General features: G+C 44.8%; 1 protein-coding gene across 2 annotated transcripts; it reads left to right on the top strand.

Moving 5' to 3' along the window:
- Positions 1-217,601: 217,601 nt before the first annotated feature.
- RASA3 (RAS p21 protein activator 3) lies at positions 217,602-1,104,446 on the top strand. 2 transcript variants are annotated; one of them, XM_085622738.1, is made up of 25 exons: positions 217,602-217,836; positions 447,124-447,241; positions 591,960-592,063; positions 642,996-643,090; positions 711,872-711,948; positions 766,720-766,800; positions 782,029-782,101; positions 794,221-794,297; positions 800,309-800,413; positions 818,038-818,191; positions 844,991-845,139; positions 852,130-852,244; positions 875,944-876,018; positions 887,337-887,460; positions 896,156-896,262; positions 899,381-899,458; positions 900,564-900,641; positions 909,965-910,038; positions 912,845-912,951; positions 955,552-955,599; positions 965,245-965,327; positions 982,147-982,355; positions 1,046,302-1,046,405; positions 1,071,484-1,071,667; positions 1,100,835-1,104,446. In XM_085622738.1, the coding sequence occupies exons 1-25, from the start codon at positions 217,782-217,784 to the stop codon at positions 1,100,908-1,100,910; spliced, it is 2,550 nt and encodes an 849-aa protein (XP_085478864.1). In that variant the 5' UTR covers positions 217,602-217,781; the 3' UTR covers positions 1,100,911-1,104,446. The 2 variants fall into 2 exon arrangements, with proteins under 2 accessions (XP_085478864.1, XP_085478865.1); XM_085622739.1 differs by lacking the exon at positions 955,552-955,599 and having other exon boundaries at positions 217,603-217,836.
- The last annotated feature ends 48,987 nt before the right edge of the window (positions 1,104,447-1,153,433 follow it).

Raw genomic sequence — 1,153,433 nt, 5'->3', positions numbered from 1 at the left:
GGCATTAGAAGAATGGGAAACTGAGGCACTTGAGCGCGATAGATCAAGAAGTAGCAGAAGTTATAGAGGATTTTTCCCTAGACAGATGCGCGAATCATGAGAGAGTCAGATGAAACAATGGAGACAAGCAATGGTTATGGAAGGACTGTATCCTGTATTAATGGCAGAGGAACAGTCAGGAGGAAAGTGTACAGGAAAAACTAAACATTTAGCAATGACAGGTTGTGGAGAGTCAAGAAGATGAGTTTATGGAAGATATTTTAATGAAAAACCCATCGCCATATCAGGAAGGAACTTATAGAATTACTCCAAGTGCCCCTGTCTTGGGATCACCTTTGGTTCCACAGATTATATATGAACCAATGAATGGAAGGGTACTTCAGGAAAAGGAAAGAGAAGCAATGAAGAAAAATGGAGAAGAACTGATACAGAAAATAACCCAACTGAATACACATTCTGAAGCACTGACTATACCAGTGACTATAGGTCCAGTTGTTCCATTTTAAGGGGATAAAGTGAACTGTCCCAAACCACCAGATATGACAACTTCCCCAATCGAACTTAGAAAAGAAAAGATAATAATTGAGGATCAAGAGAGTGAATGTGATTCGGTAATTTCCTTAATGGATTTACCGATAAGAGGACAGATAAATGAAGCCCAGAGAAGAGTTATACCCAGTTGTTCAAAATAAATACACTTAGAAACAACTACAGGAACCAAAAGTGCCACAATAGTATCCCCAGAAGCATTAGAAATATGGGCACAAGGAAAGGATAAGCCGAAACAACCAATAAAGATTTTAGATATTTACAAATTGAAAGTGGAATTGGAAGAAATGATAGCTGGAAATGTGAAATTAGACAGATTCAATGCTTACAATGAAGAAGAATTATTGTTTATTTGTAGAAGCATCACTAGAAATGCAAAGACATTTCATGAGAATTTGACAGATCTTGCTTCCGAAATGGGGATTGAAATAGGGAGATAGAAAGTACTACAGAAGCCATATAGAGCAGAATTTTCTGATAAAGATTTGAAAAATATGAATGTGTCTGGAAGGAAATTACAGATTAAAGAATTAATGACCATATTACAAATGTGGGGAGATCTGGACAAGGGAGGGAAAAGGAAGAAGCACAGACTAACCGATCGACATCTGAATTTTTATTGAAAGAATCCAGAAAGGCAGAAAGATTGTGTCCTATGAGAGAAGTTCCAGGAGGGGTATATCTACATGTTCCATGGACTCGACAAGATATTTTGTCATTTACTAATGATTTCCCAAAGTTAAGAGAAAAACGCGTTGAATGATACTGACAGGTTGAAAGGTTTGTGAAGGTTTCAAATGTTTTGTTGAAAGATTTTGATGATCTATTTGACATAGTGGTGCCGGTTGATTTATGGACAGAATGTAAAATCACAGTTGATTGGCCTAGTGAAGAGTATCCAAGAGATGAGAAAACAGGAGCGCCTTCAGAAGTGATAATGAAGAAGTATCACCAAGTGATCACTTTTTTGAAAGGGAAAATCCAACCGAAAGAAACCGATTGGGTAAAAATAGATAGAACAATACAAGAAATAAATGAGACTGTACATGCTTATTATGAGCGTCTATTACAGTTGTTCAAACAGTATAGCGGTTTTGAGAATGTTGGAGACAAAGGCATGGGTCATTTTGTATATCATTTTGTGTCAGGTTTAAGGCCAGAAATCTCCCAGATGGTTCAGCAGCACATTTTGTGCTGGCAGGCAAAACCTATTGATGAAATCTTAAAGTATGCCAAGTATTGTGGAGATGATATTGAAAATAGACGTAAAAAGCTGGAGGAAAAAGTGATGTGGGCACAAGTGAAATTTGCAGAACATCAAGGGCCCGATTCACAGAACTAACTTAGGACAAAATCCTAAACTTACTACAATTTTGCTATTCACAGAAGGCACTTACTCATTTTGGTATTCACAGAAGGCACTTACTAATTTCGGTATTCACAGAAGTTAGGATTCCCAACTTTAGGACCCCTAAATGCCTTCTGTGAATACTGAAAGTCTTAAAGTCAGGATTTTTCTCAGTTTAGGAGTAGTAAAGTTAGGACTCCTAACTTTTGGACTCCTAAATGCCTTCTGTGAATACCGAAAGTCTTAAAGTTAGGATTTTTCTCAGTTTAGGAGTAGTAAAGTTAGGACTCCTAACTTCAGAGGATTTTTCTCAGTTTAGGAGTAGTAAAGTTAGGACTCCTAACTTTAGGACTCCTAAATGCCTTCTGTGAATACCGAAAGTCTTAAAGTTAGGATTTTTCTCAGTTTAGGAGTAGTAAAGTTAGGACTCCTAACTTCTGTGAATACCGAAATAGTAAGTGCCTTTTGTGAATACCAAAATGAGTAAGTGCCTTCTGTGAATACCAAAATGAGTAAGTGACTTCTGTGAATACCAAAATGATGGTAAGTTTAGGATTTTGTCTTAAGTTAGTTCTGTCAATCGGGCCCTATGAGCTTCAATTAAATAGTCAGACAGATGATCATGTGATAGGACAGGGTCAGAATGATAATAATGGGGGAAAACAAAGAGGACGAATGAATAGGGAGGAAGCAAAGAAAAACTTCCTTGTCATGGTTGCGGAAAATTGGGACATTGGAAAAACAAGTGTAAAAATATTCATAATAATAATGGCCCAAATCAAAATTTAAATCCACAGACACAGAATGAGGTGATAATGAGTCAACCGCAGCAGGTTGTAAATCCACAAAGTCAGTTGCCACCTGCCCCTATGCCAAATTTTGTGAACAGAGCAAAATACAGTGCGGACGCCGGTTTCCAGGAGAAAGTGATAAGAAACCTGTAATTTCACAGTTTCTTTTGCAGAATAGTTATCTTTCCGGAGATGAACAATGACGGTGTGAGGGGGGAGGAAGAGGAGTGCGTACTTGGCGCATCCTTACCGGTAGATCAGTCAGGTCTATATATTGATGGTGAAGTAGAAGGAAAGGATATTACCTTTTTGTTGGACACTGGTGCTACCCGTTCTACTGTGAGAAAAGCAGACATTCAAAACCTACCCCTATCGGGAGAAGCCATCCAAGTAGTGGGCGTTTAAAATAAACAGATCAGAACCCCAATTACAGAACCAATGGAGGTGAGTATTGGCAACTTTAGGGAAATGCACAAGTTTGTGGTGTGTGATTCCAGTCCTGTAAACTTGCTGGGGAGAGATTTATTGTGTAAAATGAATTGCACAATATTTTACACACCGGATGGTGTTGCAATTCAGACCCCTGATGAAGACGGGGTCTACAAAATAATGTTAGCAAAACACGGCACAGAGGTAGATGAGATGTATTCATTAATGACAAAATATGATTTACATGATGAATTAAAAACAACTGTGAACCCAGAAGTGTGAGATTTTACATGAAAAGAAGTAGGGTTGATGGCAAATGTAGACCCAGTGAAAGTGACTTTGAAGGAAGGTGCAGTTTATCCAAATACTCGACAGTACAAAATGTGTCCTGAAGTTAAGGCTGGTGTTGCAGCAGAAATTGATTGAATGATTAAACAAGGTATTTTGAAGGAAATCATGAGCAGTCCTTGTAATCCGCCTATAATTGGCATCAAGAAACTTAGCGGGAAATACAGAATAGTCCAAGATTTACGAAAAATCAATAACATTGTGGTGCCGTGTTGTCCCATAGTGCTAAATCCAGCAGTGATTTTATATCAGATACCCTGGAATTAAAGATTATTTACTAGAATTGATTTATGCCAAGCATTTGTCTCCATCCCTTTACACCCCGACAGCCAGTATCTCTTTTCGTTTAAGTTTGAGGACCATATCTTAGTCTGGAATCAAGTTCCTCAGGGGTACACAGAAAGTCCTTCGATATTCATTCAAATTTTGAAAAAAATGTTAGAAACTTTAGTGATGCCCAGAAAATCTGTCTTCGTTCAATATATCGACGACTTGCTTGTTGCATCAAAGTCACAAGATGATTGTGTTACTGATTTGATTGCCCTATTAAATCATTTGGCTGACGGTGGACACAAAGGTGCCGATCACGATCCGGTAAAAAAATATCCCCGTGCGACTCACATCCGGTCTTTTTACCGTACGAATCGTACAAGTGCCGTACAAACTGGCAATTACGATTCGCATGGGAAAAAGACCATACGAATCGCATTCGGAATTATTCCCCACACGTCCTCGGGTCGGAAATTGTGTCCGACACGTCCTCGAACGATTTACCGTACAAATGTGAAAAGTGAAGTCCGACCGCGGAATCACGATCTATCCCGTGCGTCCGAAGTTAAAACCGTATGGAAAAAAGACCGTCCGACCGTCCGATGTCACAACCGTATGGAAAACACACCGTCCGCACCGAACACCCATAGCAACCATGGAGACATGTGCCCGCATACGCGCCGCCCCCCCCGCCCCCGTACGTTCGAGTCGAACCCCCCCATGTATGTACACCCCCGTGTATGTACACCCGTGTACGTTAGAGTCGCACCCCCGTGTATGTACACCCGTGTACGTCAGAGTCGCACCCCCATGTATGTACACCCGTGTACGTGTCGTACCTCCCTGTGAATGTACACCCATGTACGTCAGAGTCGCACCCCCGTGTATGCACACCCGTGTACGTGTCGTACCCCCCGTGTATGTACACCTGTGTACGTCAGAGTCGCACCCCCGTGTATGTACACCCGTGTACGTTAAAAGTTGCACCCCCCGTGTATGTACACCCGTGTACGTCAGAGTCGCACCCCCCGTGTATGTACACCCGTGTACGTGTCGTACCCCCGTGTATGTACACCTGTGTACGTCACAGTCGCACCCCCGTGTATGTACACCCCCGTGTATGTACACCCGTGTACGTGTCGTACCCCCCTGTGTATGTACACCCGTGTACGTCAGAGTCGCACCCCGTGTATGTACACCCGTGTACGTGTCGTACCCCCCCGTGTATGTATACCCGTGTACGTGTCGTACCCCCCCGTGAATGTACACCCGTGTACGTTAGAGTCGCACCCCCGTGTATGTACACCCCCGTGTATGTACACCCGTGTACGTTAGAGTCGCACCCCGTGTATGTACACCCGTGTACGTGTCGTACCCCCCCCGTGTATGTATACCCGTGTACGTGTCGTACCCCCCCGTGAATGTACACCCGTGTACGTTAGAGTCGCACCCCCGTGTATGTACACCCCCCGTGTATGTACACCCGTGTACGTTAGAGTCGCACCCCCGTGTATGTACACCCATGTACGTCAGAGTCGCACCCCCCGTGTATGTACACCCGTGTACGTGTCGTACCCCCGTGTATGTACACCCATGTACGTGTCGTACCCCCCCGTGAATGTACACCCGTGTACGTTAGAGTCACACCCCCATGTATGTACACCCATGTACGTGTCGTACCCCCCCGTGAATGTACACCCGTGTATGTTAGAGTCGTACCCCCACCCACCCATGCATGGAGCGTACCCCCAGCCCAAGATTCCAAGTACGGAGCGCATCCCAGTCCACAACATCACAAAGCCATGTACGAGTCGTACCAAGCCAAACACAAGGACAGCACTGTACAACACAAATGCCCATGTACACACCGTACACACGCAAAAAATGCACGTACACAACCAGGACTAACCAAAACGACACAAGAATACGCCATTCGAATGGCACTAAGCCACAAAACATGTCCAACAACCACTAAAACAACCCATACACTGACCTGCAACTGCCAACAACAACCAGAGGCCTTAAACACAACCACTCCTTATAACACACCCACCCAAAGTTCAAACACAGCCACACCCACCAATGGACCAATAAAAAGGGCCCACACACACAAACCATGAGCCTTTGCAACAGACTCACTGCTGCCAGACCCCACAGACAACCTACAGCACCATACTAGAAGCTTAACCACACCTCACACTTGCACACCTTCACACACACACCTTCACAAACACCCCCTCATCACATTCACACACACATACAAACAACCACACCCACACACCCACAACCATCCACACCCACACCCCCCTACCATCCACACCCACACCCTTCACCATGCCCACTAACAAGAATCCAAAGTTCACTAGCCAAGAGTTGGAGGTCCTTGTCGATGAAATCCTCAGAGTCGAGCCACACCTCTTTGGAACATTGGTCAGACAGACCAGCATCTCAGCAAAAACAGCCATGTGGCAGACGATCGTCGATGCTGTCAATGCTGTTGCGGCCACCAGAAGGACCAGGCAGGAATGCCAAGCCAGGTGGTACGATCTGCGGAGGAGGGTCAGAGAAAAAATGACCAACGACCACAACCAGGCCAACATCACTGGAGGAGGGCCGGCCCGCAGACCCGTACACTACCAGCCCTGGGAGGAGAGGGTGATGGCCATACTGCCGGTGGTGGCAGTCGAAGGATTAGAAGGACTCCGAGACCCGGGTGAGTACACAAACAACTCACCTCACATGGGGGAAACTCATCCACAACCAAACTCACAAACAGGCACGCAACCACCCCAAGCCATCGCATGACTCAACCACACTCCATGAACACGCACATGCCACTGGCGCCACCATGCCCCATGCACCCAGCTGGACAATGTCAAGTCACAGGCCACAGAAAACAACAACACATGACACCGTAAGCCGGATGGCGGGAGGGTGGGCCCAAAAAGATCACAAAGTGCAAATCAGAAGCAGACAACAATGCCCCCTGCCCATATGGCATAGGTCACAGCCAGACAAACGGTGTGTCCCAACACAGGAATGACTTGCCAGCAAATGGCGGACGCCTTGCATCAACACATGGGGGTGACGGCACGTTGTTGCACATGACAGCAGCTAATGAACAGCCAACACTGTGAAAGAGCGGCAGCACACACCACCACAGCAGCAGTGCAGACACAGACACTACACCCAATGGGTGCCTGGAGATCAGAAACTAACTCACATCAACAATCCAAGGGACATTCAAAGATCTGCTAACAGTGTGTGCCCAGGAAGCTGGGCTGAGGTGACAGAGGGTGACACACAGAGGGAGGGAGAGGGGGACAGAGAGGGAGGGAGACACAGGGAGACGGACAGGGGGAGGAGGCTGACACACAGAGGGAGGGAGAGGGGGACAGAGAGGGAGCGAGAAAGGGACACACAGGGGGAGGAGGCTGACACACAGAGGGAGGGAGAGGGGGACAGAGAGGGAGCGAGAAAGGGACACACAGGGGGAGGAGGCTGACACACAGAGGGAGGTAGAGGGGGACAGAGAGGGAGGGAGACACAGGGAGACGGACAGGGGGAGGAGGCTGACAAACAGAGGGAGGGAGAGGGGGACAGAGAGGGAGCGAGAAAGGGACACACAGGGGGAGGAGGCTGACACACAGAGGGAGGGAGAGGGGGACAGAGAGGGAGGGAGACACAGGGAGACACACAGGGGGAGGAGGCTGACACACAGAGGGAGGGAGAGGGGGACAGAGAGGGAGGGAGACACAGGGAGACACACAGGGGGAGGGAGAGGGGGACTGAGAGGGAGGGAGAAAGGGACACACAGGGGGAGCAACTCAGCCTTGGGGTGTGTGGGAATGTATGCTCATCAGCAGGTGGACTGCATGCATGTAGACAAGGGAGGCCAGTGCCAGCACCCCCCCTCTTCTCCATGGCAAAACACAGGGCAATGTCTCAACCTGTGCACAAGCACAACGACAGCTACCTGCATTACATAAGTGTGTGGAACAACTCCATGTGCCCACGTACAGTGCAACACGGAATGCGCCAATGCATGGCTTGCCACACCTGCCCACTCCACTGCTGACTGCAGTCACAATTGACGCAGCCAGTAAGACTGTGCCACACATAGGTAAAGTCTCAAAAGCTGTGCCCAAGGGACATACCCATGCACAAGTGCACTGTGAGTGGATTGCTAGACATATCCAAATTCCCAGAGCAAATGTGCCAACTTCGAAACAAATTAAACATGGATGTTGCATGGAACAAAATTAACATTGTCTCTCTCACACACAGGTCAACGTCGTGGATCACCCCCCAACACTGGGGGGGAAGACTCACAAGACCCGGCTCGGCGTGATGACGGAGCCACCGGCAGCGACGACTCTCACCACTCTGTGGACGAACCCGACCCCGACCAACCTGGCCCCTCTGGTGTCCAACCACCTGCAGCACCTGCGTCAGGTACAACTGGGCCAACCACCACCCCCACTCCTGCCACATCCCAGGAGACACCCAGGATCCCTGCCCCACCACCACAATGCAGCCAGGCTGGCCAGGAGGGACACGGTGTCCCGGGCACCCAGGAGGAGGCAGGCGACAACGCCAATGCCACCCCTCAGGGGTCCCGGAGACCCGATGTGCCCACAAGGGCAGGCCAGGTGCAAGTGGGCAGGGGTGGTGGGAGTGGAGGACGGCGGAGGCGCAAGCCTGACCGGTTGGCTGGGGAACCGGTATATTCCCATGTCTGTAACATCCTGGACACATACCGGCAGGACACCACGGGCATGGCCCAGGTTGTGTCCATCCTGGAGGAGATCAAGACCCAGCAGGCCCAGCAACATGCGGAGCAACATGCCTGTCTACTGCAACACCAACGGAGGATGGAGGACAGACAGGCTGAGCTTGTGACGGTGTTCATGGGAATTCACACTACACTCCGTCGGATGGCCGACAACATGGGCAACCCTCCCTGTGCCACCAGGCATAGAACATCACCACCCACAGGGAGGGAGGAGGAGGAGGAAACATCCGACGGAGCTTCCCAAGCATCGTCACGGCCTGCTTCCGAGGGTTCCCGCAGGAGGGCGGGTCGTCCACGGAAAAGACCGTGAGGGTCGGTGCCACAGCACCATCTCCCAGGACACCTGGCCTGGCACCTGGCCCACTGGAGCAACAGCAGCACAGCATCAAAAGACATTCTCTGCCACATGGACTTGCTGGTCACTGTCTGACCAATGTTGACAAAGACTGTGGCATGGACTCTGAGGATTCCTAATGGCAAGGACGCCAACTCCCCTAGTGAACTTTGGATTCCACACACCCGGAAAGCCCCTCATGTCAAACCCCCCCCCACCCCCTCTGAAATAAAAAGTCACACCATGAAGAGAAGATGCCTGCTGGTTGCATTATTACCTTACATGTGTCTTGTAAAGTGTAAACATGCCTGAGTTCTCATTTGACTTCAACCATCCACACCCTGGGGCCTGAGTCTGGCACAGGACACACGGGTCACAGTGTATTAGGCAAGACAGACATGGAGCACCATACACACCCGTGATGGGCCCAACCAGCTGAGGGGGTGGACGCACAACCGTGCTGACAGACATATTGAGGACAGCGACAGCCATGCGCAGAGGTCAGGGATCATGTGGAGTGGCCTGGGGGGCACACAGATATGTGTGGACAGGTGGCAGAACCATGTCCTGCAAGCTTGACTCAGGTGGATGCGGAGAATGGTGGCCTGGCCAACGTTGGCTGCATGGGGATGGCACATGTCACAATACCCACACAGTCATGGACATCATGCACAATACACGGGCGAATACCACACAAACAGCTTGCATCTTGCTACTCTACACATAGACACATAGCCACTATCACGGAAAACCATGCCAGACATGCCGGATGCACCGTGGCAACACACCAGCATTGACAGAGAAGAGGCACCTTGGAGGCATAGGGACACCTTTATTAGTCATGTATTTGGGATTGCAGCGGCAAGTCGGAGTACACATGAACGAGTCATGTGGACTAACATGTGGGTCCAACACTGGCACCCCCCTTCTGCACCACAAATGCGTGATGTCCATGGAACTGGCACACAAGTGTCGGCTAACAGCTAAACACCCCCTGCCGCTCACGTAGAGCCTGCCATACACCATTGATCCGCTGATGTGGAAGTCCCACACCATGTCAAGCCAATGCAAACCGTATGTGTCCGAGGGCAGTGTAACACACATAGATGCCATCATCACATTCAACAATCCCATCACTGATGACTGTCAACAAGTCTGACCATCTATTCAGGTGTACCCATCTGCATGTCATGTGTACCATGGTGATGCTACATGTCTGCTGAGGAACCAAACATGGACAGGGCCAGTGTGCATACATCGTGAACTACTGCCACACCCAATACACCCCTGATGCATCCCTTACCCTAAGGAGACTTCCAAACTTGTCCGTGCGTGTAACGCTGAGTCAGCACACGATGACGTGTCCATGAGGAATAGCAGTGCCACAACAATGCAACCAGCAGACAGCATGCGCAAGTACCTGGGGAAGAGAGACACACAAGAAGTCAGCCACAAAAAGCACAGACACTTGCATGTGCATGTACTCGACACATGTATGGATGACAACATGCTAGGACACAATTATGACTCGGGAAATACACTCATCACTGGCACCATCACTCCAGTGACACATCCACACACACCTCTGACTCACGTGCCATACATGCAGATGGACACACACATCGCAACACATGCCACACGGAGACTAATGCGTGCACACTCAGACACTGGTACTCACCACTAAGCAAAGAAGTCGCGTATGAGCCGAGTCCGGATGTCCTCTTGCGGCTCCACATCCTCCACATCACTAGCCCCATTGCCAAGCCCTTCGTCCTCCACGGGTGGATGGTCCTGGTCATCTTCATCCAGGATGAGTGGCACAGCTTTCTCAACTGCCATGTTGTGCAGCATGCAGCACACCATGAAGATTTTGCAGACCTTCGCCGGGGCATATGGGAGGGCGCCGCCGGTCTTGTGGAGGCATCTGAATCGGCTCTTCAGTAGGCCAAATGTCCTCTCTATCACTCGCCTTGTCCGGCCATGGGCGGTGTTGTAGCGGAGCTGGGCCGGCGTGATGGGGTTGCGGAGAGGTGTGATCAGCCATGGCATGTTGGGATAGCCAGCGTCCCCTAAATGGAAAGCACATGCACATTAGTAGGACAGTAGAAGCGGTCGTGCTGGAAGTCTACGCAAAATACAGGACAGCCAGAGTGTACCCACCAACAACACATGCTCGTTCGTTGCGCAGCTGCGTCATCATTTCAGGCACCCTGCTACGCCTCATGATGTAGGCATCGTGTGCTGATCCTGGAAAACGAGCACAGACATGTGAAATCACCATGTTGGACAGACACACCACAAGGGTATTGATGGAGTGGTAGTGCTTGCGATTCCTGTACGCTACCTCCTGTGCGTGTGGTGGTACCAAAGCCACATGTGTCCCATCTATGGACCCAATGACATGGGGCATCCCTCCCAGGGCATAGAATCCACGCTTGACCACAGTCAACATTTCAGGCGTTGGGAAATGGATGAACTCATCCAGGTGAATCAACATGGCCTCTAAGAAATCATGCAGCACACGGCAGAACATGCTCTGGGACATGCCACCAACATGAGCAATGGTAGTTTGAAAGGTACCCGTGGCTAGAAAATGTAGGGCTGCCATTACCTTCAGCTTGGGTGTCAGTGCCGTAGGATACCTGTGCAGCGGTTGCAGGTGTGGTGCCAGTCTCGCCGTCAACTCCAGAATCAACGGTTGGGGGAAGCGGTAGAACCGGATGCAGTCATTCTCCCGCATGTCAGCCAAGTCCGGAATTGGTCGGGGAAGAGGCGGCGCTCTGCAGTAATTTGGAAGTGACAAGGAAGAGTGAGTGCACCACACACCTTGCCATTAAGGTGTACATGTCATGACTCAACACACATTCATAGAGAGGATGCAGACATGTCCATGTAAGGCTACTCCGTGTCCCATGCATACATACGCACCTCACATCCGATACCAGATGTGGCATGGTGTGCGGAACAGTGTGCCATGTCCATCTACACACAGACACATGTTGGTAGCTGCAACAGCTGCAGCTTTTGAGGGCACTCCAACATCTACCTAATGGAAATCCCCCACACATACATGACATAGTCACATCGTGCACCGTGGGTAGTGACATGTCAGCTCTGGTAACCCCTGTACCGGGCCTCAGGGGACACTTCCGTGTGTTGTTGTCCGTGCCATGCCAGTGACGCTCATCCCAAGTGTGCAGGACGACATGCACACATGTCAAAGGAGTCAAGGGCATGCCTGGCACACATTGCACCGTCACACATTACATGTGTACACATCTCATCATGCATCTGGTGCCTTCTCGACTCTGTAGTAATGCGCCACATCACAGCCTTTCACACCTGTGCCCCACCCATGTAGTACTGCCCAGAAAATGCCTTGATGTCCATCCATGGACAAGTATGTCAGCCCTGTTCCTTCCTGTGTGCTGCCTGTCACCACTGTGATGTTTGAAAGGCACCGTACTGTCGCTAAGAGGGCCTGTGTACGTTCCCGTATCACTATGGGAGTGCTGCCATAAGCGTACCCATAGTGATAGTGAGCGTACAGGCGTGTGTACGGCCCGTACCACTACGAGTACGCATACGCGATGACACCCATAGCGGTACGGACCGTACACACGCCTGTACGTTCACTATCACTACGAGTACGCCTACGCGAGGACACCCATAGTGATAGTGAGCGTACAGGCGTGTGTACGGCCCGTACCACTACGAGTACTCATACGCGATGACACCCATAGCGGTACGGACCGTACACACGCCTGTACGTTCACTATCACTACGAGTACGCCTACGCGAGGACACCCATAGTGATAGTGAGCGTACAGGCGTGTGTACGGTCCGTACCGCTATGGGTGTCATCGCGTATGCGTACTCGTAGTGGTACGGGCCCTACACACGCCTGTACGCTCACTATCACTATGGGTGTCCTCGCGTAGGCGTACTCGTAGTGATAGTGAACGTACAAGCGTGTGTACGGTCCGTACCGCTATGGGCACGCATACGCGAGCGTACCCATCGTGATACGGGCCATGCACACGCGCGTACGTGCCATTGCCATGCATTTGGGGTACCCTAGGGCACCGGTACGCACCGTACCTGTGTGTGAAACTCCATATTACATAGGGGACACATGAGGGACAAGTATAAATGCCTACATGCATGCTGGTTGTCATGGAGACCAATTTAAAAGTTTAAATCCTACTGGAAGGTGCACAGCAGAAGTCAGTTTGAAATAATCTACTTTGTTGCAATGTGGTCCTGGAGCTGACATCATGCTGAAGAAAAAAATTCTGTAGAAAAATAGAGGGTGCTAGGTTTGAATGGATTGGAGGAAACATAGGATGCAAATGTGAGTGACCAATCACTCAGTACTCCTGTGCATGAAACAGGCCAGCAATGCAGATATAAGGCAGCCAGGTCCCATGAGGGAGCACTTGCCTGCACATATTTCGAATCTTCCACACTGCTGCTGCTCCTGATTCCCTGGAACCATGTCAAGGTCTGTGGAGAGGTCACAGCCATTCACCCTGGAGGAGAACCTGGCATTGCTGGATGTGATCCTCCCACAGTACCCCCTGCTGTATGGGCGACCAGGGTATCAGGTGAGTGCAGAGGCTACTAGCACAGACTGTCTCCCTTTTTTGTGACTGTGACTTCTGCCATTGTGTGCAGGTGTGACACACATGCGATGTACTGTAGGGGGGGTCCCAGGGGGGGGAATGCCTGATGTCTCCCAGCCAGTGCATGCTGTGGTGCATGTCTGCTCTCCTCACTTGCATTGTGTGTACTGTGACAATCACTGCATGTGGCATTACAGTTTCAGCCTGTGTAATCCTCCTGGAAATGTTGTTACTACAGTCCTCATGTGAATCTGTGTTCCACCCAGTGTGACAGGTGTCAGTACCCACAGATGTGTGTTTGTTTAGTGTACATGTGCTGGGAGTGTCCAAATGATGTGTTTGTCCCCTGGACATTGGTGTGTGTGTGTAAGTTCCCTGTCATGTGGGTGAGTGCATATGTCGAGTGTAGCACCTGGGCTGCATGAGGGATGGATATTACCTGCCCATCTGATGTGTGCAGGGAGCAGTGCTGTGTGTCTGACGTGCAGAGCCAGACCCACACCTGTGAGGCCCCCCGGCTGGTGGCACATGTGCAGAGTGATGTATGTCTCTGCATTTTGCAATGGCAGGTGAATGTCCTGTGCCTGTGTGTGTCTGTGTACTGAGGTGGCGTTAGTGGCCTGTGGCATGTGACTGCTTAGAGGTGCTGCCCAGAGACAGGAGGGGTGGGTGCAGAGTCCTCCCAGCAGTGCCCAGACATGAGAGGGGTGGGTGCAGAGTCCTCCCAGCAGTGCCCAGACATGAGAGGGGTGGGTGCAGAGTCCTCCCAGCAGTGCCCAGACATGAGAGGGGTGGGTGCAGAGTCCTCCCAGCAGTGCCCAGACATGAGAGGGGTGGGTGCAGAGTCCTCCCAGCAGTGCCCAGGCATGAGAGGGGTGGGTGCAGAGTCCTCCCAGCAGTGCCCAGACGCAGGAGGGGTGGGTGCAGAGTCCTCCCAGCAGTGCCCAGACGCAGGAGGGGTGGGTGTGATGCACAGTGTGAGCCTTGATCATTGATTGTGTCTTTGCCCTCATTCCACCTGTGTACTTTCACTGGCACGTACTGCTTTTCCCTTCCCCAGAGGAGAATGTCCCTATGGCAAAGGTGCAATGCGTTGGCTGCATGACATGCCTTGTTGTAACCAGCTAATTTGTTCTCATATGTGTCTCTGTGACATGTTGCAGGTGTATTGATGTAGTGTCACTTGTTCATCCTCACAGGTTGGCGCGCCTGCCAAGAAGCAGATCTGGCTGGCCGCCGTCAGTGCCGTGAGGAGTGCAGATGGTCGGAAGCGGCGCCTGCCCCAGGTGAGGAAACGCTGGCAGGATATCCGGTGCTGGACGCGGAGGATCGCACGGGTCCTGCTGGGAGACTCACCTGAGAGCCATAAGAACCGCAGGCGCCGCCGTCTCTCCCACATCCACAAGCGTGTGCTGGTGGTGGTATTTCCAGACTTGGACAGGCGCTTACAGGAGATGCAGCAGCAGGAAGGGGGTAGGTACATGTGTGTTTGTGGTGTTTCACCTGCATTTGTAAGTGCGCTGTTTCCATGGTTACACTGCCAGGGTTTAATAGTGCTGTGCAGATCCTGTTAGCCAGAGTATTGCAGTGCTCTCCTGCCTCCCTTTCCCTCCTTGCAATGTGTTCCCTGGTCTGTGTATAGTCACTCCATCACAAGGTTATGTAGCCTGGCACCTTCTCCACGTGTACAATGCCTGCAGCATCATGTGTGGGGGTGGTGTGTAACAGGTTTTGGGACCTTGCCTGTGCCCGGTCCAGTTCTGGTCTTGTGGGTTCCATGTCATTTGGCACTAATGCTGAGTCCAGACATGGGAGTTAGTCTCTCAAGTGTGAGGCCTTACAGCACGCATGTCCTATGTGTTGGCCTGTGACATGATGTGCATGAGTGTGCGGTATGCATAGTGCGGGGATGGTAGCGTGTGTTGCAGTCATTCCCATTCAGGAGCCTGGAGTTGTGTGGCCACTACTGTCCCCAGGGGCATATTTTCCGAGGTATCATGTGTGTAATCCGAAAATGTCGACAATCTCTGTGTCCACAGCATAGGTTGTGCTCTGTGCCATCGTCCCCTGGCCCAATGTATATTGACGTGAAATGTTGTACAAGTGTCCACTGTACGGCCTGACCTGATTTTCCTTGTTCATACACACGGTGGACATTGCCTGTGAGTCTTGTTACAATCATCTGATGATGCCCATTTGTACCTGATTATTTGGACAGCCGCACCTTGTGTATTTTGTGTGCAATCTAGAATTCTTGCATCCCATGTGTATTTCACCCAGACTAAGAGATGTAAGTGCTTCCTGTGTCTCCAAAAATTTGTTTCATGTAGGGGGTGGGTGGTGCGGCCATGGCCTACATGTCCAAACCTGATATCTCCTTGCTAGGACTGGCCAGTGTGTGATGTTTGTCTGGACATACACTCAAGGTGCAGTGAGCCAGTGAGGGTGGGCATGTTTTCAGTATAACCTATGCTGCATGTGCCTCTTGTTCCCTGCTAATCCCAATTCCCTGCCACGCTGTGTGGTGCAGATGCAGTGCTGGATTGTCCCCAGGGCCTTGCTCCTCAGTCAAAATTCCTTTTCATCTCATTTGCTATTGTGTCATGCTCTCCATAGTTTTGCGGTGGCATGGTGGGTCACACAACTGTGTCTTGCATGCCCTACATATGTACCTTGTATTGTAGATGTAACACTTCTTTTGTTCCAGGCTATGCACTGTAACCTATGTAGATTGGACTCATGTGACATATTGTTAGAAGGCGACCTCAGAGGGGCCCGGAGGGGGCCCTGACTGTCCTGAGACCCACCCTCAAAGTATCGTAGCCGGGCACTGGCGGGAGACTCCTCAGGGGGAGGAATCTCGTATCTAGGATCGTACACTCGGCACCACACGACAAAGAGACACCACACCGAGAGTTCTTAGGATTCAAGCTTTATCAAATGGAAGTGGTAGGATCTTTATGATCAGCAAGGCAGATATTTACAAGCAGAGCGTGGGCTCACAGAGTCTTGGCAGGGGTGGGAGGTAGCGGGACAGTCTTTGGGGGATATGGATCAAATGCAGGAGCGTACCCGGCGCACAGCTCACAATCCTCGAGCTGGGGGATACGCTTGTCGTCGTGGGGTCCGGCGGGACCAAAGAGAGTCTGTGGGAGCCGCGAGTCACTCAGCAGGGCTCAAGCACAAGTTCGGAGGTCTTACGATCTTCAGGGAGCCGCGAGTCACTCAGCAGGGCTCAAGCACAAGTTCGGAGGTCTTACGATCTTCAGGGGGCCGCGAGTCACTCAGCAGGGCCCAAGCACAAGTTCGGAGGTCTTACGATCTTCAGGGAGCCGCGAGTCACTCAGCAGGGCTCAAGCACAAGTTCAGAGGTCTTACGATCTTCAGGGAGCCGCGAGTCACTCAGCAGGGCTCAGGTGTTCCAAGGCGAATCTGCCGGACAGTCCCAGAGCACCCCTTGTTATAGGTCGACCCCTCTTTGATGTCCGGAGTCTGTGCAGGCAGGGGTCTTGTCACCTGGGGGTCGCTTGTCGGGGTTTCCTGCCATTGTCTTTTGATCCTTTCAGGGCCGGGTCGGGAGGAGTCCCAGACACCCAGCAGGCGTGGAGCCAGCCCTCAGGGAGGCCGGAGGGCCGATCGAAACCCATCGTCCCAGGGGAGTTCAGAGGTGCGATAGAAACGGCTCCTCCCTCTCTCATCCCATGGAAGCGTGATGTCCTCCAGCCGGAGTGGCGCCTCCAGGCCCGGGTTGTGCTGGGGCCGGGCGGCCATCTTGGTGCATGAAGTGGGCACGCGTGCCCGGGGTGGCCGAAAGGAGAGAGGCCACGGACGGGGATGCCCGGGTCGTGTGTGTGTGTTCTGGTGGGAAGTATCGGCTGGGCCGTGTGCTTGGGGTCTCAGGTACCAGGTTAGGCAGTGCGGGGACAGGAAGAGCCATGCTACGAGGCCGGGTCTAACACACGTCCCCCCCAGCTGAAAGCCGGAGAGAACTACCCATCATCTTGGGGGGTTCTCTTCGCTGAGGCGGAAGAACCGGGAGAGGCCGTCAGCGTTGGCGTGGTCCGTACCAGGGCGATGTTCTACGGTGAAATCCATCCCCTGGAGGGAGATTGACCACCGCAGTAGCTTGGGGTTTTCTCCTCGCATCTGCATGAGCCATCGCAAGGGCCGATGGTCGGTTTGGACTTTGAAATGGGTGCCAAACAGGTAGGGGCGTAGCTTCTTGAGGGCCCAGACTACGGCAAATGCTTCGCGCTCAATGGTGCTCCATCTCTGTTCTCTGGGCAACAGCCGCCGGCTGAGGAAGGCGATGGGCTGGTCTAGGCCTTGGTCATTCACCTGGGACAGGACGGCTCCAATGCCTTGCTCGGAGGCATCGGTTTGGACTACAAACTCCTTGGAGTAGTCGGGAGCCTGGAGGACGGGGGCAGTGCACATGGCCTTCTTTAGGGCATCGAACGCCTCCTGGCAGGCAGTCGTCCACTGCACCCTCTTGGGCTGTCTTTTGGATGTGAGTTCTGTGAGGGGGCCGACCAGGCTGCCGTACCCCCGGATGAATCTTCGGTAGTAGCCAGTGAGGCCCAGAAAGGCTCGGACCTCCGTTTGGGTGGTGGGTGGTTCCCAGGCTAGGATGGCGTCGATCTTCGGCTGTAGAGGGGCGACCTGGCCGCTCCCGACCTGGTGCCCCTGGTAGACTACTGATCCTTGCCCAATCTGGCACTTGCTGGCTTTTACTGTGAGGCCTGCCTGGCGCAGGGCGGTTAGCACCCTCCGGAGGTGCTGGAGGTGCTCACTCCATTCGGAACTGAAAACGGCGATGTCGTCTAGATAGGCCGCGCTGAACTGTTCTAGCCCGGCCAGGACTCTATTCACCAGTCGCTGGAAGGTGGCCGGGGCATTTTTCATTCCGAAGGGCATTACACGGAAGCGATAGTGCCCATCTGGGGTGGAGAAGGCGGACCGCTCCTTGGCTTCCTCTGTGAGCGCAATCTGCCAGTATCCGCAGGTGAGGTCGAATGTGCTGAGGAACCGGGCTGCCCCGAGTCGGTCAATGAGCTCGTCGGCTCGGGGAATGGGGTGGGCATCGGCCCGGGTGACGTCATTGAGCCCCCGGTAGTCCACGCAGAATCGGAGCTTGGGGGCGACACCGGGGGCTGCTGCCTTCGGAACTAGGACCACGGGGCTGGCCCAGGGACTATCAGATGGCTCGATCACCCCCAGGGTCAACATCTTCGAGACTTCAGCTTGAATGCAGGACCGGACCCGGTCAGGGACTCGGTAGGCTCGGTGTCTTACCGGCGGGCTGTCCCCGGTGTCCACGTTATAGACACACCAGTCGGTGACTCGGGGGATCAGGGAGAAGAGGTCGGAAAATTGTCCTAGGAGCTGGCGGCAGTCCTCTTGTTGCTGGTCAGTGAGGGATGGGGAGAGGTTCACTCCTTCCACGGAGCCATCCTTCTCCTTGACACACAGGAGGTCCGGGAGGGGATCGGACTCATCTTCGGCCCCGTCATCGGTGGCTAGCAGGAGGCTCAGTTCTGTCCGCACGAAGTGAGGCTTGAGGCGGTTCACGTGGAGGACCCGCAGGGGATCCCGGGGCGACTGGACGTCCACCAAGTACGTGACTTGACTCTTCCGCTCAATCACTTTGAAGGGCCCGGTCCACCTGTCCTGGAGGGCACCAGGCTTCACGGGGGCCATGACCCATACCTGCTGGCCTGGCTGGAACTCGACCAGAGTGGCATTCTGGTCGTACCAGCGCTTCATCTCTTCTTGGCTTGCCTCCAGGTTGGCCTCGGCCAGTTCTCGGAACTTCCTGGTCTGGTTCCGGAGGGTCAGAACGTATTGGAACACATCTCGTGGGGTGGTCTGGGGTGACGCCTCCCACCCTTCCTTAACCAGACTGAGGGGACCTCGGACGGGGTGTCCATAGAGTAACTCAAACGGGCTGAACCCCAAGGACTTCTGTGGGACTTCCCGGTAAGCGAACAGGAGGCAGGGGAGCAGGACGTCCCACTTACGCCGGAGGGGCTCTTCTAGGCCGTTGATCATCCCTTTCAGAGTCCGGTTAAACCTCTCTACTAGGCCGTTCCCTTGGGGATGGTACGGGGTGGTGAACTTATAGGACACTCCACATTGTTGCCACAGGGACGTCATGTATTTCGAGATGAAATTGGTTCCGCGATCGCTCACGACCTCGCGGGGAAAACCCACCCGGGAAAAGATCCCCATCAGGGCTCGGCCCACCACGGGGGCCGTGACGGTGCGTAGGGGGATAGTCTCAGGGTATCGGGTGGCGTGATCCACTAGGACCAGGATGAAACGGTGACCTTGGGAGGTGGGGGGATCCAGGGGCCCCACGATGTCGATCCCGACTCGTTCGAATGGGGTACTGACGACCGGGAAGGGTTGGAGGGGAGCCTTGCGCTTCCCCCCACTCTTCCCACTAGCTTGGCACGTGGGACAGGACTTGCAGTGGGCTTCTACAGCTGCTTTCATTCTAGGCCAGTAAAAGTGAGTCACGAGACGGCTGTAGGTCTTGTCCTGACCCAGGTGGCCGGCGAGGGGGACGTCGTGGGCCAAGCCCAGGAGGAAGTTTCGGAAGCGTAGGGGTACCACCAGCACCCGGCCGGATCCTAGCTCCACCGACTTCTGCTCACTGTACAAGATGTTATTCTCCCAATAAACTCGGTGCGTTCCGGTTTGGTCGCCTGCGGCTTGGCCCTCGGCCTGGTGCCGCAGTCCGACCAGGGAAGGACAGGTGGCTTGCTCCCGGCAGAACTCCTCCCGGGTGGGCCCGCCCTCGTGGCACCACTGGGCCAATTCGGGCAGATCGCCTAACTCGGGGACCGGGGCGGTGTCGGACGGTGAGGGTTCGTCGCTGGCGACTGACCCTCCCGATGGGGGGACGGGAAGACCCTCGGCGGGGACTGTTCTGACTTCCTCGGTCGGGGCGTCCTCGACTTCTCCCAGGGGGGTGAGTCGGGCTGACATAGATCGGGTGGTGGCGCACACCCACTCGGGGAGTCCCATCATTCCTAGGTGGGCCTTGCGCTCGACGTGCTTCCAGGGAGAACTCTCCAGGTCGTTCCCTAAGAGGCAGTCGACCGGCTGGGAGGTTCTTACGGCAACCCTCAGTTTACCTATCACCCCTCCCCACTCAAACGGCACCAGGGCTACCTGACACATACTCTCTCTATTATCTGCGGAAATTACTGGGCAAAAGACGTTGGGGAGGATCTGCTCCTCGGGGACCAAGTGCCTGAGGACACCGGTGATGCTGGCCCCGGTGTCTCGCAGGGCTTCTATTTGGTGGCCATTGATCTTGACGAGCTGCCCATATTTCTTCGTGTTGGAGGGCAGGAGGCTACCAGGGACCATCTCTCTATCTCCCAGGGATACTAGGGCCATAGCTGCGGGTTCCCACTCCCCGGTTTCCTCAACCTCCTCCCCCAGGGCTACGTTGGCTATCTGTCTAGCAGGGTTTGCAGCAGGGGGGACTTGGGGGGCCATGGGGCACTCAGGGTCATTGGCGTAGTGCCCGGGCTTCTGACAACGAAAACAAGTGATGGTTACCCGGTGCCCCCGTCTCCCGGGGGGTCCGGATACTGGTGGGGGGGGCGCCGGGAAAGGTGGAGGTTGGGTCTTCGGGGGACTAGATTGGGACTCTCTCTGCCCTCCCTGGTTCCCTCCCCCTCTCTGGCGGGGTGGTCCCTGACTGGCTCGGGGGTATTCTCCTACAATGCTCCGGGGGACCCGGGTGTTTGTCCAGCGGTCTGCTTCCACAGCCAGCTTCCTGGGATCGGTGAGTTTGCTGTCGAGCAGATGCTGGCGTAGTTCCACAAAGCAGTTCGCAGCCAGGTGTTCCCACAACATGAGGTCGGTGAGTTCCTCAAGGGTGGTGACCTTGCGGCCCTTGATCCACCCATCGAAGGCCCGACTGAAAAAGTTTACATACTCCACCCAGGTGGTGCCCGGGATCTTCCTGCAGTCCCGGAATCGCTGACGGTACATCTCTGGGGTGAGGCCGTACCTGGTGAGGAGAGCCTCTTTCATGTGGCTGTAGGAGGTCTGCAGGGAGATGGGTAGGTCGAGCAGGGTGTCTCTTCCTTCGCTCAGAAACCGTCCCCACAACCCTGCCCCCCAGTCCTTCTGCGGGACCCGATGAGAGGTCATGGCGACCTCGTAGGCCCTGAACCATTGTTGAATGTCATCATTTTTATAATATTGTTTGACCACGTCCTTGGGGATGTGGACCTTCTGCTCCGCCGGGGAGGCCGCCTCTCGGTTTCCCGGGGGCCTCCCTTCCTCGTTTCTGGCTTTGAGCTCGATCTCCTTCAAGCTGCGTTCGTGCTCTAGTTGGAGCTTCCTTCCTTAGTGCTCCCGTTGGAGCTTCTTCTCTTCTAGTTCGCCTTGTACGCGCATTTGCTCTACTGCTAGCTTTTTTTCCGCTAACTTTAATTCGCCTTCGATTTTGAGTTTGGCTAACTCGAGTTCGTGATTGCGACTTCTCTCTCTGTCTGCGAGTTCTTTCGGGGATAGGCCCCCGTCTGGTACGAAGCCTCGCACCTGATTGCTGCTGCTTTCGCCTTGGGGGGGTTCTGCTTCGTCGTGTCGCTCCCCCATGCCTTCTGGGCGGGAGGCCCCGGCATCCGCCCAAGCTTTCAGTGCTTTCTGCAAATCTTCTTTGGTGTTGAGACCGGTGGTAGCGATTTTAAGTTCTTTGCAGAATTGCTTCAGTTCTTTGTGCGTGTATTCTTCTAGTTGTTCCACCTGGAACACCCTGTTGGCGTTGGTTTCTGCGGGGCTCATGGCGCTTCCTTCTGCCATCTTTGTCGGTAGTGCGTCAGTCGTTCACGGTACGATCTCTAGGTTATGGGCCCGAATCCCGTCGCTTGCCACCAATGTTAGAAGGCGACCTCAGAGGGGCCCGGAGGGGGCCCTGACTGTCCTGAGACCCACCCTCAAAGTATCGTAGCCGGGCACTGGCGGGAGACTCCTCAGGGGGAGGAATCTCGTATCTAGGATCGTACACTCGGCACCACACGACAAAGAGACACCACACCGAGAGTTCTTAGGATTCAAGCTTTATCAAATGGAAGTGGTAGGATCTTTATGATCAGCAAGGCAGATATTTACAAGCAGAGTGTGGGCTCACAGAGTCTTGGCAGGGGTGGGAGGTAGCGGGACAGTCTTTGGGGGATATGGACCAAATGCAGGAGCGTACCCGGCGCACAGCTCACAATCCTCGAGCTGGGGGATACGCTTGTCGTCGTGGGGTCCGGCGGGACCAAAGAGAGTCTGTGGGAGCCGCGAGTCACTCAGCAGGGCTCAAGCACAAGTTCGGAGGTCTTACAATCTTCAGGGAGCCGCGTGTCACTCAGCAGGGCTCAAGCACAAGTTCGGAGGTCTTACGATCTTCAGGGAGCCGCGAGTCACTCAGCAGGGCCCAAGCACAAGTTCGGAGGTCTTACGATCTTCAGGGAGCCGCGAGTCACTCAGCAGGGCTCAAGCACAAGTTCGGAGGTCTTACGATCTTCAGGGAGCCGCGAGTCACTCAGCAGGGCTCAGGTGTTCCAAGGCGAATCTGCCGGACAGTCCCAGAGCACCCCTTGTTATAGGTCGACCCCTCTTTGATGTCCGGAGTCTGTGCAGGCAGGGGTCTTGTCACCTGGGGGTCGCTTGTCGGGGTTTCCTGCCATTGTCTTTTGATCTTTTCAGGGCCGGGTCGGGAGGAGTCCCAGACACCCAGCATGCGTGGAGCCAGCCCTCAGGGAGGCCGGGGGGCCGATCGAAACCCATCGTCCCAGGGGAGTTCAGAGGTGCGATAGAAACGGCTCCTCCCTCTCTCATCCCATGGAAGCGTGATGTCCTCCAGCCGGAGTGGCGCCTCTAGGCCCGGGTTGTGCTGGGGCCGGGCGGCCATCTTGGTGCATGAAGTGGGCACGCGTGCCCGGGGTGGCCGAAAGGAGAGAGGCCACGGACGGGGATGCCCGGGTCGTGTGTGTGTGTTCTGGTGGGAAGGATCGGCTGGGCCGTGTGCTTGGGGTCTCAGGTACCAGGTTAGGCAGTGCGGGGACAGGAAGAGCCATGCTACGAGGCCGGGTCTAACACATATGTATACAGGTGTATGATTAATTTCTGTCTCTTCACCCTGCCAACAGCATCGTCGGGGGACACGGAGGGAGACATGGGCACATACGCAGCAGAGGGACCGAGCACCAGTGCCAGCGTTGACATCGTGGCTGGCACTTCGAGTGGGACTGAGGCGGAGGAGAGTGAAACCGGGGACCTGTCGACTGGCACAACAGAGTATGAAGCTGACGGGTCCGAGGATGATCTCTCCGAGTGGGCAGTGGCTGCACCAGCAGCTGACGGCGGCACTACATCTCGCCCCGCCCCCTCCATTGCCATCAGCCACCTCCCACTTGCTCGTGTCCCTTCCCAGCGTGCCCAGTCACCGCATGTCTCCTTCATGCCAGGCACCGCACCCCCTGCCCCTGTCTCCACTGCTGCTGCCAATGCCGAGTCTGTGGACATCCAGCGGCAGTTGCAGATTGGTCAGGCTGCGATCCTTAATGTCCTCCATGGCCACAGCAAGGTCCTCAACAACATGGAGGCATACTTGGAGGGCATTCATTCATCGCAGGCTGACCAACGCAGCTTGCTGAGGTCGATAGACTCGACACTGACTGCAGCAGTGGATCTCCTGCAGCGCTACCTCCCACCCCCTACCCCTGCCCCATCCACACTTCCCACTCCCATGCCTGTCCCACGTACACGCAGACGTCGGCATGCACCCACCAAAACAGACACAGGCACCACACCAGCAGGGAAGGTCCACCGCACACCTCCTGACACGCACACACAGGGTGTAGCAGGCACACCCACTGGGTCGGGGGGCAAACGTGTGACACGCAGCCAGAGTGGGAGTCCGCATTCCACCCAATCCACTCCCTCTAAATCCCCTCCCCTCAGCTCTCCTGGCCACATCTCCCCCAAAGACTCCTTCATGGCCGCTCTGTCCCTGAGCCCCACAGTGACACCACCCCGCAAGCGGTCAAGGAAGTCCCCGGTCAGGGTGGTTGAGTCCCCCCCGCTGTCCACACCCTCCCCCAGTGGCGCTGCGACCCATCCCTCTGACCCCCCTCCTTGGGGCCTGTGGTTCCTTCGGGTGCAGGGGATTCCCTGGAGGACCTTGCTAAGGTGTGCAGCGAGATCCTGGCCTCCGCCTTTGGCCCTGCCCCACCCCCTGTGGTGGTGTCCTCCATCCCTGCACCCATGTCGCCTACCCTTCGCCCTCCTGTCCCTGCGGTGCCTGGTTCGTCCCCCCCACATGATGCCCTCACCCCTGTGGATGACGACGGAATGTAACTGTGCAGGCAAGCTAGGGGACACGCATCCCACTGTGTCCCCCATCCAGCTGTGACTTCTGGACTGCCCTATGGGCTTTGTAAATATTGACATTCCTACATCCTCATTTTTTTCATCATGCTGAATAAAGCAAATTATTATTTTCCCTTGGAACACTCCTGCTTTGCTGGTATTGCTGTTGGTGGGGCTGCTACATGGTTTTGGGTGGTGTTCATGTGTTGGGGGTGTGGGAAATGTAGTATTGTGCTGCTCATTGGGGGGACCCTGGTATCTGTGTGCCATCACAAGGTGTCAGCTAACTTTCTTTGTTCATGTCAGCAGTTGCTGCATGGTGACATTGTCCCAAGGTGTATTCCTTCCTCTGTGTACCCTGATATCTTCCCTGCAGGGTGTTCCCACTATTTAGCGCAGAGCTGTGTCTACATTGGCTGGGTGTGTGACGGACCCCTTCAACTTTGGCCATGCATGCAGGGCGATGTCTCCACCTGCATCATTCGTGGCATCCTTGGTGATCACTGTACTTGTGTCTGTAGTCCCGCGACATGACTTCATGTGGACATGTTCCCTTTTTGGCTGTATGCATGTGTGTACTCCCAGCATCGCCATGTACTGCAGGGTCTTTGTGCACCTGACTGACAATTGTGTCAATTGGATCTGTGGGTACTCCAGCCTTTTTCGGTCTCTGGGCACTGCTGGGAGGACTCTACACCCACCCCTCCTGCGTCTGGGCACTGCTGGGAGGACTCTGCACCCACCCCTCCTGTCTCTGGGCACTGCTGGGAGTGATAGGCACCCACCCCTCCTGTCTCTGGGCACTGCTGGGAGGACTCTACACCCACCCCTCCTGTGTCTGGGCACTGCTGGGAGGACTCTGCACACACCCCTCTCATGTCTGGGCACTGCTGGGAGGACTCTGCACACACCCCTCCTGTCTCTGGGCACTGCTGGGAGGACTCTACACCCACCCCTCCTGTGTCTGGGCACTGCTGGGAGGACTCTGCACCCACCCCTCCTGTCTCTGGGCACTGCTGGGAGTGTTAGGCACCCACCCCTCCTGTCTCTGGGCACTGCTGGGAGGACTCTACACCCACCCCTCCTGTGTCTGGGCACTGCTGGGAGGACTCTGCACACACCCCTCTCATGTCTGGGCACTGCTGGGAGGACTCTGCACACACCCCTCCTGTCTCTGGGCACTGCTGGGAGGACTCTGCACACACCCCTCCTGTCTCTGGGCACTGCTGGGAGGACTCTACACCCACCCCTCCTGCGTCTGGGCACTGCTGGGAGGACTCTGCACACACCCCTCCTGTCTCTGGGCACTGCTGGGAGGACTCTACACCCACCCCTCCTGTGTCTGGGCACTGCTGGGAGGACTCTGCACACACCGCTCCTGTCTCTGGGCACTGCTGGGAGTGATAGGCACCCACCCCTCCTGTCTCTGGGCACTGCTGGGAGGACTCTACACCCACCCCTCCTGTGTCTGGGCACTGCTGGGAGGACTCTGCACCCACCCCTCCTGTGTCTGGGCACTGCTGGGAGGACTCTGCACCCACCCCTCCTGTGTCTGGGCACTGCTGGGAGGACTCTGCACCCACCCCTCCTGTGTCTGGGCACCTCTGGGAGGACTCTACACCCACCCCTCCTGTGTCTGGGCACTGCTGGGAGGACTCTGCACCCACCTCTCCTGTGTCTGGGCACTGCTAGGAGGACTCTACACCCACCCCTCCTGTGTCTGGGCACTGCTGGGAGGACTCTGCACCCACCCCTCCTGTCTCTGGGCACTGCTGGGAGGACTCTGCACACACACCTCCTGTCTCTGGGCACTGCTGGGAGGACTCTGCACACACACCTCCTATTTCAGGATATGTACGCTTGGAACATACACGGGTGGGGGTACGCGCCATGTGTCCGCGGGTGAGGGTACGTGTCATACATACATGGTTGGGGTGGGGGTTCGGGTCGTACTTACACTGTTGGCGTGGGGGTACGCTCCATGAGACCGTGGGTGGGGGTACGTGTTGTACTTACACTGTTGGGGTGGGGGTACGCTCCATGCATATGCGGGTGAGGGTACGTGTCATACATACACGGTTGGGGTGGGGGTTCGGGTTGTACTTACACTGTTGGCGTGGGGGTGCGTTCCATGAGATCGCGGGTGGGGGTACGTGTCGTACTTACACTGTTGGGGTGGGGGTACGCTCCATGCATACGCGGGTGAGGGTACGTGTCATACATACATGGTTGGGGTGGGGGTTCGGGTCGTACTTACACTGTTGGGGTGGGGGTACGCTCCATGCATACGCGGGTGAGGGTACGTGTCATACATACACGGTTGGGGTGGGGTTTCAGGCCGTACTTACACTGTTGGTGTGGGGGTACGCTCCATGAGACCGCGGGTGGGGGTACGTGTCGTACTTACACTGTTGGGGTGGGGGTACGCTCCATGCATACGCGGGTGAGGGTACGTGTCATACATACACGGTTGGGGTGGGGGTTCGGGTCGTACTTACACTGTTGGCGTGGGGGTACGCTCCATGAGACCGCGGGTGGGGGTACGTGTCGTATTTACACTGTTGGGGTGGGGGTAGGCTCCATGCATACGCGGGTGAGGGTACGTGTCATACATACACGGTTGGGGTGGGGTTTCGGGCCGTACTTACACTGTTGGCGTGGGGGTACGCTCCATGAGACCGTGGGTGGGGGTACGTGTCGTACTTACACTGTTGGGGTGGGGGTACGCTCCATGCATACGCGGGTGAGGGTACGTGTCGTACATACACGGTTGGGGTGGGGGTACGGTCCGTACATATGCGTCCCCACGCTATGTGATGCTTGTGCGGGCCGTACCCAGGCCTTTGCCACGTGGGTACGGCCGTCCAGCCATAGTTGGGATGACGTGGGTGTGGGCGTGGTACGACTCGTCCCCACGCTCTTAAGGCGTGGGTACAGGACGTACCTGTATGGTTGTGTTGCCGGTTCGCGTCGTCAGGCACTTCCGTTGTGGCGTCCGCTGGCTTTGCTGGACACGCCCCCACCCCCTCGTAGTGACCAGGGCCTGGGGGTCAGGTATGTCCAGGGCATGTGAGCTGTGTGACTTGGGTGGGGGTTTTGTGGCCTGCCCATGCTCCTGCCCCCCCCTTTCCCCCCTCCTTTCCCCCCTCCCTGTGTTGTTCTGACCTTCTGCGGCGTCTGCGTCCGAACCTGTAGAGGAGGTCGAGTGCTATGAGGGCCGGGAGGACACGTAGGTTCGGGTCCATGTCTGTCCGTCGCGTCCAGGTACTCCTTGTTCGCGTCGTCCTGATTTCCCGGCAGTTTTTGGCAGCCGGAAAAAAATCACCGTGCGGGATGACATCGGTGCGAATCGTGATTCCTGGTTCGTGAATGGCAGGCTGCGTGCGTCCCGACGTCGCGTCGACGCTTTCCCGGATCACATTGGTATGGTTTTTTTAGTCGGTCGGGCTTTTGTACGATTCGTACGGAAATGGTGTTTCCGTGCGAATCGTAATTCCATGTTTGTATATTTTGACGACCGGGTACGCGTCGGACGGAGAATATGCTCCGTCCGACGGTTCGTACCCGGTTTTTGCAGGATTGTGATCGGCACCAAAGTGTCACCAGAGAAACTGCAATTTTGTAGAACTGGAGTCAGATATTTAGGACACCAAATAGAAAGAGGAGTGAGGAAAGTAATCCCCGATAAAATAAAGATAATAAAACAAATGCAGTTACCACAGACCCAAAGAGAAATTAGGATGTTCCTTGGAGTGGTGGGGTACTGTAGGCAATGGATAGCAGGTTTGTCGTTGTTAGCCAAACCCTTAATACAAATGACAAAGAAACGAATAAAGGACCCAGTAGAATGGAAGGATGAAAGAATGGAAGCATTTGTGAGACTACGAAATTGCTTGTGTGAAGCCCTCGCTCTAAGTATGCCAGATTACACAAAAGAATTTGCACTATTTTGTTGTGAAAGAGAAAATTGTGCACTCTCAGTTTTAACACAAAGACATGGTTTAAGTCGACGTCCAGTAGCATACTTTTCTGCTACCTTGGACCCTGTAGCATCAGCATTACCTGGATGTTTGAAAGCAGTAGCTGCCACCTGTATGAGTCTGGAACAAAGGGAGTCAAATGTGATGGGACATCCTGTGAAGGTGTATGTTCCACATTCAGTTGAGATTCTTTTAACAAGAACACAAACACAGTGCCTTACTCATAATCGAATGACTAAATACAAAAGAATCATTTTAGGAGCCGAAAATGTGACAGTGGTCAAGTGTACTATGCTAAATCCTCCTAAACTATTGCCATATGTACATGGAGAGGAAGTAAGAGATGAGGTTGAGCATGACTGTTTGGATGTGACTGAATTATGCACTAAGCCCCATCAAGACATACAGGAAGAGCCCCTGAAAGAATCTGAGCATGAGCCATTTGTAGATGGCTCGTGCATGAGGCATGAGGAAGGACAATTCAGTGCTGCTTATGCAGTATGTACATTGGCTGGAATAGTCAAAGCATCCTACTTACCAGAAGTCAAATCGGCACAATTAGCCGAATTGATAGCTCTGATTAAAGCTGCAAAATTGGGAAAAATTGGAAAGATATTTAGGACACCAAATAGAAAGAGGAGTGAGGAAAGTAATCCCCGATAAAATAAAGATAATAAAACAAATGCAGTTACCACAGACCCAAAGAGAAATTAGGATGTTCCTTGGAGTGGTGGGGTACTGTAGGCAATGGATAGCAGGTTTGTCGTTGTTAGCCAAACCCTTAATACAAATGACAAAGAAACGAATAAAGGACCCAGTAGAATGGAAGGATGAAAGAATGGAAGCATTTGTGAGACTACGAAATTGCTTGTGTGAAGCCCTCGCTCTAAGTATGCCAGATTACACAAAAGAATTTGCACTATTTTGTTGTGAAAGAGAAAATTGTGCACTCTCAGTTTTAACACAAAGACATGGTTTAAGTCGACGTCCAGTAGCATACTTTTCTGCTACCTTGGACCCTGTAGCATCAGCATTACCTGGATGTTTGAAAGCAGTAGCTGCCACCTGTATGAGTCTGGAACAAAGGGAGTCAAATGTGATGGGACATCCTGTGAAGGTGTATGTTCCACATTCAGTTGAGATTCTTTTAACAAGAACACAAACACAGTGCCTTACTCATAATCGAATGACTAAATACAAAAGAATCATTTTAGGAGCCGAAAATGTGACAGTGGTCAAGTGTACTATGCTAAATCCTCCTAAACTATTGCCATATGTACATGGAGAGGAAGTAAGAGATGAGGTTGAGCATGACTGTTTGGATGTGACTGAATTATGCACTAAGCCCCATCAAGACATACAGGAAGAGCCCCTGAAAGAATCTGAGCATGAGCCATTTGTAGATGGCTCGTGCATGAGGCATGAGGAAGGACAATTCAGTGCTGCTTATGCAGTATGTACATTGGCTGGAATAGTCAAAGCATCCTACTTACCAGAAGTCAAATCGGCACAATTAGCCGAATTGATAGCTCTGATTAAAGCTGCAAAATTGGGAAAAATTGGAAAGTAACCATTTTTACTGATAGCCAGTATGCTTACAGGGTCGTGCATGATTTTGGCCAGCTCTGGATGCAGAGGGATTTCATGACTTCTTCAGGATCCCCCACTAAAAATGGAAAATGTGTGAAAGAATTGCTAGAAGCAATCCAATTGCCAAAAGAAGTGGCAGTGGTCAAGTGTGCTGCACATCAGTCAGGAAATTACTATGTGGTAGCTGGTAATAGATATGCTGATTAGGTTGCCCAGTACTATGCCAGAAATAAATTGGCAGTAAAAAAGAACATTTAAACCAGTGGAATCAGCTGCCAACTTATGCTACTCTCAGGAATCGAAACGTGGAAGGAAGTAAGATAACAGCAGGATGAGGTGGAAGTGAGTGAAAAGGAGGAGTGGATAAAAGTAGGATGTCAGAGAAGAACAGAGGATGACGTGTGGATTTATCATGATGGCAGAACAGTGATGCCAGATTGTTTCATTTTACAAATGGCTAGAATGTATCATAGAGACACACACATAAGCAGGGACGCCATGATCAGGCACTTTAGACAGGATTGGTATAATCCGAGATTTAGGGCTGTCGCAGAGAGTCTTTGCCAGAGATGTTTAACATGTCAACAAATAAACCCAGGCAGGAAGACAGTGGTCAGTTGGGGAAAAACTGGAAAAGCAGAAGGACCATTTGTGAGGTTGCTGGTAGACTTTATCCAATTACCAGCTTGCAGAGGACTGAAGTATGTTCTTGTTATTGTTTGTTTGTTTTCCCGGTGGGTGGAGGCATACCCTGCTAGGAGAAATGACAGCATAACAGTTGCCAAACTGCTGTTGAGGGAGCTAATTCCGCGGTTTGGTTTCCCCATAACTTTGGAATCAGATAGAGGATATCACTTTAATAATGAAATAATTTGATTAATCTGTGAAGCATTTAAAATTGAACAAAAACTGCACTGTGCATATTACCCAGAGGCTTCTGGAGTGGTAGAACAAATGAATGGCACAATCAAATCAAGACTGGCAAAAGTGTGGGCATCTACCTCATTGGAATGGCCAGATGCATTACCTCTTGTTCTGATGGGACTCAGAAGTATTCCTGACAGAAACACAGGATTGAGTCCCCATGAAATTATCATGGGAAGAGCAATGAGACAAGCATTTATACCAGGGCACAAACTGTTGAATATAACTGATGATTTGGTATTAGACTATTGCAAAGGATTGGCTGACCTAGTGCGTTCTGTCTCTCACCAGGTTGGAGAAGACGCAGTTGCCAGGCAGCCGAATCAAGCACATGATCTGAATCCTGGTGACTGGGTGGTGGTGAAGAATCACACTCGAGAGTCGTGCCTAGCACTCAGGTAGGATAAGTCACATCAAGTTATATTGGTTACAACAACAGCAGTAAAATGTGCAGGTATACCTAACTGGATACATGCAAGTCATACCAAAAGAGTACGAGCTCCTGAAGAAGAGGTACCTCAATTAACTCATGCAGTTGAGGCTGCTGAAGGTTGTGCAGCTGAAGGATCTAGAATAACAGATCCTGAAGTAGCTGACTAAGAACAACCAAGCACAAGTCAGGAAGACTGGATACCAGTGGTTGACATACCCGAGGTGATTGTTAAAACAAGAAGCAGAACCAGACTAGAAAGACAGGAAAATAGAGAGGACCAGACAGGTGAAGAAGAACAAGCTCGGGAAAAAGATAATAAAGCTGATGGAGACCCTGAGCAGGATCAGACAAGGAAAGAACAATATACTCAGACAGAGATGAACCAATACATTCACGAATCTGAGGAGGGACAGATAGGTCTAGAAGAACACGTTCAGGTTTCAGAAACCCAACGTGCAGTAAGACCTGAGCAGGACCAGTTAGGAAAAGAAGAAAAAGTTCAGGCAGAAGGAGATCAAGATGAAATACGACCTGAACAGGGCCAGATAGAAGAATAAGAACATGTTCAGGCAGATAGAGTCACAACAATAAATCCTGAACCAGGACAGAGAGAGAGGGACACTGAAGACGAAGATAATCAAATTGTGCCACAACATAACGAAAATAAAAGAATACTTGAAAGAGATGAGGAAAGTGAAATTGCAGTACAAGTCAAAAAGGTCAGAAAAGGTGATAATTGGCCAGGTGGTGTTAAAAGGCTAAAATATCACTTAAAAACAATAAGGGAAGAACCTGAACAAGTAAACGAAATCACTAGTCAGTCTGGGCAATTGACTGAGAAACCTAGGCAAAGAAGCCATAGACTACGAATTTTGGACAATAAATTCAAAGGTCCTGAATGGACTTATGTAATTGTTGAAGAATTCGAGAATCTAGTTTGAATGAAGAAAGTGACGAAGAATTCATTGTAGAGCAGATTGACAAAGGAGAAGTGAGACCCCCTTGAAAGGCTAAAACATAAGTTTCACAAAAGCAAAGAAAAAGAAGAGAAATCTTCTTAGTCCAAAATGTCTGATGATAGTGTTGCTGGAAGACCAAAACAAAAGTGTATAAAGAAATGTTGTAGAATATGTATATGTAGTATATTTTTAGTACTCATAATCTGGTTAGTGTTAACCATAGCCATCCCTTATTTGATGGTGACAGAAAAGAAAAATAACACAAACACAAATGAAAAGGTAGCTAACATCAAAAGAGATAGAGAAGGATAAGAAGCACCAAAGGGCATATCTACAAGGCGGCGATAGAAAATTATCGCGGCTTTTGCGGCCGTTTTTGGCCGAAAAGCAGCAATAATGTTATCGCCTAATTAGCAAGGTCACGCTAACGCGTGAAACCTTGCATTAGCGCACAAATTCTTAACGCCCACCTTTGCAGCTCTAATGAGATGCAAAGTGGGCGTTCCTGACCTGACATGACAGGAGAAATGTCGCTAAGCGACATTTCTCCTATCATCAAGCCCCACGCTATGAAGCATAGCGGCAAGAAAAGTAGTGATAACCCCTGTTATCGCTACTTTCCTTACGCCTGCTTCAGGACTGACTTAGCCATGATATCCTATGGAAGGTGGATATCATGGCTAAGTTTGTGAGGCCCTATCAACAAGCTAATGCCACATTTCATGAGATTATCGCTGGGTTTCCAGCGATAATCTCACATTAGGCAGTTAGCGCTAGGATTTATATCGCTTTTGAGATGTGTTGCTAATAGCACACTATCTCAGCGATAAAAATCCACGTTAGCCGGCGATAATTATCCTAGCGCTAAGTGCACTTAGCGATAATTATCGCCGGTTGTTGCTGATATGCCCCTAAATGAGTTAGACCTACATCACACTGTGACAAATAATGACACTGCTTCAAATGTATTCACAACGTTATTAGTACAATATGTAGATACTATGGAGGCTAGTGATTGTTATGTGTGTATGAAATTATCAGCATCGGTAGCAGAAGGTGTTACTTACCACAATTTACTATTAACATATGGTATTTCATGTAGTATATTATCAAGTTTATTTTATAGAGCAGGAAAATTACAGTATTATTATTCTAACGTAGATGTGATTTTTTTCAGAGGTTCCTATTCGAAAGAGTTTGAATCCAGTTCTTAGTACTACAGACACACAGTTTATGGGTAAATATTTCTTAACTATGAAAACAATAGATATAGCAGAAGCACACAAAAACAATCTAACATGTTCATTACACAAAGAAGAAAAGGTATTTTTGAATTTAGTAGAACAAAGTAGACAGGACTTCCAAAGAAAAGCTTCTGAAAAGAAACTTCAGATTCCTCAATGGGCCGAGAAAGAGGAGCTTTATACACCTGGCAAGACTCATGCTGCGATGTCCCTAGATTTTGAAAAGAAAGGGAAAATCTGTCTCCATAGATTAAAAACTGACTATAACAATGTATTTATTGGTTCCAGTGAATGTGAACATAATTTCTTAGTTATTGGGGAATGGAGTCTATTATGTGTGTGGGAATAAAGTCTATTTAGGCTGCCTGCACATTGGTATGGGAGTTGCTATTTTGGAATAGTAGTCCCAAAAGTCTATCATGTAAAAAGAATCACTGGAAGCAATAAAACACAAAGGAACTAACACGCATAAAAAGAGCTTGTTTTTCAGAAATAGTAGGTGACATATTTAGTGCATTGATACCTTCAGTGGGAGTCATTTTAACTCACCAAAAAAATGTCAGTTATCAACAGTGGTTGATCGTCTATCGACGGATACTGCTGGAGAGTTCTTAATGATCAATATGGAAATGGTTGCAATAAGGTCAATGGTTTTACAAAACCGACTTCCTCTTGATATATTATTGGCAAAAGAGGCTGGAGTCTGTAAAATGCTGAAAGCGCAACATTGTTGCACTTATATTCCTGACAAAAGTGTCGAAATTGGAGGGTACATTAAAAATATTTCTAAATTGGAGGAAGATCTAAAACCACTGGAAGTTGACGGTGTATGGAAGAAATTAACAAACAGTATTACTTCAAAGGGGAGTTGGTTTACTAATATAGGCAAGAGTATTATAGGTTAAATAATACTACCTATATTTGGAATAACAGTATTAGTTTTAGCAATAATGATATGGTGCAAATGTTGTAGAAAAAGAAAGAGATATGAAGTGAACGAAAAAGGAAAGAAAAGAAAGTATCAGGAAATCCAGTTAGTAGAAATGAAAGGCGAATTGTACAAAAGGATGAAATGTTTACAAGGTAATAATGAGGAAGGAAACAGAAAGATTGAGATGTGCTAAAGTTGGCATCTGATTGGGTGATAGGTAATTTTATGATTGCATAAAATGCCATCAGAGAGGGGATTGATGGAGCAAGGACTCGTATAAAAGAGACTTGCTTGGATGCGATCCTCTCATATAACTTGTAACACTGTATTAATTACGTTTTGTGTAAACTAACGTACACCACATTCCATATTCTAGCCAGAATGACGCTTGCCTATGTGTTATACGAACTAGTAACTGGAGAGAAACTTAAAATGGCTGCTAACGCGGGAAACTGTATAGAGCATGCGTCAACTGCATCTACGCAGTATGATGAGTCTTTGCTTGGAGGGATTTTTCTGCAGCTGCGCAATTGCATCTAAAATGGCCACTTGGAAGCTCACCTGCTAAGCATCTGCCTTGCCGAAACTAAAACATGCTATTTACTAAATGCTAATGTGGGGAGAGCTATTATAAGTAAATGGGATTAGAGTAGAAATAGGTGGTATACAGTGAAATCATTTTACTTTTATTTTAATATGTTTCTTTTTGAGCTCTCTATTAGTTCGCATTTGGGCCTCCGCGCGCTGCTAAAATCAATACTTCATGTGACTCCTTATGCAGGCGCAGAAACAAAAAGCCAGAAGCCATGATGCTGTCATTGAAACCCATCCAAAATCCAACTTGTAACATGTCCTGGGAACCTGACGGACATCCTCAGTGCTGAATGGAAGTGAACGCTAAATGTATACATTGTTGTTGATAAAAATGTGACTACGGGTGGGAAATAAGGCTTGGGAAAATAAATTAATGGGTGGGAATATTAAAAAAGAACTAAAGAAAACTATTGAACTTTGCATGGTGTGATGATCATCCCCCCTTGTCTGTCCAATCAGAATTAGGAGTTTCATAAAGTCGAAACATTAACCCCTTCGATGCTCAATGAGGAATGGTTCCGTCCTGAGCATCGGTGCCCCTGTGCTCATGACGGAACCATTCCGTCATGAGGACAGGAGCAGGAAATCCCTCTGCTGCAGACAGCAGAGGGATTTCCTTATCTCCACCAAAGCCTCGGGAGCTGGGGAAGAGCTTCCCCAGCTCCCCAGGCCCTCTCACTGCTTTCTGTGCAAAGACGATTAGCGCGCATATCGCGCTGTCGTCATTGCACAGAAACCGAAACTGAAATGAGCCTTTAGGCTCATTTCAGTTTCACTTTCTATGTGCGCAGGGGGCTATCTCAGCCGCCCCGGGCACGTAGAAAGACAGGAGAGGTATCATTGGAAAGGGGAGAATCTCCCCTTTCCAATGGTAACCCTGCCCAGTGGTCCCTGCTTGGGGATCGCCCCAGGAGGGCGATCCCCAAGCAGTGATCCACCCACTAGACACCAGGGAGGGGGGAGCGGCCCCTTGGGCAAGGGCTTTTGCTCCCCCCAAAGATATTTGGCAAGATTTAGTCTTTTTGCCCCCCAGGGGGGGCAAAAAGCCCACTAGATGCCAGTGATTTTTTGGGGGGCATAACATTTATTAGGGTGGGGGCTGCCCATAAAGGGCATGCCCATGCCCCCACCCCACATATTTGCAGTAGCCCCCAATCTGCCCCCCCGGGGGGAAAAATGCCCACTATATGCCAGGGATTTCCTTTTTTTATTATAATTTGCGGTGGGGCCTGCCCAATATGGGGCAGATGGGGGCATCAGCCCCAAATCTGACCCCCGGGGGGGCAAAAAGCCCACTAGATGCCAGGGATTTATTGAGCAAATTTTAATTAGGGTGGGGGCATTGGCATGCCCATTTTGGACAGCCCCCACCCTAGTTAAATTTGCCCAAAAAACTCCCTGTCATCTAGTGGACTTTCTGCCCCCCCCGGGGTCAGATGGGGGCATTATCCCCCATTCTGCCCCGCCAGGGGGGCAAAAAGTCCACTAGACGCCACAGATTTTTGGGGGGCAAATTTGAATTAGGGTGGGGTCTCCAAAAATGGGCATGCCCATGCCCCCACCCACTCCTCTGCAATTACAGCCTTCCTGCCCCCCTGGGGGGCAGATGGGGCAGTAGCCCCCAATCTGCCCCCCCCCGGGGGGCCAGAAGCCCACTAGATGCCAGGGATTTTTTTGGGCAAACTTTAATTAGTGTGCAGGCATTGGCATGCCTGTTTTGGGCAGCCCCCATCCTAATTAAAATTTGCCTCAAAAACTCCCTGGCATCTAATGGACTTTCTGCCCCCCCTGGGGGGCAGATGGGGGCATTAGCCCCCAATCTGCCCCACCAGGGGGGCAAAAAGCCCACTAGATGCCAGGGATTTTTTTGGGCAAATTTTAATTAGGGTGCGGGCATTGGCATGCCTGTTCTGGGCAGCCCCCACCCTAATTAAAATTTGCCCAAAAAACTCCCTGGCGTCTAATGGACTTTCTGCCCCCCCCTGAGGGGCAGATGGGGGCATTGGCCCCCAATCTGGCCCACCAGGGGGGGCAAAAAGCCCACTAGACACCAGGGATTTTTTTGGGGCAAATTTGAATTTGGGTGGGGCTCCCAAAATGGGCATGCCCATGCCGCCACCCCTACACCGCAAAAATTACAGCTTCCTGCCCCCCTGGGGGGTAGATAGGGCAGTAGACCCCAATCTGCCCCCCGGGGGGCAAAAAGCCCACTAGACACCAGGGATTATTTTGGCCAAATTTTAATTAGGGTACGGGCATTGGAATGTCTGTTTTAGGCAGCCCCCACCCTAATTAAACTATGCCCAAAAAACTCCCTGGCATCTAGTGTACTTTTTGCCCCCCCTGGGGGGCAGATGGGGGCATTAGCCCCCAATCTGCCCCACCAGGGGGGCAAAAAGCCCACTAGATGCCAGGGATTTTTTTCGGCAAATTTGAATTAGGGTGGGGGCTCCCAAAACGGGCATACTCATGCCCCCACCCCCTCTCCCGCAAAAATTACAGTCTTCCTGCCCCCCGGGGGGGGGGCAAAAGACCAGCGATTGCTTTGGACAAATTTTAATTAGGGTGGGGGCATTGGCATGCCTGTTTTGGGCAGCCCCCACCGTAATTAACATTTTCTAAAAAAAAATCCCTGGTGTCTTTTAGGCTTTGGGGCATTAGCCCCCAATCTGCACCCCCGGGGGGGGGGCAAAAAGCCCACTAGTCACCAGGGATATTTTTGGGGCAAATTTAAATTAGCCCCTACTCCCCCACCCGCAACAATTACTGCCTTTCTGCCTCCCCCGGGCAAAACGCCCACTAGACACCAACGATTATGGTGGCTTTTTTTATGCGTGGGGGTGTGGGCTGGCCAGAATGGGCATACCAATGCCCCCACCCCAAACAAAATAGCCACAGTGTTTCTTCCCCACATGGGGGCATATCGGGGCAACCCCCCGATCTCCCCCCCAGGGCGGCAGAAAGCCGACTAGGAACAGAGTTGCTTTAGCAACGTGCCTACCTGTGGATTTTGGGCCCTAGCGCAGCCAGCACATAGGGAAACCTAGCAAACCTGTAAATTTCTGAAAACTAAACCCCCAGGGGAATCCAGGATGGGGTGACTTGACCGTCTCTCACCATGTTCGGTTTCCTCACAATTCTGTGGTGGAAAGTTCTGGAATATGTGTGGATCCACAAATATCCACACACCCCGCGTTCCCCAAAGTCTTCAGAGAAAAATGGTACCTCACTTGTGTGGGTAGGCCTAGTGCCCGCGACAGGAAACGGAAAACTAGACACCCAGGGGAATCCAGGATGGCGTGACTTGATTGGCTCTCACCAGGTTCTGTTACCCAGAATCCCTTGCAAACCTAAAAATGTATTAAAAAAACACATTTTCCTCACATTTCTGTGGTGGAAAGTTTTGGAATCTGTGTGGGTCCAGAAAATTCCACCCACCCCGTGTTCCCCAAAGTCTTCTGAGAAAAAAGGTACCTCACTTGCGTGGGTAGGCCTATTGCCTGCGACAGGCATAGGCCCAAAGCCTATTGAGGCAACATCAAAACTACCTATCACAAAGCTACTTGGTTTTGCAAGGGGGGTCCCATGAGTTTTTGGCCCCAGGCTCGGCGGCCATCTAGGGAAACCTTCCAAACCCACACATTTCTGAAAACTAAACACCCAGGGGAGTCCAGCAAGGTATAGCTTGTGTGGGTCCCCTAACGTTTTCCTACCCAGAATCCCCTGCAAACCTCAAATTTAGCTGAAAAATCACTTTTTTCTAAAATTTCAGTGTGGTAAAGTTCTGGAATCTAAGTGGATCCACAAATTTCTTCCCACCCAGCGTTCCCCCCAGAGCTCCCGATACAAATTATACCTCACTTGCATGGGTGGGTCAGGTACCCGTGACAAGCAAGGGCCCAAAACCTATTGAGGCAACATCAAAAGGACCGATCACAAAACAACCTGGTTTTGCAAGGAGGGTCACCTGGGTTTTTGTCCACAGGCTCGGTGGCCATCTTGGAAAACTACCAAACCCAAACATTTCTGAAAACTAGACACCCAGGGGAGTCCAGCGAGGTATGGCTTGCGTGGGTCCACCAACATTTTCCTACCCAGAATTCCCTGCAAACCTCAAATTTAGCTGAAAAAATCAGTTTTTCCATAAATGTTTGTGTGGGATCACCGTGCCGGCACAAACGTCCTACCACCTAGCGTTCCCCTTGTTCTCCTGAGTAAAATGATACCTCACTTGTGTGGGTGTCCAAAGCAGAACTGGCTAAAAAAGAATTTTTAAAAATATGTAGCGCTTAGAATTATCGGTGCTATACTCTATCCCTATGTTTTGGGCTCTTCTTAGCCACAGGCCTTTGGCCCACCCACGCAAGTGAGGTATCATTTTACTCGGGGGAACAAGGGGAACGCTGGGTGGTAGGACATTTGTGCCAGCACGGTGATTCCACACAAAAATATGTGGAAAATATTCTTTTTTCAGCTAAATTTGAGGTTTGCATGCCATTCTGGGTAGAAAAACGTTGGGGGATCCATGCCAGCCATACCTCATTGGACTCCCCCGGGTGTCTACTTTTCAGAAATGTTTAGGTTCGGTACTTTCCGAAGATGGTCGCCGAGCCCGGGGCCAAAATCTCAGGTGCCTCCCCCAAACCAGGTAGTTTTGCTATAGGTAATTTTGAAGTCTCCACAGTACGATTTGGGCCATTTCTTGTTGCAGCCACTATGCCTACCCACACAAGTGAGGTACCAATTTTATCGGGAGACCTGGAAGAAAACTGGGTGGGAGGAAATGTGTGGATCTACGCAGATTCCAGAACTTACCACCACAGAAATGTGAGAAAAAAGTGAATCTTTCGGCAAAATTTGAGGTTTGCAGGGGATTCTGGGTAGGAGAATGATGGGGGACCCATGCAAGCCATACCTCGCTGGACTCCCCCGGGTGTCTAGTTTGCAGAAATATGTGGGTTAGGTAGGTTTCCCTAGATGGCTGCCAAGCCCCGGGCCAAAAACCTCATGGGACCCCCCATGCAAAACCAGGTTGGTTTGTGATAGGTAATTTTGATGTCGCCTCAATAGGTTTTGGGACCTTGCCTGTTGCGGGTCCTTGACCCACCCACGCAAGTGAGGTACCATTTTTATCAGGAGACCTGGGGGAACGCTGGGTGGGAGGAAATTTATGGATCCACACAGATTCCAGAACTTTCCACCACAGAAATAAGAGAAAAAAGTGAATATTTCGGCGAAATTTGAGGTTTGCAGGGGATTCTGGGTAGGAGAATGATGGGGGACCCACACTAGACATACCTCGTTTGACTCCACCGGGTGTCTAGTTTCCAGAAATGTGTGGGTTATGTAGGTTTCCGTAAATGTCTGCTGAGCCCCAGGCCAAAAACTCATGGGACCCCCCCTTGCAAAACCAGGTTGGTTTGTGATAGGTAATTTTGATGTTGCCTCAATAGGTTTTGGGCCCTTGACTGTCGCGGGTCCTTGACCCACCCACGCAAGTGAGGTACTATTTTTATTGGGAGACCTGGGGGAATGCTGGGTGGGAGGAAATTTGTGGATCCACACAGATTTCAGAACTTTCTACCTCAGAAATGTGGGGAAAATGTGGTTTTTTGGACACTTTTTTAGGTTTGCAAGGGATTCTGGGTAACAGAACCTGGTGGGAGGCAGTCATGTCACCCCATCCTGTATTCCCCTGGTTGTCTACTTTTCAAAAATGTATAGGTTTGCTAGGCTTCCCTTGGTGCCGGCAGAGCTATGGTTCGAAAACTACAGCTAGGCATTTTGCTAAAAAAGGGTAATTTTTCACTGCGAAATTGAGGTGTGTCCACGTTGCGTTTTGCGCCGTTTCCTGTCGTGGACACTAGGCCGACCCACACAAGTGAGGTACAATTTGTCTCAGAAGACTTTGGGAAATGCGGGGTGGGTAGAAATTTCTGCATCCACACAGATTCCAGAACTTTCCACCACAGAAATGTGGGGAAAATGTGTTTTTTTGACAATTTTTTAGGTTTGCAAGGGATTCTAGGTAACAGAACCTGGTGGGAGGCAGTCAAGTCACCCCATCCAAGATTCCCCTGGGAGTTAAGTTTCCAAAAATGTATAGGTTTGCTCGGTTTCCCTAGGTGCTGGCAGAGCTAAGGTTCAAAAACTACAGCTAGGCACTTTGCCAAAATAGGGTCATTTTTCACTGCGAAATTGAGGTGTGTCCACGTTGCGTTTTACACCGTTTCCTGTTGCGGGCACTAGGCCAACCCACATAAGTGAAGTACCATTTTTCTTAGAAGACTTTGGGGAACGCGGGTGGGTAGATATTTGTGGATCCACACAGATTCCAGAACTTTCCACCACAGAAAGGAAAATGTGTTTTTTTTACAATGTTTTAGGTTTGCAAGGGATTCTGGGTAACAGAACCTGGTGGGAGGCAGTCAAGTCACCCCATCCTGGGTTCCCCTGGGTGTCTACTTTTTAAAAAATGTATAGGTTTGCTAGGTTTCTCTAGGTGGCGGCAGAACTATGGTTCAAAAACTACAGCTAGGCACTTTGCCAAAAAAGGGTCATTTTCTGTCGCGGGCACTAGGCTGACCCACACAAGTGAGGTTCCATGTTTCTCTGAAGACTTTGGGGAACACAGGGTGGGTGGAAATTTGTGGATCCACGCAGATTCCAGAACTATCCACCACAGAAATAAGGGGAAAATTTGTTTCTTTTGACAATTTTTAGGTTAGCAAGGGATTGTTGGTAACAGAACCTACAGGGAGGCTGTCAAGTCACCCCTTCCTGGATTTCCCTGCCTGTCTAGTTTTAAAAAATAAATAGGTTTGTTAGGTTTCCCTAGGTGCCGGCAGAGCTATGGTTCAAAAACTGCAGCTAGGCACTTTGCCAAAAAAGGGTCATTTTTCACTGCGAAATTGAGGTGTGTCCACGTTGTGTTTTGCGCCGTTTCCTGTCCCGGGCACTAAGCTGACCCACACAATTGAGGTACCATTTTTCTCGGAAGACTTTGGGGAACGTGGGGTGGGTGGAAATTTGTGGATCCACGCAGACTCTCAAACTTTCCACCACAGAAATGTGGGAAAAATGTGTGTTTTTTGACAATGTTTTAGGTTTGCAAGGGATTCTGGATAACAGAACCTGGTGGGAGGCAGTCAAGTCACCCCATCCTGGATTCCCCGGGGTGTCTAGTTTTAAAAAATGTATAGGTTTGCTAGGTTACCCTAGGTGCCAGCAGAGCTAGGGTTTAAAAACTACAGCTAGGCACTTTGCCAAAAAAGGGTAATTTTTCACTGTGAAATTGGGGTGTGTCCACGTTGTGTTTTGCGCCGTTTCCTGTCGCAGGCACTAGGCCTACCCACGCAAGTGAGGTACAATTTTTCTCAAAAGACTTTTGTGAACGCGGGGTGGGTGGAAATTTGTGGATCCATGCGGATTCCAGAACTTTGCACCACAGAAATGTGGGGAAAATATGTTTTTTTTACAATTGTTTCGGTTTGCAAGGGATTCTGGGTAACAGAACCTGGTGGGAGGCAGTCAAGTCACCCCATCCTAGATTCCCCTGGGTGTCTACTTTTCAAAAATGTATATGTTTGCTAGGTTTCCCTAGGTGCCGGCAAAGCTAGGGTTAAAAAACAACAGCTAGGCACTTTGCCAAAAAAGGGTCACTTTTCACTGCGAAATTGAGGTGTGTCCACGTTAAGTGTTGCGCCGTTTCCTGTCGCGGGCACTAGGCCGCCCCACACAAGTGAGGTACCATTTTTCTCAAAAGACTTTTGGGAACGCGAGGTGGGTGGAAATTTGTGGATCCACGCAGATTCCAGAGCTTTCCACCACAGAAATATGGGGAAAATGTGTTTTTTTGACAATGTTTTAGGTTTGCAAGGGATTCTGGGTAACAGAACCAGGTGGGAGGCAGTCAAGTCACCTCATCCTGGATTCCCCGGGGGGTCTAGTTTTAAAAAATGTATAGGTTTGCTAGGTTTCATTAGGTGCCGGCAGAGCTAGGGTTCAAAAACTACAGCTAGGCACTTTGCCAAAAAAGGGTAATTTTTCACTATGAAATTGGGGTGTGTCCACGTTGTGTTTTGCGCCGTTTCCTGTCGCAAGCACTAGGCCTACCCACGCAAGTGAGGTACCATTTTTTCAAAAGACTTTTGGGAACGCGGGGTGGTTGGAAATTTGTGGATCCACGCAGATTCCAGAACTTTCCACCACAGAAATATGGGGAAAATGTGTTTTTTTGACAATTTTTTAGGTTTGCAAGGGATTCTGGGTAACAGAACCAAGTGGGAGGCAGTCACGTCACCCCATCCTGGGTTCCCCTGGGTGTCTACTTTTGAAAAATGTATAGGTTTGCTAGGTTTCCCTAGGTGCCGGCAGAGCTATTGTTAAAAAACTACAGCTAGGCACTTTCCCTAAAAAGGGTCATTTTTCACTTTGAAATTGGGGTGTGTCCACGTTGCATTTTGTGCCGTTTCCTGTCACGGGCACTAGGCTGACCCACACAAGTGAGGTTCCATGTTTCTCCGAAGACTTTGGGGAACGCGGAGTGGGTGGAAATTTGTGGATCCACGCAGATGCCAGAAATTTCCACCACAGAAATGTGGGGAAAATGTGTTTTTTTTGACAATTTTTTAGGTTTGCAAGGGATTTTCGGTAACAGAACCTGGTGGGAGGCAGTCAAGTCACCCCATCCTGGATTCCCCTCTGTGTCTAGTTTTCAAAAATGTATAGGTTTGTTAGGTTTCCCTTGGTGACGGCAGAGCTACGGTTCAAAAACTACAGCTAGGCACTTTGCCAAAAAAGGGTCATTTTTCAGTGCGAAATTCAGGTGTGTCCACGTTGCATTTTGCGCCGTTTCCTGTCGCGGGCACTATGCCGACCCACACAATTGAGGTACCATTTTTCTCTGAAGACTTTGGGGAAGGGGGTGGATGGAAATTTGTGGATCCACGCATATTCCTGAACTTTCCACCACAGAAATGTGGGGAAAATGTGTTTTTTTTTACAATTGTTTAGGTTTGAAAGGGATTCTGGGTAACAGAACCTGGTGGGAGCCAGTCAAGTCACCCCATCCTGGATTCCCCTGTGTGTCTAATTTTCAAAAATGTATAGGTTTGCTAGGTTTCCCTATGTGCCGGCAGAGCTAGGGTTCAAAAACTACAGCTAGACTCTTTGCAAAAAAAGGGTAATTTATCATTATGAAAATGTGGTGTGTTCACGTTGGGTTTTGAGCCATTTCCTGTTGTGGGCACTATGCCTACCCACACGAGTGAGGTACCATTTTTATCGGGAGACTTAGGGTAATTTAGATTTGTAAGGCAACTGTTATTACCTATTGACTTTCGATGCATTTCTGCCTTCCAAACGAAAGACAATATGTAAAAACGAAGTCATTTTGAAACATGACTGATAATTCTCATGCTAGTATGAATATTCCCCATTTCGGAAATGTGCAAATATCTACTGTTTCTAAACTCTATATTTTGTTCCCATTTCAGAAATACATAGGTGTCTTTCATACCGATTTTTTCATGTATACATTTTCCCACAATAATTGCTATATACCAGGAACATAAACATAATAAAAAGTAATTGCAAATTGCTGCACAGTTTTTGACTCTGGGTTCGTTGGGTTCTCGGTGAACCTACAAGTCCTATATATCCCCACAACCAGTAAGGTTCAGCGATTGTAACGGTATATTGCTTTCAAAGAGATGTCATAATTAGAAGAAGTTACAGGTGAAGACGTTAACACAAAAAGCTGTTTTTTTCAACTAATTTTCAATTTTTCCTATATTTAACTGTTAGTTTCAATAAATAAACCTTGATGGATCTACACAAATGACCCCTTGCTGAATTCAGAATTTTGTCTATGTTTCTAAAATGTATAGCTGTCCAGGATCCATTTTTGCTTTCATACTGATTTCTACCATTAAATGGAAGGAGGTTAAAAGCACAAAAAATTGCAAAAATAGGCTATGTCTCAGAAAAATGCCAAAACTGTGTAAAAAATGTTGGTTTTCTGACAAAAGTCTGTCATTCCCTAAAAGCTGGGAAAATTGTGATTTCAGCTCCACGACCCTTATTTTATACCATTTGCAGGAAAAACCCAGACGCTTTCATTTGCAGCACTTTTTTCGCATTTTTCCCCCAAAAAAACAAAATGTAGCTGTATTTAGGCTAATTTCTGGAACCCCTCCAGGGGAGTCCACAAACACTGGGTACCTGTAGAATCCCCATGATGTTGGAAGAAAAGGACGCAAATTTAGCGTGAATACCTTATTTGGTCAAAAAGTTACAGGGGCCTAAGCGCGCACTACCCCAAATAGCCAAAAAAAGGCGTAGCACGGGGGGGGGGAGGCCTAGCAGCGAAGGGGTTAAGGGGTGGTACATGCCATTAGAAAAGTATAATTGAGGTAGTTTAGTTAGTTAGTTATGCTCGTGTTGCTGAGATGCTGCGAGACCGGGATGCTGTCTGAGAACTGACCAAATGCTGAAGAAGAATCGAATTGCAGAACTTCGATCCTAAACTTAATCAGAATTAGAAGATCACGGAAGAATCGAGGAGGGAATTTAAGCATAGAATTAGAAAGAAGATCGCGGAACAATCGAGGAGGAAGATAGTGTCAGAGAGGGGTATAACGCAGGCATCGGATCTAGAAGAGGTCACCTATACTGTCCTGTAACCTGTCCTGAAGCTTTGTCACCTAATCTGTCCCAGGGGACCTTCCCAGCTCCTTGGCCAAGGGGTTGGTTTTCACACCATTCTAGGTAATTATATTTCTGTGTAGTATGTCATTGTACTGCTCTCTTTCTTCTCTCCTCTCCAGGTACTGTCATTGTTGGTAATATTGTTTAAATAGATGATTGACCTAATTGATTAAAATGGTCTTTCTTCCTTGAAGAAACGGAATTCTTACTGTATATGCATTTGCTCTCGTGAAATTAACCAGATAAACATTTACAACTTTCCTGAGTCTGTGATTATTTCAAACCAGAAATAAATCAGATTTATGTCATTTCACCATCAACTAGTTCCAACTAAAAGGTCCACTGACCAGAGGAAAGAACCTTTTGATCAGTGAAAGATTAGTTAAATTAGCAGGTAACTAATCTAGAGTAATCACAAAAATTGACCCCAGTAGGATTTACTAGCCTATGTGACTGTGTGTGAGTTTATGGGCCCAGGTGGGTATATGGTAGTTGAGTCCCTGAGGATGGTAACCCGCTGGATCAGAGGCCTACCCAGCTAGGAGAAGTGACAGCCCGACAGTGGTGAAACCATTGTTAATGGAACTGATACCAGGTTGTGGAATTCCTACTTCTATTAAGACAGACTGATTACAGTTTTGCAAATTGATCAGACATTTTACTGAAGTTACAGATTAGAGCAGCAAAAGTGGTGGAGAAGATAAATAATCAAAGCTAGCCAAGATATGTGCCACAACAGACTTAAAATGGCCAGATGCACACTTCCGCTCATGTTGATGAGCATCAGAAGCAATCCCAATAAAAAGACTGGCCTCTCCCCACATGAAGTTTTGATGGGAGGTCAAAAAGAATCTTGTGCATTTCTTCCACAGCACTTGTATCAATAACAGAAGATATTGTACTGGACAATTGCAAAGGTCTAGGTCATGTGGTAAAATCCCCAACTCATTAGATGAATGTGGGAAAACTGCCACCAAAATAAGTCCAGTGTCATGCACAACAGCAAGGTGACCGAGTGAGAAACAGGTTCCCATGACCTGTTTAGAACCACGGTACCAAGGACCTTACCAAGTGATTCTCATGACTAACACTGCTGTGATGTGTCCTGGAATCCCACATTGGATCCATGAAGCTTGCACAAAGACAGTGAAGACTGCAGATAAACAAGTGGTTACAATAACCACAGATTCACAGAGTCAAGCTTCAGTTTGCTGCATTGATCCAGGGGGCCAGAGAAGCAATGTAAGCCGTTCTAGAGAGTGTCCAGGCTGCTCTATCTTGTGAAGAAAACCAAGAAGAAGAAATATTGCAATATTGAAGAAGAAGAAGAAGAGGAAGAAGAAGAACAACAACAAAACTCTGAAATTCGACTTTGCCAGAAAGCAAAGATGAAAATTTGAGTATCAAAAACCCCCAAGGGAAAATAGTTTTCAGTGAGTCAATTTGCTGATGTAAATGAACGCACAGATCAGGGATGAGTGAAGTAGTCATAAGAGAATCTGAATATGAGAATATGCCTCAAGGAGGTAAGTGGCCAGAGTCTGTAAGAAGAAGCAAAGTATTGCATTGGTAGACTTGAAAGCCAGAGTTGATTAGAGAAGAATCAGAGACAATTGAAATAGATTCTGAAAACAGTGAGATCGATTCATCTATAATGAAAAGACTGACAACAAAACACATGCAGCACCTGAATAGGTTCATAGAGTTTTGATAACTACGTGCTCCTCTTGGAGTGTGGAGTACAACAAAAACTCTGCCGACCCGCGGAGCAGAGTTTATTGCTGCTATAATTGCTCCATGTGATGCACAATCACACTTTTCCAGGCTGTGCTTTATCATGCAGCATTATTCATAGCCTGCTTGGACTGTATAGCCTGGCAATGGATCACATTGCAGTGCCAGATTCTGTGACTCAGACTATAGAATTTGTGCCCCCACCACTGAACCCCCCGCAGGTGAGATCCATGCACTTGAGCAAGAATATTGTACTCGACGTGCCGGGGAAGTCCAGCTCTCTGCCCCGGGACACATGGCTGTGTCTGAGGAGGTTCCAGAGGTGTCATTCCCTCACAGAGGTAAGCCTGCTCCATACCTGCCTGCTTCCAGAAGTGGGACTGGCAAAGATGAGCAGCTCTTGTCGGCCTATTATTATGATAATGAACCCAAATACTCACACCAAAAGCACTGCTGCCACTGGGCTCCCTGTTTTGAGACCCATTAGGAGAGAGGAGTTGGCCTAACGGCTAGGGCGCTCAACCTCGGGAACTGGGTATGAGTCTTGGTAAATGACGCTGAACTTCCTGTGATTCTGGGCAAATCACTTAATCTCCCCGTGCCTAACAAAAAAAATTGATGTGTATCCTCATGTAATGTAACTGGTGCTATGTAGAGCGCTCTGATACCTGATTGGATTCGGGTCAAGTTCACGCTATATAAAACTCTGCAAAAAAATAATAATAATGTACGTCTCAGAACAGCAAATACACACAAATGTTACACAAAGCAAGATGTGAATGTGATGTTTGTCATGTGAAAGCTGGGTTTTTAGGGACAACCATAGAGTAGCTGGATCGGCCATTTCCAGAGTGCTGAGAAAAGCCATTTCCTTAGTGGGCGGATTATTTTTATTTTTTTATTCAGTCATGGTTTGTGGAGATTATCACTGCCAGCTCTCTAGTTGTGCCAGTTCTAGCATGCCAGTAGTCAATAAATGAGCTTTCCAATTGCTTTCCGCTGCTTACAGCTTTGAGATACCTTACACACTTGACTCAAAAGGTGAGACAATCTGATTTATTTTACAAGAGGTAGAAGGTAAGGCTTATGTTGTTGTCGTGGAACCTTCAACTTGGGCTGGTATCAAACGTGTTTCGTTGTCACTTAGAGTCCCGCGGGCTTAAACCAGGGCAGAGTTCGCTGAGTTCTGCTATGTGGAACTCCGTGAAGTAGCAAAAAAACTCCCCCAAGTTATACTGAGTTCTGCAAGCAGCCAAGTGGGTTACCTTGCGCCATTCGCACTGATTATAAGTGCCGGGTGTCTGTCTTGCACTGTAAAATCTGCATGAATGGTATCTCGCACTGTGCAAGAAGGGGCTACTTCTTTCTGCCAATTGAGTAGAAGTTCTACTTAACTGGCAGCTTTCGCAATGCGGACGGAAGTTTTCTCAACGCAAGAGGTAGCGACTATCTGCGACCGCCTGCACTGAGAAATCACGCAGGGAAGTGGTCTAGCATTGGATTATTCTCACTCGCTCCTTCACTTCTCGACCTTGTTTTTTCACCCGCAAATGTCCCGCTGCCACGTGGTCTCAGGAGCCAAGCTTCTCCTTTGATTCTTGCACAACTTTAAACAGTCCCCGCCATGGATCCCCCAGCGGCTTAACCTCAGAGGCTACTGGGAGACTATTGGCCCATAGAGATATTAAAAGTCAGACTTGTGTTAATGCCAGTGCCTCTGATGTCACACCAAGGTGGAACTGGACTTCTAAGCATAAGGGTGGGGGAGCAATACAGTACTCCGCCCATTTGAAAAACTCTGTGGAATTTGGCGGAGATTTTTTATAACTCCGCGTGATCCCGAAAAGTTGAACTCCGTGAGCTCCACCTAGGCCTACACCTGAAGGGACCTTTTTGTCACTGTAGAGACTGATGATGATGCAAATGAAGAGCCTGATGTGTACTTCTTGATTTGACAAATTGTGGCAACTTATCTTTGAGGAAGATCCGCCTTGAATTAAAAAAAAAAGAGGAAGAGCTTTTGATGAATTGTTGGACCGTGATTTCAAAAATTGAACAGAAGAACATTTTTTATTGATTTTCTTTTGTTTTTGTACCTAAGGAATTCAGTCAAAGATAGTAGGGTTTCTTCAATTCTATGGACTGAGTTAATGACCTTAGAACTATAACCTGAAAAAATAGAAGTTTGGTTCCTGATTTATGCAGTCAATTTTGATTTTTACCTTCCTAAAAGTTGCCATTTGTGTCTCATTTTTAGTTTGCTTAGTAGAAGGGCAGCTTCTGACAAACAAAAGTGCTTTAAAGTTTTTGGAGTATTTTATTGATAATGGTATCAATAGTTTTACTTGGCCTGTCTGTGCTTAATTTCTCCAGTTGGATATGTTCCACCCTCACAAGTTAACTATTAACTACCACACATAATGATAAAGTATGCATGAGGTTAAAACATAGAAATAGATCACTGGGTAGTTATAAGGAGAATACGTATTTGGATTTGTTAGATGAGTTATTTAGAACAATAAATGTTAAGGACTAGTATGTTTTAACAAACTTTCCATGCTCTGTCGCGGAGAGTGCAACCTATTCCCAACTACCCCTCTCCTATGCATTATCTTGTAATGTGTTTAATATTTTTCGTAACAGAGAATTTTCTGCCCCGTATTTTTCGGACATTAACAGTTCGTTGAATTATCCTGATAATCGTGTAACCTTTTCTAAATACCTGAAAGCAGTTGCACAAACCAATTTGAATGCTAATCATTCTAAAAATGAATTTGTATTCAGTCTGGGTGAGAAAGAGCATGAGTTTATAAAAGACTATGGTTCATATTTACAATAACTGGCGCATCCCTGCATATAAGCAGGGATGCGCCAGTTATTGTGCACCACAGCTCTGCCACCATGGATGCGCCGCATTTACAATGCGGCGCACCATGGGGCAAAAACGCCACAGATGCGTGACACATCTGTGCCGTAAAAGTGGCGCATTGCTGGAGTTGCGTCGCAAACGCGACGCAGCTCCAGCAATAGTCTGCGGGGCCCTATCTTGCTAATGCTGCGTCAATCCTTACGCCTGCTTCAGGCAGGCGCAGGGTTTTGACGCAGCATGGACCTAAAAGTGACTGAGTGAAATCTTGTAGATTTCACTCAGCCACTTTTAGGAGGCGTTCCTGCGCCGGAACGCACCCCCCCTGCGCAGGAACGCCTAATTTGTGGCGCAGGGCTTTACAACGTGATGCATCTCCCAGATGCGTCACGTTGTAAGTACCCCGCACCATGGCGCAGGATTTGCGCCACCGCTGCATCACAAAAGTGACGCAACGGCGGCGTAAATGAGGGGCTTGTAAATCTGCCCCACAGTGGCAGATTTACAAGCCCCTTGCGCCACTTTTGCGTCACTTTTAACATGGGGAAAGTGACGCAAAAGTGGCGCAAAGGGCTTGTAAATATGCCCCTATAATGTAAGAAGGATGAACATTCTGAAAATGTGGGAGGATGCAAGCGGCATTAGGATGCAAATGGAGTCTTAAGAGAACTTTAGAAGTTCGAAGATACATCCAAAAGTGATAATATAACATGTGAAGAGAAGAATGCTGGGTGTGGTGTGTCAGAAACCACAGAGTTTTAGTTTATTTGAATTAGTAGTTTTTAATGTCCACATCTCCCCAGACATCGAGCACTCTACTCAGTTTCTGTTTTAGAGAAGGAACTGGAAAACCTCTCTTGTAAAATTTAGAGCACTCTATAGCAGTCGCGTCTGGCATGACTCGCGGGTAAGGGGTAGGAGGTCACGTAGGGAGGGGGGGTTATGCAGGAAAGGGGGATCGCTTGGGGGAGTTTAATTTAATGAAAGATATATATATATATAATTAAACTTACCTGTCTGCCAGCCAGCCGAGTCTGGCGTCTTCTCTGCTCTTCTGCTCTCCAGGAACAGGAAGCAGGAGCAGGCAGCCAGGCTCCCTCCGCTAAGCCAATCACAACGCTGCTTAAGCAGGGTTGTGATTGGCCGGGATGCCACCCTGCCAGTGGCTTATGTGGAGGCCATTTTCTCCTTGGAGGAAAAACAGAGTGCGTATGACTGGTTTGGGTGGCCCCAGGGGGACGACCAAACAGCCTTTGTGCACTCAGGAGTGGACAGGCACACCACTCCTCCCCTGCTCTCAGAGCAGTCCCGTCCAGCCGCCCACCCACCCGTCCGCAACCAAACATAAAATGGTAATAACGGAAAGTTATTACCATTTTATGTTTCTGCTTCTCGCACTGCGAGGAGCAGTGGGGCGATGCTCCTCCACCCTAGTGGAGGAGCTGCCCCTGCTCTAAAGGGTCCTTGCGTTCTTAAGAGTCTCTTCATGGGCTCAACAGAAAACAACACAGTTTCCTAGAAAGGCTGCAAATGCAGATTACCTAAGAGGTCTATATTTCGTGGCCCTTACCCCACCATATACCCAGGTTTGAGAGAAGGCAGGGAAGGTCTAAGTCATCCTTCCGAGCTCCCTAATGTTAACCATGCCAACAGATGGTGGCCATGGGTCCCTCCAAATTTTTAACCAGGAGGTCCATGGTGCAAACCCAAATAAGCCTTCAGTTGTTTAAGTCCTTCCCAAGCGATCAAACACTGCTTTGCTCTCTCCCTTCTGTTGCACTGTAATGTATTGCAACATTTATATAGTATATACTAGCCCTGTGGGGGCACAAAAGGTTTTACCTACATGAGCAGCAAGCTACGCTGTAGGGAGTGTGGTTGGAAGGGCATTGTCTTACTTTTGTGATCCTATGTGGGAAGTGTTTCCATGTCCTGCGTGATGACCACGAGGTGCGGTTATCGTGGTATGGGATGCAGCGTGTTATGTTATTTTAGATTGGTATAGCGCTTTATTGGCATTATGAAAGACCAAAAGTGCAACATACCTGGAAGAGGTATTTTGGCTGCTTTTTTTTTGGAAGGGAGGACAGAAAGGTGAAATTGAATGTTAAATTCAGCAAACTAGAAGCTCGGATAAAGTGATAGAATCATGTCTATTTAAGGGACATTCAAAAATGGAACGAGTGCCCCAACGTACTCTGCTGGGTATTATAGATGACTTTCGATCTGAACATTTGAAATTGTGCAGCCGGGGGAGTATGATTCTCTGCCTAAGGTGACCAAACTGGGGCGCAAAGAGACACTCCAAATCCCAGAATTCCTAGTCCAAACAACCCAATGAGACGTCCTTAGTGACCGATAAATCTAGTTTTTCACCGTAATAAAGTTATTACAGTGACAGCAAAGTTAACACATTTTACAAATAATACATCTGCCCAGCAGAGGGCAGCCTAACACCTCTAAATACTCTAATGTGAAACGTTTCTCGCAAACAAAGCTTTCCATTACTAACAAACCAAAGTTGCATACTGCAAAGTTTCGTCTTGTGCAAACAGGGAAAGCTTTGTTATAATTCACTTCACTGCTGCCCTATGATCAGAGCAAACAATCGTTGTCAATGGCGATAGGTATGTCAGTGAAAGCTGGTGCGATGGCTGCTTTTTTTTGCAAGCATATACCACAAAGATAAGAACAAAAAACGTGGCGCAATCCAAAGTTTTGACCGTGAGCTTGAAATAAAAATGTTACATTTATTAAAATAAACTAACCATCACCTATATATTTAAAAGAGCAGTAGGGTACTTCGTACAAGGCAAATCAACTTAGAACAACTAAAGAAACCCTTTTTGTTTTGAATGCCAAAAGAGTTAAATGTGATTCTTACTGGCACACAGGAAAGGTACTGTTAGCTTGTATTTGCTGCAACCTGAAGACATAGGTAGATATTTACAATAAAATGTTGGAGAAGTGGTGTTACTCCAAAATTAGTAACTTGGGGGCATATCAACAACAACCGGCGATAATTATCTCTAAGCGCACTTAGCGCTAGGATAATTATCGCCGGCCAGCGTGAATTTTTATCGCTGAGATAGCATACTATTAGCAACGCTTATCTCAATAGCGATAAAAATCCTCACGCTAACAGGCTAACGTGAGATTATCGCTGGAAACCCAGCGATAATCTCACGTTACCTTGTTGATAGGGACAGGCAAACTTAGCCATGATATCCTCCTTCCATAGGATATCATGGCTAAGTCTGAAAAATACCAGACGTAAAAAAGCAGCGTTAACCGCGGTTAGCGCTGCTTTTTTTGTCTCTAACAGGGTTAGCGACATTCTTGATAATAGGAGAAATGTCGCTTAGCGACATTTCTCCTATTATTTTACTCTGGAACGCCCCCTTTGCATCTCATTAGAGATGCAAGGGGAAGCGTAGAGTAAAAGGGTGCTAACATGCAAATTTGCATGTTTGCACCCTGTTGTTGATAGGGCGCTAGTTTTATCTCTCCTTTTTTGGCTTTTAAAGCCAAAAAAGCAGAGATAAAGCCCTTGTTGATATGCCCCTTAGGGGCATATTATCAAGACAGGCGATACAAACCTGCCGCTAAAACAGCGATAATGGGCTTGATAATATGCTCTATGGAATTCCAATTGAAGCCCCATGTTAGATGTGAAGGACATCTAACATGGGCTTCAATTGGAATTCCATAGAGCATATTATCAAGCCCATTATCGCCGTTTTAGCGGCAGTTTTCTGCCGCTAAAGCGGCGATAATTTTATCGCCTGGCTTGTTAATATGCCCCCTGTGCTTCAACATCTGTTCAACGCAGGGATGCGCCGTGTTTACAAAAATAGGGTGCACCGCTGTCTTTTGCCAGCACCTTTGCCGCAGCCGGCTGCTGCAGAAAGGGGCATATTTACCAGGTGGCATTAAGCCACGTTAAGTGACTTAACAACACCTTGTAAATTAAGGGTATGGAGCAATGCCATCAGAGCAGTGGCTGTGGGGTCTTTTTTCACGAAGGGTTTGGCATGCATAGCCTTTGCAACAAAACTGGCACAACAAGGGCATCAGTAGCATAGCTGCCAAGGTTTCAGATTGCTATGTGTGACATTTTCATAATTTTTGTGCAATTATGAGTGACATTTCAACCCCTATATGAGTGACACTTTCTTACAATCAAAATCAAGAAAATGAAGATGAGCGAAACATATATATATATCAGTAATTATACCCATTTGGGAAACGAGGAACTCTAAGAAGATCTTCAAACTGCTGTAAAGCACCAGAAATGGAAGGGTACTTAGGTGTGAATGCGCACAGCGCTTTGCTTCTAAGCACCTCACACCCCTGCCCCAGGACGTCCAGCCATCCCTGGGCTCTGGGACACTCCCTCTGCCCTATCATGACTCTCTCACACTCCAGTAGGATACCCAGGCTGCACACACACTTATAGAACTCAAAAGATCTGATCCTACAACTGTTAGACCTTCATTTGATGCTACTCTCCCTTACCTCACTGTTTGCCCTCTTCTTAGCCCGCTATGTATTAGCTGTTGTTTTATTCTCCTTTGATCCCTTTGTACTGTAATTATTCATGTTTATTATGTTTTTTTGATGTCAAAATTGCATTTATTACCTTCCTTCCTGCCTTTTGTAAAGCGCTCTGATATCTTTCGGGATCGTGTTCGCGCTATATGAAACTTTATAAATAAATAAATAAATCTAGGGTCATGATACATGTGTGAATGTGTGAGGCGCTCTGCTTCTAAACACACCACTGCCCCCCCAGGACCTCCAGCCCTCCCTGGGTTCTGAAGCCCTCCCTCCGCCCTACCATGCCTCACACTCCTAAGAGGACACTCAGGTTGCAGGCACAGAGAGCACATGCAGCCTTGTGCTACAGGTGTGAATGTGCAAGGTGCACTGCTATTAAGCACCTCAAGGCTCTACCCCCCCAGGACCGCCAGGTCCCCCTGTGTTCTGAGGTGCTCACTCCGCTTTGCCAAGCTTCTCACACTCCTAAGGGGACACCCAGGCTGCAGGCAGAGCACATGCAGCCTCGGGCTACAGGTGCGAATGTGTGAGGTGCTCTGCTTCTCAGCACTTAAAACCACTGCCTCCCAGGACTTCCAGCCATCCCTGAGTTCTAAGGTGCTCCCGTCGCCCTACCATGCCTCTTACACTCCTAAGGAGACACCCAGGCTACAGGCACAGAGAGCACGTACAGCCTGGTGCTACAGGTGTGAAGGCATGAGGCACTCTGCTTCTATGCATCTAACACCAGGGCTTTAATTGAGCCGGGTCCCACGGCTGCTGAGCTCCGGCAGTTTTTTAAAGGGGGCCATGAAACTGGTCTCTATCTGCCTATTTTTGGGGCCCCAGCACAGGCGGTCCGTTTTTTTCTGTACTGCAGTGACAGCAGGCACTTCGATGTACGCTGCTCACTTCTCACTTGTGGGGAAGTTATGGCATGACATCATGCCAGGTGAGTGTTGTAGGGGAAGGGAAAACCTTTAAAGAGAGTCATTTTCTCTCTGCATTTGCCTTCTCTTTTTGAAATGCAGGAGCAGCAACATTGTTGTGTTGTCACCAGGGCTTCAAGTGGAAGCTTTTTCAATATTATATACAACAAGCCATAGTTGCTGCTTATTTATCTTATGCAACTAACAACCATTGACAAAGCCAATAGTCCTGACTTATTGTAGGTATGATTTTACTTGTTGTATCATATATCTGGATGCAATGACAGGAACAGCAAATTAAAAGTCGGGCGGCACACTGTGCTAAGCACAGATTTCTAGCTTATGTGTTTTCAACCCACGCCCTTAATCACATTGGCCACACCCATTTGAGCGACTCCCAGTTTTTTTTATCCCACTTAAAGCCCTGTCTAACACCATTGCCTCCCAGGACCTCCAGCCCTCCCTGATTTTTAGTTTTTTTAAAACAGATTTTATTTGTTAAATAGAACATATGGAGCACAGCTCTGTAACGCAGAAACTTCTGCATGAGAAACGTACATCATCATGACTTTGACTTTTACAAGAGCAAATCAAGAAAATAAAATGAAGAGCAATACAGATGAAAAACCAACAAAGAAACCATAACCCAACAAACCCCCCCATTGCACTAAAGTCTACCTCAGATCACCACTTTAATAGAAAATGCACCTTCGTCAATACTTGTAGCCTGTCATTACACATAAGACTATGTCCTGCACCAACACAATGGATATTAAGCCGGGTCTAGGGGCCCTGCCTTAGAGACGGGCTCCAACTGCAAGCCTTGATAGTCCACCCATCGCTTCCAGATTTTAAAATGTTTGAGCAGGCACCCTCTTGCTGTGAAAATGGGAATGTCCAAGCCCATTCAAAAGTCAAGGCCGTTCTTCCATGCGGACACTGAGGGCGCTGCCGGTGCTGTCCATGCCCTGGCAATATCTCTTTTAGCCAGAGTGAACCCAAGCAGCATAAGATGGCGTTTGTATATGTTGCCCCCCACCCCTTCCATAACATGTAAGAGTACCAGCTTCGGTGAGCAGGGAAGGTCCCAGCCCAATACCTCTGAGAGGCAGGCCATAATTCCCCTCCAGAATCGTGCCAAGGGAGAGCAGTGCCAGACTGTGTGCATCAGGGTACCCTCCTCCCGTTCGTATCTAAGACACACAGGGGAGGCCACTAAACCCACCCTCCACAATCTAACCCTAGTAAAGTATACCCGATGAAGGTACTTGAACTGGAAAAGGTGCAATTGAACAGCTATAGCAGCCCCCGCGGGGAGGCCAGGGCCTCCGTCCAGTCCCCCTCCACCAGTGGGCCCACATCGCCCTCCCAGGCCTCTCTGAACTTCTGTAGCGTGGGGGAGCTATGGGTAACCAGGAATTGGTAGATTTTAGAGATCTTGTGATCTTGAATATCTCCTATGAACACCTTTGCCTCAATGGGGCTAAACTCCACTAGTGCATTTAAGACTTCCAAACTAGATATCTATAGAATTGGGTTCTCAGCATGTGGACGTCTTTCTATAGATCTTGAAAGGACTTCAGGACTGGCCCCCGCATTACGTCACCCAGAGTAGAGATACCAATGCTATCCCAGCCACGAAACCCAGGTAGAGTAGCCAATTGTGGCAATCGCCCATTGTTCCAGAGGAGAGTCCCCCACGTCAGTCTAGTCCACCACCCCATCCTCCATAGAGCCTGCCTCCAGATTCGGAAAACAACCTTCATAACTGATGACAAGGAGCTGCGCAGCGGTGCAGAGTATAGTATAGGGTGCAAAGAGAAATCCCCCATCCACCTCCGTTCAACAGCATAGGCAGGGTCAGCCCTATCCCCGTACCACCACTCATTTAAGCGAGGCCATATAGTATGATAAAATGTCAGAGGTCGCCAGCCCCCCACAGTAGGTAGATTGAAAGCACGTCCGTAATGCAACTCTCGCCACTACACCGGCCCACAAAAACTGTCCCAGGGCCGCATTAACTTGTCGGAACCACCTGGGAGGAATTGGGTAGGGGTGATTTTGCAGGTGGTATAGTAGACGGGGGAGCAAGACCATCTTGAAGATAGCTCATCTGCCATAGATAGACAATGGCTTATGGGACCAAGTCTTGAGATCCTCCCATACACGTTCCCATGCGGGAGCCAAATTTCTGTCCCAAGACGCGGTAGGCGAGTCTGACAAAAATACTTCCAGATATTTCATCCCCCCTGTAACCACCTGAACGGACGAGGCCCAGGAGCCCAGACCTGCTACATCCCTAAGGACCCACAGAATGGACTTTCGGGGGTTCATATACAATCCAGACGACTCCCCGAAGATCTGCATGATGCGCAGCAACCTCAGCCCCGTCCTGTCTACATTGGTGAGAAAGAATAGCACATCGTCGGCGTACAGTGCAAGCCAGTCACTTGTGCATCGATTCGCACCCAGGCGGCCAGGGGTTCCATAGCCAACGCAAACAAGTATGGAGACAAGGGGCAGCCTTGCCTGGTGCCCCGTACAATGGAAAAAATGGAGGAGGTAGAGCCAGCTACGCGCACTGACGCGGTGAGGTCAGTGTAGAGGAATGTTAGATAGGACAGGAAGCGTGGTCCAATATTCAGCCTGCGTAATAATAGATGTACCCAACTCAGGGAATCAAATGCCCTATCAATATCTGCCAGTAACATCGCTGCTTGTTCACCCAGCCCCTGGATGCCGCAATAGTAACATGCGCTCGACGAATATTGTGACGAGTCGCCCTCTGGGGCATAAAACCGGCCCGGTCGGGATGTACTAGGGTAGTGATGTGGGACCAAAGGCGATTGGCCAAAGCCTTGGCCAGGATTTTGACCTCCACGTGTTGTAGAGAGATAGGGCGATATGACGCATGTTGGTCAGGGGTCTACCGGGCTTGTGGAACACCACCACCTCCACGTGTCTCCAATCGCGAGGCAGACAGCCTCGCTCCCTGGCCTCTTCCACCACTAAGATAGTGGGGCCCTAGCTGCAGTTTTTTTTTTTTAATTCACATGGAAAGCCATTAGGCCCTGGGGCCTTTCCAGCATGGAGGTCCCCTAGGGTGGCACCCAGCTCCACCTCTGTGAGTGGAAGATCCAGCTCCACACTCGCCTGGCCGGACAAGCCTTAGGCGAAGCCCGTCCAGAAAATGGCCTATCACATCCTCATGTAGACACTCTCTGGGGGCATATAACTCTGCATAGTTTGTAGCAAAACTTTCAGCAATTTTAGAGGACACTCCACCCGGGCCTACAATACCAGGGAGGGCCTGGGGGTATAGTGACCCCTGACACAGCCTGTGGAGCAGCTTACTGGACTTATTTCCCCACTAGTAGACCCTGCTACGGGTCACTAGCCAAGCCAGGTGGGCCTCATCTAATAGGAGGGTTGCATATCCCTGTTGTGGCAGCAACAATTGTTGACGGACCTGACTACCCCCGTCACCCCTACTGCGGCTTTCCAGATCTATAATATTAGCATCAGATTGTAGAAGGGGCACCTTATGCGCTCTCTGGGCTGCGGCACAAAAGGAAATGTTAACACACCGTATAGTGGGCTTCATTGTCTCCCACAGGGGTTCAGCCCCCGCAACCGATCCTATTTTGAGTGTCAGGTACTGGTCAATAGCACTCTCCATGTGCTCCCTAGAGTCTTCTTTCTGTAGGTTCCAAACCGAAAAGGCGCCTTTGGAAAAGCTGTCGCACCCGGCCCACCTGCATGATAAGGGCCACCGGCAAATGATCTGATAGTCCCCGCGGGAGGATATCCGCCCCCACCACCCTGTCTACCGCCACCCGGGGAACAAATAAATAATTGAGACGGGAATAGGAATCGTGAACCGCCGAGAGATATGTGTATAACTGTGTATTCCCATGTAGTCGGCACCAAGGGTCCACCCAATCAAGCCCCATCACCAGAGAGTGCAGTTTGGTGGGCTGGCGGACATCTGTACATCCCCCGGGCCTCCACAGATCCCTGGCCACTTCCATCACATCATTCCAATCACCCCCGACTACGGACAAGCTACCTGGTATACCCACCCACAGGGCCATAAGCTGCTCTACTAGGCCCCAAGGGAGTGGTGGGGGAGCATATTCTTTTCACACAGAGTACCCTGGAGGAATAGATACCTCCCCCTGGATGTCTGTCCGCATCTTAACATGTTCGTAGGGCACCCGGCGATGGATCAGGATCGTGACCCCCGTGACCCCCTTATGAACCCCGAGTGGAACACCTGGATGTAGCCATAGCGTTGAAAGCATAGTGCCTTCGTCCCCAAAAGGTGCGTCTCTTGTAACATGAGAATGTCGGCATGGGCCCTTTTGGCCTCCTGGAGTATAGCGTTTATAGCGCCCCCCTAACGTTCCAGCTTACTATCCGAAGGGTCCCAGAGGGAACCCGTTGGCTACCTGACTGGGCTACCATGGGAGGCCCTGATGCTAATCACTGGTGCATGGAAAAGTGCTTGGTATGTGTTTGGTATGTGCATGGTGGCTTTATACTAGTGTAGACTAGTGCGATCAGAGGACAAAAACAACAACCCAACAAACCCCCACCCCCCCACCCTATACCTCAAGAACGATGAAGTATCTGTCGAAGCGGGTGTGGCCTGCAGACCCCAACAGGAGGTTCCGGCCCGCCCCCGCCAATGGATCCCCAACTTACAGCCCATTGTCTGCAGGCACTCTCCCTGTCAGGTAAGCTCCAACGGAGATACAATGCTGGCAGACCTGTCCCCCCCTGTGAGCCCACTATTTAAAGTCTTTTGTTTTTTAAAACAATATTTTTCTTTTCTTTTCGCTCCTCTCTGGATATCCATCTGAACAGCATTGTTAACATTTGGGCCAACCAGAATCCCCTATGAGCCCACAGCAGAACTTTTTTTTTTCTTGCCACCTCTCTTTCATTCTCTTTCAGTCACTGGGTTCCCCACTCCACAGCTATCTAAATACCAGCGCAGACCGGACACCCCTGTGAGCCCACAGATTAATCTTCAGTCCTTAGTAACAGGCCTGTAATCCCCTGATGAATGCTTAAATGATCTATACACAGTGCCCAATTTTTGTTGTTCTTTTGATCGATTGCTTATTAAATTTTCGTGTTGCTCTTTTTGCTTATTGCCACATTGCTAATTAGTATGATCTCTAAACCACTAGTAACTGCCTGTAATCATCCGACTGATGCTAAAATGCTCCATTCACAGTGCCCAATTTTTGTTGTTCTTTTTATCTATTACTAATTTTAATTTTGTTGTGCTCTTCTTACCTATTGCCACATTGCTAATTAGTGTGATCTCTAAACCACTCTGGTACTACAATGGCAGTTTGTTTCTCTTACTTTCTGTAGTAATGTTATTCCTTATTAGTACTCTTACTCATATTTCCTCAAGTCCCCCTGACTACTTTTCCCACTATTCCTTCCAGCGTCCAAGCCTGTCCAGGTCTTTCAATCTCTTTCTAATATTCTCTCATTGTAATCATTCCAAATTGTCGAACCGCCCTCCAGTATTTTTCTGACCTCTCTCACTTTCTTTCTCTTGCCCGATTTTGCAATCCCCCTCACTAAATCTCTCTATATCCCTCCCCTCTAGCACATACCTCCCCCTCTTACGTCAACCTCCTTACCCCTCACTCCTCGTTAGTGCCCTATCACTTTATATCACTCCACCCTCCCTTCTTTCCCCCCTCTCCTACAACTAATTGACTAATCATGTCCCACCTCAATCCCACTCTCACCTCCCAAGACCCCTCCCTCACCAGACATGGCTCCAACTCTTGGACCATTCCTTACACTCCCAATCTTTCCAAAAACGCCAAGAAAATCATCCCGAAACCTTAATTGTTGATAACTACCACAGCCTCTCGTCCCCTATAAAAACCAACTACATTTTCTACTCCACACGTCCCTCCAATGGAAGAGCACCTTCCTACGCCACCTCCCAGCCACTAAATTGAGCAAAATTCCTTACGGATTCAAACTATCTACTACTCCTTCCCCAATTTTTCCCGCTGAAATTGACATCTCCATTTTCAAAACTGGTAATATCCTCATACAAGCCTCCGAACACCACCTCACCATCTTCGAGCATCATTTCAGCACCCTGTCCCACCAATTGCCCATACCTACTCCTCTCCCCGCACCTTACCAACCTCAAGACCCTCCCTTGTTCTCCCCTGCCTCCCCGACGCTAACCCTTCTTCCCCTAGACATCCCCAATCTTACCGGCATCCACTCGTGCTCTCCCCACAAAAACAACCCTAAACCCCTGGCCTGCATGCTTGTGAACTGCCGTTCGGCTGTTCGACATGCAACCGAAATATCTGAAACCATCTAGCGGAGATATAGACGTCGCCTTCCTCATGGAAACCTGGCTCAAAGATCACTCAACACCCATCCTCGACTAACTCTCCCCCCCCCCCCCCCCCCCGGTTACTCTATCATCAGAAAAGACAGACCTGAGAGGATAGAGGGTGGATTAGCAATAATCTTTAAAAACGAACTCCAGCTCTCTCTAGTCAAGAACACAGACTACGCAACCTTCAAATACATTGGATCCGAACTTAATATTCAAGGCTCTCCCTAAAACGACTACACCATATCTACCACTCACCTGGTGATCCTCTTCCCTTCGCTGAGGAACTATCTGATCTTCTTACTCAATCGCTACTTTCTAACTCTAAAAATCTCTTACTAGGAGATTTCAACCTTCACTGGAATGAGCCCGAGGACCCCACAGTCAACCTTCTCACTAATCTTCTAGAGATTAGCGACCTCAAACAACTTTGCCATTCCCCAAACCACTCTAAAGGGGCCTTTCTTGACGCCATCATTGCAAACAATGAATTGGCATCCCTATCCAACATCATCCATATCGACTGGTCTGACCACCACCTCATAATGTTCATGATCTCCCCCTCAGCCCGCCCTCCCATCTAAAAACAACAAAGCCACAAAATGAACCAGAAATCTTAATCTTATCCCCCCTAGTGTACTGGTTTCCAAACTCCAAGCTCAACTTCATCGCACCCCACCCTCTCTTAATGCCAATAGCTCACCGAGCATTTTAATAAAACTGTCTCTGAGGTTTTAGATCAACTTGCCCCGCCCCCAAACTTAAAACTCTGAAATATATCCCTTCCAAATCATGGTTTAACTCAGATCTCAACCATGAAAGACGCGCACTTAGACTGGCTGAAAGAACATGGAGACAACACCCTTCTCCCTCCCATCTCGCCCTCCTCAGAACAGCTAGATCTACTTACAAGAAACACATTTTCTATGAAAAAGCATCCTTCTTTCGTTCACAACTCGCCCGTGCCAAAAATAGACCCAGAGAACTGTTCAACATTGTTAGAAACCAAACCTCCCCTGCCCCCCTCAACTTGACGGCCTCCACTAACAAATGTGCATAAATTGCTAACTTCTGCTCGGCCCGGGAGGAAGCACTGCATGACTGGGATCGAAGTCTGGACCTGGAGCATCTATTCCCTTTAAGCTTCGGTTTGGGCAGCTTCCGAGCTGCCTCATTAGACAAACAGTCTGATTCACACCTGGGTGGCGTGTGAGGACGAAGCCGCACCGTCTCATCTGTCCACTGAAAGACCTCCTCTGGCAAGTCAAACAAGCATTTGCAATGCAATAGGTCTCGCAGTTACGAGAGTTTAACCTATTGGTATTGTAAATAACAAATCCTTTTATTTATGTTTCTAAAAACTATTCAAAAATAAAAGGCATTGTTATGTGCAATGCCAATAGCTCAAACTTGTGTCAATGTCGAAGCTATTTATTATAATGGTATATTGCGAGGGGTAGAGAGAGGGCTAGAGAGAGTGGTAGAGGGAGATGTGAAAAGAGAGAGTGAGAGGTAGAGAGTTAGTGTGAGGTACAGAGAGAGCAAAAGAAGTTTTGTGAGCAGTAAAGAGACTCAGAGTCCGCTGTCCCCTGCCAAATGTTCCCAGCCAGAATATATGTTTTAAAATGATCAAATAGTGAAATCTTCCTGCCACATAAGTTGCATTTTCTTGATGTACCATTTAGATAACCGTGCCACATAATTTGTTACCACATACCATAATCCCAGCACCTCTGAATATTGTGAGTACCATGGAGTACTCTTAATTGCAAAGGGAAGAACCACATAATGGCCGAGACACTTCCAAATAAACCAGTGAAAGTAAAATGTTCTCTTCAACGTTACAGGGTGCCATGCATTTTAAGGGGTTTTGCTTTTGGGTTTGCGTGGCATAAATAAACCAATTCAACAAGTTTCCAAATGTTGACTGTTTAAAAGGCGCAACTACTGCAAGTCTCCCCATTGCACCTCACTGAACCAGGGTGCCGGAATTGTATGGCACCCCTCCACCACGCCCACTAATTCTTTGTAAATATATAGAGCGCGTGCATGTAGCTTTTTACATTGCACCTTCTGAGCGTAATTCCAAAAAGCACGCGCTGTGTATATTTAAAAGAACAAGCCCGTTATGCATGACAAAGATGGCACAGTGCTGGTTTTCTTTTATGTAAGTCCACCATTGTGATCCCTTTAAATAAGCGCACGCAGAGGCAGCCCCAACATATAAGGAATGGTGGGCCCGGCACTCCATATTTCACAAACTAAGCACTGGAGAGGTGGCTTGTGGCAAGACCAAGGTACATGAGGCATGGACGCATTATTAATGTTCAATAAAACAGCTCCAAAGTAAAAAATAAGTACGCAGTGTAAAGGTCTCTATTTTGAAAGACATTTAAAAAACATGTTGAATGCTCCTGCGGAATAATGAGATCTTGTGCGCTGCAGTTGAGTGAAATTTGCACTTTGCATAAATATGAAAACTAATACCTGTGAAAGCTTTAAGCATGCAGGATGGCTCTCTCCTCCGCCTCTGCGTATTTTGAAAGACATTTCAAAAATATGTATAAGCTATTGTTTTTAGTGGTAGATTGCGAGGGGTAGAGAGAGGGTTATAGAGAGTGGTAGAGGGAGATGTTAACCATGCAGGATGGCTCTGTCTCCACCGTGTCTGCGATGAGGTGGGGAGAGAAGGGAGGGGGAAGGTCAGAGAGAAGGGAGGGGCAAGGTCAATCCGAGGAGCAGAAAGGAATCTGATTAGAAGGGAGGTGGGAATTAAAAGAGCTCAAAAGTAAACCAAAACGCGCAGTGTAAGTGTCTCTATCCTGCTAAATAATGATTTCTCGTGCGCCGCGGATTGATGTCTGAACAGTGTAAATGTCTCTATCCTGCTGAATAATGATTTCTCGTGAGCTCAAAAGTGAAAAAAAAACGCGCAGTGTAAATGGCTCTATCCTGCCAAATAATGATTTCTCGTGCGCTGCTGACTGATATCTGAGCAGTTTAAATGTCTCTATCCTGCTGAATAATGTTTTTTCGTGCGCCACCGATTGATGCCTGAACCAATAAAGGTAGAAAAGAATGCGTGTGTGTGTCTGTGTGAATGTGTGCGCGCGTGTGTGTGTGCAGTTGAATGAAATGTGCAGTTTGCATACATTTGAAAACTACATTTGAAAACTGAAACCTGCAAAAGCATTAACCATACAGGATTGCTCTGTCTCCTCCGTCTCTGCGATGAGGTGGGGAGAGAAGGGAGGGGGAAAGTCAATCCAAGAAGCAGAAAGGAAACTGATTAGAAGGGAGGGGGTAGTGTGAAAAGAGCGGGGAGATAAGGGAGGGTGTAATAAAAAACAAAGGAGCCAAAGCTATAGAGAAGGGAGGAGGGAGTGGGAGCAGCTGTGCACATGCATGTGATCGTGCACTCAAGGTTTAGGCCAGCCAAAAGACTGTGGGTAGCACTTTGAAAATCCCACATACAAAATGTCTCTTCGAGCCTTTGGCTCAGCGAGACCTAAAAAATGGGTGCGGGACTGATAGACCACCCGCAGTCTGGCAGGATACAGCAAAGCATATGGAAGCTTGAGATGCCGAAGACGAGCTTTGGCCGCCAAAAATGATTGTCTCCGTTGCTGGACCAGCTTTGTATAATCGGGAAATATCAGGATGCGAACATTATCAAATAGCAATAGTTCCTTGGCCCTGGCCTGTTTCAGAATAACGTCGCGATCATGATAGTTCAGCAGCTTTGCGATGACCGGCCTCGGGCGGGCTCCAGGTGGAGGCTTCTGCACCAGGGCCCTATGGACACGTTCCACCACAAAACATTGAGACAAGGACCCTGGGGGGAACCAGCTCTCCAGCCACTGAGTAAGGAACCGCTCCATGTCACCCCCCTTGCAGCCTTCCAGGAAGCCAACAAAGCGGAGATTGTTGTGCCGGGCCCTACCCTCGGCATCTTCCACTCGTGATGCCAGGCCACATTGGGTAGTCTCCAGTGAGGCCACCCGCTCCTGTAGGGTGGCGACCACATCTTCCACTCCAGATATTCTCGTCTCAGCCTCCGTGATGCGCGCCACCGCGTTGCGCAAGTTTTGCTGCAGTAGCATGATGTCGGAGCCCAGGATGGCCCCACACCAGCACACCGTGCAGGTCCGCCAGAAGACTGTGGGCACCCCAATGCATGTAAGGGAAGGAGGAGGCATGCTTACCTATGCGGGCGATACACCTGAACACCAGATTCCAAGGAGTATTCAAGCCGGATGGGGGCAGCAGGAGTGCGAATTTGCGGCCAGCGCGGCCCGACCTGGCCGCCGAATGCGGGACCGCCAACAATGGGGGAGGGGCCGATAAGCCTATCACCATTGAACCAGCATCTAAGGGGCTCGCCGTGCCAACCCCCAGGACTGCTGCGCACCTTCGGGTGCTGCTCCTGATGTCGCTCCCTCCGGAAATCCAGGAGGGGGCCCCATATGCTCCGCGTCGCCCCATCGAGGGTCTGCACCTAGTGTCCCAAAATCCCTGCAGCGGCCTTGGTCCATGACCTATAATCCCCTTGTTAGACTCGCGTTACCCAATAAGGCTGCCGGCGCGAGTACACAGTGTAATAGAGGGAAGAAAGAGCGTAGGGCTTCCCACCGGGTGCTGGAGATCTGAAAAGGCCCCAATCACCACGCTGGTCCAGGATCGATGAGGTCCCCACAGGCCGCCTGGCACGGCTGCACCCCCGCACAGCTCCACCCGTGGCCCAATACGGCTGCTGACAGCCAGGCCACAACTCGTGGGGGAAAGGGGGGGAAGGAGGCGTCCTCTCACCGAGTGTAGATGTCTGGGCCCTGATAATCCCCACAACTCCGAGACCCCCTCACCGCGAGGGTTCCCCGCAGGCTCTCCGTCGCTGGCTCCACACACCACTGGGGGCCCCAGACATAGCACACTCAGTCCCTCCAGCTGCCGTGCCAGACAGTGAAGCCCCACCTCAACTCCACTGTCAACAGGCTGCAAGCCTGGCCGCTGCTGTCTTGTCCCTCTCTCCAGCGATCCAGATCCAATACGGGGCTTAAATCGCAGCCCCCACTCACGCCCCACCAGGGACACGGTCTGATTACTGAAGATGACCGGAGAGGCAGGATAATTACAGGATGTTTGCCGAGGCAGGACGGAGCTCGCCTAGCACACGTTCGCCATCATGGCTTGCTAGGCCACACCTCCAGCCATCCCTGAGTTTTGAGGTGCTCTATCCACCCTATTATGACTCTTTCACACTCCAGAAGGACACCCAGGCTGCAGACATACTTATAAAACTCATGTCGGGTCCTGCAACATGTAAATGTGGGAGGCATTGTGCTTCTAAACACACCATTGCCTTCCAGGACCTCCAGCCCTCATTGGGTTACCCCGAAGTGGTCTGCCCTGGTGAGCGTGCTGCTACTTGCCCAGCCCCACAGCCAGCGGCACAGAAGAGCTGCCTAAATCTCAAATTAAGAGAGCCAACACAGCTGACACAGCCGCAGACCATAACTGGGCATTGGTTGGGCAAGCAACTGAGGCTTACAGGTCACAGCCGGCGGCAATTATTTCAAAAGGCACTCCTTGACTGGACTCACTGATGTCAAAAATCATTATAGCCCGAGCAGTCTACCACTCTCCCCCGGTCAGTGCGACCACCACTACCTGCCCAGCCCTACAGCTAGCAGCACAGATCACAGCAGCAGGCCATAACAGAGAGCTACACAAGGCTCTGCTGACAGTAGCGACATGCTAATTTGTTTATGTTGGACACGATCGGTCTGTCACCACTGACCAGAGTCACCCGACCATCACCGGCACGGCCCAAAACGATCCGTAAGTGCAACTTCAACTATGTTGCATTGCACCTGAAAAGTACTGTGCACCACAGACAGACTAGACTGAGACTGTGTGAACTTCAGCTGTAACACACAGGACAGGCAGATGATGAACGTGCTAAAATCTCTAATTAATCATTTATTGTAAACCAACTAAATGTTTTATTAGCAGAGACTAGTGTGAGAGATTATACACACTCCAGGGCACTGACACACTTACTTTGTGAGGCGAGCAGAGCGGAACAGCAATTTGGCTAAGGACCACCTCACAGCCACCCACAACTTCTCTTCATGAATTGCAGCCACCCATTTGCGTCACCATGTGAGGCAGCAGGACCTGCGCCTATTATAGACTCTGGGGCATAAGTACAAGCCCCTACCGCTTAATGTGGCTTAACGCTACCTTGTATATAAGGCCCCCTTTCACGCAATGGTTATCGTGAAAGGGGTGGGCAGAGGGTGTTGCGGTGGGCGTTCCACCGCAACACCAATTCATTTTGACACTGTCCTCTATGTACAAAGGTGATGTACATAGGAGGCAGCGCCAAAATTAAGACCAGGTAAATCCTGGTCTTAAGTTGCCGAAACAAGGAAAAATGGATTATTTCACCTCCGGTTTTTGCTTTTTCCATGTGTGCTGCCTTGTGCAGCACACATGGAAAAAGTGAAATGCCATGGTTTGTTTATGTACAGGAAGATGTGCCTTCCTGTACATATACAAACCTTTAAAAAAAAATACCATTTTGTCACTTTCATGTGTTCTGCATTAGGCAGCACACATGAAAGTGACAGAATGGCATTTTAGTATTTTTATGTGCAGGAAGGGATACCTTCCTACACATAAACAATCCTCCCCTGCATAAAGACACCCTCGCACTATGGTGCAAGGGTGCCTGTGTTGGCGCTAAGTTGATAAACTTAGCCATGGCCCTGCTGTTATAAAAATACAATTATACCAGGAAATTGTTTAGTGTTTTGTTTCAAAATATATTAATAAACCACGGTTTGGCGCTCATTACGATGGCGGGCAGATTTGATCTGCCCGCCACTGTAGCAGTGATTAGGTCCGACCGCCATGCATGCGGTGGTCCCGCCTATTCAATTATGATGGGACCGACACCGCTGCGGTCGAATTCCGCACCTTCAACATTGCAGACCCCAACAGGAGGTTCCGGCCCGCCCCCGCCAATGGATCCCCAACTTACAGCCCATTGTCTGCAGGCACTCTCCCTGTCAGGTAAGGTCCAACGGAGATACAATGCTGGCAGACCTGTCCCCCCCTGTGAGCCCACTATTTAAAGTCTTTTGTTTTTTAAAACAATATTTTTCTTTTCTTTTCGCTCCTCTCTGGATATCCATCTGAACAGCATTGTTAACATTTGGGCCAACCAGACTCCCCTATGAGCCCACAGCAGAACTTTTTTTTTTGCCACCTCTCTTTCATTCTCTTTCAGTCACTGGGTTCCCCACTCCACAGCTATCTAAATACCAGCGCAGACCGGACACCCCTGTGAGCCCACAAATTAATCTTCAGTCCTTAGTAACAGGCCTGTAATCCCCTGATGAATGCTTAAATGATCTATACACAGTGCCCAATTTTTGTTGTTCTTTTGATCGATTGCTTATTAAATTTTCGTGTTGCTCTTTTTGCTTATTGCCACATTGCTAATTAGTATGATCTCTAAACCACTAGTAACTGCCTGTAATCATCCGACTGATGCTAAAATGCTCCATTCACAGTGCCCAATTTTTGTTGTTCTTTTTATCTATTACTAATTTTAATTTTGTTGTGCTCTTCTTACCTATTGCCACATTGCTAATTAGTGTGATCTCTAAACCACTCTGGTACTACAATGGCAGTTTGTTTCTCTTACTTTCTGTAGTAATGTTATTCCTTATTAGTACTCTTACTCATATTTCCTCAAGTCCCCCTGACTACTTTTCCCACTATTCCTTCCAGCGTCCAAGCCTGTCCAGGTCTTTCAATCTCTTTCTAATATTCTCTCATTGTAATCATTCCAAATTGTCGAACCGCCCTCCTGTATTTTTCTGACCTCTCTCACTTTCTTTCTCTTGCCCGATTTTGCAATCCCCCTCACTAAATCTCTCTATATCCCTCCCCTCTAGCACATACCTCCCCCTCTTATGTCAACCTCCTTACCCCTCACTCCTCGTTAGTGCCCTATCACTTTATATCACTCCACCCTCCCTTCTTTTCCCCCCTCTCCTACAACTAATTGACTAATCATGTCCCACCTCAATCCCACTCTCACCTCCCAAGACCCCTCCCTCACCAGACATGGCTCCAACTCTTGGACCATTCCTTACACTCCCAATCTTTCCAAAAACGCCAAGAAAATCATCCCGAAACCTTAATTGTTGATAACTACCACAGCCTCTCGTCCCCTATAAAAACCAACTACATTTTCTACTCCACACGTCCCTCCAATGGAAGAGCACCTTCCTACACCACCTCCCAGCCACTAAATTGAGCAAAATTCCTTACGGATTCAAACTATCTACTACTCCTTCCCCAATTTTTCCCGCTGAAATTGACATCTCCATTTTCAAAACTGGTAATATCCTCATACAAGCCTCCGAACACCACCTCACCATCTTCGAGCATCATTTCAGCACCCTGTCCCACCAATTGCCCATACCTACTCCTCTCCCCGCACCTTACCAACCTCAAGACCCTCCCTTGTTCTCCCCTGCCTCCCCGACGCTAACCCTTCTTCCCCTAGACATCCCAAATCTTACCGGCATCCACTCGTGCTCTCCCCCCAAAAACAACCCTAAACCCCTGGCCTGCATGCTTGTGAACTGCCGTTCGGCTGTTCGACATGCAACCGAAATATCTGAAACCATCTAGCGGAGATATAGACGTCGCCTTCCTCATGGAAACCTGGCTCAAAGATCACTCAACACCCATCCTCGACTAACTCTCCCCCTCCCCCCCCCCCGGTTACTCTATCATCAGAAAAGACAGACCTGAGAGGATAGAGGGTGGATTAGCAATAATCTTTAAAAACGAACTCCAGCTCTCTCTAGTCAAGAACACAGACTACGCAACCTTCAAATACATTGGATCCGAACTTAAGATTCAAGGCTCTCCCTAAAACAACTACACAATATCTACCACTCACCTGGTGATCCTCTTCCCTTCGCTGAGGAACTATCTGATCTTCTTACTCAATCGCTACTTTCTAACTCTAAAAATCTCTTACTAGGAGATTTCAACCTTCACTGGAATGAGCCCGAGGACCCCACAGTCAACCTTCTCACTAATCTTCTAGAGATTAGCGACCTCAAACAACTTTGCCATTCCCCAAACCACTCTAAAGGGGCCTTTCTTGACGCCATCATTGCAAACAATGAATTGGCATCCCTATCCAACATCATCCATATCGACTGGTCTGACCACCACCTCATAATGTTCATGATCTCCCCCTCAGCCCGCCCTCCCATCTAAAAACAAAAAAAGCCACAAAATGAACCAGAAATCTTAATCTTATCCCCCCTAGTGTACTGGTTTCCAAACTCCAAGCTCAACTTCATCGCACCCCACCCTCTCTTAATGCCAATAGCTCACCGAGCATTTTAATAAAACTGTCTCTGAGGTTTTAGATCAACTTGCCCCGCCCCCAAACTTAAAACTCTGAAATATATCCCTTCCAAATCATGGTTTAACTCAGATCTCAACCATGAAAGACGCGCACTTAGACTGGCTGAAAGAACATGGAGACAACACCCTTCTCCCTCCCATCTCGCCCTCCTCAGAACAGCTAGATCTACTTACAAGAAACACATTTTCTATGAAAAAGCATCCTTCTTTCGTTCACAACTCGCCCGTGCCAAAAATAGACCCAGAGAACTGTTCAACATTGTTAGAAACCAAACCTCCCCTGCCCCCCTCAACTTGACGGCCTCAACTAACAAATGTGCATAAATTGCTAACTTCTGCTCGGCCCGGGAGGAAACACTGCATGACTGGGATCGAAGTCTGGACCTGGAACATCTATTCCCTTTAAGTTTCGGTTTGGGCAGCTTCCGAGCTGCCTCACTAGACAAACAGTCTGATTCACACCTGGGTGGCATGTGAGGACGAAGCCGCACCGTCTCATCTGTCCAATGAAAGACCTCCTCTGGCAAGTCAAACAAGCATTTGCAATGCAATAGGTCTCGCAGTTACGAGAGTTTAACCTATTGGTATTGTAAATAACAAATCCTTTTATTTATGTTTCTAAAAACTATTCAAAAATAAAAGGCATTGTTATGTGCAATGCCAATAGCTCAAACTTGTGTCAATGTCGAAGCTATTTATTATAATGGTATATTGCGAGGGGTAGAGAGAGGGCAAGAGAGAGTGGTAGAGGGAGATGTGAAAAGAGAGAGTGAGAGGTAGAGAGTCAGTGTGAGGTACAGAGAGAGCAAAAGAAGTTTTGTGAGCAGTAAAGAGACTCAGAGTGCGCTGTCCCCTGCCAAATGTTCCCAGCCAGAATATATGTTTTAAAATGATCAAATAGTGAAATCTTCCTGCCACATAAATTGCATTTTCTTGATGTACCATTTAGATAACCGTGCCACATAATTTGTTACCACATACCATAATCCCAGCACCTCTGAATATTGTGAGTACCATGGAGTACTCTTAATTGCAAAGGGAAGAACCACATAATGGCCGAGACACTTCCAAATAAACCAGTGAAAGTAAAATGTTCTCTTCAACGTTACAGGGTGCCATGCATTTTAAGGGGTTTTGCTTTGGGGTTTGCGTGGCATAAATAAACCAATTCAACAAGTTTCCAAATGTTGACTGTTTAAAAGGCGCAACTACTGCAAGTCTCCCCATTGCACCTCACTGAACCAGGGTGCCGGAATTGTATGGCACCCCTCCACCACGCCCACTAATTCTTTGTAAATATATAGAGCGCGTGCATGTAGCTTTTTACATTGCACCTTCTGAGCGTAATTCCAAAAAGCACGCGCTGTGTATATTTAAAAGAACAAGCCCGTTATGCGTGACAAAGATGGCACAGTGCTGGTTTTCTTTTATGTAAGTCCACCATTGTGATCCCTTTAAATAAGCGCACGCAGAGGCAGCCCCAACATATAAGGAATGGTGGGCCCGGCACTCCATATTTCACAAACTAAGCACTGGAGAGGTGGCTTGTGGCAAGACCAAGGTACATGAGGCATGGACGCATTATTAATGTTCAATAAAACAGCTCCAAAGTAAAAAATAAGTACGCAGTGTAAAGGTCTCTATTTTGAAAGACATTTAAAAAACATGTTGAATGCTCCTGCGGAATAATGAGATCTTGTGCGCTGCAGTTGAGTGAAATTTGCACTTTGCATAAATATGAAAACTAATACCTGTGAAAGCTTTAAGCATGCAGGATGGCTCTCTCCTCCGCCTCTGCGTATTTTGAAAGACATTTCAAAAATATGTATAAGCTATTGTTTTTAGTGGTAGATTGCGAGGGGTAGAGAGAGGGTTATAGAGAGTGGTAGAGGGAGATGTTAACCATGCAGGATGGCTCTGTCTCCACCGTGTCTGCGATGAGGTGGGGAGAGAAGGGAGGGGGAAGGTCAGAGAGAAGGGAGGGGGAAGGTCAATCCGAGGAGCAGAAAGGAATCTGATTAGAAGGGAGGTGGGAATTAAAAGAGCTCAAAAGTAAACCAAAACGCGCAGTGTAAGTGTCTCTATCCTGCTAAATAATGATTTCTCGTGCGCCGCGGATTAATGTCTGAACAGTGTAAATGTCTCTATCCTGCTGAATAATGATTTCTCGTGAGCTCAAAAGTGAAAAAAAAAACGCGCAGTGTAAATGGCTCTATCCTGCCAAATAATGATTTCTCGTGCGCTGCTGACTGATATCTGAGCAGTTTAAATGTCTCTATCCTGCTGAATAATGTTTTTTCGTGCGCCACCGATTGATGCCTGAACCAATAAAGGTAGAAAAAAATGCGTGTGTGTGTCTGTGTGAATGTGTGCGCGCGTGTGTGTGTGCAGTTGAATGAAATGTGCAGTTTGCATACATTTGAAAACTACATTTGAAAACTGAAACCTGCAAAAGCATTAACCATGCAGGATTACTCTGTCTCCTCCGTCTCTGCGATGAGGTGGGGAGAGAAGGGAGGGGGAAGGTCAATCCAAGGAGCAGAAAGGAAACTGATTAGAAGGGAGGGGGTAGTGTGAAAAGAGTGGGGAGATAAGGGAGGGTGTAATAAAAAACAAAGGAGCCAAAGCTATAGAGAAGGGAGGAGGGAGTGGGAGCAGCTGTGCACATGCATGTGATCGTGCACTCAAGGTTTAGGCCAGCCAAAAGACTGTGGGTAGCACTTTGAAAATCCCACATACAAAATGTCTCTTCGAGCCTTTGGCTCAGCGAGACCTAAAAAATGGGTGCGGGACTGATAGACCACCCGCAGTCTGGCAGGATACAGCAAAGCATATGGAAGCTTGAGATGCCGAAGACGAGCTTTGGTCGCCAAAAATGATTGTCTCCGTTGCTGGACCAGCTTTGTATAATCGGGAAATATCAGGATGCGAACATTATCAAATAGCAATAGTTCCTTGGCCCTGGCCTGTTTCAGAATAACGTCGCGATCATGATAGTTCAGCAGCTTTGCGATGACCGGCCTCGGGCGGGCTCCAGGTGGAGGCTTCTGCACCAGGGCCCTATGGACACGTTCCACCACAAAACATTGAGACAAGGACCCTGGGGGGAACCAGCTCTCCAGCCACTTAGTAAGGAACCGCTCCATGTCACCCCCCTCGCAGCCTTCCAGGAAGCCAACAAAGCGGAGATTGTTGTGCCGGGTCCTACCCTCGGCATCTTCCACTCGTGATGCCAGGCCACATTGGGTAGTCTCCAGTGAGGCCACCCGCTCCTGTAGGGTGGCGACCACATCTTCCACTCCAGATATTCTCGTCTCAGCCTCCGTGATGCGCGCCACCGCGTTGCGCAAGTTTTGCTGCAGTAGCATGATGTCGGAGCCCAGGATGGCCCCACACCAGCATACCGTGCAGGTCCGCCAGAAGACTGTGGGCAACCCAATGCATGTAAGGGAAGGAGGAGGCATGCTTACCAATGCGGGCGATACACCTGAACACCAGATTCCAAGGAGTATTCAAGCCGGATGGGGGCAGCAGGAGTGCGAATTTGCGGCCAGCGCGGCCCGACCTGGCCGCCGAATGCGGGACCGCCAACAATGGGGGAGGGGCCGAGGAGCCTATCACCATTGAACCAGCAACTAAGGGGCTCGCCGTGCCAACCCCCAGGACTGCTGCGCACCTTCGGGTGCTGCTCCTGATGTCGCTCCCTCCGGAAATCCAGGAGGGGGCCCCATATGCTCCGCGTCGCCCCATCGAGGGTCTGCACCTAGTGTCCCAAAATCCCTGCAGCGGCCTTGGTCCATGACCTATAATCCCCTTGTTAGACTCGCGTTACCCAATAAGGCTGCCGACGCGAGTACACAGTGTAATAGAGGGAAGAAAGAGCGTAGGGCTTCCCACCGGGTGCTGGAGATCTGAAAAGGCCCCAATCACCACGCTGGCCCAGGATCGATGAGGTCCCCACAGGCCTCCTGGCACGGCTGCACCCCCGCACAGCTCCACCCGTGGCCCAATACGGCTGCTGACAGCCAGGCCACAACTCGTGGGGGAAAGGGGGGGGAAGGAGGCGTCCTCTCACTGAGTGTAGATGTCTGGGCCCTGATAATCCCCACAACTCCGAGACCCCCTCACCGCGAGGGTTCCCCGCAGGCTCTCCGTCGCTGGCTCCACACACCACTGGGGGCCCCAGACATAGCACACTCAGTCCCTCCAGCTGCCGTGCCAGACAGTGAAGCCCCACCTCAACTCCACTGTCAACAGGCTGCAAGCCTGGCCGCTGCTGTCTTGTCCCTCTCTGCAGCGATCCAGATCCAATACGGGGCTTAAATCGCAGCCCCCACTCACGCCCCACCAGGGACACGGTCTGGTTACTGAAGATGACCGGAGAGGCAGGATAATTACAGGATGTTTGCCGAGGCAGGACGGAGCTCGCCTAGCACACGTTCGCCATCATGGCTTGCTAGGCCACACCTCCAGCCATCCCTGAGTTTTGAGGTGCTCTATCCACCCTATTATGACTCTTTCACACTCCAGAAGGACACCCAGGCTGCAGACATACTTATAAAACTCATGTCGGGTCCTGCAACATGTAAATGTGGGAGGCATTGTGCTTCTAAACACACCATTGCCTTCCAGGACCTCCAGCCCTCATTGGGTTACCCCGAAGTGGTCTGCCCTGGTGAGCGTGCTGCTACTTGCCCAGCCCCACAGCCAGCGGCACAGAAGAGCTGCCTAAATCTCAAATTAAGAGAGCCAACACAGCTGACACAGCCGCAGACCATAACTGGGCATTGGTTGGGCAAGCAACTGAGGCTTACAGGTCACAGCCGGCGGCAATTATTTCAAAAGGCACTCCTTGACTGGACTCACTGATGTCAAAAATCATTATAGCCCGAGCAGTCTACCACTCTCCCCCGGTCAGTGCGACCACCACTACCTGCCCAGCCCTACAGCTAGCAGCACAGATCACAGCAGCAGGCCATAACAGAGAGCTACACAAGGCTCTGCTGACAGTAGCGACATGCTAATTTGTTTATGTTGGACACGATCGGTCTGTCACCACTGACCAGAGTCACCCGACCATCACCGGCACGGCCCAAAACGATCCGTAAGTGCAACTTCAACTATGTTGCATTGCACCTGAAAAGTACTGTGCACCACAGACAGACTAGACTGAGACTGTGTGAACTTCAGCTGTAACACACAGGACAGGCAGATGATGAACGTGCTAAAATCTCTAATTAATCATTTATTGTAAACCAACTAAATGTTTTATTAGCAGAGACTAGTGTGAGAGATTACACACACTCCAGGGCACTGACACACTAACTTTGTGAGGCGAGCAGAGCGGAACAGCAATTTGGCTAAGGACCACCTCACAGCCACCCACAACTTCTCTTCATGAATTGCAGCCACCCATTTGCGTCACCATGTGAGGCAGCAGGACCTGCGACTCTGGGGCATAAGTACAAGCCCCTACCGCTTAATGTGGCTTAACGCTACCTTGTATATAAGGCCCCCTTTCACGCAATGGTTATCGTGAAAGGGGTGGGCAGAGGGTGTTGCGGTGGGCGTTCCACCGCAACACCAATTCATTTTGACGCTGTCGTCTATGTACAAAGGTGACGTACATAGGAGGCAGCGCCAAAATTAAGACCAGGTAAATCCTGGTCTTAAGTTGCCGAAACAAGGAAAAATGGATTATTTCACCTCCGGTTTTTGCTTTTTCCATGTGTGCTGCCTTGTGCAGCACACATGGAAAAAGTGAAATGCCATGGTTTGTTTATGTACAGGAAGATGTGCCTTCCTGTACATAAACAAACCTTTAAAAAAAAATACCATTTTGTCACTTTCATGTGTGCTGCATTAAGCAGCACACATGAAAGTGACAGAATGGCATTTTAGTATTTTTATGTGCAGGAAGGGATACCTTCCTACACATAAACAATCCTCCCCTGCATAAAGACACCCTCGCACTATGGTGCAAGGGTGCCTGTGTTGGCGCTAAGTTGATAAACTTAGCCATGGCCCTGCTGTTATAAAAATACAATTATACCAGGAAATTGTTTAGTGTTTTGTTTCAAAATATATTAATAAACCACGGTTTGGCGCTCATTACGATGGCGGGCAGATTTGATCTGCCCGCCACTGTAGCAGTGATTAGGTCCGACCGCCATGCATGCGGTGGTCCCGCCTATTCAATTATGATGGGACCGACACCGCTGCGGTCGAATTCCACACCTTCAACATTGCAGTGGTGGCTGCTGACAGCAGCACCGCCGCAATGTTAAAAGGAGCATGTTGTGCATTTCACTGCTCTACGTGGCAGGTACTACACTGTGCCTGCCACTTGTTGCAGTGAAATGTAGGGGGGTACCATGGGTACCGACCAGTGCACCCAGACCTCCCCCAACACAAGGGGGGCCCGCAACGGGCCTCGCAAGATATGCTCCACCAGCCTTTCAATGGCAGTTCAACCGCCACGGAAAGGCTGGCTACCGCCGGCATCATAATCGTGACGATTGCTACTGGCAGAAAAGCAGCAGCCGGACTTTCCCTCTGCCACGGTACCCACCGCCATCATAATGTGGGGGCGGGTAAATCTCATGACGATGTTAGAACGATTGCCACCTACGGCCCGGCGGTGGCTATTTTTCCACCACCATAATGAGCCCCTTTACGTCCAAAACCTGACAGATATTTGGTTCCTGATAGAGTGAGAATACAAAATGTGATCCCCAGTCACTGCCCAGCACCTTACCTGAAGGTCGCCCCAGCAGAGTGGGAATAGTAAATTAATTAGTTCCCCAGCTACTGTCCATCACCTGAGCTGAGAGACGCCCCCAGTAGATTGGGAATAGTAAATTAGCCTCCCAGCCACTGCCCATCACCTGCCCTGAGGGGCACCCCCCGAAGAGGGAAGAGTTAATAGCCCCCCACCCACTGTCCAGCACCTACTCTGGGGATGCACCCAGGGAAGTGTGAATAGTAAATTAGCCCCCTGCCACTGTCCATCACCTGCCCTGAGTGACTACCCCAGAAGAGTGGGGGTAGTAAATTAGTCCCCTAGCCACTGTCCAGCACCTGCCCTGAGGGTCATCCCCAGTAAAGGGATACAATGAATTCTGATCCCCAGTCACTGTCCAGCACCTGTCCTGAGGGAAACCCCCAGCAGAGTGGGAATAGTAAATTTGACCCCCAGCCACTCTCCAGCATCTGCCCTGAGTGACCCCCAGCAGAACTGATATAATCAAATTGACCCCAGCCACTGTCTGGCACCTGCCCTGATGGATGCCCCCAGTTGAGTAAGAATAGCAAAATTGACACCAGCCAATGTTCAGCACCTGCTCCAAGGGCAGTGGCGGCTCCCCCATTAGGGCGTGGGGGGCATCGCCTCACTGCTTTCTCGTGGTGTGAGAAGGCAGAAACATAAACGGTAAAAACTACCATTTATGTTTCTGCCTTCTCGCATTGCGAGAAAGCAGAAGTTCCTCTTTGAGTGCCTGGTTGGGGGCAGGCGGCTGGGCGGTCCTGCTCGAGGGCAGGGGGGGAGTGGCTTGCCCAATGTTGTGCGTACTGACTGTTTGGTCGGCCCTGGAGCCGACCAAACAGTCAGTACCCACAATAGTGGGTAAGCCACTCCCCCCTGCTCTCAAGCAGGACCGCCCACTCTCCCTTTTTCTTTATGCAGTGAAATTGTCCCGGGCTGGGGCGCTCTCCTGCTGCGCCTACCAAACACAACGCTGCCATTTGCAGCGTTGTGATTGGCATGCGTAGGGGACGGAAGCTGCCTGCTTCCTGTTCCTGCAGCAGGTATGAGCGGCCAGGACCAGGAGCGGAGGCGGTGCGTTACCGGCTCCCAGGTAAGTTTTATTTTCTTTGTTTTATTCCCCCCTCCTCCCCGAGACCCCCCCCTCCCTCCATCGTGCATGCCGGCCGCCGCTGGATGAGCCCGTCCAAGTCTCAGTTACTGACTGTATATGCCGGCCCGGGGTCTCTTGAAGGCAAGTTATGTTTAACCAGTGCCAGACTGGCCGTAGCGGGCACCGGGCAATCCCACGGTGGGCCGCACGCGTGGGGGCCGGTTTCGGGCCCCTGGGGGCCGATTTTGTTACAGGGCCGTTTTTGCAGCATAGCTGCAAAATCGGCCCTGTAACAAAATTTGCCGAAAACCTGCCCTGGCAAAGAGCTCGGCGGCACCCCTAAGCCAGGGGGGGGGGCGTCCCGAGCACTTTGCCAGGGCCGGTTTTGGTTCCTAGTCCGGCCCTTGTGTTTAACACTCAAGTTTTCCCTCTGCAGCCTGGTGTGATGTTACTCAACGCGTGTGATATATATCACATTCTGTTGCAGATAATTAGAATCCCCGACCGCGTTAAGTAACATCACACCAGGCTGCCGAGGGAAAACTTGAGTGTTAAACATAACTTGCCTTCAAGGGACCCCGGCCGGCATATACAGTAACTGCGACTTGGATGGGCTCATTGCTAATGTTCGATTTCACCAGAACGGGCTTGGGCTCGTTGCTACTGTTCAGTTTCAAATTAGATAAACTCTGTCAACAGAGATCAAAGGCCACTGCTACAGCGTACAGGTTGCACCTCACTCCAGTGCAGGTTATTTACAGTGCGTGGAACCTGGCATAAAATACTAAGTGGCTCAAGGGCCTCTTCCTGTCAATTATGCATAGTCTAATATCCTCGAGGCACAAATGTCACTTGCCTGTATTTCGAAAAAGGTTGAGCAAATGCCTTTCAAGCCGCCACGGTAATCTTGTTCGAATGACACCACAGACAGACGTTTAATTTCCACACTCAGTGACTGGCCTGTGAAATGCGCGGGTGTATGGGTATTTTCTTCAAAACTTTGAGTACATAAACTTCGCTGAGTGGAACTAATTAATTAAGCAGGTTTGGTGTACTGGTGTTTTGCCCAGTGTTTTTTTTTTACAGAACTTGGAGTGGTTCATAACTTGAAGTGACGTATTTTGTGAATCAAGTACATAAGTACTGTGTTTGTAAACTACAACTTTCATGCACACATAGAGGGGCATAAAGTTTGTTTCCCTTCTCCTTGTGTTCTTAATGCCTGCACGTGATGATTTTTTAGATTTTTTATTTAACATATGGCTATTCACGATACTGTGATTTCAAGGCTCACGTTTTAATACACACAATCTGGTAGATTTGGAAAGTAAACTGCCATCTTTATGAGCAATGTGAGACATGACGTTTTCTCTGATGTCATCTTTACCGAATTGTTCAATGCTTCTCAGGTTTTAAATGCTGCAAGTAAAAGTACTGTATGCTTCAGTCTGCCCGTCGTAGATACAAAAATGAATATTTTAAAACTACAGTTGTGTATATTAAGAGTGTTTTTTGGAAATCGAGGCATTACATTATTGGCTATTTAGGACTCAAATGTATTTAGCCATTTCCTTTCATTTATAGTGCTATAATCCCGCTCTGCTGCTTGGAAGTCAGGCAAACTTGATGTGTATATTAAAGACCTGCTTTTATTCTGACAACCAGTATGGGGTCATAATGGCTGCTTTTGCTGCACTTATTTACAATTTAGGATTTATAACAGCGATTGCTGTATTTTAACCCCTTCAGCGCGGCGCGGTTTACCGCGCCGTGCTGAAAGTTCGTTGCGCGGGCGGGGCCGTGACGGAGCGGTTCCGTCATACGCACAGCGCGACCGATGCGCATGACGGAACCGCTCCGTCATGCGCATCGAAAGGGTTAAGAAGTACTCTTTTAGAAGTATTCGATACCAATAGTGTGTATGCAGTGGGATTTGTAAACCAATGATGTAGGCTCTCACTTTCTGTCTGCACCTCATAAAGAGGGCTGGTTTTAATTGGTGCACTGCAAACTTTTTGTGACCTGAAAAAATAATAATAGTACGCATGGCAAGACAATTTGAAGACTCTATATTTTCTATATAGTAGGCTGAGTAGATGTTTTGATGGGAGAGCATGTGTAATTACTTGAGGCTACCTGGTTTGGTGTGTGGAAAGATGGATGGATAGAGAGATACATGGATGGATGAGAGATCGCCTGAGGATAGCTGGATGCTCTGGTGATTCTCCAGTGGTGAAAGGATACATAGATGGACGGGAGGGCAGAAGAGTTACAGGAGAGTGTGGCCAGTAGAATGAGTGGATGTATACAAGGTTGAATGGGTGAATAATCCATATGATGGACAAATTAATGGATGATTTTCTATTAAATGGCTACCTAGATGGTTGGGTAGGTAACTGAGTGAATAAGAAGGAGAGTGACTAGAAGGAAGGATAAACGGATGAATCCAGAGGAAGATGGAAACATGTTTGGAATACATTGGGGGTTAATTGGGTGAATGATGCATTGGATGAACATCCTTATGTTGGATAGACTCACTCACTCACTATGTAAAATTCATCCCAGCTTTTACGCCCACCACTTTGAAATGTCACCAGCCACCACTGTCCAAGGGACACCCCCAGAGGAGTGGGAAAAGCAAAGTAGCCCCACCTCCCAGCCACTGTCCAGCACCTGCACTGAGGGACGCCCCCAGTGGAGCGAGAATAGTAAATTTGCCCTCCATCCACTGTCCAGCACCTGCTCTGAGGGATGGTCCTAAAATGGGTTCATATTTTTTTAAACCCTTATTTCTTTCCAGAATCAGTATAACAACTTTATACTTACACTAACAAGACAAGTCTTTTCTGTTATAAGAAGGAGTACTGTTTGACCAAGATTCTTTGTACTGTGGGAAAAAAGGCCAAATGTAGTTTTTTAGAAAACATATGCACCATGTATTGAGGCATCGTCGCAATCATCAAAACATGGAGATTGCCCCTCTATATTGTTATACGAAATAGCCCCACAGCAGTTTAAAAAATATATAAAGCCACCACCTCTAGCATTGTCCAGTAGCTGAGCTGAGAGATAACTGAAGAGTATTTGCATTTCACCAAAATTCTCCTTGGCACTCTCTAGGAACATCATAAGGGATGTCCTCAACACCCTTGTTTTGGGGTAATTAGTCTTTTCATCGAACATATATTTTAAATTGTTTTTTCCCTGTAGCGATGTATTTTTTTAATACAATTGCCGTCATAAGATTCTGAAAGTGTCCCAAGGAGGTATTGCTGTTTTTTTCAAACATTGTTATTTGTTGAAACATTTATTTGAAACCGTATTTTACGAGACCAAAGAAAAATGTTTTTACTTTAGAAGTAATTATTTCCTTGTACACTAATACAGGTAGGTATGAAACAGGTAAGTCTTCTGAAATATATTAAAAATATCTTATAAAGATTTTTAGACATTTTATTTCTTAGCTTATAATAGAAAAGCAGCCCTAAACGCAGTACTTACTTTGCTCATTAGGGGCCATATTACGCATGACTGCGCCGGCGCTAGCTGTCGATGTGTGCCAGAGTATGTTTGTGTTTATGTGCGTTTGCGTCTGTACACTAATACAATGTGTGCCCAGACGCAAACGCACATAAACACGGGGCTCAAAGTCTGCACCAACAACACGGCGTATTACAAACCGATCTTCTGTAATGCGATCAGGCACATACTCTGGCGCATATCGACAACTAGCGCCGGCGCAGTCATGCGTAATACGGCCGTAGGTGGCCCTTTCTCGAGCTATAACAGTTATTGACAGTGCAGGTGTCAGATGCCTTTGGTGGTGATCAGTGTCACAGAACAACTGACTACAAAATGGTGGTCGGCAACATTTAAATGTTTAAGCTGTAGTACATATTTTTTTTTTAACTGTGGTTTGGACTGCATTTTTAGGTTGAACCTGGGCAGCGCATGCACCGCTCCGCTCTGCGTGGCATGCTGCATTCAGGTATGGACTTGAAGCTCCACCCATTTTCCATCCATCTTTTCAATTGGCTCCTATTACTGCTGTTTCTAAATGGTTGCTTTTGATTAAAAAATAGGCTTAGTAGTCCCTCTTAACCCCTTCGCCGCGGCGCGAATTCCGCCGCGGCGCTGGTGGGGTGCGGGGTGAGCGCAGTGCCGCCATGCTCGTGACGGAACCACGCCGTCATGAGTCACTGGCGAGCTGTGCTCATGACGGAGTGGTTCCGTCACGACTCCGCCCACTCATTATTTCGCCCGCTCAGGCGGGGAAATAATGCCGCGTGGGCGGAGCGGCCGCAGCATGACGGAACCACGCCATCATGAGCACACGCCGCCCGTGGCTCATGACAGCGTGGTTCCGTCATGCACGTGGAAGGGGTTAAGTACTGCCTTGTCTGCATTTTTAACCTCCCGTAAGGACTGGACTTTTTACATTTGTTGTTACACTGTCTGTTTTATCTACAGTCTGTGAGCACTGTTTTCTTTAATGGTTTCCCCTTTTGCAGGCATGAAGAGCTTTCCTGTAAGGATGCCCGCTTTGCCTCCAGACACTGTGCTACTGTTTCAATACGGAACCTGCTTTTACATTTTTATTGGGCCAACTTTACAAGCAAATGCAATTTTTTTGTAAAAGCACCTCATACCGCGCTTTCACTTTTATGGCACACCTGGAACCTTTCTTTAGATGAGCCACGTCTAAGAAAAAGGGCGTGACCACCATTTAAGTGAAAGCGCGGCATGAGCGGGGGCTTTTATAACAATTTGCAATGCAATAGGTCTCGAATTTGCGAAGGTTTAAGCTGTTGGCATCGTAAATGACAATGAATTTAATTTATGGGTTGTTTTTTTTAACATAAATAAAAGGCATTGTCATTTACAATGCCACTAGCTTAAACTCTTGAAAATTCAAGACCTATTGCACTGCAAATGCTTGTTTAAAAAGGAAATCATACGTGACAGAAAGAACATTTTTTTAAAACAATATTGCTTGCTGATTTTCGTTATAGTGGGAAAATATGTAGCTATTTTGAATTAGGTAAGGTTTTCTAAGTTCACAAGACAGTAAGGTTGGACTACCTGTCCAATCTCTTACTGCACATGCACAGAGGGAAGAAAGCTACCGGCAGGCTGTGTACATTATTTAAGGCAATCCACATAAGCGGTAACGTTGCCGGGCTCATTTCAACTGCTCTTCCTCTTGGGAAAGTTAGCTGAATGTTCGTTTGCATGCATATGACCTTGAGTCCAGTTTCTGAGGCATTGTTATGGTTATTGTTATTAATAAATGCATTTTCAAGGCATTTGTAGATGCGGAATTTCCAAAAGCACTCTATTGCACATTGTGTTATTGGCTTCAATTGTAGAAACTTGCGTGGTAATGCCAGTTTCGTTATATCACCTTCATTACAAAAGCCCCCAGCATTCTGGCTTCCGTAGTAGCTCGTACATCCAGTTTACACATAAGTACCTGACTTGAAAAAAAAACTTAAAGGATAAAAAATGAAAAAGAATATCATTGACAAATTAAATTTTTTGACACAGCAGCTCTCGCCCTGAAGTGTGTTTCTTATTTGGCCGGTGTGGATAAAAGGTCACCACTCAAAGTGCAACAGAGCTAATGGCTAAAGAGGGTCATTGACCCATCACAGCATGCTGTGGTTGGCAGAAACAAAAAGTGAATGACAGCTGAATGGACCAAAGGTGAAGATGGCTGATCTGTAATGGTGTAATAACGCCGCAGCGCGTGGTATTAGAGGTGTGCTGCGGCCACTAACAAAAGACGCTACGCGTTTATTAGTTTCTTCAGCGCGGTCCCAACTAACTGAACGGGCCACACCTCTTTATTTTATAGACGCCTCTGGGGTCATACACCAGCGCTAATGCGAAGGTTCTGGCTGCGGTTAGACTGGACCGCTACCCCGCCGGTGAACACGACATTCCTTCCAACCTTTATGAAACATAAACAAAACATCAGCATGTTGATCTGTTACCAGTTCTGGTCGGACCATCTGCTCTCAGGTCCTACCCGGTCTCAGGTCAACTTCTGCTGCGAGTCTCTGGCTATTCACACCATGAATCCTGCTAGACGGGAGGAGGGAGCCGGATTGCTCCTCAGGCAGTATCTGGAATGCTCTCCCCGTGATGACGATGGGGATGGGGTGACTTCCTGCGAGACCCTGCCCTCTGGAGATCTTCCTGGGGTGTTGGACAGTCCTCCGACCGGAGTTCCAAGCAGTGATGGTGTTCCTCGATCAGATATCTCCGGCTCATCCATGGGGACAGTTCCTTGGCAGTCTGCTACCTCTCTGCTGACTTGGACCAGCCTCCCCACTACTCAGTATGGGAAGGTTGGGGGTCCCGGCATGGACTTTTTTGAAGAACGATACGTTCCGTGAGAGCTCTTCTGTTCCTCTCCATACTGTTACCATCGTTTCTGTCCGACGAGTCACTGTCCATGGATGCTGCTCAAACGGGAGACGGAACTTGCTCCCTGGGTGTCTGTCTTTGACATAGACCATGTCCCTCTTTTGGATGGTCGACGCTTCCGCTCTTCGGTTGGTACTGGCATGGTCGTTGGTACTCGTCCTTTTGGCTAGGACCCTCGTAGCGTCAATCTGGGGAGGGGTCCAGTTCCTGTGATGGGGAATAGTATCTCTCACTACTCGACCCATGCTTGCTGGTCCTGGTGCCCTGTCGGTCATGAGATAAGGTGTCAATCTGTATTCCCTGAGGAAGCTGTAGATGACTATTTCCAGGGGTGCTTCCTCGGCATGCGCGATGCGAATGACTTTGTTGAGAGTGCGCATGAATCTCTCTACTTCCCCATTTGCCTGAGGCCAGCGCGGTGTTACTTTCCGATGTTGAATGCCCCAAGACTTGAGATAGTCTGCAAACTCTCGCCCCTGAAAGGGAGGGCCATTGTCCGTCTTCACCATCCCAAAGATCCCGTGGGTTGCAATGATCTTCTTTACTTTGGTGGTCACTTCAGTGACTGTCTGGCTTCCAACGATTTCTATCTCGGGGAACTTTGTGTAGTCATCTGTGACCACAAGGGCATAGCGCCCATCCAGAAGATGCCCAAAGTCCATACTGATGCACTCCCACGATCGTTGGGGGTTATCTTCAGTGATGACGGGGTGAGGACAATCCGGTTGGCCTGACACTTGGCACCATTGGCACGTTTTGACTGTCTGCTCGACCATTGCGTCCATCCCCGGGAACCACACTTTCACTCTCAGCCGACCCTTCATCTTCACCATGCCCTGGTGTCCTCAATGTGTGAGATCCACCGCCTGTTGAGCAAGGCTTGACGGGATCACTAGCAGCGGACCTTGGAGCAGGCCCTCACTGCCATCGACAGAGAGTTCGTCCTTGATTAGCATGATTGACTCGAGCGTGGTCTTCACTTGGGATGTTTGTCGGGTCATCGTGGTCTGAATGGGGCGCCGGTCATTTGTCCAAACAGCAGTGATGGCTAGTTGCAGACACTCATCCTTCTGAGTGGCTTCCGCTATAGCTTCAATGCTTATCGGAAGCGATCGGGACCTTTCCGCAATGAAATGGACGTATTCCTCGGTGTACTCGGCATCCTCTTCCTCTGCCTTGGTTGCGTCCCTCAGCTGTCTCGAGAGGTAGTCTGCTGGGTTGGACGAGCCTGGTTTGTACTCTACCCAGTAGTCATACCATTGCAGTTGAAGGATCCATTTTTCTATCCTCGGGGGAGGCTTTGATGCGGATTCCTGAAACAGGGGTATGAACGGCTTGTGGTCGGTGGAGACTGTAAACGTGTGTCCATACACGTAAATATGGAAATTCCGACAGGACAAGTGGATGGCAATTGCCTCCCTCTCTATCTGAGAGTAGCGCTGCTCAGTTTCTGTTAGAGATCGGCTGGCGTAGGCAATCGGAGCCCTTTCGTCATTGCTTTGTTGTTGTGTGAGCACTGCCCCTAGCCCACAGGGGCTGGCATCAACGGCGACATTGGTGGTCCGGGCCGGTCGAAGTATGACAGCGTGGTGTCAGCCGAGAGGGCTGCTTCAGTATCTTTGAAAGCCTGTTCTTGGTCGGGGCCCCACTGCCACGTGGTTGTGGTGTTTGGCAGCTCCCTGAGGTACTTTATGATAGTGGTTAAGTCTGGGATGAAACGCCCACAGAGTTCACCATCCCTAGGAAACTCCGTACTTCCGAGATGTTGGAGGGCTCCGGGGCTTCCTGATTGTCTCGCAGCCTGTTGGGGTCTGGGGCCACTCCTTTGTCCAAGAACGTGTAGCCAAAGAAGCTGATTTTGTTCTTCAAGAACTGGCACTTTTCTTTGTGGAGGGTGAGTCCAGACTCTTTGATCCGCTGGAGAACGCTGCAGAGTCTTCGGTGGTGATCTTCCACTGACGAGGCATATACCAATAGGTCGTCACTCACGTTAAAAACTCCTGGGAGTCCGCTGAGGACTTCTCTGATGGTGTTCTGAAAAACCTCAGCAGCACTCGAGATCCCAAAGTTGAGGTGCTTGTATCGTCTGAGGCCGACGTGGGTGGAGAATGTGCTGATGTATCGGGAGTCCGGGTGCAGGGGCAATTGGTGATATCCTGAACATAAGTCCATTTTCGAGAACCACACCGCACCGTTCAACTCCTTCAGAATGTCATCGATGGTGGGGGTTATGTGGCGTTCCCTTTTTATAGCTACCGTTTGGGAGGTGCATGTTGATGCAGATGTGGACCTGCCCTGGCTGTTTTGGTTTTCTCACCACCACGATCGGGGACACCCACGGAGTAGGCCCGCTGACCTTCTCTATGATCCCCTGCCACTCCAGCGCTTCCAGCTCATCTTCGACCTTTTGTCGTAGATGGAACGTTATGCGCCTATGCCTCAGCGTTACCGGTTGAACTGACTGGTCAATGTGGAGAGAGACTTCTTTCCCTTTTAAGCATCCAATTCCTTTGAAGATGTCGTCGAATTTCTCCATGATGGCCTCTAGTTCCTCTTCTTGGACCGCGAGAGCAAAAGAGATCAGCCTCAGCTCTTCTGCTGTCTGGCCGCTTACCAGCATTCCGCTTCCTTCTTTGGTCACGTAGACTGTGGTGGGGATCTTAAGACCCTGATGCCTCAGTTCCATTTTGAAGCATCCCAAGAGTGGGATGGGTGTCTTCTGTCCATAGGCAAATACTCGAATCCTTGCTTCGCGTAATGGTGGGCATGGATTCAATTGGATATATATGTTGGCGGCCATCAGTTCGAATGAGGCCCCTGTGTCTATGGTGGCCCGCACATCTTGGTGGTGAATCTGGATCCAGCATTTTGGGAGCCGGCGTCTTTTCCGTGGTGGTTGATCCACTGCGAATACATAATAGACGGGGTAATCTCCCATATCGTCGTCCATGTCTTCGCTGTCTTGTATTTCAGCTACGGTCTGTGCCTTTTCTTTCCGGGGCTTTGACGACCTGCACACTGCTGCGAAATGGTTCATCCTTCCACAGGCCAAGCACCACTTCCCTTTCACTGGGCAGTCTTGCATGCGGTGTGGCGTGCCCCCGCAGTAGCCACATTCTTTCTTTCTGTCTTGCGGACGATTTCCCAGGCTCTGGCGCGATTTGGTTTTCACCACGTTCCCCTGCTCAGCCGCGTTCACCTCTTCCATCTTGATGGGGCGGTGGAGGGCAGCCTCCATGTGGGATGCTCTGGCCTTTGAGAATTCTTTTGACCGTCCCAAGGTGAGGATATCCACCAAGGACTTGCCGGATTCCTGGAGGATGTTCTCTCTTAGCTTTGATTAGTAGCCGCCTTGTATTATCTGGGCTCTGATCTCCTCTTGTTCATCTTGGAAGCCGCACGTGATGGCGAGCTCCTTCAAACGCCCATGGAATGTGTTCAACGACTCTTCTACTTCCTGTTTGACCTGGCGAAAAATGAATCTTTCATAGTCTTTGTTCGCCATCGGCTCAAAGTGCGCATTGAGAGCATTGAGCAATGTCACATACGTTTTAGGGGTAGCTTCTACCAGCGACTTGTAGATGCGGTGTATGTCCTTGCCCCCTAGGTGGAGGAGCAGTTCTCTGCGCCTTTCGCGGGCTATTCCCGCACCTTCAAAGTAAAACTGGAGGCGTTCTGTCCAGTCCCTCCATTTCGGGGCAAGGGAAGAGGGGGCACCGTCCACTATGAAGGGTTCAATGGCTGGAATTGCCGCCATCTCGACTTTGACGTGGGCCTACCTTGTGGCACGTGCACTGCCTCCTCGTCTGGCTGGAGGGCAACCGCCTAGCCAAGGTCAAACTTGAATCCTGGGCACCGTAGAATGTCAGGCTGTCCTAACCAGCGACGTCCACCAGGGGGTGGTGGGAAACAGCTCTGCGTGTGGTCACAGGCCCGGGTGCTGATGGTTGATCACGCACGTGAACATTGGCTCTGTCTGGGGCTACAAGGCCCTCCCACGTGGCAGCAGTCTGTCGATTACCGGGGCTGCAGAGCCCTCTCCTGAGGCAGCAGGCTGCGAATTCGTGCAGAGCACTGTGAAGCTGTGCAGTGATGTGGCCTGAGTACAGGACCGTCCTCGTCGCCAGTGTCATAACGCCGCAGCACGTGGGATTAGAGGTGCGCTGCGGCCGCTAACAAAAGATGCTACGTGTTTATTAGTTTCTTCAGCGCGGTCCCGACTAACTGAACGGGGCCACGCCTCTTTATTTTATAGACGCGTCTGGCGTCAATATGCCAGCGCTAATGTGTAGGTTCCGGCTGTGGGTAGACTGGACCGCTACCCCGCCGGTGAACACTACAAATGGCTGCAGGTGAAGTTTGAGGGTGGTGGGGCACACGACCAGACTGGGCCCTGGCAATTCCAGTAGGGGGAGGAGGCGCTAGTATCAAGCACTGCTGACACTTTTGTTACGGGAAGAAATATTGCAGCACTGCTGCAGAACTGGCCACCAGTACCTAAACCGACCCCCACGGGGCAAAAACTGACACCCACCCTTCCGACCCACCAGGAAAATGCCTGGTGCCCGCTGCGGCCAGTCCGGCCCTCGTGATGCAGGGGTTGGGTGCAGGGCTCCACATTAGGGTGGCACAGCATTTTTGAGGAGGCTAGTCACAATTCCCTGTGCAAATCTTTTTTGGAAAGAGTGATTAAGTGTTTTGCCCAGATTCGCCTGCTGTCGTATCCTGGTTCCCCACTACAAAGTTGGCAGCTCTGGCAGTAATGCCACATCCTCTCCCAATAAAGGAAAGATGCTTGTCATAACATCTTTCACAAGCACACCTCACAGGTTTATTTTTAAAAAGTAAGTAAGTAAAACGTGGATCGCACAAATATCCATAGGCACTATAGTGTGACAGCAGGCCCAGTGGTAAAACCTAGTGAGAGAGAGATTGTGCAAAGAGCCAAGTTCTAAGCTGTGTCCTAAATTGTAGTAGATCGGATTGGGCTCTGTGTTTAAAGGGCAAAGAGTTCCAGCATAGCACCAACGCAGGCACCCTTGCACCATAGTGTAAGGGGTGTCTGCTTTGAGGGGAAGATAGTTTATGTGCAGGAAGGTCTCCTTTCCTGCACATAAACAATCTCTAAATGGCGTTTTGTAACTTCTATGTGTGCTGCTTAATGCAGCACACATAGAAGTTGCAAACCGTAAAAATGTTTATTGGTTGTTTATGTGCACGAAGGTCACATTCCTGCGCATGAGCAGGCTTAACGCTGCCTTGTGAATAAGGCGTAGCCCCTATCACCACTACAAAGCCCTACAAAAGTGATGTTGTGGTGGCAATATGGGTCTGTAAATATGCTCCTTCATTATAATTACACAATTTCCTGAAATGATCATGTGCAACATAAACCATATGCAACTGTCTGTCAGTAGGTACCACATTGCGTAGCATCACCTCTCATCTGCATTAAAAAAAACACTGTGGCAAGTGAGGCATAACCTGCAATACAGTTACCCACGACCACTGAGACCTAGATCTCCAAACAATGGGTAGACTGTGTCTTACAACAGCAGCAGAGAAGTATAGTAGCTGTTGTGGGCATGGCAAACACATACTATATGTTACTCTGATGCACACAGTACAGAAAAATTAAAGCAATTCACAAACCAACCACGGCTTCAATTTCAAAATAAGTGAAATCTTAGTGACAGCTTCTCACGCAGTATGTACTAGTGATAGAACGTGGGTCACCAGTTCAGGTTAAACACACCTCCCTAAATACTCACCTGGGCCCAAACCCTTCACGCAAATGAGCCAGCAAACCCCGCTGATATCAATTTTTGAGTTTTACCTGCAATTTAATTTCACCTTTACCAAGTCTTACCAATTTGATCTCCTTAATAATTCCTTTCTTGATGAATCAGGTTTCTGAGATAGTTTAAGGTAGAAAATGACATTTAACTTAAAACTTGAAATAACCACAAACTCAAAAAGTTGTAAGAACTTTGAACTTTATCTAAATCAATAATTTTGTGAGTCAGAATCAATTACAGCTTAAACACATTCTTTCAAGAGGAAAATTAAAGTAAAAATATAACAAAGTCATATTAATGATCAATGAAGAAGGTACCTTGAAAAGGAAAAAAAGAGAGCAGGCACAATGTCAGCTTTCACAGAATTATATTTACCTAAGGTGATAGATGAACCCAACTCTTTGAAGATAAGCCAGATAGAATCTGCCAGGACAGGATGCAGACAGAGGATTGGGCAGATTCAGATCTGGGAAGGTGACCTCTTCTAAGTGCAACGCCTTTATGATACTACTCTCTTCGGGTGTCCCTCTTCCGAAATCCCCTTCTAGATGATTAGATTAGCGATCAGTATCTCAATTTCTCGAGCAGAGTTTCTGGCAGCAGCAGGGTCTGAGACAGCATATCGGACAGAGTCTGTAGCAGCATACGCGTTGGGTCGGTGACGAGTCGGAATGGTGGATCTGACAAGTCTGACAAAATTATACTATTCTGTATTCGTGTACCTCCCCCCAAAATTGCAATATTTGTGTTTTCCCATATTCTGATTGGGTAGGGCGAGGAGGTGAGTTCATCACACCATATTAAAAGTAATAATTTTACTGTGGACTATTGTTCTATGTTACCGCCCCTTAATTTACTTTCCCATAGCTTTATTCCCACCCGCATTTCACATTAGGATCATTACAAGTTATACATTTTATTCAAAATTGTTGCTTTCGTCCGGTTCAGGGGTTTTATTTCCCAGGCGTCTTCGCCTAATGTGGCCTTGGTTGTGATTCAAGTGTGTCATCCCAGTTTCCGGCAAGTTTCTATGCGCACGAGCGCGGATCATGTGAGGTAGGAATTTCAGACACACTCTGAGGCCCAAACGTGAACTAATAATAATGTCAGAAAAAGACACATTAGAATGTGACAATAAATGATTTCACTGTATACCACTTATCTCTACTCTATCCCATTTACTCATTTTAATCTTTTGCATTAGTTTTTAATAGAACTTACGAGTTTTAGTTCAAGCAGTAGCATATGCGTTAACATGTGAGTTTCAAGCGGCCATATTTAGTGCTATTGCGCAGCTACAAAGTTTTCCCTCCAAGAGACAGAATACGTCATACTACGCAGATGCAGTAGATGCATGCGTAATAGAAATCCTGCGTTTTTGGCATCCATTTTAAGACACTCGGGTTACTTGTTAGTAATACACATAGGAAAGCTTCCCCTAGATAAAATATGTTGTGTATAATGCAATATTAGTATTTACAAAACGTGTTGGTTACGTGGTTACATGTTATTTGAGAGGATTGCATACAAGCAAGTTTCTCTATTACGAAACCTTGCTCCATCACTAGCTAAGTGTGCAAATTCACTACTCCACATATGCTGGCCCAAGCGAGTCACTTGCTCGCTTCCCCAGCTGCAAAGTTTATTTCTATATACCTGCTGGTCCCTTCACAGGGTTGGGGACTGAAGAGCATCGTCAGGCGAGGCAACCCCTTTTACCTTTAGATTGCACATGCCATCTGTAGTGCATACCTTCACTTAAAGCCACAAGTGTGCTGGAGCTGGAAATGGCACCCTTCAGTAACTGCAACCAGGGAAGCAGACACCTCAAGTCTGTGCAGTGTCTTTAAAATTCATGCAGACAAACTGTGCAGACACTGCGCAGACACAATATCTCTGCTGCCTGTCTGCCTGCAGTCTCAACCCCACTCTTTCCTAACTTGCTACAGTTAAGACTTGGGAAGGGCTCACCACACGGACGTCAGTTAGGGGTCACAGGGGTCGCAATTGCCCTTTGATACCCCTGGCACTGCCTTTGCGACCTCTATGTCCTAAAGGCAGTGGAAGGAAAAACAAGCTAATCAAGACTCTCATGAGCTATGTTTACTTTCAGAAGCTTGCAGTTACCATGGACATCTGACTATTTATCAATCCGCAGCCGGTCCATTAGGGCTAAGAGGCCACCCCCCCCACCTTTTGCCCTTCACAAACAGTGTCTGTTAGGCTGAACAAAGGTTAGCCTGACAGACACTGTTCATTTTCAGGTCAGGCAGTCAGAGCCAGGCATAAGCTAAATCCACAGGCTCCTGGCTGCCTAAGCTGAACTCTGCTGGGCTGAGGAAGTCAAAGCTTCTGTGGGCGTGACCTCCTCAGCTCAGCAAAGGTCCCTGAGACCCTCCCCTCAGTGACGAGAGGTAGCACCACAGATTGCCTTGCACCTGGGTCCTTCAGTTTTACGCCCTGAAGCGCCCATGGTGGAGTGTTAATCAGTGACACTTCATCACAGAATGGGGTGGGGTCAGCAGTCTCACTGACCTTATCCCACTCTGAGATGACGTTGAGACTGCTGCCTTCCCTCGTTAGCTGACCAATGTGGGAAGGCAGCAGTTCCAAGCCTCCTGGGACCTCTGAGGAAGAGCTGCAGGTAAGTGTGTGTTTCTATTTAATTAATGTTTGGTGCGTGCGTGGTGTGTACAAATGTTTGGTAATGAGTGTTTTGAAAGGATGTGTTTGTGGGTTTGTGCGAGCATGTGAATTCATGGCTGTGAGTGTGTATGTGTATGTGTGACCCGTCCGCCCCCTTCCCTCCGAAACTTACCGGCACCACTGTATTTAACCAATATGTGTGTTCAGGAGTGGAACACTGGCTACAGTGAAAAAAAATGTCAGCAAAAAGATGTCTACACTTCTTTGACTGTCTGTGAGAATGTAAGGGGAAAATGGGAAATCAGCACAGGAGAAACAAGTGAGAAGACAGAAGATAAATGAGAGAGGAGAGAGGGTATAGTGGAAGCAGAGAGAAGATAGGAAGACAACACTGTAGAGTGGCAGATAGTGAGAGTCAAAAACAGCAGTGTTTGTATTTTATGTGTGTGAGACAGAGAGAGAGATAATATAGAGACAGCTAACAGAGAGGAGACCAATTTAAGAACAATAGAGCGCAACAGGTGTGAGAAAGGTTGAGACACAGGAGCAAAGTCAGAAAGAGTATGGACCTGATTCACAAAAGTAATCTGAGACAAAAGTCTAAATTTACGACTTTTGGTATTCACGGAAGGCACTTACGATATTTGGTATTCACAGAAATCACTTATGACTGCTATCTTTACGTCTGCACTCGGGCCGGAATTTCCTCACCCAGGGCGCAATTTCTGCACCCGGGCCAGAATTCCCAACCTCGGGCAGGAATTTCCATATCCGGGATGAAATTTCCGCTTACGGGCTGGAATACCCTCATTCAGGCTGGATGATCATTTTCTTCAATGCTAAACACCTGTCCAAGTGCTTATCATCATCCCACCTGCGTCAGAGGAAATCAATTAACACCGACAGCAAGACCAGCACCACAAACCACATAAAAGCAGTACACATTCATTGAACAGGTTTGGCCACAGAGAGCTCCTGTTTTCCTTCTCTGTGCATCTCTAATGGAAAATGTACCAACTGAGGAGGAAGAAAAATTTCACAGATGAGGGGGAAGATGTGCTCACAGTCAGTGACTTCAAGAAGAAGTGGCAGGACGAAAAGAGGAGGGTGAAGGAGAAGTACGCCAGGACTAAGTTGGCCAGAATTCTCCCAGGCCCACAAGGCGGAACCTGCATCCGGCTCACCACACTTGGGAAGGATGGTTTCACTACAATCCACCCCCACATGCTCCATGGGCTTCTTGTAAGTGATGTCCGCAACGTGGTACCAGGTAAATGTGATGAAAAGAACAAGTATATAAAATGAAATCAGTGTTGCACCGCCATTGTGATTAATGAAGCGGTTCAAAGTTTATATAAATATATAGTCAGTCAGAGGCTCATGTATTTCCCTCTGTATGTTGCACCACAAGTCCTCGAATCCTTTGAATTAGAAATGGCAAATCCCATTCCCACTATTGAAAACATGGGCCCAGTACTGCTGCTGTATATATTTAACACTGTTAAGTAGCAATAGACAAAGTGCCCCTTCCACTTTCCAGACACGGCCATATCAGTCAAGAACGTCAGGGGGTGTGGTGCGGTGCAGAGGAAAATCTACAGACAACAGAATAGGGAAATTAAAAAACGATGATCCAAAAAATAACTCACCTTGTGCTTGCTGCATCACCGAGCACATGGTGAGAGAATCCTTATTCTAAGACATTTCTTTCCACTATTCCGTTGTCTATTTCCCACCATTCTCCACCATTACACCCCCAACGCCCCACTGCTCCTACCTGAACCAGCCACGGCAGTAATTCACAATACTATTAGCATGCAGAAGATATGAAGAAATGGCAGACAAGTTACACATGTACATTTATGATTTGGTTACTTTTCTCTCTTCTCACCTATTGACATATTCAGCAAGAGTACGGACGACCACAGTAGCAGAGGTCCTCACATCTTCTGGGAGGAAACAACATCATACAGAGCAACGCATACCACCCTCACTAACTGGTTAGTCAAACTGGTCAGGAGATGGTCAAAATGCATGCATTGTTAGCAGACAACAGAGGGACATAGAGAGCCCGAATCTCAAAGGTTACCGGAGATGAAAACCTAACTTTAAAACTATTGGATTTCTTAAAGGATATTTACCTTTAGCAAATGACATTTGTGAATAGCGAAAGATAAAAAATAAGATATCTAGGCTCATCATACCTTTGTGATTTGGGGATATTACATGTATTCCATCAACAGTTCCAGAACTGTGAACTCAATCCTGGAATTGAGTGCTACAACAAGTCAAAAAGGGGGCTCCACTTGATTGTAATTACTTTTGTGGACAAAATCTAGAAATCCAATGTTAACAAATATAACACTGATGAACAAGAAATGAGATTCAACTAAATTATAATGTTTTTTCAGTACATGAAATTGTCCAGTCAACCCAGCTGGTTATATTTGTTAACATCGGATGGCATGTGGTTTGGCCATAAACAAAACACGATAATGGACCTTACTTAACAGATTGTTGTGGTGTCAATTTGATAGAAGTTGCTTCTAGGCAGTGGGGCCATTTTAAGTTGAATGTGGGATCACTCATGATATTTCGTGCCACACACTTCTGCAACGGTAGTGCCCACACTGCTTGTGCTTATCCTTTGTGCCTGAAATTGAGTGCATCATATGTGGCAGCTGAAATGTAAAGTTGCAAATACACTTATCATTGTAGGTCCAATGATGTTGTTCCAGATTCCAATACCCACATTGACTTCTGCGACAAGGTTGGCTGTGACATCTGGTCAGGGACCACACACTGGGCAGGTGTGGGGCATGGTAAGTAAGCCCAAGAATAATGTACCTGAATGCTCATGCTCATGAAATGTGCCTTTAATCTCCACTGTATGTTGTCTGTGTTCTACATCACAGTTGTCTTGCATCAAAACATGCGTACATATGGCATTTAACCACATACCAGATCACACCATGGTGGCTAGTGAAAGGATGACACAAAATGTATGCCAAGTGAGTGCAGAATGGACATAAAATAGTATATAGTGTCATATGAAGTGTTCTGGACACAGCTGGATTGTAATTCAATGATATGAAAACTCTCTTGCAAAATATCAATGGACAAATCCTATTGAAATTGATGTGGATGAGGGTCGCACTGATGCCAGTTGTGTACTTTTGAGATGGATGTATGGGCTGTTTAGGTGAATCTTGAGGAAGTGACATTTTCAAATCTCTTGCCTGAAAAGCACAATGCAAATCCAGTGTAGGCGTCAACCATCAAAGCTTCTCAAGTTTCCCACAATGTGGGATCCTAGTCAAATGTTGCATTCTGCTTGCCTCCTCTTCTACTGTATTCACCTATGTACGTGAGGGTATAACATATGAGGTTAGGATGTCTGCTATACAAGACATCATCCGTTGTCAGCTAAGTACTACCATGATGTTGAAAATAGATTATGGGAACAGATAATACTCAAAGGATGGACATAACAAATTTGTGAGCTCCCAGTCCAAAATGAGATTTGTGACTCCATGTGTAGGGAAGCACAAATGAGTCACAAAATGTACCTGACTATTGCACATCTCACATAAGACTCATCACAGCTGCTGACAAGATGACACCAGTGCAGAGTACAACACCATCCCAGGGAATGCAAGACATCCTGGCTGCAGAAGTGAAACCCTCTCGCACCTGTCCATCAGGTAAGTGTGGCGTGAAGTGTTTCCCTATCATAGATTCCAAAACTATGACAAAGATCCAAATCCCCTTCTGCATAGAATCTGCAATCGATTTTTGCAAAGTTACATACATACCATTTAATTTTTGTAAGTGTCACATGTGCCTGTTTGTAAATTAGTAATGCAGATCACTGAGTATGGTGTCACTTCTTTCTCCAGCTGCTGGATCGGGGACTGCTTCATCAACTACACCTATGAGGAGCCAGGTTCAGCAGCTGACACCAGGGGGGATCGCAAAGGGACACAAAGCTATGGCTGGAGCTGGTGAGTTTGCTTGTGCATTGTACATCTCCGTTCAACACCTCAGTGCTATGGTGTGAGCTGTCACGTGTAGGGGTACCCAAACCAGGTCACATGTGCTTCATCTGTGATGCAAAGTACAGTAGAACCAACACTTGTGTTGCACCGCACCTTATACTAGGCCAATTACTTATCCTGTTGACACCTCTATGTTCCAGGTGATGATGAAGATGAGAAGGATGAAGTACTGTGCAAGAGGAGGAGGATGAAGTACTTGAGGAGGCTGAAGAATTTGAGGATGATGAAGACTATCTGTCCATCCTCCCAGAGGATGACAATTCAGATTCCATGGCCAGAAAACTTCCCACATCTGCCAAATTTGGCAAGGCTTCACACCCTCTGCCCAGCAAGGTGCCTCAGCCTCAACAGAGAAAGATTGCCTGTCCTCAGCATAGAGCTAACCAGCCACAGCTCACACGCACCCCAACACATACATCACTCCCTCACAGCCCTCACATCCAGTACAAACGTGTTGGTTCCCCTACAAACTCCTCCCGATAGAGTGCATCCCAGGCATTCTCTCTACCATCTGAGGGAAGTCCCAATCCTGTTGTGGTGCAGGTATCCCCTGGGCACCATTCTCCTGTTCACAGGCTTCCACCTGCCACCCTCCACCCTGCTGTTCGACCTGGAAGTCTCATCCATGGCAGACCCCTGCAGAGAGGGCCTGCACCTGGCTATGGTGGCCAGTGGAAGCAGGACTTCTTTCAACAGCAGGCAGATGTGAGACAGGACATTCGTGCCATAGGGGCTACCCTGTTAGACATGTGTCAGGCCCTGCAGGACATGTGCTTTATCCCTCAGGTGGTGGACAGTCTGACCCATGTTTTGGACAGGATGGATAGATCTTGGCAAGACATGTCCAAGAATATGAGAGACATGATATCCATACAAAGGGAAGAGAGTGCCTTGGCCATGAAGATGAGGGAGGGCATGCTGAAAGTGATCCATAGTCTCCCTTTACGGTCAACGCAGGGAGGGGAGCCATCACATCTGCCTGCGGCACATCACACCTACACACCTGTACCACAAACTGCACAGGACCACAATAAGAATGTACATCCACCACCTCCCCCTATCCAGGCACTCCCCCACCTGCACATCCCCCACCACAACCTGAACAGGTACTCCCCTCACCTACACATCCACCACCACCCCATGAACAGGCACTACCACCATCTGCACAACCACTCCCTGTCCACGCACAAACACCAACTGTACAGACACCATCCACCTCTGCATATGAACTTCACCCTGTACAGGCACATGCACCGCATCAACCTGCACCTCGGCGACAATCCAGACATAATCCCTCTCAATGATCCTCACCTCCAAATTTGCAAAGTTTCAAGCATGATCCCCATTGATCACATCCCCAAAAAATTGGACCAGTGGGAATATGTGTAAATAAAAAGAAAATCTCATCACAAGTCAAGACTATGTTGCGTATTATGTCCTGATAGGCAAATGTTCACCAATTGTAGTGGCCTAGAGATGTGAGGATGTATGTGTGTGCGTGACACATGCACAAGTGTAACCCCATCATTGCAACAAGCTCTCATGTGCAGAGCAGATAACTCCCAATATATATGTCCATATTTTGTACAAGACATTCACAGTGAAGTCAAACAAGATAGAGAAAATATGATTCAAAATAACATTTTATGGAAAACGTGTGGGATTAGAAATACAACAACAGTGCTTTTGGAAGGGAGAAAGGAAAACAAATTATGTTCTTGATACAGAAGGAAAAGGGAACTTGGAGTGGGGTGGGGCAACATAAATATACCACGTCTGGGAGCATCAGGGGAACCAGTCTATATACAAGGGGCAAAGCAAATAATTGTCCAAAAAGAAAATTCGGTCCAACAGGTCAAGTGTCTTTCTGGTCATCCTCAATTAGCACAATGTCCAGAACCTCTGATTATGAGGTGGGCTCCTGGCTGGCCGGTGCAGGACCAGGAACCACACGGGGTTGGGAAACAGTGTGGTGCAATGGACAGGGGAAGACATTGAAGGCGGTGTGAGAGGGAGGATGGGAATGCACAGAGAACAAGGCTGCAGTCAGGGAATTAACACTGGCAGTGAGGGTGGCCATAGCTCAAGCATTTTCATCTTGCATCATGTGCAGCTCTGTACACATCTGCAGCATGATGGTTGAGGCCATGTCTGGCTGACCCTCGTATGCCCACATCAAGTCTTGGGGTACACCCACAGGATTAACAACACAGGGAGGGGTTTGGGTGGAACATGAGGGGTGTGGTGCCTTGGGATCGGAGCCAATGTTGGTGTCTACCTGGCAGCCACGATGAGTGGGACTGGTTGCAGGGGATGCATCTGGAGGCCTTGGGAATGGGGGCCTTTAGAGTTAGGGAGGGGCTGATGGCAGGCCCAGTTTGTGCAGTGGCCTGCCCTGGGGACACCTCACTTAAAGTAAGTAGTGAGTGGTCCGGGGGAGAGTCGATCTCCTCCCCCCCTGACCAGAGGTGTCCAGTTCTTCTCCCCCTTCAATGTCCTCAGCCTCCATCCAGACGGTAGCACCAGAGGTGTCATCCGGCTTAGTCTGGGTGGGTGCAATCCCCCTGACTGCTGATGTAGAAGGTCCCGCCTCATCCTCTTCTTCCTCACTTGTTGATAGAGGTCATGACCGCCGGCGCACCAAAGATGTCCTGCTCCGAACGTATCCTGCTGGTGGTCCTTTTGGCCAGCTGAGTCCACTGAAAAATAAGACAAATCATGATGTAGTGGTGTACACGTCAGAACAAGACACATACCTAGATGAGCCAAGGGCAGGCTTTGTTCTCCTCTGATCACACTATACAGTTGTCAGTGATTAGGAGCTTAAATGATGTGTATGTTCACTGTCATCTCCTGATTTGAGTCTGACATGGATATCTCACTTGAATTTTGGTGGCTTACACATCTGTACTGACCAAAACTTTCTTGTGATCTGTGGGCCCGATTCACAGAATTAACTTAAGACAAAATCCTAAACTTACTACTTTTGGTATTCACAGAATGCACTTACTACTTTTGGTATTCACAGAATGGATTTACGATTACTAACTTTACGTCTGCACTCGGGCCGGAGATTCCGGCCCGGAGATTCCGGCCCGGAGGTGGGACTTCCGGCTCGGAGAGGGACTTCCGGCCCGGAGGTTGGACTTCCGGCCGGAGGTGGGGATTCCGGCCTGGAGGTGGAGATTTCGACCATGGCTAAATCTCCGCCACCGGCCGGAATCCCCACCTCCGGGCCGGAATCCTCACCTCCGGGCCAGAAGTCCCACCTCCGGGCCAGAAGTCCCACCTCCGGGTCGGAATCTCCGCCTCCGGGCCAGAATCTCCGGCCCGAGTGTGGACGTAAAGTTAGTAGTCGTAAATCCATTCTGTGAATACCAAAAGTAGTAAGTGCATTCTGTGAATACCAAAAGTAGTAAGTTTAGGATTTTGTCTTAAGTTAGTTCTGTGAATCGGGCCCTGTGTGTCCTGTCACTGCTACATAGGCAGTTTCCAAACCCAGCCTATAAAAGGAGATCAGAGAGAGTCCAGATGGTATTGGAATGGGCCTGTGATATGGAGTCTCTGCACTTTCACTTCTGAACAAATGTTGTCTGCCGTGTAGCATTGTATGAGACAAAACAAATGCCGATTGGGGGACACACATCCATGTAGGGTATGGGCTATTAGGTGTGCTAAGTTGTGAGTCTGACCTTTTGAGATTCCCTCACAAAAGCTGACAATCTACTGATACATATTGGCTTTGAAGACTGATCGGGTAGTGCTGTACACTGGTGAACAGTAGTGGCTAGTTGTTCCAGCTAACTGGACTTGAAAAATGGCATACAAGCCACTGAGGCCAAGACGTGTGTTTCTGGACACACTTGGTGAAATTGGAAACACTTAAGAGTGAGGCAAGGATCTCAAAGTCTGTCTTCACTCCATGGCTCATGATGATCTGTTTTAATCAGAAACCAAACTCACCAAATGCAATGTAAGTCACAGCATCCAATACCCATTGGCCTCTCATACACACACTGGACAGTGTCTGTAACACTCCTCATTCAATGCACACATTAGTTATGATGACCTTGGTTGACAGTTAGCGTTCCTGGCAGTGCAAATTTGTGTACAAATGCACGTGTGTGTCTCAATTCCCCAGTTGTCATAATAAAGCTACCACTACCAGAATGCACTCTGCTTTGTACAGTCAATGTGCTACAGTGAGCCTTTTGCTTCATGATGACTGCTGAATAGACACAGAATTGGTAAATGGAGGCATGGCACACATGATGGTACAGCTCTGTCTTCACTCACATCATACTTTCAGACACATATTGCATATAATGCACTTACCAGGTCTCTGCTGCTCATGCTCCTCCAGCTAAGCATGGAGGGTCAGCCAAGCTGCACACAGTACCCTCCTGTACAGTGGCGAGAGGCGGGGATAATGCACATGGTGCTGGAAAGACTGCCCCAATAGCTCCTCGGACTTGTGCCGGGTCCAGCATTTTAGGTCCTTGCAGTGGTTGCGGCATGCCCTGGCCTTCCTGGTGTATACACCCACTGCACTGCAGCGCTCCCCAATCTTGGCCCATAGTGTGGCCGTGCTGCATTACTCAGCTGGTCCTCTGGCCCCCCATATATCTGAGGATATTTGTTAAGCATCCCCTCAGCTAAAATGTCTAATTTCCTTTCAGTGAAAGGGGGTGTTTTCTCCTAATAAACCTCAGCTATTTTGCGGATAATTAGGTTGAACTGACCAGCAGGATGGCAGAGGATCTGATCTGTGAGAGCGGATGACTCAGAATGCACACAAAATGGCTGTCAACAACTTCCTGTGATGTATTTCCTGTCTACCACTTTCTGTATGTAATTTCCTGTATAAAAGAATGGGTCCCGGTTTGTTTTCGGAGCTTCTGGCCCATATACGTACTCTCCGGTTGCGGAGCTTAGGGTCCACATACGAGGCGTACACTCCGCTGACAGAGAGCAAGCATTTGTGCTGGAAGTTACGAAAATGGACCGGAACCCATTCTTTCAAACAGGAAATGACATACAGGAAGTGGTAGACAGGAAATACATCACAGGAAGTTGTTGACAGCCATTTTGTGTTCATTCTGATTCATCCACCATCACAGATCAAATCATCTGCCATTCTGTTGTTCTTTTGCGGAGAAACCTGAAATGACAGTGTAAGAGAAAATCAGAGACATGATACAAAAGGTAGAACAGGCCATTAAATGAGATTTGGGCTGGGACAGGGGCGGGGGCTGGCAAAACTTCATACCTCAGGATAGTTTTCTCCTCCTTTGCATTATGGTACATGTAGTCTATATTTAGTAATCAACATCAAAGTTGTCTGTTGTGTTACGTTAAATTTGGGGGAAGCAGTGCTGTGTATCCCAGACACATAGTGCCAGATTCACCCAGAACATAATCACTCACTTTATTTATTTATTTATTTTATGCAATTTATTAGGCGCGCAAATACCCGTGGGTGTCTCGGCGCTGAGGACTGTAACCAGGGAGGTGAGCACGATAATTTATTGGTTAAAGAGCCAGGTCTTTAGTTGCTTCCTGAAGGTAAGAAGGTAAGGGCTGGTCTTTATGTGGGTGGGGGGAGCTTGTTCCAGAGTTTAGTGGTGCAAACAGAAAGGATCTGTCGCCCCAAGATGCTTTTTTTTGTATGGGGGATGACGAGAAGATTAGCTGTGGAGGAGCCTAGTAGTCTGGGGGGGTTGTATGGACAAAGTGATTGTCTGAGGAAGCTGGGTCCGATGGAATGGGTAGCCTTATAAGGGAGGCAAAGGGCCTTGAACTTGGTTCTGCTTCTGACCGGGAGCCAATGGAGTTGATGGACCACGTTAAAGATAGGTTTAAATTTGGGAGTGCCTGTCAGAAGCCTTGCTGCTGTGTTTTGTACCAGTTGGAGTTTGTTAAGAACTCTTTCTTGGGCATTAATAAGTAGGCTATTGCAATAGTCTACTTTGGACATGACTAGTGTGCTGATTAAGGTCTTAGCGGTTGTGATTGGAAGATATGGGAGAAGTTTCTTTATGATTTTGATGGTGTAGAAGGCTGAGGAAACTACTGCGTTTGCATGGTGCATGAACGACAACTTGGTGTCGAAGATGACTCTGAGGTTTCTCACTTTAGTGACTGGTGACGGAGGAGATCCCAAGTCTGCTGGCCACCAAAGAGGGGACCAGGCGGGTGAAAGATTGCCAAAGATCATTACCTCCGTCTTGTTGGAATTTAGTTTTAGGCAGTTGTTTGCCATCCAGGAGCTTATGGCCAGCATTCCCTGCTGGAAGTTGGCTGCCACTTTAGCTCCGTTGTTATGGACCGCTAGCACAAGTTGAGTATCGTCGGCGTATGATGTTAGGCTCAGGTTATGGGATTTAATGACCCTCGCCAAGTCGGACACATAAATATTGAACAAGGTTGGGCTTAGCGAGGATCCCTGTGGCACACCGCAAGGGAGGGTGAAAGGGGGGGGAGGTGAAATTGCCAAGCGTGACCGATTGTGATCGGTTGGTAAGGAATTATGCGAGGAGAATCCTAGCCATATGAGAGATGCCTAAGGCAGCGACACGGTCTATCAAGGTGGCATGGTCGACAATGTGGAATGCCGCCGAAAGATCGAGCAGGACGAGAACCGCAGATCCTCCTGCATCCGAAATCTTTTTAATTTCATCAGATGCTTTAATGAGGGCGGTTTCCTTGCCATGTCCCTTTCTGAAGCCAAATTGGGTGTCGTCTAGTAAGTGATTTTCATCAATGAAGTGTGCTAGTTGAGTGTTCATAACTTTCTCTGCGATTTTTGCTGGTAGAGGCAGACATGCGATAGGTCTATAGCTAGATGTGTCAGCTGGGTCGAGGTTTGTCTTTTTAATCAGGGGTTTAATGACAGTCTTTTTCCAGATAGAGGGTTACACACCAGTTTTGAACATAGAGTTGAATATGTTGGCTAGATTGGAGCCTCTAACGTCAGGGATGAGTTTGAGGATGGCCGGGGAGCATGGGTCGTCTGGTGATTCTGATTTGGTTGAGGAGAGGAGTTGGGAAATGTGATCAGGGGAGATATGATTGAATTCCTCAAAGCAGGGAGGATGAGGTGTATTAATGGGGGCCCATCATTTGTGGGGGAGTCAAATCTGTTGGGGGCAAAACCTCAAACAATGCAATAGTTAGGCCATTTTGTGATTCAGACACCCATTCACAAAAGGTGCGGAAAGGGCTCTCAGAACATATGCATCTTATCCTCTCAGTTAATAGATTCCTTAGTGACATCCACTACACTGATTGCTGACATCAGCACCTGACCTGATGCATGTTGCATCTTTTGACTCCTGTCGACCGCTGTGGTTTACATACAGTTAATGTGGCTTGCAAATTAGTAGTCTCAGGTTGGAATTTTTGGACAGAGTCGTAATTATCCTATTTTCATAATTGACAACAGACTGCAAACCACATTATGTCCATAAAACAACAGGTTTCTCATGTGAAAGAAATGGCAGCCAGCTGATCATGGACTTGCATACCCTGACCTCTGTTATGTGCAATGGCCTGGTTGCCCGGATTAATAGCTAGCCGAGGCACAAGAGGTATGTGTAAGCCATGACTTAAATCTATGTTGTGCAAAACACAACAGGCTAATATGATCTTGCACACGACTTCAGGGGAGTACATCAGCACACCCCCTGTATGGTCAAGACATCGGAATCGCTACTTTAACAGACAAAAAGTGCGCTCTATGATATCACAGGTTCGTATGTGTGCCCTATTGTACCTACACCAAGGTACAGTGGTTGGATGTCTGTAGGTGTGAGGAGTTGAGGGAAGAGCGCAACCCAGCATCGCCTGAGGAGGGAAGATAGGGCAACAGGTTATGTTTCCCTCTTAAATTTAAACAGAACTTGATCTATACTTTGGTACATGCAGTGTCTGTTGAGACCGTATATGTGGCTTGATGATTCTTATTGTACAATGGTTGTTAATGTAAGGTGGCATTCATACATTTCATTTACACATATCCCTAATTTTTAGTGCTTGGTACTTACCTACTAGCCACATGTTGCCAAATTCTCCTGCAGCCATCCGCTGGGCAAGAGGTGATATGTGGAATACAAAGCTGTCATGGGTACTGCCTGGAAACACTGCATTCACATCAATAAATCTCTCACTGGCATCACAGACACTCTGAACATTGATGGAATGCCATTGGTGTCTGTTGCAGAATATGTGTGTAATGTGGCTGGGTGGCTGAAGGGCCACATGGGTACAATCAATTGCACCCAGCACATGTGGGAAGCGGGAAATGAGATAGAAATCCCTAGCTGCCCTTTGTCTCCCATCCAGTGTATGGGGCATTCATATGTGGAGGTGGGCTCATGAATTGATGCAGCTCAGTACCTGATGCAAGCACCGTGACTAGTTTGCCTGAGAGATGCCCACATGGTCACAGGAGACCCTTTGGAATGACCATGATGCAAAGAAATGGAGAGCAGAAAGTATCTTGAGATATTCTGGAATGGCATGGAAGCAGCAGGTCACAGAGTCAAGTTCCTGCTACCACTCACTTACCATCTCCAAGATGACTTCGGGAGAGAAATGGTATCTGGCCCTGATATTTTGCCTGGACATCCCAAATAGGTTCCATCTTTGTCTGAATATCCTTTCTACTCTCCTCCTCCTCCTCCTCCTCTTCCTCCTCTTCCTCAGGTCTTCTTGCCGCATGGCAAGGGTCAGAGCAACGAACACATTCAGTGACATGTTGGAAGATTTGTGTGTGTCTGCTCTGCTTTCATATGTGCTGCAGGGCTAGGATTGGCTGTTGGGCTGCAGTGTTTCAGCTGGAGCATGGTGGGGAATGGTAGGCACTTGGACAGGTGTTTAGCATTGAGGAAAATGATCATCGGGCCTGAATGTGGATATTCCGGCCCGGAAGCAGAGATTCAGTCCCGGTTGCGGAAATCCTGACCCAGATGTGGAAATTCAGGCCCGAGTGCGGACATAAAGATAGGAGTCGTAAGTGATTTCTGTGAACACCAACAATCATAAGTGCCTTTTGTGAATACCAAAAGTCATAAATTTAGACTTTTGTCTCAGATTACTTTTGTGAATCGGGCCCACAGACTATAACAGATGAGAAAGACACAGTAGGAGCAACAGAAAATGTTTTAGACAAGTGTGGAAAAGAAAGTGATAAGGAGACAAATGGCTGAGAGAGGTAGATGAGAAACAATTGGTGGGTCAGAAATAGAATTTAGTGATGAGGAAGCCGGGGTGAGAGAGGTGATTAAGAGGCAGATTGGTGTGATAGATAACCTGAATAAAGAGGGGAGAGGTTGGTGAAAAAGAGGGGCTTTAAAGAGAACAATTGAGAAAGAGTGTAAGACAGTGAGGAACGCTGTGATAAAGCGACAGAAAAGTAAGAGACATTGATCGCTTGGAGAGGTGGGGAGATAGAGGAGAAATAGAGCAGTGATATAGAGACAGAAACAGGTGAGAAACAGATGGAGTGGGACATGGGTGGAGGACAGGCAATAGAGGCTATAAAGGACAGATGAGAAAGGTAATAAAATGTCACTTCCTGTGATTCATCTGGGACAAAGGGCATGTCACTACCGCTACCCCTGGCATTTTTATGAATTTTAATCCATGGCCCGCCCCACCCCGTGATGAGTTGGGAAAGGGTGGGGGTGACCATGCTCTCCACTCCCTGATTGACGTGATGCCACATAGCTACAGAGCTTCAGCCTATAACGCCCAGGGCTAATCTTATTCCCACATCATCAGGGAGTGGATACTGGTCCACAAGTCTGTCTTTGCTTAGCTGATGACCTCACAGGTCTCAGGGCTGTGAGATCATCAGCCCTGCAAATACTCTAAACTTTGAGCCCACCCAGGGGCAGCAGGTTTACGGACTACATCACTGTCAAAACAACAAGCAAGTTAAGTGGCAGTGTACAGCAGCCCCTCAGACAGCCATCAAGAAGTGTGTGTATGTGTTTTATTTTTAAAGATAATAAATATAGGTGAACAAATTGCTTTTATTGTGGGGGGGTGAAAGTAAAGGGGGTGGAGCCCTGTCTCCCCCGAGCAGAAACCGCCACTGATGATCTGAAGCCTATCTCTCAATGTATATATATTTGATTGCAGGAGGCTAGGAAGAAATTTGTGCCAAGTTTGAACTAAGAACTCACATGAGACATATTCTATGAGTAGACTTCTGTCATGTCTTTTACTGTACGAACCAAAAATACATGCAGAAGTTCTGGTATTATGGCTGGGCGAATCCTGCGAGCCCTGTGTCAGGCAGCAACTTCTAGGCTGGTGCCTCGCCTGGCAAAAAAGTAGACATTCGACCATGACCCTTTAGGGCACAATATTTCTGGCATTCATCACCTGAATTAAAAACAAATACCTTCCTGCTTGTGGTATGATAGTGCTGCAATACAATGTCACCACAAGTCACTATTTAGACACATAGACTAGGTGATTGGTGGCTACTGTTGTTTACCACTGGTATTCCGAAGCCTGAAACATTATTCAGTTTCAACTTAATAACTAACTTACTATCAAACTTAGTTTGTCAAGTTTATATTACCTTTGGCCATTGATAAAGGTGCACATAAAATGTTAAATAAAATATCCTGCTTATTCTGATTATGCTTTGTCAAGTGAGACTTGCTTAATGAATTTGTCCTACAAAGGATTATTTTTCATGTATGTTAATTACATAGGTCACACCTCCTGTAATGGCTTCTCAAGTCATACCTGTTGTTGGGCCTGCCACCTTTTTAGCCCATTAAAGCACTGCTGGGCATTCATATGATGTTGTAAGATTCAGCAATAATAATATCTGAGCTGTTGTTGTAGTTGATGTCATATATACACTACTGTGGATGGATGTAGGATGAGGCGCTCACAATTGCTGTATCAATTTTTTTTAATTATTATTGATTATGCTACGGGGTAAAAATCTGCAACCTGTTTAGTTGTTAGGTGGTATACATGGCAGCCAATGATCATGTAATTCTGCATTAGAAACAGATAAAGGGTTTTCTGACCAGTGGGGTAGCAATAGTGTCATGGACTCTAATACTAGTATGGAATATAAGCCCCATACCCTATCACTGAAGTAAACAAGCATTTGCAATGCAATCGGTCTCACTTTTGGGACCTTATATGTATTTAGCTATGCAGTACATCAGCCTGGGTGCTGAAACATCTACTGTTCTTTAACATGGAGGGAAAGTAAGCACCAAACTGCGTGACACACCAGGTATGTAGAGAAAGATTGCCTTTTAGCGGGAAATGATATAGTCCAAAGCTCTGTTTTTAATATAAAATCAGGGACGTTGGTGGTCATATCACTGAAAATACAAGATTTGAAAAAAATATTATTGTCTATGCGTGCTCATGGAAGATAATTTTTATGGACTGGAATCTAGAGAATGCTAAAGTGAATCTGGTATTTTACTGACCTCTGCTAGTTGTTTTCTATCAAGAAAGTTAAATAGCGGCAGTTGCCGGAAGAATTAAAAAAAGAAAGTCCCTCAGCAGAAAGCAATTCTGTTATTTTACAGACCTCTACTGGTCGTTTTCTATCAAGACAGTTAAATAGAGGCAGTTGAACAAGCAGAAAGCTATTCTGGTATTTTACTGACTTCTACTGGTCGTTTTCTATCAAGACAGTTAAATAGAGGTAGTTGAGCAGAAAAAAGTCACTTGGAATCACCGCCCGTTTGGCCCTCCCCGTCCACCTTAGTAGTAGGGAAAGGACTCCTGGCTTTTTCCCATGATGAAGGATAGCTTACCAAAAGGCCCCCTGAGCAGATTTCCCGCTAGTTTTGGTGACGTGTTCTCTATGCAGAGGAAGTACCCTTATTTGATGGAGATTCACCTCTTTGTAGTCTTGTCGTCTTCTCTATAGGAGGATTCATGTTATCACAGATTTCTGGAAGAAGATGCTTGTGGAACAATCACATTTTCGAAATTAAACACACAGAAGGTCACTGGAGACATTTCCTCCTGGTCTGTTATGCAGGTGTAGTTTAGAATATGCACTAGACATTTGCCCAACGAATTAGAACTTACTCATTACCAGTAGAAAGTGCACCTGTTGGGTAGACGATTTGTCCGAAACTGTGGACTCGTGTTGGATAAAGGGGCAGGTTAGGTTCCGTTCTGACCCAGTCACTCACACAGCTACTGACACACAGACACTCAGACACCCACTCACAGACCCATTCAGCCACTCTCACATCCACTCACAGACCTACACAGCCACTCACAGACCTACACTGCCACTCACACAACCACATAAACACTCACACACCCACTCACAGACCCATACAGTCACTCAGACCCCCTCACACACCCACATAACCACTCAAATACCCACTCACAAAATCATAAAGTCACTCACACACCCACAAAATCACTTGCACAGCTACTCACACACCCACTTACAGTGTCAGGTTCCACCTTCCAGAATCCTCGGGATTGGGATGATGCTCAAAGGGGTCCACCTCTTGACTGCCCCAAGTCCAGAATATAAATACATATGGACTAGTGATATAGTCAAGCGAGGGAAGGAAAGGGTAGGAACAGCATGGAGGGAGACCTGCGGATGACACAGTAAACACACCGTAAATACCCAGCTTGCTTTTCTAATAACACAGTTAGGTGAAACATTATTATATAAACAACTGAAATGTTTGTAACACACTACCTGTAAAATAAAAGAGTGAGGGAGCGATACCAGAAGAGAGAAGAGGGTGGTTGCAAGCTTCCAGCATGGAACTAATAGGAAGAGAGAACAAACATTGAAGACAGTTCTTACACCAACATAACAATTGTCACACTGTTAACGAGAGAGGAGACTTTCCCCCCACCTACCCAAGGGTACATATGGAATTGGCTGGTATGCAACGCAGTAGCTTCCTGCACACCCTCTTACGTCTCTCTCTCTCTCTCTAAGGAAATAAAATATAAAGAACAACCAAACATGAAGAAATAATGAAAGGCCAAGGTACAATCGCTATCTTGTACTATGCCTAAAACGAGCAGACTTTGGTTTGTTCAGGTACCACGATACCTCAAGCGACTCTCATTTTCTGTATTCAGGTTACTGTCTGGACAGCAGCAAAATCCGTAACCCTCAGTTAATAGTAAGCATCATGCTTAGTAATTCACTTCACTGAGGTGTTTCCCTTATGGTATGACAACCAAATACATTCTGCAAATGATACCAATAGTACAGGAGCAATGTGTCTGCAGCAACAGAAGTCTGAATTGCTAAGGCAGTTCTAATATTAGGGTCAAAAGTACAGCCCTGAACAGCTCCTCAGATCACATTCGTCAGCCAACTCACTGGGAATAGCCATATCCTGCTGAGTAAGAATTCACTGACTCCCCGCATGAGACCACAGCAGAAAACTGGTCCCTCCAACAGGGAGTTTCAGGGCAACTATGCCCCAAGTGAAAACGCCAGGCGCTCCTCTGCATGAGACCGCGGGAGAACACGCTGTCCCCTCCAACAGAGGAGTAAGGGGAAAAACAGAGAGTCACCAAGGGCGGTATTGCACTCCTCTGCAAGAGATCACTGAAATGTGATATCTCTGCCAACAGATGAGCGAGGGGGCGCGCCAGTGTGGAACGATAGCACGGACCTCCAGGAAAGCGAGCAAGAAGTTCCAAAAGGTGCCAGACGCACTCCTACCGCCTTTGCTCCTGAGATCCTTGAAACAGTAGATACAGGAATCCGCCAGGATAACCGGCAGCGTCCAATCACCCAGCTGCACCATATCAGGGTTCATGGGCTGCGTCCAAGTCACTTGGGGTGTGGCTCTCGCTATGGATGCCGGGAAATGTAGTTTCTAGGGTCAGGTTAGTTCCTGGTTCGCCCAAATGTAGGCAGTCAGTGCGTAACCGGCTACTAGGTCCTGACAGTACATCCCCCTCCCGGAGGACACTGACTGACACTCGGCTTGCCCGGATATTCCTTGTGGAACACAGCTATCAGATGTGCCGCATGCACTGCCTCTGCTGGTTCCCAGGAGTCTTCCTCTGGGCCGTAACCCTTCCATGCAACGAGCTACCACAGTTTACGTCTTACCTTTTTGGAGTCCAAAATCCCCTTAACCTCGTATTCATGATCCTGCTGCACCCAAAAGGGCATGGGCTGGTTCTTCACCGGGCAGTGAGAAGGTTTCAGCAGAGATACATGGAAGACAAGATGTATCCGGAAAAGTGCCGGTAGTTTCAGTTTTACTGCCACAGGATTGATATGTTTGACCACTCTGTAAGGATTTATGTACTTAGGGTTGAATATGCTGTGTCTCTTGAACCTGATGTGTTTCGTTGACAGCCAAACCTGCTCCCCTTTTTTGTATGTGGGGCCTGGCCTACGGTGCTTGTCTGCCTGAGCTTTATACCGTCCTTTGGCGCGGAGCAGATTGTTCCGTGTCTCAGGCAAGGTTGTGCGGATATGTGATAGATTCTTGTGTAAATCTGGGAGTTTGGTGTTCTGACTGGGAAGGATTAAGGAGGTGAAACGAGGGTGGAAACCATAGGTGCTAAAGAAAGGAGTGTGTTGTGTAGAGGCATGTTTGGCACTATTGTACGCTATCTCTGCTACCCATAGCCACTCCACCCACGCATCAGTGTTACTGTTGACGTAACACCTGAGGAACTGTTTCAGGGTCTGGTTTTGTCTCTCAGTTTGGCCGTCAGTTTGGGGGTAAAAACTTGTGGAAAGCGAGGACGCTATCTGCAGTTCAGAACACCAGGTCTTCCAAATAGGGCAGTGAATTGGGCTCCTCTGTCGAAAAGAATTACCTTGCGAAGGCCATGGAGTTGGACTATGTTAGTCAACAGCAGTCGTGCCAAAAGTCCTGCAGATGGTACTTGTTTGCATGCGATGACATGTCCCATTTTTGACAAGTAGTCAACGACTACCACAATCGCGGTGCATCTTTGGTCCTTGGGTTATCCCACAATAAAATCCACGGAGAACCTTTCCCACGGGGTTGCTGGTGTGGGCAAACGCTGGAGAAGCCCTTGTGTTTGGCTGTGGTCAGACTTCATTTGGGCGCACGTGGAACAACTTTTCACCATTGAAAAGATATCCGGACGTACTGTTGACCACCAGAATTGATGTAATACTTTCTCCAAGGTTTTCTTCCCTTCAGCATGTCCTGCGCACGGAAGATAGTGACACCAGGTGAACCCTGTTCTTCTTAGGTCCTTGGTAGGGACTAACACCTGTTGGTTTTTCATGGGGAGCCCTTGGCGCATCTGCTATTCTGGGTGGAATTTCAACCAGTTTCTCCAAGTAAAGGACTGTATCCTTTGTCTGGTCTTCTGCAGGAAATCGTCCGTTTGTAAGGTACATAGTACTCTGCTAGGTTCTATGATTGCTCTTTTGATCGCAATGGGTTGATGCGTAGGGTTTTCTTGCCTTGTAAGAGCGTCCTCCTTCCTATTATCTTTGCCGGGTCGAAAGGTGACAATGAAGTGGAATTCGGCGAAGAACAGCATCCAACGGAGCTGGCGTGGAGTGAGATGTCGTGCGGCTCGCATGAACTGGAGGTTGCGATGGTCTGAATTAACCGTCCCTTGATGGCCCCAACAACCAGGGTCTCCACTCCAGAAATGCCTCCTTTATGGCTAGCAGCTCTTTTTCGGCGATGGCGTAATTCTGCTCGTCTGGATTGAGTTTCCTGGACATGAACACGATGGGGTGAAGATATCCTGTCATCTCATGTCTTTGGGACAGCACTGCCCCTACCGCTACTTCGGAAGCGTCTGCTTCTACAATAAAGGGCACCTCAGGGTTGGCATTTGTGAGAACCGGGGCCGACAAGAAGGCTTTCTCGAGGAGATCAAACACTGTCTGTGCTTCTTCTGACCAGAGGAAAGGAGTCTTTTTTCTGTGTCAATTTGGTTAGAGGGGCTACCATGTCGGAGAATTGATGAATGAACCTCCTGTAGAAGTTTGCAAACCCCAGAAAACTTTGGATGTCCTTTACGTTCTGGGGGCGGGGCCATTCGGTGATTGCCTTGACTTTTCTCTCATCCATAACTTGACCTGAAGTGGTGAGCATGACCCCTAAAAACTCCTTGGAGGTCATGTGAAACTCACATTTGGTGATCTTGCAAAACATTCGGTGGTCTCGTAGTGCGTGCAGAAAACGACCTACATGAACCACATGTTCTTCTTCGTTGGAGGAAAATATCAAGATATCATCTATATATACCACAACTAAGTGGTCCAGAAAATCTCTGAGGGCGTCGTTGAGGAAGAACTAAAAGTATGCGGGGGCATTACACAGCCCGAACGGCATGACCAAGTACTCGAATAACCCATACCGTGTTTTAAAGGCCGTCTTCCATTCATCGCCTTCATGCATCCAGACCAGATGGTACGCCCCTCTGAGGTCCAGTTTGGTGTAAATGACCGCTGATTTCACCTGTTCTAAAAGGACCGGAATCAAGGGCAGCGGGTATTTATTCTTGACAGTGATTGTGTTCAACGCTCTGTAGTCTATGCAATACCTCAAATCCCAATTAGCCTTCGGTATGAAAAAGAGGGGAGACGCAGCAGGAGACCTGGAAGGGCGAATGAACCCTAAGGCAAGGTGTTTGTTCAAATACTTCCGTAGGTGTAGGTTTTCAGGTGCTGTAAGATCATAAATTCTGCCGCACGAAATCACAGCTCCCGGAACCAGATCGATCTGGCAATCATAGTCCCTGTGTAGAGGGAGTTCCTCTGCCTTGGTGCCGCTGAATACATCTGCATATCTTCTGTGCGCGTAGGTAGGACCACGTTCTTTTCTGCCGCCGTCGTGATGTGATACAGGGCAGCAAATGCTTTGGACGGACTTGTGTGCGGCTGGTTACACCGGTCCTGGCAATATGTAGACCGCAGGTGCAATGACTTGTTGGTCCAGTCTATAGTTGGTTTGTGTTTTTGCAACCAAGGGAGGCCCAATATCACTCCGTGCTGAGGGGCTTGAATGATATTGAAGGATAACCATTCATGGTGGTACCCGTCGTAGGTTAGTTCATATTCAGGTGTGACGTAGCTGATCGGTACAGATTCCAACTCCTTGCCGTCTACAGCATACACCAGTTCAGGTGTTTGTTTGTCGATGAGCTGTACCCCTAGTCTCTGTGCCTCCTTTCTGTCCATTAAACACCCCGTCGCTCCGGAATCCACCATTGCCCTTATTTGTTTTTGCTCATGATTGATTCCGATTTCCAGCGAAATAAAGAAATGTTCTGATTCCATGAAGGCATAGTGGTTCACTGAAGGGATCGTACAAGAGCTTGATGGTTCCCCTTCTTGTTCCCACAAGCTCTGGAGTTTTCCGCCCCATTTTCTGCTGCTACTGCGGCCCCTTGCCTTGGTCGAGAAAGTCCGTACTTAGGTTTGATGGGACAGTCACGAAGATGATGGCCTTTTTTTTCCGCAATAAAAGCATAGGCCCTGTTTGCATCTGTGGTCTCTTTCACTCAGTGTCAATGACTCCCTAACAGCCCCGATCTCCATTGGCTCTGGCTTCATTGTACCGTGCTCCATAGGGTGAGCATGATCGTACTGTGGGGTGTACCTGTCCTTCCGTTTGGGGTCCCCCTTTCGTTCCCTTAGTCGGTGGTCCAGTCATAGAGTCAGCTCTCTGAGAGCTGCACACGTTCGGCGTTGCGGGTCTATTTGGGCAAGGACGTCTTTCAACTCATCCTTGAGTCCCTGATAAGAGATGGTGGATTGTTTGGACTCAGGCCAATCTGTCTCTGCCACCAGTCTTCGAAAGATGTTTAGGTAACTGATAAAATCCGAACTTTCCTGTCTGAGCTCTAACAGGTCCCTGTCTGCTGAGAAAGTCTCTGCCCTATGGTCGAACGTCTTCTCGAATTCTTCCCTAAAAGTGTCCCAGTCATAGAGCAATGGGTCATCTTGCCTTACTATAGGGACTGGCCACTGCGCTGCCTCGCCTGCCAGATTTGAGATCAAAAAAGCTACCCTTGCCTGATTGGTTGCAAACATTTTTGGCTTACAGTTAAAGTGGAGCAGTGCTTGGGTCATAAACACCTGTACCTTCTTGATGTCCCCATCAAACCTTTCGGGAGGGGCTAATGGTATCTGTAAAGGCATTTCTACTACTACTGGAAGAGGTGCCGGGTGTAGTGATCCCCCGATATCGAAAGGGTTTCTTTGCATCCTTTCTACCCTTGCTTGTAGAGCAGCTGTCTCATTGCGAGAGGCAGCGAGCTCGGCTTGTACTAGAGCCAGCGCTGCTATGACGTCCTCCAAGGTGGCCATCTCTGACATCAGCACAACCAGGAGGAAAATAATTCATGGTCCGATTATTCTGTCAGGTTCCACCTTCCAGAATCCTTGGGATTGTGCTGATGCTCAAAGGGGTACACCCTTCGACTGCCCCAAGTCCGAAATATTAATACACACGGACTAGTGAGATAGTCAAGCGGGGGAAGGAAAGGGTAGGAACAGCATGGAGGGAGACCTGCGGATGACACAGTAAACACGCCGTAAATACCCAGCTCGCTATTCTAATAACACAGTTAGGTGAAACATTATTATATAAACAACTGAAATGTTTGTAACACACTACCTGTAAAATAAAAGTGTGAGGGAGCGATACCAGAAGAGAGAAGAGGGTGGTTGCAAGCTTCCAGCATGGAACTAATAAGAAGAGAGAACAAACATTGAAGACAGTTCTTACACCAACATAACAATTGTCACACTGTTAACAAGAGAGGAGACTCTCCCCCCACCTACCCAAGGGTACATGTGGAATTGGCTGGTATGCAACGCAGTAGCTTCCTGCACACCCTCTTACGTCTCTCTCTCTAGGAAATAAAATATAAAGAATAACCAAACGTGAAGAAATAATGAAAGGCCAAGGTACAATCGCTATCTTGTACTATGCCTAAAACGGAGCAGACTTTGGTTTGTTCAGGTACCACGATACCTCAAGCGACTCTCATTTTCTGTATTCAGGTTACTGTCTGGACAGCAGCAAAATCCGTAACCCTCAGTTAATAGTAAGCAGCATGCTTAGTAATTCACTTCACTGAGGTGTTTCCCTTATGGTATGACAACCAAATACATTCTGCAAATGATACCAATAGTACAGGAGCAATGTGTCTGCAGCAACAGAAGTCTGAATTGCTAAGGCAGTTCTAATATTAGGGTCAAAAGTACAGCCCTGAACAGCTCCTCAGATCACATTCGTCAGCCAACTCACTGGGAATAACCATATCCTGCTGAGTAAGAATTCACTGACTCCCCGCATGAGACCACAGCAGAAAACTGGTCTCTCCAACAGGGAGTTTCAGGGCGACTATGCCCAAGTGAAAATGCCAGGCATTCCTCTGCATGAGACTGCGGGAGAACGCGCTGTCTCCGCCAACAGAGGAGCAAGGAGGCGCGCCAGTGTGGAACGATAGCACGGACCCCCAGGAAAGCAAGAAAGAAGTTCCAAAAGGTGCCAGGCACACTCTTACCGCCTTTACTCCTGAGATCCTTGAAACAGCAGCCGCGGGAATCCGCCAGGATAATCAGCAGCGTCCGATCGCCCGGCTGCACTATATCCGGTTTACAGCGCTGCGTCCAAGTCACGTGGGACGTGGCTTTCACTATGGATGCCGAAAAATGTAGTTTCTAGGGTCGAGGTACTTCCTGGTTCACCTGAATGTAGGCAGTCAGTGCGTAATCGGCTAGTAGGTCCTGACATACAGATCCATACAGCCACTCACACACCTACTCACAGACCCATACAGCCACTCACACTCCCACTCACATACCGATACAGCCACTCACAAACCCACTCACGCACCCACACAGCTACTCACACACCCACTCACAGACCTATACAGCGATCAGTGTCATCAGTGATGTCATTTGAGATGTCATCAGTGATGTAATATGTGAGGTCATAAGCAGTCCATTGCTGGGCCATCAGTTATAGTTAGCTCAGGGAACCATAGCTGCTGAATTTCGATGTTATTTTTGTCAGTGAAATCTGAGCCTAACTATAACGTCCCTGTAACCATTGGATTTTTCAATGAATATATATATGACCAAGGTACATATAGGTGGAGTTGGGTATACAAAATCTATACATTCTTACCTTACGACATTTTGTCCTTTGATATTTTGTCCACAATATTGCTGTCCATGATATCCTGGACTCGATATTCAGGAGCCACAGCTTGTTGAGTATATTTTGCAGAACTTGAATAGCTACAGAGAAGCACGTACATAAGATCATATTTAGCCTTCGTAGTCATTGTTATGTACTTATCCAAATGTTCCCAACTTGGGCAATGAGCATTATGGAAGGTTGTTGGTTGGCATTACCCATTCCATTATACAGTCATTTGGCATGACATCAAATTTAGTAGATAACTTGAAAAAGTCCACACCAGGTAGATGTTGGCAGGAATCCCAGCCAATTGATCAATTTGAGTGATCTTGAAAAAATTGTTTTGTCACCATACTGCCTCTGTTCACTTGTTAAATCTCTAGGTGTGCCTTCGAGCAGTTTGTTAATCAGTGTGCATTATTTAGGAAAATGCATTCATTAGTACTGATGGAATGAAGGCGTCTATAAAGATGCAAACTGTTCCATTCCATCCATGAGTAGTTCATCCAGCCCTTTTTTTATTTTCTTTGTATTCTGATACTTGGGCAAGTAAGTAAATTTATTGTGCAGTTAATTAAAACCATTACAAGCAATCATCAATTTACACAGTTCCGTGCTAAAAAGAGAACATGACAAATTACATTAGTGTTGTGGCAGTTCATGGGTAAAAAAACACTATTAAAATATGAAATAAGAACTATTAAAATGTGGTTAGTAGTTCATGAACATAAAATTAGCCTAAAAGCAGGCCCAATCTTCTTCTATCGGTGCTGCCTTCGCAGCGGAGTGTGTTAGGGAGGACCGCCGGTGACAATGTAAGAGTATACCGGCGAAAGTACTTGGAGCCATGGCAACAATAAGAGTGATCAGTAGCTGTGTGCCAATGTGCCGAAAAAGTGCATAGTGCAAAAACGGCATTAAGGGTGGGTGCAGGGCATCATGGGTTGGCCCCCCATGTGGGTTGAGCTAGCTTGTTCTCCATTTCTATCCGGCTAATTATTAAAACCTATACTGCAAAGGGGCGGCATGGGATAGCCCACCGCGTGATCTTAAGCTTACTTCGTTTTTGTCCAACAAATGATTAAAACATGTAATACAAAAGAACACAAATTAGAACAGAGGAATTCCTAAAAGTTCCTTTAAAGGATACGCAGAGTCAGTTGCTCAGAGAACAGGAATTTCGGAGAAGCATCTGAGCCATGCTGGCTTAGTTTTTGAGATCGGAGCCGTTGTCTCTTCAGGATTAAGAATTTTGAACAGTGATAATCAGTGAGGACCAATTTTCCAGCTAGACCCTTGTTCCCACCAGATTTCTTTGACCTCTTAGAGTACAGGAAGTGCGCCGGATACCGTCACTGTGCTTCCTGTTTGTTCACTGGTGTGAGCAGGAGCCTTCTCAGTGAGGATTATGGTGCTATGTTCCGCTCTGCATCCAGACCGCTTTTATCTTTTAGGCATTCTTTCAGTTTGTTAAGGTGAGCTTCAGCAACTACAAGGAATTTTATCATCTGGCAGCTCAGTTGGACATCATCGCCGAAGAAGCATGCCAACACCGCTTGCCTGCAAGACCGTATCCGGGTTTTTGTTAAAGAGCGGTCTCAGGAGGGTCCAGCTTTCTTTTTTTTTCTTTTTTTTTCCTCATATGCCACCAAGGTTTTATATGTGCAATCAATAGGTTAACAAGCGATATGCTGCCTCAGTACATACCAACTGGAAGGGACAGACATGGAGCGAGGACCTCGTCCCACAGCGATAGGGCTTGACAAACCTGCGATCACCATACCATAACCTTAAGAGGGATTCAGGAGTTCAGCCAGTATACTGAAAGAAGTATCAATGCACGGCTTATACCCGGGAATGGGATAAATGTTTAATCATTGGACCTGGGGGAAAAAAAAAAAAAAAACCCAGTCTCTCAATGATCCCATTTCAGGAGGCGCCAAAAAGACCTTTTATCAGGATTCCCTACTCTGGCCAAGTCCAGCTTGGAGACCTGCAGGGCAGAAACAAACCATTCATTGATAGAAGGGGGTGAAGAGTCCTTCCACTTCCTGCACATCTCCCTTCTAGCAAGTAGTATAGCATAGAAGACTAACTTCTTCGCCAATGTGGAAACCCCCTTTAAGATTCCGAAAATCACCAACTGGGGATCTAATATTATGTTGAAGTCTACTGAAGACGACAGGATCTTACAAATGGCTTCCCAGAACTGAGACAAAAGAGGGCACTCATAAAACATGTGGATGTCCGAGGCAGCTAAGAGACCACATCTAGCACACACCACCATATTCCCCTGAATAAATTTAGAAAGTCGGAGGGGAGAGTAGTAGGCTCTGTGGATTGTATAGAGGTGGTTCCTGCGCAACCCAGCCGGTTTCACAACATCCCACAACATTCTACATGATGTACTCCAAAGCTCTTGCAAGTTAGTGTTGTTTATATCTGGCCCCCAAATCTCATCTGGTAACAAGAATACCCCATCCATCTCCTCCAAAATCAGGTAATACCAAGACGAAGTCTCCTTCTTAGCAGGGGGTTTATCTATCAACAAAGATATGAGGGTACTGTAACCACCTAATGGGAACTTACTTCTTCGAGAGGGCTGTGCAGTGTAAGCTCGAGACCAGCTGGACATCTGCAGATATTTTAGCCTAGCTAGGCCTGGGCCAATCTTCCTACTCAAATACTCCCAGGAAAGCAATTCCCCCTCAACAAATAGGTCTCCCCAAACCTCCATCCCTGCCTCTCTAATAGGTACTGCAAGTGAGTCCCCCAACCAGGGCAGATTATCAGGCAGATCCCATAAGGGAGTCCTGCAGCCAAAGTACCCTATTTTAATAGATTTTAATATCTGGGCCCAAGTCCTTGCCATTCCCAGTAGAGTCTTCAATTTAATTTTTTTAAAGAACTTGGGATCACCAAATTTTAAAAGGAATCCGAACTGGCTAACCCCCTCTCCAATAAGCAAAGTGGTGTATAGAGTTCCCACCCCATACTCTAATGGTTTCTTTAACAACATCCTGGCATGAGATAGCTGGAACGCCCAGGCATACACCTGGATGTCCGGGGCAGCCAACCCCCCCTTTTCCCTACGCCTCCTTAACTTTTTCCACGAAATTCTTGTAAGATGTTTATTCCAGATGAATGAATTAATCTCTGCCTGAAATGTTTTAATAGAAATTGGATCAAAATACAGGGGGATAGTGTTAAAAAGAAAAGAAATCTTTGGCAAGACAGACATCTTGACCAAGTTAGCCCTTCCTAATAATGACAATGGAAGATGGAGCCAAGACTGAAGTAGCTTACGGCAGTCCTTAACTACCCCGGAAAAATTAGAATTGACAATCTGGTCCATATCCTCTACAATATCAAGGCCCAGATATCTCATCTTCTTTCCTGGCCGGATACCAGAAATACACGAACTCTGGTCCATACCCCAGGTCATCATCTCGGTTTTTGTGGCATTGATCTCATACCCAGACACTTCTCCAAATTCCGAGGCTAGCTTAAAAATTTCCGGGAGGGCCATATGGGCGTCAGATGTGAAAATGAGAATATCATCAGCGTACAGGGCCACTTTTCTCTCCCAATCCCTGTACGCAAACGCCTTGATATTAACATTATCCCTCAGACTTTGGGCAAATGGTTCAGCGTATAGATCAAAAAGAAGCGGGGAGAGGGGGCAGCCCTGCCGTGTACCCCTCGTGATGTTAAAGGGATCGGATAAATTGCCATTTACCAGTACACAGGCACTTAGGTTCTGATATAAAAGACCAATTGCCCGGCGAAACCCTGCTCCCACATTGAACTTTGCCAGGGCCTCCGACAGATACAACCAATTGACTCTGTCGAAGGCCTTAGTGGCATCCAAGGTAAGGACCGCCAGGGGAAGAGACTCTAAAACATCCAAGTCAATAGCCCCTATTAGGTCAAAGGTTAATTCATATAGCTGCCGCCCCTTGACGAACACCTTCTGATTAGGGTGTAAGATGTTGGGGGCAACAAGAGCTAATCTATTGGCCAGAATTGAAGCAAATATTTTGTAGTCTACGTTTAGTATGGAGATTGGCCTATATGAGCCACATGCAGTGGATGGTTTCCCTGGTTTTAAAATTACTGTTATAGACGCACTGTCCCATGAAGTCGGAGGACAACCACCATCCAGTAGAATATTATTAAATAGTACTACCAGGAAGGAGACAAGTTCCCGCTCCAGTACTTTGTATACTTCGGCCGGTAGGCCATCTGTACCAGACGCCTTCCCCTTTTTAGCATTATATATGGCCTTAATAACTTCCTCCTCCGAGATTTCACTATCTAACATCTCGCTTTGCTCAGCAGAAAGTGTTGGAAGAGTAATCTTACTGAGCCAATCTTTAATGATAACTAAGCTGATGTTCTTGTCTTGACAATAGATAGTTTGAAAAAATTCTCTAAAGGCAGATCTAATATCGTCATCTCGGGAGAGTGGGAAGCCATTGACATTAATCACCTCGATGTTATTGCGGACTTGGTCTGTTTTGGTTTTCCATGCCAATAGCTTCCCCGCTCCTTCTCCATACTGAAAGTGTGCGAGTTTGCTGGCCTCCCACCTTTCTTGTATCCGCTGATTTAGGATCGAAGCTAGATGGCCCTTTAAAGTAAGTAATCTTCCAAACAAAGAAGAGCGGACCGCTTCTGTATTAAGATCAGCGACTAGATCTAATTGAGTCTGGGTCTTAGCAATATCTGCTTCCACTGATGTCACGGCCTCCCTATATTCCCTCCTCCTTTAAGCCGTTTTATTTGTAATAAGGCCTCTCAAAAATGCTTTAAGGGAGTCCCACACGATACCGATGCCTGCTGATCCTACATTTATCTTTAGGAAATGGCTCACCTCAGACTTAAGGAAAAGAACATCGTCTGGGTGGGAGAGTAAGGTACGATCAAAAGACCAGCTCCTGGCCGGCACCCTTAGCTGTGATATAAGCTCCAAAACTACGGCAGAGTGGTCAGATAAATTTAGTGGAAGATATTTAATGTCTTCAACAAAATCCACTAAGGTATGGTTAATTAGTACAAAATCTATTCTAGACTGATGACGGTATTTATAATTTCTATAAGAGACACCCAGTTGTTCACCTGCCCTTAACCTTCAAATATCTACATAACCATACTACTTCATTGCGTTTAGCAAAAGGGACCTTGATTTTGATGGAATTCGAGACCGATTACTATGAGATTTATCCAAAGTGGGGTCTAAGACAATATTAAAGTCACCTGCAAAAATTACAGGCTCAGGAAAAGACAAAAGGTGAAAAAAAAATTGCCTCCAAGGATGACGGATCGTCCTGATTAGGACCATAGTACCCCACCATAGTAAACTGAGTACCCAAGATGGAAAGAGAGGCAATAACCTATCTACCTGCTGGGTCAACCTTAAAATCTAACACCCTAGCCCTGAGATGTTTTTTAAAGATAAGCGATACCCCTCTACAGGTCAAGGACTGAGAAGTAGAAATTGCAAAGTCGATCCACTTATTCCCTTTAACTAACGCATCCATTTCATCCTGAACCAGATGTGTCTCTTGCAATATGATGACCTGTGCCTCTGAGTCACGAAGATATTGTAATATTTTCCTGGCCCTAGATTTAGTACGCAGGCCGTTTACTTTCCAAGATATTATCTTTAGACTAGCCATAGCCATAAAATTTGTCCTGACAACTAACCCTAACACCACCGAACCTTACCCGAGGACTTATAACATCTTTTGTCTGCCCTACCTTTGTATCAAATAGCAGCATGTCTAAAGTTGTCATACACCGGGCGTGGTACAATAGAACACAAAGTTGGCACATGAGGAATTTTATGAAACATTTTACCCCGTGACCCTCCCAACCCCCCTTCCAACCCCCCTCTCTCCCATGGAGAACCCTTGGTGTATCTAACCGGAACCAGTCCAGCAGATGGCACCCCCATCTCAAGCTCCTGTGACCCACCCCGATCTCTGAGCCGAGTTTCCCACCAAAGTGACCAAAGTGACCATTTATACTAAGACAAATCATATGTGCAGGTGAAAATGTATACAAAAAAAAAAAGGAATCATGGTCATATATGTGTATATGTGTATGTATATATATACATTACGTATATATTTCTTCTTTTCTATCCTATTTCCCTTATTCCCCTTCTTTCATTTCTTCCCCCCTATTCCCCTCTTCTTTCCTTTAATGTATAGTGTTTATGTTGTAGCAATAATACATTTTCTAATTAGTAAAAATTATTTGTTTTTTCAATACCTGCAATTATGCAATTATATTTAACCCTCAGAACCCTTTCTTGGTCCGTGAGTTAAGAGGCATATATTTTAACCTGGCGCCTTATTGCCCAAATCTAAAAGGAGCTCGTCAGCAGCTTGCACTTACCTGATATTAAACATCTTATTATTGAACATCACCTTCAAGGCGGCAGGAAACACCAACTGAGCAGTTGCTCCCAACTCTCTAAATGCATCAAGCCGCCTGCCAAACTCCCACTGTTTCTCTAACGTAACTCTAGAGAGATCAGACCTAATAAGAAAAGTAAATCCTTTACCGGGAAGAGACTTTTGTTTTAGGGCTAAGTTGAGGATCTGCTCTTTAAGGGCATAGGTATGAAAATTAACAAGGATTTTGCGGGGCTTAGATCTTTGTTGATTTCTCCTGAACGGATCTCTATGGACAACTCCTCTGGGGATTGATCTAGACACAACGACTCCTTCAGTAATTGCACCACAAATGTTTTGACATCCGAGCCTTCGGAACCTTCCGGTACATTAAGTATGCGGATATTGGATCTTCTGGCGTTGTTCTCTAACACCTCCATCCTATCTAGTAGGGCCTGATCCTCCTTCTGCAGCTTAACAATATCCTCCTCAGCTTTATCCAGATGCATAGACATCACAGCGACCGTCTCTTCTAGTTCCCCCGTCCTGGAGGTCAGCCCATCGATCTTTTTGTCTAGAGATTCACAATATTCGGATAGTTACGGATGTCCATCTGATTAGCAGAAGATTCTTCAAATCCTTTTTTAATGTCTCGGGATAGGGTTGAAAACATTGCCAGTAAAGAGGCCGCAGAAATTGTGCCCTCTGTATCAGGGTTAGATAGAAAAGCTTGCTGCTGGTCAAGATGATGATCTGCCATCGCCTCCCTACTCAACTCAGTGCCGTCAGTTTCCACTTGGGAAACCGGATTGGGGGTAACAAAATCACCTGCCCCTCCCCCTTCTTCTGCTAGAACATGCTTTCCATTCCCCAGGGGCTCGCGTACTGAGGGTCTGATCGAGCCATTGGTTATTAAATCACCCTTAGATGGCACCGACTCCATCTCAGAGGAAACACTCACAGAAGTGAGCAGAGGAGCCGGGTCTCCTCCGGAGGGACCACAAGAAGCAGGGGCAAAATCTGACACTGGGACATCCATGTCGTCCGGGACATCTGTAACAGGCAGATCTGCAGCACCAGAATCCATTACTGTCAGGGGGGCAGACATGCCCTGCGCTTCTGTCAAAGAGAGCACCTGTGGGATTGCTTTAAAGTAGGAGCGCAGGGACGGAGTTATCTTAGTGCCCAAATCCAGTGCCACGTTCAAATCCCTTTTAAGTTTAGCTTTACCTCTGGCCCCGTTTGATCTTACGCCCTTTGACTTCACTTCTGCAGACAAATAAGATGAGGCTTTCTTACCTTCAAGGGGTGTAGATCCATTGTCCACCAGTTTAACCAGTTTTACCTCACGTGAAGAAGGGGCAGGCTCCTTCCACAATGCCTTTGTAGGCACCCTGCCTCTTCTATGAACACTTTTACCCCTGTTTTTGGGTGACAGCTGGTGTAATTGGTGTAGCTGCAAACACTCCTTTGCGGACTCCTCCGAAACCCCCTCCACACAGCTTCCCACAATCTTCGTGCCCACAGGACACTCAACAACCACTTTGCCCTCCACTGCTCCTCGAGAAGCAAACTCAACCCTTTGAGCCTGGGACTTAGCCGAGACGCTACACGCAGCAAGCGCCAGACAGCGTGCCTTCCTCCCCCGTCGCAGCTCCAGGGCGGCCAAGGACCACAGCCTCAAAGCGGCCGGTACTTTGACACGCTTAGAGCCAGTAGCACTCACTGCACCCCCGCTGCTTCCACCAACGAGGACGCCCGACTCGCCGCCAGAAGCTCCCGTCATAGAGAGGGAGGACAGACAGCCCACGCCAAGCCGCGCCGAACGCCAGGTACGTTCTCTCTTCTTTTTTGTAGAAAACCGAAGCTTTTGGTCACTAAAGACAATATAAGCACCAGATTATAGAGAACTTTTTACGCAGGAAATTAATCACATTCTTCAGGCATCAGGCGGAGTACAACGGGAGCTTGATCCCGGAGCACCGCAGCAAGTCAGCCGACTGCCGCCATGTTCTCCCTTCGGGCGTCTGTCGGGTCCGGCTTTCTTGTAGTAGTTCCCTACAAATAGTAATAGGGTGTACTATATTTTCTTTGCCGTCGCCACAAACTTAACACTTTGCTGGTATCGGAGGACGTAGCCAAGGGGGTAGGTGATTTGCGGAGGGCAGCAGCTCTAGGCGAAATTTCAAGAACTTCACTTTCATCTTTTTAGAGAAGCCAGTCTGAAGATATCGTTAGGGCGAGAGTTTAGTGTAGGATTGTACAGTGAGCCAGCCATGTGCACGCTCTGCCAGGGAGGCTTTATCCTGCAAGAGTGATTCTTTCCTAACTATATTGTTTACTGCTTTTTTTAAGCCTGCCGGGGTCCCTGGGAGTTCCCATAGTTGTCATAGCCCCAGCTGGTTGATAGTGACCTCCAGATATAGCTTTGCGGGGCAAGTCTCTTTGGCTTGTAGTTCCTTCCACAGAAGGGCATTTACCGTTTTCGGTTCTCCCCTGCTTATTTTGTGCCAGCTTTTTATGTATGTTCCTTTGCGTGCCAGCCCTTCACTTGAGAGCCCAAATTCGAACCTCATCTGTGCAGGGGATGTGTACCCCGGCAAGCCAAAGATCATGCGCAATGCTCTTGCTACAGTGCCGTCTATCATGTCAGCGTCCCTCCCTTTCATCACTTTGTTGCCATAAGTGATGGATGGAACTAATTTTGCCTGGATCACCCTTGTTAGAGGGAGGAAGCTTTGTCCGGTGATCTTGTTTTTTAGATTCCTTAGAGCTACCGATGTCATTTGTCCTCACCTTTTTATGACTTCGCATTGTGGCTTGAAATTGCCCTTGTAGTCTATGATGACCCCCAAGTATCTGTATTCGCAAATGACATCCAGCTTCCTCGATACCAAGAACCAGTTATTTGTTGTTCTCATTTTGTAGGTGTTGATTCACATAACTTTGGATTTTTCTTGGTTGATACTAAGCATATTTATTGCAGAATATTGCCACATGATGTCCAGCAGCCGCTGTAGGCCTACCAGGGTCTGGCTAATGAGTACCAGATCGCCCGCGTAGAATAGATTGGACAGCTGGATGCCCCCTTACTTAGGTGCGTGCGAATTGCTTTCGTTCAGCAAGATTAATAGCTCTGCCATAAAGAGATTAAAAAGTGTTGGTGCAAGCACACAGCCTTGTTTTACCCCTGTGCTTGTTGGAATCTTTCTTGATAGATATTCTCCTGCACCTAGTTTAACCTGCACCCAGGTACCGCTATGCAAGAGGATTAATTGGTTTAGGAGCAGCAGAGGAATGTTCAGCTTTTTTAATTTTTGCCACAGAAGGTTTTTGTTGACGTGGTCGAATGCAGAGCTATAATCAATGTAGCACAGATATAGCGGTTGTTTTGCTGCGAGAGCAGCATCAATCATTAGAGATAGAGCTAATATGTTGGTGGTCGTCCCCATGTTTTTGCAGAAGCCGGTTTGGTTGTATGGAATTGCTGTACTTCTGCTGCCCATGATGTTAATTCCTAGAGTAATAGGCCCACAAAATATTTGGCCTTGTTGTCAAGTAGGGCCACTAGCCGGTAACTTCTTGGGTCGTTCCTACTTCCTTTTTAGGTCTCGGCTAGCGTGGCTGCGCACATCGGTAATGTTTTTGAGGACTTTCAGTAAAGGGCTTTAAGCCCCGCCCCTCTTTTCCATTGGCTGGCGTCACCGTTTATGCTAAATGGTGACCAGCCATTGGAAAAGAGCTTTCCAAGTTGCCTCCCTTTGGCCCATTTGGACGGGCTCGCCTGCTTTCCGTAGGTTGCAAAATGTTTCTTATCTTTATGGGGCCATGTGTTTAAACACATGGCCCCATAAAGACAAGCTCCGGCGCGATCCTCTTTCGCTTTCGGGACCGCGCTTGTCTTTCGTTTCCTTAAGTGTGTTTGAATTTGCGTGTGCCCCAATCAGACCCCATGAAGAGCCTATCCCGTAATTTTCCGCACATGCTGCTGATGCTGAGCAGACTCCTACTGGGGGCTATGTGGGCAGGGGTCAGTGGCATGCATCACGGGGTTGTATATTGCTAAACCCCACTCTGGGGGAGGTAGGGTTGGGGCGACTTTGAACTAAGGCCTTTACCTGTGGGGTTATCAAGGTGCGAGTGTGTGAAGGCGGGGGCTGTACACATTTGTATTGGGTGGCTTCCCAATGCATGGGCATCCTGCAGCATTTTTCTCGTAAGTAGGTGTGACATAATGCAACGTGACTTTATTGCAGTTTAAATATTGAAGTCGACGAAAGTATTGGGGTGCTTTACATGAGCACCAGTTACATTGGGCACGCTAATTTTTGGTAGGAAATGGAGAAGGAGATTAAGTGATATACCCAGAATCACAGGGTGCGGAGCTGATACCGAGACTCGAAACCGGTATCCCAGTGCTACGACAGCAGCTCGGGTGTTACGCCTCCCCCTCTCCCCTAAATTTCAGTTTTAAATGCGCACTTTCTGTTCTTCACATCACTATCATCATCACTACTCGTATTAGGCTAGTTAGAGGCCATTACACGAACAGAAAGGGATGGTCTCCTTTACAAGCATATGGCACACAAGAAGAGGGTGTACTGCTTCATTCATATGGGGCGAGAGCAGTGCTTTGAATGGGCAGGTACCGAGTACCTAAACTTCTATAATTTGAAAGGAATGGCACTTCAACTTCCTTTCACACAAAATTTTCAATACTTTATATGGGAGAGTACCGGCACTTCACAGTTTGAAGCAGGCACTCTAATAGCATGAGTACCCGCACTTGTAGAATCTCATTTAAAGCACTGGGAGAGAGCTGCTCGCTTCACAGCGACATAAGACAGAGAAAGGGCATTTTTTGCTCCACGTTAGGATGCTACACTTGGGGAGGCTGAAGGCAGGGGGCGGGATGTTCCTGTTTTCGTGGGCTGGTGGGGACTTTTCTTGACTGATGTCATTTTCACGCAAGGTCGGTGGTGATAAAAACACCACCAGGGGAAATGACAGTAGCTTCATAACTCAAGGTAGGTGAGGCGTGCTTTGCATTGTGAGTCTGGTGTCCGTGAGGCTCAGGGGTTCCATGGAGACACAGCCCTCCTCCCCCACATATGGAGGAAACCAGCCCCCCCCCCTCCACTTACCGAGGACGCAGCCAATGCCTGTGCATGCGACCTGCTTAGACGCAGAGTTTGCTTCACTGCTGTCAAAATGTCAGCTTGGACGCTCGCTGGACACCAGTGGAACACATTGTGTATGTCTTCATAAAACAGTCCATGTCCAGACCTCAAGCTATTGTGTCAGAGATTACTGGAATAATTGATAGGAGCAAAAGCCTTCATGCCACCTGTTGGTTATGTGGGCTTGGGTTTTTATCACTATTAAAATATTCCACAACAGAGTCTTTTGTTTCACAATATATTTTCAGTGTAATATGAAGCGCATGCATACGCTACAGCAGTATGGCACAAGTGAGGTGAATTTGGAAAGTTAAATATAAGAGCGCCCAGCCTTATTTACACAAACGCCAAATGCTGAGAGGTGCGTCTGCAGTTTCTTTAAATATGGGCAGCTGGGGCCGAAGGGTTTTCACGTGAACAGTATGCCGGGATGAAATCCATCTGGCACGGGCGCACTTGTTAGCATCTGCATAAATGTTTCCAAGAGTTTCTGACCCATTATACAAAGGTACCTTAACCTCTGACCTCGACCACAAACCAAAAATTGTTTCGAAACATCCTCTGCCACTTTTTAATTTTAGTAAAAATATCTGCGGCCTGTTTCCCATCACATTGGGAAAGCAGTAAGATTGCAGATAAGCCTCATTGAACGTTATCACATAGCTGCACATGTAGTGGGGCTCTTGTTTTTGAGCTACAGTGTACTATTTATTGCATTAAAAATATCTACAGCATCAGGTACTGCTTAAATATTTCACAAAAATGAATGCTATCATTGAATATCTGCCTAGAGTATTGGAATAGGCAAGAAGAAGTTACCAGCACTGCAAGGACAAAAAAACCAGAAGACATTTTTATATTCTTTCTTTAATAGGGTCTTTCAGTTGTCCATAATGGCCTCTTGGTTATATTTAAGGTAACAAAAATGCTTATAACACTTTTTTATTATAACTTTTCAACATACTGCACAGTAGCCACACTTCTCTACAACATAGCTTAAAGACATTGGCAAAACCAATAGCTCTGCCTAAACACTTATAAGGTCCCAAAGGCGAGAACTATTGGCTATGCCAATGCTTTTTTGTTAATCTTCTGACAGGGCGAAATTTTGCAATTAGACAGGCAGAAACATACATTCCTTGGACTCCAACACAGCTTCTCTCGCTCTCTCCCCCCACCCCCAAAGTGTCATCTTTATGAAAACACCTGAAAACCTATTTTATAAAAGTCACCCACATTGTTAAAGTGCTTCAGTTCTTTACTAAAGGCTGAAGATTCCATGAAAAAGCATAACCAAGGCGGGCTACTTACAATCAAAAGTTGGCAAAGCCCGACTGGGCTTTGCAGATTATTTAGTTTTACTGTGGGTTTTGTAACACTAATGTTGAGGGAGCCGTCGGGGTCACACCAATATGTATAAAACAGTGGCTAAAAGTACAAAAAAAATGTTTTTGTCTCAAAAACACACATTGTCACAGTAGTCCATGGCATTGAAGGGAACTACATTTTGTGTGGCTGCGTTCCTTGTGAAAGAGCTAAATGCTTTCACTCATCAGTGAAGTTAACCATTGACATAAATGGAATGTGCCATTGATGTTTACTGTAGTGAGCAAAAGGAAAATGTGAATCACAACAACAAATCAGAGGACAGGTTCAAAACCTCTATAAGTATATTATATATAAATAAGGTTAGTAAAATTACACACCATAATGTATAAAAGTGACTCAGGTTTTGCAAAATAGCTAGCTTTAATTTAAAAACTGTCCAACCAAATCCAAAGGTATCATGCAACTGGTGTCAACAAAAACACCACAGACCATTATTCTAATCTTACCTGCAAATGGCCATACTCAAATGGCACTTATTATACAGAACCCTTAAAAAACAAAAAACACACCCCCACACACCCCCACCCCGTGTCAAATGCTGGCCAAATCAATAACAGCATCAAATCAGTTGGCATAAAAAACACTATTTTCTGACCAATCAAATGACAAATGATCCCCCCAATTGAGAAACACGCATAAAAAATGCAGTAGGTCTCGCCTTTAATTAAGTTAAAGCCATTTGCTTTGCTACACAATACCATTATCAAAGCAAATGGCTTTAACTTGATCAAAGGTGAGACCTATTGAATTTTCAATGCTTGTTTATAAATTGGGGAGATGATTGCTCCCCTCCAGGATGATGGAATTGTTGATGTTTGCAAGGTTTTTTCAAACATTGGTTTAAGTACGGCGGCCCAGAAGTCCGGCTCTTGCTTAAACAAAATAGGGGGATCCCCGGCGCACCCTCACGTCTTCCCTTTGAAATTCTTTTAAAGATCTGTGCATTCGTGATTGAAATTTCCTGTTCTGGTGCTTGAATTTCGTTAAATTGCTGTAGTCGGGCTTCGTAGTTGTATGTGGAATTATATGTCCCTTGTCTGATTTCTTGAGCTTCATTAAAATGTGAGCCAAGGAAAGATGTCCAGGCCTCTTCTGTGGCATGAAATTTGATGCCACTCGCTAGTCAGATTATTAATCTTTTGCCAAAACTGCACTGTTGTTGGTTTTAGGGTTGTATAGAAGTTTGGCCCAAAGAGACTCATCTGCTTCTTGTTTAAGTCACCAAATCAGCTTCCTGCAGTCGCACTTTAGCCGTTTCAGCTCTTGTTGAGCAGCGGGGTCTATCCTCAGTCTTTGAGGAGTATGATTAATCAAGGTCTTTAACTTTTTTAGATGAACATTATTTCTGAAATTTAGATGTTTCTTGTGCTTCAGGACTTGGACCACTCCTTCAGACCAGAGGTTTCACTTTTTTATTCCGATGTTGTTTCGTAGTGTTTTTGTAAACACCTCCCAGCTCTCAATTAGGTCTGGTGTTACTGTTTGTGCTTCGCCTAATGCCTGCTTAGCATGAGATAGGAGACTTTATGGGTCATCCATTATGCATTTTATCCACCTCTCATTAGCGGTATATTCTAAGCTGTGTGCATTAGCAGTTGGTGGACATAGTATTATAAGAGCCTCGATCGTGACTTCCTGGGGCAAGTGGGCGCTGTGAGTGGTCGATGTATTCTGGTACTTGGTGTTTTGTTCTTCTCCATTATAGAGGCAGGAGTAAGGTAACAACAATGTAAAGAACCGACCAGCCAGGACAAGGAAACCCACTCACGCCAGGAAAATGGCAACTGAAGAGCCATTCATTTCTAACTTCCTATGACTAAAAGGATTGCTCCCTCTCTGTCTCTCTCAGTGACTGTCACTGCTCTCAAACTTTTTCAAACTCTGGTCTAGTCAAGGTGTAACTTTTATGTTATAAAAAAGTAAAAGGCTTCTAACAGTTGTGATGACTTGAGCCCCAATGGATTGTAGTTCCCTTGAACTTTACAATATGTGTGTTTGTAATGGGCTCTCTGGGTGGAAAATGGCATATTATTTATTATTAATTTTTATGATAACTTTTTAAATACGACACAAGAAAAATAGATATACATAAAAGTGAAATATAGTGGAAAGCAATATGCTTCTACTTATTATGATACACCTTAAAGAGAGATATAGGTAGGATGTAACCGTATAGTACAGATTTATTTTAAACAGCCCCTTGAAAAAACAAGTTGCCTACAGTTGTACGCTGTTGCCTACATTTAGATGCCCCAATCGAATGAATAAGAGGAAAAAAGGAAAAAGAGACAACGGAGAGGGAAAGATAGATGAAGAAAAACATACAGCAAGAGGAGCAAAGGAGGCTTTCAACAGTTATCACATTACAATGCAGTTCTATACAATACAATACAATGCAATACAATACAATGCAATACAATACAATACAATACAATGCAATACAAAACAATACAATACAATACAATACAATGCAATACAATACAACACAATACAATGCAATACAATATAATAGAATACTAGAGAGCCTCCTGGGCCCATCTTTGGCCCTTGACAGGGTTAGTCAAGCCATTCCATTCACCCTTTGTACAACATGAGGATCTCTGGCTGCGACTGGGATGTTTCAAGACATTCCTATAGGATCACTTTCATGTGCTGTCTCTTTCTCCGTTCTAGTCCAAGAAAAGCATGCAGGCTGTGAAGTTCCCCAATTCTCACTCATCATACTCAATATCTACATGCAGCCCTTGGAAGAGTTGCACAGGAGCTCTGGGTTCCAAGTGCTTTCTTATGCAGATGGCAAACTGCTCTTCTCCTTTGACAAGACATCTGACGCCATGGTTTGCACTTTAGAGAACTGTCTGGTCACTGTTCGAAGTTGGATAACTGACTCCTGCCTCAAAATGAATGGGGCACAACAGGCTTCCTTTTCTTTCCTGGTATACTTGCTAGCAGGTCGTTTTAGACTGGTCGTCAACATGAGGGAGTCCACGCTCCTAGCTTTCCAAGTCAAAGATATTGATGCCTGGCTATATATCAGGCCGTTTTTTAAGTATTAGAATAAAAAACTCTGGTTTTCTTGCCTTTAAACCCTCCGCATGCTGAGGAAATTATTTTCTTTCTTCCAAAGGGAGCCATCTATCTAGGGACTCCAGCCTAAGAGAGCACCTATAATATGGCAGTGCAGATGGCATGTGGACTATGTAAATCGGTCCATGCCGTCAGCGTGCCATGCTCTTCATTAGATCCCAGACCAATGCCAAATTCACTTTTAAGTGCTATGCCTGGGTTATATATAAAGGGAAACAACAGTTCCTGTGGACTCATAAAAATGATTCAAGCAATATAATTTGCACAATCGCAATAAAAAGAGGGTAGAATAATGCCAGAGGGCAAGGAACCACCAACACATTTGTACATTTAGGAAGGTCATTGTACCTTTCTTGAAGCTGACTCACGCAGCTTGGGAAAACAGATGCTGTGATTCATCGCGCACAGAATATTATTCAGACCCACAAAGTGCATTGTCACTGTTTCCAGAATTTACCAGGGATTAACCATGCATCACTAGTCCTGAGGAGACCCCCTATTGATAGAGGGTCAAAACGCCGTCGACAAGCTGAAAGAGCGAACCATTGCCCAGCGCGTATTATTATATACAGTTGCTGTTCACAAAGAAATCATACAAGAATGGTCGCCTTTTAAGATTTATGGAAACCTTGTATATAAATATACACCCTGTCACTTACAATTAGGTTCCATTTTTCACTTTGGGACACAGAGCACAAATATCTGTTCTATTGTAAATTTAAACAATGTGTATAATAAGTCTGTTGTGTTTATAAAACAAGTCATAATTGTACAAATGTGTTGGTGGTTCCTTGCCCTCTGACATTATTCTACCCTCTTTTTATTGCGATTGTACAAATTATAATGCTTGAATCATTTTTATGAGTCCACAGGAACCGTTGTTTCCCTTTAAATAACCACTACCCTGGTTCCGTTAGTGAGTAGGGTTCCCCTGTCCTTTCTCTTTTATGCCTGGGTTATAAGCCTATCTTTCTCTCGAACCTACGCCCCAGCAGGAGCTCTGGGCTGTAGTGACACCACCCTTCTTATGTCCCACGCTATATTTAGGGCAAATCTAGATGTATATCCTTCTGGATCTTGGGTTCGAGATTTTGAACCACGCTCCTGATTAATATTCACCTGACTGATAATTTCCAGGTTGTAAACAAAAAGGCTTAAACCCACCTGTTTGGTTAATGCCTCATTCATTCTGCAGGTGCCTTCTGATTTCTAGCGCCATGATGTCCTAAGGTGACTATGCACTTTATAAATAAATCAGTAGAACAGATTTATCATAGAGTAAGAATCAAAAAGCCTATGGTGATTGCAGGTGTAGGCAAAGGAAGAACTGACCAGTCTGACAGAAATGCGTAGTCAATATCGGTAAAGAGCGGACGATAACATATTTTAATGTATTGTGGTGTTGCATGTTGACCAAGATTCATGCCCAAATTCCGATGTACTGTAGCATATTGCATAATGGAGAAATAGCACATCAACCTGACAAACTTTGCATTGTTGACATTCTCCATTGGTTAGCCAACGTCCGGCAGTACATGTTAGACTGAGAATATCACACACTTCATCACTGCACAGACATGTTGGGTCGGTGGCAAATACAGCACTTCCAAGATACGCCAAGCATAAATATCAAATTATACAACCTTAGAGAGAACTTTTTGCAAGTATCCTACAAAGCACAGATAAACCAGGTCAATTTCTTCCTATCATTCACAACAGCATCAACCACCAAATTATGCCAGACAGAAATGCAACACAACTTTAATATCTCACTAAATCAAAGCAGGAGGAAATGTTAGAGATAAATATTACTGTACATATGACACAATATGGTAGGCAGAAAATACAGTCAAACACATGACAATACACTGCACGCATCCATTCTTTAGGCAACTGAGGCTCAACAACAGTGCTTTCCCACTCTGGAAATGTCAACATCACAAACACAAATAGCAGACAAAGCAAAAGGCAACAATCATGTCCATGATAGCTCAAACAAGCCACATAACCATCAGCACCGTGTTTGAAGAAAATAGAGAACATTCCTTGCTGAACAGCAACTTTTGCAAAATAGAAAGAAGCTAGGTAATGGTCTGATTACTTATCGGTAATCTTCATTTTCGTGGTCAGAGGCCAAATACTCCTGGGAGGGAGAAAAGGGAAGTGAATGGATGATTCGCGGGAGATAGTTGTGGAACCAATGAAGGTTACTGGCAAGTAGTCTTCTGGAGCTACTTTTTGGTCCCTTACTCTATGAGGCTGTACCTTGGCACTGTCAATGACTGGGCAAAAATAAATTGCAAGAAATATTGTGTGAGACTGTTGGGGGGCAACCACAAAGGATAGTTTAATGAACAAATCAAATAATAATGAATCTAAAAACAAATTGAAATCATTGGAGCTGAAATCAGACTGCCTACCCTTACCTCCCAGTAAATAGTAATGTAGAATGTGTAAGGTACATCTCAGGAAGTAGTGTAGCAAATATCAGATATAGAACCACCCTGAGCTTCAGCCAACGATGCAGTCACCACCCATGTGAACGTGCCCTGGATGGAAGGTGAAAGAGCAGAGCCATCAGACGTATAAGATGCTGAAATGGTAGACCACAGCCATCTACTAATGGAAAGAACAGATGTGAATGAAATGAAATAAAAAGGACATTTGTAAAGCACATGGCTACCAGAAGGCCTCCCAGTGCTAGGCAAAAACTCATGACCTGATGGAACATCAGAATTCAGGGGAACAGGAGGGTTTTGAGTTGTTTCCGGAAGGCAAGGTGAACAGTCTCTTTCCGGAGGTGAAGGGGCAGAGCGTTCCAAAGCCTACCGGCATTAAGAGAAAAGAGTCTACCACCACTTCTGGCTCGTTTGATTCTAGGGATGTTTACTAGGTGGAGATCATCCGAGCGAAGTTCTCTCCTTGCATTATAAGGCTGAATTACCGCCGTGAGAAGACCAGTCCCCTGCAAGGATCTGTGGACTATACAGAGAGCTTTAAACATAACTCGTTCTTTCACTGGGAGCCAGTGTAGTAGGCGGAGGGCTGGTTTTGCGGACAGGAATTTGGGAGTTACCGTCAGCAATCTGGCTGCACAGTTCTGGGCCATCTGCAGTTTATTGATCACAGAGCTAGGGGCTCCCAGATAAAGCCCATTGCCATAGCCTAACCTTGACAATAGGAGGGTTTTCACCATGGTTTTCTTGATGTCTTGAGAGCCTGCCTAGAAGCACCAAGATTAACAACAAGCATTGGCATAGCCAATAGGTCTCTCTTTGGGACCTTATAAGTAGTAGTAGGTATATTATAGCAGTGCATTGAGAAGTACTTAAAGTACTATTTTTGTACAACTGGTACTTTGAACTCACATATCTGGAACTGCTTTCATATGCGACAATAGAGAAAAAAAGAGTTTTTGTGAAATAATCAATTTGCCTGATGACACAATTTAAGAGAGGAAGCCACAATGCATCCAGGTTTTCTGGTTTCCCTTTGTACAAATCAGCTAATAAATAGATAAACAACAGATAGCAGTTTGGGTTGAACTCAGTACCCTATCTATTCTAAAGGCAAAGTGTGCACCATATAAACCTACTTGGCTCACTCTATATGGGAACCCTGGAGTGCCTTATCCAACAGCATCACCCCTAATATTGCACAGTGACATGAGCCCATTACAGCTCTTACTTACTTGATGAATGACTGTGAGACGGCCTGGTTTGACAGAATACCCAAATATAATTTGTTGGTTGACAGGATCGGTCAAAGAGCTGATGGGGATTTGAGGTTTAGCGTGTCCCGTACAGCAAGGGACGTCAATATAAAAGTTTGATATTATAATAATCCACTCCCCAAACAAGAAATGCAATACTATATAACTAAACTAAAGATAGCTCTAGTCCAAAATCTGATATCCTAACAGATAAACTCTAGGGGACCGATTCACAGAACTAACTTAAGACAAAATCCTAAACTCACTACCATTTTGGTATTCACAGAAGGCACTTACCCATTTTGGTATTCACAGAAGGCACTTACTCATTTCGGTATTCACAGAAGTTAGGAGTCCTAACTTTAGGACTCCTAAATGCCTTCTGTGAATACCGAAAGTCTTAAAATTAGGATTTTTCTCAGTTTAGTAGTAGTATAGTTAGGACTCCTAACTTTAGGACTCCTAAATGCCTTCTGTGAATACCGAAAGTCTTAAAATTAGGATTTTTCTCAGTTTAGTAGTAGTAAAGTTAGGAGTCCTAACTTAAGGACTCCTAAACTGAGAAAAATCCTAATTTTAAGACTTTCGGTATTCACAGAAGGCATTTAGGAGTCCTAAAGTTAGGACCCCTAACTTCTGTGAATACCGAAGTGAGTAAGTGTCTTCTGTGAATACGAAAATGAGTAAGTGCCTTCTGTGAATACGAAAATGGTAGTAGGTTTAGGATTTTGTCTTAAGTTAGTTCTGTGAATCGGGCCCTAAAATCTGAGTGACATGAGCCATCCTCTATAATGTACAAATACAGGGAGGCAGAGCATATTCAAGTAAAGCAACTAAGGGAAAAAAATCTCTGAATGAAGCTGGCATAATGATTCTAATAGAAACTCTGGGGAGACTCCTTTATATGAGGAGGGGCACATACATAAGCCCAGGAAGAGGATCAGATAGCGTCACCCTGTAAGGGATGGGAACTTTTCACCAGCACATCCACTCTTCCTGACAGTTCTGCATCCACCTGTTATCCTCTACACGGAGGTCTTTGAACACTCGTAACTGCCATTGGGGGGGGGGTCCGCTTCTAAAAGAATGGCTTTTTAATAGGAAATGTTGATTCTAGAAAGTTATTAAATGTTCTCTGCTTCTCTTTAGTGGCGACAAACTCAGTTTTGCTACCTACAGTAGAACGCATGTGGACAGCAGGTGGCATAATAAATAAAGGTAGATACTACAAAAACTTCCATTTCAGCGAGGGGGCAGGCCAGGGAGCCCGATAACATGAGGCCCTAGTAAGGGCCGCATGAGGTAGCAGGCCAAAAGCCACTTATGCCTACAGCTCTCCAGAGGAGAGACAGAAAGAGCAGCCTGCGAGCCCCACTATATGCTACCCAACCCTGGGCACAGTACGATGTCAGTGAGAACAGAGAAGAGGCATGAGGGCACTATGACGTCAGCGTACACAAAAATCGACCATGCGACTCACGGTGGGCAGTGGGTTAGATGGGGTGCCTGGTCTTGAAGTTCTTAAGTGGCAGCAGATTAATGGTCAGTGAAAGCGAGCATGGTGTCTGCCACACTACTATACCGATATGCATGGTGCCTGCACTGGCCAATCGGAGGAGCGCAATGGGAGGTTGCCATGCAAAGTTAAAGGGACGGTGAGCTGGTGGCAATCGAAAACACCAGCGCTTACTAAGAAAATGGGAAAAGCGTTGTTGGGATGGATATATCCGAGACAGAGGAGGAGGGGATCAGTACGGGGAGATTAAGTTCCTCTGTAGGCACAAGGGGGAGGAGGGTGCACCGGATGTGAGGTGATAACTGGAATTACAGCCCTGTTTAAGTAAAGAGAAGTCAGAGCAACTGAACCCATGAAGAGTCCCTAAACAGATGCTGTAATAGGAAAGGTGGAAGGGCACAAGTACTGGGGCGCTGCTCTGTGGGAGTGAACAATTGAGGAAAGGGAGGGACAAAGAGGAAAGATTGACCACCAGCAAGCAAGGATTTTTTAAGGACACTGAAACAAAAAAATGAAAGGCAGTGGGTAAGCTTTAAGCCCACAAAGAAGTATATACTAAAGTATATAAAGAGGTCTCGTAATCTCGACCTAAAAAGGGAATAATAAAGGCGAAATGTATCTATCCAAGCCAAGTAGATGTAGGATATGTTTCAAACATATCGAGGACACTGTTTGAGCCCCTGTCAGGTCTACCACTGAGAATGCCTTCAGGGCTAATGCACAGTCAACTCCAGTCTTCACTGCTGAATCTTTAGCCTCCCCTGTGCTTCGTGATTACTCTCTGTTTGAGCGCCTTTGCTGAGGTACTCCTTGAAGTCCCTACATTTGAACCCCCATTTTGTCATTTGCCACAGCAAATCGTTTTCAATGTGTCAGGTGGCTAGTCACTCCCTCTTCCTTATTCTTTCTCCAGTAAAGCCCCAACCTCACACCGCTTCTCTGATAATTATATTGTTACTGATTATAGTGAGTATCTGTGTTGCATCCACAAGACTGCAAAGGAGAAAGATTTGTGTTGCGCTTCATACCCTATGCCCAGCTCAGGCAGAAAACCGTCAACCTCAGTAGCAGCTTGTAACTGTTTGGGTAACATCTGGAGAAAATTCACACTCTACAATGGACAATATGGGGTGGCTTTCATCAGAGTGGATTCATAGGCCTTGCCACACACTGGTAATATTATGGGATGCTCATCACCATGGTACTGGAAACCACACACTACTTTTGAATTTGTTTAGTTCCCTCCAGATATGTATGCATTACTCTCTTTAGCCCAGGACCTTAGTAGATATTTGAATTGATAACTACAGCTACAACCCCCGAATAGAAGCTGATGTCTGCATCAGAGGACAGATAGGACCTTAGACTACACTTCTATAAGCTGTTGATGTGAATGAGTCGAAGGCAGACTGCCTTAAGTGCAGAGAACCCATGAAACTCATTATCCATAACCTGAAGGCTTAGCTGGCGTGCCTACCACCAGCCTGGAGTGCAGTTGTCAATTCCAGACCCAACCAAGATGATGCTGTGAAATCAATGAGTTAATATCCTCAGTGGTAGGAGCCATAACCATACGGTGAAATGCTCATGAAGGCTCTAGGGCACGTATATGCTTTTATTTCAAATTAGCCAGGCATACTTCCTCTCTGTTGCCACCAGGTAGACTCCTGTGGCAGTTCCCATTCTGAAGAGCCCTCCTGTGTCCTTCTTTCTGAGAACATCTCAGACACCCTACATACACAGATCCGAAGAGATTGCATTTATTGCCAACCCTACCAGAAAAATTAAAACCCCCAAAATAATTCTAAGCTGGGCTTTTAGGAACTTTGTTCCACAGTTGCTTGGGCCATAGGTTTTTCTGGGATCAGGCATGGCTCCCTTCTACTTTTCGTAGTTGTCCCTTGGGAGTGAGACCTGTCATCACCTGTACTTTAAAGCAACATAACCTCTCCCAGCTGTATCAACATATCTCTAGCTGTGAACTGCAAGTGTCTTATACCCGCAAGCAACATTGCTCATCATTGCATCAGTCTGATTCTGGCACTGAAGTCAAAAGTTGCCACGTCTAGAACACATTGTGTCACTTATACCCCTCCCCACTCCATTCCTCTCTTCTAACCTACTGTCTGCTTCTACTCCTCCTTTGAGCTTGTGTTCCTACCCAGACTTATAACCTACCACTTTCCTCCTGCTCTCCTGGAACAAGCCCCTCACCTCACCTTTCCACTGGGGATGTGTGAATTCAATAACATTTTCAGCACAAGGTATATGGAATTCTTGTAAAAACTACAAATGAAAATGATGGTACTCATAGCTTTAAATCAGGGGTTACTTCCTCGTGACAGTCAGGACAGGATTTATTTTTCAGTTGAACAATTTTTATTAAGATTTTATTTAGGGGGCGTGGCTTGAGCGCCTACGATGATGATGGCCACTTGATACTGCTCCGGTCCAATCCAGAGGGAGCCGATAAACTTTCACCGATGGAGGAGCTTTGTGAAAAATTCCGTTTATAGTTTTGAACGTCGGAATCTCTACTGCATCTAAGGATACCTTTGTTGTGCCGCGGTAAGCCCGCATTCCCTTTCAAGTCTGTCTTCAATATGCGGCACGCTGAGTGAAGATCCGCGACCGCCATCTTGTGCCCTCCGTGACTTTTTCCTCATACAGCGGTCGTCACTTAATAGAAATGCTGCACTACTCAAATCGCTTCAGTATTTCAACAAGCTTCAATCCTTAAAGGTCTCCTCTTATTTTACTACGATAATATCACATTCCTTTTATTTTCCTCTTTGCTGTGTGGTGCGCTCAGTGATTGAACTGCTATTTTTTCTCAGAAGTGGTTTTCCCTTTTTATTGTGCTACTGGAAATGGAATGTGTCATACTTGGAACGACTCCATGTATTCTGCAGCAACTATTCCTTTTAGCTTTTTGAAACTTGCTCTAACATGCAATAGTTTCTCTGACTGACTTATGACTGCCATCTTGTGGTTCTTTCTACCATCTGTCTGCTGCTGCAATTTTTTCCTCACATAAATGCCATTTCTCATGGAAATGTTTTATTTTTGCTATCTTGGAAGAGAGTGACTGCCATCTTGTGGTTCTTTCCAGCATTTACTATTACAATTTCTCTTAATATAAATAAAAATTTTCATGGAATTGCTTTCTTTTTTGCTATCTTGAAAGAGAGTATTTGCTTCTAATCGCTGACTGCTTCTTAAAGAACTCCTTTCTGCGTTCTTTCTACCACCTTGTGGTCTACCATAGCTGTTTTTCAACTGCTGGAAATTAGCCTGTAATTTGACCAATTATTTTTCAACAGTATTGCTGCTTCTGCTTTGATCGTTCTGAGGTATCAGTACTTTCCCATCAGGAACTATCAACTCTCTGCTCTTCAAATATTTGCCTACTTGTTTCTCTCATGTCTATGGGGAGAACCAGAGGAGGACGCGACAACATTTTACCCAATTTTTCTACCTCCCGCTCAAAATCCACCATGCTGCCTACCTCTAACCCCTTTTCTGTTCTTCAAGACGATGTGGAAGACCCTACGCAAACAAATGTACCCCATCTCACCGAAACCTCGTCTACCGTGCCCACTCCTATACCTGTTTCCGAACCTCCTTCCTCTCAAGTCAATGTTAAGACTACACCTAAACCAATTGCTTCTTCATCACTATCCTCCATTAAAAGAGTCAAAACGGACCCTCCTACACCTACTGTTTCTCCTCCTCCTCTCTCAATCGAACTGCTTGTTGATGAAATACGTGCTCTTACGCCGTATATGACGGAAACAAATATTCGTCTGCAAAGCTTGGAGGATAACTGGTTTTCACTTCAATCTAAACTTACTTCTGTGGAAGGTCAAATCGAATCGTTGCAGGTTTCTTCTCAACAAATCTCCCCTATGAAAGCTGAAATTTTACAACTTCAGAAACAGGTTGAAAACCTCGGAAATCGTAGTAGACGTAATAATCTACGCATTTATGGCTTAACCGAAGGGTTGGAAGGATCCAATCTTTTACCCTTCTTCCAGTCTTTTATCCCACAATTGCTTGATCGACCAAAGAGCTCACAGATTGGGTCATCCTCCCTCTGATTCTTCATCTCAGCTTAAACCGAGAGGTGTTATACTCTACTTCTTGGAGTATACTGACTTATTGAAAGTTTTACAAGCAGTCAAAATCAAACGTTGCATCTCCTGGCAAGGCTCGCAACTGTTTTTCTCACAAGATTACGCCAAAACCACTGCAGATAAATGAAAAGGCTTTCTAGCAATGTAACCAGCACTACGAGATTTAAATGCCAAATTCGGTTTGATACACCCTTGCCTCTTCAAAGTAACTTATGAAAATAAAACCACCACATATGAAGACCCAGCTTTACTTCAATGTTTTCTTGAAAACTGCAGAGGAATCTATGGATTTTGCAGGGCCATCTTCTTCCTGAAAACGCTATCATTTTTTCGATGCCAAGTTGTAGTCATGTATTTATTTTGTGTCTTTCTTGTTCACGATAATTAAATTAATTTTCTTCTTTTTCCATGTGGTTTATTTTAGGTGTTGTTTCCCTTCAGTTCTTACCTTCCATTGTTTTCTATTCTTTATTATTTTTTCACATTTCCTCCTATGAACGTTTCTTATCATTTTTATGTTATACTTGTAGTCATGCACTTATTTCTTGTTTTCCTTGTTTTTGGCAAATGAGCTAATTTTCCCTTTTTTCCCATATCTTCCCCTTTTGGGTATTATCTCCCTCTGGTCTTTATCCTCCATTGTTTAATATTGTCTAGAATATTTCCTTCCTCGTGATCTCTGCTGGAAGTGTTAAGTTGGTTCGTCTTCACGTCCTGTTGCCTAAACACCCTCCACCCATGTTTGAGTCTCTGGTATGTTTTATTGTTCTTCTTTTATCATTATCCTATATTTTCCTCTTCTATCCTTCCTTTTCTTTTTTCCTTGTTCCACTCTCCCCTTTCCTGTCTTTGGTTTTCTTTCAACATCACTCTCCCTTCTTTTCTTCTATTCTTATTCAATCTTTAGCTCATCATCATTTTCCTCTCTTCTTTTATTCTCCACTTCAAAAATTGTTTACCATTCTTTTCTCCTTAATTATTACAGATTGTTTATTGCATTTGTATTTATGCTGTAATATTGTAAGTGTTCTATTTTATATGGTTGATTAATGACTTTACGTGTTATCTCATGGAACGTTAAAGCTTTGGGTACACCTATCAAATGGCAACGGGTACTCTCCCATTTATCTAATCTTAAGTCAGATATTGTTTTCCTACAAGAATCTCATTTAGTAGTTTCAGAAGTTCTTAAGCTTAAGAGACAATGGGTAGGACATGTTTTTTCTTCCCCAGGCACTAGTAAACAAAATGGTACCATAATTCTTATTCATAGCAAACTTAAAGTTTCTTTTCTCTCTGAACACTTAGATGACGATGGTCGATGGCTAATTATTCACCTTAAAATTAATGATGTACCTATTAACTTATTTAACATATACGCACCTACTAAACCTGATAACACTTTCTGGCCTCACATTTCCTCGCTTTTGATGTCTATTGATACACCATGGTGCCGATTATGATCCTGTAAAAACCGGGTACGAACCGTCGGACGGAGCATATTCTCCGTCCGACGCGTACCCGATCGTCAAAATATACCAACATGGAATTACGATTCGCACGGAAACACCATTTCCGTACGAATCGTACAAAACCCCGACCGACGAAAATAAACATACAAATGCGATCCGGGAAAGCGCCGACCTGACGTCGGGACGCACGCAGCCTGCCATACACGAACCAGGAATTACGATTCGCACCGACGTCATCCCGCACGGTGAATATTTTCCGGCTGCCAAACACTGCCGGGAAATCAGGACGACGCGAACAAGGAGTACCAGTACGCGACGGACAGACAGGACGACGCGAACAAGGAGTACCAGTACGCGACGGACAGACAGGACGACGCAAACAAGGAGTACCAGTACACGACGGACAGACAGGACGACGCGAACAAGGAGTACCCGTACGCGACAGACAGACATGGACCCGAACCTACGTGTCATCCCGGCCCTCATAGCAGTCGACCTCCTCTACAGGTTACGACGCAGACGCCGCAGAAGGTCAGAACAACAAAGGGAGGGGGGGGGGGGGGGATGGCAGGTCCAGGGCAGGCCACAAAACCCCCACCATAGTCACACAGCACACATGCCCTGGACATACCTGACCCTCAGGCCCTGGTCACTACGAGGGGGTGGGGGCGTGTCCAGCTAAGCCAGCGACCGCCACAACGGAAGTTCTTGATGACGCGAACCGGCAACACAACCAGACAGGTACGTCCCGTACCCACGCTTTAAGAGCGTGGGTACGAGTCGTACCACGCCCACACCTACGTCACCCCAACAATGGCGGGACGGCTCGTACCCACGTGGCAAAGGCCTGGGTACGGGCCGCACAAGCATCACATAGCGTGGGGACGGATATGTACGGACCGTACCCCCACCCCGTATGCATGGAGCGTACCCCCCATGCCAACAGTGTAAGTACGACACGTCCCCCACCCGCGTACGTATGGAGCGTACCCCCACCCCAACAGTGTAAGTACGACCCGTACCCTCACCCGCGTACGTATGGAGCGTACCCCCACCCCAACAGTGTAAGTACGACCCGTACCCTCACCCGCGTACGTATGAAGCGTACCCCCACCCCAACAGTGTATGTACGACCCGTACCCTCACCCGCATATGCAAGGAGCATACCCCCCATGCCAACATAGTACGAACGACACATCCCCCCACCCGCGTATGCATGGAGCGTACCCCCACCCCAACAGTGTAAGTACGACATGTACCCTCACCCGCGTACGTATGGAGCGTACCCCCCACCCCAACAATGTAAGTACGACACGTACCCCCACCCGCGTATGCAAAGAGCATACCCCCCATGCCAACAGTGTACGTACGACACGTCCCCCCACCCGCGTATGAATGGAGCGTACCCCCCACCCCAACAGTGTAAGTACGACACGTCCCCCCACCCGCGTATGCATTGAGCGTACCCCCCACCCCAACAGTGTAAGTACGACCCGTACCCTCACCCGCGGACATATGGAGCTTACCCCCACCCCAACAGTATAAGTATGACCCGTACCCTCACCCGCGGACGTATGGAGCGTACCCCCCAACCCAACAGTGTAAGTACGACCCGTACCCTCACCCACGGACGTATGGAGCGTATCCCCACCCCAACAGTATAAGTACGACCCGTACCCTCACCCGCGGACGTATGGAGCGTACCCCCCAACCCAACAGTGTAAGTACGACCCGTACCCTCACCCGCGGACGTATGGAGCGTACCCCCACCGCAACAGTGTAAGTACGACCCGTACCCCCATGGAGCGAACCCACACACGTGTATGGACAAAGCGTACATATTGTTAAATAGGAGGGGTGTGTGCCAATCACTCCCAGCAGTGCCCAGAGTCAGGAGGGGTGGGTGCAGAGTCCTCCCAGCAGTGCCCAGACACAGGAGGGGTGTGTGCCTATCACCCCCAGCAGTGCCCAGAGTCAGGAGGGGTGGGTGCAGAGTCCTCCCAGCAGTGCCCAGAGACAGGAGGGGTGTGTGCAGCGTCCTCCCAGCAGTGCCCAGAGACAGGAGGGGTGGGTGCCTATCACTCCCAGCAGTGGCCAGAGGCAGGAGGGGTGGGTGCAGAGTCCTCCCAGCAGTGCCCAGAGACAGGAGGGGTGGGTGCCTATCACTCCCAGCAGTGCCCAGACACAGGAGGGGTGTGTGCAGAGTCCTCCCAGCAGTGCCCAGAAACAGGAGGGGTGTGTGCAGAGTCCTCCCAGCAGTGCCCAGAGACAGGAGGGGTGGGTGCCTATCACTCCCAGCAGTGCCCAGACACAGGAGGGGTGTGTGCAGAATCCTCTCAGCAGTGCCCAGAGGCAGGAGGGGTGTGTGCAGAGTCCTCCCAGCAGTGCCCAGAGACAGGAGGGGTGGGTGCCTATCACTCCCAGCAGTGCCCAGACACAGGAGGGGTGTGTGCAGAGTCCTCCCAGCAGTGCCCAGAGACAGGAGGGGTGTGTGCAGAGTCCTCCCAGCAGTGCCCAGAGACAGGAGGGGTGGGTGCCTATCACTCCCAGCAGTGGCCAGAGGCAGGAGGGGTGGGTGCCTATCACTCCCAGCAGTGCCCAGACACAGGAGGGGTGTGTGCAGAGTCCTCCCAGCAGTGCCCAGAGACAGGAGGGGTGGGTGCCTATCACTCCCAGCAGTGGCCAGAGGCAGGAGGGGTGTGTGCCTATCACTCCCAGCAGTGCCCAGAGACAGGAGGGGTGTGTGCAGAGTCCTCCCAGCAGTGGCCAGAGGCAGGAGGGGTGGGTGCCTATCACTCCCAGCAGTGCCCAGAGACAGGAGGGGTGTGTGCAGAGTCCTCCCAGCAGTGCCCAGAGACAGGAGGGGTGGGTGCGGAACACTCACAGCAGTGCCCATGAAACGCAAAGGGTGGAGTAGCCACAGATACCATGCCCACAAATTTCAGTCAGGTGCAAAGACCCTGCAGTACATGTACCACATGTGTGCGAGGCTGGGAGTATACGCATGCATAGCGCAGAAAAGAAAACATGTACACATGAAGTCAAGTCAATAGTCCACATACACAAGTACAATGACTACCAAGAATGCCACGAATGATGCAGGTGGAGACATCGCTCAGCATGCATGTGCAAAGTAGAAGGAGTCCGTCACACACCCAGCTAATGTACACACAGCTCTGCGCTAAATATTGGTAACACCCTGCAGGGAAGATGGCAGGGTACACAGAGGAAGGAATACACCTTTGGACAATTTCACCATGCAGCAACTGCTTACATGAACACAGAAACCTACCTAACACCGTGTGATGGCACACAGATCCCAGGGTCCCCCCATGACCAGCACACTACTACATTTCCCAAACAACCAACACATGATCACCACCCAAAATCATGTAGCAGCCCCACCAACAGCAATATCAGAAAAGCAGTAGTGTTCAAAGGAAACTAAAATGGCTTTAATCAGCATGATCAAAATTTGTATGTTCGTAGAAAGTTCAATATTTACAAAGCCCATTGGGCAGTCCAGAAGTCACAGCTGGAACGGGGGACACAGTGGGATGCGTGTCCCTTAGCTTGCCTGCACAGTTACATTCCGTTGTCTTCCACAGGGGTGAGGGCATCATGTGGGGGGGAAGAAACAGGCACCGCAGGGACAGGAGGGTGAAGGGTAGGCGTCGTGGGTGCAGGGATGGAGGACTCCACCACAGGGGGTGGGGCAGGGCCAAAGGCGGAGGCCAGGATCTCGCTGCACACCTTAGCAAGGTCCTCCAGGGAATCCCCTGCACCCGAAGGAACCACAGGCCCCAAGGAGGGGGGGGGGGGTCAGAGGGATGGGTCGCAGCGCCACTGGGGGAGGGTGTAGACAGGGGGGGGGAATCAACCACCCTGACCGAGGACTTCCTTGACCGCTTGCGTGGTGGCGTCACTGTGGGGCTCAGGGACAGAGCGGCAATGAAGGAGTCTTTGGGGGAGATGTGGCCAGGAGAGCTGAGGGGAGGGGATTTGGAGGGAGTGGATTGGGTGGAATGCGGACTCCCACTCTGGCTGCGTGTCACACGTTTGCCCCCCGACCCAGTGGGTGTGCCTACTTCACCCTGGGCCCGATTCACAGAACTAACTTAAGACAAAATCCTAAACTTACTACCATTTTGGTATTCACAGAAGGCACTTACTCATTTTGGTATTCACAGAAGGCACTTACTCATTTCGGTATTCACAGAAGTTAGGAGTCCTAACTTTAGGACTCCTAAATGCCTTCTGTGAATACCGAAAGTCTTAAAATTAGGATTTTTCTCAGTTTAGTAGTAGTATAGTTAGGACTCCAAACTTTAGGACTCCTAAATGCCTTCTGTGAATACCGAAAGTCTTAAAATTAGGATTTTTTTCAATTTAGTAGTCCTAAGTTTAGGACTCCTAACTTTAGGACTCCTAAATGCCTTCTGTGAATACCAAAAGCCTTAAAATTAGGATTTTTCTCAGTTTAGTAGTAGTATAGTTAGGACTCCTAACTTTAGGACTCCTAAATGCCTTCTGTGAATACCGAAAGTCTTAAAATTAGGATTTTTCTCAGTTTAGTAGTCCTAAGTTTAGACTTAGGACTACTAAATTGAGAAAAATCCTAATTTTAAGACTTTCGGTTTTCACAGAATGCATTTAGGAGTCCTAAAGTTAGGAGTCCTAACTATACTACTAATAAACTGAGAAAAATCCTAATTTTAAGACTTTTGGTATTCACAGAAGGCATTTAGGAGTCCTAAAGTTAGGACTCCTAACTTCTGTGAATACCGAAATGAGTAAGTGCCTTCTGTGAATACCAAAATGAGTAAGTGCCTTCTGTGAATACCAAAATGGTAGTAAGTTTAGGATTTTGTCTTAAGTTAGTTCTGTGAATCGGGCCCCCTGTGTGTGCGTGTCAGGAGGTGTGCGGTGGACCTTCCCTGCTGGTGTGGTGCCTGTGTGTGTTGTGGTGGGTGCATGCTGACGTCTGGGTGTATGTGGGACAGGCATGGGAGTGGGAAGTGTGGGTGGGGCAGGGGTAGGGCGTGGGACGTAGCGCTGCAGGAGACCCACTGCTGCAGTCAGTGTCGAGTCTATCGACCTCAGCAAGCTGCGTTGGTCAGCCTGCGATGAATGAATGCCCTCCAAGTATGCCTCCATGTTGTGCAGCACTTGGCTGTGGCCATGGAGGACATTAAGGATCGCAGCCTGACCAACCAGCAACTGCCGCTGGATGTCCACAGACTCGGCATTGGCGGCAGCAGTGGAGACAGGGGCAGGGGGTGCGGTGCCTGGCAGGAAGGAGACATGTGGTGACCGGGCACGCTGGGAAGGGACACGAGCAAGTGGGAGGCGGCTGATGGCAATAGAGGGGGCGGGGCGAGATGTAGTGCCGCTGTCAGCTGCTGGTGCAGCCGCCGCCCACTCGGAGAGATCATCCTCGGACCCGTCAGCTTCATACTCTGTTGTGCCAGTCGACAGGTCCCCGGGTTCACTCTCCTCCGCCTCTGTCCCACTTGATGTGCCAGCCCCGATGTCACCGCTGGCACTGGTGCTCGGTCCCTCTGCTCCGTCTGTGCCCATGTCTCCCTCTGTGTCCCCCGACGATGCTGTGGGCAGGGTGAAGAGACAGAAATTAATCATACACCTGTATACATATGTCACATGAGTCCAATCTACATAGGTCACAGTGCATAGCCTGAAACAAAAGAAGAGTTACATCTACAAAACAAGGTACATATGTAGGGCATGCAAGACACAGTTGTTTGACCCACCATGCCACCGAAAAACTATGGAGAACATGACACAATAGCAAATGAGATGGAATTGAATTTTGACTGAGGAGCACGGCCCTGGGGACAATCCAGCACTGCATCTGCACCACACAGCATGGCAGGAAATAGGGATGAGCAGGGACCATATCCAGGAACAAGAGGCACATGCAGCATAGGTTAAACTGAAAACATGCCCACCATGACTGGCCCACTGCACCTTGAGTGCATGTCCAGAACAACATCACACACTGGCCAGTCCTAGCAAGGAGATATCAGGTTGTGACATGAAGGCCATGCCCGCACCACCCACCCCCTACATGAGACTATTATTTGGAGACACAGGAAGCACTTACATCCCTTAGTCTGGGTGAAATACACATGGGATGCAACAAATCAAGGTTGCACACAAAATACCCAAGGTGCGCCTGTCCAAATAATCATGTACAAATGGGCATCATCAGATGATTGTAACAAGACACACAGGCAATGTCCACCGTGAGTATGAACAAGGAAAATCAGGTCAGTCTGTACAGTGGACACTTGTACTACATTTCACGTCAATATACATTTGGCCAGGGGACAATGGCACAGAGCACAACCTATGCTGTAGACACAGAGATTGTCAACATATTCGGACTACACACATGATACCTAGGAAAATATGCCCCTGGGGACAGTGGTGGCCACACAACTCCATGCTCCTGAATGGGAATGACTGCAACACACGCTACCATCCCCGCACTATGCGTACCGCACACTCATGCACATCATGTCACAGGCCACCACATAGGACATGTGTGCTGTAAGGCCTCACACTTGAGAGACTAACTCCCATGTCTGGACTCAGCATTAGTGCCAAATGACATGGAACCCACAAGACCAGAACTGGACAGGGCACAGGCAAGGTCCCAAAACATGTTACACACCACCCCCACACATGATGCTGCAGGCATTGTACACGCGGAGAAGGTGCCAGGCTACATAACCTTGTGACGGAGTGACGTCACACAGACCAGGGAAAACATTGCAAGGAGGGGAAGGGAGGCAGGAGAGCACTGCAATACTGTGGGTAACAGGATCTGCACAGCACCATTAAACCCTGGCAGTGCATCCATGGAACAGTGCACTTACAAATGCTGGTGAAACACAACAAACACACATGTACCTACCCCCTTCCTGCTGCTGCATCTCCTGTAAGCGCCTGTCCAAGTCTGGAAATACCACCGCCAGCACACGCTTGTGGATGTGGGAGAGACGGCGGCGCCTGCGGTTCTTATGGCTCTCAGGTGAGTCCCCCAGCAGGACCCGTGCGATCCTCCGCGTCCAGCACCGGATATCCTGCCAGCGTTTCCTCACCTGGGACAGGCTCCGCCTCCGACCATCCGCACCCCTCACGGCACTGACGGCGGTCAGCCAGATCTGCTCCTTGGCAGAGGCGCCTACCTGTGAGGATGAACAAGTGACACTACATCAATACACCTGCAACATGTCACAGAGACACAAATGGGAACAAATTAGCTGGTTACAACAAGGTATGTCATGCAGCCAACGCATTGCACCTTTGCCATAGGGACATACTCCTCAGGGAAAGGGCAAAAGCAGTACGTGCCAGTGAAAGTACACAGGTGGAATGAGGGCAAATACACAATCAATTATCAAGGCTCACACTGTGCATCACACCCACCCCTCCTGTGTCTGGGCACTGCTGGGAGGACTCTGCACCCACCCCTCCTGTCTCTGGGCACTGCTGGGAGGACTCTGCACCCACCCCTCCTGTCTCTGGGCACTGCTGGGAGGACTCTGCACACACCCCTCCTATGTCTGGGCACTGCTGGGAGGACTCTGCACCCACCCCTCCTGTCTCTGGGCACTGCTGGGAGGACTCTGCACACACCCCTCCTGTCTCTGGGCACTGCTGGGAGGATTCTGCACATACCCCTCCTGTGTCTGGCACTGCTGGGAGTGATAGGCACCCACCCCTCCTGTCTCTGGGCACTGCTGGGAGGACTCTGCACACACCCCTCCTGTCTCTGGGCACTGCTGGGAGGACTCTGCACACACCCCTCCTGTGTCTGGGCACTGCTGGGAGTGATAGGCACCCACCCCTCCTGTCTCTGGGCACTGCTGGGAGGACTCTGCACCCACCCCTCCTGCCTCTGGCCACTGCTGGGAGGACTCTGCACACACCCCTCCTGTCTCTGGGCACTGCTGGGAGTGATAGGCACCCACCCCTCCTGTCTCTGGGCACTGCTGGGAGACATCAGGCATTCCCCCCCCTGGGACCCCCACTACAGTACATAGCATGTGTGTCACACCTGGACACAATGGCAGAAGTCACTGTCACAAAAGAAGGGACACAGTCTGTGCTAGTAGCTCTGCACTCACCTGATACCCTGGTCGCCCATACAGCAGGGGGTACTGTGGGAGGATCACATCCAGCAATGCCAGGTTCTCCTCCAGGATGAATGGCTGTGACCTCTCCACAGACCTTGACATGGTTCCAGGGAATCACGAGCAGCAGCAGTGTGTTAGATAGGAAATATGTGCAGGCAAGTGCTCCCTCATGGGACCTTGCTGCCTTATATCTGCCTTGCTGGCCTGTTTCATGCACAGGAGTACAGAGTGATTGGTCACTCACATTTGCATCCTATGTTTGCTCCAATCCCTTCAAACCTAGCACAGTCAGTGGGTTCTCATTGTGTTTTTTTCTTCAGCATGATGTCAACCCCACAAACACATTGCAACAAAGTAGATTCATTCCAACTGACTTCTGCTGTGCACCTTCCAGAAAAATTCAAACTTGAAACTTGGTCTCCATGACAACCTGCATGCATGTAGGCCTTAATACTTGTCCCTCATGTGTCCCCTATGTAAAATTGAGCTTCACCCACAGGTACGGTGCGTTCCGGGCCCCTAGGGCACCCCAAATGCATAGCAACGGCCCGTACACGCGTGCGTACGTTCACTATCACTATGGGTTTCCTCGCGTACGCGTACTCGTAGTGATAGTGTGCGTACAGGCGTGTGTACGGGCCGTACCAGTACGAGTACGCATACGCGAGGACACCCATAGTGGTACGGCCCGTACACGCATGCGTACGCTCACTTTCACAATGGGTACGCATACGCGAGAACACCCATAGTGAAAGTGAGCGTACAGGTGTGTGTACGGTCCGTACCACTATGGGTGTCCTCGCGTATGCGTACTCGTACTGGTATGGCCCGTACTGGTACGGCCCGTACACACGCCTGTACGTTCACTATCACTATGGGTGTCCTCGCGTATGCGTACTCGTAGTAATAGTGAGTGTACAGGCGTGTGTACGGGCCGTACCAGTACGAGTACGCATACGCGAGGACACCCATAGTGGTACGGACCGTACACACGCCTGTACGCTCACTTTCACTATGGGTACACATACGGCAGCACTCCCATAGTGATATGGGAACGTATACAGGCCCTCATAGCAGCAGTACGGCGGTTTTCACACATCACAGTGGTGACAGGCAGCACACAGGAAGGAATAGGGCGGACATACTTGTCCATGGATGGACATCAAGGCATTGTCTGTGCAGTACTACATGTGTGGGGCACAGGTGTGACAGGCTGTGATGTGGCACATTACTCCTGAGTCGAGAAGGCACCAGATGTATGATGAGATGTGTACAGATGTTATGTGTGACGGTGCAATGTGTGCCAGGCATGCCCTTGACTCCTTGGACATGTGTGCATGTCGTACTGCACACTTGGGATGACCGACACTGGCATGGCACGGACACCAACACACGGAAGTGTCCCCTGATGCCCGGTACAGGGGTTACCACACCTGAGTTGTCACTAACCACGGTGCACGATGTGACTATGTCATGTATGTGTGGGGGTTTCCCATTAGGTTGATGTTGGAGCACCTTCAAAAGCTGCAGCTGTTGCAGCAACCAACATGTGTCTGTGTGTAGATTGACATTGCACACTGTTCCGCACACCATGCCACATGTGGTATCAGATGTGAGGTGAGTATGTATGCATGGGACACGGAGTAGCGTAACTAGGACATGTCTGCATCCTCTCTATGAATGTGTGGTGAGTCATGACATGTGCACCTTCATGGCAAGGTGTGTGGGCTGTCCTAGTGTAATGTCATGTGAACTGTGGCTCTAGTGTTCCGCTACGAGTCTCTGCAATCGGCATCCTACTTCTGCTGATGTGTGGGTGTGTGTCACTCCTGTCTTGCGTCTGGCTGTTCACTTGCACTGGGACACAGCTAATCACATGCCATGGCATGTGGAGGTTCTCAATCTCCGTGTGTAGCTGGCTCTTGGTAGGAGTGTCACCTGGCAGCCATACGTGTCCAGGGCATGTGGCACATACCTGACTCCGTATGTAGCATATGTGTATAGACAGATTAACATGTGCTCAGTACAAATTATTTGTTGTTGTGGTGCACTCACTCTTCCTTGTCACTTCCAAATTACTGCAGAGCGCCGCCTCTTGCCCGAGCAATTCCGGACTTGGCTGCCATGCGGGAGAATGATCGTATCCGGTGCTACCGCTTCCCCCAACGGTTGATTCTGGAGTTGACGGCGAGACTGGCACCACACCTGCAACCGCTGCACAGGTATCCTACGGCACTGACACCCAAGCTGAAGGTAATGGCAGCCCTACATTTTCTAGCCACGGGTACCTTTCAAAATACCATAGCTCATGTTGGTGGCATGTCCCAGAGCATGTTCTGCCGTGTGCTGCATGATTTCTTAGAGGCCATGTTGATTCACCTGGATGACTTCATCCATTTCCCAACCCCTGAAATGTTGACTGGGGTCAAGCGTGGATTCTATGCCCTGGGAGGGATGCCCCATGTCATTGGGTCCATAGATGGGACACATGTTGCTTTGGTACCACCACAGGCACAGGAGGTAGAGTACCGGAATCGCAAGCACTACCACTCCATCAATGCACTTGTGGTGTGTCTGTCCAACATGGTGATTTCACATGTCTGTGCTCGTTTTCCAGGATCAGCACACGATGCCTACATCATGAGGCGTAGCAGGGTGCCTGAAATGATGACGCAGCTGCGCAACGAACGAGCATGTGTTGTTGGTGGGTACAGTCTGTCTGTCCTGTATTTTGCGTAGACCACCGGCACAACCGCTTCTCCAGTTCTAACGATGTCCATGTGCTTCCCATGTAGGGGACGCTGGCTATCCCAACATGCCATGACTCTCCCACGCTGCTCTGCCACACCCCACCATCCGCTGTGTGGCCCGTTTCAGTGTGCTTGCAACAGATGGTCATTGGACCAGCCTGTAGGTATTCGCGAGCTCGCCACTTCTCCCGCCCCACGAGCTCCTCCTGGTCTCTCTCCGTTGCCTGGTAGCTTGGGATCTGGTCTACGATTTTTAAATCTGAACACCAGATCTCTAGTGAAACACCATCTGTCTGTGGCTGATCTCATTTTGGATAAGACACCAGATCTGTTGGCTGTAACTGAAACCTGGCTACAAGATACTGATGACGCCATAGTCAATCTTGCCTGTCCTCCGGGCTATTCATGCTTCAGATCTAACCGCCATTCTAGAGGTGGAGGGATCGCCTTATTTATCAGATCCGCCTTTACATGTACCTGGACGGTCTTGCAGATTGCTGGATGTGAGAGTGCGCTGTTTAAGGTTTCCATCAGCCCTCAGTTCTCGCTGTCAGGGATGGTTGTCTATCGCCCTCCAGACAGCGATGTAGCTTTTAGAGGTGCCTTTCCGGAGGCTGTGAGCCTATTGGCTAGCGGCTGTGCAAACTTTTCTATCTTGGGCGACCTAAATCTCCACTTTGATAGGTTAGAGTCTCTGGCCATCAGTGGTTTTTTGGCCGATTTAGAGGCTTTGCAGTTGACCCAGCTTATTTCTCAGCCTACACACGTGGCCGGCCACACCCTTGATCCGTTTTTTACCACTCTCTCTGATGTTCGGATTGTGGCGGTTGATCCTGTGATATGGTCTGACCACTATCTGGTGTCTGCTTGGCTTCCCCTCCCTGCCAATCCCACTATACCGCCTCCTTTGCGGATACCCCGGCGCCACTGGAACAAACTTAGGTTAGAGGACCTTCACCGCATCATGGGTGCTGAGCCATTATGTCCCCTGCTGAATGCCACCTCGGGCTATGACCGGTTCTGTAACTGGATTACCAGGGCGCTGGACGTCCTGGTACCTATCATTTCCAGCAAGTCCAGTCCCCGGCAGGCTAGCCCCTGGTATGACAGCGCGCTGCGTGCAATGAAGTCCTCTTGCAGACGGGCGGAAAGGGTGTGGCGTAAGTCGTACGATGCCGACAAGAAATCCATCTACCTGGCCTTAGTTAAGCTTTACCATCGAGCTATATGCAGGGCCCGGGCGGCGTTTTACGCAGCCGAATTTCGAAATAGCCTTAACCCGACTAAAACCATCTTTAAAACCATAAAAGACTTAATGGCAAAGAGAGTTCCCCCACAGTTGGACAGTTCCACCGCCCACTGTGAAGCCCTAGCCACCTTCTTTTTGGATAAAGTCAGGAAGATCTATCTGGCGTTTCCAAGCACACTGTCTCCTGTGATTCCCTGGAGCGGCTCTAGCAGCTGTCCATCGCTGCACTCCCTTCCTACCATCTCCAATGAGGAGTTCGCAAAGTGGGCCCTGCGAGTCAAGTCTGGATCGCCTGCAGACCCGGTAAGATCTGCTCTTTTCAGGGACGTTGCTTTTCAGGGACGCACAGCAGTGTGCTCCCTGATTAACCTCTCCCTAACCTCTGGCCTGGTCCCTGCCAAATGGAAGCAAGCGGTGGTTTCCCCGATCCTAAAAAAACCATCTTTGGATCCATCGAGGCCTGAAAACTACCGCCCTATATCTTTGCTCCCTTGGCCGGCCAAGGTTATGGAGGCCCATGTAAATCGGGCCCTCACGGAGCATATGACCCTTGTGAATGTCCTGGATCCCACGCAGAATGGGTTTCGTGCTGGCCACAGCACTGAGACGGCCCTTCTGGCAATGGTTGAGCATTTGCGAAGTGTGCTCGATGCAGGTCAAACGGCAGCGCTTATTTTACTAGACCTGAGCGCTGCCTTTGACACTGTCTCCCATCGCATCTTGCTACACCGCCTGCAGGACATTGGCATTTGTGGTTCAGCTCTGCAGTGGTTCCGCTCCTTCCTCAGTGATCGCTCCTTCTGCGTTGCCACCCCTCCTTTTCAGTCCAAGTACCATCCTTTGGACCTGGGGGTCCCTCAGGGCTCCTCGCTGAGTCCCACGCTTTTTAATCTGTACGTGCAGCCGCTGGCTGAGGCCGTCAGGCAATGGGGCCTTACCATGGTCTCCTATGCTGACGACACTCAGTTGGCGGTTACGATCAGCGGGGATGCCAAGCAGGATGCCTTCAGGTTCCGAAGTGGACTGAGAGAGGTGGCCAGCTGGATGAATAACAACTGTCTCCAGCTGAACGCGTCAAAAACAGAGGTGATGATCGTTGGAAGGGAAGCGGACCACTGGGGGGACGAATGGTGGCCTCCAGAGCTGGGATCAGTGCCGGCCCCTGTCCTGGAACTCAGGAATCTCGGAGTATGGCTTGACCACACGCTAAGCTTTGTGACTCATACAAAGAGAGTGGCGGCCTGCTGTTTTGGAGTACTACGCGGGCTAAGACCCCTGCTGCGATTCTTCGATGCTCCTACAAGACAGCTGGTCATTCAAGCAATGATCATCTCGCGGTTGGATTACGCCAGTTCTCTCCTACTAGGAGCGAACCAAGCCGAGATTCTTCGCTTACAACGAGTCCAGAATGCGGCGGCTAGGGCGGTGGTTGGTCTGCCTCGAACCTGCCCTACCTCTAACACCCTGCGGTCCTTGCACTGGCTCCCGATATGCAAGCGTATCCAATTCAAGGCTCTCTGCCTGGTTTTTAAAATTCTGAGAGAGTTGGCACCCGGAATACTCAATACACTGATCTCTCCCTATGTCCCTACCCGCTCACTACGATCCCTTGGACAGTCCTTGGTGGTCGTCCCCCGTTTCAGACTTAGTCGGATGGGGGGTCGCTCCTTCCGCGTGAAAGCCGCAACCCTCTGGAATGCGCTCCCCTTTGGAAATCCGCCTTTCGAATGACCTAATGTCTTTCCGCAGGGCCCTGAAAACCTTCCTGTTTTAATTGTTTCTAGCTTTTATTGTTTGCTTTTTGTTACCGGACCTAGTGTTGTGTTGTGTTTACCTTTTCCCTTGCGCCAGGACGCTCCTTCGCTGGAGCAGCTGTGCGCATTAAAATGCAACTAACATAACATAACATGTGCCATCCCCATGCATCCAACGTTGGGCAGGCCCCCATTCTCTGCATCCACCGGACTCAAGCTTGCAGGACATGGTTCTGCCACCTGTCTACACATACCTGGGTGCCCCCCAGGACACTGGACAGGATTCCTGACCTCTGCGCATGACTGTTGCTGTACTCAATGTGTCTGTCAGCACGGTTGTGCGGCCACCCCCTCAGCTGGTTGGGCCCATCACGGGTGTGTATGGTGCTCCATGTCTGTCTTGCATAATACACTGTGACCCGTGTGTCCTGTGCCAGACTCAGGCCCCAGGGTGTGGATGGTTGAAGTCAAAAGAGAACTCAGGCATGTTTAGACTTTACAAGACACATGTAAGGTAATAATGCAACCAGCAGGCATCTTCTCATCATGGTGTGACTTTTTATTTTTGTGGGGGGGTGGGGGGGGGTATGACGTGAGGGGCTTTCCGGGAGTTTGGAATCCAAAGTTCAGTAGGGGAGTTGGTGTCCTTGCCATTGGAAATCCTCAGAGTCCATGCCACAGTCGTTGTCAACATTGGTCAGACAGTGACCAGCAAGGCCATGTGGCAGAGAATGTCTCTTGATGCTGTGATGCTGTTGCTCCAGTGGGCCAGGTGCCAGGCCAGGTGTCCTGGGAGATGGTGATGTAGCGCCGACCCTCACGGTCCTTTCCGTGGACGACCCGGCCTCCTGCGGGGACCCTCAGAAGCAGGCCGCGACGATGTTTGGGATGCTCCATCGGATGTTTCCTCCTCCTCCTGGTCCCTCCCTGTGGGTGGTGATGGTCTACGCCTTCTGGCACAGGGAGGGTTGCCCATGTTGTCAGCCATCCGACGGAGTGTATTGTGAATTCCCGTGTACACCGTCACGAGCTCAGCCTGTCCGTCCTCCATCCTCCGTTGGTGTTGCAGTAGACAGGCATGTAGCTCCGCATGTTGCTGGGCCTGCTGGGTCTTGATCCCCTCGAGGACGGACACAACCTGGGCCATGCCCGTGGTGTCCTGCCGGTATGTGTCCAGGATGTTTAGGACATGGGAATATACCGGATCCCCAGCCAACTGGTCAGGCTGGCGCCTCCGCCGTCCTCCACTCCCACCACCCCTGCCCACTTGCACCTGGCCTGCCCTTGTGGGCACATCGGGTCTCCAGGACCCCTGAGGGGTGGCATTGGCGTTGTCGCCTGCCTCCTCCTGGGTGCCCGGGACACCGTGTCCCTTCTGGCCAGCCTGGCTGCTTTGTGGTGGTGGGACAGGGATCCTGGGTGTCTCCTGGGATGTGGCAGAAGTGGGGGTGGTGGTTGGCCCCGTTGTACCTGACGCAGGTGCTGCAGGTCGTTGGACACCAGAGGGGCCAGGTTGGTCGGGGTCGTCCACAGAGTGGTGAGAGTCGTCGCTGCCGGTGGGATCGGCCTCCCGCAGAGCCGGGTCCTGTGAGTCTTTCCCCCCAGTGTTGGGGGGTGAACCACGAGGTTGACCTGTGTGTGAGAGAGACAATGTTAATTTTGTTCCATGCAACATCCATGTTTCATCAGTTTCAAAGTTGGAACATTTCCTCTGGGAATTAGGATCTGTCTTGCATTCCACTCACAGTGCACTTGTGCATGGGTGTGTCCCTTGGGCACCACTTTGGCGCCTTTAACTATGTGTGGCACAGTCTTACTTGCTGCGTCAAGTGTGACTGCAGTCAGCAGTGGAGTGGGCAGGTGTGGCGAGCCATGCATTGGCGCCTTCCGTGTTGCACTGTACGTGGGCATATGGAGTGGTTCCACACACTTAGATAATGCAGGTAGCTGTCGTTGTGCTCGTGCACAGGTTGTGACATGGCCCTGTGTTTTGCCATGGAGGAGAGGGGGGGTTCTGGCACTGGCCACCCTTGTCTACATGCCCGCAGTCCACCTGCTGACGAGCAGACATTCCCACATACCACAAGGCTGATATGCTCTCCCTGTGTCTCCCTCCCTCTGTGTCCCCCTCTCCCTCCCTCTGTGTCCCCCTCTCCCTCCCTCTGTGTGTCAGCCTCCTCCCTCTGTCCGTCTCCCTGTGTCTCCCTCCCTCTGTGTCCCCCTCTCCCTCCCTCTGTGTCCCCCTCTCCCTCCCTCTGTGTGTCAGCCTCCTCCCTCTGTCCGTCTCCCTGTGTCTCCCTCCCTCTGTGTCCCCCTCTCCCTCCCTCTGTGTCCCCCTCTCCCTCCCTCTGTGTGTCAGCCTCCTCCCTATGTCCGTCTCCCTGTGTCTCCCTCCCTCTGTGTCTCCCTCTCCCTCCCTCTGTGTCCCCCTCTCCCTCCCTCTGTGTGTCAGCCTCCTCCCTCTGTCCGTCTCCCTGTGTCTCCCTCCCTCTGTATCCCCCTCTCCCTCCCTCTGTGTCCCCCTCTCCCTCCCTCTGTGTGTCAGCCTCCTCCCTCTGTCCGTCTCCCTGTGTCTCCCTCCCTCTGTGTCCCCCTCTCCCTCCCTCTGTGTCCCCCTCTCCCTCCCTCTATGTGTCAGCCTCCTCCCTCTGTCCGTCTCCCTGTGTCTCCCTCCCTCTGTGTCCCTCTCTCCCTCCCTCTGTGTCCCCCTCTCCCTCCCTCTGTGTGTCAGCCTCCTCCCTCTGTCCGTCTCCCTGTGTCTCCCTCCCTCTCTGTCCCCCTCTCCCTCCCTCTCTGTCCCCCTCTCCCTCCCTCTGTGTGTCAGCATCCTCCCTCTGTCCGTCTCCCTGTGTCTCCCTCCCTCTGTGTCCCCATCTCCCTCCCTCTCTGTCCCCCTCTCCCTCCCTCTGTGTGTCACCCTCTGTCACCTCAGCCCAGCTTCCTGGGCACACACTGTTAGCAGATCTTTGAATGGCCCTTGGCTTGTTGATGTGAGTTTGTTTCTGATCTCCAGGCACCCATTGGGTGTAGTGTCTGTGTCTGCGCTGCTGCTGTGGTGGTGTGTGCTGCCACTCTTTCACAGTGTTGGCTGTTCATTAGCTGCTGTCATGTGCAAAACAGTGCCTTCACCCCCATGTGTTAATGCAAGGCGTCCGCCATTTGCTGGCGAGTCTTTCCTGTGTGGGGACACACTGTTTGTCTGGCTGTGACCTAGGCCATATGGGCAGAGGGCATTGTTGTCTGCTTCTGAGTTGCACTATGTGATTTTTGGGGCCCACCCTCCCGCCATCCGGCTTATCGTGTCAAGTGTTGGTGTCTTCTGTGGCCTGTGACTTGACATTGTCCAGCTGGGTGCATGGGGCATGGTGGCGCCAGTGGCATGTGCGTGTTCATGGAGTGTGGTTGAGTCATGCGATAGCTTGGGGTGGTTGCGTGCCAGTTTGTGAGTTTGGTTGTGGATGAAGTTCCCCCCATGTGAGGTGCGTTGTTTGTGTACTCACCCGGGTCTCGGAGTCCTCCTAATCCTTCGACTGCCTCCACCGGCAGTATGCCCATCACCCTCTCCTCCCAGGGATGGTAGTGTACGGGTCTGCGGGACGGCCCTCCTCCAGTGACGTTGGCCTGGTTGTGTTCATCCGTCATCTTGGCTCGGACCCTCCTCCGCAGATCGTACCACCTGGCTTGGCATTCCTGCTTGCTCCTTCTGGTGTCCGCAACAGCATTCACAGCATCAACGATGGTCTGCCACATGGCGGTTTTTTCTGACATGCTGGTCTGTCTGACCAATGTTCCAAAGAGGTGTGGCTCGACTCTGAGGATTTCATCGACAAGGACCTTCAACTCTCGGTTACTGAACTTTGGATTCTTGTTAGTGGGCATGGTGAGGGGTGTGGGGGTGGATGGGGGGGTGTGTGGATGGTTGTGGGTGTGGTTGTGCAGGTGTGTGTGTGTGTGAATGTGATGAGGGGGTGTTTGTGAAGGTGGTTGTGTGAAGGTGTGCAAGTGTAAGGTGTGGTAAAGCTTGTAGTATGGTGCTGTGGGTTGTCTGTGGGGTCTGGCAGCAGTTAGTCTGTTGCAAAGGCTCATGGTTTGTGTGTGTGGGCCCTTTTTATTGGTCCATTGGTGGGTGTGGCTGTGTTTGAAGTTTGGGTGGGTGTGTTATAAGGAGTGGTGGTGTTTTGGGCCTCTGTTTGTTTTTGGCAGTTGCAGGTCAGTGAATGTGTTGTTTTAGTGGTTGTTGGACATGTTTAGTGGCTTTGTGCCATTCGATTGGTGTATTCTTGTGTCGTTTTGTTTTGTCCGGGTTGTGTACGTGCGTTTTTAGCGTGTGTACGGGGTGTACATGGGCCATTTTGTTGTACAGTGCTGTCCTTGTGTGTGGCTTGGTACGACTCGTACATGCGGTTGTGATGTTGGGGCCTGGGGTGCGCACCGTACTTAGGAGGTTGTGGTGGGGGTGCGACTCTGACGTACACGGGTGTACATACACGGGTGGGGGTACGACTCTGATGTACAGGGGTGCACATACACGGGTGGGGGTACGACACAAACAGGGGTGTACATACACGGGGGTACGAGACGTACAGGGGTGTACATACACGGGGGTACGACACGTACAGGGGTGTACATACACGGGGGTACGACACGTACAGGGGTGTACATACACGGGGGGTACGACACGTACAGGGGTGTACATACACGGGGGGTACGACACGTACAGGGGTGTACATACACGGGGTGTACAACACGTACAGGGGTGTACATGCAGGGGGGGGTAGGACACGTACAGGGGTGTACATACACGGGGGTTACGACACGTACAGGGGTGTACATACACGGGGGTACGACACGTACAGGGGTGTACATACACGGGGTATGACACGTACAGGGGTGTACATACGCGGGGGGTACGACACGTACAGGGGTGTACATACATGGGGGGTATGACACGCACAGGGGTGTACATACACGGGGGGGTAGGACACGTACAGGGGTGTACATACACGGGGGTACGACACGTACAGGGGTGTACATACATGGGGGGTATGACACGCACAGGGGTGTACATACACGGGGGGTACGACACGTACACGGGTGTACATACACGGGTGGGGGTACGACACGTACAGGGGTGTACATACACGGGGGGTACAACACGTACAGGGGTGTACATACACGGGGGTACAAGACGTACAGGGGTGTACATACACGGGGGGTAGGACACGTACAGGGGTGTACATACACGGGGGTACGACACGTACAGGGGTGTACATACACGGGGTACGACACGTACAGGGGTGTACATACACGGGGTGTACGACACGTACAGGGGTGTACATGCAGGGGGGGTAGGACACGTACAGGGGTGTACATACACGGGGGGTACGACATGTACAGGGGTGTACATACATGGGGGTACGACACGTACAGGGGTGTACATACACGGGGGGCTACGACACGTACAGGGGTGTACATACACGGGGGTAGGACACGTACAGGGGTGTACATACACGGGGGTACGACACGTACAGGGGTGTACATACACGGGGGGTACGACACGTACAGGGGTGTACATACACGGGGGGTACAACACGTACACGGGTGTACATACACGGGGGTACGACACGTACAGGGGTGTACATACACGGGGGTACGACACGTACAGGGGTGTACATACACGGGGGTACGAGACGTACAGGGGTGTACATACACGGGGGTAGGACACGTACAGGGGTGTACATACACGGGGGTACGACACGTACAGGGGTGTACATACACGGGGGATACGACACATACAGGGGTGTACATACACGGGGTGTACGACACGTACAGGGGTGTACATGCAGGGGGGGTAGGACACGTACAGGGGTGTACATACACAGGGGTAGGACACGTACAGGGGTGTACATACACGGGGGTACGACACGTACAGGGGTGTACATACACGGGGGTACGACACGTACAGGGGTGTACATACACGGGGGTACGACACGTACAGGGGTGTACATACACGGGGGTACGACACGTACACGGGTGTACATGCACGGGGGGTAGGACACGTACACGGGTGTACATACACGGGGGTAGGACACGTACACGGGTGTACATACACGGGTGGGGGTGTACATACACGGGGGTACGTCTCGGACGTTAGGGGGCTGTGGGGAGTGTTGGGCGCGTATGCGGGCACATGTCTCCATGGTTGCTATGGGAGTTCGGGGCGGATGGTGTTTTTTCCATACGGTTGTAACATCGGACGCACGGGATGGATCGTGATTCCTCGGTCGGACTTCACTTTTCACATTTGTACGGTAAATCGTCCGAGGACGTGTCGGACACATTTTCTGACCCGAGGACGTGTGGGGAATAATTCCCAATGCGGTTCGTATGGACTTTTTACCATGCGAATCGTGATTGGCAGTTTGTACGGCACTTGTACGATTCGTACGGTAAAAAGACCGGATACGAGTCGTACGGGGAAAAATGTTGCCGGATCGTAATTGGCACCATGTTATTTTCGGTGGAGATTGTAATCTAATCATTAATCCTTACATTGACCGAACATCCAAAACACCTTTTATTTCCTCACCAATGCACCAGCAATTCACCAATCTCCTTGCTCACAGATCCCTCAGAGACTCTTGAAGACTCTGCCACCCACAACTTTGTGAATATACTTTCTTCTCCCCCGTTCATTTCTCACAATCACAAATAGATTATGTATTTGTCTCAAAAGCCCTTACTCAATCTATTTTACATGCAGACATAGGATCCATTTTGATCTCTGATCATGCTCCTGTAATTTTAGACCTAGAACTTCTTCCCATTACTACTTCCAAAAAGAGATGGCGTTTTAATACTTCGCTACTAGCTGACCAATCTTTCACTTCCTCCTTTGAAGATTTAATTACTGAATTTTTTAAACATAATTTATTTTCTGTTTCATCCTTTTCTATTCTTTGGGACTCTTTTAAAGCGTCTGCCACGGATATTATTATTTCTTATGTTGCTAAAAAGAAAAGTCAAAATACTCATAAAGGGAATGAAATTCTTAAATCTATTAAATTACTTGAATCCCTTTATACATTAACTAATTCTATAGCTGATCTTAATAATTTAATCAAAGAGAAATGTAAATATAATAAATTATCTGCCCAAAAGGCCTCTGCCTACCTTCTTAGAGTTAGTGCTCGATACTATGGTGGTCAAAACAAGGCGGGCAAACTTCTTGCCTCATACCTCAAAATTAAAATAGACCGCTCAAATATTGATTATGTATTAAATTCTGCCTCTGCTCCCGTCACTAAACATCCTGAGATTTTAGATGAGTTCAAAAAATATTATACTTCTCTATATACTCCAGAATCTTCTCCAGATTCCATAGACATACAAAATTATCTTGCTTCCATACAAAAAGACTTTCCTACGAATGTTAATTTTTCTTCCCTGGAGCAAGACATCTCCCTAAAAGATATTTCTCAAGCTCTAAAACTGCTAAATACGGGGAAAGCACCCTGCCCAGATGGATTCCCTGTAGAATTCTATTCTCATTTTTCCAAAGCCCTTATTCCCCATCTTTTTTGTTTGTTTTCATACTTTATCTCCTCTAATGCCTCATCCGGCACTTTTCAAGATGCTCTTATTTGTTTAACCCCTAAAGATGGGAATGACCCTCATCTCTGTAAAAATTATAGACCAATCTCACTAGTCAATTCTGATTATAAGATATTTGCTAAAATACTTGCTCTCCGATTAGAACCTATTTTGCAATCTATTATTTTTAAAGAACAGTCTGGCTTTATTAAAGGTTTATTAAAGGACAGAATATCTCGGATAATACCCGGACCTTCTTTAATATATTACATAAAGCTAACAAATACCCTCATTCTCTTGCAGCCATCTCTTTAGATGCAGAGAAAGCTTTTGACCGTATGGATTGGTCTTTTATTTTTCATACTTTATCCTGGTTCGGTTTTGGTCCCAAATTCATTTCTTATATTTCTTTACTGTACCCTTCACCCAAAGCCACCATTTTTACTAATGGTTCTTTTTCTGACCCCTTTATATTACAGAGAGGTGTTCGCCAACGATGTCCCCTTTCCCCACTCCTTTTCATTCTAGCTTTAGAACCATTTCTAGCTAAGATCAAACAAAACTCTAAAATACATGGTTTCCAGCATGATAAACTTCATGTTAAAATGAGTGTCTATGTAGATGACATTCTCTTATTTTTGCCTAAACCACAACTCTCCATCCCAGCCTTTGTAGCAGAAGTCAAAGCTTTCTCTTTACTTTGTGGTTACAAACTAAACCATGATAAGTGTGAAATCTTACCCTTGAATATCTTTTGTTTTAAGCAAGTTTTCCTCTCTACTAATTTCTCATGGAATCCTCAACAAATTAAATATTTAGGTCTCTTGTTTGCCCCCTCTGTTAAAAAAACGCTTTCCCTAAATATGACCCGTCTCTTCTCTACTCTATCTACTTCTACTGATAAATGGCATCCTATATACTTGTCCTGGTGGGGCAGACTCGATACCATTAAAATGATGCTTGCGCCCATCATTTTTTACATGATCTCAGCTATCCCTCTCAATCTTCCTGCATACTTTTTCAAAACAATTAACTCTATTCTTTCAGTATTTTTATGGAACAAGAAAAAACCACCCAGGTCTTTAATTCAACTAAAGCGCCCTAAATCTCAAGGTGGCGTTAATTTTCCGGATTTTCAACTTTATCACAACGCCTTCCTTCTTAAGCAACTCTCAAAATCATTAGAGGACTCTACTCCTAATCCCTCTCCTTTATGAAAGGATTTAGAACATTCCTTTTTATCCCCTTTTTCCCTTGATGAATCCTTCACTTTCACTCATAAATCTTGTTTTCTCTCTTCACCTATACATAATACTACTCACAAACTATTTCCTTTATGCTATCGCACCTCTCACCTAAAGACCGATTTCTTAATTCATCTATTTGGCATAACAAGTTTCGTAAAATTAAAAATAAACCAATTTTTTGGAAGACTTGGCGAGACAGACGTTTACTTTGGATCCATCAGTTATATTCAAACGATTCTTTCCTTACCTTCTCTGATGCACAATCACTTTATCAATTACCAAAATCCTTTTCTGTCAAATATAATTTACTGATCAAACAATTAACTTATTCTCTACTTCTTCTATCCTCTATACCACACTCCTCTTTATCTCAAAGCAACATTCTTCCCATTTTTAGTGCCCAAGCTAGTGCCTCATCCATTTACAAATTCCTTAGTACTCCCATTGTACACAGATCTAAGACCCCTACGGAGCTCCAATGGGAATCTGATTTTCATTCTTCATGGCCTATTACACTTTGGGATAAATTATGGTTGAAACTCCGCAAGACCTCAAGATCATCCAGCACGACTCAAACACTTTTCTTTATATATAATCGACTTCTGTTTACACCGTTATCCTTACATAAGTTTCAACCCACACTTTCTTCAGATTGTTGGTCTTGTAATACCCCTCACGCAGACTTATTTCATATGCTCTTTTCCTGTCCCTACACACATCAGTTTTGGTTAAAAGTATGGTCTCAAATTAACACTATTTGCCATACTCATTTCCCTTTCTCCCCTGAAGCTGTATTTCTAGGCACATTATTTGATCATTGGCAATCCCTTTTTCATAACACGGACATTGTGGATTTATTGATTGCCATTGCTTTCCAACAAATAACAAAAATTTGGAAACATTCCACACAACTCTCCTTTCAATCTTGGTTGTACAGTGTTTGTTATAATCATCGATTAGATCGGGCCTATGTATCTCCTATGTGTCTACTCCTGAAAAGAGAACACATATGGTCTCCTGTGACTATTTTCTTAGACGCCTCTGCACAAAGATCTACCAGTTGTCATCCTTCATTGGAAGAGGTCCCCAAACCACCATGACTTATTAATAATGATAGACTGTTGTTTTATATTTGTAATTATATATTTTCTCTTATTTCTTCCGATTTAAATTGACGTTATACTCTGTTTTAACAGCAATTTTTTCCTTCTATTGTTCGTTACCGTTCAAAGTTTTACTAAGCTTCTCTACCTTCATATGTATTTATATTAATTACAGTATTAGTGATTCCTTCGCCCCTGTTTCTCCTTTTCCCCACTCCCTCCCTTCTTTCCTCTCTTTTCTCTCATACATCCGATAACAAAATGTTCTATATGCAACCATTTTCGATTCGTTATTTTTTGCTTCCATATTGGTATGTTTTAATTCACTTAATGCTTTTACTTGTCATTTGATAGCCTGTTTGATTGCTTGCACTTGGTTGCATTTTCTCAAAAATAAAAGCGATGTTTAAAACTTAAAAAGATGTTATGTTGGTTTATTACAGCATTAATCAAAAAGCTACATCAAGAATAAGATAACAGGCAGAACTTAATAACCCCCTTCTCTTGAAATTCCTCCTGAGAAATCTAGAGCAGTGGTCCCTGCTCTCTTCATCCACCTTGGGATTTGTCACCATCATTAAAACGGTAACTCTGCCCAAATGGTCTATGCCAGACTTCTCTGACAAGTAGCTTGTGAGCTCTTCACCTACCTGTAAGAATCTCTCCCCTGTGCAGTCCTGCCTACGAACTTAGAAGCTTTTGCTTGGCTAAATTAATATATGTATACCAAAATTGAAAAGTGTGTAATTCGAGACAAAACTGTATTTAATTTTAGAACACCTAAGTTGATATTTGGAGCAACAAATTGTTAAATATTTAAAATATATTTATAGCTGATAATTCAATGATAAACCATTTGGTGTTGTGGAGACTTGATACTAATAATATTACTTTGGTGCCATGGGTGTTGCGGCTATGACCATTATATATTACTTAGGTAAAGGCATTCCAAATTGATAAATCATTTTTTATGTTACTGCTGGCAACCCTGCCTGATGGTTGCTATTACACAGCTTCATTAATATTAGTAGCTTGGGATGATTTTCATTGAATATAAGTAGCTCTTATGAAAGAAAAGTTTGGAAACTCATTGTCTATGCACTACTGAATTATTCACATCACAGTCACCCCCTTTTTGTAGAATTTGCACTTGCCTTCAGAACTTCCTGTGTGAGGGTTGTGCTCCATACATATACATGGCTAAGTGCTACAAATACTGGTATGATGAGAGTCTGGATATGATAGATATAATTTCTTATTACTGAGCCTCTCACCTAATAGCCATTAATGAATGGCATATGGCACGCACAGGAATCCCTGTCATGTGACTGACTTTGAGCCTGCTCACCCCTACAATTCATTTATGGGGAAAGAATCCCTTCTGGGACACTATCTGCCACCAAATGGGCGCTCATCCACAGGTGGGAGTCACTAGGTGTGATGTAGTGGCAAAGTAAACTGACTGGATAAACTCCACTGTGGGTTGGAAGACATCTAGCGCCGAGCCGGTACGTCCACGGAATTAATAAATGGAATACAACTGAGGTTTCTCAATTGAGGGATGTAATCTCCCAAGCCCAAGTCTGATCATTTCTGGAACAGTAGGATGGTTTTAAACGCAAGTCCGAATTTATTTTTAACTTTAGCTTCAACACAAGAGCACAACATTCCTGACTTCACGTAATTGGTGGATACGTTTACTGTAGGCCCTCTGGAGGATAATAAAATTTCCTAGCAATAACCATCTTTAATTATAAATTACTCTAATACTTTCTCCAACGTAAGTGATGCATAGAAAGGGGACTAACTAGGATTGATAAAACCCTCCTATGTCTCCGAGGAAGTCATCATATCTGCATCACATTATGAAACAAATACCAGCAGAGGGTGTACAACTCCCTGGACAGAACTATGACAAAGAGATAGGGAACCCTCACCAATTGATATAAGGGTATGTCCAAACTGAGCACCTTCTTTCACACAATCTCGGACTACCCATTCATCCAAGTATTTTGGAGTTAGATCTTTGACCCCTTCCTGAAAGTCCCAGGCAGCTCAAACATGCATCTCCCAATATTGCCCATCTGAGAACAAAAATAATTATAATAAGGTAACAGTAAGCATTGTGTAGCCAGATTGTATTTGTGTTGAGTCACTCAGGAGGAAAAGCTAAGAAAGATGTTCATTCACATAACAATGTATGTGAGTTATCAGCTGTTGGGATGGAAAGTCTCTCACGTGGTGACAGATGTGTACCCCTGTACTGAGTGTCCCAGCTGCAATGATGTCTGTATCTCTGGTGCTGATTTTGTTAATCATGTACGAGTACGGATCATTCGTGTGTGCCATTGCATAGGCCTGTGGAAGCCTGGAATGTGGTCTTTCTGGACTAGGAGGGGTGCCCAAAGCTCTACCAAAGTATCACAAGTGCGGTGGTGGCAGCATACAGTGTAGTGATCAGTAGAAGTGAAAAGGCCCTTTCTCCCTGTGTCACTGGTGTGAGGCCTACAAGCTCACTCATGTAAAGTTCAGCTGCTGTGTGCTTAACTCACTCTTGGCCTACATTAAGTTAGTATGTAGCACTGTGCAGTGCGTGTGTGTAGTATGCATGTGCAGGGTGTATGTGTGCCTGTGAGTGGTACAATACGTGAAAGATTCTGGGTTCAGTTTTTGGAGACGACACAGTGCTGATTGGATGAGCATGAAGAGGATTCCCCCAAAATAGATTTGTAGATTGCTGTATTCTTGTGGGCTGGGTGGGACATACACTGGAGGAAAAGAGCTAGGCTCTTCAGAGTGTTTCAAATGGTGCTCTTTGATAGTGAGAGAGAGCTCAGTGGAAAGGAGCCTGGCCACACCTCAAGATGGAGATGGGGCTGATAAGAGAATCATAAAGAGTAGGGCTGGAGACTTTGGGGTAAACCTTTGAGGCGCATAGCAATGTGACTAACAGGTGTGAGCCTCTAGACACTCCCATGGCCTATGTTGAAGGGTTTGGAGTTGCTCCTGCTGTGACAGACTTCTTTCCTGAGGAAAGGCAATGCAGAGGAGAGGGCACTTCAAAAGGAAGCAGACCACCAACACAAATGTCAAAGACTCAGTCTCTAAATCACATTTGGCGTCTTCAAATAGACTATTAGAAGGGGAGCTTTAGGCCCCCCAAACTGTCAACTGGCAGTTAGTTGAGCTGTGCGAGGAGGAGAATCTCTACAAGAATTCTGCCTGTGACCAGGAATGGGGAATAAGACCGGCCATTCTCCCAACTGGGTGAGCGTACATCACCCAGGGAAAATCGAAAACCCCTGCCCCTGGAGCTGGAGCACCAGCACCTGCCTGCTTGCCAATATCAGTGGTCTAGTAAAGAAGAGGAGACTGGTGGAGGGAGCGAGGTCAACTGGGGGAGCCTGACAAGTGTATCCCTGTAGTGAGGTGTGAGGGAAGGACTGCTGTTCTGATTGTGGATTTGCCAGTGTGCGGTGTGTAAGGAAGCAACCCCATATGCCTGAGGGGGCTGCAGTGAAGCGAACCATGCCAATTGAGCCATCAAACATGTGTGGTTTATATGCTGGCAACTTTGTATGCCAGAGGGGGCTGTCGTGACGAGGACCCTGGTGCGGTGCCCAATTGTGGAGTAGAAGTGGTGACCAGTATGGAAAAGAAGCCCCTAGAAAGATAGGGATCAAGTTGAGAGGCCACCATGGTTATTTTTGCAAGCCCAGACTGTAAATCGCAACCAGAAGCTTTTGAATCCCCTCAACCCCCACTTTTGGGAAGGATCAAAACAAACCTACCATCATATCGGAGAGCGCTGAGGACACCCAGCCACAGACCCTGCAGAGCACTGAGTGTTACTCACGAAGGCAGCCACTGCATCCTCTGCACCCACTAGTGAGCCTCTTTTGGAGACTCCAGTCATGCAATTTTCCTGTTGGTGATGGTATGACTGGTTGAAGGGCCAAAAGGCCCTAGGATACCTGTCTTCCAGACAGCGCTTTGACACTGGAAAACTTCTGACTTTTCTAAAACAGACAGAGTGGGACCTCTGAGACTCAACTCCTAGTGGGCCTAACCTGAATGTCACCTATAGTGAATGGGGAAAAAACTCACATCACTAGTGAGAGGAGGGTGGGACTCAGCGGCCTGACTATTAAATACTAGAACCCTGACCTCAGGGGACTAGGTGTATTGTTTGTGTATGCCATATTTCACTTTGTCTTCATATATAAATAACACTTTTGTCATAAAAGGCAGCATTTGACTGGACAATAATTTATTGCTTCTATTGAATGTACTTCGAGTTGAAAGCCTGTGTTCATCCCCCTGTATCTACCTCCTCCCGAGAATTCTTGAACTGCTCGACCCACACTACCACTGAGAGCCACGTGCTGAAGGGGTACTTGGCCCTGTTGCTCATGATCCATGGTAGGGTAGGCCCTAGGACATTGAAAGTAAAAGGCCTCAATTCCAATGGTTCGGCCCAGTAGCTGCTGCTTGTCACTTGGCCTTCTGAAAGTTGTTCTGACATTCCTGCATTATGCTTTCCGCATATTGATGAGAAAAAGCTAAGCAAATGATGCACCTGTTGGGATAGGAATGTCCCCTGCATGCTCTATGAGTGTGTATGCCAACATTGTCAGCAAGAGACTACTGATTAGTTCTTATTGAGTAATGCCATTTCTTTCTTGATAGTGGTAATGGTGGGTCTGCAGTTTCTGTTGTGCAACACAAAGACGTTTCTAAGTAAAGACTGCCTTTTTTCTATTCCTGATTAATACTTCAGAGAGCCTATGACAGTTAGGTCCGAAAACCTCACACTTCATTGTGCCCATGTTGTGGGTGCTTTAGTTTGGAGGCAGCCCCAGTGCTACCTGCTGTGCAAACATCACTTTTCTTGAAGACTATGTCTGGAGACTAGACTGAGAAGAACTCTTGAAAGAGATCCACCCCAAACTGGTTCTGACGTTTGAGACAGTGGACCTATATCACATGTCTAGAAAATGGATTTAAAAGCTGGGTCATAACCACTGTACTTTGTTCCAGTTCCTTGTTCTTCATGACAAGGAAGTGAGTGTGCAGCAGAGTACTCAAAGGACTGCTGTGTGAACAGGTCTGGTGTCTATCTAATAGCCAGTAACCCAGAGTTGATAGGGTATCACCTAAAGTCTGCACCTATTTTCGGAGGAACTCAAGGTATGTCTAGGGCCTCCCTACTTGATAGAGGAAAGGCATGTGCCTGACCTTGTAGGAGACGGATCTGTTCAGGAGGAGAAGCAGACCGTCTAAGAGAATAAGCCTTAGTGTGTATACAGCGTGCGAGTGGCCCCACCCTACAGACCAAGCATCTTAAACCCTCCTCCCAAAATCATATGGCCACATAAAAGACATGAAGCAGGTTGTTGTCGATCTCTGCGTAGTCTTTTATTAAATCTTAAAGCAGACTAATCCTTTATTCATCTTTGATTAAGGTACTTGACCATTTCTTCAAGGCATAGGTATACACACAAAACGCTTGTTATCAGAAGCGTTCGATTATTTCCATTCCAAGGAATACATTATTCAAACGATATTATTTACATTCCAATCATGGCCATACCTCTTCGTCATGGCCCCCTGTGCTCGTTGCGCCAACAGGCCCCAACTCGCACTGTTTTCCAGTTGTAACTTTCCGTGCTAGTCCTCCTCCCAGAGAGAGGCACTACCACCAGTGCACTGCCTCTGCCTTGGCCCCACCAGACCGGGGTACACCCCCTCCAATGTTTCTTAAACATACACACAGGCATCCTGGGTAGGGCAGAAGAGTTCAGGACCAGCAGCAGGCCAGTCCCTCTTCACGCCAGCCCAGAGCCCCCCATGAATTCTTGCCCTGTCCAGGGTCAGCCAGTCCATGTCAAAAAGGAGGTCCACACCCTTTTCTTGCCTAGGACCCCGCCACAGGGCGAGGAGCTCACTGGCACTCTCACTCTCCCCGACCTATATTCTGCTTAACTGCTCGGGCGCCACCCCTAACGCACTTACCAATTCATGTATGTCCAGGAATACTGAGCTTCCCGTGGGTCAGCCCCCTCTCTTACCAGCTGATGGCAACTACTAGGCCCCCTACCCGCGCTTCATAGGAGCCACCTAACACACCGTCCGTCATGATGCCCATGCTGTGGCCAATCTCCAGGCAGCTCCCATCCTAACAGGGAACTCCAGGGTAACACAGGTAGAGCTGACAAGTCTACGACCCCAGCCGGTCAGTCCTCTTCTCCTCCAACTAGCCCCCTATCCGCTGCCCTCACTTATGCCTCCAATTTGGTATTGGATAGCCCACCTATGGCTCCCCCCCTACGCACCATGCCCAACCAGGCAGAACTGTGCCGGTGACCTCTTCATCCCCCAACGGGATGGGCTGTCTGCCCACACATCACCCCTCCCTAAGCTCTCAATGAGCCTCAAAGCCTGGAAATCTCCATGTTTCAGGATCCCCCAGGCTACAGAGTGTCTGACCGCCCAATGATAATGTAATGCAAATTGCCTGATAAATCCCGCCCCTGTGGTGAGGCCCGTAAATTATACCTCCCTATCGCCTTCACCACAATCACTGCTGAGGGACAAGACCCCATGTGGAACCAAAAGGCCGATCACACCTAATCTATGTGGGACATGGTGGTATGATCGTCCACTAGTAAGCTTTACGATTAGCAGTATCCCCATGCTACAGAGCTTCTGGCCGCCCTAGGATAATTGTAACGCCGATTTCATAATATATCTAGTCCCTGAGGGGAAGCTGTTAGGTTGTACCTCCCACTGCCTCCGCCACGGCCCACTGTTGACTGACAGTACCACTTGTGCATCCAACAATATACCCCAACATCCTGTTATTGAGTTGGATACTACGCTACAGCCTGGGCCTTTCTAAAGCCTCCGCTTTGCCCTCCATGTGATGTTCTATTACGAATTGGGCTGTAGATCCTCCTTTCATCTCCTAAGCCTATTATTCACTGCTAAACCCAACCCCCTTTATCGTATCACATGGGCCCTCAAATAATATGAAGACAATGCCCCCCACAGGCTTATTAAATGATTCTGAACGAACTTGGGACTATCCTCCCCGACCACTAGGAACCTTACACATATGCGGGACTATGCAGTAATGTCCGCTTGTACCTGTTCTTAAAGTGGCAGCAGGCCGTGCCTCAGCTGCGTACTTAGGCTTTTCCTGCGAGCCTGCTTAAGCAACTTCGCCACATCATTTATTTTTCCCCTGTCCGTTAGAATACCCCGATATGTGACTGCCTCAGTCCTACCGGCCGTAATGCTAAGAGGCTGCAATGCATCTTGCGTCAGCTCTGTAGACTTCACCACCTCCAAAAGGAACGACAGGACCCACAGGGTGACCCTTGCCCCATTTCTAGTCACTCTCCTTGTCACCACCCAGCACCATTGTTAGACTTAAAACAGGAAGTGTAATCAAATAAACGAAGATGTTCCCAGGACCGGTCAGAGTGCAAGCGTCTGAATATCCGGAATGTGGCGGAAAGTGACAAACGGCTGTTCCAAGAGGATTATTCCTCACCAGCCGGGCCCCATGTGAAATCATGGACTGCTGCACTAGCCACGTTTCCATGTCTAGAAAAATAAGTCATCTCGCTATTGGATGGTGAATTTGGACCGACTTACCCTACATAATCAGTGACCAACCCAAGACCTGGTTATCGCCATTACGCCAGGCCCTGCGAGAATTATGTCTCTGCACTCAATTGCATTTACTTACTCCATTACTTACTCCTGGGGAAATAGCAGCCATTGCCCCTGGCAGAAGGGTGTGCCTCAACGCACTCTAACTCCACACTACCCACTGCAGATCTGGGTATAGCCTGGCAAGCATCCCAGACTAGACCATTCTGGGCAACAATTGCCTTGTGTGACATTCAGAAACATGGCAGATCCCCTAGCTACTTGAAGTTACCTCTATGATAGTGTCATGGGAGTTTTGGGCCAGACTTTGGCGGATACAGGCAATGGCTGCACTGCCTGAATTTGTATCATAGCCTCGGGCCCCTATGGTCTTCTCTCAGTGGCTAGTACTTGAATATCTTCTAGCCTATACCATGCTCTCCATAAGATCTACCATATTTGTATGACATGTACCACGCCAATATAAGTTAACAGTAGAAAAAATGCCCCCAGTGGTACGATTATCTTCTAAAACAGCCTTCACACCTTCCCTCCAATTCAAACAGTAATCCAGAAAACAATGTTTTGGAACCTGCTCGCGGTGCCCTTATCAGTTCCTGATTACTGGCGCTCTGATGAGTTTGGCAGGCTTGCCAGGCTGGTGACCCGCTACTGCATGGGAGTTCCGTACTAACCGTCCCAACGATTCCTTAGCCCTGGGAGGAATAGTCAAGAGATCAGAAGGAAACTAAGGAGCCCGCATATGGCTTCTATTGATGGAGTCATCCTGGATTGCCAGAGCTCCGCACCACTGTACAAGCCTAGCATGAATAGATTAGCAGCAATGCCCAATTGATGGCCAAACATATCAAAATACCTCTAGGAGCTCTGGAAGGGGTGCCCCGCAAGATCTAACACCTATAGTTGAAACTAAGGGTCCTGTCCGCTATCTGCCAGGGGTGCCTGAGCAATACAACAATACAATCTAGTTTGGCCAAGGTTCCCTAAAGAAAACCAGTGTTGGTAATAGAGTTCGCCAGCGACCCACACCCCTCTCAGTGTTTAAGGCAGGCCGCAATTTGGGCCTTGGAAGTCTATGATACGCCGGGAATGCCACCCCACGTGAAGGATGCTGGTATCTCCTTAAATCCACCACACAAGTTACTAGATGCTGACTTAGAAGAATGCGAACGAGAATCTTCATAGAACCTTGCGGCCCGGCCCCCTAATATTACCAGCAGATGCACTTCTTGCATGAATTAGTCAGAACCCGATAAGAGTCTGCGCTGAAATGAGCTGCCCTTGCACTGGGCACCCCCAGCCGCGGGCAGCACACCAACCATGCAGCAGTGCTAAAGGAAGACTCTCGACATTCCTTACCCCACAATCTAACTCTGTCTTGTGTCGCCTCTGCGCATAGGTGAATATATGGGTAAAATATATGGACAAAGCCTGATGAGGAAAACTACTTGCAATCCCCTCAAAAAATGTGCAAGTGGGGGGGCATCGAATTACTTATTCCTTTCAAAGACATAGAACAAATGCTTGGGTAAGCACTGGACAGCAAGAGATACAGCACCCGTCCCCTACACTGCTGCACAAACCAAATATTGTAAAACGTCTTCCGGGTGCTGAGCAACTGACTTAGTCAGTGATGAGCCAACCCCTCAGCAGTTTCCCTCTCAAATCGCGTTGTCCGTTTGACCAATCAGCTACGACCACAAATGCCAGAAACCGTGAAAAGAGACCTTCAACATTTAGGGATACTAATGCACCTCCTTCATGCGCCATCATGTTCTCCATGTTCCATGTCCGAAAAAAGGCTTAACAAGGAAAGCCCACTAGGGACCTGTCTAAGCCCCTTCTTAAATGAAATCTATGCAGGCTCCTTAGCAACAAGGAGATCTGGCTCCCTAAATCCTGCCTGTAACAACTGCCGTGCCTTATAACTGTAGCAACCCCTGCTTTTAAACCATGGCAGAACGGCCACTCACAGTTTACATCCCAGCCAATGCACGAGCCATTAGCCCTCCACCATTACAGCAGGCACTGCCACGATCTTGCGAAATTTCTCGGGCGATATTTCCGGGGCTACGCTGCAGTTCTCCGAAGCAAGTTGGCGGACCAGGAACTTCTCTCCATGTCTGCCCAGACAACGTTCCATTTAGCTAAATATTGCTTCAAAGTGAAGAGAAAATAAGAAGAATAGTTTAGTGCTAAAGAGTATTCCAACAACTTTTGAACATGTATCCAGGCTTGTGCTCGTGAGACATTTCTCGGGAAAACGCACCAACATATTCTATCAACTCACCAAAAGACTACGCTGTGAGGCCCTCTCCTTTTCTCCATGTGCAGTGTTAGAACTGGGGTCACCAATTCCAACACGGTAGCTTGGCGTGAAGTAGGAAGGCACCCGCAGGTAATGTGTGAAGCACTGGTTCAGCACTCACCCACACGGACTCGGCCACACGCACGCAATGAAGGACACCACAACAGGTTGTTTAGTAAAACACAAGATTCTTTATCTATTTCACATGTTGAGGGGTCAACTCATTAGCAAGGCAGCAGTAAATTCATCTGGGTATCTACATTCATTAATCATAGGGCAACAACCATTTCATTTAGTTACGTAAATCAATGAATAGCAGAGCAACCGTTAATTTATCATGGGTACTAAATCAGTGCATTTCGGGACATCAGTAAATTCATCCTGGCAAATAAAACAGGGTATTTCAGTAGATCAAACAATTCATCAAGCCTCAAGAATCAGGGGCAGGTAGGGCAACAATTAATACATCGGGATTAAAACGGGCATGAACTCATCTAGGAGCACAACACTCTTAGCCTCTCGGGCCACAAACAGTTCAATGTGACGCCATCACGGGTGCAATTCCCTTTTGGGGGACTAAATGGAAAAAATCAAGGCAATTTGGGGTGCTCCTAGGGCTTACACCAGGGGTCAGTTCATCCCTGCCAGGTAGCAGGGGAACGCGGGTAGTTCCCAGGGTCACAGGCGCTTCATTTGTCTGGCCAGAGGCGTGTCCCACATGCTGGCCACTTCAGGCTCTGGGCCGGAGTAGCAGCAGTACCCAACCCGCCCCCTCAGGGGCCGTCTCAGCTGCCTCCCTAGCCCCAGCAGCGGAGCAGTCAGCCTGGGTGGGGCCTCCGGGCCCGGGGATAAGTACCTGCCGGAGAGGGGCACACGCGGGGCTGCCTCTGCGCTCCCGGGCCTCCCCGCCGCAGCCCCGCCTCTCCTAGGGGTTACCTGGTGTATCCGGGGCCTCGATCGGCCTCTCGCGCTCTCGTCTCACTCGGGGGAAGCCCTCGCTCGGTGTTGCTGCAGCCGCCGGGCTCCGTCCTCACTTCGGGGCCCGGCAGCCAATCCGGTCGCGGCCTTTCAGGGGCGCGACTTCACCCGCCAATGGGAGCGCGAGATGGGCGGGGGTGCGGTCGGTGACGCGGCCGGCACCCCCGTCACGTGGGTCAGGCCCAGCGCGGCCTCCTTTCAATCGCGGAAGCACTACTAGGTCTCGAGGGCCGCAGTGGGGTCCTTGCGCAGTGCCGGGCTGCGGCGGTGATGTCAGGTACAGCGCCTTCCTCCTGCGGAACCGGGGCCCGCGGCAGTGATGATCAGTGCAGCGCGCTACAGGGGCCCGATACTGGATCTCAGATACCTGGGGCAGCAGCGGTGCCTTGAGGGCTCGCAGCGCCTGGCACACTCGGCGCTCAGTGCACAGGGATTGCAGGAGCGTAGCGTCTGGAGGGTATAGCGCTCAACCAGCACAGCGCTCGACAGGCACCACAGTCGCCAGGCACCGCGTGAAGGCATGGGGAGTACAACTCCGGCAGTATAGCGCTAGGCAGGCACCGCGCGGGATCACGGGCAGCTCTTCCTCAAGGGGCCCAGTTCTGGGAACTCAGCGCTTTACCTGCAGGTTGTAGATGGCCCACAGCGACAGTCCAGGTCAGCGCTTGTCTCAAGGGGGGGGGAAGGTAGATGGTAAGCTCCCCTGGTAGGCTTATTAGGGGAAGAAGGGGGATGAGTTGGCAGGCATCAGAGGCAGGGTGGGTTCCTGCAGCACACTGGAGATGGTCCCCTAGGTTGCCCCCTCACCATCAGTAGGCAGGCAGAGTCCCTCATCTAACTTGGGTACAGCAGGGCCTAGACTCAGTCAGTCCCAGTAGTGTAGGTTTCTCCCCTAGGCCCAACCACCTACGCTCCGGCAGAGGTTCCCCCAGGTCCAGTGGTGCCCCAACTGACTAGTCAGGTTTCCCTCCTTTCCTCTTATACCCCCAGGTCAGGTGACCCTCCTGCAAAGGCGGCAAAGCAAAATCCCTCCCAGGGCTGGAAGGTTCCAGGAGATTCCACATAATAGTCTATGGGACAAAAAGGCGGGATGGAAAAAGATACTGTAGCAGAATGTCCCAGACTGCTCCTGACTACTAGTATGTGTGTGCAATGGCCACTCCGCAGTAGCAGGGGCCTGTGGCAGCCATGTTGTTAGGAGAGAGCACCTGCACCTCAGCACTGGTTAGCAGTGCTAAGGCGCCCAGAGACCTAGGGTCAACAAAAAGATGGCGGAAAAAATTAGGCAACAAGGGCAAAAAAAACGGGGTAGACCACCCTAGGGCTGACAGGTCTAACATGCAGTGACCCAGCTTCCACCATAGCGTTTAACTCGTTGCCAGTCTGCTGCCACTGGAGCTGCTTGGAGAGGACAAAGAGGATTAATCTGCCTCTCCCTAAGCTTTTATACCCCCCGAGGAGGGGAGGTCGACCCTGCGCCCTTTGATGACAATGTGTTCGCGGGGCACGCCTAACCTTCTACCTTGCCGCCTCCTCCCTGCCCCCTTTCTGCCTCAAAGAAATCCCTGCTGGCTCCCACTCGAGATGCCACTAAGGGCGCCACGCCCCTAGGTGTGGGTGGTGCCTCTTAGGGGTGACCTATGCTGTAGAGGATTCCCGAACTCTCTGTGGCTCTCGGTGAGAACTATGTAACTCTGGGTAAAAGGGAAGAGGTGTGGCGCAGCAGCCAGGGCGGCTGACTCTGGAAAACAGGGGCTCATGGTTTGGGCGCCGGCGGCAGTTTAGCCCAGCACCATGTGACTCTGGGCAATAGCTCGCTTAATCTTCCAGACAGCCCCCAGTGCCTTGACACCCTCGGGTCATTGTTCACGCTTTACAAATACTGGTATTATTATTATGATTAGGTACATCTACACATTGGGCCAACGTGGGATGCATTTACCTTGCAGTTCCTTTTGACCAAGGTCAGAGCTGCATCTATTTTGCGATGTGTATCAGCCAGGTCATAGCTGCATTTATCTTGCTGTGTGGATGGGCCCAGGTCGGGGCTGCATGTAATGTTCTGTGTGTCCTGGCCCAAACAACTGCTTGACTGTGTGCATACTGGCAACTGTCATGACGAGCATCTGCCTCAGCTCAGCGAGGATTGCAACTGAGAGGAGTGCCCACAGTGTGCTTCTAGGGCCCGCTAAGGGACACCAGATCATCCAAGGTGCCTCTGCTCAGAGAAGACATGAGCCCTGCCTGACTCCATTGTCAGCTTCCATTGAAGCTGCATATGAATACCTTGGGCCACTGCTTGCAGTAGGACTGGACCTCTGAGCTAGCACTGACTGCTGATTTCCTACCTACTATGACACTGGGTGTAAGAATCTTAGCAAACAGTTACTAACTGTGCATTTGACTTGTGTGGGAACCATAACCTGTATCTGAGCCTTCTTCATGCTACCTCAGATTGCTGGGAAAAAAGTCCAACTGGGGTCACCCAGGTTGAAGAGAGCACGGAGAGTATGGTGAGGGGTGTAGGGAACTGAGTCATGATCAGGGATGCCAACCTGAGCTGGATTTGATTGTGTAGTATTGAGTACTACTGTATATTTAAAAAGTATTTTGTTTTTCCAAATGACAGGCACTTGGTAGGACATTAAAGTTGTTGTGCCTGTTGGTTGATTGTTGAGTTCTTAACTTGTGCCAACCACATTGCCTCCCTGAGAAGCCAGTGACTGCATGCCCTCACAACCCTGATAACCAAGTCCAGAAAGGGTGTACTTGGCTCAGTTTGCAGAGCCAAAGTAGGACAGATTCCAGGATACCAGTGGCAAAAGACCTTATCTACCACACTCGGGGCCGAGTAACCCCTGTATGCCTTATGGCCCCCAAATGGGATCTGACAGTACCTATATAAAATAAAATGCTTATGAGTGACTGGGGGGCATGGTTTGTATGAAGTTTCAAGAAAATGCTGACAAAAGAATGAACCTGCTTACAAAATGCTCATGAGTTACAGCTGATTAAATAACAATGAAATGAAAAAACTATGCATGCGTGTAGACATAGGGGAAGCAGATCTGTAATCAGGAACTCTGTGAGACCACGCTTATGCAATAACAATTTCACACCATCCTACTCTCTATTTTGTATGGCCTTTCTTGCTCTCTTCCTACTGCTTCGAAGTCATCCTCTTACCTTCGCCCCACCATGCACCAATTACTCTCTACACCCTCTTCTCCCTCTCAAACCATCACCTAAATCATCTATTCACAGTACCTCATTCTTCCAAATCATTCTTTCAATTTTTGCCTTTTAGTCTCCCCGCATTACATGCACCCCTACCTTCTTCGTTGTCTGACAGAAGTCGTTTTACTGCAATTCAAACCAAAAAAGACAGACACCTCCCCACTCTCCTTCTCATCACTCCTGCTGAGCCTAGGGCTTGTTTTCCGCTCTTCCTCCCATCATCTCCTTCTCCATACCCTTCAATTCTCACTCTCCGATCCCTGCTCTCCACCTCCACCACTCCTCATGCCCTCTCTTAATATACTTCTTTCAGAGTCCTTTCTTACCTCCATCCCTTTACCTGCTATTAAACCCTGACGATTTCTCCTCATACTTCTTGAGATCAACAGCGAGAGCCACTCACCCATCCTTCCTACAACTGAACATCCACAACTTGATCACAGAATTCAGCCTTGTCCTTCTAACACGTACTGGAAACATGGCTATTAGAAGATGCTGCCCTGGTCACACATGAGGCAAACCCTTCAGATTACAAAACCACATGAGAAACCAAACTAAGAAATCAGCAGAGGAGTAGCAGTCGTCTTTTTGTACTCCATACGCACACCAACTTCATTGACATCTCAGCTGCCATTAGCAGCAGAGTTTTGGGTGAGATATGCATAAAGTTTGTTGAGACCACAAAATTACAATTCAAATGCTCAGAGTTAAACCACATATTAAAGGATTCCACAATGTGGCAGAAGGATGTCTCCCTGAAGCTTCTACAGGTGGATCTTCGATTACATTTTTGTGGCTTGGGTATTATACCTCATTAGTACTGATATTGGAAAAAAGACTTGGTAGAAGGGCCTGTATGGAACCTCAGATTCAGTTGGATTTTTTTGAAGATGAGCACATGAACCATGACAATATTTGGTAAATATAACTCAAATCCAGAACGCCTTGATTCCACTGGTGATACTAAACAAATTCACTGGTATTGTTAGATGCAATGTGGTTCTGATGTTCTGCACCTTTGAAGTGTTATTGGTGCAGCTGGGCTTTCTGCAAACTCTTAAATGTTCTTATATGTTACTGAAAATGTTTTTTTTATATGCTAGAAAAGTTGACTACACCATTTTCTTCCGCAGAAGCCAGCAAATGCGGTTGGAAACAAAACAGCTTCTAGGCCTTCACAGTCATGGTCAAATCACCTCTCCCCCACCGTTTTAGTGGCTCCCAGTGGGACTATTTCTGACTACCCCCAGGCTCAGAACTTCATTCATTGGTGGGAACTTACTCTTGGTGCGTACAGTCAATCAATCAATCAAATTTGTTATTGTTTTGGTTAATGAAAATCTTAACAAGTTGCAGATAATCAGTATATGAGATAAAATACATAAAATCAAGATAAAAACTTAATGCAATGCAGCAATTCCATTTCATTGATAGATAGAACAATTTAACTTTGTTAAAAAAAAATAGAGTCCACTGGTAAAATGCAACAGTGCTAAAGTTGTACCCCCATCTGATTAGATTAAGCATTTGTCATAAAACGATGAGAAAACTTTACAAAATGCAACAATTCCAGTTCATTGATAGATAAAATCGGCAACAAATTAGGGGGCATATTAGCAAGGGCTTTATCACCGCTTTAGCGTCACTTTTTGCTGCTAAAGCGGCGATTTTTTTATCGCCCTATCAGCAAGCTGTCGCTAACAGGCGTTAGCGACAGCTTTCTGGCGATAGCGGCTGGTTTTCCTATCACCTTGCATGCCAGTGATAGTTATCGCTAATGACATGCAAGGTAGGCGTTCCCAACTAAAAGCGACTGAAAACAGTCGCTAACACAACTACCCCCTATTAGCAACGCAGGCGAAGCGATAAATGTTGCGCTAAGTGCAATTATCGCTGGATTTTAACACCTGCTAAAATCCTGACTTAACACAATAAGAGAATCTAGACAAGTGTCTAGAAAAACAAGTGCACTACTCGGTGCCCAGGTGGGGCATACTCATATTTAAACATGATAAAGTGGCCAAAGTGTAACACATAACTTAATCAATGTTTAAACGATTATTCACAAAGATACCATAATACAACATTGAAATCATGAACATAGTTGATTTTCCACACATAGAAAACAAATTAATAGCGAAACTTGATCCATGTGTCCGTTTGATTTTTAATCAATAACGAAAAAAGGCTTGACAAAGCGTTGCTTATTTTCAGCAAAAATTCACAATTTCATGAAGCAAATCCCAATGCATTTCGGGCTTACAATTCAGCCCTTCATCAGGGGAATCTATAAAAACAGACAATAAATGCATCAATTGTAAACAAACATCATAAATTGTCATAATTAATGTATATGCAGTTCTGCTGTTCAAGGAAAAGGCGGGGGAATAACATTATGGTCATTGCAACAGAAGCGAAATACCACCACCACAAGAAACCGAAAGGTGCAAGTGCTATATGCCTCAAATATGTGCAAATTGAAAAAAGCCATAGGTGCTCAACACAAAACTAGTTCATACCTAAAAAAACTTGCAACACGTGTAACACAATTGAAATGCCACCACCAAAGGAAACCTATACGTGAAAACACTGTACTCTGAGAAATGTGTACTACCTCCAAAAAGACAATTCGTACCTGAAAAAACTACGATGGGTGGAACACGATTAAGCATACCAGAAACAAAGGACTAGGTGTATCTGCACCAATCCTGAAGTTTACGCTGTAAAAAATGAATGAATCAAACCAAGAGCCTCGAGGCATCATCACATCCAAACGAACACAGAATCAGCCATTAAACAAAGCTTACCACTATTTCTCACGATGATGTGAGTGATCAAAATGAGTCTCCATTAATTATCACAATCGCCAACCCACGAGAAGTTTACGCCTGCAGTTGCAGTGGTAATCAGCGTACTGACTCTGAAAATATCGAAACCCAAATTTAACATACTAGTCTCGCAAACATATTTATTCAGAGTCTGATTACAAAAAAGAGTAACGCTTACCTAAACCAACTGTGTTCCACCCAAATTGACCACCAACACGGGCTTCTCAAAAGCCGCCCGCGTCGGCGTGTTTTAAACCGAACTAATCTTTTGAGTGGAATTGAGATTAGAGTTGTAGTTAGATGTAATTGAGTGCATACCCAGCTGCTTTCGTTCAATTAGTAAAATCCTGACTTAGCCATTGTATCCTATGGGAGGTGGATTCTACGGCTGAATCCTCACCTGCCTATTAGCGACCTTTTCCTTAGCGATGGGAATTCATCGCTGGTATTCACGCGTTATTGACGGAGAATCGCCGCTATCGCTGGTTTATTATCACCTTGGAGATAAACATTGATAATAACGCGTTATCTCCGTGATCTAAACCAGCGATAGCCGGCGATAAAAAATCGCAAGTCCTTGCTAATATGGCCCTTACTTTGTTAACAAAAAAATAAAGTCCACTGGTAAAGTGAAATAAAGGTAACATCGTTCCACGATCTAATATTTGCTAGTATTTTTCAAGAGGATTCCACAAAGCGCAGCTCAGTGCCCTTTTTTCAATCTTACCCATGGTTGTTGTCAATAGGGATCGCTTTTTAATGCAATGATAGATATTTCATCAGTTTGCAGTTCAATTGGGGGTCAGCAGGATGAAGACTTTTTATTATGGTGGCCATACATGTACGTATGCCCCCACCGTTAAAGCACTTTTTTAACAAAGTGGCACGTGTCTGTTGGGAATAAGGGGCATATAAAAATTAAATCTATAAAGTCCTCTTTCTTGGATCCACAAAGTCTACATGATGTGGAGACACTATATTTCCAAGACGGTTGGTCCGCCAATGATGGTTATTGGCCAAATCGAATCGCCATCAACCTTCTCTTTAATTGTGCAGAAAATGTGTGACTTGGATATGGAACTGACTTCGGACCTTCGTAGTATTTAAGTACCTTTCAGGCATGCGAGCGGCAGCTGAAGCTATTTTTATCAACCAGATGTGAGTGCCTTTTCGCGACTATATTTACCACTTTCCTAATAAATGAAATGGGCCGATTCTTATTCCGAAACTCGGCTGTATTTGTCAGTTTTAGTGAAGTATAGAGATATTTCTGGAAAGTAGATTGTGAATCTTTTTTGAGGGCTGACCATAAAGAGTTGTTTAATAATTAACTGTCTTCATTTCGTCTAACTTTGTACCAGCACTTTATGGTGGTGTACATTCTACCCCAGTACCTCATTTGTGAGCCCAAATTCCAAGCGGACTTGCCCTGGGGAGGCATTTTGAGGAAGCCTACACACCAGCTTAAATACTATCATCTGTAATCTGTCCAAGAGAGGTGATCTTTCCCACATGAAACAACACTTGCATAAGCCACGGTCGTTGGCAATTTGGCCACTATTACTGATAGTAATGGCTTGAAAGAGGGTCCATCTAAGTTCATGGTAAGTGTGCAGATCACAAAGATCAGCGCGTTTCCTTTTTTTGTCATATATTGTTTCTGCTCCTGATATTTTAGTCTGTTGTCGATATTTACGGACAGATACTTATAACTGGTAACCTCCTCTAACATCGTCTCATAGCCAGATCTTGACCAGGGGCCCCGGTCGGCTCCTAATTTCAGGTTTGTTGCCACGGATCTAATTTTTCAGTTCAGTCACTGATCTTTGCAATCCAACTTTTGTTAGACTAAGTAATACAACATTATCCACATGGGAGAAATGTGGTAGACTTAAGGTGCCCAAACGTGATGGATGCAAGTTTACCTGGTCTAACCTTGGTGATAAATCCGCCATGAACAGATTGAAAAGATGTGGTGCCAACATGCACCCCTGCTTCAGGCCTTTTTCCGTAACAATCTTCCTCGAAATCCTTGTGCCGTCACCCAGTTCGACTTGGATCCAGGTTTGCGTGTATAATTGTTCCATGGCTCTTAGTATCTTAGCTGGGCTGTTCCCACCAAGTACTTTCCCACCAGGTCAGATCAGGGGAACGCTAATAATTATCTATATCATAGACAATGAAAAGTGCCAGGTTATAAAAATCACCATAACCAGCAACCGGGTAGCTGCCCGAGGTCAAAAGATCAGACCCAAACAAGGCAGGGAATCAAGGTCTGCCTTGGTTTTGTGCCCTCAAAGTACACCCAGAAATAATTATTTATACGTGTGTAGTGTGCCCAGTGGGGGTAGCTACCCCTACAAGACTATTTTAGTTCTATATATCAATAAATGCTATTTTATCCATTGATTCGACGTACCCTGGGCATTATTTATGTCCTCAGTGTATTACTTTTCCTATTATTGAGTAGGGACCTCTCTTCCTTACAACATAGTACTATCCTGGATTCCTACATATCCTTGGATTTCCCTTTTGCTTAGGAAACAGGGAGTAGAGCGCGGCAAACTCCGAATACCGTCGCTGAGCAGCACTGCCTCTCCTGCCATGCCCCTCTCTCGCTCTCACTCAGAGTGCCACTGTAAAGATCTGAGAATTTGTCCCAAAAAGAATCAGAAACCTTCCCATCCGCCTGGGGTTTCAAAGAGCTGTAAAGACCTAGCTGTTTTCAATGTACAGATTTTACAACCCCAAACAGGACTATCCTTCAACTATAAGCTGACAACTAATGCTTCGACCAGGCAGACCAGCCGGAGAGCGTGTAGAATGACAAGTTGCACTTTTTCTACCTAAAACACTTTGATGATACTGAAATGACTAAGGCCCTTATTATGAGTGAATGGGTAATTTGTGAGCTATTTATCACACCCAAAAAACCTGACTCCACTGGGATGTAATTTATTGGGTGCGATAAACACCACCCAAATGTTTTTTGTCGGTTATGGGGAATAGTATGGATTTGTTGCTTACAACGCCAAAACCTGCATGTCCCATTATTTACCAGTAATTGTTCCCCTAATAAAGGTTTGACCTGCTAAAATACATCTGCCAATTGTTTTTTATTGCAGTTCTCATTATTCCAGTAACAGTAGTGGCTGCTACCGATCGCAAGTGGTAGGGCAGGGGCTGGGGGGGTCGTGGGATGGAACTAAATAAAAAAAATACACTTACCTGGGCCAGCCGGTCGCCGCATCTCCTCCGTCTTCTTCTTCCTGTCTCTGCCAGCTGCAGGAAGGCGCAAGAATTCCCATAGCGATTGGTGTGAGCACTGAACCATGGCGCTCAGACAGGGACTGGCATGCTTTGCATGTTCTTCACCAGGCTGTGTGTAATGTAGTCTGGTGGGGAAGATGTAAGAGCACAGGACTATTTGGCTGGCCCGAGAGGGCCGACCAAGCAGTCATGCGCATGTAAGGAGTTCAAACCACTCTCTCCCTGCTCTGGCCAGCCCCGCCCTCACGGAGAGCCACTCCATTCAATAGGAAAAATAAAATGATAATAACGATGCGTTAGTGTAATGTTATTTTTCCTATTGAAGTCAGTGGGGCGATGCTCCTCCACCGTAGCGGAGGAGCTGCCACTGTCCAGTATGTGCCGTAACAGGAGTTACAAATTGGAATTTAACAGCTAACTAGGATGAGGACCAAAATTCAGAACCAATTCCATCGTGGCATTGCTGGAGCAGCACACAGACCCTCATACATGACAACCCATGCTACTCACATAGGTCACACTATAAACTTGGAGGTATATGTATGTGGGGAGTTGCATCGCTCTTGTGCAGGCAACATTTTGCAAGCTTGAAACAAGCCAAAAATGCAATTTATGAAACCATGCAAGGCCACCTTGCGTGGTCCCCAATGAATTCTGAATTCTGAAGAAATACAAAGCAGCAGTAATCACTTCTTTGCATTACTCTGCCCTGGGAAGGTGTTTCATGAACACTGCATGGGTGTTCCCACACAACTCCCATGGTTTTTGATGCATTTCCAGATTTACCAAAAGTGGCAGACCTAGGAATGCGCCAAAAAGATATACCTTCTCAGGGGAAGCATAATGAGGAGAAATATCTTTATTTCTCCCCGTTACTTCCTCTTTCTACATTCTGCAGCACACATAGAAAGAGGAATATGCCTCTCATGATTGTTAATGTACAGAAAGGTGCCCCTTCCTGCACAAAAACAATTCTGCTTGCAAAGCAGGCGCAAGTGGTGCAAGGGTGCCTGCATTGGTGCTAGGCAGCCAAAATGGCACCAGTGCAGGGACAAAGGCAGGAATGCTCTGTATTCTTTTAAGTACAGCGCATTCCTGCCCTTTCCCTGTCACGCAGCACTACTAGGTGGCTTGCTATGCTGTCCTGCATGACTGTTAGAAATGGGGTCTCTTGTTGGCAGTGCTGTGTACCCTGTCCAAGTAGAGACTCTCAATCTAGTCAGGGTAAGGGAGTCAGATCTAAGATAAACCCTGCTCACCCCCTTGGAAACTAGGCACAAGCAGCCTGGCTTATCTCAGAAGTAATGTGTAAAGCATTTGTATATGAACACACAGTAACACAGTGAAAACAGTACAAAATGAGTCCAGACCAATTTTGAAAAATAGCCACATTTTATCTGAATAAAACAAGATGAAAACAACAAAAATCCAATATACACAAGCAAAGATAGCACTTTTCAAAGATTAAGCAAAGGTAGTCCATAGGACTCTCTGGACATCACGTTTAGCATAAAGTACCTTGGATGCACTAAAATTCAAAGATGGTGTGAGGTGCACGGGAGGTGAGGCGCTGGAAAAGCATACATTTGCATCTAGACTCAGCTGGTACCCTACAGGGAAACAAAACACTTTGTCGTGTGCGCTCTGAAATGAAATAGTAAAGAACGCTCCAATCTATACATGATTACTACATTAACGGATAACTTCTGTTCCTCAATTGTGGCAAACAGGGTAGGATCTCATACACTGGTGGTTGCGATCAATCATATAGGAAGAAACATATCGAAGCAAAGGTGGGAAAGGGTGATGACCCCGGAATATTTGTGGAACCTCTTGTAATCACGGATATGGCAAGTGGAGTTCTCAATGTTTGGGCCTCAGAAACTGTTGAGACATAGTGTGGACATCTATGACACAATGGTGCCCACCACTACATCACTACCATTAGAGGTCATAAAGGGGGAAAATATTGGTAGTTTGTAGTAAACTATGACATGATGGCACTCAGCGCTGATGCAATTCTGACTCCGGGTGAGGATGGTATGTGACATAATGCTGGCAGTGACGTAATTATGCTAATCTAATTCTTGACATAGTGTGGACATTCTAGCCATGACCGTGACCATCCCGGGCACAATGCTGTTCCTGGCACCCTGATTGCAAGTCATGACATACTAAGGGCATTAATTGCGCTAGCAGTTCATGGGGTAAGAAGAAAGGCAGTTTACAATCATACATTTGAGGGTAATCACGGTCTCTATGAAAACATTTATGACAAGTTGCATCCAACCATCCATGCACTCACAAGTCAACTCCTCCTTTCATTCATGCATGTACTCACTGAAGTAGCCTTCAGTGCACTCAACCATTTATCCGAGCATAATATATACATGCACTGATTCTATTGCTCATTAACGCCACGTAAGTCTTCCTCACCACATTACTGATATAGTGAGCTTCAGCTGCCCCAAAGAACTCTCTAAGAAAATTAGTGCTCTAGCCTCCCCCATCCCTTCCTAACATGGCCGACCTCCTTCCCCCTTGACCTACCATAAAAGGAGGCACGACCCACCCCACTTCCTGTTTTTTTATCTCTGCAATGCAGATTTTTCAAGCAAGTTGCAGGTAAGAGGGGTAAGGTCATACTGTAGCAGGCCCATATTCTCGATATGAGGTCCTTCTATGAAGACTCACTTTGGATATGCACTATTTGTGGCCCTGATTTAGCGGGCTCTTGTCATCCTAACAAAGCCCTGCTTTAGTGGGCTCATTTGTGTATATGAGGTGGAGTGCTGTGAGCAACTCTGGCATTGTGCCCCCTTTTTCCGGTGCCGGATGACTTGGCACTCCAGCTTTGTTTCCTTCCGAGTGCTTCTCCATTCAGGTGTGCAGGTTGCATGCCGAAAAAAGTTGCTTCTGCATGGTTGACTGCCAATGTTGGGTGTGCAAAGTGGGAGTCGGCGTTTCTGGAGGGGCACGCTTCGATTGAGCTGTGGGTTTTTTTCGGCAGTCTGAATGCATTTCTGCAGCCACTATGGTGCCGGTCACCTCTGGTTGTCTGCACCATCCCCCGACATCACTCTGTGGGAGGCCCTTGTCTGGAGGGCTGCAGGTGATAATGGGTTGTGCCTGGTTTAGGGTGGATGCGATTGCCACGTGGCTATGTTCTGTATGTAGAGCAAGGCATGTTTGATGCTGCAGCAGCACTGAGTGTGGCATGCACACCGACTACTACTCTTTTGAGGTTGTTGTGCAATGCGAGCCAGGGGCTATAGTTCACTGGTGCAGGCGTCTCCCTGTGGCCTTGCGAACTCCCTTCATGGCAGGGGTCCAAATGTTGCTCTGGGTGTATACAGCACGTATAGTGTCTCTTCGATTCTTTGACGCCGTTCTCCTTGTCAGGTACCTGTGACGGCCGGCTGCCAGACAGTGTGTTGAATTGTGATTTTATTGGGCATTTTTAATTTGTTTGCGTCGGGCTCCTTCTACTCTTCTGGCACTGTGGTTGTCTGAGTTTTCATTTTGGATAGGTTGGATCCTTTGGTTTCCACATCGATGTGTAGTTTCTTTCTTCAGCGTTCTTGGGAGGTTTGTGCTGCCACGGCCTGGGATCTCCCGTTGGTGTTGTCAGTACTGTGGGCTGCTCCTTTCGAACCTTGGAGGACGTTGGCATCCAGTTCTTTCCCATGGTGGTTGTTTTCTTTTGGTGGCCATTGTGTCGGAAGGGAGGATTTGGGTCCTCTTTTCTTGTGGGTGTTGCCTGATCACGTCTTGTGGCCTTCTCTGCATTTTTTGCCCTAGATCCCTCCCGTGACTCATCGTTCCTGGGGAGGTTGTTCTGCCAACGATTTCTCCGGATCCTTGTTCGGTGCGTAGGGCGGTGTTGGAGGTGACTTTGTTTTTTTTCCACAGGTGTTGATTTTATGTCACTGGTGGCCCGATGGGGTCCGGTCATTAACTGTCCGTGTCCAAATTGCGTTTGTGGATTGCCCAGTCGATCCTTCTGGTGTATGCGAGTCTCTGGGGTTGGAGGTATCATCCTGGATACTGGGATGGTCTGCCCATGGTACTTCTGTCTCCTGGGCTTCTTTTTCACAGTGGACTCAATAGCTTCTGGGGATTTGGCTGTGGCTGTTCTGCTGGCTGGCACTGACTGTTGTTTGTTGTTGCTCTTGTGTTGTGCGGCTGTTTTTTTTCCTCTGTTTACTGTTTGGTTTACACGGTCTTTCAGCCTCACTCTTTCATTCCTGGTGTTTTTTTCTGGTGACTATGACGCTGCTTTTACTTTGATATATGCTCACCACATCAGTATTGTGGCGAGGAATACTTCAGAGGAGGTAATGCCCTGGTTACTTACCGCTAATCTTCATTACTCCAAGTGTAGTCTTCTTCACCACATAGGTTCTCATCCTTCCATTCCCTGTTTTGATATTGTCTTCATTTCTTTGGTTCTGAGGCTTGGTAGTGGAACAGGAAGTGGGTTGGGCTGTGCCTCCTTTTGCGGTAGGCAGTGGTGGCTGGTGGAATTGAAACTGGTGGGGCGTATGCAGAACGAATGAACGTATGCAAGTGAGCGCAGTGAGTGAGCCCGACGGCAATAAGGGGCGTTCGAGGGGGTTCTTCCCCCGCAATTTTTTTTTTTTTTTAAATTGGCATCTTTTTGGTGCGATTTTCAGCACTATTTCTGTGATAAATGGACTAAAAATTCGGTTATTCTAGGCATTTATTAAAGAAAACTCATACATTTCAGAAAATGTCTGGGTTGCCAAGCAGGTCTGACTTCTGAAGAGGGCTAGGGTACTAAGCAAGACTGCTTTGGCTCTACCCTTTCCAATAGAAAACACTAGTTAGCGATGTGAACAAGTTCAATGGACAAACCTGGGGTCTAGGGAGAGTCCGTCTCCTGAGAAAGAAATTTAAAAAAGATTGGCAAATGGTGCATTGTAAAGCAAATGAATACAGTTATGAAAACAGGTACTTTCTTGTGTGATGCCTTCATGCCATCTGCCCAGTAAACAACTCAACTGAGTCACTTGGTGAACGTCTTATTTTTCCCTTTACTGCATAAACACTGTTAAGTGCTACGAAGTTTATTTTGTTGGGGCTTTTTCTACTCAGTATTTCATTTAAGCAGAAATGCATTTACTAAATCGTGCCACTTAAACCTTTCCATTACACATTCTCTGATGCACCGGACACACAATTGGGTGATCACATGCCATTTGACATATATTTTTAGAAAGAAATGTCATTGAAAAATATAATCCAAGTTAGTATATTAGAGGCTTTCTCTTACAGGGCATCAAATCGCACTTGCAAATAACCTGTTAATATTACCCAACTCGGGGGCACTCAATTCGCAACCTCAGAAGCATGAGTTGGCTTTGTATGAATTTCAACGTGTGGCCTGTAGATGATAGCAGATGTCAGTGGTGAGCGTTCTGTTGCCTGAGCCATCCTGGTTTCCGAATGTGCAATCTGAACAAGAATATGACAGGAGGCAGCACCAAGGCTGGAAGCAAATACTTGAATGGAACAAGCGAATACATCTAATTAGGCCAATGTTAATCAGTGTTGCTGGTCTTGAACGTTGTGAGAACCTCATATTGAGAATAAAATCTAGAGGGGAAAGGGATGTGTATTCAGAAAGGGTTCTTGACACAGTGACTAACCACATTAGTCATGCGTATGTTATGCTGCAATACACATTAAGTTAAATAGCGCAGCTTCAATGCATAATGAGATGTTCTTAATTGTACCTACAGAGTCAACATGGGAGTGTTACACAAAGTAAATTATGCTGATGGAGATGTATTTTACATGATGGTTAAACTGGCATGACAGCCTTCTGCCAGACCACTCAAGAGATACCTACTAGAAATCTGTTTCAATTAGTGAAAAGGCCTTTACAAATATTTTCACATGCAATTACTAAAATGCTAATGAAATAGCAATATGGTAATTAATGCAATATGCCCAACATATTGCATTGAAGCAGATAGTGTTCAAGTAGTTTCATCTTTATCGTTTATATGCCTTTGCTTGTCTGCTGTGTTTCTTCCTGGTGATGTATGTCTTCTTTGTTGTGATAAGTATATTACCAACCATTGAGACCATACATTATACCGTTATGAACAGACAACTGCAGCATACGTTATTTAAATGACTATTTTGGCAACCATAAATTAAGTTTGTAAATTGCCTGCGTTGGAAAATGAACAATATATCTAAAGGAATGCTATTTCCTAGTGTATATATACGTTAAGTTTAATAATGAAATACATATGAAAAAGACCCAGTGTGTATATCGGTGTAGCATATTTATCATATATGAACAAAATCCATATGCTGGTTTGTCTGCACATGAGAAGCAGGGACAGAAACAATTTCTGATCTCTTTCCATTAGGTCCTGGCATTGATCAATACTAGTCAGTTGTCCTGAATCATGTGGCCACGAAGCAGTGCATCAGTTTCACGTAGTGGTACCATGCAGCAGGGTAAAAAATGCCTTTTATGGTAATTTACTCACCCCACGCCCCCTCCCACGACCAACTTTTTACTGCCGGGAATCAACCAATAAGTGCTCTCCTGAATGAACTCATTAGTGCGTGGTCGGGAACAAGACTTAAAAGCCAATTTACCAAAGAAAGCCTGTGCGCTTTGAAACGGATGCTAAGGCGCTTACTCTTTGAATGATCGTCTAGTGGTAATCGGTCCGTGGTGCAATTAAAATGCACTGCATAAGAACCATCTTGTAGAAGTAATAACATCTGCCAATAATCCACAGTGTTTTATCTCTGTTACATTGGCAATTACCTTCACAGGGGCAACGCTGTAATCAGAAAGCACTGTGGCATCCTTGTCTGTCACAGATCCCGGCAGCAGCTGAAACAGACAAGCCGTGTGTGTGAGTGTGTGTTAATCACAACAATCATACCCCTTAATAAATACAATACAAACAGTTCACCAGTATTGCTGGCACCGGCATGCCAGTGTGCGCGTATCAGGTACTAGTGTGCACTGTCTAGAATGGGATATATACTGAAACCATACTTTTCCAGTGCACATTCCTATTCGCACATAAACCCAGATGGTTTGAACATATTGGATGTGTGCTGTGCTCTGCAACACGCATGAGATGTGTCATTTTTTATTTGGAAATTAACATATTTCCTCGTGTTTGCACATGCCTCAAATAGGCATTAGTGATTGGTGTAAATTTCATTCAACTATCTTATTAGATCAGGCTTTACCTTAAAACCAAAAGGCGTTAGTGCTGATCACCCTAGTAATGGCCCATTGAAATTAGTTGGCACAAAATGATGTAAAGCCTTTTTCGCTCTGCGAAAAGTGCACCTTGCCACAGTGCAAGACACTTTTTTCAGTGGATAGCAAACAGCATGTGTTGCTTTGTGCCACTCTGCATCGGGCTAGCCTCAGTAAATCTGCGCACTTGTATGACTTTGGCCGAGTTAGCTCACCTCTTGCATCTCAGTGAAACCAACTAGAAATGGTGAGCACTGCCGATGAAACAACAAACCATGCCCTCATTGAGCACTCAACAGATAACCTCATTGACAGATTTCTAACTCCATCCTCGACTGGGCTCCCCGATGATTTTAAGATCAAGCATTGGTTTTTGGTGTATTGATCAGCCACTCTCCCTTTTGTTATTGAGTAAATCATGATCCTTAAAACATTTGTCTATAATAAATTAACCTCATAAACCATTCACATACCAGGCGACGGAGAGAGAGTGAGCCTTCAACACTGAGCGTTTGAGTTGTGTGCTAAACATAACAGAGGCCATCTTTAAACTCAGATTGAACAGCGTTGCAAAACGTGTGCTGGTGTCCCCTTTAGATCAGGTCAAAGAAAAAAACATGAAGAAAGTGAGATAGAAAATACATCTGGGATAAAGAAGTCAAGTCTCGCGCTCACAAAGACTCCTCGGTCCATAGTTATTGGGCAAGTGCGTCCCTTTTTCAGTTCTACACAAACACCGTCAGCATTATTTATTTTACACCACATATAAATCTCCGATTCGCGGCCCTTCCAGTCGCGTCACTTAATAGTCGCAGGGGGTAGGGGGGTAGAAATTGGAGGGGAGTGTCGCGCGGGTGTTGTGGGGGAGGGGGGGATGTAAAAAGAAAATGAAAAGTTAACTTACCTGACTGGGTCTGCCTCTGCTGCTCGGCAGGGTCCCGCGCCGCCTCTGCTGCTTCTGAACACAGGAACAGACATGCTGCTCCCTCCCCTCCTGTAAAGCCAATCACAACGCTGCAATGGCAGCATTGTGTTTGGCACTGAGTCCCGGGCAGCTCCCAGCCGGGCACCAGTAGGGACGCCATTTTCTCTATGTAGGCTGCATGCAGCCTACATAGAGAAAATGTAGAGTACGCATGACTGCTTTGGTCGGCCCCCAGGGCCGACCAAGCAGTCTGGTCACTTGGTGCAAGCCACTCCTACCTGACCCGCCCACACGCCTGCCCCCAACCAGGCATACCCTCCCGCTGGAGTCCCGCCTGCCCCCAACCAGGCATACCCCTGACGTCTGCTTTCTCGCAGCGCGAGAAGCAGGAAATAAAATGGTATTTTATATACCATTTTATTTTCCTCTTCTGGCGCTGCGAGAAAGCAGTAGGGCGGCGCCCAAACGCCCTAATGGAGCAGCCGCCAAGGGGTGAAGGAGTTGCCATGTTAGAGAGGGATGGGTGAGGCTAGAGCGCTAATTTGCTTGGAGGGTTCTGTGGGGGAGCTGAAGCTCACTACGGGGCATATCAACAAGCAGGCGATAAATAATTATCGCCGCTTTTGCGGCTGTTTTCGGCCGAAAACCGGCGATAATTTTATCGCCTAATCAGCAAGGCCACGCTGACGCGTGAAACCTTGCTTTAGCGTCAGGATTCCTAACGCCTAGCTTTGCATCTCTAATGAGATGCAAAGTGGGCGTTCCTGACCTGGCATGACAGGAGAAATGTCGCTAAGCAAGCCTAACGCTATGAAGCTATAACCCCTGTCATCGCTACTTTCCTTACGCCTGCTTCAGGACTGACTTAGCCATGATATCCTATGGAAGGTGGATATCATGGCTAAGTTTCTGAGTCCCTATCAACTAGCTAACGTGAGATTATCACTGGGTTTCCAGCGATAATCTCACATTAGCCAGTTAGCGCCAGGATTTTTATCGCTGATGAGATAAGCGTTGCTAATAGCACGCTATCTCAGCGATAAAAATCGGCACTAGCCGGCGATAATTATCCTGGCGCAAAGTGCGCTCAGCGATAGTTATCGCCGGTTGTTGTTGATATGCCCCCAAGTCAGTAATGTGGCAAGGAAGACTACACTCGGAGAAACGAAGATTTCTGGTAAGTAACCGAGGCAATATCATTGGACTCGCTCACCCTCTCATGTTTCAAACCATTACCTCATCATCGCATTCACCCACCGAGACAACGAAACATACACACATAATCAGCTCGACAGGAAACGAAGATAAACTATCACCTGACCTATTTGCTTTGTCAGTGCTTGTTTTGTGTAAAGCTTTCATTCTATTAATTACGATGTCAATGCCGAAACGTGACACAAGAGGGCGTACATGGTATACAAATAACATTGGGATTGATGTGTACTTTAAAATGAGATTCTAAATACAATCGGAGAAGACGAGCTGAGCGGCTGAACGTGATACATTCTTTCAAATGTGTTGTGTCTTCTGTGATACACAGTCAGCTCAGAACAAAAAAGAATTAAAGTCAACATGGCAGAAGTTGATTTCCAAACGAAAATCTACTGAGCGGGTTGCCACATTGTAAATGTAGCCTTTCACCAGTCACTTCGAGCGTTACAGCTTCAGAACACAAACATTCTCTGTTTTTTTGTAATGGTTATGTGAGATCAGCTAGCTATCCAGTTAATACAGTGCCTTAGTATCTGAGATTCTATGGTCTATCGAAGTCTAGACACTTCTGCAAATCTAAAAGTGTCATCCGAAGAGGTGTCTTGGCTGAGACTAAGCACTAGCAGACCTTACTCTTTGTATTGAGGGGAGAGAGACAACTGCACGAGCAATTATGCGCCCCCAAGTCATGACTAAACTGAACTTCCCTGAAGAACAGATTACTTTTAGCGATCACTATTAAGCCTCATATTTTCCACCTTGAACATCAGCAGGGCCGGCTTTAGGGCAGTGCCACCGGTGCGGCCGCACTGGGCGCTGACCTGTAGGGGTGTTGCTGACCTGTAAGGGGGGCACTGACCATGGGTAGGGCCCTGTGTTTAGCAATAAAGTACGATGTAAAAGCACCTGCTGCAGAGTTCTTTGGGGCATATCATCAAGCTGGCGATAAAAAATTATCGCTGCTTTTGCGGCCGTTTTCGGCCGAAAAGCGGCGATAATTTTATTGCCTAATTAGCAAGGTCATGCTAAGGCGTGAAACCTTGCATTAGCGTTAGGATTCCTAACGCCCAGCTTTACTTCTCTCATGAGATGCAAAGTGGGCGTTCCTGACCTGACATGACAGGAGAAATGTCGCTAGGCGACATTTCTCCTATCATCAAGCCCCACGCTATGAAGCATAGCGGCAGGAAAAGTAGCGATAACCCGTGGTATCGCTACTTTCCTTACGCCTGCTTCAGGACAGACTTAGCCATGATATCCTATGTAAGGTGGATATCATGGCTAAGTTTGTGAGTCCCTATCAGCAAGTTAACGCCACACTTCGTGAGATTATTGCTGGGTTTCCAGCGATAATCTCACGTTAGGCAGTTAGCGCTAGGATTTTCATCGCTTTTGAGATAAGCGTCGCTAATAGCACGCTATCTCAGCGATAAAAATCCACGTTAGCCGGCGATAATTATCCTAGCGCTAAGTGCGCTTAGCGATAATTATCGCCGGTTGTTGCTGAGATGCCCCCAAGTGCGTTCAGCTTTCAGGCAGCGAAAAAAAATGTGATGATAACTCTTATGTTTAGTGTTCCTGCTAGAGAGAGAGAGAGAGACCGAATTTTGTCAAGCAGCAGTTTTGACTGGGCATAGAGTAACGCAGAGGGTTAATATGCCTGCGACAAAGAACAGGTCTGTATTTTATGTGGATAGCTTTGTGGATTAGTAAAACCATACTATACCAGTGCTTTAAAGCAAATGAAATGGGTTTGAGAGCGGGGCTACGAAAAGAAGAGGGGTACTTGTGTCCGGGTGAGAGTGAGGGAATCCAGGGAGGAGGTCATATGGGGGGGGGGGGGCACAAAACATTGTTGCACCGGGCTCCGTTATCACTAATGCCACGCTCTGTGGTCTTGTTTATTAAGATATTTTTCTCTGGTTGTGAGATCAGATCTATCAGTGTAGCTGTTAGTCTTCTAAATACACGTTTTATGAGAATTTTTGTTTTATAAGTTATATTTGAAAATGATATTGCAGATTATGCCGTTTGGAGCTGCTGTAAATTAAGCAAGCATAACTGAGCCCTCCTTCCAAAATCAGCGAATTCGGGAAGATACAGGGGACAGAATGAATTATCATGGCAGGTATAGTCCCCCCTCCTTCTCTAAATATGGCCATCATGAGTGAACAACCTCTCAGACTCGAGTTACTTTGTTGCAGGTTTCATGGCTGTTGGTTGGGGAGGGTATCAGATGGCAAGCAGGCTCCAGGGACCCAGCCTGTCATTGTCTCCGGTGATGTGGGAGGGGGACGGATGTCAGCACTTCCTGTGTCCCAGACCTCTGCGCAGGGTCAAGACTGATTTGCATATGGCTGTGGCTGAGTCCAAACTGGAATGGCATGGTGAGCAAAAAAATTATGGATTTAGGCCCAGATCTCTGTACTGGGGTGAATGTATGGCATTGTTCTGCATTCTGTCCATCAATTGTTCTTTTTGCATTTGTCACCCCGAGTGGGAGGGTATGCCCAGACGTGGGTACCGTGCTCTCCATGCCACTGGAGTCAAGCTATCCTAGCTGAAGAGGGGTGAAACCCCAAAACTGGTCCTAGGATGCTTGTTTCCAGTCTAGGGAGGACCTGGCCTGGCAGTTCGGGCTGGCTGATCCCATTGGGCGCAGGGTCAAGACTGATTTCCATATGGCTGGGTCCTGGCTGGGTCCAAACTGGAATGGCATGGTGAGCAAAAGAACGATGGATTTAGGCCCAGATCTCTGTACTGGGGTGAATGTATGACATTGTTCTGCATTCTGTCCATCAATTGTCTTTTTCCAGACCTCTGCTTCCCCTCTCTGTGCCCAGTGGTTTTACTGCATGGTTCACTACACCCCGCAGGTCCACTGTTCGCTCACAGCTTAATTTAACATGTGGGAACACCCAGCTGTTCGAAATTGTGCAGTACACACCGCCCCCCAGAGAAAACCACTCCAGCTGGCTCTTATTGGGCTTCCAGAAAGTTTTGATTGCCTAACTAGGTAGTCTGAGATGTCTCCCAAGCTTTGGTAGACTCAGGAGTGGCCCATGCAGGTAGGAGTGGTGGATCAGTTGGGCCGGGTTGGGGGAGGGATTTTCCCTCCTTGCCGTCAGTCGAAATCCCCTCACTCCTCACCCGGCCCGACCGTTCTAACCAGCACAGGCTGCAGCTGTGTAGACCCCTATACTGGGGTTTGTACTGGAGAAGAGCTTTCTGGGAACTTACCAGTCGTCGGGGAAAGTGCCGATCTCGAAGGTGGTGTTGATGGTGCGTCGTAGTTCTGATGCAATGGCATTGGCGGCTCTGTGGTAGATGTGTGTGGGCAGGGGTCAGTAGGGGCCCCTAAATTGATACCTTTCATGGTCGAAGTGGTCTCTTCGGTTGTGATTGGTGCCCAGGTGGACCTGGTGGGCTGGCTGGCAGAGCCTGAGGGTGGGGTGGCTGGGGAGTCTGGTGTCTGGCTGTCGAAATTGTCGTAGAGGTTTTTGATCTTCAAGTGGAAGTAGGCTCCAAGCTTGTTGCATAGGTCCTGGGAAGGGGGTGATGTCCGTGGCTTGGCTGCAGGGTTTGGTGAATTCCTGGATGATGCTGAAGAGTTCCGTGGAGTTGCTGGAGTTGGCGAGGATTTTGTTGTGGATGAAGGTCCTTTTGGTGATTCTGATGCTTTGCTGGTACATTGCGTCCTTGTCGGTGGTGTAGTTTTCAGGTGTCTTGCTGTTTCTCCAGTTCTTTTCCAGGCATTTGCAGGTGCGTCTGGCTTCTTTGAGGTCGGTGGTGAACCAAGCAGCTTTTTTGAGTCGCTGTCTATCGGAGATGCGTAGCGGGGCGAGCTTGTCTGCGCAGTTGGAGATCCATGTGTATGGTGTCTTTGAAAAGCACTGCAGCTGCTTTTGATACAGGGGGGTGATAAAACCGGCCACCGGTAACAAACACGCCCCGCCAGGTGTGCAAAACCGGCCCCCGCCCTGGCAGTCCACCAGAGAAACTCCTGCTGCTTGTTACGGCCAGTTTGGCCTATATTACATGCCACAATTACTTCTGAAAGTCTGGCTGGGTGGGACAAAACCAATTAAAGTTAAGTTTTGCATCTGCATTATGTGATAAAAAGTGAGTATTCAATAATTTTGACAAATAAAAAACAAACTAAAATTTAAGTTTTACTCCTACTTTCAGAAAACATTGTTAAGTGCACACCTTGTGGATATAGAAACTTTACTAAATTACTCATTGTCTATGCCTGGCAGTAACTTGATCATTTTCCAAGCCCTGCTGCTTCCCCGATAATAACATAAAAAAGCAACCTATTTCCTGCTCTTCCACCCATCCCCGTTGTCCATTCCTTAAAAACACCCGAAGAATTACCACTCATTTTGTAACCTCTCATCATTGCAAATATATTTAGAAATTGTCTGTCTGTGAGCCTACAAGTAGTAGTTGCTAAAATAAAATTGAACAATTCTCACATGGTAGAAAATACACCTAAGGGTTTTAAAATGTTGAGTGGTAATTACAGAGCCATCAGGTCTTAATGAAGTAGCACTTGCTGATGGTGCATAGGATGGATGAGGAGAGGTTGGCCGATAAAAATGCACCTACGTTTTCAGGGGGACATGTCCTATGCAAGTGAGTGCTTCTCAAAGGTGCCAGTATACTGAGGCCAGTGGATCCTGGTCCCACTAATAATTCATGCAAAAAAGACTAATTCTAGCATATCCTGTAGGAGGCTGATAAGCAGGGTGAATGTGTCCCCTTAAGTTGGTAGTATGAGCAAAGCACAAAAGAAACCCTTTCATCTCTGGGCTCTGGCTAGTTTCAGGCTGAAAAACCTGGAAAGGAATAATCATGCCAAAGCACTCGGAATAGCTTTTGTTGTTTTAGGACAGAACCATTAGACCATTGCATCCTAACCCCCTGCCATTCCATAGAAACCTATAAGCAGGATATGTCAAATATATATCTGAATGCTCTACTTTCCAATATTCACATTATTGCATTGGCAATTATTCAAACTCCCTACAGCCTAACTATATTCATCTATGTTCAATCTCAACACATTTTCCCATCACCATATCATAACTTTTTTCAAAGCTCTCAGATTTCAATTTGTAAAACCAAAAACTCTTTTATCATAATGTAATAAACAATAGGGGCTAGGGTATATGTCTGTGCAAACAAGTGTGTTCCTTATTTCATAAGTCCAAACAGTTCTTGTATACGGTGTTCCAAGGAGATAAAATGGCCACCACACTCCAACGCAAGGAAGCAATGCTTCCAACAGTAATAATCAATTCTCCAGAGTGTCAAGATATAAAATGTCAGAGTTCCAGTTGTTGCAATACTTTCTTATTCTTGTCTTCTGATACATCCAGCAATTAGCACAATATTTGTAGCCAACCGAGTTTCGTTGTATTGGTGTATCAACCATTGATTTCATATGGGCCATTAAATCTCTGTCTCCAGCTACTGTTGTAAACAACAATTATAACCTAGGGCATCCCATCACAGGTTGTATCATAAATATCAATTTGATGGTGCTCGGCGATCCATTCATCGATTACCGGAGAGTAATAAGCAATCTCCCGCTACTGTTGTATCCAGCAATTACAATAGATGGAGACTGCGTATAAGTGCACACAACGACAATTACAGTTTGGCCCTGATGAAGTCGATGGTTGATATACCAATTTGATGAAACACATGTTGGCTACAAAAACTGTACTAATTGCTGGATGTATGAGAAGACAAAAATAGGAAAATCAAAGAAAATATTAGAATAATTGAAATTCTGACATTTTATATCTTGGCGCTCAGGAGAATTACTTATTACTCTTTTAATCATATTCTGGGTTATTCTACACCTCTAAAGGTAAGATTTGTGCACTCAATTGCAGTACTCAACATCTCATTCTGTAATGCCCAAGAATTCTGATTACATATTGGGACTTGTTGTACCATTTGAAGATTAGCTCCTTTGCCTCATGTTCTTCATCACAAATACGTGTTGGCTATGCCAAATTACTTTCAGTCTTGATTAATTCTTGCAGATATGCCTGCACACCCAGTTCCTGCAGCGGCATAATCCATTTCCTCAGCCTTCACCATTGTTTGGAAGTTAAATGTAAAAAATCTGAGCTTGCAAAAAATGATATCTGCCAGACTGAGGTAGGTGTTGTTGGTTTAGCTCTAGGAAACATTTTTTTACGTAAAATAAATTCCCAACATAAACCAGGATGGGCCTTCCATGTACCCCATGGGAGCAGTTTCTGCAAAAAGGGAATCTGTGGGCCCACTAAATTTGTGAGTCCTAATTCCAGTCGGCTAAATCGGAGATGCTTGTCTGAACAGTTCTAATGTAAATGAATGTGTATCTCTGCCATCTACACCTCCATGATTTCAAGAATCCATAAGTTAATTCAACGTTCTCTATTTTTTGTTTAGATATTCAGTCGTTCCTTTTATGTCCTGCACAATTTGGCACTGCTCTTCTAGGCATTCTATAATTTTAGTAGTAGTTTCTTCAGTCTCAGCCATCCTTTGCTCTTACTCTGTGATATAATCAATTATCACACCAATGTCATCGGCAATTGCTTCCATGGCCTACGGGGTTTGTGCCTGATCAGACTGCCCGTCTGCATAATGAGACTGTGTTTCCTCTATGTGCCTTTGTATACAATGATCTATCTCAGTTAAGGTAGGCTCCTGAGTATTGGTGTGCTAGCTATCGCCACCTTTATCTTGCGTCTCTGTTATTGACAACCCAAACAATCATCTACTGCATGACTTTGTGAACATTGAGTGATCACGTTCAATGCAGTACAATATCCATTCCAGGGGTTTAGAGATAGCTATTTCTATCACACTACTCACTTTCTTGTAGCTGTATTTTTATGCTATTTGTTTTCCACTTCACCGGACAAGGGCACTTTCAGACCAATTCCATGGTGTTTCCAAAGATTACAGTAATTGTACTGACTAATTACTTGATACACCATTGATCCAAGCCACAATTCTTGCATGTCTTAGGACGTACTACAGATACTGGCTGTACCCAGGTCCCAGATGCCTGCTTTAATCTGTGGCCTTACCTGTTTTTGATTATTCGCATTCTCTATTGGAACTTTTTTCCTTAAATTTTTATATTTTTCCTCAAACACTATGCCAGGATCAGTACGGTTAGGTCCAGCACGAGCAGGGATTTCTCTGCTAGAGATGGAAATTCCACCTCTGTCTAAGCCTATATCTGTGCTGTATAATTTACTGCTAAACAGTGGAGTGGATACAATTGTGATAGTTTCTTTTTTGTTTTTCTGAGGAGCCAATGGTTCAGAGGATACGCTTACACACACTTGCAATTCAACATCTGCCCCCATTGCTTCATGTGTCTCCTATATCTCAAATGACTCAGAAGCCTGCAGAGCTGAAGGAGAAGCACTTATCTCATCAGGGCCCCCTTCCTCTGCTGGTTGAGGTCTATCTCCTTCGAAGGGATGTACTGTAGTCTTACTGCATTATGCAAATTAATTCTGCCTGCACTATTATTGTCACTGTTGCTACCGACATTATTGCCATCAGAAATAAAGTCAGCATTTCCATTTGTATTTTTCTCTATGTTTTCACCACTGCCTCTATTGATAGAAAATCAGTCTTGGCTTGCTGAAAATCACCAATTACAACAGACATCCTTATACTGCTGACCCCTTTCGCAGCTACCAATACTGTTGCTATTTTTGCCACTGTTACCAGTACCACTATCAGTTACATCCGTGCTCTCTCAATAGGGAGACTGACACTCTGTAGGGTACCCTTCGAGAGCTGGATTCCTGCAGGTAATGATGCTGCCAGACACAACCCAGTACTGATGCATTGAGGAGCTGGAAGGTGAGCAGGCACAGGCAGCCACCCAACGGACCAATGCCATCTTCCTCATTATTTCCAGCAGTGGTGTTAGAGCCTCCTGTTAGCATCAAGCAGGCATCTGGGTAAACTCTCAGCTCTCCACCAGCCACCTGTAAATGGAGTTTGTTGCCAAATAGAGTCTGATATTCGCTTCCTCCCGATTACCGCTGATCCAACACTGCCTCCGCCTCTACTTCCATGCTGTGGTGCCACAGGTCCACTACCAAAGCAAACACAAGGACATGATGGACGGAGAGCTGAAACTTTCCAGCCACTCACCCCCAGTCATGAATCTGTGTTGAATCCATCATCGTTCTTTAGCTCACTTCACCAATCCCAGTTCAGACCCAGCCATATGCATATCAGTCTTGACTCTGTTCTTCATGGGAACAGTCCAGCCTGAACCACCAAGCCAGGTCTTCGCTGGACCAAAAACAAGCATCCTGGGACGGGTTTTGGGGTGGCATCCCACATCAGCCAGGCTAGCTTGAATCCAGTGGCAAAGTGAGCAAGGGACCCACATCAGGGTATACCCTGCCAATTTAGGTCAAACAAAACCAACACAAGGAGATGATAGATGGAGCACTGAAACTTTTCAGACACTCACTCCCAGTCACAGATCTGGGAAGAAAACATCATAGTTCTTTAGCTCACTTCGCCACCCTAGTTCAGACCCAGCCTTATGGAAATCAGTCTTGACCCTGTTCCTCATGGGAACAGTCCAGCCCAAACTATCAATCCAGGTCTTCACTGGACTGAAAACAAGAATCCTGGGACCGGTTTCAGGGTAGCACCCCTCATCAGCCAGGCTAGCTTAAATTCAGTAGCAAAGTAATCAAGGGACCCACATCTGGGCATACCCTGCCAATTTAGGGCAACAAAGCAAACACAAGATGATGGACGGAGCACTGAAACTTTTCAGACACTCACCCCAGTCACAGATGTGGGTTGAATCCATCATCATACTTTAGCTCACTTCGCCACCCAAGTTCAGACCCAGCCATATGCAAATCAGTCTTGACCGTTTACCTCATGGGTACAGTCCAGCCTGATATGCCAAGCCAGGTCTTCCCTGGACCGGAAACAAGCATGCTGGGACAGGTTTCAGGATAACACCCTTCATCAGCCAGGCTAGCTTGAATCCAGTGTCAAAGTGTGCAAGGGACCCACATCTGGGCATACCCTACCAACATAGGGCAAACAAAACAAACACAAGGAGATGATGGGCAGAGCACTGAAACTTTTCAGACACTCACCCTCAGGTACATATCTGGGTTTAGCATTCCATCATTTGTTTGCGTAACACTTTTTGCCCTGTGTGGGATGGGTATGCCCAGATGTCAGTCCCCTGCTCACTTGCCACTAGGTTCAAGCTAGCCAGGCTGATGAGGGGTAATACCCAAAAACCGGTCCCAGGGTGCTTGTTTCCGGTCCAGGTAGGACCTGACTTGGCAGTTCAGCTTGGACTGTTCCCATGAGGAACAGGGTGAAGACTGCTTTGCATATGGCTGGGTCCAAACTGGGGTGGCATGGTGAGCAGAAGAACAATGGATTTAACCCAGATCTCTTGACTGGGGTGAATGCATGATTTATTCAGCATTCCGTCCATCATTTGCTTGAATAGCATGTTTTACTCTAACAGGGATGGGTATGCCCAGATGTGAGTCCCTTGTTCACTCGCCTCTGAATTCAAGCTAGCCTGGTTGTTAAGGGGAAATATCACAAAACTGGTCCCAGGATGCTTGTTTCCGGTCCATGGAGGACCTGGCTTGGCAGTTCGGGCTGGACTGTTCCCATGAGAAACAGGGTCAAGACTGATTTGCAAATGGCTGGGTCGAAACTCGAGTGGCATGGTGAGCATGAGAATGATTGATTTATCCCAGATTTCTTGACTGGGGGTGAAGGCATGATGTATTCAGAATTCTGTCTATCATTTGTTTGCGTTGCACTTTTCGCCCTAAGTGGGATGGGTATGCTCAGACGTGGGTTCCTTGCTCACACATCAATGGAATCAAGCTGGCCTGGCTGATTATGGGTAGTACCCCGAAACCGGTCCCAGGATGCTTGTTGTCAATCCAGGGAGGCCCTGGCTTGGCAGTTCGGGCTGGACTGGTCCCATGAGGAACAGGGTCAAGACATACTTCAACATGGCTGGGTCTAAATTGGGGTAGCATGGTGCACATAAGAACAATGGATTTAACCCAGATCTCTTGACTGGGGGTGAATCCATGATTTATTCAGCATTCCATCTATCATTTGTTTGCGTAGCACAGGTCCACTCATGGGCAGTCCTCTTGCATTGATATTGCATTTATGGCACTAGGAATGATTGCTAAAACTTTAATTTAGGTATGTCCTATGATTGTATCTAATCACAATCCATCATTGATGATGATGATGGACATGGGTGGCTATAAAGACACCGCTTTAAGATGTACCTTGGATCAACATCTCTTGAAAGACCAATCTCATCGTGAGTACATGCCACTAACTATACACCATTTTTTTTTAAATAATTTCAACACTATATGCATTCATGGTGGCTTAGGAGGTTTTAAAAGGATATAGTCATGGGGTAACTATGCAATATGTTAACAATCAGAACAAGATTAGAAAGGCAAACAATAAAATAGATTTAGTTCAGGTAAGTACAATGAAAATGTTACATGTGATCCAGAATGGGCATTATAGTGAACTATATATCTATGGGCAGATGATAGCATGCAGGCACATAGCTGAACGTTGCTTTAAGGAGAAACTTGTAGCAACTTATTTGGCAAGTTGAGCACAAGCAATAGAATATGATGAATCAGTGGGATGTATATTAGCATATAAAATTAGAGAAAGATGAAATATGTTATCTATTCTAGAAATTAAAGATGAGACATGACGGGTTTTATGAGATTATAATACTATTTTGGGTCAGTTCATAAACTTCAGTCTGAAACTATATACAGCAGACATATGCCTTTAAACAAACATACTCAAAACATTTGTTTTACTCATTGAGAAAATCCATTTTAAGGTAAAGCCTACCAAACAGCACAGCGTTCTAGTTTTAGTAACATTTTAGGGACATTCGGAAAGCTTCCCTAAGAATACATTCCACCCATTGCTTACCATTGGCTTTGTGGTGTGTAACACACATTTTCTTACTGTAGGAAAGTAGGATCTGCGTCTACGGCTACCCTCACTTTTTGCTTGCTGTGATGCTGTTTTTTACTAGTCTGACTGGGATCCTGCTAATCAGGACCCCATTCTATCTGCTTTCTCCCTAAATTGTGGTGTTAGTACCTAGGTACAATCCCAGATTGGATACCGGGGTACCCGTATCAGACCCTAGTATATGGTACTAAGTTACCCAGGACATAGGTACCCCAGAGGTCTCCCATGGGCTGACGCATGCATTATGCCACCCATGGGAAACCATGCATAAGAACTACAGGCCTGCCATTGCAGCCTGTGTAAGTTGGTGCTTGCACAACTTACTGAAGATATAGGTTTCATATATCAAAAGGTCACTGCACTTAAAACCTATAAGTCACCCCTATAGCACGCCTTAGCAATCCTGAAGGAAGGGTGCTTGGTTCTAAGTGAGAGGATGCCCCTGCATGAGCAGGACACCCCTGCAGCCTAAGGAGTCCATTCTCCTGAGTTGTCAGTGAAGCAGTCATATACTATATAGAGTGGCACCACATAATTATGCGATGACCATCTCCAAAACGGCTGCAACGAACCCTATCATGTTTGGTATCAATCATGTTGGAATCATACCCCCACACTGTAAATTGTGTGGGAGGTATGATTCCAAGTACTTAAGAGCCCTCCATTATGCTCACAGTGTCCCCGGTGCCAAACTTCTAGATCCAGACAGCCCCAAATGGTTGTTGCCAACGAGAGACATCTTTCTGCCCTCCTGCTGCTGAGCAAGCTCAAGCAGAGGAAGGTGGAACAATGAGCTTCTTGTCACAGGGTGGTGTGACCACCTCCCAGAGAGGATTTATTGCATTGGGACAGGGTGGGAGCGCTTGCCAGCACCAGAAAGTCTGCATGAGGGGCACACTTGGTGTCCCAAGCATTGTCAAGTTCAAACCAGTTCTGGGAGCCATTGGCTCCCACTCTAGTGAAACCGGACAAAGGACATGGGAGTAAACTCCCCCCTGTCCAGACCCTCCCCTGGGAGGGTCCCCTGAATCTTCCCAACCCTTTCCCTAGGGTACATAAGGGCTTACCTGGGTGTAGGTCCCTAGATTTATCGTGGGATAAGATTCAGATCAGGCACCACTTCTACTTCTACCGTCTGGGCACCCTGGACTACACTGGACTTCATTTGGGCCTGACTTTGTCTCCCTTCCAGTCTGCTGCATCGTCTGTGCCTATGCACCATACAGGAACCTTCCAAGGCCTGTGAGCATCAAAGACACCTGAAGGAATCTCCCTTGGAGTGAAGGAGTCACTCCCCTGCATTCGCACGCACCGCAACTAAGTCGACCGGTCTGCTGATCCTGAGCTCCTCCAGACTCCAAAGGCTCTGCAACACAGTTTATAGTTTTCCACAGCTCCTGAGGCTTGCCCTGCCCTCTCACCAAGTTTGAGGGCAATATACCTTGTGGGGGTTACAATAACTAAACACCTGTGCAGTGCATCAACTTGCAGTTGCAAAGGCTTGTTGACTTCTTTCCAAGGAGATCTTCAGGCTCTAAGTAGCCCCAATCTCAAGCACCTTCAGTGACCAGAATCTTCAGCCACACCAAATTGTGTGCATCGTGGCCTGAATTTTTTGGTGAGCTGCGTGAGGTCCTTTTGCAACTCCAGTGCCTCTGGCCTGTGGGTCCACTTGAGGGTCACACTTGTTTCTCTTGGTCTCCCCTGATTGCTCAGGCCTGCTCTGATTCCCCTGATGTTGGTGAGTCCCCTGGACCTTGCTGGTCCTGACATTGCTCCTTCCTTGATTTCTGCATTGGTTGCATATGCCAAGGCTTGTTGGTGCTCCCGCCAGACAGCGACCCCTCAGCGCTCTACATCCTTCGTGGAAAAGCTTGTGCATGCCGCCTGGTCCTCCTCAGCATTGTCTGGTTCCCACAGCTGCAGAGTCAAGGTCCTCATCATCCATCCTGCAACACCCAACATCGGAGGGCATTCGTCTTCCAAGTCTCCTGGTCACTCCTGATTGAAATAGACTCTGTCTCCTCTGCTTGCAGGTACCTCTCATCAAGAATCCATCCTCGTATTTCACAGACATTTCTTCCTTCTTCCACGGCGGTCCTTTATCCTGAAGTCCTCCATTGGGTTTGACTGCGGTTTCCGACACCACTTCACACGTATGCACCCGGCTTCCCTGGTGTAGGTAACAGTGGGTACTAGGGTATCCACAGGTGGGGTGGCTCTCCAACCTTCTGTCTTCCACGGGGTTTCTTCAGGGTTCACTTGGGAGGGTCCTTAATCTTTAAAAATCCAACAGCGGCTTGCACATAGAGTTGTACGGAGCACGCTGTCGTATTTCCACACTGCACATGCTCTCCGCGGGGTCCCTATTTACTCATCTTGGGTGGTTCTTTGGGGTCGCAGCACTTCTACATCCTGTTGACCCTGTCTTGATCTGAGTCATGGTTCTTATACCACTTTCTTAGATTATGGTTTGGTCTCCGACACCACTTCACACGTATGCACCCGGCTTCCCTGGTGTAGGTAACAGTGGGTACTAGGGTATCCGCAGGTGGGGTGGCTCTCCAACCTTCTGTCTTCCACGGGGTTTCTTCAGGGTTCACTTGGGAGGGTCCTTAATCTTTAAAAATCCAACAGCGGCTTGCACATAGAGTTGTACGGAGCACGCTGTCGTATTTCCACACTGCACATGCTCTCCGCGGGGTCCCTATTTACTCATCTTGGGTGGTTCTTTGGGGTCGCAGCACTTCTACATCCTGTTGACCCTGTCTTGATCTGAGTCATGGTTCTTATACCACTTTCTTAGATTATGGTTTGGTCTCCCCTCCCCCCCCCCCACCCCCCCGGGGTCCACTGTGTATTTCGTGCTATTTACTGTATTTCTGTGCTAAAGTACTGTGTGAATTGTGTTTATCTCCGTGTTGGAGATATTGGAACATACTAGAGAGTATTATATAATGAATACATATTTTTAGAAATACTTTGTGTGGTTCTTTTCACTTAATCTATACTATAAAATTGCATTCTGGTAAATGAAGCTGATTTACACTGCTTCTGGACTAAGCTTGAAGGCTGCTCTCCACAGCTACCACTTAGAAAGCTTTCTAAGGTTGTCTAAGACCTCCTAAATCACCATAAGGGTTGTCAGGCTTTATTTGTTTTAGAGTGTCCAGCTTCGATGTGTCCCTTCTCTTGCCTAAACCATATGTTCTGTATTCTTCCACGAGTACTGAATTTCTGTAAACATGCCTTTAAATGTTGTTCTTATCTTGTCACATTTGCTGTGCATTCAAAGAAAGAGGACACATGTCAAGCTCCGTCTGCGAGGGAGCTTGTTGTTTTCTTTTCTTTCTAGGGCTTCAAAGTGAGAGGATTTATGTGACAATCAGGTGTTATTTTTTTCTAGCACAAAGAAAAAATGTAAATAATTGTAAGTGAACTGTGCAGATATTTCAGTATATGCAAAGTACAAATAAAGCACATTTTTGGTAATTCTGAAGTGTGGTGGAAACAAATATTTTTATGTGATCAAAACAAATCAATACACTCGGTAATGACTTTTCTACACATTATCCTTTGTGTGCTGTATACTTTTATCAGTGAAACTGTATGTCTGGGCAAATGAAATAGTCATTTCAATTGAAGATGTGGTGTCTGGAATGGCAGTGTGGTACCACGCCATGCATACTCCACTTTACCTCACTCTACTCTTCTGTGTACCACTCCGTGCCACTGCAAACTACTCTGCTCCACTCTATACTGTACAACTTCACACTGCTTCACCGCACTCTACACTGATCTACGCCAAAGTACTCTACCCCACACTGGACTCTACTATGCACTACTACACACTGCAATGTGGCCCTCTACCATACACAACTCCACACTCTGTCACTGCACTCTACTATGCACCACTCTACACTAATGCTCTGTACCCCACACCACTCTACTATGCACTACTGAACTCTACACCAGTGCTCTCTACCTCACACTACTCTACTATGCACCACTGAATTCTACACAAATGCACTCTCATCTGTGCCACTGCGCCCTGCACAACTATATTTTGCACCACTAAACTCTGTGCCACTCTACTCTGCACCCCTACACTCTATACCAGTGCACTCTGCATCACTCTACTCTATGCTATTGCACTCTGCGCCACTCTAGTTTATACCAGTGCACTCTGTACCACTTCTCAACACTCCACGACACTTCACTCCATGGACCCAGTGACACTTCACTCAATGACACGACACTCCACAACAACACACTCCACGACACTACACCTCACAACATTCCACTCCACGACACTCCAACCACATCACTCCACTCTGACGCTCTACTCCATTAAACTCTACTCCGCTCTGGGACTCTACTTCACTCTATGCCACGACTCCAGTATATGACGCTCTACATAACTCCCTCTATACCAATCCATGCCAATTTTATCCACTCTACTCTATGACACACAACTCCACTCTACTCCGATTCATTCCACCCCAATCCACTGCTCTACTCTATGCCCTTGTAATCCACTGTTTGCCTCTCCACTCTACAACACTCTACTTCACTCTATGCCAATCCACTCTCCTACACTACTCCACTCCACATAATTCTACTCTACAACACTTTAAGCAATGCCCTCTATGTAAACTCCACTCTGCTCTACACCACAATACTCTACACCACTCCACTCTACAACACTCTACTCTACTACACTCTGTGCCACTCAACTCTACTACACTCTATGCCCTTCCACTCTACAACACTCTGCTCCGTTCACGACACTCCACAACACACTACACCACTCCACACCAGACCATGACACTCTATTTCACTCCATGCCACTCACGTTTACTCTATCCCACTCTACGCCACTCCACGCCACTCTACGCCTCTCTGCGACCCTCTGTGCCTCTCCATAATACTCCACTCTACTCCACTTTATGGCACTCCACTCTCCTTTACCCCCCTCACTTTTAGCAATACTGAACAGCTGCCACACTGGTGCACAATATGACTAAACCATATTGGCAAAGCCAACAGCTCTTTAATAGGTGGGACCTACTGGCTTTGCCAATGCTTTTTAGATTTACCAACCAAGTTCATGTACTCAAACTCTCTTAAAATATTGTGACAATGTGTCCTTTAATAGCTCAACTAACCTTTAATTTGCGTAAATGATAAATGCAAAATACAATACGTAACCTTACTTTAAAATTTGTTTTTATATAATTAAGAGTAATGATGTTTAGTTTGATATGTGTTTTTGTACAGCCCTCACACAGACATTGGGCCGCTTCCAAACACGAATAAACAACTCAACATGATCCTTAACATTTGCGATCCCTGGATGAAAAACTGCACTCATGACTCAATGTACATTTTCCTTAAGGGATTTCAATTGTAAACATTGAATGTGATACATTATCACTGATATTAAGTAGATGCGATCCATATAAAAAGTATGGTAGCATAAGAATGCATAGATTTTAAAATCAATAGTTGCATTCCTATGTGTCTTTTTTTATGACTTTACAGGTATTATTTATTTTTTTAATTCATGCATTATGTTTTTAATATATGTTCCTGGATCACCTACATCATTACCTACTGTTTTGCAGTGACAATCATATTGGTAGACATGAATGTATGATTTGCATATTAATAGTTATACATTATCCTATTCATTTGTATACATGCTTATAAAATACATCTAGCCAAGCTGGTGCCTCGGCTTTCCCTAGAAAGTAGACCCATTTCCATTAAGGGTCTGATAGGCTGTGGCATCTCTTCCTGTGATGAAAGTCATGTCATTGCACATTTTCTATGCTAGTTAGCTCCACAACAATCTTTGTAGGGTTTGTGCTCCACGCTCTGGGATCTTTGGGTGTGAAATGCTGGCAGGCCATGTTATCCTACATGCATAAAAGACTACTATATGCATTGTGCAGTATTTTGAGAGGGTGAGGTTATTTCCGGGTGTTTTCCGTAAAACCTTAGGCCCATGGGTCAGAGCATCCGGCCGACTCTGCACAGCTCCTAGACTTTATGGGGATGCTCCTATTTCCAGGGATGGCCCATCCGGTAATTTGATGAGCCAAACTCCTGTGACTACTGCTAAACCCAGATGATACTCTCATAGCTACCAATCTCCTTAGTGCCTTTCATCTAGCCTTGACTTTTCATCAATGTGTATTCCAGGATTTACAGTTTTGTTTTTATTTAAATAGGTGTTGCCTTGCAAATCTCAGCATGCATACATACTATTATTAGATAAAAGGGGTCAATGGTCAAGATGCCAAGATGTCAACCATGACAAAGGACCGCTTGGCGGTTGCAAATCTTTCAAGATGCACCGATCCGTGCGTGAGTCTAGTACAATATATTTTTTTGCAGCTCAGTATTTGCAGTCCAGGTTTATTTTTATAAGAGGTTATAAACAGGAGAACAAGAACTAGAAAGAAAGCAACTGAATGGGAGAGGTACTCGTCGTGCACGATCCACTGAACATCAGCTATGTGGCGGGTTATCCGACAATAGCATTGGCACAGCAGGATCGAAGTTACCAGACCTTGGGACACACCTTAGAAAGCGTGTATGAAATACACAAGCCTCCCAGCACCTAGCCCCTACCACCTCTTAAGGATCGCTGCTGTTATCCCTTGAATCGTTCTGGATGTCCCACACTCAACATGGCTATCTCGTTGCCACGGGCAACTCAAAAGCAAGTCACACGCCCAGCTCCTCTTACTTCTTCGAGAGTCCTGTCAACGACTGCTGCGACTCGGAGAGATTTTGAAGTCTCCGGGTTCTGTAGCTCAGCCTCGCCCCCCTCTCCTTCACCACCAATGATGACCACGGCGGGGCGTAGCCTGCCGGCCGGCCCCTTCCCCTCCCCTCGCCAGTCAATGGGTGTCTGAAGCGTAGGCGTGTGTGGGGAGTAGTTTGGTGGGTGAGCGGTGAGGCCGTGGCGCGAGCGCCGCCGCTGCTGGAGCCGTCTGGTGCCGCGAGCTCAGGGTGTGTGTGCGGGCGGCGCGAGCGCATGGGAGCAGCCGAGGCAGGACCGGAGGAGAACAGCGGCTGCAGCTGCAGAGCAGAACCAGGGGCATCGGCATGGCGGTGGAGGACGAGGGGCTTCGGGTGTTCCAGAGCGTCCGGATTAAGATCGGTAAGGCTGGAAGGCATGAGGAAGGAACTTGGTAACCCCTCTGAGGGCTGTGCTTGGGTGGTGACAGCTGCAGGATGTGACCGCCGCTGCCTCCTTTGTCACAGGCGGCTCGAGGGGATCGGGATTTTTGGGATGGTGCAGGCTGGATCCTCTGTAGATGGGCAGAGCCTGCGCCCCTATTGCTGATTAAGGAGGGGTGCGTTGGTTTTGTATTTGACAGAATGGATTCTATTTGGGGAATGCGGAAACCATGCCTCTGACTTTGTGATCCATTCCCATTACTGTCGAATGACTAGATAGATGTACGGTGATTGCCAAAACACATTTGTTTACGCACTCTTTTGTGTTTGAGACACTGTTTTCATTAACGCCGTAAGTAATGAAACACAAGTTTTGTGTTCCGTCAGTGGCTTCTTTCCTTGTGTTTTGCTCATCGGAATTGTGTACGGTGCATTTTGCATACATTCTGTGGTGCAAATAAACTTGTTTATTAGCGCTCCTGGTATGTCAAGCAGGAGATCCCAGGCACATGTGATGAGCCATTTCTTCACACACTACGGCGATCTAGCGATTACAACAAAGTTCTGGGGGCCGTGCACCAGTGTCAGCTGTCCAGATGCGCCCACCCCTGGGCCTCAGAGCAGCACGAGGTGCCCCCAGCGCACCCAGTATAAATAAGTTTCACCTCCCCTGGCGACCCTTTCGGCTCTAGCGCTTGCTTGGCTGCTGACCAGATTTCAACTCACAGGAAGCGGCCTCAAGGGGAGATTTCCGAGCAGCAACTTGTACAGCTATGTCTGAAAGGGAGGAGGTGGTCGCACCTTCCCAAGGCACTCTTCACCGTTATTCTACCGCCCTTTTTAGTCTTACAGCATTTAATTCCGGAGCTTGAATTAAGCGTTCTAGATTTTGGCAACGAAACCTCAGAGACATTAATTGGACCAGGATAAAACAGTGCGGTCAAGTGGGAAAGCCGAGATTAGATCTTTGACCTCGATAGTTCGTGTTGAGAATCGCAGACATGATGTAGTTAGGATATTATGCAATGCAGTCAGTCATAGGTAGCACGTGCCCTGCAGACCTTAATGTGGAATGCAAGAGGCACCCAACACCTTAACCCAAATGCTTGTCCTTCCCAAACCCTGGACTAATCCAAGTGCATGGCTGGCTTCAATGTTTTACATTTATCGCTGATAAGTGTGGACACTACTGCTATAAAAGTGCAGCAGGCGTGTAGTGGATCCACTACATTTATACATAAGCCTCTGCAAAGCCAGCCTTTATTATGCGTTTTGTAAAGATATATATTTTTTTATTTTAGCAAGGCAGGATACGGTATACAATCAGCAGCGGTGCAGTCCCCGCCACACGCAATCAGCACAAATGACATTAGTGCACGACTCTCTCCCTAAATAGAAACAACAGGGCCCAGGCAGCATCAGGGCATCCCCTTACTCATGTGCAGGGGACACGAACATCATGTTCATCAGCAACGCAAGCCCCTACTCACACAGAGGTACAGTTCGTGCACCAATGTGCACCTCCACCCTCAGGGGCTTATTTATGGGCCCTTGCGTCACTTTTCCGCTGCAGGTGCGTCACTTTTTGTGATGCACCAGTGGCGTAAAAAATACGTCATGTGGCAACATATTTACAAAGTGACGAATCTAGGTAGATGTGTCCCTTTGTAAACGCCTGCGCCACATTATACCTGCACCTGGTATAATGTATGCAGGGGGTGTTCTGATGCAAGAAAGGGTTGTAGAAGTGACGCAGTGAAATCTATAAGATTTCACTGCGCTACTTCTAGGATGCAAATGTGTCAATATCTTACATCTGCCTCATGGCAGGCGTAAGACTAGCACAGGTACATTTAACATGGGACTTGTCCATGTGTAATGACCCATTGCTGGAGTTGCGTCACTTTTGTGGCACACTCCAGCAAAGCATCATTTTTGCGCCTACAGGTACGTCAGAAATACTGACGATTCTGTAACTCCATGAGACATGATGCGTCAAACTGTAATTTTGACGCATCATTGGTGTCACAAGGAGGGCGCAATGAAAAGTGACGCATCGCTGTTTTCTCGCAGCGATGCATCACTTTTCATAAATGAGGCCCTCAGTTTTTGATTTGGTTAAGAAAGTGCAAGTGCCCAAAATTTGTCTTCGAAGACTACCAGCCACTTCCACCCCGGTACAGTTCACTTACACCACTGGTGCAGCCTACGTTAATGAGACACAGGCCATTTTGAGTCAGTCTAATACATTCATTTAATATATGGAAACTTAGCACGTGATTTAGAATAGGTAAAATAACATTGAATATTCTTTTTATATTTCTATTTGTTTATTATCTATAGTTTGTTTTTGCTTTGTATAATGCTCACACGGGCAGTTAACTATTTCAGAGCACAAATAAAAACAACATGCTTATAAACCTCTGAGATTCCTGCATGTAAACGTGCATTCATCATGGCCAATGACACACTTGTTTTATCAAGTGCATTTGATCTGGCATGATACATGATTATTGATGTGAGATTAACTTGGCAGGTTTCACAGCACTTCGTCGCTTCTTGAAGCAATCTTTTTTATTGTTTTCTTCAATTTACTGTACGCACGTGTATTTCTTCGAATATAAAACTTGCTACTTTCCATTAAACAGGTGTAGACACGAATACGTGTGCAATTGGACTTTTCCGCATTGTACATATGCAGAAGGCACTCTCTCTCTCCCCCCCCCCCCCCCCCACACACACACACCCTGGGCTTTAAGTGGGCCGGGTCCTGCAGGTGCTGAGCACCGGCAGTTTGTAAAAGCAGGTGCGGAGACGAGTCCCTATCGGGCTCCTCATTTTATCCTTCAGGGTGAAAACAAAAGTCTTGGCTTTTGATATAACTTCACAAAGACACGATTTTCAGTTTTATATAGCACAAACTTGGAGCGCTTTGACAAGGACATAATACTTTTTTGAATCACAGGACGTCAGGCTCTAACCTGTTTTCTCAGCTCGAAGGGCGGCTGCCATAACCTCACCCACAAGAACTAAACCATTCTCAATATTATATACAACGAAAACATAGTTGTTGCTTATTAATCTTATGCAACTTACAACCATTTACAAAGCTAATAGTCTTGGCTTGTTGCAGGTGTAATGTCACTTGTGTTATATATCTGAATGAATATACAGAACCAGGAAAATACCAGTCGGATGCACACTGTGCTAAGAACAGATTATTAGCTAAAGAATTTTAAGCACACTCTTAATGACAGTGGCCACGCCCATATGAGAGACCCCTCAGTGTATTCATCCCACTTAAAGCCCTGCTCACACCCAATGCATCCTTCTCAGAAACACACACTGATCGACTGTCACTCAAAGGCTTCTGAACCAGAGTGACAGATTGGGTCGGGAGACTGACTGCATGTCCAAGCTAATAATAAAGAAGTGAAAAGGATGCTTCAGCTACGCGACCGTTCTATTTGAGGCAGTGTCATCATAAGCGGTTTGGGGGACCCGAGCAATATATATTTTGGGAACCCCTCTACAGAACGAATTTGAATTGTACTACCAATATCTGGCTAATCCAAGCTCTCATCATACTAAACAAGACTAAATTATAGGCATTATTTCACAAAAATAGTTGAAATATGTCTTGCTCGAGACCCCAAAAATCCTTACAAGGACACAGTGTAGCAATGCAGAGTCAGAGATAGACATATATAGAGGAAGAGGTTTAGCTAGAGAAATCGGATAGACAGGGGTCCAACAGAGAGAAAATTCCTTTTTCCCAGTGGGTTCCTTGGAAGGTGGGGGCCCTGGGCAATTGCCCACTTTAGCCATGCCTTAAAACATCTCTGATCTGAGGATACCTGTTCAAGCTAGAATGTGAATACCATTGTTTCCTTGAGGTTATTGTGACCAACCCGGACAACTGAATAACATTCAGTCCGATTCAGTGACATAGCCTGAGTGTCACAGGCGCTAGTGCAATCAAGGAAAATGGCTCCACCGACCCCTGGGCGCTATTAAAATTCGAATATAATTGGGGAGAAGAGGGTCTCTCATATCCTAGAACACAGCCGCATCAATAAAAGGCGCGGCCCCACTCACAAGATTCTCATTCTACCTGTCTTTCCTCACTTTCTCCTATAATTTCCTTTCTCCTTTTCACGTTCTCCTTCCTTGTCACTCTCTTCCCCTTTTCTGTCTTCCACTTGCCATACTACCTTCCTCCCTTCTCTCCCAGACATTTTTATTTCTGACACCTTATTCTTCCTCTGTCTGCCCGTCTTTATCTCAATTCCGTCTCTTCATTATCCCTTCTCCGTCACTTTTTGTTTTTTTCCTCCTTTCACTCTTTGCTTTTCTTTCTTTCTATTCCTCTATCTTCCACATTTCTTCCCTTTCCTCTACTCCCCCATCACCATCTGCCCTCACCAAAGAGTAAACAAAGATCTAGGCCCTTGGATGGCACTGTTAAAAAACACATTCTGATCCTTTGCCCCCTCCCACCTCTGGGTCCCAGTGCCACTGCATCACTTGCATCACCGCTAGTCAGGTTTGGGTGTCACCATCCATATGAGCACTTAGGGGCAGATTTACAAGCCCGTGCGCCACTTTTGCACCGCCGTTGCGTCACTTTTGTGACGCAGCGGCGGCACAAAGCTAGCGCCATGCTGCGACAGATTTACAACGTGACGCATCTAGGGAGATGCGTCACGTTGTAAAGCCCTGCGCCACATTAAACTTGCGTCAGGTTTAATGTATGCATGGTGGGCGTTACTTCGGAAAAAGCCTCGGAAAAGTGACGCAGTGAAATCTACAAGATTTCACGCAGTCACTTTTCCGACGCTGGTGCGTCAAATCCTTACGCCTGCTTCAAGCAGGCATAAGGCGTGACGCACCATGTTAGGGATAGGGCAGGTTGGAACAGTGCTGGAGTTGCATCGCGCTTGCGACACAACTTCAGTACTGTGCCAACCTTACTCCAGCAGATGCGTCACGCATCTGCTTGTCCTTGCGCCACGATGCACCGCATTGTAAATGCGGCGCATCTGCGGTGGCGCAAGGGCAAACTTGCGTGACGTATCTTCCCTGGCGCATCCCTGCTGATTTGGAGGGATGCGCCAGGGAACGTAAATCTGCCCCTTAGGTGCTTGAAGTTTTCTTTTCCAGGTGCGTCCTCAATGCCTGGGCCCTTGATACAACCAGGGCACTTTTTCCCTGTTTGCACCACGGCAGTCCTTTAAGCAAGTGCACCCGACGCACACAGCGGCGACGCACACAGGGACAGTGCGCCCTATGATGATGAATGCGCTGCCCTGAGGGCAGCCGCACACCGGCACACACTCTGTGCTGCCCTCAGGGCATTATATTCAGTGAAATACAGAGCGGCTGTTTCTCTGTGGAAGTGGCAAATCACCTATACTTAGAAAAAGGGGGAGGAATCCCCTTCCAGGCGGATACAATGAGTGATTGCACTCGACAGTAGTGGGATGTCTGGGGGTCCATGCGACCCCCTTTTTCCTCTTCAGAGGGCTGTCCTCCGGCAGTGACATTTTTATTTTTTATTTTTTAAGTTACATACACATGCAATTGTGCCTCTGGAACAATTTCTGAAATAGGGCCCCAGGTCTGGAAATAGCTTTCACTGAGCCTTCTGTGTTGTGTATGAGCTGTATCGCACAAGGAAGTTAAAAACGGACCATAGCTAGTCTCGGCCAGGAATTGATCCAACCCTGTCACAAGGCAAGGAATAGACGGTGACTTACCCACCTGGTCGGGTGTGGCAGAGATGAAAGGATGTTTTGGTAGACGAGAGGCCTCACATCTTGGCCCTGTCAGCCCCTTCATTAGCACTGAAGCTACAGGGGAGGCAATAAGGTAGTTGAGAGAGGTGGTAGCGGAGGGTCGGAGGCAGTGAAATATACCTATTATGAGACATCAAAAGCTTGGAGGAAATCAGTTCTTGGCAGGAGATGGGGGCAGCACACCCCCTGCTTGGCACCCAGCTATCTCTTTCATTCTTTCTGCCCACACACAGCAAGTTCCAGTCCATGTCACAAGCTCAGAATAGGCAAAGCATTGGCAGCAGCAGTGCAAAATGAGTTGCCTTTTCATATTCAAATTTCTTTTGTGCAAATGTGAACTGGAGTTAACTTTTCTCGGAGGAAATATTGTCCTGTATTGTATTTATTTATCGTGAACTGACAACACATTTTGGGAAGTAACAGGCTGTGTGTAAATATATAACATTAACCCATTCAGAAGTACACCGGCACTTTTTTTAAACTTTAAGTTATGTACGGACAAGCACGTTAACATCGGTATTTTCCCTATACTTAATGTGTAGATTATATTCTTGAACAAATGGCCATTGCAGTTACTATCGTGTCAAAGTGTAGCTAGCTGGAACACTGAGCATGGAGAGGCTGTGGCGTTACGGCCAGAGGGGCTGACTTTGGAGCTGGGGAAACAGGTTTGAGTCTTGGGGCCGGCTCAACATTCTGGGTAAATCATATAATCTCCACAAGTGAATAACAATGAATAAATCCTTGATTAATGTAACTGATGTAATAATCAAAGGGAATGGATCACTTGTAGCTGGCACCAGGGTTCGGGTAGTTGTTTCCGATATTGGTAAAAAACCCTCATTCACGTAAGATAGTTCGTGGGCGGTATATCTTGGTTCTCCGCCTTGATATTTAGATACGTGACAGCATCATCATAGGGTTTTTCCCATGCTTCCTCCAACCCGGAGGGAACCACTGGTCGTTCCAGTAGTGATCAGGGAAAAAAAGGGGGAGAATACAAAAAAGTGAGAAGTGCTCAGGTGTTGTGATTGGTTAAAAAATTCCTCTAGCTACCTATATTCAATTTTATTCCATTAGGTGCAGGGAAAGGATGAAAAACAGCTAGTTGCAGAGAGGACAGGTAATGTATCCGCTGCAGTTTTAGTCTGAGTGGTCGGTCGACATGTTTCAGCCCCTAAAGCGCCCATAAAGGTCGGGTGGCTTTCTTCAGGACCTCAGGTGAAGTGGGATTGGATGGTATCCAATATCAGGTGGAAGTTCCAATGTTAATTACATGGACTTCTGAAGGGTTAATACCTATGTATAAGGGGGAAGGAGGAGAGGTAGACAAATGCGTCCTGAGTTAGTATAAGTAGGACGAAATTGTAAAATGGTCTAGCTGAAATCGACAAAACATAAGCAATTATAAATGGCAAATCTTTGGATACAAATTGGTACACATCTTTCACCAGCAAGTGGAGATTCGAACCGTCTCTATTGTAGACAGGTGAGTTAAAAAAATAATAAATACAATGTGAATGAAATTAGGATTTAAAAGTTAGCACAGATAGTATTAGGAACATGGTGAAAAACACATTGTCTTGTTGTGAAATTAGTGTTTTGCGAGGTTTGTTAGTTCTTACAAATGATGCCCTTAGGTAATGGTTATTTTACGCCCAGGTTGTCATTAAGCGTAAGTTAGTGCCACTGTGGTTAAATTACGAGGTCGAGGGAGAGCTGCCTCGGTTGAATAGAGCTCTTAGTCAATGTTACATGATCCGATGCAGGAAAATATGTAAATAAATAGGTAAATACCCTGGGTCGTGTCAGAAAGTTAATGCAAACATTGAACAATAAAAAGATAGCGAGGCACATAGGGAAATTGCTGCTCATACGCTACGGTACGTGGCGTGTGTAAAGTAAATACCTTAGGGGTTCCGATTCAGAACTCCGTGGGGCGGAACAGGCAGCGATATTGCTGTTAAGGAAACAAAACAAATACAAACAATGTAGAGCATGTCATGGTGCTCAATAACTTTACGTATCTTCTGTGGCGTTCCTCGTACCGCGGCTCTGGTGCAGTCACGACTTGTGCTGGCACTGATTTCCTGTTTACGTGACGTGCCCGGGAGGCGGGATTTAAGTACTTGGCTGAGTGCCGTGGGGGAAGGACTATTCGTGTGTGGTAATGTCAAGAAACTTTATTGAGCTGGTGGATGTCGTTGGTAACCACGAGTGAAGTACTGGGTATTTTAGACCCAGCGGTGCAGGGGCACACACCCTATGACTTCTGGGTTTCACCCTGTTCCGGACCTACAGAAACACAGAGTCTTCTGGGTGAAGTCAAAGATTCGTTTATTGGCTGCAGACCAATGACAGGTATCCTAGAAGTACAACAGCGTGTATGTTCTCAGGAGACTGCTGAAAATCATAGGAACGGACTTCATCTTAAATACGCTTTTCCTTGCCTCAAGCATACATTCCTAGGTTTTATGATACGGCAATATACAAGTGTACATTACAAAGAAAAGGCAGAGTCATGATGACCATCCCACATTCCAGTTCGGCCAGCCCACAATGATTTATACAGTAAGGTTCAGATCCCACATTTGATGTAAACAGACCCCCCAATAAACATGAGCATCTCCTGTTTTGGGAAACAAGTCATAAAGCAGGAACAAGCAGGTGTGGAAGAGATTAGCCGGGGGATTGTGTAGAATGAAAGGGTTTTATGACGGGTCAAGCCCTGATGCTAATCACAGGTGGACGGAGGAAGGGGAGCTCGTGAGACCGGTTTGGCCTGGGGCAGCAGAGCCAGCTGCCCAGGTCACAGAGAAGTCAGAGGGAAAGCCCATGTACTGTGAGGCCCATATTTACTCCATTATAGCCTATGTGAGGGCAATGACAAGATGGCCACTGCTTCCAAAATGGAACCCGCGTAGTGCAAGCAGAATAACGTGTACACAGTGCATTCATAGCTAGAACGGTATATAAAGCACTCGTACATGCCGCATTTACCATTTGCGGTTTGCTAATACCAAGATAGACAGGGGTAGGGCCCTGTCCCCTACGCGGTCCCGAATATTAAAGTACGACAGACCCTCCTTTTGCCCTTACATAGGCAATCACTATACTCATCTTAATCCGAGTCTAGGTCAATGTTCACGAAGTCATGGAGATGTTGCTGTAGCATCATCCTATTACTTAGCTCGTCTCTCGATACAGGTTTCCTTACACATAAGGTAGTACAGAGACCACATATCGCGGGAGCACACTGTATACACAGACAGAACAGGAAAAGAATGGCTAAGATCATTCCAATGACCATCAGAACTTTCCAACCCCAGGCAGATATCAATTCCCAGAACCACCCCACCAGTGACCAATCTCCCTTATCCACGTGTATGGCTTCAGATATTTTATGGAGTTTGGAGATGGCTTGATACACTGTTGGAGCATTATCTGGTATGAAAATGCAGCAACTGGATTGGATGACCTTGCATACCCCACCGCGGTCTGCAAGAATAACGTCTAGAACCATGCGGTTCTGCAGAGTCATAAGGCGATCCGCTTGGAGCTCAGCTGTCAGATTACTAAGGGCACCAGCCGTTACATTGACAGTGGATTCAACCACACGAGTCAGCTGTCTCAGGTTCCTACTATTGACCATAGGTCCCCAAAACGGCAGGAAACCCAAGAAGAAGTCTCCTGCTTCCTGACCGGCAGTGTCTTCCTTACTAATCACACCTCTCACAACTCTGGTCTTGTGATAGTCAGAGGCAGCAGTAAATGTCGGCGGTAGCAAGTTCGCAATATAACATGTGCCCGAGAAATCAGGGGGCAGCCATGTATATGCTCGGTCATGACAGATAAAATATGTGCCCTTAGCAGCTAGAAACGCAGGGGAAAACTGTGACGGGAAGGTGTACGTTTCGGTACAGTCACTTCTTCCCAGTTGAGCTCTAGGATTCTGACCATTACCCTGTAAGCAGAACCGACCCATGTGGGGTACGACCCAGATTGGAGATGAGATTTTTCGCTGTCTTTCACCCAGACTAATACTATACCCCGTCGCGTTCCATCCTACATAAGGTCTCAACTCTTCTTTGGGAATAGAGGAGTATGCATTAATATCCCTACTCATATCGGCAACTCCTTTCATCAAAGCCTTATTATTGGTGATGGGTTTGATGGAACGCGGTTGGCGAGGGGAGTATGTATCCAGAGCATAGAGAAACATGGTTTGGAATGCCCATGACGATCCATTGTAACTGTACGGCAGCACCAGGTAGGGAATACCCTTGTTAATGGTATGGGGCATTAACCCACACACCCAGCAATTGGTCGTATTCATTACCAGTTGGTGCTGGTGCAAGAGCTGGATAAACGAGTTATTTACGAACTCTGATCGTCTGGTCTGTTCGTGCTCAGGCAAAGGGTGAAAAGAGTGAGAGGAGGCAGTAGAAGGAGATATAGGCTGTTGAGTGGGTGCAATGGGCTTTTGAGCGGAGAAAAACACAAATCCTACAATAAACATTATGATACTACACAGTGTAAAAAGGCACAAAAAGACAAAACATTTACTTTTCACAATTCTACACATCCTTGCGTTAAAGTTCACTTCCTCAATCGGTCTCTCCATCTTAAAAAACTCCATCCTCTACTCGGGCCGCTCGCGGTGGATGAGTTTCTTCTGCTAAAGAGTACGCCTGTCAGTCCAGGGAAACGCCCTAGACCAACCAGAACCGTCGACCTAGCGTCTTCGGCCTGTACCCCAAAGTCTTGGCACCGCGACCCTGCGGCAGAACCCGGATGGTGGTTCGAAAAACAAAAATCAAGAAAGTCTTTCAGATGGGAGAGCAAAAAATGTCAAAAGGGAAATAATGAGGAAATCTTTATTTGTCCATGGGCCTAGGTCTCAAATTATAGCGGAGACGGCCAGGTGCTGTTTGGTCTTGAAACAAAAGTTCAGGCTCGGTGGTGTCCAGTTGATTTGATGGTGGCACAGCTTCCTGCAGAATATTGTCACTCTCTTAGTCTGAAACTGTGCCTTTTAAGCGTGCGTCACTGGATGGTACAAAGCGAGGTACAATGTCTGTCTCTGAATCGGCGATACCCTCCTTGACCCACTGGTCATATGGCAAAGGCAAGGGGACTACCTTGCAGTGGGTACCATGAATCCAGTGCTTCTTCCCTTTCACTCGCACTGCTGATCTTGTTGAAAGAAGAACAAGATGAGGGCCGATCCAGCGGGGCTCGTCGTTGCTCTTGCGCTGGAAATTTCGGACCAGGACCCACGAGCCCGGGTTGATAGGGTGTCCAGGAGGTTCAGAGGCTTGGGGAAGAGTATCATGTACCTGTTGGTGCAAAACACGCAGTTTAACCGTCAAATCATACAGGTAATCGAGCAGTACTGGATGCTCAATCTCACTGAACTTCGTAGGTCTCGGTACACCCCATACGTTGGCGGGACGGCCAAAAACGACCTCGTAAGGACTAAGTCCCACTCGTGAGTGTATGGTCATTCTAGTGGACAGGAGTGCTAAAGGCAGAGCGTCAGGCCATTTAAGACCGGTGCTCGCCTGGATTTTGGCCAGCTTGAGCTTTAAGGCTCCATTGTAGCGTTCTACTAATCCAGCTGATTGGGGGTGATTTGCAGCGTGGAACTTCTGCTTTATCCCTAGCCCTTCACATACATTCTTCATCACTTTGCCTACAAACTCACTTCCGTTATCACACCACACCATTCTTGGCATCCCAAACCTAGGGAAAAACTCCTTCACAAGGGCTTTGGCTGTGGATAGGGCAGTGTTATCTTTCAGAGGATAAGCCTCTATCCATTTTGAGAAAGCACAAACAACCACCAGTACATATTTCAGGTTGTTGCATCTTTCCATGTGAATAAAGTCCAGCTGCAAAACTTCAAATGGACATGATGGGGGTGCAAAGTGACCAGCTGGAGTTGGGGTTCCCCTACCAGGGTTGTACTTCAAGCATACTATGCAATTCTTGACCACATTCTCTGCACACTTGGGAATCCCAGCATTCTGCCATACTGGAGCCAACAACTTGCATATACCTTTCGTACTGATATGTGCCATTCCATGTGCCATAGTAACCACTGGAAGCACATATGCATCAGGCAACAACCATCGCCTATGTTCTGTCAGATCAATCCAACAACCATTCTCATCCAACTTACCCATACTCTCTCTCCACTTGCTTAACTCTTCCTCTGTGGCCTCAGCTTGAAGCGACTTCACACTCTCTATTGTGTTCTCACACATTCCCACATCATTAACCCATCTTGCGGGGCCTGCAACATACATTCTAGTCTTCACATTCTGTGCTGTTTCTTTCGCGGTCTCATCAGCAAACGCATTCCCACGTCCAACATCATCTGTGATTTTCCTGTGCGCACTGCATTTCATGATCGCAACTTGCAACGGTAGGGTCAGTGACTCAAGGAGATCATTCACCAACTTGCCATTCTGAATTTTAGCTCCATGCGACGTCAGGAACCCACGCTCCTTCCACAAACGCCCACAATTATGAGCCACGCCAAAGGCGTACTGGCTATCTGTGTATATATTCACTCTCATTCCTTCAGACAACACACATGCTCTCGTGAGAGCGATTAATTCCGCTGCTTGGGCCGAATTATGTGGCACTCGTGCAGTTTCCACGACCGTGTGTAAAGTCGTGATAGCATATGCAGCAGTCGTGTCACCATTAGGGAGCTTGAAGCATGAACCATCCACCCATAAGGTACCATCACACTCAGTCAGGGGAGTATCTTTCAGATCTACTCTTCCTTTCGTCTCTTCTTCTGTTCTGAACAGACAGTCATGTTGCTCAATCTCATCTGAGTCTGCTGGAATTGGCAACAATGTAGCTGGATTCAGCGTATTGCATCTTTTTATGTGTATGTGATTAGCTAACAGTGTAAGTTCGTAGCCCGATAATCGTGCACTAGTCAAGTGTTGTGTCTTGGTCCTATTTAATAATGTGTCTACAGCATGTGGAACCATAACAATCAATGTATTGTCCATTACCAAACCAGCAGATTGTCGGATAGACATCGCTGCAGCAGCTGTCGCTCTCAGACAGCTTGGCAATGCCCTTGCTACAGGATCCAAGGTGGATGAAAAATATGCGCATGGGCGCGGTCTGTCGCCAAAAGGCTGTGTTAACACTGACAACGCACATCCATCTTTCTCGTGGACATACAATGTAAAAGGTTTACTGTAGTCAGGAGTACCCAACACAGGAGCCGAACACAATGCATTACGCAATTCCACAAAACTTTTCTGGCACTCTTCAGACCATGGGATAGGATTCGGTGTGTCTTTACATGTTAATGCTAACAAAGGTTTCGCCAACAAGGAAAAGCTAGGGATCCAATGCCTACAGTATGAAGTAATGCCCAAGAAAGCACGTACTTCTCTCTGTGTCTTTGGCACACTCAACTGTGCAATGGCTTGAATTCTCTCTGGGGTCAGTCTCCTTCCCTCCTTCGACAAGAGATGACCTAAGTAGGTCACTTCTTGTCGACAATATTGCAGCTTAGAGAGAGACACCTTGTGATGAAATGCGGATAAATGGCGCAACAGTGACAATGTGGCTTCTTTACAGATCTTCTCAGTATCCGCAGCGATTAGTAAATCGTCCACGTACTGAATCAGGATAGCGCCACTGGGTAGAACAAGTGCATCAAGCTGTGCTTTCAAAGCTTGACTGTATATGGATGGACTCTCACAGTAGCCCTGGGGAGCGCGTTTGAAGCGGAAGCTTCGGCCTCCCAGACTAAAGCCAAAAATGTCTCTGCTCTCTTCTGCAATTGGGATACTAAAGAAAGCATTCTTTAAATCGATCACTGAAAACCATGCAGCAGAGGCTGGAATCATCGTTAACAAGGCAGTTATATCAGGGACAACTGGAAACTGTGGCACAACAATCTTATTAACCTCTCTAAGATCAATCACAAATCTGTAAACAGGTGGCTGTGAAGGGTCCGTTCGTTTTAAGACAGGTAAAATCGGACTATTGCAAACGTTGCCTCTTGTCTCTTCTATCACACCCTTATTAATCAAGTCGCTGACAATGTCTAACAATGCTTTCTGGCCTTCATTAGAGTAGCCTTTAGAGTCACCACATATGGCGGTATCTCCAAGAGGCCCACATCATTGGGACCAGTAGCCCAAAGGGCATCCGGAAGGGATGACAATTCAGGCGGCATTCTATTTTTAGACAAGTACATTGGGGAAATCACTTTCTTGCCTAATGTAAGTTGTACTCCTGAAGGAGAACAATACAGTGTAGCGTGCAATCTTTTCAACAAATCTAATCCCAGCAAATTCTCACCACAACCCGTTGTCAGGATCAGGGGTGCTTTCAGCTCACAAGGTCCAACAGAAAGTGACATGGGACTAGAAATCGGGTTCCTTACTGGGGCGCCAGAAAAACCTACTGAAACATTTATCTCGCCAGACAAAGGTGCGCCAGGGAGTTTTGAATGCATGATTGAACTCTTTGCAGCACCAGTGTCTAGCAGAAAAGGCTCCGTTACATTTGCTGTAGTCACCTCAACATACGGTCCACTCTGATCCACTGGCACTGAAACAACTCCCTCTCTCTGTCTATGGCTGTCCTAGTAATCATTATTCTCTGCATCACCGTCCTCTACATAATAATCATTATTATAATACTGGGCCGTATTGCTAATCGCGTTAGCTTGCTGATCAAAGCTATTGATGGTACTTTGAGGCGGCAGAGGACGCGCGTTCTGGGGAACACTTCCACGCCCTCTGCCTCTAGGAGCTTGCTGACCACCCCTACCTCTTGCGCCATACATATTACCGTTCCGCTGCATTAATTTAGGGCAACTATATTTATAATGACCTTCCTCTTTGCAGTATGAACATTGGTTGGGACCTACAGGGACACGTGGTTGATAATACCCGTTCATTTGCTGGTTGTTCTGAAACTGTTGAGGTTGGTGATAGACACCTTGGGGTTGCCTATAATTATTCTGACCTCCACGTGGTGGGTAAGCCTGCTGTAAAAGGACCTTTGTCTTTAATTCCTTCGTTTTCTTTTCTGTTCTATCTTTCTCGTCTTTATCTCTATTTTCATAATACTGTGCAGTAGCCAGTATTTGCGCTGAAGAAGAAACAGCCCAAGAACTTTCTGAATCTTTTAATTTCTTACACAGGTCAGGAAGTAAATTCTGCACAAACTTATCCACAAACAGCCGTTGGCCACCCTCAGTACTCATATCCTGCCCACTGTGGTCAATAAATGTTTCTTCAAACCTAGTAAAGAAGTCTGACACTGTCTCATCTTTCTTCTGCTTGCATGCAGATAACTTGTCCCAATTTACGCGCATTGCAGGCATTAGTGTCTTCATATACGTGATGATTCTACCAGGCAATTCAGCTACTAAAGGTTCTGGTTTCGCACCACCCGTTTGTCTAGCATCAGCAGCAACAATGTTAGCCCATGTATCCCCTAGTTCTGCATTGTGATCTACATTACGAATTGACCCCCATAGTGGCTGTGGAACAACATTACCAAACAACATGTCTATATCGGCCAGATTCATAACGCATGACCCTGCCGTCTGTGACAACTCCTTATAATAACCTGCTGGGTTTTTACGGGGATCAGGTAAGGACTGCTTAAGTGCTAACACCTCAGAGCGCTTCCATGGAACATGCACCCAAACACGCTGGAAATGTGCTGGAGCAGCAGCAATACCTCGAGCGGCATCAGCCGCAACTGCTTCCTTCCATACCGGGGGAACTTCTCTCATGGGGTATTGTCGCGCTTTTACCTTTTTCCCCACAAGGACATCCCGTTCAAACAATGACTGTTGACAATCATCATTCCTGAAGGACAATAGAACTGCAACTGCTTTATCTATATCGTGGTCCACAATTATACCAGTTCCAAAATCGAACCTCACTCTACACAATTCCTGCGGGTTCGGATTTTTACCACTATCCTCCAATTCTTCACAGAGAATTTCGCACATTTTCTCAAACACATATCTCTGCTTAGGGGCATCCCACTGATGGAAAACGTTAACAACTGATTCCACATCATACAGTGAAGGGAAAACAATCCATCTACGCGCCATGCTATCTATTACCTTTTTCTCATCGGGGTTAGGCAACTGACTACGCAATTGCTTACGCTGCAAACCAGGAGTCGCACCAGATGACTCAAAGAGGGGCGACATTAATGTAGTAACCACATTAGCTAAGCGCTGTCGCGCTGAAGGAGAAGCTGAGGCGAGAACAGGGGGAAAAACAGAGGGAAGAAAAGAGGATGTAGAGACAGGTACTGGAGTGGTGGAAGGAAGAGTGTTAGGGGAGGCAGTTACTGGATTAGGCAAAGTCGCAGGAAGTGCGGGGGCAGTTGGAAGCACAACTGGCGGCGCTTGAGAGGGCTGCGCTACAGGAATAGGAACTGGCTGCAAAGCAACTGGCGGTTGCGGCAAGGCTTGCAGTATATTCACTAGAGGTGGCATATTTACAAGCTGGGGAGGCGCCGTGGCATTTTGAGCATACGGGGGTGGTGAACTCAACAAATGTGACATCAGGGGATCTTTCTCCTTTTCTTCTAACTCATCCTGCTTAGGATGTGGCAAAGCTGGGTAACATTTGTCAATCCCTAACTTACGCTGCCTGTGCAATTGCTCATTCATTTGCTCCTCTTCATTGTCTTTAAATTGTACAGCTGCTTGCATTACTGTCATACCTTTCTCTCTCTTATTCTTTTTCGCTAGCTTAATTTCTTTCTGTTTGGCTTCCTTTCGCCATAAGCGGAAAGAGTCAAACATCGCCGGCCGGACTTTCTTCTTAAACAATTTAATTTCCAAATTATCTAAAATATCGGTGTCGAAACTACCATTTTGGGGCCATTTTAAAACACCATCTTTCCTGGTGTAGTGGATCCACACTTCGTTATATGCAATGGGGCCTACGCCATGTTTTACATAGAGCTCATAAGTTGGAGTTCCAACCGGAGGAACCGGACATGATTCCTCTAGCTGGAAATCTTTTCCACAACCCAAACAGAATAATCTACCAAATAGTCCAGAACCAGGCATCTTCGCTCACTAGTCTAGATCCAAACGTCAAAGGATTATCGAATACGATATTCTCGTGAATACACGAGTCCTCTGGTTTTGGCGTTTGCAAACTCCAAAGTATCAAATTACCAAATCAAACGATCCCGAAGGATACCAAAAACAAATAGGAGACGCTCCACTTATACTTAACTGAATATTGCTGATCGATGGCGTCACCAGAAGACTCTCTCGATTGTTTCGCTCTCTCAAAACTCGTCAAGGGTCCAAAACAGGTCGATTAATCAGGGCAGCAGTCCTTAGTTGCCGTCGGGACGCGGAGAACCTCGCAGAAAAGACTTTCGGACCACGTCGACATGCAGGGGTCGATGAAGTGGCGGCCTTCCTCCGGAATTTCCACACGAAGCTCCTCACGAACCTCTGGCTTGGACTGGTACCGCTGAAATCGTCCCGAGTTGGGCGCCAAACTGAAGTACTGGGTATTTTAGACCCAGCGGTGCAGGGGCACACACCCTATGACTTCTGGGTTTCACCCTGTTCCGGACCTACAGAAACACAGAGTCTTCTGGGTGAAGTCAAAGATTCGTTTATTGGCTGCAGACCAATGACAGGTATCCTAGAAGTACAACAGCGTGTATGTTCTCAGGAGACTGCTGAAAATCATAGGAACGGACTTCATCTTAAATACGCTTTTCCTTGCCTCAAGCATACATTCCTAGGTTTTATGATACGGCAATATACAAGTGTACATTACAAAGAAAAGGCAGAGTCATGATGACCATCCCACATTCCAGTTCGGCCAGCCCACAATGATTTATACAGTAAGGTTCAGATCCCACGTTTGATGTAAACAGACCCCCCAATAAACATGAGCATCTCCTGTTTTGGGAAACAAGTCATAAAGCAGGAACAAGCAGGTGTGGAAGAGATTAGCCGGGGGATTGTGTAGAATGAAAGGGTTTTATGACGGGTCAAGCCCTGATGCTAATCACAGGTGGACGGAAGAAGGGGAGCTCGTGAGACCGGTTTGGCCTGGGGCAGCAGAGCCAGCTGCCCAGGTCACAGAGAAGTCAGAGGGAAAGCCCATGTACTGTGAGGCCCGTATTTACTCCATTATAGCCTATGTGAGGGCAATGACAAGATGGCCACTGCTTCCAAAATGGAACCCGCGTAGTGCAAGCAGAATAACGTGTACACAGTGCATTCATAGCTAGAACGGTATATAAAGCACTCGTACATGCCGCATTTACCATTTGCGGTTTGCTAATACCAAGATAGACAGGGGTAGGGCCCTGTCCCCTACGCGGTCCCGAATATTAAAGTACGACACGAGTTTCAGAAAATGAAATACATAAAGTCAATGTCGAAAAGTATATTTCGAATACAGGTGATCGTGATAAATATGTAAAAATGTAAAAAAAAAGGGCAGTGTTGGTATTGAATAAATGAGAAAGAGTGCTTATGTATAGTCTTCTCACGTATTGGTGCCCCGCTGTGCAGATAGCTCCTGGTTGACATGTGAACGAGAGGATATGAATATTCATATTCTGACCTCCCAATTCTTTAGAGACCTCCTGTTCAAATAGGGTGTCCGTGTGTATTTACAGACAGATACACTACTTATACGCTCAGCCCTGGGATGTCGTCGTTCAATCCTTGTAGGTTGGTCTTCAAACGATGGACCCATCTTTGTTCCTTCTCGAAAAGTAATTTTTCTGCGTTAGATGTTCTAGAAGCAAGGGTTTCGAGTATTAGCCATTTGAGATCGTTCACTGTGTGTGGGTGGTCAATGTAATGACTACTCATTTTCGTTGTTCCTCGTCTGCACTTAACATTGCTTCTATGTTCGCAGATTCTCTGCTTGACTTTGCGGCAGGTCATCCCAATATATCTGAGATTACACGGGCAAGTGATCATGTAAATGGCATGAGTCGTATTACAGTTTGTATGTTGTCTCATTGACCAGGTCATTTGTGGTGATAGTTCTATGGTTTTGGTAGTTTCTGTAAGATGGCATACAGAACAGTTACCACATGGGAAATGGCCAGTCACTGGAGGTAGGGTCCACAGGGTATTCTGGGACAGATTCGGCCTAGGATCTGATGGGCGTGTGTGTACCAGAATGTCTTTGTAATTCCTTGTTCGTCTGTTAGCGAACATTGGTTTGGGCCAGTTCAAGGTGCCTGAATTGAGAATGCGCCAGTTTTTGTTAATAATCTTCTTTACTGAATTAGTGACAATGCTGTATGTGGTGACACAGGTCAGTTTGTCAGCTGTAGTAGTTTTTGAAGTCGTCTCTAGAAGGCTCTCCCTTGGTTGGTTTCTTGCTCTTTTCTGGCATTTCTTGATTATTTTCTCAGGGTAGTCTCTTTTACTGAGTTTGATGCTAAGATCTTGTGCTTGCGTTTTATACTCGCTGAGTTCGCTACAGTTCCTTTTGAGTCTAAGAAACTGGCTATAGGGCAAGTTCTCTCGCAGGGGGCGCGGGTGGAAACTGTTGAAAGACAGCAAACTGTTCTTGGCCGTCGGTTTAAAGTAAGTTTTTGTCTTAATGACATCGTTTTCTACATATATAGTGAGATCCAAAAAGTCAAGCTGTTCCTTGTCTGCAGTATAAGTAAACTTGAGACAGGGGTCTTGGGTATTAATCCAATCATGGAATTCTTGTAGGTTTTCTATTGTACCGTCCCAGAACATGATGACATCATCTATATATCTTTTCCAGAAAAGAATTTTGGAGAGGAATGGGTTCTTATCATTCTGTATGAAGGTGTTCTCAAAATTGCTCACATAGAGGCCCGCCACACTGGGAGCGAAGGTACTCCCCATGGAAGTACCGTGGCATTGTTGGTAGAGGGTACCTTCATATTCGAAAAAGTTTTCGGTTAGAGCCATTCTGCAACATTCTAGAACGAAATGCCTAGGTGTGTGATATGGCCAATCGTGTTCAAAGAGTAGATTTTCGAGAGTGTTGAGTGTGGCTTGTTGTGGTAGGCTCGTGTATAAACTCTCGATATCGAGTCCTACAAGGAGCATTGTCTCACTTGAAAAGTTTTGGTCTACCAAGAGGTTGAGGAGATCTCGAGTGTCTTTGAGGTACGTAGGTGTACGTTGTACCATAGGTCTTAAAAACTGATCGGCGAATTGAGAAAGAGGTTCAAGAACCGAACCGATCCCAGAGACTATTGGGCGTCCTGGTGGCGGTTGCCTTGCTTTGTGCACTTTGGGAAGAGAATAGAAGTACGGTGTTAGTGGGAAAGGGGTACGTAGGAAAGAGGCTTCATTCTTGGAAATACAGCTGTTGGTCTCAGCTTCTTCAACCATAAGGTTGACAGTTCTCTGTAGTCTTGGTGTAGGATCAGTAGTTATTATTTTGTAGAACTTATTGTCAGACAGCAACTCAAGACATTGTGCATTGTAGTTCTCTTTGTTCAGAATCACTATGCCTCCACCTTAATCAGCTGGTTTGATGACAATGTTAGGATGTGATTTGAGTTCTTCTAGGGCTTTCTTTTCTATGGTTGTAGTGTTCATGTATGGTTTTTTAATTGACTCACCAAGCTCATTAATTTCCTTCATAATGGCTTGTTCGAAAGCCTGAATCTCAACCGGGATTTGGTGGTTTGCAGGACAGAACGTCGATTTGGGTCTCAGAGAGGTATCTCCTGTGTTTGTATTGTCTTCTTTATCTTGGAAGAAGGCCTTCAGTTTTAGAGTTCTACAGAATTGTGCCACTTCGCTTTGTAGTTTAAAGATATCTAGAGGTGGAGTAGGTACGAAGCCTAGGCCTTTGTTAAGTACCGATTTTTGTTCTTCCGAGAGGGTAATATCAGAGAGGTTGAATATCAATGAGTCGTGCTCGTGCTTGGTTTTTCTTTGGTCATGTTGGACATGCTCCTGGTTAGTATTTGCCTCTCTTGGTCTGTCCAAGTGACGCCTCTCCTTCTTCCTCTCTGGTTGGATCGGCCTCTCCCTAAAAAAGGCTGTTGAGTAAAGGGTCCCATGAAGGGTCCTAGTTGTGGTGGTGCTGTTTGGTAGGGATTAATCCAGCCTTGGTAGTTCTGCGCAAAAGGATGGAAGAGAGGAAGTGGGTGTTCCCCAAAGGGGGGATTACGCCATATGTTTGGTCTGCGTCTTTGTTGGCGTCTGTAAGAGCCTCTTTGTTTATGTTGTTGTATGGTGTCTTCACCATTATAATCTGAGTTGTTGGAAGAGTTGCCACTAGACTCGTTGTCAGACTGGTAGTTAGGTGCTTCGTAGTCATCTTTACTGTATGGATGCATTTTTTCCATAGAGAATCGTTTCAGATCTTTACTTAGTTTCTGAATCTTGCTCTGTGTGAGGTATTCCTTGGTCTCGTTCATCTCACGGTTGATCTCTTCTAACTTCTTTTTGTAAACCGTGATATGTACCATACTTTTTAGTTTAGCCTCGCTTAATTGGATTTTGATAGTAAGAGCTTCAGTCAGTCTGGTTGCGGTCTTAATTATAAGGACAAGATAGTCTCTAGTACATTTCCAGGAAATGGCTGACCAGTCTTTCCTAAAGGCTAGATCCTGTAGAAAGATTCTTGGAGCGTTATGTAACCAGAGGCCTTTGGGTGCAGCATTGGCGCGGAGGTACTCTGTCATGATGACGCCATGGATGGCAGTTTTGACCTGTTTTTCTTATCTTCAGATAGTGAGTCCCAGTCATTATTCTGTGCTAAAGTTTGTGTGAGATCTCCATCTTGCAAAAAAGATGAGGGTGCTGAGAGGATGGCGTTGATCTCATCCATAGAGTAACTTAAGCCTAAGTTCTCTGCCATCTTCAGACCGAGGGGGGGAAAAAAGATCAGGGCTAATAGTTACCAAGATCTAATTATTCCATGTAAACGAATTTTACAGGAATGTCTGAAAAAGAGTTCCCACAGCTGCACGCTGCTAAGTATATATCAATCAAGGGGAGGGAAATGGAAGAGGCTGTGATCCATTCGGCTTCCAGCAATTTAGTAATAATCAAAGGGAATGGATCACTTGTAGCTGGCACCAGGGTTCGGGTAGTTGTTTCCGATATTGGTAAAAAACCCTCATTCACGTAAGATAGTTCGTGGCGGTATATCTTAGTTCTCCGCCTTGATATTTAGATACGTGACAGCATCATCATAGGGTTTTTCCCATGCTTCCTCCAACCCGGAGGGAACCACTGGTCGTTCCAGTAGTGATCAGGGAAAAAAAGGGGGAGAATACAAAAAAGTGAGAAGTGCTCAGGTGTTGTGATTGGTTAAAAAATTCCTCTAGCTACCTATATTCAATTTTATTCCATTAGGTGCAGGGAAAGGATAAAAAACAGCTAGTTGCAGAGAGGACAGCTAATGTATCCGCTGCAGTTTTAGTCTGAGTGGTCAGTCGACATGTTTCAGCCCCTAAAGCGCCCATAAAGGTCGGGGGGCTTTCTTCAGGACCTCAGGTGAAGTGGGATTGGATGGTATCCAATATCAGGTGGAAGTTCCAATGTTAATTGCATGGACTTCTGAAGGGTTAATACCTATGTATAAGGGGGAAGGAGGAGAGGTAGACAAATGCGTCCTGAGTTAGTATAAGTAGGACGAAATTGTAAAATGGTCTAGCTGAAATCGCAAAACATAAGCAATTATAAATGGCAAATCTTTGGATACAAATTGGTACACATCTTTCACCAGCAAGTGGAGATTCGAACCGTCTCTATTGTAGACAGGTTAGTTAAAAAAATAATAAATACAATGTGAATGAAATTAGGATTTAAAAGGCCGATCCAACCAGAGAGGAAGAAGGAGAGACGTCACTTGGACAGACCAAGAGAGGCAAATACTAACCAGGAGCATGTCCAACAGGACCAAAGAAAAACCAAGCACGAGCACGACTCATTGATATTCAACCTCTCTGATATTACCCTCTCGGAAGAACAAAAATCGGTACTTAACAAAGGCCTAGGCTTCGTACCTACTCCACCTCTAGATATCTTTAAACTACAAAGCGAAGTGGCACAATTCTCTAAAACTGAAGTCCTTCTTCCAAGATAAAGAAGACAATACAAACACAGGAGATACCTCTCTGAGACCCAAATCGACGTTCTGTCCTGCAAACCACCAAATCCCGGTTGAGATTCAGGCTTTCGAACAAGCCATTATGAAGGAAATTAATGAGCTTGGTGAGTCAATTAAAAAACCATACATGAACACTACAACCATAGAAAAGAAAGCCCTAGAAGAACTCAAATCACATCCTAACATCGTCATCAAACCAGCTGATAAAGGTGGAGGCATAGTGATTCTGAACAAAGAGAACTACAATGCACAATGTCTTGAGTTTCTGTCTGACAACAAGTTCTACAAAATAATAACTACTGATCCTACACCAAGACTACAGAGAACTGTCAACCTTATGGTTGAAGAAGCTGAGACCAACAGCTGGATTTCCAAGAATGAAGCCTCTTTCCTACGTACCCCTCTTCCACGAACACCGTACTTCTATTCTCTTCCCAAAGTGCACAAAGCAAGGCAACCGCCACCAGGAAGCCCAATAGTCTCTGGGATCGGTTCGGTTCTTGAACCTCTTTCTCAATTCGCCGATCAGTTTTTAAGACCTATGGTACAACGTACACCTACGTACCTCAAAGACACTCGAGATCTCCTCAACCTCTTGGTAGACCAAAACTTTTCAAGTGAGACAATGCTCCTTGTAGGACTCGATATCGAGAGTTTATACATGAGCCTACCACAACAAGCCACACTCAACACTCTCGAAAATCTACTCTTTGAACACGATTGGCCATATCACACACCTAGGCATTTCGTTCTAGAATGTTGCAGAATAGCTCTAACCGAAAACTTTTTCGAATATGAAGGTACCCTCTACCAACAATGCCACGGTACTTCCATGGGGAGTACCTTCGCTCCCAGTGTGGCGGGCCTCTATGTGAGCAATTTTGAGAACACCTTCATACAGAATGATAAGAACCCATTCCTCTCCAAAATTCTTTTCTGGAAAAGATATATAGATGATGTAATCATGTTCTGGGACGGTACAACAGAAAACCTACAAGAATTCCATGATTGGATTAATACCCAAGACCCCTGTCTCAAGTTTACTTATACTGCAGACAAGGAACAGCTTGACTTTTTGGATCTCACTATATATGTAGAAAACGATGTCATTAAGACAAAAACTTACTTTAAACCGACGGCCAAGAACAGTTTGCTGTCTTTCAACAGTTTCCACCCGCGCCCCCTGCGAGAGAACTTGCCCTATAGCCAGTTTCTTAGACTCAAAAGGAACTGTAGCGAACTCAGCGAGTATAAAACGCAAGCACAAGATCTTAGCATCAAACTCAGTAAAAGAGACTACCCTGAGAAAATAATCAAGAAATGCCAGAAAAGAGCAAGAAACCAACCAAGGGAGAGCCTTCTAGAGACGACTTCAAAAACTACTACAGCTGACAAACTGACCTGTGTCACCACATACAGCATTGTCACCAATTCAGTAAAGAAGATTATTAACAAAAACTGGCGCATTCTCACTTCAGGCACCTTGAACTGGCCCAAACCAATGTTCGCTAACAGACGAACAAGGAATTACAAAGACATTCTGGTACACACACGCCCATCAGATCCTAGGCCGAATCTGTCCCAGAATACCCTGTGGACCCTACCTCCAGTGACTGGCCATTTCCCATGTGGTAACTGTTCTGTATGCCATCTTACAGAAACTACCAAAACCATAGAACTATCACCACAAATGACCTGGTCAATGAGACAACATACAAACTGTAATACGACTCATGCCATTTACATGATCACTTGCCCGTGTAATCTCAGATATATTGGGATGACCTGCCGCAAAGTCAAGCAGAGAATCTGCGAACATAGAAGCAATGTTAAGTGCAGACGAGGAACAACGAAAATGAGTAGTCATTACATTGACCACCCACACACAGTGAACGATCTCAAATGGCTAATACTCGAAACCTTCGCTTCTAGAACATCTAACGCAGAAAAATTACTTTTCGAGAAGGAACAAAGATGGGTCCATCGTTTGAAGACCAACCTACAAGGATTGAACGACGACATCCCTTGGCTGAGCGTATAGTAGTGTACCTGTCTGTAAATACACACGGACACCCTATTTGAACAGGAGGTCTCTAAAGAATTGGGAGGTCAGAATATGAATATTCATATCCTCTCGTTCACATGTCAACCAGGAGCTACCTGCACAGCGGGGCACCAATACGTGAGAAGACTATACATAAGCACTCTTTCTCATTTATTCAATACCAACACTGCCCTTTTTTTTTTACATTTTTACATATTTATCACGATCACCTGTATTCGAAATATACTTTTCGACATTGACTTTATGTATTTCATTTTCTGAAACTCGTGGTTACCAACGACATCCACCAGCTCAATAAAGTTTCTTGACATTACCACACACGAATAGTCCTTCCCCCACGGCACTCAGCCAAGTACTTAAATCCCGCCTCACGGGCACGTCACGTAAACAGGAAATCAGTGCCAGCACAAGTCGTGACTGCACCAGAGCCGCGGTACGAGGAACGCCACAGAAGACACGTAACGTTATTGAGCACCATGACATGCTCTACATTGTTTGTATTTGTTTTCTTTCCTTAACAGCAATATCGCTGCCTGTTCCGCCCTACGGATTTCTGAATCGGAACCCCTAAGGCAGTGCTTAATTTGTGCCGGAGCTTTCCGGTGCTTAGCACCGGCACTTATTGCTCAGGGCCGGGTCTATGACACACCTGCGAAGTAGGGGTGAGGAGGAAAAACAAGGTCAGAAAAGCAGCTGCAGAACCGACTGCGAAAAAAGACAAACAAGCAACCCATGTATGTGGCAAAGCAATACATGCTGGCGTCTGTAAAGATGTGGTAGGTTAAAAGAAACAATGGAAAGAGATCCCCCGGGGAATGCGATGTTAGAAAGCAACGCATTAGTCGAAAGGTGACTCTGGAACTTGGGGACCTGGGTTTGAGCCGCTTTGCGCCGTTTGAATTACAACATGCGTTGAAAAAGGGCTGCTCGCTGCTGAAGGTGACCGTGTCCTTTGCAAGTGAGTGATTCGCAGCATCTTTCCGGCCTTCTGCAAAACTCGTACTCGGAAGAGCTCCAAAGTGTGCCAGCTTCCAGCAACCACACACCTTGAACAGTTGGGACAATTCATAACAAATGCGACCACTAGTGCTAATAGGAACTAGTTGGAGGCACTGCTTTTTCAGGCGCATGTTTTTTTAATGTTCAGTGAACCGAGTCGCTGCTATGTACTGTTTGTGTAATTATCATAACAAGCCAGAATACAGTCCGTGCCTTTGACACACACAGCTTCTCAGTCCTAGCACTTTTCCTTCAGTGTAAACACTGCCCCTAACCAGATTCTGCTGCAGTGCCCACAATAATGGTGCTGTTAACGGTCGCCTTTTCACGCGGGCAGGGTTGTGACGCATCTGGATACAGAGAGGCAAAAATCAGTTTGATTGGGTCCTCTGCAAAATGGGGCGAAAGGACCACAGGATTCCAATTAACTGCTGTAAAACTGCTAGCAATGAGAACTCAGTAACACACTTAGCAGATATGGAACTGCCTCGAGGCAGTCAGTGTCCCTTCCTCAATGAGGAACGCCCCTAATACTTGCGAGCCTGAAGAGGGTCGTGTTTAGAATCCTACACAATTGGCATCTTTACTTTCTGTGTGCCCCATTACTTTGCCAGCTGCGGTTACCCTTCTGCAGATCGCGGGCACTCATAATAGGTTCCCACCAGCCTCATGTTTTCATCCAGTTACACATGCATCTCAGGACAGGCATGGGTGAGGACCCTTCCAAGGCGAGGCTCTTGAAAACCCTTTTGCCACTTCTCAATCTGGCCTCATGCATTTCATACCTCCCCAGCAGCACAAAAAAGGGCATGGGGACAGAAAATGCCAATTTCTCACCAACTGGGCTTGATAAAAATAAACACAAACCGCTGTTAATTCATACACGGTTAAAGTGTCGGTGTCATCACGGTGATAATGGGGAAGAATTCTCACAAAGTGAGTCCCTCAGTATAAACGAGGAGTGTCTTAGAACAACGGTGCTTTCAATGTCACATCCCTGAAATCACCATGAGTTTGCTGTGCAAACTAATTAAAAAAAATATATTTTTGAATTTTGAGTATTATATACTTTCGAAACTTGTAAAGTAAATGCCAACTCAGATGGCGTGGTGGCAAAGTGTGTGTCACATTATATATATATCGGCACTTCACACTGTCTCTCGGTGAAGACCTGATATCATCACACAGTAAACCCATCACTGGGTAATCAGTTCCCTGCCAGTTAGGTGATTTCCCTCACAAATCGGCAATATTTTTTCTCATATGTGCGGTAAAAATCACCACTGGTGGGTCACTGATTGATTGGGCTAGTATTGGTCATCTGACTCCTGTGTGTGCATAAACCTTTTTAGGTCTCGCCTGACCCAGCGCATGCGCTGGTCTTGCGAGAATTATTGAGAGGGCTCCAAAAATTGCTACCAGGCCAGCCTAGAGCTACAGTGCATGTGCGCGGGCGTGCGCGCCACGCTTTACCGTGATTACTTTCACTTTAGCGGCCGCACGGCCGCTTTGATGTTTGATCGCCATCGCGATCACTTTTGCGGCCGCTTGGCATAGCCAATAGGTCTCGCTTTTGGGACCTTATAAGTGTTTAGTTATGCAACTGTTGCATGGCTAAACACTTATAAGGTCCCAAAGGCGAGACCTATTGGCTATGCCAATGCTTGTTAAATTTGCCACCACACGGCCGCTGCCCGCCTTATCACGAGGAACTGGCACACACACACTGAGAGAAACTGCCTGGGCTAGGACACGTCCATCAATCACAGTAGGAAGCCCGTCTCTCATTAGCCTGAGTGGGACCAATGCAGAGATTAGTGTCCCCACTTTTTGCCCGCCCCTTCGCCCCAGCATACTGCGCAGGTGCTAGCCAGTGATTTCAAAGAAGAAGAAACTGAAAGCAGCGTTTTTGACTCGTGGCTCAAGCATTGCAGAAGCAGGCCTCAGATTAATTATGGCGGCGCAGTAAGTAATGATTTTGCCTTATCTAAGCCCCTGGAAATCAGAATGATATGCAAATAGCACGAGTTGCTAGTAAACTCCATGTTTGCAAACTACAAAACATTAACTTATATTTGGAAATGGATTTACTCACCTATAGTTTTACATTGTGTCAAGCGAGTTCATCTGCCCCAGAGTTGGGGAGTGTGCAAAATGTAAAAAGGGAGTTTGTGGATGTTCGTAATCGTCTGCAAGCCCATTCCTAACCTAAATCTGATCATAGATTGACCAGGCAAGGGCAGAAGTCACTAGGCATCCAGTTTGTTCCTATGATTGGTGGGTTTTACAGGAAGTGTGTCTGCACAGGAAAAATATTTTGTCTGTGGAAGAAAGTTTGTAGGTTTAAATACACGTTTGCTAAGCATTAATACATATGTGAATCAACACAAGTTGTGCACTTATGCATAAGAGTACTATCACAGCCTTCCCGAAATACTCCTGGAACTATTTGAGAATTCAAATACATAATCATATTTACTCCAAACGAAGGTGTTAAACTATGAAAGTAGATTTAATTTTTGTTAATGCAAATTAGCCCAAAAATTTGTCTGTGGCCAATCTGCTCGCAATGTGTTTATCTTTAACCCCTTGAGTGCCCATGACGAGATGGTCTCGTCATGGGCCGCGGTTGCGCTGTGCCCATGACGAGACTATCTCGTCATGAGCCCCGCCCGCTAATGAAACGCCCGGCACAGGGCGTGGAAAGGGCGGGGCACTCAAGGGGTTAAGGCAGATTTTGTCCTGTGCATTTACTAACAATACTTGACACTGATGAAATATTTATTTATTTCTGAACTCAAAATCACTCTTCGGACCGGGGAGACCAAAAAACAATATTCAAGTCCTGGACCTTCTATTTTCACAAACATTTCTTCAATGAATGCTCTAGCCCACGTAGCTCGGCTATTTCTGGGCTACGTCAGTGGTTGCTTGGTAGATGGTTCTGAGGTCTGAGCGTAGGCTGACTACTTTGCAGGAACCTTGCATGAATCCAGGTACAAGACTGAGGCTGTTCTCATCATTGCCTAGTCCCAAAAAAGAGACCTTCAACTCATCCTAACAGGAGACCTAAAAAGGCGGATTTTTATGCCTCCTTTATTGAGTTATTTAGATGGGGTGTCATAGTCATCTACAGCTACAGCTCTCAGCATATAATAACAAATACATAAATAATATATACACATAACACTTATAGCAGTAGTTTCAAGTGTCGCTCAAACCTTGTGCACCTCTTCTCAAGCAAGCCTCCATTTGATTCCCAGAACTGCTGCCTGACTGGTGTTAAATATTGCTGAGAGTTTTCCCGCTCTTGACACACCGTGACCAGCCCAAACCATGACATCTAGGCCCTTGCTTGCACTATTAAAGGGATTTAGGCTCTAGATAGACCCTTGATTTCAATGTACGGTCCCTGGAGCTGTCCCTGTTATTTATGAACACACCAAGATATATCAAGTGGAAGATGCAGACTTTCCACGCTGAGGGGCGGTGGTAGTTGCCCCCTCCAAACCCTCCTCAGCCCCTGGGGTCACTGGTGCAACTGCGCTGGAATCCACCCCCCCCCCCCTCCAAAAATAACTTTTGGTTTTGAAAACTCAAACTTCCTTGTTGGTCCAGCAGTTTCAGGCAGCAATAAAAATGTCAATAAAAATGTCAATTTAACTAATGTTCCTACTGGTGTGAGATTGGAATTTTATTTAGTGGCAGTTTTTGCTCATCATAAAGCAGCGTGGATGGTTAATGTGCTTGCTGCAAAGAGCGTATACTATGTAGACCACAGAACTGAGTGCGAGTGAACTATGAGTAGCACTATGAAAAATGGAATGCATGTCAGAGAGAGGTTATGGAGAGAGGAGAAGCACTGTTGGAGAGTGGTAATGAAGGAGTTCATGGAGATGATGTTATAGGGGGCGCCAAGAAAGACTGTCGCACCCGGCGTCACCAGCGTAAAAGCTGGACCTCCTTATAATTACAGACCGCATGCGTCCCGCAAAGCTGAGAGCAATACCCCACTTGACTTCATTCAGCTAACTGTGACAGTCTAGACCTTGCACGTCATATAGGACAAATGATCAGCTGCAAGGGGCACCTTCTGAAAGCCACAGACAGAATGATCTTAAATTGAGATGTAAACCCATGGGGAACCATAGCGTTTATTGACCAGCCACTCAACGAAGACCCACATGAAGTGCTGATGTTCTATAAAACAAAGAGATAGGCCTTTCAAGTGGGGATACGGGATAGCTTGTAATCCTGACCTAAAAACGTAAAAAGGCATCTCCTTTTCAACACTGGCTCTCTTACAGTCCTTTGGGATAGGTACTGTAGGACACCCACTACTTGCTACTGTCCTGCTGCTTCACTTCAGCCATCATATTGCACCTGCCCATGGTCCACTAGATGAACCCTTGACAATGCCACCTGCGCTATTCTTCTGGTACTTGAGACCTCCATCCAGGCATTTGCAAACTCCACTTGCATTCCCTCACATGCGTTGCACTCATCTCCTTGAGATAGTGATTGCACTACTTTCTGAACCTTAGCCTGCCTTGTGTAATGTAACTGGTGGTACTCATGTCAAGCGCTCCAGTACCTTCGGGTTGAGGTCGTGCTACATAAAACTGCAAAGAAAGAAAACAAAAATCCTATCGCTCAGAAACTATCCCCTTCACACAGTTCTATCCATACTCTTACAAACCCCACTACATATCTCTGGCTGGACTCACTGCCAGTGGCATGTAATTCTATTTTTCCTCCAGTACAAATTATCTCAGATTAGAACCACTGAATGCACTTCTCACTAATTCACCTCGCCCTCCCTCAACCTCCTATGAAAGCCTTACTTGCTGAAATTCAGATCGGGTATTACATCTGGCTTTCTGCAGTGCCAGTTGGGGATGTGGGTGGAGCCAATAGAGTAAATGGGTGGAGCCGGCGGAGGAAGTGGGTCTAGCCGGGGACGTGGGTGTGGCCTCCTAAAAATATTTGAGCACCTGCACTTAATATTTTACAAATTAAGCACTGCCCTAAGGTATTTACTTTACACACGCCACATACCGTAGCGTATGAGCAGCAATTTCCCTATGTGCCTCGCTATCTTTTTATTGTTCAATGTTTGCATTAACTTTCTGACACGACCCAGGGTATTTACCTATTTATTTACATATTTTCCTGCATCGGATCATGTAACATTGACTAAGAGCTCTATTCAACCGAGGCAGCTCTCCCTCGACCTCGTAATTCAACCACAGTGGCACTAACTTACGCTTAATGACAACCTGGGCGTAAAATGACCATTACCTAAGGGCATCATTTGTAAGAATTAACAAACCTCACAAAACACTAATTTCACAACAAGACAATGTGTTTTTCACCATGTTCCTAATACTATTTGTGCTAACTTTTAAATCCTAATTTCATTCACATTGTATTTATTATTTTTTTAACTCACCTGTCTACAATAGAGACGGTTCGAATCTCCACTTGCTGGTGAAAGATGTGTACCAATTTGTATCCAAAGATTTGCCATTTATAATTGCTTATGTTTTGTGATTTCAGCTAGACCATTTTACAATTTTGTCCTACTTATACTAACTCAGGACGCATTTGTCTACCTCTCCTCCTTCCCCCTTATACATAGGTATTAACCCTTCAGAAGTCCATGTAATTAACATTGGAACTTCCACCTGATATTGGATACCATCCAATCCCACTTCACCTGAGGTCCTGAAGAAAGCCCCCCGAACTTTATGGGCGCTTTAGGGGCTGAAACATGTCGACCGACCACTCAGACTAAAACTGCAGCGGATACATTACCTGTCCTCTCTGCAACTAGCTGTTTTTTATCCTTTCCCTGCACCTAATGGAATAAAATTGAATATAGGTAGCTAGAGGAATTTTTTAACCAATCACAACACCTGAGCACTTCTCACTTTTTTGTATTCTCCCCCTTTTTTTCCCTGATCACTACTGGAACGACCAGTGGTTCCTTCTGGGTTGGAGGAAGCATGGGAAAAACCCTATGATGATGCTGTCACGTATCTAAATATCAAGGCGGAGACCAAGATATACCGCCCACGAACTATCTTACGTGAATGAGGGTTTTTTACCAATATCGGAAACAACTACCCGAACCCTGGTGCCAGCTACAAGTGATCCATTCCCTTTGATTATTACTAAATTGCTGGAAGCCGAATGGATCACAGTCTCTTCTATTTCCCTCCCCTTGATTGATATATAATGTAACTGATGCTCATGGAAAATCCTTTAGGTCAACTTTGCACTATATAAAACAAGCAGTGCGGTGTGGGGAAGGGGCAGGTAGTGAGGTGGTGGGAGGGACAGGCCAGCATTCGATGGGGAAGGGGCATGCAGTGACGGAACTGAGGTGATGGTGAGGAACGGGCAAGCAACAAATAGAATGAAGACGCTGGAAAGTAAAAAAAAAAATTGCACATTCAAACAAGTTAAAATAGTTTTTTTCCCTATACTGAATATGCAGTTTATATTATAGACTTATAGCCTGCCGCAGCGGGCTATACCGGCTATTTAAGGCCCGCTGCAGCGTTAAAGGCCCGAGCCGAAGGCGAGGGACTTTAACAAGGCAGCGGGACTTTAATAGCGGTATAGTCCTGCTACGAAGGGCTATAAGGCTATTAGAACATTCTGCCACTAGAGGGCAGAAGGTTCTAACAAATTAAACAAAGGCTTCTCGAAGCTCGAGGGGATTTAAATCCCCTCGAGGTTCGAGAGGCCTTTGTAAGACATTGGAATGTTGCTCTGCGTGCCTTTACCGGCCCGTAGAAGCATGGAACACTCCATTGTCTACAATAGAGCTCCCAACATTCCAATGTTCTAATCATTTATAACAAATGCCCATTTCAGTTACCAGTGTGTTAAAGTGTTGCTAGCTGGAACACTAAACGTGGATAGGCTGTGGCATTACAGCCAGAGATGCTGACTTTGGAGCTGGCAAGTCTTGGCACCAGTGCTTTAAATGGGCCGGTACTGTCCGCTACTGAGTACCGGCACATTTTTATTTTGAGACGGAGAGTACCAGCACTTCTCAAAAACAAGCAGATACTCTGATACGGAGTACCTGCACTTCTGTTTTCCCATTTGAAGCACTGCTTGGCACTGGTTGAACACCTGTGATTCAGGGCAAATCACTTAATCGTCCCCTTCACGTAAAAATTAATGTGTTCTTGTGTAATGTTACTGGTAAAGCACTCAAAGTCCTTCCAGTGGACTTTGAGCTATATAAAACAAGCTATTATTGAGGTAGAAGGGATACAACTAGCGATGGGGTAGGAATGGGCATGCAGTGATGGGAGCGAGGTGGTGGGAGGAACAGGCCAGCAATGAGCAGGGAAGGGGCATGCAGCGATGGAAGTGAGGTGGCGGTAGGGACGGGCAAACAACAAACAGAATGTGGATGCTGGAAAGTAAACAAAAAAGCATGCTATAATTGAGCGGCCAGTGGAAGGACACTGGCTGCTGGAAGCAGTACTTGGTACAAACTCCACAGCAAGTAGAAGACATGAAATCAAGCAGGAAGCTGGAGGCAGGGGGGAAGCACTGACCAACATGAAGAAAGGAAACAAGAGTGACGTGGGAGCCAACCAATGGTAAGTAAAGGTAAGTAATGGGTGGGTCTAAGTCCTTTTATTAAGATTTTAGTTTCTTTACAAGAGATTCCCCAAGACAACACTAGCACAGTGTATGCAAACTCTAAAATGTAGTTAGTTAATCAGGAATTAGCTCAAATAAAAATAGTTAAAGTCGTAATATATGTTCTTCTCACAGACCTAGAAGATACTTCCCTATCCTACTGTTTCTTCAGACCACGCAGCCTATGCTAAAGCTTTTTGTGACACACATGTCAATGGTGTTTTTATAAAGTAATTGTATCCATTTTAAAAATAGAATTTACAATATTTATAAGATAAACAAAGAAAATGTAACAAAGAATATCAGTTTCATTGATGCAACAGTACACAAACTTCACCAAGGGGTTACAGGCTAAACAACGAGGGTTTGCCAGCTTGCAACAGTTTCCACGGTTGTCTCATCTCTAGATGGATGGACCAGGCAGCTGGATTGGCCTTGCCCTTGTGTGTTGGTTTGGAAAGCTTGTGAACTGTTGCAGTGCTTGACTCGATCTGTCCTTCAGGAGGAAGAACCAAATCATGCGATGAGAGCCGGCACGTGAAGCAGGTCACTATCACCGGAGCTCCAGGGGAGAGAATGTAGCCTAACGGCTAGAGCGGTCAACCTCGAAGCTGGGGAAAAGGGTTTGAGTCTCTCCAACAACGCTCAACATCCTGTGATTCTGGGCAAATCACTTAATCTCCCTGTGCCTAACAAAAATGAATGTGACGAAACTGGTGCTCATGTCAAGCGCTCTGATACCCGATCTCTCGGGTATAGTTTGCGCTGTATAAAACTCTATACACATGTTTTTTTAGGTCTTGCCTGAGACAGCGCTTTAGCGCTGCTCTCGTGAGAGCTTTTGTAAATGGGGGATCTGGAAGTGCAAACGAGTGCTTTCAGGCCTCCAAATACAGTGCATGTGCGCCGGGCGCGCGCACCATTTGGAGGCCTGAAAGCACTTGTTTGCTTTCACTTTCAAAGATCGGCAGTAAAGATTGCAATCTCTTTGTTCCCAGCATCAGTGAGATGCAAATGAACAAACAGCGTGAGGCCAAAGGTCTTATTTTTTTTAAAAACAAACCAGGTCACTGCTACAGTGAAAGGAACAACAAGCATTTACAATGCAATAGGTCTCGCATTTACGTGAGTTTGAGCTATTCACATTGCAAATAACAATGCCTTTTATTTGTGTTTTCGTTTTTCAAACATAAATAAAAGGCATCGTCATTTACAATGCCAATAGCTTAAACTCGCGTAAATGTGAGACCTATTGCATTGCAAATGCTTGTTTTAAGAGCATAGCCAATGTAAGAACTACATTTTATGAAATAAGATTGGGATACAGTTTAATTGAAGAAATTGGATGCAGGTATATAGATGTGGTTAAAATTCATCGACAGATTAGGTGTGTTAACAGATGCATGGGCTGTAGCTCATGTGAGACTGAATACCAGATAATTCTTTAATAGAATTTCCTCACCTCTGCTCTAAGCATCCACGCGTATGTTGTATTTTAATATGGATGTTTGATGTTCCATATTATATTGGTATGCAGCTTCTTTGTGAAATGAGTGGTTTGCAGCCAAAGCAAATATATAAAGTTAGAAGCTTTGTTGAACTTGGAGTGAATCGCGAATCCGTAGGCGGCATCATTTTGAAATTGTATACAAGAAGTACCAATGACAGGAAATATCAGTTTACCCACTAATTAACTGATTATTTGTGGCATAGTAAATAGTTTTTTCGTTCAATTCATTTGTGATACTTGGATAGCGACAACGGGGCACTTCTGGTCATGAGTGTCCATGCTCGGCCGTTAATGGTCTGAGAATTTTTTTAAATATTAAATATTGGTAGTCATAGGACTGGAACACGGAAATGTGCGTAAACCACAAGGGCCAGCCACAGACATCAGGTCTCGGAGATTCCACTTGGTTTTTCCCAGTGAGGAAATACACCCAGCCCACAGGTATAGCAGGAAGAATGAGGTAGCTGTTGTCAGCTTCGCAAACAATTAAATGGACGGGGGCTGGGAGAAGTAAAACAAGAGGCGGCAGATGGCCCACACAAGGGCATTTGAAAGAGTTCCTGAGAATTGTCTTTCCTTCCCATGGCTGGTTCAACGTTTTTAGGTATTGCTTGACACCCACTTCTGTGTGCTGTACCTATTGCTGTCAGTTCTTTAAAATACACATCGTGTGGGCTTTGGCTCTGCTAAGAGGAGTATTTGTATATCTCAGCTTGTTTTGTACTATTTAGTGTATCATGCCACCTTCTATTGAGTGTGATTGCATTTCACTGAATGAGGAATAATTTTGTATCTCAAATTACATTTCTTGTTTTGTCTTCTTTACCGCAGCATACTTTATAACAATAGCGGTCCGTGGAGGGAGTTCCGTGGGGCGGTGAGGCTGTGCATTTTGCGATGCAGCGCGCCCAAAGGAATTCATTTTATTTATTTAAATGTGTACTTACCTCCGTTCATCCATATTCCGGTGTTTACATTTCCCCACATTGCCCCTCCCCCGCCCGCCTCACCGCCCCACAGAACTCCCTCCACGGACCGCTACTGCTTTATAATGTTTTAGGCCAGACTCATAATTTGTTGTTGTGCACCCTGAGCTTTGAGTAGGAACACCAGCGACACATGCAGGTAAGTGCGGCGGGGCTGGATGGGAGGGGTATTTCGACAGACAGTGACAAGTGAAAATTAATTATTTATTTAATTTTCCCTTGTGGTTGTCGAATCCCCCCACACCCTCCCCCTCCAAACCGGCCCCATCGCCCCACCACTCTTACTTGCACGGGCCGCTGCGGAGTAGGAAATATCATGAGACCGTACTATCATAGACAAAATATTGAAAGGTAAGTATGTATAGATGTACTATAAAGAATTCCATATCTATCTATGTACCTTGACGAATTGGTATCATCAAGGTTTCTAGATGTGGAGTTAAGAATAGTAAATCCATACTTTCTTTATATGCACTTGCCTTTTGATATATTGTCCACGATATTAAGGTATCACGATATTACTATTATGGATATTCAGCAGTACAGTTCATCTAGTATACTGGGGGGCATATTCACAAGAACGTGTGATAACTACCGCAAGAGTAGCTTAACGCAACTCTCAACATCGCAGCTCATCGCGGGGAAAATAACCCCGTGTCAACGTGGAATTCACAACAAGGCAGTACCATGCGATTGTCCGCGATACAACCACCTCGTTGAAGATAAAAACACAAACCACAACACCAAAAAACCTGCGATGGGCCAAAGCGCGATGAGGAAATCAGCGATAAGCAGCGCCAGGCCCGCAACACACACCTGGCCGGCGGGAAAAATCTCCATAAAAGTAGAAAAAAACACCCAAACATAAACTGACCAACACCCAAGCACCATGGAGGCAGCCGGAGCAGGCATAGAGGATGAGCGCAACCCCACAAAAACCGTGGACGACCAGCCCGGGACCTCGGGGACAGGGAAGGGCAAGGACAAGAAGAAGAGGAGGACGAAGTTCAGTCTGCAAGCGAACAGGATCATAGTCACGGAGGTGATGGAACACCATCAACAACTGTTCGTCACCTCCAACGTGTCATTGAGCACTAAAACTGGAATATGGCGGGACATCGTGGACAAGGTGAATGCCGTCGGTGAGCACAAGAGGACAATGGACGAGGTCAAGAGGCGATGGAATGACATCAAGCGGAAGACCAAGGAGAAACTCGCAGCCAACAAGAAGGCGGCAATGCAGACTGGAGGTGGGGGCCCAGCGCCACAGCTCGAGCTGGATGACATGGAGGAGCTGGTGTCAACAGTCATCATTGTGGATACTGTGGCCGGAGTCGGGGGACCGGACACTGCTCGACAGGACACAACACAGCTGCAACAGAGTGAGTGATCACCAGGTACTGGGGGGGCGGGTGGAGATGGCCACAATGGCACACATGCACAATCAAGCAGAGTACAGTGCACACCCTCAATGACTCTGGGTCATCGCCCACATCCACAGACTGTCACAATGTACAATGCCATACTGTCTGAATGTCAACATGTAGCATGCGACTACATACATGTGGACACATTGAAATACACCATCTCCCCTTCACATTGCAGGGCCACCATCAACACCCCCTGCAGAGCAGTCCCAGCCACTCTTCAGTGATGACGAGGTGGACAACCCCAGCATCGACACCCAAGCCCTCCTAGACATCATTGACATCATCCGCGACTCACCTGCAGGATCAGGGCTGACCAGCTGCATCGAGGAGACCCCACCCACCACCCAAACCACCCAGCAGGAGGCACCCACGGCCCACCAGTCTCCCAAGACACCCAGGAACAACACATGGCCTTCCAATGCCGTGTGCTGGAGGCCCAGCGGGAGACGGCTGAGCAGGTGCGGGTGGGGTTCGACCTCATGGCTACCAACCTGGACGCCATCCATGGGTGTCTAGACCCGCTCCATGGCCTCCAACAAGCCCTGACTGACATTGCTGGAGTCCTGACACGGAGAGAAGAACACCTGTCCGCTCAGAGGGGCTCCAGCGATAGCATCCGTGAGCTGGCACACATACGGAGGCTCATGGAGGACATGGTGCAGATGGAGGCGGAAAGGATGGCTGCCACCGCTGTACATCAGCAAAATGTAGCAGGGATCTACCATGCCCTGCAGACCATCATCATAGCATTGCTGCCACAAGGCGTGGTGCTGATGAATGCTGCTGACCCCACACCATCCACATCTCCACCCCCTGGTGTGTCAGTGCCCCACAGTGCGGCAGGCGTATCCACTCTGGTACCTGATGTGTCACTGCCACACTGTGCGGCCGACAACCCTCCTCCGGCCCCTGATGTGTCAGTGGCACACACTGTCCCAGCCGGTACTGCAACACCCAAAGGTGGGGCAGAGAACACATCTGGGGATGAGGACGTGGATGGGTTTGTGATCAGGAGGCACTAGCATTCATTTCCGCCACCTGGCCTGTTCCTGCATGGTGCTGCACATGGCCCCATGACCTACCACTGACCCCAGATACACTCCGATGCACTCACCTTGGACAGCGACATGGACTGCCATATCCTGTTTGATGACCAATGACACGGCTACCAGACTGCGGAATGTACCCTACCTCTTCCGAAGTACTTGTCATCCCCGGATGGACTCTGACTGGCCTTCCACAGGCCCATATTGTGTAGTGTGTTCGGCATTGCCCTGTACCACTCCAGCTGCAGGACTGCACTGGATGTGCAATGAACATCCAGTGACGCACTACTGTGTTATGTCATTCATCATCCATTTATGAATGTGTGGGTGAATGTAGGGACAGTGATGTCCCTTGCGTCAATTATGCTCATCCTGTGGGATGCCAGTCAGAGGGTGCTACATTGCATATTGTGTACCGAACATGGACTGCACCACGCCCAGATCCCACGAGTCATTCTTGCAAGCCCTGCTCTGGTCCGACGTATGGCAGGCCAGATCAGTCCTCTTACGCTCTGAGGGGGGCCCTCATTGCTACCCGTCGTAGGCGTACTCACTGTTGGTGTGCAGGTCACTGGTCTAGTTGTCAGCATGTCACAGCCACTCCCTGAGGGCAGGTTTGCACGCACACCACAACCATCCGGCACAGGCGTCACAGGCCATGTGACTCCGTCAACATAAGGGGGCGACGACGTCACACTCCCCTCTGCCGGTGGTGACTGGATGACGGATGCTCCACGGTTCTCAATCATAAAGGGCCCATGAGTTCTCACGCACAGGGTTAGTGGCACCCGAGGCCTTGCGGCCGTCACGGGCCTGCCACCACGTGGCGCTGACTGGGGTTGCACAGGGTTAGTGGCACCCGAGGCCTTGCGGCCGTCACGGGCCTGCCACCACGTGGTGCTGTCTGGGGTTGCACAGGGTTAGTGGCACCTGGAGCATTGCGGCTGGTACAGGCACCCCGCCACGTGATGGTGACTTTGGGTGCACTGAGGTATTAGGGGCACCTTGAGCTGCTGAGCGGGTGTGCAGCCTGCGATGGTGTCCCGTCCCGGCGGTCCGAACAGCTCAGGTTTTGTGTGCCCTGCTGGACCGCAGTGTAGGCCAGAGCCAGCGGGCAGCGTGGGCATACCGCCACGTGGCATCGCTTCCGGGATCACAGAGTTGGTGGCACCTATTGGGCTGAGCGGGTGTGCAGCCTGCGATGAGGCCGGGTGCCCTGGTATGTCCTCTGCCATGTAGTAATCAAGACCCAGCACCAAATTGTGAGACCTGGTGGCCTGCGGAGCGGGACGGCATGGTGTGGAGTGTGCCATGTCCACGGGCCCAGGCTTGTGGCCTGCAGTGGCACGTGGTGGGACCTACTGTCTGCATGCTGGTGGCGGAAGGTGAGCAGTGCGGCCTGTGTGTGCATGGGCGGGCATGCTCCGATGGGCGGTGGGAGGGGCTGGGGTGCCTCTGTCTGGGTGTGCATGTGTGCATGGGCGGGCAGACGATGTTGTCTTGTGCAATTGTGTGTACTGTGCCAAGCATGTATCTGGACTCTGTTGCAGATGACGGGTCTTTCTCAGATGTGTGACCTAATGGACTGCACTACATGCCGGCAAGTGGTTGGAGACACACCGGTGGCAGCAGGTGAGCAGTGTGGCCTGGGTGCGCAGGGGCGGTGCACTCTCTCTCCCCCTCTCTTGTTCTTCTTCTCTCTCTTCCCCTCTTTTCCTCTCTCTCTCTCTCTCCCCCTCTCTTCTTCTCTCTCTCTCCCCCCTCTCTTCTTCTCTCTCCCCTTCGCTCTCTCTCTGTCCTTTGATGTGCACAGGACACACCTTCTCATCATGATTTTTGTCTTGCAGGCTGTGACCTACGGATTGGCCCCGAGGGGAGCCGCAATGTGTCTTCATTTCATTTTAATAAAGTTTGATTTGTTGCTTCAGAAATTAAAGTGATGCTCATTTTTGTGACGACACATGCATGTCACGAGTTGTGATTCTGCGACATCATGCAGATAACTTTGTACGTGATTGGGTGTAGCTGATGTGGCATGTCTTTGGTCGGGGGGGGGTGCCGGGGAGGGGGGGTCCTGGGGTTGGTTGCGGCGTGTGTTGTTTCCCTTTCGGCCCTATGGGCTGCATGTTCAGTTGCCCGGGTGCATCTGTTGTTCTTCAGGTGTGGCTGTAGGTTGGTCTCCGTTTTGTGGTGCAGGCTGTGTTCCGACTTAGCACTAGGTCAGAGCAGGTGCTATTTTCCTGCTGCTAACGCCCTTATTGCCTGTTTCGTGTTCTTATCGCAGTTCTGTCTGGTTGTTGTGAATGTTATGGAGTGGTGTCGCGGCTTTGGGCACGGGAACGCCAACTCTGCATCTCATTAGCGATAGTTGTGGGGGTCTTCTGTGGCGATGTTTTTTGCGGCTGCTATCGCAGGTAAACTGGTGCTGTGGGCTGTTAACACCAACTTGTGATTGGGGCGATAAGCTTATCGCACCTTTGGCTGCGATAAAGTGCCGTTAAGTCGGTGATAATTCCTTGTGAATATGCCTTGTGCAGCACACATGGAAATAGCAAACTGCCATGGATTGTTTGTGTACAGAAAGGTCCCCCTTCCTGTAAATGACCAATCTGTAAAAAAAAAATGCAATTTTGTGACTTTCATGTGTGCTGCATGAAGCAGCACACATAAAAGTGACAAAATGACATTTCAGGATGGTTTATGTGCAGGAAGGGACACCTTCCTACACATCAACAATCCTCCCCTGCACGCAGACACCCTTGCACTACGGGGCAAGGGTGCCTGCGTTGGCGCTACACTGCTAAGTCTAGGGCCAGCGTAGGGCGAAACGCAAGGCTGCACCATATCCTTGTAAATATGGTGCAGCCTTGCCTTTCTGAAGTGGTGGAGTGAGGCGTTAAGCCATGACGGCTAACGCCTCACTCCGCCACTTCCTTGTACATATGCCCCTTTGTTTTTTATTAAGCACTTCATACTGCATTTCTACCATTTCTATGCGTTGCACAGAACAGGTTTTACTACTACCCACTTTAATGATACTCAGTTTTTATGTCTGGCTTGACAGCGCAGCTGCTAGCATTACCAATTGTTATGAAGTCTTTAAAACACACACAGAGTAGACTTCGGCTCTGCCTAGTAGAATATGTCTCTGTCCCCTCATGTTATTGGTTGTGTAGGGTTTCATTCTGCTTTCTTTGAAGTTATTACATTGCAACGCATGAGGCCCTATTTACTATCGCAAAAGTACTTTGGATCATTACATTCTTTATTTGATAGATTATGCAGAAGGTTTTAAAAAAAAGTTTTACTCAGTACTCAAAAGGCCATTCTGATTAGCGTTGCAAAGCTTGTTTGACCCTGGAAGGGTGCAAGGTTGTGTCGCCCCTGCTAAGATTCATAGTGGTAACCTGCAGATCTTTGCGTAGCTCGGAGACCAGAACTGTACAACCCTCATCACATGTGCTATTGGTGAATTATTTAATCATGACACACTGGGGGGCAGATTTACAAGAAACGGATGCATCTCTGCATCATAGCAGAGATGCGCCAGTTTACTTGCGTCACACAAAAAAACCCTTGACCCTTGCGCCACCATTTACAATATGTCGCACCATGGCACAAGGATTGATAGATGCGTCATGCATCTATTGGCGCAAAGGTCACGCATTGCTGGAGTCGTGTCGCAAGCACAACGCTACTCCAACTATGCTCAGGAAGGCTTATACCTATTGTGCTGCATCTCTCCTTACGCCTGCTTCAAGAAGGTGTACGTTTTTGACGTAGTGGCGTCGTAGAAGTGGCGCAGTGAAATCTTGTAGATTTCACTGCATCACTTTTACGAGGCTTTCTTGCGTCGGATCGCACATCTTGCATACATTATATCTGACGCAGATATAATGTGGCGCAGGGCTTTGCATAAACGTGATGCATCTCTCTAGATGCGTCACAATGTAATTGTGTCACAACATGGCACATTGTTTACACCGCTGCTACGCAACGGCGGCGCAAAAGTGTCACATGAGGCTTGTAAATCTGCCCCTGGGAGTGTGTTGTGGTTAGCGAACCAGATGTCATGATATGCTTTTATGCAATGGCCTATTTTACAGTTGCCTGGCTGTCACACAATCATGTTTTTCCAGTGTAACAGCGCACAGCTCTTAGTTCTGAGTTTTAAAAATTCTATTTTCCTTTAATGGAAAAGCCTACATGTCACTTGTAAAATGTGTCTTGTAAGATTAAGTTAGCACTTCCTCCAAAAATAGCGCTTTGAGCAAGTGTTCATTTTGACAATTTCATGACTCACTGAACCAGTGGCCGGAATTCCGGAAAGAGCCTTGGACATGAGGTGGGTGACTGGTTGGAAAATGTACCTATTCTGCTCCAGTGCCAGTTGTTTCAAAGTATATTGAGGGCACCCGCAAATGTTTTTTGCTGCACTTTATTCTTACTGTAACCGCTAGAGTTTTTAAGCCCTGCTTCCTCAGTGCTGTACTTGTTGTGACGTACATCTTGGCGCTAAAGTGTAGCAACGAAGCCATGGCGGAGGGAATGTTTTGGGTAATTTTGTGAACTCTCCGTTTCTAGGTCTGGCCTAGAGCCAGCATTCGCAGTTTTGGCAGCGTCTTGTTTTCCCAAGGACTAATGATAAAAATACATACTTTCAGCGGATTTCTATCAGCTCTTGTCATCCATTGGTCTATTCAGTTGTCATTCATGTTTTGCTTCTTTCCACCACACCATACATCACCGTGCAATGGGTCAGCCCGCTTCAGCATTTGACTCTCTTCACTGTGAGTGATGGCACATTACTTGTAGATATTATCACATCCACTATGAAAGTAGCCCATTTCAGTCCAAAGGCTTGTGGGTTCTTTCATTGCTGCTTAATTTTATTTAACAATTTTCGTTTGTGATGGTTCTTTTTTACGTATGTTTGTTATTATTCTTTGCAAACCTGTACATGTCACCCTCAGATTGTTGCGTTTTTGCTTTTTATTACTTTTAAATTCCTAATCCCTACTGCATGGTTGCCCCCAAAATTTGCAGACTCTCCAATGCGAGACCTGTTGGCTTTGCCAATACTTGTTTGTCCCTGTTGTGTAAGGTGTTGTGGACGTGAAACTGATCAAAGTGAGAATGTACTGCCTGACCTTTGTGTGAACTATTCGATGAGGGGTCTTTCTTGCTTTTTGAATAGGAAAAAGTGGCATTTGGGGTTTGGTAGTGGAAGAAATCTTAGATGAAAAAGAGAGCTGTACCTCAAGGTTTGTTCACCGATTCGAATTTTAGCTTGTGGCCTCTTCTGTGTAAGGAAGAGAGCTCAGATATCTTGCTAGTGCATGGTCAGATGCCTAGCTGTGAAGGAGCATACATGGCTGCTCACGTGGCATTTTAATAAAGATAACTAATTAATTTCAAGAAGCATCGACAAAGTTTGCTCATTAGGCCCCTCATCTTTGGAATAATCTACCCACACAACTTCGTCTCTGTGAAAACCATTTTCTTTTCAGGAAGGCACTTAGACCCTCCTATATTAGGCCAATTCTAGCCTATCCTCTGCTTTGTCTCGCGCCAAGATAGCCTTTCGGGGCTGATTCGAGTGCTTAATAAATTAAAATAACATAACATATATGAATTACATGACCTTTCTCCTAAAGCAGGTTATGCAGTTATTAGGATTTCTCCCCGCCTCCAAACAGAAACCAGTCCCTTAAAAATGAGACCATTATAGAGTTTGTGAACACCTGGGTCCGTACAGGATATGAAGTGCTATCTCTCAGACCTTTGTGTTTTCCATATCTGCCATTCATAAGGTCCTCTTGTGTTCTCTGTTTGTAGGGTTTCCAAATGACTTACTCAGAGCCGTGTGTTGATACTCTGTTTGGCCGTATCTTTTATTCAAGAGTCATCATCTTGCATAGTACTCTTCACAGTTCTAGTAGACTCATTCATTTTATTAGTCAGTAATTGATGATCTTGGATATTGACGGCTAGATCCTATTATGGATTTGTGTAGAGCATAACGTGTGTAGATGTGTGCAAGAAAGGACTAGGAATTCATGTTATGTTATTGTTTTGGTATTTATGCAGTGCTCTCCTACCCCTTGCAAGGTTCAAAGCACTTCCAGGATTGTGGAGTAGATGTCTACCTGTATGTTTTTATAGATCTTCAAGGTTATTTCGTACTTCAAGGTTATGTAGGGCTCCAATTTGCATCTGGGTCATTGGCACCCTTCTTGTTCATGATTGAAAGGATGTTGGTTGGTTAGACTGGCCTATGTGTGAATACTTCAGTGCAGTGTGTGATGTTTGAGGACACAGGGCCCTCATTATGAGTCAACCCTAAATTCCGGTGGGCCTGGTAACGGGAGATACCGGACCCATCAGAATTATAATTTGTTGTTTTCTACACAGAGATTTCAGATGCTGGCAGCTGGTGTGACCAGATTGATGAGGTAGGCTATTATTACAAGTGTTCACATGCAGGTTTGTGTCCTGGCAAGGGTAAATTATTCATGTTTCACACAAGCTATTTTACTCTGGGATACAGGGAGGACACCATTGAAACAATGATGTTCCTAAACTTCAACTCAAGATGAAATTGATTGTTTGTGAATATCAGTTTGGACAGTATTTGATATATGAACCATATAATTTGTCTTTAGTTACTGCATCATTCAGTCAACTGTGGCACATAATTTAATTTTGTATTGTCGCATAATTCCCCGATTGAAAGAGGGCAGGCATCAATAGATAATGCTATTCTTTTATTACGGATTATCTGCAGAGCACATTTCTACAGTGAAATAGAGATCCAGGCAGCCTATCCTCTGCTTCTTGAGAAGAAGGCCATTCCAACATCTGAACTCCTTATGACAAGCAGGCATAGAGGTTTTCAGATTAATCTAATACCTAGTGTGGTGCAAGGCTATTCAAGAATGCAAGCAATGAGCTCATTGCCAATGCATGAAACTTGGATACGGTTTTGGTAAATTTAGGATCTTGCATTTTATTGCTGTTAAGTCTTCGCGAACCATGGCAAATCCATGACTTCTGTGTTTACTTGGTTTTACCAGCAGGATGAGACTACCTAAAGCTGTGTTGCCCAGCAGTTTGATTTTGGCACCAAGGCACAAGTGTTAAGGAAAGTAGAAGTGAGATTAATTATCATATGAATATCACAATTATGCCATATGCAGTGACGTCATAGAAAAGTGATGTCATGCCTTTATAAGGGTCATGGGCCTGTTTTACAACAGCAAGAAGTTAACATATTCACAAAGGAATGAGAAAATAACCTTTTTGATTTTACTTTTTATACACCAAGTGTATTTTTTACCACATATCAATTTGTAATTATGCTCGAAAATGGCTGAAAGTGAAAGTGTTTTCAAACCGACGTGGAACTTGGAAATATGTTTAAACTGCTTTTAGTAATTAGTCAAATGTGCTGTTAATTTGTGTTTGTCGCTTTCTGGTGTTTTTTATCCATGCCCAAAGAACAAAAGTGCTTCACATTTTCAATGCATTAAGCAATAGAAGAGCTAACATTTTAATTTGTCTGTTTTCATAGAAGAGATTAAAAGATAACCGCTCCTGGGATATTCTCACAAATGAAGGAGATGTTGCAAGCAGGAAAGAGATTTGCAAATGCTAGCAGCTGCACCTCTCTTCATCAGGTTACGGGAACGGACTCCCCTTTTTAGGTCGAGCCTGGGCAGCGTATGCGCTGCTCTGCGAGGCATGCTGTATTGATGTAGGGACTTGGAGCTCCGCCCGCTCTCTACCAGTATTTTTCATTGGCTTGTGTCATTATCCACTGTAAACTGTGGCTGTTCATTGGTCAAGAGACTTAGTAGTCCCACCTTAGTACCACCTTGTCTCATCTTGTAACCTCCCATAGCGACACCCCCTGTTACGTGTGTTCTTCCTCAGTAGTTTTTACTTAAAGCCTCCGAGCACTATTTTCGCGAAATAGCATTGTCCTGCCTGCTGTTGTAGGACACCCTCTCTCTTAAGGCTTTTAAAAAATTTTATTGCATGCATTTGCAATGCAATAGGTCTCACATTTGCGAGAGTTTAGGTAATTCGCTTTGTAAAGAACAATGCCTTTTATTTCTCTGTTTTAATAACAAAACATAAATAAAAGGCATTGCTATTTACAATGCCATTAGCTCAAACTCTCATACATGCAAGACCTATTGCATTGCAAATGCTTGTTGAAAATAGTGGGGATTCCCACCATCTCACCACCTTCCCCCGGCTTGTGCTGTGTTTGGCGCTGCCCAGTACATTGTCGAATAATCTTTTCAGGATTTGCCACTAATTCAGCCCTTTCCAATTTTTGAGGATACCAACCTCTTTATGGCCCGATTTACCAGCGCAGCTGCAATAAGACAATTCTGTTAGCATCACTAGATAGGGAATTTGGCTTAGTCCACATTTTGGGAGCCAGGACAACATTTTCTGATAGGACAGAAGTTGTTTCCTTACACAAAAAGTGCTTGCCCAACACACAGCTATGATAAGTTTGTTTATTTATCCAGCAGCCTGAGCTTGAATTTGCAGCGGCACACACATAACATTATGATGCTATTAAAGTGTCTTCGATAATTTATATTGTTTTTCTCTGGCAGCAGCACAGATGGGAGGAGGGTAGTCATTATTATACATTAATTTTTAGGTCTGGCTTGAGAATGCATCTGTCACTTAGCCCTTTAACCTACACCAATATTATTCTGGTTGTTTGCTTCTGCACTAATACATATCCATTCCTGTGGTATATACTTATAAAATAAATACCAACATATAATTCAGTCAACTCTGTCTCAGGAAGACATTTGTTTCATTACTCTTCACTGATTTGCTCACTGAGGGGACAGTGTTACTTTTCTGAACATTAGTTTTTAAGGGTATACATAGGCTTTTACTTTTCCTTTTATCATTGGCCCTTACGCCGATCCCAAGTTCTTTTTTGTATCTGGTGACTCATTCCCATCATAACTGGTTAAGATATGCTTCTGAGATCTCTGTGTAACTTGCAGGTCACTGCTTTCAATTCTAGCAGGGTCAACTTTGCAATTCATATTTCCAAGGTCTATGCAAAGAGTGCAGTTGCATTGATTTGCTTGATAGTAGCACTTGTTGACTGGTACGAAACTGCAAAAATCTTCAGAAGCAAACATTATGTAAAAAACAAGATTTGCTGTCATCAGAGACCTGATGCCCCGGGGTAAATCTGTTGATATGCATCTGTTTGTATTACAAATATGTATGTTACGTTTACTGCTGGACAAGAGACATGTAGCAATTCGGATTTCTATTCCTGAAGGTCACTCTATTGCCCCGATTACTTACCGGTAATCTTCATTACTCCGAGTATAGTCTTCCTCGCCACATGACTAACAAAGTGAGCTTCAGCTCCACCCCAGAACCCTCCAAAGCAAAAATGTCAGCCTCCCATGCCTCCCATCCCTTCCCAATATGGCCGACCCATTACACACATGACCTCTATAAGAGGCGGGCCAGTCCAACCCATCAGCCTGAAACTACCAAGCATAAACATGAAGCCGATAGCCAGACAGGGAGGGAGGGATGGGAACTCATGTGGCGAGGAAGACTATACTCGGAGTAATGAAGATTACCGGTAAGTAATCGAGGCATTACCTCCTCGTTAGTCTTCCTCGCCACATGACTAACAAAGTGAGCACATACCAAAGCCAAGCGGCTTCATGGAAACGCACAAGAAACCAACGGACCAGAAGGGAAACCCACGAGAGAGAGGGCAAACCCAACAGACCAAATGAGCGGGAAAAAAAAACTACCCAAGAGAGAGGCAACCACGAGCACGAAGAACCAGCCCGGGACAGAAAAACACTGGAAGGCCCGAAAACCCCGGAGCCCCCAGACAAGAAGAGCCGCCAGAAAACTGCCCAATAAAAGGTCGAAGGAGGACAGAGGGTACAGAACCAGACTGCAGGGAACCAACAGCTACAGAAAACAGGCACCAAACAGAAAGCAGCAAGCCGGTCCAACACACCAAAACCGCCCAACGGACAGCCAAAAAGCGAGAGGGGAGCAAAAGCCCAGACAAACACCGCAACACCGCCTGGTGGACCACCCACCATGAGAGAGTAGAAACCACCACAGGAATGGGGCAGCGGAACCAGACCCAACCCAACAGACCGGCAGGAGCCGCAAGAAGGGATCGGGGGGCAAAAGGAACTCAGCACACCAATCGAACAACTAAGGACCCACAACCCCACAAGTAAGGTGGGACACGGAACCCAGTCGCACAAAGGACCCCTCGGAAGGAGCGCGAGACAAGGCAAAACAGACTCAGGAAGGAGCTGGAAACAACACAGAAGAAACCCGGTCACCGGTGAACAGCGAAAAGCGGAAAACCAAGAAGCCCGCTCACGGAGCCCGAAGAGCGGAAAAGACCAGACTCAAGGCCAAGCTACCAGAAAGGAAGCGAAGGACCAGAGGCCCCCATGGGGAAGAAAACACCGAAAGCCCGGCAGGAAGGGGACGCAGCACGGAGGCGCGAGACCACCCCGCACCGGGACCAAGCAACCCGTCCCAGGAACGGTCCACAAACCGACAGGAACAGGAGCGCACCGGGGGGAGAAAAGCCACAGGCAGAAACACACCAAAGGCGAGACAGGAGAGCAGGGCGAAAACGAGCCCGAGCCAAGTCAACATACCCAGGGAGCTCAACACCAGAAGCGTAAGACCCCCCCACCCGGGAGAGGAGAACCGGGAAACCCAGCACCCCCGGACAAAAACCAACATGCGAACATGTAGAACGCACATCCACCCCAAACGGGGCAACATGGTGCAGAATAATGGAAAGCAGAAAGCACCCAAAAGCACCGCCGGAAACAAAAAACAGAAGGCAGGGGCATGACACAAAACCCGTGCCAACCGAGGAAGAACACGGACCAAAGAGCCACAGCTCCCAATTCCATCCACCTCATTAAAAGAAGAGTGTGAAACAACGCCACCCGATGACACTTTGACAACGGTAGCCGGACTCGAACCCTTGTCATGTGAGATCCACAGCAACCACAGGCACCAGACTCACCATTGAGCAATAGCTCCAGGTGCAGAAGATGCAAACGGAAAAGCACCCAGGCGAGTACCACCCAGAGGACAAACGCCCCGCCCAGGCCAGGACAAGGAGGTAGACAGAGCCCAACAAAAGATCCGGCTCAACAACCGAGACAGAAAAGAACCGAAGCACTCATAGGGGCAAGGCCAAAGGCCCAGCAACCCCCCCCCCCTGAGACCTAGGCATGAGAAAAAACGCCCAGAGAGAGCACCAAGCGACAGTGAAAGACCAGGGATCGAACCCCTAATCTTCAGAGTAAGCACCGAAGACCCCAACCCATAGGCCAGAGAGACACCACCCGTAGGGCCGGGGCAGAAACCCAGAACAACCAAGGAACGGGCAACAGAAGGCAGACGGGAAACCCGCCAACAGGCGAACCAACCGACCCAGAATAGACCGGGAAAACAAGCACGCCCCACAGGGCGGCAAAAAGCCTCCAACACCCGGGAAGGCGAAATGGAATGGAGGACCCCTCCCCATCCAGGAACCAACCAGGCCATACCCTGCGGAACTATCCGAGAATGGACAAGAGCAGGTGCTCCCAGGGGGGCCTAGCCAAAGAGCCAGGCCAGAAAGAGCCAGAAAACAGGGGTAGAGGAACACCAAAGCCCCCACAAGAAAAGGCCCAAAACGCACACCCCAACAGAGGAGTGCGCCCAACCCCAGCCCCGACCAAGCAGGAACCCCCCAAAGGGAGGAGAACAACAAAAGAGCCACAGCACCACAGACAGGTGCAGAGGAGCCCACTAACCGATACCCGGAGCGCACCGGCAGGAGGTCGGACCTCAGAAACCGCGACAGAGGCCACCCAGGAGGAGAGGTAACAGAGGGCCCAACCGAGCCCCAACCCCCAGGAAGCGAGAATAAGCATGGCCAGGAAGGGGGCACAAAAGTCACCAGCCGAGCCAGGGAGCACGGCACACCCCCGGAGAACATACCATCAGGGAGCGATCAGAGCAGACCCAGCCCAACCAAGGAGCGCAGGCCGGAACAGGACAGAAGGACCGCCTGTCAAAACCCCGGAAGGGAAGGAGAAACACAGGAAGAGTACAGCAAACGAAACGAAGCTGCAGAGCCGCGAAACACCGCCAGACGAGACCACAAGGGCCAAGGGGCAAAAGAAGAAACATTTCCCAACCTTACTGAAGGAAAACCATAGCCAACCGTAAGACTGAGCACCCAGCGACATTGAAAGACCAGGGATTAATCACCCAATCATCAGAGTCAGAGTCTAAGACCTTAACCATTATGCCAGAGACACTCAGACCAGAATAAACCATGGCAAGAGACACAGCACCCCCAGAAGCGCGGAGCACTATAACAAGCCCACAGCAACAGGTATCCCCAGGCGGTCACCCATCCAGGGACCAACCAGGCCCGACCATGTCGAACATCCGAGAACATACAAGACCAGGCGCATTCAGGGCGGCATGGCCCTAGGCCCAGGAAGGACCCCAAACAGCGACACTCCGAGCACACCAGAGGGAGCGGACAAGTGTAACAGTAAAGCGCGCGAACACCCCGAACAGGGACACCCGGCGCTGAAAGACAGACGGATACAGAGACCCAACGGAGAGGCACTCAAAGCAAGGACCTCCGGAGGAAAAAGGCAGAGAGGCCCAGCCGGAATCGCAATGGAGAACAAGAGGGTGAAGCCGGGCCCCTGCAGCGGATGCACTATACCACCGAGCCGGCAGATGCGCCAAGAAGCAAGGCAGACCCAGAACCACAAGGGAACCCAAGAGAAGAGTGCACCTCCAGAAGGAGAAAAAAATCCCCAGTAACAACTACGAAGCCACGAGGCAAGCACAGACTCAGCGCCGTAAAGAGGCGCAAATCTACACAATGAAACAACACACACTAAGAGAACGTCGTTCCCGCCACATCGTCCAGGGACATAACCACCCTTCGATGAAAAACAGTTCCCAACCGCACTGAAGGAAATACCAATGCCCATACAAAAGGCTGAGCAAACAGTGACATGGAAAGAGCAGGGATTGAACACCCAACCAGCAGAGTAAGAGACCAAGATCCAAACCATTAGGCCAGAGTGACTCCTGCATCCCAGCCCAGTAAGAGGACAGTAACATAACATGCACCAATCGTTAGGCACCAAAAAAAAGGACGAACAGGAAACAGGTCCTTCCGAGAACAGAGCCACTGACCTGTAGAAGACAACCCTTCCACCACCCGGTGGAAACTGGGAAAAACAGCAGAGAAAGCAGAAGCCGGAAGCCAAAACGTGGAGCCCAGTTGGAACCCGCGCCGGCAACCCGGCCCCGCCCACCAACCCTTCCGCCTCGGGGGAAGGAAACGACGTGGACGGAAAGCGGCACCCCCACTCGTGAAGAGCCGAGGGAAAAGCCCGCAAGAGGGGTCGAAACCGCCAGCCACAGACCCGGACCCAGCCAAAAAGAAGCCGCCCAGCAACCCGCGGGCCCAGAGAGAAGAGCCGCGGGACGAGGCAAGTGCGGAAACCACGGGGGAAGGAATCAAACACCCCGGCGATAAGCAGGTAAAAAAACACCGCGCAGCGCACTGGCTGTATCCGCGATGTAAGTGCCCCGCACCGGTCACAGAGCCACCAGACCCCAAACCGGAAAAATCGAGGCAGAGCGCCTCGGACCGCAGTACACAACTAGCAGCAAGACGCTGCTAGCCCCTGAAAAGTATTTCACCACCTTCACACGGTCGGTGCTTTTCCAACATTAATGTCTGATTGTACAAGCTTTGCCGCGAAAGAAGAAGCAAGTACTGTAATCAGAACAAAAGGGAAGGGGGGGAGCGCCTTTTGTGACCGAAGAAACGCACCGCCGGGCGCCCCACCACACGTACAAGCGCAGAACCTCCCCCAACGAGGCACAAACAGCCAGTCTCCCCCTCCAGGGGTGCTCTAGCAACCGAAGGAGCGACACGGGGTGGGGGAGGGCGGGTACGAGCAGAACAGGACTAATTCAGAGACCTGAACCACCAGGCCAGAGTGAGGGACTCCCATCCAGGGACACAGAACCAAACACACAGCCCACACGGACGAGGGGAGAGGAGATGGCCCAGAAAGGGCCCCAGCCACCCATGTCCGGCCTCCTGTAAACCCGTGGCTCGCTCAAGCAGAGCCTAACCGGCCCAGACACCGGGGGAAGGAAGGAGGAAGGCCCCAGAGTCCAAGGGCCCGCTCAAGCAGGGCCACCAACCAGGGACCCAAGCCCCAGCTACAGCAGGGACCACTTACCTGAAGACACGCTCAGGAGGAACTGCAGCGCAGAACAAAAAAAACAGGCTGATGGGTTGAACTGGCCTGCCTCTTATAGAGGTCACGTGTGTAATGGGTCGGCCATATTGGGAAGGGATGGGAGGCATGGGAGGCTGACTTTTTTGCTTTGGAGGGTTCTGGGGTGGAGCTGAAGCTCACTTTGTTAGTCATGTGGCGAGGAAGACTAACGAGGAGGTAATGCCTTTCACGATGCATCTCACTCTGCCTTGTTTTGGCTCACTTCCTATCTCCTTCTCCATTCAGACTGGACGGAGGGAGGGGAGGGAGCTGCAGAGCCCTGAGGAAGTAACCACGAGGAACTTTGATTGGTTTCCTTTAATGTTCCCTGTAGTCAATGTGGGTGTGCTTGTACGTTTTTGCAGCACATCGATTCTGGGTAAAGGATATCTGACGCGAGAGCTGCCTATCCAGTCTCATCTACAGCATTAGCTGTCTGTTGTGTACGATATCAATACTTAGAGTGGACTTCCGGCCAGCCCATTGTTTATTATTGGTTCGCTTTCATGACAGTCTCATTTGCTTGAATCATGTTTGATTGCTTTACTTCCAATTCTTGTGTGTGTTTCTCCCCTGGAGCATAACTTCTTTAACATTATTTTGATTTTATAACGTGTGTCCTTCCTCTGCATACACTGAGGGAACTATTTTTAGATCTGGTGTTAACTAAGACCTTTTGATTTTCCTAAAATTATTATGATAAACTTATTTAGTGGGCTTTTGCAAGTGCTCTCCATCCATTGGTCTATTATTGTGTCATTCACTTTCTTCTTCTGCCTACTACAGCATACATCATGTGACACAGGGTTAGCATACTTCAGCCATTGGCTTACTTCAATGTGAGTGACAGCATTCTGTCCTCTCACACGGAGCACATCCACTCACAAAGTAGTTCACCATGGACTACTATGGCAAGATGTGCTTTTTTAAGACAAAAAAAATGTTCGGGTTTAGACAGTTTAATTTAGTTGGATGAGTGCCAGACAGTATCTCCAAGAATAACATTTTGCAAAAACCATGACAAAACTAAACAAGCATTGATAAAGCTAACAGTCTGACAGCTAGCAAGCAGCAGGCCTATTGATCTGCCAATACTTGTTTGTTTTGCTTTCAGTACTCCATGGAAGTGCATGTGTTTTCTTGCCGTCTACAACTGTCCTGCTTCCCCCTCACTTCTATACCTCTAGCTAATCCGTTGCTTCCTCTGCCCCTCCCTGACCCATTTTTTTCACTCTATTTTTATGGGAGGGTCTGACAGCTGCAGTTTGCTACCGGGTTCTCCTTTCTTGATGATGCAGTTCCGTGCACTCTTTTTTAAAATGTACTACTTCAAGACAGGCGTCTACCATCTAATGGTAACTTAAAAGAGTGAAAAAGGCCACTGCAGCATCATGACTCATACATGTGAATACTTATTGACACATATGCATGTATTTGTCATCACACTGAGACCAGTCATTTTCTGTGGATTTTTTTGTTTAATTTTTGCTAAATGGTGTTTAGCTTAGTCACCTTGGTGTACTTCTTTGCTATTGTTTTGCTACACAGCTGTTGATTTGGGCTAACAAAATCCATCTAGGCTAGGACTAACTCTAGTGATTGGTGACTTAACATTTGCTTGCTGTGACACTGGCACACATTTTAGCTCTGGCATATAAATGATAGCCCAATTTAGAGAGTGGGCTTTTTACAGCTGGTGTAAGACTTTTTTCAAATTTAATTATATACATGGATACGCGTTCTTCAATTTTTTGCTTCTTAGGATCAGACCTCATGGGCCATTAGCTAAAAACAGTGCCAATCACAGCATGAATTAGCACATAGAAACATTTTAGTGTAACAGTATTTGGGTGTATCCTACCACCAACACTAGAATGCAAAGGATACTGTTTTAAATCTGAAAAAGACGTCAATCATCACACTCCCAGTTTTTATGTCTTACTTTCCTGCTTTTCCCAACGCGATCTTTTTTTGTTATTGCTTTTGGTTTTTCAAAGTTATTTTTGTGAGTGCGTAAGTCTAAGCCTGACGCTGTGATGGTTGTCATCTCCACTCCCACTAGGTGACCATCAGTATAAACAACATCAAAGTATGGGATAAAAAATGTAATTTGGATTTTTATGTTTTTTGGTCACCATCATTATAGATGCCTGGCAGCTGCGTTTGTGACTGGGTTGTACGTCGGTCACCTAACCATTGACAGAGATCAGCTTTCACATACACTGAGGAAGAAATTCTCTGATAGAGGGTTAGGCCACCTCCGCCTGCTTACTGTTAAGAGAGAGAAGAACTAATGTGCGCCCGGGGTGCAGGATGCTTTACAATAATGGTTGGGTGATATCAGGTACCAACTAACCAATTAGGGCTTGGCTTCCTCTCTCCTTTGTGTAAACTATGGTATCACACTGTTGCCAACATTCACATTATCCTAGACTGCGACTTAAATTAGAACAACCCACCCAGGGGCTGCTGAGTCTCTTCTGATGAAGGCAACCAGACCTCCACCAGAGCTTTGGCTGTGTCTCCCCAGCATGTCATGTGCTGGAGAGACGCTGTGCCCTGTGTGTGCCTACCATGCTTACGATTTTCAATCGGCCAGTGCTTACTGAGCAGTGGCAGTACCGCCACCTGGTTTTACTTGGTGAGCAGTGACGCTATGGCCGACGGTGGGTCTGGAATCTAACCTGCCTGGGATGATTTTTGACTTCCCAGTAGTAGCTGAAACCTGCTGAAAGATGGCGAGTCCTTTTCAGACTGAGTCCCTTCCCTCTTCAATTCAAGAATCTCTCCCTGACCTGGTGAATGAGTGGGCATAGATGAGTAAGACTGCTGGGAGAGGCTGACTATTGTGATTTTATATGGGCTAGCCCAAACTGGGGATGCCCAGCTTGGGCCTTTTGAGATGTATGGTCATTGATCACAGCAGCGGTCCGTAGAGGGAGTTCCGTGGGGCGGTGAGGAGGGGGAGGGGCAGGGTGGGGGAATGTAAACACCGGAATATGGATGAACAGAGGTAAGTACATATTTAAATAAATAAAACAAATTCCTTTGCGCGCGCTGCATCGCAAAATGCGATGCAGCGCGCGCAACAAAATTTGTTTTATTTATTTGAATGTGTACTTACCTCTGTTCATCCATATTCCGGTGTTTACATTCCCCCACCCTGCCCCTCCCCCGCCCCGCCTCACCGCCCCACGGAACTCCCTCCACGGACCGCTACTGATTGATCATGATTTTGCGGTAAGTGACAGCTTGCAAATGTTTTGTGATTCGTTGTTTTTCATTCATCCACCCATGCATCAAACACACCACCTCAGTCTGGTACATGAAGCAAGGTGAATGTGAATGCTTTTTTAACCTCTCTCTAGAAGGGAATGAAGGAGGCAGGACCAGTTACAACTCACTCCAGAATATGCTGTGGCTGGGTATGGGCACATGCCTACTATTTGGAGAGGCCCACACCAGCACATTAAAATACATTGTGGAGGGTCTGTGTTGATAACACATTTTTGGCATAGGTTCATATTGCCACTCTGGGGAAATACATTAATGTCCCTTAACAGAGGTTTTTTGTTACTCACTTGGGTTTTGTAGCGGATACCACAGAAAGGTGCATATAAATAGCATGACCTTGGACCATGCTGTACACAAGACACTTTCTGAGTAGAGTACAGCCAGCCTTACTGCATGCAATACAGCCCAGGCATCTCGAAAAGATGGAAGGCTAAGTGGCCCTTCCCAAGATTTGAACTTGTGCCCTGCAAATCACCACAATTCAGCAGTAAGCATCAATTCACTGAACCCCCGTCCTGGACACTGTTTCTCTGGAGCCTTCTTCACATTGGCAGGAAACGGGGAAACTGGTTGTGTCCACCTCTTCCTCTCTGCCTTCAGCATGGTAGAAAAGCGAAATATGCTTGCAGTATGCCTTCCAAAAGATTTTTTAATTTGTTCTTTCTCTTAGTCTCGGATGCTATGACTTTAAGTGAGGGTTTAGTTTCATCTGCTAATATTTTTTTCAGTGTTTCCTTGGCAGATTTGGCTGGCATATGTGAAGTTATTTTTAATCCACGGCTTTTTAAAATAGTTATCCAGTAATCAGTTCTCGCTGAAAAGGGTGTCTTCACAAGCCTTGTCAAAAGCTGCTGATTTGGAAGCACCTGATGCCATCTTGAGAAAGTGCCAAATGCTTGAAATGTTCTACTTGCATCTCTTTTCTGGCACTTCAAATAATAGTCTTCTAAACATTGAATCCACTGAAACTCCTGCCTCTGTTTGCTTCGACTCTTCTTTGCAAGGTTTGAGAGGTAGCCAGAGGCACACAGCTACGGAGTTGGAATGTTAGTGAGGGTGTGCTGGCACCATGCATCCGAGCCTTTGAAGGTCCTGCTCCATGTTTGTCTCCTACCCCTCCATGCTTGCCATGCTTATCTACATTTGTAACTTTTTATTTAGCACTTCTAACTGCGATGTATGCTATCCAAGTGCTGTAAAGAACAAGTGCCACAGTGACGTAACAAAACTTGAGGGGGCCCCTCTGCATGGTACATGGAGGGCCCCCCGTCCGGACTTAATCCGGAGCTCTCAGGTCAGGGTACTGTGCTGAGAGGGTGCCTAGAGCTTGGTGGTCCCCCGCACTGCGTGGGCTGCGAGGGCCTATGTTACGCCACTGAGGTGCCCCGATCACCAAGTGACACTAAATTTACTTACTTCAGAAGGATGAAACATATGTTGGTGTTGTCAGGTTATTCAATCGTGACCTTCAGGCTACACTAAAAAGCTGTGGGAAGCACTTAATTCTTAGGGCCATCTTGCCAGTCCACAATGTAGAAAGAATACTGACAAACACAGTCCACAATGTAGAAAGAATACTGACAAACAGGTCCATAGCAGTATTGCAGCTGGCCACTCATTGGCCACTATGAGAGAGCTAGGACTAGTGGTGTTTCTAAAATTCAAGTCCTGGTAAAAATTGTAGTCGAGCAGGTTGTTCAAAAGTGGAAGTTTCAACTAATGATTCTTCTGGGTACTGAACATTCAAACTTCCAGAGTGCTCCACTCATCTTCCCGCCTCTTTTAGGTTGAGCCTTGGCAGCGATTGCACTGCTCTGCGAAGCATGCTGTATTCAAGTATGGGCTTGAAGCTCCGCCCACTCTACACCCATATTTTTAATTGGCTTGTGTTTTTTTAATCTTTTTTGTTTTGTCCTCAACTCACCAAGTATGCGTCTGCAATTCCTCAAAAGCTGCCGAACCGACCTGTGCGCCCCGCGGCTGCTGCATTCGCTTTGGTCTGTGCCAGGAACCAGACCTGCCCCTTTGTTGGTGACTTGGTGTAATCATAGGACCGAAAGGAGCAAAGAGTAGTTATAATAACCCCAGACCTCTACCCCACGTTGCAAATGCCTTCCAGATGTTCAAACAGTTCTCATTTCCTCCTCCCTCGTCTAATCAAGCCATATTAGATGCAGCTTTAACCCAGTCTTCAGTCTTAGGAGGCAAAGGGTCTCTCCAATTCAAACAAATTTCCCTCTGTGCTAACAATATAAGATATAACAGTAGACCTCTGTGTATATAACTCATCTTGTTACTTAATGTGCCATCATCCCCAAACAAAACAAGAGTCACATTTAAAATGATTTTTTCGCCAAAGATACCACACAGAGCCTCCTCGACTCCTCTCCGAGCCTCCTCGACTCCTCTCCAAAAAGCAAAAAGTCTAGGACACTCATAACAGATATGAAGATCGTTGGCTTTGATGCACTCACACCTTGGACATTTAGGAGTGGAGAGTGGAGCAAACTTGGCTATCCTAGCAGGAGTATAGTATAATCGATTGATGACAAAGAAATGATTCTTCTTAAGATTGTCTGGCTTGACATACTTATATAGCAACTTCAAAGAGGGTTCATATAAGTCTTTGATATCACATTCCAAAGGTACCTGATTCTATACTAAATATTGTGAGGGGCATTCCTTCTCCTCTGCCTCTAAAAACTTCTTATACCATTTGGAGATTTCCTTGCTCTTAAGGTTAACGCCTTGAAAGGTTTGCTCCACATCCCAATCCCCGTGTATTTCTCTCTTTTATGCTGCGTACCAAGAGCATAATTGCATGTATTTGAATCTAGAGAGGCCATTTCCAATCCTAGCTCTTAAAATCTCCCATGGGTGAACCCCCTCTGATGATACCAGTTCTGACCATATAACAATACCCACCCTTTTCATTGGTGTTGCGAGACAGTCCTTAAGGCATTCCGGGGTCCCGGGGGATTCCCAAATTGGGGCAGACTCGGAGTAATACCCTATCCCCCATCTCCTTCTGATCTTATGCCACAGACTAAGAGCAGCCTCCAATACTTTCAGCCGCACTTTTTTTAAAATACCTTGGTGCCCCAAATGTATATAAGAAGCCTTCTCCACCATCCAGCCTTATAATTTCAGCCAAAAGTCTACCCCAAGATGACTCATAGCATCTGGATATTTTTAAATTGAAAAGAGATACAGTACCACTTAATATCCGGAAGTCCCAACACTCCTTTGATAAGCCTCCGTCTCAATTTTTTCAAAGCCAATCTGGCACCTTTATAAGCCCAGATAAACCACATTGGTAAAAGCAAAAATAATAAGGCTGCAGGAACAGATGCCCTTTCTAGCGAGGTATATAAACTTTTGCTAGAGGAATTGGTTCCAATTATGGGCATCCTATTTAATTCAGTCTATCAGTCTGAGGGTAGGACACCTAGGTCATGGAAAGAGGCAACGATAGTGCTTATTTTGAAACCAGCAAAGGATCCTCTAAGAGCGGATTCATATAGACCGATCTCTCTGCTGAATGCCGACTATAAGATCTTTATGAGCATTCTAGCAGGGAGATTGGTCAAAATCGCTCCACAGCTGATTAACACAGACCAGAAAGGATTTATTCCTAAAAGATATATACAAGAACAAACCCAACAGTTGATTGGCAATATCGATCTGGCCATAGCTCGATCTGAACCCTTCGCCGTAATAGCATTAAATGCGGCCAAGGCGTTTGATAGAGTTTGCTGGATATATCTCTGGGGAGTGTTCAGGACAATGGACTTTGGGCCCATTTTTATTCAGACCTTTATAAATTGGTATCAGGGGGCTTCTGCTAGAATTCTAGTAAACGGGGTTTTAACATCTTGCTTTAATATCTGTAGAGGAACAAGACAGGGTTGCCCCCTCTCCCCTTTAATATTCAATTTGTATATAGAACCCCTGTCACAAGCGATCAGGGCAGATGATTTGATTACACCTTTTAAATCTCAACATTATTTCAGCAAGGTCGCACTATATGCGGATGATCTGCTGTTATATACCGATAATCCCGCGGGGGTACTTCCAAGGGTGGAAGGTCTGCTAGAGGAATTTGGATCATTGTTGGGCTACTTAGTAAACACTACCAAAACCGAGGTGATGTGCTAGAACATCAACAACTGGTGGGGTAGAACAAGCCACGAATTTAAATATCTGAGTATAATAATCATCACGGATATTGAGAAAATCTCACAGATAAATTTAAGTAGGATTATAAAAGAAGTCGATCGCCTATTAGCTAGGTGAAAGAACCTCCCTTTAACAATATATGGCAGGGTTAACTTAATTAAAATGATTACCCTTCCTAAACTAACATACCTTGTTGATGCCATACCCCTTACTTTTTCAAAATTGGACTTTGGTAAAATCCAGAGTAAAATCATGAGTTTTAACAGGGCTTACATTGGCTTGTGTCATTGCCCTTTGTAAATGCTGGCTTCTGATTCATTAATAGGCTTGTTAGTCCCTCCTTAGTACCGCCTTGTCTTCATTTGTAACCTCCCATGAGGTCTGGCCCTTTTACTTCTGTTGTTACATGGTATGTCTTATTGACTCTGTAAGCACTATTTTCTTTAATGCGTTTCTCCTACTGCAGGCATGACATGCTTTCCTGCAGCATTCAACGCGCTATGCGTGCTTTCACTTTCCAAGCAGCCAGGATAATGGCGGCCGAGGTCTTGCATTTACAAGAGTTTGAGCTATTGCATTGTAAATGACAACGCCTTTTATATATGTGTTAATTATCGACACAGATAAATAAAAGGAATTGTCATTTACAATGCCAATAGCTTAAACTTTCGCAAATGGGAGACCTATTGCATTGCAAATGCTTGTTAGGTCTTGACTTCAGATGACCTTAGCTGTCTGTTAGGCAGACCAATTGTTTGGTCAGCTCCTTGCTCCTTGCATGATTGGTAGATTGGTTGTCTATCTCACTTCCCTGCTCCTGATTCAATGGCTTCTCTCCCTATTCTTGTGTCTGTCCTGCCCAGAAGCATTTTACTCTCACATGGTACTAATTGGAGTAGTTGTGTCCTTCCAATGTTTATTTTTTTATGTACGTTCAGCTCTCCATGGGAGTACATGTGTTTACTTGCGCTCTTTCATGTATGCTGCTTCCCCCTCACATTACCCCTACACTTATATATTGCTTCCCCTGCACCTCCCTGTCTCGCTTGTTTTTTTATCTTTCTTTTGAATACTTCCTCCAACCCAGCTGCTCCTTTGTTCCAATCCCACTCTTGTTCTCGCGGTCTGGTGGCATTTACTTTTCTCTCACTATGCCTGCTCTATTGTTGCTCACCTGCCTATTCTGGTTACATCTTTTTTTTTAATGTATTTATTCATTTTCGATGGTCTGGCAACTGCAATTTGCTGCCAGGCGGCTCCATTCTTAATATACATGTTTATGCACATTTTGTTCATTTTTTAATTATTATTTATTTACTGCTCCAAGATAGTGTGAAAATTTTAGGATGGCAACTGCATCATGATGCATGCAAAAGCGACAACACATGAGCGCACACATGTCACGTAGCACATAAAGCACATCATGATGCATATTTCACCATACATGAACATGCATGCATTGTGATGTGGGCGTGTGCATGCGGCATGACACTTGGAAGCCATCTTAGAATGAGTGTCCTTTTTTTTAAATTTATTTGCTTTTACAGAGAATACAATCACTACCATTGTTACCGGGTTAGCCAAGATTGGATAATAGTCGTTTACGCATTGGTGTATATATATATAGCTAGCCCCTTTAGGTTTTTTTTGAGAGAAAAAGAGATGTAAGAAGGAAAGGACAGACAAATTAAATGAGTGTCCTTTAATCTAATAGGAAAACAATAAAAAAATTGCTGAACATGCGCTCTAATACTGCTGTAAATTAGCATTAGCAAAACCAATTTGATTTGCCGCTTAAATGAGAGACCTGCTAGCTTTGGCAGTCCTCATAATTTTTTCCACTGTAACTTCTGCCACTTTTTTCTAACTTTTTTATTCTTTGACACATTTCGAGTTAAATTAAGGCACAGGATACCTTGATACTATATGTAATGCACTGAGATAATGTAAGTAACCACACAAAAACAACAAAGCATAGTATGCCTCTTTTTACATTACATGTGTCGGACAATAGCAACGAATGAAAAGATGACAGTCGGCCATTGTTAATTTTCAACTTGTAAGTTGCAAAAACATATAAAAAATGACTAGAGGATTCTAGAATAGTTTATTGTGGGCCATGCCATGCCCTGCACTGCCCTGGGTGGAGCATCACCCTTAAGTCGACATGAGTTGGCTGTTGACATGCGAGAGTGTTTCTGGCTGGGTACTTGAACATTTTGTCACACACATGTCCCCTAGGAAGCTATCGGTGGCCCTTACATTTTGATTGGGAATGGCTATGAGCTACACCTACCTACCGAGTCCTGCATTCACAGTTAACCTCTTGGTAAACGTTACATTTTTTTGTTTTCTATAAATACATTGTTTACTCTCAAATTGCTGTGAATGATTCACAGCACAGAATGTAGAATTCACAACTCGACAGACATGTATTTCAGGGAACTTTATTGCCCTGCAGAAATTTGTTTGGTTGTAGGTGGAAGGGCAGCGCGAGGCCTTGCAAGGCTGTCAAAGGTGAAAGAGGCGTTTACAAAGAGGGAAGAACGACCTGGGTAACATTCCTTCCTCTGAAAAAGTACGATTGTTAAGAAATGAAACCATTATGTGGAAAAACGTGCCCCACTCTGGGGCATGACGTGAGTCAGCTGTGCTTGTTCCTGTGTTGTTTCGTGTTAAAGTTTATTTGTGTCCAAACTGTTTTGGAGGCCTCTGTGCCTTACACATTAAGGCCTACATTAATTACCTTTAAAATTACCTTTGTGATCGGGCAACCTGTCCTGGTCCTATTGAACGGTGGACCCAAAGCTGTTCTTTCGAGACAAAAATATCAGTCTGATAAAAATCTGAAATTCAGGTTAGCAGTACCGGGCCTGCGACGAGATACCTTCAGAGCGTGTTGAAGTCCAGGAGGTGAGTCGTGTGAATGGAGGGCTAGTGAGAAGCCACCTCTAAGCTGGACCCAAAAGTCAGATCTGGGAGCTTGCTTAGCGGAAGGAAGGATTGCCATTGATGAAGGTTGTTGTCAAGCTTTCCTGGAAGACTAGATGCCATGAGCTTGGATAGCGGAAAGAATGATTGCTGGTGATGAAGGGTGGTAAGCCTGACTGAAGGGTTAGATGCTATGAGCTTAGATAACAGAAGGAAGGATTGTCGGTAATGAAGGTTGGCAAGCTTTCCTGAAAGACTAGATGCCGTGAGCTTGGATAGCGGAAAGAATGATTGCTGGTGATGAAGGCTGTCAAGCCTGACTGAAGGCTTAGATGCTATGAGCTTAGATAACAGAAGGAAGGATTGTCGGTGATGAAGGTTGGCAAGCTTTCCTGAAAGACTAGATGCCATGAGCTTGGATAGCGGAAAGAATGATTGCTGGTGATGAAGGTTCGAAAGTTTTCCTGAAAGACTAGATGCCATGAGCTTTAGCGGAAATAATGATTGCTGGTGATGAAGGTTGTCAAGCCTGACTGAAGGGTTAGATGCTATGAGCTTAGATACCAGAAGGAAGGATTGTCGGTGATGAAGGTTGGCAAGTTTTCCTGAAAGACTAGATGCCATGAGCTTGGATAGCGGAAAGAATGATTGCTGGTGATGAAGGTTCGAAAGTATTCTGAAAAGGTTAGCTGCTATGAGCCTGCTTAGATAAAAGAAGGTTTGCCGGTGATGAAGATTGGCAAGTAGTGTTTTGAAAAAGAGTATCATTACACCTGACTTTTCTGTTGGTACGTAGGATGATCTGAGCCAGATTTAGGGCTCCTTGACAGGGTTGACTTTGGAATAATAGTCAAGGTATTTATTTTCAGAGAATGGAGTTTGATTAATCGTAAATCATTATCATTTATTTGCGACTTCATTCTGTGTTGTGTAGGTGAAAGATCATTCAAAGATTATGCAGTTGACGGAAATGGATTTGAGATGAGATTAATTATGAAGACAAACAGCACTAGGAAGGTGTCTATAGAAATTAGTTTAGAAATTTCAACTTTAATTCATAGTTAATTAAATTCCTCAATTTCAAATTTTTTGAACAAACCATTTTGAGACGGTGTCCATCATTCTGGGCTATACTTTATTCAAACATAGTTTATTTAATAACTCTTATTATTAGTTTAGCAAATTGCCAATAAAAATAAAGACTCAACACATCCCATCCATTTGCGGACACAGCCGCCATTACTGGTAATCTATCATCTTTCTTACTCATACTCCAGGGTTTCCATTACCTAGATCATATTAGGATACTCCATCAAATTCTCACCACTTATCCCATATTTTCTGAAATTTGCTTAGGTTGCCGTGACTCTTATACATTTCCCTCTCAGACACCATACATTTTTTAAACTCTAAAAGCCACTAACATTCACCAGTAAAAATTATAGTAATCTCAATTTACTATAACTTGTGCCCTAAGATAACAATAACGTCTGCACCCACCATGCACAGTTTTCTCATCAGTAATTTTACTGCAAATGTTGCAGTGATAAAATCAATGATGTCACAGAAGACGTCATGAGTGATTTAATATGTGGGGTAATTAGCAATGCATGGCGCGGCCCACCTCCCACATGCATCCAACCCCACGCTGTGCACGGCCTTCTGCTGAATGCAGTGGGGGTTGGTCACAAGACCTGGCCTGGGACAAGCTGTGTGGCCAACCCCCCAAAAAGGCAGCCAACCCCACACTTCGCAGGGCCTTTGGGCATGCATGGTGGCGTTGGCCAAAGAGCTTGGCAGCAGCCAACCCCCGTATGCAGCCAACCCCATGCTGTGCACTACCTTCTGCCATGCATGCTGGGGGGCTTGACAACAAGGGCTGCGCGCCCCCCTCGCCCTGAAAAAGACACCAGGCCCCAGAGGATGGGGAACCTGGGACAGGAATCAGTTCAGGGAGGGGGGCCATGCACCCCCTCCAAAAATAAACACCTCGTCCTCAGTTGAGCTGCAAAATTGGCATACCAGTGGCCTGTTGAAAGGTTGCATCACAATTAGTCTGGTAACACCCAGTGGCGTAACACAGGCCCCCGCAGCCCCAGTGGTACGGGGGGCCACAAGCTCCAGGGGCCCCCTCAGAACAGTACTTGGCTGGAGAGATACTTATTGAGTCTGGAAGGGGCCTCTCCACGTACCTTGCAGGGGGGACCCTCAAGTTTCGTTAAGACAGTGGTCACACCTCACTGACATGCTCACCATGGAATTGTGAAGACCAAAGTAGTTCAAGAAAAAAATGTTTCGGAATACCAGAACTGCCCATGTGGCACATCAAATGATGTGCACTTGTAACCTCTGCCAAGCTACTGTTTTGAAAGACTATTCACTGCTAGGCATTTTGCCACTCCAAATCTAGAAGCCATGACAACACTCTCAACAGTGACAATGGTCACCTACAACAAGGAGGTCAAACACTCGTAATTTGTTCATACAATTTTTCACCATAGCAGGTACTGGAACTCTTTTACTGCATCATCCACACAGTGTGTCTCAGCTGATTTATTTTTCAACCGATGGCTGCACTCTGGCAATGAACATCCATTCCATTGCAGATATGTGACATTTTATGCCAAAGACCTGCTCTTCTGCCACTGCAAGATTGTCCCTTACAAGCCTTCAATAAATTGGTAGGTGGAAGGTTTTAGGTACCACACATCTTGGATAGTAAGCACCAGGTCATCACTAAGTTCCTTTGAATAGATCACACAATTTGTACTTTATCACAAAAATGAAGCCTTGAACCATCTTCTTCTGGCCTCACCTTCTGCTGCAACATCTCTCAACTTCATGATAACAATCAACATATCTTATCCTGCCAACAACACCGATCTTCACCACAATTACATATGGTTCAACAATTTGCAGGCACCTCACAGACTTGTCTTCCTTGCCGGAGGAACATGCATTCTCCTCAACATCTTGTGCCATGAGCAAGATAACATCTTTGTTCCTTGTTATTACGCGTCGTTTTCATTGCCAACAGCACTGTGGCCAGTGCTTCACAAAACAACTGAAAAATGATTTACTGTGTCATGAACATCATCGATTTGCACATTTATTTCTTAGGAGGGGAGACGAAATGTCTGCTTAAGGATAATTTGGTCACTATGATCACAAAAGTCAGCAGCTCAAACACTTATGTCTGATGAACGCCTGACGTACCCCTGATGTACACCTGGGCCTATTCTGACAACATCTAGAAGTCATTTAGGGCTACATGTAGTAAACATTTTTTGCGTTCGAAAACGGGCCTATTTTCAGAAATGGCCCGTTTGCGAACCCAAAAAATGCTTTTCACATGTAACACACTCTATTTTGCAATTCAGTAACCTGTTACCGAATCGCAAAATGGATTTATGATTCAGTATTTGGAAAGGGCGTGTTTAGGGCGTCCCTTCCAAATACTGAATGGTAACCGTATGTATGAATGTTTTGTGGCCGTGAATGCGGTCGGAAAACATTCGCAATTTACCCATTCGCAAACAGGAAGGGGTCCCCAAGGGACCCCTTCATCTTTGTGGATGTAAGCAACAACTGTTTTTTAAGAGCAGGCGGGGATCCCACGGACCACTGCCCGCTCCTCAAAAATGGAAAGTAAACTTTTCCTTTTTCATTTTGTAAAGCATCCCATTATCCTTTAAGGAAAACAGGCTGCTTTACAAAGAAAAACTGCTTTATTTAAAAGCAATCACGAATATGGTGGTCTGCTGACCCCAGCAGGTCACCATTCCTGTGATTTTAGCAATTCCTAGGGGGTCGTAAATTGTGACCTACCTCATTAATATTAATGAGGTAGGCCGATCTGTGACCCCCTAGGAATCGCTAAATGAAACTCTTTGAGTTTCATACATTTGTAATAGAGATTACCTAATTGTGATTCCCTGAAAATCGCAATTAGGTAATCCCTATTACAAATGTTGATACATGTGGCCCTTAGCATCAGGTGTCCTTTTTACATGGTTAGCTTGTTGTCTCGTCTTTACCGCTCCTTGCTTGGGTGCTGTTTCATCCAAGAATAACATGGTAAATGATGGTGTTTGAGCGGCGGCCTGTGCCAGTTAGTGAAAAAAAAGCAGAGCTGGGGCACTGTTAGGCCTTTAAAAAAAAAAAAAAAAAATTGCAATGCTTGGTCCTTCATGGTTGCTTCTCACTTTTTTTTTTCTTTTTTTTTTTGTTCTGTTGCTTTCAGTCAACATTCCAAAATGTGAAGAGGGTTTTCAAATATTTTGACAGACTTTGAAGCCATTAAATATTTGCATTTGTATCTTTCATTAAATATTTGCATGATTTTTGATTAATAAAATCTTCACAAAGTCACAACGGACTTGTTCACCTTTTAGTGCAGTGACGTAGCAAGGTCAGGTGGTACCCTGTGCGGAACATTTCTTGTCACCCTTGGCTTGACAAAATGGCAAAAATATGTGTTTTTAAAACCCATATTTTTGCCATTTTGTCACCCCCCCTCAGTGATGGCACCCGGGCGGCCCGCACCCACCGCACCTCCCTTCCTACGCCACCGGGTTGGTGAGCCAAAGCTTCTGTTTCACCCCACTGCCCGATCAATACATATAGTAGAGAGACTACTATGGTTAGAAAATATCAACTGACTTTTTTTAGCCTGGATCTCATGCCTCACTGTCCTTGTTGAATTTCCCTAATTTTCTCACCCTTCATTCTTTTTAGGTTTGTTTGTGACATCACAGAATTCTTGAATGTTGCTTTAGTCAGCGGTGTTGTTGATAGCAGACACTTTTATGTTGTGCTTACTCTTAGAATTGTTGGTGTGTAGTGATGTAAATAATGTCTGTTATCCCAGACCAAATTAATTGGTGCGAGAGTCACGTTAAATTAAGTATAGTGGTTTACAAAAATCATTCAGGCTAACGCTCGCTTGGTCAAGCTGATGGACCTTGGCTGTTGAAGGGAGAAGGGAAATCTGATGTCGAATCACCGTAACATCATCAATAATCAATATTAGGTGTGTGTCAAGGAAGAGAGTTTGGTACAATTTAAGAGGTTATTAATCCAAGTCATTTAGTAATTTATTTTTATTCAGAAATCTTTTTCATCATCAGTATCAAATCAGGTTAGTATCAATATAATGCATAACTCAATTATCAAGCGTGTGACATAAAGGAAAGAATCCCTATTCTAAGAATAAATGAGAGAAATCAGCTAGAGCCCTTAAAGAGCTCTATATCGAGAGGGTGAGAGCAAGCATTAAGCTTTAATAGATTCAATTCAATAAAATGAGAAATAATCAAAGTAGAACATCCCATCAGGTGGTGAACTTGCTGATAAAACAGTATATAAAAAAAGGCCTTTCAGATTAGTTCTACATCTACCTAGACCTTTTGATAACATGTCTGCGGTCCTGAAACTGGAAATTATTTAAAGTTTTCTTTTCCAACAGCCCGCAGCACATTCTGCTGATGGTTGAAATACAAGGGACGCTGGGTAGAAATTCGAGAAAGACTGGCTGGCTTCCAGCTATACTTGTGTCCTCCTATGCTCCAGGGAGAGCCTTACTCTGTGGAACACTTCTAGATTTGGCATTCATGAATCGTAATGATTTGGTTGCACTGCGTTTAAACATGCACGGAAAGTGTTGACCACTCACTGTTATTTGTTCCACTTTTATTATTAGGTCTGGTGTTAGCCAGGAACTTTTGAATTTACTAAAATAATATGCATAATATACTAAAAAGGGGCATTCAGGCAACCCTCTTCATCCATTTTTCTTGTATTGTGTTCACATTTTTTACTTTCACCCACTATAGTCTACCACATGGGGCAATGGGTCAGCCCACTTGATCCATTTGCTAACTTCGCTGTTAGCGATGGCATTCTACTCTTTCCCAAGGAGCACATGTATACATAAATAAGTTCCTTCGGTGCAGGAGACAACTATGACAATGTGTGCTTTTTGAAACCAGAAAACATGCTTTTGATCTTAGCCAGGTTTTTTTAGATTGGTTAGGGCCCAGCAGCATCTCCGACAACCAAGTTCTGCAAAAACCATGACAAAACAAAACAAGCATTGACAAAGCAAAACGCTAGTGTCCCAATACAGGCCTATTGGCTTTGCCAATATTTGATTTATATTATTGGTGGCATGTTCAATCTGTGACTAGTAATGCCAAAAATATAGAGAATTTGTTTTTAGAAACGGTTAATATTGGGCAGATACATATGGATAATAATATAATCTTCATGTATATTTTGGTAATAAAAAAAACACAAAATGAGATATGTGAGTGGCAGATGTGAGTAGAGCCTCCTCTCGCCTCTTCATTTTCTCACTTTTCCTGATTGACCTCACAAGTGTAATCTGGGTCTTCTTGGTGCCTTGCAAATCCCGCTGCCGCTTATTGTTCATGTCCAACTCTGTGAACATGGCATCACGGCTGCCAAGTGGCCTCTTAACGCCTTCAGCCAAGATTGGTGTTTTTGCCAAAAGTGTGTTGAAATCTGGACTTGAAGTTTCACTTTTTGACCACTGTCGAATACTGTCAATAAGTAGGCAGAAATCTTAGCACGCAAAAAATATTTGGGGTCTAAATCTAGGGCTGGCTGAAGGTGTCGCTTGTGGCACAGGGCCGCTTGACAGCTATGAGTGTGTGAAGGAAGTTTGTGAAACATCATTGAAAATTCTCCACGTGAACAGCACACTCTAGTCAGTGATTGAGTTGAAGACATTGCATGTCGTGTGTCTGATGTGTCAATTGCACATGGGCTTAATGCCCCTGTTGTATACATTTTAGGTATAAGAGAAAAGCTGTCTGAAAAGAAGAAATACAGAATGGAATTGTATAAAAGGCACTATAATTTATTATATGGTTTGGAATTGCATATGTTGAATAATGACATAGGTTAAAATGGAGGGACTTTCTCACAGAATGGGATGTATCAAACAATATTTATTTTGCTTTTTTAATCGATGTTGTTTTAAAATTATATTTTTTTAAGGTCTCAAATGTTATAATCTATGTTGCTGGTCCACAAAATGTCAGAGAGGCTGCCTATCATCAGAATAAGTAGGCTTCATAGAAGTTCTGTACTTTATTTATTTTACATATATAGGAATGTGTAGCATTGATTTAGAGGATTATGCATTCCTGGATATAATTGTATGTATAATTGTGATAGGTTTATCACACATATTGATGCTGCTTTATGTCTTTTATGTTGGTTAAACTTTCACTGTAGTCCTTCTTCACTGTCGATAATGTTTGTTGCAATGCTTCCCAAACTTATTAGAACCATGGCCCAATTACAAAACCTACCTACCTTTACGGGACATGAGGTGGGGTGATTTTTGAATGTAACTAAAGCAATGTGCAGTATCACATAATCGTTTTCCATTGCAATGACCCCTACATTTGCACATACATACAGACATACAGTTTTACTGATAACACTAAATAGCACACATATATAGCACATGAAAGATGTGTGAAAATTGTGTTTTTGTGCATAGATATATGTATATATATATATATATATATATCTTCACACGATACTTGTGCATTTTCCACCGCTTCACCAAACCAGAGGGCGCGTCGGCATTCTGGACCACCCAAGCACGGTCCAAACTTATTCACCACTCGACCTCACAGAAGTAAGGATGTCGACGCCATGTCTTTGAAAAAGGATCAAATTGATTGTCGGCTGTTGTCAAAGACACGGTGTTGACATCCTTACTTGTGTGAGGTTGAGTGGTGAATATATATATATTCACTGAAAAAACCATAGTTTTCAGGGACGTTATAGTTAGCTGGACATTTCACTCTTACAAAACCATAGAAATTCCATTGTTGTAATTAGTTCAGCTAACTATAACTCACGCACCCGCAATGCACTGCTCATGACATCACATATTACATTAGTTATGACATGGGCAGTGACATCACAGATGACATCATCCAGTGACTGTGTGTTTCTGTAAAGTTTAAATATGTTTGATATATATTCCAAGGTGTATCGAAGAATGAGTGGGTGTATAAGTGTCTGGATGGAGGATTTAGTAGGTGCGTGACTGACTGTATAAGCGAGTGATTAAATGTGTCTTACTAAATGCATGGGTTAGTGACTAAACTGTGTGAATCTCTGTATCAGTCTGTCTGTTGTTGTGCAAGCTGCTGCATGGGTTGGTCAGTAGCTACATGAGTGTCTATGTAGGTTATTGATTGGTTGTCTGAGTATTTTTTCAGGAGATTGAGTGTGTGTGTGGGTGGGTGGGAGGTGTGTGACTCTGTGCATAGATGTGTGAGTGGTTGATTCACTGGGTGTATGGGTTCATGAGTGCATGTGGAAACAGCTGTATGGGTGGTGAGTGAATGGATGTCTCAGTGGTACATGTCCCAGTAACTATATATGTAAAAGGCAGTGCATGTGAGAGTTGAAGTATATAAATGACTATAAATGATAGTCAGTGATTGTGAGACTGGCTGTATGGATGAGTGTGTACTTGTATCACTGATTATATAAGAGAGTATGTATGCGTTAGTATCTGTATGAATAAGTGAGGTGATGTGTGTATAATTGTATAGGTGAGTTAATGGGAGTGTGATTGATTCTTTGCATGACTGACTAGGTGTGTGAGTAACTGCATGGATGAGTGGCGGTGTGTGAGTGTCTGTATAGGTGTATGAGTGCATAAAATAGTGTTGTATTGATGAGTGACTGTATATATGACTGATTGTATGGATGAATGAGTGGATGTGTGTGTGTAGACCTAGGAATCAGTGAGTGTGTATGTAGTAACTGGTATTGGTGTGTCAATGATTTAGCGCTCTAGGACACAGGCTACATTGTTGCTGAAAGCTGGACTCACCTTAGGGGAAACGCCAACTGTTGTGGGGCTAAAACCGGCAGAACTAGAACCTCCGCGCTGATTCCATTGCCGTGAGGGGAACGGCTGGGCTGCCTACATTTCCCAGCATTCTTCGCGCCCGGCGCCTGCCGTAGGTGTCATCAGGCAGCGCCGGGGCGATATTTAAAACACCTGACAGCTACGCAGCGCGGGACGCGCGCGGGCAGCGCCCGGGCGAAGCCCGGGCCAAGGGCGGGCCCGTCCTAGCCCGTCACTGCCTGGAATAGTCTGGGCTGGGCAACCCCTCTAACGTTTCCTGCACTCCACTCCACCTAAGGTACTGTTGCCACACTTCTTTCCACGGGCGCCTTGCGCACAACACTGTTTTGTGTAATTGATTATCCATTAATTATTGCTTTTGCACTTGCTGTACTACCTCTCCTTGCAGTTTGCCCAATTGTCCATCATTATGCCACCAAAGAATAACAAAGCCAGGGCGGCAAACGCTCATTTTACGGGGACAATGGACCAATTTGTGACTAAAGTTAATTGTGTCATTGATCAAGAAATAATGCTTCTGGAGCGCCGCGTCTCCCAGGATCTGGCAGCCGCCAGAAGGTCGTCCCTGGGATACCTTGCTAATGTTCGGTCTCCAGTATGTCAATCTTTATCTTCCACAAGTGTAGCTAGATCTGACACAGATGCATCAGCCCAGGAGCTGCCAGCTAGTGGAACCATTGCTAATACTTTAGTGGAGGACCAGTCTTTGGTCCTAGACTCTTTGTTATTGTCTCCCTGCCCTCTGCCGTCTGCCCAGAGCACAGCCCCGGAGTCTAGCACTAGGCAGCTTCGGGAGCGTAACTTGGGGGCTATTCCCAAAACAATGCAAGGGCGCCCGCCTAACACTGGCAGAAAGGGCAAACATCCCAAAAACAAACACAAGGTCCCAAGACAAAAGGGAAAAATGAATAAAACCCCTGATATCACCGAGCAATCCCCACAGGGGGCCTCACTGGACGATCCTGCCCCCCAACCTATTCTTACATCATTGAGGTTAATAAGCCAGGAGGAGGGAGATGGGCAAAGCGTAGCGGCCAAGGGAGGGACCCCTGACCCTCTTTGTTTGCACGACATACGGGATTTAATTAGGTCCTCTCTCTGTCCTGTGCAGGATAGACTTCTTAAAATTGAAGAACATCTAGCCAGGATCGAATGCATTCTAGGGGGTCTGTCCACTGCCTCAAGCTCCACTCTTAGGCCAGAGGTCCCTAACCCACCTGCCACCTCTAGAGCTACGAAAGTCCCGCTGGCCTCTAAACTTTTGCCACCGGCCCCAACTGAAAGCCAACCCCTAACCACACCAAACGCCCCCCCTAGAGCAGGCAACTCAAGGAAATCTATTTTGTCCAGCCAAACCGAATTAACAGAGGCTGCTAGGCTTTTAACTCCAGAGTCCATAGCCATGGCTAATACTCCCAACTTGCCTCCTGAAACAGCTCCATATGTTGTAATCTTGGCAGGAGTGCCCGAATTGGAGAGTAATGTACCTGAGTCACCATCAACCTTAAGGAATAGGGTTGTATACTGGCTCAACACAAATAGACCACTACCCCCACACATCAGCGCCAAAATCCTTATGGTGCGACGGGTTCCGTGGATAGGCCACTTAGCTAAAAACATAAAGGGGGACTGCATCCTAATTAATTTTAAGGACACTAGAACAGTTGAGCATATTTGTAATTGGAGGTCGACCACCACAGGCTCAAGTATTTTAACTCTCCCATTAACCTATTTTTATCCACCTGGTCATTTTACAGAATCTTGGACAGTTGTAAAAGGAAAAGGGAGAGGCCACCCACGGGGGAGTCGGCCTATACACCTGCCACCCCTAGACTTTATGCCTACAGCAAATCGCTTCAGCAGCCTTGAAGCTGTTGATTGACTGCAGGCCAGTAAAGTCACCCTAGCCCCTCCTCCACTCTTCTCAGCAATTGGTCCCCCAGAGCCCACCTTAGTGCCTGATCACTTGGGGCTGAACTTACCTACCATGTCAGCGAGCCTGACAAGGTCCATTAGTAGCTTTGAACCCCCGCAAATTTATTCCACATACTCCTCAACTTCCGGGGTATCCACACCTCGTCTTCTTAAGATTGTCTCTTGGAATATTGCTGGTCTACGCAACAAATTAGATCTCCCTGACTGGAACACCTTCACAGAAGAATACGATATATGTATCTTCCAGGAAACCTGGAGCGTAGATCCAATATACAAACCAGGGTTCTGTTGCTTTTTTATCCCAGCTATTTCGTCAGGTCGTGGGCGCCCTTCTGGCGGCCTAATGGTATGGATCAAGGCGGATCTCAACCTGAAGGTCACCATTGACGGTCGCTCCACGCCTGATATAATGAGGCTTACTATTAAAGACACCCAGAATAGTCCACCCTGGGAACTTCTTAACGTCTATTCCCGTGGCACTCAAGGGGGCGCTAAGTCGCTCACCATCACAGCACTTACAGAGATACTCTCTGCATGCACCCCGAAATCCTATCTTCTTGTCGCCGGTGATTTCAACTGTTCTTTTGAACCACTTGCCACAGAAGATTTACTGGGTGCACATGATGAGGACACTAGATGGAACATCCCCTCACTTTCCTTGAACCCTGTCAAAAGATGGACCCCCGCCGTAATCCAAATGAACGCCTTAGCGTTGGAATTCGGTCTAAGAGCTGCCAACGGGCGCACCCCTTCTGATCTAGTGGGCGCTAACACCTTTAATAGAGTAGGTAGCCAAAGCAGAATAGATTACATCTTAATTGACAAGAGGGGATGGAAATTTGTTGTCGACATGGCTGTAATTCCATCTACATCCAGCGACCATAACCCCCTGTCCCTCACCATGTGTGAAATCTGGCATAGACAGGCTACTTCCCCTCTACCAGGCATGCAGCTGTTGACCAAACAGCTTGAGCCTTCTAACTGTGGAAGATTCCTTAAATGGTCTAAAATCGCTCTTAGCGATATTAAACTTTCTGAGTTGGAGAATATTCTTGCTGACTATACCACCAGGCTTTCCTCATTATCTGAGGACAACTCTAGCCACACTAAAGTCTATGTGGATTCTATGAATGCAATTGGGGCACTGTTTATTGATCGCAGGAAAAAACCCAACCCTAGAGCTGAAAGAGAGAACGACTGGTTTAATAAAGACTGCAGAACCAAGAAAAATTGCCTAATTTCCGCAATCAAATCTAACAATTCTGCTGAGGTTAGGCAAGCGAGGCTGCTTTATAGGCAAGCCCTCGTATCTGCTAAGAAACTCTGGGAAGAACAGCGTTGGGTCTCCCTGAAATTAGCGAGCCAAGCAAAAAATGGCGAGCTTTTTTGGTCCATTATGAGGAGATCATCCAGCTGTGCCCAGGCGCAAATCCCTAATCACATCACGGATGGGGAATGGTTTAACCACTTCAGGAACTTGTACGCAGATCCTGAGGTTGTGGTAGACCAGCTCTCCAGCCCTGGGACTTCAGAAAAATCCCATGACCATGTCCTGTTCCCCAGCATCAAGGAGAAAGAGGTCCAAACCGCAATTGATAAGATTGTATCTGCCAAGGCACCAGGTCCTGATGGCATTCCGGGAGACCTTTTCAAAGCAAATCCAACAGGTTGGGCTGCGTTCTTCACCATTTATATTAACAGCCTATTGAGTGGATCCCCGGTGCCGGAGTCATGGAAGGGTGCAGAAGTAATCCCCATTTTCAAGAAGGGCCTAAGGGGAGACCCGGCGAATTATCGCCCTATCAGCTTAATCGATTCAGGACAGAAGCTGGTCGGCAGGGTTCTTTTGTAGAGGATACATTCCTGGGTGGATGAGGAAGGGATTTTAACCAAGTTCCAGGCGGGTTTCAGGGCATGCACCAGCACCATTGACCAAGCTTTTAGGTTAATGCTTCTTCACTGGAAGACGGTTTCCATCGGCAAGGGTGCTTTATACCTTGCGTTCATTGACCTTAAAACCGCCTTTGACCTGGTCCCCCGCGACCGTTTGTGGTCAATCCTGGAGGAGCTGGGCATCCCTCCCTACATTCTGAAACTCCTCATCCGAATGCACGAAGAGAACTATGCCTGCATCAGATGGGGATCACAGGGCCAGAAAACAAATAAAATCCCAGTGAACAGAGGGGTTCGGCAAGGGTGTGTCATGGCGCCAACGCTTTTCACGCTATTTGTCAATGGCGTGGTCTCATTTCTGCTTGAAGTTGAAGCGGATGTTCCCGCTTTGGCGGGCGATAAAGTCCCAGCACTTCTTTTCGCAGACGACACTTTGCTAATATCAAAAACTCCGTCTGGCTTACAGAAGTTGTTACAGCGCTTCTCTTTGTTCTGTGAGCGCAGAGGCCTCGTCATCAACACCACTAAGACTAAACTCCTTTATTTTAACCCCTCAAAATACTCTGGTTCCACTCTGACCCTAGAAGGGAAACCATTGGAGCGTGTCAGAGAGTTTGACTATCTGGGAATCAGAATCTCTGACAGGCTCAGATGGCAGCCTCATATAGACAAAATGGCACTTAATCTGAAAAGAGTAACTGGTGCTTTGGGTAAGGAATTTCGGGCCTCCACTTCTAAACCTATTACCCCAGTACTAAACATCTATGCTACAAAGGCTGTGGGTAGTGCACTCTATGGCGCCGAATTATGGGGCTACAGTTGTGTTGACTCACTGACGACCAATGAAAACAAGTTCTTTAGGGAACTCGTATCACTTCCCAGGGGCACCCCGACTAAACCACTCTTTAGTGATTTTGGCAGGCGTTCAATTAGGGATTTAGCCACCCTCCGCCCTCTGTTATATTGGGCGCGGCTGTGGCGAACCCCTGAGCTCTCTAATTATGCTGAAGGGCTCAGGGAGGTTATGAACCTACAAGGTGCCCATAAAATTGAGTGGCTTGCAAACACAAAAAAACTCCTGATTGCAACTGGCCTTATAACTGACTGGCCAGCGGGGGAACCTTTATCAAAGATTGAAGTTAAGCGAGCCTATTGGGCTTGGGTGGATGCCTCGGAACAAAGAGACCCCAACATTGGAAGGCTGACAGAGGCTTTTTATCAACATAAGTCAACTATTCTTCTAGAACCATACCTTGACTTCATTACCAAGCCCAGGGACAGGTCACTTTTTATCCAGTTCAGGTTCGGGACGCTCCCAGTTCGCAACTATACTAGTAAGTGGAAACCCCCCCACAAGACCCTCCCTGACTGCCCATTCTGTCCTGGTGTTACCGAAAGCGTCTCCCATTTTTTCTTTGCATGCCCAGCCTATCTATTACCTAGGACGAAATGGCTTAAACCTGCCTGTTTACTATTAGGAACAAGGGATCACATTGTTGCTATGCGAATCCTTAAAACCACCACCAATACCACCTTAGTGTGTGGAGTGGCCAAATTCCTAGGATGGGCATGGCTAATCAGGCAAAAATCCAGCAGTTCTAATTAAAAGTTTTTACAATATTGCTTTTTAATTCTCAAAGCTGCAAAATTTAATACATTTTTAGATATTTACTGTATATTTCAAATTGTCTTTTTTTTTTTTTTTTTACGACATGTTTTAAAAATAATGAATTTGTAATTGTTTTTATGTGCTTTGTGCTTTTATGACATTACGTGTCGAAATAAAGCTTTGTTGATTGATTGATTGATTTAGAAAATGGTAGTCTGTATTGTACAGTGGGTGTATGGGTGTATCAAAGGTTATATTAGAGTCTGAGGAGGTGCATCAGATTTTCACGTGGAAGATGTCATCAGTGATATCATCAGTGATGTCATTTGAGATGTCATCAGTGATGTCACTGACCATGTCATGAATGATGTAATATGTGACGTCATGAGCAGTGTATTGCGGGTGCGCGAGTTATAGTTAGCTGAACTAACTATAACTGTGGAATTTCAATGGTTTTGTAAGAGTGAAATGTCCAGCTAACTATAACGTCCCTGAAACCTATGTTTTTTTTAGTGAATTTCTAATGTTTTTTAAATGCTATTTTCTAACTATAACGTACCTGTAACCTATGGTTTTTTCAGTGAATTTCAATGGTTTTATTAAATGCTAATTTCTAACTATGACATCCCTATTAAGTCCCCTTGAATCCTGAAGGTCCCTGGTGGCCAAGTAGCTCACCAGGTACATCCAGTAAACGCCACAGAGCTGCGTTTCAGAGAGGGTTCTGAGGCCAAGCCCCTTTTTACACCATGCTGCAAACGCAGCTTCTGGCGCACTGCTGCTCAGAGAATGTAGTCCACTTGTGTCTTGAGGTCCTCAGGACACAAGAGGACCTCATAGCCCCACCAGCAGTGCACCAGAAGTCGCGTTTGCAGAGTGGTGTAAAAAGGGGCGTAGCCTCAGAACACCTCTCTGCAACGCAGCCCTGTGGCATTTACAAGAGGTACCTGGTGGACTAGTTGGCCCCCAGGGACCCTCAGGACTGAAGGGGAATTAATCCCCCAACTCAAAGCATGCCACAGGGCGCGTTTCCACTGTGGTGCAGTGAGGGGGCAGGGCCTGATGTGACAAGTATGCAAATGCGCCCTGTGGTGCGTTTTAAGTTGGGTGATTAAGTCCCCTTGAATCCTGAGGGTCCCTGAGGGCCAACTAGCCCACCAGCTACCTCCAGTAAGCGCCACAGAGCTGCGTTGCTGAGTGGTGTAAAAAGGGGCATGGCCTCGGACCACCACTCTGCAACGCAGCTCCCTGGCACTTACTGGAGGTACGTGGTGGGGTGGTGGGCTAGTTGGCCCCAAGGGACCCTTAGGATTGAAGGGAACTTAATCCTCCAACTTAAAACACGCCACAGGGTGCATTTGCACACTTGTCAAATCAGGCCACGCCCCCTCCCTGCACCACTGTGCAAACACGCCCCCTGGGAGAGGTATGTAGTAAAAATAGGAAGAAGAAAACAATACAAAAGAAGAACGAGAAGAACACGAGAAGTTGGAGTAGAGTGAAGACAAGAGCAAAAAAGAAGTAGTGAAATAACAATGGGAATACAAACTTTAAGAAAGAGATGACGAAAATACACATAAACAGGTGAAAAGGAATATAGAATGAGAAGAAAGATCAGAAGAAAAAGAGGAAGAAGATGTGCTAGCGAAGAAGAGGAAATAGAAGAGAATTAAGAAAACTGGTGGAGAATGAGAAAAACAAGGAAGGGTAGGAAGAGGTACGAGAGGAGAGGGGAATAACAAATAAAAGAAGAAAGGAGGAGACGAGAAGGTAATATAATGAATAGAAGTAAGGGAACGAGAAGAAGAACAAAAAGGAGAAATAGATTAGGGATGTTTGGGGTTTGGCTGTTGAAAACAGAGGAGGAAAAGATATAAAAGAAGGAAAGGAAAGAGAGGGGGGAAATGAGGAGAAGGTGAAGAAGAATACTTCGGAGAATGAATATGAGGCCAAGTAGGAGGAGGAGCAGAAAGAAGAGAAGACAATGTACAGAGGAGATGAGGAGGAGGGCGGTAAGAAGCAGAATAAAAGAGGGTACCGAGAAGGGGGCAGCAGAAAGATGAAGAGGAGAAAAAAATGAGGGGAAAAAACAACAGCACGAACAAGAAGAACTGCAGAAGAAATTGGGTGGGGAAGGGGAAGAAAGAAGGTGGGACCTCGAGGAGAACAATAGGGAAGGAGGAAAGCTGGGGACTTAGCAGGTTCGTATGCAGGGCCCCCGAGTGCGAAGTGTCCATTGAGCTTCACTACGGGGGCAATATTAGCAGCCCAACGTGTCACGTGACTGCTCCTCCCCGCACTCTTGCACCCGCCTGCTTTGTGGCTGCGCTTCTAAGTGCTGCTTTGCAAATCTTGGGGCAGGGCGCATCGAAGCTCACAGAAGACACTTTGAAATGAGGCACTAGAAGTGAGAGGCATGGAACTTCTAGCACGTCATGTCTGTTCTGAGGGTGATTTTGGTGAGCCCCAGGGGGTGCTCACACAGAAGAAAGGGCAGGAGAGACAGGGTCCACTTCATATACAGGGGTGCAGACAAACGAAGGGAGAGCTGGTCGATTGGCAAAGTTTGGGGTTTGGAAAGAAGAGATCTGAACCCGGACCACAGCTTTACCCCTTCGCCAATTTGTGTTTTCCTAGGCAAGTCACTCTATCTCGCTCTGTCCGGATACCTTTATGTTAATCGTTTGGACAGTATCGACAAAACACTGCAGAGCGTGTGTGGCCACATTAAGGCCGAATTGATGTCCCTGTGCCAGTCCACGTGGCTATCGGTGGCAGAGATAGAATGGGTGAATGAATGATTGGATGAATGAATTCATTCAATCGCTGACAAATACACGAATGAACTAAATTCATGAACGTGCAGGTGACAGCACGAATAAAGAAATAGGTAAATGAACACAGTAATGGTGGTCGGATGGATAGATGGGAGTGGGTGGACAAATGCACTATTGAATGACTGAACCCGAGATTCCAGGTATCTTTATTACAGATGAATGTCTGAGTCTCATTGGCACGTGGAAATTGCACCCCACCAGTTTGCCGCAGTAGCTACAGTGCACGCTCCCCTCTCTGTGCCGTGCACCGGGGCAGCTTCTCTAGCGAGTTACTAAAAGTTTCACGCGAGGAGTTCCCAGGTGAATGAAAACCACACACCGCAGCGGGAAGGCTGTGTGGGTGGGCATGAGAACCGGGGCGTGTTGTAGGTTGGAGTGGGGCCTGCAGACTGCGTGGAATATGGGTGAGGGCTGGAATAAGTACTGCCTGGGGCTTGATGTGGGTGTGGTGGGTGGGACAGGTTGGGGTGGAGCCAAGTATCTGTGTGCGAATTGGACGAAGGCAGGACGTGGGTAGGTAGTGTGTGGTGGGTGGGATAGTTTGGGGTGTAGCGGAGTACCTGTGTGGGTGTTGGATAAATGTTAATGTAGGCCGTGTGGGTGTGTGGTGGGTAGGACAAGCCGAGGTGGAGCAAAGTTTTCTGTGTGGGAGTTGGATAAAGTCTGACTGGGGCAGAGTGGGTGTGTGGTGGGCGGGACAAGCCAGGGTAGAGCCGAGTGTCTATGTGGGAGTCGGATACAGTCTGGCTGGGGCCAGGTGGGTGTGTGGGAGTTGGATAAAGACTGGTGGGAGCCGAGTGGGTGTGTGGTGGGTGGGGCAGGCCGGGGGGAGGTGGAGCCGAGTACCTGTGAGGGAGCTGGATAAAAGTAGGCTGTAGCGAGATATGCGTGTGGTGGGTGAAATGGGTTGGGGTGGTGCCAGTGTCTGACTGTGGGTAGGTGTGTGTGTGATGGGTGGGCAGGGTGGGAGGGGCAGTAAGCTCACATGGGTTCTGGGTGGGGGAAGGGTTAGGTCCGCCGGTGTCTGAGGGGGTGGGGCACCAGCTCTACCCGCTCCTTTCAACTTTCTCTCCTGGGAAGCCATGCATCGAACGTAACAAGAGTCCGTGGTGCATTACCACATCTGGCAAGTAGTAGGCGCCCAAGATCACAAATGTACAAAAAAGGGGAGGAGAAAATAAGAGCGAGAAAGAGGAGCTGAAGATAAAATGAAACAGATGTCGGCTTTGACAACCGGCTGGGGAGGGAGCAGAGCTCTGACACGGCTCTGGAGTGGGGGCACAGATCCCAGCGCCCCACCGGCTGACACACACTGGCCTGATGTCATCCTGAGGACGTGTATGTTCAGGGTTTCCTTGTAGAGTCTTCCGGCTGCACAGGTAGGTCTTCCCTGTACTCCTCACACCCCTGTAACGGTCTGGCCCCGCCCACCCTGCCACACATCCCTAATTGGCATAACTGATAGCCCCGCTCAGGTGCGGCTTTAATTGAGTCTGGGTTCGGAGCTGCGCCCCCTGACCCTGCGCATTGGAGGAAGCGAGGATCATTGGCTGCCGTTGATGGATGGCTCTGGATGGGAAACTCTGATTAATGCAATTAATCTCCAATTACTTGGTTCCCGCCTGGTGCCAACTTTCTAACTTTCTGTTGGTTCCGAGCGCTGCCCTGACCACCCAGGAAAACCCGACCCTCTGCACAGAAGAGGGAATGCATGCAGAATCCCCTATATAACCATACACCTAGAGGGTGAGTATATGTTTAGCCCCTATGCAAACCACCGCACGAAGAATTAATGTATGCAGCAACCCCTATGCAATTATATGTCTAAAGGAGTGAATATACAGGGATCCTTGATGTACACCACTGCATAACATAACATAACATAGTGGAAGAAATACATAATAAATTCTTATGCACTCTGCTGCACATAGGGGAATATGGCCCACCCGGGGGCTTATAGAAAACGAAGCGCAGGAGCCCGCGCTTCATTTAAAAAAAAAAAAGATTTCGACGTGATTTGCGACCCTAACGTGACTTCTGCCAAAATTAATTTAAAAAAATGCTTTTTGTGGCCCTGGGGGTCCTTGTGGGACCCCTGAGAAGACATTGGGGGTCAGGGTGTTTCCACCCTGCCCCCTTTTCTTGTTTTGTATCTTTGTTTCACTGTTTTCTTGTGACTCGGTTCTACCGAGTCACAAGATGGCTGCCAACACTTCCTGGTTTGGAGTGTTAGCAGCCAATCACAGTGAAGCTCGTGGTCGGGAGGGGTCGCGAATCCACTGCTGCCCTAGATATTGAAACTTTTATTTTTAAATTTCTCAGCAACTACCATTTAAAAAAAAGGACGCTTTCTGAACCAAGCACTTCCTTTTTGCCAAATTTGATGTAATTCCATTCAGCAGTTCGGGCTGTAGCCGTGTTTAAAGTTTCCTATGGGCAATTGATATTCTGACCTCTATTTTTTTAATTTCTCAGGAATTACGGAACGGATTTACACCATTTAACAAAAAGGACTCTTTCTGAACCTAGGGCTACCTTTTTGCAAAATTTGGTGTAATTCTGTTCAGCAGTTCGGGCTGTAGACGTGTCTAAAGTTTCCTTTGAAAAATAACATGGAGAAAACACGTTTTGGGACCCCCCTTTTTTCTTGGCCCCCACTTGGTGAATCACCCCGAAATTTTCAATACAGGAGCTGACCGGAGCACCCCACTAGTTGTGATAATTTCGCGATGATTCGTCAAACGAAGCCAAAGTAATTGGGAAAACAAAAAATGCTTTTCCTATGGAAAATAGGTCCTAACTATAACTACCTACTGGCAACCGCCAGTAGGTAAAAAAAAAAAAAAATATATATATATATATATATATAAAAGCTCCACAATTCCCTCGTTTTATAGAAGGAAAGACGGCACTCACGTGACTTCGTTACACCAATGGTTTATTCGTTAAACCGAAAACAGACGCGTTTCAGAATAGATCCTTCATCAGTGTTTACAGTACGTGCTTTGAGGCGCCATTTTAAAGATCATCAAAACAGACAAGGGCTGGCAACACGCCGTATTGTCCATGCGCCATCTTGGAGAGGTTGTTATTACATTGCCTACTATGTCACAAACAGTCAATATATCTTATAAAACAAAGAATATTCAATGTAAATTCATCACAAATTCATTTAGTCATATATTGCTACTGTTATAGTGATCATACATCCAATTGTAATCTCGCCGTGTATCGGCCACTCGCAACCCGTTATCCCAGGTTGCAAATCTCCCAAGTCAGTTATTATTATCGCCGTGTATCGGCATATATATATATATATATATATTTGTGAATCGTAAAACATAGGAACACTATGTTCTTATTCAAAAAGTATTTGATTGACAAAGTTAGACAATACAATATTATATTTTGCGCATCGTGAGCACTATGCTCGGACTGGATGTTAAAAAATTAAAAAATTATATGTCTGATGTATGTCTAGTTTAAAACATTTCTGCATTTAACAAAGTTTGGCAAACATACTGAGATATAGCTCATTGTGAAGTCTCATGTTTATGTTTATTAGAAAACTGTGTTGGCAATTGTCTAAGTGGTGATGTAATTGGTCGGCTTATATAAGGATATACATTGGTCCTGCGCGTCATGTGATCAAGACTGCCGTGGGCAGTCGAAACGCGTCAGGCTGAGCTGAGCACTTGCTTGAAAATGCACTATTGCACCATCAATAAAAAGAAAATTATCTCCACGAAGTGGTCCGTACCTGCTTTCTTTGGATCCTATCGGATTGTTCCAGGACTTGTGGTTGTTATATATATATATATATATATATATATATATATATATATATATATATATATATATATAGTGTATCACCAAGTAAAATGTTTTGATTTTTTTCATCCTATTAAAATCTCTGTTGCAAGCACAATTCAGAATTACGAAAAAATTTGCATCATTTTTGCTTTCCTAACTATTGAATATTGGTCATTTACAGATATTTGCATTTTGATGTGTGTTGCAAAAAACAGAATCCTACATCATTTCCTTTCGCACTCCCTGTAATTCAGCAAGATTGTCACATAATTCACTTTATATACTCCACTCACTTTGCAGCCAGAGCAAACAAAGTAAACGCCAGTCCCCATGTTAAAAGAATCTGCAGCAATATGTCAGAAGACATAGCCTGACATTTGAGCTCTGTCTGTGAAGCACTAGTAAAAATGGCAAGATAAACATGGAATTTAAAGCATCTTTATTTATTGATTGGGCTTTCCTGACCCACTAACAATTGGCTCGTGACCCACAGTTTGTGAAACACTGGTTTATAGTTTGGTGCCATGTGTCAAGCAAACTAGGTTGTGATAAAGGGAAACGTGTAAACCTTTTTGCTTGCTGCAATCTGTAATAAACTGCACTGGCTAACAAGCCCTGGAGGAGTGCTAACTCTTCACTTTGTACCCGTACGGTAGCTTATATTCAAATGTATAATATGTATTTTTAGTATGATTTACTTTTCGGAAAACATGAGGCTGGCAAGGCAACTGAAGATGTCTTTAGGTCAGATCTAAAGAGTGAAGCTGTTCTTGCTTAATTTATTGGTTAAAAACAATTTTTTAAGAAATGTTTGGAACCTAAAGCACGTGCTACAGAGTGTGTGTATCGAGCAAGCTACTGGGTGTATTCTGCTAAGAGACCCTAGGCTGTTAGTCAACTTTCTGTAGAGATCTGTGTGTCATATCAGGAAACAGCGTTTAGATTGCATGCGATACATCGCATGCCATTACAACACGGTTCTTACAACAGCCGCGTTGTTACATAGTGAACCATTACAACGCAAGCTGTTACAACGACTTGCTGTAGAGGGCGGAAGGTGTTCAATTTACAATCCAGCACCTTCCCAGCTGTTGCACAAACTGGAGTAGGAATAGTAAATTATACTATTTCTAAGTCCAGCGCGCCCCCTACAGCAAGTAGTTGTAACGACTTGCGATGTAACAACGCAGTCGTTGTAACGACCGAATTGTAATGGCATGCTATGTATCGCAAGCGTATTAAAGAGACATATTCGTAATATCTTGTCCAGACTCAAGTAATAGCTTAGAAGGTGGATGTGCTTGTTGTGCAACATGGCATAGTGTTGAACCTGCTGCTCAGCCAGTGTGAGTGTGGTGTGGAATGTTGGTGTGGATGATGCTGCGGAATGTTGGTTGAGTGAGGCTGGCAGTTGGAGAATGGGCTGAGCAGCAGGAAGGCTGCTCCTGGTGGGGCTCTCTGTACCTTTTGTTTGAAACCATCTACTTGAATAAATACTACCTTAAGTTAACCTGGAACTGGATCTTCGTTTCATTACAACACCCAGTGGGTTCATAAGTTAGTTGCAGGGATCCTATGTAACTGAAAGTCACAAATTACAGCTAGGGTAAATGCCTCACTGTATTATGAAACAGTTGTGTGTAACCTGGAAGGCATACATTCATTTGTGCAGGTTTGAAGTCAAATATACTTTACTTTGAGGTTGCCGAAAGAGATTCTGTTCTGTAGTAATACACACTTCTTATTAAGTGCAACAAAACAGTTCAGTTTGTGTCGTGCACTATGTAACTGTCTATTAGTGTAGTTGCACGCGCACAGACGCATTAAAAAACACCTGACATTCCCACAGCATTGTGGGTTAGATACCGTGCTTGTGAAAGGCAAAAACACTTTAAAATTCTTATTTATCATCTATCATCTTGATAAAGGACATGCTGAGTGTCTCTTTGCCCTGATGGGGTGATATGTGTATGCAAGGTGTGATAGTGCAGGGGGTTCCGTTTATACTACTCCCAACGAGGACACAGTTACTGATTGTGTAGTACGCTGTTTGGAACTGGTCAGTGAGTTGAAGGAAAAAAGAATCTCCCATGCCTCCTACCTTTTAACCTGCTGATCCCACACACATACAAAGCATGTGGATGATGCTGCATATGTCTCGTTGTTAACTTAATGCTTTAGAACAAATCCCTGCGGCTTGGCTGCAACCAGATTCGAGCTCGAGAACTTGCAGAACCAGAATTCTGCTGGTTCCTACTCTACTCTAACACTTTGTGCGGTGAAACATCCATTACAATATAGGCATTACAACGCAATGCCTTTACAATGCAGTCAATACAACACAAGTTCCAATACAATGCAAGTTCCATTACAACGCATCCAATTACAATGCATATCCCTCACTGACCAGCACCTTCCCTGAGGTAAGCACCCGGCTGTGTTCGAATAGTAATTTTCATTGTAATTGAACATGCGTTGCAATGGCTTGTGTTGTAATGGCATGACTTGTAATGGAAGTTGCATAGTAAAAACTGCATTGTAAAGGTATGCATTGTAATAGTTTGCGTTGTAATGTCATACAACCCTTTGTGTGTATGCTTACACGCGAAGTTCCTATTTTTTAGCTTATGTCACCTGAAGGTGAGGTCATTTGCTCAGTGCCATCTTGTGGTGTGCAGATTCTTTGACCACGAACTGCAGCATGCTTGCTCCATGACAAAACCTGTTTCCTCAGCCTCATGCCCCCACTCATCCTAACAATCCTCCTCCTTCACAGACCACAATAAGGCCTGTGTTGGAAACTGGAGACTGTATCGAACTTTGGACAGGGAAAACTTTTCAAGCTGACACTAATCTGCACAGAGCCAAGACACAGTCTTTTTTGTCCTTTTCATTTGGTCCAAGGCTTATATGCTTCCTGTTGTCATGTAGTAGCCCTCCATAGTTGTATCCTGACTCTGTGTTCTGACCTGTGTTTTATCTTTGCTGATTAGTCTTAAAAAGGTTAGCCATGCTCAAGTTGGTAGGGATGCCCAGACTGGCACTCATTTTGCATGTGTGTCTTTGAGAGAATCTGATGAACAGGTCTTGTGGTGACTCTGCCACCTCCTCTGATCCTTCCTATCCCATCTGCTCAGTGGCCACAATGTAGAGCTAAACAAATGCTGCTTCATTGCCCTGCCACAGGTATAGCTAGAGTAGCAGTGTGTAAATCAGGGAAATGCTGTCCTCCCGTTACCCCTGCCTGTTTGGCAATCACGCCTGTTCGTCCCCATCCCATCCCACGCAAAAGTACTTCAATAAATTATCTGTCCAGTATATGTAGGTCTACTAGTAGTGGCAAAATACGACGGGGCTGACATCCAGATATGACTTTCGGACAGCAGTTCCCAGGCCTACATATGGGGCTGTAGCCCCAGCGCATCATAGACAAGGATGCCTTTCCTTAACCCGCCACCCAGTGGCAGTACCAAATTATTACATGCTGTCTGAAAAATGTCCTCTTTAAGTGTATGGGGAAGCTCCAACAAGTAAATGTCCTGAGGCATTACACATCCTTGCACCATGCCTGATTATATATACAGGTATCCACTTGAGAAAGATCAATCTGCTGTGCTTGTCACTTCATGGGCACACATGAATGCAAGTAGTGAGCAAGAAAAAGTGAATGAAGACAAGAGAAATGTGTTAAAAAGGGACAGAGTAAAAAAGAGAGTGTCGAAGATCTAAGTGTAAGAATGCAAGAGCAAATAATGGTAATAAAATGTGTAAACAGGCATAAAAGAAATTGAAATAAACCAAATTACTCTAAGATCAAGGAGTCAGAAAAGAAGAGAAATGTGGAAACGCAAAGGGAAAGAAAATGGTAGATAACAAAGGAAGAGTCAAAGATTAAAAGAGCTCGAAAATGTGGTACAAAATGTACAGATGTGGATAAACTGAAAGAAAGTAATGATGTGAACCGAAAACAAAGGGAAAACTGTACAAAATGGAAAAACAGATGAAAGGAGAAGTTAAAACCAGAGTTTGAAAAGAAGGCTTAATGCCATAGTCCCTTTTTTCATCGCTTGCAGCCTCCCTGGCTCCATCTCCAATCTGAACCACTGCTTGCCTTCCTTTAAAATACCTCTCACATCTCATATTTTCAATTGCGAATCCTGTTTGAATTAACCTCAACACAATACTATATCCCCCTCACATCCCAACCATACACCTCCCTCCAGGGTAATGTATAATCTGTACATTGGTATGAAGGTACAGCATATGTAATTACATGATCGAATTGTCTTACCTATTCATCCTTATTCCATTCTACCACACCACAGTGTAGAAAGGAATAAAGATGATTATTTAGGACAATTTGACAATACCACAAGACCTTATGTAGTCTCTCAGCCATTTATGCCTTTATGTACCTAACAATTTGCTTATTATGTACAGAAATTCTTGTAGAAACGTCATTGTCTTCAATAAAACAGATATTATTATTAGGGGGCCACTGTATCATTCCCATTCGCCAACCAGGGATGTGCAATTTGAACACCGACTGGTTCCCTTTGGACCACTGCCTTCTCCCTCAGGCCGCTGACATGATTCACAAAGGTTATTGTGTCTCAAGGCGGATCCGCGCCTTCCTGCACGGGGACCACCTGCTGGGGAGAGTCCTGGGCAAACTCGAGGCCAAGAGCGGCCTGAAGCGGGAGCACCTGGCGGCAGGGTCTGCATGCTCTGTTGGGGTCTACCTTATATTCGGCTATGGGGCATCTCTGCTGTGCAACCTCATCAGCTTCGTTTATCCAGCATACACATCGATTAAGGCCATTGAGAGCCCAGATAAGAGGGATGACACCATCTGGCTAACATACTGGGTGGTGTATGGTCTCTTCAGTGTCGTTGAATTCTTCTCAGACATTTTCCTCTTCTGGTTCCCGTTTTACTACATTGGAAATTGTGCCTTCCTGCTCAGGTGTATGGCTCCCTTCTCCTGGAACGGTTCACAGCTTCTATACACTCGGTTCATCAGACCCTTCTTCCTGAAGCATCACGGCACTGTGGACAGTGTGGTCAGTGACTTGAGTGGGCAGGCCCTGAGCACGGCGGAGAGCGTCACCAGAGGAGCACGGCAAGCAGCAGTAAGCCATGCTCTGCAGGCTGAAAAATGAGATTGAGTCCTTCTCTGGGGACTGGTCAAATGAAAGCACTCCGCCAACCGAACCGCACTGATGGACTAAGACTGAAGGATGCATAGAAAACTACTTCACAAAGACACTTTCACCCACACACCTCCATCCTCACATCCCATCCCTGCCCCTTCCTCCAACCTCCCCAGAGGCTTAGGTCACTCTGTAAAGCAAGCCTCCCCATAGGGGCATACATGTCCAGATCAAGTGAGCTCACTCTGCGGACTCCACTCAGACGCTGCACACTGAGCACACGCCATGACCCCACACTTGGATCCCAGCAGGGAGTGAGCTGTAGGGCGCCCTGGGACTGACACCCACTGAGACTGGTGCCATAAGTAAGTCAGACCTGCCCATGCTGCATGTAATGCCTTGCCTTGAGTGGCACCAGTTGTGGTGCTTGCACTGGTTTTGGCTGGTGAAAGGTCTGTGAGGTTGCAATGCTCGCTAAGAATGCAGAACACACTCCTACTTGAGAGAGAGCCTGCTTTGAGACATCCATTCCCATTCGCAAACCAGGGATGTGCAATTTGAACACCGACTGGTTCCCTTTGGACCACTGCCTTCTCCCTCAGGCCGCTGACATGATTCACAAAGGTTATTGTGTCTCAAGGAGGTGCCTTCCTCGTTCACCAGTCAGATACATTCCCTTCCAAATAACAAATAGGAGGGGGATGCCTCTTTCACATCCTCTCCTATTTGCGAAGAGGAAAGGATCGCATAACCCATTTTATGAGTTAGAAAGAATTTTCAGACTCAAAAAAGAGCTTTTGTGCTTTAGAAAAAGCCCTTTAATGGCTTTGCAAATGGCAGCTTTTGCAACTGCACAAGGGATTTGGACAGCAGGCCTTGAGAGCCTTTCTAACGGTTGCATGAAGAGAATAGTGAACACTGAAGCATCAATGGAGAAGATCATTAGGGAGGGGTGGATAGATGTATGGAGTGCAGGGTATGGCATGTGCCATAACTGATAATTGGATGAAGTTGGTTCACAGCCCAATATATAAACTTCTTTGTTTATGAATTGAAATACCTTCTGTCATACCCTTGATGCCTCAGACACGTTTTTGTATTTCACAAATTAGGAAATATCCTCAGCCTCCTTGTGCTATTGGCTGTCTTGGTGTGGTTTGCAGCCTGCCTTGTGTCAGTTCTTTCACTAACACATGCAAGTGTGATCAATGGGTCTTGTGTATTGCCTACAGTTTGTGAGTCAAGCTTCCCCAGTCATGCATATGCAAATTTAGCACTTCTGTCACTTTGGTTTTTGTGTGAGAGATATGCTGGGTACGGCAAGAGTCACTTTGTAAAAACCGGCCCACATAAATAAGCCACCGCAATACTTGGCTATTGTACAGAATATTATACTGAAGGGTTCATCCCATGAGTGAGAACCTATATATGCTGGGCAAATTGTATTGGCACCTTGCATGTGTGGCGGCTTCAGTTGAGGCCTTCTTGTTGTCTTCAAGGGCTGTGGAAGAGTTGAATGTTGAGTGTCTGTGTGACTGGGGCAGAGGCATTTCTTGTCGAGTGAATCTGGAAAGAGATCTGAGCTGATTCGATCAGCTGCAACTACCCCAGGCACTTTTAGAAGGGGTGATGCACCATGGCTTAACTTGATTAGATTTGAGTTGCCCAGGGTACCTCTCCCTGGTACTCATGTAGAGAACTGATGCATGCTATGCCTTATTCCTGCGGCTCGGTTCCTCCTGGCTTTCGAACATGAAGTTCAGGAGTCCAGAAACAGTCTGTCAGATGGGTTCTGGGATTCCACCACCTCAGGGGTTGCACAGAAGATAATTGTATTCTTAACTTCTGAATAAACCAAACATAACATACAAAACCCTCTTTATAGAGCTCATATTCACTTCAGAGGGAGACTGTTAGTGCTACCAGATGTTTATTGTTACCTAATTCATAGGTACTCATTTTTAGGTCTCGCCTGACCCAGTGCATGCGCTGGTCTGGCGAGACTTTTTGAGAGGGCTCCAAAAAGTGCTACCAGGCCAGCCTAGAGCTACAGTTCATGTGTGCGGGTGCGCGCGCCGGCTTGATGCGATTACTTTCACTTTCGGGGCCGCACGGCCGCTTTGATGTTTGATCGCGATCGCGATCAATTTCACGGCCGCTTGTGGAAAAATGTATTTATTATTATTAGTAATAATAATAATTCATTGTAAGAGGGCCTGGCAGCTCATGACACTGCAACCTTGCCATGCTGATGCTTGCTGTGTACTGCATTGTGTAGCCACAGTTTAGTTGAGACATGAGAAGCAGCTTCTAGAGGCTTTGTGAACGGCTGTGAGCCACTCAGACGATACATGATGCTTTCCGAGGCTAAATCTAAGATGTAACTTTCAAGACTAAATGTTGTCACAGTCAGGTTCAGGTTCATATTGGGAGCGAAATGTTTGGTACTCCCTACATTCGTCTGCTCTGGCATTGGGGAGAAACTCTGGCCAAAGTTCAGCATGTTGTGACTCTGTTCTCGGTGGGTTCACCTGCCTTTGGTGTTGGCTTCTGCTGTAGCGTTCAGATGTCAGCACACAGAGTGAAAACACAGGAAGAAGCAAGCAGCTCAAACCTTGATGTTGGTATCCTTTATCCTACCTTTCGGAGAAGGCTTGTGCAGGTGATCTGGGATCTCACTAGCATATAACAGGCTGCTCCTTGGATGCAGGCTCTGTTTATAAGATGTCACGCTGGGCCAGTACTGGTGTCACATTGGTTTTGCAAAGGCCAGCCTCTTTGTAGAGATTGTGCTCTATAATCAGCAGCATGTGAACTGCATTCTTTTTGCTCATCTGCAGAGTCTGGTCCATTGCAGTATTGGGTCTGTCACTGTTCTTGCCAAAACACCCTGCTCCACTCTAGGTAACGCTGCAACTTATTTTGTACCCCATCGCTCTCCGTGTCCTTTAATCCTCAGTAAAAGTTGAACAAACAGTTTCTCCTATAACACCCCATAACATCCTGGGTCTAGATTATTGTGTCAGAGTAGTGCCTTAAATAGGCAGGTCTGTCGAGTACTCCTACCTACTCTTCTTTGATTTGAACGAGAGAGTACACTACTTCTCAGCACAACTGCAGTGCTTAAAATCAGAGTACCACATATTTAGGAAACAAATTGGCCATAGTGAGCACCTACACGTCTATATTTCAATTTCAAGCACTGTACCACCTTCCCAGTAGATTGGGATTTGAGGCATTGCGTTCTACCCACAATGCCCTTTGTAGAGTTTAGTTGACTGTCTCTGCTACCCTGTGAAACAGGGACGTGCTTAGCTTTTAACAGTTTTGCTGACTTCTTACACTGGGCATTTGCTTACATTAGTAGCCGCGTATTTTAAGATCTGTTCAAGAGTCAGCCAGCTTAATCTGTCTCTTGGACAGAGCTCAAAAAAAGCGGCTACTAATGTTAGCAATGTATATAACAAGCATTTGCAATGCAATAGGTCTCGCTTTTACTGGAGTTTTAGTTATTGGCATTGTAAATCAATATAACTTTTGTGTTTTGGTTTATAAAATGTAAATAAAAGGTATTGTCATTTACAATGCCAATAGCTTATACTCACGTAAAAGCGAGACCTATTGCATTGCAAATGCTTGTTTCAACTGTGGGCCAGTGAATAGACTCAGCATTGGGATGTGTTGCATACAGATTCTAGTCTGACTGATGCTTTGGGGCATCATCCAAATATAACATTTAGTAAATGCAATTCCCTGAGTGACAAACTGTGTAGAAATGAAATAACTTACATTGAACCTAAGAGAAATACAATACAAGGTTTTTACACATGTAGGGCATGTAAAGCTTGTAAGTATAGCTCGAATGTTAAAAAAGTTTTCTATCCAGTCGAGAAATCCACTAGATTGTTTGATAAGCATCTTTCATGCCTCACGGATCATTGTGTGTATGTACTTACTTGCCCATGTCAAAAAAAACCTATGTAGGAAGTACTATGATTCCAGCTAAAAAACACATTTTAGAGCATATGCGTGCTATACAGAACAAGGACAAGCAATATCCAGTGGCACAATACTTTGAAGAGGTACACAAGAGCAACAGAAATCTGCTTCGGTTTTGTGTAATAGATTGTGTCCCCCAGACAGTGAGAGGGGGAGACAGAATACGTAAACTGAGGCAATTAGGATGGAGGTACATACTTGATCTTGATACAAAAATGCCACATGGCTTGAATTCTGATGAGGAGTTCGCGTGCTATTTGGGTGAATGACGCTTTGGATAGGTTGTTAAGTAACTGCGTATCTTCTGATTGATTTTAATTCACTTTTTTATGCACTATACACTTAGATTTTAATTTGAGTTCTTTGTGCTTTTTGTGCAGGTGGAACGAATGACACATTCCATTGACAAGAATATTATTTAACTACTCAAGAAATCATGATTCAAGATTATAAACTAATTAGGGCCCACTTGGGCAGAATTGATGCAGGACTCCATTATGGAGAATATGAATGTTATAAATTAATCTCGAAAATGGGCCTTATTACCCATTGAGGATGTGAAGTAATGAAATTATAAATTTCTTAGAAATATATGAGTAATTATTTACAAGATTACTAACAATGGATTGGAGTCGAAATATTATCTACAATCATCTAAATCATGTGATTTGTGGGCGTGATTACATATACAAAGAAACTAAAAACTAAAAAATATCATGATAATTATTGAATGGTTATGATATATTTTGGAAATAATCTTAGAATGAATTTAGAAATGGATCATGTTTGACTGACATATCTGTTGTGCCATACAAATGAAATCCGAGGACATTTTTGGGATGTATTCTATTGTTTAATACCAATTGTTGATTCGACATTGAAAACATATGCGAGTTGACACATGGGATAAAAATGTATTATAAAAAATGTATTATGATTGTGGTTGCCTCCCCAAGTATGGTGTTTCATTGATGTGAATTACTTTGAGACATAAGGGATTGTGATATCCAAAGACAGATGTCTGCCACATTAGATGACAAAAACCTTGTTTTGTAAGTCTGTTTTTTATGTTAATGAATGTAATACACTTAAATCTGGCCAGGAGGTGCTGCCTGTACCCGTGATCAAGGCGTGTAAACTCCGAAACGCCCTGGGCTAATTTGGCCATGAAAATAAACTCCACTTAAGGAACTACGTTATGGTAGTGTATTCCTTTCAGAATGTAGTGCGAGTTGTGCAGAGTTCTGCAATCTGGTGACTTTTGTATTAAAGGGATTTTCCTCTAACCCCGACACGCACAAGCTGCTGGTTGCCGACAAACTTGAGGACTGTGGAACTTAATATGTATATATATGTGCTGTGTGAATGAAGCTGATGTAGCACGGTTAATTAACTGTATTTAACACTACAGAGGCACCTGTTAAAGTAGAGAATATGCAATTTTTAAGTATTCATTCCACCTTTTTATAAAAATCAGGACATGCATTTAAAATGATTACATGTGTTGAGATACTGGAACAAACCTCTAAAAACCAGGCCTGTCTGGGGAAATTTGGGACTTCTGGTCACCCTACTTTAGGGTGACATGAGAGTTATGCAGTCGATTGACATAAGGGTTAAATAGCAGCACTAACATCCTTCAAAAAATTACTGGGGCCGATTCAGCAGTACGTGAAGTAGTACTACAGGAGAACAACTTCATATGCTTATAAATGCCTTTGTAAATTAGCCTCAAAATGTCCAACTCCCTATTAATAAATGTGCAACAGACCACAGTTCTTTCCATTTGTATTTAATTGTTTATGGGTATTCCCTGAGTAATCTCGTTTTATTTCCATTTTTGGTGTTTTAGAAACAGTTTTAAAAGGTTTTGTATGAGTATCTGAATTATTACTAGTGTAGTACCACTTTACATGCATATGATGCCCTTGTGTATTGACCCAGTTGTGTCTACAGAAATGCATGCAGTTGGAATTACTTGAAATTTAGCTGTGCTTGCCTTTGCTTTGGTGTGGTTGAGATTTGTTTGTATTATACTGCATGCCTTTGAATCTGCTTTTTGTCAATGGCATAGTCCTTTTAAGGTCTCTTCCTTCTCCTGGACAATGTCTATGTTAATTCAGTGCTGTTTTACGCCTGCCTATGAATTTGGAAATTGTATCCTGAAATATCTGTAAACTTTATGTGGGAGTGTGGGGCACTTTACAAAAGACTTTGCTTGCCCACACTGTCCATTCTAATGGCAGTGTTTAAGGAATGGGGTTGGTAGGTGCTGACTAAGCCTGGGCGGAGTTTGCGGAGTTCTGCTATGCGGAACTCCGAGAAGTGCTAAAAAAACTCTGTTGCGCTATGCAGAGCTCCGCGAACGGCGGAGTGCGTTGGATAAATGCTGTTCGCGGTGATTTTCAGGGCCATGTGCTTGCCTGCACTGTGCAATCATCGCGAACAGCACCATGCGCAGCGTAGGTGGGCGCTGCTTCCTTTCTGCTGCTCGAGTAGATTTTTACTTAAGCTGCAGCTTTCTCAACACAAGCGGACAGTTTCACAACACGAGTGGTCGTGAGCATACGCGACCACTCGTAATGAAAAATCTCTACACCTGCGTTCAGAAATCTCGCTGGAAGGTTGATTTTCCATGCTCGCGCTCGCCAACTTGATGTTGACGATCGCGAACGAGGAAAAATCTCGCTGGGAGGTGGATTTTCCTCGCTCGTGCTCGCCAACTTGACGTTGATGAACGCGAGCGAGGGAATAAACTTCGGAACTCCGTGAGCTTCGCGTAACACGGAGTGCGGAAATCTCTGGAAACTCCACCAACGGAGGCGGAGCGGAGTTTACCGGCCAGACTTAGCGCTGACATGCATGCAAGTTGTTGCTGAGGGCACGTCTCTTATTCTGACCCTATACTTTCGTCAGGCAACTTTACCTGCATGATGGGCCCGATTCACAAAGATTTTGCTGGGACTAGGTGTGACTTACTCCTGTAGTACTCCTGGATTACTCCTGAATTACAGGAGTACGGAAGGAGAAAAAAAGGTTTGTAGCTGCAGTTCATTTTGTTGAAGGCATCTTACACTAGACGCACTGAAAACAAATGTAAAGTGTATAGTACACATTGTTGGGTGGGTTGTAAGTGTTCAGTTACAGTGCCTCAAGGCCACACTAATGGCAATACAGTGCCATACAATACTCTGTAAACATAATATTTGCTGTGAGTCTACTTTGGGGCCTGGCAGTTTTCCTTTTGCATGTGTCATGGTGGATGTATTTTGAAACTCCTCTGACAAGACACGCTCTAAATATGTCTGCTGCACGGGTTCAGCTCACATTAACCCTTAGGGATTGCTCAGTTTCATTCCTTGTTTTTATTTCCCAGCTGATTGGGGCACATCTGGAACCCATGAAATTCCTTTCTTTATACATCATTTCCTGTTCTTTTCAGCTCTGCAGCCTGTGGCCTTGAAAATGTGCTCGGAGCTTTTTTCCTTGTACAACACAGACTATGACATTTTCTGACCTTGATGGGTGGGTGTGGCCCTTTTTACACAGTAAAGTCGGCAGTTTGCATGCCGCTCTCTCGCGATTGAATATTCCGAGCTGGCATTCTGGCTTCGGTTCTGCATCACTAAGTGCTTCGTGGGAAAGAAAGACCTCGGCGCTGCCGAAACGTTATGGCTGCCAGTGCCGCCCACGCTCCGCCAAAGCCGCTCTCATCAGAACTTTGAAGAAATAAACCTAGCAGACGAAGCTCTGACTGAAATATTTCTTCGCGCTCCGAATAGAGAAGCTGCGGTGTAGTTTTCAGGGCCTAAAAGAGGAACGAGACGTCGACTGGGGTACGCACTGTGGGCCTGTCTCTCCCAAGCTTAAATTTAGACAGTTCACCCAATATGGCTGTGTCCGTTTTAAATGTGCTGCAGTTTATGCGACGCTAAGGTGTTTGTTGAACAAACGAACATATGTATATATCGCAAAAAAAAAAAAAAAAAAAACACGCAGTATTTTGAAAGGTAAAAAAAAAATTGCACCAGTAGTAGAATGATATTTCACTTTTCCAGTCATGAAGTAATGCAGACTGCCTTTATCCTGAAAACGTTTCTCATGAGTCTTTAGTGATTTTACCTTCATAGCTGGCCTTCATTTGCCCTCATTTGCATTACAAAATGGCGTTACCTTGCAAAATGTTAATCCGTTTAAGTGGATTGATCAACTTGGGCCAGCATGTCAGTTGACCTTTACTGTGACTTTGAAAGGTTTATTGCTGTGCTGCAGGCACAATGTTTTTTTTAATGGTGACTAGGCTTTGGAGCTTCACCTTTGCCCTTAATGGCACCGCACAGGCCGCCTAGTATGTTGGCATGGTATATAGAAGGGTAAGAACAGATGCGAGAGGCTGTTGCCAAAGAGACAGCAAGCATAGCCCAAGCCAGTAGTTATGACCTTGGCAAGTCTAAGATGTTCTGTTTTCAGAATAGATACATTTTTTGCCTACATGTGCAACAAGAATGAAAAGTAGCGCAATTAAAAGTAAAAACACTGCTGTGTAGAAGTCACATTCAAAAACAAGGTGATGCTTGAATTAATCTCAGCCACTGGCAGTCACTTGGGCTGCATCCAAATCTATCGTTTTTTGCTCACTATGCCACCTCAGTTTGGACCAGGCCATATGCAAATCAGTCTTGACACTATCCCTCATAGGAACATTCCAGCCCAGGTTGTCTCTAAACTGGAACACAAGCAACCCAAGGCTTGTTTCAGGCTGGCCGGTTCCCATGAGGAGCAGGGTCAAGACTGATTTGCATATGGCCTGTCCAAACTGAGGTGGCATGGGCAGCAAGAAACGATGGATTGGAATGCAGCCTGAGTGATTGCCATTGGCTGAGATTAATCCAAGCATTCTATCCATCACCTTACTGTTTTTGCATTTGATGCCCTAAGTCAGCCAGGTATACCCAGGGGTAGGTCCTGGGCTCACGGAGCCACGGAATACTTGGCTGAAGAGCCCTAGCTAGGGTGAAACCGGTCCGGGGTTGCTTGTGTTATGGCTCAGGGAGGACCTGGCCTGGCAGTTCGAGCTGAGCTGTTAATAATTCTGGTGATTTCAACGTTCTGACCCTTCATCCTCACTCTCTATTCTCTCATTCTCCTGTTAGTGAGAGTACCCCTTTGACCTCTCCCATCTTTTTTTCTCCTCTTTTCATCCCTCTTGTTATATCTAAGTTGTTTATCCATCTTGGTCCTTCAAAGTTGTTTACCATTATCCTTTATCCCTGCCTACAACCAAGCACCTGTATCCCTTCCTATAACCGTCCATTAACCATGTGCCAATGTCTGTACCTATGTCACAGAATGTCTGCCCCATTAATACCTTCTTACTATACCCCACTCATACTGTAATATTTCTAGCCAAACCTATACCATGAGCTTTCCCTAAACATCTAGCGGGGGTTCGCGCTCACACACACACAGTCGCCACAGTGTAGATATAGTTAGGACCCAGTTTCCATAGGGACTGGATTTTTTATTTTGCTAATTACTTTGGTGTTGTTTGACGAATCTTCCTGAAACTTTCCAAAAAAAAGGTTCATCCATCTCAGCTCCTTCCCATAATATTTTGGGGTGATCCATAAGGCACGTTAGTACCTCTCTAACACAAAAAAGTTTTTTTAAAAAGAGGTCGGCCCCATTTTCCAGTAAACACCCCATGGGATGGGTCAGAGCCCAGGGAGGTCTCCACATTTTAGAATCTATTTTTAGGTCCCCCTCCCCGAAGTGTAAAGTGCCCTCTGGGGACGTCCATCTCTCTGAGGGATTCTGGGACAGCAAATCACTTATATGTGAGGGGTTGGAGTGTGCGTGGGGCCCCCTTCCTGAAATGATAAAATGCCTTCAGGGGCCCACATCTACCTGAGACCGTGACATTATGAAAGGGGTCCTAGTACCCCATTCCCGCGACCTCAAAGAACTTAGATGTGAGGGCGCACTTATGTACCCTCCACATTATGGTGTGAACTCCCGGTCCCCATCACCAGGAGAATGGAGCACACACTGTAAGTACACTCCCTGCCTGAACAGACTGGCCAGAGAGAAGGAATGTGCCAGCTTCCGCATCAGCACTGTAATGGCAGGTGGGGATCCAGCTTGGCAGAATGGGAGTGGGCTCCCTGCACTAATACTAATCAAAAGATAGAGACGACTCGTTGTGCCCTAAGTGAGACTGGGGCACCCAAAATAGAAAAAAAGAGATATAGAAGCACAGGAGTGGGCTCTCCGTGCTGCAAGTCAAAAACAAATAGGTTGTGGGTGCCCTGGGTGAAACTGAGTGCACTGGGTGGGACCAGGGCAGCACCCAGAATAAAGGTTGCTCATTTAATATTCATTGCTCTCTCCCAGAAGCACCCCATAATGGCCTGTGTGGGCTTTGTTTTTAAATATTCTAGTTGTCATGGTGCCCCTAGGAGGGGCAGAGACACCACTTACAACTTATAAAACTGTTTTGTAGGACTCCTAGAAGCAAGACAGGCCCCTGGGAATGTTTAAAAGATGTAATTCTCCTGGGTCATTGAATGCATTACTCCAGGAGAGCTTATTTTATTTTTATTTATTTAGAAAGTTTTATAGAGCGCGAACAAGATCCTTGCGGATATCAGAGCGCTTTACATAACAGCTGGATGGAAGTAGAACAATACAAAATATGCAGGTAAACAATCATAAAAAAAAAAAAATGATTTTTAAAGTACTCCAAGCTGGAGCTATATGCTCTTCAGCTGGAGTGCAGGGACCCTTTGTGTTCGGTCCTATTCCTGCATTTTGTGGTTGGAAGTATATTAAAGAAAGACTCAAACACAAGTTTATGGTTCCTTTAAATAAAAATGCTTTATTTTAAATTGTATTGTTACCACTATTATTATTGAGCATAAGGAATACTTTAAAATATGGATAGTGATAAATTATTGTCTACATTTGTTTTGACAAATCCAATAGTTCTGCTTTAAGTATGGTAACATGCTCACCGATCCCCTGATGAAACCAGTAGGCTTGCTTTTTATATCTTGGTGATCTCAGTCTTTGACAAAACCATTAGGTGTGATTTACTTAAAAGGAAACCCCTTTAGATTGTTACTTTATGTAAAAAAAACTGAAATTCACAGACAAAAGGTTAAAGTCACATTATAGTTAGGTGTGGTAATAATATCTCACTTTACATTAAAAAAACTCAGAAATTCACTGAAAACAAAGGTTAATGTGACGTTAAAGGTAGGTGAAACCCTCAATTTAAAAGTAGCATTTTAAACTCTAAAAACTGCTGAAATTCACCAGCTATTGTTAACAGAAGTAACTATAACTTTTGTCCTTGCCATGCACTGCTTATGACGTTTTCATGACATGTTCTATGACATCATGAACAACATCACTGATGGCATCTGAAATTACATCATTGATGACAACACTACATATATTCGTTCAACGCAGGGAACCGTGACCTGGGCTTCAGCATTAACGGCAGGAGCTTGCAGTGGAGGGAAGATACATTCCGTTATCTAGCCATTAGGATTTATTCCCACCCAAAGGATATGTTTGATGGGAACCTAGGGAGGGCACTGATGGCAGTTAGGTCACAGATGCAGTTCTGGGGCACAATCCCACTTGCCATAATGGGTAGAGTAGCGCTAGCTAAAATGGTAATACTCCCAAGGCTCCTATACTACTTCACAAACCTGCCTGTATATATCCCAGTTTCCTTCTTTGCCGCATTGTAGAAGCAGGACAGAGACTTCATCTGGGGCAGCGCTAGGCACAGAGTGTCGCCTAAAAAACTGCTCTTGGCAATGGACCAAGGGGGTATGGCAGCTCCTTGCTTCGAGCACTACTATCTAGCAGCTCAGCTGCAGTGGGTGGCACGGTAGCTGTCAGACCTATATCGTGTGGATACAGCAACCACACAACCCCCTACCCGCTGGAACAAATTGTTAGACTCTTTCTCCCAGGTGCGAACACAATGCTCCCAGAACCCCTGTGGCTTGCCGTAGCAGACATATGCTTTTGCAGGAGCCTCTATATAACTTGGGACACTATCCCTTATGCACCGGCGATACCCTTAGTGGGGTCCCCCAGTGGTCAGACAGCACTTACACCGCAGACAATCAGGGGATGGCAAGAGAGGGGCATCCAAACACTTGGAGATTTATATCATGAGGGGGCGCTCATCCCATACGCATCTCTGGTAGCGGAAGAAGAGCTCTCGCCAGGGCAGTTTTTAACACATCGTTCACTGATGGCCACACTCGCGGCTAGGTGGGGTGACATTACCACAGAGCCGCGCATACACCTCACCATGCAATATTTGCATGTTATGGGACAATAAAGGCACCTCACACGTTGGTTTGCCGCCGTGCTCAGAACAAATGCAGCGGTAAGCATTAATTAGCTCCGTCACAAATGGGAGCAAGACCTAGGTCGCCAGTTTGCAGACAAGGAGTGGGCCAGGGTGCTAAAGAGTCCAATGAGCATCCCCAGGAACATGCGGTTCCGTCAAATCCAGTTATACATAATTCACAGGGCATACCTCACACCTGCCAAAATCAACAGATATTTCAGTTGTGAGGATGCGGCGTGTCCGAGATGCGCTGAACCGGGGACTGATCTGATACACATGCTCTGGATCTGCGCTCGGATTGGCGCATACTGGAGCGGGGTAGCCACCGTGTTATACACCTGTACTGGGCGCAAGATAACCTTTGAATGGCCAACATATGTACTACACCAATTTCGTAGAATGCCCAACACCAAAGTAACATCCAGGTTCCTAGATTTAGGAATGGTGGTTGCCAAGAGAATGATACCTAAAAGGTGGAAAGCACCAGATCCTCCACAAACACGGGTGTGGTGTAACTCAATGCTGGCGTGGGCCAAAGCAGAAAGCCTCACCATCAGGCATGAGGAAACCCTGGGTCTGCGCTAGGTTCCCATCGCACAATATTGGGACGCGCTTTTAACTGAATTGCAGGGGAGCACGAGCGAAGATGAATGGGATCCCACTACTGAGTGACCTGTGGGTGGGACCATAAACTAGTGCTAAGGCCACGTAGATGCCACAACACCAAGTCAGCAGTTGTACACTGGCAGTGATAATGCGCAAGTACACACGCCAAGACGAAGAGAATGAGCAGTGAATTGTCGAAGAGGCAGTATACAGATCTAGGTAGGATAGTGGTAGGGGTATCACTGGCTGGGCTAATGTTTCAATTGTTTTCTCTTGTTCTCTGTCTTCTTTTCGATAAATCTACAAAGACTGATCGGACACTCGCACTATCCTATACCTTCCTCGTCTTATATGTAAGCATAATCCAATTGCCTGCAGTACATAGTATGTAATGATAAATGCTAACTAAATGATGGTAATGCTCTTAGGCTCACAACCACCGTCAGGGTATGCCTGGTGCATGTAGATTGGTTTAAAACTAGAACACTGATTAAACTGTAACCTGTACTTTATCTGCGTCTTGCCAATGCTATATGTACTGTATTTTGAATGAATATACAAGGAAGTGTAACATGTATTTGTGCAAATCCAGCAAAATCACAAAAAATCAATAAAAGGGATAAAAAAAAATTGATGCCAAAACTGCACATGGCAATAAATGATATATAATTTATATACTGCTCAATACATTTTAGACTTTGATATATCAGCAAATGGAGAGTGCACAATAAACAGTGAAACTGACACAATTTTATGATCTGCACAATGATTACGACTGTGCAGACTACATTTCCTAGAAAACCCATACATGATGTTATTGGCAGTCTCCACAATTCTGGGAAAGATTTCCTTCATTAGCATTCTGAGATTTCTGTTTCTTCATTGGAGAAATGAAAAAAACTATTGAGCAAATTCATTAAAAAACAGAAAACACGTGTAATCATATCTTCAGATTACAATGAGATTATTGCACCATTACGTAGCCCTGAATTTGCAGAGAAACAAAATATGGTTCATATAGGTGCATAAAGAGACTAAAAGTACCTGCATTTCAACAACCTAATGCCTGCACAGAGCTGTGCAAACACCCTGGTTGTCAAGTGCATTGAAAATGAAAATAGTTGTAAAAAGGGAAGAGGGGTGTTGTTTATTATGAAAATTCGTCTGACTTCTCACACTCCCAGGTTTAGTAGGTGTTTTTCCTGACCCAGGAAATGATCTCACAAAAGTGTCAAAAAGAGAAAGCTGGGTGTGAAATGAAATTTGTCCTCAAGACTACTGTTCAGAGTTTAAGGTTCGCTTACTAAGCAGATAAAGGATATCGCTCTGATCTTTGCTTCTCTCTCTCTCTCTCTCTCTCTCTCTCTCTCTCTCTCTCTCTCTCTCTCTATATATATATATATATATATATATATATATTTTAAATGTATTTATATATATATATATACACACACACACATATATATTCACTGAAAAGAAACATTATAGTTAGGTGAGAATTTCATTGACAACATAACCTTTCAAACGTGAAAGCCACTAAATACAGTAGTTATAGTTCGCACTGGTAACTATAACTCATGCCCTATCGTAACTATAGCTCACGCCCCAGCCATGCACAGTTTTCTCATCTTTAATACCTTTGCAAAATGTTTCAGTAATATATCAATGATGTCATAGAAGATGTCATGAGTGGTGTAATATGATGGGTAATTAGCAGTGCAGACCCTCTGGCCAACCCCCTGCAGACAGCCAACCCTATGCTGTGCACAGCCTTTGGTCATGCACAGCGTGACGCTGGCTGCAGTGCCTGGCTTGCAACCAGGCCCTGCATCCAACCCCCGCAGGTCGCCAACACCGCACAGTGCACGGCCTTTGGCTGTTTGCAGAGTGGGGTTGGCCAAAGGGTCTAGCCTGTGACCTGGCCCTGCACCTAACCCCTTGCAGGCAGCCAACCTCATGCTGCACACACCTTTCAGGCATGCCTGGCCCTGTATCCAACCACCACCGCTGGCAGCCAACCTCCCAAGCCAAAAGTGGACCAGGGGAATGGGGAGACATGTCATGATGAAGGGGGGTTCTCAGCCCCCTCCTCATGGCTTACTAGGCCCTGGGGACCGCTTCCGCTGGGGCCAAAGTCCATAATAAAAGGGGGGGCCATGGGGGAAAGCCCAGGTCCCCCTCAGGTCAGCCCACTCCCTGCATAGTGTAGGAGTTGGCATTGCTCCTGCCAAGCGGGAGCAGCTATTTAGGCTTGCTTCGTCCAGAAGGGAGCAATATCTGTTCTTTTTTGCTGCCTCATGTTGGCAGAGAAACAGTTGTCTGCTCCCTCCCTGGTTGAAAGCAGACTTGCCTGCGCTGAGGCAAGCCTGAGTGAGGTAATATGTGAGGTCATAAGCATTGCATTGTGGGGGAATAAGTTATAGTTAAGACAAGTAACTAAAACTGCTGAATTTCACTGGTTTTGTATGAGTGAAATCTGAGCCTAACTATAACGTCTCTATAACCGTTGTGTTTTCAGTGAATTTCCCAGGTTTCTTAAAATTTATTTCCTAGATATAATGTCCATGTATTTTTGTTTTTTTCAGTGAATTTCTAAGGTTTTTTAAATATTATTTTCTAATTATAACGTCCCTGGAATATTTTGATTTTTCAGTGAATATATATATTCATATATAATATATGCTTAGAATGTCTAAACCAGACGGTGTAAGTATGTCTGCATATAGAACTATATGTAGCTATATATCCATACATATATACGTACAGTTAGATGTACACATTTTTAAGCTCACTACACCACTTTACAATCAAGGGGGCTGGATCCATTAATGTGTGTGGGAAGATGCAGTGTCTGTATTTTTCGGTGTCTTCTGTTACATTCTTCAGCTTTGGTGGTATGGTACAAGGTGGGGCAGATAGTATCCTCCATGACTGGGTTTCAAATACTTGCATTTCGTACCTGTACAAATTGATAACACAAGGAATGCTTTATTTTTTAAAAAAAATGTTAAACACATCTGTACACATATTGTAATGAATGTTTGAGAACAGTAGTTACTAATATAGGGCCTGATTACGATGTCGGTTGGATCACAATCGCGATCCAACCGACATCTGCCCCTGCAATCCATTATGATGCGGTGGTCGGAGGCAGCATGCAGAAGGACCGACCGCTGCTGTTCCGATAGGCTCACGGATCCCGCCGGTCCAGCGGTCAGAATGTAATCTCTACAATAAGGGCGGTGCCTTCTCAGGCACATCCATAGGGATTATGATATCCCTTTCGGTCTGCCTGTCTATGGGGGTCCGACCTATGGTGCCCCCTAAACATCCCCGCACCGTTTGACAGGCACCATGCGGTGCCTGCCACATGGTGCAGGGATGTTTTAAATGTGTATATTTTCCATTGAGGCTGGTGTTGCAACCCGTAGCCCAAGCCTCAATAGAAAATATACACTTTCCCACTGCCGTGAAGGCAGTCACATCATAATAGTTGAAGCAGGACTGCTGACTCATTGTCCCCATTCCGCTATGATGTCGGTTGAACAGTCGTCCGACCAACATCGTAATTGGGGCCAAAGTGTTTAAATTTGTATTTCTGTAAGTAATTTTATTGTAAAGCACTTTTTAATTGTATTTGATTTCTTCTCTAAGACAACGGATTTCACGAAGATATTGGCATTAGCGAATATCATGTGACTATCGCTCAGTTAGCGCGTGTTTGAAAAATACCTGAGTCGTGCCATCGGACTGCCAATGTGCTCAATTGAAACACCAGGGGATTGAAGTGGCTCAAGACTGGACATGATTATTGAGATGTCATCAGTGATGTCATCAGTGATGTCACTGACCATGTCATGAATGATGCAATATGTGACATCATCAGCAGTGCATTGCGGGCACGCAAGTTATAGTTAGCAGAACTAACTATAACGGAGGAATTTCTATGGTTTTGTATGAGTGAAATGGGCAGCTAACTATAACACCCCTGAAACCTATGGTTTTTTCTGTGAATTTCTAAGGTTTTTTAAATGCTAATTTCTAACTATAACGTCTCTGAAACCTATGTTTTTTTCAGTGAATTTCAAAGGTTTTTTAAATGCTAACTTTTAAGTGTGATAGTAGTTATATCTATTTTTTTGTACTGATTTTCTACAGTTTTTTTAACTGTTTATTTATAAATATTTTATTCATTAAATAACATATATTTTTCTAAATGCAGTTACTTTTCTGATGAATAAAGAAGATTTTCACTTACCAGCGTTGGTTATTTACTTCATTTTTCTTTATTCATCAGAAAAGTAACTGTATCCTCAGCTTGCTTGAGAAGCCAGGTCATCCACTAAGAAGTGCCAACCTCATCAACATTCTAAGGCAGCCTTCATGTCAGAGTTCTATAGCTATACCATTGTGTGAACGGAGGAGAGGGGGGAACAAGGAATGTTCCAAGTGGTAAGATTACAACACATGCTATCATGTATATTGGTCCCAAGATGGCTGCCAACACTTCGTGGATGCAGTGCTGACAGCCAATCAGCTCTCACGATGAGATGTGTGGTTAGGCTCCGCCCAGATATATATGTGATTTTACTTTTGATTTTCTCAGGAACTACTGAACGCATTTACACCATTTAAGCAAAAGGCACGACTCTGAACCAAGGTCTACCTTTCTGCCAAATTTGGTGTAATTCCGTTCAGCAGTTCGGGCTGTAGCTGCGTCAACAGGTCCTATGGGAAATTGCATGGGGAAAATGCGTTTTGGGACCCCCCTTTTTTCTCAGCCCCCGCTTGACGAATCACCACAAAACTTTCAGGATAGGAGCGGACCGGATCTGGCCAAAAGTTTGGAAAATTTCGCGAAGATTCGTCAACCGGCGCCAGACTTATTGGGAATAGAATGTTGCGGATTTCCTATGGAAAATAGGTCCTAACTATAACTACCTACTGGCGACCGCCAGTAGGTAATATATATATATATATATATTGAACATTTTCAGTGCTATTCTTAAATTTGGCCTGATGTTACATGGGGTTGCACTGAGAGTCACAGAGAATATGCGAATATCATGTCTGGCACAGAAAAACATTTTCTTTGACATTTTCTGCCCATACTGTGTCCCAGAAACACCCCTATATCCCACTCATGGGGTCAGGGTACATCCAGCCTGACCCCTTGTACTAGTTTCTACTATTTCACTTTAGCCCCTGGGACTGTGCCAACTTTTTGCTCAGGTTGCAGCCACCTAATCACGACATTCCTGTTGGCGTGCACATTCGTGAATAGTCACAAAAAAGTTGCGGATTAATAGCGATCATAGATTAACAAATTTGGATTTCCTTTAATTTCTTGAAAACTACATAAATTTACACCTCATAACAAAAAGTGTGATCTGCGAACCAAAAACAACCTTTCTGCCAATTGTTTGGGACATTTTGATTATATGAGGTTCTAAGGTCTCAAGTTTTGTGTATGTGATCACTGGGAAATTTTTGATTTTCACTACGTATATGTTAATGTGATGTATTGTTCTTTGTGTTGCCTGGACAGGTGTTGAAAAGAGAAATATGAAAAGAGATATATATACATGTTTTGATGTATGAAAAATGATATATTTAAAACATAATTTGATGTTTGTTTTATGTCAGTCGCTGTAAGATATTATTTTCTTGAAAGATTTGTGTCATTTGAGTCAGGAGAAGTTTCCCACATGTTGAAGCGATCACTTATAGGCCCTTCTTGTATTTAATGTTTAATGAAATACACATTAAAGTGCTAGAGTTTAAGATCTGTTAAAATAGTGAAGGGCAATGAATTCCTTTTCAATTTGACCCACCAACATTGGGTGAAGTAAAGCTTTATATAGGTATGTATCAGGTGTTTTCAGCACCGATATTAGTCAGATGGCAATTGTGTTAATGTTCATTAGAGCGTGATTTCTGGAATCAGAGTGTTTTCTGCTCTTGCCTAAAGTGTGCCAGATGAGAGCATGGGTACAATTATACTGGCAGACGGTCTCTGACTTTGTGGGTTCAGTTTGCCAATCATTGGTGTAGAGTTTGGTGCTTTCTTAATCCCAGAACATAGCAGTTTTGCACTGCAGACAGATCAGGTGCCTCCTGACGTGCTCTCTGGGCCATGGACTTATATCTCAGAAATGCTGCCTATTCTGGCATCTGCTTACCAGAATCATGGATTGTGGAAGTAACAATGCATGCTGTTGAGCACATCCATAACATCAATGATATCGACATTTTGAACAAAAGGGCCTCATTATTACGTCCATGGATTTAGGGTACAGGTATACCAGAGGACCGGGATCTCTGATTTCACCTGGTATCCCCAGACCTAAATCTAGGGCCTAATACCTATTTCCCCCAGAACGTGGATCTGGGAATACCTGTTACAAATCTGCATGTTTTCCCCCTTCTGGGGAAAACAACTAGCCCTGATACATACACGCATTTACCCATTGCTTGGACCAGATAGTGAATGTGGGTGGAGGGTTTTTTAAACAAGATGTGCAGGGAATGGGGTGGAAGAAGTGGGAAAGTTGGTTTAGTATCATCTGGGTGGAAAATGTTCTGCGCCAACCATGCTGCAGTAAGCAGGCAAGCGGGAGCCAGGTGCAGTTCCAGCCTGCAGGCCCTGCAGTTTTGCCTAGGTGTCTGGGACTGGTGTCTCCAGGGCCCAGAACTATCAGGTCTGGAGCTGGTGGACTTGATAATTCCAGGCCCATAGACGCTCAAAAAACATGAAATGGCCCGAACTACTATGCCAGGGATACCTCTTCAAGCCACTCATAATCAGAGCCTTAGAGACAATGTATGGTATAAATCAAAACTTACACTTTAGGAGTTAGAAGGCAGTCATGGGAATTACAATAAGGATGGCCATAGTTTTAAACCCGAACTATCCCTAATTGCCTGTCCTGTCATGAGTCATATGTCACTGAATGCAAGGCCATCTGTTCCTTGGCAGTTCCTGCTGGAGGATGGATGGTGCACAAAACAACTCTGTGCAGCCATGAGTGCTCGACTCAGCAGATTGCTTATCTGTAAACTCAGAAATTCAGGAATGTAGTCGCCCTTAGTGAAATCATGGCAGTTGCAATCGCAGTCTAAGACATATCTCTAAATGCCTATCTTGAAAGTCCTAAAAGTGAAGGTGGCTTTAGTGCATATGTGAGGCACAGATTCGAATTGTAGATAGACTTTGGGGCAGAAACCTCCTTTCAAGGAGACCTGTCTAAAGCACAACACAGTCTAGTGTCTGATTCTCTATGGAAATCATTTGAAGAGTGTAGGAAATGGCCCTTTTTGCAGGGTTAGCCCCACACTTTTTGCTTCTTCCTCCTATTGTTTCCTGACCTGTGGTTGTTGGCTTTAGGACTCTGGGCACTTTACCACTGCTGATTAGTGCTAAAGTGCATATGCTCTCTGTCTAAATTGTTATTGTGATTGGTTATCCATGATTGGTGTGTTTGTTTTACCAGTAGGCCCCTAGTAAAGTGCACTGAGTGTGCCAGTGCTTGTAACTCAAATGCTACTAGTGGGCATGCAGCACTGATTGTGCCACCCACATGAGTAGCCCTAAAAAGTTGTCTCAGGCCTGCCACCGCAGTGCCTGCGTGCAGTTTGTTAACTGCTATGTCGCCCTGGCAAGTGCACCCACTTGCCAGGCCTTACCCTTCCCGTTTCTTACACATAGGACACCCCTATCGTAGGCCCAAGGAACCCCATGGGCAGGGTGGAGTGTATGTAAAAGGTAGGACATGTATTGGTGTGTGTACCATGTCCTTGATAGTGAAATACTGCCAATTTCGTTTTTTCGCTATTGAAAGGCAATCTTGCCCATAGGACAGAATGGGGAATGCTGTGAAGCATTTTACCAGTATATCTTCCCATAGGAGTGAGATAGAAAAATAGAGTCTGGTATACCTGAACTCAGAATTTTAATAACGCATCATTTAGTAAGGATGGTTTTTAAATTCTGTGTTTGAAAATATCTCTTTTAGAAGGTGGCTATTTTCTCGTTCAACCTTTCTGTGTGCCTCTGCCTGGTCGTGGATTGATTGTCTGGCTTTGGAGTGACAGGGGATGGGGTGGCTCCAGGAGTCTGGGTGAGTCAGCCTGGGCTGACTAGGCCATATCTGCATTTGGAGTGGTGGGAGGAGTAGTACCTGTCCCTGACTAGGGCTGTGCCTGCATTCCACAAAAGACTGGCTCCACCTCCTGCGGTGCGTCTGAGGACCCAGGCCCACACTCACAAAGGAAGAAGTTGTGCTCTGACAGATTGCACCCAGAACTGGTTTGGACTGGGTTCAGGACCACTGACACAGAGAACAAAGACTTTTGGGGTATAAAAATGAGAGCTGAAACCCCTATAATTTAGACATCCTGCAAGTAAGAAGAGCCTTTGCCAAGGAGAAGAGTGCGAGAAATTGAGAAGAAGGACTGCCCTTGCTGTATGTTCTGGGGCTAACTTGCAGTTACTACTCTGCGAAGGAAAGGAGAAGGACTTTTGCTGTGTGCTGTGTCCTCTACTGACAAGGAAATCTCCAAGGGCCTGAGGAGAGCTGGCCTCCTGTTGTGGGAACTCAGCCATATCAAAGTTACCAAAGATCGTCCCTGCGAAGCTGTATGCGTGTTTCTACATGCATCTGGTAATCCTTTGTGAAGTCTGCAGTGATTATTTTTGAGTCGCAGCACCACTGTATGCGTGTTTCCGCATCCAGCCCTGCCTGCGCTGTGATCTTGTGACTCCTGATCATAAATCAAGAACTACTGAGGACTGTTCACCGCCGCTGGCCCGAGCCGTGCTCTACCAAGTATTGCGAGCCTGTCCATCGCCGCCGGCCCGAGCCGCAACCTACTGAGTGCTGTGTACTTTCACCGAGTCGACTGCTCGAGGCCGTGACTGCCAAAGAAGGAGCCGCGTCATCACTGGAGCGGTTACGGAAGGTTGCCTGGTAACCGGGACTCCGCCATGCTGATCAGCAGCTGCCGCCGGGGCCACCCAACAGAAGAGAACGAACCACAACCCCCAGGTAAGACTCCGATCGAAGTCCGGAGTCACAGCGTGTGTCGCTGCCTGGGGGAGGGTGGCGGAGCTAAGGGGGACTGCTTGCGGCCAGTTAAACAACGGGGCCTCCCCTCCTGGTGACCCCGACGGCCGCGCTGGAACAGAAAGGGATCGGCTGCCCCGGGGGCCTGAGCTATGCCCCCTTCCTCAGTTTAGAGCATTTGGGGGCATTCTGGTATTATCGCTGGCCTCGGAGTCAGCTGTGGGGAAACTTTGAAGGGCTCAACGCAGCCAGCCTCGTGCCCCAGTGCCGCGTGACGGGCACTAATAAACAAAGCGTTTACTAAACAGAGGACATACAATCCCTGCAAGTGCTTTTTTTTTTAGACTGTTTTTTTTATCACATTCTATTCACCTAAAAGACTACTACAACTACAAGTTTATTCTTTGTAACATCTGAAAAATACAGAATCTGCAAGTTTATTTTTACCAAGAACATTTCAAAGAATCCCTCATTGTATATGTTGGATTTTTGTTGTTTTGGTCCTGCCAAGTTAGATAAAGATAACTTTATTTTTCTAAACCTGTGTGGTGTCCATTTGTGGTGTTTCACTGTGTTACTGTGAGTGTTGGTACAAATAATTTACACATTGCCTTGGGGTTAAGCCTGTCTGTTAATGCCAAGCTACCAATGAGGTGAGCAGGGGTTATCTACAGTGTGTTTCCCTCTTACCCTGACTAAAAGCAAGGGTCCCTATTTGGTCAAAGGTACCTACCTCTGCCAAGTAGAGACTCCCATTTCTAGCAAAGAGATATATTCTTCTAGACCTCAAGTTGGATTTTGGACTCCATCAGGAATTTAAAAAACATCGTTCTTTGTTTGAGAAACTAGTTCTTGATGAGAAATTAAGGACAATAGGGGAATACTGCAGAAAGTGTTATTTTCTAAGTTTAGTTTTTGGTAGTGTAAGGATTGTTAGCCTTCAGTTGTTGAAAGGACATCTTTTAGGTGGGTGATTTTTCTGTTCTTTTGTAAGTTAAAGTTGTTCATTATCTGCATATTTATGGAATGCAATGCTTAGATTTTAAGTCAAGTGGTGGAAAGGTTACATCTGTAACAGTAGCTGCCGGTGTTTGCTACGAGTGGCGGGGCGGGCGGGAGGGCGAGAGTGGGCATAGGGGTCACGAAGGGAGGGGGTAAAATACAAAATAATATATTTTTTTAAACTTACCTCCAGCAGGCCACGTCCCGTGTCACGCTCTCTTCTTCAGGCACAGTCTTCCAGCCTGCCCTGCAGCCAATGCAAGAGCAGCTTCAGGATTGGCCAAGGACTCTTGATTAGCGCTCCAGGACAAACTGGGAGTCTGTGCCTGCTTTCTCCAACTCTAGCAATGCAGCTGGGGTTGGAGAAAGCTTCACTGAGCATGAGTGTTTGGTCGGCCAGAGACGGCCGGCCCAACCCTCATGCACAGTGAAGGGAGTGCACTACCACTTCCCTCTATGCTGTCACCCCCAGGCTTCGCTCCCAAGACTCAGCAGGAAAAGAGAAATAAAAGGAGTGTTGTTTTATTTTTCATTTCCTGCCATTTATGGGGGGACTACGCTCCTCCACCATAGCGGAGGAGCCGCCGCTGATCTGTAATAAAACATGCATGGACGATGGTATTGATCGTCAAAGCTGTCAAGATCATTGGCAGGGACATAAAGTCTGAATGGATGCTTTTATTTTGACTAAATTGCAGGACCAGTGTTGTAGGAATCATGTGAACCAGTTGACAACTCTGGCCTCAATGCTTTAAGAGTCTTATGTATCTTTACTAGGATTTCGATTTCTGCAAGAAATGGAGCATTAGCAGGAGGAGTGTGCTTTTGTCATTAATTAAGTGGTGTGCATAATCTAAATCTTCTTTGTACAACAAATCTATGCATTGCACAATGTTGTTCTTCTAACAAGATCCTGAACTGTGGTGACAAGAAAGCAAATAACTGAATGGTAAACTATGGGGAACGTGCTGCTGACAATGTAATTGTAAATGTAGTGCATTTATATAGCGCTCCGCACACCCCCGAAAGGGTCTCTCAGGCGCTGTGCACATACCGCTGTGGAACCCTTCCTGGCCTTTCCCTGTGAAGTGACCACTCCTGGGCACCCCCAAGGTGAAAGCCAGGCATCCTAGCGCTTTTGGGGCCGTTGTGGAGATTAAGCAAGCTATTGCCCAGAGTTGCAGAATGAGACTCATGATTAGAATAGGCACCGAGGCAAGAATTCTCGGGTCCGGGGAAATTGAGCCCAAGACCCGCCGAGGCGGGAATTGAACCCTGGTCCGGGCCAAACCTCTGCATCAGGGTCTGCCGCTCTAACCATTGAGCCACACTTCTCCACCATGATCTCTCTGCACTCCCTTTATAAGGCGCACTAGTTTCATACATTGCTGCCCTTGTTCAATTGTGGGGCTCCTCTGAAGTAACTACTGGGAACAATGAGGAAGATACTGAGAGCAAAAGACCTTTTCCCTTTGCAACAAACATGCTTAGTGTTGCACAAATCCTTTAAATATTTTCTACACAATATTTACACTACGCGTTACATTCATCTTGTGGCATAAAACCTTTTTACCTGCCTCTAGTAGACCTAGCAGTGGAAAGAGCTAGTCCCCCCCCCCACTTAACAATCGTGGATCACTGTTGGGCAGGTTTTATGCGGGTGACAACCGAGAAATCAATCTCCCCATCTCTGAATGTCTAGAGTGCAAATTCTTCTTCATTGGACTTACGATTTGTAAATGTCTTTGCAGAAAATCATAGGTCAGGTAGGAAAAAAAGAGTTGACTTTAAGACTGATCTGTCAGACTTTGCTGACATGAGGGGTGTACAGTTAGGTTGAACGCGCTTAGTTGTGTGTCCACCCAATATTTTACCTGGATGATAATTTGTGCTTGAAAGCTCCTTTTGCTTCTACTGACTTTTTTGGGTTATGTTTTTCATATTGGGGAAATGAATAAACTGTTTGCTCTCATTTCTGTACTTTTGTATGAAAACAATTCTGTGCAGGACTTGTAACCTGTGTTGGTTATACATAGATTGTCGGTGATTGATGATGTCATGATTAGGCATAGAGTGTCATTGAAGTCGAGCATTTGGACAAATTGAGTGATTGAGTCAACTGGCATTGACACTAGATGATAGGATGGCATTGTTAATATTACGCTTGAGACATCAGTCGATATGTTCATCTTTCTCCCAGTTTTGTTGTTCCACCTGACCTAGGCCATAGCCTACAAGATTGTCCTGGCATGGGGCAGGGTCTACAAGACAAAAAAGCTTCCCATGCGAATAGCCTGGCCATAACCCAGTGGCAGCTCCTCCGCTATTGTGGAGGAGCGTCGCCCCACTGCTTTTGAGCAGTGTAAAAGAAAGGAAATATAAAATGATAATAACTTTTATTTATTATCATTTTATGTTTCCTTTGCGGGTGGATGGGCGGGTGGTCACGGCTACTCTGCACACGGACAAGGGCAGGGGAGGAGTGGTTTGCCCACTCCTAAGTGCACTGTTACTGTTTGGGCGGCTCTCTCGGGCCGCCCAAATCAGTCATGCGTACATTCCCCTTTCTCCATGCAGGCTGTAATGCAGCCTGCATGGAGAACAAGCCCAGGCTCCCATTCCCCAGTGGAGCGTCAAACCAGGACGCTCAAAATCAATCACAGTGCTGCATTGCAGCGTTGTGATTGATCAGGTATGCCTGGCTGTTCGTCTTGGTTTCCTTTCCCATTAGGAGAGCAGGAGCAAGAAGCAGAGACGCTGGACCCGGCGGCAAGATAAGTGCATCATTTTGTTTTTCCCATTGTGCACCCCGCAGTCCCTTCCGCCACCACCCCTTCCCCACCCCCACCCTCGCCTCACCACCCGCGAGTCATGCCTGCCGCCACTACTGTAATCCTAAATTAAAAAGTGTGTTTATTGAAACTGCTTCAGAAGGCTTTAAACTTTTGAAGATATAGCCCTAAACTTATGACAGATTAGCACAACGGTTTCGATTGGTCAAAAAATAAACGAATTGCTATTGTGCATGGAGTGTAAAGCGAAATTAGTTGTAAGTCCTCCACTTTAAGGAAATCCTAGCTCTGTCTGACAGTCTGGCTGCTGGGTCACTGTTTGATCGCTGCGTCAACATCAGAGCTTGCTAATGACTTAAAATAAACAAACATAATGTATTACAAAAAGTCAAACTGAGTTGTGCTCTTGTGGGGAGTCTCTTGCGGTGTGAGGCAGGGGTACATCACATTGCAGAACAACCATCTCCCTACTTGTTCTTTATTTCTGTATAGGATACACAGGATTTAGTTGAGAAGTGTCTGCGCGTCCTAGGTAGGAATTTCATATGGTGATCCACTTCCCCCAAAAATTCTTTAGGCCCCTAACAATGGCTAAACCTTACAAAGGAGGTTCTTTGAAGAACAGAGCAAATGAGCTGCATCTGAAGGACAAATGTCACAGAGGGAGGCTTTGGGAGTTCTGAAAGAGCAGAGCGTTGGTTTTGTTTACTGTAAATATTACCTTTTTCAGCAAGCACATAACATGGCTTCTCCTTACATAACCAAAACGACCGCATGCCGGCTTGTTGACATTTTCACTTTAGTGAAATGTAACACATTTCCTGCGTTTTTTTTAGCTTACTTTTTCTGACCTTTAAGCAATGCAGCTCCACTCCCCACCTCTGGTAAAAACCACTTCAGGTGGGACACTTGGCGTCCATATTGACTGTAAATAAACTAAATTCAGTGAGAGCAGAGAAAAGAAGATAACAACAGTATGTTGAAAAACGAAGTGAAGAAAGAGTGTAATGAAGTTAGAAAATAAAGAGAGCTGGTCTGGGGCTTACTAAATCCAGGCGCAGCCCATGCAGGTAAGATCGGTGGGGCCAGGTGGGGGTGGGTTCGTCAGACGTTGATGGCAATTTAATTATTTATTTAATTTCCCCTTGTGGTCGCGTATCTATACTCCCCCCTACCCGGCCCCTCCGCTCTTACCTGGACGGGCTGCGGCTGCTGCTCTTGCAGGCTTTTTTTCATTCTCTCAATGTTGTAAGGTATGCTGAAGCTTCCTTTGTGGGGGGCTTGTTTTATATGAAAATAATAGCTGGCCGCCATCTTTATAAATCCAATATATTCTTTCACAGCGTGCCATAGATTCATTTGCAAACCTTTGGCGTGCCCCAAAATGTGCACAGGCTTTTCCAAGAAGACGAGGAGGCAGCTTGATTGGCGCCTTGGATTGGCTCAGTGGATGATGGGAGATGGTGCCAGTATGTACCCAAAGAAGATGATGCATATATACTTCTGCATTTGCATGGTGGGCGAGAGTTGGGCTGAAGGACAATGTAGGATGTAGCCCCTCCACTCTTTCTGGATTTGGTGGTAAAACAGGATTTCAGAGAAATTCGGGAATTATGTGGTGTTACCACATAACCCGCAGCAATGCCTGCTACCTTCCTCTTTACCTGTTTGTAAAGTTTTTTCAGGATGATCCTGCCCCCACGTTGGGTGGAAAGACGTATCTCATGCAAAAACATGCAATTAATAGTGACTTATCAAGTCGGGATTTACCATGTTAACTATAGTGACCAGGCAAAAGTAGAAGTGCGTAGATGTGCACTGACGAAGTGATCTTCGTGGTGCCATCAACGATATCACAAACACGTACAGTCACTTCCCTAAAAAGCAAACTCTGGAACTGTCGCGATATTGCACTGTTAGATGGGATGCGAGCCATTGAAGTTTAATCGGTTGCCAACTGTATTTCCAGTGGCCTGAAAATTTCACTATTCTAATTTCATCCTATTTGTTTTTGTAGAATAATGTAGCCAAAACTCTGTACACTTGAGCTAGGGACCACGTTGCATGAAAGACTCTATAACAGGGGGTAGCAGAAGTGATATTAGGGCAATTGATCCTAAAACAGGATAGTTTTGACTAGGTGTTCCTACTACTGGCAGTCTCAGAGTTACTTTAGGGTGCTAGTTAAGCATTTTAATAAACTATACTTGGAAAAATATGCAGAGCTGTTCACAAGGGGATTTTAAACCTTTATTGTGAAGGCCAACTGTTTCTAATTGAGTCTTGGTAACTTGGGTATGGCTCCCTTTGAAAAAGCCTAATATTCTGAACTAGCCCCATCAGAAGTGGAACATCTTTGCATTGCAGGGGGTGCTTTCCACACGTTTGCTGGTTGTTTCTGTAAATAACAATTAACATAGGCAGGTCCTCGAGGGTTATGCTTCCTTTCACTATTAGAATACTTTAAATCAAGGCAGGCCCGGGCTGCCTATTTTTCCACCGGGCATTTCCCTGGTGATCTGGAGCCTTTGGAGGCCCATTTTAGGACAGGGGGCGCTGCGGGCTCTTCTATCACTTTCTACATCTTCCCCAGGAAATTAGAACAGGAAAGAGAAAGAGGAGGAGAACAGAGGAATGAGAAAGCAAGAAGGAAGTGAGCAGAGCTGCTTTTGGCTTCCAGCCATGCCCCTGATCAAGACGGAGCCCCTGAATGGTCCCTCCACCCCTAGTGCACAGTCCATTCCTATCCTAGGAGATAGATGAGCTGATCCACAGGTGGCTAGGAACTTTATCTAGGAATAATGTGTCAGTGCCATGGGTATATTCTGACACCACCTGTTTGGGATTGCTTCCTCATGAGAGGTTGTAAGGAGGTCTGCGTCTTATATACATAATCAGTCATATTTCCATCCTCTTCAGATGTGGTTGTCTGCATCATTGTTCCCACCAATGACAGTAACATGGCAGTCTGTGGAATAGCAGAATAACAGTGGTGATAACTGGACGCTCGTGTACTGTTGGTCAGTGCAGGAGCCTAGGAAGTCTAGCCTCATTCGAAAGGTCTGGTCACAGGGCTGATCTACGAGAAATGTGCACTGTGTGTTACTAGCATGAAGGGAGATTCATCAAAAATCCCACTTCCAACTGATGGCAAGTCAATTCTTTGCAGTCAAGGACTGCATACAAAGTTCATCTCCAACACCAGCTCTGCTTGACATAGACATCTGACGGAGCTTAGACAATGTGGGTCTACTTACAGCTTCTTTTCCTCACGCCACTTCTACTGGCAACAGCACACTTACAACTACCTTTCCCAATGGGACCTGAACTGTATTTTCCGCGACCAAATCGCAAAATAGTTGCCTCTCTCCCAATGTAAAATGGAGGGGAAGAGTAGTCCATTAATGTCAATGGTATCCATTCCATGATGAATTGGCATGCATAAATAAACATTACTCTTGTGCTAACTTATCTCACTATAAGGATTTAAGCAATGGTAGCACATTTGCCAGACACATTCAGTGTTAAGAAATTATCCCTCCCAAAAACACACACCTTACTTTTATGTACTCCTATTTATCACCTTAAAATATAACTGGCACCGTGCGAAGCAAATTATGAATACAATAATGGACATAATTTTTGGAACCACCTTTTTCAAGTGCACTATGGAAACAATACTGTCATTGTGACTGTCACTGTGCCCATGGACGTCATTTAGGGGTCACCAGGGGTGGCAGCGGCGACCCCTGGCTTGTCCCATGCTACCCTTAGCACTGCCTTTGCAACCCCTGGCTTCAGAGAAGGCAAAATCAGTGTCTGGAACACAGGGGCAGCTCTTCCTAATGGACGCTGGTCGGAGCTCCCCCTACCTGGTTTCTGTAAAAAAAAATATTATAAAAATATTATTCCCTATTAGTGTAATAAAAATAGAGTACATTAGCTGGAATATGATCCTATCGTGAAGCAAAGATAAGTAAAAAAAAATGCTGTTAAATGTATGTTGTATGCATGCTTGCGGGTGAGTGTGTTTATGTGCACAAGAGTGTGTGAATGTGATGGTAAGTGTAAGCATGTGTGTGTTTGTGTTTGAGTCCAAGTAAAGGTCAAATGGCATGCAATGTCACTTCCACTACCCCTGGCATTTTGGTGAATAGAAGTCCATGACTGTTCCTGATTCAGTTCACTCTGCCAGTCTTCATATCCTGCTTCGTTACTTTTTATGCTTCACTTCCTGGTTCAATGCCAGACTCGCACCAGGAAGTAACAGATGAGAGTGATGATGTTAAAAATGATTTGTGGATTATTTAGAGATATATAGCTCTATTTAAAGGGTGAGGAGGAGGTTAGTGCAATATTTAACTCCTTCAGTGCCCATGACGAGATGGTCTCGTCATGGAGCGCGGTTGCGCTGTGCCCATGACGAGACTATCTCGTCATGAACCCCGCCCGCTAATGCAACGCCCGGCACAGGGCGGGGAAAGGGCGGGGCACTGAAGGGGTTAAAGTCCCACATTGTTGTACCATTAGCGTAACATAGGCCCCCACAGCCCCCGCAGTGCAGGGGGCCCCCAAGCTCCCGGGACCCCTTCAGCACAGTACCCTGACCTGAGAGCTCCTGATTAAGTCCAGAGGGAGGCCCTTTCATGTACCTTGCAGGGGATCCCCTTTACGTTTCTTTACGCCACTGTGATGTACTGCTTTCACAAGCTCAGTATAGGGTCCCTTGTCAATAACAAAGCTATGCATACATTTAGGAGAGACTAAGGAGGCCACTGATGAAACCCTTTTTGTAAGGAATAAGGTCCCCATCCCCTTTTGATATTTTTGACTGCCCCTTTACCTATGTCCCCTTGTTAAAATCTGTATACTGCTCCGATCTGACTGGCTAAACCACCTTCCCCTGGGAAAGGTCTAAGGACAGAAGTCCAGTGAGTCAGTTCTGTAGATTTGTGGGTGCGTGGGTTTGGTACCAGATGGCTATAGTGGCAGGACTTTATTTTCTCCTTAAGCATAGCTAACATGGGTAAAATGCTGGTTCTCTGACATTTGGAGATAGACTAAACGTGGTGCTGCCAGCTGTGTGGTGTACTTGAGCTGTGTCGGATACGTGTGCTGTTAGGTGTTGTTGTTTGTTTTGTTTGTTGGGATGTGTGGCTAGTAGCTGGAGTTGTTCTGCCTGATTTAGTTCATGAATGGTAGAGGTGGGTGAGTACAATAAATGAACAGGGAGAGTCGAGCCAGAGCTGAGCCAAGGGTCTGGCTCGCATCTCGGAACCCGTGCACCAGCCGCGCCCTGATAATATTTCCTACGTAAATCATACAATAAATGTCACGTAAAATATGATTAATCAAAAAAATGTATTTCTTTAGATGTGGAAGTTTTGACATTAATAGGGCACATTATAGCAGTGCACTGAGAAGTACTTATTAAAAGTCTTTGTTTTGTATAACTGGTAGTCCGAAATCACATATTTGAAAGTGCTTTCGTACGAGATAATGATGAAAAAAGAGTTTTGGTGAAATCAAATGTTTGCCTAAGATCACACAACTTAAGTGAGAAAGCCGGGATTTATCCAGGTTTTCAGGTTTTACTTTGCACAAGTCAGCCAGTAAATAGATATCTATTTGTCTTCTGTTCTGCAGCTATGAATTCTGAGCTCTTGTCTCGACATAGTGCGGTGTGGCAATGAATGGCTTCACAAGAAAGACTTGGGGGGGGGGGGGGGGGGGGGGGGAAACTGTATTTTTTGTGGAAGCCGACATAGAACAGAAGAGCCATGGCAACATTGGTAAATCAAAAAGATTCTCTCACGGGCCCTTTCCAAGCAATAGTTTGGCTGGTAGCAGTGACGGCATGTTGGCAGTGGCTGCAGACGCCCGGCATCCCATCCGCTTCATCAGTTGCTTGATAAGCTTTGGGCGGTATGTTCACATTAGAGAGTTGCCTAATCAAAAATTTGCTGAAGAGTCCCACTTTTTCTAATCTGCCATTGCAAATTTCGGTAAACCTTCTATGTCCTTTTTTAGGTCGAGCCTGGGCAGCGCATGAACTGTTCTGCAAGACATGCTGTAATGAAGTAGGGCCTTGAAGCTCCGCTCACTCTCCGCCCACATTTTTCATTGTCTTGTGTCATTGTCCACTGTAAACCGTGGCTGTTCATTGGTCTAAAGGCTTAGTAGTCCCTCCTTAGTACCGCCTTGTCTCATTGTGTAACCTTCCATGGCGACACCCCAGTTACACGTGTTGTTGCTTGGTAGGCTTTAATTACAGCCTCCGTGCACTGTTTTCTTAAATAGCGTTATCCAGCCTGCTGTTGCAGGCAGGACACGATTTCTCCCAACGTTTTCTTTTTTTTTTAATAGCACGCATTTGCAATGCAATAGGTCTCGCATTTGCGAGATTTTACGCTATTGGCATTGTAAATAGTAATGCCTTTTATTTATCTGTTTTAAAAACAACACATAAATAGAGGGCATTGTCATTTGCAATGCCAATAGCTCAAACTTTCATAAATGCGAGACCTATTGCATTGCAAATGCTTGTTTTTATTTTGTTTATTAGCTGACAGATCGACTGAGCATAGACACAATCGATGTTAATTGGCAGTACTCAGAAGGGAGCAAATTATGTGATACAGATACTGTGTGTCAGAGCTGTGTTTTATTTCCCCTTTATTTATACAAACGTGCCAATCTAGTATCTTCATCCTTCGTTGTCATTCATTTTCTGTGTTTGCGAGTACTGTCAATGAAGTCATTCTGGTGCCCCACATTTGCTGCAGTGTTTTAGTCCTACTTCTGTTTCCGTAGTACTTTCAGGTTTCGGTCACCCTAACCAAAAAGTTGTACAGGTGGTCAGGGCCGGCTTTAGCACTGATGGCTCCCTGTGCAACAATGTTTGTTGGCGCCCCCCAGTGACCATCTCCGCCACATATTCCCTAACAATCACCAGTTAACATTGCCCCTCAAGTCTCCATAACCAGTCTTTCAGATTCATTTAGTTTTATAGCGCCACTCATACCAGTTTGAGGTGTCAGAGCACTTTACATCATACACACATTTAACAGAGACAATCACACGTGTAAATCAGTGTATAGGAAACGTTACATAAGACAGAGGATTACAATATGTAGAAGTCACATGTCAGCCATACGTGTAGGCAGTATAGTTTAAGAGTCCTCGTTCTGGAAAAGCACAAATTCAGAATTTAGGGGTTCTCTCTAGTAGTAATAATTAATTTCTATCTAAATGAACCCTCCTTGCAAGATTAGGTTAAGGAAAGACCCGGTGAAAAAACATGTCGGTCTAATATAAACCTTGCAGTTTGCATTCAGACCTTTGATGACAGTTAATTGCTCATTGTTCTATATGAGGATTTTAACTTATAAACTGCTAGTAACAAAAAGATCTCTCTAACAATAACAGTAACCTACTGACCTATTAACATTATAGGCACCTTGTGATCTGCATGACACACGTTTTTAGCAGCAGGCATATTAACCCTCTGAGCTACCTTAGGAGGAGTCAAGCTGCCACTAGACAAAACTCCGTCTCTCTCCAGGAAGAACATTAATCACCGGAGTAATCTTGACATTTTTATTGATGTCTGAAAATTGGTGGAGGCAAGGAACGAGACAGCAGGTGGTTTTCAAGCCATAATACATTTGCAAACAGGGTGCCCCGACCCCAAGTCAATGCCCGGTGCGGTGGCACCGATCGCACCGCCCTAGAGCCGGCCCTGCATGTGGTTAAAAATTATAAGAAACAACGATGCCATCATCAGCATCCCTGTGTAGGAAATAAAATAACTCAGGAGGGGAAGACAGACTTCACCGTAAGTTTCTGGATGACGGCCGAGGAATTTCAGTGAATGACTTGCAGAGTAAGCTGTTTATGTAGGAAGCGCTTGGGTTATTTTGAAAGGCGCGCTTCAAGAGTCTGTGTGATGTGAGAGCTCCGGCTGGACTCCTGCCACAGGTACATTAAGAAGCACAGCGTTGAGTGTGGCAGGCTGATAGTCCCGGACATTGTAACATTTGGAAAGGAGCATACTTCTTGTTCGCCTGATGGCTGATTGTCCGTCTTCTCTTAACCCCTTCAGTGCCCCGCCCTTTCCCCCTCCTGTGCCGGGCATTGTATTAGCGGGCGGGGTCCATGACGAGACTATCTCGTCATGGGCATAGAAGAGGATAATACCTCATTGCTGCACCTGAGTCATGCTGTGCAAAAGATGTTCTTAGAACTCCTGTGCAGAGCCCACAGCGTTTTGAAGAAAAGTAAGATTTTTGCACCACTTTCACAATCTGCTTTGTTTGACTTCGAAAAATATTCCACTCTAGGGTGATGGTTGAACAGAGAGAGATAGGTTTCACCTCGACTCTGCTTTTCCAACCCTTGGCATTCCTTATAAACTCACTGAAGTGTTTCAGTCCAGGGGGTCTCAATACGACTGGCCTTCTACCCAAATGCAAAAACACTCATTTCTAGGCACCTGGCAACACCAAAAAATAAACAACCAAAAGGTAAGAGCAAAAATAAAAGGGAATCAAGAATGCATATTATAAAACATGGTTTTAGTTATTGCACCGTGTTATTTTATCCGGTCATTCTGTACCTTCAGAATAAACATTATTTATCTTGCCATGATGTGTACTTGTATAATTAAAACCTGTGCACTTTTCTTTTATTACTACTGGAGTTCCTTGCCTTGTTTTTTAATGGTCTTTCAAGGAACGGTTGTTATGCACCCCTGAGCTGTTTTACGCAATGTCTGTTTTCTATGTCTATGACCTGATGCTGTTGTCCGGTATATGGAATGATATTGTGAGCTCACTGTAGCTTCTTCAAAAGTTTACGCCAGATAGGTCAACCTACAGAGCCGCATGGGCTCATAGCAAAATCTCTGAAAACAATAGCCTCCAAACCTTGCCTTGAGCAAGACACCTTACTCACTCCTGTACAGAAGAGTCACTGCTATTTACATATTAGATTTACTCCTTGCTGCTGCTTTCCAGCAGATCACCAGGGGATGGAAGAACTCTACTAAAGTATCTTATCGGGCTTGGTGGTGTGCAGTTTATTATAATCACAGAATAGATAGGGCATATGTTTCCCTAATTTCTCTTGCTATTAAATGAGACCTTCTTTGGCTACCCATAACTAATTATTTAGATGTATCTGCTCATAACACATGTTTTCATAACCCCCTAATTAAAGAAGTACCTAAACCTCCATGATTACTCTTTAATAATGCATGTATAGCACTTGTTAATTAGTTCTGTTTCTTCTTGCTCTCTGCTTTTATAATAATTATTGTACAGTGGTTATGCTTATTCTGAACATTGATGATTGTCGTTTTTCCTTTTCTTCTCCCCCTTATCTTACATATTTACTGAATTGACAATTTGGTATATATTGATTTTATCTTGTGTTTATTATATTGTTTTTTTCCATTTATAAATACATTATTTTCTTAAACTTAAAAAAAGAGGAGTCACTGCTAATATTTGGATCTTTTTTCCTGAAACAAATAGCTCTGACTTGCCCATAAACACTGTGATGCCAGTGCCTCACGCTGGACGACTTGACTCCCTAGTCCACACTAGCCCTCTTGCCAACTTCTGAACATTTGTTGCTCTTAGACAACCTTTTTCTATAAAGGGTATGGCCACCTGTTCTAATAAATAACACAGTTCCCATTAAATGGAGTGCTGTCCCATAAAAATCATTTGTCCCTGCTTTCCTTTGCCGCTTGCCTGTAATTTACTATATAAGCCCACTGTTTCCCACTCCTTTTTTGGAAGCAATGCTCTGAAGCTGCCAGTTCCGTGGACTCAGTCGGGTGCAGGTCAAACCTGTTAACTTGTGAGTGCGCCTCCTGTCACTTGAGCTAGGAAGACAGCAGCCATTTTGTTAGCAGCTGAATGATGCTGTTTGACGTGGGCGTTGCTGTTAGGTCAGCAGTTGACTTGTGGTTAAACATGCCCACCACATAAATCACGCAGTGTAAGAAAGATTGTACAACAGTTGTTTAGAATATGTTTGGCTTTGGGAACGCACACATCCCTACTATAAAAAAAACATCTATCTAGAAATAGCAATTGTTTGCTTGTGTGAAAAGCAGTTTTTTTCTTATGTGCTCTGCTTCTAGTTTTTAGCAAATTTTATTTGAGCTTTATAATTTGGAAGCCAGATCAAACATTTAGAAACATCGATAATAAAAAAAATTAAATAAACGTAAGATTCACCACCATGTAATAATTGATGAAAACGAAACACAATTAGTTAAAAACTAAAATGGTCTTTATTTGCACGCATATGTTGGACAGACTCTGTCTGCATATCCTGTAAGGTTTTACGTGTCAGTGGTTCTTTTTTTTTTTTTCCAAAGAAGTTGTCACCAGTAGCACTGAACCTACAATTTTGGCAGAGTGCTTTACATTGTCTCACAGTTTTGACCTTGCATACCTTCAGTGTGTAGAGGGTTGTTGCACAGCTGGTGTTTTGCAGTTTTTTGTCTTGTGAAAATGAAAGCTATGCCAGACTGAATTGGGTCCTAAGAGGGTGTAGTCAGGCACAGACTTGCAGCATGATGTCACTGGCCAAGACGCCTGACCTGTGGTTCCTTTCTGCATTTGCCTGCTTCCAAACAATGGCTGCCATTGTAGATTCACCGCACTGGCACGGAGCCTCTGTTTCTGCAGTCATTGGGCCTGAAATTCCTTAATAATTAAAGTGTTTTTATATAGAAAAGTAAATGATTTTCAAAAACCCAAAGCACTAAGTAGAGAGAATAATAAAGGTATAATTTTAGACTATTCACATCCATAACATTATTAATTTTGTATTTGGTAATGTGGTATATTTAACTGATTATATAATTTCAAATAAATACAACACATACTAAATTTTACTATTATTTCTCTTTCACGTTATATACATTGTGATATTAAAGACACCAGAGGTGATCACTTGCTTTCAGGTATTAAATAAGGAACTTTGGTCTATCTCTACTATTGAGAGTGCATAGTTTGTTGATTTTGTATTTACCCCTGCAATGGCAGTACATTCGACATATTTTCCTACAGTTGGGGGACAAAAAGCTAAAACATTTACTCGTGGCCAAGGATGATCTCCCAGAATGAATCATGCTTAACTAAAATAGCTGTTTTCTTGTTAGGATGAAAAGAGCCAGGGTAAGTTTCATATTAAGGAGGCCAGAGAGTGTTCCTGAAATCCTGCTGTTTTAGCTACAAATGTATAATGGTTCGGTTTTTTTTAAATGAAGCTCAGTTTCATATACTGTGGTGAGTTTAAAACTAGGATGCTTCTTGTTCAGAAAATGTACATACAATCTGGTAATGTCATTTTAGAGTATCACAGAATGCAAATATGAAATTAACGAAGATCCACTAAAAATGAATTCCCTCATTATCACTGGACCTCGCGAGTCACAGATGTGTGTTTTGAGCGTCTAGTAGCAGGGTCTACATTTAGGTACTTCTCAACTTTAACATATTTAAAAAAAATTCTCTAACCTTACAATTTCTGCTACATATTGGTGCATCTTTCTCTTACCTTTTCCATCATAGTTTTTTGAGCATCTGGTAATTATAATATGCGGGTCTTTAGCCCAGTCAGTAGCATTCTCGACCCATACAAAGCTGGAATTCATTCTGGTCTGAGCACTGAGTATGTAGTAATCTCGAACATAGGCAGTTCAGCATGGACATTATGGCAGTGGTGTCAAATCAGATCCTCTTCAGTGTCCCTCTGGCTGAGTTCCTTAGCCTGCCACTTAGTTGGATGGACTCATTTCTCTTTGCCCACTCTAACACGGTGCAGGATGCCTTTAGGAAGACCGCTAAGCCTTTGAGTTGGTGAGCTCCAGAGGGGTCTGCAAGTACTCCTGTTTATTTCAATTCCCTTCTCCACTCTCTGGCCTCCACTAATCCATGCCTAGTGACTGAGGTTTTGTTTATGTACACTGATGATGCAAAAATACTTCTGAGTCTTAATGAGAAAGACTCGGCACGCACACTAACCATTTCTTTACCTTTGACAAAAGTCCAGTAGTGAATGAGCCCCAGGTTCAAGAAACATATTCTGGCTAAGTGAGAAATATTCTTGAACCCTTTGGGGCTTCTGGGATCTGGCCATCATTTGCAAAAAGTGCCATCTTTTAATTACAAAATGCCTGGAGAAGATAGTGTTGGTAGGTTTCAGGGATCAACATTGTGGTACTCCTTACTGGTAAGAAATTATGAGGACTTTTTGAAAAATGCTCGAGACCATCAAGCTGGATTATCCCATATATTAGCTTGTTTCCTGTTCGATTGGGTTGTAGTTGCCAGCACTGCCTCCCTCACTCTTTACTTCTCCCAGGTACCAAGAGAGCCTATAGAGTAAGATTGAATAAAATTAACATCATTTGTGGTCTGTGCCTGCGCAGTTTCCCATGGCCAGTGTGGAGTGCTGCCAGTGTCCCCATCTGACACTGTCCTGTTGATTCCATTGAAGCAGATGCACCCCTTTGCTGTTTGTATATTGTATGCAAAGCATGATGAATTTGAATAATATACTGTTTTGGACTGCTTCTGTAGCTCACATTTAATAGTAATTGGCGTTTACCTGCAATGCAGCCGTGGCCTGTGCAGGTACGAGTAGTGGGGTAATGGGGCTGTGTGGATGGGAGGTTTTGACAGATGACCACGAGGGAAAATTAAAATTATTTATTTTCCCTCGTCATCTGTCGAGATCCCCCCACCCGGCCCCACCGCCCCACCAGCTGCGGCCGGCTTGGCTCAGAGGTGGGGGGACAGGCACGAGGTTCACTAAAGGGGGTCCGGGGGGGGTGTGGGTGAAATAATAATTTAAAAAAAGATAAACTTACCTCAAAGGGTCCCGCATCTTCCCTGCTCCTGCTCTCCTGCCTCCGACAGGAACAGGAAGCAGGCAGCCAGGCTCCCTCCGCTAAACCAATCGCAACGCTGCAATGGCAGCGTTTAGATTGGTCTGAGTGCCATGACACGGTGCTCAGCCAGGGATGAAGGGGTGGGCATGTTCTCCATGCAGGCTGTAATGCAGCCTGCATGGAGAACAGGGAAGTGCGCATGACAGGTTTGGGCGGCCCGAGAGGGCCGACTAAACAGTCATTGCGCACTTTGGAGCGGGCAAACTATTCCTCCCTTGCTCGGAGAGCAGAGCAGCCCCACCTACCTGCCAGAGCAGTAGAACATGTCAGGTAGCATAAAATGATAATAACTTAAAGTTATCATCATTTTATGTTTCTCTTCTTTACACTGCTTAAAAGTAGTGGGCCGACGCTCCTCCGCCATAGCGGAGGAGCCACCCTTGCGTCCCACCGCTCTTACCTGCACAGGCCACGGCTGCTAAAATGAATAGCAACACATATATTGGACATCTTTCTTTTTTCTCTTTTTCTTTCGTGCTCAGTTCCCGTTGTTCCCATGAAATTGTGAGCGTTTTATTTGTTAAACTTTCTTCTATAACAATATTGTATTTTTAGCTTATGTCTTTCATGCTCTTGCATAACTCTGTGGGAGTGCTTACTGTTTGATGATGGATTAATGTGGTAAATGAGACAAACCTATAATTGTACGGAAAACGCTGTGGTTGCAGAATTGTATACTTCCGGGGGCCCTGATTACAGGTGAAGAAGCATTGAAAGAGTTCCTGGTATGTCTTGGAGAAAACAGAATGTCTACATTGATATTTTTTGGTGTTGCTGTGTGCTAAGTCCACACACTTGAGAATCAGCCAGCCAATCACTTTTGAATTTGGATGTAATTTCTTTTTGGCCCATGGCGTGCTGGACAAGACCGCAGTTCCGACCTCCCCTTTATTCGATGTTGCATGCAACTTCCAAAGTCTGCTGCAGGTTTTTTTTAATGTATGAGAAGATTTTGTTGTGTAACATTTGCTGTTAGCAAAAACAATATTGCTTTTGTATGCATGCAGTATGCCGATGCTTCAAAGGCATTCTTTATGAATGAAAGGTGCTTGACCATTGTTTTTCAAGGGTGTTTGCTTGTCAAAGATGAGTACAACTTCCTATGGTGAGGAGTCTGTGTGAATGTTCACTGTGTAGTGGCTTTTCACTGCACGGTGGCTCACAGTGGAAGTTTGCAACTTGAGCCCATCCACCTAACGTGTACGTCTGACTCTAGTTTGGCCCTTATAGACCTCAAGCAGGCGACATGGCCATTGTCATCCTCTAATGACTATTTGAATTGAGAGTGCATCCATAATCCCATGCTTTGGCTAGGTATTCTGGCCCACGTTGCTGAGTTCCTGATGTTTGGATTATGGTCTATGAATCATGGTTGTATTTCCTTAGTGCCCCATTTTTCAAAATATCGAAATATCCTAATGTCCCAGGATATAGTGACCCTCTCCTGACATCCCTAGATGATTGAGTCCTCGGGAAGTAGGGTTACAGGACAGTGGGCTACCTCAGGAGCTCAGAGTATGAGAGTGTGATAGGATCGGCCATATTTTAAGCCCAGATGAATGACACTGCTGATTCGGCCCCTCTCTACTACTGTTGTATTGATACTGTGTCTGTCCTTGTTTGCAAGGAGAGTTCTGTACAGGAAGACAAAAGTCAAAGCTTAGACGTTTGCAATCAAATGTTTATTGGTGTCTTTTTTTATGTATCTTTATGTCACAATTATGTACCATTGTTGGGTGCCTCATTTTATGGTAAGTTGCAGCATGATATGTACTTGTGTCAGATGGGATACAGTTGTATAGTTTATTAGGCTTCCTGTGTGGTGATGGATATCTTGTGTAGTGCTTTTAGGTACTGTGCCTGCTAGAGCAAACCTAAGCATTCAGTAATATGATGTGTTTTTCGATATGTATGAAGTATATTGTGCCTTTTTTGTACTGTATGAAATTGACTCACCTCACATGTTAAATTGAATCATTAGGTTGGCATGATGTAGTTGAATGATGTAGTTGAATAATGTATGTTGAATTAGTCAACAGTTGTTGACTAATTCAACATACTAATACCTGCCACCAAAGTCATTCTTATAACATTGGGAGCCGCAAAAAGTATGAATTGTCACCCATGTAGCAGTGTGATGGTTAGGAGTTGTGTAGGCTGCCATTGGCATCACTGGCAGGAGCGATGGGTGGTGCAAGCCGCAGTGGTCTCCTTAACGCGGGCCCTGGCACTTATGTTTTTTACAAATCAAGCACTGGAGTGCAGCCTGATTCGCAGCAACATTGGAGCAGTATTGTTGGTGCCGTACATTTGCCAAACAATACATGTGCCTAACCACTATGCAGTAGAATCGTTAGATTTGATAAATTCAGAGGGTTAGCATGAAATTGAAGGTTTCCTTCAACTGAAAGTTATATGTCTACAGGCAACATGGTTCCTAACTCAGCTAAATTTTACCTTCTCCACCACACTTGTGAAGAGTGTGGCAAGATAGTATGAAGTACATATGGCAACTCAATATACTTATGTGGAGCCTGGGTAATTAGTAATACAAACCCACAAAATCTTGAACTTGCATTTAATGTTGAATATATCCACAGGCTTATTACAGGGCCCGTTTCTTGTCGTGATCACACAGTACTGAAAAGATGACCGAGCTGTGTGTTTATACAAAAGTATACACACAAGCAGAGAATAACTTTTAAGCACCAGCCCAACATAGGCAATCAAACACGTATGGTTGACATAGCCTATCCCTCATCTCTTTATGAGTGTTGATGTTCCAACCCATTCATGACTCTCCAAGTGCCTAAGGCTCACAGGATTCGTTGATGAGGCTAATTATCCAAATTTATTCAGACGCCTGGGCTCAATTCAAACTTGGATAGGAAACCAAAATCAGATGGATCCCCATGAATCAGGAATCGAAGGAATCGGAAGGTTGCCTGTCTACACCTCTATTAATTACCAGGTACTACAGATGATCTTTTTGCTTTTTTTTGCCATAGTAGATGTTTTCTACCGAGTCTAGGAGGACATGCAGTTAATGCCTCGATAAATGCTAGCGACCCAGTCCAAAGCGATAAACTTGCAACATGATTTAGGCCAACTAGATATGTGGAATTTACTTAAATGATTGACGTTGTTGAAAAAACACAACATTTTCATTTTTGGCCGCATGAAGAGATGTCATGCTTGGTATCTAGGTTGGCATAAGAGAGCCAGGTAAACACTATTGGCAAGTTCCTAATGCCCATCTTGGATTGGATGCAACACTTAAGTAATGAGAGAGCTAAACTTAAATCTACTTCTTATGCTCTATTAAAGCTCTAGAAACAGACCCCCAGCCCAAGAACATCTCTGTAAATGTCTGTATAGCAGATTTCTACCAACACTGTATCAAAGCACAACAACTCTGGGCAAACTGAATAGTAGTTATGAAATTTTACTATGCAACTGATTGATTGTGATTATCGGAGTTTCAGTCTTGCTAGAACCTCTTAGCTGACAAGGTCCTGCTAAGATATAGGGCTAAAGTTTCACATCTAAGAGCATTAATATAGTTTATATGGTTTGAAATTATGTGTTCTTTTCAAGTAACCATTGTGTAAATTAATTCATCTGTAAGTCTACTTTAGATGAAGCCACACTCAGTTTTCTTGCTTTTAAACGAAAGTGGAGTTAGCTGTAAAAATGTTTCCAGACAAGACATACTTTCACTTTGAAAAAGATAGTCAGGGATCTGCTTCACAGTTATGTTATCCCTAGGGCGCACAAGTATTTAAACTATTTATTCAGCGGTGAGACGTTATATTTGATACCATTACAAGAGAATTTGCTACCTATTGCTTACCACCAGAGAGTCTAGGGGATCCTGGAAAAGGTCACAGGAAATCAAGTCACAGAAATATATTCCCAAAGAAAATTGTGCAGGAAGTGTTTGTCTTGCTTTACTTTTAGTGGTGAAGAATTATTTAGATCACTTTTTACAGATAACAAACTAGGTAAATGAAGAAAGGCCACTGAATTCTGTTTTTGGTCTCTCGAAATTTACTATGGGCTTGCATATTAAATTTTAAATGCATGTGCTGACAATGATATTCTCAACAAGACCTTTTTCTTATTACGTGAAGGGTTGTAGATTTGTACTTAAGTACTAGAGTGCTCCTTCCAGTGACTAAGCCTATTGTTTTACATTCTATTGTAAGGCAAGTTGTCAGTGCTTTGTAACTCACTAACCTTCTGTATTGTAACAAGAATTCTTACTTGAACAATTATACAAGCAATGGAGTGCAGTCTATCTAATTCTTTTTTTCGGTGTGCTTCTTTTATGATTTATTTATAGTTTCTATATGCAAGGCCATGAAAAACAGCTTTGGTTTGTAACCTTTAATAGTGTCCCCTATTTTACTGTCTTGTGTGTTATTGCTGCTCTGTATGTTTGTTTGTAATAGTTTTTATTAACCAACAAATTAATTTAAAATAATTTACTTAAGGACATTTTTTTTTCTTCTAAATTATAGTTAATGGCTATACCGCAAATTAGGGCCATAGGACTTGGCTCTATTTTGGGCTTTTAATATCACTGGTACATTAGGCGAGGTCTGGAGAACAGGTGGAGTAATGAGAAGAGGGGGTGGGTAGTTATACTGATATTCCTTTCATAGGCAGGCATTGATGGGATAATGTTGCGGGAACAAGCATTCGATCCAGTGTAAGGTTCCAGATTTCCCATATTTGAAATACGAGAAATATCATTTTGAGGCATGCAAACCGATGGCCATTCCTATCGCTTTCTAGACATGTGTGTTTTTTAAACCATTTTGGCCACTGTGTAAGAAGTGTCAAAAGTAACTGAAATTAACCCCTTTCAAGATCCGATAGATCTGTTTTTCAACTGTATGGATTCTGGAAAGCTCAGTCAACTGTGCATCTATCAATCTAGAGTCTTTGAAGCTGTAATTTATTCAGAAATGTCAAACATATTTCCCTATCATTTTTTTTTAAATCTCTTGTTATAGTGTGGCATTGCATGGAAGCTTATAAAAAATCTGCATACTCAGCAAAGAATCTGACAGTGTGTTTTTTACTTTCTGTGAACTTGGCCAGTATATTGCACAAGGAAAACATCTGGACAGGTAAACAAAGAATAATCATATTAAGTTATACAAATATTTGGTGTACATATCGCCAGCTGAACTCTTTGGAGTCCCAAGGTATCTGTAACAATGATTCCTTCTTGAGCAGAAACTCTGCAGTACAGTAACCTGTTAGCACTCATAAAGCCATACTTGTCCGTGACCCTGTAGATGGTAGAAAATCAAGTCAAGTCGAAGTGACTTTATTCAGCGAATTAGCATCATCAATGGTCACAATAATACAAACATGTAAAATTAGTTTAAAAGGATAAATAAACTTTAAGACAATAAAATAACAATATAAATGTTACTAAAATTACATACACATACAAGATAAAATGTAAAAGCCTAGTAGCACACAGGTTAGCTACCAAATAGTACATGTGCAACATATTTCAAAGTGCTCTTTGCCTGATCCTCCACATGGTCCTTAAAAACCGGAACATTGCAAAAACCACAAATTGCCTGCTGTCAGACTTTATGATTCTAGAATCTCTCTAAAGTTTCTGACACCAAGGTTTTGGCAGAGCAGCCCGATCCACTTATTTCTCATACTACGATAACTACGGCAAAAAAACAAGACATGCTCAATTGTTTAAGACCATGTTGAACAAAACCGGCAATGAGCATTACCAGAATTTGCCGTTTGCCCTCAACTGGCTGTAAACGAGGCAAGTTGTAGGGTACCATATCTAAATTGCAGGTGTAGCTTTCTGGCAATGCAAGGCTCTGTTTTTTCCAAGAACTGCTCTATCTGAAAACCATCTTTTAACATTAGGTAGAATATCTCTCATTCAAAGAGTTATTGATCTAATGCATTTTTAGGATTGATTCTCATTTCAGGGGGTTTCCCGAATAAAAAAAAATAGTCAAACTTGCAGTGAAGTACAAACAAAGATGCTTTTGATTTCTACTCCTTTGCTAAGTTAAGAGCAATTGAGAAATGTGCCAATTAGAGGAGAAATCATAGGGAGAAGGGCAAATTTGCATTTTTAGACCTGGCTAAGAAGGATAGTCAACATCTTCAAAAACGACTAATGTACAAATAAGGGGATTCACAGCAAGTTTGCTGAGTCATGTGCCATGAGTCCTAAAAGACATCATTTCTGGTAACATGATTTTCCTGGATGAGGCACTGCTTCCTCTATGTGTCTTTCAAATTAAGCTCATACAAAAAATTGTACAGAGTCTGCAGTCTGCCTTTGTGACTTTGTTAAACAGAATCCTCCTTGAACAAGTTGGAAAGACATATCCTTACAAGTCTTAAAGACAGAGCCGAAGCATAATGGAGGTAATCTCTTATCTGGGCGACATGGAGAAGTGGTATTGCTGGTCTAGTAATTGGTTGAGCAGGTAGCCTCCAGCTTCAGGGATGATCTTTGCATTTTTAATCTTTTAACAACAGATGATGTTTTCTTTGTTTTTGGTGCCGGTGGACAAGGAATCCAGTCTCCACACAAATCATTTGAGTCAGGCAGTTCATTGCTTAATGACAACACGGTGCTTTTAGCTAACCTCTTATATATTTCAGATCTCCAATTACAATGATTTACTGCATGCAACGTTTGGGAGGCTGTTGTCAAATTAATATAATTAAAAATGTCACTTACTTAGCTTTCTCTGGTGTCCTACGTTCGGAACAGTAGATTACATTTTTGAACAGCAGAAAAACTGTCAAATTGTAGTAAAAAGGAAACCTATGCATTTTTTTCCAGTTCATTGGTACACTTGTGCAGCTGCCAGTGATCCCTTTCATGTGTGACACTTTCAGACAATTCAATTGTTTGGTGCCATAATCCAACACTCTGAGTTTAACTTTATTATAAAGTTTTTTAATGAAGAGATTTATTCAGGAAATAGGACAGACCTTAGATGTTTGGAGAAAGCCATCAGTTTGTTCACACTTGGCAGATACGGTGGAAACGAGGGGTCTATATGCGAGAAGGATCAGCCGCCTTTGCACTGGAGTTTAAAATTAAGGACAGAGGCGGGATGGACGGTATTGTGATAGCTTTGCGTTAAAAAATAGTGAAATGCTATAGATAGTACTCAGCACTGTGCAAACAGACTTGAAAGCAATCCTCGGCTAAATTCTTTGCAAAGAAAGAAAACAAAAGTGATGAGAAACGTGTTCAGACTTTTGAAAGCCCACAACTAACCCCTGAATTGTAGTTTTAGCAGAAAACAAAAGACTGGCCAAAAACCACAGGACTGATCCACCTTACTGCATAAGGCGAGGTGTTACTGAGGGAGGCATTGGAGAAGATTTTGGCTGCCAGAGTTGCTTTTTAGAATTGCTGGCTTGGGTCTAAATGATATGGTAAGGATTGTCGACACCAACCCACCCCTCCAAATAGCAACTGGTGTCCCTATCCTACATGTCCGATGGGGAGCCTGCCTAGGGCACTTAATAGTATGTTCGCTAGCTTTGTTATCAGAAGGGATTAGGTAGGGTACAGAGTGGCTGTGTGTTCCGCAGCTTGGGATGTTGTAGAATCTGAAGAGTCTGTCTGTCCTGCCCAGGTATATTGATGCTGGTTGTTGGCGGATTGGAGTGGGTGCTCTGTAAGTGGTATACACTCCAGGAGCCACTCTTGTTGCCTGAGTGCCGACGTCTATGGCCTTATCTCATTCGGCCGCTCACAGACTGTGATGCCAGGAGAGAGGGCATTAACCTCTTTGACCTCCGCTTTTTACAGGTGTCTTCCATAGTGCCATCTAGCTCTCAGGTATAAGGAGGACATCTTCTAAATTGTATAGGCACGCTTGGATCAATTTCTAGTCAAAACTGCATCGGTTTGCACAAGATGCAAATGTTGCTGGCTGTTCAAATGCGTTGGTAAAGGTAGTCCACTCTGTAGCGGTGTTTCGAGAAGCAGAGACTTCTGCATTAGATCCATTCCAGGCAAACCACCTTCTTTCCATTATTTCTCATGTGTTTTGCAGAGTCGTGATTACTCTGGGTTGGTGGTCACAGAGCTAATGGAGATTTGGGGGCCGCTGACCTCGGACCGCAGCGTGCCAGGCTATTTTCTATGATGCGTTTGGAAATAGATGATATAATGAGATTAAGTTAGAGAAGAATGGGTCAATATTACATCTTATTTCTCTGTCCTTCAGGAATGCTGTTTCCATCCCAGTGCATGACCCGAGGAGTCAGTGGTGGTTTGCAGTCTTTAGTTGAGTGTGCTAAAGAGCCACTATATAGAACATGACCGATAGATCTGGGAGCATAAGGATCATTCTTTTGTGAAGATACTAACCAAGACTGGTGCCAAGTTATGTTTGGGTTAGAAGCTAGGCAAACTGGAGTCTATGGTATGTGTACAGGTTTACTGATAGTGCTGGATCCTGGAATATTTGTTGCTAAAGTATTGGGCACAGAGCCTGATCTGAGGGAGTCATTAAAGATGCTGGTGATTGCTGTGGCAATGATGCACTAGTGCGACATGAGTGACATTGTGCGGGGCAATGCAAACCGAAAATGATGTTCTTTTTCACGCTGTGCATTCTGTTGTGTTACACATTACAAACTTGCCCTACTCTAAAGTGCACAATATTTATAGTATGTGGGAAACCACTCAACCCCTGCACCATTCTTCATAACTTCAAAAATATCTGTTTATAAAGCAAGCCAGGAGTAGAGCTGAATTAGCCACCGAAGTCTCCAGCCAGATGCCTGCCTCTGCCCAGGTTTTCTTGGACACTCAACCCCAAAACAAGGCAATTCTTCATGTGGCTATTGCCCGCTGCTCCTGTTCTTACATCATTCTCCAAGCCTTGGCACAATGCTGGGCAGCAAAGGGAAATGCTCCGTGTGAGCTCTGTATAGAGTCTGTCTGCAGCTTTGCCCTCCCCTTCAGTTTTGCCTATAATTCGGTGGCCTCTCCACAGCTTTGGTTTGTTCACATGTGTAGTTCTTCATTGAGGTGTTGATGTACACCTGAAAGTGGTCTCTTCGTTAAGTCGGGAGAACCCAGTAATTTCCACATCAAAACATAGTACCCTTGTTGCTATGGGAATGAACACTCGTAGGGGCCGGGAGGAGGAGGTATAGTCCTCAATAAGCACGAACAGCTGTCATTTGATCTGTCGAGCATATTAGAGTTGTTGTCCGATCATGTATGTATGGCGTCGATGTAAAAACCAATAAACACATTTATAAAAAAAACAAAAAAAAACATAGTACCCTGTTTTTTCCTTAGCCAAGGTAATTATTTTTTGAAAAGACATTTTGTGTCAGCTCTATTATCGTTTCATACATGTGTGTATTTGGGGCAACGAATCCAAGAAATATAAACACAACAAAAAACTATCTTTGGAAGGATCACCTACTTTTTCGGAATCCACTTTCATCTACAGTTAATGGAAAAGGACACTGTAAAGAGGCTGCAAAAAAGGCAGAAATAACAACCGGAGGAGGTCTGGCCATGTTCTCACAAACCTTTGGTGCAGCATTATTTATGGTTCTTGTAGAAATCACAAAAACAAAAATTGATTTAATCCTCTGTGGAGCAGAGCTACAGATGCCCATAGATGACATGGGTATCCTGGAACAAAGCAAGAGAGAGCCATTGAGAAAACGGCTCCAGGTACAACAACACTTTTTCAGCACAGCCCTTGAAGCTGGTAGTGCCTACAAGAAAATGGCAATCGAGGCCAGTAAAGCTACCCTTAGGTACGCAGCAAAAAGAACTCTGTCAGCTAATTGAAATCAAGTAGACCGCTACTGGAAGCAGTTGGTTGAAGATGAAACTCCCAGCCTACTGAAAATATTGGGCAAATTACCCTGGTTCACACATATCAAAGACCTGTGCTGTAGATTAGGCCGTCCGAATCTATGGACCCACCCTGAGGAAGTGTCACCAACAATATCACAGCTCGAATTAGTCAAAATCTATAGACAGTATAGACTGGCCGAAATCCAAGGGAGCACTAAACCAGGTCGCTTAACCTCTGACTTCCTCAACTTTAAAGACCACTATTCATTTGAACCCTTCCTTGACGATGTACAACCGTTTATAGCAAGGAAACTTTATGTCCCATTTTGATTAGGTTCCTTGCCGGTCCATGCATATACAAAGAACTGGTCAAAAGCCTCCCCTGTAAGCTCTCCGGCCTGCAATAGCCAAGAAGAGACTCCCATCCATGTTTTTTTCTTTTGCCCAGAATATGATGTACCTAGGAGGCACTGGCTTTTACCAATACGTAGGAACCCGGGGTACAGACAGATACGGGAGGCAATCAGAGTCTTGAGTACCGGCACTCACCCCGATTGTTTTCGCTGTGTCCCGTTTCCTAAACTCTATGTGGCACAGGCGCCGCAAATTTTAAACTCTCCCCACCCCGCATATGACAATTGTTCCTCTGCCATTTCCTATTGTCTTGATCTCACCAACAAATGAAATCAATGTTTAATTTGCTTTTCAAATTCTTTTATATCTTTTTAAATGTTATGAATTGTGTTCACTCACTGCACATGGCTTTATCTTGTAATGGCCATTGTTGTTTTTATTGTTCTTTTGCCTTGTATGTATTTTATGTCGTTGCTTTTTACGGTCTATAAGATTGAAATAAAGCTTGGAAATGGTAATGGAAAATGTTTACTGCAAAAGAAGCAGACCTGCTGAAGATCTTGTGGAAAGAGTATGGCCAATTCAAAAGCCCAACACATTTGCAGAAACAAGAAGCCTTACTAAATAAAACCTACGATAATCATCAAAACATGGGACTCAAAGATGGAAACCCTGCCCAGCATTCCATGAAAAGGGATCTTTGTGAGAGACTGTAGTTCCCAACCACATCTCTTTAGCTTGGAAAAACAGAAAATTAGATTGTCATTCATGATGGCAAGAGCCTATATCACAAAAACTAATGAGGAAAAACGAGAAACGGAGTCGGGGACCACAGATTTCTGCAAATGCAGCATCCCTAAAGTTGAATATATCATATTCTGATAAGCTGCTCATGGTATGAGGATGTGAGAAACAAAAACTTTAGGGGATACTTCAAAGCCTGGAACCAGTGAAGGATGACCAGGTGATGAGTTAACTATTGGCCGATCAAGAGCAAAGTTGAACTCTTAAGATGGCATCCTTCTTGCTAATAAAATCTGAACTAATAAGCAGAAGCTGCTCCATTGTTAAGCAATGACACGTGAGTATTAATTCTGCAAGCAAGAGCCACTAGGGAAAAGAGCCATTACTGATGTCTACCAATTTACACAACCAGATATGAACTTCTTGACAAAAAGTCATATTTATGTATGTTTCACCACTGAGAGTGCTCACATCCTGGTCTTCTTTTATCTTTATTCTTTTATCTTCATCCTTGTTTGTACATTTTACATGCCATAGGCCAATGTCGCGGAGTGCAGTAATAAAACAAGCATTGGCATAGCCAATAGGTCTCGCCTTTGGGACCTTATAAGTGTTTAACCATGCAACAGTTGCATAACTAAACACTTATAAGGTCCCAAAAGCGAGACCTATTGGCTATGCTAATGCTTGTTTTAACTGCTGCAATCTATTGAAGCCTCACGGAGAACATCAAAGAGGCCGTGCGGCCCGAAAGTGATCGCGATCAAACATCAAAGCGGCCGTGTGGCCGCGAAAGTGAAAGTAATCGCGGTAAAGCGCGACGCGCACGCGCGCGCACATGCACTGTAGCTCTAGGCCACAGTGGTAGCACTTTTTGGAGCTCTCACAAAATGTCTCGCTAGACCAGCGCATGCGCTGGGCCAGGCGAGACCTAAACAGGGGGAAAAAAACCGGAAACATGTTTTTATTTTCACATTGTACCATTGCAACTCCACAAGGCATTAAACACAAAGCTTTAACTTTTGATGTAAAGTGGTAGATAGAAAAATATACTTCTCAAGTGACTGAATTACACTGTTGTAAAACCAGGAAACCTGGGATCGATCTCTGCTTCCCCACTGGCCAAATTACGTGATCTTACTCAATTATTTCATTTCACTGTCTTCTTTTCCTTCAGCATCCCATTTCAGGGAACCTTAAAAATCCATCGATTCAGGATGTACACATTACAAAAAACCTCTGTCTTATATAATTTAATAGACTATAATGTCTCTCCATTTGCAAAAACAAAACAGGCCACATATGGGGGAGTACATGGCAACTGACTTCCATCTTGGTTCACTAATAGTCCTCAGGTCGGGTGGAGAGGGGTCAAGAATGTTTCTAAGTTCATGTTTATAAACTATCACTTCTAATAAATGCTACTCAATACAGTGATATCATTTAATGTACTAAAAACTCTTCTGTATGTTAAAATTTGTATTGTTTATTTTTTAACAGTTTGTCATATTTTTACATGACATATGTTGGGCAGTTTCCATGTCAAGGTTTTGATGCCTCGGCTCCTGACCTGGCCCTTAGAGCCAAGACAGAGCAGTGGCTCGGCTCCCCCTATTACATTTCTGGCTTGCCCACCTCTATTGAAGAGCAGCATAGGGTCCGTTTTCGAGAACATTCCAGCAGCACACGCGCCTCCTTGACTGGAGTCCAGGGCGTCCATCTTCCTGCTGACATCGTGGGATTCAGTCTCCTCTGAATTATCTGCTGCTACTTGGGGCAGGGTGGGGAGGTCGGTGGGGGAGGGAGTGAGAACTTTCGTTTGCTAGTCAGTGCGGCCTATAAATCATCTTTTAGGATGTGTTCTGTCATAGATTTGTAACTAATCTTCAGTTTGAACTTCGGTAGACTGAAAGTTGGCAAGGGCTGGTCTCTCACACAAAAATAGACCTTCTTTCATGCCGCCTCTTTCCTTTTAAGGCGTTTGGGACTGTAATATTACCTGCTACATTAGGAAATGGCTTGTTTTAGCCAGGCAGTTTATTCCGTGGTCGGCTTTCACATGCTCCACAGAGCAACCGATGTTTTAAATTGTGTGTGAAGTGCTTGTTCATTCGCTGCTGTTTGTCTTCCAGAAACATGTTTTTTATTTTTTTATTTTGTGGTTTTTGCAAGATTTGGCAGGCACCCGGGCTTCAAATGAGGTCATCGATGATTTTTCCACCGAAGTTAGGAAAACAAATTCTGCGAGTGTTTTTAGTTTCAGTAAAACTGGAGTGTGATCTTCAGAAGGAGAACATTTTGAAAGCTGACAGAGCTCATTTTAGGTAATCAGATGCGCTGAGCACAGCCCCCAACAGCTTAACTGTCAAACTGGTTTTGTTGCCATAAAAACACATTTTCCATGATTATCAGCAAAACAGTGTTCGTCTCCTCCTTGAAGTGTTCAGGATAAGCTCGGTCGGTTTGTGCATAATGTCTACGGTGATGTGTTGTGGAGTCAGATTGATAGTGCTTACCGCATCCCAGGGCACCTTCATAGCGCTGAGATGAATAGGCGCGGGGTCAGACTTGTCTGAGGGGGTCCGATGAGCCTCAGTTCTCCCCCAAAGTTCTGAGGCAGTGGTGGCCACTGACACTTGTTTTTGAGGACCATGATTTATTTATTTATTTATTTATTTATTTATTTATTTGTTTGTTTGTTTATTTATTTATTTATGTGTTTTGTCCTTGAAGTTTGGCCCACAGCAAGAGAGACTCCTCAAGCTCTCAGTGGCTCCCCCACCTCTGTTTGTGTGTAACTGACCTGGTTTCAATTCTAGTGAGACAACTCGGTGTGTTATTGCACATGTTTTAGAGAATAATATGAAGAGTGATAGAGAAACGTCCGTGTTTTAGTATGCATTGTAGTAGCAAGCATTCCTAGGATCCTGGTGCAAGCAGGGTAAACGAGTCCCCCGCCCATTGGTTGTATAGTAAAATACAGCCATAACTTGGGTGTAGTGTGTGTGTCTACCTCTCCTGGCTGCGGTGTCACTGCATCTGCTGCACTAATGATAGCTGCTTCCTTGAAAATATTAGTATAACTCCAAGAAGCAGCGTGAGGAGACATATACACATAGATACTTGTGAATTGCTGCATATGGAGCAGTACATTTTGCATGGAGTCTGATATAAACCAGATTGCAAAAAACAGAATGCGTTGATAAAGAGGTAGTGGAGACCAACATGCTTATCAGACAATTTAAAGTTCGTTCTTACATTACACTTTTTTAAACTTTACTTACTTAAACCTTATACCCCTTCTGGGATATAGGCCATCACCCAGGACTCTCCAGCCATCTCTGTGTAGGGTTTTCTCTCGATCTGACTCCAGGTGTAACCCATCTCCTTGCAGTCAGCCACAAGGCCTCAGCACCAGGTATTTCTTGGCCTTCTTCTGTTCCTTTTCCGGTTCCAGGTCAGAGGTAACTTGGTGGGGTTTGATGCAGCTTGCAGAGGGTGTGACGTATCCAGTGCCAGCATCTTTTCATGATTTCATCATGTGTAGGGAGTTGGAAAGTCTGCTGCTATAGGTCATCGTTGCTGATGGTGTTTGGTTAGTGGATTTGAAGGATTTTCCTCAGACAACTGCTGATGAAGGTCTGGACTTTTTTGTTCGTGGTCACTTGTGTCCTGCAAGTTTCAGCTTCATACAGAAGGACCAATTTTACATTGGTGTTAAAAAGCCTGATCATGGTTTGCAGCATTAGGTCATTGGAGCTCCAGATCTTCTTTGGCTGAATTTTATTTATTTGGTATTTTCAACACATCTTCACTGCATTAGCACCGAGATATCACAGCTTTTCATCTCTATTGTACATACCATACTATTTTGCAACTTCTTTTTCTTACTTCAGTTATGTCATCCACTCACATTTGCATCCCGTTGTTTATTATACATTTCTTTAATCTGTTGCAGCAGTCTCTCGCAGGTATTCCACCAGTGGGCCCCATATGTCCTTCGGCCTTGAGGCGACCGGGAATTCTTAAGCATATAGTTCCAGGTTTGTTTTACAATATACCATATCCTCCTGATCCAATGTTCACGCTTAGGAACTAATCTTTTCTCCCAGTTCATGGCCACCCTTCTTTTTTCCAGTAATTGCTCTATCGCCATAAATGTACTTATTTTTTTACCCATCTTCGGCAGCAGACCTAGCAGACACACCTGTGGGCTACATTGTATCTCCTCTGATGTCATATCCCTTAAGTCTTGGATTACATTTTCTCCATGGAAAGGCATGATATATGCCACATTCCAATATGGATGGCGGTGCCTGCAAGGCACCGCCACCATATTCAGGCTCTTTTCCGACCAGCAGAAAAGCAGCGGACGGTCTTTCCATCCACCGCGGTGCCCCTCACCATAGTAATATGGCGGGAGGTGATATGGGGCCATCCGGCAGGCGGATCGCCACCACCGGGCCGGCGATGGTCACCGCCAGCCCGGCGGTGGCGATCCACCCGCCATCCTAATGGGGCCCTTAGTTTCATTGCTAGACTTTGACCCAAGGTAAAAGAGGAAGATAAGAAAACAGTGACACAAGGAGAAAGCAGGGATTCAAAAGAACCCACAAGGCTCGGAAAAGAGATAGGAAGGATAGAATAGTGTAGAAAAGAGTCATGAGCTGAAATCAAAACTAGGAAGCCTTATATACGGCAAGCCCAGCCTTCAGCATCACCGGCAGCACTCTCCTAAAAATAAATTTGGCGCACTGCTCTTTTTAAAAATTTATTAAGCACTATTTCATGCAGGGGAGGGCAGATTGATATTCTTGCTGTGAAGAGGATGGGATGCGAGACCCTTTGTAATGTGGGGACAGGTAGTGTTTGCGGGATTGGAAATTATTAATACAATGCATGTGCGTAGGGTTAGTTTGGGTAGCTGGGGTACTGAAACAACGGGAAGGTTGTGGGGTCATTTTGCACTTGTAGTGTCTGTGTTACATTAAAGCATTGAAGCAGAGGTCCAGGTGGAGTGGGCAGGAGAGAGCCAGTTGGCGTGGGCTCATCCATACTGCCTACACGTAGAAGCCACTCGCAGTTTCCAGCCACGAGAAATACCCGCTTAAACCGAAGCTTTTTAGGTTAAAAAAAAGTTCACCAAGTTGAAATTTTATGCACTTGGCGATTTCACACGATCCCAGCAGTGGTCAGTCTTCTAACGGACTTATTCCTGTGGTGTATAAAACACACACTGTCCATGCAGTTTATGCAATAGCAGTGAAGCCACATGTCTACGTTAGACCAGATGTGGGAATCACACAGAGGGCTGCTAATGAAGTCGGTTCCAGCGGGCTCCACAGTTGGCATGCACTTAGTTGAAAGTACGGTGCTTATTTTTGTATTAAAAATGAGTTAACACCTGCGGATTCTTGGGCCACCTTTCCAAACTGAGCACAGAACTTTCAAGAAAAGCATCTTTAACGTCTGGAGAAGTCATTTCAGAAGGAGTTTGGCGGCCGCGAAAGTGAAAGTAGTGGCCCGGAGGAAGAGATAAGAAAGGCAGATGGCAGCTGTGTGCGTGCACATGAGCATGCACGCAAGCTTCAGGCCAAGAAAAGCTTGTGGGTAGCACTTTGAAAAGCCCCTTACTAAAAGTCGAGCAAGCAGTGCATGCGCTGCTCTAGGCCCGACCTAAAAAGGGGGCTTGGGGGGGTCTCCCTCCCAAAAAAAATTACAGGGAAGGGGTATTATAAAAAAAAAGAACATTTACCTTGAAAATGCCTTTACCGAAATGCGTGGTAAAGGCATTTTCGTGGTAAATGTTATCCGTGGTAATGGCATTCCCGTTGTAACGCATGCGTGGTAAAGGCATGCGTTGCAACGGAATGCATTGTAACGACATACAACCCTTTTTGTCCACTAAATAAAAGTACATTTAACATGAGCAAGTGTACCATTAGTGATTTTGTAAGTCTGGCTAGACTTCAACTATCATAGCAAACCACATGGTTTTTAACATTGAGTTGTTTTGTGACTGGAAAAAGATTTTTGGAAATATGACATTTTCTTTAGACTATTGCATTTCTCTAACCTTTCAGTTAGAATCATTGAAGCGAAGTAAGTGGACGTTCTCCGGTGGGAATTTGCTTACTCGTCTTACTTGAGGTTTTATACAGTGCTGTGCAATGAAAAGCTGCTTTGTAGCACTCCTATGAGATGACATGGGTTGACTTTGTGCAAATTAGGAAAGCACAAAAAGGAAATACAGTAGCGATGAATCCAAAATAAGGAAATGTCACAATGAAGCTCGCTAAGAATGCAGAAAAACAAAAGCAACATTGAAACAATGTCAAATTTCGAAATTTAAAAAAAGTAGCATTAATTAAAGATAGTTTACATTTCTACTAGTGTAAGGGTAAAATATGGTTAGGATTAGAGATGAGTTCGGGTACGGGTCAGGGAAGGATTAAGGTTAGTGTTAGAGGGAGGGTAAAGAAGATTAGGGTTGGCACTGTGTTACGGTAAGTGAAAGTGGCAAGGATTAATTCAAGGTAAGACACTACAGTTAGATAGATGTAATTTTCCCAAAATGTTGGCATTCTTGCTTAAGAGTTCGTAATTATGATCAACCTAATACAAGTTGAAAATAGTAATTGGCACGGTTTAACGATTATGAAGTGGTTATTCTGCGGGTTGTTATTATGGCATTCTTCATTTTCACATAGATCCACTGTTACAGGTGGTAGAAAGGGAGCATTTCCTATGTCCATTATTTAGTATTTTGTGATTTGAGCTTTCTGTAGATGCAGATGGTAGCCTGCAAATAATATTGCAGCTTCACCCATTCTGCTGTGTGTTTTAGTTTTTTCATGTTGGCCACAGTGGTCCATGTTCTGACGTAGGTTTTCCACTCATTTCTTGCACTTCTCCTCTCCTTATCTCTCTTTCTCTATTTCTTCTTTCCCTCTCTTTCTCCCTCTTTCCATCTTCCTCTCTTTCTCTCTTCTTAGTCGTTTTCACCATCCTGGTCTTTCAGAAACTCCATGTTCTACCTGGTGGTGGGCGCATTTCCAAGAACTTATAAGTGACATGAGTTCCTCATGTACTCCAAGTTGGGGTGACTAAGGGCCACATTTAGAGCTTGGCAGAAGGGTTTCTCCACCAAAAACTTGACAGATATCCAATCCACCTTATTACAATTGCATTATATCCTCAGGCAATTTTAATAAGGTGAATGGAATATCCATCAAATTTGTAACAGGGTAACCCTCCCCCAAACTCTAAATCAGGCTGTAAGTGTCCTGAGCTGTATTTGAGAAGGTGTACACAATTAAGATGCATTCTCAGAAGCTTCAGGACTATGGATTCCCACCTTGTTGGTTATGTTGGCCATTTCCCCATTAAATTAAAGAGGCATAAAAGTGCTAAATCTAGCTCCAGCAATAGGAATATTCCTAATATCTACCAGGCTTTTTATCAAATTAAGCCTGATGATTTTATTAACTTACTTTCCTGTTCTCTGTCCACTCTCTTGGAGAACTTGAGCTAGGTTTGAAGACTGTGAATGATGGCTTCATATTGCTGTAGATAGTCCTGCCTCTTCCTTCTGTTGCATGCCATGTTCCTGTGGCTCCTCTACTCCTTTGCTTATGCAGACTTTGGCTTCTTAAAAGAAAATCTGTCAAAGGGCAGAGAGATAATGGCTTAAATACTATCTTTTGGAGGACATAGGAGCATATCAAGCTGCTTTGAGGAAATATCACTCAGCTGTCAAGGTTGCCAAAATGATTTTTGATAGACAAATTGCTGCTGTTGATAGTAGGCCACAGGGTATTTTCTAAACTGTCAAGAATTTTCTTGATCCTATAGCTTGCAGTAGTGGTATCTCCGCTTCTCAGGAATTGTGTAAACTTTTGGTCTTTTTTTCAGGACAAAATTGCTAAAGTTCAAACTAATTGGGCTTTGTCCCCAGTGTAGTTGATTTAGAGGCACTTGTTGGTCCTGTCACTGCCCTTAGGCAGTGCTTGTTACTTCAGTTTAGTCCTGCTTCTCCAATTGAATCTGAATATGCTATATGTGATTTGAAGTCGAGTTCTCCTGTTGACCCCTGCCACACTGATCTGCTTATTAATGCTGTGGAGGTGGTAAATCCACTCTTGAATGAGCTTTCAAATGTTTCTTCATCCACAGCCACAGTTCTCTTGGGTTGGATGCATGATAAACTGGTTCCTCTCCTAAGAAAACACTGCCTATCCCAGTGTCTTGGCAAATTTCAGACCTATATCTTTAATTCCAGTGTTTTCTAAGATTTTCACAAAATTAACTTGTAAGCAGCTCTCAAATTACTTGAAAACTAATAAGCTACTGCATCCCAGCCAGTCTGGCTTCAGCCCTGAGTATAGAACAGGGCTGTTTTACTTGAAGTGTCTGAATCTATCAGGTGTTCCAGTGGTGGGAATCTGTTTAAGTCTGCTTGCTCTCATTACATCTAGGCTGGACTATGACAATGCTCCTTAATTGGAGCTCCCTGATTACTTAATTGAGAGACTCCAGGTTGTTCAGAAAGTGACCGCTCTGCTCATTCTAAGCTTCCTTTTCGGACATCAGTCTCCCCTCATCAAAGCTCTTTGCATAGGCTGCCTGTAAAGAAGCACATTCTTTACAAATCTCTGGTACTGACCCATAGGAACCTTTTCCTTGACTGGACCTTGGGCTGACCTGTTCCCATGAGGAGCAGGGTCAGGAATGATTTGCATATGCAGGGCCGGCTTTGCCTGGTGCGACAATGTTTGTTGGCGCCTCCAATGACCACCTCAACCACGGTTACCCTCACTAACACCCTTTAACAGAGCTCCTCAAGTCTACCTAACCACTCTCTCTCTCATGCATTTCTTTTGTTTTATAGTGCCACTCATACCAGTGAAAGGTGTCAGAGCACTTTACATCACATACACTTTATGAATCATAAGTGGGTAAATCGGAAATGTCACATCAGAGAGAGGACTACAAAGTGTAGGAGTCGCAAGTCATCCCTTCTGGTAGACAGTATATTTTAAAAGAGATTGATCTGGAGAAGCGCAAACTCAGAATTTAAAACGTAACACCATGGTTGAGGGTTGACTTTACCATCAAGAATTGATTTCTACCCAAGTGATCCTTTTTTTCAATATTAGGATAAGGAAAGACCGGAGGGGGGGATCATAATGCTCTAATCTATACCTTGCAGTTTGCATGCAGTTTTTGATGAAAGTTAACAGCTCACTGTTCTATATTAGGATTTAAACTCATAAACTGCATGAAACAAAAGTACACACATTGTATTCCGTTTGTGATCTGCATGGTACACGTGTTTGCAGCAGGCATTTTAACCTCTGCTACTTTAAGAGGAGTCAAATCTTCCGCTAGACAAACTCCGATCTACAGCAGATCCCTCAATCATCAGAGTTATCTTGACATTTTTATGCTTGCCTGAAAATCATTTGAGTCAAGGAACGCAGCAGCAGGTGCTTTTAAAACCATATTGTACTTAAAAACACAGCGCCCAACAAAGTCAGCCCCTGGTGCAGTGGCACAGATTGCACCGCCAAAGAGCAGGCCCTGGGTCCAAACTGAGGTGGTATGGTGGGCGAAAAATGATGGATTGGGATGCGGCCTGACAATTGTCAAAGGCTGAGATTAATTCAAGCATTTCATCCATCATCTTGTTGTTTTTGCACTCTATATTTGGCAGACAAATCATGACACTATGTATGCTTTGCGCTCTGCTCAGGCATCCTTTGCTATGGTTCCTTTGCTATGGTTCCTTTGCTATGGTTCCAAAAGTAAGGCAGGGTAGAAGGTGTGGCTGCTCCTTCTCTGTTCCAACTGCTCGTACATGGAACAAGCTCTGGTTTGTGCATAAATCATTATCTTCTGAAAAAAGCTCAAGACTTGTCCCTTTCAGCAGGCATAGTTATGATATCTCTTATCTGTTAGCCTTTGAGCAGGGGACACTCCTCAGAGCAATGGTGTGCTTTATAAGACCCTGTTATTAAACAATTAAGTGGGTGAGTGTGCCTCACTCAGGTGCCATAGCCTATGACAAGGGGGAAGTGGGCAAGGTAGTCTGTCAAATTTTGAGCCGGGTCTCAGCAGAGAAGACACCACCTTAACCTCTTATGTGCTTCCAAGATTAATTATTCAAACTCTGCCATGAACACATTTTCTGAAAATAAACACTTTTTTCTGTACAGTATTATAACTGCTAGTTGAAAAAATTGTGATTGAGCCAAATACATACACATTTCCAAATTAATCTGCTCTGGTACACATTAAGGAACTTTCAAAAGAGAAGTTTGTCATTGTATTTGTCCCAAAAGCCCACCCACAGAGTACCCGCTGCGATATATATAGAAATATGAGACCCTTGATGAACATTTCCGCTAAGCAACGATGAGATAAGAATGCTACCCGCTTCACCACACAGGACCATGTGGTGGGATGATTCTGTCACTAGATGAAATAAAAAGATTGCCATTCCTGTGTACTGATGAGAAAGAGCTGTTGTGACTGAGGACCTGTTTCATACCAGAGCCTGATTACCCCTTGCAAATAATCATTGGCAACATACGGGGCTGTGGAAGTTGTGGAAGCTGTGTGGTGTGACAACTAGCTGCAGCAGTTATAGCAGTCTCTATGTAGATAGAATGGTTTACAATAGTGACTCAATAACACCGCAGTAGCCATTTGTCAAATTACTGGTGACACTGATATCTCCCCAATTCAAAATGAATGATCCCAGGTCGGAATCTGATACATTTCAACATGCAAAACTGTTTAGGAGCAGGGTTGAATGGGCAGCCACTGTTGGCAGGTGGTATGATCCTCGGGCCAGAAGGCACTATCTTGTGAGCTGGATATAGAATGTCAATGGAGTCCAAGCTGGAGATATGTGCAGTGGCAAGGGCTTTTCACTTTTCAGGCTTCTCACTTCTTAGTGCTGGAGGATCAGATACCATCAAGAACCATAGTAGGAACCTGAATGGGGCCCAGGCCTAAGCAGAAAACACATAGGCTCTTCCTCCACAAATGCCCTTGTCATCTGTCTCCTTTATTCCATCCTTTCTGTGAGATGATCCCACCAGTACTTGAGGGAAGAATGAAAATGAGATCCAATGGACATTGTGATTAGCTCAGGGAGGGCCTACTTCCTCCCTGGACCATCTCTCGGATGTCACCCACACCACCTGGTGTAGGGAACCAGTGGTGTCCTAGAGCATGCTGCCTTTCCGTAAGCTTTACAGTGCTTAATATGCAACAAGGCTTACCCCTCGCTCAAGCTAGTCTTGTGCCAGGGACGAGATTAATGATCAAGCTAAACAGTATTCTTCCTCGGTTAGCTGGTGTAAATACCTTCCATCAGGACCAGGAACCTTTTTGAAGCCCTTTGTTGACTTTCCACATTATGGCCTGTGCTGGCGAAGACATTTACATGGCTATGGCATGTGTCCTGCAACTCCCTTGTCCTGCCTGGAACCTCTGGCTCCCTTTCCTGTTTCTGAGGTTCAGTTAGCACAGAAATACAACCTACAGTCAGATGTTCCCTGAATCAAACTCGGCTAAAATACATATTGGTCCACAAGGCCATGAGTAGGACTACAGGAGCTCTGTTCTCCTGCTGAATTCCTCGGTGGCTTAGACAGTGGGTGGCGCTGGCGTGGCGGGCCTTGACCTGCCTTAGTGGCCAATTCCTCAGTGGGTTAGGTAGTGGGTGGTGCTGGTGTGGCGGGCCTTGACCTGCTAAATGCTTTTCTCCTCAGATCCACCAACACCCACACCCACCATGGCTGTGGGCAGCTTTGCAAAGTGCTTGAGAAGCTGGATGTGCTCTCCTTCATCTAGTGGCAATGTGGAGCTGCTGTGCTGGTTCATTCCCAATGAAAGAGCAAAAGGTTGGAGAAAAAAGTGGCGTGGCGGGGCATAGGTCACCAAGAGAGCCCACCCTTGGTGGATGATATTAAGACAGGCAAGCAAAGGTGGTGCTCCTACTGCCATGCAGGTAAGGGCTCCATTGAGTCTATAAATGGCAGACTCAGAAACTGGCATATAATATTTTTCACCTTTACGTCATTGAAAAAGAAGCCTCTGATGTGAGGCCAGTAGGAAACCATAGAATTTGATCTGGTTACTGTATTCGATCCTTTGTATGTTTTATTTAGTATATGTATGTCGACTGATACGCTTCATTGTTTTGTCTTTTCTGTACATATATCCAAAAAGATTTTCAACAACATTTTAGGTAAAATTAATTTTTCTGGAGCCCAACAGCTTTAACTCTTCCCTTGTTATTTGTTTCCCCAAACATTTACAAATCAAAAAGTCTTGCTTGTGCTCTCTCCCATTTTCGTTTGCTATCCCTATTTCTCTTTTCCCCTCCCCTCTAGGGCAGCCCTCTTCATCCATTGATCTGTTCGTATTGTTCATATTTAGTCTCCACCCCCTCCACAGCATGACAGTCAGTCGACCCACATTATTTACTACCTCTATTAACTATGAGCGATGACATTTGGCTTGGGGACCTAAACCTAATGCCAGGGCTAGAGTTCCAATCTCTGTTTTCGTGTTTATTTTAATGATGGGTCATTTTGTATTTTTTATTTACTTTTTTTTGCACACAAATGCATGCCACCTTTACAGCAGTGCCCTTAAGTGTTTCCACTTTGTAAATGATGCTTTGAGTAGCTTATGTTTGCTTTAATCTGATGATTTTAAAGTACTGCGTGTTTATAACACGGATGACTGTAAATCAGATGTCCCCTGTACACTATTGTGCAACAAACTAGTTATCTTTCCTTTCTAAAATGTTTTGACATGCTCTATTGAGAATGCCGTTTTCGCCCTTTAAAAGCCCCCATCACTGCCTCATGATTAAAGCTCCCAGTTTTCCATTTTTAAAGACTTTTACAGATAAATACAGACAGAAAACAATTTATTATTATTTTTAAAAGCGGAAAGATACTGAAAATTGTGCTTTTTATGAAAGAATCTCCATGCTGTCGTTCATGAGTTCAAGGCAAAGGCACAGCAGATAGGCAGCATTGTGGGTTACAAGATAGGACCAGATTTCCTTGCATACAGACATATATCAACATATATTTGTAGTGTAACACTAATATGTACCTTTGGGTGTAGTGTTTTGTTGTATAGTGTTATGTGGCTGCTTAATTTGCTAAAATGAGACAAGCATCCATGTATGAGTGCACGTCTAAGAGTTAAATAAAGGTGGAAATATACCATTTTACGATTCCATTGACTGTGAAAACACAAAATAAATATGAATAATTACCAATAAGGTGGCCAAAAATAAATATGGATAAATGTTAAAAAAAATAAATACCATAAAACCAGGAGCCCTAATCATGATCCTGCCTGAAATCTTTCAACCACAGCGAGTTTGCTGGTGGATGGATTGCTAGTCGCAAGCATGGTTCTTGTGTGATGCCCTACGAGTGTAGAAGTACAATATAAAGAAATGTGCTCTTAGTGACCCTCTAGTCTAGGGTAATATGCCTGTCCATCTGTGTAGGGAGACCCATTCTTGTTAGAATAATGGGGAAGGGAGTGGTTGCTAGGGATGTGTGAAATGTGCATAATTTTGTGTTGCGTAATTATATGAGGACATACTTTGCATTAAAAAAATAGCAAAAAACACAAGAGTCGCTCACTTTCTGTCCGTTCGCATTGTTCTGGTGCTCCGACACAATAGGCATTTTTCCTGGCATTACCCCAATTACTCCATGTGTCATAATGCCAATGTTTGGTAGAATTTCTTGCAAAAAGCAAAGCGAAAAAAGGCCAGCACTTCCACAAATTTCGCAACAGTTGTTGAAATTTCACCCATGCCTGATGCTTTATTTCTTGCCTTCTTGCTTTGCTTGTGTTCTCCATGCTTGGGTGGTTGATAATCCAGGGATCTTAAATCCTTAATTTACTTTTTACATGCCAACCAGTATTTGAAATGTTTCGAGCAGGAGATTAGGCGTGAATGGAGGGGATATTTCCAGTTACCTATTGACTTTGATTGCTGTCTGTGGACTTTTAGCCCTTGTTACTCATGGCTTGTTGCTCTTAATTTGGGTGGAGGTAGGAGATTTTGACCAAATCGTAATTACATGGTATGCAGTGATACCACTCCTTTGCAGTTATCCGCAGACACATTTCACTAGTGTAAACCTGGCAGCATATATGAATGGAAAAGTATGTGCAATGTTGAAGAGCCTGCGGAAATGATACATCAATTTCTGAGGTAAATCCCTATTCTGTAGGGTTAAACATGTTCTGTCGCACACGTCAAAATTAATGTATCATACCTGCCAACTCACATGGTGCCACCGTGTGACACACAATAACGACTCCCATCACACAATCTCCTGGTGAGGAGCCGATGTCACACAGTGGCAAGGAAAGTGAGCTGAAAACTAATGTAAATAGTAGTTTTCCAGCTTGTTTTCCGAGGCTTTGAACTGCAGACATTGATTAAGGGGTGTGAAAACGACCGAGGATATTGGCACCAGCCTCAGCAAGCTTTTTGCTTGCTGAGGCTTTGGGGGGGGGGGGGGTTTGGGGCAGTGTGGGGTGGGGTTCAAAAGTGCCTAGTAGGTACTTCTCTGCATGAGACCCCGCCCACTTCATAGCCTGTCCTCTCCTCACACGTTGAGATTGTTCTCCAAGCTGGCACGTATGATGTATCCCGTGGTATTGTGAATTTCGGGGGTGTTACAACTCCATAGGGAGTCCTGTGGAACTCTTAATAATTGCTTTAGAGTAGACAATAATGTAAAATTATAACATCTTTGCATAAACCAATTTGTGCTCATATAGGAAATCTCCTTCCAAAACAGGTAGGGTTATCAGAGTGGGAGGTCAAAGTCCATACTCAAATGGTTTCTTGTGGTCCTGTGCTCCACATACTTTAGGAGGGCTCCCTCAATTGATCTCTTCTGACTGCTGCAGTCGGTGAGCCCCACATGCAGGAAATATATTCCCTTTTGCACCTATAAAGGATTTTCACCGATCTGCCTATGGTGCGAAGCGAAGAATAGACCTAACATTTTTATATTTGTTTTAACAAATTTGAGAGAGATTTATGAAGTGACAGGGCTCTTTATCTGGAAACAAGCTTTCTTTTCTTAAAAACAAAAAAGAACATAATCTGTTTTTTGTACATAAAGGTTAGTGTTGCGAGTAAAGATGAGTAGTGTTTACACAGTAAATACAGGAGAGGAGACTGTTATCGACGCAGACTAGTTTACAGGAGAGCTTGTAGGCTGTCAAGCGAGTGCGGAAAACACACCTCAGTGGTAGCTGCCTCCGCAGTGCACTATCATAGATTAGATTTTGTTGGCAGCAGCCTGCATAAACTGGATCCCTGATTCATTGAAAATAGTTGGAAATGTACTCCCATCTTCAGACGTGGAAGCTCGAAGTGTATTTCTGAACATCATAGAATTTACAAATGGTTCAGGTCAGCCTATTATATTTACATGTACTGAAAAGCCCGGAGAGGGTGTGATGTTATTATTATATCAATTAATGTGTCCGGTGTAGTAAAGGGGTGAGTTTGAGGTTGCGGTTTCAGCTAACTGAGAACAAATCCTAACAAGCATTGGCAAAACCTATGGGTCCGGCTTGGGCTGCACACCAGTTGGATTTGCCAATACTTGTTTATTATGGAAATGTTTCATAAAACTTTATTACAAAACCATTTCAAGATGTAAGCATTTAGGAACATGCACATGCGCCATAATAAGATGGCCATTTTGGAATTATATTTGTAATCACATTTGACAGATACCAACAGATCTTGAAATCTTGAAATGTTTTTCGATGAAGTAAATCAAAAACCTTTACAAGATTTCTGCCTGTCCGCATGCATGCACATGCACCAACTTGGAATGGGTAGCAGTCTCTGAATGGTTTACAATGGCAATTTCCAAAATGGTGGCTCTTAGCTGTGTATTCATAGAATGCGGTGCATTGCAAGCGTCAGCAGTGTCCTGTTACCAATGTCTGAGGGAGATGCTAGACCCTCGCAAAAGGAAAATAATGTTAGAAAAGGGAAAAAAGAAAGCTTTGAAATTGTGCTTAGGCAGAATGCCATCACTTACATAGAAAGGAAGCAGTAACTGAGGTATGCTGACCCATTGCTCCATTCTGTATTCTCAATGCCGGGTGGACAGAAGCAAAATGTGAACAACTCCACAACAGATGAATCGATGGAGAGGGCAAGCTGCAGCCCCTGTATTTATGCATGGATATGTATGTTGTTTTTAAATAATTTTTTTCGAAAAACAAAAGGTTTTGACTAACACTAGATTTAAAAACGGGGTTACATTGATTTTAATTTATTTATTATATTGTTTGAAAGTACTCGATATGTTAAAAAAAACTTGCTATGTATATACAAATAACGTGATGTTCTATAAATGAAATATGAACGTCAAAATACCAAAAAAAGGTGAAATGTGAAAATACAACTCTACAATTAAAATGACTGAAAAATGTTTAATGCCTACTTGAGACAAACACCTGATTAACAAAATGTTTATACCAATAGATTTTCATGCAGTGCAGCGCAATATTGCATTTAGAAGAACGAGGGCTTTTTGTTTTGTATGAGATTTACAAAAGTAACTGGAAATGTAATTTGCGAAATGAATGCGTTTTTCACCGAATCGCCTGGCTTGTGATCATCCCTCGTTTCCAACACTTAACCCAAACTGATTTGCCTAATTACACTGATGAATGCACATGCTTTGGTATTGGTCTGCAGTGATTCACATCACGATCAATAATGCAGCTTTCAACACCACGTTAGTTGACTGCAAGACCTCCTGAACTCTGTTGTTATCTTCAGTTGTTGTCTACAGTCAACAAGCAAACGTATCTTAACAGCGTCATTGACACACCCACTGTACTTTAATGTACAGTTTTGTTGCTGTGTGAAATGGTTCTATTAGAAAGGCATCTTTTAAGTAAATGCCAGAAAACGTAAAATTCCTTCTGAGGCATGAGTATTTTACAACAATCTGACTGAAGAAACTTTTCAGGTCGAGCCTGGGCAGCGCATGCGCTGCGGCATGCTGTATTGGAGTATGAAATTGAAGCCCCGCCCACTCTCCATCCATATTTGTCATTGGCTTGTATCATTGCCTTTCGTAAATGCTGGCTTCTGATTCGTTAATAGGCTTGTTAGTCCCTCCTTGACTTCATTTGTAACCTCCCATGAGGACTGGCCCTTTTACTTTGGTTGTTATATGGTATGTCTTTTTTTAGTTTGTAAGCACTGTTTTCTTTAGTGAGTTTCTCCTACTGCAAGCATGACATGCTTTCCTGCAACATTCAGCGCGCCATGCGTGATTTCACTTTCTGAGCAGCCCGGGACAATGGTGGCCGCTGTTTTGAATAAGTTTCGCATTTACAAGAGTTTTAGCTATTGACATTGTAAATGACAATGCCTTTTATTTATGTGCTGGTTAGCAAAACAGATAAATATAAGGCATTGTCATTTACAATGCCAATAGCTTAAACTCTCGCAAATGCGAGACCTATTGCATTGCACATGCTTGTTTACCTATGCTGATAGAAATGGCACCTACCAGGTCCGAATGGTAAAGTGTACAAGTTGGGACAGACAAAGAGCCTGCACAAAAGTTCCAGTTTGTTGTAATTACAATTGTATCTTGAAGCTTGTTATTGGAGCCTTAATAGTCCTTTTTAGGTCTGGCTTGACACATTGTTATCAATTCTTTAGAGTATACCTTGAGTGGGCTTTAGCTCCACCCAGAGAAGAGTATTCTCTCACCTCATGTTATCGGCTATTTGGTTTATCAGTCCACTTTGAATTGCTTCCCTTAGTCTGCCTGAGGGGCTATTTTACTTTTGAAAAGTACATTCAGTCATCACGCTGTTTGGCTCATTCAATTCTTTGTCTCCTGTGTGCATTCTACAGTGACAGCAAACCATCGTTTCGGTTGTTTCCCCCGCATTAGCAAACCCAATAGGGAAGAATGCAATACATTAAACAAAGTGCACGTAAACTGTATGCCTGAATGCCTGTATTGCCATGCCTTGGCATTTTTAAGCCAGATCTATTGGCTTTGCAAATGCTCTTTTTTAGCCAGTGGATCCTTTGATTTTTCTCCTGAACACGCATTCCAATGCCCAAAGGACCCACTTGTCGCTACAAGAGAAACTGCTTGCAACTGGTCACCTTAAATTTCACCAGGAATTACATAACTCATGTTGTTGCTTTATACACCCCTAACAAGGCACCAAAGTGCTTTGTGGTGAGTAGTTTTAATGGAGAAGATGATCATGAAAAGCTCATTCCTGAGGGTCGAATTCCTTCTTGGTTGACTCCGTATTACATTGTACAGAGGGCAGTTGCTTGCGCATCATTAAATTGTATAATAACAGCTATCATTTAGAGCTTAGAAACTGCTGAAGTGCGGTCTGAAGCACTAAATAAAAACAAGTTTTGCATGTAAAATGTGTGACTAGGTGGGATACTTGGCCTGCTCAGCTGGATCCAATTTTCTGTGGAAGGAAGTACTTTGTTTTCATCTCTCCACCCTCTAGCTAAGTTTTATCTCTTCCAGCGGAACATAACTCCAGTATTCGCAATGCTGGTTAGCTTTATATAGCTTTGCCTTGTTTTCTTTTCTTTATTTTCCCACACCACCCACTGGAAAATCTCCTGGCAGCAAACTGTTCCATTTGGCAAAGCGGCGCAAAGACGATGGTGAAACGTTACAGCTGTTTATTTAGCAGGAGGTGCTCTATTTTTGCCATCTCAGCTGTGAGTTGATTGGTGTAGGTCTCTTGCTAGACTAGTCTGTTGGTCATGTCTGTGGCATGATGGGAAATATGCTCGTAAGGACTGGCTGTGGGAAATGCGAATGTATTCTGGTTGGGTCATAGGGCAGTTCTTTTGCTTGTAATAAATAAGCTACTAAGACCCTGTCTTTTTTTTCGAATTGCATTTCAGTCTGAGTGCTTAAATTAGTGGTGTTAAGCTTTTTAATGCTGCACCCCCAGTAAAAAAAAAAAAATCATTGACCCCCTCAGAATTTATCACAATTGTTCTATTCAATTTGCAATGTTTATGTATGTTTAGACTTATTTAAACATTAGAGTAATGTTAAACCTTTTAAAAATGGCCCATTACAGAGTTGCTGACTGCTGATCATTTGTTTTCAGCTTAGGCCAAAACTCTGCTTACATCATAATGCTTCTTTTGCCCAGAGTCTGGCGCCCCACCCCCGGAATCAATAAAGGCCCCCCAAGGAGGTCCCGTCCCCCAGTTTGAAGACCCTTGCCTTAACCCCTTCAGTGCCACGCCCTTTCCCCCTCCTGTGCCGGGCGTTGCACTAGTGGGTGGGGTTCATGACGAGATAGTCTCGTCATGGGCACAGCGCAACCGTGCTCCATGACGAGACTATCTCGTCATGGGCACTGAAGAGGTTAAAGGAAGTGGGCAGCCGGGGCCGCTGCAAGTAAGAGCGGTGGGGCGGTGGGGCGAGGTGAGGGGGCATTTCGAGAGATGACCACGAGGAAAAATGTATTATATATTTAATTTCCCCTTGTGGTCGTCTCTCGAAATCCCCCCTCACCTGGCCCCACAGTTCTTACCTGCAGCGTCCGCGGCTGAAAGTAGGTACGTTTGCAAAAGAGACCTTTACAGATAAAACCCAGAGCCTTGAAGCAATGTCCCCTACGTCGAAGCAACAATGCTCCACAATAGAAGACACACACCTCCACATTTTTGAATGAACCCACAAGTGCTTTGTTTTTTAAAATCTCTCTCTTATTTGAAACCATTGAAAGGTATCATATTCAGTGTTTTAGTTTCATGCAGGCTTGCTGACGTTTTCTATCACACTGGGCAGTGCTGTTGGTCCTTTCACATCAGGTAATTTTGCTATTTTGACAGAATCTATTTTTGCAAGGATTGTCTCCTGACCATAATGAGGGCAGGGAATGCATCGCTACACAATTTTCAGCTCAAGGTTTACAAGGATACGAAAATCAGCACATCTGTTCACACTATACATGATGACAGCAACAGCATATCTTACATTGCCACAGCTAACTTTGGTAGTTAAAAATAGCAGTGCATCAGAGCCTATTAAAAGCGTGAAACATATCGGCAGGGCGATTTTTGTTTATAGTCAATCGCGTTAATAAATAATCGGCATATAAATTGCTCAAACTTGTGAAAAGATTCATTTTCATTTTCCTGTGACTATTAATTTTTTTTTGCTTGTGCTGTCGTTTTACTGCAGTGCTTACCACAATACATTATTATACATGCAGTTTTTATAGCGCATATGCCTGCCATTTACTAGGCCCCTCAGCATGTTTAATTCGTAGTGTATGTGTCTGCGGTTGTGTCCCCTCAGAGGGTCATCTGCGACTCTGTTGGTGCTCTCAATTGCAAAAGTGATATTGTGTTGGATAGTGGGTTTTTGGTACATTTTGGATCTGAAAGGTTAGTAAATGTAATTAGGGCCGGACTGGCCGCAGCGGGCACCAGGCATTTCCCCGGTGGGCCGCCAGAGCTGGGGACAGTTTTCGGCCCCTGAGGGGCTTATTTTGTTACAGGGCCGTTTTTGCAGCATAGCTGCAATATCGGCCACTGTAACGAAATCGGCTGAAACGGGCCCTGGCAAACTGCTCGGCCGCACCCCCAACCCCCCCGCGGGCCTGCCAAGCACTTTGCCAGGGCCGGTTTTGGTTTCCAGTCCGGTCCTGTATGTAAAGTGCTGGTCAAGTCTGCATGAGTGTGAGATATTTTTAGGTTTCACTTACAGAGATAGTTTGCAGCGGTTGAAAAAACATTGTGGATAATACCATAACCTAGAGTGGGTTTTTGATCATCCCATAATTGGTTAGCTTTTTTGTCAATCTCATTTGCTTGCTTGCTTCTTATTTGTGGCTTTCCTCCCTCTTCTTTGTTTTTGTCCATCTCCTGCGTCATATCTTCTTTACCATCCATTTGATTGGATGACTTGTACTGTTTCACATCGGAGAACTATTTTTTTCTTTGAGCACTCCATGGGCAATACTGTTTTTTTCCTGCTGGCTCTCCCATGTGCTGCTTCTCTCTTCACATCCCTGGCCCCTGTATGCCCCATGTGTTTCCGTACCCCTTACAAGCTTGTCCATCAAAGTACAGCAACAAGTATATTTTTGCAATGGTTTGATTAAAGAGCAGACTTTAACAGTTTTTTTTTCTCTCCTGTAGTCCACATGTTGCATGAAAGTCCAGGCCTTATAAAGAAGTCGGCTTTATGGCTGCACTCAGCTATGCACACCAAAAGGCCGGATCATTTGTTTCAGTTTCGAGTCTTGTGGAAAGTAAATAATGCCATGGACGGTGTTTTTCTTGAAATTCTGACACTTCCTTATTTAGGGCCTTAGACAGCTGTTTTTCTAAGTACCTTGATCTTGCCCACTGTATTATTTTTAAAGCTTGATCACGTGCAACTTACACATATTTGAAAAATAAATCATGCTGTTATGGTCATTAAAAATATTGAATTCAATATAGAATTATGAAATAACCTAAGTTCTCTTTTTGCTTTATCTCTAGTATTTGTATTTGTGTATATTTTTAACAATGCCTTATAGAGAATCATTGACAAAGCAAATAGTTTGGCACTCATTTTGATAAAGGCTAGACATTGTCAGTGCTTGTTTAGTTTTGCCTCTCTGTTGTGTGTCACAGTGGGTATGCTGGCCTTTTGACCATCTGCCTAACTTGCCTTACAACCTGTCAACATGGGGAGGAGGGACAAGAAGCATTTGCCTTTGTAAAGTAAATGTATTCTAGTAATGCAAAGCTCAAGTAAAAGTAAGTCAAAAGAATAGGAAGTCTAATCATGGAATAAGAAATCTACCCTGTAGTCTCCACTAGGGGGACCCAGTGGTTAATGTGCAGTGTTAACAGCAACACTTGTGAATTGGTGATAAAGAGTTGTGTAAATAGGTTTCAGATATTTCTGTTAAGCAGGCGTGATCGGAAATGACTTGTGGTGCGAGTATAGTGGGGTAGTGTCAATTTTTAACTTGTATCTAAACATAAGGATTGTATTTTTAGTTTTTGGCATCTGTATGGGATTTACAGGCCCTAAAGGCTCATAAACCATATGCTTTAAAGTGGAAACAATGTACCACCATGGCTTTCTTTGACATGATAGGATTCGCTTCATAGTGAGTTAATTGAGAAAGAACTAGAGGTTTACTGCCTTGAAACACAGAGTTCCCGCTTACAGAAAAAATTGAAGGCCATATGTATGAAAAACGCGTTTTGCGATTCTTAAATTGCGATTTTTAGGGAATCACAATTAGAAGAATTGCAAAATGCTATTTATTTAGGATTTGCTAAATATTTTGCAAATCCTACATATTCCTTATTTGTGAATCGCAAATTGAGATTCGCATATAAGGAATACCTTCCCATGCATTTCTATGGGCTAGAAGGCCCAAAGGAATGAATGGGAAGACATTCTCAATTTGCGATTCCCAATTAGAGAATCGCAAATTGAGAATGCAATTTTAAGGTTGCAAGGGTGTCAATAGGCAACCCTGTTGCACCCCTGAAATAAGAATGTGTGCACATGTGCTGCACATACATGCCCTAAGGGCATGTATGTGCGCCACATGGCACTTTGGAAAATGCAAAAAAGTGCGTTTTTCAAAGAAATTGCAAATTACCAACAACCTGAAGTTGGTGGTAATTTGCGATTTCTTAAACCCGAAATTGTACAACTTGGGTGCTTCCTACATTGCATTTAAGGAATCGCAATTTGGGATTCCTTAAATGCATTTGCAAAATAGGGAACCGCAAATTGTGTGATTCCCTATTTTGCAAGTGGGTTTTTGTGTGCTACATTTGCACACTGCCTAAGTTGCGTATTTCAGCGTTTGCGATCGCAATTTGGCTTCATACATATGGCCCTGAATTACTTAAACTTTGAAAAAAGGGATTTTGTCGACAAATATTTTCTCTGTTCAGTGGTAAATATCAAGCAGGTTTTTTCCATTACTTTTGCTTTGCAGTCCAATTTTGTTATGAGAATCAATTTGGTCTCACATACCTATGTTTCTATACATGGTATTTAAATATATGCATAGATAAGTATAGCTTCCGATCTTGGCAGCAGCATTAAGAGCAGGCAGTACCCACATTTTAGTTTTTCGTTGTTTTTTAGGGCTTGCCTACCGACAGTTTAGTCTGAAAAATGACCTTTTATGGACAATACTGACACTTGCAGAAGGGCTTGGGGCAGCCCCTTGCTTGCCATTGATTCACTGTCCTGTTAGTCTTATTTGTTTGCTTCTTTTTCAATGGCTTTCCTTCCTCTTTTTGAGTTTGTTTTTCTCCTGGAGCATAGCTTCTTTACCATCCTTTTGATTGGATAACTTGTACTTAGGGAGCAACTTTCTTCCTTTTACCTCTCAACACTCCTTGGGAATGCATGTGTTATCTTGCTCTTGCCCACGTGTGCTGCTTCCCCCACAAATACCCAGCCCTCTTTGCTGCACGGTACATGTTGTTGCTGAAGACATTTGGCCTAATCGCCAGAGCTGTTGTCATTGGAACTGGGGAGCCAGTTTCAAGATCCGGCGTTGGTGCAACATCCTGTGATTGTGTGTGGCTCACTTAGACTAGACCTTGTGTAATGTAGTCTAGTACTCATGGAAAGCGCTCTAATATGCTTGGGGCAAGTTTGTGCTATATGAAGCTGGAAAAAATGACACTTGTCCATTGCATCATCCACCCCTTTGCTTATCTTTGGGCTTTTTTTTATTTTTCTCCTCCTAGATTTAGGCATCTCATTGCTCCCACACCCACCTCCCCTTTGCTCATACACCCACTCCCTTTTGCTTCTCCCCCCTGACTTCTCCACCTGCTCTTCCATTCTGCCTTCATCCCTCCCATTATGGTTGTTTACAAATGTTATTTTCCTATTTTTTGAAGGGGTCAGCAGCTAATGTTTTGCTGACAGCCGCTCCATTTTTAAACTCCTTTACCACAGCGCAAATTTCGCCGTGGTGCGGGAGTTCTAAAGAGTGGGCGGGGCTGCATCGGCCAACGGTCGTGCGCAGCACTGGGCAGGTAGTGCTCGCGTCGGCCAACGCACGGAACGGGTTAAAAAGCACCTTCATACATATTTACATTCATTTTTTTTAATTACCACTTAAATGGTGTTGCCATCTTGGAACAGTAAATAAAAAATAAACACCCCCGTCATGGGCACACATCATCTTGCTGGGCCACCATTGACAGGCACAACAGGTACACGCACCTACACTTCATCATACCCCTTTTTCTCTTTTTTTGTTAATGCTGAACAACATTGAGAAAAAGCATTGCCAATGTTGCTAGATCGAAAAGGAGAGACCTAATTGCTCTGCCTATGACAGCCCTTGTTTAGAGTGGAGGCAATATTTGAATAATCTGTGGTGTTTTAAACAGTAGGGCCTATTTTCAAGAATAAAGGTAACCCCATGCAGGCTCAAGCATGCATTTAAGGATGAACCAGGATTCCGAGCAGTGAGGGCACACAAGTCTTCAAAGTTTCTTCCTCCGTGTAGATTTTTCAGTAAAGACCCGATGAAATATGTGTTGGGAAAAGGTCTGGACTGGGTGAAAAACATGAACTTATTCCGACAGTAAATCCCTTTTCAAGGTGAAAAACAAAGAATAACTTTATTGTCCACCCATTGGAAGTACCATACTCTACACCAGGGGCGTAATGAAGGCCCCCGTATCCCCCGCAATGCAGGGGCCTGCCAGGGTCCCTTGATTTGGAGGGGGCCACCTAACCTCTCAAAGTCATGCCATTGCATCCCTTACAGAATGCGTGCAATGGCATGGACAAAGAAATAGGTAAACGCTCTGAAAAGTCACTCCCGAGCAGGCCACCTACAGCATAGGGAGGCCCCAACCCTTCAGTGGGACCCCATTGAGCCCAAGACCAATTAATATCTGTGTGATCTTGGAGATGACGGACGGCTCATCACATTTTGCAGAGGGGCCCCATCATTTTGTGTTACGTCACTGCTCTACAGCATCATCAGTTTAAGGTGCAGGATGACCGGTCACAAGCTTAATAGCAATGAAACTCACAGTACAGCAGGACAATATATCTTTAAATTGTTTTATTTTTCCTGTCTGCAGTAGTCACACTCTGGGTTCTAGAAGCAAGATGGAGATACACAAAAAAGTTCCCAAGTTGCTGTAGTTTCACTTATTATAGAACATAGTGTTTCTTAGTGTGCTGCGATTCACTTATGATGAAATATACAAAGAGTGATGGATGGAATGTTTTAATTAATCTCAGCCACTGGCAATTACTCAGGGCTGCATCCACTCCATCATTATTTGGCACACCATGCAATCTCAGTTTGGACACAGTTATATGGAAAAAAGTCTTGACTGTGCACCAATGGGAACAGTCCAGTCTGAACTGCCAAGCCAGGTCCTCCCTCAAACAGAACACAAGCAATCACACTGATTATGGCTCATCAGCTAGGTATAGGTGACACCGTGGGCCCGATTACGAAGGCTGTTGGACCGCAACCGACGGCTCGTCGGTTGCGGTCCAACCCCACCATCTGCTGTGGTCCGACCAATGCATTACAATGCTTTCGGTCAGAGGCAGCAGGTGGAGGGACTGTACGATGCTTTCCGATTGGCTGAAGGAGCCCATTGGTGCGTTGGAAACACATCATAATCCCATAATGACGGCGACTCCGCCATTGGGATTGTGATGTCGGTTTCCGACAGCCATTCCATTTCGGCCTTTCCAACATGGAAAGGCTGTCGGAAAGTGACATTGCGGGCCACTAGCAGGGCCCTCTTTCCTCCTGGCCCTCAACATTGTGGCCTCGGGGGCACCTATGGTGCACCCTACACATCCCTGCACCGTGAGGTGCCTGCACACAGTGCAGGGATGTTTGAAAACATCAATATTTCAATGGAAGCTTGTGCTGCGAGCTTTTTCCACCCGCCACACAAGCTTTCTTTGAAAAATTGATGTTTCTGACCGCACTATGGGCGTTCAAATCCAAATAAAGCAGTCAGAACCACCGACCTGAGGTCGGGCAGTTGCCAATCTGCAACAGCGTCTGCCCGACATCATAATTAGCCCTAAAGTGTACAGTTTTGTAGCACAGTACGTAGATGTACTCCTGAACAGCAACTATGTTGCTTCCCTTACAGATTTCAATATGCTTGGTGACTCACTCATCAGGAAATATGGGAAAGGTGCAAGGAGAAGTTGGGTGCAGGTGAATAAAGTCATATTTAGTCAGCCAGGCCAGGCCAGAATTATTAATTAGACATTGATAGGATCAAAGCCATATTATGGGCTCTTTAAATGCCTTTAATCAAGGTTTCCTCATTGGGCTTCTTTTAGGAAGCTTGTCCCTTACTTGCACTTTTTTATCTTTGCCATAAAAGATGTTCTATTCCTAACAGCATGGAATGTAGCATCTCCTGCCCTACCCTTTTATTTTATAGGTTAATCAGTGATACCAGATTTCGACTCTTATGTCCCTCTAGCCGTAATATTTCACAGTAACAATATATACAAATAATATGTGCCCAAGATGTATGTATGTGAGGATAGTTATATGTAGAGCACACATCCAGCTAAGGGGCAACTGTGCACTGAACAAGGTTGGGAGCACCGAGTTATTATTCAGGATTGTTTACAGTGAGGCAGGATATTCCTGGGTGTTTAATAAACATAATCTGTGTTCGACAAATACTGCCATAAAAGTAAACACATTGGTACAGTTCACATAAAAATATTAAAATAATAAAATCTATAAGAATCCCTAAAACCTTATTAATCCTATTGGGCGGAAATGAATTGGTCCCTTACAAAACATCAGTTGAAAGGATGTTATAGTTGCAATCAAAACTTTAAAACCACTGGGAAAGTTAAAAGTTTTAGACAAAAATAACCTTACATTAATGGAAAATGTGACCTGACATTAACTTAGAAAATGCACAGCAAAGTGAACTGTGGAACACGTGCTTTTCTTAAACGTACTAATAATTACTGTGCAGCACAATGTTTTGCATAAAACTCTCATTTCTATCGACTTTTCATGACTAGGCCTTATTTTCTTTGGTATTTTCTTACCTTCCCCTCTAAATAAATGAGAGCTTTCTGAAAATTTCAAGTTAGTGCTAGTATTTGACTGTAAAACTCATCATTGGTCTGAAATGTTCCCGAATTAAAGAAAATGTATCGCTTTCATCCTCCCACTACATGATTTCATCATTTTAGACAAATGTATTTGCTATCTGCTTATAGTTCTCGTGATGTAGCCTCGATACTGCAGATTGAAAATGTTTTGTTTAATAGGCTAGTCCATTGAAAACATAATGGAATACTGAACAACTAACAGAGTAGGCTTGCAAAAGATCTCTTGAGAAAGTTCTCTAATATAGCAACTGTATAAAATGTTAGCAAACTACAGATAGCACCATGTCGACTCAAGCGTTTATCATGGGAATCAAGAGTAGGGATGACAGACCATCGGAAGATCCTTCACCATTGTCTGAAGATAACCCCTGGAGTTTGAAACATATGTTTTCATGTTTCTGTATAGTACGTGTTACTAGCTTGAAAGTTAAGTCATTCTATGCACCTTTCCCTGCCATAGTGGAGAAGTGTAGCTCACTGGTTAGAGGAGGCATACCCTGAAGCAGAGGTCAGACCCGGGACCAGGGTTCGATTCCCAACGCGGCAGGGTCTGGAGCCCAATTGTCCACGGACTTGATAATTCTCGCTTCGGTGCCTACTCTAAGCACGAGTTCACACTATGCAGCTCTGGGCAACAAACTTGCTTAATCTCCACAACGGCCCCCCGCGGCGGGATGCCTGGCTTTCACCTTGGGGATGCCCAGTATGGGTTATCTCACAGGGAAAAACCAGGACGGGTTCCCAATGCAAGCGCCGAGATGCCCAAGGGTAATTTGAGCGCTATATAAGACCGCACATACATACCCCTTAGCACTTGACTGTGCTACTCTTGCCCGCATTGCTGTAAGCTACTGCTAATAGTGATATTTCTCTTTCCTAGCCTATGTAGGAGACTCTTTTCTATTCCGTGTTAAACATAGCTATTGCCGTTATCATTTCCTTTTTCCCTATTTAACCGTTGCTACTGCAAGTGTTGAGGGAACTCAGGTGAGTTTCCAAATCTGCTTTTTTATAGGGAGTTCGATCCTTTATAGCTTTTAACTTTTGGCTCTAAGAGTTCTTCATAGAATAGGTTATGTCCTTTAGACTAAGATAGGGACTATTTCCTTGATGGAACAAGCTGTTATTTTTCATGTTGACACTAACCAAATTTCTGTTGATATTTCTGTAAACAGACTTAACTGACTAATCTGAATAAATGAAACAACAACTATTTCTAATCCCTTAATGAGAAATAAAGCTTTTAAAACTTCCCCAAACCTCTCATCATTGACTGAACTCTAAAATACTGTAAGTTGATGAAATTTGATTTGTGCTCCATCTAACATTGTGGCAAAGATCTGTCGGCCGAGAGACAGAGTTGGCACGGAGTTGGAGATCTCTGTTGTAAGTCAAGGGTTGAGCTGCGAATTCATTTTTTTAAAATCATTCTCCACGCAATCACCACTGATATATGTCAAAAGTGGCTACACAAGCATTACTCGCACAAAATACTATTTGTGACTACACATAATGTTGCATCACATGTTACATCATTTATGACATCATATCTCTATGAACTGGTCAGCCAAGAATCTGCAAATAGTCTTTTTATATATGTATCCACTATTGGGACGTGTCTGTGATGCAAATTTTCTTTCAGACTGGAAGTGTTCTTCACCGGAGCCTTGTGAGACAAAAAGGATGGTATGCTTTTACCTTAACAAGCATTGGCAAAGCCAGTTGGTCTGGCCTTGTTAAGCTGGTTCGATGGCTACATTTCTGTTTACAAGCATAGTTCACCAAAATAATAATAATTTAAAAGGAAAAACATACTGTCACTTAAACTCGTTAGCCATAAGCTTGTAATAAGCAAAAATTTAAACAATATCCAATGCATATAATTGTCTTAAAGATATACCGGTTCTTCTTAGCAAGCAGGTGTAAATAAAACAGATTTAGAAATAGTTTTAAAGTACATCACATAAAAATATGACCCTTATTGGTGCAATGAAAAGGAACTAACGCTTTGAATTACTGTAACTTGAAGACGTAGTTTAAATATGAAGGGATGACTGACTGAAAAAAGGATAAAGAATGGAAAGGAAAAATGTATTGACCATTGTCAAAGTAAAGGGTGAGTCCACCAACCCTAACACTGAAGCACTCTTCTTTTTAGGGATTTGTGCACATGTGATCAGGCAAAATGCAATCACTCACTGCGTAAAAACTACAGTGGGCTGACCCATTGCCTCACGATGAATGCTGTATTGGGCAGAAACAAAATGTGAATGGCAGTTGAACAAACCAATGGATGATGAGGCCTGGCACAGCGCCGCTCTGTGTATGTATTTGTTCTTTTGATTTATTATTTTCTTTTAATTAGTAGGTGAGAAAGTTAATGGTGTCTCTAGACTGGACCTAAAAAGTACCTTGAGAACAGTACTTTCATAAAACTGTCAAGGTCAAGACTGCAAGTTCTCCATTTTAAAAATAAATACATAATGATTGTAAAATATGGACTGCCTCTTGTTCTATAATACATTTATGAGCTCAAATATCTGGGTATAAGTTACTAATATTTTTAATAGCTGAGATAGTATGAAAGCGTTGGCTCATAAACACATATGAATGATGCATGAAAAAAAACAAGTACTGTTTATTAAAGTCGTATTTACTCTGCTTATTTGCGGAAGTTGGCCTTGCCGTTGCGTGAAATGAAGGATGGTGAAACAGGCCTAACAGCCTCCTCCTCCTCTGTGCCAAGCGACCTTCAAAAAGTCAATTGTTCAATACTTGGGTTCCAGTGTGTAATAAAGAACCACAAAGACAAAGGCTCTTTGTCTTTTCTCTTGTTCTTCTTGTGCTGCTCCTTTGTCGGCCTCCTTTCACGTGGAATCCAGAACAGGCTGCTTGCTACCTCTTTTTAGGTTTGGCATTCATTTTAAGTCAGTGACCTCGTGCACACCTCTGTATTACGGGGTACGGGTTCCCATTTGTAGAAGACTTTGTATTCATGGATTTTTTAAAAAAAAAAATTTTTAATTTGTTTTTATTTTTAGGCCTGGCCTTTGAGACACAGCTTTAGCTGTCTCACCAAACTATTGCTTTTCAAAACATTCATGCATAATATACAAACACAGAGGGTCTTTTGGTCAACGGGCTTCGTTTCCTGGACTGTTCAATTGGCACTTACATTTTATTCTCGCCCACCACCTGCATACAGCACTGGATTACCCCCACTTTACGCATTGGCTCCCTTCACTTTGAGTGACTGCACAATGCCAGTGCAAATTGTTTTGCCTAAAAAGATCCTTTCTCTTCAGTGACAAAGCTGGTTAAACAAGCACTTTTTAATGTTTTTATTATCTTAGCTACCTGCTATTTATTTTGAATTCACTTTGGCTTGCCAGTTAGATAGTGATATTTTGTCGAACTTCCGTCTCCTTTTTAAAGTTTCTATTATATAATGTGACATTGTAGTTGCCTGTGTTCTGAGTGCTTGGATAGGTCTTTGTTTATTCTTGTCTAATCACAAATAATGATAATCATAATAAAATGTATGGCACAGCTCAAAGTATTGTTATTTAAAACAATATGATTTGTAAATTGACCTCCTAAGTGAATGTTTTTTACATTTTAAATGTATATACCAATCTTATGACTGACATGTTTAGGTAGCTGCTTTTTTTTTTTTTTTTGCATAGCCTTGCAAAAAAAATTAAAAGCCATTGCACTTCAAATATCTACATCAAGTATACCTTACATCCCTCTGGTTGTGGAAGGCCGTAATCCAAGTAATTCCTGCATGCTACAGGTGCCAGGACCCTGGGGGGAACTAGTATCATATGGTATGGTTCCCTGTCCAGCTATTCACAAGTACTGGTATGTTGTAATGAATACCCTCTCCAGTGTGGTGGTGGCGTGAATCGAGCCACACCTTAGAGTCGCACTGCTGGGAATATTGGATGTTGTGGGATGGGCTAGGACGTTGGTGGGACTGAGAACCATAGTGGCCAAAAGAGACATTGCTAAGCAGTGGAATTCTTCTGCAGCTCCATCCGTGGCGGCTTGGACAAAGGGCATGGACTGGTGTGGCAAAATGGAAGAAACGATATACACGGCCAGGGGCTGTCCATGTCAATTTGAGACCATTTGGAGGAAATGGTGGACATTCTACGGCCTAGAGAGTTAGAGCTGAGATTAATCGAACCCGAGTGCTGGCACACAGATGGAGATGTGGGGCCGCAGGGTGGGGAACTGGATGGCACTGTGCACTTACATGTTGAAAGAAGAGCAACTGTATTCATTATTAATGCAGTCTTTAATTATGACCTATCGGGGTTTGTCTGTTTCTGTTTGTGGATTAGGGCCAGAAGTTCTAAGGCTTTTTGTGTTTGCAAAGGCTCTCAGTCACTAAATAGTGGCAGTTTGCGATCACAAAAAGACCTTTTTATATGTACCAGACATAACTGAATCACAATATTGGTTTGTGACTATATTCCGAATCAGTATTTGGAGGGCCCTTTGAAATACCGATTCGGAATGGGATGTATTAATGGTTTGTGACTGAAATCGGGTTGCAAAATATTACTATATTATTAACTACACAAATGTAGTGGTAACCCTGTTCACAAACTGGAAGCAGGGCCGGACTGGCCGTAGCGGGCACCGGGCAATCCCCTGGTGCGCTGCAAGGGTGGGGGCCGGTTTTGGGCATAGCTGCAAAATCGGCCCTGTAATAATATCGGCCGAAAACCGGCCCTGGCAAAGGGCTCGGCTGGGGGGGGGCCGAGCCAGTCAGGGCCAGACCGGCCCTGACTGGAAGGGTTTGCCAAGGGACCCCTTCCCTTTAAATGTTGAGAAAGAATATATTATGATCTCCCATTAACCACTCCCTATTCTTAAAAAAGGTTTGTTAAACTGTTCATTTTTTTTAAATGTGCCACTTGTTCTTGAAAAATGGGCTACATTTAAATAAATTATTGTTTTATTTAAAAGCAATCATAGACATAGTGGTTTACTGACCTTAGCAGGGCACCACGATTCCTATGGTGGCTATACATTTTAGTGGATCACAATTTGTGACCTACGTCATAAATATTTGGGAGGTGAAGTCGAATTGCAACCCACTAAGATTTAATATTGTGATTACTGACCTAGTACATAGGTCAGTTCACAAAATACTGCACAGGTCGCGAAAATACTGGTCACAAATTATGACCCTTTATGCCTGTATGGGGTAATTATTAAACCTCCCTTTCCAAAGTGGTACAATTTACATGAGTTGTAAGGAATAATCTTCCATTTATGTTTTTTGCTAAAAAAAAACTGTTTCTCAAAAGAATCTTTCCGTGACATACCCTTTCTAACTGTATCTGTCCCCTCCCCTATGACGGTAAACACAGAGTTTAGCAGAAGTCAATGGTAAACTACTTGATGATTTCAGCCTCTAGCTTACTTCCTAGAGGTGTAGGCACTCGAGCCCTTTGCTATGCCAAATTCAGGCATTATGGTCCACCTGGTGATGATGCACAACAGAGCCTGTGAGGGTTATTTCACAATCCATCGTGATTGAAGGTATCACAACATACCCTCTGTAGCGGATGTATGACGTTACAACGCATACATTTACATCGCGGTACACTACATCGCGGATTTGACAACGCAAGTCGTTACAACGACTTGCGCTAGATGGCGCTCTAGGACAAGGAATAGGACTTAGGAGTAGTATAATTTACTATTCCAACTCCAGTCTACGTACAGTAGGGAAGGTGTTGGATAGTAAATTATACTATTCCTTGTCCTAGAGCGCCATCTAGCGCAAGTCGTTGTAACGACTTGCATTGTAAAAACCGCGATGTAATGGCATCGCGATGTAATCCCCGCGTTGTAAACGATGTTTCCCCTCTGTAGCTTGTGCATTTCCCGTAGACCATCGTCAGCCCATTAGAGGTCATAGTTGGGTCTGTAGCTCTTTGTCCAAGCTGGATATCAGACTTTGGGAGTAGAACTCAGGGATCTTTTTGTCCTGGTTTGAACTAGGTGCCTTGCAATCCTTGACATTTCCCGTTCATGTTAGAAAGGTGGGGTGTTTCCCATTCCGGGTTTGTTTGTTTTACATTCCAAAAGTCAACTTGTTTCAGGCGAGTGATTGGTTCCAATTACGTATGATGGAATGGATTTATGTCAAGAGGATTCTGGGGTATCATTACACCAGGAGCATCAGACAATTGGTCTGTGTCCCTCCAACTAATCACTTGCCATCAGCCACCTCTCTTGATAGCTTCATTTTGGGGGCTCTGGTCTTCCCTACTGGAGCAGCTATTACTGTTTGTGCGAACTGCCATTTACCTGGTACTCTACCTACGCTGGGCAAGTCTCATCACTGTTGCTCTCCAGCTGAGTACTGCACTTTGCTGCAGAGCAACACATGTGGGTTAATCCAGAGGCGTGTAATCAGGAGCTCAACAACACAAGTTAATTTTACCAGGGGCCCAACCTTACAGGCCTCTATTCTTAAACCTGGCATGGTCGCTGCATATTGGGTTGAGATGGGGTGATGTGTAAGAGACTGAACCACATAATTCATAGGATAAGTCTAGTTGAGCAAACAACACACAAGCAACTCTATTGCTAACAAAACCACTTAGGCCCACACAGTAGGTAATAGCTGAAGAAAATGGTATCCCAAATTTCCTCTTTGTGAGATGGGTTCTAGCTGGAATCACCAATAAACTGTAAATTAGTGGTCAGTCTTTTTTGTTTAGGCGAACGGCTCAAAACTTGGCCCATGTAAATCAAGCATTCCTTGGTTTGTCATCTAGCCTAAATATATTAACCATGCAATTTCTTAGCCATAAATAATTTTACCTCACAGTTTTCTGCATGTGTAGCTCTGTAGCCTGGATCTAGAGGTGAAAGCGAGTTGATCAGTTTGTGAATGCTTACGACCACGTATCTAGATAATTCAATATTACTCTCTTAGAACTCTAGTGCAGTGGTTCTTACCACATGGTGACTACTGGGGGGGGGTCCCAAACTATTTAGAAAAATAAATAATTTTAACAGATTAAGAAATTATGTATACATAAAAAAGAAAAATGTGAAAATTATAATTTTTAAATGATTGGTAAATGTGAAGAAATTAGAAATTGGAGGCTCAATATTTTGCTGGCACCCCTAGTTTGATTCGAGGGAGCAGCACAAGTACAGCAAACAGATTCTAGTATGGACGATTAGTAGCCTCAAATGTACTGCTGGCAGTGCTTAATTTGAGCGGGTGGGGGGAACCAGCACTTATATTTGGGGGGCACCACTTATTTTTCTGAATCAGGCATTTACTGCGAGCAAAAGACACATATCGGAAAGACGGAAGAAGAAAAAGACAAAATAATCGTCACAAAAGGAGAAACCAGAAAGCTGCGAGAGTGAGCTGAAGGGCCAGGGAGTGGATGTAAATGGATTAAAGAGGCCGAGATGGCTTTAGGATTACACGGCCTCAGTATTCTGTGCCTAATGGCAGCAGCTGCATATTTCAGGGGAGAGCTGTGGGCACAGGCACGTTTTTATTTTTTTACAAATTAAGCACTGACTGCTGGCATGCTCCGACGAAAACAAAATCATGCATTAAAAGCAAAAAATATAAAGTGGTATGCTAGAGTTTAGCATATCTCTTCATCTTTTAGAAATGAAACCAAATATTGGAAAGCTCAAACTTTCACATTAAACTTAAAATTCCCGATTTTGTATATTTTATGTGATTAATGTAAAATAGTTTGTAATGTGTGTAATTTTTTGATGTACATTTGCTTCTGTATATTCTTTTGTAATGTTTGAGGTTCATATTGTAGGAATACTTTGGAGGCTGTCCTCAGCTTGCATTGGTGATTCAGTGGGGTCCACAGAAGTCAAAAGATTTAAGAACCCCGCAGAATTGGCTTTGTTTTTGTGGAGGTGATCCTGGTTTCCTATGTTGCTCAATTTTTTAAATCCCTGCAGCTTGAAGATATTAATCCTAACAAGGCATAGTGTGAATTTTATTATATTCTCATTAATCAAATTAGACCAATTAAATGCTATTAATAACTTCTGTTTCACAGCCCAAGCTGTAGAAATAGATGTGCTGTATCTGTGTCGGATTATTATTAGAATTGTTGCGTGCATAGGCAAGCATACTTATCAAGTGAATCATTGCTTCTTTTGATCCAATAGACTGCAATTCCAGTGTTAATGTAAGTATATCACTTCACTACACTTTTTCAAAGTCTCTATTAATAAATATTTACTGAAGATATCTTTCAGTGTCCTCACCCTAAGCTTTTTTTTTAACAGAGTTGTACTTCTCATTAGCCATGTAATGTTTTTTATATGGAAAGTCCATTGAATCGGTGTCACGTCATGCGAATTTAGTATTGTTTACCATACGTATATAATGGATTGATAAGTTTCTTAATCGTTAAAGGTTGTGCCTGGTAGTTTGTATTCAACAACCGAATCTCAATAAAATTACATAATTTTTCAACATAGGTCTAATTTCTTGAAATCTTAATAATATTACTGAAGCCTGAAAAAAGAGGGATAATTTCACTGCTAGATATTCTCGTAGCATGATAAGCATTAGAAACGTTCATTGGTTAATCGGACACACATCATTGTGTAGAATGTAGAATGCTGTCTAAGTCAGTTTCATACCCACTGTTGCAACAAACCGTGGTATAGGTGTCAAAGGAGATGATGATCATGCTGAAATGAACAGAAACAAGTCAAATTTCCATCATCAACCCTAAATGTTTGTTTTTAGTTTTCCAACCATTTATTCATGCACTCAAGAAGCTATTGATAGCGCTAGCATGTCATGCATCATACAAGTCTGTGCATGGGTAGGTGCTTGTAGCCTGAGACAGAATACAATTAAGTGATGGGTGAAAGGCTTGAATTAATCTCACCCGTTGGTAACTACTCAGTATCGCATCCCAATCCACCTTTTTTGGCCTCACTGCCATCCCAAACAGTAATTGGCCATATGCAAATCAGCCCTGGTCGTCCTCCAATAGGAACAGTCCAGTCCAAACTGCTAAACAAAGTCCTCTCTGAATGGAAACACAACCAAACTCAGACTGGTTTCAGCTTATCTGGGCCTCTTCAGTAGGGTGTAGTGTTGTAAATGAGTTTCTGTGTCTTTTATTTGTATGCTTTGTGGAACCCTGTCTCTCGAGGTTCCCTGTGTTGGTTTGAACGGTAACATTCTTGTTGGTCAGTTTGTTGCTGGCCAGTTGAGGAGAAATCCGTTCATCGTTGAGCTCCGTTCTTAAAAAAGTCACCACCTTTCCTGATGCTTGAAGTTCCTTACTTTCCTTTATGAGATGTAGCTTCAGTCCTATGTTAAAGTGAGTATGGGAACCATGTCTAACCATACCCATTGTGCTTAGGGCGTCACACTGAGAAAAACAAGAAAGTGATTGGTGGAATGCGTGCATTAATCTTAGTCATTGGTAACTACTCGGTCACATCACAGTCCTTTGTTTTTTTGCCCATCATGCCACTTCAGACAGGAATCAGCCATATGCAAATCAGCCATCACTGTTTTGTTTTCTTTGCTGTCTGAAAGAGAGCAAGAATGTTTCTGTATGATATTGATGTACATGGCCATAGCCATGTGGGCCTGTTATCTTTGTTGCATCGTATTCTTGACTGCCAGACTGTGAGCCTGTGTGTACACAGGTGCCTGTTGGTGTGTGTGTAACTGCCTGCTTGCATCCCTCAATTAGAGGATCAGATGAATGTCATGCTCCAGCAAGTCAACTCGGCGGCGCAAGATAAAATAACCCTGGAGAACAAAATCGAAGAATTAGTAAATCATTCACGCCGTTCAAATCTTTGAATTGTGGGGGTACTGGAGGGGAGTGAGGGTGCTAACACATTGTAATGGGTGGAGACATTTTTTAAGCAAAAGGTGCTCCCAGAATTTTCCGGAGACCTAACATTGACGAGGGCACATCGGGTTCGAGCTCACCTTCCACCTAACTCTAAGTTCCCCCGCACAATATCAACTAACGTTGCTGATTATCGTGTAGAAGATAACATTTTGGCCAAGGCAATTCAGCAGAGATAATTTGAAATCAACAAGGGGACTAAATGTCGGATCTTTGCATATATGTCTGTGGCAGCTGCGCGTAGGCGTAAGGAGTTTGTAAAACTTTTGTATCTTTTGAAAACTGAAGGGGCACAAGCTTCTATCGCACACAGCAATCCAAACTTAAGTTCCTAGTGAAGGGAAATTTCACATGTTCTCACGAATTTAGGAGGCCCAGGAAATATTGAAAGTGATCTCTGTTGTTAAGTGAAACAGAGTAGTTTTCTTTCTTTGATTTGTTCATGTTCGGGGTTTCTCATTATCTGAGGGAGAGTAGGCCACCCACGTTGCAGGATCAGGGCACCACACAGTGAAGTAGGGGGGAGAAATGCGGATAGTGGGGAAGACCACATTTCTCAGAGGGTTGGGGGTTCACGGGGTTCAGGGAAGGGAGTTGTGGGATTTTGTTAGAAAAAAGAGCAGAAGCAATCGGGATAGATGTAGAGAGCAGAAATTTAAATATCAAAATTTTCTTTGGATAGTGAAAGTATGAATACAGTTAGAAAATGTCGTATTATATCGTTAAATGTCAATGGTATGCTGAACAGACAAAAATATGGGGGTTTGATAAGAAGGCTTGCTACACTAAAACCTCAAGTTCTTTTCATCCAAGAAACTCATTTAAAAAACGAATTTATCAAAGCTCTTCATCCCGGTAATGTTCTCTAGAGCCTTTTTCGCCTTGGCCGGGGTGGCAATGAGAGGGGTGGCTATTTATTTCTCTAGAGATATGAACTGGGAATTTGTTCAAGTAAAGAGAGATCCCCAGGGAAGGTGCATATGGGTCACGGTGAGAATTAATGGGAATACTTTGAATTTTATGAACTACTATGGTCCTATTATGGATGATCCATTTATATTATCAACATTACATGGACTCCTTACTGGAATCTTTGGCCAGATTGTATTGGGGGGAGACTTTAATTACATACAAGATCTGAGAGCAGAAACCTCAAACAAAAATAAGAAACAACTGAAGCCGAAAACTAAAAAAAGCTTTAAGGAGAGGCCAAGATTCTCAGTGGGTTGAAAGATTTAAGGAATGGATACTTAACTTTTTTAACAGAAACTTAGGAACGGCAGAAATCTTCTCGGTCTGGGGTAGATGTGGATGATTTAAAGCAGCTGCTCATGGACAAATGATTGCAGCGTCAGTAGTGCAGGTGAAAAAACAACGAGAAAAAATAGCGGAATTACAGCTATCGCTTAAGAGCACCTCTAGATGGCGAAATTCCCCACTACGGGGTCAGTGGGAAGAAGCAAAGAAGGCGTTGAGAGATTACTTTATTATTGAGGAAATTAACAGCTCTCGGGCCTATCATCAACGGGTTTATGAAGAATTCCAGATGGTGGGGACACCGCTAGCATGGTCTACCAAGACACAACAGGAATCTGCCTGTATTTTGGAGGTAATAGACCCTAAGACTAGTGTAGCAGTGAATGACAGAGTAGGCATCGCTCGTGTTTTTGTCGAACATTATCAACAGCTATATACCACTAAATATATGGTTAGCCAGGAAGCGATTCATGAATATTTTGCAGTGGTAGAATTCCCTAGGCTATCCCTGAACTTAGTTGATCAGATGCAATGCACAATAATACCAACAGAGATTTTGGCTGTCATAAAGTCTATCGCTGGAGCGAAAGCTTGTGGGAAAGATGGACTGCCTATTGAATTTTGTAAAATATTTGCTAAAGAGCTGATCCCCTATCTGAAGAAATTGTTTATTCATATAAAAGCTGGAGGTTTTGTCCCCCTGGAGTTTAAGAGGGCGATCGTGGTTAGCTTTTTGAAAATGGGTAAGAAACCCAACAACGCTAATTCATATAGACCGATCAGTCTGTTAAACGCTGACTACAAGATCTTGATGAAGGAATAGGGCACAGCGATTTACCCCTTTGGCCCAAGAAGTAATCCATGTGGACAACTCAGGTTTTGTCGTTGGGTGGACTATGTCTGCTAATACAGGGTTTCTGATTCAAGCGTTGGATTATTTAAATATTAACAAGACGCCGGCTTGCATCATGATGGTCGACGCGGAAAAAGCCTTTGACTTAGTCAACTGGGACACTTTATTTTATGGGTTGGGAAGGTTTGGTGTTCCGGTCCAAGTTATCTCTATGTGTCAGAACATCTATCAGGGGGCTCAGGCTCAGCTAGGGATCAATGGTAATCAAGTAGGGTCAGTAGATATTAATTGGGGGACTAGACAAGGTTGTCCGTTGTCGCCCTTATTATTTACCTTTTTATAGAACCCCTAGCTACCAAAATTCGAGCTAACATGAACATCCAAGCCCCGATTCTAGGTATGGCAAAATTAAAGCTGTTTGCCGACAACGCCCTTTTATATCTTAGTCCCGAAAAGCAGAATTCAGACCGGAGCCTGGCCGAATTTAGCCAATTTGAGCTAATTGGGCGACACAGAATTAACCAAAATGAAACTGAGATTATAATGTTGAATACAGGTGTCGATTTTTTGCTGGATAATTTAAAACAGCAGGCTCTCAGCTCAGATCCCATACGATATCTTGGGATTTTTGTTACAGGTCAATATGGCCAGCTATTTAAATTGAATTACGAAGCCACAAGCAATAAAATTTCAGTGGAAAAATGGTCAAGTCTTCCATTAACCCTGATAGGTTGTGTAGCGCTTATCAAGATGTCCATACTTCCCCTTTTAATTTTTTTGTTTACCAATATATCTATTAAGATTAATGCCAGCTGTTTTAAAGGGCTCGATTCCATGATTAGATCATACATGTGGAACAAGAAGGCTTCCAGGATCAAACTTCGAGTACTACAACTAGACATAAATTCAGGTGGGCTAGCACTACCTCATATTCGAACATATTCCAAGTCAGCATTTCTTGATTTAGCAGCATGTTTATTGTCCAGTACAGGATGATTAGACCATTTCTGTTTTTAATAGGATGATTCAAGAAGCCGGCACACAGACCCCAACATTTCTTAAAAGTTCAAAACTCCCCACAAGACCCAGATATAAAATGCTTCTGGATTTGTCAAGCAGACTTCAGTTTGTTTTTAAACAAAGTGGGTTCTCCGGGTTTCATACACTAAAACTAAGTGAGTGTAAGGGCTTGGGCCTCCATATCCACTCCAGCCATTTTCAAATCTGGCAGGATTGCGGCTTAGGGGTATTGGGTCTGTTAATTATTCAGGAAAGGTTGATTATTTGGGAAGAAGTACAGACCAGGTGTTACGATCAAAATAGGCCGCCCTTTTTTGACTATTTAAAAATTGTACATTTTCTAAATAAATATAATCCACTACTTAGTTGTGCCCCATCTAAGGTAGCGATTGTCTTATTTTTCGCAAATGTTAGAGGGGTGGGTAACTGGTACCGGTTGCTGCGCTCCCAAAACGAATTACCACTGGTTGAAAAGTTTTTGGAGAAAGTAACTTTAGAAACCCAATGCTCTTTTTCCAGTCAAGAATGGCAGGCCGTATCTATAACAGGAAATAGTGCCTTAAGAGCTGCCATCTTTAAAAGAATAGTGTTCCTCTCTCGTTGGCTGGCTTACTTTACTCCGAAGGCCTTGAACAGAATTTATCCCGAAGTAGAAAATAGGTGTTTCTGCTGCTTAGCCGTAAGTGAAGGGGGATGGAGACACATATTCTTAAAAAATTTGGGGTTACAAGTTGGGCACTCCAGAAACCGTATGATCCAATAGCGGAGGCTGCCCTCTTTGGTATAACAAGTCGGGGGGCTAAGTTGTCCAAATCAGAGGGAACATTTTTAGCTTTATCGACTTTGGTACCCGCTTCCTAATTTTACAAAATTGGAGATTGGTTGAAGCGGCTCTATATGAGAAATGGCTGAACAAGATGAGGCGTACTAAGAAGTTTGAAGAAGCTTATGCTAAGCGTGTTGGGGCACTTAAAACGTTTTTCTCGATTTGTAAATATTTTGCGGTTTGTGAAACTCAAGCTTGGGTGTTGCGGGTTATTTCAATATTGTAATAGTCTAAAAGATGCTATTTCAAATAGTTATTTGAAAGAAAGGGAGAAAACAATAGATAAAGAAAAATCCTCTGTTAAATGTAAATGTATGGGGAAAGTAGTGCTGGCCGGCTAAAGAATAGAATTGTGGTTTTGAAACTGTCTTTTTACTATGCTAAATCAAGTCGAAAACTCGTTATGTTAAAGTATGATTTGCTCTTTGTTGTACTTAAAGAGAGCGCTTATCAAAAGCTTATGGTAACATGTCTCTATGGATTGTCTTCCTTGATGCTCTGGTCAATAAAAAAAAAAGCCCGGACCATGATGTCGCACAGTGATGTCATGCGCCATGATGTCACTTGCATACTGCCCAACATGGTTAGTCGTCCCACTTCTTTTTTAGGGCTTGTGCCCTTATTATTGGTTGAATTATCTTGTCTCGCTCATTTGCCTGCTACTTATCATATACTTGCTTATCAATCCTGTTTTTGTTCCTGCATGGAGCATTACCTCTTTTGATTGGTTGCTTAAACTGCTTGCTTTTCAAAAGCGGGTTTTTCATTTAAGGTAACCACTCCATAAGAGGGCATGAATTTTCGAGCTGATTCCTTTGTGTACTTCTTTCCCCCTGCACTCGGTAGTGCTCTGTCACACGTGTGTGTCTCTCCTCATTCCCTCAGCTTGCCTGTGAGCTTCTCACTGTTTCTTCCCCCACCGACACCCTCCATTTTGCTTCCCCCACCTGCGTCCTCCTTCTCTCTCGCTGGCTGCTGCTTCCCCCACAGTATGGCTTCTCCCAATCCCCTTTGCTTGCCCCTTACCCACCCTCCTGTCTTGCTTATTTGCCTCGTGTTGCTTTTGCATAACCCGTGCCCTTCCCCATGTTTCTTCCGTGGCTGCTGTTGCTTCCACCCGCATTGCTTTCACTCCCTCCTTCCCCCTTTTTAATAAAAAGCTTTTTGCATGTTAAATTTTCGTTTTTGTTACTCATCCTACTTGGATCCATAACTAAAAAGAAAAAAATAGCACCTATGTCATTTTGTGGGTGCATTCATGCCCGCTTCCCTCAATGCTTCCGTGGTTCTGTCACGGTTTGTTTGAGGTTCTATTTCATATGAAAATTTGCCAATTCACTTCCACAACATCTGCTGAGTACGATTTGAACATCAGGAAACCACTTTTCAAACGCGGTATCGGACCTGACAAGTGAGCTGCGCCGTGTCGTACTGGCTGTGTTATAAACTGATATCCCATTCAAGGAAGTCTGTGTTATGTGCTATAAAGTCATCAACAGTCCCCATCACTGGTAGTCACTCTGTGAGCAGCAGACACACGGTTCACCCCACAGCACGTTTTACACGTATACATAGTAGATAGTTAATGGGTTGTAGAGAAAGCTGCAATCTCAGTACACAGAGCTCTTGACTTTGTCTGCTCCATTAGTAATTAGCTCATCCAGTCCTGTTTCTAGCTTTTCATTCTGGGATGTGTAGGTCTATTTATCATATTAGAAAATCAACTCTATAAGGTTCTGATTCCAAGTGTGTAGGATGAGCAGGTGCTATTTAATGCATGCTGCATAAAATATGACACCCTGGGGTTTGGAATTTATCAAGTGTGATAAATAACATCTGTTCCAAGTTTTTGAGAAATACCATGCGGGTTATGGTGCTTAACGCATGCAAATCAACACATCACTGTAAATACTGCACTGTGTCCCCCTGTTAAATTCAGGTTGTTTTCTCACAACGAAATTTAACAAGAGACCTCCCCTGTATGTTCAACCCAGGCGCGCAACACCCATTGGACTCGAAGGGCTTCAGCCCCCCCGTATCGTGTGGCAGCCCGGGATGAGACAGCTTCCCGGGCAGCCACACAGCCGCACCCGAGCACTTCACAGGTCTTTAAAAGACCATTTGCATGTTAATGAGGCCTTGCTGTTGTTTCACCCCTTCTAAGAGCCCCTGCAGCTCCACTCTGCCTATTGCTTAAAGTTTCAGCCCCCCCCCGAAAATTTTCTTAGCCCCCCCCCCCGAAATTTGGCTCTAGTTGCGCCTCTGGTTCAACCCCTCATTGGGAACCCCCCCCAAATTGGAAGACTACAGGTGTCACATGATGTGGACGGGGTGGCAACTTGAGCTACTCCGTAGAGTTGGGAACCACTGAGTGTTTAGCATGTGGGGCTTGCGCACCTGGGCTGGTCATCTTCTTTGGATATCTGCCCTGCAAATCTCTTCTGCAAGAGTGGTGAATTGTGGTGTGCCTTGGGGATCCTCACTTCCCTCCTGTTTAACGACGGCATGGTACCACTGGCTGAGCGTCTATGGTAGGTGTCCTGTACAATGGATGCTGATGACACAGCTTGAGCCAATGAGGTTTGAGCAGGCCCTAAGCACATATTAGGCAAAGCTCTGGAACTTGCTGTCCAAGAATCTCTGGAAAAGTAGGTAAGAATCCCTTCAGAAGAGTTCTTAAAACTCACCTATTGATGCAGTCCTTTCAATGTCTACATTAGGAAATGACCAGCAGGAGAAACTATTGATTATCTTCTTACCATTGTGTCTCAGCCCCGCGGGCCCCAGTGCAGCCGTAAGAGATGGATGATTGTGCAATGTCTAAAAATTGATTGTAACACACTACCAATCCACTGTAATTGTTCTTGGGATATTGACCTTGAAAAACTGAAAGGATGAGTGGCCTTGCTGGGAATCAAACTAGTGGCCTGAAAGTATTAGACAAATGTCAGCAGGTGGATTTAACTAGCTGAACTATTTTACCATCTTTTTTCGGTTTTCTACTTCTGACAAATACAATCTGTTATTAGCATATCATGCTATAAACTGCCTCGCAATTCTTTCTGACTACAACCAGTTCTAATATTGAGCAGCGGGGTGTCTACAGAAAGATATCAGTGAGACATCCCAGAAAATCCCCTCTCCACCAATGGCATCGCAAGTTTTAGACTGAGAACTTCATTTCAGGTGGCCCAATAAAAAGGTATTATAACATTGGGTGTGGTATTTCTGATATCATGTGTTATCGCCATACTTTTACTGAGCCATTAGAGGTTTTGCATCTGGAATGGTGAATAACATGCAAGAATAGGCTGAATCTCACATGTTACTGTTCTCTTGCATGCAGATGTTCACCTGGACAGTTCTCCTGCTTCGAACAGGTGATATGCCCAAGACAAAACCCACAAACCGCAGTATTTCTGTGGATTTACTGCACATTTTATAATCCTGATGGGCCGGTAACTGCAGGATTAAAGGGCTGCTCATAATGATGTTGTGAACATTAGTCTGTGGATGTGCTTCAAGATTCTGAGCTAGAAGGTGAAGACCACTACTGCCAGTGGAAGGGAAATATTCAGTGGCGGCCGGCACAGGTAAGTGCGGTCAGCCGAGGCGTGACCTGGGTGGAAGCCGACAGACGAAGGAATAGGTATTATGTATTCATTTAATTATACCTTTTCCGTGGTCTGTCGACTTCCCCCAATGCTGCTGCCCTGTCTCACCACACTTACCTGTGCCGGCCGCCACTGGAAACATTGTATGTTGAGTGGATATAACCCTTTGTGTTTCTGCGTCCATAGCTGAGCCTCCTGCCTCTTGTGCCAAAAATCATTTTTGCAGTGGACTCCGCTCACCTGCCCAGAGGAGTCTCACTATAGGGCTGTGCTTGCTGTACACAGCGGAAATAGTCAAACTGTTGCACTATTAGTCCCGAGGAACTTTTTTTTAGGCGACTGTAATCTTGTACAATTTCCGATTACTGGGTTCTATACCTATCCTATGACTTTTGTTTTCTCTTACCCTTACATATTTCGAGTAATTTTCGCAAGCAGAACACTTAAATGGAATAGAAATTGTCAAGCTGGCGACCTCTGCATACATTGAGCAGGTATTTTGTGTGATCTTTGTCCTGACGACCCTACCAAATGTATAACTTTCACAAGGGCAACCACCCGAGAGTAATTTCTGTAATTTTCATGTAATTCAGACTTCCTACCCATGGATAAAATGTGCAATTTCGTCCACTCCTAATCAGCATGCACAGAGGAACACAAGAATTCACAGTGAGCGTGATGCACACATTTAAAGGAGCTGTTTTGAATCCCACAGATACTGTGGTGTACACTAACGTTCAGTATAAAAGAAAGACACATACTGTTTTGTGCTATTGCAAATCAAATAATAACTGCTGAAAAGTTTCTTCACTGTTTCAGACAGTTATACTACAAAGGTTAATGAAATTATTCAAAGGTAAATCGAACAGCCACTTGATAAAATGATATTACTTTCTGTTGATGGAAAAACGGCTGAGGTGACCTGGTGACATAAGGCTTTATCTCAATGGGCATCACAACATAGCATCAAGCTGAAGCTTTTAGATACACGAGGTTGTATAAACTACTTAGCGAATGATCCTCATAACGATGGGAGGCTAAAGACATCAGAATATAACTTTAGTATCACATTAGAATGAATACCTATCGTATTATCTGCATTAAAATAAATATCATTTTCAAGATTCATAATGTTTGGATAACCACTAGGCGAACAACTGTGGAACCATATATATACGGTGGAGTTTCATAAGGAAGGAGAGCAACTAATGGCATTTAACCATAACTATACTATCTTTTAAGAATGAATCCACAACATATTAACTACAGCACAATAAATAAAAAATGTATTTACTAGATTGGACAGACTATGTCAGATTAGAGTGAACATGTTCGGTTTTCTAAACAAACTATATACACAATTATTTCTTTACATATTTGTGTTAAGAAGAATAACGCTAGAGACACAACAAATCAAATATAAACATGTTTTGGGTTTACGAAAATAACATTGCGTATCTAAGATGGTTTGAATGAACAGTTGAGTAATACATGTAGAGTATGACCCTATCTGGAATGAATTTGGAGCCACTTTCTCCTTGTTTATTATTAATTAATTATTATTTAATTTTCCCTATTCTGTCATCTGTCGACTTCCCCCCCTCCAGCCCCGCCTTGCCCCACCGTGCTTACATGCACCGACCACCACTGACTGTCTCCTTGATGATGGCCATCCCTCCCTAGCCTCTCCCTCCTTCCTCCACAGATCACCTAGTGCCTTCCTCCCAGCCTAAAAGTATAGAATCCACCGACTTAGTCACTAAGACCTTAGGTCTGGCAGTGTTTCATTTGTAAAAAAAAAAAAAAGTGCCAGGGTCCTCGCCAGGAGGCCACTGAAGCTTGCACCATCCATTGCCCCTGCCAGTGCTGCCAACGACAATACCAACTCAACTGCTATCACACTCTAACAAGCGTGACACTTCATTATATTCCAGGCAAAGAAAGCTATGAGAATGGCTTGGGTGGCAGCGATTAGTCATTGTTTATGTATATTCTATTAACGAACAGCTGTTGTTCTGCTCATCCCTAGTTGGGCAGACAGCGCCACCATGTGGCAGACGCTCATAAGTGCCGGTGCTGAGCACCTGAAACCACCGGCTCACATTAAGCACTGAAGGTCTGGGTAAAAGTCGAACCAACAAGAAATGCTAACACAAATCTGTGGCATGCATAAGTGTCATCAGTTTAAGCGTCTCAGAACGTCAGTGAGCAGTGGGACTTGGTCACGACTGTGTAATATGTGAACAGTCACAGCTTAACATCCGATTTGTTAATTGTTTTCAAATGGTCCCAACAAATAAAATTGTAATCGGTTGCACTTTCATTGTTGACATGATTTTATCCATCAAAAATGCGTGCACTTCAGTGTGAAGATTTCCTTGACTAATCATAGTTTATTTTATTTTTTAAAATCAATTGTAATTGATTACACTTTCGTTGTTGAGGGTTTTAAACGTTCTTAAATATACGCAGGGCTTTAAGTGGGATGAAAAAACTGGGGGGGGGGGGGTCTCTCAAAGAAGGGGCGGAGCCAACGAAATAAAGGGCATGGTTTAAAAACAACATAGGCTAAAAATCTGTGCTTAGCATAGTGTGCCACGCGACTCGTATTTTGCTGCTTCTGTCCATTCATCCAGACACATGCTACAACAAGTAACATCATATCTACAACAAGTCAGGACTATTGGCTTTGTCAATGGTTGTTAGTTGCATAAGATAAATAAGCAGCAACTATGGCTTGTATATAATATTGAAAAAGCTTCCACTTAAAGCCCCGGTGATACCACGACAATGTTGTTGCTCCTGAGTTTCAAAAGAGAAGGGAAATCCAGAGAGAAAATGACTCTTTAAAGGATTTCCCTTCCCCTACAACGCTCACCTGGCATGACGTCATGCCATAACTTCTCCACTAGTGAGAAGTGAGCAGTGTGAGCATGCGCACACCGATGTGCCTGCTGTCACTGCAGTCCGGCAAAAACGGCCCGCCTGTGCCAGGGCACAAAACAAGAGCCCGATAGAGACCCGTTTCGAGGCCTCCTTAAAATAACTGCCGCTGCTCAGCACCTGTGAGACCCGGCCCACTTAAAGCCCTGAATATTCGTAATTCAGTGTGATGACTCCCATGAGTAATCATGTTTTAAATTCTGCAAGAAGAGGGCTGCGCAGCATTGAGTTGAATTTAAGAACAATTCACGCTTAACTTTTAATATATGAATGCATTTTATTTTAAAATTCTATGAATTAATAACTGTAATGTTTTAAATAACTATGCAATAAACACTACCTAATAATGCTCGATTGTTCTGTTCCTAGGTTAGCCCTAAGTGTATCAAGTTGATAACATTGTGTCTCAGAAGGCCAAATTGATCTCATCTGCTGCATGCACTCTTTCTGAGAGTGCATCTTCCCATTGAAACTTTATTTACGAAATTCTGAAAATATATATATATCCTTTTTTTCTAGACCAGAGCCCAAGTTAAAGGTTGTTCCTTGTATTAGTATCATATAAGGGTGGGCAGAATTGGCGGAGTTTAATTCCATGGAATTACATAAAAATTCTGCGAGATTCCGCAGAGTTCCGTTACAGGGTTAAGTGGCATTTTGGCTCTATTTTCATAACCCAAAATGTACCCTCACATCCAAAAATGGATGGGAGGGTGCATTCTTTTGCCCTATGAAAGTAGCGCAGCCAAATACCACTCTGTGCCCCTGCATACTCTGCAATGAATACAAGATTTAGCCACTGCAGGGTATGTAAGGGGCCCAAATGGCTGATATGCAGTGCTTTCTAAAGTGCATATCAGCCACTAGGCGCCCTGACATAGTCTAGAGTATACAAAATTAAGAGGGGAGTTACCCCAATGTCCACCACACAAAGGGACGGGGTATTAGTAAGAGGAAAAACACACAATAGTCCCTATTTTTATATCTATGCCTCCTGGAATGGGTTACACTCTATAGTTGTCGCAAAAGGAAACTAATCCACATAATTAAAAACAACAAAGTTGACTTTTATATTTGTTGTTTTTAATTATGTGGATTAGTTTCCTTTTGCGACAACTATAGAGTGTAACCCATTCCGGGAGGCATAGATATATTGTACTAATGGATTTTTTTATGATATGTAATAAATGATTATATTTTTAAGCAACAAGTCTTTTATAAAGTTGTATTTAGTGCATATATAGGATACAGTGTTCTTTGAAGATAGATCTTTGTAGTTCGATATGAAATAACATTCCTCTGTTTGCACTCGTGAATAACCTCTGACATTAGGATAAGTTTCTTTTGATTTAAAAATAGGGACTATTGTGAGTTTTTCCTATAGTCTAGAGTATGCAAGGGCGGCGGCGAGTGGTATATGCAGTGGTTTATGAAGTTTAGAAAGGTGGAGTTACCAAAATTCCTTTGATTCCACAGCGGAATAGAAACCTCAGCCTGAGCCTTGTGCCTTTATTACAGGAAACATTTTAGGAGTTTTATGGAGAGTTCATCCATTACTTCCAAGCTTTGATCTACACTTATTATGTTCCTCTCCCTTTTTTAAATTCTAGAATTCCCTTCTAGCCCTAAAGGCTATCCACTTTGAGAGGAATTCTAATGTACAATAAGACGAAGCCAAAGTGAAACCGAACCCCAGGTAATACAAGCTGGAATAAAGCCACATGCTCCAGATTTACACTCTGGGCTTGTGAAGTGCACTGAAGGAAGTGCATCTAGGAATGCTGCAACAGGCAACATGCTCTAACGCTGTACACATGCAGGGACATTCATCACATGATGTCTTTGTATATGCATGTCTTTTTGTGAACACCTGGAGCTTGAGTAGTTTCTGGTTTCCCTTATCTGCAGGCACATTCTTGCTGATCTGAGGATGTCCTTGATGTTGAAAGTCAAGAGCGGCAGAAATAGTTACTGCTCGCCATGTCTTGCTTATATGTTCTGCGTTAAGTGAGAGGAAAATGCTACTAAGGACCTAACTATGAGTAGCTTGGTAAGTGGGCCAGATTTTCACAACCCCAGAGTTATGGTACCGGGTGACCCGATAACTACGGGGATGGTGAAAATCCAGCCCACTGCGAGTTAGACCCTAAGAGTTCAATAACAATTGGTAGTCCTGGGTTTAATTCACAAGGAAAGTGCTCGTTTTGGACCGGACTTTCACCTGGAGATTGTGACTGATTTTAGTAAGCAAAATCTCTGGGTGAAAGTTAAGAGATCGACAGTGTTTCTACATACCCCATAACAGCAGCAGCTGGTACACAACGGGGGTGGGATGATATAAAAATAAAAATAAAAAATCCACCTACATGCTCTGCAGGGCCACTGTCTCTTCGTCTCTGCTCCAGCATCGTCTCTCCTCGGGAAGTACCCATGCTCTCCTAAGCCAATCACTTCGCTGCTGTCACAATGACAGCAGAGTCGTGATTGGTCCGAGAGCCGTGGTTCGGCGCTCAGATGGTGACTTGAAGCCTGGGCATGTTTTCCACCCAGTATGTGCATAACAGCCCAGTGAAGAACACGCTAAGTGTGCATACCTGGCCGACCTAAGACGTCTTGCCAAACCGTCATAAGCGCTTAAGTGCATTAACTACTCCTCCCCTTGCTGGCTGTGAAACCAGCCACACCCGCCCTCAAAACTGCCTCAGTAAGGAAAAATAAAATGATACTAATGACATGTTATCATTTAATTTTTCCTTTATTCCACTGCTGAAAAGCAGTGGGGCAATGCTCCTCCACCTCAGCGGAGGAGCCGCCACTGCCTCATAACAGCAATGGGGGCAGTAACTTATGTTACCAGCCCCATTGGAATTATGAGAACTCTTCTAATGAGGCTCTAAGTCAAATAACGCAGAACTGTATTAGCAACAAGTTGTTTAGGGACGAGGCAGAGAGAGAGGCGGTAGAGGGTTCGTCCCGAGGGGGGCGGGAACTGGACGAGGTAGAGGGCCGGCTGTCGTTTTGGGAATAAATCAGTGTGCTTATTGTAAGGAGGAAGGGCAGTGGCGATTTCAGTGTCCGTTGTTGCCGACCCAGAACTGAATCTAGTAGTTTACAAACTTGAGTAACAAAGAGTTCTATCCTCTGGATATTTTGTGGCAGCTTATCTTACGCAAGTCATTCTACACAGTTTATTTTAGAGATTTTATAATGTTATATGTGAGATTCCATATTGTATATTATAAGTGATTTCACTTTAAAACTAAACAATTCAACTGTATACCTTGCAGAATAGTTAAGGCCCTTTTGAGGTGACTAGAGACGCATTTCTTACTTCATTATTTTCACTGCCTCTCTTGCCATTCAGTTTACCAGCAGGTTATCTGTTCCACTTGCATAGTTCGGCATTCTGCATTTGGGTTACACACGTTGCCACATTATAGAGCCGCTTACAAGGTTAGATGCTAGTATGAGTTTACTGTACAGGCCTCTGAACAGTGGCTGTATGATGGAACAACGCATGCAACTACCATGCATGCCTTTACTTCACCGTCAGTACAACGCATGCATCATTACCACGCATTTGGTAAAGGATTTCAGTTACAGGACATGCCTGGTAAAGGCTTGTTTGTTGTAATAGTCATGTGTGGTTATGCCTGCTTGTATTGGCTGCTTCTCCTGCATTACTCTGTGAGGGATTGAGAAGATTTAGCAGTTTGCCTGGTTTTTATCAGATTGCAATGAACCTAGTTTCAATGCTGTAGTTAAAGGAATGTAATTGCCAGACCAAATCTTACAAAATATCTTCAAATGATGTCACCCAGCTCCCTGTGTCCTTGTTTCTCTTCAGCCCCGATTTCAAGCATGATGGCTCATTGGGATAGTGCTGCAGGCAAAGCCAACAACTCACCACCCCAACGCCAAACTGGGATTCCAATCCAAATTAGAAAGTGGGCTACTAATGTCAAGGGGGAAACTGGAAAATGCTTCTCATTACTAGGATGTCTGCTATAGCATGGCCTAGCTTCTCCAAGTGCTGTAATTCAGGGAAGGTGAACATAACCAAACACAGTTCAAGGGAACGCTTGGGACTTTAGGTGTCCTACTGCAAAGTTTATAGTTAAAAGCAGTCCCAATGAATCAGATAGGACTTTTTGGTTGGGTTGAGATACTTGGTCTGAGCACTTATATCTAAAAATGGCTTATCTGGGTTCACAGTTTTCTACTGGCTGAAACTCTCTAGTCTTGGGGGCTGGGCCCAGGGACCTGGAAATGGAACACGTTATTTCAGGGTGCTAACAGACCTTGAAACGTGGATAACTAAAGAGGTGTAGCTAACAGCAGGATGGGTGAAAAGGTTCTGAGTCATTGTGACCAACCCTCACCAGCGGAATGCATCTTTGGTGTCTAGGATGAATTGTGAAACCCCAAAAATACACTTGCTCAAACTGGCATACTCCTCTGAAGCAGTGGCAGCCGGCATTATTTGCAGGTGGTGCGGCAGGTCCTGGCTCATTGGGCTGGGGGTACGATGTGGGGGTGGGGGGAGACAGTAAAAAAAACTAAACATACAAGCAACACCTACCTTGCTGTGCCGGTCTTGCATCTCTGCTCTCCTCGTCAGACCAAGGCAGAGAAAGCACAGAAAAGGCTCCCCTGACCAATCACAACGCTGCAATGCAGTGTTGGGATTGGTAAGCACCCAGGCTCCCCTGACCAATCTCAATGCTGCAATGATTGGGTTTGAGCGTCCTAGTTGGACGCTCAACCAGGGAATGGGGGCCTGGGCTTGTGCTCCACGCCGACTGTAATGCAGCCTGCATTGAGAATGGGGAAAGTGGCATGACTGGCTTGGGCTGCCCGCACTTCTCCCATGCCCTGCTCCCAGAGCAGCACCACCCACCCGCCCGCCGACAATGGAAACATAACATGATAATAATTCAAAATTATTATCATTTTATATTTCCTTTACTTCATTGCTCAAAAGCAGTGGGGCGACGCTCCTCCGCCATGGAGGAGGAGCCGCCCCTGCTCTGAAGTCACAAGAGTGTGGAATTCTGTGACCTTCATGCCATGTTGCCTTTCCACCATGAAATCCAAGAACCCTTTGCTCATTACAGAATGTGGGAAGGGGACAGGACTGCAGTCATGTGACACCCTCTGGTGACGCAGATGTTGGTCTTAATTTTAAGGATTGAGCCATGCCAACAGGACTGCAGATTTAGACTAGGCTCTTTCAGGGTGCCTCCATGCAGCTATTAGCCTGTTGGGCACTCTACTTTCACGAGAGCTTCTCTTCTGTAGATGCATTTCCTACTAGAGAGGATCTCTATTTTGTACAGCGTGTAACAATGTGTTGTCAAACAGTAAAGTAAAACACAGTCACACAGGTTACGTAATCACGCACACCAACATTCCAGTTTTCGATAAAATGAGTGTTAGTTAGTTGGATAAAAGTAAACATCTGTTATCGGGCACCAAGATGCCACAGTGGGTGAATGTGTACCTTTTAAATACACACCATGCTATGATTATCGGCAATGAGTCAGGCTTTGTTAACCATTCACAGCAGATCCCAAATAAAATACCATGACGACATCATCCTGTGCCATTATTTTTATTGGAAGAATATAGGGTGGGCTGACCAGTAGCTCAGTCTGATAGTTCTGGACCTGCCCGATGCATTATAGTTTTGGTATCACTCCTCTGCTCTTTTAGGATCGCTCACTTGTTGGTTTAGGGTAGGTTTGCTGTTCACGATCAACCTTATTAGCATCTCTAAAGGTAAAAGCCAGTTTCTAAAGTTGTGCTATGCAGGACCCATCTATTCTGAAGCTCCTCCCTCCTAGTCACTATGCACAGCTCATGTTCACATGGTGGAGGGACCCATGAAGGGCTTTGTGCCTTGTCGCTTGAGACACCCCAGGCCACCTCTGGGATTATATCTGGAGGGTGTCAGAAGAGGGAGGCATAGCTGGCTTTAGGGCAGTGCGACTGGTGCTGCCCCACTGGGTGCTGACCTCGGGGGGGGGGGCGCTGTGCTAGCAATAACATGATTGGAGAGATGAGGGGCACTTTTGCCCAGTGGTAGTGAGAGAATCAGAGGTGGCGGCCATATTGTTTGAGGGTGCAAAAAATGATTGTTGCACTGGGTACCAACAGCTCTAAAGCCAGCCCTGGAATGAGGACATGTTGAACAAATATGTCTCTCGAGATGCATAGTAAGCCTGTCTTTGATGTGGTACCTCCTTTGTGTGGTGTTTTTTCGGATGCTGCCTTTGGTTTTATGGGCTCGCTCCAGCCAATCAAATGCCATGTTTTACTTTCCTTGCCTTATGCTGTGAGGTGATGAGTTTATTCACTCCTTTGTTGCTCTGAGTATCTTTCATGCAAAGCTAATGTGTACTGTTGGTGACTCAATGCGTTTTCATCCTTGTCAGGTCGTGATGTTTTTATTCCTCCGCCCAAGCTTACTGGTTGCACTGCTGTTGATTGGGGCCAGCCAGGGTCTGGAGCTCAGTTGGTGTTCTCCATGATTATGTTGTTTTCGTCCAAGTCATGTTTTTGATTATGTGCACTTTATCTTCTTCTTGGCATAGCATGCTGGTCATAAGAGGACACGTAAGCCCATACTGATCCATCATTATGGGCAGCTCTTGATATGCAAATTACATCCATCCTCCTAATAGCTCCTTCAAGTATGCTGAAAGCAATCTTAGCACATTTTTCTGAAACCGTTTAGATGCCTAATGCACGTGAAGGATATTTTTAAAAGTAGCTGGTACTGGAATAGCAGTCAGTGTACGCAAGAGTGAATACTCTGCAACAGCTGCTTCTCCCAATGTCAGTGCTTAATTTGTAGAAGAATAAGTCCCGGTGCCCACAGCTCTGCTCAGAAGCTCGTGGATGGCTCTATTATATGTCGGCATGACAAATACCAAGGCTATGTATCTTACATCCAACCCAAGCCTCTTAAATCCACTATCAGACACTCCCTGAACCTTAATTACACTTGGGCATGTGCCTGCTTTCTCACTTTATGACGATTTTGCCATATTTCTCTTCCCTTCTCTTTCCTCTTGGTATGTTTTCACCTCTGGTATTCTCAGGAAATGTCTGAAGAGGAAAAATAAGTGCCGATCTCCAAAATTTGGTGCCGTGGCAACCACCAGCTCAAATTAAGTACTATCTAAGATATCTATCTATCTATATCTATCTATCTATCTATATCTAGATAGATAGATAGATAGATAGATAGATAGATAGATAGATAGATAGATAGATAGATAGATAGATAGATAGATAGATAGATAGATAGATAGATAGACATATAGATATATATAGCCCCACTAGGCAGTTATAGTTAGGTCAGCTTTTCCATAGTTTTGCGCTGTTTGGCAAATTTTCACTAAACTTTCCAAAGAAAAGCAAATTCACCTTAGCTCCTTCCTGGAAAGTTTTGGGGTAATAAGTCAAGTAGAACCGAGGCACAAGAAAACAGAAAAACAAATGCGCAAAACAGGAAAACAGGGCAGGGTAGGAACACCCTGACCCCCTAGGCCTGCTCAGGGGGTCCCACAATGTTTTTTTATTTTTTCTAAAAATCGCGGAATGCGCGGAGAATCCGGCTGAATTTTTTTTTTTAACGAAGCGCGGGCTCCCACGCTTCGTTATTAATTAGCCCCAGGGTGGGCCAAGTCCAGGGGGCACTGCAAAAAAAAGAATTGCGGAGGCCCAGGGGGACCCCCGCAGCCCCGGGGGCCGCCACCCCCCCGGGCTTCTTTTTTAATGTATGGGTGGGACTCAAAGGCCCCCCAAGCCCTGGGGACTGCCACTCCCCAGTGCTTTGATTAAATATTTGCAGAGGGTACACTGACCCCCCCGGCAACCCCAGGGACCACCACCCCCCAGAGCTTCTTTTAAAAAAAAAAAAATACCTGTGTGGGGGGGGGGGGGGGGCTCGAGCCCCCCCACACTCCCTGTGGACCGCCACCTCCCCGGGCACTAATATGTAAATTATGGGGTCCGTTAAGGACCCCCGGGGACCACCACCTCCCCGGGGCTATGTACAGATTGGGAGGGGTGCCGCACGGCCCCCCCTCCTGGAGCCTGTGATGGCCCTGGGGACTGCCCCCCCCCCCCCCAGGGCCAGCTCCTGCAGTTTCCCGGGGTGCCCACCCCCCGGGCCACTACTGTTTGCTATGAAAGGGCGGGAGCCTCGCGGCTCCCGCCCTGTCATTGCAAACACTGGTTTGGATTTTGTGCTCTATCTTCCAAAATCCAAACCAGATAGCTTTTCCACACGGGGAGCTGCATGTTAGCAGCTCCCTATGTGGAATAGCAATGCCGGCTCCCGCAGGATGCGGGGAGCCGGCAGGGACCGTGGGGGCATTGAGGCTTCCCCCACGGTCCCCAACGAGTGGCCAGGCCTCGGGGGATGGGGTCCCCGAGGGCCAGAAGTGGCCAGGGAGGGGGGCCATTCGGCTCCCCTCCCCAAAATAAAAATAAAAATACATTTAAAAAAAATGCCAGCCCTTGGGGATGGGGTCCCCGGGGCCAATGGAGGCCTCAGGAGGGGGGGGCACACAGCCCCCCTCCACATACAAAAAATAAACAAAATGTGGCTATGCCCCGGGGAATGGGGTCCCCGTGGCCAGAATTGGCCACGGGAGGGGGGCCCACGCAGCCCGCTTCCCGTTCATTTAAAAAACATTTTTTTAAAGGGGTCAAGCCCTGGGGATGGGGGCCCCAGGGCCCACAAAAAGGAAAAAGAAGGGGAGCCACACAGCCCCCCTTCTATAAAAAAACACAAAAAAAGGACCGCGATCATGCCAGAGGCCCCGCCCCCTCTGAGCGACACTCCGCAAACACGCCCTCTGGCGCATTTTAAATTGGGGAATTAATTCCCCTTCAATACTGGGGGTCCCTGGGGGCCACCTAGCCCACCAGGTACCTCCAGTAAGCGCCACAGGGCTGAGTTGCAGAGAGGTGGTCCAGGCCACACCCTTTTTTACACCTCTCTGCAACGCAGCCCTGTGGCGTTTACTGGAGGTACCTCATGGGCTAGTTGGACCCCAGGAACCCTCAGGATTCAAGGCGACTTTATCCCCCAACTTAAGACAGCGGCATTGTACCCATTAATGGAATTTACTGACATGGATAGTATACTTCTCTCCGACTCTGCTTGGTGATCTTGTTTATGTAAACCATCTTTGAGGCCATGCTATGTGCTGGGCTTTGGATCATCTTTTATGGTGACAGAAAACGGGACCCCTTTCTTGATCTTCACTGGAGAAGCAAAATGTCACGATTTCAATCTCGGCTCTCAGCTTTCTGTACTTCGGAAACCCTTGGAGGTTTTTTCAATCTTTTGTATTTTTTATGGGGCTATACAAATACAAATTCATTTAGCGTTTGACAGCAGGTATGTAAAAAAGAAAGAATATGAAAGGTTCGGTACATAACGACAAAATATGGACTTTCAGTCATCCCAATCATTGTGCCTTTAGACAGATCGCATATGGAAACGCAAGTCGTTGTACAGAGAGAAAAAAGAGGAGAAACCAGGGCACTATACAATTGGTTTAGCAGCAAGCATACATAGCATATCAAACACGATAATAATGTGCAAAACCATAATATTTCCCATGATGAATTAAGCAAAGCAGCATACAATAGTGCAATCGGCGAATACAGTAATACGGAAATAAATTGATAGTCGTGCTAATTATCTTTAATTAGGTCAGATACGGCATTCTAGTTTGGATTGGATGGATTGGATTGGCTGTGCATTTTTAGAGCGCGAATTGTTGCCCGGAGGCGTCCAAGCGCTGGGAACACCATGGATCCGCACAGTGGCCCAGGAGGGGAGAGAATGGGGGTTAATTAGACTGGATGAAATAAAAAGGTTTTCAGCTGTTTGCGGAAGGCCGTGAGATTGGGGTTGGCTCTGAGATGCAACGGGAGGGCGTTCCAGGCCTTGGCAGCATTATAAGAAAATGTCCTACCTCCGGATCTGGATCTTTTAATTCTGGGAGCCATTGCAAGGAAAGTCTGACTAGAGCGTAGGCTTCTGTTGGGCATGTAGTGGGTAATTAGGTCCCGCGTAATCCTGGGGCCAGTGTTCCAGAAGGCCTGGTGTGCTATGCACATAGCTTTAAACATAACTCTCTGGCGCACCGGTAGCCAGTGAAGGGTTACCAGTCCGGCCCTCACTGACTGTCTGCGGGGGAGGTCGAGTAAAATGCGTGCTGCGCAGTTCTGGACTGTCTGAAGCCTTCTCAGAGTGGATTCAGGAGCACCAAGATAGAGTGCGTTATTCAAATCAAGGCGTGACTGAATTAGACCTTGTACGGCTGCTTGTTTGGCTTCCAGGGGGGGGGAGGAGAGGGAGAATTTTCTTTAGCATCCTCATGATGCCAAAGCATGTGGCTGAGAGTTTTGTGGCTTGTACATTAAAGGACAGAGATCTGTCCAGCCAGACTCCGAGACTCTTCATACTGTTTTTGGGAGTTGGGGGGAACCCAAACTAGGCGGCCACAGGGAAGCGGGGAGGCTGAGATCCGGGGGGCCTAGGAGCATAAGCTCAGTTTTGTCCCCATTCAATTTTAAGGACGATAGGGACATCCAGGTCTTCACTTCCTCCAGGCACTCTCTGAGCCCGCCCCGAGCAGGTGGATTGGCTTCCTGCGTCAGGGAGACCACCAGCTGCGTGTCGTCCGCATAGGAGATGATCTTAATCCCAAATGGGCGGACGACATCAGCCAGTGGCCTCATGTACAGGTTAAAAAGTGCAGGGCTTAGAGAAGAGCCCTGGGGGACTCCGCAATTCAAAGGTCTGCTGGTGGACACAGACTCGCCTTCGAACACACGGAAGGATCTGTCCTCTAAGAAGGACTGGAACCAAGACCAGGCTTTATCCTTAATCCCGGCCTGGGACATGCGGTACAGCAGAGTGTCATGGCTGACCGTGTCAAAGGCAGCGCTGAGATCAAGGAGGATCACTGCCACTGATCCTCCTTGATCCAGGATTTTTCTGGCTTCCTCGGTAACCATGAGGAGGGCGGTCTCGGTCCCATGTTTTGGTCTAAAGCCCGTCTGGGTGGGGTCCAGTAGGTGGTGATCTTCCAGGAAGTTTATTAGTTGTTGATTTATATATTTCTCCAGGATCTTGCTTGCCCATGGGAGCAGGGATATGGGGCGGTAGTTGCTCAGGTTGGTAGAGTCCAAATTAGGCTTTTTCAATAAGGCTCTGACCATAGCCTGCTTCCATACGGTCGGGACCGTGCCAGAAGAGATGGAGGCATTTAAAACATCCCTAATAATAGGCAGGGTGGTCTGCGAGGCTGCCATTATTATGTCTGGTGGGGCAGGGTCATCAGGGGATCCGGATTTTACTTTCCGTGCTAAGGGTTCAAGAGTAGCGAGATCCAAAGGGAGGAAGTGAGTCAGCGTGGGTAGATGTTGACTGGAGGGGGGGCCGCGGGATGGAGAGGGGGGCCTGAGGGAGTAGGGTTTTTCGGGGGAAAGGCAGAGTAGATAGAGCTTATTTTCTGATGAAAAAATTCAGCGACATTATTGCAGTGGGTGGTGGACTTGTCCGCCTGCAGGCTAGGTTCTGTTTAGTTAGTTTTTTAATAATTTGGAAAATTTCCTTGGGTTTGGATTTAGCAAGCAAAATTTTCTCAGAGAAGTATGAGGCCTGAGCCGCTTTTATCAGCGTTTTATATTCACTGATGGCTTCTCGATAAAGAGTTTTATTGTCTATAGAGTAATCAGATCGCCAACGTCTTTCTGATTTCCTGCAGAGTCGTTTCTTGTCTCTAAGAGTCTCCGTATACCACGGGGTAGTTTTGTGGGAACGGTTGAGCGTGATTTTCTTTTTGGGAAGAACAACGTCAAGAGATTGAGTGATCCAGTTGACATATGCCTGGTTAGCTAGGCCGGGGTTGTCATTAATCATAGGTGGATTCTCAGCAAGTTTGCTAGTCCAATTATCAACTGCTAGGTGGGACTCGTGGTAGGTGTTGGTTCAGGGGTTTTAAACGCAGTCCAGTTGATGGGGATCAAGAAATGATCCGTCCAGGGCAGGGGAATAGGTGGACTGGTTAGAAGACCAGGGCAGTTGCTGAAAACCGGGTCCAGCAAATGGCCCTTCACGTGGGTGGGAGAAGTGACCCGTTGGGAAAGTTGCAGAGCTGCTAGATCCTCTGCTAAGGTCACGGCTATGTGGTCTGAAGATGACTCGAAATGAAAATTAAAGTCACCTAGCAGGATGAAGTTGGATGTGGTATTGAGACGTTCAGCCACGCTTGAAGGTAGACTGACGTGGAACTGCTTCGGGGGGGCCGGGAGGGCGATAGATAAGAGTGCCAGAAAGGCAACTGTTAGGTGATAATTCAATGTTAAAAGTAAGGCTTTCACAGTCCGTGATGGTTTCGGAAACCACTCGGCAGTGAAGTTGTTCTTTATGAATTATCGCCAAGCCTCCTCCTCTCCCTTTAGGCCGGTCTTGGCGGGAGATTTGGATGCCTGGTGGGAGGGCTTCTATGACCGCTGGATCGGCGTCAGGGGATAACCAGGTTTCTGTTAGGAACAGTATGTCTGGTGTGTGTTCCTCTATTAAAAGCGCAATTTCAACCGTATGTTTGGGGAGAGAGCGGCAGTTCAGTAAGAACATGCGGAAGTCGTGTAGCGGTTCAATAATTATTTTGGGTTTGAGGGAGTTATGGCATTTGGGACAGGTAGGCGGCAGAGTGTTAGCTTGATAGCTGTGTCGACTACAGTTGCTGGTGGGTGTCCTGAGACTATGGAGGGTTTCAGCACTGTAGTGTATAGGGTCTGAGGACTGGGATGCAGGGGGGCTGGCCCTAGGCCCTGACTCGGCGCGGACGAGCTTGCCTTATGCGCGCCTTCGGCGCGCATTCGTCGCGCCCGCTGCACTTGTCCGCTGCGCTTCCGGTGCATGCACATTGTTATAAGGCAGGGAGGGGGTGTGGCCTCGAGGGGGGCGTGTCCCTCGCTTCAGCGTGGCCGATGGCGCCTGCCAAGACTCCCACGAGCTCTCCCTCTCAGCGCTAGGTCCGCTGCTGGGGATGCTTTTAGGCAGGAGAAGCAGGAAAAGCAGATACTGGTCAAGTTTTAAAAGCAAACAGTTACAGGTATTTTAAAAATGAAATGTGCAAATACGCAAAGCTATCTCCCGGCTGTGCCTCAGGAGGGGTGAAGGTATTCTGGCGCGCTCGTAGGTCAGCGCTCTGTTTATACACGTACAAAGGGGGCGTGGCCTCGAGGGGGCGTGTCCCTCGCTTCAGCGTGGCCGATGGCGCCTGACAAGACTCCCGCGAGCTCTCCCTCTCAGCGCTAGGTCCGCTGCTGGGGATGCTTTTAGGCAGGAGAAGCAGGAAAAGCAGATACTGGTCAAGTTTTAAAAGCAAACAGTTACAGGTATTTTAAAAATGAAATGTGCAAATACGCAAAGCTATCTCCCGGCTGTGCCTCAGGAGGGGTGAAGGTATTCTGGCGCGCTCGTAGGTCAGCGCTCTGTTTATACACGTACAAAGGGGGCGTGGCCTCAAGGGGGGCATGTCCCTCGCTTCAGCGTGGCCGATGGCGCCTGACAAGACTCCCGCGAGCTCTCCCTCTGAGCGCTAGGTCCGCTGCTGGGGATGCTTTTAGGCAGGAGAAGCAGGAAAAGCAGATACTGGTCAAGTTTTAAAAGCAAACAGTTATAGGTATTTTAAAAATGAAATGTGCAAATACGCAAAGCTATCTCCCGGCTGTGCCTCAGGAGGGGTGAAGGTATTCTGGCGCGCTCGTAGGTCAGCGCTCTGTTTATACACGTACAAAGGGGGCGTGGCCTCGAGGAGGGCGTGTCCCTCGCTTCAGCGTGGCCGATGGCGCCTGACAAGACTCCCGCGAGCTCTCCCTCTCAGCGCTAGGTCCGCTGTTGGGGATGCTTTTAGGCAGGAGAAGCAGGAAAAGCAGATACTGGTCAAGTTTTAAAAGCAAACAGTTACAGGTATTTTAAAAATGAAATGTGCAAATACGCAAAGCTATCTCCCGGCTGTGCCTCAGGAGGGGTGAAGGTATTCTGTACAATCAGATGTGTCCAGGTTGTGCAAAATCATAAAACGCATATTCTTACTCATATTCACACTTTCCAAGTGACCTTGAAAAGGTATATATGGCTTTAAAATCCAGTGTAGCTTACAGTTCATAAAACCTTTAGCAACAAGCAATAAATAAGTAATAAGGCCAATACACTAATAAAGTGCATAGTCTCATTTGATACCTAGATGATCTAAAAATACGGTGATATAATACAATTCACTTATGGAATAATAAAGTGCATTATCTAGGTCATTGTGAGAGTAGATCACTTACTATAATCTAAGAACTAACCCTCATCTATGCCTGTTTTATGCAAAGTAATTAAATGCGGATCCTATTTAGTATAGTTGTAGACATTTTGCAATATTTATTTTAATCATATTGATTGAAAAAATACTTAGCATCCCATATGGTGTTAGGAGCACATATAAGCAGGTTAGGTGAAAGAGCGTGGAGTGCGGGGGGGCTATACCACCTCCTCCCAAAAGGTCTCTGCATTGTCCCCTATTCCGACTGTTGGTCTTCACGACTAATGCTCGCAATCCTGTCGGTTAATGGGACCATATCAAAACTCCTTGTCTTCGCCCTTTCCGACCTTTACACTCATTTAGACTCCTTTCCATATTCTGCAGTGCCAAGTTGGAGTTGTTCTGAGACCCACTTGGCAGCTTTAATGGGGTGCTATTTCACATATGGACAGCTCTGCTAACACAACCCAGAGTACTTTCTCTGGGGTCACTCCCTCCAGCGCTATGGCATGGTGATTCTCTTTACTCAGTACCTGTAAGTAGATGACCGTTTCTTGCATCACTTTCCCTTTAAGAGTCTCTTTGTTCTGTCTGCCACCTGGTTGCTCTCGGCCTCGCAGTGCTCCTGTCCGCAGTGTTATTTTAACACTTTGCGGGTGTTTCAAAAGCTGGCTGCATCCGCCTATAGTGTTATCACTCCGTAATAATGTATGGCTTTGAGTTGCATAGTAGTGCCGTACCTCTATTTGCGACCTTCCCAGCAGGTTCTCGGCTAATAATGTGTAGACCTCTCAGTGAAACTTTAATTAACTTCAAAAGCTCTACACGGCATTGGGACTGCGGTTTGACTCCACTTTTGCCAAATGTCGATTCTGCACTTCGACGGAGGCACACATGGTGCATACAAGCAGTTTGCTGGACCACGGCACACTCTCTGGGAGATCGCTGTCGATCTTCAGGTAATTTATAACCCATCTCGTCTCCAGTTGTAGCATCTTTCCCAGCCCGGGTACTCGCCAACGACTATGTTACACATGGAGATTAATATAGCACGTCTTCATTATTCTGTGTGTAACCGCAAACTCAACAATCTAAACCTGCATTCAATTCACTACGCTCTCACACTTAAGCCTCAATGCTGCAGAGTCCAACAGGAGCCACAAGAGTTTTGTGAATTCCGTCATTACAAACTCACACAACACTACGCGATCCATTACATCCATCTGGCCTGTGATATGGTTAGTTTAGCATGTTATTGTGTGCATGTCTCTGGCTCTTTACCCACCAACCCGTCTGCCTCAACATAATTTTCAAGGTTTTAGGCCCACCTGATGTCATAGGTGTGATGGTTGACTCGTGACATGCATGAGGATCTGGTGTAATCAACAACCTTGGGGTTCCTTAGAAGTATAGTTGCCCAGGATGTATGTTTGCAGAGTCTATTTTGAGTAGTTGGATGGTGACTTCTTGCCTTACACAAACGACCATTGCATTTTTACAGAGTTTGGAAATGACTGTGTAAACACTTGTAAATTCCAGGTAGCTCTGTAAAGTCCAACCCTTGAGAGCACACGATAGTTGTGGAACTGGTATCAGCTGCAATTATCTGTTTTCCTGCTTTCAAGCCAGACAGTCATGCATATTGATATAGGTGTCAAATGTGAGTTGCTTGAACACAATATTTAATACAGAACATCTAAAAATAGCATTTCTTGCCCACTGAACAGCAGAAACAGGCAAGAGAAGGAAACTGTAATTGAATTAGCTTCTTTTGAGTATTGAAGTAGACTTGCTTTGTTTCAACCCACGAGTAGGTGGCCTAAAGAGCAACTGTGCAGGCAAACCAGCCCAAACCTTAATCTTTCAATATACATAAATTTATATATGTATTCATATAAACTTCACCGGTACTTGGCATGCTCTCATACAATCCCCTCCCTCTTCCAACATCAGGTGAAAGAACACAGAGCAGGTTGAGGTATGGCTGGATGTTATTGGTCTGGAAGTGGCCAGGTGCATTTAAAATATTTTCTCCACTGTGTCTTGGCTTTTCTTATGACTATTTCAGCAATAGCCCAAAAATAACTTGTGGAGACCTATGAGAGAGATGTGGTTGGGAGTGTCTCTCTGCAGAAATCACTAATTTGTATGTCTCCCATACAGGACCTGTTTTTTCATCCTAGTAGTCCTCCACACAGTCCGCTACACGCCAGTTGTCATTGTTTTAATCTGCAACCCAATATAAAGGAAACCCAGAATTCATGTTGATCTATTCCAATTTGTGCTTCGAAGTGATCTTGGCACGATGAAAAGCAGAGCTTATCTCAAAAGAACACATCTGTGATCCCCATGAACCTAAACTGGCAGAGGATGAGGTACCCCCTCCCCCATTAGCTATCTAAACAGAAGATGTGCCTTTCAAAAGCGGAGAACCTCTATTTTCTAGCGGCTCTGCCCCCTTGTGGAACTCTGTTTGGGGCTTACCCTAGGAGGATGATGCATGAGAATTGATCCACACCACTAGACCAGAAGGCAGTGCATAATCTGAGCCGGTGGTTTCCGGTGTTCAGCACCGGCACTTAATTGTCAAAACCAGCACTTGTGACAGTCTTCCACAAGGTGGCGCTGTCTGGCCAATTTAGAGATGACCACAACAACAGTTAATTATTAATCCCATATATAATAAAATAACTATTACCTGCCGCCGAAGCCATCCTTATAGCTTTGGGGCCTGGAACAGTCTGAATGGCCACACTTGTAGGAGTGTGATGGTTAGTAGTCAGCAGCATGGCAGGTACAATGTGTGGTGCAAGCCAAAAGGGGCACTGAAATTTGTAAATTCAGCCTTCTGCACCCAAGAGGCACATTTAATGGGTTTACTCCAAATGTTCTGTACCCAGGAAAAACAAAAGCACACTAGATACTAGGGTATATATTTTTTATCAGTGGCTGTGGGGGGCATCTGGCATTGAGCTGCACACCCACACCCAAGGGGCAAATACATCCTTGTTTGGGTAACTAGGTTGGAGGCCAGGCAATCCTGACATACAATCCCAGACCCCACCTTGGAGCTTAATCAGCATTTTTGTCCCACTGGGGTGCAGAATGGTGGGTTTACCCCTAATATGCCTACCCCAGTAGGGCAGAAACCCACCTGGTTGTACCAGGGATAACAGTTTTTCTTTTCATCATTGAGGTAGGAGAATGTACATTTTTGGCAAAGGGCGACACTCCCACACTCCAGGGACAAACAGAGCCTTTCTGCACCTATGTGTGGTCAGATTTAGAGTGCTTGACACAAATATGTCAATCTCAGTGGGCAGAAAGGCCCCTGAACACCAGAGAGTATTTTCTGTAATCAGTGGGGTAGGGTGCCGGGCTATCATCGTCCCTTCCGTACCCCACTCGAGGAGGTCATACAGTAAGATTGGGGGGAGGGGGTTATGCCTCCTCTGTTGACCATGTAAAAATTCTGATTAAAAAACATTTCAATTTATCACTTATTTTCCTCGGAGGACAGCTGCAGCAAATGGACTTCAGGGCCATCTGCCGCTCAAAAAAACCTGACTAGCTCTGGTCATTTCTGACAACTTGAAGCCCAGGGCAATCCAGTGTGGTGTGACCGGCATGGATCACAGCATATTTTCCTATCCAAAATGCCCTGCGAACGTAAGCACTACACCAAAACCCACCAATTACCTTTCAATTTCCAGTGGGGATGGCTTCAATAATCGGACCCATAGTCTGCTGGCACCCAGGAAACTTTACAGTTCCTGGACATTTCTAAAAACTAGGCAATCCAGGGTGGTGTGGCTTTTGTGGATCCTAGCACACTTTTATACCCAGAATGCCCTGTGAATGTCAACGTATGGGCCAAAATACACCGTTACCCCACATTCATGTGACAAATCTTAGAATTTTCCTGCTTAACAAAAACCTTACTGTCCTACATTTATTAATTTCTCCCCAAAAAGTTTCCTGACAGGAATGGACCAAATCTATATTCATGTGAAGACAATACAATTACTATCACATTTTAACCCGTTCCTGTTTGGTATGAAACGCTCATCCAATTGTAAAGATATCGTTTTCATTTGGAGAAGTGTGCAGATACATTCTAGTAGGACCTTTGCTGTAAGTTCCAGAATTTGCTATGTCATAAATACGAGGATACAGGGTTTCTTAACTCTTCCTTTGACCTTTATAGGGCATTGTGTTTAAGAAAAAGAAGAGGGATCTATGCTAGCCTGAACATCCTGCAGGTGACTAGAATTCAGAAATGTATGTGGCTGGTATATTTCCACTGAGCAGCAGCCTTTCCTAGCCCAAAATACCACAGCTACCCACAACCAAAGAATCGATTGAAGGTCAAAACAAAGTTCTTGAAATTACTAAAGTGCATTTCTGGACATGTCCTGTTCTGTGCCATACCCCCACCCACAGATGTGAGTTGCTGTTTTTTTGGGGAGAGCTCTGGGAATGGTGGGAGGTAGTACTTTAGTTCACACAGATTCCAGAACTTTCCCTCAAAGAAACGTGAAAACATTCTGTGATTTCATTCTCGGTGTGAAAAAATAGTGGGGTTCTTCTAGACTCCTCCTGGTGTCTAGTTTTCAAAAATGGCTGGGATTGGTAGGCTTCCTAGGGTACTGATTGACACCCCCCCCCCCAGCACCCCCCCCCCCCAGCCCAGATACTGCAGCTACACACATCCTAAGAAATAATGTCAGTTCAAAGCAAAATTCTTAATGTTTCCAGGGTTGGCCGTTTCATATCCCAGTTAATAAACCCACCTACACAAGTGGGGTGCTGTTTTATCGACAAAAGTGCGGGATGCAAGGTTGTAGGACATTTGTTGTTCCCTACAGATTCTGGAGCTTTACCACACAGAAATCTGAGTAAATGCTAGGATTTCACTCAATGTTTGATGCTTTAAGGTTTTCTGGGTAAGTATAATTAGCAGTGCCCATGCAAGCCTCACCACCCTGGACACTCTGGTGGGTCTCGCTTTCAGAAATTTGCAGATTGGTAGGTTTCTAGTGGTGCAGGCACACCCTGGGACCCATAGGCCAGGCAGCCACAACCACAGTCTGATCTTCTTACCGACTAAATTCCTATATATTTTGTGTTTCCTATCGCAAAAAAATACATTTTGCAAATAAAACCTCTGAGTAAACTGGCAAGTGCAGCCCGAACTTTGGATTTGCACACATAACCCATGCTCCTAAACTCAGAATCTTGGAAACATTATACATATGCATAGCCATTTCTCATACCAAATTTTATTCATCAGATTTTCTTTATAGATGTCTTTTTTTTAGGGGGGTGGGGGTGCATCCGGGAAAAACTATACACAGATCTGTACACTGGAAATTCTGATGGAGGTTACAGTATATTACTTTTGTAGAACGGCCTCTAGGGCAAAAACCCACAAATGAAAACCTTCTCACCTTTTCAGAATTATGTCTAGTTTTTTAGAACTATATAGCTTTCATGGTTCCCCAATGGAATTCACACATCTTTTACCCCCAAAATGTCAAGTAGGTAGCAACTGCGAAAATAGGAAACTTGATCACCACTAACAAAATTGCAAAAACTGTGGTGAAACAATTATTTTTTCCACTTTGCCTGTTGCTGAAAGCACTGAAGATGGTGATCTTCTTCTGCACCGTAAAACTTTAAGTTGATGCCATTGTGGAACAAAACACACTTTCGTGCAAAGCACTTTTTCACCTTTGTTATAAACAAAAAATGAGGGAGGATTTTTGATATTTTGCCAGGCTTCTCCGGGGGTGAACCACAAACCCAGGGTATCTTTACAACTCCCAACATGTGGGAAATTAAGGAAAGCAGATTTAGCCTAGACATCTCTTGAGAACAAAAAAAGGTATGACATCCTATACATGCATTGCCCTAAATATCAACAAGCCGTGGCAAAGCCAATGGGTTTTGCGTTTAGCACCCATTTGCTATGCTTATGGTTTTTAGCAACTCTGTGCAGCATGGCTTAAGAGGAGGAAAGAAAGCCTAAGACGCGGTTAGCTGCGTCATTTTGTAGGCACACACAACATCCATGTGTGTGCTTACCAAATGATGTGGTTCCTTTTCTTTCTACTTACCAATCTGAGTTGGATAGGTAACAATTTTTAGGTCTCGCCTTACCCAGCGCATGCGCTGGTCTGGCGAGACTTATTGAGAGGGCTCCAAAAAGTGCTACCAGGCCAGCCTAAAGCTACAGTGCATGTGCGCGGGCGCGCGCGCCGCTTTTACGACGATTACTTTCACTTTCGCGGCCGCTTTGATGTTTGATCGCGATCACTTTCGCGGCCCAACGGCCGCTTGGCATAGCCAATAGGTCTCGCTTTTGGGACCTTATAAGTATTTAGTTATGCAACTGTTGCATGGCTAAACACTTATAAGGTCCCAAAGGCAAGGCCTATTGGCTATGCCAATGCTTGTTTTTTAAGTAGTGCAAAATAATTTTTGGTTTTTAAAGTGGATGAGGAAAGAAACATGGAGGGCAGGGGGCAGAAGCAACGCAGAGGGCATGGGTGGGTGGAAGCAACATACTGGGTAGTGAAACCATGCTCCAAGGAAGGGACAAACACAAGAAGATGAAGAAAGGCCCACACAAGGAAACAAATAAAAAGCAAGCAAATGAGAGTGAAATTGAAGCCAACCAATTGAAATCCATGGGTGGGCCCGAAGTCCACTGTAAGCTGACACCTTGCTCTGTCTGGTAGGCAAGACCTAGAAAGGGCTCAGCTCTGGGGGAAACATTCACTACTTAAGGATTTAAGGGCTTCGTCTGAACATAACACAAAGGTTGAATAATGAATTTTTAGACTTCTTTTCCGAGCTTTATATAAAACTCTAGCACAGGTTTTTTAGGTCTCGCCTGACCCAGCGCATGCGCTGGTCTGGCGAGACTTATTGAGAGGGCTCCAAAAAGTGCTACCAGGCCAGCCTAGAGCTACAGTGCATGTGCGCGGGCTCGCGCGTCGCGCTTTACCGCGATTACTTTCGGTTTCACGGTCATTTTCGCGGCCACACGGCCGCTTGGCATAGCCAATAGGTCTCGCTTTTGGGACCTTATAAGTATTTAGTTACGCAACTGTTGCATGGCTAAACACTTATAAGGTCCCAAAGGTGAGACCTATTGGCTATGCCAATGCTTGTGTTTATTGATTCCTGTGATTCTTAGGTTAGCAAATGGTTTCATTTCAGAAAATTAGAGAAAGTCGAATATTTTGTGGTGCCTACATTTATAACTTCTAAATTACTCACTAGGGCCCTTATTATAAGTAGCCTGGTAAACTCACTGGTAGTTCCCTGCCCTAAAATTATCATTACCGGAGATCCCAGTGAATCTGGGACGGGAATATCTTGGATTGCATGTTTTTAAGGAATAACATGTGGGAATTAGTGTTTCTATACCGATTCCTGTATGTTTTCCCCCTATTACATTAGCCGAAATCTCCTGGTGAAACACAAACAACTTGTATTTCTGATCAGCCAGAAACTGCCATTATTGGATCCATCAGAATTAAAGAGCCTCTCACAATGAGGATCTCGATGAAAACAATTGTAATATTTGTAATCAATTTATCTATTTCCCTTTTTTCACTACTGTGGTGCATATTTAGGAAAAGTGAAGAGAAACTACATGTTAGGGTGTGGTAAGTTTGACCATGACCTTGTACAATAATAATGTATTGCTGCCTTGAGAAAAAAAGTACATACTTTCCCTTTTTAAAGTAATTGTTTTTCTGTTCACCTCAAGCGTCCTCTCTTTATCCTTCTGCTCATACCTGATCGAACAGGTACACCTTCCAAGTGTAAACACTAATGTTCTTATCTTTTGTTTCTGCATCACTGAGGTATGATATTTGGTAAACACATTGCAAATCAAGTTTGCCTGTTACAATCAAAAATTGGTTCTTGCAATAAGACAATCTTTATGGGTACATTTAAAACCTTTATTTGTGGGCACAAATGGCAGATTCAGATCTACAGATATTTCCACCTGCCCTGCAGATGGAGTGCACGACTGTGGATCATCTGGATATCTGGCACATTTTCCACAGTTGGAAGTTTATGTGCATGGGTTTTCCAAGGGGAAGGCACAAGGGCTGATCCTTTTGTAAAGAAGTGAAGTCACAAAGTCATGAGTACTCTCAAATGTTCATGCATTTCATACCCTACTTGCCTACCCACATTTGATGCAATAAACACTGGTGTGAAAGTTGTGGGTGACAAATATATACATCGCCTCCCACTCCTTTTCTGGCACCATTGTTGAAAGTATTTCTGGACCCTGAGCAATTCTAGCCATGTAGATAAAGCAAACAAACATCTTATTTCTCCTCCAAGATTTTAGCAGCAGAGAACCAGTCTAAGGAGATTTTTACCATCGTTCACAACCTGGCGTTCTCAGACCGAATTACTCTAAAACCAGTCCCGTCTGAAGATCTTTGCCTCTCTCTCAATGATTATTTCATTCACAAAATTTTAACCATCAAGGCCAACATCCCTCCTCCTTCCCCATCTTTTGATGCTCCTCGATGTCCTCCCCCCAAGGGCGCACTGACCACCTTTCCTCCTATCACTAAGGAAAGTCTTACCTCTTTAATCCCTTTGATCAAATCTGGCTCCCCGCACGATCCCTGTCCTGCCCATATCCTCCGTCACATCTTTGTCTCTTGCCCAGACCCTCCCCTTCACCTCCTAAATAGCTCCCTCTCTCAAGGCATAGTCCCCAGCTCCCTGAAATCCGCGGTAATTGTGCCCATTTTGAAAAACCCGGGGGCAGACCCTTCTGTCCCAGCCAATTTCCGCCCCATCTCCCTTTTGCCATTTTTGGCTAAAGTGCTCGAGCGCCACGTCACTCGCGCCCTGAGTTCCTTTGTGGAGAAGCACGGAGCCCTTGCCTCCCGCCAAGCTGGCTTCCGCCCCGCACACTCTACGGAGTCCGTTGTTATGTCGGTTCTAGACACCCTCAGGGAGGGCATGGATACTAATCAGCACCAGGCCCTTGTGCTCCTCGATCTCTCAGCCGCCTTTGATACAGTGGATCATAACATTCTACTCTCCCGTATCGGGGCGGCGGGGATCGGGGGGACTGCCCTGGTCTGGTTATCCTCCTTCCTGAGCAACCGCACCCAAGCTGTCCACCTGGGTGAATTCACAGCGGACATCCGGAAAGTTCAGTGCGGGGTCCCCCAAGGTTCCTCTCTCTCTCCCCTTCTGTTTAATTTGTATATTGCCCCTTTAATTTTTTCTCTTCAACAGATGGAGGTCACCGTATTCAATTATGCGGATGACCTCCAGCTGGTCTTTAATCTCTCTTCTCCCTCTGCTGTTCTTAATTTCCAAACTGTCATGCTCCATATCAGGGACTGGATGAACCACAACCACCTGAAACTCAACCCTGATAAAACCGAGTTGGTGCTGACGGGCGGTTCATCCAGCCCCTGGTTCCCTCTCTTCTGGCCCCCCGCCCTTGGTCCCTCTCCTGCTCCCTCTTCCTCAGTTAAAACTTTAGGCATAAAACTCAATTCTCAACTCACCCTTCACTCCCAGGTCAGCTCTGTGGTATCCTCTTCTTTCCTCTCACTGCGCACTATACGCAGGGTGTCCCGCTTCTTCACTTTCTCTGCCCTCAAACTCATTATCTTGGCCATGGTGATGTCCCGCCTGGACTATGGGAACGCCCTGTATGCCGGTATCCCCGCATACAGTTTGCGTCGCCTACAACAGATACAAAACCAGGCGGCTCGCCTGGTCTTCAATCTCCCTAAATTTCACCATTCCACCCCACTTCTGAATTCACTACATTGGCTCCCCGTGCGAGCTAGAATTCAATTCAAGCTCGCATCCATTACCTTTTTGGCCCGATCGGGCTTGGCGCCAGCCTTCATTTCTTCTGAAATTGCCTCATATATCCCCACCAGGACTTTACGTTCCTCCTCCCAGTCCCTCCTCACCATCCCACGCTTCCGGAGAAAGAAGTGGGGAGGATCTAAATTCGCTATCCTTGCCCCTACCCTCTGGAATTCCCTTCCCCTTGAACTTCGTTCCATCACCCTCTATTCACAGTTCCGTAAACGCCTTAAAACCCACTTATTCACAAAGTCCCTTGAAGAAACGCTCCCCCTTCCCTCCCTGTTTTTAACCTCAGTTTCCCGTCAGCCATAGCGCCAAGAAACCGCTGGTATACGTGCGCTTTAAAAATACTTTCAAACTCAAACTCAAACTCAAATAAACCTTTAGGTGCACTTACCTGAAGAACCTCTGCTGATGGAATTTATTGATTTCAGGCTTTGAGACTGTATGAAATTCTAATTCTTCTAGATTTTCACGCGTTGTCTTTGGGATCCCCCAATTTATGTCTAGATTTAATAGGTTGTTTTATACAGGGCTAGCATTTTACCTTGGTCTGCTTCAGAACAGTGGCCTGTGAAACTGACAGTAAAAAAGTGGGATTTCTCATCAAGCTGCAAGGGTTGCTCCAATTAGTAGGGCCCATTTGCTACAGAGGGGTTGTTCCTGGCTGTATTTACCTCGACAAGCTGTGAGTGCGTTGAACCAGGCTAAACTTCCTGATTTGCATTATATAGCTCAAGCCTAACTACATAACAACAAAGCACTGTGTACAATGTGGATTTAAAACAGGAAGTCCAGACCAGGTTGAGGAACTGTTATATAGTTATATAGCATCACGCGAAGGTGATTATAGTGGAGAGGGTAAGAGGGACAGGGTTGAGTTTTGCACTGAGAGTTGGGGACACTAAAATTGAGTGATAGATCTGTGAGAGCTGTGTGGTGGGAAAGCATGTGCAAGCTGAAACTTTTCAGTGTTGTTCTGGCATCTGGTTGTATATCCAGCGGCGGCTGCTCCACAATGGCGGAGGAGTGTTGTCCCACTGCCTGGCTCAGAGCCAGCTAATGTAAAATAAAATGATGTTCTTGCACCATTTTATTCTTCATTTGCCAGCTCTTAGCCAGAGCTGTTGGGAGGGGCGGGGACTAGGCATGGGAGGGGGGGGGGGGGGAGGAGTGCTACGTGCATTGCACTTCCTAAGTGCTCATGTGTGTTTGGCCTGCCGTCTCAGGCCGACCAAAACACACATGCGCACTTAGGTTTTCTCTAGACCAGTTGCATTGAGCAGCCGGGCTGGAGAAGACCCCCAGACTCCCTGGCCTGAGCAGAGCGTCTTTCTAGCCTGCTCAGGCTAATCCCCTCGCTCTCTGCACCACGGGGATTGGATGGGAGTCTATTTCAAGGGCTGCTGGTACCCAGGAAGAGGAGAGGACGCTGGAGGCGACCTGCAGCTGAAGATACATTTTTTTTTTTAATCTATTATTTGTAATGACCCCTCTCCCCCCTGCGTGTGACCCCCTCCTCTACCCTCTCTCCTGCGGTACCTCCACCCGCCTCACCACCCTTTATTTGCATCGGCCACCACTGTGTATACCGCGCGATGTGGTGTTGCTTGTAGTAAGAGTTATAAAGAAGGCCACATTACTGTGACCTAACAAACATAAATACATTGTATTCATAATCCGGAGGTATTTGGTTGTAATGAGCATGGAGGTGGGAAATATTTGAACTTTTTTTGCTTTTTATGTATTGTTTTCGTAGCTCAGTGCTTGCAAACAATGTCTATTGTTGTGCTGGTGGTAATGCTTTTATCCCCTTAATTTGGTTTCTTCGTTTTTTTTTCTGTTTTTAGTTTGTGGTTATGTGCTTCCAGGATCATGGTATTGAGAGGGCTATTTGCCATGGTATTTGTGAGCCCAAGGCAGCAGTGATTGGCCATGATGAACTCTTTATATATTCTGCTTAATGGCGGAGCATGACTCTACTAAGTGTGATTTCTTTCAAGCAAAATCTTCATAGCTTGAATTTAGAGAAGACATAAAAGTAAACCTTTGAAGCACTGTCTTTATGTGGGTCTGTCAGAAAAATGTGATATAATATTCCACCATGTCTACCACAGCAACTCCAAGCCCTTCTACAAATAACCTGAAATGTTGATTATTTTTAAACATTGTTCCCATCATAGTCCAAGACTTATACACTAATTCCATCACAAAGAGCCACTATTTGATATTGGCTCTTCTAAATATGTTAATGGTGTTGAAGATAATTGTGCTGGGGCAACGCTTGATGACGAAGCATCCATTGTTGCCGAGGATACTCTGTGCCTAAATTTCTTTACATACTATTTCCAGAGATCTTTTGCCTTTTATAGAAGATGAATCTATGGAGGATGACCTTTTTTAAGATCAGGTAAATATTAATTTGTAGGTGGAACAATCTTTGTTCACTGGCTAGCTCGAGGAAGAATACTGGGTAGGTTTAAAACCAGCGGCGGCCACCATAAACAAAGGGTGGTGAGGAAGCGGAAGGCGTTGTGCGGGGGGGATTACAATATTAAAAAATATATAAAACGTACCTTTTGACGCCATGCCCAGCCACCTCCAGTGTCACGTTCGCCGCCTCTCCTCTTCCTTGTTACCAGCAGCCCCTGGGACCCAGACTCCCATCTAACCCCGTGCTGCAGAGCAGCGTGAGATTGGTCTGAGCAGGCAGGTAAGACACCCTGCTCAGACCAGGGAGTCTGTGGGGTTTCTCCAGCCCGGCTGCTCAATAAAGCTGGGCTGGAGAAAACCTGAGTGCACTTGTATGTTTTGGTCGGCCTGAGACGGACAGCCAAAACACACATGTGCACTTAGGGAGTGGAGTGCACGTATCACTTCTCCTCCCCCCTCCCCATGCCTAAGCCCCTCCCCTCCCAACACCTCTGGTAGAGCCGGCAAATGTAAAATAAAACAATGCAGGAGCATTGTTTTATTTTACATTTGCTGGTTCTGAGCCAGGCAGTGGGCGACACCCTTCCGCCATTGAGGAGAAGCGCCCCTGTTTATATCCTCATTAAGATATGATGGCTAAGGACTAAAGCTTGACTTTCTAATGATATGTACCTCTTCACTGAGGTTAACGCACAGGGCATTAGATATGATTACTGTGTTGCATGAAAAAGAACCTCAGTATGAGGCTTACTCTTGAAGTTTAACGTGACCCCCGAACTAGCCTCTAAGGCCCTTTTATAATGTTGTCCCTGACTGTGCTTGCAGGCCACCCAAAACATGTTCTGTGCATTATTATTATTGAAATACACTTGGTCAAACTTGTCCTGTGTCAGGCTCTGTTACTGTGATCACAGATAGAAAGCAATCATTGGACCTAAATGTCCCTTTCAATACAGCAGTAAACCTTGATTTCTGTTAAGAAAAATTAAATCCACTACCTCTCAAATTTGTATTGCCAAGGCCACTGTCATCTTGTCTTGTTATGTCAGGCAAATCTGGGAAAAATGTGAATCCCTCATTAATACTGATGGAGGAAAAGCAGGTGGGGGGAAAGACCTCAATGATTAAGGGAGGCAAGCTACTGCCCTGCCCAAATGAACATAGTGAGTAAAAGTAGATTTTTGCAAGATCCCTGGTTTTAGCTGTGGCGTCACTTGCTTCATTGCCAAGAATCGCTGGGTTTTGTACCTCTTCATTTAAGCCTGTTCAAGCGAAAGTACTGAATGATCCATTTGAGGGCACTGTGCTGCTTGCTGTGAACATGGCTTTGATGTATTGTTGCAATTTATCAAAATGGAAGCAAATGCAGAACATCTATGACAGATTAAGCTGTCAAGAGGTCCATCATATTCTCACCAAGACTTCAGTTACCAAGACATCAGTCGTACTTCAAATCACATACACTGTGACTGTATTTCTCACTGTACCCATCCTGCTGTAGCGCCTTGAGACCCTCTGGGTGAGTAGTGCGCTATATAAATGCTTTGATTGATTGATTGATTGATCCCGACCCTCTCAGCCTGACAAAATCTTTTCTGTTGCCCAGCTCAATGGTGGAGAGTTGGAAGTATTGGAATTAATTCACCAGTGGGACCTCAGACCCTTTCTTCTCGTCTTTGTGTTGTGTTTGGTGATGACATTCAGTATTCTCAAACTCCTTCATGTATTTTTCTGTGTCAGCATAATCTAGAAATCTGCTTCAATTGCTTAGAAGAACTTCTCAAGAAAGGCTTTACAGTGGTGTATTTCTCTATGAACTCAAAAAAAGGAAGTTTCCTCACCTTATCTTTTTTTGGTAAACAATACTTTATTATGGCTTTTGGAAATAAAGAAAGGATAAAAAGTACAATTCTGTGCCATCTATGCATGGTCATTAAAAGGAAGGAAAAAAGAACATTTCCAAACCTCCCTTGCTCCGCCCCTATTTGTTTTAGCCATACCACTGCTCTAAGCCTCTTTACCATATGTATGCTGCCACCAGTCTCTGAAGACAAGAAGTCTTTGCACTCCAATCTCTTTATGACTGGTTTGTGAGGGATGTCTACATTTTGGTAGCCCCAACTTCCATGTGTCCAGTGACCTCTGAGCGTACACGGTGATCAGTCACACCCTGACCCAGCCATGTTCTCCTCAAAGTCCAGTTGGTTCTTTTGTTGTGTCCAGTAGTTCCTAGCTGCCGAACTTGTCTTTCAGCCCCACCAAGTCCAGTCTGTAGTATTGTTTTCCTAATTTTTGGGGGCATTTAGATTTTGCCAAAAGAAATTGCATGCTGTTTTAAATAACTATATACTTTACCACACATTTTGTTAATCAAAAACCTTGGTGTTTATTGAATTATTATTGCACTTACTACTTAACGGAGCAAACATTACAAATGTAAGTGCCTGTATGAAGGTTCCATGATGAAGAGCATTACAAACTGAAGCCTGAGCAATTTACCTGCGGTACATTGAGCTCATCAAAACATCTGCTTTTTTAATTTTTTTCCCACTCTAGAAAATAAATGCAGATGTGAAAATAGTTTGTTTTCAGTCTTTATGTATAAAAAACAGTATAAACTTGTGATCCTTAATCATAAATGCTGTAGCTTTGACCTTTGACTGTGCTGTATGCTTTTGGATGCAGGAAGATGTTCTCTAAGATACTCTGCACCATAGCTTTTTTCAAATATGTCTGCTGAGGAAACACAGGCTACTTAGAGAATCTAGGGGTACACACCAGATAGGCAGAGGTTAGCTGGTTTCCCAAAGGCACCTCCCCACTCACATTTAGTAATGTGGCTTCAGTGATCAGGCTTAATTTCCTGAGAAAGCACATGTGGTGTTAAGTATACCCATACCAAAATAAAGTAAAAAATAGTCCTCTAATCTCCAAAACAGTTATTTTTCAAGGAAAACATTTATCACCAATATTACCAAATAAAACGGTAATTCAACATCAGATTTATCAGGAGGGCCACTGGAATTATGTGATTCTGTGGCTGTGGTGCTATCCACATAATTATGGATTTGCCATATAATCCACTATCTGCATAATTTGCCGATTTAAAAAAGTATATACATATAGTTTCTAGCTCAAATGGATCAAAAATTACTAAACATGTGAAATATGTGTTAATGGGTGACACCTTTGCCCAGACAATGTTAAAATAAGTACAAATGACAAAATAATAACATAAAACTGTACAAAATGTGCTGCATTATAGCTCATAATTAGCTTTCTCATGCAGCATAATTCAGTCAACCTTGCCTCATAATTTGGTCCTCCTCTATTTATTAATTCCAGCGGCCCTGCTTGTGGGTTAAACGTGTTAAGGGTAAAGTTCTTCTCACAAGCAACAATGGAAAATTGGGAATTGACATTCCTATGGCCAGTAAAAATAGATCCCAAAAATAAGTTACTAACAAATCTAGTGATCAGTGCGATTAACAGAATTTATTAAAGTGTCCTTAATCGGACTGTGTTTTCGCAAGTCAGAACCATCTAAACTCGGCCAGCCTGTTTCTTCACTTAAAGCTGTTAAAATTCGTTCGGCACAGTTATGAAGTGATTGACTTTCTTCTGGGCCAGTAGAAATATTGCCTGAAAATAAGTTACCAACAAGTGTAGTGACCAGTTGCCACAAACATTCTTTAAAGTGTATTTGGTAGGAAAGTGTTCTTCAAGTAACATCCATTTGAAACACGGCCAGCCTGGTTCTTTATACAGGCTGGTAATATCTGGAGGCATAGTGCCTTTCAATGGGGATGTTGCAAACTTCAATTTTTCCGATCAATTTGACTCTGTGCTCCAACTTTACTTGGGGTTTCGTGTAGGATAAGCTAAAGATAGTAGGTATAAATACAAACATCCTCAGTCCTTTAAATGGCCTGGTACTGAGTACCAGCACTTTTTAGGTCTCGCCTGACCCAGCGCATGCGCTGGTCTGGGGAGACTTATTGAGAGGGCTCCAAAAAGTGCTACCAGGCCAGCCTAGAGCCACAGTGCATGTGCGCGGGCGCGCGCGCCACGCTTTACCGCGATTACTTTCGGTTTCGCGGCCGCACGGCCGCTTTGATGTTTGATCGTGATCGCCATCGCGGTCACATTCACTTTCGCGGCCGCAGGGCCGCCTTGCATAGCCAATAGGTCTCGCTTTTGGGACCTTATAAGTATTTAGTTATGCAACTGTTGCATGGCTAAACATTTATAGGGTACCAAAGGCGAGACCTATTGGCTATGCCAATGCTTGTTTATTTTGAGAGGGAGAATACGGCACTTCTCAAGAGAAATGTAATACTTTTAATTGGAGAGTAGCTGCACTTCTCAGAAACAAGCAGGTACTCTGGCACTGGAAATCCTAAATTAAAGTAATCTACTTTCGGGGAATTCTGGTAATCAGGTGACAAAACGATCTTGCTACAAGCAGCTTGCACTTGGCAGAAAGGGCCCTCACACTGGAGGCAACCACTATAAAGTGTGACTACCCCTGTCACACAACTGCAAATGCCAGTCTCGTCTAGTGAGACCCTGGTGTCATGGCTCTTGAGACAGTATCTGGAGAAGACTGTATTTAATGCTCTTCCATGTGAACGCTAAAATGTTACCCTAACCTGAAACTTCTTGTCAGCCCAGGCATATCTGTTTATGGCCTACCCCATTGTGTGGTTCCCTTTGCCCGGATAAATGCAAGTGGGCAAAGGTGAGCCCGTGGCATGAGCAAATTCATATTTGCTGTCCAGCATAGAAGTGAAAACATTTAAACCTTATATGGTGGTGTATGGGTTACCAAATAACTATGAGCCACTAGGGACGCATCAGTGTAGTAGTACCGGCTTGTATTTCACAACTTGGTGCAATCTGGAAGTTTTCGTTTTTGGTTCACGTCTCTCGAAGAAAAGAAAGTATCAGTGGTCTGTAAAATGTAAATACAGAGCATTTAGGTATCTCGTGCCGTGGACTACTCCGTGACTGTTAACCATAAACACAGGACAATTTAGGATGTCTCTAGGGCATAAGAACGTTCCCCTCCTTGCCATCAGATCACGCGAGCAAAAAACTTCTCACGAGACTAGACACGGTTCATCTCTCGGTCCCGTCAGCTGCTCGCCCCCTCCCCCCCCTCCGGACACGGCTGAGGCCGAGTTTGCCAAAGCCCTGGGAGAATGGCAGTGTCAATGGGGTGCTTGTCGGAGGCCAGGGCGCGCGCTGATCCGCAGCTGCGTGATGAATGAAGGCCGCACTTGTTGGACTGCCTCGCATTTCCTCCGTCCCTCCTTCACCCCACCCCTTCGCTGCTCGCTGTTTTCGTCGTGGTTTATCAGATGATGCCAGCATTTGTGCACGGGACTTCCTGATAACCATCGACACGCTCGGGAGCTCCCCGGAGAGTGTAAACAGCTGCGTCTGTAAACTCCCGCCAAAGAGTCGAAGGCTTTGCCCTTGACTTAGGAAGGTCTGCCAAGTCAGCGCGAGACCTAGTCTGCAGCAGTGCACTGCATTGTAGACTAAACTTCATTTACCTTTTAGTGCACCCAGAGCTTTAAGCGGGATGAAAAAACTGGGGGGGTCTCTCAAAGGGGCGTGTCCAATGTAATTAAGGGCGTGGCTTAAAACACTAAGCTACAATTCTGTGCTTAGCATAGTGTGCCACCCGACTTGTATTTTGCTGTTTCTGTCATTGCATCCAGTTATATGATACAAACAAGTAACATCATACCTACAACAAGTCAGGACTATTGGCTTTGCCAATGGTTGTTAGTTGCATAAAATAAATAAGCAGCAAGTATGACTTGCATATAATATTGAAAAAGCTTTCACTTAAAGCCCTGGTGACAACGGTGATGTTGCTGCTCCTCCGTTTCAAAAAGAGAAGGGAAATCCAGAGAGAAAATGACTCCTTAAAGGATTTTCCTTCTCCTACAGCGCTCACTTGGCATGATGTCATGCCGTAACCTCTCCACTAGTGAGAAGTGAGCACACGCACATCAATGTGCCGGCTGTCACTGCATTCCAGAAAAAAACAGACCGCCTGTGCCAGGGCACAAAACAGAGCCCGATACAGACCTGTTTCGAGGCCTCCTTTAAAAAACTGCAGGTGCTCAGACCCGGTGAGACCCGGCCCACTTAAAGCCCTGAATTCCCCTATGGGTGGCGCTGAAGCTCTTTCCTTCACAAGTAGCCCACTACACTCTGTGGTTCCAAAGGTGTGGTCTTAGGAGTGTGATGGATGAAGAATTGTGAGAAATTGTTGCACAGTTTATGTTTTCATAGGGTGACCAGATCTTGAGAACCAAAAAACAGGACATTTTGCAAAAATAGAAGAAGGACTACAATTTTACATCAACGGAGCTGCGCAGAATGACAGCTCTTATCAACATAGGAACGCAGAAAAAGCATTAAGAAAATAAAATGTAATTTCTAAAACCAGCTTCATACCTGTTAATTACATTGCTTCCTTTTAACAGCTGCTAACTAGCACAACTTTAGAACACCCAATAAGTCCTTCTCACTGGTTTCAGCCGACCCCTTCTAGAAACAGGGGCATGAGCCAAAATTGCCGGAATCTGCCGGGACAGCTGATGAAAACCCTCGACTGTCCGTGCAAATCCGGGACGCCTGGCAACCCTATGTTTTCAGTAAGCTGGCAGTTTTGAGCAGCTCTGCAGGCCTCCTTATGGTATTTCTTATGGCCATAGTCCACTTAGCGAGTTATCACACAAGTGTGCTTAGGTTTTTGCTGGTGGGTGGCACAAGCACTCATTTTTGGGAGCAATATCAAATTTTTCATCATCAGACTTTGAGCAAGAGCGAGAAAGGCAGAAATGAGGAAGAGAATGATAGGAAAACAGAGACAAGAGGAGAAAGAAACAATAAAGAACCTGCAAGATTAAGATAAAGGGACGGGAAGTGTAGAGCGGTGGAAGAAATTGGCCTGAGGTGGAATCAAGACTAGGCAGCCTTGGTATCCGGGTGCCTGGGATTCGGCAGCTCCGGGCTCCTGAAGGAATATTGTGGGCCCCTGCACTTTTATATTTATTTATTTGTATGTATTTCTTTTACAAACTAAACACTTGTTCAGAGAGAGAGGGAGTTTCTGTCACTCCACAGACTTAAACTACATATGTTTTAAGCACAGGAACCTCATCAAAGGCAAAATAGATTTTGGAAGGGCAATGAGAACGAACAAGGCATGGCCCAATTCTGTACTTTTGGCTAAACACTGATTAGACCCCTCACATTCAATCCTCTTTGATGCGTTGCAACAATATGTAATGGATGTCCAACTTTCCGGTTAATTTGAATACAATTGAATATTTACTAGTTTATATGCAGTTTTATAGTTTGAAACTCATTATTTATCCTTTATGTGAAGTTCCTTAGGCTGAAACTAATTATTTAGCCAAGGTGATTTTAACCATTGCCTTATGTTTTATTTGCCTCCTTATGAAGTTAGTCTGCTGTTTGTTATCTCTCTTTAGTTTATTGACCTTGTATCACAAGCTAGTGTTTTGTTGATGTCAGCCGCGGTCGGTAGTAGGAGTAACTGCAGGGCGGTGACGTGGGGAGGGGGAGGGGCAGGGTGGGGGGTTGTAAACTATGGATTACGGAGGTTTACAGGTAAATTAACATATAAATTAATAAAACGAATTTCGTTGCATGCACTGCATATATATATATATATATATATATATCTATAGTTTACTACCCCCACCCTGCCCCTCCCCATGTCACCGCCCTGCAGTTACTCCTACTACCGACCGCGGCTGGTTGATGAGTACCTTCATGTCTGTAAGAAAAAAACATTTGGGCAGTTTTCATGATCTTCTCAGGTCGAATAACTAATGTTGGTGGCTTGTAGTTTGTGCCCATTCACCTTTTGTTTTCTTCACCATTGTCAGGACTTTCCCGCCAAAGGGTCGTCATAACAGACAGGCACCATTACATTGTCAGAGGTTTGCTATGGGCTATAGTACCACATGCTTTGAAGCTTTGTTGACATTTTTTAGACACAGTTATTTATTTTATTTTTAGATGATGATAATTATTATTGTATTATTATCATTATTGATCACTATAATAAAAATAATATTAATTATTTAGTGCAGTATTCACCAGCCAGGTATCCAAGATTTAAGAGATTGTGAAGTTCAAAGGGTGAAGGATTATTACTGCTTAAAATAGCCACATTTAAGATTTTACCAAAGGACTTGATGGTTGGGAATGCCACTAATCAGGCGCAGGATGGGAGGTGGCTGTTCCAAATTTTTGATGCAAGACCTACACGGGCTTGTTTACCAGAGCATGGACTTTTGAAATGAGGAATGGAGATGAAGTTTGATTTGATGACCACGTTTTCAGGTGTGGTTTTAATTTTGGATTAAGGTTACATTGAGTGATGGGCCTGGTGATTGGCTTATTTGACTACAGGGGAGTTGGGAGCAAATAAGGCAGACACGATAACTTCTTTTAGAGCTAAGCTGGGCACTGTGGTCTGGATCCTCTTGAACCTGCAGATGTGAAATAAAGGGAGGTGCCTGAAAATGCTTTTGCTGTTGTCGAAATGAGAGTTTTTTCCACATTTACTGAGAAGGAACATCAAATAGGAAAGTAGATGTTGAGGGTTTGCAGAGGAAAAGAGCAGGAATTATGCACAAAACGGATTCTGGGAGAAAGTGAGCATTATGTGGGTGAGCAACAAGGTTTTAGACATAGGGTAAGAATTTGATCAATCAAACCGGATTCAATCAAACCAGATTTATAGAGCACAGCCTATCACCCGTGAGAGTATCCAGGTGCTGAGAGCCAAGCTGCTCGGGTAGCATCAGTTGAATAGCCAGGTCTTGAGTCCCTTTCTGAATTCCTGGAGGGAGGGTGAGGTCCAGAGATGGAGGGAGAGGCCTTTTCAGGCCTTTGCGACAAGGTAGGAGAATGAGCGTCCTCCACTGTTGCTTTGGCGGATGCATGGGATGTGAGCGAGGGCGAAGGAGGAGGAACTGTGGTTGATATATGCTGGTTCTTGGTTGTACAGGGCTTTGTAGTTGTGGGTCAAAATCTTGATTGGCTTCTGTTGTGGACGGGAGTCAGTGGAGTTTCTTCAGGTGAGGGGTGATGTGGGTCCATCTGGAGAAGTCGAGGATGAGTCTGGCCGCTGAATTCTGAATGGTCTGCAGTCTTTTTAGGAGGTGTGTCGTAATTCCTGCGTAGAGTGCATTATCATTGTCCAAGTGACTGGTGATGAGGGCTTGAGTGACAGTGCGTCTGTTGGAGACTGGATGCTATTTGAAGATCTTTCGGAGCATGCACAGAGTGAGGGAACAGGCGGAGGAGACTGCCTTGATCTGGTTCTTCCTGGTGAGTTTGCTGTTCAAGATGATGCTGAGGTAATGGGCATAGTGCGTTGTAGACGGTCCCATTTCAGCAGACCACCATCAGTTATCCCATGGGGAAATGTTGTTCCCAAAGATCAGCACTTCTGTCTTGTCTGTGTTGAGTTTGAGGCAGTTGTTTTGCATCCAGTCAGTGACACTGGTCATGCACCAGTGAAAGTTGGCCCTCATGGTGAATGGGTCTTCAGATAGAGAGAGGATGAGCTGGGTGTCGTCTGAGTAGGAGATGATGTTCAGTCCATGGTTTCTGACGATGTTGGCCAGTGGGGTCATGTAGGAGTTGAACAGAGTAAGGCTGAGGGATAAGCCTTGAGTGATGCCGCAGATGGTGTGCTTGGGATTTGAGTTGAATGGTGGACATTCTTGAAAATCTGTAGCAGATGGATGAAGGCCAATACTCAGAAGGAGTTGGCAATTGAGATTGCAGTTTGGTCTCAATTCAGCATCGGCGAAAGAGTCTTGCATTCAGCAATATATTGGGGACATGCACTGATGGTAATTCAGGATGTGAAATCAGGGTTTATGTCCATCCTTCTCAGTTTGAATGTGTTGTCAGTGTAGGGGCAGCAAGTTAAAACATCCATATTAGAAAGGGTAGGGAGACACATAAATGTAGAAAAAGAGGTAGAAGTTTTAAGAGCCATTTAAACACCTTGCCATGTTTTGAGACTTGCACTGGAAAGACAGAGCATTATGTAGCTATGATTATAGAGAAAGGAAGCAATGTAAGTTAGTATTGTGTCTTGAACTGCAGTCATTATTAAGCACATGAGGATTAGGAGGCTACCGGCCGCTGCCCACAAATGCCGAAAAATACTATGTAGATACCGCCATTCTTTCTGAGCATTTCCATTTCCTCAAGGATTAACATAATCACTGAAACTGATTCGGGAGATGGAAACTGGCCTGGCTGTTGTCGAGTAAGTAGTTGCCCTCAAAATAGAACTGAAGCAGAGATGCCATAATACATTTAAAGTGAGGGTGAAAACTATTCATAGAGTTGAAGGTGTGAAAGTGGGTGCTTGAGGGATTGGAGTTGAGTGGGCAGTGTCCGCGGGTGTTGTCAGGTGGATCATTGCTACTTTTTTTTTTAAGAAAGTGGAAACTTCTTCTTAAACTTCAGCAAACAATTGGGGCAGAGGAAGGTGGTGTTTGGTCAGAACTCTGACAAGGTCTCTGTAGTCGGTAGGAACCTGGTAGATCCTGATGGTGAACTCTGCTTTCCTGGCATTTTGTATTAGAGATGCATGTGAGTTTGAATGAATATAGCACCAATCTTCTTGCTTGTCTTCCAGAGTAGAGGGGTTGGGCTTTGGATTGTGAGATCTTCAGTGAACACTTGGCCAGGTGTTTCTTTAGTAGAGTATTTGGCGTTGTTACAGTGAGCATTCTCCCCTAGTGTAGTGTAAGGAGGTGCGAAGAGTTCCAGCCACCAGAACAGGCAGTGGCTGTGTTAGTGTCAGCTCTGGTGTACATGTTGCATTTGGGCTGGAATGTTGGTTTGCACTGTGTGCATACTTTCCTCCAGCCTCTGGTGATGTAGGTTGTGGGCAGTTGTGAGCAAGTGATTCTGGTGGAAGATGCACGGAGAAAGATTGCTAGAATTGTGACATGGGAATGAGTTGTGAGCAGAGGCAGTGTTTCTGGTGCCCTACAGAGCTAGAGTTTGACCTTTTATTGAGTAGGGTTAGAAAAATGCCTTCTTATCCACACAATTCCATGTTGTGGATAAAGATGTTGAAGACAGATAAGGCCACTTTGGTGCACTCGGGCTTTGGCTTTGTTGGCTTGTTCCCACACTCTCAGTTCGGAAACCTGTTCATCTAAAGGTTCAACCTGACTGTTCTCGCCTCATCCTTTTTATGAGGTTAATACATTACAGGTGTTGATCCAATAGCTTTCTTCTATTAGATGAACATCAGCCTTTCTCAATTTAATGGATTATTGAATGACTTTTAGCCTTGTTCTCTTGATTATATCTTCACAAAACTGAATTAACTTAATCATTCAGACTTCCCGAAGTATCAGACCATCATTTACTTTTTTGCCAATGTCCCTGAACTCACTAATGAGTGATATTTGCAGTCCATTTCATAGAAAAATCTCAATCTTTGGGATCTGCCTCAAACACATTCGATAAAGACATTTCCATCAAACTTCATAGGTTAGTATTTTTCAAACTCAGGAAACTCTTCCTGAAATCCTAGGTCATTTGAATTCTGAGTCCTATTCGTCCTGCCAGATCTGGCATTTCAGGACCACTTCCATGGCTGTCTCATTTCGAAAAGCAAAGCAGTGGTGGCTGAAATGCTTTTATTATTCTCAGCCAATGGTAATTACTTGGAGCCTTCTTCCTGCTCCAAAAGGAGGAGCTGTGCCTGGGCTGACAGTCCTTTTACGATCGGAATGCAAGCCACCTTATGCCGTTTTCAATCTTTTTGGGTCTAATCAGTGAGGTGCAGCATGAGTCCAGTGGCACATTGAGCATGAAATCTGCGTGTGGCATACCTATTACACTTTTTTTTTTTTAAACAATTTTTATTGTTTTCAAAACAACAACTCAATACATGCCCCTCTACCTCCACGGCATACCTATTACACTTAGGGTATCTCTCTTAGAAAAACAAAAAGTGATGGGTGGAATGCTTGAATTAATCCCTTCCACTTGTGATAACTGTGTGCCTTCAATAAATGAAATTGAGGCTACCATGTGTAGGCAGTAGTGGTGGAAGCCATCTTTTAGGATTTGCTGAAGGTCCTCAAGTCATGAGAGCAACCAAGAAGTATGTAATGTGAATCAATTATTTATGAGTTAGGACTGCGGAAAGAACTGTTTGTCGTCCAGTTGATTTACAGGTTTAAGTGAAGTCCTAATTATTTTGGGATGGTGGTCCATGCCATTGACTTTTATAGTTTGTTTTAGTTTGGTTTGTGTATGGCAAAATATTCTACAATTTGCCCTTATCCACTATAGTCCTCTCCAGTGGATGCATTTGCTTTCTCTCAGGTCGACCCTGCATTGACTGATCTTTGTTGCCTGCAGGGTACCTCCTCGGGTTGTTGAGTTGCTGGCTCACTGTTGTAGGCCTAAATATCCCGGATGTCTCTATTATAGGTTGACAAGACGATTGCTCTCTGGGTTAAATGGTCACCGCTGACATCTGTGACTACTGAACAAGATTTCACTTCCGGGTACCATCAATTAAGCCTTCCACTCTTAGAAGTCGGTAATTTGGGTACCATTCACATGGAGATGGCAAAATTGCACAACGAAATGCTGCCTAAAAACAAATTTCTGTTAGATTGATCTACGTATTTGGGTCGCACCCATAACCTTTTTTTCTGTCATGCACATGAAAATCAGCAGTGTGGGAGCAATACGTCAGAATTTAAATAGTGTGGAAATGAGACAACATATTTTAGGAAATGGTTTCTTGTAAGCAGCCAGTGTTGACATATTTATCAACAATATAAGCAGTGTACCTGGAGTAGGCTGGAATCCACACCTCAATGGGTCATGGAATGGAGTTCGATCCAGTGCAACAGACAATGAACAATAGAAATAGAACAACAGGAACAGGCGAAACGAATATGTATCTGCTGTAAAAGACCGCATGATTGGCTGTGGCTGTACCCAACTCCAAAATGGCCATCGCTTCTTCACAAATGCAGGTGAAATCATGAGAAGCCATCTTAGGATGAGCATGAAGCCAGTCCACGATGGTCACTGATGCACACACATGCATGTACATGTATTGTGGAGCACCGGTGGCCATTATGCTATTTTTAATTTACTGTTACAACTTTTCCCACACCCTTTTAGAATGATACATTAAAATGAAAAGTGAGTGGCAGCGCTAAAAAGGAAATGAGGGGCCCGGCAGCACTTTGCAGCTGCTGGATCCTCCTAAAATAAATAAATAATTTGGAAATGGGGAGCAGAGCTGAGCATCACAAGGCGTCATTGGGGTGTCACAGAGTTTGATTGGAAGCAACAGACGAGCGGAAAAGGGCACAAAATAGACAGAAGGGGCATGCGGGGTGCAGAGGTGTCTCCTGGAACAGGGGGAGAGGACAAGGAAAAACAGGCACGCCCATGAAGAGCTAAAAGATAAAGAATAAGCATTGGCAAAGCAAATAGGTCTGGGTTTAATGTGTCAATGTAACTTAAAACAGGCATTCATCCCTGTTGACATTGACAATGCTTTGGATAAATGTAGTAACTGTTGCCTTTCACACACTATGCATATGCAACATATAGCATTGAATCTCAAAACAGTGTTGTGATTGACTGTACTTTTCTGATGTAAAATGGTCCCACAGGCATTTCAAAGGAAACCCTTCCTGTAATGTGGAATTAAACATCAAATAGCCAACAGCATAAGGTAAAAGAATAATATTCATGTTGGTGGAGCTGATGCTAACTCTTTGTAAGTTAAAAGAAAATTGTAAATAAGTCATGCAGAACATCTGCGCTGTCAAGCTAGACCTAAACAAGAATCCCCTAATTTCAGCAGTGGAAAGATACAACTCAACCAGGCATGAGTCCTGGGTTGGATAATTAGAAGAATAAGAAGGAAAGCCATTGACTCAGGAGCAGAGATCTGAGACAAACAACAAAGCCATCCAGTCACGAGCAGCGGGCTGACCTAACTCGCACTCTAATTATATGTTATGTAGCAATAGGTATGTGATAGATAGATCAGGCTGTCTATAACTGAGACCTAATTATCAACGTCACTGGACACGCGTCTCAACGGCTGTCAATTCAGTTCCCCTTGTCTGAGCTGAGATTGCCCTTTTTGGGAAAAGATCCATCAACCCTTGCCTCCACACATTCATATATCGCATCCTAAAACTTTACCCTACGGACGGCCACCTTTCCTTCTTCACCACAATGCCTTTTGGTTTTGACTCATTTACTTATCTCAAGGAACCAAAACTGGTCCTAACCACAATATTTAGAACCAATGATTGGTAATAAGTACAGCGAGAACAACCTCAATTCGTAACAGCCTTGTATTGCAAACATTAGCCGTGCTTCTGTAACCTGTGTGCACGTTTTAAGAATCCTTTACTCAGTGGTGGCCAGTAATAACAGCTTAGAGTGGGGTGGGAGAGGCCCACACACAAACATGCACATGCAGACACATGCACACATACCTGTTCACAACACTCAGTCACAAATACACATACATACATACATACATACACACATGCAACACTCAATTAGAACACAACACTTACTTGCTGCAGCTCTCGGGGAGGGAAGCCCCGGAGATGCCAGGATGGTCGGACTGCTGCTTCCCCTCATTGGCTAATCCTGGGTCAGCCAATGAGTGGAGACAGCAGTCCCTTCCACGTCCCAGAGTAGTGAGACTGCTGACCACACCCAATTTGTTGACGAGGTGTCAGTGATAGGCACTGTGCCCTTGGCTTAAAACTGAAGCTCCCAGGTACAATGCTATCACTGATGCTCTCCTTTTTCACGAGGGGGAGGGCCTCGAGGATCCTTTGCCAAGCTGAGGAAGTCATGCCCACAGGAGTTGTGACATCCTCAGCCCAGCTAAGTTCAGCTCAGGCAGCCAGGAGCCTGCAAGTTTACTGCATGACTAGCTCCTGGCTGCCTGATGTGAAAATAAAGAGTGTCTTTCAGGCTGACCTTTGCTGAGCCTGACAGACACTCTTTATGTCCAAAACGTGTGGGGGCTTGGCCCCTCCGCCCTTATGAACGGGCCGCTTCTGCCTCTACTTTTATGCACTGTGACATCCAAAATGTGCTTCTAGATGATTGTGCAGATGTCGAGACCGACATAAGGTACTTTATGAACAAGGATAAATGAATACTCTGCCTCCAAAGGCAGTGGTGTAGCAAGGGGTTGGGGGTGGTCCGCCCTAGGTGGCCCGAGTTTTAGGGTCAGGGGTCGGCCCCCGCTCTTAGATTTGGCCGCCATGGGCGGCCAGTGCAGGGGCGAACCCCGACGGCCTAAGTCCTAGCTATTCCACTTTCCAAAGGTGATTAACAATATATGTCTCGTTTTTTGGAACTGGAAACTGTCTTCTTGCAATTTGGAATGTCTTATAATACTTTTCCCCCTCATATTTTTAGGTGAATTAAAGAACTTACCATCGTACCCAGGGCCAAACAAGATGCGGGACTGCTACTGCACAGTAAACCTTGACCAAGAAGAAGTGTTTAGGACCAAAATAGTAGAGAAATCATTATGGTGAGTACTGCCACGTCAGCAGGATTTTTTAAGACCGATAGACGTAGATCTTTCCTGTTACTTACTTAGTGCTCCCTGTTGGGGCCATCTGTGTGTTTGTATTAATTTGTGCTTTAAGGGACTGCCTTTTGGGTGCGTAAGCCATTGGATCTGAGTTTATAAGAGGCCAGAAGCTTGTAGGCCCAGAAATCCCTTTTTTTGTAAATCTCATTAGTGAGGCCATTTTTAAAAGTCACACTTGCATCAAAACAACATGCATTTACCAGGCCAAAGGTTTGGATGTTTTGATGGTGAAAAGGTATTTTTAAGACTTCACTAACAGACCTAAAGGAGTCACAGCATTGGCAACGGCACAGTCTGCTTCCCTCAAACACAGATTACTTAAATCTCTGGCAGTCATCATTGTTTATGGTTCACACAGAAACTTCCATTTTTTTTTAGAGCTTTATATAGCGTGAACTAGACCCGAGACATCAGGTATCAGATCGCTTTACATGCGCACCAGTCAGGGCCGGACTGGGAACCAAAACCGGCCTTGGCAAAGTGCTCGACTGGCCCCCCGGGGGTTGGGGGTGTGGCCGAGCTGTTTGCGAGGGCCGGTTTCGGCTGACTTTGTTACAGGGGCCGATATTGCAGCTATACTGCAAAAACGACCCTGTCACAAAAACGGCCTCCCAGGGGCCCAAAACCATCCCCACCCTGACAGCCCAACGGGGGAATGCCCGGTGCTTGCTACTGCTAGTCCGGCTCTGGCACCAGTTTTGTTACGGACGGACACATTCATTTTTGTTAAGCATGGGGAGATTAAGTGATTTGCCCGAAATCACAGGATGTTGAGCGTCGTTGCCGAGACTCTAGGCCGGTTCCCCAGCTTCAAGATCGACCTCTCTAGCCATAAGGCTACATCCTCTCAATTAAGACTACTAAAAAAAATTTAATTGGGTAACAAATTAAAGCTGCATGCTTCTTTATAAGGAGAAAAGAGGCTACCCAGTCAAAGTTTCGTCTTTGTCTTCGTCTTTCTTTTTTTTTTTGTCTTTTAAAAAGAAAAGAAAGTTCAGGTAATCGGTATGGATTCATTCTCAGCCCATTTTTTCTTCCATCTATAAATTGGTGCCCACATACGCCTACCAAGCTTTCTTCCATTTCTGCCCTTTGTCTCATAAATTCCCTTTTCTAAATTAAAGATGGAGAGCAATCTAGCAAGCCATTGCTGAAATGATGGAACCATCTTGTCAAGCCAAGCAGAGGCGATGCAGATTCTCATCACTGACATGGCCAGAAAGATAAAATAATGAGACTGATCTTGCGTGTTCTCATCATTAAGCCCCAAAATAATTAGTTTGGGTGTTAATATTACTTTTAAATTAAAACTTTGGTCCAAGAATTTTCCAATTGCATTTACTAATGTTTCGAGGTGTAGGCAGGTTGAGAACATATTAATTATATCCGCTTCGGTACTATTACAGCGAGGGCATCTAATCCCTTCCTGTCCCCCCCACTGTGCTATCTTCGCAGGAGTATAGTACAATGAGAATATTGTTTTGAAGTGCTGGGCTTGCAGCCCTGCTGAGCACAAAAAAGTCTGTCCCAAAGCTAACGACTCAAAAAATATCTCTTGGTTTATATTGAGTTTATCCGCCCATTTCTGCCCATGCTTCTCTGTATCGTCCTGCTTTGGAAGAGATAATTCTGCATAAATTCTCCTGCATTTCTCAGTGTCTCTTACAGCCTCAATTGTTTTAACTGCATTGAATCCAGTCAATCCCCCTTGTTTGCTTTCCAAAAAACTCCGTACCTGAAGATATTTAAAAAGGTTTCTAGTTTCCAATCCAAAATTGGCCTGAATATCTCCAAATGTTCGTATTCCCTCAGGCCCTGTGAAGTCACCCACCTTCCGTATCCCGTGCCTCTCCCACTCTAGCATTACACCATCTGAAAAAATTCTTGTTTTTTTATAGTAACTAGATTCACTATATTTCAATAGGCAATTCTGCGCTTCCTCCCCTAATAGTAATTTATAAACATCTGGGGAACCTGCTTTTATCCATGGGTCTTCAACGGTCCCACCTAGTAGACCCCGCATATATTGAAAGGCAGGAGCCCAATAGTACATTCTGAAGTCTGGGACCGCCCAGCCTCCCCTCTCCCTTGGTAGCATCATACACCTTAAGGCTCTCCTTGTTTTCCCATGTGCCCAGATGAACCTATTCAGGAGGTTCTCCAAAGTTAAAAAACACTGTTTTCTCAAATTCCAGCGGGATAGCCCTAAAGAGATACAGCACTTTGGGTAAGAAGACCATCTTTATCACGTTGCATCGCCCCACAATTGACAAATGGAGGTTATGCATCCTGTCAAAATCTTTTTTAGCCTTTTGAATTACTGGGGTCATATTTCTTTCTTCCAACTGTTCCAGATTAGATGTAATGGAGAAGCCTAAATATGTTGCTGCGTCAGTGACCTGGGAGTCATCTAATTCCACCTTCCCATTCTTTACTACTTGAGTCTTCTGTCGATTCAATGCGTATCCAGAAATCTATCCAAAGACTTGAGCTTCCTTCTCTATGACAGCTAGGGCTGTATAAGGATCGGGGGTGACCACCGCAATGTCATCCGCGTAGGCTAAGATTTTTGTTTCTAACCCGTGGAATCTCATTGGCTTAACTTCAGTATTAGCCTCCACTTTCCGAATCAAAGGGTCAATGTATAAAGCAAATAATAACAGAGGTGAGCAGGGACAGCACTGCCTGGTGCCCCGTGTGATTGTTATTGGTGCTGTAAGCCCCCCATTCAATCTCAGGTGTGCTATAGGTGCTTTATATAGAGACTGTACCGCCCCAAGAAAGGAGTTCCCGAAACCATATCATTTCAGAACCATCCACAGAAAGTCCTAGGAGACCCTATCGAATGCTTTTTTGGCATCAGGTAATATTAGAGCCATAGGATCTCCTGAGACATCAGCAGCATCAAACAATGTTATGACCCTACGTGTATGATCAGTTGTGCCCCTCCCAGAAATAAACCCATGTTGAAGCGAGTGAATCACTTTCCCAATAACATAATTCAGGCGAGTCGCCAGGCCTTAGATAGTATTTTGTTATCACTGTTCATTAGCGTGATTGGTCTGTAAGAGCCTGGTTCTCTAGGTGCTTTGCCCTTTTTTAAAAGTAAAGTGATAACTGCCCAGGCCTAGGACTCAGGAACCGAGTTGCCTTGCTGAGCTTGTCGAACAGTATCTACTAAATCTGGCCCTATTACGTTAAGAAAACATTTATAAAATTCCAGTAGAATCTGGTCTGGGCCAATTGCCTTACCAGAGGAGAGACTACTAATTGTGCTATAAACCTCATCCATAGTCAATAAAGTTTCCAATGTTTCCTTGTCTTCAGAGGTTATGCACTGTATGGGTATATCCCTCAAATACTCTAAAATCTGACTCTCCTGCCCTCGCTGTTCCTTACAGTATAAAATTTCGTTGTATTGTCAAAATACTTCCAGGATACTTGGTGAGTCTCTAACTAAATTTCCACTAGAGTCTAAGACTTCAAGGATCTCTCCTGCAGCGCTTTATTGTCTCAGTCATGCTGCCAAGATGTGGCCCACCCGTTCGCTAAACTCGCAGCATAGCTTCTTCTTGCCAAGGAATCTTTCAGCTGCCTTGGCTGCGGGGATATCCCCAATCTCTGCCTTGGCATTTGCTAGTTTTAGCTGTATATTATCTGATACGATACCTAGTGTCAAGACAGCTGCAAGTTCCTCTTCCACCTCCATTAAGTTTTTATAAAGCATTTTCTCTCGCTGTACCTCTTTCTTTTGCCGATGTAGGCTAAAACTTAGCGTCTCCCCCCTCACCCCAGCCTTAAACGCGTCCCATACGACCCCCAGACTTGTGCTCCCCCTATTAATATCCCAAAACCCCCTTATCCAGGTGTTCATATGCACCACATATTCTTGATCCTTTAAAAGTTTTCTTTCAAATGTCCAAGTCCGCTCTAATCTCTCTACCCGTGTAAAAGTTACCACTAGTGTTAGGGGATTGTGATCTGAGATGATCCTTGGATGTTTCTGTATTTTGCAGCTTGCAAGTAACTGGTGTGAGACAAAGAAAAAATGTCTAATCGAACAACTAACTTGCGAGGGGCTGAAAAAAACATGCTTCCCGGGTCCGCAGGCCTTAGGTGCTTCCACACATCCGTAAGACCGTTGTCCTGCACTAAATTAGTAAGAGCATTAAAGGCCTTTCTCTTTCGGCCTGAAACATTGTAACCCGTTTCCCCCCAAAGTCCTCCCAGACCATTATATTAAAATCACCACACAGTATAAAGGAGGTTGGCCATAATGTAAGCTCAGTATCCAAAAATTGGAAAAGCTCTGGATCATCCACAATGAGCCATTTACTGAACAAATAGTAAAAGTAACATATTGAAACGTACATTCAACCATAGCCAAATGACCCCACCTATCAGATTGGCTTTTCTTAAAAAGTATATTCCCCCGCCGTGAAAGAATAGCCACCCCTCTTGTTCTACCCCCTGCTTAGTGTTGAAAATAAGATTATGCCCCAGTTGTTCCATAATACTCCCTCTGGTGCCCTCAATGTGAGTCTCCTGGAGGCATATAATATCAGCCTTAAGATTTTTTTAACAATTGCTGCTTTTTGTCTCTTACCCTGGTCATTCAGACCACATATATTTATTGAGATTATTTGAATACTCATTAACTATACGGAAGTAATTTGCCATCCATGATATTACCTTTATTATATGTTTGAGATCCAGCATCAGATATTTGGTAAATCAAGCTGGCATTTTCAATTTCCCCCTTTATCAAAATATTCCTCAAGTGCTGTGTTGCCCCTCTTGCGCCTCCCTGTGCCCACCATCCCGCTTCCCCCCTGCTGGCCCTCCCAACCTCCCCCCTTCACGAACAATAGGTCAGCTATGACCCATGTGTGATGGCTGTGTCTCACCGCTCGGGCTGTCGAAGAGTTCCCCCCCCCAATCCGTTAGCTACACCTATTCTACATCAATGCTGAGACACATTTTAGCAAGAGGCTGTTCTGGAGAGTCGTGCCAATCTTACACACAAAGAAGAAAAAAAAAACAAGAAGAGAGAAAAAGAAACAAAACAAAAATGAAGAGTCTCAGCCTAGGATGGCCCCCCCTGAAGAGGCTGTGATGTCCCAAGTCCTTCCTTCCTTTAGTTTCTCTAAGCTCCTGCAGGTACTCCTGTGCCTTAATCTCCGACATAAACACTTGCACCTTCCCACTCAAGATGACTTTAAGGCGAGCTGGGTACAGTAGGAATGCGTGATATGGCAGAAATCTGGGCGAGCAAAGAATGTGTGCCCCTCGAATGACTGCTTCACATCTGGCCTTGCTTAGTCCATTGTTGCCTGTCGCAAGAGAAAGTTACCTATGAAAACTAGGACTGCCCTGGGCCGTTGATCCGTTGCGTTATTTTTTCTCTGTGTCATCGGAAAGCGATGAGCCCGCTGGACCTCGTTATCCCAGTTCCAATGGAAGAGTTCAGGAAATGCTCCTTTCAGGAGATTCACAACGAAAGATCTAATTTTGTCCCCTTCAATATTTTCCGCAAGGCCCAACAGTTTAACATTGTTTCTCCTCTGCTGATTCTCTAAATCTTCCAGCTTCCAGAGCACATCTTCTACTTGCTTGTCCTGTAGTTGTAGTTTCTCAACATCTTCTTCCAAAGTTACAGTTCTAGCTTCGACTTGAGTTACCCTTTCTGCGATGTCAGTACATATTTTGTTCACCTTTCGAAGGGCCCCCTTTAGTTTTTTAGTGGCTTGGTGTGCCCTACGACTCTCCTGCTTCGCCTCACCCTGCATCTGTTTCAAGGTGGAGTACACCAAATCAAGTGATGGTGAATCAGTAGTTTCAGTGGTTTTGTTTGTGGAATTTGCAAAGTTAGCTGAACCCCCCTGGGCTAGAGCATGTGTGTAGTCATCATCATATACTTGACTAGTGGAGGAATAGTCCCATTTTAATGTACGGGCTGTGGCTGTATCTGATTTGGATGGACTGACTCTTGCCTTGCTTCTACATTTCTGGGTGAGAGTCTTATTTCTTTGCCAGTCTCATCGGCCAAATTACCTTCGCTGAATATAATTATCGGTATCATCAGTTAGGGAGAAAAACTTGTCTCCCTCTGGTGATCCCAGAATAGGCTTAGACCACATACAGACCGATTTTAAACCAACGCCCCCACCCAAAGGCCACGTTAACTCAGAAGCGTCAGGGATTGTAGTTAATTGGTTGTCTTTACCTTGTACCTTAGGTTCCGTCCCAAGCAGAGTCCCTGTCAGATCAAATGTATCGCTCTCAGTAACACCTGCAGCCCTTGGAAATACCTCCTTGTGCAGTCCGATTATCAGCCTCTTCCACCGGCGCTCCCAGCTCCAGTCCAGGTTGTCGATGTAGTTGAGGCAACATTGTATCCCCGGAAGCGGGGCAGGCGTCTTGCCAGCAACCTCCATTAGCCCTGGACCTGTCAAATCTACCACGCCGCCAACTGAAGCGGGCAGAAAGACCTCCGCAACAGAGGACTGGCATGAAATGCCCTCTGAGTTAATCACTCGCGGCTTGTTCCACCTGTCCGAAGCTCCGTCCCGCGCCTTCAATCCCGCCTCTTCGGTTTTCTTTCCTCCACGGAGTTGTGCTGAGCCACGTCCCGCTGCAACTGCTGCGATGGCTCCTTCCTTCAGCTTGATGGTTTTGGGACCCATCGCGCTACCTGGATCAGCATATCTCCGGCGCACACTGCCTTCCAATTGAGATACTAACCGTGCTTCAGCTGTGGAAATCAGCCCTCTCAATCTCCGCCTAAAACTGCGACCATTCCACCATAGCATCACTCAGCTAGCCAGGTAGGTGTGTATCAGCATGCCGGTCACTCAGTGTGTCTCGGAGAGAGAACCCATCAGCAGCTCTCATTGCAGTCAGCCGGTGGTCATCTTGCTCTGTCTTCGGCTTTCTGAAGACAGCTAGGATGTTTAGGGATCATGCTTCAGGGTTTTCAATGTAGTATTCTTTGTTAACTATAGTGGTGCTGCATCTTATAATATTATACCAGCACCTCAGTGATCATCACATACAACATGACAACACTTCCCATATATCCTGAAAACAAAAACAACACCCTCCCAACCAGACAGCTTGGTATCCATGTGTGTAAGCGCTGCACCACCCGTATAGGTGTAGAAAGCGGGTGTACAAATGCTACAATACAATACAGCATGTAAACAATTGTTGATCATGGAGATTGATTTTGTTTGTTGTTATTTTGGCTACATCTCAGTGAGAGCTGATTTTCAGCTACACTTGCTTGACTATTGTTAACATTAACCAAAACGCCAGCATCACATCCATGGTTTCCTACTGCTGGTTCCCTATTTTAGATGATACATTTCGAAATGTTACAGTAAGAGGTAGAATTGCATGTCCCGTGTTTTCCCTATTACTATTTGCGACACAGTGCCAGGACTTCGAGATTCATGCTGAAATCAGGACTTGTGTGTCGCGTTGTGCTTGAATCGTGCATGACATGCTGTCTTGGGAGATCTGAAGACCAGGTGAAAAGCATTCAGCTGATTCCAGAGCTGGATGAACACCATTGGAAGTTTGCACAAAAGGCTATGGCCTACTGTACAATGAGTTTTAGAGGAGAGCTTACAAAAAAACAAGGCAGTGGTTTCCATTACAGTTTTTTTCTTCATGTCCCACTTCTAAGGAGTGTATTTAAAAAATGAAGCATCTACTTTTAACTTTACATTTCTGCTCTTACTGTTCTTCATTTTGAGTTGTAGTGCTTTTATTACCTCAAATATAACTCCATTTGTGGCAATTTGTGTCCAAGGTTGATGTTACACCAAGGAAAGGAATGATGTTTTTTTGTGAAAGTTTTATGGGACTTTGAATAAAAAGCCCATGTGTGCAGTTCTTTGTACCCAGAGATCCTCTGCTGAACTCCCCTCAAATAAATGAAGTTGAGGTTGATTGTGGTGTTCGTGGAATAATCTGCACTGATTGCGGGTTAGCAAATTGACTTTTATTATTCATTGGCAGCAAGAACCACAACAACCCACATTTTTGATCACTAGATGCATGTACTTTTATAGGTCGATTCCATGGGGAAGATTTGTCACAGCACAGATACTATGATAGTCACATAGAGTACAGAAGAGCAGTGAACTGAATTTATGTGTGGAGTCCCTACGAAAAGCCACACTCCTCCTATGTTCTGGTGGTGGAGATGCAATGAAAGGAAGGAAGTAGTAGGTTTCTTAGAGAAAAAAAGACTCAGGAGCCTTACAGAGGCTAAAGTGGCAGAGTTGCAGTGGCTGATTACAGGGAGCGGAGTTAAATATTTGTATTGTATCCCAGCATCTTTGAGGGACAAGCTTCTCGCCCACAAAATCTCCCTGAGATTGGAGATGGCAGCCAAGGTGGGCGTCAAAATGAATCTTTCACTCAGATATACTAGTGGCCTGGGCAACGGAATGAAATAAATTGAATTGGGCTTCCTATGTCAGCTGTTATTAGCCGCTCTTGCCAGTGCATTGTATGTCATCAATGGAAGGAGGGTTTGAGACATAACGCCAAGTGTCTTCGTGTTCTGGATCTTCTGCGCTAATGAATCTCAGTGTTAGGGAAGGTTGTGGGATGTCAGAAATCCATTGTTTCGATTGGCTAACACAACCCATAAACGTCAAGACATCACAGGAGCAGAACACAAGATTGCTGTACACAGTGCCACCTGCCATCCCCTAGGCTTTAGGTTGTGGTATCCAATCGAGTCACTGAATTTCTGATCTCCTGCAGCGGTCCATTCGCAGTGCTTTATTCCCTCCTGCCATCCCCTAGGCTTTAGGTTGTGCTATCCAATCGAGTCACTGAATTTCTGATCTCCTGCAGCGGTCCATTGGCAGTGCTTTATTCCATTCTGTGCTTGGCATAAGAGGAGTGAGGAATTCTGCAGTAAGCCGCCTGTTCTTCTTTTAATTTAATAATTTGTTTTGCTGCATATGCTGTCCCCGCTCTAGCCGGGCTGGTGCCAGGAAGCTGTTACTCCTGTCAAGCTGGAAAGTGCTGCAGGGTGAACTGGCATCCTGGGAGAGTTCAGATTATTTCAAGAGGGTTTTCATGGTAATCTTTGAAGCTCGCTGAATAGAAAGCATTGATAACGAAGACTGATGCGCTGAACATGCTCACTTTCCCACACGTAGATGCGCATTCATTTCCGAAGGGGAGACAAAGTGTCTATTTTCTTTTATTTGGCAGACATGTTTGCTTGACCTGAGCACCGAAGAATGAATGGCTCGGACCTCGCGGAAGGTGGATGTAGTTTAACGTCTGCCGTACCAAGGAAAGTGCTGTGCTGTACCAGAGGAGTAGCTTGTTACCAACACCAACTGACTAAGAGGAAGACCATGCTTAGAAGTGCCAGAGGGCCTCCATCTGTTTTGCTGTTATGCACGTCTTTCGAGTTCGTTTTAATTAAACTAAAATTCCTACACAGCCGATTACCAGCCTGATATTTTAATGGCAGGTTCTACAGAAAAGCACATTTGCACAAAGAAAGAGTGTTGGAATTGTCCGTCTCTGCAGCGTCGCCGCCAAACTTCATGCCTCCTGTCCTCCTGTTTTACTAAACCCATTTTGGTTGGCTTTTGGACTCTGCATTTTATCACTTTCTAACCAGTGCTAAAGCACTTGTGCTTACTCCTTAAAACATGGTAAAATGTGCCTACTACACCTGATTGACACATTTAATATTCTTATAAGCCCCTACTAAAGTGGTACAACATGTATGTACCCAGGGCCTATAAATTAAATGGCACTAGTTGGCCTGCAGCACCTGTTGTGGCACCCACTTGAGGGGCATTTTAAGTCTCAAGGCTGCCAATGTAGCCTGTGTGCAGTTTTAAACTGCCAATTCGGCCTGGCAAAATAAACCTTTTGCTAGGCCTAAAACACCTTTTCTAAGACGTATAAGTCACCCCTGAGGTAGGCCCTAAATAGCCCATAGGGCAGGGAGCAATGTATTTAAAATGTTGGAAATGTACTCTTAAGTTTTATATGTCCTCATAGTGAAAAACGATCAAAATCATGTTTCACTACTCTGAGCCCTACCTCTCCCATAGGATAATGTTGGGTTACCTTATTACAAATTTCTAACTTTTGATTGGGAACAGATAGAAATGTCATGTTTGGTCTCAAAATAATTATAATTTAAATTCTTCTTTAATGGTAAAGTTGGATTTTAAGTCACAATTCTGAAAATGCCACTTTTAGAAAGTTGATGTTTTGTTGCCCTAACCATTTGATGCCTGTAGCCAGTGGCATAGCTTCTGGGGCGGTATTTGGGAAGTGACCCCCCCCCTCACCCAAATAAATGCATTCCTGGCTTGGTGGTGGAGTCCGGGGGTCTTGAGTCAGATCTCCTGCGTCTTTGTCAGTTTGTCTCATTGTGAGTTAAGAATGAAACACAAATAAGAGGCCTTTGACGTAAAGCAGGAGATAGAGACATATATCTGATGGCCGATTTTCAAAATGTGAAACCAGATAACCTGGGATCAATACAGGCTTCCCTGCTACTCAAAATTATGTGATTGTAGGCAAACATTTTTATCTGACAAAGTCTTCTTTTTCTTTATTATCACATATGAGAGCACTTTAAAATACTTGACTCCAGGATGTGCTCTGTGCAAACACCTGTTATGTTTCATTTAATGGACTATAATGTTGCTGCATCTATAATAAGAATCTAAGCCACATTTAGTCTTTACAGGACTTCTGTCTTGCCTCTTAGTTCACTACTAAGGTGGAGCGCTTCCATGTGTTAAAGAAATGCACTTTTTTGAATTCTGAAGAGACTGTATCATATTTCAAAATATGTTTGTTGCACAATATATCTGCCAAACGTTTTCATGGCTTGGCTCGTGTATGGACTCTTAGAGACAAGCCAGACCCTTGGCTCGGCTGTAGCTTGGCTCGCCCTATTAATTTGTTGGAGTACCCACTTTGATTTTCACCTTGGGTTTAGTGCATGTGGCCGTCAGGCACTTAATAAAATGTTTTGTAAATGGCGGACTGGAAACGTGGAGCCCTGCCTACATGCACCAATTTGACATTCCTACCATCACATTTTCGTATAGCAGAGATAACGAACAGTGTATTCAGTACAAATACATTTAAAGCAAGTGAGTCCAGGATAGGGACTCTTGGCCGCTTTACACCATGTAGTCTTGAGTTTCCAGAGAGAACTACCAGACCCAGGTGGGAAGAGGAGGGGAGAGACGAACAAGGTTTGGGATGGACTGTTTCCATGATGAACAGAGTCAGTATTGTATTGCATTAGGTGGCTGGCTGGCTGCCTGGCCCCGCTAAACTTTACCTCTTCAGACATTTTTCTTCTAAAATTAGAATAAGTCCGAAGGGTAAGCTGAAACCAGGCCCATTCCACCATGCGTATCCGCACCCCGCTCCATCCCGGCTGGTCATTACTTAAAGAAATATCTAGCAATTAGCCTAAAGACATATAAAATCACTCATGAACTAGCAGCCCCACACAGCCACACCTGCTGCCAGGTATCTTTACTGAGAGTCCTGTGCGTTTTTCATGTGCTTGGAGCCAGGCTTTCATCCATCCATTGAGAGCCAGGGTCTCTTTCACCCAACAGGAGCTGGGTTATTTTCCACCCAGTGAGAGCCAAGCAGTCATTCACCCAGTGGGAGCCAGGCTCTTTTCCAACCCAGTGAATGCCAGCCACTCTTCCACCTTGCAGGGAACTAGGCTGGATGGAGGATGCTGATAACTATGAACTTGGGGTTATCACTTGTATTTAAAAAAAAAAAGTCCATTCGATCACTGAATGAGAGCAGTCCAAAAAAGGGTGATTGGAGTATGGAGACAATGTAATAATGTTTATGCTTCCCATTGGGAGTGAAGTTTTCTTTGTGGATGCTGTTGTGGCGTTAACTCTTTTGTTTCCTGTTTGCACTTCTCCTTTCCATACTTCCAATTTGTCAACTGCAGACGGGGCCATGTCCTGTAAAATTAATTTTTCATTCTTTATTTCCCACTCATCAGTTAGCAAATTATCTGTTTTCTGATTGTAATAGCGACTTTGTCCTTGTCAATTGCCTTGTAAGGCAATTTTCTCTAATCAGTTGATTGTGTGTGTAGAGCTGTTTGTTTTCAGTAGTTGAGATTTTGTCAATCCCAGTTGGTGTCTCTCCCAGTGTAGTGCAACCAAAGTTCTAGATGATTCCTTCTTTACGAGACTGGCTTCTTCTTGGATAATTTGTATTGGTCACTTCCTGCCCATTCTGCATCAAAACAGGTTTACCTTTCTTCAGGAATCTTAATCTACATGTGAAGAGACATGATCTGATTTAGGAGGAAACAGTATAATTAGTTCTAACTGTTGGAACCTGCCTTTAGATAGCAGGCACATGGTATCCTAACAAGTCTACAAAATCAAATGGCACCAGTGAGAATGGGACCTCCTGAGTATTGTGCCGTACCTCAGCAGTTCAGAGTTGTCTGCTAGGCAAGTGCGCATGGATTACTTCTCCTGGTTTTTAAATCGACTAGTTAAATTACAGTTCCTTAGGTATCAAATTACCTTCGTTATTCTTTATTGTGTTGTGGTGAGACTGAGTTGTGTTGACTTGGATAAAATCTGGATTCATTCCCTTGGAAAGACTGTTCATGCATCAGCCAAGCATCTTTCAGAGGTTTCTGTGCTGGTAGTTAAATAGGTCGCAAGGTAAAGTGTTTGTAAGAGTCCTCCTCATTCATGAGGCTTTTCAGGTTCTTGCCTAAACACATAAGTACTTAACCCCTTCCATGCTGCGCAGATTCCGCCGCTGTGCTGACGGAATCTTGCGCGGGCGGGGTCATGACGGAACGGTTCCGTCATGAGCACAGCTCAACCGTGGCTCATGACGGAACCGTTCCGTCATGAGCACCGAAGGGGTTAAGGGAGCATTTTGAGAGACCGGAGGTCGATAAAGCATGTCCCATCTTGACAACTTTCCATCTTGCCACCAGAAACCTACCAATGAGGGATTGCTATTTTTAGTAAAAGTTACCTAGTTTCCACTTTTTTTGCTGCTCTCTCCCCTCTGAGGATCACTGCCTAAATTGTGTATTAAAATAATGCGCATGTCACTTCTTCCAGTTGGTCCAGTTTCCCAACAGCAATCTGTGCTGGTGCCAACGGTTTTTAGCTACTGATCCTCGGAAAGAGGACAGAGATGCAACAGGGAAGCCTTCTCAAATCACCATAATTGGCTGCTCAGTGAGTAGGTTCTGCCACCTTGAGGAGAGAGGTGTGACACCACTGCAATATACACATAATCAATAGCCTATGCTGCTTGGAACGTGGTATTTTATGATTGTATTTATATACTACCCATGTAAGGCGTTCAAGCTCTTCAAAAATGTGTTTTTTTAGTGCATTGCTTGCGAGCTCCAAATACTGTTTCATGTACAGGGTATTGTGTAAGGCTGAATAAGAAGTAGATATTCTAACACCCAGGGTGATGTGTTGCCAGGCTAAATACTATTAAGGTCCCAAAGGAGAGACCACTTGCATTGCAAATGCTGGTTTCACTTTTTTTGGAGTACTTGGCTGACGCATTTGACTGTTGGGCTACTCCTTTCTTAAAATGCCCTTTGGCTCACATTTTGTTCATTTTTTTATTTACTGCTACAAGATGGGCATCCACAATCTTGGAACAGTAAATGAAAAAAAAATGGCGTCTGCATCATGCTGTTCGTGTGGCGATGCATGGGAGAACAGATATCACCGCGCTTGGCCACCATAGCATATTCAGGCACATGCATCAAGCACAAAACCGGTCGCAAACGGGCAGATTCTCAGAATCTGCCCCTTTGCGACCGGTATTTTTGCATTTAGGATGCATCATCCCAAATGCAAAAATCGCTATTTAAGGAATCTCAAAATAGCGATTCCTTAAATAGCGATTGCATTTAAGGAATCCCTAATTGAGATTCCTTAAATGCAATGCATTACAGTTTAAAAAATAGCGATTTCACTATTAGCGTGAGCAAATTACCATGAAGCTGGACTTCATGGTAATTTGCGAAAACTTAGAAAAATGCACTTATTTGCATTTTTCTAAGCTTCATGTTGCGCACACACATGCCCTTAGAGCATGTGTGTATGCAACATATGTGCAGAGTTAACATACATGGGTGCAATAGGGTGTCATTTTGACACCCTTGCACCATCGAAATTGCGGGAGCAATTTGCGAGTACCTACTGGTACTCGCTAATTGCTCCCGCAATCTCGAATTCATTCCTATGGGCCTGGAGGCCCATAGGAATGAATAGGAAGACATTCCTTAATTGCGACTCGCAATTTGCTAGTCGCACTTAAGGAATTTGTGGGAATCGCTATTTCTTTAGCGATTCCTACATGCATAGGGTTTTGCTATTCCTTAATTGCGATTCCTTAATAATCGCAATTAAGGAATCGCAAAACCCTATGATGATGCATGTGCCTGTAAGGAATGAATGGGAAGACATTCCTTAATTGCGACTCGCAGTTTGCAAGTCGCAATTAAGGAATTTGTGGGAATCGCTATTTCTTTAGCGATTCCTACATGCATACAGGCACATGCATCATCATAGGGTTTTGCGATTCCTTAATAGCGATTATTAAGGAATCGCAATTAAGGAGTAGCAAAACCCTATGCATGTAGGAATCGCTAAAGAAATAGCGATTCCCACAAATTCCTTAATTGCGACTTGCAAATTGCGAGTCGCAATTAAGGAATGTCTTCCCATTCATTCCTATGGGCCTCTGGGCCCATAGGAATGAATTGGAGATTGCGGGAGCAATTTGCGAGTACCAGTAGGTACTCGCAAATTGCTCCCGCAATTTCGATGGTGCAAGGGTGTCAAAATGACACCCTATTGCACCCATGTATGTTAACTCTGCATAAATGTTGCATACACACATGCTCTAAGGGCATGTGTGTGGGCAACATGAAACTTAGAAAAATGCAAGTTAGTGCATTTTTCTAAGTTTTCGCAAATTACCATGAAGTCCAGCTTCATGGTAATTTGCTCACGCTAATAGTGAAATCGCTATTTTTTAAACTGTAATGCATTGCATTTAAGGAATCTCAATTAAGGATTCCTTAAATGCAATCGCTATTTAAGGAATCGCTATTTTGAGATTCCTTAAATAGTGATTTTTGCATTTGGGATGATGCATCCCAAATGCAAAAATACCGGTCGCAAAGGGGCAGATTCTGAGAATCTGCCCGTTTGCGACCTGTTTTGTGCTTGATGCATGTGCCTGATAGGGTTTTGCTACTCCTTAATTGCGATTCCTTAATAATCGCTATTAAGGAATCGCAAAACCCTATGATGATGCATGTGCCTGTAAGTCTCTCTTAATTTTTAGGTCTCGCCCGGTGTTAGCGGCGCATGCGCTGCTATCGCTATGCGAGTGCCTTTTGCTATCGATACACTTTCCAAACTTACTTAAAGGCACGCCCTTGTTTTCAATTGTCGCGCGTCATCGTTTATGTTAAACGCTGATGCGTGATTGAAAACTGGGCTTTTAGGTTACCGCCTTGTCCACTTTTAGGACGGCCCATGTGGACAAGGCGACTCCATCTTGGTTTGCTTGTTTATCTTCTTGGCGCCCACTTTATCGGCTGTCATGCGCATAACGTTTGATATACACGGGCGTTTCACTGTGTTTTAAAACAGCGCCAGCTTTCATGACTGCAACACGGGATCGCGCTTTAGGTTTCAGTGCAGTGTCGTGTTTACCATCAAGACCTATTGCATTGCAAACATGCAGGTATCGTGCGGCACAGTACCAACTGACATGTAAATTTGGCACAGTCCCCATGGCTGATTATCTTCGCTAATTCTCAATATGTACGCAACCATGACCTGCAACAATAACGTGGAGGGATAGTTTGAAAACTGTAGGCCCTGGGCCTTCGGTTACTGTAGAGGAATACAGTAGTGTGCTGATAACGAGATGTTATGTCGGAGTTTTTTTTTAAAACAGGCAGCACCCTCACAAAGACAAAACACACCGCAGATGTGCAACCCACTGAGCATCTGTGAGCTTTCTAATGTCCAGCCAATGCACAGAAAGTAAAACCCGGGTGTGAAGTTTACACTATTGTACATCCGTTCTGTGGTGCTTAGATGACGGAAGTCATACGTTTGTAGTATTTACCAAACAGAACAATTATCCGAAAGCTCGGTTCAGCTGTTTTTTTTGTATATCTGTTTTAATGGGTTCCCTACAGCTGGAGGTATTTAAATGCCCTCTGTTCCTCTCTCAGCTGGTCGTCCCCTTTTCCACTCCTCCCCACCACCCTCTCCTGAAAGGTAGATCTGCTTGCTTCACATTGCTTCCGTAAGAGTTTTCTAGGCACCAGGACGGATCGGATCGAGCGTGCTCTGAAAATGCATACCATATTACAGACATAATTTCAAGAAACACTCAAAGGCATTCCTTCCATTAATTGATCTTGTTCTAGACAATTCTTTACAGATGTTGGCATTTTCTGTTCTTTTTATGCGTGGACTTGGCTTGGGTTTCCAGTTTTTCTTCAAATGCAGTTCTTCCAAATAGAATTCCCGCCGAACTTTACTTAAAATAATTCTAACAGTGTTCACAAGAAGCTGCGTTATAATAGTGCTGCACTTAAGTTTACCACTTAAAATATGACTGAGAATTCGAATGACGCTAAATGTAACAAATTGCGGTGAATTAGTATGACGCAGAGCCTAGAGGCAAGTCAAATAGGTGCTATAAATCTTTTCTCAGAATTGTAAAACAATTCCACTTCTAACAAGGAACATTATTTCTCTATTAAAGGCCAGTTTCAGGTGAGTGAGGCAACAGTTTGCAAGGTGATCAAGCACAATTTCAAATCTCAGCTAAAAAAAATACAATTGTAAATTAACACGGCAAATGCTGAAATAGAGCAGCATACGTTTGCCAATCCAAAATGCGAGGTCATTGCAGCAGTTTGAAGTCAAATCTGCTCGTTTTATTTAGCAATGAGGGACACATTTCTGTTTTCCCTCTAAGCACGCTTATTGTTTCATCAAACGCAAACTTATTCTTTCAGCAAGGACAGCGAACAATACTTTGTGGTGTCCAACCAAAAAATCTTACCTCCAGCGCAATGCCCATGACAACCAGATGGGCTCCGAAAATCCAGAATATGTTGTGGCAGATGTTGGGTCTTATTTAGATTTAGATTTAAATCTACACATCTCTGTATATGGGGTGTTGAATCAGGTTTTGGACCGGTAGCAAGTTACACCTTGGAGCAGCATGAGGCTGGGACAGTGTTCCGTTTCTATTGCTGCTGTATGCAACTTGTTTTGGTGTTATGTAGGAGTGACCTGGGAAGGGGCTCTTGTCTTAGGCTGCCATGCATAGTAATATGATAGTTATGGTCAGGGGCACTATGTTTACGTGATGCAGCAGCATTTTCCACTTAATTACAAGTTTGCCACATAATTCCTCCCCTGCTGCGCCGTTTACAAATTTTAATAAAATACTTTCTAGTTATAATGCATCAAAAATTATTAAAAGCATTGCCACATGCCCAGGCCTGCAATGGTAGGCCCTTTGCAAACGTTAACTGGTCGACTTCCAATTGTTGAATGCTGTACTTGTGTTAAACTGATAATAATAAGGTTAAACTTTAGCCGCAATAGTGTTAAGGTTGACTTAATAGTGAAGCAGTATGGGACAAATTGTGCTGCACCGCCACCAGACAAACGTTCAACCTCACGCCAGCAGGAACACCAATGCCTCCCAATCCTGGAAGCATCCATTTTTCAACTTAGCACTCCACTTCCTTGATGTGCAGTGTTAGTGCTTCTTTGCAGGCAGGTCTTATTTAATGTGCAGTGTTAGTGCTTCTTTGCATGCAGGTCTTATTTCATGTGCAGTGTTAGTGCTTCTTTGCAGGCAGGTCTTATTTCATGTGCAGAGTTAGTGCTTATTTGCAGGCAGGTCTTTTTTCATGTGCAGTGTTAGTGCTTATTTGCATGCAGGTCTTATTTCATGTGCAGTGTTAGTGCTTCTTTGCAGGCAGGCCTTATTTCATGTGCAGAGTTAGTGCTTCTTTGCAGGCAGGTCTTATTTCATGTGCAGAGTTAGTGCTTCTTTGCAGGCAGGTCTTATTTCATGTGCAGAGTTAGGGCTTCTTTGCAGGCAGGTCTTATTTAATGTGCAGAGTTAGTGCTTCTTTGCATGCAGGTCTTATTTCATGTGCAGTGTTAGTGCTTCTTTGCAGGCAGGTCTTATTTCATGTGCAGAGTTAGTGCTTATTTGCAGGCAGGTCTTTTTTCATGTGCAGAGTTAGTGCTTATTTGCAGGCAGGTCTTTTTTCATGTGCAGTGTTAGTGCTTATTTGCAGGGATGTTACATAAGTGTGTAATTTAATGTGCAGTACTAGTACTTTTAGTACTTTTTCATTTGCAACGCCAATAGCTCAAACTTTCACTAATGCGAGACCTATTGCATTGCAAATGCTTGTTGTGATGTGGAACAGTATCAGAAAAAAACATTGACAAAGCAAGTAGGCCTCTATTGGCAAAGCCAGAAGAAAGTCCTACACAGGCTCTATCAGTGTTTTTTTGTTGTTGTTTAACAAGTAAGTTTCCTCGCTTCAGTGGTGAATATCCAAACCTCCACATGAACAGCGTTAGTAGTGCGTTACATTCCTTGCCCTTGGTAGTGATTGTAGTGTCCTGCTGGACACATTCTAGTGTCTCAGTAGACACTTAGTTAGTCAGCCACTCCCTCGTGGGAGTGGACATCCATCCACCACAGGTGTCACGAGTGATGTAACCCTGCTAATATAAGGGCCCGGTGCATGTGCTTGCGGCCAGTTCACTAACCATACTTACAGTGTCTGTGCGTTATTAGTAGCATGTGGGCCTAGGGCCCACAACACTACAGGGATCATTGTGGAGAAGTAGTTGTGATAGAATAGTGCTAAGGAAGAAAGCATTTTTCTTCGGAAAGCTCTGCGACTAGAGTATGCCGTGAAATTCTAATACGCCTCTTGCCATAGAAGCAATGGTGGCCGGGGGACTTCAGTCTTTAGCATGCAGGCCGGCCTTCCCTAGCCTCGCCCCTAAGGAAGGCTTCCTTCGGTTGGATCATTAAAAAATTAACTACACATCTCAGAGAGGTTTGTTCCTAGCCCACTCCGAACAAAAATTGCTAGTTCCGGTACAATTATGTAAATGTCCGTTCCTCTATATTTTGTCCTGGCTTTCATTGTGCGAAGTAACCCGCGAGCCCCTCTAAGTCATTTGAACTCGCCCGTGAGTCATAGCTGTCCGTTTTTTCCGCTGTTTGTTTTCTGATTCACGCTGGGACGTGACCCCGCGTCTGGAGGTCATCCTACTGGATGAATCCTACGTTTCTCCACATTTAGGTCAGTAAGAGGCTGCAGAAAGCTGTGTGGCATATTAAGCGGCCCTGAAAAGGATGAAGGCCATCGCTGGAAAACCCATAAACAAAGACTTTTAGTTCTGGATGTTTCATTATTATTCATCCGGCAGCCTCTTCCTCTCTGTGCGCTGCCAGTTCCCAAACACTCAGCTTTTGCAACTTGAAGGGATTTAGAAGAAAGGCTGTATTTTGCAGTGGAATGTACATCCAGGCCAAATAGAACCAGTTTATATGCGTCTTTTCCTCAGTGGTGTAGCTTTTACCTCTAGGCAGGAAAAAGGGACTTCTCATTCTTTCAGTATTCCCTCTGTGGTTCCCCAGAATGTGATTCTATAGCAGGGGTTTCCAAAGATGTTCCAGGAGGGCTAAACCCATGCTATATTTTCAGGCTAACATCTGACGATGGAAAGGAGTTCTATTTAAATTCATTTTATGTACATTATTTGATGTGAATAGCCTGAAAAGCTCTCATGGGTCTGTGTCCTTTGGACCCATGTTAGTTAGACATATCGGTTCTACAGGGTGAGAAATAATCATATCTGTCCGTGGGTGCCCAAACAAGATTTTTAAAACAAGCATTTGCAATGCAATAGGTCTCGCATTTACGCGAGTTTGAGCTATTGACATTGTAAATGACAATGCCTTTTATTTTTGCTTTCGTTCTTTAAACCTAAATAAAAGGCATTGTCATTTACAATGCCAATAGCTTAAACTCGCGTAAATGCGAGACCTATTGCATTGCAAATGCTTGTTATCCTCGGTCTCTGATGTGACATTGTGTCTTGTCATTGTTCACGGTTATCCTTTATTAAGGGACTTGTTGCAATCTGTGGAAATTTGACTTGTTCAATGACAGAGCTCAATAAAGAGACTTTCAATATTAACAGCTTTACTCCATGTTTTCGTTTGTATAGCTGAGATTTGTGCACAATTCACCAAGAGGGTACCGTGAGGGACTAAAGGTACCACCACTTGTTAATTAAAGCACCTAGAATCTGCAGAAACACGGTATGAAGCGCTATAAGAAAGCACGTTGCTGATATTATTAATATGTGCTGAGAGAGCTCCACGCACAATGTATAAGTTTGCTTTACCTTCTCGGGAACCAGGTGTCCGAGTTAAACTGATTGCTGTCTCGTGTAAGTGTGTGGGTGTGCCCCACACACAGCTGGGAGACCTGACACACTCCTGCAGGACATTCTCATACACGAGGGAGGTCTGACACCACAGAGAGGATGGCGGGGCACTTATCACGCTGAGTGCTGGCGGAAGTTAGAGTGGCACAGGTTCATGGGCATTCTTGGGGTTCGAGGCGCTGCATGCGGCACTTTTTATATTTACACGCATAAATATTGTACACCATGGCATTCGCCCTGTAAATAAACATGGCTGGGACCAAATAAGGCCTATTGGTTTGAGTGAGTGATAAAGGGAATGGCCACGTCACTAGTTGATGTTGTTATATAAATACAGGTTGAAAGCACGAAGAACAAGTACGCCTGTGGTGTGAAGAAGCAATCAGTGGCGAAAAAAGGTGCTCCCACGCCACTAGCATAACGCACTGAAGTCATACCGCAGAGCTTTATGGATTTCTATTTGTGTAGCTGAAAGAATGGCTCAGTGAGCTGAAATCTCTAAAGGTCGGACTTCGGACCTTGAAAAAGCAGACACTATATTCCATTTTTCTAAGGTGGATAAATACAGTACCATAAATAGGGTAATAATGGCATCTTTTATTTACAGCGCTTAGGAATGGGAGAAGCCTTGTATTTAATGTTGCGTTTATCATGAAAATTAGTTTTTGGTAGCTGAGCACGGTGCAGATCAGCAAAGATGAGCATTATCAAAGCTTTACCAATGCCCCAATAGTGACATCTCAGTGCATGCATGGTGCAACAAGGATCACAGATGCAGTGCTGGATCTCCGTGGAGTTCTGAGTATTGAGTGGACCTGTCACTCTCTCAGGAATGGATTTGTAGTGGGTGGTGCTAATCAGCACACATAACTAAAACACATGTTGCGCTGGAAACATGATAGTTGGAACGGTCCTGCAGACTAAAGGCTTTGAGGGTTAATGTGCCTGCTGCAAAGCTCTGCACGGAACCTGTGATTCTAGTATCCATATCCTAATAAGAGAGTACAGTGGAACTAATATTTTCTGATTAATTTCTCATACAACGTGTGCTCTCACGTTCCTATCTCGGAAAGTATTCTTTTAATATATTTTATTGAAATTCATCATTACAACACATCAGCAGCAATAATTTAAAAATCATTTGGTATAAAGACTATCTGCATGTGTTCCTTTATCCAATGGTTATGTAATACTTTTATGGCTGTGTACAAACCATATTTACATTTAACGGATTTCTTGTACGGCATACCAATTAATTCTTCTGCGCCGATAACATGAGTAGTAATTAACACTCAATATTACACTATAAAAGAATTCTGTTTTATTGCGTGGTTTATAAATGCCCATTTTCAACATTTATATGGTGTTATACAAATAGTTTTGCATGCCATTTTGTGGGTTCGTTTATTTGAGCAGCACATGTAAAAGGAAAATATTAATATCCCATTAAAACTAGGGTTGTTCGAAACTGCATTCTTTTTACTCACGAATTTTCATGAAATTGCATGAAAACGTTGAAAACTTTTAAGTGAAATGTGATTTGCTGGTATCATGAGTCAATTTTTTATCCCCCCATCACGTTGAGTAAAGAAAATCTTACAAGCTACTGGCAGGACACTATTTCGAAAAGAAAATGTCTTTTAGCAAAACAATTCCTGTGCAAACCGGGCGGGGTGGGAGATAATGAGCTCAGGATTGCAGCATGTCCGAGCCCCAGGGGCGGAGCGGACTGCTGTTAAAAACAAAATTAAGTAAAGCCCGTGAAATGTAAGCATGAACAACATGGGCAGGACGGAGATGCGGGGCTGTGACAGCATGCGCCATTTGTGAGTTTGTGTATATTTTGTCAGCAGCGCATAACAAGAAATAAGCGGGTGTCGTTCTGGAACCTGAAGGTGCCTCGCGCAGGAAAGCACGACTTATCTGCGGGACAAAATAATCAAATAAAACAAGACAGGCCCGGCGGAGCGTGGCAGCGCGCGCTTGGCGGGGGAGCGCATTCCAGGCGGGGGAGCGGACCCTTTGAAGTACGATGCCAAAAGCGGACTTCATGGCGGCATGATGCGCGTGATTGTGCGCGTGCTCGCCATGCAATCCGCTTTTGGGAGCACTTTTGGGAGCCCCTTTACAAGAGCCTCGCTGAGCGATCACTTACGCGATAGCCAGCGAGACCTAAAAACAAGCCTTTGCTATGCAATCTGTTTCGCATTGGCTGCTTGGAAAGTGAAAGCGCACAAGGCGCACTGAATGTAAGGAAAGCACGTCGTGCCTACAGTAGGATAAACTCTTTAAAGAAAATAGTACTTCCAGACTAAATAAGACAACCCGTGTAACAACCAAAGTAAAAGGGCCAGTCCTCATGGGAGGTTACAAATGAAGATAAGGTGGTACTGAGAAGGGACTAACAAGCCTATGAACGAATCAGAAGCCAGCATTTACTAAGGACAATGACACAAGTTAATGACAAATATGTGCATAGAGGGGGCGGGGCTTCAAGTCTATACTATACAATAGGAAAGAGGCACACACAGGTCTGCATCTTCGGTAGAAGTGCTCGATAACATGACTAGCAACATAAATTAACACATCACTACAGGTTGCAGTGAGCCAGCAGAGACAAACACAATTAAAGGGTTCACCGCAGCTTAAGGTGACATAACAATTGATTTTAGGGATCTCTGATGACATCAAGCCTGAACCCCAAGAAGGCCAAATCACCCTTTCTCCCTTCCAAAGTTGATGAATTCAGTATCCTTATGTGTGGTAATAGTAACTAACACCTGTTATTTTCAGAAACTAGAAACATCACAAATTGGAATATTAAACACTATATGAAGAAAATGTATTTTCATTAAATGCCATTAAGCTTTATGAAGACAAGGAAAGTAACACATGTTAAATCGCCCAATCTCTCTGCAGCACCTTATGTCCCACACAGCCAAGGGATAGAACCAGAACAGCGAACCTGACCTAGAGATGGTAAAAGTGTACTTGGGATAAGGTGAACGAGCACAACTGAGGAGTAACCAGAGGTTGACAAGGTTTAAAAGAAACAAACTCTCTTTTCAGGTAAACAGAAGGCAAACCCACCAAATTCAATTTGACTGGTGTAAGGATCAGCTCTATCGGACGTTGGCTTGTGAGGGCCAGGTCCACCTTCCTCACATTCGTCTCTTTAGAATTGCAAACTAAGACTTGTAGAGAAATAGAAAATATACCTCTGGAGATAGGGGGGATAAGAGAGCATGGAATAAAGAGCAAAGTTCAAGCAGACAAGGAGAACTAGACAAAAACAGCGCGTTGCCAGCACACAAGCTTTTCTCAGGCTGGCTGGAATAGACCACAGCTCTAGCAAAGAAGCACATGCTCTGGAACCCACTTAGAAATATGCACACAAGTTCAAACAGCTCACAGACCTCAGAGACTACCAAGGCCCTTCTTCATTCATTCCCAGTTTCAAAAGACTCTAACGAGAAGTTGGCAGACATTGACCAGTCCCACATCATATCACATAAGGCACTCACACAATTACCACCCATTCCCAGGCAGGCCATATGCTTTCTTGGAAGTATGTCACAACTTTGACCACAGTTGCAGTGTCTGACCACTACAGTAAGCTGACTGGTCCATCATCTAGTACATCGTGTAAGGTTCATGGTCGATGCATAGGTCAACCCAATGCAGCCGTCAATTTCGATTTAATGGAGTTCTATTAAAGAGGGGTTCATCGCTTTCATTCAGTGGAGCCTTATGTAACACACCATTCCAGAGACTTTTTGCTTTTTTCCCAACAGACAGCCATCACATGCATGCAGCATGTAGCAGCCACCATGTGGTGCTCAGGCAGTCGGATCTTACACACACACACACACACACTTTGATAGTCTGACCAATCCCTCGCCGGGAAAAATGCAAAAATGATTGTTTGGCACAACACACATACTCTCCAAAAGGAAACAAATAAAAAAGCATAATTCAATCTTACTATAGACCTTCTGCTTGGGGAGCCCTCTTATTCCAGGCCATTGTTTTATTTGTTAGTGTTATTCAAGGCCATTATTTTAATCATTAGTGTTCTATCATTCTAGGCCTTATTTATTATCCATTACTCAATACCTTTTCTGCGATGAAAAACTGTTATGATCTTCGTAATTTCAGAATGAGCTATCAGTTAGACCTTGAGGTGTGGTTAAGACAATTCTGTACCAGTTCTTCACAAATTTTCCCAGCTGTCTACACAGCATCCTGTTAAATTTAGGCTACAGCCCTAAAGAAGGCTTAGCAGCCTTTACAACTGGTCACCTCCTCATCAAGGAAATGTCAGTCCCTTGTAACGGGGAGGGTCAATTTCTCCTAAATTGAAGTTGCATATTTCCATGATACTGTGTAAGCTTTCTATTAGTTTACTGCCCCCTTCCTCTGATTCAGTTTTTACAGTTTTCTTCCTGGACATGATGGGAACACCGACTGTTTTCTTGGCGCAAACTTGCAACTCGAGGGTATTGTGTCTCCTGTACGGCAGATTTCTACTTAGCCCAGCTGGTTTTAGATTCAGCTCCTATATTAAGTCTGATGTTAGTGTGAGAAAAAAGAGATCTCTCCCTCCAGGCTTTCTTCCCTTTTACCTGATCAGATCTTGATTGCTTCATCCCCTACCATGCATAGCACCTTTGTTGTATCCTCTACTGTAACAGCAAAATGTGAATGCAAAGATATTGAACAATATTTTATCATCCTTGTAGGACATCCTAGTGTTAGGCTAAAGGGGAGAGATGCTACAGGCTATGCTATGATCTGTGACTGAGCTGCCACATGGCTTAAAGAACCTGATTCACAGAGGTAAACTTTTTCTTTGACGGATCCCTGGCCCGCCATTGACAGCTTGGCATTAGTAATAATGCCTTCCTCAAAGAAAACCGGTGGTGTGATGCATATTAAAAGCTAGCAAAAAAAGCAAAACAGTTAAGAAATAAAGAGCATAAATGGTTTAACATTTGAAAGACAGAAGTCTAATGAGAACAAGCATTGACAAAGCCAATTGGTCTCACCTATGCAGTAGCTACTGGTTTTGGGTATGTGTTTTGGCCTTGTACGCCAGTGTGGCTGCTGTTCACCATGTCTAAAAGTTATTGGCGCGGAGTGGGTTGGGGTGGAATGGGGTGGGGTAGATGAGGTAGAGTGGAGTGGGGTTGATTGAGGTCTAGTGGAGTGCTGTAGATTGGAGAGGAGTAGGTTGGAGTGGAGTTGGATAGAGTGCTGTGGGTAGATTGGGTAATGGTGAGTAGATCGGAGTGAAGTAGATTGAAGGGAGTCGATTGGTGTAGATTGGAGTTGGGCGGATTGGATGGAATAGATTGGAATAGGGTAGTATGGGGTGGAGTGGGTAGGGTAGATTGGAGTGGGGTGGAGTCAGATGGATTGGGGACGAGTGTGTTAGATTGGCCTGGTAAAGGGGTAGATTTGAGTGGCATGTGGTAGATGATTGGAGGGATGTGGAGTGTGGTAGAATGGGTAGAGTGGAATGGAGTGTGGTAGATTTGCTGGATTGGAGTGGGTAGATTGGAATGGGGTAGATTGGAGTGGAATGAGGTGGAGTGGTGCTGGATAGATTTGAGAGGGGTTGAGACAGAAGTGGAGTGAGATAGATTTGGTGAAGAGTAGGTGGAGTGGAGTAGGTTAGGGTGGAGTAGGTTGGGTGGGTTAGAGCATCATAGATTGGAATGGAGTGGGATAGATTGCGTTGGACTGGGGTAGATTGGAGTGGAGTGGGGTAGATTGGTGTCAAGAGGGGTAGATTAGAGTGGAGAAGAATTTGATAGATTGCAGTGGAGTTTGGAATGGAGTAGGGTAAATTGGAAAGGAGCTAGGTAAATTGAACTGGTGTGGAGTGGATAAAAGCTGAGTGGAGAAGAGTGGAGTAGGGTAGATTGGAGTGGAGTCAGGAAGATTGGAGTGGAGTGGGTTGGATTGTGGTAGATTGAATTGGGGTAAATTGGGGTAGATTGGAGTGGGGTAGACTGGAGTGGATTAGAGTGGGGTAGATTGGAGCAGAGTGTGGTAGATTTGAGTGGAGTGCAGTAGATCGGGGTGGAGTGGGGTAGAATGGAGTGAGGTGGGCTTGATTGGGTTAGATTGTGTGTAGTGGGGTACATTGGAGTGAAGTAAAGTAGATTGGAATTGAGTGGGGTAGATTGTAGTGCAGTGGAGTAGATTGGAGTGGTGTGGCGTAGATTGGGGTGGGTAAATTTGGGTGGAATAGATTGGAAAGTGGTAGATTGAAGTGGAGTGGGGTAGGTTGGAGTTTAGTGGAGTAGATTGGAGTGAAGTAGATTGGGGTAGATTGTAGCAAAGTGGGGTGAAGTACATTGGAGTCAAGTGAGATAGATTGGTGTGGAGTGGGGTAGATTGGAGTAGGGTAGATTGGAGTGGGGTAGAGTGAAGTGGGGTAAGTGGTGTGGGGTGAAGGTACATAGAGTGGAGTGGCATGTTGTGTCGTGGAGTGAGTGGCATGTTGTCAAGTAGTGTGGCATGTCGCAGAGTGTCTCAGAGTGGAGTGACATGTTGTGGCGTGGAGTGTCATAGAATGGAGTGGCATGGAATAGAGTGGAGTGCAGTGGTGTAGAGTGGAGTATGCATGGTGTGGTAGTGCACTGCCACTTCAGACAACACATTTTTAATTGAAATTATCATTATAATCGCACCGAAATATGGTTTTACTGCACACAAATGATCATGTGTGCAAATGTCACCTAGTGTTTTGATCATATTCAAATATATTTTGCCACCATACTTTAGAATTACAAAAACGTGTGCTTCATCTGTACTAATTCTGATAAATTCTAAAGCATCAGCACAGTTAATTTCTTTTGTTTTGTGCTAGAAAGAAAACTTCCTTCACCCTATCCTCTTACATGAGTACTCAGCAGGATTGTCAAATAAATTCTCTCACTTTAAAGTCAGTGAAAGAAACAAACACACCAAGCTTACTGTGAGAGAGAGCCTGGCATTTGACCTATGTATTTGCATGCACAGCAAATATAACATGATAAAAACAAGATTTAAAGGCCCGTTTACAGAAAGCGAGTTAGTGGAAACTACAGTAAACAAGGTTTGGACATAGGAGGGACAAACTCAAGCAGGACAGCCTAAACCAAAAAAAGCCAGCAAATAGAAAACCAGAAAATGTGAGTTGCAAACTGCAAAGCCAATGGTAAGCACTGGTTAAATGCATTCCTAGGTCAGCTTTCTGGATGTCCCCAAGATGTATTTAGGTCTGTTTGGCTTCGGTCCAATAATGTAATGAGGAGGAAAACTTGATATAGGGTTCAAAAGTTATGAGGAATGCAAAACCTGCAACTTAAAAATGAATTGGAAACAGGTGTTTAACATGTGGGAATCACAAACAAAAGGTTTAAAAAGTGCCCATGGGCCTTCCATGCAGTAGAAACAGCCCTCATACTTTCTGTAGTTCAGTTCCATAAAAGTACATGCATGTAACAATCAACAATTCATCCAGTTATAGACATAAGTAAATATTATCAGAAAGAGTTATAAATAGCAGCAGGTTATTAAAATAGATAAGGTGCCACGTGCCTTCACATAAATCTTCTTATAAACCCGCTTAGAAACATGTTTCATTATGAAATTATTATATATCAAATTAAAACATATCTATACATAACACTATATATTAAAAAGCGAGGAATAAAAATACAAAATAGCAGCAGATTGTTATAATAATAAAGTGCCACGTGACCTCACAGCATATCTAAAGAATGAGCCTACATGTAAACATGTTTCTCTGCCAGACAGTTGGGAAATGGATGAAAACATGGCTCCCCTCTGTCTAATGTCATGATATCTCCTTTTAAAAAGTGGAATCAAAAATAACCTTATATACAATTCATAAAATTTACAAAACAGTAAAAAATGTATCATAGTTTGGCCTGACTTATTATTGTACGGACAAGGGATAGAAGCAAGATTCGTTTGGTACCCAAAAGGAAAACACATTAGGTATTTGACTGTGTCAGCTCCGAACCTAAATAACAGAGAGTGCTCCCATCTCCCACAAGGCTGATCTAAATAAATGGGTGATGGCGCTGAAGTACTCAGGGACAAGTATGCAGTTAGCAGCGTTTTCCCTGCTGCACTTCTAAAACGCGCCAAGCTAAGGCTACTTCCTTTTTATTAAAATGATGGCATAAATCTCTAATTCGGAGGCCATTATCACAGGAGATGCAGTCATTTATTCTATTTCTTGTAAGTAATGCCTGCTCGTTACTCCAAATGGATAGCAAAAGTTATAATGGTATCAGTCTGATAAAATCAGTTATGTATAACAAATTTAACTCTTTATGGCAGATAATGTGGGGGGAGGAAAATGGTGCTCCCAGTAGTTGCCTGCAGAACCTATTTTCTTCTGATTGTACGTTTTTGCAGTTTGCGCCCCCCCCCCCCAAATAAAGAACCGTAGGTGGCAATTGAGACACATTGGGATTTGTAGATTTGCAGCATACCCTTCAATTGGCCCCTCGAGAGAATAGTGAACCAATTGCCTTTGAAAATAGCATTCTATGATGTGCTATGTTAGATGACCAAGCTCCAGAGGTTCCAGAGGCTAAAAACATGACTCCCAAATATAGAAAACTCTTAACGCTTGTTAGGGAGTTATTTCCTACTTGCATAGTGGACAATTAAATGCACGGGGGCCCACATGCCATAATATGAGATTTTGTAAAATGTATTCGGAAATCTAGATTAGATGTCAAAGCAATAAATGCTGACACTTGGAGACGCAGTGCATTGGAGGTCTGAGCCATTAGAACTGCGTCATCCACATATACAGTGTGGGTAGGGGTCTTCCTTTGACAGATGGAACATCGCTGGTTATGAGAGCTAAAGCTGGGTGGAGATAATTGATGTATAGTATGAACAGGAGCGGGGCTAACACACACCCTTGTCGGACTCCCCTGCCAATCTCGATACCCTTAAATACATTCCCATTGTCCCTTATCCTGGATGTCATGCCCCTGTGGAGAAATGCAACAAAATGTACAGAGGGCCATCCAGGCCCTTAAGCAACAACATGTGCTATAGTTTAGTTCGATTCATACAGTCAAAAGCGGTGCTTAAATCCATAAAAGCCATGACTAAAGGCACACGCTTAGCGACTGTGTACTTACCTATTATTAGGTTCAAATTGGCACATTGCTCAGTTGTCCCAACCTTACTTCTGAATCCATACTGGGAAGGATATAAGATTGATTTTGCTTGGTCCCACTCCTGAATTCAATTATAAATAACACGTCCCAGGACTTTTACAGTTGTATCGATCAACAATATTGGTCTATAACAACTGGGGTCTTCTCTATTGCCTTTCTTAAATATAGGGACGATAATAGAAGTACGCCAGGAGTCCGGAATATCTGTGTGGGGCAGTTTACTAATCACATTAGCTAAAATGGGCGATCATAATTGCGTATTGTGTTTGAGTAGACCAATTGGTACTCCATCAGGCCCCAGCGCTTTACCACTCATACTTTGGGAAAGGGCCTCTTCTACCTCCTCCACCGTGATTCTAACACCTGTTAGCTTTCTGTTTCCTATATTAAAATTATCACTATTGAGGAGGGGGGGGGACATAAACCTTGCTAAAGGGGTCTTTCCATGATTCACTAGAGATATGGCAAGAGATCGGGGAGACTGTCAGCTTTTTACTTCTCATGTCAGAAACTGTAGCCCAGAAGTGCTTCCTGTCCTTCATATCAGCTGCTTGTGCAAGTGTCTCCCAATACCCTACTGGTCCAGGCACGGTGGGAGGAGGCCTTGGGAGGACCATTATCTGAACAAGAATGGATTAAAGTGCATGAAGGGGTTAAGAAAGTGAACTCCAACCCGAGGATTAAGTTGGTCCAATAGTATTATATACATCAAACATATTTCTCCCCCAAAACATTAAGCAAAATATTTCCACCTTTGACACCTGAATGCTCTAGATGCAATGATGGAGAGGCAGATTTTATACATGTGGTATGGCAGTGCCCGGTTATAGCCTCCTACTGGACTGAAGTCATAGATATACTAGAAAAGATCACAGATGGGCTGTCTCCAAAGATAACCAAAACAGTATTGCTAGGACTACTACCGGCCCCCAAAAATAAAAAGTTAAGTAGGAGATAAGTAATGCTGGGGCTCATATTGACAAAAAGAAGAATTGCGATATCTTGGAAAAGCCCAAACCCGCCCGCATAACAATGTGGCTAGGAGACCTATGCGAATGGGCAACAGCAGAAGCAGTGCGGATGAAAAAGGTTAGACTAGATGAAAAACTGGAGGATGACTTGAGCGCTTGGATGGTAATGGTGGCAGATATTAGGAGTAAGAAAACAGCAACATTAACACCTACTATGAATTCCCCATAATAATAACATCACATAGATGTAAAAGGAAAGGAAAATAATACACAAAATAAAATAGACATGCTCGTGATAAAATGAAGATGTTCATGAGACATTAGTAATAATAGGACAAGTGATCTATGGAGCTGAGCGGAAGGGGGGATGTGGGGTGGAGGGAAGGGAAATATTGAGTTATAGAAATGGGAAAGTTTAGAGTAAATAATCATTAATGTATGAGCTAACGCACGGAAGGTGGGGCAAAATGTTGGAATGTAAAGCAATCTGATGCATAGATGTGTATAGAATGACAAAGTAATATGGAACTGTATGTGAACCAAATGCTAATAATATGGATTGTACAAACTAATAAAAATATTTTAAAAAAAGAACTGTCTCCCATTGGTCTGTGAGAATTCACTGCCAGCGCTTAGCCGTAACAGCCTTATAATGTTTCTTCAAGGCAGCGATTAATTCTTTATTTCTGGGCTTTTTCCCTAGTGCTATCCCTCGTTCTTGGTTAGCTGCTGTACAATCGTGATCAAACCAGCCATGTAGCTTATTAGGTGGGCATATTGGTCAGAAAAGAGTGTTTTTTATGCCTAACCAAAGACCATTAAAGGCACCCACTATGTTGGGAGCACTATCCTTTTCTGATAGATAGACCTCCACTGATCTCCTGTTCTCTTTTACAATTTTCTCTAAAGTTCGGGCTGGGTCGCGCATTCTCCTACCAGTTTTAAATTGTCAGTTGAGGGTTGGAGATCCCTGGCCCCTATCTGCCTCTCATAAGTTTTCCTTGGGGCCATTAAAGAAACAGCCTCAAGTAGATTGTGCTCACTAAAGGTGAATTCAACAACTGACCCAAGAAGCAAGATTTGTTCTAGGCTCCGGGTGATAAATATAAAATCTATCGTAGAGGAGGACCTTCTACCCTTATAAGTGGGTGGAGTTATAACATCTTTCCCTTCAATTACCATAATGTCTAATAGGTTGTGAGATTCCACTATCAACCCCAACTCCTGACTTCTATGGTCTAGCCCCCCCTGTGTATAACCCAAAGTATTTTTACCATTTGGGAGGTAGGCGTTAAAATTGCCAGCAAGGCAGATTTATAATCCCTGTTAGATATAAAATTATTATTATAAGAAGTTAATCAAGTAAAGATTAAAATAGGTTTTCCAAAAGAGCACTTGAAAGCTAGTACTGGCGGTTTCCAGGACCTCCATGGGACCACCCAGGGCTATATTCAGCCATAATGATAGTCCACCTGATGCACGACCAGAACGGAAACCAGTGGCTGGAATATTGTAACATTGGTACCCATCTTAGAAAGTGGGTACCACCAGAGCCGGCTTTAGGGCAGTGTGACTGGTGCGGCTGCACAGGGCGCTGACCTCAGGGGGGGCGCTGTGTTTAGCAATAACTTATGATTGGAGAGATGAGGAGCACTTTTGCCCAGTGGTAGTGAGAGAATCCGAGGAGGCAGCCATATTGTGTGGGGGTGCAAAAATGAATTGTTGCACTGGGCACCAACAGCCCTAAAGCCGGCCCTGGGTACCACTTCCCATGTCTCCTGCAACATAATTCTATCATATTTTTTGATAGAGGAGTACTATTCTGACATAAATAACTTGGAACAAATCCCTGCCAGATTCCAACTCATATTACTCAACCTATTATCCTGAATAGAGGGAGTGGTGGCGATGTGAGTAAACCTTTCTTTCTAAAACGAGGCAAGGAGTGTACAGGGGCAGCAGCCACTGGGAGTCATTCTATATCCTTCAAGGTACTAAGAACCTTGAATCTTTTATTACAACTCAGTAAGGGTATTTCCCTATTAGGGAGATTGCGGATGGTCAGGGGGCTACTCGCTCATAAAAATAGCCAAGAGGTAATAACACAATTTGCTAGTTAGTGTGTGACAATGATTCTCCATATTTTAAAAGATTATGTGCATGCATTGGTGCTCTAAAATTTACCACAATACAATCTCCTGTAATATCCTTAAGCCCCTGTCTCACCCATCCAACTCTCCTTAGCATAATGATCTCCCCCGCATTCTCAGTCTCAAAATGCTTATATTTATTCAGCCAATGTGTAGTTGTGGTCTTTAGCTGTGGCCAAGTTTCAACTGAACCCGTTTTCAGTGGGGGCATGGCGTTCAATATCAAGACATACGGACAAGCAGCTGGAGGGAGGTTCAATGAGTTGTTCAGGGGAACAGTCACTTCCTTAGCTCCTACAGAAAGGTCAGGACGATTCGGTCTCAGAGGCGCCATTTCTCTAGCAGGATTGGTAATAGTAGGGACAATTGTTTGTGAAACCGAATTCCTTCTAGATAATGTTTCATTCCCCCTTGTGGCTTGTTTATTAAATCAGTACTGCTGGTCTGCCTTGTTTGCAGTTGGACAAAATAGTATGATATTGGATTAGGCATACAGTGGTCTTATCCTTGGTTACTTTGTTTAGTTCATAGCAATTAGCTGAGGATTTCTCAATTGATTCTAGCCGCCTAATAATTGGATATAGAGTTTTTGTTCAAACATTGAGTCGAGTATTGAAATCATAGCGCTTCGTTCTCCATCTTGAGGGAATTGCTCTGTTTGGGTTGCCTGAGACACACTGTGAAATTTAAACCGGTGTGTAATCGAACTCTGTTCATGGCTTCTCAGTGAATGTTTTTTAGATACAGCCGCTGTACTGGCCTCTCTGGTAACCCCAGCTGGTTTCCTCCTTTTTTTCAGGTTGATTTATATCTGAGGGTTTGGAGGAGTTTAGACATTCAGGGGCAGTATGTGACACAGAGTGAAGGCATCCACTAGCTATCAGTGGTGTATTATGTGAGTATGGTATAGGTAAGGCAGGGCAGATTATACTAGGGGAAGTAAGAACTGCATCAGTTGTAGAATGTTTATGACAATGGGCCTGATCCATAGATAGTCTACGTTCAACCAGTACTATTTCTTCTGAAATCACCCCCACTGCTTTAGCCAGCATAGTGTCAATTGCAGTAGTCGTGTGAGTTGATATGCCAGCATATACAGCCTTTCGTTTACCCATTCTCAAGAAAATGGAATATAAAGTTTAAAAGAAGTACTTTCAGTCAGGTGGGTAATGGTCATATACAGCTACTGACTAACTCGAACCAGACTTCAAAGAGGGTGGGCCCAGTCCAGCCTTCTCTGGGCGCTGACTGGACAACTCAAGCGGCTTTCTGCTGCAATCTCTACTGGGGCTTGTGGTCCGCCACCTCCTATCACTGGATCGGCTCCCGCGCTGCGGGAGTCCTGACGGGTTAATGTGCAGCACCTCCTGGCACTGTAACAACTTGAGCGGTTTCTGCCGCAATCTTTTCTGGGGCTTTAGGTCCGCCCCTCCTCTCGACTGGATCGGCTGTATTGAATCCTTCTCCAGTATACTTTTCCCAGTAGAAGGATGCTTCCCACAGCTCTGCTTTCGGATCCACATGAAAATTGCCGAGTTCCAGTAGGTCTACTGTAGCCCTTTCATTAGAAAACAGCTTCCTCTGTTGTCACGATCCTCTCTCATTCAACCCCAGGAGGAGGTACCAGGCAAGACTTTATGGCAGGACCTGCTCACCTTTAGCACAGTAACATGGTGGATCACTGTCCCAGAAGTGTGGAGCTCACTCATGTCCCCCAAAACAAGCCACTCACCCTCAGAGCTCAGTTTTAAGCTTAAAGGCATTCCTTTCTCCTGAGACACTGCTTGGCCCAGTCCTCAAGTGGTGGCCACTGAAACCTAAACACCTCACTAGGCAGCTCTTTAGAACTTCCCCTTCTCCTTTCATTGTTGTTTTGTGGGCATTCGTTGAAGCATCAGAAGGAAGGCCTAGCTCTCCAAGAGGTGTTTAAACAAGTGTGAACCCTGACAGAAATCTATATGCCTTTTGAATGTATTCTGCTGAGCTCAGTCCATGCACATTTCACATTCCCAACCTTGAAGAAGGGGTGTAGGTATTACAAAGCTGGCATTACTGTTACTCTTTTCCTCCCGGATTACTTATGTCCTGCACATGTGGTTTTGAGGGCATCTTCCTATCAAAAGTTAAACATTTGATCTTTGTGTGCATGTTTCCATTAGGAACTTGTTTTCCAGCAGCTGCTTGGCAAATAACCAATCTAAAATCACATTTAATGTTTTAGGTGTAGGTGGGAAAAATATTTCCTTCTCTCCAACTCCAAGTATCTGTACCCTGTGCCATTGTGCCGGGGATTTGTGCCAAGACAGTTGACTTACCAGACTGACACGGCACTTTGGAAATGAAAACACCAGTACATGTGAAAGGAGGACAGGTGGCTGTTACCCACCGAGCAGGCTACAGCTACTGGAGAGGTGAAAAAAAAACTAAGATAGAGAAAAAGTAACTGAGGGTGGGAAGTCAAAATACCAATTCCCTTGTAGCTCCTTCCCACGGGCCTAGGGGATTTTGCTCCCTCTGGTGTATTTTCAAAATGGTTCCCACGTGGCCGATAAGCCCACATTCACCTTCAGTCATGTGGAATTACTAATAGAAAGCACAATAAGTAGTTAGACAAGGAGATAGCTGATTAAACAAAAATGGGAAAGGAAACTGGAAAACGAATGAAGAACTTCATATTTTTCCGCATTAAAAAGCCCCGTCAACGATACTGTGGTAATCAGGCATCTTAGAAAGAAGGTAACAAATATTGGTTTCTGTAACAGAATTTAAAACATGTCTGCCCTTGAAAAAGCGTTCTGGAGGATGTTAAAGGATTTTTTTTTTTTTACTGAAGGCTGTATGAATGCCATACCCAGCCCCTCACGAATTATGTGATGCTACTACTATTTTTTTGAAAATACATTTCTCTTTCACCTACTTGAGGAGCAAAACTAAAGTTAGCATTTTAAATGCTCACCCATGTAACTCATTTTCCCGTTACATATTTCCATCCAAGTAAATATCCTTTTGACCAGTTTGTAGCAGTTATGCCAGGGAGGTTAAAAAATTATTCCTGGCCCATGCAACATCAGGGTCCCTTGTTACAACTGACCCTGCTCATGTTTCAAGGAACCTGCTGTTCACCTTGAGCTACTACAATGTTGCAGTCCGAAAATTTCTACAAAGAGTCTGCCATTTCTTCATTCGAAGCTACTTAAATTTTGATAGTTTAAGCCACAATATTTTCTTATTGTATCAAAGAAGATGTCTTTGAAGCAAACAACGAATTTCCAGTAAATTGGAAGTGACATAAGGAGTCTTCCTTACCCACAGTGGACAGATGTCCTTGGAATTCATTGCTATCCTTGTGTTAGAACTCAAGCATTTAAGCCTGGATTCCACCTCGAATGGGATTTTGCTCATGTTGGCAAGAGCTTGCCCCAAAGCATGATTTGAAGAGAATGGTACGCGGGACATAATCGAGGCACTCATGCCTCTCGGTCCACCCTTGAACCCCACTTGAGATCCATATTCCTATAATTATGCAGGTTCTCTATGTGCAATTAGAAGTCCACAGTTTGTTTACCATTTTATGTGAATGCACCCACCGGCAGGTGCCCCTTCAAGCATAATCAGATCGCACTTATGAGAATAAAAGAGCAACGTTTATCTGTCACTGCTCAGCACCTGATAAAAACATTTCTCTTTAACTGGTTGGCTCAAAGAAGACCCATTTACAGTGTTCAAGCTTAACTTTTTATCTTGTCTGTCTGTCCACCTACTCAAGCCAGGCTTGGGATGCAAATGCCATGTCTGCACGGTGTCCCCCCTGATGTAATCCTTTGTCCCTCCCTTTGCCCACAGCTGACTCTGCCATATGGCATCCCAAGGCTTATGGGATGAGTTGTCCCTTTGGGGTCATTCCTGTGGCCCTAGGCCTTGATACTAATGTTGTCTGTTGTTTTACTGCCACCTCTTAGTTATAGGGACCTTGAGAAAACGCCTCAGCTACAACTTTCTCCCTATCTGTAAGGAAGGCATCAGGCCGTCCTATCTGTGTGCTGCTAGTTTTGTTCTCCTGTTTGTTCGTCCTATCTATGTCCTGCTAGTTTTGTTCTCCTGTGATGTTCAATGACATGTCCATGCTGATGCCAGTCAATTGCATTGCGTCCTTGCCATAGTGTGCCAACTTTCTTAGTTTAATTAGCCCATGCCTTACAAATTCCCTACCCATACTCTTACAGAATTTGTACATGGCTTAAGTCAGCTTTCGCTGCAACTGCATGATTGTGCTATGTGCCTTTCCCAACTCCTTTCAAAACTATGAATCATCTAGGACCACATTATCATAGTGTTGCCCAACATCCTGGCCGCTGTCGTCAAGCTCTTCTTCATGTCAGTCAGTAGTGAAAGTGCAGGGAAGTTTTTTTTTAATCCATCCAGGTTTTTTTTTAATTGCAATCCATCAAGAAAGTTTTATAAATTCATCCGTACAATTCATTCAGAATGTCAAATAACAATAAAACCGATCAACATCACAAAGTCTAAAACAGTACCGAAATCAAAATGGTCTAGGGAAAAAAAAAGATCATTAGAGACCAGATACAGTATCATATCGACATTAAGGATATTATAGCAAACTTTCCTATAATACATTGAAATGTACATGCAAGTGAGTCTTAAATAATACTATGGATAGTATTTCAAGATCCAATAAAACGTCGACTGCCTATTTTAAAACGAGCTAAATAATCGATTATGCCTTAGATACATTAAAATATGCAGAGATATCAACATGCGTGCCGTAGATAATATTGTATCCTATAAAGCAACTTCAAATACTTAACAATAAAAACTAAAGTGTCTATAGTGCAATAAAGTGCCAAGAGATAGGTGTCTATAGTGCAATCAAGTCTAAGAGGTGTGCAAAAAAAGATGCAACCATAAATAATATTGCAGTATAATAAGAGTATCTCCTAAAATATAAGCTCGTGTTTGAAACTTTAATCAAAATAAGCCGACCAGACAATCTCACACATTTTGATCCCCCCCCCCAATTCGCAGTGCATATAGTCGCTCACTTTTTTAACTTGCTTCATTTTCCGAACCCACTCGCCTTTTGTTGGTATAAGATCTGATCGCCATCTCCAAAGCAGGAGTGACCTGCAACTGCCATTGAGATATATAATAGTTTAACCACCTTATCGGGAAAATGTAGAGTAGGGTCGTAACCAAAAACTTTCAGCCGAATATTAGGATCTATTATGATTAAACATTCAGCTTCCAAATGACCAAAAATATCATTCCAGAATCCCTGGATCAAGGGGAACTGTGATATGATGTGTGTCCAATTGTCTGTAAGATGATTTAGACAGCAAAACACTGACCTGATTGGTTGAGGTAGACCTTAGATAGAAAATGTGGGGTTCTATAGAGAAGCCATTTGCTAAAAAAATAGCATCCGCGCCAACTAGCCCCCCTCAACGTGCTGAAATTAAGTTTATTTAATATGGACCACATATTCGCTGTAACTTCAAAATCCTCATGTTTTTCCCATTTAGTTATTGCTTTCTCCTCAAGATCTATACCCTTAGTAGAGGCTAAACACTGTTTCCAGTCCCCGGGTTCTTAACTATGATTTCTTCAAATAATTCATATACCAAATTTTTATCTTCATTAATCTGTTCCAGATCGACATTACTCAAGAATTTAATAAGAATGTTATATGACCCAAGGAGAAGGAAATCATTCAGGATTAAATCATACATTTCGGCAATATTCAGCCACCTATCGTTCCTTAAGAAATCAGAGATTTTCCCAAAACCAAACTTAGCCCATTTTTGTATGATTACCGTTGAATCTCTAATCCCAAATACTGATGTGAGTTCGATTAACGGGGTTAAGGAATTAATTACAGGGATTGAATATCTTCTATAAAAAGCCTGATGTTTGTAAAAAAAACACTGCATACACTTATAACGCACTAGTTTAGGGGATTTTGAAATTTTTAGTTGGCAGCGTATCTGGTACTCTTTACAAATTAACTTCATAAAATAATTTACAAATAGACCTGTTTGTGGTTCCATTTTATACTTTGACATATATTGTGCAAAATATGCAAAATAATAATCCCTAAGATTGGGGAGAGCTAATCTGCCATTTTCCAGCTCCTCATATAAAGTCCTGAGTGCAATTTGAGGGGTTTTCTTACCCCAGAGAAAGGATGTAAACATAGACTCTGATTTAGCAAAGAAGGATGCTTTTAAGACACAGGGGATCACAGAAAATAAAAAATTAAATAACAGGAGAACGGACATCTTGATCAGTGAGACCCTGCCCATGATGGTTAGTGGAAGCGAGATCCATCGATGGAATAAGTCTTTTACTTTCCGTATAAGTCTTGGCGAAATTTAAGTCGTACAGTTTAGAGATTCATGACGAGAAATAAACCCCCAGATATATTTTCGGTTAAGTATTTAAACAGGACAGGATATCAGCGTGTAAAACATCAGGCTTACAGCCACACTGGATTATTTCCGTTTTTATTTTGTTGATTTTATATCCGCCGAGGAACTTAACTGCTCAAAAATCTCAAAAACGTATGTTTGGACCTCCTTATCCCCCTTTATTATTAGCATGATATCGTCAGCATATAATTGAAGTTTCCCCATTGTTGGTAGAGGAGGACGAATATCTGCATTATTTTGGATGGCAATCGCCAAGGGCTCAATGAAAAAAGCAAATAGCACTGGGGACAGTGAACAACCTTGTCTAGTCCCCTGTTTGACACTAATTTGGCTTGCCTCAGAGGCATTAATAATAATCTTGGCTTCTGCATTTAGGTACATTTTCTGGATCAGCCCATACATTTGGGAGGTATACCGAAGTTTAAAAGAATACAAAATAAGGTCTCCCAGACCACAAGGTCAAATGCCTTTTCGGCGACTATTAAAAGGACCAGAGCTTGTATCTTCTGGGTCTCAAAATAATCCAGTGCTTCGGCCAAATAATGCATATTGGTCCCAAGCTATCTCCCTGCGATAAAACCATTTTGATCGGAATGGATCAGGTGTGAGGCTATTACTGACTATATTCCCTTTTCGGAATGAAGATGGTATTGGACCGCCCTCTAAAATTGAATTTGCGATCAACAAAAAATATTCAAGAATGGCGCCCAAAAAGGTTTTAAAAAACTCAGCTAGGAGACGGACCAGGCCACAGGCTTTGCCATTCGAGAGATTTTTAATAACATCCCCAGTTCTTCTTTAGAGAAAGGACGTGTCATTCTCGTTTTATCGACCTCTGAGAGTACCACCATATCATGTCTCTTGAGAAATTTCTCCAAGGATGCCTTATCAATAGACTGTTGTTTGCCATAGATATTCCTGTAATGTTGTGACATTATATCCCCTATGACCACAGGATCATCAGAGCAGATACCAGTTATAGGGCATCTCAATGTACTAATCTGGTTGCTTGCTGCCTGCTCCCTGGCCTGCCATGCAAGGATCCTCCCGGTATAGTTACTCTCTTTGTATGCCTTTTGCCTGTGTTTATTATGAGAGGATTCACATTTAACATAATATTCTTCGCTAAGATCCCGTTTACCCTGGTCGAGTTTCCGTTGGTGGAGGACCGAGGGGCTACTAAGAAAGATATCATAGCACCTTTGTACATTCTGCTTTAGATTTTGCTTTTTTTCTTCACTTTTCTTAAGTTTTCGGCATCTTTCCCAATGGCTAGTCCATGTATGTATACCTTAAGCGAGTCCCAAACTATATGAGGAGGTGCCGTACCGTGACTTCGCGCAAGAATCTCCTTTATCTCTATTTTAGCAAGAAGCAGCCAGCTTTCTTCTGTTAGGTTTTGCCTATTTAAAGTCCATCTTTTGGATGAAGTAACGTATTTGCCTGACTCTAACTCTAGAATAATCATGGCATGATCGGAAGAATTCTCTGCTGGCTAAAAGTCAATGTCCTAGATATGAGAAAGAAATCAATATGTGAGGAAGTGCGAAATTTACCCGAAAAACAGGTATATGCAATCTTGGTCGGGGATGCTGCCCTCCATGGGTCAATTATGTACAAAGTCTTTCCATAATTTTAAATAACTCTAAGAGTCTTCGGTTTGAATTGTTTTTTAGAAATGACTGAGGAATCAATTTTAGGGTTCATTAAAAAAATTAAATCTCCCCCTATAATCACTTTACCAGGACTTTGAAATAGAGATTGGAAAAGCTCCTCATATGGTAAAGGATTATCTTCTACTGGGGCATGGATGCTAGCAAAAGTTAGAAGTCTGTTCCCCACATTGCAGGTAGCCCAACACCACCTTCCACTCCGATCACTTACAAAATTGACCACCTGTGCTTGGAGTGTTTTACCCAAGAAGATCGCTGTGCTGCGATGAGATGCAGAGGAGGAAGAGAAACCCTGATAATGCACCCAGGACCTCAACCAGCTTCCCAGCCGATATATGAGTCTCTTGAATTAGAATAACAGCTGGATTTATTGGTAAGACCATTAACATTAAAAGAGACCACCTTTAAAATTTCCTTTTTATCCATTAGCAAACAGCACAATATGTTCCTAACGCAGTTAAGAAGTAGGCTGAAAAAATGTGGCATCAATCAATTACCCCATCCTTACCCTAACAAAATATGAATTTATGAATAGTAATTGGATGAATCTAAATTTTACAAATGGATTTCTTTTTTCTCTCATGCTTCCCATTCCACCCCTGTGCCCCCCCTCCCCTGAAGCGATACCAAAGCCACGGTGAGCAGTCCACCGTCCCTGCTCACACCTAACAGGCTAACCAAACTCCCCATAACTGGCACTATGACTTTGTCCAAAGTGCTACCGGCCTACGTACCCCTCCCCCGTCCCCCTCCTTCAGTGAAAATAAAATAAATAAAACTGAAAAAACCAAGAAAAGAGACGAAAGAGCGGTATCAGCCCCCAGAGACTGTCTGAAAGGACAGAATATCAGACTAAAAAACCGAAGAGGAGATAAATGAAAAAATGATGACATCTCCAATTTTACACGCCCAAGCCCAAGTCGAAGCAATCAGGACTTGTTTGAAGAATTTTGTTGCAATAATTCCTGTGCTTTGGGGACATTGCAAAATGCATGGAATCTGCCTTTTACGAGCACTTTTAATTTGTTCTGTTGGGCAATCATTGCCTGCGCCCCCTGTTCTTTGAATAGGTGTAACATTTGAATAAACTGTTTCCGCCTTTTGGCTGCGGAGGCAGATATGTCAGGGAAAATACGACAAAGTGGAACCTCCGAAGAGGTGAACTGTCTCTGCTTTATAGCCTTAGCTAGAATTTGTTCCTTGACCCTGTAGTCCCCAAAGTTAACAAGGAAATTTGGCACTGGGAGGAAGATGCGCAGGCACCCAATGGGCTAGCATAAGAGTCACATCTCCATTATAATCAGCAAAACTCTGCCCAAAAAGTTCTGAATATTGCAGACTGCCAACGGTCCAATGATTATATTTCTTGTATAATATGATGTCTGGTTTGCAGTCTCTTCAGCAGACAACGTCCTATGCTCAAACAGATGGGCAAATCGATGGGCAGCGCCACATCCATCTATGTGATCTCCCTGTCCACCCTGCTTTCCAGTATCTTTTCTATGCCCGCACTGGCCTTTAATTAAAGCGAGGAAAGGGCCAGGAAGGAACAAAAGCAGCTCCCCCGCCGGTTAACACCACCAGCCTGCATAGAACCGCACAAGTGCCCGCACTCTGTCCTCCCGATTTGGAGCTGTGGAGTTTCTGCAGGGCGGACCGTGGGAGTCACCCGGGCCTCACCGGCTCCCGTTTCCGTTCGAGGAGTCCTCCACGTCAACTTTTCTATGCAGCGTCTCATCCGGCATCCTGCAACCGTCCGTCGTCAGCTGCAGCGCGAATTTAACATCCGCAGATGAAAGGGGGGCGTGGTTTACAGCGTGATCAGCCGGCAGCCATCCCGCTAGCCAAAGCACAGTGAAGTTGTTGTTTCCCTATAAGACCACCAATATGTTAAGTTTCAAAAGTGTTCCCGATATGATGGCCATTACTGCCACCAGTTGTGCCAGTTTCATCCAGGGTGTGCTGAACCACATGAGCTCCTGCCACCTAGCCATTGCTCTTTAAACCCCTGCCTCTTGTACGCCCAGCATTGTGCCCTAGCCACCTAAGAGAATTCTATGAGCTAGACTGTGTAACTTTTCATTATATAAATGACAAATGAGGGTGGATTCCAATACAGCATACATCATGGCTAATGTAAGTCTTATGCACCCTGGATTTCCACCTGCCCACCTCAATAATACTGCCCCCCTGCATGATGCTCTGTGTTGTTGTGGTCCCTGCCCCAGTTCTGAATGAGTGGGTTCCAAAGCATGACAACGGAAGCCCCGCTGTGCCTATGGATCTGCACATCAGTTTGGTGAATTGGAACTTACTCAAGAACAGGCAATCCGCATGTACGAGTAGCTAAGGGCTGCCAGCAGGCCTGATAGCCAGGTAGGCTTTTAGGTGACACACTTGGCTGTAACTCTTGTCTCCTAGGCAATCTAACCTGGTGCACTTTCCTTTTTCCATTTGATACACCTTGGACATCCTCAGCCTCAATATCATGTATTCAACCTGGAGCTGAATTTCCTCAAGCCGAAGGCACGAGTCATTCGCTGTGGCTTTTGAGGGAGGCCACAAACTCGCTTAATTGGAACATGCCAAAAAATGCCAGAGGAAATGCTGTCTTGTACATGGCTAACTTGAAAGTGGAATGACACTCTACGGACAGTGCTCTAATCAGTGGGGCTAGTCTGGCAAAGTTGTTGGCGAAATGTGCCACTGAAGCCAGTGAGCCTGTACACAAGATTTGCTCTTCCCTCCTTTTTAGGTCTCGCCTTGCTATCGCGTAAGCGATCGCAAAGCGAGATTATAGTAAGGGGCATTTAAAAGTGCTCCGAAAAGCGGATTGCATGGCGAGCACGCGCACAATCATGCGCATTGTGCCGCCATGCAATCCGTTTGGCATCGCACTTCAAAGGGTCCACTCCCCCGCCTGGAAGGCGCTCCCCCGCCCCCGCCAAGCGTGCACGCCACGCTCTGCCGGGCTTGTCTTGTTTTAATTCTTTTGGTGACTCATCCTTCTTGTATTCTGCATTGTAAGAAGCTTTTGATTTTCTCTACTTTGTTTTTCAGTACGAATTACTAGACCTTTTAAGAACTTTCTAGTCAATATTAAATTTCAAATGTTCGGACAATGGCAGCCGATTTTCTTATAGTGCTTTTAATTGTATGCTGAGCACGGCGTCCACTTTAGGGTCACCGCGCTCGGTTTCATTTTTTGTTTTTCTACTTTTGTAATGAGTGCGGCACCCACTTCAGGGACACCACACTCGGTTTCATTTTATATTTATTTACTTTTTTTAATGAGGGCGGCGCCCGCTTCAGGGACACCGTGCTTTGAGGTCGCATGCCATTAATAAGCAATTAATGCACCCCCTCGGCCAGCGCTGTCTTGGGCTTGTAATGGCTGCAATTCCGGAATGAATGTCTAAATGGCATTTACTGCGCAACAAGACTTTTCCTTTACTAGTACGGAGTGTGCTGGCATGAGAATAATTTCCTCATCCACCATCCTGGGAGTGAAAGGGGCTTTCGTGCACGTGACTAAAAACTGTGTACCCGGCTTTGTGCAACCCCACAGCAGAGCATGGTTTGTAATCGTTCTATGGGCCAGCTCATGTAAAAGGCACCAACAACGGCGGCCATTTCGTACATTTAATTCTATGCTGAGCACGGCGTCCACTTTAGGGTCACCGCGCTCGGTTTCATTTTTGTTTTTCTACTTTTGTAATGAGTGCGGCACCCGCTTCAGGGACACCACACTCGGTTTCATTTTTTATTTTTTTACTTTTTTTAATGAGGGCGGCGCCCGCTTCAGGGCCACCGTGCTCTGAGGTCGCATGCCATTAATAAGCAATTAATGCACACCCTCGGCCAGCGCTGTCTTGGGCTTGTAATGGCTGCAATTCCAGAATAAATGTCAAATGGCATTTTCTGCGCAACAAGACTTTTCCTTTACTAGTACGGAGTGTGCTGGCATGAGAATAATTTCCTCATCCACCATCCTGGGAGTGAAAGGGGCTTTCGTGCACGTGACTAAAAACTGTGTACCGGGCTTTGTGCAACCCCACAGCAGAGCATGGTTTGTAATCGTTCTTAGGGCCAGCTCATGTAAAAGGCACCAACAACGGTGGCCATTTCGTACAGTTTGCAGCATTTGTTTTTACTGTTGCTTGGCAAATTTTCACACAATGAACTGACACCTCGACCAGAGTTAGCACAAAATATCTTTTTTGCACTAACAACATCTTCACGCTTTTCATTAGTGCAAATATAAAAGCACTAAGACTTGCTGTGCTTCAAAATTACTCAGAAGGAGCGCAACATTTCACAGCAGTGGGGCAATTTCCTTGATCTGGTGCCAAGATGTTTTTTTCTAGAGTTTTATATAGCGCTAACTGGACCCGAAGGTATCAAAGCGCTTCACATAAATAACAGTTGCATTGCAGATGGACACATTCATTTTTAGTAGGCATGGGGAGAATAAGTGATTTTGCCCAGAATTACAGGTTGTTGAGCGTCCCTGCCAAGACTCGAACCTGGTTCTCCAGTTTAGAGGTCGACCGCTCTAGCTGTTAGGCCACATCCCGGGCAATCGTTGGCCGACACTTTTTCATAAATTATTCTCAGTGGTAGCTGCATAGCTGCAATGTAAGGAAATGAAGACCACCTCTCCCAGAATGCACTGGTCTTTTGAATGAAAATCTCAGAACGGGACTATGGTACCCTGCCAGCCTGGAGGACTCTTGCTTGCTCTGTTCAGTCACGCTTGAAGCTACCTAATGGGAGCCTGAAGTATTTTGATATAGGTATATGCATCAATACACGTGACATGGGGGTAGGTTTGTTGGCAGTATGAAACAAGCATTTGCAATGTAATAGGTCTCACATTTATGCGAGTTTGCGCTATTGGCATTGTAAAGGACAACGCCTTATATTTATGTTTTAAAAACCAAAACATAAATAAAAGGCATTGTCATTTACAATGCTAATAGCTCAAACTCGCATAAATGCGAGACCTATTGCATTGCAAATGCTTGTTATTCCCAGTGAATGAATCTCTCCAAAGCAAGCTGCATCAGTCACTCACCCCAAAAACCTTTATATCGGAGAGTTGCCTAATTGTGGCTAGGCACTTTGTTATTTAGCTGCTGTTCTGCGGGCTAGTGCTTTGTCAACGTGGATGCTCAGGCCAAGTCTGCAAGGTTCCTATGGTGCAGGGAAATGTGTATCTGCTGATCTATGTGAAGTGCTAGTAGTATGATTTTGTCCCACTGCACCAGGGAAAGTGCATCAGCAATTAAGTTAACCATCCCAGACATGTACCCTTGCCTTTAGCTCACCATTTTACCCCAGCTGGCACCTCATCAACCACCTCAGGAGGCCAGGCAACATAGAACGTTCAGAATTTCCCTGTCCCATTGTTGATCAGCTGCACCACGGTGTGGTTTATGACTACAGCATAATCTCTTTGCTCTGGAGTTTGACCTTTGAGATGTGAAAGGCAACCACTGTGGGGAATAGTTCCAACAGCACTATGGGCCACATGCATCAATAGAAAAAACGGTCGCAAACAGGCACATTCGCAGAATCTGCCCCTTTGCGACCGGTATTTTTGCATTTGGGATGCATCATCCCAAATGCAAAAATTGCAATTTAAGGAATCGCAAAATTTGTGATTACTTAAACTGCGATTGCATTTAAGGAATCGCAAATTGTGATTCCTGAAATGCAATGCATGAAACAAAAAAAAATTGCGATTTTGCAAATATGTTTTGCAAATTACCGTCAATCTAAAATTGATGGTAATTTGCAATTTCTTTGAAAAATGCACTAAAGTGCATTTTTCAAAGTCCCATGTGGTTACACACACACATGCCCTTGGTGCATTTGTGTGCCCAACAGGCGGATACATTGTAGTTTCAGGGGTGCAACAGGGTGTCCTTTTGTCACCCTTGCACCCCTGAAATTGCATGCGCAATTTGCGAGTACCTATTGGGTACTCGCAAAGTGCGCATGCAATTCCCATTCATTCCTGTGGGCCTCTCAGCCCATAGGAATGAATCGGAATTAATTCCTTAATTGCGAGTGGCAATTTGCGAGTCGCAATTAAGGAATGTGTAGGAATCGCAATTTTTGGGGGGATTCCTACATGCATAGGCAATAGCGATTCTTTAATTGCGATTCTTTAAAAATCACAATTAAAGTATCGCTTTTGTCTATTTTGATGCATGTGCACCTATGTTCTTTGTTATCCTTGGCACCCTCCGATGCACCTGCCATTCTTTAGCACACCACACTCCACCCAGGAATGTGCAACAGCCCCCTCTGCTTGTTGCATCTGTTTATATCACCGGCTGCTGAGAGAACATCCACCAGTCCCTATAAATAAGGGTGCCATTACAATCTATTAGATATATATCATATTGCGAGGTCTGCCTCACTCCAGCACTAAGCCTTATATGATGATGCTCTGTCTGCACCACCACTCCCAGGACCAACCTTCTTGGGAAAGCTCTACCCATTGACCTCACCTTTAATGCAAAATTACATTTTCCTTACAACTCCTGTATTTCTGTAAGTGTCAACTTATGTTTCATGGCTTTGCTTGACACCTCCCAAAAAGTGTAGCCTGTCCTGCTGAAGTATACATACCCCTTGAACTGAGTCTGTCTCAATTCCCAGGTATGTCTGGATGGTGGTGGGGGCTGCAGTCTAACCTGAGCTAAGGTTTCCCCTAGTTTGGTGTGCAACTGCTTCAATGCTGTGACAAGTAAGCTGCATTGCTGGTATCTTGGCTCACTAATGAAAAGGATATCATCCAGATAGAGCAGCTTCCTGTATTCCTGTTGCTGCTCATAGAATGCTCAGCTCAGTTCAGGAATATATTAAATATCTCGAAATATGAGCAAGACACTGAGGAGCCCATGGGCAGACATTGAGCATGGTAGAATTTGCCCTCAAGCTGAAAACCTAGTAGGTGAAAGCTGTCTGGGTGGATAAGATCCAATTTGGACTGTTTACAATTGTTTGGTTCTTTCATTTCAAGACGGGTGGAGTCGCATTTTTGAGTGTTTCATGGTATGTGAGTTGAGAAATTGAATATAAGTCTTCCAGGAATAATTGAATTTTTAAACCATTAATGGTACCTTGACTCTTGGAATAGATGGGTCACTCTCGGTTTCTTTTACATATGGGTAGAACAACAGACAGGGGAAGGCTGACTCGATGTCTGCTTTTGAACTCAGGGGCCCTTGCCTGCAGCCCTCACCATCTCAATTGCTTTGCCTGTGGTGACATATGCTATGGAGCCCTGCTCCAGATGAATCCTGCTGTTGCCACAGATGCCAGAAGATGCAGTAGGTGATGTGTCAGCCTGAACTGACCAGTAGAATACAAAAGAAAGGAATACAAATCAAGATGGCAGTTGGTTGTGGATTGCAAGACTGCGTTCGGTGGGAATGTTTGAATGCCAGTTTGAAAAACAGGAATCCAGTTGGACACTGATTGTGAAGATGGCTAACTGAGCTGATTTATAAAGAAAGGTGGAGCGTTCCTGGATGTCTGGGATATTAGAATTTACCTTTAAAGAAATCTCTGGAGAAATCCTTCACACAATTCCTTAGGCAGACTATTTCTGGTGCAGGAATGTACATGGCCAGCTGGCTCCTGGTATTATTCGAGTAATTCTGAAGTGGTCGCATTTCAGTGGAGTCCTGCAGCAATATCTTGTCAGGAAATTCAGCCTTAATAAATATGGCCAGTGATTATTTCACTGGTCCGAGTTTTTTAAACATTAGTATTTTCTCCTCATGGACCATAAACATGGTCCATGGATAACTTGTCGTGTCCCAAGTGCTCCCGATCACATGAAGGCAGACTACAGACAAATGTTCCTGCTTCTTCTAGTCTTTGTTGATTCTACAAGCCTTTACTGCTACTTGTTTCACATCTAAAAAAGCTTGTTTTTTGCTGTGCTATCTCTCTGTTTGCGTAGTGTGCGCTGTCTCTTTCTTCCTCTTGCATTTCCTGTCCAAACGCCCCATAGGAATTTGTGTATAGTATCTTGTGCAGAGAGGGCAGCATGCCACAGGCTTCTGCAGCCCCTTTGGACATTCTACTAGATGGCACGGGGTAACGTCTTCTAGATGGCACGGGGTAACGTCTTAGGGGGCGCCAACCACAAACAAGCATTTGCAATGCAATAGGTCTCGCATTTGCGAGAGTGTAAGCTATTGGCATTGTAAATGACAATGTCTTTTTTCATCTGTTTTGATAATTGACACATAAATAAAATGCATTGTCAATCTTGTCTATTTAATTTCAAAGAAGCGGGCGCCATTGTCCCGGACTTCTTCGAAAGTAAAAGCGCACATGTTGCGCTGAATGTTGCAGGAAAGCATGTTGTGCCTGCAGTAAGAGAAACTCACTTCAGAAAATAGTGCTTACAGACTAAATAAGACCTACCGTGTAACAACAGAAGCAAAAGGGCCAGTCCTCATGAGAGGTTACAAATTAAGACAAGGCGGTACTAAGGAGGGACTAACAAGCCTATCAACAAATCAGAAGCCAGCATTTACAGAGGACAATGACATATATGGGCAGAGTGAACGGAGCTTCAAGTCCCTACTCGAATACAGCATACCTCGCAGAGCAGTGCATGCGGTGCCTAGGCTCGACCTAAAAATGGCTGTAGCCCATCTTCAGTGAACCTTACATATGCAAAATTGGAACTGAATAGAATTCTTCTATATCTTCTGTTTTTCCCTTCTCTGACGATCTTTCAGTGAGAAAACTGTGTTTTCACGCCTTTGCTCCATTTCGAGATGGCGACTCACATTCCTGCTTTGGAATATGGCCTTTCCTCTTTAACTTCAAAGCTTAAGCAACCATCTTTTTTGTTAATTCAAAGAGGCCTTTCGAGTGAGAACGCGTTTCCAGTAAATTGGAAGCGACCTAAGAAGCGTTCCATAGCCAGATGTCTTTATTGGCATTTATTAATATTCTTGTGATAAAAAAAGCAGCATTTAACCACCGCTGTTACCTCATGGTGAATTTTGCTCTTCATAGAAAGGATCTTGCCCTCAGGCTGAGAGCTGAAGAGGAGGGCGCGTGGGACATTCATGCACTGTGCCTGGCTGCGGCGCGACGTCTCATCCCTCAGGCCGGACTGAAGAGACAAAGGACCTGCTGTCAGCGCAGATACCCCGGCCATACCGGTAATTCCACGGGGAGCGCGTGGCAGTTTTGTGGTTCATTTGAGTCCCTCGGAAAGAAGCTATTGTGCAACTTCCTGACCTCCACGAGCCCCTAGTTCCTATCATTTTTTCCCACGGGGAGCAAACATCGCGTTAGCACCTCTGCTTATTTTCTGTTCAAACAGCAAAGAAAATACACCTTTTCTGCTACAATTAAAGAAAGCACGGTTCATCTGGAGAAAATTGCCTGCCAGAATGGGTAAGTGGAAAATACTGTGACTGAGAGTTAGGTCTCAATTTGAAGGTAGGAACTCAGTAACTCATGCACAAACCCCAAACTCACTTCTCTTTTTCCCGAATTCGAGTGTGGCAATGATGCAGTCTGTTTCCCCATCCAGACTAGTTTGTCTGTCTCGACTACTAGGCAGCTGCCTGCTGTGAGACATATTGTTAGCCTATAGTTGGGCTAGCGCTCCCTTTTCAGGGGCTAATGTTTTCGTTTTGTTTAGGCACTCTGAGAGAGTGCTTGTGTTTTCCAGCTCTCTCCTGAGTACATCGCTGCCGAGCTCGCTCGTGTTGCTCAATCGGTGGGTGGGCCACCCCAGGCCCCCACTATTTTGCCCGTGTGCTTCTCCCCTGCCCCATGTTGCTTTATCTCTCTCATCCCTATCCCCCCCTCTCTCTGATTGCTTCCTCCTAACCCCTCTCTTTGTGTTTTTAACCCCCACCCGCGGCGCCCGGTTCTTGCTTGCACCTCCTGCCTTCCTGTTACCCCCCAAGCCCTTCGTGATTCTATCCCTTCCTCTCCATGTTGCTGTCTCACACCTATGCTACCTTGTTTTCCTTTCCTTTACCGCTCCAACTCGGATCGGCAAACCAAAAGATAACAAGCATTGGCATAGCCAATAGGTCTCGCTTTTGGGACCTTATAAGTATTTAGTTTTGCAGCACAATATCCTTGGTGCAACAACATCAGCTGTTGCATGGCTAAACCTTGTACCTTATAAGTGTTTAGCCATGCAACAGTTGATGTTGTTGCACCAAGGATATTGTGCTGGATAACTAAACACTTAATGTCCCAAAGGCGAGACCTATTGGCTATGCCAATGCTTGTTTAGCAATGTTGTGCAGCACGGATAAAGAGGAACCCCCATTAAAAAAAAAAAGATGCTATTATGCAGTCGCAGCAGCTGTGCCATTTTGTAGGTAAAAGCACAACACATGAACGCACCTACAGTGTGCGTGTGAAGTTTTTTTTTATGTACTGATCCAAGTTGTACTGGTAAATAAAGAACACGCATTTGCAATGCAATAGGTCTTGCATTTACAGGAGTTTGAGCTATTCGCATTGTAAATTACAATGTCTTTTATTTATGTTTTGGTTTTTAACCTCTTCAATGCCCATGACGAGCTGGTCTCGTCATGGGCCGCGGTTGCGCTGTGCCCATGACGAGACCAGCTCGTCATAAACCCCGCCCGCTAATGAAACGGCCGGCACAGGGCGGGGAAAGGGGCGGGCACTGAAGGGGTTAAAACAAATAAAAGGCATAGTTATTTGCAATGCTAGTAGCTTAAACTCTCGCAAATGCGAAACCTATTGCATTGCAAATGCTTGTTTATGCTTCTGAAGCTGTTGGTGAGAGGGGTTCACCAATGGCCCCCAACAGCCAGACCCAATCTAGAGTTACACGGGGGGCTATTGAGAGGGGTATTTAATACAGTCGATGTCTACACACACAGACACATTGGTCATCTTCAAACCCTGTACATTGGGGGTCCAGCCATTCTACAGATGCGTACCAGAAGGCCACACAGTAACGCCACTGTCCAGGAGGGGAAATCCACCACCCTGCCGAGGTCAGGGAGCTCAGGGATGTTTCCGTATGCACAGTAAACTTTCAAAAGTTACAGAACGTGCATTCACACAACCTTAAAGACATACTGATGGTCTGTGCGAAACGTCTCGGACATGTTGTTGAGCAAAAAAACTCTAATAAATGGCTAATTCCATGGAAATATGAGAACTGTATTTATAGGCAGATAAAGCACATGATCTCCCACAGTTTGACATGTCTGTGATTACTTCACCCATGCTTCCCACATACCTGTCCACTCGCCATATCTATCACATGTGTGAACTTCGAGCAGTTCTAAATGTCCTGCCCCAACACTTTCCATTCTGAGGCTCGGAGTTTTAGGACTGTGCCTAGATGTTGCTCACACCAGGGGTCGTCTTGCACACAGTGCTGGGTGGGGGTCTACGTGCGTGCCCCCAGGGCACTGCTGTAGTACACAAGGGACTCCCAGTAATGAAGGGGCCATGCCGCCGCTGCCTCTCACACCCCCTCATTACTCCTGGCGCTCTCAGCCCAAACAGCAAATTAGTGAGAGGGCCTGGAGCCACCCACCGCGCGTGAAGAGCAAAAACAGAGGGGGAGCGGCGCACGAGGAACGGGGAACATGCGCGCTCTTGGACTCTTCCCACAGGCACGCAACATGGGCGGGCGGAGGGATGGACACGTGAGCTGATGAATGAATAGATGGATGAACGGCGGGTGCATACTTTGATAGATGAGTGGCAGGAAGGATAAGTTGATGGATGAGTGGCGGGAAGGATGAGACGATAGATGAGTGGGTGGATGAGTAGGTGGGCAGCTAGAGGGAGGGACAAGGGAGCAGATGGATGACGAGATCAGCGGGCGCCTGCTTTGATAGATGAGTGGGTGGCTGGAAGAGCGGGTGGAGGAATGGTCGAGGGGGCAGATGGGTGGATGAATGAGAGATTGGTAGGTGCATGTGTAGATAGATGAGCGGGTGGATTAGTGACTGGGTGTTCTGATTGGTTAGATGAGTGGTTGAATTTGATTCATCTCCCTCGAGTGCATCAAAGCAGCCGTGTGGTGAGGTTATCACGCAGTGTGTTTGTTTAAAGACCCGATTCAGCTGGACAAGAACACAGAGGTCTGAGGTGTGACCTAGAGCAGGGGTGTGCCGCATTTGCCTAAGAAGACTCGATCGATGCCACATTTTTAGAACCACTAACTACATAAATGGCTCCTTCACATTTGAATGAATTCTCCAGACCCATGTACCCATTGGACGCAGCGCCCACGCAGAGACGGGGCAACATTACAGGACAAGCAAAGGGTGCAGCCAGTGTGCCTTGTGCTGCGTACAGTGCAGTCTTTCCTGTTTTTGTGATCGGCACTTCTGCGAGCCTAGGGGGTATTTACTGTATGCCTTCACTTGCTTAACTTTTCGTTAAAAAATATATGCACTATATTTCTAAGAGTTATCTTTGAGTTCTATGAACGACCCTGCATCAAATTCCCCGCTCTAATCGCTAGTTCTAAAGGTCACTGGTTTGCAGAGGATGGGTCAATATATAGAAATACAGCTGATTCAAAGTTCACAATTTTAGAAATATCTACAAATAGCACTGAAGGAGTTATCGGCACATGTGATTTGGGATATGACAATCACAACAACATCCTTAAAGAAAGCGAGAAAAAAAATTGTCGCACCAGGCGCTTCTGACTCTAAAGCCCATCCTGACCTAACGTCTGTAGCTGCATCAAGGAAAGCAATGTGTAATATAAGTTTCCCTGAAATAATAATAATACTCAGTGCGTCTATTTTAGAGAAGATGCAGAGGAGTAGAGTAATGGGTGCTTGCAATATCACTGCAAATAAGGGCAGGGGACAGGCAACAGCCTGACCCACTCTGGCAGGCGGTGACGCCGGCATGGCGAAGACAGGCAAAATGAATATAAGTGCTTTGCCCCTTGGTTTGGCCCCCTCACCCCAAAGGGAGGGGATTGTGGCTGGACCGGGGGCCTTAGTGGAGGCCACCCCCCCGGGAGCAGGACCCGGGCTGCTGGAAAGGGTGGGGGTAAGGGAAGCGTAGGCAGGACGTTACTGGGCAGCAGATTAGGACATGATAGGACAGGATAGAGGCATGGAGGAAGGGAAGAAAGTAAAGGAGAGGCATTCATGGAGGGAGGAAGGGAAGCAAGGGAGGGATAGAGTCATGAGGGAGGAAAGGAAGCAAAAGAGAGAAAGAGCAATGGAGAAGGAGATAAAGTAAAGAAGAGAGACATTCATGGGTGAGGAAGGAAAGCAAGGGAGGGTCAGAGACATAGAGGAAGTAATGAAATGCAGGTGAGATAGAGGGAATGAGGGTGGAAAGTAAGCAAGACATGGGTAAAGGCTTGGAGGAAGGAAAATAAGTAAGGAAGACAAAACAAGCGTCCGTGCGGCCGCAAAAGTGAAAGTGATCGCGATCGCGATCAAACATCAAAGCGGCCGTGCGGCCGCGAAAGTGAAAGCAAATGGTGTGCAGGCTGCCAAATGGTGCGCGCGCCCGGCGCACATGCACTGTATTTGGACGCCTGAAAGCACTCGTTTGCACTTCCAGATCCCCCATTTACAAAAGCTCTCGCGAGAGCAGCGCTAAAGCGCTGGCTCAGGCGAGACCTAAAAATAAAGCAGTGCCAAAGCTTTTTTTTTTTAAAGGCAGGTGGATGGAAATAACGAAAGCAGGGCTCAGAAGCAACACGGAGAGTACTGGTGGGGGAAAGATTACAGAGGATGGAGTATGCATGTGTGTGTGCGAGAGAGCGTGCATGTGTGCCTGTGTGTGTGTGTGTGAGAAAGAGAGAGAGAGCATGCATGTGGGCGTGCCTGTGTGTGTGTGTGTGAGAGAAGGGGAGAGGGAAAGAGAGAGAGAGAGCGTGCATGTGTGCGTGCATGCGTGTGTGAGAGAGGGAGAGAGAGAGCTTGTGTACGTGAAAGAGAGAGAGAGTTGATGCTGCATGGCAGAGCATGTTGGGGATCCCACAGCAACCCTTGAACCCCTGTAGGCATGTGTTTCGTGGAAAACATGAATATGACTCCAACTCGAGGTTTGTAGGTGTGTGTAGGGAGGGCACCCTGCCATCCCAGAACAGTAGACTGGGTGTTAACTCTGCTAATTACAAACACAATTAATACAATGTACACATTGAAGCACGGAGGTTTCGAATCGGATGAAGGTCTACGTTGGTTTTGATTAGATGAATCGGCTGGCTCTGTATCATAGGTTATTAGACTTGGATTCCTGTACTGGCTTGATGTATTGAACTTTTATGAATCTGTCTTGTTACGCATGATTTAATTACGAGATGTAAATATGTACACTAGTTAATTACAATCTTAACTGTAGTAATATTAAACTGTTTAACACACTGGGGGTTGTCATGGCTTGACAAAGGGATTGGTTTCCGAGAAGAATCCGATCTGCACATAGTTATTGTAAAATGTTTATTATTGCCTAATATCAATGTTTATTATTGCATAATATCACTGAATTACACAACCGGTACCTGCAAGCCTTTAAATACAGGAGATGCCGTTGCTATTTAAGGCCACGGGGTGGCAGTGGTATTCTCTCGAGTGGTGTGCGCGCAAGCCGTCGCGCGACGCGAAAGTGAAAGTGATCGCGATCAAGCGCGCGGCGAGCGATGCCCTTAATGAGTATGAGGAATGCCATATGACATCTCTGCTCAAGCGCGCGCCCGCGCACATGCACTGCAAGCTGTAGCCGGCAGTAGCATTTTTTGAAGTCCTTACTAAAAGTCTTGCCAGACCAGCGGAAGCGCTGGGTCAGGCGAGACCTAAAAAGAGTTTGATTCTTTTTTTGTAGGCATTTATATGTTTGGTGCATGTGCCTACAAAAGGAGGCTGGCGACCTTTTTAAAAGTTGTGATGCACAGCATTGAATATGCAGTACAGCATGGCTGGTACCATTGACAACGCCAATAGGTCCCAAAGGAGAGGCTGATTGGTTTTGGCAAAGCCTATTTTATTGGTCACATAGTACTTGAAAGTGAGGCTCCAAATTGTTTGTACCCCCCTTTTCAGCGTTTGTGTGTGAGGGAGAGGAGGCCCATTGATATGACAAGAGTGACTTAGCTTTAAGTAGTTTTGTGAGGTGTAGAAGCCCCGGGTGAGAACGAGAGCCTCCTTGCTCCACAGCCAGCAAATGAACCAGTCCATGTCTCACCGTGGGGTGTCTTTGCACATCTGTGATTCCTGAGGCAATCAACATCAAAAGAGGGGGAAGGTCCTATTCACCTAAATAGGCTAGTGTGAAGGAAACCACTGCAGGAGGATGTGCATGTTTTTGCTTCAGAAATCAGTCTCCATATTTTTTGGAAGGGAATGTTTCATTTCCTACTCAGAGTGTTGAATACCCAACCGCTCCACTATGAATAGGAACTCTCCTGTTCTGCTAAGTGCTTGTCTGTTATCACTGCTGCAAACTCCTAGAAAACTCTGGCTAATGCACCTGTGTACAGCCACGTGTCCAAGACTGGACTTTCCAATGTGGTACCTCCCATCGGTAAATTCTGAATCTTTTTCATTTTACTCAGGAAGACTCCAGGAGTGGAAGCCAGCTGTGCTTCCTCCTTCTTTCTATGACCTAATGACCCGCCTCTTACCCCTCTTTCATCCAAGGCACTCTGAGAAACTCTCACAGCATGACAAACGTTGCTAATCCAAATATTTAAAAAAATGTTAAGGAACCTGGAAGATTGTGTTGTGCTGGTACTGCTTTGTTACCATCACAGTAATAACCAGTGTGTATCCTGTGCCAGGTTTACCTTTAAGTCACCCGGGAGATTGTATTGTGCTGTTACTGCCGTGTGACCACCACAGCTGTAAACCAGTGTGCATCCTGTGACAGATTTACCTTGAAGCAACCTGTGCAACTGCATTGTACTGGTACTGCGTTGTGGCCAACACAGCTCTAAACCAGTGAACACCCTGTGACAAATTTACATTGATGGACCCTGTGAGATTGCAGTGTTTTGGTATTGCCTTGTGGCCACCACAGCTCTAAACCAGTGAGTATCCTGTGACATATTTACCTTGAAGGGTTCTGTGAGATTGCATTGTGCTGGTATTGCCATGTGGCCACCACAGCTCTAAACCAGTGTGTATCCTGTGACAGATTTACCTTGAAGGATTCTGTGAGATTGCATTGTGCTGGTACTGCCTCCCAACCACCACAACTCTAATCCAGTGTGTATCCTGTGACAGATTTACCTTGGAGGATTCTATGAGATTGCTTTGTGCTGGTACTGCCTCCTAACCACCACAACTCTAATCCAGTTTGTATCCTGTGACAGATTTACTTTGAAGGATTCTGTGAGATTGCATTGTGCTGGTACTGCCTCCTAACCACCACAGCTCTAATCCAGTGTGTATCCTGTGACAGATTTACCTTGAAGGATTCTGTGAGATTGCATTGTGCTGGTACTGCCTCCCAACCACCACAGCTCTAATCCAGTGTATATCCTGTGACAGATTTACCTTGAAGGATTCTGTGAGATTGCTTTGTGCTGGTACTGCCTTGTGGCCATCACAGCTCTAAACAAGTGTGTATCCTGTGACAGAGTTACCTTGAAGGAGGTTCCCTCAAGAGTGATTTCATTGTGCTGGTATTGCCTTACCACCATCAACAGCTCTAAACCAGAGTATATCATGTTGCAGATTTGGGTTTTATTAATTATGGACTATTTCAACGTGCTTACCATCATGTTTTTGCACTGAGATTGTACCCCACTGCATGCAGACCCACGTTTTCTGTGTTATTGCGTGGCATTGAAAATTAGCAGTCTCAGCTTTACTTATACATGTAGTAGAGATTAGCAGTCACTTGTGTTACAAAAAACCCATTTGTTGGCATTTCCAAGGTTTGTTTCTTTTTGGTAGATTAGTAAGAGCTAGCTTCATAGCAAAGAAATCACTAGCTTGCACATAAGTGCGACGAGAGACACCAGAGTTCAGATTTACCCTCTTATTCATGTTCTTTTTATATTGTAAATTCTACTCTCATGTGGAGAATGGCTATGAATTCTATAAGCCCGCGCCACTTGGGCACCCAGTTTCCATTTAAACAGTGCTGTGAAGCTTGAGCGGGATGTTGACAGTTATGTGTTTCCTTCTCTTCTTGGCACTCTCTAGTGGCAGGAAGTATGTGCCCGATGGACAGTGGTAACCACACAGAAGGCCAGAGGAGATTTAACGATGGACATTTGACATGGATTGACCGCTTTCTGCATGAGTAATGGCAAACATCTCCACCTATGACAGTGTCCCTGTTCTTCAGCGTACACCACAGGTGGCTTTGTGGCTCGAATGAAGACGCGGTTAGGATGACGGTGCTGCCATTGTTGCTCTGATGCTGTCATGGGGGAGGGGAGAGAGATTTAATTTTAGCTGAGCTACCTGTCCAGTGTCCTTATTCATACTATGCTTTCCAGTGGCAGAATTTCAGGGAATACCTGTTTAGATTTCCCCAGATAATGACTTGATTTAATTAAAATTTTTAAAGTTTCCCCATCGAAGTTCAACACTTTCGACTAATAATGTAGTGTTTATAAAAAATACTAAGGGCTAGATGTAGAAAAAGTAGTAATTGCGATTTCCAAATTGCGATTCTTACTAAATTGCAATTAGGAAATCACAATTCCTATTATAGGAAAACTTACGACTTGTAATTACCGATTCGTAGTCGGTCACAAACCGACATACCTCACGAATACTAATGAGATAGTTTGCAGTTTACAACCCATTAGAGATTATGGCCATCACAGGGATGGTGTCCTGCTGTGGTCAACAGACCTCCATGCCTGTGATTCAATTTCCATAAAGGAATCTTCAGTTTTTTTAAAAATGCTGCCCGTTTTCCTTTAAGGAAAATTGGATGCGTTTAAAAAAAGAACATAAACCTTTAAGTTTCACTTTTCTAAGAGTAGGCAGTGGTCCAGACCACTGCCTGCTCTTAAAAAATATTTTGTTTACATTCTCCAAGAGGAAAGGGTTCCCTGGGGACCCATTCCCATTTGCAAATGGGTTACCACCTCCTTTGAGGTGTCAGAATTCAGTTGCCAATCATTAACACATACTACTATGAATCACTAATTGAAAGGGATACCCTAAACACACCCCTTCCAAACACCAATTTGGAAAGCCAAATTGCGATTGGGTAGCAAGCTACCAGATCAAAATTTGCATTTTGTATTTTACAAAATGCTTTCAGCAGTTGCATCTTCCCTATTCTGCGATTAGGCCTGTTTGCAACTACAAACACGGTTTGTACGTATGGCCCAAAATAATATTCCTATGCTTGAGGTTGGGAGGATGATGAATTTACAGTATCTCAGCAAAGAAACGAGAGGGCGGTGAAAGCATCTGTTGGAACAATCGTGGCTCATGTCTTTCAGTTAAACCTGCTGTTGACCTGCACCATGACCCGAATAGTATTGCTCACTGATTGAGGCCTTGTGCCATCTTGATGCTCTCAGTCCCCTCTCCTCCACTGTAACCCACAACACCTCTATTACAAAAGTTGGTAGTTAGCTTCCTTGCTTCTTAGGAGTGTGTAATGTGGCGGCTCCCTGACACCTCTTCTTTGAGGCAGTATGCAAATGTGTAATACTAAATGGAGAGTTTGTTTGGAGGGTTCAAGGAAGCAGGTAAGGGCATTGTAGTAATGTGTAAATGACATTATGATGTCATTAGTTCCAAAAGAATGCTAAAGGAATGCTAAGACTTAAGGAATGTTCAAGGGGTATTCAATTGACATGCTGGGATGAATGTGGAAGCTGATTAACAAGCTCCATTAAAAGATATTACTAAATTATATTCATTGTGTCTGGAAGACTCTTTTACATTGGCGACGAGCGGGATCGGGGGGAGAATGTAGTAATGTGTAAATGACATTATGATGTCATTAGTTCCAAAAGAATGGTAAAGGAATGCTAAGACTTAAGGAATGTTCAAGGGGTATTCAATTGACATGCTGGGATAAATTTGGAAGCTGATTAACAAGCTACATTAAAAGATATTACTAAATTATATTCATTGTGTCTGGAAGACTCTTTTACACGCATGGGTACTGAGCCTTTACAATACTAGCAGATTTTGTCCTGAGGGTGAAAATAATTAGCATACAGGGTCCTGGAGTCCTCATTTCTATTGCATCAATTGAAGGTGAACTTGAAGCATATTAGTACCACTACTCTGGTGTTCTCCATCAACAGGTTATGGGGCAATCTCTTCCATCCTGTCAGATTTGTATTAAAACAAAGTGTGGCCATGTCCGGCAACAGCTAGACAATGGCCATGTATGGACTTGTAGTGTTTGAAAAAGCCATCATTGCACCAGCTGGTCCACTCAGTCTGTTTATATTTGGAATTGAGATGAGGAAGGACTTCTTGTTGTGTTGGAAATTGCCCTATAAGTTTGGTAGTCCTCTGGAATAATGGAATGGATGCTCTAAGTAACGGAGTCTTAGCCGACTAGAATAGGATAGAATCTAAAGTGCTAGATCACGAGGATGTCCTTACTGCAAGAAAAGTTTTTTCAGAGGGCTTATTGTGACTAAAGGTTATGAAGGAGACATAAATTCCCTGAATCCTAATGGATGGAAACAGTAAACAGCTGTTCCAGGCTAGTACTAGCGGAGAGACGCTTCTAGTCACCAGAAAAGTACATTTAGTAAGAAACAGGAAGTGCTTTTTGTTTTCTTATATCATGTTGGAGTTAAAGAAGAAGCATAAATATTTTCTGCTGTCAGGTTTCATAACTCTGCCACTGTGGCATATGGAGCTTTACTGAGAAACTTGATTACATCTGAGAGGCTGTGTTATACATGGCATTTGAGCAAAGTATGTGTCTTACTGATCTGACAAAGTTATTTGGAATTTTGGTATAGGGATGTGCCCACTGAATTACTTGGGGAATGTTTTGAAATAACAACATAGCAGCAACTCCAAAGGGATGCAGAAGATCCACCTCACAGGTTCTACACAATGCAGGAAGTCCACACATGATGTAGTGAAAAGATGATGACTGAGGCAGAAGAGACTTTTGTTCCCATATGCTAGCATTCAAGCAACGTTTAGCTTTAGCGAAGGAATGAAATAATCCTTAACTAGTCCCCAAAGAGGGTAAATCCTTTGGTAGCTCAGTAGACTGGTTGTTGTTGTATACAGTGCATCATAGTCCTACAGTGGATACCGGCAAGCAGCTAACTGCCCGCTGTTAAGTTCCACAGGAATACTACAGAGAAATTGGAAATAATTGTGTGCCAATCATTCGTGCCAGCAGTACCTGGAATGTCACCCTAGTAAGAAGTCTACATTAGGTTTACTAATGATGTTTTTAGCCATCATCCCATGATCCGTCCACAAAACTCGAACAAACAACCAGACCCGACCAGCACATATCCAAGGTAGTTCATGGTTATAAAACCCTGTTCCAGTGTCAGAAGAGCACTGTTTAAATGGCAAGAGACAAAACGAATGTTGGTCCAATACGTTTAGTTTTATCCCTTAAATAGTTAAGAGATCTTTGCTATTTAGGAGCAGTGCTTATTGTAAAGCCAAGATCTATGGGGATAAAACATCGGCACCCATCTTGCGAGCAGCTGTTTAGCATGCTGAAGCAATACTTTATATGTTCCCCTTACACCAGATAAAACGTAACTGTCACAATTCTTCCAGAGTTCCCTGTTTCCTAATCTGCTTTCATGTGTTGGGAATGGAAGGAAACTAGGCCAAATAATAAATTTACTCACCAGTAGCAAAGCTGTCCCATTACCAGCACTTGTCCGCCATGCCCAACTCAACTACAGCCACCAGCCAATGTTTAGGTCTCGCCTAGCGTTGCAGCGCATGCGCTGCTTGCTCGGCAAGACATATAGTGAGAGAGGAGATTCCAGAAGGGGACTTGAAGACCCGCCCATCATTTTCATTGGGTCGCGTCAGCGTTTATGCTAAACGCTGGCTTCACATTGAAAAGGATGCTTTTTGGTCACTGCCCTTTCTCCCTTTTAGATGGCCCATCTGGACTGGGTCGTCTGCTTCACGGCTGTTGTGAAGCACTTTCTTATCTTTAGGGGGAGGCCATCTGTTTCTAATTAGCATGGCCTTAGCGCGGCAATGCTAATTAGAAACAGATGCCCCCCCCCCCCTAAAGATAAGAAAGTCTGCACTGAGGTCGTGCAAGCGAGCAAGCCCGTGCGACTTGTTGATGCATGTCACGCGCGTGCATTTCTGAAGCATTGCCACGATTCTGACTTTGATAGCAGCAACAAGAACAGCCATCTTATTTATAGTCTAGTTATAGTTTTTGATGTGGCACCTCATAATCCCTAGGGTGTCAGGGTGCTTTGCGTGTGTGCCTCTCTATAAAGCAAGGACAGAATTACATGTAAGAGCGACTTTTAAAGGTAAATAAAAGCATATGAATTTCAGATTAAGGTGATGATACTATTTTGAGGAGGAAAACAGTATTTACAAGAGGGCATTGGACCTCAGGGTCATTCATTCTCAAATAGGCGTAAGACTGGCGTGTTTATCAAAACACATTTCCTGCAATTTATATATTTAAAAACAAAAATCAGAATCTCACTCGTTTAGTGAGTGTCACGCCTTAGAGATGGCTGGCAGACAGCTGGCCAGTCCGAGTGGTCTAATTGCCTTCATTGGAGTTTCACTAGGGCAATTTTCTTTCCCTTTCTTATGTGCTACATTTTGGGCAGACTCTTACAGTCCAATTCTCCGATTTTTTTGTGGAAATCTGTTCTCAAAGACAAAACATTGTGGCGTGAGTGTCAGCAGTGAAAACGTGCACAACTGTCACTGGTAGGCAGTGCCTTTTTTGTGGTTATTATGCTTTGGCTGTCACTGAGGTCTTTGCAGTTGTCATTTCTGACACGTTCCATTTGAGGAAGAGGGTGGGGAGGTTCGGTTTCAGCAACTATGTTTTGCCTCCTAAGTGCTCAGCGGTCAGTTCACCACCATTCGTGTGGTCTCTACTTTCACTTTTTGGCTGTGAATGTTGTTGTTTTTTATATAAAGAAATAGGGTATTAGAAAAAGCTGGACCTTTCAACAAAAATGTTTCCTCTTTGCTCCTGGTGGGTATTTTTTTCTCTCTAATGCCCGTTAGTGGTGGTTTAAGCCCGCCGATCACAAATAGTTCCCTGTCTGTGTCCCGTGGTTGTGACCCACGAAGTGTACACCCCTTCCTTTGACCGCCTTTGGTTAATGAAGGAGTACTGGCAGGGAGTCAGTCGGGTTTTCCGCTCACATCAGATGCACCTTTCTTCTCGCTCGTCGTCTGACGGTCACCCTATCCTATACATAGCCGTGTACTCCTTCCTGCTCCCATGTGTGTCATTCCTGGGGGTCGAGTAATCTCGCGTACTCCTGCTCTCGTGTCGCAATCCTAGGGGTGGTGTATGCTTGTCATTAGTACCCTGTTACGTTGAAACTACGTACCCTGCAGCTCTCACCTGCACAGCACCATCCCTACTTACGAGATATGGTCAGTAACGGACACGCGCTATGCAATTCAATAGGTGTTGCTGTTGGTATTGTAAATAACAATGGCTTTTAATTTTTTTAAAGGCATTGCCATTTACAATGCCAATAGCTCCAAAATTCGCAGTTGCGAGACCTATTGCATTGTAAATGCTTGTTTCAGAGTTGTAAGGGATGCAGAGGAGGTAAACAGATGCAGTCAGGGACATTCATGGGTGGTGCCCTGTGCTTCCATTTAAAACTTTTAAATTACAAAATCGGTTTCCATTCACAAATTGACAACAAGTCCATAATGTAAGGTAACTTATGGATTAAGGTAACAGGACTTGGTTCTGCTCAGTAACATTACCTTTAATTGTGAGGAAATCCAGTACTCCTAGTACTTTCCCAGTGTACTCCTAGATATTGTCTGACCCATTCGTACTGGTAAGGTTTAGAACCAGCTTCTTTTACTTTTCCACTTTCAGAATTCAGTAGACGCGTGTGCAGAAGACACACAGTAGGCTGAGCCACACTATTCCTGTAAGACAAACTCCTATGAAATTCGGCTACCACCCTTATCTGATAAAGTTGTTGCAGTTGACAAACATTTTGCATATCATGATGCCTGACAAATAGGATAAGAACTGTCTCCCTAAGATAGCTCAGTAGGTTAAGGACATTTGCGAGATCCTGTGTAACCTGAAGGACGCAGGTCTCATATCCGGCAGGTCGATGCAGTCTTGATCCTTCAGTAATGATACGAGAATCACAGGGTTTGGATAATATGACCAACTGCTATTGGACCCAAGATAATATTTTTATGTATTATGTGCCATATACATATTGGCTGTTATTTTTTAGGTATTTATTTTCTATGGTGTTTATCACGCCCAAATATTTCTTTATCACCAAATCTCTGCACTCTATCACCATATTGCATTGTTAAGTGCATTTGGCAGAGATGTCCTCCTATATTGTGGTGATTATGTTTGTTGAGTAAATAGGCTCCAGAAGGGCAGAGTGAGGATGTACCACTAGCCGTGGATGATAATAGTTTACCGGGAGGACAGTAAATGCTTCAAAGTCGGTGCTGTGGGTTGCAGGCTAGTAGAGTCTTGGTCCTTGGGCACTGTTCTGTCTTGCAGTTTCAATGTTCCAGGTTTAAGTGAAACCCTTTCTCAGTTCAGGTTTCATGTGTTTCTGAGGAGTAAATAATTGAGTTAATTTCTTGATGTGGATTTAAAGTAGTCCATTTCCAAGCAGTCTCTTCACCCAGTGGCAGTGGCCTGGCTTCATCTTTTTGATGTGTGAACTTTTTCCTGGTGAAAGGTGTTCAGATTAGTTGGGTGGAGGGTTTTGGTCCGTCTGTTGTGTTGGGCAACTTCTCCAAATATTCTTCGCCCTTGATAAAGAAAATATCATGCATGGTCCATTGGACTTGCTTCTAATCTGATTCTGCTGGTACCAAGCAACTCTGGTTGATACCGGTGAGAAACATATGAACTCAATTTAATGGCCAGTTAAAGGCAAGTAACCTAATAATATTATTTGAAAAGCTTTGAAAAATAAAAAAACAAACTTCAGATGTATGGACATTATGGTTTAGACCTAAAGCCTAAAAGTAGTTGACATATGCCAGTTATGGTGACCTGTACAGCTATGATCAGCACCCCCAATGTACTGCTCATGAGTCGACCACACAAGTAATGTCTCTGATGACAGAGCAAAATGGCCTCATCCTGCTAATTATGAAAAACGTCACTGCTTTGAATGCAGTTAGAAGAACTATTGTCAGCATTTAGGTATTCTAGCAAACAATATGTATAGTCACTATTAAGGCATATCCTCAAACACACTAATTGTATTTGTAAGGTTCATGTACTACTCTTTACATCTAGATGTTCTTGTAGAGAAAATATAGATAAACAGCGATGCATTTGCACTGTCTGTGAACAAATTAAGACCAGGAAGTCACTGCAAATTCTCGTCACTATCTTAGTTGCTGCACCGTTTTGGAGAGCAAGGTTAAAGCGGAGTCAAGCTCAGTAGATTTTTGCCACCATCAGGCAGATACTTTGAAGGGCTGCAAGCAAACTGTGATGAGAAACACTTTTCTAAAAAAAGGTTTGAAGCTCTTTTATTTTTACTTTAGCCCAGATGTTCACAGCTTCCATTTAATGAGAAACTATTCTTCACCACGGTGGGAAAAAGTTAGTGACTCACACCTCTTATCATTCCCTGAATAGGGTTTTAGGAAATGTGTCTTAAAACATCAAGCATGGTTAAGACATACGCTGTTCCCGCACTAGATTATGTGAATTGAGTGGATGCCTACTTTCTTCTCGGTAGTCAGTACATCTTGTTTTTTACACTTCGACCATTTTATTTGTGGGCTTATTTTTTCAAAATGATAACATTATGAAACCAATGCTCATGAATGGTCCCCTACAGAAATAATGAAATGCTGCTTCTTTGAAAGGAAGAGTTGAATAATTGGTCTCTTTAAGCTAATTTAAGTATGCCACTAAAATCTCAATAATCTTCTAATATCTGAAAGTTAATTTTAATAAATGATAAATAATAAATGATTTAACATTTTAAAAAGAAGTTCCTGCAGGAAAGAGAGGGACGTTGTCTTATTGCTCAGTCTTTAGAAGCAAAATCTTGCACTTGAAGACATTACTAACATTCAGCAGAACAAATTTGTTTCTGGGCTTTGGATGCGACCAAGAATTGTTGTGTCCTGAGGAAGGTCATCACTTTTATGGCTTCTTTCACTGAAACATGCATAGATAGTCTATACGGTCCCACTAGAAGGAGATGTGTAGTGAGACTGTAATAAAGAAGAAAAAAAGAGGTCCTCTACTGCAATGTACTCAAGTGCTGATTGTTTTGAGCGACTAGGATTTTTTTAACAAAAAGGAGTATGTATACATGAATAAATGAAGAACTAGGTATGATTGAGCAAGAATGGGATTTGTGGGGGTGTTGGCAGAGGTTCTTTTGTAATTTGATGTAAAACCAAGTATGTGTAATCTTTTGATATAGAAGTTTATGTATGTTTGAATATATTAGTCATAGTTAGGTCAGAAAGTTTTTTGTTTGGTGTGGTTGACGTAACTTCACAAAACTTTCCAAATAGAAATTTCATCCAGCTCAGCACGTTTATAGAAAGTTTTGGAGTGATCTGACAAGTGGGGACTGAGAAAAAAGTGGAGAGGGCCCAAAAACCCAGTGAAAATTGTTATAGAGATTTTAAGAATCGTTTTAGAAAAAACAGCTCAACAGAATTACTCCAAAGCTAGATCTTTACCCAGAAAGCATGCTCTTTGTGATTTGGTGTAAATCTGTTCAACCATTTTAAAATAATTAAGGTTCAAAAGTTAGTGATATCTTTAGGGTGAATCTGTTCAAATATACTAAAGGGCATATTAGGGGACTCCGTTCCCCTGGGCTTTGTGAGGGTGTCCCAGAGAGCACCCTTGTGGCCAAATAAAAAAAGACCAAAGACCATGGCCTGCTTCCAATCCTCTAAATTGCATGCTCAAAAGGTATGCTCAGTGAGGGAGTTGGGTGAATATGATTAAACCCCTCTGAAATTCACAGAAAAACACAAAGGTTAAAGAGACTTAATAGTTTGGTAAGGTAACAGGATCTTACTATACATTAAAAAAAAGCCTCAGAAATGGACTGAAAAAATAAAAGTTAGAGTAACGTTATAGTTAGGTCTAGTAATAACATAACAACTGTCATTTCTATGAAATTCACCACTTATAAATTACTGAGCTAACTATATCTTGCGCACTCATCATGCACTGCTTATGACCTCATGATTTACATCACTCATAGCATGTTAAATGACATAATTGATGACATCACTGATGGCACTTCAAATTACAACATTGATGAGAGCACTACTAACACCATAGTCATATACAGCATAAAGTTACCAAGTGGATTTGTGTGGATCCATAGCATGGAAATAGCTTAAGCCCTGGACGCGCGAGTATGATTATACCAGTTGAAAGTTATGTGCTGCACTGTTTTCAATCACTGAAGTTTGGGGTGCAAAGTCTGAGCCACTTTTTAACAAGATAAATGCTCAGCGCTCCTAATGTGGGCTGTAGAGGTATGTTTAAAAGTAGGTTGAGGCTTAAAGTCAAAGCCTGTTCCAAACAATTTGTGAGAAAGGCCAAAACTTTCACAATAGATTATCCGTCAGTGGATATGTGGGCATGTGCCCATATTAAATAGATGTAATGGAATTCTATAGACAAATTGTATTTTGCAAGGACATTTATAAAGTGTGGATTTTTATTTTCAGAGCTGTGCTCAAGATTTTGAGGCACTGGAGAATGTTGAATAATGTAGAATGTAAGGGTGTCCAGTGGCGGCTGGCAGGGGACTGTGGTGGCGAGGTGGGGAAGGGAGGGAGAGCGGGGAGACAATAATTATTTTTTAAATCCAATGACCTTTTGCTGCTGAGCGGCCAGCCCTTTCTCCCCTTCGGTCCTTTCAGCCACCTTCTCCTCTGCTCCCCTAGCGGAAGGAAGCCAGAAGCACACAGGCTCTCTCCCCTAAGCCAATCACAATGCTGCAATTCAACGATGTGATTGGTCTGAGCGCCGTGGTTCGGCGCTCAGACGGGGATTGTGAGGCTTTGCATGTTCCTCACCAGGCTGTGCAAAGCAAGCCTGATGGGGAAAATGCATAGTGTGCAGAACTGTTTGGCCAGCCCACGAGGGCCGGCCAAGCAGTCCTGCGCACTTGGAGTGGGCAAACCACTCCTCCCCATAACCTCAGCCCTGCCCCACCCTAACCCTTAGTGAAAAATAAAAAGATAATAACCAGGTTATTATCATTTTATTTTTCCGCTGCACTGCTCTTAATGCAGTGGGGGGACGCTTCTCCACCTTAGCGGAGGGTCCGCCACTGGGGGTGTCCCACTTAGAAGTGATTTATCTCTCATCAGTGTTATAACTAGGCCTAGGCGAAATTTGAATTACGCCGGCATAATTGGCATCATTTTTGTAGTGTCGCCAATGAAATTGACACAAAATTACTGAGATTACGCCATTACACTATGTCGCGTAATGAGACTCGTTCAGGGAAAAATTGTAAGGCTAGATGTACTGTTCTGGTTAATTGTGAGCGGGAGTGGCAGTGTTTTGAACTCAAGCAGCAGTTCTTTTAACACAGGAAGTCAACCAACATATCAGGTAGACGTTTTATTCGAGTGGACTGCTTGGGTAATTTTTGAGCGCAAAATTACAAATCTGAATGCAATATTTGACCACGAGAGACCGGAAATTAAGTCGAAATTATATTCTCAAATTCAATTTTTACCCAAAAAGACTATTCTGGCAGTTTTGGGAGTGAGAGATGCACTTTGATAATCCCCAAATCTAACTGAGTTTATCACATGGGCAGCTGAGTTTTTCCTGTTCCAATTCCACTTTAGGTGGGTAAAATTTTTTTTACACAAATATCAGATTAGGGTGACAATGGGAGCACAAAGGGTATGCCGCGTTTTAGGGCCACCAGCAGCAAAGGAAGAAGACACATGGAATTACTGGAGAAGAGTGATATGCTGCGTAGCTAGTCCAGTCGGTGATACATGTCACATGTTGCATTTTTAGGTCTCGCCTGACCCAGCGCATGCGCTGGTCTGGCGAGACTTATTGAGAGGGCTCCAAAAAGTGCTACCAGGCCAGCCTAGATCTACAGTGCATGTGCGCGGGCGCGCGCGCCGCTTTTACCGCGATTACGGCCGCTTTGATGTTTGATCGCGATCACTTTCGCAGCCGCACGGCCGCTTGGCATAGCCAATAGGTCTCGCTTTTGAGACCTATAAGTATTTAGTTATGCAACTGTTGCATGGCTAAGCACTTATAAGGTCCCAAAGGCGAGACCTATTGGCTATGCCAATGCTTGTTTAAATTGAACTACTGTTTTTTATGTGTTTGATGAGAAACAGTCTGACATGTCTTGCATTTGGAACCTGCAACCAGCAATAAAAAGACAAGAAAAGCATTGTCCTCACCTCATTTCTTGACATAGAAAATATTGTTTGCTGTGCTTCTTTCATTGGCCTTATGGATAAGAACCTTGCCACACTGCCTTATTTGACTAGTTGTTGTTTACATTCATGTGGACTGCTGGCGGTGGAGTGTTTTAGCTAGCGTTCTGAGAGAGGAAAGGCAGTTACTATCAGTGTGAGATGAGGGATGTAGATGGAGTCTATGTGCTGCTAGTGTGGCATTGTTTCCACTGGATCAGGACCACCAAGACTAACTGGCGTGTGGCTTGTGTCTGTCTGGAGTGGCATGGTGGGCAATGATGATGGTCTGGAATGCATCCTGAGTAATCACATTGGCTTGGACTTTTTGCAAGCATTGCACCCATTATTACCTTTGTGTTGTCCGCAGTGTGATGCCCTAAGTGCGATGGGTACTCCAAAAGGTGGGTCTCTGTGATCACTGTGCCACAGAACTCAAGCTGTACGTCACTGATGAGGCGTAATTAGGCCGAAACTGATCTTGGGATGCCCGAGTTCCTCTCTAGAGGGTATTCAGCCTAGCTGTTTGGTCTGAATTGGTCTTAATGGAGTAGAAGCAAGGGTGATTTGCATATGACTGGCCTCTGTCTGAAATGGCATTGTGGCCAAAAATGACCGACCGGAATTCGATCCTGAGTGACTTCCAAGTGGCTGATCATCCTTGCAAGTCTTTCACTGATCACATTTGTGTTCTCCTCTGAGGGATGCCCAAAGTGTGATGGGTATGCCCTGAGGAGGATCCTCGGTTCTTTGTGTCACTGGACTCAAGCCAAACCTCTGGAGATGCCTAAATAGGCCAAACGTGATCTGAGGTTGTTTGTGTTCACATTCAGAGGAAATCTGGCCTGGATGTTCATACTGGACTGTACCTATTTGGGCAGGACCTAGTTTGATTTGAATATGGCTAGTCTCTGTCTGAAGTGGATGATAATAGTGACCTGAAATGCGGAGATGTTTTGCAAGCATTCTACCCATCACTTTTGTCTTTTCCTCATTATTTCTATGTTACACTGAGCATAACTGGAGCATCTAAAACAATACATAACTTATTAGAAGGAAGGGACTTTGTTACGCTTTTGTCGATGATGCACTAGGCGTTTAGGTTGACTGCTCCTAGACAAGATATATGAATGTAGAACATACGCTGGTTTAAAAAAGCTACCAAGATATTTCCTAGTGTTTTTTAAATGGAGGTCACCCAAGACTGGCCTAGAAGTAAAGAAGTCAACTGAAGTGATAAATGTAGGTCCTGCAGTATGTATACTGGTGTCTTTAGGGACAGAATCAGTTCTAGAGCTATAGGCAGAGTTGTCAGCTTGTATCTGGAATCTAATATCTGCTGCTTCGACTGAGCTTTTGTAATTAATAGGTGGTGCTTTGTTTACATATATTTGGCTGTGTCACACTTTGGTTGAATAAGGCAGCAATGTGTTAGGGCTAATGTCATCCATGTTCTTTTGCTGCACAGTCCGGTCCTGGACAAGGACTGTGGACTTGAGGATCTCTGGGCAACAATTTGGGCCTTGTATCAACGCATGCCATGTTTAGGGTTGACTTTTTTAAATGGGACGGTCATGGCATACGTTCATCCCAAGAAAGACTGTGTGTGCACTTGTCACTGCTGGTCATAAGTAGTATGTTCCTTACAACAGTGATGGGCGTGGTCTGTGTGGAAGTGGCTGGTGACAGTCTCATGAGACAAGGTAGCGAGATGAGTTTGAGCTGTTTTGTTTTTGAATAGTCTGTTGGAGAGCGGGCGTTGTGCACAGGAGTGGGCGCTATATTGCACAAATAAAAAAGAGCAACATTGAAAGGCGGAGGGAATGTCTGAATCCACTGGCTTGGCTTTCAATACAAGGAGACCAGCCTGCTTTGGCAGAAGGGCAATGTTTCCCCTACAGGAGGGTGAGGTTTGTGACTACACCTTTCTGAGGAGATACCTGGACGGGCTCTCTTGGATTCTTGTATACTCCTGCCAAAGGATACCCTTTTCGGGGGCACACTGACCACACTTCTTCATATGTGGCATACAGTCAGGTTGCCTCCTGGAGGCTTAGTTATTTCCACCTATGCATGCATATGAAATGCAGAGTAGACACAGGGTAAATATGTCCTCTGTTACGTGAAGATTGAAACAGTAGGATCACACAAACGCAACATGCGCACTATCACGATCCATATTACATACAGGTCCACACAAGTACCTGCGGCACGGTTTCTGTAATAACAAAGTGATTAGGTATAGCAGAAATAGGCATAAACACCTGGTCACTTTTTGAATGTATACAGCCCCTGATGGCTTACCGGCCCACATCCCAGTCCTTTGCTATCAGTGCATGTTAATCTGTATTTTGTAGTATCTCTACACTTTCTGTGTTAGTCATAAACTGTATTCTGGGTTGGCACTTGCCTTCACGTTAGCCTTATTTTTGGCCTACTTCTGCTTCTGTGCCTGTGGCAAGTCCTAGTTTTTGGTTTGAAGTTCTGGCCACTTTACATGGTAGCCGATGGGTCTGGAGTGCTTGGTAGATCAAACCATTGTAGTCCATGGGATGCATTCCAGATATTTAGAAGCTGACAATAATTGCAGGCGATCCCCTTGTCACCTCTCCTGTTTGCACTGGCCCTGGAGCCCCTGGCGGAGTGGCTGCGGTGGCACCCTTCCATCCGTGGTCTCCGCTGGACCCCCGAGCATGAGGACCGTGTGTCCCTCTATGCTGATGATATCCTCCTCTATCTCGCCTCCCCGCGTAAATCACTGATCGTCTTGGTTGATGTTTTGCGCTCATTCGGTCGCAACTCAGGCCTTGTCATCAACTGGGCGAAATCCTGTGTATATGTGCTTTCCGGGGAGGCTCCGGTCCTACCACGGGACTGTCCGATCCAGATTGCCTCCCAGGGGTTTCGGTACCTGGGGATATATATCACTCTTGACCCGGAGGCCCGTTATGAGCGGAATTTGCTGCCCCCCCTCCAGCGCTTGAAGGAGGACGTGGTGCGCTGGCGGCGTCTGCCACTTTCGCCGCTCGGCCGAGCGGCCTTGTTTAAAATGATGTCCTTGCCGCGCTTCCTCTACGCCCTCCAGAATACTATGGACTTGGTTCCGGCACGCTACTTCCGTGAGGTGGAGGGCCTCCAGCGGCGCCTGTTCTGGGACGGGAGGCCGCGCATTGCTCTGGCTAAATTGACGCTCCCGTGGTACGATGGGGGGGTCGCCCTCCCGGACATTAAACGGTATTACTGGGCCACCCAACTGGCTGCAATTAATCATGGCCTTTACGGGCCCGCCTTGAACCCGGCGTTTGAGATGGACAAGATGCTCCTGCCCGGTGGCGACTACAATCGAGCGCTTTACTCTGCCGCGCCCAACCCCCGTCTGACGGGACCGACGCGTGTCATGGTGCGTGTCTGGCACGCGGCTAATGCAGCTATGGGGTGGAAGGACCGTTTGACCCGGGCGTCACCGCTATATGCGTCAGAGAGGTTGGGCTCCCTGTGGACATCGAAGGGCTTTGAGAAGTGGGACACGATCGGAATCAGCACTGTGGGAGATCTCTGGACGAGGGGGGGATTCAAGACTTTTGCGACGCTGCAGACGGAGTTTCAGCTGCAGGGCAGTGAGTACTTTCGGTACCTACAAGTCCGCCATGCGCTGGGCTCCGTCTTCCCGGATGTCGCGTCCATTCCGGAGTCTTCCCCCCTGGAGGACAGAGTGCTGGATGGCCATGTCCCAGACAGCACGATCTCCCTCATATATAAAAAACTGATCAACGACAGATCGTGCTTGCTGACTAGTCTCCGCGAGGCCTGGGTTGCCGACGGGCTAGAGCTGGACGACGAGGATTGGATTTCCGCGGTGGCCTCTCCAAAAGAGGTGGCCATCCCGGCTCGCCTTCGTTTCGTCCAGCTTAAGATCCTTCACCGGGTTTACGTGACGGGGCCAAGGCTTCTACGTATGGGCTTTGCTGGTGACGGAATGTGTAAGCGTGGCTGTGGCGCGTTGGCAACTTTCATGCATATACTGTGGGAGTGCCCAAAGGTGGAGCGATTCTGGCGTGGTGTGCATGAGGTCCTGCGTGTGGTTACGCGTGTCGCGCTGTTGCCTGAAGCGAGGAGATGCTTGCTGAATGTGTGGGAACCAAATGACTATTCGGTCCCGCAGACGCGGTGGGTGACTCTGGGATACATGATAGCTAAGCGTGACATTGCTCAATTGTGGGGATCCCAGAGGCCCCCTGCGGTGTTGGCCTGGAAAGAACATATGGATTGGTGTATGTTTCGTGAAAAGGTGGTGTATGTGGCGAGGGGTAAGCCTGGGGCGTGGGTGAAAATCTGGGGCCCCTGGAACGCCTACCGCGGGGGTATTTGTGAGCCTCCACAGCTACCGGCTGCCTCGCCTGCTCCGTCTCCCTAGATGGCCCCCCTCCCTTGGCCTTGGGCACGCGGTCCCCCAGTCCCTGATCTATTCCCATTCCCCTCTCCAGAGTTCTGCTGCTGGTTGGGATCCCCCACTTATGGAGCACGTGCTGTCACTTTGGATCGCGGGTTGCCTTGCGGGTGTGGTTTTTTGTGTTGTTTTGTTTTGATAAAAGGGAACCGTACTGTGGGCATGGAGCTATGCGGCCTGCAACATTGATTTCTCCTGTTTTGCTAATCTGCACTGCCAAGAGACTCTTACTGTATGTATGCAATATGCTTTTGTCACTCTAGCGGCCGGCCGAGTGGTTGTAGGCCCATACCTGTAACTTTTTCAAACTGCAATAAACGGTTTCAAAAAAAAAAAAAAATAAAAAAAAAAAAAAAAATTGCAGGCGATGGACACCCTTCTAATGAAGGTAAGTGGAGAGATTAAACACTTAAATTAACCCAGCTATTATGTACATTGTTTGGTATTTAGGCTAATCCAATCTATAAAGCCCCAACCCCAACAGTGCTATGGAGCTTTTCATGGTTTGGTGGCATGTAAAGTCTGCCTATGTTGCCAGCAATCCGTGATTCTCTACTTTCCACAGTGGTTTGTCTTGCTTCACCAGTGTTCACTCCACTGTATGCATTGCACATATGACCGGCTTATGCCTCTCTTTTCTGCTTCTATATCATAGAGCGAGCACAGGTGTTTTCCTTTCACATGTTTTATTTCTTTATATCCTGTCCTTCACTGTCTCCCTTTTCATTCCTCTTTGGCGGTCTTTTGCTTCCTCTTATCCTCACTTATTTTCACTCACTCTTTTTCTTGTGATCGCATCCTTTCCGGTCTGTCCTCTACACCTCTTGCTTTTTTTGTCCAATCCCAAAGCTTTCTTCATGCCACATCTCCTACTTTCTGATCAACATCACTTGTTCTTAATGTGCAACCGACCAACATCTGCAGCATCATAAGTGTTTCCATCTAATATCTTCAGCCCTTCTCTTTAATCTCTTGAAGCGCTCTATGTGTGCTGCCATCTTGAGCCAGATCTGACTGCACTGCTTTGAAGTAAACTAGACGGCAGCTCTCACCACCAGCCCCGCTGCATGACTCAATGCACTCTCCTCTCCAGCTCTGGAGACAGCAGATGTCTTTTGATATGATCGCCCTGTCTGCCTTTTCTGGACAGTCCCCGAATTGGGGAGGATTAAGGAAAGTGGATACTCCTGCTGTAGAACCAGGGTGGGCTCCATTTTGTCTTCTCATGTGGCGGAACAGTAGCAAGGGAGGGAGGGAGGGTGTTAGAAGGTCTCATTTCATCTAGATCCCGAGTGCTCAGTTGGCTTTACTCGCTTCTGACGGCGTCTTGCTTTTCCTAGTAAATTGTCTGAGCTTCCGAGTGGGTGAGACATGCTGAACGGAACAGAAGGCTCACCTGTACTGGTAACATGGATGGCCCTCTTCGGCAGTAGCAAGTGATGTGCGGAGGGGGGTTGATGTTATAACCTTACCCACATGCTGAGGCTGACTTGCTCTTTGGGTATTCTGCCTTAGGATGAGGCGGCTCTGAGGGATCTTAGCATGTAGACCACCCATCTGTCACCATCTTTACTCATTAGACAATGTAAAACCATCTCTCAACCGTGATTACATCCAAACTGACTGCTTTACCTCTTGCAGCTAGGCTGTGATTATTCTAAAACCTCCAGTGTTGCCCTTTTTCCACCTCCTATGGATATTTTGCCTCGCGCTTGTGCTGACTAACTTATCTCCTTTCAGGTGGAAATACCTAACTTTGCATATGCATTTACATGATCTCTCGCTTAGTAAATACCTACTGTTGAATGCACTACCGCCCGAACCTAAGACTTACCACACATCTTCCCAGTCAGCACCTTACAGACAGTTTGTGCCGCAGGCATCCAACACACCTCAACACCCCATTTTGGACTTTCATTGGTGAATTCAACAGTACCCTCTACCCAGTAATAACACCACACATCATTCCCAATACTCCTACAATTGGTCAAACAATAACTCACGAGGCACACATGTGGCAGAACCCTCTCACCATAAGGTGCACAACATGGCACCAAAGCTATATAGTTGGCAAGGTGCTATTATATCAATAGCAGTCATACATCTTATCAACACCCAACCTAGAAACACACAGATAAAACTAAAATAAACTTAAGACACCCTCATATGAAAAACAATATAGCACAATATACTGGTATTTGTCATACAGCTGTAGAGAACAATTACTAGGTTGTGGCTGAGCAAAGGACAATCATTCACCTACCATCTGCCCCCAGGTCGAACGAAAAACAGAACTGTCCTTTATTATATCCACCCGCACACCTACATCACAACTAAAACCTTCCTAGATACATTTCATTTTACTTTCACTCTAACACAATTGTGTAACTAAACCCTGAACAAGCTCTCTAGTAAAACATATAACCAAACACCAACCAAACACGATCACTGTCAAACAATAATTCCACCAGAATTTCCAGGTTTCCTTGATAAAGAAAGCACTTGATAAAGAAAGCACTGTGCTGCCGTAGGGATTGTTGAAAGCACTATTCAAGTGCCAAACAACATCACATAAATCAGCTACTGTCCATTCTTCTGCCAGCTTTTGTAATAGGTTAGTCATATAAGGTTCTCTGGTGGGAGTCATTGCTGGGAAGTTCGGATCCGCCTTATCTGAGATTATAGTTTGCATGTTTTTTTGTTGGGATTTGTCCAAGCTAAATTTAGAAAGATGATTGCCAGTTAAGGTGGTTTAATGATATATTTTCCAAGTTGAGGTGGGGGTGCTGAGGGAAAGTTGAGACACAGAAGACATTGCGCATGTGGCGGGGCGCGAGCAGAGGGCACGGCCCATGCTGTCACTCACCACAGGACATTTGGCGGCCCTATGACATCATCACTGTGTTCGCAGTTGCACGTCTGGCTTAGGGAAACGCGGCTTGTTTATTATTGTCATCTTGGCGGTGTGTTTCAGTGATAACTGAACAGAATGCAGACAGGAACCAGAATTAACTTAACTGCCTCCTCTACTGGTCTCGCAAGAGGAGTCAGACACATATTACTCTAGGCTGTCGAACCACGCAGTCAGCAACAATAGTCACAACAGATGCTGTTCGTGGCAAGAGTAGTAAACCTGTTTTCGTGGTGGCTTTCCACAATTGGAACAGGTGCGACAAGCATGATGGGATCATAAAAAGACTGGTGCGCGCGCATTCAAAACCATCTCGAAGAGGTGTGCTTGGCTTAAAGGAGTTAGTTAGAAGGTGACACACACAACCCATCACCTGCGGCATAATCGGCAGATTAAAAAAACATTCCAGCTCAGACGGATCAAAAGTTACTAAATACATGGCAAAACACCACTATCCTTTTCAAACCGAATAAAAGACTAACATGTCCACCACTCAAATTAATTTCATATTTCACTATACTAATTCACCACTAATCCTTTATGGGTTCTGAAGTAGCGTGCTACTTGCTGAAAAAGCGTTTCCACACCCCATAAGTGGTAGCAAGCGCTATATAAATGCAAACCTTTTTCCCTTATCTATCCCTCCGCTAATCTTCTCAATCCAAATAACTAACTAACATATCCACCACTCAAATTACTTTAATATTTTCACTATACTAACTCACCATTAATCCTTTGTGGGTTCCGGAGTAGCATGCTACTCGCCTAAAAAGCGCTTCGACACCTCGTCAGGGGTAGTAAGCGCTATATAAATTCAATTATAATACAGTACATGTTCCCGTGTACTGTAAGGCTTTTCACAAGGGCTGACTGGTGATGTTCAGATCCTTATTGTTGCATTTGGGAGTTAAATTGGTACTAATATGGAGAAATATTTCCCAGGACCGTGTTACCATGTGTAAAAATGATAAAATAATTAAGTAACACTATCACAAAATGGGCCGCAATGCGCTGCATAATTTGCCCCTTTCTAACCCATAATTTAGTCAATCCTGCTGCATCATTTGGTCCACCTCTGTCGCATACTCCCATTGACGCTGTCAACACATACTGCTTGTAAACGGCTCTAAAGGTTTTCTTTGATTTTTTTTACACAACTGAATATCCGTATTTCATATATAAATCATCTCTGCAGTAATGTAAGTCTACGATCCAGAATAGACTGTTGTTTCCAGACATCAGCAGGTCCTGATTTCAGATCTCAGCTTTGTTTTCTACAGTGCATGTTTCAACAAGCATTGGCAAAGCCAACGTTGACTTTGTTAATATTTGCGAATGGTGTCTGTAAAACTGTGTAAGAGAACAACTTTTTGCCTCTATTCTGCACGTTGTGCACAAGCAGAATGCCACCACTCACAGAAAAGTAAGCCAATGGCTGAAGTGAGCTGACCCTGTGTCTCATGCTGTATGGTGAGGTGGGTAGAAAAAAAATTTAAATGGCTCACTAAGAAGCCAATGGAAAGGTGTGTAGAAACCCCTGTAAGTAAAGTATCATACATATATAATTATATTTCACTCCAAAGGTCTTGACTAACAACAGACTTAAACTAGCATTTGCAGTACAATAGGTCTCGCATTTACGAGAATTTGCGCTATTAGCATTGTAAATGACAATGCCTTTTATTTATGTGTTGTTTTTAAAACAGATAAATAAAAGGCATTGTCATTTACAATGTCAATAGCTTAGACTCTCGCAAATGCGAGACCTATTGCAAATTCGTTTCGGCGCCCGTGCTATAATTTTTAATTTTTTTTTAAAGCGTTAGGAGATAGCGTGTCCTTGCGAAAATAGTGCTCAGAGCCTGTAATTAAAACCTACTAAGGAACAACACACGTAGCAGGTGGTGTCGCCATGGAAGGTTACAAAATGAGACAAGGCGGTACTAAGGAAGGACTACTAATCCTATTGACCAATGAACAGCCAGAATTTACAGTGGACAATGACACAAGCCAATGAAAAATATGGGTGGAGAGTGGGCGGAGCTTCAAGGCCCTACCCGAATACAGCATGCCTTTCAGAGCAGCACAAGCGCTGCCCAGGCTTGACCTAAAAAGATCATTCTGCATTTGTACTGGTGAAAGGGAGGATAAAAAACAGACATCCCCGGCATGTGTGTGTGTGTCACCATCTTCTTGTGAGAGATTGAAAAGGTAAAACTGCATGAGAGATGCAGGAGATGAAAAACCAATGCGTTTGAGTGTAACAGAGCTTATGGTCTGTGAGAGGGCAAAGAGAGAGGTGTGTCTGAAAAGAGCAAATTTTGGTACAAACTATCCATTCCTGTCCAAAATAAAGTATCCACCTGTTGTTTTAAAGAAATTATTTTTAGTGATTTAAAATGAGCCTCTAACACTAAAAAACAGGTAGCCCCTGTAAGGAGTCATTTTTCTCTAGATGTTGCTAAAGTAGTGACTCCATTAAATTTGTCTAAAGCCAAATTGGGAGTCGCTATTAGCCAATTATCAAGAGAAAGCAGTATGGTGTATTTAGACATGAAATGATCAATGTTCATAATAAGACCCTCATGAGAGAATTATGTCCTTTTCTCTTACTTTAAATGTTTTCCCAGTCATGATATGAGGCAGGAAATTTTAAAATTCTGCATAGAGTTGAATCTTTATTCGATTCCAACTGTGGTAAAGATCGTTTCACAAAACAATGGATATTGCTGGTGAACAATAGGAGGATACATTTAAGATGCTCATATTCTTTAAGATTGTCAGCATGTGGTGAATTTAAGATGTTGTTATCCTGAACCTGTTTCTTTTTTTAATATGGTGTTAGTCGCAGTAAAGCAGCAAGAAACATTTTAAGTGATATGCGCTTTCTAGATCTTGCAAAGACGCTGGGTAGGTTTTTATTAGGGATAAAGAATATCAGTAGTTTTAATATGAGATTTTACAATGTAATTCTAAATATAAATATTTGTATAGATTTTAGGTAATATTTGTTTTCGCATTTAGCATTTAGCTACATGTTTTATAGGTTTAATTTGCTTTATAGTCAGAATAAAGATATTTTTGAATCAAAATCTGAAAAGAGCAAGTACGCAAGTATGGGTTTACAAGGGAAAGCAGAGACGGCCGCAGGGCTGGCAGAGAATGACAGTGAAAGGAGCTGAACACATTGATGGCAGGACTAGGACAAAGTAGCAAGACTGCTGTATCAGGTGATAACTGTAGGAGTTGCTGCAGGGACAGTAGAACTCCGCCTGACCGCAGCAGGACTGGGCTGGCAGGGTATGATAGCAGTAGGGGTGGCTTTGAGTGAGAGTATCTGTTCACCATAACCTTTTTATTTTACTCGAACCAGTCTCAACCAATACAATGTGCCCTTTTAACAACTGAAAAAGGCATTTATATTAGATTTCCATTGTCTCTTCCCCACTTAATTCTAGATCTTACTGAAATGTCCCAATTATACCATGGTTCTAAAGTTTAGAAAATCTATAAGAAGCATTTCTTTTAAATGTGCCAATTGTTTATTGTAAAAAATCTGAAACTCTTTTCCAGTGTAAATATTGGCGCTTTTTTCTTTTTTTAAAGAAGCAATAAGTGAGGGAAGGAAAGACATGAGCTGAGAATAAGCTTCTTTTCAAAACCAACTATTGAAACTGAGTGTTCGCCTATGGGAAAAGTTTGCGTAAAAAGAGAAACCGGTTATGACAGTTGTTCGGCTTGTAGGGGAACGTAGCAGGCTCAGAAGGAGGGTTTGGTGGCCTAGTCCTCTTTCTGTTTCTCAGCATGAAATTTCATGGGTATTGCAACCCGTGTCCTGTGTCTATGACCCAACCCCCCACGACTGTCTCTACATGTGCTTTTCTGTTTCTGTGCAGAGTGCTTGTGAGTCTTGCCACATTTGAGCATCTCTATATGTTGCCCTTGGCCTGAAGCTAATGGAGTACTAGTACCACTTCTGAGGACTGAGGCTAAAGCCTAGGGGCACATGCTTGACTTGTGTTGTGCCTGTCTTTGCGGGACTAGATTTGCCACACTCATTTGTCGGTGTTTGTGCTCTGTGTTAGTCGTTGCTGAAATGCTTCTCCCTATTTATTTTCTTTGACTTACGTTTTGTAGGTGCAGCCTACTCGCCCTATTGTATCAGATGGTTCACCTTTCAAAATTCCATTTTTTGGCCCTCATCACTGTCTATCATATATTTCCAAGCACCAATCAAGTCCTCTGTCACTTAACCATTGACATATATAGACCATCACTAGAACGTGATCCCCACTAACATCTGCTTAGCAGAAGCCACATAGCCTTTACAGAGAAGCTAATGACTGCCCTTTTTAGAAACCAACATCAACTCTAAATCCAAAGAGCGCCTAGAGGTAGTGTGCTTTTCAAGGCCCTCAGTCCATTCATTTCATCACCTTGTGGGTTTGTGGACTTTTGGCACCAGGAGCTTCCAGTTTGCCAGCTACGCAAGCAACTATAGAGGAGTAAACAAGAGTAGAGCGGCCCAACCCCAACAGATGATCTCTTCTCGCGATCTTTGGATGGTTAATTGCCTCTATTCTTGGGAAAGAGAACTCTTGGGGTTGTGATCAAACTGCCATGATTGAAGGAAAAGATTCAGGTACTTTGCACTAGCGCAGCAGAATGAAAGAAGAGTTGGAGCTGGTTGGTGGACCTCAAACTTAGTGTTTCACGAAACAGCATCCTGCTCCTGGTTTTTAGGTCTTGCCTGACCCAGCGCATGCGCTGGTCTGGCGAGACTTTTTGAGAGGGCTCCAAAAAGTGCTACCAGGCCAGCATAGAGCTACAGTGCATGTGCGCGGGCGCGCACGCCGCGATTGTCCGAGGTTACTTTCACTTTCGCGGCCGCTTTGATGTTTGATCGCGATCACTTTCGCGGCCGCAGGGCCGCTTGGCATAGCCAGTAGGTTTCGCTTTTGGGACCTTATAAGTATTTAGTTATGCAACTGTTGCATGGCTAAACACTTATAAGGTCCCAAAGGTGAGACCTATTGGCTATGCCAATGCTTGTTTAGGTCTGGCGTTAGCGAAGACCTTTTGATCTTGGTAACATTATATGTATTATATATTGGCATATAGAGGCTGTAAACCAGCCCTCTTTATCCACTGGTATGTTGTGTAGTTCACATTTTTCTTTCCCTGCTATAGCATGCAGCATTTGTCAAAGGGTCAGCTTCACTCCGAGTAATGGCAATCTGTTCTTGCATAATATGCACTTACGTAGAAAAAGTAGTCCCTTTTTATGCCAGGGACTAGTGCTAAAGTGTGTGATTTGTGATTAAACAAAATCGGGCAATTTTGTTTAATGAATCGATTTTAAAAAAAAATAACGTTTTATAAAAGTATTAAAAAACAAGCACTGGCAAACTGCAAAGTTTGGCAGCTAAGGCCAGACCTATTTGCTTTGCCAGTTCTTGTGTTTTTTTCTGAGTCACAATCTTTTTTCTTTTCGTTAAACAACTGGCTTCCAACTTTTATTGACAATCCACCGGTGTTTCCCACTCCCACACTCTAGGGGGCAGAAGAGCCTATCAGGGAACTGGTACTTTCCTATCCAAAACAGCAAGAATGCTTGTAGCTGGAATATCTTCTGAAGCAGGGGTTGGCACTCCTCTAGTGTCAGATGGTACCATCGCGAATCTGAGATGGCCAGACATTAGCAGGCAGCTGGTGTGGAGCGCGAAGAGGCCCAGACAGGGAACCCACAGTGAAGATGGAGCTAGGGTCAGTACAAGTGTGAATTATCAGAACATATGATGCAAGAACATTCAATGAATAGGAACACATCCAGTCAACGATTTCTAATGCCTATGTAGCATCTTCAATAAGCTAAACAGCGAACTCATCTTAATATATTGTGTAGGAATAGCTGTCATGGTGATTATTTTATGTATATATAGAGCTAGTACTTAATTAACAAAAACCCAAGCAATACTACTGAATATTAAGACTTCCTCGTTTTCCTTCAACCTCATATATTTTGCTTCCACCACCCTACACTTCCCATCTCTTCATCCACCACTCTACACTTCCTATGTCTTCATCCACCACCCTACAGACCCTGTCTCTCCATCCACCACCCTACACATCCTATCTCTCCATTTACCACCCTACACTTCCTATCTCTTCATCCACCACCCTACACACCCTGTCTCTCCATCCACCACCCTACACATCCTATCTCTCCATTCACCACCCTACACTTCCTATCTCTCCATTCACCATCCTACACTTTCTATCTCTTCATCCACTACCCTACACACCCTGTCTCTCCATCCATCACCCTACACATCCTATCGCTCCATTCACCACCCTACACATCCTATCTCATCATCCACCACCATACACTTCCCATCTCTTCATCCACCACTCTACACTTCCTATGTCTTCATCCACCACCCTACAGACCCTGTCTCTCCATCCACCACCCTACACATCCTATCTCTCCATTTACCACCCTACACTTCCTATCTCTTCATCCACCACCCTACACACCCTGTCTCTCCATCCACCACCCTACACATCCTATCTCTCCATTCACCACCCTACACTTTCTATCTCTTCATCCACTACCCTACACACCCTGTCTCTCCATCCACCACCCTACACATCCTATCGCTCCATTCACCACCCTACACATCCTATCTCATCATCCACCACCATACACAGCCTATCTCTTCATCCACCACCATCCACATCCTATTTCTTCATCCACTACCTTACACACCCTATCTCGTCTTCTCAGTATTGCATGTTCCTTTCCATCTCTGCTTTCTCCTGTTATCACGGCTTCTCTCTTTCTTTTCTTCCATCTTTCTCCATTTTTAAGTGTTGCCTAACAGCGCGCATGCGCTGTTGCTACAAGGGGTCTCTTATACCCCAAAGGTCCACCCATTACTTAACATTTGATGGCTTAGTTGTCATTCTTTTGGTTGCCTCCTAATTGACCACCATATGCCTTAAGTCTCTTCCTTTTATTTCTACGGAGCTGAACTAATTACTAATTGATTTCATTTTATTAGATTCTTTTCTTTGTCCTTTCCCTATTCGCACTGTGATACAGTGTTTTTCATTTTTCTATCTATCATTTCCTCTTCCATGCTTCACCTTTGGGTTGTTTTTAACTTTCGTCCTACAGAATTGTTTGTTGTTGCCTTAAATTGTTTTGCAATTGGGCGTTTTATTTCACAGCACCAAACACATGGCAGGGACTAATAAAGCAGTTTGTTTTACAATTAAACAGTCTGTGTGACTCATGTGTTTGTAGGCTGCACCTCCTCTCTGCGTATACAAAGTATGTGCTTGTTTAGAGCGTACATTAGCCTGAACTGCCATTGTCTTTCCAGACATGCAGTCCAGTCCCTTGCTTCAGGCCAGGCTGCCACTAAGCAACATCACAATTTTGGACACATCTGTGCCTTTACAAGCACAAGGTATGCAGCTTTTTAAAGTGCCTCAATTTTGGGCAGTGCCGCAGTTAATCCATTTCTCCTTAAAATCTGCGTCCTTAGTCTTATATGTATACTGCCTGTTCTGTGCACATGAAGTTTGTGTGTGTTCAAAGTGCTTCATTTTTGAACAGCACAGCAATTACTCAATTTCTCCTTCAAACCTGTGCCTAAGTCCACATTCTTATATGTATTTTATCAAAAGCACTTTCAGGCGCCCAATATTCATATGCACTTAGGTTCGTGAGATGTATCCTAATGGCCACAGCTACACTACACTAAACTCCAATCCATCCCACTACACCCACTCCAATCTACCCCATCCACTGCACTCCAATCTACCCCAATACATTCCACTCCACTTTACTCCAATGTACCCCCAGACTACCCCACCTCCTGTCTACCCACTCTAATGTACCCTACTTCGTTCCACCCAAATTAACGCACTCCATTCCACTCCAATCTACCCCGATTTACATGATTCCACTCCAATCTATCCTAATCAACCACAATCCATTCCACTCCACTCCACTCCAGTCCACCCTACACAACTCCATTCTACCCCTCTTTCTCCAGTCTACCCCACTGTGCTCCAGTCTGTCCCAATCCACCCCACTCCATGCCAGTCTTCTCCACTGCACTCAAAGCTACCTCAATATTCCCTACTCCACTCCAATATACCCACTCCACTCCTGTCTACCTTACTCAACCCCAACCTAACCCACTCTATTCTACCCCAATCCATTCCAATCTACACCACTCACATCTACCACACTTCAATCTACCCCACTCCTTTTCACTCCAGTTTATTCCACTCCAATCTATCCCACTCTACTCTATCCCAGTCAACCTCAGTCCACTTTAATGTACACCATTGCACTCCAATCTTCCACCTTGCCACCCCAATCTACCCCTCTCCGCCTCAATCTACCTCAGTCCATTCCATTCCATCCCACTCTATCCCATTCCACTCCACTCCAATCTATCCTGTTCTACCACACTCCACTCCACTTCAATCTACCCCACTACAATCTGTCCCAATCCACCCCACTCCACCCCAATCTATTCCACTCCTCTCAAATCTACCCCAGTCTATACCACTGCACTCCTGCTGACCGCACTCCATCCCATAATACCCCATTCCATTCTACCCCAATCCACTCCAATTTACCCCAATCCACTCCACCCCAATCTACTCCGCTCTGCTCCACTCTACTTCACTCCACTCTAATTTACCCCACTCCACTCTACCCCAATCAACCCCAATCCCCTCCAATCCTCCCCACTGCAGTCCAATCTACCCCACCCCAATCTATCCCAATCCATCCCACTTCAATCTACTCCACACACTCCAATCTTACCTTCTCCAATATACCACATTCTACCCCACTCCAGTTGAATCTACCCCACACTATCCCGTTCCACTCCACTCCAATCTACCCAATCTTCCCCACTCCACTCTACACCAGTCTACCCTACTCCACGCCACTCTACCCCAGATGACCCTACTCCACTCCAGTCTACCCCACTCCACTCTACCCCAATCAACTCCAATGCACCTCAATCCCCCCAGCTGCCCCACCCCACTGCAAACTACCCCAATTCTATCTACATAATGACAAACTACCCAATTCCAACCTATCCCACTCCATGCTACACAAATCGACCCCACTCCACTCCAGTCTACTCCACTCTGCTCCAACCTACCCCACTCCACTCCTCTCCACTCTACCCCACTCCACTTCAATCCGCCCACTCTAATCTACCCATAATCTACCCCAGTCCAATCTTCCCCAATCCAACCCACTCCACTCCAATCTACCCCACTCCATTTCACTCTACCCCAGTCTACCCAACTCCAATCCACTCCATTCCACTTTTCCACAATCTACCCCAATCCACTCCACTCCCCCATTCTACCCCACTTTACTTGTATCTACCTAATTTCACTCCAATCTAACCCATTCCACTCCAGTCCGCCCTACTCCAATCTACCCCACTCCACTGCACTCCAATCTACCCAACTCCAACCTACCCCACCTACTCCATTGTACCCCACTCCAATTTACCCCATTCTATCCCACTTCACTTCAGTCCACCCCAATTTTCTCCAGTGTACTCAACTCAACTCTAATCTATTTCACTACACTCTACCTCAATTTACTCTCCTCCACCCCATTCAAATCTACCCCACTCTACTCAAATCCACCCCACTTCACTGTACCTCAATTTACCCACTGCACATCAATCTACTCCAATCCCCCTCAACCTACTGCACTCCTCCCCAATCTACCCCTCTCCACTTCAGCCTACCCTAATCCACCCCACTCTAAACTCCTTCAATCTACCCCATTTTACCCCACTCCACTCAAGTCTAACCCAATCCATTCCAATCTACCCCACTCCATGCCAATCTACCCCAATCCACCCTATCTCTGTCTACCCCAATCACCTCCACTCTACTCCAATCTACCCTACTCCACTCTACCCCAATCTTCCCTTCTACGCTCCATTCCAATGTACGCTACTCCACTCCAATCTACCTCAGTGCACTCAAATCTACCACACTCCACCCCAATCTACCCCGCTCCACCCAGTTTAATCCAGACCACCCCAATCCCCCATCCTCCCCACCCCAATCCACCCCACACCAATCCACTCCACTCCAATCTATCCCACTCCAATCTACCACACTGTAATCTACCCCACTTCACTCAACCCCACTCCAATCTACCCAGTCTACCCTACTACACTCCAAACTGCCCAATCTTCTCCACTCCATTCCAACCTACCCAACTTCACTCCTCTCCAGTCTTCACCACTCCACTCTACCCCACACCACTACACCAGTCCACTGCAATGTACCCCAATGTACCCCACTGCACTCCAAGCTATCCCAATCTGCCCCACTCCACTCTAGATTACTCCCTACCCAACTTCTAGTCACTCCTCACCAATCTACCCAACTCCACCACAATCTAACCCACTCCACTGTACTCTACTCCAATCTGCCCCACTCCACCCCAATCTACCCCACTCCACTCAAATCTAACCCACTCTACTCAACTCTACCCTTCTCCACTCCAATCTACCCCACTTCACTTTACCTCACTGCACTCAAGTCTGCCCCACGCCACCCAAATCTACCCCACTCCACCCAGTCCACTCCAATCCACCCCAATCCTCCATCCACCCTAACCCAATCCACCCAACTTCAATGTATCCCACTCCCTACTACCCCACTCCACTTAACCCCACTCCAATCTACCCCAGTCTACCCCACTACACTCCAAACTACATCAATCTGCCCTACTCCACTCCAACCTACCCCACTTCATTCCATTCTAATTACCACACTCCATACTACCCCATTCTACCCTACTCCAACCCGATTTACCCCACTCCACTCAATTCCAGCCTACCACATCACTCAAATATACCTCACTCCACCCCATTCAACCCCACTCCACCCAGTATACCCCGTCATTCTCAAACCCCCATCCACCCTACCCCATCCCAATCTACCCCACTTCAATCTAGCCCCCACTCCAATCTACCCGACCTACTCCACTCCAAAATACCCGAATCTGCCCCAGTCCACTCTACCTCCATCTACCCATGCCACTTGAATCTAAACCACTCCACTCTACCTCACTCACCTCAGTCTAGCCCACTCCAACCCAATCTACACCTCAATATACTCGATCTTCCTCAATCCAACCCACTACAATCTACCCCACTCCACTAAAATCTACTCCAATCTGCCCCACCTCACTCCACCCCAAGCAACCCCAATCTACTCTACATCAATCTACACCATACTACTTCAATCTACCCCACTCCAATCTGCCTCTCTAATCTACTCAAATCTACCCCAATCACACAACTCCAAACCATCCTAATCTACCCCACTCCACTCAATCCCCAAACTACTCCGCTCCAATCTGTACCAATCTACCCCACTACACCCCAACCTACTCTACTCAAATCTACCCCAGTCTACCCCACTCCAATGTACCCCACTGCACTCCAAACTACCCCAATACATTCCAATCTAACCCCACATCACTACAGTCTCCCACACTCCAATCTACCCTACTACGCTCCAGTTTACCCCCTCCAAACTACCCTACTTCACTCTACCCTAGTCTGCACTAATCCTCTCTAGTATACCCACTGCACCCCAATCTACCCCAATCCACCCCACTCCAATCTACCATATCCCACTCCGTTGTGCCCCACCCAGTCCAATCTACTTTTCTCCAGTTTACCCCAATCTCCCCTAAACTCAAGTGCACCCCAATCTACCTCACTCTATTCCACTTCAATCTACCCCACTCCACTCTAGTCCGTCTACCCCACTCCATGCCACTCTTCCCCAAACAACCCGACTCCATTCTACTCCTTTCTACCCCACTCCACTGAAATTTACCCCACTCCACCCGATAACAATCAACCCCTCTCTAATCCACCCCACTCCAAACTACCCCAATCTATCCCACTCCACTGCAATCTACCCTACTCCACTGTACTCCACTCCAATCTACCCCATCCTACTCCAATCTACCCCACTCTAGTCCAATCTACCCCACTCCAGTCCAGCCTACTCCACTCCATTCCAATCTACTCCAATCCAGCCTACCTCAGTCTACCCCAATAACCTCCACTCTACTCCAATCTACCCTACTCCACTCTACCCCAATCTACCCTTCTCTACTCCATTCCATGTACCCTACTCCACTCCAGTCTACCTCAGTGCACTAAAATCTACCACACTCCACCCCAAACTACAGTTTACTCCAGTCCACCCCAATCCCCCATCCTCCCCACCCCAATCAACCCCACTCCCATCCATTCCAATCTATCTCACTCCGATCTACCACACTGTAATCTACCCAGTCTACCCCACTCAATTCCAACCTACCCAACTTCACTCCTCTCCAGTCTTCACCACTCCACTCCACTCTACCCCACACCACTCCACTTTACTCTACCCCTAATCTACACCACTCCACTCCAATCTACCCCAATGTACCCCACTGCACTCCAAACTATCCCAATCTGCCCCACTCCACTCCAGATTAATCCCTTCCCAACTTCTTGTCACTCCACTCCACGCTACCCAACTCCACCACAATCTACCCCACTCCACTGAACTCTACCCCAATCTGCCCCAATCCACCCCAATCTACCCCACTCCACGCCATTAGAATCTAACCCACTCTACTCAACTCTACCCCACTCCACTCCAATCTACCCCAATTCACTCTAACTCACTGCACTCAAATCTGCCTCACTCCACCCAAACCTATCCCACTTCACCCAGTCTACTCCATTCCACCCCAATCCTCCATCCACCCCAATCCACCCAACTTCAATCTATCCCACTCCCTACTACCCCACTTCAATCCTTCCCACTCCAATCTACCCCACTACTCTCTAAACTACATCAATCTGCCCTACTCCACTCCAACCTACCCCACTTCACTCCATTCTAATCTACTCCACTCCACTCTACACTACCCTATTCTACCCTACTCCAACCCAATTTACCCCACTCCACACAATTCCAGCCTACCACACTCAACTCAAATATACACCACTCCAACCCCTTCTACCCCACTACACCCAGTCTACCCCAATCATTCTCAAACCCCCATCCACCCTACTCCATCCCAATCTACCCCACTCCAATCTAGACCACACTCCAATCTACCCGACTTACTCCACTCCAATATACCCTAATCTGTCCCAGTCCACTCGTCCTCAATCTACCCCACCACACACCACTTGAATCTAACCCACTCCACTTCACTCTACCTCACTCACCTCAGGACAGCCCACTCCACCCCAATCTACCCCTCACCACCTCAATCTGCTCAATCTTCCTCAACCCACCCCACTCCAATCTCCTCCAATCTGCCCCATCCCACTCCAACCTAACCAACCCCAATCTACTCTATCTACTCTACTTCAATCAACCCCACCCTACTTCAATCTACGCCACTCCAATCCATCTCACTCTAATCTACTCAAATCTACCCCAATCACACAACTCCAAACCATCCTAATCTACCGCAAACTACCCGCTCCAATCTGTACCAATCTACCCCACTACACCCCAACCTACTCTACTCAAATCTACTCCAGTCTGCCCCACTCCAATCTACCCCACCCACTCCAATCTACCCCACTGCACTCCAAACTACCCCAATCCATTCCAATCTAACCCCACGTCACTACAGTCTACCACACTCCAATCTACTGTACTCCACTCCAGTTTACCCCTCCAATCTACCCTATTCCACTCTACCCCAGTCTGCACTAATCCTCTCTAGTCTACCCACTGCACTCCAATCTACCCCAATTCACCCCACTCCAATCTAAACTTTCCCACTCTGTTCTGCCCCACCCAATCCAATCTACTGTTCTCCAATTCATCCCAATCTCCCCTACACTCAAGTGCAACCCAATCTACCTCACTTCATTCCACTACAATCTACCCCACTCCACTCTAGCCCGTTTACCCCACTCCACTCCAGTCTACCCAACTCCACTCCAATCTACCTCACTGCACCCCAAACTACCCCATTCTACTCCAATCTACCCCACTCCACCCAATTTACCACAGTCCACTCCAATCACTCATCCACCCAACTCCAGTCTACCACATTCCCACTTACTTAATCCAATCTACCTTACTCATATCTATCCTTCTCAAACCTACCCCACTCCACTGTACCCCAACCAATACTCCACCAATCCGTCCCAATCACCCGAATCCCCCGAATCCACTCCACCTCACTCCAGTCTACTCCACTCAAATCTACCCAACCCCACTCTACCCAACTCCAGTTTACCACAACCTACCAGACTCCAATCTACCCCAATTCAATCTATAACACTCTTTAGTCTACCCCACTTCACTCCAGTCTACCTCAATCCACTACAATCTACCTCAACACACACCAATCTATCACAGTCCACCGCACTGGTTTCCAATCTACACCACTCTACCTCAAACAACCCCATTCCACTCCAGTCTGCCCCGGTCCCCCTCAATCTACCTCACTGCACTCCAATCTACTCCACTCCACCCCCAATCCACCCAACTCCACTCTATTCCACTCCACTCCACTCCAATCTACCCTAATCCACCCCTCCACCCCAACCTAGCCCCACGCTCCACTTAAATTTAACCCATTTCCCTCCAATCTACCCCATTCCACTCCACTCAACTGTACCCCAATCTATTCCAGTCTAACCCAATGCACTCCAATCTGTCCCAATCCACCCCACTCCACCCTACTCCACCCCACTCCAATCTACCCCACCCCACTCCAATCTACCTCGCCCAAATCTACCCTTCTCTTATTTACCTGAATATACCACCACTCCACTCTACCCCAAACTACCCCACTCCCCTGTACTCCTTTGTACCCCACTCCACTCAAATCTACCCCACTCCACTCTACCTCAATCCACAGCACTTCATCCAATTCACCCCTATTCACCCCAATCCTCAACCTACCCCACTCCAATCTCCTCCAATCTGCCCCATCCCACTCCAACCTAACCAACCCCAATCTACTCTATCTACTCTACTTCAATCAACCCCACCCTACTTCAATCTACGCCACTCCAATCCATCTCACTCTAATCTACTCAAATCTACCCCAATCACACAACTCCAAACCATCCTAATCTACCGCAAACTACCCGCTCCAATCTGTACCAATCTACCCCACTACACCCCAACCTACTCTACTCAAATCTACTCCAGTCTGCCCCACTCCAATCTACCCCACCCACTCCAATCTACCCCACTGCACTCCAAACTACCCCAATCCATTCCAATCTAACCCCACGTCACTACAGTCTACCACACTCCAATCTACTGTACTCCACTCCAGTTTACCCCTCCAATCTACCCTATTCCACTCTACCCCAGTCTGCACTAATCCTCTCTAGTCTACCCACTGCACTCCAATCTACCCCAATTCACCCCACTCCAATCTAAACTTTCCCACTCTGTTCTGCCCCACCCAATCCAATCTACTGTTCTCCAATTCATCCCAATCTCCCCTACACTCAAGTGCAACCCAATCTACCTCACTTCATTCCACTACAATCTACCCCACTCCACTCTAGCCCGTTTACCCCACTCCACTCCAGTCTACCCAACTCCACTCCAATCTACCTCACTGCACCCCAAACTACCCCATTCTACTCCAATCTACCCCACTCCACCCAATTTACCACAGTCCACTCCAATCACTCATCCACCCAACTCCAGTCTACCACATTCCCACTTACTTAATCCAATCTACCTTACTCATATCTATCCTTCTCAAACCTACCCCACTCCACTGTACCCCAACCAATACTCCACCAATCCGTCCCAATCACCCGAATCCCCCGAATCCACTCCACCTCACTCCAGTCTACTCCACTCAAATCTACCCAACCCCACTCTACCCAACTCCAGTTTACCACAACCTACCAGACTCCAATCTACCCCAATTCAATCTATAACACTCTTTAGTCTACCCCACTTCACTCCAGTCTACCTCAATCCACTACAATCTACCTCAACACACACCAATCTATCACAGTCCACCGCACTGGTTTCCAATCTACACCACTCTACCTCAAACAACCCCATTCCACTCCAGTCTGCCCCGGTCCCCCTCAATCTACCTCACTGCACTCCAATCTACTCCACTCCACCCCCAATCCACCCAACTCCACTCTATTCCACTCCACTCCACTCCAATCTACCCTAATCCACCCCTCCACCCCAACCTAGCCCCACGCTCCACTTAAATTTAACCCATTTCCCTCCAATCTACCCCATTCCACTCCACTCAACTGTACCCCAATCTATTCCAGTCTAACCCAATGCACTCCAATCTGTCCCAATCCACCCCACTCCACCCTACTCCACCCCACTCCAATCTACCCCACCCCACTCCAATCTACCTCGCCCAAATCTACCCTTCTCTTATTTACCTGAATATACCACCACTCCACTCTACCCCAAACTACCCCACTCCCCTGTACTCCTTTGTACCCCACTCCACTCAAATCTACCCCACTCCACTCTACCTCAATCCACAGCACTTCATCCAATTCACCCCTATTCACCCCAATCCTCAACCTACCCCACTCCAATCTCCTCCAATCTGCCCCATCCCATTCCAACCTAACCAACCCCAATCTACTCTATCTACTCTACTTCAATCAACCCCACCCTACTTCAATCTACGCCACTCCAATCCATCTCACTCTAATCTACTCAAATCTACCCCAATCACACAACTCCAAACCATCCTAATCTACCGCAAACTACCCGCTCCAATCTGTACCAATCTACCCCACTACACCCCAACCTACTCTACTCAAATCTACTCCAGTCTGCCCCTCTCCAATCTACCCCACCCACTCCAATCTACCCCACTCCACTCCAAACTACCCCAATCCATTCCAATCTAACCCCACGTCACTACAGTCTACCACACTCCAATCTACTGTACTCCACTCCAGTTTACCCCTCCAATCTACCCTATTCCACTCTACTCCAGTCTGCATTAATCCTCTCTAGTCTACCCACTGCACTCCAATCTACCCCAATTCACCCCACTCCAATCTAAACTTTCCCACTCTGTTCTGCCCCACCCAATCCAATCTACTGTTCTCCAATTCATCCCAATCTCCCCCACACTCAAGTGCAACCCAATCTACCTCACTTCATTCCACTACAATCTACCCCACTCTACTCTAGCCCGTTTACCCCACTCCACTCCAGTCTACCCAACTCCACTCCAATCTACCTCACTGCACCCCAAACTACCCCATTCTACTCCAATCTACCCCACTCCACCCAATTTACCACAGTCCACTCCAATCACTCATCCACCCAACTCCAGTCTACCACATTCCCACTTACTTAATCCAATCTACCTTACTCATATCTATCCTTCTCAAACCTACCCCACTCCACTGTACCCCAACCAATACTCCACCAATCCGTCCCAATCACCCGAATCCCCCGAATCCACTCCACCTCACTCCAGTCTACTCCACTCAAATCTACCCAACCCCACTCTACCCAACTCCAGTTTACCACAACCTACCAGACTCCAATCTACCCCAATTCAATCTATAACACTCTTTAGTCTACCCCACTTCACTCCAGTCTACCTCAATCCTCTACAATCTACCTCAACACACACCAATCTATCACAGTCCACCGCACTGTTTTCCAATCTACACCACTCTACCTCAAACAACCCCACTCCACTCCAGTCTGCCCCGGTCCCCCTCAATCTACCTCACTGCACTCCAATCTACTCCACTCCACCCCCAATCCACCCAACTCCACTCCACTCTATTCCACTCCACTCCCCTCCAATCTACCCTAATCCACCCCTCCACCCCAACCTAGCCCCACGCTCCACTTAAATTTAACCCACTTCCCTCCAATCTACCCCATTCCACTCCACTCAACTGTACCCCAATCTATTCCAGTCTAACCCAATGCACTCCAATCTGTCCCAATCCACCCCACTCCACCCTACTCTACCCCACTCCAATCTACCCCACCCCACTCCAATCTACCTCGCCCAAATCTACCCTTCTCTTATTTACCTGAATCTACCACCACTCCACTCTACCCCAAACTACCCCACTCCCCTGTACTCCTTTGTACCCCACTCCACTCAAATCTACCCCACTCCACTCTACCTCAATCCACAGCACTTCATCCAATTCACCCCTATTCACCCCAATCCCCAACCCACCCCACTCCAATCAGCCCACTCCAATTTACCCAACACCAATATACCCTTATCCAATCTAGCCCACTCTAATCTACTCAAATCTACCCCACTCCACTCCAATCTATATCACTTCAATCTACCCCACTCTACTCCACTTCAATCCATCCCACTCAACTCCATTCCAATCTACCCCAACTACCCGACGCAAATGAACTGCTAATCTACCCCACCCCTCTCTACCCCACTCCAAGCTTCCCCAATCTATCACACTCCACTCCAATCTACCCCATTCCACTCCCTTCTACCCCACTCCACTCCAATCTACCACACTCAACTCCAATCTATTCTAATCCACTACACCTCAATCAACCCCACCCCGTCTACCCCTACTACAATCTATCCCACTCTAATGTACCCCAATCTACCTCACTCCAATTTACCCCACTCCACCCCAATCTAGCCCACTCTACGCCAGTCTACCCTATCCTACCCCACTCTACCCCACTACCCTCCATTCTACCCACTGCAATCCAATCTACCCCATTCCTTTCTACCATACTCCAATGCATACAATCCAATTTACACCACTCCACTCTACCTTCTCACTCCATTCTACCTCACTCCAGTATACCCAACTCCACTATACCACACTCCACTCCACTCTACCCCAATCTACCCCACTCCTCTCCAGTCTGCCCTAGTCCACTCAACCACTATTTACCCCACCCCACCACAATGTATCCCAATACACCTCAATCTACCCTACCCCACTCCATCCCAAACTACCTCACTCTAGTCCAAACTACCCCACTCCACTCCAATATAAACCACTCCACTCCAATCTACCATTTTACCCCACTCCAATCTATCCCACTCTACTTCACACTACTCCACTCCTCTCCAATCTACCCCACTCTATCCCAATGTACCCCACTCAACTCCATTCCACCCTACTCAACTACAATCTACCCTACTCAACTACAATCTGCCCCAATCTTCCCCACTCCAATGTACTCCACTCTAAACCATTCCAGTCTAGACCACTGCACCCCAATCTACCCCTCTCTAATCTTCTCCAATCAGCCCAGCTCCACTGGACTATACCCTAATCTGCCCTACTTTATTCTTTCCCAATCTACCCCACTCCAATTTATCCCAATCTACCTCAATCCAGTCCACCTCAACCCATTTCACCCCGCTTCACCACACTCCACTACACATTACTAACTTTTAGCCATGCTTACCAGCAGACACACTGGTGTACAAGATGGCAAAAGCACATTGCCAAAGCTAATAGCTCTTGCATAGGTGACACCATTTTGCTTTGCCAATGCTTGTTACCCTTGCTCTCTTGCACTCTGTCAGTCTGATACTGAAACCCAGTCTCAAAAAAATGAGTGCTGGTGCCCACCAGCAGTAGACATGGGCAGAAATTAAGCAACAGTTTCAACCCTTTGCTACCTTTTTGGACCTGGTTCATGCCAAAAAAACTCCAAAGACGAATAAGCCACTAAAGAACATAAGATCAACCTATCAAAACCCCTCCACCATCAGACCGATCGACAATCTCCTATTTGAAAATGATTTTTCTCTTAGGACATAGGACCTAATTTGGAGTTTGGTGGGCGACTACTTTCCGTCCATCTTAATCCTGGCCAATTTATTGTAAGTGCATTTGGACATAATGTATTAGAACTAAGGCGGACGGGATATCTATCATGTTTGTGACGGAGTACCTGTCTGCCATGATCTGAATCAGGCCCATTGTCTGGATTCTGCACAAGCTTCTTGCATAACGATAAAGCTGACTTTGTTTAGATGAAATGCTATAAACAAACAACAAGAGCATTATTAGATTATATTTAGGTTGGTTTTGAAGTCTACCTATGATTGTAGACTCTTTTGCTGGTCACACTCGCTCTGCCGATGAAATGCAATATACTCATTATTTGAGCACCCAGATAGCCTGTAATGAGTCGTGTAAATCGGATGATTGCTCGTCGTCTTCGTTTCCAAAAGTATAAATCATTAGGGGATGATGGCATAAAAATCATTGAGATGTGAAGGGTACCAACTATGGGCTTTTTTAGTCCTTGTATGCGGGATATGATATACCATAACATTATACTTGATGAAAAGCAATCCTCATAAACATTGCATTTTGTTTGAACAAGGATCACCCAAAATGAGTTGGAACACAAGGTACAGTTGGCTCACTCGTGTGGGAACTTTCAGTCCTCTTTTAGAGGCATTACAATTGTGGGGTCACTAAATGAATCAAATGAATTAGCAAAGCAGTCAACATGGACATTTACTGTTCATCCTTGATGCATTTGCACTTAGCTAGAATTAATGCACTTTCTTCCTGCCAAGTGTTTTTTTGTTTCAAACAATAGGGAGGCTGGTTTACTTAATGAAAACAGTAACTTGTGGACAATTAATCAGAGTGGTTGACTTTATGTGAAAGTCTTTCTGCAACACTTGCCGCCTCAGTCTGGACTGAGTATTGCTTCAAGGGTATGTAGTTTCTACCACACATCTTTTACCACACAGGTAAGTATGATACAGACCTTATTTAGGTACTTTACTATGCATGTAAGTATAAATATTTTTTTAAATGACATATTAAAATGTATATCTATTTGTATACATATATATATATGAGTGTGTGTATGTATGTATATATATATATATATATATATATATATATATATATATATATATATATATATATATATATATATATATATATATATATATATAATACATACATAATGACACACTCCACTCCAAAAATATGGAGACTTGTATACCAGTGAAACAAAAAGTCTGGCAGTTTCTATGAATAGTTCATGAATTTATGTCCCGTGACCAAGGCTTGCAGGACACCAAAATGCATTGGTGTGTTTTTTGTATGTGGTTTTCTTTGCAAAAATAAATTCATGAACCATTCATAGAAACTGCCTGACTTTTTGTTTCATTGGAGTGTGCCGGTCTCATATTCTTGGATCGGAGTGTGTCGTTGGATTACTACGGGTTGGGATCCCACACCAAAGCTGTAGGGTCCCAGTGGATAGGACAGGTAACAGTCAGTGGAGAGGACAGGTAACAGTGGACATATATAGACAAAAAAAATATATATATATATATAAGGCAGCAGGTTTCAAACCTTTATTCAGCAAGTTGCGCACTACAGCTGTTAGGATGAAAGTCCTGACGCGTTTCGAAGCTCACGCTTCTTCATCATGGGACGACAATGCAAAAAAGTGACGAAGAACTGCAGCCATTTTTATCCAATACGCATGCGCTCCCTGGTGAGCAGCATGCTGGTAGTTGCAGTTAATTAGTTCCCCTTCAGTGGAGTCCGTACACTTTAGCTCAATTATTATTGTCTCTAAATTATTCACAGCCCTCCAGTGGGCTTCAGACTTAGTGTTCAGCTTTAATCTGCGGCTCCCTCACGCTGCAGCCTTCTGCTGGGATATCATGATTGAGAGAAAAATATTTTCTCATGCTTTTCCCACAGAGGTTTGGAAGGTGATCTATAAGCTAAACTGAGAGCTTATTTTCTGTAAATTCACATTATCTTTCTCAGTCATGTGAGAATGAAGTCTGACATTCTCAGTAAAACATGTACATCCAACAAGGGCAGAGACTGTCAGTTGATTCCTTTGTGTTCTACTGCAGCTTCCCAGAGTGTTCCAAAAAACAACTAGAGCGCTAACAGTCCTACTTATGATAAACGTATGGCACACCTGAAACCATCTTGCTTGGATTAAAGTGGTAACTCTTAAAACATTTAATTTAAAAAGGAACAAAATGAGGGGGTTCATTTTTCCATAAAAAGTATGATTAGTGCTGCAGAAAGAAAAATTAGGGCACATTTTGAGTGACTTCTCAAATCCTCTTCTATTTCATTAAAAAATTCTGACATGCAGACTGAAACATGCACTTTCAATACCAGCAGCAGTTTTCCCTGGTGAGCAGTAGCTTTACTACAGTGATCTAATGAGCAAAGTAAAAAACTGAAAGTATTTCCTACTGAGGAGACTGCAGTACGTGAGGAAATTAGGAAACTTCATAACAAATAAATCTCCCAAGATGGCCACCGGAGACAAAAGAGCCCAAATGTAGCCCAAAATCACCCAGATGTAGCCCAAATATAGCCCAATGACAGAAGTGTGCAAAACACTTATTATTTTGTGTTTTTGCAGTGTTATATAGTGCAGTCTTGTCAGGTATTGGAGTGCTTTACATGAGCATTGGTTACATCACACAAGAACAAATTAATTTTGGTTGTAGACATGGGGAGACTTAGTGATTTGACCAGAATCACAGAATGTCGAGCTGAAGCAGAAACTCCAACCTGGTTCCCCAGTTGCAAAGTCTGCAGTTCTGGAAGTAACACCACATCCTCTCCCCTAAGTGCAACATTTAATCAAGTGGTCAACTGGATAAAAAAACATAAAGGTAACAAATAATTTAAAAGTGCTTTGTCGCTATTTGAAAACTCAGAAAATATGTCCTTATTTTAGTCTTTTAGAGCACTAACCATAATTTTGATGCCAATAAGACCCTCTCATATATGTAATTTCTAAAGGAAATGCTCTAGGTATTACAGTTTTGATTACATCAAGATGATGTCAGGCGTTCCACACTTTTGTAATAAATATAGAATGTTAGCAATCTAGTTGTTCATTAGGATACTTTTGAGAGGCAGAGGCCAGGGGCACGGACTCTGAAAATTGAAGGCAGGTAGGAGGGTGCAAAGGCAACAATTTAACCACACTGAGCAGGCAGAAAGGGCCGTGGCAGCACAACAGACTATGGAGGGCAGTGGAAAGGGGGGCAGGGGCAACAAACCAACAATACAGGACTTGCAAGAGAGGCTGTGGCAATGTAATAGACCATTGTGGGCAGAAGGAAGAGGCAATGGTAGTACAACCATACATGCCAACAGACCCGATTCAGCCAGGAAACGTCCAATGCTTTTAAGCTCAAATGGGCTTTATTTGATCTGTCTCCTGTCTACAATCTCCTCTTTTTCAATGTAACTCAAAGGGGAAAATCAATACCCCAGATTTTTTTCAAAATCTCCCTTACCAAGTTCAAAATGTTCGCAAGTATGGTACATTGGATCATGGAAGGAAATGGGGTAGGGACATGGACTTGGATAACAGAGGACAGGAGGGACATGGAGAGGTGCACCAAACTGACCCTGCCGGGCAGGCATCAGGGTTTGCAGCAGCACAATACACGAAACAGGGCATGCGGGACGGGAGTGCAGCACAACAATCCATAGGGAGGGGACAGGACCATGCACATGGACAACAGAGAACAGAGGGGCAAGAGGCAATGGTAGCTAGCTGACCATAATGGACAGACAGGATAGAAAGCTGCAGCATAACAGACCATAAAGGGCAGGAGGGACGGATCAGCGGCATTACAATGGAACAGACAAGCCAGGAGGGAGGGAGTAGGGGTCTGCACATGTAAACAGAGGGCTGGGGGCAAGGGGGCAGGGCAGGAGCAGCAAGATAGCCATGGAGGTCAGGCAGGATGGGCACTAGAAGCAAGACACACCATGAAGAGCAACAGTGAGACTGTGATGGCATACACACAGACCATGGAGGAGGGGGATGGGGCAGCAAGCTAACTGTTCAGAGAAGGCGGGTATTAGGAACTTTATTGTTTTGAAAACATTGTGTCTGTGCGAACTACTTAAAATATGAACAAGTATGCAGCATAATCTCACTTTTATTCAGGAAGAAGAGGACGTTTGTGACTGTGACTCCGGGCTCACTTGGCAGAAACACCCCCTGACCCTCCACCCCCTATCGCAAAATGTAATGCCTGTGAAAAGGGTAGGTGAACACAGTGTTATATAGAACATAGTCCTGAGAGCACGATTGAAAATGAAAACTAGATATAGTGTATGGTATAAACTATGCACCAAAAAGTGTGATATAAGATGAACCGGGCGTGAAATATAATATGCAATACATTGTGCGCAATGACAGATTCATTGGAGAGCGCGAGATAGCACTGGCACTAGCGCGTGCTATGCGATATGCGCCTTGGAGTGTAATATGCACAGGGCAGTGTTGTGTAACCTAACTAGTCTCTAAAGTTGTAATATAAAATATGTGCTGGGGAGTGTAACGTTGCATATGCACTGTGACAAAGATATGGATCCCAGATTGTAATATGTATGGCATGGCACTGTGCGTTATAACATAGGCATCGAGGAAGGCACGTTAGATGGGGCAATATAACCCGTGCGAAGACAAGTGTGGCATGACATATTCACGGGGTGGTGTTACAGTGCACATGGGCTAGAGAGTGTCATAGCATATGCACTAGCTAGTGGAATACAACACAGAGGTGTGTGGCACTCAGCAGGCAATGGTGGGTGTAACACAGCATTGGGCTCTGCCAGGAGAGCGCTGTGACTCTCAAGTGATGTTCGTCCCCTTTCCAGAGAATAAAATAAAAAGAATTACACATCCGGCAGTGGATGTGTGTTTTATTAACCGTGAGGGGGGTTTCTTGCATAGTTTTGGTCGAATTTTTGTCGAATCCCCTTTGAATGGCTTGGTGTGCATGTGTATTAAATGTGCCCGTCAATAGCTACCCATGTTTGTATAAATAAACGACAAGGGTGTCTACCGGGATTAGGCACGGTAGGGCATCAGACATGTCAGAGCTTCACTAGTGGTGTAAATACATTCCACGTGGATTCATTGTATGCATAGTCGCCTTTAAATGAATATCACGCAAATTGTCATGGTGATAGGTATGTACGGTTTGTCCAGCATGTCCTAGGTGTGTCTATAAATATATATTTTTTAAAAATAATAAAAAACAGTGGCCGGCCCTGGGGATTGGGGTAAAAAAAATATAATTAGGAGACAGGCCCTGGGGGATGGGGTCATCAGGGCCAATAAATTAGAATAAGAAGGAGAAACACACAGCCCCCCTTCTTAAAAAATTAAAATAAATAAAAGACTGGCATCGTGCCGGAGGCCATGCCCCCTCCGTGCAGCACTCTGCAAACGCGCCCCCAACAGGCATCTCCAGTATGCGCCAGGGAGTTGCTCTGCAACGCAGCTCTGTGGCACTTACTGGAGGTACCTAGTGGGCTAGTTGGACCCTAGGGACCCTCAGGATTCAAATGAACTTAATCTCCCAACTAAAAACGGACACAGGGTGTGTTTACACAGTGGTGAAGGGAGGGGACGGAGCCTGAGTTAACGTGTGCAAAAACGCCCTGTGGCCTGTTTTAAGAGGTAGTTTTAATCCCCATGCCCTATTATATACTAGGGGCTTACAGAGGAGGTCATGCTAATCACAGGGGGACCCCAACGCATAATGTTCCCTAGTGTATGTAGGTGTTTTCACTGTATTCTAAGTGTCTTTTAACATAGCACTGGCTCTAGGACTGGTTAGTCAGACTCAGTTACCACCAGTATCCGTCTGAAAAAGTTGAGGGTACAGAATGATTTTGCAACAAGGCTTCTCACTGCTCTTCTTTTTGTTCTCTCTGCACGTTATCCTTCTTCCTGCACTTATCTTCGTATTTGAGGACTTCTGTTGCTTCTTTCTGCACTTCTTTTGTTTATTTCTGTGCATTTTTTCTTCTTTCTTCACATGTCCTATCTCTGTAGGCATAGTTAGAAATTAGCATTTAAATAACCTTTGAAATTCACAGAAAAAACCATAGGTTTCAGGCACGTTATAGTTAGGAATTAGCATTTAAAAAACCTCAGAAATTCACTGAAAAAACCATAGGTTTCAGGGGTGTTATAGTTAGCAGACTTTTCACTTGTACAAAACCATTGAAATTCCCCCGTTATAGTTAGTTCAGCTAACTATAACTCGCGCGCCCGCAATGCACTGCTGATGACGTCACATATGACATCACATGAGTGACTGTATAGGACTGTTGGTGAATGAGTGGATGTGTATGTGGATCTTAGAATTACTGAAGAGGTTGTTGTAACTGGTATTGGTATGTCCATTGTTTTGAAAAGTTTAGTCTCTATTCTTGAATGCGTGTATCAAAGGTTATATTAGGGTGAGAGGAGGTCTGCCACTCTATCACAAGGATGATGTCATCAGTGATGTCATCAGTGATGTCATTTGAGATGCCATCAGTGATGTCATGAGTGATGTCACTGACCATGTCATGAGTGATGTAATATGTGACGTCATCAGCAGTGCATTGCGGGCGCGCAAGTTATAGTTAGCTGAACTAACTATAACGGGGTTATTTCAATGGTTTTGTACAAGTGAAAAGTCCGCTAACTATAACACCCCTGAAACCTATGGTTTTTTCAGTGAATATATATATATATATGTATATATATATATATATATTCACTGAAAAAACCATAGGTTTCAGGGGTGTTATAGTTAGCTGGACTTTTCACTTGAACAAAACCATTGAAATTCCCCCGTTATAGTTAGTTCAGCTAACTATAACTCGCGCGCCCGCAATGCACTGCTGATGACGTCACATATTACATCACTCATGACATGGTCAGTGACATCACTCATGACATCACTGATGACATCTCAAATGACATCACTGATGACATCACTGATGACATCATCCAGTGAATGTGTGTTATTCTGAAAATTAAATATGTTTTATATATGTATATCTCAAGGTCGATGGAAGAATAAATGGGTATATAAGTGTCTAAATGGATGATTTGTTTTTGAAAAATTGATTGTGTAACTGACTGATTAAGTGTATCATAGTGAATACATGGCTTAGTGAGTAATGTTTAAATATGTAAATATCTGTATCAGTCTCTCACTTTGTGTATAAGTGGCTGCATGGGTTGGTGAGTAGCTACATGGGTGTCTATATAGGTTATTAGTTGTTTTTTTGAGTATCAGTCTGAGTGTCTGCATGGTTCGGTGGGGGTATTACGTAGTGCATAGGTGCATGAATGAGTGACTCACTGTTTGTATGTGTTGAACACAGTATGTGTGCAGGACTGTATGGGTGGATGAGTGTGTGTATGGGTGTGTTAGTGAGTGAATGACTGTCTCAATAGTGTCTTTATGAGTAACTACATATGTTTTAAACTAGTATATGTGACTATTGGTGTATATATGTGAGTATATGTGAGAGTGAGAGATTGAAAGAGTTCCTGTATGAATAAGTATGTGTTTCTATAAGTGATTGTTTAAAAGACTAAGTATGTGTAAGTTTCCGTAGAAGTAAGTGTGGTGGTGTGTGTATAACTGTATATGCAAGTAAATGTATGTTTGATTCTTTATTAGCATGAGTGACTATGTGTGTGAGTAACTCTATGGATGAGTGGCATTGTGTAACAGGATGTATAGGTGTATGAGTACATATGATGAGTGAGTACATGTATGAGTGACTGTATTGGACTGTTGGTGAATGAGTGGATGTGTATGTGGATCTTAGAATTACTGAAGAGGTTGTTGTAACTGGTATTGGTATGTCCATTGTTTTGAAAATTTTAGTCTCTATTTTTGAATGTGTGTATCAAAGGTTATATTAGGGTGAGAGGAGGTCTGCCACTCTATCACAAGGATGATGTCATCAGTGATGTCATCAGTGATGTCATTTGAGATGTCATCAGTGATGTCATGAGTGATGTCACTGACCATGTCATGAGTGATGTAATATGTGACGTCATCAGCAGTGCATTGCGGGCGCGCGAGTTATAGTTAGCTGAACTAACTATAACGGGGGAATTTCAATGGTTTTGTTCAAGTGAAAAGTCCAGCTAACTATAACACCCCTGAAACCTATGGTTTTTTCAGTGAATTTCTGAGGTTTTTTAAATGCTAATTCCTAACTATAACGTGCCTGAAACCTATGATTTTTTCTGTTAATTTCAAAGGTTTTTTAAATGCTAATTTCTAACTATGCCTACAGAGATAGGACATGTGAAGAAAGAAGAAAAAATGCACAGAAAGAAACAAAAGAAGTGCAGAAAGAAGCAACAGAAGTCCTCAAATACGAAGATAAGTGCAGGAAGAAGGATAACGTGCAGAAAGAACAAAAAGAAGAGCAGAAAGAAGCCTTGTTGCAAAATCATCCTGTACCCTCAACTTTTTCAGACGGATACTGGTGGTAACTGAGTCTGACTAACCAGTCCTAGAGCCAGTGCTATGTTAAAAGACACTTCGAATACAGTGAAAACACCTACATACACTAGGGAACATTATGCGTTGGGGGCCCCCTGTGATTAGCCTTACCTCCTCTATAAGCCCCTAGTATATAATAGGGCATGGGGATTAAAACTACCTCTTAAAACAGGCCACAGGGCGTTTTTGCACACGTTAACTCAGGCCCCGTCCCCTCCTTTCACCATTGTGTAAACACGCCCTGTGTCCGTTTTTAGTTGGGAGATTAAGTTCATTTGAGTCCTGAGGGTCCCTAGGGTCCAACTAGCCCACTAGGTACCTCCAGTAAGTGCCACAGAGCTGCGTTGCAGAGAGGTGTAAAAAGTGGCACGGCCTGGACCATCTCTCTGCAATGCAGCTCAGTGGCGCTTACTGGAAGCACTTGGTGGGCTAGTTAGCCCCCAGGGGCCCTCAGTATTGAAGGGAAATTATATCCCCAATTTAAAACGTGCCATGGTGCGTGTTTGCACACGTCACCTCAGGCCCCGTCCCCTCCCTTCACCACTGTGTAAACGCGCCCTGTGGCTGTTCTAAGTTGAGAGATTAAGTCCCCTTGAATCCTAAGGGTCCCTAGGGTCACACTAGACCACTAGGTACCTCCAGTAAGCGCCACAGAGCTGCGTTGCAGAGAGGTGTAAAAAGGGGCTTGGCCTCAGAACACCTGTCTGCAGCGCAGCTCCCTGGCGCATACTGGAGATGCCTGTTGGGGGCGCGTTTGCAGAGTGCTGCATGGAGGGGGCACGGCCTCCGGCACGATGCCAGTCTTTTATTTATTTTATTTTTTTAAGAAGGGGGGCTGTGTGGTTCCCCTTCTTATTCTAATTTATTGGCCCTGATGACCCCATCCCCCAGGGCCTGTCTCCTAATTATATTTTTTTGACCCCAATCCCCAGGGCCGGCCACTGTTTTTTATTATTTTAAAAAAATATATATTTATAGACACACCTAGGACATGCTGGACAAACCGTACGTACCTATCACCATGACGATTTGCGTGATATTCATTAAAAGGCGACTATGCATGCAATTAATCCACGTGGAATGTATTTACACCACTAGTGAAGCTCTGACATGTCTGATGCTCTACCGTGCCTAATCCCGGTAGACACCCTTGTCGTTTATTTATACAAACATGGGTAGCTATTGACGGGCACATTTAATACACATGCACACCAAGCCATTCAAAGGGGATTCGACAAAAATTTGACCAAAACTATGCAAGAAACCCCCCTCACAGTTAATAAAACACACATCCACTGCCGGATGTGTAATACTTTTTATTTTACTCTCTGGAAAGGGGACGAACATCACTTGCGAGTCACAGCGCGCTCCTGACAGAGCCCAATGCTGTGTTACACCCACCATTGCCTGCCGAGTGCCAAGCACCTCTGTATTGTATTCCACTAGCTAGTGCATATGCTATGACACTCTCTAGCCCATGTGCACTGTAACACCACCCCGTGAAAATGTCATGCCACACTTGTCTTCGCACGGGTTATATTGCCCCATCTAACGTGCCTTCCTCGATGCCTATGTTATAACGCACAGTGCTATGCCATACATATTACAATTTGGGATCCATATCTTTGTCACAGTGCATATGCAACGTTACACTCCCCAGCACATATTTTATATTACAACTTTAGAGACTAGTTAGGTTGCACAACACTGCCCTGTGCATATTACACTCCAAGGCGCATATCGCATAGCACGCGCTAGTGCCTGTGCTATCTCGCGCTCTCCAATGAATCTGTCATTGCGCACAATGTATTGCATATTATATTTCACGCCTGGTTCATCTTATATCACACTTTTTGGTGCATAGTTTATACCATACACTATATCTAGTTTTCATTTTCAATCGTGCTCTCAGGACTATGTTCTATATAACACTGTGTTCACCTACCCTTTTCACGGGCATTACATTTTGCGATAGGGGGTGGAGGGTCAGGGGGTGTTTTTGCCAAGTGAGCCCGGAGTCACAGTCACTAACGTCTTCTTCTTCCTGAATAAAAGTGAGATTATGCTGCATACTTGTTCATATTTTAAGTAGTTTGCACAGACAAAATGTTTTAAAAACAATAAAGTTTCTAATACCCGCCTTCTCTGAACAGTTAGCTTGCTGCCCCATCCCCCTCCTCCCTATCCTCTGTTGTGTGAATCCATGGACTAGCCTCCTCCCTCCTGCCATGCATGGTCTGATGTGCTGCCACTGCCCTCAATTTAGTATGATGTACCAGTCCACTCCTCCTGCCCTCCATTTCCCAATTCTATGCCCCATCATTGACCTCCTGCTTAAACTCTGTGCTTAGCTTGCTGCCCTTATTCTCCTTCCCCCTGCCCTTCGATGTCTTTGTGCATGCCCCTGCTCCATCCTTTTTGCCCACCATGTCCCATGGACCTGCCACTCCTATCTACTCTGAGTGTTCTGTTGAGCTGCCACTCCCCTCCCACCTGCCTAGCATTGTCAGATGACTGTAACCTGTCCCTGCCACCTCCACCCTGCCTGTCCACATGCCATGCCTCTATCCTCTTCCTCCTGTCCTACATGGTCCATTGTACTGCCACACCCTTCTGCCCTCCCTGGTCTGTTGTGCTGCAACTGCTCCTCGTGCCTGCCCCGTGTGGTCTGTTGTGAGGCCCCTTCCCCTGAACTTTCTTGTCTGTGCACAGGTCCTGACCCTCCCTTCTATCCTCCATCGTCCTTTGTGCATGCCCCTGCACCCTCCTTCTTGCCCATCATAGCCATTGTGCTGCCACTAACCCTCCCACTTGCCATGCATGGTCTTCTGTGCTGCCATGGCCCCTCCCACCTTCCCTGTGTGGTCAGTTAGCTTCCCCTGACCCCCTCCCACCTTCCCTCCATGGTCTGTGTGTATGCCATCACAGTCTCACTGTTGCTCTTCATGTTGTGTCTTGCTTCTAGTGCCCATCCTGCCTGACCTCCATGGCTATCTTGCTGCTCCTGCCCTGCCCCCTTGCCCCCAGCCCTCTGTTTACATGTGCAGACCCCTACTCCCTCCCCCCTGGCTTGTCTGTTCCATTGTAATGCCCCTGATCCGTCCCTCCTGCCCTTTATGGTCTGTTATGCTGCAGCCTTCTCTCCTGTCTGTCCATTATGGTCAGCTAGCTACCATTGCCTCTTGCCCCTCTGTTCTCTGTTGTCCATGTGCATGGTCCTGTCCCCTCCCTCTTGCTTTCTATGGATTGTTGTGCTGCACTCCCGTCCTGCATGCCCTGTGTGGTGTATTGTGCTGCTGCAAACCCTGATGCCTGCCCTGCAGGGTCAGTTTGGTGCACCTCTCCATGTCTCTCCTGTCCTCTGTTATCCAAGTCCATGTCCCTATCCCATTTCCTTCCATGATCCAATGTACCATACTTGCGAACATTTTGAACTTGGTAGGAGGGAGATTTTGAAAAAAAACTGGGGTATTGATTTTCCCCTTTGAGTTACATTGAAAAAGAGGATATTGTAGACAGGAGACAGATCAAATAAAGCTCATTTGAGCTTAAAAACATTGGACGTTTCCTGGCTGAATCGGGTCTGTTGGCATGTATGGTTGTACTACCATTGCCTCTTCCTTCTGCCCACAATGGTCTATTACATTGCCACAGCCTTGAAGGAGGGTAGATTTTGTATCACAGGGGGCCCCTGGCCCGTTCTGTCCACACCTGAAGTATGAGACCCTTGTCCTTGCCCTGCCAGCCGCATTTGTAGGCCATATTAAATTGACCAGCGGGTCCTGTGTTGCTATATAATTATCCTGAGACATCCTTACCACTCAGCCAGCATAAAACACCTGTGTAGGCCCTTCTGTTCAATATGTAGGCCTCTTTGTTAAATTGACCATAGCTCTGCAATTTTAGTGTATAGCAGTCTGAAGGCAGGTCTGCGAGGCCTTCTGCTCCAAACTAGTAGCCCCCACCCTACCCGAGTGCTCCGTGCTCGGTATCAAAGTTTAACATCCCCCTGAAGCTGTCGACATACAGTAGGCTGCATCCTGGACTGGTACTTGCTTCCTGGGCAGGTTTCCCACTTTTAAGGAAGTGGCAACCGCAGAGCGTCAAGTTAGGAGAACTGAGGAGATTTTATACATGAATATATTGAATTCCTGTACAATACCCATTATTTTCTGCTTGCTCTATGGAACTTACGATAAGCGATATGCCTGAGAGACTGACCTTTTCACCCAGTCCATTGTCAGCATTAAGTGGGTAAATGACGAAATGTCTGGTAAAATCTGCAGACGAAGCTTTTGGGTAGCATACGTAGGTAGATGTAGCGTGCAAAGGAGCCCACAAAATGATATAAAAAGGGATCACCCACAGATATCGACGGACAACCTCGCCGTCTGTATGTAGGTTAACAGGCTGTGCAGGTTTTCCCCAAGAACTGGGAGCTCTTGTCTTCCTTTGCTTAAAATGTCTTGCTCTGCTTTGCTTGAAGTATCTTATTCTATTTTACCTATATGAAATGTCATGTTATGTTTAACCATTGTTCTCTTTACTTTTGCATTTAAAAGATGTTGTATTGTAATTGCAGGAATGCTTGCTCTAAGAGTAAATGTGAGTGTCGCTAGGTAACATTTTCCTTGGTGTAACTTGTTTCTCATGATGCATTTATAGATGTGTTTTCTCTCTCTCTCTGTCAGTCCATTAATTGAGATACAGAGAATATCATGACAGCTGTATGATTATCTGGATTCTGTATTTTGTACTTTATGTCTCTATTCTGCGGTTTCTTTGAAGTTGCATCTTCTCATTAAACTGCCATTGTATTCTGCCTCCAATTCCATGTCTCATATGTCTGTTTTCTTCATTTTTGGAGCAAGCGTTCCTAGGCACCCCGGCTCAAATTAAGGTGCCCCTTTTGTCCCTGACTCACTCTCCTGCTCAGTTCTGTGGTGGCTCCCGGGGCTCTGGGGACCACCCCTAGCTTCCTTGACCCGTAATAGATCTTCCCTCCAACAGCCTCTCTTGCAAGTCCTGTATTGTTGGTTTGTTGCCCCTGCCCCCCTTTCCACTGCCCTCCATAGTCTGTTGTGCTTCCACGGCCCTTCCTGCCTGCTCAGTGTGGTTAAATTGTTGCCTTTGCACCCTCCTACCTGCCTTCAATTTTCAGAGTCCGTGCCCCTGGCCTCTGCCTCTCAACAGTATCCTAATGAACAACTAGATTGCTAACATTCTATATTTATTACAAAAGTGTGGAACGCCTGACATCATCTTGATGTAATCAAAACTGTAATACCTAGAGCATTCCTTTAGAAATTACATATATGAGAGGGTCTTATTGGCATCAAAATTATGGTTAGTGCTCTAAAAGACTAAAATAAGGACATATTTTCTGAGTTTTCAAATAGCGACAAAGCACTTTTAAATTATTTGTTATCTTTATGTTTTTTATCTAGTTGACAACTTGATTAAATGTTGCACTTAGGGGAGAGGATGTGGTGTTACTTCCAGAACTGCAGACTTTGCAACTGGGGAACCAGGTTAAAGTTTCTGCTTCAGCTCGACATTCTGTGATTCTGGTCAAATCACTTAGTCTCCCCATGTCTACAACCAAAATGAATTTGTTCTTGTGTGATGTAACCAATGCTCATGTAAAGCACTCCAATACCTGACAAGTCTGCACTATATAACACTGCAAAAACACAAAATAATAAGTGTTTTGCACACTTCTGTCATTGGGCTATATTTGGGCTATATCTAGGTGATTTTGGGCTACATTTGGGCTCTTTTGTCTCCGGTGGCCATCTTGGGAGATTTATTTGTTATGAAGTTTCCTAATTTCCTCATGTACTGCAGTCTCCTCAGTCGGAAATGCTTTCAGTTTTTTACTTTGATTCCATCATGAAGGTATTCAGATATGTCACACATTTGCCATGAATTCTGAATGTTAGCACTCTAGTTGCTCAGTAGATCACTGTAGTAAAACTACTGTTCACCATGGAAGTCGGCTCCTGGTATTAAAAGTGCATGTTTCAGTCTGCATGTCAGAATTTTTTAATGAAATAGAAGAGGATTTGAGAAGTCACTCAAAATGTGCCCTCATTTTCTTTCTTCAGCATTAATCATAATTTCTATGGCAAAATGAACCCCCTCATTGTGTTCCTTTTTAAATTAAATGTTTTAAGTGTTACCAGTTTATTCCAACCAAGATGGCTTCAGGTGTGCCATACTTTTGTCATAATGAAGACAGTAAGTGCTCTAGTTGTTTTTAAGAACATTCTTCGACATTCTGTCATTGGGCTATACTTGGGCTACATCTGGGTGATATTTGGGCTACATTTGGGCTCTTTTGTCTCTGGTGGCCATCTTGGGAGACTTATTTGTTATGAAGTTTCCTAATTTCCTCATTTACTGCAGTCTCCTCAGTAGGAAATACTTTCAGTTTTTTACTTTGATTCCATCAAGAAGGCATTCAAATGTGTCACACATTTGCCATAAAATCAGAATGTTAGCACTCTTTTTGCTCATTAGATCACTGTAGTAAAGCTACTGCTCACCAGGGAAAACTGCTGCTGGTATTGAAAGTGCATGTTTCAGTCTGCATGTCAGGATTTGAGAAGTCACTCAAAATGTGCCCTAATTTTTCTTTCTGCAGCACTAATCATACTTTTTATGGAAAAATGAACCCCCTCATTTTGTTCCTTTTTAAATTAAATGTTTTAAGAGTTACCACTTTAATCCAAGCAAGATGGCTTCAGGTGTGCCATACATTTATCATAAGTAGGACGGTTAGCGCTCTAGTAGTTCTTTGGAACACTCTGGAAAGCTGCAGTAGAACACAAAGGAATCAACTGACAGTCTCTGCCCTTGTTGGATGTACATGTTTTACTGAGAATGTCAGACTTCATTCTCACATGACTGAGAAAGATAATGTGAATTTACAGAAAATAAGCTCTCAGTTTAGCTTATAGATCACCTTCCAAACCTCTGTGGTAAAAGCATGAGAAAATATTTTTCTCTCAATCATGATATCCCAGCAGAAGACTTTTTCACATGGTGAAATCACCTTAGAACATACCACAATTCCTAAAATGAGTATGGTACCATCAACAAATGATTTATAATGTAACTAAAGTCTTAAAATCTTCTATTAACTGCAATGCTTTTTAATGAGGTGCTATCATGTATATTGGTCCCAAGATGGCTGTCAACACTTCTTGGATGAAGCGCTGACAGCCAATCAGATCTCAGGATGAGATGTGTGGTTAGGCTCCGCCCACATATATATATTGATTTAAATGCTATTTTCTCAGGAACTACTGAACAGATTTACACCAGACCTACAAAAGGCACTTCCTTGACCTGAGGACTACCTCTCTGCCAAATTTCAAGTAACTCTGTTCAGCCGTTCGGGCTGTAGCTGTGTCTAAAGGTCCTATGGAAAAATGCATGGGAAAAACGCGTTTTGGGACCCCCCTTTTTTCTCAGCCCCCGCTTGACGAATCCCCCCGAGACTTTCAGGGTAGGAGCGGAGCGAGGATTCATCGACCGGCGCCAAAGTTATTCCAAATAGAATGTTGCGGATTTCCTATGGAAACAGGGTCCTAACTATAACTATCTACTGGCGACCGCCAGTAGATAATATATATATATATATATATATATATCCATACAAAGAGAGTTACCCTCGTTGGACCAGCCACACACAGGTAGGTTATCTCGAAGTGTCTTTATTCTGGAAGCTACAACAAGGAAAACCGGCACTTCCCAGAAAAATAATTTGCCTGACGCGTTTCGTGAAATCGTTCACTTTCTCAAAGGCAGTATAATGGCACACGCAGACAATGATGGGCACTATTTATGCTGTTCTTATCACGCCCAATGGCGGTTTGCAACACTTTCTGGTACCATTTGTAGCACACGCCCAGTGGCAATTTGCAGAGCTTGCTGGTACCTGTAGTGCCCCAGTATTCCTTCAGTGAGGTGCACTCCGCTGCCACTCTCCAAAAATAAATCCCCAGTGGGTCTGTAAGAAGTCTCGCTGTTCCTGGCTGTACAATCGGAACTTCCAGCACGAACCTTCTGTCCTGAAAAACCCCAATTGGCGTCATCAGCGGGCCGCTTGCAATATGCGGCGGGGCTTGATCCACGGCTGGGTCAGCCGTACTTAAATCCATACAAAGAGAGTTACCTTCGTTGGACCAGCCACACACAGGTAGGTTATCTCGACGTGTCTTTATTCTGGAAGCTACAACAAGGAAAACCGGCACTTCCTAGAAAAATAATTTGCCTGACGCGTTTCGTGAAATCGTTCACTTTCTCAAAGGCAGGATAATGAGACACGCAGAGCATGATGGGCACTATTTATGCTGTTCTTATCATGCCCAATGGCGGTTTGCAACACTTTCTGTTACCATTTGTAGCACACGCCCAGTGGCAATTTGCAGAGCTTGCTGGTACCTGTAGTGCCCCAGTATTCCTTCAGTGAGGTGCACTCCGCTGCCACTCTCCAAAAATAAATCCCCAGTGGGTCTGTAAGAAGTCTCGCTGTTCCTGGCTGTACAATCGGAACTTCCAGCACGAACCTCCTGTCCTGAAAAACCCCAATTGGCGTCATCAGCGGGCCGCTTGCAATATATGGCGGGGCTTGATCCACGGCTGGGTCAGCCGTACTTAAATCCATACAAAGAGAGTTACCCTCGTTGGACCAGCCACACACAGGTAGGTTATCTCGACGTGTCTTTATTCTGGAAGCTACAACAAGGAAAACTGGCACTTCCCAGAAAAATAATTTGCCTGACGCGTTTCGTGAAATCGTTCACTTTCTCAAAGGCAGGATAATGGCACACGCAGAGCATGATGGGCATTATTTATGCTGTTCTTATCATGCCCAATGGCGGTTTGCAACACTTTCTGGTACCATTTGTAGCACACGCCCAGTGGCAATTTGCAGAGCTTGCTGGTACCTGTAGTGCCCCAGTATTCTTTCAGTGAGGTGCACTCCGCTGCCACTCTCCAAAAATAAATCCCCAGTGGGTCTGTAAGAAGTCTCGCTGTTCCTGGTTGTACAATCGGAACTTCCAGCACGAACCTCCTGTCCTGAAAAACCCCAATTGGCGTCATCAGCGGGCCGCTTGCAATATGCGGCGGGGCTTGATCCACGGCTGGGTCAGCCGTACTTAAATCCATACAAAGAGAGTTACCCTCATTGGACCAGCCAAACACAGGTAGGTTATCTCGATGTGTCTTTATTCTGGAAGCTACAACAAGGAAAACCGGCACTTCCCCAAAAAATAATTTGCCTGACGCGTTTCGTGAAATCGTTCACTTTCTCAAAGGTCAGGATAATGGCACACGCAGAGCATGATGGGCACTATTTATGCTGTTCTTATCACGCCCAAAGGCGTTTGCAACACTTTCTGGTACCATTTGTAGCACACGCCCAGTGGCAATTTGCAGAGCTTGCTGGTACCTGTAGTGCCCTAGTATTCCTTCAGTGAGGTGCACTCCGCTGCCACTCTCCAAAAATAAATCCCAGTGGGTCTGTAAGAAGTCTCGCTGTTCCTGGCTGTACAATCGGAACTTCCAGCACGAACCTCCTGTCCTGAAAAACCCCAATTGGCGTCATCAGCGGGCCGCTTGCAATATGCGGTGGGGCTTGATCCACGGCTGGGTCAGCCATACTTAAATCCATACAAAGAGAGTTACCCTCGTTGGACCAGCCACACACAGGTAGGTTATCTAGACGTGTCTTTATTCTGGAAGCTACAACAAGGAAAACCGGCACTTCCCAGAAAAATAATTTGCCTGACGCGTTTCGTGAAATCGTTCACTTTCTCAAAGGCAGGATAATGGCACACGCAGAGCATGATGGGCACTATTTATGCTGTTCTTATCACGCCCAATGGCGGTTAGCAACACTTTCTGGTACCATTTGTAGCACACGCCCAGTGGCAATTTGCAGAGCTTGCTGGTGCCTGTAGTGCCCCAGTATTCCTTCAGTGAGGTGCACTCCGCTGCCACTCTCCAAAAATAAATCCCCAGTGGGTCTGTAAGAAGTCTCGCTGTTCCTGGCTGTACAATCGGAACTTCCAGCACGAACCTCCTGTCCTGAAAAACCCCAATTGGCGTCATCAGCGGGCCGCTTGCAATATGCGGCGGGGCTTGATCCACGGCTGGGTCAGCCGTACTTAAATCCATACAAAGAGAGTTACCCTCGTTGGACCAGCCACACACAGGTAGGTTATCTCGACGTGTCTTTATTCTGGAAGCTACAACAAGGAAAACCAGCACTTCCCAGAAAAATAATTTGCCTGAAGCGTTTCGTGAAATCGTTCACTTTCTCAAAGGCAGGATAATGGCACACGCAGAGCATGATGGGCACTATTTATGCTGTTCTTATCACGCCCAATGGCTGTTTGCAACACTTTCTGGTACCATTTGTAGCACACGCCCAGTGGCAATTTGCAGAGCTTGCTGGTACCTGTAGTGCCCCAGTATTCCTTCAGTGAGGTGCACTCCGCTGCCACTCTCCAAAAATAAATCCCCAGTGTGTCTGTAAGAAGTCTCGCTGTTCCTGGCTGTACAATCGGAACTTCCAGCACGAACCTCCTGTCCTGAAAAACCCCAATTGGCGTCATCAGCGGGCCGCTTGCAATATGTGGCGGGGCTTGATCCACGGCTGGGTCAGCCGTACTTAAATCCATACAAAGAGTTACCCTCGTTGGACCAGCCACACACAGGTAGGTTATCTCGACGTGTCTTTATTCTGGAAGCTACAACAAGGAAAACCGGCACTTCCCAGAAAAATATTTTGCCTGACGCGTTTCGTGAAATCGTTTACATTCTCAAAGGCAGGATAATGGCACACGCAGAGCATGATGGGCACTATTTATGCTGTTCTTATCACGCCCAATGGCGGTTTGCAACACTTTCTGGTACCATTTGTAGCACACGCCCAGTGGCAATTTGCAGAGCTTGCTGGTACCTGTAGTGCCCCAGTATTCCTTCAGTGAGGTGCACTCCGCTGCCACTCTCCAAAAATAAATCCCCAGTGGGTCTGTAAGAAGTCTTGCTGTTCCTGGCTGTACAATCGGAACTTCCAGCACGAACCTCCTGTCCTGAAAAACCCCAATTGGCGTCATCAGCGGGCCGCTTGCAATATATGGCGGGGCTTGATCCACGGCTGGGTCAGCCGTACTTAAATCCATACAAAGAGAGTTACCCTCGTTGGTCCAGCCACACACAGGTAGGTTATCTCGACGTGTCCCCTTCAGGCATTGGCTTTCCTGTATTTTTCCCATTGGCAAATGCTTGGATAGACGTTCCGTCAAACGCATGGCGATTCGCAGATGTTTACAATGTCCCACTGATTCGTCTTTAATAATTTGGTAATGGGGTATAACGTATGTCTTGCAACTGTTACAGTCGTTAATGTAACAGTCCCACCCTCCTCTCCTCATGCTGCTCTGCCGCCACTTCTTCCTCCCACTGCGCCTCCCTTTATTCAGATGCACCCAGATAATCCTTTCTCTGCAGAACATCTGGCTTTAGTACCATGATTTGGTTGCTAGGAACACCAAAGTTAATTTCACTAAAGGTAGCTTTAGTTTTCATTAGAGGAACAACCCTTTGGCGTCCCTGGTAATCACAATGAGTGCGCCTGGAGCCTCTACTACTCCTGCCAACAGGCCACCACTGAAATAATAATAATGTATCATGCCCAGCCTGACGCTTGTCTGCAGATCACACTCATCAGTTTTTTAAGTACTTGTTTTGTATACCCACTGATCGACATGGAGGAGGGCTTGTGTTTGTTGAATGTGATGGTCTTGGACCATATACCTCGTAAATATGAAATGCCTTTTGTTGAATATGTGATAGTTGTCCTGAGATATAGCAATAAATGCTGTGGACGTGTCTCTCTTCACCTCAGTGAAATGCAGTTTTTTTTTGTATTTTAATCGGTGTGTCTTGATCATTTGGATTGCAGCAGTCTGGGCAAAAGACAAGGGGGCACATGCATCAAACTCTGCTTTTGCGATGATCAAATAGCGATTTTTAAGGAATCGCTATTTGGTAATCGCAAATGCCTGTGCATGTAGGAAGTTGATGGTAATTAGCGTTAGCTAAATGAACAGTTCGCATTTAGGAAAGGCTACATGCATTGGCGAATAGGGATTCACAAATTGCGATTCCCTAAATGCATTCGCAAAAATGCCTAAATTGCGAATGTCCAAGGTACATGCATCTGAAAAGGCCTTTTTCCATTCGCAAATGGGCCGATTCTGTGAATAGGCCCGTTTGCGAACTGAAAACAGCTGGATGCATGTGACCCAAGATTCTTTTGATTGACAGTCAACTTGCACAATTCACGTGTGAACAACTGTTGTAGGAAATCCCTGAGCGGAATCCATTTGCTTCATAATTGGAATCTTTAAAAAGACTAAATAATGTTTTCTGTTTGTTTTGTTGATTATGCCTAAAGTGCATTACAAACCCAACTACATATGGTAAAAATAGATTTATTGATGTTCACTGGGGATTTTGTATAATCTTTAAACAATTGTTGGAAAAGGCCTAATGCGTCTTCCTTGGAGGAGACGTGGATTGGCTGCCAAATATTCCACTGTGATATCATCATTTTACAGTACTCTTCCCCCTTATTCGAATAATGCACGCAGTTCAATAACATATTGCTCCCGTCATGCTCTTGACTCTTTAGGGAAGGCCGTGTGAGTAGTCAAAGCACACTACAGGAGGTGGTATGTTTTCATAACCCAATATGACATAGATATCGCACACAATAGATTTAGGGCCTGATTCACAAACAGTACTTCTTTGTACGTTTTGTAGTACTACAAAACTATACTACAAAGTGCTATGCACAAACTGCTTGCAGGGATTATGTCTCTGCATTACCTATAGTTATGTGCGCCGAGTTCGCCACCCCAACTTAGGGTAAAGATCGATTGGCCTGGAAGTTGCTTTTGTGGTCTTCTCCAACACTCACAGATGGTGTGCTGCATTTATTCAGGAACATCTACTTGTACGTAGGGGTGGATGATATATTCCACTCTCCAAACAGAATTGAGGGAATTATAGAAACTCTGTGTTACGCTTGTAACCCTGAATTCTGGCCAAATTCTGCCAACCGCCGTGTGGCGGAGTTTTTTCTCGTGCATGGCTTCAAAACAGTAAGAGTGCGAGCATGAGCGAGATTTGGCGCCCTGTGGAGGGGCAGCAGGCCAGATTTCCACAACATGGGCGTTTGCGACTGTTCACAGTCAGAAAGCTGCTGTTCGAGTAGAAAATGTACTCCAGAGGCAGCAAAATCAACTCAAGAAGCTGCTCCATTTGGCATGTCGCTTGGTGTCATTTGCACAGATTTTTCAGCACAGAACGAGCTCCTGGCACTAAATCACAACACGATCAGCACAACATGCCTATTTGACAAATTCATCGGAATCTCGCTGATTTTGTTTGTAACTCTGAAGAATTCTGCAGAGTGAAACTCCACAAGTTCCACCCAGGCCTACTTGTAGGTTGTTCACCAGGATAAAGACAACCTGAAGGGGAACCACTATTATGTGCTTCAGTCAATGTTTACTTACAGAAGACACAATTCACTATTCAACACATATATGGACTTTCAAATGTGTACACATATGTTAAACCACACCACACACATTCGGGAGCAAGTGAAGAATCCCTGCTGTGGGGGGCTGAGGAAATTTCCCTTAGGAGTTTTATGGAGTGCACACCTACTTGTGGAGTACAGTACAGCGGAAGGGGGTGAGATGCAATTTGGACAAGGTGTCTTTGTGGAGGATGATATGAGCCTCAATACTTGCTAGCAGGGTGTTTCTTGATGCCATTCCTCCTTTAATGTAGGAGAGAACGTATTTGTTAATCTTTGTCTCTATGAATATTCAGATTATTGCCTCTTAAAACAAAAAGCCAGCCTTCTTTTCTTTGCTTTCATGCCCTTCTTTCTTTCGAGCCCGTTTATGTAATGGTTGCTTGTGGTACATTTACAACAAAAGCATTTGATCTTTTCTGCCAGGCATTTATGTACTTATTTATAAAGTTTGAATATGCACAAACAAGACCCGTGAGGGTATCAGAGTGCTTTACAAATGATCAGAAGGAAAAACAGGAAGGACAAACAAAACATAAACAAGGGAGGTACAAAATATAGTGGCTCACACATTGAGGAAAGATACCTCCACAGGACAAATCTGACAAGACATTAGACAAAATCCAACATTCAAATAAGAATCATGGGTGTAGACACTGAGTCATATTTTGTGAACTAGAACAAAAGTTTGTCCATAAGTAGTACTTTAACTTCTGTTTTGAATGATGCAGTTAAAGGAATCAGTCTGATATCAGGTGGTAGGGTGTTTCATATTCTCAGGGCCATACCCGAGAAGGCCCTGTTCCAAATTTTCTTTTCATGGAAATTCTGAGATCTCAACAACATGGTGCTGGTGCTTCTAGAGGATCTACATCCACCAGATAACTCTAGTTTTTGTGGCAAGTACCTTGGGGGGTTGTAGTGTAAGGCGTTATGGGTCAGACAGGTCATTTTTAACTAATTCCTTCCCTCGTATAGGAGACAGTTTAGGAATTTTAGATTTGGAGTGATGTGTTTATTTCTTTTTGTTTCTGTGATGAGCCTTGCAGCAGAGTTGAGAGGTCCTTAGAGGAGTCATCTTAGATTTAGGAAGGCCACAAAGAGTTGCACTTCCATAATCTAGCCTGGGAATTATCAGGGCTCGAACAGCTGCCTTGAAGTCTTCATGGAGAGGAAGGGTTTTAATTTCCTTAAGATGTTTATTTGGTAGTTAGCTCCTTTGGTGGCAATACTGATGTACTCCTGCATGTTCAGGCTCTTGTCAAGTGTTATTTCCAGTGATCTCATGGAATCTGTAATAAGTGGTGAGCAGTTAAGAGCAGTTAGTTGCTTCATCTATAGTTCGATCCCGGGAGAATATTTGGGTGGGACGATAAGGAGGAATTCCGTTTTTAAGGCCTTTAGTGTGAGGTGGTTGCGGGTCAGCGAGTTTTAGTTATTTTGCATAGTGTTGAGGGACCTAATATCTAAATGAGATGAGATTTTCAAGTTCAGTTGGGTGTCATCCGCATACATGTGTTAATGGATGTTGGATGATTTCAGAATTTGAGGTAGAAGCTCCATGAATAGTTTAAAGAGAGTGGGTGACAGAGATGACCCTGGGAACCCCTGACTTGTAGAATTGGACAGGGACTCGTTAATCCGGATTCTTCGAGTTCTGTTGTGAAGAAACAATGTGAACTACTTTAGGACCGACTCTGATAGGCCCATAGTATGTTCCAGTAAGTCTAGGAGATTGTCATGTTTGTTCCTATCAAAAGCTGGTGATAGGTTAAGGAGGATTAGAAGGCAGAATTTGTTCTGATCAAGCATTTTTACCACGTCGTCCACAATGTGCATGAGACCCGATTCAGTGCTCTGGCCTTGACCGAAACCCGATTGGAATTGGTCTAGGAGTTGAAATTGTTCTATGTGGTTGTATAGTTGGACCTGGACATATTTTTCAAGGAGCTTCGCCAAAGTCAGAATGTAGGAGATAGGACGGCAGTTGTTTAGGGCCGAGCAATCTGCTGTGGGTTTTTTCAAAATAGGGTTCACCTTTTCAACTTGTAGGCAGTTCGGAATAGTGCTTAGGAGTAGTGTGGCATTAACAATCTTGGTCCAAAGTCGTAGTATAGAAGATTTGATCTCCCTGAAGATATTCGATGGTAACGGGTCACTGAAGTGGTTTGAGGGTTTTAGAGTTGTTAGAATTTTGAGAACGTTGTTTTCTATGAAGGGCTTGAATATGTTCCACAAAGCGTTGTTTTTAGGCCCTGGGAGTCATGGGGGCTCAGCTATCTGGGGAGGAGGGATGCTAATATGTGGTTTGACTGGAAGGTGCTTCCTTGCTGTCCGCATGTACTTTTCAATTATTTCTGCTTTTCCCAGGAAGAAGGAGGCAAATTCCTCGCAGTTAGGGAGCAGACTGGACCCAATATGAGGAAGTTATTGGTGGTCATAAACTTGAAGATGATGCAGGAGGCTACGAAAAGTTAATTACAGGAAATGTGCAATGGAGTAGACAATCTCGTACACATGCTATTCATCTCTTCAAGGACTGCAGACTTCTGGGGAACGTGTTTAACAAAATGGCAAAAATTCTAAGATAAAGTATTAAAATGAAGGGAACTTAGTTCTTTTACAAATCCTTCTGATATACAAATATGCAACCAACATAGGAATCATTGGTTCCAGTCAAAAGTTTTGGTTGGCACAAAATTAATTCTACAAAAGTGAAAAGGTGAAGTTTATGCTAAAATGTATGTTGATTAAAAGATCTATCTCATCTAGTGGCACGAGACGGTGAGCATTGTCGTGAAAAATAATCTTCCTTCTTTGAAGCTGTGTGTGGGAAATTCCTACATTTCTTAAATTAGATGTGTTATCATGATAATATGTAAGCAAGAGTTAGCATGTGATCGAGTATTGTGTTTGTTCCAGTATACATTAGACTGCATAATGATTCCGATTGTTTAGCAGCAAGGAAATTGGCTGATGAATTGTGCAAAACTGTGATATTTTGAAATTGTCTTAACGTTCAATTAATTCAAATCATTACATCTCGGCACACAAGCAAATTGAAAAGCATGATTAAAAGTGCTACATCCAAGCAAGTGGAGGTAAGCATGTCACATGCATACATCTTCTCTCGATTACAATTGCTTAGGCTTATCATCACAAAGGGTCCTTTGCCTTGCCCCCTGCCTCCTTGATATCTTAAAACAATATTATAAAAAGGTAACAGGTAACTAGTTTATAGTCACATCAATCATAAAGGGGGGGGGGGGTAGTTTATAGTCCCATCATTTATACACTAAAAATAGCCCCATCCATAATGAGCCATCATGGCTCATTAACCCTCACATTAACTAATCTTTAACCATAATGACACAGTGCAGATCCCTTTTCTACATTACTGGGTGCTAGCAAATTTGCATCCTACTCCATTGTTCCAGTGATTTCAGAAGGTATTCGTCGACTCGATCCTCAGTTGACTCTTACTCAGTGAGCAGTCATCATCCACTATAACCTCTCACCATCCTGAAGATTATCCTTGTTCAGATCTCATACATCCCCAAAGGTTCAAGGTGATCCATGCCACACATTATACATTGTTCTGCTTGGGTTTTCGGATCAGATAGAACCCGCTCATCAGAGCCTCACTAACCCAGCCAGAACGTTACCCCCTCCCCCTCCCTAGGGCCTATTTACAATAGGTAACCACATATATCTACCACCTAAGGACAGGGAATTCCTACTATACATACCAAGACCTCTTATAATCGGCGGCCTCGCGATCCCATTCGGATCCAGACCTCTCTGCCCATACGACAGTATCACAAGTGGCGGCCTCGCGATCCCATACGGATTCAGAACTCTCTACCCAGACGGCAGTCTCAGCACAAGTGGCGGCCTCGCGATCCCATACGGATCCAGACCTCTCTACCCAGACGGCAGTCTCAGCACAAGTGGCGGCCTCGCGATCCCATACGAATCCAGACCTCTCTACCCAGACGGTAGTCTCAGCACAAGTGGCGGCCTCGCGATCCCATACGAATCCAGACCTCTCTACCCAGACGGCAGTCTCAGCACAAGTGGCGGCCTCGCGATCCCATACGAATCCAGACCTCTCTACCCAGACGGCAGTCTCAGCACAAGTGGCGGCCTCGCGATCCCATACGAATCCAGACCTCTCTACCCAGACGGCAGTCTCAGCACAAGTGGCGGCCTCGCGATCCCATACGAATCCAGACCTCTCTACCCAGACGGCAGTCTCAGCACAATCGGCGGCCTCGCGATCCCATACGGATCCAGACCTCTCTACCCAGACGACAGTTCATACGACAGTTCATCCTATGATCACCATAACATACAAAAAGGGAATCAGTCTCACTATTCATCAGATCACACAAGGACTGCCAGTTCGAGCATAGCCTGTTCTCCGGTTCGAGGGGCTCCTCTCTCCCTTATTCAGTTACCACTTACCTGATCAGGGTTAACATCTGTTCATGTAGCCGCAGCTGACTAGAAGAATAGGCTACCCTCTCATACAAGAACACGCAGCACATGTTGGTTCACTACAAACTGGGTACTTTATTACTCATTACATACGCAATCACATAACATTACAATATAACACATAACCTGCAAAGAAAAGTGAAAGATTAAGTTGTGCACTCTAATAAGAAAGGGTCGACATCACCTTAGTAGTGTGTAGCCTGCACTCAGTGGTCATCTAGGTTCCCTTCTCGTCTGTGCCTCGGCTCGCCTGGAAGTCACACCTCCGCAGTCACGGATACACGTCTGCACCACTATGCGCTGTTCCCTTCACCCTTCTCCGAGTCACTGGGACCTCTTCCTTATCGGCTACTCTCTCCTCTCTGGCTATTCTGCTAGGAGAGTATCTGTCTCTCGGTTTTTCTCCGCCTCCAAGATGGCGTCTGTCTTCCCTGGAATAAGTAGTAGCTTTACTGCTAAAGGCTAGATGCCGCCTACGGACTGAACCTGTAACTGCCTCAGACTTTCACTAATATAGAGGTGCGTTTCCTCATGGAAAATTCCGGCCCGTAACCTGCCGCCCACCAAATTCTTGTACCTCCCCGTACCAAGGACACGTTCCCAGCCGGCCGGCTTGATGTAGTGTCTTCGGCATGAAGAAAAATACAATCCTTCGATAAGGGCCGGCCTGAACCGGTTCTCTCCAAGCGAATAACACCTCATAACTAAAACATTACATTTGACCTAGAAGCATCCCAAGCTGCCGGAGCAGAAAGAAAGATGGAGTCTCTCCCGTTTGAGGCCTACCAGGCCTGAATTCAGCACGGCTCCATGAAATACCCTCACTACAGGACAGGTTATCCCTAATACTAACGAATCTATCCCCTAGGCTATGTGTGCAAGCCCTGATCTATGGGGAAGAGCACAGGATCATGTCGAAGTGCCTAGTAAATAGGCTCCATTCACTACTCTAACCCTTAGACTTGAATGGTAAGAGACTGAAGTCACATTCAATCACCTTTCCTCACAAGAAGGCCGGGAAAATCGAGCAGAACATTTCACCCTTGACTTCAGTCTATTATACATCCATTAAACAGAACTAATATCTGTGGAAGAATAATATGAAACAAAACTAACTGATCTATGTCTAGTACCAGGTGTGCAGAATTGAAGTAGTGAAGGAATACACTGAATAAAGCAACAGATAGAAATCAAAATGCCGATAGTAACCAGAATACCTCCTAATATCTGACGTAACATATGCAAATCAGGTAACCAATTAAAGAGCCAGTCAAACCAGCCCTGGTCAATGTGTTTTCTAACTTCTTCTGTCAAGTCATGTAGTTTATCAATGTGAGCTTGAATGGATTTTGTATGATCAGACAAGTTAAAACAACAAAGACCCTCAAAATCAGAACAATCGTGTCCATGTTTAAGCAAAAGATAATCAATGGCCGCTCGATTTTGCAAGATAGCTCTACGTTCACCCTGGGCGTCTAATAGCATGTCAGACAGGACTGTAGAAGTATGATTAATGGATTTTACCATCCAGCAGGCCATTTTCCCAATAGATTTGGCATTATAAACTGCCAAAGCAGGAACACCAACAATTGAAATAGCCAGGCTAAGGTATTCAGACTTGGAATATAAATGCAAAGATGAGTCACAATCCTCCTGTAACCTCACTGTATCTCGAATCACACGAGAGTTGGCATTCGGATGTGATGAAAACATTAACAAGCTCAGTCTAGTAATGGCACAAGGGCCTCCAGAAATATTTGCGGGGATATATGGCCAGGAAGTATTACCACATGAGAAAAGCCATCCGGCAGGTAGTAACATCGTGCGATAATGACTGGGGGTAACTACCAAACTCTTGCAAGTCATGTTATTCTGAACAGAAGTACATGTTTTCGGTGTCCTTTGAAGGCACAAAGTTTGTTCATGAGCGGTGAATGAAGTGGCACCTTTCAATCTTAAACGCATACATTCAGAAATCGCACTAGGATCACAAGTAAGGAAAAAACACAAATCACCCTGTGTGATATTATAGGTAACTATTTGGGACTGGATGGGGGGTATCGGGTCTGACAGTACAGTACACAAGGGGCAATACTCATGGGTAGCAAAATCGCCCAGAAGAACATTGGGGCGAGCATTCGATATATTGAAAATATGAGTCAAAGTCTCCAATGAAGCAGGGACAGCAACTAAACAAGTCGCTAGAATGTCAGTCACCGATCTCATCGGTGTCAAGCAGAAATGAGGGGCTTTAGTCACTCGTTTGGCTAACGTAGTCCAAAAGTTCGACGACGAATCCCACGCAGCGAAGGAACGCGACACTCGGGTTCTCAACTCAGCCCGGGTTGATGGGATCCCTCCTCTCTCGTCGTACCAGCCCAAAAGGAGTCCAACGCCGACACATCCTGCAGCAACAGTCCAAAGAATGATCTGGAAGAAAATCAAATACAGGCATTATTAATTCTCGTAAGTAAAATTTGTCAGCCGGGACTGCTTCCCAGCTATCTTTCCCTGGTCTCATAACTAAAATGGTGTTGTCTTGACCGGTTGCAATGACCTCTGCTTGTTCAGGGGGATTCTTAGGCGACTGCACCCAAACTCTGGCCCCAGGATTATCTGTGGAGCCAAAACCTTTCTGGCCTCGTACAGTTAGCAACGTTGGGGCAGTGCCTTTTGTGATCTCACCACTGAAAACAGGCATTATTAGCAATTGAGCCACTCGGTCAGTTTGATGTATCAGTAAGTCAACCTCACTGCTATTCAGCAGGAGCACCTTAATCTCTCCCTGATAATCACTGTCAATGATTCCTCCAAGCACCTGAACGCCTTTTACAGCCAGCCCCGATCTAGGGGCGATTAATCCGAAATTCCCAGTTGGTATATGAACACCAACACCAGTTTCAATGATGACTTGATTCTTACTTTTTATAACGGTGTCATCCATGGCATGCAAGTCTAAACCTGCCGACCCTGGGGTCGCTCTACATGGAGCCAAAGCTCCGGGAGTAATTTCCCAGTACATCACAGTCTCTCTGATTTCATTGGGCTTAGCATCAACATTCGGAGGAAACAAACGCATAAGTGGGGATTCAGCATTTAGAAAAGGACGGTTATTCAAAATCTATAGCGCTTGAGGCAAAAAGTCTCGCCAATTCTTATACTTGTCATCTGTTAATTTACGTAACTGATCTTTCAGCAGGCCATTCAACCTCTCCACAAGACCCGAGGCCTGTGGATAATATGGTATATGAAACACCCATTCAATATTGTTTTCCACACAGAATTCCTGTACCAATCTTCCACGAAAATGGGATGCATTATCAGATTGAATTTGGAATGGCACACCATAATACATCATAATCAATTCCAATGTTTTAATAGTATTCAATTGGGTAGCTTGCTTACAGGGAAGGGCCACCAGCAGGCCACTGTATGTATCAACAATAGTGCAAACATATTGACAATTCCTACTCATAGGAAGTGGACCGATGTAATCAATCTGCCAAATTTGAGCGGGCAATTTCCCGCGATGTAAATGACCTTTAACAATTTGGGGCACTTTGCGCTGCCTGATATGCTGACAAATGGGACAATGTAGAATAACATTTTTGATTAAATCTAGGGGAATATAAATTCCTCGATCAGCAGCCCACCTGCTAGTGGCTTTCTCTCCAAAGTGTCCTGCTTTCTGGTGGGCCCATTTCGCCAATCCCGCAATATCAGAATCTTGCCTGTCCACCACTGCCTCAGCAATTTTAGATTTCTCATCTGCAATGTTATGAAAGAATTTGTCAAGAGAGTCTATCGGGGTATGAGCATCCACATGGAAGATTGTAACAGTACTCTGTGGGAGCATTTCCCAAATCTCCTGCCATAATTCTTTTCCCCACAGTTCTTTTGAATGCAATTTCCAACTATGGGAATGCCAAGTCGGTAACCAAACTGCCAGTCCATTGGCAGTAGACCAAGAATCGGTGAAAATATGACATGTGCCAGGTAACTCTTGTTTCAGAACTTGATAAACAGCATAGAGTTCAGCAAATTGACTGCTCTTACCCTCACCAGTTGTACTCAGCAATTTTTGTGTGATCGGATTATAGGACACCGCCTTCCAATGCCGTTTCGTCCCTATGAACCTTGCTGAACCATCCGTAAACCAGACATGGTTTCTGTCCTCCGCGGACAAATCATCAAAAGGTCTACCCCACTTAACAGGAGATTCCTGTACTAAAGGTACGGAACATTCACTCTCAGTCTCAGTCGATGGCGCCCGCGCCACCTGCTCATGCAAAGATGCAACTACTTTTTGTCCCACACGTGCCCTGTCTTGTATATACCATTTCCATTTAATCACACTCGCCTCTTGAGCGTGTCCAATTCGGTGAGTTTTCGGCGAACTCATAACCCACTGCATGATAGGAATTTCAGGTCGCAAAACTATATCATGTCCCAAAGTCAATTGCTCGGTATCCACCAGAGCCCAATAACATGCAAGTAACTGTTTCTCAAAAGGTGTATAACGCTCACCAGCATCAGGTAACTTTTTGGTCCAGAAACCTAACGGTACTCTACTCTTGCCTTGTTTCTGCCACAAACTCCAATTCGCATAAAGGCCTTGTACAGACACATTCAAATCCACATCACCATCACATACAGGCCATAAATCCAGAGCATGCTGAATTGCTTCTTTTGCCAGACTGAACGCATCTTGCTGTGGTTTATCCCATTCAAATGCATTCTTTTTACGAGTGACATGGTACAAAGGGGCCAATATTTGACTCAAATGAGGAATATGCTGGCGCCAAAAACCAAACAAACCAATGAAGCTTTGGGCTTCTTTCCTATTCCTCGGAACTGCAAAATCAAGAATTTTCTGTTTAACCTGAGGGATCACTTCTCGGTGCCCCTCATGCCAATTAATACCCAAAAATTTCACAGCCTGGGACGGACCTTGTAATTTATCCGGGTTGATTTCCCAACCTTTCTCACGCAGGCACTCAATGACTCTGTCCAATTGGGTCTGAACTTCCTCTTGTGTTTCGCCTTGGATCAAAATATCATCAATATAGTGACATATCTGAATTTGCGGATGTACAGGTACCTCAGCCAAATGCTCTGCCACCAGCCGGTGACATATCATAGGACTATGCACATAGCCCTGGGGAAGACTTCTAAACGTCATCTGACGCCCGTTCCACGTAAAACTGAATTGTTCCTGACACTCAGGGGCAATCGGAATCGAAAAGAAAGCATTAGCAATATCAATGGACGCATACCATGTACCTGGATGTTTTTGGATTCTTTCAATTAGGGTAATAACATCCGGTACTGCAACAGTCAAAGAGGGTGTGTGTCTATTCAATTCTCGATAATCAACAGTCATGCGCCAAGAATTATCACTCTTACGTACAGGCCAAACAGGATTATTCCAAGCAGAAGTAACTGGGGTTATAACTCCTGCATCCACCAACTCCTGAATAGTGGTACTAATCTCTTCATGACCACCTGGAATACGATACTGCTTCTGACGAACCACTTTTGTCGCCTGGGGAACTTTTATGGGGGGCATTCTTAAACGACCAACCCGTACAGGCCTGGACGATATATAATGTTTAGTTCCAAATTGGTAACATCCATCATCTAAGTGCAAAGTTATTCCTTTCAAAATATCAATTCCAATTATGAATTCTAAGAGTGGCACCACTAATACAGAGTATTCTTTTCTAGGAATTCTACCTATTCTCATTTCAAGTAAAGTTTGAACTGCGGGAGTTTCCTTTCCACCTAATCCGGTAATTGTAAAAGGCTGACCTTTAAACTTCTTTGATTTTCCATGAATAAGAGTGGCCTCCGCTCCTGTATCTACCAATGCTCGGGCCCTTTGGACATTACGATGTCTCCAATAAATATCAATATCTACATAGGGTCTATTATCTCTGTGAGCCCATCTGTGTACTGGAGCTTGACCTATTTCCTAGTCATTTTTACTGCGTTCTGTGTACCAGGATAAATCAGGATAAAGACTCTCACGTTTCTCAGGTATCGATACCTCCTGTTCATATCCATCTCTATTACGAAATGGATTCCTGTCCTCTGCATTGTACTGCGGGTTTCGATCGGCCAATCTGTGTCGATCCTCTCTCCTTCTCAACTCAGGGGATTGATCCCTATCATCTCTACGTCTGCTGTTAACATAATCATCTCTCCCCCTTTCTCTTTCCCCCTCTCTCTCTCTGTCTCTCTCATGACGGGGGGACAAATCACGTACATAACGTCGATCATCACGACGATCAGAGCGCCCACGGCGGTCGTCATCACCGCTACCGTCAGAAAAACCACGATCACACGCAGTCGTCCGAACACGCCGGGCACCCTCCTTTCGATCCAAGCCACGTTTGCAAAACATTTCCCACAAACGAGGAGTAGTCTCACCGTCAATGTCCTCCTTCCGCACACCATCGGCCATAAGACCAAAAAACATATCACGTCTAGTAAGTTTATTGTCACCAGGAGTACGAGTGTCAGGCCGGGACTGCCGTTCAGGTTTAAACCACTCACCCAACTCACCGAGTTGGCGTACCGATTCCAGCACCATAGATAACATGTTACCAGTCTGATTAATCAATAAAGTCATCATGACCTGCTTATAAGCAACAGGGGAAGAACGAATAATACGATTCCGCACAGAAGATGTCAACAAACCATCAAGCAACCTGTCAGCAGTATTCAGAAAAATTGCCGTTTTCATCACCTCCTCTTTGAGACGTTGTGCAGCATCGCGCAAAGTATACCACGGTTTGTCATTCACAGGCCAGTCAGACTCAGTAGGATATTTTTGATTACAACCCTCAGTCGCCAATTGAAGCAAAGTAATTTGACCACCACCATTAAAGTTACGAAAATGATCCTGTACAGTAGAATCCGAACTCAAGGAACAAAACTTCAAACAATCGCCAGCATCCAACATAATGCCAGCAGCGCCCAGTTCATAAAGGCGCACCATCCATGTGAGTAAGGTCTCACCAGCTCGCTGCCGAAATCGCTGCAAAATATCACTAATTTCTTGTTGAGTAAAATCCTCCAAAGAGTCTAAAGCAATACCATTCGGAGCACCGGGAGCCTGCTGCAACTTCCGCCGAAAAACTGGATGCACCGAGACCGCGGGACGAGCATCACAAGGAGCTCGATCAGTACACGTAGAGGAACAATCAGTGTAAGAAGCATCGACCCCACTCGAAGGACGAGCGCAATCACGGGGTGCACCATCAGAGGCGCAAGAAGCAGACTTACAATCACGGCCGGAGCGAGAGGACTCGCGCTTGGCAGACTCCTCACCCGAGGAACGAGAATCACTCGAGTTCCAGATATTACCATCCCATTCATCAGGATTCCAATCCAGTCCGGCGTTCGCCACGACCAGACGCACCTTTCGCGTCGAAACCCGACCACGCCGATTCTTGTATTTATAACGAGCAATTCGCACAGCCGCCCTCTCGGCAATAGTTTGGTACGTCTCAAGTTTGTCAGCAAGCAACTTATTTTGACACCGCAACAAAGTATGAGCATTCTGAATCTCAACAAAGTTCGCTTCCACATCCTTATGCAATTTCTGTAACTTCAACAACCTCTCATGCAGAATCCTGTACGCAGACAGAACAATCCAACCTCTGCGCCCCAAAACGGGAAGCTCATCACCCTTAGATACCGGCGCCTTCTGTAAACAAGTAATCACATTAGCCGGCTCCGCCAGCTCCAAAAAAGAATTCCAATTCTCACTCAAACCAGTAGAATCAGCCCACTCACGGGCTAAGGCTTCATAAGGCGTTGAATCCCAGCCGGGAATATCAACGGGCAACTTAAAAGTAGATTTCGACTTTCTAGAAAACATCTCGGAAAAGAAAGAAAAAAAACTATACACACAATTATATACAAATAATATACAAACGAAACCACGCACGGGCCGAAAGCAAACACGATACAACCACAACGCACACAGGTTTCGTAAACGGTTCGTGACGCCAAATGTTCTGCTTGGGTTTTCGGATCAGATAGAACCCGCTCATCAGAGCCTCACTAACCCAGCCAGAACATTACCCCCTCCCCCTCCCTAGGGCCTATTTACAATAGGTAACCACATATATCTACCACCTAAGGACAGGGAATTCCTACTATACATACCAAGACCTCTTATAATCGGCGGCCTCGCGATCCCATACGGATCCAGACCTCTCTGCCCATACGACAGTATCACAAGTGGCGGCCTCGCGATCCCATACGGATTCAGAACTCTCTACCCAGACGGCAGTCTCAGCACAAGTGGCGGCCTCGCGATCCCATACGGATCCAGACCTCTCTACCCAGACGGCAGTCTCAGCACAAGTGGCGGCCTCGCGATCCCATACGAATCCAGACCTCTCTACCCAGACGGTAGTCTCAGCACAAGTGGCGGCCTCGCGATCCCATACGAATCCAGACCTCTCTACCCAGACGGCAGTCTCAGCACAAGTGGCGGCCTCGCGATCCCATACGAATCCAGACCTCTCTACCCAGACGGCAGTCTCAGCACAAGTGGCGGCCTCGCGATCCCATACGAATCCAGACCTCTCTACCCAGACGGCAGTCTCAGCACAAGTGGCGGCCTCGCGATCCCATACGAATCCAGACCTCTCTACCCAGACGGCAGTCTCAGCACAATCGGCGGCCTCGCGATCCCATACGGATCCAGACCTCTCTACCCAGACGACAGTTCATACGACAGTTCATCCTATGATCACCATAACATACAAAAAGGGAATCAGTCTCACTATTCATCAGATCACACAAGGACTGCCAGTTCGAGCATAGCCTGTTCTCCGGTTCGAGGGGCTCCTCTCTCCCTTATTCAGTTACCACTTACCTGATCAGGGTTAACATCTGTTCATGTAGCCGCAGCTGACTAGAAGAATAGGCTACCCTCTCATACAAGAACACGCAGCACATGTTGGTTCACTACAAACTGGGTACTTTATTACTCATTACATACGCAATCACATAACATTACAATATAACACATAACCTGCAAAGAAAAGTGAAAGATTAAGTTGTGCACTCTAATAAGAAAGGGTCGACATCACCTTAGTAGTGTGTAGCCTGCACTCAGTGGTCATCTAGGTTCCCTTCTCGTCTGTGCCTCGGCTCGCCTGGAAGTCACACCTCCGCAGTCACGGATACACGTCTGCACCACTATGCGCTGTTCCCTTCACCCTTCTCCGAGTCACTGGGACCTCTTCCTTATCGGCTACTCTCTCCTCTCTGGCTATTCTGCTAGGAGAGTATCTGTCTCTCGGTTTTTCTCCGCCTCCAAGATGGCGTCTGTCTTCCCTGGAATAAGTAGTAGCTTTACTGCTAACGGCTAGATGCCGCCTACGGACTGAACCTGTAACTGCCTCAGACTTTCACTAATATAGAGGTGCGTTTCCTCATGGAAAATTCCGGCCCGTAACCTGCCGCCCACCAAATTCTTGTACCTCCCCGTACCAAGGACACGTTCCCAGCCGGCCGGCCTGATGTAGTGTCTTCGGCATGAAGAAAAATACAATCCTTCGATAAGGGCCGGCCTGAACCGGTTCTCTCCAAGCGAATAACACCTCATAACTAAAACATTGCATTTGACCTAGAAGCATCCCAAGCTGCCGAAGCAGAAAGAAAGATGGAGTCTCTCCCGTTTGAGACCTACCAGGCCTGAATTCAGCACGGCTCCATGAAATACCCTCACTACAGGACAGGTTATCCCTAATACTAACGAATCTATCCCCTAGGCTATGTGTGCAAGCCCTGATCTATGGGGAAGAGCACATGATCATGTCGAAGTGCCTAGTAAATAGGCTCCATTCACTACTCTAACCCTTAGACTTGAATGGTAAGAGACTGAAGTCACATTCAATCACCTTTCCTCACAAGAAGGCCGGGAAAATCGAGCAGAACATACATCAAATGTAAGAAAAACAGTGAAAGGTGATGTGGAAGGATAAAGGGAGCCAGTTGAGTTCCTGGAGAATGAGCATAATTTGAGATTGTTTTCTTCAAACCATTATGATGTGTAACTGCATAGAGATGCTGTACAGTTATGTAAGATGGATATTTGGCATATGAGAGAGCAAGGAATCGACTCTGTCTAGGTGCAACTGGAACCACTACTGGTATGATAATTTCCTAAAGTTAGACTCTGGAAGACATGACTGGAATCTTTGAAGAACTGAGAGCTGGTCCAAGACTACTTGAGTCTTCTTGGAGTTGTGGGGCTTTCAACAGAAATACTGTTGTTGATATGGAATTCAAGATACCTCACACTGTTTGAAAGTTGATGCATGAATCTCTTAAGGTCTTAGCTGTGAGCTAGTCTTATAATTGCACTTGTTATTTGTTGTTAGCAATCAGAGACGATTGCCTTTCTATTGGTTCAGCTCTAGGTTGTCCTTTGCCATGAAATACTGACAGGCAGAGAGGTAATATCTGAGGGATCAGCGCACCACAAGATGATATCTTCAGGTATAATCGTTGGACATGTTCTTGTGGATCTTACAGAAATTCCCAGTAGCAATTGTAGGTTCTTGGTAAAGATTGAAGACAACAGGTTAACAGGATGGAGTCCTTGGCTATTCCACCACTCATTGGTATAAGCTTTAGCCTTGATAAACTAATTAAGACAAGCTGATTTGTGTTTGTCTGGTAGGAGGCAAACAGTTTGAGGATGGTGTTGTAGAATCAAATATGTGAGGCCATATTGTTGAGCACCCTTGGATTGTTGACTGTCTGAATTAATGTAGAGAGACCACAGAGTTAAAAGAGTCAGGGGTTGCCATTACTGTTGTCATTGATAAGGAGCGAATCATCAATCACATGGTGATTGCTGTTTATGTACTGAATTATAGCCTGAACTAGTAGTCTTAAATAGCCTGTTGGTCATAGTGCTGATGTTGCAACTTCCTTATCAGTCATTTCTCGGAAAGGGATGTTGGTGATGAGGCAGTAGGTGATGAGGTTTTTGGAGAAGATGCCATGTTTGCAGGAGGCATCAGCAATGTTCAGCAGCGGCTTGAGTGCTTTTACGATTATGGGACTTCACTTTTGCATCTGGGTGATATTGTTATTGTAGAATGTGGTCTGGAAGGAAGTGAGCAGGTTTGTGAGGTTGTTGACTTTGATGGGAAGATATTTTGGCAGGCAGTTGCAGTTTAATAAACAATATAAATCTGATATACTTAACGAGTACTTTATGAAGGAACATACCTTTAAACAAGTTAGCAGTGTAAGTCCAAGAAGGGGACTTGAACATTTCAACCATCAGATCCTTACCCAGAATCCCACAGAGGCTCCAGCATACATACAAACTCAGCGGCTGTCATCACTTGTTGGTCTTCCCATAGCCTGCTAATGTGACAGTAGCCACCCTTTACTGTGGATGGCAGGAGTCTTTGGGGGTACCTGTTGTCCAGCAGAGCCTTATGCTCAGCTATGTAGAAGCAAAATAAAATGTAACACACCACCCAAGGCTTATAGACATGATCAGAGCTGTCACTGAACAGTGCACAGAGGTCTAGAAACATGGAAGGCCTACTGTAACCCAATTATAAATATATTTTAGTACCTCACTTTATCCTGACTTTAGGACCCATGACACCCTAGTTATGCTATTTCCCGCACTGCAGATCTTGAGTTCACTGGTGCAAAATGTACTGAGCAGGCCAGGAACATAGGCAGAAGGGACTTCTGGCACTTCAAGAGTATTAATTCCTATAACTACAAGTTGTGAATCAAAGCTATTCAAATGACCTTAAGTTTAACCTCCCTTCACTCCCAAGATGCTGAAGGTGCTGTCATGTCATGTCAATTTCAGATTGTCAACTTTACACATGTCAATAGTATAACTTAAATACTTCCTCTTTGTTTGGATCTGGATAATAGTTTTGCTCAGATTATAGAGAGCATCACCCCTTTATACCTCCTTTAGTGGTTGTGTCTCTATGAAGATTTATATAGCACGGTTCTGGTCTACCTGAACAAAAGCTACTTTTCAAGCTTTTCATGTTCCTGTACATGGATCTTTAAAAACCTGAGCTATATTTTGTAGGGGACTTGTTGGATGTAAAGCAATTGAGTGTCACAGAAAACAGTGCTGCAGTTTTACCCTATCCGCAGTAGGATGTTGCTCAATTTTCTTTGCCGTGTTGTGCTCTACCAGCCCTGGGGCAGAAAAATGTGTCAGCGTGGAATAGCACAATCTAGACAGAAATGTGGCATCTTCACTCTGAATAACAACTACATTACAATCTTGTGGCAGGTAGTGACTCACTCTACCCACCCTCACGCTTTAGCACTAGTGCACATATGGCATTTGTGTATAGTAATATAACTGCGCACAACTGACTTTTTTTGAGGATTTTCATTGTTTTTTCCCTGGAGGACATATATGGCTTGTATGCTTTATTTGTGCTTTAGGATTCTTGTTCAAATTATAATTTAAGTACTCAGCTGTTTAAATCTCTATCAAAGTTTAAAACAGTTGGTGACTCAATTACTTGGAAAATTATTTGGTCAGGTGTCGATGTGATTCTGTGTGTGACTAAATATGCCTTCATGTTGCCTAGGTAAGGCAGGCAAAATTCCTGGCTGTCTGCCTAACCTACTAGATATATGGCCATTTCTATAGACTGTATCTTTTTTGGCGAGTCGTTTTTAATGTGATTTTACTAGATGTGTAATGGCTGAATTTAAAGTTACAATTGTGACAAGAGTTTGACTTTGCTTCTTCATCAGAATCTAATTGCCATAGTGAATATTACCTTGTGTGTAACATACCCCCTGAAGAGTCTCTAACTGGAATAGTGGTGACCAAATGGCCAAGACATCTAAATATAGATTGGTAAACATATACTGAGAGAAAATTATGCACAGGTGAAGTAATTGCTAAATATGTTTCACTAATCAAAGCATGGTGTGGATTAGCTTTGGGAGCTCTTATTATGCGGCTGTGATTTCAGTTTGGAAACATGGTTGCTATAAGTCTTTTTTTTTAGTTTAAAGAGCTTTATTGAAATAATTAGAAACATAGGTACAATATACAACAAAACTTATAAAAAGAATATCAATAGATTAGCAAACTGAATAAGTAATTCAATGGAATATATAACACACAAATCTGTTCAAAATATAAAGATACTCCAAAGAAGAAAGGCAGTAATAAGAAATTTAACCTTAAAACAAAATAGCATTTTACATTTTTAATTTTTGGCCGAAGACGGGAGGAGCTAAAGAAAGGGAAAAGAAGAAAAGAAAGGGAAAAAGAGCAAAGAAGAAAGAAAGAACAGAAGAAGGGGGAGAGAAGAGAAAAGGAAGTAAAGACATAGCTGTATATTCGTCTGATATTATATTGAAACATTAAAAATACAGTCATTACATTGCATCTCAAAAAGAAACAGAATGATGACTATACATGTGACATAAATAAGAAAAGAAAAAAGGTACTCATGGTGGCTGAAAAACGAAGGAGCTATCTTGATTTCGTAGTGCAGAAGCAGATAGATAATTGGTAAGCGGAGTCCAGAGGGCTTCTTTACGAATAAGTTGTTGAGAAGTTTTGGAAGAAGCTCTGTCTAGTCTGTGATGATAACAAAGAAGGTTCCACCAAGCGGAAAAAGAGACCTTAGAGGCGTCCTTCCAGTTAGAGGTGATTACCTGAAAGGCAATAGCAATCAACAAGTCCTCAAATATGCCCACCTTACGAGAACCAAACCAATTTGTAGAGTTACTTCCCAAAAAAATTGATTATATGTCAAAGGGAAATTTGATAGTGCAAATAGAGGATATGGCTTCACATACCTTAGTCCAAAAACGGGCAATGTTAGGGCAAAGAAAAAAGGAATGCATGAATGAGCCAGGATTAGTAGGACATACCCAACAATTTGTGGATGAGTCCGAACTATACTTGGAGAGTGATAATGGAGTTAAAAATAGTCTAGGATAAAAATAATAAAGGGTCTGTGTGGTGCTAGAATTACATGAGGTATGGTGTATGCGTGTCCAAATGGAATTCCATGTTTGAACAGAAATAGTATGTTGTAAATCAGATTCCCACAAGAGCTCAACTTTACTTTTAGGGCGACTAAGAGAGGAAAAATGCAGGTATTTGTAGACATGAGAGGCTTTAATAAAAGGGGCAGTGGATAAAGGTTCTATTAAAGGATCTTGTTCTATTAAAGGATCTTGAGAAGAAAGAGGAGAACTAGAGAGTAGGGAGAGTTGATCCGTCCAAAGCAATCTTAAAGATTCATATCTCAGTAGCGAGGAAATAGGTAGGTCAAATGTAGACTGAACTTCTTGTAAGGAAAGGCAACGAGAATCCTGTATTAATTGCTTAACTTGGAAGATCCCTTTGGTAGCCCATGATTTCCAAAAAATAGTACGGTTAGAAACTTTAATACTTTTATTATGCCAAAGAGGAGAGTCTAGAAATATCTGTAAAGCACTGTGAGATTTACATTTAATAGGATGAAAAGTTGAAATGAATTTGGAGATCGTAGGGTAATTAAAAGAATGAGGAGGATGAGTAATGCTGGCTAAGAGGGAAAAAGGGAAAGGAGAGATCAATGATTCCTCCAAACTGTGCCATACAGAGGATAAAGATTCTCCCAAAGTAGATAAGTATGGTTACATTTGACGGATTAGAAAAGAGGAATGATATTGTCGAAAGTTGGGAAAGTGGATACCACCCCAATCTTTAGGAGCGGAGAGAAGCGCCAAAGAAATGCGAGCCTTCCTACCGTTCCAAGGAAACTTACTCAGAACTCCGTTAAGAGTTTTAAAAAACGTCAGTGGTATTTTAACTGGTAACATGGATAAATAAAACTTAATTACGGGAAGCATCATCATTTTAATGGAGTCCAATCTACCCCACCAAGATAAAAAAAAGGGGAGACCATCTATCTGCCATATTATTAACTTTTGATAGAACCTCCTCCAAATTAGACTATATCGTCTTTGGAAGGGTTGAAGAGTATTTAATCCCTAAGCAGGTAATAGTATTCCATTTAAAATTGATACCTTCAAACATACTCCTTAAACAATATTTATTTCGAGGAAGGACTTCAGATTTGGAAAATTTCAATTTATATCCTGACAAGGTCGCGTAAGAAGAGAGAAAGTCAGTAAAAGCAGGCATAGAAGTAGAGGGATCGGAAACGTATAACATAATATCATGGTGGGGGAATAAAACGTATATTTTAAACTATCAGGGTTAAATATTCGCCATGCATCAACAAGGCCCCTTGTATTGATGGTCCTAGCAAATGTTTTTTGCATTTTATTTGGAATATACCTAGAGGAGGATTTCCTGTCTGTAAAATAATCCATAACCTGATTACAATCCCCACCCACTATGAGAATAGAGTCAGAACATGCTTGAAGAGTATGAGACAAGGAGTGTCAAAAGTGGGAATCAATGCCTGTGGGGCCGTAAATGTTGAGCAAAGAGACATGAGATCCGTTAATGCTAGTGTGAAGAAGAAGCCAACGACCATCGTCATCCTTTTCCTCTTTATGTACCGTAAGGGATAAGGATTTATGAAATAATATGACTACTCAATTTTTTCTGTCTTTAGATGGGGAACTATAAACCCGCCCATTGTTTTTTTCATGGAATTAACATCATTCTCATTAAGATGTGTTTCTTGTAACATTGCTATTTTACATTGGAGCTTAGAGAGATGTGTAAGGACCCATTGTTTTTTAATTGGGGTACGCAATCCCTTTACATTCCATAAAATAATCCGAACAGTTTCATTCATTGCATAGCAGAGAAAATCAATAAAACTGACAAAAACATAATAATATTCAGCAGAAGTGTAAATTCACAGTAAAGGTAACCAAAAATGGTATAATTAATGCATATAAAAGGAAAAATGTAAAAAATGATGAGTTTAAAGAGGGAAAATGGAGTGAGATACAGTGAAGATACGCTCAAATGATCAGATAAAGAAAACATGTGCGAAGAAAAACAAGTAAATCAAGAGGATAGGAAGAAGAGAATGAAAGAGACATTGGAGAGAGAGAAAAACAGAAAGAAGTGGGAGGAGAGAATGAAAAGGTATGGGGAGTAGAAGATAGAAGAAGAACAGTTGACCAGAAGCCGAGAGACTTCAGTCAAGAAGAACGAAATAGATATCCAGAGTAAAGAAAATGACATCGGGAACAGGGAGCTTCAAGGGAGGAAAGACGGCAAAACCACCTCGGAATCCGAGATCAGATGAATCCACTAATAACAAATCGAGGGAGACCAACTAAAAAAATTTAGATGGAACAAGCAAGCAACAGCGGCCAAAATAACAATACGGGACTACACACTTACCAAACATGAGGAATAACAGTAAACCTTGGGGATGAGATGAGAGGGCAGGAAGGGGGAAGACATCTGGGAAATGGGTCTGCACAAGATGAAAAACATCTACAGAAGAGAACAGAGAAAAATCACAATATGAAATGGCCACGAAATAATTTAGCAAACCCTAGTAATCCAGAGGAAAACCACAACAGTAAAACACAAACGACAATATCATGAAAGATAAGTATCATCAGAACAAGATACTGGAATAAACTACCCATGGCCCTGCGTAAAATCTCCATATACAGCACCTTCAGGAAACAACAAAAAGCCTTCCTGTTTTAATTTTTGCTGCTGGTCCGATTTCTAGTTCTCAGGCTCCATTTCTAGGCAAGCGCCGAGATGCCCCCGGGTGAGTCGCGCGCTATAGAAATAACTATAACATAACAACAATAGAATAAAAACATTGAACTCAGAAACAAATCACGAGACAGGCTCGACAAGACAACTCAGGATCCTCTAAACTTCATCTCGTCCCCTTTATGGGAAAAGATAAATTGTCTCTTCAGGATGATCAAAGGAGTAAGACCTTTCTTTGTAGGTAACCTTGAAGAAGCAAGGATGAACTAGACCATATTTGGCATTCATGGATCGAAGAGCCGGGCGAAATGAGAGGAATTCCTTGAGACGAGCTGCAGTGGCATGGGCCACATCATGAGAGAAGAAAATGTTTAGACTGGACCACAGCATCTGCTTTCTAGACTTTGCCGATGTGAGGACCATTAATAGTTCAGTGTATTCCAAAAACAGAACAATTATTCCTCTGGCCGGCTTCCTGACGATGAAGAAGATAAACCTCCAGTTTTAGGGCCAATACGATGGGCACGCTGTAAATTGAGAGTTGTACCATCTTTAAGACCAACAATCTTAGGAATAAATGATTTTAAGAAGGCCAGCATGTTGGACCCCTCCTCTCCCTCCAGAATACCATAAATATGAAGATTGTTCCGTCTGTTGCGATTTTCTAAGTTTTCTGTTTGCGTTTTGAGGAGAGCAATCTCTTTAGACAAAGCCGCCACTTGAGGTATCACATCCAGAGTGTCGCTGATCTGCTGTTTCACAGTGGAGATTCTTGAGTCCAAGTTAGACCACTTCTCGTCCAATCTCTGAAGTGTTGCATTAGTGTCAATGACAAAAGGTTTTAGTAACCTTATCTCCTCCATAATGTCTTCCATCGAAATGGGTAGTGGCGATTTGGTAGGCGAGTTAGGTTCCTTCTTATGGCATTTAGAAGGAGCGGCCAGATTAGAATCCTTACGTGAGGAAGACATATTTGCTGAGGCGTTTTTCTGACCCACAGAAGAAGATGGCACCATGTAGCTGTATATATTAAAAGTTAAAGGGCAACTAGAATAGGCCGAGCAGAGATCTTACAGCAGTCGTCAAGCTTTTGTGCCTTGCCTCAAAATTATCAGAGTAGGATTATTGTCACCCTGCACAAGAGGGTATCATTCAATCAATAAGAAAGCATTCAGAACAAACAAAGCCTGACTTAGTCCATTTGCTCAGAAAGGAAACGCCAATACGAAGAAAAATGCCTGATCAATCCAGTGAGTCAAGTTAGGCAGATGCGACTAGTTCTACATGACAAAATTATGTACTTCACAAAAATATGTCCCACTTAGAAAAGTAGATGAGGAAACATAAACTCAATAGGTACAGCAGGGCCGTTGAACAAGCATATGAAGACAATAGTGCAGCAAATAAGTGGAGCAGTTCCAAGGCAATTTTATAAAAGAAGAGCACACCTTCATAAAATTGGAATTTGAGTAAAATAGTTTCAGAAGGGGAATATAGCTGTCATAGTTATACTGAGGCATAACATCAAAGATCTTTATAACGTAGGGGCGATATTGAAATGGTTATTGCAGGATGTTGCAAAAAAAAAAAAAATAAGTCATTTCATGAATAGAGATATTACCCAACAGGGATTAGGACATATGGCAAACAGAGGAAATTTCATTGACCAAAGAATCATATTAGAGCCAAGTAGTGCGCCGCAAAAGAGAAACCAGGTAAAACAACTGTGAGGAGAGCAATCTCTCAGGTGCAGATATTACAGAGGTCACAAAATGGCGGTCATGTTCTATAAATGAAGCGTGCCAAAAAGCAGAGTTGAATACCCAAGGAATGAAGACATGGATAGTCAAAAAGTTAGCTGTACTTTGTTATCTTCATAGAAATTGCCAGCATTATAGACAAAGCGGCGTACCTGTAGTTCGTTAACTGACGCGCTGAGGCAATATCTCGATAAGCACATGATGGAGGCCGCGGTCCACTCAGGGAGTGCGCCGCACATCGAAAGCGAATTGTAGCAAAATACTGGCTCACTGTGTCCGGGAAAGAATGCTTTCCGAGTCAGAATACATTCCGCTGGCGAAATATGAGGTTGAAATCCGCCGCAATGCACTCTGTCAGCTGCCCTTCATAGGTTATCTCAAGCTCGGTCCGGGGCGAGATTAACCAGCTGCCATCCTTGTCGGCGCTCAAGCCACGTCCCCATAAGTCTTTTTAAATGCTTTAGACAAACTAATATGCATGTCTTATTGGCCATGCAGACAAATGTTTTTATTTGCTTACTTTTACTGTGCATTCCATCCACATTGAATGAACATTGCAAGCTGTGACAGGTTGTATGACTTTTATGGTCTGGCTTCACAACGCAGCTGTCACCAGATATAAAGTGAGCATAACTTGAGAGGGGCTATGGCTCCGCCCACATGTTGGAAGTACATGTTATGATTGGACAGAAGTTGTGTTCCACAAAGAAAGTGCTTGGCCTCCACACAGCTGTGATCATGTTATGTATTTATACAGCTGGTGAGGTTTAACTTTTAGTGGCAGTACATGACATTGTAAAGATATTAAAGTGTTTTAGATAACTGGATAATTTATGGTGTTTTTCTCTAACAGTAGCACTGACAGGAGGAGGGCAGTCATCAACCTAAATGGATTTTTAGGTCTAGCTAGATGATGGCGCTTCATAAAGCAGATATATTGGCATTGCCAATGCTTGTTAGGTTGGAGGATTTCGAAATTTTGAGCATGATGGTCATTTGAAATGGGATATCATTATGATATAGGAGTTTCATAAATTCAAAAGACGCAGACATTCAAACCTGATCCTTTACTGTCTAAGGACACTAGTTTATAAGTCATTATTACAATGTTTAATGTGGATTGTAAGGTGAGTTAGCTATCTTAAGTTTCTAAGAAGAATGTCTAACATAGAAAATAGTAAGCTAATTAACAATTGTATTACTTTTTTAATAAGGTCTTTTTCTGTAATGTATTAATATTTGAGTGGCTCTAATATTTTATCTCTTTTTAGGATTTTGCTTTTGATTCTTATAGATAAGTGTGTATAAATGAAACGGCTGTTGTGCCTGTTTCTTTCTTTGAAGCAAAAACATTGATAAAATAAATAGAGCTCTGGAAACGTTCTGCCATGCACATATATGACCTGGATAAACCAAATGTTAATGTATCTAAAACCTTAACTCAAAATTAGTACTTGAGAGTACCTTTATCTCCAAGGACTAAATTATTTCAAATGTATTAACTGTGGCACATAATATTTGGGGCATATTTGATGACAGGTATTCATCCCTTGATGGAAGAAGGCCTACTCTGTTTTGTAAATGAAGAGGGTACTGTCACACACATGCGCTTTTGAAATAGACCCTTCAACATTCTAACTTGTTTTCTAGTGAGAGTTCCCCATTTCCCATTTCATCTCTTATGGGCATGCTATTTTATTTGAAACATTTCTTAAAATCCTTCTTGAAAAGCCAAGATTTTAAAAAGTTCAGTGTTTTTTACCCGAGCAATGACCCCTGAGTTTATAATTAATTTCTTTATCCTGAGATATGTCTGAACTGCAGTATGTTGGGCATTTAAAGAGACAGAACAATTTCACAAAATGTGAGGCCTAAGGGCTGGATGTACTAAGATTTGACTTGCAGAAAGCGATCGCAAATTGCTCATGACTTTATGCAAGTCCAATCTGATTTTGCAAAACGAACTATGTACTTAATAAGTTAGTCAATAAAAAGGGAATTGCACGGGGTCACAGAACGACCTTCCTAATTTATATTCATTAGGGAGGTCGCAATTTGTGACTCCTTGCTATTGACTACAATCACATGGATAGGGGCCTATAAGGGACAGAAGACCGCCATCTGTGTGATTGCTTTTCAAAATTGCATTTTTTTTTCAAAGCAGCCCAATTTCCTTAAATGAAATGGGGCTGCTTCACAAAAAAGTTTTCCATATTGAAGAACTTCAATGCAAATTCAAAGGGGTCGCTTTATCAATCCGTTACCACCTCAACTTGGGATTCATTAATTGATCAATCGTTTGTGACTGGAATCTCAAACCATTGATACATACCTTATAGAATTTCAATTTGGTAGGAACGCCCAAAACACTCCCATTTCAAGTTGCAATTTGGCTTGGGTCAGAAACCCTATTTTGTGAACTGGAAAAACGTTTCTGAATCGCGAAGTTAGTGCAATACATAAAAAGGAACTTTGCAGTCGCTAACCTACAATTTTGTGAATCACAGCATTTGGGACCGCAAAGTTCCTTAGAATATCTAGAGTAAGACATGCTGCAGTGTGATTTGACATCAAGCTCTTGTAGGAATAACTCCTAACCGTATTTTCTCTTTCTTGTCCACAGTCCCTTTTATGGAGAAGATTTTTACTGTGAAATTCCTCGGAGTTTTCGACACCTATCCTTTTACATATTCGACAGAGATGTGTTTCGCCGGGATTCCATCATAGGTATGTTCAATTTAGAGGATACACTAGTTGTTGCTGGTCTTCCCTGTTCTATGTATAGTATAAGATGTCCAAATGAAAGTGTGTTTTTGTTTCAGTTCAATCCCTTAAAACCTTGGACAGTGTCTAGGATATTTTTATTTTTATTATTATCTATACAACTTTAGTGATTTTGAATAGCGTTGAACGGTCACACGTGAAATCAACAGTCGCCCCTGAATGTATAGCACAGTAGCTGTGAGTTGAAGCCATGCACCACCCTACCTAGAAGTTATATTATTACATATATTTAGTGTCTTTTTGCATTTGTTTGGCCCCTTCATCCCCATAAGAGTCTGAGTGTGCCTTTTTGCACTGGTCTAATATTTTCCTTTTGACCTTTTTGATTATGGAAGTTTATTATCTGGTAGGTGTACAAGTGGATCTTTTTATTGGTGATGATTCCTGTTCCTTAAGAGGACTAGGGACTGCCAGTGATAATATTTGAAGTTTGTCTAGCAAGTGAGTTTTATAACTTTACAATTTGTCATACATCTTGTTTGTGTTGGTCTTCCTGTTGTAGTACTTTATTCGACATTAGCAAAAAATGTCATAAAAGTTCATCTCAATGTATATAAAAAGTTCATCACAATGTGTATGAAAACATTTTAAAATAGACCATACTACAGCAACCAACTAAAATTCATATGAAATTAAAAAGAATAAAAAAAAAGTCATATATGCTCAGGTTATATTCACATGACCTCTGACATTGATGTTATAAGCAGAAAAAGGTTGCAAATTCATGTGGGTGGATGGTATTCTTGCAGATGATGCACCTTAAGCAACCTACGTCTTAACCTCCAAGCCCAACCCAGATACTTGGCAGTCCCGCAGATTACACTTGGGACAGTTGTGTCGTATGTCAAAATACGCAATGCTGCCCTTGCAGACCTTATGCCCAGATTTTTACAAACAGGTTTAAGCCACCTTAGTCTGGGTTGCCTGTATGCCTGGCAAGCAAACATAAAGTGGCCGATGGACTCGGTGGGCGAGGCACAGCCAGGGCAACCTGTTGGGTGCGTATTTACCTTGTTCCAACTAGATTGGAAATCATAGAGAGGAAGGGTACCATACCGGAGCTTGAGGTATAATGACCGGTCGTGCGGTGATTCAATAAAATCCAGAAAAAGCTCCAGTTTAGGAGCTGGTTTCATATCTAAAAAGCGCACAGTGAGGACACCATCCTGGCTTCTTAATTTTTCGGCCATAACACAATCCCAGTAGATTTTTTTTAGCATTAGTTTGGGGGGTGGGACCTGAGTCACCCACGCTTCTTCCAAACCAATCTTCTGCAGTTGTTTTTTCAAATTTATTATCCAGGGGATCTTGTGGTCTGCTCCCAAGTTTAGTAACTCATCTAGGGCTAAGGCAAAGTGGTGGAGTTGGGGGGACCTTCTAATCCTCGACCAGAATAGGATAGGGCGCAGCCTGGCCACGTCACTGATGTTATATCTGCCAAAGTCACTGCGGAGTGGAGCTAGTGGGGTAGACAGGGGGAGAGAAACTAGATCTCTAAAGAACTTGTTCTCAGATCTAATTAGCTCTGTCAAGTTTTCAAAGCCCCACAGTTCCGCCCCATAGAGGGCTGATGACAGTGCCTTCCCCTCATAAACCTTAACAGCCGCCGCTATTGGTCTACTGTGTGAGAGCCTCTGATATTTCGATATTGCCCCAGTAGCTCTTTTATGGGCGAGGAGCATTTTGGAAAGATGGGGAGCCCATTTGAGCTTATTATTGACCCTCACTCCAAGGTAATCGAAAGCATCCACTAACTCAAGTATGGTACCATTGAGGTGGATGTTATTCCTAAAATTTTTTGAGGGGGAGAGCGCCATCAGCTTAGTTTTTGATGTATTTATTTTCAGCCCCCTGGTATCGCAGAACTGGGAGAAGCGGGACAACAATGTTTGTAAGCCCATGGGGCTTTTCGAAATCAAGAGAGTATCGTCGGCGAAGAGCAGGGTAGATATTTTTTCCCCGCACAGGGTCGGAGCATCGACCCTGTCGCCTCTCAAATGGTCTGCCACACCATTTATATAGAGAGAGAACAGGGTCGGTGCCAAAACACATCCCTGTCGCACTCCTTTCTCGACTGAGATACTCTCTGTAAGTTGTCCCTGCAAACCCCACCTGACTTTGGCGAAATTGTCTGCGTGGAGGCGTTTAAGGAGGTTCAGGGTCAGGGGAGGGATTCCCAAATCAAGTAGTACCTGCCACAGCTGTACTCGTGGGACCAGGTCAAAGGCTGTTTTTAAATCAATAAACGCCAAATAAAGGCTGCCTTTTTCGATGACCACAGATTTCCAGTAGATGGTACAAAATCTAAAGACCTGGTCAATGGTACCTACTCCCTCCCTGAAACCCGCCTGCAGATGACTTAAAATATCCTCCTCGGCTATCCATGCCTTGATCCTGGTTAGGAGGACTCTGCCAACCACTTTTTGGATTACATCGATTAGACTAATCGGTCTGTAGTTGGCAGGGTCCCCTCTATCGCCTTTCTTATATATGGCCACCACCTCCGCCCCCTTCCAGGAGTCCGGAATTGGGCACCCTAGGGCTAATTTGTTAAGAAAGCGCAGGATAAATTCAGCCCAAAGGTCTTTTTCGTGAAGCAATAAGTCACCTGGGATGCCGTCAGGGCCAGCTGCTTTGCCCGGGGCAATCATGTTTATTGCAGAGAAGACCTCAATCAGAGCAAAGTCAGGCTCCTGCTCAGTGGCTTCCGAGTACTCTGATGCAAGCTCCAGCTCCCCGCGGCCCACTGTGTCACAAGATGAGTAGAGATTTGAAAAATGTGAATACCATTGGGAACCCGTTATGTGGCTTGGTATTGGATCAGCCCCACCCCTCATACCAGCGTTTACAAGATTCCAAAAGTGTGATGAATCTTTTAATAGGGCTGCGGCCTTTAAGTCTTGCCAATGGGATTCGTCCCACAGGCGCTTTGCCAACCTTATGGTATTGTAATACATTTTCCGGGCGTTATTGATGAGTGATTGATCCTTGGATTTAATAGCTAGGGATAGCGACTGTCTCATGACCCTACAGTCATGTGAAAACCAAGGATTTTCTGATTTTGGAGGGGGCTGCTTTGAATCCCCCTTCACCTGTGCCACAAAAAAATTTCCGACCCTTCCTATCGTTTGCTGGTAGATTTTTAGGGGATCAACAGTAGGGAGGGTCTTCGAGTGGCAACTGGTGAGTAGGTCCATTGCTGCAATACCATCTTTAACTAGGGATTTGATTTTACCTAGATCCAACTCACACTTTGCCACCCTAGGCCACTTGAGTCGTCTGTTACAGTTTGTTAGGGCGACCTCTCTAGCCCCGGGCCTCTCTTCGTCCGAGTGCTCGGTAAGAATGATGGCCTGGTCCCTCCTAAGTTGTAAGAACAGAGGATTATGGTCACTCTCAGACCTGTCAACCACTATCATGTCAACCAAATATGGCCAGATGTCAATGCTCAGAAGGATATAATCAATGCGTGAGGGGGCTCTAGTTCTCATAAATGTAGGGGCGCCTAAGCCGTCTGAATTTGTACGGCCATTTGTTGCCCTCAAGTTAAACTCCAGGGTTAGAGCATTTATTTGCACAGCTCTTTTGGTCCAGTTCTTCAATGGTGGAAGGGTTAGTTGGGGTATACCTTGTTTGGAATCAGTGTCACTTAAACCCAGAATGTCATCACAGCTCAGGGGCTCGAAAGTGCAATTTAGGTCCCCGGCAACTATAACACCCGCCTTGGGGGAAATTGAAGAGAGTTCCGACTCAAGAGCTGAGATAGTTGGACTTACTTGCCCCCCAGGAGTACCCCTAGCATAAATATTGAATATTTCAAGGGAGGGCTGCTGGGCTACCCCTTTGATGGAAATATGCAAAAGGTCCTGGGATATGATTGAGTGCCGTTTAACTGTCCAGTTCAAACTAATACTGATCCAGATTAAAAGACCCCCGGACGGTCGACCTCGTGTGGATTTGATCGCGGGAACGAAAAAGGTAGAGAATCCTGTCCTATGCAGGGGAGCTAGGCTCCAGGTTTCCTGGAAGAGGATAACATCGAAGTTATTGATGAAATCACTCCAAACAGGGTCTGTAAGATTCCTCCTTAAGCCTGCAATATTCCATGATAGTAGCTTGATATCACCCATAGAGGGTGGCGTGGAAGAGGCCCCTATGGCAGCAGGTAAGGTGATTTGAGGGTTCACCTCTATCGTCAAGCTAGCAGTAGCTTTTCCCCGGACATTTAAGGGCGAATAGGACGAAGGAATGCTGTTTGAAGATGGGCCCATGGCAAGATGGAGTGGAAATGTGTGTAATGGGGGAGCTGTAGTTGTGTTTGGTGGTCAATCGACTTGTCTAAGGCCAGAGTCCTCACCCTCTCTGTGGGAATTCCAAATAGGGAGCTTACGGATCTGAATGGAAGAGTAAGCTGGTGGTGAAGTTCTGTACTCGAGCAGGAGTAAATTTTCAGCTAAATTGGGATCCCTAAACGTAATCTCTATGCAGTCAGTGTCAGCATCCACACGAGAAAGCCTCCTTACCCTAACAATATCCTCTCTGATGATAGATCTGCATCCTCTTACGTGTCTCAACCAGTGTATAACTTTGTTCTGCAGGGATTCGCTGCCCTCAGAAGCATAGCAAGATTTTAATTTTGGTGCATGGGTCATGAAAACAGAGATACCCCTGCACCCGAGATGGTGAATTGGCAGGGGAGGTGGGGAGTAAGATGTAGAATTACCTCGACTAAATATAGGAAGACTAGGAGGACGTCTAGAGAGAGGAATTCCAGAGGTTGCACTTGATGATACAGGGCTTATCAATGGATCTAAGTGTAGCCTGGAGTGGTCATTTTCTCTAGAGATGTTTCCCTTAGTATGCGGGCCCATGTTTGTATGACCAACATTAATTTTTGGGGGAGGTAACTTTAGTGGATCGGACTTCTTCGTAGACAAGAATAACCCAGGGACAGATGAAGAGACCGGGGGGGTGGGCGGGGGGGCCTTATGTCTAATGAGACTCTCCACCCTATTGTTGAGTTCAGCCACCAACTCCTCCAGTCTCGCCACTCTGTCATATAATACTGAGTAGTGATCGACAGCGGAGCTGATTGAAGTCGAAGAGTCAGTTATAGGTCCGGCGGCCTGGCTAGATGAATGAGACAGGTCAGGGTCAAGAGGTGCGAACCTGTTATTATATAATAGGGCTTGTAAAGCAGTTTCCGAGTCTGGAGGATGTGCTTCCAAAGTGTTCTGAGTAGAGGTAGGCGTGGAAGTATCAGAGGCGGGGTCAGACCTTTGTTGTTTGGTCGAACTATGAGCAAGAAACATAGTTGGTATAGTAGCAATTGTCTTGGGTGCAACTATAGCTACCTGATTTTCCCCTTGCTCATCGAGCAGCGTGTCCTCACAATCATGCACTATCTCCTCTATTCTGGTCAGAACACAGTTAATGGCGGCATGGCTGTTCTTTTTAGATGTTTTAACTTTTTTACCGGTATTCGTCTGCCCTCCCTCAGCGGCTTTCCTTTTACCCATGGCTTTTTCCCAGCTTTCTTCCGGCAGGAGTAATGCAAAACAAGCTGACAGGCTGTTTAACAACGACCAAGTGAGTGATAGAAAGCAATATCACACACTGCAACAGCAAGCCAGTTATAAGGCCAGGGTTTCGGGAGGACAGTTAGACGTAACACAGTACCTTATCATTGAAGTGTGGTAATGGTGAAGATGGCTCTGATGCAATAAAGGGGGGGTGGCCCAGCCCGGCCTCCTTCGTCCTCTGACGGCCTCAGACGGCCCGCCCTTAGCCCGGGCTTCGCCCGGCGCGTCCCGCGCGCGTCCTCGCGGGACGAGCAACCGCCCGCAGCTTTAAGCGCCTCCAGGCGCGGGAGTATCGCCAGCGGGAACGTCACCAGGGCGCCAGGGGAATGCTGGGTAATGTGGTCCGACCGCTCGTCGATGTAGAGGGGACGATGGGTGTAAAGTGCGCTCAGCGGAGCACCAGCCCGGCCTCACACAAAAGCCCCCAGCAGCAGCACACAAGGTCCTCGCTACCGCCCGCAGCTTTAAGCGCCTCCAGGCGCGGGAGTATCGCCAGCGGGAACGTCACCAGGGCGCCAGGGGAATGCTGGGTAATGTGGTCCGACCGCTCGTCGATGTAGAGGGGACGATGGGTGTAAAGTGCGCTCAGCGGAGCACCAGCCCGGCCTCACACAAAAGCCCCCAGCAGTTGGTCTTCCATTGGCAAGATGAATACCTCAGTTTTAATGAGCTGCATGTTTTTCTAGGTGCAGCATTAGCCTGACATTTTCATTTTACTAAAAAATAAATGTAGAGTATACTTGTGTTTAGTGGCTTTCGGCTAACCTTTTTTCCTCTACTGGTCTGTTGTTGTGTCATTCATGTATTTCTTCCATCCACTAGAGCGTGCACCATAAAGCAATCGGTCAGATCACTTCAACTAAACTGTTTGCAAATACCAGTCCTATTGGCTTTGCCAGTGCTTGTTTTTTTGATGGATAACACTAGAGGGCTAAACCTAATTACACATGCAATTCTTTGGTTAGTACAGGTGCCAATTGCCTGACAAATGTTTATGTGTGGTAATATAACCAACACCAGGGTGGCAAAGTGCTTATTTTGATGCATTTTAGATAAGCTGTTGCCGAGTATGATTGCCTCACTCTCCCTCAGTGGTGGCTAGTGGTATTTAAAAGTGGTGAGGCACAATACTTGCCCTGAATTTCAGCAAGCAAATTGAGCAAACAGCGCTAGACACTGCAGACTTGAAACCTAAGCACCCAGGATTACCTTTAGCAGGGGGTGCTTGTGGTTTCTTAGTTTTCCCCCGCGTTGGAAAAGTTTTGACCACACCTTCACATCTACTGGAATCTTAAGCTAAACTCTGATCAGATCAACAACCAACTGGTTCCTTAATCTGTTGCTCGGTTCTTTGCTGAGTATTTTTTACGTTATTAGGTAGATTTTTCACCCCACGAGTTGCATTTGCAAGACCCTACTCTTCTATCCAAAAATCCAATCTAAATGGCCGTTCAGAATAGGTACATTGTGAGTTTAATTTACCGGAGCATGAATCCCTTGTAAAGAATATTTAACTTAGCAGTTATTTACCTTTTGAGTGCTAGGTCACTTGTTTCTCATCTTTTCACTGACTTCCCTGCAATATCCTGGTCGCATTGCCTTTCAAACAAGTAGAACTGAGTGGCTCTCAATCTTTGAGTATGATGGCTGCTTCTTACACCCAAATCTTTGCCGCCGCCTACATGAAGCCTTGGTTGTTCATCCAAGCTACCATTAGAGAGTCCAGTACACCCACGGAGACTTAGCTAACCTTTTACATAGCACCACCACCCTAGGACCTGCTATACAAGTGACTTCAACAGGGGCATGAAGTGCCATTTAAGTGCTGTAAAGTACAATAAAATGTGGCTCTATACTTGCAGATATTTCAACTTTAAACGCATTAGAATAAAAAATTAGACTTGGCTTCCACATTGTCAGGGATGCTGTCACACTTAAAAAATATATATATATTGTATGCACTTTAAGCCTTCAAGCTGTCCTGACATTGTATTGTTTTTCTGTGAAAAAGTGCTCAGCTCTCTGCTGGGTTCTGACTGCACAGTATTTACGGAGTCCCACTTGTCTCCCAAAAGGTTTTTAAGAGCTAATATTTTCTCCCAACTAATATGTGCAATGTTAAATATTGGGTAGATAGGCACAATGGCATTGGGTTTTAGAGAAATGTGTGAACTGGTGGAGACAACCTAAATTTTGCAGCATGAATCCGTTTCTGGATTCACATGCTGTGCATTATTCCCCCATCTAGTGGTTGGGTCCGGAATTGTCTTTCGTCTGGTTTTCAGTTTTTTTTGGGGGCATCATCGACCACCATTTGGTGGTATCTTCATCCCCTGTGTGATGTCAGAAGGTGCCCTGGATGCTCCTGTACGTAGTGGCCATCTCCGTTGGGTTGGAAGCAAAAGAGGAGCTCTGGGTAAAAACATTGGAAAACTTTATAAAAATCAGGGAAATACCAAGAAAACAAAGAATCGTCAGACCTGGAGAAAGAGAAGACGACGAGAGAGAAGGGCATCCTTCACTCTCTCCACCCACGGGGGACTCTGTCAGAGTCAACACATGGATAAAAACAAAATCAAGGTAGGGGTAATGGAAAAAAAAACTTTACGTTCTGCCCTAACTGCCAACACAAATTTGCGCAGCGAAGCCCCCATGAAATCTGCAACCTCTGTCTACATAAAGACCACCAGGATGAGGTTTGCAAGACCTGCGTGGCGTTTGCACCAAAGACACTGAAAGTACATCGAAAACAAAGGCTAGAACATGGCAACACCATGGCCAGGGAACAGATATCACAGAGGTCGCTAATGGGTCTAGGTCTGTCCGGCGACTACAAAGAGAACGTCAAAGAGGCAGGGAAAGTCCATGAAGGTTCGGACGTCAAACCTTTCGAGGCGAATGTTGAGAAGAGACAAACAGAGAAGAAGGTGGCAAAGGATGCTGAGGTAAAGTATAAAAAGGTAACCAAAACACAAACATTTCAAAATGACAACACTTCAAGGAGTAATCCCTCTCCTACAAAAAGGGGACTATATGGCAATATTGGATCCAAAGTTCCTTTTCTACACATAGCTATGAACCAAGCGCACAAAAAGTACATGTGATTCGTACTTGAGAAAAAACATTACCAATTCAATGTATTACCCTTCCGAATAAAATCAGCACCAAGAGTCTTTACCAAATGCCTCTCAGGCATTTCCTAAGAAGAAGGGAATACATGTGCATCCATACTTAAATGACTGGCTGGTAAAGTCGAAGACAAACAACTTCAAAGGGATTTTTAAACTGTTATCACAACTTTGGAACGTCTAGGGTTTTCCATCAGCCACAAAAAAATCATCCCCACTATAAGAACAAGAAAAGATTTTCCTAGGGGCAACACTGAATTCCAAAACAGCAGAAGCATTTCCAACTTAAAAGAGAGTGAAAGCTATAATAAATCAAGCTCACTGATACCAGAGGGGTCAGTTTCTGACATTGAGGACAGTCATGAAGCTAATGGCCATGATGGCATCATGCATCCCACTCATCACCCATGCAAGACTACATATTCCTCCATTCCAAGAATGGTTATGCAACAATTGGTCACAAGCCATCAGGAGTTGGGAGGATCTAGTGGTTGTAACAGCGAAAATACAAAAGGAGATACAATGGTGGGCATCAAAGAGCATAACACTAGGGAGACCATTCAAAAACCCAAATCCAATGGTGATAATAACAACAGATGCATCCCACAAGGGGTGGGGAGCATGTGTGAGCACCCTAAAAGTACAAGGCCTTTATGACCATCAGATGCTATAAAACACATCAACTTCCTGGAGATGAAGACAGTGTTCTAGCCCTAAAAGCCTTTCAGACACTTATAACAGGAAAGACTGTTTTAATACAAACAGACAACACAACAACCTTGTTTTACCTGAACAAACAGTTAGGCATGAAGTCATTCAAACTGAGCAAGCTAGCACAGGAGATCTGGAGCTGGGCAATCCAAAGGAAGATCATTCTACAAACAAGTCGCCTACCAAGGAAGGAGAAAACAGAGGCGGACAGAGTAAGCAGACAAGAAAGCACCTCATACGAGTGGGAACAGAAACAGGAAACTCTGGAAATTATCTTCTAGATCTGGTGCAAACCAACAATCGTCCTCTTTGCAACTTCAGAAAACAAAAAATGCCAGTGCTTCACATCCAGGTTTCAACTCCACCAATCAAAATGGAATGCCTTGTCACTAAACTGGTCAGGGAGATTTGCTTTTGCCCACCGATTCCCCTTATTCCTAAAATCATGGAAAAAAACAAACAACTGGGGACAGGTCTCATCCTAATAGCCCCACAATGGTCCAGACAGACCGGGTACTCAGACCTACTAGAATTATTCAAGGGACAAGTCATCAACGGTGAAGAGTTGGGCTTCTGGTGGGTTGACCAAACAATTAAATATTTAGGGATGTTGGAAAATACTATTGACATTGAGAAGCAACTGAATGATGCATTGCATGACCACTGCCTATGACAGCTTTCATCTCATTTGTAAAGATAGTGGTGTGTCCTAAAAGTTCTTGATGGGGTCAAGGAAAATGCATTAACTACCAACACATCTGTTTCCAATTCAGTGCCAGCAGAGCCATCTATAAATAATGAATATTCATTATTAGCCAATGCCCTCTCTTTTGTTTCTAAGATCACTTGGGTTTGACTTGCTGGAGTGCAGTATTCTCTTTTATGATCTTATGCATGCTCAGAGGTTTCAGTAATTCCACAAACAAGTAGGAATCCTGGAATAGGCTGAGTTCCTCAGCGGGACACGTGAGAACCAGTCTTCAATATTCAATTAGATTCTATTACTGCCCCTTTTCTGTCAGCTGCTCGACTTCCTTACTTTCCTCACTTTGAAGGGTTGTACTTTTACTTAGCAATATGCGTTGTACAGAATGCTTATATTCCTCAATTCCTCTTGTTTCCTTGCGTGTCTGAGTATTATGTTTATCGTTATTTTTAATCCTTAGGTGCCGACCTGCAGCTATTCTGTGATTGATTGATTACTGATTCGTAAATGTGCTAGAAATTAAATACATTTCTTTATGGGAACACAGGCTTTTTCAGGTGCCACTTGGACTTGTTCTCAAAACTGATTCTGCACACTTGCATCAACTACTTCAAGGTCAATCAACATGGCTTGTTTCAGCTACTAAAAGTTTCTTAGAATGCACTTTGACACTAACTAATGCCGAGAGACATAAACCCACATATCAACAGTGAAGCCTGTTGAAATGCAGAGCAGCCAAAAAGCAAAACCTACCACTTACACAGGACACACTGCCTGTGGCTACTCTTTAACCTATGAATTTATTTTATGAATTTGTTTCCTCTTGGTGGACTTCACGGGGCATCAATGTGCTCCGAGGCAGCCACGTGGCAGGATCTTGGCTCTATAGAATACACCCAAATAATCACAATAAATGAATGGTCTTGAATTCATGTTTGAAAGCCTGTTTGCCAATTGAGCCTTTTTGGGCCATTAAATAACTAGCGACCAAAGATGTTTGCAATATTCCCACTCATTCTGTTGTTCAGAGACACCTAATCAATGTCCTTCTCAATCTAAGCTGTAATACTCACTTTCACCCTGCACTTGGAGAATATGTTCTTTGGCTTCTTCCTGTCTAGGTTCTAGGTTTAGTAACTCTCCCTCCCCTGATGAATATTTGGGTATTCCTCTTTAGGCTTGCTGTGTCAAGAGCAAATCACCGCTCCTTGGCTGAGCACATGTTTAGATTATTTTTCACATCTCAGTCTTTGTTGAAGCCTTGTTGGCAGACCTACTAATATACCCATTGTTTTACGAAATTGTTGGCCTGGGGCTCTGTGCTTGAAAAATAGACCAGACTCTTTTATCCCCATTCATTGGACGACTCCACTACCCAGATGTGGTACTTGAAGTATCCCCCTTTTGGACTGTCAGTAAAAAGTCAAGACTTCCTCCAACACTCTGATCTTGAGGCTACATCTCCACAATCAGGTATTAAAATCCAGTTTCATGGAGGACCACTCTTGCTTAGAGTCTGTGCTCACTGAAGTCCCATTTCTTGATCTCAGCTGTTTTAAACATTTTCTCCCTCCTTTGCTCCCATCCAGGAGCAATGCCTTCTGTCTACTGAGTAAATATTCACTAATTCAACATTCACATCTTCCAATGATAGCAGCTGCCTGGGCCCAATAATGATCCTGCACATGACTTACACAATCAAAGGGCAGCAAGTCTCACTTATTGAGGACTTCATCCTTTATTGATCCTGTGGTACCTAACATTAGTACTTAGGTTTGTGGATTTCTAGCTAATCACAATGTTTTTGTCATGAAATCCTCCCTGGTGATACCAATGGAGGAGCGATAGGTAAAGAGTGCTGTCTCTGGAGACTTGGTAGGAGGACATATGGCATTTTCCTCACCCTCTGAAACAGTGCTTGGATAGGGCTTAGCCCCTAGGAATTAAAAAAGGAAGCGCCACAGCCATGAACAGAGTTTTTGGTCGTCTGGCATATCTCAAAATCAGGTATGTCCAGATGTATGAAAAAGTTATGCTCTAAATCCCACTTACTTTGCTGGTAGCAATCCTCTGTTTATATAAATGTGAGGTGTGCTCTATGTAGATGGAATATTCACAGAGATGGAGACTGATGGAAGTGAGAAACGTGGTAGGGAGATATGAGATATTTTGTAGGTAGAAGACAGGGGGGTGATGAGCACTGGGTAGAGAGAGAGAGAGGTCAAAAGCAAAGTAGTTAGAGAAATAGAACAGCGGACAAGGGAGAGGGGAGAGGGGAGGCAAAGAAACAAATGTGCTACTTACAACTATCATGTAGCAATTTAATGGTTGTGATAGAAAGGCGCAGGAAGTGGAGAAGTGAAATAGAATGGATAGATGAAGTGGGAGGGGTGAGAGATTGAAGAAGAAGTGGGAGGCTAGGACAGGAAGTGAGTGGATGGCAGAGATGGGAGGAATTGACTGGGACAATAGAAGAAAAATATATTGTGGAAAAGTAGACTAAAACAAGCATTGACAAAGTCACTAGGTCTCTTCTATGCAAGAGCTATTACCTCTGCGAATATGTCTTAGCCATGCTGTATACCAGTGTTGCTGCTGTTCAGCATGCCTAAATATTTGTGGCATAAAGAAGAGTGACGAGTAGTTGAGTTTCTTGGAGTAGATTGGAGTGTTATGGAGCGGCATAGAAATTCGCAGAGCGGTGTAGAGTGGCGTGGAGTGGCGTAGAGTGTCATAAAATTGAGTGGTGTAGAGTGTCACTTAGTGGAGCAGAGTGTTGTGGAGTGGCATAGAATATTATAGAGTGAAGTGGCATACAGCAGAATAGATTTCCATAGAGGGTGTTGCATTGGGTAGAGTAGAGTGTTGTAAAGTAGAGTGGCGTAGGGCAGAGTAGATTGTCATAGACTGGATTGGCGTAGAGTGTCGTAGAGAGGAGTTGCATAAAATGGAGTGGAGCATTGTTTCATGGAGCAGAGTGGAGTAGAGTGCCATGGAGTGGCATTGAGGGAGTATGCATAGAACGTTCTACAGTGGAGTAGTGTTGTACAGTGGCATAGAGTAGAATGTTGGAGGGTGGAGTGGCATGGAGTGTCATAGAGTGGAGTAGAGTGAAGTAGAGTTTAATGGAGTAGAGCGTTTAATCGAGTGGAGCTGAGAGTTGTAGAGTGGAGTGGCCTAGAGTGAAGTGACGTAAAGTACAGTAGTGCAGAGTAGATTGGCGTAGAGTGCACTGGTTCTGAGTAAAGTAGTGTTGAGTGCATTGGCATAGAGTAAAGTGGCATAGAGTAGAGTGGAGTGGAGTAGAGTAGAGTTGCATACAGTGGAGAGACACAGTGTAGATTGCACTGGCATAGAGTGCAGTGATGTAGAGTGGAGGGATGCAGATTGGAGTAGAGTGGAGTAGACTGCAGTGATGTAGAGTAGATTGTTTCAGAGTAGAGTGAAGTGGAGTAGAGTAGAGTGGAGTGGTGCAAGCTAGAGTGGAGTTGTGCAGGCTAGAGTTGAGTTGTGCAGGCTAGAGTGCAGAGGTGTCGAGTAGAGCACCGTAAAGTGCAGTGATGCAGAGTAGATTAGAGTGGCGCAGAGGGCAGTGGAATAGAGTGGATTGGTGTAGAGTGCAGTTGAGTGCTGTAGAGCTGAGTGGTGCAGTGAAGAGTGCAGTGGCATAGAGTGCAGTGGCCTAGAGTTCAGTAGGGTAGAGTTCAGTGGGGAAGAGTGCATTGGCATAGTGTATTGGCACAGAGTGCAGTGACTTAGAGTAGAGTGATGCAGAGTGGAGTGGTGTTGAGAGCAATGGCGTAGGATACAGTAGTGCAGAGTACAATAGAGTGACGTAGAGTGCAGTTACATAGAGCACAATGGTGTAGAATGGCATGCCGTGCCATAGAATAGAGTGTTGAACAGTAGAGTATAGTGCATGGAGTGCAGTGTTGCAGAGTAGTTGGCATAGAATGCCCTGGCATACACTGCGTTGGTTTTGAGTAAAGTAGTGTAGAGTGTATTGGCGTTGAGTGCAGTGGTTTAGAGTTAAGTGGCGTTGTGCACAGTGGTGTAGAGTAAAGTGGTACAGAGTGGCACAGCATAGATTGAATTGGCATAGAATGCAGTGGAGTAGAGTGGCATAGAGTGCAGGGGTATAGACTGCAGTGAGGTACAGTAGATTGTTTCAGAGTAGAGTGAAGTGGCAGGGAGCGGTGCAGGGTAGAGTGGAGTGTTACAGAATAGAGTGCAATTGCTATAAAGTGCAGCATTGCAGAGTAGAGTGACCTAGAATGGAGTGGTCTAGACTAGAGTGGTGCAGACTGTAGTTGCGTAGAGTGCAGCAGTACACAGTAAAGTAAAGTGGGGTGGGGTGGAGTGCATTGGCATAGAATAGAGTGTTGTAGATTAGAGAGGTGTAGAATGCTATGTCATAGAGTGCAGAGGGGCACAGTAGATTAGAGTGGCCTAGAGTGCGTTGACATAGAATGCAGTAGAGTGGTGTAGTGTAGAGTGGTGCAGTGTAGAGTGCAGTGGCGTAAAGTTCAGTGCCAGAGAGGGTAGTGGCAGAGAATAGAGTGGCGTACAGTAAAGTAGTGCAGAGTAGAATAGAGTGGCTTGGAGTTTAGTGATGTAGGGCCAGATGTACAACCATTGGATTAAGCGCCTCGCAATTTGCGACAAATTGAGAGTCGCAAATTGCGAGGCGCTAAATCCAATGTACAACAGTGTCAGAGACACTGTTAGCGATTCCCAATGGGGTCGCAAAATGCGAGGCACATCAATATTCATGAGCAACTCGCAATTTGAGACTCCATTGGGAATGGCCAGCCTCACAGGGATGGTGGCCTGCTGGGGTCAGCAGACCACCATGCCTGTGACTGCTTTTCAATAAAGCGTTTTTTGTTGTTGTTAAATGCAGCCCGTTTTCCGTAAAGGAAAACGGGATGCATTTAAAAAAGAAAAATGAAACGTTTTTGTTTCCATTTTTAACGGCAGGTAGTGGTCCCTGGGGTGCAGAGTACAATGGAGTGGTGCTGAGTCGAGTGGTGTGATATAGAGTAGAGTGGCGTAAAGTGTATTGGAGTGGAGTGGAGTAGAGTGCACTGGCATAGAGTGCAGTGGTGCAGAGTAAAATAGAGTGCTGTGGAGTGGAGTGATGTAGAGTGCAGTGGCATAGGGTAGAGTGACATAGAGTACAGTTGTATAGAGTGCAGTGTCATAGAGTAGTGGCATAGAGTACACTCAGTGGCAGCCGCTAAAAAAACAAAAAGTGGTGGGGCAGGTGAAGCATGTGAGGGGGAGCTCGAGGGGGTTAATAATTTTTAAAAGGAACTCTTAGGGGAGAGGAGTTGGCCTAACGGTTAGGGCGCTCGACTTCGGACCTGGGGGAACTGGGTTCGAGTCTCGGTAACGACGCTAAAACATCCTGTGATTCTGGGCAAATCACTTAATCTCCCCGTGCCTAAATAAAAATAAAAAAATGAATGTGTGTCCTCATGTGCTATGTAAAGCGCTCTGATACCTGATTGGATTCGGGTCAAGTTCGCGCTATATAAAACTCTGCAACAAAAAAAACCTTACCTGAAGCTGCCAGCCACCTCTTGCGTTGCGCCTCTGTGTTCTTCCTGGTCTCAGCAGACTCTGGGTCAGCATCACAGACTCTCTGCGCAATCCCCACACTGCTCTGATGATATGAGAGCAGCGTGGGGATTGGACTGAGCGGGCTGGTTTGACGCTCAACTTAGGACAGGGAGTCTGTGCTATTTCTCCAACCCAGCTGTTCCATACAGCAGGGTTGGAGAAACCTAAATGCTCATGTGTGTTTGGCTGGCCTGAGACGGCTCGCCATGCGCACTTAGAAGTGCACAACCAGTCCTCCTCCACCCCTCCCCTCCCTTTGCACGCTAGCTCAGCCAGCAGGTGAAAAATAAAACAATCATAGAATATCATGTTATGTTTTTACCTGCTGGCTCTGAGCCAGTGGGGCGACGCTCCTCCGCCATTGCGGAGGAGCTGCCCCTGAGTATCCTGACATAGAGTGAAGTGGTACAGCATAAGTGCATTGGCATAGAGTGCAGTGCTGCAGAGTAGAGTGGAGTGGCCTAGACTGGAGTGATGTAGAGTGCAGTGGCAAAGTGTGCAGTGGTGCATAGTAAAGTAGAGTGGGGTAGAGTACATTGACATAGAGTACAGTGGTGCAGAGTAGAGTGCAGTGGTGCACAGTAAACTAGAATGGTGTAGAGTGTAGTGGCATTGAATGCAGGGATGCAGAGTGTAGTGGAATAGAGTAGATTGCAGTAGTGTGGAGTAGAATGGTGTAGAGTAGAGTGCAGTAGCACAGAGTAGAGTGGCGGAAAAATCAGTGCCGGAAAGTGCTGTGTTGCAGAGTAGAGTGGCGTAGAGTGCAGTGGTGTAGAGTAGAGTGGTGTAGTGTGCATTGGTATAGGGTGCAGTGTTGTAGAGGACAGAGGTGCTGAGTAGAGTGGCATAGAGTACAGTGGTGCAGAGTAGAATAGAGCTGCATATCGTTTAGTGACATAATCAATCAATCATAGGCATTTGTATAGCGCACTGCTCACCCTGAGGGTCTCAAGGCGCTGGGGGGGGAACGCTACTGCTCGAACAGCCAGGTCTTGAGTTGCTTCCTGAAGGCGAGATGGTCTTGCGTTGTCCGGAGGTGGATGGGGAGGGAGTTCCATGTCTTGGCTGCCAGGTAGGAGAAGGATCTTCTTCCGGCGGTGGCTCTGCGGATGCGGGGGACGGTGGCGAGAGCGAGGCTGGCGGAGCGGAGCTGGCGGGTGGGCTTGTGGAATGTCAGGCGGCTGTTGAGGAACTTGGGGCCCAGGTCGTGGAGGGCCTTGTGTGCGTGGGTGAGGAGTCGGAACGTGATTCTTTTGTTGACGGGGAGCCAGTGCAGGTCTCTCAGGTGTCCGGAGATGTGGCTGTGTCGGGGGATGTCCAGGATGAGTCGTGCTGAGGCGTTCTGGATCCGTTGGAGTTTCTTCTGGAGTTTGGCGGCGGTGCCGGTGTAGAGGGCGTTCCCGTAGTCCAGCCGACTGGTGACGAGGGCCTGGGTGACCGTCTTCCTGGTCTCGGTGGGGATCCACCGGAAGATCTTTCGAAGCATGCGCAGGGTGTTGAAGCATGAAGACGAGACGGCATTGACTTGTCTGGTCATCGAGAGGGAGGAGTCCAGGATGAAGCCTAGGTTGCGTGCGTGGTCCGTTGGCTTGGGGGTGGCTCCCAGGGCGGGGGGCCACCAAGAGTCGTCCCAGGCGGAGGGTGATGATCCCAGGATGAGGACCTCCGTCTTGTCTGAGTTCAGTTTCAGGTGGCTGTTCTTCATCCATTCGGCGACGTCTTTCATCCCTTCGTGTAGGCTGGCTCTGGCGGCGTCTGGGTCGCTGGTGAGGGAGAGGATCAGCTGGGTGTCGTCGGCATAGGTGATGATCTTGAGGTTGTGTTGACGTGCGATGGTTGCGAGGGGGCTCATGTAGACGTTGAAGAGGGTGGGGCTGAGCGATGACCCTTGTGGAACGCCGCAGATGACTTCGGTGGCCGCTGACTGGAACGGGGGGAGGTGGACTCTCTGGGTTCTTCCGGCGAGGAATGAGGTGATCCACTCCAGGGCCTTCTCCTGGATGCCGGTGTTGTTCAGGCGCTGTACCAGGGTGCGGTGGCAGACAGTGTCGAACGCTGCGGAGAGGTCCAGGAGGATGAGGGCCGCAGTTTCCCCTTTGTCCATTAGGGATCTGATGTCATCTGTGGCTGCGATGAGGGCGGTCTCCGTGCTGTGGTTGGCTCGGAAGCCGGATTGCGAGTGGTCGAGGGATCCGTTGGTCTCGAGGAAGGCGGCTAGCTGTCTGTTGACGGTGTTCTCGATGACTTTGGCAAGAAACGGGAGGAGCAATATGGGGCGGTAGTTCTTGAGGTTGGAGGGGTCTGCAGTTGGTTTCTTCAGCAGGGCACTGATCTCGGCGTGTTTCCAGCACTCCGGGAAGGTGGCGGTGTTGAAGGAGGCGTTGATGATGTCGCGGAGGTGGGGTGCGATGATGTGGTCGGCCGTGTTGAAGATGTGGTGTGGGCAGGGGTCCGTAGGGGATCCGGAGTGGATGGTGTTCATTGTGTGTGTTGTGTCTTCGGTGCTGACTGGGGTCCAGGTGCGGAGGGTGGCGGTGGGGGGCATCGGTTCGGTGGTGGGGTTCGTGGTTGGTGGGCCGAAGCTGTTGTGAATGTTGGCGATCTTGTCGTGGAAGAAGGCTGCGAGGGAGTCACAGAGGTCTTGCGAGGGAGTGATGTCATCGTTTCCGGCGTCGGGGTTGGAGAGCTCTTTGACGATGCTGAAGAGTTCCTTGCTGTTGTGGGTGTTGTTGTCCAGTCGTTCCTTGAAGGCTGTCTTCTTTGTGGCGCGGATCAGTTGGTGGTGTTTGCGGGTGGTGTGTTTGAGGGCCGTCATGTTGTCTGTGGTCTGGTTGGTGCGCCAGGTGTTCTCCAGGGAGCGGCAGTTCTTCTTGGAGGTGATGAGCTCGTCGGTGAACCAGGAGGCTTTCTTGCTGCCGCGTCTGCTGGGGGGGTTCTTCTTCAGTGGTGCAAGGGCATCTGTGCAGTTGGTGATCCACTGTGTGAGGTTGTTGGCGGCTTCGTTGGGGTCCGTTGAGCTGGTGGGGGGGTTCTGGCTGAGGAAGGTGGTGAGCTGGTCGCCGGTGATCTTGTTCCAGCTCCTGCGGGGGGCTTGTTGAGGGTGGTGGTGGGTCGTCGTTTTACTGAAGCTGAAGTGGACGCAGCTGTGGTCAGTCCACTGGAGATTGGTGGAGTGGCTGAAGGTGACGTATTTGCTGGATGGGAAGACTGGGTCAAGCGTGTGGCCGGCGTAGTGGGTGGGGGTGGTTACCAGTTGCTTGAGTCCGAGGTTGGCCAGGTTGTCCAGCAGAGCAGTGGTGTTGCGGTCCTTGTTGTCCTCCAGGTGGAAGTTGAGGTCCCCCAGGAGGATGTAGTCGGTGGAATTGATGGTGTGCGGGCTGACGAAGTCTGTGATGTCTTCGCTGAACTGTGTGCGTGGTCCCGGTGGTCTGTAGACGAGGGTGCCTCTGAGCGTGGTCTTGGGGTCGGTGTGTATCTGGAAGTGGAGGTGTTCGGCGGAGGTGAAGGTGTCATCGGAGTTGGTCGTGATGCGGATGGTGTTCTTGTGGATGATGGCGATGCCTCCTCCTGTCTGGTTGACGCGGTCCTTCCTGGTGATTTTGTAGCCTTCCGGGACGGCGATGGCGACGTCGGGCGCTGAGGAGGCGTTCATCCAGGTTTCCGTCAGGAAGGCGATGTCTGGTGCTGTCGAGTCGAGGAGGTTCCAGAGTTCGACGGCATGCCTGTGAACGGAGCGGGTGTTGAGCAGGATGCACATCAGGTGTTTGTTGCTGGGGCTCGGTTTAGCAGGTGCGGTGTTGGGTCGGAGGCCGGTGAAGCGGCAGGTCAGGCAGGTGAAGGGTCCGTGGGTGCGTCTCGGGGTGGCTCGGTAGCAGGCGGTGTTTCGGCCGGCGTTGAGTGCGTGGAGGGTTTTGGCGTCGTAGATGTGCAGGGTGTGCTGGCGAGGGCGAGGACCAGGGGGTCTGGCGCTGGGCGCGGTCCAGTCGCGGACGGGCGCAGACGGGCTTACCTTTGGCGCACCTTCGGCGCTCAATCGGCGCTCCCGCTGCACGCGTCCGCTGCACGGTCGCTTTGGGGGCATCATAAGTAAGGAGCCGGGAGGGAGGAGCAGCTGGGTGGCGGGAGCGGGGAGGCGAATGGAATCACAGGGGGGCGGGCCGCAGGGAGGCAGCGGCAGGAAATTCCAAGAAGCAGCGGGCAGCGGGAAATTCCAAGAAGCAGCGGGAAATTCCCAGGAGCAGCGGGCAGCGAGCGAAGGAATCTGCAGACAGGAGGCGGCAAAGGCAGGCAGGAGCGGCAGCAGTGAGTGGGGCGACCAAGCCCTGTGGAGGGCTGAGCGGTCACCTAGAGTTCAATGGTGTAGAGTAGACTGGCGTACAGTGCAGTGGTGCAGAGTACATTGCTGCACAGTGTATTGGTTTTGATTAAAGTGATATAGAGTGCATTGGCATAGTGTGGAGTGGCATAGAGTACAGTGGCATAGACTAGAGTAGCATAGAGTGGTGCAGAGTAGAGTGGAGTGGCGCAGGGTAGATTGCCGTGGCAGCATAGAGTGAAAGAGCTCAGAGTGTTATAAAGTGGGGTAGAGTAGATTGTTTCAGAGTAGAGTGAAGTGCCATAGAGTAGTTTGTTTGAGTAGAGTGAAGTGGCGTACAGTGCAGTGGCATATAGTGCAGTGTTGCGGAGTAGATTAGAGTGAATTGCATAGAATGCAGTGGTGTGGAGTGGAGCGTTGCGGAATAGAGTGGTGTATAGTGCATTGGCATAGAATGAAGCAGAGGGCAGCAGAGTAGAGTGGTGCAGAATAGAGTGCAGTGGTGCAAAGTAGAGTGTAGAATAATGGAGAGTTCAGTGGCGGAGAGTGCAGTGTTGCAGTGTTGCAGCGTAGAGTGGCATAGAGTGAAGCAGTTCAGGATAGAGTGGAGCGATACAGAGTGTAGTGGCCTAAAGTGCAGTGGTGTAGAGTCCAGTGGATCAAGTGCATTGGTGTAGAGTGCAGTGGCGTAGAGTGATGCAGAGTAGAGTGGCATAGAAAGTGGTCTATAGTAGAATAGAGTGGCGTAGAGTGCTTTGACGTAGAATAATGTTGCCACTCTACTCTGCATCACTCTATGCCACTGCACTCTACACCAATGCACTCAATCCACTGGCCTCTACACCACTGCACTTTAGGCCACTACACTTTGTATCGCTCCACTCTATCCTGCACTGCTTCACTCTATGCCACTCTACTCTGCAACACTGCACTCTCCGCCACTGAATTCTCCATTACTCTACACTCTACTTTGCACCACTGCACTCTATTCTTCACCACTCTACTCTGCTGCCCTCTGCTACATTCTGTGCCAATGCACTATACACCACTCTACTCCGCAACGCTCCACTCCATACCACTGCATTCTATGCAATTCACTCTAGTCTACTCTGCACCACTGCACTCTATGCCACTATACTCTTTAACATTCTAGTATAAGCTACTCTACGCCATGGTAAAGAGTATAGTAGCAAAATGGTGTAGAGTGCACTAGAGTAGAGTGCAGTGGCATATAGAGCAGTGGTTAAAGTAGAGTGCAGTGATGTAGACTTGTGCAGAGTAAAGTAGAGCAGAGGGCAGTGGTGCAGCATACATTGAAGTTGCATAGAGTAGAGTGCAGTGGCGCACAAGGCAGTGAAGTAGAGTAGATTGTTTCAGAGTAGAGTGAAGTGTCGTAGAATAGGGTGGTGCACGGTAGAGTAAAGTGTTGCAGGGTATAGTGCAGTGGCATATAGTGTAATAGAGTAAAGTGCAATGGTGTTGAGTTGAGTGGTGCAAGGTAGATTAGAGTGGCATAGAGTGCATTGGCATAGAGTGCAGCGGCATATAGTGCAGTGTTGGGGAGTTGGTCAGAGTGAAGTGGAGTGGCGTAGAGTGGAGTGGCATGGAGTGCAGTGGTGCATAGTAGAGTAGAGTGGGGTAGAGTGAATTAGCATAGAGTGGAGTGGTGTAGAGTACAGCGCAGTGACAGTGTGGAATGGCGTAGTGTGGAGTGGTGCACAGTAGAGTGAAGTGGCATGGAGTGATGCAGAGTCGAGTGGAGCAGGTTAAAGTGGAGTATGCCTGGTGTGATAGTGCACTTCCATTTCAGGCAACACATCTTCAATTAAAATGACCATTACATTTGCACAAACATAGGGGCATAAAAACATGGGGATTGCACCACCTGAACATCACGTTTTATGATGTTCTGTTGGCGCAATGCCGTGAACCAAATTTGCAAAGTGGCATTAAGCCACTTATTGTGGCTTAATGCCAGTTTGTAAATATGGTACAATTTCACACAGTTTTCTGCCTGAAAGAGGTGTGCATTGGCAGTTGCTGAGGGTGTTCCAATGCAACACCCATTGCTTTTTGACGCTGGCCCAGATGTACAAGGATCTGTTAATCTGAGGCAGCCTAAAAAATTAACACCATGTATTAGTAGGCGTTAGATTGCCAAACAAGGAGAAATTTGTTTATTTCTCCTCTTTTTTGCTTTTTCCATGTGTGCTGTATTCTACAAGACACACCTCAACCCCTCCAGTGGCTGTCTAACGTAAATGTAAATCCCCAACTCCTGTCACTCCAAAACCAGACAGTCAATACACAACCCAGCAGAGGCACATAGGATGGCTAAGCAAGAAAATGCCCACTTTCTAAAAGTAAAAGACACACAATTGATGGACGGAATGCAGAACAAATCAAAACATTCACCCCCAGTCAAGAGATCTGGGTTAAATCCATCATTCTGTTTCTCACCATGCCACCCAAGTTTAGACCTGGCCATATGCAAATCAGTCTTGACACTGTGCCTCATGGGAACAGTCCAGCCCGAACTGCCAAGCCAGATCCTCCCTGGACCGGAAACAAGCATCCTAGGACCGGTTTCAGGGTTTCACCCCTCTTCAGCCAGGATAGCTTGATTCCAGTGACACAGTCCAGTCATATGCTAATCTTGACCCTGAAACCGGTCCTAGGATGCTTGTTTACAGTTCAGGGAGGACCTGGCTTGGCAGTTCTGGCTGGACTGTTCCCATGAGGCGAGGGTCAAGACTGATTTGCGTATGGCTGGGTTCAAACTGGAATGGCATGGTGAGCAAAAAAACGATGGATTTAGGCCCAGATCTCTGTACTGGGGTGAATGTATGACACTGTTCTACATTATGTCCATCAACAATTGTTTTTGCATTTGTCACCCCGAGTGGGACGGGTATGCCCAGACGTGGGTCCCGTGCTCTCCATGCCACTGGAATGAAGTTATCCTGGCTGAAGAGGGGTGAAACCCCGAAACCGGTCCTAGGATGCTGGTTTCCAGTCCAGGGAGGACCTGGCTTGGCAGTTCGGGCTGGACTGTTCCCATGAGGCACAGGGTCAAGACTGATTTGCATATGGCTGGGTTCAAACTGGAATGGCATGGTGAGCGAAAAAACTATGGATTTAGGCCCAGATCTCTGTACTGGGGTGAATGTATGACATTCTTCTGTATTCTGTCCATCAACTGTTGTTTTTGCATTTGTCACCCCGAGTGGGACGGGGATGCCCAGACGTGGGTCCCGTGCTCTCCATGCCACTGGAATGAAGTTATCCTGGCTGAAGAGGGGTGAAACCCCGAAACCGGTCCTAGGATGCTGGTTTCCAGTCCAGGGAGGACCTGGCTTTGCAGTTCGGGCTGGACTGTTCCCATGAGGCACAGGGTCAAGACTGATTTGCATATGGCTGGGTTCAAACTGGAATGGAATGGTGAGCAAAAAAAAAGTAAAAGACACACAATTGATGGACAGATTGCAGAGCAAATCAAAATATTCACCCCAGTCAAGAGAGCTGGGTTAAATCCATCATTCTTTTGCTCACCATGCCACCCCAGTTTAGACCTGGCCATATGCAAATCAGTCTTGACACTGTGCCTTATGGGAACAGTCCAGCCCGAACTGCCAAGCCAGATCCTCCCTGGACCGGAAACAAGCATCCTAGGAGCGGTTTCAGGGTTTCACCCCTCTTCAGCCAGGATAGCTTGATTCCAGTGACACAGTGAGCCCAGGACCCATGTCTGGGCATACCTGGCGCACTTAGGGCGAGAAAGCAAAAGACACACAATTGATGGACGGAATGCAGAACAAATCAAAACCTTTACCCCCGGTCAAGAGATATGGGTTAAATCCATCATTCTTTTGTTCACCATGCCACCCCAGTTTGACCTGGCCATATGCAAATCAGTCTTGACACTGCGCCTTATGGGAACAGTTCAGCCCGAACTGCCAAGCCAGGTCCTCCCTGGACCGGAAACAAGCATCTTCGGACCGGTTTCAGGGTCAAGACTGATTTGCATATGACTGGGTTCAAACTGGAATGGCATGGTGAGCAAAAAACGATGGATTTAGGCCCAGATCTCTGTACTGGGGTGAATGTATGACATTGTTCTGCATTCTGTCCATCAACTGTTGTTTTTGCATTTTTCACCCCGAGTGGGGCGGGTATGCCCAGACATGGGTCTCATGCTCTCCATGCCACTGGAATCAAGCTATCCTGGCTGAAGAGGGGTGAAACCCCGAAATCGGTCCTAGGATGCTTGTTTCCAGTCCAGGGAGGACCTGGCTTGTCAGTTCGGGCTGGACTGTTCCCATGAGGCACAGGGTCAAGACTGATTTGCATATGGCTTGGTTCAAACTGGAATGGCATGGTGAGCAAAAAAAACGATGGATTTAGGCCCAGATCTCTGTACTGGGGTGAATGTATGACATTGTTCTGCATTCTGTCCATCAACTATTGTTTTTGCATTTGTCACCCCGAGTGGGACGGGTATGCCCAGACATGGGTCCCTTGCTCTCCGTGCCACTGGAATCAAGTTATCCTGGCTGAAGAGGGGTGAAACCCCGAAACCGGTCCTAGGATGCTTGTTTCCAGTCCAGGGAGGTCCTGGCTTGGCAGTTCGGGCTGGACTGTTCCCATGAGGCACAGGGACAAGGCTGATTTGCATATGGTGGGTTCAAAGTGGAATGGCATGGTGAGCAAAAAAAATGGATTTAGGCCCAGATCTCTGTATTGGGGTGAATGTATGACATTGTTCTGCATTCTGTCCATCAACTGTTGTTTTTGCATTTGTCACCCCGAGTGGGACGGGTATGCCCATACGTGGGTCCCATGCTCTCCATGCCACTGTAATCAAGCTATCCTGGCTGAAGAGGGGTGAAACCCCGAAACCGGTCCTAGGATGCTTGTTTCCAGTTCAGGGAGGACCTGGCTTGTCAGTTCGGGCTGGACTGGTGAGCAAAAAAACGATGGATTTAGGCCCAGATCTCTGTACTGGGGTGAATGTATGACATTGTTCTGCCCATCAACTGTTGTTTTTGCAATTTCTAAAAGTGGCATTTTCAACACACAATTTAAAAACCATCTTTACTAAAAAAAAGATGTGTTATTAAATTCTGAGTTTAGAGAGCCTAAACTCCATTTCTCCATCTTGTCCCAATGGAAAGCTATACTTGTAAGATGTTACAAATAAACTCCCATGTTACCTTAGGGGACAGATAACCTTTCAATAGTGAAAAACGAAATGCTCAGTATTTCACTATCAGGACATGTCACAAACATCAATACATGTCCTACCTTTCCCCCACACTGCACCCTGCCCACACGGGTAACTTGGGCCTACATTAGGGGTGTCTTATATGTGAGAAAAGTGAAGGCAAGGGCCTGGCAGGTGGGTGCACTTGTCAGGTCGACATTGCAGTAAAAACTGCACACAGACACTGCAATAGCTGTTCTGAAAACCCTTTGAATGGATGCTTGTGTGGGTGGCACAACCAGTGCTGCAGGTCCACAAACAGCCTTTGATTTACAGGCCCAGGGCACACACAGTGCACTGTACTGGGGACTTAGTAGGAAACCAAATAAGCCAATCATGGAAAACCCAATCCATAAACACAATTTATATAGGGAGCACTTGCACTTTGACCCTGATCAGCAGGGGCAAAGTGCCCAAAGCATCTAGACCAGCAAAAACGGAATCCAGCACACAGTAAAAATACAGAAGGCGGACGCCAAAAAGGCAGGGGAAACCACACCAAGGATGTCAGGTTTAACATTAACTATCTACCTTCATGCCTCTCCACTTGATTGAGCTGCAGAGTGTGCATGTGATTGCTCTAGCCAGTCCTTGCTTTTTAGTCAATACCATAGCTTGATTGGTGAAAGTTAAACATCAGATCTCGTGATGTAGAGTACTGTTGGTTAAAATGTGAGGACTTGCTGAAGGGGTTACACGTAACATGTGGTTGTCAGTAGTTGGGACATCACCAGCTTCAGTGCATTATTACCAGATTTAATGCATCCTTCCTTTCCCTCACCTCCATGCATCGCAAGACCTCATAACTAAATTCCCTATTACCATTCAACATATACATTCACCTTCCCTCGCTACTAGTCTCCATGCATCACTAACCCCCCCAAGTGCCAGCTGTTAGTACCTGGCTCCATGGTCCACCATCACAACCCATGAACTACTGTTCTCTAGGCAACCTCGCCTACTGTGCTAAGGCTGCAGCATCACTGCTTGAGAAATTGCTTGCATCAAAGTTTGTCCCGGATATCAGAAGCGTTGATGCAAGTGAAGCAGGATTGTGAAAATATCCTGGTTAGTGGTGAGGTGCAGATATCCCAATATCACTCATCTTGTATGTGTAATAATTTCCCCAACTTACAGTACTAAACCAGGATTGTCATAAAAATTAGTATCTTATGCTGTAGCTGCTTGGATTGCCTGCTTCTGTCTTGAATTTGCTCAGTGTGCTTGCACCCTTGTTATAAATCCGCAGATCTTTGGGAATATTGCATAGCTGCCATTGCCTGTGCCCTAAGGTGACAGATGCTCATGAACATAGGTGTCACTATTATCATATGGATGACAGAAGTGTTCCTTTAAATTCCTTGGACAGCACAGTCTATCGTGGTAATACCTGTCCGGAAGGGCGGGGCATTGTGCCCCTAAGAGCCTACCCCTCTCATACTCTCTTCTTTTCCAGGGGTATGCACAGACAGGTGTTGTGCATCAGCCAGGTTATGGAAGCCCAACTGCTTTCGTTCAGTTTATCTTCCGTCAGAAAAACCGTCTTCATCACCCTGCTTGCCACATTACTGAATAACGACCTTTGGCTGAGTAGGTAGATGGGGGATGAATCTCTCCCCACTGAAACCAGGCAATCCACAGGTGAAATGGTGGGGGGATACACATTTCTAGTCTATTAAATAGCCTGATCTAAATATTGGCTTGCATCCCCAGATTCATGTTCCAGAATGTCTTGCTAACCTGTGTCCAAGCAGTACACCATTGGACTGGAGAAGATCTCCTAGTTCCAGGGCTGGTTTCTAAGCATAACCAGCCTCCTTTCAGGTCACAGCTAGGCCTGGTGTCTTATTACTGTCTCGCTAGAAGCGTGGTGGAGGGAGGCTTGAGGTATGGAGCTGTCACTGAGGCGAAAGGGACACTGAAGTAACACCTAGAGCAAGGAACAGCCTAGAAGAGCAATCTAGAGTCCATATTCCGAAAGGAGACGAATAGATGTGTAAGAACGACCAAAGAGCACATCATTGAGAGAAGCAAGGCATGAAACTATGGTGCTCTGAGCCATGGTGAACTGAGTTGCCCCTGGTCCTTGTACATCGCCAGTGTATCTCCAGACTGTGTCTCTTGATGGCAGCTTGATGCCGATCTTTGGGTGGATCACGCCTGGAGAGAGCACATCTGACCCAAAGTCAGACATAAATGGACTCCTGTGGGTCATGGTGTTTGGATCCTTGTGGCTGTGGTGTCTGAAAGTGAACCGCAACATTGCAACTGCAAACCTATGCTAAGATTGAACTGTGGTCTAGATATTCGCCCTCGGAGAATCCAATTTAAAGACACCAGACGCTATCAGTGGTCCCACCCTAAGACTTCCATAAACCATACCCGTAAGCAACTCAGCTTTCCAACTACAGTGTGTGGGTGTCCCACTTTCTAATTTGAGGAAGGGGGGGGGGGGTACATTGATCCTCTATGATTTCCCTCTGGGACTGGCAACAATTTGGGTCAATGGGGGTAAAAGTCCCCAATTTACATAATTGGTGGCCAGTAGCTCCTGTGTGTTGTCACTGGACGCTTGAACCTGTTCCCGCGATCTCTCTTATTTTTATTTGGTAAGGCTGTAGAGAGGAAAGAGTACAGGAAAGAATGAAGAGGTAGAGTCACCAAGAGTAGGAAGGAAAAGTAGAAGAATGAATAAGTATGAAATGCCATATATCTTTCATTGCTTCTTTCAGAAGAAAAAGATGTATTAATTTACAACTATCCTACCTTTACGCTATCAACCACCGTTAGCGCTGGGAGGCCTACGGGTAGCCATCGCGCTTTACAAATCCCATTTCATTCATTCATTCATTCACCTACAAACCTGTTAAAAAATTAAAGTGAAAACGTTGTTGGATGTATGTAATGTTCTTTGGGATATTTTACAGTATAGTCATGTTAAAATGTAAACGATTTTTACTTATGGGAAAAGCCCCACAGCATTTCATGTGCAACTGAACTTTATCCCCTTGAAATATCCCGTATGATTATGGAATAGGAAAGGAGGTTAGTGACCTTCCATAAGCAATTCCGACTCTGACAGTTGTTTTAGGGATTTTCTTGACTTTTACATTGCACAAAAGGTGGTCATTTCTGTAATTTATCTGATCGGATAATTATAACTGCTTCTACTTGAAATAGTGTCACTCATAGTGTCACGCATGAAGCTTTGGTATGTCACATACATGCACGCGGAAAGCACTGTCCTGCAGCTGTGAAGGTGTCTAGTTGGTCTGCTTGTATATGAAAACGAAAGACGTACCACCGTGCTTTCCACTAGCTAACAGGAGGGAGCAGGGCACGTTTGATTGCTTCTTAAATATGAACAGAAAATCGGTGATGGAATCGGAGTTGGAGTAGTTGCTAGGAGCTATGGGGGGGGGGGGGGGACTTTTACTTGTTTCTTTGGGGTGTTGTTGTGCATTGTGCTTTATTTACGTTTTTATTTGATTTGATGTAGCATTTATATTGGTAGTCAATATTGCATACTAAAGTTACTGCCACTCTGTTTTGGCAGCTGGGATATGCTTAATTATTGCTTCAATATTTGATAACACCAACATTGATATGTAGGTAATATTATTGTATTATAATGCTAATAAAGATCATTAACAGCATTTAAAAAAAAAAAGAAGAATAAAAGAATCAAACATGGTGTAGGTCAAATCTGCTTAGAAATCAGCTGACACCAAGTCGTATAATATAGTGCCTCCCTCCCAGCAAAAACAGTCGCACTCTCCGTGTGAAAATTCAGCCCAGTAACGGAAAGATGAGGCAAAGTCTTTAGCTAATAATATTTCTCGCATGCAAATTACAGCCTCCAGGGGCCTTTCAGGAAGACATTCATAAAACCACACTCAGAGGGGGGAAGCTGCAATTTACTTAGTAAGCAGCCGCCGAGTGTATTACCGGGGAATTAATTGTTTCATGTAAACATCTGGCGAAGACGGGCCCGCAGGGAGCTGCCTACGGAGGCGGCACTAGAGTTCAAGTGACACATGAAATGGTTCTATGTGAACAAACAGGAGGCAACTATCGAGGCGGCGCGCGACGCAGACGTACTAGTTAAATGTTAGGGACATCCTAGAAATATTTACCTGACCTGTCATTGTCACATGTCGACTGTTTACTTACCTACGAGTTTTATAGTGCCCTACATGTAACCTTTCAGAGCACAGAATGGGATAGGAAGGAACACTGTCTGAACACGAGAAAGAACGCAGCAGGTACAGTGGTACCAGGACACAGCCACCCTGGGCCGGCTTTGGCGCTGGTGGCGCCCGGTGCCACAATCACTTTTGGCGCTCCCACATCCCTTGACCGCCTCCTCGGATTCTCTCACTTCCACCTGCTAAAGCGCCCTTCATGTCTCATATCATAAGATATTGCTAAACACAGGGGCGTAACACAGGCCCCCCCCCCCGCAAGCTCCAGGGGCCCCCTCACCATAGCACTCGGGCTGCAGAGCACCTGATTGAGCCCGGAGGGTGCCCCTCCACGTCCCTTGCAGGGAGGCCCCCCTCCATAGGTCAGCGCCCAATGCAGCCGCACCAGTCGCACTGCCCTGAAGCCAGCCCTGCATCTGCTTAAGAGGTCCACCAGCGCCGTACTGACCATAGAGGGCATAAGGCATTTCACCAGGATGCTGGAAGGGTGGGGGCTGGTTTTGCAGCTGTATGTGTGTGGGGGGGGCGGTTCTGTTGATGGGGGCCGGTTTTGCACCGGATGCTGTTCTATCGGCCTCCAGTAACAAAAGCAGCAGTGCTTCACACTTGTGCCACCCCCCCCTCCAACTCCGGGTGGGTCTGGTCCGATAAAATTGTCAGGGCTGCTTTGGGGTCCCGGTCCTGCCATAGAGTCCACTTGACCCGAGATGTAGATGTATTTCACTACCCGGGCCCAGATGAGGGCAGAGAACCCATTTCCTTGTCAGCTTATGGGACCAATAGCACCCTTCCTTCGCCACTGGTGTGTGTGTTTGGGGAGAGGACGGTCAAAAGGGGAGATTAGGCGGAGGATGACTTGAAGTACTTCAATCAATCAAATGATCTTTATTCGGATATGTTAAAAACATCCATAAAAGTACATAAAAATTATTCCATATGTTCTCATACAAAAGTGCAAAGTCAAAGTGTAAAATATGCAAAGGATACTTCTAAAGCTAACAGGCCAGGTCCAGTTTGTTCACATCAGAAGCTCAATAAATACATCTTTAAAATTTATAAAAAGATCATCCCAATGAATAATTTAAAAAGTTAAAATATATGTTCAACACGTATTGTCGTACACCTAAAGGACACTTGGGAGGAAGGTATCTGCTCCCATTGGATTAGATAAGGGCCATACACTTACTATTAGGCCAACAACGCATCCTGGGCCTGTCCTTCATCTGCCCCCCGACGCCTGCCCCTATGTAATAATTTTGGCAGGCGTACCACAGTTAAGAGAGGGGCAGAGCGAGTCATGGATGCAACTAAACAACAAATGCACAGACTGGCTATGTAAACACAAAGGAGTAGGCCCCAACATTATGAGAGAAATTCTAACCACCAGACGGGTGAGTTGGGTTGGGCCATCACCCAAGAATATAGAAGGGGACTGTATTGTCATCAACTTCAGAAATCCCTCTATAGTTAAATATATCCTTGGCAGTACTAACATGCGCTTCCCCCTTCCGAGTGACATAATTTCTCTGCAATTGGGCTATTTTTATAGACCGCATCATAGATTACTTAGCCCTTCTTTATCATCTCTTCCCTTACACAATAGGTTTAGTGCATTGTCTGACTTGGGTACTCTGGACTGACCATCAACTATCTCCTTTGACCCACTGGGTAGAAATCAATCCAATATACTTGACCCAGCAGGGGATCTATCCTTGGACCCAACTAAAACGACTGCTAATGCTTCTAAGGCGGTCAAGGACAGGAGTTATGTCCCCCCCTCGGTAACATCTATCAATAACTTGACAATCCTGAGCTGGAATATAGCAGGTTTAAATACTAAAGTAACAAATGGGGATTGGGTGGACTGGGTCTCTAAAATTGATATCCTGATGTTCCAGGAAACCTGGTGCACCACTCCTTTGTTTTTTGATGGATACCGTTGTTTTAACCAAACCGCACCAATTCCTGCGTTAGGCAGACCAAGTGGGGGACTATCCATATGGGTTAAAATAGGCGCAGATATTAAAATTGAACCATTGGCAACACACGACAGGAACTTCCAGGCTTTGCTCCACATCAGTAGCGTTAGAATATGTTTAATAAATTTTTATAACAATGATTTTAAAACACATCCCAATATGAATTTTATTAGGTTGTTTAATTTTATCGACGACATTTTAGAGGGACAAAAATTCAGGAAACTTGATGGGATATGTGTAGGAGGAGATTTTAACGCACACATTCACCGACAAATCCCTCCTTGCAAAAGAGGTAAAGAATTATCTAACCATTTGGCCACAAGGGACTTAATTAATGTTATGGAAAAGGCCAACACTATGGAAAATAAACGTCCCGTGGCTACTTATGTCGGGCATGGGAGTGCATCCACAATTGATTATGTATTCGTGACCTCCGCACTTGTGGACCTTTTATTAGAGGCCAAAGTAGTTAGGTCTGTACACAGTGACCATCACCCGATTCTATCCACTCTGAAACTCCCCCTTAAGAGGGTGAACCGGATAGAAATAGGGGCAAAAAACCTAGTCGCATCGACAGACAAACTTAGGGTGGTCTGGAAGGGGATTGACAACAAGGGGGTGTTAGCCCGAGTCATCAAATCCGAACCAAGATTAGTACTCACCTGTTTATCTTTTGAGTGCCCAGATCATGCGATCATTGAAGCATTCACGGAGCTGTGTAGGACCATAAAAAAGGAGATATCTAAGCCAGTTAAAATCAACTCTGATATTAACCCTAGATGGTTCGATAACTCCTGTTCTAGAGCAAACAGAGATCTGAGAGCTGCCCTAAAAGTCGATCCACCCAACCAAACATTGGTGAGGTCCCTGAGGATCAGTTATAAACGTACTCTAAGAAGACGATCTGAAGAGCTATTAAAAACTCATTGGGAATCACTCGTACGTACTGCAGCAACAAAGGATGCTGCTGGGTTTTGGAAAGAGGTTAAAAACCTGAAAACGTTTGGTTCCAATATTACCCCCACAAATTGCAGTATATCAGGGGACGTATGGGTGAAGCACTTCACTAACATTTATATGGCATCGACTCCTCCCACTGAAAACCGCCAACCTTTTAAGCTTCCAAACATTTTAATAACAGAAGTGGAGGATGCAATCTCTCAGAGCGCAGGAAATAAGGCGCCTGGGCCTGATGGAGTATCCATCGATTTAATAAAATCAGAGCCCGACCTATGGTCCCCATTATTGTGTAATGTTTGTAACAACTTGTCCATTACCTCATTGCCCGATACCTGGTCAAATAGTACAATCGTCCCTATTTTTAAAAAAGGCGATAGACTTGACCCTGGCTGTTATCGCCCAATATCCCTGATTGACAATACATTGAAGATTTTGGGCAGGGTCATTTTTAATAAGATCAGCACTTGGGCCGAGGAAAACAAAATCTTACACCCTTGCCAGCTAGGCTTTAGAAATAACGTAGGGACGGTTGAGCAGTGCTTGAACCTAAACCTAGTTTTAGATAAATATATTAGAGCAAAAAAATCCCCACTTTATCTAGGTTTTATGGATTTAAGCTCTGCTTTCGACTTTGTCAACCGATCTCGCCTATGGACTGCTTTGCTGAGCTATGGTTTAGATGAATCTCTGGTCCAATTTCTGGCTTATCTACACAGAGATTTAAAGGCCCGTGTTCGCATCAATAATGACGGTGAGGTTTCGGACGAGATTTTAATTGGTAGGGGTGTAAGACAGGGTTGCGTCCTGGCTCCCCTACTTTTTATCTTATATATAAATGAATTAAGTTCATCAATAGATAAACTAACCACTGATGTCCCGCTCGTCAATGGCAATCCTTTACCCGTACTTCTTTATGCCGACGATGCGGTACTCATAGGCCGTACACCTAATGCACTTCGCACTTTAATTTCAGGCTTTGTTTCTTTTATGGCCGACCTGGACTTATGTACAAATTTTAAAAAATCTTATATAATGTCCTGTGGGCCAAAGAAACATAAAATTCGACATATAATGGCAGGGAATAATATCCTAGACAGCACTTGCACCTTCCCTTATTTGGGCCTGTTGTTTTCTGATTTTGGATCCTGGCAACCACATGTTGCCAGAGGGAGGAACAAACTGGGTAAAGCCATTAATTCTTTAATTACTTTACGCCAACCAAGGCACGCCGAGGTCACCTTATCTTTACTACAAATCTATAAAACCCAGTGCGTCCCTACAGGAACGTATGGCGCTGAGGTGTGGGGATACTCGAGCTGCACCAATCTTCAGGCAGAAGAAAATAAGTTCTGTAGGAAGGTACTGGGGGGAGTCTTCTCGGCTCCGTCATACGTATGCCACAGAGAATTGAACCTCCCCTACATAGAGGATTTCATAAAATCAAGACCCGCCCTATTCTGGTTAAAAATCTGGCGCAACCAAGCTGCCTCATTGACCCGCGATATAATTTCAGATTGTTTAAAATGTGAGCGGGTAAATTACATCCCTTGGCTTAAAGCGGTACAGGCGAGCTTAGAAAGCGTAGAAATGGGGCATCTTTTCTCAGCACCTGACACAATAAACCCATCACATAAGCTTATAGTGAAAAGGGCCTTATTCGACTTATATCGAACAAATAGAGAAAATATTGAATTTAGAAAGCCAGCCATCCTTGGTTACCTACACATACAAGAACATTGTATTAGGCCATCTACCAAACCCCAAGGTTATTTGTGTAAGGAATTGGGCAGATGGAATAGGAGCCTGTTGTTTAGATTTAGGGGCGGGAGCGTGGTAAATTTACTTTGTTTCCCCCTAGGTTACTCCCATAACTTAAGAAACTTACCCTGTCCTTGTAACCAAGGTGGCAAGCAAAGTTTGATGCATTTTACACTGTTTTGTGGCTTTTATAAAAAATATACTAAATATTTTCTCATCCCTTATTTTAAAGTCAATGCCCTGACAGACTTTAAAGAGGCCTTTAGAACTTTGCGGACACTAAGCAATGAGGATGTAATTTATAGAGTCAGTCATTTTCTCCAAACTGCTGTCCGCTCCCGTGCCTCAATGAATACGACTTGAATTATGTCTATTATTTTAGATTTTTGTATAACTTGAAGTACTTAAGCCTTTAAGTCTCCTGTCCTTAATAGCACACATCCGCAGCTGAAGCTTTTAATCTGTAACACAGCAAAATTGTCCGACGTTTTGGAATTTCCCTCAACACATTTCTTCGAAAGAGGGTTTCACACAAGTGGAAATTAAAATTAAAACCTTTTTCAAGGTATTTCTTGGTGTAGATGTGTAAAGAAACCCATGTATTTGGAAGGTCATAACAAAAATTGATATAAGATCAGAGTTAAACTAAATAAAACTTACACATAAGGCGCAGGTATTGATTAACATTTCTGTTATTTAAAGCATACAAAACCCAGCATTTTTATGTTCGGCTTAGCCTATACCTTCTAATTTCACAAAAAATTATATGCATATTTACCTACTTAGAGGGGCTTCCTGTCAGCCCTCTGAATCCATTGGTCTGTTGTTGTGTCCTTCACATTGTAAGTCCATCCATCACAGTATACAGCGTGGGTCAGCCCACTTAAGCCATTGGCTACCTCTACTGTGAGTGACAGCATTCTACCCTTTCACAAGGAGCACATCCCCGTACAGGTAGTCAGGGATAACTCAAACAATGGGTGTTTTTTAATGCCAAAAAACATTATTACTTTTAGTCATTGTTTTAGATTTACAGCTTCTCCAACAATACATTTTTACAAAACCAAGCAAGCATTGACAAAGACAAAAGGCTAGCAGCCAATTCCAGACCTATTGGCTTTGCCAATACTTGTTTTAAATGTTCTGGACGGCTCCTTATATACTTGTGCCCTCTGTAGAAAGACTACAGAAATCCAGTTCTTCAGTGGATTGCAGCCTCTGTTGTCCTTTGCCAGCATCTTCGCTTCCAGACACAAGCGTACTGTTCTCTTTTGTTATAATGTACTGCCCTCCATGAACCCTAAATATTATGGCCTGAACAGTTTTGTGCCAACTGAAATTGAGGCACTGTATATAAAAGCCCTAGACAATATTCAGGGCCGGACTGGGAACAGCAACTAGTCCTGGCAGATTGTTGCTTGACCGGCTCATGGTAGTGGGGAATGGGGACGCAGGGGGGTGCTAGCAAGAAGCACCGCTCCCGATTTTGTTACAGGGGGCTGATATTGCAGCAAAACCAGCCCCCACGGGCACAAAACTGGCCCCCACCCCTCAAGCCCACCAGGGAAAGGCCCGGTGCCGGCTACGGCCAGTCCGGCCTGACCCTATTCCTTTAAAGTTGTGATCTGTTACACAATTAATTTCCCCCGCTATTGAAATCAGAAATCAGCTTCTGAAATAATGACATGACCGAGGTTACCAGAAGGCTCCATGCCATCAGTGACACATTTTTCCACTCTTGGAATTTTATTTAACAACCTAATGTATTCTGGGAGTTGTATTCCTGGTTCAAGTTAACTAAACCAATAGGACTAACACATCTGAAAGGAGCTATTCGAAAAAGAAGACCTTGGACAATAACATGGTGTCCATGATGACATGGAGTCATCTGGTGACCTTAGTTCTGGAGTCCAATAAACCGATGTAACGGAAGAGGTTGCGATAGGGATGATATAATGGAGGCACAATTGAGAGTCAAGCCAGCAGAAACTCTTGATACCACCTTCTGGTTTATTACAAGGCATGGGTTGCTGGCTCAGTATGATCCTGCAAGCCTAGCACCTTTATCCTATAAGGCACTAAGTAAAATTTTATTTTCTGGAGAACAGTTGGCGTGATTTTCAGGGTTTCATCAAGGTAACGTAGGAATAAATGACTGTGATTGGGGAGTGTTGGTGGGTTGCAGTTGCATTTCCTTAGCTATGGGACCGTGCTCGGAGCTCATGCTGCATTCAAAGATAAGAGGTCAGATTTGAGTCACCCCATGCAGATCCCACAGTGGGTACAAGGGCTTCAAACTTGTGAAACATAAAATCTAGTGGGAGATTAATAGAATGCCTGAGGCCCAGTTGGGCCCCTGTTGGGTTTCATTCTTAGACCCCATTTGAAACATTTGAAAGTAATTGTGATGTCACCCACCAGTGCCTGGTGCCTTTAAATCCTAATGAGACTAGAGATTTATTCTACTTATTAAATTGTGTACATGGGTTATTCAGATTTTATTGGAACGTAAGGTATATGTCCAAATGGTTCCTAAATAAAAGGTCTCCAGATTTCTCACTTGACCAGGTGCAAAATGTAATTGGTGTTGCGGTACACAACAAAACGCTGTTGAAGCTGAACTGTTTAGGTCATATGCATAGTACTGAAAGAGCAAATGTAAGCCTGAATTGTCTCATGACTGAGTTGAGTGAAGTTACATACAAAGTGCTCATACACCAATAAATAGGCTTCATGCTGCTGTGATAAGGAACGCAGAGGTATGCACTCCTGGAATAGCACACTGTTGAAAGATGTGTTTTGGGAAAATATAACCGGCACATGGAGTAAATCAATTTCCAGAGTTTCAACATATCTTGGGCAGTTTGTTCTTCATTAAACGATAGGGTGCTTTGGGTTTCCAATAACCAAAATACATCAGGGTGGAGGAATATTCGTATTTTTAGGTCAAGCCTGGGCAGCGCATGTGCTGCTCAGCGAGGCATGCTGTATTGAGGTAGGGAAGTGAAGCTCCGCCCAATCTCCGCCCACATTTTTCATTGACTTGTGTCATTATCCACTGTAAACTGTGGCTGTTCATTGGTCAAAAGGCTTAGTAGTCCCTCCTTAGTACCGCCTTGTCTCATTTTATAACCTCCCATGGCAACACCCTCTGTTAAGTGTGTTGTTGCTTGGTAGGCTTTAATTACAGCCTCCAATCACTATTTTCTTAAATAGCGTTGTCCTGCCTGCTGCTGCAGGCAGGACACGCTCTCTCCTAACACTTTTTTACATTTTTATAGCACAAATTTGCAATGCAATAGTTCTCGCATGAGAGTTTAAGCTATTGGCGTTGTAAATGTCAATGCCTTTTATTGATCTGTTTTCAAAACAACACATAAATAAAAGGCCTTGTCATTTACAATGCCAATAGCTCAAACTCTCATAAATGTGAGACCTATTGCATTGCAAATGCTTGTTACATGTATAGAAGTAATGCAGGAGGTCTCGGAATAACTGGAGGCCTTTTCGTTTGTTCAATTGAATTGTGAGGTGGGCTCCTCTTCCTCATGTTACGATCTGAAACACAATCATTTAACTTCCGTAACAATAGGAAGTGAATGCCCTAGAAAACTGAAGGTAATAGTTTAATTGAAGACCATCCCTTTAGGCTAGAAAACTACCCCTGATTCTTAGCTATTTAGTTGAGCCCAACCAGTGGGCCCAATTTTTTTAAATTATGCTAAATGTCCCTGTGTTAGAAATGGAGGTCTCTAGTTGGCAAGAGCTTGCACCTTTGTCCAAATAGGGACCCTTCTTCCTAGTCAGGATAAGGGAGTTACACTCCTAAAATAACCCCTGCTCACCCCCTTGGTAGCTTGGCACAAGAAGTCAGGCTTATCTCAGAGGCAGCGTGTAAAGCATTTGCACATAACCAACAGTAATACAGTGTAAGCACTACAAAAGGACACCACACCAGTTTAGAAAAATATCCAATATTTTTATATACTCAAGACAAGACCAAAAACTATAAAAATCCACAATACAGTACTTAGAAATCTTCAGTTATCAAAATATGCTTGAAAAACAGTTCCTTGATGTCAATAGATCGGTCCAGCGCTATCACGGCATTGTGAGCAAACAGTTCTGGCTTGCCGCGGCGTCGCGGGTCAGCTACGGTGTCAGGAAAACCCGCAAACAGTACCTTTTAGAAATGCACGGTATCCGCTACCTCCTGTGAGCTTCCGAAAGCACTGCGTCCGCAGGCATCAGTCCCAGAGGTCGGTGCAGGAGTCGTTGGGGCCCTCGAAGTCACACTCATTGCAGATCGAACTCCTCTCTGTTGAAGTCAGGAGCGCTGGCGTCGGCAGGCGTCGGGTGCTGCGGTTCGGAGTGCAGCGGTGTGGCGTGCAGTGCCCTCAGGTCGCAATGCAAGCAGCGGCTCGGTGGCGGCATCAGATGGCGTCTTCGGTGAGACCAGGGTCGCAGTGCGAAGTCAATGCGGTGCTCGTCGCGGTGCTGGCAGGTCACGGTGCAAGCAGCAGCGTCATCGTTGCTGAAGCGCTGTCGTCGGCTGACGAAATGGAGTTGATGGCGCCGGCATTGGTATGCCAAGGCTGCGGTGCGGAATGAGAACGCTGCATCATGTAACTTTATGAGCGGTGCCCTCGAACCACAGTGCAAGCAGCGGCTGCGGCGCGGTGCAGAGTGCGAGGCCCACAAGTCGTGGTGCGAACAGCGGCTTGGTGGCGGCATCAGCAGGCGTCGTCGGTGAGACCAGGGTTGCGTTGCAACGGTGCCCTCTGCAGTGCCTTCAGGACACGGAGTTGGCAGCGGCGTCTTAGACGTCGTTGGGTTGCTTTTCTTTTGTTGCAGCACAAAACACACAGTTCCCAGTGCTGAGGGCAGAAGAGCTTGAAGTCTTTGTTGTTCCTGAGACTTCTTGAACAGGGGGCAAGCTCTACCTCAAGCCCTTGGAGAAACTCAGAAAAGTAGATTGCAGAAAGTTCAGTCCAGTCCTTTCACTGCCCAAGACAGAAGCAGCCACTGCAGGTCAACACAGCAAAGCACACAGCAAAGTGATAGTTCCTCATCACAGCTTCTCCAGCTCTTCTTCTTTGCAGTCTTCTTAGTGCAAAAGAGTTCTAAAGTTCAGGGGTTTGGACTCCACTTTTTATAGCCCAAAATCCTTTGTTCTCTCAGGCAGAGAGTGTCTGTGCCCAGCCAGAACCAGTTCTGCCCTCTCTGGTGTGGCTTCCTGGCAGGAGGTGGAGACGGCATTGTCAGAGGCAGACCAGGCCCATTCAGGTGCAAGGAAATATCCTCCCCCTACTCTAAACGCAGCCCAAGTCTATTCAGCCCTTTCCTGACCCACCTAGGCTATCCGGAGCCACTCCTGCTCCCCAGCCCCTGTCATCCAAAACCCAGACAGTCAATCCACATTCTAGCAGAGGCACACTGGATGACTGAGCAAGAAAATACCTATTTTCTAAACGTGGTATTTTCAAACACAGAATGTAAAAATCACCTTCACTAAAAGATGCATCTTTAGATTCTGAGTTCAGGCATACTAAACTTTATTTTCCTACCTAGTTCCCCGGGCCAGTTATGTTTATAAGATGTTATACACAAACTCCCCATTCTTTCCTATGAGGAACAGGTAGCCTTGCAATAGTGAAAACGAAATTGGCAGTAATTCACTATCAGGACATGCTACACACACCAGGGCATGTCCTACCTTTTACATACATTGCACCCTGCCCACAGGGGTACCTTGGGCCTACCTTAGGGGTGGCTGACTGCACACAGGCTCTGCAACGGCAGGCCAGAATCCCATTTACGGGCTGTTTGTGCGGGTGGCACAATCCAGTGCTGCAGCCCACCAACAGCATTTGATTTACAGGCCCTGGCACATGTAGTGCACTTTACTAGGGACTGACACATAAATCAAATAGGCCAACCATGGAAACACCAATCCATAACACATTTTACCACAGGAGCACTTGCACTTTACCACTGATCAGCAGTGAGAAAATGGCGCAGAAACATTACGCCAGCAAAAACAGAGTCAAAACCGGGAGGTCAGGAACTCTAGCTATCTATCTTAGTAATTGTGCACTTATAATTTTAGTAATATCTATAGGTCTTTGCTACTGTGACCTAAAAGGAACCAGAGTGATGTGGTATCTTTGTGGAGTGCCACCTTCAAAACTAGTCTGAAAGGACGGAACAGAGACCCGTGTTAATCCTCTATAATATCCCACTCAGTAAGGATCTGAACCAGCTTGTTGTGAAAGCACTTGGTGGTTCCACATTGTCAAAAGCTGTGAATTAACCTGGAAGTACTAAGAGCTGCTCTGCTTTCATGCACCCTATTGAGGGTTTCATTCAAGAAACTAAGCAGCCCCAGGATAAACGTAGGGTAATCAGGTTACCTAATCCATGGGACAAGGCTTTCATTACACTTTGCTCAAGATTTTGACATCCCTCTTCAAGGCTAAATATGGCCATGTGAGAGGTGGAAAGAAAGAGGAGGTATCAGGAGTTTTCAATATTATGCAAGAGGTTGGCAGGGCTGTGCCCTTTTCCCACCCTTGTTTAATCCGTTCATTAATAATATGGATGCTCATCTTTTGAAGGCACTGCATGCACCACCTACAACAAATGGTTGGTCTATGCCAATATTTCTTTTTCTAATGATCCTGTATTAATTTCGACTTCCCCACAGGATTTACAATCATTAGCTGATTTCTGCCTGGTATTCTGTCCCAAACGCTTAAAAATAAAGTGGTAAAGACCAAATTCAGGATCATCAACCCCACCCAAAACGTTTAACTGGCAAATTACTTTTAATGTGATGCCTGTTAATAAAGGTACTGTGTTTGATTATGTTGGAGTAGGCGTCCAGGAAAAGGCTACTTGGATGGAGTGTCTTCAGCAAACTTCCATGCCTGTCTTTGCATAAAATGCTGGATCTATCCTAATTCTTAAAGCACAGACAGGTAGGATAAATCACAGTGGTCCCAGTGTTGGAATGCTGCAGGGCACAAACGGCGGTGTCAGCATTCTATAGCTTTGGAGAAGGAAGCAGCCAGAAATTAGAGACGGGGAAAAGCATTTATTTTAGAAGCAGTTGCTTGGTTTACCCTGTGGAACATACAATTTTATAGAACTGTTACTTAAGGAGATCCAGTGTATGGCTGGCTTTGAGCATCTTGGCTACCGGCTCTGATTATGAAGCTTCCCTTCTTTGGCCATTGCCAGGAAAATCATTAGTGATCTTTTGGGGGATTCCTTGTGGGTCATTGTTGGTCTTGGCCCTTTTTGCAGGGTCATCCCTAAACTTTTTGCCTTTCTCCTAGCCTTTTTTCTGACATGGTGTTGGTGGTTTTAGGCCTCTGGGCACTTTAGCACTGCTGTCCAGTGTAAAGTGTGTGCACTCTCTGTGTTAAATTTGGTAAGATTGGTTTACACCTGTTTGGCCTATTTAATTTACCTGTCAGTCCATTGTAAAGTAGTATCTCATATATCCAGGGCTGGTAAATTAAATGCTACTGGTGGGCTTGCAGTGCTGATTGCGCCAGCCGCCAAAGTAGCCTTGCAAACCTATCCCAGGCCTCTGCCATTGCAGGGCCTGTGCGTGCAGTGTCACTGCAGCTGTGACGTGGCACCTAAAGTGTGTGCCATGTCCGTGACCCCCCTTTTACTACATGTCAGTCACCCCAAAGGTAGGCCCTAGCTAGCCCTATGGGCAGGGTGCATTGTAGGTAAAAGATAGGACATGTACCTTAAGTGTGTGACATGTCCTGGTACTGACGACAGCCATTTTGGTTTCTCACTACTGTCGGGCTGCCCTCCCATAGGAATGCATTGGGAATTCCCTGATAAAGTGTTTCAGTGGTAATTCCTCATATGAGAGGCGGTCAAGTTTGGTATGTTTGGAATAGTAATAATAAATGCTGTGCAATGGTGTGCGCAGATTTATTATAACTATTTTAGAAATGCCACTTTTAGAAGTTGTCATTTCTGTGTGCAATGTGTCTGCCTGCCTGATGTGAATTCCATGTCTGGCTTTTGAGTGACAGGGGCTGGTGAGGTGTGTGTGGCTCCAGGAGGGGCAGGGTGAGTTAGCGCTAGGCTGAATGGGACATCTGCATTTGGAGTGGTGGGAGGAGAAGTCCCTGGTCCCTAAATAGGATTGTGCCTGCCCTTTACAATGCTGGCTCCGCCCCCTGTGGTGTGTCTGATGACCGAGCCCCCACCTGACAAAGGAGATGAGGAGCCTGGTAAACAGAGTTCTCCAATTCCCCCCTGAACCAGTTTTGTCTGGTTTCCCCAAGCCCCTGTGCCAGTGCAGACAAAGGAGGGATGTAATATAAATGTAGGGGCTGTGACCCCATGTGTTGTGCTGTTCCTGGACTTGATGGGGGCTTGCTACTGCTGGGGCCCAGAAGGAACCACCACAAGGGCTTGCCTCCCTGCTGGAGGGCCCTGTGTGCTGGCCTCCCTGGGCCCATCTATGCCCCTTTAACCTTAAGGACTTTTTTGGACATCTTGTGCCTCCTGAGCGCTATATTTAAATTACCAGCCGAGGAGAGGAGCTGGCGTCGGCAGCGTGAGACTGCGAGGGAATCCGGACGTGTGGGATTCCCCCCTGTGCTTTGCTAGTAAAGCACGAGCCCACCCTGCGTTTTGTTGGGGAGAGCGGGAGCCTACCCCGCTGTATGGATATTTTCGGCGGGTGCCCACCCCGCGTTATGCACCTGGTTTTGGCGGGTGCCCACACCGCAGTTTGCCACGAGGAGCAGGTGCCCACCCAGCCTCGATGCTTATTTCGATAACGGGTGCCCACCCCGGTTCTGCTTTTGTGTTGCTGGCGGGTGCCTACTCTGCATTGCCGCCGCACTCTGAAAGCGCCGAAGAATCACCGCCGCGACCTGAGAAGGAGCTGCTGCTCGCGGCCGACCAGGAAGACAGGCAAGGTTGCCTGACTGTGGGCATGACCTTGGAGGCAAAGCGGAGTGGTGCCGGAAGGAGGACGGGAGCCCACCCCGCCTCCGTGAGAAGTCACCGAGCTGTCCCCGCGCTGGAGAAGCCCTGGTCCCAGGAAGGGGGACCGGACGAAGAGAAGTGACAAAGGAGAGTGCGGCGGGTCAACGGGGCTCCTGTGAGTGTGAGGGAGCCCGGCATGCAGACCAGAAGAGTGAGGGAAGTCCCGCAGGCCTTCAACCTGAGACCGGAGGTGTCCCTAGAGAGATAGCCCGGTGAGTGAGGGCTTGGCTGGGTACATTGCCGGCGCCTATTTTCCGAGCGGACCCGCCAGAGAGCGGGCCGCTCCATCACGGAGGCAATTTTTTCTCATTGCTGAGTTCCTGGCTGGAGGAGCCTCGGTGAGAGGGACTCCCCCAAAACACCCTGCTGATGCCTGCATGCACCAGTTGGTGCGGAAGAGTCCCGGTGAGTGGGGGCTGACGGTGTTGGGCATTTTTAGTGCTGATCAAGAGCACCAGGAGGAGCAGCGGGCGCCTGCCCTTGGGTCATTGTTCTTTTTACGGTGGAAAGGAGATGGAGGGAAGTCTCTCTACCGATGAGGGCATTTCTTGTGTGGCACATTTGCTGTGGCTGCATCGGCAGTCCGGAAGGCCAGGGTGGAAGCCTCGTGAGGGCCAGTGGGCTCTAGGGGACCTGGTTGAATTTGGTGCCCGTGAACAGTGACAGTGACGCCCAGGAGGGGTAACGAGCTGTGTGTGCCCGAACAGTGATACTGTGGTGCTCAGGGGCTAATTCAGTGTTTAGGCCTAATATGTTTTATGCCTACAGTGATGATGCATGATATGTGAATGATTTATGCCTAAGGCTTTTCCCTTAGGTGTACCCGCTGAGAGTGGGTATGGTGGGGCACTGTTGCTAATGATTTATGCTCAGGGTGGTGTCCCCGGATGTGATGCCTAAAGTGATGATAATGCCAATATGATTTAGGCGTAATATGGTTTAGGTCTAATGAGATTCATAATGCGTGTTTATGCTTGAGATGCCTATGACATAATGTGTTTATGTTTAGGATGTTTATGCATAATGTGTTTATGCTGGTGAGGCCTATTGCGTAATGTGTTTATGCTTATGAGGTTTGGGCCTAATGTGGTATTGCCTAATGTCATGTTATGATATTTTAGGATGGTGTCCAATGCTAATGTGGTAATGCTTAGGTCATTATGGTACCAGTAGTTAATGGTTGCGTTTTGCATTTACTTACCTGTTCTGATGATTCTGACCGTGGCCCGATTGGCCTGGTCCTGTATATAATCCCCTGTGAATATTGCCTAGTGCCATTTTCCACAGTGTAAATGTGCGATTATGTTTCTAATGTGTTTATGATAATACAAAGGCTATTTGTTTATATAACCTTATGTGGAGTTTCTTTTGTTGTGTGCCTAGTGTGTTGCTGCTGCATGTGTGTGTTGCGCAAACGCTTTACACATTGCCTCTGGGATAAGCCTGACTGCTCGTGCTGAGCTACCAAGGGGGTGAGCAGGGGTTATCTTCAGCGTGTAACTCCCTTGCCCTGAAAAAAGTGGTGGTTTCTACCTGGCTTTGGCTCAAGCCCTAGCCAACCAGAAATCCAATTTCTAACAGTCATCAATACAATGGTTCATTAAATTGTACTCATCATTGGGAAAAATATAATCGTACAATCTATGGTATAAATGAGAACTATCACCAGCAGCAATAAGATCACATGCAAAACAGCCTATTTGGAACTGGAAACACGGAGCTAGTGATGTGAAGATTTAGGCTCACCAGTTTGCCTCTACATACATGTAGTACAAAGATGTTCAAGGTAGAAAGTGTGTTTACTTATGATGGAGCCATTTTAGACAAAATTTACCAAAATGTGGGGACCCTGTGGACTGTTTTTATCTTTTTACAGTACTCACAGAGAATACTCAATTGACCATTTCCTGATGGATTGTCCCTTATACATTAATATCAGAAAGAAGTTGCTAAGGCCAGTTTTTATGAGTTATCGGAAATACAGCTGCTATGACATATTGCAGATGTGTAAATTTATCACCATTTCCATTATCACTTTTACAGTCACTAAATTTGTGATGGATACTTACTTCTAAGTGCTAATTCCTAATCTTGGAATATCCTTCTGGCACTACACTGGATCCAGAGATGTATTTTTATAGCAGTGCTCATGCGCATTGTTAGGTGGCTTATAAGCACCACTACTGCACACTGATTTCAGTTGCATTCATCCTGCACCTTCTGACGCAGATCCGGAGCCTCGCTCCCATTTTTATCAGTTTTCCAATGACTTCTAAACAATCTCATGGTGTGCCAGGAAATGATGTCATCAGCGAAAATGACAGGTTAACCAAGGTGAGTCTTTGATGTCTGGGCTCGAGACACAGCTCTAGGTCATGTAATATGTGCACCCTCAATCCCCCAAAGGTGATATGAGACCAGGAAATAAAGTTGTATGTCTCAGAACACAAGAAGAAATCAACATTTGCATAGATTGCTCTCCAAGTTGCAGGTCCGGACTTGGCTCTGATCATGAAGCTGTTCCAGTGACCATTCAACATTGTGCTCTGAGTCCTCTGAAACGTCCAAGTCCGAAAGCAAATATGAGAAACAAAGTGGGATTCAACACCATGCCACCACTCTGACTCCAGAGAGAAGGCACAAGGTCATCATGATGTCTGGCGCACTCCTTCGAGGTCTTTGTCTACAGAACCAAATCCACCATTTCTTTAGATGTGCCCTGAGTTTCAAGGGTAGCAGGGTAGTTTTCAGCAGCAGCTCAAGGTCTTCAAAGAGGTCATACTGAAGATTTTCAGTGTATCCTTGAGCCACATAGAACCGCAGGGGCCTCCTGTCGGGTTACCACCAGTGGCTCCCTCGTTGGTGCCATCTGTCTCCTCACGAGCCATTATCCAACCAATAGGGCAGTAAAGACTTCTAATCCAGCCTGAGATCCACACTGGTTTCTACCACCTCAATCCAGTACTTGCCATATGTGCCACCAATGGAAATAGCGCCTTATTTGCAGTTTTGGTTTGGAGGGCAGCTGAGGCCCTAAATTGCAGCTACCCTCCATTGAGACCAAAATTAATGTTCTGACAGAAAATCTGCGGCCCAGGTCTGTCACTTGTGAGCTCTTATTTCCTTGTAATGATGCCCTCACAGATACATTGATAGCTACTTGGTTGAAGTTTTGTTCTTGCCCACCTTTGAATAGTAGGGTGGCTAGATGCCATAGACTGGCACCTGGTGAAACAGATATTTTCACAATGTACCCCACCCTAGAGTGTCTTATTAAGGTGAAACTAAACTCATTTCCTACCACCCCTTTGGATAGGCAATCCATGAGGATCGATGTTTTTGGCAAACACATATTTTCTTCCACCAGTCTAGTACTGTGGTCCAGAAATGTAGTTTGCCTGCTGGGCCCCTACACACATGCTCTTCAAATCATGACCAGCGAGATCTTGCTAGCAGTCTCGTATAATCTTAGGGCCTCTTTGATCCAGACGCGATACATGATGGACAGGACATGTTATCTGCAGAAGCTTAAATGCTACAGATTGCCTGCGTAGGGCGGTTGATACCAGTGTTTGTGGACATGGGTGGATGCAATCCATAGGATTCTCCAGTGATTCACATGCCTCCCTATAGATTATGCCTTTTAATGGGCTGATATTTTTGAGAGAAGGCATACTTTGATTTGGGACACTTTAAAGACAGGTGATCTACAATGTGCTCCTTAGGGCTGTTGACCCCTGCAAAACGGTTTCCACATCAGTGATGAAAGTTTAAAGGCTATCCAGAGGCCTGGGGTATAGAAAAAGACAACCTTCCCAGGCAGCGATGCAGCTGACACCCCAATACTTTAGCGGCTGTGGACGCAGGCCTGGCAAGCAGCCTGTGAACCCTCAGGGTCTTCAGTCTTCCAATTCCTCTTTCCCTTCCACAACAGGCAACAAATGTTTAGTTTGCCGTTAGTGAAGCATTCTCAACCAGTGGGGATCTGAAGTCACGAATGGCTCCCAGTTATTTGTGGTTGAAGATAGGTGAGCAGCATTTTCAAGTTTCTGTGCTTCCCTTCAGCCTCACCAGCTCCGCTGGGGTGTTCACAAAAGTGATGGTGGTGGTTGTTGCCGATCTTCAGAGGTTTGGGTTACCTGTATTCCTATAACTCGCTGACTGGTGTGGAAGGCAGGCTCTCTGCAGTAAATCGTAGACCATGTCCAGATGATGACACACTTCTAGACATCATTGGAATTCACTGTACACAAACTGAAGTCCCACCTGATTCCTTGGCAGAGGCTTTCAGTCATTGGAATGATCCTGGACACAGTGGAGTTCAGGGCTTTTCCTGTGCCATAATTAGCCCAGGACATTCAGGCTATGATTCTGATGTTTCAGGCTCAGTCATGGATAGGACTGAGAGAAGCACTGAGGCTTCTAGTCCTCTTAGCCTCGTGCATCCTCCCTATTAGCTATGCCAGGTGGCACATGTTTGGGCTGCAATGAAACTTGATGTTCCAGTGGGCCCAGCATCAAGGCAATCTGGCCAACACCATCTGGATCTTGGCAGAGATGACTCAACATTTGCAACGGTGTCATCTCAAACACCATTGGTTCAGTGGCAGGCCCCTCTCCCTTCCCCACCCGGAACTAACAGTGATGGGAAACACATCACTGCTGGCCTGGAAAGCTCATCTGGGGAAGGTGATCAGAGGAGTCTGGTCTCCAGCATAGACCTGTTCTGCATCAACCTGCTGGAGTTATGGACCATTTGTCTGGCTCTGAAGGCCTCCCTGCTGTACATCAAGGGGGGCTGGTTGGGTTCTCATGAACAACACTGCAGCCATGTGGTACTGCAACAAGTAAGGTGGAGTAGGGTCCTGGGTCTTGTGCCAGGAGACTTTGCATCTGTGGAGGTGGTTGGAGTTTCAGGGTATCTTTATAATTGTGAACCACCTGGCAGCGTTCCTGAAGGCTAGTGTGGACAAACTAAGCAAGGGGCGACAGGCATATCACAAGTGGCATCTACATTCCAAGGTGGCACATGGTGTCTTCCAACGGTGGGGAGAACCCTGGCTAGATTTTTTCAACACCATCCAGAACGCACAGTGTCAACCATTTTGCTTGTTGGAGATTATGCATCAATACTCATTAGCAGACTTGCTCCAGTTGTAATGAGACATGTGACTCCTGTACCCCTTCCCACCTTTGCCTCTCCTACCTAGAGTTCTGAAAGAATAATCAGGCCTAAATCATCGTAGTGGACCACGAGAATGTGGTACCTGGAACTTCTGGGCATGAGCATTTGTCCTATGTTCAGGTTGCCACATTTCAGGGATCTGTTGTCTCAGCAACATCACAGCATTGGCCGGCTGAATCTACACAATGTATGCCTATATGAGTGGACATTTAGTGGCAGCAATCGACTGCATTTGATTTGCCACCTGAAGTGATGGATGCCATACATTCTGGCAGGTTTCCTTCAACAAAATCTATTTATGCTCTGTGCTGGGACAAATTTGTAACATGGTATGGTGTTCACAACAGTGACCCCTTTCAGGTGAAACTGTCACATGTTCTTTTGTTTGTGATGTCTTAAGGCTATTAAACCATTGCAGTGCAACTATCAAAGCATATTTGTTGCCATTTTTAGCCATTTGACTTCTGCTAGACCAACTGTCCTTGTTCCAATCACCTGTTGTGATGAGGTTAATTGAAGGTGTGACACACATGTTTCCTCCCAAGTCATGTGTGATACTTCAATGGGACCATAACTTGATCTTGACATTCCTCATATATACACCCATTGAGCCTGTGTATAGCAGCTATTTGCATCTCCTGACCAAGAAGACCATCTTGACATCGCATGAGTTAATTTCAGGTCCATTCAGTGTAACTGCCCTTCACTGCCTTTTTCCCAGACAAATTGATCCTTGGTGCTGAGGACTTGAGCATCCTTCTTACCAAGAGTTGTGACAACCTTCCACGTTGAGCAATCCATCACTCTACTATCATTCTTTCCTCTTTCTCACCTCTCGATAGAGGTGGAGAGATTCCATCAGTTGGATCCCGCAAGGGTTTTAAACTTGTACATATATTGTTCCAAGTACATTTGAGTGGACCATCTGCTTTTTGTGGGGTTCTCTGGAGCACAGTAAGGGAAGGTGGCATTGAAGAGGAGTTTGTTCAGGTTGATAGCCCAGTGTATTAATATTTGCTATGTATTGGCCATGAAACAGCTTCCACAAGGCCGGTTCCACCAGGGCTAGGTTGCTACCACTGCGGTAGGATGTGGAGTGCCTTTCCTTGACATCTGTGATACGAATGTTCGTTCATACATTCAAAAAGCATGTCTGCCCACTTGGTCCTGTAACACCCTTTGATATGAGCCCACTCCACACACCCTCCACCATGGGAAGGTACTGCTTTGGTATCATTCCTAAGGTAATCAATCTGCAGTGAGAAGTATCCATCAGAAGGTTAGGTTACGTACCTTCGGTAACGCTCTTTCTGGTGGATACTGTATCTAGCTGCAGATTTGTCACTGCTCTCACCTCCCCATTCTGTGGAGTGACCTCTTTTTAAAAATTAGAAAGGTCCAAAATGAATATTTAGCACACATTTATCAACAATAGCTCACACTCTTTGTTTGAGGGCACGTAAAGAGTAAAGATAGGAATCTTACATCAGTGCGCAGGGGTGGTGCTTATATGCAGCTTTGCTCAGTCACTTCTGGAATGGTATGAAACCAGCTTGAGCTACAGGATGCCACCTAGTGGTGCACTGCTATGAAAAGTCTCCTGACCCAGTGTGGTGCCCGAGGGATATTCTTAGGTGAGGAACCTGAAGTTAGAAAGAGTATCGACCAAAAAGAAAATTAACATTGATTATTAACTTTTTCTTTTTAAGGTATCTTGCCTCTACGTGGTGTAGGCACCGTTCTTATCTAAGCAAATTTCTTTCCTTATGCCTTTTTGTTGTTGTTCATGAAGCTGTTTTGTTTGTCAAGGTTAATTGTTACCTATATGATTTCCGTTTTTTTACTTCGGGTTAAATGTGTATTATTTTAGCTGATGATCTTTGTTTATTGTTTTAATGTTTTGTTGCACTGCTTTTAAGGGTTTTCTTTTAACATCCTGAATACACATGATTATTTAGTAACTGGGCCAAGTCCAACAGTAACTGTATATTGTCCATTTGTGCAGAGTTGTAAATAAGCACCTTAGCAATAGGAACAGTGGTGTCTATTATTTGAGCTCAAAATGTACTGTACTAACATGTTTGAATTTTTTATCCCAACGAATGAGTCATTTTTGGACCTTGAATCACACACAGTACAAAATCCTTTAATCACCCAGCAATTTTGTTTCCGCACTATATCTTCTGTCTCTTTTTTCCCATTTTAACCACTGAAAGTTAACACTTGCCAACCGCCATTTGTCACCCTCATTGATATTGTCTGAAACATTGGTATGGTGGGCTGTTCGTTGCCCAGAAAACGTGTTGGGTGGAAAAGAGGGAAGCCTTCCAATCTGCCGGTGTTCTTTAACTAATTTTTTCATGACCTATTTTGAGAAGACACTGCACAAATGGTATTCACTATCGTCTTCATTGTTTTGTATTTTTAGGAAAAGTAGCCATTCAGAAGGAAGATTTACAGAAATACCATAATAGAGATACATGGTTCCAAGTACAGCATGTTGATGCGGATTCTGAAGTACAGGTAAGATAGTGTTAATAAGACTCTAAAGGTGCAGGATGGAGGTAGTTTTGCTACAATTGTTGTTATTGAATCTGTGTTGTAGAACAGGAGCATCATGTTGTATGTTCTCACCGACCCTAATTTCCATATGAATCTCAGGGAGATTGTATGTAAAAGTACATTATGTAATTTCAGATGTCATCTGAGATGTTATCAATGATGTCATAGAACATGGCATGAGTGATGTAATATGTGGAGTCATAAGCAGTGCATGGCGTGAGCATGAGTTATATTTACTAGGAACTGAGGTGCTAATCTCTTGAGCCTTTATTGAGGGCGTATTTGTCAAATATTTCAATTGTTATATATTTTTCATTATTATGTATCGGTACTGTTCTGTATGCATCTTAGAGGTCATTGGGCCATTTTAGGCATGCTGCTATTTGATAGCACAGTTTCACTGCTTTGCTAATTTTGCTGTCCTGTTCTAATAATTTTTCTTTCTGTTGTTGACTCACAATTAATCTTGTCAGTAATCAGGGTAAAGGGGATGACCATTTCTCTGCAAAAGGAGCATGACTTTTACAGGATTTTCTGCATGCTTCGCCTTGTCCCTTCAATGAGGAATCTGTAGTTGGAGCTGGATCAGTTTATCAGTTCACCCCCATGACACCATGGACATGCTTCTTTTATCGTGGGCCTTCATTGGACATCTAATACTCTGTTGGACCATGTTATGGGTTTGTTTATCTCAAGGCGGCCAACTGATCTTACATAGGAGTCTTCCCTGCTCGCCAACATGCTTTCATGAGGTGATCATCCTTCATGTTTGATTTTATGCTTGTGATGAGGCAATGCCCGGCGATTGATGTACACTGGGAAACAGTATTAAACATGCTGAAAAGGAGAGTGGATGTCTTGGGTGAAAATAGGGTGGATTTCGGTCTTAAGGGTCTGCTCAGAAGCCCCAGAAAGGCAGAATTAAATATAAATGTGAGGGTCTGTTCTTGTTGCTGGCCTGTCAGAGGATAGTCATGCGATAGCTGCAAGCTTTCATCCTAACCTTCACTCTTTATCGATAAATGGAGAGGAGGGATGTAGAGTAATTGTCAGTTGAGGAAAAACTAAATATGTTCTAGGTCAGAACTGATGAGAAAGTGGAATAGGATGTGGCTTGAGATAATTGGTACGAGCACTGTTGTATCGTCTGATGCCTGACCTCCAGAGCAGAGGCCTTTTAAGACATGGAGAAAGTGAACAATTGCCATTGGCCCCTTCCTTCCAAGGGTCCCCCAATGAAACTGAACTTTCTCTTTATTTGATCTTGGTCTATTGTATTTCTAATTCTAAACTGCTATCCTTTATCACCCTTTTCGCGTCCCGGGCAAAACCTAGTTCAGCTGTTATTGTGTGACCCTCTTAAGGTTTAACATATAATTTAGTGTTGTTTGGCATCACATAGTTTTGAATCAGCAGGAACTGGGTAACGAAATTCAAATGGGTTCTGGTCTGGAGCCTCCAAAATATGCCTTGCCTGGGCCCCCAAAATACTTAAGATTACATTGCCCCCGAGTTGTGTTTTTAATATAAACCCCTTTCCATTGCCTCACCCAACATATCAAATTTATAAAACATTATTTTATCTTGATTTACAATCGTGCAATCTGACTATTATGGTGCAATATATATATATCATACAGTGGCTTTAAGTGCTGTTCCTTTTTAGGTCTCGCCTGAGCCAGTGCATGCGTTTCTCTGGCGAGACATTTAGTGGGCTTTAAAAAGCTGACCACAGCTTTTTGGGTGGCATAGAGATTGCGGTTACGCACACAATGACGAGCAGAGGTGCCATCTGGCTATCCTCTCTCGTCATGGTGCGCGCACATCTCACGCCAACAGACGTGCCTCCTTTTTTTTTTACTTGCAGCGCGAGGCGCGCGCGCTTGTCTCTCATGTCACTCTCTTTAACGCTCGGACTACTTGTTTTGCACGGCTCCTGTTCCCCTGTTCTTGTTCCTTGTTTGTTCCATTTACTCTTTTAGTCTCCCTTTTTTTCGTCCTTCTTTACTTCATCATTGCCTTATTTTATGTCCCTTATTGCTTAAACAATCCGTATTTTCTCGCCCCTTCATCCTCCAGTCCTTTCATTCATCCTCTCCGTTTCATGTCACTTTAATTCTCTAATCTCGTGCCCCTCATGTTCCCCAGCACTTTGGCAGACTGTCACTTGGCATGCATCTTTCCTCTCCTGTGCATTGGCTCTCGGGACATGACACAATGTGTATACATTCCAGAGGCACACACGAGCCTTCGAGTCCGCTCGGCTGTGCGGCTTATTTTGAGAAGGAGAGTACCTGCACTTCTCAAGGGAAACATGGCACTTTTAATTTAATTGGAACACCGGCACATCTCAGGAACAAGCAGGTACACAAGCAACTGCTCTGATACAGCCTGCACCTCTAATCTTCCATTTCAGGCACTGTGCCAGACAGCACTTAGTGTGACCTATTCACTCTAGAACTTTTCACCCACAAATCATTAATTGCAGGAGCGCTAGCCTCAATATCTCGACCGGAGTAAAATAAGACTACAACACCCAGAATGCACTGTCCAGGGCTAAACACAGTGTACTTAATGAGCTATAAAGGTGCTATGGCCATAGCAGTGCATGATCTGATCTTGTGTAATAACTGTACATAGTTTTTTTATCTAGCAGCAAAAGTATTCAGAACCATGTTTAGCGCCTCTCGCTTCCTTTTATACTAACTACCCTGGTACATTCGGCGTTAGTTTTGCCTCTGCCTGAATCCAGGGCGTTGTGTTTGTCGGGTGTCTGCTCGGTGCACAGTGTATTTATCAGAGGAAAGGGCTGGGAGCCGGACAGATCCCACGGCCAAGTCACAAAAGCCATTTATGAATGTGTATCCCGGCAAACGTGTGCTTGTCGCCAGCGCTGAGACAGAAAGAGGCCACATGTGACAGGGAATAATAAACAGAAGTGAGTTTTCAGATTTGATAGAGACCGTCACTGTTACCGGTTTGAAATAAACCTTTGGTTGGCAGAGGTAATAGCAGCTTATAACCCCACCTGCTATGGCTTCCCCAGTAAAAGACTTCCCTGTGGACGGCTCCCTAGAGCCCCCTCTTACAGTCCACATCGGATGCAGTTCAGTGTTAGTTTCTGCGAACGATCCCAGCACGTATCAGGGTGGACAGATAAGTAAACACTTTTGTAAGGTCTAACAAAATAAAATCACATTTTTGGTCATTAATAACGCAAAGGCCAAGTTCTGAATTGTAGTGAATCACTTGTTTGTGACTCCTGGTTTGCAGAAGGGGTACAATTAGAAACAGCATGTCGGTGCACCAATCTTGGCATTATATTTGATGAAACGTTAACCTGCAAAGCTCACTCACTGATTAGAAGGGTTGCACTAAGAGGATTTGTAATGAGCCTCTCATGCAAACACTCAATATGGTAGGACCTCTGTGTTTACTATGCCGAAGGTCTACGAAGCTGGGGTTAACCCCTTCAGTGCCACGCCCTTTCCCCCTCCTGTGCCGGGCGTTGCACTAGTGGGTGGGGTTCATGACGAGATAGTCTCGTCATGGGCACAGCGCAACCATGCTCCATGACGAGACTATCTCGTCATGGGCACTGAAGAGGTTAAGCTTGTTTTACTGAATTGTGGCTTCACTTTTGCCAACACATCCTCAACAGCGCTGAATGAAATAGAGTGCATTCATTTGTGCAGGTTCGTCTGCATTAGACCCACCACCCCTCAGTGGATGACGAGGCTTCCATTGGGCATTGCGGTGATACCGAAAAGAGCTGTTAAAGCTTTAATAATGGATGCCAGCACATTAAGAATGAGCCCACCTAACACCCTCACCATTTTATTTTGAAAAGTACTTTGTAATATTAAGGTTCCTCTAAAACAGGCATTTGACAACTCCTTTGAGTGCTATAGACGGCAATACCTATGGCTACTGATGCCAGTGATCATTTCAAGCTCAAGTGGGTGTGGGGGTACTTCATGAAGTGTGTCTTCAGAGGTATAGAAAAGATCTAAAGACATTAGTATGGAGCTGTTTTAAGAATCTTTTGGCAAGTCAACTCCTAAGCCATATTTGCTGAACAGTTTAAATCCTTTGAGACACAGTGCCCTTATGAAGGTAGGATTTGAGAAAATTAACCTAGTAAGTTGTGTAGGCCTAAGGGATAGTCGGACTATTAACATTAAATGCAGGCTTTGCACAACTGGATAGAGAATTTTATTCAAATCATTACAATGTGTCCAAACCTCTGGCTTTTGAGAAAGTGTTCTTGAAAGGATACAACATTTGTGTCTGAACTGATGCTCTGGAATTAGGTTTGGAAGGTTCCTTGGTTAGAGTTTTAACATTTATCTCGAAAGCAGTTAAATGCTTGACAATTATAAACAAGCATTGAAAATGCAATAGGCCTCGCCTTTTATTAAGTTGAATCCATTTGCTTTGCTATATAATACCATTAGCAAAGCAAATGTCTTTAACTTAATCAAAGGTGAGACCTATTGCCTTTTCAATGCTTGTTTTCTCCTTCTGTCCCCTTTGCTGCCCCCGTGATTCTGTGCTTTTTTTTTCTCCTGTCCCCTTTGTTGCCCCCGTGATTCTGTGCCTTTTTCTCCTCCTGTCCCCTTCGCTGCCAGACAACTGTAGAGAGAGACATCGACTCATGTTACAAAGTCCAATATTGTACCAAAATGGAGATTTTACATTTCAATGTAAATGTCTGTGACAAAAAGTCGAAATCATTGTACGATACTCCTAAACAGCAACCCACATCACTGCAGGGCCGGGAGCTTTCAATAGTCAATCAGTCGTGAAAGGGAGAAGAACCCCGCGGGGGCAAGACGGGGTCCCATTTGAAGAAAATATCAGTAGAAAGGGGCGATTTAGGAAGATTTCCTAAGAAAATGAACCCTGAAAAGGAGTCTTCCTACATTGCGCCCCGATGAGTGTCCAGGGGCAGGGGCCCATCGGAATGATTTTCTTTAGGAAGTCCCCACTGTCGCCCCCTGGGGCCAAGGTCGGCCCCTGTATGGGCACCGTCTGGCTGTAAGATTCCAGACAGGGCTGGGCTGGCCCCGGTTCCCTCTGCTGGGCTCTGGGCTTAGAGGAAAAAAGAGCCGAGACTGCCCGCTGAGATGGGCTCTATAAAGAAGGGCGGCCTCAGAGTGTCCGTGAGGAGCCGAGAGGAGCCCTGCAAGCCGCGGAGGAGGCGCAGCCTGTGCGCAACGCAGAGCCCTGGAGAAGGGTCAAGCTGCGCCAAGCTGTGTGCAGTTCTGTCCAGCGCAAGGCCCAGGGAGGTGAGTCTGGCCGTGCCAGCGTGTGCATAAACTGTTAGCTGCAGAAGGCGAGAGCAGTGCACACCTGTCTGCAGCTGTGTCAACCTGTGCGCAACCTGTGGTTTTGCGCAAGACCCAAGCAAGAGGAGTGTGCACCCTGTCTTCAATTTGTGCTAACTTGTTCCCAAACTATGGCCTGTGGAAGGCCCCCAAATGAGATGAGTTTTTTTTGTTTTTTTTGTTTTGCATCTTTTATATAGCGCAAACTCGACCTGAAGGTATTGGAGCGCTGTACATGAGCACCGTATTTACATTACATATTCAGGCACTGTGTGCAGCCTGTGCCAGCTTGTGCGCAAAATATGGCCTGTGCAGGGCCCGAGCGAGATTAGTGTGCACCCTGTCTGAAGTCTGTGCCAGCTTGTGCGCAAACTATGATCTGTGCAGGGCCCGAGCGAGATGAGTGTGCAACCTGTCTGCAGTCTGTGCCAGCTTGTGCGCAAACTATGATCTGTGCAGGGCCCAAGCGAGATGAGTATGAAACCTGTCCGCAGTATGCCGGCTTGTGCGGAAAGTGTGGTCTGTGCAACACCCGAGCGAGTCTTTGGTAAATTGTGCGCAAAATGTACTCGCTGCAAGGTCCAACTAGGTGACTGTACAGCACGTCTGCAGCTGGTGCCAACCTGTGCGCATGGGGGATGGGGGGGTCAGTCCGCGCAACCTAACTAAGCCGACCTGTTTAATGCGGGAAAGAAGTCCCTAGGAGTGCTGCGAGGCCAGTGCGTGCCCTGTGCCCAACCAAACTAAGCCGACCTGTTTAATGCGGGAAAGAAGTCCCTAGGAGTGCTGCGAGGCCAGTGCGCGGCCTTTTGACACAAGCTGCGGTGCTCAGGGAAGCTTGTGAATGAGCCGTCAGGGGTGTGACACTCGAAGGGGTGTCCCCTCTGGACAGGGGGTGTGGACCATGGGCGCTTGAAGCCCTTGAGTGTATCTGCGGACCACGTGACCCCGGTACAAGCTGCGGCGCTCAGGGAAGCTTGCGAATGAGCCTTCAGGGGTGTGACATCTCATAGGGGTGCCCCCTCTGGACAGGGGGTGTGGACAATGGGCGCTTGGGGCCCTTGAGTGTATCTGCGGACCACGTGATCCCAGCACAAGCTGCAGCGCTCAGGGAAGCTTGCGAATGAGTCGTAACGGCTGTGACATCTCGAAGGGGTGCCCCCTATGGACAGGGGGTGTGGGGCATGGGTGCTTGGGGCCCTTGAGTGTATCTGCGGACCACGTGACCCCGGCACAAGCTGCGGTGCTCAGGGAAGCTTGCGAATGAGTCGTAACGGCTGTGACATCTCGAAGGGGTGCCCCCTCTGTACAGGGGGTGTGGACCATGGGCGCTTGGGGTCCCTAGGTGTGTCTGCAGACCGAGTGACCCCGCATGACCCCCGCTGGAACCTGCATCCAGGGCACTTTAATTAAATGCTCTTTATCACACTTCCGCCTGTGACCCGAGCCTGCTCTGTCAGCATCTGATAGCAACGGGGAGTGTATCCGGTGACTCTCTCCAGCCCTGGGGGGGGGGAGGGCACCCCTGGGGAACTTTCCGACAGAGCTGATACCAAATGGTAATTCCAGGCCGGGTTCATGTACTTGTATATGTGACGCAGCCGGCATATAATGTACAATCACAGGGTTAATGTAATTCTATGGGTGACGAGGCCGGCACCCTATATAAACCAACAGGGTTAATGTACATCTGTAGGTGACGCTGCCGGTAAGCTCTGTACACACACAGGGTTAATATAGTTTTATAAACTGGCGGCATACTTCGCACCACCAGGTGAATATATAATTTTTTAGGAGGCACTGGAGGCATTGTTCTAGATTCATACGGTTAATACAGTTACTAATACAGGTGTCACTGACAGCAGCTGTGAGAGATGTGTTACTATTCCTAATTACAACTCGGACCCGTCTTGCCGGCATTTCTTTTTTTTTTTTTTATGAAAACATTTATTGACAGTTCAATAGAGAACAAGTATGGGCCTACAACCCCCCGGGGCCGGCCGCTAAGCAATCAGAGCAAAAACAGGCAAGTATAAACACAGGCAGCACATCGGGGAGCAGAATCGTGGTGCTAATACTGTGAACAGCGTAGGTAGGGCACCAGGAGAAAAAGGTTTTCGTTTTATAATGAAACAAGGCAGAAGGATCAGGTGCCAGACAATTTTCAAACAGCAATTACAGGTACGCATAGTAATAGAAGTAAACGATTTACAGCAATCTATTAGGTCAATGGCGCAAACACAAGAACATCAGGATGAGGAAGAGTATCATAAGCAGTTGCGCCTGCAGTCCCCCGCCAGAACTCCCGGAGAGCACCCCGGAAATTGTGGTACACATGGAGCGGCAACGAGTCATCGCAAAGGAGGTGTATCACACTGATCCCAGAAAAAGAAAAAACAAAAAGAATCAGAGAAGAAAAAGGAGGCCATGGAAAAAGAGATAAAAGACGAAAGAATCCCCTCCCCCAACACCCCACCCTGCACCTCTGCAGATGAGTACGGCCCCCCCCCAGCAGTGTGCCTGTCGCCCTGGAACCAGACCCGAAATATAGGAGAAGAGGGAAAAAGAAGTAGGAAAAGAACCCCACCAGACGGGGGGGTGGAGAAAGTATTAATAAACTGGAGGAGGGCCTTCAAAACATACCCCCGGCTTCTCCCTCCCGCACGGTAAGTTTCCCCCAAAATGGACAATAAACAGCACAAAAGCGATCTTCTCAAAGCAAGATGGAGAGCACTATGCACCTATTATGCTGTTAGCTATGCCAGGAGAGCACGCAACCCCTGAGCCCGCCCGTCCACTAGATGACCACCCCTGAAGGATCAGCCTTATCCCTGACCACTCTTTGGAATTCTGCCCATGCCTACCCCTCGACTCAGCACCATATCCAACGTTCCAAGGTAGAGAATAGTCCAAAAACGTCCGAGAAGCGACGCACACAGGTGGGGTGGAAGTCTCTGAGCATCAACACAGTCCGCAGCGTGGAGAAACAGGCTTCCCAGTACTGCCCCAGGATATGCACTGCACTCAAGGTCCAGGAAGGCAGAAGCAGCCAAAGCAGACAATAGTTGCTGGAGTTGTCCCTGGGTCGCAGGAGGGCACGTACGGGACGAGGCTACCACACCCCACTCAGGTCCGACGCCTCCGGGACAGATCAAGCCCTCAGCTGGACGAACACACTGTAGCATACTGGCCTGAGTGTCCAGCCGTGCACTAACCTCAGGGGTGGCCGCCAAAGTGTCCCCCTGTGCGCAGTGTGGGTAGGCCCTATGTACGTGCGGACAGGCGGGCCGCCTTTGCCCCAACGCCGACGCCACACCGTCGAGCTTACTCCCCAAGACCCCGACACCATGAATCAAGGAGGAGTGAAGAGCACCAAGGGCCTCGAGGAGGTCGCCGTACCCCAGCACAGCTCTCTGCGATCGCGCCGCCACACTCCCAAAAGTCGCACTCTCACAATCCCGCTGCGACCCAGCGGACAGGATGGTAGGCTTCATCGCAACAAGATGGCCGCCAAGTACGCCCGACCCCCACCGGGGCCGGGACCCTGGGACAAGCGTCCCGATGGCCACGTCGCTGGTGACCGGGTTCCGGGGGCAGGCGAAAAGTTATCCGTTGCGTGGTCACGGGCAACAGTCGTCCCCACTACGGACCCGCTCCCGTAAAAAGCCGGGGGCGGCCCGCAAGGATCAGGGCAGGATACGGGCGGCAGCCGGGCAGCTCACCATCAAAGGCAGGGGCAGCCACCGGAGGATCTGAGAATTGCACCCACGGGCATGCACCCGGACCGCTACACTTGACAGTAGAAACGACCACGACGAAATGTAGGCCGAGTTTGGCACCGCTCCGGTGGACCGCCTCCGCCCAGTCACAACAGGCCGCTGTTGTTGAACTGCCACCCGGCCACGGCGTCCACTTGAGGTCCCGGCTCCAGGGCCGCACAGGCCGCAAAGTTCAAATGCTCGTTTCTCCGGCGATACCGCAGCCAGAAACCTCGGAGTCACACAGTCGGGTGCCACTCTCCTTCAGAAACACAACCGCGTAGCACAGGTTGAGGATCTCGTGCAGGATATCCGTGCGGGATGCGGAGGTTCACGGAGCCGGGAGTCTACGCTGCCGTCCCGGTAGCCATCTTGGCTCCTCCTCCTTGCCGGCATTTCTTGAAGCCAAAATTCACCGCCATCGCTGGCCCAGGCCCCGAGATCGCCGCACCTAAGCTCACCGCCGCAGGCCGGAGTCCCCTTGACATCATCTCTCTGCCGCGCTGGGATTGGCCCAGCGGGAGAGAGTGTTTCCCTGAGCTTGGACGCTCCACGCGAGAGCCACGCTGGGATTGGTCCCAACCCTCCAGGATTCCTGCCGCGTCATCCCAGTGCCACGCTGGGATTGGTCCCCAGCCCAGAGGGCTCTCCCACGCTCGAAGAGAGAAGTGAGGCTCGGCCTGGGACCGGGGAGCGTCTCGGAGAGGAGAATTGCCCGGCTTGCTGGATTCACCCCGCATCTGAAGGCAAGGTAAGGCTCGCATCCGCGCTTGTGAGCCCGCGAGCTGAAGAAAATCTTCACTCCATTCAGCAACAAACAGAGGAGCAAACACTGCTTCACTCTTTTAGAGCCGTCCCAGTTGGACTGGCTCGCGAGCCGTCCCAGTTGGACTGACTCGCATGACTGGTTTCTTATCTTTATGGGGCCATGTGTTTGGCCCCAGAAAGATAAGAAAACCTTTTACGCCAGCAGTAAGTCGGGGCAGCCAGTCCAACTGAGACGGCTCTAAAAGAGAAAAGTGTATGTCACTAGACGCTCTTTTCCAATGGCTGGCCACCGTTTAGCATAAACGGTGACGCCAGCCAATGGAAACGAGGGGCGGGGCTTAAAGTCCACTAGACAAATCTACCCTAAAACATGTCTGCGCAGTCTTACACCAGGCGAGACCTAAAAACTAGCAAGATGGCACCTAGTAACTCGGGCGATTAACTTTTATTTTAGGTTGTGTATGTATAGTCCAGCATTCTTAGATTATGATGTAGTAAGTTTGTGTATGGTGTATTTACATAATGCATTAAACACTTTTATATTAATTTAATGATTTCTTTTTTACTTGATATATGTTTGGGTTTTATCTACATGCACGTATGCTCATTTATTATGATTTATACCTCCACTTGGGTATTTTGTATTGCATTAATCCTGTATGCTAATAGCTACACAAACTTGAAACTTCAACTCGATATGGATACTGTAATGAACTGTAAGTAGATTGGCTCTATTAACTTCGAAGATACACTCTTTTTCTTTGAAACATACAAGGTCTGATTCACAAAACATAATTGCTTAATAAGTCAAGTTATGAGCCTAACGATTGTTTGTTATTTTATTTAGCACTCACAAAAATTCCAAAGTATGTGTACAACAACAACTAGGAACGTTTTACATTTCTTTACAAATCCCTAACTGTAAACTGAATTATTTTCACCTGGCAGTGAATATTCTAGTTTATGGTTCAGATGCAAATCTTGTTTTCTGTTTTTCCTCCATTTGGAAAAATGGTTCCAGGTGGAATTTCCCTTCCACCCTGATTTGACATGTATTGATGTGCTTAAGGAACAATTCACGAGGACAGTGATTTTATAATTGCCTGCATTTGTGTGAGTCTATCCGTGTGATCCTGGAATGTAAAATAGACACTGCAATAAAATAATATTGCCTTAGGTGATACAATGCGGCAGCATCATTATGAAACTGTAGGTAGTTGAATTGGTCTTTGCTAATTGTTTGCTTATATTCAAAACAGATGGAATTATGCGGCAGTGGAGTACCAAATTATGCAGAGATGTGGACAAAATACTCTAGCAAGAAAAGGAAAATTATGTAGCTTGATGCAGCACATTCTTTGACAGAATAATTTCTTTCTTTTTTCATTTAGATATACATTAAATTCTGTCTGGGGAATACCTTCAACTCATTAGTACCAGTTTGATCCCTGAGCAGATCAACTATAAGCTGACCAGTTAAACTTAGCAAAGGTTCCACCACTGTGTAGCACCAGTCGTAGTTCCTTTTTTGTAACTTTTTTACATTTTGATCTGTGTGAACTGGAAACACAATTTTATTATGAACTAAAAATGATGCCGAGATGGTGGATTTTGTGACAACTGTTGGGAATCCATAATTATGGGAAAATTGCCCCAGACGGAGCATCACGCAATTCCAGTCACCCTACTTGTAATTCACACAAAGAAATAAAGAAATTAAAAAACTATCAGCCAATGCTGATGAGTTAACCTACTTTGTAAACTTACTCCATTCTTCATTGTCACTAAGGGGTATATTCACAAGAACGTGTGACAGACTAACGCAAGAGTAGCGTTACGCAACTTTCAATATCGCAGCCTATCGCGGGAAATTAACCCCGTGACAACGTGGAATTCACAACAAGGCAGTAGCATGCGATAGTCTGCCGAACCCGCGGACAATGTCCTCTACACAACCACCTCGATGGAGATAAAAACACAAACCACAACACAAAAAAACACGCGATGGGCCAAAGCACGATGAGGAAATCAGCGATAAGCAGCGCAAAGCCTGCAACACACACCTGGCAGGCGTAAAAAAATCACCATAAAAGTAGAACAAGCATTGGCATAGCCAATAAGTCTCACTTTTGGGACCTGCTGCATAACTAAATACTTATAAGGTCCCAAAGGTGAGACCTATTGGCTATGCCAATGCTTGTTTCTTTTGAAAACAATAAAAATATGTAAAAAAAGAAAAGTATCAGATTTGAGTAGTGTGTAAAAGTAAATGCTGAGATTGGAGCATTTTAGGTTAGTTGACATGGAGCATCTGATCCCCTAAAGGGTTCAGTTCGTCAGAGAAACAATCCTGAGCCCTTGATTGAAATTTTGTTTAATATCATTCATACATACAAAGACAATATTATTGTTCAGCCTTTTATCAAGAATATTGTTTCTTCTCTTTTTACCGTTCAGGAAATATGAGGCTGTGTCGAAACACTCCCTTGCAGTTGAACAGATTTGTTTTCCTGTTTGCCAGTAGTTGTTTTTAGTAGACTGAAACTACTGGCAAGCTGTGGTTTTGAGGTGAGAGGTGGAAGTTGGACCACAGGCTGATTCTGAGCTCTCACCAGGGAAGTGGTAGTTCACGTGAGGCTCATGAAATGTAACTGTTAAATAGACCCTCCCAGCAGTGCTCCTTGGTCTGCCTCTGATATTCACCTGCATGAAGACACACAGTGAAATGCTGGTTTGGATGCAAAAGCTTTGTATTTAACTACATTATCATGATCATGGAAAAAACATGTTATAGAAACTGCAACCTTTAGCCTAAGAGTTTGTATGTTAGACCTGGCTTTTTCAGCAAGTTTATCCCCAGACTTTTTGTTTTTTGGCCTCCAGTTTGTGACCCTGTTTTTGTTGGTTTTAGGACTCTGGGCACTTTATCACTGCTATTCTGTGCTAAAGTGCATATGCTCTCTATGTAAATTGTGTTTATGAATTGCTATTTCCATGATTGGCTTATTTGATTTACTACTAAGTCCCTAATACAGTGCACTGTGTGTGACCAGGGCCTGTAAATCAAATGCTGCTTGTGGGCCTGCAGCACTGATTGTGCCACCCACACAAGCATCCTTTCAAAGGGTTCTCAGACCTGCTGCTGCAGTGTCTGCACACAGTTTTTACTGCCATGTCAACCTGGCAAGTGCTCCCACTTGCCAGGGCCTAACTTTCCCTTTTATTACATGTGAGTCTTCCCTAAGGTAGGCCCAAGGTACCCCTATGGGCAGGGTGCAGTGTATATGAAAGTTAGGACATGTACTGGTGCGCATGACATGTCCTGATAGTGAAATACAGTGTATATCGATTTTTCACGATTGAAAGGCTATCTTTACCATAGGATAGAATGGTGGCTACTGAGTAACATCTTACAAGTATAACTTCATATTTGGACAAGATAAGGAAGTGGCGTTTAGTATGCCTGAACTCAGGGTTTAAAAAATGCATGTTTTAGCAATGAGGATTTTTATATTGTGTGTTTGAAAATGCCACTTTTAGAAAGTGGGTATTTTCTTGCTTAACCATCATATGTGCCTCTGCTGGTTTGTCTATTGATTGTCTGGTTTTGGAGTGGTAGGTGCTGGGGGTGTGCATTCACTGCAGACAGCCCCTGGGGGGGGAGTGTTGAGATGTGTCCTTTCTTTCCTGGGTGACTCAGAGCTAGGCTGAATAGCCCTGGGCTGCATTTAGAGTGGTTGGAGGAGATTTCCCTTGCACCTGAATAGGCCCTGCCTCCCTTGCACAATGTTATCTCCACCTACTGCCAGGAAGTTGGGCCAGAGAGGACAGAACTGGTTTGAACTGAGCTGAGAGACTTTTTCCACAAGAGAATAAAGGAAAATGTGGTATAAATATTGGAGCCCAGGCCCCCGAACCTTAGATTACGGCTTGACTAAGGAACCTCCCAGAAAGAAGAGCTGAAAGAGCTGCCAGGAGGAGTACTGTCCCTTTGCTGTGTGCTTTGCTGGGTTGGTCTGCAGTTGCTGCTTCTGTCTTGGGCAGGGAAAGGACTGGACTGTTCTCTCTGCATTCAAAGTATCTCCAAGGGCTTGATGTAAAGCTTGCATCCTGTTGGAAGTCTCAAGGAAATCAAAGACTTTGACATCTTCTGGGTACCGGCTTCTGAAACTGGATGTTTCAGCTGCCGCAGAGGGAAAAGGTAACCCGACTACATCAACGACACCGCTGCCAGCTCCATGAACTGAAGGCACCTCAGAGGGCACGTGGCACTATGCACCAAAACCCTGGTCTCACCTACGACGATGTCCGACACCGCCATGAGCCGCTGCTTGCGCTTTGACTTCTGGGCACCGCACTTCCACACTGCCTCGCTTCACACCACCGCCTTGGTATCCCCGATGACACCTCGATGACCTGCGAACACTGCTTGTGGAGAACACAGAGCACTGTCCCACTTTGCACCGGAGCCCTGATCTCACCAACTACGCCTCTCTAAGCTGACATCGGTGCCGCTGCTTGTACCGTGGTTTGAGGGCACCGCACGTAGGTTACTCGACTCACCGCCCCTTCCCACACTGCAGCTTTAGCCTACCAATGCCAGTGCCATCGACTCCAGATCGTCAACCAATGCACTCGCCTGCACCGCAACCTGTTGGCCCTACATGACACATTGTCCCATCTTGCAGCGCAGTCTTGGGTCTACCGACAAAAGAGCTTCAGCAACAGCAACTCCGCTGCTTGCACTGTGACCTGCCAACACCATGACAAGCACCGCATTACTTCGCACTGCAGCCCTGGTTTCACTCAAACCGCTGGACGACCGTCACCGAGCCGTTGCTTGCACTGTGCCCTGAGGGCACCCCACGCTGCCTCACTTCACACTACAGCCCTGACGTCTGCTGGCGCTCCTGATGTCAAACTCTTGGAATTAGACCTGCAACGCGTGCGACTTCAAGGGCCGAAAAACTCCTGCACCAACCTCTGGAACCAACGCTGGCTCTTCGGAGCTCAAAGAAAAGCCACCGACGCCCTGCATTTCTAAAGGCAATGTTTTGCGGGTCTCTCCGACACCGTAGCTGGCTTGCGATGCCTCAATCAGCCAGAACTGTTTGGATTTGTTTGCTGATGGCGCCGTGATAGTCCCGGACAGAGCTATCGACTTCAAGGAACTGTAGATAAAGTCTATTTTTGCTTTATTGGTATTGTGTATTACTGTATGTTGGATTTTGTTTTATCATTTTAGTCTTGTTTTACACAGTTAAATATTGGATATTTTTCTGAAACTGGTGTGGTGTCCTTTTGTATTGTTTTCACTTTATTACTGTGTGTTATGTGCAAATGCTTTACACATTGCCTCTGAGGTAAGCCTGACTGCTCGTGTCAAGCTACCAAGGGGGTGAGCAGGGGATATTTCAGACGTGTAATTCCCTTATCCTGACTAGAGTAGTGGATTCTGCCTGGTTTAGGTGCAAACCCTAGCCAACCAGAAAACCCATTTCTAACATTGATCTTGTGATTTATGTTTTGTCTTTGAAAGCTGCTTCTGGAAAGGCCATATTGACCAGGAACCACCCTAGATGCACAGGCATCACTTATATACCTCACCAGTCTGAGTATAACCACAGTCTTATGAAATTGTTTGTTTTGCCAGTGGAGTGGGCTTCATGGGGGTCAGGAGGGTTTGGGTTGTGCAGCTTTTCATCAGTCCAGCTTTATCACGTCCAGTGGATCCTGTATTTGAGTTATTGTGAGCCCTCGGTTGACCCTGTGCCAGTTAGTTTCTTGCACCATCCACAAAATCTGTTGAGCATGATCAGTAGGCTTTGTGTTTGCATTAAGGCGCCCATGTCATAGTCACCTTCCCATATCCTTACTTGCATTTGTTACTAGTCTTTATTTGTCTCCGCACAGTGTTACCAGTCATAGTGTCAGAATGTCCCATGTCTCAGTGCAGTGTCTATTAATGATGTCTCTGCAAGTGTGGTTGCGCATGCAGCTGGTGCTATGGTTTTCCATTGACTCTAACCCTCTGAGCTATCTGCATGCAGAGTAAGTCATCCAGGGATGGTTTATATTGTATCCTGGGATCATGGTGTAACTTCTGGTTAATAGAGCCTGTTTCCTGATTGTTACCACGTTTGCCTGATCCCTGCTGCCTACCTGTGTGGCCTTGTGATCCCTGGGGCTACCGGTTCTCTTGCTGGCTTCCGCGTCTCCCTCCCGCCGTCGCCCGACATCGCGACCGCTGTGTGGGGGGAGCGCTCGACGGGACCACAATACCCAGGATCCCCTGCGACACGGAAGCGGAACCAAAGCATATTGCGCGCCCAGAGGCGCTACTTAACTGATCCCGCCCCCGGCAGAGTGGGGGCTGTTTCCTGATTGTTACCACGTTTGCCTGATCCCTGCTGCCTACCTGTGTGGCCTTGTGATCCCTGGGGCTACCGGTTCTCTTGCTGGCTTCCGCGTCTCCCTCCCGCCGTCGCCCGACATCGTGACCGCTGTGTGGGGGGAGCGCTCGACGGGACCACAATACCCAGGATCCCCTGCGACACGGAAGCGGAACCACAGCATATTGCGCGCCCGGAGGCGCTACTTAACTGATCCCGCCCCCCGCGTCGCGGGACCTCGCGCGGGCTAAGCCTGGGCAAAGGGCGGGCCGTCTGTGGCCGTCAGGGGCCGGAGGAGGCCTGGCTGGGCCACAGCTCTTAGTTGATCGATACGGACATTGTGCACGTGAGACTTTGTCAGCCTGTGGCCCTTGCCTGAACTTGTGTTGGAGTAATTATAAATGATATTGTGTAGGTTCCTCTCAAAATCAGGACATCCTCATTAGCGCTGTTGCCCCCTTTTGGTTTATTACTGTTGTATTATTTGTAATACCCCACTACTGACCATGCCCATTGGCAAACATGTTAAATCTGCTGCTGGAACTGGTCTAATCGATAATTACCTAGTTAAAGTGGTTAACAAAATCAATAGTGACCGGAGAGCTTCTCTTGGCAAAGGGGGCCTTCCTGCTTCTCCTGACATTATCTTCAATTCTGCGGCTGGTAGCCCAAATGAGGATACAACTGGTATGAGCACCCAGCCTGTCATAACGGTCGAAGCTCAGGTTCACCCAGAGCCTTCGATGGATCTTCTGGATAAAACCACTATTGATCTAGAGGAAGCTCCCCCTAGTCCTAGACCTGTGAGAGCTTGTAGGAGACAACAGAGCAAAAGGGGGGGAAAGCATACTAAAAAAAGAGCGGAAGCTCTGCACCAAGCCCCAAATAGTATTGCCCATGGAACCGTATCGCAGGAAGGCAATAGCTCAGCCTGTATTAATTTATCACCAGACCAATTTGCATTACTAGTATGTACCTTAGAGGCTAAATTTGAAGCTAAGTTAGCCGAGCATACCCAATCCTTAATGCTTAAAATTAATACGGCTAACTTGGAAGTTAAGAGGCTTGGAGATCTCATAGAGAATCTTTTGTCTGGTAGCGAAAGATTTAAGGCACTAGCTACGGGTTCTGCTGCTGTCTCCGAGGGCATAATATGTGATTCTTCTCAGCGACCCACCCAGTGCCGCGTTATACCGGAAATCACCCCCTTTGACTCTATACTAGTTAACGGTTTAGGTAAGCAATCTTTTATGGGACAAGGAGGCACATCAACTCTTAGACAGAGAACAAATATTGGCTTTACTAATCTTCCTCCAGACTGCGCGCCATACGTGGTTGTCCTGACAAATGTGCCCGCCTTAGAAAATCAGCATGCTCAGCCCCGTGAGGAAACACATGAGTCTTTAAAAAACAAAACTGTGTCTTGGCTCAATAGAAGATGCGGTTTCCCGACATACCTCGCAGACCACATTTTATCTACTAGAAGGACGAAGAGGGTTGGCCCATCCCGTAAAAGCTGTAGTGGGGATTGTGTTATAGTTAACTTTAGATACCCCCAGCATGTTAATACAGTCTTGCTACGTGCAGCTTCTTTGGTGGGTGATGCTAACAGTGTTAGTGTGCGCCCGTTGGGCTATTTTTATACGCACCTAATTAGTTCCCCGAGTCGTGTGAGATTCAGACCATTTATTCCCAGGGAGCACCAGACGCCTGTAGCCCCTCAAGTGTCTAATGTTGATAATCATTGTGGGTATGGTCCTAACATCACCACCCATAATAGATTTGGGGCACTTTCGGGCCTGGAGGCCTGTGATTGACGAGAGGTCCCTGAGATTCAGGGAAGTGCCAGCCCGGCTGTTCTGGGTTATCAAGATACTGTAGAACCAATAATGAAACATGGAACCTCACAAATTAATTTTGATAGCATTGTAATTGACACAGGGGAAATGGTAAAATTGCTAGGTTGGAACATTGCGGGCTTACAGACTAAAAAGAATGATAGTGGTTGGCTAAATATTCTTAAACAATATGATATTATAGCCCTCCAAGAGACTTGGGATAAGGACTGTGATTTCTGGATTGATGGTTTTACTTCTTATTTTGTTCCGGCCCAGAAATCTATAGCAGGAAGAGATAGGGGTGGTCTCATGTTTTTGATCTCAGTAAATATTATAGGAAGACTTAAGAAGGTTGTATGCACTTCCTATAATTGCCTTATTCTGGAAGTAAGTCTGGCAAATAACACCAAGCTTATATTAATTAACTGTTATAATTCACAGCAAGAAGAGTCCCCTAATGAGCACATTCACTGGCTGTCAACATTTTTAGAATTCTATAAGGACAATCAATCCACTTTTTGTTATTATATCTTGATGGGTGATTTTAATGTGCATTTATGTAATCTAAATTGCCATTATAGAGATAAGGATGGCCCACAATTCACAACCCCTCAACATTTTGAACATAGTTCAAAAGGGGAAGCCTTGGAGTCCCTTTTGAGTAATAATGAACTGTATGAAGTAGGGTTCTCAGACAAGAATATCCGTGTCCCCACGTATGATGCTAGGGACTGTGAATCTATTATAGATTACATATTTTTATCTGCAGGGCTTTTAAGGTACGTGATTTTTTATAATGCTCTACGTTCCTGTTTTAGCGATCATAACCCGGTGGTAATGATATTAGCTAATGTTTCCCCCCCCCCCCCTTAAGGATAAATCAGCTCTGAGACCTGCCTTAGTTACCGTGAAAGCTAAAGATCAGGGGAGGAGATTAAAATGGAGTAAGGTAATCCCTGATGATTTTTTTAAGTCAATTACCTTAAAGGTTGGCCCACATTTAAACATATGTGCTGATCCGCCATCTTATGGCAGGGATGTAATAACTGCTTTCGAAGCTATTTGCTCACAAGTGGCCAATGAACTCACTACGAAAGGCAGTGTTAATAAAAGTAAACCTGCCTGTGGTTGGTTTAATTATAATTGCTCCGCAGCTCATAATCGACTTAAAAAAGCCCTTAATGACAAACCTAGAAATAAAGGGCTAGTTATCCTCTTAAGGAAAGAGTATTCGCAAGCAATTCAGGCACGTAAAAGGGAAATTAAACAAGATGCATGGGCAGCCCTAATGGATAAAGCAATTCTGAAAGATAGCTCTAAATTTTGGGAAATTATTAATTCCCCTTTGCTATCTGGCTCCCAGAATTCTGTGCTAGAATTGAATATCTCAGAGGAGGATTGGTTAGGTCACTTTGAAAAAATCTATGGGAGTAACCTTGAGCTGGAATCCTTTGTGGTACCAATTTCTAGTCCTCCCCTACCTCTTATTAGTTTTACTATTGAAGAGGTGGAGAAAGCTATCGAGGGTACGGCCGGGCGCAAGGCGCCAGGCCCAGACGGGGTGCCTTCTGATATGTATAAGGCTGACCCTAAGTACTGGGCTAAAATATTGCTAAATGTTTTTAACTCTGCGGCCGTAACAGCTCTCCCGAAGTCGTGGTCCCAATCGATTATGATCCCTGTGTTTAAAAATGGCCAAAGGGGAGACCCTAGATGCTACAGGCCCATATCCCTGTTGGACTCTTCGTTTAAAATCCTAGGAAAGGTCATTTTGGCTAGGATATCAAACTGGGCTACAGAGAAAGGAGTAATCTCCAACGCCCAGTATGGTTTTAGATCAGGGAGGGGAACAGAGGATCAATGTCTTAATTTACATCTAATCGTTGCAAAGTACACAAAAGCTTCAGGGGGCTCGATTTTTCTAGGATTTATGGACCTGTCCACGGCTTTTGACCTGGTTAACAGGTCTAAGCTTTGGTCTATGCTCTTGGAATTGGGTCTGGATAGGCCCCTTGTGTACTTTCTGGCAGAACTACATAAAGATTTGAAAGCCTCAATAAGGATGACTCAGGAGGGGAAATGTACTGCTAGTTTTAAATCTGGTAGAGGGGTACGCCAGGGTTGTATTCTTGCCCCTATGTTATTCACATTGTACATAAATTCCCTTGAAGATAATTTGTTATCTGCATCTCTTGACATTCCACGGGTAGAAGGAATTCCTATACCCGTACTTCTTTATGCGGATGACACAGTTTTATTGGCCCGGACTCCGCTCGGGCTACAAAGATTATTGAATTCTTTTGGGGATTTTATGAAATCTTTGGACCTTGTGGTTAACAATGGTAAATCCCATATTATGGCTCTGGGTAAGGGAAAGAACCTCCCCAAAACTTTTTATTGCAATGGAGAAGTTATCACTAGAGTGAAAGTGTTCACCTACCTAGGAGTCGTCTTTGACGATAAAGGTACCTGGGCACCTCAATTATCTATCAAGGTGAATGCGGTGCGTAGCTCCTCGGCTGCAATATTGGGTTTCGCGAAAAGGTTGGGAGGGAAACCCTGTGAGGCTATTCTAAATATATACCAAGCTAAAACGGTTTCAATAGCTAGGTATGGGGCCGCCATTTGGGGGTACATTAAACCTGATCTCATACAAACAGAAGAGAATAAATTCTTACGTGCTCTTCTTGGTCTCCCCCAATCCACTGCGACACATTCGGTCCATCTTGAATTGGGGACAGGATATATTTCTGACATTATAAAAATTGCTCCAATTCTGTTATGGATCAGAACCTGGTTGAATTCGGATCTCACGTTGAATCATAGTATCCTGAAAGATTGTATTAAATTAGATAATATGAAGGAAATTCAGTGGCTGTCCTATATTAAACTGATATCTAAGAAAATTGGACGCCCGGAGCTTTTTACCAATCCCGAAGGTCTATGTAAAGCGGATTTAATGTGGGTTAAAACTTATTATATTAAGGACTGCGAGGTTGAGCGAGAATCCCAGGAGTTATGTAAACCTACAGTAAGGGCTCACCTCTTGCTTATTTTATCTATAGCTATGCACCCATATTTGTCAACTGTTACGAACTTTTATCATAGATGGCTATTGACTAAATTCCGTTTCAATCAGATCCATTTAGTATTAAGTGTCCCCCAGGGTTGGTCTAGGCCGGAAGATATGGCCCCTTGTAAATGTGATGATTTTTCTCTCCAAGATACAATGCACTTTATGTTTTTTGTCCTTTGTACCTGGAAGCTAGATAAAGGTTTATTTTCCCTATTTTGAGGGGGAAAGCCTTTGTACAAGTTAAACCTGCATTGTTGTTTTTACAATTAATGGAATCCCCTGCAACTATGTTTGGTGTTGCCAGCTTCCTCGTTGCAGCCATTAGGTCAAGAAGGAATAGACAGGCAGCATTGGAGGAAATTAATTAGCTTTTATAAATCTGATCCACCGAGATAAATTATTTTTTTAACTATGAAACTGTTGGAATGTTTTTAAACTGTTTAATCATGTACTGTATACTTTTATGATTTTAAATAATCGAATAAAGTGGTTTTTTGATTGATTGATTGATAATAGAGCCTACTACTGCAGGTGTTCTCTCTGACGTGAAGAAATATTTGTTCAGACCCAATAGCAATCAAAGACTAACCCGAATAAATCCAACCTCAATTGCTTAGGTTATACCCAGATAGGACATAACCCTAGTTTGTATTGTATGCGCACTATATCTTCCTTTAATCTTACTTCTATTAAAAGGCGTACTATATTTGTCTTGATAAAAAAAGACCTCTCTCCTTCTTGGGTAAGATACACTTCTTCACAGAATGTCTTTTTTTGCACCAAATTCCACTGTCCTTTGCATTGTGGTTTACTTCATTCAGTCAAGGTTATTTGTCTAATGTGTTATGTGTGTGCTACAGATCTCCACAGGTGTGATAACGCTTGGCCCAAGGCACCCAGGCAGATGTACGACCGTTTTTAGGTCTCGGCTGCGAAAGGCTGCGCTTGCGCAGTCTCGCTCCGAGATTTAATGAGATGGAGTGACTTTGAGAAGAGGGGCTTGCACCCGCCCCTCTTCTCTCCTGTTCTCCATTGGCTGGCCTCTTAAATGCTGGCCAGCCACTGGAGAAGAGGTCCAGTCACTCCGTTGAAGCCCCGTCCTTTTCGGATCGGGGGGCGTGTTTTTTGCGAGAAGTCTCAGGGAGGAGACAACAGCAAAACACGCCCCCAAATCCGAAAAGGACGTGGCGTTTCTCCGAGGCATTTTCTGCTGTGCCTCGGAGAAAGGCGGTGGTGTCCCGGCGTTGCTCCCTCACCTGATCTCCTTCGTACTCCCACGCTGGCTCCTGCGTGGTGTCTCTGGTCTTGCTGTTTAGGCCCAGCTCGCCCGGCAGCCTATTGCCTTCCTCCGCCATCCTTACCGGAAGTAGATCTCGCCCGCCACCGGCTCCTAAGGCACCGGGAAACAGACAGCACAGACTGAGGAGAGTGCGCGAGTTCCCGCGAGAACTGGCTGCCTCGCGAGAACTCAACGGTCGTTTCCCAATCGAGCTTCAGCAACCGAAAGTACGAAGCGTCCGAAGTACCAGTGGAAAGAGCCGGAGATACCGAGCCAACTGACGACGGCTGCTAACAAGTGACCCACTCTGGTTTGGTAAGTTTTAGGATGTTTCCCTTAAGCACGTTATTTCAGCCCCCGCAGACATTCAGTGGAAGGCGGTAGCCTCCCCTGTCTTGGTCCAGCTTGTCATCACAGTGGTTGCCTGAGAGAAGCTGTGCATGGCCGCGGTGTGAGGTATCCACAAGGACACCAGCTTTGCTCTCCTTGGAATGGGATACAGCTAAGAGCATCCCATGTCTATTTCGCCTGGGAGGCTTCCTATAATCGTGCATGCGGTCCTTGCTATATACCCATTGTTTACGCTGAGGAGTGAGGACGAAGCGGGTAAACGCACAAAATAGATCACTCAAAATACCCACAGCACAAATGAGCTCAACTTCAAAGTAGCAAAAATGTGCCTATGTTATTCTGAAGTGGCGCCTTCTTTACGTACACCGCGCTTCCCCTACTCATTTTGTACATTAACGTGATGCAGTACGATTCGGTGTGAACCAAAGACTGTCTGTTGGTGGTGTAGACCAGCCATAAAGATCTTGATCATGTATACAGTATACACCCACAAGTGGATTGTCTAGGAATGCTTCATAATTCTCTCACCCCTGCTGGATGGTTTACTTACTTTAGCCTGATGTGATGAGATTTGTGATTTCTCTTGGCCCCCAGAATGAAAAGATATACCCACCAGTCTTGAGTCATGGAGCACCTGTCCGCTTCCTCCACTCCACAAGCTATTTCCGCTCAGCTTTGGAGAGTTCTTGACTTTTTATTTAATGATGCGGTCATTTTAACATTCCTAAAGCACTCCAATGACACCCCAATGAATGACACCACATTTGTGTTAGATCTGAAATTCATGCTGTGGTCTGTTCTGAAGCCCAGCTGTATGGGCCAGTTTCTTTCCATTGGCCATTGCCCCCTGCTTCAACCATATCACATGGGGACGAACAAACCCGTCTTGTGTGATACTCGGCAGGTTATTGATCAGTGAGTTCCCTTCAGCCAACCCCTCAGGGTAGCAGACACATGAGATGTATAGATCGATATGCCATCGATCTATTTTATGACCCAATCTAGCGCAGAAAATATGTAGCAAAAATCGCAATTATGCTGCCAATAGCAAATATGTGCCCTCTTTGCATAAGGAACAAGCATTTACAATGCAACGGTCTCGGCATTGTTAAAGTTAGAGCTATTGGCATTGCTCATGACAATGCCGTTTTTTAAATGTTTTAAAAACGAAAAACATAAGCAAAAATAATGTCATGAGCAATGCCAATAGCTCTAACTTTACCAATGCCGAGACCATTGCATTGTAAATGCTTGTTTGCAGTAGCAAAGGGGAATTTGGCCCCTTTGATATCGCAAAAAACGTCTGCCCAATGTACTAACCCTATTTTGCGAGTTGCTAACCTATTAGGGACTCGCAAAATATGGTTAGCGGCTCTCTATTAGGAAGAGGCGTGCCAAGGACGTCCCTTCCTAATAGCGAGTGCAATTGCCATATACCATTGTTTTGCAACCGCATTTGCCCTTGCAAAACAGTCGCAGTTTACCACCCTTTTCAAAAGGGTGGTAAGCCACTCGCAAACGGGAAGGGATCTCCAGGGGACCTCTTCCACTTTGTGAATGGGTTTGCAAATATTTGTTAAGAGCAGGCAGTGCTCCCAGGGACCACTGCCTGCCCTTAAAAAATATAGCTGAAAAGTTTAATTTTTTTTTTTTAAATGCATCCCGTTTTCCTTTACGAAAATGGGCTGCATTAAAACAAACTCCTTTATTAAAAAAGCAGTCACAGACATGGTGGTCTGCAGACCCCATCAGGCCACCATCTCTAGGAGTGTTAGCCATTCCACGTGGGGTCGCAAATTGCGACAGCCTCATTAAAATTCATGAGACAAGCCATTTGCGACCCCATTAGGAATTGCAAACAGAGTCTGAGACACTGTTGTACATTTAGTTTAGCGAGCTGCAAATTGCGAGTCGCAATTCTGTGCAATTTGCGGCTCACTAAATTTAATGGTCGTACATCTGGCCCCCACTCTTTAGAAATGTGTCAGCACAATAATGTTGCGGAGTAAAAATTGGCTGATTTCCCTTTCCTCTTTAAACATGCGTCCTCTTTTATATTCTGATTCACTCACATGCATCAACCATAGTTTCCAGGATTTCATAGCTGATTGGAGTGCTGCATTGTAGTTCAGTCTTTCTATTGAACATCATACACGTATATCCATTGACACCCTCAGTGGCTATAACCCTGAGCAGATTGTGCACCAACATTAGACTGTTCAGAGATTTCCTAGTAGAGATATGGAATCCATATTTCTTTTTTAACTAGACCTATTTCACCATGTTCTGCTCATGAGCCTTTATTTGTGGAGTTTGGCTGCTGTACATGATGTGTTTTCAAGTGAAGTCCTGATTTATACAGAATACATGCTAGCTGCCTGTTACCACCTCTGCTCCCCATCAACTAACTATAGCTTTGGTTTAGAATTGCAAAGGTCATTGGTCTGTAAGACTATTATTTCGGCATTGATTGGCAGTTGCGTTGCTATGTGCTAGGTGCTGACTAAGCAATTCAAGCTTAAAAGGACTTAAATGCCTAGTTGGTGATGGCTAATTGACCTTGATTAGGATAGTTAATTAACAGCAAATAAGCAATGTTGTAAATTGTGCATACTTTCTTCTTGTATTAGGGTAGAGTCCTTGTCATGGCATTCCTTCCTTAGATGCTTCATCACATTGGAGGGTACTAATAAATGAGATTTTAAGAGTGGTACGATGATTTATGAAGCATACACGTATTTTGTTGTGGTGGATCCTGGTTAGAGCACTACTCTTTATTCAAAGAACATTCATCTTTCCCATATCTATGGCAGCTCAGTATGATAGCTTTCTATATTCTTTCAAGAGGAGCATTGCTGTAATAGAAGTGTATTGAACCTGCTGTAAAGGTGAATCGGGAGGTGGCAGGGTGTGTTCAAGATATTGCTTTCCGCTTTAAGGAAACTGCATATCACAGAATATGTACCCTAGTCCAATTAGATGTACTCTTAAATATTAGATTCTCAATTCTGAAAACTTTGATTCGCCTCTTTAATCAATGCTAGTTTTGCAACTTTGCCCTATTTATCTGTGGAAAATGTAATGATTAAAATCTCTTTTTCTGGTGCCCGAAGTAAGTACCGCTGAGCTGGATTTTTTCTTACTGTGTATTACTGTTAAAAATGTAGTTACACCATTAGTCATTCTGTCACAGAAACATATTGTGTTTGTTTTGTTTCAATGCAAACAAAAGAAAGTGCATGTTTACCACCATGCTTTTTGTTTCTGAAAGAAGCTGTGGAAAATTGAGATGTTGTGCTCTTTCCCCAAGAACGTCCACCGTCTAAACCTCTGTGGTGATGATTGTGAGGCAATCTTAAGGGAGATCAGAGGTGACAACCAGCAGTAGTGGGCCTAGTTTACATGCTCACACCCACAGATGATCATACTGGGTTTTCTTAAGAGAATCCGATGCTGCCCCTTCTTGGGAATTGTCAACAGAGTTGTCCAAACAAAGTAATGAGTTCAGAATTGGAAATCATATAGCTACTTGCATATGACTTGTTTCAAAGTTTTTACATTAACTCCTTAATTACTTTGTCTGCTTTCACACAAAAATACAATGATATGCTTTAGAGAACTTAATTTATTGACTTTTGTTATGTAAATAAGTCCAAGAGGGAACAGGCTAGTCCTCACAAAAAAAAATCTGTTTCAACCACTTAGCAAAGTTGCCCTATCAATTTTGTTTGTTGATAAAAAAAACAATCCCAGATGAGTCAGAGCAATTGTTTCACAGCCGTACTTCCCTCCTAATTCTCACACTCCTGGCAACAATCCTAAACCTTTACCACTGAATGTGGTGCTTGATCATTCCCCTGAAGCAATTACTCATGATTTACTTCTTACCACATGCATACTAAAACTATATAATGAATACAAAAGATAATGTGGTCTTATTTTCAGCAATCCTGATCATTGTCCTTTATTGCCTCACCTGAAGAGAGACAAGGTTAGATCCATTAATGCAAAACCTCAGAACAATTTGCAACCCAAGATGAGACTTGATCGGAAGCCAATGACTCTCCTATAGCCTGGGCGCTTCTATTGGATGGACAACTCCATCTAATCAATTTCTTCTTTAACAAAAAGAACCAATGCATATCCACCACAGAAAGTGAACGAAGCTGAGAGTGCTGCAGATGTATATCAAACTCGTTTACGCATGCGTAATAATGCAAAAGACCTTAGGGTGGAGGGAATACTTTGAATGATATTTGAGATAACATATAATAAGCACAAGTCTTTAAAGCACTGGCACTTTAAAAGGTATCATAAACCCACGACGAGTGGTCTGACTTTGCAATAAATCCTATTTTTTAGGTCCTGGTTCTGAGCAGGTCAGAGCTTGGAATTCAGTGTTTATTGGGTGTGTTAAATACCTCACACTTAGTTACATTCAGCAGGTCAAACCTCCTGAAATTTAACAGGGGAAAGCAATACAGTATTTACCATCACATGTGGAGTTTGGTACATTTAGCAACAAAATCCGAATGTTAGTACCCAAAAACAAAGAATAGGTGCTCTTTATCGCACTGGATAAAGCATAGTAGAGGAGGGCTTGTTATTCACAAGACAGGGTTCTCTGAACCAGTTCATACTTCTTGTGACCGACTCTTTCTACAACCTTCCAACTCTGGCCAACCTTGCAGGTAGTGATAATTCTTACTACAATCCTAAAGGTTTCTTCTGTCCCATCACATTTTGTGTTATACTAATACAAAAATTAGTTTCTACCTCGTTACATTGCTGGGCTTCGAGAGAGCTGGGTTGATTACCCAGGAGGGCTGTTGGTTTGCCACTACCAGTGCTAATCAGCTTCTTGCACAAGCTCTCTGTCACCCTTTGAAGGCTATGAGCATGGACCCAGAACCTGGCACTTGCTCACTAAGATTAACCTAAAGCATTCGTTCACATCCTGAAAGAAATATCAGGGCATCTCCACTGTTGATATAAAGAATGCAGTTCTTGCAGTTGTCCATTTATTCCTTCCGTCCAGTAATCCATCATGAACCTTTGCATTCCTAGAAGCCACAGCATTTCTGAGAAGCCAGCATTGTCTGGCAACTTGCTTGTTGGTATGTCTCCAATACCCATGTCCAGAGTTTTCACAGGAAAGCCATGTTTTGTTTTCTTAATAACTTTGGTGCCATTTAATGAATCTACAGGAAACTTAAAGAAGAAAAAATACAGCTGTGCGTAAATGCTCCAAATTTGGCATGAAGGTGGAAGTTTTCTCAAGGAAGTGCCCTCGCTTGGTTTGGCAAATATCCTTCAGTGGTTTTAAAAAAACATAGTGTTTAAATAGGGGCTTGGATTGGGCATGAAGAGGTTACATTTTAGAGTCATTTGGATTTGCAAATCCACATATAATTTGCAAATCCAATTAAAACATTAGAGACACACCTTTGAATGAGGGGATTTTTTCTCTTGTCCATTGTGGATTTGCAAATCTTATTGTAATTTGTGAATCTGCCATGCTCTGATTGGCTGGACAACTGCAAATACAGAATGGGATCCACATATTCTGCCAACATTATTTTAAAGTTATTTAGTGCACTACTGCTGCCCTTGACCAAAGGCTAGGTAAAGGCTTTGGCGCATACTGCAAGTGGGAGAATGGTCTGGTTGCATACCAGGCCCTGCAGCCAATATATCTGCACATGGCCAAAGATTATGTGCTGTGAGGGATGGCTCTGAATGGAGTGCTACGCAGAGCCGGACTGTGCCCAGCATGGGCTTGCCACCCATGGAGTTTTGAGTGCAGGGCTTTGCCGGAGGCCAGGTCCTACAACAAACCCATGCTGGGCAAGACCGAAGGCCTTGCATTGCAGGTGTTGGACACTGGAGGATGCAGGACCTGGTCTCCTGTCAGTTCACATCTGTGCCACCGCAGTTCTCTTTACCTGATATATGCAGAGCAGTGATCCAAAAACAGCATATTATTCCACATGGTGGGGTCAGACTTGAGCTCTTAGGCAGGAACATGTTACATCTCTTTCACAGGTGTTGCACTAGCTCAAAGTATAAGGCTGTATCAACCCTGAGTGCATTTGCCTAGTTCAAATGCACTCTGAATGTAGCTCCCACCTACCTACTAAATAAACTGCTTTGTCGCTGAGGAACTAAAACAATGAGATCTATTTCATCCTACCTCCTGTCAATTTGTCACTGTGGGTGGTATAGGTTTCTAACATTTGACTATCCATAAATGGAATTCATGGCGTCTGCCACTCCAGAATGGATACACCAGCCCATCTCAGTCTGACCCCTTGCCACCACTTCTGGGTATCTACATGGCTGCACTCGCTTGGTCAAGCACCAACAAATGCTAGGACAAGAGGTAAGAGGCAGACAGCTTCTATACCCCCAAACGTATAACAGACCAGATTGGCAGTAGGACCATTAGAGGAACAGAGATTGTTCATTCATGAACACATTGGTGCAGAAACGGTGTGAGTGCTATGAGAACTATCCACCAGTAAGGCCACATATTTTTAGTATTGAGTTCACCAGTGGGGCAAACTTCACGTAGGCCCAAATACAGGCAAAGGTAAGTTGTAACTCATCTATCGGTTGGATAGTAAGACAGTCTAAATTATGGTGTAGGAGCCATCTTACATCAGGCCAAGGTGACACAGAACGTATTGCACCAATTATATGTGTGCCTCTCGATTGGCCTAATATCTGCCCAAAATAAATATCCCACCGCACCTCACCTTAGTGAAGCACACACTACATACCAAAGGCTCCTATTCATTATTGTTATCAAAGCAAAAAAGACCTGTCTAGAGGAAGCAGACCCGATCTCAGGCATGTGACTTTGTATTCTAAATAGCACCTCAAACAACTATTTAAATTAGCACAGATATCCCTAAACACTTTCTTCTTGTATCAGACTTACAGAAGGTTTATATGTGAAAAAAAAATGGTCATTATTAAGGCGGTAGCATGACAGGATTGGAAGCACATGAGCCCAAGCTCAGAGTGGTTTCTTGGAGCAGACTTGTACCATTGTACAATAATATGTCAGTCCATATCTCTAGTATCAGTGTAGTAACAATAGCATCTGAAACAACAGTAACAGAGCAGCAAGATTTATTTTAACTTTGTATCATTTCAGCTTCCAAACTTGGGGCGAATCTTACACTTTGACACTTTTCTCACGTTTTGCTTCTAGCTCTAATCAGTTGAATCATTCCCTTTACTTCACCTCTAGCTGAATTACATCCCAGCTTCCCATCCACATTTTAGTGTCACAAATTTGCAGTTGTCTGCTTGCAGCTCAACATTTCCAGTGGCGGCTCCTTCGCTATGGCAGAGGAGCTTCGCCCCACTGATTTTAAGCAGTGCAACATAAAGCAAACATAAAATGCCAATAACATGAGTTATTATCATTATATGTTTCTGTGCTGCTTTGCGGGCGGGACGGTGGGCGAGTCTTCTCTGCTCTTGGAGCAGGGCAGGGGAGGAGTAATTTGCCCACTCCTAAGGCCGCATGACTGTTTGGCCGGTCCTCTTGGGCCGCCCAAAACAGTAATGCGCACTTTCCCTGTTCTCCATGCAGGCTGCATTACAGCCTGCGTGGAGAACATGCCCAGGCCCTATCGAGTCAAGACGAGGAGAGAAGGAGCCGAGATGCGAGACCTGGTAGCAAGGTAAGTGTTTTGTTTTTTTAACATTAGGCACAACCCCTCCTCCCACCCCACCACCCGCGAGACATGCAGGCCACCGCTGAACGTTTTCCAGTTGATTCTGGATGCTGCTGTGTAATGACCACTGATTCGCTCCCTGACTCACATGTCTGCACCAGTGGCGGCTGGAATGGCATGCGGGTGGCGGGTAAGTGTGGGGAGAGGGGGTCGGGGAAGAACGCAGGGGTTGGAGGGTTGTGCACAATGAAAAAAATAAATAGAAACTTTCTTTGCCGCCGGGTCCCGCGTCTCTGCTCCTGCTCTCTGTTGAGATGCTTGCTTGAAATAAATCCCAGGAACGAATTAAGAAATAGGAGATTTATTGAAGAACACAACCTGGCATCCGACCACCTCGACGATCCAGCAGCAACTGTCATCTATCGAGTGCCGTCAGCCTTACACTCTAAGAACGCTCATGACAGAATACTCCAGAACAGGTAGGACAACTCCAGAAACCTGAATACACAGGTAAGTTACATTACAACACATCCTCCTCCTTAATAATATAATAAAAGAAACCCCAATTGGAACTTCATGAAAAGAACACACAGAACATGCAAGTTAAACAGTGACAAAATCTTGCAAATAAGAAGGTGGCCTGCGTGTTCTAACACTGCACCTCAATTGAGACCCTTCTACAACATCTTCAACCCCATGAGCATCTGTAAGCAACTCTGGAAGAGAACCCCTCTCCCTGTCCTCTTGTTCAAGATCAGATGACTTATCAGGGATGAACATCATACCTGAACACCCCTCATCAACACGAACTTATTCCACAACAGAACCACCCCTCTGATATAGAGCTACTCTGCGCAAGTTCCACTTTTGTCCTCCTTCAACCACCACAAAATGTTTCCCTACACCAATCACTTTACAAGGACTAGAGAAGAATTTGCTTAACCCCGCTTTGACTCTACCAAGCTTCAATTTGACCCAATCTCCCACTTTAAATTTTGAGCCAACAAACTCTTCAGGATGTTCACCACCCGAAACTATCCATTCCCTGAGCCAACCTGGAACTAACCGAGACCCTGGAACACGTCCTCTCATGCTTTGGAACGGAGAAACCTGAGTTACACTATGTGTGGTGACCCGATATGCCCAAAGCATCTCTTCTACCAGACGTCTAGGAGACTGTCCATTTGCCAAAGCAAGTTGGATGGTCCCTTTCACTAACCTGTTTGCCCGCTCAACCATTCCATTCCCCATGGGATTGTATAAGGAAGTGCACGCATGTTTAACATCACTCTTCTCCAAAAAACAACGCATTTCACCAGAAGTTAATTGCGTTCCATTATCCGTCAACAGCATGGGGGTACACCTTCATCCACAAACAATTTTCCCAAAACACCAATTGTCGACTGAGTAGTAATATCCTTCAAAAATTTCACCACCAGCCATCTTGAATGAACATCAATAATCACCACAGCAAAACGCATGTCCAACGATAGTTCATACATAGGACCAATGAAGTCCAAGCAAATTGTATGCCACGCCTTCCCTGGGTCAGTAATGTGTCCCATGACTTTCTGATTTCCAAATTTAAGCCTTTTTTCACTCTCCTTGCAGAGTGTGCAACTCTCTACCCATCTACGAATTTGATGGTCCATTCCTGGCCACCAATATTCTTGTTTTACTCTTCTAATAGTCATCCCCTGACCAAGATGACCCTCATGAGCTAGTTTAAAAATGTGCAAACGCAGTCCATCAGGAGGCACAAATCTATCCCCTCTCATCACTATGTTGGAACCACTCAATGAGAGTTCATCTAAAAGTTTCCAAAAAGGTCTAACCCCAACCGAAATCATGTTCTCACGAGGAGCACCTTTCCTGATTAAAGCTATAACCTCTAACAACGTTTTGTCAGTCTCCATTTCATGCGTCCACTGAGCTTTGGAAAACGTTCCTAGACTGCACTCCCCTACTTCACATACAAAAGCTACTGCTTCTTCAGACCCAGATTTCTTCACCAAATCCTTGTCTACCAACTCCCAATCTAAGGACATCCGAGATAAACAATTCGCTTGCAAATTCCTCCATCCCTGTATAAATTCAAGCAGATCCTTTACCAGCTCCTCCCGCCGATAGAATTTTCATCAGCGGCTTATGATCCGTCCTGAGGACAAATCTTGAACCCCACAAATACACCCTGAAGTGCTCGACTCCCCATGCTGCTGCGAGTGCCTCACGCTCAATTACTTAATAATTTTTTTCAGCTGGAGTTAAAGTTCTAGATGCGAATGCTATAGTTCTCTCCCCCCCACGTTGGTTTTGCGAAAATACCACACCAATCCCTGTGAGGCTTGCATCCACAGTGAGAAAAGATATACTCTTAGGCATAAAGGGAGCTAGGATTCCTGCATTACAAATTCCATGCTTGATGTTTGCTAAAGCTTCCTGCTGTTCGACACCCCAAATAAACTTGGCACCCTTACGGCGAAGACATCTTAATGGCTCAGACATATCCGCAAAACCCCGGACAAACTTGGAATAGTACTCGACTAGGCCCAAAAATGATCTGAGCTGGTCCCTGTCTTTGGGAGGAGGCGCATCCTTTATTGCCTCCAACAAGTCACGTTTAGGGGCTAATCCCTTGTCCGAAATAGTATACCCCAGATATTCAACCTGCTCCGTCAAAAACTTACATTTGTCCTTGTTGACTGTAAGCCCTGCTTTTTCCAATTTCCAAAGCACTTGTCTCAAAAGAGCATTATGTTCTCTTACAGTCTTTCCCGAAACCAAAATGTCATCCTGGAAATATACTACTCCCATCAAACCCTTCAACATATTGGACATCATCCTCTGAAAAACACTCGCAGCCAAGGCTAAACCAAACGGCATGCGAGTGAATTGAAACGTTCCCTCTGTGGTGATAAACGCTGTGAGTGACATAGAATCTGGGTGTAACTTAATCTGATGATACGCGCTTCTCAAATCTATTTTTGAAAAATACTTTCCCCCTCCCACAGATTGTAGCAATTCATTGATGTTAGGTAGAGGAAACGTATCCATTACTATGTCTTTATTGAGAGACCTTAAATCAATGCAGAATCTGAGACGGCCATCAGATTTAAGCGTCAAGACCACAGGTGAAATCCATGAGGATGCTTCTACAGGTTCAATAACTCCTGATTTTAATAGATCTTGCAAAAGATCTTTCAACCCCTGTCTCACAGATTAGGGCACTTTTCTCAATTTGTGTTGCACTGGACTAGCATTCGGTTTAAGAATGATCTTATGAAGATACCCTTCTACGCAGCCCAATCTGTCTTCAAAAACCTTGTGTGCACCTTGCAAGATGTGATCAATTTGCACGTCATCATCAACCACCATTATTTGATTTGGAGACCTCGGATTGATTATAATGTGCAAGTCATACTGATGCATCCAACCAATAATTGGTGGACCATCTTTAGCTATGTACACTTTACCCTGAGTACTCCTTGTACCAAATTTGATGGAACCAGACATGTAACCCAAAATGTCAATCGATTCCCCTTGATAACTTACTGGACTGATGTCCTTATCCAATAAAGTGACACCCTTCCACAACATGAGGAAAAGAGATTCAGGAATAATTGTGAACATGGAACCTGAGTCCACCATAAGAGTAACATTCACTCCACACACATTAAACTCTGCAGTTGGTCTAGTTACTCTGCGTATGTCTTGACATAATTCTTCACACAAACGGTTGGTCTCCTCTTCCAAGACTAACACACGGTTAATAGTTTGTTGCACCACTGCACCTGGTTGAACTACATTTACTTTATACTTGGATTTGTCTAATGTATCTGACGACTTACACATGCGTGCATAATGTCCTTTGCGGCCACACTTTTTGCACACCTGATCCAGCGCATAACATTTCTTATAGTCAGCTAAATGGTATTGACTACCGCACCTTAAGCATTCTCTATTCTTTGTTCTAGATATAGAAGTGGAGGCATGAACATTTTTCACACTATTTTTCGAAACCGCCCCAACATCCACCTCAACATCTTTGATATTATCAACATTAGCAATATCATTGTTAGATCTGTCTCTCTTGCTTAACTCTTTTATACATTTTTGTGACTCTTCAATCACCTTAGCCAAATCAATTGCTTCATTTAATGAAGGATCTTTGGCAGCCCACAATCTCTCCTGAATTTTCCTCTCCCGACATTGTACGATGAGCTGGTCACGGATCATTTCTTCTGCCATTGTGCCAAAACGACATTTTACCGACAGTTCACGTAACCTGGCCACGAATTCGTCAATACTTTCACCCTCTACTTGAGGTTGCGTGTAAAATTTATACCTCGTCATGACTAGATTTATAGACTTGGCAAACCTGGTCTCAAGCTGTTTGATCGCCTCCTTGTATTCATCATCCATGGGTTGGCCATTAGCGCCCATGGCAACAGGCAGATATTTAAAGACACGTTGACCCTCACTCCCCAACGCACTAAGTAGCAAAGCCTTCTTTCTTTGTGGAGAGAAATTAACGCCATCAAGGGCTATGATGTAATTCTCTAACATTCCCACCCAATCTTCCCATATAATACTGGGTGATCCTGGGGATGGTAAAAATGAAGGAGGCATGATGACATTTGAGTGTGATTCAGCCATGACTAAAATAATAATGCACTAAAAACGATCGTTGAGCTGAAATGAGTTCACACACAAATAAACAGACTTTCACTTAGTAGGTAGTTGCCAGTAAAGTCTAAGTTCGCTGTATTTTCCCTCTTGTTACCAAGATGAATTAAGGCGTGCACATCACGTAAAGTCAAGTTCCACTTTTGCACACAAAAAAAGAAAAATTAACAAAGAAAAGTACTCCGTAGCAGTTCAGAACTCACCATGGAATAAAAAGGTCACCGCTAAGAATTAGCAGTTTCACGAATTTATGTTTAGCTGACCTCTTGAGGTGACGCGATAAAGTTGATGAACTGCAGGAAATCAAAGATGGCGGCACGTAGCTTTCGTCACACGTTGCGCACAGCGTTACTCACGCACACACCAAGATGCGTGTTCTACGTACGCTGTGCGTTTCACCCAACATGACGTAGGCAATCACTTTACCGTTGAGCGTGCGCTGAGTCTCGAGCGAACTCCGCGACCCAATTTCCCCTGTGAACTAGCCAAAGCTTGCCAAATAGAAGGAAAACAGTACCTTGAGTCACGTAAACTCCTTTCAGTCCGTACCTCGAGTCACATAAACTCCTTTCAGTTTGTGACACCGCAACTGGCAACAAAGATGCAGCGGAGCGAGAAACAACAAAGTGGATCACCAGGTCGCGTTGAGGAACGTCGAGGACAACGAGGATATCGTCGCCAAAATTGTTGAGATGCTTGCTTGAAATAAATCCCAGGAACGAATGAAGAAATAGGAGATTTATTGAAGAACACAACCTGGCATCCGACCACCTCGACGATCCAGCAGCAACTGTCATCTATCGAGTGCCGTCAGCCTTACACTCTAAGAACGCTCATGACAGAATACTCCAGAACAGGTAGGACAACTCCAGAAACCTGAATACACAGGTAAGTTACATTACAACACTCTCCTTGTCTTGACTCAAGGAACAGGAAGCACAGCCAGGCTCCCCTGACCAATCAAAATGCTGCAATGCAGCATTGTGATTGGTAACCACCCAGACTCCCCTTACCAATCACAACGTTGCAATGCAGCATTGTGATTGGTCTGAGTGTCCTGGTTCAACGCTCAGCCAGGGAATGAGGGTCTGGGCATGTTGTCCATGCAGGCTGTAATTCAGCCTGCATGGAGAAAAGGGAAAGTGCGCATGACTGTTTTGGATTGCCCAAGAGGGCTGGCCAAACAGTCATGTGCACTTAGGAGTGGGCAAACCACTCCTCCCCTGCCCTGCTTTGAGAGCAGAGCTGCCCCACCCGCCCGCAAAGCAGCACAGAAACATATAATAATAATAACTCGAAATCATTATTATTTTATGCTTCCTTTACATTGCCCTGTCTAAAAGCAGCGGAGCGACGCTCCTCTGCCTTAGCGGAGGAGCCGCCACTGGTCCATACTTGTGCAGATGGTGATTGCTTGACCTCGCCTGCATGTCTCCTTACTGCATGCTGTTGCTCGCTTCCCTGTTAAACACACTTTTGCTTTTTACCAGCTGCTGCTGCCATTGCTGTCACTGCTTGGTGTATTCATGTCTCCAGTTCTATTTCGAGTGTGCTTCAGCCATCGCTACAATCCAAACTCTGATTCCAATTGCCTTCTCCAAAGCCAGGGCATCATCTCATCTCTGTTCAGGCAGCATGAGGGGGAAGGAGTCAATGGAAGAGTACAGGCACACACTTCTTACTTCCTTGAAATTGTTTGTGGTGCAAGAATCCTGGGGCTCTGTGGATGGAAGTACTCCTTCAAGTGGTTAAGCATTTCTCTATATTATTCACTTTGATTTCTCGCTGCTAGGTTCTTTAAGAAGATTAGCTGGGGGGGTTCCCTGTGTCCTGGCCCAGGATGAGGCGGGTTGCTCTTTTTAGGTGAATGCAGATTGCATCAAAATGAACTCTACACACCTTTTGCTCTCTGTGAGATAGTCTACTTCCATAATAATCTCTTGTACATCTGAAACTGGCAGTATGGAAGGTGAAAGTTTGGGGCTATAGAACTTGTGATTTTCCCGTACCCTTGCTAGGTGAGCAAGAGGATCCTCGCGGAAACCTCTCTTTTATTCCTTTGACCATCATGGCTCATGGTTTAATCCTGTGTGCCTCCACAGACACCTATTGAGTGTAGAGAATACTTTGTGCCCTGGTGTGGAGGGGGTCCATTTAGGGCTTGGTGGCCCACTCTCCGCTCACTTTGAACCTTTGGATATGGTTTCCCTTAAGCTATTCTCCATTAAGGACTTTTTGGGCGGACTTCAACTTGACTAGAAGAGCACGTGTTATGGGGGTACTCCTTACCTTCGGTGCCCTCCTGAGAGTTTGAGTTTATGTTAGGCTTTCTGTCATTCCAAAATAGTTTTTTTCTTTGCACAGACACCAGTAGAGGTTACTTCCACCCTTTCTCCTCCTCCTCTTTAAAAACAAAATAGGATATTTCAAGTACACCCTACATACTTATACATTACAGACAATAGCAACAAATATCTCCCCAGTAGCTGGCTAGAACCTCAGGAGTAAAATGCTACTGTGATTCGGGGGAATCTACATTGGCTAAAAGTCGAGCAGAGAATCAAGTTCAAAACCTCCATTATGATTTACAGATTCCTGCAGCCAAGCACCTGGGAATGAAGTAACAATACTATATAGCATTTCCTAATGTATTTTATTTATTTATTTAACATTCATATAGCGTAACCAGCTCCACAGATCCAATCCAAGGTGCATTCCAAAGTGAAAGACAGATGTTTGCAAGAGGGAAACCATGGAATGCAAGGCGTTTGCACGAGGAAATGACAGGGTTTTGATTGTACAAGTTCTCACCATTGCAGTTAAACTAGCAACAATATGTGATGTGAATTCCAAGCCCGTACACATTAGAACCATCATCCTGAAGACAGCCATTGAACCACTAACAAGCAATATTTTTGGGGTTTCGGGGAACATGGCGGCCACGAGGTAAACTGTCGCGGACCGCTGGAGTGAGGAGTGTGGTGGATCGAGAAAATCGGCATGTGGCTTCTCCTCCCGCCCACCCTACTCGTAAAATGACCGTGATTGAGACCCTCTCCTGAGTCCCTGGGGGTCCATGCAGTCCATGCGTCGTGCGGGAGCCACTGGAATCACCCGCTGGTCGGAGCCGGAGGCGCCGCCTCGACGTGGAGCAGAGTGGCGATACAGCTGAGACGTGCATGGGCTGTTCGTGTCCTTGCATGTAGCGGCAGAGGCAGCACAGGTTGGTCGGATAGAGGCGACCCAGACCACCCGGACAGAAGGAGACCAGAGGTATGAGAATTGGAGGTAGTTACTGATGGGAGAGGAAGTGTAGCCCCCCTACGCATGGAAGACAGAAGCAGCAGGTCAGAGACTTAGGGGACTCAGGGGACTCTAGTGAGCAGGGGAGTGCTTGTATGGAGAAACCTGCAGTGCCTTCTGATGAAACAGGTGACCTGCCAGAAAAAATCTCTAGGTATACTCTGCACACTCGCGCAGTGGGAAAACCTGGGGTAAGTCCTGATTTATATGTATCTACGGCTGTAGAGGTCCCAACTGAGTCTGTCACGAAAAAGGCGGTGCAAGCCAAAATCTTAAAAGCGGGCAGGCTGGCAAAGCAACAGGGAAAGAGCCCCCGAGGAAGGGGGAAAAGAAACTCGCCTCCCAGGTTAGGGTAACTCCCGCCCTTAAAACCTTCAACAAAGTCATGTGGCATTCTACCTCAATGGGGATGGGTAAGGAGGAACTGACGGCTAAGACCCAGTGGGGATGGGGGGGAGGAGAAAGTGTGGGTGAGGCCCCAGAAAAGCCCATCTCAGCACAACCAGACGGAGGTGGTGAAGAGGCAAGTGGTGGCCACGAGGAGCCTACTGGAGTTGTCTTTCAGCTGCCGACGCAGAATAGGTTTACCGGCCTCAAATAGGGGGAAGAAGTTGAAGATGGAGAAGGAGAAAGCCCTACCCAAGAGGGCTATCCTGAGGCAACATCAGTAACTGTGGCTGAGACTGAAACTGGGTCTGGGAGATCTAATCTACACACTGAAACCCCCTTGGCTTCCATACTCCTGGGATTAAAAGAAGAGATTAGCTCCAGGCTTAAAAAGTCGGGAGCAAACCAAGCCGATATACAAGCTTCCTGTATTTCTTTGGCAGAGAAACTCGATGAAGTCACAATACGCACCAAAGCATTGGAGGTGGAGGTAGGGGTGATGAGACACGACATTGCCAAAAATTCTGAGGGGCTGGGAGCGTTAGCTAGTGAAAACACAGGACTCAGGGCAGATTTGGAGAGAATAGAGAATCACGCCCGGAGAAACAACCTGAGGCTATTTTACTTGTTATTACTGGCCAGACGAGAGATTTGTAAATACTGGACAGACTCTGTACCCCCGCACCCTAATGGTTGGTTTAAAATAGCCAGGTGGAAATTTAGAACAGCTATAGATGGTAATCTATCAACGACCAAGGGTCTGTGGCAGGTGCTTGCAGACTGGTCAAGTTAGCCATGCGGAGATGCCTGTCTTTTCAAGTTTTTTTTTTTTTTTTTTTTTTTTTTTTAGTCCTATGATTACATCAGAACATGGTGGAGGTGTCTATCCTTCGGGATGAAAGAACCTGTTTAAGGGTTTGGCAGAGAAAAGGCAACGGTCCATTCCAAATAAGCGCGCCAGAAGAAACGTCCTTGACTTGTAAGATGCCAGGCTGACATGAGGGCAAGAAAAAACAAGAGAAAAAAAAGGGGGAAAAAAGAAAGAAAGAAAACTGGCTGGTTTAAGCGCTATACATGTAACAAACTCGAATGTATCTGTGCTCTCTTTCAGTGGGCTTGGTGCGACCGAACATTCTTGAAAAATGCGGGTTGTTTTAATTTTATGTATGCCTATGTTAGACAATTCCAATAAAAAGTACACCCCCAGCTGTCAGAGTAATTTAATAGGAAGCCACTCATGAGCTGGGGATCCCTTCCTTTCATTTGTGACAAGAACATTGCAAATGCTTCCTGTGTAGCAGGCTGCTTAGGCGGGTTCTCCAGAAGCTGCTTTAATATAAGCACTTGGGTTAAATTTATTCAGATGGGTCCCTGCGTTGTGCCTGGAGGCACAGGTACAAGGTCTGCAGCATGTCGTTTGCACTTGAGCAGCAGTCTTGGCACATTAAAAACCAGAACATCTCCAGAGGCCTACATTAGCACATCTACTCAGGAAGGCGGTTACAGGCGGCAATGAGCTATTCTGGGGCTAACAGAATTGCCACTGTCTACCCCTTCCAGCTTTCCAAGGATATCTTTTCCCAAATTAATTACATATAATTTCCTCTCTAGCAAAGGTACAGCCATAAAATAACATCATTTCTTTTTCTATTTTGGAATGCTCTATGAACACATTTTAAAGTAGTTTCCTGACTAGACAGCCTTGTTTACTGCAACTAAGGCGAAGGTAGCACACAGGCATTTGAGGGGCTGTTGTTTGCCAGTAATATAGATATTTCCGCCATGTATTTGTTTGACAAAAAACATTTGCTACAGTACTTCGATTAAAACAGAATGAGATTTTAAGCAGTAGGGGCCAGATGTACGACCCTTCCAATTGCATCGTTTTGCGACTCACAATTTGCGACTCGCAAATTGGAATTTACAATTGTGTCTCAGACAAGGTTTGCGATTCCTAATGAGGTCGAAAATTGCATGCCTCACTAATATTCATGAGGCAGGTGCAATTTGCGACGCCATTAGGAATGGCTAGCACTCCCAGGGATGGTGGCCGGGGGCAGGGGGGGGGGACTGGGGTCAGCAGACTACCATGTCTGACTGCTTTTTAAATAAAGCAGTTTTTTTTAAATGCAGTTCGTTTATCTAACAGGAAAACGGGATGCATTTAAAAAGAAAAAATGAAAAGTTTCTGTTTCATTTTTTAAGGGCAGGCAGTGGTCCCTGGGACCACTGCCTGCCTTTAAAAATATTTTTGCATCCATTCACAATGGGGAAGGGGTCCCCTGGAGGCCCCTTGCCGTTTGCAAGTGGCTTACCACCTACTTTAAGTAGGTGGTAAACTGCAAGTGTTTTGCGGCCGCAAATGCGGTCGCAAAACAATGGTACATTCTGTTGTGACTCGCTATTAGGAAGGGACGCCCCTTCCTAATAGTGAGTTGCAAATGTTATAATGTGAGTCACCAACTCGCAAAATAGTGTTTGTACATACCAGGACTTTTTTTGTGGTTGCAAACGGGCCAAATTCCCGTTTGTGACTGCAAACAACGGTCATACATCTGGCTCTAGCTGCTGTTGGGGGGGTTTCCATCCAAATGGTTTTGTTGGAATGGAGAAGCAAGCTATGTCTTAAAAAAACTTTTTCAAGTATATTGATAAATATCAATTCATGTTATAGAGAAGCATCTAAATGGGCTATTAGTAGGGAATCCCTCCAAAATAAGTGAATAAAATAGTTGAAAAATGTTGGGCACTCTGAAAAACATACTGCGCAGTAGTGAACTCAAATGTTGAAAGACAAAGCCAAATTCCCTTATACATCATGGGCCCATAAGTACTCGAGAGTGTCCTCTCCTTCAATATCATTGCTCTTGTAAATCAGACCCTAGAAATGTTTAATGTAAGTCAATCAATCAATCAATCAAAATAACTTTATTTGATTTAGACGTGTAAAACCAAAAAAGTTTCCAATATGTAAAAACAATGCATGAAAAAAATCCATAAAATTGTTACACAATTCATCACGCGGTAAACCAGACCCCATAGGGATCTCATACTATTCATAAGCAAAATACAATAAATAATACTTGGTCCCTTAAACATAAGAGTTGAATAAACCAATGGATAGATGACTCCCGGGATCCTATCTGATAATTGTGTCTCATCTGGGGGACTAGAATAAGAATGTACCCTCACAGATAATACCATTTAATCATGGTAGGCTCTAAGCTTCACTGCAGATTTATGAAAATTAAGGACAAAATGTATTTATATTTATTTATAGATTTATATTTACAAATAAAATAGAATCTTTATGCAACAACTGTAAATAAATAAGAACTGGGCGAGCCTGCCTGAATTTCATCCTCCTTAAAATAGGAACAATAAAAGTTTTCCGGGGGATCGCATAAAACATACCGAATAATAAACAAGCATAGGCATAGCCAATAGGTCTCTCCTTTAGGGCCTTATAAGTGTTTAGCCAGAGCTATTGACTTTGCCAATGTCTTCAAGCTGTGCTGTAGAGAAGTGGTTGTTTGTTAAAGCTTTTTTTTGAGGGGGCATAAACAATCGGAGGGTGAAGGTTGGTGAAGGTTGAGAACTAGTACCTGTATTATAACACTAGCAGTGGCCAGACGCTAGGGGAGAATCAACAGATGCCAGATTCCGAGAGCAGGCTGAGGTGGTGCTGAGTGATGCTGAGGTGGTAATGGTGGTGACTGGTGTGGAGACGATGCTGAGGTGATGCTGAATGATACTCAGGTCTTGCTGAGTGATGATGATGTGGTGGTGTACTAGTGCAAAGCCAATGCTGAGTGATAGTGATGTGGTGCTGAGTGATGCTGTGGTGGTGCTGAGTGATATTGTTGTGGCACTGAGTGATGCTGTGGTGGTGCTGAGTGATGCTGTGGTGGCGCTGAGTGATGCTGTGGTGGCCCTGAGTGATGCTGTGGTGGCCCTGAGTGATGCTGTGGTGGTGCTGAGTGATGCTGTGGTGGCCCTGAGTGATGCTGTGGTGGTGCTAAGTGATGCTGTGGTGGTGCTGAGTGATGCTGTGGTGGTGCTGAGTGATGCTGTGGTTGTGCTGAGTGATACTGTGGTTGTACTGAGTGATGCTGTGGTGGTGCTGAGTGATATTGTTGTGGCACTGGGTGATGCTGTGGTGGCCCTGAGTGATGCTGTTGTGGTGCTGAGTGATGCTGTGGTGGCACTGAGTGATGCTGTGGTGGAGCTGAGTGATGCTGTGGTGGAGCTGAGTGATGCTGTGGTGGTGCTGAGTGATGCTGTGGTGGCGCTGAATGATGCTGTGGTGGTGCTGAATGATGCTGTGGTGGTGCTGAGTGATATTGTTGTGGCACTGAGTGATGCTGTGGTGCTACGTAAGATCTTCCGGTGGATCCCCACCGAAACCAGGAAGACGGTCACCCAGGCCCTCGTCACCAGCCGACTGGACTACGGTAACTCCCTCTACGCCGGAACCACAGCCAAACTCCAGAAACGACTCCAGCGCATCCAGAACGCCTCAGCACGCCTCATCCTGGACATTCCCTGACACAGCCACATCTCCGTACACCTGAGAAACCTGCACTGGCTCCCCGTCAGCAAGAGAATCACGTTCCGACTCCTCACCCACGCACACAAAGCTCTCCACAACCAAGGCCCAAGATACCTCAATGACCGCGTGACCTTCTACACTCCCACCCGCCAGCTTCGATCAACCAGCCACGCCCTCGCCGCCGTCCCCCGCATCCGAAGAGCCACAACAGGAGGAAGATCCTTCTCTTACCTGGCTGCCAAGACATGGAACTCCCTCCCCATCCACCTCCGCCTGACCCAAGACCACCTCTCCTTCAGGAAGCAACTCAAGACCTGGCTGTTCGAGCAGTAGCGGACCCCCCTCCCCCAAGCGCCTTGAGACCCTCCGGGTGAGTAGCGCGCTATACAAATGCTTGATTGATTGATTGATTGATTTGATTGATTGATTGATTGATTGATTGATGGTGGTGCAGAGTGATGCTGTGGTGGTGCTGAGTGATGTTGTGGTGGTGCTGAGTGACGCTGTGATGGCTCTGAGTGATGCTGTTGTGGTGCTGAGTGATGCTGTGGTGGCGCTGAGTGATGCTGTAGTGGTGCTGAGTGATGCTGTGGTGGCCCTGAGTGATGCTGTGGTAGCGCTGAGTGATGCTGTGGTGGTGCTGAGTGATGCTGTGGTGGTGCTGAGTGATATTGTTGTGGCCCTGAGTGATGCTGTGGTGACCCTGAGTGATGCTGTGGTGGTGCTGAGTGATGCTGTGGTGATGCTGAGTGATGCTGTGGTGGTGCTGAGTGATGCTGTGGTGGCGCTGAGTGATGCTGTGGCGGCCCTGAGTGATGCTGTGGTGGCCCTGAGTGATACTGTGGTGGTGCTGAGTGATGCTGTGGTGGCCCTGAGTGATACTGTGGTGGTGCTGAGTGATGCTGTGGTGATGCTGAGTGATATTGTTGTAGCACTGAGTGATGCTGTGGTGGTGCTGAGTGATGCTGTGGTGGTGCTGAGTGATGCTGTGGTGGTGCTGAGTGATGCTGTGGTGGCGCTGAGTGATTCTGTGGTGGCGCTGAGTGATGCTGTGGTGGCACTGTGCTGGCTCTGAGTGATGCTGTGCTGGCTCTGAGTGCTGCTGTGGTGGCACTGAGTGATGCTGTGGTGGTGCTGAATGATGCTGTGGTGGTGCTGAGTGATATTGTTGTGGCACTGACCGATGCTGTGCTGGCCCTGAGTGATGCTGTGGTGGTGCTGAGTGATGCTGTGGTGACACTGAGTGATGCTGTGGTGGCCCTGAGTGATGGCACTGAGTGATGCTGTGGTGGCACTGAGTGATGCTGTGGTGGCACTGAGTGATGCTGTAGGGGCGCTGAGTGATGCTGTGGTGGCCCTGAGTGATGCTGTGGTGGCCCTGAGTGATGCTGTGGTGGCGCTGAGTGATGCTGTGGTGGCCTTGAGTGATGCTGTGGTGACCCTGAGTTATGCTGTGGTGGTGCTGAGTGATGCTGTGGTGACGCTGAGTGATGTTGTGGTGGCGCTGAGTGATGTTGTGGTCGTGCTGAGTGATGCTGTGGTGCTGAGTGATGCTGTGGTGACGCTGAGTGACGCTGTGGTGGTGCTGAGTGATGCTGTGGTGCTGCTGAGTGATATTGTTGTGGCACTGAGTGATGCTGTGGTGGCCCTGAGTGATGCTGTGGTGGCCCTGAGTGATGCTGTGGTGGCCCTGAGTGATGCTGTTTTGGCGCTGAGTGATGCTGTGGTGGCCCTCAGTGATGCTGTGGTGGCCCTCAGTGATGCTGTGGTGGTGCTAAGTGATGCTGTGGTGGTGCTGAGTGATGCTGTGGTGGTGCTGAGTGATGCTGTGGTGGTGCTGAGTGATATTGTTGTGGCACTGGGTGATGCTGTGGTGGCCCTGAGTGATGCTGTTGTGGTGCTGAGTGATGCTGTGGTTGTGCTGAGTGATACTGTGGTTGTACTGAGTGATGCTGTGGTGGTGCTGAGTGATATTGTTGTGGCACTGGGTGATGCTGTGGTGGCCCTGAGTGATGCTGTTGTGGTGCTGAGTGATGCTGTGGTGGCACTGAGTAATGCTGTGGTGGAGCTGAGTGATGCTGTGGTGGAGCTGAGTGATGCTGTGGTGGTGCTGAGTGATGCTGTGGTGGCGCTGAATGATTCTGTGGTGGTGCTGAATGATGCTGTGGTGGTGCTGAGTGATATTGTTGTGGCACTGAGTGATGCTGTGGTGCTACGTAAGATCTTCCGGTGGATCCCCACCGAAACCAGGAAGACGGTCACCCAGGCCCTCGTCACCAGCCGACTGGACTACGGCAACTCCCTCTACGCCGGAACCACAGCCAAACTCCAGAAACGACTCCAGCGCATCCAGAACGCCTCAGCACGCCTCATCCTGGACATTCCCTGACACAGCCACATCTCCGTACACCTGAGAAACCTGCACTGGCTCCCCGTCAGCAAGAGAATCACGTTCCGACTCCTCACCCACGCACACAAAGCTCTCCACAACCAAGGCCCAAGATACCTCAATGACCGCGTGACCTTCTACACTCCCACCCGCCAGCTTCGATCAACCAGCCACGCCCTCGCCGCCGTCCCCCGCATCCGAAGAGCCACAACAGGAGGAAGATCCTTCTCCTACCTGGCTGCTAAGACATGGAACTCCCTCCCCATCCACCTCCGCCTGACCCAAGACCACCTCTCCTTCAGGAAGCAACTCAAGACCTGGCTGTTCGAGCAGTAGCGGACCCCCCTCCCCCAAGCGCCTTGAGACCCTCCGGGTGAGTAGCGCGCTATACAAATGCTTGATTGATTGATTGATTTGATTGATTGATTGATTGATGGTGGTGCAGAGTGATGCTGTGGTGGTGCTGAGTGATGTTGTGGTGGTGCTGAGTGACGCTGTGATGGCCCTGAGTGATGCTGTTGTGGTGCTGAATGATGCTGTGGTGGCGCTGAGTGATGCTGTGGTGGTGCTGAGTGATGCTGTGGTGGCCCTGAGTGATGCTGTGGTAGCGCTGAGTGATGCTGTGGTGGTGCTGAGTGATGCTGTGGTGGTGCTGAGTGATATTGTTGTGGCCCTGAGTGATGCTGGGGTGACCCTGAGTGATGCTGTGGTGGTGCTGAGTGATGCTGTGGTGATGCTGAGTGATGCTGTGGTGGTGCTGAGTGATGCTGTGGTGGCGCTGAGTGATGCTGTGGCGGCCCTGAGTGATGCTGTGGTGGCCCTGAGTGATACTGTGGTGGTGCTGAGTGATGCTGTGGTGGCCCTGAGTGATACTGTGGTGGTGCTGAGTGATGCTGTGGTGATGCTGAGTGATATTGTTGTGGCACTGAGTGATGCTGTGGTGGTGCTGAGTGATGCTGTGGTGGTGCTGAGTGATGCTGTGGTGGTGCTGAGTGATGCTGTGGTGGCGCTGAGTGATGCTGTGGTGGCGCTGAGTGATGCTGTGGTGGCACTGTGCTGGCCCTGAGTGATGCTGTGCTGGCTCTGAGTGATGCTGTGGTGGCACTGAGTGATGCTGTGGTGGTGTTGAATGATGCTGTGGTGGTGCTGAGTGATATTGTTGTGGCACTGACCGATGCTGTGCTGGCCCTGAGTGATGCTGTGGTGGTGCTGAGTGATGCTGTGGTGACACTGAGTGATGCTGTGGTGGCCCTGAGGGATGCTTTGATGGCACTGAGTGATGCTGTGGTGGCACTGAGTGATGCTGTAGGGGCGCTGAGTGATGCTGTGGTGGCCCTGAGTGATGCTGTGGTGGCCCTGAGTGATGCTGTGGTGGCGCTGAGTGATGCTGTGGTGGCCTTGAGTGATGCTGTGGTGACCCTGAGTTATGCTGTGGTGGTGCTGAGTGATGCTGTGGTGACGCTGAGTGATGTTGTGGTGGCGCTGAGTGATGTTGTGGTCGTGCTGAGTGATGCTGTGGTGCTGAGTGATGCTGTGGTGATGCTGAGTGACGCTGTGGTGGTGCTGAGTGATGCTGTGGTGGCGCTGAGTGATGTTGTGGTCGTGCTGAGTGATATTGTTGTGGCACTGTGTGATGCTGTGGTGGCCCTGAGTGATGCTGTGGTGGCCCTGAGTGATGCTGTGGTGGCCCTGAGTGATGCTGTTTTGGCGCTGAGTGATGCTGTGGTAGTGCTAAGTGATGCTGTGGTAGTGCTAAGTGATGCTGTGGTGGTGCTGAGTGATGCTGTGGTGGTGCTGAGTGATGCTGTGGTGGTGCTGAGTGATATTGTTGTGGCACTGGGTGATGCTGTGGTGGCCCTGAGTGATGCTGTGGTGGTGCTGAGTGATGCTGTGGTGGTGCTGAGTGATATTGTTGTGGCACTGGGTGATGCTGTGGTGGCCCTGAGTGATGCTGTTGTGGTGCTGAGTGATGCTGTGGTGGCACTGAGTGATGCTGTGGTGGAGCTGAGTGATGCTGTGGTGGAGCTGAGTGATGCTGTGGTGGTGCTGAGTGATGCTGTGGTGGCGCTGAATGATGCTGTGGTGGTGCTGAATGATGCTGTGGTGGTGCTGAGTGATATTGTTGTGGCACTGAGTGATGCTGTGGTGCTACGTAAGATCTTCCGGTGGATCCCCACCGAAACCAGGAAGACGGTCACCCAGGCCCTCGTCACCAGCCGACTGGACTACGGTAACTCCCTCTACGCCGGAACCACAGCCAAACTCCAGAAACGACTCCAGCGCATCCAGAACGCCTCAGCACGCCTCATCCTGGACATTCCCTGACACAGCCACATCTCCGTACACCTGAGAAACCTGCACTGGCTCCCCGTCAGCAAGAGAATCACGTTCCGACTCCTCACCCACGCACACAAAGCTCTCCACAACCAAGGCCCAAGATACCTCAATGACCGCGTGACCTTCTACACTCCCACCCGCCAGCTTCGATCAACCAGCCACGCCCTCGCCGCCGTCCCCCGCATCCGAAGAGCCACAACAGGAGGAAGATCCTTCTCTTACCTGGCTGCCAAGACATGGAACTCCCTCCCCATCCACCTCCGCCTGACCCAAGACCACCTCTCCTTCAGGAAGCAACTCAAGACCTGGCTGTTCGAGCAGTAGCGGACCCCCCTCCCCCAAGCGCCTTGAGACCCTCCGGGTGAGTAGCGCGCTATACAAATGCTTGATTGATTGATTGATTGATTTGATTGATTGATTGATTGATTGATTGATGGTGGTGCAGAGTGATGCTGTGGTGGTGCTGAGTGATGTTGTGGTGGTGCTGAGTGACGCTGTGATGGCTCTGAGTGATGCTGTTGTGGTGCTGAGTGATGCTGTGGTGGCGCTGAGTGATGCTGTAGTGGTGCTGAGTGATGCTGTGGTGGCCCTGAGTGATGCTGTGGTAGCGCTGAGTGATGCTGTGGTGGTGCTGAGTGATGCTGTGGTGGTGCTGAGTGATATTGTTGTGGCCCTGAGTGATGCTGTGGTGACCCTGAGTGATGCTGTGGTGGTGCTGAGTGATGCTGTGGTGATGCTGAGTGATGCTGTGGTGGTGCTGAGTGATGCTGTGGTGGCGCTGAGTGATGCTGTGGCGGCCCTGAGTGATGCTGTGGTGGCCCTGAGTGATACTGTGGTGGTGCTGAGTGATGCTGTGGTGGCCCTGAGTGATACTGTGGTGGTGCTGAGTGATGCTGTGGTGATGCTGAGTGATATTGTTGTAGCACTGAGTGATGCTGTGGTGGTGCTGAGTGATGCTGTGGTGGTGCTGAGTGATGCTGTGGTGGTGCTGAGTGATGCTGTGGTGGCGCTGAGTGATTCTGTGGTGGCGCTGAGTGATGCTGTGGTGGCACTGTGCTGGCTCTGAGTGATGCTGTGCTGGCTCTGAGTGCTGCTGTGGTGGCACTGAGTGATGCTGTGGTGGTGCTGAATGATGCTGTGGTGGTGCTGAGTGATATTGTTGTGGCACTGACCGATGCTGTGCTGGCCCTGAGTGATGCTGTGGTGGTGCTGAGTGATGCTGTGGTGACACTGAGTGATGCTGTGGTGGCCCTGAGTGATGGCACTGAGTGATGCTGTGGTGGCACTGAGTGATGCTGTGGTGGCACTGAGTGATGCTGTAGGGGCGCTGAGTGATGCTGTGGTGGCCCTGAGTGATGCTGTGGTGGCCCTGAGTGATGCTGTGGTGGCGCTGAGTGATGCTGTGGTGGCCTTGAGTGATGCTGTGGTGACCCTGAGTTATGCTGTGGTGGTGCTGAGTGATGCTGTGGTGACGCTGAGTGATGTTGTGGTGGCGCTGAGTGATGTTGTGGTCGTGCTGAGTGATGCTGTGGTGCTGAGTGATGCTGTGGTGACGCTGAGTGACGCTGTGGTGGTGCTGAGTGATGCTGTGGTGCTGCTGAGTGATATTGTTGTGGCACTGAGTGATGCTGTGGTGGCCCTGAGTGATGCTGTGGTGGCCCTGAGTGATGCTGTGGTGGCCCTGAGTGATGCTGTTTTGGCGCTGAGTGATGCTGTGGTGGCCCTCAGTGATGCTGTGGTGGCCCTCAGTGATGCTGTGGTGGTGCTAAGTGATGCTGTGGTGGTGCTGAGTGATGCTGTGGTGGTGCTGAGTGATGCTGTGGTGGTGCTGAGTGATATTGTTGTGGCACTGGGTGATGCTGTGGTGGCCCTGAGTGATGCTGTTGTGGTGCTGAGTGATGCTGTGGTTGTGCTGAGTGATACTGTGGTTGTACTGAGTGATGCTGTGGTGGTGCTGAGTGATATTGTTGTGGCACTGGGTGATGCTGTGGTGGCCCTGAGTGATGCTGTTGTGGTGCTGAGTGATGCTGTGGTGGCACTGAGTAATGCTGTGGTGGAGCTGAGTGATGCTGTGGTGGAGCTGAGTGATGCTGTGGTGGTGCTGAGTGATGCTGTGGTGGCGCTGAATGATTCTGTGGTGGTGCTGAATGATGCTGTGGTGGTGCTGAGTGATATTGTTGTGGCACTGAGTGATGCTGTGGTGCTACGTAAGATCTTCCGGTGGATCCCCACCGAAACCAGGAAGACGGTCACCCAGGCCCTCGTCACCAGCCGACTGGACTACGGCAACTCCCTCTACGCCGGAACCACAGCCAAACTCCAGAAACGACTCCAGCGCATCCAGAACGCCTCAGCACGCCTCATCCTGGACATTCCCTGACACAGCCACATCTCCGTACACCTGAGAAACCTGCACTGGCTCCCCGTCAGCAAGAGAATCACGTTCCGACTCCTCACCCACGCACACAAAGCTCTCCACAACCAAGGCCCAAGATACCTCAATGACCGCGTGACCTTCTACACTCCCACCCGCCAGCTTCGATCAACCAGCCACGCCCTCGCCGCCGTCCCCCGCATCCGAAGAGCCACAACAGGAGGAAGATCCTTCTCCTACCTGGCTGCTAAGACATGGAACTCCCTCCCCATCCACCTCCGCCTGACCCAAGACCACCTCTCCTTCAGGAAGCAACTCAAGACCTGGCTGTTCGAGCAGTAGCGGACCCCCCTCCCCCAAGCGCCTTGAGACCCTCCGGGTGAGTAGCGCGCTATACAAATGCTTGATTGATTGATTGATTTGATTGATTGATTGATTGATGGTGGTGCAGAGTGATGCTGTGGTGGTGCTGAGTGATGTTGTGGTGGTGCTGAGTGACGCTGTGATGGCCCTGAGTGATGCTGTTGTGGTGCTGAATGATGCTGTGGTGGCGCTGAGTGATGCTGTGGTGGTGCTGAGTGATGCTGTGGTGGCCCTGAGTGATGCTGTGGTAGCGCTGAGTGATGCTGTGGTGGTGCTGAGTGATGCTGTGGTGGTGCTGAGTGATATTGTTGTGGCCCTGAGTGATGCTGGGGTGACCCTGAGTGATGCTGTGGTGGTGCTGAGTGATGCTGTGGTGATGCTGAGTGATGCTGTGGTGGTGCTGAGTGATGCTGTGGTGGCGCTGAGTGATGCTGTGGCGGCCCTGAGTGATGCTGTGGTGGCCCTGAGTGATACTGTGGTGGTGCTGAGTGATGCTGTGGTGGCCCTGAGTGATACTGTGGTGGTGCTGAGTGATGCTGTGGTGATGCTGAGTGATATTGTTGTGGCACTGAGTGATGCTGTGGTGGTGCTGAGTGATGCTGTGGTGGTGCTGAGTGATGCTGTGGTGGTGCTGAGTGATGCTGTGGTGGCGCTGAGTGATGCTGTGGTGGCGCTGAGTGATGCTGTGGTGGCACTGTGCTGGCCCTGAGTGATGCTGTGCTGGCTCTGAGTGATGCTGTGGTGGCACTGAGTGATGCTGTGGTGGTGTTGAATGATGCTGTGGTGGTGCTGAGTGATATTGTTGTGGCACTGACCGATGCTGTGCTGGCCCTGAGTGATGCTGTGGTGGTGCTGAGTGATGCTGTGGTGACACTGAGTGATGCTGTGGTGGCCCTGAGGGATGCTTTGATGGCACTGAGTGATGCTGTGGTGGCACTGAGTGATGCTGTAGGGGCGCTGAGTGATGCTGTGGTGGCCCTGAGTGATGCTGTGGTGGCCCTGAGTGATGCTGTGGTGGCGCTGAGTGATGCTGTGGTGGCCTTGAGTGATGCTGTGGTGACCCTGAGTTATGCTGTGGTGGTGCTGAGTGATGCTGTGGTGACGCTGAGTGATGTTGTGGTGGCGCTGAGTGATGTTGTGGTCGTGCTGAGTGATGCTGTGGTGCTGAGTGATGCTGTGGTGATGCTGAGTGACGCTGTGGTGGTGCTGAGTGATGCTGTGGTGGCGCTGAGTGATGTTGTGGTCGTGCTGAGTGATATTGTTGTGGCACTGTGTGATGCTGTGGTGGCCCTGAGTGATGCTGTGGTGGCCCTGAGTGATGCTGTGGTGGCCCTGAGTGATGCTGTTTTGGCGCTGAGTGATGCTGTGGTAGTGCTAAGTGATGCTGTGGTAGTGCTAAGTGATGCTGTGGTGGTGCTGAGTGATGCTGTGGTGGTGCTGAGTGATGCTGTGGTGGTGCTGAGTGATATTGTTGTGGCACTGGGTGATGCTGTGGTGGCCCTGAGTGATGCTGTGGTGGTGCTGAGTGATGCTGTGGTGGCACTGAGTGATGCTGTGGTGGCACTGAGTGATGCTGTGGTGGAGCTGAGTGATGCTGTGGTGGTGCTGAGTGATGCTGTGGTGGCGCTGAGTGATGCTGTGGTGGTGCTGAATGATGCTGTGGTGGTGCTGAGTGATATTGTTGTGGCACTGAGTGATGCTGTGGTGGTGCAGAGTGATGCTGTGGTGGTGCTGAGTGATGCTGTGGTGGTGCTGATGCGCTATGAAATTTGTTTTATTTATTTAATTGTTTACTTACCTGCAATTATCCATATTCTGGTTTTTAGAACCCCCCACCCTGCCCCTCCCCCACCCGCCTTACCGCCCCACGGAACTCCCTCCACGGGCCGCGGCTGCTCACCACCACACTCTGCCCAGCCCCCCCATGCAACAATAAAGGCCCATGAAGATGAACTCACAGAGGATTATGATCACTGTGTACAATAGCTTGTATAGCGATTCCTGTGAATGATTCTAGTAAAGGTGAAGATACCAAAATAAAACATTTAAATGAACCATCACCCCTACCTTTAAAAGATAGAATAACGGCCTTGCTACAAGGGTCAGATAAAGATAGGAGGGACGATAAATCAAATTCATGGAGGGGGCCATTCAATGTCTCCCCTTGTAGGGAATGTTCAAAATGGATTCCTCTCACACCTGGACATTACAGATCAGCAAAATCTAGATACCCTGTGGTCACCAAATGTGTGAATATTCAAATCCCCGGCGATCATAACATTTTGGAAAGCGACATTAAGATGTTGCTTAACAAAGGAGCCCAACAAGGAAATATTACACACACCCTTGGTACAAGATGTTGAATTATGAAAATGTATGATACCCAATTTATGGGAACCCCTACAGAGTACCAGGGACTGTATACATGGGCTCTCTGTAGGCAGGACCAACAACTTGCATTCAACTGCCAAGGAAATATAAATTGCAAGGCTACCTCTTGGTCTTCCTGCATATAAGGTGGTAGCCGGAACAGAAAACGACTTATAGCCCTCCAATGGTAAACTGCTTTCAGTCAGCCACGTTTCCTGCAAACAAATCACACTGAATTGTTTTATAAACACAATCCACAAAGGGTCAAAAAAACGTTTTGGTTAGACCAGCAATGTTCCAGGATATAAAATTTGTGTTGGTTTCACCCTTAGTCCCATTACTTGGCCTTGAACGTTCCCGCTGGTTAGTAGATGTCACTGGATTCGTAGAAGCACGCCCACAAAGTCAGTCACAAGCATCCAAGGCAGCCAGGGGTGCAAAATGGTTTGTTAGCTCCAAAATGGAAGTAAGTGGCTCCTCCCGTCCATGTACTGTCCAATTCCAGTAATTTAGATTAGGAGCCAAATTCCGATTTGAGTTCCTGAATGATGGATATAATGGCATATGCCTGTTGATTGGGGCCCTGAAAGTATTAGACATATAATTCCGCCCCAATGGTTCAGGTTTATAAAAGAAACCAAGAGGTAGAGCCATGATGGATGACTTATGACTAAAGGGAGCATTATTCAAATTTGTGATCAAAATCCTTTCTGCAATGTGAGGTCGATTGAAGTTGATAATATCACAATCACCCTTGCAGGACTTATGGGAACTGCCCACCCAGTTCACCCTTCACAATATGTTGATGTTTTTCTCTACCCTCATTCCTAAAGCTGTATTACAGGATAGCCAATATAATACTTAGTTCTTCAATTGAGAGTAATCCTCCTTGGCGTCCTGGAGAGCTGGCACGTTCCCCAGTATCACAGCATATGGGGTTGATTCTGCTGGCAGATGGATAACAGGCAAGTTCTGCATAGAGCCCTCCCCCCTGAGATTTCTCCCCAGGTGCGTTACTCTTCAGAGTGGGTTTATCCCTTATAGTCGATCGCCGATAGCCAGAGATTATGCCCGGTTTTGACACAGTGTGGATCACAGAGGGGGGCGAGACCAGATGCGAATGTGCATGGCCCCTCGATAACTTTAGAGGGGAAAGTAGAGGTTCCCTAGTGTTCATATGTAGGCCTGCCAAGGTAGGACAATCCAGTGCTGAGGGAGCCATTAATGACCTTGATTCCAGGTTAGCGGCTACACCTCCTAGCAATACACAACATTTGAGGTCAGAAATAACCTTTTCAATCACGGACAAACATTGGATTTCTGAGCCCAATTTAGAGTCCATCATAACCCTCATGGAATCCTGAAAGCATTCTAATAAGCACATCAGATCTACTTTTGTCAGTCCTTAGTCGACTGGGGTCTTCTGTGATGACGAGTCAGCTCTTGGTCTTTTAACCTTTCCCCCAGGCAGTTGGCTCTTTCTTTTCGTGCCCGTTCCTTGATTGACTGACTCAAAACCTCCCGGTCTCTCTCGCGTAGCTAGTCCAGCAGCTAATGGTTTAATTCAATGACTAATGGATGTAGCCCCCACTAGCCCCTGGCTTGAATGTACGTTGTCACCCCTGGAATTATTAACCACGATAGTCGGTGTAAGGGGCAACTGCAGGCCAGTTAAACAACTGATCAATCCGACTAGTTCTTGCACCCCGGAGTTATTAGGAGATTTGTCAACACTATCCACAGGCATTTACAGGAGATCTAGAGAGATGCCGGTTAACTAGCTCAATCTCCTTATCGAGCACTGATGCGGCCCGCTGCAAAAAGGAGTCCATGGTCACCACTGAACCTAAGGTGCCAGCTGTGGCCCACCCAGGAATTGTAGACACCTTACATTTCCCCATTTAGTACCCAAGTCGATAAACCAATTAACGGGACTTCTGCACAAGAAAAGCAAGGGTCAGAGTAAAGTCTGCCAATACATAAACAGAAAGTTAGACCCACGTTCCTTGGTACTCCGGCTACCGAATCCCTTGGGTTGCTAGTACTCTGATTCTCCAGCCAGTGGACTATTCACAGGAGTATATGAAGATAAAAATAAGGTCCTCTGCTGCTGCCACTAGAATTGGAACTGGAGCTGGTGCAAGAGCAGGAAGATGGTCAATCTTGCTGTAGCAGAGTACTGAAGTCTGAGGAAGGTGAAAAGGTGAGACCAAGAGGGTAGGCCCAGCCCAGTCTCGTACGGGTGCAGACGGGCCCGCCCTTGGCCTGGACATGGCCCAGGCACGCCCGCGCATGTCCCGCGCTGCCAGAGCCCTACGGGTTACTTATGCGCCTCCTGGCGTGTCCCCAGGCCATTGACGGCGTGGCATGGCTGCTTAGTAGGCTGGTAATTGTGGTCCTCGGTAGCTGCGGGAGCCCTACGGGCTACTTATGCGCCTCCAGGCAGATCCCCAGGATGTTGGCGGCGTGGCGTGGCCACTTAACAGGCTGGTAATTGTGGTCCTCGGTAGTGGTGGCAATTAAAAATTGTAAAAAGCGGCTTGTAAGGGCAATATTGTCACAATATTGTCCGTGAGGTGTTTTTTCCCTTGTATTTTTTGGGGTGGAAGGTTACATGAGTGATACCTCTACTGTATGTCAATTCTTCAGTATCTGAATCTGAATGCCAAAGATCTGTCATCAGACAGTGATCAGTGGCACCTGGATTCAGATACTTATGACAGAACCAAGCTATTATCTGAATAGTATTGTTCAATCACCATTGATGGCAAATAGTTTGCTTTGGAGACAGATGCCATCATAATCTAAGTGAGTTTAAGATTTGAGTCACTACTGAGCTTTATAGACAGATGGTCTTTGTCCTGACGAGACCGTCCGGATGCGAGCCATGGAATGATGAAATGAAGGATGGAAGGAAATGTTGACGGCATTTCAAGGGTTGTCCTATCAAAATATTTGGAACAGAAATCTAAAAAACTGATTGGACTTTGTTTTCTCTATATTATTCTGTCAACCTTCATGTATATGTGCATCTCAATGTTTAATTCACATACTCACCACTTTTGAGCACTACACCATATGCACAATGTTGTATTTGTTTATTACCCATGGGTTTAACAACAATACATTATCTTTTTATACAGTAAGGCTCTTGGGTACAGTCCTTTGATTACGTTTTTAAATCATTTGAGAGATCCCCACGGTTGGATATATACATCATATCTGTGCAAAGTAACCCCACGGAACCAGTGTGCCATTTTTCTCTAATATACACTGATTCCTTTATTGGGCATAAGAGTTAGTCATGTGTTTTACAGGCAATTGGAGGCACAGTGGGGAAGAGACAAAAGATTGAGCCATGTGCGTTTTAGGGTCAGCTTCAAAACCTGTATGTTATGTTCTTACTGCTGAGCACTTCTTCAAGCACCATGAAGGAGACAGTGGACTTATCACATTTCTCAAAAGGAGAGATGATAATGATGGCACTGATAAATAAGATCCACACCAGGCTGGAAAGAGTGGACCACACAATTATTGTATACAAGTAGCTACTGGCAAAAGCGGAGACAGTTTGAGAGACTGTTGCAGGATACTGTCTCTACCACAGTACCTTCTGGAATTACTGGCGCACTATGGACCTGGGCTCCCCATAACCACCCTACTTTCTGGGAGTTCGAGCAGCTACCACACACATTTGTAGCCTATTGATTGGCAGCATTCTTGTGACATCACAAGGAATCCTGAAATAAGAATTGGCTCCCAGAGACATTGGAAGCCTGTTTTCCAGCAGGTCACAGAGTCAACCTTGTTCTTCTCTGCCCTTCTTTACTTCCAACTTTGACCAAGCTCCATGCTGCGGGGACAAACATGAGGACTTCCACTGCTTGTTTCCATGTTCATCCTCACCAGACCAGGTCATGATGCATTCCATAATGAAGAGAGACAGGGCCCTGTTTTTGTATGAGGAGGAGTTGGAAGAAGGATACAGAGAGGGGAGAAAGAGGAAGGACTAATAATATGCACACCTCCCCACCAGTAGTATACAAGAGCAGAACTGAGGGAGAGACAGAGAGGATGCACTTGGGTCCATGACGCTGTGCAGACCAGACCCTTGTCTCTCAAGCAAGACCTTTGGGAAGGAGGCAGTTTCTTTGCAGGAAAGGGGAGTTCTTCATTTTCACAGCGAGATGAAGGAGGGAGGGAATGGAAATGAAGCAGGGAGGGTGTAGTTGGGTTTAGTATGTTGTGCTGACCACACCCTTATCTCTTCCTCAGGCAGGTGTTGGAAATCTCTAGCTAGAGCTGGAGTACTATTAAGTAAGACAACCCCCTTGAATCCACAGAGGAAAGGACCCCACCCAGGCAAATCTATACAAATAGACAGTTATAGACCATCTAGTAATATGGGTGTGATTGGTTCATAAGCTAAGGAGGGCATTTTGGGGAATCAGAGCTAGGGTCTGTAGGTACAATCCTCTTAATTTCCCTTGATGCTCAGACTTCTAGAAGGGCAGTGGTGTCAGGGTCTGGTGAGAGGAAAAAACCACGTCAGAAAAGAAAGCCATCTCTATCTTTGTTACATCTTGATGTTTGTTTATAATTCTTTTAAATGGGTTGACAACAGTACAACCAGTCCTTATTAACCAATCCTACCCAGTTCTTGTTCCCACATTTCCTTAGCTGTGTCTCCGTGAAGGTACGGTAACCATAGCCTCTGGATATTGTCAAAGACCAGGACCCCTCCACTGTCCGCCTTAATAGTGTGTTTAATAGTGTGCTTTATACATTATGGATAAATTGGGAATTTGTTAACCAAACGCCGGGGGCGAGCACGGGCAGCGCATTCCTTGCTGATTTTACATAAACTGAATAGAGAACACATCTTGACAAAATGCTTCTGACATTGTTTCGGATGACTAATGCATCCGTACAACATACCGGTTTGAATCTTAGTCTTGATACCACCCTATGCGGGCTCTGTAGAAGTGATTTGGCACGCATTGCTGAATGAATCTTGATCCTGATACCACCCTGAGCAGGCTCTCTAAAAGTAATTTTGCGCTCATTGCTGAATGCATTCCAAGTTTAAGTGATATCATGGTAGACTAATTTATTTAGGTTTACCTGTGAGATCCTCGGTGTTCAATAAACCAGTTTTGAAGTTGTCCCTGGAAGTAATTTGTGACACTTTTACATGTATAGTTGTCTTCTTTTTGCCACCAATCACATGCCAATATCCATTTTGAAGTTGCTGTAGGATATTTTGCCATTTGATCCAATGTGGGAATTTCAGGCCCTATCCTGTGCTGCTTCCTACATATATATTTTGCATCCTGATGATGACCCTGCTTTAAAATGTAATGCTCAGGGGTCGTAACATTGACAAATAACATATGTGGACTGTGTTCTTAAGAATTTGATGGTGGATATCAGCACTGGTCTTACAGGCGTTGACTTCAGACATTCTATTGTTCCCATCAGCCACATGTATTTAGTTTTGTGTATAGCACACATGCACTCTTTATTCACTATATATCACTTTCACTGCACCATCACCTGTTAGGGGCACCTTGTATAAGTAATATACTGTTCGAGGCATATGAGCTGCAGATCACACACTGAGGATAAGATCGCCATCTGGTGTTGGGCTCGGATGATTGCAGGTTGTTGTTGTCTTCGGAAGAAGCCTTTGGTCACGAGGTTGGTGACTCCTCCCCTGGACAACAGTGCGCATGGGCATCCACTCCATCGTCAGATTGTTTTTTTCCGCCATTGGGTTCGGATGAACTTTTTTCCGCTCCAGCAGAAAACTTCTAGCAATCAGTTTAACTCTTTAATCTTCATTCCATCGACTCGAAATCAACTCGGACCGGTTCCGGAAGCGGCTGATGGACAGGACACCCTTCAAAAAATGCCCCCAGTGTGGAGCGAAGTTCCCCCACAGTGACCACCACGAGGTTTGTAACCTCTGCCTGTCGCCGGAACACAACGAGTCCACCTGTCTAGCTTGTGCCGCTTTCCGTTCGAAGAAGACCCTCCGGGACCGAAGAGCTCGACGCCATATTATGGCCAAACCAGCTCCAGAACCGGAGGACATCTTTGCTCAAGATGTTCCCGAAGACGACACCGAAGATCTCGAGATCGTGTCCGAGGCCGACGATTCCGATGACCTCATCACTCCAGGGCAGCGTGTGAGTACCACCCCCCCCTGCCCCTGCCCCATCCAAAAAGACAGTGGTCAAGACTCCGCCAGCTGGGCCCAGTCGCGACCGGAAATCCTCTTCAGAAGCCCCGCCCTCGGGCCCGGCTCCGAAGACATCTAAGCCTGTAGGTGGCTCGGGCTCGAGCAAACCTCATGTGATTGTGCCTTTAACACCCTCGGCACCGAAACACCCACTATTGGCACCGAAACAGGCTTCGAGACCGAAATCTCCTTCGGCACTGAAACGTTCCTCGGCACCGAAGTCTCCACCGGCGCCGAAACGTTCTTCGACATCGATGCCTAAAAGTCTCTCGGCACCGAAACATACATCGGCACCGAAACATACATCGGCACCGAAAACTCCATCGACTCCGAAAAATCCATCGGAACTGAAACATTCTTCGGCACCGAAAACATCATCGGCACCGAAAACTACGTCCACACCAAAAACAGCTCATAAAGACCCGAAGCGGGCGTCGCCGCCACCACCTTCGGAGCCAGATTAACTTTTTCGACCAGATCCTACTCAAAAGCGGATCTACATCAATCCTAACACTGGACATGTGACTGCCATCCCATATAAAAAACGGAAGCTGGACACTACACCACCCCCAGCTCCCATACGAAAAAAGGACTGTGCCACTTCACCACTTCGTCCTTCTTCTCCTGTTTTACCTTCTAACCCGTCCCCCCCTCCTCCTCCTGCTTCTCCTTTACCTTTACCTTTACCACCTCCCTATCATTCACCTCCTCCACAGGATGATAATGATGACTTAGGGGGAGGGGCGGACCCTGATTTATTTAATGATCCTGTTGATCCAACTGACCCGTTTACCTTTCCAGACACAGCACCGGTAGATGACTGGTCTTATCCAATGCCTGACATGCCTGACCCCACTACCTACCCCTCCAAGCCCTCCCCTCCTGCTGACCACCTAGGGTTTGGCCAACTAATAAATAGGGCAGCAACGTTCCATGGTGTCACTATGCACACGGACCCCCTTGAGGAGGATTTTCTCCTCGATACCTTTGAGCAGTCACAAAAAACTGTTCATATACTTCCCATGATTAAAGGGGTTATAAAGCATGCCACTGACGTCTTTAAAGACCCTGTTCGAGCGAGGGTTCTCAACCCCCGCATCGAAAAAAAGTACCGACCAGCCCCGCAGGACCCTGCATACATTAAAGCCCAGCTCCCTTTAGACTCCTTGGTCGTATCAAATGCCAGGAAGCGCGTTAACTCACAGACAACTGGAGAAACGCCCCCCCCAGACAAGGAGTCTAAGCTTTTAGAGGCCTCAGGCAAACGAGTCGCCGCACAGGCGGCGAACCACTGGCGTATTGCCAATACCCAGGCCCTGTTAGCTCGGTATGACAGGGCACATTATGACCAACTTGAGGACCTTATGCAACATCTGCCTGAACCCTTTAAGTCCCAGGCCACTGACCTCATTCAAGAAGGCAAATTAATATCTAATGCCTCCATTAAATGCGCCTTAGATGCAGCAGACACCGCTTCTAGGGCGGTCAATACTAGCGTCTTACTCAGACGACATGCCTGGCTCCGTATTTCCGGTTTTAAACCAGAAGTTCAAACCGCAATTCTGGCTCAACCTTTCAACCAAGAGCAGTTATTTGGCCCTGCAGTAGATACTGCATTAGAAAAAATGAAGAAGGATAATGAAACTGCCAAGTCTATGGGAGCACTGCAGTCTCCTCAAAACCGGGGTTCCTTTCGTCGCTCCTTTTATAGAGGAGGCTCCAAAAACACATCAACTGAGACCACGTCCACCTTTAAAAATTCTGGACAAACATCCCCTAACAGAGGTTATTTCCGGGGAGGTTATAGGGGAAACAATAACAAAGGCCGAGGGCGGGGCAATAACAACAACACCCGCACCTCCCCAGCCACCAAACAGTGACTTGCCACCTCTCCCCCCGGACCATTCCACTCCGGTCGGGGGGCGACTCCAACAATTCCTACCTGTCTGGACTTCCATCACCACAGACAGATGGGTAAGACAAATTATCCAGTCTGGCTACTGCCTCGAACTCATACAATCCCCCCCAAACATACCACCCAAACAACGCCCAATGTCCTCACATCATCTCTCTCTCCTCAAACAAGAAGTTCAATCCCTGTTACAAAAACAGGCGATAGAACCAGTTCCCCTTCAACATCAGGGAAAAGGGGTATATTCTCTATACTTCCTCATTCCCAAGAAGGACAAAACACTAAGGCCCATACTGGACCTCAGACTACTAAACCAGTATATACATTCGGATCATTTTCATATGACCACTCTCCAACAAGTCCTCCCACTCCTACAACAGGGAGACTTCCTTGCCACATTAGACCTCAAGGACGCATACTTTCACATCCCTATGCATCCCGCTCACAGAAAATATCTACGATTTGTGGTAGATGGGCAACACTATCAATTTACAGTTCTCCCATTCGGAGTAACAACAGCACCCAGAGTGTTCACCAAGTGTTTAGCAGTCGTGGCAGCGCATCTCAGAAGACAACAGATCCATGTCTTCCCCTATCTGGACGATTGGCTCATAAAAGCCAATACATACCAAAAATGCGTTCTCCACACTCATCGCACGATTCAAACTCTCCACGATTTGGGATTCACTATCAACTACCCCAAATCCCACCTACAACCCTCCCACTTACATCAGTATCTAGGAGCAACCATAGATACATCCAAGGCCATTGCTTATCCCAGCACTGCCAGGATAGCCAGTATACAAAATCTCATCTCTCAGTTTCAAACTCATCCATCTCTTCCAGCAAGAGTGTTCATGCAACTCCTAGGCATGATGGCGTCATGCATCTCCATAGTCCCACACGCACGACTTCAAATGCGTCCCTTACAGGAATGTTTAGCACAACAGTGGAACCAAGCTCACGGACAACTTACCGATCTGGTGTTGGTGGACAGTCGCTCACTTCGCTCACTCAAATGGTGGAACACCATCAACCTGTCCAAAGGGCGACCGTTCTTAGAGCCTCTTCCACAAGTTGTGCTAACTACCGACGCATCTCTCACGGGGTGGGGAGCCCACCTCCTTCACCATACCACTCAGGGCAGATGGACCAGTCAACAAAAACTGCTCCACATCAACCACCTGGAACTCTTAGCAGTGTTCCTAGCACTAAAATCCTCTCAAGTTCACCTAAAGAACAAAACTGTCCTCATACGCACAGACAACATGACGACAATGTATTACATACAGAAACAGGAAGGGACACACTCTCCCCAACTGTCCCAACTGGCACAGCAAATCTGGAGATGGGCAATTCCCCAAAACATCTACCTGTTAGCAGAACATCTCCCAGGGATCCACAATCAAGTGGCCGACCTCCTAAGTCGCCACACACAGCAGATCCACGAATGGGAACTACACCCCAAGGTTCTACTCCCCTTCTTCCAAAAGTGGGGACAACCAGACATAGACCTGTTCGCCACTCCCGAAAACACAAAATGCCCAACCTTCGCCGCCAGGTTTCCACACCCACAGTCCAAGGGCAATGCCCTATGGATGAACTGGTCAGGCAGATTTGCGTACGCCTTTCCGCCTCTCCCACTAGTTCCATTTGTGGTACGCAAACTGAAACAACAGTCACTAACACTAATACTAGTGGCTCCCACTTGGGCACGTCAACCGTGGTTCACCACGCTTCTAGAACTATCCTTAGTTCCACATCAAAGGCTACGCCTCTCCCCGGATCTATTAACCCAGAACCATGGAGAAATCAGACACCCAGATCCTCAAACACTGAACCTAGCGATCTGGCTCCTGAGGTCTTAGAGTTCGGTTACCTCAATCTCCCTCCAGACTGTATGAATATCATAAAGGAAGCCAGACGCCCTACTACTAGAGCGTGTTATGCCGCTAAATGGAAACGATTTGCCATCTACTGCGCTAATAATAACATACATCCATTGGACGCTTCCATCCAAAACATCATTTGCTATCTACTACACTTGCAAAGATGCAATCTAGCGTATTCCTCTATACGTTTACACCTAGCAGCCTTGGCAGCCTACTTGCAAAATAGGCAACACCTGTCCCTTTTTAAGGTACCAGCCATCAAAGCGTTTATGGAAGGTCTCAAAAGAATCCTTCCCCCAAGATTGCCACCTGCACCAGTGTGGAATCTCAATGTGGTTCTAACAAGACTCATGGGTCCCCCATTTGAACCTATGCACAAATGTGAGTTACAATTCCTAACATGGAAGGTAGCTTTCCTTATCGCAATCACTTCCCTACGCAGAGTAAGTGAAATACAAGCCCTTACACTAGAGGAACCTTTCTTACAACTACACCGTAACAAAGTGGTTCTTAGGACAAACCCTAAATTTCTTCCAAAAGTGATTTCCCCTTTCCACCTTAACCAATCAGTAGAGCTACCGGTCTTTTTCCCAAACCCAGACTCCGTAGCTGAAAGGGCCCTACATACCTTAGATGTCAAAAGAGCCTTGCTTTATTACATCGACAGGACAAAACCCTTTCGAAAGACAAAACAACTCTTTGTTGCTTTCGCACCACCACATAAAGGCAACCCAATCTCCAAATCAGGTATAGCCCGGTGGATAGTTAAATGCATCCAAATATGCTACCTCAAGGCTAAACGTACACTTACAGTTCCCCCTAGGGCGCACTCCACGCGTAAAATAGGGGCTTCTATGGCCTTCTTAGGTAACATTCCCTTAGAAGACATTTGCAAGGCAGCCACGTGGTCTACCACGCATACCTTCACTAAACACTATTGTGTTGATGTGCAGGCCAAACAACAGGCCTCCGTGGGCCAGGCTGTCCTAAAAACTTTATTTCAAGCTGCTGCAACGGATACAGGCGACCACCGCTAAGGGGAAGCACTGCTGTATAATCTATCCTCAGTGTGTGATCCGCAGCTCATATGCCTCGAACGGAATATGCTACTTACCAGTATGCATCTGTTCTTGGCATGTAGAGCTGCAGAGTCACACACGCCCGCCCGCCTCCCCGGGACCTGTATCTGTTCCAGCATCCGTCTTACTTAGACATTACACATGGACAACCTTTCTTTCATTTCTATACACTCCATCTTTTCCCATCATGGCGAAAAACAATCTGACGATGGAGTGGATGCCCATGCGCACTGTTGTCCAGGGGAGGAGTCACCAACCTCGTGACCAAAGGCTTCTTCCGAAGACAACAACAACCTGCAATCATCCGAGCCCAACACCAGATGGCGATCTTATCCTCAGTGTGTGACTCTGCAGCTCTACATGCCAAGAACAGATGCATACTGGTAAGTAGCATATTCCATATTGTTGAACTAATTCATATATTCTGAAATTAGATATGTATAAAAAAAATGCTCTAAACGCATAACTGAAACTTACACATTAGAGGGGTTTCTTTCTATCCCTGCTTTAACACTATTGCGTGGAAGTCAAGGGCTGCACTCCCCCATAGGGACCGCTTTATCATTTAATCAGACTTCTAGAAAGGGCAGTGGTGTCAGGGCTTGGTGAGAGGAAAAATCCATGTCAGAAAAGAAAGCCATCTCTACCTTAGTTACATCCTGATGTTTGTTTAACATTCTTCTAAATGGGTTGACAACAGTACAACCAGTCTTTATTGACCAATGCTTCGCAGTTCCCACATTTAATTAGCTGTGTCTCCGTAAAGGTACAATAGCTATAGCCTCTTAATATTGTCAAATACCAGGACCCCTCCACTGTCCGCCTTAATAATGTGTTTATGTGGTCTTTTTACATTATGGATATATTGGGAATTTGTTAACCAAACCCTTTGTAAGGAGTCTGACATTACACCAGATTTGTGTACTTTGAGTACTGCACACACCCATAAACTCATCCCATGCCAAAATGCATTGTTTGAGGATAAATTGCCAAATATATCTAAGACTTGTTGAAGCAAAATCTTCTCAGAACCCTCTTGAAATGGGATAGAAATCAATTAATTCTCCTAACATGATAGCAGCGAGGAGTAGAAATGATCGTCTGGTGTAACTAATTTACTGGCTCCAAGAGGTGGCTATACATTTGTATACAGTTAATAGTGTTAATTACTGCCATTGGGCACTGGCATTCTCCCTATCTCCGAGGGTTTGACACTGATGAAACATAAAAGCAACAAACTGGTGAGACTGCTTGGCGCTGGTAATTTCATCCATACCAAAACAAGGCACATACTGCTCCATATCAGGAACAGCCAGACCTCAAGCATCTTGCGGGAACCCAACAATGTCCAGTTGACTCTATGCTGTCTCCCCTCCCTCGTTCAGAGTGATCTTATTTAAAGATAAATTAGAGTTGAGTTGTAAAATCTTGAGAAGCGCAATAATGTTAATTAAAGATATTAGCCTTACTAATAAAATTAGCAACGTAATGCACTGTGCGATCCTCGATATCTTTTGGTCTATATGGACACCAGAATTTTCACGAGTCAATTCATCTTTATCCTTGCTTATATTTAAATATTTAATAGAATATAACACCGTATAAAACACAACTTTTGCATTAGTTCAGTTGGAGGGTTATTAGGGAATAAACAATTTATAACCAAGCGAAAGAAACTACATTTCTGTACATCTTGCACAACATGAAAAAGGTTTGCTTCTGTTTATTTATTTTTTTGATGTAATAAAATGACACCTGCAGACAGTGATTGTCATTGGTGCTCTCTTCTATTCAAGAGGGCGATCCTATGATCATTGGGCAATCCAAGGATTCATTGCTTCCCTTGAATACCATGCTTGATTTGTTAACTCGTCTAGTTTTTCTACTTGTCGAAATGGATAAATGCTGTTTATGTTTAGGTCTCACCTGACCCAGCGCATGTGCTGGTCTGGCGAGACTTTTTGAGAGGGCTCCAAAAAGTGCTACCTGGCCAGCCTAGAGCTACAGTGCATGTGCGCGGGCGCGCGCGCCGCGCTTGACCGCGATTACTTTCACTTTCGCTTTGATGTTTGATCGCGATTGTGATCACTTTTGCGGCCGCACGCATAGCCAATAGGTCTTGCATCTGGGACCTTATAAGTATTTAGTTATGCAACTGTTGCATGGCTAAACACTTGTAAGGTTCCAAAGGCGAGACCTATTGGCTATGCCAATGCTTGTTTTTAGATCTTCTGAGGCCTAGGTGGTGGTGTGTAAACATAATTTTATGTCATCATTAGCAGGTTTTGGCCCAGTTTGCTTTACTGTGCTCACAAATGTATTAGTATATGGTGTACAATAGAATGTAATTTCTAGTTGATGCTAGAGCAGAAATATAATATTGGTTAAAGTGATACAAGGTTACTGATTGTTTCATTGAGTTAGCTTAGCAGCAAATAACATTTACATTCAATTTGCATGGCATGGTTATGTAAATGTTTACATATAACACATCACCTGTTCGTTTCAGTGACTGTTTGTCAATGTTGGTGTTCATTAACTTGGTGATGGATTGACCCGAAGTAGAAGTTTCTTCTATGGGACATTGGTTATGTGCGCCACAATCATACATTTTTATGTCTGTCTGCACACGTAGTTTAAGGTTGCTGTAAGGATCGAGAATGTTGGTTGACGATATTCTCGCATGTCTTTGGTCTTGTTGTTTGATTCTTTGGGAGTGGTGTGCTTTCACTTTTTTCTGTATAATCCATGCCCTCTTAATGCTTACATTTGATTCTTCGATAGTTTTGATCTTTGGAAGACAAATCCAATGTGTTTCACTACCCTTACCATTTGGTAACCTCCTAAAATGGACAGAATACAGACTTCTCTCCAAATTCTCCCGAAAGAGTTGTCTTTTCTGTCGATGACCAGTGTATTAATCTCCTACAGGTCAATCCATTGACTACTTGAATCAGAGACATTGATCCTAGGAGCTACCTTTTAATTTTGAGGAATTTATTACCAAAATAAACTTCAACTTTTTGCCCTATACTTAGTTTTCTTGCTTCAAAAGTTTTAATCTTCTTCAGTGCATGTACCACAGTTGGACACATTGTCACTCTGTGCAAAGGTTTCAACATTTGATTAATTTGATTATTTATCTATAAGTTTTGGAATGCACTATGTTACATTTTAGTCACTTTTGAGTGCTAGGAGATGCAACAAAAGTACATTTGTATTTAGGAGGCCAGTCATATGTGATGAGTGATCATGTCTGATATTCTGGATCACAGCTCCCTGGTATTACTGACTCAATTGAAAAGTAATTCAAAATCGGTCCTTTTTCTGGAGCTTCCTGAATTGTTTGTAGTTAGATTTGTTTACTCCTCAAGGTATGTTTAAGGGCATTCCACCGTTGGCGGCCTAATGATCCCAGGGATCTGCTCTGTGTTTCAGCCTTCTGAATGCCAGATGATGGATCAGGTGGGTGAATGAGAACAAAGGATTCTAGCAGGTGTATTGGGCTTTTGCCCACTGGATTCATTAATATTTAGAGAACTTTGAATTTGATCCTGGCTACTACTGGAAGCCTGTGAAGAATTTTTAGGGCACGCTTAGGTGGTTGCGTGTGTTGAATGTGGCACACATTCTGGCTGCTAGGTTCTGCAGCCCTTATACATTTTTTAGGGAGTCCAGTATTGATGATATTATAGTAGTCCTGGTGTGACAAGTCAATGAATGCCTTTTGTCATTTCCATCCAGTGGTCAGTTCAGAGTAATTGGACGATTTTGGAAGCAGGAAAAGCTAGAAATATTGTCACTTGACCTATGTAATAACTCCTTGAGTGAATAAAAGTCCAGAGTCAATATCATTCTCCAAGCCCACGCCTTTGTGAGTGATTGATGTGGGTAAGGTATCCAAGACCCCAACATTATCGAGACAGACTCGTCAGTTTCTTCTTTCTCAGCTTGGACTCCGTTCATTCAGAGGAAACTCTCCTCTGCATTAGGTGATGGAAGTATTATTTGGTGTGTTCTATAGTTGGCAAGTGACGTGTTTAGATGAATTTACATTTATCTCCCAAAATGCCATTTGTCCTGATTATTTGACATTTGTGGTTATGCTACATAAAAACAAACTGCGTTTGAAGTGGCAATAAATTACATTAATGCCATATATTTATTCACATGCCACTTTTGTTTTCGATTTCAAAGATCAGTTTTGGAAATGTTTTTATTTCTTAAATCTCTGTGATTATTTTAATAGGTAATGTTGTTTTTTAATATAAAGTCAAGGTTGTTGCTTATGACTTGCCATTTTAAATTAAACGAAATCTGACTGTACATACTGAATTATTCACATTATCTTTCTGTTGTTTTGTGTTTCAGGGAAAGGTGCATTTAGAACTCCGACTGAGTGAAGTCATAACAGACACTGGCGCCATTTGCCATAAACTTGCAACACGGTAGGGCATGAACTGTGACATCCTGTTGAAAAATGTATTTGATATATTTCTCTGAAATAGTTAATACCAGTAGAACACTTATTTATGGCCATTATGAAAGGAAAAAAACACAGGGTGAACGGGTGAAAATTACAAAAGGTGGCGAGAAATTGACTGTTTAAGTGAAATATTGCCGAGCAGGCTGAACGAAAGGAGGCCGACATTTTCAGAATGTGAAATACACAGGGAAAAAAACTGAGTGTTATATCTATCTATCTATCTATCTATCTATCTATCTATCTATCTATCTATCTATCTATCTATCTATAGATAGATAGATAGATAGATAGATAGATAGATAGATAGATAGATAGATAGATAGATGTATATAGACCGTCCATAACCCTTTGATTTGCACTATGATGTGCTAAATAAACACTCTTCTTTTTAAATTACCTCTTGTTTGGTGTCATGAACTCTCTCGCCATGTGGAGGAGCGGGGATCATTGGCCATTTACGCCGAAACGCGTGTCGGTGTGGGGGGTGTCCGCACAATAAAGAATAACAGCAAGAAGAAACCCGCGAGTGCGTCTCTTTGTGGCTTCTAGCGTGCCGTTGTGGACTAATATATATAAATATATATATATATATACACACATACGCATAAATACACAACATTAGAGTGATAAAAGTAAAAGAACACAGTTGTTATAAGTGAAAACAATCGATTCTTTAAGTAGGTTGTCAATAAGGTCACCAGATTCTGCAAATTAGTTCACTTCCTCAATGGCTTACCTCAGAAGGTGGGTTCTCCTCAGCCAACTGCTGCTTCTAATCATTGTTTCATCGTCTTAGGGCTGGGATGAGCAAAAGGTGTGGTATGTCTTGCATCCTTGGTGTTGAAAGTAGGCAGGAGGATGTCCAGAATTGAATCGTTTTAATAGTTACTGCTGCACCAACTGTCTGTTGGAAGGTGTCAACAGCTTGCTTCCACTCATCCTAGTCTTTTTCTGTTGTGGTAATGGCACACACAGCCAGAGATAACTCTGCAAACTCTTTCTCTCTTTACTGGTTGGATTCCGTAGAGCACGGGTACTCATAGTATGGCCCGCGGGCCGCCAGCGGCCCGGCAAGCCTTCCTTGGCGGCCCGCGGACCTTGCAGGCAACATACCTCTGTTTTTTTATATCGCCGGTTGCAGCAGCGCAGAGCTATGGGGGCCGGGCGATTCTTTTAAAAACCATTCACTTGTTAATAAGGCTTTGTTGTATTTCACCTCTTCTTAGCGCCCCTGCATCTCCACTCTGATTGAGTGGAGATGCAGGGGCGCTTTTGAGTGGAGATGCAGGGGCGCTAAGAAGAGGTGAAATTCAACAAAGCCTCATTAACAAGTGAATGGTCTTTAAAAGACCTGTGAAGTACTTGGGTGCGGCGGCTGTGTGTGTTTCAGGGAAGCTGTCTCAGCATGGGGTGAGGTGACAGGGACAGCAGGGTGAGGTGAGGGGGGGCAGCAGCTAGTGAGAGCAGCGGGTGAGTTTAAAGCAGAGGGAAGACAGTGCGACAGAGGGAGGGAGAGAGAGAGGGAGAGGGGGAAGACAGAGAGCGGGAGACAGAGCGGGAGAGAGAGAGGGAGACAGGGAGAGGATGGGAGAGGGAGGGAGACAGAGGGAGAGGGAGGGAGGGAGACAGAGGGAGAACAGAGGGAGAGGGAGGGAGGGAGACAGAGAGAGGAAGGGAGGGAGACTCAGAGAGAGGGAGACAGAGTGAGTGAGACAGAGGGAGAGAGAGAGACAGAGAGAGAGGGAGACAGAGAGGGATGGAGACAAACTGATTGAGAGAGAGAGAGAGAGTGAGGGAGGGAGACAGAGGGAGGGAGACAGAGAGAGAGAGAGACGGAGGGAGGGAGACAGAGGGAGGGAGACAGAGGAGGGAGACAAACACTGAGTGAGACAGAGGGAGAGGGAGAGAGAGAGATAGAGGGAGGGAGAGAGAGAGGGAGGGAGGGAGACAGGGAGAGGGAAGGAGAGAGAGGGAGAGGGAGGGAGACAGGGAGAGGGAGGGAGCGAGGGAGAGGGAGAGGGAGGGAGACAGAGAGGGAGTGAGGGAGGGAGGGAGGGACTGAGACAAGAGAGAGGGAGGGAGACAGAGGGAGGGAGGGAGGGATACAGAGGGAGAGAGGAAGAGAGGGAGACAAGGAGGGAGACAGAGAAAGGGAGACAGGAAGGGAGACAGAGAGAGGGAGAGAGAGGGAGGGAGACAGGGAGAGGGAGGGAGCGAGGGAGAGAGAAAGGGAGACAGACAGAGGGAGACAGAGGGAGAGAGAGAGAGAGAGATAGAGAGAGAGAGAGAGAGAGAGAGAGAGGGAGACAGAGGGAGAGAGAGAGAGAGAGATAGAGAGAGAGAGGGAGACAGAGGGAGAGAGAGAGAGAGAGAGGGAGACAGAGGGAGAGAGAGAGAGAGAGAGAGATAGAGACAGAGGGAGACAGAGGAAGGGAGAGTGATAGAGAGAGAGGGAGGGAGGGAGGGAGGGAGACAGAGCGAGAGAGATAGATAGATAGATAGATAGATAGATAGATAGATAGATAGATAGATAGATAGATAGATAGATAGATAGAGATGTGTGAATGCCGGGTCTGGTGGCTCAGTGGACGAAGGCGTCCGCTGCAGGGGGCTCTGTTCAACCTCATGGTCACAGGTTTTTTTTGTTGCTCTAGCCCCGCCCCCTCCCCCACTGCTCCCGCCCCCACCGGTGCGGCCCTCGGCCACAAACCACACTGTAAATTTGGCCCCCGAGAGAAAGTTTGTGAGTACCCATGCCGTCGAGGAAACTAGTCCCTAAACGTGTATATATGTGCTGTATCTGCAAGCATCAATATTTTTCGAGAAAGCCTGGTCTGTACTGGTCACACACCTAATGACAAAGTATGTCAACTTCTATAAAGCAATCATTTCATTTAGACAATAGGTTTGGCTTCTTTAAAGTGAAAGGTTTTGCAAAGCTTTACTAACACTCCCTGAACTGGATCACCCCAGTACAAATCACGATGAACTAGCAATGCTGGAGGTACTTATTGGGGTATTCATTCAGAGAGCCCTGGTCTGGACTGATCAATGGGCACCTGCAGGACATATGCCCAGCCAAAATACCTCAGACACTTAATACCTCTGGTCTCCTACAACTAAATGCAGCAAGCACATGTGCTATAAGTGCACACACACATGCAAAAGCGAGGCATGGTCGAAGGAGTCTAAGGGTTCAGATACCCTGTTATCAGAACACAAAAAGGCTGTTGAAAGACCCTGATTTAACTTTCATTGTGATAGAGACCTTGACTCAAAAACTGTAGTTGAACATAGATATGTAGAAATTGGACAGCCTCTCTACTCATTTCAAATAACGTGTGTTCTAAACAATCAAATATTAGAAGTAAACAGATTGAGTGCAGATTGATGTACTTATCTCATAATTTCTGGCATACACCTAAGAAACATTAATATGATTTGAGCAAATTTCATTTGTTTCCCCGGGGATGTTGCCTCTTTTTCCATTAAAATGTGAATATTTTTCGCTTTCTTACATTTCCACCACAGATTTTCTCCCGCTTTTGTACAGAAATGTGAAATTTTTTATATTTTGTTCCTGCAGATTTGCATTACCTCTACTCATGACAAAGGGACATAAAGGAAGTCCGTCTTTTCTATATGGTTAACCCATATTTTTGCTGAAACCCATATTTTGGCAGACTTTGGAACTCTGTGCACTTTACCCCTGCTAACCAGCAGTAAAGTGCCTGTGCTACCCTTTAAACATGGTTGAATTGGCATGCTCCTAATTGATATATTTAACTTGCCTATAAGTCCCAATTATATAGTGCAAGGTGTACCCAGGTTCTGGAAGTTAAATGCACCTAGTGAATTGCAGCACCTTTTGTGCTATCTGCTACATTGGTAGTGCAAACATACTTTAAGGCCTCCCCTTTGCAACCTCACTGTAGCGGTGTAGAAACTGCAACTCGACCTGTCAAAATAAACTCTTTTGACAGGTCAAATCCCCCTTTTTAAATATTACTAAGTCTAAGCATAGTATTTCAAAGTAGGACATGTGGAAATTTAATGTTAACATGTCCTAACAGTGATAAACAACCAAAAGCTACATTTCATGGTAGTAGCCCTAGCCTTCCTATTTAGAAAACCAGAGTACCGATTGAAATTTTTATATTATATCCTCGCGCCCCCGTGAGCTCAACTGGCTCCTTGCATGATGCAGGAGCTGGCATTGCTCAAGCCTGGAGGGAGCAGAAATGTATTCCGCTCCCTCTGGGTGGGAGCAATCTGTTGTTCTGTTTCCCTGCCCGCATCGGTGCGTGCAGGGAAACAGAATACAAGTCTGCTCCCATATGACTGGAGAATTTTTAGAGCTCCAGCCCGCTGGGAGCAGACTTTGTGTTTGCTGCCATTTGGCTGGAAATTCAAAAATTCTCTTGACAGACGGTAACAAACATGATTCACTGCCCACGCCAGTGCGGGCAGGGAAACCACTGTATCCTAGGGGTAGGCTCCTCGGGACACAGCAAATGAGCCAGGCCCAGGGTATGGAATTGAGTCCCTGGAGCCAATAAAGGCTCGGTGAATGGAGACTTGCGGTCCCTTCCCATTATTCAATACATTGGATCTGGGAAATGGTGTCCCATGGGGTAAATCCAGGTCGGGAAAGGGGGCCGCGCACCCCACTACCCTTTATAAATTGATGAAGCCCCAGAGGATGAAGTCTCTGTGTCCAAAAATGGCTCAGGAAGGGGGACTGAGCGCCCCTCCCTTAAAACATTTAATTGAGCACCGGCGGATGTGGCCCTGGGACCAAAATTGGCTCAGGGAGGGGCCTTTTATAAATAGATTGGGTGATTGGGGCAGGGTCCGCAGGGTAGGAAATGGTTCGGCAAAGAGGGCCCTACTGATGCCCCTTCCCCATATATATTCAAACTGTTGCGTCCATTTTTTGCAACAATACTGTTGATTTTTTTCTAAATGTTGGCCCGGGTGAAGGGTGTCTCTACCATACCCATCTTATATCCCTGTTTTTTTAAACTTCAGGACAAGAGACTAAGTACTCAGAGTCCTGTGATGGCTGTCAGAGAAAGTCTTCTTACGTTGCTGCCAATCAGAATGCCCTATGTTTGAGAACATTTCCTTCCATAGAAAAGCTCAATTCCATATGCTTATGCCTTTCTACAAAAAAAATGAGGTATCCGCCTTTTCTTCTCATTTTTAAGAGTTAAGAGTGTGGAGAATCAAAGAAGCAAGAAACAAAAAGCTATTTTAACTAGTCATTGTAAACTCTACTTCAGAAATCCCCAAGGTGCATCCAATTGTACCATAGACTTAGCTCCATTCCTCTTATTGAATGTTGTGAATAATCTCTATTTTGGAAAGGGCCCTTTCTGGAGCTGCACCCACAAACTTTTTGCCTTCCTCCTCCCTTTTTTCTGACTTCAATTTTTGTTGGCTTGAGGACTCTGGGCACTTTACCACTGCTAACCAGTGTTAAAGTGCACAAGCTCTGTATGCAAAACATGGTAACATTGGCTTATCCACAATTGGCATATATAATGTAAATATATGTCCGTAGTAGAGTGCACTATATGTACCCAGGGCCTGTAAATTAAATGCTACTAGTAGGCCTGCAGCACTGATTGTGCCACCCACTCAGTAGCCCTTAAATAATTGCTCAGGCCTGCCACTGCAGAGCCTGTGTGTGCAGTTCTAGACTGCCATTTCGACCTGTCAAGTTAATCTACTTGCCAGGCCCAGACCTTCCCTTTTATTACATTAAGTCATCCCTAAGGTAGGCCCTCAGCAGCCCTATTGTCAGGGTGCAGTGTATTTAAAAGGTATAACATGTACTTTCGAGTTTTACTTGTCCTGGGAGTGAAACGCTGCTAAATTCGTTTTTCACTACTGCGAGACCAATCTCTGCACAGGTTAGCCATGAGATTACCTTAAAACATCTTTTAAGTGTCATTTTCAATGGGGAAAAGATAGAAACTCTGGACTCACAATTTAAAATCACCACTCATGGTGAAGTCTGATTTAAAATTGTAAGCCTTAAAATGTCACTTTTAGAAAGTTGGCATTATCTTACTTTAACCAGTCTGCACTCTGCCTATCTCTGAATAAATGTCTGGGTTGGGTGACAGCTGGGCTTTGTGCATTCCCTCTAGACAGTCACCCAAAGGGTGCTGGGATGTGACATTTGCATCCCGATGGCCCAGCACCAGACTGATGGGCCTTCCTGGGGTAGATTGGGAGGGAGGAGCTGACACTTGCACCTGAATAGGGATGTGCCTGTCCCCACACAAAGTGCTACATACCCCCTCTGTAGTGAGTCTGCACCCAGGGCAGGTTAAGACAGGGTCCTTGTGATCTTCAAAGGCCTCTTTGAAGTCTCCCCCACTTCAAAGGCACATTTGGGTAAAAGTACTGGACCCCTGACACCACCAAATCGGAACTTTGCTTGAACCAAGGACATTCTGCTTGGAAGAAGAGCTGCTCTGCCTTACAAGGGACTGCCACTTTGCTAACTGCATTGCTGTGTTGGCCTGCTGCCTTCTGATTGCTATGGCTTGGTAGCATGCATTGTGTTCTCTGAAGTCTCAGGGTCACAAAAGACTCCGATGCAACGCTGACCCTTCGACACAGAATGCGAGGCTCAACTCTGATGCATCACTCCGACTGCGTGAACCGGAACCGATGCAGGGAGTCCTCAACACCAACGCTTGTGCCATACAAGGTCATTTTTCAGTGGGCCCTGCGTGGGTCCTGTAACCAGCCTGTCCTCCATCATGGTCGGCCTGAACTTAAGATTTACCCTGGGTCAGTGTGACCTCAAATAGCCTTTTGGAGCTAGTGACTTCTAAGTACTGCTGTAAGATTTAATCTTTAAAAATTCATATCTCCATTTATACTTATTGGATTTTTGGCATTTTGGTCTTGTTTTATCTGAAATATTCTCTATTTTTCTAGAAATGCTGTGGAGTTTTTTTGTGGTGGTTTCACTGTGTTGCTGTACTTAAATTGTTGCACAAAAACTTGACACATTGCCTTTTCATTTAAGCTTGACTCTTCTGTGCCAAGCCACCAGAGCATGATCACAAGTTAAATTAAGTTGTGTATCTGATTGTGGCTACTGCTTAAACAGGGTGTATAGTCTGCCAACCAGCAACCTCAATTTCTAACATTCTCAAAATAAATTATTCAAATATGGACAAGTTAAAATCATGTGGCCCCACATACCCACCAACCTCCCAAATCAGGTTTAGCCGTTTCTAATTAAAAAAATACCAAATTATTCTAGTTTTAGTTACTAAAGATATGTTCAGTTATGCTGACTAGCCCTGTACTTTCTTTGGGGTGATGGGTGTGGGGGACCCCAATTTTGATTTTGTTATTAATGTGGCACCGGTTGATTAAGAACCATATCTTCAGTGGGGATGAACTCGGGAAGCTTGTGTGAGAATCAATCACAGAAGCCATCAAGCTTTGCCAAAGTAGTTCAGAATTGTAGAAATGGTTAGTAGCTAAAGGTGACTGATTAGGATTTAGTCATTGACTATTGAGGTTTGTCAGTGTCTGGTGCAGGCACTTTGAATCCCTCGTGAGCCTTTGACTCAGATGGTTTGAACTTGAAGATTCAAGCAGTGTGCTGAAAGTCAAGTGAGGTACAACTCTTTGCTGGTGTTCAAGAAGGCAGCTCAAGCAAGAAACTCACAACTGTTGAGATACTTCAAGCCAGGTTCAAAGGGTTGAGTCAACAGTTCATTTCTGTTGTAGTCCACATCATAGTTATGATGGGCAGTGCAGCAGCCTAAGTTGTAGAAACACCTGTGTTTTTCAAGTACTTGAAGATCTTCTGGAAAGCCATCACAGAGCTTTGATTTCTAAACATTTGATGGACTTTCCCGCACCACTCACACTGCTAGGTTTTATTGACTACCCTTAGGTCAGAAGTAAAGTTCAGCAGAATCAGAGCGTTTCATCTGCTCATTCCAAAAGCCCCACATGCTTGCAATAAGCAACAGGCACCTGAGACAGGTCTCAGAGCTTCCAGTAGTTGGCAACCTCTTATATCCCTTGGAGTCCAAGTTCTTCCTTCATTCTCCAGCTTCCAGGCAAGTTGTGAGATTCAGTTGCACTGTCAGCGCAACTGAACCTCAAAATTTCAGGTGCAAATATGTCCCATTTGTAGACTCCTGCTATCCAGTTTCTCTAAGCATGCCACACTAATGGTTTCTACATGATATACGTGCTACCCTGCAAGAGGGTCCTGTTGCTGAAAATCTTCAATATTTCCAGTGACTCCATCAATCAGAACACAAATCAAGAAGCAATCAAAATAACCTCCTTCAGACACAAGTTTCTTGTATAGTAGTTATTGGTATTTCAGATGAGAAATCTCTACAATCCTGGAATTCCTGTCCGCTTATTTAGTCGGGTGTTCTACAGAAGTCTTCTTCTCACTATAGTGTAACCGGACAAACCTTATTTTTAGATCTCATTGAGCATTTAAATACATGTACTGTGTTTATGTGGCTAATTTCACTCCCTAGCTTTCTGAAATTGCAGCCTCCGAATAGTATAAAGAGGGATATTACTCCAACTATCTCCCTGATTGAATGTGTTCTAAAACAGGCATGCCCTTATTTTAAACCTGCTGAATTGGGAGCAAAAGAAATTGCTGATGGGTAACCATCCCAGAGGGTGTTATAATTTACTTGAGATATAGTACTAGCAAATCCAGACCTTAGCATTTGTCTTAGCATATTCATGTAACAAATTGAGCGATACTCAAGTCATTCTATTTAAACAGTAGTTGTAAATGCAAAAGAACGTGTCTCAAAGAAAAAGTGAATCCAAGGATCAACATATTCATAATATAACTCAATACTAAAACGAGTATTATGAAAAATTCATCAGCACCACATGATAAAACATTATGATTCAAAATTATGTTAAATTGACTCATCCTTCTTAATCTAAGTTCAAATTTCCGCTTGTGTAGAGGTCAGAGGTATAAAAATCCTCACCAGACTTCAGTGCAGTAAATGCATTTCTAGTAAGGTGCCATATGAAAATGTGGTTTAGAAGCATTGCTGAACATTCTCGTGCCAAGATTTAAGGGGGCTTTTTAAAGCAATCTTCAATTTAAAAAAATCTACTTTTGTTTCAACCACGAGTAGCCTCATATTTACCTCGGGGAGAACCCCACCGACACGTGTTTTTTTTTTTTTAGTTCAAAATATTTTATTGAATTTTGTTCATATATAACTAATAAAGACAATACATAAAATATTATTATTTAGCAAAAATACCTAAATAACAATGCATACCGTAACCAATGTTGTTAAAAAATTATAATAGGTAGTGAGAAATTACATATTCAAAAGATACATAACGGGAGAAAGGAAGGAGGGGGAGGGAGGGGACAAATATTACAACTAATGCATAAGATGCATACAAAGCTACTATATTTCATAATAAGAATAATCTAGTTGAGTAAAAATCTGAATTAAAATTATTAATACAACATTAAAAGGATAAATATACATCAACAGGTAACCAAAAAGATTGATAAGAGAAAGAATTGTGAATAATCCCATTCATGGATAATTGAGCACCTCTTCTAGAAAAAATAACCCATGACCACCAAGGATTAACAGATAATATAGAAACATCTTTCTAACAAAAAGTAATGGATTTTAAAACAGCTGAGATAAGGAAATTGAAAAGTTTGCTTTCTAAATCATGTAAATTTTGTGATAGAATAGCAGATTTACAAATTATTAATTGATAGGAAACATCAATTTGAAGTTTAAAAATCTTTTTTATAATATCCCAAACTTCAGACCAAAATTTAAAAACCATAGGACAATCAAAAAGCATATGTTGTAATGTACCTGGATGTAATTTACAATGCCAACAATCTGGAGAGGGGAGAAGTTTATCTTGGAATAAACATGATGGAGTCCATAAACGATTGTAGAGGATATAAGAATTAGTTTGGTAGATTGAAACAGGCAGCCAACCGGATATACTACTAAGCCAAATATCTTTCCACGTGTCAGTAGATAAAGAAAGTGAAAGTTCATTGTTCTTAAAAGTGGAAATCATCTCTATATTGCTACCTAGAGTATCTGATAATTTTTTATATAAAATAGAAACCCCATGAGATGATTTTGAAACTGTTTGAATATAAATTGCTAAATAAGCTGTAACATTAGAAGGAATGGCATTGGGGAAGGAATCTAAAATTGAATTGCACAAATATTGATACTTAATAAGGTCAGACTTAAATAAACCAAATCTTGTTTGCAACATTTAAAAAGAAATAAAAGTATTATTGGAATAAACATCTTTGAGATAATAAATACCAGCCTTAATCCATGAAAACCAGAAACTAATATTTCTGTTTAATTTAATAACATTACTATACCATAACTCATCAGTATTGTTCATGGGAAAAAGAAAAATTAAGTCAAGATCATTAAATAACATTTTAGTGGATTTAATAATAACTGATTTTTGAAAAAATTGAGTATTGTTATGCATGGACACCAAAGTAGGTAACGGAAATGGATTTACTATTGATTTCTCAATACAGAGCCATGCAGGAGGATTATTTAAAAAGGAGCGATTAAACCATAATGAACTTTGTTTTAAAATAAAAGCTTTATGATAAAGAAAAAAGTCTGGGATACCGAATCCAGCATTACGTTTAGGAACTTTAAATTTTTTATAATTAATTCGAGGAGATTTGTTGTTCCATAAAAACTTTGACAAAAATGTATCAACATCTTTATAAAACTTTAATGGAAATTGAGTAGGAATCATGGCAAGGGTATAGAAGATTTTGGGATCTATAGTCATTTTAATAGAATCCATCCTACCCCACCATGAAAGGTGTAAAGATGACCATTTAGACGTTTTGTCTTTAATATAATTTAGGATGAAATCACAATTTTAATTTATTGTCGATTTTATGGATGAGGAAAATAAAATTCGAAGATATTTTAACTTATTCTTTGGCCAACTAATTTCATGCATGGGAAGCATATGAGGAGTGCAATAAACATTTAAGGGAAAAATTCAGTTTTGTTGGTATTTAAAGTGTATCCAGAAACTGTAGAATACTTTGTTATAATATCCATTAATGAGGGGAAAGAAGAGATAGGGTCACTAACAAATAAAAGCACATCATCCGCATAAGCAAGGGATTTAACAATAACATCCTTAATAATGATTCCTTTAATATTATCACAATTTCTTATTAAGTTAAGAAAAGGTTCAATGCCAATTAAAAATAAGAGAGGAGAAAGAGGACATCCTTGTCTTGTACCTCTAAAAAGCAAAAATGTAGTTGAAACTTGGCCTTTAATAAATAAACAAGCAGTAGGGGCAAAATATAGAGCTGAAATCATGCGAATAAAAGTATCTCCAAAATTAAATGAGGATAACGTATGAAATAAAAATTGCCAATGGAGTTTATCAAATGCCTTTTCAGCATCTAAGGCTAAAATTCCAGATGGCACCGAAAAAGTAGGAGTTTGTTCAATAATATATAGCAAAGTTCTCGTATTATTAGCAGAGTATCTATTCTTCATAAAACCAGATTGGTCAGGGTGTATAATAGAATCTAATATGGGGCCCAATCTAGTAGCAAGTATTTTAGCATATCATTTACAGTCTTGATTAATTAAGGAGATAGGACGATAACTAGACACAAGGGTGGGATCTTTATCTGGTTTCGGAAGTACTATAATTAAAGCTTCTGTAAAAGAACCAGAAGTAGATCCTGTGGATCCAAAAAACATAAAACGTTGGTATAAAAAAGGTAAAAGGTGTGACTGAAATTCTTTGTAGAATTCCGCTGGAATCCCATCAGGATCCGGAGATTTATTCTTTTTAAGAGATTTTATAGCTGATAGGATTTCATCTTTAGTAATGGGTGCATCAAGTCTAATTTTATCTGATTGTGAAATCTTGGGTAACTCACAGGAATTTAAAAAGGAATCAATTAAGGAAACCTCCTGAAAATCGGGTTTATTATATAATGCAGAATAGAAATTCAAAAATTCTTTAACAATTCCATTGTGAGAGAGAGCAATTTTACCATGTGGACCATGAATTGAATTGATTTGAGTTTTATCTTTTTTTATGCGCAAATAATTAGCTAATAGTCTTCCAGATCTATTGGCATTAAAGCTAAATCTGGCTTTGGCATTAGAGATTTGAATACCTGCTCTTTTACTAAGGATTGAATTAAATTCATAACGCAATTTTTGTAGTTTAAATTTATATTGAGGATTGTTGGATGTAATAAAAAGTCGTTCAAATTTCGCAATCTGTTTTTGTATGTTTTTAGCATTAGAATGAAAGGATTTATTTTCGTGAGCCATTATAGATATTGTTACACCCCTAATATAAGCTTGAAAGCATCCCATCTATTAATCATAGAAGTAGAACCTTCAGGATTAAGTATAAAATATTCTTGAATGGCAGCTAAATGTTTAGGCTTGTTACACTCATTTAATATTATACCAGTGTTCATTCGCCATCTAGATTGTTTAGTATAAGTTGATTCCAAATTCAAAACCAAAGAAATCATAGCATGATCTGAGATGTCAATGTTACCAGTACTAGGAGCAGTTATTGAACTAATTAGTTGCCTGGAGACCAATAAACAATCAATTCTAGAATGGGAATTATGAGGATTTGAGAAGAATGTAAAACATTTTTCTATAGGAAAACGTAACCTCCAAATATCAACTAACTTAGTGGCTTGAATAAATGAAAGCAAAATAAACTTTAGAAGAGTGAAACTTAGTAAGAGATAATCTATCTAATAAAGGGTCAAAGATAACATTAAAATCACCTCCAACAATTAAAAGGGCATTACCGACCTTTAGAACCTCTGTTTTAAGATTAGTCCAAAAAACTGGGTCATCTGCTGTAGGACCATAAACATTTAATAAAAATAGAAATGAGTCATGAACTTTAATTATTATTTTTTTTAACTCTTTTTATTGAAGTTAGGGCATAATATAATCACGTAAATACACGTATACTGTCAGTTTGCTGGTACATTTTTCTTATATCAACGTTCATAGCACTGTTACATCGTAATATCAGACTGATCCCATCTAGGAACCCATACACATCACTTCACCCCTTTCCCATTTCAGGTGGAGATATCCTCACTTGGCAACTCCGGTGGTTCGCAGATAAATCCCCTGTATTTGTTCCAGGCTCCCCATACCTTCCCCCATTTCTGTGGACAACCTCGGTAATATATGTTGTCTTCTCTGCTACCATTGCCTCATCCATTGAACTTTAATTTTAACAAGTATATATCTACCATCCTTATCAGAAGTTTTACTCAAAATTTGACAGTGTAGTTTTTTTGCAAAGAAAATAGCTACACCATTTTTTTTACCATTGGCAGGCGAAGAGACAACAGCATCTACCCATTTCTTCTTCATATAATCTAAAATGTTATCATCTATATGAGTCTCTTGTATAAAACAAACATCAGCTTTGCAACTACCTAGATAATCTAGAATTTATGTACGTTTAACTGGATGGCGCAATCCTTTAAAATTTAATGAAACTACTTTAATATTATGTATATTAGCCATAATAGAAGAAAAGAAAAAAGAGTTCAAGAAGAGGAAGATAAAAGAAGGTCAAGAGAATGAGAAAAAGGTAGCTCCAGATAAGGAAGAAGGAAAGGAAAAATGAAAAAACATGGAAAAAACTACAAACAGAAGACATAAATGTGAAATGTGAAACGCACACATGCTGTACAAGCATGACCGGAACCGCTGGAGCCCATTATAGAGAAATTTCAGTATTGTGTCAGAAAAGGCATAACTGGCAAAAATCAAGTAGCAGAGTCATTGGTATCCATAGAGTGCTGTGACTGATGATCCAAAAAATGTCTCAAATCTTCTGGACGCTGAAAAGATTTTGAAAAATTATCCTTCCAAATGCGCATCGTCGATGGATCAAAGAGACCACATTTGTAGCCTAGACTTCGTAGTTGAGGACGAAGAGCAGTGAATTCTTTGCGAATTGAGACAGTTTCTTTGGCGAAGTCTTGATGAATAAATATTCTATTCCCATTGACCATCAATGAAGGTATTTCTCTAGCTGTTTTTCTGATTAGAACCAAATGGTGCTGTCGAAGAACTTTAAAAATCATTTGTCGCGGTTTTGTATGTTGAGGGTTCCAATATGAGGGAGTCCTATGAGCTTTATCAATTTCAAACTTTTCTGAAGATTTAATTTGTAAAAGACCAGGTAATAAGTTCTCCAAATATAGTCTACAGTTATCTCCCTCAACATTTTCAGGTAAATTAAATATGTGTAGTTTATATTGTCTGTTATGATTTTCCAAGTCCATTAATGTTGAGCACATAGGTGACATTTTTGCCACAAGTGGAGTAAATGAGTCAATTTTGACAGAATTTTGATGGAGTTATCCGATATTTTCATTGACAGGCTGGCCATGTCTTTACGCACATTTATTACTTCAGATGCAATAGTGGCTGTATTGACACGAAGTGCCTGAATTTCCTCCAATATTAAAGATAGTGAGGGTTCAGAAGACTCCACTACTTTAGATTTAGCAGGATGAGGAGAAACTTCCTACCTCCTTTTATGAATAGAACTTTTATTTTTCATTTTCAAGTGAAAAGGAGTCAGAATTATAATTGCAGAAGCAAAATAACGAATGAAAAAGTGAAAGCTGTGGAAATAACCAAGAAATGACTGGTGCAGCAGCTAAAATGGGCTGGGGGAGTGGCTAGGCCCAAGCCAGGCCCTTTCCTGAAAGCTCGCTCCACCCCCTTGACAGAAAGCCTGGCTGTACCTGAATGCTGTTCAGGGAGCAGAAACCAGGCGGTGAAACAACCCACTTTCGCTGTGCAGAAACCCCTGACATTTCTCCACAATACTGGTAAGTCCTTTATAAATGCAGCGACCTCCTCCAGGGCAATTTTCTGACAGAAATCTGCGTTTTTGAGCAAAAAACGAGTTAAAACGCGCAAAGACTCTCACGCGGAGGCTATCTTGGATCGCGCCATGGCGCGTCTCCACCGACATGTGTTTTAAGCTGATCAGCAAGTACATCATTCAAAACAGTTCTCCACTGCCATTCTCCCTGAGATTCTGTACATTAATAGAAAAAAAAAAAAAGCTCAGTAGTGATGGCTCTCAAAGTCCCATGTGCTCACACTATGAAAAATAACAAATGATCAGAAACCAGATCATTCTACATAAAAAGAGCTCTCCAATCCCCAAGCATTAGTCATGGGCATGTCATTCAACTGTATGCAGTCATATTAGATAAAACCAAAAAAGATAATACAACGATTCAAAAAATTATGTTAAAAAGCATTAATGTTAATATTTGTTGCTGAAAAATATATTTTATGATGAAGAAATTGGGAAAATGTTTATAAAAAAACAATTTTAAAGTGTACGGTCTAGCGCATTAAATTATTTTAACTACCAAAATGGGTCTAATTCACAAAGCTATTCATGCATTTAGTTCAACATAGGTGAAAGATCTGCTTCCAGGCTGTCTTTGTGTTTTTTGTATTTTTTGCGGCAACGTGTTCCTTGTGAAAGAGGTTAGTGTCCAGGGTAAATCTAAGTGACTTGACATTCAGTGAAAATCTTTATGGTTCATGTTGTTGAGCTAGCTTTGTACTTGTCTGTTATTCTTGGTAAATCATAGGAATTCTTTCTTTGGGTAGGTGCTTGTTCTGGATGATGTGCTTGAGGTACTGGATTTCTGAAGCAGAGGAGACTTTCAAGTAGAGATGGGTATCAATGGCATGTTGGTGAAACTTAATGCTGTCATATGTGAGTTCAGCACCAAAGGACTCCATGTGTAGGTTGAAGACAGGAGACTCTGTGGAACCCTGGGAGCATCCGCAGGTGATAGGGATCATTTAGGACCTCAAGGCGTCCATGTAAACACACTGGTGTCAGTTGGAAAGGTAGGAGGAGAACGGTGAATGAAATTGCTTGAGAATTTCATTTGAGACTCCGGATTTAGTAGGAGGGTGGGATGGTCAACTGTGTCGACAGTAGCTGAGAGTCTCAGCAATACCTAGAGACAAGGTTCATCTTCGTCTGTGGTCAACGTTTATGATGTGTAAGTTGGTGGCTGCCGTGCTGCATCCTAAGATGGGAATGGGGAAGAAACACTCCCCCACATTTAATGCAAGTGTAGTAGAAGGGGTTTTATCAATGGAAATTTGTTCACCCGGGGTAAAAACTAAAGGCAAAATGTGATAATGTACATTTGCTTCAGATTTTTATGTCCAGAATTTTCCACCTGGTAAAAATTGTGGATAGATATATTTTAGACTTGCAAATTCTCTTGAGAATGTCATAACATTTCAAAGGTTTCTTTAATTCGAGAGTAATCCAAATTTCAAACTTATTCCTTACCATTTGTGCTTTGGATCACATTTTCCATCAGTGCAGAGCCTTATAGCAGTCTTGTTAACTAGAGCATGTTTTTGTTTCAAACAATCACATTGCTGCAGTAGCTACTTATGGCCACAGCTACCATTGATGCATCAGGTGGCCCACAGCCCTGTGGTGCCCATCAAACCCTTTCTTTTGTATTTTACTCCCCCAACAGTTGTCCTTGCTTCTACCAGGGCCAATGGCATCCTTGCTATGCTACTGGCTACTCAGTGGATTTCTGTTGAAATCTGTAAATCCTATATTGGCCTAACGTGTATTTATCAGTTTTTATCTTCTCCCACTTGCCACCTACCCAGAAGAAATTGTAGCATATTAGGGGGTGCCAGAGCTTAACTTTTTAAGGAATAATTGCTGGTTCCCAAATCTCTACTCGGAAACCCACAGTCACCCCTATTGAAGGTCAGGGAGAGGAATACTAAGACTGTGTATCCTTGAATTGACTGTATGGTTTTTCCATTCTACTACCAGACACTCCCTGCCCATCTGCCTCACTCTTGCTTTCTCCCTTTGTGACAGTTTTTCCATCTTTCTCTCACTTTGTTATTTTGGTTTGTTTGTTTTCCCTGCTCCATCTAGGTCAATATATGATGCAGGAAAATAAGTGCCAGTCCCCAAAAATGAGTGCAGTTGGCCTCCTCTGCCAACCACTGGCTCAAATTAAGCACTGGGGATAGCTGCAGTTACTGTACGATCGCCGGCAAACATCCATTAGTGACTTGTTCCTACTTGAATACAAATCTAAATTAACTGGCGTACCTAAACCTCTGACGTGTAGTCTTTCGCTTACTTTTGGTGCCTGACCTGTCATTATTGAAAATGTTCCCTTCCATGTGTCGAGGGGTGTGTTTTATTCATATTTTGACATGTCCAGAGGGGACACGCTCGACAGCTTTCAGTACTGTCATAATTGGGAGCAATCCAGTGCTTAATTTAAGCCGGTGGTTTCCGGTGCTCAGCACCGCCACTTAATTGCTACCACAGGCGCTTGTAACAGTCTGCCACAAGGTGCCACTGTCTGGCTAATTTAGAGATGACCATAACAACAATTAATTATTAATTGCATATACATTAAAAATGACTAATACTTGTCGCCCAAGCCCTTCTTATACCTTTTGGGGCCTGAAATACTCAGAATTGTCACACTTGTAGGAGTGTCATGGTTAGTAGTTGTGTTGTTACTTCATTGGCAGCATGGCAGTGGCGATGTGTGGTGTAAAATGCAGTGGTCTCCTGACGAGAGCACTGGCACTTATTTAATTTTTTGCGCTGGAGCAATTATAGTATTACTGTATGGCGAGAATCATAATATTTTTCTATGCCTTTTTCCACATCGAGAAATATTGTCCGAAACAATGTGATTGTTGCAGTAGGAAAGGTGTTCATACTTGATTCCTTGGTGCGTTTTGTAATGTATTTTTCAGCTGGTAAATTGCTTGCATCGCTTGGATTACGCTTGTTGTTGCCCTGCTAGGCGCTGACGTCCTCTGGCCGAAGTAATTGTGTTCTGCTGTTTAGTTCCATCAATAAGAAAAGCATTGCGTAGCTCGGTGAGTCATGCAGTAAGTGCATGGCCGACAGACTGCTGACGTCTCTCCTCTGTTTTGTCATTTTCAGATTGGACCTAAAATGCCGGTAATAGTCGGTGTTTGCTGTGGCATCTCGCCCCAGAGAATGTATTGATTTCTGCTTCCTGTGCGTCTCTAGCGTCAGATCCCCCGTGCTAGGAGGAGATCTGAGGCTGCTGATGACACACATTACATCAAAGCGCGCCATCTTCAAAAGGTTTTTAATGATGCGTGTGAGTCAGACATTTGTAAGACGTGCGTACGTAATGTTCTACAATAGCTTTTTTTTACGAAAGTTTACGTCCTTTTTTAGATTTTTTGGGGTCAGGATTCTCAGATTAATTGTTTTAAGATTTTTATTAGAGGCAATCAAGTAAAAAAAAAGGCTCCAGCCTGATTTGCGCCAAAATGTCTGATGCTGGCCTGGCTTAAGGCCCCTGAGGACAGTACTGGCAAGCCAAAATAGGGCCAGGCCAAGCGCAATAGGTGCGGACTTTTTCCCTGCCTACTGAAGGTTTTTTAATGTTCTACTTTCAATATTAGTCACTTAATGCACACATATAATTCCATATATTACACTGAAAGAATATGTTGTAGGAACACATTTTGTTTTAATTGTAAAGCATTTGTTTTATATGATTGTTGAATGAGTTCCATGCCAAACCTTTTGCTGGATGGGCCCAGAGTTTGGCTCGTAAAACCAAGCTAGATTGAACCTCAAACGTAGTTTACCTAATGAATTTGTTGGCTTGCCCTGGCTGGAGACCGTAATGGTCAGTGGGGAACCATAGGTAAACCGGAAATGCACCTGCTAATGTTATATAATTAACCTGATCCTTGCATCTTCCCCGCAATCAAGTAAAGGTTTTCTGGTGACCAAAAAATCCCAAATATTGCAATCTAGAGCAAGTGAGCACCAGCAGAAATGCATTTGAGATTCAAATTTGCATTATGTTGGCTCAAGCTCGATTAATTGATAAGAGTGAGACATGCTCCGAATCAAATCCGTTCTGTATCTAGATAGCCTCATAGAAGGGGCCAGGGAAATCAGGTGTCCAAAATAGGCACAGTGTAGCCTTTTACATGTTTTCTCTTTGTGGTATCTGTTTACATATATAAATAACGGTCATGGTGGTGTTGGAGCTACCGTTGAAACGCTGACCTTTAAAAGTGTTAACCTGATGTTTTTAAAAGTAGCAAAAGAATTAACGCAATTCGCCCCTCTCTGAAGTTATGGTTTGCCCCTCACGTCTTATTAGATTCCTTTTTTGAACCCTTGTAAACTTTTGACCCCCCTCTAACACCAGTCAGTAGGCAAATGTTGGTGTAGATTGCTCAAAAGTATCGAAAAATTACTAGATGGGTGCCAAAATGTTTGACTTTAGCAAGTAGCGTGCTTTTTTTTTTATAGGTGTGTTTTTCCAAAACTGCTGAACAAAAGTTAATCATATGGAAATGGCATGTAGGGGTATTTCCTTGCTTTCCTAAATTTTCGTTCAGCAATTTTGGCAATATCGAAAAAAACATGGCAGTTCAGTGAGCACCCAACTCTGTATATAACCCCAATTTTGTTTGCAAATTTATCAATTTTGTGAACAATAAAAAACGCAGTGAACACATGCGCATTGAAGGGTAGCTCGTAACCTTCACCAATTGTTCATGAAAATGGGTGCAAACAAGATTGTAAAAAAAGGCAGCACCTTGGGATAATCAATCCTGCAGTGTCATGTGAGCCTTAGGCACTTCCAGTTTAAAAAGATTCATCCACAGGCTCTTGCAGGTCAAAAATGAGCAAAGAAAATTGCATTCACACATACCCCATATTGGTCTAAATAGGACCAAGGGTGGTTATTATACCCACGCCTTGATTGGCCGGTGTAAAATGACTATCCACTCCCGGAAATTATCAAGTGGTCGGAAAGGATTCCATCTGTCAGCTCCACTTCTACCTGTCCAATGGTGGTTGGAAAGTTGTCTAAACCCTCTCCTCCCTCACTTCACCTAAGGACAAGAGGGATGTTTCATCAATACAGTACCAAACTATATGGGCAGCTGACATCTTCCCTGTTCCTCCATGGGTTGATATTAAGGGTTACTGCTGAACATGGCAGCTCATAGTTGTCCTAGTGCCATGTTCTCACCACCCCTATTGTATTCCCAAACTGTGCCTGGGCTTTAGCTGCCCTCCTAAATTTGCTCAAGGACAGGGGCACCGTACTCTTAAATCCTTCCCCTACATCCTCCAAGTGGGTTAGTATTTCACCACAACCCTCAAAGTGCGGTGTGAGAAGTTGGACTGGTATATGCTGTTCACTAGTTAAAGTGGACACCTTGCACCAGTACAATTCGAATCTTATGGTAGATAGGTTTAAGACAACCTTTTAAAGAAAGCTATCCTAGTGGTAGCTGTGGAGAGCAGCCTTCAGGCTAAGTCTTTAGAGGAATGTAAAGCAGCTTGTTTTACCTTATAATCTCTTGAATCACTAAATGAAAGGACACCACACAGGTATATATATAAAATATATACGTATTTATTACTAGACACACTCTACTAATCTCTTTATGAGATTAGAAGTCAAGGACATATGCACAAATCAACATTTCACAACAAGTTAAGCACAAATATGGCTGGGGCACTAGGGGCGTACCAGGCCATATACTAAAAAAGAGACTTAGAGATAACGACTTGCAAGGGGACAAGGCCTAGGGCCTTCAGAAGTGCTGGGGCCTCACTAATCCACCCAAGGCAGGTAAGTAAAGGACCCACGGGAGACGCATGCAGTGTGAGAACACAGCCGCGGATCCCAATTGACTTCAATGGAGCAAGTCGTGATTGGAAATTTAGAGTTTTAGGATACTTCGGGAGAGTCTACAAGCAAGTCACTTACAGGGTAAGTAGTTCTAGAGCCAACACACACAGGAGCACCGTAGTGCTGGTGTTACCTCACCCAGGGAAGCCGGGTGCATAGGTGTCTTTTGGTGTCGGGTCGCAGCATCGTTTTCAATGGGAGCCAAAGAAGACTTGCTGCTTGTGAAGACGGAAGAAGTGTCCGGTGGAATTCAAGCCTGGATTCAGAAGAAGGAAGACCTGAAAGCAAAGGGGACAGTGTTCAGAGTCACTTGGCAGTGACCCGGGGGAAGGAAGATGGATGCCCACAGTCGTCGGGTGATTTCAGGTGATCCACGGGTGTCTTGACTCTTCAGCCACGAGGTCCAGGAGGCATTGATGATGACCAGGAGCTGGATTCGGCGTGTCCCAAGAAGTCTGCAGCTTACTGCGGTGTCGGCGATCAGATTGGAGCCAACAAGCCTTGGCAACAACAAGTCTCGTAGAAAGTGTCTCGTGGAAAGTGTAAAAAGTCAGCAGTGCAGACCAGCAAGGTCTGAGGGACTCACCCGGCAAGGGTAAGTCAGGGCAGGCCTGGAGCAACGAGAGGAGCCCTTTGGATTTGTAGAAAAGTCTTCTGGGGACCCACAAGCCAACAATCAAGGGATCGCGAAGACGCCTCGGGAGGATTCACTCAACACGGGCCCACGGTCACTCGGGACGGGCTAGGCCTATGATCTTCAGTGGAAATCCTGCTGGGGGCTTGGACCACACGTGGTCCAATGCACAAAATCTTAGAACATCGTGAAGGGGTTGCACTTGAAAATAATGCAAGGTACCAAGGGATTGCGGTTCCTCATCACTCGTGGGGTCCACTTGCCTCAGCGTCGCTGGGGACTCACGATGGCCTTGGAGAAGTCAGGAAATCCTCTTCCTAGGGAGTGGGAAAGTTTGCGACCGTTCATTGCAAAGTTTGGTGCCTGCCAAGCAGGGGAGTCACACCTTGACTCCAAGGGAGGTTCTTCAGTCTTCCAGAGGTAGTGGAACATCGAAGGTCCAGGATACTTCTTCAGAGCGTCGTCCAGGGATATTTAGTTTGCAATGGCAAGGGTTCCCTAACTTATACTAGAAGCAAGGGAGGGACTAGCTCTATGACCTCACCTATGGGCGGGTCAGGGGAGTGGGTGGCTACACCCACTTCCCTTTGTCCAGTTTCGCGCCAGAGTAGGGGCAGGTAGCCCCTGAACCGGTTTGAGCTGGCATATGCACAGAGTAGCCTACTGCTCCCCCAGTGCAGGACTTCAAAGCACTCTAGGAGAGCACCCACCCAGCCCCAATACACTAAACCCTGTCTGGGAGGTGACCACACCTCTCTGTGACAGGATGTCTATTGTTGGGCCTCCTCCACTGCGAGTTTCGGTCATCAGCAGGAGGGCAGCCCAGTGTCTGTGACTGGTGGCTTCCATTTTGTGATGCCAGGGCTCTTCAGGATTCTACCGCGTTTCCACAGTAGGTACATGTCTATCCGTCTAGAAGGGTGAGATCATACTCCCACACCAGTTACTGTTGTGGGGGTATGATTCCACAGCGTTTGACACCAACACAACATGTTTTGATGCAGCCATCCCAGAGTTAGCATTAACCGCGAGGTTATAATGCACTTAAGAGTATATGGTTTGACCGCATTCACAAACAGCCCCAGAGAATGGACTCTGAGAGCTGCAGAGGGGCCCTGCTCAGGCAGAGGCACCCCCTCACATGGAAACCAAGCACCCTGCCCTCAGGATTGACAGGGCCTGCCTTAGGGGTGACTGATAGGTTTAAATGTGTGTGCAGGGAGAGATATAGTGAACCTATATCTCAATGAGGAGTGCTAACACTACCTCACCCAGGCTGCAGTAGCAGGCATGTGGTGTCAGATTTAGTCTGCTTCCCAGGGGTGGCATCATACATGCTTTAGCCCCTGGTAGGCCTGTGAAGTACCTATGCCCTTGGTATCTAAGGTACCATATACTAGGGGCTCATAAGGTACCACAGTATCCAATCACTAGTGCATCTAATATGCACTCCAAGTTGTTTAGAGAGAACAGTGAGGCTGGGGCCCTGATTAGCAGGGTCCCAGCCAGACTATAGCCAGAAACCAGTGTAAACATCAGAAAAAAAGTGGGGGCAACATAAGGTGCAGATCCTACTCTCCTACATGAGGTATGGAATTGTAATACTTTAACTCAGTCAAAAATAAAAGAGAAATATTGCCTGATCCTCCTTGCTTTAGATGTGATCCAACGTTTCTGGTCCCACGACTGCTTCTGGTTAGGGTTTATTTCCTTTATTGGATCATAAACATTTACTTTCTATACATGGTCCTCCAATCGATCTTTATGAGTTGCACTGAGGGGAAAGAGAGTTAGCATTTATCCGATCCACCACCATATAATTGACAGTGCAACCAATTTGGTTACACAATGAAAACCAGGAATCGGTAGCCAAGTTCAAGGGTGTTTTTTTTTTTGCAATTTAGTAATCAAGTTCAGGTAAATCCATCTCACGACATACTGTACAGGTATAAGATAACAACAGGGAGGCCAACCTCCTGAAGAAGTTTAGGCGGACAAGAATTAAACAAACAAGCAGCTCAGTTGCTGCAATACAAAATAGTAGCACGAGTACTTGGTGCTCGGAAAACAATCGCAAGTGGTCCTTTCCGTACATTTGCAATCTATGTCTTCAAAGCACAGTCCAAGGTACCAGAGTGCTAAGAGTTCAGAAATCAAAGAGCTGCATGGAAAACGATAGGGATAAGGCACAAGATCACCAGTAGCATGGCAGAAGCTCGGCCAAGAGTCTTTAGTAGTTCGAAATTAAGTGTTAGTCTAAACCATACCTAGGGGAAAGCAACAGGACATGGGGGAGTGTCTCAAAGAGTCCATTCAAGGGGCAATGGGAATTCGGGAAATGGTTCGGGTAGGCATCAAAGGAAGGTTCTGCGTAGGGTCTGCAGAAGGGGCTCAGCAAGGAAGTTCAGCATACGGTGTGCAAGTAAAGTCCAAAGTCATCTGCGTCCATCAGCCAGGGCAAACGATAATTTATAACCAATAGAGTTTATCTGGAACTCCCCTTTCATTGCATCATCAATAAAAGTCCATTGTTTTTTTTTCAATCCTTATGTCAGTTCACACATTGCACACTGCAACAGCAGAGAAAAATCCCACACTGGATATGAGAACACCGTCTTGATCACACACTCAGGTTAGAGCATAATAGTCTTTTATTCATCCACAGGTTTCTCATGTGCTCGTTGACAAGGCTCCTTTCCCGGGCGATGTATCTATCACTGTTACAAGAAATTTATCTCTTCTAGACTAGCAATTCATGAGAATACCTGCATGATAAGCAAGTCAGCAGAATACAGAAGCACAGTACATTATGAAATGAATTACAGTCCTTTAGAGTAAATACTAACTTAAGGTGTTAAATCAATGGTGCACATTTAATATGCGTGTGCACCTTTTAACCTAAATGAATATAATATTTTTAGTACTTTTAGTTCTAATTGCATTAGCATATAATGAATAATCAAATTGTACAATAGTAAGTATGACTGAAAACTATGTTGAAAGTACATACATGTAACATTAATGCATACATTGAATAACCCTTGTCATTTGATATTACACATATAATGATCATTTAGCCCTAATAATGAGGGCTCTAACAATTACACTGGCAATCTAGCACATGTTTAGGAATCATGAGTAAGGCTTCAGCAATGAGGTAAAGAGAACGGCTTGAAATAAACTAAGCATGACTAATATTCATCTTTGTAGCGTGGAACACACATCATAACTGTGAATCCATTTAGTTGCAATGAAGCAAATACACTTTGTTATTAAACATTAATCTCTTTCTGGCACATGCATCAAGCAAAAATCCAGTCGGTAAAATACCGAATCGGTAAAATCAGCCGTTAGCGAGTGTCAAAAACCGAATCCCAATGCATCAACACTAATCCGGAAAAAATAAAGAATCCCTAAATAAAATAGCGGAAAAATAACTAATCGCAAATAACCAACCCGCAAAAATAAATAACCGCAAAATACCGAACTCGCAATCACCGAAATCACTATTAGCACCCGGCAAGTGCCAATGGCTAATAACGAATCGCTACTCAATGCAACAAAAATCGCAAATACCGAAAATCCCAAAAATCGCTATTTAGCATGAGCAGATTAAGGGGAATCAGAACCTGGGGGTAAAGTTACCAAAAATTAAAAAAAAACATGAAAAAAATATACATGTGCCACAGATGGTACCAATCAGTAAACCTTTAAATTTGGCCCAGGAGACCCTGTCGGCTTGCACAAAATGGCAGCCCTCTACGTGCTTGCAAGGAAGATGCGAATCAATGCAGCAGGACAGCGCAGGAGAAGGGTCCAGGAGAGAGTATTCAGAGTGCGCATCACCTTGCTAGGACAGAATGAGGATGAGGTGTACGACAAGTATCGACTGAATCGTGCCATGATCATGCGCCTAATTGCAGACCTGGAACCACTACTGCAGCACCAGACACATCGGACCAATGCAATTCCTGCGCACATCCAGGTCCTATGCAGCCTGCACCTACTGGCCTCTGGAAGTTTTCAGGGGGTCATCGCCGTAGCTGGAGGCGTGTCGCAAAGCGCACTTTCACGCCTCTTCCACAAATTCATTGATGCCATGCTGACAATGATACACACCCACATCAGCTTCCCCACAACCCCACAGCAGTTGGACCGCAACAAACAGGCATTCTACTAGGTGGCCCATTTCCCCCATGTTATTGGATGCATCGACTGTACGCATGTCCCCATCTGTCCACCCTCTGCCAATGAGTACATATTTTGTAACCGCAAGTCCTACCACTCAATCAACGTGCAGGTTGTGTGCGATGCCAAGCACATCATCACGGACCTAGTGGCACAATTTCCGGGGAGCACACACGACTCCTACATATTCAGACACAGTGGCATCCACAGGCGCCTACTCAATGGAGAATTCGGAGAGGGACTCCTGCTTGGTACGTACACATACCTCGTCCACACATGAGCACCACACATGTATATACATCACCCTTGCTAAGCCTTTGCTTCTATCTTGTAGGTGACAGTGCATACGCCTTGCGTGAATATATACTCACCCCCTACATCAATCCAGCAACACCACTGGAGCAACGATACAACGCGGCCCACATAAGCACAAGGAATGCCATAGAGCGGACCTTTGGGATTCTGAAGAGTCGCTTTAGAATCCTACATAAGACTGGCGGTGCCTTGCAATACAAACCTGATACCTGCTGCAGGATTGTAGCTGTATGTGCCATGCTGCACAACATTGCAACCAGAAGGGGTTACCCATAGAGGTGGACAGGAATGACGACTACCGGGATGACCAACCACCCGCGCAACACCGACAGGCACACATCCCTAACACAGCTGAGGGCCATAGGAGGCGGACATACATCACGCAACATCATTTCTGATCCAGGTAAGAATGAAACATGACGATTTCATTAGTGGTGCTTCTGTTTAATGTACAGGAGCACTGAGGTATGTGCGGCCAAACATGAAATAAAATAATATCTCCCCAATACAAGTGGAAAAACAAATGGCTGTTGTAGTCACGGCTGTGCAGCGTCAAATAGGGGAGGACCCTGGTTACCCCACCACGGTAATGTATGGCTGTCAGTTTGTCTAGTGGCGCTTGCCACGAACGCCCAGCCTCCTCTCAGGTGTTTCCTCCACCTCACCACGGCCTGTCCCTGTGGAGCACCGCGAACTGCGCCTCCTGGTGCTGGCCTCCGCAACCGAAACACTGCTCACACTTGAGGCAGCCTCACTGCCATCCTCCCCTCCCAATGCGCTAGCACTGAATGTACCGCTCTGCAGGTGTTCAACTGCAGCGGTCACCTGGCCCAGGGCCTTGGCAACATCACCGCAAAAATGACCCAGCTCCACCTGCAGTGACACCGAGCGGCGTGACAAAACAACGGTGCTGTTGCTCAGCCTAGTGATGGCCTTCGTAGAGGCTGCGGACCGGAGCAAGTTCTGCCGGTGCCTCCTTCTCTCGCTGTCATGCCCTGCTCTCATGGCACGGGTGAGTTCCTGTATGTCCTCCCTCAGGTACCCATTACCCTCTGCCACCACAATGGTCATGTCCCTCACTGCCGCAGTCATGGAACGCATTTCTTTTGCAAGGCGCGCAATGTTACTGCTGATTGTAGCCATGTGTCTCCCCTGCAGGCGCTGGACACGCAGCATCCGTTCCTCAATGCCACCATTTGGGGAGCTTGCATCGTCGCATACAGTTTGTGCACTGCGCAGGGACCTGCGGCGCAGTGGGAGTCGGACACGTGCTGGTGGTGCTGCAGGCGGTGGGACGATTCTTAGACTTTGGCCCGATGGTGTTGCAGGTGTCTGACATGCATCCATCACCTGCATGGGTGGGACTTGTGACCTGCGTCTCCGCTCTCTTGTTGTAGTTGGTGCGCCAGCAGGTGTTGCTGGTGTTGGTGGTGGTGGTGGTGGTGGTGGTGGTGTGGTTGCTGGTGGAGGTGGTGATTGTGTCTCTTGCGGCGTATCCACGTCCGAATCGGCTGGTGTCTCCGAAATGATCAGCCGGCCGCTGTCGTCGGAATCGCCAGGAGATGCATCTGTGTGTGAAACAGTGCATGGTTAGTGGGATAGTTACAACTAAGTAGTATTTTAAACATACATGTCCCTCTATGATTCACTAAATAAACTGTCTATTTCTAGCTTCTACTGATGTAGTGAAATGTAATGTTATTTCTTCCTGTGCATGCACACCGGGCTGACATGACTACAACTCCCATGATGCACTACTGTTATGAGTGAAGTTGTGTGGGGCAAATCTGCATGCACACTGTGATCGTGGTGGGGGGTTGGGAATGGTTTTACGCAATGCTGGGTATGGGCACAGGCATGCATCTTACCATGGGCACTTGTGGCTGCGCCGGAGGTGTCCCTCTGTGTGACTCCCACGACGGCCTCAGGCTCGATGGTCCCTTCCACCAGCTCCTCCAGGGCAGTGTTTGCTTGCACTGTTGATGGTCCGCCTCCTGTTCTGGATGCCTCCCGGAGCCTCTCAGCAATCCTCTCCTTGGCCCGCTTCCTGAGGTCGTACCACCGTTTTTTAAAATCGTCTATGCTGCGGGGCGTCACTCCCACCGCATTGACCCTCTCTCGGATGCGCAGCCATATGCACCGCTTCTCTGCCTCTGGCACCTTTAGTGACAGCTTCCCAAACAGCCGATCGTGTTTGCTGCTCACCCCCTCGATCAGGTGCTCCAGCTCCTGGTCGGAGAACTTGCTCTTTCTCTTGCATGCAGCTTCAGCGCTGGATGGTGCATCTTTCTCCATCCTGGTTGTGTAGGGTGGTAGTCCTGTCAGTATTGCTTCCCTGGGCTCAGGCAGTCTCCAGTACCTGCTCCTGTTAGCTCCTCTGACGAGGGAATGAGGGTGGCGCAGCAGTATTTCCTGGTGGTGATGTCATAATACCGTTCCCTGTGCGGCCCGTTTCTTTACGTTTTCGCTATTACCGATTTCGCTAATACCGATTTCGCTAACACCGAAATCGCTATTAGCTAATTCGGTGATACCGTTTTCGCTTTTTACTTTTCGGTGTTTGCTATACTCTCTATTGTATATTCGGTAAAATATAGCGATTTTTAAGGAATCGCTATTTTTTACCGAATCTGTTGATGCATTCTGAAAAGCAATTCCTTGATACCGATTCCTTATTTATCGCTATTAAGGAATTGCTTTTGGTTTTGTTGATGCATGTGCACCTAAATTAGTCAATGATTATTTCTATTTCATTTACTTTAAATAAATTACTAATTTAGTAAAGACGGTTCCTAAGTTAAACATCAAATATATTTCTTTCAACATTAGTAAACATTCTAAATGAGAAACTGTAAATTCTACAGTAAAGACTCTCTGCACCAGCAGTGTCAGATGCAACATGTGCATGAATCATTATGACACATAAGGCTCATGTGCAAAGTGCACATTCATTTTGTGTGTCAGGGATCATTTAGCATTTAAGTTTTTGTGACATGTAAAAAGTGTGCAACTCTGCCCTCCACCACCCAAGGGCAAAAGAGAGTGACATTTGTCCCCTCCCCACTCGCCTTGCTCTAGGGCGTGGCCATTGGCCCCTGCCACTTTTCACCTTGCTTAAAGACCTGGGGGTAAAAAAACATGGAACGGGAATGGCAATAGGTGTCTTGCTTCTCCTGGGAACATAGGTTATGGTGGCCTACCAAGGACCAAACAGCTCTCAACTGCCTCAGTATCCTGTTTGGAATTTCGAACAAAGCACCTGGGTACCCCTAAGCTATCCTGCTTGTCTTTGGCCCACAGATTTGGCTGGCCATGTTGTAGCAGAGCCGTTTACAACTATTGCACCCTTGCTCCTTGTTCAGAACTATGAACTAGGATTTCAGGCATCTGTGAGCTGCTAATATCCCCTGTGGCCTTCAATAAAGATGCAGGCAAACAAGTAGTGGTACAGGTTAGAGCTACCACTGTAACCTGTTCATAATTCCTCTCTGCCCCACAGCATTTTGAGGATCATGGAAGGCTAGGACAGCCTACAGTTACCCAGTTGCTGACTTCACATATGTGAAGACTTCACTGGGGCACCCGGTGGCTGCAATGTAAATTCAGTCACATCTCTTGACCTTCAGCAATGTGGAGGATGGAAGATGAGGTCTGACCAAGCCCCTGCCCTTCAGCAACGTAATGGGTGAAGAAATATTCCCCATTGGGCAAGAAAGGTGCATAGGGGAAACTGTCCACCTCCCTCCCTTGGGCTAGGCAGGGCAGATTTAAAAAACAGACAGAAAAGGCCTTGGGCAAGACTGTGGATGGGGTTTAAAGCTCAGGTGATTACAAAAAACTAAAAAACTAACCCCTAAAGCAATCAAATGCCCAATACCCACCCCTGCGATTATGAAAGACTGGGAGTGGGATTGAAAAAATTACCTTGAGGTTTTTTTTCTTTTCCAATATTTGTGCATTTAAATAAATGCTCTCACGTGTGTCATAGGCAAGGAAGGGAAATGTGGGACGCCCCTCATACGTTGGTGAAGGCTTGGTAGAGCTGCAACCTATACTGCCTCTCACTGCCATTTCACAAGAAATGGGGGTCATTTAACACAACACCCATTGGTTATGAACAAGGTGAAGAATTTACAGCACTGATGCCACTCAGATGCAGTAAAAAAAATCATGTACAACATGTCCCTGGCAAAAGTGCAATTTTGCTAAAAATTGTTTCATTGGCCGACTTTTCTCTAATTTTTCAAGATGTGCATGGACATCATGAGAGAGTTAAACAAGGATTGGCAAAGCCAATAGGTCTTGCCAAAGTTTTTAGTCATCACGATTGTTGTGCAGCATGACTAAAAAAGGACACAATGATGTGGCTGCCCATAATTTCCAGGCGTGCGCATATATTCCAAGGTGGATCAGTGATTTTTTTAAAAGCAGGACAAAAGCTCTTTTATGAAATTTGTTTTATACAGATGAACAAATTGTGGGACTAGGCTGGAGAGGGGATTGGAGGTTAATCAACATGACATGAGGGAAGAGAAGCAACACGAATGAGAGAAAGCAGGCAAAAGAGAGCAAATTAGGTGTTGGAGGGAGATGCACATGCGTGAGAGGGAGCAACATTAGTGGGGTGGGGGAGAGAAGCACATGAGAGAGAGAGGAACGTCGAGGTGGGAAGAAAAGCACACAAGGGAGACAGTCGCACCCAAGGGTGACAGTTAGAAACAAATGCACTCTCATGGAGTTCTTAATCAAAAATAAAAATATTGTTACCTAAAAGAAAGCAGAGGAAGCATAGAAGCCAGCCATCAGAGAGATGGTAAACAGGCTAAGGTCCATTGAACAGACAAACACAGCATGGACAGGCTGCAACAAGGAAAGCAGTTAAATAGAAAGCAAGCAAAAGGAATTATAGTAAAGCCAACCAATAGTAAGCAGTGGGTGAGCTGCAAGCCCCCCATGTTCTTGGTAAGTCCACAATCTGTCTTTCGCAATGAGACAGCTTATGTTGTCTGGTGGACTCGACCTAAAAAATATATGGTTTGCCCTAACCCTTTAGCAAGGCAGAGGGCTGCACCGCAGGATACTAAATGCAGTCCTTCTTCTTGGCTAATGAATTGGGGGTAAGCACAACACCCCAATATTGGGCAGGGGAGGTGTGTGGAATATGATATACCACCACTGCCATGTGAAAAGCATGGGGGATACAAATGCATCATCCCTCCTTGACAGAGGGAGGAACCTACCTTCTCTGCTCTTGGGGAAAATTGAGTTGGGTAACAAAGCTTACCCCGCATGGTAAATTTTGAGGGAGATTAAAGCAAATAAATACCTAATGCACCTCATTTTAAAAAATGCTTTTGTAGATGTTCCCAAACTTTAAGTGAGATTTAAAAAAAAAAAAAAAAGTCCTCCACCATGGCCAAAGGGGGGCAAGGATAGCAAAGCAGGGTAAGGGGTCTGTAGGATAATAAAGTCCAGCTTGCTCTTTGGCAAGATGGAGAGAAAATACAAGTACCCTGCCCTTGAGCAAAGTGGGGAACATATACTCCTAACACTGGCGTCTCTAGAGGGTGGCCATATAGGACCCATAACCCAGCTCTATCTGCCCTGACCCGACCACCACAGTTGTTGAGTGTGTCAGGAGTCTGCACAGAAAAACAAACAGACTCTACAGCAACCACTCACATTAATATTCCAAATACCTTTCACTGCAAAGCAGTGTTCTTTCCTTAAAATGTTTCAATCTGACATTGTATGTATGTGAATATATATCTATATACACATATAAAGCTATAAAAAGTCAGATTTAACTGTTTCCATGCTGAGGATGGAATGGTCCCGCCCTCAGTCAGGTTGGGTGTGTGCTGTAGATGGATCTGTTCTGTCCTTACACTCACCCACGGGGGAAGCTCCGATGCTCCCCCCATGTGCCACTCATCTACGGGCCCCTACTGGGGATGGCAGTGGAAGCAATTTCGATGCCAACCCCTCCCTTTCCTCCCTCCCCGGTGATCTGATGACATTGGCGTGCATGGCGCGCGCTCTCCTCAAAACATGCGGGGGGTTTGCTCCAGCGAGGCTGAGAAGTAAGTGTTTTACTTCTCCAGGAAGGGTTCAGGGAGGGCTTAGAGGCACCTAGGAAAGAATTAGTTATTCCTTTCCCTCTGTGTCTCTTTGCAGTGCATTCCTGTTGCTTGATTGCAGGTGGGGCCGCGATCGCGCAGCAGGAATGCATCCACCAGGCCTCCAGGGATTTTCCGTGACTTTGGGGATCTGCCCCTTGGGCAAGGGTCGCTTCCCTTTATGCTCGAACAATTTGTGGCCGTTTCTGCCCCTTGTAGGCAGATCAGCCATATTTTAGGCTGATCTGCCCCCAAGGATGGCAGAAATGTACTAGACACCAGGCAATAGTATTTTGACTTGTGTGGAGTGGCCCCTTAGGCAAGGGTCGCTTCTCCTTCTTTGGAGGAATTATTTTTGCCTTTCCTGCCTCCTTTGGGGGTAGATTGGCTCAATATTTTTGCCGATTTCCCCCCAAGGGGGGCAGAAACCCCCTAGACACCAGGGAAAAATATTTTGTCATGTGGGGGAGTGGGCCCATAGGCAAAAGTTGAGCCTCCTTTTTTGGTGGGAATATTTTGGCCATTTTTGCACCCATTAGGGGCAGTTCAGCCATATTTGTAGTTCGTTCTACTCCCAAGTGGGGCAGAAATCCACTAGACACTAGGGATAATTGTTTGCGCAAAAAGGGGAACAGCCCCTTTGGCAAAGGCCGCTCTCCTTTTATTTGGCCACATATTTTGAGAGCGCCACGAAAGAAATAGTACTTCAAGAAATCCCAACAATGGCGTTGTAGTATTAGAATAGTGTGAAAAGCGCTTGTGAAGCTTCAGCTAAACAGACTTCTAACATTGTATGCTGCATTAGGAATAAAGACTATCTTCAACCTCGCTGCTCTAATACACATCTTCTCTCAGGAACAGACTCGGTTTTTGAATGCATAGAGTAACGACATTAGGAGCGAGCGCTCTTCGAAGTGCTAAAAAATCACTTAAATTAATAGTCTCAAGAACAGTTGCTTTAAGGGGAGCTGCGGATGAATAGTAGTAATTAGTCCCTGCTCTTGGGGAGGGCTAGACACACGAAGAGGCATGATGCATGCATACCATGGACAAATGGGGATAAAGAATTGAAGAGCAACAAAGGTGCCAGCAAATGGAAAGCCTAGGGGTGGTCTGAAGCCCACCAAGTACATACAATGGGTCTCTTTTCCCAGACCTAAAAAGGACACAAATTTGGCGTTTATAACTTATGTAGACCAAAAACGTTATGGAGACATAAGCACAGACTACTCCAAATAGCTAAAAAAAAAAGGCTTAGCATGTTAGCAGGGGTGGGGGCAGCGAAGGTTAAACATTTTAAGCGAAAACACACATATGTGTATATATCATGTATGTGTGTATATATATATATAAATAGATAAATATATATATAATATATAATATATATATATACACACACACACACATATATATTCACAGAAAAAAACAAAGATTACAGGGACGTTATAGTTAGGAATTAGCATTTAAAAAACCATAGAAATTCACTGAAAAAAACACAGGTTTCAGCATTGTTATAGATAGGAATTAGTATTTAAAAAACCTTAGAAATTCACGGAAAAAAACAAAGGTTACAGGGACGTTATAGTTAGGCTGACATTTCACTCGTACAAAACCATTCAGCTGTTATAATTAGCTGAGCTAACTATAACGCACATATTACATCACTCATGACATGGTCAGTGACATCGTTGATGACATCTCAAATGACATAAGAATATAAGAAAGTCATATGCGCACAGCCAAATTTTAAGGAGAATTTTGAAGTAGTTATTCAGTGCCGCCTGGGAGTCACTCTCTGAACGAGAGTGGTATAATGAAAGTCTAGCAGCATTCCCAAAGCCATTGGGATATGTCCCCAGGGCGCTGATTTATATGGTCCTCACCAGAGGTTGCAAATATTTAAATGAAAAGTGCTCAGAAAATACTCTTATCCAAGTTGTTGTTGATAATTCGTTATATTGTTAATTTCACAACATAGTTTTTTTTTTCGTAGTCAGAACAACAACAATTCCCAGCATGCAGGTTGTTTTAAGGTTCCATCATCCCGATACATTTCGGCCAGCATTGGCCTTCATCAAGGGAGATACGAACTTTCGGGCACTAGTAAGTTGACGTCAACGTGTTTTGGTCCACTGAGTCAGGCCTTATCAGGACATGAGCAAAAGGGAAACACAACTGTATGCAGGAGCACTGATTAACAGTAACTTGAGGGATCAAAACACCTATCTAGGCATGAGAAAAGCCCCTGGAACTGTGCCGGATTTGGCGTTCCCCAAACAGACTTTTTAGTTTAAGAAAAATAAAATATCTCCCTCCGTAGGCACATGCTCAACAAAGGGAGGTTCCGGGCGAGGAATCGAGAGAAGTGCGCTCGGCGCTTCGGCTCCAAAGAGTGACGGGATCACATGGGACTTTGCGGAGGTTGAAAGTAATCCTCTCCTGTGTGTACTGGACTACCTCCCATAAGGATTGCTAACAAATTGTTGTGTTTTTTGCAACCGATATATGAATGTATTGGAAGAAAGGAACCCTGAATTTTTGATGTTATATGTGTTGTTTTTTGGTATGTATTCTTTAGAAAAGATAAAGAATCCTTTTTGAAAAATCATTTGGGGTAGGTTCGTGAGAGCTTAAAAATAAAAAGCAATTCTTTTTTTGGGACTAAGGGGCACATGCATCAAACCATTTTGCAATTGCAAACAGTGTGATTCACAAAAATCGGCCATTTTCGATTGCAAAATGACCTTTCCTGATGCATGTACCTTTTTGGCAATTTGCAGTTTAGGCAATCGCAATTTATTGCGAGTCCCTAAATTGTGAATGCAAATAGGGAATCATTTGCGATTCCCTAATGCAGATGCAGGAAGCCTTTCATAAATACGAACTGGGCATTTAGGAAATACTAATTACCATCAATTTCACGTTGATGGTAATATGTGCATTCATTGAAAAATGCACAAAAAAGCATTTTTCAAAGTGCCATGTAGCGCACACATGCCCTTAGGGCATGTGTGTGCTTCATATGTGAACACTTGTATTTGTTTTTGGGGTGCTTCAGGGGGCCTTAGGCTCCCAAGCACCCTTTGGCTTTGCATTCGCAATTTGTGATTACCAATTTGGTAATCGCAATTTGTTAATGCATTAGTATTCATTCCTATGGGCCTGCAGGCCCATAGGAATGAAGGGAGTCACATTACCTAAGAGCAAATCGCTATCTACAGAATCGCTATTAGGTAATGTTAAGGGATCACACATTTTTTGGGTGATTCCTACATGCATGGGCATTTGCAATTACCAAAAAGCAATTCCTTTAAAATTTCTATTTGGTAATCGCAAATTCAGATGTTGATGCATGTGTCCCAAAGTACCTATACGTAGGGATCAATTTATTTATGGTTTTTCCTACAGAAATTTGCTTTGATTTATTCCCACACATCAGTCTTGTTGGTTCTCATATTATCCATGTCAGCCAGCTACACATTGGCAGGCCTCCCTAATTTGTCCACCACAGACAATGCATTATAGACTCACCGTATATTATGGCGCGTAGCCCACTGAGGCATAAAGCCCACCTGATTGGGCTGGACTAGGTCCGGCATATGTTGCATCAGTCTATTGGCCAGGGTTTTGGCAAAGAGTTTTACCTCAAATTAAGGAGAGAAATTGGCTGGTAGTACGATTGTGCCTCCGGTGGGTGCCCAGGTTTGAGAAAGGCTACGATTTCTGAATGGCACCATCCTGTGGGAGTATGATGTTTTCCAACTCCTCATGAATGTCATCCAAAAAAGCACTCCCCAGTTGAGGCATACATAACTTTAAAAATGTACTGGAGAAGCCATTAGGCCCAGGAACTTGTCCAGTTAGTATCTTGGCCAATGCTGGTGCCACCTCCTCTGTTATGATCTTTTCATCTAGTTGGGCATGAGCTGTGACCGACAGGTATCGTGGTGGGATATCCCTATGGAACTCCTGCACTACGTCGGTGCCAATTTGATCATTCTTGGTAAACAACTTGCCATAATAGACTGTAAAGCTCTGGGCAACCTCCCGGGGTCCAGACAGTAGTTCCCTATGGGAATCCCGCACCACTGGTACCGGTGGTATTGCGTTAGTGGCTTGGCATAGTCCATGGTGCATTCGACTAGATTTATCACCCTGTATAAAACGTCTGATTTAAAATCTAATTTAACCGCATTTTTGTTGCAGCAGAGCTTGAATATGATAACACTGTTTTGTACAATGTTGCGGGTTAGCAGTTTTCCCACAGTTCACATGCTATTTTGTACAAAGCTAGGTTAAAAATTGACATATCCTTTGCAAGTTTCTGGTAAACTGAATACAGAAATAGGACTAGATTAAAAAGGGAGAGGATTGGGAATTAAATGTTCTTGGGAGCCCTGCTTATATTGGCATACCAGGAAATTTACTTGGGATTATTTGTGAAGTCACGTTTTACAAATGAATATAAAGAAGCTATTACTTTGGGAGCTTTCTAGGTCAAAATACTTACTCTTCTTAAATTAGTGATGCAGGGGAAAGGCTGCACGTGCATTTTAGAAACAGTTGTAGTAAGTGATTGGTGCAATGCCACTAAGCGGCCTCACGCTGCCATCAGCGCAGGAAGTCGTGGCAAATGTATGAAAGTGTACATTCAAGATTGATAAGGTTTAAAACTTATAGAATTGTGTTATTGCTTTATTTAGAAATATTAATTTAAAATTTGTATGAGCATTTTGAAAAATGAACTACAGTTGGTCGACCTCAGTTATCAAACAATACACAACAAACCTAAATTAATTCAAATGCTTAAGTCTGGGTTTCAGTTCAAAAAGAGGAAGATTTTTAGAGGGTCTTTTTATGTGATTGGTAACTTGATTTTATGACGTCAGCTCATTAATTTGCCAACGTGTCAATTAATGGTTCCAAGCCTGCACAATGTACGGTAAAGAGTATTATTTTGGCTATGAACCACCATGTATGCCATATTCCTCGTATTAGAGCCCTCCCACCCCCAGGCAAACATCACCATTGCCAAATGTCACAACTAGTCTTCCAAGGTTCTTAAAGAACTCAAAAGACTTTCTTGTTGAAAGGGCCACTGGAATTATGCAATTCCGTGGCCATGGCCTTTTCCGCATAATTGTGGATTTGCTGCAGTGACCATTTAATCCATCACCTTCTGAAAAATGAGCAGATTTTACCCCCAAAAATATTTGCTTCTAGCTCAAATGGAGAGTTACTAAAAACGCTGCAACTCGTGTTGCCATCCTGAGGAAACCCCGTCACAAAATTCTACTGGTCATCTTTGAATTGCATATATTGCTGCATTTGGGTGTTAAACTGTTGCTTTTGAGGTGAAACCTTTGCCCAGTGCTAAAAAGACAATATAATGTTGTGGTACTGTTGCAAAATGGGCCGCAATATGCTGCATAGTGTGTCTTTTCTTGCTACATAATTTAGACAAATCTGCCATATAATTTGCTCCTCCCATGTCACATAATTCCAGTAGCCCTACTTGTCGAAAAGTATGGAGAGAGCACTAGTTTGGACCTTTGCCCTGTTACTTGGGTTCATTTGCCACGGCAGAGCACAGGACACTCTTCATCATCTAATCAAAGCGGATGCTGCTGGAGAGAGAACTTTTGGATTGTTCCATCTTTTATGTATAGGTGGAGTTTTTTACCCACTTGGAATTCAGCAAAGCCAATATTCATCGCCGTGAATTCAGTGGTATCCTTGGTAGAGATTGATCAGACCCCTAGGTCAGCAATCTAGTAGAAGCTGCTAGAATTTCCTTTTACCAGCCCATCAATGTTACCCAGTTATATGCTGATAAAACTATACAGGCTGAAATTCAACAATTGAAAATTGTCTTTATGAAGTCAAGAAAGATGTCTTCTTCACTAACTGTCCAACCATGGCTTTCAGTACTTCTTTACACTTCCTAGGTGAAAACTCTATTGTTTTACTAGCGTTCGTGCCATCTTTTAATCCCTTGTCCAATAACACTCTAATTTTGCAAATGGAGTTCCTGATCATGTGTTGCAGGGCACTGGCCTCAGTCTCAAAGAACCCAGGCACCAGGCACCAGGCACCAGGCTGGCACCGCTGCCCCTGCCTCCGCTGTGGCCATCCTGTGCTGCTTGGGCTTCTGTGCCATCACTGCTGCTGCTAGAGAAGGAAGGAGGAGTACTGGAGCTGCAGAGGGGACTAAGCCTCCTCCGCAGCTGCTCACCTAGAGTCCTGGGGAGCCACCTTGGTCGCCCGGCGGGAAAATCCCAGCAAGCTGCCTCTGGCCTTTCTCTGGAACAGGGGGTCGTTTCTCACTAGGGGTGGTGGGATCAGTACATGGGTAAAGGTGATACAGAGGGTCTGAACAACACCTGATCCCCTGACAGCCAAACAGTGGGCAGTACAGCACTGACTCTGAGAGTTGCTGCTAGAGCAGCGTTGCGACATCTGAAGCATAAAATAAGCTGTCTTTCCTCTGAAAATAAATCAAAAGCAACCATAACTTTTAGAAAATTCAAACTGTCTCAGCAACAATATCTCATCCTATGAATTGCCTGTATTTGGAATGGTATGATCTGAAATGGTGCATTTGAACTACCAATATTGTGAAGACGTAATATAACCTCTTGAGTGCCCATGACGAGATGGTCTCGTCATGGGCCGCGGTTGCGCTGTGCCCATGACGAGACTATCTCGTCATGAACCCCGCCCGCTAATGAAAGGGCCGGCACAGGGTGGGGAAAGGGCGGGGCACTCAAGGGGTTAAATACAGCATAGCAACTGAGGGGAGTTTAAGTGCTTCATATCTAATTTGATTTTATTGTGTCTCTTGGTGAGAACTCAAGCTTTGAAATTTGCAGGAAAATCAAGAATATATTGGCACATCCCTGTATGGCGACACAGCTGAGAAATGTTACCCCCTCCTGGCGAATGTTTTCAGGCCAAACTTAATGCATTTCTCCTTCCGAGCTCACTTACTGACCATCTGAAACACACTGTGATCACCCACACTTGAAGACCACTGCTGACCCAAGTACCTCTGCAAATTCACACCTTCTATTATCTTGCAAAAGGAGCTTTCAATGCAGCTTCAAGAAGATGTCCGCCATACTCCATCACTATCAATTTGGCTTCAGCCGAGGACACAGAACATAGCCCATGCTGACAAATATCCCCGAAGATCTAATCACTACTGTAGATGATATTCTACTGGCCCTAATTCTTTTAGACCTATTCTTCGCTTATCTTGCTGTTTACCACCAGTTGTTGCTCAACTGATTTCTGGATTGGGCCTGGAAAGAGTGATGTCCATCCTCTTGCAGCAGAGCAACAAAACAGCACATGTTCATTAAGTGCAGCAGTAGCAAAGTATCATGAGCAGTCCCAGAAGTTCCTCCTTATTCTCAGTCCTATTCAGTATGTACATGCCTTTGTGTCCCTGATACCATAGACCACTACAACTTCAATTTCCAGAAACATGAAGTTCCTACCCAGATACACCTGCAGCAAGATTGTGGATCTGTGATTCCACTATAAATGACTCCCTTGAATACATTTTGCTCTAGATCAATAAAAGTTTCCAGTGTGGAGCAGGTTCTAATGTAGGAAGGGCTAAATATACTCTGCCATTTCCAGACCAGTATCTCTGGGAAAGAATCCTAACTCAGTATAAAGAGACTTAAGCAAGGTTGTTGAGTTTCATGCCAAGAAGTCCTCCCCCAGGTTCACTTCCTGGTAAAATGTACTAACTTCCAGGTGCTGAATTATGTAAATCAGCACACAATTCTATTCTACCCTACCCAGGGAAGATTCCTCATTGGATGTGCCTAGCATAGATAGTCGCGAGTTGCTATAGTACAAAGAAATTGTGCTATCCTCATTGCAGGCATGAACTGGCATCTGCATTGCAGACAGGAACAGGGAACCCCGGGTGAAGGTAAGGTGTGACTTCACCTGCCATCATGGAGGTTTCAAAGATGACATTGCATGTCAAACTAACTGTGCATAATTTCCTAGGTGGTGTGCAGTCAGTGAGCATCCTGACACCCTGTTGGCTGCTGCACTCGTAACAGTAATAAGGTGCTGGTGCAATGGCAAGGGCATTTCCTCATTTGCACAGGACCAGGCACTACCATATACATTTGTCTCGTGCATATGTTCAGGTGCCTCTGCAAATGAGAGAGTGTTCCATTGTCATCGCACAGGCGATAAAGATGTATCTGTGTAACCAGCATTACAGAATAGACTGTACAGGCGTCTGCAAACCCTTCTGTTATACTGAAGTTCCTTGGGGATGCAAAAAGCGGGAGCAAATGCCCATTATGCCACCTCACCCCGGGGTCCTTCCGTAATCCAGCTCCAGTTCTTGATTCTAAGGAAGGCCCTTCTAGAACCACAGACCAACCAGTGGATAGAACACGAATGAGCAATTTGATCTTGTGAAGGCTCGCCTACTGGAGCAGTATTTATGCATATCTGTCCAAAACATAGATTAGAATACAAAGGATCCAGAACAATGTGGCCTGGATGTGCCTGTAAAAAAACAAAGTTATCACATTAGATGTTCTCCTCGTCTCTTGTACATTTGTGAGTTTAATTCAGGTCATTATGCTCAAGTCTTCGTAGACTAATGGACGCAGTCTATCTCTAAAACCTGTCCTCATGCTATATTCACTCAAGGAACTTTGGATCAAAACATGCTGCACAGGTTAAGCCAAAATGGAAGAATCAAAGGGATTAGCCTCTGGACAATTGGAATCTAACCGTAAGATGCCATCTTCTCTACCTTGAATTCATGAAAGGCTTGAAAATGGTTGTTTGTAAGTTGGGATTTTGTCGTACAGTTTCCACTTTCTCAGTACCAACTGTTAGTTTGTTGGACAACATAAATGTTGGGATGTTGCCAGACTGATACTGTGCACCCCTCAGTCAGGATGTGTTGACCTATAGGCCTGCTAGCTCACAGTGCCCCTACACCTAAGGGGGTAACAAATGGATCGGGCAAACTTATAACATGACAACCCGGACTCCCCAAGGAATCGTGGTAACAGATCTAGAACCTTTTCACTCGGTCACTCGTAGATACCCAGAGAGATACACAAGAATTGCACAAAGGGGTGTTTCAATATTTATTGACTGTAAACAAAACAGGGTACAAAGTTCCTCTGGTACATAGAAGAGATCAAGGGGGAGCAGAAAGTGAGTGTGGGAAGGTTAATCCTCCACTCACTCCTAGGAGTGGCCGGTGGAAGGCCAGGGGAATTCCCTTGGTGGAACTAGAGCTCTCACACACCCAGCAAGCTAGGTGTCATGCTTCATCATATGAGCTTTGCCCCTTGTCAAGTCGGCGCTGCAATACTCGACGGGCTTCCAAACCGGGGCTCTTTATCGGGGATCTTTTGTTCCTGCCGGTTGGTGCATGGGGGTGAGGGGCCTAGTGTGTGTAGATGTGCAAAGGAGTGGGTTAAAACGGGTCAGTTAGTCCTAGTCGGTATTTATTCAGAAGGTAAACTACCCAATTAAAAATGGTGTAGAGTGGCTGTGTACTAGATATAAGGTATCTAGTCATGTAGCTCTACTCTAAAGATCAACATGTTTCATGCCTTGTGTGTCAGGAGGATCTGGGCACTTCTTCAGGATCAGAAAAACTATCTACACTACGTGGTAGGGTGCATTCTACATACCACGTCCTCAGGTCCGTTGACCTGTGGAGAAAGTTTGGAATTAGTTAAATACAATTTTGATTAAGATGTCTCTTCTTACTGTTAACAATTATTACAGTAGAGTGGTGTGATGAAATTACTATCAAATTCAAAACCGTGCCCACAAGTAGGGCAACTCTAAACTCTATATCGTGGGGTACCTACATGGACCGAGTATGATCAGTAATGAGAAAGGGTTAAGTGGATTAAAAACTGACTGGCACACAGTAATCTATTACTCATGGCAAGGATGCAGGTATACCAGACTCACCTAGTAAGTTACTAGAGATTGCTAGCAACAGTCCTGGCGATAGCTAAAAGGACACCGGTTGGGTCCTGTAAAACATAAGAGTATTCGTAGTGAGTAAGAGAATCAAGTAGGTAAGGTAGGCAAGGTAGGCGGGGGGCCAACCAAAACCTGTACCAATACTAAAAATAATAATAAAAAGCGCTACTAGTGGGTGCTCGGCGGCAACTCGTCAAGTGCAAGTCAAGACCCACTCGAGAACGAGCACTGACCGATACCTGGGCGGTGGATGAAAAATCGCCGTGACACCGGGAAAACGCTCAGGTCGGAGAGGAGGGTACGGGGGATTACACAAGGAGGAGAAACTCACCGAAGCTGCCCAAGTATTGCTCTCAGGAACGACGTCAGTCGTCAAGGTCCATAAAAATGGAGATGTACTCACCCGCGTAGAGTCACGCTAGGCTGGAACACCTACCCAAGGGCGTGGAACGCGAAGTGAGTGGAGGATTAACCTTCCCACACTCACTTTCTGCTCCCCCTTGATCTCTTCTATGTACCAGAGGAACTTTGTACCCTGTTTTGTTTACAGTCCTTTGGGGCCTGTACACTGGACCTCATAAAACCAGCCCCCCCTTTTGTAAAACAGTATTAGCACGGGCACCACTCGTGGGACATTACAATAGGTTACCAGCAGATTAACATTCTAATCCAGTCTGGCCCATCTATCTTTCTTCCTACTGACTTAACCTCCCACTTAATTCTCATGGATAACCAAGGCCTAAGCTTTGGCGATGCAGCAGTCTCTGATATACTAGAGAGAACGCCGTCCCTTCTAGGGAACGATGGTAGTTCTGCATCAGGTTCACAATCAGACGATTGGAATTCACTGACATCACTGAAAAGAGAGTGGCTTAAAATAACTCTCCATGGCGCTCTCATGACTGAATATCTACGTGCCAACATTGCACCTACAGGATTGATTGTCAATAATTTTCCCAGATTATTTTTAGATGATGCTACCTTTAAGAAGGAATGGTCCCTGGTTGCGTGGAAATGCACCAGGGATTTATTAGTACTCATCATTAACACAGCAAGACGCTTAGCAGAGGCTCTTCTTGTTAGGATACAAATTGCAGAAGGAGCACTCAAAACTACTATTCAGATCACAGCATGCAAGAGTAAGCTTGCTGAGATCAATGCTGAGATTACTGATAATAAGGAATATCTGATGAAACAAAAAATAGCAAAACTTCAGAAAGACATTCTGAAATTCGACAAAGAGAAAGTGTATCCCTATCTCAAGGCAGACTATACATCGGTCAAGAATAGTTATTCATCTGACGATAACTCAGACAGAAGAGACTCCTCTGATAGCAATTCAAGCACAGGTAGCTGGGGCAGTAATAATGCTCTGAGAAATCAGCGCCCCAACTACCATTATAATGCCCACATCTTCCAAGGGCCTCCCCTGTTTCCTGGCCACCCACCACCCCCTTATTGGCAATATCCGCCGTTTCAACAAGGACCCCCTCAGTTCTTCAACAATGGCCCCGCTTTTTTAGACAGAGGTTGGGGCAGAGGAAGAGGGCGCAACAGAAGAGGCTCGCAGAAACAGGTCCAATGGCAGGACCAACCAACGGGAGGGATGGACACAAGAAGCAAAACACTGAACAAGAGAAATTAATGGTTAATTTGTCACAACGCATCCTCTCAGACCCTGAAGTATCGGTATTGCAAAAGGGGTTAGGCTTTGTCCCTACCCCCAAAGTGGATAGGTTCAGGGACCTCTGTGAGGTAAAAAAACTGTTCCGTAAGATAAGACTACAATCTTATTTTCGGGACAAACCACATACCCAAGAGGATGACTCAGGATTGAGGAATCCCTCCACCTTCACACCCCACAATGCTATGATCCCAGTGGAAAATTTAACATTTGAGAAGGCGGTACTGAAAGACCTAGCCCTAATACCTGATCCTTCTCCCTTTCATAACCTTTCAAAAACTGAAATGCAAACTGCGAGTAATCTCGCTGGGGATAAAACTATAACCATCAAACAAGCCGACAAAGGTGGGGCGACTGTGATCAATCCACAGACGACTATGATAAGGAATGTAAACGTCAACTTAACAATGATAGATACTACGCTCCTATCACACTTGATCCAACCCCACGCCTCACTAATTCTATCTCCATACTAGTACATGAGGCAGTTACCAATGGGTGGATAAGTCACAAAGAATCAGCCTTCTTAATTGCAACAGAACCCAGGATCCCTTACTTCTACACCTTACCTAAGATACATAAAGGCACGACCCCGGTTCCTGGACGACCCATTGTCTCTGGTATTGGCTCAATACTTGAGCCCCTATCTAAGTTCGTTGACCATTTCTTACAGCCCCTGGTGAGAAACACACCATCTTTCATAAGAGACACAACTGATATCCTCAGAATAATTGAATCAATAGAGGATTCGAACGAAATTGACTTTCTTATCACCCTTGACGTAGAGGCCCTCTACACTAACATTCCCCAGGGAGACACCCTGACAGTTGTACAAGCGGCCCTGAATTCCTTAGTTTGGCACTCTTCTACTCCCTTCCCGTTTATTATGGATTGTGCATCCCTGGCCTTAACTGAAAACTTTTTTGAATTCAAAGGACAACTATACCATCAATGCCAGGGCACTTCGATGGGGAGCACTTTCGCACCCAGTCTGGCTTGTCTGTACGTGTCAGCCTTTGAAAAGGATGTCATCAATAATGACAACAACCCATACGTCCACCATTTAAAACTTTGGAAACGTTTCATTGATGACATCTTAATTTTTTGGCATGGTTCCATTGATACATGTAATGCCTTTGTAGAATGGATTAACCAGCAAAACATTTTTCTGAAATTTTCACACACCATTTCAGATACTAATGTTGCATTTCTTGATTTGAACATTAGGCTAACTGAGGGTGAGCTCTCTACCAGCTTATATAGGAAACCTACTGATCGTAACAGCTTACTCCTATACCAAAGCCATCACCCTAGAGCCCTCAAAGACAACCTACCTTTCGGACAGTTCCTGCGCATTAGACGCAACTGCACATCCACCGCTGACTATAAAACAGAATCAGCTACTCTAGCTACCAGTCTCAAGACTAGAGGTTACCCCTCCAAAGTTATCAATGACTCAATGAAGAGAGCTAGAAATAACCCTAGAAAGTCTTTACTAGAGGTTCACCTGAAACCACCCGTTGACCTAATTACATGTGTTACCTCTTACACACCTAATTCTGCCCCGACTAAGAAGATCATTTTGAAACACTGGGACATTTTAAACACAGGGGATCTGCAGATACCTAAACCAAGATTTGCATACACCAGAACCTGCAGTCTGAGAGACATTCTGATTCACACGAGACCTAGGACCCATACCAATTCGGCACAATCCACTCTATGGGGTTTACCACCTGTCAAGGGACATTACCCCTGCGGCACGTGCACTGCTTGCAAATATACGACAATAACCAAGGAAGTTACCCTGCGACCCAACTTCAAGTGGTGTATCCAAAAACATACCAACTGTAATACCAGACAGTGTATTTACTTGATTACCTGTCCGTGTGGTTTACAATACATAGGTATGACCATGCGACCGGTCAAAACTCGCATAATTGAACATAGAAGCAATATACGGTGCCAACGAGTCACAACTAGACTGTACAGACACTTCACTGAGGCTCAACATTCCCCTGATTCAATACACTGGATTGTACTGGAATCTCATTTACAGATTTCCAAACCATCTCTGTTCAGGATTGAACAGAGATGGGTACATAGATTATCAAGCCATACTGAGGGTCTCAATGACGATATCCCATGGAGTTCACTCCCTTAAGCACTCCAACACTGTATTGAGCCCTTTATCTGGCTATTGTTGGCTTGACTTAACCCCTTGTAGTGACCATCAGCTTGCCCTCCTGTGTTCCCTCTCCTCAGATACCACTTCATAGGCTCCTAACCACTTCTTGCCATGTTTGTTCTGGTATCTAGTATTACACCTTGTACATCATTCTCGATAATACCACGGCAGTATATTATCTAGAGAGTGCCACTTTAATAAGTTATACCTATTCGCTTCTCATACATTTTTAGTCTGCACCACCAGGCTTCAATAGAAACACCTACATCACTCGTGACCATTGTCCACCTGGCACGATATTCGCGTAAGTGGTAAACAGTGCCTTTGTGTAGGGACCCGCCACATTTATCTTGCCAGAAGCCTCGCTTCCCATACTCTTTACCCACATGGCCGCCGTACCTAATGCTACGTGTCAGACGTGAATTCCTTCACTCTGCACCAACATGGCCGCCAAACCTTTTGATTACATCACGTGACATGACGTGGCATACGCGAGCACCGCTGCAACGCTGTACGCGCGTCCCACGCCCTTGACGTAGCGGCTCTGCTTACGAATTGCAGAGTATATCTTCCCGCTATTATCTCCCCCAGCTACCACCCCGGTTCCTGGCGGTTTGGGTAGGTGTTCCAGCCTAGCGTGACTCTACGCGGGTGAGTACATCTCCATTTTTATGGACCTTGACGACTGACGTCATTCCTGAGAGCAATACTTGGGCAGCTTCGGTGAGTTTCTCCTCCTTGTGTAATCCCCCGTACCCTCCTCTCCGACCTGAGCGTTGTCCCGGTGTCACGGCGATTTGTCATCCACCGCCCAGGTACCGGTCGGTGCTCGTTCTCGAGTGGGTCTTGACTTGCACTTGACGAGTTGCCGCCGAGCACCCACTAGTAGCGCTTTTTATTATTATTTTTAGTATTGGTACAGGTTTTGGTTGGCCCCCCGCCTACCTTGCCTACCTTACCTACTTGATTCTCTTACTCACTACGAATACTCTTATGTTTTACAGGACCCAACCGGTGTCCTTTTAGCTATCGCCAGGACTGTTGCTAGCAATCTCTAGTAACTTACTAGGCAGTCTGGTATACCTGCATCCTTGCCATGAGAAATAGATTACTGTCTGCCAGTCAGTTTTTAATCCACTTAACCCTTTCTCATTACTGATCATACTCGGTCCATGTAGACTAATTCCAAACTTTCTCCACAGGTCAACGGACCTGAGGACGTGGTATGTAGAATGCACCCTACCACGTAGTGTAGATAGTTTTTCTGATCCTGAAGAAGTGCCCAGATCCTCCTGACACACAAGGCATGAAACATGTTGATCTTTAGAGTAGAACTACATGACTAGATACCTTATCTCTAGTACACAGCCACTCTACACCATTTTTAATCGGGTAGTTTACCTTCTGAATAAATACCGACTAGGACTAACTGACCCGTTTAAACCCACTCCTTTGCACATCTACACACACTAGGCCCCTCACCCCCATGCACCATCCGGCAGGAACAAAAGATCCCCGATAAAGAGCCCCGGTTCGGGACCCCTTCGAGTATTGCAGAGCCGACTTGACGAGGGGCAAAGCTCATATGATGAAGCATGACACCTAGCTTGCTGGGTGTGTGAGAGCTCTAGTTCCACCAAGGGAATTCCCCTGGCCTTCCCCCGGCCACCCCCGGGAGTGAGTGGAGGAATAACCTTCCCACACTCACTTTTTGCTCCCCCTTGATCTCTTCTATGTACCAGAGGAACTTTGTACCCTGTTTTGTTTACAGTCCTTTGGGGCCTGTACACTGGACCTCATAAAACCAGCTCCCCCTTTTGTCCCCCCTTTTGTAAATTAATATTTATTGAACCATTGTGATTCTTGTATAAAATATAAGCGCTGCAATAATTAATAGACAGAAGCAGATAAAAGTGATTAGCAGTATGAGAAAAGTGAAAAGGATTAACAATTCCACCATTGTGCTAAAAGTGTATATATGTTGGCATATAAATACTGTATATAATGTACTCCTACTATGCGCTCCCTAACCTAGTTGCCTTGAGCTGTTGATCTGCCAAAATCTCCTACTGATTGATCTAACTCCCCATTAACTGTGGGTGAATGGGTCCAGGTCCCCTTCATGGTCACAAGTTGGACATCCATCCTCGCAAAGGGTAAACAGGATTCAGCTGGACTGAGACTCCGACAACAGCGACCTCACTGTGACAGCAGAGTGCTTCTCTGATTTTTGATTCTGATTTCTCTGTACATATAATAACAGTAGGCACGATTGCGTGTTGAGGCTTCGGCCGGGCTGACATTGTTTATCCTCTTGTGATAGCTATGTTCCCTACGGATGAATAACTAACTACAATATTTGCACAATCTACGTTTTAGGCCTTATACTAAATGTTCAAGATGTCGAGATAGTGTACTTACAAAGTGTAAATGTAAGAAAAGTGGTTTTAGAGAAATTAATCCTGCACTGTCACGCAAGCAAATGTGTGTCAAAAGTCATTATATAGAAAAGAAGTCAGCTTAAGAAACTTGTGCTTGTAAAATGGCAGGGCTTCGTCCAGGGCCTAACCCAGCCAAGTGACAATTTGGTATTCAAACATCAGAATACCCGCTCCTCCACTGACTCTGGAATCAACCTCTTGATGATAAAACAAAGCTCAATGTAAGATCCACCAATGCAGCATGGTCACCGGCCCTTTCCGGTAAGTTGTGGGCTTAACCACATCCAAGTATCATGAGAAAGTCTTATATCTGATGGTATCCAAATCAGCCTCTCAGTGATACCGCAAGGAGAAGATAAACTTAAAAATGAAATTCCTCAGTTGGTTAATTGATGGTGGCCAACTAGCAGGTCGCAGGTTCGAGGCAGACAAGGACTGACTTTGCTGTTCATTCTTCTAAATTTAATGGAATGAATTCCATTGAAATTAGTATTTTATTTTCAGTACAGCCCTACAATTTCATACGACTGAAAATGGAAACATTGTAAAAAAGGTGGCTATAGGCATATTACTAGAATGCAGAAAAATAGCTGTCTTAAAGGAAAAAGAAGACTGAGTTACTTTCTTTTATAATGCTGTTTATTGAGTGTACTTTTACCCGTCAGTGATTCTTGGTGCTAAACAATAGAAGAAAAATAAAATAAAGACCTTGTCTATGCATAAGGAGATAAGTGTTGATGGGTTTATGGAATGTTGTAACATCCTTGACAGGTCTAATAGAGGGGGAGAAAGAGTTCTGCAGGGTATGTCCAAGGACCAAGAAAGTGAACACTGTAGGGCGTTTATTTAAAAAAAGTACAAGCAAAATGAAACCTGAATATAAGAGCATTCTGATCCTCCAGCATTTACAAGCACTATCCAAATAACTCTAGAAGGATGAGGTGACCCGATAAAATAAAACTTTAAGTTGCATATACCGAATGACTAGACATTATATTTCACCTTGTTGAGTCCGACACTACCTTTGTTGCATTTATTAAGAATGTTTTTTTCCTAAGAATCAAAGCACACAGCACCATTTGTGATAATGTTGTTATTAACAAATACATATTAGAGATGTTTAATCTTGAAGAGATGCAAATCTCTGAGCTGGGATTGGTTGTTCGGACCAGGTCCCTAGACTTAAGAGGGCTCATAACATATTCTAGATATGGTGGTGTAGACTGTTGATGCCTAAATACTGCAATTTTGTGTGCCAAGCCATTTGTTCATGGGGTTCTTATGTCAGCGTGTTGGTAACTATTTCACGCAATATGGTTTACCAATATGCAGCTAGGTCTGCACACTCCTAGGAGGTACTTTATTTATTTTTATTTATTTATTTATAAAGTGTTATATAGCACGAACTAGAACCAAGAGGGTATCAGAGCGCTTTACATTTAGGATCTTTGCGTTAAAAGTTACATCAGATACAAGAGCATAGTAAGGTACAGTACACATAAACAATGTTTCAAGAATTCGTAGGAGGGAGGGGAGAAAGGAGTAATAGCGGGGAGACGAGGAGGAACTGTGCCCAATGTCCGGCTGGGTAGGTGACGTCAAGGGGGAAACCAGGGCTAATCTCCTCATTAGCTGCCTAGAAGCTCCACCGGGCATCAGCCATGTTGCTCAGGTCTCAGTGTTCAGGAAAACCAGTTTTTAGTTTATTTGATTTGACAAGGTTATATAGCGCTGGCTAGACCCGGAGGTATCAGAGCGCTTAACTAGAGGATAGTTGCATTACAAGGTACATCTAAAAAGGTTTATATAGCGCTGGCTAGACACGGAGGTATCAGAGCGCTATACTAGATGGACATTGCGTTACAAATTGCATCAGTTACAATAGCATAGTAAGGTACAGTAAACAAACAATGAGGTTGAGAGGATTTGTAGGAAAGTAGGGGGGAAGGAGCCATAGCAGGGAGACGAGGAAGAACTGTGACTAATGTCCGGCTGGGTAGGTGACGGTCGAGGGGGAAACCAGGGCCAATCTCCTCATTAGCTGTCTAGGAACTCCACCGGGCGTCAGCCATGTTGCTCAGGTCCAAGTACCAAGTGCTCTAAGGGCTGCACATTAAGCCATTGTCTGCCTACTGAGGTCTTCCACCCAGTCATTTACCCTTAGGAGAAGATTCAGACTTCTGGAGAAGGCAGTCCTGCTTTTTGCAAACAGAAACACCAAATAGCTAAACCTATTCTCCTTTAGTATACTTTTTTGACATGCCTATAGCCGCTTTAGGTAAGGCTGAGGCTAAAGCAGGTCCGTCCACACTGCCAGCATTTTTACTTTTTACTGCCTGTGACCAAAAGGGTTGGAGAACTGCACATCTCTCTCCACACCATAAGTAGGAAATTATCAGACACAGAGACAACACCCTGATTACGCCCCATGTATTGTATGAAGCTGAATGCCACCAGGTTGATATGATATAAGTAATCTAATGTAACTAAATTAAGTTAAAACTCTCTGCAACTAATCCTGTGTGCATCATTATCTTACACCAGCATTTCTGTTTCAAGATTCTCTAATCATAGTTCGTCGACTAAGTGTACAGTAATTTTTTGCATTACACCATCTCCCTGCACAGGAAAGTGAGAGCCAGTTCATAAGTCTAGCAGTGTTTGTAACACTACCTACATTGGAAGCTATAATGTCACACTTGTGTGGGGGTTAGAATGGGTCAGCTGTTGATATGTACGTAACAGACCCACCAGATGTTGTATATCTATCATTATTTTGCAGATGTGTGCATGTTTCTGGAGTGAAATATGTCCCTTACACTAGAGACTAGAGCTCGAGACCTCATTGTTCTGTTAATGTTCCTTGATACAGTGGCACAGTTGGTTACGTTCCAAATAGGGATCCCAAAGGCCCAAGTCTCCCTCATTTGTTTTAGCATCTCTAATAATAGTGTCAAGCCACTGTGACTAACCTGGGTAGAAGACACTCACGGTGTGTTCAGTCCAGAAAGGCCCCATTCAAGAATACAGGTCAAGGATACAGGTTACAAACCAAAAACGAAAACTCCTTGTTGGGTTTATCGGACATCTATCTAGCCAGAAACTAGAGCTGAGTATTCAGGTGGTACAGTTAAATGTCTGGTACTCAATTCGCCAGTGGTAGCTATAGTTTATCCTGTCTGTACTCAGTTTTAGACCAGTGATCAGAGCATTCAGTTCCATGAAAAATTATGTGTTGAGTATCACCAATATATCTGGCAGTTGTGAAAAGGGTGTTGAAAGTAGTGAAACAGGTATAAAGAACCCTCCTCTTAGTCAAAGTTACCCACCCTATTATTGAGAGAGGATACACCTTACACAAAGTCACTGACCTGCACATAGCCTCCATAACACTGCTTGAGGCCAACCTCGAAGCCATATGGCTACACTCCTGTCTATTTGAAGGTAAATGGAGCCCAATCTAGATGGGATGTCAAAATGTCTTAGGAAACATCTATTGCCTCCCCTCTCAGAGGACACATGATGGAGAACTTACTTTTGGACCAACCAGCCTCAACAGGCTGCTCTGTGCCCTTTCTGTCTGGGTTCACCTCCTTTAAAGTCCCTTTTGGCAAACCTTTTCAGTACTTGTATGTCCCCCTTGGCCAAGATCCTGGTAGCCCACACCATCAAATAATACCAAATGTACATAGCCAATGGCTAGATCCAAATCAAGCTGAAAGAGGCTCTTGGTGTGTGAATCCAACTGGCAAACTCTCTGAAATACTCCTGGGATTGAATGCAAAGAATGAGTCTCTTTCTCAAGTCAGAAAACACTCTTGGCAATGGGTCACCTTGATCCCTCGCCTCCCAAATAGTTGTGGCTTAAATCACGGTTAATCTGACCTCTGAAATTGATAGTGACCTACGTTCAGTTCCAATATAAATGCCAATAAGTACATTTTTTGCCACTATGACAATTTGGGATAATCCTTTATCTCTTTCATGTCCCACACAGAATGTCACTAGTGCTTCCCATTGTCATCTCGATCAAGGATTATTGTAATTTCTGCTATATAGGGCTTATTTTGGGCCTCTCCTAGCTTTAGTGTCAAGACTCATTTAGCCAGGCTTATGTTTATCTAGGGAAAAAAAGAAATTATGCAGGCACTGAAGGCATTCCAGTGGCTCACAATCCGAGAAAGAGCTCAACAAAAGTCCTGTGTCACTGGGTTGTGTTCCATCCTTAGCAGCCAGCCAGATGATGAAGCTAGAAACACTAAACTGAATGACCACACCTCAACTGGTGCAGAAGATAATGAGCATCCTCCTCCACATCTAGGGCTCTACACTGTGAAACAACACCAACTGTATCTCAGAATTGCAGCTGACTTGCTATGGATTTTCTTTAGCCTGTGTATTGGCATCTTCCTCTTGTTTTTTCTTCAACTGAAGTGCTACACCCAAAGCTTGTTGCCTCTGCTACTGCTTTTCATACATTCAAGAGAGGCTTAAGTTGCATCATCCAGCAGGTACCAAGGATCTATAGAGGGCCATACTGAAAATAAAACTTTACTGTCCCTACGCATGGTAGTCATACAGAAATGTGTCCCAGCTGCTCCTAAATTGACTTCAACCATCCTTTGTTTTTCACCACACAACCACTTTGTGCCATCCCCAGCTAATCTCAGGTGGCCTTGCAATAACGCGCAATCCTTAATAAATGAAATAAACATAATTTGTATACCCTCGATGCTCTGATGTGGTGATGAGGCAGAATGTTGGAGCTAAAACAAAGCAAGTACCTCCCAACTGTCCTTCTTAAGGAGGCAAACTCTAGCCAGATTGTGCCATTTTTTGTTTTTTGTTTTAATATACTTTTATTTTTTCATCCATCTTAAGAACACATTATCTTATATCCATTTAGATTGGGAGTTTTAATCAGTCTTTTCCACTAACCAAAAAGTCTATTTGCTGAGCTAGGAGATTGTGTATTCAGATGTGTGCAGTCTGGAGATAAATTGTTTGCACTGTATGCCTTCATGTGATTGTGTGTTGTCAACACTATGCGTGCTAGCTGGGAGATAGGTGACTAAGAGGCACATGATCTAAAATGGTGGTGAGAAAACGTTTTGTCCTTGATGGGACTTGGAGAAGGAGAGGAGGCGGTTAGGACATTAGAGGTGAATGGGAGAGTCATAGGTTCCCTTAATGGACAAATATTATTGAATTAGCAAAGTCCTTCTGAAGGTGGACTGATCTTCAATATCTTTGTTGAAAAGAAATACAAATCATTGGGCCCCGCTCAGCTATACTTCTTGCACATATGATCGGGGTTAAGCACCATTCATGCATGTGATGCCAGATGTGACCAATAACGGATTTGATGCCCAGATAGCTGAAGGGTCCAATCCAAGGCAATATTTGCACACAGACGTTCAGTTTAAGTGTGCAAAAAATTGTGGCTGCAAATATCGAATCCTGATTCACACTGTCATGGTCTGTGAACATTTTTGCTGACACATGGAACGTAATGATGCGGAAAATCTGCTATTGTTGTGCATTGTTTGTTTTTGCTTTTGTTTTATTGTAGTAGTACATTAAGAGTTGGGAAATGTTTATTTCCAGGGGGAGTAGCGCAAGCTAGTCAACACCCATAACGATCTAACTTTGTGCCTATTAACATTCCTTCTCAATTACTTTTAACCTCATTTACAAATGTAAATTTACCCCAAAAGAAAACATAATTGTGTAATGGTATGAAGTAGTTGTTCAATAGCGTTGTAAGGCATGGCATGTTCACAGGGGTGCTAGGGAAGGGTGAAGTATGTAAAATGTAATGTCCCAAAGTCACTTTTCTGCCACACTTACTCTTGTAAACAGTTCACAGTAGTGGATATGTGTATATGTCTTTGTCTGCTCCTTATGTTTATTTGTATCCGGCATAAACTGGTCATTTACTCAAATCATAGGAGTAAAATCTACAATGAATAGATTTCTGTCTTTTTAAAGTTTGATGAAATTCCTCAGTCCCTTCCCCTTATCCAGGTTGAGAAGCTGATATTAGAACCCAAGCTTCCTTGTTCCACAGTCAACAGGTATACCCACCGATCATGTCTCCTCCCTAATTTTAGATCACCTAATTGATTCGGAGCTTTACCTATCAGAACAAATTGTTGTGCCCTCCCAGCCGAAAGGAGATTTCTAGTGAAAAACCTTGTAGGAAAATAATGTGACGACAAGTCTTGTATAACAGATGAATACGTTATAATTTGGATTTTAGCAATATTCTAATTAATGTCTTTTCTCTTCAGTGTTTTAGAATGCCAAGGCTTGCCAATAGTGAATGGGCAATGTGATCCTTATGCCACCGTTACTTTGTTAGGACCATCTAGGTAAGTGGAATTGTTTAAATCAAAAAGAGTGTCATGTTTTAAACTTGCACAGATTCCTTTATTGCTGAATGTATGCATTAGATGTAATATATAGCATAACAAATTATTCGTATACTGTTTCCGAGGATCCTTTTTTCAAGATTTTTTTGTAGATGAGTATCCAGTCGAGAGGAGCAAGAGTTTGTTCTGACGGATTCAGCATTGCTATATTAAAAACCTATGTCTGTATTACAATTTTTTTAGTGGGTTTACACTGGATGTAGGGCATTGACACATCCAGTCAGAGAGTGCCCATTTCCTGGTTGAATCAAACTCTTATTTTAGAATTTCTTCAGGTATGATGCAAGCCTTCATCAGTCTCAAGGAATGAGTTAAACTGTGGTCAGTTGAAAAGCTGTAGTTTGCTTGGTGTGAGGATTTCCAAAATATCAATAAACAATAGTTTATTAGACTAAAACACCAATAAAAAACATTCCACAGAACAAAAACATCAATCAACATTATATATAATTCTAAACATTTAAATACAATAAATCCAGAAATTATTCATATTTCACATAACAGTGCACATTTGCCAGTGTTAAATATGTCTAATATTTTCCTTAAAATCAAACCTTAATCTTGTTAGACAACATATCACTCTTACATTATGTACTGTATAGTCCCCGCCCCATTATCATTTACAGTAGCGGCCACTGGTATTGCGAGGGGGTGGGGAGGGGAATACAAATAAAAAGTATTATAAATAAAAGAAATTGCACGTACCTGATCCGACAGCCGCCACCTTGCTCTGTGCAGGTTCCCTGCTCCCAATCCCAGTGCTGTTTTCATGCTGGGAATACTATTCCCAGCATGTGAGCAGCGCTGGGATTGGTCTGAGCACCTCAGTTCGGTGCTCAGACATAGAGCCCTATACTGATGTCGTTCGTAAGGCCTCCGAATCGGATTTGGCTTTCCTGGATCCGATTCGTAGCCCTTGTTCCGACCGAATCGTTCACAGGTCTGAACGACCAAGTACGATGCAAAGATCGCGTACGCGCCAACCAAATCGTTTCCGAACCCGATACTGTCCATACGACTCGTTCGTAGCCGAATCATGCTATGCAATGGAGCCGGCTTCCGACCGAGCGAGTACAATGCACGATTCGGACAGCCACATCGCCTTGGTCTCAGCGAGATGAAACGGGTGTCGGAATCATACTTCGGGGGGCCGTAGCAGGCCCCCCTTCACCCGGGGCCCTCCGAATCTGTCACGGGGGTGCCCATGGATCTCCCCAATCCAAGCACGCACAGTGTAGCGGGCACCATGGGGTGCCAGCCACAGGGTGTACACTTTTCCCCACCCACCCCTTTTTGCAATGGGAGCCTGTGTACATGTTGGGACACAGGCTCCCATAGAGTTCGATAGGAGTCCGAGCAAACCGAGTCCGTAAGCATACGGATGCATCGTACTCGCTCGGTCGGACTTCCAAAGCACATAGCTTGATTCCAGTGGCATGGAGAGCACGGGACTCACGTCTGAGCATACCCGTCCCACTCGGGGTGACAATTGCAAAAATAACTATTGCCACTGGAATCAAGCTATCCTGGCTGAAGAGGGGTGAAACCCCGAAACCGGTCCTAGGATGCTTGTTTCCGGTCCAGGGAGGACCTGGCTTGGCAGTTCGGGCTGGACTGTTCCCATGAGGCACAGGGTCAAGACTGATTTGCATATGGCTAAACTGGGGTGGCATGGTGAGCAAAAGAATGATGGATTTAACCCAGATCTCTTGACAGGGGGAGAATGTTTTGATTTGTTCTGCATTCTGTCCATCAATTGTGTGTCTTTTGCAACTTTGTGGAAGGCAGGACCACAGTCCCCACAATGGACTAGACCATCTGGATTTGGGCGATCCCTTAGAAGGCCAGATGGCCAGCAATTCTTCAGATCCAGATCGTTGTTTTACCTGCAGTTTGCAGGGGATTAGTGCCACTAGTCCAGGGGAGTCTGAGGGTGCTTCAGGCTCTCATAGGGATCTTGTTGTCTGGGGGAACCAAGAGTTAGCCTAGGACAAGTCTCGGTCAGGCATTTCACCGATTCAAATCCCGGCGGGTCCACTCATCCTTTCATCCTTCTGAGGTCAGTAAATGAGGACCATTGAGTTGGGTAACAATAAACATCTGTTATTCAGTGCCAAGATACCCTTGGGTGAATGTGTGGTTTACAAATACACATTTTATGTTTTGTCTTGATGGAAGCAAGCACAGACTTCTAGCCAGAGCACAGCGAAGCTGGAGCACGTAGGTGAACAGCCTCTATGGTAGCTACCTCAGTGCATACTACATTGCCCTCGATGCGATATTTGTGTCAGGGGTGAGAAGGCTCATTGTTTGATACCAAACATGACATATTTGGGCAGTACCAAAATGGAGCTGCCAACCCCGGGTTTGCCCCGGTGCCAGCCCATGTTATCCTATGGTCCGTCTATCACTTACTGTTTCATTTAATGGTAAAGGCCACTATAGGGGCATATCAGCTTGCACTTACATGCCCACACCTTTAATATAATGCACCCTGCCTCCTGGGTGTTAGTTGGCCTTCCTTGAGGTGACTGTCATATATTAAAAGCTGTGCATTGACTTTGCCTCACAGGTGAGGGCAAAGTTGAATTGAAGCAGTTTACACTGTTCCTGCTGTCTGCAATGGCAGATCTGTTGTCAGTAGTTTGGGTGGGTCCCTCAATGTGGCACAGCAAGTGCTGCAAGCCCTGAGGACCTCTTTGCCACCCATGCCCAGGGTACAGCTGGTACCATATACTAGGGACTTGTCAATTGGGGACGCCAATTTACACATAACAGTTTTAGGGAGAGAGCACTTGGACTGGGGCCTGTGCAGCAGGCTCCAGTGCACTTTCAGAGTCATAACCATCAGCAGCGAGGCACAGAAGTGTGTGTGTGTGTTGGGGGGGTGAGCTTACAAAAAGGGCACTTTCTTACACCATATAATAAAATACCTGGCAATAGGCTTTAAAACAGTATATTAGAAACACCTGGCTTTTAACATATGCTTTTCGTAATAAATGTCTGGTCTACTGCCTATGTCATATTTTTGTGATAAGCAGATAAGACCTTTGGCATTTGGCACGGTTCCCAATGAAACTATCAGTCCGGCTGGGTAGGTGACGGTCGAGGGGGAAACCAGGGCTAATCTCCTCATTAGCTGTCTAGGAACTCCACCGGGCGTCAGCCATGTTGCTCAGGTCCAAGTACCAAGTGCTCTAAGGGCTGCACATTAAGCCATTGTCTGCCTACTGAGGTCTTCCACCCAGTCATTTACCCTTAGGAGAAGATTCAGACTTCTGGAGAAGGCAGTCCTGCTTTTTGCAAACAGAAACACCAAATAGCTAAACCTATTCTCCTTTAGTATACTTTTTTGACATGCCTATAGCCTCTTTAGGCAAGGCTGAGGCTAAAGCAGGTCCGTCCACACTGCCAGCATTTTTACTTTTTACTGCCTGTGACCAAGAGGGTTGGAGAACTGCACATCTCCACACCATAAGTAGGAAATCATCAGACACAAAGACAACACCCTGATTACGCCCCATGTATTGTATGAAGCTGAATGCCACCAGGTTGATATGATATAAGTAATCTAATGTAACTAAATTAAGTTAAAACTCTCTGCAACTAATCCTGTGTGCATCATTATCTTTCACCAGCATTTCTGTTTCAAGATTCTCTAATCATAGTTCGTCGACTAAGTGTACAGTAATTTTTTGCATTACACCATCTCCCTGCACAGGAAAGTGAGAGCCAGTTCACAAGTCTAGCAGTGTTTGTAACACTACCTACATTGGGAGCTAAAATGTCACACATGTGCGGGGGTTAGAATGGGTCAGCTGTTGATATGTACGTAACAGACCCACCAGATGTTGTATATCTATCATTATTTTGCAGATGTGTGCATGTTTCTGGAGTGAAATATGTTCCTTACACTAGAGACTAGAGCTCGAGACCTCATTGTTCTGTTAATGTTCCTTGATACAGTGGCACAGTTGGTTACGTTCCAAATAGGGATCCCAAAGGCCCAAGTCTCCCTCATTTGTTTTAGCATCTCTAATAATAGTGTCAAGCCACTGTGACTAACCTGGGTAGAAGACACTCACGGTGTGTTCAGTCCAGAAAGGCCCCATTCAAGAATACAGGTCAAGGATACAGGTTACAAACCAAAAACGAAAACTCCTTGTTGGGTTTATCGGACATCTATCTAGCCAGAAACTAGAGCTGAGTGTTCAGGTGGTACAGTTAAATGTCTGGTACTCAATTCGCCAGTGGTAGCTATAGTTTATCCTGTCTCCTGTCTGTACTCAGTTTTAGACCAGTGATCAGAGCATTCAGTTCCATGAAAAATTATGTGTTGAGTATCACCAATATATCTGGCAGTTGTGAAAAGGGTGTTGAAAGTAGTGAAACAGGTATAAAGAACCCTCTATGAAAGGTGCACCCAGGAGGCAGGGTGCACCTTTAATATAATGCACCCTGCCTCCTGGGTGTTAGTTGGCCTTCCTTGAGGTGACTGTCATATATTAAAAGCAGTGCATTTACTTTGCCTCACAGGTGAGGGCAAAGTTGAATTGAAGCAGTTTACACTGTTCCTGCTGTCTGCAATGGCAGATCTGTTGTCAGTAGTTTGGGTGGGTCCCTCAATGTGGCACAGCAAGTGCTGCAAGCCCTGGGGACCTCTTTGCCACCCATGCCCAGGGTACAGCTGGTACCATATACTAGGGACTTGTCAATTGGGGACGCCAATTTACACATAACAGTTTTAGGGAGAGAGCACTTGGACTGGGGCCTGTGCAGCAGGCTCCAGTGCACTTTCAGAGTCATAACCATCAGCGGCGAGGCACAGAAGTGTGTGTGTGTGTTGGGGGGGTGAGCTTACAAAAAGGGCACTTTCTTACACCATATAATAAAATACCTGGCAATAGGCTTTAAAACAGTATATTAAAAACACCTGGCTTTTAACATATGCTTTTCGTAATAAATGTCTGGTCTACTGCCTATGTCATATTTTTGTGATAAGCAGATAAGACCCTTGGCATTTGGCACGTTTCCCAATGAAACTATCAGTCATGTAGACTTTAGCATTAGCTTCTCACCGTATAAAAACTCTCGCTTTCTCTATTGAGCAAAGTCTTTCCTACAAGGCAGACATCAGGTACGCTGTCATACAATTAAAGATATATACAAAATGACAGTTGAAAAAACAACATACAACCCACTGTACGAGAGCCTAACAAGGATAACCAACATCAAAACCTTGTTTGCTATGGTAAATTGTGAAATTCCATGTTACAAACAGATCCACTGGAATTATGCGATTCTGCAGTGCAGCTTTTATTTTTGCATATTTAAGTATTTGATGCACGTGCCACATTATAATTCATTTGCTGCATAATCTACAGATTTTAACAAAATAAAAACATTTTGTTTCTAGCTTAAATGGACCAAAACTTACTAAAAACACAGCGATATATGTTCACATGCATTGGAAGACCCTTCATAAAGTGTTAACTGGTCATCTTTCTGTTGCTTGTTTATGGAATTGGTTGTTAAACTGGTTCTAATAAGGTGAACTATTTACCCAGACAATGTTATCATGTATAAAAATTACAAAATAATGAAGTATACTATAAACAAAAATGTTCCACATAATGTTGCATAATTTGCTTTTTCTTGCCCCATAACTTAATCAACCCTGCCGTATAATCAGGTGCTGTCATGCCGCATAATTACAGTTTCCCTTGTTACAAAATACCTGCCTTCAGGCATTGACACTGTAATAATAATCCACAGTTAAAGACCTATTGGTTTTTTAATATGCTCTTCATAATAGCTAAGCTAGGCCTATTGCCTTTGTAGTAAGCACTTTGCCTGTGCACATGCCCATATTATAGATACGGTTGCAGTGGGAAAAGAGCTGTTGCAGGGCACTAAAAGTGTATCCGAAAGAGGCAATGCACAGTCAATGTACCCCCCCTCCCAAGAAAGAGACCTTAGTAAGAGGGAAAGGGGGTCCAATGGTCACCCCAGAAATCCACCGGCAGCCGGATAGAATTATTCACTGCACTCTGCTGGAGGGGATCTTTGCCCACCTTTGAAGTGCAGATGCTCAGCATTTCACCAATGTGGTGCCACCAGTTTGTGACTGCGCTGAAGGCAGTGCATTAAGTGTAATAAAGGGCACTAACATAGCTGCACAAGGTGCACCTAGTTAAAGGTGCACTGCAGCTCACACAAGGGACAGTGCACCCTCTACATTAGACAGGCCCAGGACCACTTTTTAGGTCTTGCCTGAGCCAGCGCAGGCGCTGCACTGACAAGACATTTAGTAAGTGGGCTTTTAAAAGTCCGACCACACGCTTTTGCTGGCCTCAAGCTTGTGGTTACGCGCGCGAGCATGCGCGCAGGCACCATCTTGCTTTCCGTCACGGCTCATTAACTCATCGCTCGCGGCCCCCTTACAGCGCGATCACTTTCACTTTTGCCGCCGCCGCGCACGCACCACTCGCGTGCTTTTTTAAAATTTCCTTTGTGCGCGTGCAAGCGCACACAACTGACGGGCTTGTTCCAGACAAAAAAACCCTCATCTTCAAACACTCTTCAGTGAGGGCGCGTCACCCGTTGAAAACCGTGCACCCTCTCACCCGCATACGCAGAACTACCATGAACACACCACGCAGGGCGTTTGGAAAGAGATTAGATGTACAGGACAAAGAGACTCTACACTAATGTCACTGAAAACATTCTGTGCACGCACACAAAGAGTGGTTAGAAAGGTGAAATCCAAGATAGAATTTTGGGAGCACGGTGCACCTCGGCATGACTTTCCATTGCGTCCCCGGTTTGAGTTGAGCGCACAGCAGCGGCTGGTACCTCTGGGGAGTGCAGCGCACGGGGCGCTCATGTTTCCCAGCTCGGGTTTCGGAACTGATATGGACAGAGTTGTTTTCAAAGACTTTTTTCCTGTTTTCGCTCACAGGAGAGTTGGGTCTGGCAAGATTTCCCTTAGAGACTGGGGAAACTCTTCTGTGGCATTCGTAGTCACTGCTGCAGTATTTAACATGGCCACATGCTTTCATAATTTCCTTCTCTGTCTTGCAATCATTTTTTGTGCACTAATATCAGCCGTCGATATCATTGCTTATACCCAATGTTGGATTACAACTATAACAATTACTAATCTAAAACTACAACATGATGTCAGGAAAATTCCACAAACACATTCCAATAGTACAATGTGTGTCCTACGTGCGGTGCCCAAGAATCAACGCTTAGCCCTTGCTTGAGACCGTTACACGAATCGCTGTTCACAAACTGCATGTGGCTTCCGCTCAGCCCATTGCAGCACATCGGTTCATATGAGTGGAAGTAAAGCAGGACTTTCTAACAGTTAAATATCAACTGAAACACACAATACCATTAGACACCAATAAAAATAAAATGACATCAAAAACGAGTTCCAAGCTCCAATTTGAATGTTCTTCTGGGTAAGAAAATGCTACTGTTTCCTATGGCGTTACGTACTCCATTTACTTACCTCATAAACATAGTAATTGAGATATGTACAGGGTGTGGCATTTATTCTTTCAGCAGGTACTGTGCAGGGCTTTAAGTGGGCCAGGTCCTACCAGTGCTAAGCGCTCGTAGTTCTAAAAAGCCAGTGCTGAGATTGGCCCCTATCGAGCTCTCCATTTTTGCCCTCACCCACGGGGTGAAAAAACTAATCCTAACTCTGCAGCAACCCCACCCTCCACTGCCTTTGATGTAACTTCAAAGAGACTGGTTAACATTGTTACAGTCTCGTCATTTCAGAACTGAAGCATTTTTATATCATATACAACAAAGCCATAGTTGTTGCTTATTTATCTAATACAACTAACAACCATTGACAAAGCCAATAGTCCTGGCTTGATGTGGGTGAAATGTTACTTGTTATGTAATATATTTGGATGCAATGACAAAAGCAGCAAAATACTAGTCGGGTAGCACACTATGCCAAGCACATAATTTTAGCTTACGTGTTTTAAGGCACAACCTCAATTCCATTGGCTACGGCTCTCTGAGACTCCCCCCACCCCCAGTTTTTTTATCCCACTTACAGCCCTGGTACAGCAGCAGCGAACCCAGAAGTGTTGTTGGCACTTTACACTCCAGTTACACAGTGCTTTAATACCGGCTATGGCTAGGGTCTGGGAGCCCGTTGTCTTTGCTTGCATAAAGACCCACAGCGTCGCTAGATTTGTCTTATCTATAGGTGCGGAAAGTAAGTGTTACATTTTTTTTGGTGCAGTTTTATATAGCGCAAACTCGACCCCAAGGTATCGGAGCGCTTTACCCGAGCACCAGTTACATTATACAAGAACAAGTCAATTTTTGGTAGACATGGGGAGATTAAATGATTTGCCACGATTTTGAGCCGACACTGAGGCTCGCCTCGACCCCGTCTCCTCAGCTCCAAAGTCGGCAGTTCTGGCTATTATGCCATATCCTCTCAATTATTGCCACTCACAGGCGCTGGGAGTCGTCGACGTCCATAGCTGTGGCCTTCTGGCTACAATACAATACACTGCACAGGTCTCTACAACTAATGCAGAAGCCCACAGCGCTGTTTCAAATACCCTGGTCAATTCACACTTAAACCCTTATACTACAATCAGGAATAGAGATAGACAGTGTTCCATATTTCAAAACCTGCTCGTCTTATAGGCAGACAAATAAATCCTCGTGTTTGGCCCTTCACTGGGTACACCAAAGTGATCGGTGCGAGCCTCGCTAGAATTGGAAACCAAATCTCACCCAGGGTCATACAGATTCGAACAGAGCAGAAAGTGCCAAAACACTGAGCTACTCCCGAGTTAAGCACTTCTCCACATGTCAACTTGTCTGCATCAGGTGGTCGTTCCCCCCAACCCCAATGGCAGCACGGGAGGGACGGGACCTTTCAAAACAATTTAACTTCTTCTGATCTGCTACATACATGGGAAGAAATTACCTGCAAACGGGAATGCCAAATTTCCAAGAAAACCGCTTGTGGGCGCTGAGCTCCTCGCAGTCGCGCAGCCACGCTGACCAGCCTAGGCTCAGTCCGCCCCAGTGAGCTGGGCAGCTGCTGCTGACATCCAAAGCTCTAGAGTGAAGCTCCCCTGCAGCCTGCCAGGCGAACAGTATCCAAGGAACGCGCCCGTGCCAGCGCCCATCCGCCTGGACCCTCCCACCATGACAACCCGGCCAGCCGGTCTCGAGGGTCCCAGGTTACTCCAGGCCGCCCTCAGAATATCGACTTTCATTTACTTCTCACTAACACAGCCAAATACACTATTCAGGCATTATTGCGTTTCTCAGTGTTTCTAGAAAGAGGTAATCACGTCGTGGGAAGAAATAATGTCATTCGGCATTGTCGAAAATGTAAACATGCTAGTGAGATAGCCTGATAGGTTAATACAGCTGCATAGACATATATTTACAACCAGACGTCAAAAACTGAACTCAAACCACGGTTGGAATTGGATAAAATTACTTTGGGAACCCAAAAATTGGGGGGTCATTTTGTGGCAGAATAAAGGGGGTGGCGTTACGAGAGGAGGAGCTTGGAAAACAGAGTCGACAGTCAACCTATACATTTATTTTTTAAAAAAATCTGCTGCTAATAAATTGGCAACAAGGGCAAATGTGACAGCAAATTTGTTCTAGCCTAATTGGTCACAAAGAGGTTGCATTTTAAAATATCTTACATGATTTAGAAACCCGCTGCAGAGATCTTGGTGTTCACATCGATTTTGAGGGAACTATAATGGCGGTTTGATAATGTTAGTGGTTAGTGCTGGTTCCTCCGCTATGGAGGAGGAGCGTCGCCCTACTGCTTTCTCGTAGTTTGAGAAGCCAAAACATAAAATGTTATAACTTTTACTTATTACCATTTTATGTTTCCTTTGCGGGCGGGCAGGTGGGTGCGGCTGCTCTGCTAACGAGTCAGGGGAGGTGTGGTTCGCCCACTCCAAAGTGCACCGTGACTGTTTGGGCGGCCCTCTTGGGCCATCCTAACCAGTCATGTGCATTTTCCCTTTCTCCATGCAGGCTGCATAACAGCCTGCATGGAGAAGATGGCCACCCCTCCAGTCCCTGGCTGAGCGCTGTGTCAATGGTGCTCAGACGAATCACAATGCTGCATTGCAGTGTTGTGATTGGCTTTGGGGAGGGAGCCTGGCTGTTTGCTTTCTGTTCCTGTCCGAGTCGGAGTCAGGAGAGCAGGAGCAGAGAAGATGCGGGACCCTGCCTCAGGGTAAGTTTAATTTTTTTAAATTTCATTATGCTCCCATGGGACTTCCCCCCCCCCCACTCCTGCGAATACCCTGGGCTCACCTTCCCACCCACGAGCCATGCTGGCTGCAACTGTAGTTAAGCAGTTCTGAAAGAGTTCTGTGTTTTGTCCAGTCCCAGTTTTGACTCATACATTTGCATAGAGGATTCATGTGCCTGCTGCAAAGCCCATCGTGTAATATGCAGATCCCAGATTAGTACTTTATGCAGATAGGTAAGTGGGCTACTGCTTTTGACATGGAGATCATTTTGTTACCTCGAGTTCAAAAGTTGCAATCCTTCTATTATAATACAGTGATCTCTTTACCTGCATCAAGGAGATACGAGCAAACTGCGAGTTATTGCTTTAGATCCTTACTGTTTTTTCTCAATCGAATGTTAATGTAAGATTACAAAGAAGGTTCTTCTGGGAATTAATAAAGTCTTGTTAGCACCAGTGCTTGAAATGGAAAAATAGAAGTGCAGGTACTCTGTACCAGAGTGCCTGCTTGTTTCTGAGAAGTGACGGGACTCAACAATTAAAAGTATTACGTCTCTCTTGAAAAGTGCAGGTACTCTCCCTCTCAAAATAACAAGCATTTGCAATGCAATAGGTCTTGCATTTGCGAGAGTTTGAGCTACTGGCATTATAAATAACAATGCCTTTAATTTATGTGTTGGTTTTTAAAACATAAATGAAAAGCATTGTCATTTACAGTGGCAGTAGCTTAAACTCTCGCAAATGCCAGAGACCTATTGCATTGCAAATGCTTGTTCTTCCTTGTATTGAACAACTTCTTTTTTGGTTTGGTTGTGTGGGACATTGATTATGCCACTGCTTTGGTTACTCTATCGAATTGTCAGCTGTGGCCTCTTGTGTTTGGATTTTACTTTGTAGCCAGATTAGCGGTTTAGCTTTTATTGGAGGTTATTCTTTTGTGGCTCCAGAGTGGTTTTTCTCCTGGTGTGGAGTGATACACATACCACCTTATGCATTTTTGGAGATGCTTTTTCATCTTCTCATGAGTCTAAGAAAAGGGGACTTAACATACTAAATACAAGTTAATCATGGTAAGTTAGAAACTCGTGTTGTGGGAATTCGAATTGACCCTTTCCTCTAGAAATCCTGCCTGCCTACTCCTCTGTTGTTTATGTGACCCTTGGCCTCCTTCATGGTCTAGAATTAGTAGTGGAGGTCTAGAATCTAGTGGGTGTGGTGTGGGTGCTGGCTTTAAGGTCAGTCAGACTGTACATGCACAAGCTTCTCTTTTATATTATTTATTGCTGGGCAAAAATGATATATGTTCCCCAGCCTGCCTCTCTTGAAATTCAACAATTGTGGGAGAAGAGGGACTTGGGACTCCCAGTACAAGATTAGCAATGCTGCTGAGCTTGTATTTTTCTGTCTGTCGCAGGGCTTTGAGCTACAACTTCATATCAGGTGAGGCACTGATAACCAACACAGGCTAGGGATGGACTGTCATGGGTTAGTTTACAACTAGTGATAGAATGTCATTCTGAAATCAGTTTAGTGAGGTACCACCTGAATGTAGCTTTCAGATGTGCCATGCTAGGAATTCCTTTCACATATGTTGGGGTTCTTTGGCACCTGGCCACTAGGAGTTACAAATTTACATAGATCTTCTTCTACTTATTTTTTGGGGGGCAATCTATACGTCTTTGGGAATTTCAGCCAAAGGTACTGCATCCCCTTGGAAGACAGAGACATCTGTTGTGGTCCTAATAAAACGAGATTTTTCTTAATTGGTCAATAGACTTAGGACCTGAATTAAAGTATGGTGGTCTATACAGTATCTATGAGGGTGGAAGAGAACATTACGCCCACCACCCTGATGGACAGAAGACCACCTTATTTAGAGATTTCCGCTGGCCTAGCAGTGATCTCTCTACCTTTAGAAGTGGTTCCTCTGAAGGTACCAATCATTTGGTGGACGGCACCATTGTTTTGGCAGCCTTCTATCAAATGTTGTGTTTCAAAAACAAACTCTCACAGGGAGAGTTTGTTTTTGAAAAAAACAATATCCAATGACCCCATACCCAGGGTGACTTTCCTTGGGTGTGGGGTCATTATTTTTCTTTTTCTGTTCATGCTTCCAGGTTTTCTCTGTTGGTGATGGTCAGAAAAAAAGAAATCACACCATCACCTCTGACGAGAGAGGGCTGTCTGATGCCATTACTCTGATGGCCAGCACTCCGTTAGGCCATCGGCTTAAGCTTTCCATTGATGAAACCAACATGGGGACCCCTAACGTGCTGCCAACTCTAAATAGAGCAGGTGGACTGATGGTTTGCCAGACAAAGTGCTCCGTCACAATGTGATGGAGTACCCTTACTGCCAAACTCTAAATCAGTCCTTAAGTTTTGGCCAGATTCTTTAGACTGAAACATTTACTGTCGATGTTTCAAGTAGAGGTCTTTACTTCCTGTCCTGTGAAACAAGGTTTTATGACCTTTGACAGAGAGCTTTGTGGGGTTCCTTTCACTTGAAACGGTTTAGTTCTTTTTCATTCTATCGGAATCCTGTAGTTTTAGCCATGTTTCTTTAATTTATCTGTTTAACTGAAGCTTATATTTTAAAAAATTCTTATTTCCCTTTTTTATTTACATATATTAATCTTGTTCTCCTCCACCTTTCTCAAGAGAATCCTTACGGTAGGGTCTTTGACTAGAAACTCTAGCTGCCCTGTGACTTTTAGAAGTTCCTGTTTAATCAGCTATGATCGAATCAAGTCTTGAAGCTGGGTGGGAGGCAGAAATAGGGCATCTGGAGGATGTGGGCTGGGAGGGTGCACTAATGCACACATGTGAAGTAGCGATTAAAACTAGGTTGATGCTCAGTCAACTGAAAATACTACACCGGGTCTACTACAGTCAAAGTAGGTTATTCAAGATGGTCAAGGCGCCTTCCCTCAATTGTTTGAGATCTGATGACACAGATGGCTTCTTCTTTCACACACTCTGGAAGTATCCACCTAATGTGCTCTGTTGCCAGGCGATAGTTGGGAAAATGTCAGTGCTGGGGTGTCAGTCCTAGCTGCCTAGCAGTTTGTTATCTTGGGAGTACTGGGGAACGTGGATCTGACAAGAAAACGGCTAGTCATGTGCATGCTGGGTTTGCCTAGCGAAGAGAGATATAGCAAAAAAGATGGGGGTGGCAACCAAAGATATGTGGATAACAGGCATAACTCATTCCATGGGGGTGGAAAGGGGTGGTGTATGAGGCCAGCAGATACCCCGGGGAAGCTTGGGAAAGTGTGGGGCAGCTGGATACCCTACTAAGGGCTGGATTGGAAAGGGGAGAAACCCCAGTGTCTCGCCAGTCGGGGTCTCATCCTCAACAGGATGGCACAGACTATGAGAGAGGAGACACAGTGGCCCTCTCCACGGTGGTGAATGAGTCAACAGCCCTAGTTGTGTCAGGGACATTGATGGGCCATGGGTACGGGCCCCTAGATTGCCATAACCCACAGAAGGAAATGCATTTTATAACTTGTTCAATAGGTGTAGGATTGATGTTGGGTACTTGTGTTTTGTTAAAAAGTAAAACAATAAACACAGTATTAAAAAATATATATATATCATTCTAGATCTGACTGTGAGCTCGGGCCCTATCTGGGAAGACATATCACACGTTAAGGCTTCTGCAGAGAACATTGTTATTACACCACATTTTATAGGTGTTGCGGCCAGACTGGTAACAAGTTAACTTTCAAAGCATTTAAAATATTTCAACAAATATGCATTAACACTTAGGTCATGTTTGTGCACCTCAACATTTTGTAAGTCACATTTTATGTTTTTAAAAGTATTGGAGTACGTTGTGCTAGAAAATGCTGAAACCCAGAGTAAGGCCAGCATTTCTGCTACTCACCTCCTTGTCTAGCGTACAAAAGTGGATCATTTAGTTCATGGTCATTACGGATCTTGGTGCATTGAGATCATGGCGCCATTGCCTCCTGGTAACCATGCTATGATTGGCTACATCACACATATTTGGTCTTAGTGATCTGTGATATTGTTGCCTACAAGGATCTTCTTGGCCATTGGCTCCAGAAGTCCCCCGTGCCTCTTGCCAGGCCCGTCTTAACGCATGGGCACGCTAGGCTGTTGCCCGGGGGCCCTACGAGCTTAGGTGCCCCAATGCAGACCAGAATTTAACACTAATTTTGCAATAAACTGTTTTGTTCCTGTGAGTGGTCATGTAGGCAGGGTCCAGTGCACTGCTTTGCTCGGGGGCCTATAATGCTGTTAAGATGACCCTGCCTCTTGTCCCAGCTTCGAAGGCCCTGGTCTCTGTCTGCTCCTGCTACCAGACCCTGTTGCCACTTTGAGGAATCCTTCTTAAAGGTGAGGATGTTTTAATACAACTCAAATGCTGTGGTAAACTTTCTTTCCCCTCAAGCCTCTAGAAATTGCACACGTTGCAGGTTTAAGAGGGGTGAATGGGGGTGCGTGTGGTTGCACATTAATGGTCATGACCACATTGCAGTAGGTGGGTTTGTGGCACCTCTTTTTTAAGGTGTCATAACAATTGGTGCACCATCCTCATGTATCATAATTTTAAAACAAAAGTACAAACCAATAAGACAAACAATAATTCAAACAATAAATCTACTAAATAATAATAAAGCAAACGATATAATACAGTATGAAACAATAAGTGGCCTGAGAATCTGTATGCTGGATGAGTTATGATAATATATTAAGAATAAATAAAGGGTGAGCAGAGAAATGAAATAACCATTACTTTCCCATGTGTGGTATAAATCTGTCATTCAGCTACTCTGGTTTTTTTTGACAAATCTAGTTAATCAACTGAATTATTTTTTAGTGCGATTTTTTGTTTACATTTTATTTTTTTTCGTTTAGGTCAGAAGTAAAAAAGACGAAAGTGAAAAAGAAGACAAACAACCCACACTTTGAAGAAGTGTTTTATTTCGAGGTGGGTATTTCACGTCTGGAGTTGGCGGGGCGCGGGCCCTGCTGGCTGCGTCACGAGCTGACTCTATCGGAGAATGTGCTCTGTAAGTGCTAAGCTACTGGGGTGAGACATAGGAATGCCCTGGCGAGCCGACTGTAGATGGGGCTTGAGTGATGAAAGAAGCCTGGCTTCAGGCCACTGGTGGTGTCTGCGAGTCTTTGATCACTGAGGCCAGTCAAACTGAAAACTGGCGGGTGAGAAAAGCGTTTCCTAGGTTGTGGTTACATGGCGGCTGCATGACTGCGACGTGATTGAAGTCAACACAAATGCCCTCATTCTGACGGCAGAGGAATTACTGTATGGTAAATTTGCCCCCATGGTAAATACGTTAATCCACCTTGAAGATTACCATGGGGTGAAATAACTTCAAATTCTCACTTTCAGAGGTAAGTTTGAGGGGAAACCCCTTTCCGAACTACTTAACGCATCCATATTTCACTAGGTATGACCAAGCAAAAGGTGCTTTTATAAGGGACTTAAACACTGTTCCTTAAGTTGAAATAGTTCTTTGTTTACAACTGTAGCGACTGCCTCTATGCTCCATCAGCTGTTCAGTCAGTGTCTCAACTGACATCCAAACTGTCAATGGAATGTTGGTAAGTACCAAGTCACAGGTAGAGCAGGGGAGCAGAGCGGTGAAGGAATAGGTAATATAAGGAAGAGGAGGGAAGGTGTTCACAATATATTGAATGCTGGATTAGGAACTACAATACGTGCATTTGGAAAATCACGAGTGGCAAACAGGCACAGTTTTTGTACCAATCCCAGTATTTTTGACCCGTTTCTATAGTTCTAATCGGTGCCAAAATGTCAAATGAAAGCCATTTACGACCTCTATCTGTGATTCATTTTATTTTTTCAACGTGGGGGTTCTCTTGTGATGCACTTGATAATTTTCTGGGTTACAGGACACACTTTGCGATTTTGTCATTGGATTGATCCCACTCACCCAGCACATAAAGGCCAGGCTTGCCTCTCAAGGCATAGGTTGTATTGGATGATTTGAAGGTTTGCAGTGAACTTGCGTGGACTGCCATCTTGAAGAATTATCTTCCATTTCTCATCAGTGCAGTGGATGGAGGTACATCATGGCATCCCACAGAGCCTGCTCCTTATCAGAATGAAAAGCAACTCTAGAATGCAGTGGTTCACGAATATAGTAGTCGCTTTTGGCATAGGGATGTTGAGAACATGCTTAGAGAGCTGCCCATGCATTAAACTCCTGGTGAACAGCTGACGTAGTGGCATGGTTAGTGGGCAGTACTCAGAGTCATTACCCTCTTCGTAGAAATCCTTTCTTCATTCCATCTTTTCCACTGCTTGAAATCACTGTCATTTGTGGCACGGCGGTAAGTTTGTTTTTTCCCCCTTCTACTCAAATTCTTCCTTGTTTGCTAGAAGACCTCCAGAATCACTCTCAAGCTGGGTGAATCTACACCTGCTATTTTCTATGCCACAGTTTTTTCTCGCACCAGGACTATATTCATCTGCAGGAGGAGGTCATATTTTACTCTGCATGGTACTTCGTGTACCATCACATTTTGATACTTCTTAGTTTTTCAGTAGGTTTTCCCTGTGTTTGCATTTTTCTCCAGTACTCAAGGACTGACCATTGTGTAAGTTATGACTCCTTGTAGGAAGTAGGAAGAGAAAAGTCTTTATATACTTGTTACTACTATTCGAGGTGTCTTCCTCCCCTTCCATCTATAGTGTGTGCTAGCCTGGCACATAGATTACTAAATGATTATCTCCTAATAACATGGGTCTAGCCAACAAAGAACCTAAAGTTGTTGTCTCTTGATCAAAATAATAAAGTAAGTCACAAGCAATATCACAACCACAAAAGATGATCAAGTCCTTTTTGAGGATATTATGACAACACCCAAGCTTTTATTTGGTGTAGAAGTGTGTTTATTCCAATTGCTAGTGCTGGATCTTTCTGGGCCTCTTTTTGGGCAGTCGACTCAGAGCTCAATTTCAGCTTTGAATAAAAAAAAATTGGGCTATTTGCTCCTGACATCTTTCTGTCTTATTTGCGTTATGGACTTACCAGGATGAAGAAATGGTACTTGCCGAAGCCCTGGTACTGGTACTTTGCTGTCTTACCTACTCTTGATGGAAATGGCTATGTAGTACAGGCACCGAGTGATAGACTTAGAAGGCAAAGTGTGGCATCATCTCCACGTACTTGGTCATACTTTTAGAAAACCACGTGATGGGAAAAAAGACAGTCACAAAGCAGGAACAATAGTCTGGCGGCATGGAGGGACGCTGAGCTGTGAGCAATAGAAGTGTGGCTAACACGGCTTACCCTTTGTAGACGCGTGCACCCTAACATTGTCACTGAAAGATACTGCTGTAGATAGCATGCATTTGCAATTCCCTGTAGCGATTAAAGAGTTAAGGAACAGGGTACCAAGACCACTTGACATGACAGAACCAGGCATCTAGAATTCCATCCAATGAACTTCGACCATCATATAAACGAATAATAGTATTGCCCACAGATACACTAGGTAGGTCAGTAGGTCTGTCCTGCATTGGAGTGCTAGCTATAATTTAAAAAAAAAACTTCTGCAGTTAAAAAAGAAAACAAATGATTAATCTCTGTATACAATGCATCAATAAGCTAAAGAATCTATGGGTTGATTTAGAGTCTGGGCCCCTCTTCATCACTGACATGCTATTCTGTTTCAGTTGCTGACATACTCTTCCAGTGGCTCGGCGGAGTTGAAGGTTTGGCTATTCGACCATCTGCCCAGTAGTTCCTACCGCCGCTTACAGTTGTCGGCAGGGCTGACAGACAAGTCTGCATTTGACAGGCGCAGGAACCACGATATAGGGGGAGTAAAGCACTCCACCATAGAAATTGACTTACATCTGCCCGCTAAACTCTAAATCACCCCTTTAGTGTACTATTGAGATGTACAGTATTCCCTTATGCATTACCAGGCAGGTTGAATGATACATCAGGCAGCCAATGGCATGAAGAAATAGTCCTTTGGATGTACCTAAGCTCACTCCATGTGTATTTCAGAGTATTAGTAACCCTAGCGCCTGCACTCTTAACCCAGACCTAATATAATAAAAGAACAAGTGTCTGCCCTGTCTCTCCCCAGCCAGAGAACATATCAAACACTGGTATAGTATATGTCAGCCATTGATGTACAAGAAAAGCACCGACTGCCAGTGGAAAAGGGTTCTAGCTATGTCGAAAGAGAGACAAGTATCGGTAGGTGGAAATGTTAATGTCAGTTGTCACATACAACCGTAAATGTTAAAGAAAATATAGACTGCTCCAGTGAGATGTCCTAGTTCAAGTTGTCTTTCTCTTTCCAGTTTGGAAAATCCAGATGAAATGTATTTAACTTTTCACATCCATGCATCTTGGCTTCCAAAATACTTGTGTATCTATCTGCTTTCTTCAGCGTGTATGGAAACGTTTTTTGCACTGTGAGTGTCTTTTATTTCATAATGCACTTTGGTTTAGTGCCTAGTGGGAATTACTTTATTCAATACTTTTGCTATACTTTTAAAAATGCTTTTATTTTTTAAATTTGCCACTGGTGCCTCAGCTGGAGATAGAAAAACGAGTAGTTGTATTTTTTTTCCGCTCTCATTAAGGATGGTTTTCTGTGACCTTTTTTTGACTATTGATAGATATCTGAGCGTGCCCCAATCTATTTCCTCTCTATTTCGGTTGAGAAAGGAAACAGTTGCTGAAAGACACACACGCTTCCGCCCTGGGCTAGGGAGCCCGCCCCTCAGTGACCCCACCCAGCGAGGTGGGGCTGCACTTTAGGTCAGAGCGGTTTCAGGCCCATCGGTTCCCATGTCACCTGTGCAGTTTGTGGTCGCAGTTTGGGTGGGGTGCGCCCTCGTTCTGTGTTATTGAAAGAGACTGGAAACCTCAAAGTTTTCAGTTTTGTCATAACCGAAATATATTGCTTATTTCTATTGTTTCTGCTGTTCACATACCGACTGATATTCTCGACGGACGGCACATCTTAACGAGGCTTTTACAGGGTGTAATTGGTTATTTTATCAGCATTTGTATATCTCGACCGTTATTACGGAAACGCAGCACTTTAATCCGAGTATAATTTTCGTACGGTTCTCGAATTTTCTTTGATCGGCTGTGTATGGTTGTTTAACTGTGTTGTTATTATAGATTTGTCAAATGTCCAGTTTAGTAGTTGCTCTTGTTGGTTAATGTGAAAATAAAGGTCGTTGTAGTGCACGGGTGTGCCGAAGGATTGAATTGTCTATGGTTATGGTTATGGTTAAGCGAGGTGATCTGTCATCCTTTGTTGGCTAAAGTAAATTACCAGAGTAGGACCTCATTCTATTACTGTTTTCCTTCTAGAGAGCACACCGCTATCATCACAGTGATCCTGGCGCTGTAAGAACCAGGACCGGACTGGGAACCAAAACTCGCCCTGGCAAAGAGCTCGGCCGGCCCCCCTGGGAGCCGCCGAACTGTTTGCCAGGGCCGGTTTCGGCTGCAAAAACAACCCAGTAACAGAAACGGCCCCCAGGGGCCCAACGCCAGCGGCCCACCGGGGGAATGCCCGGTGCCCACTACGGCCAGTCCTGTCCTGGTAAGAACTAAACTGATGGAGTCTGCTCCCGAATAAATAACTGCCAAGTTAGCTCTAAAAAGACAGCGGAGGTCCTCTGCGTCCTTATCTCTGGTTACCGACTCTGCAGAGAATACAATTCAAATCACTCTGCATTGTCTTTAAGGCAGTACACGGAATGGGACCTAGACCTCTGCAGAGCAAATTCACCTGGTATACTCCAGCTAGAAATCTCCGCTCAGCAACGGCAAAATTGGTGAGCGCTACCAGATTTAAAAAAACAGGATTGGCGGCAGAGCATTCAGTTCTGCAGCTTCGCGGTTGTGGAATGAACTCCCGATCAATCTCAGACAGACTGAGAATCTGTTGCATTTTAGAAAAAAGCTGAAAACTTGGCTTTTCCCTAGGGAATAGTGTAACTCAGTTGCAGTTCTAACTACATTCATCTGGTATGCTTGGACTCGCGCATAGGAGAATGCATGGTAATCTCAGCACCAGGATACCTGTAGGGTGACAGTGTGCTATATAAGTTCAGCTTACATTATCATTACATTACAAAACAGAGGACAGATCTAGAGATCAAGTCTTAAAAGCTGTTAAGCCAGGTTTTAAGAGCTTTCCTGCAGTGGTGGACGGTGACCCTCAACACTAGAGGGGTGTCGGGGGGACTGAGAGACAAACCCAGTGGGGGACAAAAAGTTAGTTGGAAAGAAAATGTAAACATACTTACGAAATGAAATGAAATGAAATGAAATGAAAATTGGTTTTTATATAGCGCATGTTTGCCGTGGCGTCTTAGCGCTTACTGCCATTACATCTGGATCAGATAAACTTACGATTTTGTAGGGATACCTGTGAAAAGCCATGTTTTTAGTCCCTTTCTAAATTGTAGTAAATCGTTTTGCACTCTAAGATGCAGCGGCATCGTATTCCAAACTTTAGGAGCCAGGTGCCGAAAACTTCTGCCCCCCCACTTCAGAGTCCTTACTTTTGGCACCACAAGCAGGTGGGCTGACGCAGAGCGTAAACGTCTCAAAGGGGTATACCGTTTACAGTATTGACCTATCTGTGACGGTCCTAGCCTGTGCAGGCTCTTATGTATCATGCACATCGATTTAAACTGAATCCTCGCGGTTATGGGCAGCCAATGTAGCTGTTCACGCGTAATTTGACTAATAGGGCTGAATTTAGGTAAATCCAGTAACAGTCTGGCAGCAACATTCTGCAGGGTCTGGAGCTTTTGGATTACATTTTTCTTGGCTCCAATGTAGAGTGAGTTACAATAGTCAATTTTTGACAGGATCAGTGCTGTTACAACCATTTTCCTCAATGGCATGGGAATAAACGGAAGGACTTTTCTAAGGATTTTAATTGTGTAAAAGCAGGAGGAGGTTATACTATTTACGTGGTCAATAAGGGAGAGTTGGTCGTCAATGAGAATTCCAAGGTTTTTTACCTTCTTTACTGGCTGAGTCCTGCTGCTTCCGGCCACCGATTTGAATTCCAAAGAGACATGTCTCCTCCAAACGTAACTACCTCCGTCTTCCCGGTATTCAATTTCAGGCAGTTATTTTGCATCCAGCAAATGATCTGGCTCATACAGAACTTAAAACGCTCAGCCACAGTCTCTGGATTTGTGGCTAAAGAGATAATAATCTGTGTGTCATCAGCATAGCAAACGGCCTTAAAGCCATGTGAGCGAATTAGTTTAGCCAGAGGAGAAACGTATATGTTGAACAGGGTAGGTGAAAGTGCCGATCCCTGAGGTACTCCACATGGCATTACAAAGTGAGAGGATGTGTGCTCATCCAATACCACAGCTTGCTTTCTATTTTTCAGATAGGAATGAAGAACATCTGCTGCTTTGTCCTTTATCCCTATCTCCGCCAGACGCTGAAGGAGAATATGGTGATCCACCGTATCAAACGCGGCGGATAAATCAAGCATTACCAATATAGCCTTTCCACCTTGATCTAGGTGTAGTCGTAAGCTTTCAGTCGCAGCAATTAATGCAGACTCAGTGCTGTGGTGTGGCCTGAAACCGTGTTGAGCTATATCTAGTTTATTATTATCTTCTACAAAGGACCGAAGTTCCTCATTTAGCACTTTTTCAAATACTTTTGAAGGAAATTGTAGGCTGGCAATGGGACGATAGTTGGCCACTTCAAGAGGATCAAGGGTGGGTTTTTTGATAATGGGCCTAATCAGAGAGTTTTTCCACTCTACTGGAAAATACCCAGATATGAGAATATTATTCAAAAGAGGTGTTAAAATTTGTGCTACTATGTTTGGGACCATGTGAAGAATCTTTACGGGACATGGATCCAGAGAAGAGCCTGATTTAATCTCAAGAATAGCTTTCTCAACTCTATCCTGTGTAAAGGAGGAAAAGTTTCTTAAAGAAACTTTATTGTCAGATTCCTCCATCATGAACATGGCTTGCCTGACATCCTCTCCACCTATAGAGAATTCATCATAGACTTTGGTCACTTTTTCGTGAAAGAAATTAGCAAGTTTGTCGCAAAATTGCTTTGTTGTCTTTACTACCTTTGCATTTCCAAATGTGGCCAATTTAGTAACTGTCTTAAACAGCTCACCGGAGATATTTTTAGCAGCCATAATTTTCTCAGCAAAATATTTGGATTTAGCCTCGAATACGGCCTCCTTGTATGTTGTCAGTGCTTCTCTATAATATGTTTTATCTGTTTCTGAGTATTCCTTTCTCCAGAGTCGTTCTTTGGCTCGGCATATTCTCTTTAGATTTTTTAGATCAGGATTATACCAGGGGGCTGAGATCTGTTTAATATTAGTCCGCGTCCGAGTTTCCAGGCCTAGGTTTTGAATCGCTTGTTTGATCCATGTATGATAGAGAGTTACTTCTCTATCTATATCAGTGTCAGTTCCAAAGAGCATTTTGGGTTTCTGTAAGAGCAAACTAGCTTCAAGAACTGGGCCATTTATTTGATTCCAGGCATACTCAAACCCTGTTTTCTTTGACCCTACAGTTCTGTCTTGGAGTCCTTTAATGGGGACCTCGAAAAAGACAGCACTGTGATCGGTCCAGGGTAGAGCAAGAGTTTTAGTCAGTTTTATCTGGCTATGGTTTGTAAAAAAGCCATCTAGGGTGTGATTCGCCATGTGCGTGTGGCAGGTGACGATTTGCTTCAGGCCTAGACTAGAGAAACAATCCAATAGCTCTTTGGTATCTATGTTTTCTGATGCCTCTAGGTGGAAGTTAAAATCGCCCAGCACCGAAAAGTTAGATTGTCCCATACATGATTCCATTATCCTCATGATGGCCCCAATGAAAGTGTTTCTTGGCCCAGGTGGCCTGTAAATTAAAAGTCCATTGAAGACATCCGTATTAGAGGCCTTAAAACAGAAAAGAATAGCCTCCTCTTCAAATTGAGGTATAGCTGAGAAGGTAGCTTTAAGATGAGAACGATATACAATAGCCACCCCTCCCCCTCTTTTACCTATTCTGTCGATTCTAAAAATGTTGTATCCCTGGGGTATTGCTACATTTAAATCCGGTTCCGATGCGCTATGGGTCCAGGTCTCAGTAAGAAACATTATATCTGGCCTATGAACATCTAGGAAATCTGCTAATTCGTGACTATGTTTAGGCAGGGATCTAACATTCAGAAGGACAGCCATCAAGGTACGCTCATTACCTAGATGTTTGCCGGACCGAGAGTGATCCACCTCTTTCTGCAGATGGGTGATGTGATGTCCCTTTTTCAGGGTAAAATGACATGCTGGACAGCTACCGATCTGGAGTTCATTAAAAGGATAGATAGGACAGCATTTCTCATTTATGGCGTTATACCGCATTTCCAGTAGCGTTGCAGAGTCATATGTAATGCAAGCATTTTGGCCAGGGGGGGTGGCGCACGGCGCAGTCCGGCCGCGGACGGGCGCAGACGGGCTTGCCTTTGGCGCGCCTTTGGCGCGCCGCCGGCGCGCCCGCTGCGCGCGTCCGCTGCACCGTCGCGAGAGCATGCCTTTTATGGTGGCGTCAAACAGGCAGCCCAGCAAACTAGAGTGCTAACCCCAATCCAAGATGGTGGTCCGCTAGCAAAACGCGGGACCGTTTCTGAGGTAAATTATTCAGGTTTCCAAAGTCCTAGCTTAAGGTGCAGTAGTGCGTTTTTTTAAGAAGCAATACAATTCAATAATAAAAGGTTTTCATTTCATTTCTAAAATGCTATGCTATATTTTAAAATTAGGCAGATCGAATACACAACATTCAATAAAACGTTCCGTTTTGAAAATCGTTTCCAAACATTAAAAAACGGTGATTCAGATACAAGAGCCCCCAAGCTGTTCATTCATCAGAGATCTGATGCAATTTTGGCAGCGCTGCGCGGTCGCGAGAGCATGCCTTTTATGGTGGCGTCAAACAGGCAGCCCAGCAAACTAGAGTGCTAACCCCAATCCAAGATGGCGGCCCGCTAGCAAAACGCGGGACCGTTTCTGAGGTAAATTATTCAGGTTTCCAAAGTCCTAGCTTAAGGTGCAGTAGTGCGTTTTTTTAAGAAGCAATACAATTCAATAATAAAAGGTTTTCATTTCATTTCTAAAATGCTATGCTATATTTTAAAATTAGGCAGATCGAATACACAACATTCAATAAAACGTTCCGTTACCCGTGTTTCGCTCTCCTTTCTTCTTTGTTCTGACGTCTGCGTGACAACAGGCACCTCACTGAGCCTCAGGCAACCGCCTTGGCAAATCCTGTCACTGCTCTCTTGCTGCAGATGAGTAGCATGAGAGCAGCGCCAGGATTGGCTGGAGCGGGCTGCCTCGGCGCTCCAGCAGGCACAGGAGGCCTATGCCTCCTGTCCACCCAGCTGTCTGAGACAGTTAGGTGGAGAGGCTTACACTGTGCATGTCTGACTGTTCCTTGCAAGATGGCCGGCCAAAGTGATTTGCGCAGTGTAAACTGGTGGAGTGAGCACAACTCCCCTGCTACCAGTCAGCAGCAATGCCCCGCCTCCAAACACTGCTTGGGCTAGGAGCAGTGAAAAATAAAACGGTAATTAATTTTATTACTGTTTTATTTTTCACTTTTGCTGCACTGCCAGTAGGGGGCGACGCTCCTCCGACCTAAAAGGGGGGCTTCACTGCTCCCGAAGGCCATTAAATTATTACTAGAGAGCAGTGTGTGAGGAAGAGAGTTCCATAGCTGGGCAGCCGGAACTGAGAAAGCATGTCCGCCGACATGCGTACTTCTACATTTAGTAACATTGAGAAGGTTGGCACTGGCAGACTGCAACAGGTGGTTAATAAGCATGTCAATTTTCTCTTGAGAAAGGGCTCCTGGCCTGACGTATAGCTTTGTGCACTATATATAAGGATTTAGACATCACCTATTTAGTCAAAGGTAGGATGCAGGTGCAGTGTGTTAAGAGTGTCAGAAGACGAAGAGTGACAAGAGTGGGACAGTGCAAGCTTGGCACCTGCAATTTGGATACAATAAAGCCATTTAGCCATGTCTGCATTAAAGCAAACCAGTTGGATGAGAGTGTGTTTTACATCAGTGGTAAGTCTATGTATATTAGATGGCTTCTGTAGTGAAGAGTTTCAGTTATTGTCCTGACAAGAAATTAAAAACAGCATGAAGTAATTCACTTATTATTCCAAGCCACTGGTAATTGCTCAGGACGCATTCAAGACGATCATTTTCACCTAGGAGACGACTTTAGAAAGAGAACTGCTATATGCCGATTTTACTGAACTGTCTTTATTGAAGCAGAACCAAGACAGTTCACTGCCGGGAAAGGACCACTTCTGACAGGAAAACAAGCAATAGGCCGAACCGATATGGGGTTACTTGTGTTCTCGTCTGGAGGAGACATGTCCTGGCAGTTCAGGCTGGACTCTTCCCAGTACAGCAGGATGGAAACTGATTTGCATATGGCAGGTCTCTTTCTAGAGTGGCATGGAGGGTGAAATACGATGGTCTAGAATGTGGCCCAGAGCAATCGCCAATGGCTAAGAGAATATTGTATGCATTCCTTCCATCACTTTGTTGTTTGTTGCACTTGTCCTTACGAGAGCATGGCCCTCACATTTTATAATAACATAGTTATTGGATGCAGATTACTTTCTAGAACGCATAGCTAGACAGCTAAATTAATATAGTGTGATGTGTGATACGTTTGAGCTGACTTTAGTCAAATGCTTCTAAATTGTATGTTGGTGTGGTGAAAAAGGAGTGCTCTTGAGTTGTCAATTACATTGCTTTGGTGCTGTGCTGCACACATTTTTTGGTGTCTGGGTATTTGCCTAATATATTTGTTTGAGAATGGTAAATTATGTGTGATTGAAAATGTGTTTACTGCAAAAATTGATGGTAGCAAATGATGGTACATCTGAGGTGTATTAGTTGTATGTTGTGTGGTCTTTCTGTTATGTACTGAATGTGTGGTTGTATTGTGTCTTCGCTTTGGATGATGTCTGAGGCATAGTGATAGATTACCAAGTCACAAATGTTAGGAGTCTGTTTGGCTGACCTGGAAGATAGAAGCAGAAGAGGTGAGGTGAAGCTCGAGGGAGGTAGAAAGAGTGTGAGAGAAATGGAATCTGTGTGTGTTTGCCTGAGTGTCTGATGATACAATTTCAGCCTTCAGGGGATACAAATCAAGGGATAGTCATTTAGAGCGATGCTAGGTCCAGAAGAATCCCAGGGGAGAAGAAGGGTGGCATCTGGTGCCATCCAGCGCACTTCACCTGCTCAGTACTCTTAGGGCCCAATTCTGATGCGGTTTGAAAAGCTTCCAGACCGAATGGGTTTGGGAATGGTTTCCAACCGGATCAGATCGGGAGAGTCCAACTGACCGAGTATGATGCATCCGGATGCTTCCAGATACGATTTGGTTGGACACCCGTTGACTTCAATGGGAGCCTATGTTCCTAACTGCATCGTATTTGGGCCACAGGTGGGAATGCTTTCATAACTGCATCGTAATCGGGCGATCGGATTTGGACATAGCAAATGCCGTTAGGAGGCCTTCCTAACCGCATCAGAATCAGGACTATAGTTGTGGGGCCTATGTGCTAAAGAGAAACATTACAGAAGTTACATCTGGAGCTAAACAATACCCTCCTTTAAGTTCCCTGGGTGCTTTGACTTTTAGGAGGCCAAAAGTGTAAGGGTTTGGGGTGTTTGGTGGAGGGTTGCTGCTGTGGATCCTGAAGATCATAGCCAAGCACTCAGCTATCTTAAGGCAGCCTATGATAGTTTGCCAGATTGTGGGACCTCACCCTAGCTTGCTTAGATCACTGCTCTAATGGCGCCCCTTTGGTCTTGCCCTTGCAAATGTATGGCTCTCATATCATATAAAAACGGAGTTGTTGGATGAAAAATCACATTAATTATACATTATTATGCCTTGCTCTTTCTTTACTGAGTATGTGGGACTTACACCTTTTAATCACGTATTCTGTGGTCTCTGCAGACCAAGGGTTTAACCCAAGATTGCCTTTCTCCTGCAGGTTACGAAGCCCTGCAGCTACAGCAAAAAGTCCCATTTTGAGATTGAAGAAGACGAGGTTGACAAGATGGAAATTAGGTAATAATAATATTCATGTGTTTACATTTATTACTTGTTACCACAAGCTGCCATTTAATATAACTGTGAATAACAATAGTTCCTGTTGTAAGGCTTGGTGTTACTTGTGATTACCACAACCGACTCAAGTCTCCAGTGTTTGAGTATTAATGTCCCTAGCAGCATCCCGAGGGTTGCAGCTGACGGAGAGATACACATAGACAAAAAGAGCACAGAGGTTTTTTTTCCTGTATGGTGATCCTCCTTAACCAAAATGCTATATTGTGTAGTGCCAACTTGCCAGCTCTAAAGAAAAGATAAACAAATGTATCAACTTCCACACAATTTTACTAAAAAGGAATGTAGGATTTAGTTGCTTATTTTTGACGGAAAAGTTATCCACTTATGGCAAAGTTTCTGGTTGTCTGTCTTGTGCCATCACGCCCTGTCCCCAAAATCTTATCAAAACACGATTTTGTTGAACTGTAGGCAATACATGATAGCATATACAGAATATCTATAAACACCAACATGAGTCAGGGACATGGCCGGACTAGCCATATCGGACACCAGGTGTTCCCCCGGTGAGTCGGAGGGGTGGGGGCTGGTTTTGTGCCTATGGCAGACACGCCCACCCCCAGGGCCGGTCGAACAGCAATCGGGTCAGGGACATTGAAACTAGCATACATACCATTCAGCATAGTTGGCATCCGATCTCCAAGAAATAAATCAATTTCCCTAACACACGTAATTGTTCGTAATGGATAAGCCTATCAAACAAAATGGTTGCATTTTCACTCATAGATGGTTCGGAGCTATGTGAGGGGTAGAAGGAATACACCAAATGAATGCAGTGTAAGTAAAACATAAACCAACAATAGAATTCTGTGGTAGTATTGTCAAGTCTGTGGTGTGTGGGTTTTCTGAGTGGAGAGCAGGGCAGTGTGGTGGAGTTACAGTATGTGGCTATAACGCAATGTGGGGGCCCGCAGGGTAGGGTCATCTAGCTGTAACAACAGGAACTAGGTTAGTGTAGATCTAGTCTTCACTGGAGTACTTATCCTCTGATTGATGAAGTAGATTCCCTGTTTCATCCATTTGAGGACCATCTAGAAGTATTAGATCCCACGCTTGTTGCGTGGATTGGGCTGCTTAATCCTTTCTGTCCCTCGGTCCGCAATAATACTTCCTCACAAGTTTAGAGAGCTCTTTGCTCCACTCTCGGAATGTGGGACCTTTTGGTGATTACCCACAAAGGGTTATCTAGCTCCCTGCTAAGACCAGAGCAAGGTCTATGAACACAAGGAGATCTTATTGATTTTAGATTTGTGGAAGAGGCCCAGCAGACAACCCGTTAGGGAGAGTGCTATGGTGTGCCCTGTTGGAATGTTAATATATCGTACCACCGTGTCCCGATAATGTGCCAGAGTTGTACAGACCCAAACCATATGATAGAAATTTGCTTCAGCATCTGAGCATTGCGGACATGCAACTTGTGATCACGGGGTCATAAAGTTAATACGCTTCAACGTTAAGTATGCCATGTGGAGGAAATAGACTTGAAATAAACTCAGGCGCGACGTGATGTACGAAGAGTGTATTTTAAAACATGTTGCCAGTCCTCATCTGAGAGGTTTTGGGCCGTACCATCATCTGTTTCGTAGGTCTGGCAATGTATTAGATGTGTGTGTCAGTAAAGCTTTGTAAAAAAGGGTGATCACATGGGATTGCCCAGTGATGTTACAAATCAGTGTGAGTCCTCCATGTAATGGTGGTTCCTGTCTACCCCCCCACCCAAATCCTATGCATAAATGCCACTAGACCCCCATATGAGACGAAGCTGGACGGGGGTAGAGCATATTCATCAACAAGGTCAGTGAAGCCTTGAAGTATCCCATCCACGTACCAGTTGCCCACGGTCTTCATGCCTCTCCCAATCCCGAATCCCAGCCCAGCTACCCACGTGTGGAATCAGCAGCAATGTTGATAACTGGAGTTCTTTCTTATAGGGTATCATTGTGTCCTCTGAGGTGCCCTGTGCCAGACATGTTTAGGGTGTCTATAGGCACTGATACTGGATCTGCAGGTACAGTGCCAGATCAATATGGAAAGTAACTTGGTGTGAGCAGGGAGGAAGCCAGTGCAGCACCTTCACATCTGGAGTGGCGACAATATGCTGCCCATTTCAATTCGGTCTCCAGGTAATAGAGTTCCAGGTCAGGGATCTATAGTTCACCTCCATCCGTAGGAAGCTACAATTTGGACAGTGCTAGTCGACATCGACCCGTACACCATATTAAATATATCAATAGTCCATCCATCTTGTGAAAAATGGTCTGCGGCAAAATAATAAAGTAGTTGGGGTAGGAAAATAATTTTCGATAGGGCGCTTCGTCCAGCGACCGACAATGGGTGCATCGCCCAAAAGGTTACGGATTTATGCAGAGACAACAACACTTGTCGGAGATTGCCCTTCAATGTATTGGTCACTGAATGGTATATTTGAACTCACAGGGAATGAAACATGATTGGTTCCCAACAGAAGGAATGGCCCACCTCGTCTGGTGCCGCAGCCAGCTCTGGGACACAGACTGCAAATGCACTGAACTGATCCCAATTCACCCGGAGCCTGAACAGTTGACCGAAGTCCTAGAAAGCAAGTGTCACCCCCTGTATGTCGAACTTCTCTCCTTGTAAGTAAAGTAATAATTTAAAATTAATAATGTATCCACATACATGGAGTCATATGAGAAGCCATTAATCATTAGACCATGATAGTGATGGCAAATATGGAGCGTAATCGCTAGTGGTTCCACGGCTATAGCAAAAAGTACTTGGGATAACGGGCAGCCCTGTCGAGTGCCATGCTTAATCCTAAAAAGTGTTGAGATAACTCCACCTAGTCGGACGCAGGCCGTCGGAGTAGCATATAGGAGGTGCATCCATTGAAGAAACCCGCTGCCCAGCTCCATACTGGCCATCGCGACAAATAGAAAGTCACAGCGAATGAATCAAAGACTTTCTCCATATCAGTAGCGAGCGCCAGTGCTCTAGGATGGTTTGGTGTGGGGGGGGGTGAAGTACTTGGAACAGATGATCGTAATGGATTTGGGTGTAAAACCCATTTGATCAATATGGATAAGCCTCGTCACCAAAATCTTAATACTTAAAATTCGTAGCTTTAGACGTGCCAGTTAATAAAGGAAGTGAAAAACTTATGAAAAGTAATGACATTTAGCCTACGTCTTTGCATGGTCGTATGTTGAACTGTATATTCAGGCCCAATACATGAGTGAGCTTAGTGTATCACAATATATGTGTCAATGTATGATACAAATGTACATTGCTCGTATACATATTTAATGTGCATGTGCATTCGCTACATATTATCTACTGGGCATATAGATCGGGTTAGAAAAAAGATCAATAAACATTATTTCTAATTTTTATTTACTTTGTCGATATTTTTGCATGACATTTTTTCCATTTGGAGGCATCCTGTAAAAACTGGGCACTTTTGTAACCTAGTTTGTTCAACTGCAGGTAAATGTGGGAATTGCATTGTAAATGCTTGTGAGTTTCCACAATGTTACAAAGCTTTTTACCGGTAATGATGTACCATAATCCTGGAAAAAGCTTTGTGAATCTGCCCAGTGTGTGTTTAGCGCCCTGTCCTACACACAATATTCTGCTAAAACTACACAGAAATGGTAACATAATGTAAACCAGTAGGAAACCTCTTAGAATCAGAGTGACCCTATGAATATATAGTGAGGACATTGCACTGTCTACATAGGAGATCTGTGTAATAGCTCTATCAAAGTTAAATAATTTCAAGCTACAGTTATCGTGCAACCATGACGTCGCTGACCAGCATATTAAAAGGTAGGTACATAATTACTTTTAATCCACCTGCACATACCTCACAAGATAATTGCGGGTGGAGTTGAGAACAGCAATTACATACTTACCTTCTGATGTAGTGATTAGGTCAATGTAGGGTTTTGGTTTTATTAGTAGGCACCACTTGTGATAGTGCTTCACCCACTTGTTTGGAGTCACCTTTCATGGCAATGAGTGATAGTGAGTGGCAGTTATGTGCTCGGTACAAAGCAAGTGGCCTGAAGAAATACACGACAAAATTGAGCTACCTGGGATGAGCGTTGTTATTGAGGTGACAAGATAATGCTGGGAGAAATTTGCTACTCGACATTAGGTTGTAAATGCACATGAGGCGCAAAAATCAAAACTAGGGGACAGAGATCAGCATTAGTGTCAACTACCGAAGATTTTATACATGCACCATGAGGGTTTGAGCAGATTCATTTGCTGTGCACATTTCATTCTTCCGCAACATCATTAAAAGTTAATTGCCCTTAACAATATTTCAAGGGCAAAAACCAAGTGCATTTTTTTTCACCCCTGCAGAATCCTTTTTCTCTACCTGGTGAAGGAGCCGGGTTCTACGTTCTAGACTCAGGGTCGGCTTTAGTGCTGGTGGCACCCCGTGCGACAATCATTTTTGGTGCCCCCACACCCCATGACCTCCTCCTTGGATTCTCTCACTACCACCGATCAAAAGTGTCCCTCATATCTCCAATCATTAGCTAGTGCTAAACTGAGCGTCGCCCCTGAGGTCGGCGCCCCTTCCACAGGTCAGCACCCAGTGCGGCCACACCAGTCGCACTGCCCTAAAGCCGGCCCTGTCTAGTCTTACTCTTGAACCCCTGGTCGATTGCTCGTTGGTGCCTGCTTAAAAGTGTGGAGGGGATACAAATTGTTGACCAATTATACATTACCATTCCTGTTGCCCATGTTACTAAAGGAATACAGACTCTGAATCAAGGATTAGTGGGTTTATTACAAAGCCAAGAAAAGTTGAACATACAAACACCTCAAGACGAGAGTTTAAAAATACATGGGCACTAATACAAACCCAAGCCTAGGGACAAAGTTTAGACGGTGCAACACGCACAGGATGACTAATTCCAATAGCATTATGCAAAAGATCACTGCGCCAACAGCAATAGGTGTCTTCCATGGAGGTTCGTAAGTAAAAAGCATTAGTCTGTCCCTACACTACCACTAACGTGACATCCCTACTTAGCATTACCCAGGCAAGCACAGGAAAAGGTGTCAGCACGTGACGACTTCCTAAGAAGTACACTCACATTGAATGGGTCAAGTAGCATAAAGCTACAGAGCTTGTTCTAAGATGCTCTCCCCTCTGCAGTCTTGGCCCAAGTTTGCCCGGACTCTGTCCCTAACCCCAACATCAAATCATAGGACACACCCATTGTCACATCACGCGATCGTCCCATCCAACTGGTCACCTCCTCATAGGTAACTTTCCATGTGGTAGAGATGCTCCCATGCTCTTGCTCGATGACCTTGATTCCCAGGCCTTCTCCAGTGAGAATGAACACCGTCCCATGTTATCAGTACCGCTTGTTCAAATGTATCCTTTCCTCCCTAAGCCTAACTCCTAAAACAAAAGCATTATCAAACTAGCAAAGATGAATTTCTCCACCTGCAACAGAAATGTGAGAAAGAGCAGACTCTGCAATCACATGGATTTTTTTTAGCAAACTCATCTAGAGAGCCAGGGAAAAATACATGTGAGGCCTATAATTTGGGCTAACATAAGAAGCAAACATTAAGACTTCATCATGTACAACATGATTACAATGTTAATTTCTCCACGTTGTACGGAAATATCTCTATCACTTAATTTTAAATGTTATTACATTACACATTCCAATAACCAAATGTTAACAACGACAAAGGATTAAATGTGTAGGTGTGAGCTACCCGTGATTATGATGCCCCCCTACAAACGGAAGAGCACTATCGCGCTCTATCACGGGCATGACTGCGATTCATCATGACACTTTATAATAGTGTACAATGGACACATTACTAGTGTATGGTGCCCAAAGAACTCATATCTTATCTGCAGCTAATTAATAGTGGACACTGCAACACAACACATCAAACCATGTAATTGATAATGGTTTACTTTTGTTTTACAGGGTTGACCTCTGGAATGCGAGTAACTTGAAATTTGGAGATGAGTTTCTGGGAGAACGTAGGATTCCATTAAAAGTTCTTAGGCAAGCCACCAGTTATGAAGCATGGTAAATATTTGTATTTTACATTTATAATGTGTTGCCATCTTTTTGAATGCTAATCCTAGTTTCAGACCTATATATAAAACTCTGTTAAAAAAAAAAAAAGACCTGTCAACTGAAATACAAAATGCACCGTGTGAGAAGGGAGTGGGGTCTTGGAAGGGACAGTGGCCTTGTGCCGGGAAGTAGGTAAGAGGCACTTTTGCCCTCACCACACCTCCAAACACCCTCCCCTCCCCCCCAAAAAAAATCTCACTAAGGCTGATGCCTATATCCTGGGGTGTTTTCACACCCCTTAATGGACATCGTCAGTTCAAAGCCTCCTAAAACATGCTGAAAATTCACTGTTTGCAGTGGTTTTCAGCTCGTTTTCGTCATCGCTGTGTGATATCTGCTCCTCACCAGGTAAAGAGAGCCAATATGGTGTGTCACACAGTGACACGGTGTGAGTTGACAGGTGTGTAATTTCAGATTGTTTTCACTTCCTGTTTCCTCTTACCTTACCATAAAGCAAAGACAACTGAACGCTTGGACTAAGATGAACTAAAGCTAGAATGTAGTTTAAACTCTAAATACTTTTTTGGGAGATACCACTGACTAAGAGCCTCCATTTTGTTTTCATAAACTACCTTTTTCATCAAAACCTTATGTTGTGCTTTTACCGGGGGAGCTCCCAGTAATCACCAAGGCCTTTAGAAAGTGCCAATGGGGGGCCTTCTAGAGCCAAACTGTTTCAATCAGTATTGGTTAAATTACCGGGCGGGGATGGGTGGTGGTCCTTTGCTTGCCATGATAAAAAGGCAACATCTTTCATTTTTGCAGTACTGGAGGAACTTAGATCTACCCTACACACTTTATCCAATGATTTCAGCCATTTGTTTCCCGTGGGGGGACTGGCCCATATCCACCTAATGCATATCTCCCTCCTCGCCATAAGTATCATGAAAAAAATAGGTTTTACCTCAGAAAATGGGATAGGTGCAACAAGCTGGATGTCGGTACCAATGAAAAATTAAAAGAAGGCTTACCTTGATTATTAAGCCAAAGAACTCTGATAATATACCAATTACGTCCTCCCAATAATTAACAAACGCGGGCGAGGTCATAAGCATATGCAGGTCATCAGTGCTAATCTCCCCGCATCTTTTACAGCTTGGTGCTGGGCCCTTGACACATTTTGCCATCTTACTCGGTGTCAGGTCAATCCTGTGGAGCATATAAAAATGATTCTTCTTCAAAGTAGCAGAGCTGATAGTGGCATAAAGAAGATTTAGAGATACTTGCCATAAATTCAGCTGCTCTGGCATGGACAAGTATTCTTCCCAGGTTTGTAGTGGAGCCTTAAACTTCTTGTCATTTGCTTTAATTAGCTCCCATTACTAAATAGACACCTCCTTCTTTACCAGGAAAGGGCCCTGTATCCTCTCTTCATATTCCCACTCTTCAATTGCCAGTCCCTTTTGTGCAGACCACCAAGATATTAATTGGAGTTATTTAAATCTATAGATGGAGACTCTTGTCGCCTGACCTAACGTCTCCCATGACTTTAATTACGGCTGATATTGCAATTGCTGCCAATGTGCTAGGCCTATCTCTCTTAACTGGAGGCTGAGTTTATCCTCCAAGAAGCCTGGTGTGCCAGGGAAGCCCCAAATGGCGGCAAATGTGGCACAATAACCAATTCATAGGATCTTCCTGAGGTTATGCCAGACATCTAACGAAGCATGCAGCACCTTCAGCCTTATCTTTTCAAAATATCTAGGAATTGCCAAAGTTGTGCAGAAAACTGTTCAGGCCCAAAGAGCCTAACAGAGAGGTAAATACCCTTCCGTCGCATGAATCATCAGGCTTAGATAAAAGTATTCTACTGTTTTTAAATTGGAAGGCATAACAATACATCTGCACACCAGGGAGTGCCAGACTGCCGTTCTCAAGCCTCCTCCTCAGTTTCTTCCAGCTAAGTCTACTTAGCACAATATACTCTCTATCTTCACAACAAAGTCTTATGGGAAGGACAGGGGGACAGGGGTATATTATCAAACAGTATGTTAATTTGGGAGCATCGCCATTTTAATCAGGTTCTTTGGTCCATATATTGTCAAAGGGAGACTCCTTCATCTATTGAGTAGCTCACTGATCTTTCATTATTTTTCGCAGGTTAAATGTGGGTACCGCCTCATGATTTTACATGACTATGATACCCAGATATCTGATCCTAGATGGCATATTATAACTATGTTTTTCCAAATTACAGCCCATTATCTTTGTTTTTGAGTTATTAAGTGCATACCTTGAAAAAACTCCAAATTCCTCTATTATCTCTTCCATCCAGACAACCGTTTTACTGGGATCTTTAGCACAAAGAATAATATCGTCAGGGTATAACGCTATCTTATTTTCAAAGCTATGGGTCTTGAATGGTATAATTATTTTATCATTGTGCAAGGAGTTCAATATACAGGGCAAGGAGAACCGGGGAAAGAGGACAACTTTACTGTATCGCTCTAGAAATCTTAAATCTCCTTGGCAGGTTTCCATTAACCAACACCTACGCAGATGGTGCCTTGTATAATACCCTAATTCCTCCTTTAAAGGTGGAAGGCAGCCCAAATATCTGCAGAACCTCCCATAAGGAAGCCCAACACAACCTACCAAATGTTACAAAGTGAATAGAAGATATAAAGAGGTGTGTGAGGTCATGCATCTGTCTGCACCGGAGAAGGCCTTTCTAGATGAATAATCTTCCCAGCTATCCTTGAGTCTTCTTGCTAAAATCCCCAAATAAATGGTATAATCATAATTGAAAACTGATATTGGTTGGCAAGGCTTTGCTTTTTTGGGGTATTTATTAGGTTTCAAAATCAAGGTGATTATCACATTGTTCCAAATAGGGGTAATCACCACTTAATTCATAAATATTAAATTAAACTCATCCACCCACACTGAAATTGTGACCTCTATCAGAACTTTATAAAGTTTCTCAGGAAGGGCTTCAGACTGACTTCCTCTCTGCTACGTGATTTGATGACCTGCTCTAGGATCTCCTCTAGTGTTATTTCTTCCAGTAAAATATCCCTTTATTATTATTTGTCTCTGCGTATAGCGATTTAAATAGTTTCGACATACATGCTTCAAGATGCTCAGGGTCATCTTATATATTACCCCCCTTCACCTACAATTAATTTGCCAATGTGATTCCTCCCTCTATCTACTCTTATTTTCCATGCCAGCATTTGACTACTCTTTTCGCCAATTCATAGCATGCTAACTTGCTCTCCTGCCACTTAGCTTCAGTCTGCCCACAAATAATTCCCTAAAGACCTCCTGTTTCTCAACTAATTTATTTAGTTTGACCTGCATTTCCTCCAAAGAACCTGTTCTAAATTTGAGCCGGTAGTTTTCTGTGCTCGGCACCAGCACTTAATTTGTCAACACCAGCGCCTGTGGCATTCTGCCATAAGGTGGCGCTGTCTGGCTAATTTTGAGATGACAACAACAGTTAATTATGTATTCAATATACATAAAAAATACTATTACCTGTCGCCCAAGCCATTCTTATAGCTTTGGGGGCCTGAAATAGCCTAAATTGTCACACTTGTAGGAGCGTGCTAGTTAGTAGTTGTGTCGTTATTATAATTGGCAGCATAGCAGGGGCATTGTTTGGTGCAAGCTTCAGTGACCCCTTGCCGAGACCCAGGCACTTATTGTTTTACAAATTAAGCACTGCAAAGAACTAGGATCTAATAGAGCATTCTTTAATTCATGAATATCTTCTTCCCACTTCATATTGAATTTTTCTTGCTCACACGGATCCCAACGTACAAAGTGTCCCTTGTATATATGCCTTATAGGCATCCCATACCACTGAGGTCGAAGGGGCCCCAATATTACTATCAAAATATTGTCTGTTTTGCTCTTCCAGCTCTTGCATTAACTGGGGATGGCCAAGAGTATCTGGTTTACCGTACATCTAACCTCGGCCTTCACTTCTGAATGCTGATGTTATGAGGACAGTAGAATGATCGGAATAGTGAGCCGGAATATGTCTAATTTCTTTTTCATTATATGCTAGTGTGTTGTCTACAAACAAACAGATCTATTCTCGAGAAACTACAATATTTTAAAATATTTTATATATATATAGAATATCCCCTGTTTAAACTGAATACTTTCAGCCACACATCAAGCTGGCCGTTGTCATGCATCAGGCATCTTAACTGCTCCTAACCTTAATGGTACTTTTCCCCGCCTTTTAGATGAACTATCTAATTCACTAACTAAAAGGGTATTAAAATCACCACCGATCACCATTAGGGCTGGGAATTCTGATAAATTCAGGCCAAGAGTGTTAAGCGGAATGGTGTTGTCATAATTTAAATGACAAAATCCTGTGCAAGTAAATATTGCCTTACCACATTTAAGGTTTCCGATTATCAATCTACACTGGATCTGATCTGTATTCTAAATGTTCTTTCCCAGCCTTTGTTTAAATATAGATGTACCACCCCTTTAGAACTGATTGATTGGTCAGTACTAGCTATCTGATGTACCCAACTCTGTTTCTCAATCAAAGTCTTACTCTTGGACGAGGTCAAATGTGTTTCCTGCAGCATGAAAACCGGTGCCACATTATCTTGAAGGTAGTGAATATCGGGATTTTCTTTTGTTTAGTACTAAGGCCATTGATATTCGAGGTTAATATCCTAATATATCTCATAATGTCTGTTGCTCAATGGGGTACTGAGTATTCTGGCATTTGTTGAAATGCTGGCAAATGATTTTTCCCTATTATGCTCCCAATCAAGTGTCTTCCTCCCGCCCTCCCCATTCGCACCCCTCAAAACATGATGGCATATTTTGATATGCCATTTTGGATCCTTGTATACCTGAAGGACTTTTAACTAATGGGAAAAACTTATGTAGGGACTCCTATTATTAACTCGATTGAGGGGGAAAGAAACCCCAGCCACTCCAGACTTCAATGCCTAAGTTAATCAAATTACCTTGGTTTTCCCCCTACCCCTCTCCTCTCCTTTACCCATGCTCCCTACTCATAGCGATATAGTCATTAGCAGTCCCTCACAAAACATTTTCTGTCATAGGACGTGTGCTCCTGACAAGCTTGTCTGCTTGTTCTTTCTTCTTGATATTGTGCATTTCATTTCTCTACATCACTCTTAACATGGCTGGAATCGTAGTTGGACTTTTGTGCCCAGTTTCTGGCAGCTCTCCCCTTCTCTGGCCCAGTTCTCACTGTCGCTGCTGTGTGGACCTAGATGTGCCTGATCTTGTGTTATATGTGTAGTCGGTTGCTCTTTGGGAGTAAATGATAACAAGTTCAGCATATTTTCTCTAGGTTTCTTCTGGCCCTACTTTTGTCTAAAAGGGTCTCTATATACTCTCTGAATGTTCTTTTCCAAATGTGCATCTAAATATACCCTGGGCAACCCATCCCCTAGGAGCTTGATCACAAATCCCTTTAAGTCTCTGCCTTCGATACCTTCCTAAACTTTTAATATTCTTAAATTATTTCAATGAGAATGATTTTCGAACCTTTCAATGTCATCCAGGAGGCTGTGGTTCTGCTGTTTATGTGCTACTATCTCAAAGGCTTAGCTTCTAAGTTTGCATTTCATTTTTCAATTTTTATCTCCAGAGCCATTGTTCTTTGTATAATATCATCCAAATTAGCTTCCACGGTTTGGCATGCCCACTGAATGTCTTTCTGATTTCGATCTCTGTGGTTTCAAAGCTCTTTTGAATTTCAAGCCAAGATCCAATGGTGAATTGAAAGGGGAACATGGTGGCCAGCTGGGGCTGGTTCGCGTATCACTGCAGATGGAGGTTGTACACACAACAAATAAATCATAAAGGGAGTTTACGAGGGCATTTTAACCCCTGAATAATGTTGTTTTATGCATAACGGTGGAGATCTGGAGGGGGTTTTTAAGCTAATGTTCTTACCTTGTGATGTTTTGGAGCTCGCGCTGTGCTGGTGCTTGGCTGTCTCTGTGGTCCTCCAGAATAGGAGTTTACTCATGTGGGCCACACAAGGAGGTACAGCAGGCACAGGCAGAACAAGTCGGCAGCAGACCCTGCTTCCCTCTTCGAGGGCAGCATCCCAAGCAGTGCCTCCCACACTTTCCCAATGCTATGTGGTCAAGAAACTGGCATAATTGCAGCTTGAACATGAAGTTACAGTGTTGAAAGAGAGTAGAGGGCCCAACGCATGTAGGTACAGACTATTCCTTTGGATTCACTTGTGTGCATTGAAGTGGTAAAAAAGATCCCTGACATGGAGTGTGTTCTAAATAGATTTTCCTTGCGATCCAAGTAGGGGAAAAGGCCACAGTACCCCAGTAAGAGCGAGACTTGCTTGTTATCTAAAGGCACTGCTCATGGGCACACGGATATATCGTCCATATTGGACCTAAAACCTTGCACTAAAGCACAAGTTAATTCCCTCCTAGGACAGCAGGCATTAACAGCAATACACCCACAGTACATCAGAAAGGTGGGAGAGGTAAAAGCAAAAATCTAAATATTATAGCAAAAGTTACAAAATTGCGCAATTCCTTCTTCAGGATAATGGTGTTAAAGAATGTGTCCTCTAGTGGTTGCCTGGCTCAAGCAGACCAAACAACAACGCTCTTCTCCAAATATTAAGGGGACACATATTGGAATGCCCACGCATTCTTCAAAGGACCGAGTGACTACTGCAGGGCTAGCAGATAATACCAGCACAGACTTAGGCCCTGTATGTGACCAAGATGTCTTAGCACAGAATAGATTCAGGGTATTGGTCGATCTGGCTGACGAGCACACGGGTGGGGGGCAGGTTGATGTGCAAGCAAGGCAGGAAAACGTAAGACAAATAAGCTCCCAGTAACTTCTGGTGTAGAATAAACATTGTAATTGGAGATTTTATCCCTCATTTACCCATCATAAAACTGATCAAAAATGCTGTTTACTTTCATAAAATGAAATTTAGAGTGTCAATACGAAACTAATTCCATGTTGTAGTGGCCATACCATGGAATAACTGATTCAGTGTGTTGGATTTTATTTACATTTTTGGGTCTCTAAACTTCACATGGAGCTATTTCTAACATTCTGGGATCCACCAAAATTGTTCAACTTCCGTTCAAGATGAAGGAGATTTCCAAATTGAATTGTCTAGAAAGGATGACACAAATATATTTAATGCTGAACTCCCCTCTTCTCCTCCAGTAGTAGCTGTTGTATCCTTTCTAGTATCAGGGACCCATGATTAAACCTTTTAGCGCTAATGAATACGTGGTTAGCATTGCCTTGAGGGGTAGCAGAAATTTCTTGATGAGACTGGCTAAATTGAGTCAGTTTTATGCACTTCCATACTTTGTATGACAGTTTGGCTTAACTTGTAATATGTTAACCATAGAATAATGTGGTAGACATTGATGGGTTTCAACTTGGGTTGATTCTCTTCCTGCCTCTTAAGAAGATACCAATACATGAAGATCACATTTTTTGAGTATCCTGCTCTCACCCTAAGATGTGTGGTCCTTCAAGGGTTGATTTAGTCAGTCAAGTGGGACATTGAACCTCTAAGTGGAGTTAAATGGTGGAGATGGGCATGAATATGCAGATGAGATCAAGCTTTACCTCAGGCTCAGCTTTTGACATGATATCTTTAAAGTAAAAGACCGTATTCATGCCCCAGAAACCTGGGAAGCATGCTGCACACTTGTAGTCAACTTCACAACCATCAATCTCAATTTTCTACTGGTTATGTCCACATGGGATGTGGGCACCATTGACATGTATCCTGTGAGGGGGCCTTTGAAATAATAAAATAGCTGTACAACGCATTTGTGTGTTGGAACTGAAGACCACATACCTAGAATGTATTAACCTGCAAACACAGCTGTTTGGTTGTGTGGCCCAAGTGTTCAGATAATACAACACCTCTACCTTACTGGACAAGCTGTGGTATCTAATTATTTCCCCTATCAAAATTGGCACAGGAAAGATGGAGCTTATCATATCGTAACATTCTTATGGTAGCACTCCATGTCCCGCAAGAAAGTAATGTTACAGCACCTGCCTTAAACAGAAAAACAGCGGGTTAAAATTACTTGGAATTCACTTGTAACCAATATTTTTTTTAAATGGTATACACCTTTAATCGATCCACCCGCCACAAAATAAAAAGCAAACTGCCAAGATTTCTCATCCAGGCATCCACATCCCTAGTCAGTGGGAAATACATTGTAGGTGAACTAGTCAATGATCTTTGCTTACACTTGTCCTCCACTCCAGCTGCTAGCATGAGTCATTAACAAATTCATGATCACTCACAGGGCCCTCATATTGGTGGCACTAACATGGGTGAGACACCCATGTTCTTCACATCTCATGGCAGTGGCTGTAGATCACCCTCAGAGATGGAATCCCATTCTACATTTACTTACTATTCAAATAGGGAAAATATCACACCCAAACCACAAATTCTCAATTTGGCAATGTGGCTCCTGAGGTCATAACAAATTAAATATCTTGTTGTGTGGTGTCTGACAAATTCACATAACATCCACCGGAGCTTGGGGTCCTTTTGAAATATTTATTATATTTATTATATTGTGGTCTGAGCTGTCCTTCTTTGCGAGTACACTTGGCAGCCATTTTAACTGACAGGAGAGGTGCTCAAGGTTGATCTCTTTTCCAGCTATATAAGCTTTTCTAGAAGATGTAAAAGGCATTATCCACATCGCAGTGTGGTGCAACCTGCAGCAAACTTGAATACATTGTTACCACCAATGGAAAGTATGTATAAAGCAAGTCTCAAACACCTAACTATTAAAGCTGCTTCCTTAATTGCAACCACAACATTATGGAGAATTACTAAATTGCAAGCGCTTATGCTTATACAGTTGCACTTATACATCCACTCTGATTAGTTAGCAATGCACACATATCATAAATTTATTCCCAAGGCAGTTTCAGCTTTTTTAATAAATCGTACCATACGGCTTTCTGTGTTCCTTAAGAGCCCAATTACACAAGCAGAAAGAAAGGGTTTTACATACGGTGGATATTAAAAGAGCCTTGATGTATTACTCTGATAGGATAATGTCAATTAGGCAGTCATGCCAATTAGACAGTCAAAGAGGGCAGTTGTGAGAAGGATTGTGTAAACAAATTAAATATGTTAAAAGCAAGCAGAATATAAAGTGCTTAGCAATCTTAGAGTTTTTAAATTTGTCACTAAATCATATTTGCATTGATATCTTTGTCAGTTATAGACACTGTCACAAAATAATTCAGATATGCATGTACAACAAGAGGCAACAGTAAGTCAAAGAAGAATTAGAACATGTGTTTGCTACTGCTTGCACTCGCCAACCACCCTAGGGTAATACTACTATGCAGTTGATGTACAGTATGGGAATCTAGATTAGGTTCATGCTGAAAAGGTAACAAGTTACTTGCTTATACTCAAATCAAATCAAAAGTATTTTTCAACCACATGACTACCCAACAAGCTTCCCAGCGCTGTAAGGTCTACCTGGCTCAATACGATATTAAGCAAACAGATAAGTCTTGAGTTGTTTCCTAAAGCTGAGTAGGTTGTATTTCAGTTCAGAGTTAGGGGTAAGGCATTCCACAGTTTGGGGGCAAGGTAGGCAAAATATCACCCAGCACACTGAGCTTTCTTCACCTTAGGGATGGAAAGAAGACTCAGGTTGCTAGATCTTAGCTCTCCTTTGGGACTGTTAGTGCTGACCAAATGATGGAGGAGTTGCTGTGCCTTCATGTGCCTCGCACGATGAACCATGAATAACGCTTTAAACTTTTGTGTTTAGGTAGCCAGGGTAAAGTGGCAAGTGCAGGAGATGCAGCCTGAAATTTGGGAATACCCAAAACGATTTGTGGTGCTGCATTCTGTATTTCCTGAAGTTTTTTAGTAAGTGAGAGTGGACTTCCCTGATAAAGAGAATTCCCATACTCAAGACAGGATAATATCAGGCCCTGAACCACCACTCTATAAACAGATACTGCAACCAACTAAGTGTCTTCCTGAGGGCTCTTAAAAGGCCAAAACAGCCGGATGACAGCTTCTTGGCCAAAGCACCCATGGTGAGGTGTGGCTTTGAATCTTGGGGCCATTAAAGATTGACATGCAAATCTCTCACCATCCTGGAGAAACGGAACATAGAAAAAACAAAGAAATAAATATGAAAACCCGTTTTTAGAGATGAATTTTCTCAGTCATAATCGAAGAAGAGGAAAAAGAAGTATGAAAACAGAGGTCATGTAGTGAGTCATTGTGAGATTATGGTTGACTTCATCAATAGACAATCAGGCTCAACCTATGGTTGAAGCCTACAATAGAAAACTTTATTTTAAACAAGCATGTTTTCCAGGCCCAGCTACTAGATAGCAGAATAACTTACAGCATGTTGACCTAGAATACCCAAAGAAAAATGTAAATCTGTTGGTACCAGTATGTAACGTGCTGTTTTCTTAGGATTCATAGATGCTTTTAATAATGCTTTATAGTTTCTGGTCATTATCCACCCCTAAATTCTTCAGAACAGGTGTTATTTCACTGGTGCATAGACTACTTTAAAGATGGTCTCCATGGAATTTTAACAGGCAAGGCTTCATATCCCGCTATTGCATTGTGGAAAAGAAATTAGGAGGTGTGCACATATTTTCAGCCTCTTCTATCTTTTGCTCTTTATTTCTTTATTCGGTTTACACTTATGGAAAACCATAAAAGCACGCAGTAAAATTAACACAGTTGATAAATTAACAATGCATTTAAAACCAAGTGCACAATAAAAACAGCAGATTTGATACGTTAGCAATAAAGTAAAAACAAGGTTGCAAAACTCTATATCCACCACCAATGGCTGAGCGCAAACGTTTGAGGCTAGCAAAGGAGAGTGTCTGAACCTAAAAACACCAAAACCTAATTAATGATCCACCATGTTGGTGGTAATGATAGCCTGGTGCTGCCCTCACATATAACTTGGTCCACAACCAGGGCCGGCTTTAGGGCAGTGCGACTGGTGCAGCCGCACTGGGCGCTGACCTGTGGAGGGGATGCCGACCTCAGGGTTGGGCGCTGTGTTCAGCAAAAATTTATGATTGGAGAGATGAGGGCACTTATGCCCGGTCGTAGTGAGAAATTCCGAGGAGGCGTTCATGTGGGGTGGGGGCGCCAAAAATGATTCTCGCACCAGGCGCCACAAGGACTAAAGCCGGCCCTGTCCACAACCGCAGCTAATACATGACACTTAAACGTGAGATAATATGTATGGATACATGACAGACACTGTCAACTGGATATAGTCATAGCATAAAAATCAGGCGAATGCTTCCAAATACACACAGCAGCAGAGGCAAAATTAACAATTGATAAACATATCAACTGATTAGAAACAGATTGTAGGAACAGCAAGGCTTGCCTACACTGTCTAAAATTTAAAATATGAGGTCTTATAAATAACGCTCTACAAAAGCGATAGGAAGGGCAAAAGAAAACAAAGTAAATAGTACATTGGACAGACCGGCCGTCACAAGGACATCTCCTCCTTTCTTATTCCATTGGCCTCTCAATGGGCAAGCCACCATGCATTGGACTGAACTGAGACGGAACCTATTTAGAATGTACCTATGGTGGGTAGATAAAATATCATTTAGATATGGCTTCATGCTGCACACTGGGCAAATGGATAAGTATGAAGCCACTGAACTCTTTGAGAGATCGTGTCGATCTCTTGCAGCCTTTGCCACCCCGCGTAACCTGGCCTTTAGTTCTACTTTTGAGCATTCAAAGGTAAAACACCCCTCAGTAGGAATAAAAGCAATATTCAGAGATGACCACGCCTCCCTAATATTACACGGCCAGGGTATCTCAAGCGATTGATCAAGGGAGTGGGAATCGACTACAATATCCCTATGGAGGACTACTTCAGTCTTCATCCAAATCGAATGCCACAAAAAGATAGGTGCTGCCTTTATGATATCCACAATAAAAGGCAGACAAAATTTGCTGTGGCAGATAGAAGTCGAAGTATATTGAGGGACCGGAACCATACGTCTCAAGTTACCATTCTCCATAATTTGCACTTTGTCCAGCCTTGAATACCCCTAAATGCTTGCCCCATAGCTAGCAGCTGACACAGCTTTAGAGCTATATAGAGAGCACATTGCTTTCAATGGGTGTGAGCCAAGCCTAGTGGCAAATCTAGACACCGCCCCCAAACTTCCAAACAATTGCTGTAATTTGATATTTACCCGCGGGGTTCACCTACTCTTATAATTAAACAAAACACAGAGGTACCCAAATGTGGGGGCACAACTGGAATAAAGATCTTGTTGATTCTTAAAATCGGGTTTTGGATCATTTTTTACCTCGTTAGTTATAACAGGTTTTCTGGGTGTTTGTTACGAAGTGTAGGTTTCCCATAAATTGAATAAAAATATGTTGGAGAGACTGCAGTACATATGCCATACGGGCCATGAGAACGGCACCATCCGCATACATCAGCACGGGAATTAACCTATTGCCAATCTTGGGTATGTCTGGAGGGGTTTTGAGCAAGGCCATCTCCAGACTGTTTATATACAGTGAGAAGAGAAACGGGGCTAAGACGCAACCTTGTCTAACCCCATGCCTAATTGCAAAGCTTTTGGTGCATTTGCCACCTAGGCCATAACTGACCCTAGCAGATGTGTTCAAATAAATATTGAACAGTTGATGTCTAATTCCATGGTTAACTCCGACGCAAGCCAATACAGTCCAAAGTTTGCTGTGGTTGACGCTATCTAATGCACTGCTAAGGTCCATTCCCTATTTAGCCCTGGTGTATTTCCCTATTATCACTTCAAGGTTGAGGCACTGCTCAAGAGTACCAATACCATTGCAAAAGCTATACTGAAGATCAGAGAGGATAGATGTTCATATGACCCATTTAGCAAGTATTTTAAGAGCACACTGCCTAAGATTTTAGTTGAAGAATCAATCTCAAGTCTTTCTAAGAGCACCCTGCCTAAGATTGTAGTGTAAGAATTAAGTAGGGCTATTGGCAGGACTGGCCTTATCACCCTTCTTAAAAATAGGAACTATGACTGCCTTGTTCCATGTCCTAGGTAGACTTCCACTACAGGCTAAGTTAAATACGTTAGCAAGTAACGGACCCCAGACTAACAGCTCGGCACAGAAAAGATCTGCCGGAACTCCATCCAAACCAGGGGCTCTTCCACATCTCCTGGCAATGATGAGCTGTTGTGTTTCTTCTGCAGAAAAATTCCGACAAGTTTACCAGCCCGAAATAAATCAATATTAGAAGGAACATCAACAACTAAATCCGTGGCAAAATCTTTCCCATAATGATCAATACAGTCCTGTTCAGACATCAGTGTTGGTAATTATGGCAGATCACCCTGAATTAACAACAGTGAGTTGATAGTGACCCAAAAAAGAGAGAGTTTTTCGTCTCACTAGCTTGGAGCAAATTCTCCAATGCCTTTTCTCTCAGGGTTTTTTTACTGTCTTTCATAATCTGTTTCATAATCTGTAAGTAGAGATTGGATCCCTAGGGACTGAATGGAGAGCCTGTGTAAAAGAGTTCTGGGCCTTAGTACAGGCTCTATCAAACCACTCTTCATGAGTTCTTGATTTCAGAGGTCTCTGGTTGATTCATAGAGCATGCGCTTGTGCACAAAGTGTTTCAAATGTTGCAAAAACAGTAGTTTGTGCAGTGTCTGGTGCTAAACAAATTTGGAAATGATCCATGTTAGAATTAAACAACGAAGGAAGCAATAAAGTAGGATCAACCCCTAACCATCTTAGGCACCCTCCCTTTTGACCAGAAGCCTGAATCATTTTAAGGATAGGACCAGCCATAACCAACTGGCCCTTTATCAACAGCTCAATGGTCACCAAATTGTGATCACTATGGCAGGAGGGAATGACAATATAATAATTTAAATGAGATAGAAGGGACACAGACCCTTGCATCTTTTCAGTGGCAAACATCCGATTCAAAGCAATAATCATATCATTCAATGCAATCCCATATAAGTCATGAATACAATGAGAATATGGTTATCCCCTGAGATCTTTCAGACCACAAACATCATTCCCAGACATGGAACACGTAGCCACATTAAAATCAGCAGCTCAAATTTTACATACATCAGCATTGAAAACAAGAGAATGCTTATTCAAAACATCAAAAAGATTACCCAAAAAATCTTTACTACCCCCTCCAAAACAACTATTATAAAAATTATATAATATATATTACTGACTTTTACCCTGCAAACCATATTAATGTCACTAAACATCATCCCCACATCAGCACCCTGTTTCCCCAGCCAGTGTACAGCTTTGTTATGGAGTTGCTCACAGCTTTAGTACTATCCAGATCCAAAATGGGCACCTTGGTAAGAATCAATGTGTACGGGATTGCTTGGGGTGGCAAATCTAGGGTACAGTCATTGGCTTGAGAATTCTGGGTAGAGCAAGAAGAAGTTTGAGTATTATTGGCTGCTAAAGACAAAGGCTGCACTCCAATGAATTCAGCTGAGTTGCCGGCCCGAGGCCCTGTAATCTGACCCAAGGTTCTCTCCCTCTGCACCTGTCCTGAGGAGACAGGCCGGGAATGGGTACCCCTTAAGTTGCTCCTTATAGGGGTTTGTTCAGCAGAACTTCCCCTCAGAGCTGTCAGCACGGGGCAGCTAGATGACCCTTGAGTTGGGCCTCCAAGTATCTTTGATTATCCAGACACTTCTGAACTAGTATTTCCACTGCAGAGAGGCACTCCCTAGGTTTGTCTAACAGACTGATTATTCTCCCTTCCATAGCTCCCTTCCATAGCATTAGTTCCAGTTCGGAAGAGAGAGACTAAATCCGTAACATTAGGAGTTGTAAGCTCCTCTAGTCCCACTTCAGGCACGGGGTTAGTACCAGACTCTCTAGCTGTAATTAGCACATTGCGATATTCTGAATCTGTCAATATAGATTGGGTAATATTTTTTTTTCTTAGTCACCGATGCAAGGGGAGCTGACCCTCAATGGTTGGGTCCTCCGAAAGGAAACATGGATTTTGGGTAGCACGCCATTTGTCTAGCACCCTCTGCTTTATTTTGACCCAGGCTTGATACATTAGTGGAAGGGCTTCCAGGATTAAAATTCAGGCCTTTGAAGACAGTGGTCTGAGCTTGTGTAGATGAAATCTTCTTGTTGATTATTCCTATAGCACTTATCCAGTATTGGATTGCAGTATTTGTGTGAGAGTAACTGTTGTTGTACATTGGCTGCTAGGCTGCTTGGCGGCTTTGTTTTTGCCATAGCTGCTTAAGTACAATCACATCTACTGAGCAATAAGAAGCAATAAAATATGCCCGTAGCTTGACATTAAACGATAGCCAATAAAAATTGATGGGTTTGACTAAATAAGCCTTAACAAGGCCTCAACAAAGAAGGACAGTCACTTACAGTTTAGCACAGCAGTGGTATGCAGCTGGAAGACAGCCGAAAGAGGGAGTGTCCAGCCTAGCCTCCTCTGGGCTTTGACGGACTTAGACGGGCATGTCTGTGGCCTAGGCTTGGTCTGGGCACAACTTGCGCGCATCCCGTGCAGCGGTAATGATGATGGTGCTTTGTAGCCATACGGGACTCATGCTTCTCCTCCCCCGTCTCAAGGGCCTCTGGCACCTACCATTGTGCTTGGCATGCTGGGGCTCAGAGTCCTTCCATGGTGAAAACGGTGTTCAGCGGGAATGCTTATGGTGCTTTGTGGCGCTGCAGTGGCTGATGCTCCTTCTCCCCAGTCACAATGATCGGTGGCCCATTTCCTGGCACATGGTACCCTGGGCCTTAGATTCCCCTGATGGTGAAAATTGTGTCCTGTGCAGCGGAAATGCTTATGGCATTTTGTAGCACCACAGGGGCTCTTACTCCTCATCTCCCATCCCAAGGGCGGCTAACGCCTTCCCTGGCACTTGGTATGCTTGGGCTTAGAGTTCCCCAATGGTGAAAACAGTGTCCCACGGAGCCCGAAAGCTTATGGCACATTGTAGCCCCGCAGAGACTTGTGCTCCTCCTCATCCATTGCAAAGGTCCCTGCTGTCTTCCCTGCCACCTCGTATGCTGGGGCTTAAAGTCCCCTAATGGTGAAATGGTTATCAGCCTCTTAAATGTATACAAATTCGTTCTTTGTAATCATTTCTAGAAGACCACTATGTCACTCATCATGGTCTTCATCGCAGAGTAGGATTGTCTGTCCACAGCAGATCTAAGGGGTGCACTATTTCTACACTGCCTGTCAGAATCAGTGGTCTGTGGGTGGAGAGAAGAAAGAGCATAAGATTCCTTTTTGTGTGAATACATCCTCCAAGTTGTTGAGCAAAGTTCTGTTTGTCATCACCAGGGCATTTGTATCACCAGCTGTTTCAGGTAGATGCCAGCTTGAACAAGTGGCTGATTAGCACATCTACTTTTCTGCAATCACTGTACAGCTCGTTCCTGGTCCTGGAGACCAAGCACTTCCAGCGTACCCTCTGCCCCCTCCATATTGTTTCTCTAATCTTTCCTAAAGGCCCAGATCTTTGGGGCAATCCTAGATGATGGGCAAAACAGTGCATTTCTTTGGTCCTAAAAGCCTTTGTTCCTGCAGTACAACTTGTTCTTTGTCAAGAGTAGTTTTTTTCACTTTGATCTTCTGGTTTAGCTTCATCTAAGATCAAATGGGCGCCAGAATTTTACCAAGAAAGGACCCTTTTTGTTTTAGTTGTGTGATCATCAGTAGGGAATACAAGGATTCACCATGACCTTGTAGGAGATATTTAAATAATTAAAATTAAAAAGAATGCTACTCTGACACTGAAGAGTTTTGGGGCACAATGATTTTTGAATGCAGCAACAAATTCCATGATGCACTGCTCTCTTATCAAAAAAGTGAGGTGAAGGCAAAAAGTACTGGATTTGCACGGGAACATCGATTAAAAAAGATTTTAAAACAAGAATATGAGGCCATGTCTTATAACAAATTTAAAAATGGCCACTGAGACCATGGCTGTAGTGTCATTTTGGGATTCGATGGCCATTACGCAGAAGTTCGGACATGCAGCTGAACCCTACAACCATTGAACAGAGAAGTTTACTAGGATTTCCTGCATTTGCTCAATTAGAAAAATGGTGGTGTACAAACATTTTGGAGTTGCACCTACACAATTAGTGTGCAGCGTGTAATTTTGTGGTTATCAAAGACTGCATAATGGACTGAAGCCAGGGGCAATATTTCAAAAACATAGTTGATGATTGAGCCTTCTTGAGCACCCAAAAAATTGTTGGGGTGGGTGACAATTGATACAAAGGATTTGTAGCGATCATGTGATGGTAGTCTAAACTGTTGTTCTTCTGCTGTCATCCCGCATGTAGCCCCGGGCATGAGTGCAGTCAGAGACCTCAGTTGGAAATGCCAGCGGAGTTCTCCAAGAGAACAAAATGTTAATTAAAGCGATGTGGAGGAGCTTGGGATTTCAATGAATTACTCTCCAACCTAAATGTAAATTCACAATCCTGATCCAAAAACGTTGTTCGTAATCAAATTTTTTGTCGTGTCCTGCAGGTATTTTTTGCTGCCTAGAGATAATGGAAAGTCACTCAAATGTGATGAGCTTGGCTCTTTACGGCTTAATGTGGTTTATACCGAGGACCACGTTTTTTCCTCCGAGTACTACAACCCTCTCCGGGACCTCTTGTTGAAATCGGCAGATGTGGAGGTAATTTACTCTTACTCATTGTTGATGCTTTCACGTCATTTCACGTCATTGAGCTCTGGGTGGAACCTATTCCCAAAGATTTTTTTGTATGTATGTGTGATTTAATTATGACTGACTTCTGCCTTACAGTTGAATTTTTGGCTGTAACTTATGCCTAACTATGGAAATTAGTTTGTGAATCAAGCCCTGTTTTGGTAAATTGTACATAACTTCATAGGCAAGCTTAATGTCTTCAGTTTCATCTCTGAAACTTTGTGAGAAGCTGACTTTTGTTTCACTGTTGATCTTCATCTCCCCAGCTTGTCGGTGGGAAGACACACCCAACCTGGCTCTTATTTGATGATTCTTCAACAATGAAACCACCCAAGTGTAAATTTAGTTTGTGGATTGATCATGTTTTGTTTTATTGTAACAGTAGCAGTTGTATGTAAGAATATCACTCATATAAATGCTAAATATTATTTGCAAGACTATTTTCCTATTTTGTGTGGATTCTCTATTATTATTTTCAGAGTACAATATTTTTCTAAGTGATATTTAGGTCAGTTGATATTTTGTTTACAATATTTTGCTGTCTTACTGGTGGTAGTAAAGGGAAGATGAGTATTTACTGTTAGTTACCTCATCAGTTTCCCTTCTTTTTATACCAAAAACCGTCTGTCTCTACAATGAACCAGATGAAATTTAAATGTTGCCTTAAAATCCAGTATGTGTGTGGCCTCCTAGTTTGCAGACCATCACTTACTGCCTATACATTAAAGGAGCATGTTGGTTCAGTGCAACCATCACATCATTCTGATAGTTGTCTAAAATGATGGCATTTGGAACTTTATTTCAGTGTGTACAATGGATATTTTGTGAGCCAGATTTTGCTGAATACCTTGTTGTATAAACAACAGGGATGTTTGCGGCAAGTAATTCCAGGTGATTATGAGAGAGGAGCCCTGTTGTTCTATCTAAAGGAAGCAAATATGGTACTATTTCTCATTGTGGATGCTTTCCCATGTTTAGTCTTGAATAGGTGTGAAATATGTGTAAAATGCCTCCCATTAGCAAACAAAAGACTGACCTGAATGGCAGATATGACTCCTCTGAGCTCAATAGAGTATGCAGGGTGAGGCTGCTGGCCTCCTTCTGATAAATCCTGCTTGGCAGTTCAGTTGAACCACATGTATTGATCGGGGTGCACTTGAAAAGGAGAGAACAGAATGCAAAGACAATTGTTGTGGATCCCATTCTGGTTGCTGCAGAAGCCTGCTTTTGTCCTACAAAAACACTGTCTCTGGGTTTGTTGTGGGTACAGTGCCTACTTCAAACTGGATTTTTGTGTTAATTTAAGCACACTCCCCACTCACCCCCCCAGTATCAGTACCCTAGTTTAGGGTGACCAATCTTGGACGTGCCTGATACAACAAGAACTACTGCATAAGAAAGTAGGTTAGGGAACAGGAACTTTTACCACATTGGTTAGGGACGGACCAGGATTTACTCCCATCCAGTAGTTAGTGGTCGGCATTATTGCGGCATTCTCAGGCTCCCTTTTCAGAATACTTTCTGGACCAGCAGAAAATCAGTAGAGGATGAAACCTGCTATCTATGCCTGAGAGGAGCACCAAATGACTGGACATGCTCCCTCGGTATAACCATGACAAAGAAGTGGACTCCAGGGGATAGTTGGCTGACCTGTGTGACAGAGAGACAGGAAGCAACAAAAGGCCTTTTATCTAAAATTACCCAGCTGACCAGTGGCAACTGGGCCTGGACTGAACCCTCTGTCTGACACCCTGTGATTCTTTAGGTGCCTCCGCAGGTGTCTTGGAGGGTTTAGAAATGTTCTTCTTTGGTTAGTTGTGACTTAAAACCCTAATTCAGAAGGTAAAATCTATGACAGGGACAAACCTAATTGGTGTACCCGACCTATGGTGCATGGTGCCAGCCTGAAATTGCGCCTAGGTCCCAGTGCACCACGACCATAGGCTATCATTTGTGCCTAGCACTGTTTACAGCTATTTCTACTTGGAACTTTTAGAATTCATATCTCTTGTTCCCCCATTGTATTTTTGACATTTTGGTGGCATTTTGTTATTCATTTTCCTCTATTTTAGGGGATTTTTATTGTTTCGCATTTTGACTTTATTACTTTTTCCATAATCCATAAATACTTTACACATTGCCCTAAGTTAAGCCTGTCTACTCTGTGCCATAGCTACCAGAGAGTTGATCTAAGGTTTATTTAGTGAATTGGAAGGGTCACGCTGATAAGGCATTGTGATTATTATTTGAAGCGGACAGTCACCCATCCCAAATAATAATAACTTTTCTTACATTGGTGTTCAGTGGTGGGATCCAGGTGTTTTGCAGTACCACACAGTGATTAAGGTTGGAATTAAACATCACTTTGTAAATTGACAGCAAAAAAACCTTTCCGGGTTGTTAATTAGGTTTTGGTTCTAATTGGGTCAGTTTTAATTGGTATCTACATTATTTTTTGCACCTTTAGTTTTTGGGATCATAGAGGTGGATTTGGCTAACTTGGAGAGCTTTAGCATGGCGGAGTTGAGATACATGTGCAAGCAATGAGGACCGATGCTGAACAAGCAATGTTAGAAATGGGGTTTCTGGTTGGCTAGGGTATACACCTAAGCCAGGCAGAACCCACCACACTAGTCGGGGCAAGGGAGTTACACACTGCAGATAACCCTTGCTCACCCCCTTGGTAGCTTGGCAGAGCAGTCAGGCTTATGCCAGAGGCAATGTGTAAAGCATTTGCGCAACACACTTGCACAACAGTGACACACTGGGCACACCACAAAAGAGACTTCACACGAGGTTATATAAAAATATCCTTTGTATTATTCATAAAAACACATTAGATCATAATCACATATATTACTGTGCCACTAAGCACTTGTCATGACTTCATAGGGATTACAGTAAGCACTTTGCCAATTGGGCAATTGTAATAAACATCATAGTTAGGATAACCAGTAACTACTGGTAGGATTGCACCTAGCATAAAGCATTATGCATCAACATCATCAGCAGGGCACTTTAGTAAATACTTCAAGACTGCGCCGGTCCTAAACTCATAATAAAATACATCCCTACATAAGGCATTGGCATCATCGTATCTGGGCAAGTCCTGTCTCTTGGGGGGTGAACGCACACCAGTCACCAATACAAGGTAGAGGGCGCCAAGATGCCTGTGCTCCTATTAGGCACTATATGACAATGCCTGCAAATTCTAGAATGATGTGGGGGGCCTCTGTCGAGAACTCGCCCCGTTCTCTCAAACACAATATCGTGCCCCAAGATATACAGGCATAAAGGAAGGGGACACACACTGGTACTCCTAGGTGGGAAACCCTCACTGAGTCCCCCACTTACCACGCTGAAAAAGGCAGCTGCCCACAAACCTGTGGTGCAGTTGCAGCCAGCTTGTAGGCAGCACTGACCTCGCTGCATGTCCCACAGGCTGCTGTTGCAGGAAGAAGGGAATCACCTCTGGGTTGCAGGGAAGTCTTCGCCATGTCCCCACACTCTGCCCACCACTGCCGCAGACTCAAGGACAGAAGCAGAGCTCCCTTCTTGAGCTTTCCTGAAATGCCCCTACTGCGGTCTCACTGCGGTCGGAGGCAGTGGAGCTGGACTCCTGCGGAGTCAAGCAGCACTGCCGCATCAGTCTTCGTGGCTCAGCTCCTGATGTCAACACACGGCTGGCTGATACCGGCCCCGCCCACCATGGTATGGAGCTCTTCTCTTCCCGGCTCCCTCGGCAGCTTCCAATGGAGCGCTGCCTTGAGGGGAGCCAAACAGGCCTCAATTTTCAAGGCGGTTGAGAGGGATGGGCACGATTTCCCTCACTGCACTCCGCCCACTGTAGGATGCGAGCTGGGATCCTGGGCTCTTCCTAGACTCGGACCTCGCTTGCTGATACATGAGAAAAGCCAGCACAAATTAGACTTGCGGCCCTGAATGACCATTCAGTCCAGTGATGTTGGTTGCACCACAGAAGTACCTACGAGAGGGTAGCAACGGGTCCACAACAGGAAGGATCCGAAACTGAGTTATTTGGTGCAGGATGACATTGTTAAGAAGTTTGCAGAATATGAGGTTGCACAAGATAGGCATAGATTCCCTGGGGAGAACTGAGGTGTTAGTCTGTGGAAGCACAAGCCCATTGTTGGGAGGGGTCCACTATGTATCCTAGAATCAGTTGGACTAGGTTAGGTATGCCCCCATGAGAGAGACCTTCATCTGCAAATTTGGTCTAATTCCAGAAAAGTATACCCTGAAGTTCAGGGATAGCCAGATACTGTCAGACAAGCCTTGGGAAGATTTTGTAAAGTAGTCGTGTAAGGCACTGAATGGCTCTGTGAAAGGCAGTAAGGTAAATAATTACTATGGGCTGTACAATTTCTTTAGTAAGAAGCACATTTTGAGTATTTGCCTTACAGAGTTTCACCAGCACCTGATAGACTCCAAGCTCACTGTGCCCAGAGATCTTGCGAGGGAGGTTGTCTCTGGTTCAGCACCCGAGTGTCCAAGAAAGTTCCTGGGAGTAACCACAAGAAGGTTGCTTCAGGTTCCCCTACACAAAGGGCAGGGGAAGGCCAGGATAATACAGAAACATTTCCCTAAGGGCCCCAAAAGAGTTTTAAGGGTAGGGATTTCCTTACCATTTCTGAGCAGAAGAAGGGGAGTTTTAGTTGGAGGAAGCCCATGGTCCCTTTTCACCAGGCCATGTGTTATGACTGTTTAGAGATGCAGCATGCAAAGGTGAGCAAGTCTAGAGTGTCTGCTGTAGCATCTGATGAAAGTGACAGTGCCATCATTGACATCGAAGAACCTGGTCTGCAGAGTCTGAGATTTGTGTCACACTGATGTGGTGAAAACACCTACTAGTGCTAAGTGGCTCCCTGAGGCAAAGATGCAGGTTCTTGTCTTGTGCATGCAACGGCCTGGGTCGGAGGAGGTGGAATTGTGTTGTGTTCATGACGTTGACTGAAGCCCGAGTATATAAGAGCATCACAATCTTTGTCCCACTGATGGTGACCTTACATTTTGGGAGCAGTCTCATGCTGTTAGACTCTTGTTCAATGGAAGAAATCAGGAAAATGTTAAAATGTTTTCATCGTCTTCGATTTCTTCATCTGGACATGGCTATTAAAAGCTTGTTCCATCGCCTTGTAAGTTTGTTCATCATGCCATCATGTCGTGATCGGACTAGCCAGTCCTCACTTTTGCTGGGGACGTCCCTATCCTTCCATTTCTCCTCCCACAACCTCTGCATACTCTTGCAAAGAGCATGTTCTGCAATGTGCTGGGCAGCTGGCTGCAGAAAGGAGTTCTCCTCTGCAGTATCCGTATGGGTCTGAGCCTGTGGTGTTACTCCTGCCCCTGCGTCAGGCTGAATATTTGTCTACTGCATATCAAATGTTTGCTGTTTCTCTTTAGATGGGTAGGGTTGATCCCTTATTCTCTCCTAGTTTCATTTTTGCCACAGCTGGTTCTAGTGTGGTGGCTTAAACATCGGCTAATTCGTGTGACATACCCATGGTGAGGATTTTGTTGAGGCTTTTCCTCCTTTTGCAGAGGGTCCATCTTCCTAAACTTGCTGATTGACAACCTTGAATTCTTTGTGCTTGAACTTCTCTGTTGGCATCCTCATCTACACACATGCTTGCTAATTCTCACAGATGAAATAAAAACTGTTGATGGATTCTCTTTCCTTTTGGTTTCCCTGCTGAGGATGAAACGCTCATAGTCTGGGTCGAGCTGTAGGTTGAAATGTTTTAGTGCTGCCTCGTACTTGTCATTACACACTACGTTCCCCAGCTTTATTTTATTTATTTTATTTTATGAGTTTTATATAGCGCTCGCCAGACCCGAAGGTATCGGAGCGCTTTACAGCATGAATCACTCGTAGGATACATTAGTATATACAATGTCCCAAGACGCATCGCAAAATATCGACATGGAGTGCAAAATGTCACTCGTAAAGTAAGTTATCGCAGTAGAATGTACAGGGAACATATGACAGTTATCGCAGTAGAATGTACAGGGAACAAATGACACCTCGCTTAGGTAGTCGTAGAGGATCCAGTGACTCCCGGAGGGGTTCGACCAGTGAGGGGGGGCGGGAGGTAGTCATGCAGAGAGTGAGGTAGAGGTCATTGATGACAAAGTGTCCATGTGCTACTATGGTTTGTCTTCGGCGACTGGTTTGCAGCTATCTGTTTGGGAAAGATTGGTTGAGGCGGAGGTCCTTGAGCTGCTTTTTGAATTTTATGTAGGAGGTGTTAGTCCTGATATGGACTGGAAGGGCATTCCATACTTTCGGCACACTCCCTGCGAAGGATCGAGATGCGGTTTTTTGTCTGCGAGATTTCGGTGGGATAAGGAGTAGAGTGTTTGAGCTCCTTAGGGTTCTAGACTCACCGGCCTTCTGGAGTTTAGCAGCCGGGTAGGTGGGTTTCCCTGTGTGCAACATTTTGTGCGTGAGGCAGGTGGTTCTGAAGTTGGCACGCATTTCACCAGGGAGCCATTTTAGCTCTCTGAGTGCAGACAAGATGGGATCATATTTCTTTACTCCAGTGACCATTCTGGCTGCTGCGTTCAGAGTTGATCTGAGTGGAGCAAGATGGGATTTTGCTGCTCCTGTGAGGGTTGCAATCCCGTAGTCCAGTCTGGACAGTACCAGGGATTGTGTAGCTTGTTTGAGGTCACTCGGAGGGACGAAGGGTTTTATTTTGTTGAGTGGGTAAGGTTGAGGAAGGCGCTCTTTGCGGTGTTTTTGATGTGTTTGTTCATGTCTAGTTTGGGGACCAGAGTGATTCCCAACGATTTTGCAGAATCAGCTAGGGTGAGATTGTGGTTGAGAGCCTCGATGGCTTTTATCCATTCTGTGATTTGGGGGTTCTCCTCTTTGTTGGAGATGAGGAGGATTTCCGTCTTGTCCTGATTTAGTTTTAAGTGGTTGCGTGAGAGCCAGTGCTGGAATTCTCGTAGAGTGGCGTTCAGTCTCTGGATGTCTTCGATGGAGGAGGTTTCCAGATACATTTTGGTATTGTCTGCATAGAGGTGGAAGGGAGTGTTGGTTTTTTTGAGTATTGAGGTAAGGGTCTCCATATAGATGTTGAAAAGTTGTGGGGAGAGTACTAATCCTTAGGGGACACCCCTACATACGGGGAGTGGGTCAGACTAGAAGTTCTTGTTTTTTATACTTTGGCTGCGGTTCTGTAGGAAAGAGGTGACCCACTGTAGGACCACCTCCTCTGCCACTGCCCTTTCTTGAAGTGGTTTGATGAGTAGTTTGTGGTCAACAATGTCGAAGGCTGCCGATAGATCCAAGAGGGTGACAAACCTGCCGACATTCCCCATGTGGGTGGCAAACCTGCCGACTTGAACAAAAATCGCTGTGTGTGAAGAGCGGTGCACCTCGTGCGAGTGGTACCCAAGAGGCACTTTTGCCCCCACTCTGCCCCCAAGTACCCTTCCCCTCAAAAAAAAATGCTTGCTGAGGTTGTTGCTGATGTCCTGGTGTGTTTTCAGACCGCTCGATATACGTAGGAAGTTCAAAACCTCAGAAAACATGTTGGAAAATATAGTTTTTGCAGCAGTTTTCAGCTTGTTTTACCTGCCACCGTGTGGTATTGGGTCCTCACCGGGTGACTGTGTGATGGGAGCCGGTATTGTATGTCACTCAGCGGCACCATGTGAGTTCCCAGGTCTGAGAATGGGCACAAGGGGGTGCAATTCCTGATGGTAGAGGTTTTGGTGCCGGCGCTCCTTGGGCCAGAGGCTGCCCCTGAGCTTTTGTTCCCCCTTTAATGTGGGTTAGTGATGAATTGCCACTGTCTGTGTTCTAATGGTCAGGTTTCCTTTCTTGTCCTCGTTTTTTTAAATTTGTTTGTAATCTTTTCCTTTTTGTTTAGGTTTCTGATGTGGCCTGTCCCTGCATCTCACGTTGTTGTGGTCATTATTAGAGTGCAGTGTTCATGGTCATAGGGACCTATGGTGTGGTGTCATATGGAGGTCTGCAGGGGGTGGCCATATGGTCTTCTGTCTTGGGTATTTCATGTGCTCTTTACCCCAGAGGCGTGAGGCAGTGTGTACTTTGATGGTCTGCACGTTCCTGGGTTGATGATGGGCGCTCTTTTTCTGCTGTGGTTGGCTCCGGGTGGCACACTTCGTACCATATCTACAGTACGGGCCCTGGAGACTAGGGAAAGCCGGCAGGTTAGATTTCACAGTAGTGAATAAACGGGTTTTGAACCTGGTTGATTCATAACAACATAAAACATTTTTTTCACTGCTTGTGACAGGCTACTGTGTATTGAATAACAATCACAGAAGCAGTGCTATACCATAGGTACAAAGTGTTGCAGAGATAATAGCCGAGCGGTCACCATCCCGCCTTAATTTCCATTTAAGAGTGGTGGCAACATGTGCTTTAATATATTTAAGCTGACATTTAGCACCAGGCACCATTAGGCAAGCAGTGGAGGATATGTACTCAGAAGCAAGGCCGGACTGGTAGTAACGGGCATCGTGCGTTTCCCTGGGTAGTTGGAAGGGAGGGAGGGGTTATTAGTGGGGGACGGTTTTGTAGCAGTGCAGCAGTTTTAAAAGCACTGCAAAGTTCCTTGTATATTCAGCAGTTTTACGGCAATAATAAAAGTGTCAAGATAACTCGGATGATTAATGTACCTGCTGGTAAGAAGGGAAGTTTTTTCTAGTGGCAGTTTTGACTCATCTGAGGTAGCGCAGTGGGTTAAAATGCCTGCTGCAAAGAACATGTACCATACACATCCAAAGGATATTTTTTCATGTGCCTAGCTCAGTGGGTTTATGCTTTTGTCACAGAGATTATTGTGTTACTGTGAAGTTCATAAATTACAATCCTTATCTAGCACAGTGATCTATGAACTGCCACCAAAGAGCTGCATGCAAACTGTACAGGTTTGAAAGTTAGGGGCATATTATCAACGGCCAGCGATGCTCAGCGATAATAATATTATCAGCGCAAGGTTATCACCCTTTTGCAGAGAAAATCGCTGGTTTTCCAGCGATGTTCCCTGCAAAACGGCGATAATCTTGCTTATCAGCATAATCCACCCCCTATGTTAGAGATGGCTAAGTCAGGATTTTAGCAAACATTGGATTTTGGCGAAAACAGCAGTTTTCACCAAAATCTAACATCTACTAAAATCATGTGGGCTGCCTTGTAAATATCACAATGTAAACATCAGCGATATTTGCAAGGTAGTCCATCCGGGGTATGCCCAATAACGCCCACTTTGCATCTCATTGGAGATGGAAAGGAAGGTGTTGGGAAAAAGTGTGCTAACATGCGATTATGCATGTTAGCACCCTCTTGTAAATAGGGCGCTGGTTTTATCTCCGCTTTTTGGCTTTGTAAGCCAAAAAAGCATAGATAAAGCCCTTGTAAATATGCAACTTAGTTTTTTTACCCCAGCCTTTCAGTATCCTGATGTTGCTAAAAAAGGTTTGTTTGGGTAGGTATAAATTCTTATTATTAAAGTTAACTCTAGTCACTGTGTTCTGAATCCTGAGTTTGTGGTTGGCCAGACCACGCACTCTGAAAAAATGCCCACCAGCATGTATGACATGAATCCTACACCTTCCCCTTTGCCTTATGTAGTACTCCTTATACACTGATTTACATATCTATGGTTATTTGGGCTCTGTATGTATGTGTGTGTGATCTAAAGTGCTCCGGCACCCTACGCTGGTTTGAGAGGTGCTATAAAACAAATGAAATACACGGAGAAGGGGGGCTATGGAGAGATGAGAGGCACTGTTGGAGGGTGATAGTGAGAGAATCATCCCCAACAGAGATTGCCGTATCCTTGTGCACTGTAAGGTCATGATTTGCTATGTTTAAAAGCTAAAACAATTAAATATGTAATGACAAATGTGGTGTAGAATGCACCATTTTGCCCCAAATGTTCTTGGGGGGGGGCGTGAACCCCTGAAAGCCCCCCTTTGAAATGCTCAGGCTCGCTCGCTGCACTCACTATGCACTGTACGGGAGCTGCTCTGACAAAATGTTCCAGCCCACAGTGCTTAATTTGAGCCGGAGCTTTCCGGTGTTGAGCACCGGCACTTAATTGGTTTCCGGTGCTCGGCACCGGCACCTAGTTGTCAACACCACACTTAGGGCAGTCTGCCACAAGGTGGCGCTGCTCATGTAAATTAGAGATGAGCAGTATCACAGCTATTTAGGAAAACAATATACATTATAAAATTACTTATACCTTCCTCCCCAGCCATTCCTTTAGCTTTGGGGACCTGGAACTATCTGAACTGTCGCATTTTCATATGAGACAGATGATTAGTAGTTGTTTTGGCAGCGATAATAAGGGCGATGGGTGGTGCAAGCTGCAGTGGCCTCCTGGTCAGAGCCCTGGCACTTAATATTTTACAAATTAAGCACTGCATGGCTGATTAGGGTTCCCAGACCGGCCCTACTTAGAAGAACCTCGCAACATTAACCCACTCGTTTTATAATGGAACAACAAAAATAAAATTTATTCGGATGCCACTGCGTTCTGGAAAACTACGATCTTCAGTTGCGTTGATGTTGATTGAGAGTGCGTCTAGCCTTTCACAGTTATGAGATATCTTCATACAATCAGTATTGCTTTTCGAGCATCCATCGCCCTCTACTGGACCAAACAGAAAATGGCACTTCGGGAAATTGACCCTGCTGCAGGATTTCTCTCCTGCAGAACAAAACCTATGGTTTAAACGAATTTGAGGAAATCAATTTCACAATTATAATTTTGCACACAAAAAAACAGTTATTTTTTTAAGAATTCCAAACTAGTAAGTTTATTGATCCACACACTTTAAAGTGTGCTGTGATTTTCCTAAATGATTGTTCAGCATAGTTCAGACTAATTTTCCGGACAGCATGCTTGGACATCTCTGTCAATGATAAGGTCCCATAATCCAAGATAAGTAAAGCCCGTACACTTCTAACATGGATGGTTATTCGATGTATTTATTATAGTGGCAATAGTTTATTATACAGTTAATTGAAATATGACAAAGAAAGTATCGACAGTGTAATTGGAAATGGTGAATTATAAACATACCAAATGGAAAATTAAAAACATGCATTACAAAATTCTTGTGTGCAACTAATGAAGTGAAAAGGGAAGATACAATTTGGTAAATACAACACTATCCTGTCCCAGCTTTAGAGAAGCTAGCAGCTGGTTAGTCACGTGGTATCCCGACAATATATTATTAACACGTCTCCCTCAATTGATTTTAGCCCTTTCTAAAAGATCGGACGTTCCTTCCATGAATGTGTTAAACCACGCTACCCCCCCCCCCCTGAGTGCTCCGACCTTTAGCAGATTGCACTGTACGAGGGAAGGTTGTAGCAAGTCCCTCTGTCGAGGCAGCAGTGCGAGACTTCTGCACAGAGTATATGGTAAGGGGACCCTGCTCCATATTAACATACTCTGCGCTCCTTCCAAATTCATGGAAGTTTCCACTTGGGCGAGATATTTGATGTTGACATAAAGCTAAATCGGTAGTGGAGAAGGTATCATTTAATACATACCGGAAGGAAGAGTGTAGGCGTAGCTGGTTATAGTTTGTATTGTAGGTGCCAGGGCTTTTCGTGGGCCGGGCCCTGCTGGTGCTCAGCACCGGCAGTTCTTAAAAGCAGGTGCTGAGGCGGGTCCCTATCGGCTCTCCATTTTTGCCCTCTCCCTCAGAGTGGAAAAAAAATCTTAACTCCGCAGCAGTACCACCCTTAACAGCCTTTGATGTAACTTCAAAGAGACTCGTTATAGTTCTTTTAGACTCTCAACATTCCAGAACTGAAGCATCTTTAATATTTTATACAACGGAGCCGTACCTATTGCTTATTTATCGTATATAACTAACACCCATTGCCAAAGCCAATAGTCCTGGCATGCTGTAGGTGTTATGTTACTTGTTTTATATATCTGGATGCAATGACAAAAACTCCCATCTCTCCATGCCACTGGAGTCAAGCTATCCAGGCTTATGAGGGCTGAAAGCCCAAAACCGGTCCTAGGATGCTTGTTTCCAGTCCAGGGAGGACCTGGCCTGGCAGATCGGGCTGGACTGTTCCCATTGGGCGCAGGGTCAAGACTGATTTGCATATGGCTGGGTCCAAACTGGAATGGCACGGTGAGCAAAAAAACGATGGATTTAGGCCCAGATCTCTGTACTGGGGTGAATGTCTGACATTGTTCTGCATTCTGTCCATCAATTGTTCTTTTTGCATTTGTCACCCCGAGTGGGACGGGTATGTCCAGACGTGGGTCACGTGCAGCCGCGGCCCGTGGAGGGAGTTCCGTGGGGCGGTAAGGCGGGGCGGGGGAGGGGCAGGGTGGGGGTTTCTAAAAACCGGAATATGGATAATTGCAGGTAAGTAAACAATTAAATAAATAAAATGAGTTTCGTAGCGCGCTGCATCGCAAAATGCGATGAAGCGCGCGCTGCGAAATTCGTTTTATTTATTTAATTGTTTACTTACCTGCAATTATCCATATTCCGGTTTTTAGAAACCCCCACCCTGCCCCTCCCCCGCCCCGCCTTACCGCCCCACGGAACTCCCTCCACGGGCTGCGGCTGGTCACATGCTCTCCAAGGCACTGGAGTCAAGCTATCCTGGCTGATGAGGGCTGGTAGCCCGAAACCGATCCTAGGATGCTTGTTTCCAGTCCAGGGAGGACCTGGCCTGGCAGTTCGGGCTGGACTGTTCCCATTGAGCGCAGGGTAAAGACTGATTTACATATGGCTGGGTCCATACTGGAATGGCATGGTGAGCAAAAAAAAACCAATGGATTTAGGCCCAGATCTCTGTACTGGGGTGAATGTCTGCCATTGTACTGCATTCTGTCCATCCATTGTTCTTTTTGCATTTGTCTCCCCGAGTGGGACGGGTATGTCCAGACGTGGGTCACGTGCAGCCGCGGCCCGTGGAGAGAGTTCTGTGGGGCGGTAAGGCAGGGCGGGGGAGGGGCAGGGTGGGGGGTTCTAAAAACCGGAATATGGATAATTGCAGTTAAGTAAACAATTAAATAAATAAAACGAATTTCGTAGCGCGCGCTGCATCGCAAAATGCATTCTGTCCATCAATTGTTCTTTTTGCATTTTCACCCCGAGGGGACGGGTATGCCCAGACGTGGCTCCCGTGCTCTCCATGCCACTGGAGTCAAGCTATCCTGGTCGTTGAGGGCTGGTAGCCCGAAACCGGTCCTAGGATGCTTGTTTCCAGTCCAGGGACGACCTGGCCTGGTAGTTTAGGCTGGACTGTTCCCATTGGGCGCAGGGTCAAGACTGATTTGCATATGGCTGGGTCTAAACTGGAATGGCATGGTGAGTAAAAAACACAATGGATTTAGGCCCAGATCTCTGTACCGGGGTGAATGAATGACATTGTTCTGCATTCTGTCCATCAATTGTTCTTTTTGGAATGACAGAAACAGCTAAATACCAGTCGGGCGGCAAACTATGCTAGGCACATATTTTTAGCTTCAGTGTTTTTAAGCCACGCCCATATTTACATCTGCCACACCCCTTTGAGAGACCCCCCACACCCCCCTCCCCTCTCCAGTTTATTCATCTCACTTAAAGCCCTGTTAAGTGATAATCACGAGCCAGGCTTGAATCCTCATACCAAAGCCCTTCCTTAGGAAATTATCTTTAGTTGCCGCTCAATTACTGAATACAAAAAAACTTTCTTCAACGGCTTTTAGCTCGATAGAGTCTTTCAAATATGTCCTTCCACATTAGTGTCATTTTTAGAGAACCTGGAATTAAAACATTGGTTGATGTAAGGTGCCTCTCTAGTGCTCGTGGCTTTTTGAGTACCTTACATTTTAGGTTGTTTTGTGCCTGGGAAGGACATTCTCGGTACATTGAATACGGCCTAAATCTGTTACCTTGGCTCATTTTCCAAAAATTAAATAGACCTCCTCTAAAGGACTACACCTCAAAGGCCAAAGAAGGACTCATTTTTCTCATGGTGCATTAAGTGGGGTTCTAGAAGAGGATTTGACGTTTTCTTGGCCAGTGTGCACAGGGCTGATAGAATGAGCTTGTGACTGACTGTAAGGCTGCGGAATGATGAGTGTCCGGCTCTTTCCTCAAGGCAGAAGCCACGATATTTGTAGTGTGGCTTTATTAAGTGTTGCAGATGTGAGGGGAGGGGGACAGAACAATTTTGTATTATTTCCCTATTTTTATGCTTTTGCGTTTTTTTCATCCTATTTGTTAATGTATAATTTACTTTATGAGTTGTTGTTACTTGGGCCATGTTGGCTGCCTTGGAATTCGTACATGCAAGCCAATAGAGTGTTAAAAAAAAAAAAAGATATTAGTAGTGTGGAAGTCTATTTACTTTTTAATATTTTGAATGCCTGTTTCCTAACATGAGGATTTTTCTTCCAAAGATTAAAACTTTCGCTTTGTGTAAATTGACTACCATGTTGTTATTTTGGTAAAACGAAGCCAGGGCATTAGGGAACCCCTGCAACCTAACACCCGTTCTGCATATTTAGGCAATGTCCTTTGTTGGTTAGGTAACTTTTGGAATGTGGAGTTTTGCCAGTAAGCAGATGGTTTAGGTTGGCTGTGAACAGAGGCAAAGGCCCATCCTTTTTAGGTCTCGCCTGACCCAGCGCATGCGCTGGTCTGGCGAGACTTATTGAGAGGGCTCCAAAAAGTGCTACCAGGCCAGCCTAGAGCTACAGTGCATGTGCGAGGGCGCGCACGTCGCGCTTTACCGCGATTACTTTCACTTTCGCGGCCGCACAGCCGCTTTAATGTTTGATCGTGATCGCGATCACTTTCACTTTCGCGGCCGCACGGCTGCTTTGCATAGCCAATAGGTCTCGCTTTTGGGACCTTATAAGTATTTAGCTATGCAACTGTTGCATGGCTAAACACTTATAAGGTCCGAAAGGCGAGACCTATTGGCTATGCTAATGCTTGTTTGAGTCTAGGAGTCGTTGGAATGTTTGGCGAATTAAGAGATCAAGTGCCTAAATTTATCCTCTCACTTGCTGGTTTGTAAAAGTTGAATGCCCCTCACAAAATGTACAGAAATACCAGCAACAATCAGCTTAGACCTCTATCTACCTTATCAAATGGCAAGTGAAGTCTAAGAAACAGTTGCGGGTGGTAGGAGACGGGGGCGGGGGAAGGTGGGGGAAATAAAGAAAAAATAAAATGTACCCGCTGGTGCCGTCGTCAGCCGTCGCAAGTCGCCGCCTCTCCTCCGCAGGTCAGGAACCAGGAGCAGAAAGCACTCAGGCTTCTAGACTCCCCTGACCAATCACAACATTGCTAATAGCAGAGTCATGATTGGTTTGAGCGCCATGGTTCGGCGCTCAGAGAGAGAGTGGAAGCCGGGGCATGTTCTCCACCCAGGCTGTAATTCAGCCTGGGTGGAGAATATGCAAAGTGCGCATGACTGTTTGGCCGGCCCAAGACGGCCAGCCAAACAGTCATGTGCACTTTAGGTGCAGCAGAAGCAGCCACTCCTCCCTGTGACGTGGGAAGCCCAGCCCGCCCTAACCTGCTGTTATGACAACTGCAATACAATTTTTTTTCTCCATTGCACTGCTTGAAAGCAGTGGGGCGATGCTCTTCCGCCTTAGCAGGGGATCCGCCGCTGCTAAGGAACAGGCACTAATCAATGTTTTTGTTGCATCACTCCCTAAACTAAAACAGAAAAGTCCAAAATGTTATCCAGAGTGTCTGAGTTTGTCTCGCATCCCAACTGATTAAAATGGATTACATGTTTACAAGGTGAACGTTCTAAATCCTTTGAAAGGGGCCCTGCAGAATAATTGCCTTAATACCAAAAAGTGCTATTAGCCAAAAATTGGTGGAGCCTGAAGCAGACCCCTTTATTTTTTTTTAAAGGTTGACGTTCTGCCCCTTGCTATGACGTTCTGACCCTTTCTTGTCTGGACCTTAATGGTACCTTAATAGAATAGTTAAAGAACAATACATCTAACAATATAAAATACAGTTACAATAAAAAAAATAATAATAAATGTATTATCAACATAAAAACGTTTTGACAAGTATGTTCAACTGAAAGTGCTTGAAAACTAAATTGTAAACATTAGCAATGTCAAACAAATGAATTAAAATACTCAGGAATCATGCTGTTGTCACAGCCATTGAATGAATTGATTAATAATACGTTCAGTGACAAATATAACGACTTATAGGTGAGCGGATTTCTAATCTTTAGCCCAGGCTCCAGGAAGTTGTTCAATGACTGGAGTTTGCTCAAAAGAGACTTCGGTCCGCCGGATCAGATTGGAAGAGGCAGCGGTAGTTTTCATTGCATGTGCAACAAGCATCGGAAATGCAATTGGTCTCACATTTGTTTGAGTTAGAGCTATTTGCATTATAAATGGGAATGTTCTTCACTTATGTGTTATGGAGTGTATGGATGTGGTGTGTAGTGGAATTATGTGGGTTGGATTGGATTAGTTAGTTGTGGAATTGTGTGACGTGGGATTGTGTAGTGTGGAGTGGATTTGTGTAGTGCAATTATGTGGTTTGGTGTGCTGTGGAATTATGTGGATAGCAATTATGTGGTATTGAGTGTACTGGAAGTAAGTGGAGTGGGATTGTGTTATGGATTGTAATTATGTGATTGGGTGATGAATTATGTCTTGTGGATTGGAAATGTGTGGAGTTGAATTGTGTGTCGTGGAACTGTGTGGATAGCTTTGCCTTTTTGGTAAAAAAAAAAGAAGTACATAGGAGCTAAGCTCCTGATCTGTGTGTTTGGGTGTTACAAAAACAGAAAGAGAGCTAGAGCTATTGGTGTTGTAAATGTAATGTGTCTTACATATTTGTTATAGAGTGAAGTGGAGTGTAATTATGTGGGTTGGATTGGAATTGTTAGTTGTGGTATTGTGTGGCATGGAATTGTGTGGTGTGGAGTGGATTTGTGTAGTGGAATTATATGGCATATTGTGCAGTGGTATTATGTTGATAGTAAAATGTTTTTTGGAGTGTACTGGAATTATGTGGAGCGGGATTGTGTGTTATGGAGTGTAATTATGTGGAAGAATATTTTATGTTGTGGATTGTTATGTATTGAAGCTTAATTATGTGGTGTGCTGTTGTATTTTCTGGTATGATGTTTAATTATGTGTTGTGAATTAGATATATGTAGTCAGCCGCGGTCGGTAGTAGGAGTAACTGCAGGGCGGTGACGTGGGGAGGGGGAGGGGCAGGGTGGGGGGTAGTAAACTATGGATTATGGAGGTTTACAGGTAAGTTAACATATAAATTAATAAAACGAATTTCGTTGCGTGCACTGCATCCCCATTTGGTTATTTATCCTGCCGCCTGAGCTTGAACTTGAAGGGGCACACACACGCATACGATTGTAATGCTAGTGACGTGTCTTAGATCATTTGTGATATTTTTTCTCTGGCAGCAGCAGAAATAGGAAGAGGCAGTCATTAACGTACATGGATTTTTAGGTCTAGCTTGACAGTGCATTCGTAAAACTGACCTATTGGCATTGCCAATGCTTGTTTACAAATAAACCAATGTTTATATGCAGCTCTGGTGCAAAATCCCACTCTGCTGTTTGAGTGCTCCCATTCTATAGCCTCAAAAAGCAAGGGGGGTTCTGGCTCAAGTAACAGCACGGCCAAACCAAAGCTAATATGAAAAACAAACCAAGCGCCGGTGCTGTATGTGTTTTCACCTCAAATTTACATAGTGGACTGAATTAAACAAGAACACTAGCCACAACTTTGTCGTTGAATTTAATCAAAAAAGTGTTTGCTATTTTATAAACACTGCATTTTTTGTTTTTTTGTTAATGTTAATAAAGTACGCTCATTACAATACAAAATACATTACAACACTAATGACAATACAAATACATTTGTTACAATTTTTGACACCTGTGCACAAAAAGAAGAAATTTGTTCTACCTAACATACATCACAAACGAACAACACATTCAAATCACATTATATACAATCTATATACAGGCCATCAGTATATCGCAATTGACATAGTCATGAATTAATTCACTGTTTACTTTAAACAAAGATTGGCCAAAAGCGGAGAGAGGTCTACGCGTTTCGAATCCCACTGAATGCTGGGATTCTCATCAGGACCAACATGTGGCTAACAGTGAGGAAAGCCAACTTATTCTCTAAGATGTTGCTTCTTCAAACAAAAACCTTGTTTAAAATGTTGTAATGAGCCGAGGATCTGGGCCAGAACGATTCTTTGTCTTTAAAATTTGTACTTGACACGACAGCTGCCCCAACACGACAAGCGCGTTATCTCGGTGCAGAGCGCGAGCAGAAAAGCAATTTCCGTAGTGTAGCGGAGGAACGAATCAATCGCGACGTCCGTTTTGCTCTGCGGGAGCGTAGGTACTCGTGTTCTAATTTTTCGGTGGCTGGCCTCAGAGTTGCTGCAGCAGCTGTCGTGTCAAGTACAAATTTTAAAGACAAAGAATCGTATAAAATAGCAAACACTTTTTTGATTAAATTCAACGACAAAGTTGTGGCTAGTGTTCTTGTTTAATTCAGTCCACTATGTAAATTTGAGGTGAAAACACATACAGCACCGGCGCTTGGTTTGTTTTTCACATCATCCCATTCTATAGCAGGTCTGTAAGCTGGTGCATGCCCTGCGCTCAACTCTGACTCAAGCACTCTAAACAACGGTCAGCAGTGACCACTAGAGGGAGCCAGAGAGCTGAATTGTGTGCACACCAGAACGCCATTGCCTCGAGGCGAGTGCACTGCTGCCGAGGGAAGCGGAAAGCCACCGCAGAGAGCAGTGAGCAAGGGAAGGGAAAGGAAAAGCAGGCTGCCGGTCGGGCGGCCGGCCCTCGGCTTCACACCTGTCACTCGTCCCCATCTGCCGATTCAAACGGCTCACAGGCTGGTTGCTCCCTGCCCTGTGGTGTGCAGTGCTGACCAGAGCGCGGGAGCTCGACCGCAGGTGGCCGCCAGAACTCGCAGCCTTTGCAGCAGCGGCCGCGGGCAAAATTCGGGAACGGCCCGGTCGCGGCGGGAGCCCTCGGCAGGCAGCCGGCCGGGGCCACGAGAGCTCTTGGTCAGCTCAGGGCCAGTCTGGAAAGCGGAGAGGATTGCAGCAAGGTCCCCTACAGCGGCAGGAGCATTCCAGAAGCCGCGGGAACACTCAGCAGCAGGAACAGTAGCAGCGAGGGCTTCCCCTGAGGCGGTGGGAGTCGCAGGAGCCACTGAGACCAGCCTGTACATCTGTGTATCTGCCGACGCGGGAGACAAGAGGTAAGAGGTGGAGGCAAGCGTGGCAGCCGTTAGAGGTCGCCGCTAAGTAAGAGCCAGAGGGTGCGGTCTGAGGGGTTGGTAGACTAGGTCTCCAGCTTGCAGCCCCCCTCGTGTGCACCGCTTGCTAACCCCCTCCATCCCCCTCCACGCCCTCAAAACAAAAAACACAGCTCAACCCAGGGGCCCACATCAGCACTAGTACTGGTATTCCCTCCCCCCCAGCACAATCAGGCACAAACAAGCCTAGCCCCAGCAAACGGCGCAAAAAGAGATGACGCTGAGGAAGACTAAATCCTGCACGGAGGATGAGGGGGAAGTGAACCCTGAGAGTCTAGCTCAAAGAAGGGTAACCAGAAGCATAAGCACCCAAAAATCCCAGGATCTGGTCTCTGGCAATTCCCTCCCCCAAGGCCTTATCACTCAATTCTTTCAGGCCTCAAACTGCCCCTCACCTTTGGATGAAACGTCACAAGATCCCGCGACCAATGCCATACCGGGGATCCCAAAGATCCACCTGGACCTAAGGGATTCTTACGCCTGCGAGTCTGCTAACTTCGAATCACCTGGGAGCCTTGATGCTTGTTTTCAGCCTGAGGCCAGGACAAAGAGCCCGATTAGGGTCATTGCCGACATTCACGATAGGCCAAATCTGGGGGCAAACGTGGATTCAGATACTGGGAGGACAAGCGAGGCTGTCGCATCCTCCTCCCCAAAGTGCACAGGCACAGGCAAGGGTCTGAATGCAATTGTGACACCTAGGGAAATACAGAGGCCAATCCCCCAAGGTACGGAGGTTCCAACAACTTCGTTTTTATTAAAATTGGAACAGACCATTGAACGAACACTTGAAACTACCCCTATTAATATAGGAAGAGCTAAGGCCCCGAGAACTGCACAAACGGAGGGTTGGAGTCCGCTGAGTTTAACTCACACCAAGACTTAACCGACCCAATTGATGAACCCACCTCTAAAGACCTTAACTTGTCAGCAATAAGAGAAGTCCAGGACACAATGGCCAGGGCACTGCTATGGCAGTCCGCAAAGATGGAACTCCAAATCGAACTTTTGCAGTCGATAGCCCAGCATTTGGTGTGCCAAGATGATAAGCTGGCAAAGCTGGAAGTTCAACTTAATGTCCAACAAGCTCATGCCGCCAGCACCAATTCCTGTGACGTCTTAATTGATAAATGGGCAAGTCTACCTGAAGTCTTAAAAGAGATGCTTGCATTAGCCAAGGGTCAGGGCGAGACAACCACGCAAGAACAAGCCGCGCAAAAGCCACCACCACAGACGACAGAGCATGCCGAAACAGCAACCCTTAGTACAACGGGCAATAGCGCCTCAAAGGTTCCCCTAGTAGGGCCCCGCATTAACTTTACTTTGGCTAATAAAGGGAATGGTGACCCCGAGGTCTCGGATCTCGAGTCCGTTAGTGATGACCTGTCTGTTACTACCTCTCAGGTGGAGAGGGTCGAAGGAGCATTAGCAAGTGCCAAAGCCCCGTTATCAAGAAGAGCCAAAAAAAGACTCAAAAAACAACTTAAGAAGTCCAAAGCTAGAAGCAGAAACACACCCTCGGTGGTATCAACTCTGGGCGACACTGAAACTAAACGCATCCCTAAACCACTCTTCCCCATTTTCTTACCCAAGCAGGTGTCTAAAATGGACAAGTCATGTGACGCACCTCTTGTTCGCGGTGAGGCCCAAAGTCAACAAATCCCTCTCATGGAGGGTCAAACCAATGAGCCTCTCCAACAAAGGCCTTCACAGGTGGCCGTCGCCGCTCCATTAAGTGCCCCCAGCCCTTCTGGTTGGGTTCTGAAACATGAGTCTGTAACAAATCCCAAACTACAACAGGGCACACAGCCAGTACAGTCTAGAGTGGTAGGTCTACAAACTGAGGGGCAGGGGAATCAGCAACCAGGAGTTGCACTCAAAAATCACCTAAACTTAGCATCAGACCAGGGGGAGTGGCAAGGATGTCCGAGTGTGGAAGGCCAATCAAGCATGGGGCCCAATGGGCAGCAGCCAGAACCCACTCACAAAAATCCTTTAAATTTCAGTTACCAGAGGCTAAAGCTCCAGGGAGAAGGGGTGAGTTTGTGGTCCATCACACAAAAAAATAACAAACAATCCACCTATGAGCTGCAGTTAACCCCAAGGTACACAGCAAAAGGCTCATTTGACATCTTGAACAGGTCCAACATTGTCCGCCTGTTTGGCCATATTGCCTCCCTGGCCCAAATCACCTCAGAAAACATCAAGTGGGTGACATTCAAGAGACTGGAGACAGACACTCATGACGATTCCACCATAATCGGACTTGCGAGTCAGCAAGTCCAACAGGCTGTCCTTAAGGAAGCAACACTGTTCGCTGAATGGGGCATTGAAGTTGCAGCACCAAGTACACTGAAATATCCACACGTCCTGTTGCCGCAACAGGACACCCCAGAACCGTCATCCATTCTCAAAGGCATAAGGCACACCCGCCCAGAAATAGGGGCGAAATCAGGGCGGGCAAAAACCCCGCTAAAAATTAAAATCCAGCAAAATGACGGGCAACGGAGCGTGCAGCGGCATTTCCAGACATCGGATCACCTGGAGGCCACATGGAGACAGTGTCCCTAACCTAATAAACAGCCATGTAAATAACGCCTGTTCAAAACCACTTAGGGGCCTAGTCCGCGAGTTATCCATCATCTCATGGAATATTGCGGGGATGAGCAACATCTTTAGGGACATAACTACACCTGAATACCTCGCACAGGGGGACATACTGTGTATTCAGGAAACCTGGGCAAGGGCAACGACCGCCATCGGTGGCTTTTACGAACATTTTAAACCAGCGACCAAAAGGACAATCTTCGGACGCCCGTCAGGGGGCCTCTCTATCTACGTAAGTCATGCGTGCAAAATTAACACAACTGAATTAAAGTTGGGGTCTCCTGATCTTCAAGCCATCCTAATCAGTGGGTTGTCATCGGGTCGAAAATCTCGCCCCTTTTTACTAATTAATTGTTATTTCAACCCAATCAAGTATCAATCCTTCCAGGCCATGGAATCACTTATTTCAATTTTGGAAGATCTTTTAATAAGTTGGAAGGACCAAGACGTAATAATCGCGGGCGACTTCAATCACAGAGGCTTGGGTTTAACTTCGGAGACTCCATCAAGCAAGAAGTCAGTCCCATTGACTGAATTTCTCGCAAATTTTAAGCTGCACTCCACCCATAGAATACAAAAAAAGACCCAACCAGAATGGACCACCATTCCGACCTTTAGAAATGTCTCTACCATAGACTACATCTTTATCAATGAAGGGCTTGCCCACAATCTTTGCAACTTCACAGTGGACGACAGAGAGGAAAGCGATCACAGGCCCCTCCGCGCCACATTCAATCTGGCGCGGGTACAAGCAGAATTACAAGCAGTTATTGGAACTACCACGGGGGAGGAACATCACAATGTGCTTAAAAGAATAAAATGGTCAACCAATCTTAGTCATAGCCTGCTAGACTATGTAGCTAGAAGGGAGGAAGAACCTAACCCAGTTCAAACTAAGAACATCACCCACCTCTGGGAAACTCTGACCTCCGACTTATTGGAACGTCTGGGCAATAACCATCATCCAAGAAGTCGCCAATTCCACTCTGATCCTCGCCGTGTAACATCGTGGTGCCTGTCACAGTGCAAGCGTGCTCTAAACAAGGCAATCAGGGCACAAAAGAAAGGCACTCATTTGTCAGGGAGATATTCCATTGCTGCTCTGCGAACAGACTATAAAAAGAAAGTCTGGGCCCACAAAAAACTGCAGACTGAACAGAATTGGTTGACTGTGTTCTCCTTAATTAAAGGTAATGACAATAGCAAGCTTTGGCGTTTCATTAACAGTCTGACCCCCAGAGGAGAGCAAAAGGAAAATAGTGTTGCAGGGAAAGTGTGGGAACAGTATGCCAAGGGGCTGTATACCTGCGAGTCAAATCAGGCCACTGCAGGAAGCCGTGCGTGGTCCAAGGTGGCGGCGGAAATTATCGAATCCGAAAGAGCTACGTCAGAAGGCGTAAACTCGACCTGCACCGGATCATTCACAGAAATGGAGGTACTAAAGTGCATCAAGGCCATAAGAACTGATGGCGCTCCAGGCCCAAATGGGATTCCGGCCCAGGTTCTGAAAACCGCCTCAGCCTTTTTTGCATCCAGACTCACCCCTTTATTTAACCATTCTTTTGCCACGGCAATGTTGCCATCCTCTTGGAAAGGTTCTATTCTATTCCCCATCCATAAAAAGGGGGACCACACGAACCCGGCCAATTATAGGCTTATAGCTCTCCTCGACATAGAAGCAAAGATTTACGCCCGCCTTCTTCTCAGGGATCTGGAGGATTGGGTGGACAAGAACGGCATTCTTCCGCCCACACAGACCGGCTTTAGGGCCCATAGCTCCACTCTTGACAACATCTTAGCCCTCTCCTACCTCGCGAAGAAGGCCAATACGAGGAACAAACCGCCCCTGTTCTGCTGTTTCATAGACTACTCCACAGCCTTTGACCGAGTGAACAGGGGTCGGCTCTGGGCAAAACTTGACTCGTGGGGGCTACCACAGGCTCTGCTAAAAGCTATAAAAGCGCTCTATGAGGGCACCTGGGTCAAGGTGAAGCTAAGCCCCACAATAACAACTGAAAGAATTGAAACCAACTCGGGCCTCAAGCAGGGGTGCGTCTTGGCCCCCATGCTTTTCAACTTGTATACTGCGGACATGGGGACAGCTCTGAAAGATGCCAACTTAGCACCTCCAAAACTGGGGAGGCTCGTCTTGGGAACACTCCAGTATGCAGACGACACGGTGATCATGGACCACACTAGGGTGGGGCTCCAAAGAGCCTTAAGCAGTTTGGCCCTATACAATAAGTCAAATGACTTACGGATCAACGTGAGCAAGACCAAAATCGTCATTTTTGGCAAATACCCCCTCAAAAAAGAAGCTTCATGGTCTCTGGGGGAGCACCGTATCGTCACTGCCCCATTCTACAACTATCTGGGCACCTGGGTCTCTGAGAGTGCCTCTGCAGTCAAACATCTGAAGGAGCTTAAACCCAAAATTAACAAAACCATTCTGTCGTTAAGACGCTTATGCCACCGCTTGGACAGTCCCTCAGCAGAACCAATGTTGACAGTGCTCCGGGCAAAACTGATCCCTGCCATTTCATATGGGCATATAGCCTACCCTGGTGCATTTGACAAAGTGGTAAACGCTGCCCAAGCGAAAGCCTATAAGATGGTGCTACAGGCCCCTAGATACGCAAGGAACACTAGATTAAGGCTAGAAATAGGCCTTAAGCGACCTGAGCTGGTATTACTGGGGGACCTTTTAAAACTCTATATTAGAGTATTGAAAGCACCAGAACATTCGCTAAAGCACTCCCTAAAATCAATCTTTGATGAGGTGGGCTCCCCCTGGTATTCAAAGGTAGGACAAGCTATTGCAGCATTGAAAATCGAAAGAAGGAGTTTGCCCCTGCATGAAATTCCTTTCTCAGCCTGGGCCCAAGCAGTTAAGCGCCAAGTCCGGATCATCTCCTTTGGACTTGACCTTGCATCTCTTCGGCAAAATCCACTAACTCAGGCCCTGGACAAATCATATATTCCAGGTAAACCCCAACCTTACTTGCAAGATCCAGTATCCACTTGCGCGAGAAAGAAAATTTTGTATTTTCGACTTTTGGCCCTCAGGATCATGGACTTCAACCCCAAATGGGCCCGTACGGATGGCACCCTGGCCTGTCGTCTATGCAATTACCGCAGGGAATCCTGGCTACACTTGCTGTGCTGCTGCACAAAGCTGGCCAATGACCGCCATCGCTTGCTGCTTCCGATTTTATGGAATACGGACTACAGAACTTGCAGAGAGGCTTCGGACTGGTGCCTCTCAGTCTCCACGACCTGTCTGATAGCCAGAGTTGCGAAATTTATACACCAGGTAAAAATGGCACTCGACTCCCACTCAACGGCATTGTCTGCAAAGTAACTGGAAGCCTTTCGCCCCAGTTATCTAATCTGGGCTGGTTTAAAGACCCACGAAGAATCCATCTTTCGTCAACAGCCCTTGGTACATGAATTGACTTTACCGAACTTTCATGTGCCTCCCCTTATCAGTTGGGAAATACTGGTACAACCTATACATCACTCCTTTTAAAAGAACTCTGCTCTGGACAGCTAATCAGGACTAATATGCTAATATTTAACCCAAAGTGACTTTCACTTTTATGTGTGGATGGGACTTGTGAGGGGGTGAGTCTGGACGTTCATAAATCTTTTTTCTTTTTTTTTTTAATCTTATACTGTAAAGATTTTAAGTAATCATGCAGTTTATTAATAAAATTGTCAAAAAAAAATTGTCCATTCTATAGCAACAAGGTAATTTCTCATGCTTTTGTTTCAATCTATTACTCTTTTGTTGTTGCTGTGTAAGGCAACACCCTGCACATATGCCCAGTGAAGCTTTAAAGAATTAACAGCCTGACGTACAAAGATGACATTTCCAAAAGGTGTTTGCAAACTGTACACCGAGTTTTTTCCAATGCAGACTTTGTGAACTAACCTGCGCGTAGCTCACAAAACTGCAGGGACTCACAGAATGACCTGCCTAATTGCCGACACCCACAGGGATGGTGGCCTGCAAGGGACAGCAGATCACCATCCACGCGATCATTTCTTTCAAAAAAGGAAAACGGTTTTAAAAACTGCCTGAGTTGCTTGAAGAATCCGGGGCTGTTTTAAAAAGAAAAATACGTTTCTGTTTTGGAAAACTTAAGTGGGAGCACCCAGCGATCCCAGGACCACTCCCTAGTCCCTTTGACGCTGCCTTGCTGATTCCCAGAGGGAAAGGGGCCCAAAGGGAACCCCGTCCTCTTTTCAAATCAGTTACCACCTTAACTTTGGAGTGGGTAACAGATCAATGGTTTGCAACCAGAACTACAGTCGCAATCCATTGATAGATATTGTTCCGACTTGTGGAAGGAATGCCATTTACTCACCCCATTCAAATCGCGATTGGGTATGGGTTCCTAAACCAATTGTGTAATTCTGAAAAGTTTGTGGGTTAGTTTACATCAGAAAAAGTAATTTAGCTGGTAGCAAACCCCATAATTTAGGGTTTGCCTTCTAAATTAATTTGTAGATCAGGCCCTAAGCCTCACCACATCTTGGCAGAGAGACCCATCTTGACGAAGTCATTCTTTACAAGCGCACTGTTCTTCATGAGAAAATCTGCACACATGTTGATATGCAGGTTTAAATACAGGTTGTACATTTTGCACTGAGATCCTTCATAGCAGTGGTGTGTTGTGGGTACACAGTAAATGAACGGGATTGTAACATTTTCTTTTTCTCACCCCTCCTCTTTTCTCCCTCTTCCCTTCATCCTCGCTTTCCTATTTCCTCCCCACCATCCATTGTTTAGCCTGTTTCAGCATCTGCTGCACATGTGCTGGGTGAAGTCTGCAGGGAAAAACAGGAAGCCGCCATTCCTCTTGTTCGGCTATTTTTGCACTATGGCAAAATTGTACCTTTCATCAGTGCCATCGCTAATGCTGAAGTAAACAGAACTCAGTAAGTACCTGACATGTTTTGCATTTAACTTTTTTTTAACCTTTGTAGTCCGAGGAGTCATGTATATTTAACGTTTTTTTTTAAATACGTAATTGTATTTTATTTTGGGGTGAGTTCGCAGAGGCGTTCTTTTAGCTAAGATTTCCTGTGGCTCTGTGAATTATACTTTTCTGTGTTTCTGTGCTGCTGAGATGTGCTGCTGTTGTGAGGAGAGATCAGAAAAATATTCTTTCACTCTGGGTATTCTGTACCTTCCCGAGAACCACAGTGTTCAGAAGGGTAGTCAAGGATTGTCAGACAGAGGGTTATTAATTTGGAAATGGGGTACTCTTACCAACGTAAAAAAACACACCCCAGTGATGTCTCAACACAAGACTCAGAACAAATCTGCTCAACCTCTGCTTGTTCTCCCAGCAGTACCAACCATTTTGAGTAATTTTAAAGTAAAGAACACAACTCAATAAAACCATTTCACATATATAGTGTGCAATTTTTTGTGTATTAGGTGCCCTGGCCAGTGGGCTTACAAGGCACACTTAAGGGGGTGACTTACTAACATATAAAATAGATTTTCCTTCATGGCTTGGGAACTTTTCCTTGCTATGTGTTACTGCAGCATATTTACAATGTAGCCCCCCAGAGCACAGTGGTGTTCCTAGCAGGCATATCGTTCAGTCATATATGGGGTTGGTGTATTTACATACTGCAGCCCACATATGACATCAAACTTCCATGCCACTGGTGCGATTACTGCACTATCTACCATAGCCTTATAGGAAAGTTAAACAGGCCCATTGAGTGAAATCACTTTGACCAGTACAATTTTTTTATGGCCAGTGCCCTTGACTGTGGCACTGAAGAGCAGTGTTACAGGCACAGAGTCCTAACACCAGCTAAAAATAGAGTTTAGAAATTGTTAAAAAATCAAATGTAACCATACGGAAAATGTGAATTTCCTCCACAATAGTACAGGGGCCATGTAGTTTCACCTCAATTTTAAAGAACGTTCCAGAATCTTCAACAGGCGGAACACTCCAACTAGAAAAATCCATGACTGCTTAAGCCTTGAGCTGATCCCTAGCTTAGACCACTTTTGACCCCTCCTTTAACAGGTTCTCTAAAGAGGCAAGAAGAACAATGGTGCTGTAATTCCCACTTTTACCAATTCAATCTCGCGAGACAGAACATTGAAGCCAAAGAAGCCAAACCAATCTGAACAGTTTCTTTGAAGACAATTATGATATTTACTGACATGAAATTAAATGAAAAATGAAATGAAAAGGGAAACAACGTTTACATCGTGGATTTTACTCCACGATGCAATCACAACGCGGTCGTTACAACGACCGCGTTGTCACAACGCACTACCTTTACAATGCAAGTCGTTACACTGACTTGCCCTAGATGGCGCTCTGGGATAAGGAATAGTATGATTTACTATTCCAACACTTTCCCTAGTGTTTCACACACTGGAGCTGGAATAGTAAATCATACTATTCCTAAGTCCAGCGCGCCATCTAGCGCAAGTCCTTGTAACGACTTGCGTTGTAAAGGTAGTGTGTTGTGACAACGCAATCGTTGTAACGACCGCATTGTGTTTGCACTGCGGAGTGAAATCCGCAATGTAAAGACATATATTCAAATGAAAAAAGGATTTATAAAGCGCAAACAATTACCCGAAGGTGTCTAGGCGCTAGCTCATCGAGCACTCTGCCATGAAGTTTGACTAGATAGATCAAGAATTAAACAGCCAGGTTTTTAAGGCTTTCCTAAAAGCTAACAGTTGAGTTTCACTTTTTAAGGCTAAGGGAAGAGCGTTCCAAAGTCTGGTAGTACCCACCAGAAAGCTTCCGCCTCCCCAGGTAGTATTCCTGAACCTGGGGATCACCAAATTGTGAGCATGGGCAGAACGTAGCTGTCGGGTGGGAACATATCGTTGAAAATTCTGTATAAAAAAGATGGGTCCTATATCATGTACTGCTTTGAACACTATGCAGTGGGCATTAAACTCAATGCGTCTTTTTACTGAGAGCCAGTGTATTTGTCTTAATTCTGCAGCAGCGGATTAATGCTTGGGAATGTCCAGCAAAATACGCACTGCAGCATTTTGTACAATCCGTAATTGTTTTTATACATTTTGACCTTAGATTAATAAAGAGACCGTTACAATAATCGGCTCTGGACAGGAGCAGGGCTGAGATGACAAGTTTGCGAAGATTATCAGGTATAAACGGAAATAATTTTCTGAGCGGTTTTAATGTATATAAGGAAGCAGAGGTGACATTATTCACGTGCCCTTCAAACGGAAGCTTGGAATCAAAGGGGACTCCTATGTTTTTCACTTTATTTGTTGGGGTGGGCAGAGAACCCAGTTCCGGTGGCAAGAAGGCTGGACACCAAAAATGTGGTGTTGCCACCAAAAAAGTAGGACCTCTGTTTTATTGGAGTTTAGTTTTAAACAGTTAGTAGCCATCCACTGTCCGACTTGAAGAAGACACGCATGAAACGGTGAGGCTGTATCAGAAGAGGTGCTTGTCAAGGATACAATAATTTGGGTATCGTCGGCATAAGAAATTGCTGAGAAACCCAAAGATCGAATCAACTGAGCCAAAGAGGCAACGTAAATATTGAAAAGGCTAGGGCTCAATGACAAGCCCTGGGGTACCTCACAAGGTAGTTTAAAATCGGGCAATTTGAACTCAGTGAGAGCAACGGACTGTTCTCGATCAGACAGAAATGACCCAAGTAAGGCAAAGCTTTTACTTTTATGCCTATCCCGTCAAGGCATTCCAGAATTTTTTTATGGTTGATGGAATTGAATGCAGCCGAGAGGTCAAGCAGCACCAGTGCTGCATTGCCCCCGCGTCGACTGTCTGCCTGATCTGTTCAGATGCCGAGATCAGTGCCAGCTCTGTACTATGATGCTTCCTGAAGCCATACTGAGTAGCATCCAGGAATGCATGTTCCTCAATATGGTCAGAGATTACATAACTGTGAGGGATATGCAATTGACGATTTTACTGTTGAGCTGGTTATCCCACTCTGTCTATCATGGATTTGAGAAGCGGTGCCAATATTTGATTTGTGCCTGAAAGCTGCTGGTAGAAGAAGAGGAGTTTCGAACCCTATTCCTGAATGACACCTCTAAATAGTAATTATCACTGAGTCTTCTAAGATCCTAAGAGCAAATGCACTCAGATGCCACCTAAAAAGTAAATACGAGGAAACACACCAGCATCAGTCCTTTTCTACAGAGCTCCATAGCCAAGAACACCTTCATCTGAAGCTCCAATGAGCCACGAGACTCTGAGAAGACTTCCTACATGGGAAACATCTAAAATATGACCAGTAGACATACCTGAACATTCTGTTCCATGTTCCCTAACTTAATCATCAGTTATATTCTAAATGCACTGACTTTGGGCCCTCACAAGGCCATTAATGCTATAGATCCCACACTCTGTAAAATAAACAAAGGAGATATTTTGATGCATGCACAGTTAAATGTACTAACCCCTACACTTACTCAAAAAGTGCATCACATGAACAAGTCTCAGGGAGCCTTATATTGAATCAGACACCTGATTTGGTCATTTACTCTCAAAAAGGAGGCACTTTCAGGCTTCATTATCTTGAGCCTGATGATAGCGTATGCCACAAACCAGACAATGTAGGAGGAAAGGTCTCTGACACTTCCTCTCCAGTTACAAAGATAACTCTAGGAAGATGCAAGAGTTTATTGTGGGACATTCTGATATGATTTTCATAGGCATTTCTCTGTGCCTTGCCAGTGATGCCCCTTATTCCTCTAGTGGCCATCTGGGTAAAATCGTTCAAGATCTGAATAATCTTGATTGCCCAGGAATGGTGACTGCAGTCGTTCTTCGTGGATTTGATTAAATTATCTGAGCAACTAGACAAGATGCCAGGGATGCCAGACCTGTTGCCCAGGCACAAGTCCTTTTTCTGAACCACAATTTACAATCTCTCAACTTGCGAACTTGACTCTTGAATACCTACAATAATACAAATTGCCATCAGACTATATGAAAATCTTAAAAGAAGCCAACATATATTTCTCCTGCTCATCACTTATATTTAAAAGTTGCAAAGATTCTGCACCTGGTGTGTGTGGAATGATCTTTTGTCTCCATGATATGCAATAAGGATATTCTTCTGCCATATTTTAGTACATTTAGTGCAAAATCCTTATCAAAAGTAGCTTTTCTTGTGTTGATTATGTCCATACAAGGTAAGCAAGATCCAGGGCCTGTGCTCTGACAAGCCTTATTTGACATTCGATAATGAGCAAAATTGATTGAAGTCTGTAGCCAACCTTTCTCCATAAAGTAGTTCAAGATTTCTGTACAGCTCAAACTACATCTACATCCAATATTTTTCCGAACCCTTGCTCTCGAACTCTCTACACACCCTTAATGTGAAAAGGGGTCACCAGTATTATTTATATAAAAATATGGGTAAGGTATATAAACAGTTGTTTATCAGTTACGGCAACAGAAATCGCAAATTTTAATCAGCACATAGCCTGAATTGCATACTCTGTTATACTACCTTAAGGTTGCTATCATAAGCTAAACAAAAAACATTTCAGTAAGATTTAGGGATCATTGTTCAAGAGTAAAATCTGTTACTATAGCCCTTCCTAGGAATTGCACTACTGCTAACATTGAGAGAGTATCCACATGATGCTCTCATCACACATTTTCAAGGCACTACTCTCTAGACTCTTACTCCAGAAGAGATAGATGCACAAGTGGCTATTTTTTCTCTACGAAGGTGGATTTGGCTAATTGGCGTATAACTGCCCACTCCACTACATTGATTGTTTACTTCTTCTGCTGATGAGATGAGCTTACTATTTCATTTTGGTTAACGTTCATCAGTGTGAGTGAAGGTAGAATGACGGAGAAGGAAAAAGTATGTACTTGTACTCCTAATTCTCGCTCATGAGAATTCCCTCTGAATTCTTCAACTACCAGTGCAGGTTCCCCACAAGCAACAAAATATCTTGTTACTCAACTGCCAAAGATCCACAAGCCCCTAAGTTTGCATCACCTATCCTCATGCATGGGGGGGGGGGGGGCGGCTCAGCATGGTAGCTTAAAGGCACATTGCATATATTCTTTTTGGAAATCCGTGTTGCCAGCATCCCCATGTGTCTTGATTTTTTCTGACTTTTATTGACGTCCTTTAACTAAAAAGTAAATATGCGTTTAAATAACGTGTAAAGGTTTTCAGGACTACCTTGAATTCAGTGTACCTTTTTCTTGCAGGCTTTTGTATTATTTTCTAGCGTATTTGAAACTCTGCACCTTGCACAGCTTTCATTATATACTGACACAATTATGAGGGTATGGAAAGGGGGCAAGCACTTAAAAACTTGGAGAAAATAGAGTCAGTGGATTCAATGCCTAAAATAAGACCCAATACTATAGTCATAATGTTGTTGGCCTTTATATATCCTAAGCAAGGCAAATCTGAGGGAGAGAATCGGGGAATTGGTGGTCTAGAACCCAAATGGCAAAGGGTTCGTATGTGAAAGTGAAGGAAATTGATTCCACTAGGAAGAGAAGGGGAGCATGGATGGCTTTTTTTAGTTGATGGGCCACCTTATTGCTCATCTAAGGTGCTGATGAAGTATCCTTTCAGGGGGTTGGGCAGTATAGTTGCTCTGTGAATTGAACATTGCGTCTATTTCTACTTCCAAAAACCTGTTTGTACTATGCAGTTGGGAAAAGGTAAGTGGAAGTGGTCCCATGTTTGATATTTCTTTCCCCAGGACTGCCGAAAAGGCTTCTTGTCTCTACATATGCACAGCCACAACGTGTAGCATTTCATGTGCCACTACATAAGAGTAATGCCCAGCTGCAAAAGTAAGATTGTTAATGGTCACAGGGCCCAGGGATAGCCACTGTGTAGGTTCCAAGATCTTGTGCACGTCACACAAAATCAACACCGTATTCTGCAATTTATATCCTCAGAAAAGCCTCCTGCCACTATACTCCTAAAACTCTGCATGAAAACTAGCCCTTGACTTCAAAATGTTGATTGTTTCCAGCTCCTTTATGTCGAATGACCCTCTTCTTACTTTCCTTCCTCTGAATGCGTCCTCTCTTTGTGAACAGCCTACTCTAAGTTGCTTGACTATCTGTCTGCCTTATTCTCTGTTACCGTATTTCTATAAATATCCCACACCTCACTTTATAGATCAAAGCGTCTTCTTTGAAACCATATCCCTGCAAACTAACAATACTTTATCTCCTGTAGCTTCACCAACATCTGCATCCCACTAATCCATTGTTGGTGTCATCTAATTCCTAATAACTTAACCACTCACACAAGCTTGAGGAAATGTGTAGAATGGTTTCCATGAGAGCACAAGACTAATCCCAATAACCAGCAATATCAATAACCAGTCGATTAACCACTAACCTTGAGTTCTAGAGAAGTGTTCTACTGTCCACAAAGTGCTTCAACCCCTAATCAGGGGTAGTATGTGCTGTGGCATGTGATTACAGTACAGTACAATATTGGGAATGCTTACACTTCACTGGGCTCCAAAAAGTATCTATTGCAAGCTTGTGGGCGTTGAAACGATCAGGCACAAATTCTTTGTGCACCCAGTGCTGAGATTTGAGAATGTGCCATATGACTGCACTCACAAACACACGTTTGCATGGAGAAAGAAGTTGCTGATGCAAAGAATCCATGGTTTTTGTGATTGGTAAAACCTCATCCGCATGTTATTCTACATTCTACATTCTGTCCTCATTTACCTGGAATGGTGCAATAAAATTGCAGTAATGGGTTTACCCTGGGCTTTTTTACCACATGGTAACTCTGTGTGATTTGTTATGCGGTCCTTAAGTGGAGAACCTAAGAGGAGGACCCAAGAGAAGGCAAAAAGCTGTCTTTCATGCATCTTAACAGCCTTTATTTCAAGAAACATCTCCTTTTTTTCTCTTTCAGAGATCCAAACACCATATTCAGAGGGAACTCATTAACCTCCAAGTGCATTGATGAGACCATGAAATTGGCAGGGATGCATTACCTCCAAGTCACGCTGAAGCCCATCATTGACGAGGTAGCCACGGCTCCTGATCTTTTGTTTTAGTTACTGTGCTCTTTAGCCCGAGGTGGCTTGTGGTAACTGGATGAATCCTTGTTTACAAGGTTCTCTTCACTTACTCAATGCCCAAGGGTGCTGACTCACCCAAAACCACTAAACGTCGAATTGCATTATAGACACAAGCACATTCAATCTGAACTTTCGAAGGACGCGCTGCCTTAAGCCATAAACTCAATTTATTCAGCCCTGCTTGATGGTTTACAATGAAGATCAGGTCATAGAGTTCTCTCAGTGTCCACTGTCCTGGAAATGTCAGCGCTAAACGTAAGTGATCAGACCTAGGAAAATGGTCGTTTAGAGCTGCTCAGTAAACTTCCTTGTTTCAGAGTGCTTCCTGGTTAGGAGTGGGTGGGCACAGGATGGATCAAGAAAGTTTGAGTTCTGACGGGCAGGACCAGTTGTTGTTGCAGTAGGAGCAGAATGGACATGTGTGTATGAGTTTGAAAATGAGAAGAAAATTCCTGGATATTTAATTGACTGGTGATTACTAGGTAATCGTGCACTTATTGGCAAGGGTTTGAGTGTGCAACAATCCAGTAGCATTCAGCTAAATTTTCTCATCTATAGTAATATTAGTCAATGCCAGCTTCCTTCCATAACTGCTGTACTGTAGATCCTTTGTAAGGGAAGGCGGTATAACAGTGGCGCTGCGTGTCCTGCGTTCTTGTGCTGTGTGTTGGTGTCCTAATCTGAAGCCCTGCCCAAGTCCTGCTGATGTTCTTTTACTATGCAGATTTTGAACACCAAAAAACAGGACATTCCACAAACATAGAAGTAAGACTACAATTATGCATCAACAGTGGGGCACTGAACGATTTCACTGGCACCGCTCACCAACATAGAAAACACAAAAAAGAATAACTAAGGGAAAGTAAATGCAACTTTTACACCAGTCATCACCGAATAAGGCCTGCTAACTAGCCCTGCACGGAAACTTGCCTCCCCGGTTGTTCAGTCCACTGACTCTCTTTGAAAGCCAGGACTTGTGCTAAATATGCTGACATTTTCCAGGACAGATGGTGAAAAACTGTGATACCACGTCACCTGGTGGATATGGGAAAGTGGCTCTAGCATCAAAATAATAGTATATCTGTTCAGCCTATCTCCTTCACCTTTAAATTTCAAGACATTTTTACATAGTGCCTGGATATAGTTTATGGGACTTTAGGCTGTGTGCAAGATTTGTTGGTCACACACTGATGACATCATTATTTGATTCTCCAGCTAGTTTCCATTGCCAAAAAGCTTAGCTGTTGTCACTAGTATTACCATTCCTGCAATGATCAATATCGGTGCTGAATCTGTGCAGCTGCTGAGCGCTGGCGCTCCTTTTTGGGAACAGGACTTACTTTTCATCATCGCTATTTGACCCAGAGCAAGAGAGAGAAAGGCGGGAAAGAGAGAAAGTAGGAGAAAGTGACAGATAGAAAAACAGAGACAAAAGGAGACATCAGGGATGGAAAGAAGTTGCAAGACTAAGATGTATTAGGAAGTGCAGGGGAAAAAAGAGGGGTGAGGTGGAATCAAGACTAGGTAGCCTTCGTATTGGAGAACTTTGTCTTTCAGAGGCATCAGAGGTGGTCTCCTTAGAAACACTTTTGGCCCCTGCCTTTATTATGAATGATATAGCTTTCAGATCTATCGACACGTATTTTTAAGAAAGATAACATCATTGAGGCTCACTGGTGGACAAAAGAATCGGCTTAGAAAATGGCGGGAAAACATACCATGGAGCCCATTAAATGACGCACATGTCGGTTCCGGGTTGAGCGTCTCTCTTTCTTTATGAACGTGCAAACTAGTTCCTCGGTGTGGAATTAAGACGCTTCAACATGTTTGGGCAATGAAGGGAGGGGATGTTTCAAAACCTTTGTGGCCTGAGCTGCCACGTTTATTTTTGGTTATCTTCTCCACACAGTTTGACAGTCATGTTTCCTGGCCATACGTTGAGTAACAATAAAGAGAACCCGCAGATTTCCTTTCACAGTGACTCATTCTTTATGTCACCCATCCCGGCTATTTTTTTCAGGAAACCACATTTTCCCCAAAAATACCCTTTAAAGGATCGTCTTGATATTGGCCTGAGTAAACATCCTGATGTGGTTTGATAGAAACCGTTCTCGTGTCTCCATTAAATGTTTTGCGAATGACTTGCTGAAAACTTAATACCACTGGAAGCTTTAACGTCGGTCAGTGGTGCCAGCTCTTCTGTGTATGCAGTAATTTGATCGTGCCATCCGTTCGACTGGCATTTGGTAGGGAGTGCCTGTTTATTTGCTAGAAAAAAAAATGTCAGCTATACCAATAGATTCCAGAATGCTTTGTTACCCAAACACTGACCAAAAAAATGACACTTCATTAATCAAGAGAGTGCATATTTGATCATTTTGTCAAGTGTAAAGTGAGGAACATTTCGTTGTAATCTCCCGACCTTCCAATTTAACCAACTTGTGTGATCCTGGGCAGGCCACTGTACACCCTTACTCAGTTTTCTCCCTCTCCCGGGCCCCTTGTGCCTCAGACCCCCTTTCCTGTTGAAATTAGGAGCCATTCGGGTCAAGGATATTGTCAGAGACAAGTGGCTGATAAAGGCACTTTGCCATGCAAATTAATAATTTGTTCATCTTTTAAGCCCTTGTTCAGGTGCTGCTCATCCTGGTGTCTACTGTTAACGGCTTCCACCTCTGCTTAAAATCCTCAAATTAGTTTCAAATAAGTCTGTGTCCCAGTGCGCCAATGTCAACAGTCTTAAAAGTCCCATCGCGTGCTGCACATGGCGTCTGCCCCGCGGGGAGTGAAAGTTAAAAACGCACGTACGGTGCTATGACCCGAAGCAGTTCAAGGACTTGATAGAGAAAATGCATTAAGCATGCCAAAAAGCCTAAAAAAACACTAGCTGATATCTAGGCACAGTTTCCGACATTCTACACACTTATTACTACAACACTTGACACACTGAATCCTGATGCTATGTTTTGGCGGGAAAGGGAGAAAGCATATCCTTGCAGTAAATGTTTAACCCTACTTTTTCCACTACTCCCAATAGCACGTACTAAGGGCTAGTAGACAAAGACCCTCCCTCTCTACATTTTTGGAAATAGGGCGTAGTAAATATCTGGTGCATACCTGTTTGTGCGCTGCAAACTAAGGGGCAGATTTACAAGCCTGTGCACCTCCTTGCACTGCCATTGCGTCACTGTTTTTGACACAACGGCGGCGCAAACAATGCAGCCAATTTACTACGTGACGTATCTAGGGAGATGCGTCACGTTGTAAAGCCCTGCGTCATATTAAACATGCGCCAGGTATAATGTATACAGGCTAGGCATTCCCACGCAAAAAAGCCATGTAGAACTGACGCAGTGAAATTTACAACATCTCACTACATCCCTCTATGCCTTCACTGCATCAAAATCCCTACGCCTGCTCAGACCAGGCGTAAGGAATGACGCAGGGCTTTTTGTATGGGACTCACCTTTCTGTTGTGGCACATTGCTGGAGCTGCGTCACTTTCATGAGCAACTCCAGCAATGCGTCACTTTTGTGGCCACAGATGCGTCAACATTTCTGACGCATCTGTTAATCCTTGTGCCATGGAGCATTGTATTGTAAATACAGCGCATCCATGGTGGCGCAAGGACATTTGGCACTGGCGCAAGGAAACTGATGCATCTAGGCAGATGCGTCAGTTCTTTGTAAACCTGCCCCTAATTTGTTTAGTGCCAAGGTTTCTCTGAATGTGGTTGTGAGTTGGGCGCAGTTAGCCCTTCCAAAGGTGGTTTTGCACGTGCTGTCACTGATTTAGGTAAGCCCCCAACCGTTCTTTGCTTCTCCTGTAGTAGCGAGGATAAATGTCTAGGGCCAGATATCTTAAAGAGGTGGTGGTGTTGAGCAAGGTACATTATATCACAAGAATTACCACACTGAACTAATAAAGGCCTTTTGTGGTAGAAGCAGACTAAAGAAGAAAATGGCTTCTTTTTGCGCTTTAAACACAAATTCCTACCCAACCCTGAAACACCCAACTAACGAACACAGCATCCTTTCTCTTGGCGCCCTACTGTTTTTCCCTTCCTTCTCCTCCCCATGTGTCAGGGTTACTCTGTCTTATCTAGTCGTATTGGCTTGTAATGTGTTTCACACTCCTCCTTCCACTCCTAGCCAAAAATACTTTAAGGCATATTTACAAGCCCCTTGTGACACTTTTGCGCCGCTGTTGCATCACTTTTGTGAGTAAACAGTCCGGCCAATTTACAACATGATGCATCTAGGGAGATGTGTCACATTGTAAAGCCCTTCATCATATTATACCTGCGTTAGTATAATGTATGCAGGGTGGGCGCTGCCACGCAAGAAAAGCCTTGTAGAAGTGACGCAGTGAAATCTACAAGATTTCAGTGCGCCACTTTTTTGATGCCACTGGGTCAAAACCTTACGCCTGCAAGGAGTGATGCAGTACAATCAGTATAGGCCTCCCCATGCATTGCTGGAGTTGCTTCGTGCTTGCGACACAACTCCAGCAATGCGTGACATTTGGGCCAACAGATGCATCAGAATGTCTGATGGAACTGTTAATCCTTGCACCATGGTGTGCTGTATTGTAAATATGGCGCATCCTTGATGGTGCCAGGGTATTGCAGGTTGGCTTAGGGAAACTGACGCATCTCTACAGATGCGTCAGTTTCTTGTAAATCTGCCCCTTTGCATCAGCATCTCTTTACTTCCTTCATTAACCTGTACTTTCTCCCAGTAGATTTCCAGGTTAGTGCCCGACCACTGTGAGTGTGTTGTTTCAACTTTTCTCTCAACCTGTCCAACATGTATTTGTATGACACACACACACTTTTTATAAATGCATTTACTAAAAAAAACTCCACTGGCTCCCCATCCCCCAACGTACAGCCTTCAAGACGGCTAGTATCATCTTCAAGTCTCTCCACGGACGGAGCCCCAAATTTATCAAACGCCTCCTACCTAGGTAGAACCCTTCCTGCAGCCTTCGATCCGCCAACCTTCAACTTTTGACCACCCCCTCCTTTAAGCTAAAATGTCAGGGTGGCCGCAGGTTCGCGGCCTTGGCCCCCAGACTTTGGAACTCCTTTGCACTAGAGATCCGATCTTTCACCAACCTTCTGAGCTTTAGGAAAATGCTCAAAACTTGGCTGTTTACACAGGCCTACACCTAACACCTCCAATGGTCCCGGTACACGCTAGAGCCAGCTCCATGAAACCTCCCGGTGAACGTGCGCTATATAAGAAATTGATAACATAACATAACATATCTCTAGCTACTGCCAATCTCAAATTAGCACTTATTAAATGTAATGAGGTAATCCAGTATCAGTCAATAACTGTGTTTGGTTTTTCAAATATATAAGGGTATTGTCTGCGTACTTCGATATCATGTGGGTTTCCTTCCCAGTTGTTACACTACGGTAGGATCCTAGTTGTACCAGACACCTGTGTAGGTTACCAGCAGTGGTGAGTGGCTGAAACCTAGCCAAATAAGCCACTGCTTCATATTCATGTGAACAGTCATTCCTAACCATGATGTAATCCAGCTGCTGTGAGTGCCATACATAGGCAAAAAACACAAATGGGCCTTACCCTCTGTTTGTTGTGCCGTACAGTGGTCTATCAGGTCTAATCTAGTCATATTCTTATTATGGAACCCACCATCCCAGGTAACCAGCTTCTTAAATTCTCAAATTAATTAAATATGTAACGTAGGCCTAGAGCATTTTATGCCTAAAGGGGCTACCGTAGGGAATCATTTACTAAACTCAAAGACGTACATATAATGTTCTAACCATTCTTGTTTCTCCAGTTCTTGTGAAGCGAGCCAATGAAGGAAAATGGTTAAATAGTTAATCCTCACAAACAATTTTCTCCCAGCATAACAATAACTCTCACGAGTGTGGCAGAAAGCAGTAGACCCTGGGGTGCAGTGAATAGCAGTGGCAGACTGACCTGATACATCCCCTTCTCTATTTACTTATAACTGCACTGTGTCTTACATTGGTCCTCAATTCATAGTAATCTCTGTGCAGTATTGTATCACTCCTGTCCTTTAGTTCGACAATCAAAGAACATTCATGCACTTTTACATTTGCTGCCTTGTATGAAAGTCATGATTAATATTTTCATGTATTTATTTCGTTATTTATTTATGGGATACATGTATGTATTAAAACTAGACCAACATAGTAAGAGTGACCATTTCAACGAAGAGAGCAGAGGATAGGAAAAGTAAAGCTAGAACAATGCAGGAAGAGTATGGGAGGGGGAGGAGTAAAGATGATGGGAAAGCAGAGTAAGGAATTGAAGGACAGCCTGAACAAATGAGTTTTTAGTTCTTTTCAAACAGAGAGTATGTTCAGAGCCCAAGTTCAAACAATAGGTGTTTCCACAGTCTAAGTGCTTAGTAGGTGAGAGAAGGATTGGTCCATTAGTTTGGACCATTTTAATGTGTAGATTTCCAGGAAGACCTATGATTCACTTCTAGAGTCTTTGTCCATGTGCTGGGTGTAGTTTAGTTGGGGACGATAAGACGGGGGACCTTCTTGATGATACAGGCCATCTTGAGGTGGACTTTGGCTTTTGGCAACAGGCAGTAGAAATCCCTCAGAATAGGTGCAATGTGATTTGACTCTGAAGCTCCTTTGTATAGCAGTTATGTTTGTACAGAAGTTAGCCCAACAAGCTATCCATAAGCTCTTGATAAAAATGTGGATGCATTTATTACAGTCCATGTGGTACTGGTAAACCCTTTAATAACTAACCAATGATGGAATCAAATGCAATACAGAATGCTAATGATTTCAACTGTAGAGTGGTGTATGAGATGAAAATACATAGTAGGGTATAAAAGCTGAGAGAAAACTGAGGATGAACAGCAAAGGAGAACTGGTTGCTGATCAGTCGTACACCAGTGCCTAATTAGAAAATAGTAACAATTAATTGAGTGAATCGTTAACGTACTGTTGGGTAAGTGCTGGAATCATACAGGATTCTGCAAATTGACTTCCTTTGTCAGAAACAGATGAAGTGTGGTGCTGGGGGAAAAAGCTAGGCTCTAAAGAGTTAACACATCTGTGCTGTGCAGATGAGCAATAAGTAATAAGCAGTCTTGGCTCACGGGCAAACCAGTGGCCATTAGCTGTAAAGTCCCGAGCTAAAATTGCATGTTTATTTGGTCTACCTCAGCAGTTTGGATTTTTGACAGTTTGGAATCACTTTAAAGCCACTTTGCTCAACAATTTGGCATTTCTTTAGAAGCCTTTTATCAATGGCATGATTTAGTGAAGGAATGGCACCATCTTTAGATTTACAATCTGCAGCTACTACATTGGGTCACTTGTGTGCCCAGACAAACATTGTATTGATAATTGTGTTTTGGCCAAGCATTGACTAAGCCTTTCTGATGAAAAAAAATATTTATAGGCATCAGAAAAGGAACGGAAAGAAATGTGCACATTACATAGCATTACGTCTTAAAAGATCTCATGAACTATTAATGTAGAAAGATACTCTAAGCAGCTCAGCCACTTCTGACTTCAAATAACGGCATATATTTACACCATAACACCTACCACTGAATGTTTCAGCAGATATCTTTTGCTCCCTGAGATTATGTTCACAAATAATTTTTTTATTAGACATATAGCCCTGGACGAACTAACTGTCCCCATGATGGTTCACCACCACAGTAGAAGATTTAGCCATTCTGCTATAATCGTAGAGAATTTGAACTGATCAGTTAAGAGCAGATGTCAAGTATTCCATCCATACTATATCCTACAGTCTGCATAATGAGGACGCTCTGTGCTGTGTTTTTTTCTCAGCGAGCTTCTAAACACGTGTGCCATGGGTCCTTTGTCTTGTCTAGTCATGTTACTTGTAATAGAAGTTTACCATCATTTTGTATACGCCTGCCATGTCCTGAATGCATATAGTCCTTTTGGGTATGCATGACTCTATATGTTCTCAAGTTTCTTTTTACAGCCTTTCTACTTTCTATTACCTCACCATAGGATGGGCTTCTGTGCATTGTTATTTAATTTATAAAGCTAGTTAGGTTCTGGCCGCCACTGGCTTCGAGGACACAACCTTTGACAGAAAGCCATGGGAATATGTAAGTCATTATTTTATATTTGCATTACACGTGGTGTAAGATAGACTACTACAAAATGTGCAAATAGTTTTACGATAAAATGGTGCTTCCAAAATGTAGACCTTAGTAATACCAGAGCATGTGTAATGCAATTAATTTTTAGGTCAAGCCTAGAGCAGCGCCCATGTGCTGCGCTTCTCGACTTTATGTAAGGGCTTCTGAAAGCTCACCACACGCTCGTGCGTGTGTTTTTGTTTGTGTCTTAGGGTATTGGGCTTTGCGTGCGTCTTTCTAAGTAAGACAGCACGCAATTGGGCAAAGGCGGGTGCATGTCCCGCCTTTGCTCCGCCCATGGCCTATTGCTTGCGGTTACCCGCACAGGCCACATCTGTTTTCAATTATCGTGCCCAGACACGGGTGCGATAATTGAAAACAGATTGCTCGCTGTGGCGCGCGCGCACACACCACTCGCGTGCTTCTTTCAGATTCCCTTCCTGGCCCTTGAGGGGGACAAAGCAAACGACAGCCACAAGTTATGTGTTATCTTATATCATTCTATTGTGTTGCATTTTAGGGCGATCATATGACTAAAAAAACAAGAGCCATTCAGTTTGTTAGAAAAAACAAGCGTAAACACGGAGTTGAAGCCACTCTGCAGCATGTCAGGGATCTGTGCAACAGAGGTTTCTCGAGTTGAAAGGCGGTGGGTTTTAGTTCCAGGCGTCGATGCAAATGCTGCGGTAAACATAGGAAATCTGCCTCCCTAAACAGCCTGCTCGTCCAGGCAGGAGCGGTGCGTCCCCTCCCAGCCTCTGAAACACCTCTAAAGAGCCCAAACTTCGCGATGAAACGGAAACAGGCTTTATCTTCTTCACAATGAGCGGTTTTGTTCCACATCCCAGATCTGAACCGACAAACGGATTTGGGGAGTGGCGAAAACTTCTCAATTTATGATAATGCGCACTTCACGGAAGAGGGGCAAGTGCAGTGAAAGCACGGGCTGCCGCTGCATCACCGCCGCTTACAGGGCTTAACCCAAAGGCCCCACTGGAAGGTCCCTCATAAAACTCTTCCGAGCCCGGCGCTTAACCCAGCATTGTGCTGCCGGACGGTGGGTCTGGGGACATTGTTCTCACATAAAACCCACCAATAACATGGATGCCGCTCTTCCGAGGCCGGCTGCCCCGGACGCGCGGTGGCTGTAGTGCACCAGGGGCTGGAGGCCTCGCTGCCGGGAGCAGAGGCCAGGGCCGCACCAGTGGGAGACACTTCTCTGCCACCCTGAGGGTGACACGTACGGGAGGGACTCAGTATGTGACATCTGACAGGGAGCCCTAGACCCCGGCCGGAAACGCATGTTGGCAGTTTACAGCGAATTATAGTCTTTAGCTGCACTCAGTGCACCAGTTGCGTTCACGTTATCTTTTCTAGGGGAGGAGGTTGTGGAGTTCTATAGAAACCTCCTTAAAGTATAATCCGGAGATTTACTGGTAGGTAACGGCTGGCTATGAATTAGAGGGTTCACACACTTTTAGTGTAACAACAGTATGATAAAGTGGCCTACTGCACCTGCTGCACACATATTTCTGTCAGCAACAGGTGGTCCGCCCAAGGTAAGAGTGCCACCAAGAACCAGGCGACGCGACATCTCCGTGTCTCGAGGACAGGAGCTCCGGAAATATAATCCATGCATTTTTTTTATTCACAGCCTCCCAAACATGAGGCAAACGCACTTCATCTGGAAAAGTATTCAGATGAAGATTTAGATAAGGAACGTCAACGACAGTGCAGTCTTACCTACATTTACTGAACACTACACAGGCCGTTGGGCTCGGCGGTGCTTTGAGAAAACAAGCAGAAAATGTGAAAGTGGAAGAAATTGCAGTAGGCAAGATGTCTGGTGGGTTATGCCAATGTACTACTTTTCGTGTGTGGTCTTCAATACTCAATTATTGGACCGTTGTCTTGCTCACAGATTTGTTTCTATTTAAATTGCACAGCAGCAGTTTCCCCCTTAAATTGGAAGAACTTCTGCCCTACAGTTTCTCACCTCGTTTATTGGCCAGTGCATCACTGTCGCTGCAGTAATAGGTATATTGACAACGCAGAGAACTCAACTTATTTTCTTGTCAGGAATGCGATAAAACACCTCAGATAGGTTAGTCTGCTTCTCCAAGGCACAGACCCATCTCTAGTGTTTTACGACTGAGGTGTGCTGCAGCTGCGTCACGTGCCCTCGCAGATTGGCCCTGGCTTGTAACATCTGCTGAGACCACCGCCATTTCCTGTCAGCTTTCTCTCCGGGTCGCCGCGCGCTTTATGACAGCGGAGTGAAGTCGCCATAACAATGAAAAGTGGATCTCAGAGTCACACCTCTGCACGGCTGGGAGGAGGAGCTTCCTTGCAATGTTGCGTGATAGCAGGCGTTTGGAGATTCCGCCTTCTACAAAGTATGCGTTCCTCCTCTTTACTCCCACCAAACAAACAAGCATTGACATAGCCAATAGGTCTCGCCTTTGAGACCTTATAAGTGTTTAGCCATGCAACAGTTGATGTTGTTAGACCAAGGATATTGTGCTGGATAACGAAACACTTATAAGGTCCCAAAGGCAAAACCTATTGGCTATGCCAGTGCTTGTTTACATACCATTCCCTTAAACACCTCCTTTGGGGTACTAAGGGCTGTGTAAATACATTTATGATTGAAAGCAGGCACTTTACAGCCCAGTTGTTAAAGCTTTGCACTACCACTAAAAAAAAACAAATCTTGGTCATCGCAAAGCTTGGAGTGATTCGATCAATTAAAGCCGGAACTGCTCCCAAGCACCCTTAACAGTTGCAGCTTAACTCTCAGCACACATTTGCATTTCATTTAGACAAGCAGGCACCTCGGCACAAAGGCTTTTCACAGCACAGGAGACTCAGTTAATAAAAACTTCAGCTGAAGCATTTTAATGATTGAAATTAACCACGCCAGCATGCCCCGCTTCCCAGGACTCCACGGCCTCCCTTTGGGTCGCGCCCCACAGATTGAAGACCTCTGATTAAAAGGCACATTTGTTTGTTACAAAGACACCTGGGCATTAAATGGTTTCTAGGTTGGTAAGCATTTTATTTAGGTGCTGCTTATTTTTTTCAGGCCCCCAGTAGTGAGGTTTTCAGATCGAATAATTTACATGTAAACAAGCAGCTGCGGCTACTCCGCTAAGGCGGAGGAGCATCGCCCCACTGCTCTGAGAGCAGTAGTTAAAGGAAAACTAGAATGATGAAAACCAATGTTATTATCATTTTAGCTTTCCGTTTCCTGGTACGGGCGGGGCTGCTCTGCTGACAGAGCAGAGTCCAGGGGGAGGAGTGGTTTGCCCACTCAAAGTGTGCATGAATGTTTGGCTGGCCGTATCAGGACGGCCAAACATTCATGCGCACTTTGCATGTTCTCCACCCAGGCTCTATCACAGCCTGGATGGAGAACATGCCCAAGCTCCTATTCCCCAGTCTGAGCGCCGAACCACGGCGCTCAGACCAATCACAATGCTGCATTGTAGCGTTGTGATTGGTTAGGGGAGTCAGGAGCCTGGGTGCTTCCTGGCTCCTGCTGCCAAGGAGCCGGAGAGGGATGAGAGGCGGCATCTGCCAACCAGCCGGCCGGCAGGTAAGTGTTTTACTTTTTTTTTTTTATCACCACCACCCTCCCCCTGTTACATAGCGGTCATCACTGTAAACAGGTGTATACCCAAAAGTACAGTAGGGCGAGAATATGGTGTTATGACTATAGCTTCCCACTTTGGAACTGGGGAACTTTGTTTGTTTCGGCGTCGGCTCCAAATCCTGTGCAAACGATTCATCTTCCTCGTGCCTACCAAAAATAAATGTGTCCTTGTGTAATGGTTGTGGTGCTGATGTAAAGCGCTCCAATATTTCATGTCGAGTTCGCGCTATGTCAAACTGCGCAAAAAAATTATAAAAATATGAAAATATCAATTTGTGAAATCTGTAGTGATTCCTTGAAGTGGTTTGTGCGTTCCTCCCACATCTATTGAAAAAAACAGAAATCCGACATACTGCCGCATTAAATGAGAGGAAATGTGAAAAAGATCAATAAGAGTCTGTAAATATGTCATTTGCTCCTTATCCATTGCTTAAAACCTATCCATGCTTTAAGACCTGGGCAGCTTAATACGGAGGCCAAAATAACCTTGATGTTATTGCATGCCAGCATGCGAGCACACACAGTAGGAGCCTATAGTTTCACTTTTCCTATTATAGGAATAGACCTGTAAGGTCCAAAATGCAAACCGCAGTTGGGTAAAGCATCAGAACTGTCAGAAAGTCTCACACAATGCCACAGCAAACAATTCCATGCTGTATAAATACACTACAGATAACACATTTTAACATATCATAAAACATGCCACACAATTCAGCTACACACACAATTCCGCTCCACATCATTCCACTCGATGCCACATAAATACAAACCAATAAAATAAACCAACATAATTGAACTCTGCTCCGTGCCAAATAATTCTACTTCACATAATACCACTATGCTACATAAATCACACTATACTCTAAGCAATATAATTACACCCCACACAACACAATTCATATTCAGATAATTCATCTATACATAAATACAATCCAACCTACATTTCATGCCACATAATTACACTCTACGTCTCTCCACTAAATTAAAAAATACATAACTGCACTACTCAAAATATATTCAACTTCGCAACAAGCCACATAATTTAACACCTTATAATGCTACTCCACACAATGCCACATAATACCCCTCTAAACAATTACACATAGCACCACACAATTCTGCACCACACAGCATACTTACACGCCACATAATACCACTCAGTGCCACATAATTATACTGTACATATTTACATTGTACTCAATACAACACAAAACACCCCGCATAAATGCACTTTATGCCACATACCAGCAAACCATGTAAATGCACTACACACCATTACACATAATTCCAATTACTGTAATTTCAATGCCAGACAATTCCACACCACACAATTCAACTCCACACATTTCCAATACACACCATGTAGTTCAACACCAAACTGCATATTTCAACTACACAACACAATTACACAACACACCACATACCTCCAATACACAACATATATTTCTCAAAATTTAACAGCACACCACATAATTCACATCCACAACATGCCACTACACAGCACACAATACCATTCCACATAAGTAACTCCATAACACACAATATCACTCTACAAAATTCCACTACAGTTAATGGCATTTAGTTACTATCCACATATTTCCACAGCACACCATGCCACATATTTCCACTACACAACTCCACACCACACAATCCAACATGCTGCTACACAGCACACAATAGCATTCCACATAAGTAACTCCATAACACACAATGTCAATCTAAAAATATCTACTACAGTTAATGCCCTTTAGTTACTATCCACATAATTCCACAGCACACCATGCCACATATTTCCACTACACAACTCCACACCACACCACACAATCCAACAACACACAATTCCGCAACAAGCTATTCCAATGCAACCCATCTCTACATCGAACTTCCACCAACCCTGTCATCTCTCCCCCACACACCCATTGCCCCTCTCATCTCTCCCTCACACTTCCACTCCCCCCTCATCTCACAATTCCACTGCCCCCTCTCATTCCTCCCTCACACTCCCTCTCTCCTCTCTATACTGTCTTCTCACACATGCTATCTTCCTATACCTTCTTGGGCTGTGCACTAATCCTCCTCTTGCCTCCCCCTGGGTGCCTCTCCCACTAGTCCCTTTCTCTCTCTTGTACTCTCTCTCACGCCTCTCTTTTGGTCTCTCATGCACTATTACCAGCATCACATCTTAGTTCACTTCAAGTCTTCAAACAGTTTCTTTCCAGTGGTGCGTACTCTGGGATTTCCGATATCTCTAGCCCCTCAATCAGTCAGCCATGTCAAAGTTATGCATACTTTAAATATTGACCAGTGCTTAATTGAAATTCATGTTGCAGGGACTGGAACTTAATAATGTCCCCCTCTTTTATTATGTTGCCAGTTTCATTTTAACAATGATATTCCAGGTTTTAAACCCTTTCACTTTCCCTACTTCATGCAACATTGCCCCTTCCCATTGTGGTGTCTCTCTGGTGACCTTTGTGTCCCATCCAATGGGTTTTCTTGCTCTCCACCATTCATCGATCGGTACCTGGGTTGCAGGCAGCAACTATCATGTCCCTGCCCCTCCGTCTATGTAGTGAAATTGTGAGCGCTCCTTGAGTGTTACTGGATCTGGGTTGTCTTGTGGAACCTACATCCAGTCATTTATTGTAATTAAATGTGCCGCCCAGTAGTAGGCCCTAATATTGGGGAGAGTAATACCACCATTGTATGGATTTCTGAACAATGTCTTTCGAGCTATTCTGGTATGGCCTTATTCCATAACATGGTCCAGAGATCATTGTCTATTCTAACAAATGATTGTGAGCATAATCATCTTGACTATCACCACTTTACCTATTACTGTGAGCGGTAATGTGTGCCACCTACCAACATTCACTTAAAATCACCTGACCTATTTTCCTGCGTAGACAACTCTCCTTGATTGCCATTACCAAAATCCCTAGATATTTGATTCCCTTCTCTTTCACGGCGAGGTCCTGTGGAATGACGCACATCTGCTCAGATCGTTGTGGCTGATACGGAACTGATTTTCCCCAAGTAATTTTGTCTCCTGATTAGGTACCATATTCCTCACATTCGCGGAGAATTGAGGGAATCATGGTTTTGGGGTTTGTTATGTACAAAAGAATTTCATCTGCATAAATCAAGATTTTCTACCCCTTGCCAGGAGTGTCAACTACACTGAACCCCCTTATACCTCTATGGGCTCTAACCAGACCCACCAATGACTCAGTTGTAAGAGCGTAGAGGAGGGGAACAGGGAACAACCCTGCCTAGTTGCTCTCCCTTGCAGGAATGATTCTGACAACGTATTGTTCACTCACACCACTGCTGTTGTTGCCTGATATATATGTGCCTCCCATTCCATAAACTGTCGGCCAAACCCAAATTTCTCCAACGTTTGCATAAGAAAGGGCCAATGTACTGCATCAAACAGCTTTTCGGAAAAAAAGGCATGAGGCTGTGAACCATCTACCACTTTGGCTAGCTAATTGTGTGTTCAACTAAGGTTAAGTCTCATTGACTATCCTGACATAAAGCCCGATTGATCCTTGTGAACTAAGTATGTAATTAACTCTTAAGAGAAACATTGATAGAATCATAGAGAGCATCTTGGTTTCTATAAATACCAGGGAGATCTGCTGAAATGAGCCAGACTGGTCCCTTGGTTTTCCCTCCTTGTGTATCATCATTATGATTGCATGCTGGAAGTCCGCTGGCAGTTTTTCCCTCGATTTCACTTCTGTAAAGAGTTTTAGCATATGGATGCCATCCAACCCAAAAAACGTTAATAGAATTCTGCAGGAATCCCGTTAGGCCCTGGGGTCTCCCTGATTCAATGCAGCATAGGGCCACCATTCCTTCCAGTGTTATTTCCTTATCCAGGTCTTCCATATGTTCCTCCTTTACAGGAGAGTTATTAATTTGGTCCAGATATTCCCAGATTTGCTGATCACTCTATTGGGGGCGTGCCTCGAAGGGTTGTGTGTAATATTTGGCAAATTCTGATGCAGTACCTTCGACTGTGTTTTGTACCTCTCTCCCATGAGTCAATTATTTGTCCAATCCATCTGGCCACTTCCTCTTTCCTACTAAGCCATGCTAATAGCCTACCTGCTTATCTCCCATTACATATAGCCCTCACTGCTTTACTAGTATCTGTTTCTTTGCCTCATCTTCCTCCTGATTTCTATACTGTGTTTTCAATGGTGTTACGTGTATGACTATGTGATCCTCTGGAGTCACTCCCATTAAGCTTTCCAGCTGTGTTATTTGTCATTCCAGCCCCTCTATTTCTGCAATTGTCTTTTTTGGTCTTTCTTGTGATTATATTTTGTGCAAAATCCCTGAGGACCGTCTTATATGCCTCCCAGGTGTCTCCGCTACTTCCAGTGTGCCCTTGTTTTCTTTTAAGTACAATTGAATACATATTTTAAATTCTGTGACTACCTCAGTGTCGCTCAAATCTCAAGCATTTAACCTCAATGTGAGTCCCTTTTTCCCCGCATTTGCTTGTCCCCATGTCACCGTAAGAGGAGAGTGGTTTGGAAGACCTCTCACCAGGTATTCAGCTTGTATTATGTTCCTAAATTCCCCTGCAGGGGCTAGTGTATAGTCAAGTCTCGAAAAGCCCCAGTGCCTCCTGGAGAAGAGGAAATATTGTCTCTCCCCGGGGTATTGTGTTCTCCAAATGTTTGTTAGCCCCATTGCCTGGGTAAACTGCACCAGCTGCGTAACCCCCTCCTGGAGATGTCCAAGATCTATCCTTCTCTGGTGTAATAAAATTGTTGAAGTCCACATTAGAGCTTTGCACTCCCCCTTATCTTCCAGTCCTGTTTGCGCCATTCTTACATGTCTGCATTTCTTCTAACGGACACCCTGCATCATTAATGGCATCCTCTACTCTAGCAAGTGGCATTCCACACCAACCTCCCTCTAACATTTTAAAATATTTTCCCTTGCCCAGATCCCCCTCTCCACCCCCATTTCTACATTTGAGCAATGCAGATAACAAACAAAACATAACTGCTCACTTGGCATTATGAGAGGTCTGTAGCCCACCACCCCTTTTATTATATGTACTACAGCTAGAACAAACTCACACTGTGGACTGTTCAGATCATATTACGTCACTTATTCGCCATGTGGGGAGACAGGACTCTGCACCCTTCACAGTCACCACTGAGTGAGTTTTGGCTCTTCTGTGCATGAGGTAGATTTGGGCTTGGCATATTTCATTGTTCCTGGCTCTCCAGAGTATCTTCTGGGCTCAGTTTCTGACAATCATCTGTGTTTTTCTGGTGCATTCCTTGTTTCATCGCTTTCATTTGGGGTTTTGGGTTTCCGAGTTGGTGGCTCCTCTTCCATATCTGTAATTTCCCCACTCTACTGTGTGCTCCTGTTGAACAGTTTTGACCTTTGTCTGTTCCGGTCTCTAGCATGTCTTCTTTTTCTCCCTGACATTTGCTACTCTTTAGATCAGGCACCTGCATCTTGCATTTGAGTGTCTCCACTAAGTAGTCCTTGATCCATCTGACTTTGGGGTCTCTCCTCTAGCCGGTGTCAAGCCTTTTCATGGAGAAACAGTGTCTTACCCTCAAATATCACCTTCAACTTTACTGGGACTAGCAGCATGTACTGCAATTTAAGGTCTTGCAGGTTGGCTTTCACTGCGTCGAAAGTTCTCCTTTGTTTTTGCACCTCGATAGTGTAGGCTTGAAAAATTTGCATCTTTGAGGTGTTGTAGTGTGCTTCTTCCTTCAATCTCACCCCCCGCAGAATTGTGTCCCGATTCTGAAAGTTTAGGAATCTACCAATAATTGGTCTTGGCGGTGCTTCCGGTGGGGATTTCCTACTAAGCTCTCTATGCACACGCTCTCTCAGAAAGCAAGTGGAGAACTTGTCTTCTGGGAGTTTTGCCCTTAAACGTTTGTCTAAGAATCCAGCTGTGACGTTGCTCTTTGCTCCTTTCAGCTGTCCAACAAATCTCAGGTTGTTTCTTTGTGCACATTTTCTGCTTCTTCTCCTCTCCATGCTGTGTTTTTGGTTATTGCTGTGGCATCAGTGACTCCCTGTTTGAGCATTTGGACAGTATTCTCTAACTCTGAGATCCTAGTTTGCACTGAAGTCACTCTCTGCCATATTTCATAGATCCTGTCCTAACAGTGTTAGTTCGTCTGGATTGCCTGTAGAAGTATTGCACTGTCTGGAATTACCGGAGGCTCACCCAATGCTTGTGGAGCTGGTGTAACTACTTTTATAAAGCATTCCATCTTTCCTTGTCACTGGGACTTTGATTCTATATCTTTTGCCATTCTTCCTCCACTAGAAGGCTATTCTTTTCTGTGTATCCCTGTCTCATTAAATCTTCAATCTGCACTTTAAACAGCACAAGCAGCCCAGTCCCTGTCATCCGTTGCTTCAATTTCTTAAGCTCCCTTTGATTTGAATTCAAACACTTCTTACTGCCCTCTGTTTATTTCCGGCTCACTGATTTATGGCCTTCTTGGGGTGTTTACCCCATTCAACAGCCCATAATTAGGCCCAGGCTGCTTCCATCCAGTCTCTCAATGATTTCTCTTCCCCAGAAACCAAGGCAAACGTTTTGTTATCCCTCCTATTCATTGTTACAAATCTCTGGCGAAGCTAATATGACAAAATCCGAAAAATAACTTTCGACTAATATAGACACCGCCAGGACAGCGTGACAACGTTGGGGGGGTGGCCCAACCCGACCTCCTTCGGCCTCTGACGGGCACGGACGGGCCCGCCCTTGGCCCGGGCTTTGCCCGAGGCGCGCCCGCGCGCATCCCGCGCAGCGGGAGCGGCAAGGTCCTGATGTAGCCCCCGGCACAGGTGAGGGGAATGAAAGTGTCCAAAAGGATCCTGGGACTTCGAGTCCCTTGTAGCACTCAGCAGCATCAGCAACAACTCAATGGGCGAGGTCCTGATGTAGCCCCCGGCACAGGTGAGGGGAATGAAAGTGTCCAAAAGGATCCTGGGACTTCGAGTCCCTCGTAGCACTCAGCAGCGTCAGCAACAACTCAATGGGCGAAGCGGCTCCTGCGCAGCGGGAGCGGCGAGGCCCTGATGTAGCCCCCGGCACAGGTGAGGGGAATGAAAGTGTCCAAAAGGATCCTGGGACTTCGAGTCCCTCGGAGCGCTCAGCAGCGTCAGCAACAACTCAATGGGCGAAACACTCTACAAATTCAGAGATTCACCTTGTCAAAACGGTCCGTTTAGTTTGTGGAGTTACCCTCCCGCCAGTAGATCATAAAAATCCGATCGCCTCTGCTTTGCTTCCGACTCTAACCAACTTGTAAGACAGAACTGGTCTAGGTTTGTTTGTGTTCTAGTGCAGAGGGGACCTGGCCTGGCAGTTTGGGTCAGACTGTCCCTATTGGAGCAAGATCGAGGTTGATTTGCATATGGCTGGTTCCTGTTTGAGCCCACATGGTGGGCAAAAACAAGGTGGGCGGCATTGTATTTCCGAGTAATTTTCAGTGACTGAGACTAATTTAAGTAATCCACCCATCACTTTTTTGTTTTCCTATATTACAAGGCGAAGTGCTGAAACTGTCACCTTGTGCATTGCATTTGCTTGGACCTGAGAGTGGAGACTCACCGCCTTGATTCATGCCTTCTTACATCACTCATATGCAAATCATATAGTCAACATGTGTTTAAACATACTAATCTTTGTGCCTTGTATTTATTCAAATCTAGTAGGGAACTAAGAAGGGAACTAAGAGTCACCTGAAGAACATATTTAGCTGAATTGTAATCACAGTACTCACAGTAACAGAAAATGTACTCTTTTTCAAAATTACTGTCTCATTCACTCATGTTGATTGTAGTCGCCTAACTTTCATGTTGGATCATGGGGTTATTTAGCCTGTAACTAGGCATGAGTTATATATGATATACATTACAAAATATTTTCCAGCGTCTTGTTTTCTCTACTCTATCAGACTTCTCATGAGTTAGAGAAAGGTTCTTTTTTGTATTAGACTAATAGCGAGGTGCTGTAATGAGGATTTGGTGGTGGACGTGGAGATTGGATGGTGAGAAGAGTCTCCTGTACCAGGCAGGCCAGACGGATGATACATACAAGGACAAGCAGATGTTCGGTCTATTGTGTGGGGCTGAGAAAATAGGGAGTCTACTGACTCCCAGAGAAATCTGTTGAGGGATTGGTCCATTTTGGTGGAAACTTGATAGTGAGAAGCCTTTAGAAACCCTCTGTTGTTTTATTTTTTTCCCCATTTGTTAGTTGAGACAAACCCTGTCTTGACTTTGAGGAGAGAAGACCATTTTTCTCTTCTCTGCTGATTTCCCGAATGGAAAGGCTTTAGGCTTTATGCTCGAAAACATTTTCATGTGCCTTGAATCTTAAACTTGGTTCATATGATACTGTCACCTTCAATTTGCTCCTTCTTAGAAATCCATTTTACTACTTTATTTAGAATAGGGAAGTTTCTTTATGGGTAATGTGGATATTCTGTGTTCTCTTCGTGTTTGTGGTTAACCTTTTGTTCTTTATGGTACTTACATTTAGATTGCTCAATCATTTTAATATCCATTTTAACATATTTCCTAAGTTTTTGCCAACTAATTTGGCTTGTGATTTGACTTATTTGCTAATAAACCTTCATAGTCTGGACATCATGTTCTCTGTTGTTGTTTTGGAGCCTCATGGGTTTCATGACTATCTGTTTTGTACTGCTAATGTTAGCTCCTTTCACATACTTCAAATTGTCAATCAAAGGTCCATACGACCAGTGGGGGATTCTGTATGACGATTTTATTAAGGGATTGAAATTGAAGGATCTACTAATTTGAGTATAGTTTTGGTTTTGGATTATTCCTCCTTCCAGGGACGGATTGCCACTGACATCTTACTTGCGGTCTCCAGGCTACAAACAGCAAATTCACTTGTGGTTTCTCAATATGACTAGGTCTGGGCTGCTACAAAGGGATTGCAGAATTCAGCAGCACAGTTTGTTTTCCTGCCCCCAAATGCTCTATTGCTATTTCACTCCCTGTCTAGTGATTAGTGCTGCATCTGCACAACCACCATGCAGAGAAGTGCTGCAAAGTAATTGGACACCACTTGGGAGTGCTTAAAAAGTGCTGCTAAATCACTACTGCAAAGTGTACTTTAATGCATACAAGTGCTTGAAATGTATTGTTTCTCTGTTGAGAAGGCCACTGCAGTCCAGTCCAGAAATGCTAGGCAGCCCTGCTGAGACATACTGAGTGCTAGAGTCTCCAGTGAAGCTATTATAAACAAATCCAACCCTGTTGTGAAATGCTGGCCGAGTACTGCAGCCATATTAAGATGTGCTGTACAGAGGTGCAACATTGCTGTGAGGTGCTAGTGAACTGTTGCCATTGTGAATAGCTTGCAAAGTACTGGATCCATTCTGGAAACTGTTGGTAATGTACTGCAGCCCCACAGAGACATGCCAGTAGAGTACTGCATCCCTTTGCAAGAAGTCATGGTCAGCTCTGGGACACTACTGCGACCTGTTAAGAAATACTGGCCTAGTGCTGAACTCTGCAGTGAAAGGCTTATAAAGTACTGCAGCACAGTTGAGAAATTCTGGCCAGCTATTTCAGTCCAGCTAAGTACTGCTGTACAGTAATGTAGGCGTGATGAGGGTGGTTATAGGATACTGTGGCTCTGTAATGAAGTTATTGTAAGGTACTGACTTAGTCCTCCAAAGCTGCTAAAGTATTAAATGCCAGTCAACATGGGCTGGTAAATATAGCTACCCTGCTAAGAATGCACTGCATGTTTTTGCACCCCTGCTGACAAATGCTGGTCTAGTACAGCACCAATGCAGATAAGTGTTCCTTGGTGCAGCCCGCACGGGGCTGCATGATGCAGCCTTTTCTGTTTTCTTGAAATTCCCCATTAAAAATGGCCAGAGCTTGATCGTGAGTCCAGAGGACTCCAACAGAGATTTGGAGGACTGCTACACCCTTCAGGCTTTGAGCTGTTTGCTGGCTCTTGGATGATATATGGTATGTGGAACAGAAGTAGTGCTGCAGCTGTCTATACCCTCAGATTGTCAGAATTTTGCAACCTGAAATGTATCTCTCCTGTCTGAAACCACAATTACTGTGCTTTCTGTGGTTTGAGCTTGTAACTTCTCAGTCACATGAGGACGAGGCCTCCTATATTAAGCCTGCATCTGGAAATTTTATGAAGTTTCCTTGTATATGTGAAACCTGAACCAGCACTTTCTATATAACCTGAGCGATACCTCTTCAGTCCAAAACAAACACCCGAAAGATGTACATAACGTGAGAGCCAGAAAAGCTGCCAAAAGCCAAAGTGCGTACCTTCTTATCACCTGAAGAACAACTCTGCCGTGTGAGGCTTGAACATTTATGTTAATTATCAGATTGAGGATAGCTGTGGTGTGTGAGTCCACAGCCTCTAATTTCTTTGTCACCTTGGGGATCTCCCTGATCTGTGAGGTCTGTACCTGTATGTTCTGTGATGCCAGTGAATAACTTTCCTTTAGAAGGCTGGAGACTGTGAGCTCTTTGTCTCATGAGGGATACTGTTGCTTCATGAGGCCTACCCCATCAATGTTCTTTGTTTCTGAGTAATTGTTGTGCTTGTAAGACCTGACCTTGTAAGTTCCTTGTTCCCTGAGGAATAGTTTGTGTAAATCTGAGCATGATGTTCCTTGTCTCCTCAGGGGTTAGGTCTGCTTTGCATGGTCTGAGTGTGTATGTTTTGTGCCACTTCAAAGATAGCCGTGCTTTGTGAGGTTCTTGCCTACATGTTCTTTAGCACAGTTTTAGGAGTCCTGAACCTCTGAGTTCTTTGTACCCTCAGGGAGTGAACTGCTTTCTGAGTACTGACTTTGTAAATTCTTAGTCCCTTGACAGACATGTCTGGCAAGGATTATATGAGCAGCAATCTGAGCCTGTCATCTGCTTGGTAGACGTGAGATCCTGACAGGCAGCGAGAAGACCTCAGAATCCAGAGTTCTCAGTTTGGCACAGTCACTGACATTGGGCTCACCTGAATTCATAGGAGAATGAAAAACCAGAATCAAGATCCAAAAGCATCTTTCATAAACCTGTTATGATATCTACCACCAACTCATATGTATGGGCAATTTGATGAACTCAGTGTAGGGTCTTGAGGAAATGAGAGAAGGAAATATCAGCTCTTGTGTATCAAGGTCTGCATGACATGCTGTTATGTTACTTGCACCAACTACGGTTATCACAAGACTAGAAAACCAGGACAGAACTGTTAACTTTGCCAATCATGGGTCTTTCAGAATTTGTTTTTTTGTGTTTGAGTTCTCTCGTCTAGAATGTTATATCACTTTTCAGGTTCCGTCTGCCTGCCATTCTAAGTTGATCCAGCAGATGCTGTATTTTGTTATACCAACATTTTCAGATATTTTTTTCAACTGTTTTTTTCATTGTTGGGAGAGGTATACCATAAATTTATTTTACAGTTACTTCTGATGTGTTTAAAATGCATGTTGTCACAAATTCCATATTTTTCATGTTTTGGGAAATTGAAACCATACATTTGTATGTCTGCATTCTGTGTGTCTTTAGAGATAACCAGAAATATTACCTGCTGCTCCTGGTTCCCCCTCTGGATTAACCACAGACCATGGGTTCAGGAGCAGGGTACTGCCTGGAGTAAAGCACTGCAGGGGTAGCAAGAGCTAGATAAACACAACTCATCACAATCTGATAATGCATCAACAGAGCAGTTAAAAGTGTCTGCTTATTTAAAATGTTATCTCTTGAAGACTAAGCAGTTTAATGACTATAGCATCTTTCCAGATATGCGAGGTCCATAAACCATGCGAAGTTGATCCAGTAAAGCTGAAAGATGGAGAGAATCTGGAAAATAACAAGGTAAAAAAAACTGCATTTGAAGTCACTTGCACATTGTTGAAAGTCGTACTGAAAGTGTCATTTCCCTTTTAATAGTACTAGGAAAGAGACTGTGCTCAGCCCAACCAAGCCCAGCAAGTTGCTATGAGAATGAGAATTGTATCTGGGGCACACTGTTGGGATGGGGGCTGTTGAAGAATGCTAGAGCGGTCCACTCTCTCAGGAGCACTCTCTGACAGTGGTATGCCATTGTCATACACATGCTCCGCAAAGAGATAGCCCTTCCACTTCCGGTCCCCTGGTGCCCACGATGAAACAAGCATTGGCATAGCCTTTGGGACCTTATAAGTGTTTAGCCATGCAACAGTTGATGTTGTTGCACCAAGGATATTGTGCTGCATTGCTAAATGCTTATAAGGTCCCAAAAGCGAGACCTGTTGGCCATGCCAATGCTTGTTTTATTTCCTACCTTCTGATTTGTAGTATCCTTTTCTTATGCATGTGCTGCATAAATTGTTGCTTTTGGAGAGGGTTCATTGTTATTCTGAATATTTTTTTGAAGTTGATGGGCTGCCAAGGTCAATTAGAATGAGGTTTAGAATTCTTGACTCCTCCCATGGTGGTAGTTTAGCACTAAAGTACCCTTCCTGTTCGGCTCCAGGCCAGGTAATCGATTTGATGTAGTCCACCACCTTCTGACTGAACGGTCAGTGTGCACATTTGGGGTTCAATGGCACCGATGTTATGTAATGCAAAGAGACTGAAAGCATCGATGTTGCAACTGGACAGGCATGCACTTTTAATTCCGGTTTTCCCAACGGCCTCTCCCCGCAAAAAACAATGTCAAATGGACCCCGAGGATTGACAGTGCCAGTTTCTTGAGGGCTCCAATAGGCACCTCTGGCTTCTCTGAATTGGGAATAATTAAAGAAAGGCGGTTGGTGTGGCTGTGTGTGTGGGGGGAGAACACCCTAATGTGGAAGGATGTTAAAAAGGGGAAAACAGGCAGAGGAAAAGAGGGAGAGCGGCAGCGCCACAGAGAAAGGCAGTGATAGTGATAGTGAGAGACGACAGAGAAAGGGCGAGTGAGAGAAGTGGGAGAGGAAGAGGGCAAGAGAGAGAAGGGGGAGAGGGTGAGAGAGAGAGAAGGAGGCGAGGTAGAGGGCGAAGAGAGCCAGGCAGAGAGATACAGACAGACAGATGACCAGAGACCAACAGATTTTTCCTGGAAGCATTTAAAAAGGGTGGGGAGGGCAGGCAACTCTGCCACTGCAAAAACTCCCGCACTCCGTTCTCCAGACCAGACACTGGGTTCAGCCCCGCAATTAAAGGATGAAAGCAGTGCCAACTTGTCCAGGCACACACCGGCGTGGCGTTAGAAGAGCTGGTGCATGTTACACAAGCCTTTCCGTTTCTACAGCCAAACACTCACTGACTGCTTAGCTGGATTCACTTAATACAGCATTTTTTGTTTTAGGAAGGAGCAAAAGGGTGCCCCGTTCATATAACATGCATCATTTCTTGTTAATAAGCCCAAGTGCTCCAAAATGTACAGGCCAGTAACTATCCGAAGAAAAAATAAATTAAATGTGCCCCAGATTACACAGCTGCAGGTTTATAAACAAGCGCGCGCCTCGCGCTGAAAGTTAAACGTGTGACAGCAGCTGTTTTCAAGCACACTCGCGCTTGTGGCACCATCCGCCTTGCGGGAGCGAGCAACAACAAATTAGCATGCGCATCGCTGCTCATTCCGGCAAGGTGGATGCCGCCACAAGCACGAGTATGTGCTTCAGAAAAGAGCAGAGCGACGGCTAAAGGTCCTCCTAAGTAGTACATGCGCGCTGTGTAGGTGAGACCTAAAAATAGAGACGATTCATGTTTTACTAACGCTTCAGCCCAGTGTGTATGTATGCCTTTCCACAGTCTGTGTCATAAACAGCTTGAAATTCTTCCCAAAATAATAGCCTTTAACTCTGCATTTAATTTATTTATGATATTTACATTGCGCACATCTCAAGATGCTTAGAGGCATCATGATCACAACGGGCCCACAGGGTGGAAGGTTAGGGGGATCTTAGACCTGTTCATGTGTGTTCACATTTGAGGGATGGAAGACAAGCAAGCAACCTTTACTAGATGTGTAGCAGTTGGTTATAGCTTGTATTTGAGAACGAAAAATCATTGCAGGATATCACCATTTGGAGGTTTGGTTTGGAGAAGAAGATTTTGACTGCTAATAAGAAGCTGTAAGAATGAGGGTTACTCCGAATTCATAGTAAAAGTAGGTTTATTCCAAGAAAGGATCCCATCCACGGACAGCAAGCACAACAGCTGCTTCAGGTTACAGTCCTCAGCTATCAATGAACAGTCCCTGCTATTTACATCATAACATTCTAAAGTACATAGCAACAGGCATAGAACTCTAGGATGCCACACATCTCCCTTCCTAATAAATAACATAACAAATGTACATTTCCAAAAGAACAAAGTAAATTACAAAGTGTAAATGCCTACTTACAGCAAAAACCAGGAAAACAGTCTGGTATAACTTATTTGACAAAATCACTTAAATACTTTGGAGAATGAGATACCCTGGAAGACTTCCGAATACCATTGGGTGCATTCTGGGTTGGAGCTGACACATTGGGTGCATTCTGGGTTGAAGCTGACAGGCCAGGGGATTGGTTAGACTTAGAAGCAAACTCTTTTCTAACCACCACCACCCTGTTCAAATTCCAAATGCGGTGATCAGCAGTCTTAACAGCATTGTTGAAAATCTTAATGACCTGAATTGGCTTCAAAAATGCTGTAGAAGACTTTTTATTTGAAGGATTTTTTATTAAAATCCAATCTCCAACCTTGACCACTGTTTCCTTCACATTTTTCCTTAAATCATGAATTACCTTTCTATACTCAATTTTCTTTGACTCTGCCAGCTGCCAATCACTTTTCTCATTTTCACTAAATCTGTCCGGTTGCATGTCATTAACCCATGGGGGAGTAACAATAGTATTGGCACACCTACCTCTAAAGAGCTCAAAAGGCGTTCTTTTGGTGACAGCATGTGGTGACAATCTATAGACTTCCACTTTCTTCCAAACTTCAGGGCGCCAGTCTAAATTAGACGACTTAGCCATCTCAATGGTTTCCTTGAGTACACGATTAAACCTCTCAACCATCCCATTTGTCTCTGGGTGATACAGTGAGGATTTTTTATGTCTAATGCCATGTTTAGACAAGAACACCTCCATTTCCCTAGAAACTAATTGGACACCATTGTCCGTAAGAATGCTGCCAGGTATACCTTCCCTAGCAATGAGCTTTTCGAGGAACGATATGACATGTTTCGTCTCAATTCCACGAGTGATAGCTATTTCTGGCCACCTGGAATAAAAATCAACAAGAACCAGTATATACCATTCTGTACTAGCGTGACAAATGGGACCAACAATGTCTAACCCTACTTCTTTCCATGGTCCATCAGGACGATCTCTTATGACCATGGGCTGTACCTTAGGTTTGGCTACTCACTCACTTAACGCACAATCAATACAGTCCCTAATTTTCCTTTCAATCTGTAAATCCATTCCGGGCCACCAATAGGCTAATCTCAGTCTTTCTTTTGTCTTAGAAATTCCTAAATGTCCTATGTGAGCCAGTGAAATAAGCTCTTCCCTAATGGAACTTGGAGGGACAAGTCTCATGCCTCTAACAAGAAGACCATTCTGTTCAGACCGTTGATCCTTGACATGCCAAAACCTCTCTAAGATTTCGTTACCTTTGGGTTTAACTCTCCAGCCTACATTAATACACTCCAGTACTTTCTTTAGATCAACGTCAGCCTGAAGAGCTTCCTCCCATCTCACTTTGTCAATGATGTTTTCTTCAATAACACACACTAATTCCTCATCTTGCTCATGCTCATTTTCATCTCCCATATCATCTTCGAGAACAAGGCGAGAAAGTGCATCAGCCACTTTGTTCTCTACCCCAGGAAGATACTTGATGTCGAAATTATAATCTTGTAGGCCCACAGCCCATTTAGTGATTCTACTAGAGACAGCATCAATGCCCTTTTTCTTGAAAATTTCGCACAACGGCTTGTGATCTGTCCTGACTTCAAAAACACTACCCCACAGTAAATTTTTGAGTTTCTTCACAGACCAGTAAATAGCCAGAGCTTCTCTTTCCACTACTGAGTATCTCTGTTCTGCCCCCCTTAAACTCCTTGACAAAAATAAGATAACGTCATCCTTGCCATCTGCTCTTTGAAGAAGAACTGCTCCCAGGCCTTTCAGACTGGCATCAGTTATTAGAATCGATTTTTTGTCAGGGTCAAAGCTGCTTAACTTGGGGGCTGAGTTTAACTTCTCTTTAAGAAAACAAAACTCCTTTTCACACGCGTCATTCCAAACAAATTCACAACCCTTGCGCAATAAAGCTCTCATATTAACACACAACGAGGCAAAATCCTGAACAAATTTACTATAACATTCTGCCATTCCTAAAAAACTCATTAATTCCTCCTTATTAGTTGGAGAGGCCATTCTTTGTATCGAGGTGATCAAACCCTCTTTCGGCAATACGCCACCTTCTGAGATAGTATGGCCAAGATAATCAATGGAACTTCTCCTAAATTTACATTTCTCAATCTTAACAGTCAAACTAAAATCATTAAGTCTGCTCAACACCTCTAAGAGTCTAGCATCATGCTCCTTATTGTCCACTCCAAAGATCAATATGTCATCCTGATAAATTCTGACACCACTTAGGCCTTCCAACACATTCTCCAAAGCCCTCTGAAACACCGACGCAGCTGATACCAAACCAAACGGAAGCCTAAGAAACCTGTATGTTCCATAAGGAGTGACAAAAGCAGTCAAATCTTTTGAATCCTCATCCAATCTAATCTGATGATATGCTGATCTCAGATCTAGTGTGCTGAACACTCTTGCCCCTTTTAACAACATTAGCATGTCAGCTATTTTTGGTAAGGGAAACCGATCAACAATTACATTCTTATTCAATTCTCTGAGGTCCACACACAAACGGAGAGAGCCATCAGATTTTTGTGCAGCCACAACCGGAGCAATCCATTGCGTTGCCTCAACTTCCTCAATAACTCCTTCTGCTTTAAGTCTCACCAGTTCAGCTTTAACCTTTTCTCTAACGGCAACTGGGACATTGCGTACTTTACAACAAACAGGTTTCGCATCCTTGACTAAGCGAATGTGATGAATGTAGCCCCTAAGACAACCTAAATTAGCACAAAAAACCTTAGGGAATTTCTCCCTCAACATGCGTGAGAATTCATTGTCAGAAATTTGATGGATGCTTGAGATTGATTTAGATTGGAAATTTTCTTTTAGAATGATAGATGGTGAGGAATTAGGATCTAAGATCACCCCCAGATCTTTTTGGTGAAACCAACTTAGTATGCTATCACCCTTTTGCGAAATATACACTTTTGCGTTAGTTAACCTGTTCTTATAATCTATTAGACCCCAGAAATAGCCAAATAAGTGTATTGGTTCACCACCATAGGCATACGGTCTAATGTCTGGATGAAAAATTTTAGTTTTATGTCTCATTTCCTTGAGATAAAATGCCTTTGATATTATGGTGATCTTGGCCCCAGAATCGAAAAGGACTTTAGTTGGTTTCCCTTCAACAAGAATCTCATCCGTCGGACAATTTTTACTTTCCCCATTTTGTATGACTTGAACCTGAATTTGACCACAGTCTACATCTTCAAAAGTTACAAAATCATCATCAACATCATAATCAACTTCATTGATCTTGCCTTTGTAACTTTTTGCTTTACATGCTATGGATAAATGTCCCTTCCTCTTACATTTGCTGCAGGTGGCTTTCCAGCCGGGACAATGTTTATCATTAGCGAAATGACCCATTTTCCCACAGCGAAAACATTTGACTAGAGACAAATTGAATTTACCCTGTGGCTCATTAGATACTCCACTCTTCTTGACCTCTTTGTGTTCTACCTCTTCTTTCATGTTACCTTTAACTGCTTGAACCGAGCTTTTCCCTTTAACATCACCATTTTTCTTAATAACATCTACACATTTTATTGAGTGCTCAATCCTTTTAGCGATGACTATCACATCATCTAGTGTCGGTTCATCTTTCTGCCACAACTCTTCTCTAACTCGCTCAATGTTGCAGCCTAACATAAATTGGTCCCGTATCCGCTCATCCAGAGTGGCAGCAAATTTACAGGAAGAAGCCAGCTTCCTAAGAGAAGTTATGTAATTCTCGATGCTTTCATCATCTAATTGCGATCTGCGACCAAAATGGTACCTCTCAAGTATTGTGCTGACTTTAGGCAAGTAGTGTTTGTCCAATTTTGCTATGCATATTTCATATTCATTGAGAGTGCGATCCTCAAGCTCAGGAAGGTGATCAAATACGTCCTGACCTTCCGAGCCTAAGCAATGAAGAAGTAACGCTGTTTTCCTTTCCGCACCTAACGAAGCCCCACATACCCTAGCATATCGCTCAAAGACCTTGCGCCATTTTTGCCATCTAATGGGTGGGTCACCAGGAGATGACAAGAAAAACGGAGGTGCAGTTACATTCTGCATATTGTATAACAAATGTAGACTAAATGTAGACTAAATGAACATTAAAGAAAATTATTGTGACCCTCAGACTGCTTAACTAAGCATTACTCATAGAGCATTCAACAAAACATAGGAAAGAAATATTTGTACTGTGGTTGTAACACACTGTGTAATAATAAAGTTTCACAATATTTCTTGTACCTTCACTGGCTTGACATGCTTAAGTGAGCATGTCACTGTTGAAAAGAGCAACGTAGTGTCAAATACAAGTGTGGGTATCACTGGTGTGACACACAAGGAAATACCTGTGATGTTGAACAGAGAAAATGAAGTTTGACACCTGCGTCCGCTTCGTTGTATCTCCGAGCAGGTATTAACTTAGAAAAATTGAGATTTGACACCAGCATCCACTTCGATGTACCTCCGAGCACATATTAATTACTGCACACGTTTCGTCACTTTGCACCAAGAACAAGAAATTCACCGCGTTGTTTTGGAGCTTTCCAAGATGGCCGTCACGTCGACGTGTTAAGCGTGAAGGTTGCCGTGGCAACTGGACGCTTAGTGACGGAATGACGTGATCAGCGCGCAGTACAGGCACCAGCAACAATGGAGGCAGAGACCAGGGGAGACGCCGCTCGAACTCAGTGATGAGTAGAATGAAGCCGAGTAGAGAACATCAGTCGAACTCAGCTACGCCGCTCGAGGGCCATGTATTGAAGTTCCAAGGTAGGGATTCAATGATAAACAATTCCGTTTCGCCCCTCCTTTCTCCAACCGCCAATTAAGGCCCTATTAAACAAACGAAAAATTGCACATGCAAATGGCCGGAAACGATTAGTATCGGTGTAAACAACACCACGGTTACAAAAGCGGTGTTAAACAGGAGTGCAAGTCACTAGATAACGTAACGATTTTTAAAAGCGCATCAGGAGCGTTGCTTGAGAGTGCAGCTTCTCATTCAATGAAGTGAGATGCAAGTCAAACAGCCAGAAATCAAGCGGAAAGATGATTTTCCTGCCTTCTTTTTTTTTTTAAAATTTTAAAAACAGTACCTTTGAAACGTAGAAGAACAAATCTTTGATCTTGAGAAAGTCCTTCTTGCGTTAGTGTTGGGATCCTTCCGTAGCCATCCTCTGTCGCCAAGTGTAAGAATGAGGGTTACTCCGAATTCATAGTAAAAGTAGGTTTATTCCAAGAAAGGATCCCATCCACGGACAGCAAGCACAACAGCTGCTTCAGGTTACAGTCCTCAGCTATCAATGAACAGTCCCTGCTATTTACATCATAACATTCTAAAGTACATAACAACAGGCATAGAACTCTAGGATGCCACAGAAGCGTACTATCATTTAAGGGGGAGTCAGTTCCACAGTATGGTGACTCGCTCTGTGAAGTGTATTTCCCCCTCTAATGTATCTGGACATTAAGAATTGGAGATGGATGAGATTGTCTTTAAGAAAGTTGTGTGCTGTGAATGTAAGGAGTTATCTTTATGCTGAATACTTGAATGTTAAATAGAGGCTCTTGGCTTTTATTTTAACTCAAGTCTGACATCAGTTGTCTCTTTTTTTACACTTTCTGTATTCTGGTTTAGTTAGCCACAGTCTGACTTAGCAGACCATATATATATAGTCCAGTTTGGAGTTCATGACACTCTATATGACTACCGAGCAGAAATCTAGTGCAATGGGGTGAAAGGGGGTTCTCACTCCTACTGTGGGTAGATTCTTGATGATGTGCGTGGAGTCCTTCTTTCAGCTCCTCTTCTTAAGCTAGAATTGTGTTCCATAAGAGCACAAAGTTCAATAGACTCTATGATTCATAATGGTATGTGGTTTGAATCTTAATAAAAAGTGATAAAAATAGAAAGTCCGATGAAAAATCAAAAATGAAAAAAGATGTCAAATGGGTAAAGGATACTATTCGGGTTAGCCTTAGGGTTGGATGTAGACCAGGTTAAGGCTAGAGCCAGGGTTGAGGTTATGTTTAGTGTTAGTCTTAGTTGATAGTGTGGGTTAGCGTTTGAGCTTACGGATGAGATTATGGTTAAGGATAAGGTAAGAGTAAGAAGTAGGGTTAGGATTAGGATAATGGTTAATGTTAAGGTTAAGTGATAGTTAGGGTGACAGATGCAGTTGTGGTTAGGGATGAGGTTAGGGTTAAGATACATGCCAGTAATTTGTAAGTGCTGGGATTTGCATTAGGGTTAGGAGTGGGAATGTAAGTTTAGGGTGCCTTACAGCCATAGTTACATACTGTAAAATATATAAGCAAATGAGTGAAATATCCAACTTGCGACTTTCAGACTAATTTCCAAATACATAGCCTGCATTAAAATGTAAACTTTTGTTTTCGCACTTATTTTCAAAATCCGAGTTTTCTCTCTTTTTCTTTTCAAGCGTTCAACCTAGTTTTGTTTACAAGCAGGTGCATAAGGGTCATCATGTAGATTTTGAGAATAGTTGAGAGTGGGGAATTCTTATGGGATACCAAAGGAGTCAAACAACTCTTGGAGAAGAAGAGAGTACATTAATCTTCTCTGGTAGGAGTACTGGGGACGAGAACCAATTCAGACTGTAATCTCAGGCTATAGTCAGTTTTGATATTTTGTCTGAATGTGTCATGTTGGACTGCATTGAAAGCAGAAAGGGGTTGAGGAGTATTATTTATTGTATTATGGGCATTTATGTATCGCAAACCTAGCCATAGGAGAGTTGAACCTCTATAGTTTTATACCAAAATAGTAAAATGGTAGATCGATGTTGGCATTTGTATAGCCCCTGCAAGCTTTTAAACATACATATTTCACTTATTTTCCTTTGCCAAGGGAATGCGCTTTCCAAACATAGATCTGCACCCCAATCCATTTTTATGCTGTGAGGATGAGTGTACATATGAAATGAAAGTTGGTTAGCACAGGAATATTGTCAAAGGCTTAGTTTTTTTTATTGTCTTTTTTTATGTGAACCTGTTCCATTGTCCAGACTATTGTCATTCTTTGGTGTTAAAGTTATTGGAAAACAAACTCTTCCTGAATTTTAAGATTTTATTGAATAGCAGCAAAGGGTCAATAATTTCTGAATATTTAAGGGTCGAGTCAAGAGTTTTATGATGTGGTTGACTGAAGGTCTTGGGTGAAGCTCCTCAAAAAAGAGAGCAATTTGAGGCCAGTCAATGGGCAAGGCAGCATTGTGGGTACTTTTTAGGACAAGCAGGTAAGAAAGGCACCACTTGGACTCAGGTACTGACAAAGGGAACGGAAGCATCTTTTGGTTTTGTTTGTCAGTATTGCCCTGATAATTTCGGGTTTATTGCAGATAGTATTGCGGCATTAGTAGCATGGTGGTGAGAAATGGATAGGTCAGTTTCTTAAAAATCTTGAGATGTGGATGGGGATCCTGGTGCATAAGGATTTGATGAAGCTGTGTGCAGTTGGAGTCACTTTTTGGACATTTTATGAGAGTATAAGGTCTTTTGTCTGCCAGGAATACCATTTGTGCAGAGAGGAGTATGTGAAGGGAATTGAATTGGTGTAAGTTTGACAGATGCTACATTTATGTCTTATTTATATTCACGCTATGGGCCCTCTGGACAACATAATTTGCTTGAGTTTGTTGCGGTTGTGATACAACCATGAATAATGATGAATCCTCAAGTGGATGGGTTGGAGTGGAACTACCATTTTGGTGGTTAGGTTGAATGATGCCTTGTGGATTCTTGAGTTGGAGAGCTCTTGTAAAGGTGGGCGACAGTACTGAAAGTTTTTGGTCAAATAGATTTAAATTCTAACCTGCAGGTTTATATTTTGGCTCTGAGGTCAGTGATAGGTGTTGGGTTATTATTGGGAGGCTGGCAGTGTCTAGGTTTAGAGTTTCTGTTGTCCAAGCACCAAATCAGTAAACCTGGTTGCTTAAAGAGCGGTGAATGCAGGTCTAGTTTGTCAATCAGTGGTTCTTTTTTTGGAATGACTCCCTCCTTAACCTCTCCATACAGCCCAAATCTATTGCATTACTGAAAATGTTAAAAATCTGTCTCTTATGATTGTTGAGAAGTTCACTTATCAAGGTAGTCTAAAAACATCAAAATAAATCATTGATGAATAGTAAACATTATAACCCTGGGTGGATTGCTGGAAATGGCTCATGAGATTAGAATGCGGGAACGGACTACTGTTCACATGCATTCTAGGTTAAATAGCAGGGACATAAAGAAAACAGTGAGGATCTTTGCCTATATTGAATGAAATTAGCAGGGTGAGTGCTTATAGGTTTTTGCTCACACACAATCAGGCATTACCAGTGGTTAACTCCCTTAGCAGAATACAGTATGCTTAAAATGAAAATGTGACAATCTGCCACTAGTCATGCAGTCTATTGGTCAATGCTATTGCACAAGTCGTGAATGAAAGTAGGGAAAACTTAATACAAAAACTTGTTTGAAAGCTTGAAATTCACACAAGTAATATTTAAAAGGATGACTGAATGTAGTAATCCCATTATTTGTGAAAGGTAGTGTGTAAGCTAATTATCCATTTAATGTGTATTTATTCACCGTAGAACTGAGGTTCTTCCATTGGGGAGTGACATTCTGCTCTAATCTGGTGAGGTTAGAATTGCTTTATAAATATTGAAATGGATATGCCGAAAACTATCATCTCAGCTTGATGCCACACAAAATAGATATTTTTGCTGGAAACTCTATTGTACAGTGTATTTTTGACTTTTAACATATTTTCTTGGTGACATTTCTTAGGAGAACCTTAGGCAATATGTCGATCGCATTTTCAATGTCATAACAAAGTCTGGGGTGAGCTGTCCCACCGTCATGTGTGATATCTTCTTTTCTCTGCGAGAGTCTGCTGCCAAGCGCTTCCAAGGTATGGGTTTCCTTTTAGTGTGTTTTTTCTTGTGTTGTTAAACATTAATTCACTCTCTATTTAAGATTCCGGTGCCTGCTGCAGTGGTTTGCTGAAATGAATAGATGGTCTTTATAATATTACATCTACAGAGCTTTTGAACTAAAATTACTCCTCTTACCTTCAAAGTTCCGCCATTGTTTTAAAAATGGCTTAACAGATGTTTGTACCTCTGTTAACGTCTTGCATCATTGGCTCACACACTTTGAGGCACTAGTAAGGTCGAGTGTTTAATACCGAGCCGATTTTGTTTAACCCCTTCGTTACTAGGCCTCCCCCCGCCCCCCTGTGCTAAGCCTTTTTTTGGTTATTTGGGGTAGTTCGCGCTTAGGCCCCTGTAACCTTTTGATCACATAAGGTATCCTTGCCAAATTTGTGTCCTTTTCTTCCAACATCATGGGGATTTTAAAGGTACCCAGGGTTTGTTGATTCCCCTGGGAGGGATCCAGAAGTTAGCCAAAATACAGATATTTTTTTTTTAAATGGGAATTAAAGTGCTGCAGATGAAAGCGTCTGTTTTCTTTCCATGCAAATGGTATCAACAAAGGGTTTGTGCTGCTGAAATTACCATATTCCCTGCTTTCAGGGACTGACAGACTTTTGTCAGTAAACCAAAACATTTTTACACAGTTTTGGCATTTTTCTGGGACATAGCCTATTTTTTGCTATTTTTTGTGCGTTCAACCTCCTTCCAGTTAATGGCAGAAATGTGTATGAAAGCAATAATGGATCCTGGAAAGCTATACAGTTCAGAAAAGTAGTCGAAATTCTGAATTCAACAAGGGGTCATTTGTGGAGATCCTTTAAGGTTTTTTTTTATAGAAACCAACAGTTGAAAATAGGAAAAATTGAAAATGGGTTGAATAAAACAGCCATTTGTGCCAACGTTTTGACCTTAAACTTCTTCTTACTATGACAGATTTGTTAAAAGCAATATACCGTTACATCCGCTGGACCCTTCTGGTTGTGGAGATATATAGGGCGTGTAGGTTCACCAAGAACCCAACAAACCCAGAGCCAATAACTGAGCAGAGTCTTGCAATGTTTTTTTATTGTGTACCGGTTATATAGAAATTAATTTTGGAAAATATAAACAGTGAAAACTCTGTACGAAAGACACCTATGTATTTCTGAAATGGGAACAAAATATAGAGTTTAGAAACAGTAGCTATTTGCACATCTTCGAAATTGTGGGTACCCATACTAGCATGTGAATAATAGGACATTTTTCAAAGTGACCTCCTTTTTTACACATTGTCTTACATTTGGAAGGCAGACCTGTATCAAAAGTCAATAGGTAATAACATTTGCTCTACAATTTTGTGTTACCCTAAGTCTCCCAATAAAAATGGTAGCTCACATGTGTGGATAGGCCTACGGCCCACAACAGAAATTGGCCCAAAACGCAACATCGACACTCCACATTTTCACAGTGAAACAGACCTTTTTTGTGCAAAGTGCATAACTGTGGATTTTGAACCCTAGCTCATCCGGCACCTACGGAAACCTAGCAAACCCAGAGGAATCTAGGATGAGGTGACTTGAGTGGCTCTCACCAGGTTCTGTTACCCAGAGTCCCTAGCAAACCTCAAACTTTGTAAAAATAACACATTTTCCTTACATTTCTGTGATGGAAAGTTCTGGAATCTGCATGGATACATATAATTCCACCCACTCCGCATTCCCCAAAGTCTTCCAATAAAAATGGTACCTCACTTGTGTGGGTAGGCCTAGTGCCTGCGACAGGAAACGGCCAAAACACAACGTGGACACACCACATTTTTACAGTGAAAACTGACCCTTTTTTTAAAAGTTCCTAGCTGTAGATTTTGAACCCTAGCTCTGCTGGCACCTAGGAAAACCTAGCACACCCATACATTTTTTTAAACTAGACACCCGGGGGAATCCAGGATCAGGTGACTTGTCTGGCCCTCACCGGGTCCTCTTACCTAGAATCCCTTTCAAACCTCAAACATTGTAAAAAAAACATTTTCCTCTTATTTCTGTGATGGGAAGTTCTGTAATCTGTGTGGATCTTCAAAATTCCACCCACCCAACATTCCCCAAAGTCTTCCGATAAAAATGGTACCTCACTTGTGTGGGTAGGGCTAGTGCCCGCAACAGGAAACAGTCCAAAACACAACGTGTACACACCACAAAGTGCCTAGCTGTAGATTTTGAACCCTAGCTCTGCCGTCACCTAGGGAAACCTACCAAACCTATACATATCTGAAAGCTAGACACCCATGGAAATCCAGGATGGCGTGACTTGTCTGGCTCTCACCAGGTTCTGTTACCCAGAATCCCTTGCAAATCTCAAACTTTGTAAAAAAAAAAAACATTTCCCCCACATTTCTGTGATGGAAAGTTCTGTCTGTGTGGGTCCCAAACATCCACCCACCCCACATTTTCCAAAGTCTCCTGATAAAAATGGTATCTCACTCGTGTGGGTGGGTCAAGTACCCACGACAGGCAAGGGCCCTAAACATATTGTGGAGACTTCAAAATTACCTATCATAAAACGTGCTGGTTTTGCAGGGGGGGGGACCTGAGTTTTTGGCCCCGGGTTCAACGGTCATCTAGGGAAGCCTACCAAACCCACACATTTCTGAAAACTAGACACCCTGGGGAGTCTAGTGATGTATGGCTTACATGGATCCCCCAATGTTTCCCTACCCATAATCCCCGGCAAACCTCAAATTCTGCTGAAAAAATCAAATGTGTCTCACATTTTTGTGTGGGAAAGTTGTAGGATCACCGGGTTGCCACCCAGCCTTCCCCCAGGTCTACCGATAAAAATGGTATCTCACTTGTGTGGGTAGGCATAGTGGCCGTAACAGGAAATGTCCCAAATCGTACTGTGGAGACTTCAAAATTACCTATCATAAAACAACCTGTTTTCGCAGGGGGGAGCACCTAGTTTTTTGGCCCCGGGTTCGCTGCCGTCTACGGGAATCTACCAAACCCACACATTTTCGAAAACTAGACACCCTGGGAAGTCCAGTATGGTATGGCTTGTGTGGATCAATATACTATACAGGTTTGCTATGTTTTCCTAGGTGCCAGCTGCGCTAGGACCCAAAATCCACAGGTAGGCACATTTTGAAAAAAAAGTCAGTGCCTAGTGGGCTTTCTGCCGCCCTGGGGAGGCTATTGCCCCAATATGCTCCCATGGGGGCAGAAAGACTGTGGCTATCATGGTGGGGGGCTTTGGGATGCCCCTTCTGGCCAGCCCCCACCCCAATGTATACAAATCCAGCATAATCGCTGGCACTTAGTGGGCTCTCTGCCCCCTTGGGGGGCAGATCAGGGGCTACTGCCCCGATCTGCCTCCTGGGGGGCAGAAGGACTGTGGCATCTCTTTTTGTGAGGGAGTGTGGAGGCATTGGCATGCCCATTCTGGGCATCCCCCACCCCTGAATTTTGAACAAAATGTATCCCTGGTGCCTAGTGGGCTATTGCCTCCATCTGCCTCCTGGGAGGGCAGAAAGACTGTGGCATTTTTTGGGAGGTAGGGGCATAAAGCAGTTTTTTTTTTTTAAATGCAGCCCGTCTTCCCTGAGATCACTGCCTGCTCTTAAAATTGTTTTGCAAACCCATTCACAAAAGGAAAGGGGTCCAGTTTGGGAGTGGCTTACCACCCTTTTGACAATGGTGGTAAACTGCTACTGTTTTGCGACCGCAAATGCGGTCGCAAAACAATGGTGCATTGCAATTGCACTCACTATTAGGAAGGGACGCCCTTGGCACGCTCCTTCCTACTAGCGAGTCGCTAACCATATCTTGCGAGTCGCTAATAGGTTAGCGACTCTCAAAATAGGGTTAGTACATTAGGCCGATGGTTTTTGCTGTCGCAAAGGGGGCCAAATTCCCCTTTGCAACTGCAAAAAACGGTTTTACATCTGCCCCGAAATGCTCTGAAGTACCTTCTCTTGGCACTACAGTCATCAGAAAAACAAGGAGCTAAAGTCTTTAGAGCTTGCACAATAACAGTTCTAAAGCCAAGTTTGCAAGAAGGGTCCAGCGTATAAACAGACAAGAAGCACTGTAATAAATCACAGAGAGGACATGGAGGAAAAGTATGTATTCTTTGAAGATACTCATACTCAGTCTTGCTACTACTTTAGGAGGATTCTAGCATTAAAGGCCCAAACCAAAGGTGTCCTTATTAAAGCCTCCACCAAAGAAACAAAGCCAGAACTAACCTACTGATGTTCTGGAAACCCAGTGGCACATAAATTTAAACAACCTGCATGATTCTCCATCTGCTCTTGTTTGTCTTTAAGTCATATAACTTACTTTTCAAGTTTGTCATTCAGTTAAACTGCACATTACTACTTATCATCACACTTGAACACCCACTGTTCCATTTCCTCGATTTTAATAAACATCTGAGTCAGCTGCCTATTGATATTGCCAAAACTCTTTTTTATTTCCCCCACCATCTCTCTCTGTGTAGATTGTATCACGTTGATCTCTCTCAGCACTTCTTCTAGCATAGCAAATAAAATATTGAGGGTCCGTGTCCAAATTCTATACAATTTTGCTGAAGCTTCCCGGCTGTTGACCAATTCTCTGCCGTTCTTGTGTCACTACCACCAAAGTTTCTTGTGGCAAGGGTTCTAAATATATTAATTTAGATGTGAGTTCTCCTATCAGAAGGTCTTTTACCATGACTGCCTGATTTCACCACAGTTTTGTTAGACTGAAATAATGTGAACACATCACTCATCAGGCACCTCCTTCCTCCTTCCATTGGGGGTGGGCACATTTCCTCAAATTGCGCTCCTTTAGATTCACCAGCTGACACAGTACTAGCCACCAGAGACTGCTCCTGTTGTTCTGAGTTAATTAGGTCTTCTCTTCCACTAAATACTCATCTGCCGTTATGGCATTTTCTGGGTCTCTCCAGAGGTGTCACTCAAAGGGGATGCTACGGGTGATAAAAGAGTTTTGCTTGGGCCATCAATGTTAACATCTGCTGTTTTAGCCAAGATCGTAGCGGCAAGTGTGACCAAAGTTGTGAACAAGTTAGGGAAAGAGGAGGACATAGTTTTAATCCGAGAGATATTGGGTAAAATTGATCGACTCAATTTGTCTGCACTCAGTGGGCCACTTTTTAGAGAAAGCAGTTTAATCAAAATGGCTAATCTACTGGATCCCACAGTTAAAAAAAAAATCAATCCAGAATATTCGGGGCTATTGTTTTAGATGTGAGTTTATGGACTGTGCAATTGGTCCCATGTTACATGGCACTGTAATGAATTAAGTAATTTCTGGGGGTTGATTTTTCAATATCTAAAAACCCATCTGCAGATTCAAATTGTTCCCAGCCCTTCCCTGGTATTATTGGGATGGGGTCCTTGCGCAGCAGATATTATTCAAGACATCAAAAATAAATCAATATATCTCGATGTTAGTTGCTAGATTATATTACTACAAAGGTTGAGGTTCAAACTGATTCTCTTTATAACAGATATAGTTATTGCATTTATAATCTTAAACCCATTAATCTTTATAAGTTTTTGCTCACACCAACCAAATTGGAGACTGGCACGCTGGAAACAGCTTAAAAATAAGATGCTGTAGCATTTAAAATGTGTGCTTATTGTGCCAACACAAATCTTCAGTTCCTGTTTTCATAAACTGTTCCTGTACTGCATTTCTGTCTCATTTTCATATTTGCTAACTTCTTTTATGAAAAATGTAGTCTATTTGAAAACTTGTATGTCTCTCTGCTACTGGCAAGTTGTTTTTAGGTGGAAATCTGTTTATTAATCAGCACATTCAAGAACCAGATTACATTGCAGTATAACACCCTTTTATCCACAACCACCAAAAATGGAACATGCATTCAACAGTCAACCCCAGCAGGGGAAAGAAGTGAACAGAGTGACAAGATAATAATAAGATGGCAAGCATCCTTATCAATAAACATCCTCCCAGTTATCCTCTTCCCAAAGTAGGGTCCCTCTTGCTCATCCTGTTTACAATGCTGACTACCCAATTAACCTAAAGGCATAGCAGGTGTTACATTGTGTCTGTCCCAACCTATATTCTCCCTGTGTCTACAGTCAAATTGTTTGAAAGACCCTGGGTGACTCCACCAGCAAGAAATGTTTAGCATTCTCCGAACTCTCTCCACACTGTAAACCACATTGATACCTCTAGCCCATTATTACCATATCCTTCTTCACTTTTAGACTGCCCCTCTTTCTGGTGAGGATATTTAGGTTTAGTTCATGGATGACCAAGAGTTTGCTATTTCCAAGCCAGATGTCTGATTTTCACTGCTCATGGTTGCCAACTTCAGTACAATCCCCATACAATATCATTAGGATTTTAGAAGAAAGGCTAATGGTCTTTGTAGCAACTTGTCTGGATCCCTTCATATTGGCCTAGTAAGTCCTCCCAAGAGTTTATTCATCTCATCCAATAACAATTCCACCTTATTCTGTGAGAAAACTTTCAGTATTCTGAGTTGGGCTCCTCTTTGCATGTTGTCAATCTGCTCCATCTTTCTGTCCACCACATGATAACCTCAGTTGTAATACCTTTAAAGAAAAACATGTTCTGAGGAGTAACTACTGGCTGAACATAGGGTCTTAAGTTTGGGACTCCAGTGAACCATAGTCATTTTAAGTTCCAGCCAGTCCCTGTTTTCTGTTTTTTGACATGCTTTCAGTTCAGCATAAAAGGACCGCTGCAATTCTAAGAACCCATTTCTCACAAAGAGTGGGCCATATGCCTCGCACAATATGTGCTGTATTAGCAGTTTGACCATCTATGCTACTTTAGGTATCTGAAAAAAGGGACTAGAACCCACTCTACAAGGGTCAGTGAATTTCACCCTAAACTGACAAGGTTCTGATGTTAGAAAGAAGCCCTTGGTAGAGAAAAAACACATTATTAGATGACCCACTTTCCCAGTTAGAGGTCTCCAAGCCAACCATTCATCGGTTTCTTCTGTGGCCTCTCAAAGGCCAGTATCCCCAGAAAGTGAAATCATTCAAGGCTGTAATTCATGCATCCCGATGATTAAATTCATGCTAATCATGATGGTTATGGAACCCTAGAAACGAGTCTCTTCTTAGGATCATAGTATTCTTTAGTAGCTTACATTTAAGCAAATTGTGTTTGTGATTATATATTTTATTTTAGTATTATAACACCATGCCCTTCCTATACATATTGTATCAGTGCATGGCTACAAGGCCAACTATCTCCCAGAACCCAAAGTTATGTTTATCCTCCAACAAGTGCTACTACAGGAGTTCAGAGAACCAATGGGGCGGATAAAATGTGCTTATCCCTTTGTCGTAACCAAGTTCTTTAAATGCATTTATCCAAGTAATCAACCTACCAAGTAAACCACCTTTTGAAATAGCATTTCTAAAAATAAGAATTAATCAGTTTTCCAACTGCAACTAAGCACTACTTAGATTAAACAACATCCTAACGATTCCAGGGAGATTTCCTAAAGGCTCACAAGAGAGTTGGCTTACAATAGATCTGAATGAGATTTAGGAGTTGCTGTCCAAAAAGTTTCACTTTTGAAGACTCTGTTAGAAACCGACTGTGGAGATGTTTTCTCTCCTCTTACCAACTCAGCTTTCTTTGGTAGCTTGGGGCTCAGCAAAGTAGCAAGCTTATGTTAGGGGAAAAAGACCAGAGTTATGAAGAGGAGCAGATGCCTTTTTTGAGATGTCCTGGAAAGTGCTTTATAAATTGAGAGAATCAGATATTTGGTAGTCACTAAGTGTAAAGTGTTATTTGATAAATATGAGATACTGGAAATCTTATAAGCATAGCAAGATGGTGACATGAAGAGGAAGGCAGAAACTGTTTCTGGACGGATATGACAGTAGCATTGAATGAGAAAGGCAGAACGGATATTAAAGTGGGTATACCAACCTTTCACTGCTAAACCTGTGATATTTAAGCTGATGAATATCTGCATCTAAGGGAAGAGACACTGGGAAGAAAGAAAAGTACAGCTGGAGTGATTGTCAGGAGAAGTTGGCACAGTTCAGGATCATTACCTCATTTTGTGGAGCATTAGAGGGGGAGATATTTTTGCAGTACGAAAATGTCTGAGAACGAGGAGACTCTAAAGGGGTGAAGGAGGTCAAATCAAGCAATTGGTGGTTCTGTTGCAGCAATACTCTTTGAGGGCAATTACTGACGGTTGACATTTGTGGCGGATGCCCAAACACTGCAGATTGCTTGTTGTTCATCTATTTTTGATAGTACTCAAGGTGTTTTGCCTGGTCTTATAGATATATGACTCTGCCATCATGCAACTATTTCTTTGAGCTATCCATGCTTAGTTGTATCTACCTGACTGTTCTATTGCTCCATTGTTCCCTACCCATCCCCTTCTGGGTGTTAGCCTTGGCTCCCTGCTCTTTTCATACTAGCAGCCAAAGTTTAGAACACCTTTCCATGATTCCTTACATTTGAACTTTAGAAGAATCCTAAAAATATTCTTCTTTTATGAGCTTACAGCCCTGCCAGTACTCTGCTCTAATCTAACGGCAAAATACCAAAGTTCCTGGGTAACCGCACCCTCTAAGAAATCTACCTAATAGTAATAATAATAATGCTAATTGTCATGAGGCTAATGAGGTCTCTTATATTTTTGTCTTTTTTATAGGAGACCAAGATGTAAGATATACGGCTGTGAGCAGCTTTATTTTCCTGCGATTTTTTGCACCTGCGATTCTCTCTCCGAATCTTTTTCAGCTTTCGCCACATCATCCAGTGAGTATGGTTTCTCATTTGTTTGATGTTGCATCCTAGGGTGAAACATGCAGCAACCAAGTACTAGGCATGTGGAATAATTTTATGTACTGTGTTGCAGATCATGTATGAACACAGAAGCTGCACTGTAGGCAGCCTCCTTTTCAATCTGGTAGTGTGAAAAGGGAGGCTATCCTAAATTATTTGAAATCCTCCATGTTTCCTGTTGTGTATGACTAGACTACATGGACCCGGACTGAGTAAGTTCAAAGTCCAATACCACAAATGTTTCTTGAAGAACGCAGAGAGTAAGTATTACTGCTGCTGGGCTGATAATTCTGTCACATCGACACCTCATTGCAGACATCTAACCTAACCTGTGCAAAACACAGAGGGACACATGAAATAAATTAGTGTGCACTCATTTGAGAGTGATGGTTCATGGTACAGAGTTATTATGTGTGTGGGTGTTTAATGAAGCTGGTCGGTACCAGCTATGAGCACAGGCCCAGTTTATATTATCACTCTCGACGCTCTAGGAAGCTTTTATTTTGGCAAAACCTAAACTCTCACTTTCTGTCAGAGCACACAGTGCTGTTAGTTAAAAGGATTACCAAAAAATCTCTCAGCTTTTGGTGAGAAACTGGTCATAGAGTCAATACTGTCTTGTCCTCTGTGGGAGAAACTGCCAGATGAACTGTAAACCATAAAGCCTTCCTGGGAGACGGAGTTGTTATGCCCGATAGCAAGAAGGAAATCTGTTGGTACTAGTTTCCAGATATAGCGGGTACCCAGTAGTGGCTCCTGGGGGGAGTGCTGTGGGGCGGTGGGGTGGGGCAGGGTGGGGGGTAGTAAACTCCGGCATACGGCCGACCGGAGTTACGTACATAAATAAAGAAATAAAACGAATTACATTGCGCACGCTGCACCGCCATTTGGGTACCACTATCAAAGGTCTATGAGGATCCCATCCCTGTCTGGAACATGTGGCTACGAGACAGATCTGTCTGCTGGTTTCTTCACATTTTAGTTTTTTTAATACAGTTGTTAATTATCTATGTTTGATTTACACTTGTCTGTGTCTTTCTTATTTACTTGTTTTTAAGACTTTGGTCCTAACTTGAGAAGGGCAGTTATGGTCCAGCCAGTGATGGAGTTGGGCTGTTCTTCAGGGACAGGCCCTCTTGCGTCAGAGATAGCTCAGCTTGAACATATTGTTAATACCTATTTTATTTTAGTGCATTCCCAAATGGGAAAAGTACAACCAGGCATAACTGTTACTAATGGCTTGGTGTTATGTTAAGAAGTCAAAATTGTGCAAATCTGACAACCCTTCACATCCAGCTAGCACTACATAGTAGACAAACCTATTGATTTTGGAAAATCTCACACACAACTCAACCTTTCACATTTTACAAGCAACCTTAATCATGTAAGGCAGAGAGACAAGCAACAGTTGTCAGAGATTCTATAGGGTTTTAAAAACAAAGTGCCAGATGTTATGAGCAACTAATTTGCTCCTAAAGCCTTAAGTGATTTGTCCAATATTCCTGTTACCTCAGGCCAAAACTGAGAAGTTCTCTTACTAGTTTTCCAGGCTCATGGCTTAACAACTGTTTTTCATGTAATCTAGCCACTAAATAACAATGTTGCTATATATATAAATGGTTTTTATACCTATTTTTGTAACTTCATTGAAGAAAGAGTGTCTGTTGTTACTATTCCACTCTATCTTGTTTTAGAAAAGGGGTTTAAATATCCCTTTCCCCAATGCACTTTTTTTTGCATATTATTTTGGCACTATAGTCTCTCTCAATCAACCGTGGCTCATATGTTCTGTTGCTGCTTCTTTTCCTTTTTCTGGGTCAGTTTCCCACTATTTCCTGATGCAGTTACACAAATATATTGGAATAAGTTTTATTGTTTCCATATGCCTTGCAGTTGGCACGCAGTGATAAAATAGGATAACCATAATGGGAAAGAAAAGAAAAATTAGGAAAATACAAGGACTTTCCTGAATCGCCTAACATTCACAGTCAAATTTCCTACTTGTAAGGCAATATAATATAATAAAAAATAAGATGTCCTCATCTATTGGTCAGTTAAACAGACAGTGCTTGACATCTAGCTGTGTGGATAGGACAGTAATAAATAAGGGTGAATTCAGGAGATGTGGGTGCTTATGGGTTTGCCTAGCTGGGCCAATTATTATTTTGAAATATGCATATTTTTAATGGGTGACATTGGGTTTTAACACATCTGGTAAGTTAAATGGAATACTGCCCTCACGCCTTCAACCCCAAGAAGAAGCATGGCACGTTCATTCTTCCACACCAACTCACTGATGGTTGTTTTAAAGGGAACCTATCTTGGTTCATCCCACTCTCAAACTGTCATAGTATATGAATAATAAATTGGTACACTTGTGTGGCGCACTTTTAATATTCTTTTACCCAACTCATTGGTGCTCGTTTTATGGACCTTGCTGGATTTGTCAGGATTCAAATTTGTTACTATCCTACTACATACAGATATCTGAAGTGGCTGTAGTATTCTTCTCAAGTTTCTTACCAACTGATACTACGAGTATAGTTACTAAATAGGTTATCTTTCCATGGATCCCAGTCTGATTTATTTAGTGTGATCTGCACCTACAAATGAGACACTTTTTGTTCCAATTTCCAGACTTAAGACAGACTTAAGACAGTCTTAAGACAAACTTAGGAAGACAGACTTAAGACAAACTTAAGACAGACTTAAGACAGACTTAAGACAGACTTAAGACAGACTTAAGACAAATTTAGGACAGACTTAAGACAAGCTTAGGACAGACTTAAGACAGACTTAAGACAGACTTAAGACAAAATCCTAACTTTACTACTACTACATGCCTTCTGTGAATACCAAAAGTAGTAAGTTTAGGATTTTGTCTTAAGTTAGCTCTGTGAATCGGGCCCAGTGATTTAGCACTTCCAGTGATAACAGGCTTACACTCGAGGAAGTTGCATGAGTTGATCCACAATGATAATCAGTAATAACAATCTTTGATTCACTCTTAGTTGTGATCAGTTATGGAAAAATACCAGTAGAGCAGGTCATTTTTTCTCCCATAACATTTACGTTTCACTTTATTTCCTAGGATCCACAGACATCTAGAACCTTAACACTTATTTCCAAAACGATTCAAACGCTGGGAAGCTTATCAAAATCCAAATCTGTAAGTGTCATCAGTTCTTTCTTTCATATTCACAATGTGTAGATCACTCTTCGAAGGATACAATGTGTGTGTTGGGTTCAGTGGCACTAGTGTGTAGGACTAGGGACCGTTTGGTATGTGTGGGATGTGATGCACATCAAACTGCTGAGATAAGGAATAACTAGACATGGAAAATGTATAAACAAAAAAAAAAAGAAGAAGAAAATTGAGCAGCCACTGCCATGTTGATATTTTAAGGTAACTCGACTGCGAGGCTCTGTAAAACAAGATGTGCATCTCTCCATTATTTTGTTTTGTGTAATATTGAAGACAGCAAGCTTGCAAATAAGCGGAAGTTATCTATAAAAATTGACTTATTGGGTAGGCTAGCCTATAGATTTAAAGTCTGCTTTTTGAATTTGATGGTAATCATTACAGTCTGATCCAGTGGTGGCTCGCACTGATAAGGGCAGTGTGGGGGGGGGCTGGAAGTCGACAGATGAAGGATAAGTAATATTTAAAAACAAAAACACTTACTTTGCGCTCACCACATCGCCTACGAGTTGATGCGGCGAGTGCAAAGTAAGTGGTTTTATTTATTTATTTATTTAATATTACTTATCCCACCGTCTGTCGACTTCAACCATGCCCCACCCACCCTGCCCCACCACTCTTGCCTGTGCGAGCTGCTACTGGTCTGATCCCAGTTTTGACATTACTGCTGAATGGTTTATGGACGTGATCATTCTCGTGCATCATATGCAGTCCTAGTTATCTACTTTCTGTTACAGAAACTTTTAGAAATAACATTTTGTGTTTCGTTACTGTCAAACCACACACACTGTCATCAAAATATAATTCTACGTCCACTGCTGATTTTTGCATCTTGATTTTATGTATTGCTTGCCTTGTTTAAATGCTTCTGGAGTGTGAAGAAACAGGTCAAACCTAAAAATTACACAACGTCTCTTCATAATGTATGTGAAGAGAAGAAAGTGAGCATGCAAATCGTGTAGGAATTAGGGGTTTTTAATGTTACAGTAATTAACTTGCATGTAAGAACTCTATACTTTTTTCCTTTTCGGAATGCAGTTTTAAAATCTGCTATTATACTTTCTCGTTTCAGGCAAGTTTCAAGGAATCCTTCATGGCTTCCTTTTTTGACTATTTTAATGAACAAAAGTATGCTGATGCAGTGAAAAACGTAAGTCAACCTGAATGCTGTTTTATAGAGCGCTATAATGTTCGTAAGAAGATGTGAAAGCTTGATAGAAATGCAAATGTCCACCACAGTCCTTTGGCGCTATTTAGGTACTACCTTGCTGTTGAAATTAAGGTACAATTTCCAAAGATGGTAGTTTAAATTACATCTAAATCACTTTCCTCCGTTGCCTTTACTTGGTGTTCTTTCTACCCTGTGCTTCCTTCCCTCAACAACCCTCTACTTGCTCAAACATTATCACCCTATTTTTTCACTTAGCTCCAGTCCCTCCTACAACCTTATAGTTGTTGCTCATTGAGAAGAGTACACTTTACACATCCTTTTCTCAGTCAGAAAGTCACTCTCTTCGAGTGTCCGTGATTATCTCAGGTGCTCAAAAATGCAGTATTTCCCTCACAAAAACGACAGCCATGATAATGCATGCGTAAGCAGGGGAAAGCAGCCATTACATTGCGGCTGTTACCCCGCATGCCATTACAACACAAGCGTTACCACGCATGCGTTGTAACAATGCGTAGTCTTTACTACGCATTTTTTTTACAACGCATGTGCTTTTACCAGGCATTCCTTTACAATGAATTTTGTTCTAAAGGTATGTATGGTAAAAGCACATACGATGTAAAAAAATATAGGCAATCCACGTCATTGTGAGGAAACAGAGGCTCTTCCGTTTCCTCACAACAACGTGCAGAGCCCCGCAGACTGCAGAAACAAGGAGAACCACGAGGAGACAGAGGAACCACAAGGAGAGACAGGTAAGGGTTATTGGGGTTGGGTGGAGGGAGTTCATGGGTAGTGTTTTAGGGTAGGGTTAGGGGGCCGTGCAAGGTAGTGTTTTAGAGCAGGGAGAGGACTGAGGATCGTGTGAGTGCCATGCAGGGGTAGTGATTTAGGGTTTAGGGTAGGGAAAAGATTAGTGGTCAGTGGGAGGGTCATGCAAGAGTAGTGTTTTAGGATAGGGTTGGGGGGTCGTGCAGGGTAGTGTTTTAGGGTAGGGGGAGGACTGGGGGTCAGGGGAGGGTCATGCAGAGTTAGTGATTTAGGGTTTAGGGTAGGGAAAGGATTGGGGCTCGGGGGTCGTGCAGTGGTACTAATTTAGGGTTTAGGGTAGGGTAAGGTACTGCAACTTACCTTAGACACTTTTACCAAGTATATGCCTTTACCACGCATTCCTTTGCGTTTAATAATGGTATGCGTGGTAAAGGCATATGCGTGGTAAAAGAGTGCATTGTAGTGGTAGGTCGTTGTAGGGGTACTAGTGTAGTAATACCCACGTTGTAATGTCACGCGTGGTATTAGTATGCGTAGTACCACCATACATTCGTAAGCAGGCATTCTTACTTACCCTCCTAAACAGTACTCCACCACTTGTGCTGAGCACCAAGAATTGGGATAGGAACAATTGCCAAACTCAGAACTCACTGTTGATTTTAAAATCCTTTGCTTCCTTAGTTATTTGCTCCACTACCTTTTTGGTAGGTCCACGCTATGCAAATATCACATATGTTTTAATTAATATTATGTGAATATTTCTTTAGCTGGCCACTCCCACCAACATGTTTTGCATTCCGAGTTCTCTAACATATTCAGACTATTTTTTGGAGAGATAGTAATATTTATACCCTGTACCTTTCATTTGAAAGCAGTGCCACGTAACAATAATATCAAATATACATCTGTAACATTCTAAAGTTAGTGGTTAGAAGTCAAATGCAGTATGTTATGGTTCTAAGATATGACTAGCAAGATCAATTGCAATGGAAGTCAGTGTTGTAAAGCATGTAGTTATCCTAGTCTCAAACAAGTGTCAACAATATCATGAAAAATGATAAATCAACGAGTATGGAGTGCATAGGAGGGAACGGCTGAGATAAAGAGCCTTGCCTCTGGAAAAGCACCATATCACATATTGACCATGATTTTGAACATTAGTGACATATACCCTATGCATTTTTTTGTTTAACTTGTGTCCTCAAGAAATCAATATAATCTAGTTTGTAAGAACCCTTGTAAACCAGACTTGATATAAAAGGACAGAAAATCCCCTTTTCACAGCATTTCTTGAGATTAGTGGTCTACTAATCCTGTTTCTAGTTTCCATACCATCACCGGAGTAGTATTTCATTCTTTTGAGAAAAGCAAACTATGATGGATGGAAATGCTTCAGTCAGTCAGAACTATAGGTAATTCATTTTTGTTTGGCTCTACCATTACAAAAGGGACCTACAATAGGAAAATCTGTCACACAACAAACACGTAAAATTAATTACACTAATTCCATATTTAATCTGCAATTAATTAATTAATATTAAGTAACATCTAATTATTAATTCATTAAACATAAATTACTTACCACCCTTTACCCCTATAAACCCCACAACCGGCCCCTAAAATTAATTACACAATTTCCATAATTAATTTCAATAAATTAATTAATGTCAATTAACAGCTAATTATTAATTAATCACAAATAAATTACTTCCCACCTTTAACCCCAATAAACCCCAAAATGTGCACCTAAAATAAATTACACAATTCTCATAATTAATTACCAATTAATTAATTCATTTTAAATAACAACCAATTGTTAATTAATTAATAATAAATGACTTCACACAATTAGCACTATAAATCTCAATTCAATAAATATTAATAAATAAAAAATAATCGCTAATTTAATATAATTAAATTACTTCCCACCCTATTCCCCTATAAACCCATAACCCGCTACGGAACTAAAAAACACAAAATTCAATTAAAATAAAATGTATAATTACTAAAAATGTAACACAGTTATATTAAAAAATATAAACCATACTTATACAAAAAATACATCACATACATTTAAAATATAAACTAAAATACATAACACTAACTAAATAATCAATATTTAAAACAATCATGGGGGTAATTACGATGGTCGATGGCCTTCGGTCCGTCCGCTATCGTCCTGGGGTTGGGGACCGCCCGCCTATAAGGCAGCGGTCCCACACATGTAATTACGATGTGACCGCCACCACGGCAGTCGCATCTGCTATATTTAACATTGCAGCGGGTGCTTCTAGGTGCAGCACTGTCTCAATGTTAAAAATGCACCATTAACATTTCCCTGCACTATGTGGCAGGCACCATGCAGTGTCTGCCACATGGTGCACGGAAATGTAGGAGAGAACCATAGGTGCCCCCAAGTGGAAATTCAAAGTGCCTGGGGTCAAGGGGGGCCCGCTATGGGCCCCCAAATTCCATCCCTACCAGCCTTTCCATGTCAGGTGACCCACCATGGAAAGGCTGGTGGGGATACTGCATCCTAATCAGGCGGGCCGTGCCTGCTAGGCACCCCTACCATTCTGGGGATGCGGGCGGTCCGACAGGCAATCGGAACAATTGCTACTGTCGACCCAAGGAGGTCGGGCTTTCCACCCGCAAGCACACCGACTGCCATCACAATCTGGCGGGCGGGCAATGGCCTCATGATGGTGGTGAACCCGCTACCGACAGCCTATTGGTGGCAGGTTCACCGCCATCGTAATCAGGCCCTATATTTTTGCAAACAATATTAATGACTTCTATGTTTTTAAAATCGATATTTCTTACCTTAAATCGATATTCTTGACCACGATATTCTTGCTGATGATATTTCTCACTCACGTAATTTAGGACTTGACATTTCTGTATGTCGACATTTTAAACTCAATATTTTGTCTGCACACCAATCACTTTAAGGAATGCGCACCTTTGTTTTGGAGATGTCCACAATATGGAACTATTCATAGCTACTGAGAGCAAACATGTCTCCTCAAATGGCCTCAGGCTTCAAACCTTGCAGGTAGTGCAGCAATTAGATGCCCCTTTCGGATACCCCACAATAACTGTATATGGTGTCTGGGGTTGGGAAACACCACAAAAGCCTACAACTCCTGCACCTCTATGCACCCTAGGGCCACTGTGGAGTAGAAGCCCAAGTTATTTTTGGCTAAGGCCAGCAGGGAAATGCCCAATGGAGCGCATTACGAAAGACTCCCTCTGACAAAGGTAGGTCATTTTTCAGGAATATTCTCTTCAGAGTTCCTTCCACAAAAAACACAAAAGGTGCTATAGGGAGTAGAAGCCACATCTTCCTCGAGCAAGAGATACTGTTCCCAGCACCATTCAAAGTCTCGATGCTGGGCAGACTCCTGGCACCTAAGAAGTCGAGACCGTAGTTCCCTGGTCTTTCTTCAGTCCCCATGTATGTCGCGGCTTTCCAGCTAGTAATACTGTTTCTTTTCGGAATGGTGCAGTAAACCTTTGGGCCACTCCCCAGGGTGAGGAAGGGTCTGTTCCTGTGGTTTTGGTGATTCTGGTGGCTCAGAACCAAATGCGTTCCAACACCACGCCTTCATGGGTTTGGCCCCTATGCTTAAGGTAAAACCAAAACTGACTAAGGCCTTGTGACTCATTTATATGGGGCCCTTTGTGACACCATCCCTGAAGACACTGGTGGCACTGCTGATGAAGTGAGCAAGAACCACATAGTTAATAGGGCGAAATATATGTGTGGCAAAGAAGAAGGTGAGAGGTTATTACATGTATGAGCCATTGTCAGAGCATAGCTCCCCAGGGCTCAAAGATTTGTCAACTTGAACAAAATAGTTGGTTCAGATGCTTTCGCAATGGAAGATAAAGTCTACCAATGCATAGAGTATGATGACTCAGAAGATGATCACCTCCTGCCTACTTATGATATTGATGCCTTTATATGGGTTGACAAAATGTCAGTGGCCTAGACACCTATCCATAAGGGGACATTTCTTACCCCTCTGACCCTGCCTCAAAGGAGGCCTTGTCTTTCACACCAATTGCTCAGAAGGCGACGGAGGCCTTGGAACTGATTTTGACCTCTGTGGAATTGAAGTCACATATTCTGATACAACTCCTGCAACCTCCCAAGTTTCTTTAGAGATCCTGCTCCTAAGTAACAACACTTTTCCAGACCCCATAATTACTGCAACGGGAAACTGTTTTTCGGTCCAGCAGCCTGCAGAAAGATCACCGGATGCCATTAGACTGCTCCAAGTGACCTATACTTTTTGTCCTTTCATGCATCATCAGAGAATCTGGTGATTCGAACATTGTCTTCAAAGGAGAACCCCAATGCCTGTTGTGTGGCTCCTCCAGATATGGAGTCCAAGAAGCTTGATGCCTTGGGTTGGAAGATGATTTTCTTTGGCAGCTTGGCTTTCCACACTAATGCCACCTGCATTTCAGGTCTCTATATCCATGCTTAAAGTCGTCTTCCTACCAGAGCACATGAAGAAGACTTTTTCTGACCTGGTGAGTAATGGCCTGGGTGTGTCAAAACAGATCCTGGAATGTGGTTTTGACTAGCCAGAGGCAGTTTCTCATTCTGTGAGCCTAGCCGTCATGCTACATAGACATGCTTGGATGTGTTCTGCAGAATGTTTGGAAGAAGCCCATGCTCATAGATATACCCTTTGACGGCAAGTGCCTATTCTGTTAGAAGGCCTCCTCCTCCTTTAAACGTCTCAAGAACAACAGGCTTACGGCTCTCATCTTAGGGCTGGCCTACCCTGCTCTTCAGTTTCTCCAACAGTATTGGGAGTTCTGAGATAATTCTAGGGCTGTACTGTCCAATTAATGGCAGCTGTCTCGGCCCTGCCAGGCACAACCTCCGCTTCTTTCAAGGCAGGGGTGGATTTAGGAAGCAACACCATCATGACAAACAGATCCAGTCCCGACCTTCCTCTGAGGTCTGTGCTGCCTCAATACTCCTCTGACTCTCCTCTCTCACAACACCATCTTCTAGTGTGGGGGACGGTCTGCCATTTTAGTCACTCAGTGAGAGGTGATCACAATGGACTGCTGGTGATCCAGGTGATACGCTGAGGCTACACTCTTCCCATCATTTTCTCCCTTTCAGATAACCCCCTTCCTTCAGAGCGCGATCATCAGCTTAAGCTGCTCACGGAGGCAAAAGTTCTGCCCTTGCTGGCAAAAGGGACCATAGAAGTGGTGCCTCTGGAAGAGAAGGGCACAATATTTTACTCCCTCTGCGTCTTGGTCCCAAAGAAAGACAGAGCCCTAAAGCCTATCTTGTATCTTTACCTCAGCTTGATCCTGTTGGCTTTGACCATAGGGGATTGGTTGGTGTTCCTGGACCTCAAGGGGGCCTGCATCTATCTTCTGATTATCACTTGAGTTTCACAGTGCGACCCCAACTCTATCAGTTTGCAGTCCTCATGTTTGGACTGGCAACAGCACCACATATCTTTCCAAATGTTCTGGCAGTTGTAGCTGCTTTACTGTAGAGGTTGGCAGTCCTTGTATTTTCATACTTTGACACTGGTGAAGGCAGTGTCTCCTCCACGACCTGGCTTTACCTTGTTTTGTGTTTCATTTTCTTGATGGCATGTCCTTTTAAACTAAAGCATAGTTTCCTGATTCGTCTCATTGCATTGAAAACAGTTTTGTTGGAAGCAATTATTTCTGCTTGCAGTATTCGAGAAATTCAAGCTCTATCAATTCGTCCACCCTTCACTGTTTCCTAACCCTTCACTGTTTCCTAGCCAGCCAGGTTGGTTCTTTGTCCTTCCAAAGTGGCTTCTGCTTTAAAAAATGCACAGACTACCACTTGTCCTTCTTTCTTCCATGCTCCACATCCAACCAAGGGGGTGGAACATCTGTGTCAGCTGGATACCAGGCATGCATGTCATATTGCATTAAACCCACACTACAGGACAGAGTTGATTGCCAACTTTTTGTGGGCTTCTCTTGAGGGAAAATTGAAAAGGCGATGACCGAATGTGCTATTTCCCATTGTGTCATCCTCTTGTCCTGGACATGCTACACCGTGGCCAAGAGAAACCACCCAGAGGGAATTTGTGCTCATTCCACCAGTGCTATGGCTGGTTTGACATCCCTTTCCAGAGACATCCTGGTTCCAACATCTTCCAATCAGCTATGTAGTCATCCTTACTACTGCCTTACATCCATGACTTCCTTGACTAATCAGCACTACTAAGTCCCTCCTCCCATGGAGTTACTGCTTTTGGGATATTTCTGATAAATACATAATCTTCCTGCAGATTCCTCACCACTCTCACTCTTCCCCAATGAACTAGTGCTATGATTAGGAAGATCCCACATTATGCAAAGCTTTGTGCTGTACTGTTCGCTGTCATGCCTCTTTCATTACTTTCTGCACACTGCAATGGGGAGCGTAAAAAATGTCATGAACTGATGCAAGCTCACCACTTAAAGCCTAATATGCCCAATGACTATATGTTCAGAGGCATGTTGCAGCTGGAGTGTGGTGGTGACACCTGGCACCTGGTAGCGCTGGATAGCCATTTCTGGAGAAAAAAAACTTCAGACTACTCAGAAACCTGGAAGAAGTTTACATAAGGTGAGGAATCAGCAGGAGGAGGAGTATCTACCAGAAACATTATTATATAAGGTGTTTCTTTTTTCAGGATTGTAGCGAGCCTTTTAACATGGATGTCATTTGCTGAAAAAATAAGAGAGTATCAGAAATGACATCATGCACACTTTCACCCACAATGGCATCACAGAAAGTAACATCACATGACACTGATGACATAGACGGAAGTACATTAATGAAGTAAAGAAAAATGAAAAATTAGCAAAACGTAGAGCTAAAGGGCCAACACTCACAACTGAGGAATTTTTGATCTCAGTTCTAAGTAAGTCATCATTGTGTTTAACTTCCTGTTCTGTAATTTTCATGCTAGTATACAGGAGTTGAGGATACCTCTGCAACAGCAGTGCTGCATTGTACCAGAAGCATTTGCTGTAACAATTGTGAGGCTTGTACTTAATATTCCAGTGGAACTGAAACAACCACTACAGCTTCTTCAATCACTTGTTTCCAGTTGACTGTGTGAGACTGCAGCTAAAGCATCTGTCATAAAGTGCTGGGAGTCAATTATTGTAGTGATAGCAACATACATAGAACTCACTGCAAACCCTTATCACCCACAGACCAATGTAATAATTAAGGAACTTATGCACAGCTTATAGTGCAGCTAGGGCTCAACTACTGTGCAAACAGCATTTTCTCCTTCCTTTAAGATTTCCTGCCCGTACTTTATTATTGAAGACCCCTCAAGTCAGTAATGTGACTTCTGCCTATTTTCATCTGCTGAAAGCAGTAAAGGACTCATCCTTGTCTCCCCCTTGCTGCCTTCTCCATGTACAACAACAGTGGTTCAGGCCTTTATTCCTGCATTGTTCACAGCTATGCTTAGTGTCATGGCTTGTGGTAATATCACTTATCTTGCCTACAGATTATCCAGAATGCTCTTGTGCTGCTGATTAATGGCTATCCCCAGCAATTCAGCGTCTACCTTGTACGTAAATTTCCATTTGCTCCCATTGGTGAAGGACATCAGCTTCAAATCCTTCTGTATTCTGAACACTGCTCTTTTGTTCACTTCCACCTTTGAAGATACTTGCTGGGGCACACCATAAAGTTGTCTTCTTTGACATTTTTGCAAATATCTAAAATTCATTGTGCTTGGATAGCTCTTCTTTTAGTCCTTTGATCAATGAATGATCTTACACTATTTTGAGGAAACAATTCCCAATCAAACTTTTCTTGAAACAAGTACAGTTTCTAGTCATTTTTCAGAATTACAAATGATGTTAATGGGTGTGCAGTGTACTCTAATAATACAATGTTCATTCACCCACAAATCTGATGACCGAAAAGTGGACGGACACACATTCCCACATCTAAATGTAGATAGAACAGAGCTGCCTAGAAGATAAATCAGGCAGTAGTTGGCCAGTGCACTAATTAGGATTTACCACTTTGTAACATTGAATTTCCTGATACTAGTTAAGAGAAGGTGAGTGGAAATGTCGCTGCTTGTCGACTACTGTTCATTCATATAGTTCCCATCGTTTTTATTAATAGATGTGTTGATTGTTCAACAGAGACTGCAAAATCCCACTGCAGTCATCAGCTTCAAAGGAAATAATAAATATTGCAAACCAGTTACAAATGATCTATTATTGTAACCGAGCAGTTCATTGTTCTTAGTAACATTAATTCTACATGGGTTTTTGAAAAGTGATCACGCATGTCTGCATATCTAATTACCTATAATGTAGAAATAAGCTCCTCATAAAGATAATGTTAGCATTGACAGTGATGTTTTTTTTTTAAATTTAATATGGTATGTCTTAAAAGGTTGATTGAACTGTAGACTTAATGATACTTATAGTAAGTTTAAATGAAGTCATATTTCTTGTCGTTTGACCTTTCCGTACATTCTCTAAAGTTTCTAGATTTGATTTCATCTTCTGGAAGAAGAGATCACAAGAGCATCGAGCAGCCTATACTTCTTAAAGAAGGGTATGTAAATGATTAAATGAGACAGTTTAAACATTTGTGTGAATTGAGCCTCTTACCAGTCATCTGAATAACAATTCTGGATTATATTAATTATTTTAATATTAATTTGGCAAAAGGAAAGAAATGGCACAACCTAAACTTTATTCATGCAAATCTTCCTGCACAAAAATATGTTTTAGTGATGTGGATACAATAATGCAAGACTGTCAAGAAGCCTCTAACATGCATATTAGCCTTAGCTGGAGCTTTTAATTCAGAGGTTTTACTTTCTAGGCTTTTGGATACGGAATCTGGCTATTAAGATGGATTAATGGGATGCTGTTGTCCTTGATCCTAGTTACCACTGATGATCAGAGCAAAAACTGCATGCTGTAAGCAAGTGATCACTTAATTATGGTTAATGGTTGTTTATGATCCTATAGTCTCAAGGAATAGCCAATATAGCTCCTGGACTAGGGACAGTCATGGAGTATGAGTTTATTAGTAATGCACACTGGAATTTGATTGCAGGTAGAACATAAAGTGAGAGCAACAATTTTCTCACCTGCTTTATAAATGGTCTTGGTTAATATAACTTCTAGGAGCATAGATACTTATAGAATTAGACAAAAAGTGGGGGGTGTACGCCAACTGATAGTGGAAACATACAGCCTATCTGCAACAAGCAGATGTAGGCAAGCTGGGATGGTTGGAATGAACCTTGGATCATTGGAAGCCTATGTGTGTGAATCCATATCATTAAAAGTAATAGAAAAATTGCATGTATTGGGTATTGGTTTTGGTAAAATTCTTCAATTCGGGAGGAATGCTACCAAACATATATCCCACTGTCAATAAAGGAGTATGAAATCAATTGTGGTGAATTAGCACTCCAGAATTGTTGTTGTCGGAACTGGGAAGACATGCAAATATTAGGAAATAACTGTAGGTGTCTACTGAATGTAGTCATGGCATGATATCATGTTGAACCTGGTTTGATCCCCTGATTTAGAATGCACATTATTTGTTTTTAAGCCGGTAGAAGTTCCATTCCTGAGAAGCATTTAATATTGCTTAGTTACTGCAGGGAAATAAAACATTGGTCAATCAAACATTTCCCTTAGTAGCTAAGGGGAAAAAAACATTTACAAGCGTTTTTAAACTAATCCTGACTTTCTGATGGATACTTCTGGCAGATTCATTACTTTGTGAATAACCCCAAGGTGCCAGACTGGATCTGGAAAATTTGTCTTCAGCAATGGCTCTTCAGCGATGACAGTTGCGGCTCCGTCCTACCATGTTGTGTCTACATAAGGTTCTGCCTGGCACTCTGGCAGCCATTCCTGTTTCTTCCACACCATGCGAATGTGGGTCTAGGCCTTTTCTTCAGTGTCTTACTGAAATTCCTCACTCATTGATGGACAATGATTAGGTCAAATGTTATCTACTAAGATTTCAGAAGGGGAATGAATGCATGTAATAACCTTATTGCAGATGTGATAAGGAACATACAAAGTGAATGAATTCAGCAAAGGCCCTAATAAATTGTTCTGTAAAGGATTTGGGCGAGTATACTTGAAGAATATAGCCATGCACATTTCATCAACAGAGTACCCCTTCAGTTACCAGCAATAATATGAATGAAGACACGATGCTCGGTCGTAATAAAAAACAAGAAAGCGGTGGTAAATGATATAGGTAGAGTTTGTTTCAACAGTAATCTTGGCATTATGGAGGGTGGCAGGGCCTAGTGGTGTTTATAGACTCATATTCTATATCCTAGAGATCTCAATTTGCACTCTAGATTCTTGACCACATCTACTTTTTTTGATTACTTGAGTATAATTTTAAGGTGTTCACTTACAACAACCAGGCTGGCTTACCCCTCTTCCGCCATTGCAAAACTAGTCTTGATATATAGTTTGGATCATATCCAGTGGATTTATAAAAAGGGGTACACATCGACTTGCACTATGGGACCTATTATATATTCGACAGACTTCACTAGGGTAAACACCTACCTGTATTTATGAGGAGTGAGAAGAACCTAAATGTGTTCCTTTCCGCACATTCTCCATCATATATTTCCAAAATGTCTCCTAGCTCGTCAGATTTCTGCTAACTGAGAGTTTTCCCCTGGAGTTGATTCTATCATCACTAAAGAGATTAAGATGATGTTTATATGCTGTAGAGTACACAATTTCCTTTTATCTTGTTCTTGTGGTGTACCTGTATGGTATATATCAGTGACTTTGAGTCGGATCCTGTTCGAGCTGTATCTGCATGCAGGTTCTGAAACCATTTACAAGCACGTATTATACACCATGCTGACACGGTAGGTCTTTGACCTAGCAGTGATGAACACTTCTCTTGAGTAGTCTGGATTTCAGAGACGTCATCCTTCATTGATCAGGTGAATTTTTCTATAGCCAAAAGGAGCATGGAATATAATGAACCACTTTATCTTTCTACCTTTCTTCCATCACAGCTGTTGTTACCTTCAAATTTGTCAATTTCATCACCAATTTTCTTTTTAGATAGCTCCTAACCCCCACCCAGCAACATTGTTGCTATTGTTGTGTGTATTGGTTTTATTGTTTTGTATGAAGGTGCGCCAGTCTTTCCGTATGCCTCAGACCCTGCCTATGCTATCTGTGGCTTATATGTATAGAATAGAAGAAGTACTACTGCGTCGAATGAACCACTCTCACAAATTGTGTTTTTCTAAGTGCATTTAAAACTCAAAAAATAATTGTGTAGCAAATGTTTGCGATTTGTGGTTACAACCTACGGTTTTATTTGCTGACTGTTGTCCTGTATCTAACAGGTTTATGATCAAGCGAGCACAAGGAAGAAAACGGTTTGGTATGAAAAATTTCAAGAAGAGATGGTTTCGGCTAACAAACCATGAATTTACCTATCAGAAAAGCAAAGGTATTTTTTTTAAAGAAAAGTATTGTACAATATTTGGGTTTTACGGGTTGTTTTCATTTATTTCTCTACTTTTGAGGAATTAATAAAAAGTAATGGCCCTGTGAGGTTTCTGTATTAGTGGTGAGATATAGATGTTCATTACAGCCAAAGACCGTGCACAGCAACTGCTGTAGTTTTATTTTATAACATTTTGTAAATTGTTGAAAAAATGGTTCTTGGGGCTACGAGCAAATAACATACAGCACACAAAATAGAAGAAATGATAGCAGGCAAATGATAAAAATTACAAAATATATATTGTTCTAAAAGCCACTGAAAACATCTGCGACATGCATATAGAAGAGTGCACATAGCTCATTCATATCAATAACGTACCTTAACATTTTTGAGGTTTACATAATTTTTCATTGAACTCAAAGATCCTAATTTGCTAGATAAATTTGCATATGTCATGTTCGGCACTGCTGGTTAACAGCCTCATACCACTAATCTAGGTCTTTGAAGTGGTGGCAAAATGGTCACCCATGAGGTAAAATCTGCTTTGGTCATCATGCTACTCATCCGCTAATCCCTTGATAGGGTGGACAATTGATTCACCATCCAAGTGGCACGCAGGTATGCCTGTGTGTAATCGGCATACGAATGGAATGGAATTCCAGGTGGGATCACTGACAAAAATCAATGAGTGACATTGCATGCTCATAAGTGAAAGGGCCTAGGCTACAATGAAAGATGCTGAATCCTTTCAGATTAGAGCTAAGATTTAGTTCTACAAAGCAACACATTAGAGCAAAGTATTGGTCTGGTTCCTGCTTGTGTTTACAAGGGGATGGTGAGTTATACAGCTTCAAATCTTATTTCTCAAAAAGTATTGTTTTACACTTTTTTGATTTTTTTATTTAGTGACAAATAGGTGTAAAGAACTTTGCAATATATGGTCCTGGTCACATACCCCTTCCCTATGTCAGAGGACATCTTTCCAGATGAGCTTTGAAAGTACTTCATTAACATGAAGCAAAAAAGTAGAATTCAACATTGATGCTTCTTTCTCCAGCACACTGTTATTCTCTGTAATACATGCGCCCTCATCATCTATCCCTGGATTTTCCAAGTCCAAAAAGTTTCCTCCATGGTCTCCAAACCTTGCTGAACCTTTCGGGGCACCTCCTAAAAGTGTACATGACTCTCTCATCAGATGTTCACAGATCCATGTTTGAGCACCATTAGTGTACAGTGCGTGGCATTTGAATCCTTAGTTTTCGTGCTACATCTCTGAAATTCACCACCGTACCCAAGAGGGCTAAGAGTTTGGAACTTTACATAAGGTACAGGTTGCCACATGCACCAAACATAACATTCTTGGCCAGCAGGTCATGGGGGAATTCCCAAAGTCATGCCCAGTAAACATATACTATTAATCTAAAACATCTGCATTTTGGCACATTGTCTTATTATAATTTAAATTGGGTTGCGTTGTGCCCACAGTCTCTATGACATGCAGCATGGAGAAGTTTCTAAATATTCTGGTGTTATGTCCCAAGTGCATGGCTGTCAAAAGTATCAAAAATAGTTATCTCACTTTGATTTATAATTTGTCACCAATCTGATGACAAATGTTTTGATGGACTGATATCCTTAAAGGTCACTAATTTTGACATACTGATCCCTGCTTCACTTCTTTCTCACTTCCAACCACCGACAAGGGGGTGTCCCCGGTAATCTTCCACTTCCAGTCTGTTGAAGCGGCAGCTAAACACCAAGGATGCAAGATAGCCACAGTGGGGAGGCGGAGCTTAATCAGAGCGCACCCTCCATAGCGCACGTATCAGTTGTACCTGAAACCTCAAGCATATCTATAAATCATTCTGAAAGAAGGTTAATTTTATGGTGTGAAGGGCTGGTCATTTACTCTGACCAACTGGAAAGCCCAATACTATATGCATAAATGGAGAAGAGCAATCTTTCCATCATACACACACCAACATAGTGTGTTTAGGGATATTATAAACATACTTTAATCCTAGAGCGATGACTGGAGAAGGGTATTGGTTTTCCAGAAGTTGACTGGAGTTTAAAATGGCATGTTCTACAGTTTATACAAGAACTCAGGGTTTGTGATCATTTTGAATAATGCGGCTCTCCTCAAGAAAGAGACTGGGAGTTTCCTACAAAGTGAGTCATCTTCCTTGAGGTTTAGCACTAGCGCATTGAGGTTATGATCATGTAATCAATCATGGTCTTCTTGGTAGTTGATCATGCCTAGCTATCTGATTTCCTCTCTGCCATCATCCATTGATCGGACACAAAACTGACTTGAATTTTGTCAGAGAACTCAGAGTGTTACACACTGCAGCTCATGGATCTTCCTTTTCCGTCCACCAAAACAGCAACCATCTGTAAGTAAATACCATCCATGCCTTCTGCAACTGCAGGGTCACTGCCTGCACTTTGAAGCAGAATAAAAAATGATTGACCCTAGTGCAGTTTTATTACAGATACATTATAGTATAAAAGAATCCCCAAGGGATGTGTGCTGGTACATTTTAATGTATTTGCAGTGGAGCCTATCCTGAAAGATATCTTGGGTCACTATTGTTTTTTTAAAAACCTTTATTCTGTTAAGTCAGGGACACAGCTATTCAGCCGACAACCCGGGGGTACGGCAGCTTTAGAAACACAACACAAGCGCGCGCCCACATTTGACTGACAGGAGAATCAAAAGGTTCTGTTTTAAATAAACACACACCCAAACCCAAACACAAGCAAGGCGATAAGTACTTAAAGCACAAAAAGGGTTCCCATCAGGGGGGGGAGAGCCCCATTTCGTCCATCAGACACAGATCTCTAGTAGGGGAAAGGAGGGGAAGGCAGAGACTCAAGAAGGCAAACACATACCAGCGAAGACTACAAAGCCGGAAAGAATGCTAAGGGGAGAGCTGCTCCTCAGGCGGGTCGGGGTCTGGGGGCAGGCATATGCCCCCTCTATACTGGTTCCACCGCCCCCACACGGTGTGCCATTTCCGGGGGCGCCCTCGAGCACAATATACTGTCTTCTCCCTAAACATGCACCAATCCATGTTTTCCATCCACGCTGTCAATGTGGGGGCCCAGCAGAGCCCCACAGGCGAGCGATGTCACGCTTAGCTACCATGTTCCCTAGGGTCACCCACTGAGTCTGTGCCGCGTCGTGGTCAGTAGGACCCCAAACATTCAGGAGGCAACACCGCGCCTCCGGCTGCATGACGATGCCCGTCACCTCCCCCATCACATCGTGGATTCGCTTCCAGAACTCCATGATCGCACCGCATTCCCAAATAATATGTAGGAAGGTGCCCACCATACCACAGCCTCTCTTACATAAGCCCTCCTCAGAGAAACCCATACGGACCAGCCTAGGCCCTGTCACGTAAACTCTATGGAGGATTTTAAGCTGCACCAGCCGCAGGCGCGCAGGGATCGCGACCTCTTTGGGAGAGGAGACTGCATACTGCCAATCCTCATCATCTAATTCGAGGCCATCCCTAGTCCATTGATCGCGCAACCCTAGAAGAAGATCCGCCCGAACATTAATTAATTTCTTATAGATGAGAGAGATCGTACTCTCCGGCATATGGCCATCCAGAATACGGTCCTCCAACGGAGAGGACACAGCGCCGTCTCCCCCTATACAAGGACTGACCGCAAGGCGTGACACACTTGAGCGTATCGGAAGAACTCCGTGCTCCCTAGCTCATATTCCTTCTGCAGCTCCTCAAATGACTTCACCCTACCCTTAACCACAAGGTCTCCAACCCTGGATATACCGATTAGGTCCCATTTCTCAAACCCTTTTGTATGCCAAAGCTTTCCCAGAATATCGGAGTCAAACAACGGGGTGGCGAGGGTAAGCTTCCCCTTCCAGCCCAGTGAATCTGTTGCCACCTTCCACACGTGCACGGCCACTCTGGTGGGCCCCGTAAGGGTTAAGTCCAACGACTTCGAGTACAGCGCTCTGTGGTAATTACCCCCGCGCAGCAGCCACCGGTCCATGGCATAGCCGGGGCTCAGCGCCGGACCATAGACACCATGATTAATCGCGCTCAACTGAGTGGCCCAATAATAACGTCGAATGTCTGGAAGCGCGATACCCCCGTCGTACCACGGAAGCGTCAACTTAGCAATCGCTATGCGCGGTCGCCCTTCCCACAGTAGCGCGCGCTGGAGGCTTTCGACCTCTCGGAAATAACTGGCCGGGACCAATTCAAGGGTATTCTTTGGGTCACTATTGTTGACGCGAACACAGTCAATATTTAGGACAAGGAGGAGATAAATAAATGGGTCTGAAAATCCTAGAGATAACATGGCCTGATCGACCTCTTTCTGAAAATATTATTCTCTTGGTGCAAGTTCTATGGCTCACCTAAGGCTTACACCCAGTTTAACATGCTCTTTTGTCCTCCATTTTTCTTCTCAAATGCGACAAAGTTACACTTTATTTTGGAAGCGCATGACATTCTAGTCTAATAGTGAAAATTGATGGTGAAAACTCATGTGTGAAAAAAAATATTCTTAGCAAGTATCTTCAATTCTCCCTGTGAGTAGTTCTCACTGTTGGAACCTCTCTTTTCAAAGGTAGGATTGGGCACTTCAGTGACACCTATTCTTTTTTGGCAGAGGCTCTGTTAGATATAAGCCAACTTGTGCAAAGTAAAGTAAAGTTAGATTCCTATCTAAGATGTTGGTTATGACACTAGAAAGGATGCCCAAACATGAATTACTTCCTGTTTGTGTCAGAAACATGATTACAAGCCAGGAAAAAAAACTACACACTGAACACTTGATGCGTTCCTGAATTTTACCAGTTAAAGCAGGGTGCAAATTGAAGATGAGGAGTGACGGGAGTTGCACAAAATGCTTGTTAGATGCTCAATATTCAGTCCAGCAAGACGAGTGGCTACCCAACAACACGAGCAAAAAGTAAAATTGCACTTGACGGCGTGTTAGTGAGCCCTGAGCCAGTCATCCTCCACAACTCGGCGCCCCCACCCTCAGGTCCAACTCTAGCAGTAGGCAACCCTAAAGCCACATTTACAATGTCACCGTCCCATTCCTGCTCAAAAGAGTTATCGTCAGTTTAGGACATATTAACAAAAAGTGTCGTCCCAAAATTCACAGCAAGTTCTTTTACCGGAAAGACCAAGCAGCGGCCATCTTTACTTCCAATTCAAACATCCAGAGTCTTCTGTCCCCTTTAGAGCCAACTGTTATCAATCAAGTCGCTATATATGATCTCTCTTAGGGCACTTCACCAGGGCTCTTCTGACAGGTCGGAAGCCTTGCACCTCAGACAAAATACTGCAACTAAAGTGCTTGCTACACTGCATGGCCCCAAATTCGATTATGATGAATTAGTCTGCACTAATGCCAACGTCAAAGAGGAGAAGAGCCCAACAAATCTCTGTCGAGTCTCGCAGGCTCGGGGCAACACTTCCTTACACTCTGACAGTCATTGTAAGCAGACGGGAGAAACTCATTCTGTATTCACATTCTCTGCACAAGTACACCTATGCACAGACAAGATCAACACTCTTACGTACTTGTTTGAAAGTAAAGATGACGGCGACTCAACCTTCCTAATTAAAGCAACGGGAACCCAGGATAGGGAATCAACCTTGCATCCACTTGCTACTTCCGCAGTCCCTCTACCGCTGGCCCAGGGGTCCACTCCTTGCTACATAAAAGGCGCCCTGTCTGAAAATAGCAATAAAGCAAAGGGCAATCAACCCAACTCTGGATACACACTACTATATATTACATGTCGTATACTAACTGCACCCACCTTGCAGCCCCACCAACCTGGACACTCACAAGGCCAAACCTTTGCAAAATCTGCCCTCGCTCACCTCAACAGAATGGGAAGCCATGATAGTTATATACAGCGAGTATCAGCTGTACTACACAAACTCTACTCCAGGAGAGACCCCAGAACTGACACATCCTGGCCCACCCGGTAACCAAATCAATTCTGCAGATAAGTAAACAGATGTGTGGGCAATTTTGCCTAGCACATTGCAACTAACAGTAGACTCTCTTATTTACCAATCCACGAAAATGGACACTCAAATCAAGTTACTGAACACCCTGGCAGTTTTTACCTCTGGGATCGATAAAAAGATTGCTAACCTCAACAGCCTTGTAATTAGAGCTCAAAAAGTGGCTGAAGCCATGGAGCCAGCTGGCCCATGTGCCTGCACCCCCAATTCTAGACAAACTAGAGACACTCCCAGCCAATCTGATTGACATTGACATCTTCTATGACCTCAAAGAATCCTTGGAGCATGCAACCTTGGTAAGCGACCTTCCACCAAATGCCTCAAAACCCTGCCCAGCCTGCGCTCACTCAGCACTCGACTGCAAAAAAGAGTGCATCTAGTGCCTGCCAGGGTAAATCTACACAGGTCTCTACAACGGCGACAGGGACAACACCTCCCATGGCAACAACTGAGGAAGTGCCACAGTATAATCTGTCCTTGGACAGGCCCACCTCTTGTCCTAATTGCAACCCTGGGCACAAACCAAGACTCAAAGACGACTTCTAAGCGAATGCCAGACAGACAACAGAGGAAGAACTGGCGCAAAGCATAAAAACATAGGGATAAAATGAGCACGAGGAGGAGTATCCATTCCTTCTTTGGCAATCCAAGCAGCAACCCAAATTTGCAAAACAGAAGCAATCCACAGGAACAAGAGACTGAAACAGGCTGTGCCAACAACATGGAGCCCCCAGCTGCTAACTTAAACACTGCAACCTCCCAGGAAACTATTACCATGAATAAGAAGGAAATGAGTGACTGCACTGAGCGTCGACAGGCGCCAACCCTAATAGGAAACCAAAATCAAGATCCTCCAGTGGGTACTCAAGACAAAAATAGGGCCATCAGATTTCTTAGCCTAGGCCACCAACCTGGCTGCGGTTCCTTAATTAGCAGTCATCCTTCCAATAGACCAGGCTTCGTAGAAGGAAGCCCCCATCCCACAGTAACTCCGGTTGCTGAGCTGACAACAATAACGCACAGTCGCACACCATCCAACCGACACAGGACCTACCCAACCCTGGCCAAGCAAATCTGAATCCCCAGGTAAACACTAAAATGGACGCAACAACAATCATAGCAAGGTTCATACAGCTACCAGCAATAAGGGCTCCATTCACCACAACTGAGGTTAAGCTGCCTTGTGCCACTGGAAACAACAACACCAATACACCAACTACATCTCCTGGCACAACTAACAACCAGGTAGTTCTAATGTACCCTGCGTACCAATCAAGAGGTCCCTTTGACCTTCTCAACCATAGTAACATCCTTCGCTGACTAAGTCAAATTCCAGAAACAGCAAACCTGGCTACAGCTGACATTGCCTCGGTTGAGTTCTTACCCCCTTCACCAGAACAAACAAATGAAACCACCAAGGCGGCTTGGGCATCCTATGCAGCCACCAACCTGGTACTAGGGGTCACCACGGTTTTTAAAACCTGGGGGATGACTGTGTCAGCAAATGCAGAACTGTTGAATTCCAGCATTATACTCATGCATATGAAGAACCAGGTGCCCACCGCTCGACACAACAGCTCTACCTCGATCCTAAGAAGCGCACGGAGCAAATCACCAACGGTCCCGGCTTTGCAAACTCATCTGCAGCCAGTGAGCATCATTAGAGGACTTCCCCAAACTCACAACTGGAGTTGGATCTCATGTGTCTTGAACTGATCAATAAAGCAATCATGAATAAGTCCATTATCATCCGCCCGCCCAGGCAAGCAAGCTCCAAACCTGGTCATGGAACAAACCAGACAACGAGACGCTGAACTACCTGCCATCTATCCAGATAATCATGCTACATGAAACATGGGCCAAAAAAGTGCCAGCGATCCCAGGATACTTCAACTACACAATCCAGGCCACAAAAGAAGCCCTACACAGCCGCCAAAGCAGTGGATTCGCAATTTACATCCAGGTTGCCTTACAAGGTATCCATAGCATGAAACCAACAGTTTGGACCAGCCTGCAGATAGTCTTAATCACTCTGAAACAGGGCCCCTTGAGACTCAACCTAGTCTTATGAACATCTACATACCCCAAAAGCAAAACTAAAACAGACCGCTAAAGAACAATTGACAAATGGAATCTCAGCTCTGCAGGATGGTACCTCCCTGTTCAAAATAATAGTCTCAGGGGGCTTTAATGTGTACCTGCTGGGGCCAACCCAGGACAAGGAGTCAATGATATCCCAGAATACCTTCTGGTTGATTCCCTACCAAGCCCCAAACCTTATTTCAAGCATGACAAAAAGGGAAGAGATCTCATCAGGAAACTAGAGTCCTTGAACCAGCGAGCAATCAACGGCCGCTTCCACAACGACCGTCTACAGTCTTTTACTTATCACAACCACAAGGCTCGTGCTCTAACAGACTTTTACAGTGCTCTCACCTATAATTATTCACTTGGTTTTTAGTTTCCTAATGAAGCCAAGGAACGAAAGCGATCATCTACCGTAAAAGCTATTCCTCACTCTGTCCTTGGAAAGCCACAAACCAATAGATGCACTCCAAGGCAGCATCCATAAAGTAAATAACAACAAGCTTAAATGGTCATCAAGGACTCTTATTTACCTGTCACAAAGGGTTGAAGGTTCATGGACAGTCCTTTTGGACAGTATGAGCTCTGATTACACTGCTTAGGAGCAATTTATGACAACATTTGAAGGAAGCCACCCATCCTCCGGTGGAAACTCCAGACACAAACATAAAAAATAAGCATTGCAATGCAATAGGTCTCGCATTTACGCGAGTTTCAGCTACTGGCATTGTAAATGACAATGCCTTTTATTTATGTTTTGGTTTTTAAAACATAAATAAAAGGCCTTGTCAGGATCAAGCTTGGTGATGGCACCCACTTATCAAGAAGGAATCCAACTCACCATGGGCTACTGCAAGGGTGTGTGCTAGTTCCCACTCTCTTTAACCTCTTTTTAGCTGACCTGCCTCCTTGCCTGGCACAAGTTAAAGCTGGGTAACACCCTTCCCCAATGTTTGATGTATGCTGATGATCTAGTGCTACTTAGCTGGACTAAAATCAGCCTCCAAATGCTTGGGGCAGCCACAGCCCAATACTACGATGCAAAACCCATGGTGATTAACTTAATAAAGTCCAAAATAATGATCAGGAAAAACCATCTTTGATCCCATACCAGTGGCAAATGGGAATGGACAAAATTGAGGCGGTACAAGAAAACAAGTACCTGGGCATGCTTGTTGACCGCTAGGGCTCTTTCAAAGCACACCAGGAGCTTATGTGCCAGAAATCAGTTGTTCTCACTGCCACCTTTAGGCACATCAAAGCCACAGGATCCTCCACAGTTCTATCGCTTCTGAAAATAATCTAGGCTAAACTAATTCCCATCATTGCCTATGGAAGAGTAGTTTTAAGGGTGAGAGACTCTGTCCACCTGGATAACACCATTATTAAGCTCTTCAAGTCTGTCTTTTTCTTGCCAGCATACTTGTCTCCAGCCAAGCTTCATTTTGAATTCAGCTTAGTCAAGGAATCTATCGCAAGGCATTTATCCTATGTTAAACTCTGCTACAAACTAAAAGAAGACAGCAGTGAGACGCTAATCTTTCATCTATGGACTACTCTGGCCAGCGACTGGGATACTTTCTCCACCTATTCCCAGAACAAGATCATGGTAAACAAGCATGTTACAACCTGTTTGCTGCTTGCAGACAAAGGGACATTTGCATGGATAAAGCGTGTGTGGCTCACATTGGCATCTTACACCAGGCTAATACTTTGGCCATACCTGGGCATTGCCATCAAAGGCAACTCAAAACAACATGCGGTTTCATATAGGCTGCCTGCCATCACGTCTACATCTACCCTCAAGGAAGTGTACTGGCACGGTAAAGCTATGTCGGCTCTGTGCAAAAGTTCCTGAGACCTTGGTGCAGCAGATCTGCATTTACAAAGGCAACATAAAAGACCAAAGATCTATTTTAAGACCAGCTTGGAGCCAGAAGGGGTTACGTGATTGTAGACCATGCGATATTAGCCCATTTTATGCAACAGACATCTAGCGCAGCTAGAGGCTCACAAAATGTCTGATTAGGCTTGATCAGAGTATCTCTAGGGCATTGCATGTTACAAACCCTGTGACCATCTAAGGTTCTGAACAAGTGCCCTTATACAACTTGCACAGTAGCGTCATCTTACAACAAGCAGGCAGCCTTGGGCAAAAGCAGTGTTTTATTTAAAGGCCACATTGCCCATAAAAGGTGCCTCAGTCTTTTAATATTATTCTCTTCATCTTTCTATCATGCTTTATTTATTGCCATTAATTTAAGCACTATTATACTATTTTCCATGTAAAGGATTTATGTAAGTTCAAATACACAAAGAGGGTCCCTGAGTAGCTAAATATATTTGGAGAAGAATCCAGGGAAGGATACAAGTAGCAAAATTACACAAAAATGTCTCCAAAATCTGCATATAGAAACAATGCATTTATGATATAAAAATACCATACATCAGACCAGTTGACTTTATAATTTATTACTCTTCGATACAAAATTTTCTTTTTTTGTTTTTTAACATATAAAATTGTGGTTTTTAATCAACATATATATATATATATGGTTTGGGAGTTCCAGATATATTGACAAACAAATAATTCATGTAAGTGCAATGATAACAGAAACAACAAGCCTTTACAATGCAATGGTCTGGGCAATGTTAAAGTTAGAGCTATTGGCATTGCTCATGACATTATTTTTGTATATGTTTTTAAAAAAAAAACATTTAAAGAAACAGCATTGTTATTTACAATGTCAATAGCTTAATCACTCAAATGCGGGACCTATTGCATTTGCACACACACAGAGCCACCCACCCACAGAGCCACCCACCCACACACACACAGAGCTTAAAATGGCCCTTACAGTGCAGGGGTATCTGCAAGTGCTATCGACAACTATGTGGCAGTGTGTACACTTCAAGACGTGTGCAGATACACTTCAAGGCGTGGGCAAATCACCAGTGAAAATGGACTTCCTCTCTATTCCACCCCGATCTATTCTACTGATCTATTTAAAAGTCTCTCCCTTTCTAGCACCTCAATCGTCTAATCCAAGCGTGAGTTCAATGATTTTTGTGGTCCCGGGCAAGACATATTTCAACTGCTCTGTGAGACCCTGTTAAAGTTTAAAATATTATTTAGAAATGTTTGACACCGTGGGGGCTTTAATGATCACGGAATAGGTAAAAACAATTGTTCCAAACCGGCCCCCAAAAATGTGTGTTGCCTGGACCCCTCAAAAATCATCAAGATGTCAGTGTGTGCTCTGCGAGGGCGGGGTGGGGGGGTAGTCCCTTGCCTTACCATCAGCCGGCCTAAATGCTAAATGGAACCAGCAGTAGGGTGACCAGATTAAAAAAAAAAAAAAGACAACAACAAAAAACGGTTAATTTAAAAAATAAAAGAAGGACTAGAATGTTTTCATTAGCGAATGACAAAGCACATAGACCTAGAAACACAGATGAGGCACTACGGAAATAAAGTGCAATTTTTAAACCCCCTATCACACCTGTTAATTATATTGCTTTCTGAGAAAAGCTGCAAACTCCTCCTGAATTGGAACGTGCCTCCCTCAGTTTTCAGTACACCCTCTCTGAAAACTGGAACACGAGCCAAATTTGCATGAAGCTGCTGGGACCACTGCTGGAAACCCGTTGCTGGAGACCCGGGACTGTCCCGGGAAGTCCGGGACGCCTTGCCACCCTAGCCAGTAGTCTGGAGTGGGCTTATTTTAAAGAGTGAGCAGCGAGCCTCGGCATGAGCCGAGCTGGGGTTGTGTCGCTGCTCGGGCCCCACACATCAGATGCTAGAGGCGGAAAACACCGACAGTAAAGTAACCCCAAAAGCACGGGCAGCCACAAGAGCCGGCGCAGACGCACAACTGAATCCCCAAAGAGAATGCATTCATGAATGAATGAATTACCCTACCGTGCGCTTATGGCGCCGCAGCAGCTTCTCCCAGTGCATGCTGGAACATGCCTACTGAGGCCCCGGAGCTCCAGGCACAGCACCGGCTCCGGACTTCACAGCAGCCAAGTGAGCGCTCACCTGAAACCGGGACTCTCGGAGCCCTGGCTCCACCCCGAGAGGGGCGGTCCTGGCAGGTAAACACCGTGACGTCACCAAGGCATGACCATCCGGACGGAGTCTCACAGGAGGGGCTGGCGGAGGGTGACCACATCGCCAGGGATGCGGATACCGCGGAAGGGCCCTGGGGCACAGAATGTGACTGGCCCAGTCTCGGGATCCAGAGGCGCGCATCACTGCCGGTCCCGGGGCTCGCGGGACCTGGGATACTGCCCCGGCACTGCATACAGCACCTGGGAGTCACCGAGTACAAGCAGTTCTTCACCTTCAAGATTGGTATAACAACACGGGGGGAGGAGACCAGAGCAGCAGCCGAACACCGCCGCCTTTCTCCGAGGTCAAGCAGAAATGCCTCGGAGAAACGAAGCGGCGTTTTCGGATTCGGGGGCGTGTTTTTCTTTCTCTCCTCTTGCCATTGGCTGGAATGTTTACATTCCAGAATAGAGAAAGAATCGAAAAAACACGCCCCCGAATCCGAAAAAGACGGGGCTTCTTTGGAGAGACAAAGCTCTTCTCCAATGGCTGACCAGCATTTAAGAGGCCAGCCAATGGAGAAGAGGAAAGAAGAGGGGCGGGTTCAAGCCCCTCTTCTGAAAACATTAAATCTCGGAGCGAGACTGCGCAAGCGCGGCCCTCGAGCCGAGACCTAAAAAGATGAAACCGACGTGGAAAGACATCAGCGGAAGAAAGCTACCAGTGACAAAAAGAGACATAATAGACAAGTGCGCAAGACTTTATTTATGGGCTATGTAGAGCGCATAGCTGCCCGAAGGCTTCCCAGCGCTTAAAGGAGAATTCTACCTGTGAAATGCTGAGCTACCGCATAATTAGCGAGGAAATAAATTAAAATAAATAAGTGCGTGAGACGACATAACACGATAAAAGAAGACATTCAGGGCCGTTCTTGTATAGACCTGTTCCCACGCGAAAGGCGCCCTCGCTGTCCTTGAAGCCCTCGTTTGTATTTTGCAGAATGTGCTGAAAGTCCCAGTCACCCCTTCATACCAGATGTTAATCACTCGCATTAGTACACTACCATGGCCGCATCCCTTTCTGGATATTTATGAGTTTGCCTCACTTTTTACTATATTTTACATAATATGCACAGTCCAACAAAAATATTTCTCCTTCAAATAGTTCGAAAGTTAATAAAATAAAGCTGCTGATGGAACACAAAACAGCACCTTCTACATTGCCTAAGGAATCAGTTTGCCTGTTTCCTTTTAAACCAAAAAAGAGGCCAGATGTTTGCACACATTAAATTTACATACCCAACCTCAAAATTAAGGCCGGGCTTCTATGTTCTGGAGATATAACCGTACATTTTATTTGTGATGCACACAGTCAAAAAAACATGTATCTTTCTTTGTCACAAAAATGTGAAAAGGTCTGCTGAAAAGGGAATTTATGTAATACGTTCTGCAGCATTATCATTCAACAATTTTGCCTTTTAAAATAGGTTGCAGATCCTACTAAAAATGTCATTTACTAACAATTGTCATACTGTTTTATATGAAAGAGAAAATCTACTATTTTATTAACACTGTCCTTTATATCTGCTTGAGTAAAATATATACACTGTTCTCAGCAGAAAAAGAAGCTTAGCTGTACACACTTCTCGAATAAAAGGTTTGCTACTTTTATTCTGAGGGTCTCAGGTTAATGTTAAAACTTGCCTTCTGAAGCTCACTTTCGGGTTTATTCTGGTCTCATCATTTACACATCCACTATCACCTATTTAGTGCAAAGAAAACCTTACAGACCATTGTTGCATATTACAGTTTTATCAAGTAAGTGTCAACCCGAGGGGCACTTTAGGATTCGGGATAGCAGATCTTTAAAAACAGATTCAAAGTTTTTAAATTTCTTTTATGCGCCGAGGCCCCTCTGTGCCACAAAGCCTTTCTACCCTGCTTGAATAGCTTTTAACTATAGGGGTTTGGGCTTTAGACACACTCGTGTGCACATAGTTCACCAATTGAGGCTCCGAACATGATAGGGCCCACACTAAGAGTTCACCAAGGACCAAGTCCCACCAGAGCCCGGGCAGAAACACCTGCCACAAATATCGGGTAAAGTCACCCTGAAAGTGAGAATTCAGCGGCCGTTACTATGCTTCCGGAGTCACGTGCAGCGTCCGGAGTCAGGAGGAATGGTCCACGGTATTTTGACCGTGAGGCTCTGGTGGGAGAGGTTAGTCCTCATTTCTTTCTGACTATGTCCCCATTCGCTGGCATAAGGCAACTTGAGCCCCCCCCCACCTCTGCCAGGCATGTGGTGGGGTCTCTTCCTGACTCAATCGGGACATCTCCGGCTACAGTACTGAGCTGCGGGGGGCCCTCGGAGCCTAGAGCCCCCACCCTCACCGCAGGGGCTACAGGGGCCTGCGTAACGCCACTGGCCACATTAATCAGACGGTAGGTCGCCAGCCAGTCCGTGTTTGCTTCGCACGACTGCTTTGTGACGCGCTCCTCATTTTCAGGTACGACTAATGCGCTAATCAGCTGCATTGAGTATGATTGAGGCAGTAGCCAGTTTGTGACCCCCTTTTAAAGAGTGAGCAGCGAGCCTCGGCATGAGCCGAGCTGGGGTTGTGTCGCTGCTCGGGCCCAACACCTCAGATGCTAGCGGCGGAAAACACCGACAGTAAAGTAACCCCAAAGGCACGGGCAGCCACAAGAGCCGGCGCAGACACACAACTGAATCCCCGAAGAGAATGCATTCATGAATTAATGAATTACCCTACCGTGCGCTTATGGCGCCGCAGCAGCTTCTCCCAGTGCATGCTGGAACATGCCTGCTGGAGCCCCGGAGCTCCAGGCACAGCACCGGCTCCGGACTTCACAGCAGCCAAGTGAGCGCTCACCTGAAACCGGGACTCTCGGAGCCCTGGCTCCACCCCGAGAGGGGCGGTCCTGGCAGGTAAACACCGTGACGTCACCAAGGCATGACCATCCGGACGGAGTCTCACAGGAGGGGCTGGCGGAGGGTGACCACATCGCCAGGGAAGCGGATATCGCGGAAGGGCCCTGGGGCACAGAATGTGACTGGCCCAGTCTCGGGATCCAGAGGTGCGCATCACTGCCGGTCCCGGGGCACGCAGGACCTGGGATACTGCACTGGCACTGCATACAGCGCCTGTGAGTCACCGAGTACAAGCAGTTCTTCATCTTCAAGATTGGTATAACAACACGGGGGGAGGAGACCAGAGCAGCAGCCGAACACCGCCGCCTTTCTCCGAGGCGAAGCAGAAATGCCTCGGAGAAAGGCAGCGGCGGTTTCGAATTCGGGGGCGTGTTTTTCTTTTCTCTCCTCTTGCCATTGGCTGGAGGAGATAATTAGAAAAGTTGCAAAAAACACGCCCCCGAATCCGAAAAGGACGGGGCCTGTGCGGAGTGACGAACCTCTTCTCCAATGGCTGGCCAGCATTCAAGAGGCCAGCCAATGGAGAAGAGGGGAGAAGAGGGGCGGGTTCAAGCCCCTCTTCTCCAAGTCATTATATCTCGCGAGCGAGACTGCGCAAGCGCAGCCTTCTCTAGCCGAGACCTAAAAATGACTGGCTACATAACAATTAGAGAAAAAACAATCACACACAATAAAAACTTTACAGAGAAATATATACGTATAAAAGATATCAACAACAGAAAACATCAAAAGGTTCTAAAAATTATTCCACATTGTAATAACAGTTATAATACAATGATGAAATACTGAAATAATATTTTATGAAAAAAGAGAATATAGATGGACAGAAGTGCTCCGACGCGCGTTTCGTAAGTTACAAATTGATGAAAACATGTAACACAGCCTTCATCAGGGTGCTGTCTGTGTTTTTAAATCGGTGGCCACGGCAATCTAATCAGGACTTATTCAAATGAAAATTGCAAATAAAGGGGGGACTCACAACAATCTTCAAAAAACTGGTCAGGGTCTCTGTTCTTTTTGAGGCACTCCCACCGTCTGGCATATCGCAGAACAAGACGACCCTCACAGGAACCAGAGTGTGAAGGGTTCATTGACTCGTCTTTAGTTTAAATGGCACATGGGCAGTGCAAGGTTTGATGAAAGGAGCCTTTTACAAGGTCGTGTCCAGAGATGAGGCTCAGCATAGTGAGCTCACTCCATAGCGGCTGGGTTTTGCGTGAAAGCAAATATAAGTAGGTCAAACATACTGCTAAGGTTTTAATTAACTGTGCTCTTCATAAAAATAAAATTGAACTTGAAACTTGAACTAGAACTGCATGTTTGCTAGCCACAGCCATCTTGGTCTGAAGAAATCCAATAGTGGCTATTTGCCTCTTTTCAAGATACTGGGTTTCAGCGCTCATCTAACCCAGGGAAAGCATTCAACATCACCTGTGAAATCTTGTGCGAGTGGGATGCAGTTGACCATAGATCTCCTTGTGAGATGCCGGTCCATTCCTTGGTTCTCATCTGAAATTCCATAATTATATATAGTAGGGTACTATAGGAATTTAAGTTTTTTGGTTTGAGGTGGATGAAGACACTTCCCAAGCAACACCCACTATCTGTGTCAGGGTGAACCACAAAAGTCACTAAATGAACCTGTGCTTAACACTCTAGTAACTTGCCTCAAACTGTGTTAAGTATGTTGGCAGTACACCAACAGTAATACAATGAAAATACAGCACAAGAAAAATTCCACACCTTTTTAAAAAAATAGAGAAAATAGTAATAAGTAAAATGATACCGAAACAAGTTCAATCTTATCAGTATAACCGGAAATTTTAGTGAAAAACAGTGCCTAAAAATCAAAGCGCCAGCCACGGGTATCTAGATAGCTAGTCATGCGAGAGGGGGCTTAGTCAAAAGTTATGGCCGACCATGATGGAGCGTTGTTCGGCTACATGAGGTTGATTGGGTCAGGCCTCTTCTTACCTTTGGACTTAGAAGAAATTTAGAAGAAAGGTTCTTTAAGGTAAAGTTCTGAGGATGAGAAGTAGTCATTGGGGAGATGCTGGACAAACTCGCTGTGACGATTTCTACGTTTGCCCATTGTCACTTTTTTTAAAGTCATAAATCTCCAGTGGACGAAGCTGCAGGCTGTAGCCAATGAGGGCTCGTTGAGGCAGGATACCCTATCCAAGAGGAGCCACTGAACAGGATTTGCTTCTGACCGGTGATGCACCTTGGGCAGATTGATGATCAGGCAGGTCCCGGTCTCCTGTTGGTTCTCAGGCCACTTTTTGGTTGAAAACTTTCTAAGTCCCAAGTTTCAGGTATGGGTTGCAGAAGCACCTTTAGCACCAAATCCAAGGATGGTCCAGGATTGGTTGGGCACCACTTGGGGAGGGGGGTCGGGACTCACTTCAGGCAGAGACCATGTGCAAGGTTCAAGGTCTCTGGAGCTTGTTATGTCTCAGTAGCTCCCAGAGGAAGCCAGCGAACTAGCCCTTGGAGTCAATCCGGTAGACCTGGGATCAAGCTGCAAGGCAGGCCTCAAGCAGTAGGGCAGTCCTTTGAGGGTACAAGGCAAGCTTCAAGCAGAAGCGCAGTCTTCTGGTAGCAGCAGGGCAGTCCTCTGAGGATCAAAGCCGGCCTTAAGTAGCAGGGTAGTCTCTGAGGTACAAGGCAGCCCTTCTGGGTGTCCTTCACAGTTTCAGGAATATACTGAAGAGTTGGTCTGAGGGTCCCATATGTATGCCTGGTGACAGTCTTTGAAGTGGGAGAACGTTCTAGGCCATGCCTCCATCTGGATCAAAAAATAAAAAAAAAAATCTATCTTTCTCTGCCCAGTCACCAAGTGGTCTAAGATCACAAAATGCTGGTGTCACGTCGCTTTGTGAGTGGGGCAGGGAACAGCTCTGCTCTACCCATCCTAACAGGATGGTTCATCCTGCCAACACCTCGTCCCCCTTTGTCTCACTGTTTGGGAGGAATACACAACAAGCAACTGCCATCTATTCACATTCATGTGACCTAGGATACAGACTGCAGGCACCATATGGTTATGACAAGAAAATGCTAACTATCTAAAAGTAGCATTCTCAGAATTGGGACTTAAAATCAGACTTTATAATTAAAGAGAATTTTGAACTACCATTGTTTTGAAACCAAACATGGCATTTCTACCTGTTCCTAATCAAGAGATAGCACTTATTAAATGTAATAAGGCAGCTCATTGTTATCCATTGTGCCACAATCAGTGCTGTGTTGCAACCCCACTAGTAGCATTCAATTTACAGCAGACGTGCAATGCCCATTGGGCTCAAAGGGCTTCAGCCCCCCCATCGTGTGTGGCAGCCCAGGCTGAGACAACTTCCCAGACACACGCACTGCCGCACCTAAGTACTTCACAGGTCTTTAAAAGACCATTTGCTTGTTACAGAGGCTTTGTTGTTTTTTCACCCCTTCTTAGAGCCCCTGCATCTCCACTCTGCCTATTGCTGGAAGAATTAGCCCCTTGAAATTTTTCTCCCCCCCTGAAATTTGGCTCTAGTTGCACCTCTGATTTACAGGCCCTGTACATGAACTACCACTTTACCAGGGACTTATTAATAAATTACACGAGGCAATTGGGTGTAAGCCAATTTTACTAAAGGAGTAAGCGCAAGCCCTTTTAGCACTGATTACCAGTGGTAAAGTGTAAAGAGTCCTAAAGCCAACAAATATCAGCAAAGCGGGGGGGGGGTAGAGGGCAAAAACTTTGGGTCATTTTAAGACAGCTGTACTCTGATGGTATCAGTCCCATGTCACTTTCTATACTCTTGCAAGCGTTCTTTATCATGGATTACTGGCAGATTTTATGAAGATGAGGTGGAAGCTATTTCTTTTGCGCATGAAGTAGCACTGGAGACAGCAATGGCACAAACCCTTTTAGAGTCAAACTTAGGCCAGAATCCTACAGTCACATTCTTCTGATACATTCTGCCTTATCCTTGAAATATCACATATCAACAATGTGTACAAAACACTTGGATCAGTAACTTCAAGGTATAATGCATAGTTATCTTATCCTGTGACTACTTGATAAGCTAAAACACATCTTCTATGCTCCCTAGCCAACCCAGAAGGATGGCTCAATTAAACAGTTATTTAAGCCAAAACAACAAATTTGTGTTTGTTCTAACCCAGAGTGATTTAGAAATGCTTTGAAGGCATAGACCTGCAGAAAATGTATGCCTTTACACTAAAATGGGCGTGTGGTGCCCTCGAGTGTACAGGATCTAGCTCAGAAACCCATTCACATTTCTACAGTGAGAAATTAAAACATGGTACTCTGGAGTGATCTATGGTGGTTTTAAGCTTAGTTACCCATTTGATTCAAATTGAAGAGTCTATTTTATTGAATGAATTCAGATATTTTATTCATTCACACATTGTATCGCCTATCTGTAATGTTTCATATTATGATTTAAACATTGTATCCCATATATTTTCAATCACGAGTAACTGTCAAATAAGTTGCGATCCTCCCTGCATTTAGGCTACCTTTAGCCTTCATCATTTGTAAATAGTTGGTTTCACCAAACTTTCTTTTGTTCTGTGTGTACTGTAGCTCACAGTGTCACCATGGCTTGTCAAGCAAAACAATGCAGCAATAGCGCTACATGGGCTAGACGTGATCTAACCTTAGAGGAATATTACATTTTCATCTGGTAATCTTCAGCGGAAAGTAAATTGTCAAATCCCCATTTGCCTAGGACTGTCACTTCCCATTGGGTATATGGTTCAAGTGCTTCCTCCAGCTACACCACTGCCTAGACAGAAATACCGGAAAGCTACAGTAATTCTGTCGGGTAGAATAATCACTTTACATGAGAAGAATAAATCAAAAATTAAACAAATTATACCTTGTACAAAATCAAAAAATTGATGTCAAATAGCTTTTTAGAAAATAGCATGTATGTTAAATGCAGTTGGAACACAAAATCAAAAACACTGGCTAGTAGATGTTTGCCAAATTATTATTTTGTATGATTTGAGGCTTTCAAATGTATTTACAAAAATTGGAAAGGCTGTCAAAGTGAGTAAATATACAAGTGACATTTAATATAGTGACATTGGGTGCTCAGTGACGATGGTGCAGTGCATATTATATGTCCAAGGTGAGATTATATACAGTTTAACAGGGAAAATAACTAAAGGTGGTCAGGATAAAAGAGAACAATGTCTCTGGCGAACAGCACTTTTGCTTGTTAATTTGGGCCAAGAGACTTGAAAATAGCTGAAGCATATGTTTTCGTCGATGTTTCGACCCTAACAGTGTGCTAGTTAAATGTCATAGCGGGCCTTCTTCAGGACATGGTTGGTGGAAGATGACAGACTGAAAGTAATAAAGGAAGTAATCAAAAATATGTTCCAACTAATCCGAGGAAGCTCTAATTATGCTAAACGGTTCCAACTAATGTGATGGAGTGTTGGTGGCGCTGAACAAGTTATTCACCCAGCATGGGGGTAGAAAAATGACCCCAGGAGGTTCCTTGCGGATTGAGGGCTGCGCAAGGATCTGCAAAAGTCAGATCAGATAGTTAAGCTAGAGAAGACAGGGACGTACAAACAATTGTCTCACCAGCAAGTGTCAGGAAGATTCTCAGATAACGGAGTCCCTTGTGTCAAGTAGTCTTGGCAAAATTTTATGTTACAAATAGGGTTCTGTGAGCAGTGGGACTCTTTTACCAAATGCGTAAAAGGTAAACTTTCACCCATTTTTTAATTCCCCTGAAAAAACTAAAATCTGCTCTGCACATGAATGTGATAAACATGTGAATTACGTGGTTTGTCCAGATTGTTTGGTTCTCTTGACAAAACTAGGTCCACAGAGAAACACAAAGTCTTCTCGAACTGCTCAGGAACAGGGCAGTTCACATAGTTCTAAGTGCACCTTGTTTGACTAGGGAGAACCTATCGGCTGTCTACACCCGTCAGTTCTTGGCTTGTTGGCCCGTATGTTTTTATGGAAGGTGTTAGAAATGGGAGTCTCTACTTGGTCCAAGTAGGCACCCTTCTTTCTAGTCAAGATAAGCGGATTACACACCTTAGATAACCCCGGGCTCACCCCCTTGGTAGCTTGGCACAAGCAGTCAGGCTCATCTCAGAGGCAATGTGTAAAGTATTTGTACAAAACACACACAGTAACACAGTGAAAACAATACAAATGGACACCACATCAGTTTACAAAAACAGCGAAAATGCGACTAATCAAAATAAGAAAAAAACAACAAAAAAGCAACATACACAAGCAATGATATGAATTTTCAAAGAATATCCCAAAAATACAGTTCCTTGAAGTCGATAACACCAACCGGGGCTATGACGATGTCGTGACCAACAAATTCAACAGTTCAGTATGACCTTGATGGAGTCTGGGGGCTGCTATGGCATCAGGAAAGACTCCCAAACAGTACCTTGGAAATTGAAGAGGCCTCAAGAACCTTGAGGTGAAGTGCGGCAGTGAGACATTGCGGCGTCACTGGCTTCGGTGCCGCAGGTTGGTGTAGACGTCAGTGAGTCCTGCATTGCAGATCGAACTCCATGAGGTCGGAGTCACGAGTGCTGACGTTGTGCACTTTATGATGCAGTGTCCGTGGATTCGGTGCAGGTGGGTAATAGGTTACCGATTCACAAAATAAGCTTTGTACATACTAGAACCATTTTATGGGTCGCAAAAAAACCAATTTTCCATTTGCGACTGCTAAAAATTGTTGTACATCTGGCCCACTGATTGTTCCCAGTGAATGCACAGACGTTAGGGTGTGCATGCTGATTACAGCAGTGGAAGAGGGTAGTCACCTGTTTCCTGTTTTGCATCTCACAGTAAATGGATGTGTGAGTTTTTGCACCCTTTTATGCTGGTTATTGGTTACATTAAGGGACTGGAGTTTGGGTGTAGATCTTCTAGGGGTTAGTATTGTTTATCGAGTTGAAAATAGCCTTTAATTGTGACCTGTCCAATTTACATCCCTGTGAGTTTTGAAGTCTCTGTGTGTTTCCTGTTTTTAATTACATTAGCCCTGCTTTCCCCATTAGGTAGAGAAAGCCATTTCCCATACACCTGCTGCAAGCAGCTCACGGTACAGCTTAGGTATGCACTGAAAAACAGGGCAAAACAGAGGGCACTCCCAGCCCACTTGTGGTCTGATAAGGTTTTGGGGGGAATTCCCACCAGCCGTCCTGCACTCAGTTTGCCATCAGGTGAATTACACTCTCTCAGCTAGTGCAAGGCATAACCCAATGCTCTTAATGCTTTTCTTTCTCTAGTCTGCAGCTTTCTGTTTTCAGTCCTTGCCTCTGCAAAATGTCAGGAAAAAATTCTGACATGTAATCATTGCTTATAAAAAATAAAAATAATAAAAAAACAAACAAGCAAAACAACATCAGCAGCAAACAAAAAAAGTGCAGACACCCAGTAATTGCTGCCATTGCTTCGAAATGCTGGGGTTGCCTTATTCGAAAGCTACCTGGTTTTGGTTCCACCACGTGCCCTTTTCTCCCACGACCCTAGTTTCCTGTTTATCTCCCTCCTGCAGGTTCTTTTTTTAGTTTATCCTTTCTCCCTTTATCACTGTTCTCCTATCTTGCTCAACCTCCTTCATTCTCCATTTTCATACATTGCCTCTCTTACCCTGGGTCATGGCCTGATGATGAATACAACTTCGGTTCCCAAGAATGAAAGCCGACGCCCAATATCTGCAACTACCAGTAAAATTGGACGCTCAGGAAGAAAATTGCTAATAATTGTGCCTCCCACTGAAGTGCAATTCATTTCATCAACATCTGAAAGAACGATCCCTGCGAGTCGTTTTATGAGACTTTCTCTTTACCTTTTCAGTGATTTCTTTTAAGTTGTATCCTTCTGTTTCCCTTAATGTCTTCTTTATCAGTTTCACTCTGGACATAAAGGACTTCTACACTGCCAAGATTGTTTCAGAGCTGTGTCTACTGCTCAAAACACTGTCACATGCATCACCAGTAGTAAGCATTATGTACAAAATAACTGGTCGTTTGTGTAACAGCGCCATCAAGTGGTTCGATCGATAAATATAAAGCAATTTTTACATGAAGTTCCATAGAAACAGACTCTTGAGAATATATCCTTGAAGGTAAACGCATAAATTATTGTCCGGGCCCTGTTTTTTCGAATCTGGCCAGCTTAGTGGTGGAATCCCCTCTTCCACTTTTGTGGTCTGATCATCGTTTCAGGTCCCATGCCCGTATCCGTTCCTGGTTCTTTGTCAGTCGGCCAGGACACGGAAATGGGCAAAGGTGACTTCTGCCAATTTTAGCCAAGCTCTGGACGGGAATCGTCCTATTCTAGATGGCTGTGTAGACACTGCCAACTCTCAAACGGAAGTCTGGATAACGGGTGGCCTTGATCTAATTCCACCACCGTTGGCAGATCATACTATCACAAGATCGAGACAACCTCTCAGTAGAATGGTTCAGCGCAGAATTGCTTGCTCTGAAAAGACCTGCAAATGCTTAGCGCGTGTTTGGAGCAGAAATGTTAATCCTACAGACAGAGCCAACAATAGGCATACCAGGGTCACCCGTCGCAGTTTTTATTCTGGCAAAATCGAGGCGGATCACAAATCTTCTCGAGAAATATTTTCAATTGTGAAGTCGTTATCATCTCTGGACCGAGTCTCAGCGTCTACTCTTCCTTCAGAGGAATGCTGCAATGTCCTAGCTCAGTTTTTTTCTCATAAATTCGCCTCCATTTCCTCCACTTTTCCAGAGGGAGCTAGGGTCGCTCCTTGTCTCAATTTGTGGTTCAAACCCCCTGTTGATAGCTCTGGGCTGATTGTTTTTAAACCTATCGCACCAGAGGAATTGGCCCGCTATTGACAGCCATCAAGTCTGGTTCCCGCTCAGATCCTGCATCGCCTGCTGTCCTGGAACAAGAAATGGCTGTAATAATACCTGTGCTTTGCAACCTTCTTAACTGTTCCTTTTAAGATGGGCCAGGTTCCCCAGCGCTGTAAACACACTACACTAGTCCCACTTCTTTTAAAAACACTTTTAGATCCTACTAAGCCTGAAAACTTTAGGCACATTTTACTGCTTCCTTTTTCTTCTAAGGTTGCAGAGAAATATGTAACTCAGGAGCTCTCGAGCTTTATTGAGTCAAAATAGCTTCTCTATAGGACTAGGACCGTCTTCCGCCCCTTCACAGTACAGAGTCTGCGTTACTGCTTTCCTCCACCCGCAAAATTGTTAACAGGGGTGTTACTGCAGCACTACTGATGCTAGACCTCAGCGTACCCTTTGACACCGTATCCCACAACCTTTTACTTGAACGCTTGTGGAGCTGTAGTGTTGGCTATAAGGCCCTGCAGTGGTTCGTGTTTTTTTATGTGCAGAATTGCACCTTTCAGGTGGCACAAAAACCTTTCCAATCTCAGGGTTATCCACTGCAGCAGGCAGTGCCACAGGGCTCCTCTTTGAGCCCTACTTTATTCAATCTATACAGCTCCCCCTAGCTGATATCATCAAGCATTACAGTTGTTACATTGTATCGTATGCCAATGATATGCAGCTGATTATCGCTCTGTCGAGAAGAGAATAACCTACAAGCTTCTCACCCACGCCTACAAATCCCTCCACAACATTGGACCCAAATACCTCAACAACAGAGTCTGTTTCCACGCACCCAAAAGAACTCTCCGATCCGCCGACCTCCCCCTTGCAGAGACACCCCGCATTCGCAGAGCAGGAGGGAGGTCCTTCTCCTACATCGCAGCCAAAACCTGGAATGGGCTCCCAGTCAGCATCAGACGCTCCCCCAACCTGCACATCTTCAGGAAGGACCTCAAGACCTTGCTCTTCGACTGAGACGGAGCTGCCAACCCCCCCTCCCCCAGCGCCTTGAGAACCTCACGGGTGAGTAGCGCGCTTTATAAACTCCTGATTGATTGATTGATTGTCACAGGATGACGCTAACACAGCGGTTTTGTTAAGATCCTGTTTATCGGAGGTGGCTGAGTGGATGGACCTCAATTGTCTTAAGTTTAATGCTGGAAAAACATAGGTCCTTATCCAAGGTAAGAGGCCTTCGATTTGGCCCTCTGCTTGGTGGACATCCTGCCCCAAAGTCTAAAGTCAAAAACCTTGGCATCTGGTTCGATACTAGGCTCTTTTTTGACAGCCAAGTTACGGCTTTAGCGGGCAAGTTTTTTGGGATCTTAAAAACCTCTAAAATGTACCTTGAACTTCTCCCAGAAGCTGCAGGAAAGACAGTCATCCAGACTCTGGTCACGTCCAGGCTAGACTACTGCAATGTCCTGTATCTGGGAGTCTCACAGTCTCGGGTGATGAGACTTCAGCGCATGCAGAACAAAGCAACCCGACTGTTGCTGAATCTTCCCAGGCGGTCTTCTTGAGCTCTGCCCTTTCAAAACTGCAATGGCTACCTTTGAAGAAAAGGCTGTGTTTGAAAGCCATGTGCTATTGTTATAGGGTCCTTAAAGCAAGGGCCTTCGATATGTGCATTCTTTTTTCAAGCCCTATTCTCCTACAAGGAATTTAAGATCAGTAGGAGTTTTATTTGCATGCATTCCCACTGTAAAGAGAGCACTCATTGGAGGGTAATCTCTTACACCCTTATGCATCAAGCCAAAATCCAGTCGGTAAAATACCGATTCCTTATTAGCTCCCGGTATTAAGTAAAAAATACCCAATCCCAATGCATCAACCCAAAAGCAGAAATCGGTATTTAAGGAATCCTTAAATAGCGATTCTTTAAATAGGGATTCCTTAAATACCGATTCCTTAAATAGCGATTGCATTTAAGGAATCCCAAAGTGAGATTCCTTAAATGCAATGCATCAAAGTAAAAAAATTAGCGATTTCGCTAATAAGGGGAGCAAATTACCATGAAGATGAACTGCATGGTAATTTGCAAAAACTTTGAAAAATGCACTTTTGTGCATTTTTCAAAGTTTCATGTTGCGCACACACATGCCCTTAGAGCATGTGTGTGTGCAACATATGTGCACATATCATTTTCAGGGGTGCAACAGGGTGTCCTTTTGACACCCTGGCACCCTTGAAAGTGCTCCCGCTATTAGCGATTCGGTAATACCGAATCGCTAATACAGACTGGCTTTACATTCATTCCTATGGGCCTCCAAGCCCATAGGAATGAATGGGTAGGTATTCCTTATTACCGATTCGGTATTACCGATTCGGTAATAAGGAATATTAAGGAATCGCTATTTGAATAGCGATTCCTACATGCATAGCCTTTTGCTATTCCTTATTAGCGATTCCTTATTTTTCGCTAATAAGGAATCGCAAATGGCATTGTTGATGCATATGCCCCATGGTTATTTAGCAGCCAGGAAGCAGAATTCCCTTCCCCTTTTAATCATACAGGAAAAACTGAACTATCATTCTGTAAAAATCTAAAACCTGGCTGTTAAGGTTGGCTTGATTAGGGCCGTTTCTTTAGTATGCTGTTGAGTTCTGACTCCCAGTAGTGAGACCTCAGCGCTGGGACACTTTGGTAGAAATAACTAGGTGCTCTACAAATCACTTTATTATTATTATTTTATTATTTCCTGAGCTCGCAATGTGTCATTTCAAAGCACATGCTATGTAAATGGCGGTGACTTCTCTCCCAGAGGCATGGTTTAGATCTTGGTGGATCAGGTACCTCCATCGCTTTTTCAATGATCTTTCTGCCCACCAACTTGGCGGTCCACCTGCCATTTTCAGATTTTGGCTGGTCCATAGACGAAAGACTGCCAGAGTCCCCCCAACTCTGCCAGTAATTCTCAATGCATCGGCGGCAGTATAGGAAGAAGCAGCTGTCGACGGGACTCCAGCCCAGGCACCCGCTGTCCCGTTTACGATGTGCCTTTCCTCCATAGCAACTGTGGCAGAAATCCCTCCTACTTTGAGTTGGCGGATTCAAAGGAAATGAGGTAGAAACATACAGTTTTTCCTGCTTCCACTTCCGTTTCTGTCTTGTACACCATCATCCAGGTCCTTCCTAAGCTGCACCAACTCCATGACGATTCAAACAATTCCATTGTAGCCAAGATCTACAGTAGGCTACTTGTACAGTTGTCCTATGTATTATGTATTGACAAGTGCTGTAGCCTCGTGCACCTCTACATTGCTCTTACATGCAACATTTTTCTTAGGTGTAATACAATAGTATTAATTTTCCCACTCATCAAGGTAAAATTAACACACCTGTATTGAAACCTAAAAATAAATTATGTTGTTGTGGTGCTTGTGAGTGTTATGCTTATGGTGCCTGTGGGTGTGCATTCAACTGTGTGTGTATGTTGTTTGTGTGGCATGCAATATGTACCAAACAGGGGCATAACACATTACCTACATATACATTGTGAAACATTCACAACATATCTGTGTAGTAAGATAATGATGAGTATCACTTTCCTGTCTCCACACTACCATGGCCTCACTTCGTGAGGACACCAATGCCAGTACACTGCCAGTACAACAGAAACATCTAAATCTTCTTGGCAAAAACACATTGGCATGACAGCGCCAGAGTACTGTTAGCCAGCCGCTGTGGCGGTCTCCTGTCTATTGCCGCAACATCTAAATATGACGGGCAGACGTCTGTCAGCTTGACAGAGTATTTGGAACAGCAAACGAGGCAGGACAGCCTAGATCTAAATCAGGTCCTTAGTCATAACCTCAAAGTAATGCTGGGCCTTGCCTTGTTCCTGTAGAACAGAGATCTTCAATCTGTGGGGCACGACCCCCAGGGGCACTGTGGAGTCCCTAGAAGGGGGTCGCAGATTTTACAGCTTAACTATTCTCTGCAAAAAGACAGCCGTCCTGGGACGGCTAATTTAGATCGTTATCAGCTGCTTGCCTGAATGAAAGGCGAATGTGCCTGATCAGTTAATCAGCAAGTGTAAAGGATGCTTGGGAGCAGTTCTGGCTCTTTGTGATGACAAAGGTTTGTGTTTTGTGAGTGGAAGTGCAAAGAGTTAGCAACTGGGCTGGGAAGGTCTTGCTTTTAATTTTAACTGCATTTACACAGCCCTTAGTACCCTTAAAGATGTGTTAAAGGGACAGTTATGTAAAAAACTAAACTGCATTTCATACGCTCTGGTATTATTAAAATCTACATTTTGAAAGCACCATTTTGTCGTAAAACTATTTGCATGTTTTGCAGCGTTCTAGCTGTGTGTAATGCAAGTATAAAAATTGAACTACATATTTACAGTGCTTTCTGTCACAGCCTGTGACTACGTAGCACTAAAAATACACATCTCCATTCTCCACTTCACCAATCAACATTTAATTCTGTGGTTCTCAGGTTACACATAGACCTCTGCAGTGCATTAACTAATAGAGGTTTCATAATGTACTACAGTGCATTTCCCACTGAGCAATAACTTTTTTTATTTTTCATTTACGCTGCCCATTATTTTATATGTAGATACCTGATGGTGAAAGACCTAAAAACATACAAAGTATTTTGGGCTTATGTATGAAAGGCTAGCATCGCCAGAGAATAATTATTTATATGCTCCGGTGGCGCAAGTGTCTCAACCATGCCTATGAGGCAGTGCAAAGTCACCCTGCATGGCTTTGCATGGCCTCATAGATATGGATTTAGACATAGCAGCGCAAGTCATTGCCTTACTTTGCGTCAAGGAGTTGTTCCATGGGTTTGCAGGGGGTTCCCACGTAACACCCATGGAATTTGATGCTGTTCCATACTTACAAAATCACTTAAACCTGGGGCAGCTCCAAAAACGGACGCCTCCCCAGTGGAGGCGTAATGAGGAGAAATGTTTTCATTTCTCCTTGTTTTTTCCTCTTTCCATGTGTGCTGCATTATGCAGCTCACATAGAAAGAGAAAAACGCCCCTCAGGATTGTTTTGGTGAAGGAAGGTGCCCCTTCCCATACAAAAACAATCCTGCCTATGTTGGTGCTAGCCAGCAATTTGGGCACCAAGGCAAGGGAAAAAGGACTGGAATGCACCGTATTTCATAAATACGGTGCACTCCTTCCCTTTCACATTGGCATAGGTCAGCGCTGCAAGAAGACTTGCGGCTATGCCCTATGCCAATTCCTCATAAATGAGACCCTTTGTATTTAGCTACCCCTTTGGCCACACCCCTACGCTCACTGACATTTTGTTTGCTAAACACTGTTTAACATCATTTCCCCACCGTTAAAATTATTTGCTATTGGGGGCTGTTAGAAATGGAGGTTTCTAGTTGGCAATGGTTAGCACCTTTGTCCAAGTAGGGACCCTGCCTTCTAGTCAGGGTAGTAGGAATACACTACTGAAATAACCCCTGCTCACCCCCTTGGTAACTTGGCACGAGCAGTCAGGCTTATTTCAGAGGCAGTGTGTAAAGCATTTGCACATAACCAACAGTAATACAGTGAGCACACTACAAAAGGACACCACATCAGTTTAGAAAAATATCCAATAGTTTTTATATTCAAAACAAGACAAAAACAATAAAATCCAACATACAGTACTTAAAAATATGAATGTTTGCAAGAATAACCTTAAAAATGTAGTTCCTTGAAGTTGGTAGCTCCGTCCGGTGCTACAGCAGTGCTCAGAACAACAGAATCCAACAGTTCCGTCTGACCGCTTTGGTCGGGATGTCAGCAGACGCGTAAACAGTACCTTTTCATTGTGGCAGATGACGTTGGTGCGGGCCGGTCATGGCCACTGTCGCAGTTGCAGTGTGAAGCGGAGCAGTGCCTTCAAGTCGCGGTGCAGGCAGTGGCTCAGTGATGGTCGTATGGCACCATTGGTGAAACCAGGGATGCGGTGCGTAGTGAAGGCGGTGCTCGTTGCGGTGCTGAGAGATCACGGTGCAGGTGACAGTGGTGGTTGCGGGGAGCTGGCGTCGGTCAGTCCAGGCTGCGGTGTGGGATGAGGCGGTGCGTCACAAGACTTACGAGCAGTGCCCCCAAGCCACGGTGTGGTCACAGGTGTCAAAGTCAGCAGGCAGCGACAGCGTCAGTGAGACCAGGGCAGCGAAGTGAAGCGAGGCGGTGCAGAGTGCGATGCACACAAGTCACGGTGCAAGCAGCAGTTCGGTGAGACCAGGGTTGTGGTGCGAGATGCGGCTGTGCCCTTTGCGGTGCCTTCAGGACATGGAGCCAGCGACGGAGTTGTTTGCTTCCCCCCTCTGTGGCAACTGAAACCACAGTTCCAGAGGCGGTACCCAGAGGTTGGTGAAGTCTTTGTGGTCCCTGAGGCTTCAGAACAAGAGGCAAGCTCTACTTCAAGCCCTTGGAGAAGCTCGGCAACAGGTAAAGAAAGTTCAGACCAGTCCTTTCACTGCCAAAGGCAGAAGCAGCAACTGCAGGCCAACCCACCAAAGCAACAACACAGCAAAGGGGCAGGACTCCTCTTGGCAGTTCCTCTAGCTCTTATTCTTGGCAGGTTCCTTGATTTCAGGGAGTTCTAAAGTTCTGGCATCAGGGCCACACTATTTATACTCAGTTTCTCTTTGTGCTTTTGGGCAGAGAGTGTTTGTGCCCAGCCCAAACCAGTTCCATCCTGTCTGGCCCAGCTTCCTGGCAGGAGGTGGAGACAGCATTGTCCAAGGCAGACCAGGCTCATTCAGGTGCAAGGAAATCTCCTCCTACTACTCTAAATACAGGCCCTGACTCATCCAGGTAAGGCACGGCATACCTTGACCCCCCATCCCCAGTGGCTGTCTGTTGAGAATGCAGATCCGCAGCCCCTGTCACTCCAAAGCCAGACAGTCAATCCACAAACCCAGCAGAGGCACACAGGATGGCCAAGCAAGAAAATACCTACTTTCTAAAAGTGGTATTTTCGAACACAGAACATAACAATCATCTTTACTAAAATATGTTTTTTTATATTCTGAGTTCAGGCATACCAAACCCCATTTCTCTATTTTGTCCCAATGGAAAAATATGCATATAAGATGTTATAAATAAACTCCCATTCTATCCTATGGGACAGATAGCCTTTCCATAGTGAATAATGAAAACACTGTAATTCACTACAAGGACATGTCACACACACCAGTACATGCCTTATCTTTAATATACATGGCACCATGCCCACATGGGTACCTTGGGCCTACTTTAGGGGTGACTTGCATGTAAGAAAAGGGAAGATTAGGACCTGGCAAGTGGATGCAATTGCCAGGTCAACATGGCAGTTACATACTGCTCACAGACAATGCAGTGGCAGGTCTAATAACCCTTTTCAGGGCTGCTTGGGTGAGTGGCACAATCAGTACTGCAGGCCCACCAGCAGCATTTGATTGACAGGCCCTGGCACCCTCAGTGCACTTTACTATGGACTTACTAGTAAGCCAAACATGCCAATCATGGAAGCACCAATCCATAATACAATTTACAATAGGATCACTTGCACTTTAACACTGAACAGCAGTGGAAAGGTGCGCAGAGACACTAAACCAGTCAAAACTAGGAGGTCAGAAAGCAATAAGACAGGGGAAACATGCTAAAAGAAGCCAGATCTAACATGGGCATTTATGGTTGTAGATAGTTGTCAATAATGAGGTGTACCCATTTCTAGAAAACTTTGTCAGAAGGGGGTCCTTACGCCTGAAAAGGTTTGACAACGGGATCTCGGCATCAAAACGTTTGATGACCTCTGCTCTAGAAGGGATCCAAATGGATTGTGGTGATCATTTTTTTTAGCTTGATTATGGATCAGTGAAGACATCTATTTGTGTTACACAAATCTCGTCAATAGGTTAAAATTATATTTTTCATTTACTACATGTCAATATAATGGAGTAGAACTGATAATTTAAATAATTAATATAGATTGATTTTATTTCACAGAGGTTGCGTGCATGTCACTAATATGCACTGTATTTGAAAATATATTTTATTGCATTGTTAAAGTACAAAGAATTCAATAGCATAATGACTAATCATAATAGTCTCTTCCTTAATCTAATGGCATACAATATGCTGATCCTAAGTGTAGTAGCAATATTAGGCAGGTAATATGAAATTGCAGCATTATTAAAAGTCTTATATAGAGATTATTTGACAAAGATATTACAAAAACAGAAAAGAGATATGGGGGCTATAAACAAAATGTGCCCCGACTAAATTTGATGATATTTTGAGAGGCAATTAACTCACTGAATTAAAGTGCAAGGGAATTAGACATATAATGGTTCCAATTCACCCCAAAAGGATTCGTATTCCTCTCAATAATTCCTGCTCTGAACTTAATATTTTTCCAGACCTAGCCAGCTGACAAAGAATGTCCTCAATCCTCTACAGAGACAGATAGTGCAGACTTGCACAATCCAATGATCTCTCTTTTAGATACAAGGAGAGCACCAAGGGTGTATTCTGTGCAGTTCTAATTTTTTAAAAGATTCACATCATAATTCGGTAAAAAAAGAAAGTCATAGTATGAGGACTGAAGTCGACAATAAAGTTAATCCTCTAGAAAACTACAAGCCAATAGACTCTTTGGGGCACATGCATCAAACTTTATTTATGTGATTACCAAATAGCGATTTTTAAGAAATCGCTATTTAGTAATCGCAAAATGCAATGCATCAAAAAAGATGCAAATAGTGATACTCTAACTGAGATTCCTTAAGAATCACAATTGCAATTAGGGAATCCCTATTTGCTCTTGGGACTCCATTCCTTCCTATGGGCCTCCAGGCCCATAGGTGGGAATGTCTTGCATTGCCTAAATTGCAATTACCTAACTGGTAATCGCAAATTCGGTGATGCAAAGGCAAGGGTGTCCGGGGGCCTAAGCCCCCCCCTGAGGCTCCCCTAACACAAAAAAAAATCAAAGTATGCACACATTAGCATTAACTTGAAGTTGATTCTAAGTAGCATTTCCTAAATGCACATTTGGCATTTAGGAAAGGCTTCTTCCATATGCTTTAGGGAATCGCTAATTGTGATTCCCTATTTGCATTCGCAATTTAGGTAATCAGAAGAAATTGCGATGACCTGAATTGCGAATCCAAATAACTTTCATGCATTAGGGAAGGCCATTTTGCGATCGCAAACGGCCAATTTTTACCAATCGCACTGTTTGCGTTCGCAAAATACCTTGATGCATGTGCCCCTTAGTCTGGATTGTAACCATCCTCGTCACTGTCTTTGTATAGAGCTAAGACTCTCAAAGACCGAAGCACGGGACCATTCTAGAAGAGACTGGGGTTCAAATGTGTTTTAATTTGCCTCGGTTTGTCAAATTATGCTGAATAGTTCCTTGGACCTCATCACATGTCAAGAACTAGTTAATACCTCGAAGGTCAGAAAAATTTAAATGTACTGAAGCACAAGAACAATTTTTGTTGCATTTATCTTAATCCCATATCAAGACTATATCGGGAAGAGTTTTTCTGGGGGAAAAAGAAAGCCCAGACTATAGCCCATTCCAGAAAACATTTAATTCAGAAGCCCATACCATCTTATTGTTGATGTCTGCATCAACTTTTGAGGAATTTTTTAACAATATATAGAAATTCAAAGTTGGTATTACTGCCAGGAATATTTTAATGGTCAGTAATGAGGAGTAGTCACAGAATCAACACTGCAAACAACACTTTTCAGAATACTGTACAAAATGTGATAGCAATTTTATTCACTATTAGACAAACCAATATTTATGGTACTCATGAAGATGCACCCATGCTGCGGCATGAAGAGAAGGAGGGAGTTGGAAAATGGCGACAGGCAAAGTTGAAATGTGATGCACAGAGGAAGAAGTAAGCAGGGGTGTCCATGGTGAAAAGATGAGGAGTTAGAAATTGGTGGCAGGAGAGGTTTGGGAAAGAGAGTATAACTACAAGTTACTGATATAAACTGATTGAAAGGGTTGAGGAAGAGAGGGGAGGAACATGGAGTAAAGTAGGAGAATATAGGGAGGTAAAAGTGTAAGGGGAGATAGGATGAGATGTGTGGGACTAGATGTGAGGGAATAGGGAAAGGGAAATGCTGGGTTGGATGAAGAGATGGGATATAAACTGTTCTTTAATGAAGCAGTATATTAATTATGAGTGCTGAGTCCAATTGTATGTTTTTCCATCTGGTTAGCAACATCTTGACTTGGAGTCTGCACTTACCAACATAGCTTAGCCAACAAGGACTATTGAAGGGTTGATGTGGAGTAAAGGTCCAGCTTTCCCTCCCTGTTATATACAATACTTTTTTAGTTGTGGGTAGGCCGTCACTCAAAGTTTGGACCTTTCTTTGCCTCCATGTGAAAATTTGTTGAAACGGATGAGTGTGTCCTCCCTCTTGTGTAGTATATTCGTTAATTTCTTTGTAGCGGGGTATTCCGCACTGTAAATAAATCCAAGAGCAGATTGTTATACGTTTTTTCAGTTGTGAGTTTTATTCTCAAAGAGAAATTACTTAAGTTCATCATTGCTGGAGTGTTTGACATGAGTAACAAGTGTCTCAACATTCCAAAGCAGCCAACACATATTTCACCCCCTTATGGCCCATTCCCTTAGGGCTTTTTCAAGGCTTGTAAATGCTACAAAATTCAGTCATTGAGATTCCCGTTTTTATATATATTCCCTTTTTGGAAATTCCACGATGATCAATTGTAGTATTAGACAAGACAAATTCCATCTCATCCCAGGCTTAATGCCTGAAGTAATATGACCACTGGCAGATCATCGTGGAATATCTCCTCTGGATTCATCAAGCCATGCAGGGCAGCTGCGCCCACTGCAGGTAAGAGAGGTGGGGCCGGATGGGGAAGATTTCGAGAGATGACCACAAGGGAAATTCAATTATTTATTTACTTTTCCCTCGCGGTCGTCTCCCGAAATACCCTCCAGACGGCTCCACCGCCCCACCGCTCTTACCTGCAGCGGCCACGGCTGATGCAGGGCCACGCAAGGTGGCCTTGCATGGCTTGATAAATCTGACTTAGGTTTTGCATCACCCTTGCACCCCCTTGCATGGTGCAAGAGCGACGCAAAGCCTATATAAATATGCCCCAGAGTTTCCTGAAAGGTGTAACAAAAGCACAATGTAAGCGAGCTAATAAAATAAATGACTGCAAATGCAGTTGTGCTAAGACTTCATCAAATGTATTATTAATATGTTAGTTACGTGTTTCACAATTTTATTGCGTAAATGAGTAATATTTTTCATTCTCCCACTTGTCAGTGTGTAAGTACTGGAAATAAATCTAACTGCACCTGTTTTTTCACATTTGACCACTAGAGAGACCTCTCTACTGTCTTGGAATGTATTTTATTTTCACTTTCACATAGGCTTTTTATTTTCAGTTTCAAGTTGAGCAACATTTACTTTTAATTTCGCACATAAAGAAACATTATGGTTCAAAAGTAGTTTTTGCTTGACAATTAACCATAATACTTTTATATAAAACACACATGCAGATAGTATTTACCCTAGAACAGTGCTGATTTACATCTAAAACAAGAGTCCTAGCTAAGTTGTGTTTTTTATAAAGTTGTTACTTGCAAAGTCAGCCAGAAAATCTTAATATCCTGGACTGTCCATTTATGGGCACGTCTAACACTGATTTGCCTACCCTTTCTCCAGATGCAAAAACAACAATTGATGGACAGAATGCAGAACAATGTCATACATTCACCCCAGTACAGAGATCTGGGCCTAAATCCATCGTTTTTTTGCTCACCATGCCATTCCAGTTTGAACCCAGCTATATGCAAATCAGTCTTGACCCTGTGCCCCATGGGAACAGTCCAGCCCGAACTGCCAAGCCAGGTCCTCCCTGGACTGGAAACAAGCATCCTAGGACCGGTTTCGGGCTTTCAGCCCTCGTCAGCCAGGATAGCTTGATTCCAGTGGCATGGAGAGCAAGGGACTCACGTCTGAGCATACCCTTCCCACTCGGGGTGACAAATGCAAAAACAACAATTGATGGACAGAATGCAGAACAATGTCATACATTCACCCCAGTACAGAGATCTGGGCCTAAATCCATCGTTTTTTTGCTCACCATGCCATTCCAGTTTGAACCCAGCTATATGCAAATCAGTCTTGACCCTGTGCCCCATGGGAACAGTCCAGCCCGAACTGCCAAGCCAGGTCCTCCCTAGACTGGAAACAAGCATCCTAGGACCGGTTTCGGGCTTTCAGCCCTCGTCAGCCAGGATAGCTTGATTCCAGTGGCATGGAGAGCAAGGGACTCACGTCTGAGCATACCCTTCCCACTCGGGGTGACAAATGCAAAAACAACAATTGATGGACAGAATGCAGAACAATGTCATACATTCACCCCAGTACAGAGATCTGGGCCTAAATCCATCGTTTTTTTGCTCACCATGCCATTCCAGTTTGAACCCAGCTATATGCAAATCAGTCTTGACCCTGTGCCCCATGGGAACAGTCCAGCCCGAACTGCCAAGCCAGGTCCTCCCTGGACTGGAAACAAGCATCCTAGGACCGGTTTCGGGCTTTCAGCCCTCGTCAGCCAGGATAGCTTGATTCCAGTGGCATGGAGAGCAAGGGACTCACGTCTGAGCATACCCTTCCCACTCGGGGTGACAAATGCAAAAACAACAATTGATGGACAGAATGCAGAACAATGTCATATATTCACCCCAGTACAGAGATCTGGGCCTAAATCCATCGTTTTTTTGCTCACCATGCCATTCCAGTTTGAACCCAGCTATATGCAAATCAGTCTTGACCCTGTGCCCCATGGGAACAGTCCAGCCCGAACTGCCAAGCCAGGTCCTCCCTGGACTGGAAACAAGCATCCTAGGACCGGTTTCGGGCTTTCAGCCCTCGTCAGCCAGGATAGCTTGATTCCAGTGGCATGGAGAGCAAGGGACTCACGTCTGAGCATACCCTTCCCACTCGGGGTGACAAATGCAAAAACAACAATTGATGGACAGAATGCAGAACAATGTCATACATTCACCCCAGTACAGAGATCTGGGCCTAAATCCATCGTTTTTTTGCTCACCATGCCATTCCAGTTTGAACCCAGCTATATGCAAATCAGTCTTGACCCTGTACCCCATGGGAACAGTCCAGCCCGAACTGCCAAGCCAGGTCCTCCCTGGACTGGAAACAAGCATCCTAGGACCGGTTTCGGGCTTTCAGCCCTCGTCAGCCAGGATAGCTTGATTCCAGTGGCATGGAGAGCAAGGGACTCACGTCTGAGCATACCCTTCCCACTCGGGGTGACAAATGCAAAAACAACAATTGATGGACAGAATGCAGAACAATGTCATACATTCACCCCAGTACAGAGATCTGGGCCTAAATCCATCGTTTTTTTGCTCACCATGCCATTCCAGTTTGAACCCAGCTATATGCAAATCAGTCTTGACCCTGTGCCCCATGGGAACAGTCCAGCCCGAACTGCCAAGCCAGGTCCTCCCTGGACTGGAAACAAGCATCCTAGGACCGGTTTCGGGCTTTCAGCCCTCGTCAGCCAGGATAGCTTGATTCCAGTGGCATGGAGAGCAAGGGACTCACGTCTGAGCATACCCTTCCCACTCGGGGTGACAAATGCAAAAACAACAATTGATGGACAGAATGCAGAACAATGTCATACATTCACCCCAGTACAGAGATCTGGGCCTAAATCCATCGTTTTTTTGCTCACCATGCCATTCCAGTTTGAACCCAGCTATATGCAAATCAGTCTTGACCCTGTGCCCCATGGGAACAGTCCAGCCCGAACTGCCAAGCCAGGTCCTCCCTGGACTGGAAACAAGCATCCTAGGACCGGTTTCGGGCTTTCAGCCCTCGTCAGCCAGGATAGCTTGATTCCAGTGGCATGGAGAGCAAGGGACTCACGTCTGAGCATACCCTTCCCACTCGGGGTGACAAATGCAAAAACAACAATTGATGGACAGAATGCAGAACAATGTCATACATTCACCCCAGTACAGAGATCTGGGCCTAAATCCATTGTTTTTTTGCTCACCATGCCATTCCCCTTTTGTACCGCTTTGTTCGCCATAAGTTGGCAGGGTATGCTCAGACGTGAGTCCCTTGCTCACTTTGCCACTGGATTCAAGCAAGCCTGGCTGAAGACGGCTGAAATGCCAGAAACCGGTCCTAGGAAGCTTGTTTCCGGTCCAGGGAAGGCATGGCTTGGCAGTTCGGGCTGGACTGTTCCCATGAGGCACAGGGTCAGACTGATTTGCATATGGCCATGTCTGAACTGGGGTGGCAGAGTGGGCTAAAGAACGGTGATGGATCAAACCCAGATCTGTTGACTGGGTGTGAGTGTTTGATTGGTTCTGATGCTCCGTCCATCACCACCCCCTTTTGTACCGCTTTGTTCGCCATAAGTTGGCAGGGTATGCTCAGACGTGAGTCCCTTGCTCACTTTGCCACTGGATTCAAGCAAGCCTGGCTGAAGACGGCTGAAATGCCAGAAACCGGTCCTAGGAAGCTTGTTTCCGGTCCAGGGAAGGCATGGCTTGGCAGTTCGGCTGGACTGTTCCCATGAGGCACAGGGTCAGACTGATTTGCATATGGCCATGTCTGAACTGGGGTGGCAGAGTGGGCTAAAGAACGGTGATGGATCAAACCCAGATCTGTTGACTGGGTGTGAGTGTTTGATTGGTTCTGATGCTCCGTCCATCACCACCCCCTTTTGTACCGCTTTGTTCGCCATAAGTTGGCAGGGTATGCTCAGACGTGAGTCCCTTGCTCACTTTGCCACTGGATTCAAGCAAGCCTGGCTGAAGACGGCTGAAATGCCAGAAACCGGTCCTAGGAAGCTTGTTTCCGGTCCAGGGAAGGCATGGCTTGGCAGTTCGGGCTGGACTGTTCCCATGAGGCACAGGGTCAGACTGATTTGCATATGGCCATGTCTGAACTGGGGTGGCAGAGTGGGCTAAAGAACGGTGATGGATCAAACCCAGATCTGTTGACTGGGTGTGAGTGTTTGATTGGTTCTGATGCTCCGTCCATCACCACCCCCTTTTGTACCGCTTTGTTCGCCATAAGTTGGCAGGGTATGCTCAGACGTGAGTCCCTTGCTCACTTTGCCACTGGATTCAAGCAAGCCTGGCTGAAGACGGCTGAAATGCCAGAAACCGGTCCTAGGAAGCTTGTTTCCGGTCCAGGGAAGGCATGGCTTGGCAGTTCGGGCTGGACTGTTCCCATGAGGCACAGGGTCAGACTGATTTGCATATGGCCATGTCTGAACTGGGGTGGCAGAGTGGGCTAAAGAACGGTGATGGATCAAACCCAGATCTGTTGACTGGGTGTGAGTGTTTGATTGGTTCTGATGCTCCGTCCATCACCACCCCCTTTTGTACCGCTTTGTTCGCCATAAGTTGGCAGGGTATGCTCAGACGTGAGTCACTTGCTCACTTTGCCACTGGATTCAAGCAAGCCTGGCTGAAGACGGCTGAAATGCCAGAAACCGGTCCTAGGAAGCTTGTTTCCGGTCCAGGGAAGGCATGGCTTGGCAGTTCGGGCTGGACTGTTCCCATGAGGCACAGGGTCAGACTGATTTGCATATGGCCATGTCTGAACTGGGGTGGCAGAGTGCGCTAAAGAACGGTGATGGATCAAACCCAGATCTGTTGACTGGGTGTGAGTGTTTGATTGGTTCTGATGCTCCGTCCATCACCACCCGCTTTTGTACCGCTTTGTTCGCCATAAGTTGGCAGGGTATGCTCAGACGTGAGTCCCTTGCTCACTTTGCCACTGGATTCAAGCAATCCTGGCTGAAGACGGCTGAAATGCCAGAAACCGGTCCTAGGAAGCTTGTTTCCGGTCCAGGGTAGGCATGGCTTGGCAGTTCGGGCTGGACTGTTCCCATGAGGCACAGGGTCAGACTGATTTGCATATGGCCATGTCTGAACTGGGGTGGCAGAGTGGGCTAAAGAACGGTGATGGATCAAACCCAGATCTGTTGACTGGGTGTGAGTGTTTGATTGGTTCTGATGCTCCGTCCATCACCACCCCCTTTTGTACCGCTTTGTTCGCCATAAGTTGGCAGGGTATGCTCAGACGTGAGTCCCTTGCTCACTTTGCCACTGGATTCAAGCAAGCCTGGCTGAAGACGGCTGAAATGCCAGAAACCGGTCCTAGGAAGCTTGTTTCCGGTCCAGGGAAGGCATGGCTTGGCAGTTCGGGCTGGACTGTTCCCATGAGGCACAGGGTCAGACTGATTTGCATATGGCCATGTCTGAACTGGGGTGGCAGAGTGGGCTAAAGAACGGTGATGGATCAAACCCAGATCTGTTGACTGGGTGTGAGTGTTTGATTGGTTCTGATGCTCCGTCCATCACCACCCCCTTTTGTACCGCTTTGTTCGCCATAAGTTGGCAGGGTATGCTCAGACGTGAGTCCCTTGCTCACTTTGCCACTGGATTCAAGCAAGCCTGGCTGAAGACGGCTGAAATGCCAGAAACCGGTCCTAGGAAGCTTGTTTCCGGTCCAGGGAAGGCATGGCTTGGCAGTTCGGGCTGGACTGTTCCCATGAGGCACAGGGTCAGACTGATTTGCATATGGCCATGTCTGAACTGGGGTGGCAGAGTGGGCTAAAGAACGGTGATGGATCAAACCCAGATCTGTTGACTGGGTGTGAGTGTTTGATTGGTTCTGATGCTCCGTCCATCACCACCCGCTTTTGTACCGCTTTGTTCGCCATAAGTTGGCAGGGTATGCTCAGACGTGAGTCCCTTGCTCACTTTGCCACTGGATTCAAGCAAGCCTGGCTGAAGACGGCTGAAATGCCAGAAACCGGTCCTAGGAAGCTTGTTTCCGGTCCAGGGAAGGCATGGCTTGGCAGTTCGGGCTGGACTGTTCCCATGAGGCACAGGGTCAGACTGATTTGCATATGGCCATGTCTGAACTGGGGTGGCAGAGTGGGCTAAAGAACGGTGATGGATCAAACCCAGATCTGTTGACTGGGTGTGAGTGTTTGATTGGTTCTGATGCTCCGTCCATCACCACCCCCTTTTGTACCCTTTCTCCAGGGCTGTAGTTGCACGTCGATAAAAAAAAACCTAAAAAGAAAATACTTTTGTCAGAACTGTTTTTCATACCATGTAAAGACTTAATTTCTTGAATCACTTCAGGTTCGGGTTACAGGTGATATTGGATCTAATCAGTGCTTTAAATGAAAAAACAGAGAAGTGCAGGTACTCGCTATTTAGAGTATCTGCTTACTCTTGAGAAATGCTGGTACTCTCCCATTAAATGTATTCTAGCACAGCTGAGAAGTGCAGGTACTCTCCCATTCAAATTAAAGAAATGCAGGTACTCAGTACTGGACAGTACCTGCCTATTGAAAGCACTAGATCAAGTCTTCAGGGGCCCATCCTCCAGTATTCTTGAATTTTTGTAGTTGGCAACAAGGAGGGACTACTCTCATTTGACTGCGCTATTGCTTGGCTGATGTCTAGTATCTTAATGTCTCTGGGCTGTAGATTACAGAATCTTCCAGTTTCATGAGGGTATGGCAATTGTTGAAGCCGTGTCAGCCCTGTTCCATTGAGCAGCTGTCTACTGTTTCAATGACTGAAGCAGGGCTTTTCCAAGACAGTTGTATGCCTTTAATTTCAAGAGTTCAGGAGTTGAGTTTCGGGGCACATCCGACTGCCCGTTTTTATTACAGTTTCTGACCACTTTTTCTCTCACATTTTTTCATATCTCTTCCTCTGATGCTTATAATAGACTCCATACGACTTGTGCCTACAAAGCTCAATAGTTTTATTTTGAATACACAAAGACAATAAGGGATTAATTTAGGCTCAAATGCAGTACGGTTAGGTCTCTAAAAATTATATTGTGGTGTTTCTCAGTAATCTGCATGAAACTTCTCTTTAATTTAGCCAAATAGTACAGGCGAGGGTTGAGGCATTAGGAGTTTGTGAAAGTTACTCAAGTTGTAAATTGTGTCCTACTCATCCAGGGGATTCCAATGTAGGTCAATGAAGGCAAGAACCTGATGTCCACATAACCACATAAGGCAAATTTAAATAATCTACATGCAGCAAATTTATAAAGTAAGTGATTGTGCTGAAAGTCCGACCCAGACATGGCCCTCATGGACCTAAGTTTGACATCCCTGTCATAATCCATAGTCGGCCATCCTCCAGATGCCCATGCAGTTTAGAATAGAGCTACACATGGTCCCAGACTATTGATTTCTCTGTTCTCCTCTACTACAGAGAGTGATTTCCCCACTACAGCGAAGGATAACAGCCTAAGGTCTACAAGTGTAACTGTTACTATGTTGAGTGATTTGTACTTTCTTTGATTATCCTAGGACAGATAAATTATTTCCAACTTAAAAATATTTCACAAACTTGGATCAGCAATGAGGAAGGTGTATTTCACTAAAAATCACCAGCTTTCATACTGGATCCATAGTATGATCTCACACTTGTACTCTCAATTTCATGTAATTTCTCTTCTATTTCTGCATGCCCTCATTTCATTTGTGATGTTTTGTTCCATCAAATGTTTCTCTTTGTAGCATATCATTCAAGCAACACAGCATCAGGAACAAAACCAGAAAAATCAGGTTAGTTTTGCACTACAGCTACAAGGTGTGTAGCAACACAAATCACCATCAATTGATTATTTAATTGGACATTGTCCAGTGTACTTCTTTGTCACCATTGCTAATCTCCACCATCTGTAATTCTTTATGTCCGTTTGTCATTTTTTTCTGCCACTGTTGATGGTTTGATTTTTCCTCTGATCATTGTTCTCTGTGATTGGAAGTCTCCATTTGTGGTGGTTGGGGCACCTGGTGCTAACACCAACAGACTATCTCCCTTGTGAGATTTTAAATCCTCACTGCTCATTGATTTCAACCTTTACCTCAATGCCAACAGTAGTTGATCGTTGTGAAAACTATTCGATTTGATTTTCTAATCATGTAAAGCAGGGATAATGTTGATCCATAGTCTACTGTCAATTTCTTTTTTTATTTTTTTTTATTGATTTTAATAGAACGTACAACAACGAGACTCAGCATTGTAGTATCACATTATACTTTACACCCATATTCAGCATGTGTCAATCAGCATCAATTGGTGACAGTACAAATGACCAATGAACAACTTCAAATATATAACTCCCCCATGCGTATTCATCCATTTTTAGGTGGGTTGATGATGATCCCGCGTGTTGGGTTATTACCCACAGAAAGTAGAGAACGGCCTGAATAACAAGGCGAGCAAGGGTGACCCCCTGTCATGAGTATTCTAACTTTGTGTCAAGGTGGGTTAATCGTTATTAGCAGAGATGAGCTGGTAATTATATAATTCCCAGAAGTTTTTGGGCCTATTACGTGGGGGGAGAAGTTTGCTAAAAATCTCCGTCTGCGTACTGCAGAATGTCATGTCAGTCTTCCATTGGACGAGCGTCAGGAGTGGACCTCGAAACCAGTTAATAGCGACCCTACGTTTGGCCATCAGCATTCCCATGTCAACCAACCGATGAACCCCTTTTGGAATTAGCTTAGAGTAACCTAATAGTTCCAGCGTTGGATCAGGATCAAGGGTCAGCTTCGTGATCAGACCTACTTCCCTGAAGACTGAGACCCAGAAAGCTGCGACTCCGGGACACGTCCAGGCCAGATGGAGGAAGTCTGCCAACCCTGCATGGCATCGGTCACAATTCGAATTCTCCTGCAAATCGTACCTGTGTAGCCTCTCCAGCGTGTAGTATACCCTATTTAGGTATTTGAAGTGTACCAGACGATGTCTGCCATTCAGTGAGATCTGCTTTGTGCTGGAGCAGCAATAGGACCACATAATGTCAGCTATTTCTATGTTCAAGTCTCTTTGCCATGCTAAGCGTGCCTTGGTATAATGGTTAGCTCTATATGACATGGATGAGTTGTAAATGGTCGCTACTAAGCGCTTTGGGGATTTCGCCGGTATAATGAGTGTTAAAGCTGATAGTTCGGGTGGTTCTAGGTAGTCCTCCCCCAGTTGCTCTTTCAATGCGTGACGTGTTCTGTGAAATTGAAATCTCGTCAATATAGTAGGCACTGATTTATTGGTATCAAAATCCTCCCATACTTTGGCTACCCCACCATCAAACAACTCCCCTACAGTGCGTACACCCAAAGTATGAAGTGCTTGTGTGACCCCTCACTCTTAGCAGGGAGACAACCATGTACACCATTCTAGCAAGGCTGCTGGAGAATAAAGGATTGCACCAGCCTGTAATTGCAGTAGGTAGTGCCAGGCGTGTGTTGTGGCATTAATAGAATCTAATATGCATGTCCTGCGGTCCACGGCCTGGAACAGCAGCGCAGGGCGTGGGAGCGGGGCAGCCACCTCCGACTCTATGCGTAGGTGCGGTATATCTGGGGAGCCATGCATCCAATAGTATGCATGTGCACCCTGTGCGGCCCTGTAATATAAATTAAAATCCGGCGCGCCCAGTCCACCCATAGAATAAGGTAGTACCAATATCTGCCACTTCACACGCAGTTGCTTACCCGCCCATGCTAGTCTAACCATTAGTGAGGTGAGGCGGTCGAAGAAGCCTCGTAGTAGAACCATGGGAATATTGGTAACTAAAAACAGAAGTTGCGGTAGCACTACCATTTTCATGATGGATATTCTACCAAGAAGGGATTTTTATTCACTTCTCAACATCTTTTTCCAACTTGCTGAAGGCCATCCCATAATTTTCCCTAAATACAGTGTCGGAGTCCGTATGTATTTTAACACCCAAATATCTAACCGCATGCGTGGTCCACTGCAGGGGATATTCTAACTCAAATCGAGGGGTATTCGGTGTAAGAGGAAAGATGATAGACTTCGGCCAATTAACGTGCAGTCCCTAGGGACCACCGAATTGCACCACCTCCCGTAGAACAGGCGACAGGTTAGATTCCGGATGTCTGATGTACAGGAGTGTATCATCTGCATATGTGGATACTGTCATTTTGTAGCATGGGAGCTTATACCCCGATTTTGATGATATTCCCGCAACGCACATGCTAGGGGTTCTGCCACTAAAGCATAGAGCAATGGAGATAATGGACAGCCATGCCTCGTTCCCCGGGATATGCTAATGGAGTCCGTCACTATATTGCCAATTTTTATTTAGGTCGTAGGCTTGTTGTAAAGTATGCCCACTAGTTGTAAAAAAACTGGGCTCACTCCCATCCTAGTCAATACGTGTGTCATGAATCGACACTCTACAGAATCAAATGCCTTCTCTATATCTAAGGGGCGTTTCTGGTCTGATATGTTGTAAGCCACCAAAGTTGTAAGTTAAATTTCTGCCAGGAACAAACCCCGCTTGTTCCGGTGCAACTAAAATTGGGACCAGGGGGACCAGCCAGTTGGCTAGGATCTTTGTGAATATCTTCGTGTCTACATTAAGCAGAGACAAAGGATGGTACGATGCACAGTCCTCCGAGGATTTACCAGGCTTGAGAAGAGCTACTATCACTGCCTCTGACATGGATGGTGGCATATGTCCCGTAACACAAATATCGTTGAAGAGACCATCTGACCCCGGAGCACTCCCTACCCTCATGCTAGTTAAAGCGAGAAGAATTTCATCTCTCTCTATGGGTCTCATGAGGAATTCCCTATGTGTGTTAGAGAGCCACAGGAGTCGTATGTGTGACAAGTAATCAATAATCTCTTCGTCAGTCGCAGTGCTCCTGGAGGCATATAGCTCGGAATAATATTGTCGAAATCTATCCTCCACGTCTGTGACCTCAGACAAAAGCTCGCCCTCAGCTGACCTAACTCTCACCATTTGCAGCGTTTCCCTGCGCTTCTTAAGTAATTGTTCCAAAACCGACCCAGGCCTCCCACTCTCACCATACACCCTGGCAGTGGCATATTTACCCAGGTCTCTTTGTCAGACGCTATATTGTATTCACCCAGCAACTCTGCCAGGTTCCCCCTAACTGTGCTGCCATATCTGTCAGCAGACAGCGCTCTAGGACCTTAATTTTACCCTCTAAGTCTGTTAGGCGATTACGTATAGAGCGGAGGACCCCCAAGTGTTTTGATATAGTGATCCCACTAATGTAAACTTTCAAAGTTTCCCAGACAACTTGATAGTCATCCACAGAGCCCACATTCTTATCAAAAAAGGTCTCAATAGGGAGGAGCCAAGATGGCGACCGGGACGGCAGCGTAGACTCCCGGCTCCGTGAACCTCCGCATCCCGCACGGATATCCTGCATGAGATCCTCAGCCTGCGCTACGCGCTCGTATTTGTGAATGAGAGTGGCAACCGACCGTGTGACTCCGAAGTTTCTGGCGGCGGTACCGCCGGAGAAATGTGCCTTTGAAATTTGCGGCCCGTGCAGCCCTGGAGCCAGGACCTCGAGTGGACGCCTTGGCCGGGTGGCAGTTCAACAACAGCGGCCTGTGGTGACTGGGTGGAGTCGGTCCACCGGAGCGGTGCACACCTCGGCCTACCTGTCGCCGTGGTCGTTCCTACCGCTAAGCGTAGCGGACCGAGTGCATGCCCGGGGTGGCAATTCTGAGATTCTCCAGTGATTGCCCCTGCCTTTGACGGTGAACTGCCCGGACGCCGCCCGTAATTCGCCCTGATTCTTGCGGGCTGCTCCCGGATTCTCGCGGGCGCTGGTCCGTGGTGGGGACGACTGTTGCCCGTGACCACACTACTGATTCATTTTTTGCCTGCCCCCGGAACCCTGTTCCCAGCGACGTGGACCTTGAGGCGCTTGTCCCTGGATCCCGGTCCCAATACGGGTCGGGCCTACCCGGCGGCCATCTTGTTATGATGAAGCCTACCATCCTGTCCACTGGGTCGCAGCAGGATTGGGAGCGTGTGACTTTTGGGAGTGTGGCGGAGCGATCGCAGAGAGCTGTGCTGGGGTACGGCGACCTCCTCGAGGCTCTCGGTGCCCTTCATTCCACCTTGGTTCGTGGCATCGGGGCCCTGGGGAGTAAGCTCGATGATGTGGCATCAGCGTCGGGACGGTTGCGGCCTGCCTGTCCTCAGATACACAGGGACTTCCCACACTGCACACAGGAGGATAATGTCGCGGCCACCCCTGAGATCAGTGAACAGCTGGAAACTCCGGACCGTATGCTTCCGTGTGATCGGCTGGCTGTGGGTCTGATCTGTTCCGGAGGTATTGGACCTGAGTGGGAGGTGGTGGCCTCGTCCCGTGCACGGCCTCCGGCGACCCAGGGAAACTTCAAGCTACGGTTGTCTACTTTGGCAGATTCCGCCTTCCTGGACCTCGTGTGCAGTGCAGATCCTGGGGCAATACTGGGAAAGACGTCCCCCCATGATGCGGACTGTGTTGGTACGCAGAGACTTCCACCCCACCTGTGTGCGTCGCTTCCCGGTCGTCTTTGGACACTCCTTTACCTTGTAACATTGGACATGGCGTTGAGTCGAGGGGTATGCATGGGCAGATTTGCAAAGAGTGGTCAAGGATAAGGCTGATCCTTCAGGGGTGATCATTTAGTACACGGGCGGGCTCAGGGGTTGCGTGCTCTCATGACATAGCTATTAGTATAATTGGTACATAATGCTCCCCATCTTTCTTTGAAATGCTCAATTTTGTGTTGCTTCCTGTTTGCTTTGGGGAAAAATTGCCGTGCGGGAGGGGGGCAGCCGGGGGCATGTTTTGAAGGCCCTCCTCCAGTTTATTAATACTCTCTCTACCCCCCCGTCCGGTGGGGTTCTTTTCTTACTCCCTTTTCTCTGTTCTTCTATATTTCGGGTCTAGTTCCAGGGTGACAGGCACACTGCTGGGGGGGGGGGCCGTACTCATCTGCAGAGGTGCAGGTTGGGGGTTGGGGAAGGGGATTCTTTAGTCTTTACCCTTTTTTTCCATGGCCTCCTTTTTTCTTCTCTGATTCTTCTTTGTTTTTCTTTTCTGGGATCAGCGTGGTACAACTCCTTTGTTGTGAATCACCGCTTTTTCATATGTGCCACAATTTCCGGGGTGTTTTCTGGGTTTCAGGGCATGGGACTGCAGGCGCAACTGGTCATGATGCTTCTCTACATCCTGCACTTCCTGTTTTAGCGCCATTGACTCGATAGATTGCCGTTTATTGTTTACGTTTGTTATTCTGCCTGCCATTTTTCGCTGCTGGGAAATTGTTTGGCACCTGATCCTTTTGTCTTTTCCTATTATAAAATGAAAGCCTTCTTAATTCTGGTGTCCTACTTGCGCCGTTCACTGGCCGAGAATACATTAGCATGTAGATTCTGCTCCCCGAGGTTCTGCCTGTGTTAACATTGGATCTTTGTTGCTTTGATTGCTTAGCGGCCGGCCCCGGGGGGTTGTAGGCCCATACTTGTTATTGGTTGAAATGCTAATAAAGGTTTTTCAAAAAAAAAAAGTCTCAATAGCCTTAGCCAGTTCTTCCTTAAAGACTGCGTCAAGTAGGGAATAGGGAGGAAAACGCCAAGTGAATGGGGGAATGCGCCTGCTAGGTGTATCCAGCACCAATAGGATCGGAGAGTGGTCAGAAAGTGTTCGTGGCAGCACCTGGCATGATTGGACCCTGTCACAAAGTGGCCTAGCTGCGAGCCAATAGTCAATTTGAGTGTGTAAGTTATGATAGGCAGAGTAGTGTGTATAGCATCGAGTGTTTGGGTGTTTCAAACGCCACACGTCACTCAAGTCGAACCTAATTAGCGCACATTCAATCTCTCTAGCAGCGGCAGTAGTGTGTCTCTCAGGTCCCCCTGATCTGTCCAATGTGGGATTCCAAACTAGATTGAAGTCACCCCCCACAGCTGGAGTCCCTCGCCATGGCAGCCCACCCTCTTCGCCAATGTTGTAAAAAAACTCTGGGCTATCAAAGTTTGGGCCGTATATATTAACAATGAGTAAATCCATGCCCTTCCCACAGCGCCTAGTGATTACGTATCTGCCGTCGGCATCGGTAAACAATGGGCCGATGGTGAGTGCAGACTTAGGGTTGACCCATGTAAGCACTCCACGCGCGTGCGTGGTGAAGCCAGCAACATGGGTGTTACCTAGCAGGCCTCTACATCGTAACATGGGGGAATTAAGCGGGAGATGCGTTTCCTGCAGAAGGGCCACATCTATGTTATGCCTCGTAAGGTATGAAAGGACTTTACAGACTTTTCTATGATCATTTAGCCCCCTAACATTCCATGTGAGTGCTCTGAGTGTGTCCACTTTGAAATCTCGACCATCCCCCTCTATTCGTGTTCTAGGATCAATCATCGTCGCCATATCTTAATAGTGTGTGGTACTATGGTACTGTGTAACAAGTGAGATTGTCTAATATCGTGTGTAATACAGCGTCTGAGTCTCAACAACCCTCCACCCCCCTCCCACATCAAGCCCCCCCAACTAGGACCTGACGAAAAAATACCCACAATTCCTCCTGAACCAAAGCATACATTGCACTGCTTAGGACCAAAAAGTAGCTGTCCCTCCCGCCAGGAAACAACAATAACAATACCCCAAGTGTGTGTTACACTCGTAGGTGGAGGTTGCCGACTATACACCGTCGACCAACTGAGCGACACTTGGCGGCCCTCCGCACCTCCATTTGCATATATTAAGCATTAATAAAAGACACACGCACCCCGCATATATTATATCAATGAGGCCAAGCAAGCAACTCAATCAATTTTCAGCCAGTTACTAAGGAGACAAACCACTGAAGGTAGTATGCGCAAAACAGAAAGACTGTGCAACTTTAACGAACTCAAGATACCTCCCTGCACCACCCAGTGGTTGACATCTCCAATAAACAAGGACGGCAAAGTGCTTTCCCCCAAGTACGTGACTCTTATCTGTGCATCGATCAGAAAAAGATCAGTCCTGCTCCTCCATGGAGCCTCCAGCCGCTCCGGTCAAAGCTTCCCTATCTGGGCTGTGCCTCTGCTCCCTTGCCCAGTCCTTCATGGCCTGTTGCAGCGTCTTGGGATCTGTAAAAATGTGCGACCTGCCCTGGCGGTTAACGCGTAGGCGGGCCGGATATAGCATCGCATAATCAATGTTTTGGTCCCTTAACTGCTTCTTGATTGGCACAAACTGGCGGCGCGCCTCCTGCACCTTCACCGTAAAGTCTTGGAATAAAGCAAGTGTAGATCCCTCGTAGTGCATAGACTGTTTCTGCCTCGCGATTCTTAACACTGCATCCCTGTTACAGTAATTTAGCAGATTTGCTATTATTGGCCTTGGAGGGCCACCAGGCGCCGGGTGCGGGCCCAACGAGCGGTGTGCTCATTCGACCACAAACATCGGCGAAAAGGTGTCGGAGCCCAGAAGCGTGATCAGCAGTTTCTCGATGAACTGTTCCATGTTGCCAGTAGATGTTGATTTCGGCAGGCCGGTAATTCGCAGATTACTTCTGCGAGACCTCGCTTCTAAGTCTTCCGTCTTGTCCTGCAGTACTTGAAGCATCCAGTCCATACGATTGTGGCCAGTGTCCATGTCAGTCTGTGCCTCCTCCACCTCTGTGATGCGCCTTTCTGCCATATCGAGGCGCTCAGCCTGCTTGTCTAGTCTTTCAGACATCCGGTCCATGCGATAGGAAAGTGAGTCAATCTTCGTCCCCAATACCGTTAGCGAGTTTTGTAGGCCTTTTTCCATAGAGGCCAGCATGGATTTAAGATCACCATCTTGTGACTCTCGCTCCCGCTTGTCATCATGTTCTCTGTCGTCAGCTGTCTGTGAGCGCTCTCTAGGCTTGCGTTGCTCGAAAGTCAGTTTTTGCTGCGTTTTGTCCGTTCTGCCCATTTCAGCTTGTCGCAGTAGAACTCACCAGGACCGGATGGAACAGCACTTTAACAACTAACAATTGCGCACTATGTGTCTGATATCAGCCAAGAAGAGAGGGTTAGTGGACAGTCCCAGATTGCCATGCTTTGCACAGGGTTGGCTGCCCAGCACACTAAAGAGCTCAAGGGGCACTCAGCAGGCTAGTATGGGCGTCGTCGTAGCCGTGGGCCCTACAACGCTCTCCACTCAGGACATCGCGTAGCTCGGTGTTCCCTCAGCAGGACAGAATGTGTTCCTAGCCGCCCAGACTGAAGGGCACCAACCATGAAAAACCTGAAGAGTACCTCGTGCTTGCGATGAGCAGTAATGGTATCCACAACAGCGGGGGTGCACAGCAATGGCAGCGACATCAGGTGACCGGCAACTTCAAAAGGTAGGAACAGGTGGGGAATCAGCCAAGTTCCTCTGAGCAGGTTATATCGCAGCAGGCAATAGGTAGGGTTACCAATGACGGTTTGTGCCTCGCTCTCCGCCTTTCTAACAGGTTCTGTCGGCGGAATTATGAACTCCGGGGCACGCCGCTGAGTCTCCAAGGTCCGGAGTGCGCCTCAAAGCATTGATACCTCGTCATGACCGCCTCATCTCCGATCCGGTCACATCCTCAAGCCACAATCGTAGGGCGCTCGCCACAAACAGCATCCTGCTGGGTAGGCGCTCCGCCGTACCTTTGCAACTTGCCTCAAGCTGGATCTGGGTGTTGCACACCGCATTCAATCGTCCGCATACAGTGGCAGCTTCGAGGGTGTTATGCGTTTCCTCAGGTTTCCGACCGGTACGTGCAGGTACGGTCGCCTGACTTGGAAGTGCTTTGGCCGGCAGGCAGTTAAACCGAGTCCGGGGATTCGCGCCTAGGTTGCATGCCGCTCCGACTCACGTATCTCTCCATGAACTCTTCATCTCAGCGCGGACGGGATACCTCATTGAGTAGCAGATCCTCTCAGCTGTGCGGATCTATGGTTTGCAGGTATGTTGCCTCAGGCAAATGCAGGATTTATTAAGGATAGTATGTTTGAAGTGCGGAGCCCTTCTGTTAGGCGGCCTTCTTTGGCGCCGGCAAGCTCCGCCCCCCGTCTACTGTCAATTTGACCTCAGTACAAGGAAGGGAGTGAAAGAACAACTGAATCTTCCTTAGTGATGACCAGTATATCACATTTTCTCCTGTTTATTTTAAGGGATCTCATGAAAAAGGTTTCTGGACTAGTATTGTTTCGCTTGCTTTTGCAGTGGAATAGTTTCTCACTGTGCCCAGTTATTCTGCTTCACTCTATATATGGAAAAAGTTGAAAAGTGAAAGGCGTACAGCGATCAAGTGTGCTAAGAGTACTATCCTGCTCTGGCCAAACTCATAGATATGTTTTTCGAGTGTCTATCCTATCAGAAATGCATTGTGTTAAAAGTCGCTGATTTGTGCTCTCCCCACAGGTGACCATCCCCTGTGTAGCATTCCTATCGAGAACATATTGGCGGCAGAGAAACTGGAAGAGGAATCATTCAAAATGAAAAATGTGAGTGTTCTGCCAGGTACTTTTTGTATGTAGTTGTACATTTTTTATTTATTTATACTTTTTGTATTTATTACTACATTATGTAGTTATTTGTTCTTTTTATGTTTAATTGTACATTTTGTGAGATGTGTGTTGTAAACTTTCAGACGGTAGCAACGTGTGGGACTTGGGTCCCTTTCCACAGTTGACATATGCAAGGATGCATCGTCTTCCCCCTTCAATCTCCTCATCTACTTGCGAGTATCACACTTTTAATTCAGTCTTCATTGTTGGTATGTTTTTTATTTCTGTAGACATTGCTAGAATCCTCTTTGAACAAAAGGTTTAAGGTTATATTAAACTATTTTATTGGATCATGAGCCCTTATCCATGCTATAGAACATTATAACACAAAACAAATACATCATTAAGCACCTTCATAAAATAAATGTGTACCAATCTAACAATATATAGGGTTAAAAAACAATTGTAAAATATTCAAATCATAGAGACTTCAGTGTTATCTTATTGCAACAGTATGCATGATTAATATCCAAATTTTAAACATTATAAAGCTCCCAACATTAGACAACAGCTTCTACTTTAGCAAAAGGCTAAACATCTATATTTTATACAGTTCATCTAATGCTACTATTTGCAGGAAATTAGCTTGCAAAGTTTGTCCACATCCCCTTCTTTCATGCTCTAGTCATTGCTCAGAACTGGTGGAAACCAAAGCACTTTGTGCAGCATTGATCAATTTCTTTGAGTAAAAGCCCCCGGGCACTGGAATTCCATCTACACAATGGCTCTGCCCACAAGCTTCCAGAGCAATGGTGCTCTTTCTATCGCCAAGGGAGCTAGACCCTAATACACTGAGTTTGTGTTTCAGGCTTTTCCATGGTTTGAATGCAATGAATTCTCTGGTGAGGTAAAGGATTTTGATCAACCCTTTGATTTCATTGCTTCTTGTACTCCTGCAAATGATGATTGTCAAAAGTTTTGGGGAATGTGAATCTTGCACATCATGTTTCTCCAAAGATGACCCCCCACCTACCTCACAAGTTTGGTCTTCTGTGATTAAATCTGGTACAGCTTTGAAGAAGCGCCAGTTGAAATTGTCTTTTACCTTCAGGATCTCCACTGCAATCTTCATGTGGAAAGAGTTAACCTCTTTTCTTTGGAACCCTCATTCCTGGTAAAACGTTTCTCAGTACCCTGGTCCTAAACCGGTTCTTTGCCTGAGGAACCGAAAGCTTTAACCTGCTCTAGAAATAATTCAAGTATATTGTCTGAGCAGTCTTACACTGTAGCATGCTGTGAGATACCTACAAATGGGCCAACAGCAAAACGTACTGTAAGATAAGCAGTTAACTGGCCCTAAAATATGGAGTGTGCTCAGAGATAGAACATGTGCACACCCTCAAAGGGAATATCTCACAATGTAGTGCAACTCACTGGTCCACTGGACATCTATCCTCGGTTCTCTTGAAGCCTTCAACTTTTTCCCAGCATAAACACAGCAATGGTAAGCTGATGCACTTGGGCAGGAAAGCTTCAATCTTTCAGGCCAGCACTGGAGTAACCCCAAAAAGGAGAGCAGTATATTTGTTTGTTCTATGTTTAAAAAAAACACCCCCATTCCGAAGGTGGGGGGGGGGGGCAAGACTACTCATGAGCCAATACACAAGAAGCCAGCCATTTCTGGGAGCACCATCAACAAAAGGGCCTCTCTGGCCACCAATGGTCAATTAGTAACCACTTCTTCCTCTATGGATCACATTATGTACAATTCTCTTGCCTTGCCACTTGCATATAGCAGCCTCAGGGTTAAGCCCTTTTAAGCTTTTGCAGATCATATAAAATAAGACCCAGCTGCAGAGTGAAAGGTGAGGGACCAGAGACCCATTGTCAGCAGATTTACCTGAGGCTTTTCACCTTTTGTGAAAACCATCTTAGAAGTACATGATCCGTGAGCGTTTCTTAACAAGATCCCCTTCATGCTTCACAGTTCTTCCCAGCCCTAGCCTGAATATTTAGCATACAGTAATGACAGGATTCCCATTTTTGAATGAGTGCATTCAAGGCAGTTTTGAGCCATTTTGGACCGGTCTGCCCGATGGATCAATGGTTCCCCCGAAGACTGCCCTATTTGTTCCATATTCTTAGTGAATTCCTTGAAAATAAAAGACAGCTTGTTTGGGAGGCAAGGCTGCTCAACTAATTCAAAACACTTTTGAGGAATCTTTAGATTAAGTTATTTTTTAATAGCCTGTGGTGACGTTACAGCTGTGTTTACCAGTTCTGCTTGTAATAGCAGCAAGGGGACTCAAACCCACAGTGAGCACCATGGCTAGAGCGCCGCCACTGTCATGTCAATGCACCAGGAGGCGCTTATCTTCGGCCCAGAGCCCCCATAGCCCAGTAGCCCGTAACAGCAGCAAGGGGACTTAAACCCCCTGCGGCTAGAGCACCGTCACGCAAACACACCAAGAGGCGCTTATCTTCAGCCCAGAGCCCCTGCAGCGCAGGAGCCCGTAACAGCAGCTAGGGGACTTAAAACCCCAGTGAGCACTGTGGCTAGAGCACCGTCACGCCAACGTGCCAGGAGGTGCTCATCTTCGGCCTAGAGCCCCCGCAGCACGGGACGCACGCGGGCACCCCCGGGCTAAGCCCGGACCAAGGGCGGGCCTGTCTGCGCCCGACAGCGGCCGGCGGAGTCTGGGCTCGGCCTACTCTCTTTCAAGCGCCACAGGGGTGCAGGCCTTCAGGACTGAGGTGAGTGTATAACCAAATTAACTGGACTGACAACATCGTTCTTCAAACCTATGATGGGGAAACATACTGGGCAATCACCTGCTCGCCACGCCATCACCCTGGACAGCAATTTGGAGAGGGTGGTCAGCATTGTGTCGTCAGAAATAGAACTAACAGAGCATAGATTGCCCCTGGGGAACGAGTCAGTACATACCGACCTCACACCTGGAGGGACACCTGGGGTACATCAGCTGACCCAGCACCCACTATCATACCCCGTGATCCCATGCATCAGATAGCTGATTCTAACAACGCCCGCCCCCCAGTGGAGGTACCCCTAGTGCTCAAGGGCATGCCTCGCCCAGGACACTACAAGTTATGGGCACCCCAAATGCAGTAGCTGCAGTTGCTGTGACCACCATACGCAAAAGGAAATGTGGGAAGCCAGTCTGCACTAAAAGGAAACATCCCCCAGGCACCAGTACCTCCCGCAGCTGCTTGTCATCATGGATGAAATCTTCATCATCATCTGGTGTTAGCACTCTGGGCACGGTGCCAAGTAGGAACTCTAGCCATTCCATTTGCACCCAAACAGAAGTGGGATCGAGCACACCAGATCTTGGGGAGGTTTTTATTAATTCTGTTTGCTTGTGGATCATCAACATAATAGACATGAAATTTACAACCCTATGGGAGCAACTGGATCACTTGGACACTGTAGTGAATAAACTTTCTCAACGGGGGAGACAGCCTTAACTAATATGGCTCCAGGGGGTTGCCCACTGTTTCTTTATGGAATGTTTTAACAAAAGTTAATCTTCCCACGGTTGTCTCGTGCCCGCCTGTTGGTTCCCTAGCTGTGTCCTCTTGTAATACATGCACCCAATTAAGGTAATGCCTCCTCCCGAAGGTTAACATAGTGTTGAAACCCCCCTTTTCTGATAATGGTCGTCCTGCCCCAACTTGGACTGATTCATCTGCGCCCCTTATCCCTATACTCGAGCCCATCAAGAGTTCAGTCGGTGATCGACCAAACCCAAGCATATCTAGTAGCACCATTACTGATCCTTCGAGCAGTACCCATCCCAGGCCCAATGCAGGCATGCTGGGTCTGCCACCAGCAGCATGCCCTTATGTATTGGTGTTGGCAGGGGTACCATCCCTTAAGAAGGAACAGTGGGAAACTTGGGATCAATTGCGCAATAAATGTGTGGATTGGTTGTCCAAGAATAAGAGGTTCAACGTGTCAAACATGCAAGAGATTATTATGGTACGAAGAGTGGGATGAGTAGGCGACTCACCCGAGAATATTGAGGAGGACTGTATTGTTATTAACTTCCGTAGAGCGTCTATAGTAAAGTCACTGCTGAGATGCCTGGACATCACAACTACCAACTAGCGAAAAACCTGGTCTCTACCACTGGGTTACTTTTACAAACCAACCCCCAGAAGACTTTTAAAGAAGCTTGTTATCCCAGTTGCCCAAAATAAATTTTTGGCCGTGTGTGACCTGGACTTTTGACAACCACCACCCCCGTAACTGATAGGGTCGACTATACACCCACACACCCTTCAAATATATCTGAGTCATACTATCACGTCACCACAACTATCCCCAAGACTTGCATCAACCCAGATCTGAACATACTCAGCTGGAATGTCGCCGGCCTACAATCAAAAATAGACCTAGCAGATTGGCTGGAATTGGTTAGACAGCAGGACATTTTGATGTTCTAAGAAACCTGGGCTACCAAAGATATATACCTCGAAGGGTTTGAATGCATTAACGTCCTGGCCCCAATTCCCAAATCTGGTCGACCATCTGGTGGTCTCTCTATTTGGGTGAACATTGCCTCAGGGGGCATCATTAAGGTCCTACGCACCCATAGCAACACATTCCAAGCTTTGTTATACAAAAGGGGGTATCTATTTATTTACTTAATTTAAAGGTTTTCACAATTCCCCTAACATAATTTTTAATAATCTATTTGGCTTTGTTGCTACCTTAGAGAATTGTAGCGGCTCCGATAAAAAAGCCGGTATTTGTCTGGGTGGAGATTTTACTGCTAAGCTCCCCAGTGAAGACATCGTGGCTCTAAGGCTAAGGAGTAGAGGACAAATCTGTCACAGGGGCATGGAGCTAAAGGAATATTTGCGGAACCATGCTCTGAGTACTGTCATGGACATTGCCGATATAACTAATGATAACAACCTACCCAATCCAACATTCAGAGGAAGGGGTAGTGCAACCACCATCGATTATATCTTTATTTCCCTGCCCTTTAAGACTTCTTAGTGAAAGACGTGGTCATTCCCACACATCACAGCGACCACAATCTGATCCAAGTAATGCTTGACTGTCCCTGAGGCTGATGTATAAAATAGAATGTGGTGCCATAGATTTGGTACCCTCAACAGACAAATTAAGACTAGTGTGGCAAGGGGTTAATAGTACTGATCTGTTCCACACGGTGGTCAGGGACAATCTGAAATTTTGACTCTTGTCTGTCTGGAAGGGAGCCGTTAAAGACATGAGAGCAATGGGACAACCACTAACACCGATCAGCTGTAACATAACCAGTGAGGCCTGGGAAGCTCATTTTTCGAAGATTTATACAGCCCCTACATATGAAGAAGACCTGTTTGGGCTTCAAGCCCCATAGGGGTATTAATATCCCTATGCAAAGTCGAGGAAGCTATACATCAGAACCCGGGGTATAAAGCCCCTAGCCCCAATGGGTTACCTATTGACCTCATTAAGCACAAACCAGATTTTTGGGCTCCACTCTTGCGGAATATTTTTAACAATTTAACCCATGCCCCACTACCTAGTACCTGGTCAACTATCATCATCGTCCCAATTTTTAAAAAGGGTGACCGCTCCCAACCCAGTTGTTACAGACCCATTTCCCTGATTGACAATACCCTGTAAATCTTAGGGAGGGTTTTATATAATAAGATAAAAACTTGGTCCGAAGACATTCTTATTCTACAACCATGCCAATTAGGTTTTAAGAGTAAAGAAGGCACCATCGAGCAATGCTTAAACCTCAATCTAATAATTGGGAAATACACTAATGCACAGAGGTCACCTCTTTATTTGGCTTTTATGGATCTGACCTCATCTTTTGATTATGTAAACCAGCCACAACTATGGTCAATCCTATTAGAATATGGGTTAGACGAGGCTTTAGTACATTTCTTAGCATATTTGCACATGGATCAGAGAGCTCGGGTTAGGACCAATATAGGGGGTGATGTCTCTAATGACATCAGGGTTGGTAGTGGGGTCAGGCAGGTATGTGTTTTGTCCCCGCAACTTTTCATTATACATATTAATAATATACACAAAACACTGACCAAATTAACCAATGATGTCCCCAGAGTTAATGGCAATATACTCCCTGCCCTATTATACGCTTATGACGCAGTATTAATGGGCCGCACACCTAATGCTCTACGCCTTTCAGCAATAGGTTTTGTCGATTTTATGGCCACTTTAGATAAATGCACTAATTTAAAAAAATCTTTTATAATGGCTTGTGGACCGAGGAAGCACCTTTTAAACTCGATTTCTGTGGGCAATAAAAGTTTACAATGCACTAGCACTTTCCCCTATCAGGGGTTGGTCTTTGCTGCTAATGGTTCCTGGTCTGACCACATGGCATACTATAGGAATAAGTTCTCCAAAGCTATTAACTCAATCTTAGCCTACCACAACCTAGGATGACTGGGGCTATTATAGCTATTTTAAATTTTTCTTAACTTCAGTGCATTCCCCCGGCGGCCTATGACGCGTAGGTCTGGTGCTTCTCAAATGGCATCCAGCATGAAGAAAACAGGTTCTGTCAGACACTTTTAGATGCCCCCATTTCCATGTCTCAATACACTTGCCATAGCGAATTGAAATTACATTTATTAAAACTATATGCAGGCACCCCACACCCTATTCTGACTAGCCATTTGAATAAATCCAGCGGCGACCCTTACACGAGAGATTATAGGAGACTGCCTTGAATGTGAAAAGGGACTAGACATCCCATAGCTAGCAGAGGTGCATTCAAGTCTAAGCAGGGTTAATTGTGAACATATTTTTGCAAGCCCAAATGAGATAGATACCGTTAGCAAAAAAGAAGTTCGAGCAGCACTCTGTGCGCATTATAGCAAGGCAAAACTAGATAGGGAGTCTAAGAAACCAACTGTAGCTGCTTTTATGTCAATTGAGAATACTATTTACCAGTTGGCAAGCTACCTCACAAAACCTATAGGTCGTTGGTAGAGGGGACTCCTTTTTTGCTTAAGAGCGGGCACTGTGAGATTCTTCCTTTGTTTTCCCCTTGGTTTTCAAGCTAATCTTGATCTTTTGCCTTGCCTGTGTGATGGTCAGAGTGGGCAAAACATACTACACTTTTTATTCTTCTGTAAATTTTATAAAAAGTATGCCAAATGGCTTTTAATACCATTTTTAAAATAATTCACCTGTCCACCTTGAAGTTGCATACAGATCTATCCTTCTCCTGGAGGATGATGAATTGGTCTTCCGAGTAGGGGCTTTTCTGAAAACTACTGTGCATGCCCGCAATACGATGTGCACTTTATGGACAATCTTTTAATGTATTTGATTTTACATCTGATATTATGATGCAATTGTGTATTTTGTAAGCTGAAACGTGATTTCTTCTTTCATGGATATGTTTTTATCCGAATAAAGTAATTGAATTGAATTATACCCCATAAACTGTCTGAGCCTTGGTGAACTAGTGAGCTTGAATGGAAGAATGGACAACCACATCTTTGATTGAAATCATTTCTTCCAAGTGAATCAGTTAGTTTAACTGGCAGATCCCCTATTTTGAATCATATGTGATTCTTTTCAATAGGATCAGATGGTCATGAGATGACCTCCTTTTTTGCTCCCTAATGTCTGATCAAAATAATAAGACATTTTGTTGGCGTCCTTAGTTTGCCAATGGCAATAGCAGCATACAAAGGAATACCATTCAAAAGGCACCATTTATGAAATCCCATGAAAGAAAATGTTTCTTCTTCATTTAACTAAATTATACCCTAACTTTGTGTTACAAATGACTAAACAGATATGTATATAAACTATAATGATAGTAATTTAAATGAGTAAAGCAGCCTTTAACCAACGTATCACCCAAGATAATAAACAACAAATTCCCAAAAGTCATATAGTCCTTGTTGTCTGCTTAAACATCAATATGTCTTTTGAAGCAAACAGGATAAACGGCGGACTCCAATGACTGCACCTCCTTACTGAGTTCCCAATGTAAATAGAATGGTATTAGATGATGGTGTGCATACTAACACCCCTGCATCCGCCGTTGATGGATGCTAACTGCCAAGCAGATCAGTGAAAATTCGAAAGGGGTTTTGGGGTGGTGCACCACCAGGTAAGTTTATCAGTAAATTACACCAAGTGGTCTGTAGTTGGTATATAAACAAAGTCTTTATTTTAATTTAGTTGTTGACACAGAGCCTCAGCCAACGCGTTTCGTTCAATAAAGAACTTCGTCAGGGCTGGAAAGATGCAAAGAGACATACAATAAATAAACGCACTATACAAAAACATTAAAAATACATATAAAAGACATCAAGTATGGAAAGAGAAAAAACTTATTTATAAATGTTATCTTGAACAAACTAAAAATGAAAGCACAGGACACATCAGGAATATACTTTGTCTTGTTGATATGTCGAACAACACACTTCCAAGAGAAACTAATGTACAACCTTACACAAAAGAATATTAGATAATTCAATATGCAAGGATGCACAGTTGTAACATCATGGTTCTAATATGGATAAGCTTACAAATTACTAAAAGTGGATGGTTTAATAGGGGTGTCCCTATCTGGAACCTCATATACGTGACAAGGATATGTGTCTGTCTATCCCTTCTTGCCCCATGATGTAAAGATGATTATCTCATGAACAGGGAAGGAGAGGGGAGGGGGAGAGAAGAAGCTGGGGGAAGGGGACTAGACAGGTGTGTATCAGTGAGATAGGACACAGGAGGACACGTACCATGTGTAATGATGCAAATGCAATCCAATAGCACCGGAGTTCATGTGAACCAGGAGTCGTCTCTCGGTAGGTTACGAGATGTGCTGGGTGAACAGTCCTTAATAGTCATCCAGTGCCACCATGATAAGGGCACTGTACATGTATCTGTTAAAGTAGAGTAGATATGTAAATAGCTAATACGAATTTAATGCCAAAAAAAAAAAATATTTTTGAGTTGACCCCCATCTAAGATTCCGAAGTCTAGTTCCCTAAGGTATCTAATCCGCAAAATATGAGTCAGTCCCTAAATTTCAAGGATCCACTGCATTCAATTAAATAATCAAAACAGAAAGGACCAGGATCCTTTTATTCAAAAAGTGACTCTGATGCCAACAATGGTTCGTCAGATAGAGAAGGCTAGGAACATCAAGTAAAATACCGACTGCCCATGGTGTGCGGTTAATCCACCAGAGTATGCAAAGCAACGTGGTTGAAGTGACTAAGTTTAAGGTAAAAAGAAGGGACGCTTAGGAAACAGGGCCAGTGGTCAAAAAGACGGAAGGACAATGGCTTACATAATGCGTGTCACAGAAAGTTTATGAATTAGTATAGGTAAATTGCCCCATACCAATGAATCAATGAAACAGGTGATAAGCAATATCCCATAACGTAGGACCCATGCCGTACCCTGAAAACCACCAAAAAACACAAAAGGAATAAAAGGAGTAAAAATGGGACACGTACGCCTGTAAAGCGAGTAACACCGAAAATGTAAGAAAACTAGTAAACAAGATCCCATAGTATAGGACCCATGCCGTTCCCCAAACAGCAATAATGACAAACAAAACCAAGACACGTTTGCCTAGACGGCGAGACACACTATAAAGAAACATTAGGAAAGTGGCCCCTATGCCACATGATCGAAACGGTATTGAGTGGCCAAGAAAGTTAAAGATAGGTAGGACCATGCCGTATGTCCCCCTCTGCATAAAGATATCTGCATAGTACCCCTCATACCTGTGATAAGACGGTAGTTCGCGTCCTCCCCTGGGAGTATCCCGTGAAGTGAACCGGGGCAGACGCCGGGTTTAAAAGCACGGGCATGCGTGTGCAAGATCAGCGCACGTCATCGCGTTTCAACAAGTTGAAACCGAGCGTGTGATAGTTAGCCAATGACAGTCATATTTGGGCCGTTTCCAAGGAGACCCGGTTTGACACTCGTACGCGTCAAGTCTTGACAGGAGCTGTCAGAGGGTGTGTCGGGGATGAGCCAATAGGGGTCACGGTTGGCGCTGCGTCAGCGGTTAGAGCGCGCCAAGGTCTGAAATGAGGGCGTTAAAAAGAAAATAAAAGCTAGAAAAACGTCCAATACTATGAGGTAGAAGGCTGGGGAAGCGCCCTATAGTAGAAGGAAATGCCCATTTGTAAAGGGCCAGCCACTCGTTACGGTACATATTGATAAAGTGTGTTCCGAAGTCCTTCACTTACAACAAGCTGGACACAAGTGAATGCAACCAGGTGAAAGGATGGAAAAATGCGCCCGATTTAAAACAAAAGTATGGTGAAGTGTGCAAGATTGGCGCGATGTAAACACAAATCACGAAGTTGACACTGGGCATGTGATAGGTAGCAAATGAGAAACGGACATGAACCGTTTCCAAGGAAACCCGGTAACCAACTAAGGCGGCTGACGTGACGTTGGAACAGATACGTCATACTCGTCACGTCGTGTTGGAGCCTCTCAGAAGGTGTGTCAAATGATAAACCAATGTGTGTGATACCTCATTGGTATTACGCGCGCCATGTTCGGAGATAAAAGCTGCAACGTCGAAAGCTGGGTAAGGCGCCCAATTTAGAAGATAAATGCAGCAAGGTAAAAAGTTTAGAAAAAGCGCCCATTTATAAGGTCAAATGCCACAGAAAAAATGACAAAGCAGTGCGTGTTACAAGAAGGTGTCCGGAAGGACACCACTTGTGTCTCGATGAACACAAAGCGTGGGGCGTATGAAAGGTTCCCATCTACACATATAGGTGTTGCCTATTTGGATGAAAAGGTCAAAACCATACTAAATGACGGTAAGTTGGACAACGCAGTGCGTGTTGAAAAAAGGGTGTCCGGAAGGCCACCACTTGTGTCTCGATGAACACAAAGCGTGGGGCGTAAGTAAGGTTCCCATCTACACATATAAGTGTGGCCTATTTGGATGTAAAGGTCAAAACCATACTAAATGACGGTAAGTTGGAGGCTTACCTGAGGAACATAAGAAAAATGATTGACATGTGTTAATCATGTCCACACAAGTGTGTGGGAGGGAGGCGCTATTTAGAAGATAGAGTGCGCGCCATAGATCATGTTAAAAAGAGGCAAACAATGGAATATTCTAATGGCAAAAAATCGCCGAATACGTAAATGTATAATAAACGTGCACTGCCTTTGCGATTCTAAGGCGTGCTGGGTCTGAGAAAAGCCAAGTGCCAGTCGTTTAAGTAGAGCAGCGTCTAATAGGTAAATGGTTGTGCACCGATTAACAGGGAAAAAGGGTCGATGCGAAAGAAATTGACGAGACATGTAGGTATAGTCCTAATCGTGTTATATACATTTCAGAGTTTGCACTGAAGGTAGGCAATAGTGAATTGATAAAAGACACAAAGGTGTAAGGAACTATGGAAATCACAGACAGGTCATTTCTTTTTATTGGCATAGACCACATTCCCTTAAACAAACGGGGAGGCAACAGGGATCTCGTATTGAGACAAACCGAATCCAAGTGGATATGCAGATTGCGGTCGGTTGCAATGGGGCACAATTCGGATCATGAATTTCATTATTTCTTGACCTGAGCACTTTCTCGTGGTTTAGAGATAACCTGACTCCAGAACACAAATAATTTTTCGAGAGCTTTGCCTTGGTGTGAGCAAGACAACTCATCATTGGCCACACCTAGGACCATGATGTTCGTTCTCTCTGGACTTGAGTCCACCAAGTCCCCGTGGATTGGGATAGCATGACATTGAATGCGCCTGCTACTCAAAATTCTGTGATTTCCATAGTTCCTTACACCTTTGTGTCTTTTATCAATTCACTATTGCCTACCTTCAGTGCAAACTCTGAAATGTATATAACACGATTAGGACTATACCTACATGTCTCGTCAATTTCTTTCGCATCGACCCTTTTTCCCTGTTAATCGGTGCACAACCATTTACCTATTAGACGCTGCTCTACTTAAACGACTGGCACTTGGCTTTTCTCAGACCCAGCACGCCTTAGAATCGCAAAGGCAGTGCACGTTTATTATACATTTACGTATTCGGCGATTTTTTGCCATTAGAATATTCCATTGTTTGCCTCTTTTTAACATGATCTATGGCGCGCACTCTATCTTCTAAATAGCGCCTCCCTCCCACACACTTGTGTGGACATGATTAACACATGTCAATCATTTTTCTTATGTTCCTCAGGTAAGCCTCCAACTTACCGTCATTTAGTATGGTTTTGACCTTTACATCCAAATAGGCCACACTTATATGTGTAGATGGGAACCTTACTTACGCCCCACGCTTTGTGTTCATCGAGACACAAGTGGTGGCCTTCCGGACACCCTTTTTCAACACGCACTGCGTTGTCCAACTTACCGTCATTTAGTATGGTTTTGACCTTTTCATCCAAATAGGCAACACCTATATGTGTAGATGGGAACCTTTCATACGCCCCACGCTTTGTGTTCATCGAGACACAAGTGGTGTCCTTCCGGACACCTTCTTGTAACACGCACTGCTTTGTCATTTTTTCTGTGGCATTTGACCTTATAAATGGGCGCTTTTTCTAAACTTTTTACCTTGCTGCATTTATCTTCTAAATTGGGCGCCTTACCCAGCTTTCGACGTTGCAGCTTTTATCTCCGAACATGGCGCGCGTAATACCAATGAGGTATCACACACATTGGTTTATCATTTGACACACCTTCTGAGAGGCTCCAACACGACGTGACGAGTATGACGTATCTGTTCCAACGTCACGTCAGCCGCCTTAGTTGGTTACCGGGTTTCCTTGGAAACGGTTCATGTCCGTTTCTCATTTGCTACCTATCACATGCCCAGTGTCAACTTCGTGATTTGTGTTTACATCGCGCCAATCTTGCACACTTCACCATACTTTTGTTTTAAATCGGGCGCATTTTTCCATCCTTTCACCTGGTTGCATTCACTTGTGTCCAGCTTGTTGTAAGTGAAGGACTTCGGAACACACTTTATCAATATGTACCGTAACGAGTGGCTGGCCCTTTACAAATGGGCATTTCCTTCTACTATAGGGCGCTTCCCCAGCCTTCTACCTCATAGTATTGGACGTTTTTCTAGCTTTTATTTTCTTTTTAACGCCCTCATTTCAGACCTTGGCGCGCTCTAACCGCTGACGCAGCGCCAACCGTGACCCCTATTGGCTCATCCCCGACACACCCTCTGACAGCTCCTGTCAAGACTTGACGCGTACGAGTGTCAAACCGGGTCTCCTTGGAAACGGCCCAAATATGACTGTCATTGGCTAACTATCACACGCTCGGTTTCAACTTGTTGAAACGCGATGACGTGCGCTGATCTTGCACACGCATGCCCGTGCTTTTAAACCCGGCGTCTGCCCCGGTTCACTTCACGGGATACTCCCAGGGGAGGACGCGAACTACCGTCTTATCACAGGTATGAGGGGTACTATGCAGATATCTTTATGCAGAGGGGGACATACGGCATGGTCCTACCTATCTTTAACTTTCTTGGCCACTCAATACCGTTTCGATCATGTGGCATAGGGGCCACTTTCCTAATGTTTCTTTATAGTGTGTCTCGCCGTCTAGGCAAACGTGTCTTGGTTTTGTTTGTCATTATTGCTGTTTGGGGAACGGCATGGGTCCTATACTATGGGATCTTGTTTACTAGTTTTCTTACATTTTCGGTGTTACTCGCTTTACAGGCGTACGTGTCCCATTTTTACTCCTTTTATTCCTTTTGTGTTTTTTGGTGGTTTTCAGGGTACGGCATGGGTCCTACGTTATGGGATATTGCTTATCACCTGTTTCATTGATTCATTGGTATGGGGCAATTTACCTATACTAATTCATAAACTTTCTGTGACACGCATTATGTAAGCCATTGTCCTTCCGTCTTTTTGACCACTGGCCCTGTTTCCTAAGCGTCCCTTCTTTTTACCTTAAACTTAGTCACTTCAACCACGTTGCTTTGCATACTCTGGTGGATTAACCGCACACCATGGGCAGTCGGTATTTTACTTGATGTTCCTAGCCTTCTCTATCTGACGAACCATTGTTGGCATCAGAGTCACTTTTTGAATAAAAGGATCCTGGTCCTTTCTGTTTTGATTATTTAATTGAATGCAGTGGATCCTTGAAATTTAGGGACTGACTCATATTTTGCGGATTAGATACCTTAGGGAACTAGACTTCGGAATCTTAGATGGGGGTCAACTCAAAAATATTTTTTTTTTTTGGCATTAAATTCGTATTAGCTATTTACATATCTACTCTACTTTAACAGATACATGTACAGTGCCCTTATCATGGTGGCACTGGATGACTATTAAGGACTGTTCACCCAGCACATCTCGTAACCTACCGAGAGACGACTCCTGGTTCACATGAACTCCGGTGCTATTGGATTGCATTTGCATCATTACACATGGTACGTGTCCTCCTGTGTCCTATCTCACTGATACACACCTGTCTAGTCCCCTTCCCCCAGCTTCTTCTCTCCCCCTCCCCTCTCCTTCCCTGTTCATGAGATAATCATCTTTACATCATGGGGCAAGAAGGGATAGACAGACACATATCCTTGTCACGTATATGAGGTTCCAGATAGGGACACCCCTATTAAACCATCCACTTTTAGTAATTTGTAAGCTTATCCATATTAGAACCATGATGTTACAACTGTGCATCCTTGCATATTGAATTATCTAATATTCTTTTGTGTAAGGTTGTACATTAGTTTCTCTTGGAAGTGTGTTGTTCGACATATCAACAAGACAAAGTATATTCCTGATGTGTCCTGTGCTTTCATTTTTAGTTTGTTCAAGATAACATTTATAAATAAGTTTTTTCTCTTTCCATACTTGATGTCTTTTATATGTATTTTTAATGTTTTTGTATAGTGCGTTTATTTATTGTATGTCTCTTTGCATCTTTCCAGCCCTGACGAAGTTCTTTATTGAACGAAACGCGTTGGCTGAGGCTCTGTGTCAACAACTAAATTAAAATAAAGACTTTGTTTATATACCAACTACAGACCACTTGGTGTAATTTACTGATAAACTTACCTGGTGGTGCACCACCCCAAAACCCCTTTCGAATCAATATGTCTTTTATTCACTCTTCAGAATAAAAATATTTAAATGATGAGGTCAGATTTTGTGGATCTCTGAAGGTTCTCAGGGTGACTGTTTAAGTTAGTAAGGGTAAGAAAAGTCATCAGTTAATAGTCAGTGCTTTCTGGGGAGTAGGGGTGTTTGATGAAGGGATCTAAAGGTTCACAAAGGTGTTGGTTGAAGTCTTCAAGGGAAAGTGAGAGTAAGTACTGGCGCTGGGAAACCCTTTTTGGGTAGCTGTGCACCTTACAAAAATAATTTAACATAACAGGTAACAGGCAAAGTGTTGAATCCATAGATGTTAAAAAGTGATGGGACAGCCAACATGTCTGTTATTGTTTCACAGAATGGCAGCTCAATTTAAATGTCTGTTAGTATTAGTGTTTGCACAAATAGGAGAGACATGGACTCATGCAAAGTGGATAACCTTAAAGCAGACTACAGACTCCCAACTTAGTGGATCTACACTGAATACAAAGTTTCAGTCTCAAACCATTCTTTTGGGGGTCATCTTGCAGGAACACGGGATGTTTAGATGACTTTTGTGATTGACTTAGTGTCCTGAAAAGAAGGACTTAATGCCACAACTTACCAAGGGTATTATGCTCTATGTAAATGCAGTTACTAATACTAAAGATAGAGCTTAATTTTGATAAAGCAGGAGAACATCAAATTGGTTGACATTCACACTGGAGTTTCTCGCTCTTTTTAAATCAGGGGTGTCCAACAGTGGTGAAGGAGGACTGTACTTGTTTCAGGTTTTTATTATAGCCACATATAATTACAGGACATACCGTGAATCTAAATTGAGCACAATTATGCTGTCTTTGAATATCCTGAAAATCTGTGGTGGCTTCACCTTGCTGTACCTTTGTTGACCATTCATGCTGTAGATTTTCACATGCTTTCTTCATTTACCATTCTAATCTGAATCTGTTCCTCTCAAAATGATTTTTAAATCTTGTGCCATTTTAACCTTATATGCTGTATATAGCATGGTGATGTGGAACACCACTTGGCAGAATATTATAGTCTTGTTGTCAGTTATAAAATAGAGACTCATTCACCTTCTTGGTAGATGGGATTTATATGCTGAGTTAGTCTTAGTTCGCCATTAGAATTTTACACACTTGACCTGATTATGGAATTAATTCCCCTATATGTAACAATTGCTGGTTAGGACTTGTTAATATTTTGGCAGTAATTGTTTTGCCGTCTGTGTGCTACCCACCAGACTGGCCAGATAAGCAGGGCACAGCAAGGCCTTTGAGTGGAGGCTCTTGTTCCTTCGATTATATAATCTTCCTTTTGTTGTACTGCTAAGAAACTGGCTGAACTTCAGGGTCAGTGACTGCAGTTTCTCTGTGGTGCACTTCTGTGTGTATGGATGCTTGGTTTGGGCTTCTGGGCCAGGAACAGTGGCAATTGTAGTCTCCACAGCCACCTCAGTTCTTCTCAGATATTACAAACCTATTTTCTATCTTTGTATTTGCTACATGACCTTAAACTGCTTACGTGACCTTAAACTGCATTCAGATTTGAAATAAATACACCTAAGCCCAAAATAGTGTTGGATATTTTTAGAAATCTGTTGCTTTTTTCCACCACGTGCATTCTGTTTTGGTGAGAATATCTATGGTTTTACATCAAGGTGACAGAGGTGTTCTTCTTAATTAACAGATGTTCCAGGTGATTCAGCCAGAGCGAGCTCTCTACATACAAGCCAATAACTGTGTAGAAGCCAAGGACTGGATTGACATCCTCACCAAAGTTAGTCAATGCAATCAGAAGCGCCTCACTGTCTACCACCCTTCAGCTTATCTCAATGGACACTGGCTGTGCTGCAAGATTACCTCAGAGAGCGCTCCTGGCTGCACGCCTTGCACAGGGTAAGGGTGCTTTCCATGCTTCATTTCTAACCATAGTTTCTGTCACAGGTTTAGAGCTTAGGGTTTGAAGGTCAAAGATGTCCACCCAGAGTTTTTCCAATCACTTCAGAGGCAGAATGCACACTAGACTAGAGTATGTGAAAGAAAAAGGAATGTCACACAAAAGGATAGTTAATGCATTGGAGGCCAATTCCTTAAGGCTCAAAGTGTGCTTTGCCTTTTGTATATTTTCCAGTTCTTTACGTTTTAATAGGTTCACTAACATAATATCATTCACAAAAACATAGTTGTTCTATACATATAAAGGTAAGTACAAAAATATTGGAAAAGTATCATTTTACACTACAGTATTGAAATATATATACAAAAAATATATTTTCTAATATATACATATTCAAAATTAGTAAATATTAAACATTTTAACTTGTAACATTAATATATATTAAGTATGTCTAAATAATATTTAAAGATATATATAAGTATATACTTATTGAAACTAACATACACACATATATATGTATGTATGTATGTCTATGCACACATTTAATGGTAAAGTATAATTTAAAATATTAATTTAAAATTATATTATCAGTTTAATTTTTTTTAGTTTACTAATATAACAACGGTGCATATCTATCTATCTATCTATCTATCTATCTATCTATCTATCTATCTATCTATCTATCTATCTATCTATCTATCTATCTATCTATCTATACATACATATGTATTACCTACTGGCGGTCGCCAGTAGGTAGTTATAGTTAGGACCTATTATCCATAGGAAAATCGTAACATTGTATTCCCAATAACTTTGGCGCCGGTTGACAAATTTTCGTGAAATTTTCAAAACGAATGGCCCGTTCCGGTCAGCTCCTATCCTGAAAGACTGGGGGTGATTCGTCAAGTGGGGGCCGATAAAAAAGGGGGTCCCAAAACGCGTTTTCCCCATAGGAAACTTTAGATACGGCTACAGCCCGAACTGCTGAATGGAATTACACCAAATTTAGCAGAAAGGTAGGCCTTGGTTCAGAAAGCGCCCCCATTATTTTAAATGGTGTAAATTTGTTCAGTAGTTCCTGAGAAATTAAAAAAATAGTAGTCAAAAAATAATTTTCCCATAGGAGACTTTAGACACGGTTATAGCAAAAACTGCTGAATGGAATTACACCAAATTTGGCAAAAGGGTACTGCTTGGCTGAGAAAGCGATCTTTTTTAAAATGGTGTAAATCCGTTCAGTAGTTTTTGAGAAATTTAGAAATAAAGATAGTGATATCTAGAGGCACGGTGGATCCGCGCACCCTCCCGATCACGAGCTTTATTCTAATTGGCTGTCAACACTCCAAACCAGGAAGTGTTGGAGGCCATCTTGTGCCTCGGTAGAACCGAGGCACAAGAAAACAGAAAAAGAAATGCGAAAAACAAGAAAAACAAGAAAAGGGGGCAGGGTAGAAACACCCTGACCCCCTAGGCCTGCTTAGGGGGTCCCACAAGGCCCCCAGGGCCAAAAAAAGCATTTTTTTAAAAAAGAAGAATCGTCGAGATTTGTTTAATTAAAGCCCTCAGGTGGGCCAGGTCCCGGGGGTAATGTTTATATCAAAATAGGGGGCCCAAAGGGGCCCCGGGGACCGCCACCCCCCCGGGGCTTTTCAAAAATATTTGGGAGGGGCTCTTCCGGACCACGTGATTGCAGAGCCTCTCCACTCAATATAGTCCTGCTGGAAGCAGGGGGAGATGGAGAGATGCGCGCAGAGGGGGAGACGGTGGAGCCCAGGCGGCGAGGAGCTGAGCAAGAGGGCTCGGCGGTGGTGGAGGGCGCCTCTCCTTTCCGGCCTGAGCCGGGACATCAGGGAGGGTTCGGGGAGCCGGGTGAGGGCTCAGTCCCCTCCAGCCAGTGCCAGGGTTGTGGGAGAGGGAGTTGGTGGTGCTAGCTGAGATCACTTCTCCCATCTGCAGGAGAGGGCTCGGGGTGCCGGCTGAGGGCTCGGTCAGGGCTGGTGACGCTGGTCCCCTTCAACGTGATCAGGCACTGCAGGAGAGGGCTCGGAGTACCGACAAAGGGTACCTCAGTCTCCCCTCCAACTAGAGCCGGGGCTGCAGGTGAAGGGGCTCGGTGCAGGCTGTGAACAGCGCTCCCTCCTCCATCCAGAGCCAGGGCTGCAGGGGGCAGAGCGGGGGCTGCTGGAGGGCTCGGTGTGGGCTGATGCTCCGCTCCCCTCTATCTGGAGCTTGAGCGACAGGAAAGTGCCTCGTGCGAGTGGAGGACTCGAGGTGTGGCCTGAGGGCAGCGCACCATTCCAGCCAGTGCTGGATGAGCTGCAGGACAGTGTCGGGGTGTGTCTGAGGGCACCCAATCCCTTTTGTGTATCGGACTCTGGGCTGCAAGAGAGGGCTCAGTGCACGTTGAGGGCACAGCTTCCCTCAACAAGAGCCGGGACTGTAGGTAAGGGTTCTGGCTGCCCTTTGGGAGCTCGGGTGCAGATCAAGGGCAACGGTACCCTCCTACCTGTCAGAGCCGAGGCTGCACGAGAGGGCTCGTGATACCGGCCCAGGTGAGGAGGCGAAGGCTCAGCATATCGCCTGAGGGCTCCGAGTGCAGACCGAGGAGGTGCAGGCCCCAGCGATAATTTTTGCCCCCGTTCATTTTTCTCTGTGACTTCTCACCTCGATTTCTTCTGTCAGGTGTGTCCTCTGTCCCCAAGTCTCACTCTTTCTTCTCCCTTTTCTCTCAACTCCTGCCTCCACCCATATTTCTCCTCTTCTCTCATTTCGCTCCTAGTCATCTCCCCTTTCTATTGTGTCTTCTTTTGTGTGTCCCGGCTCACTCCGTTCCATTCTCTTTTGTCCGTGTTCCGCCTTGCTCCTTAAACGCCTTCCATTCTCGTTTTACTCCTTCCCATTTCTGTTTCTTTCTTTTCTGAATGCAAGCCCCATGACACCACTCGCCCGCCTTCTTTCCATTTTCTGAACAGACTGCATACAGACATGCACACACACCTGCATTCTCACACACACCCTGATGCACACACTGTTCCTCTTTGCTCCCCGTTCCTTTTTCTTCTGTCAAAAACTAGCTTTATCTTGCCTGCTCTCTGCCCCTTATGTCTCTTCTCTGCCATTTTTTTCAAAATATTTTGGCGCTGTTCTTTCGTCCCACTGGTCTAAAAGGATGATGGCTAAGGACCATAGATTATGCAAAGATGGAACCTCTCTCTCCCCCTATCTGTCTGCTTGTCTCACTTTTACATATTCTTTCCTTCTCTTCTCTTTTCGTTTCTCTCTCATAGAGTTCTCTCTGAGCCTTTCCCCTTTCTTCTCTTTTCCCTCTATCTCTCGTAGAGTTCTCTCTGAGCCTTTCTCTTTTCTTCTCTTTTCCCTCTATCCTTTTGCGCCTTTCTCTTTCCTCTTTCTCGTGCACTCTCTCCTTTCTGTACTGTTCTCACTTTTCCGTTTTCTTTTTATGACCTCTCTTTTTGTCCCTTTGACCGGTCATTCTCTTTTCATTCCTCTCACTACCCTCTTCTCTTTCTAGCTCTCACACTCACGCGCAATCTCGTATACACAGCTCCCAATCACAAACTACGTTCACTCACTGTGGCAGACTTTTTCTGTTGCATTCAGACTTACTCCTGCACACACTGCGATCTTCTGATCAGCCACAGATCAATACGTTTTCAGGCATAGGCAAAGTGAGCAATTGCCCACAGATCACCTTTTAAGCGCCCCCCCTTCCAAAGTGATCTATTTATAATCTCACCTTTGTCTGTTTCACTATCTCAACCTCTCCACTATCCATTACATCTTAAGAATCTTGGTGTCTCAAAGTGAAGACGAATATCAACTGTTTTTGAGACGGAATATAATATTTTGGACTTTGTGCAGACTTTATTTAGCTCAAAATGTATGATGAAATTCATGGTGGCTCTGAAGAAGGGCCCCAAACTTTACTTGGCCTAGGGCCCCATAGCCTGTTATAAAGTCACTGCCAAAGGTGGACCTCTAGGACCCTGGAATACCTCGGCAGAGGGCTCCCACCCCTGTGCCAGAGACTCTGCAGTAGAAGGAGGCGAGTTATAGCCGAGACAGATAGTATAATGGAGAGGTGCGGTGCAGATTGAGAGGTGTGGTGCAGCGCCCAGGGCAGCTGACTTCGGAACACAGGCTTCACGGTTCGATTCCGGGCTCCGGCTTCAGCTCAGCGCCGTATGTCTCTGGGCAATAGTTCACTTAATTTCCACAAGGGCTCCCAGCGCCTTGAGACCCGTAAGGGTGAGTAGTTCGCGCTTTACAAATACGGATCTAAATATTATTTATAATCGATAGAAAAATTACTCCCGTTTTATGGCGCTGCCCTTGCCTCGCACAACTATAACAGGCTTTGGAGCTTTTGAATGAACCGGGGTCAGTCCTGTTGGAATTCAAACCTGCACCAGACAGGTTACTGTTTGATTTCTTCAGGGCACTTGAACCCACTGAGCTACATCTCTGGGAATCAAATATGCCAGAGGGAGAAGTGCCTGGACCGCCTGGAATTACGTAATGCCAAAAGACAAGATTTCCCATTTTTCTATCCTGGGAGAGTTTCATAGTGGTGTCCTGAAAGTAAATCACATATCCTAAGAGAAGACAATTAGACCTAAAATGTGCAGGAAGCCCCCAGCGGGGTGACTCGAAAACAGCAGCGTCGCTGGGATCATTAAGTGCCTGTGGGCGGACCCCTGCTGGGGGCCGCATCGACCCTGTAGATGAGCAGTATGGATCGCGTATTGGTACAGAGTGCGTACTGCAGAGGCGGCTGGGGGCGTGTGTGCGTTGGGCACCTGGGCTGTGCTCCCATCTAGGAATACGCTGAGATGCACTTAGCCTCGTGCTGTACTTGCATCAAATGAAAATAACGAGTTTTGTTCTCTATACTTGTCTCAAACCCTCCAGTGCCTGAGCCCGGTAATAACAGATGTTATAATTATCCTCTCTAGGTATGCTAATTAGCGCCGCTCGTTTGTTTTGAGTTGCTTCTAATTAATTTTCGTGTTTCCCATGTAGTTCTGTGCCACAATCATGAATGAATGGCTGAATGGGGGCACTTGTTAGCCGAGGGATATGGCCAGAGTTGTCTCATTCTCCCATCAGGCACAAGAGACCATTCAGAAAGAGTACCTGTGTCGGAGTAACAAAGCAGTATAGTTGTTATATAAATGCTGCATCACCCTAACAGAGGAAAATTATTCAGGCATAAGAGTTGTGAACATAAAAAATACCCATACCAAGAAAATAACTCCTCCTCGATAGTGGAAAACACCTGTAAACTACCTTATTTGTGTGGGAGGGTGTGCACACACACAGGCTCAGACCAACCATCTACATTAACCCAGTGCAAGGGCCCAAATGTGCTGAGTCATTTTGTGGTTGCAAACCTTGTGAACCACAAAATTAGATAGTTTGTGATCACAAAATGGCTTACTTGTATTCCCTAAATGCAGTTTGAGATTCAGTAAAGTCTTTGTAAACCGCAAAAGGGTATTGGAAATGGATAACGAAACGCAATTTGAAAAGGTGGCGCTTAGGGCATCCCTTCCAAATTGCAACTCAGTATAAGATGTATCAGTGGTTTGTGAGCGCAATTGAATTGTGACCAGCACTCATTCGCAAAAGTGAAGGGGTAGCTTGTGACACTTCGATTCTGAGTGAATGCGACCACCTAAATGGATAGTACACCTGGCACAAAATTTTGAATATAAGAAAATAACTGCAATGGCAAAAGTGTTACTTTGGAGGCCTGCACTAGCCCTTAGTGGTACGGAATACCAAGGTTGTGATGATTTCATACCACTTCATGCCTCTTTATTTCTACCCTTAACGTATTGTCTATTTACTCCACTCTTGCAGGTTCTTTTTCATCCCTGCTTCTCCCTTTATCACTGTTTTCCTCTCCTCCTCTTTCTTCCTCACTTCTTCCTTTTTGCCTTCTCTCTTTTGATCTCTGTAAAAGTTTGATGATAAAAAATAAGTCACGGTCCTTAAAAATGAGTGCCTGCACCCCTGACTTGAAACCATTGGCACAATAAAGCCCTTCTTGATAAAGGATTGTAACAAAAAAGCATCCAAAGCTACTGGAGCAAATAGCCATCTACTGGAGCAAGTAGCCAGCTGGATGAATAAATTGTGGCTAAAGCTGAACAGAGCTGAAACTGAACTCATGATCCTTGGGAACAATTCCATTCCCTCTAGGGCTCTGGGTTGGCTGGTTTGTCTCGGCCCCCCTCCGATGCCGAAACCAGATATCAAATGTTTGGGAGTGTGGCTGGAAAACACTCTGTCTATGGAGACCCGAACTACTAAACTTTCTGCCATTTGCTTTGGAATCCAGCATATGCTGTGCAAGATTTTGCCTTTGCTCCCTCGGCGTGCATGGTTGCTGGTAGTCCAGGCTTTGATTCTCTCCTGACTGGACAATGGAAACTTGCTCTACCTGGATGCTCCTAAGGTAGTTACTCAAAAACGACAAGTCGGGCAAAATGCTGCTGCATGCACGCTGTTAGGGAACTGTAGGATTGAGTCAGCCTGGCAGGGTTTGATGGAAATCCACTGGCTACCTGTTGCCCGAAGAATTGAATTCAAATCCTTGTGCATAGTTGACAGAGCCCTCCATGCACCTGGCCACCCTATTTCCTGCCAACTTGTTATCCCCTACTCCCGCACAAGGCTTGTTAGATCCACCAACTCATACCTGGCCACCGTCCCTACTATCAGAAGAGCTAGAAGTAGAGGATGGTCTTTTTTGCTTTAATGCAGCGAAGTTCTGGAGTGCCCTCACTTGGCCATCTGATCCACAATCAATGAGCTGTGTTTTTGAAAATCCCTTAAGACCTTGCCTTTTAGGAATTTGTTTTCTAGGTACCCCAAGCATCATCGCTTAGTCCCACGCATTTCAACATCTACATGGCTCCCATCGCCACCATTGTCAGACAGCATGGACTCAGCATAGTATCCAACGCCGACGACACCCAGCTTATCCTCTCCCTCATGAAGGACCCCGAAGCCACCAGACTCAGCTTCCAGGAAGGAATGAAAGACCTCTCATCGTGGATGAGCAACAGCTATCTGAAACTCAACTCGTAGAAGACAGAGCTCCTCGTCCTCAGACCCACCCCCTCAGCTTGGGACAACACCTGGTGGCCCACCATCCTTGGCAACCCCCACGTCCACAGGCCACGCCTCGAACCTTGGCATCATACTCAACTCCTCCCTCACCATGACCCGGCAGATCAACGCTGTCACCTCCACCAGCTTCAACACCATCTGCATCCTTTGCAAGACCTTCAAATGTATTCCCTCTGAATCTAGAAAGATCGTCCCTCACACACTCATAACAAGCAGACAGGACCACGGAAATGTTGAATCAACAAATCCCTGCTACGCAAACTCCAGACCATCCAGAACACCGCAGCCAGACTAGTCCTCAGCATCCCACGACATGAGCACATCACCCAACACCTAAGAGACTTCCACTGGCTCCCCGTCAAGAAAATAGATTTAGAGAAATCTAATGTGCCAATATTACAGTTCCCTTGTAGGCCAGTGCAGGACACTGCGGAGGTTGATGCTGGAGATCGACTGTACTGCAATCACCATCCTGGATCAACATCAACATCTTGTCATTAGCGCCTTTTATCCGTTACAATATGCCTATGAGAGGCTAATGACTTATCGTGGGCATTGGTTTGTGAACATCAAGAGGGGATAACGTGGTGTTCCTATATGTATTTAACAACTACGGACACACAGCGATGGCGGCTGCTAAAATGAAGGTTATGTGGGATGGTGGTAGTCCTTCTTCATTGTTTATTTTAAAAATATGAGCCACTGGGAATGTGCAGTAATAAAGTATAAATGGATCAAGCATTATGGTGCTCATTTGGAATTAACAGGCATTGATAAAGAGATTGCCGAAAGGCATCTGTCTGTCTTCAATGATAAATGAGTGCAATATTGCCCTGTGAGTGGCCGTCTTTACTTTCAGAATTGTAAAATAAATATTGTGTGAATTTCACCCTCACGTGCGGTACACCCATCCTGGAGTTTGGCAGCTTTGGTGAAACTTGTGAGATATATATATATATATATTCAATGAAAAAACCAAAGGTTTCACACATGTTATAGTTAGCTGGACATTTCACTCGTAAAAAACCATTGAAATTCCCCCGTTATAGTTAGTTCAGCTAACTATAACTCGCGCGAGCGCAATGCACTACTGATGACGTCACATATTACATCACTCATGACATGGTCACTGACATCACTCATGACATCACTGATGACATCTCAAATGACATCACTGATGACATCACTGATGACATCATCCAGTGATTGTGTGTTTTTCTGAAAATTAAATATGTTTTATATTTATGTATATCTCAAGGTCAATGGAAGAATAAATGGGTATATAAGTGTCTAAATGGATGCTTTTTTTTTGAAATTTTTTTTGTGTAACTGACTGATTAAGTGTATCATAGTGAATACATGGCTTACTGAGTAATCTTTAAATATGAAAATATCTGTATCAGTTTCTTACTTTGTCTATAAGTGGCTGCATGGGTTGGTGAGTAGCTATATGAGTGTCTATATAGGTTATTAGTTGTTTTTTTATCAGTATGAGTGTCTGAGTTTCTGTATGGTTCGGTGGGGGGTATTACTTAGTGCATAGGTGCATGAATGAGTGACTCACTGTTTGTATGTGTTTAATACAGCATGTGTGCAGGACTGTATGGGTGGATGAGTGTGTGCATGGGTGTGTTAGTGAGTGAATGACTGTCTCTATAGTGTCTTTATGAGTAACTACATATGTTTTAAACTAGTATATGTGACTATTGGTGTATATAAGTGAGTATATGTGAGAGTGAGAGATTGAAAGAGTTCCTGTATGAATAAGTATGTGTTTCTATAAGTTATTGTTTAAAAGAGTAAGTATATGTAAGTTTCTGTAGAAGTAAGTGTGGTGGTGTGTGTATAACTGTATATGCAAGTAAATGGATGTTTGATTCTTTATTAGCATGAGTGACTATGTGTGTGAGTAACTCTATGGATGAGTGGCGTTGTGTAACAGGATGTATAGGTGTATGAATACATATGATGAGTGAGTACATGTATGAGTGACTGTAGAGGACTGTTGGTGAATGACTGTATGTGTATGTGGTTCTTAGAATTACTGAATAGGTTGTTGTAACTGATATTGATATGTTCATTATTTTGAACATTTTAGTTTCTATTTTTGAATGTGTGTTTCAATGGTTATATTAGGGGAAGAGGAGGTCTGCCACTCTATCACAAGGATGATGTCATCAGTGATGTCATCAGTGATGTCATTTGAGATGTCATTAGTGATGTCATGAGTGATGTCAGTGACCATGTCATGAGTGATGTAATATGTGACGTCATCAGTAGTGCATTGCGGGCGCGCGAGTTATAGTTAGCTGAACTAACTATAACGGGGGAATTTCAATGGTTTTTTACGAGTGAAATGTCCAGCTAACTATAACATGTGTGAAACCTTTGGTTTTTTCATTGAATTTCTAAGGTTTTTTAAATGCTAATTCCTAACTATAACGTGTGTGAAACCCATGGTTTTTTCAGTGAATTTGCAAGGTTTTTTAAATGCTAATTCCTAACTATAACGTGAGTGAAACCCATGGTTTTTTCAGTGAATTTGCAAGGTTTTTTAAATGCTAATTTTTTTTTTTTGTTCTTTTTTTTTTACATATTTTTATTTTAATTTTCTATCCTTTTTTAAAGACTATGGTTAAATTTTAAAAATTCTACAATATGTTTTTATTTTACCATTTTTATAAAATAAACAGGTAAGATTTATTAGTATAACATATTTTTTTTTTTTTCCTTTTTTTTTTTGAATTTTTTTTTTTTACGTGCGTAAGCATACGTCTTGCTTTAATTACGTTACATTTCTACGCTGTTTGCGTTCATTTACGCAATTTGCGTAGACGCACGTCATGCGCGCGCAGCGCGTAACGCGTACACTGCACGCGCACGTTACGCGGAAGTGAAGGGGCGTGCCTGTTTTGCGCATGCGCGCGTGCGCGTGTCTTCTTTACGCGCATGCGTACTTTTGCCGTAAGCGCACCGTAAGCGCACCGTAAGCGTACGGTTGGTCATGTGATCATGAAACACAACTTTTGATTGGTTGAATCTACTTTCAGTTCTAGAACTCTCCTACACCACACCCATTCCCCTCATTTCTGCTTGTGATCCCTTAGGAGAAGGAGCTGGGTTGTCTTTGTGATACGATGGCAGAACAGCAGACCTCTTCAGAGAGTGAGGCTAGCAGCACTACCTTGAGGCAGAGAACGAGGAAACAAAAGACCTCTTTCATATGGGAGTATTTTTCTTTTCCAGAGGGCCAGCAAAAGGTAAATGCACCCTTAGTGACTTGTAAGCTGTGTAAGCGTGTACTTTCAAGAGGGAATCCCAACAAGAAGTATTCCTTCGGGAATCACACCATGTTGAGACACCTTAAGGATGTACACAGAAGGACACATGCTCGACATACTGAAGGTAACCCTTCAGTAAGTCAACCAAGCACATCCACAGCAGCTCAGCCTGGACCATCATCTGCAGGGCCGAGTCCATCTTCGGCAGGTCAGGTGAGCCCTTCATCTGTGGGGGGAGCATCTCCTTTTTCTCGTCCTCTGGAAATTAACCCTCGGTTTCTGAGGGTTGAAATACGGTGCGCCACTGTTTCTGAGGGTTGAAATACGGTGCGCCACTTGTCATGATCTAATTTGTTATAGGGAGACCAGTATGTCCCTAGTGAACAATAAAATAGATCAGCACATTTGTCGTACCAACTAATATTCCCATTCTTTCTTTCCTCTGTCCCTGCATGAACACAACGGCTCTTTTAAGAGCCAACCTTACCTTTCAACTTTTTTTTATATATTTTTTTTAACTTTTTTTTGATTTTTTTTTTTTACCGTACGCGTACGGTACGCGTAATTATTATTTTTTTTTTAAAAAATTACTAAAAATCAATTATCACATTACAAGGTCCTTGAGAGACTACAATGAAAAACTGAAAATATGATTGTGGAGAAGTGGAAAAAAGGGACCATGAAATTTTTGACTTACCATACCCACTCAAAAAAATATTTATTCATTTAAATTTATTTTTAATTGCTTTAAAAATGGTTCTAGTTTTCGGAAATTTTGTATCTCAATCTGAAAAAAAAGAAAAAAGTATTAATATTTAATAAAACATTTTATAATACAGTACACATATTTACATATTTTTCAAAAAAAAATTTTGCCTTTTTTTTGCTGTGTTCAGAATATATTGCATTTCACTATAAATTGTGAAAGCAATTGCATTCATCATTTAACAGCGGGCAAAAAAAAAATTAACAATCTCAAAGATTGTTTTAAAAAAGCCCACAAACTCTTTTTGCATAAACATAACTTTATAGAAATGCATAATATTCTTTAAAAATATCATCTAATATCAATACTTATTTCTTTAAAATACCGTCTGATATTTTTGTTTCAGAAGTATAATCACAAAAATATATCTCAAATAACTCCACAATACATCTGATTCCATTTCCTTTAGGCCAAATAGTAATTTTAAAATTCTTTTTTGATTAAATTTCCAATGGTAATCCAATAAAAATCTAAAGTTTAAATTGTACAGATCTCACCGATTGTCTGTAACATTTTGGTTTCCGAAAGATTAATTAATAATTAAATAAGTCCACAATAGAATTGTTTACCTTTCCGCATGGCCAAATAGTAATTTTAAAAATCTTTTTGGAATAAATTTCCAATGGCAATCCAATAACATTCCAAAATTTAAATTGTGCAGATGTTACCGATTTTTTCTAAATTTTTGGTTTTCCAAAATTTCATTAAAAATTGAAAAAGTCCACATTACAATTGGTTACCTTTCCATTAGGCCAAATGATAATTTGTAAAAACATTTTTTTGAAAATTCCAATGGTAATCCAATAAAATTGTAAAATTGTTTTGTACAGATCTTGCCAAGTCTCTCTAAAATTTTGGTTTCAGGAAGATTAGATCGGAATTTGCTAAATCAAAAGGCAAACGTTGCTTAAAAATCAATTGGGAATCATTACACAGTGTCCAGCCTTTTTCACATTTAAGATAAACTGTGTAATGACCAGAAGTTACAGTAGGTGCATCATGGAAAATTATTGCAACTGTTACAAAAGTTTTTCCTGAAATTGATAATTGCTGTCCTGTAAACTTCTTTATTAAAGTATCTAATTTTGAACCATCAGCTTTACAGCGTTGCATCATTAAAATTACATACTGTCCGTATTCCTTTAAAATTAACGTTGAAAACATGTCAGATTGACACTCACTGCATTCCATGCTATGATTAGCATCTTTAACTAATTTAGCAAAAGTGACTGTTTTACTTTCTGGCAATGTTAAATAAATAAACCTTTCAGAATCAACATAAGAGCCACATATATTATAACAGTTTTCACAACTATGTTCCCATTTATAAGAGAGACCAAATAAATTTTCAATGGGAACCCCTTCTTCTTCCAGTACCTGAAGAAAAAACATCAAGAATTCCTGTGCGTCTTGCTGTACATTTTGAGAAAACTGTGTTCGTCCTGAACATACATCTAAAAGTTTTCTAATTTCAGTAGCACTTTCTATTTGAGTTTTATCATTATTCAGCTTTTGAAAAAGGTGACTCAATCTTTTTCCCTGATTTACTATTATCTGCTCTTGCACACTTTCCAGATAAAATGCAACATTCAGCACTACATTAGCGTAGCAGTTGACACCAGAGCTATTTTCAAAATGACATCCTACAACCTGTTCTTCATTTTCCTTTTTCTTTTTGCTTGCAATTACATCACTCCTCTTTTTTTTCCTCCTCTCTACATCTTCATTACAGATATTCTCATTTCTCCTTTTACGAGAAACTACACGTTTCTCCAACACAGGATACTGACCTAAATGAGGAGCATAGCTTCTTCTTAATCTATTATACTCCTTTACACAATTTGCATCAGCACTAACTTTTGAGTCATCAAAGTCTATCGTGAATAAACCTGATAATGTTTTCACTCGTGACAAAGCAACATATGCCATACCTTCTTTGAACACAGTTGAACCAATGTTCACAAATGCACAATCTACAGTCAATCCTTGAGACTTGTGAATAGTTACAGCATATGCTAGAGAAAACGGAAACTGCTTCCTACGTACATATAAGTCTTTCACAAGCATGAAACGAACTGAACAACGACAAATGTCTTTAACTTCTTCTATCTGATCAAATTTTATTTTTAAACATTCAATTCCATCTTTTTTCTGATAATTAATAAAACCCACAACTCTTCCCATAGCTCCATTAACTAAACCTTTTTCAACATCCAAATTTCTCCTTAAAAATACTCTACAGTTCATGCAAACATATAGATTTTTTTCTAATCCAGCTGTTTTGGAAATGTTCTTCTCTAGTGAATCCAATTTATTTTTCAGTGTGCCTGTTAATGTGACAGTAATTCTTCCATCCTCAATTTTGTCCACTGCTTCCAATTTCCTGATATCTTCCTTTTCCAATTTCAAAAGCTCCTCATTGAATATTGAGCATTCACGTAGAGTTGGCATTAAGCAGATGACACTTTTCTTTTCTGCAATGTTCTTGTATATGTTCTCTGCAACTATTTCTTCCTTTGGAAATAAATTATGTAGCAGCCGACTCTGTAATGCTTTCGTGCCAGCTTCAGTGAGTAGTCCAATTCTGATATCTTTCAGAATACTTCCATATTCTTCATCGTTTGCTTGCCTCATATTAGTAGTAAGTTCCTTGTACTCAAAGAAGGACCAAATATTTGCATTACCGATGCTTCCCAATGACTTCTTTGTGTCTTCATGTGTCACAGTATTAAACACTGGTTGTCCTTTAACTGGAGTAAGTTGCAAAAGATCTCCAAAAACTATGACGTGTTTTCCTCCAAATAACACGTCATAGTCTGTCTTCAGAATTTGCTGCATTCTTAAATGCACAAAGGCAAGCATTAAGTTTGATACCATGCTCACCTCATCAATAATGAGAACTTGCATCTTCTTCAATACTCTTGAAACTTCCAAGCATGCTTCTCCAGTTAGCTTGTTGTATTGTATTTTGTTCTCATGCTCCACTGGTAACATTAGCAAACAATGTAAAGTGATTCCTTTTATGTTATATGCTGCTAACCCAGTTGGAGCAGTAACCACACAAGACAAAGTAGAATCCGTTTTTTGCTGTAGGTAGCTTCTGATGACTTTTATAAGGAAACTTTTTCCAGTTCCAGCTTGTCCGCTTACATACATCCTGATTGGATGAAATGATGTGCATGAGCACTCTTTTTTTTCATGTAGAAATCCGTGATCAATTTTGTTTCTGATCTCTTCATAAATTTGTTGCTGCTCTTCGTTCAGTTGTCTTTCCAAATTTTGTAAGTCTATAAATTCTTCTTGAGCTTGATTCATAGCCGTTTCCACTTCATTCATGGCTATTGATGCTTCATTTTCAACGATTGGTTGTCCTAGGGGATCTTGACTGAGTGTTCCTGAACTTTGGCTGTCCTGAGAACTGTCTCTAGCTATTTCTGCTGCAATTGTAGTTTCCTGTTCAATTTCTTCATTTAACATTTGCAGATAAGTTGAGAATGTACTGTATTGTATGCTGTCTTTGCAAGCATTAAAAGAATCTTCATAGCTTTGAAATTCTCCCAGTAGTTCATCCTCTGTACGCCATGGTTTAAACAGCTGTAAAAGAGCCAAGTAGTAAAATTCCTTTTTGTCAGTAGTGTCGCAACTCAGCTTCCTGTGATTTATCAAACTTCCTTTTGTTTGCTTCACCAAACATCCTTCCTCACCAATGACTTTATATTTTCCATTGTTGATGTCTTCTGTGGCTTTCCGTGAATAAATGTAGTTCTGCAGCACTTCATAGAGACACATGTTCTCCAGATGATGACTTCTCTTGGGATAATATGTGTCCAACATGTTTGATTTCAAAATATCTGTACATTCTGGGTCATTCTCGGCCAAATATTCAATTTCTCCAACAGATTTCAGTACCCGATTTCTCATTGCTGCAAGGCCTAAACTTGCCCAAATTATTCTTCTTGATTTCGAGTAGAGACTTGCAGAAGATAACCTATCTGAACATTCGTAGGATCCAATTTCTCGATGCGATAACATCTTTAAACTGAAACTGTATAGCTTCTTACTGACAGTCTTCTCGTGAGAAATCTCTTCCCACATTTCTTTCAATTCTGTTTTTTCTGATTTAGTAATGTAAGACGTTACATATCGAGCAACAGCAATGGAATTGTCAGCTACATACTGTATATCCATGTTAGCATTCCACATGGATAAAATGACTGGGTTGTAGTCATTTATATTTTTTGATTCTTCTTTTCTTTTAAGGTTGTAGGTATTCTTAGGTGATTTTCTTGTGATAGTATGTCTCACAGATGACATAAAACTGTTTACTCTTCCATTTGAAAGAACAGGTCTAGGAAATCCAAATCGACATTTAGTGTAGTATTTATCTTTGCTCTTGTATTTCCGTCGACAGTATTTTCCACACCGATGACTTTGGAAACGTAAAACTTGCTCCTTTAACTTTTTCTCTTCTGTGTTTTTTGGTATAGCACATGTTGCATATTCTTCAATGTAAGATAACACTGCTTCATCAGCATCTGTTCCAAACTTTGGGGCATCCTTGATCCACAACAGCATATGAATATGAGGAGCACCTCTTGCCTGGTACTCTTTTCTCCAAAACAAATCCACTACTTCTCCTAGAGGTGGATTTTTTTTATTGCAGATGAACGACATCATAGCCTCAAATCTATGATTGAAATATCTGCAAACATTAACCGGATCCAATGAGCACAGTTCTCCTGCTGTCTTGTATTCGATGTTTTTAATGTTTGAATTTGCCTCTCGTAGAAAATCCAGCAAATCATCCCAAGCGTACTCAGCACAGCTTAGGGTAACGAACCATGTTGGTGTTCCTAAATTCCGTAACATGCATTTTAATTCACCATGGCGTCTGTACCAATATTCATTTGTCCCACGCTGACAAGCCATCAGATTGATCAGTTGTGTTTCCAAATGATCATCTCCGTGCTGCACTTTCTCCATAAAATCCTTAGCAGACACATTTTGTAAATGTACTCCACTTTTTAAAATGTGATTTACTGCATAAGACAGTGCAGACAAGTCGCTTTCAAATAAAAGATGGAACAAATAAGGAATACTTTGTCGAAATCTGGGATCTTCAGCATATAGTCTTGTAGTCCGATACTCAGAAGCTGGAATCTGTTCCGGACGTTCATCGTATCGTCCTCCTTTTCCTTTAGGAAACAGCTGGGGAAAACATCGAGCTTCCAAGCTCTCCTCCCATACACTCACGGGAGTTGCTTTTGCTTTCTTCATCTGAAACAGATCAATATTGTCTCCCATAACTTCTTTTGAATGAAGAGGATGTATGCTAAAATGTTCATAAATTTCTTCTTCCTTTGACTTGTCCACTTTTTCAATTTGTCCAGTTGGTGTTTCTGTGTCTTCTTGTAAATCTTCTTCTTCTTCTTCTTCTATATAAATGGATTCATACCATTTGTTATTCCTTTTCAAATACAAATTTGCTCTTTGTACTTTCCGTACATCTACCAGCTCCTGCCAAATCTTCTTATTCTTTGTAGGTACACCATTAACCAGAATAATTAATGGTTCAGTTTCCAAAGTATCCGCATCAATAGTTTCCATATATTTTTTCAAATCCAAGGGCAAATACACCACTCTACCTTTTAAACCTCTCAGTAAATCTGAAGGAGGTAATTTACCAGTTTTGGGCTCCATACGTACTATGGTCTGGAACGGATGAACACATTGAATGAGTATAGACTCATATGTATTTAATTCAGAAAGTTCAGCAGGAATAGCATCCAATTCTAAATTATTATGTACAGCTCTGGTCGGCATTCTATTTTCCTCTAACTTGTTGTAACAGTATTTACAAATACGCTGATCTTCACCCAATTCAAAACAATTTTCAAGAAATATATATGTGGCAAAATCCTTCCACTTATAATTATCTTCATTTTCACTCTTTCTGTAGAGATCAACATTCCTAGTTTGTTTTCTATAATGAGTTCTGCGGCAACAAATACAAGTAATATTTGGTCTTTCATTAGAGATTATTGCAAATTTTGTTATGTGATCATTAAATGTCTTACTTACAGAGGGTTCTACATTCTCTTCCACTTCTGCCTCATTTACTGTGTCCTTTTCTGCACTGTTTTGTTCAGGGCCAAAGTAACAAAACTGAATTTCATCAACAACCTTCTCTACATCTGATACCGATCCACGGAACAGAGCCCTATTCAATTCATCTAACTTTATTGCTGGACTTTTAGCAAAATACAACCGTCTCACAAACTTTCTCATTTCAGTATGATGAACAGCCAGCATCCTAAAATGATGGAAAACACTATTACACACTTTTCTAGATAGACAAGCCAGAGAATGACCCTGCAAACCAGTATTCTCTCTCACTCTGCATGGATCTAGACTTTGAAGCACCTTAATCTTCTGTTTTACACTTTTTTTACTATATTCTCTTAGAAACTCACGAAATTTATCAATAGATTCCTGACGCACAGTGCAAATACTACTACAATTCCAAGTGTACACTGGGGCTTTAGGACGTCTCCCCATAGCCTCATCCGCCATCACTTGTACCTCATCTCTTGGAACCATTATCTCCTTCTCCATTATGCAACCATTTTTCACTTCGTAAGCACGACCTCTGGTGTCAACTGCATGCAGCAAACTATTACTTTGAAAATAGCTCTCTTCATTAAAAAAAGGTTCACTACTTGAACTATGCATCCATTTTCCTAAAAACACTTTACAAAAGTTTGTTCTGTTCACTACTCTTTTCCTTTTGCTTTGTGATTTCAGTACATTAACCATTTTATCTAATGTACGCATCCTATTCAAAATTAAAATGAATAGATCCTTTTTAATTCTAATGCCTTTGCTGCAATGGCTTCAATTTCTTTTTTTCTCTTATAAAACTTAGCCTTTTCTTATATTTCTTCACATCCTTTATCAAATTGGACATAACTCTTCTCTGAAACATTTTTCTACGTATCTCTTTAAACGCTGTTTTTCTGTTTAAGTTAATCTTTTTAGTTGCAGAAGGTATATTTGCATTAACTAAATTCTCAATTTTTTCCTGTCCTTTTCTATTGAAAACATTCTTTCCAGTACAGACATTTTGTACATTTTTCCTTTTTTTGAATATGTTCTTTAAAAAATGTTTTGTCTGCTTACCAGAAGATTTTTTCTTTTTCCCAACATGAGCATCTCCAACTAACTTAGGTCCTCCAGTTGTCTTCAAATATAGGTTTTTTTTGTGGTCTTTCTTTACTCTGGATTTTGTAGGCATCTTAAATTTTGTTCACTGCTCTTCAGCAATACCTGAAAAATCTAAAAAAAAATTCCTTTATTTTATTTAAATATATTACTACATTTTTTATGTTCTTTAGAAATCTTAAAATACTATAAACCCCTTTCCTATAAATGAAAATCACAATAACACCTTCACCAATTAAATATCTAAAAACAATTCCTGTGTGCACACAGAGTCATGCTTTGAAATTAGGCAGAAAACGAAATTTCTTTGCCAATTGCAAAGCATACTTTCTACTACTTTTTAGGCAAGTGAAAAGTACTTTTACAGACTGACACATTATGAATCCACTTTTCAGATTCTGATAAAAGCACATGTCCAAACAGCTTTTTCAGACCAGCACCATGTGTAACCTGGGTGACTGACTACACTCCAGCAAGGGCAACCAGCCTTAGTGATGCTGAATGTATTTGCATTACTGACTGAAACCTCAAACCCCACTCGCTTGTGAATACTGTGCATGATTCCACAGGGTAAGCAGCTGGGTGTGTGCTAAGAGTCTGTTTCTGCACAACAAAATGGCTCCCCCTTTCCATCTAATGCAACTGTGAAATCACCAGAGCAATACGCAATAAATCTCTGCCTGTAATTCCTATTTGCACACAGAGTCATGTTTTCACATTAGTCACAAAACGAAATTTCTTTGCCATTTTGAAAGCACACTTACTACTCTTTTTTTTGGCAAGTGATAAACACTTTTACAGTCTGTCACATTTTGAATCCACTTTTCAGATTCTTAAAAAAGCACATGTCCAAACTGCTTTTTCAGACCAGCACCATGTGTAACCTGGGTGACTGACTACACTCCAGCAAGGGCAACCAGCCTTAGTGATGCTGAATGTATTTGCATTACTGACTGAAACCTCAAACCCCACTCGCTTGTGAATACTGTGCATGATTCCACAGGGTAAGCAGCTGGGTGTGTGCTAAGAGTCTGCTTCTGCACCAAAAAATGGCTCCCCCTTTCCATCTAATGCAACTGTGAAATCACCAGAGCAATACGCAATAAATCTCTGCCTGTAATTCCTATATGCACACAGAGTCATGTTTTCACATTAGTCACAAAACGAAATTTCTTTGCCATTTTGAAAGCACACTTACTACTCTTTTTTTGGCAAGTGATAAACACTTTTACAGTCTGTCACATTTTGAATCCACTTTTCAGATTCTTAAAGAAGCACATGTCCAAACTGCTTTTTCAGACCAGCACCATGTGTAACCTGGGTAACTGACTACACTCCAGCAAGGGCAACCAGCCTTAGTGATGCTGAATGTATTTGCATTACTGACTGAAACCTCAAACCCCACTCGCTTGTGAATACTGTGCATGATTCCACAGGGTAAGCAGCTGGGTGTGTGCTAAGAGTCTGCTTCTGCACCAAAAAATGGCTCCCCCTTTCCATCTAATGCAACTGTGAAATCACCAGAGCAATACGCAATAAATCTCTGCCTGTAATTCCTATATGCACACAGAGTCATGTTTTCACATTAGTCACAAAACGAAATTTCTTTGCCATTTTGAAAGCACACTTACTACTCTTTTTTTTGGCAAGTGATAAACACTTTTACAGTCTGTCACATTTTGAATCCACTTTTCAGATTCTTAAAAAAGCACATGTCCAAACTGCTTTTTCAGACCAGCACCATGTGTAACCTGAGTGACTGACTACACTCCAGCAAGGGCAACCAGCCTTAGTGATGCTGAATGTATTTGCATTACTGACTGAAACCTCAAACCCCACTCACTTGTGAATACTGTGCATGATTCCACAGGGTAAGCAGCTGGGTGTGTGCTAAGAGTCTGCTTCTGCACCAAAAAATGGCTCCCCCTTTCCATCTAATGCAACTGTGAAATCACCAGAGCAATACGCAATAAATCTCTGCCTGTAATTCCTATTTGCACACAGAGTCATGTTTTCACATTAGTCACTAAACGAAATTTCTTTGCCAATTTGAAAGCACACTTACTACTCTTTTTTTTTGCAAGTGATAAACACTTTTACAGTCTGTCACATTTTGAATCCACTTTTCAGATTCTTAAAAAAGCACATGTCCAAACTGCTTTTTCAGACCAGCACCATGTGTAACCTGGGTGACTGACTACACTCCAGCAAGGGCAACCAGCCTTAGTGATGCTGAATGTATTTGCATTACTGACTGAAACCTCAAACCCCACTCGCTTGTGAATACTGTGCATGATTCCACAGGGTAAGCAGCTGGGTGTGTGCTAAGAGTCTGCTTCTGCACCAAAAAATGGCTCCCCCTTTCCATCTAATGCAACTGTGAAATCACCAGAGCAATACGCAATAAATCTCTGCCTGTAATTCCTATATGCACACAGAGTCATGTTTTCACATTAGTCACAAAACGAAATTTCTTTGCCATTTTGAAAGCACACTTACTACTCTTTTTTTTGGCAAGTGATAAACACTTTTACAGTCTGTCACATTTTGAATCCACTTTTCAGATTCTTAAAAAAGCACATGTCCAAACTGCTTTTTCAGACCAGCACCATGTGTAACCTGGGTGACTGACTACACTCCAGCAAGGGCAACCAGCCTTAGTGATGCTGAATGTATTTGCATTACTGACTGAAACCTCAAACCCCACTCGCTTGTGAATACTGTGCATGATTCCACAGGGTAAGCAGCTGGGTGTGTGCTAAGAGTCTGCTTCTGCACCAAAAAATGGCTCCCCCTTTCCATCTAATGCAACTGTGAAATCACCAGAGCAATACGCAATAAATCTCTGCCTGTAATTCCTATTTGCACACAGAGTCATGTTTTCACATTAGTCACAAAACGAAATTTCTTTGACAATTTGAAAGCACACTTACTACTCTTTTTTTTGGCAAGTGATAAACACTTTTACAGACTGACACATTATGAATCCACTTTTCAGATTCTTAAAAAAGCACATGTCCAAACTGCTTTTTCAGACCAGCACCATGTGTAACCTGGGTGACTGCCTACACTCCAGCAAGGGCAACCAGCCTTACTGATGCTGTATGTATTTGCATTACTGAGTCCAACCTCAAACCCTTAAAGTATTCTTTATTTTTACCAGTACACCTTAATTTATCGTGAAAACATAGTCCATATTATTTTACATGATCCTCACATTTAAATTTCTCCCAAAACAGAAAATAATAAACACAACTTCAACAAAAGGAATTCCATTTCTATTATTCATTTCTTAATTTACCATATACATCCCCTCTCAAACTCTAAACTCACCTTTAAAATTAGTTAGCTGTGAAAGAAATGTGGCACTCAAACAGCAGATTATCAGAGCCAGGATCTCTGTTCTTTACACCTCTCTCCTCTCAGCAGAACCAGATAATGGCAAACTTTCCCTCTCTTTTTCCACACATATACATGTTAATTTCAAATCTCAGTGCTTCCCCCTTTTTTTCAAATGTAATCACACATTTCTATTGGTTGAAAACCAACCCTTTTCCAAAAGTACCCTTCCCCCAACTTGACTTCTGCCTAGTACCCTTCCCCCAACTTGACTTCTGCCTGCTACCATAGCAACAGCTCATGGAACACTGCTGTGTGGAGTTAGGTCAGAAGTTCACCAAACGATGTTTCAATTCCACAGAGCAAGAGTGCTTGACTTTTCAAACCTAACAGCAAATCCATATTACTGTTCTTTGGTAACACATTTTTCTGTACCAATACAAAACATGCTTCTATTAATTTACACATACAGCCTAGTTTTTATTCTAGAATGGTATGAAACAGCCAATCAGTTCTTTTTTTTATGAAAAAAATATGTATGCCTCCATTTCCAAACTGTCTTTCATTTCTTTTTACCATTCTATTGAATTACACCTCCTGAGTGCATCCAGTTCTCCTTTGAAGATGTTCACAGTGTGGATTGTAGGGCACAGCTATGTCTTCTGGAGTGAAAGGTATGCAGAGAAAACAGATATGGTGAGAGACCTTGCTTTGCCAAATGTAGACATTAAATGGATTGGTCAGAGAGGGTTAAAGTGGCACCAATTGATGCCATTGGTGAAATCCTTCATGCAAATCCAACACCCTGACCTCATAATAGTGCACTGTGGTGGCAATGACCTAGGCACTTTGACTGGGGTAGGTCTGGAAATGCTTATGAAGGACACCTTTGCACAACTGTTTTCACTTTTCCCTAAAACTGCCTTTGTTTTTTCTAACATATGCCAAAGGCAAAAATGGAACTGGTCCAATCATTTCTGTCCGCAGATTGACAAAGCAAGAAAGCACGTCAACAAATCTGTTTCTGCTTTCCTCCGTGACTATGGTATGGGTTCCATTTACCACAACAACTTGCGTTACGACATGCAAGACATTTATAGAGGAGATGGTGTGCACTTCAATGATGAAGGGAACAGAGTCTTCCTCTTGAACCTTAGACTCTGCATCGGTACTTACTTGTAGGTACCACTAAAAAATCACTTCATAAACACAACGGCTCTTTTTAGAGCCCCCTAATATCTAAACTCTTAAATCTGCATTTCATTTCTTTTATTTTTTTTTTTTCTACCGTACGCGTACGTTGAGCTTACCGTAAAAATCAATACATTTTTTTTTTGTACTTTTCTGTCCTTCTTTGACCCCCTTACAAATGTTAGGGGGTCTGTAACTCTCCTCCTTGCCCCCTTTTCAAGATATCACTCTTTTTTTTTCTGAGTGAAACACACGAAATGGCGGCCGCCGCTTCCTGGTTTCGACCGATTCGAATGTTTACTAAGATCTAAGAGCCAATCAGAATCGCGCTCGCGCACGCCACCGTACGCGTACGGTAAGCGCACCGTAAGCGCACCGTAAGCGGGCTCAGATATATATATTGATTTAAAGGCTATTTTCTCAGAATCTACTGAACAGATTTACACCAAACCTACAAAAGGCACTTCCTTGACCTGAGGACTACCTCTCTGCCAAATTTCTAGTAATTATGTTCAGCCGTTCGGGCTGTAGCTGTGTCTAAAGGTCCTATGGAAAAATGCATAGGAAAAACGCGTTTTGGGACCCCCCTTTTATCTCAGCCCCCGCTTGACGAATCCCCCCGAGACTTTCAGGGTAGGAGCGGAGCGTAGCGCCCCACCTATTTTGAAAAATTCCCGAGGATTCGTCAACCGGCGCCAATGTTATTCAAAATAGAATGTTGCGGATTTCCTATGGAAACGTGGTCCTAACTATAACTACCTACTGGCGACCGCCAGTAGGTAATACATATATGTGTGATCAAGGGCAAGTGGTGCCCGAAACACATAATCGAGAGGAAATAGCAATAAACATTTAAATTGCCTATATTCTGGTGGTTCGTGGTTCCTTTGCAGCGGATGCGAGTGCTGACTGCGCTGCGCGCTGGCAGAGGATCTTTTGCGATTTTGAAATACATATATATATATATTCACTCAAAAAACCATAGGTTTCAGGCATGTTATAGTTAGAAATTAGCATTTAAAAAACCTTTGAAAGTCACTGAAAAAAACCACAGGTTTCAGGCACGTTATAGTTAGAAATTAGCATTTAAAAAACCTTAGAAATTCACAGAAAAAAACATAGGTTTTAGGGAAAGTTATAGTTAGTTGGACATTGCACTTGTACAAAACCCGTGAAATTCCCCTGTTATAGTTAGTTCAGCTGACTATAACGTGCGCCCCCGCAATGCACTGCTGATGACGTCACATATTACATCACTCATGACATGGTCAGTGACATCACTGATGACATCACTGATGACATCTCAAATGACATCACTGATGACATCACTGATTACATCATCCATGTGATAATTTAATGCATCTTCTCACACCCGAATATAACTTTAGATACACCCACTCTAAATGAAAGACTGCCATTCTCAAAACCATAGACACTCCCACACCAATAACTACATATCCACTCACTGATTCTTAGGTCTACACACACATCCACTCACTCACCCGTACAGTCACTCATACTTATGGTCACTCAGTACAGGACTATCATATGCACTCATACACCTATATAGACACTCACACACCACCACTCATCCATAGAGGTACTCACACACCTAGTCAGTCGTGCAAATAATTATTCACACTCCCATTTACTCACCTATACAGTTATACACACACCAGCTCACTTACTCATACAAATACTAGCACATTCTTATATTCTTATACAATCACTAATACAAGCAAACACTCATCCATGCAGCCACTCTCACAATCACACACTCTCACTTATAGCCATTTATATACTCTAACACACATATATACTGCCTTTCATATATGTAGTTACTTACACATGTACCAATGACATACATTCACTCACTAACACATCCATACACACACTCACCCACCCATACAGTCCATCACAGATGCACACTTCAAACTATGCACCCAGTGAATCATCCATTCACACATCTATGCACAGAGTTACACACACCCCATCCACACAAACACTCAGGCACCCATACAGATACTCAGACAACCAATCAATAACTCATATAGACATGTATGTAGTTATTAACAAACCCATGCAGTCGCTTACACACCAACAGACAGACGGATATAGAGATTCACACAATTTAGTCACTAACCCATGCATTCAGTAAGATATATTTAACCACTCACTTAGAGAGTCAGTCACGCACCTAGTAAAACATCCATTCAGACACTTATACATCCACTCATTCTTCAATATGCCTTTCCCTATATATATTAAACATATTTAAACTTTACAGAAACACACAGTCACTGGATGATGTCATCAGTTTTGTCATCAGTGATGTCATTTGAGATGTCATCAGTGATGTCATCAGTGATGTCACTGACCATGTCATTAGTGATGTAATATGTGACGTCATCATCAGTGCATTGCGGGGGCGTGAGTTATAGTTAGCTGAACTAACTATAACGGGGGAATTTCACGGGTTTTGTACGAGTGCAGTGTCCAACTAACTATAACTGTCCTGAAAACCTATGGTTTTTTCAGTGAATATGCATCAGATTATCACATGGATGATGTCATCAGTGATGTCATTTGAAATGTCATCAGTGATGTCACTGACCATGTCATGAATGATGTAATATGTGACGTCATCAGCAGTGCATTGCGGGGGCGCGTGTTATAGTTAGCTCAACTAACTATAACGGGCGAATTTCTCTGGTTTTGTACTAGTGAAATGTGCAACTAACTATAACGTCCCTGAAACCTATGTTTTTTTCTGTGAATTTCTATGGTTTTTTAAAGGCTAATTTCTAACTAAACGTCCCTGAAACCTATGATTTTTTCATTGAATTTCAAAGGTTTTTTAAATGCTAATTTCTAACTATAACATCCCTGAAACCTATGGTTTTTTCAGTGAATTTCAAAGGTTTTTTTAAATGCTGATTTCTAACTATAACGTCCCTGAAACCTATGTTTTTTTCAGTGAATTTCTAAGGTTTATTTTAATGCTAATTTATATCTATGACGTCCCTAAAACCTGTGATTTTTTTCAGTGAATTTCTAAGGTTTTTTAAATGCTAATTTCTCACTATAACATCCCTGAAACCTGTGGTTTTTTTCAGTGAATTTCTAAAGTTTTTTAAATGCTAATTTTTAACTACACCTAGATAGGTAAGACATGTGCAGAAAGAGAAAGAAAGGTGCAGAAAGAAGCAAGAGAAGTGCAGAAAGAAGCACGAGAAGTACGGAAAAAGCAAACAAAAGTGCAGAAAAAAGCAACAGAGGTGAAGAAAGAGGAAGAAAGGCGCAGAAAGAAGCAGGAGAAGTGATGAAAGAGGCAAGAGAGGTGCAGAGAAAAGCAAGAAAAGTGCAGAAAAAAGCAAGAGAGGCACAGAAAGAAGCAAGAGAGTTGCAAAAAGAAGAGAGTGAGGTGCAGAAAGAGGAAGAAAGGCGCAGAAAGAGGCAAGTGAGGTGCAGATGAAGCAAGAGAGGTACAGAAAGAGTCAAGAGAGGTGCAGGAAGAGGCAAGAGAGGTGCAGAAAGAGGCAAGAGAGGTCCAGAAAGAGAAAGAAAGGTGCAGAAAGAGGCAAGAAAAATGCAGAAAAAGGAAGAATGTGCAGAAAGAAGAAAGAGAAGCGCAGAAAGAAGCAAGAAAGGTGCAGAAAGAAGAGAGTGAGGTACAGAATGAGGCAAGAGAGGTGCAGAAAGAGGTAAGAGGAGTGCAGAAAGAGGCAAGAGAGGTACAGAAAGAGGCAAGAGTGGAGTAGAAAGCCAAGAGAGGTGCAGATAGAGGCAAGAGAGGTGAAGAAAGAGGCAAGAGAGGTGTAGAAAGAGACAAGGCTGGTGCAGAAAGAGGCAAGAGATGTGCAGAAAGAGGCAAGAGAGGTGCAGAAAGAGGCAAGAGAGGTGCAGAAAGAAGAGAGTGAGCTGCAGAGAGAATCAAGAGAAGTGAAGCAAGAGGCAAGAGAGGTGCAGAAAGAGGCAAGAGAGGTGCAGAAAGAGGCAAGAGGAGTGCAAAAAGAGGCAAGAGAGGTGCAGAAAGAGGCAAGAGTGGAGTAGAAAGCCAAGAGAGGTGCAGATAGAGGCAAGAGAGGTGAAGAAAGAGGCAAGAGCGGTGCAGAAAGAGACAAGAGAAGTACAGAAAGAGGCAAGAGAGGTGCATAAAGAGGTAAAAGAGGTGCATAAAGAGGTAAGAGATGTGCAGAAAGAGGCAAGAGAGGTGCAGAAAGAAGAGAGTGAGCTGCAGAGAGAATCAAGAGAAGTGCAGCAAGAGGTAAGAGAGGTGCAGAAAGAGGCAAGAGAGGTGCAGAAAGAGGCAAGAGGAGTGCAAAAAGAGGCAAGAGAGGTGCAGAAAGAGGCAAGACTGGTGCAGAAAGGCAAGAGATGTGCAGAAAGAGGCAAGAGAGGTGCAGAAAGAGGCAAGAGAGGTGCATAAGGAGGCAAGAAGAGAGTGAGCTGCAGAAATAGGCAAGAGAAGTGCATACAGAGGCAAGAGAGGTGCATAAAGAGGTAAGAGAGGTACATAAAGGGGCAAGAGACGTGCAGAAAGAGGCACGAGAGGTGCAGGAAGAGGCAAGAGAGGTGCAAAAGAGGCAAAGGTACAGATAGAAGAGAGTGAGCTACAGAATAGGGAAGAGAGGTGCAGAAAGAGGCAAGAGAGGTACAGAAAGAAGAGAGTGAGCTGCAGAAAGAGGCAAGAGATGTGCAAAAAGAGGCAAGAGAGGTACAGAAAGAGACAAGAGAGGTGCAAAAAGAGGAAGGAAGGTGCAGAAAGAAGCAAGAGAAGTGCAGAAAGAAGCAAGAGAGGTGCAGAGAGAAGCAAGAAAGGTACAGAAAGAGGCAAGAGAAATACAGAAAGAGACAAGAGAAGTGCATAAAGAGGTAAGAGGTGTAGAAAGAGGCAAGTGAGGTGCAGAAAGAGGCAAGAGAAGAGCAGAAAGAGGCAAGAGAGGAGCAAAAAGAGCCAAGAGAGGTGCAGAAAGAAGAATAAAGGTAGAGAAAGAGGCAAGAGAGTTACAGAAAGAGGCAAGTGAGGTGCAAAAAGAAGTGAGTGAGCTGCAGAAAGAGGCAAGAGAGGTTCAGAAAGAGGCAAGAGACGTGCAGAAAGAGGCCAGAGGTGTAGAAAGAGTAAGAAAGGTACAGAAAGGGGCAAGTGAGGTGCAGAAAGAGGCAAGAGAAGAGCAAGAGGAGGCAAGAGAGGGACAGAAAGAGGCAAGAGAGGTACAGAAAGAGGAAGAAAGGTGCATAAAGGGGCAGGAGAGGTGAAGAAATAGGAAGAAAGTCACAGAAAGAAGCAAGAGAAGAACAGAAAGAGGCACGAGAGGTGCAGAAAAAGGATAGAGAGGTGCAGAAAGATGAGAGTGAGCTGCAGAAAGAGGGACAAGAGGTGCAGAAAGAAGCAAGCGAGGTGCAGAAAGAGGCAAGAGAGGTGCAGAAAGAAGAGAGTGAGCTGCAGAGAGAAGCAAGAGAAGTGCAGCAAGAGGCATGAGAGGTGCAGAAAGAGGCAAGAAAAATACAGAAAGAGGCAAGAGAAGTTCAGAAAGAGGTAAGAGGTATAGAAAGAGGCAAGTGAGGTGTAGAAAGAGGCAAAGGAAGAGCAGAAAGAGGCAAGAGAGGTGCAGAAAGAGGCATGAGAGGTGGAGAAAGAAGAAGAAAGGTACAGAAAGAGGCAAGAGAAGTACAGAAAGAGGCAAGTGAGGTGCAGAAAGAAGAGAGTGAGCTGCAGAAAGAGGCAAGAGAGCTGCAGAACGAGTCAAGAGAAGTGCAGAAAGAAGAGAGTGAACTGCAGAAAGAGGCAAGAGATGTGCATAAAGAGGCAAGGGAGGTGCTGATAGAAGGGAGTGAGCTGCAGAAAGAGGCAAGAGAGGTTCAGAAAGAGGCAAGAGACGTGTAGAAAGAGGCCAAGGGGGTTCAGAAAGAGGTAAGAGGTGTAGAAAGAGGTAAGAGGTATAGAAAGAGGCAAGAGTGGTTCAGAAAGAGGCAAGAGACGTGTAGAAAGAGGCCAAGGGGGTTCAGAAAGAGGTAAGAGGTGTCGAAAGAGGCAAAAGAGGTACAGAAAGAGGAAGAAAGGTACAGAAAGAGGCAAGTGAGGTACAGAAAGAGGCAAGAGAAGAGCAGAAGAAGGCAAGAGAGGGACAGAAAGAGGCTAGAGAAGTACAGAAAGAGGAAGAAATATGCAGAAAGGGGCAGGAGAGGTGAAGAAATAGGAAGAAAGGCACAGAAAGAAGCAAGAGAAGTGCAGAAAGAGGCAAGAGAGGTGCAGAAAGGCACGAGAGGTACAGAAAGAGGTAATAGGTGTAGAAAGAGACAAAGAGGTGCAGAAAGAGAAAGAAAGGTACAGAAAGAGGCAAGTGAGGTGCAGAAAGAGGCAAGAGAAGAGCAGAAGGAGGCAAGAGAGGGACAGAAAGAGGCAAGAGAGGTACAGAAAGAGGAAGAAAGGTTCAAAAAGGGACAGGGGAGGTGAAGAAAGAGGCACAAGAGGTGCAGAAAGATGAGAGAGAGCTGCAGAAAGAGGGAAGAGGTGCAGAAAGAGGCAAGCGAGTTGCAGAAAGAGGCAAGAGAGGTGCAGAAAGAAGAGAGTGAGCTGCAGAGAGAAGCAAGAGAAGTGCAGCAAGAGGCAAGAGAGGTGCTGATAGAAGAGAGTGAGCTGCAGAAAGAGGGAAGAGAGGTACAGAAAGAGACAAGAGAGGTGCAGGAAGAGGCACAAGAGATTAAGAAAGAGGAAGAAAGGTGCAGAAAGAAGCAAGAAAAATGTAGAAAAGGAAGAAAGGTGCAGAAAGAAGCAAGAGAAGCGCAGAAAGAAGCAAGAGAGGTGCAGAAAGAAGCAAGAGAGGTGCAGAAAGACAAGAGTGAGGTACAGAAAGAGGCAAGAGAGGTACAGAAAGAGGCAAGAGAAGTGCTGAAAGAGGCAAGAAAGGTGCAGAAAGAGGCAAGAGTGGAGTAGAAAGCCAAGAGAGGTGTAGATAGAGACAAGTGAAGTGAAGACAGAAGCAAGAGCAGTGCAGTTAGAGGCAGGAGAGGTGCAGAAAGAGGCAAGAGAGGTGCAGAAAGAGGCAGGAGGGGTACAGAAAGAAGAGAGTGAGCTGCAGAAATAAGCAAGAGAAGTGCAGACAGAGGCAATAGAGGTGCATAAAGAGGCAAGAGAAGTGCAGAAAGAAGAGAGTGAGCTGCAGAAAGAGGGAAGATAGGTGCAGAAAGAGGCAAGAGAGGTGCAAAAGAGGCAAGAGAGGTATAAATAGAAGAGAGTGAGCTACAGAATGAGGGAAGAGAGGCTCAGAAAGAGGCAAGAGAGGTGCAGGAAGAAGAGTGAGCTGCAGAAAAAAGCAAGAGAGGTGCAGAAAGAGGCAAGCAAGGTGCAGAAAGAAGTAAGAAGTGTTGAAAGAGGCAAGAGCGGCACAGAAAGAGGAAGAAAGGTACAGAAAGAGGCAAGAGAAGAGTAGAAGGAGGCAAGAGAGGGGCAGAAAGAGAAAGAAAGGTGCAGAAAGGGACCGGAGAGGTGAAGAAACAGGAAGAAAGGTGCAGAAAGAAGCAAGATAACTGCAGAAAGAGGCAAGAGATGTGCAGAAAGAGGCACAAGAGGTGCAGTAAAAGGCAAGAGAGGTGCAGAAAGATAAGAGTGAGCTGCAGAAAGAGGGAAGAGAGGTGCAGAAAGAGGCAAGAGAGGTGCAGAAAGAAGAGACTGAGCCGCAGAAAAAAGCAAGAGAAGTGCTGCAAGAGAGGTGCAGAAAGAGGCAAGAAAGGTGCATAAAGAGGCAAGAGAAATACAGAAAGAGACAAGAGAAGTGCAGAAAGGTAAGAGGTGTAGAAAGAGGCATGTGAGGTGCAGAAAGAGGCAAGAGAAGACCAGAAAGAGGCAAGAGGGGTGCAAAAAGAGCCAAGAGAGGCACAGAAAGAAGAATAAAGGTAGAGAAAGAGGCAAGAGAGGTACAGAAAGAGGCAAGTGAGGTGCAAAAAGAAGTGAGTGAGCTGCAGAAAGATGCAAGAGAGGTTCAGAAAGAGGCAAGAGACGTGCAGAAAGAGGCCAGAGGGGTACAGAAAGAGGTAAGAGGTGTAGAAAGAGGAAGAAAGGTAAAGAAAGGGGCAAGTGAGGTGCAGAAAGAGGCAAGAGAAGAGCAAGAGGAGGCAAGAGAGGGACAGAAAGAGGCAAGAGAGGTACAGAAAGAGGAAGAAAGGTGCAGAAAGGGGCAGGAGAGGTGAAGAAATAGGAAGAAAGGCACAGAAAGAAGCAAGAGAAGTACAGAAAGAGGCAAGAGAGGTACAGAAAGAGGCACGAGAGGTGCAGAAAAAGGCAAGAGAGGTGCAGAAAGATGAGAGTGAGCTGCAGAAAGAGGGAAGAGAGGTGCAGAAAGAAGCAAGCGAGGTGCAGAAAGAGGCAAGAGAGGAGCAGAAAGAAGAGAGTGAGCTGCAGAGAGAAGCAAGAGAAGTGCAGCAAGAGGCAAGAGAGGTGCAGAAATAGGCAAAAGAGGTGCAGAAAGAGGCAAGAGAGGTGGAGAAAGGCAAGAGAAATACAGAAAGAGGCAAGAGGAGTGCAGAAAGAGGTAAGAGGTGTAGAAAGAGGTAAGAGGTATAGAAAGAGGCAAGTGAGGTGCAGAAAGAGGCAAGAGAAGAGCAGAAAGAGGCAAGAGAGGTGCCGAAAGAGGCATGAGAGGTGGAGAAAGAAGAAAAAAGGTACAGAAAGAGGCAAGAGAAGTACAGAAAGAGGCAAGTGAGGTGCAGAAAGAAGAGAGTGAGCTGCAGGAAGAGGCAAGAGAGGTGCAGAAAGATGCAAGAGAAGTGCAGAAAGAAGAGAGTGAACTGCAGAAAGAGGCAAGAGATGTGCATAAAGTGGCAAGAGAGGTGCTGATAGAAGGGAGTGAGCTGCAGAAAGAGGCAAGAGAGGTTCAGAAAGAGGCAAGAGACATGTAGAAAGAGGCCAGCGGGGTACAGAAAGGGGTAAGAGGTGTTGAAAGAGGCAAAAGAGGTACAGAAAGAGGAATAAAGGTACAGAAAGAGGCAAGTGAGGTAGAGAAAGAGGCAAGAGAAGAGCAGAAGGAGGCAGGAGAGGGACAGAAAGAGGCAAGAGAGGTACAGAAAGAGGAAGAAATGTGCAGAAAAGGGCAGGAGAGGTGAAGAAATAGGAAGAAAGGCATAGAAAGAAGCAAGAGAAGTGCAGAAAGAGGCAAGAAAGGTACAGAAAGAGGCACAAGAGGTGCAGAAAGAGATAATAGATGTAGAAAAAGGCAAAGAGGTGCAGAAAGAGAAAGAAAGGTACAGAAAGAGGCAAGTGTGGTACAGAAAGAGGCAAGAGAAGAGCAGAAGGAGGCAAGAGAGGGACAGAAAGAGGCAAAAGAGGTACACAAAAGAGGAAGAAAGGTGCAGAAAGGGACAGGAGAGGTGAAGAAAGAGGCACAAGAGGTGCAGAAAGATGAGTGTGAGCTGCAGAAAGAGGGAAGAGGTGCAGAAAGAGGTAAGCGAGGTGCAGAAAGAGGCAAGAGAGGTGCAGAAAGAAGAGAGTGAGCTGCAGAGAGAAGCAAGAGAAGTGCAGCAAGAGGCAAGAGTGGTGAAGAAAGAGGCAAAAGAGGTACAGAAAGAGGCAAGAGAGGTGCAGAAAGAGGCAAGAGAAATACAGAAAGAGGCAAGAGAAGTGCAGTAAGAGGTAAGAGGTGTAGAAAGAGGTAAGAGGTGTAGAAAGAGGTAGGTGAGGTACAGAAAGAGGCAAGAGAAGAGCAGAAAGAGGCAAGAGAGGTGCAGAAAGAGGCAAGAGAGGTGCAGAAAGAAGAAGAAAGGTACAGAAAGAGGCAAGAGAGGTAAAGAAAAAGGCAAGTGAGGTGCAGAAAGAAGAGAGAGAGCTGCAGAAAGAGGCAAGAGAGGTGCAGAAAGAGGCAAGAGAAGTGCTGAAAGAAGAGAGTGAGCTGCAGAAAGAGGCAAGAGATGTGCATAAAGAGGCAAGAGAGGTGCTGATAGAAGAGAGTGAGCTGCAGAAAGAGGGAAGAGAGGTGCAGAAAGAGGCAAGGGAGATGCGGAAAGAAGAGAGTAGCTCCAGAAAGAGGCAAGAGAGGTTCCGAAAGAGGCAAGAGAGGTGCAGAAAGAGGCCAGAGGGGTGCAGAAAAAGGTAAGAGGTGTAGAAAGAGGCAAAAGAGGTGCAGAAAGAGGAAGAAAGGTACAGAAAGGTGCAAGTGAGGTGCAGAAAGAGGCAAGAGAAGAGCAGAAGGAGGCAAGAGAGGGACAGAAAGAGGCAAGAGAGGTACAGAAAGAGGAAGAAAGGTGCAGAAAGGGGCAGGAGAGGTGAAGAAGGAGGCACAAGAGGTGCAGAAAAAGGCAAGATAGGTGCAGAAAGATGAGAGTGAGCTGCAGAAAGAGGGAAGAGAGGTGCAGAAAGAGGCAAGCGAGTTGCAGAAAGAGGCAAGAGAGGTGCAGAAAGAAGAGAGTGAGCTGCAGAGAGAAGCAAGAGAAGTGCAGCTAGAGGCAAGAGAGGTGCAGAAAGAGGCAAAAGAGGTGTAGAAAGAGGCAGGGGAGGTGCAGAAAGAGGCAAGAGAAGAGCAGAAAGAGGCAAGAGCGATGCAGAAAGAGGCAAGAGATGTGCAGAAAGAAGAAGAAAGGTACAGAAAGGGGCAAGAGAGGTACAGGAAGAGGCAAGTGAGGTGCAGAAAGAAGAGAGTGAGCTGCAGAAAGAGGCAAGAGAGGTGCAGAAAGAGGCAAGGGAGATGCAGAAAGAAGAGAGTAGCTCCAGAAAGAGGCAAGAGAGGTTCCGAAAGAGGCAAGAGAGGTACAGAAAGAGGCAAGAGAGGTGCATATTGGCCTGGTCACGATGCAAAAATTCAGGAATTCATACAATAAAAAAAGAAAACAAGTGTTAACATGCACACAATGTAATTTCAGCATATCTTGCCCTGTGACCGCCGTACCTGTATGTACGTCAATGTGACTTGTTCATAATAAACATACTTACGATTGCAAACATCAACCTAAACAATGGACTACACATTACTTTAAAGTGAAAGGCTATCGGCCATATTCATCTGGGCACATTGCATATTATAGAGGTTCTTACATGAAGGAAAAGAAATAAAAAGGGGTGTTAATATACACACACTATCCCTAAATAAAGTTTTAGTGATTATTGTTCCATTCTATTCACAGCTCATTTGAGATGTCATGAGTGATGTCTTGACCGTTTCATGAATGATGTAATGTCTGAGGTTATAAGTAGTGCATTGCGGGGGCGTAAGTTAAAGTTAGCTCAGGTAACTATAACTGCTGAATTTCAGTGGTTTTGTATGAGTGAAATCTGAGCTTAACTATAACGTCCCTGTAATCTTTGTTTTTTTCAGCGAATTTCTATTAAGATGTCTATCACAATGGATGATGGGGGTTGCAAGCAGGGCCTGGCCTGGCATTGTACTGCCCCCCACCCAAGATTGCTGCTCCTGCCTCCTCTCCTCCTTGCCATCCATTGTCCAAGTCCATGCCCCTGCTCCCTCATTACAGCCCTGTGTGGCCGTTGTTCTGCCCCTGGCCTTCCTGCCTTCTTTGAACAGTTAGCTTGCTGCCCCATCCACTTTCTACTATCCTCTGTTGTCTGAATCAATGCACTAGCCTCCTCCCTCCTGCCATGCATGGTCTGATGTGCTGCCATGCCCTCCATTTAGCATAATGTCCCAGTCCACTCCTCCTGTCCATCATTGCTCTCCTGCTTAGCCTCTTTGCTTAGCTTGCTGCTCCTACGCTCCTTCCCCCTGTCCTCCGATGTCTGTGTGCAAGCCCCTGATCCATCCTTTTTGCCCACCATGTTCCATGGACCTGCCCCTCCTATCTACTCTAAGTTTTCTGTTGAGCTGCCTAGCATTGTCAGATGACTGTAACCTCTCCCTGCCACCTTCACCCTGCCTGTCCACGTCCCATGCCCCTGTCCCCTTCCTCCTGTCCTCCATGGTCCATTTTCCTGCCACATCCTTCTGCCCTCCCTGGCCTGTTGTGCTGAAACTGCTCCTCCTGCCTGCCCTGCGTGGTTTGTTGTGAGGCTCCTTCCCCTGAACTCTCTTGTCTGTGCCCAGCTCCTACCCCTCCCTTCTAACCTCCATGATCCTTTGTGCATGCTCCTGCACCCTTCTTCTTGCCCATCATGGCCAAATTGTGCTGCCACTAACCCTCTTGCTTGCCATGCATGGTCTTCTGTGCTACCACGGCCCTCCCACCTTCCCTGTGTGGTCAGCTAGCTGCCCCTGACCCCCTCCCACCTTCCCTCCATGGTCTGTGTGTATGCCATTGTAGTCTCACTGTTGCCCTCCATGGTGTGTTGTGCTTCTAGCGCCCATCCTGCTTGACCTCCATGGTCAGCTTGCTGCTCCTGCCCTGCCCCCTTGCCCCCTGCCCTCCCTTTTCATGTGCAGAACCCTATTCCATCCCTCCTTGCTTGTCTGTTCCATTGTCATGCCTCTGATCCTTCCCTTCTGCCCTTTATAGTCTGTTATGCTGCAGCTTTCTCTCCTGTCTATCCAGTATGGTCAGCTTGCTGTCATTGCCTCTTTCCCCTCTGTTCTCTGTTGTCCATGTGCATGGTCCTGTCCCCTCCCTATTGCTTTACATGTTTTCTTGTGCTGCACTGCCGTCCCACATGCCCTGTGTGGTGTATTGTGCTGCTGCAAACCCTGATTCCTGCCCTGTAAGGTCAGTTAGGTACACCTGTCCATGTCCCTCCTGTCCTCTGTTATCCGAGTCCATGTACCTACCCAATTCCTCCTGCCTTCCATGATCCAATGTACCATACTTGCTAACATTTTGAACTTGGTAAGTGGGAGATTTTGAAAAAAATATAGGGAATTGATTTTTCCCATTGACTTGAATAGAAAAAGAGGAGATTGTAGACAAGAGACACATAAAATAAAGCCCTTTTGGGCTTAAAAACATTGGGTGTTTCCTGCCTGAATCGTCTCTGTTGGCATGTATGGTTGTACTACCACTGCCTCTTCCTTCTGCCCTCAATGGTCTATTATATTGCCACAGCCTCTCTTGCCTGTCCTGCATTGTTGGTTTGTTGCCCATGCCCCCTTTCCACTGCCCTCCATGTTGTGCTGCCACTGCCCTTCCTGCCTGCCCAGTGTGGGCAAATTGTTGCCTCTGCACCCTCCTACCTGCCTTTTTTTTCCGAGTCCGTGCCCCTGACCTCTGCCTCCCAACAGTATCCTAATGAACAACTAGATTGCTAAAATTCTATATTTATTACAAAAGTGTGGCACGCCTGACGTCATCTTGATGTAATCAAAACTGTACTACCTAAAGCATTTCCTTTAGAAATTATAGAAATTAGAGGTTCTTATTTGCATAGAAATTATGATTAGTGATCTAAAAAACTAAAATGAGGACATATTTTCTTAGTTCTCAGATAGCGACAAAGCACTTTTAAATTATTTGTTATCCTTATGTTTTTTTATCCAGTTTATTTATTTTATTTATTTTGAGAGTTTTATAGAGCGCGAAAAAAGATCCTTGTGGATATCAGAGCGGTTTACATTAAACAACTGTTAGTTATACAAACAAATATATGCAGGTAAACACTCGTATATAAAACATTTTGTGCAAACAGCAGTAGGGTACATAACAGGAAACATCCCCATTGAGACAAGTCAAAGGCAAACAAAAGTGAGTAGGGTGTTTAGTTGGAGCCTTAACATAGTATGGCATACTGGTAAGGGAGCTGTAGAACTCGGTGTCTATTTAGTCTGTGTTCAGGTGACTTTTGCCATGAGAATCGCTTTAACTTCCTTTTTGAAAGATGAGGTAGAGGCATTCATTCTGGTTTCAGGGGGAAGTGTGTTCCATATTCTGGGCGCCATCCCCGAGAAGGATCGTTTATATGTTTTTTTCTTGTTGAACCTTTGAGGTTTCAGTAGTAGGTTTTCAGCACTCTTTGCGGATCTTAAACCACCAGAGATCGTCAGTTTCTGTGCGAGGTAGCTGGGTGTATTATGATGTAGGGCTTTATGCGTCATGCACGCTATTTTTAGGTGAATTCTGGCTTCAAGCGGTAGCCAGTTCAAGGCTTTTAATTCTGGGGAAATGTGTGAACTTCTTTTCGAGCCGGTGATGAGTCTCGCTGCAGCGTTTATTGAGGCTCTAAGGGGCACTGTTGTAGCTTTTGGGAGGCCACATAAAGAGACATTTCCGTACTCCACTCGAGGGATAACTAGAGCTTGTACTGCCAGCTTGAAGTCCTCGACTGGCAGGAAGGGTTTCAGCTTCCTAAGTGTGTTTACCTGGAAGTTTGCTCCCTTTGTAGCGTTGCTAATGTATTTTTGCATAGTGAGGTTGCTGTCAAGAGTAATTCCCAAAGATTTTGCTGAGTCCACAATGGTTGGTTGAACGTTGAGTGCGGTAAGATGTTTTATCAAGTCTTGCATTAAAGGGACTTTGGCAGGTGGAGCTATAAGGAGGAATTCTGTTTTTAGAGCGTTCAGTTTGAGATGGTTTTCTGCTAGCCAGGGCTCTGTATTCCTGAGTGTGGAGTTAAGCAACTTAATGTCTTCTAGGTTGTTGATCTTAAGATAGAGTTGTGTATCGTCAGCGTACATATGAAATTGTACGTTAGACGCATGAAGAATTTCGGTGAGAGGTTCCATGAACAGGTTAAACAATGTCAGAGATAGTGAAGACCCTTGCGGAACTCCCAATGTTACTGGTAAGGATTTGGAGAGAGTGTTGTTGAACTTGAATTTTTGTGTACGATTATGGAGGAAAGAGGTAAACCAGTTTAACACTGTCCCTGATAAACCCATTCTGTGGTTCAGGAGCTCTATTAGATTCTCATGTTTCAACGTATCAAAAGCTGAGGATAGGTCTAGTAGGATGAGTAGGCAAGATCCGTTCTGGTCAAGGATTTGTAGCGCATTGTCAATAATGTGTGTCATGGCTGATTCGGTGCTGTGGCCTGCTCTGAAACCTGATTGGTGTTTATTTAGGATGTCAAAGTGATCAATATGTTTAGTCAATTGGTGGTGTACACATTTATCAAGTAGTTTGGCCAAGGTGGGAATATTGGATATAGGACGATAGTTGTTAAGGTCCGTGGGGTCAGCTGTAGGTTTCTTTAGGAGGGGTGAAACCTGTCCTACTTTGAGGAAGTCCAGGATGCAGCAATGTTGACCACTTGATTAAATGTTACGCTTAGGGGAGAGAATGTGGTGTTACTTCCAGAGCTGCAGACTTTGCAACTGGGGAACCAAGTTGGAGTTTCTGCTTCAGCTCGACATTCTTTGATTCTGGTCAAATGAATTAATCTCCCCATGTCTACAACCAAAATGAGTTTGTCCTTGTATAATTTAACCAATGCTCATGTAAAGCACTCTAATATCTGACCTGCCTGCACTATATAAAACTGCAAAAAAACAAAGGATAAAAAGTGTTTTCCTCACTTTAGTCATTTTGCTATACATGGGCTACATCTGGGTGATATTTGTGTTACATTTGGTTTCCTTCTTCTCTGGTGGCCATCTTGGGAAACTTCAATTAAATTCATTCAACTTTATTCGATGTGATTTAGAAACATAGATCATAAAAGTGTACATAAAAACAGTAAATCCTCTTTCGTAATACAATACAGTGAGAATTAATTGAAACCAGTAGGTAAAAACGGGCGTTACAAAGCCCGGATCAGAGCAACTTCAGGTTAACAGAATAGTAAAGTTCAACGTTTTGCAAGATAAATCTCATGTACTTCGTGCAAAATATGCAATAAGGGGTCCAAGTACGATGCAACGCTCCAATACCTGACCACTCTGTACTATATAAAACTGCAAAAAAACAAAAAATAAAATGTGGTTTGCACACTTCTGTTATTGGGCTATATGTGGGCTACATCTGGGTGATATTTGTGGTACATTTGGGCTCTTTTTTTCTCTGGTGGCCATCTTGGGAGACTTATTTGTTATGAAGTTTCCTAATTTCCTCATTTGCTGCAGTCTCCTCAGTAGGAAATGCTTTCAGTTTTTTACTTTGATTCCATCAAGAAGGCATTCAGATGTGTCACACATTTGCCATAAATTCAGAATGTTAGCACTCTAGTTGCTCATTAGATCACTGTAGTAAAGCTACTGCTCACCAGGGAGTTAACTGGAAGTCTACTGCTGGTATTGAAAATGATTGTTTCAGTCTGCATGCCAGAGTTTTCTAATGAAATAGAAGAGGATTTGAGATCTCACTTAAAACATGTCCTCATTTTTCTTTCTGCAGCACTAACCATCATTTCTATGACAACATGAACCCCCTAATTTTGTTCCTTTTTAAATTAAATGTTTTAAGTGTTACCAGTTTATTCCAATCAAGAAGGCTTCAGGTGTGCCTTAATTTTTGCCATAAGTAAGACTGTTAGCGCTCTAGTTGTTCTTTAGAACACTCTGGAAAGCTGTAGTAGAACACAAAGGAATCAACTGACAGGCTGCTCCTGTTGAAATATAACAGGAAGATATTTGAGATCTCACTTAAAACATGTCCTAATTTTTCTTTCTACAGCACTAGCCATAATTTCCATGACAAAATGAACCCCCTAATTGTGTTCTTTTTTTAAATTAAATGTTTTAAGTGTTATCAGTTTATTCCAATCAAGATGGCTTCAGGTGTGCTATAATTTTGTCATAAGTAAGACTGTTAGCGCTCTAGTTGTTCTTTAGAACACTCTGGGAAGCTGCAGTAGAACACAAAGAAATCAACTGACAGGCTGCTCCTCTTGAAATATAAGAGGAAGATATTTGAGATTTCACTTAAAACATGTCCTAATTTTTCTTTCTACAGCACTAACCATAATTTCTATGACAAAATGAACCCCATCATTTTGTTCCTTTTTAAATTAAATGTTTTAAGTGTTACCAGTTTATTCCAATCAAGATGGCTTCAGGTGTGCCATACTTTTGCCGTAAGTAAAACTGTTAAAAAGGGGGTTCAAAAACGCATTTTCCGCATGTTAATTCCATTGGAAACTTTAGACACGGCTACAGCATGAACTGCTGAATGGAATTACACCAAATTTGGCAAAAAGGTAGCTCTTGGTTCAGAAAGTGCCCTTTTTTTCAAATGGTGTAAATCAGTTCAGTAGGTTCTAAGAAATTCAAAAATAAAAAAATATCGATATCTGGGCGGAGCCTAACCACACATCTTATCGTGAGATCTGATTGTCTGTCAGCACTTCATCCTAGAATTGCTGGCAGCCATCTTGGGACCAATATACATGATAGCACCCCACTGAAATGCATTATAGTGAATATAAGACTTCGAGGGTCACCATAAGGAGAACTATACAGGGTGATAACAGACTTTAGTTACATTAGTTGATGGTACCATACTAAGTTTAGGAATTGTGGTGTGTTCTAAGGTGATTTTACCCTGTGAAAAGCCTTCTGCTGGGATATCATGAATCATGTTTGAGAGAAACTATTTTCTCATGCTTGTCCCATAGAGGATTGGAAGGTGCTCCAGAAGCTAAAATGAGAGCATATTTTCTGTAAATTCACATTATCTTTCTCAGTCATGTGAGAATGAAGTCTGACATTCTCAGTAAAACATGTCCATCCAACAAGGGCAGAGACTGTCAGTTGATTCCTTTGTGTTCTACTGCAGCTTCCCAGAGTGTTCTAAAGAACAACTAGAGCGCTAACAGTCCTACTTATGACAAACGTATTGCACACCTGAAGCTATCTTGATTGGAATAAAGTGGTAACTCTTAAAACATTTAATTTAAAAAGGAACAAAATGAGGGGGTTCATTTTGCCATAGAAAGTATGATTAGTGCTGCAGAAAGAAAAATTAGGGCACATTTTGAGTGACTTCTCAAAACAAAAATTCTGGCATGCAGACTGAAACATGCTCTTTGAATACCAGCAGCAGACTTCCCTGGTGAGCAGTAGCTTTACTACAGTGATCTAATAAGCAACTAGAGTGCTAACATTCTGAATTTATGGCAAATGTGTGAAACATCTGAATGCTTTCTTGATGGAATGAAAGTAAAAAACTGAGAGTATTTCCTACTGAGGAGACTGTAGTAAATGAGGAATTTAGGAAACTTCATAACAAATAAATCTCCCAAAATGGCCACCAGAGACAAAAGAGCCCAAATGCAGCACAAATATCACCCAGATGTAGCCCACATGTAGCCCAATGACAGAAGTGTGCAAAACACTTGTTTTTTGTGTATTTGCAGTTTTATATAGTGCAGACTTGTCAGGTATTGGAGTGCTTTACATGAGCATTGGTTACATCACACAAGATCAAATTCATTTTGGTTGTAGACATGGGGAGATTAAGTGATTTGACCAGAATCACAGAATGATGAGCTGAAGCAGAAACTCCAACCTGGTTCCCCAGCTGCAAAGTCTGCAGCTCTGGAAGTAAGACCACATCCTCTCCCCTAGGTGCAACATTTAATCAAGTGGTCAACTGGATAAAAAAACATAAAGATTACAAATAATTTTAAAAGTTCTTTGTCGCTATTTGTAAACTCAGAAAATATGTCCTCATTTTAGATTTTTAGAGCACTAACCATAATTTTGATGCAAATAAGACCCTCTCATATATGTAATTTCTAAAGGAAATGCTCTAGGTATTACAGTTTTGATTACATCAAGATGATGTCAGGCGTTCCACACTTTTGTAACAAATATAGAATGTTAGCAATCTAGTTGTTCATTGGGATACTGTTGAGAGGCAGAGGCCAGGGGCACGGACTCTGAAAATTGAAGGCAGGTAGGAGAGTGCAGAGGCAACAATTTGACCACACTGGGCAGGCAGACTATGGAGGGCAGTGGAAAGGGGGACAGGGGCAACAAACCAACAATACAGGACTGGCAAGAGAGGCTGTGGCAATATAATAGACCATTGTGGGCAGAAGTAAGAAACCGTGGTAGTACAACCATACATGCCAACAGACCCGTTTCAGCCAGGAAACGTCCAATGTTTTTAAGCTCAAATGGGCTTTATTTGATCTGTCTCCTGTCTACAATCTCCTCTTTTTCAATGTAACTCAAAGGGGAAAATCAATACCCCAGTTTTTTTTCAAAATCTCCCTCTTACCAAGTTCAAAATGTTCGCAAGTATGGTACATTGGATCATGGTAGGCAGGAGGAATTGGGGTAGGGACATGGACTCGGATAACTGAGGACAGGAGGGACATGGAGAGGTGCACCAAACTGACCTTACAGGGCAGGCATCAGGGTTTGCAGCAGCACAATACACCACACAGGGCATGCGGGACGGGAGTGCAGCACAACAATCCATAGAAAGCAATAGGGAGGGGACAGGACCATGCACATGGACAACAGAGAACATAGGGGAAACAGGCAATTGTAGCTACCTGACCATAATAGACAGACAGGAGAGAAAGCTGCAGCATAACAGACCATAAAGGGCAGGAGGGACGGATCAGGGGCATTACAATGGAACAGACAAGCCAGGAGGGAGGGAATAAGGGTCTGCACATGGAAACAGAGGGCTGGGGGCAAGGGGGCAGGGCAGGAGCAGCAAGATGACCATGTAGGTCAGGCAGGAAAGACAAGACACACCATGGAGAGCAACAATGAGGCTATGATGGCATATACACAGACCATGGAGGGAAGGTGGGAGGGGGTCAGGGGCAGCTAGCTGACCACACAGGGAAGGTGGGAGGGGCCATGGCAGCACAGAAGACCATGCATGGCAAGCGGGAGGGTTAGTGGCAGCACAATGGCTATGATGGGCAAGAAGGAGGGTGCAGGGGCATGCACAAAGGACCATGGAGGATAGAAGGGAGGGTCAGGACCTGGGCACAGACAAGAGAGTTCAGGCCGCGCGGGGCAGGCAGGAGGAGCAGTTGCAGCACAACAGACCAGGGAGGGCAGAAGGGTGTGGCAGTAAAATGGACCATGGAGGACAGGAGGAAGGGGATAGGGAAATGGCATGTGGACAGGCAGGGTGGAGGTGGCAGGGACAGGTTACAGTCATCTGACAATGCTAGGCAGGTGGGAGGGAAGTGGCAGCTCAACAGAACACTCAGAGCAGATAGGAGTGGCAGGTCCATGGAACATGGTGGGCAAAAAGGATGGAGCAGGGGCATGCACAAAGACATCGGAGGGCAGGGGGAAGGAGAATAGGGGCAGCAAGCTAAGCACAGAGGCTAAGCAGGAGGTCAATGATGGGCCATAGAATTGGGCAATGGAGGGCAGGAGAAGTGGACTGGTACATCATGCTAAATGGAGGGCAGTGGCAGCACATCAGACCATGCATGGCAGGAGGAAGGAGGCTAGTCCATGGATTCAGACAACAGAGGATAGGGAGGAGGTGGATGGGGCAGCAAGCTAACTGTTCAGAGAAGGTGGGTATTAGGAACTTTATTGTTTTTAAAATGTGTGTCTGTGCGAACTACTTAAAATATGAACAAGTATGCAGCATAATCTCACTTTTATTCAGGAAGAAGAGGACGTTTGTGACTGTGACTCCGGGCTCACTTGGCAGAAACACTCCCTGACCCTCCACCGCCATCGCAAAATGTAATGCCCGTGAAAAGGGTAGGTGGACGCAGTGTTATATAGAACATAGTCCTGAGAGCACGATTGAAAATGAAAAATAGATATAGTATATGGTATAAACTATGCACCAAAAAGTGTGATATAAGATGAACCGGGGCGTGAAATATAATATGCAATACATTGTGCGCAATGACAGATTCATTGGAGAGCGTGAGATAGCACAGGCACTAGCGTGTGCTATGCGATATGCGCCTTGGAGTGTAATATGCACAGGGCAGTGTTGTGTAACCTAACTAGTCTCTAAAGTTGTAATATAAAATATGTGCTGGGGAGAGTAACGTTGCATATGCACTGTGACAAAGATATGGATCCCAGATTGTAATATGTATGGCATAGCACTGTGCGTTATAACATAGGCATCGAGGAAGGCACGTTAGATGGGGCAATATAACCCGTGCGAAGGCAAGTGTGGCATGACATATTCACGGGGTGGTGTTACAGTGCACATGGGCTAGAGAGTGTCATAGCATACGCAATAGCTGGTGGAATACAACACAGAGGTGTGTGGCACTCGGCGGGCACTGGTGGGTGTAACACAGCATTGGGCTCAGCCAGGAGCACGCTGTGACTCTCAAGTGAGGTTCGTCTCCTCTCCAGAGAGTAAAATAAAAAGTATTACACATCCGGCGGTGGATGTCTGTTTTATTAACCGTGAGGGGGGTTTCTTGCATAGTTTGTTCGAATTTTTGTCGAATCCCCTTTGAATGGCTTGGTGTGCGTGTGTATTAAATGTGCCCGTCAATAGCTACCCATGTTTGTATAAATAAACGACAAGGGTGTCTACTTGGAGAGTACCCACCGGCGGGGGCGCCGGGATTAGGCACGGTAGGGCGTCAGACACGTCAGAGCTTCACTAGCGGTGTAAATACATTCCACGTGGATTCATTATATGCATAGTCGCCTTTTAATGAATATCACACAAATCGTCCTGGTGATAGGTACATACGGTTTGTCCAGCATGTCCTAGGTGTTTCTATAAATATATATTTTTTTAAAATGATAAAAAACAAAGGCCGGCCCCGGGGGATGGGGTCCCCGGGGCCATAAGTGGCCTGAGGAGGGGGGCAACCCAGCCCCCCTCCTAAAGAATAAAAAAAAAAAAAGGCCATGACCCGGGGGTTGGGGTCCTCGGGGCCGATTAAGGCCTTGGGAGGGCCAAATTAATTTTTTTCAACAAAATAAATTAGGGTGCAGACCCTGGGAGGATTGGGTCCCCAGGGCCAATAAATTAGAAAAAGATGTGGGGCCACACAGCCCTCCGTCTTAAAAAAATAAAATAAATAAAAGACCAGCATCGCACCGGAGGCCACGCCCCCTCCTTGCAGCACTCTGCAAACGCGCCCCCTGGCCAGTTGTAAGTTGGGGAATTAATTTCCCTTCAATACTGAGGGTCCCTGAGGGCCAACTAGCCCAACAGGTATCCCCAGTATGCGCCAGGGAGCTGCATTGCAGCCAGGTGTTCTGAGGCCACTCCCCTTTTTACACCTCTATGCAATGCAGCTCTGTGGCGCTTACTGGAGGTACCTCGTGGGCTAGTTTGACCCTAGGGACCCTTAGGATTCAAGGGGACTTAATCTCTCAACTTAGAACAGCCACAGGGTGCGTTTACACAGTGGTGAAGGGAGAGGACGGGGCCTGAGGTGACGTGTGCAAACACGCCCTGTGGCGCGTTTTAAGTTGGGGAAATAATTCCCTTTCAATCCTGAGGGACCCTGGGGGCCAACTAGCCCACCAGGTGCTTCCAGTAAGCGCCACTGCTCTGCGTTGCAGAGAGGTGGTGCAGGCCGTGCCCCTTTTTACACCTTTCTGCAATGGCGCTTACTGGACGTACCTAGTGGGCTATTTTGCCCATAGGGACCCTCAGGATTCAAGGGGATTTAATCTCCCAACTTAAAAAACGGCCACAGGGCGTGTTTACACAGTGGGGAAGGGAGGGGACGGGGCCTGAGGTGACGTGTGCAAACACGCCCTATGGCGTGTTTTAAGTTGGGGAAATAATTCCCCTTCAATCCTCAGGGCCCCTGGGGGCTAACTAGCCCACCAGGTGCTTCCAGTAAGCGCCACTGAGCTGCGTTGCAGAGAGGTGGTCCAGGCCGTGCCACTTTTTACACCTCTCTGCAACGCAGCTCTGTGGCGCTTACTGGAGGTACCTAGTGGACTAGTTGGACCCTAGGGACCCTCAGGATTCAAATGAACTTAATCTCCCAACTAAAAACGGCCACAGGGCGTGTTTACACAGTGGTGAAGGGAGGGGACGGGGCCTGAGTTAACATGTGCAAACAAGCCCTGTGGCGCGTTTTAAGTTGGGGAAATAATTCCCCTTCAATCCTGAGGGACCCTGGGGACCAACTAGCCCACCAGGTGCTTCCAGTAAGCGTCACTGCGCTGCGTTGCAGAGAGGTGGTCTAGGCCGTGCCCCTTTTTACATCTCTCTGCAACGCAGCTCTGTGGCGCTTCCTGAAGGTACCTAGTGGTCTAGTTGGACCCTAGGGACCCTCAGGATTCAAGGGGACTTAATCTCCCAACTTAAAACGGCATCAGGGCGTGTTTACACAGTGGGGAAGGGAGGGGACGGGGCCTGAGGTGACGTGTGCAAACGCGCCCTGTGGCACGTTTTAAGAGGTAGTTTTAATCCCCTGCCCTATTATATACTAGGGGCTTACAGAGGAGGTCATGCTAATCACAGGGGCCCCCAACGCATAGTGTTCCCTAGTGTATATAGGTGTTTTCACTGTATTCTGAGTGTCTTTTAACATAGCACTGGCTCTAGGACTGGTTAGTCAGACTCAGTTACCACCAGTATCCGTCTGAAAAAGTTGAGGGTACAGGATGATTTTGCAACAAGGCTTCTTTCTGCTCTTCTGTTTGTTCTTTCTGCACGTTATCCTTCTTCCTGCACTTTTCTTCGTCTTTGAGGACTTCTGTTGCTTCTTTCTGCATTTCTTTTTTTTCTTTCTGTGCGTTTTTTCTTTCTTTCTTCATATGTCCTATCTCTGTAGGCATAGTTAGAAATTAGCATTTAAAAAACCTTTGAAATTCACTGAAAAAACCATAGGTTTCAGGCACGTTATAGTTAGGAATTAGCATTTAAAAAACCTTAGAAATTCACTGAAAAAACCATAGGTTTAAGGGGTGTTATAGTTAGCTGGACTTTTCACTCGTTCAAAACCATTGTCACTGACCATGTCATGAGTGATGTAATATGTGACGTCATCAGCAGTGCATTGCGGGCGCACGAGTTATAGTTAGCTGAACTAACTATAACGGGGGAATTTCAATGGTTTTGTCAGACATTTAGATTTCTAATTCCAAAAGAGACAATCTGGAAGGCACGATGTCCCCCAGCACACACATATCACCCAATATCATAAATCAATCAATAATTAACAGTAGTCTTCTTCTTTTCCTGTTCTTTATTGTTCTTTTTCTTAGAATGTGCCACTTCTTAGCCTTACACAGCCTCGTCGCACTGATGGGAAAATTATCCCGTGACTTCCTCAGAGCTGAAAAAAGTATAAACATGAAAGTCTACTGTAACATGACATGTGGTATTCGTGTTTAGTTTTAATCCCCACATAGTGACTTCGGTTGTGATAAAGCATTATAAAACGGCAATCCTAGATCATATTTGTGTGTTGGAAACCCATGCACAAAGTATCAAGATGTAAGTACATCCTGTAGTTCACTCTAAAAGTGGCTTATAATTGCTTAAATATCATTGAAGTAATCTTTATGACTCCAGTACAGTGACTAGTTAATCTTTAACGCCTGTAAGTATTAAGCGCATATTTTCTCGTGCTGGAGACAAACTACTAATACATAGTGTTTTCAAAGTTCTTCCATTGTGGGACCTCGAAGCATTCCACAAAGTGTGGTTTATATCATACACCCTTTATCACTATATAAAATTAAGCAGTTAATAAGTTATGTATGTTTACAATACCTAAAAGCTCCTTCGAAGATACCTAACAGGTAAAGAAATATAACAGCAGGAACCACAGTATTAATAAGAATTATTTTGATGAAAATTTGCTTAACGTCAAACCTGTAAAGAGTCTGTTGTTTAAGGTAAACATACCTCCTTGCAGGTTGCAATTTCGTCCCGGAAGTTTCGATATTGCTAGCTGAGGTATTAGGGTTCGGCTTATACAGAACCCCAATTGATATGGTAATGTCCTCAATGTGTATCCAAATACAGTCAATATATAAGGCGCCCCAAGTAAGGGGAAACCTCCACTTTTGTACCCGTTCCTTTTGAAAGAATGAGAAGGAAAAGAAACCATATCAACATTTAGTTACAATCAGCTCAAATTTTAACTTGATGACTATTCATAATTGTCACCACCCAAAGTTAAATGTGCAGCGCTACCGGTACGTAGGTTAGTCTGTTGCAGGGATTCTGCTCATGCACAGAACTATGCGCAGGAAACCAGGACCTCAGTGAATTGTGGTGTACCAAAAAACTCACCTCAGTACCCAGAACCCCTATCCGACTAGCATCAGTGTCTCATTCGTTCTCTGTACTACAGTGAAGCTACCAATGATTAGACAACCCAGAACAAGCGACTTAGGTTACTCACAGGAATGGTGGGAATCAAGAACACTCTTCGCTTTTATTCTCATATCAGTCCACAACATGAGTAATCAGAGACACGGAAAAGTTTAAAATGTTTATTTTAACTACGTGCTCTAATATGAAGTATTACATAAGCAGGCAAATGATTAGAAATAAAGCAATCAGCAATTTTACAATTCCATAAAACCCAAAGGGAGAAATCATATAGTGGAAACAGGTCTTGTAGCGCCTTGTGTACCACCCTCCCCTGGCTAGAAGCTAGTTTTATAATAATAGAAGGTCTCTAGGTGTGAATGGGGAACCCCATACCTCCAAGATCAGCTTAGGTGAATCACATCACAGGGTCAGCAACGCTCTCTGTAGGTGGAAAGGTTTTCTCCAAGTGCCAGTATCATGCATGCAATGCAATATTAAAGGCACCCGAGTTTCAGATATTTGCAGCTGTGTGCTTGTTGTGTCTAGAGCGTGGGCCGATGAACCTGAATTTTAACAGCATACATTGCTATTTGACCTTGAAGGTTTCTGCACACAGTGTTCAGACTAAGGTCGCGGTGTAAGTTTAGGGATGTGAAAAACAGACCGTTCTCATGTAGAGAAAAAGCAAGCAAGCAGTTTTACTTATAATAACAGTTACATGTTGTATCGTGTACAAAAGCGGCAAAGTGGCAAGATGGCGTTTAACTTCTAAAACGCTTATGCTAACATAGCAATGTGTGCAGGCAAAACCCTGTCTTCACTACACCCTCCCTTGATCGAACCACGAACAAAATAGGTAAGCAATGTAGGAACGCAGAGTTCAAGTGAGACAGAACCAAGTTCATATTTAGCCAAACCGGATAATTGGTAGTGAAAAGTTTGAAAGTGTGAGGTGAAAAAACATTAAAAAAGCAAAAAAAAATACAAATCAAGCAGGGGCGGTATACTGCCCATTCCGGAGCAAATAATAAATAAAAGTAAAAATTAGAGTCAGTACGTGTTGAAGATGGACGATTTCCAATTTAGTCCATCAACGTATAGGCACAGTATGTTGCAACAGCCTCTAAGAGGAAGTCATTGTAATCATCAGTAAAGGATTCAGCCATCCAATCTAATAAAGTTAATTAACATACATGTTCTTCGATAACCGGAGCCTCTAGCACCATCAGAGAACAGCTTGCGTATTTTTCGAGTTAACTTCGTGCCAGGAAGTCATGGGCTGCTGCAAATATATCCCAATTTCCTAGGATTCCATGCGCAGCTGCACAGGCCATAATCCCGATACCAGAACAGTCCAACTCATGAGCCACTAAGGGACTCATTAGTCGATCATAATCTGGGACAGGAGACGCCGTGTTTGAGAGGCACAAATCCAGAGCCCATTCAAATGAACATTCTAGGCAATGGAAAACAGGTTGCACGCAAGTAAAGTATGAGAACCGGAAGGACAATCCATAGGCTACACTCAAAGTGGCCAGAGGTAGTGTTCCATAGTATTCAAGCATTCGGTTTCAAAGTTGGAGCAGCCGGGGCAGGCTGTTGTGTGATACAGATTGTGCAGCCATTGCGGAGCAAACAAACCAACAGCAGCACACCAGCAGGCAAGGTGAGCATTAATGGAAGCCTGCCGAAGACGTTGGAAAAAATAGAATTAAAAAATGCCGGTATCACACGAAATATTGTTTGGAACGAGGTCACAAGGCCGGAGCCCACAACTTTGAAAAAATGCCCCAAACCAGTTGTTGACGAGGCATTGAATATAGTGTGAATCAAAGCGCCGAAATGAAGTGGGAGATCAGTATTTAAAAGCGCATGCACCTCGGTGCGTGTGTTAGCTACGTGAAGGACAAATGTTTCACGAGAGGAAGTTAGGGTGCTTCTCTTTGGGACAATAGAGCCCTTATTCTGCTCATCTTGTTGAACTCTGCTTTCAAGGTTAGTATGGAAGGCCAGATGGATATGTCGAGTCTCCCATGCGGGGGCGGGAAAAGCAAATTTTTACAACAAACTACACATTGGGAGACAGTTACAATGTACGGAATCCCTGCTAGCATCCCGCAACACGCCTCATTATTTAAAAGCAAATAACTACCGTTAGCTAGTAATGTGAAAGTTGGTGTAATAGCTGGCACAGGATTTCCCTGTAAAATGCAAGCCAAATTCGGTGCGTGAACATTGCACGCGCCATGCAATTGTATATTATTGCAAACTAATGAGTGATCAGGTGTAGAAGTGCACTCCTCTCCTTTTAAATAAACCTCTTTACCTTCTCTCAGGCACCTGTATGTGAATGGGAGTGACCAAACTTCATGGAGAAAAGTGCTACCTAATGGTTCATATCTGCCTAAGGCATAGTGTTTCATACATGAACTGAATTTAAACAAGGGAAAGGGCAGTGTGATTAACCCATGAATAAGCCACACAGCCGAGTTCGATTCGGCCATAGAAAATGGTAAAGGTTCCAACTTTTCAATATGCAAAAGCGAATATGTAGCATCCTTCATGGACATGAACTGTTGTTTATCAGTCAGATTAAACGGCTAAAATAAAGATGATGTATTCATGTAGTCCCAGGGAACTTTCCCAGCCTTCAATATTTGTAACGTCCATGCAAACTGCATTATAGAACGCAATTGATTTTGACCATGGTATAAAACAGACATGTCATCCTGTACAATATCCACAACAGATGAAACAATATTATCTAATGTGTAAATTCTGGAAGAAAGAGTATTAATGCTATTATCAATGACAGCAAGCGCTTTTTCCAAATTAGCTTGATCAAAAGCCCTCAATCTAGAAGCAGCTTCAATTTGAGATAATTTCCAAACTTCGTTGTAAATAGCATATACCCATCTTCTGGACCTGCCTCCTACAAGGCCTCTAACAACCCCGAACTGATTTAAGATCAATGGTATCCTTCCACAGCTCATAGCCCCTTATAGCTAAGTCATCTATAAAGGATTTTGAATACAGCAATTTAGTGTGTCTAAGCCTAACTTTGGAAGCGGATTTAGCAGACACTTTGAAATAAAATGCTTCAGAATGGGATTCACTGAAATCTGTAAAATATGTAAATTTTTTCAACAGAGTTTTCAAACTACCTTCAATAGGAGCTGGGCAATGTTCCCATTGTGTATAATTAACAACATTTCTAAATGTATTCGCTTTATGCAGGAAATGATTGCCATAGTGCTGGTAACAAAACAACTCTCCATAATTCGCTGAGTCTAAGTACAACTCTTCTGCATCAAAAGCAGCATAATATTTCAAATCAGAAAAAAGAGTTTTGTTTTGTTTCACAACATCCCCCATAGAAACACGATGTACATTGGGGACATTAATCACCTCTGTAGGGCCATGAATTTGAAATTTTACAGCATCCCACACAATCCTATCCAGCACAGGCCAGGCAGTAATGTTAACAAAAGTCTGGTCCCTCTTCATGATGTGCGATGAGGAGTGGGGTGCCCAAGTTACATCAATTAATCTAATTGCAGATCTTTCAGTAAGATAATGTCCATTCACTAGACGAAAAAAGACAACCACAAATCCAATCAAAATGAACAAAAAAATAGATATGAGCACCAGCCAAATGTAAGTCCAAGGGGGAATTAAAAAATGTCTTTTAAACCAAACAGCAAAAATAGAAATTTCGATGGGACACTCGGTGTTGTAGAGTTAGTGTCAAAAGAAAAACGTGACTGGTCATCTGCACTTGTTTGCACACCAGGCAACAACACATCTGTGGGATAGGTATACTCAGTTTCTTTATGGAAGAGGTGTGGCGCAGCAGCCAGGGTGCCTGACTCCAAACTATGGGGTTCACGAATCGATCCCCAGCACCGGTGGCAGGTTAGCCCAGCACCATGTGACTCTGGGCAATAGCTCACTTAATCTTCCCAACGGCCCCCAGCACCGGGACACCACTTCGGAGGTAGCTGTGCGCTTTACAAATATTGGTATTTCATTTCATGGGGACCACCAGCCGGGGGAGTCAATAAAGGATTAGTAACTGTATGCATCTCGATGGCAATGTCAGGCCTGTTCGTATTTGCCGGAGCCAAAACAGAATTTCTCAGCATCGCTGGACAAGAGACCGCTGGAGTCATACCAAGAAGAATAGGCCACTAGTTGTAGTTTGACATTGTCAATGGAGATGTACCAGTTATCCTTGCGACCAGGAAGTACAGGTAAAATGACTGTGCTTGTACCCTGCACGCCAAGCACTGGAACAGGTGCACGATAAGAGGGGCTGAACTCTTTCTTGTATTCCACCCTCTCACGGACCATGTCACCGACTTCAGGTAGCCAGCCAACTACCGGAATCTGAAGTGCAGCATCCGTTGTGAAGGACAAGTGTTCCTTTGCAAGACTGTCTCGAACCTCTTGTAGATTCTGTAACACAACAGAATGATCATCTACGTCAAAGGGTGTGGCCTACGCCGCTATGTCTAGACCATCAAGGTCCGGGACAAACATATTTATGCCAAAGAGCATTTCGTATGGGGTCCCCCCACCCAGAGACCGTCTAGGGAGATTATTAAGTGCACGTTGTACGCTATACAAATGGGCCGACCAGTTTCTGCCAGTACCTAAATCCCTAGCTGTCAAGGATTGCTTCAAGTCACGGTTCATTTGTTCCACAACAGAATTGCCCTCAGGCCGGTATGGAGATGAAAATTTGACTTGGACCCCCAAAGACCTCATGGCTTCCTTGTATGCCTTAGAGGCGAGCGCCAGACCCTGGTCCGAATGGAGGGTACCACATGCAAAAATTCCCACAAAGACACGCAAATCCCTGATGACAGTTCGAGCATCAGCACTCCTTTGCGGCCAAACCCATAGAAAACATGTGCACGAATCCACTGCATCTAAGATAAACTTATACGCAGTATCATAGGAGAAAGGACCGCAGTGATCTAAATAAACACACCCAAGTGGTTTATTAGATATGTACAACTGTGTTTGAGGTGGACGCACAGCAGTTGAAGGTTTAATCTGCTGGCAAATGTCACAAGTAAGGACATAATCACGAGTCTGTTTATACAATCCGCGCCACCACTAACGTTGTTGCAAGATAGTGACAGTCGCTGAGACGCCTGCATGAGCTGAGGCCATACCTTCGTGAGCTGCTGCTATCAAAGAAAGCCTGCGGTCTGCGTTGGGAATCAATCTGTCACCAATGTCATTAATTCTCACATAGGGAACTTTATCTGTACGTAAATGATAAGAGTATTTAGAAGGGAAACCTCCAGGGTAATTATCCCCTTCTCGGTCGCAGCAATAGCTGCCAAGATGTCATCGTCAATCCTACTTTTGGATCTTGTAACTGCTGCTACTAGATATGTCACCACTGCTGTTTTCGCTGCTTCATTAGTTAAACTGTTACCAACAGCGTGTACTCCTACGCGCTGGTGACCAAGAGTATGAATTACATTCACGAGAGGCAGACGTTCTTTAAGTTCTGCGACTCGAACCCAAAGCATTTTATGTTTGAATGTGCTACCTTTGGAATCTCGATATTCATTCTGAGTCCAAAAGAATAAATTGTTGTTGAAAGACTGTACACAGTAGTAAGAGTCACTTACAATAAGAGTAGTCACACGTGGATCAGCAAACTCTAGTGAAAGCACCAGAGCACGTAGCTCTGCCAACTGGGCGGTACAGTGTCCTAATGTCTGCGTGTGCACAACATCTGACTTGAATTCTCCATTCACAATGGTACCAGCCACTGTTGCGCAGGCCGCTGAATAAACATGCTTAGTTCCGTCGCCGATTGCTCCAAACCGACAGTGTAAATCATATAATGGTAATCCTCAAGCAGGCGCATGGACTGAGGAGCTGGATGAACAAATTCATACTGCAAGTACTCCTGAGTTTGCAATGAGGAATCAAGGATAAACGTGACATCTGGAGACGTCAAAGAAGTGAACCATTGTATCCAACATGGATGTAAAGCTTCAGAATTAGGTACACTGGCCTTCGTCACTGCCTCAAGGGCAGCATACGGTGTGACAACCAACATGCGTTTCCCCTGCGACTGAGCTCTCTCTTTAAGAATTGCCATCTGCAGAGCAGTCAATACTTTCTCGACGGTGGAAAAGCGCAATTCAGCCAAAGTGTACAAGTGTGACTTGTAAGCAATAGGACTGTTTCTCCCTCATTAAATGTTAAGTATGTGAAACCCACTGTGCCAGGTACAATTCTTATTACGAGGTTTGTGTGGTTATCACATGTCAATAAGTATTTAGAGGCAAGAAGATCAGCTTGCAAAGAGTACAGTATAGCTGAATGTTCTGGCAGCCCGCAAGATTTGGTAAAAGTAGGTTGTACCAAGGCATATAGCAGCTTGATATGCTGGGCATAGTCAGGAATGTAAGTACGCCCAAAATTCAAAAAACCCAGCAAGGACTGCAGTTTTTTCAGAGTCGTTGGAGCGCGCAAACATGCGCATTTCTCCAGGAAGTGAGGTGCTAAACCCCGTCCGTTGTTGAGCTCATAGCCCAAAAACAACACTGTGTACTCTGCAATGTGTGATTTTGCAAAGTTAAATTTGTACCCATAGTCCGCAAACATAACGATGATGCAGTCCACGCAACACAGATGCAGCCATAATTCGTCCTCTGTGAGATAGATGTCATCAACATACGAGTACGCATCAGGGTCAATGCTCTCTAACAGAGAGACAACACGTGCGTATGTATAGCCCATAGCTAATCTTTTAAACTGATTTAGTTTGCCGCCAGATGTAAAGGCTGTCCATTGACTACTAATAGAGGACAAATTATGACTATAAAAGCCATTTGAAATGTCAAGTGTGGTCTTAAACCTTTTTCTCAAAAGACTATCAACGAGGGCAGAACTCTGGGTATTCTGTACTGCGCATGTCCGACAATGAGAGTTCAAATGCCGATAATCCAAAACTAGGCGGTACGACCCATCAGGTTTGGTTACAGTGAAAAGAGGATTATTCATGGGTGACACACATGTTTAAATTACGCCTTGATATTCCAATTGTTCAAGGATTTCCGCGACGTGACCTCTCGATTTTCGGCGCATGGGATATTGGAGTTGTGGCTGTGGCATTGACCGCAATGGAATCTCATGGCATGGTGATAGTTTATCCCCACCAACCTGAGTACGGTACAACGCCGGTGCAAGCACCTGAGCCCATTCTTCTGCAAAGTTTTGAGCCTGCTCCTTCGGCACTGTGTGCGCGAAAGATGGGAGGATTACCTCCTCCGCTCTCAGAGCTGCCAAAACGAAAGGTGGGGGCCAGTCTGCCTCCGCTAACAAAATGTCATATGTAGAGGTCAGATTTTCCCACAAAATCCCTTTTATTGTACGTTGTATGTCACCTTCAATTAAAAGGACTATATCATATAGTCTGTCAGGGGGAGCCACTCTAGCTTCAGCAGTTTCTACAGTAATAAACGTGTCAGTTGCTGTTGCCTTCAGATATGGACGCAGTGCTTGCCGCACTATTATAACCTGCGCTGCACTGTCTAGCAGCGTTCATGCCCATGTCAGGTTCCAAACCTGTGTTCTCACTATCTGTGGCATACCTCACTGTTAGTGCAGCAACCTTCTTTTTCTGAAACTGAGGTGGTTGGCGTGGAAAGTCGTCCTGCTTGCCTTTACTTTCAGCCAGGCGGGGCTGCTCATGTCCTTGAGGGGCACCCCGACCTCTGCCGCGTTCACCTCCACCAGCTTGTGAGACCGATGTTTCCTGCGAAGAACGAGGAGAACGTTGATCAGGAACCTGAAATCTATCAGGAGACCTAATTCTTGTGCGACGCGTAATCCATATGTGCGTTCAGTAGACACTGGTATTGGTGAGGCAGGACGTGAACCTTGTTTCTGTTGCTGCTTCCCCTGTATTTTAGTTTTCCAATTTTGTTTAGGAAAAACAGGACGGTCGTCTTTAGCTGACTTAACCGTCTGAGTTTGCGGTTGTGCTGTTATTTTAGCAAAAGGCTTAACACCCAAACTATTGCGGCCAATGGTCTTATGAGCCTCCGCAATAACTGCTGGGGTTTGTCGGCAACGAGGCGCAGCTCATTTGACACTTGAAAGTTAACTGCATCTCCCTTGACGTTAGCAAGAATGAGATCAGCAACTACGTCAAACACGCTGACAAGCCTCATTCCTAACTCAGCTGCCGCCTCCGGACCGTGCTCATCCTGAACACGCTTAATCACGGAGGGCAGTACAGTCATAGACGGTGTGCCGAATCACTTCGTGTAGACTGCTGCAAATACTTTACCTCAGTTCTCACAATCGGTCACCTCAGGTACTAAGTCTTTCTGCAAACTAATTGTAAGAATCCTGTGTTTCTCCACAGGAGTTGTATTAGGAAATACTGCTTCCAGCTGGTCAAATTTCTCAGCAAGCCAATAAGGCATATCGTTCTTATTCTGGGGGCGCTTGCCCATTACTGAATTAACCATGACGTGACTAATAGAAATCCAGGCCGGTCCAACTGGTTGCGTCGCAACTCCAGGTGCCCCCACCTGGAGATTGCGTAAGACGTATTGCACCAAAGCCCTATACACCGCTATCAAGGCGGTATGTAGCTGACGTAAGTCGTCCACCGGGGCTAGTAAATAGCGTGAATGTGGTGTGAACCCGGCCAAGACTGGCCAAGTGGCCCCAGGGATGGACAAGGAACCTAACCGGAGTTACGGTGTGGGGGAGGGCGCTATTGAACCAAATACGATGCTGCCATGCGGAAATCAGAATCTCCTGTGTCCTATATGGTGTGCAATTTGCAGGAACTGCCGTAGGAGTGTAAGAGTGGAACATGTTATCATCCGCATCCACTTCAGGAAACGTAACCCAAGAGTAGAAAAGCTCATAGGGGAACGATGCATCAGCACTCACTACAAAGATTACTGACATCCCGTCGTCGGGCACCCCAAACTGTGTCAGATGACGCCATAGCGGTGCGCGACTATGCGCTGCTATATTAACCTCAGCCATAGAAGAAAAACAATCTATATGAAACTGTAGCACCAAAAGAGGCAGTAATTCAAAATGAAACCTTTTTAATTGTCAAGCTTGAATGAACCTATAATGCATTTATATAGGTAGGTTAATCCCTCACTTCTGTCATCCGGAAACAGGAGTGAGGGTGTTGTGGACAAATATAAGCACTACTAAAGCATCTCGAGTAAAAGACCAAACGTTAGGTGCGCCATGTTGCAGGGATTCTGCTCATGCACAGAACTATGCGCAGGAAACCAGGACCTCAGTGAATTGTGGTGTACCAAAAAACTCACCTCAGTACCCAGAACCCCTATCCGACTAGCATCAGTGTCTCATTCGTTCTCCGTACTACATCGAAGCTACCAATGATTAGACAACCCAGAACAAGCAACTTAGGTTACTCTCAGGAATGGTGGGAATCAAGAACACTCTTTCGTTTTTATTCTCATATCAGTCCACAACGTGAGTAATCAGAGAAATTTTAAAATGTTTATTTTAACTACGTGCTCTAAGATGCAGTATTTTGACTAACATAAGCAGGCAAATGATTAGAAATAAAACAATCAGCATTGTTACAATCTCATAAAACACAAAGGGAGAAATCATATAATGATAGTGGAAACAGGTCTAATAGCACCTTGTGTACCACCCTCCCCTGGGTAGTAGCTAGTTTTATAATAATAGAAGGTCTCTAGGTTTGAATGGGGAACCCCATACCTCCAAGATCAGCTTAGGTGAATCACATCACAGGATCAACAACACTCTCTGTAGGTGGAAAGGTTTTCTCCAAGGGCCGGTATCATGCATGCAATGCAATATTAAAGGCACCCGAGTTTCACATATTTGCAGCTGTGTGCTTGTTGTGTCTAGAGCGTGGGCCGATCAACCTGAATTCAACAGCATACATTGGTATTTGACCTTGAAGGCTTCTGCACACAGTTTTCAGACTAAGGTCGCGGTGTAAGTCTAGGAATGTAAAAAACAGACCGTTCTCATGTGAAGAAAAAGCAAGCAAGCAGTTTTACTTATAATAACAGTTACCTGTAGTATCATGTGCAAAAGCGGCAAAGTGTCAAGATGGCGTTTAACTTCTAAAACGCTTATCCTAAACATAGCAATGTGTGCAGGCAGAACCCTGTCTTCACTACAAGTCCAATTGTGTCCCTCAGCGAGAATGCCGTGATCTCGAGTGCATGCGAGCTTCCGTGCTTAAAGTTAAGCAGTACTATGAGAGGTGAAAAGGGACTCCCCCCTTTTTGGAGTGTATGATGTTGATTAGGTCTGTCATTCTAAATATCGTATTTATTCTTTCAAAAGTTTGGGAACTTGGTTCTTCTTATGATTACGTCATTATTCTGGAATATTCCCCAGTTTGTATGATTGTATAATTATATTCTATCATCCATTTTATATATGTAGTCATATGTATTCTGTTATCAAATTGCTGCAAATGCGAATTATGTCCCAATGTCTCAGAATACAAAATCTCAGAAGTGTGTCTGAGAACTGAGGTATTATGATAATATTTATAAAGTTTAACCAAATAATTTGAAATAACAGTATATAGATAAACTATAAATCCATCTCAGTCATGACATCTATGTCTACCCCATATGGAAATGTAAGAGGAAGCACAGAGCAAGTTAGAAATGTTATCATAATACCCCAGTTCTCTGACACATTGGCAGGGCAGCTCTTTGTGGTCTACCTGGGTACATATTGGCACCTCTTAGGGCCTCTTTGAACGCCGCTGCCAGGCTCATCACAGGTTCCTATAAAAGCAACCACATCTCTCTGGATTTGAAATCTCTAAATTGGCTACCTTTTGAGGCAAGGATACAACTAAAACTTGCCTGCATGACCGATAAAGCCCTTCATTTTAACACCCCTCTGTACCTCGCACAAAAGGTAGATCTTATAATCGGACCTTCTCGGTATTGCCCGAGAATCTGGAACTCCCTAGCTACGGAAAACAGACTGAATCCTTCAACATTGTCCTTCAAGAAGGAAGTGAAAGCTTTACTTATGAATACTCTTCTGAATTAGACTTTTGCCACAGCCTATTGTCTTGTCAGCCAAGCTTTGGTGAGACCTCCTAGCCCAATGGGCTTCTTCACATCCTTTGTTGTTCGGGATCACTTTGTTTTATTCAACACCTATGTTCTTTTGCCTACTTATTCATGCTCTTCTGCTTACTTATGATATTTTGTATGTTCATTATACTGATCCCCTCCACTATTAAGGAGGCACCTACTTGTATATGTTATGTACACTTTGCAGTTTTACCACACTTGTCACCTTTTACTTGTTTAGCAATTCTCGGGAAAGTGCTCTGATACCCTCTCAGGTCATGTTTGCGCTATATAAAACTATTCAAATAAATAAAATAAATATGTGGGAGAACTTTTGACTTCTAGATTGATTTAGAAGATTTGTCAGGGAAGGTCAAGAAAGGACCTTTAATGCCTTGCCTGGAAGGTTTTCTTTACGCATTGGTCGAACAGTGGAAGCAACTTCTATTGAGAACATTTAATGGAATCGTGAAATGTATGACTTCGGCAAGTGAATATTAATATTTCAATTTAGGAGAAATGAACCTGTTGCTTACCGGTTTATTAGGGGTCATCCTCATACAAGCCCCTACACATGAGGGTTGTCCCTCACCTGACAGTCGTAGAAATTAAAGTATTTCTTTTATGTCTGATTTTTAATACATTTACCCTCACCTCCTCCTGTTATGTTACTAAGCTGCTGAAAAATGTGGTGCAACCAGGGAGGGAGGGAAGTGGAGTGGGATGAGGAGGACCCCTAATCAGGGTAATGAAGATTACAGTTAATGAACAGGTTCATTACCCCTCATGGGGTCCTCCTAGTCCCAGTCCTTACACCTGAGTATGTCTTCAATCAGTAAAGAAAAGTTGCACCACATCAACAGATGCAAAGTTTGTTTATCAGAAGAACAATAATCACTTAATTGCCGTAGTCAGAACTTTGGGACCATACTGACCATGCAAATCATCACAAACAGAAAGACGATATTGTTAAATAAAGGTCTGTTGTGAAGACCAAGTAGCTTCATGGCAGATCTCAAGTAAGGAAACTCTCCCTGCGTCCACCAAGGAGGTGGAGACCACCTTAGTGGAACAACCCTAGACATCACCAGGGAAGGGTTCCCCTGCCAAAGAGTATGCACGAGCAATGGATTGATGGACCCACCTTCTCAAGGTTTGAGTATAAACCTTTTTACCCCTTGCAAAAGACCCATGAGCAATAAACAACGAGTTAGACAAACAAAAAGGATTAGTACATTCCAGATCAATCAGAAAAGCCCTTCTGACAGTCAAATTAGAGGGAAGTGAATCAGAGGAAGCGTCTGTAAGCACTGGCACTGTGACTTTCAGAGCATAATAAAAGGAAGAAGAATCCTTAGAGATACACTTGGGGTCCCACTAAAAAACCACACCATCAAGAAAAAATTTGAGATAGGGAAAAACTGCCATGAGCGCACTCAATTTCCCGAAACACTGTGCAGAAGTTATGGCTGCCAAGAACACCACTTTAGCAGATAACCACACCAACGTTGCGTCCTTAAGAGTTTCAAAAGGAGCTCTTTGCAATTCAGACAGAACAACTGACAAATCCCAAGATGGAATTTCCTTCTGAATTGAAGGTCTATGCAACATGAAACTCCTAATGAAACCTGAACAACAAAGGAGAAAGTGTGGAGAAATCATCACAAAAAGTATGAAAAGTCTTTATTGCAGCCCATTGAGTAGAAAGAGTACTAGGTGCCAGTCCCTTCACAAAACCTACTATTTTAAAGGACTACATCATTGTTGTATCTATGCAAAGTGAAACTCTTAATGAAACCTGAAAACCAAACGAGAAAGTGTGGAGAAATCATCAGGAAAAGTATGAAAAGCCTTTATTGCAGCCCATTGAGTAGAAAGAGAACTAGGTGCCAATCCCTTCACAAAACCTACTGTTGTAAAGGACTACATCATTGTTGGATCCTCAGGGAAAGATGAGCACAATTTGGAAGAAGAGTTCCAGTGTTTTTTATATGACCTTAAAGTAGATTGCTTACAAGAGGACTGAATCTCAAGAGCAACTTGTGTAGACACAACCCAAACTCTGTAAACCTACCTCTCCTACAGCCAAGCCATCAGATAAAATGGTTTAATGAACAGGGGAGACAACACCGGATACTGAATGGAAGATTGACCATGAAGGGAATGAAAAACTCATCCCCTGGGTAGAAAAAGAAGTGTAGGAGACCAATGACCCCTGGACCAGTGAGGCGCAATCAGGATCCTACAAGCCTGCTCTATTTTGATCTTCTGACAAACTTTTGGAAGGAGAGGAATTTGCGGGAAGGCATATAGCAACCCCTGAGGGTAAGGGATTGCTAGTAAATCCACTGTCCATGCCTAAGTAGATGGCTTCTCTGTGCAAAAAGGGACACAATACATTTTCCAGGGATGCAACAAGATTCAACCATGCGATCCCATATTTCTGACAGACAAGATGGAACTGAGGAAGGGACAAGCGGTACTTCATGGAAGAGTGTATGTTCATGCTGCGACTGTCTTCCCAGAAGTTCAACTGCCCCAAATATAAATTTCCCTGAGTCTCAGAACACTAGCCTCCACCCAAGCACAAATCAGAGATGAAATTTGATTGAGGGAATTACTTCTTGTACCCTCATGTCTGTTCAAATAAGCTCTCACAACTTGATTGTCCATTCTTACCACCAAATTATTTCCTGTCAACTGCTCCTGAAAAGCCACCAAAACCAGCCTGATCGCCATCAGCTCCCTCCAGTTCGAGGGCTGCAATTCTCCTAACTGGACCAAGGAGCCCTCCTCTCTTGTTGATTCAACACTGCTCCGCAGCACCACAAACTGGCATCCATGGTCAGAAGCACTAGAGGCGAGATTTGGAAGAGAACTCTTTCGGAGATATTCCTGTAATGGACCCCATGATAGATCGTGTGTGATCTGATATGTAAGGGGTATCATTAGGTCATAATTCTGTGAACTGTAGTCCCAATGCTTAAGTTTGTGATTCATTACCGGTTTCAAATGAACCCTTGAATATGGAACCATATCTATTGAGGCTGCCAACAGCCCTTGCACTCGGAACCAAGTGCTTGCAGGACTCTGTGAACATGTCAGCAAGTCTTTAACAATGGATTGGAGAAAATGCATCCTGTCAACTGGAAGAAACTCTGCTCCTGTTTTGGTATCAAATCCATCCTCCTACTGCCATATAGTCACTTGGACTGTTGGGGGTTAGGATTTAGGGAGGTTATGGGTCGGGCATGTTATAGAAGGTGGCTGCCGACCATGGGTACAGTTTCAAAAATCATACTTATCAGAGGTTTAAAAAGGCCCCATCTGTGCCCAAAATGCTTCTTGTCAGGTACCTGTTTGAATGATTTAGAATTTTCGTTTCCTCTGTCACCTTTTCCACGGTCTCATTCAAACAATTTTGGCCTGAATAGGACAATAATAAGAGACTTTGGAGTAGCCTCTAATTTACATGGTTTTTAACCACAAAGTGCTACGTCCCATAATTGAGGCATCTGCCACAGAAGTAGAAGCCCATAAACTGTTAAACGTATAATCCGACAAGAATTGAGTCACCAGTTCCATACTGGCCAAATGAGCAGTAGGTTCCTTGTTAGCCTAGAGACAATCAAAATGAGCATGAATCTCTTTAAGTAGAGTCTGACTACCAAATGCTGCATGTTTGTTTACCCAGATACCATAATGCAAAGCTCCAGAGGCTCTTTTCAAGGTCATTGCCACTGTCTTATCCACAGGGTCATTCAATAACATGTTCTCTGAAGCCAAAGAGGACGAAGATGACATAGAAGCCAACCTAGTGTTAATCATTAGATTATGTGGAAAATTATCCTCAAATCCTTACAATACATAACATGTGTTGAGGAACAGGGGTATAGTAGCCTTATCAATGTCCTTCTATTCTTTATTTATCAGAGATTAAACAACATCATGCAAGGGTAAGGTGTCTATGTTCATAAAATTATGATGTGCCAGGAACTCTTCCTCATCAAAAGATGGAGTGGCAAAGCCAAGTATCAGCTAGAACCTCTTTAAGTTGACCTGGCTCAATGTATCTGCATCTAGAGTCTTCCTGCTTCTCAGAGTCATGAGCCAATCTTATCCGTTTAGCAGGGAGCTCCTTCTACCTCATGACCATATCCACAGCCTCCTTAATCCAGGATTTCACATACCCTCTGAAATATGCAATAATTCTTCAAACTCCCCTTGCTCAGGAGGCTGAAGATTTTTTCTGTTTCTCCTAATGCTCAGTCATTACTCCATTCCGGGTAAGCACAACATGTTAGATGCAGCTTGTATTTCCTGTTCAAATAGTGTTACCAAGCAACCAGATCACATCCCGTGAGCTCTGTTCACCTGATAACACCTGCTGCCTTTCCCGGCCCAATGCACCCATTATGCACACCAACAGGGGTCCATGATGTTATTAACTTACCTCACGAACAGTCTAAACAAAGATGCCGCACACATGGAGTATGGAGTACGTCGGAGGCCAGTTACACCAAAACAGGGACCATCCACTCAGCAAAGCTGTTCAATTACACAGTCAATGCGAATAGCCGAAAACAATCAACCGAAATGTATAAAAAATACTGTCTGTGCACAACTGTCAGGTGAGGGACAACCCTCAGGTGTAAAGACTGGGAAGCGGATGACTCAATGATGAGGTAATGAATCTTATAAGACAAAATTAAAGTAAATATGCTGGATTTCTGATCGAACAGCTGACCAATCTGCCACGTTTTGGTAGTCCTGTTTATGGTTGTGAACATTAAAAAACACTTTCTGGTTATGACGTTCAGCATCATTGTTCTCTTTTTGCTTGTATTTCATGCAGAGGCCTACCAGCAAATATCCAACTTGTTATTGATGGAGACAGAGAGACTGAGAGGATCTATTTTCTCTTTAACACATACATGTCTAAGCTGGAGAAAATGCAAGGTTAGTACCAGATTTATCACTTGCTCTGCTGAAAGTTGTATTGGTAGTTGTATGTGGCCAGTAATGCCTATAACCAGTATATTGGTGTGTTCTCCAGCTTTGGATCTTTCATATATTCATGTGCTTCAATCAGGGCTGGCCTGGCCGTAGATTGCACTGGGCATTTTCCCAGTGAGCCGGAGGATGGGAGCTGGTTTTGGACCTGTGAGGGCTGGTTTTGTTACTGGGGGGGCAGGGGGCGGTTTTACCGCACCACTGCAATATCGGCCCTCTGTAACAAAAGAGGGAGCGGTGCTTCTCACTAGCACCCCCTCCCGTTCCTGGGGCAGGTCGAGCACATTGCCAGGGCTGGTTGCTGTTCCCAGTCTGGCCGTGGTTTGAATCGTTCTTCGCTTTCAGACAGGGATTCCATGGTATTCTAACATATATGTCACAGTATTAAAATTCCTTATGTAAAACAATAGGGTTTACTGAGTAACACAGTACCTAATTGTAAACAGCTCAAACGTCAGCCAATAAGGTGCATGTGCTGAGCACTCTTCTTCCCTTGGAGTCCACATAGTCCAGAAGGAATGCAACATGACACTTAGGTGAGTCTGTGAAACAGGAAATAGGAGGTTTTGCATGTGAATCTGAAAGATATGAATGCTGGACAGCTATAGTTATAGGTAAGTAAGTTATTAATTATAGCAATTCCATTCTCTAAAATAGGTCTTGCTTTGCACTATAGAAGACTGTTTGTACAATGTAGATGAAAATGCATCTATAATAAACATGCAGTTGAAATGTCTGCTTTATTTCTAAACTTGTTGTAGGACTTTCAAGAGACACCCTTCAGTATGACCAGTTTGTTTTAAGCCTTCTCTTCTGCACATAGGGACCTCCCAGGGTCCCATCTTTCTTTACCAGACAAGTGCTGTCTCTAACCAGGAGTCAGAAAGTTTTAGTGACCAGGCAGAGCATTCCTTACTTTTGTTTAGACTCCACTGAGTATAGAGTCTCTTTTTCCTGGCTTCCTTTTTCTCCAGAGTGCTGCAGCTACTGACCTTTAGTTCAAATAATCTTCCTGTCAAATTATTGTCTACTCTTCCTCTCCTTTTTTGGTCTGTTTAATTTCTTCTCTTTTTCCTTCTTTATCCTCCTCTCCATGTCATATTATTGATTGTTCTCTGGTCTTTCTCTTCCTGGTAGTGCCCTTCAAATGTTTCTACTCTTGTTCCCAAAATATTGGAATTATTTTTGCCTTTTTCTTTCTGCTTTCATCTTGTCAGTCAGTAGGTTCGTACATAGTTAGCGGTGGTGGCAGAATAATATGAAATGAATAAGTAATGCCTTTTTTAGCGTATGAAGTGCTTTCCAGCTGACAAAAAGCTCCTTAAACAAGTATCTATTTACTCGTGTCCCCCGTTGCTCCTTATGTCTTTTGGCATTTGTCCAAAGCATTTTGATGTGGAACAGGGCTATAATATGTGTAATTGTGTTTGTCAGTGTTACAATAGAATTCATATGTATTTAAATAAAATTGAAAAATGCCGGAATGAAATACAGTCATATACTTCAAAGTAGTAGGAAGGAGCATTAAAGGTAGACTCTTAGTTGTTGATGAAAACAACTTACGCAAGATAGGGGGGCACTAGGTGGCGCATGACCAAGATGGCTGCATGCCTGTTAGGCTCTGGCAGCTTGACAACACCATCCGTCAAAAACTCCTTGCCCTACCGCATGAATCCTGCCTGAAACACCTGCCGACTGCTCCTCGATAACTCCTGCAGCGCTGGGGTGATTTTTGCGACACTGAGTCCATTGTGTGCGGCTCCAGATCGACCTCTGTGCATCGAGGGGTGAGCGCGGCGATGCTCCTGGAGGCCTGCGCGGCTCCCGCTGCTACATGAGCATCGGGGATTCCGCGTGGCAGTGGGCCTCACCAGTGGCGGCTGATTGCTGAACCCTCCCGCCGATGCTCCGCCTGCCGGCTCACCTTGTTGCAATTGCCTGGCATAGACTACGATGCGGACGAGTCGGAGACTCCTGAAATTTGCAGTGAGGCGCGAGCTGCATGGCGCTGGACTGACCACTCTGTGCATGCGCCGCTTCCCGTTCCCGGCCTGGACTCCCCGCCGGTCGAGCTCCAGCGCTACTCGGGAGCCCCATTCACACCCCGGGCCTCTCAACGCTCCAGCTAGCCTCCCATTGCCAATGCCCACGGGGACTATTCTATAATTGGGCACAGTGGATACCTTGCTTTGCTGAATCTGGCGATATGCGCGTCGTGGCTCCCGTCGTACACCCACATCACAGGTGAAGTGCCGCCATTGCCGATTCCACGCACGCTGAGCTTTCGAGGCGCGCTAACGCTGTTCACTGCACTACTCATCGCTTTCCTGCTGCTACTTCTGGACAGCCTTTTTTCGCACTTGCTGCTTTCTCCTGCCTGTCGCCCCCCTCTGGGTGCTGTTTGAGCGCGACCATGGAGGCATCCTCCCCGGAGATTTAGACAGTACAACTTGCCTCTACTCTTTGCCCCCGCTTGCCAGGTTTACCTACTTCGTGCCGTGGGTAAGCATTGCACGGACGGAGGGACCTCGGCTTCACCTGGATGTGACTTATTTGCCCATATAGTGTCTTCTGCAGCCTGATTCTACAAGCACTGCGCTGCCCGTGTAGAGTGCCGACTCTTTCCAGCTGCCTGGTAGTTGGGTTCCACCAGTGTTACTAACCTGACAAACACCTACAATGTTCCCTTAGCTGCCCAGTATTGGGCCTCGAAGATCCTTCCGGCCTGAACCTCTAGAGCACACCGCTCCCCCAGAAGAAATACGGGGACTATTCTTTGGCTATACCGGCGGCTGCTGCAGCGAACTGCCCAAACACACTTATCTCTTTGACTTTGTCCTCTCCTCCTGTGGGACCCACTTACCATCCCTCTCCAGAACTATTTGGGTGTACCTGCCCTCTGCTCAGCTCCTTTACACGCTAGATTGTACTTGTTGGTTGACAATGAGAAATTCAGATGGCCGCCAACCTAAACTGATTTTTGACTCCAAAAAGGTAGCTACACGGTCCAATCCGGACGATAACAGCCAGCAAGGCCCCGTACAATCGCAAATGCCGCCTACAGCTCCGAAAGACGAAGTAAAAATGTATTCATCGCAATACAACACAGCCTCACTGATCTCTCTGGCAAAATGGATACCATGAATAGCTGCCTTGATTTTCTTGTGCAGAAAGTAGACAAACATGAGGAGCAACTTAAAGAGGTGGAGCGGCGTATTTCCGATACTGAAGATGCAACCTCTCAGATGCGCCTCCAAATGACACAAATTGGACAAGCTCCTGAAAGTTATCGCGACCAAGAATGAGGACCTCGAGACTCGCAGTCGCCGCATTAATATCCGTGTGGTGGGCATACCTGAAAGCACAAACATGGGCCGCATGGATGACTTCATCGAGCGCCTCCTATCGAACACCTTCGGCGCGGAATCCTTCTCATCGCAACTTATTGTGGAACATGCACATCGCTCCTTGGGCCCCCGTACCCCACCAGGCCGCCCTCCACGCCCCATTGTGGCCAGACTCCTTAATTACCGAGACAGTGACAATGCACTAAAAAAGCCCGAGAGCAAAAATCGCTGCACTTTGAGGGCAATGAGTTCACCATATACCCGGATTTTACTGTTGCAGTTCAGGAGGCACACCGGAATTTCTTGCAAGTTAAGCAAAAGTTACGCAAAGCCCAAATCGAATATGCCCTATGTATCCGTCGCGCTTACGGATCACCCACAGAGGCAACACCATCATCTGCACCAATCCGCAACAGGCTGAAGACTTTCTAAAGATGCTCAAGCGCAGATCTCCACGTCGAGATTCCAATGACCGTGCTTCCAGGTCACCATCCCCTCCAGGCAGCTGATTCTCGAGCTAGATGTCATTGCCATGCAACTAGATACTGGTTCCAATTTCCCTCCCTGTCGACCACTTTGTTCTGCATCTTCGCAGATGTTCCACACTTTTCCTAGTCTCGCCGGCAGGAACAATACATGTTGCCTGATGTTTTCACAATCCTATTATTAGTTATTGCCAGATGACTGTATCCTATGAGATACAGGTGTTTCATGCCTTATTCTTAGGTTTTTCCGCTTTTTCCGGGTAGGTTTGGTTTTGGACTATGCTAAGCACCCTCCCTTCTTCGTTCTCCCCTCCTCATGCCCATACATCTGGGTACCTGCGTTGCAGGTTTGGTTGGGAGACAGGAGGGTTTTGTAGCCCACAAGTGCCCCCCACATGGGCAATCCCCCATATTTCGTACTTTTTTGTTGATTCCTCTTGCTGTGGCCAGGTACAGTTGAGGGGTTTCTGGGGTAGGGGTGGATATTCATGTACCGGCACGATTGGGGTGCTGCTGTGGGTGGGGGGGGGCTTTGTTACTGGGGCTTCACTACAAAGTCAGCACGATTGGGGTGCTGCCGTGGGAGGGGGGCTGTTCGGGATTGCTGCATCATTTTATTGAATACTTGTCACACCAGCAGATAACCTTACCAACTCATGCACAACCTCAACAAATATCACACATTGAAGCATCACTCCTGCAGCACCTTGTACTCTGTCATGTTTTCACACCCTGATCAGTTGAGTTTAAAATTCCTTACACGGAATGTCAGGGGCCTTAGTAATCTTTGCAAATGTAGACAAATCCTTGCATACCTTGATAAACACCAAATACAGGTTGCAATGCTTCAAGAAACACACACTGACCCTCGTCGCTCTCCATGTTTTGGAAGCAAGTGGGCTTCGGATCAAGTGTTTTCCTCTTACTCCACGTATTCGCGGGGCACATTGATTTTAATAAATAAAAAACACCCCCTTCTTCGGTGGCGCTCACAGCGACTCCTCGAGGAGAAGCTGCATGCTTTGGGGCACATTTGGTACACAATCCGTAACGCTGGTCTGCTGCTATGCGCCAAATACAGACCACCCAGATTTTTTCACTACCCTCTGGGGACGCATTCTCAAGGTGGGGTCCACTCATGTACTGTGGGGAGGTGATTTCAAGACTACTCTATGTCCTTCAGCTGATAGATACAATCCCCTTCCACACCACTACACAAAAACCCAAGACACTTTATCCCGGCTGATTCTTGATCACGGCCTCATTGATGCCTGGCACAACGTTCACCCGTTTGGGAGGGAAGGCACCTATTACACTACTACACATGCATCGTGGTCGCGCCTTGACTATTGAATATCCTCCAGGGGTGTTGGCCACTGAATCCTGTCTGCTGAACATATGGCTCGGACTTTATCCGACCATGCACCGGTCTGTATAACAGGAGTCCCCCCCCAATCTCCTTGCGACTTCACGCTGCTGGAGACTGGTACCTGAGGCACTACTAGATGCTGTTTTTCAGGCAGAGCTTGGAGAAGAGATTTCAGATTTTTTTAGTCGCAACAAGGGCACGGTTACACACGTAAGCACGGTCTGGGAGGCATTTAAAGTCACGATACGTGGAACTTGCATGTCTAAAAGCTTCAGGGTCCTTCGAGATATCCGTCAGAACTTGCGACGTCTCGAAGGAGAGTTGAAACTACTCGAACAGGGTCTCTGGAACGAGACATCAGGGACTCAACATGCATTGTTTCGAGAAAAACTCACTGACTACACCACCATGGCCGAGGGGGAAGCAAAATTCCTGGGCAAATACTTCATAGCTTGGCGATATGGGGAGGGGTCAAGGCCTGGTAGAGCCCTGGTGACCGAAATCCCGCTCCCCCGATTTTCTAACTACGTAATAGGAGTTGTGGATGGAACTGGGGTCCGCCACAGGGACTCCCTTGAAATCCTGCGCACATTCACAGAGTTTTATACTAACCTTTACAGTTCTCAAAGAACTACTCCCCCTGACCACTCTCATTATCTTGAAGATATTGCTCTGGGCTGGCTGGGAAATAACCGACAGGAGTTCCTAGCAGCCCCATTCGAGGACAATGAACTCTGTGAAGCTATAATGCAAATGAAATCGGGGAAAGCTCCGGGGTCAGACGGGATACCTGTCGATTTTTACAAAACATACCTTGACCAATTACTCCCCGTGTTAAAAGAGGTCTACCTTGAAGCCCAGGAGACTCAAATTCTCCCAGAAACGATGAGGGAGGCACTCGTTACCTCGCTTCTGAAGCCCGGCAAACCTGAAGATCGGTGCAATTCCTACCGCCCCCTCTCCCTTATTAATACCGATCAAAAATCCTGGGTAAACTGTTGGCTAACCGCCTCAGTCTACTGATAGAAAAATTGGTTTTGCCTGATCAGGCCGGATTTATACCCAGAAGGGCGACGTCGCACAATCTCCGGACGCTTTTCTCTATTCTTCAAAATGTCGATCCACAGTTAGCCCTAGTCACGGTATTCCTAGATGCTACTAAGGCATTTGATTCGGTTGAGTGGGATTATCTCTTTACTATTCTTCAATGCATGGGGATGGCCATTGTTTTTTTAGCATATATTTGCCTCCTCTACACCTCCCCGACGGCAAGAGTTCTGATTAATGGACATGTCTTCCCCTCCCTATCCCTTTCCCGCGGCACCCGGCAAGGCTGCCCGTTATCCCCCCTGTTATTTGCCCTTGCTATAGAACCCTTAGCAGCAAAAATCCGGCAATACCATCATGAGAAAGGCCTTCGATGCTTCCTTCACCCGATTCTTATATCTCTATATGCAGACGACTTCACCTTGTATGTAAAGGACCCCCAGCAGATCCTTAACCCACTACGGCAGGAATTTGTTAAATTTGGCGGGATCTCTGGTATCCACATAAATTGGTCAAAATCTCAGGTTTTTCCACTAACCACCTTGGCGACACCATTTGATATCGACTACCCTATAGAATGGTGCAATAATGAAGTCAAATATCTGGGGGTACATGTTACTGCAGATTGCGAAGAACTGATAAGGCTCAACTACGGGCGGACACTTGACCACATAATGGGTTGTATAACTAGGTGGAACGCACTTCCCCTTAATATGGCGAGCCGCATCTCCCTTATTAAAATGGTAATCCTTCTGAAGTTCCTATACCTGTTTTTAAATATCCCGAATGACCCACGTCGACATTTCTTCTCCTTACTCTGGACAGAACTGCTCCGATTGGTATGAGGTGGCAAACAACCACATATTCAATGGGACACGCTCGTGTGACCGTATTCACAAGGTGGCTTTGATGTCCCCAATTTCGAACTATATTATTTGTGCGCCCAGGCACATTATGCCCACTACTGGTTCCACCCTCCAATATACACACCCCATGTCGCAACGGAACACTGGTTGGCAGATCCAATCCCGCTAGACGGGGTCTTGCTGGCCACATTAGCACCCTGGGCCACTCACCCATCCTCTGTTGATTGCACAATTAAGGCATGGACTCGCATTGCAAACCGTCTACACACCCCCATGTTATACTCCCCGCTGCTTCCGCTCACCTACCATCCGAAACTGTCTCTATTGCAAGAAGGCGTTTTTAAGAAAGTTAAACTCCAGCGCAATATACACTGCTGGGGCGATCTTTACCTGAATGGCACATTTCGCACACTCCAACAACTATGTTCAGACCCCCCCCCCCACTGCTATTGAGACCTTTCTTTACGTCAGCTTGCGCCAGGGGATTAAAGACTGCACCCCGACATACCCTCAAGAACCCCCATTGGTGCCCCCCTTACACCTCACATTGCGTGTGACCACCGCCCCACACCTGGTTTCTGCCCTATACCATACTCTCTATACTGACAACGAGTATCCCCCATGCACAGCTCGGGACAAATGGTCAGCGGAGCTCGGGCTGGAGCTCACAGATCGTCAATGGGTGTTCTGCTGTAAGCAGACGGAATTGGCTTCATCCAGCAGTCGGCTACGCCTCCTACATTATAAATTTCTGCACCGTGCCTACTACACCCCAGTTAAACTTCACAAATTTGGGCTGCGTGACGCAAATAGGTGTGACAGGTGCTGGGCAGAGGAGGCTGATTTACTACATTTGGCCTGGGACTGTAACGTGGTCAACACTTATTGGCAGCAGGTGTTTGAAGCACTTGGCCTGATGATTTTCACGGCAGTCCCACTGTCCCCTCTCTTGGCACTACTTGGGTATACCGAACAAATGCCAGCGGCATATCGTAAATTTGTCTCCTTTTGCTTATTGCTGGCCCGGCGAAGAGTAGCCTGCAGATGGGGTCGAAGACGAGCATCCAAATTCAAGGACTGGCTTGCGGACCTGATACTTTGGCAAGAACAAACAACCATATATGCTGAGCTCCTCCCGACCTATTCACGCCCGAGATATCTGGGGCCCGCTCCGATCATATCTCCTGGAACACCAGGTTGATAGGGGGACTGACCCATGATTCCTCACTCTATCTCTGGTGCCTTGTAGCTTGCCTAATGCCCTTTTAGCACACTATGCCTACATACCAGTGGCGCTTGCCCCCTGCTGATCTGTGGGGTAAGTCAACAGACGACGGACTAGGTATAATTGAAAAAATAAATAATGCCTATTCCGTCGTCTGTTGGCTTCCCCTCTGCCGCGCCCTTCCCGCCTCACTGTGCTTACCTGAGCCGGCCACCGCTGAAGCTAGCACAGTTTGGAGAAGAACAGAAAAGTAATCATAACAAGACTCATTGTGGATAAAGTCAGCAGTGGAATTTGGAGAAATCCAGGACTAATCAGGCACACCTAGAAGAGAAATGTAGAAGTGCAAGTGCAAGAGCACACATTTGTGAGGAAGTCACCCTGGCAGAATTCAAAGTCAAAAAGGTGAGAGGATGAGAAGATTGAAAGTTAGCCTCACAAGCGAAAGTAAGGGTGGGAACTGCTAAAATTAAGTGAGGGATCAAACAGACCTTTATAATTGTGAGAATGAGCAAAGATGATAGTATTTGGGGTGAAAAAGAGAAATTGGAGGCTCCCATAAAGGACTAAAATTACAAGCAAGAAAAGATACAAACAGGATCATAGTTTTACAGTGGTTAATAGATAGATTTGTAAAACCTTCACTTCAGGTCTGCGCACAATTACTGGTTACCAAGGAGCATCCGTGGTGGGTATTTTTATTACCCCTGGTGTCTCATCAGCGCAGGAAAATTTCAATTGGTTAAGCTAGTTACTTCCATTTGGCACTTTACTTTCCAGAAGTTGCAAAGCTGAGCAGACAAGGCTAACTCTAAGAGATATTAGCTGCTGAAAGTCCAGATTCAGCATGGCATGGTACATAACAGTCTATAAACTCAGTTTCCACCCATCTCTGTCACTTCTGAAAATACAGTGTTACAGTAGGGTACATAAAAATATTACATGCACAAAATATGAAAAGAACCTGTCCCTCAGCAGCTGAGAATTGACCTTTGAGTCTTCAGTTGTTTTGATGATGTTTGGGGAAGAAAATAGATATTTTTGGAAGCCTTCAGAGATGTTCAGATCTACATCAGGATATTTGCTTTCAAGCAGTCAGTGTGTCTGACTTGAAAATACCATACCCCTTCTGTGTGTTTGTTATATCGGACGCTCACCCTTACTGTCACTGCAGGTCTGGGTGCAAAGCTGAGCATTTCAGTTTTTACCTAGCAGTCTAGCTCCCAGCAACTTAGTCTCTCAAACCAGTCAGCCCAAAGTGCATAACTCATAACTAAACCAGGAGACCTACTCAAGTCTAATGTCTTAAGATTGATTAATGACCTTCAGGATGGCCAGAATACATTTTCACGCAGGGAGTAATTTTAGGCCAAAAGTAGTCAGCTGAGGGCTCCTCTGTCCTCTAACTCTTTTTATGGGGGATCGGGGATTACCACTCCCTAAGAGGCTTTCCCTATATTAACAAACATCGGCCCATTTAAATAAATAGGCTTTCACTGTTCAGATTTTCAGTTAGCAGGACACCAAAAGTACCAACCTGTATCAGCCTGCCCCATTGGCTCAATCAGTGGGATCAGGAGCCACCTGTGGTTTTAAGCCCCAATATCATCAAATGTAAGGGCTAGAAATTTGACTGTAATAGGTCCAGAGTGAGAGTAACTGGCCACAGCCAACTGGATACACCCCTACAGCCTGGGGTGATAAGAAAAGCATTTTTGACCAATAGGTCCAGATGGTGGTAAATACAGGCTCTTTGAGGGATTCGAGTGGGTATGGGAAGGTATATACTCTGCAGCATTACAGTTTTGGAAGTACATCATCCATCTTCTCTACCCCTGTTCACATCATTTATTAGTTGATAACAATGAACAGATGGTTTGCAACATTTCCTAGGCTTCTGGTTGCTCACTCCCTATGCCTACTTCTACCCAGGCTTTCAGTCAACTCTACCTTTTCATTTGTCTTCCTGTTTATGAGCCTTTCCTTGTACTTGACAGTTCCGCTTCCTTTTTGCAAGTTGAGTGACAGCAATAGCATTCCTTCCAGATTCCCATCCTTTGAGAAGAGGACAACAGCAAACAGGTTTCTGTACCTGGTAAAGCATCTCTAGCTGCTCATGCAGGGAAAGTCTCATTCTCAAATTACAGATGAATACATTCTCTAACCAGGGAGGTCATTTTGAATCCACTTTTGGGAGCACTGGCTTGACACTTGAGCAAACAAAACAGGAAACTTCTTTCAAAGTTTTAAGCACACCTTTAATCAGGAGAGTGAGCATTTTAAGTAGACGTTCTTTTCTTTTCTGAAGTTTTCTGAAAGGCAGATAGAGACCAGGCTGGTCAGGACTAGTCAAGGTGGATTATAGATTGGATGTACGTCGTTACAACGCACACTTTTACAACGCATGCACTTACAACGCATTTTTTACAACGCAACATCCACTACAACGCATGCCATTACATCGCAGGACACTACAACGCATTTTTAAAAACTACCTTTACAACGCATTCCATTACATCGCATACTACCTTTACAACGCATACCATTACAACGCATAATATTACATTGCATTTAAGGTAAGTATTGGATAGTATAGGGGTAAAAATTACTAATCTTACTCCAGGGGGTGCAACAGTAGGGTAATTGTTGGATAGTATAGGGGTAAAAATTACTATTCTTACTCCAGGGGGTGCAACAGTAGGGTAAGTGTTGGATAGTATAGGGGTAAAAATTACTATTCTAACTCCAGGGGGTGCAACAGTAGGGTAAGTGTTGGATAGTATAGGGGTAAAAATTACTATTCTAACTCCAGGGGGTGCAACAGTAGGGTAAGTGTTGGATAGTATAGGGGTAAAAATTACTATTCTAACTCCAGGGGGTGCAACAGTAGGGTAAGTGTTGGATAGTATAGGGGTAAAAATTACTATTCTTACTCCAGGGGGTGCAACAGTAGGGTAAGTGTTGGATAGTATAGGGGTAAAAATTACTATTCTAACTCCAGGGGGTGCAACAGTAGGGTAAGTGTTGGATAGTGTAGGGGTTTTAATATAATATTATGCGTTGTAATGGTATGCGTTGTAAAGGTAGTATGCGATGTAATGGAATGCGTTGTAAAGGTAGTTTTTAAAAATGCGTTGTAGTGTCCTGCGATGTAATGGCATGCGTTGTAGTGGATGTTGCGTTGTAAAAAATGCGTTGTAAGTGCAGTGCGTTGTAAAAGTTGCGTTGTAAAGGTTGTTCCCCTTATAGATTAGATCCAGATAGTATGAGGCACGTTTCCTTAGCTTCTGGGCAAAATCTAATAGAGCACAGGAAAGGATGTGATTAGAATTCTAGAGGAAAACCCGTGTTAGCATGGCAGGAATGATGATTCTCCCAGTCCACCAGACAGCCACATAGGATGAAGACAATTTACAGGAAAACCTCCATCTTGTGAAAACTTATAGACAGTATCCTCAATGGACACCGGCCAAGCTGCACACAGCAGACTCTTAGTTGTAGTAATTTTAACCACATGCAGTTCCTTCTTTTGGAAAGACAAAAACACGTGCTGTGGTGAATTGCACTTTGGATATGGGGAGCATTCATTGGTAGTCTTTCCATGAAGGAAGCCATGATAAAGGCTGTAACCATGCACTACTAAGCACTTGCTAAAAAAAATCTTGTCAGGTAATGGCTGTAGCCATCGGTTAGAAATGGGGGTCTCTAGTTGGCAAGGGCTGGCCACTGTCCAAGTAGGTACCTTTCTTCCTTAGTCAGAGTAAGAGGGCTACACCTTTTGATAACCCCTGCTCAACCCTGTGGTAACGTAGCACGAGCAGCTAGGCTTATCTCAGAGGCAGTGTGTGAAGCATTTATGACCATACACAGTAACACAGTGAAGAACACTACAAAGGGACACCACACAAGTGGTTATAAAAAAATAAGTATCTTTATATATAGACTTAACACGAGACCAATAACAGTAAAAAGCCACAATACTGTAAAATAGGATTACTCTTGAAATGCAGCAAAAATAGTTCAAAGAAGAGTTCAGTTCAAAGCAGTGGTCTCTGCGACCCTTTTACTTAAAAAGTACCTGGATTTCGTAGCAAAACCAACAAAATGTCGCAAAGAAGCTGTAGCGATGATTTTCAGCATGCGAGGCCGGTGATGCGATGAATCCTTGCCGCGAGCGAGGAGATGATGCGCCGATCTGCTGATGTGTGCAGGGACAAGGCGACAAACTTCTGCACACTAGGCTGTTGATGCGATGACTCCTTGCCGTGACGGAGGAGATGAGGCGACGATCCTGTTGCGTGTGCGATGAAAATAGCAGACACCCGGCGTCCGCGCTGCGAGGTCGTGATGCGATGATCTCGATGCGATGATCTGTGGGGTTAGCAAGCACTTGGCGGCCCGCAAACGTGCGATACGATGATCTTTGGATTTAGCGAGCACTTGACAGCCCGCAAACGTGCGAAGCAACGATCTTTGGTTGCGAGCACTCAGCGATGGCAGCGCGATGATTTTCCGGTGCGCTTTCAGCTGCGGCGGCCCGCAAACGTGTGTTAGCGACGATTTCAGCACTCTCTTCTCTGTAGTAGAACTAGAGGCCCTGGAACTCACAGGAGCCTTACCTGCAGATAGAAATCCTCGCTGGAGGAATCAGGATTCTGGTGGTGAAGTCTGATGTGCCTGAGACTTCAACAGGAGGCTAGCTCTCTCCTAGCCCTTGGGTGATTGCTTTAGCAAGATAAATAAAAGTTCTCTCAAAAGTCCTTTTCCCTCTTCTTCCAAGTCCAATGGTAACCACTGAAGGCCAATCTAAGAAACAGCACACAAGCACAAGGCTAGTCACCTCCTGCAGATTCCTTCAGTTACACGGACAGAGGTTCGTCTTGTTGTCCAGGAGCAATACAAATTGTAGGGGTTTCAGCACAGATATTTATACCCAAAAAGTCTTTGTTCTCAAAAGCTACAAGTCACTGAACCCAGCCAGAACCAGTTCTGCCCAGTCCTGGAGCATTTTGTTTACCAGGCTGCATCCTTCCTTTCAGAAAGAGGGGGTCTGCCATCAGACGCACAGTAGGAGGTGGAGCCAGCATTCACCTTGCCAGGCACAGCCCTATTCAGGTCAAGGAGCTACCCCATCCCATACTCCAAATGCAGATCTCTCTATTCAACCCAGGTCTGACTCAGCCTCCCCTGTCCCTCCAAAACCAGCCAGCCAATACACATAACAGCAGAGCACACTGGAAGGCTTAGGCAAGAAAACACCTACTTTCTTAAAGTGGTATTTTCAAACACAGAATATAAAAATAAACTTCACTAAAAGATATATTTTAATGTTCTGAGCTCAGACATACTAAATTCGTGTTTCTACCATGTTCCTTGGGTCAGTTAGGATTATAGAATGTAATAATCAAAACTGCCCATTTTGGCCTATGGGGAACAGGTAGCCTTGCAGTAGTGAAAAACGAAACTGGGTGTAATTCACTACCAGGACATGCTACACACACCAAGGCATGTCCTACCTTACACATACAATGCACCCTACCATAGGGGTGACTTACATGATGCCAAGGGAAGGTTCAGGGGCTGGGAAGTGGGTGCACTTCACAGCCAAGATGGCAGTTCTGGACTACACACAGACTCTGCAGTGGCAGGCCTGAGACATACTTTACAAACTGCTTCTGTGGGTGGCGCAAACCAGCGCTGCAGGCCCACCAGCAGCATTTGGTTTACCAGCCCTGGGCACACACCGGCCACGCTACTAAGGACTAACAGGTAAACCAAATAAGCCAATCATGGATATACCAATTCACATGCCATATTTACAAAGGGAGAGCATATGTACTTTAGCACTGATCAGCAGTGGTAAAGTGCCCAGAGTCATAAAACCAACACAAACAGGTCAGAAAAAATACAGGAGGAAGGCAAAAAGTTTAGGGATGACCCTGCAAAAAGGGCCATTTCCAACACCACCCTTGACTGTAATTAGGGTTACACTTTGTGGGGACTGCCTTACAGGTAGACCCTAGGCCCTAACTTTGAGTGCCACACCAAACCACAAATCTCCTCTTTTAAAGTTTCAGACTGTAAGGTTCTCTACAAACTTAAGGCCAGCCAAAGACTACAAATATGGTGGAGTGATATAGGCTTTAAGTACTTCCCATGCAAGAGTGCACTCAGGACTGAAGCCAGATATGCAGGAAGTAAATATGAGAGTGTGGTGAATCAGAAAAAGAGGTAAAGGAGAAAAAAGGACCAATCATGCTTAATGTTTATGATTGGAGATCAGTACTGACTGAAAGCCTCTCTAATGACATAGGTCCAGTTACAGCTATCTCCCAGTGGGTAGTCTCATTCAGCTTCCTGCTTGGTTCCTTCTTTCACTATGCACTGCCTAGACAGTATCTCACTCAGTGTTCATGCTCTTTTTCTACTGGATGTTGTGCTCAGCTCAGTGGTCACCCTTACCTAGGCACTTCCTTTCTTTAAAGCAGCAACCCATTCAACCTCTCATCTAGTTTCACCCTTATTCCATTCTCCTTTGCCCTTGGGCCAAAAACTTCAGAGTTCATTTTGACATTACAATTAGGTTCATGACCACCACTTAAGCCTTCTATCGTCTGCTCAACCAGTTACGGCCATCTTCAATGCACTAATCCTCACCCAGTAAGCCCTTATTACTGGACTCCCAGTCCAATTTACTTCGAGCAACTTGTAAAACTACTGTGGTGCCATCTAAGCAATGCTTAACCATCCCAGATGTACTACAACTGCAGTATTACCCTACGGACATCAAGCAATGTGGCTCATAATCTGTATATAAGAGTACCTACTGATCTAGGGGGCATGGCTAGCCGCAAAGATGGCGGTTGGACTCTCCTAACTCCCTGGCACAAAGCCCCGGAATCCGCCATCATCTGCACAAACCTGCGGCACTTCACCGGACACAGAGAGTGTCTGTCATCTTCCCTTCCTGGGCCTGTTTTTTGGTCCCGGCTGGGTAGACGCCACACAGAGCAGCGGGCCAGGGACTCATGACAGACACTGCAGGCGCCATTTTGGATGAGCTCTATCCTGAGATATAGGAGAGCGCAGGGCGGGTCTGGATGCTCGTCCCGTGACTGCAGACCTGCCCGTGGACCACTGTGACTACTATACAACCCCAGCACAGCAAGGAGCGGCATGTTAACTTCCTTGCAGTGACTACCGACAGCTGGTGAGTGTGGTCGTAGGCCAGCAATGATGTGGCCCTTGACATGCTGAGCCTTATAGAGCCCCGACTCCTCTGATGGCTTGTTGGGCCCCTCTGTCTGTGGCCTAATGTAGTTCAGAGTGCTGGAATTTGGGGCAGACTCCTGCTGAGCCTTGATGAGGGGATGGACTTGTGCTGTGCACGTCTTCTACTCCCGGGTGAGGCGCTTAATTATTTACTGCTATGACCTTTGACCTGCCCGCTGCTACTCCGGGGGCCATTCGTCGGGTACGTGCATTGGTGTTTGCCAAACCGAGGAATTGCCCGGCACGGACATCCCCTGGGACAGCTTGTTAAGACCTTACATGTAATATCTACACTACATGAGATCTGGTGCTTGCACTGCATTGCGGATCCCTGCCTGTGAATCACTGTTTACCTGCAGTCCACCGCACTATCTCGCTGTATAGATGTTGGACACTGCCGCCCTGCTAAAGGCTCAGGGATGTTCATGTGGACTCCTGTATAACACACTGAACTCTCCCTAGGGTGGCTGTCTAGTCAGTACCTCGCCACTGTGGGAAGCCACTCATCCTGGCAGTTCTTGGGCCCATCTATATCTCAGTTTTCCAGAATGGGCCGCACTTGGGCTAAAACAACGTCAGCACTCAGCCTTACCCATTGCCAGCCCACCTAATCAGTCTGTTCTTCTATACTGACTGCGGAGAATTGTATATCATCCACAAGAGCCAACCCTCCACTGGATAAGCTAGATGTTATCCTCCAAGAGATCCGTAACCCCAGGGTGGCAATCGAACATCTCGGAGCAATAACTACTGATTTAGGCCTCCTCAAAGATGAACACCACAAACTAGCAAATAAAGTCAAGACCAACAAAGCGACTCGCCCCTCCCTGGCATTCCAACAGACAGAACATTCCACCATCCTTGACGACCTCCTAAAACAAGTCGCAACACTACATGAATGAGTAGAAGATGTTGAGGGACATGTGTGCCCCAACAATGTTTGAATGATTGAAATATCTGAAAACACAGAGTGCTCCAATGCAACTAAGTATTTCGAACCCTAGCTGAAGACTACAGTGGCGCCACGTGGTTTATCGGAGCTGTTTACTGTCGAGTGGGCGAACAGAGCTCCAAGGGGGCGCCCGCTTCCTCGTGTGCCACCATACCCAATTGTGGCCCACATACTTAACTTCAAAGACTGTGATGCCATCCTCCGGAGCAGCAGGGAAAATGTGCCTTCACTATGGACAACGCATCAATCTCACTGTTCCCGGACTATACAAGGCCAGTACCACAACAGCGTGCTTTATTCTAGGAAAAAAATAGCTAAGAACTGAGGGACTGACATTTGCTCTCATGTTCTCAGCCAGAATAAAGGTGCTTCACAGCTAACATGCTCTCTTCTTCGAAACACCAGAATGTTCATGGGCTTGGATAGAGCAGCAACTCCCACTGACCTCCACCACATGGGCTGCAGCACCTAAAGCTTAGCGTCCTCTTTGGTGACGCCATCACGAGGCTGCTTCTGGAGTGCTGGCAGGAGCTGTTCATTCACCACAGCAGGCCCTGGAGGGCAGGAGAGACACCCTTGTCTTGGTAACCACCATCAGATAAATGTGGCCACAGCTATACTCCAGCTCATTGTTGGATATTACCTCTGACTCCAAAGCTAGCATAGCTTTATTTTCCTCAGTCAAACAGCTGATGACATTCTCATGTACATACTGTTGCATGTGACTCATTGCAATAATGACCTTACACTCCCCAGCAGTGTTGATGGTGCCACTCCCCCTCCCCCCGAATGTCTAATACGAATGGCTGAATCAACCTACAATAGGCGACTATGAACTTAAAAGGAACGATACAGGTGGTGAGTGCCGGGGCTCTTGCCCACTAGTCTTGGAGACACCTATACACCCTCTTACAGGGTGGCGTCTGACTTACAGTTCCCCATATCTATTGTTATATTGGGGGCATGGCCCAGATGTTGCTCCACCATACTAGGGGTCTCCTTTGCCACCTGGGGCTGCCCTCAGTTGGCCCTTCACTACTTTTTTGCATCCTGTACTGCTTTCTCCTCATGCACACTTACTGCTTCTGGCCACACCATAGAGACTGGGCTACACAGCCAGAAATGTGTTGTCATATGTGTTTGGTCCACCTTTCGTTTATGACTGTGTGTCCTTCACTACCCTGTTCACATGTTTTGATGGTTTCGGTTGAACAATCCTTCTTCACCGGACCTAGTATTGGGAAATTGTTTGAATGTTGATGTCATTGTCACATGCCTGTTATATTTGGGTTGAGTTTACACACTGGGTGGTGCATGGATATATATTGAACATTTACTTAGTACCATTCCAGATGTCGAGCATAGCTACAGGGTCATAACATTGAATGTCAGGGACATGGGCTCTATTCAAAAGCGACACCGAATCCTGGCACAGCTTAATCGCCACAAACCACATATAGACTACCTACAAGAAACACACCTTTTCGCTAATGAGGTTATTAAGTTGCACAAGAAGTGGAGGAGACAACTGTTTGCCACGTCATATTTAGCATTTGCATGGGGGCAGCGATCTGGCTGCATGTGGGGTACCCTTTATAGTCTAAGACACCAAGATTGACACCAATAATGGATGTGCTTTCATTAAGGGCCTGTTGGATGGGAGGCAGGTGGTGTTGGGAAGCGTCTACGCCCTTATTACTGAGCTGGATGTGTTCTTGATACATTTATCCACTATTAACAGACTAAGCACAATTTCCCTGGTTGATAGGGGGGACTTCAATGCAGTCCTAGATGTTTTTCTGGATCATCCCCTCTGGTACGGGCTCTGTCAGGCAGGCCAAGGCCCTGAAGGAACAGATAATGGGATGGTCCCTATCTGATGCCTAGCATAGTAGCAACTCCGGAATAGGTGGACACTCCTTTTATTCACTCCCATAAAGTGCATGCACACCTAGATGGGACCCTTTGAACTACAATCCTTCAAGCCAGCGTCACTCATGCAACATATTTGGGTAAGATACTGTCAGACCATAACTCCCCAGAACTTCGTTGCCCTGGGACCACATCCGAGCCCCTATTCCTACTTGGTGACTGCAGCCTCAGCTCTTGGAGTACATCATGTTCAAGGACACCTTAGCCAACACGATTGGAACATACTTTGCTGAAAATGCTGACACAGCCTCTTCCCCATTCATGGAATGGAAAGCATTTAAGGTGATGGTGAGGGGTGTGTCCATAAGTGGGTGACGATAAAAGAGTCCTTGACGGCCTTACTCGCTTTGAGAATCGCAAAGGCCAGCTAGAATGGGCAGCAGCAGAAGACAATTCCCAGGCGGATCAGCTACAGGAGGCAAGAATTAGCCATGCTGAACTCCTGGAATGTCTGTGGGTAGATATCTCTCGCTTATCCTGCCTCCAGGTAAATTACAGCAAGTCTCACTCCATTTCATTCACAGATACCATTGCAGAGACTGCTCTTTCATTTGGTCCTGATAGTATCCAATTAGCCCATCACACTTTTCAATATTGAGGTATACAGATATACTGTGACCCTAAAGATGTGTTGAACAGTAACCTCATGAAAGCTATCACCTAGTTGAGGTCGCAAATTGAATTCTGGATTACCATACCTCTATCAGTCGCAGGAAGGCTAACTCTAGCTAAAATGGTCATGCAACCCAGCCTGTTGTATCATTATGTGAACCAGCCTGTGGCCGTACCCGCATTGGTCTTTAAGTTATTCAACTCCTTACTAATTGACTTGATGTGGGGCTTTGAGACAACCAGAGTAGCCCTACCCAAGATGCAGTTGCTGCCTAGCAGTGGTGGTATGAGCACTCTAGACTCCTATTGCTTGGCAGGGCAACTGCAATGGATACCCTTTTGACTGACAGGCCATAACCTGTCCAAAACTGGCTATACACCACGCATGCTTAAATTAGATAAATTGTGGCATCTGCTCTTTCCAGGAATAGGGACACCTTCTCCGCAACCTCTTCTACTCTGGATAGCTCTCACATACTGGAAGACTGCTCTATATTGCACAAACTCTCTCCAGTAGTATGCCCTGAGTATCCCCCTCAGAGGTCTTCCCACATCCCTAAGTATGCTTACAACAAGGAGATTGTCACCCTCAGAACAGTCTTGGTACATGACGGTTGAAGATCTCTTTTTGGACCAAAATCTAATGAACCATCAGGAATTTACTCAAACTCATGGTCTACAGGAGACACTATTTTTGACACATGCTAGCAACCTTTGATATGTCAGAGACCCCTTGACTCCACTCTGCTCCGAACCTGCCATCCACAAATGTATTCAAGCAATACCAATTATGGGCCACGGTCGGCAGCTAGTCGAGTGGCTGTACCAGGGTCTGCGCTCACAGTTTGCTGTTTACCCTCAGCACCATGTGCAACAAATAGGAGGACGAACTGTCCCGCTTCTTACGTGACAGGGAATGAAATTTCATCATTGAGTAGCCCAGTAAGATTTTCCACAACTCCCGCTTCAAATGTATACAGTTTTCAATTCTACATAGAGCTTACCTAACACCACAGAAAATCCATTCCATATTCCCCACAGCTTCCTCCAACTGTCCTCATTGTCACGCACAAGATGCAGATTTGTTGCATATGTTGTGGGCCTGTCCCTCACTGTCTCTGTATTGGACAGCCATTCGGAGCGCCTTGGTGGACCTGAAGGGTTATGAACATTGGGCTCCTCTGAACTCTATCTACAGGGGATATCCCCTCGGCCTAAAGGCTCCAGGGTTATACATGTTTCATCAATCTAGCACTTCTATTTGCGAAACGTCTACTGACAAGATGTTGAAAATCCCCCATGGCTCCCAGTGTTTTTCAATGGAGAGAGGATGTGGTGTGTTGGGGTACTGGGGAGAGTTATGCCTTGCACAGGGAAGAATATCATGGCCTGCAAAAACAGCCCAATGCTATAGTGTGGGATGATGTCCTTAAATCCTTAAATCTCAAGAAGAGAGCATGGGAGAGACTCCACTCTCTCTCACTACAAACTCCAATTTATCCGCTTTCCATTTACTGTGTCTTAGAACTGCCATTTCGTCGCTGATATCACTTGTTTCACCACTAATACTCATGCACGGCCTGCTGTTGTTCTCTTCCTTACTCCGTTATTCCTCGTTGTCTCTTTGCATTTAGTATTGTATTGTAATTGCATTTATATAGCGCTTACTACCTCTGACGAGACATAGAAGAGCATTTAGTACACCTTCATAACACTGGGACTACGCTCTGCATGATATTTTACAATATGTGTTCCACCACCACACAAATGTCTTGCCTCCATTATACAAATGCCCACATAGCACAGTGTTTTGATGTCAGTTTGGGGGTACTGGGTTTATATTACCTTTGTTGTTATTGCATGTCGTCCAAGAGGTAGGATGGTCCTATTCTCTTCCATCGTGGTTTGCCATGTTTCAAACACTTATAAGTTCATTACAACAGCTATGCAAACATATGTTTTCCATTTTTTCCAATGATGGAAGTATGTATTGCTGTGTAAGGAGTAATGTTACTGTACAATGTATGACCTATTGACTGGAAGATGCACCTCTTATCATGCTATGTCTGCCTTGTTAGTGACTCAACAAAATGCAAAAATGTTTGTATTTAAAAAAAAGAAAACAGTCCCTTCTGATCCACCTACAGCCTAGCCCCTTCCATATCTTTTTATACTCTGTGTACTCTGTGATCCCAAACCTAATGCTGGATCCAAGCCCCATTATACCTAAATGTACCTGCCACATCAAGATTCAGTCAAGTCCCCTTCTTGGCATCCCAATTCAGTAACAGCATCCTCCTTAAATTTAAAACTGCAACATCGCTGACCTCATACATGATAACTCTCAAGCACAGTCTTCCACCGTCAAATTAACACGCATACACGCAAAGGACAATGCATTTGCAACACTTAGAACGGAAGTATCGGCCATGATAGTGTCACGACTAGACTACGTGAACTCCCTGTACATCGGCCTCCCTGAAAAATTACTTGCTAGACTACAGGTCATCATGAATGATGCTGCCAGACTAATCTTTAGACTGCCTAGGAGGGCCCACGCCACCCCCATCTTACGTCAGCTATACTGGCTCCCGGGCAGGCATAGAACCAAGTTTAAGGGCCTTTGCATTGCGCATAAAGCCATCTATGGCCAAGCTCCAACTTACATTAAAGACCGTCTAGCCAACTACACTCCTAGCAGGTCGCTATGGTCCTCGAAGGCTGGCTTGCTGGCTTGCCCCGCTTTAGCTTGACCTCTAAAGGAGGCAGAGCGTTCTCAACCTCAATTCCTCTACTATGGAACAAGTTGCCGGAGAATCTGCATAAGGAACACACCCTCCTCCCATTCAGGAAGAAGTTAAAAACACTCCTCTTTGCAGAAGCCTGGGGCACAACCTAATCAATCACATCCCCTTCACGTGCAAGGGTAGGGCTCTCTCTCACAGCGATTAGAGACCTGATGGTGATTTTGCACTCTACAAATGAGAATTACAATTACAATTACAATTCACTCCCTTTCTTTTAATGAATAATGGTAATCGTATATTCTGTGACAGTGTTTTAATGTCACTGGTGCAAAGTGTGCACCCACTAATTACTGTCTGTGCAGGATGTGTTTAATAGTGGGTTCTCAATGTGCATAGATTCTAAATTTGGGCCCTGAAAATAAGGAAGAATCCACTTTTTGCACATTTCCTTCAGTTCCTCGGTATCCAAAATTGTATTTATGCACAAATTTCCCACCCAGTTAATGGCAAGTGTTTCGTGCTTCAGATCGGGTGGGTAGAATCTTGGATGGGTCACTTTGTGCCCAGTTTGAAATCCTGTTTCAGATGCAAACAGGTATTTGTTATTAGGGCTTAAGTCTGTGTTTTGTGATGTTACTTGCATACATCATTTGCCTTCAAGTTGCTTTGCAAATTTATGAAGTGATAATACACACGAAGGTCTTCAATATCCTTAACGTACAAATGCAAACTGCACTGTTTAGCTTGGAGCAAAAGGAACAGATGATGGACGGAAGCTGAATAATGCAAACATTCACCCCCAGTCACAGATCTGGGTTTAAGCCATTGTTTTTTGCTCACCACGCCACCCCAGTTTGTACCCAGCCATATCCAAATCAGTCTTAACCCTGCTCCCCATGGGTACAGTCCAGCCCGAACTACCTGGCCATGTTGAATCTAGTGGCACAATGAGTACAGTACCCACATCTGGGCATACCTTTCCCACTTAGGGTGACAAAGGCAAAAAGAACAGATGATAGACGGAATGCTGAACAATGCAAACATTCAGCCCCAGTCACACATATGGGTTTAATCCATTGTTTTATTGATCACCACACCACCTCAGTTTGGAACCAGCCATATGCAAATCAAATTAGTCATGGTCCAGCTCCTCATGGGAACAGTTTAGTCTGATCTGCTTAGACCGGGCCTCCCTGGACCCGAAACAAGCATCCTGGGACGGGTTTCAGGGCATCACCCTTCATCAGCCAGGCTATCTTGAATCCAATGGCACAGTGAGCACGGGACCCACGTTTGGACATACCCTCCCCAATTAGGGCAACAAAAGCAAAAAGAACAGATGATGAACGGAATGCTGAACAATGCAAACATTCACTCCCAGTCACAGATGTGGGGTTATTCCATCATATTTTTGCTCAACACACCACCTCAGTTTGGACCCAGCCATATTCAAATCAGTTTCGACGCTTCTCCTCATGGGAACAGTCCAGCCAAAGCTGCCAGGCCTGGTCCTTTATGGACCAGAAACAAGCATCCTGGGACCGGTTTATGGGTATCATCCCTCATCAGCCAGGCTAGTTTGGATCCAGTGGCACAGTGGGCACGTATGCTCAGGGTCCCATACTTACTGTGCTACTGGATTCAAGTTAGCCTGGCTGATGAGGGATGATATGACAAAACCGGTTCCAGGATACTTGTTTCAAGTCCAGGGAGGACCTGTCTTGGCAGTTCAGGCTGGATTGTTCCCATGGGGAGCAGGGTCAATACTGATTTGCATCTTTTAAAATTTTAAATATTTGTATCCTGCCTAGCTTCTGAGTTGCCGAGAATATCTCCTGTAACCCTGCTGAGCCTCTGGGGATCGGTCGCTGCTTCGTGACGTCATGTAATTGACATGCATATACTAGCGGCCGGTCCTGGTGGTTGTAGGCCCATATTTGTAATGATGCTATTTTGCACAATAAAGTTTTTCCCCCCAAAAAAAATACTGATTTGCAAATAGCTGCTACCAAACTGGGATGGTGTGGTGGGCAAAGAACAATGGATTAAACCCAGATTTTTGACTGGATGTGAATGTTTGATTTGTTCAGTATTCCGTCCATCATTTGTTCTTTTTTGCTTTTTGTCGTCCAAAGTGGGAAGGGTATACCCAGACGTTGGTACCTTGCTCACTGTGCCAATGAATTCAAGCAAGACTAGCTAGGGGGCTGTGATACCCCGAAACCGGTCCCAGGATGCTTGATTTCCGATCCAGGGAGGACCCGGCCTGGCAGTTTAGGCTGGACTCTTCCCATGGGTAGCAGAATCAAGACTGATTTCCAAATAGCCAGGTCCAAACTGGGGTGGCGTGGTGAGCAAAAAACTATGGATTAAACACAGATCTGTGATGGGTTTAATGTTTGATTTGTTCAGCATTCTGTCCATCATTTGTTCTTTTTGATTTTTGTCACTATACGTGGGAAGGGTGTGCGCAGACATGGGTACCTTGTTCACTGAATTCAAGCTACCCTGGCTTAGGAGGGGTGATACACCAAAACTGGTCTAAGGATGATTGTTTCTGGTTCAGGGAGGACCTGGCCTGGCAATTTGGGGTGGACTGTTCCCATAGGGAACAGGGTCAAGACTGCTTTGTAAATGGCTGGTACCAAACTGGGGTGGGGTGGTGAGCGAAGAAATGATGGATTAAACCCAGATTTGTGACTGAGGTTGAATGTTAGATTTGTTTAGCATTCCGTCCATCATTTGTTCGTTTTGCTTTAGTTGCCCTGAGTGGGAAAGGTATGCCTAGATGTGGGTCCCGTGCTCAATGTGCCACTGGATTCAAGCTAGCCTGGAATGGAGAGGTGATACCCCAAAACCAGTCCTAGAATGCGTGTTTCCTGTCCAGGGAGGACCTGGCCTAGCAGTTCGGGCTGGACTATTCCCATGGGGTGCAGGGTCAAGACTGATATGCATATGGCTGGTTCCAAACTGGGCTGGCATGATGAGTAAAAAGATGATGGGTTAAACCCAGATATGTGACTGGGGGTGAGTGTTTGATTTGTTCAGCATAGTGTCCATCATTTGTTATTTTCACTTAGCTTGGAGGTAGGTACATATGTTGGAGTTTCTGTGTTGTTTTTTTGCAATGTCTAAAATCATATGCTCTGCTTTGTGTTATATTTCTTTAGAGGCTTGTGGTAGCAAATCGGTTTATGACGGGCCTGAGGAGGACGAGTACTCCACATTCCTGATCGACGACCCCCAGGAGTCCTACAAAACACTAAGGCAAATTATATGTGCAGTTCAGACTTTGGAGAAAGAGCATGCCCAGTACAAGAGAGATAAGTTCAAGAAGACCAAATATGGGAGCCAGTGAGTATCTGTTAAATACTCTGGGCCAGTCACAATGCATATCTGTTTTAATGCTTTTAACAATTGTTTTTATATATTTTATTCAGGGTTTTATCTCTAGAAAAATTGTTTAGAAATCTTGGGCTGAAAGATGTATTTCACCCATCTAAACAATGTTTCAAGACGCATACAGCACCGTCAAATGCAAACATCATTAGGTCTGGAACACAGCCCCTTTAGCATCCTTTTAATTGGCTGATTTGTATACTTCAAATGTTCCCTTTTATGGAACTGTTAGAAATGGGGGTCTCTAGTTGGCAGTGGTAGGTACCTTTGTCAAAATAGGGACCCTTGCTTCTAATCAGGGTAAGGGGGATACACACTTTAGATAACCCCTGCTTACCCCCTTGGTAGCTTGGCACCAGCAGACAGGTTTATCCCAAAGGCAATGTGTAAAGTATTTGTACCAACACTCACAGTAACAGAGTGAAAACACCACAAAAGGACACCACACCAGTTTAGAAAAATAAAATATCTTTATCTAAACTAAACAAGACGAAAACGAGAAAAATCCAACATACACAGTTAAAAATATGACTTCAAAAGGTGGTACCATAGAAAACTATGGATCCATGACTTTTCACCAAAGTACCTGTAGTTGCGTCAAAGTTCACCAAGCCAAACAGCCGTTGGAAAACAAAGAGATGCTACACTCCTGAGACCCTGAGGAGGCGATGCGACAGCCCTGCTGCATGCAGCGGATGGGTTGCATCGAGTCCGGTCTGTAGGGGGAGTGATGCATCGAGACTTCGTGCCAGGTTCCGGGCTGCAGGTGGTGCGTCAGGAAAGCGTGGCGCACAGGTACGATGCGTGTATCTTCGGGATGCGGCGGCGATTGATGCGGCAGTGTTGTGTGGCGCTGCATCGGTCCACCTCAGCTGCGATCCCTTGATGCGTCTATTTTTGCCGCGACGACAGGCGCTGCGACGGCTTTCGCAGCGGCACGGCAATGCGTGGAAATTCTTCTCGCACCCTGAAGATGCGTCAGAAGAACAGCAGCAGGAAGAGCGATGCGTTAATTTATGCAGTCCTTTAGGTTTGTTCTCTCTTCCAGCTCCCAAACAGCAGCAACAACCGCCCAAAACTGGCACAGGCACCTCAAGGCAGGTCAGAACTCATAACAGCAGGGCGGTGTTCCACCGTAAAGTCCATTGCCTGTAGGGAGATGGACCACCTCAACAGTTTTGGATTCTCACCCCCTATCTGCATCAACCAACTGAGGGGCCTGTGGTCGGTTTGAACACGGAAGTGAGTCTCAAATAAGTAGGGCCTTAGCTTCTTCAGCGCCCAGACCATAGCAAAAGCTTCCCTTTCAATTGCTCTCCACCTCTGTTCCCTTGGAAGTAGCCTCCTACTTATGAAAGCTACAGCTTGGTCCTTTAACTTAAAGGGCATAACTCTGAACTGGTAGTGCCTCTCTGATGTGGAAAACACTGACCTCTCTTTGGCCCCATAGGTCAAGGCAATCGGCCAGTACACAGACATCAGATTGAATGTACTGAGGTACCGAGCAGCTCCTAATCGATCCACGAGCTCGTTAGCTCTGGAAATGGGGTGTGCGTCAGTTTTGGTGACCGCATTGAACTTACGGTAGTACACACAGAACCAAAGTTCTGGAGTGGCACCGGGTGCAGCAGCTTTTGGCACTAAGACCACTGGGCAAGCCCTAGGGGCAGCTTGAGGGTACTATCAGCCCTAGCGCCAACATCTTAGAAACTTCTTCCTTGATGCTGGCCCGAACTTTGTCAGCTACCCTGTAAAACTTCTGCTTCACAGGGGGACTGTCCCCAGTGTCCACATCATGGACGCAGCAATTGGTGACACCTGGTGTCATGGAGAACAGAGAGGCGAAGTGTCCCAGCACCTGGCGACAGTCCATCTGCTGCTCTCGGGTCAGGGTAGGAGAGAGGTTTACCCCATCCACTGACCCATCATGTTAATTCAATCTCCTCCTCCATTCCATCATCTGTCGCAAGGAGCATAGTTACTTCAGACCTCTCAATGTGTGGCTTGGGGCAGTTCACGTGTAGGACCCTTAAAGGGTTCCTAGGAGTCAACCAGATAGGTCTCCTCACTCCGGCGCTCCACCACCTCATATGGACCAGTCCACTTGTCTTGGAGCGCACAAGGCTCCACTGGTGCCATCACCCACACTTTCTGGCCAGGCTGAAATTCGACCAGAGTGGCATTCTGGTCATACCATCTTTTCATTTCTTCCTGGCTAGCTTCCAGGTTTGCCTGAGCGAGTTTCCTGAAGCGGTGAGTCTGGTTTCTGAAAGCCAGCGCATAGCTGAACACATCCTGGGGAGTCTTACTAGAAGTTCTCTCCCAACCCTCCTTTACCAGACTCAGAGGTCTTCTCACAGGGTGCCCGTACAGCAGTTTAAAGGGACTGAACCCTAAGGACTTCTGCGGTACCGCCCTGTATGCAAACAACTGGCATGGAAAAAAGATGTTCCACTTCCGTCTCATGGGTTCTGCAAGACTCTTGATCATACCTTTCAAGATTCAGTTAAACCTCTTAACCAACCCATTCCCTTGAGGATGGTAAGGAGTGGTGAACTTGTAAGTCACACGACACTCCTCCCAGAAATATGTCATGTACTTCAAAATGAAGTTTGTAGCATGGTCAGAGACACCCTCTCTGGGGAACTCCACACGGGAAGAGATCCCCATCAGTGCACGGCCCACCACAGGTGCTGTGATTGTCCAGAGAGGGACAGCTTCCGGATACCGGGTGGCATGGTCCACCAATACCAAGATAAACTTGTTGCCTAAGGCTGTGTTGGGTTCCAGTGGCCCCACAAAGTAAATTCCCACCCACTCAAAAGGGATGCTTACCACAAAAAAGGGTTGGAGGGGAGCCTTACACTTCCCTCCACTCTTGCCACTTGCCTGGTAAGTCTGACACGACCTACAGTGTGTACCAACATGCCTTCTCATTTGGGGCCAATAGAAGTGGGAGACAAGCCTTTGGAGGGACTTGTCGCACCCCAAGTGTCCTACTAGAGGCACGTCTTGAGCCAGACCCAGTAGGAAGGTCCTGAAGCGCTCGGGTACCACCAGCACACGGGCTGCACCGGGCTCAGCGACCTTAGGCTCACTATATAGCAAACCATCCTCCCAGTAAATCAGATGTGATCCAGACTGATCACCTGCTGCCTGGTCTGCAGCTTGCTGCCGCAGACCAAAAAGAGTATGGCACTACATCTGCGTCTTGCAGAATTTCTCCCTGGAGGGACCCCCTTCCTGTTGCCAATGGGTCAGCTCAGGCAGGTCTCCCAGTTCGGCTACCTCTTCCCCTATAGGTTCCAGGGCATCCCCCTCAGGTTCTGCCTCCTCCTGGACCGTGGGAACTTCGGGGGCTGGTTTCCCGTGCCCCCTGCCCTTCCTGGCAGGCACATGGGCTGCTGTTTCAGGCTCCAGGTCCTCTTGATTACCCCTACTGGCTGCCATTGACCGAGTGGTCACACAGACCCACTCAGGCAGACCCAACATCTCCAAATGAGCCTGGCGTTCCACCTCCCTCCATGGAGAACTCTCCAGGTCATTTCCAAGCAGACAGTCTTCAGGCATGGATGGACTAACAACGACCTTCAAGGAACCTGAGACCACCCCCCACTCAAAGGGAACTAGCGCCACCTTACATAAGCACTCAGAGTTGTCTGCCGCAACTACAGGGTGAGGTACATTGGGAATAACCTGCTCTTCAGACACCCATTGACACCTGACAGATGTCACACTGGCTCCTGTGTCGCTCAGAGCCTCCACCCTCCTCCCATTGATGGTCACTCACTGCCTGTATTTTTTAGTGTTCTCAGGCAGGTAGGATTACTGGACCATCTCTGTCTCCCAATGAGACAAGGGTCATAACTGCTTGCTCCCCCCCTTCACTAGGAACCAATTCCTTCACCAGCGCTACACTCACTATCCCCAGTGACGGAGCACCAGTGGGTGCTGGGGGTGCATTGGGGCACTTGGGATCTCTTGCAATGTGGCCCAGCAGACCACATGAATATCACTTGGGGGGACCCCGGTTGCCGTGCCTGCCCTTAGGGGGCCAGGACACCTTAGGCTTGGGGGGTTGGGACTGCTTTCCATGGGAACTGTTTTGGGGCCCTTTAGAGAGCTTCTTTTGGTTACCCTTGTCCCCCCATTCTTCTGCTGGGGACCCTGCCCACCCTTGGCTGGGTTACCCACAATCCCACTGTGGACCCTGGTGCTAGTCCAGCGGTCCGCCTCCTTAGCAAGCTCCCTGGGATCAGTTAGCTTACTATCCAAAAGATGCTGCCACAGCTCTGGAACAGACAGACTACTCAAGTGCTCCCAACTGATTAAGTTAAACAACCCCTGGTAATCAGTTACCTTGCTGCCCTTTATCCAACCTTCCAGTGCACGCGTATACATGTTCACACATTCAACCCAAGTACTTGAATCAAGCTTTTTGAAGTTCCTAAACTTCTCTCTGTACTGCTCTGGGGTGAGCCCATACCTGAGGCATAAAGCCTCCTTCATGTTAGGATAGGTCAGGGTACCCACCTGTTCTAAAGGTGACAGGGTGTCCCTCCCAGCAGCCTCAAAGTGTTTCCACAAACCAGCCCCCCCCCCCCCCCAGTTCTTCTCAGGAACCCCATTTACTCTCAAGGCTATCTCATATGCTGTAAACCCTGCATAAATATCATCACCCTTCTGGTAATTCTGCACTAAGTCCTTGGGTATGTACACCTTACCCCCTTTCACTGGCTGTGCACTGCCACCATTTGAACTGGACTCCATTTTTTTGCCTTAATGTCCAGATCCCTCATGCTCAACTCATGAGCCAAAAGCAATTTCTTTTCTTTTAAAGGCACGTGCATTCTTGCTCTCCTCCACCTTGGCCTGGAGCCTCATGACCTCCAGCTCATGCTCTCTGACCCTTTGGTTCTCTTCACGCTCCTCTGGGGAAAGACTTCCAGTGGAATGGACACTGCCAGCCCTGGAGGCTGCTCTTGACACAGGCAGATCCTGTGACCCGAAACCTTCCCTTTGTGCATCCTCATCCACCTCGCCATCACCTGTCTTTCCAGCCTCTTTGGCTTCCCACCAGGCCCTTAAGGCCTTCTGCAGCTCATCCTTCCTGGAGCTGCTCTTCATGGGACATCCCAAATCCTTGCAAAATTGTTTGAGCTGATCTACTTTGTAACTACTCAACATTTCAATGTTAAAATCAAATTATGCAGCCTCACTTGCTGGTTAACCCTTTAGAGACATGATATGTGGATAACTCAAGGGTCACTCAAAAATAGAATCAAAAACAAAACACAGTATGTGGTTGCGTAGTGGTCTGCACTAAACTAGTGATGTACACCAATCACTGTGGGTCAAGTACAAATACAGGTTCAAATCCTCACCGCTGACCACCAATGTTAGAAATGGGGGGCTCTAGTTGGCAGAGGTAGGTACCTTTGTCCAAATAGGGACCCTTGCTTCTAGTCAGGGTAAGGGGGATACACACTTTAGAAAAACCCTGCTCACCCCTTTGGTAGCTTGGCACCAGCAGACAGGCTTATCCCAAAGGCAATGTTTGAAGTATTTATACCAACACTCACAGTAACAGAGTGAAAACACCACAAAAGGACACCACACCAGTTTAGAAAAATAAAATATCTTTATCTAAACTAAACAAGACCGAAACGAGAAAAATCCAACATACACAGTTAAAAATATGACTGCAAAAGGTTTCAAGAACTTGTACCATAGAACACTATGGATGCTTGACTTTTCACCAAAGTACCTGTAGTTGCGTCAAAGTTCACCAGGCCAAACAGCCGCAGCATCAGAAAAAAAAGAGATGCAACACTCCTGAGACCCTGAGGAGGCGATGCGACAGCCCCAGTGCACGCAGCGGACAGGTTGCATCGAGTCCGGTCTGTAGGGGGAGTGATGCGTTGAGTCTTCGTGCCAGTTGGCCGGCAGGTGCTGCGTCGAGGAAGCGTGGCGCACAGGTACGATGTGTGTATCTTCGGAATGCGGCGGTGATCGATGCGGCGGCATTGCTCTGCGTCGGTCCTCTTCAGCCGTGATCCCTTGATGTGTCGATTCTTGCCGCAACGACAGGCACTGTGACAGCTTTCGCAGTGGCACGGCCATACGTGGAAATTCTTCTCGTGCCGTGACGATGCATTGGAAAAACAGCAGCAGGAAGAGCGATGTGTCTATTTCTGAAGTCCTTTAGGTTTCTTCTCTCTTCCAGCTCCCAAACAGCAGCAACAACCTCCAGAGGCCCATAACTGGCACAGGCACATCAAGGCAGGTCAGAACTCACAACAGCAGGGTTCAGGGGAGCTGGGGGTGAAGTCTATGTGTCCCTGAGACTTCTGAACAGGAGGCCAGCTCACTTCAGGCCCTTGGAGATCTCCTTCAAGCAGGGGACACAGCACACCTCAAAGTCCTTCTCCTTTCCTTGGCAAAAACAGCAACTGCAGGCCAACCCCAGACACACAGCAAGGGCAGTACTTCTCAGTCTCTTCAGCTCTTTTCCTCGGCAAAGGTTCCTCTTGAACTCCAGGAATGATCTAAAGTTCAGGGGTTTTAGGTCTGGTATTTATACCCCAAAATGTCTTTGTTCTCTTTATGCAAGGGGCTCTGAGCCCAGTTCAAACCAGTTCCGGGGGCACTCTGTCAGTGCACTACAACTTTCTTTGTTAGTGTGGGCCTTGGCTCCAGACACACAGCAGGGGGGGAGGAGCCAGCATTGTGGAAGTCAGGCACAGCCCTATTCAGGTACAGGTGCTACTCCTCCCACCACTCCAAATGCAGATCAGGCCTAATCAGCCTAGTTCTGACTCACCCAGACTCCTGGAGCCACCCCAGTGCCTGTCACTCCAAAGCCAGACAGTCACCCCACAACCAGGCAGAGGCACACAGGAAGGTTGAACAAGAAAATAGACACTTTCTAAAAGTGGTATTTTCAAACACACAATTTAAAAAACGTCTTTACTAAAAGATGTGTTATTAAATTCTGAGTTCAGGTATACCCAACTCCATTTTCTTATTTTACTCCTATGGGAAGATATGCTTGTAAAAAGGTTACAAAGCATTCCCCATTCTGTCCTATGGGCAAGATAGCCTTTCAATCGTGAAAAACAAAATTGGCAGTATTTCACTATCAGGACATGTTACACACACCAGTACATGTCCTAACTTTCACATTACACTGCACCCTGCCCAGGGGGGTACCATGGGCCTACCATAGGGGTGTCCTATGTGTAAGAAAAGAGAAGGGTAAGGCCTGGCAAGTGGGTGCACTGGCCAGGTCGACATGGCAGTCAAGAAACTGCGCGCAGGCATTGCGGTGGCAGGCCTGAGACACCTTTTCAGGGCTACTCATGCGGGTGGCACAATCAGTGCTGCAAGCCCACTAGTAGCATTTGATTTACCCTCCCTGGCACACTTAGGGCACTTTACTAGGGACCTACTGGTAAAACAAATATGCCAATCAGAACAGATCACAATATCAATTTACACAGTGAGCACTTGCACTTTGACACTGATCAGCAGTGGCAAAGTGCACAAAGCATCTAAGCCAGGAAAAACAAAATCCAGCTCAGCAACAAAAACACAGGAGGTAGAGGCCAAAAAGTCTGGGAAAATCACGCCACGGATGCCAGGTCTGACAGGAACACAATTTATTTTTATTTAAACACACCATCAGAGTGCATGTGCTTTCTAGCTCTCTCTCTCTCTCTCTCTCGAATGGTTCTCCCACCTGTCAACATACCTGCCCGCATGTGCACCCATGCTCCATGTTGCTCTCTCACTTGTGTGCTGCTTTTCCCATCATCACCCCACCCAACCTTGTTTTTATTTTTTAGCGTCCCATTGCTTCCCCCACCTGCTCCTCTGTTGCTTCCTCACCCCTCATGTTTATTTTTTTATTATGTCCATCAGCTGCCATTTGTTGCTGGGCATTCTACAACAAGAGGAGCGCTTTTGTGCGCTTAAAATGTTATAGTTTTTATTGACCAATCTGAATGGTATCTGCCATCTTAGATCGGTCGATATAAAAAAGAAAATGGCGCCGACGTCATTCTGTAGGTGCATGCATGTTTGCTGATGTGTGTGACAGAGTACTCATGGCACATATGCACCTACAAAATGGCACAGCCGGCTAAAGCAGCCATATCATTGCACCTTTTTTTCGGTTATGTTTTTTTTCCCGATGCTTCACAACATTAAAAAAGGCATTGGCATAGACGTGGCATGAGTACAGTGAAGTAGTAACTGGTATCTTCACGGCTTTCTATTTTTGTTGCAGCTTTACCTACTGTAATGGCCTGTACTGTGGCCTTCCCCAGCAAAAAGCAGCCACCTCATTGCGCCTTTATTTTTTGTTTCTTTCGCCTAGTGATCCACATCATCAGAAAAAGCAATGACTTAGACTTGGCATGTGCAGAGTGAAGGGGTATCAAGTATCTCCACTGCAGTGGCGTCACTAGGGGGGTGCGGGGGGTGCGGACCGCACCGGGTGACACCGTCACATGGGGTGACACCACCAGTGCTGTCTGCACGTCATAATGGCAGGCAATCTGAATGTGGGTAGACAGGAGACTACTACAGTAGTCAGTATATAAAATTAAATTACCGCAGGCAGGCTCAGACTCCGCGCGCGCAGACTCTCAATTTCAAACTCATTTTATTTATTTATTCTAATGACGATGCGCATGCGCATTTAAAATTTGCGTTAGGCGGCAGGGGGCAGGCTGCAGCCCTTCAGTGTTGCTGCGATGGACAGGCCCGGCTGGGAGACACTGATTGGGTAGGGGGCTGGATTTGGTTCTGCAAGGGAAGGTGTGTCTGTGGTATGAAGCAGGCAGCGTGCCACGCCCCGGCACACCAGCACGCACCGTCCCGCCAACTACCCCGACGAGTGGAGGCAGCAGCAGCAGCAGGCCTCCATTGTCTTCCACAGTGTGATACTGGCTCTTCATCGGGAGACCGTGTGAAGAAAGCCCATCTCGTGAGACAAAGATGGGACCTTGTGAGTTGGCAGGTTTGGTTACTTCACTGTACTGAACTTTCCTTGTGTCTTCGCTTTACTTTTGTTCTGTTACTTCATGACCGAGACAAGTGAGCAGCCATGAAACATTGAACGTTCAAAAATTGATATAAGTGGAGTATTAATCAGAAGAGATAATGCATAATGACGCCCCGTGGTTTGCAGTCACAGGAAGTGATGTCACAGTGCTGTCATATACCTCAATTTAATGGGGACGAGGATATTTCCCAGTGAACACTGAACTATAAACTTTGCTACGTACCAAAATATATATTATTATTTACTAGTAAATATATGCCGATGGTATATGCTTTCGTATATTAAACGCGTGTTAATGTTTATTATCGTGTCTGTCATTGCAAACAGAGGGTGTTTGAGACAACGCAAGGGACATTTTCTATTGGGGTTGCTATTGTCTTATTAAACCTCTCGAGTGCCCCCTCTGTCTGTGAGCACTAACGAGAGTTAAATGATAACTGAGCCGAGAAGTGATTTGAAGTGGTATTATTTTTAGTTAAACGGGAAGGATCAAGGAAGCTTGATTGGTAGGTTTAAAAATACTATTATCATTTGTGCTGTTTTTTTAAAAAGAGAGATAATGCTTGGTTGCTAATGCTCAGGTCGGTGTCGATTTAATTTCCACTGTTTCCTTTCAGCAACACGTATCCATGTTGATCGCCCCTTTTAATATCGTTGATCCCTCTTTCAAATATTTGCATCCTCACAGTTCATCAACTTGGAGGGGAGAAGGCGGGCCTGTACTTTCTTCGCAGTTTTCCTTGGACACAGTTAGAGGGACATCGTCCTTTCCTGTCTCAGCATTGAGACCAGCCATGTTCATAAGTTCAGCACATTTTCTGTACGTACACGCCGTGATTCGTGCATGTGCATTTCACACATGTGGTTTTGCTGCATGCAATTTACAGCAGTTACTATTTTGTGCATTTTTTTGCATCATTTTTCCACTTGTCGTAAATACCTGTAATGCGCCGTGTGCTGTGTACCAGTTGCAATATTCCCACCCAATTCCAAGTTTTTCTGCTCCGAAAGTGAACTAATCTGTGGTCTCAGATTTGTGAGTACCCGATAGCACAGGCTTTCCTTCTTTTACCCTTTCACATGTTTCCAGGTTTTCTATCGACACGTGAAAGCGCAAAACTTTGGATGTACCGTAAAGTCTTTAAACCTTGGGCTTCTAATGTGCATACAAACTTCTGTTTGCACCCCACCTCTGGTTTATAAGAGCTCTGAACGTCACTCTATGTCATTTATGCTGCCCGATGTTTGGGCTTCAATCCTGCAGATGATTTTGGACACATTTCAGCACTAGCGGCTATCGGGAGGTTAGCACAAATTGTGCTTGCTCCCCCTTTCATTATGACATGCAACACGATCTTGAAGCTGGTAGTAAAAACCTGTGCAAAAGTACCAAAAAATGTTTATTACCAATTCATGCATAACTTCCATAAAACAGCATTACCACTTTACCAACAATGTGTAAATCGGAAACAAGACCCATGTTGTGCTTACTGCAAATGTTCTTCTACATGCTGTAATATCCCTCTAAGGAAATTTTGATTGGAAAATGTAACCTGAACCTGATCTGATACTCTAAATGAGAGCATAGTCCCTGAATTAGTAGGTCTTTGGTTGTTTTTAAAACTTTACATGGTCTATCTAGGTTGTCTGTGATGGCCCTTGTTGAGGGACCCTTCATCACCCACAAGGGCAGCCATTGGATCATTTGCAGAATCCCTTTGTTGGGTCACACACATTGATGTTTTTGCGTGACGTTGAGTTGCTTCATCGTCCAATGTAGGTTTTGGTTCCACCCTTGGATCCTTACTTGTTGACACTTCTACAGTTTCATTATATTGAGCGTCGGGGTGAGGTGACATTGTGTCCATTGTCAACTAAATTCTTGTTTCTTAATTTCATTTTCTCGGTTTGATGTTGGGAAGAATTAATGAGACTCGCGTGCAAAGAGTCCCCTAACTGATAATCCCAGTGTGGGTCGAAAATGTTCCTGTTCCACTGGCATTCGGAAAGCCTGCACCTCATTTTACCATTCTGACCCATTTGGTGTGATTTCCTGTGCAGGTAGTAGCAGACGCTCAACAACAGGTGCTCTGCATGTTTTTTTCCTGTTGCTCACAGTTCTAGTGCCGGGCTCTGTTGGTGGACAAGACACACAAGGCAATGTCACAATCAACACTTGGTGGCATCTGATTAAATTCATGTGGACAAACCCTTTGCATCTGCTATGCAGTGAGTGCCTGCCTACTGGTAAATCCATGTAGCCTGTGTTCCCTGGGGGTCACTGGCGCAGTGTTTAATTTGAGCCGGTGGTTTCTGGTGTTCGGCACCGGCACTTGATTGTCAACAGTGGGGCTTGAAACAGTCTGCTACAAGGTGGTGGTTTTTGTCTTATTTAAAGATGAGCACAAGAACACTTGTTTATTAATTCAATATACATTAAAAAATAACTATTGACTGCTGCCCAAGCCATTCTTATGGCCTGGGGGTCCTGGAATAGTCTGAATTGTCACACTTGTAAGAGTGTGAAGATTAGTAACTGTGTTGGTACTGACAAGGGCTTTTCTTTACAAAATAAGCACTGTCTGACTCCCCCTGTTCACACGCAGTATGTGTCAGAAGTGCTTCGGTACATGAGCGGTAGGGTGCCATCGATTTGGGTCCCACGATAGGTACAGCCCATAGAATTGTATGGGGAGCCACAGGGATCGGATTCTTCAGAAGTCAGCAGGGAACTCAATATCACAGGGTTTGCAGTAAATATAGGCAACATTGTCGGTGCTTGAGAGAAAAAAAGGGGCCTAGTCCATGGGGGTCCGCAGACGTTTTTTCAGGGGAGACATCATTTTACCGTCCTCCATTCTCTGACCCTTTTGAAACAGCAGCACGATCGTGAAATGTTTTTGAAGGGCTAGTGAAAAATCCAGGGCCCCGCGGACAACCATGGCCTAGTCGCAGAGGCTGCTACCTTTCAACTCACATGGTTGTCCAATTGATTCAAGAGGCATCTTCTGGGGCTTTACAAAAAGCAATCAGTGAGGGGATGAGGTGAACACTACGTGGTCTGTGGGGTGCACTAGGATCCACGCATCGCAAAAATCTGTTGTTCATGCTCATATAGCTGTCCGGGTCTTCATGGCTCCGTTCATGGCCACATGAAAGCAGAATTGTCTCCTCGCCCTGACCAGGGCCCCAGGATTCCTGTTGCTGGGTGGGATTTGGTGTATGAGTATTAGGATCCCAAAGTCCGGTAGAAACAGTGGCGGCTACTCCTCAATGGCGGTGGAGCGTCGCCTCACTGCCTGGCTCTGAGCCAGCAAATGTAAATTAAAACAATGTTCTTGCATTTATATTTGACGGCTCTCAGTCAGCGCTGCTGGGGGGGGCGAGGCTGAGGTATGTGAGGGGGAGGGGGAGGAGGAGTGCTAGTGCACTCCACTCCCTAAATGCGCATATGTCTTTTGGCCAGCCGTCTCAGGCCGACCAATACACATATGCGCACTTAGGTTTTCCCCAGCCCAGCTGCACTGAGCAGCCGGGCTGGAGAAACCCCTCAGACTCCCTGGTCTGAGCAGGGCGGCTTTCCTGCCTGCCCAGACTTATCAGTGCAGTGTGTAGAATGGACATGGAGTCTGTCCCCGGGGCTGCTGGGACCCAAGAAGAGAAGAGGCGGCGCTAGGAGATGCGATGCTGGAGCAGCCGGCAGCAAAAGGTAAGTTTTAAGTTTTTTTTTTTTTTAAATATTCAATCACCCACCCGACGCCTCCCTTGTGACCTCACCCACCCCACCACCCTTCATTTATGGTGCCCGCCACTGTGTAGAAAAGTAATCCAAGAGGTCAAGCAGGGTCTTTAAGAGGGCAAGGAGAACCAGTGCTGGGGAAGAAATACATTCTGTGGCACGCATACTCCAGGGGCTGAATGATACATCGGGTACCTTGTCTCATCTTGATCTATTGCAAACCCTTAACTCAGTGCGTCGGGTGCAGAACTGGACAGTGTGCCTGATTACACAAAATAACAAAATGTGTTATGAGTGGGAGATCCGACCATGTCGGCCACTAACCCATGGCACAGAATCAGTCATTGGGTCTCCTTGTGCCTTAAATAGTTCCAGCATGGCATCCCATGTCATAGCTATGGGCTGCTTGCACAGCCCGGTATTTCTTCCTGCATAGTGATGGGCTCTCAGCAGAACCTCATTGCCAGACCTCTTCACGTCAACTACTCACTAGGGTCACAGTGGAGGACATCCAGTGGCGCGTAATCTGCCATTTAGCAAGGGGAAGCGCTAGGTCTGCAAAGCGTGTTTCAGTTTTCAAGGATTTGGGTCTAGGGCAGTCCAAGACGTCTTCAAGTGGGGCAGTCCAAGGTATTTGTAAAGCTTGAACATAGCAACCCCTTAAGGGTGTCAAGGCACTGGGGGCCATCAGGGAGATTAGGTGAGCTTTCACAAGTGGATTTCTTCATGTGAGCCCCGTGCTGCCTGCCCACCCTGGAACCCCTCTAGCATGCTCGACGCCTTACTCGGATTTAATTGGAACTAAGTTTGACTTTTGGTTAATAATCCACTGGCGGACTCGGAGCGGAGGAGGTCCATGCGGTAAGTCGTGAGGGGGTGACACCATGAGTTACCCGCACCGGGTGACACCAACCCTAGTGACGCCACTGCTCCACTGCTCTTTTTTGGGGCAGCTTCACCTACTGTAATGGCCTGTACTGCGGCCTTCCTCAGTATACGCCAAGTAGCATTGAGACCATGTGAGGAGAGGATATGTCCCTGTCCTTGCGAATCTTCACTGGCTTCCGGTTACAGAACTTGTGACACATAAAATCAGCCTCTGTGCTTGTTTATACTGCATAAATCACTGACTGGAATGTGTCTATCACTTTTGGTTAACCAATTTAAATGTAATGCCACTTTTTGCCTAATGCGCTTTATGAATGGAGAGCTATAAAGCTTCCCGAAAGCACGGACTCGAGGACATGCCTTCCTAGTTCAGGCTGTCACTGGGTGGCATTTATTTCTAGACTCCCTGTGGTAACATACTGGCCATTTGTCATCTTTCACTCAATCGAAAACATGCTACTTATGCAATGTCGTCTGCCTCGCTCTGTTAAAAAGTAGATTTACTTTTTTTTAAATTATGCTCTTCGGCTAGCACCATAAAGCTTAGTTGGCATGCGTGCTCATTGCAAAATACATATATAACTTTTGCCTCATGCTAAAGAACGTTATATGGAACCCTAGTACAAAGCATTTAATCTGTCAATAATTAGCATGTAGAACACGGGTACATCTGAAAAATAAAATAATAATGGTTCCTGAGATTAGCTACCTTGAAGATAGAATTGCATAACGTTGAAGCTAAAGACGGTTTCGGGTTTCGTCGTGCTTCCGCTTTCGTCATCATGGTGTTCTTGAAGCCTGAGATTTAAAGACGTGAAGATTTATTTACTGAAGTCCTTTTAGATCTTAAATAAATTCCTGATCCTGCCACAAGAGGGAGGAAGATGCAAGGCTATGAATGTTTGAAATACCCACAATTGCAAGAGTAATGTTACCGAAAAGTGTTTTTATTTTTAGCTGTAGAAGGCGAATATCGTGTTATGTACCGCATTTCTGCATTTTTGTTTCTATGATATTCTAAATTCTTTACTGTAGTGGTAAAAACATTCCGACATTTTAAAAGTAAAGTGTGACTAAATAAGGATATTCCGCTTGCCTTGGATGCCTCTGTAGAAATGAGGCATAGTTGAACTAATCGATGACCTCTGCGGCCTATCTCAGTCTCCCACTGCAGATGTGATATAAAGTAAGTGGCAGGAGACCCTCTTTGGCTCACTACAAAGTAGTAGCCTCGGTACGTACATACGAATGCATCATAATTGTACACCTGGCCGTTGCCAATTTATCCAGTGGCGGAACTCACTATAAGGAAGATGAAAGAAAATGCTGTTCTGTTATGTGACGTGGTTGCACTGTTACTCACTCAACCTCCACGTTTTTAGGTCTGTTGACGTATTGTTTCTAGTTCTTTCAAATGTACACAAAGTGAGCTTTGGCTCCAGCAGAGGAATTTAATGTTTCGTGTACCATTCCATTTCCTTTGGAGTGCTTGCATTGCTAAAAATTTAGGGGCTATTTTACATGAGAAAAGTATACAGAGTCCTCGAAAATTACATTAGTTCGCTCAAAGATGCCTTGTATACAGAAAATAATTCTGTATTATGCTGCAGGCTTTTAAAAATGTTTTTGTAGCGACTCAAAATGCAAATCTTAGCTATTTACTTTGCCATTGCTTGTTATAGAAAGAGAAGGGGCGCGGTGGTTATTATCCATACCCATTGCAGCCTATGTTTTTGCCCGTGCACATATTTATCTTCCTTCCATCCAATCACTTCCACCTTCCTTCTTCTCTTCCTTGTTACCATTATATGACTCCATGTTGTGGTTGGCAGTTGCACCTGCATGATTGGCGCAGGATCTGGAAGCCTCCTGAAATGGAGTAACGAGAAAGAAAGACACTGAGGGGGGTCACTTTTGTCTCAGTGAAGAATTGTAAGGTGTGTAGTTGCAACAGACACTTTGGAATGTTTTGAAGCTTTTGTATCAAGAATTAATATTTTGGTCTAAGCTCTCAAAGTCAGAAAATATAAGGATTAGGCAGGAAAGGACCTTAATGGACAGTGTTCGTGGGGGGGCATGGCCAAGGAGCCGAGCATGGCGGACGCATGAGCTCGAAGCTCCGCGCCGGTCTGATATTTATTCGCATTACACTTGATGCCGGAGACCGGGAAACACCTGCAAACGGTGCCCTGAGGTGTAGAGATGCGGGGGGCTGATTCTAGCGCTTGGGCGACTCCCTGGACTGCTGCGTAGGTTTGGAGCTGAGGTCGCCGGCCGTGGGGGGAAGCAGGCAAGATGGTGGCCCGCGGGTGACCGCAGCTGGGAGAGGAGCGGAGCCTGCTCCTGTATGTGGGCCGCGCTTTGGGCACAAGCCTGCGGCAGCAGCTTAAGTGCTGACGGTGTGTGTGAAGGAGGCAGGTCAATGACCCCCAGCGGAGACACTGGCGCCACCGAGGTGGGGAGTGCGCACTTCGGCACGGCTACGCGGCGCGCAGAGCCTAGTCGGGGCTCGCGCACTTTGCGGATGTGTGTCCCTTAATGCCTGAGACTGTGGAGCACCTGCAGCCAGAGCCCAGAGGTGCAGAGACGCTGGGGACTGGATTTGACGGCTGGGCAGCTCCTCGACCTGCTTCAGGAGCTCGAGGCTTCGGTCGCGCGCCCCTGGGGGCAGCAGGCAAGATGGTGGCCCATGTGTGACTGCAGCTGGCTGAAGGGTGGGACCCGCTCCTTTCTGCGGCATGCACTTTGAAGGAGGACCTGCAGTCACAGTTGTACAGCTGGCGGTGTGTGACAGTGGGGGAACGGCAGCTCCCTGTAAAGGTGCCAGCGCTGCCGGGGAGAGATGTGCGCCCCTTGGTGCAGCTGACCTGTGTGTGGGGCCCTGATCGGGGCTTGTGCACATAGCGGGCGTGTAACACCGCTGGCCCCAGCATTGGAAGGTGCCCATGACTCTCACATGAACGAAGGGCCACCCCTCTGAGAGGTTGAGGTACTTCGTGGCACTGGCTGGGCCCTGTGAGGTGAGCGCGTTGGTTGGCACAGAGGCCGGGGCTTGACTCCCGTAGGCTGGCGATCTACCAGGGCCCGACCTGGTGCAAAGGATGTCATGAAGAAGAGGCAGTGGCCAATTGGTCTGTGTGTCAGGCCTGCCTGGGGCGACCGCAGAGAGTGGGGGCTATTGCTCGGGGCCTATATTGGGGCTCGGGAATTGGCGTGCAGGTGTGGCCCCCTGGCTCCCTTGTGGTGGCGGCACCTGGTGTCTTTGCCGGCTGTGCTGAAGCAGCATATGTTGGGGTCCTCACTGGTTCCTGAGATCGGGCGGCGGTGCCCACTGATGAGTGTGTGAGGCCTGGGGGGCCCACCCTGGATGAGTGCCTGGACCTTGGAGGGCCTTGCTGGCGACCCTTTGCTGTGGAGACTACCTGGGGCCACCTGACTCTTATGCTTGCCTCATGGAGTGTAGGAGTCCCACTGCCTGCACAGCGTGATGGACCCTGCCACGGAATGAGAGAGCCATTCTCTGACGAGATTGGGAGTTTCCCGACTTGAACAGTGTTTGGGGTGGAATACTTGGCACCTGGTGGTGTTTGGACTGAACTGGTGCGTGGGTATAGGTCTGTTGATGGTGACCTCAGCTAGGCCTACCAGTGCAAGGGGTTCGCCCTTCTCTGCACAGAGTCCTCAGACCAATAGGAAGAAGTTGGCACAGAAACTGGAATAGAAAATACAGAGTTTAATAAACCTCATGAGGTGGAACTACATTCATACAGCACCCTTTGGTACTGAGTGAAGTAGCACACAGAGTAGAAGAACCATGGGTCTTTTATACCCACACAGGGGCTCAAAAAAGAGGGCGGTACAAGCACACATAGGAGAATTACATACATAGATGGTCATACAGAAATGCACAGTCAACAGTAAAGGAGGAGATAGCAGTTGCTGACTCTGGTAGAAACAACCTGACAGCTACAGGTTAAAAACAGATGTATGGACAGTTAGATTCTTCTGCACATGTGCAGAGTAGCAGAGTTTAAGTATAGCCAGTCCTTTAAACAGAGCACAAGGGTAAACAAAATGGCTGCCAGAAATACAAAATGGATTCCACAAAATTGACAAGATAGCCTCTAAATACCAGATGGATTCCTGCTAATGCTAATCCAATCGCAGCCAATTTACAACAGACGACCCTTTTAGCATTAGCTGAAGACATCTCCCATAATCCAGTAGGCAAACAAAAAAAATATGCACATTAATTTTTTTTTTTTTTTTTTCCATAAATTTATCAATATCCTAATTCATTGCTAGGTGGGTATTTCTCATTCTAAATATTGTTAAGCTGGTATGTATAAGGTATAAGCAGGAGTACAAAGGGAACAGAGCATTGGGTCATACAGATAGCAGGAGAGAGTAATTACTATTATCAGAAACAGAACTATTAGCTTTCTAGTCCTAAGCAAATCCTAGAACCATCCAGTAAAAACATTTTCAAGGCTCCTATGCATTTCAGTGACCATCAATTTCAATATCAAAATAGTCAACAGTACATATGTAATAAAAACATTTTCACTAGACTTTTCAAGTGTTTCCTTTATGAGGGCTAGAATATTAATCATTATTAAGGAAATGTAATATTTTTCAACTGCTCAGATGAACTTTTCTCTCATAGAATAAACATTATTCCCAATACAAACATTAAAGCAGTCAGACATATTATTACAAAAATGATCCTGGATCCAGAGGACCAGGAGGACTACACAGGACCATGAGAATTAGGACGAAGAGCTGCAAAGGGTTGCTCCTCCTCAAAAATGGGACGACCAATGGGGTACATTTTCAACAAAAAAGAAGTCCTTGGGAAATTAAAGCCGCTGTACAACCAACCAGAGGGGAGTCTTCTCCCTGTGTCCGTTTTAGCCTCACAGGCAGGCTCTTGTTGTTCCCACGGTGGAGCTGCACAAGTCGCAACTCAGGAATCATGGTATAGTTTCAAGGGAAAAGTTTCTTCTTTCAGGATAGGGCAATCACCCACCAGGGCAAATGCTCTCAGCAATCCTGTCCAGTGTCTCAGGCAGTGCACCAGTTTTCTTCATTTCAATTTAACAGGCACCAGAAACACAGCACCTGTACCCTGAACTCAAGTCCTTCCCTAACTCCTGTATTGCTCTGCTGGCACATTGCTCTTTCGTTGGGGCCATAGATTGCATTCAGTGTGCCCAGGTATCTTGACCAAGAAAGGTGAAAACTTTACAGCCACTTTGGGACCAGGTTTCAGAGGCCTGATGCTAGGATCTCTGAAGCAACCCTTGTTTCAAAGGGGGTTACCTCAAGCAAAAACTTTCTCGCCTTCCTGGTCGGTCTGTGACTCTCGGCTGGGCATCAAAAACTTGATCCACGATTTCTCCTTTCTGATTTGTGACCCCGTCTTTCGCCCAAGACAGTGGCAGGGGTACACACTTCACATCCTAGTGCTTCCGGCCTTCTACCTTCACTGAGGTCCTGGTTGCCAGCAATGCCTGTGCTGGTCACCTTCACTTTGACTTCAAGCTGGACTGGTGCTGACTCTCCAAGCTGGATCTGATGTCCGCACCCCTCTGGCAATGGTTGTAAGGCAGCAAATATCTATTGGTGGACAGAACAAAAGGTCTTTAGACAAGGCACAGAAATAATCTATCAACAGAGAGGATAGTCTCAGAATACTTCCTGGTCCAGGGACGCCACATATATTAGCAAGGCACCCAAAAACCACTTTCATCTATGTGAGAGTAAAAGAAACAACAGCCTGGACCTATTGGCAAGTATAAAAGGAACTCTTTGGTGAACTGACAAGAGTAATACATCACCCAATCCCAAGCAGCCAAGGAAGTCTGTGTTCATTTACTAAATTCTGAGGAAAAGAGAAAAACAATACAGACATACTCCAAATCATTACATCTGTATATTCCTATCTTAATCATCTAAAGACCCTCAAGAAAAAAGGAAATGTTCTACACTTTTACTCATAGACTTTGCATTACTTGTACAGGACTGCAGACACTTCTAAAATGATTTCTATTAATAAAAGCACCTACATTGTATGCTGAGGACCATGCTCTCATGTTATAGGAGCAACAGGAAAATCTAAAACTGCTAATTTAACAAGGATTCCTATTACATAAAGAACTAAAAAACTTCAACATAATGGGTACATTTTCTCCAGCAGAACATCTTGTGACAAACAGACTCCTATAAAACAATATTTTCCTCAAAAATGTTTGCTAAGGATCACATGGGCATCTTCTCTGCATTCTATTTTTCACAATCCAAACTATGCAACATCAGCTCTAGTAAGGACTGTCAGTTTATTTACACAGACTAACTAATAAAAACTAGCAATGCCCTTGCAAAACTGTATGTAGCATGAGAATAACAAACAATAGTGGTGTTATCACCTGAGAATTTTAGAACAAAAACTACCCACAGCTAGTTCCCCTTAAAGATCAAATAAGGAAACCACAATCTAGACTACTCATCCTTTCATAATTTCATCAGACAGAATGGGCAGTAACATAGCAAATTTATTTATTCATTTTATTAATGCTAATAATGTTTAAAACAGTATTACCGAATAGCCAATTAAATGTCTCATGGCTATTTCACAGACAGTTTAGACAGGCTCAAAAGAAATTAAGAAAAAGAGAGAGAAAACATAAATTTGCCTACCCTTAATTTGTAGAGGAGCTAGCCTCCTCCCCCCATTTTTGACAGTAGGAAACCTGTAACAGCTCGACTTAGGAATCAGGCTAAGCCCTACCCTGAAAGTGCATGGCCTACTGGGCTGTGCCCCTACTTACATTATATATGACTTCGAGTTATTGATCATCGGATCCATGTCCCCCATAAATTGCGCAAAGGAGGTCATGAGCGTTTGCCAAACCCCGTTCGGTCCGGGCCATCAGGACGGTGCAATCTGCATATAGCAAAACTAGGAGACCCCGCCGTCCTGCCTGAGGGAAGTCCGCTTTGGTCTCCAAGAGGGTTCTCTCTAGGTTGTTAATGTAGAGGATGAATAAAAACGGGACCAAAATACAACCCTGACAGACTCTGCCCCTGACAGGAAATGAGCATGATACATTCAGGCCGGCCAAATAACGCACGGCCGTCTTAGTGTCTGGATGGAGATCATGTAGGAAGGAGACTCTATCCCTGTCCACCCCTAGAGAAAGAAGGATCTGCCACAGTTTGCCTCTGTTCACGCAATCAAATGCGGAAGACAGGTCCATAAAGGCCATAAAGATGGTACCAGAGCGGGCTACTGTGTACTTATTCAATATCATAAAGAGATTTAGACATTGATCAGTCGTGAAGCATCCAGAGCGGAAACCGTATTGGGCATCCAACAGGATGTTATTGTCAAGAGCCCAAAACAATAATCTGCACAGCAGGATCCGCCCGACCACTTTGACCACAGAGTCCAACAGGGATATAGGCCTGTAACAAAGAGTACTGTCCCTGTTCCCCTTTTTAAAAACTGGGACGATTATGGAGATGGCCCAAGAGGCAGGAGAGCCAGACCTCGCGGCTGCATTAATTACAGAGGTAAGCAAGGTGCCCAGAACTCCACATCCGACAGATGAAGATCGGGAGGAATTCCGTCAGGTCCTAAGGCCTTATTGCGTGTCATGCCAGTAATGCCTCGCCTCACTTCTTCCTCCGTTACAGATAGAGTTGTGTATTCAGTCCCCCCTCCCCAAGTAGTAAAAACTGTCATTATCTGTAATATGTGCGTCTAGGACATTTGCGGCCTCTACTCCCGAAAAGGGCTATTAATAATGCTCCAAAACTTGACACTACACTTAATAGTTGTTGCTTCCATAAGCTTACCCCAAGCTTCCTCCTTCAGATCCTTCTTACGCTTGCTGAGAGCTATCTTATATTGTTTCCTTCGAGTGTAAACTAGGGAGCTCTTCCTGGGAATGGCATGCAATGCTATTCTGAGCCTCCTAGCAGCAAGCGAGCATTCTGGATTAAACCATTTAGGTGCCCTTTCCTGTTGGACTTTGGGTGCAGGGACCGTCAATAACTCAGCGACAGAATGAGAGATAGATTCGAAGGCGCGGATGATGGACTTCTCCAGCTGTGCCTCCACTCATGACAAATCTGAATCTCCTTCTGATACTTCACCAAGAGGGACTCAAACAGGGAGCCTGGGATAATCTGTGCCCATTTGAGCCTTCTACCCCCATCAGTCTGCCGAAGTACTCCTCCTCCACTACTCCTCCTTTTCAAACCCAATATAGGCCAGTTAGCTTTAATACGCAGCGGATTATGATCGCTGTGATTACTGGCTGTAACTGAAAAGTCAGAAATCAAGTAAAAGAGAAGGGTGGAAACTAGAATGAGTTCTATAAAGGAGGGTTCATGGCCTGGCCCTTTAAAGGTGGGAATTAGATTCCTCCTGTCTGAATCCAATTTGCCCATAGTTTATTGCAGGTTCAGATCACAAACTTGGGAGTTTAGTTTGCCCCCCTATCCACTATGTTCAAAATGCGCATCAGCTGCGCAAGGGCAGGGGGAGCCCTCAATACCCCTAAGACCCTGCAGCCTGAGGTCCCCACAAGGATGAACGTTAAACTCCCCTATCAAGACTATATGTTATGGGGGGAGGCATTCAAATTTGTCAGGAAAGTGCCTAATTGGGTAACGTTACAAACCACGGGAAGGGAAGATGTAGCATTATAAAAGTTCAAGAGCAGTAATCTACACTACCCTAGAGAAAATAATAAGGCCTGAAGGCATGGGTTATTAGTATTCATGTCCACAATGCAGCCCCTTATCCTGAGTAACACATAGATTGCCAGGCGCCCTTGGGGTGACCAGCCCTTGAAGGGGTTGTGGGTATATTAAACAACTTGTAGCCTTCCAAAAAATAAGAGTTGTCGATAGTCCAAGTCTCCTGCAGGCAGATAATGTCATACTTGTGGATAACCGAAAAAAAAAACTATCGTCTCCCTTGTGCTGATTCAATCAATCTTGTTGAACACCCTTATTGTTCTTCTATTATCACATTCATGCATAAATGCTCAAAATACATAAAACCTGTTTTTTTGCAATAGATGCCTCCTCCTATGTTAAAAAATGTTCCTTTTATATTCATGTAACACTGAATCACAATAATTGATATTTATATACAAAGCCACAGACCCAATGTCAATATTCCAAATAAATATTTCATAAATGTTTTTGTTTTCATCGATCAATCTTTTACTAAGATGTAAAACAAAAACAGATGGCCTCCTTTGTCATTCCCCCTATTTACACTCGTTTGAAAATCACAATATTCATATACTGATTTTTATCTGTGAATCTCTGCACATGATTAACTCTTAATAAACATTTCACATATTATCGAAATCCCATACATTTTTTTTTTTTAAAACAGTGAATCAAACCAATGTTCATACCAGTATAGTGAAAGCAAAAGTGTTGACGCGGTGTTTCGGTGGACTTGTCTTATTCTGCACCACCTTCTTCAGGACAAGCTTTTATTTTTAAAAAACAGTTGGGTTCTCTTTGAGGTATGTTGTCTTAGCCACAAATAATAAATCTCATTGTTGTAGGAAAACTCCAGGAGATAGATGTACCGGTAGTTACTTCCGATTATAATCCTTATTAGTTCAAATTTTCACTAGTTTACACACTTTCCATTCATCAATGTGGAAGCGTGCATTTATTAAAAAATTTCTGGTCACCGTATTTCAGTAATTTCCCCGCGTATTCAGTGACATATCATAGTTTTCGGCAGCCGTCTCGCTTCTATACTTTAAGTATTCTCGAATGCGAGTTGTTCTGGCAAAGAAAAAATGAGAGTTGTCGATAGTCCAAGTCTCCTGCAGGCAGATAATGTCATACTTGTGGATAAAACACAGTCATTCCGGATCTGTAAACTTACTGGCCAGGCTGGCTATGTTCCAGGAAATGAGATTGAAAGAGTTAGTGTCCTGGTCATGACTGATCGAGTTTCGTTGTGCCGGCTTGTGCATGGAATCAGGTTGTAAAGAAAGGACCTTGGGTATCATAAATACTGGCCCTTCAAGTCAATCACAGTTTTCAAGTTGCCTCAGTGGTGCAAATGTGTTAAAAAGTAGTAAAGACCTGGCACGCCGGATCCCCGCTTGACGGGGCCCACGCGTGTCATGGTGCGGGTGTGGCACGCGGCCAATGCAGCTATGGGGTGGAAGGACCGTTTGACCCGGGCGTCGCCGTTGTATGCGCCCCAGCGGTTGGGCTCCCTGTGGACCTCGAAGGGCTTCGAGAAGTGGGACACGATTGGCATCAGTAAAGTGGGGGACCTCTGGACGAGAGGGGGATTTAAAACATTCGAGACGCTGCAGACGGAGTTTCAGCTGCAGGGCAGTGAATACTTTCGGTACTTGCAGGTCCGTCATGCGCTGGGCTCCGTCTTCCCAGACGTCGCCTCCATCCCGGAGTCTTCCCCCCTGGAGGATAGAGTGCTGGATGGCCACGTTCCGGATAGCACGATCTCCCTCATTTACAAAAAATTGATTAATGACCGCTCGGGCCTGCTGACCGGCCTCCGTGAGGCTTGGGTTGCCGACGGGCTGGAGTTGGACGACGAGGACTGGATTTCCGCGGTGGCCTCTCCGAAGGAGGTGGCCATACCGGCTCGCCTTCGCTTCGTCCAGCTTAAGATACTCCACCGGGTTTACATGACGGGGCCGAGGCTTCTGCGTATGGGTTATGCTGAGGATGGGTTGTGTAAGCGTGGGTGTGGTGCTTTGGCGACTTTTTTGCATATTTTGTGGGAATGCCCGAAGGTGGAGCGATTCTGGCGTGGTGTGCATGAGGTCCTGCGTCTGGTTACGCATATCGCACTGTTGCCTGAAGCGAGGAGATGCTTGCTGAATGTGTGGGAACCAACTGATTACTCGGTTCCGCAGACGCGATGGGTGACTCTGGGATATATGATAGCTAAGCGTGACATCGCTCAACTGTGGGGATCCCAGCGGCCCCCGGCGGTGTCGGCCTGGAAAGAACATATGGATTGGTGCATGTTCCGAGAAAAGGTGGTGTATGTGGCGAGGGGCAAGCCTGGGGCGTGGGTGAAAATATGGGGCCCCTGGAACGCCTACCGCGGGGGTATTTGCGAGCCACCACTGCTCCCTGCTGCCTCACCGGCTCCGTCCCCCTAGTTGACCCCCTCCCCCAGCCCCGGGCACAGAGTTCCCCCAGTCCTGGACTTGTTTCCCTTCCCCCTCTTCAGATTCCTGTGGATGGTCGGGGTTCCTTATTCGAGGAGCACGTGTGTTACCTTCGATTAAGGGTTGCCTTGCGGGTGTGTTTTTCTATGTTGTTGCGTGTGTATAAAATGAAACCGTATTGTGGGCTTCGAGTCATGTGGCTTACGTCGTTGGTGTCTCCTGATTTGCTTCTTTGTAACGCCAAGTGCCCTTTTGTAAGTTTGTCAGGTGCTCCTGTCACTATAGCGGCCGGCCGGAAGGTTGTAGGCCCATACTTGTATATACTTGAGATTGAAATAAACGGTTTCAACAAAAAAAAAATAAAAATAAAAAAAAAAAGTAGTAAAGACGAGGACACATGAGGCCACTCGAAAAGAGCCAGACTAACTGGTTTCCTGGAATATGGGGCAGTGGATAAAGGTGTATAAAAGTAGCCCAAGGGGAGGGCCGTATTGGAGGTGACCGGACCCTTGCTATTACAATGGCTAGCTTCATGAAGAATTCTCTCTGCCAGGTGTGGCCGGTTAAAGTTGAGGATTACGCAATCGCCGCACTACACTTTTTCTATCCTATCCAGGCCACCCTCCGGACCATGACGATGTGCCTCTCCACTCTAAAACCCAAGGGTGTATTGATATTAAGCCAGTGAAGGACTTTGTTCTTTAACTGGTAAAAATCCTCAACTACACCCGGCTTTAACACTGGCACATTGCCCAGGACCACGACATATGGAGTTGCTTCAGATGGTAGCGGTAGCAGGGATCGAGGCTTCCCCACCTACCAACCTCATACTAGAAGTCAACTCACTCCAGTGACTGGCCTCTGACCTGAGTAGATCCTGGGAGCATGACCTTGCCTGTGCTCCATCTGTGGAGGATAGATGTGGGCCAGTGAAAGGAGGGGGGGCAAACGGGGGAAGATGCGCCTGAGATGAATAGTACATGCATTGTGGGCCTCTCCTGTAGCGGTTACTGAGGCAGGGAGGCATGGGCTATTGTGAGCGTTACTGGTTAGTGCAACTACATTGCTAGTGCTGGCTGTTAAGTTGGACGTCTTGATAGATTGGGATAAGTTGAGAATTCCCTCTCGATGGAGAACAATTGTTGCTTGATTGGTTCTAATTTAGAGTAAAACCGTCAAGAAGGGAACCCACACATGCTTCTAACATGGCTGCCACTTCGTCTTTCGAGACGGGAACTGCTCCCTGAGTGATGGAGGTCAGGGTATCCACTTTAAGGCGTTTCGCACTGGCTCCTGGGGTGGAACACTTACGCTTGGCCCCAAGTGCGATCTCCCCTCGAGGCCGCCCCTCCTGCACATCTACTTGAGATGCTTGATTTTGGGCAGGCGTCCCAAGACCTGACTCGGGAACCGAGATTGGCTGTGCCCTGCCGGTCCACCTCTCAGTGACATCTTTCCTGAAATTGCTTGATCTTTGGTCTTGATGGTCGGGGGTGAGGAAGGGACTACCAGCTCCAGGATGCACTGTGACCCACACACTGGGGCAGAGACAGGGGAGTATGGATGGTTTGCTGATGACGTTGAGCCACCAGTTCAATTTCCTTATCAAGGACCCTCGCTGCTCGTTGTAGGAAGCAGTCCATGGTCGTAATAGCTGGAGCTGCTTGGATTACAGCAGCTGTCTTGCGTTTCCCCATGATTCCCAGCTATATAGGGTGTGTGGTTATGAGGCAGAACAGTGTTACTCCAATTATACAAATCCCTAAGAATAAATGTCCTTGGCTTGGCCTTGGCTTAGGCTAAACTCCATCGAGGAAAGTTCAATTGAAAGAAAAAGGGGAACCAGAAATGGGAGGATAAAGTCCAGATGTTAAAAATGCGCCCAGACGTTCCTAGTTAAGAGGGGTGATTGCCCCCTCCCCCTCAATCTACTCTTCGCTGACCAAAAACCACACTAGTAAAAGTGATGGTAGGGCCCCCGTAGGGCTTACCTTCCAGTGGTGTAGACTGTTAGCTCAAGTCCGGATGGAGACCGTTCAGTGTACATCAGGGACCTGGCTTGCCATTCACGCTTTCCCTGAACAGCAGCCCCAAATATGCGGTAAGATGGAACTGGATGGGAGGGGGCCCAGAGAGCAGATCTAGGAGGGGCAGGCCCAGCCCAGCCTCCTGCGGACTCTGACGGCCCCACCCTTGGTCGGGGCTTCGCCCAGGCACTGCGCGCCCGCGTGCGTCCCGCCCAGTGGGACTGTGTGAATGCTTATATGCGACTCCGGGCGCCAAAGAGTCAGGCAGAATAGGTGTGGCAGTGCGGTGCAGCCTGTGAATTGTGGTCCCTGCTCTCGGCTCAGAGTCGAAGCGTCCAACGCAGAGTGGTTGTGTGAATGCTTATATGCTCCTCCGGGTGCCAAGGAGTCAGGCAGAACAGGTACAGCAGTGCGGTGGAGCCTGGGAGTTGTGGTCCCTGCTCCTGGCTCGAAGTCAAAGCGTCAAAAGATGTAAATCAAATAACAAATGTCATGAAAAATATGATAGACTTTAAAATGAAAAAAAAGGTGTCATTGTTTCTCAGTATCTGAATTAAGTGCATACGGCTATATCACTGACTGGAGTGACATGTATTAAAAGCAGTACGTTTTTAAACATGAAACATTCAAGAATACTCCTAGGGTTTGACGACGTTGCCACGAGTTACCCAACATGTGTCTGTTTATCATGTTCTATATTATATAGCTTATATTCATAGCTTATATTGTTATTAATGTAAAGCAAGATTATTTAATATTAACCATATATCAATGAGGATTTTGTAGAGCGCAGGTCATGTACAGAATTACTTCAATGTGCTCTCAAACTGGATGGTTGAGCAAAATGATACATATTGAAGTACATCGATCGGCCTCGGGTGACAAAATTAGGTCGAGTGGGAAAGTTGGGATTTGAATCGAGGATTGCATATTGTGCAGATTTCACTAGTGGGCCCAAAAGGAACAGCATGTCCCTGTCGTTAATATTTTCTTTAAGTGATGCAATACTGCTCCGTTTCATTTTATAGGGAAATTGTGGACTTAAAATGATGGCTTTAACAGAGCTTTCGTGTTTTTTCAATTCCAGGTGTAGCTCCCTGATTGGTCGAGGCATCTCTTTACATTCTACTTGTAGACCAGAATTTATAAAGGAATAAGCTGGAGTACAAGTACCACAATGCAAAGAAGAACAACCGCACTGTGGGGCGTATTTACAAGCCCCTATTGCCACAGGAATGTAACTTTTTATGACGTTCCTATGGTGAAAGAGGCATCGCCTTATTTACAAGGCAGCGTTAAGCCACTTAACGTGGCTAAATGCTGCCTTGTAAATAAGGCCCCCTTTCAAGCTATGCTTAGTGTGAAAGGGGAGGGCAATGGGTGTTGCTGTGGGCGTTCCACCACAACACCCATTGATTCTGACACTGCCCTCTATTTACACGGGAGGCGTAAATGTGAGGCAGCGCCAGAATTAAGACCAGGGAAAACCTGGTCTTACCCTGGCGCCATGAAGAGATTGCTGTTTTCATGTGTGCTGCGTTGTGCAGCACACATGAAAACAATCAAAAGCCCAATGATTGTTTATGTGCAGGAAGGTCCCGCTTACTGCACATAAACAATCATTTTTTAAAACTGCAGTTTTGCAACTTCTGTGTGTGCTGAGTTACAAAATGGCATTTACAGATTGTTAATGTGCACGAGGGGGAACTTCCTACACATAAACAATCCTCCCCTGCACGCAGACACCCTTGCACTATGTGTAGCACCAGTGCAGGGGGAAACGCAGGGCTGCACTACATTCTTGTAAATATGGAGCAGCCCTGCGTTTCTGAAGTGGTGGAGTGAGGCGTTAAGCCATGATGGCTAACGTCTCACCCCGCCACTTCCCCTGTAAATATGCCCCCAGGTGTTCTATATTGGCTTAGGACCTGCAAAATTTGAGAGCTGTGCTTTTCCCGTTTTGTCCACGGGCCCACAAGATCCACTGACAAAATTCAAAAGTAGCACCTTTCTTCAGCTTTAAACCTAGTTGTTCTCTTTAATGTTCTGTTTTTCCCACCAAATAATGACCGCGCAGTAATGCTTCTTTCCAGGCTGTGAGATGATTTTGCTTTTAGCCTTGGTTATTTCCAGCGTGATCATGATGGAGTAAGGTTTAAGTATTATGCTTAAATTTGAGCATTGTTTTTCTTCTTTCCAGAGAACACCCAATTGGAGACAAGTCTTTCCAGAGCTACATCAGACAGCAGTCAGAGATTTCAGCGCACTCCATTTAAATTGCACCCGTGCCATACGATCCTCTTGAAGGGCATCTATATGTAGCATAGACCTAAAGATAACAAATGTCACGCTTACAAAAATTGGAATTTTAAAGTATTTTATTTCTCTGTCCGAGAATGGTTACAGTAGTTGCTATGCACTTTACTCATCTGTTATCAACAGATAAGATAACTTTTTTTGTTTGTTTAAAATTTGCTTTGTTTCTTTAATTCTAATTGATCAGTTTAATGATCAGGTATGTCGTCTTCAGCTTATTAATTGCATCACACAAGTTCCTGAAGCCCAGCAAAGTATAGACATTTATGTTGCTGTCATATTGCTTTATGTACCACTGCCATGTGCCCTGTTTTAAAATGTGTGCACTTTTTACTTTCCAAGTTAATTTATGAAAAATACAGGTGAAACGGTTTATATTATACCCAATGTAAAAAACATTATGAACGAGATTTTTTATGAATATTATTTTCACTCTTTGTGTTCCATTGTTTTTCTAAATATTTACCCTGCATTTTATCTATGCCTGTGTCTGTGTGTGTGCGCGGGCATACATTAAAAATACACATGCCACTCCCACTAGTAGACTATGCAATATCAAATTTATTTCACTAAGCCAGTGGAAAGGTATACACATGCCTGGGAATGGCTTCTAGCCATAGGCAAGGAACGAAGACACTCACCTCATTGGCCAGTGACTGCAATTTGATATGGTACCAGCAATATGCAGGGCTCACAGCCCTGGCAGTCTTAAGGGAACCTTTTAATTTTTTAGCTAAGTATTAATGGTTGCTGTCTTTAATCATAAAGTGTGGATGTGCCCTAAAAGGAAATGGTATTTTGAATTTAAAGAAAATTAAAAATAACTTATTCTCGGCAAATTCTGGGCAAATGACCGTTTTAACTATCTAACTATGCATATGTTTTTCTTTTGTGAATTGCATAAGCAAATGAAAAACATTTGTGGTCAAATGCATTATACAGGTTTGCTAGACGTGGTTACGTTTTTTCTCAGCATTATGGCATGAATATATTTATATACACAAATGCAGCGCAGTGCACGTACAGACATGTTTATGGAAGAGGTGTTTTAATCAAACACTCATGAATTATGAAATACTGATTCCCAGCCAACTAAGTCTGCACAGGGAAGTTCCTTTTGAAAATTTTGACTGCAAAATTGAGGACCCAGAAACGTAGACTACAAAAATATTTTATGTATCTGCCTAAACTTGCTTCCTAAGTATATGTAGGGCTAGGTGAAATAGATATTCTAACTTCAGTCTTACCGTATTTTATGATTATAACATGATGATAGGTAGAGAATTCCCATAAGTTCTGGGGTATGCTGAGGATGCATACGAACCCCAAGTCTTTTTTACATCTTCCTGAGAAAATTTGACTTTCTACTGACTCCAGCAAAAAAGACTTTCCTCCTTCACTTGGGAATATTCCAGAAAGTCCTCTCCGGTGTGTGATTGATATGCTGATTTTATGTGAAGCACTAGGTGGGGTACAACAGTCTATCGAGGAGTTTGTGAATGCTACTATCAAACATCTCAGAATCAACTCACGGAAAAATATATGTTATAATATTTGATAGATGGACATTTGGAAACCGTTGGCTATTGGCGAACAACCCTTCCAGGTGGTGGCTCATCAGTATAGATTGTTTGGAGTACAATTTGATAAAAGTAACCTATCCTGGGAACACTGCATAGCTGCAAAGAGGGCATTGGTGTAAAGTGTGGACAGCGCCCTAGGGAAATCCAACAGTAACTATGGCGACTCCTATTTAATAGAATCTGTGATAGTAAGGTAATGCGTGTTTCAACATTTGAAATCATCATTTCATGAAGTCTAGCATACTGGCTTTTTTATTTGTTTTAGATTGTTGTAATGCCATCTTGGGGTTGTTGTAATGATCCCTAAAGCCAATCTATTAATTTGATTCCAACCGCGCTGTATGTGAAATAAATCTTATATTTTCCAATGTTTTTCATTACTAACTACATCCAGATACTAAACAGCAATCAATGAGATGGAACATGCATTTAGTAAATATTATAGAGTCTGTCATTACTAAGTGCTTCTAGATACTATATAACAATGGCTCTGATGTCGTAATACAAAGAGATGCTGTTAACTATATACCAAGAAAGTGGTCCAGCTTGTTTTTATACAAAGCGTCTAGCTTATTAATTCCACAGGACTCTGTGTCCTACCTTGATTAATATCTCAGAATAAGAATAGTTCAAGCACCTTTAAAGACACTGCATTATGATGAAGTAACAGTCCACTCCACTCTCAGTACCCATTTACTGCTTCGGTCACTGATTGCCTGTAGTTTTGTCTTTGACCCTGTACAGTACTCCACTGCCTTTTGGCTAAGTCTGTGCTATACAAATACAACATACATACAAATGTACCAGTGTTTCAAATAACCAGTGCTTCTAATGGTATGAAATCATATTTCTCTCCATCACTTGAGTGGAATAAAGTAGAATACTTTGTACCGTATCTGACCACAGTGAAGGTTGCCAATCTCGGTTGTTTTTTACCATGAATTAGAGAGATATATCTTAAGACGAAATGCTTGATTATATTTCTTGTAGAATTTTTAAATGCTATAAATTTATTTTGGCGTGATTTCTCTAGCTGTATATTGTGGTTTATTTCTATGTTTATAAGGTTGATATCAACCAAAAATAAACTAATTTAAAAAAATGTGTATTGATCGAATTAGGTGCATGTCATTTTTAGTAGAACATATTTTTGTATCATCCTTATTTTTGCAGTCTGTTTTTAATTTGAGTCTTTATTTTTGTAATCTGTGGACCTTGCTCATAAAGCATTTTTTAAATACATGTCTGTCATACTCCAGACTTATATGTGACTTACTCATACATTTTCAGAAGTAAGACCTATATATTCATGTTTTCTATTAGTATCACGTTAGTTATGTGTCTACGAAATGCTTTGTAAACCAGGTCTTGATATTCAGATGTAACTCTCACCAAAGCTTTGAGTAAAATACAACTACTCATCGAAAAAGCTATGTGAATTGGGCCCTATATTTGAATAATCTACATTTTTTCACATGCCACCCACAGGCTGCCAGTTTACTATAACTCGGTAAAATGCTGACTTACCTTTAAATATCTTCAACATTTACACATACACTGATTAATGGCTGCCCTGTTCCAGTCTTTTGTTACTGGTTTTGCACTTCTTTTTAAAATATTTATTTAAAAGAAATCATACAAGAAACATAAGCGGTGAATGCCACAGATAATTTCTAGATGCACCATTTTTGTAATTTATATAACTTTCCAACACCACTTTAAAAATAAATAGTTTCGATTTTCCATCATATATAATCCATACCTCTATTACAGATGGTTGTCTAAATTCATGTGAGCTCCACTCTTATAAAAGGTAGTTTTTAGCAGAGAGTTTAACATAAACATGTTTATTATGATCCTTTGTAAAAAAAAATAAAAAGAAAATGACAATAAAGTAGATGGAATAAAGTAAATTGCTGTCTTAGATTGTGGGAGTTTTTACAAATATTTTTTTTAAATAAAAATTGCACTGCCTTAATTGAATTTGGGTGGAAAGTTACAGAGTTGAGTCTGTCTACGCTTCATACCAGCAGCATCTAAGAAAAAAAATTTGATGCTTTTATTCAGTTTGTTTCAGTGGAGAGTGCGGATTGTACAAAGAATATCTAAATTCATTTTCAAACTGTTACTTTTTAATTCTGCTCGAATTGTTTTGACATACACAGGTAATTCATACTGACCTTTTTAGTAATTTCACTGCTGCAACTTTAAGATTCGATTGAAACGTAATGCATAAGGTACATCCTGTGTGTACATTCTGTGTATTTATCAGATTTCAAAAAGCTTTAATAACATTTTCTTTAGTTTCCTGCTACATATAGCAGTGGTTCACCAGTATTTGCATTGGTATTCTCCTACACTTGTGAAATAAGATGCTATAAAACTTTCAGTGATGTATTCAACATATGCAATAAGCGAACAGAAGCTTAAGGAAACTCTCATATATTTATATTGACCTGAATTCCAAACTATAATTATAGCAAAGAGGAGGGCAACACAAGAATTAAAGATACAAAAACAACTATATTTATTTCCAAATCTATAAAGGTATAATCATGAAATCCAAATTGACAAAATACAAATTAATGATTTCACATCCACACTTCATTTGCATCTGCAATCACACTGATCTCATCCAACCTCTAAAACATTACAAGTACATATACTCTGCTTCCAATAGATATGCCAAGAAATCAACAGCAGTGAACGCAGTACACCATACCTATACACTTATTTTGGCTCAAAAAAAACTCTTCTTTTTTTTTAAAGGACTCTCATCCACTGTTGGTTTTATTAGTGGCATGCTTCATCATCAAGTCCTCGTCCAGATACACCAATGTATCTGGGTGGGCTCAACCTTATTTCAAGGGGGCACATAATAGTACTATTTTTCTCTTGGTATCTATGCCATAAAAGGGGGTACCAGGACTGAAAAAATTCTAATGTATTGTTCATTTGAAAAGTAGAACCCCAGCAAGATTAATAACAAGAGTTGATTATGCATTCTGACATTATACATCAGGTCTACATGTTTCAGCCAATGGTGCCAACAACTGGTCAAATGGCTTTCTTCAGGACCAAGGAAGGTGTAGATCCATTGTAAACTTGTATTGGATGTTGCTGTGTCAATTTCTGTACCTTAGTTTGTGCCACATCACTCACAATCAATCATTCATGATCACATGCCACTCTAATTTTTATCAGCCTTTCAGAGGTGCTTTCCCAGTATTATTATTCGGTACCTGAGGGTGAAAAGAATTTTACTTCTATTAATATTCCCAACATAGTAACAGTACTTTTTGTTCACTCTGGTGAGTCTTGGGTGAGCACTGCAAAACAAACTGATTAGGTGAGAAAACCCTGAATGCACACTCATGCAATAGGCAAACATGACTACTCGTACATGAAAAATTGGGAACTTTTAATTTTAACCTGCGAGGGCTAAGATTCTACAGTCTCGTCTCGCACGTAACATGAAACACATCTGCCAGTGTTGAAATCATAGACAGATTTGCACAATCCCAATTTGGCCTCCATACGGGTAGTCAGGTTGGTTCGGCCGTGTAGTCATACATAGTGAGGGTAACAATGGAAGAAGATTTGTGAGGGGGGCCCCATCTGCCTTCCTGAAACTAGAGCAAGCCTAGGTCGACATCCCACCTCCTTCCACTAAATTTGTCAAAGGCTCTGAACCAACATCTTAGCCTAAAAGTCATCTTTCTCAACTGCATTTTAACCTGTTGGTGCCAAGCACGTCTTTTCATTTACTTCCGGACATATGGTGTTGCATGACCAACGTGATGATGTGACCGTGTATTGCCTCTCACACGAAGCTGTGTAGTGATGTGTATGCCTTTCAGATGTATAAGTCGCCCGCGTGTTACATCAAGAGGATTTAATTGTTCATCTACCCTCGAAAGCTATTGACTCTTTCCTAAGCTTATTTGGATTTGTATAAGCCCAGCCCACTGAGTTATCCACATCATGCTTTTCCTGCAATGTCTATATACATATCTTGCTGCCTGATTGAGTGCTACTGTTCATTTTTCAAGACTCAGGGTAAAAATAGTTTTAGCCTATCAGGACTGCAAGTGCCAAAATCCCACTTATCTTGTACTGTCATTGTTTTACACACACCATCCAATGATGTCATCATACAGTCTCAACTAATGGATCCGAAGAAACAATATACTACTACCCCAGCCCCGTGCGTATTAGACTCAAGATGGAATTGTAATCCATCGAGTTGTGCCTAGATAGTTTTATTGTAACAAATTGGGGAATATGTAGAAAGGTCTTATTGCTGTATAAACGTATACATAAAGCCGTTGCTCATAAGGCAGTTTGTGATTTACAGAGTCTTATTATTACCATATATTTACTAATACTGTTTTAACCTGTTATTGTTTGAGAGAGGTCTCTGAAAAACCTGTGTGTCGATAGAAAATTCAGTGCTGGAGCACTGTATGACTTTAATGTAATTCTTATCTATTTCTAACCAGGACATTTTAGGGTTTGAATCCCAGGAAGTTGAACTACCTTTGTATCCTTCCAACTTCAATAAAGGGAGTACCACTGAGTTGTATGTTAGTAATGGTTAGTATTTGCACTGCTGCTAGATGGCGGCTGCAACTGTTACTCAAAAGGTATGCATATATGTATGTATATGTGGAGGTGCTGCGACTAGAGGACTCGTTTAATTTGCTTAGTGGTGGTAATAAAGACCTTGCTGGGAGCCAACTCGAGCTGTGTCAGACCCTGTTTTATTCAGGAAACGGGATTGGAGCTATATATGTATATATATATGTATATTTGTTGGGTTGCATAGACCTGATTTTTGTCCACACTCCACTCTCCTCTCATTTTTTTGATGGTACTGTGGAATACGACAAACTGTTAGGCTACTCCTTCCAGTGAGATCAGTAATGATGTGATTGATGGTATCATGTGTGAGGTATTATGCTCTGCATGGGGAGTATTTTATGGCTGCATTGCTAACCATAACAGTGCGATTCGTTGTCTAGGTTTTCATTGGAACCATAATGTTTCTTCAGCGGAAGTCTGTGTGTGTGTGTATATATATATATATATATATATATATATATATATATATGTGTGTGTATTACCTACTGGCGGTCACCAGTAGGTAGTTATAGTAAGGACCTAGTTCCTATAAAAAAGCATTTTTTGACTTGGCTATAACTTTGGGGTCGTTTGACAAAACCTCATGACATTTTCCCCAAAAAGTGTCAAGGTGGGTTCTATTGTTATGGAAAGTTTGGGGGTGATTTCTGCAGTGGTGAGCGAGAATGTGGGGCATGAAATAGGGTTGCGTTTGTAATGTTATTTCCCATAGGAACCTTTAGCCACACCTACAGCCCGAACTGCTGAACGGACCTACACCAAATTTGGCAGGGAGGTAGATGTCGGGTCAAGGAAGTGTCTTTTGCTTACTTGGTGTAAAACCGTTCAGTAGTTGTTCGAGAAATGTAAGTCTAAAATTATAGTGATATCTCTTGCCGCAGATATTTCACAGTAGTTTCGTGAGTAATCGCGAATGCATGCATCCAACGGGAATGCTCTGATTGGCTGAACGCCTGAACAGAGATTTGCAACCACCATTTTATCTATCGGGAACAGTTCCCAGGGCTGGAAATTTCTGAAAAAGCTAACATAAGGAGTCAGAGTAGAGGTACTCTGACCCCATCTTTGAGAAATGGGGGTGATAGTGACACAAGTTATATGTCCAAAATAGATTTTTTTAATCGCGCGTGATATTCGCTCCAACGCCGTGACCACCACCATGACCCCCTTGTGTACCATCGCTGCAAATGTTGGTGGAAATATAAAAAAAATCTATCAGTGAATCATTAATATGCATTGTTATAGAGATATTGAGATTCTGAGAAATGTTTTTATGGAGTTATTTATATAGTGAGTTATCTACTGTGGTGGTTAAAATTAATTATCTAGTAAATATTTTTTAATATGATGGTGGCTATTGAATTCCTACTTCTGCTTTCTGCTTTCATTACGTAACCGCGGGGATCACGATTACCGACAACATTGCGATCTCCAGCCTCACCGCGAAAACGGAAAATAGGTTTTAGAGATGGTTGTTCTAGAGATACACTAGAAAAATATGAGTTTGAAGTGTACTGTAATAAACCCCTAGTGTGTAAAATACTGTAATATGTGTGCATATATGTGCTTTCACTTTATGGAAAAGGCGTGATCATCGCGGTTAAAGGTGTTGTTGCAACTTCCCGAATAACTGTGAAAACTGAAAATAGGTCTTAAAGATGGTGTTTAAAGAAACATGTACAAAAATATGAGTTTAAACATGCTTTGAAAGAAGTATTTATATAGTAATATGTGTAGGGCAATGTTCAGAAAGGATTTTTTTACATATTATTTTTAGATGTGTTAGTGATCATTGAATGTCTACTTTTTTTCGTTTTCACAGCGTATCCATGGGAATCGCGATTGCCAACATCATCGCGATCTCTGGAATTACCGTGGAATTATAAAATAGATTTTAGAGATGGTTTTTATAGAAACTCTCTAGAAAAACATGACTTGAGAGAATAGTGTAAGAAACCTTTAGTGTGTAAAATACTGTAATATGTGTGGATATATGGGTTTTACACTTTATGGAAAATGCACGATCGTCGCGGTTAACGACATCATCGGGATGTCCCGAATAAGCATGAAGACGGGAGATAGGTCTGAAAGATGGTTTTTAAAGAAACGTAGTACAAAAATGTGAGTTCAATCATGCTTTGAAATAAGTATGTATATAGTAATATGTGTAATATCTGCAATGTTTAGAATGGATTTTTTTACTTATTAATTTTGGATGTGTTGGTGGTCATTGAATGTCTGCTTTTGTTTTCCATTTTCATGACTTGACCGTGGGGACGCAATGTCATCATGAATATACAAAATTTAAATAGAAAAAAAACAACGCTGATTAATCCATTGAAGAAAATACAAGCTTATAAAAATACCTCATATAGAGCCATTTTGGATAGAAAATCCAATTTAAAAACCTTAAAAATTCAATAAATAAACTATAGGTTACATGGACGTTATAGTTGGGAAATAAAATTTGAAAAACCTTAGAAATTCACTGAAAACAACAAAGGTTACAGGTACATTATAGTGAGGATTTCACATTTAAAAAAAACCTTAGAAATTCACTGAAAAACAAACCAAAGGTTACAGGGGCATTATAGTTAGGAAATAGACCTTAAAAAACCTTAGAAATTCAGTGGAATAAACGAAAGGTTACAGGGACGTTATAGTTAGGCTGATATGTCACTCATACAAAATTCAGCAGTTATAGTTAGCTGAGCCAACTATAACTCGTGCCCCGCTATGCACTACTTATGACCACACATATTATATCACTCATGACATGGTCAGTGGCAACACTGATGACATCTCAAATGACATCACTGATGACATTATACAGTGACTGTGAGTGTTTTTGAAATGTTTGAGTGTTAAATATATATAACAAGGTGTATTAATGAATCAGTAAGTGTATGAGTGCCTATACGGATGATTTAGTGGTTGCCTGACTGACTATAGGTGAGTGATTATACGTGTCTCAGTGAGTGTATGGATTAGAGACTAATTTGTGTGAATGTCTGTAGCAGTCTGTCAGGTGGTATGTAAGTGGCTGCATAGGTTGGTAATTAGATACATGAGTGCCTGTATGGGTTATTGATTGGTTGTCTGAGTACCTGTAGAGGTGAATAAGTATCTGTGTGGGTGGGTGAGGGGCTTTGTGACTGCCTGCATGGATTAGTGAGTGGGTTCATCAGTTGCTGTATCGGTTCATGAGTGCATATCTGAGGGGCTATATGGGTGAGTGAGTGTGCGAATGGCTGTGTCGGTGAGTGAATGGATGTGGCAGTGGTATATGGGTGAGTAACTGCATATGTGAAAGGCAGCATATGTGAGTATTGGAGTACATAAGTGATTTTATGCGTGAGTGAGTGATTGTGAGAGTGGCTAAATGTATGAGTGTGTACTTGTGCCAGTGACTGTATAGGTGAGTGAGTATGTGTTGGTATTTGTATGAATAAGTGAGTTGGTGTGTGTATAACTGAATAGGCAATTAATTGGCTGTGTGATTGACTCTATAGCTGAGTGAGTAGATGGGTGAGTAGCTCAATGACTGGCTGCGTGTGGATGAGTGGCTGTATGGGTGTATGAGTGGATATATCAGCGGCTGTTTTAGGGAGTGGGTTGTTGTGTGAGTGGCTGTATGGATAACTGAGTGGATGTGTGTGTACACTGATAAATCAGGGAGTGGGTGTGTTAGTACTGGCATGGGTGTGGCAATGGTTTTGAGAATGCTAGTGTAGAAGTTGGAGTGGGTATATGAAAGGGTATATTGGAGTGTGAGTGGGTGCATCAGAGAGTCTGTGGATGATGCCATCAGTGATGTCATGAGTGATGTCACTGACCATGTCATGAGAGATGTATTATGTGAGGTCCTAAACAGTGCATTAGGGGGGTGCGAGTTATAGTTAGCTCAGCTAACTATAACTGCTGAATTTCTTTGGTTTTGTATGGGGTGAAATATCAGCCTAACTATAACGTCCTTGTAACCTTTGGGACATACACATACATTTACATATAAGTAGATATACTCATATGTGTGTGTATGTACAGGTGTGTCTGTTTCTTTACACATACACCTATTTGTGCGTGCACTTTTTGCACAGTACAGAGCTAATACTTCTTAATCCTGGGTTTTAATACGTTCATGGTTAATGTAACATCTAAACATTTAATGCCTTCCCAAATTAAATTTGCATACAAAATCTCTCTGTGTCCAGTCACAGAGTCCTTCGATGTAATCTGTATATAAAATATATTTTAAAAGGCACTGAGTTCATTGCCAGGCTGTATTAATAGATATTTTTTGTACAAACAAATTGTACAGTAATATCACTGGTAACATTAAAAAGGACAGAGCTCTTTGCTGCCACTGAACTTCTATTTTTAGAGTAAATATGCAATGTATTGCTATGTATATAAATTACTAATGAATTGAAATGTATTTTTACTTGCCAGTTAAAATGAAATTTTGTATTATTTCGGAATGCTTGCCTCATCGTCTTCATTCAAAAATACATTGATCACCTGAGATGTTTTTCAAGGTTTCACCAGAAGAAAGCAAGGTGTAGGTGTTGTGCCACAGTAACATGTGTTGTCATTCAGAAACTGTGATTGGAGGCTAGGAAGTTACAGGGACTGTCTTTCATACATGTTACTGGTTTGGTATGGCCACTTTGTTTCCCTTGCAGCTTGAAGACCGATGCTGGTTTAGAAACTGAGCACTTCTGTGCCAGCTACAATCAGCATGGGTGTGCACAATCCACAGACCGCACGTGCAGGTCAGAAGCAGGACAGAAGCATCTACATGTTTTATAGTGTGTCTTGTAGTAGTCCTGTGCCCAAACGGGGAAGATTGCCACTCCAGTCAAGGCAGATGGGGACAGCAGACACTCGTGCAGTAAAAAGTAAATGAAAAAGCTTGACTTAAGTGGAACCCTGGTAATATAAATAAAAGGTTAAACAGTGGCAATATCTTTATTAAGTTAATAAAGATATTGCCACTTTTTAACCTTTTATTTATACATATTGATTAAATGTAATGAGTTAAATATTGTGTTTCATTTTTTATATGTTTTGTATAAATATCATTTGTTTAAATAATATGAGAAGAAATGATTAAAATAGTAACAACTTTGAACATATTTTTTCCGTTTTCCTTGGTCTTCTTATTGTCATAGATATTGTGTAATTTGTTTACTTTATTGACATTGCCTAGGAGTTTTTGTCATTACAACTTATGTCCAATGGCATAGAATGCTTGGATTCCATGTCTGGGCATATACTGCACACTGAGAGATATTCAATTCAAATTGAAAATGTATTGAAACTTAAATAAAACGAGCTCAATATGTACAAAGAGGCATCTTTTTGGTTAAAAATGGAAAGAAAGAATTATCAAAACGTTTTAATTAGTGAAATGAGTTACATTAATAAACAATGAAACAAGTTACTTTACGAGCAGGTGATAGATCATCTAGTACATTAATCTATTTGTTTTTCAAGTAGATGGTTGTTATTATTCACTTTCTTTAGCATGCTGAAAGAGCTCTTCCCTTTCCAACCGTTGAAGAGCTTGAAAAAAACAAAGCTAAATAAACTAACTGCATATCAGCCCCTTCTGTTCAACCTTTGATTCTTTGATTGGCTTGACGCCCCTATGATTTCCATTGTGTTTAGCTTGTCTATGTATTACGGATAAGGACACACCATATGAAGACTGTTGGACGTGGACGTTTTTACAGGGTCATTCCTGAACCTTTTGCCTTCCTCCTGGTATTTTTTCTTAAATGGTTTTGGTGGTTTTAGGACTCTGGGCACTTTATCACTGCTGTCCAGTGTAAAGTGCATGTGCTCTCTATGGTAAACATGGTAAGATTGGTCTACACCTGTTTGGTGTATTTAATTTACCTATCAGTCCCTTGTAAAGTGGTATCTCAGATACCCAGGGCCAGTAAATTAAATGGTACTGATGGGCTTGCAGCGCTGCTTGCGTCACCCACCAAAGTAGCCTTTCAAACCTGTCTCAGGCCTCTGCCATTGCAAGGCTTGTACACGCAGTTTAATGCCACTGTGATGTGGCACATAAAGTGGTTTCCCCATCTGTGACTCCCCTTTTACTACATATCAGTCACCCTTAGGTAGGCCCTACCTAGCCCTATGGGCAGGGTGCGCTGTAGGTAATAGGTAGTACTTGTGCCTTAACTGTGTGGCATGTCCTGGTAGTGACAAACAGCCTTTTTGGTTTCTCACTACTGTGAGGCTGCCTTCTCATAGGAATGCATTGGGTATTCCTTTGTATGTGTTTCAGTGGTAATTCCTGATATGAGAGGAGTAGCATGATCAAGTTTGGTATGTTTGGAATAGTGGTAATAAATGCTGCATAATGGTGTTCGCAGATTTATTATCACTATTTTAGAAATACCACTTTTAGAAGTGGGCATTTCTGTATGCTATGTGTCTTTGTGCTTGCATGTTGTGTATTGGATGTCTAGCCCTGGATGACAGGGGCTGGGGAGGTGCAGTGGCTCCAGAGGGGCTCTGTGATTCAGCGCTAGGCTGAATAGGCCTATCTGCATTTGGAGTAATGGGAGGACTAGCACCTGGGCCTGAATAGGACTGTGCCTGCCTTCCACAATGTGGGCTCCGCCCCCTGTGATGTGTCTGGGGCCAGAGCCTTGACTGACAATGAGGGTGCTTGTGCACTGTAAACAAATGTATGGAGGTACGCCCCAGAACTGGTTTGGACCGGACACTGAGCCCTGTTCCAGGGGGTGAACAAAGACCCTCATAGTATAAATATTGGGGCTGTGACCCCATGTTGGTGGAACCTGCTTGGAGCTGCTGTGCTTACTTGCTATTGGTAGCCAGCCAGCTGCTTGGATGCCTAGAAGAAGAGCGCTGCCTGCTCCCTGTTGGTGTCCTCCCAGAGGAGAAAGGCTGAGCGCTTCTGGTCCATAAATTGCCATGGTGAAGTGCGTGTGGAGTGCTGTGCAGGGACGGGAGAATCTTCCTTTTTCTCCTTCCATGGATTAGCAGGGCAAGCGTGAAAAGGCACACTTGATCGGGTCAGTGCGAGGGGAGCGCTGTGTTTAATAGCCCGGTAGTGGGCTCTTGCTGCAGCATGAAACTGGAAGTCAGGCGCCCGTTGCCTGACCAGGGGTGAGGCTTACCCAAGATGAGGAGCCAATTGTGAAGCGGTGCCGCCGGAAGACAGGCAAAGTCTGCGCCTGGTTAGAGGTGGGGATTCCGTAGCGACGAGGAGAGCCCTGCGTGTTGCCAATTCTGTTGTGGCAGCAAGAGGAGTCAGAGCCTTGCAGGCTCATTGGGCAAACCGGAGAAGGACCGGAGCCTCACAGGCCCCCTCCATCCCTTTCTGCCTTTTCTCCAGTGAGTGACCCGACGGAGAGGCAGTCCCCAGAGAGCGGAGCTAACGAGAGGTAGCAATCCTCCCGGCTCCCAGGGATTACGGTCCATTATAAGCGATATTTCCCAGAATACTCTTTGTGCTTTTAGATACCTTTCAGATGAGATTCTGCCCCTAATAGGTAGTTTTGATTTCAGTTCTACTTGATGTTACTCCTTCAGGATCGCAGGGTTAGGCACAGACCACATAATCTCAGGTGTCAGCAAATGGTGTTAGGCTTGGCCTCCCTTCCTAAAGTGACTTAATTTTGTAGGCAACAGTTTGACATGTTCAAACTTTCTCAAGTAGACATGATGAACAAAAAGGCTCCCTAGCTGATGCATTGTAACTTTTATAGAGCCAACCCAGACACACACTAAGGTGCCGATTCCGATCCGTTAAAAAAATTCCCCGTACGACTCTTATCCGGATTTTTTTCCGTACGAATCGTACAAGTACCGTACAAACTGGCAAGTACGATTCGTATGGGAAAAAGTCCATACGAATCGCTGTGGGAAAATTCCCCCACACGTTCTCGGGTCGGAAAACATGTCCGACACGTCCCGGGACGATTTTACGTACAAATGTGATAACCCAAGTCCGAGCGCGCAAGTACGATCCGTACGGTGCGTCCGAAGTTACAACCGTAAGGAAAAAACCCCGTACGAACCGAACTGCAATAGCAACCATGGAGACATGTGCCCGCATATGCGACGAACACCCCCCCAGCCCACCCTATGTACGGTGCGTACCCCCACCCGTGTATGTACACCCGTGTATGTACGAGTCGAACCCCCACCCGTGTATGTACACCCGTGTATGTACGAGTCGTACCCCCACCGTGTATGTACACCCGTGTATGTACACCCGTGTATGTATGAGTTGTACCCCCACCCGTGTATGTACACGCGTGTATGTACACCCGTGTATGTAGGAGTCGTACCCCCACCCGTGTATGTACACCCGTGTATGTACGAGTCGAACCCCCACCTGTGTATGTACACCCATGTATGTACGAGTCGTACCCCCACCCGTGTATGTACACCCGTGTATGTACGAGTCGAACCCCCACCCGTGTATGTACACCCGTGTATGTACGAGTCAAACCCCCACCCGTGTATGTACACCCGTGTATGTACGAGTCGTACGAGTCGAACCCCCACCTGTGTATGTACACCCGTGTATGTACGAGTCGTACCCCCACCCGTGTATGTACACCCGTGTATGTACGAGTCGAACCCCCACCCGTGTATGTACACCCGTGTATGTATGAGTCAAACCCCCACCCGTGTATGTACACCCGTGTATGTACGAGTCGAACCCCCACCCGTGTATGTACACCCGTGTATGTACGAGTCGAACCCCCACCTGTGTATGTACACCCGTGTATGTACGAGTCGAACCCCCACCCATGTATGTACACCCGTGTATGTACGAGTCGTACCCCCGTGTATGTAGCGTAGCGCTGGGGGTACGCACCGTACATACACGGGTGGGGGTACGACTCGTACATACACGGGTGTACATACACGGGTGGGGGTACGACTCGTACATACACGGGCGTACATACACGGGTGGGGGTACGACTCGTACATACACGGGTGTACATACACGGGTGGGGGTACGGCTCGTACATACACGGGTGTACATACACAGGTGTACATACACAGGTGGGGGTACGACTCGTACATACACGGGTGTACATACATGGGTGGGGGTACGACTCGTACATACACGGGTGTACATACACGGGTGTACATACACAGGTGGGGGTACGACTCGTACATACACGGGTGTACATACACGGGTGGGGGTACGACTCGTACATACACGGGTGTACATACACGGGTGGGGGTACGCACCATACATGGGGGGGGCTGGAGGGGGTGTTCGGCGCGTACCGGGCCCCCTTTTCCTCACGCTGCGCGGCGTACTTAGCTTTTCCGGCACTTTTTGGGTGCCGTAAAAATATTGCCGTCCGGAGTGCTGTCGGTACGAATCGTACTTGCTGGTACGTAAACGGCTGTCTCACTCCGTACGAATGTCGCGTATGCACTGTCCCGGATCACATTCGTATGTATTTTTCAGTCGGTCGGTGTTTTTTCCGATTCGTACGGAAATGGTGTTTCCGTACGAATCGTACTTGCATGTTTGTAGGGTCTTTTTCCCGGGTATGAGTCGGACGGAGAAAACGCTCCGTCCGACGATTCGTACCGGGTTTCTCCAGGATTGGAATCGCCACCTAAGTGTGGCTCACCTATGAAGGGAGGACAGGTGATTAGCACAATCAAGGAGAAGAGAGGGGTCTCAGTTATAAGGACTGTGTGGATTTCAGTCAGGGAGGGTCAGTAGGCCATGGGTGTAGGTGAAAAGGTCAAAACCTGTAACTTATAATCATTTGGCCTTACCTGCTGGTGTGTTCCCAATTCCTTCTACAGAGTCTAGCACTTTGCTGAGGATCAACAACCAAAGATGGAGAACGTCTTAAGGGTCATCGGCCACAGGCTTCCTTGAAAGGAAAAGATCCTGAATTGACCAGAAGAATAAAATAGTTAGCAGAAGGTGCTGCCACAGGAACTTCCAACCTTACACACTCTTTCTTGTGCCTTCTTCGGAATTAATTATTTGCATGGTGCACAGGGAGAAAATACATGGCAGTAATATTCTGGGACTGCAAGATTTAGAAAATGACATTAAACCTCTATATTAAAATTATGATTTGGTGCCTGTTAAGGAAATAGCATATCATACTGAGCGCACTTTACATCAAGCCTAGTGTTATGTCCTTTCTGAGTCATGTAATGCCATTATATGGGTGTAGAAAATCATTGCATGGCAAACCGGAATGTACCTAAGGGGTTGCAGTGACCAGCAATTTGAACAGTAATGGGTGAAGCTGTGGCCATTTGACTTCATGCAGTTATTTGTGAAACATTTTGCCGAAAAGCAAAATACACCAGTAAACACAAATTGTTCACTCAATGAATTCACAACTTATTGACAAATCTGTTGAGCAGGACAGGCATTTGTGAATTTCATGATATGTTGTGATTTTTTCTGGTATTTTGCAATTTCTACCCCATCATGAACAGGTGAAATTGTGCAGTTGTTAACAAATTCGCAATTTGTTGTGATTTATGTGCTTCGCAAAAAAAAAAAGAAAAGAAAGATTCTTCCAGAACTAGATAATATTGTGGGGTGGAATCCTGCAGAGACCAGGAGGCTTCCATGCTTAAACACATTCAAATGCAAAAAGAACTATTGATGGACAGAATGCAGAACAATGTCATACATTCACCCCAGGACAGAGATCTGGGCATAAATTCATCGTTTTTTTGCTCAACATGCCAATCTAGTTTGGACCCATCCATATGCAAATCAGTCTTGACCCTGTGCCCAATGGGAACAGTCCAGCCCGAACTCCCAGGACAGGTCTTCCCTGGACTGGAAACAAGCATCCTAGGACCAGTTTTGGGGTTTCACCCCTCTTCAGCCAGGATAGCTTGATTCCAGTGGCATGGAGAGCACAGGACTCACGTCTGAGCATACCCATCCCACTCGGGGTGCAAATGCAAAAAGAACTATTGATGGACAGAATGCAGAACAATGTCATACATTCACCCCAGTACAGAGATCTGGGCCTAAATCCAGATCTCTTGACTGGGGGTGAATGTTTTGATTTGTTCTGCATTCCATCCATCAATTGTGTTTCTTTTCCTTTCTCGCCCTAAGTGAGCCAGGTATGCCCAGACGTGGGTCCTGGGCTCACTGTGCCACTGGAATCAAGCTATCCTGGCTGAAGAGGGGTGAAACCCCGAAACCGGTCCTGGGATGCTTGTTTCCGGTCCAGGGAGGACCTGGCTTTGCAGTTCAGGCTGGACTGTTCCCATGAGGCACAGGGTCAAGACTGATTTGCATATGGCCAGGTCTAAACTGGGATGGCATTGTGAGCAAAAGAATGATGGATTTAAACCGGATCTCTTGACTGAGGGTGAATGTTTTGATTTGTTCTGCATTCCATCCATCAATTGTGTTTATTTTGCTTTCTTGCCCTAAGTTCGCCAGGTATGCCCAGACATGGGTCCTGGGCTCACTGTGCCACTGGAATCAAGCTATCCTGGCTGAAGAGGGGTGAAACCCTGGAACCAGTCCTAGGATGCTTGTTTCCGGTCCAGGGAGGACCTGGCTTTGCAGTTCAGGCTGGACTGTTCCCATGAGGCACAGGGTCAAGACTGATTTGCATATGGCCAGGTCTAAACTGGGGTGGCATGGTGAGCAAAAGAATGATGGATTTAACCCAGATCTCTTGACTGGGGGTGAATGTTTTGATTTGCTCTGCATTCCGTCCATCAATTGTGTTTCTTTTGCTTTCTCGTCCTAAGAGCGCCAGGTATGCCCAGACGTGGGTCCTGGCTTTGCAGTTCAGGCTGGACAGTTCCCATGAGGCATAGGGTCAAGACTGATTTGCATATGGCCAGGTCTAAACTGGGGTGGCATGGTGAGCAAAAGAATGATGGATTTAACCCAGATCTCTTGACTGGGGGTGAATGTTTTGATTTGTTCTGCATTCCGTCCATCAATTGTGTTTCTTTTGCTTTCTCGCCCTAAGTGCGCCAGGTATGCCCAGATGTGGGTCCTGGGCTCACTGTGCCACTGGAATCAAGCTATCCTGTCTGAAGAGGGGTGAAACCCGGAAACCGGTCCTAGGATGTTTGTTTCCTGTCCAGGGAGGACCTGGCTTTGCAGTTCAGGCTGGACTGCTCCCATGAGGTACAGGGTCAAGACTGATTTGCATATGGCCAAGTCTAAACTGGGGTGGCATGGTGAGCAAAAGAATGAGGGATTTAACCCAGATCTCTTGACTGGGGGTGAATGTTTTGATTTGCTCTGCATTCCGTCCATTAATTGTGTTTCTTTTGCTTTCTCGCCCTAAGTGCGCCAGGTATGCCCAGATGTGGGTCCTGGGCTCACTGTGCCACTGGAATCAAGCTATCCTGGCTGAAGAGGGGTGAAACCCTGGAACCAGTCCTAGGATGCTTGTTTCCGGTCCAGGGAGGACCTGGCTTTGCAGTTCAGGCTGGACTTCTCCCATGAGGCACAGGGTCAAGACTGATTTGCATATGGCCAGGTCTAAACTGGGGTGGCATGGTGAGCAAAAGAATGATGGATTTAACCCAGATCTCTTGACTGGGGTTGAATGTTTTGAGTTGTTCTGCATTCCGTCCATCAATTGCGTTTCTTTTGCTTTCTCACCCTAAGTGCGCCAGGTATGCCCAGACGTGGGTCCTGGGCTCACTGTGCCACTGGAAATCAAGCTATCCTGGCTGAAGAGGGGTGAAAACCTGAAACCGGTCCTAGGATGCTTGTTTCCGGTCCAGGGAGGACCTGGCTTTGCAGATCAGGCTGGACTGTTCCCATGAGGCACAGGGTCAAGACTGATTTGCATATGGCCAGGTCTAAACTGGGGTAGCATGGTGAGCAAAAGAATGATGGATTTAACCCAGATCTCTTGACTGGGGGTGAATGTTTTGATTTGTTCTGCATTCCATCCATCAATTGGGCGTTCTTTTGCTTTCTCGCCCTAAGTGCGCCAGGTATGCCCAGACGTAGGTCCTGGGCTCACTGTGCCACTGGAATCAAGCTATCCTGGCTGAAGAGGGGTGAAACCCCGAAACCGGTCCTAGGATGCTTGTTTCCGGTCCAGGGAGGACCTGGCTTTGCAGTGCAGGCTGGACTGTTCCCATGAGGCACAGGGTCAAGACTGATTTACATATGGCCAGTTCTAAACTGGTGTGGCATGGTGAGCAAAAGAATGATGGATTTAACCCAGATCTCTTGACTGGGGGTGAATGTTTTGATTTTTTCTGCATTCCATCCATCAATTGTGTTTCTTTTGCTTTCTCGCCCTAAGTGCGCCAGGTATGCCCAGACGTGGGTCCTGGGCTCACTGTGCCACTGGAATCAAGCTATCCTGGCTGATGAGGGGTGAAACCCCGAAACCGGTCCTAGGATGCTTGTTTCCGGTCCAGGGAGGACCTGGCTTTGCAGTTCAGGCTGCACTGTTCCCATGAGGCACAGGGTCAAGACTGATTTGCATATGGCCAAGTCTAAACTTGGGTGGTATGGTGAGCAAAAGAATGATGGATTTAACCCAGATCTCTTGACTGGGGGTGAATGATTTGATTTGTTCTGCATTCCGTCCATCAATTGTGTTTCTTTTGCTTAAACACATTCAAAGACATGGTAACACCATGGCCACCGATGCCCGACTATGTTCAAACCATGTGTTGTAAAGCCAGTGTCAAAAGTGGGTGCAAAGAAAGAAACTCTAAACAGGATACTGGAGATTGGCTTTATTGGTCCTCTACACCGCTGCACAGCCTGCTTGCCTCACAAGATACCTTTCAATATTCTAAGGCAAGCTTCAGACCCAACTGTAGGAATATTCTAAAGTACAAAAGGGAGAAGAAGTGGGGGAAAGTACGAAGTGGACAGGATGTAACTTACAATACATCTTTCCCCGCAAAAATTAAAAAGATGGAGGAACAAAAGAGACTCCAAGTGGAAAAGTGGGTCAGTTGGTGGAGAGAGAAAGAGAAGGGGCAAGGACTGGGGAAGAAATTGGAACACGAAGAATAACGCCAGATACTGTAAAATTCAAATATTCATATTGTAGTTTTTTTGCCAAACAGGAGCTTTGGTTAGTCTTCTAGCAGTTACAGTTCTCCCATAGTGACAGGACTTCATTCCTCCTGAAGAACTTCCGCTGGAAGGCAAAGAACGAGGGTTGAGGTGAACCAGTCTATTCATACTCCAACATTGCCATTGTCCATTATGGCCACATTAAATTTTGTAGAAGCAATGCGCATGGGTTGAAAGAACTTAGACTCGGAACCCTCGTGCCCCCCCATTTCTTTACACTCACCCATTCCCCAACATTCCACTGTTGACATTTGGTGCCCTGTTTGACATTGTATTGGCTCTTATACTGAGCTTGGTGAAATGCAATTTTGTCTTTAACTATGGCTGATTCATGTTCAATTCTGTCACCCCCACCCAACCAAGCTGGAGAGAGTTTGGTACTTGGTTTCCTACCCTTAAGAGCTGAGAAAGGAGAAACACCCGTTACTAAACTGGGAGTGGTAAGGTACGCCCACAACATTTCTTGCAAGGTATTCTCCACTTCCAAGTGATTTACACTGGATGCATTCCTTAACCATACGGTTGATTCTCTCCACTAACCTATTGGCACGGGGACAGTACAGAGCAGTCTTAAGGTGAGTAATGTTGAGATGAGATAGGAAATCCACCATAGCATTTGAAGTAAATTGCACTCCATTATCAGTTACAATTGTGGCAGGGATGCCTTTCGCCATAAAATGAATCCTTCAAAAACTTTATGATGTGCTCGGTAGTGATTTGATGAATCATCCTGGTAACCACCCAATGCGAATGGTAATCTACCATGACTATACCAAAAAGGGCAACCCCAGTACGATTGATAGGGCCAATGATGTCCAAAGAAACTTTCTCCCATGGTTTGTCAGACACAACCACAGGGCAAATCAGGGCTTTATGGACAATCTTGGATTTTCACTGTTGGCCCAAACCAGACAATCCTTTACCTTGGCATCAACCATGGCATGCATGAGGGGAAACCAAAAACGTTCCCTAGCACGAGACTTGCTGAGGCTCCTACCCAAATGGCATTCATGGGCAAGGTCAATACCGAGATTCCTCAACTTCATCGGGGGTATGATCTTTTCGTTCCTGAGTACAATGTTATTATTTCCATTAATTTTGTGGCTCACGTTCCAATACGCTTTTACATTATTGTCCACCTTATTCCTGCTGGACGGCCACCCATGAAGAGCGTGAGACTTGATTTTGGTAAGTACCTCATCCTCAGAACTGGCTTCACCCCAATCGTCACTGGTGAGAGCAGGAAGATTAATCGATAAGACAGGATATTCACATGTGTCATATCCTTCCTTCACATCTAAGGGAGCCCTGGATAAAAAATCTGCTGTAGTAATCTAGTTACCAGGGACGTACTCTAGCCTGTAGCAAAAACTTTCCAGATCCAATACCCACCTGGCTATTCTGGGCGTACTGTTGTAAGATCCTTTAGTAGAACACATGAAGACAAGAGGTTTGTGGTCCGAACGAATGTCAAACTGGATGCCCCAAAGGTAAAACTTGAAATGTTTGACCTCCCAAAAGCATACACAAGGAGATGATAGACGGATTGCTGAAACTTTTCAGACACTCACCCCCAGTCATAGATCTGGGTTGAATCCATCATCGTTCTTTAGCTCACTTCGCCACCCCAGTTCAGATATAGCTATATGCAAATCAGTCTTGACCCTGTGCCTCATGGGAACAGTCCACCCGAACTGCCAAGCCATGTCTTCCCTGGACCGGAAAAAAGCATCCTGGAACTGGTTTCGGGGTAACACCGCTCATCAGCCAGCCTAGCTTGAATCCAGTGGCAAAGTGAGCAAGGGACCCACGTCTGGGCATACCCTGCCAATTTAGGGTGACCAAAGCAAACACAAGGAGATGATGGACAGAGCTCTGAAACTTTTCAGACACTCACCCCCAGTCACAGATCTGGGTTGAATCCATCATCGTTCTTTAGCTCACTTCGCCAACCCAGTTCAGACCCAGCTATATGCAAATCAGTCTTGACCCTGTGCCTCATGGAAACAGTCCAGCCCGAACTGCCAAGCCATGTCTTCCCTGGACCAGAAACAAGCATCCTGGGACCGGTTTCGGGGTAACAGCCCTCATCAGCCAGGCTAGCTTGAATCCAGTGGGAAAGTGAACAAGGGACCCACGTCTCCGAAAAAGCATGCCAGGGTTTCCCTCTCCACCACAAAGTAATTGGATTCTGATTTGTTTAGAGTACTAGAAGCAAAAGCTACTATCCTCTCTTTGGGGCTGATTCACAGAACTAATCTGAGACAAAATCCTAAACGTACTACTTTTAATATTCACAGAAGACATTTAGAAGTAGTAAAGTTGGCATTTTGTCTTAAGTTAGCGTTTTATCTTAAATTAGGGTTTTGTCTTAAGTTAGGATTTTATCTTAAGTTAAACTTAAGTTAAACTTAAGTTTGTCTTAAATTTCTCTTAAGTTTTGGTCTTAAGACAAAATCCTAATTTAAGACACAATCCTAATTTAAGACAAAATCTTAATTTAAGAAAAAAAAATCGTAATATAAGACAAAATCCTAACTTTACTACTACTAAATGCCTTATGTGAATACCAAAAGTAGTAAGTTTAGGATTTTGTCTCAGATTAGTTCTGTGAATTGGCCCCTTTACCATCAATAATTTGAGGGAGTGTGGCACCTAGTTCTTTGCTGCTGGCATCTCTGGTGAGAATGGTTTTTCTATTGTGTTCAAAATTAAACAAATAGGGAGCTGAAAAAAAAAAGCTTTATTGATGTTTTCAAAAGAACGTTGATGTTCCTCAGACCATATCTAATGTGCATGGTTATTTAAAAGTTCTCTTGGACAGTGAGAGAGGTCAGCAAAGTTCCTAACATACTTTGCCATGAATTCAGCAAGACGTAAAAAAGATTTTCGCTCATCCTTATTTTTTGGGAGCTACTGCATTTTGGACTGTCTCTAAGAGGCACATTTTGGGCATAAATCCATATTTAGATATGGAGTGACTAAGGTATTCCACTGTACTCACCCCAATCTGGCATTTCTCTATTTACAGCGTGAGTCCCGCTTCTCTAAGCTTGCTCAGGACTAGTCTTAAACACTGACCATGCTCTTCCACCGTGGCCCCATAAATCAAAACATTATCCTGGAAGCAGAGAGTTTGGGGAATTCCTTCCAGGATGCGTTGCATGATTTTCTGGAACCCCGCGGTAGCTGATGCTAGCCCAAATGGCATTCTACAAAACATAAAGGATCCCATGGGAGTGGTGAAAGCCGTCAACCATCTGGATTCTGGATCAAGTTCCACTTGGTGGTATGCACTCGAGAGGTCGAGAACCGAGAAGCATATCGCATCACCCATGGTACTCAGCATCTCATGAATGCGTGGAAGAGGATGCCTGTCAATCCATATGCTTCTGTTGAAGTCTCAAAGGTCAACTCACAGCCTAATTTAGTCGCCATGGTTTTTCTTGGCTATCACAATGGGTGCCAACCTATTGGAACTATCAACAGGTTGTAAGATCCCTTGACTTTGTAACCTGTTTAGTTCCTTATCTAAAGGCTCTTTCATGAGATGGGGAATATGTCTCATCTTGTGAACCATGGGTTTGGAGTCAGATTTAAGTTTAATTTTGTGTTGAAAGTTTTTTAGCAAGCCCAATTTGTCGTTGAAATTTCAGGGAACTCCTTGCAGTTTTGGTCCACTGTAATAGACTGGCTAACTATCAGCTCTGGATTGTTGGGATCTAATTTTAATCCCAACTCCTTCTGATGCTGCCAACCAAGCAAATTGGACCCCTCTTGAACAACGTAGACCTTGCCCACCATGGTGCGATTCTTGAAGCTGATGAGAGACTTGAACATGCCTTTGAGGAGAATAGGATCTCTATTGTATTCATTGGGAGCAATGTCTGGAAACTGTAGGTCTGCCTACTTTACCATTTTCATTTTGTTAAATTCAGAAAGGTTAATGAATGTGTAGGGAGAGCATGAATCCGCAAACACTTTGACAGGGTTACCATCTAAGTTAATATCACAAACCAGATAGTTGACTGAATGAACCGAGCTAGGATCCTTTACTTGTAATATGATTTTCTTGACAGATTTTGTAACCTCATCATGTTATTTGTTGTCAGGGCGCTTGTCTTTACTGGAAGAATCTCTACATACTCTAGAAAAATGGCCCTTTCTGTTGTACTTTCTGCAAGTAGCAGATCTGGTCTGACAAAATGGAAAGTTGGCAAGATGGTTATTACTCCCACAGTGAAAACATTTAAGCCTATTATTCTCGCCATCAAATTTAGATTTAGATATACTCGTACTCCTTATTTTAAATACATCTTCCTTCGTTTGCACCTCTCTTATTACTGAAACTTGATCTACGGAGGAAGTAGCTCTGATTTCTTTTAGGCATTCCGCAGTGTGTTCTATGGACTTACCAATTTCCACTGATTCATGCAAATCAGGTTGTTTCTTTAATAATTTCTCTTGAATTCTGATGTTGTTCGTACAGTGTACAATCTGGTCTCTAATGAGAGAATCGTTCAATTCCCCAAAGTCACATAAACGGCTCAACCTTCTGAGTGCAGCAACGTAGTTCAACACACTTTCCTGCTTACCCTGATTGCAGCAGAAACACATATGAGGTTCCAAAACAATGTTAATTTTGTCACCAAGCTGTTTCTCTAATTTGAGAAAAGTAATTCTGTACACATCTAGCTCATCATCCACATCATCTTTTGCAATTACTGGGTCAGCAAGGGAATCAAAAACTTTCCTCCCGTGATCACCTAAATTATGGAGGAGAATATGTTGTTTTCTGACTGGACTAAACTTTTCAACCCCAATGGCTGTTAAGTAGGATTTGAAAATGTTTGCCCACTCATTCCATGGAATACTTAGTTCCCCCGCCTCATTTAAACATGGGACAGGTTGAGACATTGCAGCCGCTGCCATTTGGGCACAACAGAAGATCAGGACCCCAAAGATGGGAGAATGAACTTAAAAAGTACAGAAGGAACTGACAGCAGATACTTCCAAAAGAGCTGAGGTGGGGAACAAGAGCGAACAATGAGGAGACCATGAGTTTGGAGCACAGACAAAAAGGAAGCTGTAAATACAAACACCTGTAATGCCTCCCTACAATGGGCTAATAACTACACTTAAGGACCCTGCAAAATGAAATCAAAGCGGCAGATTACATGATTCCATAGAGGTGCTAGGCACCCTGACAAGCAAAACATTAAAACCACCTGAGTCCAGACAAGAGAGCTTTAAAGAGGAGAGCCTCACAAGAGGGAAAAGGCATGCGCATCCCTCAAATAAATATAAATAATCTCCACAGTTCTTTATAGACAAAGCCCTGCTTAGCCTTCTAGAACTGGCTTTATAGACAATGCAAAACACACAAGATGATGGACAGAATGTTGCACATTGGCAAAACATTCACCCCCAGTCACAGATCTGGGTTTAATCCATCGTTATTTTGCTTACCACGCCACCCCAGTTCAGATATGGCCATACGCAAATCAGTCTTGACCCTGTGCCTCATGGGAACAGTCCAGCTCCAACTGCCAAGCCATGTCTTCCCTAGACCGGAATCAAGCATCCTAGGACCGGTTTCGGGGTTTCACACTTCTTCAGCCAGGATAGCTTGACTCCAGTGGCGTAGTGAGCACGGGACCCACGTCTGGGCATACCCTTCCCACTTAGAGCGAACAGCAAAACACACAAGATGATGGATGGAATGTTGCACATTGGCAAAACATTCACACCCAGTCACAGATCTGGGTTTAATCCATTGTTATTTTGCTTACCACGCCACCCCAGTTCAGACATGGCCATATGCAAATCAGTCTTGACCCTGTGCCTCATGGGAACAGTCCAGCTCCAACTGCCAAGCCATGTCTTTCCTGGACCGGAATCAAGCATCCTAGGACCGGTTTCGGGGTTTCACCCCTCTTCAGCCAGGATAGCTTGACTCCAGTGGCGTAGTGAGCACGGGACCCACGTCTGGGCATACCCTTCCCACTTAGAGCGAACAGCAAAACACACAAGATGATGGACGGAATGTTGCACATTGGCAAAACATTCACCCCCAGTCACAGATCTGGGTTTAATCCATTGTTATTTTGCTTACCACGCCACCCCAGTTCAGACATGGCCATATGCAAATCAGTCTTGACCCTGTGCCTCATGGGAACAGTCCAGCTCCAACTGCCAAGCCATGTCTTCCCTGGACCGGAATCAAGCATCCTAGGACTGGTTTCGGGGTTTCACCCCTCTTCAGCCAGGATAGCTTGACTCCAGTGGCGTAGTGAGCACCGCACCCACGTCTGGGCATACCCTTCCCACTTAGAGCGAACAGCAAAACACACAAGATGATGGACGGAATGTTGCACATTGGCAAAACATTCACCCCAGTCACAGATCTTGGTTTAATCCATCGTTATTTTGCTTACCACGCCACCCCAGTTCAGACATGGCCATATGCAAATCAGTCTTGACCCTGTGCCTCATGGGAACAGTCCAACCCGAACTGCCAAGCCATGTCTTCCCTGGACCGGAATCAAGCATCCTAGGACCGGTTTCCGGGTTTCACCCCTCTTCAGCCAGGATAGCTTGACTCCAGTGGCATAGTGAGCACGGGATCCACGTCTGGGCATACCCTTCCCACTTAGGGCGAACAGCAAAACACACAAGATGATGGACGGAATGTTGCACATTCGCAAAACATTCACCCCCAGTCACAGATCTGGGTTTAATCCACTGTTATTTTGCTTACCATGCCACCCCAGTTCAGAGATGGCCATATGCAAATCAGTCTTGACCCTGTGCCTCATGGGAACAGTCCAGCCCGAACTGCCAAGCCATGTCTTCAGTGGACCGGAATCAAGCATCCTAGGACCAGTTTCGGGGTTTTACCCCTCTTCAGCCAGGATAGCTTGACTCCAGTGGCGTAGTGAGCACGGGATCTAGGATGCTTGTTTCCAGTCCAGGGAGGACCTGGCTTGGCAGTTCGGGCTGGACTGTTCCCATGTGGCACAGGGTCCAGACTGATTTGCATATGGCTGGGTTCAAACTGGAATGGCATGGTGAGCAAAAAAACGATGGATTTAGGCCCAGATCTCTGTACCGGGGTGAATGTATGACATTGTTCTGCATTCTGTCCATCAACTGTTGTTTTTGCATTTATAGACAATGCCCCAGTGAGTGCTTGGGGCTCACAAGTGGTCACATAAAACCAGTGAATGTTTACATGGGGAACACCATTTGTATTTTATAGAAGAATGCCGAAGTTCCGTATTACAGATAGGCACAGCTATACCTTTTTGCCTGTTATGCTATCAGTGTGAAGGAAGCCCTAAACAGCAGAAGTCACCTGAAATCCGAAGGTGGCCGCCATAGAATGCCAGACAACCACAAGCTGTGCCTGTCAGCGCACTTAGATTGAAGAGTGTGAGAGGAAGACACACAGTAGATCAGGAAACCATCTCGAACTAAGCTGGAAGAAGGGAAAACGCTGGACATCCACAAGCTGTGCCTGTCAGTGCCTTTCACACTGCGGGCATCCCCGGTTAGGGTAAGAAGGAGTTGTGAAGAGACACCCTGTCCGCTGTCTGAAGTGAAGGAAGCCTACAGAACAGGGCGGCACCTCCGATCAGCTGACACCAATCCGTCGATCAGCGTAGAAGGCAACAGAGCAAACTAGTAACCCTACTCCCAGCTAACATCTGTCTCGCTGGGCAGGGTTATACGGCGAGGAGATGTGGAGGCACCCAATCCACTGCCTGCATGTGAGGGAAGCCAAGGGAAGAGGGCAGCACCTCCGCTCAGCTGACTCCCCAGAAGCTGAATAGGTCGACCGGAGAAGCAGGCAACGGAGCTGACCAGCAACTCTCCTCCCATCTCATTTAAGAAGTAGGTTATGAGGAGGGCCAGGAGCACCTTCTAGTTGAGAGAGACCTCAAGAGGTTGCCACCAGTAAGGATTGACACGAGGAGGGGAAACGGCTGAACAGCAGAGAAGAACCGAACTCTCAAAGCGCAGGGTGGAAAACAAAGTGAAATTTAATTCCAGACAGACTAGAGATCTCCAGGCAGGAGGTTTCAGGTGAGGTGAGTCACAATGTAAATATGAGGCAATAAATAGTAAAAAGTACCTTAGAGCTTAGTATTTTCCAGCAGGTGACAAGTGGAGAACAGAAAAGGGGAGGAGACGGCGAATGCCCTCTTTCACAAGCCAAATAGTCGCCACTGTTGTAAAGCCAGTGCCAGAAGTGGGTGCAAAGAAAGAAACTCCAAACAGAATACTGGAGATTGGCTTTATTTGGTCGTCTCCACTGCCCCACACCCGTCACAGCCTGCTTGCCTCACAAGATACCTCTCAACATTCTAAAGCAATCTTCAGACCCAACTGTAGGAACATTCTAAAGTACAAAAGGGAGAAGGGGTGGGGGAAAGTGCCAAGTGGAAAGGATCTAAATTACAACACCATGGTTTGTTCATGAACATCCAAACAAGGTTGTTCCCTTAAAATATGTGGCAATGAACTGACTCAGTTCCACATCATGCCACGTAAAGAAACAGTGGCCCGATTCACAAAGCTCTTTTGTGAGTAACTGTGGCTTAGCCTTGTCTAAATTGTTATACCTGACTATCAACTCCTGATTCACAAAGCTTTTTAGTGAGTAGTTTTCAGGAGTAACACATGCTTGTTTACCATTCAAGAGTATGCCACATTGAAACATGGAGTATGACACTACTATTCACTGAAAACACTTTGTGAATCGAGACCAATGTTTGCAATATTGATGCTTGAAATAGGGAAACAGTGAGTGGATATAGGGAAACCAGAGACTTCAACCACATGTCAGGCAACCACAAATACACTGCTGAAATCTGTTTCCCAAAGGATTAGATGCAAATGTATTAAGGCTGTGTGTGTGTTTGTTACATTTTCAGACTAGCACCTGCATACAGAAGTAAATGGATTCTGGACACACATGCTTCTGGCTTGCAGGTACTCGTAATGTGCACGTTGTGATTCACAGTTGAAACAGTTCCTGTTTCCTTGTCTGATGCTCATTGCAGAACATTTTGCCAAGAGTAATCCTGACAAGTTGTACTTTGTGGCCTTGGTACAACTGGCTCACAATGATGGGCTCATTCCAAGACCACACATGCACACACGCTGCCTAAATATGAGAAACTCCATGCATCTGGACATTAATACGTTTGTCAACTAAACAGTAACAAAACTTTTTGGATGGATTCTTCATTTCACAGATTTATTACCTTATGAATATTCTCCAAGCACCAGATAGGATCCGGAAATGTTTTGCCTGGCAATAGCTCTCCAGTGGTGCCATGCAGCCTCAGTTGCTACTCCACTTGCCATAGACTGTGTCAAGTCCTGTTTTTCTGCAACTCATGGATGTGGGTTTGGAGCTCATCCTAGTGCTGCACCCATCAAATTCCTCAGTTTACAACAGTGATTAGTTCACATGTCTCCTAAAATCTTTGGTGTCAATCCCTCTCGCAGATGCTTTAAGACAGGGTTCTCCAAAGTTGGTCCTGAAGGGCAAGATCCATGACAGATTTCCAAAACAACTACACTTATCTAAATGTGAATATGCTAAAAATCTGGCATGAATCTGGCCCTCCAGGACTGATTTTGAAGAATCCTCTACAATGATGTATTTTTCAGAACCAAAAAAAAATCTCCATTTGGTGTCTTGGATCAGAATAACCTTTGGCCTCCGACTCCCGTTGATTGATGCCGGCAAAGGCAATCAGATAGAAGGAGGCCAAACAACAGGGATACACTGACGCATTCCCCTCCAGGTAAATTCCCCCCACAGGGAACAATCCCCGAAAGTGATCTTTCCTCAAAAAGCACAAAAACACCATAGGAAGGAGAAATCATCTTCATCCTTGAGGCAACAGTCCTGCTCTGAGGACTGTTCGGGATCCTGACACCAGACACTTCCTCATCATTTTATCCGATTCCGACTTTGAAAAAGATGAACTGGCCCAGGCCGGTTGAGGACTTCCTACAGGCCATGCTGTATATCTTCAGGACGGCTCTATTATTCTCTTGGACACTCGGCAAAAGTGAACCTGCTCCTGAGGGTTTGCCTATTCCGGCGGCTCTGACCCTAGTGTCTTCCAACATTGCCCTTTATAGACTTCAGCCTTGGAACAACTTCCAATGATAACAGTGCTCTCCAAAGTACCAACCCCCTTGCGCCAACCTCAGGACCAATTACATCACCCCTTTCAAAACCCTCAATATCAGCAGAGATTATCTTGATGCCAAAGAAAACATTAAAACCTGTTTAGAAGAACCTTCGACACAACATCTCCATATGGCCAAGAGATTTGCCCATAAGAAGGAACTCTTAAGATCCGAATTGGTGTTTTCATGCTTGATAAAGATTATGGTCATAATAAAGAAAAACGTCTTTGGCCCTTCTTTAAGACACCACTCCTTTTTACATTCACTCTGCCTCCTAATTTTATGTGTACCGGGCTGCTTCTATGTTTTGCATTATAATGTTTTTTACATAAATCCTGTGCATGTTTCAACTTCTGTTTAACCACATCAGATGACCAATATGCTCTTTTAGCTGTGTCCGTTCATCCTACATTAGCGATAGGTGTTCTACCCCTCATTATAACAAAAGGACTAAGGCCAGTGGAGTTTCAAGGAGTAATGCTGTACGCCCAAATATTTTGGACTAAGTCTTTTCTGCAATCCAGATCATTGTTGTTTGCCAGCTGTATTATACCTTTGCTAATGTGGTTAAGCCTTTCAACTGCACCATTACTAGCAGGATGGTACACTGAAGTGGTGTTGTGTGAAATGCCATTACTCGTTAAAAATATTTGAATGCATCTGAAGTGAACTGAGGCTCATTGTCACTTATAATGCTTTTAAGTAATCCCTCTTTAAAAAAAACATTTTGTAAAAACCAAATAATAGATACTTCTGTTCACAATCCTTCTATAAAGGGCCCGCAATATCAATGCCTACTCTTTCCCAATGCATTCTGGGACTAGATATAGGATGTGGTGGTGGCCTAAAGGTAATGCAAGTTGTGTCTGAATATTCACAAGCTATGCAATTCCTCACTTTTCTTTTAATTTCTAAATCCAACCCAGGCCACCAGTATGAATCCTTCACTCTACTCTTAGGGCAGGGGTACTCACAAACTTTCTGTCGGGGGCCAAAATTACAGTGTTATTAGTGGCCGAGGGCCGCACTGGTAGGGGTGGAGTCAGTGGGGGCGGGATCAGTGGAGGGCGGAGCTAGAGTAAAAAAAAAAAACTTTCAAAACATCTGTCTCCCTCTCTCTCTGTCTCCCTCCCCCTCTCTCCCTCTCCCTCCCTCTCTCCGTCTCTCTCCGTCTCTCTCCGTCTTCCGTCTCCCTCCCTCTCCCTCCCTCCTCCGTCTCCCTCCCTCCTCCGTCTCCCTCCCTCCCTCCTCCGTCTCCCTCCCTCCCTCCCTCTCTCTCTCCCTCCCTCTCTCCCTCTCCTTCCCTCTCAGTCTCTCTCTGTCTCCCTCTGTCCTCCGTCTCCCTCCGTCTCCCTCTGTCCTCCGTCTCCCTCCCTCCTCCGTCTCCCTCCCTCCCTCTCTCTCCCTCCCTGTCTCCCTCCCTCTCTGTCTCCCTCCCTCCCTGTCTCCCTCCCTCCCTGTCTCCCTCCCTGTCTCCCCGTCTCCCTCCCTCCCTCCTCCGTCTCCCTCCCTCCCTCCTCCGTCTCCCTCCCTCCCTCCCTCTCCTTCCCTCTCCATCTCTCTCTGTCTCCCTCTGTCCTCTGTCTCCCTCCGTCCTCTGTCTCCCTCCCTCCCTGTCTCCCTCCCTCCCTGTCTCCCTCCCTCCTGTCTCCCTCCCTCCCTGTCTCCCTCCCTCTCTCTCTCTCCCTCTCTCTCTCTCCCTCTCTCCCTCCTCCGTCTCCCTCCCTCCTCCGTCTCCCTCTCTCCTCCGTCTCCCTCCCTCCCTCTCTCCCTCCCTCCCTCTCTCCCTCCCTCCCTCCCTCTCTGAAAAAAAATCGGGAGAATGGGGCCTTGAGTCGGGTTACTGTCATGTATGGGTGTTGGAGGTGTGCTGCTGCAGAATCCGACATTTGAAACGCAAAATGCACGTTTTTTTTCCTTACCTTTCAGAAGCATTGAGCGCAGTGGCAGGCAGAGAGAGGGTGATGCAAGTGTTGTGCACTGGCCTGGCAGGTTGCTGGCAGTGCATACAACACCCCCCCCCCCGCGGGCTGAAACAGCTTCCAGGTACAAGCACAGCCGCCCCATAGTACTTCACAGGTCTTTAAGACCATTCGCTTGTTGATGAGGCTTTGTTTTGCTTTTTCACCCTTTCTAGAGCCCCTGCATTGCCACTCTGATTATTGCTGGAAGAATTAGCACTCTACACAATACAAGCCCTGTCAGCTGAAACCCCCCGAGGAATCGGGTTTTTGCTTGCAGGAATCGGGAGGCGGGAGACTAGCCTTGAAATCGGTAGTCTCCCGTCTGAATGGGGAGGGTTGGCATGTCTGGGTACGATGTCTGCAAGGTCCACGGACCGCCAAGAAAGGCTTGCCGGGCCGCTGGCGGCCCGCGGGCCGTACTTTGAGTATCCCTGTCTTAGGGGCTTATTTATGAGCCCTTGCGTCACTTTTGCGCCGCCATTGCGTCACTTTTTGTGACGCACCAGCAGCGTAAAAAATGCGCCATGTTGCGTCATATTTACAAAATGACGCATCTAGGTTGATGCGTCACTTTGTAAACCCCTGCGCAACATTATACCTGCGCCAGGTATAATGTATGCAGGGTGGGCGTTCTGACGTAAGTTGGCCTCGTAGAAGTGACGCAGTGAAATCTATGAGATTTCACCACCTCTAGGACCCAAATGCGTCAATATCTTACGTCTGCCTCACATCAGGCGTAAGACTGATGCAGGCACATTGAAATGGCACTTGCCCATGTTAAATGAATCATTGCTGAAGTTGTGTCACTTTTGTGACACACTCCAGCAATGCGTCATTTTTGTGCCTACAAATACGTCAGAAATACTGATGTATCTGTAACTCCTTGCGACATGATGCGTCATATTATAAATATGACACATCCAGCATGTCGCAAGCACGGCGCAATGAAAAGTGATGCATCGCTGTTTTCACACAGCGATGCGTCACTTTTCATAAATGAAGCCCTTAGTTTTTACAACAGCTAAATGCCCTTCATACATATATCCAGAATTTTATATCTTAAACAAACTGGGGGAATTTCTTTAACATTTCTCATCACTAAGCATCCTTCAAAGGATAGCTCATGACTTATTTTCCAATATGTGCGGAAATCCGTGTGCACCAATTTTTTCTCAGGCCAACCTTCACTGATTCTTCTGCTCAACTCGGCTAAAATTTTGTCCACACTCTGGGCTTGTGTCTATTCCTCTCAGAAATACCTGGTACATCTTCAAGCACATTGTCTACACAAAAGGTATCCAAATCTGTTTCACATCCTTCTTTCATGGGTAATGGCATACAGCTTAAAAAGTCTACACCCACATTCTTCACCCCAGGCACATACTGTACCTCATAGATGTAGTCTAATAATCTTACAGACATTCGTGCAAGACGAGGAGAAGCATTATGCAATCCCTTAGTAGTCAGTATCTTCATGAACGGTTTAAGATGACTCTGTAATGTCATTTTATAGCCCCATTTGTACTGTCTGAAATGGCCTAGACCCCAGCCACAGGCTAGGGCTTCTCATCCAATTACTGAGTATTTCTCCTCAGTGGGGGTGATTAAATGAGATGCAAAAGCTATAGTTCTTTCCGAACCATTTAAATCCTTCTGGGTCAACACCGCTCCAATACTCTTCCCACTTGCATAAGTGGTGACTATATTATGTAAAATGTGATCAATGCCTTGCAGAGGTAGAGCATCAAAATATTGTTTTTGATATTTACGAATGCCATTTCACATTGATCTGACCTTTCAAGCTTATTTTCAATTAGAGAAATTGCCTTAAAATGTAAGTTTTAGTAGAAAAATCTTGAATAAATTTGAAATAGAATTCTACCAAACCCAAAAATGCCCATGCATCATCTTTGTTCTTAGGTAATGAAGCCTTTTTGATAGCAGGTCTTTTTTAGGTTGATACCTTATCCTGTTATCTCATGGCCTAAATAAGTGACTTTTTCTTCCGCAAATTTACACTTACTTAACTCAGCTGTAAGACATTTTTTCTCCAAGATCTTCATTACTTGTGATCGTTTCCTATCATGTTCCTTCCTGCTCTTCCCCATTACTATGATATCAAACTGGAAAATTAAAAGGTCAGTCATGTCATTATAGATTACTTGCATTCATCTCTGAAGCATGGCCGCATGAGAGGCCAGTCCAAAAGGTACTCTTTTAAATCTGAAACACCCAAATGGTGTCACAATTGTGGTGAGTCTTTTACTCTAAGTGTGTAATGCAATTTGATAATGCGCAACAGTAAGATCTATGGTGGATAGCCATTTGACTACACTAGTGCGTGATAGCATTCCACTAATTTTCAGCAATAGAAACTGATTGATCAAGATGCTTATGGTAAGACCTATGCACAACCTCAACTTTCCATTGGCTTTCTTGGCCACGACCAAAGGTGCAACTCCTTCAGCAGATTCAACAGATTCAATAATGCCTACTTTTTGTAATTTCTGTAGCTCTTTCTCGACCTCATCCTTTATAGAGAAAGGAATAGTCCTTACTTTATGAATACAAGGTGTGGCTCCTGTTTTTAATTGAATTTTGTGTTGAAAACCTCTAAGTTTTCCAATCTTCCCAGGAAAAAACGTTACTAAACTCACTCTCAGACTGTAGAGACAAAACAGGTTCTGGACTATTTGGATCCAGTGTAATACCCCTTGATCAATACAACCAAGAACAGGTGGCCCCATAGCTGACACATACAATTTTCCAAACGTTTCTCTGTTCTTAAATTTAAAGAACAGTTCTCTGTACCCCAACATGACAATAGGTTCTCCTGTAAATGTTTTGGGTGAAATTTCAGACTTTTCAAAATTTTCCCCAGCCCCTGTTACAAATTTTCCCTGCCACACTTCCTCATTCACAATGGTAGAAGGCAAACCTGAGTCTGCCACAATTGAGATTTCTACACTCCCTATAGACATCTCGCACACATTTGTTTTCCTTTTACCGTAAAAACTCAAAATATCTTCATCCACATGCAATATATTCAGATCTTCCTCATCTTATGAACTTGATTGAACTTCACTCATTGGATGTACACATTTTACAAAATAAATTTCCTTCATCTTTTTCTGACAAAGTTTGTAAAAATGTCCAATGATAACGCATTTGGAACATTTCTGCTTTCGCTTGGGACAACACTTCTCATTGGCTAGAAGATATTTGCTGGCACATCTAAAACACTTTCTTCTGACCAACATTTTTTTTTTTTTTTGTGGAAAACCTTTATTGACATTTCAATCAATAACAAGTATGGGCCTACAACCCCTCGGGGCCGGCCGCTAAGCAGTCAGAGAAACAGAGATCAAATGTTAACACAGGCAGCACCTTGGGGAGCAGAATCGTCATGCTAATATAGTCTGGCCAGTGAGCAGCGCAGGTAGGACACCAGGATAAAAAAGGGGTTTTCATTTTATAATGGAAAAAGACAGAAGGATCAGGTGCCGAACAATTTCCCAACAGCGATAAAAGGCAGGCAGAATAATAAACGTAAGCAATAAACAGCAATCTATTGGATCAATGGCGCAGACACAGGAAATTCAGGGCGGGGAAGAATATCATGCCCAGCTGCGCCTGCAGTCCCCTGCCCGAAAGCCCAGAGAACACCCCGGAAATTGTGGCACACATGAAAAGGCAACGATTCACAACAAAGGAAGCGTACCACGCTGATCCCAGAAAAGAAAAAACAAGAAGAATCAGAGAAGAAAAAGGAGGCCATGGAAAAAAGAGATTAAAGACAAAAGAATCCCCTCCCCCAACCCCCCACCCTGCACCTCTGCAGATGAGTACGGCCCCCCCCCCCAGCAGTGTGCCTGTCGCCCTGGAACCAGACCCGAAATATAGAAGAAACAGGGAAAAAGGAGTAAGAAAAGAACCCCACCAGACGGGGGGGTAGAGAGAGTATTAATAAACTGGAGGAGGGCCTTCAAAACATGCCCCCGGCTTCTCCCTCCCGCACATTATGCTTCCCCCAAAGCAAACAGTAAGCAACACAAAATCGACCATGTCAAAGAAAGATGGGGAGCATTTTGCACCTACTATACCGACAGTTATACCATGAGAGCACGCAACCCCGAGCCCGCCCGCCTATTAGCCGACCACCCCTGAAAGATCATTCTTATCCTTGGCCACTCTTGGCAAATCCGCCCATGCATACCCCTCGACCCGGCGCCATGTCCAATGCTACACGGTAAAGGAGCGTCCAAAAACGACCAGGAAGCGACGCACCCAGGTGGGGTGGAAGTCTCTGAGTACCAACCCAGTCAGCATTATGGAGGAACGTCTTTCCCCGTGCTGCCTCAGGATCTGCACCGCACACAAGGTCCAAGAAGGCGGAATCAGCCAGAGGAGACAACCGCTGCCTGAGTTTCCCCCAGGTCGCCGGAGGCCGCGCACCGGACAAGGCCACCCCCCCCCACTCAGGTCCAATACCTCCGGGACAGATCAGACCCACAGCCAGCCGATCACACGATAGTAGACTGTCCGGAGTTTCCAGCTGGTCACTAGTCACAGGGGTGGCCACGACATTGTCGTCCTGAGTGCAGTGCAGGAAGTCCCTGTGTATCCGAGGGCAGGCAGGCCGCAACTGTCCCAACGCTGATGCCACACCATCAAGCCTACTCCCCAATACCCAAACGCCATGGAGCAAGGTGGAATGAAGGGCACCGAGAGCCTCGAGAAGGTCACGGTACCCCAGCACAGCTCTCTGCGATCGCTCCGCTACGCTCCCCAGAGTCGCACACTCCCGATCCTGCTGTGACCTGGTGGACAGGATGGTAGACTTCATCGTGACAAGATGGCCGCCGGGTAGGTCCAACCCGTATTGGGACCGGGATACAGGGGCAAGCGCATCAAGGTCCATGTCGCTGGCAAACAGGATTCCGGAGGCAGACAAAAATGTATCCATTATGTAGTCACAGGCAACAGTCGTCCCCACCACGGACCAGCGCCCGCGAAAATCCGGGAGCAGCCCGCAGAAATCAGGGCGAGTTACGGGCGGCGTTCGGGCAGCTCACCGTCGAAGGCAGAGGCAATCACCGGAGAGTCGTGGAACTGCCACCCTGGGCATGCACTTGTTCCGCTCCGCTTAGTGGTAGGAAGCGACCACGGCGAAGTGTAGGCCGATAGTCGCACCGATCCGGCAGTCCGACTCCACCCAGTCACAGAGGCCGCTGTTGTTAAACTGCCACCCGGCCAAGATGTCCACTCGAGGTCCCGGCTCCCGGGCCGCACAGGCCGCAAATTGCAAATACCCGTTTCTCCGGCGGTACAGCCTCCAGAAACTTCGGAGTCACTCGATCGGTTGCCGCTCTCATTCACAAACACGGGCGCATAGCGCAGGCTGAGGATCTAATGCAGGATATCCGTGCGGGATACGGAGGTTCACGGAGCCGGGAGTCTACGCTGCCGTCCCGGTCGCCATCTTGGCTCCTCCCCCCTGACCAACATTTTAGATTTGTCATATTGTCCTCTTTTCTAGAGTTCATCTCCTACATGGACTTGCGTGGAGCGATTTCGTTATTTTTTACCCTGGCAATAACATAATTTTCATCCTTGGTATCTTTTACTTTCTCTTCAGATAGAACAGCCTTAGTGCATCTCCCTGTTAGTTCAGCATTCTTGACAATATCTATTACTTCTTGAAGGGAAGATTCACCTTTAGCCTGAAGTTTATCCTGTATATTGGGATTTGCTGTCTACATATCAATCTGATCACGAATTAGTTGATCGTGAAGAGTACCAAAATGACATGTGAGAGCAAAATTTTTAAGTGCACCTACAAAATCTTCAACACATTCTTCTTTTGCTTGCTTCCTATGAACACATTTTTAACGGTATACTGCAAAACAAACTGCGGGCTTGAGATAGTTACTTAAATCTTTTAAGTCATATACTTACACATCCCTTTGGCCTTCCTGTCTGGGTTTTTTATTTATACGATTGTATGCCTTCAGATCTTGTGCACTTAGACAATGTGAAAGTGTCTTCTTTTTTCTCTCCACCATCAGTACTTCATCCTCCTGAATCGTGGAAATGTAGTTCTCAAAATACTCTCACCATTATTCCCATTTTAGAGGTGATTCGCCTGAGGGTGACAAAAATGGTTGGGGAGGAGAGAGGTCCCATACATTGCCAGAAGCCAATAGAACTCCTACATTTCACAATATTAGCAACAACCAGCACAATATGGCAATACGATATAAGTAGAAGTACTTAAACTGCGTAAAACAAATGAAATGCTCAAAATGTTCTCATCTACAATACAATGAAATAGTGATAGCAAAGAACAATGGCAGCTCACTACGTATTGTTGAGGAAATTTTACCTTAGAAGCCACTCAAAATGCACAGTGACTGAATAATATAAGTGACGTTGTAAACAACTCTCTAAATTGCCAGGAAAAGTTTGCTCATCACTAAACTGCAACAGATATGTTTTTAGTACGGAGACGGCTTTCCTCGAGGTGGCAGAGTCTGTGAGATGGGCATTAGACTCAGGAGCATCGGCACTGCTGGTGCTCCTGGATTTGTCCGCTGCTTTCGATACGGTAGACCATACCATCCTGGTCCAGAGACTACAAGATGTGGGGCTCGGTGGGACAGTGCTAACGTGGTTTTCATCCTATCTGAGTGGACGCACGCAGAGAGTTGCTTTACAATCATTTGTATCCAAATCTAAGCAGCTTAGCTGTGGCGTCCCCCACGGCTCAGCCTTAAGCCCGCTACTGTTTAATCTCTATTTAGCTCCATTATTCTCCCTTATTGCCAACTGGGGTGTGAAAGCGATTTCTTACGCTGATGACACCCAGTTGGTTTTTTCATTTAAGGAGCGGACGGCAGATGCTTTTAAGAATTTTAAGGGCTGTTTGCGGGATATAGTGCGTTGGATGAATGCTAACAAATTAAAGCTCAATGCCGGAAAAACCGAAATTTTGTTCTTCGGCAAAGGCTCAGCGCCTGATCCAGAGATGTGGTGGCTGCCAGAAATGGGCTCACCTCTGCCTCCTGCTTCGCGTATCCGGAATTTAGGAGTGAAATGGGAGACGGACCTTTCCTTCTCCGCTCAAATACAGCAGGTTTCGTCAAGCTGTTTTAGTACATTGAAAAATCTTCGGAAAGTCCTTCATTCTCAGATCTTGCTGCAGACCTCCCGCTTTGTGAAGGCACGTCTAGGAGGGAGAACCTTCACAGTTGGGGCAGCATCGCTGTGGAATGCCCTACCAGATGCCCTGCGGCAGGCTAACACTGAATCCTGTTTTAGGAAAGCTTTAAAAACGTGGCTCTTCTAGGACACTTCAACCTGAACTATTGGTTCATTACTCTCTTGCCGTAATTTACCTGCTGGTTTTAGCACCGGGACACCCCTATTTGGGGTAGCCGCCGCGCTCTACAAGTTCCCGTATTATATGTTGACTACTACAAACATGCACGCTCCTAGAGTATCTGTCACTGAGTGTGTAAATGGAAACTCTGATGATGACACACAAGATTCCCTACACAAAATGTCAGACAACCTGTGCGCATCACAGAAACAAAATGCACTAGCATTAAACTGGAGATGACACTTTACATTACTCACTAAAAATGCAAGACCACTTGTGCGCATCATGGAAACGAAACGCACTTGTGCGCAAACACTTACTGTACTTGCACGTTGTACCAGTATTACTTTTAAAATACATTAGAAAGGGTGCGCTTCACTGAATTGAAGGCACGTGTGTAACACGAGTGTTCACCATAAAATACAAAAGAAAGTGTTCACATCACTGAAATGGATGCACGTACAACCACTTTCTAACATGTGCTTCACTGCGACACTAAATGTCTGGCAACACAAACACGTTTGCCCAATTCAAAAGTGCCAGCATTGCATGCTACGTCTCTCCTAACGAAAAATGCTGACATACTAGACGTTACGCTGCACACGCAGCGTTCCAGTGACGTCGGAGATTACATGCTGCATTTCACTGACATCTTCAATGAATAACTTGCAACAGCTGAATATGATGGTTGGGCCGTAACCAGGTAAATGCTAAAAAATAAGGTACTTTCATGACTTCTTTGCTTCAAAACTACAGTTAATCAAGATGAATTCACAATTCACACACTAGACAGAGTTCCAAAATAAGCGTTTCTTCCCAAACACATTACACGTGTCTGCAGATGCTAATTTAGTTCTCTGTAGCGGAGGGTTTTCTGAGTGTCAGGGTGAAAGTAACTCATTGCTAATTTTGTAAAGAGGTTGCGGACACCAGATATCTCCACAAGTATACTTTATTCTCCAAAGTACCCTGACACAGCAACTGGGCAACTAACATTCATTCCATCCAGCAGCTTCTAGTCATCTCCACCCGTCACCCATCCCCAAGGTTCCAATTCCAAACACTTTAAAATCATCATAATGCTAGTGGTGCATGTGTACAGTGTCTCATTAGTAAATACGTACCCTCTATGTTAATACTCCACAACAAGATGGGTATCTTAACCATCACACAAATTCATTTCCCACGTGAGTTTGTTTCAGAGTGCACATTTATCATCAGTTTAATCTTGCCTCTTTCCTTTCTGACCTCTCAATTTCAGTGACTTCATGTAATCATCATTCATGATTCCCCTCAAACCTAAATCGTTTTTATTTAATTTTCTTTGCATCCTTTCCTGTCTTTTACATAAAATACATCTAAAGCATAAAGAAATATTAGACAAAGCCAAATAATTAATATTGGCATTAGAATAGCTTTCAAAATACCCTTTCCTGCCGTTGAAAGCCAATTTCCAAATGTGTAAACTCCTTCTTCAAAGTTTAAAAAAAATGTGGTGTTTCCAATTCATGTAATTCAGGTTCTACACCTGAAATGTTCTTAGCATAGCCTTCTATTTCCTTACTTTCGTCACGTGTGTATGAACAGCATTGAGTTAATTTAAGCATTTTGCATACTCTGCCTTTCTCTGCAAGTAAAATGTCTAGTGCAACTCGGTCTTGAAGTTCCATAGACCGTATGGCAATAAACTCAGTGTTAAATATAAGCAAAGCTCCATATGTGCTCGTTGCCATCTTGTCAACAAAGGTAGCCAACTTTCTAATCTTTTTGTCAATTAAAATGATGCCTACAGGTGGAATGAAGTTTCCAAATATGCCTCCTACTAAGCCTGTTCCAGTTTCTGCATTTCATTTCTGTCTATGTAATTATGTCATTGTTAATGCGTCTGAGCTTCACACATGATATATCTTAGGAATTGGTATGCCTAAATAATAAATACCCTCCCAATCTGCTGGCAACAAGAAATAAAAAGCAAAAGACACACAATTGCTGGACGGAATGCAGAACAAATCAAAACATTCACCCCCAGTCAAGAGATCTGGGTTAAATCTATCATTCTTTTGCTCACCATGCCACCCCAGTTTAGACCTGGCCATATCCAAATCACTCTTGACCCTGTGCCTCATGGGAACAGTCCAGCCCGAACTGCCAAGCCAGGTCCTCCCTGGACCAGAAACAAGCATCCTAGGACCGGTTTCAGGGTTTCTCCCTCTTCAGCCAGGATACCTTGATTCCAGTGGCACAGTGAGCCCAGGACCCACATCTGGGCATACCTGGCGCACTTAGGGTGAGAAAGCAAAAGCCACACAATTGATGGATGCAATGCAGAACAAATCAAAACATTCACCGCCAGTCAAGAGATTTGGGTTAAATCCATCATTCTTTTGCTCACCATGCCACCCCAGTTTAGACCTGGCTATATGCAAATCAGTCTTGATCCTGTGCCTCATGTGAGCAGTCCAGCCAGAACTGCCAAGCCAGGTCCTCCCTGGACCGGAAACAAGCATCCTAGGAACGATTTCAGTGTTTCACCCCTCTTCAGCCAGGATAGCTTGATTCCAGTGACACAGTGAGCACAGGGCCCACGTCTGAGCCACTGGAATCAAGCTAGCCTGGCTGTAGAAGGGTGACATACCCTGAAACCAGTCCCAGGATGCTTGTTTCTGGTCCAGGGAGGACCTGACCTGGCAGTTCGGTCTGGACTGTTCCCATGGGGCACAGGGTCAAGACTGATTTGCATATGGCTGGGACCAAACTGGGATGGCGTAGTGGGTAAAAGAACAATGGATTTAACCCAGATCTTTTGACTGGGGGAGAATGTTTGCATTGTCAGCTTTACGTCCATCATTTGTTTGTTGTGGCAACAAGAAATCAGCATTTAGTTCACTGATATAGTAAATCCCAGGAATTGTGTTCTCTTCTCCCTGCAAAATATGCCACGTTCCTCCTGCTAATTTAATGTGCATTCACAACTACTATTTCCCACAAGTTTGATTGTTTGGGTGTCCTTCTTCTGTGAACACAAATGTTCCCTTTGTGTTGGCTTTTTAATCTTAATTTAGGGTAAACCATTTTCTTTCTGAATTTGTTCTCTTCCTTTTCCAAACATTTTCTAGAACATCACTATTTTTATCAATAGTTTGTGTTATGTTAGTGTACCTTTCTTCCAACGCCATTATGTATATTTTCTCCATTGGTCATATTAAGCATGTTAGATTATTCTTGTAAGCTTTAACACTATCTATAGGTCTGTGTGGAAATTCCTTTTGCTGCACATGTAAATGCATGTTTTCTACCAAAGGAATCCTAGAAATTATTAGATTATAGTTAGAATAGAAATATTCTACATGTTCCTCGTCAAAAAACGAATGAAAGTAAGATGATGCATGAAATTGCATAAAATAAAGGCACGTGGTAGGATGGTACTGCTTCTGTAAGTGTATGCAGACATAACAGTCCTTTGCATTCAAAGCATAAGTGTATTCTTGTACTAACCTAGAGTAAACATTAGTAGAAAAAACATATTTCTTATAGCTCACAAAAGAATACTTAAATTGATCTTCTTCGCTAAGGTATGTATTTGGTTTAGTAGAGTTCTTTGTTCTGGGTCTGTCTCTGGTGTTAAGTGGAATTTTATTAGTACTATAGAAATTATTATTACGAAAACTGAACACATGATCTATTTATACTTATTTCTGAAGCAATGCATTTCTCGGTGAGTCAGTTCCATGCTTCTTAAACTCAGCAGTTCTCTTTTTCTTTCTTTTGGTTATTTTGATGATATTAGTCTTTAGAAGTTTAGTTACTAATTAGACAATCCTTAACCCTACTCCGTGTTCTTCTAAAATGTTACCCCTATTCTTCTGCTGCTCACTCGGGCCTAGGTTGAGCTGCTGTAAAAATAAATGACTACAATAACATAGGCCTAACAGCACAATTAGTTTTATCAATGAGCTCTTTAGCGTTTCTTCTATTTGTTCTTTCAAATCTGTTATATTCCATATAGGTACCCCAATATAGGCTCGGGTAACATCCCAACCTTTCACCTATATTCTCCCCTACATTACATACATACCGGGCTGCTAGGACTGACCCTTTACCTAGTTACAGTACTGCTTACAGAACGTGGGGTTTTCGAAGAATCCAAGGATACTCATGCATAATGTATGAGGCTATTGTTCAGGGAAAACCCCACGTTCTGTAAGCAGTTATTAAGATTCCTTCACTGCCTGCCAATAAAGAACCGGTATCTTAAAGCACTGTGTTTGATGCATGAAGCCATTCACTCTAGAAGTTTGAGCTATCTTAAGACAACTCTGAATTGATATGTTCCCAGAAGATCTCTCAGATCTGCGGGACAACATAAGGTAGTGGTTCACCGATGCAAGAAAGTTAGGTGGGGGAACGCGCCTTTACTGTGGTGGCTGCTAGGCTCTTTAATTCTCTTCCTAAAGTTATTAGGAACCAGAGCTCTCACTTGATGTTCCATAAGCAAATTAAAACTTGGCTGTTTGCGGACTAGGTCGGTAATGGGTTGCTTTTTAGGGTGTCTGTCTGGTCTTTTGGGTTCCACTGTTCTGTCTGTCCCTCCTTTTGCATAGCGCTTTGATGCCCCTTGGTCTAATGTGCTTTAGAAATACCATAAATACAAATACAAGTTTTATTCCGGGTGCAAGTTATGGTTTGCATGGTGGTGGCACTAGTTATTATTTGCACAGTTTACGATAAATAATAATTTCAAGGTGTTTTCATGTTCTTTTCAGTAACCCTAACTTTCCTTTAACAATGTTTTTAAAAGTAATGTCCCATTTAAAAAAATAAAACGTATTTTAATGTTTCTGAGCCAAAGAAATCAGAACTTACACTAACGATTTTTGTTGCTGTTTAATCATAGATTCAGCCGTGGTCTGTGCAGGTAACAGCGTTGGGGCCGGGTGGGGGGATTTCAAGGAACGATTTCCATTGTCGGAATCCGCCCCAACCCTGCCCCGCCGCCCCACTGCTGTTACCTTCAGGGACCGCGGCTGTATATATTTTATACTTCTTTGTGTTAAAGGGAGTTGGCATCAGGTCAGTTACAACGTACAAGACACCAAACTCTGCCTGCACATGCCAATGGCTAGACACATTGGTGAGTGGTACTCAGTATCTACTGCAGGGAGTAATAAATGCGTGTGTTCACCCATTCATAATAGGTGGCGATCTATATGGTCAGGGCGCAGGGCACAGGGCTTGATCTGTAGTTTGGCCTGCATCAGCCTCTGTGTCATGAAAAGATCCGTGCTTACTGGACCATGTGAATCTACTGTGCACAGTCTTAGATTACTCATTACAGAGCCAGGCACAGGCCTAGCTTGGAACCAGCTCTGTGGTCCACAATGATCACTTGTTATGGTCCTTGCCATGCATAGTTGCATTGTGAATTTATTTCGTTGTTATAACTTTTATTCAAGATTTGCGGAAGTACAAAAAAATGCAAAGATATCGGATTTGTTCAAAGAATTTGCGGTCTACCCGCAAATAAACAGACCTGTGGAACTGAAATTGGATCACAGAAAAACTGCTGTGTTTCTTCTTGTTTTATGGAACATTTGTGGAAGTAGCTTCTGTGTGGGACCCTTGAAATCCTCCCAGTAGTCAGGATATGATCCCTCATCGCCTTAATACAGGCTCTGTCACTTTTGTTTCAGGACGCAGGCCATGATCCTGGAATCCTGTAATGACCGTTACAACAAACATTTTCAGTTCCTCCCAGTCAATAATATCTCCCGAATCCTCTTATTCATCCTTATTGGAAGAAGAGAATATATGCCCCCCTTCCAATTAATTTGTTTGTTTTTCAAATATATTATCTACTGGATTGAAGGATAGGGATGTTCGAAGAACCTGTGAATTAACAGTCAAGCTATACATATGTTCCTCTCGCGTTAATCTTTCAAAGCCCACCAACGCCTTTTTGTAACACAAGTTTTTGTAAAACGGCTGAACACATTTACATCAACCTAAGCAAAGCAGCTGATCTGAATAAAGTTCTAGTTCCAAGCCAAGACTCTGGATATTCTTTTCAGTATTTTTTCCAATAGCAAAAAACAAGGTTTCCTGAGTGTGGGTACATGCCCTGTTATTTCATGGGTTGAAGGGTGTGTTTTATGGGTGTGTACTTTCACTTCCACTACTGTTAAAATGTTTGGTCAATTGACCTCATTGTAAATGCACATGATACAGGATTGGAAGGACTGAGAAAGTGTGAATTGCTGTTCCATTAATGTTTCTTCACCCTAGAAATATTGTCTAGCACTCAGTCCAATTTCTACTTAGTTGGTGCATGTTCCAACACATTCTCCATCACCCAACAGATGTGAGCCAAAAGATTATCGTTGGAGTTGCGGATTCAGAGCAGACCAGGATAGGGTAGATTCAGTTGAGGGGGTAGAGTTTTCTGATCCCCCATTTTGTGCTTAGGTGGACTCCGCCAGTGTTGTTCTTGGTAGGATAAAACCATCAGCCCAGGACCTCCGCCCATGGTATGGGGCTGTTGGGGTGTGCCTGGTGTGGACTTGCACCCCGCTTCACGGATGTGCATTCGGGGTTTATTGGTGGGCAGGATGTCTGCAGAAAGGACAAGTTATTGCCTACTTGGTGGAGTGTAGTCTTCTCCCTACATGCAGTTGTTTGGGTGGTAGGAGGCCATGTCTGACCTTGGACACTGCCCATGGCAGGGAGCTCTCAATGTGTCTGTCTGAGTGCTTTCCTCCTACCTTACTGCTATGGAGGCGGGGGGAAAAGGGCCTGTGAAGGCCTGTGCCTGATTGGGGTAGCTTTGTATGCTCCCCCATAATACAGCAGCAGTCAGGCAGCTGTGTTCCTGCCTGCAAGTCCTGCCCCTCCTTGCCCCTGTCCCTGCAGTGGATTCACCAAGTGCTCTTCCACACCCCCCAGTGAAACCAGGCTCAGGATTACTGGTTCTGCTATTTGCTGACCTGGTCATTTAAGGCCCAAAGATACTGGGGTGCAGATTTTATAAGAAACTTAAGCAGCGCTGTGCCACAAGTCATTTTGCTGTGCTGTGTTAGTTTCGAATAAATGAGATGATGCCTTCAAGGTATTTTGTTTTGAAGCTTACTTTGAAGGTTATTTCTAAAAAGTTACTTTTATGTTCAACCCTAATTGGTGATGAACCAATGATTAATCAAACATTGAAAAAGAAAATACATTTTGAGACACGCAGTTGTCAACAAAGCAAAGATTGAATAGCACGGGCGGACGTTTCTTCAAAAGAACATATATTTAATATATTCACAAATAGGAACAAGGGAAATATTATTAGAATCAACCAAACATAGTTTGAGAGGTATCACAAATTAATCTGCAAAGAAACTATGAAAAATCCATTCCTAAGATTAACTAAGGAGAACGATATAACAAATCAAACAACAGTTCCTTTGGGTCAACAAATGCGTAAGGAAATGGACGTTGCAGTCGACGTTTCGGTCTGTGTTGGCGATGAGACCGTCAGACCATCTTCAGGACAGTAGGTTGATGTTAAAACCAAAGAATATAAATCCCAACGGTCAAATTAAGTGTACTTGGTACAAGGGTCCTTTTACGCGGCAGCTAGCATCTAAGGCGGCTTTAATCAATATGATTGGACAGAATCATATACTGGTGTGCAAAATGCAATTCCCGTCAGTGTGGGACTGAAAGCGCATTAGTTTTGAAGCACAGGGATGCAACATATTTACAACAATGTGTTGCATCTTTGTGCTTCCCACTGCGCTGGTGCACAAACTGCTGCAATGCGCCGGCGCAGGCACCCTTGCACCAAGGTGCAAGGAGGCCTGCGTCGTGGGGAGATTGTTTTTGTGCAGGAAGAGGCAACTTCCTGCACAAAAACAATCAATTGAGGTGATTTCCTTTTCCAATGTGTGCTGTGGAATGCAGCACGCATTGAAAGAGGAAAAAACCAGGAGAAATGAAAACACTAGGGTTGCGTAGCATTCTGACGCATTTCCAGATTTACAGTTGCTTGTAAATCTGGAAATGCATCAGTGGACATGGGTCTTGCATGGGAACACCCACAGCAACACCCATGTAATGCCCCTAACAAGCAAAGTGTTGAGTGAAAAAGGGCGATATTTACAAGCACAGGTAAAGTCACCCTGTGTGATTTTACCTGTGCCTGTAAATATCACTCAGCAGGTTGTTCCCGCCAGTGCGTCACACAACATGACGAACCGGCGGTGTAAGGGGCTTGTAAATCTGCCCCCTTGGGCTATTTGGAATGGCGCATGGTAACTCCTCCCAAAGTTAACGCTCCAAGTGGACTACTGCCACTTTTGATGAGGTCTTCAGAAGTGTAAATTTACATCCATGTTATCCTCACCTCATTCTTAGAAACCAAAGACAACCACAGATGTATTTATAATTCCCAGCCCTTTAACAAATGCTAAATTAGACCATGCAAGACATTTACAATGAATATTAGAAGCATACTAGTACAACTGAATGTTAAGTAAAAGACTCCTAAGATTTTATTAACATCCTGCATTTGAATTTCCACTGATTTTGTAGAAGTGTACACCCTCTAGTCTCATCATAGCTCTCTTTATGTCAGTGTTGACAGGCACCACCATCGATGGTCCAATGTTCAGAGTTCATGGGCAGGACGCTCAACTGATCCGTACAATGTCCCCTGAAAATTGAGGATCCTCTTTGTTACTTCCCTCACTGTACTCCAGTGTGAGAAGCTATCCTTGCACAAGGTAATGAGCATCATGATTCATGAGCTCTGTATGTGAATAGACACAACATTGTCTTTTGCATTAAATGTATAAATGTGAGCAATGGTGAACATTAGTAAGGTTTACTTATAATTGTATATTGTGTATGCAAGCAAATCAGAATGATCATGAATAAGTACAAAAATTTAACAGTATTAATTGAATAGTTACCCTACCAGGGATCACAGCTAATTGGTCATAAGTGGCGATAATAGGTAATATTCAGGTCATCCAGGTGTTAGTCATCTCAAAAGTTGAATATGAATTCTCACTACTCACAGGCCTCTCAGCCATCAATGGCAAAAGCAGACCTAATGCAGCGTAGAAGCTGATCACAAAACCAAACACCATGATTACATCACCCGCATGCTAGTCAAACTGAAGAGGCTCTCTCGTTAGGCACGGTCTAAGCACCATCTGTCTGTATCGTCGTTAAGGCAATCAAAATAAGTTTCTGTAACTAAGAAGATCACTTATCAGGAAACCTTAGGCATTTTTGAACAATTTACAGCTCACACCTAAGTGCTGTAGCTAGATTTGTACTGTATCCTGCTCTTCTCATTTTTCGCATCCAAAATTTGGAATAATATCCCCTTTGAAGTAAGGCTGACCCCTCTTTCAAAGCCTGACTAAAAAATTGATCAGCTTCTGACCCATCTATCTGTACACATGGTAAACCTCTACTTCACTATATCCCCTCTTGAGGAAAAGTTCTTCTCACCTAGTTTTCTTGTGATTTATGCCACACAAGAACTGTCACTTAAACTTGAACCTTGTTAAAACCACCATCACATTTATAACCTCCCTCACTAACCTTACACTTGTTTGTATAATGTTCTAACGATGACAAACCCTAAATCGCCAACCTCTACGCTCTCTGACTACATGCTGACTCCATTATCGTCAAATCCAAATGTATACAAATTCTTAATCCTGCACATATTGTGTCTACGACTCTTCCATTCATGTTGAAGTTAAGGACAGGTAGTATACTTGTTTAAGAAATTAGATGGAAATTGTTCTATGTAAGGTGATCTAACATCATGGTGGCAGTGCTTAATTTGAGTCTGTGATTGCAGGTGATGGGCATCGTTACTCACTTTTGGGGACCAGGACTTTTATTAATAATAAGAATTTGACTCAGAACAAGGGACAGAACAGCAGAATTTAACAATGAAATAGGAAGAAAAAGATAGGAAGACGATGCCATAGGGAGAAGACAGGAATGAAAACTAACCTGCAAGAGTGAGATGAGGAGAGTGTGGTAGTGGAGGTGGGATCAAGAGTAGGCAGCCTTGGTGTTTGGTAATCCCAGTGGTCGAGCGGGGGTTCTTTAATTTTTATTTATGGTTATAATCATCATACAAAGCCCTCCACTGGTCCTATGGACCTTTGATAGTCGACGTGAAGAGGAATGTAGGAACTAGTATTTGAATACATTTCCATAAACAGTGCAACCATTAGGATCCACAGGAAACAACAAGGAGAATTCAAATAAGTTCAACAGAATTTATTGGCAAAACTTGATTAAAGTAATTAAATTAATCCATTAAGAATTCTTATTCAAGTGTCATTAGTTACAAATGTAAATGGTCTAAAAGTCCATATTTGAGAACAAGGAAAAATAGAAAGTTAGCAAGAATTACAAAAAGAATACAACATATCCAGGAAGGGTGTTCCATAATAGAAATCCGTGATCATAAAGTAGCTAGCATGGTTTGGGAAAAAGATAATTTTAATTTAAGCAAAATAGTTAAGGTTTCAGCTTCAGAAAACCAAATAAAGGTCTCTGATTAAGACGGTACGATTGCTTAGGAATAAAGCCTTTGCACTTAGGCTGTGAAGATCAGGAGAGGTAAAAAGGGTTTTCTCAGTTCGAGTTCAACATGCATGTCTCCCAACTAGTCTCAAGAACAAACATTATTATTCATCAAAAATATTACTTGTCCATTTCATCTTGTTCCGACTCTCAGAAACCAATCAGTTCCCTCCAGATGATCCATGCATGGCTATGTCTTTGAATTGTTACATCAGACAGTCTGTTGGCTACACTCAGCTCTTCCTAGTAGTCACTCTCCCACACTGGCATCTTCTTTTTCCGTCATGAGCACTTCCGTATCAGTTGCCTAATACGTAACGAATAACCATTCACTTGCTAAGAAAAAGGCACCTGGAAAAACATAGCATCTGCAGTGGAAAAACATAAATGTGCAAAACAAAGGAATATAAAATGTGTAGGCCTTTCACGTGTAAAGTCGACATACAAAATAGCAATAGAAAAGGTTGCCTAATGTTAACTAATTATCATGTTAACTCGGGTGCTGCTTAAAATGGCTAAATGCAGTCACCTACCACAAATTATAAGATTATCACATACACAATATTTAGAAATGTAAATCACATTTTAATGATAAATGCATTCATTATGCAAATGAAAAGGTTTTGCTCACAGAGTCCCCCCTCATGGCTAGAATAACCATCATATCAAACACAAATGAATCATCAAGGAACATCTGGTTTCTTTGCTGAATCGCTCATCTTGCTGTTAAAGATTTGCAAAACCTTAATTTCTTTGTAAGCTTTACACATTTTAACCTCCAGTTTCATTTCCTTCTTTCTCTGCCTCTTTCTTTCTTTCTCCCATTTCCTTTCTGGCTTGCAAACATCTAAATCTCTTATCTATGGCAAATGAATAAATTAAGCTAATGCCAATAATATAGATCGGCCTCAGCATAACATTTATGATTCCACTATCCACAGTACCAAACCAACTTCTTGTAGCAGAAGCTCCCTTTCCTGAGCTTCCTAAAACACAAGTTGCTTCTAATTCTTCTAATTCAGGTTTCAAATCAGAAATGCTCTTTGCAAAACCCTTCTATCACTTTGCTCTTATCAGGTATGTATGCACAGAAATGCAGTACTTTAAATATCTTACAGACTCTGCCTTTCTCTGAGTAATAAAATATCTAAAGCTATTCGATCTTTTAAAGCATAGACCTAAGAGCCACTAATTCTCTATCCATTGCTAACAAAGCACCAGATGTACTTGTTCCTAGTTTATCCACTACTGTAGATAGCTTTCTAATCTTCTTATCATTTAAAACTACTCCTGCTGAAGGAAAAATGGCACCAAAAATATTTCCTAGTAAATGTGGTTCATCATCAGTATTATGCCTAGAGCAAAGAGGTGTGTTTTCCTCTAAAGCCTCTAAACTATTTAAATTATATATTTTTGGTAACACCAAAGCTAAATAGCAGGTACTATCCAAGTCAGATGGCAGTTGAAAAAATGTGTCCTGTCCGCATACGAAATACCCTCCAGGAAGAAAAGGGCACCTCCAGTAAGAATCTGAATGGAACTGGCCTTCCAAATTTTTCAAACCTGTGCTCACATCCACTTAATCCCATGTGTCTAGTCTTAATGTATGTTCTTCTTTTGTAAATGTGCAACTTTCCCTTCAATCGTCTGTCTAATTTAAATCTAGGACCCACCCTCTTTTCTTCATATTCATCTACTTCCTTTTTCCAGTCATTCTTTAAAACATCTTCCCTGTCTGTAGCTTTATGGAATACATGAGGTCTTCTTTCTTATATGCCTTAACAGTGTCAATTCTACCAGGGGACCTAAAGACATACCAAGCTGTCTCCATCTCCTTAGTTTGCAGGTGGGGGTTCATTCTCTTATGGCGAGGTAATTCTGAAAGGAAAAAATCATAATTGGGAAAATAATTCTCGAAATAATTCTGCCTGAAAAACAGACTAAGCAATATACTACAAAGAAAAGTGGAATATGATGTTAGATTACATCCTTAGCAGCT

This window comes from Triturus cristatus, chromosome 8 (assembly GCF_964204655.1).
Source record: "Triturus cristatus chromosome 8, aTriCri1.1, whole genome shotgun sequence".
NCBI lineage: Eukaryota > Metazoa > Chordata > Amphibia > Caudata > Salamandridae > Triturus > Triturus cristatus.
This window is presented reverse-complemented; position numbering and strand designations above follow the sequence as displayed.

Coding starts and splice junctions, on each gene's coding strand:
- RASA3 (XM_085622738.1), top strand. CDS start 217,782: ATGGCGGTGGAGGACGAGGGGCTTCGGGTGTTCCAGAGCGTCCGGATT. Junction 794,298..800,308: donor GTTGACAAGATGGAAATTAG/GTAATAATAATA, acceptor TTTGTTTTACAG/GGTTGACCTCTGGAATGCGA. Junction 1,046,406..1,071,483: donor TAAGCTGGAGAAAATGCAAG/GTTAGTACCAGA, acceptor ATATTTCTTTAG/AGGCTTGTGGTAGCAAATCG.